Source organism: Dendrobates tinctorius, unplaced genomic scaffold (genome assembly GCF_039654945.1).
Source record: "Dendrobates tinctorius isolate UK_male_01 unplaced genomic scaffold, ASM3965494v1 ptg000016l, whole genome shotgun sequence".
NCBI lineage: Eukaryota > Metazoa > Chordata > Amphibia > Anura > Dendrobatidae > Dendrobates > Dendrobates tinctorius.
In genome coordinates this window covers 28,212,447-29,266,650 of record NW_027361684.1, presented here as the reverse complement: position 1 = coordinate 29,266,650, position 1,054,204 = coordinate 28,212,447, and the positions used below count along the sequence as shown (strand labels likewise).

At 43.9% G+C, this 1,054,204-nt stretch overlaps 6 protein-coding genes and 2 long non-coding RNA genes across 19 annotated transcripts; 4 read left to right on the top strand and 4 right to left on the bottom strand.

The window, feature by feature from the left end:
- Window positions 1-27,343: 27,343 nt before the first annotated feature.
- TMEM97 (transmembrane protein 97) lies at window positions 27,344-33,513 on the top strand. Its single transcript, XM_073565612.1, has 3 exons — window positions 27,344-27,536; window positions 30,037-30,181; window positions 31,896-33,513. Exons 1-3 carry the CDS (start codon window positions 27,417-27,419, stop codon window positions 32,144-32,146), a joined length of 516 nt encoding a protein of 171 aa, XP_073421713.1. The 5' UTR covers window positions 27,344-27,416; the 3' UTR covers window positions 32,147-33,513.
- Window positions 33,514-44,694: 11,181 nt separating this feature from the next.
- On the bottom strand, window positions 44,695-58,957 carry IFT20 (intraflagellar transport 20). Of its 2 annotated transcripts, none has more exons than XM_073565608.1 (5): window positions 58,808-58,957; window positions 55,364-55,492; window positions 52,144-52,229; window positions 50,649-50,752; window positions 44,695-48,066 (listed from the first exon to the last, which is right to left on the bottom strand). In XM_073565608.1, exons 2-5 carry the CDS (start codon window positions 55,488-55,490, stop codon window positions 47,985-47,987), a joined length of 399 nt encoding a protein of 132 aa, XP_073421709.1. In that variant the 5' UTR covers window positions 55,491-55,492; window positions 58,808-58,957; the 3' UTR covers window positions 44,695-47,984. The 2 variants fall into 2 exon arrangements, with proteins under 2 accessions (XP_073421709.1, XP_073421710.1); XM_073565609.1 differs by having other exon boundaries at window positions 55,364-55,495; window positions 58,808-58,948.
- Window positions 58,958-59,001: 44 nt separating this feature from the next.
- TNFAIP1 (TNF alpha induced protein 1) lies at window positions 59,002-101,844 on the top strand. Its single transcript, XM_073565607.1, has 7 exons — window positions 59,002-59,156; window positions 76,591-76,933; window positions 84,579-84,748; window positions 87,085-87,174; window positions 92,205-92,257; window positions 93,753-93,948; window positions 95,716-101,844. Exons 2-7 carry the CDS (start codon window positions 76,720-76,722, stop codon window positions 95,950-95,952), a joined length of 960 nt encoding a protein of 319 aa, XP_073421708.1. The 5' UTR covers window positions 59,002-59,156; window positions 76,591-76,719; the 3' UTR covers window positions 95,953-101,844.
- An 80,167-nt stretch (window positions 101,845-182,011) lies between these two features.
- On the top strand, window positions 182,012-689,482 carry SGSM2 (small G protein signaling modulator 2). Of its 2 annotated transcripts, XM_073565605.1 has the most exons (24): window positions 182,012-182,241; window positions 366,331-366,406; window positions 474,638-474,800; window positions 550,696-550,857; window positions 564,757-564,824; window positions 570,886-571,034; window positions 605,260-605,394; window positions 612,015-612,139; window positions 617,795-617,862; window positions 620,517-620,680; window positions 621,924-622,053; window positions 628,265-628,399; window positions 634,660-634,813; window positions 637,458-637,522; window positions 655,492-655,637; window positions 662,444-662,572; window positions 666,914-667,096; window positions 669,605-670,012; window positions 670,165-670,289; window positions 670,703-670,785; window positions 671,170-671,279; window positions 680,022-680,118; window positions 682,027-682,194; window positions 686,969-689,482. In XM_073565605.1, the coding sequence occupies exons 1-24, from the start codon at window positions 182,185-182,187 to the stop codon at window positions 687,055-687,057; spliced, it is 3,189 nt and encodes a 1,062-aa protein (XP_073421706.1). In that variant the 5' UTR covers window positions 182,012-182,184; the 3' UTR covers window positions 687,058-689,482. The 2 variants fall into 2 exon arrangements, with proteins under 2 accessions (XP_073421706.1, XP_073421707.1); XM_073565606.1 differs by lacking the exon at window positions 628,265-628,399.
- Window positions 689,483-700,418: 10,936 nt separating this feature from the next.
- Window positions 700,419-706,652, bottom strand: LOC141078069 (uncharacterized). Its single transcript, XR_012227647.1, has 3 exons — window positions 706,317-706,652; window positions 703,884-703,988; window positions 700,419-701,241 (listed from the first exon to the last, which is right to left on the bottom strand). It is a non-coding gene; the product is annotated as an uncharacterized lncRNA (long non-coding RNA).
- Window positions 706,653-718,146: 11,494 nt separating this feature from the next.
- MNT (MAX network transcriptional repressor) lies at window positions 718,147-821,610 on the bottom strand. 2 transcript variants are annotated; one of them, XM_073565603.1, is made up of 6 exons: window positions 821,198-821,608; window positions 757,319-757,898; window positions 755,382-755,423; window positions 752,133-752,244; window positions 725,957-726,149; window positions 718,147-725,216 (listed from the first exon to the last, which is right to left on the bottom strand). In XM_073565603.1, exons 1-6 carry the CDS (start codon window positions 821,268-821,270, stop codon window positions 724,504-724,506), a joined length of 1,713 nt encoding a protein of 570 aa, XP_073421704.1. In that variant the 5' UTR covers window positions 821,271-821,608; the 3' UTR covers window positions 718,147-724,503. The 2 variants fall into 2 exon arrangements, with proteins under 2 accessions (XP_073421704.1, XP_073421705.1); XM_073565604.1 differs by lacking the exon at window positions 755,382-755,423 and having other exon boundaries at window positions 821,198-821,610.
- Window positions 821,611-849,094: 27,484 nt separating this feature from the next.
- On the top strand, window positions 849,095-1,014,910 carry LOC141080411 (uncharacterized). Of its 3 annotated transcripts, none has more exons than XR_012228900.1 (5): window positions 849,095-849,152; window positions 850,744-850,883; window positions 866,359-866,457; window positions 893,912-894,051; window positions 929,636-929,948. It is a non-coding gene; the product is annotated as an uncharacterized lncRNA (long non-coding RNA). The 3 variants fall into 3 exon arrangements; XR_012228901.1 differs by lacking the exons at window positions 849,095-849,152; window positions 929,636-929,948 and adding exons at window positions 1,009,299-1,009,350; window positions 1,014,763-1,014,910 and having other exon boundaries at window positions 850,381-850,883; XR_012228899.1 differs by lacking the exon at window positions 849,095-849,152 and having other exon boundaries at window positions 850,381-850,883.
- METTL16 (methyltransferase 16, RNA N6-adenosine) lies at window positions 922,949-1,040,854 on the bottom strand. Of its 7 annotated transcripts, XM_073565595.1 has the most exons (11): window positions 1,040,837-1,040,854; window positions 1,040,473-1,040,602; window positions 1,039,686-1,039,820; window positions 1,034,493-1,034,692; window positions 984,245-984,385; window positions 971,230-971,345; window positions 964,302-964,444; window positions 958,138-958,207; window positions 954,079-954,168; window positions 931,460-931,624; window positions 922,950-923,693 (listed from the first exon to the last, which is right to left on the bottom strand). In XM_073565595.1, the coding sequence occupies exons 3-11, from the start codon at window positions 1,039,811-1,039,813 to the stop codon at window positions 923,112-923,114; spliced, it is 1,635 nt and encodes a 544-aa protein (XP_073421696.1). In that variant the 5' UTR covers window positions 1,039,814-1,039,820; window positions 1,040,473-1,040,602; window positions 1,040,837-1,040,854; the 3' UTR covers window positions 922,950-923,111. The 7 variants fall into 7 exon arrangements, with proteins under 7 accessions (XP_073421702.1, XP_073421696.1, XP_073421697.1 ...); XM_073565596.1 differs by lacking the exon at window positions 1,040,837-1,040,854 and having other exon boundaries at window positions 1,040,473-1,040,618; XM_073565600.1 differs by lacking the exons at window positions 1,040,473-1,040,602; window positions 1,040,837-1,040,854 and adding an exon at window positions 1,040,454-1,040,472.
- Window positions 1,040,855-1,054,204: the final 13,350 nt, after the last annotated feature.

Here is a 1,054,204-nt window from a genome sequence, read left to right as displayed (position 1 = left end):
CACTTTTGCCTGCTTCTGCTCAGTCTCCAGCATATGCAAAGTGGTGTTCCACCTTGTTGGAATGGTGCATATGAAGCGGTGGGCGGGAAGGCGAGCAGCAGCAGGGTGTGAACGCCAGAAGTACACACAGACGGCATGCACTTTCAACAGCAGCCTTGACATTGAGGTAATTTTTAAAGAAGCTTTGCATCATCAAATTTTGTACATGCGTTAGGAAAGGGATGTAGGTCAAACCAGCTAGGCCCCGAGCTGCTATGAAATATTGACCGTTATCGTACACCAACAGGCCAGGCTTCAGGTTCTGGGCGCATCTACCACTCATCGGTCTGTTTGATCCCAGTTCACAATTTATTTTTAATGTGGGATCTTTCACCCAAACAGATCATTTTCAGAACAGCCTGCTGTCATTTCTCCCTGGCTGTGCTAAAGTTGGAGGTGCAGCTGTTAGACTGACCAGACGAGGAGGTGGTGGAGGAACCTGAGTAGGAGGAGGCAACATGGACAGAGAAACATCCAGCAATCCTCAGTGGTGGTAAGACATGCGCCAGAACCCTTTCCGCCTAAGGCCCAGCCGCCTCTATATTTACCCAGTGGGCATTTAGGGAGGTAACATTTCTGCCCGTGTTTACTGGTCCACGTATCAGTGGTTATGTAGACCTTGCCACTTATGGAGTTGCGCAGTGCACACCTGATTTTGTCTGCAACGTGTGTGCAGGGCAGAGATGGTTCACATGGAAAAGTACAGACGGGAAGCTGGTACTCTGGGACAGCCACCACCATTACTCTTTTTCAAAATTGTCTGTTTCCACCAGTCGAAATAGCAGCATTTCAAAGGCCAGGAATTTAGGACACAGTGTGTGCGTATGAGTAGGTGGGTACTTTCCAGTGTTTAAGGGATGAACAGCTGAACGTTTCTATGGGATAGAGTGGAGCTTCTTGGTGACACTGATGATGCTGTCCCTTCCTCTCAATGTGATGAGTCAGGTTGCACTGTTGATTGGGACCATGAGGACGAGACCAAGACCACATCAGATCTTTTCTGGGTTTTTTTTCCACTTACGTTCCTCCGGACAGCACCATGGAGGTAGTCATTCCTTGACCTATAGCGGGACAGGATAACAGGTTAAAAGGCCCCTCCCACCTCCACTCCAGTGTTTTTTCCTGTCCCAGCAGGGGACGGTTGTATGAGAGGTTGCTCCTAGAGTGAAGATAACCTGTGGACATTTTACAGCTTTCAATTCCCCCTGGCAGGTGGTGCGGGGCTGATTCCTCTCTGGGTAGAGGTCCCTCAGCCATCAATCGCTGTACTAGATGGTCTTGGCCTTCTCTCCCCCCCCCCCCCCCCCCCCTGTCAAGCGGACCGTGGCTGATACCGAAGTTCTGCAGCCAGCCTGCATGATGGGCTCAGGGGTAACATGCGGCACGTCCGATCCTTTCCCCTGTCAAGTGGCCCAGGGCCGACACTCCCCGGTGGGGAGTCCCTCTGCCCCAAAGACCAGTAGAGCGGACGTGCTCCTGGGTTGAGCCGCTCCTCCCGGTGGAAGGCTCTCGGCTCGGACGCCGGCCGGCAAAACACCGCTACTTCCGAAAATCAGGCGGTGGAGAAGGCCGGCGATGTCAGCATAAGGTCGGCATGCGTTCCACGGCGGAACGCGAAAGTGCAGAACGAGACAGGCAACTGGCTAGTTTCCTGGATCTCATGGGGCACAGGAGAGGAAATCACTGGCAGTAATACAATATTCCTGACCGAACGCCGCTTCCCTCCATGGTAGGCTCTCGGCGTTACCAGCTCCCCCCTGTCTGTCTTGCAGGTATGGAGCCAGCACAGGTGAGAGCACGTTGGAATGTTGTGTTCATGGCCTGGGCCTCTGGGCTGATACTAGCCTCATGCCCTGGTGCCAAAGCTGAGGCTAGAGCCTCATGTGCTGAGATGTGTCTTGACTAGTGTTGAGCATTCCGATACTGCAAATATCGGGTATCGGACAATATTCGCTGTATCGAAATTCCGATACAGAGTACTGATATTTTTTCGATATCGGAATCGGAAGTTCCCATAATGCAAAGAGCCACTGCTGTGGCTCTGATTGGCTGCCGAAATGACATCATGGTGCACAGTCTGTGCGCGTCATGATGCGCCGTCAGTTCGGGCCTTCCGGGGGGTCTGTACCGGCCTGCCGGGGGTCCGTCCGACTGCCGGGGGGCTGTGCCGGCCTGCCGGGGGGCTGTGCCAGCCTGCCGGTGGTCTGTACCGACTGTCCGGAGGTCTGTGCAGGCTGCGGGGGTCTGTACCGGCCTGCCGGGGGGCTGTGCCAGCCTGCCGGGGGTCTGTACCGGCCTGCCGGGGGGCTGTGCCGGCCTGCCGGTGGTCTGTGCCGACTGTCCGGGGGTCTGTGCAGGCATCGTCCGATGGGACTACAAGTCTCGCTGGCGAGATCGCTGTGACGTCACAAAATCAGTGCTCTCGCTAGCGAGATCGCTGTGTGTAACGGGGCCTTTACGCTCCTCAATTCCAGAGTCCAGACTCCCGGTGTCTAACATCAGTAAAACAGGAGTGAGGATCCACATTTCCCTTTCAATGCTTCTAATGAGAAGCCCAATGTTGGTAGTGGCAGGAGATGTTACCTGCCAGATGGAATATTTCCTTAGTTTCAAATAATATCCAACCCTTTCTTGGGGTTTAGACATATAAAGGAATCAGAATACACATGATCTCCTGGATGAGTAGGGGACATACGTCTCAATGCTCTGCTGCTATTTTCCATGTACTGTTATTGCTTTGATCTTCCAGTGGTGCAGGGTCTCTGGCTTGCAGGTCTCCTTGTAGTATGGTAAGCTGGTCTCTAGCCAAGGTTTAAGGCGAGCCCAGGAGGACCGACGAAGAAACTATCCTGTTATAAGCACATACAGTGAATTACTGGTCTGTACAGTCCTCATTGTATTGTGGCTGTGGTCATCACCATACCTTTTGCTGGGCAATAAGGTTTTTAAACCTATTTCTGTGACTGCGGTGTTCATAAGTATCTATCACAAACTGTAATTCACTGCGGTTCATTAAGGGTATTGGGGTACAGCAGGTTTGTGTCCACTGCAGATCTTGTTTACCACATTCATAATGAAATTGGCCATTATAGACACATATCAGACACTCACTACGGTGATTACCTTTGTAGATCCCTTTCGATATCTATTTCTTCTCATCTTATAACTTCTATATCTAGCCTGGGTCTTGCCTAGTACTTTGATCCTTGGGCTTCTGTACCCACCCTTTGTACCTTTGCTTTGGTATTCTCCATGGTGCTGTCCAGAGGGACGTAAGGGAAAAAGGGAATTAAACCTACCAGTAATTCTGTTTCCTGTAGTCCCTCAGGACAGCACCCTTGGTTCCCTCCCTTTGGCTTGTGTTTAGGCTTGCATGGGATCGGTCGTCCAGCAGATCGTTCATCCATCAGGTCATCGTGGCTCAAGATTGGGATGGAGCCGTTAAAGGGTCTTACGTACGTGTTTGTAAAGACGCGTTTAGACCATTTCCATCCATCCTTGGTGGTACTTTTAAAAAACACTGGAGGGGGGAGGTGAGAGGGGCCTTTTAACTTCTCTGTGATCCTGTCCCGCTATAGGTCAAGGAATGACTACCTCCATGGTGCTGTCCTGAGGGACTACAGGAAACAGAATTACCGGTAGGTCTAATTCACTTTTTCAGATGGGTAGCTGTAGCTTGTGCTTTGAATTCAGATGCCTCGTCATGCAAGTGGTGGTCAGGTTCAGAACATTTATTCATTGCTTCAGGCTCTTGAAGGCACATACTAATCCTCAAACAGAATAAGTGGTTGGACATCAGTGCACTCAATCTCTTCCACATGTGGGGCAGGGCCAGGTAGATGGCCACAGAAAAACAGCCAGTGTAGTTCCCAAAAAGCAGAAGTGACTGCTACATGACTTGGTAGTCAGACTACTTGGATGAGTTGCAAGGGAGTGAGGTGGAAGACAGATGCATATGGTCTGCAGGTGCCATTTCTGAGCTTTCAGCAGTGGACCGGATGGAAGACAATGCCAATGAACTGGAGGCACTCTCAGCTGTCCAATGTAAAACAGCCTCCACATATTCTAGCCTCACCCTTCATCCAGAACATCCTGTCACCTGCATGCACCAGAAGAAGGTGTTTGATTTGGGTGCTGTGACGACACAGCATTTAATCCTAATTATGCAAGATGGCATCGCTGTGATGACTTCGGAAGTGCACACAGCCTACAGGCTTGTTGATTTGGCTGCGCTGCAATCTTTCAAAAAACTTTATTCAGTATCCAAACTCGAACAGAAGTCCACTTAATGACTGGCATGTAGTGCTCTCTCCCCTAGAAAATAAGCAGGTCTCCAGTGGCTGTAGTGTAGTGTGTGTGATACAGTTCTATGTACAAACTGCTGCAGAACATCATAATTCATACTTCAGGGGCTGCAGACTTCTTTTTTTTTTAATGAAGTTGTTAAATCAATAGTGAACAGAGAACTTAAATTTCAATATAAAGCGTTTCTGTAGAAGCTGCAGAATCCATAATAAGGGATAATGTCCTGCTGTATTATACCTTTTTATAGAATATTAAGTCATCCTGGAGATCTGTAACCCATATAAATATACTATTTGGGTTCCTGATATTATCCTGATTTACAGTGAAGCATCCAATGTTGTGTGCATTGAATAAATGTATGTAACATAAATCTATAGATCACAATACTGTATTTTAATTTTCCAAATAAAAAGACTGGCATTTCCAAATCAGAAAACTAGGTGCGAACTAGAAGCTGTCTCTATACAGGGGTGGACCTACCGCCCATGCCAGCGCAGCCCAGTGCAGAGGAGCCAGCCCTGAGGGCTGAGGTGAGAGATCATCGGAGATCAGCCAGCAGCGTCAGTGCCGTGGGGGAGGAGAGGAGGGAAGACAGACTGACTGTCACTCACACTGCCTGCCCTGTGGCGCCGGTCAGACGGTGGCTGCAGTTCAGCCGCAGGTCACTGTGTGACATCACATGTCTGTCTGAGTCTGTGTGGCCGTGCCCTGCCCTGCCCATAGCAGCAGCTCAGTCAGGAGGAATGTGCGGACACTGTGACTGGAGAGCAGAGTGTACACAGTGTGGATCCTCTTGGTCTGGACTCTAGCCTGCCTGCACAAGGTAAGAGTACCGGAGCTGAGCAGGACTGAGGGACTGGGACAGAGGAGGCAGGCATGATTTTGGGAGCTCCTTGGGTGGGGGAGAAAACTGAAGTATGGCAGGCATGATTTTGGGGGACTCCGTCCTGGGAGAGAACTGAAGCATGATGGCCTGGCTGCTCATGAATGGGGGGGCCACTGGCCTTGGGAGAAGCATGGCCTGGCTGCTCATGAATTGGGGGGCCACTGGCCTTGGGAGAAGCATGGCCTGGCTGCTCATGAATGGGGGGCCCTGGCCTGGGGAGAAGCATGGCCTTGGCTGCTCATGAATGGGGGGACCCCTGGGGAGAAGCATGGCTGCTCATGAATGGGGGGGCCTGGCCTGGAGAGAAGCATGGCATTGGCTGCTCATGAATAGGGGGGGGGCCCTGGCCTGGGGAAAAGCATGGCATCGGCTGCTCATGAATGGGTGGCCCCTGGGGAGACGCATGGCTGCTCATGAATGGGGGGCCCTGGGGGAGATGCTTGGCTGCTCATGAATAGGGGGGTCTGGCCTGGGGAGAAGCATGGCCTGCCTGCTCATGAATGGGGGGGCCCCTGGCCTGTGGAGAAGCATGGCCTTGGCTGCTCATGAATGGGGCGGCACATGAGGGGAGAAGAAACCTGAATCAGGTGGGCCACATGAGGAGAAGCAGCATAAACTGGGGGTGCCACATAAGGCAAGAAGCACTATGCCAAAAGTAGACTGCATTTGGGGGAGAGCATTATGAAACAAAGGGAAACGGGGGTGCCTATACATATTACCTGGAGGCTGTCTTGGGCTATATATATTTAGAGGCTATGCTGGGCTGTATATATTACCTGAAGGCTATGCTGGACTGTATCTATTACCTTAAAGCTATGCAGAACTGTATATATTAACTGGAGGCTTTGATGGGCTGTATTATATATTACCTGGAGTCTGTGCTGGGCGCTGTATATATTACCTGAAGGCTGTTGCTGTACTATATATATTAGCTGGAGTCTGTTCTGGGCTGTATATATTAACTGGAGGCTGTGGTGGGCTGTATATATTACCTGAAGGCTGTGCTGGACTGTATATGTTATTTAGATGCTGTGCCGGGCTGTATATATTAACTGAAGGCTATGTTGGGCTGTATACCATATTTTATTTGGAGGCTGTGCTGGGCTGTATATATTAATAACTAGAGGCAATGCTGGGCTAGTGGGCTATATATGTTATTTGGAGGCTGCAGCTGGCAAATAATAAATACAGCCCATCAGCACCCTACAGATATTATATCCAGCCCTGCATAGCCTCGATATTAGATATACAGTACATTTACGGTGGGAAAATCCTTAGCAAAAATTGACATTGTGTAGGTTTTCCCGCTCTAAAAAACGCAGCATATCCGCTGTATATTTTAGTGGCACCATGTAACGTGGATCTAGCACAACTGCACTTGCCGCGACCGTCCACAAGCCCGATAGAGAATGAATGGGGCTTGCTGGATCGGTGCCACAAGTCGCCCGTTAGGCGGCAGAGATGCGGAAGTCTGCCGGATCTGCTGCTAGTAGGGGGGGGGCCCGAAAAACTTCTTGCACAGGGGCCCACTACAGTCTGTCTGCCCCTGTCTCTATATATAATAAAGTTGCACTCTGTAGTGCTAAAGCATCTAAATATGAATAGCATTACTGCTCTAGATCAGTGGTCCCCAACCTTTTTTGCACCAGGGACCGGCTTCAAGCAAGATCATTCTTCCATGGCCCGGCAGGGCGGGGATGGAGGTGTGACAGGGGCGGGGCTTTGGTCATAAGGGGTTGGGGCTATGGACGGGGTTGTAGTTTAGCAGTGCATACTTATCATTTAATTATAACATTTATAATGTGACTCAACTCCCCGTAGGTTTTGAATTAGTGGGAGCACCTGGCTTGTTTCTCTGTTTGTGTGAGCACTGGGCTACTTCTACTGATGACCGTCACTGCTAATGATGATTGGAACCTACAAGGAAATGGAGCATTGAGCACTTAAGAAAGATTGTACTGGAGTACTGTACACGCTGATTATTTTCTAATCATCAGAAAATGTATGTGTGGCTCCCCCCGTCCTGTCCAGCTCTGTGTGGCTTCCCCTGTTGTATGCATGGCTCCCCTGTCCCATCCTTGTATACATGGCTCTGCTCCCACCCTCCCTCCCTTGTATATATGGCTCTGCTTCCACTCTCCCTCACTGGTATATATGGCTCCGCTTCCACTCTCCCTCACTGGTATATATGGCTCCGCTCCCACCCTCCCTCCCTTGTATATATGGCTCCGCTCCCACTCTCTCTTCCTTGTATATATGACTCCGCTAAGCTCCCCCATCATACTTACCCTCACATCGCTGACCTTCCTTCCGCTGAACTTCCCTCCCTGCATCTCGCGGCGCTTCAGCTCCTGTGCGGAGCGTTCACGTGCTACCGCTCATTAAGGTCTATGAATATGGACGCCACGCCTATGGGAGATGAGTGGCGTCCATATTCATGACCTTAAATGAGCGGTACACTTGACCGCTCAGCGCTGGATGAAGCCGCCGCGCCGACAGGGACTGCTAGGTGAGTATCAGCTGCTGCACCGCCGCCGGCTCCCCTTGTGTCTGCGGACCGGCAAGGGCACTGCAACGGCCCGGTGCTGGGCCGCGGACCGGTGGTTGGGGACCCTTGCTCTAGATAATAAGAAAAAAAAATTGAAATGCTCAGCACATAATTTGGCCTATGCAGGCATGCCCAGCAGCCAACAAGGCGATCTCCTGTTTGCTGTGACCTACGTGTCCAGTTTTTTTTATTAGTAGTAGTAGTCTTTCATAAGCCGACGCCTGCCGACCTGTGGTAAGCTTTTTACCGCGAATCACAGCTATGTGGACACGCTGACATCTCAGTGTGACCCCGCAGTGCTCTGACTGTCAGATAACAGCGTGGGAAACACCTTATGAAGCCCGTAAAAACCCAACAAATCCACAAACATTTTTATACTTTCGTTTTTGCTGCAGATTTGACTGACTCAATTGAAGTCAAAGGGTGAAAAAAGCTAAAAATCCACACAAAGAATTGACATACTGCAGAAAAAAAACACTACAATTACTCGAGGAAAATTACTGATCATGTGCACAACACTCCAGGATTGTCATTGATTTAGCTGGCATAGCGTTTTTCGTCCATTTCTGTGCGGAAAGGCTTAGGCCTTAGGCATGTGCACACGTTGCAGATTTAGATGCGTTTCTGCAGCGTTTTTGGACTCAGGGAATTGCATCAAATCTGCAGTGTAGTACACAGCCAATGTTACTCAATGTGAATTTAAGAACTGGTGTGCACATGCTGCATAAAAATCTGCGCAGATTTGCAGCGTTTTTCTCCCTCACCCATGACAGCACCACGGAGAGAGGGGGTCCGCCCATCAAGGACAGGAACCTACAGACAAAAGAGCGGCACCTCTCCTCCGCCCCCAGTTGGGTTCCTGTCCTTGACGGGTGAACCACGGCAGCAGGAGCTCAGCGCTTACCGGAAGGTGAAGATCCGGGACCGTCCCGTCCGCGGTCAGACAGCGGGGAGGCCCCTGTCGCGGTGGGGTCGGTTGCCGAAGCCGCCACCACTGCAGCTGAGGGGCTGTCCAGGGTGAGCGGGCGGGGAGGACCGGGCCGCCGCTCCGGGAGGAGTAGGGGCCAGGGGACGCCGGTATAGGGGCAGCGCCGGGTACAGAGGTGTACCAAGATGGCGCTGCCCCGGAAGTAGAAGGAGGAACTTCCGGGTCCCCGCGGTCGGCACATGCGCAGTGCGCACTCCCCGGGGGAAGCAGCGGTGCAGGCCGGGAAGACAGGTGACGCCAGGGCGGCTTATTCAAATTTGGAACGCTGAAGCAGCCTCAGGGCTGGAAGCGTTCAGGCGCGATGGATAGCGACCAGCATGAGGAGCTACAGCAGCCTAAGCAGCAGCAACAACATAGCCAGCATCACCAGCACCGCCAAAAGGATAAAGACGGACGGGGGAGCCGGTCCAGTAGCCACTCCACGCAACATTCAACTGCAAGGAGCAAGTCACCTGCCGTGGATCGCCCAGTGAGGGATTTGGATCCACTTCCAGAACCGGTACCTGCAACCGCGCATGAGGGGTAAGTGGATCTTCGTGAATGTTCCCCATTGTAATAGACTTCTTTCCCTTATCAGGGAAAGAAGAAAGAAAAAACCAAGAACAGGGAATGCCCCACCTGTAAGAAGCCATTACCAACGCCCTGGGAGAAAAAATTGTGTGACTCCTGTATACAGGAGGTCCTCGGCGGTGAAACCCCGGATCATGCCGCAGACCTAAGGGCGGTAATCCGCGCAGAAATTCAGAGTGCCCTTTCATCCAAAAAACGGGAAAGGAAGGAAGGGGGACGTGGTAATAGAGTCCCAATCAGAGAGCTTATCGTCAGGGGCAGTCACCTCCCATACTGTAAATACCGACTCGTCATCCTCCGAAGAGGAGACGGAAGGTCGTCATTGTTTCCCCCTGGACGAAGCGGATGCCTTAGTAAAGGCGGTAAGATCCACTATGGGGATGGAACACCCCCGGACTGATAGATCAGTCCAGGACATTATGTTCGGGGGACTGGGTCAAAAGAAACGGAGGGTATTTCCGTTAAACAAGAACGTCCAAGGCCTAATAGATAAAGAATGGGAAAAACCGGATAGGAAAAGCTCTACGGTTCCTTCCATCAAAAGAAAGTACCCATTTGATGAGGAGGCATCCACATCGTGGGATAAGGCCCCCAAACTAGACGTGGCGGTAGCCAAAGCTTCGAGAAGGTTTGCTCTCCCCTTTGAAGATATGGGTACCCTGAAAGACGCGTTAGATAAAAAAGCGGATACCCTACTTAAGGGCACCTGGGAATCAGCAGGGGGAAACATCAGGCCGGCGGTAGCGGCAACCTGCACCTCCAGAGCTCTTATGGTATGGATAGACCAATTGGAGAGACAGATAAGGGAAGGGGTTCCCAGAGATAAAATCCTGGAATCCATGCCAATGATAAGAGGGGCGGCAGCCTTCCTGGCCGACTCTTCGGCTGATTCGATAAGATTGTCATCTAAAACGGCAGCCTTGTCGAATGCAGCTAGAAGAGCTTTATGGTTAAAATGTTGGCCTGGGGATCTCCAGACAAAAATGAGGTTATGCGCCATTCCCTGTGAAGGAAAATTCCTCTTCGGGGAAACCTTGGATGACATCCTCGAAAAGGCAGGCGACAAAAAGAAAGGCTTCCCAAACCTAGGACCAGTGAGCGCCACAGGCTTTAAACGGTCCTTTCGGAACAAAAAGTTCTTTCAGAGGAGACCCCCAAGAGACCAAAAATGGGAAGACAGAAGAAGGGACAGGGGGTTCATCTTCGGTAACTCGTCCCGGGATAAAAAACCCGCCAAGTGACTGTGGGCCCAGGGTGGGAGGGAGACTAAGTTTTTTCCTCCCAGCCTGGGAGAAAATATCCAACAATCCCTGGCTGATAAATCTTGTAAGATCAGGATTAAGGATAAACTTTTATTCTCTCCCGCCGCAAAAATATATAATTACCCCGATAAGGTCGTCAAAAAGCGAACAGGACGCCCTCGAAAAGGAGGTCCTGAGTATGTTGGACAAAAAAGTCCTACAGGAGGTTCCCCCACAGGAGAGAGGCAGGGGGTTCTACTCGCCTCTCTTCCTGGTAACCAAACCAGACGGCACCTTCCGCACCATCATAAATTTAAAAAGACTGAATTGCTATATCAAGAACGAAAAATTCAAGATGGAATCGATCAAATCGACCATCAAAATTCTCTTTCCGCAATGCTTTATGGTGGTCTTAGACCTCAGCGATGCCTACTACCATGTCCCCATTCACAAAGAATCCATGCAATACCTCAGGCTAGCAGTCTCGATAGCAGGAGAAATAAGAGAATTCCAATACAAGGCCCTGCCATTTGGGATCTCAGTGGCTCCACGGGTCTTTACGAAATTGGTGGCAGAGATGATGGCTCACATAAGAGAACAGGATGTTCTGATAGTGCCTTATTTGGACGACTTTTTAATAGCGAGCAACTCAGGCCAGAAATGCACAGAACAGAGGGACAGAGTGATGAGCACTCTAAAAAACCTCGGGTGGCTTCTGAACCTGAAAAAGTCAAGGCTGGAGCCAAGGAGAGTCCAGGAGTTCCTAGGCCTGACACTGGATTCAAACATCCAAGTGTGTTACTTGCCAGATCACAAAAAGGACAGAATTATCCATATGGTACAAAAAGCGAGGCAAAACCCTTCTATGACACTAAGACGAGCAATGTCCCTGTTAGGGTCCCTCTCTGCATGCTTGCCGGTGGTCAAGTGGGCACAAATACACATGAGGGATCTGCAGTGGGATATCCTGACCAACCAGCGGGCCTTAGGAGACCACTTGGAACATCATATTACGCTAGTTTCAAAAACTATTCATTCCCTAGCCTGGTGGGAGGACAAAAACAACTTGTCCAAAGGGATCCCCTGGGAGGCCAAGATCACACATGTAATTACCACCGACGCCAGTCCTGTGGGATGGGGAGCACACATGGGCATCAGTGTGGCTCAAGGGGGATGGAGAAGTCAAGAACTAAAAGCCTCCTCGAATCAAAAAGAACTGCTAGCAGTAAATTATGCCTTGAGTCACTTTTTGCCAGCATTAAAGGGCCATCATGTCTGGATATTCTCGGACAACCGAGTAACAGTGGCCTATATAAACCACCAGGGGGGAACCAGGTCCAGAACGCTAATGGAGGCATCCTCCGAGATATTCAGGTTAGCCGAGGAAAACTTACTGTCCCTATCGGCGCTACACATACGGGGAGTAGAGAACCAAACAGTAGACTTTCTGAGCCGTACCCAACTACATCAAGGGGAGTGGGCTCTAAATCAGTCCGTTTTTCAGAAGATTGTGGAAATGTGGGGAACCCCAGACATAGACTTATTTGCAGACCACAAAAACAAAAAAGTGGAAGCATTCTGTTCTCTAAATCCCAAGGGGAATCCTCAGACCCTGGACGCATTTATGCTCCCATGGACACGGGGACTACTGTATGCCTTCCCACCGACCATTCTCCTCCCGGCGGTGATAAGGAAAGTCAGGGAAGAGGGGGCTCGGGTAATACTTATAGCCCCTTTCTGGCCAAAAAGAACATGGTTTTCATGGCTCAGAATAATGTCAGTAACCGACCCCTGGGTTCTACCAGAACTCCCCGACCTTCTATCGCAGGGTCCTGTGCTACACCCCCAAGCAGTGAACCTCCATTTAACAGCATGGAATTTGAAAGGTCACTGCTGAGGTGGAAAGGATTTTCAGAAAATCTAATTTCTACGTTACAAAAAAGTAGAAAACCAATTACAATCAAAGCCTATGGTAGAACCTGGAGGAAATTCCTATCCATTTCGGGGGCAAAGGTTCAGGATGGAATACAAATGGATAAAATCCTGGAATTCCTCCAAAGGGGGTTAGAACAGGGACTAGCGACTAACACACTGAGGGTACAGGTAGCGGCCCTAGGCGCCCTCTATAATCAGGAGGTGGCAAGCGACCCTTGGGTATCACGGTTTATGAGGGCCGCAGCCAGGTCTAGACCAATAGCTACCCAGAAAGTACCATCATGGGATCTGAACTTAGTGTTGTCAGCCCTAACAGGACCCCCATTCGAGCCTATTCAGTCAGCTCCACTAAAGACCCTATCATTAAAAACGATATTGCTAGTGGCCCTAACATCGGCTCGCAGAGTGAGTGACATACAAGCCTTATCGGCATTACCCCCATTCATTAAAATTATGGAGGATAGAATTATATTGAAACCTGACCCTGCATATTTGCCCAAGGTAGCAACACACTTCCATAGATCACAGGAGGTAGTCCTTCCTTCCTTCTGCCCAAACCCTACGAATAGAGGAGAGGAGAAATTTCACACATTAGATGTGAAGAGGTGCTTAGTGCACTACCTAGAGGCCACCAAGGGATGTAGGAAGGAAGGATTTCTCTTTGTGTGTTTCCAGGGACCTCGTAAGGGGCTCGGGGCGTCCAAAGGTACCCTGGCAAGATGGATAAGGGATGCGATTGCCCTGGCATACTCATGCAGCGGGAATACCGTCCCGGAGGGTCTAAAAGCCCACTCTACGAGAGCAATGGCGACCTCATGGGCAGAAAGATCAGAGGTATCAATAGAACAGATCTGTAAGGCGGCCACCTGGTCAACACCTTCTACCTTTTTCAAACACTATCGCCTAGATCTAGCCTCTACGTCTGACCTGACCTTCGGGAGAAGGGTCCTTCAGGCGGTGGTCCCTCCCTAAGCTACCAATCTCTGAAATTCTCTCCGTGGTGCTGTTATGGGTGAGGGAGAATAGCTTAGTTACTCACCGATAACGGTGTTTCTCGGAACCCATGACAGCACCCTCTTAATTCCCCCCCTTTTTTCACGTGTGCGGTGAGCACGATTTAATGTGTGCAGAGTGTGTTCTTAGACACGAGACTTCTCTATAAGTATACAAATTGTAATGTTATGTATATACTTTTGTTGTTAACTAACCGGGAGACCCTCTGATGCTCTGTAACCAACTTGGGGCGGAGGAGAGGTGCCGCTCTTTTGTCTGTAGGTTCCTGTCCTTGATGGGCGGACCCCCTCTCTCCGTGGTGCTGTCATGGGTTCCGAGAAACACCGTTATCGGTGAGTAACTAAGCTATTTTTTTCCTGCAGCATGTCAATTCCTTTTGAGGATCGGCATCGTTTCTGCACCCATTGACTGACATTGAGTCACGCACATCCACAAGACCAGAAGTGTAAAAAAGATCTGTGGATGTGGGTGCAAGAAATGCTGCAGATCGGGAGGAGGGAAGTGTGTAGGCGGAGACTGTGCATGTCTGTGTGCGGGGGCCTGCGTGTATGTGGGGGTGTGCGTGTGACTGCGTATGTCCTTGCGTGTGCGTGTCTGTGTAAGCAGCCATTGTCTGATGGGAATACTGCTTCCATCTGTCTATGAATGCTCACAATGACAGCATTGCCGCTGATGGGAAAGTAGTTCCATCAGACAATGCATGTGTTCAATAGAAAAAAAAACAGTACATACATTAGACAGTACATATAACAGAGTACATACTCACCTAGTCCCCGAAGCCCTTGATTTCCTGTAATAAAAATAATAAACTGACCTATCCACCGTAGTCCAGTTAATAACGGTGTCCCACGACGATCTCCCGTGTAGAACACTGACATCGGGTGATGTCAGTGTTCTACAGGGGCTCCCGTGATGAACTGACAGGCGGAGGTAATCCTCCGCAATGTATCCCTCCGCCCCCAGGAGAGGGGTCACCTGAGTTCATTCTCTCACCGGCAGTGCAGTGTGAGAAAATTCCCACGCAGCATTGCCGTAAAGTGAGAGCCTGAACTCAGGTAACCTCTTCAGTGATGCACTGCAGGAGCCATTATCTCCTGTCGGTGCATCGTGGGGGGCCCTGTAGAGCAGTGACATCACCCAATGTTACTGCTCTATAAGGGAGATCGTCGTGGGACACTTTATTAATTGGACTACGTTGGAACAGGGAGTATACTATTGGTTTATTTTTTATTTTTGCAGGTGATCAAGGGCATTGGGGAATTAGGCGTGGTTGTAAGTATGGCAAAATTAAGAATATTAAAATACTTTTCCCGGCTGTGTGTGTCTTTATTTAATTCTTTCACTACTATAGGATTAGTAATGGACAGGCGTCTTATTGATGTGTCTCTATTACTAACCGGGCTTGATGTCTCCTTACAATACAAAGGTGACATTAATCCCTTATTACCCCATATGCCACAGCTACATGGCAGTGGGAAGAGAGAGGCTTAGCGCCAGAATTGGTGCATCTTACAGATGCGCTGTTTTTGGGGAGGCTGCCGGCTGGTGTTTGTACCCGGGGGTGGGGGCAATATCCATGGTCCCTTCCAAGGCTATGAAAACCAGCCCGCAGCTGTCTGCATAGCCTTTTCTGGCTATTAATTATAATTGCAGACAGCTGCGTGCTGATATTAATAGCTTGGGAAGATCCATGGGTATTACCCCCTTCCCAGGTAATAAACATCGGTTCTCAGTTGCTGGCTTTCCCTCTCTGGACTGGAAAATTGTGTGGGAGCCCACACAATTTTTTTGGCTAAAATTAAACAGATATTGTGTTTTAAAGCCGGGGTCACACCTTCGAGAAACTCCCATGAGTCTCGCACCTCAATACCCGGCACTGCCGCTTGCACTCGGGACTGGAGTGAGCGACTGAATGTATTTCTATGCAGCTGAATGCTCCGGTCCGAGTGATGGGTATTGAGGTGCGAGTTTCTCACAAGTGTGACCCCAGCCTAACGCAGATTTTTTTCTACCTATAGATATATATCTATGTGTGTGTGTGTAACATTCTTCAATGGAGTATGTAAAAGAGGTTGGACAAAGAAATGACATCACAATTCTTTTTTTTTTTTTTGTTAAATAACATATCTTTATTTAGCTTAAAAAAATGCATACTAATCCGCATGAATAAAATGCATGAAAATCCGCATCAAATGCGCGATGATTTTTACCTGCGTTTTCTGCCAAGAGATGCAGATTCTGAGCAGAAATTTCCGCAGGCAAATCTGCAACATGTGCACATACCGTTATTGTGCCTGTGCAACTATTTAGGTGAATGCAGGACGAGAAGTGTGTTAACCATTAATCAGGTTTAATCTCATCTTGCCATGTTTGATAAATGACCCTTTACCCATATTGCAGTCCAAATGTCAACTTTGAGCAGCAGATTAATGTAATCTTGATTTTGACAATAGTGATGTAATATAACATTCTTAACATTTGTAATCGGCAAAGTCTTGAATCACTAACTGCATAAGAGGCTGCTATTGTGAAGCCAAAGTCCGGTCAACGACCATGAACTTTAAGTTTGCCTATCTCCAGGACTGATAATTGTCACTTTGAAATATTTGCAGGCTATATATATATATGTGTTCGTGCAGACATCAGTGCAAAACAGTATGAGCACGACTGCAGTGGCCAGGGCCATATTTTGTTTATTTAATCAGAAAAAGCTGTCCACAGGGTGCAGTTTTATATGTCGGGTGAAGTGGGGTTGTGCAATTTTATATATCTATATTTATTTATCTCTTTAACCCCTTTACCCCCCAGAGTGGTTTGCACGTTAATGCCCGCTTCAATTTTTACAATTCTGACCACTGTCTCTTTATGATGTAATAACTCTGGAACGCTTCCATGGATCCCGGTGATTCTGAGACTGTTTTTTGTGACATATTGTACTTCACGTTAGTGGTAAATTTTCTTTGATATAACTTGCATTTATTTGTGTAAAAAATCAAAAATTTGGAAAATGTAGCAATTTTCAAACTTTACATTTTTATGCCCTTAAATTGGCGAAATATGTCACACAAAATAGTTAATAAACAACATTTCCTACATGTCCACTTTACAGCAGCACAATTTTTTATACAAATTTTTTTTCGTTAGGAAGTTATAAGGGTTAAAATTTAACCAGCGACTTATCATTTTTACAACAAAATTTACAAAACCATTTTTTTTTTTAGGGACCACCTCACATTTGAAGTCACTTTGAGGGGTCTATATGGCAGAAAATACCCAAAAGTGACACCATTCTAAAAACTGCACCCCTCAAGCTGATCAAATCCACATTCAAGAAGTTTATGAACCCTTCAGGTGCTTCACATGAATTAATGGAATGTGAAGGGAAAAAAATGAACATTTAACTTTTTTTTTTTTTTTTCACTAAAATGTAACTTTAGACTTTTTTTTTTATTTTCACAAGGGTAACAGAAAAAAATGAACCCCATAATTTGTAACGCAATTTCTCCTGAGCATGCCAATATCCAATATATGGGGAAAAAACACTGGGCGCACGGCAGAGCTCGGAAGGGAAGGAGCGCCGTTTGACTTTTTAAATGCAAAATTGGCTGGAATTGAGGTCGGACGCCATGGTGCGTTTGGAGAGCCCCTGTTGTGCCTAAACAGTAGAAACCCCCCACAAGTGACACCATTTTGGAAACTAGACCCCTCAAGGAACTTATCTAGATGTGTGGTGAGCACTTTGAACCCCCAAGTGCTTCACAGAAGTTTATAACGTAGAGCCGTGAAAATATAAAATCATGTTGTTGTTTTTTTTTCCACAAACATGATCTTTTAGCCCCCAATTTTTTATTTTCCTAAGGGTAACTGGAGAAATTGGACCCCAAAAGTTGTTGTGCAATTTGTCCTAAGTACGCTGATACTCCATATGTGGGAGAAAACTACTGTATGGGCACACGTCGGGGCTCGGAAGGGAAGTAGTGACATTTTGGAATGCAGACTGATGGAATGGTCTGCTGGCGTCATGTCACATTTGCAGAGCCCCTGATGTGCTTAAACAGTAGGAACCCCCCATAAGTGACCCCATTTTGGAAACTAGACCACCCAAGGAACTTATCTAGATGTTCCTAAACGGTGGCAATGCCCCACAAGTGCCCCCTTTTGGAACTAATCTACTGTTTAATAGTATGTGAATTTTATAATGTAGTGGCATACGTGAGTTGTGTAGTGTTTGTCAGGTTGTCATATGTCAGTTGGGTAAGTCAGAAATTAATTTTAGTAGTCCATGGAGGTGTGGTACAGTCTGAAGCATTCTTTCATACACAGGCCAGGTTTATTGGGGAGATGTCGCATTGATAAATGGAGTCCTTGCGTATTCCCCTTCTATGCTAATTATGCAAATTGTCTCTTCAGAGAGGAAGAGGATTAGAACTCTAGTGCCACCTATTGGAGGTAGCAATCCTAAAAGTCAATGTTGACCCTTTAACGAGCCTAGTTACATGACTTAGGATAAAAGCCAAGCCAGAATCTCCATTTGCAGACACTGTGTTTCGGGGTACTGCCCCTCATCAGTGCAAAGTGGGAGATCTGGTTTGGCTGTGAGAGAGGCGTCTGAACGATATCCAAGAAGTATCATAAGTAAGAAGTAAGAAGACGCCTCTCTCACAGCCAAACCAGATCTCCCACTTTGCACTGATGAGGGGCAGTACCCCGAAACACAGTGTCTGCAAATGGAGATTCTGGCTTGGCTTTTATCCTAAGTCATGTAACTAGGCTCGTTAAAGGGTCAACATTGACTTTTAGGATTGCTACCTCCAATAGGTGGCACTAGAGTTCTAGTCCTCTTCCTCTCTGAAGAGACAATTTTCATAATTAGCATATTTCCCAGAGGAGCATTGCGGCTTTAAGTCTCCTCACCTCGACATGCTTAGCATGTCATTCTCCGCAAGGAGAAATGATACTTCCCCTTCTATAACACACTCAGCACCTCTTTTGTGACTTGCCTTTTCCACTTTGAGGGACCTCCCCCAGGAAATATTGACCTAGTACGATACAAGCAACATCAGTTCCGGAGGTACTGGAGCTCGCTCCTTCCTGATCTTCAAAGATTAATGCCTTGATCACTACCTCCTGGAACTGAAGGTAAGACGTAGCAGACTGGCCTGCAAATCGTGACAGCAGGAAAGCATTGAGCATTGCCATCTGTACGATGTGCATGGCCAGCTTCTTGTACCACACCTTGGCCTTTCTCAAAGCATTGTTAAGCTGGATGACTTGATCAGAGATCAACTCCTCCCATGTTTTTGTTATACCCCAGAACACAGTCTGGTTTGCAGACCTGAGCAGAGGTCCCTAGTACAGTGCTGAGGGTCCTCAAGAAAAAGACATCCCTCTTGTACTTGACGACCAGCAGATGGTCGCTGCATTGGGCTCTGCTGTCACCCCTTCTAAGCATCTGCCCAATTAGCGTTTTTGGGACTCATCCACGCAGCTGTCCCTTTGAGACACGTACACTTCAGCAAACTTTTTATTGAAGTGTTTGATGACCGGCTGAACTTTGAACAGAGACGGTCAAAGTTGGGGTAATCTCGGGGAGGACACCGTGCATTACCATAATGCAGAAATTTGTGGATGGCCTCAAAACGTGTCCGGGCCATGACCATTCGGGACACTGGATTGTTGTGTAAAACATCAACACTCCAATATTGCCAAAGTTCTGGCTTCTACAAGATCCCCATGTGAAGGACCAGGCCCCAAAACTGCATTATTTCAACTGTGTCTACAGGAGACCAGTTAGAAAATGATGAATCAGGGTTTTGTGCCAAAAATTGATGAGCATACAAATTAGTTTGGCCCACCATGAGGTTAACAAAATCCTCAGAGAAAAAGACTATGAGAAAGACTAGTTCTGTGAGGCCGGTGGTGCCAAACTTGATTCCTGATTATGCCACAAAATCCGGAATCGGTGGCTCATAATTTTCGGGGGGCGAGGTCCATTCGGGGTCTGTAATGGGGGTGGGAGTGCTGTTTCCCCTATCCTCGGAAGTCTGTGTGGCGGATCGGCAGCACCTGAGGTGGTCGAATCTGAAAAGAAAGGTGGGATCCTCTCCCTCGCTCTCTGTGTCGAAGACGAGTAAAGCATATTCCTCCTCCTCTGAATAGCGTTTTTGGGACGAGCAGGACGACATTTTTTTTTTTTTTTCATGTGATTGTGTCAGTACTTTATTTAGTTGATCATAATCTTCAGAAAAGAAAAAGTGGAAAATGGCACTCGCCGTCCTCAAATGTCCTTTGTTTGTTTTTGTTTTTTTTTTGTTTTTTACATAAAACAGGTGAACATGGAATGAAAAAGTACCGGACAACGGCCATTTCGCGTACACAATGCGCTTCTACGGACCCGTAGAAGAGCATTGTGTGCGCAAAGTGGCCGTCGTCCGGTACTTTTTCATTCCACGTTCACCTGTTTTATGTAAAAAAAAAAAAAAAAAAAAAGGACATTTGAGGACGGCGAGTGCCATTTGTCACTTTTTCACTTCTGAGGATTATGGACATTGGTTTTTGCATTTCCTGTGGCTTGGCACCCGTATGTCCCGATCCAGTATCGCATTGAAAGTCCAGGAACATTGCAGCAGTGCTGGTCTGTTTCTTCTTCTACATGTGAAACTTTATTTAGTTGTATATGTGAGAGTATGCTTGGTGTAAACTTTAAAAAAAAAAAAAAAAAAAAGTAAAAATGTTCCAGCTTCTGATAAAATTTCCAAGCTTGATAAAGAACAACCGTATTCGAGTCGCGTCGCTTGTTCCTGTCCATCATGTCTCTTAAGTTCTTTTTTGATGGAATAAAGATTACTCTGAAAATTTTTACCAGAAGATGGAATGTTCTCCTTTTTGTTTTGTGTGGTTTTTTTTTTTGTTTTGTTTTTTTTTTAATTGCTACAGATGAGTGGTCGGCTTGTGGTTCCATGTATGTTCGACTTCTATAGACTTCAACATTGAGCTCACATTATCTTTTTCTGTTTTCTGCATTGTAAGCTTTTTCATTTGAAAAGAAAAAGCGAAAAGAAAAAAAGCAGCAACTGGAGAGAAAAGAAAGTGAAAAGAAAAGTGTAAAACAGCGAGCACGTGTGCTGATCGGTGAACTGCGTCACTAATCAAAGCTCAGCGGCTGCTGGATGTGTGTACAGAGGTGGCGCAAAGTGGGGTGGAGGGGGTAAGAAGAGGGGGATTTGTGTGGATGAGAAGAGATTTGGCAGGGATCAAAACACTTACAGCTGTCTTCTCTTTTCTTCTCTCTTCAGCATTGAGGGATTGTGGTGTCACAGGCTTCTTTGGCACCATAAGGCCCAGCACAGCGACAATCTGATACCATGACGGCTCTGCAGAAATCCTCAGCTACTGTGAGGATGTGCAGCGTGGTGACACAGGTCACAGAGCATTGCCAGGCACCAGCCTAGGATTGGTGCTCTTACAGCTCTGATCCTAAGCAGGTCACAGTATGGTCACACTGCGGCTGGGCCCTGTGATTGGCACGATCAACGACTATATAGATTGCACCAATCAGAGTGGGTCCAGGCCATGCCTGGCATTGCTAGGCAGCAGCCTATGATCGGTGCTCTTGATGACACCGGAATCTTAGTGTGATCACCGCGACTTCGGTCGCATTTAAAAAATGACGTAATAATCTGTCCCTGGTCAAACAGGCCCAGGGAACATGGACGGATTATTACGTCCGATGTCAGAAAGGGGTTAACATTCACTGCTGTCCAAAAACGGAAATGCAGCAAAAATGCACATTTTTCCTACCAAGAGATGCAGAAATTTCTGCACCGAAATACTCGACATGTGCACATAGTCTTTGATACATTTTCTTCTGGCACCAGGAGGCTGAACCTTAATAGAGTATTGAGAGAACCCAGAAAAAAATCCAGTCCACAAATCGGGTCACGTGATGCTTGCTGGAACAGGCAATTACAGCTGAATCCTAAGGGTATTTTTTTTACACTTTTTTTTTTTCAGCTGGGCAAAAAAGACGTTTTATTTAATGTTTTTCTCTGGCGTTTTCTGTAAACTTTTTTGGGTAATTCTTAGTTTTAAAATCTATTAGAGGGAACCTGTCAGCAGGATTGTGATCATCTTTGTCAGTTTTGAGTTAATGATATGCTCGTGCTGCGGCGCGGCCTGTGTGGGGTCTGTATGGCTCCTGACAGGTCACTGATCCCTCACTGACCGGCCCCCTAGATTGCATAATGTATAACTTATTGTTTGGGGGGAAAATTACATTCATCGTGGCAGGGCCTGCGCTGTAGAATCTCCTACCGACAGATGCTACTGCGCAAGCTGGAGAAAAGAAAACTCTGGCTGTAGCTAAATGGCACCAACCCGACAGTCCAACCTGACAGTCTAACCTGAATGCAATAATTTGTTTTTGAGGCAAAAATGTTTACAAAATGCTCAAATGGGGTCCCAAGTGTCTCCAGGGTCTTTTTTTTTTTTTTTTTTTTCCAATTCGAAAAGTAGGTTGCCTCCCAAGCTAGAAAAGTCTGAAGAATAGTCACTGACTTCTCACCACTTGGTGTGTTTGAGATCTGAAGAGGTTAAGAGACACTCAACAGAATGAACATGTGAACAGGGGCATTATTATGTTATGGGGCAGCATTGTGAGGGCACTGCTATGGGGCACTCTGGCGTTGTGGGGGCACTGTTATGGGGCATGCTGACATTGAGAGCACTGTTATGTTATGGACACTGGTGTGGAGACATTGTTATGGGGGAGCTTTGATGCTGTGGGGGCTCTGTCAATGGGGCACTCTGACATTGGGGGCACTTATGTTATGGGACACTGGTGTTGGGGGCACTGTTATGGGTGGCGCTTTGGCGTTGGGGGGGCACTGGTATTTTATGGGACTCTTGTGCTGTGTGGGTAATGTAACACTCTGGTGTTGGGGGGGCACTAGCATTGTGGGGGGACTATGGCGTTGGGGAGGCACTGTAATGCTGTGTGGGGCAGACTGGTCTCGTAGGGGCACTGTTATGGGGTGCTGTGATGTGGGGGCACTGTTATGGGGGTGCTGTGATGTGGGGGCACTGTTATGGGGGTGCTGTGATGTGGAGGCACTGTTATGGGGGTGCTGTGATGTGGGGGCACTGTTATGGGGGTGCTGTGATGTGGGGGCACTGTTATGGGGTGCTGTGATGTGGGGGCACTGTTATGGGGTGCTCTGATGTGGGGGCACTTATGTTGTGAGGGCACTGTTATGGGGTGCTCTGATGTGGGGGCACTGTTATGGGGTGCTGTGATGTGGGGGCACTGTTGTGGGGTGCTCTGATGTGGGGGCACTTATATTGTGAGGGCACTGTTATGGGGTGCTCTGATGTGGGGGCACTGTTATGGGGTGCGCTGATGTGGGGGCACTGTTATGGGGTGCGCTGATGTGGGGGCACTGTTATGGGGTGCGCTGATGTGGGGGCACTGTTATGGGAGTGCGCTGATCTGGGGGCACTGTTATGGGAGTGCGCTGATGTGGGGGCACTGTTATGGGGGTGCTGTGATGTGGGCAGGCTCGGACTGGCCCACCGAGGTACCGTTGGATCCCTCGGTGGGCCCTGCCCCCGAATGTCACTGTCACTCACTGGTCGCTCGTACCCAGGGGTGGCATTCAGCGGGTTCTCCCCGGTTCGGTGGAACCGGTTGTTAAAAAAGCAGCCAGTTCCCCGAACCGGGGAGATTCACAGCCGCGATCCGGTACTTTGATGTTCCTACAGTGCAGCCGGCAAGGAGCAGATTAGGACTCTTGCTCTGCTTCCTAGTCCTGCCCGCCGCGCCGGATACCGCGCATTGATACGTCGGGTCGTTCTCTGCTCTGTCTCTGACTACTGGACAGAGCACAGCACACCCCGGAGGCCCCCGCCCCCCGCCCTGATTCCTGCACGCAGTGCGGCATTGGCGGGTAACTGGAGCTCGCTGGAGGAGTCACCGCCACTGCCCAGACTTGTCAAGTCAATGTGAGCTGAGCCCAGGCAGCGTGACGGACCGGTGATTTGCGCACACCCGGAGGCCGGAGGAGCAGGACGGGCGGTGCGGGGCCTGGCCATCCAGGAGGCCTCAACTGCGGCCGCGGGATTACAGTGACAGTCGTCTTCTTCTTCAGAGTCAGACGCGTCGCAGCCTGTCGCCTGTGTATCTGGTACACAGGCCAATGCCGGGTCAGTGAGTTACTGTCTGTATGTGCTGCGTATTGGGGACCTGTGCAGTGCTGCCTATTGGGGACCTGTGCTGCCTATTGGGGACCTGTGCTGCCTATTGGGGACCTGTGCTGCCTATTGGGGACCTGTGCTGCCTATTGGGGACCTGTGCCTGCCTACTAGGGACCTGTGCCTGCCTACTAGGGACCTGTGCCTGCCTATTGGGGACCTGTGCTGCCTACTAGGGACCTGTGCCTGCCTATTGGGGACCTGTGCTGCCTACTAGGGACCTGTGCCTGCCTATTGGGGACCTGTGCTGCCTACTAGGGACCTGTGCCTGCCTATTGGGGACCTGTGCTGCCTATTGGGGACCTGTGCTGCCTATTGGGGACCTGTGCTGCCTATTGGGGACCTGTGCTGCCTATTGGGGACCTGTGCTGCCTATTGGGGACCTGTGCTGCCTACTGGGGACCTGTGCCTGCCTACTGGGGACCTGTGCCTGCCTACTAGGGACCAGTGCCTGCCTACTGGGGACCTGTGCTGCCTACTGGGGACCTGTGCCTGCCTATTGGGGACCTGTGCTGCCTATTAGGGACCTGTGCCTGCCTATTGGGGACCTGTGCTGCCTATTGGGGACCTGTGCTGCCTATTGGGGACCTGTGCTGCCTATTGGGGACCAGTGCTGCCTATTGGGGACCAGTGCTGCCTATTGGGGACCAGTGCTGCCTATTGGGGACCTGTGCTGCCTATTGGAGACCTGTGCTGCCTATTGGAGACCTGTGCTGCCTACTAGGGACCTGTGCTGCCTATTGGGGACCTGTGCTGCCTATTGGGGACCTGTGCTGCCTATTGGGGACCTGTGCTGCCTATAGGGAACAATGCTGCCTATTGGGGACCTGTGCTGCCTATTGGGGACCTGTGCTGCCTATTGGGGACCTGTGAGTAGTCACCGCCACTGCCCAGACTTGTCAAGTCAATGTGAGCTGAGCCCAGGCAGCGTGACGGACCGGTGATTTGCGCACACCCGGAGGCCGGAGGAGCAGGACGGGCGGTGCGGGGCCTGGCCATCCAGGAGGCCTCAACTGCGGCCGCGGGATTACAGTGACAGTCGTCTTCTTCTTCAGAGTCAGACGCGTCGCAGCCTGTCGCCTGTGTATCTGGTACACAGGCCAATGCCGGGTCAGTGAGTTACTGTCTGTATGTGCTGCGTATTGGGGACCTGTGCAGTGCTGCCTATTGGGGACCTGTGCTGCCTACTAGGGACCTGTGCTGCCTATTGGGGACCTGTGCTGCCTATTGGGGACCTGTGCTGCCTATTGGGGACCTGTGCTGCCTATTGGGGACCTGTGCTGCCTATTGGGGACCTGTGCTGCCTATTGGGGACCTGTGCTGCCTATTGGGGACCTGTGCTGCCTATTGGGGACCTGTGCTGCCTATTGGGGACCTGTGCTGCCTATTGGGGACCTGTGCTGCCTATTGGGGACCTGTGCTGCCTATTGGGGACGTGTGCTGCCTATTGGGGACGTGTGTTGCCTATTGGGGACGTGTGTTGCCTATTGGGGACGTGTGTTGCCTATTGGGGACGTGTGTTGCCTATTGGGGACGTGTGTTGCCTATTGGGGACGTGTGTTGCCTATTGGGGACGTGTGTTGCCTATTGGGGACGTGTGTTGCCTATTGGGGACGTGTGTTGCCTATTGGGGACGTGTGTTGCCTATTGGGGACGTGTGTTGCCTATTGGGGACGTGTGTTGCCTATTGGGGACGTGTGTTGCCTATTGGGGACGTGTGTTGCCTATTGGGGACGTGTGCTACCTTTTGGGGACGTGTGCTACCTTTTGGGGACGTGTGCTACCTTTTGGGGACGTGTGCTACCTTTTGGGGACGTGTGCTGCCTATTGGGGACCTGTGCTGCCTATTGGGGACCTGTGCTGCCTATTGGGTACAATGCTACCTATTCGGGACCTGTGCTGCCTATTGGGGACCTGTGCTGCCTATTGGGGACCTGTGCTGCCTATTGGGGACCTGTGCTGCCTATTGGGGACCAGTGCTGCCTATTGGGGACCTGTGCTGCCTATTGGGGACCTGTGCTGCCTATTGGGTACAATGCTACCTATTCGGGACCTGTGCTGCCTATTCGGGACCTGTGCTGCCTATTGGGGACCAATGCTGCCTATTGGGGACCTGTGCTGCCTATTGGGGACCTGTGCTGCCTATTGGGTACAATGCTACCTATTCGGGACCTGTGCTGCCTATTGGGGACCTGTGCTGCCTATTGGGGACCAGTGCTGCCTATTGGGGACCTGTGCTGCCTATTGGGGACCTGTGCTGCCTATTGGGTACAATGCTACCTATTCGGGACCTGTGCTGCCTATTCGGGACCTGTGCTGCCTATTCGGGACCAATGCTGCCTATTGGGGACCTGTGCTGCCTATTGGGGACCTGTGCTGCCTATTGGGGACCTGTGCTGCCTATTGGGTACAATGCTGCCTATTCGGGACCTGTGCTGCCTATTGGGGACCAATGCTGCCTATTGGGGACCTGTGCTGCCTATTGGGGACCTGTGCTGCCTATTGGGTACAATGCTACCTATTCGGGACCTGTGCTGCCTATTGGGGACCTGTGCTGCCTATTGGGGACCTGTGCTGCCTATTGGGGACCTGTGCTGCCTATTGGGGACCTTTGCTCCCTATTTGGGACCAATGCTGCCTATTGGGGACGTGTGCTGCCTTTTGGGGACCTGTGCTGCCTTTTGGGGACCTGTGCTGCCTATTGGGGACCTGTGCTGCCTATAGGGACCAATGCTGCCTATTGGGGACCTGTGCTGCCTATTGGGGCAGCTAATCGCACGGGTACCGGGAGGCTTTCGTCGCTAAGACCTGCAGGCAGCAACGCTGCCTGGCTGGTCCGGGCGAATTTTAGCCCCCCCTGCAGATACGAACGCTTCGATTGGCTGGGCTGTGTAGCATCTACCATGGAACTCTTGTTGGGACAAAGTGATCACTATACCCCCTACGTCAATCCTTGGGGGTGTAGATTCCAAAATGGGGTCACTTTTTAACTTCAAAGTAACACAGGTCAGATTTGCAAAAAATGGCCTGGGCATTAAGGTGAAAACAGGCCTGCGGCCCTAAAGGATTAAATGAATTGTAGTGCGGAAAGATCTGCAGCATATGAACAACGGTGCAGCTTTTAGTAGAATTAGGATGCTGAAATGATGCAGATTTGGCGTGGGATATACGGCAAAAGAACCCATGGTGTAATTCCGCAGTCTCAAAGCCTAAATGTTGAGTTGTACATTACTGTAGGTGGGCCCCTAAAATTTATTCCCTTGGTGGGCCCTAGACACCCCAGTCCGACCCTGGATGTGGGGGCACTGTTATGGGGGTGCTCTGATGTGGGGGCACTTATGTTATGGGGGCACTTATTTGGGTGCTCTGGCATTGTGGGGGACACTGTTATGTTGTGTGGTCTATGTACACCGTGGTTAGAGGCGTCTCTCCGCCATGCCTGCTGTGCTTCGTTTCCACCGCTGAACGCCTCTCCCGCCTCAGTCACTGCCGCTTGTTGCCTTTTACCTTTTCCTCCCGTTGTCATGTGATATGACGGGCTGTGCTGTGATTGGCCGGCCTGTGGCAGTAGGCGGAGCCCGCAGTGTGGGGTGTTCGGTGAGCGCTCTGCCTGCCGTCTGCGCGGCGCTGCTCCCGGACACCATGGCCTCTGTCACCCGCCTGCTGGAGTGGCTGTTCTTCTTCTACTTCTTCTCCCACATCCCCATCACCCTGCTAGTGGACCTGCAGCCCATCCTGCCCGCCAGCTGGTACCCGCCGCAGGTGAGTGTCCGGGCAGAGGCGGCGGATTGTGCTGTCATTCCCTGGTGCTGGTTACCAGAGTCCCACAGACTCACGATGGGGGATTTACCAAAACAGCGGCAGGAGACAAGCGGAGCACGTGCCCCTAGCAACCACATCTCACAAACCTAATTGGTTGCTGGGGGCAACGGCTCCATTTTGGTTGCACTTCATGCATAAAATCTCCGGATTACTGGTGATGCTGCGGACGTCGCTCATCCTCGCGCCATTGTTCTGTTCTTGTGAATGGAGTCACAGTTACGCTTCAGCGATGGGCGCATGGGGCAGTGATTACAGCACAGTGAAGGGTTAATAGGCGCAGCAGCGGCTCCTCGCCTACAGTGAAGGGTCAACGGCGCAGAAGCTGCTCCTCGCCTACAGTGAAGGGTTAATAGGCGCAGCAGCGGCTCCTCGCCTACAGTGAAGGGTCAACGGCGCAGCAGCGGCTCCTCGCCTACAGTGAAGGGTCAACGGCGCAGAAGCTGCTCCTCGCCTACAGTGAAGGGTTAATAGGCGCAGCAGCGGCTCCTCGCCTACAGTGAAGGGTCAACGGCGCAGCAGCGGCTCCTCGCCTACAGTGAAGGGTTAATAGGCGCAGCAGCGGCTCCTCGCCTACAGTGAAGGGTCAACGGCGCAGCAGCGGCTCCTCGCCTACAGTGAAGGGTTAATGGCGCAGCAGCGGCTCCTCGCCTACAGTGAAGGGTCAACGGCGCAGCAGCGGCTCCTCGCCTACAGTGAAGGGTTAATGGCGCAGCAGCGGCTCCTTGCCTACAGTGAAGGGTTAACGGCGCAGCAGCGGCTCCTCGCCTACAATGAGGGGTTATCGGCGCAGCAGCGGCTCCTCGTCTACATTGAAGGGTTAACGGCGCAGCGGCTCCTCGCCTACAATGAAGGGTTAACGGCGCAGCAGCAGCTCCTCGCCTACAATGAGGAGTTAACGGCGCAGCAGCGGCTCCTGGCATACAGTGAAGGGTTAATGGCACAGCAGCGGCTCCTGGCGTACAGTGAAGGGTTAACGGCGCAGCAGCAGCGGCTCCTCGCCTACAATGAGGGGTTATCGGCGCAGCAGCGGCTCCTCGCCTACATTGAAGGGTTAACGGCACAGCAGCGGCTCCTCGCCTACAATGAGGGGTTAACGGCGCAGCAGCGGCTCCTGGCGTACAGTGAAGGGTTAGCGGCGCAGCAGCGGCTCCTGGCGTACAGTGAAGGGTTAACGGCGCGGCAGCGGCTCCTCGCCTTCAATGAGGGGTTAACGGCGCAGCAGCAGCTCCTCGCGCACAGTGCAGGGTTAACGGCGCAGTAGCGGCTCCTCACCTACATTGAAGGGTTAACGGCGCAGCAGCTGCTCCTCGCCTACAATGAGTGTTAACGACGCAGCAGCGATTCCTCACCTACAATGAGAGGTTATCGGCACAGCAGCGGCTCCTCGCTTACAATGAGGGGTTATCGGCGCAGCAGCGGCTCCTCACCTACTTAGGGGAGATTCAGAAGTGTCACGTTTGGTGCAGACACTCCTGCACGTGGTTTCCTGCCGCCCGTGGTCTGATGAAGAGCGAGGTTCTAAATCGTTTGTGAAACAAATCTGTGTGTGAATATAACCCTAGTGACCCATAGCTGGTAATGGCTGCACTGTATGGTGGGCGCTATGTCACATGCCTGGGTCAGAGCACGTGGAGGTCCGCAGGTCTGACCCCAGTTCTTCAGAATGGCCCCGTATTCTGAGCAGGACGCCCTCTGGACTCGCTGGGCAGTTCCTCTGCAGTTTTCCATGTGCAGTGTATGATCAGAGGACCTCGTACGTATATGGAGCGCGTCTGGCTTGAATGGATAAGGTTTCCCCGAGAGCCTGTACATGTCTTATTGACCTCCATTGGAAGATGACGGGTACGATCTCTGCAGGCCGGTCAGTGCCTGAAAAATTTAAAGGGAATATCCAGCCTTTAGAATTTGATGGCTTTATCAGTATTATATTGTTGAGGGTCCAGCTATCGGGACCACCTCTGATCAGCATTCAGAAAAGGCTGTGGCGCCCGGTTACAGCAGCTTGCAGGCTGGTTGGTACTCTTGTCAGCAGTGATACATTGTTTTCTTATTCACTTCAATGAAACAGCGCTGCAATATCTAGGGTGTCTAGCACAGGCACTAACAGAATCATGGAACAGCCAAGTGCGAGCGAACCTGCTGAAGACCGTGAGCACCACTGCGGCATGTGAGAAGAGTCTTTCATCAGTGGGGGTGCGGTGACCATCACTGATATGAATCTCTGCACTTTCTCTTTGATTTCTATGGCCTCCTATCCTTCTTCAGGGGGGGGCATGGCAATTACCCAAGTGATTTATCCCCTTAATTTCAGCCAACAATGAGGGTCTCAGCAGCCTGACCCTCACTGATCTAAGTTTGACATGTCAAAAATGTTCAGAAGTTACAGGCAAGATTTGTTAATAATAAAAAAAAATATTTTGTGCAATTTTCTGTTTTTCAGCTCCTTGATTTGATGAAATGGTACACGGTCACCTTTAAAGACCACCTGATGATGAACCCCCCTCCATGGTTTAAGAGCTTTGTATATTGTGAAGGCATCTTGCAGCTTCCATTCTTCCCTGTGGCTGCATATGCTTTCCTGAAAGGTGAGTGTCATCCAGTCACTTATTGTCTTGAAGCTATCATTAGACGATGCTCACCCATGGTGGGTATGATTCCTATTCTGTGCCTTGATGCGGTAAAAATTTTGAGCAATGCACGTGAAGAGGTACGTGTGCTGTGGAGATAATCCGTGCAGAATAATGACTGTACTGCTGATGTTGTAATCTGCCGCATTCCTGGTATTCATGCAGATTCCCTGCAGAAAAGTCAGTTTCGCTAAAATAATACACATGCGATACCCTGCATGTGAAGAAGCAAGCTGTAGATTTCAGCTTTTCCTATGAACCCTTGTCATGTGAATATACCCCTACAAATCCAAAACGGGTTGTTCGGGATTAGAGAACACATGGCTTCTTTCTTCCAGAAACCACGCTATGGCTGTCCACAGCTTGTGTCTGCAGATCAAGTTCAGAAAAGTAAATGGTTTTTTTTTGTTTTTTTTTTTATTCTTGGCTTTGTACCTACTGGGGATTTATAATGATTTAAATGGATACTTGTCAGTCGGTTCATGCTGCCCCAACCCACGATCAACATGAATCTGAGTCTGGCTGCATGATTGTAGCCAGGGATATTTTACTCTGAAATTCCCCAATATTCCAGAGCCAATGTATTGGTCAAAATGTTGGCTGGGGACCATAGGCAGAGACTAGACCAGGCTGGCTTCTCGCCGTACTACTCCAGGTGACTGACCGGTCTCTCTTAGGTGTATACTTGGTGAGAGACCCATCAATCACTTCTAGTGGTGCTTAGAAAAGCCAACTGGGCCAGCGTTGGACCAATCTCATCTCCGCCTATGGTCTACGGCCAGATCTTGAAACATACATGACTAATTGTGCAGCCAGGCTCTGGCTCACGGAGTTATGGTTAGAGCAGCATGAAACAAGTGACAGGTTCCCTTTAAAACCACAGAGTTGGAGCGAATCAATTAGTAGGGCAGGGTCTGTAATCTGTGGCATTCAGACAGGAGCCCTGTGTACTGCCTTTTCCCTGAGAACGTCCTGAGCTTTTTTTCTTGTTTTAATTGGCCAGACTGGCATCATATCATTGTGCGGCCTGACACACGTTTCATCAGGCCGGTTAATCAGAATTTGAGTGACTGATGTCAGAAGTTATGAGGAGGTTCTCAGGGCTCCCATCCAACGGCACAGAACATCGGCCTTTCCGCATGACCGGGTCCTGCAAATCAATTCGCACCAACTACCTGCAATCCAAAACTGATGCTCCTACGGTAGCGGTCCTCCCAGTCCACTTTTACACGTGGTGAGTCACAGCCAATCACCGGCCACAGGAGCCAGGTGCTAAACTACTGGCATCACCGCTTGGCAGTGAGTTACATGTGACTGCTGAGGCCGCTGATCACAAGCGATTAGTATGTGACCGGTGCAGGCGCACACAGACTCAGAAGATTGCCGCAGCATTAGTGTTGGATAGTTAGAGGACAAGAGGTGAATATTGTTTATCTATTCTTGTTTTATACCATCTTTATATAAAACATAAATTTGAGTTGGATAGCCCCCGTAATATCTGTGTGTAGCCCCTGCCCTGTTTTACTTTGGTTAGTTCTGGGAATGCTCTTTCTTCTCTGCTCCTTGGACATTGGGCTGTCGGTAATCACATTCGGCCTTTGAACTGATAACCATGAGTATTACAATCTTTATCAGTGAAGACTAATTCTATTTCTGCTCCTTCCATATTCAGGAGGATGTCGCTGGATCAGAATTCCTGCCATTGTCTATTCATCCCATGTAGCCACTACAGTTTTGCCCATTCTTGCCCATCTTCTTTATGGCGACTTCCCAAAAACAAGCCAAGTAGATTCTCCGAGCCAGCAGGAGCGTCTAACCCTGGTGTCCATCTACTCCCCATACCTGGTGATCCCGCTGCTCATCCTGCTCACCATGTTGTTCAGTCCTCGATATTCTAAAGAAGAAAAGCGGAAGAGAAAGTAAAGACCATGGCAGACGAGCAGATAAAGCGTCTTAATACAACCTAATGTTGGAGAATTATGGACGGTGATGCTCCTAAATGAAATCATTTACCGATTTGATTTTTTTTTCTTTTTAGTTGGACTAACATCTGATGTAAAATAAGAAAAATGTCACTAGTCGTCCTACTTTAGATGCGAACGTTAATAGATACAATTCTCCATTAGAACAAAGCATGGAAATCTTTTTCCAATCAGTCATTAATGAAAATTGGTCTTTCTTCTGAAGCTGTCCTAGTCTTGGCCATCTGCAATCATGGCTGGTGGCCGTATGCGAGTGTGCGATCGAGTGTAACACTATAAATAATGGAAAATTTGTCTTTTGTTCACCATTTTTAAATTTTGTCTGTCTGTGCCAAAGTCTTATTGCAATATGATAACGGGCGAAGGACAAAGATAACGGGTAAAGTTATCTCTGATATTAAGTAATGATTGCTCAGTTACATGATCATGTTCTTATCTACTAGGCCTTGTTTGCACAATGCGAATGTGAGTCCAAAAAAGGGAAAAGATTGCAATGGATGAAGCAAGAGAAATTCACATGTCCATTTTTATGGCCTCTTCCCCTCTGCACGCTCTCTGTAATGTTCCGAAACCTCTGTCCTACAGTAGACTCTGCTGCAAAATGGTATCAAACACGACTTGCAGTTTCTGTATCTGAAAATATTTGCTGTAAGAAAAAGCTGGGAGACTTCTGTTTGGCTGAAAGGACTGGACAAAGCCCCCCATACACATTTGATGTGGCGCGTATGGCCGAAAATGATGCACTCCGTCTGCATCGTTAAAGTCAATGGCCCAATTATCGCATACGCCCAAATCCTGTTTCGGATATAAGCTATGCGGACAAGCACATGGTGCTGTATGGGGAGCCAGTCATGTCCACAATTTGACGTGTGACCGGTCTGCAGGACTCGGTGCCCATGTGAACTTAGGCTTAATAGGATGAGCTAGAGACCCATAATTTGCGCTTTTCATTCCAGACATTGGCGGACCACATGTAGAACACTAGCAAGTGACAATTTCCTATATTACAAAATCTTTTCATAAAGACTGAAAATTGTTTGTGATTACTTTGTTATGCTCTACTATGTATATTTTGGACGCCTAATTAGTAAACTTTATAATTTTGTTTTTATATTTACAAATATTGGGGGGGGGGAATTCGCTTAATCTTTCATACAGTTTACTAAATAAATGTATTTTTCGAATATTTTATCATGTAATTCTTGAAAGTTTTGATCCCTTGTATTTGGTCAGCAGGATTCATATCTGCCCATATTCTTTTTTCAGTAGGTCATCAAGACCAGCCAATAAATATATAATGATACATTACTATTGAGCTTAGAGATCTCGTTTGATGGGGTTAGGAGAGAGAAAAAAATAAAATATATACTGTAGGGATTCTATTCGCTTAGGTGAGACAGGAGGCAGGTTCCCTTAAAGTTCATGCGGTTTATTACATCATAAACCAAACAGCACGTCACCAAAATAAACAGCCTTCAGTTCAGGAGACAAAGTAACAACGAATGTCCTTTCCTTCATGCTCAGTCCGCGAGCCTCAGCGCACACAGGAGGTGTATACCCCCCTCACACACAGCTGCCTGGTTCAAGAGCAGACCACATTATAAGAGTGTAGCCACACCCATGAACCCAGCAGCTGACTGGTCACATGACTGTGACCTCACCACAGGTCCTTCAAAACAATAATACAGCAATATTTGTTATGCCTTACATTATGGAGACAAGCCATTTATGAGACATATCTCCCATCGATTACACGACCCTTAGCCTGCCACATACCTCCCCTCTCTACCTAAAGCCGTGGGGCTTGGCACTTTCACCTACCAGGCAAGGGATTCTGGAGAGGGCATCGGCATTCCCATGTAGCTTCCCGGCCCTATGCTCTACATGGAAGCTAAAGTCTTGAAGGGCTAAGAACCAGCGGGTGACCCTAGCATTCTTACCCTTTGTTTCCCTCATCCACCTGAGTGGGGCATGGTCGGATATTAATCTAAACTTCCGTCCCACCAGGTAGTACCGTAATGTATCCACTGCCCATTTTATGGCCAAACACTCCTCTACAACTGAGTAATTTCTCTCACAAGAAGTCAACTTCCTACTCAAGTAGAGAACAGGATGCTCCTCCCCACGTATCTCTTGGGAAAGGACTGCTCCTACCCCGACATCTGAGGCATCTTGTCTGGAGGACAAATTCACATTTAAAGTCTGGGGCCACCAAAACGGGTTGCTTACAAAGAGCTCCCTTCATTTCTTGGAAGGCTGACTCTGCTTCTTCGGACCAGCTGACCATCACTGACTTTATCCCCTTAAGCAGATCAGTTAGAGGTGCAGCCATTGTGGCGAAGTTTGGGATGAACCTCCTGTAATATCCCACAATCCCCAGGAAGGCTTTAACTTGCTTCTTTGACAGTGGTATCGGCCATGTTTGAATTGCCTCCACTTTATTGATTTGGGGTTTGATCTCGCCACGCCCCTCTCCATATCCGAGGTACTTGGCTTCCTCCTTACCCAAGGCACACTTTCGGGTTTATTGTAAACCTCGCCTCCCTTAGAGCGTCAAGCACTGCTTGGACCTTTTCCAGGTGAGACTCCCAGTCCGGGGTAAAGATGACTATATCATCCAGGTACGCGGCAGCGTATAGCTTATGAGGTGCAAGGATTCTATCCATAGCCCTCTGGAAGGTTGCCGGAGCTCCCTGCAGGCCAAACAGCATCCGGACATACTGGAAGCACCCGTCTGGTGTGGAGAATGCCGTCTTCTCCTTGGCTTCCTGTGCCATGGGGATCTGCCAGTATCCCGTTGTCAGATCCAAAGTGGTTATGTACCTGGCAGGTCCAAGTCTCTCGATGAGCTCATCAACGCGTGGCATGGGATAAGCATCGAACTTGGAGACCTCATTCAGCTTCCGGTATTCGTTGCAGAACCTCCATTCACCATCAGGTTTTGGGACCAGGACAATCGGGCTCGACCAGCCGCTCTTGGATTCCTCAATGACCCCGAGTTTCAACATACGCTGCACCTCCTTGGAGATTCCCTCTCGCCAGGCCTCAGGAATACGATACGGTTTCACGTTCACCCGCACATGTGGCTTGGTCAGAACTTCATGCTCCACCACCTTCATGCACCCCGGAAACTCTGAGAAGAGGTCCCTGTTTTTCTGGAGTAACTCCCGGCACTGCTGTTTCTGGGCCTTTGATAGCGTCTCCGCTATGGTAACTGCTCCAACCTCCCCTTCTAGGTTGCCCAGCAAGCACGGAGTTACCGCTGGCTCTCTATCTTGCCACGGCTTGATGAGGTTGTCATGGTAAACCTGGTATGGCTTCCATCTTCCGGGTTAGTGGATCTTGTAGTTTACGTCTCCCGGCTTCTCCACCACCTCATATGGCCCTTGCCACTTGGCCAAGAACTTACTCTCCACCGTCGGGATTAGCACAAGAACTCTGTCTCCCGGATTGAACTGCCTCACTTTGGCTGACCGGTTGTAGACCCTGGCCTGAGCCTCTTGTGCCTGGCGGAGATGTTCTATAACAATGGGCATCACCTTCGCAACCCTCTGCTGCATCAGTGCCACATGCTCAATGACGCTTCTGTGGGGCGTGACTTCGGCTTCCCAGGTTTCCTTGGCTATATCTAGGAGACCTCGCGGATGCCGGCCGTACAGAAGCTCGAAGGGAGAGAACCCTGTGGAGGCCTGGGGAACTTCACGTATAGAAAACAGTAAATACGGTAAGAGACAATCCCAGTCTCTACCATCTTTCTCTATGACTTTTCTCCGCATGCTCTTCAGTGTCTTGTTAAACCTCTCAACAAGGCCATCTGACTGCGGATGGTACACTGAAGTCCTCAACTGGGAGATTTGCAAGACTCTGCACAACTCCCTCATCACCTTGCTCATAAAAGGTGCCCCCTGGTCGGTCAGGATCTCCTTCGGCAAACTCGTCCGGGAAAACACATGGACCAGCTCGAGGGCTATACTCTTCGTGAAGGAGTTTCTCAGGGGAATGGCCTCAGGATAGCGTGTGGCGTAGTCCAGGATGACTAATATATATATATATATATACTGATGGCCCCGAGCTGATTTAAACAAGGGACCGAACAAGTCCATGGCAATTCTCTCAAATGGCACCTCAATAATGGGCAGTGGCACAAGAGGGTTCCGAAAATGAGATGTGGGGGCAGTTAACTGACATGTCGGGCAAGACCTGCAATAGTTTGCTATTTCCCAGTGACACCCAGGCCAATAGAACCTCTGTACAATCCGTTCCTGCGTTTTTTTCCACCCCCAGGTGTCCCCCCAAGATGTGTGAATGGGCCATGTCCAACACTTTCCGTCTATAGGGGCCTGGTACTATTAACTGCTCTCCCACCTCTTCCCTTATTTTCGTGACCCAGTACAACAATTCCCCACTCAACATAAAATGGGGAAACCTTGTGTCTGCTCCCGGCTCTTGTGCAACCCCATTAATGACGGTGACATTGTTAAAGGCTTCCCTCAGCGTGGTCCCTATGATGGGCAGTCCCAAAATTCTCCCCGGCCACCCCTAACTCCAGGATGTCAGGTACAGGGGACCCTTTCTCTTCATCCCCAACAAGGACACATAATGGAAACCCGTCTGCCTCTGGTGGTGGCGATACCTCCTTGGGGTGGATTGGTTCCCTGCTCTTGCTAGCACACTCAGAACCCTTCCCCCACAGATCCCAAAACACAGAAATACCGGCCAATAATTATAGGATGCAACAAATCTCGAACAACGCCAACTTCATGCGACTCTGTGCCATGCGCCATTTCAATGTTCACCCTGGCCATAGGGCAGTCCTTTGCATCGCCATGTATGCACCGAACGCCAATCTTTTTACCCGGGAGTATGTTGAGATGAAAACTGGCCCTCAAAAGGGTCACCAAGCTCCCGGAGTCTAGAAGCGCCATTGCTGCTCGCCCGTTCACCTTCACGGGACATGCTTGTGGCCCCTTGTTAGGTGGCGAATTCACACTGCAAACTGGATATGCGTAGTATGAACTACGGCGTCCCATGCTGCAGTCCATCTGCTCCGTGGTCTGGGAACAACGGGCAGCTATATGTCCAGGCCCGTGGCACTTCCTGCAAATAATATCACCCGTGGGGTCCTTGGGCCTCCCCTGCCCCTTTTGACCTTGGACGCGCCACCCCTTTTTGGGACTCCGCCCCCTGCTGGGACCCCAATACGGAATGGGCTGCTTCCCCAAGGAACCTTCCATCTCCTGGTATCTCTCGACCAGCCCAACCAGCTCATCGGCATTTTGGGGATCACCCTGGGCAACCCAAGTCTGTAGGGGTCTCGGTAGAGAATGCACAAACCGATCCATGACCACTTGCTCTACCATCTGTGCTGGGGAAGACGACTCTGGTTGCAGCCATTTCTGGACCAGGTGCAACAGGCCGAACATTTGGGAGCGCGGCGGTTTGTCCCGGTGATAGGCCCAGCGATGAAGTTGCTGTGCCCTGGTAGACATTGTTACCCCCAAGCGTGCGCGAATTTCCGCTTTTAATTTGGGATACTCTCTGGCGTCTTGTACAGTTAGGTCAAAGTACGCCTTCTGGGGCTCCCCTGTTAGGTATGAGGCCAGTACCTCTGCCCACCGCTCTGGCTGAAGTTTTTCCTCAGCCACCTTCTCAAACACCGTCAGGAAGGCATCCACATCATCCTCGGGGGTCATTTTTTGCAATGCGTGTCTTACCGCCTTCATGACGTGGGGTGGCATCAGCCGGACCTGGGGTTGGGGCCTCGTCCTGCCCTCCTGGATGGCGGATGCCAGAAGCTGCATCAGCTGCCGTTGCTCCTGCTGGCTCTGCTGGAGCTGCTGTAAGAACAGCCTGTGTCTGGGCCTGGACCAGGTGTTTCAGCAGGTCCTCCATTATTCCGGGTAGAGCTTGCTGCCTCGCTGAAAACTTTACCCAGGACATGCAGCAACGGAGTCAAGTCTCTGCTGGGAACTCTGCCCGCACATCTAGCACCAATTGTAGGGATTCTACTCGCTTAGGTGCGACGGGAGACAGTCAGGAGGCAGGTTCCCTTAAAGTTCATGCGGCTTATTACGTCATAAACCAAACAGAACGTCACCAAAATAAACAGCCTTCAGTTCAGGAGACAAAGTAACAACGAATGTCCTTTCCTTCAGGCTCAGTCTGCGAGCCTCAGCGCACACAGGAGGTGTATACCCCCCTCACACACAGCTGCCTGGTTCAAGAGCAGACCACATTATAAGGGTGTAGCTGCCACACCCACGAACCCAGCAGCTGACTGGTCACATGACTGTGACCTCACCACAGGTCCTTCAAACAATAATAATACAGCAATATTTGTTATGCCTTACATTATGGAGACAAGCCATTTATGAGACACATCTCCCATCGATTACACGACCCTTAGCCCTGCCACAATACACATATATACAGTGTTGGCCAAAAGTATTGACACCCCTGCAATTCTGTCAGATAATACTCAGTTTCTTCATGAAAATGATTGCAAACACAAATTCTTTGGTATTATTATCTTCATTTAATTTGTCTTAAATGAAAAAACACAAAAGAGAATGAAGCAAAAAGCAATACATTGATCATTTCACACAAAACTCCAAAAATGGGCCAGACAAAAGTATTGGCACCCTCAGCCTAATACTTGGTTGCACAACCTTTAGCCAAAATAACTGCGACCAACCGCTTCCGGTAACCATCAATGAGTTTCTTACAATGCTCTGCTGGAATTTTAGACCATTCTTCTTTGGCAAACTGCTCCAGGTCCCTGATATTAGAAGGGTGCCTTCTCCAAACTGCCATTTTTAGATCTCTCCACAGGTGTTCTATGGGATTCAGGTCTGGACTCATTGCTGGCCACCTTAGAAGTCTCCAGTGCTTTCTCTAAAACCATTTTCTAGTGCTTTTTGAAGTGTGTTTTGGGTCATTGTCCTGCTGGAAGACACATGACCTCTGAGGGAGACCCAGCTTTCTCACACTGGGCCCTACATTATGCTGCAAAATTTGTTGGTAGTCTTCAGACTTCATAATGCCATGCACACGGTCAAGCAGTCCAGTGCCAGAGGCAGCAAAGCAACCCCCAAAACATCAGGGAACCTCCGCCATGTTTCACTGTAGGGACCATGTTCTTTTCTTTGAATGCTTCTTTTTTTCTCCTGTAAACTCTATGTTGATGCCTTTGCCCAAAAAGCTCTACTTTTGTCTCATCTGACCAGAGAACATTCTTCTAAAATGTTTTAGGCTTTTTCAGGTAAGTTTTGGCAAACTCCAGCCTGGCTTTTTTATGTCTCGGGGTAAGAAGTGGGGTCTTCCTGGGTCTCCTACCATACAGTCCCTTTTCATTCAGATGCCGATGGATAGTACGGGTTGACACTGTTGTACCCTCGAACTGCAGGGCAGCTTGAACTTGTTTGGATGTTAGTCGAGGTTCTTTATCCAACATCCGCACAATCTTGCGCTGAAATCTCTTGTCAATTTTTCTTTTCCGTCCACATCTAGGGAGGTTAGCCTCAGTGCCATGGGCTTTAAACTTCTTGATGACACTGCGCACGGTGGACACAGGAACATTCAGGTCTTTGGAGATGGACTTGTAGCCTTGAGATTGCTCATGCTTCCTCACAATTTGGTTTCTCAAGTCCTCAGACAGTTCTTTGGTCTTCTTTCTTTTCTCCATGCTCAAAGTGGTACACACAAGGACACAGGACAGAGGATGAGTCAACTTTAATCCATGTCAACTGGCTGCAAGTGTGATTTAGTTATTGCCAACACCTGTTAGGTGCCACAGGTAAGTTACAGGTGCTGTTAATTACACAAATTAGAGAAGCATCACATGATTTTTCGAACCGTGCCAATACTTTTGTCCACCCCCTTTTTTATGTTTGGTGTGGAGTTATATCCAATTTGGCTTTAGGACAATTCTTTTTGTGTTTTTTCATTTAAGACAAATTAAATGAAGATAATATTAACAAAGAATTTGTGTTAGCAATCATTTTCAGGAAGAAACTGAGTATTATCTGACAGAATTGCAGGGGTGTCAATACTTTTGGCCAACACTGTATATAATATCCAGCTGTTATAAGCAATTGCTGTGTCGCTCAAATTAATCTCTAAGCGCAATAGTAATTTATCATTATCTAATTTTGAGATGTGGTGACTGTTGTCTTTTACTTGTGCTGCTGGAGTCTTTGTGCATTTGAGCGCCACTGTATCCTTATTTAATAAATATTATTTGGGCACCTAGGGCCCAAGAGATCCAAAGGTGGGTTTATACCACCTGACTTGCGGCAGTAAACGACTGCTGAGCAGCTGCTTGTTTGCTTACCGGCAGTTATTTAATAGCTTGTGTATTTAATCTGCGCAGAAGAATCAGTCCTACATCGTTGTGTGCACACAGGCTGCCATATTTCTCTACGTGCTGCCTCCTTATTACACAGGACAATGTGCTGCTGAGAATAGCGATATTTTAAAGGGAGTGTCAGCACAAGAATGACTGTTCAACCAAGTACAGGCAGGTGGGAAGGTGTATATAAATGATTGGCCCTGCCGTGAAGCACTGTCGGGACTTTTTGAACTTTTTATAATAGTTCCCTTTACACAAACCCAGCACCACACACACACACACACCCAAAGTGTTTTGAATAATAAAATAAAAATGGCCCATTCGTCAAGAAGACTCTTCCCCAGAAGAGGCATAAGCTTTCCATGCCTCCAACATGGATTCAGGCCGTTGGGAAGATCCCAAATTCCTCTTCCTCCTCATTTAGTGAGGAAGGACCCCCAGCAAGGCACCCATGCACCCCGTACAGCAATCGATCCAATATGGATTGCACACACCCCCCGAAACTTATCAGCCTGTTATTCCGGATTTCAGGGGCAGCTCCGGAATCCACTAGCCTCACTCAAAATGACTTTTTAAAAATAAAAAATTTCAGGGAGGAAATAATACTTTGATGTCCCAGACAAATTTGTACGCCCATCAATTTTTCACCCAAAATCAGATGCCAGATGGACCCCTGTAAATGCGTCAGAAATTACATTTTGGGGAATTGTGCTGCACATGGACATAGTCAGAAAACCAGAGCTTCGGCAATACTGGAGTACTGATATTCTCGACAGTACACCGGTATTCCGCATGGCCATGACAAGGAAATCATTTGAAGCGATCCATAAATGTTTGTATTCTAGTGATAATGCGCAGTGTCCTCCCGAGACGATCCCAGCTTTGATTGTCTGTATAAAATTTGGCCAGTAATTAAACTCTTCAGCAGAAAATGTCCTGAGGCATTCACACCCCAAAGGGACATCTGTATAGAGGAATCTCTGGTTCATTTAAGAGGGAGGCTAAAATTCCAACAATGAGTCCAAATGGAAGAAAACATTTGGCACTGCTGTGTCTCCCTTAATGAAGCTCCATAGCTATGATGCAAATTCACACACCTGGACTGTGCGCAATTCTACCTGCGGAACGGGTGCTCAATCCAGCAAAAACACAAAAATATATCATGTGAAAAAAGAAAAAGGATGGCACTCATTGTTCTGTCATGATGATTTTTATTGGATAAGAAGCATAGGCTTGGGAAGAATGTACAATAGGTGGACCTATCACGACAGAATGGTGAGTGCCATCCTTTCTTTCTTTTTCACATGGTAAAACAACAACACCTGCCCAGTAAGTGGACCAGGTACGGAAGTAAAATGTACAAGCTGTGCGACAATACCTCAGGGTACATCCACAGATTTAGGGTCTACGAAGGGAAGGACAGTCAGACTGAACCCCATGAATGCCCCCGTGTCCTGGGGGTAAGTGGGAAAATTGTGTGGGAATTGCTGCACCCACTGCTGGATAAGGGTTATCTCCTCTACATTGATAACTTTTCTACCAGCATCCCACTCTTCAAGACCCTGTCAGAAATATAGTTGCATTTGGCACTGTGCGAAAAATTTGCCGCAAATTGGGCAAAAGCAGAGCCCAATGCAGCGACAACATGATGGTGGTCAAGTACAAGGAAAAGAGGGATGTCCTAATCTTGACCACTATACACCGAGACAACAGCTCCCGCTACTGTCCGGGTTACCACAACACAAGTCTCAAAGCCAGATGGTATCCTGGATTATAATAAGTACTTGGGTGGTGTAGATCTCTCAGATCAGGTCCTCAAACCATACAGGGCCATGCCAAAAGCTATAGCATGGTACAAAAAATTGGCCATGCACATTGTATAGATGGCACTGAACAATGCTTTTGTGCTGTTTCAATCTCCAGGCAATAAGGGACCTTCCTTCAGTTTCAGGAGTTACTCATCAAGGTCCTAATGTTTGGCAGTAAGGAAGGTGAGGGTGCCAGTACTTCTGAAACTGAAGGTATTGGTATGGTACCAGGTCAACATTTTCCATCAGAGGTTCTCCAAACAGCGAAGGAAAGAACACAGAAAAGGTGCATAGCATGCTCCAAGAGGGGAATCCGAAAAGACAATACCATTGTGAAACCTGCCTGAGAAACCTGGCCTTTGCATTAAGGATTGCTTCAAAGTGTACCACACATTCATAAATTAATAAAGTTTGTCTTTACCCTGTTGACACAACACACTTTTATAATCTGGTGTACTCTGCACAACACCATATAATAAATTCATACACCAATAAAAACCAAAAGCATTATCATTACTGTAACTATGCATCTAGGGGGTGTAATTTCGAAATTGGGGTCACTTGTGAAGGATTTCCATCAGGGTCTCTCCAAATGCAACATGCCGGGCGCAGATCATTCTATCAAAGTCTGCCCTCCAAACCATCACTGCTTCCAAGCCTGCCGTGTGCCCAAACAGTAGATTTCTATCCCATATGGGGGTATCGGCATACTCAAGGGAAATTGCACAACTATTTTTTTTAGATCAATTTTATCCTGTTGCCTTTAAAAAAAAATCACATTTTTTCCCACAAAAAAAGTTTTTTAGCTACATTTTTTTTTTTTTTTTTTGCAATCTTATTTTCATGGTTCAACGTTATAAATGACTGTGAAGCACTTGGGGTTCAAAGTGCTCACCACACATCTAGATACATTTCTTGGGGGGTCTAGTTTCCAAAATAGGGTCGCATGTGGGGGGTTTCCACTGTTTAGGCATATCAGGGGCTCTCCAAACACGACATGGTGCGCACAGACCATTACATCAAAGTCTGTGCTCCAAACCGTCACTCGTTCCCTCCCGAGCTCTGCCATGCGCCCAAACTGTAGTTTTCCATCACATATAGGGTATCGGTGTACACAGGGAAAATTGCACAATTTTTAGGGTCCATTTTCTTTCTTTTTTTTCACAGACCCATTGATGTGAATGGGTGCGCTTGATCCATCACTTGGATCAAAACTGGATGTCTCCGGTTGCAGATAAAAACAGTGAAAAAAGAAACAAAAACAAATGTAGCACAAAAACTTAAGGTACTGTCACACTAAGCGATATCGCTAGCAATATCGCTATAACTTGTGACATTATAGCGATATTGCTATGTCTGATACTTACCTACAACCCGCTCCCCCTCTGGTTATCACTGATCGCGCGAGAACATCCTGGACTGTTTCTCGTCGTCAGCTTCCTGCGGCGCTTCCTGCTGTGACGACGAGCGACGCGTGGAGCCGGACGGGAGGACGCAGGATCGCCTGGTGTGACAGGTAAGTAGCGACCCCCGTCCCCTGCGATGTCGCTGGTGAGATCTGCCTGTGTGGCAGCTCACTAGCGACCACTTAGCGATGTACCAGCGATCCTGACCGCGTCATATCGCTGGTACATTGCTAAGTGTGACAGTACCTTTAATCAATGACTCTTTACATTTACAAGGGTTATCTGGGACTCTTATTATTTCTGCATATAGGTTTAAGAACTTACAGGCAGGTAGACGCAAACCATCTGCCCTTTTTAAATGACAGCGATGTCTGTTGGCTCAGAGCAGTCACGGACTGTTCGTACGGGCGTTCCACCTGCTTCCGCTGACATCACATCAACAGAGCAGCATCTTCTCTTCCATTCTGTTGAACGGGCGTCTCTGCTGAAGTCATGCTGATTGACAGCTGGCTCTCCGCTGCTTAATTCTAGAGATCCGACTGTCAATCAGCATGATGTCCGCAGTGACACCTCGGCGATGCACCAGACCAGAAGACCTTCGTCTTCAAGTGCTCTGTTGACAAGAGGTGACATGAAGCAGGGGATTTGGTGGCTGTGCCAGTAGAAATCATCCCGGTGCAGAACGGGCAGATATTTAGAATCTACCACAATGTTAGTTCCATTTAGTACACAAAAATAATGAAAGTGCTGGATATCTCCTGTAAGCGATGTTCTGTTTAAATGAATCATTTGTCAAGTTTTCGCAGTTCAGCTGTACCTTGCAGACTAGCCTCCTAGGAATGGAGTTAAATTAAACTTGTTTTACTGTACAGACATATCATCTTAGTAAAAAAAAAAAAATCCAAAAGGGAATGCAGACAAACGGTTAAACACAAAACCAGCACAAGCGTTTTATTTCAACCACATGATTTTATAAAATAAAAGCAAATAAACTGCACATAAGGCACTCTATTACAAAATACAAAAAGTGAGCAGGTTCGAATTGCAAATTAATCTAGAGCAAATGTGTCAACAGAATGCAAGTGTGAAGGCGGCTCTATTGTGGATCCTCCTCAGTCCATTTATCATCTTAAGCACACCACCTGGATGCCACAATAATGGTTCCAGAAAGAAAAAAAAAAAAAAGAGAGAACCATGCGTAGATCAAATATAAGATATACATTTACTAATTCAGAAAAAATAAAAAATGTTAAAACAAACAAGACGCCCCCCTGGAAAAGCTGGGCGAAACGCGCACATGGGCGCAGAGACATGATATACAGCAGCTCTTCTTTATTTAAGGTATAGTAATTTTATTCATACCATTGATGCTAGCTGGGCCATATGTGCAGCAGAGCTTGCTTTATCTGGGGAAATAGTAGACCATACATCTGTTTAGCACTGTCTTTTTTCTCACGCTGTTACTAGGATTATGTCCATTATACATTGTGTCCGTCCCTCTTGAGCTATCTTTGTTTGATGTAACATTTTTTATTATTTTTTTTCTGAATTAATAAATTCACATTTGCTATTTGATCTGTGTATTGTTCTCTCTTTGTCATTCTGGAGCCGGACTTGTGGCATCTGGGTGGTGTGCTTCAGGTGTTATGTTGAAATGCTGTAGGTAGGGAAAAGGTTACTAAATATAAATGCAATGCAAACAGTTCTGCTTCCAAACCTATGCAATATGCAAGAACACAAATCCGCACACTGGCATAAAAAAAAAAAATGAAAAACACATCACAATAAGATTATATGTCGGAAAATAAGAAATAAAATGCACATATATAAATATCCAAAGAACAATGATGTACAGGACAACTGGGGAATGCAATGTTAATAATCCTGTAATATTTCACTTGCTCTGGTGGCATGAAACGGTGCAGTGAGGTTTCGCTCACGTTGTCTTGAAATGTTGATAAAGTATTTAGAGATGTGTATTGGGAGAATTCTTGCTTCCCCGGGCAATTCTAGTGTTTGCTACACAAAATGTTCCCTTTTTACCTATACAGGGACTCTGGAATAGTTTTGTGTCAGGAGGCCGATCACATGGAAGAAAACTTTGTGGCTTCAATAAGAGCCAAAGAATAATATTGCTCCGTCACATGTAGTTGTATGGAAATAGCAAAGAGGACATAGAGGAGACTTGGAGGGTCCGCACCTCTCTGCTGTAACTGGAGCATATTTTCGGGAGCTGCACCTTGTAACAAATGGTCATTATTAAAACAGCCAGAATTCACGGCTCCTGGTGCATATCAGGAACGCTAGATTTAGCCGTGGCTGTATACGAAAATCCACAGCGGTTTTACAGAACAAACCTGATCCACACACAACATGGCAGGACTTCATGGCAGGCTGGATAAAACCTCTGCTGTTCGCCAATTGTTTGGTGAAAATGCTTTTGCTTTTCCCTGCGGATTTCACCTATTGATAAATACATATATAACACTTGCACGGACCCTACAGACATAGAAATGTCACAGTGATAACGCTTGCCTAATGGAAGTGTGGAATGTGACACATGAAAGGCATTGGAAGCTATCCTATAAAGACCCCCATACACAGACTAATGTCGGCCAGAACCTGCCCCTATCGATGGGTTCAGCCTAGTGTCAAATGGGTACGGGGCAGCCGGACGACTGATGCCCATGGCATTGTGAATCACGCGTGTCCAATTTTGGACTGTCGATCCCCTTATTCTCCTGGAATTAAGCCGCAGGCCGACGTACCGGTCAGAAGCTTTCTCCTAGAAAATACAGGAGCGCTTGTGTGAACGAACACTCCTGTGTACAGGAGAGATGGCGGTCAGACAATGCATCATACGGCCAACAGCCATCTAATGCGTTGCTGTAAGTGCGAAAAATAACGCGTGTAAAGTAGCCTAAAGCCGGCCATACACTTTAGATACCAGTCAGCTGAATGGGCATTTTTTGTTGATGGCCATGACGGTCAATCCGATATACATAGCCAAGCATGTGTATGTTCTCAATGGGGAGAGGGAAGTAAGCCACTTAGTTCTGGTGAGAAAAAGAGAATCAAGCATCCAACATGTCCGACGCTTCTCTCCCTGACATCTGTGAATGAGGCGGCATTGGGACACCACCATACATACTGGATTTTTATTTCATGTCCAGCCAAAACTGGTGGCTCTGGGCAACATTCATGTAATGTGTATGGCCACCTGAAGTGTTAAGAAATTAATGCTGGGTGTATTTGCCTCCTAATCGAACAGTGATGATCACATATCATATAAATTATCTGGCACATTATTTTTTTCCCCCCATTGTGATAATTGTGATAATAGTGGTAAAACACTGATGTCAATGGGGTCTACCATTAGAGGGAATAGTGGGGCTTTCTATTCCTAGGATAGTAAATTGATGGCCGCAGAATGTAATGGAGAGCAGTTACTACTGGACTTATCGAGCCTAGGTCCTCATTCGGACGTCAGTTTTTCTCCTACAAGTCTTATCCACTTTTTTGCTTGGATAGAACTCTCACCTATTATCGTCTTTTGGGGCTGTTCACGTCTGTGTATTTTTGCATACTGAGCGGTCAGTACATAATCACGGAGACACGTCCAATTTTGATCCGAGTCTGGAAACGGATTCGCCAAAGCAAGTCTATGGGTCCATGTGCTGCACGTGGGGTTTTTTTTTGTTTTTTTTTACAGACGGTCTATTACGAGAAGCTTGAAAAAAAACTGATGGTAAAACCTCACACGATGACCAAACAAAGATGAAACTGATTAAAACCAGTGATGGAATGCGGAGCTCTCTTTTCTGTAGAAGAATCATTGACGTCTGAATGAGGCCTGAGACCAGTTTCAGCTATTGAAATACTCTATAAATGAATGGCTTTCTGTATTAATGAAAGTCAGACATCCATGATAATCCACGGATCAAAACCAGGAAGGAATATGAGAAATCCATGCCCATTTACACTCTATAAACAAGAAAAGTATTTGTACAAAATCAATTATGTAACATATGATGATTGTCAGAGCTGCTCGTCCATGGAGGTGAGACTGGTCCCAACAAGAGGCTCCGTACAATGAAATCTGAACGGCCTTTTACTAATTGTGTCCTCGTAAGGAGAGAGATCGCAACACAGGTCTAGGGTAAATGGTCTCTATGTAACGTGTCCAGGAGAGGATTGCATGAAATGTACCAGACGTCACTTCTGTAGGATGAATTGATCTATGAATTCATTCTGTTCTGCTTCTACTTTACAAAGAGCCTCATATTCTATTCGATACCTGGAAAAAAATGAAAACAGAGGAGAATATGCTGTATTTCTGAAATGCGCACTATACGTTACACCTACGGGAGTATTTATGACGTCCCATAGTAAATCTACAGGCAATAATATAGCGTTGGCCCTACTATGCAGTGCTTAGAAAAAAACAACGATCAAAGATACTGTGCATTTTGGTGCAGAAAAGGGATCTATCCACACTCTCAGATTAGCTCTAGGATTTTGTCTGTATCTTCATTGGGATATCTCTGCAGCGTGTACAATTCTATCGGGAACATAAAAAGATCATTTATGGGGGTCAATAGGGATTTACATTGCCAGGATAAGAAATTCATGGACTGTTATGAAGGTCCAAATTTAGTTACATGCTCCCCATATAGCAGAGAGATCCCTTTAACCCCAACATTTACTAAAGAGATCTAAGAGAAGAACCGGTTTCTCCACTTTAATTTCTTAAATTGCTCAGGAAAATATAAATAAAAGCTGCATTGTGATTGGCTGTTATGGGCACCAAGGTCCATTATGTTTAATGGCTTACATTACTTTATACTGGATTACTGTAAATATTTTATTTAATGCAACTTTATATCATATTATTACTATGAGCCTTTTTCAAATCAGGGTTAATATGTTGAGTCGGAGGGTGTTGCATCACGACCAACCAAGTATGTTATCTTATGACCACAAAATTCCAAAACTGCCCTTTGACCGCTTTTTATCAGACTATGACGGGCAGTAGTGAAGGCCGAAGGCCATTAATACTTTATGCTGCCGGAATACATCCAGCAGCTGTCGCCAGGCTGGCGGTGCCCACTGTCAATATGCACTCTGGAACTGGAGGGCATGCATGCTTTATTCAAAAGGAGAAAGATGGTAAAGCGGCTCCCAGATACCAGTCTGATCCATACAGCTCTTCAGAGCCTTGGAGCTATTCGAACAGATGCAGCTGCAGTGAAAGCAAGAAAGGCCACAAAGTTTCCCATGACAGCAGCTTAGTAGCTTTGCATATTGGGCTTTTTGACCCTCCTCTCTTTAGAGCTGTGACTGCTGCATCTCTCCCTTGCTCGTTGCGCTGCAGATTCTCTCCCTTGCTCCTTGGCTGCAGCCTCTCTCCCTTGCACCTTGCGCTGCAGTCTCTCTCCCTTGCACTTTTAGCTGCAGCCTCTCTCCCTTGTACCTTGCGCTGCAGCCTCTCTCCCTTGTACCTTGCGCTGCAGCCTCTCTCCCTTGTACCTTGCGCTGCAGCCTCTCTCCCTTGTACCTTGCGCTGCAGCCTCTCTCCCTTGTACCTTGCGCTGCAGCCTCTCTCCCTTGTACCTTGCGCTGCAGCCTCTCTCCCTTGTACCTTGCGCTGTAGCCTCTCTCCCTTGTACCTTGCGCTGTAGCCTCTCTCCCTTGCACTTTGAGCTGCAGCCTCTTCTCCCTTGCACTTTGAGCTGCAGCCTCTTCTCCCTTGCACGTTGCGCTGCAGCCTCTTCTCCCTTGCACGTTGCGCTGCAGCCTCTTCTCCCTTGCACGTTGCGCTGCAGCCTCTTCTCCCTTGCACGTTGCGCTGCAGCCTCTTCTCCCTTGCACTTTGCGCTGCAGCCTCTTCTCCCTTGCACTTTGAGCTGCAGCCTCTTCTCCCTTGCACGTTGCGCTGCAGCCTCTTCTCCCTTGCACGTTGCGCTGCAGCCTCTTCTCCCTTGCACGTTGCGCTGCAGCCTCTTCTCCCTTGCACTTTGCGCTGCAGCCTCTTCTCCCTTGCACTTTGCGCTGCAGCCTCTTCTCCCTTGCACTTTGCGCTGCAGCCTCTTCTCCCTTGCACTTTGCGCTGCAGCCTCTTCTCCCTTGCACTTTGCGCTGCAGCCTCTTCTCCCTTGCACTTTGCGCTGCAGCCTCTTCTCCCTTGCACTTTGCGCTGCAGCCTCTTCTCCCTTGCACTTTGCGCTGCAGCCTCTTCTCCCTTGCACTTTGCGCTGCAGCCTCTTCTCCCTTGCACTTTGCGCTGCAGCCTCTTCTCCCTTGCACTTTGCGCTGCAGCCTCTTCTCCCTTGCACTTTGCGCTGCAGCCTCTTCTCCCTTGCACTTTGCGCTGCAGCCTCTTCTCCCTTGCACTTTGCGCTGCAGCCTCTTCTCCCTTGCACTTTGCGCTGCAGCCTCTTCTCCCTTGCACTTTGCGCTGCAGCCTCTTCTCCCTTGCACTTTGCGCTGCAGCCTCTTCTCCCTTGCACTTTGCGCTGCAGCCTCTTCTCCCTTGCACTTCGCGCTGCAGCCTCTTCTCCCTTGCACTTCGCGCTGCAGCCTCTTCTCCCTTGCACTTCGCGCTGCAGCCTCTTCTCCCTTGCACTTTGCGCTGCAGACTCTTCTCCCTTGCACTTTGCGCTGCAGACTCTTCTCCCTTGCACTTTGCGCTGCAGACTCTCTCCCTTGCGCTGCAGTCTCTTCTCCCTTGCACTTTGTGCTGCAGCCTCTTCTCCCTTGCACTTTGCGCTGCAGCTCTGCCTGTTCAGACTTTTGTTCCTAAGCACAAGCCTAGTATAGACCAGTGCATGTAGTGAAAACCACAACATCAAGTTATATACACTGCTGCGGAGATCTTACCTTTCAAGCTGCATCTTCTTCTCTGCTATCAGCGCCTGCAGCTGCTGTTGCTGGGCTTCTCGCTGCTTGGCAATAGATTTTAACAGATTACGGGCTCCAATGGCCTAATGGACAGAAGAAAAGATATACATTGGCCTTCTTAAAGGGGCATTCACAAGTTTGGAAGTTATCCCCCATCTAAGGGATTTGGGAATAACTTCCTGATCGATAGAGTCCAACCTCAGGGACCTCCCCCGTGTTCTTCTGTGAGATCCGCTGATAAGCCGCTGTTGGAGGAGTTAATTTCTGAGCAGAAGAAAATGGTCGCCCATAGAAACTTCTCTCCCACTACATTATCTATAAGGAATAAGTAGAGCGGCCCCCATACATACTGGACTGTTGGCTGATCTGCTGATACTTGCGGGAGCAGCCACTCTAATGTGCAATGTGTATAGGAGCCTTTAATCAAAAGGAAAGATTTCTCCAAAGTGAGAAACCATGTTTTTTTTTTATTGTTTAATAAAAAAGTAAAAGTGTGATAGTTGTTGCTTTGGACAATCCCTTTCTATATGCCCTCTAAGCAGAGATGTATAATGAAGGGGAGTCTATTAGCCAGAGCGAATATCTGCTGCAAGGAGTGGCACACGGCCAATTATTATTATTTGGCACCTTATAATGACTAATAGAGTATGCCAGTCCACAAAAATAATTAACTATCCACAGGATGGGTAGTATTGGTTAGATCGGAGTCGGTCACACTCCAGTGACCCTCACCTTTTGTCAAAAAGGGAGACATAAGTCCTTCCACTACTGATGGTGGCTCAGGTAGTGGGACTCACCCGGGACCCATGTATTCTTGAAAAAGCTTTTACAAGGCGAGAGGAGCTTTAAATGTGACTATACTGGATGGAAAAAAAAAAAAGCTAAAAAGTCTAAAAAGAGAGCCAAGTAGGTTGCTTTCAGAATTGCAGCTCAGCTATTTTGAAGTTAATGAGACTGAATTAAGTGAGATCAACATGGGCCAGCTAATAACCAGTGAGCGCTCAATGGTTGGCCAATTTCAGCCCATATAGCCACCTACACACAAGTCATTCAGTGCTCATCTAATAGTCCATTCACATGAAGGTGTAAATGATCCAATCAGCCAGAGCATTGGCTCAATTATCAGCTGATCGGCAGAATGTATACACAGCTGATAATCAGGAATCAATGAATATTAACAGTGTGTTTACTTTCATAAGTAACATTTATATAGGAGTCTCTTGAGTACATATAACAATATGCGGCCTGTGTGGAATTCAGAGGTTACAGCAGATTAACTCATGTTTTAGTCAAGCAGCAGATGTTGGAAACCCACATCTGTGATTCAGATTTTCACTGATGCTGAGAACAGACTGATAATCCCATATTTTAGTGCTGATGTTTATGCCCGTCTCCGCTCCGAGCTGTGGCACCACGCTATGGTTAATCTACGTACGGCTGTCACACCGGTGCCAGAAGTCTCACAGGCTCTTACCTTCATTTTCTCATTCTCAGTTTCTTTAGCCAGCTGATCCACTAGTTCTATTAAACCGCCTACTATTTTTTGAAAATCACCTATTTCTGAAATGAAAAAAAAAAAAAAACAAGAGGCTCATGTCACAGGTACACACTTCTGTCGTGCCGAAAGAATATAAACCGGAAACTCGAGTACAGTTGTAAATCGTGATACCCTCTCAGAACATTTACCCTTGTGAATTTAGGGGGATATTTACTTGCTAACTGCTTTTATATTGTGTTTTAGGCAATTCCTACAATTCATCCGACAAGGAGCATGGCTTCACTGGAACGTGTAATATCATGATGCAAGAAATGCGCCAAAATTTTTGTAAAAAAAAAAAGTCAACTAATAAGTGAAGTAAGCTTAGACTAGAAAGTCTAAAGATGCAACCAGTGTGACCCATAGTGGCTGACGAGAGGCTTAAGAGGTAACTGTACAGCAGATCCATGCTGCCCGATACATGGTCAGTGCCGGATACCTGATGGTTGTGTGACTTCAGCCAGGTATGTTTCACTCTGAAATAACATCATGAACACTTCGTCACACAAACAAAATAATGATACTGAACGGAATTGTTTACTTCTCATTCGCAAAAATGTTTCCAACATTTCGGCCCTTGGGGGATTTTTCAAGATTTTATCCGCACATGAAAAAAATTAGGGCAAGCAGGATTTGCGGACCCTGTGAGCCACAGCGCAACAAGATCAGTCACTCCAGTATGCCCCGATTTTCTCACGTGCAAATAAAAACTTTAAAAAAAAAACCCAAAGGCTGAAACATTGGAAACATTTTTGAGAATGATAACAAGTAAACCATTACGTTCAACATAACTAATTTCTTTGTGTGCCGAAGTATTGTTTACGATGACACCTTTTCTTCTGGGCACCTATTCCAGTGAGCAAGCAAATTCAACGACTCCGAAATACTGGGGTGTATCAGAGAAAAACAGAATTCAAAAGATGCTGATGACCGAGCTGCATGGGAGACTAGTCAGACCAGGGCTTCCCTGGCAGCTTCTCACACTCTGACAGGTCCCTCCGTATACATGGAGGCATCAAGAGACCCATCACTGCAGGTGAGAGGGTAACTTCGTAATACATCTTAGTAAAGAAATCTCCTGGACTGATCTTTAACTTTAGGTATAAAATCTATATTCAGTGAAGACAGACTTTCCCATTACTGGGATACAAGATGGCAACTGGTGCTTTTAAAAAAATTCTATGGAAATGGGAGAAGGAGGAAGGAGCTTGAGGCAGACACAGACATTCTGTGGCAAGTTCTCATGAAATGACAGTTCCAGTTCTCCACAGAACTTTATGAGCACCAACTGCCATTTCCTATCTCAGTAATGAGAGTCTGTATTCACTGAAGACACATTTTTACCTGTAAATTTTCAGAATGAATGCACAGTCCAGGAGGAGAAAAAAAAAAAGCAGATTTCTCTGATAAGATATATTACAAAGTTGCTTATTTTCACACGTTGTCTTGATTTGGATTGATGGTGAAAAAAGATGAAACAATTACTCTTTACATTCACACCATCTATTGGTGCTTGGTAACACCCTTTTCCTATGAACCCACACCCCTTTAAAAATTAGACAGTTTTACAGAATTTTTCCTAGTATTTACTTCTATACAACCCTTTCTAAACAAAGTTGGTCCATTTATACCAGGATTCACATCATTTGCTTATGGTAGGTTTTAGGCAACACATTATTTGCGATCCAGACTATCCGCACTAGGTTCCATGTAATCATGGCTGCAGATAACTCTGTCTGTCCAGGAGGCTACACAGAAGTGAATGTTATATACAAAGAGGTCACTTTGATATTAAAGGGGTTATCGGCTGCGGTCCAGAGCCTTTGCTGCTGATGACATTGCGACCCCACATACCTACCAAGATACATACAAAGATGTTAAAGGGAAGCTGTCACCAGCTTTTTCATGGATGAACCAATACCACCACCTTCCTCAGCACCTGTGATGCATTCTATAAAGTTGTATATTATGTCCTGACTCCCCTGTGTATCCCTAAAAAACTTTTTGAAGTGCCCCAGCGAGGTGTAGAAATTTGGATTTTCTGGTCTGATGGGGTCATTGCAGCTGCGCCTGCCCCTCATCTCTCCAGCTGAATGCCTTCCTCCTGCTGTGATTGCTGTGGATGTGGATATCGAGTCCTGCATCAAGCACATAGCCCAACAAAATCTTGCACCTGTGCAGAGACATCGCCGGCCTGAACAGGCGCACTTTGCTCTGCCGTACTGCAGGCAGAGCCAAAACCTAAAACTGGAACCAATTTGCCCATATATATCTTCGCCGCTGGAACAGAGTTTAAGTCTGGCGACACAGAATAAAACAATAAGGGTGAAGTGTTTCCAGTAAGCAGGAGCTGTAATAAAGTATAGCGGGACATGCAAGGTAAGGTTTTAAGCTCTGCAGCACAGCAGAGCAAAGTCCGCCTGTGCGAGCCGGCAACGTCCCTACACAGGCATGAGATTTCGTTGGGCTATGTGGATGACACAGGACATGTCACACGCATCAATCACAGTGGGAGGACGGCATTTAGTGGGGAAGAGGAGGGACAAACACCGGTGCAATGACGTCCATCAGACCGGAACATCCGAATTTGCATATCTCACTGGAGCACTTCAAAAGGTGTGGGAGGATATACAAGGGAGTCAGGACATAATATAAAACTTTCTGGAATGCAGCACAGGCGCTGAGAAAGGTGGAGGTAGTGGCTCATACATGAAAAAAATGGTGACAGGTTCCCTTTAAAGGAGTTTTCTGATATTCTTTAGAGTCGGGATTGTATGCTTATAGAATATAAAGGCATTCATACCCCCGGAAACTGCCCTCTCTATGGCTATGTCTGCTAGACTGGAAGAGATTACATCTTGACCACCAGTCCTCGGAGGCCACAGGGTCAGGTGACTGGGATGCCATCTGTTCCAGTCTTGCAGAACCAGCTGGAGCATCATCAATGATGGAGCAGAGAGCGGATTCCTAAGCTAATGCATATATATATATATCTCAGAACCAGACCCTGCTTAATAAGAAGTTTTACTTAGACTAGAGCCATCCTGAAATTATAGTATTAGACTGGCAAAGGCTTACCGACTCAGGATGGAATTACTGATTCAACTCACTAACATCAAAGTTCTTAGAAAAAAAAAAGGTCAAGACAGTGACTTACTTTCTACAAACTCCCTGCATTCCTCCTTCAGTTCTGTTGTTTGTTGAGAGACATCTGGATCCAAGATGCGCAGTTTGTTGAGTTCGTCAAAGTGAAACCCGGCCTCCGATAGCGAGTCTTTAGCCATTGCTGCTGGTAAGAAAAACATGTCATGAGATGTCTATGGCAAAATACTAGTGTGAAGAATCCCCAGTGACTTAGAGAGTCAGGACTCGGGCCGGATACATCTTACACACAACGATACATTGTAGCAAACTACCAGAACAGTGTAGAGATTTGTGCTGCTGGGGCTCCGTCTCACAGAGGATTGTCTACACACAATGGATTCAATACTAGCAAACATACATTAGGTCTTAATACATTTATAGCCAATGAATTTTTCCATCAACAGAGATCTTTAAAAAGGCAAGTAAATTAACCCCTTCCCAACACAGGACATACCAGTAGATCCTATGTCAAGTGCATGGAGCTGGCTCAGGAGCTGAGCCCGCTCCTTGCAAGCTGGGTGCCGGCTGCGTTACACAGCCTATACATGCCTCTAACACCAGCGAGCTCTGAACACTGTTAATCAACAACAGCGGCATTTAAATAGCGATTGTTCCTGTGACCATCGATCCTATGACAAGATTGCGATAAGTTCCAATAGAAGCTGGGTGCCTACTGAAGGTCCCTGATGCCGCCATGTTACAACAGGGCTTTATAACAGATTAGTAATTTTACTAGATACTGCAATGCTGTCATACTGCAGTATACAGAACAAGAGATAGCAAAAACTCTACAAGAAAGGCAAAACAAAACAAAAAAAAACAACGAAATATTAAAATAAATATTTGAACCATTCCACCTTTCCTCAGTTTAAAAAAATATATATATATTTATATAACTGCACACATACACACTCATACAGTATATAGTACTGAATCTGGAAAAGTTCAGTCTAATAAAATCTAAAATGAATCCGCACCATGTTGCAATGAGAAAAAAAAAAACGTAGAATTGAATTGCCGTTTCTTTGGTTACAGCATCTCCAACATAAAATGTAATAAAGATACATCATATCTACCCCAAAATGGTATTAATAAAAATTGACAGTTGGCCACATAAAAACCATCCATCAGTCATCGTTACTGTAAAAGAAATAAAATCCCACGCCCCCAGAAAAATAAGTGTTGTACTTGCATTTCTCCCCCATTTGAATCATTTTCATGTTTTTTCCAGTACATTACATGGTAAAATAGCACCATTCAAAACTACATCTCTCATCGCAAAAAAAATAAAAATAAGACATCATATGGCTACTTGATGGAGAAGAAAAAAAACGCTTGAAAAAGAAGAAAGGGAAAAATCAAAGCACAAAACCGAAAAAGAACAAAAAAGTCCAGTCATGAAGTGGTTAAACACGTATATTAGGGTGCTATTTTATTTAGTTTTGTGGCACATTGTAACTACATGGCTTCCCAGGCTGCCCCCCTGCAGGAATCACATGTTCTCCAGCGCACACAAATACGCCTGGGAACATTCGGCTGCAGTCAGCTGGATCCAGCTCCGCTCCACAACAGCAGCTGCCTTCTGTGGGGACAAGTTCAGGTGCAAAATAATAATAATACTACATTTTATTTCTATAGCGCCGACATATTCCGCAGCACTTTACATTTCAATGTGCCAAAAGGTGAAGCGTTTATTACAGCTAATGGTGCATTCAGACAACTGTATTCTAGTTAGAGTTCATTTAGTGCCAAAAAGTCCAATTGGAGGAGAAAGGTTGCACCTGACGGACCGAGTTACCAGTGTAGCTCTGAGGGTACGGTCCCACGTTCAGGATCTGCTGCAGTTTTGACACTGCAAAATGTCCGCACCTATTATGCAAATTAACGGACACGCATTTACATTTTTTACACATGCGAATCATTAATGCAAGTCTATGGGGAAAATTCAAATGCGTGCCTGCAAGAGAAATTGACATGAGGGGCAGTCTGGTCCGAGAGTTGTCTTTCTTTTTGGTCCAGTGTCTCTTTTCTTCTTGCTTCCTGTGGATGATGCGTCCCTCCGGCATCCACAGCCTCCCCGGCATCGCGCTCCTGCACAGTCTCACTTCTCTGTCCTGCAGTGCGCAAGTGGTGGGAAAAGTCAAAGAATCCCAGAGCAAGCACAATGCAGTATTTTACCCTGCCATCAAAAGGGCAGAGAAGCGAGCCTGTGTAGGAGGCAGGAGCGTGATGTCGGGAGGCTGTGGATGACAAGGTTGTGAGAAGAAGGGAGGCGTTGGGCCAGGACCAGCTACACCCCCGGATCGGACCGCCCTGCAGGCGAGGATAATAAAAGATCTTTTCATTATCTTGCAGGTCGGGATGAGGGCAGATATACAGGATTATTGAATGCTGTATATCAGCCCTGAAAGGTGGTGGCCACATCTCATATCAGTCAAACCTGGTGACAGGTTCCATTTAACCCCTTAACGACCAGAGGTATTTTTGGTTTTGCATATTCATTTTTTACTCCTCTTCTATTTTGGTCTCTTCTGACCACACGACCTTCTCCCATGCCTCCTCTGGAGCGTCCGGATGTTCACTGGCAACTTCAAACAGGCCTGGGCATGTGCTGGTGAGAGCAGTGGACCTTGCGTGCCCTGCAGGATCTTAATCCATGATGACATAGTGTGTTAGTAACTGTAATGTTTGAGACTGTGCTGTAACCCTCCCCGTCACCTCACCACCACCGGAGCTGCTGAAACCCCCCAAGCTATTGCCTTCTTCCTATTACACTGTAGATTGTAAGCCCAGAAGGGGAGGACTAGTAAAGCAGCTGCCATGTAGTCCCCCCCCGATTCTCGAGATCTGTATAACTCAACCCTAGATTGGCAGATTTCTGCCTATGCACAGTGAAAGCGATCAATCAGTGGTGTGGATGGGTTATACAGGGCTCAGCATTCAGAGAACTGGGAGATCCTCAACAGGGAAAACAGGGATTGTATCAAAACTACAACAAGCAGCCCAGTAAATGGAATCAGGGTCTCTGCCCCTACATCAGGTTGAGGAACAAAAACCTGGTCACAGATTTTCCTTAAATTTAAAGGGGTATTCCACCTTAGACAATTAGGTCCCATCCACAGGATAAGTGTCTGGTAGACTCCTATCTGAAGATTCGGGGGTCTGGTCACACCCCACTTCATCAGGGGCACCTGACAGACGCCTCATCCAGGCGGAGAATGGCTGCAGTCACATCTATGGGAGACATGGAGGCAGCCCGCATCTCTCTCCTGTGGACCCAGCGTGACCCTGAATGTTTCAGCTGGGGCGACCCCCTGAGAGGTAGCACAGCTTGGCTGGTCTGGTTCCAGGACACCCAGTCATTGATCCCAGTACAGAACACTACAGTTACCAGTCCCCTGCCTGAAATGGCTGATAACAGAGAGCAGCAGTAAGGCGCTGCCGGCCTCCAGGTTACCTGCTCTCACAGCTGTCACCGACCGCACAGCTCCCTCTCCGACCCCGGCTGCCACGGAGACAGCTGGCTAGTGTTTACTGACGTCACTTCCGGGAATGCACTCCTGGTACCATAGAGACGAGGCGGAAGGCTTCTCGGCTACAGCCAGCTTGTATGGGCAGTGTCAGAACGAACGGAGCTGCGCCTGTGATGGGAGATGGCGTCACCGGAAGAGGCGGGGCCTCATTCATTTCGGTGCCGATGCAGACCCGATACCAGGAAGCAGCGTTGTGGTGGTGAGGCTGCTGGAGAGGAGAGGTCTGAGGGGCTGCGCCATGGAGCCGTGTGAGGAGAGGGCACAGCACTAAGGGTGAGCGGTCTGAGGGCAAAGACACATGAGTGTTGTTACTATATGGGCGCTGCATGTTGGAGGGGGGAAAGTAAGGCCCAGGAATCCTGACATTACAGGGAGGGGGGGGGTAATGAGGCCCAGGAATCCTGACATTACAGGGGGGGGGAGATAATGAGGCCCAGGAATCCTGACATTACAGGGGGGGGTAATGAGGCCCAGGAATCCTGACATTACAGGGAGGGGGGGGGGTAATGAGGCCCAGGAATCCTGACATTACAGGGGGGGGTAATGAGGCCCAGGAATCCTGACATTACAGGGGGGGGGAGATAATGAGGCCCAGGAATCCTGACATTACAGGGGGGGGTAATGAGGCCCAGGAATCCTGACATTACAGGGAGGGGGGGGGTGGTAATGAGGCCCAGGAATCCTGACATTACAGGGGGGGGAGATAATGAGGCCCAGGAATCCTGACATTACAGGGAGGGGGGGGGTAATGAGGCCCAGGAATCCTGACATTACAGGGAGGGGGGGGGTAATGAGGCCCAGGAATCCTGACATTACAGGGAGGGGGGGGGTAATGAGGCCCAGGAATCCTGACATTACAGGGGGGGGTAATGAGGCCCAGGAATCCTGACATTACAGGGGGGGGAGATAATGAGGCCCAGGAATCCTGACATTACAGGGGGGGGGAGATAATGAGGCCCAGGAATCCTGACATTACAGGGGGGGGTAATGAGGCCCAGGAATCCTGACATTACAGGGAGGGGTAATGAGGCCCAGGAATCCTGACATTACAGGGAGGGGGGGGGTGGTAATGAGGCCCAGGAATCCTGACATTACAGGGGGGGGGGAGATAATGAGGCCCAGGAATCCTGACATTACAGAGGGGGGGGAGATAATGAGGCCCAGGAATCCTGACATTACAGGGAGGGGGGGGGGGGTAATGAGGCCCAGGAATCCTGACATTACAGGGGGGGGAGATAATGAGGCCCAGGAATCCTGACATTACAGGGAGGGGGGGGGGGTGGTAATGAGGCCCAGGAATCCTGACATTACAGGGGGGGGGAGATAATGAGGCCCAGGAATCCTGACATTACAGGGGGGGGGAGATAATGAGGCCCAGGAATCCTGACATTACAGGGAGGGGGGGGGGGGTAATGAGGCCCAGGAATCCTGACATTACAGGGAGGGGGGGGGGGGGTAATGAGGCCCAGGAATCCTGACATTACAGGGAGGGGGGGGGGGGGTAATGAGGCCCAGGAATCCTGACATTACAGGGAGGGGGGGGGGGGTAATGAGGCCCAGGAATCCTGACATTACAGGGAGGGGGGGGGGGTAATGAGGCCCAGGAATCCTGACATTACAGGGAGGGGGGGGGGTAATGAGGCCCAGGAATCCTGACATTACAGGGGGGGGAGATAATGAGGCCCAGGAATCCTGACATTACAGGGAGGGGGGGGGGGGTAATGAGGCCCAGGAATCCTGACATTACAGGGAGGGGGGGGGGGGTAATGAGGCCCAGGAATCCAGACATTACAGGGAGGGGGGGGGTAATGAGGCCCAGGAATCCTGACATTACAGGGGGGGGGGAGATAATGAGGCCCAGGAATCCTGACATTACAGGGAGGGGGGGGGGTAATGAGGCCCAGGAATCCTGACATTACAGGGAGGGGGGGGGTAATGAGGCCCAGGAATCCTGACATTACAGGGGGGGGGAGATAATGAGGCCCAGGAATCCTGACATTACAGGGGGGGGAGATAATGAGGCCCAGGAATCCTGACATTACAGGGGGGGGAGATAATGAGGCCCAGGAATCCTGACATTACGGGAAGTTTTTTTTTTTTTTTCTTGAATTGGAATTAATATATTGTTAAAGGGGTTGTCCGTTTCAAATCGATAAGTCTGCAGTGACTACAGACTTCTGAATCCCCACAGTAAACGCACTGGAGAGCTGGGGATTCCCCGGTTTTTGAGCCGAGATCGGCGGGTGCGTATATGTTATGCATACTCCTGGCCAGTGGACACGGTGTCGCTCCGTACACTTGTATTGATCAAGGCCGCGCCTCATCTAGAGACACGTCCGGCCAGTGGATGTGGCCGACTAGTGGGAAAGGTCTCACTCTGTACAAGTGTATGGAGCGAGACCGTGCCCACTGGCCAGCAGTATGCATAACACATCCATACCGGCCGATCCCGGCTCAGAAACCGGTGCATCCCCTCATCACACAGTGCGTACGCTGTGGGGGGAATTTACAAGTCACAGTCACTGCAGACTTGTCATTTTGGACTGGCTTTTTAATGCTTTTCTTTGGTTGTTGCTGAAGTTTTAATGGAGCACACATCAAAAATTGTACATTAATTATTTTTTTTTTTTTAGTTTTATATAATCTATTTTGTGGGCAGAGCATCACGTGGAGCAGCATAGCGGAGCACAGCCGGCAGTTATCATAATTTTTATCACAATTGCCAAAATGTACGAGGCTGCTAGATGATGTTTGTCGTAATCTATGCCACTTTTGTGATGTAAATGATAAATCCGTTGCCTCCACTCAGTCAGGGTCATGCCCCTACCTGCGAAGCTCTGCCCACTTTTAAAAATGGTGGTACAGGTCGAGACTTGTGTATATTCGGGCAAAGTCGAATTCTATCAAAGCTGAATAATCAGTGCTGTGTGTGGCTTTTTTATATTACGAAAAGCGATGATAAAAATGCAAATTTTATTGCAAAAAAAAAAAAACTCCTGCACAAAGTGTCACAGCTTTCTCCAGCTAACCCTTCATTATGGCTGCCATGCAAAATGCCAGTCAGTGTTCATGAATCAGGGCTGTAATCTTGTGTACATGTCTCCCCAGAAAGCTAAAGTCAGCAAGGTTCAGCCACAATCAGATGTGTATTGAGGCCTCGACTTTCCTTCCATACTTTGTGAGGAAAGAGAAGGCTCCGGCATGTTAGAAGTCCAATTGTTGATCCTCCTCTTCTGTCTGAAGATAAGCTGCCGCCTAGAGGACCCTGACATCTGCTCTCTAATAGAGAGCACAAAGATGTTTGGCAAAGCCCTCCTGTGTATGTGTGATAGTCAGGTGAGAGAGCTGTCTGCCAAATGGCTGTAGGGCTGACTAATATGTTTGAGGGCCTTAAAGGGAATCTGTCACCCCATTCTTTGAGTATCAGCTGCCGGCACCGCCATTAGGAGCTTATCTACAGCATTCTGTAATGCTGTAGGTAAGCCCCTGATGTAACCTGAAGGATAAGAAAAATGAGTTATATTATACTCTCCCAGGGGCGGTCCGGTCGTGGTCCGATGGTTGTTGCGGTCCGGCGTCTCCCATCTTCTAATGGTGACATCCTCTTCTTTGTTGCCTGTCATGGCTCCTGCGCAGGTGCACTGCTCTTCCCTGTTGAGGGCAGAGCAGAATACTGCAGTGCGCAGGCGCTGGACCTCTCCCAGCTCCTGCGCACTGCAGGACTCTGCTCTGCCCTCAACAGGGCAGAGCAGTGCACCTGCGCAGGAGCCAAGGCAGGCAGCAAAGAGGACGTCACCGTTAGAAGATTGGAGGCGCCGAACCGCGACGTGAGTATATAACTCATTTTTCTTAGCTTTCAGGTTACATCTGGGGCTTACCAACAGCATTACAGAATGGAGGTGTGTGTTGTGGAAGGGATAGGTAAGGTTTTTAAGCGGTAAGCTGCCAATCAAAGAATAGGACGAGAGGGATGTGTGCCTCACGTGTAGCGGTGACATACCAGCAGTGTGTGCTTGTATATGGTACAGCGCATGCGCTGCCCATCTCATCCATATATGGAGGATGCTCTGGTTTGTGGCCCTGTGACATGCAAGCGTTCCACCGCCATTATGCTTGCGCAGGCGTGTCAAAACCTGCCACTCGCCAGAGTGTCTATGGGAAAAGGAGCATACATGCATTCTATGCAACGAACTCAGGAGGAGAATACGCAACGTAAAGGTGTTTGTGTTCTTACAAAAAGTGAAGTATTGAATTATGATGTGAAGTATGTTGCCTACATTAGCAGTAAACATGTATCCCTGTAAATAGTATGGGATTGTGATGAGCTAACTTATGTGTAGCGCTGGTAAGCTATCAAAAGATGACAACATGTGATGTAACACACGGAGGACTGAATAACAGTGTAAAAGATGAGGTTGCGACAAAGTGAACATGTGCAAAGAGAGTACCTGTAGTGCAAGAGTCTAAGGTAGATATTGTATCAGTCGCAATGTAGTAGGCACATAAAGGTCTAATACTAAAAAGGTTAATAACGGGAATGTACAGCTCTGGCAAAATTAAGACCGCTGCACAGTTTTCTAAAAATCACCATCTCTGACAGCCATTCCATTCCAGTGTCAGTTGAATTCCAACCAGAGTACATGGCATTCTACTTAATGTGCTTCTGATTAGGTGATCACCTGAACCAAATCTTATTTAACAAGTGGAAGTGTAAAAAAAAAAAAAAAACCCTGCTGTGGTGTTCACAAGCCTTTCATCAATGAGAAGCAAAGGAGAGCCAGGCTGAAGTTTACCAAACACAATTAGGATTGGACCATAGAGGACTGGAGTAATCTTCTCTGAGTGTAGTTTTCAGCTTTGCCCAACACCTGGTCATCTAATGGTTAGATGGAGACCTGGAGAGGCGTACAAGCCACAGTGTCTTTCACCCACTGTGAAATTTGGTGGTGGATCAGTGATGATCTGGGGATGCTTCAGTAAGGCTGGAATTGGGCAGGTTAATATTTGCGAAGGATATATGAATCAAGCCGCTTACAAGGTCTGCTCAGGCAATGTTCCCCAACTCTGAGGACTGGTTTTTCCAACAGGACAATGCCCCATTCCACACAGCTAGGTCAATCAATGTGTGGATAAAGGACCACCCCATTGAAAACCTCTGGAATGTAATCAAGAGAAAGATGGATAGTCACAAGCCATCAAACAAAGAACTGCTTAAATTTTTGTACCGGGAGTGGCATTAGGTCACCCAAAAGCAGTGTGAAAGACTGGTGGAAAGCATGCCAAGACGCATGAAAGCTGTGATTAAAAATCATGGTTATTCCACCAAATATTGATATCTGAACTGTACCCAAGTTAAAGCATGAGTATTGTTTTCCACATGAATAAGAACTGGTTTTCTTTGCATTATTTAAGGTCTGAAAGCACTGTTTCATTTTTATTATTGTTTTCTCATTTGCTGCAAATTACAAAATTTTTAGCTTTAAATTTCGGAGACATGTTGTCAGTAGTTTATAGAATAAAACAATGTACATTTTACTAATAAAAAAAAAAATATACCTATAAAGAGAAAAATCAGAGAAACTGAACATTTTCCAGTGGTCTCTTAATTTTTGCCAGAGCTTTATGTATTATAAGGCAAAGCGCTGGGACAAAGACAAGGAGTGAGGAAAGATACATGAGAGTGCAAAGGACCCCCATCAAATAAAGGTGATGAACACAAAATAGTCTATTACTATATTAGAAGAGAATTTAGCTACTAAACAGGAGCTAAGATAGTGCCAGGTGCAAAGGAAAAGAGGTGAAGGGAGATAAAGTGCAAGGTGCTAAGGGTGTCCATCACAGGAATGTGAAGGGCACTAAATAGTCCAAAACTATATTAGAAGAGGGTTTAGCTACTGAACAGGAGCTTGGAAGTGTATAGTACAAATGATATCTTATGTGAAAAGTTTACTATATAATAAACATATTAAACAATGCCAATTGAAAATACCAAACATCACATCATGAGTTTTATATATACTAGCTGAAGAGGCCGGCGCTGCCCGGGCATAGTAACTAACTGTGGTTACTTATAACAAATTATAATTATCCTCCATCCCATAGGCCCGTGCCCATATACCCATCATACATATACTCCATCCCATAGTCGAGTGCCCATATACCCATCACACATCCTCCATCCCATAGTCCCATGCCCATATACCCATCACACATCCTCCGTCCCATGCTCATATACCCATCATACATATCCACGATCCCATAGGTCCGTGCCCATATACCCATCATACATATCCTCCATCCCATAGTCGAGTGCCCATATACCCATCACACATCCTCCATCCCATAGTCCCATGCCCATATACCCATCACACATATCCGCCATCCCATAGTCCCATGCCCATATACCCGTCATACATATCCTCCATCCCATAGTCAATCATTATGACATCATAATGAGCGGCGGGGCTTGCAACCTATGATGACATCAGTGTCGCCATGGCAACCTTTGTGACATCATAATGAGGGGCGGGGCTTGACACACACACTTTTTCCCCATTATGTAGATAGGGGCAAAATTGTTTGGTGAATTGGAACGCGCGGGGTTAAAATTTCACCTCACAACATAGCCTAGGACGCTCTCGGGGTCCAGACGTGTGACTGTGCCAAATTTTGTGGCTGTAGCTGCGACGGTGCGGATGCCAATCCCGGACATACACACATACACACACTTGAGCTTTATATAATATATTCATTGGATTTAGCCATTCATATCAATCCCTACCAAGAAGGTACATAAAGTCCTCAAAGCACTTCCAGAATCCAAAGAGGCAAACTGCCATATCAAGATGGCCACTCAAACTATATGATCCATGTGTGGACCTCATGGACAGAACAAAAGTTATTCTTTTGTTGAACTTGGCAAGAGTTGTGTGACGATTTAGTATGCAATCTTCATAAAGGCAACATCGCCACAGGAGTATAGCCCAGGCATTCGCTCTACTATGTATATGGAACTGTCCATACAGTGAGAACAAACAAACGAAACGTGCGGTGGGAACGCTGCAGGAAGCCGGTGACATCGGCTCTTTGAGTTTCCCCTCTGCTGTTCATGTACAGGTGCTTCTCAGAAAATTAGAATATCCTCAAAGTTAATTTATTTCAGTTCTTCAGTTCTCCAATGCAAAAAGTGAAACTCATAGTCATTACAATCAGTGATCTATTTCTAGTGTTTTTCTGTTATTGTTGATGATTATGGCTTACAGCCAATGAAACCCAAAAGTCATTATCTCTGAAAATTAGAATACTTTATAACACCAGCTTGAAAAATGATTTTAAAATTCGAAATGTTGACCTACTGAAACGTATGTTCAGTAAATGCACCCAATACTTGGTCGGGGCTCCTTTTGCATCAATTACTGCATCAATGTGGCGTGGCATGGAGGCGATCAGCCTGTGGCACTGCTGAGGTGTTATGGAAGCCCAGGTTGCTTTGATAGCAGCCTTCAGCTCATCTGCATCGTTAGGTCTGGTGTCTCTCATCTTCCTCTTGACAATACCCCATAGATTCTCAATGGGGTTAAGGTCAGGTACTTTTTGCAGTGTGGACAGGTGCCAAGTCCTGCTGGAGAATGAAATTTCCATTGCCCAAAAGCTTGTCTGAAGCGGGAAGCATGAAGTGCTCTAAAATTTCCTGGTAGACGGCTGCACTGACTTTGGTCTTGATAAAACACAGACCTACACCAGCAGATGACATGGCTCTCCAAACCATCACTGATTTGTGGAAACTTCACACTAGACCTCAAGCAGCTTGGATTGTGGCCTCTCCACTCTTCCTCCAGGCTCTGGGACCTTCATTTCCAAATGAAATGAAAAAATTTATTTTCATTTGAAAACGCCCTGGACTACTGAGTAACTTTTTCTCCTTGGTCCAGGTAAGACGCTTCTGGCATTGACTATTGGTCATGAGTGGCTTGACACAAGGAATGCGACACTTGCAGCCCATGTCCTGGATACGTCTGTATGTGGTGGCACTTGATGCAATGACTCCAGCAGCTGCCAGTGCACTCCTTGTGAATCTCCCGCAAATTTTTGAATGGCCTTTTCCTAACAATCTTTTCAAGACTGTGGTTATCCTGGTTGCTTGTGCACCTTTTTCTGCCATACTTTTTCCATTAATATGCTTGGATACAGCACTCTGTGAACAGCCAGCTTCTTTAGCAATGACCTTTTGTGGCTTACCCTCCTTGTGGAGTGTGTTAATGACTGCCTTCTGGACCTCTGTCAAGTCAGCAGTCTTCCCCCATTATCGTGGAGCCTACTGAAACAGACTAAGGCTACGTGCACACGCTGCGGATTTGGCCTCTGCGGATCTGCAGACAGTGTACAGTACAATGTAAGTCTATGTGACTTACAATCCGCTGTGCACATGCTGTGGATTTTTAACTGCGGAAAAGCTGCTGTTTCCAATTCGCAGAAAGAAATGACATGTCACTACTTTTCTGCGGATTCTGCTGCAGTTTATCATCTCCTCCATTGTAGAGGTGATAAACCGCAGGTAAAACCGCAGGTCATTTTACCTGCGGTTCCGCAGATACCAATCCGCAGCGTGTGCACATAGCCTTAGGGATCTTAAGTGCTACTTTCCCCATAATTCACCTGAATATACCCATATAACACGTAATGTTTTCCCATAACAACCCATTAAATATGATACTATACTGCATACGGATGCTGTACATCAATGAGCAACTCAGCCGGACAAATTACAAGTTGACCTGGGATCTTAGTGGACCATGTTTCTGTGCAATTTCACTATTTACTTTTACTGGCTTTGACGGGATGATGTGGGATATTAGGGGGAGTAGTCCGGTAGCTCTGGCTGACGGGATGATGTGGGATAGTAGTCCGGTAGCTCTGGCAGACGGGATGATGTGGGGATATTAGGGGTAGTAGTGCGGTAGCTCTGGCTGACGGGATGATGTGGGATATTAGGGGTAGTAGTCTGGTATCTCTGGCTGACGGGATGATGTGGGATATTAGGGGTAGTAGTCCGGTAGCTCTGGCTGACGGGATGATGTGGGATATTAGGGATAGTAGTCCTGTAGCTCTGGCTGACGGGATGATATGGGATATTAGGGGTAGTAGTCCGGTAGCTCTGGCTGACGGGATGATGTGAGATATTAGGGTATGTGCACATGTGGAGAGAAAACCGCAGGTAAATCCGCAGGACAAAAGTCCTGCAGTTTATCTGCGGTTTTGCCCTGCGGTTTTACACCGCATAATGGATGAGGTGTAAAACTGCAGCTTTTCTGCACCAAACAATTGACATGCTCCGGATTGTAAACCGCAGAAAAATCCGCAGCATGTGCACTGCATTTTTTTTTCCATTGAAAATAAAGGTACTGTACAACGCAGCAGAATCTGCTGCATTTCCGCAGAGCCAAAACCGCTGCGGAAACGCAGCAGATTTCACTACGTGTGCACATACCCTTAGTAGTCCGGTAGCTCTGGCTGACGGGATGATGTGGGATATTAGTAGTCCAGTGGCTCTGGCTGACGGGATGATGTGGGATATTAGTAGTCTGGTGGCTCTGGCTGACGGGATGATGTGGGATATTAGTAGTCTGGTGGCTCTGGCTGACGGGATGATGTGGGATATTAGTAGTCTGGTGGCTCTGGCTGACGGGATGATGATGATGTGGGATATTAGTAGTCTGGTGGCTCTGGCTGACGGGATGATGATGATGTGGGATATTAGTAGTCTGGTGGCTCTGGCTGACGGGATGATGATGATGTGGGATATTAGTAGTCTGGTGGCTCTGGCTGACGGGATGATGATGATGTGGGATATTAGTAGTCTGGTGGCTCTGGCTGACGGGATGATGATGATGTGGGATATTAGTAGTCTGGTGGCTCTGGCTGACGGGATGATGATGATGTGGGATATTAGTAGTCTGGTGGCTCTGGCTGACGGGATGATGATGATGTGGGATATTAGTAGTCTGGTGGCTCTGGCTGACGGGATGATGATGATGTGGGATATTAGTAGTCTGGTGGCTCTGGCTGACGGGATGATGATGATGTGGGATATTAGTAGTCTGGTGGCTCTGGCTGACGGGATGATGATGATGTGGGATATTAGTAGTCTGGTGGCTCTGGCTGACGGGATGATGATGATGTGGGATATTAGTAGTCTGGTGGCTCTGGCTGACGGGATGATGATGATGTGGGATATTAGTAGTCTGGTGGCTCTGGCTGACGGGATGATGATGATGTGGGATATTAGTAGTCTGGTGGCTCTGGCTGACGGGATGATGATGATGTGGGATATTAGTAGTCTGGTGGCTCTGGCTGACGGGATGATGATGATGTGGGATATTAGTAGTCTGGTGGCTCTGGCTGACGGGATGATGATGATGTGGGATATTAGTAGTCTGGTGGCTCTGGCTGACGGGATGATGATGATGTGGGATATTAGTAGTCTGGTGGCTCTGGCTGACGGGATGATGATGATGTGGGATATTAGTAGTCTGGTGGCTCTGGCTGACGGGATGATGATGATGTGGGATATTAGTAGTCTGGTGGCTCTGGCTGACGGGATGATGATGATGTGGGATATTAGTAGTCTGGTGGCTCTGGCTGACGGGATGATGATGATGTGGGATATTAGTAGTCTGGTGGCTCTGGCTGACGGGATGATGATGATGTGGGATATTAGTAGTCTGGTGGCTCTGGCTGACGGGATGATGATGATGTGGGATATTAGTAGTCTGGTGGCTCTGGCTGACGGGATGATGATGATGTGGGATATTAGTAGTCTGGTGGCTCTGGCTGACGGGATGATGATGATGTGGGATATTAGTAGTCTGGTGGCTCTGGCTGACGGGATGATGATGATGTGGGATATTAGTAGTCTGGTGGCTCTGGCTGACGGGATGATGATGATGTGGGATATTAGTAGTCTGGTGGCTCTGGCTGACGGGATGATGATGATGTGGGATATTAGTAGTCTGGTGGCTCTGGCTGACGGGATGATGATGATGTGGGATATTAGTAGTCTGGTGGCTCTGGCTGACGGGATGATGATGATGTGGGATATTAGTAGTCTGGTGGCTCTGGCTGACGGGATGATGATGATGTGGGATATTAGTAGTCTGGTGGCTCTGGCTGACGGGATGATGATGATGTGGGATATTAGTAGTCTGGTGGCTCTGGCTGACGGGATGATGATGATGTGGGATATTAGTAGTCTGGTGGCTCTGGCTGACGGGATGATGATGATGTGGGATATTAGTAGTCTGGTGGCTCTGGCTGACGGGATGATGATGATGTGGGATATTAGTAGTCTGGTGGCTCTGGCTGACGGGATGATGATGATGTGGGATATTAGTAGTCTGGTGGCTCTGGCTGACGGGATGATGATGATGTGGGATATTAGTAGTCTGGTGGCTCTGGCTGACGGGATGATGATGATGTGGGATATTAGTAGTCTGGTGGCTCTGGCTGACGGGATGATGATGATGTGGGATATTAGTAGTCTGGTGGCTCTGGCTGACGGGATGATGATGATGTGGGATATTAGTAGTCTGGTGGCTCTGGCTGACGGGATGATGATGATGTGGGATATTAGTAGTCTGGTGGCTCTGGCTGACGGGATGATGATGATGTGGGATATTAGTAGTCTGGTGGCTCTGGCTGACGGGATGATGATGATGTGGGATATTAGTAGTCTGGTGGCTCTGGCTGACGGGATGATGATGATGTGGGATATTAGTAGTCTGGTGGCTCTGGCTGACGGGATGATGATGATGTGGGATATTAGTAGTCTGGTGGCTCTGGCTGACGGGATGATGATGATGTGGGATATTAGTAGTCTGGTGGCTCTGGCTGACGGGATGATGATGATGTGGGATATTAGTAGTCTGGTGGCTCTGGCTGACGGGATGATGATGATGTGGGATATTAGTAGTCTGGTGGCTCTGGCTGACGGGATGATGATGATGTGGGATATTAGTAGTCTGGTGGCTCTGGCTGACGGGATGATGATGATGTGGGATATTAGTAGTCTGGTGGCTCTGGCTGACGGGATGATGATGATGTGGGATATTAGTAGTCTGGTGGCTCTGGCTGACGGGATGATGATGATGTGGGATATTAGTAGTCTGGTGGCTCTGGCTGACGGGATGATGATGATGTGGGATATTAGTAGTCTGGTGGCTCTGGCTGACGGGATGATGATGATGTGGGATATTAGTAGTCTGGTGGCTCTGGCTGACGGGATGATGATGATGTGGGATATTAGTAGTCTGGTGGCTCTGGCTGACGGGATGATGATGATGTGGGATATTAGTAGTCTGGTGGCTCTGGCTGACGGGATGATGATGATGTGGGATATTAGTAGTCTGGTGGCTCTGGCTGACGGGATGATGATGATGTGGGATATTAGTAGTCTGGTGGCTCTGGCTGACGGGATGATGATGATGTGGGATATTAGTAGTCTGGTGGCTCTGGCTGACGGGATGATGATGATGTGGGATATTAGTAGTCTGGTGGCTCTGGCTGACGGGATGATGATGATGTGGGATATTAGTAGTCTGGTGGCTCTGGCTGACGGGATGATGATGATGTGGGATATTAGTAGTCTGGTGGCTCTGGCTGACGGGATGATGATGATGTGGGATATTAGTAGTCTGGTGGCTCTGGCTGACGGGATGATGATGATGATGTGGGATATTAGTAGTCTGGTGGCTCTGGCTGACGGGATGATGATGATGATGTGGGATATTAGTAGTCTGGTGGCTCTGGCTGACGGGATGATGATGATGATGTGGGATATTAGTAGTCTGGTGGCTCTGGCTGACGGGATGATGATGATGATGTGGGATATTAGTAGTCTGGTGGCTCTGGCTGACGGGATGATGATGATGATGTGGGATATTAGTAGTCTGGTGGCTCTGGCTGACGGGATGATGATGATGATGTGGGATATTAGTAGTCTGGTGGCTCTGGCTGACGGGATGATGATGATGATGTGGGATATTAGTAGTCTGGTGGCTCTGGCTGACGGGATGATGATGATGATGTGGGATATTAGTAGTCTGGTGGCTCTGGCTGACGGGATGATGATGATGATGTGGGATATTAGTAGTCTGGTGGCTCTGGCTGACGGGATGATGATGATGATGTGGGATATTAGTAGTCTGGTGGCTCTGGCTGACGGGATGATGATGATGATGTGGGATATTAGTAGTCTGGTGGCTCTGGCTGACGGGATGATGATGATGATGTGGGATATTAGTAGTCTGGTGGCTCTGGCTGACGGGATGATGATGATGATGTGGGATATTAGTAGTCTGGTGGCTCTGGCTGACGGGATGATGATGATGATGTGGGATATTAGTAGTCTGGTGGCTCTGGCTGACGGGATGATGATGATGATGTGGGATATTAGTAGTCTGGTGGCTCTGGCTGACGGGATGATGATGATGATGTGGGATATTAGTAGTCTGGTGGCTCTGGCTGACGGGATGATGATGATGATGTGGGATATTAGTAGTCTGGTGGCTCTGGCTGACGGGATGATGATGATGATGTGGGATATTAGTAGTCTGGTGGCTCTGGCTGACGGGATGATGATGATGATGTGGGATATTAGTAGTCTGGTGGCTCTGGCTGACGGGATGATGATGATGATGTGGGATATTAGTAGTCTGGTGGCTCTGGCTGACGGGATGATGATGATGATGTGGGATATTAGTAGTCTGGTGGCTCTGGCTGACGGGATGATGATGATGATGTGGGATATTAGTAGTCTGGTGGCTCTGGCTGACGGGATGATGATGATGATGTGGGATATTAGTAGTCTGGTGGCTCTGGCTGACGGGATGATGATGATGATGTGGGATATTAGTAGTCTGGTGGCTCTGGCTGACGGGATGATGATGATGATGTGGGATATTAGTAGTCTGGTGGCTCTGGCTGACGGGATGATGATGATGATGTGGGATATTAGTAGTCTGGTGGCTCTGGCTGACGGGATGATGATGATGATGTGGGATATTAGTAGTCTGGTGGCTCTGGCTGACGGGATGATGATGATGATGTGGGATATTAGTAGTCTGGTGGCTCTGGCTGACGGGATGATGATGATGATGTGGGATATTAGTAGTCTGGTGGCTCTGGCTGACGGGATGATGATGATGATGTGGGATATTAGTAGTCTGGTGGCTCTGGCTGACGGGATGATGATGATGATGTGGGATATTAGTAGTCTGGTGGCTCTGGCTGACGGGATGATGATGATGATGTGGGATATTAGTAGTCTGGTGGCTCTGGCTGACGGGATGATGATGATGATGTGGGATATTAGTAGTCTGGTGGCTCTGGCTGACGGGATGATGATGATGATGTGGGATATTAGTAGTCTGGTGGCTCTGGCTGACGGGATGATGATGATGATGTGGGATATTAGTAGTCTGGTGGCTCTGGCTGACGGGATGATGATGATGATGTGGGATATTAGTAGTCTGGTGGCTCTGGCTGACGGGATGATGATGATGATGTGGGATATTAGTAGTCTGGTGGCTCTGGCTGACGGGATGATGATGATGATGTGGGATATTAGTAGTCTGGTGGCTCTGGCTGACGGGATGATGATGATGATGTGGGATATTAGTAGTCTGGTGGCTCTGGCTGACGGGATGATGATGATGATGTGGGATATTAGTAGTCTGGTGGCTCTGGCTGACGGGATGATGATGTGGGATATTAGTAGTCTGGTGGCTCTGGCTGACGGGATGATGATGTGGGATATTAGTAGTCTGGTGGCTCTGGCTGACGGGATGATGATGTGGGATATTAGTAGTCTGGTGGCTCTGGCTGACGGGATGATGATGTGGGATATTAGTAGTCTGGTGGCTCTGGCTGACGGGATGATGATGTGGGATATTAGTAGTCTGGTGGCTCTGGCTGACGGGATGATGATGTGGGATATTAGTAGTCTGGTGGCTCTGGCTGACGGGATGATGATGTGGGATATTAGTAGTCTGGTGGCTCTGGCTGACGGGATGATGATGTGGGATATTAGTAGTCTGGTGGCTCTGGCTGACGGGATGATGATGTGGGATATTAGTAGTCTGGTGGCTCTGGCTGACGGGATGATGATGATGATGTGGGATATTAGTAGTCTGGTGGCTCTGGCTGACGGGATGATGATGATGATGTGGGATATTAGTAGTCTGGTGGCTCTGGCTGACGGGATGATGATGATGATGTGGGATATTAGTAGTCTGGTGGCTCTGGCTGACGGGATGATGATGATGATGTGGGATATTAGTAGTCTGGTGGCTCTGGCTGACGGGATGATGATGATGATGTGGGATATTAGTAGTCTGGTGGCTCTGGCTGACGGGATGATGATGATGATGTGGGATATTAGTAGTCTGGTGGCTCTGGCTGACGGGATGATGATGATGATGTGGGATATTAGTAGTCTGGTGGCTCTGGCTGACGGGATGATGATGATGATGTGGGATATTAGTAGTCTGGTGGCTCTGGCTGACGGGATGATGATGATGATGTGGGATATTAGTAGTCTGGTGGCTCTGGCTGACGGGATGATGATGATGATGTGGGATATTAGTAGTCTGGTGGCTCTGGCTGACGGGATGATGATGATGATGTGGGATATTAGTAGTCTGGTGGCTCTGGCTGACGGGATGATGATGATGATGTGGGATATTAGTAGTCTGGTGGCTCTGGCTGACGGGATGATGATGATGATGTGGGATATTAGTAGTCTGGTGGCTCTGGCTGACGGGATGATGATGATGATGTGGGATATTAGTAGTCCGGTGGCTCTGGCTGACGGGATGATATGGGATATAATAGTGAATGTGCCTATGCAGCGTGGGCGGGGCTATACACTCAGCTTTGCACACTAACCGTAGTTAGTTACTATGCTCGGGCAGCGCCGGGCTCTTCAGCTAGTGTATTATATAATTTAGGAGTCTGTTCATTCTATATAGACTCTGAATCTGACATGGACACCGACTCCACAACCCTGAGGGGTGGGGAAATTTTTTCTGCCAAGAACCATTTGCATATTTAAACCATCATATGGAGCCATACAATATACGGTAATCAGTCTAAACATAATCCCACTATATTTGGTCAAACCTTCAATTAACTCGCCCGTAATATAATGGATGGAGCTGTTTCTCTTTGGTGAGGTGTCTGGTGGTATAGATGATGTTGCTACTCGCAACTGCTTTTCCATCATTTAGGAGTCACTGAAACTCTGCTGTAAATACGTCACATAGGAGACACTGAGGCTGATGTATATACATCATGTAGAAGACAATGGTACTTTGCTGTATACACATCACACCAAGGCTGTGATATATGCATCAAAAGGAAGACACTAATATGCCAGCATACATCACATAGGAAATGCAAAGACCGCTGGATATACATCACATAGGAGACAGTGAGCTTGCCAGGCGCATACTGGAACTGGTTGAGATCAGACTGGCTGCAATGGCATGAGTGGGACAAGAGTGCAGAATGTGTCCTCTCCTCCCACAAAGGGCATGCTGACACTGATGGCACTTTTGACAAACTAAAGGACCAGTAGACAAAAGCTGGGCAGGGCTGAACTAAATTCTTCCCACCCCAGTTGTAATGGATCACTTCGGATGATTTCTTGGAAGGTTGTGTCTGTATATTTCCACATACATCCCCCAGCAATAGGATTACATGAACTTCAGCATTCAAGCTTTAATCACAGAGAAATTGCCTGGTTTACTCAGTGTTGTCCTCTGAGTCATCCATGTAAAATTGACGGAAACAGGATGATGGATAATGTGGTTTGTTATTTCCAAAGCTCAATTTTAGCACAAGGTACGTCCTACAGGAGCATAAAGAAAATTTGATCACTGACCATGAAGGCCAATGATAATTCTTTTCCAGCGGTTTTCCTGTAGATAAGTGTGCATCCTGACACAGCACAGAGACTAGATTTAGCTAGGAAGATGCTCTGACCAGTTTTCTGTCCATAGATCGCAAAAACAGTTTTTAAAGGAAATCCATCTCTTATGGTCGGCATTCCACATTCTCACTGCTCTAACGGTAAAGAACCCTTTCCTATTATGTTGCTTCTAAAAACTGTCACAACTGCTGCACCCAGTAAACTAAGCGATATATTGCTGGATTCAGGGTTTCTTTTCCTACATTATGCTGCTTTCAGGTGAGGTAGCAAAAACCTGGAGACAGATTCATTTTACCAACCACAACTTCATGAAAGGTTGGGGGGGAATAGAAAAAATATCTGTCTCCATACGCACACTAGACATTGTTACAGGGAATTGTAAGAATATGACCCATTATTTACATCATGTTCTTATGTTAAAATATTAAATCTATTTAAAAAAGCATAAATCTTTACGTTTTTACACTGCCCACAGGCTGTTTGTCAGATTCACCTTTCCTGTTCTATACAGTTGACTTGTGATCAGTCTCATGATCATCAGACATGATTACAGTGACTGCTAAGCCTTATACCTACTGATAACATACCGTAGACCCGATGGTGTTCATCCGCAGAAGGGGGACCCCAGCCATCATGTTATCTCCTAAGTTGGGACAGCCCCTTTTTGCGCTTTTCACAAGTTGTCGTTGTAACAGCCTTCCTTTTGCTTTTTCTTTGCAGAGATTTGGATAAGTTATCAAGCTCCTCTTTCCTGCATACCTAGGGTGTGTGTTCCTCACGCACCCTCCCACCACGGCGGCACACGTGAAACCCACTGTGTGCAGAGTCATCGTCTACTTGCAACGAGAGATGTCTGGCGACACTTGTCTGACAGCAATGTGCCCCACTTCAGGGGCCAAACCTAAAACATACAGCTTTAAAGGGGGCTGCCTTGGAAATAAATATGTTCGGTTGAACGTGGGTGGATCTTTGTACTACACCACAGTGCAGGTCCTCACGAGACATGACACTATGCTCAAGGCGATGTTCAGTGGCCGCATGGAGGTACTGACCGATAAAGAAGGTGAGATTATTTCCATACTGGTGTACATATAAGGGCGAGTGATTATTGTGTGCACTATAGGGAAGACTCAGAACATGCACTTGAGGTTCTATGAGGACTGGATCTGAGGAAAACTGCATGGAACATAGAAATAATAGTTGCATCCATGATTGCTTGACCAGTTATGCTGCATTATCATCCAGTGGATTTTTGCTGAATATATTATTCATAATTCAGAGCTTCATACTTTCATGGCCAAAAGTTTTGAGAATGACACAAATATTAATTTTTACAAAGTCTGCTGCTTCATTTTTTCTAATGGCAATTGGCATATACTCCAGAATGTTATAAAGAGTGATCAGCTTAACAGCAATTACTTGCAAAGTCAATATTTGCCTAGAAAATGAACTTTATCCCCCAAAACACATTTCAACATCATTGCAGCCCTGCCTTAAAAGGACCAGCTAACATCGTTTCAGTGATTGCTCCATTAACACAGGTGTGGGTGTTGATGAGGACAGGGCTGGAGATCAATCTGTCATGATTAAGTAAGAATGACACCACTGGACACTTTAAAAGGAGGCTGGTGCTTGGCATCATTGTTTCTCTTCTGTTAACCATGGTTATCTCTAAAGAAACATGTGCAGTCATCATTGCACTGCACAAAAATGGCCTAACAGGGAAGAGTATCGCAGCTAGAAAGATTGCACCTCAGTCAACAATCTATCGCATCATCAAGAACTTCAAGGAGAGAGGTTCCCTTGTTGCCAAAAAGGCTCCAGGACGCCCAAGAAAGACCAGCAAGCGCCAGGACCGTCTCTTAAAAGTGTTTCAGCTGCGGATCGGGCTACCAGCAGTGCAGAGCTTGCTCAGGAATGGCAGCAGGCAGGTGTGAGTGCATCTGCACGCACTGTGAGGCAGAGACTCTTGGAGCAAGGCCTGGTCTCAAGGAGGGCAGCAAAGAAGCCACTTCTCTCCAGAAAAAAACATCATGGACAGACTGATATTCTGCAAGATGTACAGGGAGTGGACTGCTGAGGACTGGGGTAAAGTCATTTTCTCTGATGAATCCCCTTTTCGATTGTTTGGGACATCTGGAAAACGGCTTATTCGGAGAAGACCAGGTGAGCGCTACCACCAGTCTTGTCTCATGCCAACTGTCAAGCATCCTGAAACCATTCATGTGTGGGGTTGCTTCTCAGCCAAGGGAATGGGCTCTCTCTCAGTCTTGCCTAAAAACACAGCCATGAATAAAGAATGGTACCAGAATGTCCTCCAAGAGCAACTTCTCCCAACCGTCCAAGAGCAGTTTGGCGATTAACAATGCCTTTTTCAACATGATGGAGCACCTTGCCATAAAGCAAAGGTGATAACTAAATGGCTCAGGGAACAAAACATAGAGATTTTGGGACCATGGCCTGGAAACTCCCCAGATCTTAATCCCATTGAGAACTTGTGGTCAATCATCAAGAGACTGGTGGACAAACAAAAACCTTCAAATTCAGACAAAATAAAAGCATTGATTTTGCAAGAATGGACTGCTATCAGTCAGGATTTGATCCAGAAGTTGTTTGAGAGCATGCCAGGGAGAATTGCTGAGGTCCTGAAGAAGAAGGGTGAACACTGCAAATATTGACTTGCTGCATTAACTCATTCTAACTGTCAATATAACCTTTTGTTACTCATAATATGATTGCAATTATATTTCTGTATGTGATAGAAACATCTGACAAACACACATAAAAACCAGAGGGCAGCAGATCATGTGAAAATATAATATTTGTGTCATTCTCAAAACTTTTGGCCATGACTGTAGTGTTCTTTAACCCCTTAGTCACGGAGCCAATTTGCAGCTTAATGACCTGGCCAATTTTTACAATTCTGACCACTGTCACTTTGAGGTTATAACTCTGGAATGCCTTAACGGATCCCACTGATTCTGACATTGTTTTTGTGACACATTGTACTTCAAGTTAGTGGTAAAATTTCTTCGATATGACTTGCGTTTATTTATGAAAAAAAATGAAATATGGCAAAAATTTTGCAATTTGTAAACTTTTTATGCTTAAATCAGAGCAGTATGTCACACAAAATACTTAATAAATAACATTTCCCACGTCTGCTTTACATCAGCACAATTAAAGAAACAATTTTTTTTTTTTGTTAGGCACTTATAAGGGTTAAAAGTTGACCAGCGATTTCTCATTTTTACAACAAAATTTACAAAACCATTTTTCTTAGGGACCACATTTGAAGTCACTTTGAGGGGTCAATATAGCAGAAAATACCCAAAAGTGACACTATTCTAAAAACTGCACCCCTCAAGGTGCTCAAGACCACATTCAAGAAGTTTATTAACCCTTTACATGCTTCACAGGAACTGAAGCCATGTGGAAGGAAAAAATTAACATTTACTTTTTTTTTTTTTTTTTTTTTTTTAACAAACATTTTACTTCAGAACCAATATTTTTTTTTTTTTTTTTTTTTTATCTTCACAAGTGTAAAAAGAGCAAATGAACCACAAAATGTGTTGTGCAATTTCTCCAGAATACGCCGATACCCAATATGTGAGGGTAGACCACTGTTTGGGCGCATGAATCCTACCCTACAGAGAACAATCGGAGTATAAAGCCCAAATATAGATCCAAAAGTAGATTATAATGAAAAAGTACATACAATCTTTATTGATACATACAGAATAAAGTACATTAAGAAAATTCAGTGATCTGATCAACACATGGTGATGACACAAAGGACATCAACAATAGCATCATAAAATATTACGCATTAATACAAATGTAGCAGACGGTTTCCCAAAGAAATGCAATACATCCCTCTCATTTCCTATACCGCTATTGCAGTCTAACTCTATACTAGATATATAAAAGGTGGATGCAAAAAAGCAGCATACCTAATAGGTAATGCAGAGGGCAAAAGAAGTCATGCATGCAAAAGTAAAGTGCTAAGTGCAAACAGAGGGGGAAAGTGCTGTAGTATCAATGCTTACCCATGTAGGGCATGAATCTGCTGCGTCAGGTCCCTAGCCCCAACGCATGTTTCGCACTGGGCTTCGTCGGGGGGCTTGTGTCATGGGTAAGCATTGATACTACAGCACTTTCCCCCTCTGTTTGCACTTAGCACTTTACTTTTGCATGCATGATTTCTTTTGCCGTCTGCATTACCTATTAGGTGTGCTGCTTTTTTGCATCCACCTTTTATATATCTAGTATAGAGTTAGACTGCAATAGGGGTATATGAATTTAGAGGGATGTATTGCATTTTTGGGGGGAAACTGCTACATTTGTATTAATGCGTAATATTTTATGATGTTGGTGTCATTTGTGTCATCACCATGTGTTGATCATATCACTGCATTTTCTTAATGTACTTTATTCTGTATGTATCTATAAAGATTGTATGTACTTTTTCATTATCTACTTTTGGGTCTATATTTGGGCGTTATACTCCGATTGTTCTCTGTAGGACAACTCCCATAATTAAATTAATCCTATTTCCATGGTATACTTGGACATCTTTTTCCTAATTGGTAATTGAATTGATGTTCCTAAATATGTTGTATTGTGTTAAATTGACTGTTTGGGCGCATGGCAGGGCTTGGAACAGAAGGAGTGCCGTTTGACTTTTTCAATGCAGAATTGGCTGGAATTGAAATCGGACACCATGTCGCGTTTGGAGAGTCCCTGATGTGCCTAAACAGTGGAAACCCTCAAAAAGTGACACCATTTTGGAAACTAAACCCCTTAGGGAACGTATCTAGATGTGTGGTGAGCACTTTGAACCTCCAAGTGCTTCACAGAAGTTTATAATGTAGAGCCGTGAAAATAAAAATATTTTTTTCCACAAAAATGATCTTTTTGCCCCCATATTTTTATTTTTGCAAGGGTAACAGGCGAAATTAGACCCCCTAAGTTGTGCAATTTGTCCTGAGTGCGTCGATACCCCATATGTGGGGGTAAACCACTGTTTGGGCGCACGGCAGAGTTCAGAAAGGAAAGGCCACCATTTGACTTTTTCAATGCAGAATTGGGTGGAATTAAGATCGGACGCCATGTCGCATTTGGAGAGCCCCTGATGTGCCTAAACAGTGGAAAAAACCCACAAGTGACACAATTTTGGAAACGACCCCTTAAGGAACTTGTCTAGATGTGTGGTGAGCACTTTGAACCCCCAAGTGCTTCACAGAAGTTTATAACGCAGGGCCGCGAAAATAAAAAATGATTATTTTTTTTCCTCATTTTTTAGCCTATTTTTTATTTTCACAAGGGTAACAGGAGAAATTGGACCACAAAAGTTGTTGCGCAACTTGTCCTGAGTACACTGATACTCGATATGTGGGAGGGAACCACTGTTTGGGCGCTTGACTGAGCTCGGAAGGGGAAGAACCGCCGTTTTTTGGAATGCAGACTTTGATGGAATGGTCTGCAGGCATGATGTTGCGTTTGCAGAGCCCCTGATGTGCCCAAACAGTAGAAAACCCCCCCACAAGTGACCCCATTTTGGAGACTAGACCCCCCCCCCTCCCCCCAAGGAGCTTATCTAGATGTGTGGTGAGCACTTTGAACCCCCAAGTGCTTCATAAAAGTTTAGAACTAGAGCCGTGAAAAAACAATCTTTTTTTCCACAAAAAAATGTTTTCACCCCCAAATTTTTACTTTCTCAATGGTAACGAGAAATTAGACCCCAAAAGTTGTTCAATTTGTCCTGAGTACCCTGGTACCCCATATGTGGGGGAGAACCACTGTTTGGGCACACATCAGGGCTCGAAAAGGAAGTAGTGACGTTTTGGAATGCAGACTTTGATGGAATGGTCTGCGGGTGTGATGGTTGCGCATGCAGAGCCCTTGATGTGCCTAAACAGTAGAAAACCCCCACAAGTGACCCCATTTTGGAAACTAGACACCCCCCCCCTCCAAGGAGCCTATCTAAATGTGTGGTGAGCACTTTGAACCCCTAAGTGCTTCAGACGTTTATAACGCGGAGCAGTGAAAATAAAAAAAACTTTTTTTTTTTTTTCTGCAAAAGTTATTTTTTTGCCCCCAATTTTTTATTTTCCCAAGGGTAACAGGAGAAATTAGACCCCCAAAGTTGGTGTGGAATTTGCCCTGAGTACGATGATGCCGCATATGTTGGAGTAAACCACTGTTTGGGCACATGTTGGGGCTCGCTAGGGAGGAAGCATGGTTTGATTTTTTTGAACGCAAAATTGGCTGGAATCAATGGTGGCGCCATGTCGTGTTTGGAGACCCCCTGATGTGCCTAAACACTGGAAACCCCTCAATTCTAACCATAACCCTAATCCCAGCCCTAACCCCAACACACCCCTAATCCGAACCATGACCCTAACCACAACCATAATTCCAACCCTAACCACAAACCTAACCGCAACACACCCCTAACTCTGATCCCAACCCTAACTCTGATCCCTTTTCCCTTGCCATTCTACAATTTTTGTAATATTATTTCCATGACTTGGAGGTATCTCACCTTAATATACCCGTCTATATAGGTGTGCTCTCATTGTGAGTCTTTACCATGATTTTTATCATGTTTTTAAGTGATTTTAATGTTTTGCATTTGTTGTTCTCCAATAAAACCTTTTTCACGTATGGTATATGGTGTGTGCACCTGTTATTGCGCTGCCTTGTTTTCTCCTTGTTCCAATCACACATTTGGGTGCATTGGTAGCACCCCATTATATTCTTTGCATGTTGGCTGGCGATGTCTGCTTATCTTCTCTTGCCTTGTATATTTAGGGCTTGTGTGCACGTTGCAGATTTGGTGTGTTTTTGCCATGCAGATTTTCTAGAAAACCTGCAGCAATCATGATGCTAGCAAAGTGAATAAGAAACCTGAAGTGCCCTGCACACGTTGCTTATTTTTGACTTTCAGATTTGGTGCAGAAAATCTGCATGTTTTTGCCCTGCATTTTTCACCGTTGACTTTACTGAAATCGGTCAAAAACTGTGGTTTTCCTGCCAAGAGCTGCAGAAATAGTCCAGAAATTTGACTAATTGTGTGCACATACCCTTACAGTAAGGCTGTGTGCCCACGTTGCAGAAATGCTGCGGAAATGTCCGCAGCATTTCTGCAACTCCCTGCCACAAGTAAAATGCATGCGGAATTAGCATACGGTTTCCCACAAAACACAAGCGTTTTTAGCTTGTAGAATGCTTGCGCTTTCCAAGCGATTTAAAGCATCGCTTGGAAAGGTGATTGTCAGGTTGGTCACATTTGTCAAGCATAGTACTTGACAAGTGTGACCGCCTTTTTACTGTTGATGCTGCCTATGCGGCATCAATGGTAAAAGATAGAATGTAAAAATTATATCAAAAATATGGTTATTTTCACCTTCCGATGGCACCCGATGTCCTCAGCGACGCTGCCGGTACGTTCCGTTCCCAGAGATGCATTACGAGAATCACCCGAGATGACGTCACGCTCGTAGACCGCGATGTCATCTCAGGTGATTCGCGCAATGCATCCCTGGGACCGGAAGATGCTGGCAGCGTGGCTGAGGCCGGGAAGGACTTCGGGGCCGACAGAGGGTAAGTATATCACTATTTTTTTACTTTAATTCTATTTTTTTACAGGATTATGGTACCCAGGGCATGGAGGACAGTCTCCTCTCCTCTAGACACTGGGTACCATCTGCACATGAAACGCTCACTTTACACATGTGGCTATGCCCACCATGCATAAAGTGAGCTTTTCAATGCAATCCTATGGCAGTGGAATCGCCGCGATTCTGCAGGAATAATGAACATGATGCAGATTTCACCGCTATGCGATTTCGCAGCTGTAAAATCCGCAGCATGGGCACAGCAACTGCGGAGTCCCATGGGATTGCATGGGGATGCGTTTAAGCGTTTCCGCTGCGGAAAAAAAAGCTGCAAAAAACGCAACTTGTGCACACAGCCTTAGGCTATGTACACACACTGCGATTTTTGCTGCAGCAGTTCTGCAGACAGTGTACAGTAGCATGTTATCCTATGGGATTTACATTCTGCTGTGCACATGCTACGGATTTTTAACTGCGAAAAAGCTGCGCTTTTGAATCCGCAGAAAGAATTGACATGTTAATTCTTTTCTGCGGATTCCGCTGCGGTTTACCATCTCCATTGTAGAGATGTTAAAACGCAGGGAAAACTGCAGGCCAATCCGCAGGTAAAACCGCAGGTCATTTTACCTGCGGTTCCGCAGATAAAAAATCCGCAGACCAATCCGCAGCGTGTGCACATAGCCTTAAGGTGCACACGTTTCTACTGGTTAATGGCCCATATTGTCAGTTTGTACTACAAAGGACTTTTATGAATTTCTCATAATGCTTAGTGCCTTAGTCTTACTTTTCCTCCCTTTGGTCATCATACGACACATCATCACATCTGGTATGGTCACCTAGCTTGGCAGGAGAGCTGCAGGTGGCACATAGTCGCATGAATCTTTATAATAAAGTTGGTCTTTCTTAAGTTAGCTGTATTCTGCCAAATCCGCTATCAAGACACAAGTCACCGGACCAAGATCTGTCCAGACAATGAAACAGATGGGAGAGCTGAACTCTGCAAAATTGTGTATTCACTGCTGGGCTGAGTGCAAAATGGTTTATGTAGATGAACATGCCCTTTAATTCGTGGGTCTCTCGTTCCAGGCTGGATTCTTATTGACCGCTGCGGAAAGCATTTTGGAAGCATATTAAACTATCTTCGAGACGACACCATTGCTCTTCCAAAGAACAGACATGAGATCAAGGAATTAATGGCAGAAGCCAAATATTATCTCATCCAGGGCTTAGTAGACAAGTGCCAGGCAGCATTACAGGTGAGTGAATGCACTTACTCACTCCTTGCCCTGTGATCTCTTTGCTTTTATTACTCTGTGTTTTATGATAACTTATGATCTTCAATGTGTTGATCCATGAAAAGACCTGATCTCCCTCAGTGTTTGATGTTGGTATCGGCTACTAGACATTCAGCTTTTATGAGAGATCAGGATCAAAGCATTTTTTCAGAAGTTTCTCAGAATGTAAGGGGAATGAGAGCCTGCTACATTCATTCAGTCATTGCATTTGGTGAGGGAATATAAAATAAGGCGAGTGTAGGTGTATACAGATGTCGCTTGTACATCACATGGCTTTCGCTGGTGTCTGAAATCACTTGTTAAAGAAAATTTGTTAGAAATTTTGACCCTGAAGTTCCCTGACACTGCTACATAGAGGAGTTTGTGTGATTTACATGTACCATTTTGTGTATCACATAGCCTAGGAAACCCTGGGTGTCCACTAATGTCCCTTCCTGCCAGCGGATGTTTTGGCGGCCCCGCTCCACAAAGGCTTTCCCTCACTGACCCGGCAGGCCCTGGACTAATATACTTGCAGGAAGCCTAGGCCAGACAATGCTCAACTAGGCTAAGGGTGGGGATTAAGGACGTGGTTTATATGCAGTTAATGGGTTTCTTTTTTGGTGTTTTTTGAATTTCTATTAAGTATTTTTAAGGGTTGTATGTTCACAATCTGCGTAGCTTTCGCTCAAGAGCTAAAGGGTGGATAAGGTTGAATAAATTCTCTTTACAAACAAAAAATAAGTAAGGAAAAAGATGTAGAACTCCTGACCGATAACCAGTGGATTGCCATTTTCCATTTGAATTCCTAAATTATCTGAAAGTCAGAGATACTGTCTTAGTTATTTCTCCTGCATAGGGTTTATAAAACTAGTGTGCTTTGTAATATAGCAGCTAGGTGGGATGCAGTGTGCCCCCATTATGGTCAGGATGATGCACACTTCATACATGTTATATGGCAATATGAGCGTATTGGAGAGTATTGTAATGAGGTCCTTGATTTAGTGAAACAAATCTACAATCCTCAGATCTATCCAGATCCCAAGAGGGAGTTGATTCATTCTTCCCTGTCGCATTGTTCATTCTACATATATTCCAAGCTAGGAAGATGTTGGCCAATCACTGGTTAAGTATTGCTCCCCTTTCTATTGGGGAACCAAAACCTAAATAAGCAATATTGTATGTCTAGAAAGAGGTTTATATGTGAAAAGGAATGCATGAAATAAATGATAGGATTTGGGGAGCACGGCTAGGTACCCCTGGTCTACCATCCTCTGTCCTACTCCAGGATAGAGTTATGGATCAGTTATTGGTCCCTTCCATGGAAGTACCAGTGTAAAGGGACCAATCACTGATCTACAGCAATATCTAATCAGTAATGGGCCAACATCTTCTTAGCTTGGAGTATATTAATTAAAAATAAGACAAATAGGCTAACCATGTTATAGGACATATCCACAAAGGAAGAGGCAAGTGAAATTAAAATTAATGTGCCCTACATTGAAGGCATTATCAATTGCTGGATCCCTCCCAACGTGTTTCATCCTCAGTATTGAGGAGTTGTCGGCGGAGAATATCTATGGGGGGCTCAGAGTGAACCTTTAGCCAGGCGTACAGAGTACTGCTCTGTTCTGATGAGTAATGAGGCCTCTTGTAAGGGTGGGAGCTTTCACATGGGTATAAGGAGCTTACTAACCCTACCAACAGCACTCGTGAGGCTCCCTGGACTGTGACACAACACCATGATAGTTGAGTGAGATCCAACTCTCTTTTTATGAGCACTGTTATAGCTGGGTAATGCAAAGTACATGACACATGAATATTTCTAGTTGTTTTAATTGAAAAGGCTGGAAATTTCCATAATGCTAATATATTTATACTGTACATATATATTTTCCTAATGCTGTTGTGTAGCTGATACTGGGGACCCTGTTCTGGCTTTTATGAGAAAATCTTACATAAAAAGGTTATTGCAAATTGTGGAGCATTTTGACCCAAAGGCTTGTTGCTCGGGGCCTAGTAATTTTCTTACATTATATAAAACCAATGACCTTGCCTTTTCTATGGGGTAAGAGAGATTTTGTAACTTGCATTTCCAGCACATAACTTTTTGCTAATGAAACGCCAGTCACTAGAAGATCTGTAAGTATGTTTGCGTGAAACTTTTAGAAATAATCTCCATAGAAAATGTCATAGTCGTGCACCAGCTGTTTCTAGACCTATTTCTGTCCCTAGGATCACATCGGGTAGTGGGACAGACACGTCTGGAAACAATGCAACAGATTTTTTTCTTCTAATTGACTCCATTTTTCTTTCAGGATAAGAATGAGTCATACGAAGCCGTATGTAATATCCCTATCATCACATCTCAGAAAGAAGAAGAGAAGTTGATTGAATCATCTGCCAAGGTGCGTTTCCCACTGATGCATTGTATAAGTCAGCACTTAGATTCGGCTTCTGCTGGTGTCAGCCATAGTAAGACACTGTTAATCTCAGTCCTATTTTTAACTTGGGACGGAGCTTAGTGCTACCATCATTTTTAGTGTAAAATGGCACTAACAAGCTTATTATACTAAGACTGGAGTAGATGGCTACTATATACTTAAATCTCAGATTGAATCATCTTAGGTCAGCGATGTCTACATTTCCCTAGTGGACCACAAGTAGAGGAGGGCAATAAGAAAAGGCACTACTGCCTCTCTGCCTGCATTGTACAAGAAATGTTGGTGGACTAAAGTGATTATTTGGGTTTCAATTTAAATATATGGCCTACAGTTATAGGGGTTTTCTAGGATGAGATGAAGGAAATCTCATAATTTTTAAAAACTATTTTAATCCTAATATTTTTGTCTAGAAATGTAAAATTGCTGCCATCTGATTACACTGTGAGCATGTGCAGTAGAAGCTCTGACACCCCCCACCCCTCCATGATGTCATCTCCGTGGATTTTCTAATACTGGAGAATTTCTGATATCCCCTACGTCACTCACAGCTATCAGTCAAGCTAAAGAGGCTGGATCTGGGTGAGGAAACACCTCTGTCACACCCAGAAAACTTAATGCCTCATTTGCATATGATTTTTAACGTTCATTTTTGGGGAATGCAGGATCAGATTGAAGATATAACTGTGTTGATAGATTTAGCTTCCAAGACTTGCATGCCCATATATGCAGTTTGGGTAGGGATTGATATTACTTACAGGTTCTTTTAAGTCCAAGTTTTTTTTATTTCACCTGTTCGTTGCTGAGGTATTAGCAATTAATGAAAATTAACTCATTAGGAGCCAAACATTTACCGTAAGTCAAAGCTGGTGATATATCGGTTTTCACTAGGGGTGTGTACTTCTTCCCCCTGTTAGATGCTGATCAATCAGAAACAGGCAGCATCACAGCAGGAAAAGACCATGCCCCAACCACAGCTTAGAGCAGGATTCTCAGTATGTGAGATGTAATAATACAGCTCTGATCTCCTGGTCTAACCTCCTGTATGAGTCAGTGTGGGGAGAAGGGCACTGCAGCTGAGTTTAACATTACAAACCCTTATATTAGCTCTTCTTTTTTCACAGCACTGTCACCTTCTGTTCTGTTACTGCCCCTCACACTGTCCTGAGCTGAGAGCTCAAATTATCAGTATCACACTTAATGTCTGTTCTGCTCATCTTTGTCCTCTCTCTGCAGCGAGATCAGAGCAGGATGTCATTACATCTCACACAGGAGTAGTCCAGAACAGGAAGGTTACTCATGTGTAAGATGTAATGACAGCTCTGATCTCACTGAAGAGCTATTACAAGGTGTCCTGCGCACAACAGACATAAGTGTGATACTGCGATATCTCCGACCATTATGTAGAAGGGGCAGTACCGCACAGGTGACTGCGCTATTAAAGGAGGAGAGCTGATAGTTAAACACATTACAAACTCTTCTTTCTGCACTGCCCCTTTCCCCAAACTAACTTATGCAGAAGGTTAGACCAGAAGGCCACGGCTGTACCATTACATCTCACACCGAAAAACCTGCTCTAAGCTGTGGTGGGGCTGTTGTCTGCTCCTGAGTGTTGCTGCCTGTTTGGTCGGGATCATCCAGGGAGAAGAAATACAGGCCCCCAGCAGGGCTGAGGAGTCTGTATAAAATGGACCAACTCCTAACATACAGTCATATGTAAAAGTTTGGGCACCCCTATTAATGTTAACCTTTTTTCTTTCTAACAATTTTGTTTTTTGCAACAGGTATTTCAGTTTCATATATCTAATAACTGATGGACTCAGTTATATTTCTGGATTCAAATGAGGTTTATTGTACTAACAGAAAATGTGCAATCTGCATTTAAACAAAATTTGACCGGTGCAAAAGTATGGGCACCCTTATCATTTTCTTGATTTGAACACTCCTAACTACTTTTTACTGACTTCCTGAAGCACTAAATTGGTTTTGTAACCTCATTGAGCTTTGCACTTCATAGCCAGGTGTATCAAATCATGAGAAAAGGTATTTAAAGTGGCCACTTGCAAGTAGTTCTCCTATTTGATTCTCCTATGAAGAGTGGCATCATGGGCTCCTCAAAACAACTCTCAAATGATCTGAAAACAAAGATTATTCAACATAGCTTTTCAGGGGAAGGATACAAAAAGTTGTCTCAGAGATTTAACCAGTCAGTTTCCACTGTGAGGAACATAGTAAGGAAATGGAAGAACACAGGTACAGTTCTTGTTAAGCCCAGAAGTGGCAGGCCAAGAAAAATATCAGAAAGGCAGAGAAGAAGAATGGTGAGAACAGTCAAGGACAATCCACAGACCACCTCCAAAGACCTGCAGCATCATCTTGCTGCAGATGGTGTCACTGTGCATCGGTCAACAATACAGCGCACTTTGCACAAGGAGAAGCTGTATGGGAGAGTGATGCGAAAGAAGCCGTTTCTGCAAGCACGCCACAGAGTCGCCTGAGGTATGCAAAAGTACATTTGGACAAGCCAGTTACATTTTGGAAGAAGGTCCTGTGAACTGATGAAACAAAGATTGAGTTGTTTGGTCATACAAAAAGGCGTTATGCATGCGCTGTATTGTTGACCGATGCACAGTGACACCATCTGCAGCCAGATGATGCTGCAGGTCTTTGGAGGTGGTCTGTGGATTGTCCTTGACTGTTCTCACCATTCTTCTTCTCTGCCTTTCTGATATTTTTCTTGGCCTGCCACTTCTGGGCTTAACAAGAACTGTACCTGTGTTCTTCCATTTCCGTACTATGTTCCTCACAGTGGAAACTGACAGGTTAAATCTCTGAGACAACTTTTTGTATCCTTCCCCTGAAAAGCCATGTTGAATAATCTTTGTTTTCAGATCATTTGAGAGTTGTTTTGAGGAGCCCATGATGCCACTCTTCATAGGAGAATCAAATAGGAGAACTACTTGCAAGTGGCCACCTTAAAGACCTTTTCTCATGATTTGATACACCTGGCTATGAAGTTCAAAGCTCAATGAGGTTACAAAACCAATTTAGTGCTTCAGGAAGTCAGTAAAAAGTAGTTAGGAGTGTTCAAATCAAGAAAATGATAAGGGTGCCCATACTTTTGCACCGGTCAAATTTTGTTTAAATGCAGATTGCACATTTTCTGTTAGTACAATAAACCTCATTTGAATCCAGAAATATAACTGAGTCCATCAGTTGTTAGATATATGAAACTGAAATACCTGTTGCAAAAACCAAAATTGTTATAAAGAAAAAAGGTTAACATTAATAGGGGTGCCCAAACTTTTACATATGACTGTATATACGGTAATATATTGGGTACAGTAGTACAATGCAGGATGTGCTGAATTTTTTCACAAAAATTTGTGAAAGTTATGTAATGTCCTATAAATGTCTGTTCTGTTCCTGATCTAAGGATCTCGGCTTTAGCTTGGATAAATTTGCGCTGCGCTCTATGTACATGCTCAGTAGTGAGGCACGTATGAGGGAGTCGGATTTGGGGAAATTGAGGAGTCGGAGGTTTGGCTTAGGACTCCACAGCCCTGTCCCCCAATATATACTCAGAACTTTTGAGTCCAAAAAAGTGTTAACTCATTCAGGGACAAATACTTTTGAATTTAATATTTTATTGAAGGTTTTTGTTTTACAAAATATAAACTTGAAAGACAAACAATAAAAAGACTTAAACACTATCAGATTACAATGAATGTAGAATAAACTGGATGCATAATAGATATATAGCAATCTAATATATAAAGCTCAATGTGGGTGTGTGTGTATGTCCTGGATTGGCATACGCACTGTCGCAGCTACAGCCACAAAATTTGGCACAGTCACACGTCTGGACCCCGAGAGCGTAGCCTATCTATGTTGTGAGGCAAAATTTTAACCCCGCGCCTTCCAATTCACCAAACAATTTTGCCCCTATCTACATAATGGGGGGGGAAAGGTGTGTGCGTATCAAGCCCCGCCCCTCATTATGATGTCATAATGGTTGCCATGGCAACGCTAATGTCATAATAGGTTGCAATGGCGAAGATGCTGTTACAATGGTTGCCATGGTGGTGTCATAATGGGTATATGGACACGGGACTATGGGATGGAGGATGTGTGATGGGTATATGGGCACTCGACTATGGGATGGAGGATGTATGATGGGTATATGGACACGGGCCTATGGGATAGTGGATATGTATGATGGGTATATGGGCACGGGACTATGGGATGGAGGATAATTATAATATGTTATAACTAACCACAGTTAGTTACTATGCCCGGGCAGCGCCGGGCTCTAGCTAGTTTATGATAAAATTCAAATTACTTGTGTATCTAACAATCTGAAAGGGATTGAAGACATAAAAGATTGACAATAGACAACAGGGGGAAGAGTAAAGGCCCTTTACATTTAGCGATGCACCAGCGATCCCGACAACGATACGACCTGGTCAGGATCGCTGGTTCATCGCTAAATGGTCGCTAGTGAGCTGCCACACAGGCAGATCTCTCAGCGATGCAGCAGCGATACAGCGGTCGTTACTTACCTTTCAGACGAGGCGATCCTAACGTCCTCCCGTCCGCGTCCACGCATCGCTCGTCGGCGCCCAACGAGAAATGGAACTGCGCGATCAGCGACAGACAGTGGGGGAGCCGGTCGGAGGTAAGTATCACACTTAGCGATATCGCTGCTGCGTCACCAAATGCGATATCGCTATGTGTAAAACCCCCTTAAGAATAGGTATTGAAGAGGAAGGGAAAATGAATGACCCTGTGAAGGGACAAGTACCTTGATAATATCTCTGCAACAGAGAGGAGAAATAATACACCGATGTATTCTGCTCTGCAGCAACTATATATTGTGTCTAGTTCAACATTTAAAAAATTTGGTGAAAGCTCCTCTTCAAAAAAAAAAAAAAAGAAGAAAAAATAAGTGTTTTTTAACCTTGTCATGGTATTATGTTGTCTTTGTTTCCCAACAGCCTGTGGTGAAACTCCTGTATAACAGAAGCAACAATAAGTACTCCTACACCAGGTGAGTTACAACTTTAGATTTCTTTTATCTCCCTGCATCTGCGTATCTGTCACTAATAGTCATCTTAATGGGTACAGTATATTATGTAATGATTGATTTAAATGTAGGTATTCTGAGCACTGCTAGTGTTTGTGCATAAGTCTGACCTTTTACATCCTATCAGAGCATTTTTTTTTTTTTTATTAAAACCATCCTAATTAGTAGCCTTCCATGTATTAAGCTGACCATTAGAGGTGTGAAAGTCTATTCGCAGGACTTTGGGTCCTTTGGGAACGTCGGTAATGTGTGACCACTGGACGAGAAGCCTTCCAATCTTCTATTCTTTTGATTAGCTGGACTAATGCAACGTCATCGTTGTGGCTTTGCATCAGACTTTTACTCAAGAGAAGCGTTGGGAATGCTGGGCGGTAAAGGGATATACCGGCCTCCTGTCCAGCAGTCTCTGACCTGGCCAATGGACCAGAGTTCTGCAATTCGTTCTCCCATTTCTACTGTCAGTCTCATCTAGTGGCCATACACGAGTCGGTCTTATCCGTGCGGGGCTTCAGTTGATCAATCATTTTGTCTAGTTGAGGACTTAAATGTTAACGCTTTGAATCTGATTAAATACCAACGTAACAATAATGTAGTGTATAAGCAAAAATAATAGAAGAAAAGAACAAAATGTACATATACCCTGTAGTAAGTACATAGTAATAGTACATGTATATAATATAGGGTACTCTGGTTAATACTATTTTGATCAAAAAAGCGTAACAGCCATAAAAGAAATGAAAAGATGATGTGTGTGAGCACTTGGGCCGACATCTTACATCCAAAGTGCAAGTCTTATGCTAGTTTCACATTTGCGCTTTATAGCGCAGCGATGGCCGCCGCTAAGCCCCGCCCCTGCCGGTCCCTGCCCGCCCCTTCCGGTCATCGCCGCCTTCTAGCGCACATGGGCGCTTGCGATCTGCGCACCCTATCTTTAGCATAGGGTGCGCAGATCATGCGCTGGCAGGATTTTGCCGTGCGCTGCGCACTTTTGAAGGTGCGCCGAACGCAGCATGTTGCATTTTGGCGCTCACGGCGCACCTTCAAAAGTGCACGGCAAAATCCTGCTAGCGCACGGCCAGCGCACGATCTGCGCACCCTATGCTAAAGATAGGGTGCGCAGATCGCAAGCGCCCATGTACGCTAGAAGGCAGCGATGACCGGAAGGGGCGGGGCTTAGCGACGGCCGTGCGCAGGCCGTCGCTGCGCTATAAAGTGCAAATGTGAAACTAGCCTTAATTGCTTTTTACACCTGTTGTTGCTATTTGTAGTAACAACTTTGAGTTGTTTGTGCAATTATGAAACAAAAAATGTTTTGTTTTTTTTTGTTTTTTTTGTTTTTTTTTATGTAAACGCACCAAGAACCTGCAGAGTGATCACGCTTGTTTAAATAGACCCTAAACTTATGTGTTAATCCTTTGATGGCAAATCTTCATTCTCTTCCTTTAAATGAATGTTCTAGTAACTCTGACGACAACCTTCTGAAAAATATTGAGCTTTTTGACAAGCTTTCCCTCCGCTTCAACGGGCGAGTCTTATTTATGAAAGACGTGATTGGAGATGAGATCTGCTGCTGGTCCTTCTACGGTCAGGGACGGAAGCTGGCCGAGGTCTGCTGCACCTCCATTGTTTATGCCACTGAGAAGAAGCAAACAAAGGTAAAGGATTTTTTCTAGCTACACAATGCCACCATTGGGATTACTTTTTCTGCAATTAAACTGGCTGAGGCAAGGGGTTATTTTGCGACCTGGGAACATGTTTTTTCTTCTGGTCAGTACAATTACAGGGATACATTTACATAGATTTTTTTTTTTTTTTTTTTTTTTTATGGAAGTACTAAAAAAAAATTCTGCAGTTAAAGAAGAAAAAAAAATTGTTCGTGTTGCAATTTTCTGTGACTTGTAGCATTTTTCTTTTATCTGTCAATACAGTTGTGTGAGGGCTTGAAATTTGCGCTTTTGTAGACTGGACTGCACTATTTATACTAATTTGGGCACTCACAACGTTTTTGTTCAGTTTTTTTTTATTTCATTTTTAGGACAATTTACACAATTCTGCTTTTTTTTTTTTTGTTTTGTTTTTTTTTATGTTTACGGCATTTACCATATGGCTTAATTTTAATTTTTTTGATAGACTTGACGTTTGCAAGGTACTGTCGAGCACACAAGATGATAAAATGCATGATTGGGAACCTGGATATTTATGACCGCAGATCATTTGTCCACAGTTACTCAGAATAAATTGCACAAATATTAGTAATGCAGAAAACATCAGTAGAAAAAAAAAAAGTTAGTCTCAGATAATAAAATAAGTACCCTAAAAAGAAACCTTATCCCACAATCGCTAGTATACTAACAATTGCAAAGGTCCAGCATTATCATGTGACGTAATATCACTATGTAAAGCTACCTGGTAGGGGTATTGTGCTTGTCCATTATTGTGAAATCACCAGACCTAAAATATATCTGCAAGCGTGGGAATCGAGTAACATTTGGGATGGCATCAAGCTGTCGGCCCTAGATCCTGTCCACAATTAAGGGCCCGTTACACATTGCGATATCGCTAGCAATATCGCTGTAACGTCACTGGTTTTGTGACATAGCAGTGATATTGCTAGCGATATCGCTACATGTGATACTTACCTCCGACCGGCTCCCCCGCTGCTCATCGCTGATCGCGCAAGAACGTCCTGGACCATTTCTCGTTGGGCGCTTCCTGTGGCGCCGACGAGCGACGCGTGGACGTGGGCGGGAGGAAGTCAGGATCGCCGCGTCTAACAGGTAAGTAGCGACCCCTGCTATGTCGCTGGTGAGATCTGCCTGTGTGGCAGCTCACTAGCGACCACTTAGCGATGCACCAGCGATCCATATCGTTGTCGGGATCGCTGGTGCATCGCTAAGTGTAACGGTACCCATGGACATATTTTCCTAGATTTCCTGGAAGTCACAGGACCTTGTATGAGATATTGACGTGATTACTGTACATGATATCTAGATTAGTGGCTGAGGAGACAACACATGTAATTATGTGACTACCCTATAATGACTATACTAGCAGCCAATATTCACTACCTGGCAGCGGCCACTAATCAGTATGATGGGGCAGTGTTGTTCCATTCCTACACTGTATATATCTGGCTGAAGCTGGTGACAGCTGATAAATGCTAGTGTCGGATGTTGGACACCCACTATTTGGATATTTATTACCTATGCTAAAAATGCATATAACCCATTAGTGACTGTAGTAGGTTTTGTCTGCTATAGAACCTGGCTTTTATGTAATAGACCAAAAAGATCAAGTGATCGTCCATGCAGCCACCTGATTTGCTTGCTTGGCAGAATTTCGAAACGGGCCAAAAGGTACATAGGTTGGTAAAGAATTGAGACATCACAGCCTAAAATTTATTTTTTTTTCCCACTGATCAGGTTGAATTTCCTGAGGCACGGATCTATGAAGAAACCCTGAACGTTCTGCTGTATGAGACCCCCAGAGTCCCTGACAATTCTCTACTGGAAGCCACAAGCCGCACACGCAGCCAAGCATCTCACAGTGAAGATGATGAGGGTTTTGAACTTCGAGACCGCGTTCGTCGTATTCATGTAAAGCGATACAGCACATATGATGACAGACAGCTCGGGCACCAGTCTACGTACAGGGACTGAAGCGTTTCTAAGAATGCAGTGAAATACTCTGTCTAGTGACTTTTTTAGGCCAAAGTTGTCTTATAGGAGAAATCGTTACCAGTTCGTAAAATAGAAGACTTCAGTAATCCAGGGTAAAGGTTTCACTGGATGACTTTAAATATTGGAGCTGAGTCCGTTTTTGGCACAAAAATTAGTTTAGAAGATAATTACTAGCAGGCCAGGTCGTGTCCAATATAAGCTACAAGTCCTCTCTGTGTCACAGGACATTGGGTTGAGTAACCTTTATGCTTTTAGTGACACACTGATTTATCTCAGTAGTTAGACTCTTAAAATAGGTTTGCTTCCCAAATGTAATATCGGCAGAAGATTAACTGCTGTACAAGTGAATAACCTGCATGCCAATGAAAAATAGAGGAACTTCCAGAACTTAAAGTAGAGCACCAGCATATCGCATGCTAAATTTTTTTTCTCATTGGCAGTTTAATCCTGTGGGGGGTTGGGAAATAATTTTATTAATGTAATAGAAATTGGCTCTCATTGCACTGATACAGCTTGGGTTTTCTTAACCTTGACCTAGAAGCCAAGCTGCTGATTAAAGCATGATGGAGGCAAAGATTAGTAGCAGCATGAAGGTGCCCTCCCCCTATACATGTTAGAAAATAATCATCAGACCTGCTGTTTTCTGTGGGTCTGGTGAAAAGATTAAAATGTAACTTTTAATAATTCCTTAAAAGGACCAAAGGTCTAGCGAAACCAGAAAACAAAAAACAAACAAACATGTAACAAAAATAACCTGGTTTCATCTAAGGCTGTGTGCCCACGTAAGCGTTTTTGAAGCGTTTGTCCCGGTCAAAACGCTTCAAAAACGCACACAAGAAGCATCCCATTCATTTTAAATGAATTCCGCACTTTTTGTGCACATTGATGCGTTTTTTTCCACGCAAAAAACACTTGGTGGTAAAAAAACGCAGCATGCTCATTAATTTTGCGGAAAAGTCCACGTTTTTAGCTATTTCCTATGAGTCAGAAGACACGCAGAAAAAAACACATCAAAAACGCGCGGTTTTTGAGCAAAAACGGGTGGAAAATGCGCAAAAAAAGTGCGTTTTCTGGGAAGGAGTCCGGTTTTGAAGCAGAAATTTTCTGCATACGTGGGCACATAGCCTAAGAATTAACCGGGTGAGATCGTTCCTTTACTATGTTTTAAAGTGTTTACTTCTACTTATGATTGAATACTGACATAATTACAACTGTGGCACTTTGTTTCTGTAATGTGTGGTTCATTACACATTTTCTGGCAATAGTGGTAACCACCTTGAATTATTAATTGTGGGCTCAAAAGATTTGCATTTAAGAAAATAAAGGGGGAATTATCCAGTGGGAGTATATAGGCCCCACAAATGTGGAATTCACCCTTTGTAGTGTGTTTGAGTCCCACTTTTGTTACATGTTAGTTTGTTGTTTTTTGGTTTCACTAGACCTTTGGTCTTTTTTAAGGAATTAAGTTACATTTTAATCTTTTCACCACTACCTTGCTGTGTACGTATCCTGGATTGGTAGCTCCTACACTTCTCTTTTCTGTGGGTCTGGTCAAGCACCTAATGTGCATTGCAGCCCACCTCTGCTGTGACAGACTATGTTGGAGAAAAGACGGAGCAGGCTTATTTAATTTCAATGGCTGATCCCTCTGTTCTGTTGCGTAACTGAGCGTTCATGTGTATGGGGACGTCAGAAGAGATGGCGGTCTCCCCAACAAGCCTTCAGTCAACACCCGTGTAAGGTGTATGGGCACTTACTGTCTCTGATGGGTATGTTGTGGGATTCAGACTCCTCAGTCTCGTATCAGAATATAGTAAATCTAAAGACATTGATCATAACAGTGACCTAGTACGGCTAGGTTACATATCAGTCTGAAAGAGAAGGACAGAACTAGCAGGTAAATATTTCCTATAGGTAATAACTGGCAAATATTATATAGCTGGCACTCTGCTTTAAGTAGCCGTGTCCCTGCCCAGACATGTCTCTGATGATTCTGCATTACTGATGTGACTTGATTCACTTGAGCAAGCTCGAAGTTGTTCTGTGGCCTTGCTTAAGGCTAAAGTTGGTCCATATATAGAGCACATTGCCCAAGTTGAAAGGGAGTCCCTTGATCTGAAGTAATGGCCTTCTATCCATTTGAAGGTGTTCGGGTGAGGAAAACCTACACTCTGTCCATTGTGGTCTATATACGGACCATGAAACACACGTCTGAATTCAGCCATAGAAAGGACTTTTGTTTTACAGGGAACTGGAAACCTAATTGGGATTGGTTATATGCGGATCGGTCAAAGATAGGAGTCTTTGGTAGGTAAAGCCTTGATAGTCTGAAGTTATCAGGGGTACACAATGGATGCCCACCACTCTGCATGCAGCCAATAGATTCTTGGTCAGCATATACCAAGAGGTGACAATTGCAATTGAGCAAAAAGGTTTCTTGGCTGGTCCGAATGACTGCATTGTAATCAGTACGAGGTGATGGAGATAATTGAGAAGACCACTATGTGTTGTTATATGTGCCCTTATGGAAGTGTGCACATTAGTCTGATCAGATGCCACTTTTCTGCCAGGCTGTACACTTGGCTGCTCTGTGCTTGAGTTTTTATTTATATTTTAGTATAGACTGTAAGTCAGTAATGTACAGTAACTGCAGTTTTATACCCTTTTCTTGTGGGGAAATAATTCTTCTTTCTTTTTATTAATATTTATTATGACTTGCAAGGCCACCCTGCAATGTACGGCGTGTCACGGAGATGGGTGGCACAGTTGGCCGGACTGGGAAGTCTGTTTCGGATTGAAGACTGAACAGATTTATATATACCGTTCATTTGTAATTGTTTCATTTACTGATATTTAAAATTCTGGCCCCTTACTGTGCTTTGTAATAGGTTATGGGCAAAAAAAGAAGAGATTTGGCCAAGACGGTGCTTTTATTATAATATGCTACCTAAGGCTAAATTTGGTAGACGTTCCCCCTGAGATTTCTGTGATGTGATGGGAGTTATAGGAATAGGAACTATTATTGACACTATGCTCATGGGAATCTACCGTTTATAGCCAATGTGTTTTCTTATTTTTATACTTTTAAATAGTCTTAATATTAAAGGTGTTGTCCAGCTGATATCCTCTGGGTGACCTAATTTAAAGAAGAAAAAAAAAAACGCTACTTCCGTCACCAATCTGCCTTTTCCATCACCAGGGTCACGCTACAGTAATGGCAAAGGACTTCTGACCCTTTTTTTAAATAACATTTCAGCTGAACCGCCCCTTTAAGTGTTGCACAATGGATTCTTGTTTGTTTTGTCAAGGGCTGTTTCCTTACAGGCAACACATCGATTTCTGTATTACAGCTGAGTGAAAAATAACTATGCAAGCAATATGTCTGAGGATTACAAAATCATGACTCGCAATGGTGGTATACAGCTGGGATCACTGTAAAAACTCATAAGAAAGGAAGTTTGTTCTATTGATGGGTGTAAAACCACATACAATACAGCCTATACCGCAGATGCACTGTGCTGATAATTGGAGCAAAAAATGTTTGGACAATGTATATGTTATAAATTTTGTTCTTGAAAGTGCCTACTAAGTCAGGTTGTGTTCTGCCTATGGATGACCATTCACTTTTCTCCCCACTAGAGGGCAACAGAAGACCCATAGCAGGTTTCTCCATTAGTGATGCCTACATAATATATGGGTGGGCAGTGACTGCCTGCGCTGCTCTTAGGAAGCAGTTTGACGTCTTCATTTATAAGATGACAAGATAAAGCCAAGGCTGTAATGTCAGGCCGGCCATACATGTGACGGTCATTTGAAGAGAAGTTATTAACCTGTTAAGGGCAGCGCGCCTTTTTATCTACTGTATGTATGGGATACAATTGTACTGATCTTTGTAATAAGTAGATTGTTGTCCACCTACCATATAATCCGTACAAAAGAGCGGCTAATGGGATATTAGTGATATGGAAAATAAGCAATTTACCAAAATATACAGTCTTCAGAAGTTCTAAGCCATGTGCCTTTTATGTGTTTTCCCCCAGAGTCTCTGCTCCCATCCTGTAAAGGGTCACAGATGGAGGGGCATGTCATGCGATCCCACACAATCCTTGACCACTGAAGCACATTGGGACAGTGCCGGTTTCTTTCCTGGGTGATCGGTGGAAGGAGCTGATGTATGGGGCTCCATTTCATGTCTCGACATTTGCAACCTTTTGCAGTATCAAATTGGCGGAGCTTGGTTGGCAAAGAGACTCGTCTTCAGGAAGCAAGGAAATGGTGCAAATTTCTGAAGACTACGGCCCACATTTCCTAATGCAGTGTCTAAGGCTACATTCAGACGTGTGTGAGTGTTACAATCTCAGACAAATGGACCGATTTTTTTTTTTTTTTTTTTTTAGCCCCCCCCCCATCTAGTTGTCATCCTAGTTGCATCTAATTTCTTTTGCGCTCTAGCAATAGACTGAACTTTATTCATTTAGGCTGTGTTCACACACTTCATTTTTTTAGCGGGTTTTACCGCAGTTTTCACTATAAAACCGCTAAAAATAAGCTTCCCAGTCATTTCTATGCATTTTGCACTTTTTGTGCACATTGATGCGTTTTTTACTGCGAAAAAACCGCATCGCGGTAAAAAACGCAGCATGCTCATTAATTTTGCGGATTTTTCCATGGTTTTGGCTTCTTCCATGCGGTTTGAAACCGCTGCAGAAAAAAACGCATCAAAAAACGCCACAGAAAAATAGGTGCGGTTTCTGGGAAGGGATTCAGGTGTTTGAGCAGAAATTTTCTGCAACGTGTGCACTTAGCCTTACTCTTAACAATATATCCGTTAAAAAGTACAAAGTCTATCTTCTGTCATCTGTTTTATACGGATCCCCATAGACTTTAATGATGGAGTCTGATTCAAAAACTAACCGTCTGTCTTCGGCGTGCTCGAATACTATGTTCGAGTCCCTGCGGCTGCAGTCTCGTGGCTGTCCGACAGCTGCAGCACATGCAGGGATTGCTTAACAAACAGGGAATCCTTGCATGTGTTGAGGCTGTCGAACAGCCGCGAGACATGCAGCTGCAGAGACTCGACCATATTTTTCAAGCATGCTGAAGACACTCTGCACCGGGGCATGCTCGGACAACACCTTATCTGAGCACGTTCGCTCGTCACTAATTTTGAGTCCTACGGATTTTACTCTCTGATCCATAACTTTAAAGGATGTTTGAATACAGCCATTCTACTCTAGGGTCTGAGTGCAGTCTGATTTTTTTAAAAAAAAAAAATCAGACTGCACGAGACTGTGTCACACGGTCACTGAGGTGCTCACTGTGTGATATTGGTTTATCTTGCCTTAAGTTTGACACATTCTCGTATGCCACTTATTAGCTGACTTACTTTAGACCATTATTATCCACCTCAAACCTGGTGTACATGAATAATACACCTGGCACATTTTCAGACGTCTTTGCTACGATAGAGCTGCAAACATCTATTCTTGGCACGAATCAGTAACACCTGTGGCCCTGTATATCAGTAATTTGCGATACCCCAATAGTCACTCTGTGCACTGATTATCCATAAGATGGACAACCCCTTCAATTCTGATAGTCAGTCTTTACTTTTCCCACTTGACCTGGTCGCTTGTTAGTTTTCCAGTAGCAATGGTCTGATTAGCCAAGAATCAGTATTAACCATCTCATTCATTGTTGATAGCATTTCATTATTATGAATGAAGAATTAATATTCAGTTTGCTTTTTTTTTTTTTTTCTTGTCTGCTAACTTATTTAACCATAGATTTTTTTTTCTTGTAAGTATAGGAATATTGACTGGAAAATAAAACACTAACTTTTTAATGACAATATAATATTATTACAAATGACGCCCATGTCTCCTTTATTTTGTCATGTAAGGTCTTTCATAATTTTTATAGTAAACCACTTTATCTAATTTTAAAAGGTTTATTCCCCCCAAAAAAAAGTTATCCCCCCCATCTGTTGGATAAGGGATACCTTGCTGGTTGCAGGGAGTCTGACCGCAAGGATCAGTACTTTACAACCCCTAGAACCTGCTGCAGACCCGGCCTTCTCTTCATTAATTGCCTATTGGACTTCTGAATACAGCACTTCGGTATGCACACTGCTGCTCCATTCAAGATGGGGATGCAGAGCCATGTTCTTGGGGAACTAAAGCCCAGATCTTTGCATCACTTGTGGTCCCATTCCCAACAATCAGAAAATTATCCCCCAATCTAATGGGTAGGGGGTAACTTGTTTTTTGGAGGGAATAACCCTTTTACTGGGTCATTAGAAAAGTGATGGCTGAATGAACTTTTAGCTGGTGGGTACAGTCTACGGTCACCTTTTTTTACAGTTTACGTCTAAATAATGATAATAAGGTAGTGTTACCCATGAGATAAACTCCTTATTATAACCCAAGCTGCATTCTTAGGCCGGGTTCAGGTGGTCATATATACAGACCATATGCAGGTCTTCTAACCAAACGTATAACCGCCTAAATGCCTATGAGGCTGTACGTTTGGGTCAGGAGATCTGCAATCGTTATAAGGACTGGAATATGGCAATCTGAACCTGGTCTTGGTTATACTGGCTGTCTCTTCTCTACTTTTGGTGTTACTCAATTCTGAAAGCTTTTAATAAATGTTATGAAGCTCTGAGCTAAAGAGATCAAGTGAGATCCAGGATCAGTAGAAGAGAATTACAGCATTTACAAGGTTGGGCCTCATTCAGACGTATGTGGTGTCTGTTTTTCATGGATACATCACGTGCCCAATTTAATCTATGCTGTTATTCACATGTCAGTGTTTTTCCATTGACCGTATGGCATGCATGTGCTATCCGTATCTCATACTGCAAAGTATAGGAGGTTTGTAATTTATCCATCTGTGAAAAACATTGACACTGATTGTAAAAAACGGACGCACAGATCACACACCTGAGGACACCGTACCATTTTGTCACTGACGTGTGAATGAGGCATTTTTACTTTTGAATCCCCAACAGTACGTTTACCCTATACTGTAGTGATAACCTGATGACTACGAGGTAAAAGGTCATGTGAAACCATATGTGTATAATATAGCAAGGCACTACTGCAGGGTGCGCAAGTAGGTTACCCAAACCAAAGCTCAATAGTGAAAAGTAACTTGGCACTCAAGGGTCCATAGAAGAAAAGTTTATTATGCAGTCTGCAAAACGTTTCGGCCTACATGGCCTTCATCAGTCTGTGATAAGCCATAAACATAACATAGTAGCATAGCATAGTTTTGAAGGCTGAAGGAAGACCTTATGACCATCTAGTTCAGCCTATTTTTAGTGCAGCTGTTCTGCATTGTTGATCCTGGGGAAGGCAAAAAAAACCCACAGAGTAGAAGCCAATTCTCTCCATAGGGAAAAAAATTCCTTCCCCTAAGTTGGGTCAACCATCTACCTATAATATTCTGTTATTTGTAACCTTCTATACTGTTACTCACAAGAAAAGCATCCATTCCTTTCTTACATTCATTCAGTGAGTTGGCCATCACCACTTCCTCAGGAAGAGAATTCCAGAGCCTCACTGCTCTTACCGTGAAGAACCCTCTTCTATGCTGGTGCAGAAATTGTCTTTCCTCCAAACTAAGAGAATGCCCCCTTGTTCTTGTCACAGTCCTTGGTACAAACAGTTCATTGGAGAGATCTCTGTATTGCCCTCTGATATACTTGTACATATATATTAGGTCTCCCCTAAAGGGGGTTTTACACATAGCGATATCGCTATAACGTCACCGATTTTGTGGCGTTATAGTGCTATCGCTATGTGTGATACCTCCGACCGGCTCCCCCGCTGTCCATCGCTGATCGCGCGAGAATGTCCAGCTCTATTTCTCGTCGGGCGCTTTCTGCTGGCTCCGACGAGCGACGGGTGGAGGCGGTCGGGAGGACGTCAGGAACGCTGTGTGTGAAAGGTGAGTATCGTGTGCTGCGTCACTGCTGCATCGCTGTGAGGTCTGCCTGAGCTCACTAGTGATCATTTAGCGATGCACCAGCGATCCTGACCGGGTCGGATCGCTGGTGGATCGCTAAATGTAAAGGGGCCTTTAGTCTTCTCTTTTCTAGAGTAAATAGACCTAATTTTGATAACCTTTCTGGGTATTTTAGTGAACCAACTCCATTTATCATTTTAGTAGCCCGCCTTTGAACCCTTTCAAGTTCAGTAATGTCTTTCTTGAGCACCGGCGTCCAAAATTGCACACAATACTCCAAGCGTGGTCTGACGAGTGATTTGTACAGAGGGAGAATTATGTTTTCATCTCGTGTCCCCAGACGTCTTCTAATGCATCCCATGACCCTATTTGCTTTGGTGGCAGCTGCCTGACACTGGGCACTCCAATCTAGCTTCTTATTGACTAAGATGCCTAAGTCTTTTTCCATGTCTGATTTCCCCAGCAGTTTCCCATTTAGTAAGTAATTGTAGCATCTGTTTCTCCTTCCCAAGTGCATAACCTTACACTTATCTGTGTTAAACCTCATTTGCCATTTTTCTGCTCAATTCTCCAATTTACTCAAATCTGTCTGTAGTTGCAAACTGTCCTCCTTTGTGTTAACTACCTTACATGGTTTTGTATCATCTGCAAATACTGATATTTTACGGTGTAAGCCATCCACTAGATCATTAATAAATATATTAAATAGTAGGGGGCCCAATACAGAACCCTGTGGTACCCCACTAGTAACCCTGGCCCAATCTGAGTATGCACCATTAATAACCACTCTTTGTTTTCTATCACTAAGCCAGCTACCTGCCCATCTACACACATTTTCCCCTAGCCCAAGCTTTCTCATCTTACTTACAAATCTTTTATGTGGGACAGTGTCAAATGCTTTAGAGAAGTCGAGATAAATGACATCCAATGATTCTCCTTGGTCCATTTGAGAGCTTACATCCTCATAGAAGCTGATCAGGTTAGTTTGACAGGAGCGATCCTTCATAAATCCATGTTGATATGGAGTTAAACATTTATTAACATTGAGATATTCCATAATGGTATCCCTTAGAAACCCTTCAAAAAATTTTACCCACAACAGATGTTAAGCTTACCGGCCTATAGTTTCCAGGTTCCCTTTTACACCCCTTTTTGAATATTGGTACCACATTTGCTTGCCGCCAATCAAAAGGAACAGACCCTGTTTCTATAGAATCTATAAATATAAGGAATAGAGGCCTGTCTATCACACTACTTAACTCCCTTAATACCCAAGGGTGAATGCCATCAGGGCCTGGTGATTTGTCAATTTTAATCTTACTAAGGCGGTTCTGCACTTCTTCCTGGGTTAGGCACGTAATAAATGGGGAGTTTACATTATCACTCTGCATTTCCCCTGGCAAATCCTTTTCCTGTGTGAACACTGTTGATAAAGTATTTAAAACATTTGCTTTTCCCTCATTGTTCTTTAAAAGGCCGACACCATCAATTTTAATCATTTTGCTGTTTATATAATTAAAGAATAATTTGGGGTTTGTTTTACTTTCCTTAGCAATGAGTCTCTCAGTTTCCACTTTTGCTACATGTATTTGTTTTTTTTACACACTTTATTCCCTATAACTTTTTAATGCTTCATTGCCTTCTTGTTTTAGCTTCCTAAATGCCTTGTTCTTGTTATTTATTGCCCTTTTTACATCCTTATTTAGCCACATTGGTGTTCTCCTGTTCCTAGCCCTTTTATTTCTGTACGGTAGGGCTAGCTCGCAGTGGGTGTGTAAAACCAGGGCTGTGGAGTCGGTAAGCCAAACCTGCGACTCCTCAATTTCCCTGACTCCGACTCCACGACTCAGACTCCCACACATATTGCTTATATTTAAGTGAAAAATTTATTGTAGTACAATGTGAACCTCAGACATTTAATCATTTTTATGATCCAATAATCAAGATATTTATATAGAACAGAATATATATTGGTGTACTACCCGGTTTTCATTCTTTTTGGTACAGATATGATATGGATAGAGCAGATTTCTAATCTGCTTTTGCTATTGAAAACATTATCTATGAGCTCAAAAACCTTTCAGGTGATGCAGTTTTTTAAAAAGATGATCAGCTTTTGCAGCTGAAAAACGCATCCTCAAAAAACACAGGAAAAACGCTGTGTGTGAATGTAGCCTTAGATCAGGAATATAACAGCCATTTATAGGACATTTCATAACTTTCCCAAACTCCTATGAAAAATTATTCAGCACATCCTGCATTGAATTACTGTACCCAATTTATTATATATTTTAGGAGTCGGAGTCGGTCCATTTTATACCGACTCCAACTCCGACTCCACCAAAATGAGCACCGACTCCGACTCCACGACTCCGACTCCACAGCCCTGTGTAAAACTGATTTAAATATTTCCCATTTATTTTCTGTGCTCCTATTTTTGAGGACATTGTCCCAATCAATTCGGCGAAGGTCCTCTCTAAGCTGATCAAATTTTGCTTTCCTGAAATTCAGCATTTTTGTAACCCCCTTCCAGGGCACCTTACTGAAGGACAAGTGGAATTGTATTTTTTTGTGGTCACTGTTCCCTAGGTGCCCATCGACTCGTACTTCTGTTATTCTATCCGGCCTGTTGCTTAAAATTAAGTCCAGAAGGGCTGTCCCTCTAGTTGGGTCCTGCACAAGTTGTGACCGATAATTATCCTTGGTCACTGACAGAAATTGGTTTCCTTTCTGAGATACGCAGGTTTCAGTTTCCCAGTCTGTCGGGGTAGTTGAAGTCCCCCATAATAATCACCTCATTGTGATTTGCTGCTGTGTCTATTTGTTTCAATAATACATTTTCAGTGGTTTGTGTTATATTTGGTGGCTTATAACAAACCCCTATGAGGATTTTATTACTTTTCCCTCCTTGTATCTCCACCCATAGAGACTCCACCTCTTCATTTCCCTCTTGTGTATCTTCTCTTAGTGTGGGCTTTAAAGTGGACTTTATATATATATAGACAGACTCCACCCCCTTTCCTTTTTTTAACGATCCCTCCTAAACACATCATATCCTTGCAAGTTAGCCGCCCAGTCATAGCTGTCTTCTAACCATGTCTCTGTTATTCCTACTATGTTGTATTTTTCCTCATACATTACCAACTCCAGATCTTCAATCTTATTGGTCAGGCTTCTTGCGTTGGTCAGCATGCAGGAAAGAAGCTTTGCTTCCTTTTTCTTAGCTTCCTTCTGTGTACCCTGTCTTGGGTCCTCTTTACCACATCTAGTATCCTTGATTAGTTTGTCCTTCTGCTGCATGTTCTTGTCTGCTTTTTCCTCCCATCCCCTCTTCTAGTTTAAAGCCCTCCTGATGAGTGTGGCAAGTCTTCTGGCGAATGTGTGTTTCCCAGGTTTTGTGAGGTGTATCCTATCTCTTGCGAGAAGTCCATCGTAGCGGTAATTCACACCATGGTCCAAGAATCCAAATCCTTGCTGCCTGCACCACCGTCGTAGCCAGTTGTTCACCTCTAGTATCCTATTACATCTTCTGATGCCATGACCACCAACTGGGAGGATTGTTGAGAAAACAATCTGTATGTTCCGTTCCTTTATTTTCTTCCCCAGAATTTCAAAGTCCTCGCAGATAGTTGGTAGGTCATTTCTTGCCGTGTCGTTTGTGCCTACAAGCATACAGTGAATATGTCCTGTTCACAATATGTAGAAATCATATAATTCACAAACGTGATAATTACAATGGTGTATGGTAAACTATCAAGACGAAAATAACAAAAAAATAAATACAGTAAGATAACCATATGTGCGGAGAACCAGATGGGAAGACTGAAAAAAGTAAAAGAAAAAAAATAATGAACCTACCTGGCTGCTTAAAAGTATTGTGGAGAAATGGGAAACAAGCATGAGTTCCTACTGGAAATGCAATGTAGGATCACGTAAGTATGTAGGAAAATAAATGTTAAAAAAAATATATATGTAAGCAAAAATACCTGTAATGGGAAAACTTGTAGGTGAGCTGTCTGGCTCCCTAGTATCGTATATTTCAGAATAGTTGTAGGAAGAACCTTGTGAGGCCACAAATAAGAGAGTCAATATTAGAACCCCAAAATTAGGAGGTGACTGGTCCGTGAGACTGAAAAGTGGTACATGAGGATACCTGTTACGTTGAAACGGAGGCTTGTTACCAGTTTCTCTGTTGGAATTTCATGTAGATAAATGAATACGGTGAGTATAAAGTGAAATGTACATATAAAGAGTTATGTAAAACGGAGCGCTTTTACCTGTAGTTATAGCAGGTCCTTATGAGGCTAAAAACAAAGGAACCAAAAGCTATTGTACTGCCTGTGCTTTGTCAGGTAAAGAATATGTGGGCAAGGAGAAGACCAAGAGGAAGAGGATACGCAGGGGGCGGGGAAAGAAGAGATCCCGACCTGAACAGAGTCACTCGGTCTCAGGTATAAGCCCACTTGTCATAAGTATTTCTTCTAGAGCCTTAAGTATAGCTGAACATTTTGTTACAGAATGGCCTGTCCTTTTGTCCGTCATATAATTTGGATACATTTAAGATGGACATGGAGTTACAACGGTTCTACCGCTCCTTAAGACTAAAAGTCTATTTCTCAAAAAATAATGCAGTAGAACCGAGGTATCCATCTCCTCATATTGACCAGTGTCTTATATCTACAGCTAGTTTAGGTCTTCGCACAAAAAGCTCATTTATTCCCCCACGTGGGTCACATGCATTAGAGACCTTTATTGATTTTGTGAATAAATCATTCAACAAACTGAGACAGGATATTAATGATCACAAACTCCACTGTCCATCCAATCTGGACTCAACTGACTTTCAAGCACTACAATCAGACAGGAATATAATTATCAAACCCGGCGATAAGGGCGGAGCCATTGTGATGGATAGATCCCACTACACAAGAGATTTATCGACAACTAAACGACTCAACGGTCTATACTAAATTAGAGAGAGACCCTCTTCCAGCCACCAGAGACCTGATACAGAGTATTCTAACTGACTTCCTCCACCGCAAAATCATTGACACCAAGACGGTTGAGTTTTTAACGAAATCTAATCCTATTACTCCTGTCTTTTACATTTTACCAAAAGGCCACAAAAATTTGGAGAACCCCCCCCGGGTCATCCCATAATAGCGTCTATGGACTCTATTTTGTCCCCGTTATCTATTTTTATTGAAAAAATTCTTACACTTTTGATCAAGAATACACCTTTGTTCCTTTTAGATACAGGTGACTTTCTCAGTAAAATCAGAGAGCTAAGCCCTCTACCTGAAGGTGCTATACTGGCCTCCTTTGATGTAAAGGACCTGTATACCTCCATTTCGCATGACAGGGGTATACGTTGTGTACAAGATTTACTGACCCAGATCGACACACGTCGACATTGTGGATTTGGTTCTGTAATTACTTAGAGTGGTCTTAACAAGGAATTACTTTATGTTCGAAGATAATTTTTATCTTCAAACCAGAGGTACAGCAATGGGATCCAATATGGCGCCTCCTTACGCCAATAGCTATATGGCTATCTTTGAAGAAGAAATAGTCTACACCAACCCACTTTTCCGCGCACATTGTTCCATATGGAAACTGTCGGGATCCCTCAGATTACTCTTTCATCTGAAGGACCGATGTTCTTGGGTGTGAAGCATCATATGTCTCTAATTAAATCAGCTCCGTGGAGAAGAACTACACAGACACCAGCTGTATGGTACAACTCAGGATGCCTCCAAGACGCCTCTGGCTTATCAGTTAGGCTTCCGTCTTTTATAGTAAAGAATTTAAACATTTTACAGACATGCGCAGTACAAATGATTTTACAACTTGTTTTAGACAAAGAAAGTCATTTAGGCGAAAAAGCAGAGGTATTTGACCTTGGTTCACAAGGGAGATGTCTGAGACATCTCCTCGAAGAACAGATAAGGTTTTAAACAAGAGAATGCAACATAGACAGAACTCAATTTAACTCCTTCAGTTCCTATCATTCCCCCCTTTGACATCTTCATTTTCCACAATCTGGAACACTGGATCCTGCAACAACAGCGGATAGTGGCTCGTTCACCAGGTACTATCCCAGGCCGACGGGTTGCCCAAGGGAGACAGGTCTTCTACCTTCTCCATCCCCCAGATACTGAAGCCACGTCCATCATTGCAAGAGTACGCTCCTTCATGCCAGAAATGAGATGTCAATCTAGGACTCAAAGGAATAATAGTTAAATTCTTGTTGTTTACAGTCAAACTTCCTTATCTATTTCTACATCTTTTCTTGCATACAGAGATACACCAAAAAACAAGTTTCAATAGCACATATATTACGAAGATACAAACAACAATGATTTTGGACAGCAACGGTGGTGTTCAATATATCCAATATATCCCATATTTGGTCATCTAAGTAATCTGTAGCCCTGACTAATTTATCCCACATTTGAGTAATCATAGGATAAATAAAAATAGAGCTGACAATTTTATTAGCCACACTCATCTGCACTATATGTGGTCTCCCAGAGAGGCGAGGTGTATTGTCAGCAGCTCTTTTGTACAACGTGTGTTTAGGTATACTCTGAGTATTCAACTGGTCATTCGGAATAACAAAGGTAGCTGGAGTCAAACGACCCAGTGTACAAGCACCTTTTACCCCTACTGGCAACCATTTATATGCATTGTCTCCACATACCCAGAACATGTCACTAGGTAGGTCCCATAGGGCTGAATGTTGTAATACCAGTCTATGAACTAAATCTATGAACGCAGATACATTCTGAAGCATACACCAATTTGGAAGTTGTCCTAAAGGACTACAATACCCTACATCGGGATTTCCACAGGTGGGAGTTCCTTTCTCATATCCAGATGACTCGTTGCAAGGTATATTACCTGAAATATTAAAACAAGTTTCATTATTGCCCTGGGGAAATAAATTGGAATACTCCCAGGACGTGTTATGCAACCTTCTTTCTAGCAGAATTGGTTTGAAGGCATCAGTAGAGTGGGAAGTTACATTAAAACTAACTTGTAGGCCATACATTGGAATTTGCCCCAGGTAGGTTAATCGAGTTCTATTCCTGGGTACCCAAGCCCCCCCCTTTATATGCCAGATATTGAAGGTATGTATTACTTCCTGAAAGATTACCCTGCCACCAAGGGTATCCTACCCATCCCACAATAGGTATACCAACAGTTGTGTTCCATAACTTCACATTATTTGTGGCATTATTAGCAAGTGTATCAGAACAACTGGTCCAGGCAAATAATTCCTCGGGTGGCATAGGAATAACAAGGAACGGAATACTAGTGGCTGATACTGGTGAATGTGTGCAGATCCAGCAAATGATTTGACCAATCATTCAGTAATTTTTCATGATGTTGTATAAACTTATTATTCAAGGACATTGGAGAATTTAGATTGTCCCACGCAGCTACCATTATTACAGATAATGCAACAAAACCAAACCAAAACATTATGCACTCTTATGCTTTGTTAATTCCTGTGGCTAGTTTGCAATGCGATGCGTGGATCCAGGTTGGTCGTCCTTCCAACTTAACAGAAGTAGGCGTTATTAGGAGTACTTGGTAAGGTCCTTGATATCGGGGTTCAAGGGTCTTTCTGGAGTGTTTCTTGACATATACGTAATCACCAGGTTGTAGACAGTGAGTTCCTTCCACACTATCTGGATCTGGAATGGAAGAGAAAACTAGAGAATGCATTTGAGTTAAATGCTTTTGCAACTGCATTACATCCTTGTCAAATTATCCACATTAAGTGTTAAGACCTGTGGGTAGTACAACGCTGTGTTCGGTGGTCTTCCAAACAGTATCTCGAAGCGTGACAGTTTAGCTTTCCCCGTGGGTGTGTACCTTACTGAGAATAATGCTAATGGGAGACACTCTGGCCATGGTCTATGGGTTTGTTCCATGGTTTTCTGTATTTTCAATTTTAGTGTCCCGTTCATTCTTTCTACCTTCCCTGAACTCTGTGGGTGGTAGGGTGTATGAAATGCCTGTTCTACACCTATCATTTGCATTACATTTTGCATTACCTCAGCAGTAAAGTGTGTACCTCTGTCTGATTCAATTGTTTCAGGGACACCGAATCGTGGTACTAGTTCCATCACCAGTTTCTTTGCAGTGGCTCGAGCTGTAGCCGTTTTCACCGGGTAGGCCTCTGGCCATCCAGAGAAGAGATCTACACATACTAGGATATTTGCATACACTCCTACCTTGGTAGCTGTATGTCGTCAATCTGCCGTCTCTGAAACGGGTAGAGAGGCCTAGGTGTCGCTTTCTTAGGGACTTTTACTGTTTTACATGGGTTGTGCTGTGCACAGATGAGGCATGATTGTACAAGTTTCGCGGCTGCGCAACTGAAGCCAGGAGCGATCCAGAAGGCATCTACCATGGCACACATGTGACTTTTTGAGGTGTGATTGGGGCCATGTGCTGCTTGCGCCATGATTGGGAACAGGGACTTTGGTGGGCACATTTTATCCTTATTCTCCCATACTCCATTTGAGTTCAGCTCAGCTCCCAGTCTCCCCCGGTGTACCTTCTCTGTTTGGGCAGCCTTTTGCTGGAGGGATTTCAGGACATCTAGACCCAATGTGGCTGGAATACGCTGACTCCCCGCCACCGTCCACTGCTCTCTCTAGGCCGCCTTGTGCTATTTTAGCAGCCTCGTTCGCCCTTCTATTGCCCTCTACCTCCACGGAGTCACCTTTGTGTGTGCTTTTACCTTGACAATGCCAACCTGGACTGGTAACATCAATGCCTCCATCAATTGTTTCACCAGCTCTGCATTTTTAATGGGCTTCGAATCTGTGAAAATATTAGCGACTTTACCTGCAGCGGCTCTACACGCCTCAGTGAGTGCCTTCAACTCTGCCTCCTGCGCCGACATGTGAGGAGAGAGTGGTTCCGCTCGGATTACCTCATGTGAGGATACTACTGCATATCCAGTGTAGAATCGTCCATCCTGGTGGTATCTGGGGCCATCTACAAAAAAGAAACTCAAAGTCTGCATTAGGAACAGGTTTTTCATGAATGTGTGCAAACCCAACTGTCTCCTGACTCATCAGTTCTATGCAGACATGTTCATGCGTCATGTCAAAGTATCCTTCCTCACTTGCCAATACGGTCACCAATTCCCCCTTTTCTGAATCCATAGGCAGGAGGGTGGCTGGATTCAGAACGTTACATCTTTTGAGGAGTGACATACTCAGGAATTAGTAGAGCACACTCAAGTCGGAGCTGTCTGGCCCTAGACAGATGTTTTGGTTGAACTTGTAGGAGTATGGCATGGATGTCATGTGGGGAATAGATTGTCAAAAGAAACGTCAGTGTCATCTCACATGCCTTCCCTATTACGTCTCCACTTTTTTCCTTGTGCTCCAGAATACATGACAGGTCGTTTTATTGTCCTTGTTTGCTCAATTTCTTTAGCTACCTTAAGGAGGTCTTTCGGATCTACATGTCTCCATTCAGGTCTGGCTGTCTGTACTGCGTCTCGTAAGTCTTTGTTCATACCGTCAATGAATGCATTCACCAGTATTCTAACATCAAGTGGGTTTATGCAAATGTACCCCATGTCTGCCCATTTCAGCTGTAACCGTCCAAAGTACATCTCTACTCTCTCTCCTCTTTGCTGTGTCACATTAGTCAGGAGTACAGACTGCTCTGATTGTTCCACTGCAGCCCATTGTCTTAGTGACTCACAGTACGTCTCCCCAGATTGTGCAGATTTATCATCCATGCCCCAAGCCTGATTCTTTGTCACATCTGTGTGTCTTAATTATATGATCTAGTGCATCACCTGCCTTTAAACTCATCAACCTCTCTAGGTCTGCCCAGGTACACTTATATGTCTGCTGTACTTCCTTTATGTGTCTGTAAAACGGGAATGGTTGGTCTTCAGGGGCAGGCAGCTGCTTCAGCAAAGCTAGCTGGTCAGAGGGGCTCCAGGGATAATACACCTGTATCTTTCTTATTCTAGTCACACTTCTAGGTCCTGATGGGGTTGGCCGTCTGATGTCTACTGTCAGCTTACTCCTCAAGGGCCAATGTCCCACTACCCACTATCCACACTATTATGTCAGCTTCTTATGATCTTGTCTGGATAGGATTTAGTGCAATTCTCTTAGGTCAGTAGCACAGGTCACACAAGTAGCTATTCAGTCTGGGTTTGTCTGAGTCTGACCACAGTGTTTACAAGTCCATCTATTTTGTCTGGGTCTCTGGTTACACTTTGTCAATCAAACATTCATAATACACCTTCCATACTGCTGCACATTCTCAAGCATCATTTATTCACTTGCTATTTTCTTCCCTTGTCTGTGCCTTTTTGTACATCCAAACATTCACACTCTGGTATTTTTGCCTTTTTCAATATTTGTCCCACTTGTTTTACTGCTTCCTTCCTTCTCTGTCTCTTGTAATTTGACACAATTTGCTATACAAATCAATCACACAACTAGAAGCAGGTTCAAACACATTAATGACCAAGCAATCACTTACAATTCCCTTCTAAATTAGGCACCATATCTTACTTTTAACTTCCAATCTTCAATTAAGTACTGTTGCTTTAAAATGCACAAATCTTTCAGCGTGTACCTTACGGATAGAATTACAGAGAATTTTGAGCACAGCTCACACTCAGCAGAGATAAGAGCGAAGGGAGAAGAAAAACTACGCAGCGGTATCATTCCCCCCTCCCATCAGAATGCAGCGTCGTCCTTCACAGAATTCTGTAGTTCTTTAGACTTATCAAAATCAATTTCTACAAAGAAACTCAAAATCACGGGATTTCACTGTAAGAGCAGATAACTGTATAATGAGATTAACCATGCCTTGCCCTTTTTCTGGCCAAATGCATTCAGGAAACTTTACAATGTAATGCCACATATAACACGAACTATATCATTACTCAATTCATTCAGTCTCAGATGTAGATTTGAAATATCTATAACGCATCTGTCCGGGATTCCACCACAACTAGAAAGGTCACAAATCTCTTGACACAAAAATGATGTGTGATGATTCATTCATACGTGCTCATTCACTGATTTTTTTTTTTTTTTTTTTTTTTTTTTTATACTCAATTACTCATCTCTCATCTTATTCAGAGGTTCTCATAGACATATATACAAGGATTCACACAGCCTGCCTATCTTGCACTTTGGATTTGATTAATACTTTTTCCAGGTTCTTTGCTGCACTACTTCCATATCTATCCTCAATTATATCACATAACCGATTTCCTTCTTCAGGTATCTTTCCCTGACTGTTCCCCATCTTATCTTTTATTCTTATCCTGTCTCTCTTGTTGTCTTCCTGTTAGTCCCCTGCCTTAGGTGGTGCATTGGGTAAGCTCAAGACTAGGCTCTACTATACCTCGTTACCTTCTTCCTAAGGTGCTAACAGGCTAAATGGAGTGTCTGTTCCTCGGTGTACTACGTGTTTCGTGTACTTATATGCTATGTAGCATCCGAACAGAAATACTCCCACAACACACAGGATTGTAAATAAAGTGTCCATCTACTGGGGTTCTTCAGTCATATCCTGTCACAGGCTCATTTCACGGTCCTGTGCTCATTCGGTCACACTCTTATCTGTCACAAGGTTTATTCGTAAAGGGTGTTGATTTAAGCTTAGGCGGTGACCTCCCCGAAAGGACGCTGTCACATGGCCCAGTTAGGCAATATCACCACTCTTTGAACGAATACCTACTGTGCAGCTTATTTGTCTACTTTTCACAGTCCTTCAAATCAAGGCAGTCACTCAACAACCTCCTCTATTCCTAGTGCGGAACCGTCTATTGTGAAAAACTTGTCCGTCCGGGCTGCGCAGTATGAACTGTTCACCCAGCCTTATATTCCATAATGTCAGACCTCTCCCATTTTGATTTGCATCAGCTCTTTTTCTAAAAATAGCTGTGCACACACAGAACCTACAGTAACCTCTCATTCGAGCAGAAATTACATATGCGTGTCACACCCGATTTCCTCAGAGTTCTTATATGGACCTGATTTTACGGCCCCCTCCTCTACTAGATTCCCCTTTATACGGACCTTAGTTATAATGATAGATTATGAAGAGCAAAGAAGAGAAAAAATTGATCTCTTACCTGGCCAGGTGTTTAGGTCTGCTGTTCACAATTTCATCAGTAACTGGTGTGGTCTGTAGATCGGGTAGTCTTGGAGAGGTGCCTATATCAGGTCCCTGTTTCGGGCGCCAGGAAACTGTCGGGATCCCTCAGATTACTCTTTCATCTGAAGGACCGATGTTCTTGGGTGTGAAGCATCATATGTCTCTAATTAAATCAGCTCCGTGGAGAAGAACTACACAGACACCAGCTGTATGGTACAACTCAGGATGCCTCCAAGACGCCTCTGGCTTATCAGTTAGGCTTCCGTCTTTTATAGTAAAGAATTTAAACATTTTACAGACATGCGCAGTACAAATGATTTTACAACTTGTTTTAGACAAAGAAAGTCATTTAGGCGAAAAAGCAGAGGTATTTGACCTTGGTTCACAAGGGAGATGTCTGAGACATCTCCTCGAAGAACAGATAAGGTTTTAAACAAGAGAATGCAACATAGACAGAACTCAATTTAACTCCTTCAGTTCCTATCAAAACGATACATCGATGTATTCTGCATTTGGACGGGTTCCCCGGAGACCCCAACATCGTTTTTTGAATTCCTTAACACGGCCTGGACAGGTCTTTCCTTCACCATAACCAGTAGCGAACAACAAGTTAGTTTCTTAGATACCATGATCATAAAAGACGACAGAGGTATAGCACTGACCTATTCACCAAAGCTACAGATCGCAACAGCCTTCTGCATTTCACTAGTCTACACCCACCAGCCGTCAAGAAAGCTATTCCCAAATCACAGTTCAAAAGAGTACAAAGAATAGTTTCTGACTCAGACAAATGTGAACTGCGGATCCAACATATGCAATCAAAATTTAGGGAACGTGGCTATCCACATACAATTTTGACAGGCGCATTAAACGCAGAAGCTACACAACGATCACAAGTGAAGGAACGGGTACCTTTCATTCACACTTACCATCCGTATGTCAATGTTCTACACAAAACTATAAGGAAATATTGGAGTTTATTATCGTCTGTTCACCCGGACATTCCAGAATTCCGTAACTCATTTCTTCCCTGTTTCAAAAGACCAAATAACATAAAGGATTCACTCATTAGGGCTGACATTGGTCCGATCAAAAAGACCACTATGCAGAGATTTCTACATCCTCCTAAGACAGGTACTTACCCCTGTCTTCAATGCCATCAAAGTAACAATGTTCAGAAAGGCGGCTCATTCTTCCATCCACATTCGGGTAAAAAGTATCCGATTAAGGATTTCGCTACTTGTTACACTAGCTATGTAATCTATTTGATCAAGTGCCCCTGCGGACTTCTCTATGTAGGCGAAACTACCCAGGCCATCAAGGACAGGATAAGCAAACACTTCTTCCTTTGCCCCATCATTTTCATGAATTTGGATATAATGTGTCCCAATTAAAATTCCAAGTCATTGAATACGTCCCAGCCCCTAGACGTGGGGGTGACCGAATTAAAATATTAAAGAGACGGGAATCCTTTAATAGGATTAGTAGGTTCTTCCTACAATTATTCTGAATTTATATACGATACTAGCGAGCCGGACAGCTCACCTACAAGTTTTCCATTACAGGTATTTTTGCTTACATACATTTTTAACATTTATTTTCCTACATACTTACGTGATCCATGTGGTTATTAAGCCAGCGGACAAAGGGGGGAATGTTGTGGTCTGGCCATGCATAATGTATGAGCGTGAGGCATTTAGGCAACTAAATGAACGGCAGTGCTATAAGAAACTTGATTGTAATCCACTAAAAATATTCAAGGTGGAATTGGATTCTATTTTATGTAAAGCACAACAGGAGGGAATTATTACATTGAGAATGTTGGAAGGACTAATTACTACATCACCGGTAGTGCCAACGTTTTATTTGACTCCTAAAGTCCATAAAAGTGTTGAAAACCCACCGGGCCGCCCGATCGTCTCGGGTATAGGTGGTCTTAATGAGAGAGATTGTAGGTTCATTGACTTCTATTTACAGCAATGTGTAGAAACCCTGCCTTCGTATATCAAAGACACAACAAGCATCTTAACACGACTTAATAATGTACAACTCGAACCAGACATGATCATAGTAACATGTGATGTGGAAACACTATATACGTCGATATGCCATGACCATAGGATTGCGACATCGAGGTCCTTTTTACATAGTACTGATTTGGATGTTGATTTGATTAATTTTATTTTGGTACTATTGGAATTTAGTTTAACTCATAATTTTTTTTACTTTTAAGGACAGATTTTTCCTACAGCTCCAGGGCACAGCTATGGGGGCGACTTGTGCGCCCTCATTTGCTAATTTGTTCCTGGGGCTGTGGGAAAGAGAAACGGTCTATAATATGGAGGACTTCGCTGCCGTAATCTCATGGTCTCACTAGATCGACGATATATTGTTTATATGGCAGGGTTCCGAAACATCATTGAATTCGTTCATAGAAAAATTAAATGATAATCAACTGAATATCAAACTGACTTTTAAGTACAGTAAAAAACAAATGGAATTTCTGGACGTTCTTTTGGATGTCGATGAACATAACTTTATTACTACGGATGTGTTCTGTAAGGGTACAGCTACAAACTCTCTCTTACATGCCAACTCGGCCCACCACCCGCAGGTGGTCAGGGCGATACCGGTGGGTCAATTTTTACGTATGAAATGTATTTATTCCGATGACATAAAGTTTCAAAAACAAGCAGAGATTCTCACTTCCAATTTGAGACAAAGGGGATATAATCACAAAACTATTAGAGCTGGATATAGACGGGCCTAATCCACACCTAGAAACAAACTTTTGATACAAAAACATAAAGTAACAGTGGAACAACCGGTACGTCTTATTACGACCTTTAACTCTAGATGGACTGATATCATGGACATATTAAGAAAGCATTGGTCGATCCTCAGAGCTGATGATGACCTCTGTAAAGTTTTGCCAACTCACCCCAGTGTCACGTGGTGACATTCAAAAAAATCTCAAAGATCTTCTGACACGGAGTCACTATGTGGCTCCATAGAAGTCACTTTTTCAGAGAGGATAGGCCCCAAATGGGGATGCTTCCAATGTGGAAGCTGTACAGCGTGTAATTTTGTGGAAAGAACGTTCACATTTGACAACAGTGAAGCTACAAAAGTGTATACAATTACGCACCATATTACATGTACCACGGATATGGTAGTGTATTATTCCTATTGTCCCTGTAAATTTATTTACATTGGAATGACAACTAGGCAGTTAAAAACTAGGATTTTAGAACATGTGAGGGACATCAGAAATGCGGCAACGGTGGAGGATCTATCAATTCTCAAAACGATGCTGAGACACTTTCGGATGTGTCATAATAGCAATCCTAAACACCTTAGAGTCAAGGGTATAGCTAGAGTCCAGCTAGGTATCCGGGGAGGTGATTACAAGAAGGAGTTGTTAAAAAGAGAAACCAAATGGATGGTTGTTCTAGATACGTGTGCCCCGAAGGGCCTTAATGAAACATTGAGCTTCAAGTCCTTTCTTTAAGTGAGCGCGAATTTTATTGTATATAATTAATGTTTTTAATTTAATGTTTTATGTATTTGGCACATTTGGGTTCTGACCCTTATGCTCCTTCATGTGTACTTACCTGCATTTATTTGTCCATTTAGTGATCAATATATATATTCTATCGATGGGGGATGCCACTTGATGAGAACGAAAATGCCGATCATTTTGGAAGTTTCCTAGTGGGAAGATCGAGTTATGAATTGCCAATGTGACATATGAGATGATTTATGATGGCAACATAAATATCTATATATTGAAGTCAATTATGATTTTTTATGGCACTTTAATGGAATATTTATCTACCTTTGCTACATATTGTTGATAACTATAGGGATTTGGTAATTTAATATGTGGGGTACATTTTTGAACAATTATGGTCATGATCTGTCATAGGCCTATTGGTATTCGGTTCTATGTATTTTATGGGTAAAGGATATAAAATGGATCATATATTTGATGCATTTTGTATAATACTATGATGTGTGTATCCATACTTGCATAACATTACGATCCCCTTATGATGCGGTTGTTAAATAATAATCTATTTGTATGCATTTTTGTAATTGTTTATTTTTATATGTATTTTTCTTTTTTGAGTTGTTGTTCCCCTGATATACATTTTAAATAGCGGATTTGTATGGTCTTTTTTAGTAGGTAGATGGACAAACACACTGTATACAGTATGTTGAATAGTTATGTCATACTAATTTAAAATTGTGGAGATTCAGTCTCTTCATTATCAGCGTTACTCATATTTGACATGCAGCAATTCAGTGTTTGACCTGTTTGTAGTGTTATTAGGAGTCTCTCTGTGATCGCAGGCTTGAGCGCACACCGCGCATGCTCTGTGTTGTGGTGAGGCGGCCGGCGTTCTTGTGGATAGACGTTGCCTGGCTACATGCCTGGTCATGTGACCGGACCATGTGACCTGGTGACGGGCGTCCTGAGCGCCGCCCTCCTCGCCGCGTCACAACATGGCGCTGATGCACCGCACACAGCTGTGGGTGTTCAGAGACACATGAAGGGGCTATTTAAAGGGTTAGACCCAACGCTTACATACCTCCTGATGAAACTGCAGAGGCGGTGAAACGCGCGTCGGTGTGCTTCACGGGTCCACAACCAGGCAGCAGCATGACTACAGGTATATGGATTATTTAATCTTTGCCTAAGTATTTGCTTATTTATGTCTAATGGGAGCGATGGTTTCTTCCCTTATGGCACACTGGGAAGCCTCTAGTATTATGTGAACAACAGTATCTTGCTCACCAGAGAAATGTTATTTTTATTCTTCCTTGTGGTGCAATATAAGGATTTATGCTGTATGATTACATGCTGTTTAGACCTTTGGTTGTGACCTTATACAATTCATCTTGTCTACTACATAGCTTTTCTATATATTCAGGTGAGGTATTTACCTCCTTATATGTGCTTTGTGTATATACATATTTTATTATGTTGTGATTCTGTATTATTTTTTAAATAAACTTTGTACTTTTTGGATTTTTTTTCCTTTTTGTTCTCCTTTGGTGTTATACTTACGTGATCCTACATTGCATTTCCAGTAGGAACTCACGCTTGTTCCCCATTTCTCCACAATACTTTTAAGCAGTCGGGTAGGTTCATTATTCGTTTTCTTTTACTTTTTTCAGTCTTCCCATCTGGTTTTCCGCACATATGGTTATTTTGCTGTATTTATTTTTTATTTTTTTTGTCTTGATAATGTTTTTTACCATACTATTGTAATTATTATCACGTTTGTGAATTATATGATTCCTACATATTATGAACAGGACATATTCACTGTATGCTTATGTTTATGGTTTATCGCAGACTGATGAAGTCCATGTAGGCCGAAACGTTTTGCAGATTGCATAATAAAATTTTCTTCTGTGGACCCTTAAGTTGAGTGCCAAGTTACTTTTCACTATGTGAAACCATATGGGCGCCTTGGCTGTCATAATGTTCGGGTTTATTCACACATAGAAGCTGAAACACTTTTCTGGAGACTTGTTGCAGAAATTTCAGAATAGATTTTTCAAGCACAATTTCTGTCATAAATCAGCTGTGTGTGAACTTAACAGAACAGGAAAATTATTGTGAAGCTGGGACATGTTGTAATATCATACACAACACATGCTCATAATTGTTTGATGCTGTTCCCATGCCTGTGTATTTCACAGATCGTGTGTCCGTACAAAACACATGTAGATGCGTCAGGTTTTTTTTACCGGCAGCACAGATGACAAGGGCCGATATAAGTCTATGGGTCTGTGAAAAACAAGCACAGCACATGGATGGCATCAGTGTACAGTCCCTGTTTAGCATTGCAGAGGACAAATTTTGTCATTTATTTCTTTATCCATCCATGGAAAACAACAATGACTACAGATGGTAAAAACGGGCACCCGGATGACACCGGTATCATTTTTTCATGTACGTGTTTCATCCCTGAGGTGTGAATGAGGCCTTAAAATAGAGTGGCAGTGGGCATACTCGCCTGTTTATTTATTGCACCATACCGTGGATTTTTTCATGGCACTGTACGGCTGGAGGACTTGATCAGAGAGATCAACCCCCCCCCCCATGCTCTTGTATTCCAGTACAATGTCTGGTTTGGTGACCTATGTAAAGGTACCTCGTACAGCGGTGGGGGTGCTGCCATCACCATATCTAAAAATGGACATCCCACCTGTAATTGACCACCAGCATGTTGTCTCTACATTGGGTTCTGCTCTTTCCCTTTCTAAGCTGCTGCCCTATTAAGGTCTTAAGGAGGCCGCCCTGATTTTCACAGACAGTACCCGCAGGTTGCGTAGCTCGGGCAAAGAAGGACTTTGAAGAGTGGGATGCTGGTATAAAAGTTATCTACATAGAGGCGATAACCTTTATCCAGCAGTGGGTGCACCAAATTCCACACAATTTTCCCACTCACTCCCAGGATATGTGAACATTCAGGGGATTCAATCCAGGAGTCCTTCCATTCATAAAATCTAAACTTGTGGGTGTACTCAGAGCTACTCTCCCACAGTTTGTAACACTTCCATACTTGGCCCTCTTACTGGGCAGCTGCTGTTAAAACGTGAGCCTCCCCTTGAAATGGATTTGGGTCACATCCACGCAGATGTCCCAAACTTGTTGCTTAAGTGTTCAATGACAGGCCTAACTTTGAAAAGTCGGTCAAAGTTGGGGTAATTTCGGGGATGACATTGTGCATTGCCTAATATCATTTATGGGTCATATCCATGCAAAACAGTGGAGTGTTATATAAAACATCAACACTCCAATATTGCCAAAGCTCTGGCTTCTTCACTAACCCCATGTGAAGGACAAGGCCCCAAAACATCATAATTTCTACTGTCTACTGAGGTCCAGCTAGAAAGTAATGGACAGTTTTGTGCTAAAAATTGCTGGGCGTACAAATTTGTCTGTGCCATCATCATGATGTTTACATAATCCTTAGAGGAGTTTGATTCCTGATTGCGCCACACAACCAGGAATCGATGTCTCATCATCTTTGGGGTGAGGTCCATATGGGGTCAATAACTATGGGCGTTGGTTCATTTTCTGTCCTGGGGCTGCTGCTGGGTGGTTCAGTATCACTTGAGGAGAAGGATGGGAAAATGAAGGTGGAATCCTCTACCTCACTATCCGTGTCGGAGGAAAGAAAGGCGTATGACTTGTGTGTGTGTACACCAAATTTAATTCAGGTGTGTTTGTTTTTTATTTAAAAGAGAAAAAATAAAAATGGAATATATACATTTGGGAAAATATAAAACAAACTTACTAAACGGACGTCAGTAAAAACAAATTACTAAGTATTTGCGACTATCTGACAATAACCCTGACTATAATCAGTAAAAAATACTGTACTAGACGCTTATTACTACAGTATGTTCGTACTGTCCCTAATCTAATCCTATCAACTAGTCAAGATTTAAAAAAAAAATTTCACACCCAAAAAAAAACAAAAAAAAAAACAGGTTGATCAGTGGCGTGTCACTGATCAGCGCTTGACAGTTGTAGTACGGATGCACAGATGTGATTCTTTTCTGCGCTTTCTGCCACTAAATCTGACTCAATTCCCCCCAAAAAATACTGTAGTAGATGCTGATTACTACAGTATATTTTTACTGTCCCTAATCTAGTCTTTCAACTAAACTAAATTCATTTTTAATTTTTTTTTTTTTTTACACACACACACACACACACACCCAGAAGCCAGTTAGTGATTTGTGTCACTGACCAGTGCTTGACAGCTGCAGGATGCACACACTGTGGTGCAAAGGGGGATACAAAAAAATAGACTGAGAGAAAAAAAGTCTGTGCCAACCAGTGATGTGAGTCTGATCGTCGGCTGTAGGGGACACACACACAGTTGGTGCAAAGGAAGGGGGTGCTGTAGGAAAATTGACAAGGCAAAATAAAGTCTCGGGAAAACAGCAAGCACAATGCCAATCATTGATCTGTATCACTGATCAACGCTCTGCGGCTGCAAGAAGCACGCACAGGTGGGGGGGGATAGACAAGGCAAAAAAAGTCTTGGAAGACAGCGAGCACAGATGTTGATCAGTGATTTGTGTCAGTGGAAGAGGGGGATTGAGGTGGATTAGGAAAGATCAAGAAAGGATCAGGAACATCTTTCAACGGCAGCACCAGCAAGAGCGATGGCAAAGTCTTGAAAAAGCCTGTGGCACCACATGACCCAGTACAGCGCGGCAGAACGACAGTATGACCGCCCTGCACAAGCCTGAAGCTACAATAAGGAAATGTAGAGCGGTCACACTGAGGTCAGATCGCCTCTGTACACTCTGATTGGTTCAATGGACGTCATCATCCGATCTCACCAATCAGAGCTGGCCCTGGTGATGCACGTCATTGCTAAGCTCCAGCCTATGATCGGTGCTCTTACAGCACTGATCATAGGCTGGACATCAGTGTTTCAGGCAATTTTTTTGCCTGAAACACTGAAAATGCTGTGATTGGCTAAGAATTGAACAGCCAATCACAGCGATTGTAGTGGCGGGGGATGATGACCCTCGGTGCCCTGCTGCAATATTCAGCATGCACCGTAATGAGATCCATACGTCCAAGGTGGGTAAGCACTCACCAACCTGGATGTATGGATACAACAAAATTCGTGAAGGGGTTAATATAGGTTTAGCACACCAGGCTCCACTTGGTTGGTTGCCAGTGCCACCCCTCGCTGACTCGGCCTAACATAAAAAAAAAAGTAATTCAATAAACAAATTATACAAGGAACTACACCTACGTTTGTCTATAAGCCACTATACCTTTCATGTACTTCACATGATTCCTGAAAGCCACAGTTAACATGTAAAGGATGTATTACCGTCTACAATATCTGGTAAATATAAGTAAAGTCATCCTTATTCCTGCAGAGTAATAATGATGTGATTATGTGTTTAAACACAGATGTGTGAATGAGGCCTTATAATCTTGTGGAAATTACTGAGTTGGGTGTATATTATAGCAAAACAATAGAAATCCCATTGAGGTGATAAAAAGTAGGCTGAAAACCCAGAACTGATACAGAGTACTTCAGTCAGATGAAACTCATTAGAAAAGCAGAAAATTCCATTTGTGCCTGAGTTAGGCTGTGGTTGCACTGCTGTATATTAGGTTTCTGTAGAATTCATACTTCTTCTGGCAAAAACATCGGCGAGAACTAAGAAATTCTATACTAAAGGAAAGATTTTCTCACTTTGCTCTGAAAGAGGACCTGTTAGCAGGATATTCGATCCCGTGCTAAAGATATGATGGTAAAGCCTTTTTAATGCTTATTATTTTCAGAGCTTTTAGCAGAATTTCATTGGGGCGTTAGTGAGAAATAATTTTTTGAAGTTTGAAGTGCATTGGTGTAGGGACTTCACTCCCCAGCTCTGCTGTACTGCAGCACCCGCCCCCGGCCTCCGGTCATTGATTGCCAGGTCACTCTTCCCTCTGTGACCTGTCTCCCATGCGTAGGTGCTGGTGTTGACCGGGTTTGTTGCAGTGACGGCACCTATACAGTGCGCTCCTAACGACGTTGCCCCTTCTGATATGCTCTACACTTAGCACTTATGGCAGGGTTTTCTGTCTAAGGCTATGTGCACACGTAGTTTGAGGTCCTGCGGATTTTTCCGTGTGGATTTGGAAAATGGAGAAGGTGTGAAACTGCTGCGGATTCCGCACAAAGAATTGACATGCTGTGGATTTGAACCCGCAGCAAATCCGCGCTGAAAAATCTGCAGCATGTGCACAGCGTTTTTCAGTTTACCATTGAAAACAATGGTAATGTACAACGCACCTAAATCTGCTGCGGACCCGCAGAGCCTGAAATGCTGTGGATCCGCAGCAGAATCCGCACCATGTGCACATGGCCTAAGGGTATGTGCACAAGGCATCTTTTCTGGCGGATTCCACCTGCAAAAGTGCTCAATGAAAGTTAAAAATAATGAACATATGGACTGCACTTTCAAAACAACTTGTTCTTTTAAAGCTGTGAAGTGGCTAAACGAAGTGACATGACCACTTTTTAGGGGGCTTCTTTTAAAAAAAAAAAAATGCCTTTGGCAAAGCTACTGCAAAATGGCAAAAAAAAGACAAAGACACTTGAAGAAAAACACCGCCGGCAGTTTCCTGACTTGTCATCTGCTTCAAAAACGATAGTGATACATCAGCAGCTCAGAAAAAGAAACAGCTTTAGCAACATCAGGTCAAATTACCAGTGCACTATAGGAAGCAGCAGACCCCCATGATAAAAGCGGGGGGTAGCACAAGAGCAATATAGCCATGGAGCAACCACTCACAAACCTACCAATTCTTTGAGGGGGCGGTCCCCTAGGATTAAAAATGCACACAGATGAGACTTGCATAGGACGCCAGTCACACAGGCACATGTGATGCAGAGTGTCTGGGTTACAGTCTATTGATGACGTGACGTCCACACTATTAAATCAGACAGGGAGCCCAGCACTATATAAGAGGACCCTACAGGGGCAGACATCCCAACCAACAGTAAAGGGCCTGGGTGCATCCTTAGGGTTGCGAGTGGTTGCTCCATCAGTATTTTGCACCTGTGCTGCCCCCGCTTTTATCATGGGGGTATGTTGCATCCTGTGGGGGTAGGTTTCCACGCAGTATATTGCCGGCGCTTTGGACGTTGCGGAAACCCCGCTCCGCCCAAAGCCCCAACCCCTTTCTATGCGCGGCGATACCGTATGTGTTCATTGAACACATGCGGAATCACCTTATCACATACATAGAATGGGTTATTTATCCCCTCCACTATGCTGTAACATCTGGACACTGCGGATTGAACGCTGCGACTGTACACAGCATTCAATCAGCAGCAAATCCAGATAAAATACGCCACGTGGAAACATACCCTTAGTGCATTGGTAATCTGGCCTGATGTTGCTAAGGCTGTTTTTTCCCTGTGATGTTTTTTGAGTTAATATCCATTTTGAATACATCGGCATCTATAAGGCTACTTTCACATTTGCGCTGTTTTGTGCAGCGTTTCGTGCGCAATAGAAATGCATGCAAAAAACACATCATGCGTTTTTGCATGAGTTTGCGTTTTTATGCACATTTGTTCTCTAGGGGTTAAAACCAGTGTCTACACATTTTTACGACAAAAACGCAGACGAACGCATGTCCATGCGCACGCCTGCGTTCCCATAGACTTTAATGCGTTATTTTGTCGCATTCCGTGCGCAAGCGTTTTTTTGACGCCTTTCGGCAGACCCAAAAATGTAACAGGTTGCGTCTGGCGCGCCTAGGTGCACACCTTGAAAAAACGCATGTGCACGAAAACGCATACAAACACGTGCAAACGCAAGACTATGCGCACGCCATGTTAAACATAGGTACGCATGATGCATGCGCATGGACGCGCACGATGCACTGCGCAAAAAAACGCTAATGTGAAACCAGCCTTAGACACCATGTTTACACACCCCAAATCTCTGAAATACATGATTCAGACAGAACCATTCACTATAATGAGACAGATGGAGTCACTTTGGACTCCATCTGACTCTATTCCAGCGGTGTCGGTGTTTTTAGAGGTGCACAAAATTGTGGTCGATTGCGCTTTTGAGCATGAGTAGAAAAATGGTACACCGTTGGGAAAGAGGCCAGACTGAGGTACCTTATTACAGTGAATGGTTCTGTCGAGCATTCTGCCTGAATCCTGTTTTTTGGAGATTTAGACAGAAACTCCGATATAAGCTTAGAACATAGAATAAATGTGAACTGAGCCTTGGGCTCATGCAGACGCATGTATAAATCAGATGGGTGCTGTCCAAGATATTCAATAAGGCTGTTCAGATGAACAATTTTTTTTTCTCTGTCCGACTGTCTGTGGGAAAACATTTGCAGCATGCATTACTTTATTATGAGTCTCGGAAGAGATTCACCCATTCAAGTCTATGGGTGCGTAAAAAAAAAAAACGGAACCCACACAGAACATCTGAGTGGCCTCCAATTTTTACATACATTTTTATTATAGGAGACATCAGTGTATACTACCGTGCCAACATCTATATAGGGTACAGATAAGACGTATAAAATCAACGTTGTTAGATGTTAGGTCACATGTATAAATTAAACAATTGTGTATCGAAGTTGGTGGCCAGCAATAACACAGGTGAGTAGAGGGTAAAATATAACAGTAGCAGTAGGTATGATTCAGCCCAATAACTAATAGGTATTGTAGTAGATCGGCTCACTTGGCTGTGCACAGAGGTAGACAGAGGAACACGGGTATCTCTTTACAATCTTCACTGATTTATTAAATATGCGGCATACACCATGGTGAAGTAAAAATAAACACGGACCTTTGGACAAAAAACAGGAAAACAAAACAAGGTGGTAATACTAAGCACAATCCTTGTGGTAGTGGGCATCCGCCCGCTCAGGGTTAGCAAAAACTGTACACAGTTCAGGTTAGCATAAACGCGAACACTTCTCTGGAGTTAGCCTCTCAAGACACACGTAACACTGCCTCAGGAGGCTGACTATTTAAGCCCCAGGCCACACCATGGGGTGGAGATAAGGCAGACAACCTCCCAACTGCTCTATGGTTGTCCACAAAAACCCAGCCCTTAAAATGGCCAATTTACCCCTCTCAACACATAGTATGGTGGAGCAAACTTCTGTGTTTTAAATCAGTGAAGCCAATAGCCTCCGTGAAAGGTATCTCCCCTCCAGCACTTTGCCAGTGACTTTGTCACAGTATTTTCACCAACGGTGCAGTATAATTTGTACCTTTAATGACATACAGTGAATATATAGTATTGAATTCAGAGGATCTAAGGTCTGAGTGTCTCCTGATCCGTCACTGGGGTACTATCTGAATTCAGTTTCACTAGGTATACGTAGCACAGTGCCAATGCTTAAGTGAATAATAGACTTGCTGGTAAAGCAGTTGTGTGATAGTCATCCAACTCCCACTCCAAAGAGGTTATTGTGGCGGGATCCCAGGGACAGAGGGACGGAACTCACTTGCAACCCTTGTATGCTACTCGGAACCAGGTAAAACTTTTTGCCAATTTTTACAGGGCCGGACCCCATTTATTTTTCATGCAATGTCTTTCATGCACTACTGGGAATCCTTTGTATGGCAACTAGCTTTCCTCAAATTTCCTTGCTCAAACAACTGAAATGAGACATCACACACAGGTGTTGCACTGTATTGCAATGGCTGGGATGGGTATTGGTGTTTTGATTACGCCATTGTGGCAAATGATATATAATGCTAATGCAGCACAGCCTTTGCAATAGACTGCATTAGCATCTTAAGCCTTAGTTCACATTTCCACTTGTGATCGACTGAATTTACTGAGCTTATGTTTATTTGAAAGTATATATTGTTGCACCAAGCACTTTACTCCTTTTTGTCTCATAACCTTGGAGCCTTATCACTTTGAGCTTACATTTTAGACTTTTTTGGAGACACATTTCTATACTTTGTAGCAATCATCATTTTCCGAGACTTGTGTCCCTCCTTTCATTTCTTGCGTCTTTCTTAATATTTTAATCGTGTGTTTTACCATGTAATCAATTAAATAAAAGCATTTTTTTATGTTTATATTTATTGTTGTTTTTCAGCTACATCCTTACCTTTTGGGTTAATTTATACCTAGATTTTTGGAAAATTGTTTTTGAATTAGGGAGTGTGCACCTATTGATATAGGAATATTACAGCAATTAGAACATTGTGAAGAATAATAAAAAATATATATATAAACTACTCTTTCTGCCATTCCCCCCATGTCTGCTTCAGCCATTGTGGCAAAATTTAAGGACAATGAAGTGAAGGGTCCATCACAAAGCTCTGGCCTCAAACCCACAGGAAAATGTATGAGCAAAACTGAAAAAGCATGTGTAAGTAAAGTGATTTCATTGATTCAGCTACACCATTCTGTTGAGAGAAATGGGTCAAAATTCCGGTAACAAGCTTGTGGAAGACTGCCCAAAGTGTGTGACCCAAGTTAGACAGTTTAGAGCAAATGCTACAAAATAATAACCAGATGTTTGTAAACGTCTGTGCCACTGGGGACATGATGAAATAAATGAAAGCTGAAATATATCATTGCTTTAGTATTTTTCTGATATTTCACATTATTGAAATACAGTAGTGATCCTAAGTGAACTAAAAGAAGAAATACAGTATGTGCTAGGACTAAATGTCATGAATTTTGGAAAACAGAGTTTTAATTAAAATATTTTACACCTTAGCCAAATTATGACTTCAACTGTACAAGTCATTTAATGGCCAAATAGAGAGCACCTCCTCATCTATAAACATGTAACAGCGTATTCTGAAAAGTAATTTTAAATTACAGGTACACTTTAAGCAGCCAATTCATGATATAGCCAAAAGACAAAGAGCATAGACCTCTCACCACTTGACAAGCAGAAGTGGAGACCAAAGGAATCTATGAATCAAAAGGGCTACAAAGGAGGAATTTATATCCAACAGCTTATTGGCATCAATTGCTGAAATATGAGAATGAACAATGGATAAAAATGTAAAATAAATTACTAGATTACAACGTCTAAGAACATACAACAATATGGAAATGTATAAAATGATGAGAAGAAAAATAGTTTTTGTTCCAGTAAAATGCCATCTGTGTCTGCAGAATCTAATAAATGCTACATGCTGCACAGATCTGTAATAAATGCACGTTGGTAATAAAAAGTTTCTTGAACGCCAGAAGGCAAAATAATTTATATTTACTTAGGATCATCTTATTCAATATTCTAGAGAAAACAGATTGTGCTAGCCTTTTTATATTTTGATTTCTTAACTAGGGCACAACTATCAAAAAAAAGGTAAAAACAAAATATCAACATATTATATAAAAGTTGAGTAAATACATAGTAGTTGCAGTATCCAAACACATACACATCAAGTAAAAATTTATTCCCAAAGCATCTTATAACTGATGATCTGTTTCATAACAACTAAGGGAATGTGGTCTTGTCCATACACATAATTAACACACATAAGACGCCTATTCTTGGGAGTTTAACTTTGTATGTATAGACCTTAAACTATAGGACTTTCTATAGGTGTATCTCTCTGTATAGCAGCAACACAAGTAAAAGAGAAAAACAAAAAGAGGCTACGCAATAGGAACCTACACTGGAAATTGTTTTGAAAAATAAAAATAAAATAACTAGTTCTTACAGCAAATGGGGTTTTATATAATGGAAATACAGAAAACAGAACCCCATCCCCTCAGAGACTTGTAGAAAGCAGTTCACTCAGCTAACTAGCACTCTCTGTACAGAGAAGATACAAGCGCATCTGGCACTGTGGATTTAACAAACAACAGAAAAGGAAAAACGACTGTCAGAAGAGGGAGAATGGTGCAGGAGCAGGAAGCATGAATGATTGTAAGAGTCAGATTTGGAACCACAGGAGAATCTCCTAGTGGCCACTCCAACCCTGCTGAGATGCAGGAAACTTCATGATCAATGGATCATCTTGCAGCAGCTCTAAATTCTGTCTCAAGCTCCATTCACAAATAGCTCTTATTTTATGCTAGAAAATCTAAACAATGTTTATTGATAATTATCTTTTGAACTAAATGAGAAGAATACATTTATTTCATGTTGATTCAATCCATCGTGCATGATTTTGGCCAGTTTTCATATTCCTTTTAATAAGGAAATCAGTAAGGAGTCTACGAAAAAAAAGCCAATTCGGTACATTCATTTTTTTTTTCCCAAAAAGAGAATGTTATTACAAAACAGTATAAAGCCACCATGCTGATCATTCAGGTTATAGTAGCTGGGAGTGAAACAATGGGGAGCTTTCTCTTCTTACAATGATCCTGAGAATATATATTCATTCTGCTAAGACTTAAATGGGACAGCTCAGTACAGGAAAGCTATATGAATATACTGTATATATAGCGAAACCTAATAAGTACTAATTGTAACATCCTTAGATGATCATAGAAAAGCAGATAAAACTAAATTGGAAGAGTTCAAACCTTCAGGAAGCCTGAAATAAAATGCGTATATGAATGGCAAACTTGGATTTTTTAATTTAAAGTGGAATCTCTGCTCTTGTCCTGTATTGTAACAAGTGCTGAAATATCATAATTTCTATAATTGGACACAAGATTAACCCCTTCGTGATCTTGCGATTTTCCGTTTTTCCTCTTTCGTTTTCTCCTCCCCTTCTTCTAAAAGCCATAACTTTTTTATTTTTCTGTCGATATGGCCTTGTGTCTCCCGACGCCTGCGCACTGCAGGACTCTGCTCTGCCCTCAACAGGGCAGAGTAATGCACCTGCGCCAGATCTACTACAGGACGGGAAGAAGAGGACGGCCTCATATGAAGATGGCAGGCAGCGGACCACGACACCCATCGGACCGGACCGCCCCCTCCGGTGAGTATAATCGAACGTGTTTTTCTTCTCTTTCAGGTTACATCGGGGGCTCATCTACAGCATTACAGAATGCTGTAGATAAGCCCCTGATGTCAGTGGCGGCAGCTGATAGTAAAAAAAAAGGGTCACAGATTCCCTTTAAAATTATAGTCTGTTCATGTCTTTTTCAGTGGGAAAACTTACAAAATCAGCAAGGGATCAAATACTTATTTTCCCCACTGAAGTTCAGTCATGTATATGTTCACACAGACCATGACTATGGCACGCTAGCCGAAACGTGTTGGTTGTACAACTGTGTATCACAGTGGAATGCTGACTAGTTGGATTTTTTAAAAATATGTAAATAAATGTGATGTTTTATACTTGCCTTTTTCACCATCCCTGGAGATCTTTGTTTTCCTGATTTATTTTTACGTTTTCCTGCTGTACTTTGAATGCCTGAACTATGATGGCTCCTTGCGGTGGATTCCTACTGACAAGGTGCATCAGATTGCAGTGAGCTTACTCTCTACGTCCCCTTTTCCCATCCATGCATTAAAAATAAATAGTTCTGTGTACAATTCTAATTTTCCTGTCCCAGTGTAGCCAGATGGATCCCGTTCTAGGTCATTTGGTTCGATCTGGAACCACTTGTGTTTGTCGTGCAATAGAACCACCACAATGTAGATGTAAATTATATAAACACTAGCTGAAGAGCCCGGCGTTGCCTGGGCATGGTAACCAACTGTGGTTAGTTATAACAAATTATAATGATTATATTGCACATAAAAACCGTGCATCTAATCCTATTCTGTGTGATACTGTCTGCTGAGCCGTGTATCTAATACTATTCTGTGTGATACTGTGTGCTGAGCTGTGTATCTAATCCTATCCTGTGTGATACTGTTAGGAACGGCGGAACGCACTAAATAAAAATAATAATAAAGTGCGTTCGCCGCTCGGGGTACACCGTGCAGTAGGTGTTACAACCTCTGCTGAGTAATGGCAGACGAGCAATATGGCGATATATTGCGCACGGGTTCAACTTCACCCGAAGTGCGCAGAGCGGGCTCTGTTCACACACAGAGGCGCCGCAACAAAAGCATACAAAAAGGCTGAGCCTGATAGAGTCACAGGCCTCAGGTAAATGCACACACGGTATAAGGTCACAGGAGCAGGAACTAAGACAGAGGGGCTGCGTCCATCTAGACCTACCGTGTGTGCGACGTCGCTACTGCGAATGCCAAGAAGGGCTGCAACTGCAGCGCGGCGCAGGACACTGCCACTGGACGACACAGCTACAAAGCAGGCGCTTTGTCGGACGCTAGCGCAGAGGTGTGGTGTGCACAGTGGCCTAAGGCTTGCCACAGACTGGCGCAGACTACTGAACTAATTCCCTAACCACATGCGCAGCGTCGGACTGGAACACCTTGGGCCCACCAGAGAAAATCATTCTTGGGGCCCACTATGTAGCTGCATAGAGTTAAATACCAGACCACCAATTATGCGGTAAAACACGCTAATATCCGGGTATAATATAAGGTTGTACATGTCTTAATTATGTAGCAGGAGTTGGGGTAGCCCCCTCATAGAATATAAAGCAGCCCCCTCACATAGTATAATGCAGCCATCTCATAGAATATAATGCAGCCATCTCATAGAATATAATACTGCCCCCCTCATAGGGTATAATACTGCCCCCCTCATAGGGAATAATGCACCCCCTCATAGGGTATAATGCACCCCCTCATAGAGTATAATGCACCCCCTCATAGGGTATAATACTGCCCCCCTCATAGGGAATAATGCACCCCCTCATAGGGTGTAATGCACCCCCTCATAGGGAATAATGCTGCCCCCTCATAGGGTATAATACTGCCCCCCTCATAGGGTATAATACTGCCCCCCTCATAGGGTATAATACTGCCCCCCTCATAGGGAATAATGCACCCCCTTATAGGGTATAATGCTGCCTCCTCATAGGGTATAATACTGCCCCCCTCATAGGGTATAATACTGCCCCCCTCATAGGGAATAATGCACCCCCTCATAGAATATAATACTGCCCCCTCATAGGGTATAATACTGCCCCCCTCATAGGGAATAATGCACCCCCTCATAGGGAATAATGCACCCCCTCATAGGGTATAATGCTGCCCCCTCATAGGGTATAATACTGCCCCCCTCATAGGGTATAATACTGCCCCCCTCATAGGGTATAATACTGCCCCCCTCATAGGGTATAATGCACCCCCTCATAGGGTATAATGCTGCCCCCTCATAGGGTATAATACTGCCCCCCTCATAGGGTATAATACTGCCCCCCTCATAGGGTATAATACTGCCCCCCTCATAGGGTATAATGCACCCCCTCATAGGGTATAATGCTGCCTCCTCATAGGGTATAATACTGCCCCCCTCATAGGGAATAATGCATCCCCTCATAGGGAATAATGCTGCCCCCTCATAGGGTATAATACTGCCCCCCTCATAGGGTATAATACTGCCCCCCTCATAGGGTATAATGCACCCCCTCATAGGGTATAATGCACCCCCTCATAGGGAATAATGCTGCCCTCCTCATAGGGTATAATGCTGCCTCCTCATAGGGTATAATGCTGCCCCCTCATAGGGTATAATACTGCCCCCCTCATAGGGAATAATGCTGCCCCCCTCATAGGGTATAATACTGCCTCCTCATAGGGTATAATACTGCCCCCCTCATAGGGAATAATGCTGCCCCCCTCATAGGGTATAATACTGCCCCCCTCATAGGGAATAATGCTGCCCCCCTCATAGGGTATAATACTGCCCCCCTCATAGGGTATAATGCTGCCCCCTCATAGGGTATAATGCTGCCCCTCTCATAGGGTATAACACTGCCCCCCTCATAGGGAATAATGCATCCCCTCATAGGGAATAATGCTGCCTCCTCATAGGATATAATGCTGCCTCCTCATAGGGTATAATGCTGCCTCCTCATAGGATATAATGCTGCCTCCTCATAGGGTATAATGCTGCCCCCTCATAGGGAATAATGCTATATAGATATATAGATATAGAGTTAGATAGAAATAGATAGAAAGATAGATGTAGAAATAGATAGATATAGAGATAGATAGTAGATAATGGAGAGAAAGTAGATAATGGATAGATATAGATAGAAAGATTCATAGAGATAGATAGAGATAGATATAAAGATAGATATAGAAAGAAATTTAGATAGATAGATAGATAGATAGATAGATCGATAGGTAGATAGATATAGAGATAGATAGAAAATAGATAATGGATAGATAGATAGATAGATAGATAGATAGATAGATATAGAGATAGATAGCTATAGATAGAAAGATATAGAGATAGATAGATATATAGATAGAGATAGATAATAGATAGAGATATACAGATATAATAATAATAATATAGACATATATAGATAGATATAGAGATAAATATATATAGATAGATGGCTATAAATAAAAATAGATATAGAGATATATAGAGATAGATAGATATAGAGATAGATAGATAGATAGATAGATATAGAGATAGATATAGAGACAGATAGATATAGAAAGATAGATATAGAGATAGATATAGAGATAATAGCTAGATATAGAGATATGTATAGAGATAGATAGATATAGAGTTAGAAAGATAGATATAGAGAGATATAGAGATAGATAGAGATAGCTAGATAGATGGATAGATATAGATAATAGAGATAATAAATAGATATAATAGATAGATATAGAGATAGATATAGAGATAGATGAATAGATCAATAGATAGATAAAGAGAGAGAGATAGAGATTGATAGATAATGAGATATAGAGATAGATATAGAGATATAGTGTTAGATAGAAAGATAGATATAGAGATAGATAGATATAGAGATAGATATGGATATAGAGATAACAGATATAGAGATAGATAGATAGATATAGAGATAGATAGATATAGAGATAATATATAGATAGATAGATATAGAGATAATATATAGATAGCTATAGAGAGAGAGATATAGAGATAGATATAGAGAGAAACAGATATATATATATAGAGATAGATATAGAGATAGATAGGTAGATAGATATAGAGATAATAGATATAGAGATAGATAGATATAGATATAAAGATAGATAGAGATAGAGAGAGATAGATATAGAGAGAGATAGATACAGAGATCGATAGATAGAGAGATAGATATAGATATAGATAATAGATAGAGATAGATAGATAAAGATAGATAATAAATATAGAGATAACAGATAGATATAGAGATAGAGTAAGATAGAAAGATATAGAGATAGGTAGATATAGATAATAGAGATAGCTAGATAGACATAATAGATAGATATAGATATAGATAGATATAGATAGAAAGATAGATATAGAGATAGATGTAGAGATAGAAAGATAGATATAGAGATAGAGCGATAGATAGAGATAGATATAGATAATAGATAGAGATAGATAGATAGAGAAAGATAGATAGATATAGAGATAGATATAGAGATAGAAAGATAGATAGATATACAGAGAGATAGATATAGAGATAGAGATAGATAGATATAGAGAGAGATATAGAGAGAAATAGATATAGAGATAGAGATAATAGATATATATATAGAGATAGATAGATATAGATATAGAGAGATAGATACAGAGAAAAGATATAGAGATAAATAGATAAAGATAGATAGATATATAGAGATAGAAAGATAGATATAGAGATAGATAGAGATATATAGATAGATAGCTATAGAGATAGATATAGAGAGAAATAGAGATAGATATAGAGATAGATATATAGAGATAGATATAAAGATAGATATAGATATAGATATAGAGATAGAGCGATAGATAGCGAGAGATATAGATATAGAGATAGATAGATACAGAGAAAAGATATAGAGATAGATAACGGATAGATAAATAGATAGATAGGTATAGAGATAGATAGATATAGATATTAGATAGAGATATATATAGATAAAGATAGATAGATATAGATGGTAGCTAGATAGATAATAAATATAGAGATAATAGATATAGAGATAGATAGAGTAAGATAGATAGATATAGAGATAGATAGATAGACATAATAGATAGATATAGAGATAGATGTAGAGATTGAAAGATAGATATAAAGATAGATAGATAGAGATAGATATAGATAATAGATAGAGATAGATATAGATAGATAGATATAGATAATAGATAGAGATAGAAAGATAGATAGATATAAGAGAGATAGAGACGGAACAGCTCACCCAAACCCAACCTGACCAGAACACCAATCACAACAACCTGACAAAAGCCGGAATCAGGAAGATGGTAGACGAAGGCCAGGAGAGGTACGTAAGTGACTGGAAGAACGACATCATCAGCTCACAGAAACTGACCATGTACCGGAGTCTACAGAGAGACTACAGACTGGCCCCATACCTGGAGAAACTCCCGGACCCCAAAGACCGCAAGATCCTGAGCCGGTATAGACTCAGTGCCCACAGTCTGGCCATCGAATCCAACAGACACAGGCAGAGCTACAAGCCCAGGGAGGAAAGACTGTGCCAACACTGTGACCAGGAGGCCCTGGAGGATGAGACCCACTTCCTGCTACACTGCTCCAAGTACTCAGCAGTGAGGGACATTCACTTCAGGAGACTCTCACATCTCTTCCCGGATTTCACCACCATGAAGGAGGAAGAGAAAACATACATCCTGCTGGGGGAAGAAGAGAGAGCAGTGGAGATAGCAGCGCAATATGTGAGCGAATGCCATAGACTGCGAGAAAGAGAACTATGATATGCCATGGACTTCTATGGCACCCACCCTGGATATGCCCCAATCCCCCATCCACCTTCCCTATGCCATGGACTTCTATAGCCTCATCCTGGATCTGCCCCATCCACCTTTCCTACAGCCCCTTCCCAACATCCCTACAGTCCCTATCCCCTTCTGTACACCTGCTTTGGCAAAACTAATGTATATTTAGTCCTGCCAATAAAGCTTCTTTGAATCTTGAATCTTGAATCTTGATAGAGAGATATATAGAGATATATTGAGAAATAGAGATAGATAGATAGATAGAGACAGATAGAGAGAGCGAGAGAGATATAAAAAAAAAACAAAAAACACGATACTCACCTCTCCTCCTCGCTCCCACGCTGATCCCGGCTTCAGTGTCAGGAGCTGCCCCCTCTGCCAGACACACAGCGGGTGCGCGATGTAGTGACGTCATCGCGCACTGGCTGTGAGTCAGGAGCAGAGAGGACTGAGGGCGGCGCCGGCCCTGATTTACAGCTGTAGTCTGCAGAGCGGCTTACTGGGCTGGGGGCGGGGCCTCTGGGGGGGTGGAGACCTGAAATGATATTCACTGCTTCGCAGTGAATATTCATTTCTCTTTAGCAGCGGGGACAGGGGCTCCTGCCTCCTGACACCCGCTGCTACTCCGCTGGCAGGGGCCCCCATAGCAGCTGCATGGTGTGCGACACACCACTGGCTGGGGGCCCCTGGAGCAGCGGGGGCCCTAGGCAACTGCTGGCCCTGTATGCCTGCAGGTGCCAGGGCCCACCAGATGCCAGGGCCCACCGGAGAATCCTCCGGTTCCCCGGTGGGCCAGTCCGACGCTGCACATGCGTAATATCAGAGGGAAGGGGTTTCAGAATAAGTCGGTCACCAGAATCATACATCCGTCACCATTCACTCATAGAAGTATAGTCTATACTAGCACATGGCCGAACGGTCATGCGCGCTTTTTATAGCCGTGCGGGACCTTCCAGATCTCCGAGATGGACCAATGAGAACTGGAGCAGGACCTGGGCACATGACTCCCGATCTCCAATGGGAGATCGCCTCGTGAGCATGCCCAGTAGGAGCACAGAGGAACTTAGTCTCTGGAGTGGTCTGCTGCAAAGTAATCTTCTTTGCAGTGGATAGACAGCAGGAGACCGCAGGATGTGAGGCTCTAGATTCCTGCAGAGCAGACGCAGAAACCTGACGCCTAACAGATACTGCCTGCTGAGCCATGTGTGTAATCCTCTACTGTGCAATACTGACTGCTGAGCTGTGTATCTAATCCTATCCTGTGTGATACTGACTGCTGAGCCGTGTATCTAATCCTATCCTGTGTGATACTGGGCTCCCCCTGCAGTCTGTGTCAGAGGGTGGTCTGTGTTGGCACAGTAATAAATTGTGTTATTTCCAGCTTTACAGAAGGACGATAACACCATAGAAATTATAAGAATAATAGGCCTCAGTTACCACAACTGTCTAAAAAGAAAACTGTTGCTGATAGCAACCAATCACAGCTCATTTTTCATCTTTTAAACAGCTCTGGGACAGCGTGGCGAATTTTGAGTGGCAACTTTTGTGTTTTGACTTTTATGTGGCGAGGTTGGTGTATGTGTGGTGAAATGTGTGCTGAGGGTGGTATATAAAAAATATATAAAGTGCTCTCAGTGAGAGAAACAAAATAGGAATCTTGTAGGTATGATACCTTTTAAGGTGGGTATATGTGTTGAAGCACGTGGTAGTGTGTGGCGCATTTTGTATGTGTGTTCATGTCCCCGTGTGTGGTGAGAATCCCATGTCAGGGCCCCACCTTAGCAACTGTACGGTATATACTCTTTGGCACCATCACTCTCATTCTTTAAGTCGCCCTTGTTCACATCTGACAGCTGTCAATTTGCCTCCAACACTTTCCTTTCACTTTTTCCCCATTATGTAGATAGGGGCAAAATTGTATGGTGAATTGGAATGCGCGGGGTTAAAATTTTGCCTCACATCATAGCCTATGACACTCTCGGGGTCCAGATGTGTCACTTTGCAAAATTTTGTGGCTGTAGCTACGACGGTGCAGATGCCAATACATACATACACTTTTTCCCCATTATGTAGATAGGGGCAAAATTGTTTGGTGAATTGGAACGCGCAGGGTTAAAATTTTGCCTCACAGCATAGCCTATGATGCTCTCGGGGTCGAGACATGTGACTGCCAAATTTTGTGGCTGTAGCTGCGACGGTGCGGATGCCAATCCCGGACATACGGTACATACATACATACATACATACATACACACATTGAGCTTTATATATTAGACGGCATTAACAAGTGATCTAGTTAATGATTGTAAATTACAGTGATTCTAGTTCCACAGCACAATGTTCTTGCAGTCGGCTACATAATAACTAATGCTTTTGTAACTGAGGTACACATTCCTTTTGTGAAAAGTCATAAAATTAATACAATCAAGTGTTTGCGTTTTGTGAGTCATAAGGCAACATTCACCTGTGTGTTTTCTGAATGACTGGAACATATTTAAAAGATATTGACACCTTAGGGGGCAATTTCTTTTTCTTTAACTTAAATGCATATATTTTATGCTAAAAATGTTTAATGCAATTAGTTTTCATAAAAAATCCACACATTTCCTTATATAGCCTCTGTGTTGTACCATCTATTGCCAAATGATTTAACTGAAAATGTGCAAGTGAGCTTGTGTCCAGTCGCCACAAATTTGAGATATACATGCACTGAGTAAAGAAAACTGACCCCGAATGACTCAATATCTTTTAATATCTTTCTGACCACTACCTACTTACATTCTCTTCCTTCTCCTCTCCTTGTCCACAATCCCCACTCCACAAACTTGCTTGCATACCCTCGCAGAAATCTTAAACACCTCTATCTACACTCACTCTCTGAATCCCTTCTCCCTCTTACCGACATAAGTTTCTTACACAATGCAGACGCTGCTGCTGCTGCTTTATATAATACCACAATAGCTGTAGCTCTCAAATCAGTTGCCTCTCTCATACATACCAAAGCTTGCAAAATCAGCAGGCAACCCTGGCACGCCAACCTCACCAAACAACTGCGGAGGGTGTTATGAATGAGTCACCGAAGGAGGAAAAATCAAAAATACAAGCTAAGTCCAGAAAACCGGAGAGGTTGGTAGCTATCGGATTGCAGACCCCTGATCCTATCCACAACAACTAACAGTAGCCGTGGGGGGTTCCTACGAAGCCCTAGACCCCTCGATCACAGCCGGAGAACTAAATAGGCCTAAAGAAAGAAAGGGGAAATCTAAACTGCCCCAGAGCAGACCCCAAAGCAATAGGCAGCCCCCAACATATAATGACGGTGAAGCAAGATGAAAACACTAACACAGATAGAAAGATAGGTTGAGCAAACGATGGGGCCCACGCTAACTAAAAAGGACAGGATAGAAAAGCTGCTGTCTGCAATCCGTAAAAAACCCTACCAAAAAATGTCCCAACCGTCTGATAGGAAAAACAGGTCCTGAAGTCGCTAGGACTTCAAAATGACTATATCAGCACTCAGGTATATTCTGAAGACAGAGCAAAGAGAAAAACTGATCAGAGACAAAAATGGAACTCAGCACACCCCCGACCGGGGATGGCTGAACTCCAAAAAACAAGGTAAACAAAACAAAACTAATAAGTTCAATAGCAGAGCAAAAACTTATCTTTGGGAAGCAGGAATCAGACTGGTCTCCAAGAATCCAGCAGAGAAATCACCAGCCACTCAGAAGGGCGTCGGCTGCCTTATATCCAGTTCCTGTTACCCAGTCATCATCAACCAGATCAGGTGTTTGGTAATCAGCCTCACTACCTTCCTTCACCAGAAGAGGGAGCTCATCAGACATCGACGGTGAAGGGGAAAATGAACTCACAACAGGAGGACTTCCAGGGTTGCTGAGCGGAGATGGAAAAGATCTCACTCCAAAGAGCACTTCATTAAATTCAGTCCCTCAGTACTTTCAAGGCCACACTCACTGCAGCAAAACAAACATGCTTCTCATCTCTCATATCCGCCCTGTCTCACAATTCTAAACAGCTATTCAACACTTCAATTCTCTCCTCCATCTCTCAGCAACTCCCCCTTCTCCACTCATCTCAGCTGAAGACTTTGCCTCATTCTTTAAGCAGAAGATTGATAACATCAGAGAAAGCATTGGCCCACAACCCCTACACCCCTCCTCCTAACTACTCAGCTATCGTCCTCCAAAGCCAACTTCTCCACCATGACAGAAGATCAACTTTTCGCTCAACTCTCAAGATCACATCTCACCACCTGTGCACTTGACCAGATCCCATCCCACCTCATCCCAAACCTCACCACAGTCTTCTTCCGAACCCTAACCCAACTCTTCAACCTATCACTAACATCTGGTGTTTTCCCGTCATGCTTCAAACATGCCTCAATCACACCCATCCTCAAAAAAAACCTATCCTCTGTATCTAGCTATTACCCCATATCACTTCTCCCCTATGCCTCAATACTACTGGAAAAACGCGTCCATTTTGAACTGTCCTTCCACCTTTCTTCCTGCTCCCTCATTGAGCGCTTACAATCTGGCTTCTGACCACATCACTCCACCAAAACTGCCCTGACTAAAGTCACCAATTACCTACTAACCGCCAAAGCCAAGTGATACTACTCTTTCCGCCTACTTCTGTCCTCCTGCTTTTGACACAAGGGACCATTCCCTATTACTACAGACCCTTTCATCTCTTGGCATCACAGATTTGGCCCTATCTTGGATCTCAACATAGCTAACAGACTGGACATTCAGCATCTCCAACTCACACCACCTCCTCACCTCACCTCCATCTGTCAGTGTCCCGCAAAGTTCAGTCGTATGGCCTCAGGTCTTCTCCATTTACACCTTCGGCCTGGGACAGCTCATAGAATCTCACAGCTTTCAGTATTACCTCTATGCTGATGAAACACAGATGTACCTCTCTGGGCCGAATATCACTTCCCTATTAACCAGAAATCCCACAATATCTGTCCGCTATTTCATCCTTCTTCTCCGCTAGATGTCTAAAACTTAATATGGACAAAACAGAATTCATCATCTTTCCCCCATCTCACTCGACCCCCACAACACACCTATCAATTAAATTAAATGGCTGCTCACTCTCCCCAGTCCTACAAGCTCGATGCCTTGGGGTAACCCTTGACTCTGATCTCTCCTTCAAACCACTTAGCCAAGCCCTTTCCACTTCCTGCCGACTCCAACTTGAAAATATTTCCAGGATCCGTACACTCCTCAACCAAGAATCTGCAAAAACCCTAGTTCATGCACTCATCATCTCCCACATTGACTACTGCAGCCCCCTGTTTTGTGGCCTCCCTTCTAACACTCTCAGACCCCTCCAATCTATTCTAAACTCTGCTGCCCGACTAATCCACCTGTCCCCCTGCTATTCCCTGGCCTCTCCCCTCTGTCAATCCCTTCACTGGCTACCCATTACCCAGAGACCCAGGTTCAAAACCCTAACCATGGCTTAGAAAGCCTTTCACAACCTGCCTCCTTCATACATCTGTGACAGTCTCCTGGTACTTACCTGCACGCAACTTCCGATCTTCACAAGATCTCCTTTAGGCTGTGTGTACACGATGCAGATTTGCAGCGGATCCGCAGCGGATTTTACCGCGCAGAAACGTTGTATATCCGCATTGTGATGTACAGTAGCCTTAAAAGCAATGAAAAAAAAAACCCACTGTCCAGACGCTGCGATTTTTCCGCGTGGTTTTCCTGCGGTACAAAGTCCGCAGCATGTCACTTGTTTTGTGCGGTTTTCCATCTCCCCTGTCACCAAATCCGCAGGGGGGAGTCCGCAGTGGAAAACCGCACAAAAACCACAAGGAAACCGCAGGAAAAATGGAAGAAATCCGCAGGAAAAATGCAGGCCATTTGACCTGCGGATTTCTTCCATTCTGCACGGAAAAATCCGCAGGGCTCAAAACTCCGTCTGCACTCAGCCTTACTTCCCTCTTATCTCCTCTTCCCACAATCGTATACAAAATTTCTCCAGCGCATCTCCCCTACTCTGAAACTCTGCCCCAACATATCTCTTGCCTACCATGGAAACCTTCAAAAGGAACCTGAAGACCTACCTCTTTGACAAGCCTACAACCTGCAGTAACACCGATCCACCAAACCACTGCACAACCTACTCTACCCTCAGCTATTGTATCCTCACCCATCCCTTGCAGATTGTGAGCCCTCACAGGCAGGGTCTTCTCTCCTCCTGTACCAGTCGTCTCTTTCATTGTTTAAGATTACTGTATTCATTTTTATTATGTATACCCCTTTTCACATGTATAGCACCATGGAATATATGGCGCTATAGTAAAAAATAATAATAATAATAATTAAAGGGAACTTGTCACCTACAAAAAAATGCTTATTTACGTGCAGATAAAGTGGTAACCTGCAAGAAAAAAGCCTTTCAATCATGTTTAGTAGTGTAAATGGAACAGCAGCGACAAGGAGAAAATGAAGATATCTCCTTGCAGCCACTCACTTACAGTAATCGGGTTGTAACAGTTGTAATGGGCTGTAACAGTTACCTCTCACTACACAGTCAGAAAACTTTTATCACCTCCTGTGCCTTAACTGACAGTCAGCTCTGCACCACAAGTACATATTGTTTAATGGGAATCTGTCAGCAGTTTTTTATTAATTTAATCTGAGATCAGCATAATGTAAAGGATTAGTAAACCTGCTGCAATGCAGTCTTTCATATTCGCGACCTCTGTATTACACTGCCCCAGTACTGAGTAGCAGCTTTCTGCTGATTTACAATGTACACAGAAAGCTGGCAATCAGTGGTATAGACAGAGTTATATAGAGCTCAGCATTTGGAGAACTGCTAGATCTGCAGTGGAAAAAAACAGGGATTTTATCAAAATGACATCATGCAGACCAGTAAGAGATATATTGCAGGAATCAGGGTCTCTGTATGTTATGCTGCTCTCAGATAACTAGCAGAAACCTAGTGGCAGATTCCCTTTAAAACAAATCTTTTTCTACCTTAAACTAAAATGTATTTACCCAGAGAATGTCAACCCCAGTACATAGCTTCTCAAAGTACCGTATATACTCGAGTATAAGTCGAGATTTTCAGCCCATTTTTTAAGGCTGAAAGTGTCCCTCTCGGCTTATGCTTGAGTCATATATGCCAGAGGGTTGGCGGGGGAGGGGGAGTGGGGGTGTCAGATCATACTTACCCCCTCCTGGCGTCGTCTCTGCAGCCCCTGCTTCTCCCAAGGTCTCCGGCACCTGTGTTCAGCGGTCACATGGTACCGCTCATTAAAGTCATGAATATATACACTAGCCACTGACAGGCGCTGACTCTAACCGCTGAACCCTAACAACAGACACAACCAAGGGTAGGGGTTTCAAAAGGAGTCAGTCACCAGATACATGCATCCATCATCATACACTCCATAAGTATTTGAGTCTATACTAGCCATGCGGCTCTTTTATAGCAGCATCCTTCCGGGACCTTCCTAGTGGTCCAATGGGAGCAGCAATAGGACCTGAGCATGTGACCTCAGACCTCCAATGAGAGGACTTCCCACGGGCATGCTCAGTGGACCGAAAGAAGGACTTAGTCCCAGGAGCTGCTCGCTGCTGGCTATTGCAGGTCACTATAGCTGAACCCTGATTAGCAGCAGTAACCAAGCCAACAGTAGTAGACTGAGCAAGACGCTGACGTCCTATTTTGGTTTCATCTGTCTACATGACCTTCTCCCATGTCTACTCTGGATCATCCAGATGTTCAGTGGCAAATTTCAATTGGGCCTGGCCATGTGCTGGTGTGAGCAGGGGGACCTTGCGTGCCCTGCACGATTTTAATCCATGACGGCGTAGTGTGCTACTAACAGTAATGTTTGAGACTGTGGTCCCAGCTCTCTTCGGGTAATTGACCAGGTCCCCCTTTTAGTTCTGGGCTGATTCATGATCTTTCCCAGAATCATCGCTACGCCACGTGGTGAGATCTTTCATAGAGACCCAGACAGAGGAAGATTGACAGTGTTTCTTCCATTTCTTGTGTTTCTTCCATTTTTTTTATAATTGTGCCAACAGTTTTTGCATTCTCACCAAGCTGCTTGCCAAATTGAATCAGGGTAAACTGATTAAATTTGCTGATGACACAAAGCTAGGAGGGATAGCTAATACTAGAGAAGAGAGAGAGAGGATTCAAAAAGATATAAATACACTGGAGAAGTGGGGAGCAACTAACAGAATGGTTTTTAACAGGGAGAAATGCAAAGTACTACATCTGGGCAATAAAAATGAAAAAAGCATATACAGAATGGGAGGAATAGGGCTAAGTGACAGCACATGTGAAAAAGACTTGGGTATACTAATAGATCACAGACTGAATATGAGTCAACAGTGTGATGCAGCAGCAAAAAAGGCAAATACAATTCTAGGATGTATTAACAGAAGCATACAGTCTAGATCACGTGAAGTCATTATTTCCCTCTACTCCTCTTTGGTCAGACCTCATCTGGAATATTGTGTCCAGTTTTGGGCACCACATTTTAAAAAAGACATCAACAAACTGGAGCAAGTTCAGAAAAGAGCGACCAGAATGGTGACCGGTCTGCAAACCCTGTCTTATGAGGAAAGGTTGCAGGATTTGGGAATGTTTAGTTTGCAAAAGAGAAGACTGAGAAGAGACTTAATAGCTGTCTACGAATATCTAAAGGGCTGTCACATTGTAGAGGGATCAACTTTATTCTCATTTGCACAAGGAAAGACTAGAAGCAATGGGATGAAACTGAATGGGAGGAGACACAGATTAGATATTAGAAAAAACTTTTTGACAGTTAGAGTGATCAATGAGTGGAACAGGCTGCAACGAGAAGTGGTGAGTTCTCCTTCAATGGAAGTCTTCAAACAGAGGCTGGACAGACATCTGACTGGGATGATTTAGCGAATCCTGCTTTGAGCAGGGGGTTGGACCAGATGGCCCAGGAGGTCCCTTCCAACTCTACGATTCTATGATTCTATGATTCTATTGTCCTGTAGCCCATTCCAGCCTTGTGTGCAGGTCTATAATTTTGTCCCTGGTGTCCTTAGACATCTCTTGGCCATGGTGGAGAGGTTGAAGTGTGATTGAATGTGTGGACAAGTGTCTTTTATACAGGTAACAAGTTCAAATAGGTGCAATTAATACAGGTAATGAGTGCAGTGAAGGAGGCTTCTTACAGAAAAACTAACAGGTCTGTGAGAGCCAGCATTGTTGCTGGTTGGTAGGTGATCAAATACTTATTTCATGCAATAAAATGTGCAATTTAATTATTTAAAAATCATACAATGTGATTTTTTTTTTTCATTTTTAGATTCTGTCTCTCACAGTTGAAGTGTACCTACGAAAAAAATTACAGACCCTCTCCATTCTTTATAGGTGGGAAAACTTGTAAAATCGACAGTGTATCAAATACTTATTTTCCCCACTGTACATACTGTGTTCTAGTATTAGTTACTGGATTTCATAAAAGAATGAATAGTAAAATAGGTTTACCAGACATTTGCTAATTTTATTTTGTTTAATATAAGGGTTTTTGTTTATTATTATTTTATTTGTTGTCCTTTTTTTCTTGTGAAAGCAATGTAGTCAAAGAGTAAACAGGTTCAACACAATGCTTTACTAACTTGTTTTCCTTCAATGGGTATACGGGTCTTTGTCACTAATCAATTATGATTCATGTGTGCATTTACCTGTGTATCTTGTAAATATATTTATCTATGACTAAGAACCATTTAATTATATTGATTCTGAACGCGTAGGCTCATAAGGCTACTCTTTTCTACTTGGCAGTGTTTTTTTTTCATCATATTGGATTTCAATGTTATGTAATGAAATAAAGTATTCAGATTTTTTTTTTTATCTTTGAAGACGGACTAATGCCACCTGAGGAAGACAGAGCTGTTCTGTTGAAACGTGCTGTGGATACAAATAAATGAAGACTTATTTCACCAGCTCTACTGCGTACTTTGCACTCCTTGTGACCGGGGTTGTTCTTTGATTTCATTGTCTGTTCCTCTCTTGAGGCACCTGGCTGGAGCAGCAGCGGACTTTCCCCATCTCATCCATCATTATCCCCAGCTTGGCACTCCCCCTATTATTATTATTATACATTTTTATAGCGCCATTTTTTCCATGGCGCTTTACATGTGAAAAGGGGGAAATATAGACAAGTACAATAAACATAAGTAATACAAGACACAAATAAGTACAGAAGGAGAGAGGACCCTGCCCGCGAGGGCTCACAGTCTACAGGGGATGGGTGAGGATACACTAGGAGAGGGTAGAGCTGGTCGTGCGGCAGTTCAGTAGACTGAGGATCACTGCAGGTTATAGGCTTGTCGGAAGAGGTGGGTCTTCAGGTTCTTTTTGAAGGTTTCCATGGGTAGGCGAGAGTCTGATGTGTTGGGGTAGAGAATTCCAGAGTATGGGGGAAGCACGGGAGAAGTCTTGTATGCAGTTGTGGGAAGAAGAGATAAGAGGAGAATAGAGAAGGAGATCTTGAGAGGATCGAAGGTTGCGTATGGGTAAGTACCGGGAGACTATGTGACAGATGTATGGAGGAGACAGGTTGTGGATGGCTTTGTATGTCATAGGGTTTTGAACTGGAGCCTCTGGACGATAGGAAGCCAATGAAGTGCTTGGCATAAGGGAGAGGCTGGGGAATATCAGGGAGACAGGTGGATTAGTCAGGCAGCAGAATGTAGGATGGATTGGAGTGGTGCCAGAGTGCTAGAGGGGAGGCCAGGGAGTACGAGGTTGCAGTAGTCGAGGCAGGAGATGATAAGGGCGTGCACTAGTGTTTTTGTGGTGTCATGGTCAAGGAATGCACAGATTTTTGAGTTTGAGACGGCAGGAGGAAGATATGGTTTGGATATGTGGCTTGAAAGAGAGGGCAAAGTCGAGGATCACCCCGAGGTACCGAGCATGAGGGACTGGGGAAAGTGAGCAGCCATTGACATTGATGGATAGGTCTGGTGGAGGGGTAGAGTGAGATGGGGGAAAGATTATGAATTCTGTTTTGTCCATGTTCAGTTTAAGAAAGCGAACAGAGAAGAAAGCTGAAATAGCAGACAGACATTGTGGGATTTTGGTCAGTAAGGAGGTGAGGTCAGGTCCAGATAGGTAGATCTGCGTGTCATCGGCATAGAGATGATATTGCAGACCGTGGGATTCTATGAGCTGTCCGAGGCCGAAGGTGTAGATGGAGAAGAGTAAGGGTCCTAGAACTGAGCCTTGAGGAACACCGACAGAGAGAGGGCGAGGTGAGGAGGTGGTGTGGGAGAGGGAGACACTGAATGTTCGGTCTGTTAGATATGATGAGATCCAGTATAGAGCCAAGCCTGTGATGCCCCTAGACCGTCTACCTGATCTGCCTGCACCAAAGTGGACTTCATGGGAGACTACCAATGAGGACACCATGGTCAGAGCCGGCGTTAGGGGCAGGCAGACCAGGCAGGTGCCTAGGGCCCACGCTCCCCTAGGGGCCCCCAGCAAGCGGCACATCACGCAGTCGCTATGGGGCCCCTGTGAGGCAGGGGGGCCTGCCTGCCCCCCAGTGCCGACTCCCCCCGCCGCATTGATGGAGGAGATGGATGGAGAAGAGAGCGTCTGCTGACGCTCCCTCTCCCATCATTCCCCGCTCTGCCTCTGACACAGCGGGTGCGCGATGACATCATCGCGCATTCACAGTGTACCAGGTAGAGCAGGAGACAGGAGCCAGGAGCAGCGCGGGCACGAGGAGAAGGTGAGGAGTGTGTTGGGTTTTTTTTTAATATATCAGTGTGAATACTGGACTGTGGAGCCATTCTGGGGTGGGGAGCAGCAGCTATATACTATGCTGGGCTATATACCATGTGGTGCTGGGCTATATACCATGCTGGGCTATATACTGTGAGGTATGCTGGGCTATATACCATGCTGGGCTATATACCATGTGATGCTTGGCTATATACTATGCTGGACTATATACCATATGGGGCTGGGCTATATACCATGTGGTGCTGGGCTATATACCATGCTGGGCTATATACCATGTGGTACTGGGCTATATACTATGCTGGGCTATATACCATGTGGTGCTGGGCTATATATATGCTGGGCTATATACTGTTATGATTGGGTCACCGAGGAGGAAAACAAAACGAAGCTAAGTCACAAAAAACCAGAGAGGTTGGCAACTACACGGATTGTAGACCCCTGGTCCTAACCACACAACTAACAGCAACCGTGGAGCGTACCTACGATGATTCTAGATGCCTTGTCACAGCCGGAGGACTAAATAAGCCTAAAGCAAGAAAAGGGGAAATCTAAACTGCCCCAGAGCAGACCCCAAAGGAATAGACAGCCCCCACACATGTATTGACAGTGAAACAAGATGAAAGCACAAACACAGGTAGGAAAATAGGCTGAGCAAATGATGGGGCCCATACTAACTAGAAAGGACAGGAAAGGAAAGATACTGTCTGCAATCACGCCAAAAAACCCTGCAAAAAATGTCCAACACTTCTGATAGCAAAAAAAACCCTGAATTCACTAGACTTCACCCACTATATCAGCACTCTGGCATATTCTGAGAACAGAGCAAAAAGAGGCCAATCTAATACGAGACAAAAAGCAAACTGGTACATACAGTAACATAAGAGTGGAAATTCAGCACAGCCCCAGCCGGGGCTGGCTGACCACACAAAAACTGAATAGACAAAACCAAATCAAATGTGAACACTAGCAGAGAAAACTTAGCTTGAGAAGACAGGAACTGAGCTGGAAACCAAGACCTCAGGAGGCAGGAAAAAATCACCAGCATGGGAATAGGGAGTCGGCTGTCTTAAATCCAGTCTGAGACTCCAGATGTCCAATCGTTGTCCTCATTATCAGGTGGCAGGTCTCTCTTAATTAGATCAACTTCATTACCTCCTGCCACCACCAGAGGGAGCCCGGAAAGAGAACTCATGACTCCTCTGTCAGCACAAACAGTTCCCTCACCAGAAACCAGAGGCAGACCAGAAAATGAGTTCACAACAATATACCATGTGGTGCTGGGCTATATGCCATGCTGGGCTATATACCATACGGTGCTGGGCTAAATACCATGCTGGGCTTTATGTTATGCTGGGCTATATACCATGTGGTGCTGGGCTGTATACCATGCTGGGCTATATACCATGAGATGCTGGGCTATATACTATGTGGTGCTGGGCTATATACCATGCTGTGTTATATACCATGTGGTGCTGGGTTATATACTATGCTGGGCTATATACCATGTGGTGCTGGGTTATATACCATGCTGTCTATATACCATGGTGGGCAGTGCTATATACCATGTGGGGCTGTGCTATATACCATGGTGGGCTGTGCTATATACCGTGTGGTGCTGTGCTATATACCGTGTGGCACTGTGCTATATACCATGGTGGGCTGTGCTATATACCATGGTGGGCTATATTCCATGTGGGGCAGGGCTAGATACCATGTGGGGCAGGGCTATATACCATGTGGGGCTGTGCTATATACCATGTGGTGCTGGGCTATATACGAGGGGGGTGCATTTTCCATTATATTCTATGGGGAGGCTGTGTTATATAATATGGGGGTACATTACATTCTATGGGGAGGTGGGCTGTATTATATTATATACTCTGGAGAATAAATCAGCCATCAGAGGTAACGGGTACTGATATTTAACCGTCATCTTGTTAAGGGAACGATAATCAATACACGGTCTTAATGAACCATCTTTCTTGGCCACAAAAAAAAACAGCAACTAAAGGTGACGAGGATGGTCTAATATGACCCTTCTCCAACGACTCCTTGATATAAGATCGCATAGCATCATGTTCGGGTACTGATAAGTTGAAAAGCCGACCCTTGGGAAATTTACACCCAGGCATCAACTCAATTGCACCGTCATAACTCCTATGAGGAGGCAAAGACGCAGACTTGCTCTCACTAAATACATCAGAAAAATCGGCTAGATAATCAGGAATATCATGAGACTGGGGAGAGGTGGAGAAAACAGGAGCATCCCTAAGAACACACTGACAACCCCAACTCACCACAGACCCAGATTTCCAATCCAAAACTGGATTATGAGTTTGCAACCATGGAAAACCAAGAACAATAGTATCATGCAGATTATGCAGCACCAAATATTTACAATTTTCTTGGTGGTCTGGGGCAACTCGCATTGTCACCTGGGTCCAAAACTGAGGTTTATTCTCCGCCAAAGGAGTAGCATCAATACCCCGCAGCGGCGTCATGGAAAAACCACAACGTTTGCAAAGTCCAAATCCATCAGATTCAACGCTGCTCCTGAATCCACAAAAGCCTTCGTGGAAAACGTGGATAAGGAGCAGATCAGAGTAATTGCCAAAAGAAACTTAGGTTGTATACTGCCCACAGCAGATGTGTGTGCAAAACGTTTCTCTCGTTTTCGGCAGACAGAAATAATATGAGAGGCGTCTCCACAGAAAAAACACAGCTTATTACGCCTTCTAAACTCCTGACGTTGCGCCCTAGACAAAACCCCATCACATTGCATAGGTTCAGACGTTTGTTCAAAAGGTGGCAGCGCCTCCCGTGTAGTTTTACGTTCACGTAAACACCGATCAACTTGAATGGCTAATGACATAGAATCATCCAGACCAGAGGGAACAGGAAATCCCACCATAACATCTTTTACAGTCTCTGATAAACCCTTCCGAAAGAGAGCTGCCAATGCACTATCATTCCATGTAGTAAGGACCGCCCACTTTCGGAATTTTTGACAGTATAACTGCAGAATCCTGACCCTGGTTCAATGCCAACAGGGTTCTCTCAGCTTGATCAATAGCATTAGGTTCATCATACAACAACCCCAAGGCTTGAAAAAATGCATCCACATTAGTCAGAATAGGATTTTCAGGTGTCAGAGAAAAAGCCCAATCCTGGGGATCGCCGCGCAGCAAGGAGATGACAATTTTAACCTGCTGCACAGAGCTCCCTGATGAGTTAGGCTTCAAGGCCAGAAATAATTTACAATTATTCTTAAAATTCTGAAATTTAGACCGATCCCCAGAAAACACATCAGGAGTAGGGATCTTAGGTTCAGAAGCATGTGACTGAATGAGGTAGGTGGAAATTCCCTGCACTTCAGCAGCCAGCTGCTGCACACGATCAGACAATTGCTTAATCTCCATTAGGAAAAAGAAAAAAAAAATCCTCCTACGGCCCCAGAGAAAAAAGAGGAAAAAATCTAAAAAAAAAAAAATTCTGTCACCTTTTTTTTTATCAACTTTTTCCTGCTTTTGAGTACCCTAGAATCTGCGGTAAGGCTCGTGATTCTGGTATGAATGGGTCACCGAGGAGAAAAAAGCACAACAAGCTAAGTCACAGAAAACCAGAGAGGTTGGTAACTATGCAGATTGCAGACCCCTGATCTTACAACACAACTAGCAGTAGCCATGGAGCGTGCCTACGATGTTCCTAGACGCCTCGTCACAGCCAGAGGACTAAATAAGCCTAAAGCAAGAAAAGGGAAAACTAACTGCCCCAGAGCAGATCCCAAAGGAATAGATAGCCCCCACACATGTATTGACGGTGAAGCAAGATGAAGGCACAAACACAGGCAGGAAAATAGGCTGAGCAAATGATGGGGCCCAAACTAACTAGACAGGAAAGGAAAGGAAAGACACTGTCTGCAACCTGCAAAAAACCCTACAAAAATCATGTCCAACACTTCTGATAGCAAAATTAACCCTGAAGTCACAAGACTTCTCCCACTATATCAGCACTCTGAAATATTCTGAGACAGAGCAAAAAGAGACCGAACTAGTAAGGGACAAAAAGTCAATTGGCAAAATACTGATAAATAAGAGTGGAAAATCAGCACAGCCCCCAGCAGGGGCTGGCTGACCACACCAAAAAACTGAATAGACCAACAAAATCAAGTGTGAACATTAGCAGAAAAACTTAGCTTTAGATGACTGGAACAGAGCTGAAAACCAAGAGCTGACAAGCCAGAAGGAATCACCAGCAACTGAATAGGGCGTCGGCTGTCTTAAATCCAATCTGAGACTCCTGAGATCCAATCGTCATCCTCATTCTCAGGTGGCAGATTTCCACCGATCAAATCAGCCTCTCTACCTCCTGTTACCACCAGAGGGAGTCTGGAAGGAGAACTCACAACTGGTGAACCAGAGAATGAACTCATAACACGCGTGTGTACGGAGCGGAGCTGCGTGTGTACGGGGTGTACGGAGCGGAGCCGCGTGTGTAAGGGTTGTACGGAGTGGAGCTGTGTGTGTATGGGGCGTACAAAACAGAGCCCTGTGTGTACGGAGCTGAGTCGTGTGTGTATGGATCGGAGCAGAGTAATGTGTGTATGGAGTGGAGCCACGTGTGTATGGAGTGGAACCACGTGTGTACGAGGTGTATGGAGCAAAGCCGCATGTGTACAAGGTTTACGGAGTGGAGCCATGTGTGTACAAGGTGTACAGAGCGTGGCCACATGTGTAAAAGGTGTACGGAGCAGAGCCGCATGTGTACGAGATTTAGGTGGAGCCGTGTGTACTGAGTGGAGCCGTGTGTGTGAGAGGCATAAAAAGCGGAACCGTGTGTGTATGAGGTGTGCGGAGCCATACGTGTACAAGGTGTATGGTGGGGAGCATTCATACCTCCCAGCGGGACAGTCCCAATTTTGAGAGAGAGTTTGCCCCGGCCAGGAGTTTACTTTTCCCACGGACACAGGAGTACACGGCGGAACCCCAAGGAGCACTTTAAAATTCGCACATGACGTTCCACCGGAACTAACGTGCTAGAAGCTGACCGGAAATTAGGGAATTTCGGGAGGAGATTGTGACGGAACCATGGAGGCACAATCAGGGAATGCTTCAGATCCATCACCGTGTCCTCCGACAGTGCGGACAGCGGGATTGCCTTGGACTTGGGGATGCCAGCCATGTGAGCGGATCATGATATGTCCTGCATCGGGAGGCTCAGGTGAGCACTACAATGGGAGCCGGGCTGCTATAGTATCTTTATAGAATCTTTCTTTCTCTCACTGTTCTTTCTTTCTCTAATCTTTCTTTTTTTCTTTCTCTCTCTCTGTTCTTTCTTTCCTCTCTTACTCTCTCTTCTTTCTTTCTCTCTGTTCTTTCTTTCCCCTCTTCCTTTATCTCTCTCTCTGTTCTTTCTTTCCCCGCTTTCTTTCTCTCGCTAATCTTTCTTTCTTTTTCTCTCTTCTTTTTCTTTCTCTCTCTGTTCTTTCTTTCTTTCTGTTCTTCCTTTCTCTCTCTCTGTTCTTTCTTTCTCTATCTGGTCTCTTTCTTTCCCCTCATTCTTTCTTTCTCTTGCTCTGTTCTTTCTTTCTTTCCTCTCTTTCTCTCTCTGTTCTTTTTCTCTCTGTTCTCTCTATGTTCTCTTTCTTTACCATCTTTCTTTCTCTTTCTCTGTTCTTTCTTTCTTTCCCCTATTTCTTTCTGTCTCTCTGTTCTCTTCCCCTCTTTCTTTCTCTCTGTTTTTTATTTATTTCCCCTCTCTTTCTCTCTGTTCTTTCTCTCTCTCTGTTCTTCCTTTCTTTCTATCTGTTTTTTCTTTCTTTCCCCTCTTTCTTTCTCTCTCCCTGTCTGTTATTTCTTTCCCCTCTTTCTTTTTTTCTCTCTCTCTGTTCTTTTTATCTGTCCCCTCTTTCTTTCTCTCTCTATTCTTTCTTTCCCCTTTGATTCTTTCTCTCTGTTGTTTCTTTCTTTCCCCTCCTTCTTTCTTTCTTTCTTTCTCTGTTCTTTTTTCCCCTCTTTCTTTTTCTTTATCACTCTGTTCTTTCTTTCTTTCCCCTCTTTCTTTCTTCTCTCTCACCGTTCTTTTTTTCTGTCCCCTCTTTCTCTCTCTGTTCTTTTTTCTGTCCCCTTTTTTTTCCTCTCTCTGTTCTTTCTTTATCTTTATTTCTTTCTTTCTTTCGCTCTCTGTTCTTTCTTTCTCTCTCTTCTTTCTTTCTCTCTCTCTCTTCTTTCTTTCTTTTCCTCAGTACCAGTCAGTGTGCCCACAGTACCGGTAGAATAAGAGGGGTAGGAAACTAGGTGGCAGTGGTCACATTGAGCCTTTCATACTTTTTACTGGTGTATAATCATATGCCCTGAGCACCCCCATAAAGTGGGCCAGCCCAGACAATAGGGTACAAACAAATCACTATTACTATCAGTCCAAGTGGACAATTATATATGTAAAGTTAATGATGTCCCTGTGCCAATCAGTGCGGAGGATCAGAATACACCGAGGAGACCAAAGCAGCGGGGTATGGTGAGAAGAATGATATGGGGCCCATTATGCTGTATGATGTAATATATGGGGCCCAATATACTGTATAGAGAATTATATGGGGCCCATAATACTGTATGGAGCATTGTGTGGGGATAGGGGATGACTTTCTGTTTGTTGTGGATCTGACCGCTGGGACCCCCATGATCCTAGGAATTGTAGCTTTGAAGAGCACCATGTAAATGGAGCTGTGGTCAATCATACGCACTGTGGCGCCATTCACATGTGGCTTTTCAAATAACTCCTTTAAGAGAGTGATGAGGGGACGACAAAGAATGGCAAAAATTCACTGATCGGGGCTGATGAGTGCTATAGTTTGTGGGCTGGTGGGATTTGTGTGGCAGGGCTGCATTTTTGTCCCAAGTCCGGGCCCTGTGCCAGGCCTATTATTGCCATTAATGACCCCTGTTCTGGATACTTCTGTGTTGTTCTTGTATGTGCGTGTGATGGCGCTGACATCCTTGTGTTTGGACACTTTTTTTTACTATTTATCTAAATCAAAATGTCCACTATTGTACTCAGTTTTACAATATAGATATAAAAATTTACTTTGTGTGCGGGGGGGGGGCATCATTTTGCTGTTCGCCTCAGGCAGCAGAGAGGCTAGGTTCACCCCTGTCGGCTTCCGCTCTTTAAACTCTACTGAAACTGCCCTCACTAAAGTCTCTAATGATCTATTAACAGCTAAATCTAATGGTCACTACTCCATGCTAATTCTCTTGGATCTCTCTGCAGCATTCGACACTGTGGATCATCAGCTCCTCCTCACTATTCTCTGCTCCATCGGCATCAAGGACACTGTTCTCTCCTGGTTTTCCTCCTATCTCTCTGACCACTCCTTTACTGTATCTTTTGCTGGCTCCTCCTCCTCTCATCTTCCGCTTATTGTTGGGGTTCCTCAAGGATCGGTTCTAGGTCCCATCCTCTTCTCTTTGTATACTGCCCCTATTGGTCAAACAATCAGTAGATTTGGTTTCCAGTACCATCTCTATGCTGATGACACCTAATTATACACTTCCTCTCCTGACATCATGCCTGCCTTTTTAGAAAACATCAGCGATTGTCTAAACGCTGTATCTAACATCATGTCCTCACTATATCTGAAACTGAACCTGTCAAAGACTGAACGCCTTGTGTTTCCTCCCTCTACTAACGTACCTATACCCGACACTGCAATTTCTGTGTGTGGTTCCACTATTACTCCCCAGCAACATGCCCGCTGTCTTGGGGACATACTTGACTCCGAGCTTTCCTTTGCCCCCCACATCCGATCACTGGCTCGCTCTTGTTTTCTGCATCTCAAAACAATTTCTAGAATTCGACCTTTTCTTACCTTTGACTCCGCAAAAACTCTTACTGTTTCTCTTATTCATTCTTGTCTGGACTATTGTAAGTAACTCTCTTCTAATCGGTCTCCCTCTTACCAAACTTTCCCCCCTCAAATCTGTCTTGAATACTGCAGCCAGGATCATATTCCTCGCCAATTGTTACACTGATGCCTCTACCTTGTGCCAGTCCTTACACTGGCTACCCATCCACTCCAGAATCCAGTACAAATTATTACCCTCACCCACTAAGCACTCTATGGCTCAGCCCCACCCTACATCTCCTTCCTCTTTTCAGTCTACCACCCTACCCGTGCCCTCCGTTCTGCTGATGACCTGAGGTTAGCATCCTCAATAATCAGAACCTCCCACTCTCGTCTCCAAGACTTTACACGTCCTGCGCCAATTCTTTGGAATGCATCCAAGGTCAATACGATTAGTCCCCAATCCCTACAATTTTAAGCGTGCCCTGAAAACGCATTTATTCAGATTGGCCTACTGCCTCAACACATTAACCTAACTATCCCTGTGTGGCACAGTCAAAAGTTTTACCATACCGGGAAAAGATCCAACCATGGCCCCCAATTATCGACCTATTTCCTTATTGAATGTGGACGTGAAGATTTACTCAAAAGTTTTAGCGAACCGGTTGTCGCAGTTCCTTCCTTCTATCATCAATCTTGATCAAGTGGGCTTTGTTAAAAATAGAGAGGCCAGAGACAATACAATCAAAACATTACTTCTGATGCATAAAGCCAAAAACAGGAAATTACCGGTCTGCCTGTTGTCAGTCGATGCCGAAAAGGCATTTGACAGAGTTCATTGGGGCTTTATGAGGGAGGCGCTGCGACAGATCGGAATGGGTCCGCGATTCATGTCTAAAGTCTTTACTTTGTATTCAAAACCTTCTGCAAGAGTCAGGGTCAATGGGGTGTTATCAGACTCCTTCAGTATTGGTAACGGGACAAGGCAGGGGTGTCCACTATCCCCGCTCTTATATGTCATCGTAATGGAGCATCTAGCAGTGGCCATACGGAATAACAGTGATATACATGGTATTCAAATAGGCAAAACGCAACATAAAACGGCACTATTTGCTGATGACTTATTAATGTATGTGTCCAGACCCCACACTTCCTTTCCAAGTATTTTGAGGGAATTTGAGAAATTTGGAGCCTTAAGCAATTTTAAAGTCATTTATTCAAAGTCAGAGGCCATGAACATATCTCTCTCCTCAGGAGAGGTACACCAGCTTAAAGCTAACTTCCCTTTTCGGTGGAAGGAAGATTTCATTAAATATCTAGGGATTTGTATCCCAACTGATTTGGCGAAGCTTAGCTCCTACAACCACTTTGCGCTACTTTCACAGGTAGAAGAGCAGTTGGCTTCCTATAAGTCATTAAAATTGTCATGGTGGGGGAGAATCAATGTAGTACGTATGGATATCCTTCCACGGTTCCTATACGTATTCCAAACAGCCCCTGTTCATCTTCCTGGGAGCTTCTCTACGAAACTTAACGCAGTTATAACTAGGTTTGTGTGGGGTAGACTGAGACCAAGAATAAAATTGAAGATTTTGATGGCACCAAGGAGAAATGGAGGTGCGGGTTTGCCTGATTTTAAGACCTACTTCCGGGCTACAGCGTTTGTCCGACTGCTTGATTGGCAGTTCAGATCAAATGTTAAAAAATGGGTGGGGGTTGAGCAGGAGGGCTTGGGGATACCTTTGCATCACCTTCCCTGGATTGATCCAATAACTACTGGAAAGCTGGGACCAGAAGCGGAGATCACTTTAGCTACCTTAAGGACTTGGTATACATTCAGACGCACTTACATACCTAAGGGCACTCTTAGCCCATTAGCGCCTCTTTTTTGTAATCCTGACTTTCCACCGGGCATGAACAGGCGGGCGTTCCTGGGCTGGACGAGTGTGGACGGGATCCGATTGGGACAGATACTATCAGATGGGAATATCCCTACCCTTACCGAGCTTCGTCAGAGGGCGCCTTTCTTACAGGTGAATTGGCTTGAGTTTGCACAACTTAGATCGTTTCTTTCATCGGCAACTTATCTATGCAGAGTTCGCCCTACTCCTTGCTCGCTTGAAAGGTTGTTCCTTGCTAGCTCGCCGCCGACACACGCAATATCAGTGCTCTATCAGAATATGATTTTAGAAACAAAAAAGGAAAAATTTTCTTACCAACTAGCTTGGGAGAGAGAGTTGGGTAGAGAATATACATAGGAGGACTGGAAGGGGAGCTTCTTTTGTACTCACTTCATGTCATCCCCATGTGTAGCGCAGGAAAGAAATTATAAAGTCCTAACAAGGTGGTATTATTGTCCAAGCCAGCTTAGCAAAATTTCCTCTTCATATTCTGATAAGTGTTGGCGCTGCGACGCAGAGACAGGAACCATGCTACATATCTGGTGGGATTGCGGGAAGATACACGGTTTCTGGGATAAAGTTTTCAGAAATTATACGTTGATTACAGGTATAACTATTGTGGGGACCCCTGAAGTGGCGCTACTGTCTATGCTCCCAGGTTCTCGGAACCACATTAAAAAAGACATCTTAAGGTTTTGCGTAGCCGCGGCTCGTGCAATTATCCCGAGGCTCTGGAAAACGACAGAACAACCATCTATACGAGATTGGTATGAGGAACTATCTATGATCTTTCGTATGGAAGAGCTGGCAACTGAATGCTTTAACACACAAGATAAATTCAATGTGACTTGGTGTGAATGGATTGTATTCCGTAAGTCCCCTAACTTCCAGAGGTTGTTCATTTGAAGCCACACAGGTTAAAGGGTGGTGTGGGATTTCCCCTTGCCCCGATCCCATCCCCACCCCCCCATCCACTCTCTCTTTTCGTCCCCCCTTTCTCTTCCCCCTTCCCTTATTCCTCCAATTTTCTCTTTTCTCCTTCTTTCGTCAATTCTAACTTTTCTTATACCAACTTTTTTTCTTCTTTTTCCTTCCTTTCTTATATATATTGTTTCTATACTATCAAATATAGGTAAGATAGGTATTTCTGGACCCGCTCGTCTAGATTACACGAGAAGTTCAATACTTATTCTATTCTATAAGCTTACTAATAGCAAATATACTAGATATGTTTATCCATTTTTGTGGTTCACAAAAACAAAAACAAATATATGGATACTAGTATTAATATTAATAGAAACACAGAAGGGTCATGTCAATATGAAAAAGAGGATCTTGAAGTGGTACGATGTAATGTAATGCTTCTTCTTTATACTTTTACTAGTTGTATATCATATTTCTTTAAATGTGAACATTTAATGTTTGGCTTGTCTATACCCTTAAAGGTACTTATAGTGCTAACGGTACTTATTGTATATGATTAGCTTTTCCAATCTCTGCTCTGAATCCACTCCTGTGTCTCCATTCAATGTCAGCAAGCAGTTAATCCTGAATGCTATCTCTGTGTTTTCAACTCTGCAAGCTTCTATATGGTAACCAGCTTTTCCAATCTCTGCTCTGAATCCACTCCTGTGTCTCCATTCAATGTCAGCAAGCAGTTAATCCTGAATGCTATCTCTGTGTTTTCAACTCTGCAAGCTTCTATATGGTAACCAGCTTTTCCAATCTCTGCTCTGAATCCACTCCTGTGTCTCCATTCAATGTCAGCAAGCAGTTAATCCTGAATGCTATCTCTGTGTTTTCAACTCTGCAAGCTTCTATATGGTATATAGTTTTTTTCAACTTACTCTGCTTGTCCCCTTATGTTGTGAGGTCAAGAAACTTTTCAAAGTGCTTTATGATCCATGTAGTGCTGGACATGTGTTTATTTGACCACAACATTTTATTGGGTCCTGGTGTCTCAATTTAGTGTGATTGATTAACGAGAAGAGAGAGAGCCCAAAAAAAAAAAAAAAGTTCTAAGTCTTATCCTCCTATATATTCAGACATAGCTTGGGGATAGCATTTATGCAGGGGGCATTTATGCACACTTTATCCAAGTACAGTTTATCAAAGTACTGGCAGTTATAACATGGCAGTTAGACAGGGCAGGAGACAGGTAAGACATTTATATACATCTACTCCCTGTACATTTGGAGTACAACAAATATATACCATATGCATTTGTGTAATTTTAATCCTGGCCGCTGCATTCACACACATCAACCGCCCTGGCATTAACTCTCTACACTCCATCCACATTGGCCCCTCGCTTCTTTCCTCTCCTATGTATAGCACTCATGCTCTTTTCACGTTGTTAAACTGCACAGATCCAGTCAGTCCCACCATTCAACATCAGAGACGCTCTCACAAATCACTTAACCATCTGCTCACTCTTTCTATCCTCCTTCTCCTAGTCGCAGGAGACATTGCTCCCAACCCTGGTCCCCCATGTTATAGAAAGTCAAACCTCCCGACTGCTACACTCAGAAACCCCTCTAATCTTATTAATATTCCCTGCATGCCATCTGTCTCTCTTAATTGTGCACTTTGGAATTCTCGCTCAGTGTGTAACAAACTCTCCTTCATTCATGACTTTTTCCTTTCTAATTCTCTTAACCTCCTGGCTCTTACTGAAACCTGGATCCAGCAGTCAGACACTACCGCTGCTGCTGCTCTTTCATACGGGGGGCTTCACTTCTCTCATACCCCAAGATCAGACAATAGAGCTGGTGGAGGCGTTGGTCTACTCCTATCACCAAAATGTACCTTTCAGGTTATCCCTCAAGTACCCTCACTTGTCTTCCCTTCTTTTGAGGTCCATGCCGTCAGACTCTACACCCCCTTCACCATGCGAGTGGCGGTGGTGTATCGTCCTCCCGGCCCCTCCCATCAGTTCCTGGATCATTTTGCCACTTGGCTTCCACATTTTCTCTCCTGTGACATCCCTACCCTCATCATGGGTGATTTCAACATCCCCATTGCTCTTCCCCTCTCCCCATCTGCTACTCACCTTTTATCTCTAACCTCCTCATTTGGCCTTTCGCAGCTTACTAATTCTCCAACGCATGAAGACGAAAACTCCCTCGATTTGGTCTTCTCTCGGCTTTGTGCAGTGGATGATTTTGCAAACTCCCCTCTCCCGCTCTCTGACCACAATCTTCTTTCATTCTCTATCAAGAACTGCCAGGCTGCTCAGGTCACCCCCACTGTCCATACTTATAGAAACATACAGGCCATTAACACCCAGAAACTTATGAAGAACTTGCAGTCTTCATTGGCCCCTATCTCCTCCCTCTCATGTCCTGATTCTGCATTGAAGCATTACAATGAAACACTTCAAAGTGCCCTGGATGAATTTGCACCCCCTATAAATAGAACACCACAATGCAGACGGCGACAACCCTGGCACACGGTGCAAACACGTTTCCTGCAGCGGTGCTCCAGGTGCGCCGAACGTCTGTGGAGAAAATCCAATCTACCCGAAGATTTCATCCATTTTAAGTTTATGCTTAGAACATACAACACTGCTCTTCACCTCTCCAAACAAACCTATTTCAACACCCTCATCACCTCACTGTCCAATAACCCGAAACGTCTCTTTGACACTTTTCATTCTCTACTCAATCCAAGAGTACAGGCCCCAACCACGGAGCTCCGAGCTGACGATCTGGCCAATTACTTCAAAGAAAAAATTGACCAGATCCGACAGGAAATTATCTCCCAATCACCTCATACCATGCACCGTCCTCCCTCCCCCACTGCATCTAACTCACTCTCTGATTTTGAACCAGTCACAGAAGAAGAAGTAAGCAGGCTCCTTGCATCTTCTCACCCAACTACTTGCACCAGTGACCCATTTCCGTCACAGCTCCTTCAGTCCCTTTCCCCTGCTGTCACCCCTCACCTAACTAAAATATTTAACCTCTCTCTCTCTTCTGGTATTTTTCCCTTCTCATTTAAGCATGCCATCATACATCCACTACTTAAAAAACCATCCCTCGACCAAAACTGTGCCGCTAACTATAGACCTGTCTCTAATCTTCCCTTCATCTCTAAACTCCTGGAACGCCTGGTCCACTCCCGTCTTATCCGCTATCTCTCAGAAAACTCTCTTCTCGACCCTCTCCAATCCGGTTTCCGCTCTTTTCACTCCACTGAAACTGCCCTCACTAAAGTCTTTAATGATCTGCTAACAGCTAATTCAAATGGTCATTACTCCATGCTAATTCTCTTGGATCTCTCTGCAGCATTCGACACTGTGGATCATCAGCTCCTCCTCACTATGCTCCGTTCCATTGGCCTCAAGGATATCGTTCTCTCCTGGTTCTCCTCCTATCTCTCCGACCGCTCCTTTACTGTATCTTTTGCCGGTTCCTCCTCCTCTCATCTTCCCCTTACTGTTGGGGTCCCCCAAGGATCGGTTCTAGGTCCCCTCCTCTTCTCCTTGTACACTGCCCCTATTGGTCAAACAATCAGTAGATTTGGTTTCCAGTACCATCTCTATGCTGATGACACCCAATTATACGCTTCTTCTCCTGACATCACGCCAGCCTTTCTAGAAAACACCGGCGATTGTCTAAACGCTGTGTCTAATATCATCTCCTCACTATATCTGAAACTGAACCTGTCAAAGCCTGAACTCCTGGTGTTTCCTCCCTCTACTAATGTACCTATACCCGACATTGCCATTTCTGTGTGTGGTTCCACTATTACTCCCCAGCAACAGGCCCGCTGTCTTGGGGTCATACTTGATTCCGAGCTTTCCTTTGCCCCCCACATTCGATCACTGGCTCGCTCTTGTCATCTGCACCTCAAAAACATTTCTAGAATTCGACCTTTTCTTACCTTTGACTCTGCAAAAACTCTTACTGTTTCTCTTATTCATTCTCGTCTCGACTATTGTAACTCTCTTCTAATCGGTCTCCCTCTTACCAAACTCTCCCCCCTCCAATCTGTCTTGAATGCTGCAGCCAGGATCATATTCCTCACCAATCGTTACACTGATGCCTCTACCTTGTGCCAGTCATTACACTGGCTACCCATCCACTCCAGAATTCAGTATAAACTTATTACCCTCACTCACAAAGCCCTCCATGGCTCAGCACCACCCTACATCTCCTCCCTTGTTTCAGTATACCACCCTACCCGCGCCCTCCGTTCTGCTGATGACCTGAGATTAGCATCCTCAATAGTCAGAACCTCCCACTCCCGTCTCCAAGACTTTACACGTGCCGCACCAATTCTTTGGAATGCACTTCCCAGGTCAATACGATTAGTCCCCAATCCCCACAATTTTAAGCGTGTCCTGAAAACGCATTTATTCAGACTGGCCTACCACCCCAACACATTAACCTAATCTATCCCTGTGTGGCAGAGCCAAAAGTTTTACCATAACCAGGTTCCCCGCATCATGTTCCCACATGCTTTATGCCTCCATTAGCCCTCTGTGTCTGTACTGTTACACACTTAACATTATGACTGGTCCATACAATCAGGGTAACTTACCACCCACCTTTCGTGTCTCCCTCTTTCCTCATAGACTGTAAGCTTGCGAGCAGGGCCCTCTTTCCTCTTGGTATTTGTTATAATCTACTGTATGTGATTATTGTTATGCTGTAATGTCTATTGTCTGTACAAATCCCCTCTGAAATGTAAAGTGCTGCGGAATATGTCGGCGCTATAAAAATAAAATTTATTATTATTATTATTATTGTACCTTCTGTAATTTAAAATACAAAACTCAATAAATAAGAGATTTAACAAAAGTTTTACCATGACCAGGTTCCCTGTATCATGTTCCCACATGGCCATAATATCAACTAAAACCTCACATATATTGATATGTTGTTTTTGCACTTTATTTTTTTTTAAGGGTGCAGTTGGGCCCAGATGGATCTGTAAACTGTGGCCTCTGTTCACACAGGATGCATTTTGGTTAGCACTGTGCAGCCCGCCTGATCTAAGAGTATGGGCGTCACTAATTGGCTGTTAGCCAGATGCTTTGCACCACCTGTATGTGAATAATGCCGCATACAGATTATCTTTTTGTGCACTAATATACTAAACAACCACCCCCTCCATGGATTGGTAGGTTGAGAGTGATTGTCTCATCGGTATTGCTGCACCTGTGTTGCTGCCATCTTTAATTGGGTCCACTGCACCCTGATAGTGCATTTGTTTGGGGGCCGGGGCAGGTAAGCATCTCTGCCTTTTTTTGGTGTTTTTTTTTACTGTAGCCAACCTCCCTGGACATGGCCGCAGGAGGAAAATTGATGACTAATCAAAGACACGGATAACACGAATGGTAACAAAAGAGCCCAGAAAAACTTCTAAACAGATTAAAGGTGAACTTCAAGCTCAAGGAACATCAGTGTCAGATCGCACCATCCGTCGTTGTATGAGCCAAAGTGGACTTCATGGGAGATGACCAAGGAGGACACCATTGTTGAAAAACAAAAATCATAAAAAAGCCAGACTGGAATTTGCCAAACTACATGTTGACAAGCCACAAAGCTTCTGGGAGAATGTCCTATGGACAGATGAGACAAAAATTGAACTTTTTGGCAAGGCACATCAGCTCTATGTTCACAGATGGAAAAATGAAGCATATCAAGAAAAGAACACTGTCCCTACTGTGAAACACTGAGGAGCCTCTGTTATATTCTAGGGTTGCTTTGCTGCATCTGGCACAGGCTGTATAGAATCTCTGCAGGGTATAATGAAATCTCAAGACTATCAAGGGATTCTAGAGAGAAATGTGCTGCCCAGTGTCAGAAATCTTGGTCTCAGTTGAAGGTCATGGGTCTTGCAACAGGATAATGACCTTCAATGACCTACAGCTAAAAACACCCAAGAATGGCTAAGAGGAAAACATTGGACTATTCTGTAAGCCCTGATCTAAATCCTATTTAGCATCTTTGAAAAGAGCTGAAACATGCCGTCTAGAAAAGGCAACCTTCAAACACGAGACAACTGGAGCAGTTTGCTCTTGAGTGGGCCAAAATACCTGTCGAGAGGTGCAGACGTCTCATTGACAGTTACGGGAATTGTTTGATTGTAGTGATTGCCTCAAAAGGTTGTGCAACAAAATATTAAGTTAAGGGTATCATCATTTCTGTCCAGGTCTATTTCATGAGTTTTATTTTTTTTTTAATTCTGTGGAAACATGGTTGAAAAGCAATGTCTGACTTTCATTTGTTAATTTTCATAGATGTTTGAGTTATTATTACTTTTTTCAAATTCAAGTTATTTCTGTCACCATTGTGGGTTTTTCTGTCATTAAACGAGGGATACCAACAATTTTGACCACGTGTGTATCTTGTGTGGAGAGTGCCCCACAGAAAAAGGAGCAGCTAGTGCTAATTTCTGGTCATTACCAAGGGGGTAATTATGCAAAAAGCCTATAGACACCCAGAGAATCCTTTCAGCTGCACCCCCTTGTAAAGACCATGAAAAATAGCGCCAAATAAAAAGCCCCATATCTCTGGAACTGTATGGCAGATTTATAAAAAAATACAAAGGAACAAAAAAACAAAAGAAAAACAGAATACTCAGGGGAGCGGCGGGAATCAAATAGGAGCAGACGGCCCACTGCTGACCTAGTAATAGGTCCCCCTCAATACCATACCTCCCAACCGTCCTGGATCTGGTGGGACAGTCCCGATTTTGACCCACCCCACCCGCTGTCCCACCTGGGAGCTTATTTTTCCCTCATTGCACTGAGCCGCCGCTCCCCCATGCACCGACCCCATCCTCGCCCTCCCAGAGAGACCCACCGGCCACCGCAGCTCCTCATTGATAAATCCCAGCAATGAAGTCGCTGGGCTGCTCTGTGCGCACAGGACCTGTGATGAGGTCACAGGAAGGGAGGAGTCAGTGGTCACATGATCAGGGGCCTCGGTCCGAGGTCCCTGATCTTGTGACCCCTGACTCCTCCCCTTCTGTGACCTCATCACAGGTCCTGTGCACACAGCCCTCACTGTATGCAGGACTCTGCTGTGCTGGTTGTCATCGTGCTGGATGAAGGAAGTTTATGTGTGGGGTCAGGAGGGGTTTACAAGGTGGATGTAGCAGAGCTGCATGTGTGCGAGGTGTACGGAGCAGAGCCATGCGTGTACGAGGTGTACGGAGCGGAGCCATGCGTGTACGAGGTGTACGGAGCGGAGCCACACGTGTACGGGGTGTACAGAGCGGAGCCGCATGTGTAGGAGGTGTACGGAGTGGAGCCACGTGTGTACGAGGTGTACGGAGCGGAGCAGCGTGTGTATGGGGCGTACGGAGCGTACGGAGCGGAGCCGTGTGTGAACGCGGCGTACGGAGCGGAGCCGCGTGTGTACAGGGCGTACGAAACAGAGCCCTGTGTGTATGAAGTGTATGGAGCTGAGCCGTATGTGTACGGAGTGGAGCCGCGTGTGTACGAGGTGTACGGAGCAGAACCACGTGTGTACGAGGTGTATGGAGCAAAGTCGCATGTGTACAAGGTTTACGGAGTGGAGCCATGTGTGTACAAGGTGTACAGAGCATGGCTGCGTGTGTACAAGGTGTACGGAGCAGAGCCGCATGTGTACGAGGTTTACGGAGTGGAGCCATGTGTGTGCGAGGTGTGCGGAGCAGAGCCGTGTGTGTACAAGGCATACAAAGCGGAACCGAGTGTGTATGAGGTGTGCGGAGCCGTGCGTGTACAAGGTGTATGGTGGGGAGCATTCATACCTCCCAACCGCCCCGGAACTAGTGGAACAGTCCCGATTTTGAGAGAGAGTCTGCCCCACTGCCCCGGTCGGGAGCTTACTTTTCCCGCGGACACAGGAGTACACGACGGAGCCCTGAGGAGCACTTTAAAATTCGCACATGACGTTCCACCGGAAGTGACGTGCTAGAAGCTGACCGGAAATTAGGTAATTTCGGGAGGAGATTGTGACGGAACCATGGAGGGACTTCAGGGAATGCTTCAGATCCATCACCGTGTCCTCTTCCGACAGCGTGGACAGCGGGATCGCCTTGGACTCGGGGATGCCGGCCATGTGAGCGGATCATGATATGTCCTGCACCGGGAGGCTCAGGTGGGCACTACAATGGGAGCCAGGCTGCTATAGTATCTTTATAGAATCTTTATTTCTTTATCTCTTTGTTTCTTTCTCTCTCTCTGTTCTTTCTTTCCCTCTCTAATCTTTCTTTTTCTTTCTCTCTCTCTGTTCTTTGTTTATTTCCTCTAATTCTTTCTCTATCTTCTTTCTCTCTGTTCTTTCTTTCTCTGTTCTTCCTTTCTTTCTCTCTGTTCTTCCTTTCTTTCTCTCTGTTCTTTCTTTCTCTCTGTTCTTTCTTTCCCCTCTTTCTTTCTGTCTGTTCTTTCGGTCCTCTCTTTCTCTCTCTATTCTTTCTTTCTCTCTGATCTTTAGTTCTTTCTCTTCTTTCTTTCTCCTCTTTCTTCCACGCTGTTCTTTCCTTTTTCCCCTTTCTCTCTCTGTTCTTTATTTCTTTCCCCTCTTTCTTTCTCTCTCTAATCTTTCTTTCTCTCTGTGTTCTTCCTCTCTCTCTCTTTTCTCCCTTTCTCTCTCTCTGTTTTCTTTCTCCTCTTTCTTTATCTCTGTTCTTTCTTTCTATTTCTTTCTCTCTCTGTTCTTTCTTTCTTTCCCATCTTTCTTTCTTTCCCATCTTTCTCTCTCTCTCTTCTTTCTTTCCCCTCTTTTTTTTTTTATTTCTCTCTCTGTTCTTTATTCCCCTCTTTCTTTCTCTCTTTGTTCTTTCCCCTCTTTCTTTATTTGTTCTGTTGTGAGTTCATTTTCCCCTTCACCATTGAGGTCTGATGAACTCCCTCTTCTGGTGAAGGAAGGTAGTGAGGCTGATTACAAAGCACCTGAGCAGAATGATGATGACTGGGTGACTGGAATTGCTGACTGGCTATAAGGCAGCCGATGCCCTTCTGCCTTGCGGGTGATTTCTCTGAGGGATTCTTGGAGACCAGCTTCTCAAAAGCTAAGTTTTCTGCTCTGCTTTTTGCATTTGTGTTTTGGTTTTGTTTTGCCTTGTTTTTCTGGATTTCTGCCTTTCCCTGCTGGGTGAGCTGAATTCCTTTTTGCTCTGTCTTCAGAAAATACCTGAGTACTGATATAGTCTTTTTGAAGCCTAGCATCTTCAGGGCTTTTTTCCCTATCAGTCTGTTGGCTCTTGTTTTGAGAGGGTTTTGGCGGATTGCAGACAGCAGCTTTTCTATCCTGTCCTATTTAGTTAGCTTGGGCCCCATCATTTGCTCAGCCTATCTTTCTATCTGTGTGTTTTTTCATCTTGCTTCACCGTCATTATATGTTGGGGGCTGCCTATTGCTTTGGGGTCTGCTCTGGGGCAGTTTAGATTTCCCTTTCTGTCTTTAGGCTATGTAGTTCTCCGGCTGTGATCGAGGGGTCTAGGGCACCGTAGGAACCCCCCAAGGCTACTGCTAGTTGTTGTTGTTAGGTTCAGGGGTCTGCAATCCGATAGCTGCCAACTTCTCTGGTTTTCTGGACTTAGCTAGTATTTCTGTTTTTGCCTCCTACGGTGACTCATTCATAACAGAATCACCTGCCACACCGCAAATTCTAGGGTACTCAATAGCAGGAAAGAATTGTAAAAAAAAAAAAAAAAAAAGAGTGTGTATTTTTTCCTCTATATCTCTGAGGCCGTAGGGGGATTTTTTTTTTCTCTCAATGGAGATAAAGCAATTGTCTGATCGTGTGGAGCAGCTCGCTGCGGAAGTGCGGGGAATTTCAACCTACCTTGCTCATTCACATGCTGCTGAACCAAAGATCCCTACTCCTGACGTGTTTTTTGGGGATCGGTCTAAATTTTTGAATTTCAAAAATAATTGTAAATTATTTTTTGCCTTGAAGCCTAACTCGTCAGGGAGCTCCGTGCAGCAGGTTAAAATTGTCATCTCTTTGCTGCGTGGCGATCCCCAGGATTGGGCGTTTTCTTTGAAACCAGATGATCCTATTCTGACTAATGTGAACGCATTTTTCAAGCCTTGGGGTTGTTGTATGATGAGCCTAATGCTATTGATCAGGCTGAAAAGCCCCTGTTGGCATTGAGCCAGGGTCGAGATTCTGCAGAATTGTACTGTCAAAAATTCCGAAAGTGGGCGGTCCTTACTGCCTGGAATGATAATGCCTTGGCAGCTCTCTTTCGGAAGGGTTTGTCAGAAGCCGTAAAAGATACTATGGTGGGATTTCCTGTTCCCTCTGGTCTTGACGATTCTATGTCATTAGCCATTCAGGTTGATCGGCGTTTACGTGAACGCAGGACTGCGCGAGAGGTGTTGCCACCTGTTGAACAAGTGTCTGAACCTATGCAATGTGATAGAGTTTTGTCCAGGGAGCAACGTCAGGAGTTCAGAAGGCGTAATAAGCTGTGTTTTTTTTGTGGAGATGCCTCGCATATTATTTCTGTCTGTCCTAAACGAGAGAAATGTTTTGCACACATGTTTTCTGTGGGTGGTGTTCAACCTAAGTTTCTTCTGGCAATTACTCTGATCTGCTCCCTGTCCACATTTTCCACCAAGACTTTTGTGGATTCGGGAGCAGCCCTGAACCTAATGGACTTGGATTTTGCTAAACGTTGTGGATTTCCGATGACACTTCTGCGGACGCCTATCCCTTTGAGGGGGATTGATGCTACTCCTTTGGCGAAAAATAAACCTCAGTTTTGGACCCAGGTGGTAATGTGGGTCACCCCAGACCATCAAGAAAATTGCAGATTTTTGGTGTTGCATAATTTGCATGATACCATTGTTCTGGGGTTTCCCTGGTTGTAAATTCATAATCCAGTTTTGGATTGAAAATCTGTGTCTGTGGTGAGTTGGGGTTGTCGGTGTGCCCTTAGTGAGGCTCCGGTTTTTTCCACCTCTCCTCAGTCGCATGATGTTCCTGACTATTTGGTGGACTTTTATGATGTATTTAGTGAGAATGAGTCTGCGTCTTTGCCTCCTCATAGGAGTTATGACTGTGCAATTGAACTGAGCCCGGGGTGTAAATTTCCCAAGGGTCGGCTCTTCAATTTATCTGTACCCGAGCACGAGGCTATGCGATCCTATATTAAGCAGATGTTGGAGAAGGGTCATATTAGACCATCCTCTTCACCCTTAGGTGCCGGTTTTTTTCGTGGCCAAAAAGGATGGTTCATTAAGGCCTTGTATTGATTATCGTGTCCTCAACAAAATTACTATTAAATATCAGTATCCGTTACCCCTGATTTCGGATCTATTCTCCAGAGTTAAAGGTGCTTGCTGGTTTACCAAGCTTGACCTCAGGGGGGCGTATAATCTTATCCGCATTAAGCATGGGGATGAATGGAAGACGGCGTTTAATACTCCGGAGGGACATTTTGAGTACCTGGTGATGCCTTTTGGGATCACTAATGCCCCTTCTGTCTTCCAGTGCTTCATGAACGACATTTTCCGAGACTTTGTGGATACATTTTTGATTATCTATCTGGATGATATTTTGATCTTCTCCAAGGATTGGGATTCTCATGCGGAACATGTTCGGACTTTGTTCCGGATCTTGAGGGAGAATTCCCTGTATGTCAAAGGATCGAAATGCCTTTTTGGGGTACAGAGGATTTCATTTTTGGGATTTATTTTGTCTCCGTCAACTATTGAAATGGACCCGGCCAAGGTACAGGCCATTTATGATTGGGTTCAGCCCACTTCTTTGAAGGCCCTCCAGAAGTTTTGGGGTTTTGCTAATTTTTATCGGAAATTTGTAGCAAAATTTTCTAGTATTGCCAAGCCATTGATTGATCTGACTAAGAAGGGTGCTGATGTGTTGAATTGGTCTCCGGAGGCTGTTTCTTCCTTTCAGGAGCTGAAGCGAAGATTCACTTCTGCCCCGGTTTTGCGGCAACCTGATGTCTCACTCCCGTTCCAGGTAGAGGTGGACGCTTCTGAGATTGGTGCAGGAGCTGTTTTGTCCCAAAAGGATCCTGTAACATCTAAAATGAATCCCTGTGCTTTCTTTTCCCAAAAGTTCTCTCCATCTGAACGTAACTATGATGTGGGGAATCGGGAACTGTTAGCCATGAAATGGGCATTTGAGGAGTGGAGACATTGGTTGGAGGGAGCTAAACACCAAGTCGTGGTCCTCACTGACCACAAGAATTTGATTTACCTGGAGTCGGCCAAACGCTTGAACCCTAGACTGGCTAGGTGGGCCTTGTTTTTTACACGTTTTGATTTTGTGGTCTCTTTTCTTCCTGGCACTAAGAATGTCAAGGCAGACGCCCTCTCTAGGAGCTTCTTTGCTGATTCTCCTGTTGTGACCAAGCCTGCTACCATCTTAGGCGAAGGGGTAGTTCTTTCTGCCATCTCGCACGATTTGAGACGTGCTCTGGAAGAGTTCCAGGAGGACAAACCTGAGTGTTGTCCCAGTGGAAAGTTGTATGTTCCTGACCAGTGGAAGAAGAGAGTGATATCTGAAGTTCATTGCTCTGCATTGGCTGGTCATCCAGGTATTTTTGGTACTAGAGATCTGGTGAGTCGGTCTTTTTGGTGGCCCGCCTTGTCTCGTGATGTCAGGAATTTTGTGCAGTTCTGTGGGACTTGCTCCCGATCTAAACCTTGTTCTCACTCTAGTGGGTTGTTGATGCCTTTGCCGGTCCCCAGGAGGTCATGGACCCATATTTCAATGGATTTCATCTCTGATATGCCTGTCTCTCAGAGAATGACTGTTATTTGGGTGATTTGTGATAGGTTCTCTAAGGCTACTTTCACACATCAGGTTTTCGGCATCAGGCGCGATCCGGCGTCGTGCCGGAACGCCGGATCCGGCAAATGTTTAGTAAAACCGGATGTGACGGATCCGGTTTTCTGCCGGATCCGTCTTTTTCTTGACAGACAAAACCGGATCCGTCTCATCCGGTTCATCCGTTTTTCTATCAGTTTTTCGACGGATTACGCCGGATCCGGTTTTTAAAATTGACCCTTGTGGCCTTCCGAACGGGATTGGCTACTGGAAAACTATATATAGCATGTTCCTACAGCCCTTCTTTGACAGGTTGTAGAGGAGAAAGTGCAGGTTGGAGAGAAGAGCAAGTACTGGCGAAGATGGATGTTGTCATTGGAAATATTTTGAAGAATTTGGCAGATTTTACAGCGGAGGCAAATCGTTTGAGGGTGATTGTTCTGGAGAAGGAGAGAGCGAGACAGCAGCGCATCAGGCATCGTAGACGACGTTTGTGGATCCACCCCATCACAGCCAAGAGAATGACGCGTGGGGTCTATTCTACACTATGCATGGACCTTCGACGAAACCCGGATAAATTTTTTGGATATGTTAGGATGAAAATGGAGAATTTTGATTACTTGGTGGAGCGCATTGCACACCTCATAAGAAAAGCGGACACCTATTGCCGCTTCTCAGTTTCACCCGCAGAGCGTCTGATGGTGACTTTAAGGTAAGCCACATTTATTGGATATGATCGCATCAGAGCACACTTTCACTGCAATCTTGTTGGTGGTAATTTGTATCTCCAAGTGTTATAGGTCAGTTTTGGTATGTAATGCTGTGATTTAAAACTAATTTATTGTTTGTTAATTCCCCACAGATTTCTTGCAACTGGAGAATCCCTTTCGTCACTGCATTTCGAGTACAGACTCGGGATTTCCACCATATCTGGAATTGTGAAGTACACATGCCGTGCACTGTGGGACTCCTTAGCTGAAGAGTTTTTACCAGAGCCCACAACAGAGAGGTGGATTGAAATTGCTGACAAGTTTCAACAGATATGTCAGTTTCCAAACTGCTTGGGCGCTGTGGACGGGAAACATATCCGCATTGTAAAGCCAGCTGGATCGGGATCGGAATATTTCAATTACAAGAAATATTTTTCAATTGTCCTCATGGCCATCGCTGACGCGGAATACAAATTTATTGCGGTTGATATTGGGGCCTATGGCCGCTCCAGTGACTCTCAAGTTTTCAAACTGTCTGCCATGGGGCGTAAACTGTATGGAAACACCTTCCAGTCCCCACCACCTAGACCGCTGCCGCAAACATCTGGTCCACCTATGCCATTTGTCTGTGTAGGGGATGAAGCCTTCCAGCTGTCAGAACACCTTTTGAAACCGTACTCTAGCAGAGGATTGACAAGAACAAAACGCATTTTTAATTACCGCCTCACAAGAGCAAGAAGAATGGTTGAATGTACCTTTGGTATTCTGACAGCCAAATGGCGGGTCCTATTGACTGCGATCAACCTCAAGACAGAAACTGTGGACGAGGTGATCAAAGCGTGCGTGGTACTCCACAATTTTGTTATCTGCAAGGAACCCATTTCCATTGAGGACACCTCTGAAGAAACCACCTTGCAAGATTACCATGACATTACCACTAGAAGTTCTGTGACGGTTTCAGTAATGAGGGACAATTTTGCACTATACTTTATGTCACCTCAAGGCAGAGTACACTGGCAGGATGACAGAGTGTGAAAGATTTGTGCCCTAACCAAACTTGTGTACCTTCTGTACCAACAGTATATACCTTTGCCAACCAAAGTTGGCTATCTTGTCATGGTCTCTATTTTTAGCTTTAGGCCACAGGTGTGTACCTGGTTGTGTTTTATGCAAAGTATTTCACCTTTTAACAAAAGTTGTGTACATTGTTAGGAAATCACCAACAATAAACACAACTTTTTAGGTGAAATACTTTGCTTCAAACACAACCAGGAACACAACTGTGGCAAAAAGCTAAAATTTACCCACAGTTATATACCTAGTTTTGAATACCATTTCACCTTTTAAATACCCTGTATTTAACCTTTTTCGCCGCAGAAAGAAATGACAGACAACCAGTGTAAAATAATTTAACTTTTATTGAAAAATGTTTTTTTTAGTAAACTTTTTTAAAATTTTAATAAACATGTTTAATAAAAATTTGAAACTATAAAACTGAAACCATAAAACTGGTCATTTTTATTTAAATACACACATTATAATTCTGTGTAGTGTGTGGTGGAAATACTGTAGGGGCTGCGGGACACTTCGACACTGGGAGTGTGGAGAGAGGACTGGGATCGTGGTGGGGAAGGAACAGTTAGAGGTGAAGGTGTGGAAAAAACTACAGAATGGGTGGACATGTGGGAAGCAGAAGAGGTGGTGGGTGGTGGAGTGGAGGGTTGGGCAGGGACTGTAGGAGCAGATGATGTTGATGGCAAGTTGTATGGGGAAGGAGTTTGGTACGGGGCAGGTTGCTGGAAGTGGGGAGATGTCTGGTACGGGGCAGGTTGCTGGAAGTGGGGAGATGTCTGGTACGGGGCAGGTTGCTGGAAGTGGGGAGATGTCTGGTACGGGGCAGGTTGCTGGAAGTGGGGAGATGTCTGGTACTGGGGAGGTTGCTGGTACTGGGGAGTTTGCAGGTACTGTGGAGCTTGCTGGTACTGGTGAAGTTGCTGGTGCTGGGGAGGTTGCTGGTGCTGGGGAGGTGGATGGTGCTGGGGAGGTGGATGGTGCTGGGGAGGTGGATGGTATGTAATAGGAGGGGGAGGATGGAAAGTGGCTGGAGGTGGATGGTATGTAATAGGAGGGGGAGGATGGAAAGTGGCTGGAGGGGGTGTAGATGTAATAGGAGGGGGAGGATGGAAAGTGGCTGGAGTGGGTGTAGATGTAATAGGAGGGGGAGGATGGAAAGTGGCTGGAGGGGGTGTAGATGTAATAGGAGGGGGAGGATGGAAAGTGGCTGGAGGGGGTGCAGGTGGAGGAACTACTGTGGTGGGAGGAGGAGGAGGTTGGGAGGTAACTTGCTGGAGAGCAGCGTGGCATGAATGCATTACATGCATCTGCTGGGCAGGAGAGAGCGTTTCCATGCGCTCCACAACAGACCTGAAAAAGGTGTGGTTTGGCGAAGATCTTGCTTCTGAATGCATGGTTTGCAGAAGTGTCTTCACCTCCAGAATGCTGGAGTTGATCTGCTGATAGCCTGCGGAGATTTGCTCTGACAAGACTTTTAGACAGTTCTGGAAAGATGCATTCAGATGCAAGAACTCTGGCGCATAACTCTTTTCCTGACCCCTCTGCCGCTGCCGCCCAGTACCCGCAGGTGTACTAGAGGTGGCAGGGGCAGAAGGGTGGGGTAAAGGGAAAGCGATCTCCTCACCAGCAGCTTCATGTAATGTAGGCGGCCACGATGCTCCTGTGCTGGTGGATGGGACAGATGGGTCGAATGTGTTGGAAGGCTGGGAAGGTGCAGATGTACCGGGGCGGTCGAAGTGTCCCTCGGTGCCGGTCTCCTCAGGGATCGCCTCAGAAGGGTCCAATCGTGCCGGCTCCCGAGTGCTGCTCACCGTGCTGTGGAATAAAGAGAAAAAAAACAATTAAAATACTGACATGGTATGGCCCTGGCTGAAAAAAAAATTTACATCTAACATTTTTTTTCACATGTGGTGTGTAATATTTACCTTCTGGTGACCATTGTTTCCCGGAGGAACGACAGGGCTTCTGCGTACTTGTACTTGCTCCTGCGTCCTCCAGATCCACTCGGGGCCCGCATCTCTTTATTGAACTCCTTCTTGAAACGATCCCTCACAGACCGCCACCGATTCACAATTCTGTTCCCTGAAACGAGAAAGGAGTGGTTAGTATACAACATCAGTGTTTCCCAAACTCCAGTCCTCATGGTCCCCAGGGGTCATGTTTTCAGGATTTCCATAGTAAATAGAAATCCTGAACACATGATCCGTGGGGACCACGAGGACTGGAGTTCGGGAAACACTGGTTTAAATCAAGCAACCGGTACTGTATATACTTACGCTCTGTAATCTGGGCCCGAACATCGAGGTCCTCCCAGCGGCCCACAAGGAGCGAACAGATTTCCTCCCAGAGTCGTCGGGTAACGATCAGGTCAGCGTGGCGGCGGTCAGCCATATTCCAGAGCGGCTCCCTTTCTCTGACGAGATCGATGAGGCGGTCCACATCAATCCCTCCATCCTCAACGTCAGAGTCGGGAGCACGCTGTGAAGGCTGTTAAAGAAAAAGACAAAAATAACATAATTAGCCTCCACAAAAGAAATGAAATAAAAAGTGCAAAAAAACAAAGCAAAAATATTTATACTTACACGCTGGTGACCGCCGCGTTTCTGTCGCCGACGACCCTGGGAGGCACTGCGAGGACCTCTTGGCCAAGCACCAGATTGGGAAGACTAGAGAAGAAAACAAAAAAAGTTATGTCTTTGGATGTAGGCATTTGTTTGCTGTGTGTGGTCTGCAGAACATTGTTTTCTATGTGTTGTGTGTAGTGTGATGTTGTGTTTCTGCGTTTGATGCAAAAAACTTACCAATTGTGAGCCCACTCCAGGTGTCTGTCCACCCCTTCCTTCTTCTTCTGGGAGCTCCTCTTCATCTTGTGATTCCTGTTTTGAAATAAAAGGCCATGAATAGACATATATTACAGAGAAGATGGATTTTGGAAATAAAAACTTACCGTCAAACGCTGACGATGCGAGGGAGGGCTCCCAGAAGATGATGTGCTGTCTTCCTGGTGGCCACACTCCATGCCTGTGGGTGGTGTTCCAGCTGCTGCCATTGCTGCTGCTGCTGCTGCTGCATCTATTGGGCGGCTGTTGAATAAAGAGAAACAAAGGGCCAATGAATATCTTGATATTCAATAGCCCTAGTTTGGAGGAATGGGTGATTTGATAATTACCGTCTCTCATCTGCTGCTGGACTCCCCTCCCGTTGTTCAGCATGCTGCTCCAATTGGGGTGGTGCTGATGGTGCTGCTGCAGATGTCTCCTGCCTTCTCCTGCGCCTGGTTGCTGTCTTGGGTGGCATGTTGGGTGTGGCTGTGGGTCCCACTGTCTTGCTTTTATATATGTCTTGTGGGCAGAGCTACTGAGCATGCTCAGACCAAAAAACCGGATCCGGCCGCCGGATCAGGCTTTCGCCGGATCCGGCGCATTGCGGCGCTCATAGGCTTTCATTGTGTGAAAAAGCCGGACGCGCTGGATCCGGTGTGTCCGGCTTTTTCGCCGGAGACAAAAAACGTTACAGTAGACGTTTTTTCCAGACGCCGGATCGCGACACATTGCGACACATTGCCGGATCCGGCGAAAACCGGATGAAACGCATGGCCATCCGGCGCTATCCGGCGCAAATGCAAGTCAATGGGGGGGAAACCGGATCCGGCATTGCATTTCGCCGGATCCGGTTTCTGTCAAAAGCGCCGGATCGCGCCTGACGGCGAAAACCTGATGTGTGAAAGAGGCCTTAGATGGTTCATCTTGTACCACTCCCTAAGTTGCCATCTTCCTCTGAGTTGGTGCCCCTGTTTTTGCAACAGGTGGTTCGCTTGCATGGGATTCCTGAGAACATTGTATCTGACAGAGGAGTTCAGTTTGTGTCTAGATTTTGGAGGACTTTCTGTTCCAAGCTGGGAATTCAGTTGTCCTTCTCCTCTGCTTTTCACCCTCAGACCAATAGGCAGACGGAGAGAACAAACCAAACCTTGGAGTCGTATTTGAGATGTTTTATTTCCGTTGATCAGGATGATTGGGTTTCATTTTTGCCCTTGGCCGAATTTGCTTTAAATAATAGAGCTAGTTCTGCCACTTTGATGTCACCTTTTTTTTGTAACTTTGGGTTTCATCCTCGATTTTCTTCAGGGCAGGTGGAGCCTTCTGCCTGCCCAGGTGTTGACACTGTGGTGGAGAGAATGCACCAGATCTGGGACCAAGTGGTGGATAAGTTATCTCTCTCCCAGGAAAAGGCCCAGCGGTTTTCCAACCGACATAGGACCATTGGTCCCCAGTTTAAGGTTGGTGATATGGTTTGGTTATCATCAAAAAATATCGCTATGAAGGTGGCTTCTCCTAAGTTTAAGCCTAGATTTATTGGACCTTACAAGATTTTGGAGATTATTAATCCAGTCTCTTTTCGTTTGGCTCTTCCTGTCACATTTAAAATTCATAATGTGTTTCATAAGTCCTTGTTGAAGAGGTTTGTTGAACCAGTTGTTCCTGGGGTGGCACCTCCGGACCCTGTATTAGTTGAAGGTAACATGGAATATGAGGTAGAGAAGATACTGGATTCCCGTCTGGCTAGACGGAGACTCCAGTATTTGGTTAAGTGGAAGGGTTATGGTCAGGAGGATAATTCCTGGGTCTCTGCCTCTGATATTCATGCCAAAAGATTGGTGCGTGCCTTTCATCGGGCTCACCCTGATCGCCCTGGTGGCGTGGATGAGGGTTCGGTGACCCCTCCTCAAGGGGGAGGTACTGTTGTGAGTTCATTTTCCCCTTCACCATTGAGGTCTGATGAACTCCCTCTTCTGGTGAAGGAAGGTAGTGAGGCTGATTACAAAGCACCTGAGCAGAATGATGATAACTGGGTGACTGGAATTGCTGACTGGCTATAAGGCAGCCGATGCCCTTCTGCCTTGCGGGTGATTTCTCTGAGGGATTCTTGGAGACCAGTCTGATTCCTGCTCCTCAAAAGCTAAGTTTTCTGCTCTGCTTTTTGCATTTGTGTTTTGTTTTTGTTTTGCCTTGTTTTTCTGGATTTCTGCCTTTCCCTGCTGGGTGAGCTGAATTCCTTTTTGCTCTGTCTTCAGAAAATACCTGAGTACTGATATAGTCTTTTTGAAGCTTAGCGTCTTCAGGGCTTTTTTCCCTATCAGTCTGTTGGCTCTTGTTTTGAGAGGGTTTTGGCGGATTGCAGACAGCAGCTTTTCTATCCTGTCCTATTTAGTTAGCTTGGGCCCCATCATTTGCTCAGCCTATCTTTCTATCTGTGTTTTTTCATCTTGCTTCACCGTCATTATATGTTGGGGGCTGCCTATTGCTTTGGGGTCTGCTCTGTGGCAGTTTAGATTTCCCTTTCTGTCTTTAGGCTATGTAGTTCTCCAGCTGTGATCGAGGGGTCTAGGGCACCGTAAGAACCCCCCACGGCTACTGCTAGTTGTTGTTGTTAGGTTCAGGGGTCTGCAATCCGATAGCTGCCAACTTCTCTGGTTTTCTGGACTTAGCTAGTATTTCTGTTTTTGCCTCCTACGGTGACTCATTCATAACATTTTTCTCTCTTTCTGATCTTTTTTTCTGTCCACTCTTTTTCTCTCTGTTCTTTTTGTTTCTCTCTGGTCTTTCTTTCCCTCTCTAATCTTTCTCTCTCTGTTCTTTCTTTTTCTCGATCTCTGTTTTTTTCTCTGTTCTTTCTTTCCCATATTTCTTTCTCTCTCTCTGTTCTTTCTTTCCCCTCTTTCTTTCTTTCTCTGTTCTTTCTTTTCCTCATTACAAGTCAGCCACTGTGCCCTCAGTACCAGTCAGTGTGATCAGCAGTGCTAAATGGGTGTGGTTGGGGCATGGGTGTGACTAGTTATGAAATGGGTGTGGTTGATAAACACCCATAAAAAGATAAACACGACAAAAAGTGACTTTAAGGTCATGTTCACACGTTCAGTATTTGCTCACCATTTTACCAAAGTGTAAGCTAAAATCAGAGGAAAAGTATAATAGAAACAGGTCACTTCTGTGTTTCTCACCCACTCCTGGTTTTGGCTTACAAATACTGAGGTAAAATACTGACCAAATACTGAATGTGTAAAAAAAATAATAAAAAAGAGCAGTGGCTAATTGAGGCCTTAGTTTCATATTGGAAATCTGCTTTGACAGAATATTAGATTTCCTGCCCCCATAGTCAGCACATAGCTCAGCTGTGAGAGACCCTCCATCTTTACATAACATACTGTCAGTGCTGTGTTTCTGTCACATTGTTGCTCGGATTTGGCAGCCTTCATTGTGTGGGTATACTATGAATATAAGAGCAGCACATAAGCACAGAAGAGTAATGTGCGAGCTTCTGGCTACGTAATGCCTCCATTATCACACGGCCCCTCTTGTGAGGTGAGGGACCGGGTGTCTCGCCTCACACAACGCCTCCTTCTCCCGCCTTTTTTTATTGGCTGGTTGTCATGGAGACGGCGGAGACGCGGATTTTCCTTGTACTTGAGAGCTGCCTATTACAGGGGGCGTGGTTACGGAGAGGAGAGGGAGGGGCTGCAGTTCTCGTGACGTCACGGCCAGGTCTGAAGAATGACAGCATCAGCAGCATCAGCAGCAGGAGCAGTAGGGGGAGCGTCAGCGAGAAGAGCACAACATCACCCGCTGCTCAGTCCCGGGCACCGGGGCTCCCCCCTATCCTTCCTGGCGGGTGGTGACAGCCACCGAGGATAAAGCATCAACTCTCCATTAACCTCGCACCTGTTCCTGCACCATGAGCTGCTCGGATGACAGCACCAAAGAGAAGCTGCTATGGAACGTGAAGAAAGAGGTAGATGGAGCGTTGTGCACACGTGTGCGGCTGCACATACATGACACATGCGCCATGACACTGCCAGGCGGGGGACTGCTGCTATGGGCTGCCCCTGTTATTGCTGCCATGTCCTCCCAGATCGTGGATGTGCAGCTCTCATTATTAGGAGGCATCCCCATATAGGAGGGCTGCCATGGTGGGCACCACACGTGGGGGTGAGCGGAGGTGGCGGGGATTCTGCCATCATGGTCAGCGGAAAGCTGGGAAAACCTGTAGCTGCTTGTAACAATTCCCAAACTGACCTCACAGATCACAGGCCATCTGTGTGTGGCGCCCCCCAGTGCCAGCCACTCTGAGCCTTGGTGACTTTTGTTACCTTATTAAAGGGTTAATGGTCATGCTGCCGTACATATATATATATATGTGTGTGTGCGTGTATATATATATACCGTCAGATACATGCACATACATATTGTATATACCCACAAATGATATATATATATACCCACATATACATGCACACAAATATATATATACACACCTACAGATGCATGCACATACACATATATATACATACCTACATATACTGTACATGCACATACATATATATACATATATATACACACCTACATATACTGTACATGCACATACATATATATACATATATATACACACCTACAGATGCATGCACATACATATATATGCCATCACGATAAGTCACTGCTGTCGCCGATCACTGGCCGCTGAAGTGACCTCAGCACAATATCGCTATATGCATATTATCACTAAAGCCTGGTAGACAGAGACGACCACAGTCGGGGAACTGCGGGCAAGGGAGGGGCAGGGGATCGGTAAGATTAGCATTTCCGTTTTTGCTCTTTCATGAAGTTAGGACACCCTTTTAGTTGGTCTGTCTTTTAAGGATCATTACCATCTTCATTCATGGCTGGCACTTTTGCAATTTACTATTATTAATATTCCCCTCCTCATCCCTCATAATTACAATTTTATTTTATTATATTTTTTTTTTCATTTTATCAGCTTATCTTGTGTGAAACTGGCCACTGCTGCCGTCGGTGTCTCAATAAGTGCAATGCTTACAAGCTCTTTTCTAATGAGCTTGTAAGCACTGCTCTGAAGCTAAACGGAATTGATAAAGCGTTCAGTTATCTCTTGATCCTCACCAGATTTCCTACTGTTCTGCTTCACAGGCAAAGCTGCCTCATATAGCAGCATTGAGAGCGCACATTTCAAACCAGCATCACAACAATGCTACAGACCAGAACTGTCAATCAAGCAGCAGCGCCCGCCCCCAGCTATCAGTAAATGTGATACACTGCTGAATAGACAGCTTAGGACTCGCCCTTTAAAGCAAGCCCCCTTTGATATAAAGTTACTATGTAGCAGATCTGATCTCACTGGTCATTTCTATTTGGTGAGCATTTGTGCAGTCATGTATATCAGTTGCGTAGTTTTTAACGTTAGTATTTGCTTATTTATAATGCTCAATGGGTGACAGTTTTCTTATATTTTGTGCTTTGATCTTTCTGTTTTTTTTTGTTATTTATTTTACATGTTTGTAAGTATCTAAGGTGTAATAACTATCACTCCTGTGCATCATAAACTAAGGAAAAAGAAAAAGCGCAATAGGGTCTTATCTGGGTGGAAAATGGAATAAAAGCTGATGAAATTTACTCACCCTTTCCAAGAAGGATATAGGCATAAAAAACCAATGTCAGCTTGCTGCACGCCCGAAGGTCCACACCGTGACCAGCAATATAAGTCCTTTTTGGATAAGTATCAATCTCAGGCTTACTGTGCGCTGCTTGACCAAGATAATTGGTGAATGCTGGGACCTGATTGGTCCAGTTTGGAAGGTCCCGTGAGGAGAAGGATCTCCTCACTAACAGCCTGTGGAGCGGCTGTGTGAGCATTGGCGATGTGTGCCTGAGAGCTCCCTGGAGGGAACTAATGTATGCGATGGTGAAGCCGCATAAGGAACCCTAACGGGATATATCCCAATCCGTTTTCCATGCGAACTGCTACCACAGGCTGGACTTATTCCTGGTTTTCTTCAAAGCGAGAAAGCTGTATCTGTTCACTACATGTCATCCCCTGAAGAAGTGGTTTTACACTTTGAAACGCGTTGGGAATAAACGGTTAAACTTCTCATGTGGTAGTAATTTTATCTTGGTCAAGCAGCGCACAGTAAGCCTGAGATTGATACTTATCCAAAAAGGACTCATGTTTCATCTAGAAATACTATACTTTTTATAATTTACAACAATCTAGCAAAACGCGCGTTGGGAATGGACGGTCCCTGGTTTCCGACGTGGTACTACTTTACTACTTGTCTTCTGTTTTGTTATTTAATGTTTCATTTTGGCTACTTTTATTGTGCCGCCTGTCTACTGCTCTGATCGAGGGGTGGCATCTCTGATCACCCCATTTATAGGGATCTCCCATTACTTCAGCCTCTCCTATCCTGGACCCACTTCACAACTCCTTTTACTTTAAACTATGATACTTTGTTTTTATGTGGCATGTTTCAGGGTATATAGTGATTGTGCAAGGTACTTTTTTTTTTCTTCAGTGAAAACTTAATTTTTAGTGAAAGTTTTAAAAGAAAACATTGAGGTAACATTTCAAATAGGCAAAAGTACAAACTATTGAGTATAAAGGAAATGCAGGTGAAGGTTATTGAGGCGACGTCAAAGGGAAGGAGTAATGTGTGCCCAAGAGGTAGAGAAATCCTATTTAGTGGCAAAGGGTTCTTACAGTGGCATGTAAACGTTTGGGCACCCTGTTCAAAGTGACTGTTATTGTGAACAGCAAGTTGAAGATGAAATGATCTTTAAAAGGCCTAAAGTTAAAGATGACACATTTGTTTTGTATTTTAGGGAAAAAAAAATATTTTCATTTTTTTACAATTTAAAATTACAAAAAGGAAAATGGGCTGATGAAAAAGTTTGGGCACCCTGCATGGTTAGTACATGGTAACACCCCCTTTTGAAAGTATCACAGCTTGTAAATGTTTTTTTTATAGCCAGAGAAGAGTCTTTCAATTCTTATTTGAGGGATTTTCATCCATTCCTCCTTGGAAAATTCATCCAGTTTTGTGAGATTCCTGGGTCGTCTTGCATGCACTGCTATTTTGAGGTCTATACACAGATTTTCAATGATGTTCAGATCAGGGGACTGTGAGGGCCATTGTAAAACCTTCAGCTTGCACCTTTTGAAGTAGTCTATTGTGGTTTTGATGTGTGTGATCATTATCCATCCTCTTTTCAACTTTAGCTTTTTGCAGACGGTGTTATGTTTGCATCAATAATTTGTTGAAATTTCATTGAATTCATTCTTCTCGCTACCCGTGAAATGTTGCTCGTGCTAGTTGATGGCTGCAATACAACCCCAAAACATTATTGATCCACCCCCATGTCTAATGGTTGTAGAGATGTTCTTTTCCTGAAATTCTGTGCCCTTTTTTTCCTCCACATATACCTTTGATCATTGTGGCCAAAAAGTTCTATTTTAACCTCACAGGTCCATAGGACTTGTTTCCAAAATGCATCAGGCTTGTTTAGATGTTCTTTTGCATACTTCTGACTCAGAATTTTAGGCCAAGATCACACTACCGTGTGTGATGTGAGAAACTCGTATGAGTCTCTCGCATCAACACTTGGTGCTGCCGCCGGCACTCAAGACCAGAGCTGAGGCTGCATGTATTTCTGTGCAGCCGCAGCTCCGATCCTGAGTGTCGGCAGCAGCATCGGGTGTTGATGCGAGTTTCTCGCATCACACACGATAGTGTGATCCCAGCCTTATCGTGAGGATGCAGGAGAGGTTTGCTTCTGATGTCACATCCATGAAGGCCAAATTTGTGCAGGTGTCTCTGAACAACGTTGCGGATTTGCTTGTGGAAATTTCTGCGTGGTTTCTGCCTCTCTTGGCAATTCCACATGGTTTTTATGCGATTTTGATGTGGATTTTTATGCGGATTTGTATGCGTTTTTGTAAGCTAAATAAAGTTATATTATTTAAAAAAAAAACTGTGATGTAATTTCCTTGTTCAACCTCCTCTTTTTCATTCACCATTGAAGACCATAATATCATTACACTATATATATATATACATATATATATATATATATATATATATATATATATATATATATATGTAATACCAAGCCCCAGGTTTAGTAATGAACAGGTGTCAGCCAGGTACCCTCATTAATAAAACGGTACATAAAGAGTTAAATAAAGACACACACTAAATGTGCGTGAAACGCAATATCTGTTTATTTTTCAAAATATTTTTGAAAAAAATTGTGTGGGAATGCCGATGGCTGAGGGCTGATGTTCATACTCGGGGAAGGAGCCAATACCATAAAGGTACCCAGGTTATTAATATCAGCTCACAGATGTTTGCTTAGCCTTTATTGGCTACTTTACAGGGGAAGCCCAGAAAAAAATTGACATGGGGTCCCCCTATAAAATTGAACTAGCAAAAGCTAGACAGACAGCTGCGGGATGATATTTATAGCCTGGGAAGGTAGGTACCATGGATATTGGCACCCCCCCAGGCTAAAAACATCATCTCTCTGCCTCCCCAGAAATGGCGCATCTTATAGATGTGCCAATTCTGGCACTTAGCCTCACTCTTACCACTTTCCCTGTAATGGTGGCAAGTGGGATTCATATTTGTGGGGTTTATGTCACCTTTGTATTGTCAGGTGACATCAAGCCCACGGCTTAGTAATGGAGAAGTGTCTATAAGACACCTATCCATTAATAATCCTATAGCTATATGGTAAATAACACACAGCCAGAATAAAGTCCTTTATTTGAAATAATCACACAGACTCCTTTATTGAATCTTAATTCACCATACTTACCGAACGCCTAATCCCCGACTCCCTTGTCTCCTGCAACAAAAATAAAATAATAAACCAACATATACCGTAATACTCCCTGTTCGCCGTAGTCCATTTAGCGAGTGTCCCACGACGATCTCACGTGTAGAACAGTCACATCAGGAGACGTGACTGCTCTACTTGGCCTCCGGTGATACACTTACGGGAGGTAATCCTTCCCATAGTGTACTACTACGCTGTTGTGAGAGTTCACTTGAGTTCATCAGCTCTGGTGCTCTCACGGTTCTTCCGCTGTGTGAGAAATTTCTCACGCATTGGTGCCGTAGGTGAGCGCACCGGGGCTGATCAGCTGATGTACTACGGTTAACTCTCACGGCAGTGCAGTGATACACTGACAGGAAGTAATCCCTCCTGTAGTGTATCGCTGCCAGCCGGTCACATCTCTCGATGTGACTTTTCTACACATGAGATCGTCGTGGGACACTCTGGATTATCAGGACAATGGCGGACAGGGAGTATTATATGTTGGTTTATTATTTGACATTATTTCTAGGATACGAGAGCGTCAGGGATTTGCTGTGAGGTATTAAATGGTTTTTATGTGAATATGTATGTAATTTTCCTTTTTTTTTTCACTGTGAGTACAGGCACCATCAGATGATGCTACTCTCCCGTCAGTGGCACCTGTTGTCACTGTTATCAGTGGCAGCAGACATAGCCCAATGGGAGCAGTAGTCTCATCGGCTCACGCCTGCTTTTTTATCGCAGGTCACCCCTGCGGGTAACAGTCAACTGTAGGATCACGCTGACATCTGCCAGCATGATCCCGCAGCAATGTGACAGATAGTACTGGCGGTAGCGTTACCACAAGTGACAGTCACAGCTGCGGGGTTATGCTGACATGTGACAGCATGATCCTGCAGCGCTGTGACCGACAGTACCGGCGGTAGCGTTACCGCGCGCAGTGACACCCGCACACACACACCCGCAGACAGACAAGCACATATTCTCCGCTCACACACTTCGTCCTTCTGACAATTTCCTTTTCTGCGAGCGTTTTTGGCAGCACATTCACAGCAAATCTGCAAACCTTTTTACACCTGCGGTTTTGTTGCGGATTTGACTGACTCAATGTAAGTCAATGGGTGCCGAAACGCTGCAGATCCGCAAAAAGAATTGACATGCTGCGGAAAGTAAAGCGCTGCAAATAAGGACGGAAATATCCGCAGCATGTGCACGAAAATTCAGGAATGCCATTGATTAACATTGCTTAAGTAATCACTTGCGTTTTTGGAGTATTTCCGCGTGGAAAAAATGCTGCGGAAACGCAACAAATCTGCAATGTGTGCACATAGCCTAAAACAATGTACCACAACTCCAGAGTCTGCTAAATCTTTCTGAAGGTCTTTTCCTATCAGGGGTTCTGATTTGCCTCTTTAGCAATCGTATGAGCTCCTATCTCTGTTCCTATTCACTGCCATTTCTTAATTACATTTTGAACTGAGGAAAGGGCAACTTGAGAACGCTTTCCTATCTTCTTACAGCCTTCTGCTTTGTGGGCCTCCACCTTTTTCATTTTCAGAGTGCTAGGCAGCTGGTTAGTACCCATGGCTGCAGTTTTTTGGCACAAGGTTAGAGGAGGCTGGGCTTTTATAAAGCTGGGGAATTTGCATCACCTGGCCTTTCCTAATGATGATAGTGAACAAGCCATAACTCTAACTGGTTAATTAAGGTTTGAAACTTTGGTCAAAGTTATCTGAGCACATAAATCTCCAAGGGTGCTCAAACTTTTGCATCAACCCATTTTCCTTTTTGTAATTTTTAAAATGTAAAATATTACAGTATATACTGTATATATTTTTTTTGCCTAAAATACAAAGGAGATGTCATCTTTAACTGTAGGCCTTTTAGAGATCATTTCATCTTCAACTTACTTAACTGTTCACAGCAACAGTAATTTTGACCAGGGGTGCCCAAACTTTTAGATGCCACAGTCTGCAGGCTCTTGATTAGAGTTTTTTTTTTTTATCCTCTCAGTCACAGGCCACAATCCAAAGAAAAACCCCAGAGAGACCTTGCTAAATAAATATTCCCATGCTCTCATTTCCTTTACCTTCCTGGCCACTAAGGCCTGTTTCACACTTCCGTTTTTTGGCGTTAGTCATAATCCGCCATTTGTGGAAAAAAATGGATTTACCTGGCGGATCCGTCTTTTTCCCCATAGACTTGTATTAGTGGCGGATTGTGACGGATGGCCTTCCGTTGGGTCCGTCGTAAAATTGGCGTCCGTCAGCCAGAAAAAAGTCTCTAGGAACGTTTTTTATCAGTGTCGAAAAGACGGCTGGTGACGGATCTGTCGCCGTCTGTCGTCTGGTATAATGGACGCCTATGGGTGGCGGATCCATTGCAGGATGGAATCCGTTGACGAATTCCGTTTTTCCAAACTGAGCATGCCCGGAAGAAATTCCCTTCCATAAATTTAACCCCAAAATCCGTTCTGGGACAGAAAAGTCTCTCTCTCTATCTCTCTCTCTATCTCTCCAGAATTCTGTAGCTTTAAAGTTCCTATACTAACTGCTGTGACGAATCCCTCAAAAAAACGGATCCGGTTACATCATTTTTTTCCAAATATGTAACGGATCCGTTTTTCAACACTTTGGCGGATTTAGACTGACACCAGAAAACGGAAGTGTGAAACAGGCCTAAGCAGGATTGCTTCAACCAGGAAAAAATCAGGCTTAGACCTCATGAAAGTGAAGGAACGGATCTCTTGGTATATGATCAACAAGAAATTGTCAGCTTTATTATCTGACAAAAGTAGATACATTTGGGAAAATCTGGACACCCTGTGCTGTGCAGGACACTTTTTGATTCTTTTTCATTTGTCCCCTTAGTTTTTTCACAATTCTTTACTCTGTGTTGTATCTTACTATTGCATAATGTGTTGTCATTATGATAATGTTCGTGACTCGATAAAGCGATTTTCTATTTTTCTATCTACGTTGCATCCTCTAGTAATACGCGTGTCTCTACAAGTGGGCTTTGATATATCGATATTGGTTGTATGTGTTATTTCCATTCTAAAGGTGCTGTCACACTTAGCGATGTACCAGCGATCCCGACCAGCGATATGACGCGGTCAGGATCGTTGGTACATCGCTAAGTGGTCGCTAGTGAGCTGCCACACAGGCAGATCTCACCAGCGACATCTCTGGGGACAGGGGTCGCTACTTACCTGTCACACTAGGCGATCCTGCCGTCCTCCCGCCCGGCTCCTCGCTCGTCTCTCCACAGGAAGCGCCGCAGGAAGCTGACGACGGGAAGCGGTCCAGGACGTTCTCGCGCGATCAGCGATAACCAGCGGGGGAGCCGGTTGGAGGTAAGTATCAGACACAGCGATATCGCTAGCAATATCGCTATAACATCACAAGTTATAGCGATATTGCTAGCGATATCGCTTAGTGTGACAGGCCCTTTAGTCTCTTCAGATAATCCACAAAATTACATTAATTTCCTGATAAAAGCAGCAGGTGTATGAGATTAGATGGAAGCTGCAAGGAACTCAAATTATGACGTCAGCTTCAGTGCTTGTAATACAGGTTGCCATAAACTCCGCGGCCCATTATGGGAATGTTACAGCTACTGAATGGGGTGATAGTAATCAAATAATCAATGTACATAACAGTTACCGTATATACCTAAGAAAAGTGATCTACGACCTTCCGTGGCTACACTGCAGGGTGTTCCAGTGGTCGTTCAGTTAGAACTTATTTTGTCTTGGGTTGTATAAATGTACATGTCAGCCCCAGTCAGAATATTCATTGATTTGCTTTCTCATAGTTAAGACACATTGTCCATTTATTCCATGTTCTCCCGCACGTTCGGGTGTCAGTGCTTCTCACTTTTCTCTGACATTTGCAGTCGCGCACTGAACATCGTGTTTTATTCCAGAAAAGACTTAGTTTGTAGCATCTGAATACAGTTCTCTTATCTACGGGTTAATGTTATTACCGTCCTCACAGGTGGCCAGATGGTGGAAACTGGTTGCACTAGAAATCCAAGGATTTTTTTCTTTCTTTCTGGGAATTGCAAAGATTAATTGTAGCTATCCTTCCAATGCCCTGTGCATCGGGCTTGGTTAGCAATCACTATTTCACTTCCAGGGAAGTTAACTGTTGGCAAATTGAGCACCATAATAGATGCAAATAAAGAAATGTTCAGCACTTTCTATTCATTATGTGGTGTATTACAGGACAATAAGCAGTAAATAGCAGTGTATTATTCAGGGCCACAACCTGTAGGGTTCAAAATCAGCAGATTATTATCTGGTCCAACTGTTTGATTACCCGAAGCTCTTCTTAACATTACATATCACCACTTAAGTCTTCATAGTGACACTAGTATCAGCATCAAGGTTTGTTTTCCCCTTTTATTTTAAATAGCCTCCATGATAATGACATAGTCTTTTAAATAATTACATTGTAAGGCCGGGGTCACACTGGCGAGGAATACGGACAAGTGAGAGGCGCTAAAAGCACGCATTAGACACGGACCAATGATTCTCTATGGGGTCCCTCGCACCAGCCGTATATTTCTCATCCGTATTCTACGCTCCGTGCCAATCGCAGCATGCTGCGATTGTCAGCGTACTACGGCCGTAGTACGCCAATGCAAGTCTATGGGTGCGCAAAAAATACGGATTACACACGGACCACACATGTGACCTGCGAGAAATACGCACCCGGTGTCTTTTAGCAAAGCCGGCGATTCAGTGCGCTATACAGTAAACTCACACTGACAGGTTTAATAAAGAAACGAAAGAATAGCTATAGACACATAGAATACATATATATATATATGCATTATATGTGTCTATAGCTATTCTTTCATTTCTTTATTAAACCTGTCATAGGGCTCCATTATATGTCCATTTTGCAAGCCTGCGAGAAAATCTCGCCATACGGATGCCATACGGATTACATACGGATGCTGACATGCGCAAAATACGCGACCACACCTTGATTACGGATGACATACGGAGCACTATTTAGGGGTCTGTCATCCGTATTACGCATGTAAAATACTGAACGTATTTTACGTTGGTTAGTGTGACCCCAGCCTTAGGTGCACTTACGCATTATGATCCTCACTTCGGTGTACATAATTACCCTCACTTGCTGTATCTTTAGTTAAATTGATATTATTTGATGGGTAATATGATAAGTAAGTAATCTGCAACTGATGTCTTACTAAAAAAATAAAATAATTAAAAGTGCCAGTTGTTAGATGTCTCCCTTGTGTTTAACTACCTATCAACTGCCTGTTGTCAAGTGTAATCCCCATAGCAGCAGAGACATCAAGACACAGAAAGCGGGGACTGGTTTTTGCCTCTCTGCTCCTTCTCTCCTGTCTACCAAACTACATTTTGGCAAAATAGAGAGGCGGATTTTCAGTTCAGGGCAAAGAGGAAGAAATGGCCGGAGTGAGCCTCCCAACCCCCTGGAGGAGGCGTGGGCGGAGGCCATCATGACGGGGGGTTGGAAGTTAGTGAGGGAAGGGGAAGGGTTAAAGGGGAGGGGGAGCTAAGGGGAATTTAACACAGGGTCTGGGGGGTGCCCGCCCTCTGTTTTGTTTTCCCAGCTCCAGAACAGTCCCACAACTTACCGGGATGTCGGGAGTGGATCAGGCCCTGGACAGTCTGCGGGCGGCAGCGGCAGGGCAGCCTCCTGGCTGGCTGGAGGCGCAAGTGGCTGGCCTGCTTCAACGAGCGCCGGGGCAGGCCGAGGTGAGGGAACGGAGGTCCAGGCAGGCGCGGCCTCCAGAGCGGCTATCCCCCGACACTGCTCCCCGGGCCTCGCGTCGCCGTCGGAGCCCCTCCCGGGACCCTCCAGGCCGCGCACACCCAGATGGGGAAGGCAGCGTTGCGCGGCCTGGAGGGTCCCGGGAGGGGCTCCGACGACGACGCGAGGCCCGGGGAGCGGTGTCGGGGGATAGCCGCTCGGGAGGAATCCTCACACGCGGCGAGGCCCTGCGGCGGCGTCCGGACCTTCGCCCCGGGGCAGGAAGGGGGCGGGGCCGGCGCGCGCCCGACATCCGGCAGCACCAGGTCCTTCGGGGGGCCGCGGCGGTGGTGGACGTGCCGCGCGGCCTGCCTCTGCGAGCGCTTCGGCCGCCGGCAGAGTGGCGGCCTGCCAGGCGGCAGGGCCGGGTCGCATCGCGTCCCCCAGCGGTGGGGGGGAACTAGTTGGAGCGGGGGGGCGCTGCTGCGGTGCCCCTGCAGCGGCGCTTGCTTCTGAGCCCCCGAGGATGTGCCACAGCCCTATGGCTGCAGCGGGACCGGAGGGCAGCCTGGCGGAGTCGGGGCCGGCTGCCAGAAGATTGGAGCGGAGGACACTGTCGCGCTCCCAGTTGCCGTGGGGGGCCCTGAGCGACCGGGTGCCTCGCGATGGCTTGGCTGAAATGACTCTTGGCGGGGGGGGGGGCAGGAACCTTCATATGTGGGGGTGCCGCGGCCCAGTTCCGTCGGGGGGTTCGGGCCTCTTACCCCGGCTCAGGCTGCAGGGGTGTTCGGGCCGCAACAACGAGACGGTGACGAGTTCGCCGCCGGGAGGCGCGAGGTACATGAGGCGTCAGGGGATCCAGGATTTCCGGCTGGAGGGCACACAGCCCCCTCGCAGCGCGGTGAGTATGCGTCTATGTCCCCTGTTTGTCACCCGCTTTTGTCTTCGTCAGTGGTGGTAGGGGCCCCTTAGCAGAGTCCAGGGGCGGTGGGGTTGAGGCTGGGTTGAGCAGTTCAGGGTCGGTCGGGGGAGTATGTGATATGTTGGCGGATGTGCGTAGCTTGCTTTTACGTTTGGAGCAGGGTTTTGTGGGGTTGTCACCGGTAGCAGCGTGGGTTGGGCCACAGGGTGGCGGGTTGGCGAGTCAGGGCGCGGCTGCGTCGGGCCCTTGTGTTGGCGCGCCGGTGTCAGTGTCGGTGCAAACCGAGAGGGAAAAGGAGTGTCGTGTGCATCTGGATGATCGGGCGCATGGCGAGGTGTATGTGTGTTTTGAAGGTTCGTTGGGGGCCCATCTGAAAAAGGAGGTGAAAGAGCGGATTTGGAAGGATGAATATGTGGAAATATTTTCGCTATTGCCTCTTGAGAAGTTTAATTTGAATAAAAGTAAGACAGAGGATAGCAAAAAGGAAGAGGAGGAAAAGCGGAGGTGACGCTTAATTCCTCAGACACTTGTAAATTGGCAGCAGGCATTTGCCATTTTGGCGAGTGTTATCGGGGAACAGGCCCCTGATAATTGCTCCGCGTTATTTTGTTATTTGGATGCCATCGGGGAGGCTTATAGAGTATATAGCGGTCAGGCGTGGCTGCGGTATGATGAGCAGTTTCGTCAGAGGAAAGCTGTGCGTCCGGCTATCCGCTGGGACCAAAAAGACATTGGTTTGTGGATGCGTGTGATAGCGCAAAATAAGTCTGGGAGTTCCTTTCTTGGGGGGGCTGGAAGCACCAGTCAGAATAGCAGCACTTCCGGCTCTACGAGTGGCGGGGGTCAAGGGCAGTCGGGAACGCACGAGGCGGGGGTGTGCTGGCAGTTTAATGACAGCCAGTGTAAGTTTGGGGCCAACTGTAAATTTAAACACCTCTGCTCAAACTGCAATGGTACTTCACACGGGGCATCAAAGTGTTTCAAGAAAGGGAAGTCCAAATCGGGTGGGGGTAATTCGCAAGGGGGAGACTCCAGTGAATCTGGAAAGGATGGTCCCCTATCTAAATAGATACCCTGATAGGGTAAGAGCGGGGCTGTTGTATTCAGGTTTTCAGGAGGGTTTTCGCATTCCGGGTCCTCCGTTTGAAATCCCGTTTGTTTTAAAAAATTTGCGCTCTGCTTTGGAGCATCCGTCAGTTGTTTCGGAGAAGATCCGGAAAGAAGTTTCGTTGGGGCGCATGGCGGGCCCTTTCGTGTCCCCTCCTTTTCCGAATTTGGTCGTTTCCCCGTTGGGGGTGGTTCCAAAGAAGGAGCCCAATAAGTTTCGGCTCATTCAGCATTTGTCTTACCCACGTGGGAGGTCGGTTAACGACGGTATTGATCCGGAGATTTGTTCAGTGGTATACTCTTCATTTGACGAAGCGGCAAGTTGGGTCCGAAAATGTGGTCGCGGGGCCCTTATGGCTAAGACTGATGTTGAATCCGCTTTTCGTTTGCTTCCGGTCCACCCAGAAAGCGTGAGGTTGTTGGGCTGTTTTTGGGAAGGCAGGTTTTTTGTAGATAGGTGTTTACCTATGGGTTGTTCATTGTCTTGTGCGTATTTCGAGGCTTTTAGTTCTTTTCTTGAGTGGGTCGTGTGCGACGTCTCTGGTTGTGATTCGGTAGTTCATTATTTGGACGATTTCTTGTGCATTGGCCCGGCGGATTCTTCACGTTGTCTCAGGATTTTGAAAGCGATTGAGTGGGTGGCGGATCGGTTCGGGGTTCCGCTGGCGCCCGAAAAAACTGAGGGCCCCAGTACGTGTTTGCGTTTTCTGGGGATCGTCATCGATACTGTTGAATGGGAATTTCGGTTGCCGGAGGACAAGCTAGAAGACTTGAGGTCTGAGGTGGTTCGTGGTGTATGTGTGGAAGAAGTCCTTACGGCTGGCCCCACCAGTGGGGTCAGGCTTGAGCAAGAGGGTCTGTTGTTGTCATGGTTGGGGCAGGGCGCAAATGAAGGTTGGTCTCGGGCAAAGGTGACACGTTTGTTGGCCGGATTGTCTTTCGGTTTTCGGTTGCGCGGGTACAGGGATTTGACGAAAACGTTTTTGGTTAGACAGGCGGTGAAAGGTTTTCACCGTTTTCGGGGGGGGGGGGTGATTTAAGGCGGCCCGTGTCGTTTAATATGCTTGAGCAATTGGGACTGGTTCTGGGATCGGTATGCGCAGATGGTTATGAGGTTGCGTTGTTTCGTCTGGCCTTTTCCTTTGCATTTTTTGGGGCACTGCGGATTGGGGAACTCGTGCCTCACAATAAAGAGTCTGTGGGTGGGTTGTTAGCCAGGGATGTGGCTTTGACTTCTCAGGGCGTCGAGTTTTGGCTACGAAGGTCAAAAACGGACCAGTCTGGAAAAGGCCGTCGAGTTGTGTTGGGTGTTGTGTCTGGTTCCGGAATGTGCCCGGTGCAGTGTTTGCGTAGATTTTGGGACCTTCATCCCAGTCTGGGCGGATCTTTGTTGTGTCACGCAGATGGTGGAAGTCTGTCTCGGTATCAGTTTGGCGCAATGTTTAAGGAGTCAATTCGGTGTTTGGGGTTGGATGATTCTAGGTTTGCCTCTCATTCTTTTCGGATTGGTGCGGCAACTGAGGCAGCTGAGCGTGGTTTGGGTCCCTCTTTCATACAGCGCATCGGCGGGTGGAGGTCTAATCTTTATCGTAGTTATGTTCGGCCTTCAGGTGTGCAGGAGGTGGGCCCGGTTGGTGTGGTCCACGGGGTAGATTAAATGTTACAAGGGTTGGAGCGTTATCTTTTGCGATATGTTTCTGTGAGTGTCGTTTTGTGTTTCAGGTACGGAACCGCTGCTGGTCTGGATATTTGGTCACTCCTTTGTTTACTGGGGAGCGGTGAGAGCCGATGTCAGGAATGATGGCAGACAGTTGGGAATTTCCAGAACGGCGGCGGTGGTGCGGTGGATCGGTTTTAGGGGCCTGGTGTGGCGTCCGGTGTTGCCGGAAATTCACGAGTGTGTTCGGTTGGACCGGGCACCAGATGTTCTCGTTATTCATGCTGGGGGTAATGATCTGGCTGTCCGTCCCTTCCGGGAATTGATCAAGGACATTAAGCAAGATTGTTTGCGGTTGTGGGTGACTTATCGGGAAGTCACGATTGTGTGGTCGGAGATCGTGCCACGCAGGCGTTGGCGGTCCATGAGATCGTTGGAAAAGGTCAACCGGGCCAGGATCAAGATCAACAGAGCGGTGTCCGCTTTTATAGTTAAAAATGGGGGAGTTGCCGTGCGACATTTTGATTTGGAGAAGGGTGAGGGCGATTACTGGTTGGCGGACAGGATTCACTTGAATGCAGTGGGTTCCGATATTTGGGCTCTAGCCCTTCAGGAGGGTATAGAGAAGGCTGTCGCTTGGCGTGTTGTGGGGGTCTCGGGTCATTGAGGCGTTCAAAGGCCCCTCGTTGTGGCGGTTTTGGGGGAGGGGGGAGTCCTTGAAGTCGGTGGAAATTGGTTTTGGAGACTCTGTGGGTAGGGTCTCCTTCGTTTAAAGGTATGCTGGTCGTGATCTGGTGAAAGGTGGATGGGGAGTTTTCCGTCGGAAGAGGGCGGATCTCCAAGGAGTTTGTGGACAACATCTATTGGTGCTGGTGCTCCCGAGCCTGTGGGGTAACGGCTGGGAGCAAATGGTCGGGGGTTGTTCACAATATTTGGACTATTTCACCATGATCTTGTGGCTTCAAGGACTTCTCCTTCCAGGGTTAAATTCATTGTACTCATGTTATTTATGATACAGTGTTTATTGTTTGTTTATTGTTATAATAAAAGGCTGCTGTGGCCATAAAATTCCAAAAGAAATACCGGTGTCTGTGTATTAGTTGGCGCCGAGGTGGGGGTGGTTATTTTATGGTCACGGTGGGGTTTTTGGGGGTAAGTCAAGACGCTTGTTATCCCCTTACGAGGTAAATACTTGCCAATACCAACGTCATGTAAGAAAATGTACAGTACATTTTGGGAAGTGATGAAAAGGACGTTCCAGCTGCTATAGTCCTGGCAGCATGTGGATGAAGAGTGGTTATCAATAGAGACGAGCTGATCAGACATATTTTCACTGGTATGTTCACCAAAAGGAGTTCTAAGTTGTTGTGGGAGATCAGTAAGACCATGCTTCTGTGCAGGTTTTATGTGAAAAAAAAACAGGTACACTTCAAAAATTGCAATTTATCCATTAATTAGATGAAAAAAAAAAACCCCATCTGTTAGGCTGGAAAATGCTATAACCGGCGTAAAAATTGCCACCGCACATATACCGTCAAAGTTATACAGACCTATGTGTTTTAATAGAATTCCCCATTAAAGGTCTATGTGCACATTTATGTTCAGATCATTAACCACAAAGATACGATGGTCTAAATGGTTCCAAAATCTGCAGTTCTAGCAAGGTTTTGACACTAATTCAGACCTTAGTTTTCACATTTGGATGTTCTATACAGTTCCATACAGTGTCTATGCTGAGCCTGGCTTTAGTGTCTCCGGAAAATGGTGGATATGACTGATGTATATTTATTAGTGGTTTACAAAGCTCAGAGCCGGCTTGCTTAAGGCTATATTCATTGATCATTGTGTCTCTCTGCTTATTGCCTTTCTCTCAATATTCCAGGTAATTTCAGTTCATCTAGTGGAAAGTCACGCTGCTGGTAAAATATTGGAGAGATACATTAGGATGACAGCACAGTAATCGTGAGTGCTGGTCGTGTACAAGAGCTAAGATGCGGTGCACTTAGGAATTGCTGGTTATCTACCTGGGCCTTTGTTATAAGGGAAAAGTCATTCATGTAGGCGGCAAAGTGTAACGAGGAGTCATAATGAAGCGGATCCCACATCATATACAGTCGGGTAGAACTAGAAAGAAAATGGATAATGAGGCTATACATTTCAGCTGAATGAGCATTTATGCTTTCTGGTTACACTGCAGCAATTCATTACTTCTAAAAAAAAAACCTAATTTTGCATTTTTTGGAAGTAAATCAGAGAAACCCAGCTATATGTATATGGAATCCTACAGTATTTGGGGTTCCTTCTGCTTGTGTGAGCCATATTATTACATCTTTGTCATCAGGTTCTGTCCTATTGTCTTACAAGGAGATATTCTTTCTGCTGGGTACTGTTCTGTCTGGTAGAGGGAGGAATTTTTCAGATGATTAGGGCAGATTATTATGAGATTGTGGCGGTCGTCAGTTTGCAGCATCATGGCGTTAAGTTAAAGCAACTAAACAGTCTTAAATGAAAATCGCGCAGTCAATGTATCTGGTGCACTGAGTAGAAACGATGCTTCGTAGCAATGCAAAATTCTGATCCCCAAACTGCCTCTTTCCAAACTGATCACTGTAGTCTGATGGAGAGTTGGGAAAAGTCTAAGACATTCCTCCTACAGATCCACTTTCCTCTAACAGGACCAGGGAACTGCCTTGAGAGGTTTGGGGAATGATAGCCATTTTGGAAAAAAACCAAACCAGGGATAAGGTTTCTTCAGAAGGAGCACTGAAGGAGCACTGTAAGGGAGGGCCAGGACCATAGTCATGATCTGTATTCTGGTGGCAACTGCGCTCAGCCCTTCTCTTACATGAAAAAATACAGTGCTCCTTGGCATACCTGCATCTCCAGTCCCTTCTTCACTCGGGCACTTCACAGGCCATAACGGTCCCTCTTCTAGGTGACTCACATCAAGGGAGACACAGTCCGAGACAACGTTAACATTTTCTTTACTTAGGATTTAGAATGTTACATCCACAGTTGGTACATCATCACATTTACTTGCTTCCTGATCTTTCCCTTGCTTGCTGTCACTTCTGTGCAGTACACTGCGGAACCAAACCATACTAGACTGCTTCCCAGTTTCTTTCAGGTCTTACCTCACTACAATGACATTTCCTTCAGCCTGTTTCACCCCAGCACTGAATTCATCAATCACTGTGCTTGGTAACCGTCTGTACTGATCTCGTTGAAGTGCCAACTCCTTTCATCTCTTTAGTCCAGCCAACTTCTGCCCTAAAAGCATTGGCCCAGGCGGTAAGACGCCACATCCTCCTTTTCCTATTCTGACCCACTGCTAAGACCTGCAGTGGCTGTGGGTAACGTGGGCAATAACGACTTAACGTTACGTGACTGCCAAGCTGTCCGGACCTATAGCCCATGTGGACTCTTGGGCGCCCTGGCCCCGTCTGTCTTATCTTTCTACACGCTCCCCACTTACTACCCGGCAGCCCCTCCTATAATTAACCCTCTATGAATCTCCTACCAGGCCCCACTGGTATACCCCCTCCTAGCAGCCCGCAACATAATTACAACTACCCAGTCTATGGGGAAACTATATACTAAGAGTTCCCTCCTCTAATGTCCCAATAAAGGATGCACTAGCTTTCCCTAGCTATACATACACAAATGACATGCAACATACAAGCAGTTTTATCATACAAGAACATGAGGCAATATATACACTTGTCCATACAATGGTAACACATTCAAGTGGCAGTACCATAAATAATGAGCGGTAATACATAATTATACCTGTAGCAGTACCGCAGGCAATAATCATAAAAACATGTTTGTAGACACTAAAGACAGGCAAACAATCAGAGGGAAGGGAGGCATAAGAGACATCCTACCCCACTCCCTTACAGCACCATCATATCCAAGATGCGCGCCAGGTATGTTCACTAAACATTTGACATGTAAAGAAAAATAACATATTTCTCTGCGCATTCATTCTACAAATTTTGGGTAATTATTTTCACAAATCTCATTTACTTTCTCCACAATATTTTAACTAAGGTAAGTCTTTTATAATGGCTGGGCCTCAGTCGGTCATTAAAGCTTTGACTTATGACCAATGGCCTCTTCCTAATTCAGAAACTGACGGCGTTCACTGTGCCATACGATTTGGGCACAAAACTATTAAAACTTAACCTTTACTAGAAAATACTAAAATTCGGCGAGCTGATATATCACACAAAGTATTTCTAGTGTGAATAATAAACTCTACTAAGTTATTGATCATTATTTTTGTATCTAAAGCAGAAATGCTCAAATGGATCACTAGCATTCCTTTTCCTTTAAATTACAAAACAAATGGTAGAAATAAAATAGACCAAAAACACTAATTATCTCAATTATTCATTAACTATCTGCCGTTAAGAAGTAGCGCTAACCGTTTCTTCAATACATTTTTACGGCTATGATTCATCAGAGGCTAGAAGTGGGTTCTCGTAGATGGAATTCCACTAAATCAGTAAAGCCTTGTGCTTGTTGTGTTCACTACCAGCAAGATCGCAGGCGGCTCAGCTGCTCGCTTTATATTCCTATTAACTGCCCTCTTTTCTAATCACACCCTTTAGCCAATCAGTAACAAGAGGCTCATCCCCAGTGACCAATAAGGGATTGGAAGGAGTACCAATAGCATCCAGATCACAACTCAGCCGCCACGTCACCTAACCCAACATTAAACGCCCACCTTGTCCAGTTACATAATGTACTGATCTGATGTTATAAAAGCATTTCCTTTGATCAAATATGTTGTTAGAAAAGTAACATCTGCATTAGCTAGTCATTATAGACACCCCCTCTAAGGTCTCGTAGTGTTGGGTCCGAGTGTGATCCAAGAAAACATCAGATTGCAGTAACCAATGTTATTCTATGGGGTAATGCACATGTCAGCAGGCAGCGGTCAGACCGCTTGGTCCGAGGAAAACAATCGCAGCATGCTCTATTTGCCTCCGATAATCGACTGGCGCTCGACCATTCATGTCTGTCTATGAAAAACATCGGACTGCACTTGGATGACATCTGAGTGCAGTTCGATTTTCACGAACAGGCTGAATGGAGAGGATGGGGAATCTGAGAAAATCTGATCAAACTCTGATCAGAGTCTAATCAGATTGTGATTAACATAATTGGACTGATTTTCTTGGATGGTGAGCATACCGTCGTATGACCCTAGCCTCAATAATCTGTGCGTGGAAGCGCGCATCTGTAGATTTCTTCTATAAAGAAATAATGCACTGACATCCAGGAGGATAAATTAGGTACTAACTGTAACTTACAGGGAGAGAATAAAAGCAATTGTTGGGGCACTTCACAATAATCATCTTCTGACAAACAAACCAAGCAAACAACTTTAGAATAAATATTTAATAAACATAAATCACAAAAATGGCATCCTCATACTGTATATTATCTAATATGTCCACTACATACTTACCACAAATTTTTACACAACATATTATCATTTTCTGTATACCCCTACATAAATCTCTTTGTTGGACATATGACTAGGCTAGTCTTCAATAGATTGATGTTTAAAGTGGTAAATATGCGCTACATGAAAAAACCTCACCCATGCTGCCACATTGTTATCGCTGTCGGCTGCAACAAGAAGACGTTATCCGATAATATTGATATTCATAAACATCAATTCAAATCTAGAATTTACATCTCAATAATAGTATAGGGAAAATACAAATAAATGTAGCCAAAGAAATTCAGTCAATAGACCGAGAGTAAGTATAAACAGAGAAATTCTACTAGTAATCTCAAGGTAAGCAAAAACAAGAAAAACTTAAAGGGGTGGTCCAGTACTTTTATAATGATGACCTATCCTTAGGATAAATCATCAATATCACATTGATGGGAGTACGACACACTGCCCCCTCCAATCACCCGTCCCTTTTGCTGGCGGTGCCGGATGTGGTCAATTGCAAAGAAGAACAGCGTAGCTCCATAAACTGTATAGTTGCCGAAGCAGGGTACTGCAGATCCAAACCTAATCATTCAAGTATGAGCAGATGTGCAGTTCCCAGCCAAGCCATACCTACACTATATGGTTGATGCAGCTGTGCTGTGCAGTTCCACCACCGATCACATCTGGCTGACACTTGGAACAGCTGAGCGGTGGGGTTGCCGGATGTCGCATTCCCACCAATCTGATACTGAATGCCCTTATCAATATCAAAGTCTTGGACAACACCCTTTAAGGGTACGTGCACACGCTGCGGAATCCGCTGCGGATTAATCCGCACGGATTTTGCAAAAACCGCAGATAATCCGCAGGTCCAAAGACCTGCGGATTATCTGCGGTTTTGCCTGCGGTTTGGTCCTGCGGATTCACTATCTCCACAATGGTGGAGATAGGAACCCGCAGCGGTTTCCGCAGAAAGAATTGACATGCAATTCTTTCTGCGGATTCAAAACCGCAGCAAATCCGCGCGGTTTTTTCCGCAGCGTCGGCACAGCGGTTTTTTTTTCCCATTCAAATGAATGGTACTGTACACCGCAGCTAAAACTGCTGCGTGTCCGCAGCGGCCAAAACCGCTGCGGAAACGCAGCGGAATCCGCAGCGTGTGCACACAGCCTAAGAAGAAGATAAAAATAAATGAATACTTCTGGTATAGGTTGAAACATTGCTCATTCGAAAATAACCCTACTTCAGACACCTTATATATCATCACGTAAAAATAATTAAAGGCCGAAAAGGGAAGAAGGGCACAGTAGTCCCGATTGATTCCACTGATGGAGAGTGAAGGACATAGTACAGCCATTAATGCAAACGATATTAATATGAAGAACATGGCAGAATCAAATATATCAGAAAATGGAAATGTTCGCAGACTTAAAACAGGATTTGCACTATGGGAGACAGGCCTTCAATGACCCTGTCCCTTTATTCTTAAAATAATCTAATTTCTGATATTCAATAAAGCAAGTAAGGATAGAGACACAGTCACATCAAAACTTTGTAAGGAACGCATGTGAATGCACCTTCATTATGTCCCAGTCTGTCCCAGTTAGTAATAGCGTGACTAAGGCTTCCTATAGCTGAAACACGTAGGATGGTTGTTCCTAAAGTTTGTCCCTGTGGCTGCAACATGCTGCACTGTATTTTAATGTGTATAAAAAAAACTTATTTTTTTTTAAATTCTACTCCTCACAGCGCTGGATTAACCTCACTACTTTCTGCATAATCTGTCCCAGTTCCCTCCTTTCATAGGTGGTCATGCAATTTTTGTTACTTGAAACTGGATCTTTTCTGGATTAGTACCGTGTGTCACCAAAATTTGTCTAGAAAGATGGGTATCCTTTTTTATCCAAATATGTCCATTATGATTCAAAATCCTCAGTTAAAACTTTACTTGTCCTACCAAAAAAGCGAATTATCAATGTACTTACCTGGATAATTGCCAGAGGCCAAATAAACCACTCCTTTTGTTTTACATTTAGGGAATTTTCTTTTTCTAAAAGTACCCCATGTACAGACACTTGGGTGCTTGTATGTTCTTCCCGTGTTTGTTTAAATCTAGGGAATTTAGATTGTGAGCCCCATCCGGGACAGCGATGATAATGTGTGCAAACTGTAAAGACCTGTGGAATATGTTAGCGCTATATAAAAATAAAAAATATTATTATTCCACATAAATCCGCAAAATGACTGTGAGCAACATAATTCTTGAAGTTCTTCCCCCTCCTTTACATCAGCTCAGATCCCTCAGCCAACACATCACAGAGATCTTTATCGTCTCCTAGCATGCCTCAAAAGTCCAGTAATATACTTAAGACCGATTTATGCAGGTGGTCTAAAGTCTCATGGAAGTGAATCTGGCCATCCTTCTCATTCTTCGAAGTTGTCACGCTTTTGCCAGAAGCAAGATGGCGCACAGCGAGACCAAAGTGAAGGGTTAAAGGGGGCACCCTTGATACTTGCCCTGCGCAACCCTAAGCTCCCTAGCGTCCCTCCTATGCAGCGGTCACCTTCCTATCCCTGTCTTATCCTGAGAATGACCCTGACTAGTGAGTAGGGCAAACTGAATGCTTGTCCTGAACTAAAATGAAGACACAAAGGGAAACAGACAAGGATAAAAGAAACAGCAATCACTCAATGCGCTCCCAGACTACAGAAAGGGGAATATCAAGGTAAGACAAACCTAATAGGAGATAAGGTAAAGGAAGACAATCAAGCAAACTTCCAGATATCTCCAGAGACTACTTCAAGATGACCTCTCTTCATACAGCTCACACCTCCAGCTCTAAACAGGTTTTAGGAAGCTATCACTAGCAACTACCCAAGGTAAGAGGTGAGTCTTTATACCAGAGAGGAGTGGGGAAATCAGAACAGCTGAAATAACTAAGGACATAGAACTCTAGCAGACAAACAGAACTGTTTAATCCTTGCAACAACAGAGCAAGGGAAATCTCCACAGCTAACTGGAAGTCAAAGCAGAACCAACCAGTGTAGGTACCCCACCCCATAGAGAATAATGTAGTAAAATACAGCCCTCTCATAGAGTATAATGCAGCCTTCTCATAGAGTATAATTCAGCACTCCTCACAGAGTATAATACAGCCCTCTCCTAGAGTATAATGCAGCCACTCCATAGAGTATAATGCAGCCACTCCATAGAGTATAATGTCGCCACTCCATAGAGTATAATACAGCCACTCCATAGAGAATAATGCAGCCACCCCTTGGAGTATAATGCAGTTACCCCACAGAATATAATGCAGCCCCCCACAGAATATTTTGCAGCCTACCACAGAGCATAATGCAACCCCCCACAGAGTATAATGCAGCCCCTCTCACAGAGCATAATGTAGCCCCCTCACAAAGTATAATGCAGTCCCCATCAGAGTATATAGCCCTCTCATAGAGTGTCATGCAACCACCCCATATAGAATAATGCAGCCACCTCATAGAGTATAATGCAGCCTCCCCATAGAGAAAAATGCAGCCACCCCAGAAGAGTATAATGTAGCCACTCCATAGAGTATAATGTAGCCACCCCATAGAGTAAAATGCAGCCCTCTCATAAAGTATAATGCAGCCCCCTCATAGAGTATAACACAGCCACTTTATAAAGTAGAGTATAATGCAACCCCTCAGTATAATGCAGCCACCTGTATAGTATAAAGCAGCTCACTCACAAAGTATAATGCAGCCCCCCTCAGTGTATAATGCAGCTCCTATAGGGTATAATGCAGCTCTCTCATAGAGTATAATGTAGCCACCCCATAGAGTATAATTCAGCCCCCCTCATTGAGTGTAATGCAGCCAACCAATAGAGCATATTGCTTCCCCCTCATAGAGTATAGTGCAGCCCCCTCATAGAGTATAATGCAGCCACCCTAGAACAGTATAATTCAGCCTCCCCATAGAGAAAAATGCAGTCACCCCAGAAGAGTATAATGTAGCCACCCCACAGAGTAAAATGCAGTCCTCTCATAGAGTATAATGCATCTCCCTCATAGAGTATAACACAGCCACCTCATAGAGTATAATGTAGCCCCCTCATAGCGTATAATGCAGCCCCCCTCAGTGTATAATGCAGCCCCCCTCAGAGTATAATGCAGCCCTCCTCATAGAGTATAATGCAACCACTCCATAGAATATAATGCAGCCCCCTTATTGAGTGTAATTCATCCCCTCTCATAGAGTATAGTGCGATAAAGTGACGTCATCACATGCTCGCTGAGTCAGAGGCACAAGGGGAATGATGGGAAAGGGAGCGTCATCTGACGCTCTCTCCTCCATAATTGCTTTCAACAGTACTGGCATCTATGATGCTGATACAGTTGAATGCAGGGCGGGGGGGGGGGGCGCTGGCATCGGGCACCAATGACTCATGGGCCTCATAGTCGCTGCGTGGTTTGCTTCTATAAGTGGCACTCCACTGTCTGGGGCCTCTAGGCAAATGTCTAGTCGGCCTGCCCCTAACAGTGGCCCTTCTTCCAGTTCCTCTGTGAAAACGACACCAGCCCAAATATAAATTTGCAAAATTCCATGTAGCAGAAAACAGAAAATTAGCACTCACTATATCCTTTAGGTAAAAGTCCTGTATTCCGTCTGGTTTGGACATAAGATCGGCCGTGTGCAGGTGTGCAAGGGAGCTCACAGAGATTGTACCCGTAGATGCAAAACGGCTGTCGACAATCCTCTTCTCCCCGCCTAGGTCCCCTGCACGCCGCCAAACTTACTGTATGTCCTAACCATTCAGAATAAAAGACTTTTTCTAAAGGAGTCGGTAAGTGCTAACTTTTTGTTTTCTGCTACATGGAATACAAAGTCTCAATTTTTTGCTCCATCTCTTTATATTCTTAAGAAGTTTAAATTGTCAGTTTTCATTTCTCGTAGCGTGGGAGTTTGGTGCCTATTTTTTTATATTCACATAGAATATATTTGCAAAACTTAGCACACAGGATCTACCAATGGCCCAGTGAGCTGGTGGCAGAGGTGTGCTCAAAAACAAAAAGATGTTACTGGACCAAATAAAATTAAGGAGTTAACCCCTTAGATCCACTGAGATGTAGACCTCTTGTTTTCAATAGGTACATTTACAGCCTCACTGCTTTTGTGATAAATTATTGAGCTGTGCAAAGCCTCAGCATCAAGACTCGTTAGTACAGTCACTGATAATAACTCTATAACTGCCCACAAAAAGGTTATTTCAAATACTGCGGACTCTGCATTCAACTAAGTCCAGTTCTCTAGATACATGCAGGTCCCATTGATGGTACCCACATGTATCAGGTTCTCCTGTAAACTTTGGCCATGCCACAATCTAGTTGTTGATTGATTACGCAAATGTTCTTCAAAATCACTTTTTTCGTCACCCAGTCTTACCACAGATAGGTGTACCAGGTTTTTGGGATCTAGTACAAGAGCAATTAGCTCCTCTACATGCTGAACATTGGAAATTACCTTGAGACATTTGAGGAAAGTGGTTTCTGGGGCTTAGACATATTTGTGGTTGATATTTAATGTTTGCAGCAGTTGCTTTCTATACATATTTCTATTTGGATGTTGAGCTGTAAAAAGGATTGACCCCTTAGGGGAAGTGAAAAGTCAATTGTAACACATGGGATGTTATAACAAAACCTGTGAAGAAAGTTATATGCTTTTTATCTAACAAAGAAAAAGGCTTTGATCTTTTAGGCTATGGATAAAGATCCTTTGCACTGTCTAGGACGTGTCCTCATTATGTCACTCTAGATTTCTGCTTTACTAACTTTTTACTATTCTTGAAATTTAATGCGATGTTCACAAAAAGCTAAAAAAAAGTTGGCCCAACAAAAACAACTTATCACCTACCCACCAAACAGGTGATAATTTGCTGATCTCCGAGGGGTTCAACCACTGAGACAATTTCCAGTGCCAACAGTGTGGCACCTCCCATTTGAATGTAATGATGGTCCCCCATGCACATCATCGCAAGTATAAGTAATACCATATGCCAAAACACAATCAAGAATACTTCAGCAAATGAATTGGAATTTTTACGACGGTTTCATATTGTATTTTTTCATGAATTGGAACGCGCAGAGTTAAAATTTCGCCTCACAACATAGCTTAGGACGCTCTTGGGGTCCAGACGTGTGACTGTGCCAAATTTTGTGGCTGTAGCTGCGACGGTGCGGATGCCTATCCCGGACATACACACACACACATATATACACACATACATACATACATACATACACACTTTGAGCTTTATATATTAGATATTGTGAGGTAGCGCTGTCATTTAAGTAGGGGATCACTCGCTTGGCACCCACCAAAACAGATCCGGCTGGGTCCTTCCCTGGAGGAAGATCTGGCTAGTCCCGTGTTTGAGACTCTTAAATGAGGCTCCACTGACTTTATTTGCATATTTGTATTTCCCAGGGAGCATTGCACCTAGGATTTCACTGATTGAGCGCCATTGCCGGCTGCCGCAGTGTTTTCTTTGACTGGTCTCCCTGAGATCAGTGATTGTTTCGTGATGTTGGTTGACTAGGCATTGCTCCCACCTAGCCAAAATCCTATTCCACACTGATGAGGGGCAACACCCCGAAACAGCTGTCTGTACATGGATACCTGGCCTTGGTATTTCCCTTGTCATATCTGTAAACTCGTAAAGAGCTGGATATTGACTTAAAGGGCCACTTAATATGGTGGTAATGGTGGTTTCCGAAAGGAGCCACCCCTTGGCTGGGTCCTACCCTGGAGGAAGATCTGGCTAGTCCCGTGTTTGAGACTCTTAAATGAGGCTCCACGGACTTTATTTACAAAAACAGATCCGGCACAGGTTTTCCATAAACTCAGAACGGTCCATGCGGTTTATTAAACATCATAAACCATGACCAGCAATACATAAACGGCATAGCATCCATGACAGAGCTTCACTCTATTAGCAATGTCCAATACGCAAGCTTTTCAGCCTCACAGTTATATATCACCCCGTCAGGGTTCTCTCATGGCTGCTTCTCCATACTGCAGACATTCATTCCGTCCAGGGAACTCTCAGGCACTTGCAGCCATTAAACACATTGTCCACATGTGCTGTCAGGCAGGAAGCCCCATCTCAGCGGGACCTTCCACACTGGACCAACCAGGTCCCAGGATTCACCACATGTGACCTACCCTGGCCACATTATATGGTTCATTGCCACGCCCACCGGGTCACATGACTCTGACCTCATCACAGGTCCTTCAAGCATTTACACACTCTTTACAACAGTGTTCTTTAAACACATCCCCTGGGTGGGTTTGTAGGTAACTGGCCCGCCCATCTCCCTAGTTACCTGGAGACTTCTCCCTGTCACATTAAAGCAGCACCTCAGCAGTATCACCTGCTGATCAACACATAAGTCTCCATCTCAAAGCCACCAACTTTGAGATACATAATGGCCATTCAGTATTCTGCCATTCATCCTTTCTCCTGGGACATCCACACAGCGCCCCCTAGCGGACACAGTGGTTACTACACCACAATATATATATATATAATATATAAAGCTCAATGTGGGTGTGTATGTATGTATGTGTGTGTGTGTATGTCCGGGATTGGCATCCGCACCGTCGCAGCTACAGCCACAAAATTTGGCACAGTCACACGTCTGGACCCCGAGAGTGTCGTAGGCTATTTTGTGAGGCGAAATTTTAACCCCGCGCGTTCCAATTCACCAAACAATTTTGCCCCTATCTACATAATGGGGAAAAAGTGTGTGAGTATCAAGCCCCGCCCCTCATTATGATGTCATAATGGTTGCCATGGCGACGCTGATGTCATCATAGGTTGCAAGCCCCACTGCTCATTATGATGTCATAATGGTAGACTATGGGATGGAGGATGTGTGATGGGTATATCGGCACTGGACTATGGGATGGAGGATATGTATGACGGGTATATGGGCACGGGACTATGGGATGGAGGATGTGTGATGGGTATATGGGTACAGGACTATGGGATGGAGGATATGTATGACGGGTATATGAGCACGGGACTATAGGATGGCGGATATGTATGATGGGTATATGGGCACGGGACTATGGGATGGAGGATATGTATGATGGGTATATGGGCATGGGACTATGAGATGAAGGATGTGTGATGGGTATATGGGCACTCGACTATGGGATGGCGAATATGTATGATGGGTATATGGGCATGGGACTATGGGATGGAGAATATGTATGATGGGTATATGGACATTGGACTATGGGATGGAAGATGTGTGATGGGTATATGGGCACGGGACTATGGGATGGAGAATATGTATGATGGGTATATGGACATTGGACTATGGGATGGAGGATGTGTGATGGGTATATGGGCACTCAACTATGGGATGGAGGATAGGTATGATGGGTTTATGGGCACGGGACTATGGGATGGAGGATAATTATAATTTGTTATAACTAACCACAGTTAGTTACTAAGCTCGGGCAGCGCCGGGCTCTTCAGCTAGTATATATATATATATATATATATCTAATATATAAAGCTCAGTGTGGGTGTGTATGTATATACAGTATGTATGTATGTGTGTATGTGTGTCCGGGATTGGCATTCGCACCGTCGCAGCTACAGCCACAAAATTTGGCACAGTCACACGTCTGGACCCCGAGAGCGTCCTAAGCTATGTTGTGAGGTGAAATTTTAATCCCGCGCGTTCCAATTCACCAAACAATTTTGCCCCTATCTACATAATGGGGAAAAAGTGTGTGTGCATCAAGCCCCGCCCCTCATTATGATGTCATAATGGTTGCCATGGTGTCGCTGATGTCATCATCGGTTGCAAGCCCCGCCACTCATTATGATGTCATAATGGTTGACTATGGGATGGAGGATGTGTGATGGGTATATGGGCACTGGACTATGGGATGGAGGATATGTATGACGGGTATATGGGCATGGGACTATGGGATGGCGGATATATATGATGGGTATATGGGCACGGGACTATGGGATGGAAGATATGTATGATGGGTATATGGGCATGGGACTATGAGATGAAGGATGTGTGATGGGTATATGGGCACTCGACTATGGGATGGCGAATATGTATGATGGGTATATGGGCATGGGACTATGGGATGGAGAATATGTATGATGGGTATATGGGCATGGGACTATGGGATGGAGGATGTGTGATGGGTATATGGGCACTCGACTATGGGATGGAGGATAGGTATGTTGGGTATATGGGCACGGGACTATGGGATGGAGGATAATTATAATTTGTTATAACTATCCACAGTTAGTTACTATGCCCGGGCAGCGCCGGGCTCTCCAGCTAGTATATATACATTATACATTATATTTTGTATATATACAAAAGTATTGACACCCCTGCAATTTTGTCAGATAATACTCAGTTTCTTCCTGAAAATGATTGCAAACACAAATTCTTTGGTATTATTATCTTCATTTAATTTGTCTTAAATGAAAAAAAACACAAAAGAGAATGAAGAAAAAAGCAAAACATTGATCATTTCACACAAAACTCCAAAAGTGGGCCAGGCAAAAGTATTGGCACCCTCAGTCTAATACTTGGTTGCACAACCTTTAGCCAAAATAACTGCGACCAACCGCTTCCGGTAACCATCAATGAGTTTCTTACAATGCTCTGCTGGAATTTTAGACCATTCTTCTTTGGCAAACTGCTCCAGGTCCCTGATATTAGAAGGGTGCCTTCTCCAAACTGCCATTTTTAGATCTCTCCACAGGTGTTCTATGGGATTCAGGTCTGGATTCATTGCTGGCCACCTTAGAAGTCTCCAGTGCTTTCTCTCAAACCATTTTCTAGTGCTTTTTGAAGTGTGTTTTGGGTCATTGTCCTGCTGGAAGACCCATGACCTCTGAGGGAGACCCAGCTTTCTCACACTGGGCCCTACATTATGCTGCAAAATTTGTTGGTAGTCTTCAGACTTCATAATGCCATGCACACGGTCAAGCAGTCGAGTGCCAGAGGCAGCATAGCAACCCCAAAACATCAGGGAACCTCCGCCATGTTTGACTGTAGGGACCATGTTTTTTTCTTTGAATGCCTCTTTTTTTCTCCTGTAAACTCTATGTTGATGCCTTTGCCTAAAAAGCTCTACTTTTGCCTCATCTGACCAGAGAACATTCTTCCAAAATGTTTTAGGCTTTTTCAGGTAAGTTTTGGCAAACTCCAGCCTGGCTTTTTTATGTCTCGGGGTAAGAAGTGGGGTCTTCCCGGGTCTCCTACCATACAGTCCCTTTTCATTCAGATGTCGACGGATAGTACGGGTTGACACTGTTGTACCCTCGGACTGCAGGGTAGCTTGAACTTGTTTGGATGTTAGTCGAGGTTCTTTATCCAACATCCGCACAATCTTGCGTTGAAATCTCTTGTCAATTTTTCTTTTCCGTCCACATCTAGGGAGGTTAGCCACAGTGCCATGGGCTTTAAACTTCTTGATGACACTGCGCACGGTAGACACAGGAACATTCAGGTCTTTGGAAATGGACTTTTAGCCTTGAGATTCCTCATGCTTCCTCACAATTTGGTTTCTCAAGTCCTCAGACAGTTCTTTGGTCTTCTTTCTTTTCTCCATGCTCAATGTGGTACACACAAGGACACATGACAGAGGTTGAGTCAACTTTAATCCATGTCAACTGGCTGCAAGTGTGATTTAGTTATTGCCAACACCTGTTAGGTGCCACAGGTAAGTTACAGGTGCTGTTATTTACACAAATTAGAGAAGCATCACATGATTTTTCGAACAGTGCCAATACTTTTGTCCACCCTCTTTTTTATGTATGGTGTGGAATTATATCCAATTTGGCTTTAGGACAATTCTTTTTGTGTTTTTTCATTTAAGACAAATTAAATGAAGATAATAATAACAAAGAATTTGTGTTTGCAATAATTTTCAGGAAGAAACTGAGTATTATCTGACAAAATTGCAGGGGTGTCAATACTTTTGGCCACAACTGTGTTTATATATATATATATATATATCTCTTATTTCACTTATTTATGTATTGCATTGTATATATATATATATATATACACCGTGTGTATATATATATATATATATATATATATATATATATATATATATATATATATATATATATATATATATAGTGGGATAAATTATATTTGCACATGCCACATTTTTATTGGTTCACTTAGTAAATTAACATATTTATATGTCTTCTCTAAATTAGGTAGATATAATCTTAGGTAGGTTTAAGTGAACGTTTTTTCATATCCGAATGCACTATTTTATTATGTGCACGTTAGGTATTCTCACAGTATTATTCTTTTTGTTTTTTTGAGAAATTTGCTTTTGTTCCTTCTTGATAGTCCACAGTCCGCATGTCTCCGGTTGCCTTATTCCGGAGCATCGCTGATGGCGCTCGGTGCTGACGTTTGCGTGTCAGTGATGTCATCGCAATGTTCACTGACACACATAATCATTACACCATGCCGGAAGTGATGCAAGTTCCGGCGGGTACTTCTGGATACACGCGCCGTGATTGTGGACAGCTGGAGCAATGGGTATTTAGATGTTCACAGTACACACGACCGCACCTTGAGAAAGTGCAGCGAAACGCATGTCGGTGGCGGCGTGGCTTGGGTCCAGTCCTTATACAGTAGGGGTAAGCAGTACCAATGGGGGATATAATATATTCTAGTTTTTATGTATGCATTTGCATTTTTTTTTGGCATATAGTGTTACTTAGACTTGCTTATTCTATATACCGTATGTGTATCTTGGCACTAAAGCACTTTATGTATTCACATGGGTGGACCCCTATAGCCATCATTACCTGATCATAGTCTGTTTATATTGTTATTTATGGATGTTTAATAAACTTATACCTTTCAGTATATCTCAGGACTCAATACTCCTATTTGTTCTTTTTGTCTATTTTAAGACCTTGCATTTTTTAACTGTTTGAAAAGTGGACAAAGTTTAACCGGAGGGGGCATGGATTTTAAAAGGGCCAAATTATGACAGAAACTTACTCCAGTCTCTAACTGGAGTAGAAGCCTTGTAGTGGAACACGTCAGCTGAAAGATGTGCTAAATTCATTAATAAACGCACCCCTCTTAATGAATTTGGCATATCTTACTCCAGCACATTCTTCATCAAGGTAGGTGTTGAAACCACCACTCTTCATGAATCTGGGCCTATGTGTCTGGTTTATTCTTTGACTGCTCCTAATGGCCAGCCCCGTCCTGCTATTGCATAGGACGACAGTTTGGTGAGAGATCCATGTTAAGGGGATTCTGTCAGTAGGATCAACTCTCCTAAGCCTTCTATATGGGCATGTAGGTCATAAAAAAGGATCTGATGCCTTTTTCCAGAGATATATGTTTTTCTATATATGTACTGTAAGTGAGCTGTTCAGAACTGTGGGCTGGACACAAATTTGCCCTGAGAATCTGTCTTCAGAGCGACATTGTCTATCAACAAACATGTTAGTAGCTGCAGCTCTCACAGCTCTGTTGTATCATAACACTGTGTGTGAAGCTGAGAGAAAGCTGCAGATATGTCAGGTATAATCACACACAGCTCTGCAGGGAGATCAGGAGAGCAGAGTGCGGCCATTACACTGTTAATTCCCCCTTCTTTTATAGTAAACTCTGGAGGCAGATTCTCAGGCAGATCTGTGTAAGGCCCATAGTCATGAACAGCTTACTTACATATAAGAAAAACATGGATTTCTTGGACTAAGATATCGGATCGCAGATATCAAGGTATCATTTTACTCAGCTTCCTATGACCTGCATGACCATATAGACGGCTTAGGCCTCTTTCACACTTCAGTTTTTTACAATCAGTCACAATCCGCCAGGTTTTGAAAAAAACGGATCCGCAATTTTCTTTTGAGGATCCGTTTTTTTCCCCATTGACTTCCATTAGTGACGGATTGCCGTCCGTTGCATCCGTTTTTTTTGCGGATCCGCCAAAAGTTCCTGTCCGTTACCATCCTCAAAGATTTCAAAACGGAGCTTGCAACGTTTTTTTCTGTGTCGGATCCTCCAGACACTCATTTAACCCGAAATTCTTTCTGGGTGCCGGACAAAAAAAATCTCTCTCTCTCTCTCTCTCCCTCTCTCTCTCTCTCTCCATTTGTCGGATCCGTCTAAAAAAACGGACGGCTGACATCCGTTGGCATCAGTACTAAAACGGATCCGGCATCCGTCCTTTTGGCGGATCTTGACTGATGCAAAAAACTGAAGTGTGAAAGAGGCCTTAGGGGGGTTGATCCTACTGATAGGCTCCCTTTAAGTAAATGCTCACTACAATTCTGTATATAAATACTCTGATATATGGGAGGCTTTTGAAAGGCCACTGTGCATACACTCAGGTTTCAGCTAGGCAGTCTCCCCGGCTATCTGCACTCGTGTTGTCATACATTATTGGTAAGCATCTGTTAATAGCAGTTTTCATTTCAGAGGAAAGCTCTTTAGCGGCGATGTGTCAACAACATCTGTTTGTTCAGTTAGTTTTCTGATATCATTCTGACGTGTATGAAGTCTGTGCCGATGTTACTGTCACCCAGGACTCTCTGCGGCTCACGGTATTTCATCTAAATGTGATGACAAATATCACTGACAATATTATTTGTGTCATTTCTATACAGAAAAGACTTACAACATTAAACAAATCTTCATCATTACATCCTGTGCAGTCGTTTTCACTTTTTGCTCAGTTGTTCTTGAGATACATAAAGACTATTTATAGGGGTTTTCCATTAATAAAAGGCTAGAGCCACTTGACCATTTTCTCTCCATCCAAGAAAATCAGTCCGATTATGCCAAACTCTCTGTTAGACTCTGATAAGAGTTTCATCATAGTGGAATCGGATTTTCTCTGAAGTGGAGAAAAAAAAAAAAAGTTTCTCCATCTTCTCCATTCAGTCAGTCCGTGAAAATGTCATCTGAGTGCGGTCCGATATATTTCACGGACTCGTAGACTTGAATGGACGCGTGCCATCCCATTCTCAGAGGTAAATTGTGCATGTGTCCGATTTATACTGTCATCTGCACAAACCCAAATACCGGTGGTCAATCTTAAGGTATTGAAGGGCTATCCTTATCATTTTGGGCCCAGATCTTGGCACCCCCACACTTCACAATGTGTACCTTGAATATGCAGCACACAGTATTGTCATACTTTGACACCATCTATTTGAATGGGGGTTATTGGCTTAATCTGACCATATACACGAGATAGTTGTTAGCTGTCTTGTCTCTTTAACATCATTCATGCGTTTTCAACATGGAAAGAAGAAAAAGCTGCTGCCAGACCCCCCTTAAAATCCCTGAAAATAAAAGAATTGTCATTGAAATTCTAACTTCCCAAACCTTCTGTTTCGGGTGACTGAAATATTTACATTCAGATCTCTTTCATCTAATGTGTACAGGGGTATTTACAAATATCGAGAAATGAAAATACTCACATTTAGTGGCCAGAGTCAAGCAGCTGCTGCAAAGGCAAATAAAATAATGGGATGCATTAAATGAGGCATAGATGCTCATGAGGAGAACATAATTTTACCTCTATATAAGTCACTAGTGCGACCACACTTAGAATACTGTGTACAGTTCTGGTCTCCGGTGTATAAGAAAGACATAGCTGAACTGGAGCGGGTGCAGAGAAGAGCGACCAAGGTTATTAGGGAACTAGGGAGTCTGCAATACCAAGACAGGTTATTACACTTGGGGTTATTTAGTTTGGAGAATTGAAGGCTTAGGGGTGATCTTATTGCAATGTATAAATATATGAGGGGACAATACATAGAGCTTTCTAATGATCTTTTTACTCTTAGACCTGTGACAGGGACAAGGGGGCATCCTCTACGTCTGGAGGAAAGAAGGTTTAAGCATACTCACAGACGCAGATTCTTTACTGTAAGAGCAGTGAGACTATGGAACTCTCTGCCATATGATGTTGTAATGAGTGATTCTGTACTAAAATTTAAGAAGGGACTGGATACCTTTCTTGAAAAGTATAATATTACAAGGTATATACACTAGTTTCCTTAATATTGCGGTGATCCAGGGAGCTAGTCTGATTGCCGTATGTGGAGTCGGGAAGGAATTTTTTTCCCCAATGTGAAGCTTACTGTTTGCCACATGGTTTTTGTTTGCCTTCCTCTGGATCAACATGTTAGGGCAAGTTAGGATAGGATATGGGTTGAACTAGATGGACTTAAAGTCTTCCTTCAACCTTAATAACTATGTAATTAAATGTTTTTTTTGTATATTGTATTGTATTTAGTTTTTTTGGAGTGTGAATGTGGTGGTATAAGGGGGTGGCTGTAAGGTAAGGCAGTGGGACCAGTAGGTTATTTGTTCTGTTTGCGTTGTTGGTTAATATTCGGTTTAGTGTAATGTGTTTATATTGTTTATATTGTATATAATATTGTATATAGGATGGTCTGAATATAGTTGGGGTTGTATATAGTAGTATGAATGAAGATGGGCCAGGGGTTTTACATGATTTTATATTATTTATTATTTTACGATGGTATTCATGTAGTTATGGTTATTTTGTTTCTTCCCTTTTTAGTTTTGTTTTCTTTATTTTATTTGAATTTTTCTTTTTTTTTTTTTTCCCCCTGATTAGTAGGTCATGAACTTTCTTCGTATTGTTTCCATTTCTGGTTTATTTCTTTGTGATTTGTGTCTGATTTTGTCATCTTGTTGTCTGATTGAAGCTTGGTTCTTATGTTTTGTTCTGTTGTGTTTTATTTTGTAATGTATCATAGTTGTGTCATGTGAAGTATTTTTCTAATAATAAAAAAGACCTACAAATATCGAGAAATATTGCTCTACACAACCAGGGATACTGAGATTAACCTCTCCACCACCCTACAGTTGTGGCCAAAACTATTGACACCCCTGCAATTTTGTCAGATAATACTCAGTTTCTTCCTGAAAATGATTGCAAACACAAATTCTTTGGTATTTTTATCTTCATTTAATTTGTCTTAAATGAAAAAAAACAAAAGAGAATGAAGCAAAAAGCAAAACATTAATCATTTCACACAAAACTCCAAAAATGGGCCAGACAAAAGTATTGGCACCCTCAGCCTAATTCTTGATTGCACAACCTTTAGCCAAAATAACTGCGACCAACCGCTTCCGGTAACCATCAATGAGTTTCTTACAATGCTTTGCTGGAATTTTAGACCATTCTTCTTTGGCAAACTGCTCCAGGTCTCTGATATTAGAAGGGTGCCTTCTCCAAACTGCCATTTTTAGATCTCTCCACAGGTGTTCTATGGGATTCAGGTCTGGACTCATTGCTGGCCACCTTAGAAGTCTCCAGTGCTTTCTGTCAAACCATTTTCTACTGCTTTTTGAAGTGTGTTTTGGGTCATTGTCCTGCTGGAAGACCCATGACCTCTGAGGGAGACCCAGATTTCTCACACTGGGCCCTACAATATGCTGCAAAATTTGTTGGTAGTCTTCAGACTTCATAATGCCATGTACATGGTCAAGCAGTCCAGTGCCAGAGGCAGTAAAGGAACCCCAAAACATCAGGGAACCTCCGCCATGTTTGACTGTAGGGACCGTGTTTTTTCTTTGAATGCCTCTTTTTTTCTCCTGTAAACTCTATGTTGATGCCTTTGCCCAAAAAGCTCTACTTTTGTCTCATCTGACCAGAGAACATTCTTCCAAAACGTTTTAGGCTTTTTCAGGTAAGTTTTGGCAAACTCCAGCCTGGCTTTTCTATGTCTCGGGGTAAGAAGTGGGGTCTTCCTGGGTCTCCTACCATACAGTCCCTTTTCATTCAGACGCCGACGGATAGTACGGGTTGACACTGTTGTACCCTCGGACTGCAGGGCAGCTTGAACTTGTTTGGATGTTAGTCGAGGTTCTTTATCCAACATCCGCACAATCTTGCGTTGAAATCTCTTGTCAATTTTTCTTTTCCGTCCACATCTAGGGAGGTTAGCCACAGTGCCATGGGCTTTAAACTTCTTGATGACACTGCGCACGGTAGACACAGGGACATTCAGGTCTTTGGAGATGGACTTGTAGCCTTGAGATTGCTCATGCTTCCTCACAATTTGGTTTCTCAAGTCCTCAGACAGTTCTTTGGTCTTCTTTGTTTTCTCCATGCTCAATGTGGTACACACAAGGACACAGGACAGAGGTTGAGTCAACTTTAATCCATGTCAACTGGCTGCAAGTGTGATTTAGTTATTGCCAACACCTGTTAGGTGCCACAGGTAAGTTACAGGTGCTGTTAATTACACAAATTAGAGAAGCATCACATGATTTTTCGAACAGTGCCAATACTTTTGTCCACCCTTTTTTTTATGTATGGTGTGGAATTATATCCAATTTGGCTTTAGGACAATTCTTTTTGTGCATTTTCATTTAAGACAAATTAAATTAAGATAATAATAACAAAGAATTTGTGTTTGCAATAATTTTCAGGAAGAAACGGAGTATTATCTGACAAAATTGCAGGGGTGTCAATACTTTTGGCCACAACTGTATGTCCCCATGCGTATTGGCATTACCTTATCACTGTGTTAGACCTTTTTTAATACTTCTTACCACTAGTGATGTTGGCATAAGCCTCTTCAATGTGTTAGACCAGCTTGGAAACTGAAACTAAAAGGTTCATCCCATGAATCCATTTCTGTTGAAAACTCTCCAATTTCCACCTAAATATTAGCTGAATTATTATTTTTTTATTATGCCTTTGGTTGAGGATTTCCCTCTTACTAAATGTTTCTGTATCTCGTCAGCTCATTTGCACCCAGCGTCAGCGTCTTTATGCCGGCAGGCAGCAGAGCCATAGCTGATCAATCCTGTGTCCTCCCTCCATACTGTGGGTGAAGTGACGCACACTGCACTTTTATGGCAAGCAGAGAAAATGTCAATTGTGCTTGTCAGGGAAGCTGAGGATGCCACTGAGCCTGGATAAGGTGTGGAAGTTGCTTTCCTTCTCGACCATTGTTTGGCAGAGAAAAATCTCCTTTGACATATTGGCATGTTTTACACTGTGCTATTTTGTTTTAATACATTACTGATGCTATATTTCATGTAAAAATGTTATGTTCCGGCTTGATGAGCTCACTAGAGTTTTCCCCCTGTAAGTGACGGTGTATGTAGTCCCCTGGTGACTCGGTGCCTGGGACTCGGAGAATCAGCGTCTATGTTGTTGGAGGCTTTTGTCACAGACCCTCTATTGGGTAGGGGCTTGTTTGGACATAATACAAAGGCATCGGTATGGGGCATGGACATGTACACTGCGTGCAGAATTATTAGGCAAGTGTTATTTGAGAGGATTCTTTTTATTATTGAACAACAACTATGTTCTCAATCAGCCCAAAAGACTCATAAATATCAAAGCTTAATATTTTTGGAAGTTGGATTGGATTTTTTTTTAGATTTGGCTATCTTCGGAGGATATCTGTTTTTTTCAGGTAACTATTACTGTGCAGAATTATTAGGCAACTTAATAAAAAACAAATATATACCCATCTCACTTGTTTATTTTCACCAGGTAAACCAATATAACAACACAAAATTTAGAAGTAAACATTTCTGAAATTCAAAAACAAAAAAAAATCAGTGACCAATATAGCCACCGCTCTTTATGATAACAGTCAAAAGCCTTCCATCCATAGATTCTGTCAGTTGCTTGATCTGTTTACGATCAACATTGCGTGCAGCAGCCACCACAGCCTCCCAGACACTGTTCCGAGAGGTGTATTGTTTTCCCTCGTTGTAGATCTCACATTTTATGAGGGACCACAGGTTCTCTATGGGGTTCAGATCAGGTGAACAAGGGGGCCATGTCATTATTTTTTCTTCTTTTAGACCTTTACTGGCCAGCCACGCTGTGGAGTATTTGGTTGCATGTGATAGAGCATTGTCCTGCATGAAAATCATGTTTTTCTTGAACGATACCGACTTCTTCCTGTACCACTGCTTGAAGAAGGTGTCTTCCAGAAACTGCCAGTAGGTCTGGGAGTTGAGCTTCACTCCATCCTCAACCCGAAAAGGTCCCACAAGTTCATCTTTGATGATACCAGCCCATACCAGTACCCCACCTCCACCTCGCTGGCGTCTGAGTCGGAATGGAGCTCTCTGCCCTTTACTGATCCAGCCTCAGGCCCATCCATCTGGCCCATCAAGAGTCACTCTCATTTCATCAGTCCATAAAACTTTAGAAAAATCAGTCTTAAGATATTTCTTGGCCCAGTCTTGACGTTTTATCTTATGTTTCTTGTTCAAAGGTGGTCATTTTTCAGCCTTCCTTACCTTGGCCATGTCCCTGAGTATGGCACACCTTGAGCTTTTTGATACTCCAGTAACGTTGCAGCTCTGAAATATGGCAAAACTGGTGGCAAATGGCATCTTGGCAGCTTCATGCTTGATTTTCCTCACTTCATGGGCAGTTATTTTGCGCCTTTTTTATCAACATGCTTCTTGCGACCCTGTTGGATATTTGCCATGAAACGCTTGATTGTTCAGTGATCACGCTTCAAAAGTTTGGCAATTTCAAGATTGCTGTATCCCTCTGCAAAACATCTCACAATTTTTGACTTTTCAGAGTCCGTCAAATCTTTCTTCTGACCCATTTTGACAAAGGAAAGGAAGTTGCCTAATAATGAAGCACACCTTATATAGGTTGGTGATGTCATTAGACCACACCCCTCCTCATTACAGAGATGCAAATCACCTGATTTACATAATTGGCAGTTGGCTTTCGAGCCTATACAGCTTGCAGTAGGACAACATGTATAAAAAGGATGATGTGATCAAAATACTAATTTGCCTAATAATTCTGCACCCAGTGTACTTAAAGAGTTGGGTGGCAATCTGTAAGTGTAATGTGACTCCCTTTGCCAAAGCCCGTTTTTTTTCAGGAAGCAAAGTACTTCACTGGCTCACCAGTGAGTTGCTGTATTCCGTTTACAGTGGCTTCAGAGTTGTATTTGTGGCAACTTAGAGAGAAGCAAGAAGCTTCCCTAACTAGGATACCAGGCAGGTAGAGAGAGGAGTCTCTCTTCATGCCAATCCTAAGGCCAGTTGGGTGGAGGTCGGAGTATCACTGCATCATAAAAGAGTGAACCTGTGAAAGCTACACCTTAAGGATATGCGCACTTGAAGTTTTTTTGAGGAGGTCAAAAATAAGTTCTCCAGTAGAAACCTCTTCATGAAACGCTCCTTCTTTATCGAGTTTTTAGGGGAGTTTTTCGTTTCTTGAAACAGTTTTAAATAGTTTTTGAAGTGTTTTGACATTTTTTTTTAGCTTTTTAATTAGACAGTGCCTAGTTTGTAGCAGATACCCTAAACCAGTTCCAGTTGGTATGTGCACATGACCTCTTCAAGACACCGGCGCGTCCCCCAGGTTTTCCTAGATGAATCCTCTTCTGGAAAAAGCCAGTTGTCTTTTTAATGAAGCAACTTCACTGGCGGTTTTGCCATACTTGCAGCGGCTCCAACGCTAGTGTCATTTTTTCTATAATTAATGCTTTGACTAGCCAGGGTTTTTTTTCTAGAAAGCCTCCCAAAAGATGAATGTTCTACCTCTTGTAGTCGTTTCATGGTTTATCAACCCTGACGCAGTTAAAGACTGAAAATGTGCACAGCAATGCCATTTTCATACTGCTGGGCATTATGTACATTGTTTTACACCTTTTTTTTCAGATGTCTTCCAGGCAAAATCTGCCTGAAATAGTTGTTTTGTGCATGTACTGTCATAGAAATGACAATCATGATTCTTTTCCTTACCAGGTGTTTTTGCAAAATCTGAAGTGGAAGAAACCTCTCAAAAGACTTAACTTACCCTATGTGCCGAGATGTTTTACAGTAAAATTGAATAGGACAAGTCTTTTAAATATTTTTAAGCAATTTTTCAGGCAGTATTGTCAGTTGGAAATTAAATCCACAAAAATTCGGCCTACCTCAGTGGCACTTCATAATGAAATATATCCAACACGACAAAGAGAAGTTATGCCATAAATTCAGCAACCTTTATTAAACCACAATCATGTACACATAAAAACACTAAAAAAGGAGATACGTGTCTAATAACACCCAATAAGGTAATGTATGTGTTGTCTCATGACAGGCAGGCATCACAGAGGAGCATACATTAGATCACTATGAGCAAGATGTACCTATATAATATCTGTGAACATTTTTTTTTAACAAATGCTCCACTAAATGTCATACAGGCACTACACATATAAGGCGAGATACTCAATTGTCCACACACATGTGTACCAGTGTGACCTAAGGCCTCTTTCACACATCAGGTTTTCGCCGTCAGGCGCGATCCGGCGCTTTTGACAAAAACCGGATCCGGCGAAATGCAATGCCGGATCCGGTTTCCCCCCCATTGACTTGCATTAGAGCCGGATTGAGCCGGATGGCCATGCGTTTCATCCGATTTTCGCCGGATCCGGCAATGTGACGCGATCCGGCGTCTGGAAAAAACGGCTACTGTAACGTTTTTTGTCTACGGCGAAAAAGCCGGACACGCCGGATCCGGCGTGTCCGGCTTTTTCATACAATGAAAGCCTATGAGCGCCGCAATGCACCTGATCCGGCGACAGCCGGATCCGGTGGCCGGATCCGTTTTTTTTGGTCTGAGCATGCTCAGTAGCTCTGCCCACAAGACATATATAAAAGCAAGACAGTGTGACCCTCAGCCACACCCAACATGCCACCCAAGCCAAGAACCAGGAGAAGGCAGCAGACATCTGCAGCAGAAGCACCATCAGCACCACCCCAAATGGAGCAGCATGCTGAACAACGGGAGGGGAGTCCAGCAGCAGATGAGAGACGGTAATTATCAAATCCCCCATTCCTCCAAACTAGGGCTATGGAATATCAAGATATTCATTGGCCCTTTGTTTCACTTTATTCAACAGCCGCCCAATAGATGCAGCAGCAGCAGCAGCAGCAGCAATGGCAGCAGCAGGAACACCACCCACAGCCATGGAGTCTGGCCATGAGGAAGACAGCACATCTTCTTCTGGGAGCCCTCCGTTTGACGGTAAGTTTTTATTTCCAAAATCCATCATCTCTGGAATATATGTCTATTCATTGCCTTTTATTTCAAAACAGGAATCACAAGATGAAGAGGAGCTCCCAGAAGAAGAAGGAAGGGGTGGACAGACACTTGGAGTGGGCTCACAATTGGTAAGTTTTTTGCATCAAACGCAGAAACACAACATCACACTACACACAACACATAGAAAACAATGTTCTGCAGACCACACACAGCAAACAAATGCCTACATCCAAAGACATAACATTTTTTGTTTTCTTCTCTAGTCTTCCCAATCTGGTGCTCGGCCAAGAGGTCCTCGCAGTGCCTCCCGGGGTCGTCGGTGACAGCAACGCGGCGGTCACCAGCGTGTAAGTATAAATATTTTTGCTTTGTTTTTTTTGCACTTTTTATTTCATTTCTTTTGTGGAGGCTAATTATGTTATTTTTGTCTTTTTCTTTAACAGCCTTCACAGCGTGCTCCCGACTCTGACGGTGAGGATGGAGGGATTGATGTGGACCGCCTCATCGATCTCGTCAGAGAAAGGGAGCCGCTCTGGAATATGGCTGACCGCCGCCACGCTGACCTTATCGTTACCCGACGACTCTGGGAGGAAATCTGTTCGCTCCTTGTGGACCGCTGGGAGGACCTCGAAGCTCGGGCCCAGATTAAAGAGCGTAAGTATATACAGTACCGGTTGCTTGATTTAAACCAGTGTTTCCCGAACTCCAGTCCTCGTGGTCCCCACGGATCATGTGTTCAGGATTTCTATTTACTTTGGAAATCCTGAAAACATGACCCCTGGGGACCATGAGGACTGGAGTTTGGGAAACACTGATGTTGTATACTAACCACTTTGTCCTTTCTCGTTTCAGGGGAGAGAATTGTGAAGCGGTGGCGGTCTGTGAGGGATCGTTTCAAGAAGGAGTTCAATAAAGAGATGCGGGCCCCGAGTGGATCTGGAGGACGCAGGAGCAAGTACAAGTACGCACGAGCCCTGTCGTTCCTCCGGGAGACAATGCTCACCAGAAGGTAAATATTGAAAAAACATGTGAAAAAAATGTTTACATGTAACTTTTTTTTTCAGCCAGGGCCATACCATGTCACTATTTTAATTGTTTTTTTTTCTCTTTATTCCACAGCACGGTGAGCAGCACTCGGGAGCCTGCACGATTGGACCCTTCTGAGGCGATCCCTGAGGAGACCGGCACCGAGGGACACTTCGACCGCCCTGGTACATCTGCACCTTCCCAGCCTTCCCACACATTCGACCCATCTGTCCCATCCACCAGCACCAGCACAGGAGCATCGTGGCCGCCTACATTACATGAAGCTGCTGGTGAGGAGATCGCTTTCCCTTTACCCCACCCTTCTGCCCCTGCCACCTCTAGTACACCTGCGGGTACTGGGCGGCAGCGGCAGAGGGGTCAGGAAAAGAGTTATGCGCCAGAGTTCTTGCATCTGAATGCATCTTTCCAGAACTGTCTAAAAGTCTTGTCAGAGCAAATCTCCGCAGGCTTTCAGCAGATCAACTCCAGCATTCTGGAGGTGAAGACACTTCTGCAAACCATGCATTCAGAAGCAAGATCTTCGCCAAACCACACCTTTTTCAGGTCTGTTGTGGAGCGCATGGCAACACTATCTCCTACCCAGCAGATGCATGTAATGCATTCGTGCCACGGTGCTCTACAGCAGGTTACCTCCCAACCTCCACCTCCCACCACTGTAGTTCCTCCACCTGCACCCCCTCCAGCCACTTTCCATCCTCCCCCTCCTATTACATCTGCACCCCCTCCAGCCACTTTCCATCCTCCCCCTCCTATTACATCTGCACCCCCTCCAGCCACTTTCCATCCTCCCCCTCCTATTACATACCAGCAACCTCCCCAGTACCAGCAACCTCCCCAGTACCAGACATATTCCCACTTCCAGCAACCTGCCCCGTACCAAACTCCTTCCCCGTACCAAACTCCTTCCCCATACAACTTTCCATCAACATCATCTGCTCCTACAGTCCCTGCCCAACCCTCCACTCCACCGCCCACCACCTCTTCTGCCTCCCACATGTCCACCCATTCTGTAGCTTTTTCCACACCATCACCTCTAACTGTTCCTTCCCCACCACGATCCCAGTCCTCTCTCCACACTCCCAGTGTCGAAGTGTCCCGCAGCCCCTCCAGCAGTATTTCCACCCCACACTACACCGAGTTATAATGTTTTTTTGTAATAAAAATGCCCATTTGGTTGGTTTCAAACCTTTATTAAAAAAGTTTTTTTAACTTTAAAAACAGTTTACAAAAAAAAAATATTTCAAATAAAAGTTAAATTATTGTTTACACTGGTTGTTTGTCATTTCTTTCTGCGGCGAAATATGTTTAAAAAAAAGGTTAAATACAGGGTATTTAAAAGGTAAAAAGGTATTCAAAACCAGGTATATAACTGTGGGTAAATTTTAGCTTTTTGCCACAGTTGTGTTCCTGGTTGTGTTTGAAGCAAAGTATTTCACCTAAAAAGTTGTGTTTATTGTTGGTGATTTCCTAACAATGTACACAACTTTTGTTAAAAGGTGAAATACTTTGCATAAAACACAACCAGGTACACACCTGTGGCCTAAAGGTAAAAATAGTAAGACCATGACAAGATAGCCAACTTTGGTTGGCAAAGGTATATACTGTTGGTACAGAAGGTACACAAGTTTGGTTGGGCACAAATCTTTCACACTCTGTCATCCTGCCAGTGTACTCTGCCTTGAGGTGACATAAAGTATAGTGCAAAATTGTCCCTCATTACTGAAACCGTCACAGAACTTCTAGTGGTAATGTCATGGTAATCTTGCAAGGTGGTTTCTTCAGAGGTGTCCTCAATGGAAATGGGTTCCTTGCAGATAACAAAATTGTGGAGTACCACGCAAGCTTTGATCACCTCGTCAACAGTTTCTGTCTTGAGGTTGATCGCAGTCAATAGGACCCGCCATTTGGCTGTCAGAATACCAAAGGTACATTCAACCATTCTTCTTGCTCTTGTGAGGCGGTAATTAAAAATGCGTTTTGGTCTTGTCAATCCTCTGCTAGAGTACGGTTTCAAAAGGTGTTCTGACAGCTGGAAGGCTTCATCCCCTACACAGACAAATGGCATAGGTGGACCAGATGTTTGCGGCAGCGATCTAGGTGGTGGGAACTGGAAGGTGTTTCCATACAGTTTACGCCCCATGGCAGACAGTTTGAAAACTTGAGAGTCATTGGAGCGGCCATAGGCCCCAATATCAACAGCAATAAATTTGTATTCCGCGTCAGCGATGGCCATGAGGACAATTGAAAAATATTTCTTGTAATTGAAATATTCCGATCCCGATCCGGCTGGCTTTACAATGCGGATATGTTTCCCGTCCACAGCGCCCAAGCAGTTGGGAAACTGACATATCTGTTGAAACTTGTCAGCAATTTCAATCCACCTCTCTGTTGTGGGCTCTGGTAAAAACTCTTCAGCTAAGGAGTCCCACAGTGCACGGCATGTTTACTTCACAATTCAAGATATGGTGGAAATCCCGAGTCTGTACTGGAAATGCAGTGACGAAAGGGATTCTCCAGTTGCAAGAAATCTGTGGGGAATTAAAAAACAATAAATTAGTTTTAAATCACAGCATTACATACCAAAACTGAGCTATAACACTTGGAGATACAAACTACCACCAACAAGATTGCAGTGAAAGTGTGCTCTGATGCGATCACATCCAATAAATGTGGCTTACCTTAAAGTCACCATCAGACGCTCTGCGGGTGAAACAGAGAAGCGGCAATAGGTGTCCGCTTTTCTTATGAGGTGTGCAATGCGCTCCACCAAGTAATCAAAATTCTCCATTTTCATCCGAACATATCCAAAAAATTTATCCGGGTTTTGTCGTAGGTCCATGCAGAGTGTAGAATAGACCCCACGCGTCATTCTCTTGGCTGTGATGGGGTGGATCCACAAACGTCGTCTACGATGCCTGATGCGCTGCTGTCTCGCTCTCTCCTTCTCCAGAACAATCACCCTCAAACGATTCGCCTCCGCTATAAAATCCGCCAAATTCAAAATATTTCCTATCACAACATCCATCTTCGCCAGTAACTTGCTCTTCTCTCCAACCTGCACTTTCTCCTCTCCAACCTGTCAAAGAAGGGCTGTAGGAACACGCTATATATAGTTTTCCAGTAGCCAATCCCGTTCGGAAGGCCACAAGGGTCAATTTTAAAAACCGGATCCGGCGTAATCCGTCGAAAAACGGATAAAAAACCGGATGAACCGGATGAGACGGATCCGGTTTTGTCTGTCAAGAACAAGACGGATCCGGCAGAAAACCGGATCCGGCACATCAGGTTTTACAAAACATTTGCCGGATCCGGCATTCCGGCACGACGCCGGATCGCGCCTGACGCCGAAAACCTGATGTGTGAAAGTAGCCTAAGTGGAAAGTATCTCTAAAAATGACCCAATGATCACTGCACCACACAGATGATAAGAGATAATACTCATGCATATGTGTAAACAAAATATAGTTATCAGTAAAGGAAAAGACCATAGCAACTTATTAGTACTACAAAGTGCAGAAATGTTGTCCTAAGTCCTAACATACAGGGTCTAACCTAAACAGCAAAATGCTAAAGATTACAACATATGCAAAGTGAGCTGCCACATATCAGTAGTGCCACCGAGCCAGATCTGCCCGAAGTCAGTAAAGTGCAGAGTGCATACTGAAATCATACAACCTTAGTGGGCACGATTCCCCGACCCGCGTTTCGCCTTCTCTTCGTCCAAGGGGGGTAAGTAGTATGGCCGAGAGTCCTGTGTGCCCTTAAATAGCCTCAAATATAGTGAGGTAATTACCTTCCAGATCGGCGGTGTCCGGCGTGTAGCGCCGCCATGAGACGCACCCGCCCACAGCTCCGCCACTCCCCCATCTGACACGTCAGAGCGGGGAGGAAGCAGGAAGCTCAATACCTATCAATACCTATCACTTTCAGCAAATTTGGATCACAGTCATGTAATGCCTTGAAGTGTTTGGGTAAGGGTTTCAAAATGGACATATCCTCTATCTCACAGGCATTTTTAGTGTCCCTGTAATGTTCCCTGACTCGAACTCTTAGTGGTCTCGAGGTCATTCCCACATAAATTTTCATGCACGGACACGTCGCATAGTATACTACTCCCGTTGTATTACACGTGATGTGTTGGGTAATATCAAATATCTTCTTTCCATCACTGGAAGAGAATGTTGATGCTCTAATCATATTTGGACATGAAATGCACTCATTGCATGGGAAAAAGCCCCATTTCTGACCTTTCGAACCGATAATCTTCTCAGGTCTAGGACCCTGATGGTAGCTCCGCATCAATAGATCTTTAAGATTTTCTGATCTCCTAAAGGTGACAGAAGGTTTTTTTGGAACATATTTTTCAAGAGTTTTATCGGTCAAAAGTAGAGGCCAGTATTTTTCTAACGCCTCCCTGACTTCACTCCATCTGTCATTGTACATCGCCATAAACCTTACTTTCTGAAAGTCACTGGCATTTTTCTTCCTTGGAACCAAAAGATCTTTCCTGTTAGCCTGACTCGCTGTGCTGAGACCCCTCCTTATAGTGCGATTGGAATAACCTCTGGCTCTAAATCTTTGAGATAAGTCTCTGGCCTGTTCTTGAAAGCTTCTCTCCGTAGAGCAAATTCTCCTAGCCCTAAGGAATTGGCCCATTGGGATGCTCTCTATGAGCGGCCTCGGGTGTGAGGACGTGGCATGTAGAACTGAGTTTACAGCTGTTTCTTTCCGATGGACATTGGTATAATGAGTATACATTGGTATAATTGGTATGCAAAAAACCATCCTCACCTCTGGATATCAAAATGTCCAGGAAATCTATACTAGTCTGACATGTCAATTTAATGTTCATGGTGTTGTCATTCAACATATCCCGAAAATTGAAGGTCCTGCTCTGTTCCCTGCCAGATCATGGCAGCGTCACACGCCAGACACCGCTGATCTGGAAGGTAATTACCTCAATATTTGGGGCTATTTAAGGGCACACAGTTTCAGTTTTCACACATTTTCATCACTGTCCCCCATGGGGCTCACAATCTAAATTCCCTATCAGTAATTTTTTAGAGTGTGGGAGGAAACCAGAGTGCCCAGAGGAAACCCACGCAAACACGGGGAGAACATACAAACTCCTTGCAGATGTTGTCCTTGGTGGGATTCGAACCCAAGGGGCTCCAGGCCCAGTGAGCCACCGTGCTGCCCCTGATATGTGGCAGCTCACTTTGCATATGTTGTAATCTTTAGCATTTTGCTGTTTAGGTTAGACCCTGTATGTTAGGACTTAGGATAACTTTTCTGCACTTTGTAGTACTAATAAGTTGCTATGGTCTTTTCCTTTACTGATAACTATATTTTGTTTACCCATATGCATGAGTATTATCTCTTATCATCTGTGTGGTGCAGTGACCATTGGGTCATTTTTAGCGATACTTTCCACCTAGGTCACACTGGTACACATGTGTGTGGACAATTGAGCCTTATATGTGTAGTGCCTGTATGACATTTAGTGGAGCATTTGTTAAAAAAAATTTTCACAGATATTATATAGGTACATCTTGCTCATAGTGATCTAATGTATGCTCCTCTGTGATGCCTGCCTGTCATGAGACAACACATACATTACCTTATTGGGTATTATTAGACACGTATCTCCTTTTTTAGTGTTTTCAGTTGGAAATTAGTTGGCTGAGAATTTATAAAAGCCTTGAAGTGGAAATCACCGCTACAGAGTTGATGTGCATTACTGTTCCAACTATAGACTCTGAATATTGTGAGTTCTGCTATGTTTTGGGGATTAATTGAGACTGAATCACTATTCTTGTGTGCCTCATTAAAGTGTAATCGTCAGATAAAACTAAAAGTCTAGTTACTACTCAAAGAATAGCCATGAAACTGAGTGGTCAAGAGGTCCAAGGTCTAAAGCCAGGAAGGAACTTCAAAGAGGGATAAGACATACGGATAACCAGGGGCAAAAGTTTGGGGTCTGGAAACTAGTCAAAATATGTCAGAGGCAAAAGTGGTTATACAGACAGGTATTCAAAATGCAAATCCAAGGTCCGGCAACAAAAGAGCAGAATATCAAAATACAGAGCACAGAGTAAGCACTACTGACCTGAAGCTACAATTGGCAATGGTCTTACATTGTTAGCCAGTTAAATAGCCTGGCAATTATCTGGAAAGGAAAACACCTGGAGGAAACCCAAACACAACACTGACAGCCCAACATACCCCTGCTATCCATAGGGTGGCTGAGCTGTCACTCACTGCTCTGATAGCCTGACACACCCCGACTAGCCATAGGGCGGCTGAGCTGTCACTCACAGCGTCTCTAGGACACAGCGAGTAGCGGAATCGTGACAGTCTGCTTGAGTTCACTATTACCTCTACACAGTACCTTCTGGGCTGAACTGGCCTACTGTTCCATGACAGCCACATTGTTTTCCATCCATTTGCTCACTACATCTCTGTACTGCATGTCAAACTTACCCCTCTGTGTCTTTGACAAGGAAAAAATGAGAGAGGTTGTCTCCTTTCAAAAAATTCCAGTCTCTGGGCATAGTTTTTTTTTTTTTAGAAAGCAAACAGAAAACTTTACTCACCCTCCCAAGGTCCAGAGCTTAGTCTCCAGCGCTGCTCCCGATGTCTGGTATTGGGCTGCAGCACTAACTTCATGTCTGTGAACTCAGTGGCTCTAGAATGCCGCACACAGAACCGCTGAACTCAGTGATTGACTGCAGCACTTTTGACATGACATTAGCGATGCAGACAATATCAGACACTGAGAGTTTAGTGGAGACTTAGCGGTGGTCCCAGGGATGATGAGTAAATCACAGTTTGTTGATCTATAACAAACTGCGCCCGGTGACTTGGATTTTATGAAAGAAGACAACCCCTTTGAGTATGTACCCAGCTATCCAATGTACAGAGATAGCTTCCTGATTGCTGGTTATGCTGTCTCTAAGATCGCAGCCCATCCTGAGAACAGGACTCTGAATCTTCTATCTAATTGCTTGGGGTGTCACTGCTAAAGCCCTAAAGTTCAAGATTCTGAAATTTGCATGTGTGCCACTTCTACTTTTGTTTTTCCATGGGACTTACAGATATCCGAATACCGCACTCATTATCTCCAGCATTCCCATAGACAGTGAAAGGAGTCACATGCACTGTCTTCACGCTTTTCAAATGGTACTTTTCAGATCTTGGGAACAGTGATTTTTTTCCCAACCTAGGATCCCCAACAATACATTTTCTCCTGTGAAGAATAAAGTGGGACCACCCCTTTAAATATAAAGTAATTAGTTGGATTACCCTTATACACTGTATTTTGTAACTACCATAGCTATTGTCAGTAGTCCAAAAAACACTTCTTTCTAACAGGTAGACATCTGTAGAGATTATTGTTACTGTTGAGTCGTGTTTAAGGGAAGATGCCTGTTTTATAGTTCCACATTAGTGTAAATCTGCAAACCTGGTTCAGAAAGCAAAAAATACAGCAACAAATAAGAATGAAGATCCGATCCCCTGATTATATCAAGCAAATCAGCAGTGACAAGGGAAATGACTATAAAATGTTTATAGAGTCAAAAGAGATCTGATTATTGCCATCATGAGCATGGTTAAGTGATTAACACCATATGTACAGGACTGTACTGTATGTAGTAACGTCTGTTCATGGCTGACTGCAAGGTCGGAAACTGCTTCTATTAATGAAGGTAAATGAGGCTGAGACCTGTCAATCCTGTTTATTCTCCCGTCATTGCAGTTAGGAGATTAGATATGGAAAAAATTAAAACCAGCAATTATTGAGGTGCCCTGGGGCGAAGATGGACCAGATGTCCTCAACCAGGGCTACAAAGTGCATCCATTGGCTTACTTTTATACCTTACTAGCTGAAGAGCCCGGCGCTGCCCGGGCATAGTAACTAACTACGGTTACTTATAACAAATTATAATGATTATATCTTTATATATAAAGCTGAGTGTAGAGCCCCGCCCACTCCGCATAGCCACCTTCACTATAATATCCCACATCATCCCGTCAGCCAGAGCTACCGGACTACTACCCATAATATCCCACATCATCCCGTCAGCCAGAGTCACTGGACAACTACCACTAATATCCCACATCATCTCGTCAGCCAGAGCCACCGGACAACTACAACTAATATCCCACATCATCCTGTCAGCCTGGAGTCAGAACCAGAGTGCTGAGTGGAACGGTCCTAACTTCCATACCGGGGATCCCTTTAAGTGAGGCCTGGCGTCAGAACAAGAGCGCTGAGTGGATTTGCCCTGACTTCCATACCAATGATCCCTTTAGTAGAACCCTGGGGTGAGAATCAGAGCGCTGAGGGATTTACCCTAACTTCCATACCGGAGATTCCTTTAAGAGAGGTCTGGGGTCAGTACCAAAGGGCAGAGTGGATTTTTCCTCACTTCCATACCTAGGATCCCCTTAAGAGGGGACTTGGGTCAGAACCAGAGTGTGAGTGGATTTGCCCTAACTTCCATACCGGGGATCCCTTTAAGAGAGACCTGGGGTCAGAATTAAAGCGCTGGATGGATTTGCCATGACTTCCATACCGGAGATCCCTTTACGAAGGGCCTGGGGTCAGTACCAAAGTGCAGAGTGGATTTGTCCTAAATTCCATGCCAATGATCCCTTTAAATGACCCTGGGGTCAGAACCACAGAGCTGAGTGGAACTGTCCTAACTTCAATATCGGGGATCCCTTTAAGAGAGGCCTGGAGTCAAAACCAAAGCGCTGGATGGATTTGCTCTGACTTCCATACCAATGATCCCTTTAAGAGGGAAGATGTGCCTACGGGATGGGGGATGTGTGATGGGTATATGGGCACAGGAGGGGGGATTCATTTTTTGTCATGTGCTGCTCCTTTCAGGGGGGCAGACAATGGCTGGGAGCTTAACTTCCCGGCGATGCTATATTTCTCCCACCATGTCAGTGTCAGCTGAGGTGTTGTCAAGTGGGAAAACTGTTGGTCATAGCAACCAATCACAGCTCAGCTTCTTTTAACCAGCTCTGGTGAAATGAGAGATACTTTGTGATTGGTTGGTGATACACACACACACACAAACACACACACATTCATTTTTATATATAGAGATTTATACCTTATAGTTATTGTCATTATATACTGGTGATCAAGAAGATACTTGAAAAATCATATTGGGCAGCCAGAAAAGTGATCAAGATACATTATGAAGGTGAGCCTTGTCTATGTGAGCTTCCAATCTATAAGAAAATATGGGTATAGATACCATATCTACCCATTTTTTGGGCAATGTGACTGGCGCTGTACATAAGCCCTGGCTAGCCTGACCAATGTGGCCAACTCTGTATGAGTGGAATATGTGGCTCGCGCTGCTCAGCTCTGACGGACACTGTATGGACAGCAGTATGAATAGAACTGTGATTGATACTGTATGGAGAGCAGTATGGGTATATGTGTGATTGACATTGTATGGAGAGAAGTATGTGTAGAACTGTGATTGACACTGTATGGAGAGAATTATGTGTAGAACTGTGACTGACACTATGGAGAGCAGTATGGGTAGAACTGTGACACTGTATGGAGAGCAGTATGGGTAGAACTGTTACTGACACTGTATGGAGAGCAGTATGGGTATAAGTGTGACTGTCACTGTATGGAGAGCATTATGGGTAGAACTGTGACTGACACTATGGACAGCAGTATGGGTAGAACTGTGACACTGTATGGAGAGCAGTATGTGTAGAACTGTGACTGACACTATGGAGAGCAGTATGGGTATAAGTGTGACTGTCACTGTATGGAGAGCAGTATGGGTAGAACTGTGACTGACACTATGGACAGCAGTATGGGTAGAACTGTGACTGACACTGTATGGAGAGCAGTATGGGTATATGTGTGATTGACATTGTATGGAGAGAAGTATGTGTAGAACTGTGACTGACACTGTATGGAGAGCAGTATGGGTAGAACTGTGACTGACACTGTATGGAGAGAAGTATGTGTAGAACTGTGACTGACACTGTATGGAGAGCAGTATGGGTAGAACTGTGACTGACACTATGGAGAGCAGTATGGGTAGAACTGTGACTGACACTATGGACAGCAGTATGGGTAGAACTGTGACTGACACTATGGAGAGCAGTATGGGTATAAGTGTGACTGTCACTGTATGGAGAGCAGTATGGGTAGAACTGTGACTGACACTGTATGGAGAGCAGTATGGGTAGAACTGTGACTGACACTATGGCGAGCAGTATGGGTATAAGTGTGACTGACACTGTATGGAGAGCAGTATGGGTATAAGTGTGACTGACACTGTATGGCGAGCAGTATGGGTAGAACTGTGACTGACACTGTATGGAGAGCAGTATGGGTAGAACTGTGACTGACACTGTATGGAGAGCAGTATGGGTAGAAGTGTGATTGACACTGTATGTAGAGCAGTATGTGTAGAACTGTGACTGACACTGTATGGAGAGCAGTATGGGTAGAACTGTGACTGACACTGTATGGAGAGCAGTATGGGTAGAACTGTGACTGACACTATGGCGAGCAGTATGGGTAGAAGTGTGACTGACACTGTATGGAGAACAGTATGTGTAGAACTGTGACTGACACTGTATGGAGAGCAGTATGGGTAGAAGTGTGACTGACACTGTATGGAGAACAGTATGTGTAGAACTGTGACTGACACTGTATGGAGAACAGTATGTGTAGAACTGTGACTGACACTGTATGGACAGCAGTATGTGTAGAACTGTGACTGACACTGTATGGAGAACAGTATGTGTAGAACTGTGACTGACACTGTATGGACAGCAGTATGGGTAGAACTGTGGCTGACACTGTATGGAGAACAGTATGTGTAGAACTGTGACTGACACTGTATGGAGAACAGTATGTGTAGAACTGTGACTGACACTGTGTGGAGAGCAGTATGGGTAGAACTGTGGCTGACACTGTATGGAGAACAGTATGTGTAGAACTGTGACTGACACTGTGTGGAGAGCAGTATGGGTAGAACTGTGACTGACACTGTATGGAGAACAGTATGTGTAGAACTGTGACTGACACTGTGTGGAGAGCAGTATGGGTAGAACTGTGGCTGACACTGTATGGAGAACAGTATGTGTAGAACTGTGACTGACACTGTGTGGAGAGCAGTATGGGTAGAACTGTGACTTGTACTGTTAATGGTGCACAGTAATTCTGTCACAAAAAGCTGTTCACCTGTATGCTTTTCAAGTGCATTCTGCTCCCCAACCTCCCAATTTCCTGCTTACTGAGGGTGGTGCGCTCCTAAATAATTGAGAGTTCAGACTATCAGCATTATTGATCCACTGGCCTAAACTGTCTGCTCTTTCATGCTGCAAGCAGAGGCAGTTTTACTTCAACAGCATCAGAGAAGCGCAGTGTCATTGAGGCTCGCCAGATCCAGTGCTCCAGTTTCAGGAAACCGGCCACCTGTAATAGTACAAATGATCCAGTGAGCGAGACAGCTTCAGGAAACCTGCCACCTCTTACAGGCCAAATGATTCAGTAAGCCTGACAGCTTCAGGAACCCAGTCACCTATCATAGTACAGATGATCCACAGAGCCAGACAGCTTCAGGAAACTGGCCATCTCTTATAGGACAAAAGATCCATTGAGCCAGACAGCTTCAGGAAACTGGCCATCTCTTATAGGACAGAAGATCCATGAGCCAGACAGCTTCAGGAAACTGGCCATCTCTTATAGGCCAGAAGATCCATTGAGCCAGACAGCTTCAGGAAACTGGCCATCTCTTATAGGACAAAAGATCCAGTTAGCCAGACAGCTTCAGGAAACTGGCCATCTCTTATATGACAGAAGATCCATTGAGCCAGACAGCTTCAGGAAACTGGCCATCTCTTATAGGACAGATGATCCACTGAGCCAGACAGCTTCAGGAAACTGGCCATCTCTTATAGGACAGAAGATCCAGTGAGTCAGACAGCTTCAGGAAACTGGCCATCTCTTATAGGCCAGAAGATCCATTGAGCCAGAAAGCTTCAGGAAACTGGCCATCTCTTATAGGACAGATGATCCAGTGAGCCAGACAGCTTCAAGAAACTGGCCATCTCTTATAGGACAGAAGATCCAGTGAGCCAGACAGCTTCCAGAAACCGGCCACCTCCTATAGGTTAGATGTGCGGGCAATGGCAGTAAGCTATAGAATTGAAAAACCCTCTGTTCTTGATAATTGAGAGGATTTTTAATAAAAAGTTGCTTGTTTTTACCAGCGCTTTGCAATTTTACCCATTTATGATGATGAGAAAACTTCTTTAATCTGCTGAAGAATCTTGTGTTCTAAAGACAGAGAGCAGTTCCTATAGACAGAGCACTTTAGTGAAGAATTTGCAGTAGGAGTACTTTATTCTATATGTACTGTATATACTACATGTACATTATTTTTGCATTGATGTTAATTTGACACAAGGCAAAAATGGATATAAAAATTATTTACTACTGTAAAGTATGTTCACACGACGTGTTTTAGATGCGATCAAACCCAGTGATTTTTTTTTTACAAGGAAGCCGCTTTAAGGTTTGCCTACGTTTTTACTCTTGAAGCATCTTTCTTGTCATCTTTTCGGTTGCTGTCTGCTGCGACATCTTTGCCACCAGAGTTATTTTTAACTTGTATTAACTAGAGGACGCCACCTCAACAATGGGGACAGGTCACTTGGAGTCTGAAACGATTAAAAGAAAAAAACGTCAAAAAGTCTGAACATATTAGCAGGTTGGTTTTGCATGTTCGCTCTTTTGAGTGCTTATTTAGCGCTATTTCAGGTGGGCACCCACCTGAAAAATACGTTGGGTGCATATGCTCTAATACAGGGTTCTCCAACTCCAGTCCTCAAGGCCCACCAACAGGTCATATTTTCAGGATTTCCCTTGTATTGTACAGGTGATGCAATTATCACCTGGGCAATACTAAGGAAATCCTGAAAACATGACCTGTTGGTGGGCCTTGAGGACTGGAGTTGGAGAACCCTGCTCTAAGAGATCGACTCTGACTTTGTGTTTTCCATCTCGATCCTTCCTCAATTAACATTGTGCATAAGGCTAGGAGAATGTCAATTCTTTAGAAATGTCGACCAGATGTATTTTCTAAGGCATGAATGCTTTTCTGCAGAAAGATCGTCAAATTGCAGTGATTTATTTACGAATAAATCTTTTAGTCATCAGCTACCTTCAGATGTTTGATTTCTCTTTTTTTCTGCTCCATTGTCTCATCGAGGAGAAGGCTTTCCTTGGGTGATTAGCTATACAATATTGAGAAATAATTTCATTGATTCATTTTCTCTTTTACTTTTATTTAAAAGCAAACCATGCATATTTGTACTTTAGAAATCTCTGTGTAGAGGTCCATTCTGTATGACACATTCGCAGATGTTCCATAGAAATACGTCTTTTTTCTAGAAACGTGTATACATTCTTATTCCGCTTAATTGCACACAATATATGCATGTTTACCTTTTTATCCCAGGGCTGATATTATTTGCCTTTCCTTTTACATATAGCCATTACATATTGTATGTCAGCTGATTTGGTGAAAAAGTTATCAACTTCTAAGAGAAACTCATGTCCGATTAAACCCGGCTCTGTGGGAATAAAAATAATCATGGTGCTGTATGAGTAAACCTAATGTTCAAAAAACTTTTCCACTGTTTTTTGATTAATTTGCAAAGTGGTTTCTTTCTACCGAACCCTACTGTGTGCTCAAATGGGAGAACAACTTGGGAGATTCATGCCAAGGCTAAATACCTATATCTTTACGGTCGGGTTTGAGACAACGTATAAAAAAAATGTCCAGTTTTCATTTGTATTGTTATCTGAAGTGTGTCAGATGGTATTTGATTTTATACCTCAGCAGACCTAATAATGTCCTATGTTATTAATTGCAATGTATAAAAAAAGGAATGGAATTCGGATGATCTGTATGAGATCTTATTTATTTTTTATTTTTGCGCAACCATAGAATTGTTTGGTTGAATCTAATAATATATGGACAGAGTGTCTCATTTCTCTTCTCGCCCTATTGAATATCATTGGTCAGTGTGCTGTCCGTGTTCTATCCGATTTGAACGAAAACCTGACAGCTGATGCATGCAGTCTATGTATCATGGGCAGCATGTATCAGACAGTAGCTGTATGATCACAGCCAGGCATGTTTCATATTTCAGAGAAAAACCTACTTTAATATACGTCGGCAGATCCCCTGTTACTTCTTCCCATCCCCTGCCATGGATTGACAGGCCTCTACCTATACGCGCATGTAGGTAGAGATCTGTCAATCCAGCGCACCGGGCAGAGAGAAGCCACCAGGGACCCGCCTGTCCGACTAGTCTACATCATGGTCTCTGTGCTATTAAAATGTGTTTTTCTCCGAAACTCTGCAACGCTTTAGGCCTGTTTCACACATCAGTTTTTTCTGTCAGTTGTAATCCGCCAAAATGGCGGAAAACGGATCTGCCAGTGTACGGACATCAACGTGTGCCAACGGGCCGTTTTTTTTTTACAGATCCGGCGAAGGAAGAAAAGTGAGAGAGAATTTTTCAGCCGCCTGAACAGAGTTTAGGGTTAAATTTGCGGCCGAGGCAAGTCCTCCGGGCATGCGCAATGTGGTTCTCTGGGCAAGGAATTCTATACTTTGTGGGATTGCTACTATATTAAAAATAATTAAACCTCTCTGATGGTTTTATGTTGAATCTATTTTTATTGAAAGAGACATCAAATAGACAGACAGAGTAAACAAAATAAACATACAAAATGGTAAAGATTGTACATCATCTAAATAATTTCACATTATAACAATCCCTTATAACTTTATCACATCTGCTTGAGGTAAATTTTCGCATCTTCCCAATAGAATGCATGTTGAGTATACCCATATCCACTGTCGCTACCCAAGTTCCACCCGAATAATTGGCCCTTAGTATTAATTAACCCCACCATATGGGTTGCATTAAACATTCTGCTTACATAAAATGGTGCAGCCCGGGGAGTAAACCTTCCTCTCATTATCTTAATTCTTAATACCTTAGATGGGCAGGAACAATGCAGTAGCGGTCGTTCAAAATATCTTTTACATTCCTCAGTGGGGGTGTGTTATAGAAAGAAGAGAGAAGGAAAGATAAAAATAAAAAAGGGGAAGAAAGAACACACAAGTTATAATTGGGATGTTTAGGGGTACTAAAGAAGGGAGAATGTGGGAGGAAGGGGAGAAAAGGGGGGGAATTGGGCGCTAGACTCCCGAATCGGCCCCTAAGAAGCCTCCTCAACCAGTCGAGGCAGCCCAGCAGTTTCTTTGAACAAGATCCATGGACGCCAAGTACGAATCAAGCGGGAGTTGTCCCCCTCCATCTCGGCCATCAGCTCTTCCATTCGGAAAATTTCTGCAAGTTCTGACACCCATTCCGCCATGGTTGGCGGTGATGTTGCCCTCCAATGGCGTGGGATTACCATACGTGCTGCAGTTATACAAAATCTGAGAATGCTCTGTTTCTGAGCTGATATGGAGCCTGGGAGGATCGAGAGGATGGCGACCTGTGGGGAAGGGGGGACATCATCACCAGTAATTGTTTGATAAGCCAGAAACACTCTCTTCCAGAAGGGCTGTATCGCGGAGCACTGCCACCATATATGGTATAGTGTGCCCCTCTCGGTTCCACACCGCCAACAAGTGTCCTCCACCGACGGAAAGATAGATTTTAGTCTAACGGGGGACAGATACCATCTGGTCAGTATCTTAAAATTTTTCTCCTGTGCGCCCCCGGCCGGGGACATTTTATGTGTAAATAGGTAGGCTTTGTTAAGATCCTCTACCGAGAATCTACATCCCATCTTCTCCTCCCATGCCCGGATATAGCTCGGGATCGTCTCTGAGTTCTCAACCTGGAGCTCTCTATATAATAGAGAAATCAAGTGGGAAGGGGATTCTTGTTGCTGTAATAAGTTTTCCAGTCTTGTCTCGGGGAGGCGAGATGTACGACCAGCTATGTGGCTCTGAACAAACGATCTCAACTGATTATATTCCATCCAAGAGAGCCTCTCAGTGGGAAACTGATCTTGTTGAGACCCCAAAGATGGAATATCTCCTCCCACCAGTACCTGCCCCAAGAGTAAATCAGAACTAACATGCCAGCCCAAGAAGCGGTCCCTGAAACGTCCCGTAGGAAAGTCTGGGTTGCCAAAAATTGGTGTCAACGGGTTCAGGGCACTAATTAATCCCTTCTTAATTTTTATGCGATTCCATAGTCGTAATGTCTCCTGTACCAAAAAACCGGTCGATCCCTCAGAGCCGCCCGCCGCAAAATCACAGCATCGGATCCAAGGGAGGTGTCTTAAGGGAATGTCAAAGGATGTCTGTTCCAGTTGGCTGTATCGCCAGTCAAACAGGCGTACTAATGTGGATGCCCTATGATAAAATTCTAAGTCGGGGAGACCTGCACCGCCTCTGGACTTTGGAGCAGTCAGACTGGCATATTTTAAACGGGGCCTAGAAGCCTGCCAAACGAATCGGATCAGTGCGGATCTGATGGTCTGGAAGAATGCCTTCGGCGGAGTGATCGGGACCGCCTGAAACAAATACAGAAATCTGGGAAGAACGTCCATCTTGGAAGAGTTCATCCTCCCAAACCATGAGATATATTTTCATCCGTATTCCCTCAAACGCCTCAGGGTCGATTCCAGAAGGGGTAAATAATTGAGTTTATAAAGGTCGGTCATGTCAGTAGGAATTTGAACGCCCAAATATTGAATAGCTCCGTTCTTCCATCTAAAGGGGAAATTCCCCATTGTTCTCGTAAGTTCTGCTTGTCCCAAGGATATGTTAAGGGCTTCAGTTTTCTGAAGATTGATTTTAAAATTACTGACTGCACCATATTTTCTAAACTCCATCATTAGCGATGGGAGGGAAATGTGTGGCTGAGATATATACAATAAAAGGTCATCCGCGTAAAGAGAAACCTTATAATGGACATGGTCCACCCATAGACCGTGCACACTGGGGTTCTTCCTAATTGCTACTGCCAAATGTTCCATGACCACCGTGTATAAGAGGGGTGACAAAGGGCATCCCTGTCGTGTGCCGTTTCCGATAACTATAGGGTCTGACAATGCGCCATTGACCCTAACTCTCGCTGAAGGGCTGGAATATAGAGCCGCAATTCTTTGTAGGAAGTGGCTCCCCAGGCCTATCTGTCGTAAGGCCGAGAACATGAACCCCCAGTGTACCCGGTCAAAGGCTTTCTCTGCGTCAATCGACAGTAGTGCCATTGGTTTATTTTTTATTTTAGCATGTGCAGTCAGGATGAGGGTCTTGTTTATCCCGATTCTCGCCTCCCTTCCCCGTACAAACCCCACCTGATCCGAGTGTACAGCCAAAGGCAGAAGGGGAGCCAGTCTGTTGGCCAAGATTTTTGCGTAGAGTTTCACGTCCACATTAATGAGTGATATCGGACGGTAATTGGTGACACCATAGGGTCCTTACCCGGTTTCGGTATCACTGTGATGAAAGCCTCTAAAGATTGTGGAACAAATGGGGCCTCGCCGGTAATGGAATTAAAGACCTGTGTCATAGTGGGGCTAAGTTGTTCCCGAAACATTTTGTAAAAATGAGGAGAAAAGCCGTCCGGTCCCGGGCTCTTACCGGCCGGAGTGGTCCGAATAACCTAATCAATCTCCTCCATGGTGAAATCAGTTTCTAATGGTTCCGTTAGGTCTGTAGTCAATGTCGGAAGTGCGGTATCGTGTATGTAAGACTCGATTTGCGGCTGTGGGTCTAGGGGTGACCGAGAGGGGTCACCTCCGTCTATGTTGTACAATGCGTGGTAATATCGTCTCATTATGTCAAGGATTTCGGTTGGATTCGACGTTGCCTGTCCATGTTGCTTCTGAAGGGATGGAATATATGAGGTCTGACAACGTGGATGTAAAAATCTAGCCAGCATACGTCCACATTTATTAGCTTGGCCATATAAGAGACTTTTAAAACGATTTCTATGAATACGGGACTTCTCATTTAACAGGGCCTTCAGGTCATCCCTACATTTGATCAAATCACTTTGTGTCTCTGCTCTTAAGTCATTCTTGTGATTCGTCTCCAGAATTGGAATTTTTTCCGTAAGATCCCTAATTTCCTTATTTTTCATTTGTTTCAGACGGGAACCATGTTTAATGAGTACTCCTCTAAGGACACATTTAAGAGTTTCCCATTTGATGGGCATAGCGATGTCGTCATGTGTGTGATCTTGTAAAAATGTCGTTATGGTAGTTTTAACGTCAGCTACACATGTAGGATCTTTTAAAAGATTATCGTTCAGTCTCCACGTCCACTGCCTCGTCCCTGAATCAGGGGGGCTGATGTCCAGAAAGACTGGGGCATGATCCGACCACAGAAAACTACCAATAGTCGGTTTTGGATGCCAAGCCAGCGCACAGTGGCTAAGAAGAAAAAAATCTATTCTACTATACGAGTCATGCGGTGTGGAGAAGAACGTGTAATCCTTCACATTGGGGTTAAGGAGCCTCCATACATCGGTGAGGTGCAGGTCATGAAGGTCTTTCTTCAAAGAGGCCATCTGTCGGGGAGAGAGGTAGGACCTCGCCGTCGTAGAGTCTAGTGTCGGGTTAAGAGTCAAATTAAAGTCCCCCTAACAGCTCGAATTTGATCCCTACCGGGGGCGTACCATCCCGCTATGGTATACTTTGTTGAAAAAATCTGAATCTTCAAGATCACATACCTCCCCTCCGCATCAACCAGTGTGTCTAGTATAGTATGTTGGAGGGACTTGTGGAGTGAGATAGAAACCCCTCGCGATCGTGAATCCGGGTTGGCGCTGTGGAACCATGATGTGTAATAGCGGTTGGATATATTAGGAACATGTCCGATCTGAAAATGTGTTTCTTGTAATATCAATACATTAACTTTTTTCTTGTGCATACCGTACAGAACTTGTGACCGTTTCTGTGGCGTGTTAAAGCCCCTGACATTTAAGGAGCCCAATGTGATCTTTGGTGTGGTAGTCTTACCAGGCATCTTATCTGTAGTCTAGGGTCGAGAGAATCAGGCCTCCTCCAAAGGGGTGGGTCCGTTCCGGGGTCCAGCGCCCGCTGTGGGAAGGGGAAAGGCTAGTGGGGTGAGGTTAGGGTAAACACAAAGGGTAGACAAGGGTTCAGAAACTAGAAAAGCAAAAAGTAACGGTAAAGTTAACAATGCGGGTGTGATTAAGCACACGCCCACTAATAACATGAAACCAGGTGGAGGTATGTGCTAACTGCTGTACGCCTCGATGGCAAGACAGCACCTCCAATGGGGTGAGTGTACGGCAAGAAGAGAAATGGAGACCCGTCTCTTCCGGTCCCCAACGTTATATTGAAGTAATATTCGCTTGACCCTGAAGCAAGAAAATCAACCCCTTAAACTTATATTTACCATTTTCAACATCCCCCTAAATCGTTGATATATCGCATCTCGCATTCGTCTTCAGCACCCTTAAAGCTGAAAGTGATGACAACTTAACAACCAAAAATCCCATGATACCGGAACTTCTCTTAGTCATATTTCCCGTTAAATGAAACTCTATAAGATGGTGTCCCCACCACGTATCCGTAGATATTCAGCACAAAGACACGTCCATCCAGGAACAATGGGAGGGGGGCTAGGGGAGGGCGGGCAAGAGAGGAAAGAGGGAAAAGGAGGAAAGGAAAAAGGACAGGGGAAGACTGACCACTCACATCATCTGGTTTAGCCCTCTCTCTTACATTGCCAATAAAGCCCATCCCCCCTCCCGTTCCCCGCCCGCCCACGTAGAGAACCCCTCAAAGTCACAAGAACCCGTTATCAGTTATTTTCTCCCTCCAGCTGTGCTCGTCCACGTCTATTGGGCTGTCTTCCGGGTTGACGTTGTCTCTGGGGAAGTTGTCCTCCTCGAGCATCATCCATTCTGTAAAGGGATGGTACGGGTGGCCAGTCGAGAACGTCCACCTCGTGTAGGTCCAGGGCAGCCGAGAATGCTGGAATTCCGCTGGGATGGCTCAGGTGGTGCACTCTGCCCCTTTTCTGTACTCGAAGGCAGAACGGAAACCCCCAGGTATAGGGAAGATCCTGCAGTCGCAACTCCTCCAATAGTGGGCGAAGGGCTTTACGTCTCTGTAAGGTCCATCTGGATAAATCTGGTAGGAGCTGTATGTGGGTATCCAAGTACTTGATGGGTCCTGCTCTCCTCGCCGCTCCCATGACTGCGTCCTTAAGCTGGTACTTATGTACCCGACAGATCACATCCCTCGGTGGGTCCTGTGCATTAGGACGCGGGCCCAAGGCTCTATGGGCACGGTCTGATTCCAGTGGGGTATCCTGGGGTCTATCCAATACCGAATTGAAAATGTCTCTCAAGGTGGTTTTCAGCTCCTGAGGGGGGACTGACTCGGGTAATCCCCGTATTCTTATGTTATTCCTGCGTCCCCTGTTTTCAGAATCGTCCAGCATCTCTGCCAGAGTCTGTAGCTGTCTAGCCTGAGCAGCCATGGCAGCTTCCTGAGCCTCTACTCTTTCATTCAGGGAGGTCAGGAGTTGGTTATGAGATTCAACTTTCTCTCCACATTGCTGGATGTCATCCTTGAGTATAGAAAGCTCCGTTTTATAAGAAGATTCCAAGCGAACAACGTATTGTTCCATATCCTGTTTCGTCGGGATGTCCTTTATCTTATTATACAGTAATGCAAGTTCGATTCCTGTAGGTAATATAGGCTATCCCATCGGGAGGGGGGGTCGTAGGCCCGCATTGTGAAGTTATGGGTGTAACTAGCTGGGGAGCAGGTGGGGGAGACATGTCAGACGGTAAGTCCTCCTGATGAGCATTTGTTGTGGAGTAATTAGGCCGCTCTCCTGTTTTGGGGTCCGCTCTCTCCTGAATTGTCTCCTCTCCTATGGTGACAGGATTGCTGCCCAGAGGGTTGGAGCCACGTCCCCGGGAGTATGATGTAGGGTATAACAGGTGGGCCCTTTCAAGGCTTGTGCTGACCGCATTGTTGGCTGCATCAGTGTCAGACCTCTCCTGCCTGTCTGCGGGGTCTCCCTGTGGAGCGCATGGTGACAGGGGCTCAGCGCCGCTAGAAGTCTGCCCCGCTCCCTTCACAGCCGCCAAGGCCGCCTTACTAGATCCCGGGGAGGTCCCCCCGCTGCCTCCTCTCCCTCCACTCCGCTCCCCCACCTCCGCTACCTTGCTCCCTGCTGTCGGCGGGCCCGTCTGTCCTCTACGCGCCGGTTCCATCATGGTGCCCGCGCCTGCAGTCCTCCTCTTCCCCGCTCCTGCAAAGTAGCGGGAGATGCCGTGGGGAGCTTTATCAGATGCCACGGAACCTGTAGGCGCACTCCCCCGGCTTCTCCTTGTGGGCATTGGGGTGCCAAACATCAGGGTGAGTCTCTTTTATCGTTGGTTCTCAGAATAGGAGCGGGAGCTCTCCGATGTGCGTCCTCACTCCTCGCCCGCCATGCCACGCCCCCCTCTCTGATGGTTTTAAACCAAGGCCAAATTTCTTTTTTATTTTGCACTTTATCTTTTTTCTTCCAAGAGCTACAATTTTTTTCATACTTCGATATAGCTGCATGTATGTGTAACGAGCTGATGTTTTTACTGATAACATTTTGGGGTGCATATGACGTTTTCATATTTTTTTATTACATTTTTCAGGGAGAGCTGGTGATAAAAGAATGGACTCTTACGATACGAAAATACTATTTTTTTTAATTATGTTTTAATGACTTTATTTTTAGTTGGGGGTGAAGCTATAAATTCTTAGTTTTTTTTTTTATATTTCTACAAATTGTTTTTCTTACGCTTTGCTACTGAGACTAAAAACCAAGTAGTCTTGAACGTGCAATCTTTTGATCGATTGTACTAAATACTGCATTATTTCAATGGCAACCAAACGGCACCCCACAATCAAGACGTGGGTTACAGTGGGTGCCTTAAATAATGCGCCAGTGGTGTCATGTGACTTAAATGTCACCGTTACAGATTGGCCGCAGCACTTTAAGTGGTTAAACAGCAGTGATAGCTAGCTCCTATTGTTGCTGTTAAAGGCAAGTTCTCGCTGTGTAAAAACAACTATTCTGTGTGGATTGGGTTCAGCTCGAACCCGCTTTATACACCCACACCCGACGTGTGATGTACATGTACGACACACATCAGCAAGGGGTTAAATATTAAAATAAATAATATCGCCTTACCAGTCCCAACTCCACTACTGTTCCAGTGCTGCCTGGGTCCCCCACATGGTCTCTCTACTTTGTGACAATAAAAAATAAAAATAAAAAGAGGGGGAGCGCAGTAAGGCGGTAAATGAGGGACACCAGCGTGTTTAACAAAGGTAATCCACTCACCTGATGTGGTTGTGAAGGGTCACAACCACCTAAGGAAGTTTTGGCCGCTGCAGATCCCGGGATGCAGATAAAACAGTAGAGAAGAGAAAAGCCGGGGTTCGTCCGCGCTAGACCACAAGGAACCAACCGAAGATGCAAGCAAACCTTTATTCACATTTAGCTTGAATGTGAATAAAGGTTTGCTTGCATCTTTGGTTGGTTCCTTGTGGTCTAGCGTCTAGTGCGGACGAACCCTGGCTTTTCTCTTCTCTACTGTTTTACCTTGTGACATGAGAAGGAATTATATTTTTTCTGTTAAAGGGTAACACTTTTTTTTTTTGGATAGGCCCTTTAAAGGGTTTGTCCGCTCCAAATCAATACGTCTGCAGTCACTTTGCATGACGTAGACTTATGAATCCCCCCCAGAGCATGCACTGTACACTGTGGGGACCGGACAGTATGTATGAGTTATAAATATCTCTGACCAGGGCGCTTGTCTAGAGCGAGACCGTGCCCCGACTAGTGCCATCCAGTGGGTGTAGTCGACTGGAGGGTGCGGCTACGCTCTACGGAATTGTATGGAGCGAGGCCGAGCCCTCTGGATGGGCTCTGGCCGAGAGTATGTATAACTCATCCATACCCTCCAGTCCCGGCTCAGAAACCGGCGAAACCCTGCAACGCACAGTGCATGCACTGGGGTGATTCACAAGTTTGCAGTCACACAGAGTGACTGCAGACTTATCGTTTTGGACCGGAAAACCCTTAAATATGAGAAAAATCTATAAATACCTTCGTGTTGATATGAGTATTTCCACTGTTACCTTGCATTTCAGTGACTTACAGGGGAGAAGTATAACTTCACTGGTAAATTCTGATTAAAAGCCAAAGTACCAGCAGAGAAATAATAATAATCTATTGACATAAATTATGCATCCGGCAGACATGCCTCTTCCAGAACTACTGTACTTGTCTAAAATAGAGCTGTAAGTGCGGGCAAAAATAATTCCACTAATATTGTTATTTCAGAGAGATTTTCAAAGGATTCACTATTAGGCTATGTGCACACGTAGTTTTTTTGGTGTGTGGATTTTGGAGAGAAAACCGCAGGTAAATCCGCAGGACAAAAGTCCTGCAGTTTATCTGCGATTTTGCCCTGCGGTTTTACACCTCATAATGGATGAGGTATAAAACTGCAGCGTTTCTGCACCAAACAATTTACATGCTGCGGATTGTAAACCGCAGCAAAACCGCGCGGAAAAATCCGCATCATGTGCACAGCGTTTTTTAATTTCCATAGGAAATAAAGGTACTGTACAACGCAGCAGAATCCGCACCGTGTGCACATACCCTTAAGATATAAAATGTGTCATTATCAAGTTTCATGAAATATTCAGTGGGAAAAGATCAGAGCTGAGGACGTGTTCCTCTGACAAAGGAAAGTCTGAATTAATAAAATTAATAAGGTTAGCTTAACCCCTTTGAGACGAAGCCTGTTTTCACCTTAATGACCCAGCCGATTTTTACAATTCTGAGCACTATCACTTTATGAGGTCATAACTCTGGAACGCTTCAACGGATCCTGGTGATTCTGAGACAGTTTTCTCGTGACATATTGTACTTTATCATAGTGGTAAAATTTCTTCGATATGACGCATTTATTTGTGAAAAAAAACCGCAGAAATGTGGCGAAAATTTTGCAATTTTCAAAACTTTTAGGTTTTTATGCCCTTAAATTAGAGAGTCATAGCACACAAAATAGTTAATAACATTTCCCACATGTCTGCTTTCCATCAGCACAATTTTGGAAACATATTTTTTTTTTGTTAGGAAGTTATAAGGGTTAAAAGTTGACCAGTGATTTCTCATTTTTACAGCAAAATTTGCAAAACCATTTTTTTTTAGTGACCACCACCTCACACTTGAAGTGACTTTGAGGGGCCTATATGATAGGAAATGCCCAAAAGTGACAACATTCTAAAAACTGCACCCCTCAAGGTTCTCAAAACCACGTTCAATAAATTTATTATTATTTATGGGCAGCACGGTGGCTCAGTGGATAGCCTTGCAGCGCTGGGTTCCTGGGTTCAAATCCCACCAAGGACAACATCTGCAAGGAGTTTGTATGTTCTCCCTGTGTTCGCGTGAGTTTCCTCCAGGTACTCTGGTTTTCTCCCACACTCAAAAGACATACTGATAGGGAATGTAGATTGTGAGCCCCATCGGGGACAGCGATGATAATGTGTGCAAAACTGTAAAGCGCTGCGGAATATGTTAGCGCTATATAAAAATAAAGATTATTATTTATTAGCCCTTCGGGTGCTTCACAGGAATTTTTGGAATGTTTAAAAAAAATGAACATTTAACTTCTTTTCACAAAAAATGTACTCCAGATCCAATTTGTTTTATTTTACTAAGGGTAACAGGAGAAACTGGACCCTAAAAGTTGTTGTACAATTTGTCCTGCGTACGCTGATACCCCATATATGCAGGTAAACCACTGTTTGTGCGCATGGCAGAGCTCCGAAGGGAAGAAGCGCCATTTGACTTTTCAACTTTAAAACTGGCTGAAATTGAGACCAAATACCTTGTCGCGTTTGGAAAGCCCCTGATGTGCCTAAACAGTGGAAACCCCCCAATTATAACTCCAACCCTAACCCCAACACACCCCTAACCCTAATTCCAACCCTAACCACAAACCTAACCCTAACACACTCCCAACCCTAACTCAACCCTAACTCCAACCCTAGCCCCAATCCTAACCCAAACTTTAGCCCCAACCTTAACCCCAACCCTGACCCTAATGGGAAAATGGAAATAAATGTTTTATTTTATTCTTTTTCCCTAACTAAGGGGATGATAAAGGGGCGTTTGATTTACTATTTATAGTGGGGTTTTATGTTTGGCAGCTGTCACACACTAAAAGACGCTTTTTATTGCAAAAAATAGTTTTTGCATCACTACATTCTGAGAGCTATGACTTTTTTATTTTTCTGCTGATGGCGCTGTATGGCGGCTTATTTTTTTGTGGAACAAGATGATGTTTTTAGCGGTACCATTTTTATTTACATCCGTCTTTTTGATCGCATTTTATTGCACTTTTTGTTCGGCAGTAGAATGATAAGGCAATGTTTTTTGCCTCGTTTTTTATTTATTTTTTTACGATGTTCACTGAAGAGGTTAACTAGTGGCACAGTTTTATAGAGCAGGTCGTTCCGGACGCGGCAATACCAAATATGTATACTTTTATTGTTTTTTTTTTTATTTACATAAATTATTGGATTTATTGGAAAAATATTTATTTTTTTTCTTTATTTGGGAATTTAAAAAAAAATATATTTTTACACATTCTATTTTTTTTTAGCTTTATAACATTGTCCCAGGTTGGGACATCACTAAATCATGTCAGATCGCTGATCTGACAAGACAGTGAAGGTGGTTTTCCGGCGCCTGGCCTGTTCTCATCAGGCACTCGCAAGCCACCTCCCTGCAGGACCCGGAAGGACCCCGTGGCCATCTTGGAGCCGAGTTTCTCCATGGAGACCATCGGAACAACGCGATCGCATCGCTATTGTGGATCTCCCCGGCGCCATGGCTGAAGGCTCGGACCCTGCTTCTAAGATGAATCGACGGCAGCTGGAGGAGGATTTTGCCCGGCTGACCCAATGTTTGCGGCTGAAGCAGGAGGCCTTGTGGAGGCTGAACTGGCAGCGCGCCCAGGAGGGGCCTAGACCTGCGGTAACCGCCGCTGCTGCACTGGAGCTTCCCCAGGCAGATTCCGTGCAGCCTGCCGCCGCCATCATACCACCGGCAGCATCCGGAGCCCCCTCGCTGCCGCCACAGGAAAAATTGTATGAGACCCCAGGAGCTGGAGCGGAGGAAGAGGAGCTCCCGCCCGGACCTGACGCGGTCGCGCAGGTCCCTACAGAGACCCCCACGGATCCGGAGCCACCATTAGCTCCACCGCCGTCCCCAGTATCGCACCAACCGGCGTCCACTGCCACTACGCCGGCACCGGAGCAGAGACCACACCGCCAGGAGGCTCCAGGTAAGTCTGATGTCCCTGCAGTTGGGAAGGCCTTGGGGGGTACCACGGTCACAGCGGCTGGCCAGGTCGTGCTAGATCTCGTCTGGGACCGGGATACCTGTCCCCGGGGGGAAACACCGGAACCCCTGACAGTGGCGCTGCGGTACAAAACCAACCTGGATCGGTCACGGGAGGAACGGGAGGATGAGGAGAACTGGGCTAGTTGTCAAGCTACCATCCGGCAACTGGCAGTTGAACACCGGGAGAGGGAGCAGCGCCGGCTAGCGGTACTAGGCCCAGATTTGGACCGGAAGGAGCGGGTCCGTGCCGGTCATTATGGTCCGCAGGCAGTTGACATTCCCATGGCCCTTTCATTTACCCCGACCAGTCCCTATCTCTCCCTTTGGGAGGCAGAGTACATGCACTTGGCAAGCAACCAGCGACAAGATGAAGATACCCAAAGCATCTCCACTGGAAACAGCAGCCCAGAAACCCCAGGAGGGGATAATCATTAGTCAAGATGCTTCTTGAAATAACTCTCGTTACCCAGGAGGGTATTTGCACAGTTGTGCTTTGTTTTCTATTCTGTTTTAGTTTTGTTTGTTTTTCCAGTGTTGCCCAGTTGTGTTGGCAGCCTTTCTATTTGAACTATAGAGATCATGAACGCTGAATGGTCCAGAACTGCTATTGTAAATAGTTGCACCTCTTTAGGTGCCCTCTCTTGGTTTTACATAGACACTTTGCGAAGATAAGATCTACCTCATCTGGAGTATGACTCCAATCAAAGGACACTGCAAGAGATCCCGGCTGGGAGCGGTGTCCAGCGTTTACAAGAATTGTTGAAAGTTTTAATGTGAAGTATTTGATAATGATGTGTCTTATAAGAGTATTGGTAACTAGGAAATGGCTTTTATATAGAATTAAGAATGTTTTGATAGAGAGATGAGAGATTTGAATAAGGAATAAAGAATTGAAGATGTAGGTGATGAACCAGACACCACGGTTGTCACTCAGAGTTAAAAGAAAGTAGAAAATGTGCACTAAAGATGGAAAGAAATGTGTTGATACTGAAGTGATAGTGAGTAACAGACAATAGCACTTTGAATTACGTATTGTATTGAAAATTGCACTTTTGAAGATTTTAGATAGTTAATTAAGAATTGTTTGCAACGTTCAAGCATGAGTACCTCCCACATTGGGAAGTTTAGTGTAAGAAATATTTGTTTAGCATTACAAACATTTTGTATGTTCCTGTGTTGTCAACTTTGTTTGCCTTGTTATCCTGAGTCCAAACTGGACCTAAATACTTACAGTGGCATGGATCTTAGGGTGGTTTCACATTAGCGTTTAAGGCCGCAGCGTCGGCCTGCGCACGGCCGCCGCTAAGCCCCGTCCCCTGCAGCGCCTCCTACGGTAGCTCCGCCTACGGGCGCATGACGCTGCATGCGTCCTGCATCCCCTATCTTTAGCACTGGGGACGCAGGCCGTGCGCAGGTATGCGTTTGGCGGCGCATGCGTCCTTTTGACGGTGCGCCGAGCGCACCAAATTGCAACAGGTTGCGTTTGGCGCTGGTCGGCGCACCCGTCGAAAGGACGCATGCGCCGCCAAATGCATACCTGCGCACAGCCTGCGTCCCCAGTGCTAACGATAGGGGATGCAGGACGCATGCAGCGTCATGCGCCCGTAGGCGGAGCTACTGGCGGAGGCGGGGCTTAGCGGCGGCCGTGCGCAGGCCGACGCTGCGGCCTTAAACGCTAATGTGAAACCACCCTAATACTGTACTGGATCCTTACATTTAGAATCGGGTCACAGGTGTGCTGTCAGTGGTGCTTGTCATCTGCTAAATTAGTTTTACATCTTGAAAGGGAAGAAAACAAGAGAAGTATTTTCTCATTAGTATTAGTCTGTATTTTATCACATATGTATGTGGATAGATGCAATCTATTCTTTCATTTTAGGGTTTTTACATTTCTTTCATGTAAGTTTTTTTTGCAAAACGGCTGCGTTTACAGCACGCATAAAAGTATCATCCTACCATCATAACCATAAAGTCTCACGCACACGGCCATAAATACAGCTCCACGTGCCAGACTGGACACTGGATCTGACATTGGTCTACTCTCATAAATCAGGGTTTTTTGCTTTAACAATACAAATAGACCAAAGCCACTGCATATATAATGTAAGATACTGGTTTGAATATTATATCAGCGGTTATGACATATCCATAGGATATCCCATAAATATCTGATAGACACAGGTCTCATTTCTGGGTCTTGCACTTGTCTCCAAAACAAGGATACCCCAGACCCCTGCCCCACCACAGTTGAAGCTGCCCTTACTCTTCTCTCGATTAAGGAATTGCCTTATAAATACAGCCAGTTTTCAGCTGAAGCCATACTAAGGCCATGTTCACACATTCAGTATTTGGTCAGTGTTTTACATCAGTATTTGTAAGCGTAAACCAGGCGTGGAACAATCAGAGGAAAAGTATAATAGAAACTCGTCACCACTTCTGGATTTATCACCCACTCCTGGTTTTGGCTTACCAATGCTGATATAAAATACTGACCAAACACTGGACGTGTGAACATGGCCTTACAGCTCTGCCATTTTTTCCCCAATCTCTAGTTGATAGACAGGTCTCTCCCTGTGTGTAAACGAGGGACAGATCTGGCAATCCCTACAGAATCACCTCGGAAGAGCTGGCCAGGGGCAGCACTGGACTAGTCTCATCCCTGGCTATTGTCAGATCTACAGACTTTATCCTGTCTGAAATGCGGAAGCGTTTCAGAGAAACATATACCTCGCTGCAATTGCACAATCAGACTCTGATTAGAGTCGCTCGGACCACCCGACATTTTCCCTTTAAGAATATTTGTGGCATTTGTTTTGCAATTTATTTTTTTACTGAATTTTTATTGAATTTTCCAATAAAGACGACATGCTAAAAGTACAGAAATGCAAAACATCAAATAATAAAGTACAAAAGTAGAAGAAATCAGAATCTATGCATCGACGCCCTGAGCTCCTATAGAGGGTCGTTTGATGACCAGACATTGACACAGCGATGGGGGGATAGGAAAGATAAAGAGATGCTTAACATCCAACCTATAAGCCATAAGTATTAGAACTCTCCAGGCCAACTCAAAATGGTGAAGAGTAATATTTAATAAAGCTGTAAGGTATTCCATACTGCTTATGTCTTGTATACGAGAAAGCTACTCTCTGGGCAAAGAGCCTCACCTAGGATAGTCATCCTTATGGTCATGTACGAATGTTTCAGATAGTCATCTGGGTGCGGATCAAGCAGAATTTGATAAATATCTCACATGAGGTCCTTGGTTGAGACTCCTACCCCACAAAGTTTTTCAAAGCAAGTGGCAAGGGAAACTAATCTTTTTTGTGTTTCATAAAGTTTGTACTCTTTATAGTTATGATATTTGTATATTCTTTGTATTCTCTTTTTCTAATGAGTCATTGTAGGATCTAATTTCCAACCTGCATTTATGGATTACGGTGGAGGAAAAAAAATACAGAAGACAAATGGATACAAATATGGCAATGAGGCATTAAGACCATGTACACCTTTGCATAGATTTTTTTTTCATTTGCTTCCTAAATGCAAAGTTAAGCAAGTTACTAAATAGATTATTATTTTTTTTTTTTATTTTATACTATTTTGCTGCTGCATTTATCTAGATTTGAAATATTTTTAGAAATTCATGAGAGCTCCTGGTGGAGATGGCTCTCTATGCTCCCCTCCCTTCTCTCAGTGTTAGGCCAGGGTCATACTTGCGAGAAACTTGCGCGAGTCTCTCGCATCAATACCCGACACTGCCGCCGGCACTCAGGAGCGGATGTATTTCTATGCAGTCGCATACTTCGTTCCCGAGTGCTGGCGGCAGTGCCGGGTATTGAGACGCGAGACTCGTGCGAGTTTCTCGCAAGTGTGACCCCGGCCTTAGACAAAGGACGGCGATAAATAATGAACTCCACGGAGTGGAGAGGGGAGAAAGTATCTACCGTCTCAGCGAGGTCAGAGGCAAAAGGTTATAGAAAAGGAAGAAAGCACATGGAAAGGAAATAATTGGATAGAAATTATACTTTAGATTATCTTAGGACACAATTTAACAAGTGAAATGTGAAAGGCCTGATTGGAATTAGACACACATTGGACGTAGGTGTGGGTTGTTATTATTATCAATATAGTTCATTTTCAAATATTAAGCCCTGTGCAGCGTGAGGATTCCAGAGTCATTACGTAGTCTTTAGGGCATCATTATGCCTCTTGTTTAATAAAGCTGTGATAATTTCTTATGGTAAAAACATTAGCTAAGACATTATAATTTTGTTTTTCTGTACAGTAGCCAGAATGCTTTGCAATTTGTGACTTTATCAATTTACACTAGGGAAAAAACAGAATAAATGTCTATTAGGTGATGAGCGCAGAGAAAATGAGCTTGACTGAGAAATCAATTTGAATGTCACTAATAACATGGTACAGTGAGTCTAATGCGCAGGTACAACAGGATATCATGGTGCAATGATGGGATTGGAAAAATGATATGTTAGAAAGCATTTCAAATGGTAATGATGCTGTGATACATGAATGATTGTACCTGCGCTTTAAAAGGCAAGATGTATCTATTAGCAAGCTGCATTATATTAATAACAATAATAGTTTTTATTTCTATAGCGGCAACAGATTCTGCAGCACTTTCCATTTCAGAGGGGACTTGTACAGACAATAAAGTCATTACCGAATAACACGTAATTCAGAAGATACCAAGCTAAAATATATGAGGAAATAGGGGAGACAGGAAAGGTGAATGGTAAAAAGTGCTTATATTGTACAATCCAGCCATCAGTATTATTAATAAGGTGTTCACATAACGCTCCATGATCCGATCACCAGCCAGTAGGTGTATAAGTACAGATACAAAGTGCTATTAAGTGCATAGAGGATGTGTAAACAGATGTGATGAGGGATCAGATTTGGAAGAAAATTTTGGAAGAGCAAAAAGGGAATAGTTAGATAATAGAGGTGAGGTGACAGGCCATTCTAAAGAAGTGTGCTTTTAAGGCACATTTAAAACTGGGGGTATTGGGAATTAATCAGTTTGTCCTGGGTAGTGTATTCCAGAGAATTGGCGCAGCACTTGAGAAGTCTTGTTGATGGGAGTGGGAGGTTCCAATTATTAAGTATATTAGTTTTAGGTTATTAGAAGAACAGAAGGCACAGGGTTAATAGACAGGTAATAGACAGAGATGAGGGAGGAGATATAGGGTGGTGCAGAATCGTGGAGAGTTTTGTGGGTGAGAGTGATACGTTTATATTGGACTCTGTAGCAGATGGGCAGCCATGCAATAACTGACACAAGGTAAAAGCAACGCTGTAACGATTGGAGAGGAAAATGATCCTGGCTGCTGCATTCAGGATGGATTCTAAAGAGGAGAGTTTAGTAAGTGGGAGTCCGATTAGTAGAGAGTTGCAATAGTCCAGAGGAGAATGAGTAAGAGCTACAGTAAGAGTTTTTGCAAAGGCAAATGTAAGAAAAGGTTAAATGATGTTTTTGAGGTGCAGGTGACATGAGCGAGTGATCAGATGTGGGGAGTAAAGGAAAGATCTGAGTCAAATTTAACCCTAAGACAGCCAGCGTGCTGCAGGGGAGTGATGGTAGAACCACACATGAAAATGGCAATATTGGGCTTGGGAAGATTAGTAGAGGGAGGAAATACAAAACTGATTCAGTTTTAGATAGAGAGATGATATGATGTCAGAGACAACAGAAAGGCAATCACTGGTATTTTTGTAGTAATACAGGGGTGATGGGAATCGATGAAGGTTAGTACTGATTCTTTTAGAGTTTTTCTAGACACTCTAATGTATTTCACTAATAGTTTATTTTCCCTGTAAGGCCACTTTCATCAGCTCTCTCTGTTTCTCTTTATTTGCCGTATGCTCTATTGTAAACTTTTTTCATTTACTCTATATTGACTCCATTTTCAACTGCATCAACTGAGGAATGTAATGTGATGATTCCACACAAGTATTTCATAGTAACGATTCATAATTTTTCATAATAGTAACATTTATATGTAGCTATCAGGTTTAGGGAATATACATAAGTAAAGTAGATTCTGTACTTGTGACTGTTGAAACATCAATAATGTACTTGCACGTTGCCTTTTCTGCTATCGTACCATAATGTAATGTTCTCACAAATGATCCGAGGAAATTGTATTATCTTCTTTTATTGGCGTCTTATAATTGAAGTGATTATTGATGTCAGCAGTGAGGGGGCTTATGCAAATGTAGTCGTGAGCATTTACTGCTGCGTTCCTAATCAGCATTAACAGAATGTTTCCTTTACGGAACACGTTCATTATTAGCGCGCGGACACAAGTAAAACAGCACATCGACTCAGATCCTCTGTTTGCATCCACATATTACAACACCACTCATTGTCCTATCATGTATATGAAGGCTAAACACAACTAAATAGGGCTGCTTCAGATTAAGGGTCTTCAAAGATGCATCACTTTACAATAACTCACCAAGACAAATTCTTTCCTGGATGTGTGATGCATAAAAAAACAACAACCTGTAATATGGGCTACAAACTACCATGTGCCATTTATTATACTGTTTTCTTCATATATGGAACAAATACTATTGAACCCCCTGAGAGACCACTATAAGGTGTGGTGAAATTTCAAATACGGTTTTGACCAAGTTTACATACACACTGATATCTCTGTTTTACTGTTTGATTACAGTAAAAAAAAGGCTTAAAATAATGACATTGCCTAATCCATCAGATGCCGGACACCATTTGTACACAATAGACCCCTTTGGCTGTATTGGCTATTGGATTTTCTTCATAGCGTCCATCTTCTTTCTTGAAAAGTAGCACAGTAAGTTGCGTCATGTTGTCTGGCTTTTTTCTTTATAGAATCTGAATTATAGGCTTCTAAAGGAACCTCCAGCTCAGGTGTGAATCTAGAATTATAGACAGCAGCCAATATACTTTTCTTCTTGGGCTTACCTAATAAATCTGCACATTTACCCTAAGATAGCAACTGTAGGATTAGCCTCAAGGCCAAGGAACCCAACGCTGTAATAGTAATTCTCCACTTGTTTGTCTATTCAGAAAGTAGAATTACAACTTAGTGGGGTGAAGAACCAAGCTAACATTACAAACCTAGTGGTAAGAGATGGGTCTGGATTAAAAGATATTACCACAAAAAAATAAAAAACAGTTTTAGGGTATGTTCCCACGATCAGTAAACGCTGCGTCCAACCACAGCGTCTAACCTTCAGCGTCCAGATGTTACAGCAAATTGGATAGGATTTCAAGAAATCCCATGCCCACTATGCGTGCACTGGCGCCCGCGGCTTACCTGCGGAGATGCACATGCGGCACATCTTTCCAGACCGCAGCATGTCTATCTTGTGGAGATATCACCAGCACAACGTATGGGACGTTGTGATTCCACACGGTTCAATGAACACATGCGGAATCACCTGCGTTCAAAAGCGGCAGCACTTTGGACGCAGCGGACATCTGCTTCGTCCAAAGCGCTGCTGGTTACTGACCGTGGGAAAATACCGTTAGAAAACCATTCTACATTTACAGCAAAGTGAAATGTGTTTAGTGGGAATGTAAATTTGATCAAATTTACAAAAATTCACATACTGGAATACAAATGGTCTGGGGGACATTTAATATTCCTGACCTATCTTAGACTGGGATCCAATGTAGCGTTCGGCACACGTGGCTCCATGTCCTGGGTGCAGCACGTAAGCCAATGGTCATGCTAGATGCCGAGAAAGCATTTGATAGTGTGGGGTGGCCATGGTTGGAGCAGGTGCTGGACAAGTTTGATGTGCAGGGAGGATTCAGAAACTTCTTGTCATCGATCTACTCTAATCCCAAAGCCAGAGTTCACACACTGGGGTTTCTGTCAGACATAATATTATTGGGGAGAGACACGAGACAGGGCTGCCCCCTATCGCCTCTACTGTTTAATTTGGCCAATGAACCACTTGTCAAGTTTATTAACGCGGGCCCCAGCTTCCAGGGGATTAAAGTGGGTGAACGAGAGATAAAATCTAGTTTCTTTGCGGACAATATTGTCCTTTATATGACAGACCCAAATAGAGACCTTCCTAGATTGATGAGGGAGATGGATACCTTCGGAGAGAAATCGGGGTTTAGGCTTAATATAACTAAGTGTGAAGCTTTGTTTATTACTCATAGACCTCAAGGAATTGGCCAACTAGAATGGGGCCATGCTTCCATACATGGCATACCAATAGCAAGCAGGACGATAAAGTAGTTGGGGATCTTTTTGGGAAAAGACACTAGAGACATCTATAGACTCAACTTTGCCCCCATTATAAATAAAATAATACAAGAATTAACAAGATGGAAAGATTTGCCACTGTCGCTCTTGGGAAGGAACTATTTGATCAAGATGATCAGCTTTTCCCACCTACTATATCCCCTGCAAACATTGCCCCTTCTTTTAAGACACGTAGATATAAATAAGCTCAACAAAGCCTTTTCTGACTTTCTATGGAGAGGGAGAAAAAGTAGAATTAGCAAACTTACATTGATGCTACCGAGGGATGAGGGGGGATAGCATTGCCCAACATTAGAGGGTACAACCTGGCCTGCATCGCCAGACACATTCTTGATTGGCTTAGACACACTAGCAAACATTCAGACTACACCGAACGTCTGTGGAGAAAATCCAACCTACCCGAAGATTTCATCCATTATAAATAGAGATGAGCGACTTTGCCTTTTTTCAGGTCGAGTCGGGTTTCACGAAACCCGACTTTCGCAAAAGTCGGGTCGAACGAAATCGGCCGATTATTGTGAAAAGTCGAAGTCCGACTGGAACACGAAACCCAATGTAAGTCAATAGGGGAAGAAAAGTCGGCAGTGAGTGGAGGACAGGAAACACACCTAGAGTGCCTATTTTAATGCCAAAAACATCAATTCTTATTCCTTAAGCTTGTCAACCTTAATTTACTTTGTAATAATAGTTAGGCATTGAAAACTGGGGGTTATTTGGCTAAAGTTGTGGGGGGGGATAGTGCTGGCTCCAGATTTTTGTGGGCCCAGGGCCAAAGAGTGTCACTGGGCTCCTTTAACACATGACACAATTCATGATCCTTTGATACGGCAGAGAAATAGCAGTACAGTACAATGAAAAATACTTCAATTCTTACATCACATGACTGATATCCATTTTAAATTCTCCAATAGCTCCAAAAACAGACAGTATATTCCTCCATACAGTATTATGGCCACCGCATAGTGCGTCATACAGAGTAATGAGGCCCATATATTTCTCCATACAGAATCATTGGTCCCATATAATGTTCGATACAGTATATGATGAGCTCCACATAATGCTACAGTATATGTTGTTCACCATGGATGAAGCTCCAGTGTCTTATGGGCCCAAATAATGCTCTATATGTAATGGGCCCCTTTTCTAATGCTCCAGTGTATAATGGGCCCTGTAAATGCTGCTCCAGTGACTGATGTCCACCTTTGGAATGCTCCAGTATATGGTGGGCCCCAGATATAATTCTCCAGAGTATCGTGCTCCCCAAAAAATTCTCCCAACCTTTAAAACAATTAAATAAGTCTCCTCGCTAAGGAATCCCTGTTCTCTGGACTCCTTGTCGTCCCCATCTTCCATCTCTCTGCACTTGGACTGTTTAGGCAAAGGGCGTACAGACGTGATGTCATCACGCTCTTTGACCAGAATATCACTGTCAGGAGAAGTGTTTGGTTTCCGGGGGCAGTATGGTTGCAAAGCTGAACCTTAAAGGAGTGTCCAGAAGGGCACGACCAGGAGTGGAGCCTGCGGCTTAATTGGACTCAACACGGGCAACCTCAACCGTGCCATCCACAGAAAAGCTGCACAGATTGCAAGCTTAATTCCGTTAATGAACGAGACTCAGGCATGCCCCCGCGGTCCGCGTCCAGCTTACTAGAGGGACACGCGAGGCTCTGGCACGTGAGGTCGGCCAATAACAGGTCTGTCATGCCCTTTCATGCCCGGGGCTGCACACGTGCTACAATGAAAGGACCAGCGTGTATCGCTTACAGGTGCAGATAACATGCTGAACCCCGTTAGTGATGGGGATCTGGGATTACAATTCTTCCCCGCGAATAAGCATTTCCCAGTAAGTGCAGGTCAACCGTAATTCCGGAATTAGGCCTAAACGGCATTCCAGAAAGAATGTGAAAAAATTAAGTGTCCAAACCACAGGTGCTGTAGCTTGCTTAACAGCTGGGCTCCTCTGCTGAGTAGCACACAGTTCTTACATAAACAGGCGGCATAGCGCGGTTCACGGGTGGGCTCCTCTTCTGACTAGCAGATACAGTTACTAGGCCCAAAAGGATTTTCAGGACAATATGCGGTAAAAAATTATTAGAAACACACGGTGTAGCTCCTTCACAGGTGTACTACACCGCTGGCTACCAGACACCACTACTATGCCCTAAAACTGTCTATTATCATTGAAAACTATTATTAATGTGAAAAAAAGATATGCTTTTGTTTAACGAAACATTCTCGAACGGAAACTCGAACAGCCGAATTTTAATCAAAGTGTTGTTGTAGCTCGATGAACGGATCTAACACTGCCCAAAACAGCTAGAATTTGAACTTGGCCAACAGTTCCACTCAAACACCACTCATCTGTAATCAGGATGCAGACTCAGACGGTCTCAGGCACAGTATGGATTCGACAAGATTGCAGAAACTTGAGAAAAGGTACAGTATCACCGGATAACAGGTATATATAGCATAGTTTAAACATTTAAAATCTCCGTGTTTATTTCCGGAGTCCGACAAAGACACTCACAGCCTCAGTATGAATTAGACAACAATCTAAAAAGTAGAAAAAAGGAAATGTTTTTGAAGCGTACACCAGTAAACACTGTTGGGGTATTTTTAAATCTTCATATATATTTCTGTCTCAGTAAGACAGTCCAGACTCTCCGAAAGAGGAAACGAGATGGATAAAAGTACAGACATAAAGTCGAGTGGTTGCAGAAATTTAGGAATTACTAATCACGGGAAAAACTCCCGGGAGAATTCTCAGAGGCGATGCTGACCCTCAATTACTTTGTGTGTGGAGACAGCGAAAACAGTTCTTTGTGAAGAAAGGGTTGCTATATCGCAGTACCGTTGATCCCATCACCGTTACTCATCTCCATCAAATTTTGATCACAGGGAGAGATGTAGACATGGTCCTCACTGCCTATCATGATCTGTCAGGTAACTTTGGAGTGCAAAAGATAGAAGCCACAGGCTGTAGGCGATTCTATTGGATTGGCATGAGAGGGCACATTTAAAAATGTGGGCAGGAATGTCACACGTCTGTGAGTAGGAAAACTGTGAAAGCTGATGACAAACAACCACTGCATCTCATTGTGAGTCGACGTCCATAAAAAATGGAAGCCATTGATCATCTGAAGCTAGAGCCCGACCAGCAGGACAGGGCACAGCTACGTCTTAACCATCATCTATCAGTTCACCAAATTTGTAGTGGCAGTCCCAGGGAAGGATTTGACAGCCCAGACTACACAGCGGAGGAGCAGGGAGATGTAAATATTGCAAATGCTGGGGCCCTGCCCAAGCAAGGGGGGCCCACTCGTGGGCGTCGGTACTGGCACTGGGCCCCTCATAGTACGCCGGTGTGTCTGATGGCGGGTGTGCACCCCCACCGTTATAGACACTTGATTGCACTATGAGGGACCCTGTGCCAGTGCCGGCGCCCAAGAGTCGGCCCACCCACCTGCCCAGGGCAATGGCACTCGCATGGTTGCGTGCACTAGGTGGTGACCCCGGCCATGGGGGGGGCAGGCAGCCCAGTTAGGGAGGTTGAAAGAATGGCATATGTTGATGTTGGACATTCAGCAGCTGCAAATGGAGGAATTGGAGAAGTCCGAGGAAGAGGAGGACAAAAGCGAGCCATTTTTCTGGCAACCTATGTGTCATCAGGGGAATGTGGGACAAAATCCTTTGAAACCCATGCATGGTTCATTTTAATGAAGGTTAGATCATCAACATTTTGGGTCGACAGACGGGTCCTTTTTTCGGTCAGGATTGAGCCAGCAGCACTGAAGACTCTTTCCGATAGCACACTAGCAGCAGGGCAAGCAAGCTCCTGTAAGGCATATTGTGCCAATTCAGGCCAGGCGTCCAGTTTAGAGGCCCAGTAGTCAAAGGGGAATGACCTGTGAGGGAGAACATCGATATGGGACGAGAAGTAGTTTGTAACCATAGTTGACAACTGCTGTCTCCTGTCACTTTCAATCGATGCAGTATTACCAGTCGTGTGAGCGGGACTTGAAAAATCAGTCCACAACATAGTCATGAAACCCCTGTCTCCAACTCCACTTCTGATGTGTGCACCACGAACACCTCTTCCATGTTGCCTCCTACGGCTCGTTGGAGAACCATCACCGCTGCTGTGTGCTGGGAATGCCTTAAACAAACGGTTTACCAGAGTTGCTTGTTTGTTAGCCAATATTAGGTCAAGGTTCTCCTGTGGCATGATGTTTTGGAATTTGCCTTTATAGCGTGGATCCAGGATGCTGGCCAACCAGTAGTCGTCATCGTTCATCATTTTGGCAATGCAGGGGTCCCTTTTTAGGATCTTCAAGGCATAATCTGACATGTGGGCCAATGTTCCAGGTGTCAATGATGCACTGCGAGTGCTGGGTGGAGGAGCACTTTCTGGCAAATCCACATCCCTCCAGTCACGCACAAACCCTGTACCTGACCTTGCCACGCCAACATTTTCTCTTGCCCCATGAGAAGCATCCTCCTCCCCTAAATAATCATCCCCATCTTCATCCTCCTCTTCCTCTTCTTCCTCCACCTCGTCCAGGAGAGGTCCCAGAGCAGACAATGACTGACTGTCATCAAGACTTCCCTCCTCCTCTTCCTCATCCTCCTCAGCTGCAGACGCCTGCTCCTTAATGTGCGTCAAAGTTTGCATGAGCAGACGCATAAGTGGGATGCTCATGCTTATGATGGCGTCATCTGTGCTTACCAGTCGTGTGCATTCCTCAAAACACTGAAGGACTTTACAAAGGTCTTTCAGCTTCGACCACTGCACACCCGACAACTCCATGTCTGCCTCAAAGTGCCTGGCCGTGTATCCTCCCACAAATGCATTACAGCCTGCCTCTGTTCGCACAGCCTCTCAACCATGTGCAGGGTGGAGTTCCACCTTTTTGCAATGTCGATAATTAGGCGGTGCTTGGGAAGTTGGAGCAATCGCTGCAGCTTCTGCATACGACTGGTGTGTTATATGCGACCGGCGGATGTGCGAGCACAGTCTTCGGACCTTCTGGAGCAAGCCTGTTAACTCCAGATAATTATTGAGGAAGCACTGCACCACCATGCCCAGCCATGACTCAGTTTGTCATTGCAAGTAGTCGGCCAGTACCTCCGCGGTGTGTCTGTTGTCGCCCAAACACATCATCTTGAACAAAGCCTGCTGATGCTTACCACTAGCTGTTCGATAGTGGGACACCGAGTGTGCAACACTGGCAGCTGCAGATGGAGTGCTTGTGCGACTGCTCTCTGTGGACGAGCTTTCGCTTCTGGAGGAGGAGGGTCGAACGCGTCCACCCAACTGTTTCCTATACCGTGGGCTAGGCAGCACTGTCCCACCCCCGCTGTCCCCTGTGGACACTGTATCCACCACATTAACCCAGTGCGCAGTGATGGACACGTAACGGCCCTGGCCATGCCTACTGGACCATGCATCTGTTGTGAGGTGCACCTTTTCACTCACTGATTGCTTGAGTGCATGGACAGTGCGGTCTTTCACATGAAGGTGGAGGGCTGGGATGGCTTTGCGAGAAAAGAAGTGCCGACTGGGTAGGTCATAGCGTGGTACTGCGTAGGCCATGAGTTCGCGGAAAGCTTCGCTTTCAACCGACCGGTAGGGCATCATCTCTTACGAGATTAGTTTGGCAATGTGGGCGTTCAAACCCAGTGTACGCGGATGAAAGGATGAGTACTTTCTTGTCCTACTCATAGTCTCTGGTAGGGTGAGCTGGACTTGAGAGCTGCATATGGTGGAACTATCGGTGGACATGGCAGACTGAGAGAGGGTTGATGATGGTGATGGAGTTGGTGTTCTTTCTGATGGCCTAGATTCAGTCTTTCGTAGCAGTAACATTGTGATTCCCTGACTGCTTTGGCCTTGCGACGACACCTCAACATTTGCTGCTGGTGGTGTGCTAACCGGTGGGCTTACAGTGGGGAAAACGATGTAGCGTTGCTGACTACCTTCATTGGGAGCAGTTGCACATGTGGTACGTGAGGTTTGGTAGTCCGTCCACGCTTGCAAGGGCATGGTGGTTAAATGTCTAAGCATGAAACTGGTATTCAAATTTCTCAGATTTTTCCCTCGGCTAAAGGTCTTTGCGCACTTCTTACAGATAACCTTTGCCTGATCATTAGGATTTTGTTCAAAAAAGTGCCATACTGCACTCTTCCTACTATGGAAGACATTTTGAGGCCTTGCACGCTGTGCTAATTTGACCGTCTGGCCTAGAGGTCCTGCAACTCTTTTGGTTTTTGTAACCCGTTTTTGGACTGCTCCGGGCCTGCCAGATTACAGCTGTTGTGATGTCGATGCCTGCTGCGGATGCTCCTCCTCCTCTTCTGAGCTATTGGCAGCGGCACCCTCTTCCCCCAATAGATGCCAATCTGGGTCATCCATCACCTCCTCTTCAATGTCATGTGCACCTTCCTCTGTGTCACCATGTAAGGTGGTATAGTATGCGGGAAGGGGCACCTGAGTTTCATCAGGGTCAGATTCTGGCTCAGTATACTGCGAGGACAATGTAGTGCTCTGAGTGAATGTACCAGCAGATAAATCTAGCAGTGGCTGTGCATCAGTGCACTCCATGTCAGATTCTTGGACGGGGTAATTCACGATTTGACTTGATAACCCAGGCATGGTATGTGAAAAGAGCTCCATGGAGTAATCTGTAGTGTGGCCTGCTGCATCTTTTACTTTTGGTAGGGGTGAAGGACACAAGGAAAGGTGTGGTTCCTGACCATGAGCCTCCAATGACGACTCAGTGCTTTTATTTTTTGAAAGTTCAGAAGAGGAGGCGATAGAGCTGGAGGCTGTGTCAGCAATGTAAGCCAAAACTTGTTCCTGAAGCTCCGGCTTTAAAAGCGGTTTACCTACTCCCAGAAAAGGGAGCCTTCGAGGCCTTGTGGAGCCAGACGATGACGCAGGCTCAACACCTCCTGCATTAGGTGCTATTGTGATTTTGCCACTACCAGCAGATCCACCACCAACACCATCATTACCAGCTGGCAACCCCCGCCCACTTCCACGGCCTCTTCCAACACGCTTATTCATTTTTGGGAAAATGTACCCAAAATACCACCAGCAATATGGTACTGTAAAACAAGGTACAAGGTGTATATAGTATTGGGGAGAATTTGAATCTCCCTACAGACTTGAGGACACTGAACTATTATCTCAGGCCCAGTGTAGATTACACCTCAATATAACAGGCTGAAATTGGATGGTGTATAAAATGTCTATATAGGACTGGGGAGAATTTGAATCTCCCTACAGACTTGAGGACACTGAACTATTATCTCAGGCCCAGTGTAGATTACACCTCAATATAACAGGCTGAAATTGGATGGTGTATAAAATGTCTATATAGGACTGGGGAGAATTTGAATCTCCCTACATACTTGAGGACACTGAACTATTATCTCAGGCCCAGTGTAAATTACACCTCAATATAACAGGCTGAAACTGGATGGTGTATAAAATGTCTGTATAGGACTGGGGAGAATTTGAATCTGCCTACAGACTTGAGGACACTGAACTATTATCTCAGGCCTAGTGTAGATTACACCTCAATATAACAGGCTGAAATTGGATGGTGTATAAAATGTCTATATAGGACGGGGGAGAATTTGAATCTCCTTAGAGATTTTAGCAAGCTGACAATGATGCTCTCAGCAGTCCCAAGTATGGCAGCAGGCAGCCTAATAAGCAGGACTGCTGCACACAAAAGTGTGGAAAAATGAACGCTTGGTAACTGGGCAAAAAAGAGGATAAAAAGTTTTTTTGCTTTTTAAAAAGCAGATTGCACAGCAGTGAGAAAACAGCAATGCAGCCTAATAACCAACAGAGCTGAATGCACCAAAATATAGCCTCCCCTTGCACTGCACACTAACTGGTGTGTTGTACAGGCAAAATCGCTAGCAGCAGAAGCAGTTTTTTGTATCTTCTTCCCTGCCTAACGCTCTCTCTACAGAATCAGCAGCAGCAGCAGCTCTCCCTATTCTGAGATCAGCAGCAGTAAGATGGCGGTCGGCGTGCACGCCCTTTTATAGCCCCTGTGACGCCACACAAAGCAAGGCAATCACTTGCATGCCCTTCTCAAAGATGGTGGTGACCGCTGCCTATGTCATCGCGTTGCCCGCAGTGTGCGTCCTCCATCATTGGCTGAAAAAGGGTGCTGGAAGCATCTTTTGAAACGCGACTTTGGCGCCATGGTCGCCGACCTCGTGGCCGACCTCAGAAGCGAAACTAGACTTTTGCGAAAGTCGGCGACTTTTGAAATTGACCGACCCGTTTCGCTCAACTCTAATTATAAGTTTATGCTTAGAACATGCAACACTGCCCTTCACCTCTCAAAACAAACCTATTTCAACACCCTCATCACCTCACTGTCCAATAACCCTAAACGTCTCTTTGACACTTTTCATTCTCTACTCAACTCAAGAGTACAGGCTCCACCTACGGAGCTTCGAGCTGACGATCTGGCCAATTACTTCAAAGAAAAAATTGACCAGATCCGACAGGAAATTATCTCCCAATCACCTCATACCATGCACTGTCCTCCCTCCCTCACTGCATCTAGCTCACTGTCTGATTTTGAACCAGTCACAGAAGAAGAAGTAAGCAGGCTCCTTGCATCTTCTCGCCCAACCACTTGCACCAGTGACCCATTTCCGTCACATCTACTCCAGCCTCATTCCCCTGCTGTCACCCCTCACCTAACTAAAATATTTAACCTCTCTCTCTCTTCTGGTATCTTTCCGTCCTCATTTAAGCATGCCGTCATACATCCACTACTTAAAAAAAACCATCCCTCAACCAAAACTGTGCGCCTAACTATAGACCTGTCTCTAATCTTCCCTTCATCTCTAGACTCCTGGAACGCCTGGTCCACTCCCGTCTTATCCACTATCTCTTTCATAACTCTCTTCTCGACCCTCTCCAATCCGATTTCTGCTCTTTACACTCTACTGAAACTGCCCTCACTAAAGTCTCTAATGATCTACTAACAGCTAAATCAAATGGTCATTACTCCATGCTAATTCTCTTGGATCTCTCTGCAGCATTTGACACTGTGGATCGTCAGCTCCTCCTCACTATGCTCCGTTCCATTGGCCTCAAGGACACCGTTCTCTCCTGGTTCTCCTCCTATCTCTCTGACCGCTCCTTTACTGTATCTTTTGCTGGCTCCTCCTCCTCTCATCTTCCCCTTACTGTTGGGGTTCCTCAAGGATCAGTCCTAGGCCCCCTCCTCTTCTCTTTGTACACTGCCCCTATTGGTCAAACAATTATTAGATTTGGTTTCCAGTACCATCTCTATGCTGATGACACCCAATTATATGCTTCTCCTGATATCACGTCTGCCTTTCTAGAAAACACCAACGATTGTCTAAACGCTGTGTCTAACATCATATCCTCACTATATCTGAAACTGAACCTGTCAAAGACTGAACTCTTTGTGTTTCCTCCCGCTACTAATGTACCTATACCCGACATTGCCATTTCCGTGTGTGGTTCCACTATTACTCCCCAGCAACATGCCCGCTGTCTTGGGGTCATGCTTGACTCCGAGCTTTCCTTTGTCCCCCACATACGATCACTGGCTCGCTCTTGTTATCTGCACCTCAAAAACATTTCTAGAATTCGACCTTTTCTTACTTTTGACTCCGCAAAAACTCTTACTGTTTCTCTTATTCATTCTCGTCTCGACTATTGTAACTCTCTTCTAATCGGTCTCCCTCTTACCAAACTCTCCCCCCTCCAATCTGTCTTGAATGCTGCTGCCAGGATCATATTCCTCGCCAATCGTTACACCGATGCCTCTATCTTGTGCCAGTCATTACACTGGCTACCCATCCACTCCAGAATCCAGTACAAACTTATTACCCTCACCCACAAAGCTCTTCATGGCTCAGCACCACCCTACATCTCCTCCCTTGTTTCAGTATACCATCCTACCCGCGCCCTCCGTTCTGCTGATGACCTGAGGTTAGTATCCTCAATAATCAGAACCTCCCACTCCCGTCTCCAAGACTATACACGTGCTGCGCCAATTCTTTGGAATGCACTTCCCTGGTCAATACGATTAGTCCCCAATCCCCACAATTTTAAGCGTGCCCTGAAAGCTCATTTATTCAGACTGGCCTACCACCTCAACACATTAACCTAATCTATCCCTGGGTGACACAGTCAAAAGTTTTTACCATAACCAGGTTCCTCGCATCATGTTCCCACATGCTTTATGCATCCATTAGCCCTCTGCGTCTGTGCTGTTACACACTTAACATTATGGCTGGTCCATACAATCAGGGCAACTGTTACCACCCACCTTTCGTGTCTCCCTTTTTTCCTCATAGATTGTAAGCTTGCGAGCAGGGCCCTCATTCCTCTTGGTATCTGTTATGATCTGTGTGATTATTGTTATGCTGTAATGTCTATTGTCCGTACAAGTCCCCTCTGAAATGTAAATGCTGCGGAATATGTCGGCGCTATAGAAATAAAATTTATTACTATTATTATTACTACACATTGGAGTCCGACTGGTGTAAGCCCTGGGACCTCACAGCGATTTTGCACTCCTTAAGCGCGACATTAGACCCGAGGGTGAGAAACTCAGTGATCTTTCGGGACACTAGGGCGGCTTGGAAAGCCATAAGATGCAAACTATGCATGTCATGAAGGATATCTACAGTTGTGGCCAAAAGTATTGACATCCCTGCAATTCTGTCAGATAATACTCAGTTTCTTCCTGAAAATGATTGCATACACAAATTCTTTGGTATTATCATCTTCACTTAATTTGTCTTAAATGAAAAAACACAAAAGAGAATGAAGCAAAAAGCTAAACATTGATCATTTCACACAAAACTCCAAAAATGGGCCAGACAAAAGTATTGGCACCCTCAGCCTAATACTTGGTTGCACAACCTTTAGCCAAAATAACTGCGACCAACCGCTTCCGGTAACCATCAATGAGTTTCTTACAATGCTCTGCTGGAATTTTAGACCATTCTTCTTTGGCAAACTGCTCCAGGTCCCTGATATTTGAAGGGTGCCTTCTCCAAACTGCCATTTTTAGATCTCTCCACAGGTGTTCTATGGAATTCAGGTCTGGACTCATTGCTGGCCACCTTAGAAGTCTCCAGTGCTTTCTCTCAAACCATTTTCTAGTGCTTTTTAAAGTGTGTTTTGGGTCATTGTCCTGCTGGAAGACCCATGACCTCTGAGGGAGACCCATCTTTCTCACACTGGGCCCTACATTATGCTGCAAAATTTGTTGTAGTCTTCTGACTTCATAATGCCATGCACACGGTCAAGCAGTCCAGTGCCAGAGGCAGCAAAGCAACCCCAAAACATCAGGGAACCTCCGCCATGTTTGACTGTAGGGACCGTGTTCTTTTCTTTGAATGCCTCTTTTTTCTCCTGTAAACTCTATGTTGATGCCTTTGCCCAAAAATCTCTACTTTTGTCTCATCTGACCAGAGAACATTCTTCCAAAACGTTTTAGGCTTTTTCAGGTAAGTTTTGGCAAACTCCAGCCTGGCTTTTTTATGTCTCGGGGTAAGAAGTGGGGTCTTCCTGGGTCTCCTACCATACAGTCCATTTTCATTCAGACGCCGATGGATAGTACGGGTTGACACTGTTGTACCCTCGGACTGCAGGGCAGCTTGAACTTGTTTGGATGTTAGTCGAGGTTCTTTATCCAACATCCACACAATCTTGCGTTGAAATCTCTTGTCAATTTTTCTTTTCCATCCACATCTAAGGAGGTTAGCCACAGTGCCATGGGCCTTAAACTTCTTGATGACACTGCGCACGGTAGACACAGGAACATTCAGGTCTTTGGAGATGGACTTGTAGCCTTGAGATTGCTCATGCTTCCTCACAATTTGGTTTCTCAAGTCCTCAGACAGTTCTTTGGTCTTCTTTCTTTTCTCCATGCTCAATGTGGTCCCCACAAGGACACAGGACAGAGGTTGAGTCAACTTTAATCCATGTCAACTGGCTGCAAGTGTGATTTAGTTATTGCCAACACCTGTTAGGTGCCACAGGTAAGTTACAGGTGCTGTTAATTACACAAATTAGAGAAGCATCACATGATTTTTCGAACAGTGCCAATACTTTTGTCCACCCTCTTTTTTATGTTTGGTGTGGAATTATATCCAATTTGGCTTTAGGACAATTCTTTTTGTGTTTTTTCATTCAAGACAAATTAAATGAAGATAGTAATACCAAAGAATTTGTGTTTGCAATCATTTTCAGGAAGAAACTGAGTATTATCTGACAGAATTGCAGGGGTGTCAATACTTTTGGCCACAACTGTAAATATTTGACACCTTGGGGACATCCTGACTTTTGTCAGGGAAAAGATAATGCTCTGTTTAAAATCTGGAGGGAAAAAGGAGTTAGAAATATGGGGGGACCTGATGCAGATTCAAGAGAATAGATGGTTGACGGCAGACGAGATTTTTACCGGGTGGGGACTTGACCCTTCCCATATCTTACAATATGCTCAGCTGCGACATCACTTATTCCCCAAATTACGAGACATACATAAAGAATGTTGTTCTTCTGAACTCGACAATCTTCTCTCAAGACACATATCTCACGTGAATATCTCAACCATCTACCAGACCATGGGGAGGACCTTACTACCATCGGGCCCACAAGAGCTGTTCAAGAGCTGGGAAACTAGACTGCAGAAACCGGGGGTGGGGGAATCGATTCTGTCTGGGTGGAATGAACAGCGTAAGCAATGAAAGATGGAGGGATACTCACTTTCGAATGATGCACAGAGCCATATTAGGCTTCAATCTACCGGTTACACAAACTCACAAGGAGAAGCGACAGGCTTGCCCAAAATGTGTGACACCCCCAGGACAGATATGTTCCACGGTATATGGGAATGCGATCTCGTACACACTCAGTGGGAGGAAGTTAGGAATTGGGCGGGTGGCTTGATGAACATACACTTCCCACTAGACAAGATGTTATGGATTTTCCATAAGAGCACTGATTTAAGGTTGACCAAGTCAAACACTCAGCTATTGCATACAGTTGCAATCTTGTACAAAAGTCTTATTTTAAGACAATGGTTGGAGGGGAGCACACCGGGTCTTCGTCAGCTGTTGGTGGAACTAAAGAGGGTAATGACTCTAGAGAAAGTAGAAGCAGAGAGCGACAAAGACAGTAAGACGACAAAATTTTTCTCAAAATGGAAGGATTTTATTCTTTAACAATTCTCCAGAGAGGACATTCATGTCCTGGTTTCACCCTTCCGGAACACTTCCTGGTACAACCTAGAGGACCTGCAGGGCACGTTGGGAGGTTTGAGATTGGGGGTAGATCCACGGTAATGAAACGGGGCAGGAAAAGTAGAGGGAGAACCAGGTCGAGATATGTAAAGTTCATTTATGTTTCAGAAAGCATCACATGAATAAACTAGAAGGAAGGGGGGAGGAGGGGGGAGTTACAATGTTGTGATATTTGGCAATTTCTATCAGCAATTCTGTAGTGTTCATATTAAGCGGATATTTGTAAAGCCAATTATGAGATGTACTACTAATGTTTGACTTTTGTACTTATATGTTTTGTCTTTATTTGAAAACTCAATAAAAAGGATTTATGAAATAAAAGAAAGTGGCTTATTAGTTGTCGCACCTTGGACTACACTTGCAGAGGACCACAGCCTTACAGATGATCGACTTTGGTTAGAACATAGAACTAGTTTATTTCATACACCATAAACATTACGGTAAATATACTTTTACTACCAGAACCTATCCAGTTGAGCAGGAATGGGAATGGTCATAAAACACTGATGTGGATTCCTGGTGTTGGGTCCCCCCCGATCTGATATTGATGACCCTATCCCTAAGATAAGTCATCAATATCATAGTATTGGAAAAGTCCTTTTAGGCTACTTTCACACATCAGGTTTTCGGCGTCAGGCGCGATCCGGCGTTGTGCCGGAATGCCGGATCCGGCAAATGTTTTGTAAAACCTGAAGTGCCGGATCCGGTTTTCTGCCGGATCCGTCTTGTTCTTGACAGACAAAACCGGATTCGTCTCATCCGGTTCATCCGTTTTTCTATCCGTTTTTCTATCCGTTTTTCGACGGATTACGCCGTATCCGGTTTTTAAAATTGACCCTTCTGGCCTTCCGAACGGGATTGGCTACTGGAAAACTAGATATAGCATATTCCTACAGCCCTTCTTTGACAGGTTGTAGAGAAGAAAGTGCAGGTTGGAGAGAAGAGCAAGTTACTGGCGAAGATGGATGTTGTCATTGGAAATATTACCACTAGAAGTTCTGTGACGGTTTCAGGGACAATTTTCCACTATACTTTATGTCACCTCAAGGCAGAGTACACTGGGATGATAGAGTGTGAAAGATTTGTGCCCTAAACTTGTGTACCTTCTGGACCAACAGTATATACCTTTGCCAACCAAAGTTGGCTATCTTGTCATGGTCTTACTATTTTTACCTTTAGGCCACAGGTGTGTACCTGGTTGTGTTTTATGCAAAGTATTTCACCTTTTAACAAAAGTTGTGTACATTGTTAGGAAATCACCAACAATAAACACAACTTTTTAGGTGAAATACTTTGCTTCAAACACAACCAGGAACACAACTGTGGCAAAAAGCTAAAATTTACCCACAGTTATATACCTGGTTTTGAATACCTTTTTACCTTTGAAATACCCTGTATTTAACCTTTTTTTAAAACATAGTTCGCCGCAGAAAGAAATGACAGACAACCATTGTGAAACGATAATTTAACTTTTATTTAAATTTTTTTTTTTTTATGTTTTTAAAGTGCAAAAAACTTTTTTAATAAAGGTTTTAAACCCAATGGGCATTTTTATTACAAAAAAAAAACATTACAACTCTGTGTACTGTGGGGTGGAAATACTGCTGGAGGGGCTGCGGGACACTTCGACACTGGGTGTGTGGAGAGAGGACTGGGATCGTGGTGGGGAAGGAACAGTTAGAGGTGAAGGTGTGGAAAAAGCTACAGAATGGGTGGACATGTGGGAGGCAGAAGAGGTGGTGGGCGGTGGAGTGGAGGGTTGGGCAGGGACTGTAGGAGCAGATGATGTTGATGGAAAGTTGTATGGGGAAGGAGTTTGGTACGGGGAAGGAGTTTGGTACGGGGAAGGAGTTTGGTACGGGGCAGGTTGCTGGAAGTGGGGAGATGTCTGGTACTGGGGAGGTTGCTGGTATGTAATAGGAGGGGGAGGATGGAAAGTGGCTGGAGGGGGTGCAGATGTAATAGGAGGGGGAGGATGGAAAGTGGCTGGAGGGGGTGCAGATGTAATAGGAGGGGGAGGATGGAAAGTGGCTGGAGGGGGTGCAGGTGGAGGAACTACAGTGGTGGGAGGTGGAGGTTGGGAGGTAACCTGCTGTAGAGCACCGTGGCACGAATGCATTACATGCATCTGCTGGGTAGGAGATAGTGTTGCCATGCGCTCCACAACAGACCTGAAAAAGGTGTGGTTTGGCGAAGATCTTGCTTCTGAATGCATGGTTTGCAGAAGTGTCTTCACCTCCAGAATGCTGGAGTTGATCTGCTGAAAGCCTGCGGAGATTTGCTCTGACAAGACTTTGAGACAGTTCTGGAAAGATGCATTCAGATGCAAGAACTCTTGCGCATAACTCTTTTCCTGACCCCTCTGCCGCTGCCGCCCAGTACCCGCAGGTGTACTAGAGGTGGCAGGGGCAGAAGGGTGGGGTAAAGGGAAATCGATCTCCTCACCAGCAGCTTCATGTAATGTAGGCGGCCACGATGCTCCTGTGCTGGTGGATGGGACAGATGGGTCGAATGTGTGGGAAGGCTGGGAAGGTGCAGATGTACCGGGGCGGTCGAAGTGTCCCTCGGTGCCGGTCTCCTCAGGGATCGCCTCAGAAGGGTCCAATCGTGCAGGCTCCCGAGTGCTGCTCACCGTGCTGTGGAATAAAGAGAAAAAAAAACAATTAAAATACTGACATGGTATGGCCCTGGCTGAAAAAAAAAAGTTACATCTAACATTTTTTTCACATGTGGTGTGTAATATTTACCTTCTGGTGAGCATTGTTTCCCGGAGGAACGACAGGGCTTCTGCGTACTTGTACTTGCTCCTGCGTCCTCCAGATCCACTCGGGGCCCGCATCTCTTTATTGAACTCCTTCTTGAAACGATCCCTCACAGACCCCACCAATTCACAATTCTGTTCCCTGAAACGAGAAAGGAGTGGTTAGTATACAACATCAGTGTTTCACAAACTCCAGTCCTCATGGTCCCTAGGGGTCATGTTTTCAGGATTTCCATAGTAAATAGAAATCCTGAACACATGATCCGTGGGGACCACGAGGACTGGAGTTCGGGAAACACTGGTTTACATCAAGCAACCGGTACTGTACATACTTACGCTCTTTAATCTGGGCCCGAGCTTCGAGGTCCTCCCAGCGGCCCACAAGGAGAGAACAGATTTCCTCCCAGAGTCGTCGGGTAACGATAAGGTCAGCGTGGCGGCAGTCAGCCATATTCCAGAGCGGCTCCCTTTCTCTGACGAGATCGATGAGGTGGTCCACATCGAGTCCTCCATCCTCACCGTCAGAGTCGGGAGCACGCTGTGAAGGCTGTTAAAGAAAAAGACAAAAATAACATAATTAGCCTCCACAAAAGAAATGAAATAAAAAGTGCAAAAAAAAAGCAAAAATATTTATACTTACACGCTGGTGACCGCCGCGTTGCTGTCGCCGACAACCCTGGGAGGCACTGCGAGGACCTCTTGGCCGAGCACCAGATTGGGAAGACTAGAGAAGAAAACAAAAAATGTTATGTCTTTGGATGTAGGCATTTGTTTGCTGTGTGTGGTCTGCAGAACATTGTTTTCTATGTGTTGTGTGTAGTGTGATGTTGTGTTTCTGCGTTTGATGCAAAAAACTTACCAATTGTGAGCCCACTCCAGGTGTCTGTCCACCCCTTCCTTCTTCTTCTGGGAGCTCCTCTTCATCTTGTGATTCCTGTTTTGAAATAAAAGGCAATGAATAGACATATATTACAGAGATGATGGATTTTGGAAATAAAAACTTACCGTCAAACGCTGACGATGCGAGGGAGGGCTCCCAGAAGAAGATGTGCTGTCCTGTTGATGGCCAGACTCCATGGCTGTGGGTATTGCTGCTGCCAGTGATGCCATTTCTGCTGCTGCTGCTGCTGCATCTCTTTGGCGGCTGTTGAATAAAGAGAAACAAAGGGGCAATGAATATCTTGATATTCCATGGCCCTAGTTTGGAGGAATGGGGGATTTGATAATTACCGTCTCTCATCTGCTGCTGGCCTCCCCTCCTCAGCATGTTCTATTTGCTGCTCCATTTGGGGTGGTGGTGGTGCTGATGGTGCTGCAGTGGTCTCCTGCCTTCTCCTGCTTCGCTTGGTTGCTTTCTTGGGTGGCATGTTGGGTGTGGCTGTGGGTCCCACTGTCTTGCTTTTATATATGTCTTGTGGGCAGAGCTACTGAGCATGCTCAGACCAAAAAAACCGGATCTGGCCACCGGATCCGGCTTTCGCCGGATCCGGCGCATTGCGGCGCTCATAGGCTTTCATTGTGTGAAAAAGCCGGACGCGCCAATCCGGCGTGTCCGGCTTTTTCGCCGGAGACAAAAAACGTTACAGTAGACGTTTTTTCCAGACGCCGGATCGCGACACATTGCGACACATTGCCGGATCCGGCGAAAACCGGATGAAACGCATGGCCATCCGGCGCGATCCGGCGCAAATGCAAGTCAATGGGGGGGAAACCGGATCCGGCATTGCATTTCGCCGGATCCAGTTTCTGTCAAAAGCGCCTGATCGCGCCTGACGGCGAAAACCTGATGTGTGAAAGAGGCCTAAGAGATGTGGTAGCTATATAATTTTATACGAAAATTTTTACTGATAATAATAATAATAATAATAATAATAATTTTTATTTATATAGCGCCAACATATTCCGCAGCACTTTACAATTAAGCGGGGACATGTACAGACAATAAATTCAATACAAGTTAAGACAATTCAAACAATGACATTAGGAGTGAGGTCCCTGCTCGCAAGCTTACAATCTACAAGGAAATGGGGGGACACAGTAGGTGAGAAATGCTTGTTAATTCAGGTCTGGCAATTATAATAGGGATTTTCATATAAAGCTGCATGATCCGGTCATCAGCCCGTGTGTTTAAGTGCAATAGACAAGTATCAAGTGCAGTTATCATGTGCATGAAGGGTGTGGAGACAGATGAATAGTAGGGTGCAGATTCAGAATAATATTTGGAAGTAGGGAACAGGGCAAAGTTAGCTTGCTGAGTAGTTGATGTGATAGGCTTCTTTGAAGAGATGGGTTTTCAAAGCGCGCTTGAATAGGTCAGGGCTAGGTATCAGTCTGATCGTCTGGGGAAGTGCATTCCAGAGAGCTGGAGCAGCACGAGAGAAGTCTTGGAGACGGAGGTGCGAGGTTCGGATTACGGGGGATGTTAGTCTTAGGTCATTTGTAGAACGGAGGGCACGTGTAGGGCGATAGACAGAGATGAGAGAGGAGATATAAGGCGGTGCAGAACAGTGGAGAGCTTTATGGGTGAGAGAGATGAGTTTATACTGGACCCTGTAGCGAATAGGTAGCCAGTGTAATGACTGGCATAAGATGGAGGCATCGGTGAAGCGGCTGGACAGAAATATGACCCTGGCTGCCGCATTCAAGATGGATTGGAGAGGAGAAAGTTTGGTAAGAGGGAGACCGATCAGAAGAGAGTTGCAGTAGTCCAGACGAGAATGAATAAGAGCGACAGTAAGAGTCTTAGCAGTTTCAAAGGTGAGAAAAGGTCGGATTCTGGAGATGTTTTTAAGATGCAGGTGACAAGAGCGACTGAGTGATCGGATGTACGGAGTAAAGGAAAGTTCAGTGTCGAATATGACCCCAAGACAGCGGGCATGCTGCTTGGGAGTTATGGTTGAACCCTCCAGGGTTATTTCGATGTTAGGTAGAGTGAGGTTAGTAGAGGGGAGAAACACAAGAAGTTCAGTTTTAGAGAGATTTAGTTTCAGATAGAGGGAGGACATGATGCTAGAGACAGCAGACAGACAATCCTTGGTATTTTGAATTAGGGTAGGGGTAATGTCAGGGGAAGAAGTGTATAATTGGGTGTCATCAGCATAGAGATGATACTGGAACCCAAATCTGCTGATTGTTTGTCCAATAGGGGCAGTGTATAAAGAGAAGAGGAGAGGGCCTAGGACTGAGCCCTGCGGGACCCCGATAGTAAGGGGACGAAAAGAGGAAGAGGAGCCGGAAAAAGATACAGTGAAGGAGCGGTCAGAGAGATAGGAGGAGAACCAGGAGAGGGCTGTGTCCTTGAGGCCTATAGAGCGGAGCATAGTGAGGAGGAGCTGGTGATCCACAGTGTCAAATGCGGCAGAGAGATCCAGGAGAATCAGCAGGGAGCAATGACCTTTCGATTTAGCTGTTATTAAATCATTAGAGACTTTAGTGAGGGCAGTTTCAGTAGAGTGTAAAGAGCGGAAACCAGATTGTAAGGGGTCGAGAAGAGAGTTATCTGAGAGATAGCGGATTAGACGGGAGTGGACCAGGCGTTCCAGGAGTTTAGAGATGAAGGGAAGGTTAGAGACAGGTCTGTAGTTAGCAGTGCAGTTCTGGTCCAGGGATGGCTTTTTAAGTAAAGGGGTTATGATGGCATGTTTAAATGAGGAGGGAAATATACCTGAAGAAAGAGAGAGGTTAAATATTTTAGTCAGGTGAGTGGTAACCACTGGTGAGAGAGACTGCAGGAGCTGTGAAGGAATAGGGTCACTGTTGCAGGTTGTAGGCCGAGCAGAAGTGAGGAGCTTGGAAACTTCTTCTTCTGAAACAGGCTCAAAGATGTCTAGTGAGCTTGAGGTGCGGCAGAGAAGGGGATCCAGGCACTGAGGAGATAGGGCTGAGATATCCTGATGGATGTGGTTGATTTTTTCTAGGAAATAAGTGGCCAGATCCTCACCGCTGAGGTTGGTGATGGGGGCCTGTACTTTAGGTTTCAGGAGGGAGTTTAAGGTTTCAAAAAGTCGTCTTGGGTTGTTGGATAGTGAGGTGATGAGGGTGGTGAAGTAGGATTGTTTGGCCAGATGAAGGGCAGAGTTATAGGTTTTGAGCATGAACTTATAGTGGATGAAGTCTTCTGCTAAGAGAGATTTTCTCCACTGCCGCTCTGCACACCTCGAGCAGCGCTGAAGAAAGCGTGTTTGCGTTGTGTGCCAGGGCTGCCGTTGTCTGTGTCGGGTCTTTCTGCGTATAGAAGGTGCTGCTTCATCTAGGGCATTCTTCAGTGTATTATTGAAGTGTGACAATGCTATGTCTGGACAGGAGAGGGTGGAGATGGGGGCTAAAGATGTGTGGAGATTGTCCCTAAGCTGTTGGGTATTAATGGTACGTGTATTCCGATAAGTGTGGTAAGTGGGGGTGTCCCGGGTGAGGAGACAATTCTTGACAGAGAAGGAAAGAAGGTTGTGGTCCGAGAGCGGGAGAGGTGAATTAGTAAAGTCGTGCAGCGAGCCGGGGCGGGAGAAAACCAGGTCCAAAGTATTCCCGTCCTCATGTGTAGGAGAATAAGTAAACTGTGAGAGGCCGAATGAAGAAGTTAGAGAAAGAAGATGAGAGGCAGACTGGGAGAGCGGATCATTGATGGGGATGTTAAAGTCTCCCATGATGAGGGTGGGGATGTCACAGGACAGAAAGTGAGTAAGCCAGGTGGTGAAGTGGTCTAGAAACTGGCGGGAGGAGCCTGGAGGGCGATAAATGACCGCCACTCGTAAGGAGAAGGGCTTAAAGAGTCTGACGGCGATCATACTGATCATTCATAGCTTGAATGACTATTTATACCGGAAGACCAAGGTGTTAGATCACTCAGTGCATATAGGCCGCCATAGTTCTCGTCAGTATTAGTCCTGTTTACACAGGACAGCGCACTGTCGAGAAAAATGATAGCTTATGCTGCAAAAAGATATCATTTCACCCGATGAATGATCATTTTGCTTGTTCATCCTGTGATTGTCAACCTGATTACAAGGCAAGATACTCATGAAACGAGCGGCTTTAACAATGCATTAGGGGTACAAAAGAGAACAAAAAAATCTAAGCAAAAAATGACAGCGCACATCCTTATATGAAACAAAATATAACACATCTTTTTTCACCACAAATCAAGAAAAAAAAACAAAACGAAAAAAAAGAATTAAAACATTTAAAAAGACTTACAGCCATTCATGGGGTCAGTATATTAGTTCAATTTAAATCCCATCAATATGCAAAGTCCATGATTCAACATACAGTGGTCTGCGAACGTATTCACCCCCTTGGTATTTTTTGTGTTTTGCTACCTCACAACCTGAACTTCATCAGTTCATGTAAAGAACATGCCTACAACTGTGAACATTTGTTTTTCTTTTTATTGTGACGCAAACAGTGAATAGGACAAAATAACAGAAAACTTCAACGTGCGTGACTATTCACTATTACAGCTGCAAATTGCTTTGGATAAGTCTCTATGAGCTTTCCTAATCTTGACACTGGAATTTTTGCCCATTCCTCAAGGCAAAACTTCTCCAGCTAATTCAAGTTAGGTTGCTTCCTCTGGTGAAGGAATGGATGAAGGTCTTGACTTTGACTAGGCCACTCCAAAACATTTACACATTTCCCCTTAAACGAATATCCCTGTATTTCGCACCATCCATCTTCCCCGCAACTTGCACCATTTACTTTGTGCCTGCTGCTGAAAAACATCCCCACAGCATGATGCTGCCACCACCATGTTTCACTGTGGGGATGGTGTTCTTGGGATGATGAGCTGTGTTTGATTGGAGCCACACATTGTGTTTACCTTGGTGGCCAAAAAGTTCAGTTTTGTGGAGTTTGCAACGTGACTTTTGGCAAACTCAATACAAGTCTTACAATTTTTGTGTCTAAATTAAGGCTTTTTTCTGCACACTCTTCCATAAAGGCTACTTCTGTGGAGTGTATGGCTTATTGTGGTTGTATTCAGAGATACTCCAGTCTCTGGGAACTCTGCAGCTCATTCAGGGTTACCTTTGATCTCTGTGCTGCCTCTCCTATTATTAATGCCTTCCTTGCACAGGCCGAGAGTTTTGGTGGGTGGTCCTCTCTTGGCAGGTTTGTTGTAGTACCATGCTCTCTCCAATTAATGATAGTGGATTTGATGGTGCTCTGGGGATCATCAGAAATTGGGATTTTTTTTATAACCCAACCCTGACTTGTACTTCTCAACAACTTTGTCACTGACTTGTTTGGAGATCTCCTTGGTCTTTATGGTGTTGTTTGGTTAGTGGTGCCTCTTTATGGTGTTGCAGCCTCTGTGGCCTTTCAGAAAAGGTAAAGTGTATATACTGACAGACATGTTACACTTAGAAGTCAACCATCTGAATGAGTGAAGAGACGAGAAAGGCTGTTCTACAGGGTGTCCCGAAAGTCTAATCACACAGGAATTCTCATTAACTAGAATTTTAATTAATTTAATTAACTATAACAGAATTTTGCAAAGCGCATCAATCTTTGCAACGCAAATGATGGAAATCATATTTAATAAGTTATTTAATATTCCAATTGAATAAAATATTGTTAATATATTTCATTTCCTGAAAATATGTATTTTTGCCTATGTGTTCAGACGTTAGGGACACCCTGTATTGTGCCGTTTACACTTTCGGTTTTGTCAGTGTCGCCAGGAAGAGCAACTGGAGGGACATTGATTTCTTCTGATTTCTTTCAATACCTTAATCTTTCCTAATTCTAAATTGATTTGCGTATACTCTATCACTGAGATCAGAAGAGGGATTTTTATCATGATATCAGCATTTGGATTTCAACATGTAACTTCATGCTCTACTCATTCATCAAAGAAGATAATAAAAGAACAGTTTTACACTTTAATGTATATTAAATGACTGTTAATATATTTTTTTTATGCAAGAGCATTTATACAGGTTTTATGCTATGTACTATAATATGAAAATTAAAAAATAAAATCCTTATAGTGCTTCCCCTGTATTGGGTACCATACATCACTACAAAATTCTTGGTGCTATGCTTGATAAATAAGAAATGATCGCCACAGCCCTCTCAATTAGCTGATCTGTAGGTGTGCCAAGACACGTTCAATCTCAGATGTACAGCTTTGGCAAAAATTAAGAGACCACCACATCAAAACCCTGTCATGGGCAGCCCATTCTCTAGACCTGAACCCATTAAAAACTTCTGGAATGTACCATATTTTTCGGACCATAAGACGCACTTTTTCCCCAAAAAATTTTTGGGGAAAGTGGGGGGTGCGTCTTATGGTCGCAATGTACTAACCTCCGAGGCTGGTGCGGGTGCCGCGGGGGCTCTGCAGTGCGGTGGTGGCAGCAGGCTGTGCTCCGGTACAGGGGTAGCGACTCTCTGTGCTCCGGTGCAGGGGCGGCGGCTCCGCTGGCATTTCCTCCAAGCCCGGAGGACCCCGCACATCCCTTGCTGGCACCGGAGCACAGAGAGCCGCCACCGTCACCCCACAGAGCCCACCTGCCCCAGCACAGCTGCCCCAGCCCCAGCACAGCTGCCCCAGCACAGCTGCCCCAGCACAGCCCAGCTGCCCCAGCACAACCCAGCTGCCCCAGCACAGCCCAGCTGCCCCAGCACAGCACAGCTGCCCCAGCCCCAGCACAGCTGCCCCAGCACAGCTACCCCAGCACAGCTGCCCCAGCACAGCCCACCTGCCCCAGCACAGCCCAGCCCACCTGCCCCAGTACAGCCCAGCTGCTCCAGCACAACCAACCTGCCGCCACGGCATGAGCCTGGACCACTGAATGACCCCTGTGACCACTCCTCCACCTGTGCCGGATCCCTTCCCAGGTAAGCTGAATTCGGACTGTAAGACGGACCCCCATTTGATACATTATTTTTTTTTTTACCTATTTTCCTTCTGACAATTGGGGTGCATCTTATGGTCCGGTGTGTCTTATAGTCCGAAAAATACGGTAGTCAAGAGGATGATTGATAGCGACAAGCCATCAAACAAAGAAGAACTGCTTACATTTTTGCGCCAGAAGCGGTGTGAAAGACTGGTGGAAAGTATGCCAAGACGCATGAAAGCTGTTTTTAAAAATCATGGTTATTCCACAAAATATTGATTTCTGAACTCTTCCTGAGTTAAAACATTAGTATTGTTGTTTCAAAATGATTTTGAACTTGTTTTCTTTGCATTATTTGAGGTCTGAAAGCACTGGGATTTTGTTTTCTTTTTTAATTTTGACCTTTTTTTGTCAGAAAAAAAATACAAAATTTATTGCTTGGAAATTCGATGACGTTGTCAGAAGTTTATAGACTAAAAGAACAAATTACATTTTACTCAAAAATATACCTATAAAAATCAGACAAACTGAACTTTTGAAAGTGGTCTCTTCATTTTTGCCAGAGCTGTATAATTGAGCAGTTGGCAATCACTTAAACATTAGGTTAAGTTAACATTTTGGTGAAAATTTCCACTAGTTTTGGTCACAAATCTACAACAGATCCACAATAAATGCAGCTGAATTTATAGTTGTTACATACTGTATGGATTTTGATGCTGGAGATTTCCTTCTCTGCATTGCAAAGTATTGCATAGGGTGAAAATGGCAATGAAAATCTGCACAATAATTAAAATGCTGCAGATTTTAAAGTCACAGCATGCTCAGATTTTTGAGCAGATTTTTTTCTGTTACATGTGAAACAAGTTTGGAAACCCCATTTGTTTCTATTGTACTGTAAATTTCTGTGGATTTGTGGTGCATAACGTGCACGTCAAATCCACAGCAAATTCTCTAAATGTGAAATGTGAATAACCAAATTTTGTACATTTTTGTACATATTCACTTATTAAGCTTATTGTGAAGATATAACAAAACCAAGCTTTCTGCATAGACATGGATACAGAACCATTCTTACTACATAAATACAAGAACAGATATGGGAACAAAACCAAGCTTACTATATAGATATAGAAACAGAACTAAGCTTACTATTTACAATTGTTTGAAAAAGTGTTTGCTCCCTTCCTGATTTCCTATTCTTTTGCATGTTTGTCACACTTACATGTTTCAGATCACCAAACAAATTTAAATATTAGGCAAAGATAACACCAAATGCAGTTTTTAAATGAAGGTCTTTATTATTAAGGGAAAAAGAAATCCAAATTTACTGGGCCCTGTGTGAAAAAGTGATTGCCCCCTAAACCTAATAACTGGTTGGACCACTCTTAACAGCAACAACTGCAATCAAGCTTTTGCGATAACTGCCAATGAGTCATTTACAACGCTCTGAAGGAATTTTGTCACACTCATGTTTGCAGAATTGTTGCAATTCAGCCACATTCTAGGGTTTCCGAGTATGAAACGCCTTTTTAAGGTCATGTCACAGCATCTCAATCCGATTAAGGTCAGTACTTTGACTAGACCACTCCAGTTTTGTTTTTCTTAAACCATTCAGAAGTGGACTTGCTGGTGTATGTTGGATCATTGTCCTGCTGCATAACCCAAGTGCGCTTCAGCTTGAGGTCATAATCAGATGGCCAGGTATTCTCCTTCAGGAATTTTTGGTAGATAGCAGAATTCATGGTTCCATTTACCACAGCAAGTCTTCTAGGTCCTGAAGCAGCAAAACAGCCTCAGACCATCACACTAGCACCACCATATTTTACTGTTGGTTTGATGTTCCTTTTTTGAAAAGCTGTGCTACTTCTACACCAGATGTAATGGGACATACACCTTCCAAAAAGTTCAACTTTTGTCTTGTCAGTCCACAGAGTATTCTTCCAAATGTCTTGGGGATCATAAAGATGTTTTCTGGCAAAACTGAGATGAGCCTTTATGTTCTTATTTTTCACCAATGGTTTTCGTCTTGGAACTCTGCCATGCAGGCCATTTTTGCCCAATCACTTTTTCACACAGGGCCCTGTAGTTTTGGATTTCTTTTTCCCTTAATAATAAAGGCCTTCATTTTAAAACTGCATTTTTGTTTACTTGTGTTATGTTTGTCTAATATTTAAATTTGTTTGGTGATCTGAAACATTTAAATCTGACAAACATGCAAAATAATGGGAAGTCAGGAAAACACTTTTTCACACAACTGTATATACAGGAGCCGGACCAAGCTCACTAAATAGATAGGGGATCAGAAATGAACAGAACCTCCTGTTGCTGCAATTACAGCGGCAAGTTGCTTTGGATAAGTTTATGAGCTTTACATATCTTGCCACTGTGATTTTTGCCCATTCCTCAAGGCAAAACTGCTCAAGCTCCTTCAAGTTAGATCTGTCCCAGTCTAATGTCACTGATAGACTGAAACAGGTTTTGCGCAAGAATATCCCAATATTTCGCTCCATCTTCCCCTTCACTCAGACCATTTCTCTGTCCCTGCTGCCAAAAACATCCCCACAGCATAATGCTGCCATTACCATGTTTAACTGTGGGGATGGTGTTCTTGGGGCGATGAGCAGTGTTGGTTTGGCGCCAAACATTGTGTGGCGCCCCTGAGGGTTCAGTCGCCACAGAGGTACTGCACCTCCTCCTGATGTGTGGTACCCCACTATCCAGGTAAGTTGGAGACACCTGACCACACTCCAACACTCACATCCCACACGCACACTAGTAGTGTAGCAGAGCAACCTTTGTGGCTCCCTGCCTGGAACACGAAGAGTGCTGGGAGGTGGGTGGAGCTTAGACTGCACAAGAGAGGGGGAGAATATTAGGAAAGGGTCAGTTGGTGAGAGAAGATCCCCAGAGAAGGATGGAGTGAAGGGAAGTGCTGCAGCAGACTGCTGTGATCTGGAGCTGTTGGCACTGGAAAGAGCAAGAGAAAGCCTAATTCTTCAGAAGGAAGATAGATTAGTACGGAACGTGGAGAGAAGAGAACTGAGGACAAGGGTGAGAGCAGAGCCCTTCCCTAAGTTAAAGCGCATGGTCTGGAGTCCGGTCTCCGAGGTTGTATGGATACTGAAGTTCCAGCAGCAGAAACCGGAGGAATAGAAGTTGTCACCACTTTATTCCCACCTAAGACTCGGGGGCACAATAGCAACGTGTGTGAGCTGGGACCTGAGAGTAGGAAGTCCCCGAAGTGGGCTACAGCTATCTGCCGTACGAGTGGAGTTCCAAGTAACATCTAGAAGGAGGAACTTGAGTTTAATTCACAACTCCAAGTACTTCAGTTTAGGCGCTAGTGAGAAGATGTTCAGGAAAGGCATATGTTGGAGGAGTGCTGGAAAGGTGTACTCTATCTTGCCTGGGAGTTGGCTGAGCCCCTCACTTGGAGGACACAGCACCGAAGTGGTCATCTGTATGTGCAACAGACTGTGAGTAAAGCCTTGGAACTACAAGCCCTTGTGTCCTCAGCTTATTCCTGCGCCACTCATCTAGCACTGCTACATCTCTGCGCCTAACACTGTACCATCTACCTCAACACCTATTACTACTGCCCTGGGACCACAGCTCCGCCTGTGGGGAGCTTCATCATCATTGCTGCACCACACCATCTGTCCCAGAGAAGCAACCCTGCAGCGCTGGTCAAACTGACCAGAAACCACAGGTGGCGTCACGAATCATCTCAATAACTTTATCCCCATCACTCAACCCCTTTTACATTGACTGCCTGAAGCCAACGGACCGGGTCACTGCCACTGTGACATCTCCCATTGAAATCAACGGGCCCGGCACCGAGTACCCCACGGCCTCTGGGGGCGAGTCAATTTGCGTTTACCTTTCTGGCCAAAAAGTTCAATTTTCGTCCCATCTGACCAAAGCATCTTTCTCCATACATTTTGGGAGTCTCCCACATGTGTTTTGACAAACTCAAAACAAGCCTTACAAGTTTTGTTTGAAGTAAAGGCTTTTTTTTTTGCCCACTTTTCCATAAAGGACACCTATACGGAGTCTACAACTTATTGTGGTCCTATAGACGGATACTCCAGTCTCTGATTAATGCCCTTCTTGCACAGGCTGAGAGTTTTCGTGGGCAGCGCTCTCTTGGCAGGTTTGTTGTGGTAGTGTTCTTTCCATTTGATGATAATGGATTTGATGGTGCTCCGGGGGATCATCAGAGATTGCGATTTTTTTTTTTTTATAACCCAACCCTGACTTGTAATTTTCAGCAACTTTGTCCCTGACTTGTTTGGAGATCTCCTTGGTCTTCATGGCATTGTTTGGTTAGTGGTTCCTCTTCAGCCCCTTTGGCCTTTCTGAAAAGGTGTGTCTATACTGACAGACTATGTGACATTTGCACACAGGTGGATTTCCTTTCAGTAAACATGTGTCTTATGAAGGCAATTGTTTGTACTAGATATTTTTAGAGGCTTCATAGCAAAAAGGTGGAATACATATGCACATGACAACATTTAGTTATTTCATCCCATACATTTAATTTATGCCTATATTTTTCTCACTTCACTAACTTAGACTATTTAGTGCTGATGCTTCCCACAGAAATCGGATTACAAAAATATCTAAACATAGGTTGTAATGTAACAAAATGTGTAAAAATGTAAAAATCCAGGGAGGAGGGGTGGATACTTTCACAAGTAACAGAACCAACCTTATTACACAGAGACAATCACAGAAGAAAGCTTGTTATATAGAGACAGTAAGAGAATCAAGCTTACTACATAGATACAAGAACAGAACCAAGTTTATTACATAGATATGGGAGCAGAACCGAGCTTATTATATCAATATGAGAACAGAACCAAGTTTACTACATAGATATGGAAGCAGAACCAAACTTACTTCATAGGTACAGGAACAGAATCAAGCTTACTACTTAGATACAGGGTCAGTACCAAGCTTACTACATAGATAAGGGAACAGAACTGAGCTTATAGCATAGATATGGGAGCTAAACCAAGTTTATTGTGAAGATATTATATCAGAACCAATATTATTGTATACATATTATAGCAGAATCAAGCTTATTGTATTCTATCAAATTGTTAAATTAGACATACAAGTACGTACATAGGCACACTTTACACATACATATACAAGCATTTATACACAATATTATATATACGGTATATAGGCTTGTACATATACATACAGCAACCAATTACGGACCAGCTTTCATTTTTAATAGAGCTGTTTAATAAATGAAAGCTGAGCTTTGATTGGTTGCTATGGGCAACACAGACTGCTTTTCTTTTAGACAGTTTTGATGCAGCCCTGTGTTTTGTTTTTACACTGCTTACACGCATTCATAGGCAATAATAATATGGAGACTGATCTTGAAGGTCAACGTTTGTTATGTTGGTGTATCAAGGTCTAAGAGCCATTTTAGTGAAGTGACGTGTCTACTGCATGCAAAGGTAAAGCATAATGTAGCAATCATATTGCACTATTCCTTTGCTTATCATCATAAAGGGTGTTGTATATAAAGGGTGTGCCTACTGATTTAGTATAACTGTTCATCTAGATTTCAAAGAAAGGGTTATTCCCCCTAAAAAAAAAAAAAAAAAGTTAACCTTTCTCCATAGAACTTAGCTTGCCACATCTCCTGGGCAAAGGAGGAAGCAAAAACGTGTGCAGACATTACATCAGGGGATCACAGCTGATTCTTTCTTTGAGGTAAAACATTGCTTAAAAACAAGCAGTGTCATGACTCTGTTGTCGGGTGTCCCAGAACCAGGGGTCCCTTCCCTGTCCCTGACACTAGGGGCGCTCCCTTGCCCTGTTCCCTGGATTACTTCTGATAGTGAAGGTGCTGGGGCCACCTACCTTGCCTTAGCTCCTGAATCCGCCCTCATTCTGTACCCCTCCCCCACCCAGGGAAGAGGGGAGTAGTTGTGTACACCAACCAGACTAACAAGGTAATACGAATAGGGGTAAAGAAAAATACCAAATATACAAATATACACACACAGTCACCAGAGGTATACATCGGGGAGTGGAGGATGGGGTAAAACTAAAGGGGATTAGCACACACCCAAAAACTCACAACAGTCTCAAATAAATCCACCAAACACCTTCTCAAATAACAACCACAAACCACCATCTCCAACCATGCAACATAAGCTAGCTCTGGCAATGAGTACTAGCCAGGGCCAAGATTATATAGGAAATGGGAGTAGCTAACAGTGAACAGCTGAGAGCCTTAATGCAGGAAGGTTTAAAAGAGCTGTAATATTTGTACACTCTTTCCTTCATCCCCTGCTCAGGAGCTTTGGCATGATCAGACCATGTTCCTGCATGGTAAGAAGCAGCCTTTACACAGTACACAGCAGAGGAACATTTATAAGGTTATCTCAGCACAGGAACATTTTTTTTAACATAACCAATTGTGTAGCTTACTATTATTCCAAGGTATATTAATTAAAATATACTTTGTTCATGGGAAATCCCCTTTAAGCACCTTTTAATATCAGATTCTGCAGTTCTTCCAAAACACGATCTCAAGTAATCAGCTTGTTATCCCCTAACTTCATGGATAGGGATAGCTTGATTTTTTTTTAGACTAACCATTTACATTTTATTGGGCAAGGGGTTATAAAACATTGTGTATTCTGTAATAGTGAATAAGTGGATTGAATTAGCAACTGAATGTGAGTGTCCACCTTTAGGGCCATTTTTTTTTCTTAAATGCATGTATTTTTGGCTCTAAATAATTTGTGTTTCATTAGATGGAACCCGTGACCAGGTTTTTTCTATAAGAGATCTCCACCACCTTTCAGTCCTGATACACATCATTCTAATATGCTGTATATGTGCCCCCACCCCAACCTGCAAGACAATAAAAACACCTTTTATTATACTCCCCTATGGGGCGGTCCGGTCTGATGGGCATCTCTGTCTTGATCCAGCGTCTCCTCTCTTACTTCAATCGCCATCTTACTTCTCTGCTTCGTGTGGATGATGTGTCCTACATCATCCACACACTGTCCAGCATTGCGCTCCTGCGCAGGCATACTTCTCAATGCCCTGTCGAGGGCAGAGTAAAAGTACTGCAGTGCGCTCTCGCTGGCTCTCTTTGGCCTTTTCCTGCATATGTGCACTGCATTACCTTGCTCTGCCCTCGACAGGGTAGTAAGAAGTATGCCTGCGCTGGAGCTCGATGTTGGGGATATTGTGTGGATGATGTGGGACACGTCATCCACAGAAAGCAGGAGGACGGCATCTCAAGAAGAGAGGAGGCACCCAATAAAGACAGTAATGCCCATCAGACTGGACCGTCCCGTAGGGAAGTATAATAAAAGTTGTTTTTATTGTCTTGCAGGTTGGGTTGGGCGCAGATATACAGCATATCAGTATGCTGTATATCAGGGCTGAAAGATACTGGCCTTACCTCACATGGGACAATCCTGGTGACAGGTTCCCTTTAAGCATGTTGCACTGTTTCCCTTCTACTGTATAGTCCCTTTGTTGCGCTATCCGTTGCTGACTGACTGTAGATTGAGATACCTGCTAATCTGTCATTAAGCGTATTCTGACTGTCCAATGTGAGAGACTCTACAGTAACTCTATCCCTCTTTTATCCATTTTTTTGAGCTCCTCTAAACTGATTTATTATCACAGATCACATGAAAGCGGAGTGTGCCTGTAAGAAAAGAGCCAAACGGTGCAAAATTTTTAATGAAACTGAATTGCAAAAATGATTTTCAACCCCAAATACATGCATTTAACAAGACAAATAAAACTGGCCCTCCTTTATAAAACTGGCCCTCCTTTTCCCTACAGGTTGACAATCCCTTTAAACAATTCCCATACATACCAAGTTTCTATATTCAGCAGCCCTGGATGTCACACAACTCGTCGTCATATCGTATCACATAATGGGGGATTTTTTTCATAGGGCTGCACATAAACCTTTTATCAGGGTCACTTAGAAAAGGGAAAATGACGTAATCAGCAATGCCGCATCTGCCGCAGTGTTTGATGTCAGCTTTATGATTATTTTGAGTGTTTATTCTGTATTTATTCACATTGCTGAGATTAACATTTGACGTGAGATAAAGCTATTTAGTGCCTATCAGCCATTTGAGGCAAGTGTTAAATGAAGAGTCTCTAGAGAATGTCATACGCAGAAGATTCCCAATCCTTTTAATGTCAACTAATGACAGCTATACCTAGTTAATGAATTCTATCTGATTCCTGTCTGTCCTGGCTTTATGTTTGCCCGTGTCTGTTCTGCACCCTTTGGGCATGGAGAAATAAAAAGAAATAACTCATTAGCATTATCTGAAGGATACAGAGATTAAGTTATGCATGGAAAGCATCCCAGCCTCCCTCTCCAGAATGGGAAAGAAACCAGAACCGCTCTCAAAACCTGGTCCACCTACACAACATCCACTGGGACTTGTGGATCCTCTCCCTCTGGATCATCCTCCTTTGCTGCGCCCACTCAGCAGCCAAAAGAGGTCAGCTACAGCAAAAATATGTAAAGTATGAGTAACAATGTATCTGTTATTTATGTAGATTTTCATAGACAAAATATATATAGCACAGACCACAGCCAAACACCATGCGCAATACCGATAATTCGTTTCACAATTTCTTTCTTTTCTTTCCTTATGAAATCCATTTTTGTTCCATATGTTATTTTGATTTTTTTTTTATCCTTATGTATTCAGCTTTTGTTAAAGTTTTAACTACTTTTTGCCGTTTTTGTGCAAACTAGCCATTGGGTTCTATGGGCGAAAGATAAACAGTACTAAAACAAATAATTGAAAAAAGTGATATACGTGCCTATAAAAAAGAAACCAAAGTCAATAATACAAAGCATATTGCCCTGATTTATTAATGAAACAATACAGATTCGTATCACTGAAGCATGACTGAAACCTTAGGGTGGTTACAATAGCAACATATTTGCTGCAGAACCCTTTTCACACTGTTTAAGGCGCACTTCACACATCCTGGTGATTGCTGTACTGGAAAAAACAGTACTGGTGAGATCCGTGGTCTGTGTACCATCTGTATGTATCTTATGTGGCATCTGTGTGACACCCGTGTGCCACCTGTGTGACATCTACTGACTCCTGGGAAAAACAGTATAGTTATCTGTTCCCACGCGCCGGGTGCTGAAGTCGGCTCTCATCATTGTCACCTGGTCTCCCTGAGATTAGCGCGACCAGGCGACAATGATGGAAGTTGCATTCAGCACTTGCTGTGTATATCCTGTGTAGAATGAAGAATTAAATTAAAAAATGGCGTAGGCTCCCTCATAATTTTAATAGCCATCAGAGGGAAAACCCATGGGTGGCAGCTGATATTAATAATCTTGGAAAGGTGACAATATCCCAAAAGGTTTCCAGGCTATTAATAGGAACTCGCAGCTGTTTTCTTAGCCTTTACTAGTTATTTTACGGGGGGACCTCAGAAAAAAATGACGTAGGGTCCCCCTATAAATTCAAACCAGCGAAGGCTAAACAGACAGCTGTGGGTTGATACTGTATTAATAGCCTGGGAAGGGGACAGGGATATTGCCTATAAGACGTCACCATTACTAACCCCATAGTCAAATTGTAAAAAAAAAAACACCACAGCCTGAATAAAGTCTTTTATTTGAAATTACCACACACGCCCTTTTACCCATTTATTGCAAAAATGAAAAATACTCACCTGTCCGATGAGAAAATAATCTATCTATACCCATGTCCCCTGTAAAAGACAGAAAATCATATTCCTCACCTGTCCAATGAGAAGATAATCCATTTGTCTAGATGCCATGCTGAACATTGGTATGATGCAAGTGTTCAGCCTAGCAGCCAGCAGAGACACTTAGCTCTTCACGATAGCATAGCAACAGTATCTTGCGGGGATGTTAATAAGGTTAGCAGAGTTCATAGCCGGTGAACGCCGTTCACTCACTCATGTCACCGCTAGCATGAGAGCTTTCTCATGCTGCTAGCTGTGATGTCAGTGGGTGAACGGCAGTGAGGTGAACCTAATAAACCCTATAGAAAAGGAACAATTCCTTAGTTCACGGCATGGACGGCAATGTTGCTTTCACAGTGACAACATTTCCACAATCTCTACACTAAAGCTTGCCATACACATCAGATGGCTGTCTTCAACCACCTTGGTCGGCTTTCCCATACACAGGGGCGATCATTCCGCTGAGCACCCTTGTTGTCCATGAGAGAGCTGTGACCAGGCACATCTGGTGATGGAAGAACAAAGCGATCGGCAGTCTAAAATCTGACATGCCAAATTAACATTCCCCTTAATAGTCAGTTGTCGAGAGGCCTCATACACATTAGACTGTCAGCTAAACTTGTTGATATTGGTGGATTCAGCTGGCATTGTCTTCCCAATTCCATAAACTAGTCTTTAGGGCTTTGACACTCCCTCTGACACGTTCCTGGCATCACAAGGATTTCAGTCTCTGTCCTCTTATTTCCCCCATGTAAAATACGAGCAGCTTTGCTCACCTCCAGTGCGGGCACCGTTCCAGCGATGTTAGCACCTGCTCTACCTGGGTTTATGTGACATTGTTGTCACGTGAGCCCTGCAGGCAATCCTTTGGATAAAACTGACACCAAAAAGAAGTGGGAGCTGCTGCTGCTCTCTGACTTACTCCAGATGTCAGTTACGTCTGAAGGAAGTGGCTGCTGACATCATACCAACCCCGGGAGAGCATGTGCCGACATTGCCGAAATGGCACCTGCACTAGAGGTGAGTATAGATGCTATTGTTTTATATGGGTTTATATTTCTCAATTGCTGATATATTACCTCATTCGTGAGATTTGTGGGTTTCCGATTCCCCTTTTTGCTGTTTATTTGTTTTATATGGGGGAAATATAGTGATTGACAAGGGGTTGGCTGAGTAGTGGAGAAACCCTTTAAGGTCCCTATACGTCTTTACGTTTATGAAACATATGTAAAACATGTGGTTGATCGTTTTATCTGACTGATCACAGGCTGTCATAATTTGAAAGTCGGGTTTGATTTTTTTCGGTCGAAAGTCAGATGAAACATCTTTCGTTCAAAGAAAAGTTGTTCATCCATGAACAATCTTTCATTGAAACAATAATCCCAGGAAAATAATTTGTTTCCCTGGCATCAGTAAATGTATAGACACAACTAGAATGGGAAATGTGGACTAAAATGTGTCTAGCTGTGTTGGCAATAGTATTATTGAGCTAGCAGCATACTTTATTAAATATGAGGACATTTGTTTTCAAGAAGCAAGGGCCTCATTTATTATTGTATTTGCACTTCTTGTTGTCTATTTTTTATTGTTTTTAGCCTTCTTTTCATTTGTGCCTTTTTTTAGTCTATTTTATAGACATGCACAGTGTACTATTCAGGGGCGGACATATCATTGGTGCAATGTTTGCAGCCGCACAGGGGCCCAAGAGTTAAGGGGCCAATTTACACCTCCCAAACAGGTGTAATTGTGCATTATGAGGAGCTATTGAACTGAGAAGGGCCCATATACCGTACTATTCTTGCGCAGGGGCTTTTTTCTGTTTGTGTCTGCCAGTGGTCCTATTGATTTTTTAAATAAAAATGAAAGTGATATAGAGGATGCCGTGAAGGATATGGTCTCTGGGAAAGCCCCTGGACCGGATGGATTTCCTGCTGAACTAGATAGGAAATATCGGGAGATACTGGCGCCCCTTTTGTTGACGGTGTTTCGTGGGATTTGGGAGGGGGGATGCATGCCGGAATCCTTCTATGAGGCTAATATAATAGTTCTTAAAAAGGAGGGGAAGGACCCTTTAGATTGTGGATCTTACCGGCCCATATCATTAGTAAATGTGGACTACAAGATTTTTACAAAAATTTTGGCCAACAGGTTGAACTCAGTCATATTAGACCTCATACACTCTGACCAAACTGGCATTATGCCTGGTAAGAGCACTTCCATCAATATTAGACGAGTCCAGTCGGTTGTCCAATATAGCTCTCTGGTTCCGGACAATGAATGGGCATTGGCATCGCTTGATGCGGCCAATGCCTTTGACTCTCTTGAATGGCCTTTTCTCCGTGCATGTTTGCAGAGGTATGGATTCGGTGATAGATTCCAAAAATGGGTCAGTATATTATACATGAAGCCTAAGGCCCGGGTCATTGTAAATAGTTCCATATATGAACCCTTTTCATTACATAGGGGAACTCGTCAGGGGTGTTCCCCTTCCCCGGCCCTTTTTGCTCTTGCAATTGAGGCACTGGCAGTTCGTTTAAGATCTTCCCCTAATATTGCTGGTATAGAAATAGCGGGTCGGACAGACACCATAGGCCTATATGCTGACGATATGGTGATATTTTTGGACAAGGCGGGGGAAACACTGACAAGAGTGATCACTACTATAAATAAATTCGGTAAATATTCTGGCTTATATACAAACTGGGAGAAATCTGCTTTGATGCCTCTTTCCCATGCTCCAATGCCACAACTTGAGACTCTCTCCTCTTTACCCATTGTAACCAGTTTCAAATATCTGGGTGTCCATATTTCTCAAGATAGTAAGCTTGATCTGCAGCTTAACTTACATCCACTGCTGGAGATGGTCAAAACCAAATTCGCGATCTGGGGTAAACTTCCACTGTCTGTAGCCGGACGAATTAATTTAATTAAAATGATATTACTCCCCAAGCTCAGCTATTTTCTCCAACATAGTGCTGTAGTGGTGCCCAGATCCTTTTTCGCTAATCTGAACTCCCAGATCACATCTTTTATATGGGGGAAACCAGGCCCAAACTTAAACTATCCACTCTGCAGAGACCCAAGAAGGGTGGGGGGGCAGCGTTACCTGATTTCTTTCTGTATTATCTGGCTGGACAGGCCAAAGCCATAATTACATGGATGCCCGGCGGTCACCTCCCTAATTCTGAAGATCATTTGCTTCATGCCGCACAAATTAGTTGCCCGCTGGGATTTTTGGAAATGAGGAAAATAAATGTCCCGCGGCTGTTACCCCTGCTTCGTCTGGCACGATCAGTATGGAAACAGATTAAAAGGGTGGTTGGATTTGAGGATATTATAGCTGAAATGCCCCTATGGAGTAATGGTTACCTTCCAGCGTGAACACCCATCCGCCGAGTTTTGGGCTTAGTATAATGTTTTTACGATAGGTGATCTATATCATCATGGAACTTTGATATCTTTTGAACAATTACAAGTTAATCGCAATGTCCCGAGATCCCAGTTCTTTCGTTATCTACAACTAAGGTCAGCTTTTCAATCACACATGAGATGTATAGGTATAGATAATGCTATTTCGTCTCTACCCTTGATAGGGATCCTTAAATCACAAGGCCCCCAAGGTCTCATCTCCTCTCTGTACACATATATGCTGTCAGTAGGGACAGAATCTATTATAGACTCGGTTAAGAGGAAATGGGAAAGGCTCATCCCGGATATACGGGGAGAGGAGTGGGAAGAAATCCTGGAGTCATCAATCAGGGTATCTCCGTCTGTTAATAACAGTATGATACAATTATATATTATAAATCATCGGAATGTTTGAGATGCCATTCATTAGATGCAGGCTTTATTCATACGATCTGGTACTGTCCTATCGTTGCACAATTTTGGAGGGAGGTGACATCATTATTGACATCTCTGGTACAAATTCCCGTCCCCCTTGAACCACAGGTCTGTCTGTTTGGAGTATGGGATGAGGAGACATGGGGTCAATATGTAGGGATTTTCCTACGGGAGACACTGTTTATGGCACGAAAGGTACTGGCATTGCGGTGGATGGGGGGGGTCATCTCCATCTCTCGGGTCCTGGATCAATTTAGTGAATTCGATTATCCCATATGAACGCATGTTATATCAAAACGGAGGGTGCCCGGGTAAATTTGAAAAGATTTGGGAGAGGTGGAATTCCTCTCACCTCACTTTGTAGAGTGGAGAGGTCACATAATAAATAGCCAATTGTGTGGAAGTAGGCTGCGGAATAGTTTATGTTCTTGTAGATGTAGGTACGGTTTAGAAGTTAGGTAGACCTCATCACTCGAGTAATAACACAGGACCATTGTGATTTAATTGACATTATATTTTGCTTTATTTTGTATACAACTGGAATGCACATTTTGCCCCGCATTTCAATGTGGTATGAAACATATGTATATTTTTGTATTATGCTTAACATTATATACCAGTATGTATATTGTACACCTGTTTATGGTTTAATAAACGAATTAAAAAAAAAATGAAAGTGATGATTACTCATTAAATATTCATTTGGTTTCATTTTCACTACAGAGCATTGTAAACAGCAGATCATGATAAAATACATGTTTAAATATATATGTCAAAAACAAACATTCATGAACCAGGGTCAATTGGGTAAAAGTTGTCACCTTGTTCTGTAGTCACATTAATTCAAGTACAAAAGCATAAGTGAGGTCTGGAGCAATGTTGGTAATATCTGCTTGCCTAAAATCGGAATTAATTTCAAAGGCATATAATAGGGTTCTCTCCAGGCTATTCACGGTTTTTCTTCCATCATAATGATCCTTTTTTTTTTTTACCTTGCTAGGTGCAGGTGGACATTTTTCGAGTTAGCATAGTTGTCTAATTATGTGTTTTTAAGAGTGCACTTCTCCTCTGCCTCCGACTTCCTGTTTGCCTCGGTGCGGTGCACTCCTGAAGATTGACAGTTCGGACCAGCATCATGGCTGCGCTGCTGTGTGCTCTCTGATGATGCAAGCTTAGGCATCTTTGTCTCTGCATAATTGAAGGAGAGAATGGCTAATGAAATCATTTATTAACCTTACATAAGCTAGTTCAGATGTGGTGTGACAAGATGGCGTCTGCATCCTGGAACAACGCCCTGAAAGGAATCCTTGGAATGTGAAGTGGATACACCAAAGGCTATATATGGAGCAGACCTAACATGGACCAATCACAGATTGACATCATGATTGCTCAGAAGTTGCGCGATGCCCTCTTCCTGTCTTTTACATGATCTTTTGTCTGAACTAATAAAGTCAGTTCTGTACCAGCTCTTGCCGAGAGAAGAGAACGCATCTGATTTTGTATCTAATGTTTATCTTCTATGCATGCACTCGGCTCATATTTATCAGGTCAGGGACAGGCAATCGCTAAGATCTCACCTTAAGAGATCACCCCAGCAGGAGGGATGCAAGGGCACTAAAGCTGACCAGATCCAAGCACTGCATTCAGCGTCGGACTGGAACACCTTGGGCCCACCAGAGAAAATCATTCTTGGGGCCCACTATGTAGCTGCATAGAGTTAAATACCAGACCACCAATTATGCGGTAAAACACGCTAATATCCGGGTATAAGGTTGTACATGTCTTAATTATGTAGCAGGAGTTGGGGTAGCCCCCTCATAGAATATAAAGCAGCCCCCTCACATAGTATAATGCAGCCATCTCATAGAATATAATGCAGCCATCTCATAGAATATAATACTGCCCTCCTCATAGGGTATAATACTGCCCCCCTCATAGGGAATCATGCACCCCCTCATAGGGTATAATGCACCCCCTCATAGGGTATAATGCACCCCCTCATAGGGTATAATACTGCCCCCCTCATAGGGAATAATGCACCCCCTCATAGGGTATAATACTGCCCCCCTCATAGGGTATAATACTGCCCCCCTCATAGGGTATAATACTGCCCCCCTCATAGGGTATAATACTGCCCCCCTCATAGGGTATAATACTACCCCCCTCATAGGGAATAATGCTGCCCTCCTCATAGGGTATAATGCTGCCTCATAGGGTATAATGCTGCCCCCTCATAGGGTATAATGCTGCCCACCTCATAGGGAATAATGCACACCCTCAGAGGATATAAAGCTATATAGATATAGAGTTAGATAGATATAGATAGAAAGATAGATGTAGAAATAGATAGATATAGAGATAGATAGTAGATAATGGATAGAAAGTAGATAATGGATAGATATAGATAGAAAGATTCATAGAGATAGATAGAGATAGATATAAAGATAGATATAGAAAGAAATTTAGATAGATAGATAGATCGATAGGTAGATAGATATAGAGATAGATAGAAAATAGATAATGGATAGATAGATAGATATAGAGATAGATAGCTATAGATAGAAAGATATAGAGATAGATATATAGATAGAGATACATAATAGATAGAGATAGATAATAGATAGAGATATACAGATATAATAATAATAATAATAATAATAATAATATAGACATATATAGATAGATATAGAGATAAATATATATAGATAGATGGCTATAAATAAAAATAGATATAGAGATATATATAGAGATAGATAGATATAGAGATAATAGATATAGAGATAGATAGATAGATATAGAGATAGATATAGAGATAATAGCTAGATATAGAGATATGTATAGAGATAGATAGATATAGAGTTAGAAAGATAGACAGATATAGAGAGAGATATAGAGATAGATAGAGATAGCTAGATAGATGGATAGATAGATATAGATAATAGAGATAATAGATAGATATAGAGATAGATATAGAGATAGATGGATAGATCAATAGATAGATAGATAATTAGAGAGAGATAGAGATAGATAGATAATGAGATATAGAGATAGATACAGAGATATAGTGTTAGATAGAAAGATAGATATAGAGATAGATAGATATAGAGATAGATAGATAGATAGATATATAGATAGATATGGATATAGAGATAGATAGATAGATATAGAGATAGATAGATATAGAGATAGATAGATATAGAGATAATATATAGATAGATAGAGATAATATATAGATAGCTATAGAGATAGATATAGAGATAGATATAGAGATAGATATAGAGATAGATAGGTAGATAGATATAGAGATAATAGATAGATATAGAGATAGATAGATATAGATATAAAGATAGATAGAGATAGAGAGAGCGGTAGATAGAGAGAGAGATAGATATAGAGAGAGATAGATACAGAGGTCGATAAATAGATAGAGAGATAGATATAGATAATAGATAGAGATAGATAAAGATAGATAATAAATATAGAGATAACAGATAGATATAGAGATAGAGTAAGATAGAAAGATATAGAGATAGGTAGATATAGATAATAGAGATAGCTAGATAGATAGACATAATAGATAGATATAGATAGATATAGAGATAGATAGCAAGATAGATATAGAGATAGATGTAGAGATAGAAAGATATAGAGATATAGCGAGAGATATAGATATAGAGATAGATAGATACAGAGAAAAGATATGGAGATAGATAACGGATAGATAAATAGATAGATAGGTATAGAGATAGATAGATATAGATATTAGATAGAGATATATATATAGATAAAGATAGATAGATATAGATGGTAGCTAGATAGATAATAAATATAGAGATAATAGATATAGAGATAGAGTAAGATAGATAGATATAGAGATAGATAGACATAATAGAAAGATATAGAGATAGATAGATAGATATAGAGATAGATGTAGAGATAGAAAGATAGATATAAAGATAGCGTGATAGATAGAGATAGAAATAGATATAGATAATAGATAGAGATAGATAGATATAGATAATAGACAGAGATAGAAAGATAGATAGATAGATATAAGAGAGATAGAGAGAGATATATAGAGATATAGAGATAGATAGATAGAGAGAGAGAGACAGATAGAGAGAGCGAGAGATATAAAAAACAAAACAAAACACAATACTCACCTCTCCTCCTCGCTCCCACGCTGATCCCGGCTTCAGTGTCAGGAGCTGCCCCCTCTGCCAGACACACAGCGGGTGCGCGATGTAGTGACGTCATCGCCCACTGGCTGTGAGCCAGGAGCAGAGAGGACTGAGGGCGGCGCCGGCCCTGATGCAGAGCGGCTTACTGGGCTGGGGGCGGGGCCCCTGGGGGTGGAGACCTGAAATGATATGCTTCGCAGTGAATATTCATTTCTCTTTAGCAGCGGTGACAGGGGCTCCTGCCTCCTGACACCCGCTGCTACTCCGCTGGCAGGGGCCCCCATAGCAGCTGCATGCTCCCTGGAGCAGCGGGGGCCCTAGGCAACTGCTGGCCCTGTATGCCAGCAGGTGCCAGGGCCCACCAGATACCAGGGCCCACTGGAGAATCCTCCGGTTCTCCGGTGGGCCAGTCCGACGCTGACTGCATTTCTTGCTTAGGAAAGCGCTCACCTCGGATAGAGCTCAGCAGTGGCCAGTAACCTAGGCAATGAGCAGTAAACTATAAAACTAAAAATACCCCAGTTTTTGACAACGGATTATTTAGAAGAGGTAAATTGCGAAGTTGCTTGTTTTTTACAAGCAATTGTATCCATTTTTAATAGCGGAATTTCAGTCTTATTCTTCTTTTTGTAACATCTACCCGATAATCTTTTTCTTACTGGTAGTTATGATACTTGTAGTCTCTCATCATTTTCTCCTTGCTGTAATTGAACTCCAAGTGCACTAACAGCATGAGTCAAAGGTTCTTGGCAGGTTAGACTACCATGTGTATATTACTTTTCCAAAAGCCTCATTCAGACGTCCGTTTTTCGCATAAGAGTGTCCGTGGTTTTCACAGCTAGCACTTGTACCTTTGATAGTCTATGGGGGCCATTCACATGCCCATGATTGTTCGCCTGACCGACTGGTCTGCAGTAAATCATGAAAACTTGTACGATTTTGATCCGGGAGTTGGATTAAAATCAGCAATGCAAATCTGTGGGTCCGTGAAAAAAATCTCACCATAAGCAGATGACATGAGGATGATCCGATTTTCGTGGATTATCAGATAAAAGAAGGCGGAGGCATTTTTTTTTCTCTCCATATATGAGAGCAACTGATGACACTCGGACTAAACTATGGACGTCTGAATGAGGCTTTAAGCCTTAGGCTACATTCACACACCCATGTTTTCAGTCTAATGCTGTGTATGGAAAAAAACCGACAGCAATCAGATGAATGATGTTTAATGGGGCTATTCAGACCACTATTTTTATTTTACACGGACAAAATGTTGATGTGAAATGAATATCTGCATGTACTATTCTCTCTCATTTTTCTAATGAGATTCCCTTATTTAATTAAGTCTATGGGTGTGGAAAAATTGGATCCCATACGAGTGAACCGCATAGCATTTGCAGTTATTAACATAAGAAACAAATTTTCATCTTGAAAATTAAATTAATTGTTGATGTATAAAAACAAATGCAATTCGGATGACAATACTGTTGAAAAATCATTTGTTTGTTTTTTAGATGAAAAATGGACTATTTTTTATGCACTTATGTGAACCTATCCTCAATGCAATAAACTTGAAAAAAGTAGACCTGAGTAGCCTCGAAAGCTTGCAATTTGTTACCATTTAATGGCTAACTGAAAAGATGGTATCAACCACCGAGGACTCTCAATTCTGAAAAAAGTAGCAAACATTGAAAAACACTATTGGGTTAAAGCTTTCATCAGCTACTTGTTAGAAAGAGCCCCCCGGACAACAAACCAGCTCTAACCTACAACAATTAACTTTTCTCTACAGCAGAACTTGTCAGTAAATGTTCATTTTCCCTGCAGCAGCACCGCAGGAGAAACCCATTCTAATTGATGGGTTGTCTGCATGGAGCACGACAGTGCAGGTCCTACCGAGCGAGAGTTGCGCTTTATCACTGCTCTCCCCTACGGCTTAAAGGAAATCTGTCGGCTCATTCTAACTCCCCAAACCAATTACATGTGCATGTGGTTTATAAGAACACATGTACATCCATACCTTTTTTAAGCAAAAACTCTGCTCTTTTTCAGAGAAAACCACTTTAAAAGTAATATGCAAATGAGATAGAACGAGCTGATAGATTCCTTTTAATAGCTGGGGACCCTAAACTGAGATCCCCTCTACCCTCAGTTAAGTCCATCACCATTCCGTATTGTGGTATATGGAAGTGAGTTTTATCAACTGTACAACCTTTTAAAATCTCAATTTTAAAGGGAGTCCGTCACCCCCAAAATGTTTGTAAATGGGCTATACAGTGTTTTGGGGAACTTACCATACTAGCTCTGAACCTGTTACTATTACAGTTCGAGAGAGAGAGACAACTAAACTCTTGGCCATGCCAAGGGTGCACCAAAGCTTCCTCATTTTGATATGAATTCACAGTTATTTTCTCAGCCAATGTACCAGTAACAGGCACTGTGCTAGCATGGCTGTTATAGGGGTTAAGTCCCCTAAAAGAACGTATAGCCCATTTAAAATCTATGTATTTTGGTGGTGTAAGGCTCCCTTTAGCTTCATCGGGAATTCAGCTTTAGGTATGAAAGTCACATTGCAGTTCTCCAGAATGTAAAACTGTGCTGTGATAGTAACCAGTCCCCGCTTACTCCATGCTTCAGTGTGTAGCAGCCCCCATTCTACGAGTTGGCATGTCTTCTGCGTCTCCACTGCTGAACTCTTGTTGCTCCTAGATATTTCCACTTCACTAAAAACAGCGCTAATAATTGCTACTTGCAGCTCTTCAACTTGTTTATTGGGTAAACTGACTTTGTGACACACTGTTCTTGTTAGGAACTCTGGGTTCCTCAGTCCAGTTTATTCCACAGGTTGCATTGCCATTACTTGATGTTACGCACCTGTCACCTGTAGACGCTTAGTGCAAATTGTGTGTTGTCACTGGTAATGGTTGACTATTCTGATATCTTGAAGTCACACGATTACAAGCTGTCTTTTTAGAAACTCGTATATTATCAGTGTGTACTGTACTGTGTGGATCACTTTCTTTACTGCAGTATCTGTTGGCATTTGCTGCTTTTAAATGACCTCTGAGAGATAAGTTTCAATGAGTGTAAAAAATTGGGCTCATTCAGATGAGTATATTGTACGTATGCAGTGTCGGACTGGGGTGCCAAGGGCCCATCATTATCATTGATGGCCCAGAGTTCAGCTACATGTAAACATTACATTACTACTTATGCTTCTTGATAATATTACCCAGGTAGTTTAAGTGAATGATGAGACTCTGCTTTTCTCTGCGTAAAGAATCAAGTGTATTGTGTCAACCGGGGGGATTCACCTGTTCTCCTGTGGGCCAGTCCAAGCCTGTGTACCATATGTATGCTATCCTAGTTAAAGTCAGATAGTCATAGGAGATCATACAGACCAATGGTATTCAATAGGACTGTTCAGATGATATTTTTTTCACACAGTTTGACTTCAGTTTCAAAAAGGTATGCTTAATGTAGTGTACTGTCAGGATTGTAAGGATGACACCTTCTATGTAGCAGTGTTCAGCCGGCCTAGGACAGGCGAGACAGGTGTACTCCTTGCACTGCACTGTCAGCCTGACTGAGATGGGTGTTCAGCTAAAAAAAGAGGTTTATCTTCTCCTTTGGCCCTCTCGACTCTGTGTCCTGTCAGGTTTACGTGCCTGACAGGACAATGCTGATGTTCGCGGATGTTCTTTTAGTCCGTCCTACTTCAGTCCTCTTAGGATAGATGCAGTGATTTAGGGCAGATGCCATCTTTAAAATCTTGACAAAGTGCAGTAGATAAAGTATAACGCTGTGTGCCTATGATGAGTTTTTGGTGCGTTTTAGACCCTGTGTATTTTTGCTATGTCAAAAACTTAGAGGTCCAGCAAAGTGGAGGGAATTATAGAAATTTCCTGCCCACTGTGTTATTTTATTTCACTCAACGTAAACTGACTTTCGGTGCGTGTTTCAAATCTGCAACACGTCAGCTTCTCTTGCGGGTACGTTGAGTTTCCTGTGCAAATTTTTCCTATAAAGTTGCATTAGATGTGGAAAATCCGCAAGTAAAAATGCACGTGAGTTTTTAGTGTGTTTCCGCAGCGGGAACACATCAAAACCGCATGTACTCCACATATGACTGTATCAATAGTTTTGTCAAAGCCAAATTCCAGGAAGTATCAAAAACAAAGCAGCTTTATTTAACAAATGATGAAAAAAACGCACTGAAAAACACAATGAAAAAAAAAGCAGGCTACCTAATTTACATAATAGGTGCAAAATTAGGCAACATCAAAAACTCACCAAATACTCATTGTGGGAATGTAGCCTAATTCTTTACCATGTGAGAGCACTACACAATGTTACTGTATTTCTGAGCCCTGACAACCTACGTGACTAAGGGTTCTTTCACACGTCCTGATGTTTGGAAAAAACAGTACCGGCGCTATGTGTGTCCAAGTTGTAGATATCTGTGGCATCCGTGTGTTGTTCGTGTTCCGCATCAGTGTGACACGTACTGGCGCCTGGGAAAAGTGGTACAATTTGCGCTGTTCCCAGGCACCGGGTGCTGAAACAGCTGGTCTCCCTGAGATCAGCGTAACCAAGCGACGATGATGGGAGTTGTATTCAGCACCTCCGGTGTACATCGTGTGTAAAATAAAGAATTTTAAAAAAATATGATGAAGGCTTCCCCGTACTTTTCAAAACCAGCAGAGGGAAAGGCCACGATTGGGGGCTGATGTTACTAATCAGGGAACAAGCAGGCGGCAATGATCTGAGCTGTCTTCTGCCGGGGAACAGCGCGAACTGTACTACTTTTACCCATTTGCCAGTACGTGTCACACTGATGACACACAGATGTGTGGGACATTTTGCAGACCGTGCTGCTGATAACAAATAGACATGTCAGTGTGTTTTGCCCACAAACACACCGTCCATGGAAACAACACTGACATGTTCGCTGGCCCATTCATTTGAAAACTGTCACCACACGTACTGGAGACACTGACGTGTGAAGGAGGCCTAACGTTGTTCTCACAGTTTGTCTGAATCGCTTGCCTTCACTGCACTCAGTAAATCATATGGTTGACAATAATAATCGCAAAGACATTGTTTTCGCAGATTCCTTTTTATTGTTGATTGTGAGCAAATTGCTAAGCACTTGCAGTACAGCTGCCTCAGATCTAGGAGATACGTTTATTTACATGCACCTGGCAATTTTATACAATTGCCAAAATGAAAAGTAATAATGTTATCATCCATAGGATGTCGTGTACTGTCATACTGTTTTATGTTGTTTGCAGAACTTACAGAAATGTGACTAGAAGCAAGAAACTTTTTTGAATTAACTTTTATGTTTTCTCTTCTTTGTTGTGAACACAATGGTAACTAATATATAGAAATACTACACGATCATAAGACAACACAAGCATGGTAGAAGTGCTAAAAAGGGAAATATTTCTGTAAACCCCATTTCACTTAATTTCCATATTTAAATCCAGATTTAATCTGATTTCGAAAAGGTGCACTATCAGTGGTGAGTTTTTATTGCGTGTATTTTCTACTTACTGTGAAATGTCCTAATGTATTGTTACAAAGTCACTGGCAAAGTACTTGGGGCGAGATATGTATCACAGAGATTATTAGCTTCAGTGACATGAACCTAGGAAAACGCTCCAGCACACTAAGTGTTTAGGGCAAGGTTGAGTGAACAGCTGTAGAGTAGGTGGGAGGTTGTTCGCCATATATCAACTCCAGAGTAGAGTTCAGAAGATAAATACACAGCATTCGCATTCTGGCAGATTCAGTATTGGGTGTGTCTGTAGGTATAAGCTCCAAAGCTGTGTTTTCATAATAAGGAAAGCTGAACCTTTTGTTGTTTGTTCCTGAGCGGGCGGATGCTCACAGCAACACGGACTGTGCCATACGTTATGTTTTGTTTTTCCGTTAGGCCAGAAAGGCAGTGTTTGTTTTGCTAACACTGCACTGGTTTATGCAGTACATTTAATAAACCAGTGGAAGATTTAAAGAGACAGTGTGGCGCCCCTGAGGCTCAGTCGCCACAGAGGTACTGCACCTTCTCCTAAGGTGTGGTGCCCCACCATCCAGGTAAGTTGGAGGTTCCTGACCACGCTCCAACACTCGCACCCCACACAATAGAGTAGTTCAGCAAAACCACATTGCGGCTCCTTGCTTAGAGAGAAGCAGAGCACCTTTGGTGGTTCCCTGCTTGGAACACTAAACGTGCTGGGAGGTGGATGGAGTTGAGAATACATAAAAGAGCGGGAAAGTTGAGGATTACAGGTCAGTCTGAGGGAGGAAGTCACTCAGAGAGGAGTGAGGAAAGGAGATCCCTGGAAGAGGGATGGAGGAAGGAGTGCTGCAGCTGCCTCAGTGATCTGAGCCAGCTGGCACGGGAAAGGAAAAAAGGAGAAAGACATTGAACTGAAGCCTGAGCTTCCATAGGAAAGAAAGACAAGTACAGAACGTAGGAGTGAAAGGGAACACAGAGGACGTGGGTTAGAGGAAGAACCCTGCCTAGAAGTGCTAAGCGCAAGGCCGGGGCCCGGTCCCCGAGGTTGTATGGACACTAATGGTTCTGCAGCAGATACCGGTGGAGTAGTGGGCTGTAAATGCACTACTCCCATCTAAGACTTGAGGGCACAACGGCAACACGGATAGAGAGCCGGGACCCAGGAGTAGAGAGTCCCCGAAGCAGGCTACAGCTGTCTGCCATACAAGTAGAGTTCTTGGGAACATCTGTCAGGAGGAACTCCAGTGTAACTCAGTACTAGGAGATCTTCACAATTAAAGGCGCTATAGAGGAGACGTTCAGAAAAGGCACATAAGTTGGCGGAGTGTTGGAAGGGAGCATTCCATCTTGCCTGGAGGTTGACTGAGTCCCTGACCTGGAGGACACGGCACAGAAGCGGGCACTACAGACTGTGAGTAAAGCTTTGGAGCTACATGCCCTGGTGTCCTCCATTCCTTCCTGCGTCCGTCCGTCCGCCTGGCACTGCTACATCCCTTGCGCCAAACATTACACCATCTAAGTGTCTCCACATCTACACTGCCCTGGGACAACAGCCCTGCCTGTGGAGGGCTATAACATCATTGCTGCACCACACCATCTGTCCCGGAGGATCTGTCTGCAGCGTCGGCTTAACATCTCCCTTGCCGAACACCACAGGTGGCGTCACGAACTATTCATCTAGCAACATTCCACCATTCACATCTTCCTGTTAATTGGGCGCCCAGGGCCACGGTCCGGGTCACCGCTGCTGTGACACATCCCACTGATACAGGCCCGGTACTGAGTACCCTACAGCCCTGGGAGGGCAACCCAACAGCGTTCCTGTGTCTACCTCTGTATGCAGTCAAGTGAGCTGATCTACCACAGTTTGTGTTAGAAGTGCGGGCAGCATTCCCAGGATTTTGATGCGGATCCGCAGCATTTTTGGACGCACGGAATTGCATCAAATCCGCAGTGTATACCTGTATATTATCCTTGTAAATATATACTTGTATATTTCTAGTGCGCCTTTTCAGCGATTAAATATAAAATTAATCTTGGGCTGCTCTTTTATCTCGATTCACGAATCCCCACGTCCGCACACTTGGTTGGTCAATTGTACGCTACCCGGGTTGGTTTCTGACTCGATATAAGGCTGGTTTCACACTTGCGTTTTTTTGTGCTGTGTTTTAGCGCAAAAAAGCGCATGCGTTTTTTTCCCTATACTTTAACATATGTGCGCATACACATGCGTTTGTATGCGCATGCGTTTTTTTGTAGTGTGCGCTCGGGCGCACAAAATGCATCCTGTTGCATTTTTTGTGTGTCCGACTTGCCCCCCAAAAACGCATGCTCACGCAATGCGTTTTTTTTACAGCAAAACACCCATTAAAGTCTATGGGTGTGCATATGTGTGCATTGTAATGCGCACGTATGCGCAAAAAAAGCATGCAGTTTTTTTAAAAAAATGCACCAAAACCCGCAAAAAAACGCACACAAACGCATGATGCTTTTTTTCATGCGTTTGTGTGCGCAAAAAACGCGCAGCAAAAAAACGCAAGTGTGAAAGTAGCCTGAGCCTGTTGTCGGACAGGGCTTATGTCGAACGAGAAACTGGTGGCAGAATACCATATTGTTTTAGTGAGGAACTCTGGCAGTGACGGCCGGGAGGTTTAAATATATATCCCCAGCCTGGACTGTTGATATATATCCCCCCTCAATGGGAGCGCCTCACTAACTTGTACCTATAAGGGAAGCCTTTCCGGCGACTATTTGCCCTCGGTGCAGTTCCCTGACTGACCTGGAGCAAGTGGTGGCACCAGAGAGCCGATCCCTGCGGGTCCTTCTCTCCCCTCCCCCCGAGGTGAGCGAAGTCGACGTTCCCCTTGCCCTGTGAGATCCCTCACAAACACCCTTGCTCTTCACTGAAGCCACTTGAATGGCTGCCAAAGACAGGCAGGAACCAGATGTCAGAATATCGAACCGCAGCCACATTGTGTACATGCACACACTGAGTATTGGAGCCCGCCACTTCACTCCTACAGTCCTACTGTTTTCAGTGCTCAAGCACAGACGCACAAGCTGATTTTAGACAGCGTTGGCACTTGCTGATGGAGCTCTGTCAATCAAGATAATGAACTGCAAATATTAGGTTGCAACGGTGTACCAAGACATAGGTCACGCCAATGGTGCACCGAAGCAAACTTATTTGCAAATTGAATACGGGGAGATTTTTCAGCAAGTATCAAGTTAAATTGTATATGCCTGGAATGATTTTTATAGAGGATATCTACCTGATATAAATGTTTATGCATTTAAATTGCCATTTTTACGGTGATAAACTAATGAATCCTGCTTTTATTTTAACATTTTAACAACTCGTCTGCCATGGAGAGTGCAGTGGTATGAATTAGCATGGCTAGCTTAAGCGTTCTTTGTTATCCATTCAAGTAGATTAAATGGATCCTTTATATTAATGATAAAAAAGCAAACAAAAAAATGAACAAAATGAAAATGTGTCATACAAGTATTATTGCCTTGAAGCGCTGCCAGTGTTACTTTGATATTTTGCAGCAAAAACTGTGACATCTTTTTTGACATTAATTATTAAGCTAATAGAGTGATACTATGCATGGTCTGTTTATCTGGAGCCAACAAAAGTTTTGGCAGCTCAGAGCATGTTCATGCGTTAAGTTGTTCATCTTCTGTTTTGCCTTATGTGAGAAAACACTTTGGTGACAGATGAAATATTGCCTTTAGTATTCTGTATTTTTCAATCATCTTTATCTGGCCATATTTAGATATATGCACAGTGATGGCCACTGCAGTGGAAGATGAGAGTGCAGTGATCTTTTTTGGAAATAATATGTCACCAGGAGCTTAGAGGGGTTGTCCACTACTCGGACAACCCCTGCTCATTCACTATGTTTCCCCCAAGTAAAATAATGACCTGTATACCTACCTCACTTTTTCAGCAGTGTGGGCACTGGTTCTCACAAGGCTCACGTGAAATTCTTATGTCACGGGATCCCTGCAGCTAATCAGCGACCAAATCTGACTTCCGGAGAAAGTGAGAGCTGCAGCTGCTTTCTGACTTCCTCCGGATGTCAGATTTGTCCGAAGGAGGAGAGTGAAGCAGCTGTTGATTGGCTAATGGCAGAATGTCACACAAGTCTTGGAAGAACCGGTGCCGACTGTGACGCTGAATCACTCTCGGACAAGTCGTTAGACAGGGTAGTCAGGAGGTCTAACGTCAGATAACAGGAGCGCTCATAATACAGAAGAGCAACAAAAAGTTGTGGTCAGGTAACAGTCCAGAGTCCAATGCCAGGAGGGTAGCTAGCCATCTAAATAGCTAGCAAATAATCAAAGAAGGGTAGCACCTCGAGGAACGCCATCAAGCTAGGGAAAATTGAGCAGCAGGGCTGTCAGCATGCCCCAACATAAGGTTGGACAACTGGGCTGGCACTCACAATACTGACAATCCAACACACTCCAGATCCTACAGGGCAGCTGAGCTGTCAATCTCAGCATCCAGTGAATGATGAAACCGTGACACCGACACGGCCGGCATGGCACGGACACCGGAAGTGAGTATAGCTGTTATTACTTTACTTGGAGTAACAATTTAATTATGAAGAGGTTGTACAAGTAATGGACAACCCCTTTAAGGCCCATTTAGATGGAGCAGTAATCGACAAAAGGAGCGTTCCAATCATCGGCCTATGTAAACATGCCACCGATTAACTGATGTATGTACAAAACTGTTACCGCTGCCACTGGCCCCGCTGCTGGTCCGGTACTTACCACTTCCGGCCTGGGTTCCTCCGTTGATGACTCCCCGCTCACTGCCAGCAGCTCTGGGTCCTCCGTGATCACCGCTTCCGTGCACGCCGGCCACTTCCCTGCACTCCAGCAGGCTGCTCCCCGGCGCGCTCCTCCTCTTCCATCGGCCGCGCGCATTGTGCCTCTGCGCAGGCGCCGTGGGGTCAGGCCGTGCGCTCCTGCATTCCCCTTGCCCTCTGACGTGACGTAACCCGTCAGTATCTGCGGACCAATCAGAAGCACCCGTCAGGTATTTCAGGCCGCCCTCCCTTAGTGGAGGCGCCTGACTATCGAGTTTGCACTCCTTGTGTCTAGGCCCTGCCTGCTCTCACTAGCTCCGCTTGCCTCCGCACGCTATCGCTAGTCGCACCTCGCTGCCGCTCGCCTTCCTCGTTCTCCGTGTTTCCCTGTCACCTTCCCCTGCTAATCCGGTGTGTCTCCTGCTTTTCAGTGCCTGCTCCAGCCCTGTCAGCCCCTGGTCTCCAGCTCCGTTCCTCCGTCCTGCCTTCTACCAGCACCTCCCTCGGACTCTGGTTACCCCGGACCTCTCACCGGATCCTCGTCCTCCTTGTATTACCTGATCTCCTGAGCCGACCCCTGGTCCTGGCTGCTGTGGTGCTTAAACTCCCTGAGCCTACCCCCTAACAGTCCCTGTATAGGGGTTGGTTTCACCTGGCGCGCTCGCTCGGGGAGGGTTCGGCATCACGGCCCAGTGGGTCCACTCTCGCACCCCTCACCCGTGGCGTAACAAAAACACTTGTTTAAATGCCTTCTGTAATTGAGGGATGTGCTGTCGACAACATGATCCATGGTAGTCGAGTGTGCTTTTGCTCCCTGCACAACAGAGTGGACACTGGCATAAAGGAGTTTAGACTCAATGGTCCCGTCCACCCAAATACTATTTTTCAGGGCTTCAAATGGAAGCTCCGACAGAGCCAAGGCCATGCAGCAAAGATGCAATGTGAACCAGGCCTCATTCTTCCCCATACATGAAACGGGTCAGTAAGTGGTCATCAAAAATTAAGACGTCTTAAATGGGCCTGCAGTCATTCCTGTGGCTGTTGTGGGGCCAATTGAAGTTGGTACTAGCAAAATATTTAAAAAAATATCGTGTGAGCCTGTGCTGGAACGTCGTATTTCGTTCTTAAGAGGGATAAGCATCAGAGTTGTCTGACGATGGCTTCCTCTAGTCCCATTTAGAATTAATTTATGCTCAGCCTTATCAGACTTACCAGTGTACTCTCGGAAGAAGAATAACCGATGGAAAACTCAGAGGGATTAAGGAGCATAGTTTTCTATTTTGGCTGGGTGTACGATGTTCAGAGGGGGAATCGATATTCTCGAAAAGAAATGGCTTGCCCATACATTAGAGACCCCGACTAAATAGTGATAGGCTGTGTTAACCAGCTCCTAACACAGTAGCCCATATTTCCTCTCTGTGTAGGATGTAGACAGAATGGCTGCGAGTTCTTGAAATGCCTGTACACGTCTCTACATTATAGTTTCTCATAATAAAAGACTTGTATTTAAGCCGGAGGTTTTAATGAGGTAAATGCAGAATCAAATGATAGATGATATTTATCACATACTTGGCTTTTAGAGAATTTTCTGCAGGTATTCATTTCGTGAAGAAAGGTGACAGCAACAGTTAATATATACTGATTTATTGGCGACTGATTACTGGCTTCGGTGTTGTCATGGGAACAATATGTTGTGACATATTGTTTTCATTAGCGGATCTGCTGATGTGATCCTTCATTCACAATTAGCAAGCAATGTAAGGTAGCTTCATAGTATCCAACAAGACCCACCAAACTCTGAATTATCCCTCGCTTCTATCATGTTAATATTGCCAGTGGTGCTGCAGAGGCGATGTTCTATGTTTAGGATCCCTAATGTCATCTTACTTCCCATAATATATTGCAGGGGCTTTCAATAATCTTTTTGTTTAATGATACAAAACATTAACTTTTTTCAATTGGAATTAAATGCTAATCCAGTGATGGTAACTAGTGATGAACGTATAGCTTTGGATAAGTCCTTATCCGAATAGCTATAGAACTTACCAACTGCATCGTGAACCCAGATACCTGGAGCGCACCCGATGATCAGCTATTCAGGCTCTCCATACATGTGTTGTGACCATCACACAGCCGCGACACATGCAGCTGCGGCGCCCAACTGCTGATTATCGGGAGCGCTCCAGGTATCCGATTCCTGATGCAGCTATTCGGGAAGCGCTATAGCGATTCGGATAAGGACGTATCTGAAGCTATTCGATCATCCCTAAGGGTGACATGTCCAAGTAGCTCAGTCCCAACACAGAAAGCCGGACATATCATTGGGGCAAGCAGTGCAGACGCACATGGGCCCAGGAGGTAAGTGGGCCCATTTCTACCTCCAAAGCAGGTGGAATTGTACATTTTAATGAGATATTAGACTGTAAAGGGCCCATATATTGTTCTTGCATAGGCGGTCTCTTCTTTCTGTGTCCACCGCTTTCATCACGCATGTCCTGTACATGGGCATTGGAGCGATCCCTTTTATTGATCAGCTAATGACAATTAGCATGTAAGATTTCTCACTGAGGAAAACACCTTTAACTACAATGAAATGATCATTGGACTGAACTATATACTATTTAGATGTACATTTCATTTTTAGTAGTGATGAGCGAACGTGCTCGGATAAGATGTTATCAGAGCATGCTCGGGTGCTAACCGTCGAGTACCCGCGCCTGCATGTCTCACAGCTGTTTGACAGCTGCCACACAGTCAGGGATTGTCTGTTTATTAAGCAATCCATGCATTTGTTGCGGCTGTCGAACAGACCCGAGACATGCAGCCGTGGGGACTCAAACATACTTAATGTTTGGGAGATGTTATAAAGCTTGAAGGAAGAATTCATAGTAGGGATTTTATCTATCTGCTACTCAATAAGTTACCGTACTAATATTAGATTGCAGGACATAAAATGTCTGAGTACCTTCTTCAGATCTGGGGTTTTTTTTGAACAGTTTATTAAGAATCATTTTAGGGTTCAAATAATTTAGTGTTTTTCTTTTATGTTATTTTATATACAGTGTTATGACTTTTGAAAAGATTGTGCAGTAATTTCTTCTGCTTTAGTCCTCACCACGTGTGCATTTCCCACCTTCCTTGAACCAATCCAGCCCAGCTTCTTTACATTTCAAGTACACTTTGATGCTTCCGTCTGTTCTACTTGCTCAATATTTCACGTGTCCTTCTCTCTTTGCAAAGTCCTGCTATGCTGTAAAAGTATCCTACCCTATGTGAGGGCAAGATATACCCCTCTCCTATCAGAAAAGATGGTACAAAAATATTAGGGTATTTTGCTAATAGGAAATTATGAAAGAATACACTGGCCACATAGTTATGTTTGGTGAATCCATGAGGAAGAGCTTCCCTCACTTCTTTTCACCTCCGCTGCCCTCCGCCCAGTGTCTGATGGCTGGCTATATGTACAGATACACCGCCGTTCAGGTGCCAATCACTGACTGCATTGGGGAGGTGGTCACCTCTGCCGCCCTCATCACTGACGCACTGCAATGGGGAGGTGGTCACCTCCGCTGTCCTCACCTCTGACGCACTGCAGTGGGGAGGTAGTCACCTCCGCTGTCCTCATCACTGACGCACTGCAGTTGGGAGGTAGTCACCTCATACATGCACTGGACTCGTAACTATGTGTGTTAGAGTGTTAGAGTGTTAGCGACTCCTGGAGTGGACCCTCTGGGTCGCGGCACCAACCCTCCCAGGGCGAGCTAACCTAGTGAGGACCACCCCCTATACAGGGAGTGTCAGGAGCAAGCCCCAGGGGATACGATACCACGACTGCTGGCACCAGGCGGCCGGCTCACAGGAGATACGAGACTGTGTGACTGGAGGGTGCAGGATACTAGGGAACACAGGAGAGTACACGGGAGTGCGCTGAGTACAGGGTAGTGCTAGATGGGTACACGTGTGCACATAAGGCGTGTAGCAAGTAACAGAACACAGGAATAGAGTGAATGCCAGGAGGCACGGCGGAGCAAGAAACAAGGGACAGGATACGAGAGGATGTGCCAGGAGGCACAACTGAGCATGAAGCAACAAGGGTTCAGAGCAAGTGCTAGGAGCACCACAGAATAGCAGACAGAGCAGAGGACCTGAGAACAGCGCACAGCCAGGCTGGGACACAGCTGACCCAGCCAGGAAGCACAACAATAATCAGGCACCTCCCCTAGGGGGAGGTCGTCTGATATAGCACATGACTACTACTGGTTCCGGGTCAGGACCTAGCCAGAAACCACATGACCACTAGTGGTTCCGGGTCAGGTCCTCCAATACCATAGAGAGGACCGAGCCCTATACAGCACTGACAGGAGCGCGCAAGCGCAAACGTGGCATGGAGGAGGAGACCCGGGGACGAGAGTTGCGCGTGCGCACCCGACGGGGACCCCTGAGGGACCGCCGTACCGGAGGGAGTGACGTCGGGGCCGAAGCCCCGCCTCCTGGTGAGCGCGGCATAACATTGTGTCTGATGTATTTTTTTATCACTTATGTTAGTACAATGATTTATGTGATATTTTGGCTGATAGGACCCATAACTATATTATCCCCTTAGTGACGGAGCAAAATATTTGAAATCTGACCAGTGTCGCTTTATGTGGTAATAACTCTGGAATGCTTCAACATATATCATTGATTTTGAGACTGTTTTTCGTGACATATTGTACTTTATGATAATGGTAAATTGATGTTGATATTTTCTACATTTATTTATACAATTATCATAAATTGTACAAAAAATTTTAAACATTTTCAAACTTTGATTGATTATTCCTTTAATCCAGATAGACACACCACACAAGAACATTAATAAATGACATTTCCCACATGTCTGCTTTACATCAGTCCCATTTGTAAAATATTGTTTCATTTTGTTAGCATTTTAGAACGTTTAAAAATGTAGCAGTCATTTTCTCATTTATTTCAAGGAAATGTAGAAAACTTATTTTTTTAGGGACCTGTTAAGTTTTGAAGTGACTTTCGGGGTCCTATATATTGGAAACCCCTAAATTGATACCATTTTAAAAATTGCGCCCCTCAACGTATTTAAAATTGCTGTCAGGTAGTTTATTAACCCTTCAGGTGCTTTTCAGGAATTAATGCAAAGTGGCATGACAGGAACGAAGTTTATTTTTACCACATACCGTATATACTCTGTATAAGCCGAGATTTTCAGCCCATTTTTTGGGGGCTGAAAGTCCCCCTCTCGGCTTATATGCGAGTCATATACCGGGGGGGTGGGAGGGGGAGCGGGGGGGGTCAGACCATACTCACCTCTCCTGGCACTTCTCTGCAGCCCCTGCGTCTCCCTCTGCCATCTGCTTCCTGCATTCAGCGGTCACGTGGTACCGCTCATTAAACTCATGAATATGCGCATGTTTATGAGTTTAATGAGCAGTACCACGTGACCAGCTGAATGCAGGAAGCAGACGACAGAAGGAGAAGCAGGGGCTGCCGCTGCAGAGAAGACCTTGCGCTAGGAGGGGTGAGTATGACAGGGGCAGAGTGATATTCACCTGTCCCCGTTCCAAGCCTTGCACCGCTGTGTCTCCGGGTCCTCCTGCTGTGATGGCAGAGGGCACAATGACGTAGTCAGTGTCATCCACTATTCCCACATGATTCTCACATATCCCCCCCCCTCTGCTCAGACCACTCCGGTCAAGCAATGACACCCGCCAAACAGTGCACTCGGGACAGGGCATCTGCATTCCCCATCTGTACGCCTGGGCGGTGCTTCACCGTAAGAGTGTAGGCCTGCAGGGCAAGGAACCACCGGGTTACCCGGCTATTCCGTTCCTTGTGCAAGTGCATCCACTTGAGAGGGGAATGGTCAGTGATCAGCCTGAACTTTCGGCCCACCATGTAATATTTGAGGGCCTCTAGAGCCCATTTAATGGCTAGACACTCTTTTTCTACGACTGCATACTTTTGCTCATGTTTATTCAGCTTCCTGCTGAGATAGAGGACTGGGTGTTTCACTCTGTCCCTCACTTGTGACAGTATGGCCCCGATACCGGTATCCGAGGCATCCGTTTGTACCACAAACTCGCTGCAGAAGTCCGGAGTCACCAGTACGGGTTGAGAGCAAAGTGCCCGTTTTAGGCTATGGAAGCTTCAGCCGCTAAATTCCATTTAATCATGACGGAGTCTTTCCCTTTGGTAAGATCCGTCAGGGGGGTAGCGATGGCTGCAAAATTGGGTATGAACCGGCGATAATAGCCGGCGATCCCCAGAAAGGCTTGCACCTGCTTCTTGTTGACAGGTTGCGGCCAACCCTGAACCGCTTGAATCTTATCGACCTGGGGTTTAACAACACCCCTCCCAATTACATACCCCAAATACCGGGCTTCTTCTAGCCCGATGTGACATTTCTTGGGGTTCGCGGTTAGACCTGCCTCCCACAGGTTGTCAATCACAGCTTGTACTTTCTGGAGATGAGTCTCCCAGTCCAAGCTGTAAATGACAATGTCATCCAAATAGGCTGAAGCGTACTGCCTATGTGGCCTCAAGACTCGATCCATCAGTCTCTGGAAGGTCGCCGTTGCTCCGTGCAGTCCAAACGGCATATACACATACTGAAATAAACCTTCCGGCGTAGCAAATGCCGTCTTTTCTCTGGCAGCCTCCGCCAGAGGGATCTGCCAATACCCCTTTGTTAGGTCTAGGGTTGTAATATAGCGGGCTTTAACCGATCTATTAACTCGTCGACCCGGGGCATGGGGTAGGCATCAAATTTTGAGACCACATTCAGTTTCCTGAAGTCATTGCAGAACCGGATGGTGCCGTCCGGTTTAGGAATTAACACAAATGGGCTGGACCAAGCACTGTGCGATTCCTCAATGACACCTAACTCTAACATTGCCTTCACTTCTCGGGAAACGGCTTCACGGCGCGCTTCTGGAATTCTGTAGGGTTTCACGTGAACTGTGACACCAGGTTCCGTTACGATGTCATGTTTCATTAGCGTAGTCTGCCCGGGTTTTTCTGAGAAAAACTTTTGGTTGTGAAGTAGAAACTGCCTGACCTCAGTCTTTTGCCGCTCCAAGAGAGTCTCTGCAACCCGTACCTCCAGTACGGTATGCGAGCAGACCGGGCGGGCCAGCTCCGCTGACAAGGCAGACCGATCTTTCCAGGGTTTTATCAGATTTACATGATAAACCTGTTCAGGTTTCCGTTTACCTGCCTGGTATACTTTGTAGTTTACTTCACCAACTCTTTCCTTAATCTCAAAGGGGCCCTGCCACTTTGCTAGGAACTTACAGTCCACCGTGGGGACCAGGATCAACACCCTATCTCCGGGTGCAAACGTACGGATCTTGGTGCCCCTATCATAGATTCTTTTTTGGGCTCCTTGAGCCTGCACCATGTGTTCTTTGACGATAGGCATAACAGCCGCAATGCGGTCCTGCTTTTGGGATACGTGATCTATCACCGTTTTAAACGGAGTGACCTGACCCTCCCAGGATTCTTTGGCGACGTCTAACAGTCCGCGACGACGTCGGGCGTACAATAACTCGAAAGTCGAGAACCCCGTGGAAGACTGGGGCACTTAGATTGTGAGCCCCATCGGGGACAGTGATAATGTGTGCAAACTGTAAAGCGCTGCGGAATATGTTAGCGCTACATAAAGATTATTATTCCCTGATGGCAAAAAGCAAATACGGAAGTAAATAGTCCCAGTTCTTCCCATCCTTGTCTATCGCCTTTCTCAGCATCTGCTTCAGCGTTTTATTGAACCGTTCGACCAACCCATCTGTTTGAGGGTGATACACGGATGTGCGTAACGGTTCGATTTGTAACAACCGGCAGAGCTCCTTCATTACCCTGGACATAAAGGGAGTCCCCTAGTCGGTGAGTATCTGTTTTGGTATACCGACCCGACTAAACACATGCACCAGTTCCTTGGCAATCGTCTTGGTGGCCGTGTTACGCAAAGGGATGGCCTCCGGGTAACGAGTGGCATAATCCAAGAGGACCAGGATATGTTGGTGTCCACGTGCAGACCGTGGAAGGGGCCCAACTAAATCCATCCCAATCCTCTCAAACGGGACCTCAATAATAGGTAGGGGTACCAAAGGGCTACAGAACCGGGGCTTAGGCGCAGAGGCTTGGCAGTCAGGACAAGACTCACAATATACACGAATATCGTGATGCATGCCTGGCCAAACAAAACAGTGTAATATCCTTTCGGTGGTTTTCTGGACTCCCACGTGACCTCCCATCACAGGTCCGTGGGCCAGGTCCAGCACCTGCCGCCAGTAGGGTTTTGGCACGACTAATAGTTGCACCGTGTCTTCCCCCTTTTTCTCTATCTGATATAGTAAATAATTCTCCAGGACCATGTAAGGATATGCCAGCCTAGAGCCAGGTTCTACGGGTACCCCATTTATCACTTTTACATTTGTCCCAGCCTGAGAAAGGGTAGGATCCTTTATTTTCTCGCTTTAGAAGTCATCTTTCTGAACTTGCAAATCCGGCAAACGGGGAGGTGGACTGCTGTCGGCCTCCTCCTCTTCCCTGGTCTCCTCCGTATCACCCGCCATGACTGAAAATGGGAACTGCAGGTCATTTCCAGCAGACTCTTCCCCAGAGTCTTCCGGGGGGACCTCTTCCAGGGGTTCGGGACCCACACGCGCCCTGGGAGAAGAATCATGTACACTTGTCGAGGTAGCTATTTTGGGAGGGCTAAATTAACCCTTCATGGTTGATCCAGTGATTTCCAAATTATTCCACAGTGTTGCTAGTAACTCAAATGACCACATGGAGACTGGGGTCTCTGTACAGGAGGATCAAGGCAGATCACTAAGCCCCTTTATTTTAGTCACTTCTTTTATAATATTTTGCTTAATTATGCAAGGTTCTCAACTACCAATAACATCATCTTGGAATTGGATTCTGGAGCGGAACTGTGATAATAAATCTGCCCCTAATAAATTTACTGGACATGTGGGAGAGATCACGAACTGAATAGTAAGCTTGGGGAAAGGACCCACAGAAATAGGGTTTATAAAAGTATATTAATTGGGTCTACCATCTACTCCGATTAAAACAGCAGGGGAATGACAATCTCTCTGAAAGTGTCCGAATCGGGCACAGCGCATTGCAGACAAGAATTGGCAGGGAGGGGCTGGGGAGAAAGATTCCCAGTAGCTGAAGTCTGAGGGGGGGTGAGAGTTTGCTGTGTGGACTGAAGGGCACACTGTGTGCTCGCAGCTGCGGTGGGGGCTAGAGGCTGCTGTTTTTTGTTTTTTTCTCTGCTGAACAGAGCGGGTTAAAGTCTTCTCAAAACTTTTTTTTTTCCTCTGGATCTGGTAAATGGAAGGGGTGGATACTCATAACCACTAGCAATAATGGGGACTAAGGCTGGCGGCGGATGATAATAGGTGCCGTCAGCAGAGGTGGGGGCTGTGACTCTCGGTCTCCTTGTACAATTGTCATCTAGCAGGGAGACCTCTTCTTTCAAATCATCACTTTTAACTATTCGTCTGCCTGACACATTGTCTCATTAATCTCAGTTCCTTCTTTCATCAATCACTTTCTCACACCACAGTCACTTTCTTGAACCACAATACATCCCGTCTTTTCCATAATAATAGACAATTTTCCTTCTTCAACATAGCAGTAACAGAAACAATCAGAATTCACTTGCTGTTCAATGTCCACATAACCTTCATTATACGAGTCATGTGCCAAGCCACGGAATTCCTCAGCGCCTTCAAGTAATCCATCATCAGTCAACCTTCCTTTATTCTTTTTAACTCCTTCATCCCATAGCGTAGGCTGCATCCTCCCGCCCTTAGGAAATCCCAGAATCGAAAATATTTTTCCTGCATTCCTGACAGATTTCTTTCCTCGTCTTTGAATCATAAGACTAACAGTATCTGATCCTTCACACAATTCCAAACTTTTCTTTTTCTTCCACAGAAGCATAATTCTCTCCTTACTTAAATTGTGCACAGATCTGGAGCGGCCGTATCAGTCTGTTCCACAGGGTAAATAATCCCCCTCTGGGATTGCCCAAAATTCGCGGTACTCAGTGAAAGGAGGAGGGCGTCTCAGACTATCCCTCCGGACACCTCTGGTTATATCTATCTATCTATATATACCTGAGTTACGTATCCTACCCAGTCTTTGATCACTCACCACGCCCGATTACTAATAATGATCGGGAATTTCAGGGTATTTTGACTATAAAGAGAGCCACAATCACTGGTCAATCCGGGGTGTCCGTCCCTTATGAGGTACAGTTCGAGCACTGGGCCCCCAACGGGACTACACCTCTGTATGATTCCACCCATGAATCATCCCACCAGGGGACAAACCTCAGATCCTCTTTGCAGCAACAAGCACAGGAAAACCACACCAACGGTCAGTCTGAACAGTATAACTGCCAACTTACCGTGGTTGTTGTGGGGGATGATCAGTCCCAATTTTCCAGCACCCGTGTCCGCTCCGAGGTTCCTTTGTGTTGTTGTCCTCCGGGGGCAGAGGCGTCCCTGTTCGGGGGCCCCACGTTGGGCACCACTGTCGAGGTAGCTATTTTGGGAGGGCTAAATTAACCCTTCACGGTTGATCCAGTGATTTCCAAATTATTCCACAGTGTTGCTAGCAACTCAAATGACCACACGGAGACTGGGGTCTCTGTACAGGAGGATCAAGGCAGATCACTAAGCCCCTTTATTTTAGTCACTTCTTTTATAATATTTTGCTTAATTATGCAAGGTTCTCAACTACCAATAACTTTATGGTAATGCTACACTTTATAAGCCAATAATATTACAAGAAAACCGGAACTGCATATATGTCCGTACCTAAATAGCGTAGAAAGTAGTATAATGGCATATTCAGAGCAATACACCCCCCCGAGCCCCTTATCTTTGCACCTGATGAGAACAGTCTGGTTTCATGACAGCCCATGCCAATTACAAAAATGTATCTTACAGCAACAAAAATGAAGAAACGAAACCTTCAGAGAATGGATAAAACAAAACTTCAGCTTTGATTTTAGTTTTAACCCTTCACATTCTATTACCCGGGGGCATCAACTGATTCTCCCACAATTGCCAGAAGTGGGGAAAATCCCGGCCCAAGATAACATCATGCAATAACGCAGGGACAAGTCCCACTTTATCTTGCACAGACCCATAGGAAGTAGTAATGCATATGACCGTGGTGAGGTACGAACAGGTGTCTCCATGCACACACGTTACAGAAAATTTGTCTGATGGTCCAGTCGGGGCTGACACCAGACTGGCCTTCACCAGAGTCACCACACTTCCCGAGTCTAACAATGCCACCACATTTTTGCCATCAACAGTTAAATCACACAAGTGTTTTTCCACATCCTTTTGACCGGCATTCACACTCACTACCCATGCAACCATAGACATGCGGTTTTTAGAGTCGCTGACGTCGTACTGCATGGGTTCAGTAGTGACCGGACAGTTCGCAGCAATGTGGCCCATCTCTTGGCTGCGGAAACACCTAAAGGGCCCCTTGCTTAGACCATAGTTCGTTATTCTCGGCCTCACATTGCGGGCAGTCCCGGTTTCCTCCCCCACTGTCTTAGGGATTTTTCCTTCTCCCCTACTCCCTGGAACAGTCTTACAGGTTCCACGTGGAGATGATGAAGAACGAGGAGGGGTAGCGTCGTCTCGGAGTCCTTCCGCCACGGAGTAACGTTCAACCAGATCCACCAGTCGTCCACCAGTCTTCTGCCATCATAGGATTTCCATGGCTTACCCACTTCCTCAGGGCTGGCGGTAGAGCTCTCAGGTACTTTTCCATGACGACTCTCTGGATTATCTCTGGCGCTGTCAGCACCTCGGGTTGTAGCCACTTCTTCGTCACGTGGATCAGGTCGAACATCTGTGACCGCGGTGGTTTATCCCGCTGATAAGTCCATTGATGCACTCTCTGTGCACGGACAGCGGTCGTCACTCCCAGCCGGGCCAAGATCTCGGCTTTCAGTTTGTCAAAGTCCTGCGCGGCTTCAGGTTCTAAGTCATAATAAGCCTTTTGGGCCTCACCGGAAAGAAACGGGGCAATCAGGCCGGCCCATCGTGCCTTCGGCCATTTTTCTCGAACCGCCGTCCGTTCAAACGTGGTCAGGTATGCCTCGACGTCATCTTTGGTCGTCATCTTCTGCCAGTACCGACTCACGTGAATCATTCTCGACTCGGCTTCCAGGTTATCCTCAGGTAAGCTTGCCAGGCGCTGCGCGACCTGCTGGAGAAGCGAACGATCGGTAGCTGTCATGTCCACCAACTCCTTCAGCTGGGCCATCATCACCCGATTAGCTTCTTGCTGGACGGTTTATTAAAGGTGAAAGCAATGCATAAAGGAAAAAAAGCATAAAACAAATCCTTGCCTGTCCGGCACTAACTAAACAAGGTGCAACCTAACTACCAACTGGCGGGATTCTCCCATCCAGCCAAACCACAGTTACAGTGGGCACTGCTTTCATTCACGTGTGTCTCACACAGACAGGCTCTCTGTGTCCCCAGGCTGAGACACTCACACAACCACCTGGCATCCTTTTATATCCACCTCCCATTATTCATTAGTAATCAGGTGAGATACTGACCAGACTAGGCCACATAGGAAAGGTATCTGGGCGAGATATACCTGCCCTCATCCACTATTCCCACATGATTCTCACAGCTGCCAATCAGTGGTGTGGCTGCAGTAATACAGAACTCAGCATTCAGAGAACGGATAGAGCTGCAGCAGCTAAAACAGTGATTTTTATCAAAATTTTTATCAGTACACACGATGTAAGAATTCACAAGTCTGCAGTCATATAGTGACTACAGACATGTAGGCTAAGGTCAGAAACCCCTGTAATTAGTTGTCCAGGTTTCTCGCAAAAGCCTACAATCTCTCTATGTGTCTACAGACTTGCGAACTGTTTAATCTCGCGCAGCACATGCTGTTAGGATTCTCCGGTGGCGGCAGTTGTGACAAGTATGCGATTTACCTGCTCCCGGCCACATTCCGACTAGACGTGCGTGGCCTCGCTCAATTCATTTGAGCCGGCGCGCTGTGAGGATCCACAAGTCACATAGAGTGACTGCAGACTTTCATGAAAAACCTGGATAGCCCCTTTAAGAATCCAACATAAAGTTTTTTATTGTCTATGCGAAAAACTACTGAAACTCTGATGGTAGAAATTGACTGTCCAAGCACTGATGAAAATCGGTTAGTTTCTTCCAAAGAAAAAAAGGTAGTCTGAGTACGATCGAAGGAACATTCAAAAGCCAAGAAAAGGAGACTAGAAATAGTTTCCACGCACAAAGTATACATGCTGTACTGTATGTCACATGTAATATACTGAATATTTTGTCCGGATTTTTTTTTCATGCTGTTTAAAGTTCACAAGTCATGCAGAAACAGTTTACTGTTTGTTAAATGAAAACTATAATTTCTATAAAAATTGTCTGATCTGTCCCAGTGATGTTTATAGGCTCAGACGCAAGGTTCAGCTGAGGATAATGCTTCATGCTCATCGTCAGCGGAGTTCTTCATGGATTCGCCGCTCGGCAGGTGGCCACAAATGCTGTACTTGTAGTTTTCACTACTATTAAAGAAACATGTCAGCGTTTGTTATATTTCAAAGTCTTCAGCTACTGAGATGAATTCGCACTTTATTTTTGCCAAGGGGAGAATAGATTTCATGTTGATATCATTAGGGGGTAATTGAAGTAAATGGCATATACATCAGACAAGTTTTTGTATTAACATTCAAACATTTTAATTTCTAGCTTTAGTCTGTAGAATGAACAAGGAGATCCTGAATATGGCAATATATTCCAAAAGCATAGATTAGAGTAAAATAGCAATTCTGATTTAGAGCATAGCTGTGGAAAATGGTTTTGGTCTGGGGGCCATCTTATAAAGAAGACAGAGCTTCTTTTGGTACATACAGTGGGGAAAAAAAGTATTTAGTCAGTCAGCAATAGTGCAAGTTCCACCACTTAAAAAGATGAGAGGCGTCTGTAATTTACATCATAGGTAGACCTCAACTATGAGAGACAAACTGAGAAAAAAAAATCCAGAAAATCACATTGTCTGTTTTTTTTTTTCATTTTATTTGCATATTATGGTGGAAAATAAGTATTTGGTCAGAAACAAAATTTCATCTCAATACTTTGTGATATATCCTTTGTTGGCAATGACAGAGGTCAAACGTTTTCTGTAAGTCTTCACAAGGTTGCCACACACTGTTGTTGGTATGTTGGCCCATTCCTCCATGCAGATCTCCTCTAGAGCAGTGATGTTTTTGGCTTTTCGCTTGGCAACACGGACTTTCAACTCCCTCCAAAAGTTTTCTATAGGGTTGAGATCTGGAGACTGGCTAGGCCACTCCAGGACCTTGAAATGCTTCTTACGAAGCCACTCCTTCGTTGCCCTGGCGGTGTGCTTTGGATCATTGTCATGTTGAAAGACCCAGCCACGTTTCATCTTCAACATCTTCAATGCCCTTGCTGATGGAAGGAGGTTTGCACTCAAAATCTCACGATACATGGCCCCATTCATTCTTACATGTACCCGGATCAGTCGTCCTGGCCCCTTTGCAGAGAAACAGCCCCAAAGCATGATGTTTCCACCACCATGCTTTACAGTAGGTATGGTGTTTGATGGATGCAACTCAGTATTCTTTTTCCTCCAAACATGACAAGTTGTGTTTCTACCAAACAGTTCCAGTTTGGTTTCATCAGACCATAGGACATTCTCCCAAAACTCCTCTGGATCATCCAAATGCTCTCTAGCAAACTTCAGACGGGCCCGGACATGTACAGGCTTAAGCAGTGGGACACGTCTGGCACTGCAGGATCTGAGTCCATGGTGGCGTAGTGTGTTGCTTATGGTAAGCCTTGTTACATTGGTCCCAGCTCTCTGCAGTTCATTCACTAGGTCCCCCCGCGTGGTTCTGGGATTTTTGCTCACCGTTCTTGTGATCATTCTGACCCCACGGGGTGGGATTTTGCGTGGAGCACCAGATCGAGGGAGATTATCTGTGGTCTTGTATGTCTTCCATTTTCTAATTATTGCTCCCACAGTTGATTTCTTCACTCCAAGCTGGTTGGCTATTGCAGATTCAGTCTTCCCAGCCTGGTGCAGGGCTACAATTTTGTTTCTGGTGTCCTTTGACAGCTCTTTGGTCTTCACCATAGTGGAGTTTGGAGTCAGACTGTTTGAGGGTGTGCACAGGTGTCTTTTTATACTGATAACAAGTTTAAACAGGTGCCATTACTACAGGTAATGAGTGGAGGAAAGAGGAGACTCTTAAAGAAGAAGTTACAGGTCTGTGAGAGCCAGAAATCTTGATTGCTTGTTTCTGACCAAATACTTATTTTCCACCATAATATGCAAATAAAATGAAAAAAAACCAGACAATGTGATTTTCTGGATTTTTTTTTCTCAGTTTGTCTCCCATAGTTGAGGTCTACCTATGATGTAAATTACAGACGCCTCTCATCTTTTTAAGTGGTGGAACTTGCACTATTGCTGACTGACTAAATACTTTTTTTCCCCACTGTATACCAGACTAACAAGACTAAGAACTATCCCAATTGTTATTCTTTAGAACTGGCTGTCAACTTTTTTTGAGTGATTTATTGCTTTTCATCAGCATTCCGCCAGCACTAAACGTGCTGGAACTTCCTTTACCCTACTTCCTAGAATGTATTCCTCCGGCCATTGTCCAATGTCTCCCCTTCCCCTAGCTGAAAACCTGCCTCCCTGTTATGCCTGGTGGCAGTTTGACTGACAGAAGAGCAAGAGCTGAGAGAGAGACAAACCCACCCACACTTCCTGTATTCGGTGTATCTGCTCCTAAAGATGGATTACACTAGACAACTGGCAGTGGACAGCAAGTTAGGCAGAAAGAAAACACCTAAAGAGGGATTATTTGGTGAAAACACAACAAAACTGATTAACTTACAGATTGTCTATTTGCAAAATTATTTTTCAGAAGAGATAACATTTTTAAAAGTACAAAGACCATTCCACAGCCTCCACCAGCTCTGGAAAAAGCCTAAAAAGGAAAAGATGTAGCATTTATCCATCTTATGTGTGATAAAACAAATATTACATGTTCTAGTCGTAGTAAATTTTTATGTAAAGTGCATGTGAGTTATTTCTGTTCAGAATGTAAGAATGCCTGAATGTAACAATAAGTGAACATGTGGAACCTATTTCTAAAGAAAATAAAGCAAACTGAAGTTTTTATTTTTCATTTGATTTTGACCAACCATGTTCGCACACAGTTACATAATGCAGCTGGTATTCAAATAATACACTTAGAGTAGCTAAATATAAAAATTAACAGACTTCAGTAGGTTAGGTCATATTGACCAGAACACTACAAGGGTATAGCCAATATGAACAGAACAGCAGGGTTAAAAGAAACTCCAGATGTGGTAATTGGAACACGTTTTTAAGGGTTTTGCTAAGTAAACTACAGAAAAAAAACAAAACACAAAACAAATATCCTAAAATAAAAAAGTAAAAAATAAATTGCAAAAATTGCGTACGTCTGCAGCGTCCAACCCACAGCGTCCAGATGTTACAGCATAGTGGAGGGGATTTCAAGAAATCCCATGCCCACTATTCCTCCAGAGACACCTGCGGATCTCCCGCGGAGACGGACATGCAATGCGTCTTTCTAGACCGCAGCATGTCTATTTATGTTGCGGAGATACGAGTCTCCGCAAGATAAATCTCACCCATAGAATGTATTGGACGCGCTGATTCCGCACTGTTCAATGAACACATGCTGATTCACCTGCATTCAAAAGCCGGCAGCGCTTTGGACGCAGCAGACATGTGCTGCGTCCAAAGCGCTGCCAGTTACTGACCGTGTGCATCCGGCCTCATTGGACGCACATGTCTGTTGTCATTCAGGAGGTTGTCCATTACTTTAACATTGATGATATCCTTTGATAGGTCATCAATGTCTGATCAGTGGGGATGTGACACCTGACACCCTGTCGATAAGATGTTCTCGGTGCTGGCGGATGGAGGCTGCGCCGTCTACAGATAGTGGCTGCGGCCAGGTATTTCACATCCACTCCCAAGTCAAATCAGTTGAGGTCAGATGTGCAGTACCGGGCCCGGCCACTATCAGTAGATGGAGCAGCTCCATAACTGATCACTTATGGCAGCTCCCGGCATGGATAACAGCTGATGGTGGGGGTGCGACAACCAGCACCCTTATTGATCAGACATTGATTATCTATCCTAAGGATAGGTTATCAATGTTAAAGTAGTGGACAACCTCTTTAAAATTAGTAACATTATTACAAATAATTTCATCATTACAAAGCTGGAAGTAGAGTTTAAAAATAGAATTATATTTGGTTCCAGCATGTTCCATAATTAACTCCATGTTTGTGTAATCCGGGGTCCTAGTTTCTTTTCTTTCTCGTACGGCAATTATTACCAGCACAGCTCATTTCAGCTTGCCCTTTTGTGTGGGTGGTAAAATATTTTTATATAAAAGTTTGTTGTTCAAACTGTTTACATGTTTTGTGGTTATCCCCGAGCAATGTGATGATCAGAATCATTTTTTTCTGAAAATGAAATTATTTGCAGTTTCAGAAAGTAGATCAATAGTACACATTATAGTAACTTTGTAATACTGTATATCTTGTCAGAGAAATCTGCTTCTTTTTCCTTCTGGGCTGATCTTTTACAGTTAATTTACTGGTAAAATCTGTATTCGGTGGAGGCAGACTTTCCCATGACTGGAGATGGCAGTTGGTGCTCGTAATATTCTATGAATAATGAAGGATGGGAGAGGAGGAGGTATAGGCAAACACAAGCATTCTCCATAGAACTTTATTAGCACCAACTGCCATCTGTATATCAGTAATAACAGGAGTAAGCTGTATTCACTGAAGAAAGATTTTAACAGTAAATTAGAATTTTGAAAGTGAAAGATCAGTCCAAGTGGAGAAAGAAGCAGATTTTTAATAATGCATATTACAATTTTTTTTATTATCACGTGTACTCTATTCATTTATGGAAAAAAATTAAATGACCGTTCAACTTTAGCAACTAACCCTTGTGAAGACTCCCAAATTGCCAGGCCATCAATTATGTAAAAAAAAAAATATAAGCCAGTACCTACAGGGAAGGCTTCCGTGCTATTCATTTTCCTCATTACTTGCTCCTTGGCAGTTTATTTAGGACTGAGCTGTGATCAGTGACTATAGATGCAGCGTCTACAGGGAGTCTGTGGTTGGCCGGAGTCACACTAAACATATGAAAAATCGGTCTGAGTCTCCCTACCCAGAGTCGCACACGTGTTCTCCGTATGGTCATCTGTGTGTAATGCGATTTTTCTCGCACTCGTGTATCTGTATGACATGAGTATGACTTTACATTTCTCACTGATTTTCCCCATTGAATTAAATGGCTCAATGGGCTGAAATGAAGAATATGTGTGCGTATTTGTCACAATCTAGACGGATGGTCCGTGTGGCGTCCGAGTTTTTCTCGCACCTATAGGGTTGCATTGGCGAGTCTCGGACGATATACACTTACAGTTGCAGCCTGCTGCGATTTTACATGCACGTCGAATACGCCTGAGAAAAAATACGGTGATGTGATCTGCCCCATAGATTAACACTGGTCTGCATGCTATGCGATGTTTTCTCGCCTAGCACTCATCCGTATTCTACGGTAGTGTGATGCCGATCGTAGTCTAGGACTCACTCCTGTCTCCTCATTGGTTCTGGCTGCTGCGCCCCCTGTCACTCTGACTGTTCTGATTGGCTGCTGTATGTAAGCACATACGATATACACATAAAGAAGCTCCGCACAGAAAGTTGATTGTTGCAGTAAAGGATAAAATCATTATACAGTACAGATTGCCACTCCACACCCGCTAAGTGAGAGAAAGCCTTATATATGGGCAGGAAAGTATTTGATGTTTCTAAATCTCTCATTTAGTTCATTGATACATCTGTCGTCAGTTGTAGTTTGTACCCAGCGGTAGTATCTGCATATGACTAGATTTGTATGATTTAATGGTATCTCTGTGCGAAGGCCCTCGCCTGCTTAAAGGTTGCTTTAGTACATTAAATTATGTCTTTGTTCTACTATCGTCATGCACTGTGTAGGAGAGCACTAGAGAAGAAGCTGGTCAGTATAAGAAACTAAATATTGGAAAAAATATTTTGTTTAAATTATGTAAAGAAACAGAATAAAAACTAAGCAAATCTGACAATTATTTATATACAGTTTTTATATTTTTCTCAAAAAGCAACACCTACATGAGTGTACAATATCAAATCAAGAGGACTTATACAGATCAAGTTAGGCTGGGGCATTTTATAAGCATTATATTTACCATTTGATGCTAGATGCAGTTAATGTGATGATAAAGCATTGTAGTATTGCTTTTGGTATTTACAAATGAAGGCAAGAAATGCAGCCATTGAAAACACCTTGATAAATGCAACAGGCTGAGATTTCACATTGTGCTTTGTTTACAAGGGTTTCAGATTGAGCTCAAAACTCATTAATAATTGGGGGCGTGGTTTGCAGGGGACAGGAGCAGACGTGTTTTGCTGAGCTCCTGTTATTTCCCCTATTTAAGCCTGAAAAAGCTTACTTTAAAGCAGAACTTTGGACTCTCAAACCTTCTAAAGAATGCCTGGAATAAAGAAGAACCCGGATCCGAAGAAAAACAACTTTATTATTGGATTAAAAAGTTCTCTGAAGAGATCTGAAGGAGGCCTGCCTTCCAAAACAAAGCCGCGGTTTGGATTTACAGCATCCGGCCAAGAGAAGTGGAAGGAGATGACTCAGCTTGACCAACAGACTCCCTGGGCTGAAGGCGCTAAGAAAGCATCGCAGACAGCGGCTCCAGTATTTCAGGGGTCAAGCCTGCTGAAGCGTCGGGAGATCGCGGGGAGATGTACAAAAGAATCCTCCCCGGGGTCGGCACTGGGCCGGAGAGGAGGAAAGCCCAATGCAGGGAGGGAAGACAATCCTAGGAGGCCAAGTACAGCAGCAGGACCAGCGGCGGGACCAGTAAAAGCAGCGGCGCCGGTGGGAGGAAGAAACCGGCATGAATCTGCTTCTATCAAGCCGGCAGCAGGTGCAGGACGGGTTCCGAGGAAGGCGGCGGTAACGTCAGCGGCCACAGGAGCGATCGGCGGCATGGAGACAGCGTCACAGGAGGTCCGGGATCCAGAAGTGACAGCGGTGAGCATATCAGCGACCGCGGGAGCAACCAGAGACTTGAAGGAGGCGGCGGTCTCTTCGCCGGCGGCAGCGGGAGCTACCAAGAGACGGGGAAAAGCGGCGGTGATTGTGTCCGCGGCTGATGGAGAGGTTGGCTCTGCTGGAGAGGTGGAGGTGAGTCTGTCGGGGGCTTCGGGAGCAGCGGGATACCCAGGGGAGGCGGCGGTGTCGGCTACAGAGGCTGCCGGAGCAGCCAGAAGAACAGAGAAAATGGCGGGAAATTTAAAAATGGAGGAGGGAGCCGTTGGGAGACTGGGGAAGACAGCGTTGTCATCAGTAGCGGTGAAGCCGGTAGTAATGGCGGCAGTTCCAAAAGTGGCTGTGGGAGCAATGGAGAGCATGAAAGTAGTAACAGATACAAGATCTGGAGACTTTGCAGTAAACTTAAAAGCTAATGAAGGAGCAGAGGGGAGCTTTATAAATGAAGAAAGAATTACACATATTATGAAAGAAGCTGAGAAAGACTTTATAACAAAATTCAAAGCAGCTACTGGGATAACACTTAAGTCAATGAGAGAGCTAGATGAGCAGGGAATGGAGGAGAGGTGGGGTGAAACAGCATTGTGTATAATGGACGAGATGGCTGAGGGGGAGAGATGGGAACTAGCGGAGGCAATGGAAACGAGAAGCTCTATTACAGTAGAACAGACACAAAATAGTAGAGATGATCCCAAGCAGAGGGGGGAGGAACTAAATTTTTCTAATGATATAAGCTTTGGCATAGGGGATAGCTTTAAGTTATGTGACAAGGTGGTGATGGGGGACGAAGACCAGCAGGATTACATTGCAACCTCAATAAGACATAACCAGCATAGGCCCCTTTCACCCATTTTAATTATTGATGGTAGACTCAGACATGAAGCACCAACATTTATCCCAAAGAAGGATGAGAAGGTACTTTATGGGTCATGGCAAGGGGAGGAAATAAAGAGTCAAAGTTTTGAATTTTCTGGGCCCAGTGACCACTCAGGGGATTTATCTGATCAAGCAAATAATTTGTATAATTCATTAGAAGATTTGCAAGGTATATATTCAGAGGGCATTTTGGAGATGGGGTCACCTGAATCTAGACGTAGTGATATATCTGTTAGTACAGATTCTGAGCTTAATTCTTCAGACTTTTCTTCAGAAGATGGGCAAGAGGGTAACTCTGATTATGAAGGGAATGACCATAGGAAGGAAAAGTATAGTACATCTATCACATCATTAATTGACAAAATACCTGCATCTGATGGTTATCCTACAGAGGATTTCCTGATTAAATTAGTAAAAGCTTTATTAATATCTGTTGAAACACTAGGGGGGAATTCTATTATAGGGAAAAATTCAGAAGCAACGTGTACGTCAGAGCTTTTCTTAAAAAAACTCTTTCAAAAAGTGCTGCTTTCCTTCCTGGAAGAACTTAATCCTAAACCTACAACAACCTTAGTTATTCCTACTCAAGACTTCAGAACGAACGATATTTCTCAGTTGAAACTCGAAACTCTACGTGCTGAAGAAACCAAGAATTTATTTTCACTTGCAAAATCTGTAGAAAAAATTCAAGAAGACATAGACTCCTTCAGAAATAATCTGGCTATATATGAAGATTTTAAGAGGAAAAACAACGTTAAGATCAGGGGAATCCCAGAGAAAGTTCCTGCCTTTCAATTAAATAATTATATCTCCTCAATGATTCATCAAATTATTCCTCACACAGGCAAGATTAACCTGATTGAGAAAGCCTTTAGAGTCCGCAGACCTCCTTCCCTCCCGTCTGATGTTCCCAGAGATGTCATTGTCTCATTTTATCCTAATTGGATTAGAAATACACTGCTGAACATCGCAAAAGACCCGCTATTTCTCTCGTCATCTTACAGCCACCTATCCTTCTATAAAGATTTTTCTAAGGATACATGGAAGAAAAGAAGATCACTCCAATCAATAACGAAGGAACTTCGTTGTGCTAATATTTCTTATACTTGGACCCAAAATTCCACCCTCCAGATAAAGTTTGCAGCAAAGATGTTTGCCATTTCTTCCCTGGAAGAGGGTGTTGAATTTTTGAAAAATATTGGAAGATTGCCCTCGGCGGACTCACCTGGGATCTCGAGACTTCCTAAAGCAGACATCAACCCTCCGTGAAGATGTCTAAAGATTACAAAGCTCTAAGATGGTGGCAGACTTGTCCTCCTTTTATTTTATTTTATTTTTAGGAGTAAAATTATTCATGTTTTTTAAATTTACAAAGATTCGGGCACTAATAATAGTAGTACGTTTTAACAGGGCACATTATTTGTGTTTAACAGATTAGAATTAGGAAGATAAAGAAGTATAATTATATTTATATATACACTCACTGGCCACTTTATTAGGTACACCTGTCCAACTGTGTGTTAAGACTTAATTTCTAATCAGCCAATCACATGGCGGCAACTCAGTGCATTTAGGCATGTAGACATGGTCAAGACAATCTCCTGCAGTTCAAACCGAGCATCAGTATGGGGAAGAAAGGTGATTTGAGTGCCTTTGAACGTGGCATGATTGTTGGTGCTAGAAGGGCTGGTCTGAGTATTTCAGAAACTGCTGATCTACTGGGATTTTCACGCACAACCATCTCTAGGGTTTACAGAGAATGGTCCGAAAAAGAAAAAAAATCCAGTGAGCGGCAGTTCTGTGGCCGGAAATGCCTTGTTGATGCCAGAGGTCAGAGGAGAATGGGCAGACTGGTTCGAGCTGATAGAAAGGCAACAGTGACTCAAATTGCCACCCGTTACAACCAAGGTAGGCAGAAGAGCATCTCTGAATGCACAGTGCGTCGAACTTTGAGGCAGATGGGCTACAGCAGCAGAAGACCACACCGGGTACCACTCCTCTCAGCTAAGAACAGGAAACTGAGGCTACAATTTGCACAAGCTCATCGAAATTGGACAGTAGAAGATTGGAAAAACGTTGCCTGGTCTGATGAGTCTCGATTTCTGCTGCGACATTCGGATGGTAGGGTCAGAATTTGGCGTAAACAACATGAAAGCATGGATCCATCCTGCCTTGTATCAACGGTTCAGGCTGGTGGTGGTGGTGTCATGGTGTGGGGAATTTTTTCTTGGCACTCTTTGGGCCCCTTGGTACCAATTGAGCATCGTTGCAACGCCACAGCCTACCTGAGTATTGTTGCTGACCATGTCCATCCCTTTATGACCACAATGTACCCAACATCTGATGGCTACTTTCAGCAGGATAATGCGCCATGTCATAAAGCTCGAATCATCTCAGATTGGTTTCTTGAACATGACAATGAGTTCACTGTACTCAAATGGCCTCCTCAGTCACCAGATCTCAATCCAATAGAGCATCTTTGGGATTTGGTGGAACGGGAGATTCGCATCAGGGATGTGCAGCCGACAAATCTGCGCCAACTGTGTGATGCCATCATGTCAATATGGTCCAAAATCTCTGAGGAATGCTTCCAGCACCTTGTTGAATCTCTGCCACGAAGAATTGAGGCAGTTCTGAAGGCAAAAGGGGGTCCAACCCGTTACTAGCATGGTGTACCTAATAAAGTGGCCAGTGAGTGTATATATTATATTCATGTAGAATAAGCAGGTATTTGCTTTTGTAGCTTTGTTTGAACCTTTTTTTACCCCCAATCGGTCCTAGAGCCACCTTGCGTGGTTGAGGACAGGGGGGTAAAGCCTCCAAACAGGTCCTAGACCACCTAGTGGTTACGGACGGGACAGGTAACATGCAACTATAGCTTTTATTTTTGTACGTATGATGTAATTATGGTACTTTATGTTTGTATACCTGTCTATCCCCCATCTGGGGGTCTCCCTGTATTTACAGGGGGTATCCTTTCCTCACCTAACCCTTTCCCACTTTCTTTCCTTTCCTGTTAAAAAATTCACAAAACTTAATAAAAACACTTAAATAAAAACTCATTAATAATTTACCTTAAAACCCTCATAAAACAAAGCTCCTTGCAGATTTTAGCATTGCTGAACCTATTATTCTGTATAAGCATTTCATCAGTAAAGATCAGACAGACAATAATCGAGACAAGCTATATTAAAGTAGCAGGAGCCTTTTGAAGCCTGCAGGTGTGCAAATGAAAGGGAACTCGTCATTATAGCAATCCTGCTCAAAGCCCATGTGTTGCAAAGGTATCATGGATTGAAAAGCCAGAGAAAAAAAACGAGATACCTGACTATTTCGGCACCACCCCAGCCGGCCTCTTCATGCCCCATTTCAAATGATTTACAGGTCTCTCTCGTATAACTATTGAGATACAGTAGTCCCTGGATTTTCTCTTATGCCAGAGCATTTCACAGTAAAACCTTCATGGGTACAAATGCGCAGTCGGACTCTGATTCATACTATTCGTGGTTCGGGCAGCATGAATCTACTGACAGATACCTTTTCGTATAATATGAATACTTATCTGATGGTGAGTCTAGAGGTCTTTGTATCTTTTATTAGTCTATCAGCAGAATATTGCACATAGTATCAATTATACAATTTGAATTAGACATTCTTGAAGAATAAAAGTACTTTGTATGACATTGGGTAAAGTCAGAATGTTATTTGCCTAAATGTGTAATAGGTCATCTGGAGAAGCTCAACTCCCCAAAAAGTTGGGACACTATGTAAAGTATAAGGAAAACAGGAATGCCATGATTTGTAAATCTTACAGCCAAATTATATTTCCAATATAACACAGATCAGAAAGTGAAACACATTTTTCTATTTCATTTGAAAAATTAACTCATTTAGATGATAGCAACACATCTCAAAAAATTGACCATGTTGACAAAAGCCTTAAAAAGTAAGTGGTCCTAATGAAAAACAGATGGAGGGTGAGTTTTCAACTATGTCACATATGCAGTGTATATGAAAAAAGCATGTTAGAGAGGCAGAGTCTCTCAGAAGCAAAGATGGTCAGAAGCCAAAGGCCATTTAAAGCAACAGTCCAGCGGGTTTTTTTTAATTTCATTGTCAGAGTCAATGGTAAGTTTTTTTGCATTTTTTTTATGCCACCCCAACTATGAAATAAAAATAAAACCAGGTTGGTGCTTTAAAATGGCCTGAGGCAAAATAGTAAGCTATTTCCTAGTCAGATGAATCAAAATGTGAGATTCTTCATGGAAACTACGGACGCCGTGTCCTGTGGACTTGAGAAGAGGGACCATCCAGCTTGTTATCAGCACACAGTTCCTGCATCTCTGATGATATGGGGTTCCATTAGTGCCTATGGCAACGGCAACTTACACATCTTGAAAGGCGCTATCAGTGCTGAGAATTTTATTGAGGTTTTAGAACAACATATGCTCCCAACTTTCAACTTCTTATATGTGTCCTGCTGTGAATAAAATAGGACTATAAGAGATTTCCAAATCTTTGCATTCTTATTTTCTTTACATTTCCAATTTTTTGTGAACTGGGGTTGTCATATGGAAACTGTTTACTGACTTTACAATGACATTACGTATATATGATTTAATTAAAAGAGTGTTAAAAGAAGAACACTGACCCACAGCATAAAGTGGGCCATACTCTATAAAGATTTTGCTTGGTTTCTGAACATCTCATGGTTTACAGTTGGTCTGTGAAGGTTGTTGTGTGGTTAACAATCCTATCCCATGTATTAAACCAATAAATACTCAGAATCTGACAGATCATGGTTTCTGGCTTGTGGATTTGCATGTACAGTTTTTCTCTCCCCATGCCTATTCTCCATGCCTATATCTCATGCATAATTGCAGAGGATCAAGGTGTGACCCCTGTCAATAAAGTCATGTTATAATACTTCTCAATATTGAAAATGCAAAACACAAGGAATTATGGAAATCACAAGATGGCTCGATATGTTAATGATATTATGCAAATTATAAAAAAATGGAAGCACAATTTTCAAAACATTTTCATTTATTCAACATTGAGTATGAGCACCACAGGCAGAAATACACATACTTTTACACCTTGGCATGTTATCAATGATGTTATTAATGGAAACTAAGTAATGTTCTGCCACACTGAATAAACTTGAAATGTTTTGAATTTTTTTTCTCCAGTGTTTCTTCACTTGCATATCCTTAACATGTCTATCGATCCTGATTTTGCATAATTCCATTTTCCTATGTGGTGTTGCAGTTTCAACGTTGAGGAGTGTACTTTACTAGGACAGTCCGTGGTCTGCCTCTCTGTTCTGCAGGTACGGGAATGGGAGGGGGCACAAAATCATGGCTTCCAAACAAGTAAGTGATATTGAAGATATGTGATATGGTTTTGAGAAGAGGGAAGAACCTAAGCTTGAATTATACTAATCAATGACCCTGGTGGTCCCTTCCAACTCTAACATTCTATGATTACCGATGGTTTGGAACTTTGACCACATGAAATGCTGAAGTGTGAAAACACTTTTAAACTTTGTCTGTTACTGGTCAGTTATTGCTCCTGTGAGTGTAGAACTTTTTTTTTTTCAACTTTTTGAAACTTCCGTTTAAATTAAAGCTGACCTAGTTATCGACTGATCCCTCTCCCTGTAGCCAGTTCTCCACGTATTGAGGTTTGACTTCCTAAAGTAGTATAACTTGTGTATAATGTGCTGAGTTTTACACCTCCAGTCTCATGGCTGGTTTATTTGTTATTTATATTATTGCCTCTTGCTCTGCATAACCTTTTCTACAAAGGGCATGGTGCTTCTAAACTTTTCATATTGGCACCACTGGTTCTATGTGGCATTCTTGGGTAATACTGCATAAATTGAATGGTATAAACAGCTGTCAGAATGTTGTTCATTTAAGATATCCGTTTGCCAAAACGAAGGTCATTTAATTTCTGTACAGAATTAATTCAGTTTGTTCCTATTTAAAAGGTGAAATAAGTTGACCATCAACAGAATACAAAAGGTTATATGGGAATTCAGATATCGGACACAGAATGTGCATAAGCAAGTCCTGCGTCTGCACAATTATTATTATTATTAGGCTGGATGGATGTCTTCTATTTGTTCAAGATGTCATGTACCTAATATAAAAATGACTACAAAAGTCACTTTAGGGTATCAGATAAATATAGTTTCCTATATTAATTTAATACTGAAGGGACTTTCCTGGACTTTATATTGATGACTTATTCATTGGATAGGTGATCAATATTAGGTCAGTGGATGTCTGACTTCTGGCACTCCCACTAGTCAGCTGTAGTCATCATGAATAGTTCCGCAAGTTCTCTCCCATACTTCCGATGTGTAGCTGGCCGTTCAATCAGCTGGTTGATGGGGTAATAGATTTTGGACTGATCTGTTATTGATATCTTATTTTTAAAATATTGCATCAGTATTAAAGTCCCACTGCCAAATATTAAAGTTCTGGAACAATTTTGGTTTAAAGCAATTCTTTGGTAAATGTGGGGCAACCAAGTCAATGTGTAAGATCTTTGCAAACAGCCTGTCTGAGAATTTGCGAAGCCTGTATAAAATTTTAGAGGTCTAGTGCGCCGCTACAATACATTGAGTATGTGTTGATATACTATATCCATGTGTGGATGCCTGTTTATGCGTGTTTTTAGTGAATATGCATATGTTATTTACATGCAAGTATCTGTGTGCATACATTATGAATGGGTCTTTGTACAGTATGTGCACAGCTGCGATGGGACTCGAGGATTATTGGGAGACTGTGTGCTCTCATGTACATGTTTATCTTCATACTTTTTTTTTTCATTTTGGGGACTTACTTGTTAGAACTAATTAACTTTTAAATAGCAAATACAATTTTATCAATTAGATTATAATTTGTGCAGATATTCCTGCGTGAACTGAACAAATATGTTACACATTGCATATTCTATTAACACTTTTGACAAGAAGTTCCTGCAGTCTAAAATTATTCAAGAAGCTAATTCGTCATTCATAAATCATGACTTTTGTATACTGGGATGGGATCTATTCTCTTTTATGCTTGTGGACCCTTTTATGTGATTAGAGGAAACATTCCTAAATATCCTAAATTTTATAAATATATTATTGCCTATGTTACACTGTTACTGGTATTCAGCCACTCCGTGCCTGATTACCATAGTTATATATTTATATATGTTAATGGTATGCATCTTTTGAAGCATTATGTGAACTAATGAAGAAGACACATTTTTCCTTATTCTGTGTGCATCATAATTTAGATGCAAGGCCATGCTGTATTTAGCTAAGATGTATATTCCTCATCATTCACTGTGCATATTATGCAATATAAATGCTGTGAATTTCATTTATATTATGGCAGGATACAGTTATTGAGGGCCTGCTCATATATTTTTTGCTTATGTTTAGTGTGTTTGCAGGAAAGCTCCAGATGTAAGCACTAAATGTGTCCAGAGGACTCCAGTAGTCAGCCAGAGTCCAAAAGAGTGCTGCCTTCATTCGTCCAGTATACGTTAGTGTATGGCAAAAATGCTATGGTATTCCATCGTGCGGAGTCCAATAAAAAGTGTAGATCTCATGGTATACATTTTTGTTAACCTGAGTGCCTATTGGTGACATGAGAGCAGGTACGCGGGATGCAGTGACGGACAGGAGGCAGAGCAAAGGGTAACTGTTTTATTTAACAGGGGAAGGTGAAGGGTTAAACAGTGGATATAACAATATACATGGCAAAGGATAAAGTAAGGTGAAAGATGAAGGATCAAGTATGGAAGTTCCTGTGTAGCACTGATGTCAGAAGTACCCCAAACTGTAACTCCTACTGGGAACTCAATAGCGCCGGCAGCGGCTGACGCGGTGTCTTTTCCAGGAAGGTACTGTGGACAACAATGTCTAGTCTTCTGGCGGCAGCAGTCGGTCTCCGGTACCTTCCGCTGAGCCTAGTCCATTTGTTGAAGTGGCTGACAAGGGTACAGGCCACAGTCCTGTACGAGCCCAACGTGGCTCTGCAAATAGACGCTAATGAAGTCAGGGCGCAGGTGTCTGGGCAAATATTCTCTGGCAACGTCAGGCAAAAGTGTCAGTCCCTTATGTGGTCACTCTTATGTGGCACGTGTACTTTACTCACGGACATGGAGCATACGGCACCTTGTTCTCTGGTTGCTACTGGGCGCGCTGCACTTTCCTCTTCATGCTGCATGCTGCCTGATCGTGCCAAGACTCAAGCGCCGACAACCACTGGCGCACAGTTCCTCTCTGGTAGTCACCGGCACCAACTGCCCGTTCCTCTCTCTGTTGCCGGCGGGCGACGGCGGACGCTGGCCTGCACAATGCTGGTGCTCCCAGGACAGAGCACTTCTCTCTTCCTGAACTGTTGTGGCACTCCTGGCTCTCCTCAGTGCAGCGGTCCCTCTGCAGACATTGGGGGACACTGTCAATGCTGCCTGTCGCGGCGCCGGTGCTCTGTGGTGGGGGCAGGGGAAGCAGAGCGCGTAGCTCACTGCTCTGCGTTCGCGCCAAACTGACCTTCTGCGTACGCTTTTCTTGTTTATGCTCCTGCTGCTGTGTGCGCTTTTCTCCTCTAACTCCCCGCCCTCCTGGGACAGCAGGAAGGACTGACTCACTAGCGCTTCCCCCAGGCAATAGGGGAAGGTCCGGCTCACTCAGGTTTCCCCGCGGGAACAGGGGATGCAGCCTCTCTACTTCCGGACCCGGCACGTAGGTACCCGCGGTCTCGTCGTCCTCCTTACAAACACATGGTGCTATATAACATCTTCCGGTATCATTTTGTCCTAGAAAGAGCATACAATAACCAATTTCTATGCCATATTTTATGGACAAAAGTATTGGGACAAATCACTAAGTCATTGAATTCAGGAGTACACGGTGGCCATACTACTACATGGATGACTATTGGCTGTGCATTATATTGTATGAAAGATATGGGCTGTGTATTATACCAATATGGAGTACTAGGTGCTGTGCATCATATAAAGGTGTATTTACTATATGGATGACTACGGGGAGTGCATTATACTTCTGCTATGGGGCCCCATGACTTCTATGTATACCTCTGGTGAGAATTATGGTTTATTTTTTTTTCTCTAAATTAAATGGGGGATATACCGGTATATCAGGATGGGCTCAGGACAATGATCTTATACCAGGATGGGGGATATATATACTAGGAAGGGACCAGGATGAGGGAAATATATATATGTATATTCAGGATGGGGGGGTCCCGGTCCAAATATTGCATCAGGGCCCATCAGACTCTAGTTACGCCACTTGTTGATGGCATTGCTAATGCAAAGTAATCTCATTAAATGATGCATACATATACAGTGATTACTTTTATTAATTACAGTGATGTTAATAACAATAATGCGGTGTATCTGAAACATATATATACATTTGGGAATCTTAACTCATATCCAAGTCAGTGGATAATAAATTCAATTAAGTCAAGCTATTTGTAAAACCTACCGGAGTAAATGTCAAGTCATGAGCTTATTTCCCAGGAGTGTTCACATTCTCTTGAGCGATATCTTGACTGTGTTTCTGCTTTACAGTATTAAACACTTCGCTTGGCACATCTCTACAGCTATGTATTAACTTACATATTACACATTTTTCCTGCTGAAGGAATATGATTTATATACATTCCTTAGAGGTATTGTCCACCACTGAACTTTCCCTGCTTAATCACTGCATAAAAACAATCGATACTCACCTCTTATAGCAGCGCCATTCCTGTGGTATCGGCTCCGCTATTCTCTGCGGGTCACAGGACATTGCTGTGCCACGTGACTACTGTGTTGCCCATCAATAGCTACTGATCAGCTGCAGCATTTACTATTCCATCAAAGCGGACATCCACTAACAGAATGCTGAAGGGCTGCAGATGATCAGCGGTCATGTGACACAACAGTATCTTTTGACCACAGAGAATGGAATCACCGACATTGCGGGAATTGCGCACCAGTGAATAAGCAGGGCTTTTCCCTTAGTGGACAACCTCTTTAATGCTCCTCTAAAATCACTATTGACACCATATGTTTAGCTCATAAATTATGTGCTGTCACTGTAAACTGTTGCTGTGTCCCTATTTTTATGATCACCTGAGTCTGATGAATATGTTGATTAATTACAGAATACAGAACAGTCTCTAATGAGAACCAAACTTACTTTAGAACTTTACAATTTTCAGCTTTATGAAAATGTTGAAATTTAAAGAGGTTATCCAACTTCCTCCCCAAATTTTGAAAACGTAGGGCATTTGATAAAAAAAAATAAAAAAGCAACTCACCAGCTGTAACCCTTCATGCTTTGGTGGTTCCCCATGTGACAGGAAGCAATGAGATCCTATTCTTCATTCACCTGACAGATGAGGTCCATAATTTGCTGGTACAGTCAGTTGGCTGAAAGGTGGCATCATCAGATCTTCCAAGTATGTACTAGCTTATAGAAGGGTGAGTCGAAAATGAATTGCACTCTTGCTATAGAATTTGTTTTTATCAACTTTCAGGATTGACAATGCAACATTTTTCGACATACTGTAATCTCCCAGCTTTTCAGTACACTTTTGTCCATATGCCAACAAGCTCTCTGGTTCCCTCATAAAAATTATTTTAGACTGAGATACCAGCCACAACTGCACCGCTGTCTTCACCTACTCATCAGACGTAAATCATACAAATCATTGTAGGGCTTCTTTCGAAAGAAAAACAGGTAATAGTCCAATCCAATAGAATCAATTAATGTGCATACTCAATGTTGTCATCAGTTATGAACATGGATGGGTGTCTGGCTACTTCTAAATGGCTAACGCTTGTGCAATATTCTTTGAACTTCTCTGTCCATTCATACACACTTTTTCTTGCTAAAACACTTTCTCCATGCCATGTTCAAAGAGTTCGATAAATATTGGCACCAGAAATACCCTTGGACCAAAAAAAACCCAAATCGCTGCATACTGCTCTTGTTACGTGCAAATCACAAGTGGGGCAAATATTGTCTCTTGTACCACAGTCTCAGACACCAGCCCAGATCTCCCCATACACAAAAGGTCTTGAGTCAGTTGATCAAATTTAGCAATTTTGACTTTAACGTAGGAGGTTCCGCACTCCGGTTATAGCAACTGTGCCATCACCCTATGTCCTTGAGCTCACCCTGACCTTTGGTGAAGTGGATCCATCTCATCGGTTGAGCCTAACAGCATTACATGGATATTCTATTTCTTTTAATATTAACTATGTAATGTCTTACTTAACCTGTGGTAGCACAAGGAAAATAAACAGCTGCACCACCACAAGTTTACAAGCAGAACTCTGGAGAACCTCACAGCGGGAGACCCTGTAATCAACCTATTATCAAGGACCTGCCTAATAAAAAAAAGATTGATCAAAGTAGATAACACCTAGGTGCTACTTTGTTTCTTAATTTTTTCCTGGAAGATAAACTTATTGCATTGAGGATATGATATCAAGCTTTACAATAATCTTTTATTTATTTTAATTGATAATCATCTGTTTTATTTTCCTTTCTTGTGTAATAATCGTATTACTGAATTTAGATTTCACGCTGTATATAGGGAGGCTGTGTGGGGCTCATGCTGTATATAGAGAGGCTATGTGGGGCTCATGCTGTATATAGAGAGGCTATGTGGGGCTCATGCAGTGTATATAGGGAGGCTGTGTGGGGCTCATGCTGTATATAGGGAGGCTGTGTGGGGCTCATGCTGTATATAGGGAGGCTGTGTGGGGCTCATGCTGTATATAGGGAGGCTGTGTGGGGCTCATGCTGTATATAGGGAGGCTGTGTGGGGCTCATGCTGTATATAGGGAGGCTGTGTGGGGTTTATGCTGTATATAGGGAGGCTGTGTGGGGCTCATGCTGTATATAGGGAGGCTGTGTGGGGCTCATGCTGTATATAGAGAGGCTATGTGGGGCTCATGCAGTGTATATAGGGAGGCTGTGTGGGGCTCATGCTGTATATAGAGAGGCTATGTGGGGCTCATGCTGTATATAGAGAGGCTATGTGGGGCTCATGCAGTGTATATAGGGAGGCTGTGTGGGGCTCATGCTGTATATAGGGAGGCTGTGTGGGGCTTATGCTGTATATAGGGAGGCTGTGTGGGGCTTATGCTGTATATAGGGAGGCTGTGTGGGGCTCATGCTGTATATAGGGAGGCTGTGTGGGGCTCATGCTGTATATAGGGAGGCTGTGTGGGCTTATGCTGTATATAGGGAGGCTGTGTGGGGCTTATCCTGTATATAGGGAGGCTGTGTGGGGCTCATGCTGTTTATAGGGAGGCTGTGTGGGGCTCATGCTGTATATAGAGAGGCTATGTGGGGCTCATGCTGTATATAGGGAGGCTGTGTGGGCCTCATGCAGTGTATATATATATATATATATATTCTCCCTTTTTCCCTCATAGACTGTAAGCTTGCGAGCAGGGCCCTCATTCCTCTTGGTATTTGTTATAATCTACTGTATGTGATTATTGTTATGCTGTAATGTCTATTGTCTGTACAAATCCCCTCTGAAATGTAAAGTGCTGCGGAATATGTCGGCGCTATAGAAATAAAATTTATTATTATTATTATTATTATTATTATTATTATTATTATATAGGGAGGCTGTGTGGGGCTCATGCTGTATATAGGGAGGCTGTGTGGGCCTCATGCAGTGTATATAGGGAAGGCTGTGTGGGGTTCAGGCTGTATATAGGGAGGCTGTGTGGGGCCTATGCTGCATATAGGGAGGCTGTGTGGGGCTCATGCTGTTTATAGAGAGGCTGTGTGGGGCTCATGCTGTATATAGGGAGGTAGTGTGGGGCTCATGCAGTGTATATAGGGAGGCTGTGTGGGCCTCATGCAGTGTATATAGGGAAGACTGTGTGGGGTTCAGGCTGTATATAGGGAGGCTGTGTGGGTCTCATGCAGTGTATATAGGAAGGCTGTGTGGGGTTCAGGCTGTATATAGGGAGGCTGTGTGGGTCTCATGCTTTATATGGGGAGGCTCTGGGGCTCATGCTGTGTATAGGGAGACTGTGGGGCTCATGCTGCATATGGGGAGGCTGTTTAGAGCTCATGCAGTATATGGGGGAGGCTGTGTTTGGCTCATACCGCATATGAGGAGGACTGTGTAGGGCTCATGTCGTATATGGGGAGGCTGTATGGGGCTCTTACAGTATATAGGGGGTTGTTGCGAGGCTTATATGATATATAGAAGGGGCTGTACTCGGGTTCAAACTATATATAGGGGGATGTCATCATACTTAATTCTACTCAAAATTAAATGATACAATTAATATTAATATAATTATCAATAATACAATAATGATAATATATCGATGTTAATATTGAGTAGAATTAATTTTGGTCTATTGGTTCAGCCCTCCACAACAGTCACGATTTCTTATGTGGCCCCTCGGGAAAATTAATTGCCCACCTCTGCCCTAGCGCATTCTCAAAATGTCCTTTGGGAAAAACCAGTGAGTTTAAACCCTCAAAAATATTTTATGAATAAGTAGGTCACCTAAGGCAAGTTTCAGTAGCTGTAAAGTTAATTATTACATCTGTGACATATTAATAAATCTGCATTATTGTGTTCCCATGGCTTTATTATTATAAAGCTATTGTGTGTTGGATCAGTAAAGGATTGAACATTTAGATTGGATTTTTACTACAAGAATATGTATCGTTATTTACCCTCTATTCCTATGAGGCAGACACCCTATATATACTCGTTTTTCTTTTAAATACTACCTAAAAATGTTCAGTAGAACCTATAAATAAGTTCATAGATGTGAAAGGCAGCCATGTGTGACATCTCACACTGTATGACATCACCTGTGTGAGAACCATGAGTAATGGCAATCATGTGCTGTATTAGACCCTAGGATGCTCTTATGAGCGGCTCCTTCCTAGAATATTGCATTGTCCTGTAAGTTATATATTGCATTAACACATTGTGACATTTGTTTCCTAGACTGGGATGTCATTTCTCTGCTTATTTTTAGCTAGGTGACGACAATGTCTGGATACTAGGTAGCAAAGGATGCTAGAAAGATTATCAAAAGCTAGCGCAAAAATCAAGGGGTTTCATCTGTCCTGAATATTCATAAAAGCCAAAATGACAATACAAATAATGTCATAAAGTTCCCAATCTGATTGTGTAGTAAAAAGTATATTGCTACCTGGTAATTTTGTACAGAGTAAGAAAAAAACTGCATAATGTGTCGTGAATGAACCCTCTAACTCATTTGTACAGTATTTTACATAGGAGACACTGAGACTGATTTAGAGTGGCGTGTGCGTGTAAAAGTTTTGGCACCCCTGGTGAGAATTGCTTTTATTGTGACCAGTTAAGCAAGTTGAAGACCTAAAGTTAAAGATGACACATTTTTTTCCATCTTCTACAATTTAAAAATTACAAAATGGACTGATGCAGAAGTTTGGGCACCCTGCATGATTACTACCAAGTAGCACCCCCCTTTGAATATATCACAGTGTGTAAATTTTTTTTGGAGCCACCTCTCTACCCATGAAATGTTACCCGTACCGTTGGCTGCAACACAAAGCATGCTTAATGGTTGGCCAGATGTTCTTTTCCTGAAATTCTGTGCACTTTTTTCTCAACACATATTTTTGATCACTGTGGCCGAAGAATTCTACTTGAACCTCATTGGTCCACACCGGTACGGAATGGGACTAAAAATCAGCCCTGGCATTTGAAATCACACAGTCCCATGCTGTCCCCATCTTCAAGCACCAGATGGGATATATTACCCTGGATGGAGGAAAGCATGTTTTACTACAGTACAAGACCCATATTTCTAATGATACCTCTGTTACAACTCTTAACAGTGTGGGTGTCTTGAGAACACCGATACTGTTAACAACATAGCAGACAAGGTGGCCCACCACCAGACAGGCCCTTCTGGCATTTCCCAGAATTGCCAGATGGCCAGTCCGGCCCTGGGTTCACAGGACTTGCTTCCAAAATGCATCAGTCTTGTTTAGATGTTCTTTTGCATACTTCTGACGCTGAATTTTATTGTAAGGATGCAGGAGGAGTTTTCTTCTGATAACTGTTCTAAGAAGGACATATTTATGCAGGTGTCTCTGAAGAGTAGAACAATATACTACAGCTCCAGAGTCTGCTAAATCTTTCTGAAGGTCTTTTGAAGTCAAGCTGAAGTTTTGATTTGCCTCTCTAGCAATCCTACGAGCAGCTCTCATTGAAATTTTGCTTGGTCTTCCAGACTTTATCGTGACCTCCACTGTTCCTGTTAACTGCCATTTCTTAATTACATTTTGAACTGAAGAAATGGCAACTTAGAATGCTTTCCTATCTTCTTATAACCTTCTCCTGCTTTGTGGGCTTTCGCCATTTTCATTTTCAGAGTGCTAGGCAACTGCTTAGAAGAACCCATGGCTGCTGTTTTTTGGTACAATGTTAGAGGAGGCTGGGTTTTTATAATGCTGTGAAATTTGCATCACCTGGTCTTTCCTTAATGATAGTGAACAAGCCATAACCCTAAAAGGCTAATTAAGGTCTGACACCTTAGTCAAAGTTAATCTCCAAAAGTGCCCAAACCTTGCACTAATTCACTTTCCTTTTTGTAATTTTGAAAAAAAGACTATATATATATATATATATATATATATATATATACAGTCATATGTTAATGTTTGGGCACCCCTATTAATATTAACCTTTTTTCTTTATAACAATTTTGGTTTTTGCAACAGCTATTTCAGTTTCATATATCTAATAACTGATGGACTCAGTTATATTTCTGGATTCAAATGAGGTTTATTGTGCTAACAGAAAATGTGCAATCTGCATTTAAACAAAATTTGACCGGTGCAAAAGTATGGGCACCCTTATCATTTTCTTGATTTGAACACTCCTAACTACTTTTTACTGACTTCCTGAAGCACTAAATTGGTTTTGTAACCTCATTGAGCTTTGAACTTCATATCCAGGTGTATCAAATCATGAGAAAAGGTATTTAAGGTGGCCACTTGCAAGTAGTTCTCCTATTTGATTCTCCTATGAAGAGTGGCATCATGGGCTCCTCAAAACAACTCTGAAATGATCTGAAAACAAAGATTATTCAACATAGCTTTTCAGGGGAAGGATACAAAAAGTTGTCTCAGAGATTTAACCTGTCAGTTTCCACTGTGAGGAACATAGTAAGGAAATGGAAGAACATAGGTACAATTCTTGTTCAGCCCAGAAGTGGCAGGCCAAGAAAAATATCAGAAAGGCAGAGAAGAATGGTGAGAACAGTCAAGGACAATCCACAGACCACCTCCAAAGACCTGCAGCATCATCTTGCTGCAGATGGAGTCACTGTGCATCGGTCAACAATACAGCGCACTTTGCACAAGGAGAAGCTGTATGGGAGAGTGATGCGAAAGAAGCCGTTTCTGCAAGCACGCCACAAACAGAGTCGCCTGAGGTATGCAAAAGCACATTTGGACAAGCCAGTTACATTTTGGAAGAAGGTCCTGTGGACTGATGAAACAAAGATTGAGTTTGGTCATACAAAAAGGCGTTATGCATGGAGGCTAAGAAACACAGCATTCCAAGAAAAACACTTGCTACCCACAGTAAAATTTGGTGGAGGTTCCATCATGCTTTGAGGCTGTGTGGCCAATGCCGGCACCGGGAATCTTGTTAAAGTTGAGGGACGCATGGATTCAACTAAGTATCAGCAGATTCTTGACAATAATGTGCAAGAATCAGTGACGAAGTTGAAGTTACGCAGAGGATGGATATTTCAGCAAGACAATGATCCAAAACACCGCTCCAAATCTACTCAGGCATTCATGCAGAGGAACAATTACAATGTTCTGGAATGGCCATCCCAGTCCCCAGACCTGAATATCATTGAACATCTGTGGGATGATTTGAAGCGGGCTGTCCATGCTCGGCGACCATCAAACTTAACTGAACTGGAATTGTTTTGTAAACAGGAATGGTCACAAATACCTTCATCCAGGATCCAGGAACTCATTAATAGCTACAGGAAGCGACTAGAGGCTGTTATTTTTGCCAAAGGAGGATCTACGAAATATTAATGTCACTTTTATGTTGAGGTGCCCATACTTTTGCACCGGTCAAATTTTGTTTAAATGCAGATTGCACATTTTCTGTTAGTACAATAAACCTCATTTGAATCCAGAAATATAACTGAGTCCATCAGTTATTAGATATATGAAACTGAAATAGCTGTTGCAAAAACCAAAATTGTTATAAAGAAAAAAGGTTAACATTAATAGGGGTGCCCAAATTTTAACATATGACTGTATATATATATATATATATATATATATATATATATATATCCTAAAATGCAAAGGAAATGTGTCATCTTTAACTTTAGGTCTTTTAGAGATAATTTCATCTTCAAGTTGCTTAACTCTTCACAATAACAGTAATTTTGACCAGGGGTGTCCAAACTTTTACATGCCAGTGTATATACTGTACATTGAGATACGATGACTCTGCTGCTGGTACATCACATAGGAGACACTGCAACTGCTGCCTTGATAATAGCAGCAGGATAAGAGCACAGAGCGTGCTAACTTGTCCTACAAAGGATGTCCTGGCACTCACCAGTATCTGGACATAATCTATTGTTGCATTGTTCAGAAGTGAATGCAGCATGCACGTACTCGCTGTGTAAGGTAAAATTAAGGGGCCAGCAAAATGTGGCCAGTGGCTCAAGCACTGCGATTATCGGGATTCTGCTCGGGGACTGGAGGAAGTAACATCGTTTACAGCTCGCAGGCTGGAGGTTCCACCTCATGCTGCCGTCCTCTCCCCAGTTCTGAAGCCCTGTTTTCTGCTTAACACAATGGACACTGCTGTCTCAGAAATGAAATTGCTTTTAGAAGGTCTAAAACAGATCCCCACCGCTGATTATGGTAGGACCAATGCCAACAATGCTGTTTGGACTGTAGGGTTAGAGGCGTTTCTCAAAGCTTCCATCTTGGAACCACAAATTACAGATGGGCGCCAATTCTACTTTATTATATCTATTCCTTTGGATTAGTTGTTTATGAAAAACTGCAAAGATCTTTATATTTGTTAGACTTGTTTGTGACTTCTTCCTGTGATATCTATTTGGCTCATCTTTAAAAGATCCCAGAGGTATTTTTCAGAAAAATCAGAATGCTTTATTTTGAACATTATCTTGTAGTTAAATTGTTTCAGATGAGTCATGGGAAACCATTTTGATCTGTGATTCACTTATTACATTGCTGCTGTTAAAACTGACTGTCTGGATTAGTTTCACAACATGTCCTCTTGACGTCGGTCCTCATGGATCATCCCAAGTAGTCTCTTCCTCCTGCCGTGATTTATAGTAGATGACAGTACAAGGGGATATGACTCTGCTCCTCTTGTCGTAAGTCATTTTCACCGTACACAGTGACGAAACGGAAGTACTTACATCTGTATCTGTTCTTTCCTAAAAGCAGTCTTTTATATTTGTCAGCTTTAAGCACCATGTTTTTTTTTTTATCTTGCTGTGACATGGCATTATTCATAAAGGAACAAAAACAAATGAATATTCCATGCTTTATAAAAAGGAGATTGTGTTATATGGTTAGAACAGAGACTTCAGTTAGAGTATTTTTCTGATCTGAAATTGTAGAAGTTTTGAAAAATACAGAAGTATCCATCTATAAGCACTTAGTCCTTAGTATATTATTCTCTTTCAAATATTTTATTAAAGGGGTTGTCTGTTAGACGACCCCATAGGTGCCCGTGTTCTCAGAATAAAATACGAAAAGCAGTGAAGGCGTTCCAGCGATGTCAACACTGTGCCTCCTAGTGCACACGTGACAATGTTATGTCACATGAGTGCTGCAGCCAATCACCAGTCTCTGATCGGCTGCTGCTCATCAATATTCCTTCATAGCGGATGTCCTCTTTGCCAAAATAGCAAAGGTTGCAGCCGGCCAGTGGATGCTGATTGTCTGCTGCATTCATATGATGTAATAATGTCATGCGTGCGCCGGTGCCGGCGGTTACTCAAGGACTCAGGCATTTAAGAAGGGGTTGTCCAATTTAACAATATATTCAAGTTTGAGGTTTGGTGTACAGATTCAGTAAACTTTCCAAACTAAGTAACAATAAGTACAGAATAAACCAAACGCTACTGTGCGGCAATGAGGCAGTGACCCAAGATCGTTCAACTCAAATGTCTTTATTTTGTCAACTTACAAAAATAAACTCAAACTTTATCCTTCGATTCACAGCTGGATCGTCCATATCAATCCATTGCCGTGGGCAACTGCACCACCATGGAACTGGTGGATGCGGCAATGGCTTTGTTCTCTCTGGTAGTGGTCTGTGTTCAGTCTCACACAGACATGACATACACAGAGCCCCTGCTCTGAAGCTTGCAAAAAAACAACAAATACTGACACACCCAAACCTTAACTGAAAGTTTAACCTTTTAGTGACAGAGCCAATTTTCTACTTGATGACCAAGCCAATTTTTACAAATCTGACCACTGTTACTTTATGAGGTTATAACTCTGGAACACTTTAATGGATCCCTTTGATTCCGAGATTAATTTTTCGTGACATATTTTACTTCATGTTAGTGGTAACATTTCTTCGCTATGACTTGCATTTATTTATGAAAAAAACGGGAATATGGCGAAAATTTTTAAAATTTAGCAATTTTCAAACTTTTAATTTTTATGCCCTTAAATCAGAGAGATATGTCACATACAATACTTAATAACATTTCCCACATGCCTACATTACATCAGCATAATTTTGGAAACAATTTTTTTTTTTGTTTTGATGTTATGAAGGTTAAAAGTTGAACAGCGACTTCTCATTTTTACAACAAAATTTACAAAACCACTTTTTTTTAGGGACCATATCACATTTGAAGTCACTTTGAGGGGTCTATATGACAGAAAACACGACAACATTCTAAAAACTCCAGGTGCTCAAAACCACATTCAAGAAGTTTATTAACCCTTTATGTGCTTCACAGGAACTGAAGCAGTGTGGAAGAAAAAAATGAACATTTAACTTTTTTTCACAAACATTTTACTTCAGAACCAATTTTTTCCATTTTCACAAGTGTAAAAAGAGAAAATGAACCACCAGATTTGTTGTGCAATTTCTTTTGAATACCTCAATACCCCATATGTGGGAGTAAGCCACTGTTTGGGCGCATGTCAGAGCTCAGAAGGGAAGGAGCGCCGTTTGACTTTTTCAATGCAGATTTGGCTGGAATTGAGATCGGACGCCATGTCGCGTTTGGAGATGTGCCTAAACAGTGGAAACCCCACAATTGTAACTCCATCCCTAACCCCAGCACACCCCTAACCCTAAACCCAACCCTAACCACAAACCTAACCCTAACACACCCCTAACCCTAATCTCAACCCTAACCCTAATGCCAACCCTAACTTTAGCCCCAACCCTAACCTTAACTTTAGCCCCAACCCTAATGGAGGGAGAGATCCGTCCCACTACCTTCCTACAGATCTCTCCAAAAGTAAAAGCCCATGCCAGGTTTTGTAAATCTGACTTGTTCAAATAGCTTTCTTTTTTATTTTGCATTGTAACCACATTTGTTGCTGTAATTACCATGCTCTCCAGTGGATTCAGTATGTTTTTATGCACATCCCGAGGGACACGTAATGACCTTTGTATATGATCTCCCTCAGTGCCTCACACTGTCTTAAAGGGAGCCTATAGCATTGTACATGTAGTCCGATAGCTGGACATCATGATATAGAGAATGACATGTTGAGCAGAATGATATATAAGATTATTGGAGAAGATTCAATGTAATCTGTATTTTATGCATTGAGATCCTTGATGTTTTCATGCAGGAGTCCACTGGGTGGTCCTACTAGTGATTGACAGCTAGTGATTGACAGCTACCTGCATTCACAGACATACATGGAAGACTGTCAATCACTGAATAATTTACTGAAACTTCCCTCATAAATGTATAGTGCTCTGTAATATCCTGCCTGTGGATCAGATATAATTTTCAATATGTCATGTGCCATTGAAGTCATTACCGTAATGGAAAATAACAAAAGATATGGAATATGGATCTCATTTGTTTGTAGAAATACATGTGTGGTCAATGCAAATGACTGGCACATAACTTATTCGTTCCAAAGACCTTACAAAGGACCAGGGGGCACTCATTATGGGTGAAAGAAAGCTAAATAGGAAAGGGTTCTTTACGGCTAGAGCAGTCAGACTGTGCAAAACCCAACTGCAAGAGGTAGTAATGGCAGACAATATAACAGCTCTTAATAAAGAGCTGGATACTTTATTACAACAAAAGGTATTGTGAGCTATAAATGATCTAGCACTAGAGAATGAACAACTGGTGGAGAAAGGTTGAAAATGATGGATCTAGGTCTTTTTTTAACCTAGATAAAGAGAGGAAAAAGAATAATATTAAAAACAAGGACAGGGAGAGGAGGGGAGATGGGAAAGATGAGGCAGGTATTTAAGATGTGGGTATTGAATTATGTAATATACCAGCATATGCAGACTTTAGTTGCAGACTGCACTGCATTAGCAGATGACCTCCAACAGTACCAAAGAGGAAGATAGCCGAATGCTATAGCTCCTCAACTGGAGAAAATGGTAATATCACGGCAATTCCCAGAAGCAGATAGTAAGTCTATAAACACCCAGTCCAAGTGTGTCAATTAGAGCCAAGGGAAGGTTGCCACTGGGTCCAAGAGTCAGAAGGATTAGGAAGGCAAAGCTAACTGCAGAGACCTTCTGCAGCCAGATGCAGTGCGACTGTCTGCAGCCTCTAATACACCCATGACATGAGGTTATGGAGTGGCCAGCCCAATCCCTGGACCTTAATCAGATAGAACACTTGTGGGGTGTCATCAAAAGTGCTGTTTCTGAGGCAAAGTCAAAAAATGACAAAAATAAGTGGGATGTAGTCTGAGCATCCTGTTCTGGAATAACAGGTGACAGGGGCCAGAAGTTAGTTGACTCGATGCAACACAGATGTGAAGCAGTTCTAAAAAACTGTGGGTATACAACTAAATATTAGGTTAGTAATTCACAGGAATGCTGAATCGTCATAAAAGAATAATACTTGTTGTGAGTTTGTAAAGACAAATGCAGACACTGCTATTTTTTAGAACAGCCCAATGTTCATTTTTTATTTTCTGTGAAGTAGTTAAAATTCTATTCATTTCTCTTCATGTTTTGAATTAGAAAACAGTGTGCAATGTTCCCAATGCTGGAAATAAAAACTAGTATAAAGATTTTGTGATTAACTCATGTTTTTGAACACACTTCTGTTATTTTGAACACTTCTTTATGTATATATTTTATAGCTGTAATTTTTATTGTGATTCATAAAGTTTAACAAACATGATAAATATAATACAAACACGTTTTTGTGAAAATGTAGATTAGTGGAAATAGAGTGCGGTAAAACTTATCATTTTTAGTGTGCATCTAGCAAGAGACCTGAAATCACCTGGGGTGGCGCTGAGAAAGTCAGATGGATGGTTAAACTCTGTTTTTGCTGAAATGCCACAGCATTTTAGAGAATAACATACCTGACGGTGCAGTTGTACCAATACAGATATAAGATGCCCAAACGAGATAGGTGTTGGCCATAAAGCTTGTTCGGCTGACAACTATCCGACTTCCAACTACTATATCCCATCTTCACATGCATGAACATTCCTCACTTGAGTGTTAATATGTTTTTAATGGGGAGAGGGGACACAGCCAATGAGACGGAGGAGTGGCAGAGGATCAGTAGGTGAGTATTTGCTATTGCTTATTTGTTTCGCACACTGGAGCCATATAGTAAGTTAAAGGGGGGGAGTCCTGGAGGCAACTTTAAAGTGCTGTACAGAAAAACAAGCTTAGGTCGTAATTAATTGACATTCATGCTGTTTGTTGCTTACATTGAGTCGCTTCTAGAGCTAGAGTGGATATATAGTCTGGGCAGTTTATTGTCTAAATTAGTTATACAGATATTTATAAATTAAGCAATTTGTCCCAACCTGCACCACTATGTTATATAGCCCATTTCCACGATTCCATGTTCTTGATGACTCATATAAGCATGCAAAAAATCTTTTATCTTCGTCACTTAGTATATTCTGATCGCTTTGCTCTATTCCTGCAGGACTTTACTTTAACCAGAACAGTCCAGCCCCAGATGGTGTAAAAACACTCCATTGGGTGCAATGGATGGCTACCTCAATCAAAGTCACCTTAACAGCACCAGAAGTGAGTGGGCCATGATTAGTTTACATGGGGGCATGATTACAGAGACTGAGGTCAGATTGTTCTGCGTTTAGTCACATCAGACTTGAGCTAAGTGGTTAACATATTCCAAGAAACCGGAGAAAACTTTTTTCTATGGCTGAGGCATCAATGATATGCTAGAAATTGTAGAATAACGCTACTATATAGCTTAATGGTGGCAGTTTGGGAGGCTTGAGGTCACACATAAGTTCTATTTAATTCATACAAATTATTTCATTTTATTGCACGTTCTAACCATCTGGCATGGTGCCAGTTCTTCCAGGTCAGTTGCCTTGACAACCATGCCGGGAGAGTATCGGCCGCTGGTCCAATGACTTAGAATTGAACCTCTGCGTGATAGTTGTTCAGCTTGGTATGGTTGCTATGGCAACTGTACCAACTAGTGTGAAGTTACAGCGCGCCAGATGGTCTGGATCAAGGAAGTGATCACTGTAAGTGATCTTCTCAGATGGGAGAATAAAGAGTACCAGGTGTCCAACTCTTCTGCTGGACCATGCAGGGGTGCTTCATACGTGTGTCCTATCATGACATCTCATATTTAGTAGTACATATAAATTAGTCCTCCAGGCAAATACCAGCTAGATTATGAGTCTGCTCATTATTCCTTATGCTTGTGCCAAGCATGTCAAAATGAACTTGTCTGTAGAATTTGTAGTCTTATGTTGGGCAGTATACAAGTACCCAGTGATGTTCCAGATCCAAACAGCTTGAATAAGGGCAGCAATATTGTATTACCCGATAAAAATACCACTGGATGTCATCCTGCCATCTTCTCTTCAACTATTTTGTCACGCACGAGGCGTCCCTATTGCCTGTGTTTAATTCTTTCTTATGTTGGCAGGCACTGCCCCACACTCTACATGTTGCTTCTTTCTGTCAGTTATTAGTTACAGCCGTTGTGCAGGCACATTCGCGGGTACTACACAACACTACTAGGGGAACAGACCAAGTGAATCGAGGAGATCTCTTCACGTGTGATCACATTCCAGGTCGATACCACCGATGGACATTTCCTTTGGTATTTCTATTCCAAATAACAATAAAAAGAAATCCAATTAGATTTAAAGCAACAGAGATCTATTCATTACAGCGACAATAATCGAAAAAACACTCCCTGTGTGAACAGTGGCCAACGCTTTAAAACTATACAAGCAAAACAAGTTTGAAGTTAAGAATAAAACACACTTCACTGCGCTTATGCTAAAGAAGTAACAGTTGAATAAAGGCCAAAAAACGCAACAACCAAGGTTATAATTAAAATATAACCTTTATCTAGATTGTAAGCTTGCGAGCAGGGACCTCACTCCTAATGTCACTGTTTGAATTGTCTTAACTTGTATTGAATTTATTGTCTGTACATGTCCCCGCTTAATTGTAAAGTGCTGCGGAATATGTTGGCGCTATATAAATAAAAATTATTATTATTATTATTATTATCTGATGTTGCACACAGTTACTGATAAACAGCGGTGATGCTAAAATTACACAAATTACACAAACATTGTGTGAGTTAAGCTCATTAGCCCCTAGAAATGGAGATGAATAAAGGCCAAAAATCACACTCAAGGCAGAGATTACAATGGCACACACTAGCTGACAGATGGTGGTGAGGAAGTAGTTAAACCACGCTCATTGCACTTAAGCCCACATCAATGGGGGACGGCAATTTTGGACACTTACTTGCAGTGATAAGGTGCCGGGTTGCCGAGTTCAGCTTTCAGGCAATGAAGCAGCGTGTGACATGTGGGAGTGCGCTCTCAGAGCTACGCTGGTTGATAAGATCCAGCTGACAGGCGAGGACAGGGAGCAGGCAGTGTGTAGAATTTATTGTTTTAAAGTTTGAAGTTAAGCTGGAGTCACACATAGCGACTTACCAGTGTCAGGATCGCTGGTAAGTCGCTATGTGATTGCTGGTGAGCTGTCACACAGACAGCTTCACCAGCGATCAGCACAGAGACGCCGAGCGCGCGGCGTTGCTGTGTTCGTTAGTTACCAGCGCGCTGATGCATGGAGCTGGTAACTAACGTACACATCGGGTATCTAAGGGACATGCGTCCCTTAGATACCCGATGTGTACATTAGTTACCAGCTGATCGCTGGTCTCCCGCCTGTCACACGCAGCGATGCGTACAGGCCAGCGGGAGATCAGCGACGAAAGAAATGTCCACAGGTTTCCTGCAGCGATCAGCGATACCGGCAGGGGGGCCAGTCACTGATCGCTGTCACACACAGTGATCTCGCTGGTGAGATCGCTGTTGTGTCACAAAACTTGTGACTCAGCAGCGATCTCGCCGCTATGTGTGACGGGGCCTTTAGGCTGTCTCAGCTTTTCCTTATCAGCCAAATACAAGCTCCATGCACAGTGGATACACTCTTCAACATTAAAATTGCAACACCAAGAAGGAAAAGTTGTGAAATGAAGGGAATCACAAGGTCGATAGACATGTTAATAATATGCAATTGAAAAAATGGAAGGAAAGTTTTCAAAACATCTGAATTCATTTGGTATTGATTATGAACACCATGTGCAGGAATCCCGCACTTGTGTCGGCATTTTATCAGTGAGGTTATCAATGGTTATGTGAGCAATATTTTACCATGCAGAATGCACTTGGGCACACAAATCATCAAGATCTGCTGTTGGCAGCTCCCTTTGCAATTGCTGACCAATGACATCCCAGATGTGCTTGATGGGAGACAAGTACGGAGACACTTCAGACCATGGTAGCACGTTTAGGCCACACAGCAAGTGTGGTGACCTGACATTGTTGTGTTGAATTGTTAAACAGGTTTAAAAGAAAGAAAAAAAGAAAAACAGCATAGTTGGGGAGCTGCAGGAATAAAATGAGAGAAAACACTAGCCACATATGACCTGATGACAGGTTCTTTGTAATGCACCTACAATGTTGTCTCGCTACTCTCTCTTTATCAGTCTGTGATAACAATCTACTCATCTTCTGTCCAATTACGGTTCTCCTCCAGAATTCTCATTCCCTAAACAGTCCTCTTAAGTATCAGATTGCTAATGTTTGCAATCCTTAGGTATTGCAATAATTTGGAAGCAAGTTTGAACATAGGGCAATGGTAGGTTGCTAACTTTTGAACAAGACAGTAACTGATAATAGAGAAAAAAATAGAGTATATCACAATTTAAATGTGTTTATATTGGTGGAAAAACTTAGGGAAGATGATAGAGCCTGTTGTTCATGCTTGGAATCCAATAGTCTTCCAATGATGAGATTGGATAAACCTATAAAATCCCCCTTTTGTAACTAAACATGCGAATAAAAAGAGATTATTGGAATGTAGACAACCTTTTTTCATGTGCGCTACGCTACCACCTAGCAAAATTAAAAACTTTGCCATTACACTGAGTGGCAAATAATACAGGGATCACATCAGCATTATTGGTTCTGTTATTCTGTTCCGTATTGGGAACAGGAAACTGGAATTCGTGGCGGAAATGGATCTGTCACATGACAAACACTGTTGGCACCATACAGCCCCCATTGACTTTAAATGGGGTTTGTAAGGTTTCCATCATGGTGTTTGTCATTATTATTGAAAAAATAGCGCTATATGCTTCTCTGATTGTTCCAGTAACAATGATGGGGCTTCCATGCAGCCTCAATCGCAGATGTGAACTCAGCCTGATGTATTGTGACATTACAAACTGCTTTAATACGCTATAAGCTTGTAAATTCCACAAGGTGGCAAAGTATAAAAATTGAAAACCATTTAGAGAAGGAAGAAAAACATTTCTAAATATTGTATTGGAGTGAAAAAATAAGGTTGTAAAAATGAGAACCATCTCACACATGAATAATGTCAGCTTTCTGCAGGTGTGAAAAATAAAATAGCAAACTCACAGAGCGGAAAAAATCTCAGTAAAACGGAAGTAGAATATGGAGTAAAATATAACAGAAACATGGCACACAAGAGCGTAAATGTCCATCATCCTTCAAAGCTCTCATATATGAATGAGCAGCACAAACATACCTTATACACACAGTAGGGTTCTGTTTACCTGTACAGTCGGTCACTATGATAGTGAACGTGACAGGTTTGTTTTGGAAAATGCTCTAAATGGAAAAAATGAAATATGAGTGTAGAGATTTAGGGTGAGGGTGATGAGTGTAATCTCTTCTGTATTATGGCTCAGTTTTCTACTTTCAGGCCATGATCATACTGCGTTCAGTATTTAGTCAAATATTTTACATCAGTATCTGTAAGTCAAAGCCAAGAGAGGAACAATAAGAGGAAAAGTATAATAGAAACACGTCACCACTTGCACATTTTTCACCCACTCCTGGTTTTGGCTTACAAATACTGATGTTTAAAATACTGAACAAATACTGAATGTGGCCTAAAAAGATCAACAGACAAATATTGTTTTCTCTTCTTTTGTGTTAAATGGGTTGTATAGGACTATTTTATTTTATCTACTGTGAGTTAAAAAACTTACAGGCAGGTAGTTGCTAACTGAGACAAGTACCTGCCTGTTCTATCCAGTGCCAGCTAAGAGAAGGTCACCGAGAGCTTCTGCCGGTGATTCAGCTGCTCCACAACAACAAAACAGCTCTTCTTCTTCTGGTCCGCTCTGTTGATGGGGCATGACTGTCAGCGTCATGCTGATTGACAGCCAACTTCCTGTAGTTAGGCTGTCACGCCCCGTCAACAGAGCAGAGCACAAGAGAAGCTGCTGCTCTGGTGAACTAATGTCAGTGGAAGCCGCTGAATCGCTGTCAGGAGCAGTCTGTGACCACTCTATGTTGGCACAGATTTGCGCCAGGCACAACATGAAGCAAAAAATTTAAATTGTCATCGATAAAAATTGAATGATCATATAATGTTATTTTTTCGGCAGCTTCTGGAAACAATATATCATAGCCAGACCACCGCAGGGTAGTTGAGTTGTTTCCACTATATGCAAGACTTCCAAAGCTCAAAAAATACCAGTAATGCATGACATAAGGACAATGATAGTAGAACACATGGAAGAACCTGACCTGACGATGGTCTCTGCTCATCTCTGTGTTATCATAAACCGTATCTGTTTAGTCAAAAAAGTAGAGTTTTCATTTGTTCAGGTTGGCCATAAATCTGTGGGGCCTAATTAAATGAAGGCCTCTCTAATATATCTAAATGGCATGAAGACAACTTTGTTCAAAGTTAACAGATTGTTAATGGACGAGGGTGATTAATTGTGATATTGTGGTTCTTAAAGACAAAGTGGATAACCCCTTTAATTCAATGTTCCTACAGAATTGGGTAGGAAGCTGTGAGCACTTTTGATTGCCAGGTACTCCTTTAGTAATACTTCTGCTGTGCCTTAGGCCCGATTGACACTTCTCGGAAACATCAGTAGATGTGGCCTGACCGCCGGGTCTCCTGACCTGAGCTAACGGCTGTATGTATGCCTGTGAAGCTGTTAGCTCAGGTCAGGTAACTCGGTGGTTGGCCTAGGTCTTCCGCTACAGTCCGTGTTTCACATATGTCTGAAACTGGCCATACCCAATAAAATTATAGTCACAGATCCAAAACCACTGACAGTCAACAAAGTAGCAGCCGCAGATTCGCTTTAAAAAAGCAACCACGGTCCCCAGAAAAGCAACAGCCAATATTAGATACCAATGATAGACTGCAATAATAATGACAGCCAGGAACTGCCAGCTACAGAGAACCAGTGGCTGCCACCATTTTCCAGTATCAGACATAGCACAAGGATGTCCTTGATCTACCAAGAATAGTAGCAGTGGGGTGTTGCTTTTCCTTTTTGATATCAGTAGTGCCCCCCCAACTAATAATGAATATACGGTCCTCCCGGCCTTGTCCCCAGTGGTAATAGCAGTGGGTTCCCAATATCCCCTAGTATTAGTGATAACAGTATGGACATTCTCCACCTTTGCTCCTGTATCGGTAGTATCATCCTATAGCCATGCTGACACTCATTAGTCTGACAACTGGTTTATGGCTGTCTTGTTTTTATCTTCGTTAGCATTCAGTTGAATTAAGGCTTTTTCTTCTCTGTATCCTTCCCTCCTTCTTTTCTCTTTTATGGGCGCTAGAGATCACAGACCTATGATCTCTTATGATTGTATGACCATAAAGAGCTGCATGAGATTGATTTCATTCCTTTACTCACCAACCGCGGATATTCTGACTGCGCGCGATAGCTGTGATCACAACTAGAGGGCTTCCCTCCTTCTTAATAACGGTGTCAATTTTGTAAATTGATTATTTCCATGGTTGCCAGGAAACCTAATTGGTTAATGAGCGTGCCTGCATGCCTGTCAGGGGAGGGAGTTAGGACAGGAAATCAATCTATGATTTCTGTATTGACTCCAGGGATTTTACGTTTAATATATGATACTACTCAGACATCTGTCATCAGCCATCAGATGGGCAAAGACTTTTCACAACATAGGATTGGATATAGAGTCAAATACAAGGAGTCTGACACGTGTAAGTGAAACCTGCTATTTCTATGTACAGTATTCATTTCAGATTGGTGCTTAAAGGAAAAAAATATAAAGAAAAAAATAATTTTAATGTGTTGTTATTTTGTCATGAGGGAAGTGCACTGAAACTGGTACAGAAATGAGAGCCTCAAATACACTAAATGGTCAGTTTCAATAAACTTAGTATAAATCAATAGTACAAGCAAATATAATAAATCTTGTATTATATCTTATCGGGGAAATATATTTTTCTTCGCTTTTGAGCCGCTTCTCCCTTCCGCATCCTGAATTGATAATTTTCTGAGAAATACAGCTAACATCTGCCTTGACCAAGACCAGAAGGATTGCCAGTTCACTGAGTGATCAGGTTATAGTTGCCTATTGAAGTTTAGAGAGAGGAGCAGGGGGTATATGCAGAGAGAGAGAGATTGGCAGATACACAATAAGAATTATATCTCATACCAGAGCTGGATTCACAGACACGCTGCTCAGTATAGCCACATGTCTACTTTATGCTACTGATTCTTAACAGGAGAGAAGAAATCCATCATGTTTCTGTGTACTATGGAAGATATCATGGCAGCTGGTATATACTCACTAAGTCAGAGACAACCTGAATTGACAGGTGTATCAAGGTTTGGAAGCAGAACAATGCATCTGCTGTGTAGATGAATTAGACACCTGGAAAGCACAGCACAAGGGATAAATCCTACCTTAGACATTCCACTTTGTAGTGTAAGAAATCAGGAGGTAAGGTCCTGGATGGCTGATATGTGTCACCAAGGTGGTTGGTCTCGATAAGGTAAAGTCTGTACCATTGTCACTAGATTAGTGACAGTGCTTTAATTTGACTAGATTTTGGGTCTGGGATTTAGGAGCATCCAAAAGAGTCTTGGTGAAAACGCTGGTTGTTTGCATAATCCAGCCCAGGGTTTACAGGCCTAATAACAGCAGCTGGGTTAGCTCAGCAGTGTAGAGTTGCGCTGAAGCTGAACAGGGATGTGTTTTTCTGGTCAATGTGTTTAAACTGCTGATGCTTCTAAGGCCTGAAATACTGAGATTGGTGAACCTGCTATATTACCTTGTTTCATTGTACCTGAAGGAAGAACTGATTATGTTAATGCCTTTACTGGAGAAAGCCTGTTTTTGTTTTGTAGCTGTAAAGTTTATGATGTACAATAACCTTTATACTGTTTTGATATAAAAACTCTGCCAATGTGTATCCAAACTTCTATCAGAGAGATAAAACCCTAAAGAGTGAGGTTCATATTGTACAATCCCCCTCAAATTCAGTTTTGTTGGGTTCTATATAGTGGGCCGTCATTCATCGAAGCCATCTTATAGATATATTTTTTGTATATTCATGACTAGATCACCTTAAAATCACTTACTGTGAAGTTAGTCTTAGGGATTATTTTGGTCTTCCACCCTTTTTATAGACATTAGGCATTAATCAGATACTAAAGTCTAATTAGGGTGTTATTTACCAAAGGAGAAAGACGTAATCTGTTATTCATAAATATAACTCATGTACCTCTTTAAAGCCGAAGATATAAAGCGGAAAGAAGCGGTGTCTGCACTCCAAGGTCATCCAGTTCACTTCTGATGTCACAACGATGACTGGTGTAATTACGCTGAATGGCATGTCAGAAAATGTAATTATACAGTATATTGAGTTTGTTTCCTGTTATTTTTGGATCTAAAGAATACGTCAGGTTCCTGTAGTCGATAATTAGCATAATACATTTCTATGGTCAGGATATTTTCCTTCACAGTGTTCACTACACAGAGCCGTTAAGATTAACGCTATGCAAACTCCCATCACAAATCTATATCATATATCGTGGCATGTAAAAGTTTGGACACCTCTGGTCAAAATTACTATTATTCTGGACCTTAAAGCAAGTTGAAGATGAAATGATCTCTAAAAGGTCTAAAGTTAAACATGACACATTTCCTTTGTATTTTAGACAAAAAAAAAAATTGACATTTTTTACATTGTTAAGAGTACAAAAAGGAAAATGAGCAGATGAAAAAGATTGGGCACCTTTGGAGATTTGTGTGTTCGGATAACTTTGACCAAGGTTTCAGACCTTAATTAGCCTGTTGGGGTTAGGGCTTGTTCACTATCATCGTTAGGAAAGGCCAGGTAATACAAATTTCCCAGCTTTATATTAAAAAAATAAACCAACCTCCTCTAACCTTGTGCCAAAAAACAGCATCCCTGGCTTCTTCTAAGCCGCTGCCTAGCACTCTGAAAATGAAAATGGTGGAATCTCACAAAACCGGAGAAGGCCGTAAGAAGATAGCAAAGCATTTTCAAATAGTCCTTGTAGTCCATCAATATCTGATCGATAAGGATGTGACACCCAGTAACCTTACCGATCTGTGTTACTGATGGCTGCCAGATGTTCTCAGAATGAATAGGAATTGGATCAAATGAATAGCGGGTGGATCTGATTGTGGACCATATAGTTTAGATGGAGCTGCATGTTCCGGCAGCATGTGAGAACTTACGGCCATTGCCGGTAACAACTGATCAGCAGAGATGTTAGATGTCGCAACCCCACTGATGAGATATTGATGGCTTATCCTAACAGTAGGCCATAAAGTAAAAAGTATCAGGCATAATAAAATTGTTCATTCATTTAAAAGATATTTGCCTGTGCCTATGTATTATCATGAATGGTATTAATGGGAATCAGGGTATGTTGCTTAAAGGGGTTGTCTCAATCAGCAAGTTTGCCCCCAGTAAAATAACACCTACAGTATACTTACTTCTGGTCCCAGCACTGTTCCAGTGGAATTGGCGCTTGCTCTCTTGGGGCTCGTGTCACATTATGTCATGCGACCTCCGCCTCCTGACGAACCGGACAACGCCGTGACTTTCACTTCCTCTGATGTCTGATTCGTCCCTAGGAGGAGAGAGTGAAGCTAGCACTGATTGGGTGCTTGGATCGCTTGATGTAAGAATGTCTCGCGATCCCTGAGAGAGCAAGCACCATCACTGCTGGAACGGCGCTGGCATCAAGGGTGAGTATAAGTGTTATTTTACTGTGGGCAAGCACAATGATTCAGAAGGGGTTGTCCAAGAGAGGGACAACCTTTTTACAATTAAGTTCTGTAACAGAAAGTCTGTGTTACTGTCCACATTTTGATATTTTGGATAATTTGGAAGCTAAGAACAGCTGAGGTTCTTCTCCTGCTGAGGCTATTTATTGTGTTTGGTGTATAGAAAGCAGAAATAAAGCAATGTATCATAGCCTCACGTATGGTTTGTGTTATGTGTTTACAGGTGAAACAGATAATGGAAGAGGCTGTCACGAGGAAATTTGTTCATGAAGACAGCAGTCACATAATTGCGCTATGTGGTAAGAAGTGAACAGCTTGAATGTCAACATTACATTATTAATAGTTATCTTCCTAAAGAAGTGATATCCTGCAAGCTATTTAACCCTTGTCTAGAGCAGTATTGTGGTTTATTGTGAGAAAATGTAGAATTGTTTGATGCTGTCACTCTTTTCTTGCTTTATTCATCTTTTTATAAATTTATAAGGTGTATTTCTTTACGATCTAGAACTGGAGATCTGAACTCCTATATTTTTCCATAACCTATTTTTATTAGCTATTTTATTAACAGTACATAAAAGAAGAAAAAAATGTAAACGATGGATATAAGCTTTCCGAGAAATGTACAGAACAATCTTGTGCATGACATGATATACACTCACTGGCCACTTTATTAGGTACACCTGTCCAACTGTGTGTTAAGACTTAATTTCTAATCAGCCAATCACATGGCGGCAACTCAGTGCATTTAGGCATGTAGACATGGTCAAGACAATCTCCTGCAGTTCAAACCGAGCATCAGTATGGGGAAGAAAGGTGATTTGAGTGCCTTTGAACGTGGCATGATTGTTGGTGCCAGAAGGGCTGGTCTGAGAATTTCAGAAACTGCTGATCTACTGGGATTTTCACGCACAACCATCTCTAGGGTTTACAGAGAATGGTCCGAAAAAGAAAAAAAATCCAGTGAGCGGCAGTTCTGTGGCCGGAAATGCCATGTTGATGCCAGAGGTCAGAGGAGAATGGGCAGACTGGTTCGAGCTGATAGAAAGGCAACAGTGACTCAAATTGCCACCCGTTACAACCAAGGTAGGCAGAAGAGCATCTCTGAATGCACAGTGCGTCGAACTTTGAGGCAGATGGGCTACAGCAGCAGAAGACCACACTGGGTACCACTCCTCTCAGCTAAGAACAGGAAACTGAGGCTACAATTTGCACAAGCTCATCGAAATTGGACAGTAGAAGATTGGAAAAACGTTGCCTGGTCTGATGAGTCTCAATTTCTGCTGCGACATTCGGATGGTAGGGTCAGAATTTGGCGTAAACAACATGAAAGCATGGATCCATCCTGCCTTGTATCAACGGTTCAGGCTGGTGGTGGTGGTGTCATGGTGTGGGGAATTTTTTCTGGGCACTCTTTGGGCCCCTTGGTACCAATTGAGCATCGTTGCAACGCCACAGCCTACCTGAGTATTGTTGCTGACCATGTCCATCCCTTTATGACCACAATGTACCCAACATCTGATGGCTACTTTCAGCAGGATAATGCGCCATGTCATAAAGCTCGAATCATCTCAGATTGGTTTCTTGAACATGACAATGAGTTTACTGTACTCAAATGGCCTCCTCAGTCACCAGATCTCAATCCAATAGAGCATCTTTGGGATGTGGTGGAACGGGAGATTCGCATCAGGGATGTGCAGCCGACAAATCTGCGCCAACTGTGTGATGCCATCATGTCAATATGGTCCAAAATCTCTGAGGAATGCTTCCAGCACCTTGTTGAATCTCTGCCACGAAGAATTGAGGCAGTTCTGAAGGCAAAAGGGGGTCCAACCCCTTACTAGCATGGTGTACCTAATAAAGTGGCCAGTGAGTGTATATCAGCATCTTACACATGTCAGACGACCCATTAGTGGCTCCATATGAGTTATGGTAAATATGTCCAAACAGAAGGTGCAATCTATCAGGCAAATTAACTAAAAGCAAGGAAGTATAGACTGGAAAGAAAAGTATTGGGATAAAGATAATGCATGAAACATAGAAGGGGAATTTTAAAGAATGAAGAAAACAGATATAAAGTGGGAAGGGGTAAATGAGGGGCACTTGAGAGTAAAAAGCAGTATAAAGAACATTGGCTCTAGTAGTCGGCCAAGAAGAAAAATGTGGCCCTGCTTTAAAGGAGTTCCAGGAGCGCGATATTCAGATCTTTTTTGAACTTTAGACATACATGACTCCATATGTTTGACATGATCCATCTCCACAATCCACTCGCCAGTCACTTGCGCTGATTGTGCAGACAGCAGTAAGGAAATGTCTTAGAAGCCATTACTTGATAATAGATAAGGCTCTGGGAAGCAGTGACAAGAGAGCAGTATGACAGGCAAGTGTTAGCCTTGAGCTAGACACCTGCAAGTTGATGTTTAAACAGTATGGTAAAAAGGCCGTAAGACTGAGGAGGTCCATCCACCAAGTACAAAGCACCATGACAACCTTTGTGTTGTAATGCCAGTCTAGTTTTCATGTTTGGATAATATGGAGGATCTTTAGGTAATTCACTCATCTCATCAGGATTTGTTTTGCTTTCTTCTTCTAGACTAGACAAGCCATTGGCACTTTTTTTGTTAGAGTAAAGATTTTATGCCAGTCTGTGTCAGGCTGATTTTTTTTGCATGTTTCCCATGACCGTACAAAAGCAGGTGTTTGGTCTCCCAACATATTTAATAGTGGGCTTCATAGTAGACACCCTGGGTCGTGATGGCAGGTTGGGACAGGATTGACTCATGTTTGTGTGACTAGTGTATGCCCCCAGGCTGAAGCTAATTGGAGAAACGCTTTTAGCTAATTGTATTGAAACTCTAAGATTATTTTCTCTGGGCAGGTCTCCTGAGTCACCAAGAATGAGATTGGATAACATAGTTCTGCTAGGGGCATTCAATGCCAAGAAGATATCTTTACCCACTGTAAAATGAAATGCCAAGTTGTCAAACAAGAGGCCAGTCAGACCAATGGAGACAAACCCCATCTTGATGACTTCACTTTTATATTATAAAATACCAAAGCCTTATTCACCCACAAAACTCCTTAGTCAGACATAACCCCCCCTCACCCCAGCTCTAAACTTTGCACTTTAGCATTCTATCCCCTAATTCAAGCACAGAACATCGCAACATACCAAGTACTAGGTACCATCTTCCATAGCGGCTCCCCCTATTTGATTGAGTGTCCTTTCCCTGTTATTTCTCAGAACCCTATGTGAATTATAGGTCTGGATAGTAGTGACTGGATCTTATGCCAATTAATTGGTACGTGCAGACTGGATGACATCACTGATATCAAAAGGGAACTCAAAGAGAGAAATCATTTAAGTAATACACTGTAAATGATGTGCTATCACTGGCATTGGGAATTCTTATCCTATCCTACAAAGACCATTGAGTAACCCTACAAAGCTCTGCTAATGGTTATGATCTTTAATTAGGCAACCTACAGAAACAACCCTTAACATATACTCTGCTGCCCCTGACCTCCCCTCGTAATGTAATTCTCTTAGCAAACTCTTTGATCATGCCATCTCCTTCTGTTCTACCCCCTATTGCTTTCCGGATACATCACCCACTCGCGAAGGATTTAGCTCCTTTCTAATTCCCTTACCTCTTGTATCAGCCCTATATTATTACTGCTTGTAAGGTACTATGGTCAGTTTTCATTCTGTTTACCTTTTCACTGATTTTATGTGCTTATTCCAAAATATTTCATTATGTAAAGCAATATAAAATGATGATAATTCTGATACTAGGTTCATGGTATTTCAGAACCATGGACAGCTCATAGGCTATCCATATTTGGTGATCTATGCCTCTTCCACACATCCACATTCTCATTTATGACCTACTTTACACACGTACCGTATTTACTCGTGTATAAGCCGACCCCCCCCTAATTTTGTCACAAAAAGCTGGGAAAACTTATTGACTCGCGTATAAGCCTAGGGTGGGAAATGCTGAAGCTACTGGTAAATTTCAAAAATAAAAATAGATACCAATAAAAGTAAAATTAATTGAGACATCAGTATAATACTTATAATGCTGCACAGTGAGTGGCCCCTTATAATGCTGCACACCAGATAATGCTGCACAGTGAGTGGCCCCCCTTATAATGCTGCACAGTTATTGGTGGCCCCTTATAATGCTGCACAGTGAGTGGCCTCAATGCATTCTCATATTGCACAGGTAGCTAAGGTAATCCAGTCATTTAGCTGCTGCCGCTGCCTCAATTAAAAAAAAACAAACAAAAAACCTATATACTCACCTCATCGCTACCGCTGCTCATCAGCATTGCTGGCTCTGCAGTGCTAACTACGTCATGGCGCCTTCTGACCTGAACGTCACTGCCAGAGGACGCAAGACAGCAGAGCGACGCACAGCGGTGGAACGGGGGACAGGTAAATATGGCTCCCCCCGTCATACTCACCTCTCTGGCATGTCTCTGCAGCCCCCCGTGCTTGTTTCATGTTGGCGCGCTGTTCTTCCTGCTTTCTGCGGTCACGTGGTACCACTCATTAAACTCATGTATATGCGTATATTCATGAGTTTAATGAGCGATACCACGTGACCGCTGAAAGCAGGAAGAACAGCGCGCCAAGAACATGGAACAAGCACGGGGGCTGCAGAGACATGCCAGGAGAGGTGAGTATGATCTCCGACACCCCCGCTCCCCCTCCCTGGCCGACCCCCGGTATATGACTCGCGTATAAGCTGAGAGGGGGACTTTCAGCCCCCAAAAATATGAAAATCTGGGCTGAAAATCTCGGCAATCTATGCAATGTCTATAGACAGTGAGCTACTTATCACAGAAGAGGGTGGAGTCAGACCAGGAGGTACATGCTGCTGTAGTCTAGCAATGCTAAGCTTCTGGTACTAAACCAATCATTGAAGGTAAACAAAACCGCAGAGCTTGATATGTGTTTTAACCCCTACAGCATGCTGCCTTCAGATTACATGGCAAAAAACTGCTGACAGATTCCCTTTAATAAGCCTTGCAACATGACTTAAAGTACATATACTCTGACCTCTCGGCGCCATAATTCGACAGCCGAATGGTTAACTTCTACTGATTGGTGGACGTTTAAATGTCTGTTTACACAGACAGACCAAAGTAAAAGATGTGCCTAAATTGCTCATTGAGCATTGGCTGCCATAGGTGTTGGCAGTATGAGTCCTGTTTACACAGGACAATGCACCGCTGGGAACAGTGATCCTTCATGCCACACAACAGATTATTTCACCCAATGAACAAGCAGTTTGCTTGTATATCTGGTGATCGGCAGCTTGTTTATAAAGCAAGATATGTGCGTTTTTATCAATGCTCGTTCACGATTATCTTGCTGTGTAACTGCCCCTTTAGGAGAAGAAGCTAAACTCGACGCTCAGTTTGCAGACTCGTGTTTCTGGGTTTTTGCCCATCATTTTTGCAAAGCTGGACATCTGATTTGGCTACCTGATTCCATTAGTGGTTTCATTACAGCTGTAGAAACAAAGGAAGTAAACCATTGGGCAACAATTTACTCTGTTACCACACTGAGTTTTGGAATTAAGATATATCATGCACATACTTGTTCAATGAAAGCATTTGCTAAACCCTTCATACATGGTTCAGTTATGAATTTTATCAAGATAATATGTTTAATCATATCCTTATTGGAGCTGCATGCAAAGTAATGAATCAAACTAATAAATGTAGATTCTGTATGCAGTTTAGGGCCATGAATGACAAGGTCCACCATTGAGGGGCAGAGAGACTGTGCGTTGGACATCAGAGGGGCAGAATTCCTATTTACCGTAGTCTGTCTTTTGTTTGAGATTCATAGTCACTACATGAAACAAGGGTTGAGAGGGTAGCAGATTCCTGAGTCCGAGTGACAGAAATGGAAGCACTACGTGGCGAGGGCATTGTCTTCTCCCTCTGATCTCTTCCGCTTGCTAATCCGTCTTTCATATCCTAATTAATATGACTCAGGCAATGCTTTTAGCAGCACAGTACATTGTGTACCTGCATCTTAGCCTCCACGACAAAGGTCTAATCAGCATGAAAAAAAACCACAAAATGGTACTTCATATGGGAGTGAAAAAAAGACTAACGATAATTTTTTTTTTCCAGACCAGTTTTCACGTGGACAATGAACAGATGTGTTCTGGATCATTTCCTCATTACTTGTTGCAATTTTCTGGATGAATATAGAACCACAATGTTTATTATACATTATTTTCAGGACAATACCTTCTAGGTAGATTTATTCTTGAAGTATGTGGTTTTCTGATAACAAACGCTATCAGCGCTGCAATAGATGATCTAGAAAGTGACATTGCATTAATGGGGAGTGCCGGAGTATCCCAGGGATTTTATACTACTTTATATATAAACCCTATCCTGGTATTACACTTTGTCATTTCTTATTTTTACTGTAAAGCCTTTTGGCTAATATATTATTGCACTTAGATCTAGGTCTACATGAAAATTTGGTGGCACAACATTAACCCCTTCTCTCCTCATTGTTTACTTTTATGTCATAGAGCAGATGTAAGTAGCAGGCTCAGGAGCTAAGCCCGCACCACAAAAGACAGATGCCGTCTGTGTTACACAGTCTGAATTTGCCTTTTCCAGCAGCGACTGGAGCTATCTACGATCACTGCTCTTAACCAATTAAATGCTGCCTCTGGTCGTTAACAAAGGCATTTAAACAGTGCAATTCAGCCTGGACATCTTTTTTGCACACCCATAAACTTTCCCCATGTGACACAATCGCAGGGTATCAATGGGTTGCCATGGCAGCTGGGGCCCTATTTGCTTCTTAGGAGACTTTGATTAGGGCTACTGAAGTATTGCAGTATATAGTTTAAGAAATGAAATCTTCACAGGTTCAAGTCCCCTATCAGAATAAAAAAAAAATCCAATTCACCCCTCTTCTTTTTCACAGTTAAAAATAAAAAAAAACATTTTATATATGAAAAAAAAAAAAAAATTGGTATTGCCGCATCCATAAAAGTCCGATTTTTGAAAATATAAAATTGTTTAATAAGTGATCAAAACATACTGGGTACAACAAAATTAAATCTACTGCTAGGTGCGCAAAAAGAAATCCTCATATAGCTCCATTGACGCAAACAAATTCCTTTTTTTTTACTAAGTTTAGAATTTTTTAAATCACTTACCGTAAATAATTAAAAAAACTTATGCTTATTTAGTATGTCTGTAAATATACTGACCTGGAGAATCATGTCACATGGTAATTTTTATCGCTTATTTAGCTAAAAAAAACTGTGACAGATTTGTGGGGGGTTTTTTCCACCATTTTACCACACTTACATTTTTTTCCTTTTCTCACATTTTATGGTGAAATACATAAAGTCATACTAAACTTCAACTCGTCCAGTAAAAAACCAAGCCCCCATACTGCTATGCCAAGAGAAAAATATAAAAGCTATGGCTTTTAGGACAAAGGGAGGTAAAAACAAAAGCTAAAAAATAAAAATTGTCTGCATCCTTACAAAGGCCCTTAAAAAAATTGTGTATGTGTAACTATGTCATCATACAGAAGCTGAAGTGCTGATTAAAGCATTTTTTCCCTTTCTCTTTGTCTCCGCTCTGTTGCTGAGATATGGGCTTCTGGATTCTATTGCACCCAATATGCAAATATATCCTTCAAAATCCATGTTTCCACTCTATGATGCTGCCCAATCATAAGAAGGCAGTATCATAGAGGGGGAGAAAAAAAACCAAAGCCTACAGAGAAAGCGGAAGCAGGATTTCTCAGCATGACCTAGTGAAACTTGATATGCCTAACTTGATCATGCTGAAGAGTTCAGCAAAAGACAGATAGAAAAATTAAAACTCCCATCAGTTTAAGCTCACTATCGGATTCTGAGTGAACTGATTCCACAGCCAGAAATGAGGATCCAAGAGCCTTAAAAGCCACAATGGCTATTGAAACTCAGTAGATAAAAAAAAGAAAAACATTTTTGTACTTCAAATTGCATTGAAATAAAAATTCCCCAATAGGAGCACGTATCTTTTAATGGTAAATTCTCAGCATGGTTTTATATGTAATCTGAGGACAGCATGCAGTAGCAGCTGAGATACTGAATTCAGTGATGTCATTTATTAGGCTGTTGTTTAGTTACATAGATGCAACTTCTAAGGAAAAGAATGCAGCACTCGCCAGTCAGAAAACATTCCGATGTCCTTTTATTTCACCATTCGTGGTGTAGACAAGGTTACGGACATACAGGGTTAACGAGTCATGCGGGGGAAAGGAAGACATGTATTGGATATGTTGTTTACTTACAATTCATGTTTTATCACTAGGAGATTACTGCCCTGACCAGTGGTCCAACCTCGTCACCCCTCCTCTGATGTGCTGCTTACTGTCTATAGACAATGTACATAGAGAGCCTCGTGTGGGTGGGGCTAGCTTTCTGAGCTCCGCTACCCGCTTTCTGTGCCTTAAAGAGGTTGTCCACTACTTTTTCATTGATGAGCTATCGTTAGGATAGGTCATCAATGTCTGATCGGGCAGGGTCCAACATCCACCACCCCCGCCGTTGAGCTGTCACTGATTGATTTGAAAAGGAGGCGGATGTGTAGTACCCTGCCGCGGCCACTATCAAGAGACGGGGCAGCCTAGCAAGTGACTATTTCTGGCAGGCATCAGCCACTGATAACAGCTGATCTGTTATTGAACCCTGACCAATCAGACATTGATGACCTATCCTAAGGATGAATGTGATGAACTGTGGTGCTATGAAGCAAGCAAACAATTGAGGTGCAGGCAGCAGTCACATAATGTATCATATGATCTCTTAATCCATAGTGTTCTTTACCTACTGATGCTGTTGTAGATCAATTTAGAGGAAATTGCGATTCATAAAAATACCTGTGTCCTATAACCAGGCCACATGATATTAAGTTATGTCCTTGCATAATCCAGTTTCTGAGTTTTTTTGAGAAAACTAGTATAGTATATACACAAACATCATTCTTTCCATTTGACAGCATGGATTACAAAATAGACCAATTATGATCAATCATGATTTGTTATCATCTGTGTGATAGATCTGTTATGATGGGTCTGTCAAAATATAAAGCTAAATTCTCACTTATGTTGCCTGGTGTGCTATTCTAAACAATGAAAAAAATGTGAAAAAACACAAGTCAATAATAGTTAAAATATTGATTCTATTAGGCTATTAGTTCCTGTACCAAAATGCAACATCTGTAATGGGCCATTAGGTTCGGCATTGAGGGAGAGTAAATGGGCAATTGCCCAGAGCCCCCATCCCCAAAGAGGGCTCCCTGCTACTCCAGCCCCTCCATGAAGTGGCAGAGGATGTACAGCATTTCTTACAGTGTGTAATGCTGTACATTCTCCGTAGCCCCGACACATATGTCTCTCTCTCTCCCGGCAGTGACGGGTCAGAATTTGAGAGGGAAGGGGGGATCCGGGCTCATGGCACAGGACTCCGGACAGGAAGCATCCTGCAGTCCTGTTTGTGTTATTTTCTACTTCTCTCTATATTGTGTGACCCCTTCACAAAACCACAGGACCTGGAGAGAGCTAAAGAAGAAGGCTAGTTGTGTGTATGTGCACAATATATATTGCATATGTACACACACGCAAATACAGTTGTGTGAAAAAGTGTTTGCTCCCTTCCTGATTTAATATTCTTTTGCATGTTTGTCACACTTAAATGTTTCAGATCACCAAACAAATTTAAATATTAGACAAAGATCACACAAGTAATCACAAAATGCAGTTTTAAATGAAGGTCTTATTAAGGGAAAAAGAAATCCAAACCTACATGGACCTGTGTGAAAAAGTGATTGCGCCCCTTTGAGAAGCTGAGTTCAAATTCCCGAGCCACACCCAGGCCTGATTACACCCACACCTGTTCTCAGTCAAGAAATCACGTAAATAGGACCTGCCTGACAAAGAGAAGTAGATCAAAAGACCTCCAAAGCTAAACATCATGCCGCAATCCAAAGAAATTCTGGAACAAGTGAGAAACAAAGTAATTGAGATCTATCAGTATGGATAGGGCTATAAAGCCATATCTCAAGCTTTGGGACTCCAACGAACCACAGTGAGAGCCATTATCCACAAATGGCGAAAACATGGAACAGTGGTGAACCTTCCCAGGAGTGGCCGACCAAAATTGCCCCAAGAGCCAGGGATGACTCACCCAAGAGGTCACAAAAGACCCAACTACAACATCCAAAGAACTGCAGGCCTCACTTGCCTGAGTTAATGTCAGTGTTCATGACTCCACCATAAGTGAGAGACTGGGCAATTATGGCCTGCATGGTAGAGGTCCAAGATGAAAACCACTGCTGAGCAGTAAGAACATGAAGGCTCGCCTCTGTTTTACCTGAAAACATCTTGATGATCCCCAAGACTTTTGGGATGATGAGACAAAAGTTGAACTTTTTGGAAGGTGTATGTCCCATTACATCGGGATTAGATGTAACACAGCATTTCAGAAAAGGAACATCATACCAATGGTAAAATATGGTGGTGGTAGTGTGATGGTCTGGGGCTGTTTTGCTGCTTCAAGACCTGAAAGACTTGCTATGGTAAATGTATCCATGAATTCTGCTGTCAACCAAAAAATGCTGAAGGAGAATGTCCGGTTATCTGTTTGTGACCTCAAACTGAAGCGCGCTTTGGTTATGCAGCATGACAATGATCCAAAACACACCAGCAAATCCACCTCCGAATGGCTTAAGAAAAACAAAATTAAGATTTTGGAGTGGCCTAGTCAAAGTCCTGTCTGTAATATGATTGAGATGCTGTGGCATGACCTTAAAAAGGCGGTTCACAATTGGAAACCCTCCAATGTGGCTGAATTACAACAATTCTGCAAAGATAAGTGGGCCAAAATTCCTCCAAAGCATTTTAAAAGACTCATTGTCAGTTATCGCAAACAACTGATTGCAGATGTTGCTGCTGAGGCTGGCCCAACCAGTTATTAGGTTTAGGGGACAATCAATTTTTCACACAGGACTTTGTAGGTTTGGATTTCTTTTTCCTTTAATAATAAAGACCTTCATTTATAACTGCATTTTGTGACTACTTGTGTTATCTTTGTCTAATATTTAAGTTTGTTTGGTGATCTGAAACATTTAAGTGTGACAAAAATGTGAAAGAATAGAAAATCAGGAATGGGGCAAACACTTTTTCACACAACTGTATATAAATATATAAAGTATGTGTGTATATATTTGTGTGCAGTGTACATTGTGTGTTTCCATATATATATACACTATATATGTTTTTGCAGCTTATTTAGTGCTGTAATTGTAATGTCACCATTACAGACCAACTGTAAGGAAAGTTTATGTCTAAGGCTAGTTTCACACAAGCGTTCGTGGGTGCAGGGCCGCCGCTAAGCCCCGCCCCCAGCCGCGCCCCTCCGCTCAGTTCCTCCTCTGATCGCATGAGGCTGTATGCGATCAGCGTATCCTATATTTAGCGTTGGATATGCTGATCGTGCGCTGACCTTGTGCTGGTCTGATTTTGCTGGCGCTGCGCCCTTTTGGCGCTGCGCCCAGAGCACAAAAATGCAACACAGCGCGTTTTTGTGCGCTGGGCGCAGCGCTAAAAGGGCGCAGTGCCAGCAAAATCAGACCAGCGCACGATCAGCGTATCCAACGCTAAATATAGGATACGCTGATCACATGCAGCCTCATGCGATCAGAGGTGGAACTGACCGGAGGGGGCGCGGCCGGGAGTGGGGCTTAGCAGCGGCCCTACGCTGCGCCCACGAACGCTAGTGTGAAACTAGCCTAATGTATGTGTTTTACGTTAGGGCCTGTTTACACTTGGTTTTTGCAGTTCGTCTGATGGGTTCTGCCTGAATCTCCTATGGAGCCGTAGACTGCAATGACAGGAACAGAGTTCAAATGAGCTAGTGATTTTTTTTTTCCTGAAAGTGTCTTTATGCTCTGACAGCCACAGAAATGTGGTCTGATACATTTCTGTGGGCATATGAAGACGGACACTTTCAGAAGAAAAAAAACACAAACTGAGACTTTAAGAAAAACAAAACAAAACAGGAGGTCAATTTCAGAAAGAAAAAAAACACAAATGGAATTCATTTGAACTCTGTGTCATTGCCGTCTGTGGCCTCACTGCGGATTTGTCAGAATCTTATTTTAGGAAGATTCAGACAGACCTCCCAGATGCAATGCACAGTGTGAACAAGGCTTTATATACTATTGTATGCAATAGTGCAGTCCTATATACTATTCCCAGCTATCCCAGTATACCAGACAGACACAGGCCAGAAGATACTTTTTTTGTCAATTATTTCATTGTTTTTGCATTGTTTTTTCCCTATTCGAATGAATGGGAAATAAAAAATGCAAGTAAGAACGCATATAAGCACACAGAAAAAAACACATAAAAATACTGTGCGCAGCATGTTTCCTGCTAACAATCTGTTTTTTTTATGCTGAACAATCTGAAGCACAAATGGAGCATGTGAATATACAATCAGCTTAAGATTTTTTACCATATTTTTGGCTCTACATTTTTTGTCTCTTTTTGGTATGTCATGTTATAAGTAAAGTTGCATTGTTTTTGATACTTCCTGGTATTTTGCTTTGACAAAACTTTCTTGATATACTTAGGTGCGAATTGCTTGCGTTTTTGATGTGTTTCTGATGCAGAAACGCACTGAAAATTCATGTTCGTTTTTTACCTGCGGATTTTTCACATCTAATTGAACTCTGTGGTGAAAATCTGCACAGAAAACTCAGCGTACGAGTAGCAGAAGTTGACATACTGCGGATGTTAAACACGCACCTCGGGTCAGTTTACGCTGATTAAAAAAAGTGCACAGTGAGCAGGAGATTCCTATAAATCCCAACCATGTTGCTGGACCTTGTAAGATGCTGCGTTTTTAATGTAGTGAAAATATGGAGTGTCATAAACTTACCAAAACCTCATCGTGGGCACACTGCTTAAGGGGGTTTTCTGAGAATGTAAAAATTGACATACAAATGATAAATACCCCGCAGTTCCAGCATCAATGCTCCGGTGGTCTCTGCACTTAGTTTTGGCACCCTACAAAGTAAATACTGACCATCAGGGTCACTAGAGCATCTTCATTGAAGACAGAGGGAAATCAGAAGGGTAGTTTGGGGGACATATGACCTTTTATCGCTTTTTATTCTGTTTGTGAGGTAAGATGTACAAATATTCTGCTAATGTTTTCTATACTTTGACTGTTCCTTTGTTAGTGGAATATTTCAGGGTTAGAGGCCCCACTTTGATTTTCTCCCAGGGCCCCAATTTGTCTAAAACTGGCCCTAAGAGCCGTATAACTACCAAATTGTCTGTCTTGATGAATCCGGGCCCATGTGTTGTTTATAATGGTACATAATCTTCTTATCAAGGACCTGCCACCTGGTAAAAAGTGGGAAAAAAAATTCTCTTGTTTTATTCCTGTTGTTCCCTTGAGTATTCTGCTTTTTTCTTTTTTTGTAAATGCACGTTACATATTCAGAGATGTGAACCTTTTTATTTAGTGCTAATCTTTTTGGCCTTTATAGAGGGGTCGTGGCTCACAGGATTCTTTGGGGCGTGTCATTATTCTGCTGTGCCATATTACCCTTTGAGCTCCGCTCCATTGTAAAGATTGTAAAGTCCATTTGTGACTGCTAACTGCCTACCTCCTATAACCATGACCGGCCTTAGCTATTTGCGACCTGTGCACAGAGCGCCGGACACCAGACTGAAGTGGGGGCACCAGCGAGTTAGGTGAAAGTTACTCTGTGCACTGATCACTGACAGACAAAACATGAAACTGTGATCTGACAGGCATGACAACATAGGAGGTCAAGTGTATGAATGAGTGTGTTTCCATAAGTATGAGTGTGCGTGTAGCAGCGTGTGTGTTATTTATTCTATATGTGTGTGTGTGTGTGTATATTATTGTGTGTTTATGAGCAGGAGCGTACATATAAATCATGGGGTCCCATAGCAGAAGTTCTAATTCCCCCCTCAGAAGTTAAGAACATTTTTGGTGGGGTCAAACGATAGCAAACCTAACAACTTTGCAGGCTTTACAAGGTAATTTTTCTTCTATTGGTGCCCTAGCATCCCCTTTCATTGCACTCAAAGTATATGATGTCAGCAAAAGTGCACCACAAGCTCTGTAAGATATCCCCACAGTGACTTCCTCCACAGTTCCCTTCACATGCACAGTATGATGACCCCACTGTACCCCACCTCTCAACGCACCTGGAAAAGTATGGCAACCCCAAAATATTATGATCCCCCAGTTCTAAACCCCACACAGTACATGCAGTATAATGGGCCTACATACAGTATAATGGCCCCACACCTCTCCAAACTGTATAATGGCCCCCACAGTATCATGGACCGCACACAAACCTTCACAGTATATAATTGATTGCATACAATATAAAGGCTACCACAAAGCCCCTATAGTCCTCCATATAGTAGACTGTACTCACCATAGTTCTCCATATACTATCCTGCACTCCCCGTAGTCATCCATTTAGCATGCTGTATTCCCCATAGTCCTGAATATAGTATGTTGCCGTCCCATAGTCCTCCTTTGGGCATAATGCACTCCCCATAGTCCTCCATATAGTATAATGTACTCTCCATAGTCATCCATATAGTATAATGTGCTCCCCATAGTCATTTATATAGTATAATGCAATGTCCATAGTTCTCCAAATAGTATAATGTACTCCCCATAGTATTCTATATAGTATAATGCATCCCATAGTCCTCCATACAGTATAATGCACTCTTCATATTCTTCTATATAGTATAATGCACTCCCCATAGTCCTCCATATAGTATAATGCACTCCCCATAGTCTTCCATATAGTATAATGTGCTCCCCATAGTCATATATATATAGTATAATGCAATCCCCATATTTCTTCATATAGTATAATGCACTCTCCATAGTTCTCTATATAGTATAATGCATCCCATAGTCCTCCATACAGTATAATGCACTCTCCATATTCATCCATATAGTATAATGCACTCCCCATAGTCCTCCATATAGTATAATACACCCCATAGTAATCCATATAGTGTAATGCACTCGCCAGTTTCCTCCATATAGTATAATACACTCCCCATAGTCCTCAATGAAGTATAAGGCACTCCCCATAGTCCCACATACAGTATACTGCACTACCCATAGTCCTCCATATAGTATAAGGCACACCCCATAGTCCTCCATATGGTATAATGCATCCAGTAGTCCTCCATACAGTATATTGCACTCTCCATATTCATCAATATAGTATAATGCACTCCCCATAGTTCTCCATATAGTATATTGTACCCCATAGTCCTCCATATTGTGTAATGCACTCCTCATAGTCCTACATACAGTATACTGCACTCATCATAGTCATCCATGTAGTATAATGCAGTCAATAGACCTCTATACAGTATTCTGGATACCACAGTGTTCTCACTGATTTAAAAAAAAAAATAGAATTCTCACTTCTCCTCGTTCCTCGACTGCTCCGGTCTCAGCAGCAAGCGTTCTGAAGTCCCCACAATGGGCGTCATGTAGTGACGTCATCGTTTCTGCTGTGCTGAGATGTCAGACACTGAAGAAGAATGATAGAGGAGGAAGTGTTAGCTAACGCTCCCTGTTTCATCTTTGCTTACAATGGATACATTTAGAAAAAAGGAGAGAAAAAAGGATCCATAGGCAGGATACAAATAAAATTTGCTTTTTATTTTATTCCATTAAAAGGAAAAAAGTGTTGTCCAGACAGATTAAAAAGAGTCCAACATTCTACGCTTATCTAAATGCATCTGATGGTCAACGGACTTGGATCCCGGCTGCAGTATTAAGAAGCAACCAACCATGCATCACACGGTGAGGCTTGTTCCCTATTTTCCTCTCCTTACAACGGATACAGTTGAACTTGAGATGACGGGCGGTTCACAGGCCCCGTAGTGGCCACGTGGCATGCTGCCAATAAGTCCTCAAAGAAAGAGGGCTTTCTCAAGCTGTTTCATCTAAAAAAAAACTTATCAAAGCCTTATGTGCAGCGTCTCTGCAAACAATATCACAATTTGAAATTTGGGTTGACATCAAACTCCTATTCCTATGACAGGGCCTGTATTTTGCATGCACTCACCCACAGATGTACGTTGTACATACTAATCAAAGGAGGGGTTGTCTAGAGCTTAGATATTGATGGTGTATCCTTATCCACTGAGCACGGTGGCTCAGTGGGTAGCACTGCAGCCTTGCAGCGCTGGAGTCCTGGGTTCAAATCCAACCAAGGACAACATCTGCAAGGAGTTTGTATATTCTCTCCGTGTTTGCGTGGGTTTCCCCCCACATTCCAAAAAACATACTGATAGGGAATTTAGATTGTGAGCCCCCATTGAGGACAGCGATGATAATGTGTGCAAACTGTAAAGCGCTATGGAATATGTTAGTGCTATATAAAAATAAATATTATTATCCTTTGGAAAAGTCTTCCATATGAGATGGTTTGGGGTCTGACATGCCAAGTTCAGCTGCATGCAGGTCTCTGCAGCCAGAAGTGATCAGATCACAGCTCCATACACTGTGTAGGGTTCCTGTCATATAGAAATATGCAGCTCATGTATTCTGAGTAAACAAACAATGAGGCGAGGGCAACAAAGAGTATTTTTGCATTCAGCCTAAGGCCTGTCTTGCCTAGAATTACACCCCTTCTGCCCATAGACGATTCGATGAGCAGATTCCATTACTTTGCAACAAAACTACTTATCTGTGAAAACAACTTTTCTGCGCTCATAAACCCTCCACCCACGCTCCGTTTTTCTTGCCGCACTTGTACATTTTTTTGCCAGAGAAATATTTCCTCCGGATCGAATTAAAATCGTGATGATGGCTAGTGACCGAAAAATTACTTGTAAGCATTTGTGTTATATTTTTGGACAGATGGAACAGATGGTTCCAGACGGATAGTATCGTCATCAGTGAAGAACGTCTCTAACGCTAAATCATGGTAGGAATATTGCCACATTTTTGACAATTTTTTTTATTCCGACCGGCTCATATAAACAAATCTGGAGGCTGGAATGAGGCTGAAATGTCCATATGTCAAAATTAGTCATATAAAACACCAGCCTGTAAAGGATTAAAGCTTCCCCTAAAATGCATTTCATCTAATTGAATTGTTAATTGATTACTGCATGTTTATTCTACCAGGTATTGCCTACTGAATTATTTCGGGCTGACAATGACAGGGTTTTTATGTGTGCTATGTTTAGGCTGAGGTTATTTCCCGGATCATTGATTTTTCCTGTGTTACGTACGGTAAGGCTTGTGTGTGTCTACAGTTGAATTGGTGTTAAATGTCTACAAGAAAGAAGTGTTTTGCTGGTGGTTGCTGTAGAGACCTTACATTGAGGCTATTAAGTGGCTTGTTATCCCAATGACATTAACCCATCTATCAGAGTAAAGAAAGCCTTGTAGTTATGGAAACTTCCTACTTTCTGCTCAGTGTAATGGAAAATGGTTTACTTTGTTCTGCCTTTTTCGGTCTGCCATCCTGGTAGGCACAAGGCTGATATTTGATACATTTGGAGTTCTTTGCCATAATAAACAGGACCTTGCTTCTGTTTGTTTTTATTTTGTGCTCGGATACATAATGTCTTTACACCACAAGCGTCGGTATTTTATGAATAATGGGCACACATTTTGTTTGACCATCCTATGGTTCATCAAAACAGTTTTCAAGTATGTGCTGTGTGACTGCCATATGGTTTTGGCGCTGTGTCTCTGGTTGGTGTTTATCAAAGACGAGGGGGCTTTCTTTGTCAACAAGGGTGCTATTGAGTACCAGGGTCACCTTGTAGTGCTGGTCTTAAAAGTGTTGTTCACTACTCGGACAACCCCTTCTCAATTCTCATGTCTCCCCATTTTAAAATAACAACACTTATACTCACCTCTGGTGCTGGCAGCATTCCAAAAGTGTTGGCACTAACTCTCCTGAGGACGTAAAAATAAATCCGGCACTCCAAAGTAGATTCAAAGAACGTGAGAGTGTTTTATTAGTACAGGTTCATCCACTTTATAGAGAATATGACGTCTTGGCCAGTTCCATGACCTTCATCAGAACAGGGGAATCTTCTTACAAAAGCCTGATACGTCGCTGGATATATGCACAACTGCGCAGGAAATGTGGCGCTCTCTACGGCCAGCCAGCGGCCACTTCTCTCTCCTCGCCTTCAGATAGATCTCACACTTCTGGAGGAATTGACAGAGCTGAAGCTCTCACTTTCTCCAGATGTATGTGATTTGTCCAAAGGCAGGGAGAGTGAAGCCAGCACTTATTGGTCCTAGGGATCGCGTGACGTAACAATGTCATGTTATCCCCAGGAGAGCCAGTGCTGATACTGCTGGAACAGTGCCCAAAAGCCAAACAATGCAACATTTTTCTTGTAACGTAATTGTAAAAATTGTTTTTAGCCCCAAATAAATCCATTTTAGTAAACAAAATTTCCCTAATGGTGTTCATATCCATTAAATAGCCATTCTGATAGTTAATTCATCAATAAATATGAAATTATTCAGATCATATTTTTTTATTTACTTCTGTAAAATCGAAAATTGTGTGAATATTTTTTATAAGAGGTTTGTATTGACAAACAGATATACGGGAGGCGTGTTTTCTGAATGTATATCTTGTTTGCCTCGTGCAGTTTTTTAGGTCATAAGCTCAACACATTTGTCTTTCCACATAAATGTTCATTGTGAATATTTGTGGGTTGTTGTTGCCAGGTACTGTAATGCCACATTTTTTACTTCTTTCTATGCAAAATGTTTTTTTAGAATTCCAGTCTATCTTGTTTAATAACGAAAGCAAGCAAATAAATTACCGTAAGTGAATACAACAGATGCAGATACTTGTCTGCCTCTGAATAAAATGGTCTTAAACTACTTCAACAAAGACAATAGTACAGCTGATCGGCTGAACCCTATGGCCTAAAGATAACATTTCAATACTTTTGAAGCTTGTGGACGATTTTTAATTTTAATCTCTTTTTTTTTTCCGCTACACTAAATAAAAAAAGTTAATTGAGATCCTGCTGGAAGAAGAAATTTGTTATAGTCTGTTTTAAGCTTCCTTTTCCAATAATCCAACTACATCAACGAAAGCGCCAATCTTACCTGATCGCGGGAGTGTATCATTCGCATTCTCTGGGTGCAAGGTTATTGAATTGTGCATTATTTGGAACATTGAAGCCTGAAGTAGCCACATTAAACAGGTTGCCTACCCCTAAAAACGATATCCAGAATGCATAAAAATAAAGTATTCTCACTTTACCAGTCCTCTGCTGCTCCTGATTCATCTCTACTCTAGTTCTCCACTAATTTCTGTGCTTCTGTGGGAGAGAGAGTCCCCGCCGAGTGTCCGGGTCGGAACCAAGGGGACCGTCACCTAGGTTACGGGGGAAACTGTTTCCGGGGGACAGAGTTCAGAGACGGACTGGTGAGACTGACAGATGGGCTGGGGGAGGAGCCGATATAAAAGGGGCGGGGAAAGAGAGTCACGATGCGTCAGCAGAGCGTTACAGAGGGAGCAGGAGACCGTGGGAGCAACTGAGAGCAAGAGCAACTTTCCGGAACCAGGAAAGTGGACAGGGGCAGGAGAGACGCTCACCCGGGATATCTGTGAGACGGCGCTGAGACGACCGCCCAAGAACCGCTGCTCCGCGTCAACCAGCGGCCGCTGCCGCCTTACTCCAGCCCGCGGCTGCGGCCTGCCCGCAGTCACTCGCGGCCGTTGCTGCCTCGCCCCTGCCCGCGGCTGCGGCCTCCCCGCAGGTCCCAGTGGCCGTTGCCGCCCCACTTCAGCCCGCGGCTGCGGCCTGTCTCCCGCCGCCCGCAGCCGCCCCGCTTCCACTCGTGGCCGCGGCTAGTTCAGTGCCGTCGGCGGCCACCGCTGTCCCGCTCCAGCCCGCGGCAAGGGCCGGGCCGTTGCTTGCTGCGGGTCCTCCGTTGCGGCCGCTGGCTGCGCAGGTGGCCTGCCAGATGCCACCCCGCATCACCGCTGTTTGCCCATCTGTCCAAGGATTCCTCCGGGACCTGTCGTGCCCCTGCTTCACTGGAGCGTCGGAACGCTCGAAGACTGCAACAGATCTTCAGCGGCTGGGCCCACCGGCTACTACGCCGAAGAACCAACGTCCAGGACGCCGAGGGATGTCGAGCCGGTTGAGTGACACTATACAGATAAGGACCCGTAGTCGGCCATACTGCGGCCCTATAGTGACCGGCTTTGCCGGACTTAGTCGTGTTCTTATATTTCCATGTTTGCTTTTTTTGAGTCCCTGCGAGGACAATTCCTGTTATTTTGTTCGGTTGCTTAGACTATCCCTGCAGATAGTTACCTATAAATCTATAAAAGTTGTTACCAGAAACACAAGACCGTCTCGCATATCGTCACTGCATCCTGCGTACCTGCTAGTACCACACTTCCTTTACTGGCCACAACAATGTGAAATGCAACACCCACCTGTACTGCCAGTAATTGTGTTACATCTGGTCACATGTCAGTACAACCAGCTTTTAGTGAGGCTTAGCTTTGAAGTCAGTTTTGGCCAAAATGATAAAAATTCAGTCTGACTGTAGCAAACTCAGGGTTAAAGGGGTGGTCTGGCACCTAAAATGTGTTTTCTAACTATTATTACACCCTAACCACTATTGTGATTTGCTTTATTGCACTTCTCCCTATTTAGCTAATCCCAAAATGTTTTCTTTACTCTACTTTCTGTGACGTTTCATTTGACGTAGTTGCAAAAGTGATGACACAGGAGGCTGGGGCTGCACTCACTCCCCTCAAACATCCATTGCCCCTTCTGGAACAGGACATCACAGGGGGTAATGCTTCAGTAGTTTGTTGCATCGCTGCCTTCTCTGAAGACATCCTGGATCATGGGTGATGGATGCTGTGGGAGAGGTGAATGCAGCACCAGCACTCTGCTTCTATAACTCTCCCGCTGCCATAGCTTCTGTGAAACAAGACATCATCTGGGGGACAGAGATAGAAATACTGAGTGATATCAGCATTGCCTCACAGCTTCTAGCACCGTTCTCACCCGAGTATTTATCAGGGGCAGTGCTGGTTTCACTCACTTCTATCGCTGCCCTTGCTGACAACTCATTTGAGGGTGGTGTTAGTAGTTGTGTGATAGCACTTATGTCACTCACTGCTTCGATCTGTTCCCCCTAACGATGTTTTCTTTCATCAAACTACAACAACATCGGAGATGGAAGAAGAAAGCCAGTGCTGCAATCACATCTGCCACAGTATCCATCACCCGGGATCCAGGACATCTTCAGAGGGGGCAGTGATGCAAGAAACTAGTGAGTAGCTGCAGCGCTGCCCCTTGTGATGTCTTGTTCCAGTAGGGGTTATGGTCGCAGCGGGGAAGTGAGTGCAGCTTCATCCTCCTGTATTGTCACGTTTGCGACTCCTGTCAAACGAAACATCGCAGGAAGTACAGTAAAAAAACATATTTAGGGATTAGCTAAATAGAGAGACGTGCAGAAGCTCTAATGGATTTGACATGACTAATCAAGTCCTTACTCTGATGAGCAGAGCACTCAACATTTCTTTATATTGATCTTTGTTGCATTGGTCTCTGCATATACATAGTAATGCAGTGACAGAGATGATTGTATAGGTCAGTGTTGGGAGAGGGAAAACTGTGCAATTTCCCAGGGTCCTGATCTACATATGTGCCCTTTATGAGACCCTACACAGCTACAGGTTTGGGGCTAGTCAGTCCATGGGACCCTGTCTTTACAGAAAATAATCTTCACTGATAATGACAGCCCTGCATTATCAGTGCAGTTTCCAAAGTTAGTCAGCGAGAAGGACCTCTGGTGACACCATGGTTACATAACCAAATATCCTTTACCCTGTAGAGTGTGGACTTGGAGGAACCAAAAAGGAGATAGCCTGGTATATTCTCTACAGTCTCCATGTATATGGCATAGAATGTGTGTTTATATGTGTATAATATCGTGTGTGTGTTTTCCCCCTCTTTACAGACACTTCTACTCACCTAATTTCATCTGGAGTTACCTTATTTTTAGTGTACATCTCCCGGTGAAATTTAGTTTTCACCAGGTTTTCAGGGACGCTGTACAGCAACCAAATTTAAAATGGCTGTTAGCGCAGACATGCTTTCTGTAGTGAAATCTCCATCAGGGGAGCTGGTGAGCGAAGAGAGGTTACACACTACGGGTAGCAACACTGAGCAACCGCACAGGTGTCACAGTTAACGAGAGAGAATGGTCAGACGAACCGAGTCAGAAACTATCAGGAGCAGACGTACCAGAAGTAGCAGCAATGCACGTAGTCAGAAAGCCAAAACATGAGCACTGGGTCCAAAAACGTGAGACGGAAGACCTGGTCGGGGTACAAGCCGGGGAATAAAATGCCAGAGAGGGAACGTAGCAGCAGAGACGAATACCAAGAGACGTGGTCAGAGATAAGTCCGGGTCATACACGTGGATACAAGTCAAAGACAGGACGATGACCAAGGTAGAAGGGTCAGAGGCTCTAAACTGGAAGCTTGAGCTATCACTAACACTGGTCAGCAGGCTGTGACAGACTGAAATAGCCCAGCTAGCTCCAGAACGAGGCTGAGGAGATTAACCCCCGCATGACCAGTCCAGAGTGAAAACAGCAGAAAATAAACTCCGGTCTGGACCATGACACTTTCATTGTTCAAAATACTTTTTGATTCGGGGATTGGACTGTTTTTGCAAGAACAAAATTCATTGTTCTTGCAGCGCATTGCTCTGTGTAAACAGGATGCGCAATCAATGACATTGATACTGTAAATAGACAGATCAATCGTATTAGTGATCATTCTGTCCTCATCATTCTTTGTCAGCCTGAATATAGAGACTGGTTAACAAGTGACAATACACTTGTATTTGGCTAATCAGTGCTCGTTTAACATTCTGAAATCAGCTTTACACGAGCACCTAAATGTCTCTGTGTGACGGTGCAATATCTTAACGTTTCAGGTTCCACTTTTAATTTTCCAAGGGCCACACTTTGTCTTAAACTGGCCGTGATAACAGTGAGTATACAGAAGTATTGCCAGCTAGCTACGCCTCGGTGACTTGCATATAAAATAAAATTAACACTGATATACACTGCAACAATGAAAATCTCCTTTTCTACCCAAGAAGAAATGAATTATATTAGGTTCCTCACAGAGAGCAGCAGACGTTATGCCCTAAAGTCTGCGGGATCTGAATCTGTCTTCTCAGCTGTGTTTATTAAAAAGCCGGTGGCACCCTGTTTTTCCTTGTTTTGCCTGCTTGTGTAAAAGCTGCCGGCCTGATGAATATATTACTACATCTAACTGTCTGGATCAGCCGGTAATATACCATGCAAGATTTATTCTGTACTATGTGGCAAATTAAAGGCAGTTAGTATATTTGTGCTGTAGGGATTCAAGCTCTCAGGTGGGCCTTAGGTAGCGTTCACATAGGCAGTGTGGTTTGGTCCAAAGATGTCCAGTTCTATTGCTTTCATAAAACTCCAAAGGACGCAAAATCAAAACAGCCTCTTCTGGGCACAAAGGTATAACAGGAAATAAACAGTTAATTCAGCAGGCACATATGTGTCAATGCGGGCTCACCCGATAAGATTACAGCCCTCTCCATCTCCTCTTCTGACTGAGACTGACAGCAAGATAATATATATAGTCGGTTCTCTCAACTCAAACTTTACACAAAGAAGAGGTACAGTTCTACTCGTCTTGGTATTACCTTCAGCCTGAGCTCCAGCAGCTTCCAGCACCAAGCAAAAGTGTTAAACTCCATGCACAGTTCACACTAAACAGGCTACAGCTTTTCCACACATTTCCCTGCAGCTCCAAAACACAGATTGCTCAGCTTGCCTAGCTGACCTGTTCAGTCTCCATTCAGAGAGAGACTCTGACTTGTCTCTCTCCCAGCTGCAGCTCACCTTTTGGCTGGCCACTCACCAACTTCAACACATTCTACTCTGCTCAACTCCACAGCAGACTGATACAAGGTGAACCCATTTCGTGGTTCTTATTCATAGCTAGCCAGGTGCATCTAATTAATACCTGCAGTGGTAGAATTTATCCCAGTCCTACCTGGCTTTGTTACAATGCATATTTTGAAATATCGGCTCTTGTGGCTGCACAGAGAGCTAGACACAGGAACACTGTCTCTTTAACACTCTCACTGGTTTTTTAAGGATGCTGCATAAACTGGACTGGTGTAGAGTTAGCAAAAATAAACATGGCCTTTCTGGCCTAAGGAAAAACAAATCATAGCCTACAGCACAATGTTCTGCCTTGCCGATTCTAATGAGAAGTGATGAGCTTTTAATGAGATTTTACTGAGCATCCGTCGGAATTGACAATCGCCACATTCTCAGTAGAGCAGGGACTAGCCCAGTCCCTGAATCGGACATCACTAATCACAACTCGGTTGAGTATCCCAGCAGCATACATTACCACTCAAGTTTTATACTTCACCCAGAAAACCTCTTTAAAGACCAGATAGCAGTAGATTTAGTATCACTAGGACAGTTACATAGGAATATTATAATCACAGAAGAAATGCATGGACTGTTGCGTACTAAAAAAGTGTTGCATTATGGACCAACTTTGCATCAACAATCAGTGAACCCTGTAGCATCTTGAGGTAGCCACAATTGGGATCTGGGATAAAGAGCCTAATCAGGTGAGGCAAATGAGGCCAAAGGTGTGAAGCTGTCACCCTCATGCAGTCTTGTTTATTTTCTATTTTACTTGTTGGTGAGCGGTAGTTGCTCTTTGATAAGTAACCTTGAAGCGATGCTGTTTTCTTCTACATTGTATCCAGTAACAACTAAATGAAACAAAGTATCACATAATACTTTCTTGACTTCTTTCCAATTAAAAAAGTGATAATAGCTTTCAGAAAGAGCAGCTGTAGTTCTGAAGGGTAAAAATGAAGGTCACTATGTTAATTTGAATGTCCCTTATTCTCAGTATTAAGATGACAGTGATATAGAAGTTACAATATTTGTGTTCTAATATCTATCACAAAGCACTGAATTAGCTTTGGACAGTTATTTTTATAATGGAAATTTCTTGCCATGCCAGCTTTGTATGATGCGCTAAGAGTTTGTGAACATGGCGCCTTTTAGTCATCGTCCTACCTGCATCGTCTTTAAAGGAGAAGACACTCTTGGAAAATGCTGGCAATGTTTCTTCGGTCTCTCTGGACGTCTTTTACTGCGCCATCATTTTTTTTAAAACTCCATATATAACATAGTTACAGCTTTACGGCTTTCAAAGACTGAAGCGGTTACTTACGATAAGTGACAAAAGGCGGAGCATATGCACAAGTCATTCTGACATTACTGTGGAGCGTTTTTATTCTTTTTGGCAATTTTTATTAATTTTTTGGGCAGGTTCCAGGAGCAGAATTTGTTGTGTGCACCTACCATAAGAAATCAGGAAAAGGGTTTACTGGTAAGTAAAGATCTGATTGTTTCATTGGCATTATATATACAGCTCATGGCGTGAACTTTAAGGGTAAAGCCAGACACGACCGCATTCACAATGCTGCCATGATGTAGACACGAGGTGTCTTAGGGGTTTTAAAATTGCCTATTAAGCAGTTTTTTTATTTCCGTGATTTGATGATTGGTTTTGAATTATCTAAAAGAAAAATGGAGCCTTAAATGAATGCAAAATCCCTTGAAATACATTCAGCACATTAGTAAGATGTGCCAAATAATTTATGCTCTTGAATTGTAATGGTAGAATTACTTCAGGCCCTGCATTTTCTTTGTGCGCTGGTGACAGGTTGTGAGTAATTTTCCATTTACAGAGTCTCCTGATTTTCATATTATATACACATAAGTGCCGACTGCTGTCATGCGGTTTTCCTCCTCAGGTGTAAACTTTGTAGGTCTTATTGATACTTATCAGTAATATTTTCTTGCTGATATTATTGATTCAACTAAAATGTAAAATTTGTATTTGTTACAACAAACATTTAAAGGGAATGTGTCATCCCTGGACGATTTTGATCTACTACTATGGGCATACAGGTAATAGAATGGTTAAACCAGTTTTACGTATAAGCGTCATAGCTGCGGTGTAGATAATAAGAAAATCATATATAATGTTAAATGCTAATGATTTCTTCCAGGCTTCGGGGCGGGTGGTGCCTGGAAGAAATGACTGCCTGCTGACTTCATCATAATGGTACCCCGCTCCCATCAGCGTTACAGTGACCTGTTCGGCGATGTAATCCCGCGCATGCACTATGCACGCAGGCTGTTTATGCGAACCCTGTCCACCTTCCTATGGGCAGTGTCTGCACTGATCTTCTGCACAGGTGCGGTGAGTCACTCGGCAGTAGCAGACACTGCCCATAGGACGCTGCTGCATCTTCTCACTGTTTACCTGTCTCTGACATTGAGGTTTTCACTGTGTCCAGATAGGAACAAGCAGTTGCGGTGAGATTGCTTTTTCCCCTCATTTTTTCGAATCCCTTTTAGTACTGTAAATACTCTTATGCCTGGCAACATTGTAGCAGAGTAATGTCCTTGTCAAGTCCATGTCAATTAGTGTTTAAGTATTTCCACTTTGTCTTCAATTGACAAGATGATAAATGTGACTAATCTATGACAAGCTAAAGACATGTAGCTACTAGTGATGAGCATGTTATCAGGCCATGCTCGGGTGTTATCCAAGTATCTTCGGCGTGCCCGAGTAGCATGTTCGAGTCCCTGTGGCTGCATCTGCTGCTAGACAGCCTCAACACATATGGGGATTGCCTGTTTGTTAGGTAATTCCCGCTTGTGTTGCGGCTGTCGTGAATCATGCAGCCGCGGTGACTCGAACATATTATCCAAGCATGCCAAAGATACTCTGCTAACCCCAAAGCATGGCCTGATAACACGTTAACCGAGCACGATCGCTTATCACTAGTAGCTGCCTTTCCATTACCCATTCACTGGTATCAGGCTAGTGATCTTCATTGCGAGTGTACGGCAACAGTATCTGTACCTAGTAATATATAAGTTGTATTTATGGAAATCAATCTGGTTTTTATTTTTCTGCCTTGACAATGGAAATTTACATATTGTTTAATAAATTATTCACAAATTTATATTTATACCTATGCACGCTGAAGCAAAAAATGACAAAAAGCCATATATTTAGTGTTTGATCAGACATATAGTCATGGGGATACCACGACAGAGAGTGGTCTCCTCTATTTCAGGGGTCAGAAGATCGCAACGTTTGGCTACAGGCAGGCCCGGAAACTGGTAGGATCTACTTTGCTTTCCAGTTAGCTGTTCAGATTTCCCTGGCTGTGTTGTTGCAGTGGTTAAGCAGTTCTGTTTGTCTCCTAGAGTTCTCTGTCCTGAGTTATTTCAGCTGTTCTGATTTCTCCACTTCCCTCTGGTATAACGACTCACCTCTTAGATTGGGTAGTTGCCAGTGATAGCTTCCTATATCTTGGTTTCAGCTTGGAGGTGTGAGCCGTGGAAAGAGAAGTTGTTTAGGAGTCATCTCTGGAGATTGCTCTTTGGAAGTTTATTTAGTGTCTTCCTTTTTTTTTATCTCCCTTTTGGTTTGCCTCACCCTTCCTTGCCCTTTATACCTTTCTTTAGTCTGGTTGTGCGTTTGAGTGATTGCAGCTTCTTATACTCTTGTCTGTTTCCCTTTGCGTCTTTATCATGGAGCATGACTAGTATTCCTGCTGCCTCGAACACTAACCTGGGCCGTGCGTAGGGAAAGACAAGGATAGAAACGTGATTGCTGGACAGGGTGAAAAAATCTGTCTAGGGACGTCGGGGAGCACAGTGTTGCGCAGGGCAAGTTTCTGGGGTTGCCTCTCTTTTCTATCCATAGTTGCAGTGCTTTTCCTTTCCAGTTTGCTGTGTGCCGTCTAGCTTCTGGGTGGAGCGTGGTATCCATGACTGCCTCAGAGTGGTGCTTGGTGTCTGCCTCTTCATTTTGTAAGCGGTGGATGCCGCAGACTCTCCTTCAGCGTTGCCATTTGCAGTTTCTTGTGATCCAGATGACGGATGAAGGTCTGGTTGACCGAAACGTCTTTTTCTTTTCTGGATATGCCTTATTTAATAGAATACGCCTTTTGAACATATTTTATGAGTGCCAAGTATCTTTGTCATGACAACACCAAGTCCAATCTCAGCATCAGCGGGTTGGTGTATACCTGGTAGGCACTGTGCCCTGCGTCTCCGAGGTAAGTCTGGTTCGTGATGCAGAGCGTCTACACCCTAGACTAATTACTGAAAACTACTTTGAATGTTGTAAAATATTAAAAAGAAGTCATAACTACCTTAGCTGCAACCGTCATATGACTCATATCTACTTTTCCATTCATCGAAAATACTTCTTATTGCCTATGTTATGGATAGAGTACAGATGCAGCTCAGTCACTAGTCACTATCTCTACAAGCTTGCGAGCTCACATTATTCTTCTTACTACCCCCATCATTTTCACTAGAGGAAAAGAGAGCTTTCCTGTTTGCACAAGTTCCAATGCTGCTGTGATCACAGGACTCCATTAATTAGCAGGTTTGCTACACAGTCACACAGCTTGTCATTCTGTTTGGGTAACATACTCAAGGTAATTTTAGCTATTTTCTGCACATATTGTACCATTATACTACTACCCTACTATTAAATGATTGGAAGGTACAGCCTGCAAGTGAGTTAAGGTACCAAACAGTACCAAATGAAAGTGAGTAACCGCCCCGCCTGGTGCAGTAGTGTATCATTCAGGATCTCTCAAGCCTCTTCTTTTGTAGCCAATTAAAGAAAAAAAAAAACAATTCACTTTCTTCTTATAATTATTTCCTATTATAAATCCGTGAAGACTTGCTGAGAAGCTGCACGTTGGAGGTGGAAGGAAAGTTGAGTGACCCACACAATATGTTGAATATCATCAAAAGAAAGTGTTTTTTTTGTCTGGGTGTTTTCTTTAATTGACCACACAGTGTATAGCACTTTTGCAAATCAAAATATATGCACAAATATCTATAAATGACCATACATCATACTTGCTCTCCTGAATGGAACAGAAAGCATACTAAAATATCAGGAGTAAGGCAGCCAAAATAAAACTAAATACCGTAAATCTTTATTGAAATGTATACAATTTGAACCAGAAATTTACATACACTATATAAAAAGACACATATGCATGGTTTTCTCAATATCTGACATGAAATCAGAATAAACCTTTCCCGTTTTAGGTCAGATAGGATTACCATAATTATTAATATTTGCCAAATGCCAGAATAATGAGAGAGAGAGAATGTTTTAAAGCATTTTTATTACTTACTGCACAGTCAAAAGTTTACATAAATTTCATTAATATTTGCTACCATTGCCCTTAAACTGAATGACATGGGTCAAACGTTTGGGGTATCGTTCCACAAGCTTCTCACAATAGTTGGTCGGAATTTGAGCCAATTCCTTCTGACAAAACTGGTGTAACTGATGCAGGTTCGCAGGTCACCTTGCTCGCACCAGCCTTTTCAGCTTTGCCCATAAATTTTCAATAGGATTGAGATCAGGGCTTTGTGATGACCACTCCAGAACATTGAATTTATTATCCTTAAGCCACTTTGTTACCATTTTGGCAGTATGCTTCTGGTCATTGTCCATGTGGAAGACCTATTTCCGCCCAGGATTTAACTTTCTGGCTGATGTTTTGAGATGTTGTTTCAGTATTGTCACATAATCTTATTTTATCATGATGCCATCTATTTTGTGAAGTGCACCAGTCCCTCCTGCAGCAAAGCAACCCAACAACATGTTGCTGCCACCCCCATGTTTCACAGTAGGGATGGTGTTCTTAGGCTTCCAAGCTTCTCCCTTTTTCCTCCAAACGTAACGATGGTCATTATGCCCAAAAAGTTCAATTTTAGTTTCATCAAACCTCAGGACATATCTCCAAAAATTAATGTCTTTGTTCCTGTGTGCATTTGCAAACATTAATCTGGCTTTGTTTTGAAGTAATGGCTTCTTCCTAGTAGAGATGCCTTTCAGCTCATAGTGATACAGTAATCGCGTCATTGTGGATATTGGCACAATCATACCAGCTTCCACCATCATTTTTACAAGGTATTTTGCTTTTGTGCTTGTGTTGATATGCACATGTCGGACCAAAGCACGTTCATCTCTGGGACACAGAACCTGTCTACTTCCTGAGGTGGTATGAAAGTTGGACATTCCCATCTTGTTTGTATGTGCGTATAATTGTTGGTACAGATGAACGAGGCACCTTCAGGTATCTTGAAATTGTACCCAAGGATAAGCCAGACTTGTGCAAGTCCACAATTCTCTTCCTAATCTGGGCTGATTTCTTGAGACTTTTCATTGTGCAAATCACTACAATCTGTATAATGAACTTTACAACGCTATTTCCTTGTGCAAATGAGAATAAAGATGATCCTTCTCAAGGGCTGTCACATTGTAGAAGGATCATCTTTATTCTCATTTGCACAAGGAAAGACTAGAAGCAATGGAATGAAACTGAATGGGAGGAGACACAGATTAGATATTAGAAAAAACATGTTGACAGTTAGAGTGTGATATCAATGAGTGGAACAGGCTGCCACGAGAGGTGGTGAGTTCTCCTTCAATAGAAGTCTTCAAACAGAGGCTGGACAGGCATCTGTCTGGGATGATTTAGCGAATCCTGCTTTGAGCAGGGGGTTGTGTTAGGAGTCAGATTTCTGCCTCTCTTTTGCTGAAATCTAGGTCCTCACATTCTGCAGTCTCCTGCGCTTTTCCTGCTGCAGAGGAGATTGCAGAGGAGATTGCCCTGCGGCAACTCTCTCCAGAGGCCTAAGTCCTTTGTTCCCTCATCTGAGAATGCTCATGGGATGAACTCCCATTGGAGTTCGGGAGTCAGGTGCTCAGGTCCTGTGTCGAATCCCATTGGCTCTTCCTGGAGCCTTGGAGATTTCCGGAAGGTCCCGTCCGGTATAAAAAGCGCGCATGGCAGTTCCGCCATGCGCTAGTATTTTCTTACTTGCTGCTGTATGTTTGATGATGGATGCTTGGACTGGTGAATGACTTATTAAGAAACCCCTTCCCTCTGATAATACGTTTGTGTGAGTGATTGGTTCCTGCCAGTAGTAGCGCCAGCGCGCCTAGCTCCATCTTGCTCAGCAGCTTAGCGTCTGCATTGCGCCAGCGTTATTGCAGCGCCTTACCTGCGGCTCAGTTCTTGCCGCGCTGCAGTTGCAGCTTATCTCTGCGTCCGCTGTTGCGACGCCACGCACCTTATTTAACGGTAGGTCTAGACGGAGTAGTCCTGCTGTCTAAGGCTACTCCTGTGACCCTGAATACCGTGTCTGCATCGTTGAGACTCTGTGTCCCTGAACAGACTCAGCGTTTTGTGTATGCTTTTTGCCTGCAGCTCTGTGAGTGTAACAGAGCTTGCTTCAGTGCACATTGGGTGCAGTTAAACCCTGTGCACATTTCCGCCATAGTGCTCTGCATCTACTAGCTGCGGTTTTACCTCCTCGAGCAGCGAAGGCACTTTATTCATATTTTTTATTTAGTGCCTTCCGCCACTCCTAACATAATACTAGCGCCAGGGTCTGGCTAGAGATGGCAGACCAGCAGCAACTTTTGCAGTGTGTATGACAGCTCAAGGCTCACTTGGCTACCCTTGAGAGAGCTCTCGCAGCTGCGCAGGCCACGGATGCTGCTGTTCAGGCACTCACAGATGCGGTAGGGCGTATTTCCATGTCCGCCCCTTGCGCTGACAGTTACCCGCCTCCCGTTGCCCGAAAAATACTCTGGGGATGGCGCCTCCTGCAGGGGTTTCATCAGCCAGTGCTCAATACACTTGGAGCTGCTTGCTGCGCAATTTCCTACAGAGCGGGCTAAGGTGGCCTTTATTATCTCCCTACTGTCAGGCAAGGCCTTGGAATGGGATACGCCTTCATGGGAACATGGTGACCTCGAGATTCGGACCGCAGCCAACTTGCTAACAGCCATCAAGCAAGTGTTTCTCGGTCCATGGGTCACTCACGATACGTCTCTGCAACTTCTCGCCCTTACTCAGAGGTCACTTTCGGTTAGCCAGTATGTCGTCCGTTTTCGGACACTGGCGTCCGAGTTGGAGTGGTCTGACAAAGCCCTTATCCCCGTTTTTTGGTGAGGTCTAGCAGAGCACATGAAGGATGCTCTCTCCACTAGAGAGATTCCCACCAGCTTGGAGGAGTTAATTTCAGTCTCCTTACGTATCGACTTCCGTTTTTCGGAGCGCAGTATGGAGCGGGCTCACTCCAAGCAAAGAGCTGTTTCGGCTCCTGAATTTTTTGAACCTCTTGAGCTATTTGAGCCAGAGGTTCTACCCCCTGAGCCCATGGAGGTGTCTCGTACCAATCTTAATACGGACTCGGACCAGGAATCCATTTGCTGTTGTCACCATGTATGTGCGGTTTCTCCGGAAGCCAGCTCCCCGCAATGGTCGGAGTCTGAACCGGTTATCGAGACTTTTGTCCCTCCTCATCTTAGGGCTCAGGTTCTCGCCTGGGCACATGCGTCTAAAACGCCCCACCATCGGGGTTACATGCACATCTCGAAGCTATTGGCCGGAGCGTATTGGTGGCCCCATAGGGCTCGGGACATCAAAAAATTTATCCCGGCTTGCACCTCATGTGCTCAGAATAGCCTTCCTAGGCAGAGGGTGGCGACGGCCGCCGACTCACGGCGACGCTCTGTTGCATCGACCGCTCCCGCCATATCCCAGGTGTCTCTTCTGAAACCTGGTGACCTTGCCTCCACTGATACCGTCCAGGTGTCCCGGTTTACCGTCTCACCTACCAGGACACCAAGCTCGCCTTCGGAGGAGTTTGTGCCCTATGCCACCACAGGGCACAGGTTGATGGTCCGGAGGGCCCAGGGAGGAGGGGGCCCTAGGAGGGGGGGTAATGTTAGGAGTCATATTTCTGCCTCTCCTTTGCTGAAATCTAGGTCCTCACATTCTGCAGTCTCCTGCGTTTTTCCTGCTGCAGAGGAGAATGCCCTGCAGCAATTCTCTCCAGAGGCCTAAGTCCTTTGTTCCCTCATCTGAGCATGCTCATGGGACGAACTCCCATTGGAGTTCGGGAGTCAGGTGCTCAGGTCCTGTGTCGAATCCCATTGGCTCTTCCTGGAGCCTTGGAGATTTCCGGAAGGTCCCGTTCAGTATAAAAAGCGCGCATGGCTGTTCCGCCATACGCTAGTATTTTCAAACTTGCTGCTGTATGTTTGATGATGGATGCTTGGACTGGTGAATGACTTATTAAGAAACCCCTTCCCTCTGATAATACGTTTGTAAGAGTGATTGGTTCCTGCCAGTAGTAGCGCCAGCGCGCCTACCTCCATCTTGCTCAGCAGCTTAGCATCTGCATTGCGCCAGCGTTATTGCAGCACCTTACCAGCGGCTCAGTTCTTGCCGCGCTTCAGTTGCAGCTTATCTCTGCATCCGCTATTGCGACGCCACGCATTTTATTTAACGGTAGGTCTAGACGGAGTAGTCCTGCTGTCTAAAGCTACTCCTGTGACCCTGAATACCGTGTCTGCATCGTTGAGACTCTGTGACCCTGAACAGGCTCAGCGTTTTGTGTATGCTTTTTGCCTGCAGCTCTGTGAGTGTAACAGAGCTTGCTTCAGTGCACATTGAGTGCAGTTAAACCCTATGCACATTACCGCCATAGTGCTCTGCATCTACTAGCTGCGGTTTTCCATCCTCCGCTCGGTGGACCCCGAGGGGCGAAGGCACTTTATTCATATTTTTTATTTAGTGCCTTCCGCCACTCCTAACAGGTTGGACCAGATGGCCCAGGAGGTCCCTTCAAACTCTACGATTCTATGATTCTATGATGCTACACAAAGAAGCAGTGTGTTTCAGGTGTGCATTAAAATACATCCACAGGTGTGTCTCTAATTAACTCAGATGTTGCCAAAAATCAAGAGCTTCCAAACCCATGACATCATCATATGGGTAGTCAAGAATTGTTTAAAGGCATAGTAGCCTTATTGTATGTAAACTTTTGACTTTGCAGTTAGTAATACAAATACCTTACAACATAGGGCCATATGGCCCAGAGATCTTCATAGCTTGTTTACTTTTAAAGAAAAACATGATTTTCTCTGTAATAAGACATCGGATCACAGATATCAAAATATGATTTTATTCATCTTTCTATGATCTACATGCCCATATAAAGGGCTTAGTAGGGTTGATCCTACTGTCAGATTTCCTTTAATCTGCTAAATCAGTCCTTTAATTATTGCTGGGAAATGACCATTTGCCTACATAGGACCACCAGGATTGAATCTTCTGCACCCGCATTAATGCCTATTCTTTTGACTTTTTATTTTCTGTGTTTTTATACTGAAACACATTAATACATTTTTGTTTGTCAATGTAAAGTTGAAAGTTATCTGTTTGACTAATGAATTATTTGGTAATTTTCACATTGGCCGTTCTCGGGGGGGTACTTTATTGCATGTCTAATTCTTTTAAGTGACTTGAATTTGCCATTGGACAACTTTAGATTGTAACGCAAAGATTATATTACCATTATGTATATAATATATGTAAATAAAAGTGATGTGAGACCTAAATTGATAGCTCAGACATGTGATAATTTTGCTCCTATTCTTTTTTAACGTTAAATATTGTGTGATTTATTGTATTTTATTATGTCTCCTAAAGGCATTATACCTCCAAGGTGCATAGAATCATAGAATCGTAGAGTTGGAAGGGACCTTCTGGGCCATCTGGTCCAACCCCCTGCTCAAAGCAGGATTCGCTAAATCATCCCAGTCAGATGTCTGTCCAGCCTCTGTTTGAAGACTTCCATTGAAGGAGAACTCACCACTTCTCGTGGCAGCCTGTTCCACTCATTGATCACTCTAACTGTCAAAAAGTTTTTTCTAATATCTAATCTGTGTCTCCTCCCATTCAGTTTCATCCCATTGCTTCTAGTCTTTCCTTGTGCAAATGAGAATAAAGTTGATCCTTCTACAATGTGACAGCCATTTAGATATTTGTAGACAGCTATTAAGTCTCCTCTCAGTCTTCTCTTTTGCAAACTAAACATTCCCAAATCCTGCAACCTTTCCTCATAAGACAGGGTTTGCAGACCAGTCTCCATTCTGGTCGCTCTTTTCTGAACTTGCTCCAGTTTGTTGATGTCTTTTTTAAAATGTGGTGCCCAAAACTGGACACAATATTCCAGATGAGGTCTGACCAAAGAGGAGTAGAGGGAAATAATGACTTCACGTGATCTAGATTGTATGCTTCTGTTAATACATCCTAGAATTGCATTTGCCTTTTTTGCTGCTGCATCACACTGTTGACTCATATTCAGTCTGTGATCTATTAGTATACCCAAGTCTTTTTCACATGTGCTGTCACTTAGCCCTATTCCTCCCATTCTGTATATGCTTTTTTCATTTTTATTGCCCAGATGTAGTACTTTGCATTTCTCCCTGTTAAAAACCATTCTGTTAGTTGCTGCCCACTGCTCCAGTTTATTTATATCTTTTTGAATCCTCTCTCTTCTCTAGTATTAGCTATCCCTCCTAGCTTTGTGTCATCAGCAAATTTAATCAGTTTACCCTCAATTCCTTCATCTAAATCGTTGATAAAGATGTTGAACAATACAGGGCCCAGGACAGAGCCCTGTGGTACCCCACTTGAGACATTCTTCCAACTGGATGTGCAGCCATTTACGACCACTCTTTGGGTCCGATCACTAAGCCAGTTATGAATCCACCTAACAGTTGCCTTGTCCATTCCATACTTAGTCATTTTTTCAATAAGGATTGTATGAGAGACTTTGTCAAATGCTTTGCTGAAGTCAAGATATACTATATCTACAGCATTTCCTTGATCCACCCAATCAGTGATTCCGTCATAGAAGGAAATTAAGTTAGTCTGACATGACTAATTAGTTACAAACCCATGCTGACTCTGTTTAATCACTTCATTCTTATCCAGGTACTGACATACATGTTGTTTAATAATTTGTTCAAAGATCTTTCCTGGTATAGAAGTCAGACTTACCGGCCTATAGTTGCCTGGGTCCACCTTCTTCCCCTTTTTGAAGATAGGAACAACATTTGCTCTTCTCCAGTCTTCTGGCGCTTCTCCTGTTCTCCAGAATTTTCAAAGATTATGGAGAGGGGTTCAAAAATTTCTTCTGCTATCTCCTTCAGTACTCTGGGGTGTAATTCATCTGGACCTGGAGACTTGAATTCATTTAGGTTAGCTAAGTGTTTCCTCACTATCTTTCTGTTTATAGATATCCTGGATTCTTCTATTCCCTTAATAGGACAGTGAAGAACAGTTGATGTTACATTTCCTTTCTGAGAGAAAACAGATGCAAAATAGGAATTTAAAAGTTCAGCCTTCTCAACATCCTGTCTTACCATTTCATCATTTTCATCCTGTAAAAATCCTATAGCATCTTTGACTTTTCTTTTTCTTTTGATATATCCCCAAAATCCTTTATTATTGCTTTTGACATTTCTTGCAAGCCTCAATTCATTGTCATCTTTAGATAATCTGATTTGTGCCCTGCAGGTTCTGCAGACAGCATTATATTCTTCTTTAGATATGCCTCCCTCTTTCCATTTTATAAACATTTTTTTCTTCCTTTTTAGCATGTGCTTAAGTTCTGTGTTCATCCATCCTGGTTTCCTTAAATGCTTCCTATTCTTCCCTCTTTTCGGAATTGTTAACAACTGTGCTTTGAGAATTTCATTTTTCAAGATTTCCCATCCTTCCTGGACATTTTTGTCTTTAAGGATATCCAGCCATTGGATCCCTCCAATTCTCTTTCTGAATCCCTTAAAATCTGCCTTTCTGAAATCTAACCTTGACGTCGAGTCTTCACAGGTCTTCCTCTTCTAGTTATCCAAAATTCTAAAATAGCATGGTCGCTACCTCCTAGGGTCCCAGCCACTTTTACCTCCTCAACCATTTCCTCCCTGTTTATAAGGATTAGATCCAAGGTAGCAGTTCCCCTTGTTTTCTCCCCTACCTTTTGGAAGATAAAGTTGTCAGCAAGAGAGGATAAGAATTTCCTTGACCTGTTAGTTTTGCCTGAGAGAGATTCCCAACACTGCCTGAAATATTTTGGGATAGGATGTGGGATAGAAAATGTAGAGTTCTTGGTGACATCTTTGTATTGGGAATCAAACCCAAATCAAACACCTAATGATTAGTTTTCTGGATGTGACTCTGGAAGGTCCATTGGTTTGCAGAAGCAGCCTAAGACTGAAATGCAACATTTTAATATGTGGCTCACAATATAAATTTTGCATTTAGTGCCAGCTCCTGTTAGGTAATTTTCCATATTTTGATAATAGTGTTGTAAAGTTCATTATACAGATTGTAGTGATCACACTCATTGTTAAGGATGTCATAAATGTAATAGGTAAGGGTAATGGGAAATTGTCCTCTTCTGCCAAGTTATTACAACTTTACAAGTAATTACAAATTCTTTTTAGCAATTTTTTGATAATACGTCATTTTTGGGCAAGCTAGCGTTGCATGCCCCTCAAAAGTTTCCGTGCCCTTCAAATCACTCGACCTTGGGGAACTACAAAATGACCCAATTCTCTTGAATCAAACTTTGTTGTAGATTCCCTTCAGTAGATGGCCAAAAGCTGAAACTATGAAGGAAAGCAAACATCTGTGTCTGGATATAGTCAGAATCCAAATGATCAGCGGTGTCATGGCATGGAGTAATTAGCGATACCCCATCACTTTACGTTATCGGAAAACTCTTGTAATTCAATGATTCTTATAAATACCCACAGAAAAATACCCACGATTCTTCTGTAGCTATGTTCTAATTTCTATTAGAGGCATTTTATGCAATTGGAATAAAAAATATATTAGCGCACAGATGATATTAGCATTCATCTGTGATTATTTGTAATTATATACAGTCCCTTGTATATGAGTTGTCCAATAAACAGCATACATCAACTGTTCGCAAGATAAGAGCTAAATGTATGACTGCTGGGAGTCTGACCACTGATCACGAGAATGGGGGTTCCAAAGTCTCCGTTGTGAGCATGTGCAACTAATGCGCTTTTCGCTGTCCAATGGGGAGGTAGTCATATATGTTCCTTACTATTCCCTTCACACTGGGCACTTTAGGACTTTTGTTTTCAGGATAAGGGGTCTCAGGAGTTCATACATTTATCATCTATCCTGTGGATGGGTCAATAATATTGTCCATGGGACAGCCCATTTAAAGTTATACCTTGAATAGTTCTATAAAATGATCTCTCCTATATCAGGAGTGTCGGAGAGCTCAGTGATCAGCTGCATCGGTGATGTGCAACGTCACATTGATCGAAGCAGCGGCGTTCAGTCAGCACTGGACTTGGAGAGTAGCTTTGTTGATCTACATAGATGCAATCTTTTGGCCACCGCTTAGTGGAAAAGTCCTTTTAACTGCGAACTGAAGGACGACTATAGCACAGCATCATCCATCTTTCATGCACATAGTTATTATGCCAAATCAAGTAAACAACATGCTTTATAGATTATTATTGTCCTCTGCCTTCAGGCTGTCAGGTAGTGGCTTCATAATCAGCATTTTGTACGTGTATATCTTTGTATGTTTTAATCAACGGGTATGGTGAGTGATCGGTGAAGCCTGGAGTCATTACTTGAAGACAACATTAAAGTCACAGTAGACAACACGCGATGTTGTTTCAACTGAGCCGGCAGCACTTAAGGGAGGTGAAGACACAAATGTAATAATATCAGCTCACGCTTAGTGTCATCAATTAGCGCTGTTTACTTCTGGAAGATGCTGGAATTCCCAGTTGTCGTTTTGGGAAGGTGGGCAACGCTGCACGCAGTAAGCAAATTACACTCATAACTCTTCCTGAAAGTTTGGACAGGGACAAGAAAGATGGATCAACTTTCTGCACAGAATATAAAAAAAGAAAGAAAGAGGGAAGTTATCACTAGAGATCACCACCATTTTATCTAGGATATTCCCCGGAGGAGATGAATATGAACAAACATCTATTTGTTCAGACCCACTTTTATATATACAGTATATACTGCTGGATTAAATAGTCACGGACATAACAAATTTTGGAAAGTGAAAAGTTTAAGAGGAGATTGATAGTTTTTGAGATGCTAACAATATGATGACAGGTCCTACAGTCAATTACGGAAGTGAATTGTGCAGATTTTTGTAGAATATTTGTAGAATATTTTTACATCTTATAGGAAATCTGTCAGCAGGTTTTTGCTATGTAATATGACAGCAACATGACGTGGGAACAGAGACCCTAATTCCTGTTATGTGTCACTTTGTTTGTTGGGTGCAACAGTTGTGGTAGAATCACAGTTTTCTCTGCAGCAGATCTTGCAGAGCTTAGTGATGAGCTGTGTATATTACCTTGTAACCTCGCCCACACCACAGCTCTCTGTGTACAATGTATAGTGATAGAGAGCTTCTAATCAGTACTGGGGTTGTGGTTGGACTACCCTGCACCTGCCAAGTAGGCCTGTAGTGATAATCTACTGCTAATAAAACATTTATTGTATTGAAACTGCAAAACACACTGTAAGTGATACAACCCTGGAATAAGAGACTAAGATCCTACATCATGCTCTCAGATTACATAGCAAAAACCTGGTGACAGATTCCCTTTACTTTAAGTGACCTTGGGGGATAGAAAAACTTTATTCAAAGTTCCACAAATATAACACTAGTAGAAACTGAAAGAAAAAGAGCGCAATAGGGTCTTACCCGAGAAAACACAGATATAAGTCAATGGTTTATACTCACCCTCTGCAGGAGAGTAACAGGCATAAAGGAACAAGGTCAGCTTGCTGCACATCCAAATGACCACGCCGTGGCCATAAATCTTCAGATTCATGGAAGGAATTTTTATGGATTAAACGTGCGCTACCAGACCATCACTCCTCACAAGTTGTGTAGTTAATACATTTAAATGTATTAACTACACAACTTGTGAGAAGTGATGGTCTGGTAGCGCACGTTTAATCCATAAAAATTCCTTCCACAAATATAACACTAACATGTCATATGTGTGTTATGCCGCATCCATGACATTACACCAGGCCGGCTATTCAAAAGAGGAGCTGTGGATGAAGCCAGGTAACATAAAAGTTCAGTGGTTCTTTTATGATGTCACAACACAGACCTGCGTATTGATACTAGATACTGGAGGGGGCCAAAAGAGCCCTGACTATTTGACTGTCAATATTCAGTTCTTTATGAGTTTACAGATATGACAAGGGAAATACCAAGGCCAGGTATCCATCCACAGACAGCTGTTTCGGGGTATTGCCCCTCATCAGTGTGGAGTAGGATTCTGGCTATTGACTTAAAGGGCCACTTAATATGGTGGTAATGGTGGTTTCCGAAAGGAGACACTCCTTGGCTGGGTCCTTCCCTGGAGGAAGATCTGGCTAGTCCCGTGTTTGAGACTCTTAAATGAGGCTCCACGGACTTTATTTGCATATTTGTATTTCCCAGGGAGCAATGCACCTAGGATTTCACTGATTGAGCGCCTTTGCCGGCTGCCGCAGTGTTTTCTTTGACTGGTCTCCCTGAGGTCAGTGATTGTTTCGTGATGTTGGTCTACTAGGCATTGCTCCCACCTAGCCAGAATCCTACTCCACACTGATGAGGGGCAACACCCCAAAACAGCTGTCTGTGGATGGATACCTGGCCTTGGTATTTCCCTTGTCATATCTGTAAACTCGTAAAGAGCTGGATATTGACTTAAAGGGCCACTTAATATGGTGGTAATGGTGGTTTCCGAAAGGAGCCACTGCTTGGCTGGTTCCTTCCCTGGAGGAAGATCTGGCTAGTCCCGTGTTTGAGACTCTTAAATGAGGCTCCACAGACTTTATTTGCATCTTTGTATTTCCCAGGGAGCAATGCACCTAGGATTTCACTGATTGAGCGCCTTTGCCGGCTGCCGCAGTGTTTTCTTTGACTGGTCTCCCTGAGGTCAGTGATTGTTTCGTGATGTCAGAAACATCACTGCAGTATACGAGAGCACCATTTTGAGAAAAGTATTCAAGGAGTTCCTTTTTTCTGCTTCCCTACAATGAAAAATAGGTACCAGAAGCTTGCATGTTCTTTTCTTTTAGTCTAGTGCCTAAAAGTTCTGGAGAATGTTTAAGAAGGTCTGAGTCCCTGAAAGTGAAAGTCTGTCAGAATCCTGCTCTCCTGAATCCGGTGTGTCTTTAAGTTTCTCCAGAAGTGAAGGGACAGGTATTCCTGAACCGTAAGGCACAGGGTAAATCGCTGATGGGAGGTCCAGGTATATAATTACCTTCTTATTTTTAAGCTTGAATCCCTACATGTTGCACGTACAAAAGTAGCAGTCATCACTATGAATTTTTAGTTCCTTTCAGATCATAAGCACGGCAAAACTGAAGCTCTTTCTGACCTTTAGACCACTGCTGTCGTAGTTCTTCTGCAAAAATAGAACACACTACATGTGCAGCCCATGACTTGTCCTTATCACCTAGTTTTACACCAAAGTGCACAGAATACAATTTTCTAATGAAGTCTGCAATGGTACTTCATCGTTTCTTCACTACAAAATAACCCCAAATTCAGCCATTTTGATCACGTTGTTAGAAAGAGAAGCATAATCCATCACAAACACTAAATACTGTAATCTATAGTGGTAAGCACACCACCACACTCTGTATAAAAGAAAATCTGCAACCAATCACAGTGCATGTTAACCTTGCAGACCTGAGTAATTAATGGATAACTGTGCTTTCAAGCATCTTTCCAAAATAAGCTGTCCTATTTGTGGAATAACACCATTTCTTTCCATAATGTGACCATTTCTTTCCATAATGTGACATATCCTGCTTTTTCACCAATTTTCCCCGCTCCGTGTTCTACCAGTAATTTGCATTCCACTGTATGGAATAGGGAGGAAATGAGCTGCAGTGATTTCTCCCATAGATTGGAAAGAACAGAGAGCTAGGTTCCTGCGCTTCATTTACTTTTTAACTCTCAGACACAAGGAGCAGCAACATGGAGGACATTATACAGCAGAGCTCAGTTGTGTTGACCTGAATCACCCTCTGATGTCAGGTAAAACACGTTACAGAGCTCTGCACAAACTTTTTTCTGCCTGCCTTTGTCTGTTCCCCTCCCTGCTTTTCACTCATCCACTGGCCTCGCCTTTCAGTAGAGGATAAGGGGCTCTGTCACATGTATTCCGCCATGACACCTGTATTCCGCCATCTCTGAGCAAGACAGACGTGTGCGTCTTTTTCACAATGTACAGTGAGTTCAGGAGGAAGAGGGATGAGAAGTAGTGTCTGATAAGTGGGGGAGGCTGATTTCTCTAATGAGATATATGATAAAGTTTCTTATTAACACCTGTACTATTGATTTCTGCAAAGTTTTGTGAAAGTACAGCTCTGTTTTAACCCCTTACCAACAGATGATATACAGTTACATAATTTGCCACCTCCCTGACTTTGATACGGTCTCACAAACCAAGCCTACATCTTTCCCGGCTGATGGCTATGATATTCAGCGACATTTACAGCAAAACCGGCAGTGGGTTATCATTCCATGTGCCCGTTGGGGCTCACGATGGAAAGTATGATCTATCAAAATATAAAATTAAATCACCTGATTGGTAAATGGCATAATGAAAAAAAAAATTGCAATGCCAGTATTATGTTATTTCAGCTGCTGCAACACTGATATAATAATGTAATAATAGGCGAACAAAACATCATATCTACCCCCAAAATGATATCACTATAAACATCAGCTCAGGACGCAAAAAATAAGCCCTCACACAGCTCCAGCAATCAAAAACTGAAAACGGTACAGTTTCAGAAAATGACGATGGAATCAAAAAATTTTTTTTTTTTTTTTACAAACTTCAAAAAAATTTTTTTACCAAAGGAAAAAAAAACTCTGCATGTTTGATATCTCCATAGTTGTACTGACCTGGAGAATCATATTGCAAGTCAGTTTTACCATATTGAAACATGGTAAATAAAACAATTGTGAAATTTCACTTTTTTTTTTCAATTTTGATGCATTTGGAATTTTTTTCTCGCTTTCCAGTGCATCACATGATAAAATGAATGGGGACAATCAAAAGTACAGCTCGTTCCTCTAAAAAACAAGCCCTCATACGTCTATGTGGATGGAAAAATAAAAAAAGTTAGGGCTCTAGGAAGAAAGGGAGGAAAAACAAAAACAAAACAGAAATTGACCTTGACGGGAAGCGGTTACCGTAAATTATCAAAGGATGTTACCCTGCTACATTTATCCTATCAGGTTTTTGTAAACTTTTTGTCATAAATAATTAGTTACCTCATATTGCCTGACCACATCAAATTAGGAACATTTTGAACCCTAAAGTTTCTGCCATCTTTTTGTACAGTTCTGAGAAAAATTCCTGCTCTGACATCCTACCAACCATTTAGGATGTGCTAAACCACACACATTGAAGGCTCGCTTACACGAGCATGTAGATCAGACAAGTGCTATCCGATGTTTTATCGGATAGCACTTGGACCAATGTTATTCATCGGACTCCACTCAGTTGACATTTCAGTGCAGTTCGATTTCCACGGCCTCACACAATGGAGAAGATGGAGAAATTTTGTTATCCATCTTCTTCTCAATGTACTATGATTCTCATCCAAGAGAATCTGATCTCACTAGGCTGAGCTTAATGAGAGTGTTATTAGCTTAGTTGACCCGATTGTCTTGGATGAGAGAATCTACAGCCATTGAGTGAACCCTTAAAAAAAATATATATATATTTTATTTTGCATTATATAGGTGCTTCTCACAAAATTTACTGAGATAATGACTTCTGGGTTTTCATTGGCTGTAAGCCATAATCATCAACATCAATAGAAATACACTTGAAATAGATCACTGTTTGTAATGACTCTACATAATATATGAGTTTCACTTTTTGTATTGAAGAACTGAAATTAATTACCTTTTTGATGATATTCTAATTTTGTGAGAAGCACCTGTGTATTGTGCTTTAAAAGAAGTGTACTCCTCTAATCTAAACAGCGAACTTCCAATACCAGTAGCTAATACATGAGAAATTATTGCTTATTAAATTATGTAGTTTTCCACCAGATTCATGGTAGGATTGTGCTATTAGTTTCCTTTACTGTAAATTACTGACCTCATTTAAAAGCTTTACAATTCACTTCTGTTTCAAGGGATTTTCAAGCGATAAAAAGCATCTTTCCTGCAAATTGGTGATCTGTGTTGGCATCACTAGGGAGGCGTCAGGAGACATGATGTTATTTCAATATTTAAAGCCATATGTTCTCATTTGAGATCTTCGCACAGATTATTTGCAATTATCAACACTGTTCTCTGCAAGGATTTCCGGAAATGTTGATACAGAACTCTGTGTCAAAAGTTGCAAATGCATGGAGACAGATAAGCAGCAAGGATCAACAAACTGGATTTCAATAAAAAAAATCTTTATTTCATTCCATTAAAAAAGATTGTCCAGAGAGATTAAAAGTGGTATAGCATCTAACGCGTTTCTGGCCGTAGCCTTTAGTCCTAGAATATAGCAATGTTGCAACAACGGAAGTAATATATAGAGACACAGCCTCCTATGACATCATGATGAAATTAGCATAAACACGTACATAAATTTACACAAATATCATTAAAACTGCATGATAGCAACACACAAAATACAATGTTCTGATTTAACCTCATTCCAGACTACTACTTTGAAAGATGTAAGAATAAACATTGTTATATTTTAAATGAAATCACCAGTTCCGCAAATCCATCTGAATAACTAGATATCAAATGAAAAAAACGAATTGTTCCAACAGCTGACAAACAAATTGTAATAGATATTATGTTGTTAATTTGCATCAAGAAATGTAAAAATTTTTCAGGCGTTCCAAACAAGATTGTAATTTAGATCTACTCCTTTCATAAATACATCCAAGGATGAATAAATCTCTTAAAACAAAAAAAATAACTCGCAAATTGAATATTTTTTTGCCACCATATCACTCGTGGGTCCGTCAATGGCTTTGCTTCTCTAGTTCTGGTCTGTGTTCAGTCTCACGCAGATCTGTCCTGCACAGAGCATCCTGCTCTAATGCTTGCAAACCAAAACTGACACACCCAAAACCTTAACTGAAAGTTTAACTGAGAATCGTGGACATGGGCCACTTCCAAGACCCGGAGTGGAGAGAGAGATCTGTCCCACTACCTTTCTTCAGGTCTCTCCAAAAATAAAAGGCCATGCCAGGTTTTCCTAAATCTGCCTTGATTAAATAGCTTGACCACACTCTCTTTAATTTAACACTAGCTGAAGAGCCCGGCGCTGCCCGGGCATAGTAACGAACTACGGTCATAAATTATAATGATTATATATAAAGCTGAGTGTAGAGCCCCACCCACTCCGCATAGCCACATTCACTATAATATCCCACATCATCCCGTCAGCCAGAGCCACTGGACTACTACCCCTAATATCCCACATCATCCCGTCACAGCCGCCGGACTACTACCCCTAATATCCTGCATCATCCCATCAGCCAGAGCTACCGGACAACTGCCACTAATATCCCACATCATCCCGTCACAGCCGCCAGACTACTACTCATAATATCCCACATCATCCCGTCCGCCAGAACCACGGGACTACTACCACTAATATCCCACATCTCTCGTCAGCCAGAGCCACCGGACTACTACCTCTAATATCCCACATCATAACGTCAGCCAGAGCCACCGGACTACTACCCCAAATATCCCACATCATCCTGTCAGTCTGGGGTCAGAACCAGAGCGCTGAGTGGAACGATCCTAACTTCCATACCGGGGATCCCTTTAAGAGAGGCCTGGGGTCAGTACCAAAGTGCAGAGTGGATTTGCCCTCACTTCCATACCGGGGATCCCTTTAAGAGAGGCCTGGGTCAGTACCAAAGTGCAGAGTGGATTTGCCCTCACTTCCATACCGGGGATCCCTTTAAGAGAGGCCTGGGGTCAGTACCAAAGTGCAGAGTGGATTCGCCATCACTTCCATATAAGGGATCCCTTTAAGAGAAGCCTGGGCTCAGAACCAAAGCGCAGTGTGGATTTGCCCTAACTTCCATACCAATGATCCCCTTAAGAGACCCTGGGGTCTCTCTCTCCCCTTTTCCAGAGTTCTGTTCCTTTAAATTTCATATACTGGCTGCTGCGACGGATCCGTCCAAAAACCGGATCCAGTGCATCAGTTTTTTGCAAATCTGCAACGGATCCGTTTTTTTCCACTTTGACGGTTTGGTATGGAGGATGTGTGATGGGTATATAGGGAGGGGGCATTCATTTCCGTCATGTGCTCACTGCCCCTTTCTAGGGGGCAGACAATGGCTGGGAGTTTATGTTTCTAAGGATGCTAGATTTCTCCCACCATGTCAGTGTCTGCTGAGGTGTTGTCAAGTGGGAAAACTTGCTCATAGCAACCAATCACAGCTCAGCTTCTTTTAACCAGCTCTGGTGAAATGAGAAATGCTTAGTGATTGGTTGGTGATACACACATAAATACTTTCAGTTTTATATATATAGACTAGCTGAAGAGCCCGGTGCTGCCCGGGCATAGTAACTAACTACGGTTAGTTATAACAAATTATAATGATCATATCTGGGTCGCCCTCGAACACCCAGGGCAGCGGGGTACTCGGTAACGGGCCGGAGTTGACGTGGGAATGTGTCACAGCAGCGTTGACCCGGTCCGTGGCCCTGGGCGCCCAATATCAATGGCGGTGATGTTAATGGTGTTAGAGTTTATATGAATAGTTCGTGACGCCACCCGTGGTGTTTGGCAAGTAAGATAGTAAGCCAACGCTGCATACAGATCCACTGGGACTGATGGTGTGGTGCAGCAGAGATGGTATAGCTCCCCACAGGTGGAGCTGTAGTCCCAGGGCAGTGTAGGTGCAATGGATGAGGAGAGGCGCAGAATGGTATGGAGGCTGGTGCCCAGGTGTAGCGGTGCTGGAATAACTGGAGGACACCAGAGTATGTGGTTCCAAAGCTTTACTCACGGTTTGCAGTTCACACAACTGCCTGCCTGCGTACTGTGTTCTCCAGGTCAGGGCTCCAGCCAACCTCCAGGCAGGATAGGATTCTCCGTTCCACACTCCGCCAACATGTACCTTCCTGAACGACTCCTCCAATGCACCTTTAGGTGAGAAGCACTCCAGTACTTAGTTACCCTGGATTGCCTCTCTCTAGGTGTTCCTAGTACTTTACTTGTATGACAGACAGCTGTAGCCTGCTTCGGGGACTCCACTCTGCGTCCCGGCTCTCTATTCAGTTGCTGTTGTGTCCCAAGTCTATGATGGGAGCAAGGCGTTAGCGGCTCACTGCTCCTCCGGTGTATGATGCTGGACATAAAGTTCCAATCAACCTCGGGGACCGGGCCCCGGCCTTTGCGCTCTCTTGACTGGAAGGGTTCTCTCTCTTTCTCAACCTGCTTCCCACCGTCCATCTATTCTCCTTCGTTCCGTTCTGTTCTATCTCTCTTATGGAATCTGTAGTCTTCAGTCTACGTCTCTTATTCTCTTCCTTCCCTGAGGAACTCGTTCCACTAAGACCAGTCCTCAGCCTCTCCTGACTGACTTTCTTCCTCCGCCTTGAGCTCCTCTCAGGCTGACCTGCTGTCAGCCTGCTCTCTCTCTCAGACCCTCGTCTGACTGACTTGAAATCCTACACCTTCCCTCTCTTTTATATCTAACTCCACCCGCCTCCCCAGCACCTCTTGTGTTACGAAGCCAGGGACCACAAAAGGCACCCTATGACCTTTCCAGCATAAAGCTTGGATGGGTCCCTGCTGAACTATCCTGTGTGTGGGGTGCAGGTGTTGGAATGCGGAAAGGAGTTCCCAGCCTACCTGGATGGTGGGGCACTACACCTTAGGAGAAGGTGCAGTACTTCTGTGGCGACTGAAGCCTCAGGGGCGCCACATACCCCCCGTTAAACACAGCACGCCCGCGGGCTGTAAGGCAACAAACGGTACAATAGAGGAACACACGAAAAATTTTAAATGCTATTCAACAATACTTATCTAATCTTCCTAATGTAGGAGGCACATTTCTTAAATGTTACAAACAGGTTAACTTCCTATCTTAATATCAAAAATTTACTTAAGTACAATTCTCAGTTCAAAGTGCTATACTCAACACATTTTCTTTATTACATTTTCTGTCAATTATTCTCTTTATCTTTCTTTCTTCTCTACTGGACGCAAGACATTGACCATCTACTCTTGGCCTGTCACCTGTCACTTTCAATTCTTCAGTCTTTATTCAATTCTCACATTCTATCTCAAAACTTTTCTAATTCTCTGTATCAAATATTCTATAAAAAGACATTTGCTTTTCATAAGACATAACATTATCAAATACGTTATCATAAAACATTCAGAATTCTTGTAAGGTGCTGAACACTGCTCCCAGCCGGGATTTCTTGCAGTGCCCCTTGAGGTAGACATCATTCTTCAAAAAGTGTCCATGCAGAAACATTATCTTCGCAAAGAGTCTCTTTATGTAAAACCAAGAGAGAGCACCCAAAGGGGTGCAAACTATTTACAAGAAAGTTTTGGATCACACAGCGTTCATGATCTCCACAGTTCCATTTGTAGAAAAACACTGTCAATCAAAAGCAGGCAACAAAAGTGCTACCGGAAAAACATGATAGCAAACAAGGCACAACTGGTGCAAACAAACCCTCCTGGGTAACGAGATTTAGTAAATGTAAATTTCAATTGTGGTCCCCTCCTGGGGTTCTGGAAGCAGAACTGTAACTATCACCTAATGTAACACTTTGGGTATCTTCATCTTGGGGTAGAGGTGACATACTGGTTGGGGTTGGCTGTTATGCCACCAAGAAGTCAAGTTCTTCATGATCCCGCTGATTTCTTGCCAAGCGCATGTACTCCACTTCCCATAGAGAGGGATAGGGATTGGTGGTGCCCAGGGAAAGGGCCATGGAGATTTCTACTGTCTGCGGGGATATGGGACCCTCCAGTTCCACAGGAAGTTCAGGAGACGGTGCCGCAGCCCGAGGCCGCCAGCCAGGAACAACCTGATCATCCTCCCCCATAGGCACTGCAGCCGGGGGTCATCGCCGGAGGTCAGTGGGCCCATTCCTATTTGTGGGTTCCGCTCCCAAAACCAGGGTCAGACCGGGGGTAGTGATCATACCTGGCGTTTGTGGACGCGGTTCCGGCTCCGGTTCCTGGTGGTGGATGGCAGCAGCCGCAACTCCCGGAGTGACTGGTGAAGTAGGCCGTAGTTGGATCCGTGCCGGGACCAGGCCGGTCTCAGTTGGGGTTGTCGGCGGAGGCCGGTGCCACCACGCCCGGTCTTGGCGGAGACGCGGTCCCGGTCCTCCATTCTGTTCCAGAGCCCTCATTTATCTCCTCCGGACGGGGCTCACCCAATGACAGTATCGGTGGTGAGGCGGTGGCGGACGCAGCTGAGGATGAATCAGCGGTCGCAGCCTCCGCAGGGGAGGCCTAGAAGTGGGTGACTTCTCCCCCCTTGTTCTTCTGTCTTCTCATCTTCTTTCATCATGGCGTCCTGGCGTTCTTCTTCTTGCTCCGCCCTTCTGCTCGCCACTGGCTTTCTCTGCCCCTCCTTCCGGGGGGCGGCGTCTTCTTCCCGCGCCTCCATACCAAGCCAGTATACGAATCCCTCGGGGGGTGGGCCATGCATCAGTCACATAGTAATTCAAGCAGGGACGGCCCAAGACTCTTCGCGGTCTTTTCTTAGGACCTCCCATCTCTTCACGCCCTTCTTCTCAGCGCCAGCGGCCATTTCTAATGTCCATTTTACAGTCTATTAAATTTGGTCTTCTACACATTTTCAAAAGTTCTAAATCCAAGGCACACAGAACCCGATGGCATCGGGTCTCTTCATCCTGTTTGTGACGCCAAAATTGGGTCGCCCTCGCACACCCAGGGCAGCGGGGTACTCGGTACCGGGCCGGTGTCGAGGCGGGAATGTGTCACAGCAGCAGTGACCCGGTCCGTGGCCCTGGGCGCCCAATATAAATGGCGGTGATGTTAATGGTGTTAGAGTTTATATGAATAGTTCGTGATGCCACCCGTGGTGTTTGGCAAGTAAGATGGTAAACCAACGCTGCATACAGATCCACTGGGACTGATGGTGTGGTGCAGCTGAGATGGTATAGCTCCCCACAGGTGGAGCTGTAGTCCCAGGGCAGTGTAGGTGCAATGGATGAGGAGAGGCGCAGAATGGTATGGAGGCTGGTGCCCAGGTGTAGCGGTGCTGGAATCACTGGAGGACACCAGAGTATGCGGTTCCAAAGCTTTACTCACTGTTTGCAGTTCACACAGCTGCCTGCCTCCGTACTGTGTTCTCCAGGTCAGGGCTCCAGCCAACCTCCAGGCAGGATAGGATTCTCCCTTCCACACTCCACCAACATGTACCTTCCTGAACGACTCCTCCAATGCGCCTTTAGGTGCGAAGCACTCCAGTACTTAGTTACCCTGGAATGCCTCTCTCTAGGTGTTCCTAGTACTTTACTTGTATGACAGACAGTTGTAGCCTGCTTCGGGGACTCCACTCTGCGTCCCGGCTCTCTATTCAGTTGCTGTTGTGTCCCAAGTCTATGATGGGAGCAAGGCGTTAGCGGCTCACTACTCCTCCGGTGTCTGTTGCCGGACATAAAGTTCCAATCAACCTCGGGGACCGGGCCCCGGCCTTTGCGCTCTCTGAACTGGAAGGGTTCTCTCTCTTTCTCAACCTGCTTCTCACCGTCCTTCTATTCTCCTTCGTTCCGTTCTGTTCTATCTCTCTTATGGAATCTGTACAGTAGTCTTCAGTCTACGTCTCTTTCTCCTTCTCTTCCTTCCCTGAGGAGCTCGTTCCACTAAGACCAGTCCTCAGCCTCTCCTGACTGACTGCCTTCCTCCGCCTTGAGCTCCTCTCAGGCTGACCTGCTGTCAGCCTGCTCTCTCTCTCTCAGAACCTCATCTGACTGACTTGAAATCCTACACCTTCCCTCTCTTTTATATCTAACTCCACCCGCCTCCCCAGCACCTCTCGTGTTACGAAGCCAGGGACCACAATAGGCACCCTATGACCTTTCCAGCATAAAGCTTGGATGGGTCCCTGCTGAACTATCCTGTGTGTGGGGTGCAGGTGTTGGAATGCGGAAAGGAGTTCCCAGCCTACCTGGATGGTGGGGCACTACACCTTAGGAGAAGGTGCAGTACCTCTGTGGCGACTGAAGCCTCAGGGGCGCCACGTATCTGTATATATAAAGCTGAGTGTAGAGCCCCACCCACTCCACATAGCCACATTCACTATAATATCCCACATCATCCTGTCAGCCAGAGCTACCGGACTACTACCCCTAATATCCCACATCGTCCCATCAGCCAGATCTACCGGACTACTACCCCTAATATCCCACATCATCCTGTCAAAGCCACCGGACTACTACCCCAAATATCCCACATCATCCCATCAGCCAGAGCCACCGGACAACTACCACTAATATCCTACATCATCCCGTCACAGCCGCCGAACTACTACCCCTAATATCCCACATCATTCCGTCAGCCAGAGCCACCGGACTACTACCCCTAATATCCCACATCATCCCATCAGCCAGAGTCACCGGACTACTACCCCTAATATGCCACATCATCCCGTCAGCCAGAGCCACCCGACTACTCCCCCTAATATCCCACATCATCCTGTCAGCCAGAGCCACCAGACTACTACCCCTAATATCCCACATCATCCCATCAGCCTGGGGTCAGAACCAAAGCACTGAGTGGAACGGTCCTAACTTCCATACCGGGCATCCCTTTAAGAGAGGTCTGGCGTCAGAACAAGAGTGCTGAGTGGATTTGCCCTGACTTCCATACCAATAATCCCTTTAATAGAAGCCTGGGGTGAGAATCAGAGCACTGAGGGATTTACCCTAACTTCCATACGGGAGACCCCTTTAAGAGAGGCCTAGGGTCAGTACCAAACCGCAGAGTGGATTTGCCCTAACTTCCCTACCGGAGATCCCTTTAAGAGAAGCCTGGGGTCAGTACCAAAGCGCATAGTGGATTTGCCCTCACTTTCATACCAACAATCCCTTTAAGAGGGGCCTTGGGTCAGAACCAGAGCGCTGAGTGGATTTGCCCTGACTTGTATACCAATGATCCCTTTATTAGAACCCTGGGGTCAGAATCAAAGCGCTGAGGGATTTACCCTAACATCCATGCAGGAGATCCCTTTAAGAGAGCCTAGGGTCAGTACCAAAGCGCAGAGTGGATTTGCCCTAACTTCCATACCAATGATCCCTTTAAGAAACCCTGGGGTCAAAACCACAGAGCTGAGTGGAACGGTCCTAACTTCCATACCGGGGATCACTTTAAGAGAGGCCTGGGGTCAAAACCAAAGCGCTGGATGGATTTGCTCTGACTTCCATACTATTAATCCCTTTAAGAGGGAAGATGTGCCTATAGGATGGAGGATGTGTGATGTGCATATGGGCACGGGAGGGGGGATTCATTTCTGTCATGTGCTCTCTGCTCCTTTTTGGGGGGCAGAAAATGGCTGGGAGCTTATGTTCTCAGGGATGCTAGATTTCTCCCACCATGTCAGAGTCTGCTCAGGTGTTGTTAAGTTGTAAAACATGCTCATAGCAACCAATCACAGCTCAGCTTCTTTTAACCAGCTCTGGTGAAATGAGAAATGCTTAGTGATTGGTTGCAAGGGCAACTGTTGCTCATAACAACCAATCACAGCTCAGCTTCTTTTGAACAGCTCTGGTGAAATGAAAGATGCTTCGTGATTGGTTGGTGATACACACATACATTCAGTTTTATATATATAGAGAGATTGTAACTAGTGATGAGTGAGTATACTCGTTGCTATGGTTATCCCGAGCATGTTTGTGTGTCCTCCGAGTATTTTGGCGTGCTTGGAGATTTAGTTTGTGGGACACCTGCAACCAGGCACTGTATCTGATGCTCGGGGGGAGCATATAATTATATCATGGGCCTCCTGAGGAACTCCTCTTGTGGGAGGGGAACGCGTCGAGGCGTGATGGCATCTGATGAGCATTAAGCTAAGTTTTTTAACTTGTTATACGCTGGCTGATCATTTATCTCTGGCCATAGTGCAATATGTGGGGAGCTTCTGATATGATTTATGGTGATATTGACTTACACATTGGGGAGCGGATGTGATTATATTCAAGCAAAGACCTCACAAGCTGATAATGTCTATACCATGGGACTATGAGGAGGTCATATGGTCATATGTCAATCAGACAGGAAATTTGGTAAATACCTAGCTCTTCCATTAGCCCCCATCTACCTCAAAGTTTGAGATGTGATGAGATATGGTCAGCATTGAGTAAAGTTCTCTTTAATCTGTTTTATACTGGCCACAAAATTTATTTTTCTTTTGGATATGGTGCAATATGAGGGAATGTAGAGATATGAGACATGATGATATTCAGTATTTTCACATGGGAGTGGATGTGATTGGAGCTAGAGATGTTATACAGTATTAATCTTTATATATACTATCATAGGATTATAAGGAGATCAGAATTATTGTGTAAGAAAATCTGACAAACGTCCGGCTCACTAATCATCCCTCAGTCTCTATAAACCTCATTATGTTATTTTTGAAAATGTTTTTGGGGGTTTTTTAGGGATTTTTTATATTATCAGCAGTTCCCTATTCCAGTTAATGGCCCCTTTTGTTTATCTCCCCCAGTTTTTGGTATTGGGGTGCAATTGTAAGGGTTAGTAAGGGATAGCCGACGCGGAGCGGGGGCACCAGTACAACTTAGGGTGAAAAAGCTCCGTTGTCAGGTAGGGATAAATTAATTATGGACTGCTAGTATCCCTCTATCTTTGTTATACCCCATTAAGTAATTTGTTTTTTAGTTACTGGTTATATCCCTGTTTTTTTGGTTTGTATTTTTGGTGGTTTGCCGTGTGATATTTTTAGGATTGCCTGATTGATTTAATAGGCAACCAGGCTATTGCTTTATTCTCTCCTACCTTTGTCATCTGTTTGTCAGGATCTGAATAGGGTGAGCAGGGAGAGCTGCCGTGGAGCGGGGGCGCCATTTGCGTTTCAAGATGGTGTCAACCTCCGCTGATAGGTAGGGGTCAGGCACAGGGCCGTACAGGGATAATTGGATTATTACCCATTATTGAGTGGTGTGAAAAATATTTTTTTCTATAGGCTGGATTATAATGGAGTGTGTATAGCATCTAATGTGCCTTGATTCTAGGATTTTTCTTGAGGAACTTTTTAATGAATTGAGAATAAAGGAATTTTTTAAAAATTATTTTTTTCTTTATGATCCGTTATATAACTAATTTACATATAGAAAATAATTTTTTCTAAGTTGGAAAACTTGCTCATAGCAACCAATCACAGCTCAGCTTCTTTTAACCAGCTCTGGTGAAATGAGAGATGCTTAGTGATTGGTTGCAAGGAAAACTGTTGCTCATAGCAACCAATCACAGCTCAGCTTCTTTTGAACAGCTCTGGTGAAATGAAAGATGCTTCGTGATTGGTTGGTGATACACACATACATACATTCAGTTTTATATATATAGATTGTAACTAGTGATGAGAGAGTATACTCGTTGCTCTGGTTTTCCCGAGCATGTTTGGGTGTCCTCCGAGTATTTTGGCGTGCTTGGAGATTTAGTTTGTGTCAAAGCATCTGCGTGATTTGCGGCTGCTGGACACATGTGAGGATTGCCTGTTTGTTAGGGAATCCCCACATGTATTCAGGCTGTCTATCAGCCACAAATCATGGAGCTGCGTCAACAAAAACTAAATCTCGGAGGACACCCGAGCATGCATGTTTGGGAAAATCCGAGCAACGAGTATACTCACTCATCACTAATTGTAACCACAACTGACTGTCATTATAATGCTCTGCAGGAGATTTAGTATGCTTCTATGCACATCCTGACACTAAACGACCCACGTATGTGATTCCCTTATAATCAATATATATATATACTGTATATACTGTACGTTCAGCAATTTAAATACAGATCAAAGAAAGTGGATTTTAAAAGAGTATTGGAAATCTCAAAATGCTGAAACAGAGCTAATTGGGTTCAAACATTTGGTACTCAAGCCCCAAAGAGACAAACCATTTACCACATTCGTGACAAATTCTATGCCACTGGTTCAATCCTTACTGCTCCAAAAACTGGTAGACCCAAAACAGCCTGTACAGAAAATAATAAACAACTTGTTGCAGAAACATTTGTTCATAGTCCAAAAAAGTCCACCAGAAGAGTCTCTTTAGAATTGGGAATTTCATGAGCTTCCATCATGCGATTCCTGAAATCTGTTGGGTGGAAAGCTTATCGTCCACGTCTAATTCATGGTTTATTGGAGGATGATCCAGACAGGCGGCTGCAATTTAGTGAGATTATGCGTAACGAAATTGAAGAAAATCCAGTAAATCCTGTAATTTTAGATAACATTACGTGGAGTGATGAAGCTTCTTTTAAATTATCCGGCCATATTAACAGACATAATTGTATTTACTGGTATAATGAGAACATGCATTTAACATTAGAGGAACAACTAAATGAGCCTGGTGTCAATGTTTGGGATGGTATTTCAAGTTTTGGTGTTTTTGGACCAAGAGATAAGTATCTCGAAATTCTAATGAATCAAGTTGTTCCCCAGATACAGCAACAGCCTAATTCAAATGACCTTTATTCCAACAAGATGGGGCCCCCCACATTATTCAAGAGTAGTCTGCGAGTATCTTGATGAAACATTTCCTAATAAATGGATTGGCCGAAGAGGCCCACTTGATTGGCCGGCACGTTCACCAGACTTGACCCCAATGGATTTTTTCTTTTGGGGAGTACTCAAGGACAAAGTTTAAGGTCGAAAACCAAAAAGTGTCAGTGATTTGAAAAATTACATAAGAGATGCATTTCAAGAAATTAATACCAAAAGAGACTTGTGCAAAAATGTTTGTCGAAGTGTAAGAGTCAGACGTCAAAGCTTTTAAATTGTGATGGAAAATAGTTTGAGCACCTGCGTTGATAAAATTTAAGGGCTTTTGTATTATTGTTCAGAATAAAATTTAACTGTCAATGTTATGCTTGTGTTAGTAAATATAATTTTATATATTAATCAAAATAAATGTTATTATTTTCTGTCCACCTACTTTTGGACCACCCTGTATATATATAGGCTCTTACATTATGTTTTGGGAGATCTGTAGGAAGGTAGTGGGAAATATCTGTCCCTCCACTCCTGGTCTTGGTCATATATATACATAGTGTTCAGCGTAAATGAGTACAGCCTCTTTGAAAAGTTAGATCTCTCCAAAAATAAAAGCCTATGTATATTTGTCTTGTGAGGGAATTACATACAAAGGTTGTTACATGTCACCCAGGATGCGCATAGAAGCATACTAAACCCGCTGGAGTGCATTACAGCCACAGTTGTGTGTTATGAATGGGAGACCGAGGAGGGAAAAAAAAACAACAAGCTAAGTCTCAGAAAACCAGAGAAGTTGGTAACTATGCAGATTGCAGATCCCTGATCTTAACCGCACAACCAGCAGCAGTCGTGGAGCGCTCCTACGTTGGTCCTAGACGCCTCGTCACAACCGGAGAACTACATAAGCCTAAAGCAGGAAAAGAGGAAAACTAACTGCCCCAGAGCAGACCCCAAAGGAAAGACAGCCCCCCACATGTATTGACGGTGAAACGAGATGAAAACACAAACACAGGCAGGAAAATAGGCTGAGCAAACGATGGGGCCCGGCTAACTAAAAAGGACAGAAAAGGAAAGACACTGTCTGCAATCTGCCAAAAAAACCTACAAAAATATTGTCCAACACTTCTTATAGCAAAATCAACCCTGAAGTCACTAGACTTCTAAACCTATATCAGCACTCTGAAACATTCTGAGACAGAGCAAAAAAGAGGCCAATCTAAAAAGGGACAAAAAGCAGATTGGCAAATACTGATTAATAGGAGTGGGATTTCAGGATAGCCCCAGCAGGGGCAAGCTGATTACACAAAAAACTGAATTGACCAACAAGCGCAAGTGTGAAAATTAGCAGAAAACAAACTTAACTTGAGAAGACTGGAAGAGAGCTGAAGTCCAGGACCTGAGAAGCAGACTGAATCACCAGCACCCGGATAGGGCATCGGCTGTCTTATATCCAGTCTGATACTCCAGAGATCCAATCGTTATCTTCCTCATCAGGTGGAAGATCACTACTACTTAAACCAACCGCACTACCTCCTGTCACCACCAGAGGGAGAACGGAAGGGGAACTCTCAACTGGTGGAGCAGAAAATGAGTTCATGACAGTTGTGGTCACAATGCAAAATAAAAGAAAGTGTGGACTTGGTCAAGCTATTTAACCCAGTCAGATTTAGGAAAACCTGCAATGGCCTTTTATTTTTGGGAGATCTGTAGGAAGGTAGTGGGATGGATCTCTCCCTCCACTCCGGGTCTTGGTCATATGTATACATAGTGTTCAGCATAAATTAGTACACCCCCTCCTGTCTTGTATTTTGGACTGTCCATGAATTTTATTCTATTTGTTCCTCAAAAAATTGAAAGGTAGGTTGTCAACTTTGCTTCCACATGCCATCTTCTTCCACTTGTCTCCTCATATTCAGTAGATATTCACCACTCGTGAGGGAATCACATACATGGAAGCATTAGTATAATGTAATGTTTAGAAATGCTTCTGTTAGTTGATGAGCTGTCAAAATGATTCTGCATTCATAATGTCCGTGATTTTACAGATCATTTTGTGAATATTGTATTACGTATATAAATTCTGCTTCTATTTAGCCACAGAGCAAATTCAGACTATCATGCCCATCTGATGGTAGCAGGAACTCATCTTGCCTTGGGAAAGCTATAAGAAGCAAAGCTTATCTTGCTAGAAATAAAATCCTTTGTTGTCAGGATTTCATTAAGACTGTCTTACATTATTGCTTTTTATCAAATAGCACCCAAGGATATCTTCCGATGTGCATCATTAATTATCAGGCGTCTGGTGTCTCACAGGAGCCTTGAGAAAGTTTTAGAAACTAAGCTCAAATTATTTGCAAAAATGAAAATGTGTTGCCTTTTCAATGGATTGGAGATTGCAAAATAGCAATGTTTGATTCTTTTGCATCTTGGGCTTTCTTTTCTATTTTTTTTTATAGCTGCCCTATTCATCAATGAATCCTCTGTTTCCAAGAATTACAGCGTTACAAACTTGTGGCCAGATATTAGTTTTTATGGATTTTCAAGAGAAAGCTAATATAAAATTTATGTACCATATCCCAGAAGTGGATTGGGAAATTTTTCTCTCTGACCAGATGCTGAAGCTGAGTCCAGAAGAGCGCAGCTATATTTGGCGGCATGACCCGCACATCAAAAATATAATATATACTTTATTGTAATACATAACTAATTGAATAGTATTTTTTTTCCTTGAATTCTGCAGCAATCCTGCTCAATGCCATTACATTTCCTCCTCTGTACTTAACCCAGGGCATCAGGCTGTACTTGATGTGTTTTCATTGCTTTACTTTTCACACACAGATGTACAAGTGTTATTTTTACAGACACTGCTCAGGGTCCTATTAATGTATTGTGACTGCCGGCTACACTGTTTGCATACTATGGCTATTTATGAGTACAATAAAGAAAAAGAAAAAGGTAATGTGTAACTAAAATTTAACTTTTATTCCAATTATATTAAAATGTTATATATAAAATTACTGTACATACATCCAATACGGATGTATATTGGGTCACTGTTATGAATGAGTCACCGGAGGAGGAAAAAACAAAAACACAAGCTAAGTTCAGAAAACCGGAGAGGTTGGTAGCTAGCAGATTGTAGACCCCTGATCCTATTCACCACAACTAACAGTAGCCGTGGGGGGTTCCTACGGTGCCCTAGACCCCTCGTCACAGCCAGAGAGCTAAATAAGCCTAAAGAAAGAAAGGGGAAATCTAAACTGCCCCAGAGCAGACCCCAAAGCAATAGACAGCCCCCAACATGTATTGTCGGTGAAAAACAGATGAAAACACAAATACAGACAGAAAGACAGGCTGAGCAAATGATGGGGCCCAACTAACTAGATAGGAAAGGACAAAAAAGATGCTGGCTGCAATCACGCAAAAAACCCTGCCAAAAATAATGTCCAACACGTCTGATAGAAAAGGCCCTGAAGTCACTAGACTTCAAAATCACTATATCAGCACTCAGGTATATTCTGAAGACAGAGCAAAGAGATCAACTGATCAGAGACAAAAATGGCAGGGCTGAACACAAACACTAAGTAAACAGACAAAATCTCATGGAAAAATAGCAGAGCAAAAACTTAGCTTTTAGTAGACAGGAACTAAACTGGATGCCAAAGCTCAGAGCAGAAAGGATCACCAGCAACCCTGCAGGGCGTCGACTGCCTTATATTCACTCAGAAATTCCGGATGTCCAATCACACTCCACCTGTTCAGATGACAGGATCTTCCCATCCAGATCAATTTCACTACCTCCTTTCACCAGCAGAGGGAGTTCATCAGACATCAGAGGTGAAGGAGAAAATGAACTCATAACAGGTCACAATTTGTAGAGTGACCCACTGATTCCTATAGGTGAAATGATGTGGGAGATATATAGATAATGAAAGGGATTATGACTGCTGTCCCCATAAATTAACAGTCAAATAAATCCGCTGATAATTAGGATCATTAGAGGCAAAAAAATAATTTTAAGTGCCGATGAACAGTTTATATAAGCACTGACAAAGTCCTAACATATGATTAGCAAGTGATATAGCTGCATTTAGAATAGTGCAGCGCTCATTGAATGAAGCTTGCATTAGAGCAGCTTCTCACCGCTCTGGGTTACAGGTGCGATCACTCTCCGTGCATGACATAGCACGTGGCGTGCTTACAGCAGGATTAGTCACACGCTAGATGCTGCGTGAGATCTCCGCTGTAGCCAGGTACGGTTCACTGCAGAGCGAGCTGTGCTGTCGCCCAAATGCTGCAATCTGCCTTAAGTATTAATATTAATTATCCTGATTGCCTCACATCCTTACTAGCTATAGGACATGTGTCCCGACGCGCATTTCGCCGGTATACTGGCTTTTTCTAAGGGCCCTTAGATTTATATTTTATCAGCTGAAATAATTTCTTTTAGTATTTGCAAATAGATTTGACATCTGGCTTTCCATAAAATCTCGATTCCATGTAATATCGCCAGCACAAATGGCATAACTAAACAATTGAGCTGCATTCAGCCTTAAATGCTGGCTGATTCCCTGTCGTTTTATTTATTTCTGACTGTAATTTTAGCTATTTCCCAGCATTCGCGACTTAGAAGTTCTCGCAGCGTGTTGTAAAATGTCTAATTTATGTGCATTATAACAGCAGAAAATCCCTTGGTTCATATGGTCCAGTTGGGAAAAGTGCGATACTTCTGTCATTATTGCAGGAAGAAGTATACATTTTGTTTAACCAATAGGTAGAAGCAAAAAAGAGATGTGCTAGGAAAGGAACAAAGGAAGCTACAAAATAACTATGAATAATTCAAATGTAGTAATAACATGATAGAGCCAGGTGTTCCAACCAAAAATATAAGGGACAAGTGTCCATAACACATGCGCTAATACTAGTTGATCAACCAAATAAATAGTTGTACAAAAAGGGCAGTGTTACCTGTATGCAGAAAGAGACTCAGCTTCAGTGGTGATCCAGGGGGTGTGCCCACCCACCCCAACGTGCGTTTCGGCCTTTGCCCGTGTAAGCTGAGCCTCTGTATGGTTTTTCATTGGGGTGTAGCACCTTTGTTCTACAGCTACATATTGTGCCCTATTTTCCATCATTCCCTAATGTCCTCCCCTGTGTTTTTCTGAGTATACTTTGTTAATGAACTTTTAATAATAAAATTTTCTACACTATTTACAAATATTTTGGACTAGTACATCTCTTTTTTGCCTTCTGCATAGTTTTTGGTGTGTCCAGCACTATGATCCAGCAGACTTTTTGGTCTATGTCGTGATCACAATGAAATGTAATAAGTGTGTGTGTTGGTGGATTTTTTTCTGTTTATCCAATAGGTGTTCGGTCTCAGATCCCAGAAACAAGAACAATAAAACAAGTTTGTCTGGCTGAAGAAGTTGTGACTATTGTGCTGTAGTGGTAAATAAGAAAGTTGATATTTTGAATCTAAGCAATAATATGTAATCATAAAGGATTAGCAAAGGTCAATTTTTCTTTATTTATTACACCCATATTTATATATCTCTGTACATATTGTGACAAAGTCACTGGCAAAGTGCTGGAGGGTAGATACGTTTCACTGAGGCTATTAGCTTTAGTGATTTGAAACCCAGAAGTTTCCTCTAGCACACTATGTGTTGAGAGGGGTTAATTGGCCATTTTTTAGGGCTTTGTTTTTGTGAACAACCATAGAGCAGATGGAAGGTTGTCCACCTTATCTGCACCCCTGGTTGTGGTCTGGGGTTTAAATAGTCGGCCTCCTGAGGCATTCAGTGTTCAATTGGGCTGGAGAGAGGAACTCCAGTACTTTGTGCCTTGTGAAGGAAAAGCAGAACCAGTGTGTGATTGCTCTCCTGAGCGGGCAGACCCCCACAACAACATGGACTGTGCTGTTTTGTTATGTTTTGTTTTTCCTTGGTCCGGAAAGACTTATGCGCGTCTTTAAATAAATCAGTGAGAGATTTAAAGGAACTGCGTTCCAGTGTCTACCTCCGTTTGAAACCGAGTGAGCTGATCGATCACAAAATATAAAATGTACAGAACTGGAAATGTGTACATGGAGATATCTACAGTACAGATCCATATTTTATTGGCTCATTTATATCTTGTTTTCCTGCTTCCTCATTGTTTATGATGAGATGAACTGTGAATTCACATAGTAGCCACGTGCATATAGCCACGTCTCTGTAAATGGTATATTTTCTAAATGAGATGAAGTCAGCATTGGGGTATCACAAGGATCAGTACTGGGAGCAGTGAGGGCCACATGGATCAGTACTGGGAATAGTGAGGACCACAAGGATCAGTACTGGGAACAGTGAGGGTCATAATCATACTATAGGCACCATATGCCATGTGGACCAAGCCTACAGCAAGATCCTATCTCTACCCTAATGCGCAGTATCGCTATATAAAGTGTGACTAGTGCGTAATAAACACCCACAGTGGGGAACTCTATTAAATAAAAGGTATATTATTACCTAATGGAATGCTGGTGACGTCCTGCTGATTTTCCCTTGCGCTCTGACGCGCGTTTCGCCCTACTGCTTCTTCCGGGGGCGTGGCTAAATGGAGTCAGTGAGGGGTTTAAATATATACAAAGGACCAATTGAAAAGAATCCCGATCATGTGACCCGAGGAGGAGTGTCCTACATCAGACTATAGGGAGACTGTTACCATAGTTACCCGTGAAAACTAATTACCAAAAGGAATGACGCTCCCATTCATAACAGGCCAATATTGGCGCATGCGTCCATCATATGCCTCCAGAACTGAGAGTGTGCTTCCGTTCCTGCGCCCGGTGGGCAGCGTTATATTAAATGCGCTGTCCACATCATTGGTGCGGCCGAAAGCACCCGGAGCACTGACAAACCACGCATGCGCACTACCTGCTATAATGAAAATATATTCAAATTGGAAACCGTGATATTTCATTCAATATAACGTGCACAGTATATGTGATTAGAGACATTACAGATGTACAAACGTGACCTTACAGAATATTATACATTATTCATACTATTCAAGATAGTGAAACAAAAATGCTGACTATAATATATATATATATATATATATATATATATATATATATATATATAAAGTGACTAGTGCTAACAAAGTGCAAAGTGCTGCTTATAGACCTCAAAATAATGTGCAAAATATTAATATGCACAATATGATTATCACCAATAATAAAATATATTCCAATAATAAAATGCAAAGTGAATATATAATGTGAATATATACCTAGTGAAAAATTCACACATACCTCAATATATCAAATATATATTAAATATACTGTACATCACTATGTCGAAGACTCACAAAGTTATAAAAAAGAAAAAAGGAAAAAAAACGGAAAAAGAAGCAGCACTTAGCACTTTGTTAGCACTAGTCACTTTATATATATATATATATATATATATATATATATTATAGTCAGCATTTTTGTTTCACTATCTTGAATAGTATGAATAATGTATAATATTCTGTAAGGTCACGTTTGTACATCTGTAATGTCTCTAATCACATATACTGTGCACGTTATATTGAATGAAATATCACGGTTTCCAATTTGAATATATTTTCATTATAGCAGGTAGTGTGCATGCGTGGTTTGTCAGTGCTCCGGGTGCTTTCGGCCGCACCAATGATGTGGACAGTGCATGTAATATAACGCTGCTCACCGGGCACAGGACTGGAAGCACACTTTCAATTCTGGAGGCATATGATGGATGCATGTGACGATATTGGCTTGCTATGAATGGGAGCGTCATTCCTTTTGGTAATTAGTTTTCACAGGTAACTATGGTAACAGTCTCCCTATAGTCTGACGTAGGACACTCCTCGGGTCACATGATTGTAATTGGGTCTTTTCAATTGATCCTTTGTATATATTTAAACCCCTCACTGACGCCATTTAGCCACACCCCCGGAAGAAGCAGTAAAGCAAAACGCACGTCGGGGCGCAGGGGACAACAGCAGGACTTCACCAGCGTTCCATTAGGTAATAATATACCTTTTATTTAATAGAGTTCCCCACTGTGGGTGTTGATTATGCACTAGTCGCACTTGATATAGCGATACTGCGCATTAGGGTAGAGATAGGATCTTGCTGTAGGCTTGGTCCACATGGCATATGGTGCCTATAGTATGATTGTGACCCTATGATATTATATGTTGATTCCCTAATGAGGCCCTAATATAGGGATAAAGAGGTTATGCTGATGAATATTTTAAATGGATAATTTGAAGGTTTTTGATAATAAAAAAGATCATTTTTTTGATAGATGCCTATATTGGCACTAATTAAGTTTGGAATTCCATGTATGGACATGTGATTTCATGTTATATTTGATCTGTATATATCTCTATAAAGATTGTATCAATGGATTCTTTATATTTTTTCTGCTTTTTGTCTCCTTTTTGGGGTATGTTCTGATGTAATTATGGGTATGTGGCCCCTTTTTAATATATCTTATTTTGCTAATAAAAAATGTTTTTTATTCATATCTTGGTTCGCTTCTTAATGGTGAGCTCATTAAGTTGTTGCCACCTAAGTACGAAACTAAGCAGGATTTTAACAGCAAGTATGGTGAATGTTCTTTATTTTTCACAGATTTTAGATTACCGGTATTTTAATAATCTGCATGTCCAGCAAGCCCCTTTAAATGTTATAAACACATTTGCACAGATTTTTTTACTGTTTATTAACTTACTAAATACAAAGTTAAGGAATTTTTTTAATCAGTCTTCAATTCATCAAAAAAGATCTACGACTTTGCTGCTGCAGAGAGTCTGTAAGTCCTTTATCTAGCTCTTATTTGAAATCTGTCAGAGCTCTTGCTCCTGGTTCTGATGCCTCTGCTCTCATAATTCTTTCTCTCAGTGTTAGAGATAGCAGCAGGAGAGGGTTTGTAGATAGATCTCTGCAAACAGGGGAGAAAGCAGCAATAGTCTCAGAGAGGGTTATTAAGGAAATGGCTCTAGAAAAGGAAGAAAGCATATAAAGAGGAAGTAAATACAGTATTAGAGCTATGCTAATACATGAGCAAGTGAAGAAAGCACTCTGGATACACACAGACCTCATACATGGCTTATATTAGTAGGAAAGACACTCGCAAAAGAGAAAAGTCTAAAACTGCAAACTGCAGAGGTCTGAAAATAAATAAAGTATTACAGACTAAAACTTAGTGCAATCTAATTAAAGGGGTTGGGTTGTCCAGTCTTAGGGCACAAGTCCGAATTCGCTATATATACTGGATGCTGTGAGGATTGCATAGGTGTGTTACTTACAAACATACTGTTAGGAACGGCGGAACGCACTAAATAAAAATAAATAGTAAAGGTAAAGACAGACGAGCAATATGGCGGTATAATGCGCACGGGTTAGACTTCACCCGAAGTGCGCAAAGCGGGCTCTGTTCACACATAGAGGCGCCGCAACATAAACATACGAAAATGCTGAGCCTGTTAGTGTCACAGACCACAGGGAAATGCACACACGGCATCTGGTCACAGGAGCAGGACCCAAGGCAGAGGAGCTGCGTCCGTCTAGACCTACCGTGTATGCGGCGTCGCTACTGCGGACGCCAAGAAGGGCTGCAACTGCAGCGCAGCGTAGGGCACAGCCACTAGTCGACAAAGCTAGGAAGCAGGCGCAATGTCGGACGCTAGAGTAGAGGTTCGGTGTGCACAGTGGCATGTTGTGAGTTCATTTTCCCCTTCGTCACTGAGGTCTGGTGAACTCCCTATTCTGGTGAAGGAAGGTAATGAGCCTGATTATCAGGCACCTGAGCCTGATGAGGATGACTGGCTGAGTGGAGTCACGGACTGGATATAAGGCTGCCGACGCCCTTCTGCCCTGCGGGTGATTTCTCTGTGGACTTCTAGGACACCAGTCTGATTCCTGCTCCTCTAAAGCTAAGTTTTTCTGCTTTGCCTGTTAGCATTAGTGTTTTGTTTTTGTTTTCCTTTCTTTTCTGGATTCTGCCATTCCCTGCTGGGGTGAGCTGAATCTCCTTTTGCCTGTAGCTCTGTCTTCAGAATATTCCTGAGTACTGACATAACTTTTTTGAAGCCTAGCGTCTTCAGGGCCTTTTTCACTGTCAGTCTGTTGGCTCTTATTTTCATAGGGTTTTTCACGGATTGCAGACAGCAGCCTTCCTGTCCTTTTCTATCTAGCTAGCTTGGGCCCCATCTTTGCTCAGTCTATCTTTCTGCCTGTGTTAGTGTTTTCATCTTGCTTCACCGTCATTATATGTTGGGGGCCGCCTATTGCTTTGGGGTCTGCTCTGGGGCAGTTTAGTTTTCCCCTTTCTTTCTTTAGGCCTATTTATTTCTCCGGCTGTGATCGAGGGGTCTAGGGCATCGTAGGAACCCCCCACGGCTACTGCTAGTTGTGTTGATAGGTTCAGGGGTCTGCAATCCGATAGCTGCCAGCTTCTCTGGTTTTCTGGACTTAGCTAGCATTTCTGTTTTTGCCTCCTATGGTGACTCAATCATAACAGTGGCCTAAAGGGGGTTTTACACTAAGCGATATCGCTAGCAATATCGCTAAAACGTCACTGGTTTTGTGACGTTATAGCGATATTGCTAGCGATATCGCTATGTGTGATACTTACCAACGACCGGCTCCCCCGCTGTCCATCGCTGATCGCGCGAGAATGTCCGGCTCCATTTCTCGTCGGGCGCTTCCTGCTGAGACTTCCTGCTGTGACGACGAGCGACGCGTGGACGCGGGCGGGAGGACGTCAGGATCGCTGTGTGTGAAAGGTGAGTATCGTGCGCTGCGTCGCTGCTGCATCGCTGTGAGATCTTTCTGTATGAAAGCTCACTAGCGATCATTTAGCGATGCACCAGCGATCCTGACCGGGTCGGATCGCTGGTGCATCGCTAAATGTAAAAGGGCCTTAAGGCTTGCCACTGACTGGCGCTGACAGCTGTACTAATTCACTATCCACATGCGTAATATCAGAGGGAAGGGGTTTCAAATGAGTCAGTCACCAGAGTCATACATCCGTCACCATTCACACATTAGCTTGAAAAGTCTATACTAGCGCATGGTCGAACGGTCATGCGCGCTTTTTATAGCCGTGCGGGACCTTCCAGATCTCCGAGATGGACCAATGAGATCTTGAGCAGGATCTGGGCACATGACTCCCGATCTCCAATGGGAGATCGCCTCGTGAGCATGCCCAGTAGGAGCACAGAGGAACTTGGTCTCTGGAGCGGTCTGCTGCAAAGTAATCTTCTCTGCAGTAGATAGACAGCAGGAGACCGCAGAATGTGAGGCTCTGGATTCCTGCAGAGTAGACGCAGAACCCAGACGCCTAACATTACCCCCCCTCCTAGGGCCCCCTCCCCTCTGAGCCTTCCAATCTACCACCTTGTGCCCATCAGAGGCATAGGTCTCAGACTCGTCCGAAGGCGAGTCTGATGTCCCGGTAGATACACAGAAAACGGGACACGCGGAAGGTATCAGAGGCGGCAAGATCGCCAGGTTTAAGAATGGACACGTGGGAGACAATGGGAGCGGCAAAACCGCCAGGAGCATAGGTTGAAATGGAAAGCCGCGGTGTGTCGGCTGACGTTTCCACTCTCTGTTTAAGGAGGCTATCCTGAGCACATGAGGCGCATGCCCGAATATATTTTTTAATGTCCCGAGCCCTGTGCGGCCACCAATACGACCCTGCCAGGAGTTTTGTGGTCGGCATGTAGCCACAGTGACCACCCGCCCTGGACGTGTGTGCCCACGCGAGACCCTTCGGCCGAAGGTGAGGGGGGACAAAGGTCTTGCGGCACAAAGTTTGGCCATTGCGGGGCCCCGTTATCCTGGGGAACAGAGTGCTGACAGTGGTAGCCGCAAGTGGAGCTTAGTGCCGGACGCGCCTCGAGACTGGCGCGAGACACTTCCATGGGCTCTGGGAGTGAACACTCTGGCTCGGGTGATTCCAGAGGTTCAAAGAGGTTGGGAGCAGGAGTAACCCTCCGTCTGGATTGAGTACGCTCCAGCCCGCGCTCCGAGAAACGGAGATCAGTACGGGTGGCAATGGCAATCAGCTCCTCCAGACTTGCAGGAACCTCTCTGGTAGATAGAGCATCCTTAACATGCTCAGCTAAAACTCTCCAAAACAAAGGGATGAGGACTCTATCAGACCACTCCAGCTCGGAAGCCAGTGTCCGAAAACGAACGGCATACTGGCTGACCGAGAGGGATCCCTGAGTTAATGCAAGGAGCTGAAGAGAGGTATCATGCGTGACCCGTGGTCCCAGGAAAACCTGCTTGATAGATGTTAAGAACTGAGCAGCGGTCCGAACCTCAGGGTCACCACGCTCCCACAGTGGCGTGGCCCACTCCAACGCCCTGCCCGACAGAAGGGAAATAATAAACCCCACCTTAGTCTGTTCCGTAAGGAATCGCGCAGCCAGTAACTCCAGCTGGATAGAGCACTGGCTCACGAAACCCCTACAGGAGGAGCAATCGCCATAAAATTTATCGGGCAACTGGAGGCGGGTAACTGTCGGCGCAGGGGAGGACGTGGACGTACGTGAAACCGCCTCTGCGATCGCCTGTACAGCAGCCTCCGAAGACTTCGCCGCTGAGATAACACTCTCAAGAGTAGCCAACCGGCCCTCTAGCTTGCGAATGCACTGAAGGAGTTGCTGCTGATCTGCCATTACTAGCCAGACCCTGGCGCTAGTATAATGTTAGGAACGGCGGAACGCACTAAATAAAAATAAATAGTAAAGTGCGTTCGCCGCTCGGGGTTCACCGTGCAGATGTTACACCGCTGCTAGGTAATGACAGACGAGCAATATGGTGGTATAATGTGCACGGGTTAGACTTCACCCGAAGTGCGCAAAGCGGGATCTGTTCACACACAGAGGCGCTGCAACATAAACATACGAAAACGTTGAGCCTGTTAGTGTCACAGACCACAGGGAAATGCACACACGGTATCTGATCACAGGAGCAGGACCCAAGGCAGAGGAGCTGCATCCATCTAGATCTACCATGTATGCGGCGTCGCTACTGCGGACGCCAAGGAGGGCTGTAACTGCAGCGCGGCGTAGGGCACGGCCGCTAGTCGACAAAGCTAGGAAGCAGGCGTAAGGTCGGACGCTAGAGTAGAGGTGCAGTGTGCACAGTGGCCTAAGGCTTGCCACTGAATGGTGCTGACTGCTGCACTAATTCCCTATCCACATGCGTAATATCAGAGGGAAGGGGTTTCAAATGAGTCAGTCACCAGAGTCATACATCCGTCACCATTCACACATTAGCTTGAAAAGTCTATACTAGCGCATGGCCAAACGGTCATGCGCGCTTTTTGTAGCCGTGCGGGACCTTCCAGATCTCTGAGATGGACCAATGAGATCTGGAACAGGACCTGGGACATGACTCCCGATCTCCAATAGGAGCACAGAGGAACTTAGTCCCTGGAGCTGTCTGCTGCAAAGTAATCTTCTCTGCAGTAGATAGACAGCATTAGACCGCAGAATGTGAGGCTCTGGATTCCTGCAGAGCAGACGCAGAACCCAGATGCCTAACACATACAGTGATGTGCCAACTAGACATATAAGCATTTTGAGCGACGCATGACACTTCTTGGCCAGATGTATGCAAATCTCATACTTGAGGTCACATGGCCACCCACTCATGGCATTGGCACCAGAGAATCCTCATACGCTGTGTGGGGAATAGATAGCTCAGCTAAGATCTTTGCTTTGGCACAAGCGTGTGGCTATGAAGTCACTTCAGCAGACTAGGAAGTTCCACATGAATATGGACACGGCATATTTATTGTGCACACTTGTTATTCAATGTTACACATGCCAAACACGAAATAAAACATCTAAGGCCGTCTGGCCACTAACTAACAATAGCAGGCTAACTACAAAATAAACCTATATAACAAGTCCATGTAATCTTACTGTGTCAGCTCCCAGCTCAGCAGATAGACTGAGAGATCCCAGCTCCTCCTGATTATATCAGCTGGACCAGTCAGGAAACCAAAACCTGGATTGAATAAGTGGAGGGGGAACTACCAGTCCTTTCCATGCTGATCACTAAGGAAACCAGGACTGGATTACAGTGAAATAAACTGGCTTCATCATCAGTACAGGGAGACATATGAAATGAAACGGGGAGAAATATACCTGTTTTCTAGTACCTCTCCCCTTGGCACCTCACACACCCCCCTCCTCTGTTCGAGCCCGTAGGGTCGGACACGACGAGTCACCAAGCAGTGCGTTCTAGAAAACGTATCTGCATTTCTGTGCGCTGTGCTCAACGGAAAATTTAAACCCTTGTAATGCTAAGAACCAGCGTGTCACCCGCGCATTGCCTTCTTTTGCCCAGGACATCCACGTTAGGGGCGAATGGTCCGTCACTAGTCTAAACTGGCGACCTAGTAAATAATAGCGCAAGGTGCACAGGGCCCATTTCACAGCCAGGGCTTCCCGCTCAACTACACTGTAGTTCTTTTCTGCTCTCGTAAGCTTTCTGCTTAGATCGGCCACTGGGTGTTCCTCGCCATTTACTTCTTGAGACAAAACCGCGCCGAGGCCCACCCCAGAGGCGTCCGTTTGGACAATAAACTCCTGTTTAAAGTCTGGTGCAACCAACACTGGTTGGTCACAGAGGACTGTTTTCAATCGCTGAAAGGCCTCCTCTGCTTCTGCGTTCCACTTTATTGTGACAGATTTCGACCCCTTAGTAAGATCTGTGAGAGGAGCTGCGATGGTCGCAAAATGTTTGATGAACCGCCTATAATAACCAACGATCCCTAAAAAAGCTCCAACCTGTTTTTTGGTTACCGGTCGTGGCCAATTTTGAATAGCGTCCACTTTATTGGCTTGAGGCTTCACGACGCCTCTCCCTATGTTATATCCCAGATAGCGAGCCTCTTCCAATCCCAACGTACATTTCTTGGGATTGGCAGTCAACCCAGCTGTTTTTAGGGAGTCTAAGACGGCTTGTACTTTTGACAAATGCGTGTCCCAGTCATCGCTAAAGATAATGATGTCGTCCAAGTACGCTGATGCATACTGGCCATGGGGTTTTAGGACAATATCCATTAGACGTTGGAAGGTGGCTGCGGCACCATGCAACCCAAATGGCATATCTCGGTACTGGAATAATCCCTGGGGCGTAACAAAGGCAGTTTTCTCTTTGGCTGATTCCGTGAGGGGAATCTGCCAATAACCTTTTGTTAAGTCAATAGTGGATATGTACCTGGCCAAACCCAGTCTCTCTATCAGTTCATCGACTCTTGGCATCGGGTAGGCATCGAATTTCGATACTTCATTTACTTTCCGAAAATCGTTACAAAATCGGATAGTCCCATCGGGTTTGGGCACCAGTACGATAGGGCTAGCCCAATCACTCCGGGACTCCTCAATGACCCCGAGCTCTAACATCTTCACTTCCCAGGCAATGGCTTGTCTCCGAGCCTCCGGAATTCGATATGGTTTTAGCCGTACCCGCGCCTGTGGATCAGTAGCAATGTCATGTTTAATTAGGTGAGTCCGGCCAGGAAGTTCCGAGAAAATATCTGCGTTGCTCTATATGAACTCCCTGGTCTCTCGTTTTTGGCTTTCGGATAGCGTGTCTGCAATACCCACTTCTGGCGGAGCTACCTGTAGGTCCTTTACCTTAGAAGGTGGTGCCCCTTGAGGCCCATCCTCAAGGGCAGCTCCTGCCACCAGACTCTCCCTGTCCCGCCAGGCCTTAAGCAAGTTTATGTGGTATATTTGTTCGGGCTTTCTCTTGTCTGGTTGGTGTATCCTATAATTTACTTCACCTATTCGTTCCAGCACTTCGTATGGTCCCTTCCATTTCGCAAGAAATGTATTCTCTACGGTAGGCACCAATACCAACACCCTGTCTCCGGGTTGAAAGACTCGTGTTTTTGCCGCTCGGTTGTATACCGTGCTTTGGGCATGTTGTGCGCGCTCTAAACACTCTAACTATTGGCATAACTGCTGCAATTCGGTCCTGCATAAGTGTTATGTGTTCAATTACACTGCGATATGGAGTCACCTCTTGTTCCCAAGTCTCCTTGGCAATATCTAACAGGCCTCTAGGACACCGCCTATAAACCAACTCAAAAGGTGAAAAGCCTGTGGAGGATTGGGGTAGCTCACGTATAGCGAACAGGAGGTATGGTAGTAGGGCATCCCAATCTCTCCCGTCCTTATCCACCACCCTTTTCAACATTCCCTTTAAGGTTTTGTTAAAGCGCTCCACCAAACCGTCAGTCTGAGGGTGATATACTGAGGTACGCAAATGGGAGATTTTTAGTAGTTTACATAAATCCTTAAGTATATGAGACATAAAGGGGGTCCCTTGATCCGTAAGTATCTCTTTCAGAATGCCGGTGTGGGAAAACATATTAACCAGCTCCTTTGAAATTGATTTCGCATTGGCATTCCGCAAGAGCACTGCTTCGGGATAACGCGTGGTGTAATCCAATACTACCAAAATGTACTGATGACCCTTGGCAGATTTAACTAATGGACCGACTATATCCATTGCTATCCACTTGAAGGGCACCTCTGTTATTGGTAAGGGCACTAAGGGGCTTCTAAAATGTGACATAGGTGCGGTCAATTGACACGTAGGACATGACCGACAGTACTGGGTCACGTCTCCCACTAGACCCGGCCAAAAGAAATGTTGCAGAATACGGTGTTTTGTCTTTTCTACCGCCAGGTGTCCTCCCAAGGGATGTTTATGTGCCAACTCCAAAACTACCTGGCGAAAGGACTTAGGTACCACTAGTTGTTCTACCACCACCCCTCGCACCTTGTCTATGTGATACAACATATCCTGCTGCACTGCCACGTGTGGGAACTCGTTTTGAGCCCCTGGGTACAATGGTCTTCCCTCAGAGACCTTTATGTTTTCCCACGCCCCTGCTAGAGTAGGATCCTGGTGCTGAGCGGTCCCGAACTTACCACGGACCACCTCAAGATCAGGCATTTCTAAAACATCCTCTAGCTGGTCTGCCTCGCCTGCATACACAGCCAGAGGAGAGTCCGCAGATTCTAGTACTTCCTCTGAGATGGGTTCTCCGTCGTCTTGCTGCAATGGTTCAGGGGCTAGCTCCGGGTACCGTCTTCAACTAGAGGGTTCATGCCACTTTTGAAGTTCCACAAGGCCCAAAATAAGGGAAAGTCTCTCCCCTGGATTACACTGTGTCCCATAGACTTTATCACTGCCGCCTGATGTCTTTTGGTCCCTACTGGCGTGGCAAGAGTAACCCAGGCAGTGGGGTAGTTCTTAGTATCCCCATGGATGCAACTAATGCCCACGGTTAAGTTCGTTAGGGCGCTAGAGTCCACCAAACTGGCATGTACCAAAGTTACTTGACTGCCGGAATCCAAGACGGCATTCACACTATAACCGTCAACCTCGACGTGGCACACGTGTTGTTCATTTCCCGTGAGGGTCTCCGCCACCCAGACTGACTGCACATATAACGAAAGACGCCTCATAGCGTTACAGTCCATTGGCTCTGTAGTCATTGGGCAGTTAGCTGCTACATGGCCAAGCCCGCGACATCGCCAACATTGTATAGGCCCTTGTCTCCTCGATGGAGATCCCAGACGAGGTCTGCTGGCTTGATGTGAGCCCGTACCACCTCCATAGTCCTTTGTAGGTCTGCTACCCTTCATTGTGACGTTCTCTTCTTTTGAAGATGAAGTAGGTTTCGCAGGACTCTCCAGCGATTTCTTGGGGAGCCAGTGGGGTGCTAACGTCCCTTGGAGTAGGCTTTCAGAAGCTTTTTAGCGTTCGACCATATTCACCAACTGGTCAGCGGTAGTTGGGTCACCCTGTCCAACCCACCTCTGGATCTTAGCGGGTAAGGACCGCAGGTACTTGTCTAGAACAACACGCTCCACCATCTGTGCGCACGTCAAAGCCTCTGGTTGCAGCCATTTTTTTTACTAGATGGATGAGATCATGCATTTGTGAGCGGGCTGGCTGATGCTCCACAAAATTCCATAAATGCACCCTCTGTGCGCGTACATACGTGTTTACTCACAGCCTTGCCAGGATTTCGCCTTTGAGTTTGATATAGTCCATAGCATCCGCTCCACTCAGATCGTAATAGGCCTTTTGTGGATCTCTGCTCAGAAATGGAGCAACTACCTCAGCCCATCTGTCCAGCGGTAAGTGCTCACGTTCTGCAATACGTTCAAACACGGTGAGGTATGCTTCCACATCATCGTCTGCGGTCATTTTAAGCAAAGTCTTTTGTACGACTTTCTGCGCACTAGCAGCGCTTTGTGCACGGTCTCCCTCATCTCGGGGTTGCCGAACCAAGCCTGTTTTATTGCCTCCAACTGCTCTTGCTGCATCTGGTGTTGCTGCTCCAGAGCCTTCTGGAAGCAAGTATTAGTCTGCTGTTGTTGCACATTTGCTTGCAATAACTGCTTCACTAGTTCCTCCATATTACTGGACTCTTGGCTCTTCAAAAGCGCAGAAGCTTTCAGCCAGGACATACACAGCGTTTTCTCTGCAGTCACAGTCCAGCAGCCACAAGTGCCCGCATTCGAAACACCATTTGTGGGGAATAGATAGCTCAGCTGGGATCTTTGCTTTGGCACAAGCGTGTGGCTATGAAGTCACTTCAGCAGACTAGCAAGTTCCACATGAATATGGACACGACATATTTATTGTGCACACTTGTTATTCAATGTTACACATGCCAAACATGAAATAAAACATCTAAGGCCGTCTGGCCACTAACTAACAATAGCAGGCTAACTACAAAATAAACCTATATAACAGCAAACAAGTCCATGTAATCTTACTGTGTCAGCTCCCAGCTCAGCAGACGAGATAGACTGAGAGATCCCAGCTCGTCCTGATTATATCAGCTGGACCAGTCAGGAAACCAAAACCTGGATTGAATAAGTGGAGGGGGAACTACCAGTCCTTTCCATGCTGATCACTAAGGAAACCAGGACTGGATTACAGTGAAATAAACTGGCTTCATCATCAGTACAGGGAGACATATGAAATGAAACGGGGAGAAATATACCTGTTTTCTAGTACCTCTCCCCTTGGCACCTCACAGCTGTCACATAAAGTGTCTGCAGAATTGTACCCTAAGGTTAGACAAAACCTTTAACTAAAGGTAACTAATAACTTGTAAAATTCATGTTTTCCATGCCAAAGGGTACCTCCATATTGTGGATTGAAACATGGCATAATTATAACCTGGGAAGGTAAATTCCAATCCCTATTCAACTTTGACCCACTGCTATGAACAGGTAATTGAAGTGAGTTATCTGATGCAGAGCAGACAAGACGTTTATACCAGAGCCTTGGAGGCGACAAATCTATCACCTTAGGAGAAAACTGTTCTGATCTTCAAAGGAATTATAGCAGACTTTGTGGAGCCAGATTGTGAAAGGCATAGGTCTTCGTTATGAGAGACATCATTTCAGTGTTATTATGAAGTGGCAAACGTAACCATTTACTTACATCTGGTCGGTCGACACATCATCTCCAAATTAACATCGGAAAGATGGATAATTATATAAATGCCATGTTTCCTATCTATAGAAAGATAAAATCATGATAGGAAATATGGTATTAATATCTCCCGCCTGAGACCTCCTGGTGGGGAGATATCCTGAAAATTGGGGATCCCATAATCTGAATGAGGCCTTAGTTTGAGCCCCTTTAATTTCTTCTTAAAAAGGTTGTTCACTAGTAGCACAATCCCTTCTTGAGCTAAATGTTTGGCCCTGATAGAATAAAAAAAAAACTATACTCCCCTCCTGTGCCGACACCATTCCAGCTATGTCAGCACTCGCGGTCCCGGAGCTCTTGTGTGGTGTTGTGACACGTGTTGCCCGATGCCCAATCAGCCCTGGTGTCACTGTCTCCACCTTTCTACAGATTGAACTTAAAGAGGAAGTCCAGGCTGCAGCTGATCCCTGACTTCCTCTTCATGCTCAATCCATACAAAGGCGGAGACAGTGACACTAGTGCTGATTGGACGCCGGGGTCACATGTCACAACATCGCCTGAGGGCTCTGGGACGGCGAGTGCTGACTGCTAGAATGGCCACAACATTGGAGGTGAGTATAGATAGGCTTTTTTATTTCAGGCCAAGAAAGGGTTGTCCTAGTAGTAGACAATTCCGTTAATCTTCTGAACAATCATGAATATTAATATACATATAATATAATCATCTTTATACAATTTAATTATCTAAATATAGATCATGGTTTATTACTAAAAAAGTTGTTTCTTTCCTTAGCCTGGTGAAGGCAACTTGTAGAAGATTGTATGAGGAATACACTGAACTAATCATTGGTGTCCTTGTACCAATTACTATAAGTAATCTTGAAGCGAGAGCTCTTATCACAGTGAGAGATGCAAGAACATGCAGCCACCCACGAACCAGACCTAATATCTCACAATACGTAATCATCATTTCAGCTGTCAGCAAAATGTCTATATGGAGTGCGTGCATGTTGGTTCTTTGAAAAAGGTCTTTAGAATGGAAATCATTCTTCGTGTTTCTCTCCAACCCTTGTGAATAATTAACGCTCAATCTGCTCCTCCATTCCTGAACATTGCTCCATTAATTCAACAACAACAAAGCTAGGTAATTTAGCCCGTTCAGCTAAGCCTCTAATGACTTGCTACTTGTTAACTTAGGCTTTGTTAGCATGACGTTTAAGCATCTGTTTTATGTGTACAGTTTTTTAGTGGATACCCTTATGTTGAATATTTGAGACGACTTTGAAAATCCAAACAACAGTCTCTAGTAAAGAAATAGAAGTTGAAAGCATGTTTTTTATGATCGATTCCTATGATGACGAATGCCATATAAGTTAAGTGGTTGCCAAAACATGTGTAAGCTTAGACTTTCTCCTTTAGGGGTTATTTGGGACTTTTTTTTTTGTTTTTGTTAGTTATTAACTACCTGCTTGGTCAGCCGTGCAGTAATCTGATTCGGCTCAGAGCGGTCATAAATCATTCCTGCCGGTGTTTCTCCTAGTTCCAGTGACGTCACGTCGGCAGAGCAGTTTCTTCTCTTCCACTCTTCTCTGTCGACGGCGCATTACTACCAGCGTCATGCCCATTAACAGCCAACTTCCCGCTGTCTAACTATGGGGAGGTGGCTGTCAGTCAGTATGATGTTAGCCTTGACAAACCCCACACATGCGGTCACTTGACTGCTTGCTTGTATCTGGAATTACGGCGACTCATAATACTGTGTGCAACTCACGCTGTCATGATTTAGCCATCTTCAGTCAGAGAGTACAGACTTTTGTCCCAAGTCTGGGACTGTGCGGTTGTACAGTGATTAGCACTGTATCTTTGCAGTGCTGGGATCCTGGGGTCACATCCCACCAAGGATATCTGCAAGGAGTTTGTATGTTCTCGCTGTGTTTGCGTGGGTTTCCTCCGGGTACTCCGGTTTCCTTCCACACTCCAAAGACATACTGATAGGGAATTTAGATTGTGAGCCCCAACGATGACAGTGTCCATAAAGTGCTATGGAATTAGTGTGCCAATTAATTAGTGCTAATTTTTAAACAAAAAAGCCCCATGTTTGTCACAAAATAAGGGAAAAAAATATTTACATGAAGGCCTCTCCTGACCCGAACTTACTGCATTACATGTGCCTATGAGGCTGTAAGTTCAGGTTGCGAAACCTGTTCAGTCCAGGCATTGCGGTCCATATATTGGCCACGAAATGAAGCCTTCAGTACCTAGCCTAAATCTGTGTTTGTGATTTTAGTCACACAAGGAAAAGGATTTTTGAAAAACATTGTATGAAAAATGTTATGCTGCCAGCAAAAATCCTTCGGTGCTGACGTAAACATTTAATATGAATTGATTGCCTTGCTTACTGCCCTGTGGTTTAGTCTAATTTACTAGCACACTTGTTCCCAAGTAGCTCAAGCTCTGCATAATGTGCACAATAATTCAGAAATGTAAAACAGCACATTTATTTCTAGAATTGCATTTAGCGTTTTGAGGACGGCTTCTCCAACATTTTATGTTTTCTACTAGGTGAATTTTTCTTACTTTGCATTCAGATCCAGGTTTCTAATATTATGTTACTGAATAATATCATATATTTTATATTACTCTTCTTTCTTGCAAAGACACATTTTATCTGATGTTCTGTAAATATTACTTAACAAGGACCCATGGCTTCAGAGAAAAACACAACAAGTTACAGAAAATAACATACCAAGAAGACATTTGTCAAATACATCATTAGTAAATCCCTCATAATTACAGAGATGCAGGCCTTGTGCTCAGATCTTGTCAGCATTCGGGGTGAAGAAATTACGGTAGATTGCCTGTTTCTCCTTTTAAATTCAAGAAAAATAAAGTACAAAGATTCTATATTATTTCACCAATGCATCCCAATGTGCTTTGCAAAACGCAAATCATGAAACATTTTCCTCACCACAACATTAATTCTGAAGTTTACTTCATACAGATTTTCTTATTTATCAGCCATGTAATAACATGTATCTTTGTATTATGCATCCCACAATACACATTTGCTTCTGAAGGCTAATCTACAAGAAGAGGACATAGCTGCTTCCAAAGAGTTAACTTACTAGAAAAGGTTAATCTACTATGGGCAACATAACTGCTTCTAAATGGTTACTCTGAGTCTTTAACTACATATGCAGAGTTCACTGCAGACAAACTGAGTTAAAGCTGTAACATGTTTTATCTCTTTCTCCTGCTTCTCGATAAAACACAAGATTCCATCTTGCATTCCTTCATACATCACTACATCCAGCATAAGCAGCAGCACTGCTCCTCTCTGTTTTCATGCTGCTCACAGTTTCCCAGCTCAAACACTGGAAGTCTCACATAGCTGTCAAGATAGTGATACCTTGGAGAGCTCGACTTTGTCTTTCCCTTACATTGCTTTACTTATATTGTACTGATCCAAGGCTTACAGCCTGTATAGAGCAGCATTCTCACTTCTGTGATGGTTAGCATTTTATACTGCTCAGCTGACCATCCATAATTAATTTTTCTCAACTACACAATTCCTGGCATAAATAACACACTTGTCAAAATGCAAATCAAGGAAGACAATAAGTGGTTGGGAAGAAACCTTTAAGTCAGCAAAAAATGGTGGGAAATGTTAGCTCTGAAGCCTACCTTTGTAAAAGCAGCAGCAGGCTATAGTACCTCAAGTCTGTATGGTGGCTTCTAAAAACTTCTATGGACTTTGATAGAGATAACTGTACACACCATTCAGTTGACTTTTATTGAGACAGTGGTCAACATGAATAAACAGAGGTAACCCCCACTATCAAGTGGTGGTCTTACATGCCTGCTATCACTCTGTTCAAAATCTATGGGACCAATGGAAATAGCTGAGCCCTATGCATAATTTTTTTCTTAATTAGCTAATAATTATTATTATATATAATTATTAGCAAATATTACCTAAAGTAATAATTATTATATATAATTACTTTCTCCACAATTTACATAACCATATATACTAGTACGAATATTTTGGAATTGGAGTCAATTTTCCCCTTCAGAAGATTTTGCCTAAGGGCATTTTAATTTCTGCATGATTCAGAATTTTGAGGAGAAGCGCTGGATTATTCTGTCCACTTGCGCTGTAAAATAAATTGTAAAGGACTGCCCCTAATTTGAGCTCCATAGGAAACAAAGAGATAAATCACAAATGACTTTAACCTGTGCTCCCTGTGTAATGCAATCTTAATAGCAGCGCTATGATTAATATGCCCTGCTAATTATTACTGTCAGCTTCCATAATAGCCCAGACAGCACAGCTCAGCTCGAACATCATCTCTTAGGAACAGAAGAGCATTTACAGTGTCTCACGGCTGTGATTATGGCTCAGAAACTGTAGCTGTGCTTGATTTAAATGCCTTGGTGGGTTTGTTATTTTCCAGCAGCTCCATAATGTCATAATAGTCACATGTGACATTTCCGATGCATAATATTCTGTGCCGTAATGAGAAAACTAATATACCTTTGACCTTTTCCCTGTGTTAACGAGACAAAATCTTTGTATAAAGTGCTTTCAAGGAGGCAAGCTGAAACAAAAAGCCGTAGTTTGCAGGCAACTCCACTTAGCGTAAGCCTATTGGAGTTTTCGCAGTTGGTGCAGAGTGCAAATCATTAGAAAAAGATTTATTAAAGTGGTTGTCCACTACTCAGACAACCCCTTCTGTATCCCTCTGTTTCTTCACAGTAAAGAAACACTTATACTCACCTCCAGTGCTGTTGTTGCTGTTCCAGCAGAATCAGAACTGTCTCTCCCGGGGCTCACATGACATTGTTATGTCAAGCAATCCCTGCGGCCAATCAGCACTATCCCCTTTTTCGGACAAATTAAGACATCCGGAGGAAGTGAGAGCTGATGCTGCTGTGCTCTCACTTAGTCCGTATGTCAACTACATCCATAGGAGAGAAGAGTGAAGTCACTGCTGACTAGCCACGGGGATCATGTGACATAATGTCATATGATCCTCTGGAGAACCAGGGCAGTCACCTCTTACAATATCAGCACCAACCAGCACTAGAGATGTGTGTAGGTGTTGTTATTTTATTGCGGGAAAACATATTGAGAAAGAGTTGTCCAAGTAGTAGATAACCCATTTAAGCCCACAAGGAATCATAGGCGACTTTAAATGTGATTATAATGCATGCTGTACCAGGGCTGTAACCAGAAATTTCAGTGCCCCATACTGGCAAAATTTTTGGGCCCCCTTGAGATTCCACCCAGGCTCCACCCCTCGAACCCCCCACAGTGTCGCCACCCACTCTTGGAAAAACTCCACTTCTGCACCACGTCCTCACCACACATATTACCAGTTACCATCACCAGATCACATACATAGCCAACAGCTTTTGTTTTGCCCAAAAGATTTTTTAATCTGCCATCAAGACAAGGTAGACTTTTTTGGCTGGGCCCTGCTCTACTTTAACCTATTAAACATTTGTTAGATATCCAATACTCTTTAGGTATATTTTAATTTATTTTTCAATTTTTAAAATGACCAATAATAAGACATACAAGGGACAAATATTACCACACCATGACCAGACCACATATTACCACCACATAGTGACTGAATAATACCACATACAAGGAACAAATACCGCTACACAATGACCAGACCACATATTTACATCACGTAGTGACGGAATGATACCATATACAAGAAACAAATACCACCACACCATGACCAAATCACATATTACCACCATGTAGTGACCAAATAATATAATACTGATCATTAATTAAAAAAACACACAATACTAATATTACCATAAGTGCCACTATACCCAGGAGCACTGTACATAGTATATAGTGTCACTGTACAGGTAAAACAGTGATCACCAGTGACATTATATACAGGAGCTCTATAAATAGTATACAGTATATAGTGTCAGTCTACAGGTAACATGCTGAAAGTAAAACTTGGCACTCAACTTAATATGAAAATCCATAGATAATTTTAATGCAATCCAATCAATATAACAGAAACATTTCGGTCCCCCTTCATCAGTCCGACTGCTTAAAGGAGAAGAAATAGGAGGTGAGTATACATTAACTGATTACAGCCTGCATATGGAAGAGGGAGAATCCTGCCTGCACCAACGCGGCATCCTTTCTTTATATACTGGCCTGGGAACCTACTTGTGCACCAATACACAGTTGTGCTACGATTTATTCTATACAGGTAACATACTGACTCACCAGTGACATTATACACAGGAGCTCTATGTATTCTGTCAGTGTACAGGTAATACAGGGATCGTCGGTGACATTATACACAAGAGCTCTGTATATAACATACAGTGTATAGTATATGATGCTGCCCTATCTGCGTAAATATTGTGGCTTACCGCTCTTTCAGTATAATAAAAAAAACACTTTCTCTTTACCAGGCCACGGTTCAGCATCCTCCATCCATTTGAAGCATGGACGTCAACTGCCAGCCTATGATTGGCTGGCCGGTTTTAACTATTGATATTTATAGATTTTTACTGAATATAGATTTTAACTGAATATGCGTCCTCTGACGCACGTTTACATACTGCAGTGGCAGGATTCTCCTGCCCCTGGGGCCCAGTGAGCAGAGGGGGGCCTGGTCCCTGCTTGCTGGGCCCCATATGCCAGTGTGGAGACACGGGGGGGTCGGCGGGCACCCCGGGCCGCCAGCTGAAACTGTGTGGACCAGGGACCGTCCCACCGAACTCCCGCTTTCCTTTCACTATGGGCATAACGCTACTCAGACAACACAGGGTGAGGGGAAAACAGTGTGGCAATACTTTATTGAACCACAAAACAGGCACATAACACATAGAACAGTCTAAGCAAAATACCTCAAGATGTTGCACATTAGAGTCTAACCCTTCCACTGACTTGCCGGAATAATAGCAGATGTTACTTCAGATCTTCCAGGGCCGACTACCCCACCTGTGGCACGCACAGAGAGGAGGTAATGACAAGCGTAGGAAGATGACAGTCCATTTAGATACAAGGCCAGTTAAACGGAGGGTCACAACTTGGCTTCTCTGAACATTTCCATGGAGCCAGGCGACTGTCGAGTCTCAATCCTGGCTTTTTCCAAATATATCCATAGATTCCAGGTGACTGGCAGGTCCCAACCTGGTTTTCACATATGTATCCATAGATTCACAATGGTCAATGGAGCAGATCTGTAATCTTCCAACTGGGGCCGAGGTCCCCTAGGTTGGCATCCTGTAGAGAAACATCTGTGTCCCTCATGATGGAGCCATGATGTTGTGGCTGCTGTCCTGTCTCTTGTCCTTTGGATGTTTGGATGTCTTGGCTGAATTTCTGGCCTTCTCTCTGACTGTCTATACAGAGGCATATAACGTCTTTTTATAATTACCGTATATACTCGTGTATAAGCCGAGATTTTCAGCCCACTTTTTTGGGCTGAAAGTCCCCCTCTCGGCTTATACATGAATCATATACCTGGGGGCCGGCAGGGGAGCAGGGGTGTCAGAGATCATACTAACCACCCCGGCGCAGTCTCTGCCGCCCCCCCACTTCTCCCACGGTCTCCCTTCCTGCCTTCAGCAGTCACGTGGTACCACTCATTAAACTCATGAATATGCGCATATTCATGAGTTTAATGAGCGGTACCACGTGACCACTGAAGGAAGGAAGAGCTGCCATAGACCATGGGAGTCAGAAGCGGGGCTGCAGAGACCGCGCCAGGAGGGGCTAAGTATATCCAATATTCACCTGTCCCGGGGCCATCGCTGCTCACCGCTGTCTGCTGCGTCCTGTGTCAGTGACGTTTAGGCAGCAGGGGGCGCGGTGATGTGGTTAGTGCACGCCGCGCTCTCTGCTGGCTGAACAGTCACTGACACACGTGTTTACCCACGTGTTTACCCACGTCCAGGAGGACCAGGCTGCGCTGATATTTTCAACTATTAAGATTATCCTGCGTCACAGCAGCATTCTGATCATATGATTACTGGCGTTATCAGTGAGTAACATAAAAAGCGCCCTCCTTCAAGCTACTTTCAAACATACTAGCACGTAACTGATGAAGGTCTATATTGACCGAAACGTTTTCTGGTACTTCAATAAACTGCCTCACCAAGCCTTAAGTTGAGTGCCAGGTTTTCATTTTATGACACAGGAAGCGGCAGACAGCGGTGAGCAGCGATGGACCCCGGACAGGTGAATATCTCATGTGCCGGGTCCTGAGCAGGAGAGGTGAGTATGGCATTTTTTTGCAGCAGCAGCATATGGGGGCATAATATATGGAGCATCTTATGGAGGCAGCATATGGGGGCATATTCTACGGGGCAGCATATGGGGGCATATTCTATGGGGTAGCATATGGGGGCATATTCTGTGGGGCAGCATATGGGGCATAGTCTATGAGGCAGCATATGGGAGCATATTCTATGGGGCAGCATATGGGGCATAGTCTATGGAGCAGCATATGGGGGCAGCATATGGGGGCATATTCTATGTGGAAGAAAAGGGGGCATAGTCTATGGAGCAGCATATGGGGGCATATTCTATGGGGAAGCATATGGGGGCATATTCTATGGGGCAGCATATGAGGGCATAGTCTATGGAGCAGCATATGGGGGCATATTCTATGGGGCAGCATATGGGGGCATATTCTATGGAGCAGCATATGGGGATATATTCTGTGGGGCAGCATATGGGGGCATATTCTATGGGGTAGCATATGGGGGTATAGTCTATGGAGCAGCATATGGGGGCATATTCTATGGAGCAGCATATGGGGGCATATTCTATGGGGCAGCATATGGGGGTATAGTCTATGGAGCAGCATATGGGGGCATATTCTATGGAGCAGCATATGGGGGTATAGTCTATGGGGCAGCATATGGGGGTATAGTCTATGGGGCAGCATATGGGGGCATATTCTATGGGGCAGCATGTGGGGGCATATTCTATGGAGCAGCATATGGGGATATATTCTGTGGGGCAGCATATGGGGGCATATTCTATGGGGCAGCATATGGGGGTATAGTTTATGGAGCAGCATATGGGGGCATATTCTATGGAGCAGCATATGGGGGCATATTCTATGGGGCAGCATATGGGGGTATAGTCTATGGGGCAGCATATGGGGGCATATTCTAAAGAGCAGCATATGGGGGCATATTCTATGGGGCAGCATATGGGGGCATATTCTATGGGGCAGCATATGGGGGCATATTCTATGGGGCAGCATATGGGGCATATTCTGTGGAGCAGCATATGGCGGCATATTCTATGAGGCAGCATATGGGGGCATATTCTATGGAGCAGCATATGGGGGCATATTTTATGGGGCAGCATATGGGGGTATAGTCTATGGGGCAGCATATGGGGGCATATTCTATGGAGCAGCATATGGGGGCATATTCTATGGGGCAGCATATGGCGGCATAGTCTATGGAGCAGCATATGGGGGCATATTCTATGGAGCAGCATATGGGGCATATTCTATGGGGCAGCATATGGGGGCATAATCTATGGAGCAGCATATGAGAGCATATTCTATGGGGCAGCATATGGGGCATATTCTATGGGGCAGCATATGGGAGCATAATCTATGGGGCAGCATATGGGGGCATAATCTATGGAGCATCATATGGGGCATAATCTATGGAGCATTTTATGGGGTATAAACTATGGAGCATCTTATTGGTGTATAATCTATGGAGCATCTTATGGGGGCATAATCTATGGAGCATCTTATGGGGCATAATCTATGGAGCATTTTATGGAGCATCTTATGGGGGAATAATCTATGGGGCATCTTATGGGGCTATAACCTTTATGGAGCATATAGGGGCATATTCTACGGGGCAGCATATGGGGGCATATTCTATGGGGCAGCATATGGGGGCATATTCTGTGGGGCAGCATATGGGGGCATATTCTATGGGGCAGCATATGGGGGCATAGTCTATGGAGCAGCATATAGGGGCAGCATATGGGGGCATATTTTATGTGGTAGAAAAGGGGGCATATTCTATGGAGCAGCATATGGGGGCATATTCTATGGGGCAACATATGAGGGCATAGTCTATGGAGCAGCATATGGGGGCATATTCTATGGAGCAGAATATGGAGCATATTCTATGGGGCAGCATATGGGGCATATTCTATGGGGCAGCATATGGGGGCATAGTCTATGGAGCAGCATATGAGGGCATATTCTATGGGGCAGCATATGGGAGGATAATCTATGGGGCAGCATATGGGGGCATAATCTATGGAGCATCATATGGGGCATAATCTATGGAGCATTTTATGGGGTATAAACTATGGAGCATCTTATTGGTGTATAATCTATGAAGCATCTTATGGGGCATAATCTATGGAGCATCTTATGGGGCATAATCTATGGAGCATCTTATGGGGCATAATCTATGGAGCATTTTATGGAGCATCTTATGAGGGAATAATCTATGGAGCATTTTATGGGGCATATTCTATGGAGCATCTTATGGGGCCATAACCTTTATGGAGCATTATATGGGGCATATTATTCTATGGAGCATCTTATGGGGGCATTATTAACCTTTGTGCAGCATTATATGGGGTGTATTTTGTATGGAGCATCTTATGGGGCCCATCACGAACTGTATGGAGCATTATATGGGGCTCCCGATTCAATATGGATATTCAAAAACATTTAACCTACTGATGTCTCAATTAATTTTACTTTTATTGGTATCTTTTTATTTTTGAAATTTACCAGTAGCTGTTGCATTTTCCATCCTAGGCTTATACGCAAGTCAATAAGTTTTCCCAGTTTTTTGTGGCAAAATTAGGGGGGGTCGGCTTATACTCGGGTCGGCTTATACACGAGTATATACGGTAACAAGTGTTCTTCATCCAGTATTCACAAATAAAAGGGATGAATGGAGATATATTTGCAAGTCAACAAACTATCTGGCCTAGACAATGCGTAATTAGCATATCAGTAAATATCACTTGTCATCAAGGATAAGAGCACAATATGTTATATCAAATTTCAACTTACGAGTCAATATTGCAGGCTAAGGCTGGTTTCACATTTGCGTTTTTTAGCGCTGGAAAAAAACGCATACGTGCGCATGCGATTTTTCCCCTATATTTAACATGGGTGCGCATACCTGCGCGCTTGTAAGCGCATGTATGCGATTTTCATGCGCTGCGTTTTTTTGGGGTGTGCGTTGGTATTTTCCAGACGCTGCATGTTGCATTTTTTGGTCCTTGAAAAAATCGCATGCGCACGTATGCGCACGTTTTGCGCTAAAAATGGCCATTATAGCCTATGGATGCGCATACGTGCGCACTGGCATGCGCAGGTATGCGATTTTTTAGCGCTGCGTTTTTTGGGTGGTGTCCACTTTTTATCCTAGTTAGAATCTTCTAAAGTCAAAAAAAAAAAGTCTATATAAAGGAGGTGCCTGCCAAAACTCTGCCACTACTACACTAGACAGATTGAAGAGCAGACATTCAACCAAGAACCCATTATATCAGCGAAGAATGTGAGTATATTACATTATATGCCTGTCCTTTTAAATTATGTATGTACTAATGATTTTTATTATTTTTACATGCAGTATGTCTTCAGAATCTGAGTATTCCCCATCGCGGCAGGAATTGGCGCAAGCAGACCGTGAGGTGATTATTTTCGTGCATCTGGTAAGTATATCTGCTGCTTCTCCAAATCTCTTACGTTTTTTTCAACTTTCAGACATCGTCATCATCATCTGTGGACGGGAATAGTGAGGGCGAAGAGCAGGAGCAGCGAAGCCAAGTCCCGGTGGTGATACGGAATGTAAGTATCAAATGATTTGTAATGTTCTTTATTTTTTTTTTATCTTCTATTTTTACTCTTTTTTTTGTTTCTTTTTTTGTAACTTTTTAGTCAATTTAAATTTGATTATTCTAATGAATGTGTTTTGTCTAGGTTCCACAACGGGATGAAGACGTCTACCTGGATAATGAGCAGCTCATCAGCCTGGTCCAGGAGCGTTCGCCGTTGTGGGACAGCCGTGACCGGCTGTACAAGGACAATGTGGTGACCCGGCGGCTATGGAATGAGGTGGCCGCAGCGTTGATGGATGGCTGGGACAGCGCCACAGCATCCGCCAAAAAGGCGTTTAGTGAGTATTTCCCTGCTCTGTATTGTGCCGCAGTGACTGTTGTCCTTGACGGCACTGTTGGGTTTCGTGCTAGGCGTATTCTAGCAGGAAACCCAACAGTGTCATCGTGGTCTACAGTGACTGCTTTGAGTGTTGTATTGCTACATTGTGACGCAGTGACTGTTGTCCTTGACGGCACTGTTGGGTTTCGTGCTAGGTGTATTCTAGCAGGAAACCCAACAGTGTCATCGGGGTCTACAGTGACTGCTTTGAGTATTGTATTGCTACATTGTGCCGCAGTGACTGTTGTCCTTGACGGCACTGTTGGGTTTCGTGCTAGGCTTATTCTAGCAGGAAACCCAACAGTGTCATCGGGGTCTACAGTGACTGCTTTGAGTATTGTATTGCTACATTGTGCCGCAGTGACTGTTGTCCTTGACGGCACTGTTGGGTTTCGTGCTAGGCGTATTCTAGCAGGAAACCCAACAGTGTCATCGGGGTCTACAGTGACTGCTTTGAGTATTGTATTGCTACATTGTGCCGCAGTGACTGTTGTCCTTGACGGCACTGTTGGGTTTCGTGCTAGGCGTATTCTAGCAGGAAACCCAACAGTGTCATCGGGGTCTACAGTGACTGCTTTGAGTATTGTATTGCTACATTGTGCCGCAGTGACTGTTGTCCTTGACGGCACTGTTGGGTTTCGTGCTAGGCGTATTCTAGCAGGAAACCCAACAGTGTCATCGGGGTCTACAGTGACTGCTTTGAGTATTGTATTGCTACATTGTGCCGCAGTGACTGTTGTCCTTGACGGCACTGTTGGGTTTCGTGCTAGGCGTATTCTAGCAGGAAACCCAACAGTGTCATCGGGGTCTACAGTGACTGCTTTGAGTATTGTATTGCTACATTGTGCCGCAGTGACTGTTGTCCTTGACGGCACTGTTGGGTTTCGTGCTAGGTGTATTCGAGCAGGAAACCCAACAGTGTCATCGGGGTCTACAGTGACTGCTTTGAGTATTGTATTGCTACATTGTGCCGCAGTGACTGTTGTCCTTGACGGCACTGTTGGGTTTCGTGCTAGGCGTATTCTAGCAGGAAACCCAACAGTGTCGTCGGGGTCTACAGTGACTGCTTTGAGTATTGTATTGCTACATTGTGCCGCAGTGACTGTTGTCCTTGACGGCACTGTTTTTTTTTTTTATCAACAGTGGACAAAGTCCGAACACGTTGGCGTTCGATCAAGGACCGCTTCAACAGTGATGTTCGTGCTGAGGGCCAGGTTCGCAGTGGATCTGCGTCAAGGACCAGAACTAGATACCGTCACTATCACGCGTTGCAGTTCCTAAGACCGGTCCTTGCCACAAGATCGTAAGTATTATACATTTTGGGTTTTTATTTTTATTAATCTGTGTTTTTCTAATCCACAGCTGATGCTTCTTGTAAAGGCATGGTAGTAATGATTTTCCTTTCTTCCACAGCACCTGGAGCAGCACCCTGCAACCTGGCCCTGGAGCGGTCCTTCCTCGGACGTCCTCTGACCCGTCCCAGCCATCCGACAGCCAGGAAGCACCTTGCAGGTCCCACACACACACAGCTGGTGACCAGGAAGCTGGGCCATCAGGTGTTCCCCTGTCCCAGGTCTCTGCCACTGGTTATGCGGGCACTACCCGCCAGCGGCAGAGGGCCTTGGACAGGAATGTCTTGCCCGAGTTTATGCATTTGAGCGAGACATTTAATTCCAGCCTCAAGTCACTGTCCGACAGAGTTGAAAGCGGTTTTGCACTGATGGAACGTGGTTTTAACCACTTTGAACACCGCTTCAATTCTGTAGAACAGCGCCTTGACCGTCTGGAGGCCGACCTCAACAGACCAGCACACCATTTTTTTAGTAAGATTGAAAAGGGCATGGCGGAACACCTTAGTCCTGATCAACAGCTGAATGTGCTGCAGGCCTGCAACAATGCTTTCTTGCAGGCTATGCAGCATAATCGGTACGGTCAGCAGTCAGTGGTGTCCTTTCCACCTGTGCCACCATTGACTCGCTTCACCTCACTACCGACTTGTGCTGCATACCACTGCACGGACACCTCTCTTCAAAGCCAGGACACCCACCGTTACACCACCACAAGTCTGAGTGCAGCTGGTCACTTCACCGACACCACCATGGCAAGCGCTGCTCCTGTCTGGAGCACCACCGCCAATCCCATGCATGCGTGGAGCTCAGCCACCACTAGGCAAACATGGAACAGCCCTGCCGCTACAACAACATGTAGTAGCCCTGCCACCACCACTCTGCAAACCTGGACCATCACTGCCGCCACCAGTCCTCCTGCAAGGACGAGCACTGACAACGAAGAGCAGCAGCAGCCACCTCAGCAGCAGCAGCCACCTCAGCAGCAGCAGCCACCTCAGCAGCAGCCGCCACCTCAGCAGCAGCAGCAACCACCTCAGCAGCAGCAGCCACCTCAGCAGCAGCCGCAACCTCAGCAGCAGCAGCCACCTCAGCAGCAGCCGCCACCTCAGCAGCAGCAGCCACCTCAGCAGCAGCCGCCACCTCAGCAGCAGCCGCCACCTCAGCAGCAGCCGCCACCTCAGCAGCAGCAGCCATACCAGCAGACGGGGGACCTGCATTCCATATTTGCCCCTAGTTCAAGGCGAAATCAATCAAGGCGGGCATTGGGCCAAAGTCGGTCCAGGCACACAAGCCTACGGCGACATGCCATTACAACTAATGTACCTGAACAGATTTCCTCTCCTACAAGTGTTCCTACTTTAATTCCCTTAACTGGACTACCTTCCCCCACAAGTTTTGTTGCCCCTTCCCCTCAAACACCGTCTTCAACTGCAAGTGTTGCATATTCCCTGCACACCCCCAAATTGAAACCATCTGCCCCCAAACGCCGTAAAAAATAATTTTTAGTTTTATTTTTGTGATAAAAAATAAATTTACATTTGTGGTTCACCATTAATAAGTTTCATTAATGTTGTTTGCGCCGCTCACACACACTGATGGGTAAATACATGTTAAAAACAAACCCAAGGGCTAGTATAGTCATATGTGAAATACCACGGCCTAGTATAGTCATTCCAAGGCCTAGTGTAATAACTCTATTTTTACCAAATAGAATCTGGTTTCATGAAAAACAAACTGTTGAAACTTGTCTAAAAAATAAGTTTCTTTCTAGTTTCACCAGTTTGTTTTTTGTGAAACAAGATGCTAGTTGTTAAAAATCGAGTTATTACAGTAGGCCTTGGTATGACTATACTAGGCCGTGGTATTTCACATATTACTATACTACTAGCCCCAAGGCCTACTATACTCATATTTGAAATACCACGGCCTAGTATAGTCATTACAAGGCCTAGTGTAATAACTCTATTTTTACCAAATAGAATCTGGTTTCATGAAAAACAAACTGTTGAAACTTGTCTAAAAAATAAGTTTCTTTCTAGTTTCACCAGTTTGTTTTTTGTGAAACAAGATGCTAGTTGTTAAAAATCGAGTTATTACAGTAGGCCTTGGTATGACTATACTAGGCCGTGGTATTTCACATATTACTATACTACTAGCCCCAAGGCCTACTATACTCATATTTGAAATACCACGGCCTAGTATAGTCATTACAAGGCCTAGTGTAATAACTCTAGTTTTACCAAACTGTTGAAACTTGTCAAGTTTTGTGAAACAAGACACTAGTTTGCCAAAATCGAGTAGGCCTTGTGGCCTTGTTATGACTATACTAGGCCGTGGTATTTCACATATGAATATACTAGTAGGCACAAGGCCTAATATACTCATATTTGAAATACCACGGCCTAGTATAGTCATTCCAAGGCCTAGTGTAACTTACTTGTATTCCCCATGGACTTTCATTGGGGTTGGGTTTTGAGGGTTGTGTTTTGAGAAAATCACATACTTTGTTTTAAACTAGTTGCACAATTTTCGATTGAAAAAAAAATTGTTTCATGATTCATGGCCTGCAGCTTTGCTCATTCCAATATATTTCACGCAGACTAGCAATGCTGAATTTTAACTCATATGTGTATTTAACTGCCCAGGTGTGTGAACATAAAAAAATTCAGTTATACATGGGAAGTTTTTTAATTAATTGGAGTTTAAAAAATATAGTGCACTCAGTAATGGTATCAAATAAGGATTTTTATTACCATAAACAACAACATTACACCATTTCATCTTGCCAGTGCACCCGTCCTACATCAGAAATAAAGTAGGCCGCAAATTTGTCCCTCATTTGGCCAACTTCAACGGATGACCTGAGAGTGTGCTGAGTGAATTCAGGCAATGGGTTAGGAGCATCATCGTCCAGTTCAAAGGTCGGGTGCTCTTTAGCCATCACAAAGTTATGTAGAACCACACAGGCCTTCACCACCTCATCGACTGTTTCAAGTTTAAGATTAATGGCCGTGCCCAGAATTCGCCATCTGGAAACAAGAATCCCAAAAGCACACTCGACAGTTCTTCTGGCCCTGGTCAGCCTGTAATTAAATATTTTTTTGGTGTGGTCCAAGTCCCGGCTGGAGTAGGGTTTCAGTAAGTTTCCGCACATTTGAAAAGCCTCATCGCCAACCATTACAAAGGGCAGTGGCGGAGCTTCGGTGTGAGGAAGAGGCCGTGGCATAGGGAAATTAAATTGGTTGCCATACAACCTCCGGCCCATGTCTGAGTTTTTAAAAGCCTGCGAGTCATTACCACGGCCAAATGCTCCAATGTCCACTGCTACAAACATACATCCGGCATCCGCAATTGCAATGAGTACTATTGAAAAGTACTTTTTGTAATTATAGTACTCAGATCCCGTTCTTTGGGGTTTGATGATCCGTATGTGTTTCCCATCAACAGCTCCCAAACAGTTGGGAAAATTGCATACTGTCCAGAATTTGTCAGCAATTTCCATCCACTTTTCAGCGGTGGGCAGGGGCATAAATTCTGGGCAAAGAACATTCCAGAGAGCCCGGCAGGTGTCAGCAACAATTCCAGACAAGGTAGAGATTCCAATACGGTACTGGAAGTGTAGTGAGGATAGGGTTTCTCCAGTCGCCAGGAATCTGTGAACAGACAAAGAAGTAAAATTAATATTTATGTATATTATTTTTAAAAACTATAAAATAAGATATTAGTACATTCACGAAAACTAATTACCCAAGGTTTTGAATACTAAATTTCCATAAAAAAACATCAGACCACACCCCTTTGTTTTTAAAACATACCGTAATGTCACCAGTAGCCGTTCCTCAGGAGGAATCGCACGACGGAGCTGTGTGTCCTGTCTCCGGATGGATTGTTGGACACGAGCAAGCAAATCCATGAAACTTTCGTGGGACATCCGGATATAATCATTAAATTTCTCCGGGTTTGCACGTAGCTCGCTGTAGAGGGTGTGGTATGCCCCACGGCTCTCCCGGAGTTCAACAATCGGATGTATCCACATACGCCGCCGTCTTCGCTGCCTCTCTCTCTTCCTTTGTTCATGGCAAGCAACTGCATACGCCTGAGCCATCGCGATGTCCAAATCCAAGTTGAAGTGAAAACTCTTCCAGCGCAGATCCATGGTCACGAGAAGAATCAAGCAAATGTGAAGAATACTGTAGACAAGGTCTATATATATTAACATACCACACCCACAATGAAGTCCCATTGGTCTTGTGTGTTGTTGAATGGTTGTATTTTCTTTTTTGTGGGGTTTTTCCAAAATCTGTAAAAAAACGCAAACGCACAAAAAACGCATACAAACGCGCAAAAACGCTGCGTTTTTTTCCTGCATGCGCATTAAAATGCTGGAAAAAAACGCAGCGTTTGTATGCATTTGTATGCGTTTTTTTAATGCGTTTTTTTGCGGGAAAAACGCGCTGCAAAAAAAAGCAAGTGTGAAACTAGCCTTACACAAGCAAAAGTCTGTTTTCTTGACTAACCAGAAAGTAACGAATAAATTCAAAAGTCAGCATATAGATAGCAGTCTATTCTTCTTGGCTTGCTAAAAATAGATGTCTGGTTATTTAAGATCCAATGCTTTGTCTTCACAGTCAGTAAAGGCAGTAATTCCCTGATGGCGGCCATGTGCTATAATTTGGAATAGTACAGTACAATGTTATTAGGTTGGTGCAATACATGGCTGCTGCAGGAAATCATTGGCCACAGCGGTCATGCTGAGGTCACATGTTATATTCTGGATGTCAGTGTTGCAGCCCTGTCTACCAGCGTTGCTGGTGCAATGTGTCTACAACAGGTAAGTAATGATTGTTTTGCTATTTTTAATTACCTACCTTGGCCATTTTTAAAGCACTGTAATTCCATGTACACTTGTACACATCCGAAACGATTCCAGTGATTGTATTTGATATAGATCTTCCTTGTTCTCAAATCTCTTGACAACATCAGTAAAGCTTTTCTTAAAGGGGTTCTTCACCCCTATGAGATTCTTGCAAGCATGCTACAATGGTTTAATATAATAAAAAGGCAACACTTACCTTACTAATTCCCCGATCCCCCCACATCAATGATTCCCATGTGTCCTGCCAATTTCTGTTCTGCTGACTCCAGCAATGCAGTTTCAACCACAACATGGGACTACTACAGCCAATCACTGGCCACATTGATTACTTCAGTGACCTTACCAATTCAGCAGTAGTTATATGTCAACATGCCAATTTATTAATGTAACCCGGTAAACAGAGACCAGCAGAGGACCAGGAAAGTATCATCACGAGAGCCACCAGAGATTGGTAAAGTATTACTTATTTTATTATTTTAGACCATAGTAAAAAAAATCTCTTTAGTATTATTTTGCTCAGTGCTTCAAAGGTGTAGATAAAACCCCTGGCTGTAATAAATGGTGTGTGCAGAGGTTGCTTATTGCTTTTCTCAAGCTGCCATGATCATAGCATCATCTATGTCCCAAACGTAAAGCTTGTCTTAATAATACTTGACACCCATAATAACCCTGTGCCACCAGTATCCTGACAACTCGAGCAGCCGTCACTTCCCATTGATGTTCAGTTGCGAACGTGCTGAAACCATGCCACATGAATACTCCATTACAAATTGAGTGACTTAAAAGATAATCTCTACTTCTGGGATATTCTTAAAATTTCTTCATTGATTTCGTTAGCATGCAGATCCAAAATCAAACGTTCAGTGACTTCGTAAGAGAATATTTACTCATGGAAGAATCTGTACAGATGACTGTTGCAAAGCCCAAGCCCACCTAACTGTGGTTAGTTATAACAAATTATAATAATCCTCCATCCTATAGTCCCGTGCCCATATACCCATCATACATATCCTCCATCCCATAGTCGAGTGCCCATATACCCATCACACATCCTCCATCCCATAGTCCCATGCCCATATACCCATCATACATATTCTCCATCCCATAGTCCCATGCCCATATACCCATCATACATATTCGCCATGCCATAGTCGAGTGCCCATATACCCATCACACATCCTTCATCTCATAGTCCCATGCCCATATACCCATCATACATATCCTCCATCCCATAGTCCCATGCCCATATACCCATCATACATATCCTCCATCCCATAGTCCCATGCCCATATACCCATCATACATATCCGCCATCCCATAGTCCCATGCCCATATACCCGTCATACATATCCTCCATCCCATAGTCCAGTGCCCATATACCCATCACACATCCTCCATCCCATAGTCCCGTGCCCATATACCCATCATACATATCCTCCATCCCATAGTCCCATGCCCATATACCCATCATACATATCCTCCATCCCATAGTCCCATGCCCATATACCCATCATACATATCCGCCATCCCATAGTCCCATGCCCATATACCCGTCATACATATCCTCCATCCCATAGTCCAGTGCCCATATACCCATCACACATCCTCCATCCCATAGTCCCGTGCCCATATACCCATCATACATATCCTCCATCCCATAGTCCAGTGCCCATATACCCATCACACATCCTCCATCCCATAGTCAACCATTATGACATCATAATGAGCGGCGGGGCTTGCAACCTATGATGACATCAGCATCGCCATGGCAACCATTATGAAATCATAATGAGAGGCGGGGCTTGATACACACACTTTTTCCCCCATTATGTAGATAGGGGCAAAATTGTTTAGTGAATTGGAACGCGCGGGGTTAAAATTTCGCCTCACAACATAGCTTAGGACACTCTCGGGGTCCAGACGTGTGACTGTGCCAAATTTTGTGGCTGTAGCTGCAACGGTGCGGATGCCAATCCCGGACATACACACACATACATACATACACACACACACTTGAGCTTTATATATTAGATGGAATTAGTGGGCCTTTATAAATTAAAAATTATGAAAGGGAATCTATCACAAGGTTTTTGCTATCCCATCTGAAAGCAGCATAATGTAGGAACAAAGACCCTGATTCCAGAGATTTGTTACTTGCTAGACTGCTTGCTACAGTTCACATTTTTATCTGCTGCAGATCTACCAGTTTTCTGAATGATGAAGCTCTATACTGTTTTGTGTAAAAGTGTTTGCCCCCTTCCTGATTTCCTATTCTTTTGCATGTTTGTGACACTTAAATGTTTCAGATCACCAAACAAATTTAAATATTAGACAAAGATAGCACAAGTAAACACAAAATGCATTTTGTGAATGAAGTTCTTTATTATTATAGGAAAAAAAATCAAAACCTACAGGACCCTGTGTGAAAAAGTGATTGCCCCTTATACCTAATAACCGCAATCAAGTGTTTGTGATAACTGGCAATGAGTCTTTTACAACTATATGGAGAAATTTTGGCCCCCTCAGCTTTGCAGAATTGTTGTAATTCAGCCATACTGGAGGGTTTACGAGAATGAAGCGCATTTTTAAGGTAATATCACAGCATCTCAACCGGATAAAGGTCAGGACTTTGATTTGGCCACTCGAAAGTCATAATTTTGTTTTTCTTAAGCCATTCAGAGATGGACTTGCTGGGGTGTTTTAGATCACTGTCCTGCTGCAAAACCCAAGTGCTCTTCATCTTGGTAAATTCAAAAAAGTTCATTTTTTTCTCATTAATGTACACTCTGAACCCCATCTTGACTGAGTAAAACAGAAATGTAGAAATTTTTGCAAATTTATTAAAAAAGAAAAACTGAAATATAACATGGTCATAAGTATTCAGACCCTTTGCTCAGAATTGCGTAGAAGCACCCTTTTGAGCTAGTACTGAGTCTTCTTGGAAATGATGCAACGAGTTTTTCACACCTGGATTGGGGATCGTCTGCGATTCTTCCTTGCAGATCCTCTCCAGTTCCGTCAGGTTGGATGGTGAACGTTGGTGGACAGCCATTTTCAGGTCTCTCCAGAGATGCTCAATTGGGTTTAGGTCAGGGTTCTGGCTGGCCAGTCAAGAATGGTCACAGAGTTGTTCTGAAGCCACTTCTTTGTTATTTTAGCTGTGTGCTTAGGGTCATTGTCTTGTTGGAAGGTGAACCTTCAGCCAAGTCTTAGGTCCAGAGCACTCTGGAGAGGTTTTCATCCAGGATATCTCTGTACTTAGCTGGTTCCTTCATGGTTCCTTCAATTGCAACCAGTCATCCTGCCCCTGCAGCTAAAAAAACACCCCCACAGCATGATGCTGCCACCACCATGTTTTAGTGTTGGGATTGTATTGGGCAGGTGATGAGCAGTGCCTGGTTTTCTCCACACATACTGCTTAGAATTATCACCAAAAGGTTCTATCTTCGCCTCATCAGACCAGAGAATCTTATTTCTCATAGTCTGGGAGTCCTTCATGTGTTTTATAGCAAACTGTATGCGGGCTTTCATATGTCTTGCACTGAGGAGAGGCTTCTGTTGGGCCACTCTGCCATAAAGGCCCAACTGGTGGAGGGCTGCAGTGATAGTTGACTTCATGGAACTTTCTCCCATGTCCCTACTGCATCTCTGGAGCTCAGCCACAGTGATCTTGGGGTTCTTCTTTACCTCTCTCACCAAGGCTCTTCTCCCACGATTGCTCAGTTTGGCTGCACGGTCAGGTCTAAGAAGACTTCTGGTGGTCCCAAACTTCTTTTTAATGATTATGGAGGCCACTGTGCTCGTAAGAACCTTGAGTAGTGCAGAAATTCTTTTGTAACCTTGGCCAGATGTGTGCCTTGTCACAATTCTGTCTCTGAGCTCATTGGCCACTTCTTTGACCTCATGATACTCATTTGGTCTGACATGCACTGTGAGCTGTGAGGTGTTATGCAGACAGGTGTGTGCAAACACTGCTGGACTCCAATGAAGAAGTAGGACCATCTCCAGGAGGATCACAAGGAAATGGACAGCATGTGACTTAAATATGAGTGTGTGAGCAAAGGATCTGAATACTTATGACCATGTAATATTTCAGTTCTTCTTTTTTAATAAATTTGCAAAAATGTCTTCATTTCTGGGGGTTTTTTCAGTCAAGATGGGGTGCAGAGTGGACATTAATGAGAAAAAAATGAACTTTTTTGAATTTACCAAATGGCTGCAGTGAAAAAAAGAGTGAACAAATTAAAGGGGTCTGAATACTTTCCGTACCCACAGTAAATTAAGGGAGTGGGGGGACTTTTTCACACAGGGAGGGCCCTGTAGATTTGGATTTCTTCTTCCCTTAATAATAGAGACGTTCATTTAGAAATTGCATTTGTGTTTACTTGTGTTATCTTTCTCTAATATTTACATTTGTTTGGTGATCGGAAACATTTAAGTGTGACAAACATGCAAAGGAATAGGAAATCAGGAAGGGGGCAAACACTTATTCTCATAACTATATAGCCCCGCCCACACCACTGATTGACAGCTGCAAATCTGTGGGATGGGGGAGAGTTATAGCTCATGAATATTGTGGATTGCAGACAACACTTTTACTAGTCCTCTGGTGATAATCTCCTGCTGATTAAAACTGATTTTATCAAAACTACACAAAGCAGCCCAGTAAGTGATACATTGCTGGAACCTGGGTTGCTGATCATCCGGCTAAACATATTTTGGCAAAGTCTTACTTGTTGGTAAAAGTGCAAAGTGTAGGAGTACGTTCACACTGTGGCTATTTAACAGACAAAACGCAAGGTAAAAACAAAATAAGCATATTCCCTATAGTAAGTAGATAGGAGTAGTACATGTAAATAACATAGGGTACTTAGTTAATACTATGTAGATCATAAAAGCGTGAAACCATCCCACCATGACAAGTTGTCCTATGCCTAGTGTTAAGTCTCACCTTGTGTCAACCGACCTCCATATAGATGGGAACGGAGTAGGACCTAGTCCAAATGATGCAAATGTTTTGTGCCATTTGACTAATAGAGCCTAACAACTACAATATCTGACTCATTATTATAAGTAGTATAAATTATTTGTGCCAACATAAAATTACTAAAATGATGACCGTCAAAAGGTTTTCATGAAGTTCTGTTCCCTTATTTACCATTTTTAAAAATACAAAAAATTCACTTTTTTCTACCTAAAAATCATATTTGTGAAGGTAATGATTTGACAAAGTAAAGAATGCGTACACTTTCATTTTATGTATACAGCACTAAGGCAAACCTATTAATCTTCATGGTAACTTTTAGGCGTTGGGTTCCTGCAGCTGCACGGCAGGAATCCAGTGCCTTGCATTCAGCGGTCTCCCATTCTCCATTGACCGCAGAGGAGCTTGCTCAGCAGCCCCGTCGTTCCCGACGCTCTGTTCTGACCAGCTCTGTGGGTCTGGCTGTTGCTGCCACCTCTGGGCCAGCAATAGTAATGCAGGCTGCTCAGCAGCAAGCCACTCCAGAGGCTAAGTCCTTCCGTCGCTCCAATGAGCATGCTCACGAGACGATCTCCCATTGGAGATCGGGAGTCACATGCACAGGTCCTTCTCCAGATCTGATTGGTCCATCACTGGGATCTGGAAGCTTCTGGAAGGTCCCGGATATAAAAGGTTCGCATGGCCGCTCGGCCATGCGCTAGTATAGACGCTAGTTGCTACCTGTGTGAATGTTGGCAGATGCATGGATTTGCAAATGACTCATTAAGATTCCCCTCCCTCTGATATTACCTGTGTGGCTAGGGAACTAGTGATAGAGTCAGTGCCAGTCAGTGGCAAGCTACAGGCCACAGTGCATATCATCCACAGTACTAGCATCCGACAGTGTGCCTGCTACTGGGCATTGTCGCACAGCGGCAGTGTCTGTCGCCGCGCTGCAGTCAGCAGTACTTCTTGGCATCCGCGGTTGCGACGCCGCACGCATGGTAGGTCTACAGTGATGCTGACCCTGTGTCTTGGGCCCGAGTCCTGTGACCATATACTTGTACGTGCAATCCGCTGAGAACTGTGAGTTCAACAGGCTCGGCATTTGTGTTTAACGCTTCGGCGCCTCTGTGAAGTAACAGAGTGCGCCCAGTGCACTCCGGGTGACGTTCAACCCACGTGCGTTATACCACCATATTGAGCATCTGCCATTACATAGCAGCAGCGTAACACCTTCTGCACGGTGGACCCTGGGCGGCGAACGCACTTACTATTATTTATTATTTAGTGCGTTCCGCCGTCCCTAACAGTAACCGAATCTTGCCTGTTTATTTTAAGTCTGTCTGTTTTTCCATGACCACTTATCCTGTTGCTAAAACTTAGCTCGTAACAAGTTACAAAAAAAAACATGTTGTCAACATAGAGTTAAAGGTATTTTATGATCATCTTTCTTCAGGAACGCACTTCTTCTCTGCATGATGGCTTCCTCCTTGCCGTGGAGCAGTGAGCTCCTGAGGACTGGCAGATCAGACTAGCTGCATTCCGGCAAGATTCTTACTTTTTTCTTGACACATATCCATATCTACTTTAGGCTATGTGCCCACGTAGCGTTTTAAAATGCTCACTAAAAACCGGACTCCTTCCCAGAAATTGCGCGTTTTTTTCCGCGCAATTTCACCGCGATTATGATCGCGATTTTGCCGCGATTTTCGCGTGCGATATTCAAGCACTTTCCAAGCGATTTGAAGCATCGCTTGGAAAGTGATTGACAGGTTGGTCACACTCGTCAAACATAGTGTTTGACAAGTGTGACCAGGTTTTTACTATTGAGGCCGCCTATGCGGCCTCAATAGTAAAAGATAGAATGTTAAAATGCTAAAAAAAATAAAAAAATCGGTGTATATTTACCTTCCGGCGTCCCGCACTGCATTCCCGGGCCTTAGCGTTTCCAGTAATGCCTTGCGAGACCTGTGATGACGTAGTCTCGCGTTGCTATAGCGATCCCGCGAGATCGCTATAGTAACGCGAGACCAACGTTATCACAGGACCGTGCCGCAAGGCATTACTGGGAACGCTTAGGCCGGGAATGCATCGCGGGACGCCGGAGGGTAAATATACCCCGATTTTTTTATTCTTTTTTTTACAGGGGGATGGTACCCAGGGCCTGGAGGACAGTCTCCTCTCCTCCACACCGTGGGTACCAACCGCACATGAGACGCTTAACTTCCCGCATGGTGGGCATAGCCACATGCGGGAAGTAAGCGATTCTCATGCATTCCTATGGGTGCGGAATCGCGGCAATTCTTTGCGATTCCGCACAAAAGAATGACCATGCTGCGATTTTTACCGCGGTGCGATTCCGCCGCGGAAAAAAGCGCAGCATTAGCACAGCATGTGCGGAATGCCATAGGAATGCATGGGGGGCGTTCTGTACACGATTTTTAAACGTTTTCGCGCCGAAAATCGCGGCAAAAACGCTTAAAAATCGCTACGTGGGCACACAGCCTTAAAACGTTAGTTTTAAGTTAAGAAGTTACGTAAAGAAACTGTTAGGAGTGGCGGAAGGCACTAAATAAAAATATAATTAAAGAGCCTTCGCCACTCGGGGTCCACCATGCGGAAGCTGGAAAAACCGCCGCTAAGTGAAGGCAGAGAAATCTGGCGGCAGTGTGCAAAGGGTTAAACTGCACCCAATTACACTAAGCAAGCTCTGTTACAATCACAGAGCCTGCAAGCAAAAACCAAATACAGAAACGCTGAGTCTGTTTAAGGTCACAGACACTCAGCGATGCACACGTGGTATTTATGGTCACAGGAGTAGCCTTAGACAGCAGGACTACTCCGTCTAGACCTACCGTAAAGACAAGTGTGCGTGGCGTCGCAACTGCGAACGCCCGGCAGGACTGCAATGGCAGTGCGGCGATAATTGCGCCCCTGGCAAAACGCCCCACTCACGCTGGCGCAATGCAGACGCTAAGCTGCTGAGATAGATGGCGCAAATTCGCGCTGGCGCTAGCGTTGCTACTGGCAGAACTCAAACACTCACACAGACGTAGTATCAGAGGAATGGGGGTTTCAAATGATTCATTCACCAGTCCAAGCATCCATCAACAAACATACAGCAGCAAGTATGAATATAATGTACTAGCGCATGGCGGATCAGCCATGCGCGCTATTTATACCGAACGGGACCTTCCGGAAATCTCCAAGGCTCCAGGAAGAGCCAATGGGATTTGACACAGGACCTGAGCACCTGACTCCCGAACTCCAATGGGAGTTCGTCCCATGAGCATGCTCAGATGAGGGAACAAAGGACTTAGCCTCTGGATAGAGTTGCCGCAGGGCAATCTCCTCTGCAATCTCCTCTGCAGCAGGAAAAGTGCAGGAGACCGCAGAATGTGAGGAGCTAGATTTCAGCAAAGGAGAGGCAGAAATCTGACTCCTAACATTACCACCCTCCTAAGGCCCCCTCCTCCCTGAGCCTTCCGGACCATCAACCTGTGCCGTGAGGTGGCATAGGGCACAAACTCGTCCGAAGGCGAGCTTGGTGTCCTGGTAGGTGAGATGGTAAACCGGGACACCTGGACGGCATCAGTGGAGGCAAGGTCACCAGGTTTCAGAAGAGACACCTGGGAAATGGCGGGAGTGGCCGATGCAACAGAGCGTCGCCGTGAGTTGGCGGCCGTCGCCACCCTCTGCCTAGGAAGGCTATTCTGAGCACATGAGGTGCATGCCTGAATGAATCTTTTGATGTCCCGAGCCCTGTGCGGCCACCAATACGCACCGGCCAATAGCTTTGTGGTTTGCATATAGCCCCGATGGTTGTGCACATTGGACGCGTGTGCCCAGGTGAGAACCTGAGTCCTGAGGTGAGGAGGGACAAAGGTCTCGACGGCCGGTTCAGATTCCGAGCATTGCGGGGAGCTGGCTTCTTGAGAAGCATCACACACATGGTAACAACCGCAAAAGGACTCGGGTCGGACCTGTATCAAAACTGGTGCGAGACACCTCCATGGGCTCTGGGGGTGGAACCTCTGGCTCAGGCATCTCAAGAGGTTCAAAAAATTTGGGAGCCAAGCTAGCTCTCCGCTTGGAGTGAGCCCGCTCCATACCGTGCTCCGAAAAACGGAGGTCGATACGCGAGGAGACAGAAATTAGCTCCTCCAGGCTGGTGGGGACCTCTCTAGTTGAGAGAGCATCCTTGACATGCTCTGCTAGCCCACGCCAAAAAACGGGGATAAGGGCTTTGTCGGACCACTCCAGCTCGGACGCCAGTGTCCGAAAACGGATGGCATACTGGCTAACCGAGAACGACCCCTGAGTCAGTGTGAGCAACTGCAGAGACGTGTCATGCGTGGGCCGAGGAAGACCTGCTTGATGGCCATTAACAGGTGCCCTGTGGTCCGTATCTCGGGATCACCGCGCTCCCACAAAGGCGTAGCCCATTCCAGAGCCTTGCCCAACAGTAGGGATAACAAATGCCACCTTGGCCCGTTCTGTGGGGAATTGCGCAGCCAGCAGCTCCAGGTGGATTGAGCACTGGCTGATGAAACCCCTACAGGAGGCGCCATCCCCGGAGAACTTATCGGGTAACGGGAGGCGGGTGACTGTCGGTGCAAGGGTGGACACGGACATACGGCCTACCGCATCAGTTAGAGCCTGTACAGCAGCATCCGTAGCCTGTGCAGCGGTGAGAGCCTTCTTGAGGGTGAATAACCGGTTCTCGAGCTGCCGTATGCACTGCATAAGTTTCTGCTGATCTGCCATCACTAGCCAAACCCTGGCACTAGTATAATGTTAGGAGTGGTGGAAGGCACTAAATAAAAATCTAATAAAAGTGCCTTCGCCACTCTGGGTCCACTGTGCGGAAGCTGGAAAAACCGCAGCTAAGTGAAAGCAGAGCAATCTGGTGGCAGTGTGCAAAGGGTTAAACTGCACCCAATTACACTAAGCAAGCTCTGTTACAATCACAGAGCCTGCAAGCAAAACCAAATACAGAAACGCTGAGTCTGTTTAAGGTCACAGACACTCAGCGATGCACACGTGGTATTTATGGTCACAGTAGTAGCCTTAGACAGCAGGACTACGTCTAGACCTACCGTAAAGACAAGTGTGCGTGGCGTCGCAACTGCGAACGCCCGGCAGGACTGCAATGGCAGTGCGGCGATAATTGCGCCCCTGGCAAAACGCCCCACTCACGCTGGCGCAATGCAGACGCTAAGCTGCTGAGATAGATGGAGCAAATGCGCGCTGGTGCTAGCGCTGCTACTGGCAGAACTCAGACACTCACACAGACGTAGTATCAGAGGAATGGGGGTTTCAAATGATTCATTCACCAGTCCAAGCATCCATCAACAAACATACAGCAGCAAGTATGAATATACTAGCGCATGGCGGAACAGCCATGCGCGCTTTTTATACCGAACGGGACCTTCCGGAAATCTCCAAGGCTCCAGGAAGAGCCAATGGGATTCGACACAGGACCTGAGCACCTGACTCCCGAACTCCAATGGGAGTTCGTCCCATGAGCATGCTCATATGAGGGAACAAAGGACTTAGGCCTCTGGAGAGAGTTGCCGCAAGGCAATCTCCTCTGCAGCAGGAAAAGCGCAGGAGACCGCAGAATGTGAGGAGCTAGATTTCAGCAAAGGAGAGGCAGAAATCTGATTCCTAACAGAAACTATGTAACAACAGATTACATTTGTCCAGTGGTACGAAACAGTCATTTTCGTGTACCAAAAAGAGCTCGGCAAAAAATGTGTTACCAATTAAATGCTTAGACATTATGAAAGCAATTATGTTACATTCCTCTTTCTTTAAAAAGGACACTCCACCACTTTAGCATGGACTACCCCTGCTTGCAAGTCACCATAAGGACATGTCAGCCATTGGGAATGTGCACTGTGCCTATACTGATGTCACCACCACTCTAATGTCATTTTACTCCACGACATTATCACATACACTTCTACCTTGCTGGTATCCTAAACATCTGCTGCAAGACAAGTGTCATAAGAAGTAACGGCACCGTGAAGTCAGTAAAGCAGTGATTTCTCACCTTTTAGGGGCCTTTGAGTTCAAACCCTTGAACCTGTGCTTTGTGATTGGTTTCTCTGTCTTAAGAGCCAGAGCAGATATACCATTTTCTCTGGGTGTTTAGTCTTTGTTATCCTTGTTTCATTCTTTTTAGGGTAACATGTATTTTTATTTACTCATTTATCTGCCCTATCGCCTTTCGGGTGCAGCTTTATGTACTTTCCCCGTGCTGGTGATAGTCTCATTTGGATGTCCAGTCATACTGTGCAGTTTAAGACAGTCAGTGAAAGACCAGCTAGGGTTTAACTTTATGTGGTTTATGTTCTTTATCCTGAAATAATCTTCTGTTTCTTTTTAAGACGTAGGCAAAATATTCTCTAACAGTATGTACTTAATCCTTTATTTTGTGTTTCATGGTTTGTTTTACTCACTCTGGGATCTTTTTCTATTTCAGGACACTTTCCATTCTGTAGGTAATTTGCACTTTACTCTGCCCTCCGCTTCTTTAAGAGAAACGTGAAGTACTCGACGGTCTTTCATGTTGCATAGGTCCGAGTTGCCATGGTCTAGTGTGTGGTTAGCGCTATGTCAGCTCATGCAGGAACCACTAGTAACTGTGGGGTCAGGATCTCTAGTCCCGAGTGAGTTGCTACCCTATCATAACAGGCTATATAGCAGCTGCAGGTGCCAACAGTAGGGCTTGGCATTGCTTATCGTTCCCTATGATGTCATCAATATGCAATGAGTATCCTGGAAGACAAAGAGAAAAGAATACAATACATTATCTAGGCCTTGCATACACCGTGCTGTTTTGCTCCAGTATTTAGATGTTGTGGTTTATTAGCCCACACTCTGACTAGATCCTTTTGCACTAATGTTTTGATGATGGCATCCCTCTTTAATCTGAAAGCAAAAATACTGAAAATTTACACTATTGTAAATATTTACAGTATTTTGGGAACATTTTGACTATACACTGAAGATTCCTTTGAACATATAATATTAGAGTTGCTGCACTTTTTGGGTTCATGATTTTACTTTTTGGGTTATGTATTTAGGCCCCAAAGATAAATACAATCCCTAAAATTGCACAAACAGGATAATGAGGGTAGCATTAACGTTAGCACAGTTTAATGAGAAAGCATTTGACATTAGCAGAGAAGTAATGTAGTTTATGTCCAGTGTTGAAATATTAATGCAATAAAGATCCTGTTCAGTATTAAATCACAACCACAGTAAGCTACAATCAATACAGATAACTAAATACAATATATGTGCCAGAAAGTTAAATATGACATCGGTATATCTTAAACTTGCTGATTAAAAAAGCAGCCAAGCAATGGTTTATTGAAATGAATTTGTCATCAATTTGCTTTGAAAAGAAATTCTTCCTTGTTTGGAAATGAATAAAGAACACTTTCATATTTTTTTTTCCCCAAAAACTTTTAAAGCGATATTCCCCCCTCTCAGATATTCAACCTCTCATGGTTGAGGTGGTAATGCCACCAACCGCGCTTCGACCACTATAGGTGACGCAGTGGAAGAAGCTAAGGGCGGTGGAGCTACGCTGTTTTCATAACTGCCATAAAATTGATTGGGAGTTGAGTGGTCGGTGTCTCACCAGAGTTATTCCAATCTCATCAAATTTGACAGCTTCCAGTGTCCAAGAAAAAAAATTGATACATCCATAATTTTTTTAGGCTGATGGCATTTATTGTCATAGTATTTAATCATTGTACAGCTCCATAGAAGAAATTAGCTATTTTCATTGTATTGTTATAGACATATATTATTTATAATCTTTTTTGTTAATTGTGTCTTTTTGCAATGTCCATAAAAAATGTTGTTTTCCGTATTTTTTGGAATACATTATTTAGAAGAAAAAAAATCAGGTTATAAAATCGTGGTATATTCAGAGTATATAACAGAGCTCCAGTCCCCCTGCATATATACAGTGGGTAAGGAAAGTATTCAGACCACTTTACATTTTTCATTCTTTGCTTCATTGCAGCCATTTGGTAAATTCCAAAAAGTTCATTTTTTTCACATTAATGTCCACTCTGCACCCCATCTTGACTAAAAAAAAACTCGGAAATGTAGAAATTTTTGCAAATTAAAAAAGAAAAACTGAAATATCACATGGTCATAAGTATTCAGACACTTTGCTCACTATTGAGTAGAAGCACCCTTTTGAGCTAGTACAGCCATGAGTCTTTTTGGGAATGATGCAACAAGTTTTTCACACCTGGATTTGGGGATCTTCTGCTATTCTTCCTTGCAGATCCTCTCCAGTTCCTTCAGGCTGGCTGATGAACGCTGGTGGACAGCCATTTTCAGGTCTCTCCAGTGATGCTCAATTGGGTTTAGATCTGGCTGGGCCAGTCAAGAATGGTCAGCGTTGTTCTGAAGCCACTCCTTTGTTATTTTAGCTGTGTGATTAGGGTCATTGTCTTGTTGGAAGGTGAACCTTTGGCCAAGTCTGAGTTGTTTTTTTTTTTTTTTCTTTTTAGCAAACTCTATGTGGGCTTTCATATGTCTTGCACTGAGGAGAGGCTTCTGTTGGGCCACTCTGCCATAAAGGCCCGACTGGTGGAGGGCTGCAGTGATAGTTGACTTTGTGGAACTTTCTCCCATATCCCTACTGCATCTCTGGAGCTCAGCCACAGTGACATTGAGGTTCTTCTTTACCTCTCTCACCAAGACTCTTCTCCCATGATTGCTCAGTTTGGCTGGACGGACAGATCTAGGAAGACTTCTGGTGGTCCGAAACTTTTAAGGATTATGGAGACCACTGTGCTGTTAGGAACCTTGAGTACTGCAGAAATTCTTTTGTAACCTTGACCAGATCTGTGCCTTGCCACAATTCTGTCTCTGAGCTCCTTGGCCAGTTCCTTTGACCTCATGATTCTCATTTGGTCTGACATGCACTGTGAGCTGTGAGGTCTTATATAGACAGGTGTGTGTCTTTACCAATCAATTCCTATCAGTTTAATTAAGCACAGCTGGACTCCAATGAAGGAGTAGAACCATCTCAAGGAGGATCACAAGGAAATGGACAGCATGTGACTTAAATATGAGTGTCTGAGAAAAGGGTCTGAATACTTAAGACCATGTGATATTTCAGTTTATCTTTTTCAATATTTTTGCTAAAATTTCTACATTTATGTTTTTTTTCTCAGTCAAGATGGGGGGGCAGAGTGTACATTAATGAGAAAAAATGAACTTTTTTGAATTTACCAAATGGCTGCAATGAAACAAAGAGTGAAAAATTTAAAAATTTAAAGGGGTTTTAATACTTTCCATACCCACTGTATACAGTTGAAGGGGTTTTACCATTGTCACCCTTCAGGAGCACACTTCTCCCCTGCCTCATGACTTCCTTCTTGCTGGGGAGCAGTGTACTCCTGAGGATTGACAGTTCAGGCCAGATTCATGTGCCGGTTAGAACGGTGTGCTTTCTTATGCTGGAAGTAAAGGCAACTTTGCCTCTGCAGCATGAAAGAAAAGTTGGATAGGTGATAACTTGTTTTTGCCCCACTACCACTTTTAAGTTAATTTCACTGACAAAGAAAACTGTGTGACCAATCCAAAATTTTCTTGCTTATCAGGTGTGGTAGAAGCATGTCTCCTGCATCTCCTGAAGAGAAGGGCGGCTGGATTCTTGAGGAGTGATAAAGTTGCAGCTTTATTCATGAAGGTTGCCAAGACGTGTGCCACTGCGGCAGATATATGCAAGAAAGTTCAAGACTTACAGCAGCAGGTGGAAGGAAGGTGAGAAAACTCTACGTTATTAAATATAATGCAAGTAGAAGCAGACACTCTTCTCTACTAAGTAAATGAAATTGTTGATGTTTTGGATTTATCCCTCAAATCATGGAACAGCACTCCTCTGAGGTCTTGTTTTATGAAATCCTCCCCCTAATAGATGCAAAATGCCATCACTGCACTGTACAAAATATTCTGACAAAGAAATCAACTGAAAGTTTAGCATTCAGGATGACAAAATAGGGAAAAAAAATTGTTATGAGTTTTGTATGACCATCAGAAAGTTTAGAAGCTTGAACGATTTACAGTTTGATGGCTATAACAAAAACATTTAAGTTGAGGCAAAATACATTTAGCAAGTTTTACATAACCTATACGTATGGAAAGCTCAGAGGATATACTGTAATGTATCTATAGGACATATCCATCTGATCATGGGATAGTTGATGCCAGATGAGTTGGGATGGTGCAGTAGTCTTGATTATTTCTTTCTTTTGAGCCAACATGTTACACCAGGCAGCGCTTAAGAGACTTTGTCACCATTTACGGTTACAACCATGAATCCCTATTACTGTGAGAGGAAACCTCCAAAAAGATGGGGGAGAACATACAAACTCTATACAGGTTTGGTCCTTGGTTAGATTTGAACCCAGCGCTGCAAAGTGACAGTGCTAACCACTGAGCCAACGTGCCGCTTCGAGTCAATATGTATATACAAATGTAGCAGCCACGGACAGCACGGCTATTTGCATAGTTGGGTCATTCTTTTTCACTTTGACCAATGTAGAGTAATACTGAAGCTCAATGTGGTGTACAGTTGGCATATAATTATCCTTGCTCTCATCGCTTTCTAGGACCGATCATAGAATTCATCCATGAATATTTCCAAGCATTTCAAAATCAAACTTGTGAGTGCAGTGGTGTTATTTCCCTGAGTACAGTCCTAAGTGCTTTGGCAAAACTGCTCTTTCCAACTTCATGACACCAATGAGTAAATGACTGTGACACCAACACAGGATCTCAGCCAGCTTTAATGAGAGCGACTCACGAGGTGTGACCGTGCTCCATGCCGTCTAGTTCTTTTTCCCTTTTGTGCTACAGAGAAAAAATTGCTGCTCATTTCAAGTTAGCAGTATGTTAGTTCCGCTAATTAGTCACTGAGATCTCACATGGACTAGTGTTGTCGAAAGGAGAAAGACTGTAGGAAGACTATTGGTCTAGGTTGTTGATGTTTATCTGAAATATGGTGTTTGTTTGTTAAATTGATTTTTTTTTTCTAGAGATTTGATATTATATAAATCTGATTTTATTATAATTCTTTTGTCAACTACTAATTATAGACTTGTTTAACATGCAAGATTGTCATAGTTGATTACAAAGTTTAGAAGAAGTAGGTCTAGTGGTTACTATTTTTTCTTGCTGAAACCACCAGCTTACCTAAAGAAACTTACAAGCTACACGACCCTCTCTGGGAAAAGGGTATACAACTTACCTCTCCTCCCAAAACAAAGCTGGCTCCCTAATCCCACCTTTTGAAAGTATTTACCCTATAAGTTAATGTCCCACTTACAAGCCTTGAAATATGACTAACACTATTTTGCCAAATTTGAGTTTGTTTTTTTTAATCAAATGGTGCTCATCCACAAACAGCTGTTTTGTGTTATCTTGCTCTGCACTGATAAGGGAGAATAACTGCTGTCTATGGATGGAATATCTTTTCCTTTTTGGAGAAGACTCATATTTAGCTAAATGTGCTTAGTCATTTGGCAAATATCTTTAAAGGGTCAGACATTGAGTTATACAGTGGGGGAAATAAGTATTTGATCCCTTGCTGAATTTTTAAGTTTGCCAACTGACAAAGACATGAACAGTCTATAATTTTAAGGGTAGGTTAATTTTAACATTGAGAGATAGAATATCCAAAATAAAATCCAGAAAATCACATTGTATAAATTATATAAATTTATTTGCATTTTGCCGTGAGAAATAAGTATTTGATACCCAACCAACCATTAAGAGTTCTGGCTCCTACAGACAAGTTAGAAGCTTCTAATCAACTCATTACCTGCATTAAAGACAGCTGTCTTAGGCTACTTTCACGCTTGCGTTTTTTTGCACTGCGTTTTTTGTGCATACAACCGCATTAAAAAAACGCATACAAGCGCTACTTTTTTTCCAGCATTTTTTGTGCGCATGAAGAAAAAAACGCAGCGTTTGTATGCGTTTTCAATGCGTTTGCGTTTTTTGGGGCATTGTTTGTCTTCCCACAAAAAGAAATCTAGATAACAATCTTGCAATACACACCACCAATGGGACGTCAGTGGCGGTGTGGTATGTTAATATATAGACCCTGTCTACAGTATTCTTCACATTTGCTTGATTTTTCTCGTGTCAACATGGATCTGCGCTGGAAGAGTTTTCACTTCAACTTGGATTTGGACATCGCGATGGCTAGGGCATATGCAGTTGCTTGCCATGAACAAAGGAAGAGAGAGAGACAGCGAAGACAGCAGCGGCGGCGTTTGTGGATACATCCGATTGTTGAACTCCAGGAGAGCCGTGGGGCGTACCACACCCTCTACAGCGAGCTGCAGGCAAACCCGGAGAAATTTACAGATTATATCCAGATGTCCCAAGAAAGCTTCATGGATTTGCTTGCTCGTGTCCAAGAATCCATCCGGAGACAGGACACGCAGCTCCGTTGTGCGATTCCTCCTGAGGAACGGCTCCTGGTGACATTACGGTACGTAATATTTAAAAACCATGGGGGGTGTCTGCATTTTTTTCTGTGACATGTATTATTCTGAACCTGGCCTAATTATTTTTCTTGAATGTACTAGTTTTTTTTTATTGTTTTAAAAAACCATATGCAGAGATATTAATTTTACTTCTTTCTCTGTTTCGCAGATTCCTGGCGACTGGAGAGACCCTATCTTCACTACACTTCCAGTACCGTATTGGAATCTTCACCTTGTCTGGAATTGTTGCGGACACCTGCCGGGCTCTCTGGAACGTTCTTTGTCCAGAATTTATGCCCCGCTGAAAAGTGGATGGAAATTGCTGACAAATTCTGGACAGTCTGCAATTTCCCCAACTGTTTGGGAGCGGTGGATGGGAAACACATATGGATCATCAAACCCAAAAGAACTGGATCGGAGTATTATAATTACAAAAAGTACTTTTCAGCAGTACTCATGGCCATTGCGGATGCCGGATGTATGTTTGTAGCAGTGGACATTGGAGCATTTGGCCGTGGTAATGACTCCCAGGCTTTTAAAAACTCAGACATGGGCCGGAGGTTGTATGGCAACCAATTTAATTTCCCTATGCCACGGCCTCTTCCCCACACCGAAGCTCCGCCACTGCCCTTTGTATTTGTTGGGGATGAGGCTTTTCAAATGTGCGCAAACCTACTGAAACCCTACTCCAGCCGTGACTTGGACCGCACCAAAAAAATCTTTAATTACAGGCTGACCAGGGTCAGAAGAACTGTCGAGTGTGCTTTTAGGATTCTTGTCTCCAGATGGCAAATTCTCGGCACAGCCATTAATCTTAAACTTGAAACAGTCGATGAGGTGGTGAAGGCCTGTGTGGTTCTACATAATTTTGTGATGGCTAAAGAGCACCCGACCTTTGAACTCGATGATGCTGCTCCTAACCCATTGCCTGAATTCACTCAGCACCCTCTCAGGTCATCCATTGAAGTTGGCCAAATGAGGGACCAATTTGCGGCCTACTTTTTCTCTGATGTAGGACGGGTGCACTGGCAAGATGAAATGGTGTAAAAATGTTTTTGTGTGTGTATGTTAATAAAAAACCTGTTTTGATACCAGTACTGAGTGCACTATGTCTTTTTACACTCCATTAAAATAAACAACTTCCCATGTATACCTGTGAATTAATGATGTTCTCACACCTTGGCAGGTAACTACACATACGAGTTAAACTGCAGCATCGCTAGTTTTCGTGAAATATATTGGTACAAAGCGACGCTGCAGGTTAAAAATCATATGTGTATTAACCTGTCCATGTTTAATAAATAGTTATGATACTAGGCCTGGGTATTGGCCATATGACGTGTATTTTACCCATCAGTTGATTGAACACACACTTAATAAGAGGATGTTGTTAATTACAATGTATATCTATCATCCCCCTGGCCTAGTATAACAATAAGTGAAATGAGGATGGTAAAAACAGCTCATCCTCAAAACACTTAATGACACCTTGCAAAGTTGAAGGCGCATTGTGTGTACGGCACAGTGTGTGTAGGAGGCGCAAAAAATATTGATCAAACTTTGTTATGGTAAACCAGAAATTCAAATTTATTTTTAAACAAAAAAAATTATGAAAAACTTTATTTTTTTGGGCGTTTGGTGGCAGGTGGTTGCAAGTTGGGGGTGTGCAGTGAAGATGAACAGCTTATAGTGGATGAAGGTGTTCTAGGAGAAGATGCAACAAAACTTGTGGGTGAAGGGAGGCCAGTGATGGGAATGGAACTAGACACACTAGGAGGAGAGGACAGAGGTTCAGCGACAGTGGTCCTAAGTGTTTTTTGTCTCCTTAAACTGGCCTGCCTGGACCTCCTTGGGCCCAATGCCCACCTTCTGCTGCTGTGGCTGCTGCTGTGCCTGCTGCTGTGGCTGTGGCTGCTGCTGATGCTCTGTGGTGGCGGTGGCAGTGCTTGTCCTTGCAGGAGGACTGGTGGCGGCAGTGATGGTCCATATTTGCGGAGTGGTGGTGGCAGGGCTAGTACATGTTATAGTGCTGGCGGCAGGGCTGTTCCACGTTTGAGGAGTGGTCACGGTGGCTGTGCTCCAAGTATGCATGGGGGTGGCGGTGGTGCTCCAGACACCCACCATTACACCACCACAAGTCTGAGTGCTGCTGGTCACTTCACCAACACCACCATGGCAAGTGCTGGCATTAAAGGCCTCCCTCAAGTGCATAAACTTGGACAAGACATTCCTGTCCAAGGCCCTCTGCCGCTGGCGGGTAGTGCCCGCATAACCAGTGGCAGAGACCTGGGACAGGGAAACACCTGATTGACCAGCTTCCTGGTCAGCAGCTGTCCGTGTTGCAGACGTGCAAGGTGCTTCCTGGCTGTCGGATGGCTGAGACGGGTCCGAGGTCGTCCGATGAAGGACCGCTTCAGGGCCAGGTTGCAGGGTGCTGCTCCAGGTGCTGTTGAAGAAAGGAAAAACATTACTATCATGCATTTACAAGAAGCATCAGCTGTGGAATAGAAAAACACAGATTAGTGCCGGTATTTTGTTCTGGTCCTTGCTGCTGAACCACTGCGAACCTGCCCCTCAGCACGAACATCAGTGTTGAAGCGGTCCTTGCTCGAGCGCCAACGTGTTCGGAGTTTGTTCACTGTTGGAAAAACAAACAAGCAACATTTAACAATTGTGTATGATGCACGGTATATGCTATCACTAAACCCAACAGTGCCATCACGAACAAGAGTCAATGCGGCACAATACAGCAATACAATACCCAAAGCAGTCACTGTTGAGCCAGATGACACTGTTGTGTTTCCTGCTAGAATATATCTAGCTCGAAACCCAACAGTGCCATCACGAACAAGAGTCAATGCGGCACATTAGAGCAATACAATACCCAAAGCAGTCACTGTTGAGCCAGATGACACTGTTGAGTTTCCTGCTAGAATATATCTAGCACGAAACACAACAGTGCCATCAAGGACAATAGTCACTGCGGCATAACAGAGCAGGGAAATACTTACTAAACGCCTTTTTGGAGGTTGCAGTGGCGCTGTCCCAGCCATCCATCAATGCTGCGGCCACCTCATTCCATAGCCGACGGGTCACCACATTGTCCTTGTACAACCGGTCACGGCTGTCCCACAATGGGGCACGCTCCTGGACCAGGCGGATAAGGTGCTCATTATCCAGGTAGACGTCTTCATTCCGTTGTGGAACCTAGACAAAAAACATTCATTAGAATATTCGAATTTTGTGTGAGTAAAAAGTTAAAAAAGATCCAGAAAAGAGGAAAGATAGAAGATAAAAAATAAAGGACATTGCAAATCATTTGATACTTACATTCCGTATCACCACCGGGACTTGGCTTGGCTGCTCATGCTGTTCGCCCTCACTAGTCGCGTCCGCTGAAGATGACGATGTCTGAAAAAAAAACAACAAACGTTAGAGATTTTGAGAAGCAGCAGATATACTTACCAAACGCACGGAAATAATCACCTCACGGTCTGTTTGCTCCAGTTCCTGCCGGGATGGTGAATATTCAGATTCCGAAGACATACTGCATGTAAAAATAATACAAAGCATTAGTACATATCTAATTTAAAAGGACAGGAATACATTTTTAGAGTAATAATACTCACATTCTTGCCGCTGAAGCTGGACTTGAAAATGGTGTCTTCTTTTGCAGTCTGTCTGCTCTCCAGGCTGTCTCTGTAGTTGTGGTACAGTTCTGGCAGACACCTACTTTTATACAGACATGAAGTTTTTGTAGTTGGGGTTTTTTATAACTTGTCTAACCAATGGACACCAAAAAAACGCATGCTCAAAAAAAACGCATACTTGCGCACGTATGCGCACCCATAGACAATAATGTTAATTTTTTGCGCATACGTGCGCATGCGTTTTTTTTTAAGCGGTTGGGTGGACCAAAAAATGCAACATGTAGTGTCTGGAAATTATGGACGCACATCTTAAAAAAAACGCAGCGCACGAAAAACGCATACGTGCGCATTTATGCGCACCCATGTGAAATATAGGTAAAAAACGCATGCGCACGTATGCGCAAAAACGCAGCGCAAAAAAACGCAAATATGAAACCAGCCTTAAATAGTCACCTTTATAAAAGACTCCTGTCCACAGACTCATTTAATCAGTCAGACTCTAAAGCTACAACATGGGCAAGACCAAAGAGCTTTATAAGGATGTCAGGGACAAGATCATAGACCTGCACAAAGCTGGAATGGTCTACAAAACCATAAGTAAGATGCTGGGTGAGAAGGAGACAACTGTTGGTGAAATAGTAAGAAAATGGAAGAAATACAAAATGACTGCCAATCGACGGCGATCTGGGGCACCATGCAAAATCTCCTCATGGGGTATCCTTGATCATGAGGAAGGTGAGAGATCAGCCTAAAACTACAAGAGGGGAACTTGTTAATGATCTCAAGGAAGCTGTGACCACATTCAACAAGAAAACCATTGCTAACACATTACACCGTAAAGGTTTAAAATCCTGCAGCACTCACAAGGTCCCCCTGCTCAAGAAGGCACATGTGCAGGACCATCTGAGGTTTGCCAATGAACACCTGGATGATTCTGTGAGTGATTGGGGGAAGGTGCTGTGGTCAGATGAGACCAAAAATGAGGTCTTTGGCACTAACGCAACTCGTCGTGTTTGGAAGAAGATAAATGCTGCCTATGACCCAAAGAACACCATCCCCGCTGTCAGTCAGGAGGTGGAAACATTATGTTTTGGGAGTGTTTCTCTGCTAAGGGCACAGAACTACTTCACTGCATCACTGGGAGAATGAATAGACCCATATACCGTAAAATCCAGAGTGACAACCTCCTTTCCTCTGCCAAGACATTAAAAATGGGTCATGGCTGGGTCTTCCAGCAAGAGAATGACCCAAAACATACAGCCAAGGCAACAAAGGAGTGGCTCAAAAAGAAGCACATTACAATCATGGTGTGGCCTAGCCACTCCAGACCTTAATCCCATAGAAAACTTATGGCGGGAGATGAAGCTCCGAGTTGTCAAGCGACAGCCTCAAAATCTTAATGATTTCAGAGTTGATCTGCAAAAGAGGAGTGGAGCAAAATTCCTCCTGACATGTACGCAAACCTCATCATCAACTGCAAAAAATGTCTGACTGCTGTGCTTGCCATCAAGGGTTTTGCCACCAAGTATTAAGTCTTGTTTGCCAGAGGGATCAAATACTTATTTCTCACTGCAAAATGCAAATAAATTTAAATAATTTATACAATGTGATTTTCTGGATTTTATTTTTGAGATTCTATCTCTCAATGTTAAAGTTAACCTACCATTAAAATTATAGACTGTTCAAGTCTTTGTCAGTGGGCAAACTTATAAAATCAGCAAGGGATCAAATACTTATTTCCTCCGTTGTATGCTGTATCTACCTCCAATAGTGGCACTAGATAGCCTGCTTACTTCCTCCTCGAGGAGAGGTAATTTGGATTATAAAAAGTTGTCACCCAATGGAGAATTTCATACTGTGAGTAATTACGTTGCATCACAGTACGTTTAGTTGGATTTAAAAAAAAAAAAAGACTAAAGATATTGCTCTACAAAGGAGGTGTACGTGTACAGTCACTAAATGTGTTAATGATCTTTTTGTGCCCATAGAATGTTTGTTGGCCTGTGTAATCAAAGCAATAAATGAATGTATCAACTTGGGTTCTCTGGGGATATAAAATGGATTTATATCAAAATAGCAGTATAAACTATAAAGGCTAACATCTATACTCCAGTTTTTAATCATCAATCTGCTATTCACAACTATTCATTGTGAGGAAGTTGCAGCTGCTAATCGCTCCGTGTCCCTTCTGGGATGCTATGTGACAGATCAGCGTGCAGGGGGGTGGTCTGCACCTGTCTTCTAGTACAGTCCAACCCCCTGATAACACCTCCATCCATTCAATCACAGATTAGGGGGCATGGATTGTTGTGATTGTACTGCAAGCCGCACCTCCTGACGAAGCCTGATGTTCTCTGCCTTGGTGCTCTGACTACCCAACCTCCCTGTGATTTACGACTGCTGCTAATTCATAGATTTCTTTGATAGTCATAGATTCCCTCTACGATCCTGGACATTAAACTAAGAAGCTGGCAATGGCATGCTATATCTCTATCCCTCTCTAACCAGAACGTCTCTCCCTAAGTAGTCCTTCATCATACAGAAAGCTTTGAATTAGCAGCAGGCACAACAAGCCATGCCCCCAAGGAGATGCTATTAGTACATTTTTTTATTTCTTTTATTTAACATGGTACTAAACACTGTAATACAAAGAGTATATACAATCAGACAATTGATCATGTATAAAGAAACATTTTTTTACATCCTGGGAAAACACTCTCTGGCTGAGTAAGACATCTGGATTGATGAACAAGCAAAACGCCAGAAGGGTATTGGTATTATCTTTATCCCAACAGGCTAGGCAAGGCAAGACAAATAAAACACACAGCAAAAAAACACAAGCAAAAAAAGTGTAACTACTGCAATACTCCAATGTCAAGAATTAGAAGGTTATCTACCCAAGGACCCCGACCTTATGAAATGTAGCTGGACATCTTCTATTGTGAAACATGACTCTCGTATGATATAGTAATGCTAACTGGCGTTTTTGTCTACTAACTACTCCTCAACTTTACGAAAGAACATCATTATCAGACATATCCCCTAAACACTTACCCCCTGGGCAATCCACAAGTTGGGATCTGGAACTGTGAATAGAGAACAAAGGGTTGGATTGTGCCAATATGAATACATTATTATCTCTCTGCAGTTCCCCTATAACAGCATGGATTGTGCTGTGTAAGCCTGCATATACAGTCTTTTATAAACACCGGACAAGATAAAATATTCAGAAACCAGTTGCATGGACAGTTTCCATCTCGCTATATAATCTTGCAGTTTATTCGGAGTTCTTACATGTCCCCTGTGTCACAGCTGTTGTTCAGTGATTTTCACAAATCTTTCATCCGCTCCTTGACTTTTTCAATTATCTTTTACGTAGTACTGCTGGATAGTTTTTTGTGCTTTTACGTTTTTGTTTTCATGGAAACAGCTTTTAAGCCTTGGGACTTTTAACATAAATGTTTTTCTGATGTTTTTACACAGTAATGATATTATCGTGTGCCTTTGAATGTCTGAAGATTACAAATTCTATATGTTGTATCCTTTGACTGTAAATTTAAGAGGTTCTGGGCTGAAAAGAATTGCAACAGTCCCGCTGCCCTCTATTAACCTTATTCTTTTGTGAGCGACTGAAGGACATCCCAGCATCTATCCTCTGCACTAGTAATTGCACTTATAAAGGAGAGCAGATTGTGGAAAAGACATAAATAGGGGAATTGCTAATATTACAGTTTTTTATGCCAGGCTGCTGTGATTCTCTGTTATCATCTGTTGCTGTTCTCCACATATTGTTTGCCACACTGGACAAATAACCATGCCAAGTACCATAAAGTATAGTGCCCAAATAATCCAAATAATAGGGTCAAGTGTTGTCTAATTATTTTTCCCCAACAAACAATATTACATAATGTCGCTATCAATACCATACCCTGAAATTATAATATACTGTACACACTGTACAATGCAGTAGTTCAACAAAATGCCTAATACTACAAATAGTACCATATGGTGCTCAAATACTACCAACATAACCAACATATAGTGCCCAAATGATAGCTTTAGAATAAGGGTCCCGTTACATTTAGCGATGCACCAGCGATCCCGACAACGGTACGACCCGGTGAGGATCGCTGGTGCATCGCTAAATGGTCGCTAGTGAGCTGCCAAACAGGCAGCTCTCACCAGCGATGCAGCGACGCAGCAGCTGTCGTTACTTACCTGTCACACGCAGTGATGATGACGTCCTCCGCCCACGTCCACGCGACGCTCGTCGGCCCCAGCAGGAATCCGCCGCCGAGAAACGGCCCAGGACGTTCTCACGTGATCAGCGATAGCCAGCGGGGGAGCCGGTCGGAGGTAAGTTTCACACATAGCGATATCGCTAGCAATATCGCTGCTGCGTCACAAAATCGGTGACGCTTTAGCGATATTGCTAGCGATATCGCTATGTGTGAAGCCCCCTTAATGCAATAGAGTGCCTAAATAACACCGCTATACAAATAAATTTATGATTTGTTGTGATTGATTGGTATGCACAGGAGTCATATACAGGCACTTCTCTCAAAATTAAAATATCGTCAAAAAATTAATTTTTTTCAGTTCTTCAATACAAAAAATGAAACTCCTGTATTATATACAGTCATTACAAACAGAGTGATCTATTTCAAGTGTTTATTTTTCTGTTAATGTTGATGATTATGGCTTACAGCCAATGAGAACCCAAAAGTCATTATCTCAGTAAATTAGAATACTTTATAGCACCAGCTTGAAAAATGATTTTAAAATCCGAAATGGCGGCCTACTGAAATGTATGTTCAGTAAATGCACTCAATAGTTGGTCGGGGCTCCTTTTGCATCAATTACGGAATCAATGCGGCGTGGCATGGAGGCGATCAGCCTGTGGCACTGCTGAGGTGTTATGGAAGCCCAGGTCGCTTTGATAGCAGCCTTCAGCTCGTCTTCATTGTTGGGTCTGGTGTCTCTCATCTTCTTGACAATATCCCATAGATTCTCTAATTCTCTATGGGGTTAAGGTCAGGTGAGTTTGCTGGCCAATCAAGCACAGTGATACTATTTTAGACCATTTTAAGGTGATATTTAACAGACCATGGCCCTGCTGCTGTCTACACCTGAAGTACGTGGCCTCTGCTTCCTCAAGGGACGGATTACAGGAGTCAGGTTTAAGGCCAATCAGTGGAACTCTTGAGTAGGGTTTGTCAATGCCTCACTTAATGCAATTCTTTTCTAAAATGTTGGTCAAATTCATTTAAAATAAATTTGAAAAAAAGTTTCAATATCAACTTCATAAAAAAAGACTTGAGGGTGATCTGCTAAAAGAAGAAATAATTGACCCAAATCATGAATATTTCAGTGAATCCAGCCATAGAAAGCTGGCTGATCTCTATGCGTAGTGCTCACTAACATTTAATTAACAAAACTTCAAAGAGCAAACAATATGAAGATTTCCAAGACTTTGCCGACCATCGCCGTTCTGTGAAGTTAATGAGCTGATACTATCATCACTATTAGCAAATTGACCAAATGTGTAAAGAATTCATTAGCGGAATCATCTTGACAACCTACCTGCAATTATTTTGTGTCGCAAAGTCATTTCTCAACCACAAACTGTGTTGTACAAGAGAGTTAACACTATTACTAATTTCAATTTAGGGGACCTGGAATGACATGTAGCTACTAGTATGCACAACAGAGCTGATAGTGGATTGTAAAAATGTATACGGCTCTGTTCACACTTTGATTGTGAACTATGGGGAAAATATTAATTCTACTTTGAAATTAGACAAGTTTGAATTAGACTATATACTCCAAATTCACTATTGTGGCTCATGTTGGATGCTAAGTTTTTAGAGACCCTTTTGTGTAACTTTACACCACCTTCTTAGTGGCTTACTTTACCTGTCACTTCATGACACATGTATTTTTTACCTGTTGTAAGTGTTGCTGTTTTCTTCAGTCTGGCATTGTTATTTTTTGTTTCTGCATATCTCCATTCCAGAGATATAGCTTCTCTTTCCTGTATTTTTTTTTTTTAGCCAACGGGGTGAGGTCCTCAAGAATGCTCCTATAGAGAAGAGTTGAAAACTACACTGACTAAATAGGCTAGATTTACATACAGGGAAGAGGGGGCCTTATCTCATGAATGAGGACACACAAGAACAAAAGGAAAACATGCCAGATTCAGGCAAACATTGGCATTTCCATTGGGTAAAATTTTTGCATTTTTATAGTGATAGGTCCCTTTCAAGCCACTTCGCCTTGTCCAATAAGCCATTCCCTTTGTCTGATGAGGTGCAAAAAAGAGTCTAAAACACTAAAAAGAGTGTTCTGCCTCAAACTTAAAATTTCCAAAAACTTGAACTGCGTGAAAACAAAAATCAAAATTACTTACCGGTACTCACTGGTGATCCACTCGAGCCTCTCCGCTGTTCAATTTCAGTATTTGTTGACGTAACTACAACCCCTGGCAAAAATTATGTAATCATCGGCCTTGGAGGATGATCACTCAGTTTAATTTTGTAGAAAAAAAGCAGATCACAGACATGGCACAAAACTAAAGTCATTTCAAATGGCAACTTTCTGGTTTTAAGAAACACTAAAAGAAATCAAGATCAAAAAATGTGGTAGTCAGTAATGGTTAGTTTTTTAGACCCTGCAGAGGGGAAAAATTATGGAATCACTCAATTCTGTGAGAAAAAATGATGGAATCACCCTGTAAATTTTACTCCCCAAAACTAACACCTGCATCAAATTAGATCTGCTTGTTAGTCTGCATCTAAAAACGAGTGATCACACCTTGGAGAGCTGTTGCACCAGGTGGACTGACATGAATCATTTCTCCAACACGAGAGATGTCAATTGAAACAAAGGAGAGGATTATCGAACTCTTAAAAGAGGGTAAATCATCACGCAATGTTGCAAAAGATGTTGGTTGTTCACAGTCAGCTGTGTCTAAAATCTGGACCAAATACAAACAACATGGGACGATTATTAAAGGCAAGCATACTGGTAGACCAAAGAAGACATCAACGCGCCAAGACTTAAAGCAATATGTCTACAAAACAGGAAACGCACAACAAAACAAATGAGTAATGAATGGGAGGAAACTGGAGTCAACGTCTGTGACCGAGCTGTAAGAAACCGCCTAAAGGAAATGGGATTTACATACAGAAAAGCTAAATGAAAGCCATCATTAACACCTAAACAGAAAAAAACAAGGCTACAATGGGCTAAGGAAAAGCAATCGTGGACTGTGGATGACTGGATGAAAGTCATATTCAGTGATGAATCGCGAATCTGCAATGGGCAAGGTGATAATGCTGGAACGTTTGGTGCCGTACCAATGAGATTTATAGCCTTGTGAAAATAAAAAATAGCGGGCTAAATATCATTTTTGAGGAAAAAAAAGATTTTTAATTTTCACAGCTCTACGTTTATAAACTTCTCCGAAGCACTTGGGGGTTCAAAGTGCTCACCACATATCTAGATAAGCTCCTTGGGGGGTCTAGTTTCCAAAATGGGATCACTTGTGGGGGGTTTATACTGTTTAGTCACATCAGGGGCTCTGCAAACGCAACATGACGCCCGCAGACCATTCCATCAAAGTCTGCATTCCAAAATGGCACTCCTTCCCTTCCGAGCTCTCCCATGCGCCCAAACAGTGGTTCCCCCCCACATATGGGGTATCAGCGTACTCAGGACAAATTGCACAAAAACTTTTGTGGTCCAATTTCTCCTGTTAGCCTTGTGAAAATAAAAAATAGCGGGCTAAAAAATCATTTTTGAGTAAAAAAAAAATATTTTTAATTTTCATGGCTATACGTTATAAACTTCTGTGAAGCACTTGAAGGTTCAAAATGCTCACCACACATCTAGATAAGTTCTTTAAGGGGTCTAGTTTCCAAAATGGGGTCACTTGTTGGGGGTTTCCACTGTTTAGGAACATCAGGGGCTCTCCAAACGTAACATGGCATCCGATCTCAATTCCAGACAATTCTGCGTTGAAAAAGTCAAACGGGCTCCTTCCCTTGCGAGCTCTGCCGTGCGCTGAACAAATGGTTTACCCCTACATATGGGGTATCGGCGCATTCAGGAGAAATTGCACAACAAATTTTGTGGTTGATTTTCTCTTTTACCACTTGTGAAAATAAAAAAAATTGGTTCTGAAGTAAATTTTTTGCAAAAAAAAGTTAAATGTTAATTTTTTCCTTCCACATTGCTTTAGTTCCTGTGAAGCACATAAAGGGTTAAAAAACTTCTTGAATGTGGTTTTGAGCACCTTGAGGGGTCTAGTTTTTAGAACGGTGTCACTTTTCGGTGTTTTCTGTCATGTACACCCCTCAAAATCACATTAAATATGATGTGGTTCCTAAAAATATGGTTTTTTAAATTTTGTTGTAAAAATGAGAAATCGCTGGTCAACTTTTAACCCTTATAATTTCCTAACAAAAAAAATTTGCACCCAAAATTGTGCTGATGTAAAGTAGACATGTGGGAAATGTTATTTATTAAGAAATGTATGTGACACATCTCTCTGATTTAAGGGCATAAAAATTTAAAGTTTTAAAATTGCAAAATTTTCAAAATTTTCGCCATATTTCCGTTTTTTTCATAAATAAACACAAGACTTATCGAAGAAATTTTACCACTAACATGAAGTAAAATATGTTGCGAAAAAACAATCTCAGAATCAGAGGGATCCATTAAAGCGTTCCAGAGTTATAACCTCATAAAGTGACAGTGGTCAGAATTGTAAAAATTGGCCTGGTCATTAAGCTACAAACTGGCTCTGTCACTAAGGCTGGTTTCACATTTGCGTTTTTTAGCGCTGGAAAAAAACGCATACGTGCGCATGCGATTTTTCCCCTATATTTAACATGGGTGCGCATACCTGCGCGCTTGTAAGCGCATGTATGCGATTTTCATGCGCTGCGTTTTTTTGGGGTGTGCGTTGGTATTTTCCAGACGCTGCATGTTGCATTTTTTGGCCCTTGAAAAAATCGCATGCGCACGTATGCGCACGTTTTGCGCTAAAAATGGCCATTATAGCCTATGGATGCGCATACGTGCGCACTGGCATGCGCAGGTATGCGATTTTTTAGCGCTGCGTTTTTTGGGTGGTGTCCACTTTTTATCCTAGTTAGAATCTTCTAAAGTCAAAAAAAAAAAAGTCTATATAAAGGAGGTGCCTGCCAAAACTCTGCCACTACTACACTAGACAGATTGAAGAGCAGACATTCAACCAAGAACCCTTTATATCAGCAAAGAATGTGAGTATATTACATTATATGCCTGTCCTTTTAAATTATGTATGTACTAATGATTTTTATTATTTTTACATGCAGTATGTCTTCAGAATCTGAGTATTCCCCATCGCGGCAGGAATTGGCGCAAGCAGACCGTGAGGTGATTATTTTCGTGCATCTGGTAAGTATATCTGCTGCTTCTCCAAATCTCTTACGTTTTTTTCAACTTTCAGACATCGTCATCATCATCTGTGGACGGGAATAGTGAGGGCGAAGAGCAGGAGCAGCGAAGCCAAGTCCCGGTGGTGATACGGAATGTAAGTATCAAATGATTTGTAATGTTCTTTATTTTTTTTTTATCTTCTATTTTTACTCTTTTTTTTGTTTCTTTTTTTGTAACTTTTTAGTCAATTTAAATTTGATTATTCTAATGAATGTGTTTTGTCTAGGTTCCACAACGGGATGAAGACGTCTACCTGGATAATGAGCAGCTCATCAGCCTGGTCCAGGAGCGTTCGCCGTTGTGGGACAGCCGTGACCGGCTGTACAAGGACAATGTGGTGACCCGGCGGCTTTGGAATGAGGTGGCCGCAGCGTTGATGGATGGCTGGGACAGCGCCACAGCATCCGCCAAAAAGGCGTTTAGTGAGTATTTCCCTGCTCTGTATTGTGCCGCAGTGACTGTTGTCCTTGACGGCACTGTTGGGTTTCGTGCTAGGCGTATTCTAGCAGGAAACCCAACAGTGTCATCGGGGTCTACAGTGACTGCTTTGAGTATTGTATTGCTACATTGTGCCGCAGTGACTGTTGTCCTTGACGGCACTGTTGGGTTTCGTGCTAGGCGTATTCTAGCAGGAAACCCAACAGTGTCATCGTGGTCTACAGTGACTGCTTTGAGTATTGTATTGCTACATTGTGACGCAGTGACTGTTGTCCTTGACGGCACTGTTGGGTTTCGTGCTAGGTGTATTCGAGCAGGAAACCCAACAGTGTCATCGGGGTCTACAGTGACTGCTTTGAGTATTGTATTGCTACATTGTGCCGCAGTGACTGTTGTCCTTGACGGCACTGTTGGGTTTCGTGCTAGGCGTATTCTAGCAGGAAACCCAACAGTGTCATCGTGGTCTACAGTGACTGCTTTGAGTATTGTATTGCTACATTGTGACGCAGTGACTGTTGTCCTTGACGGCACTGTTGGGTTTCGTGCTAGGTGTATTCTAGCAGGAAACCCAACAGTGTCATCGGGGTCTACAGTGACTGCTTTGAGTATTGTATTGCTACATTGTGCCGCAGTGACTGTTGTCCTTGACGGCACTGTTGGGTTTCGTGCTAGGTGTATTCGAGCAGGAAACCCAACAGTGTCATCGGGGTCTACAGTGACTGCTTTGAGTATTGTATTGCTACATTGTGCCGCAGTGACTGTTGTCCTTGACGGCACTGTTGGGTTTCGTGCTAGGCGTATTCTAGCAGGAAACCCAACAGTGTCATCGGGGTCTACAGTGACTGCTTTGAGTATTGTATTGCTACATTGTGCCGCAGTGACTGTTGTCCTTGACGGCACTGTTGGGTTTCGTGCTAGGCGTATTCTAGCAGGAAACCCAACAGTGTCATCGTGGTCTACAGTGACTGCTTTGAGTATTGTATTGCTACATTGTGACGCAGTGACTGTTGTCCTTGACGGCACTGTTGGGTTTCGTGCTAGGTGTATTCGAGCAGGAAACCCAACAGTGTCATCGGGGTCTACAGTGACTGCTTTGAGTATTGTATTGCTACATTGTGCCGCAGTGACTGTTGTCCTTGACGGCACTGTTGGGTTTCGTGCTAGGCGTATTCTAGCAGGAAACCCAACAGTGTCATCGGGGTCTACAGTGACTGCTTTGAGTATTGTATTGCTACATTGTGACGCAGTGACTGTTGTCCTTGACGGCACTGTTTTTTTTTATCAACAGTGGACAAAGTCCGAACACGTTGGCGTTCGATCAAGAACCGCTTCAACAGTGATGTTCGTGCTGAGGGCCAGGTTCGCAGTGGATCTGCGTCAAGGACCAGAACTAGATACCGTCACTATCACGCGTTGCAGTTCCTAAGACCGGTCCTTGCCACAAGATCGTAAGTATTATACATTTTGGGTTTTTATTTTTATTAATCTGTGTTTTTCTAATCCACAGCTGATGCTTCTTGTAAAGGCATGGTAGTAATGATTTTCCTTTCTTCCACAGCACCTGGAGCAGCACCCTGCAACCTGGCCCTGGAGCGGTCCTTCCTCGGACGTCCTCTGACCCGTCCCAGCCATCCGACAGCCAGGAAGCACCTTGTAGGTCCCACACACACACAGCTGGTGACCAGGAAGCTGGGCCATCAGGTGTTCCCCTGTCCCAGGTCTCTGCCACTGGTTATGCGGGCACTACCCGCCAGCGGCAGAGGGCCTTGGACAGGAATGTCTTGCCCGAGTTTATGCATTTGAGCGAGACATTTAATTCCAGCCTCAAGTCACTGTCCGACAGAGTTGAAAGCGGTTTTGCACTGATGGAACGTGGTTTTAACCACTTTGAACACCGCTTCAATTCTGTAGAACAGCGCCTTGACCGTCTGGAGGCCGACCTCAACAGACCAGCACACCATTTTTTTAGTAAGATTGAAAAGGGCATGGCGGAACACCTTAGTCCTGATCAACAGCTGAATGTGCTGCAGGCCTGCAACAATGCTTTCTTGCAGGCTATGCAGCATAATCGGTACGGTCAGCAGTCAGTGGTGTCCTTTCCACCTGTGCCACCATTGACTCGCTTCACCTCACTACCGACTTGTGCTGCATACCACTGCACGGACACCTCTCTTCAAAGCCAGGACACCCACCGTTACACCACCACAAGTCTGAGTGCAGCTGGTCACTTCACCGACACCACCATGGCAAGCGCTGCTCCTGTCTGGAGCACCACCGCCAATCCCATGCATGCGTGGAGCTCAGCCACCACTAGGCAAACATGGAACAGCCCTGCCGCTACAACAACATGTAGTAGCCCTGCCACCACCACTCTGCAAACCTGGACCATCACTGCCGCCACCAGTCCTCCTGCAAGGACGAGCACTGACAACGAAGAGCAGCAGCAGCCACCTCAGCAGCAGCAGCCACCTCAGCAGCAGCCACCTCAGCAGCAGCCGCCACCTCAGCAGCAGCAACCACCTCAGCAGCAGCAGCCACCTCAGCAGCAGCCGCCACCTCAGCAGCAGCAGCCACCTCAGCAGCCGCCACCTCAGCAGCAGCCGCCACCTCAGCAGCAGCCGCCACCTCAGCAGCAGCCGCCACCTCAGCAGCAGCAGCCATACCAGCAGACGGGGGACCTGCATTCCATATTTGCCCCTAGTTCAAGGCGAAATCAATCAAGGCGGGCATTGGGCCAAAGTCGGTCCAGGCACACAAGCCTACGGCGACATGCCATTACAACTAATGTACCTGAACAGATTTCCTCTCCTACAAGTGTTCCTACTTTAATTCCCTTAACTGGACTACCTTCCCCCACAAGTTTTGTTGCCCCTTCCCCTCAAACACCGTCTTCAACTGCAAGTGTTGCATATTCCCTGCACACCCCCAAATTGAAACCATCTGCCCCCAAACGCCGTAAAAAATAATTTTAGTTTTATTTTTGTGATAAAAAATAAATTTACATTTGTGGTTCACCATTAATAAGTTTCATTAATGTTGTTTGCGCCGCTCACACACACTGATGGGTAAATACATGTTAAAAACAAACCCAAGGGCTAGTATAGTCATATGTGAAATAACATGGACTAGTATAGTCATTCCAAGGCCTAGTGTAATAACTCTAGTTTTACCAAATAGAATCTGGTTTCATGAAAAACAAACTGTGGAAACTTGTCTAAAAAATAAGTTTCTTTCTAGTTTCACCAGTTTGTTTTTTGTGAAACAAGATGCTAGTTGTTAAAAATCGAGTTATTACAGTAGGCCTTGGTATGACTATACTAGGCCGTGGTATTTCACATATTACTATACTACTAGCCCCAAGGCCTACTATACTCATATTTGAAATACCACGGCCTAGTATAGTCATTACAAGGCCTAGTGTAATAACTCTAGTTTTACCAAATATAATCTGGTTTCATGAAAAACAAAATGTTGAAACTTGTCTAAAAAATAAGTTTATTTCTAGTTTCACCAGTTTGTTTTTTGTGAAACAAGATGCTAGTTGTTAAAAATCGAGTTATTACAGTAGGCCTTGGTATGACTATACTAGGCCGTGGTATTTCACATATTACTATACTACTAGCCCCAAGGCCTACTATACTCATATTTGAAATACCACGGCCTAGTATAGTCATTACAAGGCCTAGTGTAATAACTCTAGTTTTACCAAATATAATCTGGTTTCATGAAAAACAAAATGTTGAAACTTGTCTAAAAAATAAGTTTATTTCTAGTTTCACCAGTTTGTTTTTTGTGAAACAAGATGCTAGTTGTTAAAAATCGAGTTATTACAGTAGGCCTTGGTATGACTATACTAGGCCGTGGTATTTCACATATTACTATACTACTAGCCCCAAGGCCTACTATACTCATATTTGAAATACCACGGCCTAGTATAGTCATTACAAGGCCTAGTGTAATAACTCTAGTTTTACCAAATATAATCTGGTTTCATGAAAAACAAAATGTTGAAACTTGTCTAAAAAATAAGTTTATTTCTAGTTTCACCAGTTTGTTTTTTGTGAAACAAGATGCTAGTTGTTAAAAATCGAGTTATTACAGTAGGCCTTGGTATGACTATACTAGGCCGTGGTATTTCACATATTACTATACTACTAGCACCAAGGCCTACTATACTCATATTTGAAATACCACGGCCTAGTATATTCATTCCAAGGCCTAGTGTAATAACTCTATTTTTACCAAATAGAATCTGGTTTCATGAAAAACAAACTGTTGAAACTTGTCTAAAAAATAAGTTTCTTTCTAGTTTCACCAGTTTGTTTTTTGTGAAACAAGATGCTAGTTGTTAAAAATCGAGTTATTACAGTAGGCCTTGGTATGACTATACTAGGCCGTGGTATTTCACATATTACTATACTACTAGCCCCAAGGCCTACTATACTCATATTTGAAATACCACGGCCTAGTATAGTCATTACAAGGCCTAGTGTAATAACTCTAGTTTTACCAACTAGAATCTATTTTCAAACTGTTGAAACTTGTCAAGTTTTGTGAAACAAGATACTAGTTTGCCAAAATCGAGTAGGCCTTGTGGCCTTGTTATGACTATACTAGGCCGTGGTATTTCACATATGAATATACTAGTAGGCACAAGGCCTAATATACTCATATTTGAAATACCACGGCCTAGTATAGTCATTCCAAGGCCTAGTGTAACTTACTTGTATTCCCCATGGACTTTCATTGGGGTTGGGTTTTGAGGGTTGTGTTTTGAGAAAATCACATACTTTGTTTTAAACTAGTTGCACAATTTTCGATTGAAAAAAAAATGGTTTCATGATTCATGGCCTGCAGCTTTGCTCATTCCAATATATTTCACGCAGACTAGCAATGCTGAATTTTAACTCATATGTGTATTTACCTGCCCAGGTGTGTGAACATAAAAAAATTCAGTTATACATGGGAAGTTTTTTAATTAATTGGAGTTTAAAAAATATAGTGCACTCAGTAATGGTATCAAATAAGGATTTTTATTACCATAAACAACAACATTACACCATTTCATCTTGCCAGTGCACCCGTCCTACATCAGAAATAAAGTAGGCCGCAAATTTGTCCCTCATTTGGCCAACTTCAACGGATGACCTGAGAGTGTGCTGAGTGAATTCAGGCAATGGGTTAGGAGCATCATCGTCCAGTTCAAAGGTCGGGTGCTCTTTAGCCATCACAAAGTTATGTAGAACCACACAGGCCTTCACCACCTCATCGACTGTTTCAAGTTTAAGATTAATGGCCGTGCCCAGAATTCGCCATCTGGAAACAAGAATCCCAAAAGCACACTCGACAGTTCTTCTGGCCCTGGTCAGCCTGTAATTAAATATTTTTTTGGTGTGGTCCAAGTCCCGGCTGGAGTAGGGTTTCAGTAAGTTTCCGCACATTTGAAAAGCCTCATCGCCAACCATTACAAAGGGCAGTGGCGGAGCTTCGGTGTGAGGAAGAGGCCGTGGCATAGGGAAATTAAATTGGTTGCCATACAACCTCCGGCCCATGTCTGAGTTTTTAAAAGCCTGCGAGTCATTACCACGGCCAAATGCTCCAATGTCCACTGCTACAAACATACATCCGGCATCCGCAATTGCAATGAGTACTATTGAAAAGTACTTTTTGTAATTATAGTACTCAGATCCCGTTCTTTGGGGTTTGATGATCCGTATGTGTTTCCCATCAACAGCTCCCAAACAGTTGGGAAAATTGCATACTGTCCAGAATTTGTCAGCAATTTCCATCCACTTTTCAGCGGTGGGCAGGGGCATAAATTCTGGGCAAAGAACATTCCAGAGAGCCCGGCAGGTGTCAGCAACAATTCCAGACAAGGTAGAGATTCCAATACGGTACTGGAAGTGTAGTGAGGATAGGGTTTCTCCAGTCGCCAGGAATCTGTGAACAGACAAAGAAGTAAAATTAATATTTATGTATATTATTTTTAAAAACTATAAAATAAGATATTAGTACATTCACGAAAACTAATTACCCAAGGTTTTGAATACTAAATTTCCAAAAAAAAACATCAGACCACACCCCTTTGTTTTTAAAACATACCGTAATGTCACCAGTAGCCGTTCCTCAGGAGGAATCGCACGACGGAGCTGTGTGTCCTGTCTCCGGATGGATTGTTGGACACGAGCAAGCAAATCCATGAAACTTTCGTGGGACATCCGGATATAATCATTAAATTTCTCCGGGTTTGCACGTAGCTCGCTGTAGAGGGTGTGGTATGCCCCACGGCTCTCCCGGAGTTCAACAATCGGATGTATCCACATACGCCGCCGTCTTCGCTGCCTCTCTCTCTTCCTTTGTTCATGGCAAGCAACTGCATACGCCTGAGCCATCGCGATGTCCAAATCCAAGTTGAAGTGAAAACTCTTCCAGCGCAGATCCATGGTCACGAGAAGAATCAAGCAAATGTGAAGAATACTGTAGACAAGGTCTATATATATTAACATACCACACCCACAATGAAGTCCCATTGGTCTTGTGTGTTGTTGAATGGTTGTATTTTCTTTTTTGTGGGGTTTTTCCAAAATCTGTAAAAAAACGCAAACGCACAAAAAACGCATACAAACGCGCAAAAACGCTGCGTTTTTTTCCTGCATGCGCATTAAAATGCTGGAAAAAAACGCAGCGTTTGTATGCATTTGTATGCGTTTTTTTAATGCGTTTTTTTGCGGGAAAAACGCGCTGCAAAAAAAAGCAAGTGTGAAACTAGCCTAAGGGGTTAAAAAGTAACCATTACTGACTACCACATTTTTCGTTCTAGATTTCTTTTAGTGTTTCTTAAAGCCAGAAAGTTGCCATTTGAATTGACTTTAGTTTTGTACCATGTCTGTGATCTGCTTTTTTTCTACAAAATTAAACAACTGAATGAACATCCTCCAAGGCCGGTGATTCCATAATTTTTGCCAGGGGTTGTATAGTGGTGACAGCGCTCGAGGGCTGCATCCAATCAAAAGTCCTCAACGTTCATTACGAGGTTGATAGTATTAGACCACTTGGGAAAGTATACATAAACACAGCAGCTGAGAAAATATATACTCCAATTCTGTGACCGAAACTCAGACAATTATACCTATAATGTAAGTTTATGTTGTAATTTTTGGCTGCAAACTTTGATTACGTGGCTCCAGATTTTCCTTTAAAATATTTATTATAGTAGTTATTCTTTAAAGAGGACCTTTCACTAAATTTTAATGTTGAACTGGATCAGGATGTAATAATGGCTATAGAGCAGAATAAAACATATTTTTTTTCTTTTTGCGGAGGTATAAGCTATCAAAGTATTTGGCTCCCAAAGAGTTCACTTAAGTCCAAGTGGGTGTTATCGGGCAGTTTTCACAGTTGGTATGTTCTTCTCCCTCCTGTATGATGCTGACCAATCATAAGCAGGCAGCAACACTCAAAGGAAAGAAGGAAACAACCCCTCCATAGTTTAGAGCAGGTATCTCAGTTTGTGAGATGTAATAACATGGCTCTGATCTCCTAGGCAAATTTCCTGTATAGTCAGTGTGGAGGTGGGGCAGCACACCCGAGTTTAGCTGTGTCAAATTAAAAAGCCTTCTACCAGCTCTCCTCCTGTCAAGGTACTGTTCATTAAAACCTGCATCTTGAGAAGCGCCAGAATCCAAAGGAAAATGGGAACACTGGAGTGTATAAGCAGCAGAGATAAACTACTATTGGACGACTCTGCCTATTCCCTTGTTTAAAATGTACCTGTCATTTCAGGTGAGCTTTCAAATTTTGTTTGCATATTAGGAGTAACATTGTTTTTACCCATTGAATAACTTGTACTCTGCATTATTAACTAGTTTTCCCATCTCCAGGCTATATTTACCTCTATCTATTTTTCAGTTGTGTCTGAGCTGGTAGAGACTAGCTGCTATCATGTCTCCCTTACATATTGCAAAAAGACATGAAGGATTCCTGCTCTTCTATGTCTGTGTAGCACAAGAACGTTATACAGCAGTGTAGTTGTAAAGCCAACACCGGGGTGAGACAAAACGCTTACTAGATAGCAGCACAGTCTTTGTGTGTCTCTCTGCCTCTCTTTCTATGCTCTTTCCTCCATGCCTTTAAGCCAAAGAATGATGGCGCAGACTGTACTATTCAGTGCAGACACAATAAATAAAACAAATGTATACTGAGCAGAATATTTTTTTTTATTGGGAACTAATCGGATGTAGGCATCGACATTATCAGTTTTTCTTGACATACAGTATTTGATAAATAGATACTGATTTTATACATCTTACACAAATTTAATATGTGGAAATCTTCCCAATTGAATATTAAAGGTTTTTGAAGCAGAAACGAAGTGGAAACGCATTGTTTTTGAGAAGTTTTGAGACTTGGAGAGTATTTGATTAGTTTCCTCTCCAAAACTACTTGGAAACCTTGGTGGGCACATACCCTAAGGCTCCTAAGATTTCAAGTTTCATATAGCCCCCAGAAACCAGATGTTTCATTAGTACATGGCTGGTTATTAAGGAATTCGTAACTGGCTGTGTGGTGGAACCACTGTGCCAAGGCCCAAGGAAGACCTGGAGGTGCGTGACTAGGAGCCTCACCCAATCTGACCATGGACATGCAGCAGCTAATGACACCGCAGTCCGTGGGGAGACAAGGGTGGTGGTTCAGGTGCTACTCCAGGACTGACCTTGGGTAGATAGCAGCTGACCCATAGGAACGGGTAGCTGGGATGGCCCGGGGGAATGTGCAGTAGATGCAGGCAGAGAAGATGACAGGAATCGCAGGTGCAGACAGGACAGTCTGATGGAGAGATGAGCACTGGTGGGTGCAGCTGGCTCAGCTGCCATTGAAGTGAGCACTGCCGGGTGCAGCTGGCTCGACTGCCTTTGAGGTGAGCACTGGTGAATGCAGCTTGTTCGACTGCCGTTGAGGTGAGCACTGGCGTGTGCAGCTGGCTCGGCTGCCTTTGAGGTGAGCACTGGCAGGTGCAGCTGGCTCGACGGCCGTTGAGGTGAGCACTGGCGTGTGCAGCTGGCTCGGCTGCCTTTGAAGTTAGCACTGGCGGGTGCAGCTGGCTCGGCTGCAGTTGAGCTGAGCACTGGCAGGTGTAGCTGGCTCGACCGCCGTTGAGGAAAGCACTGGCAGGTGCAGCTGGCTTGGCTGCGGTTGAGGAATGCACTGGCAGGTGCAGCAGGCAAGATACAAGTACTGAGAACTGACAAGTGTGTTAGGAACAAAGTAACTCACAGCATTGCACAGGCACCTCTATGTTGAAAGAGGCGGTTTAAATAGTAAGTGACCTTCAGCTATTGGCTGGGGACACTTTAGAGGAACGAGCGTGGCCCCTTTAAGAAAGAGGAAGTGCGCGTGCCCTAAGCACACTGCCTGGAGATCTGCTAGGAGTGCACACTCCCCGGGCAGCAGCAGACCCGGAAAGCCGGAAAGAGTAGGACGGGAGCCTCGGCGGTGAGTACGCTGGTGTCTCATTGGTGCAGGGAGAGAGGGACTGCAGGCAGAGATGCGAGCACTACAGAATTATACATTATTCTAAAGAATACGTGAAAATACTCTAGATGTTATTTATTGTTTTTTTTATTTTTTTACTTTTTATTGAGGTATTTCAAATCTCCTAAAAAGAATCATTGCCTCCCCTTTTAGGAGGTCTCCAGTCTCTATTTTGGTAAACTGTCTTCTATATATATGGCATGTATCATGTATTAGTCTTGCCACTTGTTCCTACTTTCTTCCCAGTACATTTGTCATGGTTTCAAGAAATTTGGTTTTGAATGCTATTACAGAGAAGCTGATTGTAGCTGTCATGCTGAGATTCATTGCTACAAAAATCTGTCATTACCTCTTACACCTGGTTGTTCACGCTTCAGGGATTCACTGCCCTAGAGATGTAGAACAGATGTATTTTCTTGTGCCGTGTGCTTTACTGAAGTGACTATCAGGCAAAAAGAAAAGGAAATCATAGATGTATTCTAAAGTACAGTGGCAGCTAATAAAATGCCAGGATATGTCGCCAGCCTAAATGCTGTCACCTGCAGATGTCACAAGCTGTCTACCTGACACATCTACAATTAATGATGTGGTATCATTCTCTACAGACCTTTGTTTTACTTGACAAGTAAAGTTACATAACAACTTTTACCATAAGTCTGAAAATATGGTTTATCCTTCTAAATTTGATCTAAGAAAGATGTCAACGTCAACCATATGATCCCTCCCAAAGGTTTTCATTTTTGCTTCCGTATCTGGCAAAAGTTGCTTAACATTTACACACCAGTAGAAGCTGAACCACAGTAGATATGACCACTGAAAAACAAGACCATACCATTAGCTCTCTTCTACCAAACTTTAGGATATATTCACAGTTTTTGGCTGATAAACATTGAAAAAACACAAAAAATGTTTATGCATTTTAGCAGTTTATTAACCTTTTTTGTGCATTGGCCATATATTTCTACTTCTATTGATTCAGAAGTCAAATTTGGAGCATTTTTTTTCAAGCAAAAATAATTCAACAATTGATGTGATGCTTCTTTGTCCACATGGACATAAAAACATGTTATAAACAGTATCATATGCACCGTGGACCTCTTTTTCTAATTGAAGTGAATAGGATGATTGTGCAGTTGGTATTTACAGTTTTTTAATGCCACTTTTGGAGCAAAACCCACTTCAAATCCACATAAAAAAAACTCTTGTGTAAATATACTCTTATAGTTGGCACAAGGCAATTAGGCAAGTAACATTCTCTAGCATATGCCAAACCCTGACATGTCTGTCAAACTGCCAGATAGAAAAATATGGTCCATCATGCTTTAACATGTTTATAACACTCCAAAGTCCAATGGCCGTGTGCCTTACACCACTTCATCCAAAGCTTGGCATTGTGCTTAGTGATATAAGGCTTGATGCAACTGCTCTGCCATGAAAACGCGTGCCATGAAGCTCAAGATGTTACATTGATCTTAGAGCCATAAGATATTTGGATGCTGCAGTTATGGAGGCATCAGAGCGATGGTGACTTTTGTGCACTTCAGCAATCAGTGACCCTGAACTGAAACTTTACGTGGTCTGCCCCTTTGTGACTGAGTTGTCGTGGCCCCTAAATGCTTGCACTTCTCAATACCACTCTAAGTTGATCATGAAATATTTAGGAGGGAAGAAATGTAATGAACTGACCTATTTTCAGTGGCGACATCCTATTACAGAGCCGTGCTTTAATTCAGCGCTCTTCAGAACGAGCCATTCTTTTGCAAATGTTTGTAAAGGCATACAGTATTGTATACGCCTGTGATAAAGAGACGAAATAATATAATAGATGCCTGAATGACGCCTAATAGCTGCATCCAATTCTTTTGGCCATATTGTGTATTAATCAACTGCAGAGCTTTAGTGGAAATTTGCTTACCAGGTGGTTTATATATAAAACGCATCTAAACTTTTCCCAAAAAATAGACATGCCAAATAATTGCATCACTGGTTAGTTAGAACAATGCCGATTTTTTACAATTATTTCTTGTGGGCTCTGACTTGTGCTTAGACCTCCCACACATGTCCATCTTCCAGTACGTGTTGTATACGATTTTCTCACACATACCTATTATAACCTATGGTGCTATGCACATGTCTGTGTTATTATATGGGCTGCGTGTCCATGCAAAACACACAGATGGAATTCCGATGGCAAACGAACGCTGATTATACAAATAACGGGGGTTTTTTTACATCCTTTTTTTATACGGACATGAAGAAGGCCTTAAGGTTGGTTTCATACTAGCGTTTTTAAGCGCTGCGCTTCGTGTGCGTCCATGCGCATGCGTCCTGCGCCCCTATCTTTAACATGGGGGCGCATGGTCTAGCGTTTGTACGCGTTCGTATGCGTTTTCGTGCGCATGCATTTTCGTGCGCATGCGTTTTTGTAGTGTGCGCCTAGGCGCGCTGGACGCAACCTGTTGCATTTTTGGTCCGTCCGACATGTCTCAAAAAAACGCATGTGCACAGAATGCGCAAAAAAAAAATCACATTACAGTCTATGGGAACGCAGGCGTGCGCATGTCCACGCGCACGCCTGCTTTTAAAATCGCAGGCGTTTTAAGAGTTAACATGGCTAGAAACTGGATAAAACGCATGCGCCTAAAAAAGCAAACGCATACAAAACGCATGATGCGGTTTTTTTGCATGTGATTCTATTGCGCACGAAGCGCAGCGCTAAAAGACGCTAGTGTGAAAGTAGCCTTAGTGAGTGTTATAAACTGAAATAAAAGCCGTGCTTGAAGCATTATTGCAGAGAAGCTGTGATTGAAATACTTTCATTGTCCTTGGAGGTTATTACTTGCAGACACAGCAAGAAAAAGGAAATAATTAATGTAATTAATGCTAATGATGTTTATTTACAAGAAATAACTTGCTCAGTCAGAACTATTCACAGCAGAACAGAGCCCTTGGTGATTTAACTGCTATTTGTTCTCTGAGATGATTTTGTCAAATGTATTCTTTAAACTGAAACATCTAGAAAAGCTTTTTTGTGTTGATTAAAGGGAACGTCTCAGCCGGATTTTGCTCAGTAAACTACCGACACTGTCAGGTTGGCGCTGTTAGGCCAGAATCACGCTACTGTAGAATACGGGCGAGTGCTATGTGAAAAAGAATCAAATAGCCCTCGGACCAATGTTAATCTATGGGGCAGCTCCTATCATCCGTTTTTTTCTCGCCCGTTTTATACGTGCGGGTGAAATTGCAGCAGGCTGCGATTTCCACCCTATCTCGGCCGAGACTCGCCAATGCAAGTCTATGGGTGCAAGAAAAAAACTGATTACACACAGACCATGCGTGTGACTTGCGAGAAATACGCACCGGTGTCCTTTAGATAAGCCGGTAATTCAGTGCGCTATACAGTAAACTCACACTGACAGATCACACACTGATCTGAGCTCACACTGACAGATTAAAATAGAATAGATAGTATACATGTATACACATGCGCATGCGGATGAGTGCGTCAAAAAAACGCATTACTGTCTATGGGAATGCATTGGTACGCAAGGACATGCATACGCATGATCTGAGTGAGCGGAACCTCCTAAACCCTTCATCCAATTTTAATGTGGATACCCTCAAATGAAAGCTGAAAGTCTGAACTTCAACTGTATCTGAATTGTTTTATATAAAATTCATTGTGGTAATGTCTAGAACCAAAATTAGAAAACTGTATATATATATGTATGATAATAGGAGAACAAAGGAGCATATATATGTAAAATAGCACATTTTATTAATGTCATTTCAAAAAATTCAAAACAGTCATAATATCTAATATATAAAGCTCAAGTAGGATTTATTAACAGATGCATAAATCTTACAAACCAAAAAGTTATGTTGCTCAGTTAAATTTTAATAAATTTTAAACATAAAAGTGTGGGTCAATTATTATTCAACCCCTAGGTTTAATATTTTGTGGAATAACCCTTGTTTGCAATTACAGCTAATAATCGTCTTTTATAAGACCTGATCAGGCCGGCACAGGTCTCTGGAGTTATCTTGGCCCACTCCTCCATGCAGATATTCTCCAAGTTATCTAGGTTCTTTGGGTGTCTCATGTGGACTTTAATCTTGAGCTCCTTCCACAAGTTTTCAATTGGGTTAAGGTCAGGAGACTGACTAGGCCACTCCAACATCTTGATTTTTTGCCTCTTGAACCAGGCCTTGGTTTTCTTGGCTGTGTGCTTTGGGTCGTTGTCTTGTTGGAAGATGAAATGACGACCCATCTTAAGATCCTTGATGGAGGAGCGGAGGTTCTTGGCCAAAATCTCCAGGTAGGCCGTGCTATCCATCTTCCCATGGATGCGGACCAGATGGCCAGGCCCCTTGGCTGAGAAACAGCCCCACAGCATGATGCTGCCACCACCATGCTTGACTGTAGGGATGGTATTCTTGGTCGTATGCAGTGCCATCCAGTCTCCAAACGTCACGTGTGTGGTTGGCACCAAAGATCTCGATCTTGGTCTCATCAGACCAGAGAACCTTGAACCAGTCTGTCTCAGAGTCCTCCAAGTGATCATGAGCAAACTGTAGACGAGCCTTGACATGATGCTTTGAAAGTAAAGGTACCTTACGGGCTCGTCTGGAACGGAGACCATTGCGGTGGAGTACGTTACTTATGGTATTGACTGAAACCAATGTCCCCACTGCCATGAGATCTTCCCGGAGCTCCTTCCTTGTTGTCCTTGGGTTAGCCTTGACTCTTCGGACAAGCCTGGCCTCGGCACGGGAGGAAACTTTCAAAGGCTGTCCAGGCAGTGGAAGGCTAACAGTAGTTCCATAAGCCTTCCACTTCCGGATGATGCTCCCAACAGTGGAGACAGGTAGGCCCAACTCCATGGAAAGGGTTTTGTACCCCTTGCCAGCCTTGTGACGCTCCACGATCTTGTCTCTGATGGCCTTGGAATTCTCCTTTGTCTTTCCCATGTTGACCATGTTTGAGTGCTGTTCACAAGTTTGGGGAGGGTCTTAAATAGTCAGAAAAGGCTGGAAAAAGAGATAATTAATCCAAACATGTGAAGCTCATTGTTCTTTGTGCCTGAAATACTTCTTAATACTTTAGGGGAACCAAACAGAATTCTGGTGGTTTGAGGGGTTGAATAATAAATGACCCTCTGAATAAACTTTTCACAATTTAAAAAAAAATTAAACAAAGAAATAACATTCTTTTTTGCTGCAGTGCATTTCACACTTCCAGGCTGATCTACAGTCCAAATGTCACAATGCCAAGTTAATTCCGAATGTTTAAACCTGCTAAATCTGCAGGGGGTTGAATACTACTTGTAGGCACTGTATGTATGCATGTATGTATGTGTGTGTGTGTATGTCCGGGATTGGCATCCGCACCGTCGCAACTACAGCCACAAAATTTGGCACAGTCACACATCTGGACCCCGAGAGTGTCCTAAGCTATATTGTGAGGCGAAATTTTAACCCCGCGCGTTCCAATTCACCAAACAATTTTGCCCCTATCTACATAATGGGGAAAAAGTGTGTGTGTATCAAGCCCCGCCCCTCATTATGATGTCATAATGGTTGCCATGGTGACGCTAATGTCATCATAGATTGCAAGCCCCACCACTCAATATGATGTCATAATGGTTGACTATGGGATGGAGGATGGGTATATGGGCACGGGACTATGGGATGGAGGATGTGTGATGGGTATATGGGCACTCGACTATGGGATGGAGGATATGTATGACGGGTATATGAGCACGGGACTATGGGATGGCGGATATGTATGATGGGTATATGGGCATGGGACAATGGGATGGAGGATGTATGATGGGTATATGGGCACTCGACTATGGGATGGCGAATATGTATGATGGGTATATGGGCATGGGACTATGGGATGGAGGATGTGTGATGGGTATATGGGCATGAGACAATGGGATGGAGGATGTGTGATGGGTATATGGGCACTCGACTATGGGATGGAGGATATGTATGATGGGTATATGGGCACGGGACTATGGAATGGAGGATAATTATAATTTGCTATAACTAGCCACAGTTAGTTACTATGCCCGGGCAGCGCCGGGCTCTTCAGCTAGTCTAATATATAAAGCTCAATGTGGGTGTGTATGTATGTGTGTGTGTATGTCCGAGATTGGCATCCGCACCGTCGCAGCTACAGCCACAAAATTTGGCACAGTCACACGTCTGGACCCCGAGAGCGTCATAGGCTATGTTGTGAGGCGAAATTTTAACCCCACGCGTTCCAATTCGCCAAACAATTTTGCCCCTATCTACATAATGGGGAAAAAGTGTGTGTGTATCAAGCCCCGCCCTCATTATGATGTCATAATGGTTGCCATGGCGATGCTGATGCCATCATAGGTTTCAAGCCCCGCCCCTCATTATGATGTCATAATGGTTGCCATGGCGACACTAATGTCATAATAGGTTGCAATGGCAAAGATGCTGTCACAATGGTTGCCATGGTGACGATGATGTCTTAATAGGTTGCAGTGGTGACGGTTATGTCATAACGGTTGCCATGGTGATGGTGATGTCATAATGAGTATATGGTCACGGGTCTATGGGATGGAGGATGGGTATATGGGTATATCATCTTTGATGATACCTGCCCATACCAGTACCCCACCTCCACCTTGCTGGCATCTGAGTCAGAGTGGAGCTCTCTGCCCTTTACTGATACAGCCTTGGGCCCATCCATCTGGCCAATCAAGAGTCACTCTCATTTCATCAGTCCATAAAACCTTAGAAAAATCAGTCTTAAGATATTTCTTGTCCCAGTCTTGACATTTTATCTTATGTTTCTTGTTCAAAGTTGGTCGTTTTTCAGCCTTCCTTACCTTGGCCATGTCCCTGAGTATGGCGCACCTTGAGCTTTTTGATACACCAGTAACGTTGCAGCTCTGAAATATGGCAAAACTGGTGGCAAATGGCATCTTGGCAGCTTCATGCTTGATTTTCCTCAATTCATGGGCAGTTATTTTGCGCCTTTTTTATCAACATGCTTCTTGCGACCCTGTTGGATATTTGCCATGAAACGCTTGATTGTTCGGTAATCATGCTTCAAAAGTTTGGCAATTTCAAGACTGCTGCATCCCTCTGCAAGACATCTCACAATTTTTGACTTTTCAGAGTCCGTCAAATCTCTCTTCTGACCCATTTTGCCAAAGGAAAGGAAGTTGCCTAATAATTAAGCACACCTTATATAGGGTGTTGATGTGATTAGACCACACCCCTCATTACAGAGATGCAAATCACCTGATTTACATAATTTGCAGTTGGCTTTCAAGCCTATACAGCTTGGAGTAGGAAAACATGTATAAAAAGGATGATGTGATCAAAATACTCATTTGCCTAATAATTCTGCACACTGTGTATCATCACAGGCACAGGGCACCAGGTATGAACCCAGCACGGACCCCCAGAACCCAGTGTACTGTGCCGGTAACATGTAAAAAAAAGTCCTGGCAGAGAGTCGCCCACAAAAAGTTCAATAAATACCATAATGGATATATAACTCTGGTGGGGCGGCGCTTACCTATAAGGAGCAGGCACAGGGCACCAGGTATGGACCGCATTACTTTAGGGGTTAATGTTTACCTAGTCATCAGCATACCTTGCTGGCACTGGACTCTGGGATTTTTCCCTCAATTTTTCCTTCCGTCTTTGTATCATGTACTGTGTATTTATGTACTACTAGCTGAAGAGCCCGGCGCTGCCTGGGCATAGTAACTAACTGTGGTTAGTTATAACAAATGTTCTATATTATGACTGTTTTGAATTTTTTGATATGACATTAATAAAATTTGCTATTTTACATATATATGCTTCTTTGTTCTCCTATTATCATACTTTTCATGGAGCTTGAGCCTTACCCGGTCTTTGGATTTATTTTGTGCTAATTTTGCACTTTTTGCCTCTGAGTATATCATGCTACCTGGTGTTGTTATCATATATATGTCTCACTGACATATATATAAAGTATGTATATATATATATCTATACTGTATATATGTTTTCACGATTATTTGAGGCCATGGATCCATTATATGTCCATTTTGCAAGCCAGCGAGAAAATCTCGCCATACAGATGCCATATGGATGTCACACGCATCCTTAGATGTGAGAAAATCAAATCCTTACATTCAAAATGGATTAAATGCAAATCATTGTTCAGGGAACATTTCTGCGATTCTCATCCGTGAAAAATGGACCGATTTTTTTATATGTTGCGTCTGACTCCAGCCTTACACTGATTAAAATGATACCTTGGTTGATGAAATCTGTCTTGTGGTTGTTGATTAATCTTTGTTTGCAGGTTTCAGTTATTGAGATTCTCATGCTCCGGGGCGTGCTGTGGGCGGGGCTTTATGTGGTGCTCTGCTTACTTATGCAGTAGCTTTACACTTAAAGGGTTAATCTCAATATGTGTATTCAGGAGCGCACTGCTCCCCAGCCTCCTGACTTCCGTATTGCAGGCCGGGTCTTCTCTATCTGCTTTACAGTTCTCACCTGAATATGCTACTGTAGCTAACAATGCGCCTGTTCTAAAGTCAGCACTGTCAACTGTATATATAAATATAGATAACTGATGACAGTGCAGAACTTAGAACAAACACACTGATTAGAAGCTCATGGAGAATGTGAGCAGTGATAAGAAGAACTGCTCAAGCAGTTGATAGGTGATGGCCACGGGCTAGTCGATTTTGCAGGACAGATATCAGTTTAGGGTCAGGAGCTGACAGAGGAGGCAAGCAGCTATGTCAAACTGCTCTGTAGACATGAATAGGCTGGAAGAAGGTAATGGGATCTCAGGAGCTAATTCCTGAGATCAGTCTTCAGTTATCCACTGCACACTTTCAACCATCCATGAGTTATGAATAGTGATGTGCGAGTATACTTGTTACTCGAGATTTCCCAAGCATGCTCAGGTAATCTCCGTGTATTTTGGCGTGCTCAGAGATTTAGTTTCTGTCGCTGTAGCTGCATGATTTGCAGCTGCTAGCCAGCCGGAATACCTGTGGGGGTTGTCTGTTTGTTAGGAAACCCCCACATGTATTCAGGCTGTCAAGCAGCCGCAAATCATGCAGCTTCGGCGACCAAAATTATTCTCCGAGCACATCCAAATACTCGGAGATCACCCGAGCATGTTCGGGAAATCTCGAGTAACGAGTATACTCGCTCATCACTAGTTATAAAAAATGTGAAACAAAATCTCTAATAGAAGGAGAATAACTGCAGAAAGTAAAAGCAAGTCAATTGCAAACTTTCTTTTTTTTTATGCTGTCTAACTAACTATGCCAATTTCAGAACATGAGAATAACCATTTTAGTCAATAATAACAGTATGCAGAAAACTCTCATACACTCTCTAGAGGTGGTTGCTGATTGACATCACTTTATTGTTTAAAGAGAACCTGTCTGTAGCTTTAGGGTTATAAAACCAATTACAGGGCTGGTTAGACTGCTAATAGATGAGCTCCAATATACCTTCCTGACTTCAAATAGATTTTGAATTAACTTTGATGCTTTATTCAAATGAGGCTTCAAGTGCTCCGAGAACCACACAGTTCCTGGCAAATATAATGATTTTTTTTTTTTGCTTTCTTTCCTGCATTTTCTGATCAACATTCAACTGCTTGTAATCGACACCACAATCTTGCACATGCACAATACCGTACATCAGCTGCACCAATACTGCGCATACGCCAAATTGTGAACTTACTGTGCATGTACAAGGTTTTGCTGCTCATAACAGATGATGTAGCTTAACATTAACATTTTCTAATCTTCAGTGGGTTAAGCAAATCTACATCTGTCTCATTTGCAGTAGTTTTATTAATATGATGCATGTAGAATTTTGCTGTTTTATCTTTAAAATGGCCTAATGTCATTAGATAACCAATAAAAGTAACCTCGCAGATGTCTGTGAAGGTCATAAAAGAACACACCATACTGCACATGATGTTTTGTAAATCTCTGTGGATAAATATATTTAAGAATGAGTTCAACATTGGTAATATTAATATTAAAATAAGTAAAATGAAATGTTTTGACCTTGTTGATATCAAATAGATTTACCCTTACAAAAATGTCATACATTTTACCAATTAGGCTGTGTTGGGGGTTCTGTTAATTATAGAACAAAAACAATGATTGATGCGCTATTTCATATGATGAACGGAAGCTCCGACAGAAACCCCGCCACCTTGACTGTAATTAGTGTATGTTGTGTGTTCTGCCACGATGGGGTAGAGCAACATAAATGAACTGTTTTAGCATTGTTTGTGGTCAGCAGTTTCTAACTTATGGTATTTAGATAATATTATTATACAGTTGTAATAGGGGTAAGGGCAGCAAAGCATGGGGCCTAGTCCACTCTACTATTATCCCCCAAAAATACAAAAAAAGGATGGGCCATTTGGCTATTATAACCCAATAAAGATCAAGCAGACTTTAATAATCCTGGGCAGAAGTTTTCTCCTAGCTCATTCACTGGTGATGGACGAGCGAGCTCCTGCCTCATGAATATACCGGACTCATAAACATGAGTCTGGGCTGCTGTATTCTATGTTAGGCCTTATTAGTAGAGAGGACATTTCCAACATACGTTGTACTATTACGCCGCTTTACCTTCAAGGCAAGAAACCTCAAATTACCAAGCTCGTCAATGCAATCTAAAATTTAACCTGTTAGTTAATTTTTAATATGTATACTATAGATTACAAATGACTTTTTTAGTTACCATGCATTTTCACCTTTGGATGACAATTTAAGCCTGAATCCTAGATTTTTATAGATTTTTAAATTTACCCTGTATATGCAATGACAAGTTGATATATTTTTATGTATCCTTTCCAGATACGCTATTATTAGTGTTGTACTAGTTTTAGACCGGAATTTTTATAGTAGGTTTTAACTACATTGACATTTCTCATGAAAAGGTACCTTGATTCTGATGATTATTACTTCTGATTAATTATCAAACATGAGAATTCCTGCCCTTTAAACTTTCGATTGGCTGTTTAATTAATAGAAGGAAAATTAGACAGCCCTCGTTTTTTAATACAATTAGACAAGTGTTTCCAGAATCAACATTTAGGCTATGTGCACACACTGCGGATTCCGCTGCGGTTTTTTCCGCGCGGAAATGCAGGTAAAACCGCAGGTAAAGTGACCTGCGGTTTTGCTGCGTTTTGGCCTGCGGTTTTGCCCTGCAGTTTCACACCTCTACTATGTTAAAGGTGTGAAACCGCAGCAGAATCCGCAGAAATAATTGACATGCTGCGGAAAAAAACCCGCAGCAAAACCGCGCGGAAAAAACCGCAGCGTGAGCACTGCGGTTTTGAAAACCCATAGGGGTACATGGTAAAGTACCATGTCTGCGGAACTGCTGCGGTTCCGCAGGGCCAAAACCGCAGCGGAACCGCAGCAAAAACCGCAGCGTGTGCACACAGCCTTATTGTGTGGATATGTGAATAATTTAACTCCTTTCATTTTCTTATTGCAACTACTTAGGGGTATCTTAAAAAGTGGGATTTTTTTTTTCCAATTTCACATAGCAGGCTGTTGTGTGGGATCTTTGTCTCCAACTAAAACACTAAGAACTTATACCCATTAGCGTTATTTAAATTGGGCTTATGTTGTTCCTGAAAAGTCAGGCATGTGTCATGCGAGTATAATGCGGTTTTTTTTTCACCTAGCATCCATATGACATCCGTCTGACATGCATATGCAATCCAAATGCAATGCAATTTTAACATTAGCTTTTACATAGAGTAATTCTCTTTGTCATTTCTTTAAATGCTATCTTTATAGCTTTCTAACAAAATATTCTTCAATATATATAGATAGGTAGAAATATGTGAGTGAGATATATAATTGTTGCTTTGTACATGTGTAGTTTACAGTATATGTATTTAAGTCATAAATAAACTGAAGAAAAAATGGCGTAGGGTCCTCTGACATTTTAATAACCAGCTGAGGGAAAGTGGTCAGCTGGGGGCAGATGTTTATAGCCTGGGAAGGTGATAATTATGATAATTAGAGATGGGCAAACTCGAGCAGTAAAGTTTGGTGTCCGTACCGAATACCTACTGTTCAGGCATGGACACCAAACATGGACTTCACCAGGAAGTCGGGATTACTGTTCGGGTTCGACACTCCGAACACCGGGTGTTTGACGCGCTGTCATGTGCATGACAGTGCTGCAAACCCTTCTTCTGATCAGCGGTAAAATCATTATCACTGGTCAGACAGCTGCAGTTCCCCACGCTGTCAAATGACTGCGTGAGCCCACAGCTGTGATCGGAGGTAAAAAGTTTGCCTCCAGTCACTGATGTTGGCTGATGGGACTACTGCTCCCATCAGCCTATGCCTGATGCTACTAATAACAGTGAGAGCTGGCGGCATCTGATGGGAGTATCCATCAGCTAGCACTCAATAAATTTGTAAAAAATTGGCATGGGTTCCCCTGTATTTTTGATAACCAGCCAGGCAAAACTGACAGCTGGGTACTGCAACCATCATATGTCAGCTTTAGCACGGTAGGTTATCAAGAATAGATGGGTCCCCATGCTTTTTTTTAATAATTTAAATAAATCATTTAAAATGGGGCTTGAGGTTCCACCCCATTTTTGACAGGCAACCAATCTAGAGCAGACAACTGGGGGCTGGTATTCTCAGGCTGGTAAGGGGCAATGAATATTAGCCCCCCAGCCTAAAAATAGCAACCTGTAGCCGCCTAGAAATGGACATCTATTAGATGCGCTAATTCTCGCTTTTTGCCCGGCTCTTCCCACTTGCCCTGTATCGGTGGCAAGTGGGATTTAAATTTGTGAGGTTGATGTCACTTTTGTATTGTCCGGTGACATCAAGCCCACAGATTAGTAATGGAGAGACGTCTAATAAGATATCTATCCATTACTAATCCTATAGTTATATTGCAAATAAAGGCATAGCAAGTATAAAGTCTTTTATTTGAAATAAAAACAAAACACAGATTTTTAGGAAGCCTGATGATATGGGGTTGTTTCACAGCCAAAGGCATTGGATACTTGACCAGGATCGATGGTGGTCTCAATGCTGTGCTATTTGTGAGTATCCTACAAGACAAGTTACTTCGTATAATCGAGTACCATGAGTAAGAAAAGAACAACTTAATGTTCCAGGAGGACAATGAACCGAAGCATATGTTGAGATTGGCAAATAAATAGTTCCATTACAATGAAGTAGAAGGTGCAGGATTGACCCCCACAGATCCCAGACCTCAACCCAATTGAACACTTGTGGGTAGAGTTGAAGAAAAAGCTGTATACATACCCAAGTGAGTCAACCAGTATGCAGCAGCTTAGGGAATATGTAGAAGAGACATGAGATCAGATTTCGGTCGACAGATGCTTGAATCTGATCGAGAGAATGCCCAGAAGGATTCAGGCAGTGTTCAGAGCAAAAAGAACATTTACAAAATACTAACAAAATAATAAAAATTAAAATTTAGATTTTTAGGAGCAAAACAGTAACAATGCAGTGAGATGACAAGAATCTGCATAACTAATCATATGTAAATAGTTACAAGTCAAATTTATGTATGAGATAGCCAAGATGATTGTCTATAAAATGATGGTAGTCTCATGTTCGAAGCAGTAGTGGATAGTGAGATATGGAGCCTGAAAATCAAAAGTTCAAAGCAGTGTATACGTGTGTGTGTCGGCCATTACTAACTCTTGCGGTCAGACATTCCATAGTCTAACTGCTCTAAATGGAAAAACCCTTTCCTATTTAGTCCCTTGCTCTTTGATGAAGTAAAGAGCTGCATTTGATGCTCTGTTGTAGGGCGCAGACAGACGACCATATTTCTCGTGTGAAGATCACATTGTAATCCTTGGACTGACCGTCGGCTCTCCGTACCTGAGCATGACAGCTGCATAGAAGTACATCATGCTGTCATGCTCAGGTCAGGAAAGCCAAAGGCCAATCCGTGCACTGTGATGCAATCCACACATTAGAAATACGTCCATCTGTCGGTTCCCAAAGAGAGTCAATGGGAGTCGTATGCATACATCTTTCAATATTTGTTCTGGTTTTTGGGAAAATACTAAATGAGGAAACACAGACATGAAAAATGCACAGAAGATATCACCCAATTGCCTACTTGGCATCACTATTTCAAAGTTCTATATTTTATATATGAAAAAGAATATTTGCACAAAATACAAAAATGGCTTATATATAAAAAAAGTTGTTTTGTTTTGCACTATTGCAGTTTTTTAATTACCGTATTTTTCTGTAGCCAAAGCCATTTGTAGATCCAAAGGAGTAGGAGAAAAATGATAAGGAAGGACTTGTACTTCTCCTTCGTGCTGGATCCACTCCCTGCATTGGCAAAAAAACAGAATGAAATACACTGCAGTGGTGTTTTTAATAAAATACTGAGAACAAAACAACCGGCTATGGGCCCACGTAGCGTTTTAAAACGCACACTAAAAACCGGACTCCTTCCCAGAAATCGCGCAGTTTTTTCTGCGCGATTTCACCACGATTTTACCGCGATTCTGTTCGCGATTTTGCCGCGATTTTCTCAAGCACTTTCAAAGCGATTTGAAGCATCGCTTGGAAAGTGATTGACAGGTTGGTCACACTCATCAAACATAGTGTTTGACAAGTGTGAGCAGCTTTTTACTATTGAGGCTGCCTATGCGGCATCAATAGTAAAAGATAAAATGTTAAAAATGATAAAAAAATGAAAAATAGGGGTATATTTACCTTCCGGCGTCCCGCGCTGCCTTCCCGGGCCACAGCGTTCCCAGTAATGCCTTGCGAGACCTGTGATGACGTTGGTCTCGCATTACTATAGCGAGTCACGCGAGACTACGTCATCACAGGACCTTGCCGCAAGGCATTACTGGGAACGCTTAGGCCGGGAATGCAGCGCGGGACGTCGGAAAGTAAATATACCCCGATTTTTTATTTTTTAGTCATTTTTTTTACAGGTGTACGGTACCCAGGGCCTGGAGGACAGTCTCCTCTCCTCCACACCGTGGGTACCAACCGCACATGAGACACTTAACTTCCCACATAGTGGGCATAGCTACATGTGGGAAGTAAGCGATTCTCATGCATTCCTATGGGTACGGAATCGCGGCAATTCTTTGCGATTCCGCACAAAAGAATGAGCATGCTGCGATTTTTTCCGCGATGCGTTTCCGCCGCGGAAAAAAGCGCAGCATTAGCACAGCATGTGCGGAATGCCATAGGATTGCATGGGGGGCGTTTTGTACACGATTTTTAAACGTTTTCGTTGCGTTTTTGCGCCGAAAATCGCGTAAAAAATGCTTAAAAATCGCATCGTGGGCACATAGCCTTAAAGACCCACTCTATTATTTATTTTATTTACTCCTTTTTTAGGTATCACGTATGCAAGTGTAAAGAAAGTAGTAATATACTCATCGGTTTCAGCCGTGTTCTGGTCCGTTGCGGCACCACGTGACCGCATTCATAATCTCACGCATCACTATGTAGAGCAGAAGTCACTTTCTTAATGTAAGTCTAGGAGACACAGAATGAGGCACTCTAGGTTCGTCCTGAGTCTCATAGACTTCCATTGAGAAAATTCAAAAAGTTACCTCCGGCCAACGCAGCAACTATTTTGTGATTCAGTGTGTCACAAATGCAGACACATGGCCTGATTGACACGCTGCTGAAACCAGGAGATAAAGAAAATCACTGAATTGGTGCTTTAACGTAGCAAATGTGTTTTAATGGGAATCTGTCACCTATTTTTTGGCATATAAGCTGCGGTATCTACAGAATTCTGTAATACTGTAAATAAGCCCCAGATGTAACCTGAAAGAGAAGAAAAACGAGTTATTTTATACTCATCCAGGGACGGTCTGGGTTCGCTGGGTGTCGCGGTCCGGCGCCTCCCATCTTCTAGCGATAACGTCCTCTTCTTTGGTTCCCGTCGTGGCTCCGGCGCAGGCGTACAACTCTGCCCTGTTGACTGCAGAGTACTGCAGTGCGCATGGACCTCTCTGACCTTTCCCGGCGCCTGTACACCACAGTACTCTGCTCTGCCCTCAACAGGGCAGAGCAGTACACCGTGCCGCGACGGGAAGCAAAGAAGAGGACGTCATCGCTAGATGGGAGGCGCCAGACCTAGACCGCGACACCCATCGCACCCGGACCGCCCCTGGGTGAGTATAATCTAACTCGTTTTTCTTATCTTTCAGGTTACATCGGGGCTTATCTACAGCATTACAGAATGCTGTAGATAAGCCCTTGATGGCGGTGGCCGCAGCTTATATGCCAAAAAATAGGTAACAGATTCCCTTTAACAAACAAGATTATATATTCTATTTGCGATATATGGTGATCAGGTTAAAAAATGGCCCCTACGATGTCAGTTTCTCCTGAAAAAATATGTCCATCTATTGTTTTCTTGCAAAAATTCGGTTGTTTTGGGAAATGAAGGATTTTTCATTTGTCATTCTGTCAAGAAACTGAACAGTTTGTGCAATGGTTTTCACTAGAGTCTTGAGAGAAAAGGGTTAACAAGATTCAACAAGGGCAGAAAAATCAGATTCCCCAGTATGAAAAACAGGCACCTTGGGCCGACTTCATATTTCTCACTTTCACAGTCCATGTATCGGCTGTGATTTGTGGAGCTGCTACTCGTTTCCTGGCTTGAACTCAACAGCCTCGTATACCGAGATAACCTCCAGAGTGGGACATTAATAATTTAAAAAATACCGTAAGTTTAAAATGTGAAGAAAGAAAAAAAGTACCCAAAACCTTATTCCTCTAAAAAAAATTGATCGGTTATATAAAAAGGGACACATAATTGGTATATCCCTGTCTATATTGACTCATTATAGAATTACACAGGTATGCAAAATTTGGGTTCATGAAAGTTTTTTGTAAATCCAATGACTGATTCTTATCCTTTCTTATGATTTAAAAAAAAAACACTTCTATTTTTAACCATCACATATGGATTTTGCACAAAATGCACATGATATAACAAACAAACAAGATGAACAAGAAAAATCTTTATTAAAGCCAAAAATGTACGCAATGTTATATATAAAAATGTATTGAACATTCATTCTGCAACTTTATTGGAAACCTCTTCCTCTTCTTCCAAGCTTATGCAGATCTTCTCTGTGAAGCATCCAGCTGTAGTCCCTCATCATGCTCACGTTCCAACTATCTTGGTATCGTTTGGTTCCATCTCCTTGATATTCTGACAAAATATTTCTCCTTGCTATTTGCTAACAGCACAAAGGTTTTCAGGAATCTCTTCCAAATGGGAATGTAAAAAGACACCCCAAGGCTTTGAAATGTTTCAGCATGTTCTCCACAATGGACCTTTATTGTTACCTAGAATTTTTTTCAAAATTTCTTTAAAAGGATCCCAAGCCCTTTTCTTAACAGCTTTCATATTGGTTTAGAATACGTCATCTTTCATGAGTTTCCGAATATCTGGACCCACAAAAAAGCATTCCTTCAGTTTTGCTTTGGACAGTCCATGAAACTTGTTACATAGGTACTTTTACAAGCCTCTTCTTCTTTCAGGAGAGCTTTGACAAACTGCTTAACCAGCCCTATCCCTGCTGTCCCATTCATACAAAAAACATGGGTACTTCATGTGTCCTCCTTGCTGCCCAAGGAGCTAAGAGAGAACTTTCAGATAACCACATAGTTACCATCCTTGATCTTCGTAGTTAAGTTTCTTGAGAAAAAGTCTGAATTATTATTTTTTTCCTTCATGCGCACAGAATGCCCTACAGGCACTGAAGCATGAATGCTGTCATTGTGCAGTAGTGCAGCTTTCAGACATTTATTTAGATGAATCAATAAAGAGTCTCCATTCTCTCGCATTGTACTCAGTATTAAATTTTTCCATCAGCTCAGGAACATCATTGTAATACGCTAGAGCACTGTCTTGAAAAAAAGTATCGAAGGAAATCATTTTCTCTGCTTCTGTACCAAGAAAAACAGGTGCCAGGACCTTGCATGTTCTTTTCCTTTAGTCTAGAGCAGTGGTTCCAAACTCCAGTCCTCATGGACCCCAACAGGTCATGTTTTCAGGATTTCCATAGTGTTACACGTGAGAGAATTCCTGATGCTTTGATGATACTTCCATCACCTGTGAAATACTAAGGAAATCCTGAAAACATGACCTGTTGGGGTCCGTGAGGACTGGAGTTTGGGAAACACTGGTCTAGAGCCTAAAAGCTCTGCAGAATGTTTAGGAAGGTCTAAGGCCCTGAATAAATCATTTAATTCTAGCTGTGAAAGAAGCTGTGGCTTGTTGGGACTAGCCTGAAAGTCTTTGTCAGAATCCTGCTCTTCATGTTCTGAATCAGGTGTATTTTCAACTTTCCTTGTAAAGGGACAGGTATTCCTGTACCGGTGAGCACAGTGCGAATCACTAACTGGAGGTCCAGGCCTATAATTTCCTTCTTATTTTTAAGGTTTTTTTTAACTTTGAATCCCTCCACAATGGACGTACAAAAGTTGCAGTCATCACTATGATTTTGCGGTTACCTACAGCTCATAGGCACCCAAAAACGAAAACTCTGTGTTCCCTTTAGACCACTGTTGTAGTTCTTTAACTTAAACAGAACACACTACATGTAGAGCCCACGACTTGTCCTAATCACCAAGTTTTACATCAAAGTGCACATAATTCACTTTTCTAACAAAGTCCATTATGTTCTTTTGTTGTTGATTGGTTGTTGTGGACCCCACCACACGGTTATGAACAGCGACTAAAAAAAATAAATCTATCTTTAGCTTAGCTTTCATTTCTTATACTGCTGAGGTAAAATGAAAGATATGGTATGATTGGATGCTATGGACGCCACCACACTGTAAGCAGGGTTAAGAAAATCTTCTCTGCTAACAACACGCTGTCGCAGAACAGCATCAATTAATTTCTAACCAATCTGATGACACCAAAATCATCCACCAAAGGTCTTGCAAAGGGCTCAAAGTATGGTGCAATTAAAATGTCCATGGAGTCAGTGTTTGTGAAAAAAACTACTGTATGTAATGGAATTTTTTAGATATTTTTACTGAGTTCAGCGATCAAAAGTTTAGAAAAATCACCTCTTTTCAAACAGTTTTAAACTTGCAGACCTATGTTATCACTCTTTTTGACCCCTTCAATTAATGTCTAAAAAAGAGTGAAATAAAAAGTGATCAAAAAGTTTAAGAACCCCAAAATAATGATAATGACACTTCTGCTCTCCTGATGTACATGTCTCACCCTTTCATTTAAAATAAGTCAGGAAGACCTAATGGCAATAATTTTTTTTCATACATATTTCAGAATTTTTTTTTCACCACTTATGGTAAATAGAAAATAAACTATGCATGTTTGGTATCTGCGTACTCATACTGTCCTGCAGAATTATATTGCTAGGTCAGTTTTACCTTATAGTGAGCATGGTAAATTAAAAACCCCCAAAAATACCGTAATTGTGGAATTGGAGTTTCTTTGCATTTCTACCACACTTGGATTTTTTTTTTCCTGTTTTCCAGTACACTGCGTAGTAAAATCAATAGCGCCATTCAAAAGTACAACTCGTCCTGCAAAAAAACAAGCCCTCGTACATATTGCTAAAAATATTAAAAAGTTATGGCTCTCGGAAGAAGGGGAGGAAAAAACGAAAAAAAAAACAAACCGAAAATGACCCAGGTTTGAATATTTGTTTTACGCCTAAATCCAAATGTTTTGGGTACACAGTTGGTCAGTGACACAAAATGCAATTTATTCATTGAGATGTTAGACTTTTGTCATCATTTATCAGAGTCACAATTGAGGGGGCTAATAAACTACAAGAGACAGTTCTGGGTGGAGTTGACGTCCACCTTCTCATTGTCCCTTCGTCACCTTTGGCTACAACATCTTCTACATTAAAGAAAGAAAGAATTGTGTAAGCAGTAATCCAAAATGAGAATTCTCGGGATTGATGCCCACTGATGGCTAACTGGAAAGATGATGATTCATAGCCACCTTTCAAGGCTACTTAGGTCTCTTCATCATCAAGAGTGGTCTCGAAAGCTATCTATTTATCGCCATCATCTTTTTAGATAGCCACTAAAAGGTGTTGTACCAATAATGGAGGACTTTTATTGTACATTTTTCCATCTTCATTTGCCTACTGGTATTGAAAGTAGTGACCCCTTGCAACAGTAGCTGCTGGCAAAGAAGTGGCATTGTGAGGTCCTATAAGGCTGAAACCTCTTCTAAAGCCCAACCCTTCATTTTTGCGGTATTGGCCCACTATGCAATATATATGGGGGCATCCCGACTCTCCCCAGCTGATAATGTTGGACAATGAGTAGGATTCGGCGTGTTGAGTTTCATCAATCATTTAACTTGTGTGGGCAGCCTTAGGCCTCATTCACAAGTCAGTTTGTTTTGGTCAGTGTTTGTAAGCAAAAATCAGGAGTGGAATCTATTCGAAGAAAAACCGTTAGAAGAAATGGACCTGTGTCTTTTGGAAAGTGGAGCGCTGCCAAAACGCTCAAAAGAATGGTCCTATTAATTTCTATGTAAAATCAACTTTTTCACATGTTCAGACTTTTGCACATCTTTTAAACACTTCAGGCTTTCAAAGACCCCAAATGTTTAAAAGAAGTAACATGTCAGGAGAGGAGTGACATCACACCCTTGTCAGCAGACTCAGCCCATTGTTAGTGCAGGGCAGTAATGTGAGCTAGTTGTACACTAGGTTTTCGTCAGATTTCAGTAGCTGCTCCCTCTAGTGTTTAAAAGTGGAAATACCAAACCATTTAAAATTATTTTTCATATTTTACTAAATTATAAACAAATTATATTTTTTTTAAGAAAATTTAAACATTTATTCTTTACAGTTTCACAATTGCTGAAAAAAAAATTTTTTTGATGGCACATTCCCTTTAAGGCATTTTACACTACAAAGACCCTCAATACTTTATAATAAAAGTCATTGGGAAGGCTAAGAAAACACACGGAAGACACTTGCGTCTTTTTGTGCATTTTTAAATGTTTTCGCTGTGATAAGCACTAATGTTTTCTTCATTGGTTAATTGATTTAAAAAAAATTAGTTTTGCCAAAAAAATTGCTCAATAAATGACAAAAAAATGCTAAAATAGACATTTTAGGTTTACAAAGGTTTATGAAAAACTGATGTTTGTAACTACCTGAAAAAGATTCAGTGTGAAAATACCATAAAGCTACATTCCCACTTTGAGTTTTTCGTGTGTCTTTGATGGTGCAGAATTTCTGCACCATTTCTGCACCTATTATTTAAATTAAAGTTACTTGTGTTTTGTTCATTGCATTTTTGTGTACTTTTTTATATCTGTATTTATTGCGTTTTTGACGCTGCATTTTTTTGTCTCTTTTTGGTATGTCGTGTTTTAAGTAAAGCTGCTTTGTTTTTTATACTTACTGGTATTTTGGCTTTGACAACATTTTATTGATATACTTAGGTGCGGATTTCATTGCTTTTTATGCGTTTCTTGACACATTTCGTAGCTGTCTGTTTGGCGACTTATCAGGAGACACAATATTTCTACATCCGTAATTACCTCTATTACCATGACGTCTATTTCCCTTACCCCTTATCGGACGATTCTTACTGCCCTCTGAGTCTGACTATTACGGTAGTGTGAATCTGGACTTCGACAATGCATTTTTGATGCAACAAAAATGCGCAGCATCAAAAGCTTATCACGGGAATGTAGCCTAAGGCTACGTTCCCACCAGTTTTGGATTGGCCCACAGGCGAACAGGAGAATCCTCTGGTGGGCCCCTGTGCAGGAGTGGGCCACCACCCTCTTATATGAGCAGTACTTGGCACAATATACTACGGTAGAATCATTAGTAGTTACTGGTGGGCCCTTGGCTCCCCAGTCCGACACTGGTTCCCATGATGAGTTTTTGGTGAACTTTTAATGTTGCAGATTTTCTGCATCATTTCTACACACATTAAGTAAAGTTAATAACGTCTTTTAAAAAATATGCAGCATAAAAAAACTCACCAAAAACTCATAGTGGGAACTTAGCTTAACACTTCTTGTGATACCCAGAAGCTGCAGATGACAAGACTACAATGGGCAGCTCCACCCGTATTGTCAAAAGCCTCGCAAATGATCGTTTCGACACTCTTGAGTTAGCAATAGTGATAAAAGTCAAAAATTATAGTTTTTGCTGTCAATAATACTGCCGCAAGAATCATTGTTATCAACTACACAATCAATAGATATTCAGTTGTGGCCAAAAGTATTGACACCCCTGCAATTCTGTCAGATAATACTCCGTTTCTTCCTGAAAATGATTGCAATCACAAATTCTTTTGTATTATCTTCATTTAATTTGTCTTAAATGAAAAAACACAAAAGAGAATGAAGCAAAAAGCAAAACATTGATCATTTCACACAAAACTCCAAAAATGGGCCAGACAAAAGTATTGGCACCCTCAGCCTAATACTTGGTTGCACAACCTTTAGCCAAAATAACTGCGACCAACCGCTTCCGGTAACCATCAATGAATTTCTTACAATGATCTGCTGGAATTTAAGACCATTCTTCTTTGGCAAACTGCTCCAGGTCCCTGATATTTGAAGGGTGCCTTCTCCAAACTGCCATTTTTAGATCTCTCCACAGGTGTTCTATGGGATTCAGGTCTGGACTCATTGCTGGCCATCTTAAAAGTCTCCAGTGCTTTCTCTCAAACCATTTTCTAGTGCTTTTTGAAGTGTATTTTGGGTCATTGTCCTGCTGGAAGACCCATGACCTCTGAGGGAGACCCAGCTTTCTCACACTGGGCCCTACATTATGCTGCAAAATTTGATGGTAGTCTTCAGACTTCATAATTCCATGCACACGGTCAAGCAGTCCAGTGCAGCAAAGCAACCCCAAAACATCAGGGAACCTCCGCCATGTTTGACTGTAGGGACCGTGTTTTTTTCTTTGAATGCCTCTTTTTTTCTCCTGTAAACTCTATGTCGATGCCTTTGCCCAAAAAGCTCTACTTTTGTCTCATCTGACCAGAGAGCATTCTTCCAAAACGTTTTAGGCTTTTTCAGGTAAGTTTTTCCACCTCCAGCCTGGCTTTTTTATGTCTCTGGGTAAGAAGTGGGGTCTTCCTGGGTCTCCTACCATACAGTCCCTTTTCATTCAGACGCCAACGGATAGTACGGGTTGACACTGTTGTACCCTCGGACTGCAGGGCAGCTTGAACTTGTTTGGATGTTAGTCGAGGTTCTTTATCCAACATCCGCACAATCTTGCATTGAAATCTCTTGTCAATTTTTCTTTTCCGTCCACATCTAGGGAGGTTAGCCACAGTGCCATGGGCTTTAATCTTCTTGATGACACTGCACACGGTAGACACAGGAACATTCAGGTCTTTGGAGATGGACTTGTAGCCTTGAGATTGCTCATGCTTCCTCACAGTTTGGTTTCTCAAGTCCTCAGACAGTTCTTTGGTCTTCTTTCTTTTCTCCATGCTCAATGTGGTACACACAAGGACACAGGACAGAGGTTGAGTCAACTTAAATCCATGTCAACTGGCTGCAAGTGTGATTTAGTTATTGCCAACACCTGTTAGGTGCCACAGGTAAGTTACAGGTGCTGTTAATTACACAAATTAGAGAAGCATCACATGATTTTTCGAACAGTGCCAATACTTTTGTCCACCCTCTTTTTTATGTTTGGTTTGGAATTATATCCAATTTGGCTTTAGGACAATTCTTTTTGTGTTTTTTCATTTAAGACAAATTAAATGAAGATAATAATAACAAAGAATTTGTGTTTGCAATCATTTTCAGGAAGAAACTGAGTATTATCTGACAGAATTGCAGGGGTGTCAATACTTTTGGTCACAACTGTAAATGCCGCCTGTAGTGTCATTAAATCTGTGCACTGCATTTCAACCTAGTGTACAGCTTCTATCTATCCTGTTGGAATGGATTAAGTATGATGCAAAGAAAGGATTTCACTTTTATTGTCTGGCTGCTGAAATAAATGGGATCCCTTTATACTTTTTATGCAACTTCTATATAAAAAAAAGGCAAATAAAGATTCTGCTGTGAATGAGGCTTTTCTGACTTCTACATGTTCGGCTTGTACAATTTTTAGGAGTTTCCTTAGTGCATCTTCCTGCGCTCCATCTGTTGTATCACGACTCAGATTTCTTTATTTTCCCTATCCCGGATTATAATACAACTCCGCTGTGTTCTGCATCTGTTCTACGTTGATATGTTGTCAATATTGAAAGTGGGTACCTGCTGGCTGTCTATGCCACGCTGCTATTGTCGTAGCTGTGTACTAAACATTCCAATATAAGATACGTATGTAATTAATATCAAACTATTCCGATTCTGACAGTTTTACTATACGCATGTAAGACTATGTGCACACGCTGTGGTTTTTGCTGCGGTTTTGGCAATGCGGAACCGCAGCAGTTCCGCAGATATGGTACAGTACCATGTAACCCTATGGGTTTTCAAAACCGCAGTGCTCACGCTGCGTTTTTTTCCACGCGGTTTTACTGCGGTTTATAAACCGCAGCATGTCAATTGTTTCTGCGGATTCCGCTGCGGTTTCACACCTTTAACATAGTAGAGGTGTGAAACCGCAGGGCAAAACCGCAGGCCAAACTGCAGGAAACCGCAGGTCACTTTACCTGCGGTTCCGTGGGGAAAAACCCACAGGTGATTCCGCAGTGTGTGCACATAGCCTAAATGTATCACTTATCGCAGTGGCTTATCCTGTCACTCATAGACTTTATGTGCAATCTCTGTCATCATAAATTATTAAAATGACTCACATCCGGAAAAAGTGTGCACTACTTTAACCCGCATTTTCCTCCAGTGCGTTCTTAAAATACTCAATTATTTCATTCATATGGACTAAAAGCCAGAAATATGTGCACAGGGGCTCATCCTTGAGTCGTTTTGTTTCTGCAGTGCTGCTGGTATTATGTGCCGTATAATATCTTCTCACAGTAGAAGCTAACTAAGCCTAAAGCAAGAAAGGGGAAATCTAAACTGCCCCAGAGCAGACCCCAAAGGAATAGATAGCCCCCAAACATATATTGTCGGTGAGACAAGATGAAAACACAAACGCAGGCAGAAAAATAAACTGAGCAAACGATGGGGCCCTCACTAACTAGACAGGAAAGGAAAGACACTGTCTGCAATCACGCAAAAAACCCTGCAAAAAGTCCCAACACATCTGATGCACAAAAACACTGAAGTCACACGACTTCGCCCCCACTATATCAGCACTCTGGTATATTCTGAAAGCAAAGCAAAAAGAGACCAATATAACAGGGGACAAAACAAACTGGCACATGCAGTAACATATGGGCGGTGATTCAGCACAGCCCCAGCCGGAGCTGGCTGACCCGCACAAAGCAGAGATAGACAAAACCAGATCAAATGCAAACAGAATAGCAAATGAACCACTTAGCTGAACCATGCAGGGAAAAAGGAGACATCAGACCTCAGAGGGCACAGGAAGAAAATCACCAGCAGGGATAGAGGGAGTCAGCTGTCTTAAATCCCAATCAGAAACCCCAGATCTCCAATCGTCTTCCTCATTATCAGATGGCAAGCCTCTGTCAATCAGATCAGCTCCACTACCTCCAGAAACCACCAGAGGGAGTCCATAAAGAGAACTCGCAACCCCTCTGTCAATCTGACCAGCTCCACTACCTTCAGTAATCACCAGAGGAAAGCCAGAGAGAGAATTCACAACAGCTCCCCGTCCCCGTCCTTGTATCCATGGCTCCCTGACCCCGTCCTTGTATGCATGGCTCCCTGACCCCGTCCTTGAATGCATGGCTCCCTGTCCCTGTCCTTGTATGCATAGCTCCACGTCCCTGTATGCAAGGCTCCTTATCCCCGTCCTTGTATGCATGACTCCCCGTCACTGTGCTTGTATTCATGGCTCCATGCCTTGTATGTATGGCTCCCCATCCATGTCCTTGTATGCATGGCTCCCCGTCCCTGTATGCATGGCTCCTTATCCCCATCCTTGTATGCATGGCCCGTCCCTGTATGCATGGCTCCTTATCCCCATCCTTGTATACATGGCTCCTTATCACCTATACTTGTATGCATGGCTCCCCAGCCCTGTCCTTGTATGCATGGCTCCCCATTCTTGTATGCATGGCTCCCCATCCTCGTCCCCATCCTTGTATACATGACCCGTCCCTGTATGCATGGCTCCTTATCCCCATCCTTGTATACATGGCTCCTTATCACCTATACTTGTATGCATCCCTATGGGGATGGAGAGAAGTGAATATTCATTACCTTAATGAGCGGGAACCCGTTAATGTCCGGCAGCTGCTAGAAGCCGATGGCTGCGACTGTAGCTGTGCGTTCTATAAGAGAAATGAATATTCATTGCCAGTGCAGTGAATATTAATTTCTCTTTAGCAGCGGGCACAGGCTTTAGCCGTAGCCGCGAGCTGCAGCCTCCTGTGACCCGCTGCGCTGCCGCTCCCCCTCCCGCGACATCTTTCTGGGACAATGACTCATGTATAAGCCGAGTGGAGCATTTTCAGCACAAAAAAAGTGCTGAAAAAGTCGGTTTATACCTGAGTATATAAGGTACTTCTTTTATTTTTTCTAATCAAAGCATTTTATATATTTTTCTCTCTCTCCAGATAACCCTTATTAGGGTCAATCTTTAATATATACTAGCTGAAGAGCCCAGAATTGCCCGGGCATAGTAACTAACTACGGTTAGTTATAACAAATTATAATGATTATATCTATATATATAAAGCTGAGTGTATAGCCCCGCCCACTCCGCATAGCCACATTCACTATAATATCCCACATTATCCCGTCAGCCAGAGCCACCGGACTACTACCCGTAATATCCCACATCATCCCATCAGCCAGAGCTACTGGACTACTACCACTAATATCCCACATCATCCCATCAGAGCCACCAGACTACTACCCCTAATATCCCACATTGCCCCATCAGCCAGAGCCACCAGACTACTACCCCGAATATCCCACATCATCCCGTCAGCCAGAGCCACCGGACTACTACCACTAATATCCCACATCATCCCATCAGCCAGAGACTCTGCACTACTACCCTTAATATTCCACATCAACCCATCAGCCAGAGCTACCGGACTACTACCCCTAATATCCCACATCATCACGTCAGAGCCACCAGACTACCACCCCTAATATCCCACATCATCACGTCAGAGCCACCGAACTACTACCCCTAATATCCCACATCATCCTGTCAGCCAGAGCCGCTGGACAACTACCACTAATATCCAACATCATCCCGTCAGAGCCACCGGACTACTACCACTGATATCCCACATCATCCCGTGAGAGCCACCGGACTGCTACCCCTAATATCCCACATCATCCCGTCAGAGCCACCGGACTACTACCCCTAATATGCCACATCATCCCATCAGCCAGAGCCACCGGATTACTACCCATAATATCCCACATCATCCCGTCAGAGCCACCGGACTACTACCCCTAATATCCCACATTATCCCATCAGCCAGAGTCACCGGACTACTACCCCTAATATCCCACATCATCCCATCAGCCAGAGCCACCGGATTACTACCCATAATATCCCACGTCATCCCGTCAGAGCCACCGGACTACTACCCCTAATATCCCACATCATCCCATCAGCCAGAGCCACCGGACTACTACCACTAATATCCCACATCATCCCATAAGCCAGAGGCTCTGGACAACTACCACTAATATCCAACATCATCCCGTCAGAGCCACCGGACTACTACCACTGATATCCCCATCATCCCGTCAGAGCCACCGGACTACTACCCCTAATATGCCACATCATCCCATCAGCCAGAGCCACCGGATTACTACCCATAATATCCCACATCATCCCGTCAGAGCCACCGGACTACTACCCCTAATATCCCGCATCATCCCATCAGCCAGAGTCACCGGACTACTACCCCTAATATCCCAAATCATCCCATCAGCCCTGGGGCCAAAACGAGAACGCTGAGTGGAATTGACCTAACTTCGATACTGGGGATCCCTTTAATAGAGGCCTGGAGTCAGAATCAAAGCGCTGAGTAGATTTACCCTGACTTCCATGCCAATGATCCCTTTAATAGAAGCCTGGGGTCAGAATCAGAGCACTGAGGAATTTGTCCTAACTTCCATATCGGAGATCCCTTTAAGAGGGGCCTGGGTTCAAAACCTGAGCGCAGAGTGGATTTGCCCTCACTTCCATGCCGGGGATCCCTTTAAGTGGGGCCTGGGGTCAGAACCAGAGCGCTGAGTGGAATTACCCTGACTTCCATACCGGGGATGCCTTTAAGAGAGGCCTGGGGTCAGAATCAGAGCGCTGAGTGGAACTGCCCTGACTTCCATACTGGGGATGCCTTTAAGAGAGGTCTGAGGTCAGAATCAGAGTGCTGAGGGATTTGTCTTGACTTCTATACCAATGATCCCTTTAATAGAAGTCTGGGGTCAGTATCAGAACACTGAGTGGAATTGCCCCAACTGCCATTCTGTCTTGTGCTCTCTGCTCCTTTCTGGGGGCAGACAATGACTGGGAGCTTATGTTACCGGAGATGCTAGATTTCTCCCACCCGGTCAGTGTCTGCTGAGGTGTTGTGGAGTGGGAAAACTGTTGCTCATAGCAACCAATTACAACTCGGCTTCTTTTAAACAGCTCTGGTGAAATGAAAGATGCTTAGTGATTGGGTGGGGCTATGTGGAGTGGGTGTGGCTGTTACACACAAACATACATGACATGCCCCTATATATATATTTCATCTTCTTCTTTGCTGGGATTCAAACTCAGGACTTGTGGTAAGAAACACAGAAACTTTAATAGTTAACCACAGGTTGAATTGATGTGCAGGAGAGAATTTTCTCTGCCTAAAATCTTTAAATCTTTCTTTTTTTTTTAAAGCAGGGTATACAAGGATATACAAAGAAATTTCTTTTTTTTGAGTTAAGGAAGGTTAAAAGAAAAAAAACTCTGAATAGTAAAAGTCACTAAAAAAAAAAAATAATAGTGCAAAAACAATTACCGGTACAATAATAGAAAATTTACTATTATACCTTTTTAAATAAGTTAAGCAAACCAATAACATATACACACGTGGTCAAAATTATTGGTACCCCTCGTTTAATCACAGAAAAACCCACAATGGTCACAGAAATAACGTGATTCTGACAAAAGTCATAATAACTAATAACTCTATGATAATGAACAAATGTAAGTCAGACATTGCTTTTCAACCATGCTTGTTACTCGAATCAAGTAAATCGTAATGCCCGGGTGCTCGTTTCGAGTAACGAGCAGAATGAAAATCAATGAGAAACTCCAGCATTTTTCCGGCAGATCTTACCAAGAGGTCTGGTGGGGTGGGGGCGGAAAAATCACTGTAAGGCTGGAGTCACACTGCCATAATTCTCGTGCGAGAATCGCATCGTAAAACTTGCCCTGGCCGGCACCTCTCCTGACCTGAGCTTGACAGCTGCATAGTAATCCATTATGCTGTCATGCTCAGGTCAGAAGAGGTGCCAGCCGGTCCCTTCAGTGCGATGCGATTATCGCACGAGAATTATGGCAGTGTGACTCCAGCCTAATTTATGGAAACAGCACTCAAATAGAATGGGAACAGCATGGGGAAGATGCTTGGATGCATTCTTTGACTCCATGGTCGCTGCTGGGAACAATGTTGTCTGAGAATTATCCACTTTTAAGAACTGACAATAAACCATTCAAAACCGAAGCTAAAATGGATTTTACAGGAAAAAATGTTAGAAAACATTATTTTCTGTATAATGACTTGTATATAAGGCAAAATAAAAAAGACAAAAAAATTAAAAAAAAGCTTAATCTCGCACTGTATTTCCTTGTCGATTTTAGCAATAAAAAATTAAAAACAATGACATGGGTTTCCCTCTATATTTAATAACAGTCTAAGGCAAATACTAGATACTGGTACCTGTGTTGTTCCTGATTGTCTCCACCCTGAGTTCCTGACTGGCTCAACCCTGTGATCTCCTGATTGAACACCCTACTTAAACCTGGCATTGCACTTCCTTCCTTGCGAGATTATTGAGCTCTAAGCCTTTAGTCAAGCTTCTTTACACCTGCTTTTTATCCTCAAGATTATACTGCTGCTACCGTGTACCGACTTCTGGCTGTTCCTGGCCATGCAACCAGCTGATCCTTGAACTATACTGCTGCTCCTGTGTACCAACTTCTGGCTATCCCTGACTGCGCAACCTGTTTATCTTCTCAACTATACTGCTGCTCCTGTGTACTGATCCCTGGCTATTCCTGACTATGCTACCTGCTGGAGCTGCCCCTAGTAGTTACAATACCAAGTCAGTCCATAATAGCCTTGACTGCGCTGCGTCCGTGTCACACAGAGCGCAGTCTGACGTGACGTACTACAGTGATTACGCTGCATTATGCGGACTGCGAGACAGTGACTGTGAGGCACGGTAACCTTAACAGGGCCTTTAAGAGAGACTTTAAGGTTACTAGAGTTCCCAGCTGCTGAGACACCTGGAGGCCGTGAGCTCTTATTGTGTGCACACGTTGCATTTTTACCACGTTTTTTTACCTGCATTTTTGTGCAGCAATGAATGCTGTTTAAAGCGAGTTAAAAAATGGAAAAAAACTTAGTTAAAGAGATAGAAGGATGATTAGATAGATAATAGATAGATAGACGTTTCAAGCAGCTTGAAAAAGGTTCACACATTTGAACCGAAACGTCGCCATATGAGCTATTAAATAGCATATATTTTTTCATATTTTATTGGTGTGCTGCCTCCATTATTTTTTGGACTGTATTTAAGGGTTTGTATATACATGGGAGGCTTGGCACCCATCTTACTATGCTGGTGCTACTTTTGTCTTTTTCTTTTGCAGATACACTAGATAGGTACAGAGAGATAGAGAAATAGCCATCAGATATCCGGCAGCTTTCTAGGAATAAATAAACAATGAAACAATGGTACAGGGTCTCCCTATTTTTAATAATCAGCTAAGGAAAAGCAGACAGCTGGGGGCTAATATTATCAGGCAGGGAAAGGCCATGGTTATTGGTCCCTTCCCAGCCTAAACATGCCAGCCCTCAGCCTCCCCAGAATTGGCACATCACATTAGATGCGCCAATTCTGACGCCCTGTCTCAGCTCTTGCTGATTGCCCAGATGTAGTGGCAATCAGGGTAATGGGATTCATAGAATCGTAGAGTTGAAAGGGACCTCCTGGGCCATCTGGTCCAACCCCCTGCTCAAAGCAGGATTCGCTAAATCATCCCAGTCAGATGTCTGTCCAGCCTCTGTTTGAAGACTTCCATTGAAGGAGAACTCACCACTTCTCGTGGCAGCTTGTTCCACTCATTGATCACTCTGTCAAAAAGTTTTTTCTAATATCTAATCTGTGTCTCCTCCCATTCAGTTTCATCCCATTGCTTCTAGTCTTTCCTTGTGCAAATGAGAATAAAGTTGATCCTTCTACAATGTGACAGCCCTTTAGATATTTGTAGACAGCTATTAAGTCTCCTCTCAGTCTTCTCTTTTGCAAACTAAACAATCCCAAATCCTGCAACCTTTCCTCATAAGACAGGGTTTGCAGACCGGTCACCATTCTGGTCGCTCTTTTCTGAACTTGCTCCAGTTTGTTGATGTCTTTTTTAAAATGTGGTGCCCAAAACTGGACACAATATTCCAGATGAGGTCTGACCAAAGTGGAGTAGAGGGAAATAATGACTTCACGTGATCTAGACTGTATGCTTCTGTTAATACATCCTAGAATCCATTAGGGGTTGATGTCAGCAGCTGATGCTGACACCAAGCCCTGGGGTTAGTAATGGAGAGGTGTCAGTCATGCACCCCATTTACTAATCCTGTAAGTAAAAATCAAGAAACACACACACAAAAAAGTCTTTTATTTAAAAAAAAAACCCAGACACCCTCTTTCACCAATTTATTTCCCTCCAAAACGCCCACGCCATGAAGAGCCCCATCCAAAATTCCAGTATATGGAGCCCCGTTCAGAGAATGGATCTCACAGCACTCCAAAAACCCAGAAGTCAGTGACTAGCGGTGATGTTAGTAAGGTCACTGCCTGTCACAGACATGCTGTCAGACATTGTGACCGGCGGGAACCTTCCTGACATCACCACTATTCACAGCGGCCAACTCTCGTTCTACCCTCAGGGTGAGAACCTGCATCGGCTGGTACAGCACATCAACCTTCGTTCTGTGAATGAGGCTTCATATGCTGCAGACGTCTGCGCAAGACCTTTACTTCCAATAAATAGGTTAATTATGGGAATTGTCGGGGAGTGTTTTTTTAAATAAAGGACTTTGTTTGTTTTTTGTTAAGCAGATGTAAATGCTTAATGAATATTCACTGTTTCCCCCGCCCATCTCTCTGTGCCGAAAGATGGACGGGTGATGCACTGAATATTCATTTTATCCACTGATTTCAGTGGATAAAGGATGGATTGAGGCTTGCTGAGAGTGTCTTTTTTTCAGGCTTTTTTGCTGTAGATTTCACTACAGAGTAAAAAAGGCAAAATGTAAAATGTGTATCAAGAGAACGGCATCACAAAAAATGCTTAATAAAAAAAATTGAATGCGTTGTGATACATATTTCATGGCATTTTCTGCAAGCACCAAAGACCAGTGGAAAGAAAAGGGTGTGTGAAGTGAACCTAATCATTTTCCTAGAATATATAGATTACCTTCTGCTCATCCTTTCTTTCCTGGGAAAATTGAGTAAAAATCAGGTGAGGACCCCCAGGAACAGCCTAAATACAACCCTGTAACTATATCCAGCATTTTTATATTTATCTGCACTCATATGATGCATTTTTTACCATTCTGTGCCCTAGTGGTATAACTGGGCTGTGTAGAGTCATGTTTTGAGTGGAGGGACCTTAGAAGGAGGAATTACTCTGGCTTCGCCTCCAGCTGACTTCTCACAGTGCTGCCAAATGTGATTGACAGATCTCTCCAATACCGAGTGAACTGTCAATCACCTAAATCTATGCTGGGAAAAGCCAGCCGTGGGGTGGTGCCAGACTAGTCTCCTCTCCAGCTATGGTCCCCGGTTGGATTCAGAGACAAATATACAGTAGCTGGCTGTAATTGTATGGGCAGCATGAATCAGATGACAGGTTCCCTTTAAACATGCATTAAAAAAAATGTTTCAAAAATAATCTTAAAACATTAGGTAATGCACATGTAACAACTGTAACTCTGTCACATTCATATGCCCCAGTTCATCAAGAGCACCTACTTTCCTGCCGATTTTGATGAGGGAGCGTGGTGGAGCTAGATGCTCATGATTCATGAAGAGTTGCACTCCTCTTCATGAATCACGAGCATCTGGAAAGTGGCACGCACCTCAGTGCGCCACGTCAGAAATCTTATTTTCTGGCACAAGGAATGCCACAGCTTGTCATGACGAGCTGAGAAGTCACACACCTGTCTAGTCCCTGTCACACCCTAGACACTAGCAAGAAAACACCAAAAGTCTTAACATCTCAACATCTCTTGTGACTTTTCACTTCAATTTACACCAGAATTTTGGCAAATTTGCTTCGATGAATGATGTAAAAATTGAATTAATGAGATTCCTCCTCAGTCATATGTCTCCAAAGATTATGATCCACAAGTGGCTTTGTAGGTAAAACCAGAAGTGATCTGCAGATAGCTGCAATATAACCTTAGGAACATAGATTATCTTACCCTAATATTTCCAGTAATACCCTAGATAACATTATGCCTTTCTTGATGCACAATTAATAGTATACAAAGCTGAGAGTTTATATAATTTTATATCATTTTCAAAGTATCAAATGCTCCATTAAAAATAACCCAATGATATTACATCATCTTTAACAGAAGTGGCATTGATCTGTGTTCAATGTACACCTGGGTCTACACTTGACTTTATTTTGTACTGAATAGTCAAAGTTTCGCTTTAGCTATTAAAACTTAACTGGACACTCCAACATTATAATTGTTCTATTTTCCATTAGCCACTGGAATATGACATAGCTATACAAGAAATGTTGAACCCGGGGAATTTAGTTTTAGATTAATGCTGACTTTCTAATTTGTGGCTAGACATTGCTAATATACTTCCTGTCCGGTATGAGAGGAGATTGAAATGAATGTGTAGTTTGGAAGAAATGTCTTATTAGTTTAGAAATCAATCTTCAAGAAGGTTGGGTGTAATGGTCACTCCGCGACAACCACAAATGATTATGAATTCATATTTACATTTCCTTTTTTGACTTTATGATATTTCTTGAAATTTGGTAAAACTTCCCCCAATTATAAATTTAAATAATGAAAGGAGGAGGCTTTTTCTAATATACTGTTGAAGATGTATGTGCCATTGAAGCTGCTCCTCTATTAGGAACTGTTGGGAGTATCTAATTGGGGAATGTTTAAGATTCAGACAGATATAAAAGAAAAACAAGTTTGTCTCTTAAATGGGTGAAAATCCAGTGGAACCCCAAATTAGCGTTATGTGTCACTGAGGTGGCTAGCCTCAATTATGTGAGTCCCAGAGATGAAGGCTCCAGCAACAACAGGTTGCTGAGATCGAATTTTGGGTCCAGGTTTTAGGAGTGACCAGAAGAGCTTGGTTGGGAATGGTCGCTCCCATATCTCCAGTTCAGGCTTTCCAGGTCCTATTTAAGGGATCTGAGCTATTGCAGAGCTACCTGTGTGTGGGAGAAAAAAAGATCTCTAGGGTGCCAGAAGCTAAGAGGGAGAGGACTATAATCTGAATGGGTGGTATGAGTGGTATTTGTTGCGTGCTGGTGCATGAACTGTCTACCATTTTTGTTTTATCTTTGTGCCCAGAAAAGATCGTTTTCTTTTGTAACCACTGGAGTTTTATGAAAGCAATAAAACTTCACATGTTTACATGTTTAGAACAGCCCGCATTGCCTGTGTGACCACTATCAGTTGCAAAAGAGAGTGAGATCCCTACAGTTTGTATATGTATATGATTTGGATTCTAGATATGACTGTGAAATGGATATTCACCCTTTTAAAATAAGTTGTTCTTCCCTATACATAGATATCTATATGCTAACCTTAGGGCCTGTCATGGATGGATATTTGCTATTCTGCACTAGATAGATGCTTTTCTATCTTTCTGGATCCTGTCTGCTGTATTCTGACTCTGTGTCCGTATCCAGGTCCTGAATTTACACCCTGTTTGATTCTGAAACGAGACGAGCATTAGCCTGATTATATCAAACTTTAAGGATGTGCTCACACCGTGTCATTTTCCGGTAGTCAAATACTTTTATTTTTCAAGCAGAATAGGTCTTGGGAATCGCAATTTTTTCTTTAAGGGTTTTTTCACACTGCGTCTTTTTCCACTGGTTTTTCTCTTGAAAATCCTGCTAAAAAAAAGAAACGCTAACAAATATACTTAAAAGAATTAGCATTAATTTCCATGTAAAAATGACTTGTTGTTCATATGTTCAAGCTCTTGAGCTTCTTCGCGCTTTCCAAAGACACCAAGCATTTAATAGAAGTAATATGTACTCGTACATTATTGAGGTGTTTTTCGCTAGGAAGACGCTCAGTTCTTACGAAACAAGTCTATTGGAAGGATAGAAAATGACCGACAGAGGTGCAGGCCTTTTTTGCACATTTGGTTGGTGTTTCCACTACGAAAAAAATACTAGCGTTTTCTTAATTGTTTAATTGAGTTTAAAACAATGCCCGGAAACCACCTTGGAAATAAGCTAGCAAATGACACTTCAGGATTGCAAATCTTCAGAGAAAAGAATACAGGAAAGATGTATATCTTTGTACCGTGTTAGCCAGTAGATAGAAGAATATTCAGAATTGAGAGTCCTCAGTGGTTGATACCTTTTAATGGCTAACTGAAAAGATGGTAACACATTGCAAGCTTTCAAGACTACTCAGGTCTCTTCATCAGGCTAGACTAATACAAAATCTGAAGTCACATATTTATGCACAATACAGCCTAGAAAAAATGCAATAGATAAGACAAGTGACGTGAAGCAGAACTATCAATATGGGAGAGGGAGAAACATAAATATAAACATTGGACCAGTTCATAGATAAGGAGTCCGGATGTTTTATGGTCCTCTGATTGGGGTCTAGTTCTGTGTTGTGATGCCCCCACAAGGTTTTAAAAGGAAATTCCTTAATTGATGTAAAAAGACATAAATCCATGCGACACATTCATTCCAGCACTGAGTGTCAAAGGTTGTCATAAATTTGTACTCCCAAACTCGTCTCTCTCTCTGAGAATTGAAGTTACCTTTCAATACCAGTAATTTCATATCCATGTTGCTGTGATCAGGGATACAGAAATGTTTTGCCACAGGTAGATCCATTCTTTTTTCTCTTATTGTGTGACGATAAGCATTCATCCTTGTTCTAAGCTTTTGCCCTGTCTCCCCCACATACAGACCCCCAGTTGGACATTTAGTACAAATAATTAAGTACACCACATTAGATGTAATGCAGGTGAAAGTACCTAGGATCTTGTAGTCCTGATGTGAGTTGGGGATCTTTATCTTGTCCGTGGTCATTATAAATGGACAGGTTTTACATTTTTTCTGGTTGCAAGGAAAGGTTCCTGCAGCTGTTGGAGAGGACAGGGAGCTTCTGACAATGATGCTTCTTAAATTTGAGGGCTGCCTAAAACACAGCAGTGGGGGGTCTGGAAAAATGGATTTTAATCGGGCATCTTTTCGTAGTAAAGGTTGTAATTTCCGTGCAGCTCCCCTTAGCACCTCCAGATTTGGGTTGTAGGTGACTACTAGAGGCACTCGGTTATTTTCTTCTTTAGCTTTGTAATGTAGCAGGTGATTCCTTGACAATCTGGTGGCTCTTGTAATTTGGTTTTCAATTGTTCTTGGATGGTAACCCTGATTCAAAAAGGTCTTTTTGAGGCGACCATGGTGTTTGTCTCTATCCATGGGGTTGGAACATATACGATTGTATCTGATGGCTTGGCTATAGATAATAGAGTTCTTTATGTGTTTTGGATGGAAACTGTCCCATTTAAGGTATGTTGGACGGTCGATTGGCTTCTGATACAGGGATGTCTCTATTTCATTGTTTTTTAGCTTAATGATGGTGTCCAAAAAATTAATCTCAGTACTGGAGTAGTTGAGTGTTAAATTAATGGTGGGATGAAATTGATTAAACTGTTCGTGGAAAGTCTTTAGCTGTTGCTCAGACTCCGTCCAGATGATTAAAATATCATCAATGAAGTGGTAGTAGGCCAGGGGCCTGATGGGGCATGAGGACAAAAAGTCGCTTTCAAGCTTTGCCATGAAAAGATTTGCATACTGTGGAGCCATTTTACTTCCCATAGCTGTGCCAGTCTCCTGTAGATAGATCCTGTTGTCAAATGCAAAGTAATTGTGGGTGAGGATGAATTTTATAAGTTTCACCACAGCATCAGCATCAGTCCCTGTGTTTTCCATGAAGAATTTGCAGGCATTGAAACCATCTTGGTGTGGGATATTAGAGTACAAAGATTCCACATCCATGGTGGCCAGGATGGTTCCTTTTGGTAGAGGACCTATTGCTGCTATTTTATTCAATAGGTCAGTTGTGTCCTGAATGTAGCTGGATGTATCCTTCACCAGTGGTTTAAGAATACCCTCTACCCATCCAGATACCTGCTCAGTGAGGGTGCCCACACATGAAATAATTGGTCTTCCTGGATTTCCAGATTTGTGGATTTTGGGAAGCATGTAGAATGTCCCTATTCTTGGAGTCTCTGGTATCAGGTCATCGCCAGCTCTTATGTACTGGTCAGGCAGACAAGAAACCAACTTGTTTAGTTCCTTGTAATAGTCCTGTGTAGGATCCGACTCCAATTTTCTATAGTAGCGTGTGTCCATAAGTTGCCTGTTTGCTTCCTTCATGTAGTCTGACGTATTCATCATGACTATTGCACCTCCCTTGTCAGCAGGTTTAATGATGATTTCTTTGTTGGTTTTTAAAGACTGTATGGCCTTTCTCTCCTGGGCACTGATGTTGGATGCTTGTCTCCTGTTAGTGTCTATGATTGTGGATTTTATCAAATGTCTGAAGGAGTCTATATATTTATCCAAATTGGAAATAGATGCAGCGTGAACATACCGTTAAGGGTTTGCTCGCACTAGAGTACAGCGTTTGATGATTCTCTCATTCAAGACAATCAAATGAGATCTTCAAGTGACCCTTGGCTCACAGCTCAAACTGCTGCAAGTGTGATCCGAGTGTCATTTTACTGTGATCCAATTCTCTGAATTTGAGAATCGAATCACAGGTGCATAGAAGATGGAAAACTTAATTTCTCCATCTTCTCCAATGTGAGAGTTGGCTTACATTGGACTGCGCTGGGATGACATCAGAGTGCAGTCCAATGTTTTGCACGAATCCATAGACTTGCAGTCAGCACGGCTCCATAGTATAGTATGACATTGGAGCGAGTGCTATCCAAATTACACACTGGCTGCTTAGTCACCAGTGTGAGCAAGTGCTCATCTGTCTGCTAGACAGTGTCAGACTGTCCCTGTTTTTGGGATCAATGAGTTTCGATGGTAGGTAATAACTTGCATTTATGGTACAACACCTTTAAAAGCAAAGTACCCAATTTTTTTATTGTATCCTAAATGATGAGTGAAGCAGATTAGCAAATGAGTCCTCATTAAAAATATGAGTTATTGGTTTGTGATTCCAGCTCCTGTACAGACTTATGCATCTCCATGGTTACAGACTGCAAACAAACCCTGTGTAGTCTGACCCTGCAGTTAAACTCTCATTGTATAAATTTGGCTATTGAGTGTATAATTGAAAAAGTAGGACACATGCAGGGAAGAATTACTACAGAATGATATTGCACAGGGTTTGTATATCTTTTCTTTAGCATGTAAATGGTAATTTCCATTATAAAGTTGTGCAGTCATTTGTGGTTTATATTGGTAATAGTCTAGTTGGACATAACTTGAATTAGCTTAGAAAAAATATTCTGATCATGTGGGCGTCATTATGCAGTATTCGATGCTCTGAAATACAGGTGGGAAAGAGGAAACCCAGACTCTAAAAAGTCTAATGAAAAATATTTTTCTTTCCTTAATGGAATCTTATGTTAAGTTATGACAATTGCTCTATTATTATCCATAAAACCGTACTATAGAAATCACGTACTCTCATTAAACCGTTGCTGTAGATGTGTAATACAGCCTGCCGTTAGTGGAAGTGCCGTAATAGCGTGGTGTAGATAATAATGGCAGATACCAGATGACATAGTGGGAACTCCGGGAATTTAATCACAATATAATGATAATAGATTTCGCTGAAGTCGTAAATAGGATGGACCTCCAGTTCTTGGATTTCCTCATTAAGGCCACGTTACAGGATGACAAATGTGAGATCCAGGAGATGTAGCCAGTAATATACTGTACGTTGGGTCCTAATTTGCTTTGGTTTAAAAAAGAGCAAAGACGTTTATGTTTTTATGTAGTTACTGGCTCAGGAGAGAACCAGGAGATCTCAGCCTGACCGTGGGCCATGGTTCTGTCATGTAATGGGACCTAGGCACAAATAATTAGTGCTTATACAATATCATATGACAGCAGAGAGGCTACTAAAAAAAGAATGAGCCCATTTATGGTTCTAAGATGCCTCGGTAATAAACCAGAGGTCAGCAGAAGATCAGATGCAGAAGGGGAATGTAAGGCTGGCCATGCACATTGGGTGGCTGTTGGCCGAACAACGCCTTGGATGGATGATCTTTCTGCCATCATAGCCGATTCTCCCATACACTTGTTCACCCGACTGTTACTGTGTCCTCTATGACCGGAGACCCCATACAAATGAGACTGTCAGCCTAATCCATCGATATTAGGGGGTTCAGCTGACATTAGTGTTATGTGTATGGGGGCCATTACGTGCCATTCTTAGGCTGTTGGTGGCTCAGTCCTTAGCACGGCCATCCTGAAGCTCTGCAGTCTTCGGTTCAACCACATTTAAAATTTAATATAATAGTTTCATGGAAAATAACCCCATTTACAGTGGGGCAAAAAAGTATTTAGTCAGTCAGCAATAGTGCAAGTTCCACCACTTAAAAAGATGAGAGGCGTCTGTAATTTACATCATAGGTAGACCTCAACTATGGGAGACAAACTGAGAAAAAAAAATCCAGAAAATCACATTGTCTGTTTTTTTTCATTTTATTTGCATATTATGGTGGAAAATAAGTATTTGGTCAGAAACAAAATTTCATCTCAATACTTTGTGATATATCCTTTGTTGGCAATGACAGAGGTCAAACGTTTTCTGTAAGGCTACTTTCACATCAGGTTTTCGGCGTCAGGCGCGATCCGGCGTCGTGCCGGAATGCCGGATCCGGCAAATGTTTTGTAAAACCTGATGTGCCGGATCCGGTTTTCTGCCGGATCCGTCTTGTTCTTGACAGACAAAACCGGATCCGTCTCATCCGGTTCATCCGTTTTTCTATTCGTTTTTCGACGGATTACGCCGGATCCGGTTTTTAAAATTGACCCTTGTGGCCTTCCGAACGGGATTGGCTACTGGAAAACTATATATAGCATGTTCCTACAGCCCTTCTTTGACAGGTTGTAGAGAAGAAAGTGCAGGTTGGCGAGAAGAGCAAGTTACTGGCGAAGATGGATGTTGTCATTGGAAATATTACCACTAGAAGTTCTGTGACGGTTTCAGTAATGAGGGACAATTTTGCACTATACTTTATGTCACCTCAAGGCAGAATACACTGGGATGACAGAGTGTGAAAGATTTGTGCCCTAACCAAACTTGTGTACCTTCTGGACCAACAGTATATACCTTTGCCAACCAAAGTTGGCTATCTTGTCATGGTCTTACTATTTTTAGCTTTAGGCCACAGGTGTGTACCTGGTTGTGTTTTATGCAAAGTATTTCACCCAGGGCCAGACTGGGACTAAAATTCAGCCCTGGCATTTGAAGTTACACAGGCCCACTAGTCACATGGTGACTATATAATATCTTTGTACAGTTGTAGTTTACAAGAAGTGAGAGGAGATTAACACGACTATATAACATGTAGTCACAGCTGTGTCCAGTATTTCAGCTCAGTCCTATTTATTGCTTTTAGGTACAATACTCCTCCCAAAGCGCTGTCCCCTTTTGTATGCATGATGACAGAATTCCTGGCAGAACTGCTCTCTATTGTGCAACCAGACCCCCTGGTCATAGCTGCCCCTATCATACCTCCCAACTTTTGAAGAAGGGAAAGACGGACAAAGACTGCGGCGCGCGCAGCGCGCCGCTGTAAATTTTGGCCACGCCCAACCACACCCATTTCACAACTAGTCACACCCATGTCCACACCTAATCGCACCCATTTAGCACTGCTGATCACACTGACTGGTACTGAGGGCACAGTGGCTGGCATTATGGGCACACTGACTGGCACTAAGGAAGAGAGAAAACAGAGAGAGAGAGAGAAAAAAGAAAACAGAGAGAGCGAGAAAGAAAGGGGAAAGAAAGAAAGAACAGTGAGAGACAAAGAAAGAACAGTGAGAGACAGAGAAAGAACAGAGAGAGAAAGAAAGAGGGGAAAGAAAGAAAGAACAGAGAGAGACAGAGAAAGAACAGAGAGAAAGAAAGAAGTAAAGAAAAGAAAGAAAGAACAGAGAGAGAGGAAAGAAAAAGAAAGAAAGAGGGGAAGAAAGAACAGAGAGAGAAAAAAGAAAGATTAGAGAGAGAAAGAAAGAACAGAGAAAGAAAGAAAAAGAGAGAAAGAAATAAAGAAAGATTCTACAAAGATACTATAGCAGCCCGGCTCCCATTGTAATGCCCACCTGAGCCTCCCGATGCAGGACCTATCATGATCCGCTCACATGGCCGACATCCCCGATTCCAAGGCGATCCTGCTGTCTGCGCTGTCGGAGGAGGACATGGTGATGGATCTGAAGCATTCCTGGTTCCGTCACAATCTCCTCAAGAGATTATCTCATTTCCGGTCAGCTTCCAGCACATCACTTCAGGTGGAACGTCATGTGTGTGTTTTAAAATGCTCCTCGGGGCTCCGCCGTGTACTCCTGTGTCCGTGGGAAAAGCCCGCTTTGTATGCTTTGTACACACTTGGCTCCGCTCCGTACATCCCGTACACATATGGCTCCACTCCATACATACACGGTTCCACTCCGTCCACCTTGTACACGCGCAGCTCCTCTCCGTACACCTCATACACGCGCGGCTCCACCTCGTACACACACGGCTCCTCTCCGTACACCTCATACACACACGGCTCCTCTCCGTACACCTCATACACGCGCGGCTCCTCTCCGTACACCTCATACACGCGCGGCTCCTCTCCGTACACCTCATACACGCGCGGCTCCTCTCCGTACACCTCGTACACGCGCAGCTCCTCTCCGTACACCTCATACACACACGGCTCCACCTCGTACACACACGGCTCCTCTCCGTACACCTCATACACACGGCTCCTCTCCGTACACCTCGTACACACACGGCTCCTCTCCGTACACCTCGTACACACGGCTCCGCTCCGTACACCTCGTACACGCGCGGCTCCTCTCCGTACACCTCGTACACGCGCGGCTCCTCTCCGTACACCTCGTACACGCGCGGCTCCTCTCCGTACACCTCGTACACGCGCGGCTCCTCTCCGTACACCTCGTACACGCGCGGCTCCTCTCCGTACACCTCGTACACGCGCGGCTCCTCTCCGTACACCTCGTACACGCGCGGCTCCTCTCCGTACACCTCGTACACGCGCGGCTCCTCTCCGTACACCTCGTACACGCGCGGCTCCTCTCCGTACACCTCATACACGCGCGGCTCCACCTCGTACACACACGGCTCCTCTCCGTACACCTCATACACACGCGGCTCCTCTCCGTACACCTCATACACGCGCGGCTCCTCTCCGTACACCTCGTACACGCGCGGCTCCTCTCCGTACACCTCGTACACGCGCGGCTCCTCTCCGTACACCTCGTACACGCGCGGCTCCTCTCCGTACACCTCGTACACGCGCGGCTCCTCTCCGTACACCTCATACACACACGGCTCCACCTCGTACACACACGGCTCCTCTCCGTACACCTCGTACACGCGCGGCTCCTCTCCGTACACCTCGTACACGCGCGGCTCCTCTCCGTACACCTCGTACACGCGCGGCTCCTCTCCGTACACCTCGTACACGCGCGGCTCCTCTCCGTACACCTCGTACACGCGCGGCTCCGCTCCGTACACCTCGTACACGCGCGGCTCCTCTCCGTACACCTCGTACACGCGCGGCTCCTCTCCGTACACCTCGTACACGCGCGGCTCCTCTCCGTACACCTCGTACACGCGCGGCTCCTCTCCGTACACCTCGTACACGCGCGGCTCCTCTCCGTACACCTCGTACACGCGCGGCTCCTCTCCGTACACCTCGTACACGCGCGGCTCCTCTCCGTACACCTCGTACACGCGCGGCTCCTCTCCGTACACCTCGTACACGCGCGGCTCCTCTCCGTACACCTCGTACACGCGCGGCTCCTCTCCGTACACCTCGTACACGCGCGGCTCCTCTCCGTACACCTCGTACACGCGCGGCTCCTCTCCGTACACCTCGTACACGCGCGGTTCCGCTCCGTACACCTCGTACACGCGCGGCTCCTCTCCGTACACCTCGTACACGCGCGGCTCCTCTCCGTACACCTCGTACACGCGCGGCTCCTCTCCGTACACCTCGTACACGCGCGGCTCCTCTCCGTACACCTCGTACACGCGCGGCTCCTCTCCGTACACCTCGTACACGCGCGGCTCCTCTCCGTACACCTCGTACACGCGCGGCTCCTCTCCGTACACCTCGTACACGCACGGCTCCGCTCCGTACACCTCGTACACACGGTTCCGCTCCGTACACTTCGTACACACACGGCTCCTCTCCGTACACTTCGTACACACACGGCTCCGCTCCGTACACTTCGTACACACACGGCTCCGCTCCGTACACCTTGTACACACGGCTCTGCTCCGTACACCTCGTACACACACGGCTCCTCTCCGTACACTTCGTACACACACGGCTCCGCTCCGTACACCTCGTACACACTGTTCCGCTCCGTACACCTCGTACACACACGGCTCCTCTCCGTACACTTCGTACACACACGGCTCCGCTCCGTACACCTCGTACACACGGCTCTGCTCCGTACACCTCGTACACGCGCGGCTCCTCTCCGTACACCTCGTACACGCGCGGCTCCGCTCCGTACACCTCGTACACGCGCGGCTCCGCTCCGTACACCTCGTACACACTGTTCCGCTCCGTACACCTCGTACACACACGGCTCCTCTCCGTACACTTCGTACACACACGGTTCCGCTCCGTACACCTCGTACTCACACGGCTCCTCTCCGTACACCTCGTACACACACGGCTCCTCTCCGTACACTTCGTACACACACGGCTCCGCTCCGTACACCTTGTACACACGGCTCTGCTCCGTACACCTCGTACACACACGGCTCCTCTCCGTACACTTCGTACACACACGGCTCCGCTCCGTACACCTCGTACACACGGCTCTGCTCCGTACACCTCGTACACGCGCGGCTCCTCTCCGTACACCTCGTACACGCGCGGCTCCTCTCCGTACACCTCGTACACGCACGGCTCCGCTCCGTACACCTCGTACACACTGTTCCGCTCCGTACACCTCGTACACACACGGCTCCTCTCCGTACACTTCGTACACACACGGTTCCGCTCCGTACACCTCGTACTCACACGGCTCCTCTCCGTACACCTCGTACAAACACGGCTCCTCTCCGTACACCTCGTACACACACGGCTCCGCTCCGTACACCTCGTACACACGGCTCTGCTCCGTACACCTCGTACACTCACTGCTCTGCTCCGTACACCTCGTACACACACGGCTCCTCTCTGTACACCTCGTACACACACGGCTCCGCTCCGTACACCTCGTACACACACGGCTCTGCTACATCCACACTGTAAATCCTGACCCCACACATACTTACCTCAACCAGCACCATGACAACAGCAAAGCAGAGTCTTGCAGACGGTAGAGGCAAGGCTGAGCGCACAGGACCTGTGATGAGGTCACAGGAGGGGCAGAGTCAGGGGTGATATGATCGGGGGTCTGGACAAAGGCTCCTGATCATGTGACCCCCTGACTCCTCCCCTCCTGTGATCTCATCACAGGTCCTGCGAACAGAGCGAGCAGGCAAGCGAGTGCGACACTGTGAGTGGCTGCGGGGGGGGAGGGGGTCTCATGCTACGGCGAGGATGGGGGGCGTGGCGGCTTATCTCCCTGCAGTGCGGGAGGAACTTGAATCTATCACCGCCATGCCCGCAGAGGGCCGGCGGCAGGAGCCACAGTGGCCGCAGCAGCTGGCAAGCGGCCAGATGTTCGGGCGCTGCCGCCAGCGGCCCAGCGGGAAAATGCCCGGTTGGTTATATTGCCAATCCGGGCCTGATTTCACCTTTTAACAAAAGTTGTGTACATTGTTAGGAAATCACCAACAATAAACACAACTTTTTAGGTGAAATACTTTGCTTCAAACACAACCAGGAACACAACTGTGGCAAAAAGCTAAAATTTACCCACAGTTATATACCTGGTTTTGAATACCTTTTTACCTTTGAAATACCCTGTATTTAACCTTTTTTTTAAACATAGTTCGCCGCAGAAAGAAATGACAGACAACCATTGTGAAACGATAATTTAACTTTTATTTAAAAATGTTTTTTTTTTGTAAAATGTTTTTAAAGTGCAAAAAACTTTTTTAATAAAGGTTTTAAACCCAATGGGCATTTTTATTAAAAAACACACATTACAAATCTGTGTAGTGTGGGGTGGAAATACTGCTGGAGGGGCTGCGGGACACTTCGACACTGGGTGTGTGGAGAGAGGACTGGGATCGTGGTGGGGAAGGAACAGTTAGAGGTGAAGGTGTGGAAAAAGCTACAGAATGGGTGGACATGTGGGAGGCAGAAGAGGTGGTGGGCGGTGGAGTGGAGGGTTGGGCAGGGACTGTAGGAGCAGATGATGTTGATGGAAAGTTGTATGGGGAAGGAGTTTGGTACGGGGAAGGAGTTTGGTACGGGGAAGGAGTTTGGTACGGGGCAGGTTGCTAGAAGTGGGGAGATGTCTGGTACTGGGGAGGTTGCTGGTACTGGTGAGGTTGCTGGTATGTAATAGGAGGGGGAGGATGGAAAGTGGCTGGAGGGGGTGCAGATGTAATAGGAGGGGGAGGATGGAAAGTGGCTGGAGGGGGTGCAGATGTAATAGGAGGGGGAGGATGGAAAGTGGCTGGAGGGGATGCAGGTGGAGGAACTACAGTGGTGGGAGGTGGAGGTTGGGAGGTAACCTGCTGTAGAGCACCGTGGCACGAATGCATTACATGCATCTGCTGGGTAGGAGATAGTGTTGCCATGCGCTCCACAACAGACCTGAAAAAGGTGTGGTTTGGCGAAGATCTTGCTTCTGAATGCATGGTTTGCAGAAGTGTCTTCACCTCCAGAATGCTGGAGTTGATCTGCTGAAAGCCTGCGGAGATTTGCTCTGACAAGACTTTTAGACAGTTCTGGAAAGATGCATTCAGATGCAAGAACTCTTGCGCATAACTCTTTTCCTGACCCCTCTGCCGCTGTCGCCCAGTACCCGCAGGTGTACTAGAGGTGGCAGGGGCAGAAGGGTGGGGTAAAGGGAAAGCGATCTCCTCACCAGCAGCTTCATGTAATGTAGGCGGCCACGATGCTCCTGTGCTGGTGGATGGGACAGATGGGTCGAATGTGTGGGAAGGCCGGGAAGGTGCAGATGTACCGGGGCGGTCGAAGTGTCCCTCGGTGCCGGTCTCCTCAGGGATCGCCTCAGAAGGGTCCAATCGTGCAGGCTCCCGAGTGCTGCTCACCGTGCTGTGGAATAAAGAGAAAAAAAACCAATTAAAATACTGACATGGTATGGCCCTGGCTGAAAAAAAAAAGTTACATCTAACATTTTTTTTCACATGTGGTGTGTAATATTTACCTTCTGGTGAGCATTGTTTCCCGGAGGAACGACAGGGCTTGTGCGTACTTATACTTGCTCCTGCGTCCTCCAGATCCACTCGGGGCCCGCATCTCTTTATTGAACTCCTTCTTGAAACGATCCCTCACAGATCGCCACCGATTCACAATTCTGTTCCCTGAAACGAGAAAGGAGTGGTTAGTATACAACATCAGTGTTTCACAAACTCCAGTCCTCATGGTCCCCAGGGGTCATGTTTTCAGGATTTCCATAGTAAATAGAAATCCTGAACACATAATCCGTGGGGACCACGAGGACTGGAGTTCGGGAAACACTGGTTTACATCAAGCAACCGGTACTGTATATACTTACGCTCTTTAATCTGGGCCCGAACATCGAGGTCCTCCCAGCGGCCCACAAGGAGCGAACAGATTTCCTCCCAGAGTCGTCGGGTAACGATAAGGTCAGTGTTGCGGCGGTCAGCCATATTCCAGAGCGGCTCCCTTTCTCTGACGAGATCGATGAGGTGGTCCACATCGAGTCCTCCATCCTCACCGTCAGAGTCGGGAGCACGCTGTGAAGGCTGTTAAAGAAAAAGACAAAAATAACATAATTAGCCTCCACAAAAGAAATGAAATAAAAAGTGCAAAAAAACAAAGCAAAAATATTTATACTTACACGCTGGTGACCGCCGCGTTGCTGTCGCCGACGACCCTGGGAGGCACTGCGAGGACCTCTTGGCCGAGCACCAGATTGGGAAGACTAGAGAAGAAAACAAAAAATGTTATGTCTTTGGATGTAGGCATTTGTTTGCTGTGTGTGGTCTGCAGAACATTGTTTTCTATGTGTTGTGTGTAGTGTGATGTTGTGTTTCTGCGTTTGATGCAAAAAACTTACCAATTGTGAGCCCACTCCAGGTGTCTGTCCACCCCTTCCTTCTTCTTCTGGGAACTCCTCTTCATCTTGTGATTCCTGTTTTGAAATAAAAGGCAATGAATAGACATATATTACAGAGATGATGGATTTTGGAAATAAAAACTTACCGTCAAACGCTGACGATGCGAGGGAGGGCTCCCAGAAGAAGATGTGCTGTCCTGTTGATGGCCAGACTCCATGGCTGTGGGTATTGCTGCTGCTGTTGCTGCTGCCAGTGATGCCATAGGAAGTAGTGAATATTTAAAATATGGAGCCACCAATGAAATTGTGAGAACTACACACCTGACCCGATAGACCAATAGTATGGTATATCAGATCACCCTCCCAGGAAATGACATATGTTACCATAGAAATAGAAAATGACTAACTCCTTATGTACAAAGGAATATATCCAACACTCATGATCACGATAGAGTCCCAATGTTTCATATCCCTAAGAATAATGATCAAAGAATGCCCCCACACATGATGTAATCGATAGCGCTGTTTAACCGCTCCTATACTCCTCAAGTAACTAAGGCTGCATCCTCAAGCAAAACATTCAGAAGTCCGCCCCTAGTAACACTAGCATGACAACAACGCCGCCCCTCATAACGTCAAACGGCCGGCGCCGCATACTGAGGCTAGCACAAGTTCCGCCCCCAATAGCATCATATAGCTATAGTATCAATGGGCAGGAACTTCAAGTGAAGATCTCTCACACTATTTGCCCCATAGCGGTCTCGTCCACCCATCGTGACGCAGGCGTCGCCGCGGCAACCCAGACGCGAGACGGCGTCGGCATCACGTGATCATGAGTGTTGGATATATTCCTTTGTACATAAGGAGTTAGTCATTTTCTATTTCTATGGTAACATATGTCATTTCCTGGGAGGGTGATCTGATATACCATACTACTGGTCTATCGGGTCAGGTGTGTAGTTCTCACAATTTCATTGGTGGCTCCATATTTTAAATATTCACTACTTCCTATGTTTTTTCACCCCTTGATAAAGGCCATTCGGCCGAAACGTGCGTTGGGGGGGGTACACTCAGGTAGGACCGTTACCATCGACCAGTCTGAGGTAATACTATGTAGTAAAAATCTCTTTTTTCTGTATGCTCATATGTTCAGTGTATAGTATGTGTGGTGGCAGGTTCCACCACGGGGGGTAACGATATCTATGTTCCTCAATATATATTATTATGACTGGTTGTTTGCATTACTAAGGGATGATGTAGGATTCTTAAATTTTGTACTGTTTGCTATAATTACTATTTATCCCTGTGTTCATATACCTTTGTGTGCCCCAGTTTCTGCCCATGTGCTTTTTATGGTCATTATTTGACTCTTATCTCACTGTTTCCTGTACCTTGGATTTATGTCAATAAAATTATTTTGTATTTTTGTACAAATCTTTTGCATTGGACTGTTTTTTCGCTTTTTTTCTTATATATTTCACATTTAAAATTTGCAGAGAGTTTTATGATTTTTTTTTTTTCCCTTGTTGGCATGGATTTTCTCCCAATGACTTTGATTTCCTCCCACACGCTAAAAACATTCTGATAGGCAATTAACTTCTTAAAAATTTAGCTCTAGTGAGTGCGTGTTTTTGATAGGGAAATTAGCTTGTGAGCCCTATTAAGGACATTGACTAATAAGCAATTTTTGTACATCGTCGTGTTAAAATTTGTTGTGCATAGTGGTCTGCATTACTTTTTTTCACTCTGGAATGGAGGAGTTGCGTTCTCAGCAATGACCACTGCTCAGTGCATAAAGCTGCGCCGTTTCGGCTCCATTTACTGCTTCCACCCATCCACTGCCAGAGCTGAAAGCAGCGGATTGGTTGGGGTGCAGGGTCTACAGGCCATCAATATCATAAGAGCGGGCAACACATTTTATAAAAAAAAAAAAAAATTATTGCGTTTTATATATTAATGCATAGTAAAGTGGATGTGAACCATAAAGATATCCACAATATGAGACATTAATATGTCACTTCTGGACTTGTTTCTTCTAGGAAGAATTTCTCCAATGACCAAGATTCCTTAAAAAGGCAAAGCTCAACCGCGAGCAGGACGGTCACCCTCACCCCACAGGCCCTTAAGCACATATGGGTCCGCACTGCACTGATCGAAAAAGTGCTGGATAAAATTGTACAGTATATTGTAGATAACAGCAGGTAAGGCTAAAGTAACATTAATTTTTTTTTAAATTTTGTATTTTTTTGCTTTTTCTCTCAGTAGTGTTAAAGTGACATACAAATAAACCAAAAAAATGTCAAATAAATATTACAGTTTACAAAATATTGGAATATCAAAAGGAAATTGCACATCTGGTTTTCCCAAGGTTTTTGCAACCTAATCTGAGAAGAGTATAATGTAGAGACAGAGACCCTGATTCCAATGATGTATCACTTACTGAGCTGCTTAGTGTAGTTTTTATAAAATCAGTGTTCTATCAGCAGGAGATTATCACTAGAGGACTAGTAAACCTGCATGAGCTCTATATAACCCCGCCCACACCACTGATTATCAGCTCTCTGCCTATGTACAGTGTCCACATAAAGCTGCCAATCAGTGGTGTGGGCAGGATTATACAGAGCTCAGGTTTCAGAGAACTAGTAGATCTGCTGCAGATAAAACAGGTCTTAAGCAAACCTGCAGTACCCAGTAAAATAACTGATACATCACTGAAATCAGGGTCTCTGCCCCTACATCATGCTGCTTTCAGATAGGGTAGAAAAAACCTGGTGACAGATGCCCTTTAAATACATGAAAATATATGATGATTGCTAGAATATATCTTCCAGATGATAAATAACATTAGGAGTGCACATGGAAACCCTGTAGGAGAATCACCAATTACATCTTCCAGTGCTTTCCACCATGAAACTTGAATGACATTCCTTTGCTGTAGTCCTATTTAGGTATCTAGCCTAAAAATATACAACGCCCCTCCTAAGTCTTCGGTACAGTATATAGAGCTATATATGGCATTAAAGCAAGTGAAGATATTTTTGTGCCACATCAACTAATGCCGCCTTACTTACTGAAGATAAGAAATGGTTTTAATTCAAACAATGTTCATTTTATATTAAAGGGGTTGTCCGGGCTTTTCACATAATCTCAGTGCATATCTGGGCTGCAGAATGATGACAATAAGTAATTTACCTTCTGTCACCAGTTTGCAGGGTTTTCTAGATATCAGTCTCTTGCTTCTGAGCAGAACGTCCAAGGGGGGGTGTGTTCTGGCATTGAAATGAGAACTGGTCGTTTCCTCCTACTCTACTAAAAACCTGCCCTCTATAGCAACAACCCCACCCTCCATAGCAACAGACCCTCCTCGTCCACATGAATAAGCCCTCCTCACACAGTAACAAATCCTCCCCCTCTAGCAGCCTCAGTGCAGAGAGCAGAACCACCCAGCTGCTCCTCCCCCAGACACACACTGAACAGTGATCTATGGAAAGGGAAACTATAGTTAGGAGGGAAAATCGTAGTAGAGTAGTAGAGTAGGAGGAAACGACCAGTTCTCATTTCAGTGCCAGAACAGCCCCTCCCCCTTGGACGTTCTGCTCAGAAGCAAGAGACTGATATCTAGAAAACCTTGCAAACTGGTGACAGAAGGTAAATTACTTCTTGTCACCATTCTGCAGCCCAGATATGCACTGAGATTATGTGAAAAGCCCGGACAACCCCTTTAAATCTTTATTTCAAGTCAGAAAGATATATATTTGACAATATTCTGTAGCTTGTAGTAAGAAACCAAACAATACAGTAAGAATAAACAGCAAAAATGCGACAATAAGTTTGAGTCCCGACTATCACTGCACAACAAATTTCAGGGAAGTTCTTGTCCCCTGAGAAAATTGTATTGTATCTTATAGATTTTGATATGCTGAACATGAATATGTGCTCCAAAAGTCTGTATCAAGTAAGGTTTTTAAGAAACAACAGTTTATAGTCTACATTATGAAGTCCGAGACACTACATACATGTGCATCGATGTCAGTAGAAAAAGCAATTGTTCAAAAGTGCTTTGCAGACGACTTTCGTTTATAATCCGTGTCAGATGCTTCTCGAATAAGATTCAAGCAATAGTCAGCCAGCATTGACGTACTCCACTTTCCCTGGTACCTTTTCTTCATAAGTGCAATGTCTTGGTGAAATCTTTCACCGTGTTCATCGTTAACGGCACCAATATTGGCTGGAAAAAAGTCCAAGTGAGAATGTAGAAAATGCATTTTTAGTGATTTTTTTAGTGACATATTGCATTTCATCAAATAATATGGTGTGAGCATGCTGTCCACGAGTTGTTCAAAGTTTGATACCCTGCTGTTCTCAAGGAGGTTGAAGGTCACATCTTTAAAGGCTCTCCATGCCACTTGTTCAGCACCTTGCAAAAGAACATCAAAGCTACTGTCATTCATTATATCTCTGATCTGTGGGCCAATAAAAATACCTTCTTTAATCTTTGCATCACTTATTCTTGGAAATTTCTGCCGCAAGTAAGAAAAGGCTTCCGATTCTTTGTTCATTGCTTTGACAAAATTCTTCATAAGCCCAAGTTTAATATGCAAAAGAGGGAGCAATATGTTTGCTGGATCAATTAGAGGATTATGTCTAACATTCTTCTGTCCTGCAACCAGGTGTTCGCGGAGTGGCCAGTCCTTTCTGAAATAGTGCATTTCTCGTGCACGACTGTCCCACTCACAAATAAAACAACAATACAAGGTATATACTAGCTGCAGTCCAAGAAGAAGTGCAACAACTTTTAGATCACCACATATGTTCCAGTTATAATTTCTAAAATTAATGTGGGTAATGTGAGTAACTCCATATTCTCATACATTTATTTCATGTGTACGGCATGTCCAATAGGTATAGAAGGATAGATATTTCCGTTGTGTAGTAAAACAGCTTTCAGTGAACAGTTGCCATTCCTTCGGGTCATGTTCGCATACAAGAGCACCAAACAACCCCAAGACGTCGTTGCAAAAGGTTAAACTGTCGACATGGTTGAAAATTGATTAAGGTCTTCTTGATGACTGCGAAAAACAGAAACTCTTGTTCCTGGTAATAAGAGATTCCGTTCTTGTAGCCTTGATCCCAATAATTCTACCTGCCTCTTTGACAATTTCAAATCTCTGACTAAGTTACTTAGATCAGCTTGACTGAACATATGTGGATTAGATGTAGAAGGCTCAAAGTCTGGTTCTGCAGCAGTTTCATTTTCCACTGACATTGTTAGTTCATCTTCGTCGTCCTCCATTGTCCATACTTTGGGCGGCTTTGGAACACAAAGACTTTCATCGTGTGGCACTGGTCTTATGGCTGAAGGAAGATTAGGATATTCTATTGAGTTCTTGTTCTTTTCTGAATATCCTGTTACATTTGTAAGGCAAAAGTAGCAATCTGTTACATGATCTCTCTGCTCTCTCCATATCATTGGGACAGCGAACGACATTGAAGGTCATTATCCATTCAACCATGCTCTAAGGCTTCTAGAACAAGAATGCACAGCATATATGAGGTGCCCACTGTTTGTCCTGATCTCCAATTGAACATTCAAAGTATAGTTCTAAATACTTATGTCCCCCCAAAAAATTGAGAAAAGTATTCAAGGTGTGATACTTTTATTGGCTAACCAGAGAAATTATATTTGCAAGCAAGCTTTCAGGGCTCATCAGGCTATATTACAAGTGAATTACTGAGAAAAGATGGCAACATTTAAATGTTGCCATCTTTTCTCAGTAATTCACTTGTAATCTAGCCTGATGAAGGGGCCTTTTGAGCCCTGAAAGCATGCTTGCAAATATAATTTCTCTGGTTAGCCAATAAAGGTATCACATCTTGAATACTTTTCTCAATTTTTTGGGGGGACATAAGTATTTACATCTATTTTTCTGGCTAACATGGTACTACAATTTTATTTTGTATTGTACATCGAAAGTATAGTTCATATGCTTTCTTAACAAGTGGAGTCATTTCCTTCTTTTGTGCTTTCTTTGTATATTCTCCGCATATGTAGCAGAAATTATCACTGCTGTTGAGACACCGACTCGACATTTTGAAATAATCTTCAGTTTTTAAAATGAAAAGTATTCAGGCGAATTGCATATATGACAGTAACTAGATGGAGGCCCGATGCTATCACATCAGGAGGGCGGTAATGTCACGATGGGGGCAGGCTTTGCAGTGTTGAGAATCTCTCCCCCCATGTTGTCACCCACCTATCCTCTCTCTCTTTCCCCATGTGCTGACTTCTCCTGTCTGTGCTCTCTTGAGATCGCAGAGGATACATTTCGTGAGTTAAAATATTGTTTAAAAACAGTCAGTGAAATATTTTACCTCACAAAATGAGTCCCCGGTTATCCCCTGCTGTAATGTCAGTATTGTCTTTTGCTTCCTCCCCTGCCCAGGAGATATGGTATGCTCCCTACACGGTCAGCCGAATGATTCAGCGAGCGTGGGCGGAATTTGCATAAGTACTTGCATATGTGTAGATCAGCGATTTACGTTATTTCAGTGGAAAATTCAGAATATACTGTTTCAGACAAAGTTCATATATGAATTTTTAGAATTACATTTAGGTCCATATATATTTGGACAGAGACAACATTTTTCTAATTTTGGTTCTAGACATCACCACAATGAATTTTAAACAAAACAATTCAGATGGAGTTGACGTTCAGACTTTCAGCTTTCATTTGAGGGTATCCACATTAAAATGGGATGAAAGGTTTAGGAGTTTCAGCTCCTTAACATGTGCCACCCTGTTTTTAAAGGGACCAAAAGTAATTGGACAATTGACTCCAAGGCTATTTCATGGACAGGTGTGGCAATCCCTTCATTATGTCATTCTCAAGCAGATAAAAGGCCTGGAGTTGATTTGAGGTGTGGTGCTTGCATTTGGAAGGTTTTGCTGTGAAGGAAACATGCGGTAAAAGGAGCTCTCCATGCAGGTGAAACAAGCCATCCTTAAGCTGCAAAAACAGAAAAAACCCATCCGAGAAATTGCTACAACATTAGGAGTGGCAAAATCTACAGTTTGGTACATCCTGAGAAAGAAAGCACTGGTGAACTCATCAATGCAAAAAGACCTGGGCGCCCACGGAAGACAACAGTGGTGGATGATCGCATAATAATCTCCATGCTGAAGAGAAACCCCTTCACAACAGCCAACCAAGTGAACAACACTCTCCAGGAGATAAGCATATCAATATCCAAATCTACCATAAAGAGAAGACTGCATGAAAGTAAATACAGAGGGTTCACTGCACGGTGCAAGCCACTCATAAGCATCAAGAATCAAAAGGCTAGACTGGACATTGCTAAAAAACATCTAAAAAAGCCAGCACAGTTCTGGAAGAACATTCTTTGGACAGATGAAACCAAGATCAACCTCTACCAGAAAGATGGAAAGAGAAAAGTATGGTGAAGGCGTGGTACAGCTCATAATCCAAAGCATACCACATCATCTGTAAAACACGGCGGAGGTAGTGTGATGGCTTGGGCATGCATGGCTGCCAGTGGCACTGGGTCATTAGTGTTTATTGATGATGTGACATAGGACAGAAGCAGCTGAATGAATTCTGAGGTATTCAGAGCCATATTGTGTGCTCAGATCCAGCCAAATGCAGCCATACTGATTGGTCATCGTTTCATACTACAGATGGACAATGACCCAAAACATAAAGCCAAAGCAACCCAGGAGTTGCAGAGAAGCAAAGAAGTGGAATATTCTTGAATGGCCAAGTCAGTCACCTGATCTCAACCCAATTGAGCATGCATTTCACTTGTTAAAGACTAAACTTCAGACAGAAAGGCCCACAAACAAACAGCAACTGAAAACCACCGCAGTGAAGGCCTTGCAGAGCATCAAAAAGGAGGAAACACAGCGTCTGGTGATGTCCATGAGTTCAAGACTTCAGGCAGTCATTGCCAACAAAGGGTTTTCAACCAAGTACTAGAAATGAACATTTTATTTACAATTATTTAATCTGTCCAATTACTTTTAGTCCCTTTAAAAACAGGGTGGCACATGTTAAGGAGCTGAAACTCCTAAACCCTTCATCCCATTTTAATGTGGATACCCTCAAATGAAAGCTGAAAGTCTGAACTTCAACTGCATCTGCATTGTTTTGTTTAAAACTCATTGTGGTAATGTCTAGAACCAAAATTAGAAAAATGTTGTCTCTGTCCAAATATATATGGACCTAACTGTATAACAGAATATTTTAATATTTCATATCATTTCTCAAAAAACCTCACGTGACAGGAAAAATCTGAAGACATTTCTGAAATCAGCATGAAAAAATCTATCAGGAACACTCAAAATTGTCAGAGGTACAAAACCTTGGTAACACAGTCAGACCACATCAGTAGTCCGTGTCCACTAAACAGGAGCCCTATGAATCTCCTGCTACCTGACGCCATTCTCGGCTCCTCTTCTGATTATTAGGCCCGCCGTTTACACTGAGCATGCAAATCAAGAAGAGGCGTTTGGGATTCCAGCCGGTAGAAGGTGGTTTGCTGGGTTCCCCTCAGGCCACCATGAACAACTTACTTGGTCATTGTATCGAGGCCCTGCAAATATATTTGCTCATCTGTATTGGAATGTCAAACAGACGATGACCTGTGTAGGACATAAGTGGTTAAAATCATAGAGAGTGAAGTTAAGAAAGAATTTCATAGAACAGGGAGGAAAGAGTAGAAAAAAATAGGGATGTACATAGGTTTTAAAAATAGTATCAGAGCCCTACATCAACTCCGTCATGATACTTCTTCATGAACCTTAAGGTACCTCAACAACTCCCAAGGAAAAATCTACAAATCCAGCACTGTATGCCAGCTGAATCCAAGGGTGTAACTATAGTAAGTGCATGGGTTGCGATCACACCCAGGCCCTTGAGCTTAGGGGGCCCAAAAAGTTGCTTTGGCCCAAAATAAAAGACAATTACTATTACAAATTTGTAATAATTGGGGGCCCCATTGGAGCTTTGGCATGAGCTTAAAGTTACGCCACTGGGTGAATCCCTGAAGATATCCCAACAGAACTAGATTCTCCAAAAGCTATCATCTGTCATTACCTGTGGCTATAATCTCTTCCATTCAACGTCTGTTGTTTATGGTGTCAGCCAATTCTAATTTGTAAGATATGTTAGAGAACTTCCAACACCTTGGAATAATCACCATAGCTTCTCCAAGGAAGGATTCCAGAAGACTGTGCTTCACTTTTGAAAAGGGTCCTTGAATGAGAAAAAAAATGAGGTGACCTCTGAGGAAGCTGTAATACTATTAGAGGTAATAAAAAAAATTGTATTTATGAGTGAACAGAGAAACCCCGAACTGTTTTATTGGAGAGAAACAAGATTCAGTTTATCATTTAACCCAATATATTTATTTGTTCTCCTACAATTCAGTGGGCCACAGCACAGTTTCATATACTTCATCTATACTTCTATATATTCTTCTTATTTCATGATTAGAATTCAAAGACATAAAGGGGTTGTCCAACCATGAAAAAAAAAATATTTGAAAAACATGTTAGAATGTTATAAAATAACAAACAGAGTCTTCTCCATTGTAAACCACTTGTTTCACTGCATAGGAACATGGCTTTATAGTGAAACTGCTTCTTTCTGCACAGTAGAAAAAATACTGCTTTTGCATTTTGGTATATACTGTATTAATTTCTCTAACATACCAAGTTACTTTTGTAATTAAATATTGATTCTGATGAAAAGAAACAGTCGCCAAAACCATTTTTCATTTTCAGCTCCTTCTCCTCTAATACAAGTTCAGTCAGATCTACGTAAGTAGCTTAGCAGGAATTATTCACAATTATTCACTTCTGGATTTATATGTTAATCCTCTTTTGAAAAGAGAATGTTTTTCAATAAATTATTTATTTTAATAGATTTGGTTGTAATACAAGATAAAATATTTTAACTGGGTTTAAAAGTATAAAATCAGGTCGGAATGCCAAAAATTGTCTCTGTGTGTGTATACGGTATATATATACTAGATGGAGGCGGTAATGTCACGATGGGGGCAGGCTTTGCAGTGTTGAGAATCTCTCCCCCCCATGTGCTCACCCACCTATCCATTCTCTCTTTCCCCATGTGCTGACTTCTCCTGTCTGTGCTCTCTTCTTTGACCTGTCTGCCCCATGTGCTATCCCCCTTGTCTGCTGTCTCTCTCCTTCCTGTGCTGTGATTTCCCCTCATGTGCTGTCCTGTTTGAGCTGTCTCCCCCCTGTGCTCTGTCTCTCTCTGTTAGGAACGGCGGAACGCACTAAATAAAAATAATAATAAAGTGCGTTCGCCGCTCGGGGTCCACTGTGCAGTAGGTGATATAACCGCTGCTAAGTGGTGGCAGGAGCAATATGGTGGAAATGCGCACAGGGTTAAACTTCACCCAGGTGCGCAGAGAAATCTCAGTTAACTCACAGAGATGCCAAAAGGTACAAACACAAAGGACTGAGCCTGTAAAGGTCACAGTACTCAGTAAAAATGCACACACGGTATCAGGTCACAGGAGTAGCCCAAGATGGCGGCACTACATCCATCTAGACCTACCGTGTGTGCGGCGTCGCAGCTGCGGACGCTAAGGAGAGCTGCTACTGCAGCGCGGCGTGGACACTGCCGCTATACGACAAAGGCAAGGTGCAAGCGCAATGTCGGACGCTAGCAGCTGTGGATGTTGAAGCAGAGGAGTGCTGGCGCTGATTCTAAACTCAGTCCCTGACCACATACGTAATATCAGAGGGAAGGGGTTTCATAATGAGTCATTCACCAGAATCATACATCCATCCTCATACACACAGCAGCAAGTAAGTCTATACTAGCGCTTGGCAGAACAGCCATGCGCGCCTTTTATAGCAGCCGGGACCTTCTGCACGCTTCCAGATCTCTGAGATGGACCAATGAGAACTGGAGCGGGACCTGAGCACATGACTCCCGATCTCCAATGGGAGATCGTCCCATGAGCATGCCCAGTAAGAGGACAGAAGGACTTAGCCTCAGGAGAGATTTGCTGCAAGGCAATCTCCTCTGCAATCTCCTCTGCAGTGGATAAATAGGAGGAGAGTGCAGAATGTGAGGATCTGGATCCCTGCGGAGTAAACGCAGAAATCCGACTCCTAACACTCTCACTCCTGTGTCTGACCGTGTACAGAACATACCACAGCTCCTGGGCAGGGGAGGAAGCAAAAGACAATATTAACATTACAGCAGTGGATCGCAGAGGATACATTTTGTGAGGTAAAATATTGTTTAAAAACAGTCAGTGAAATATTTTACCTCACAAAATGATTCCTTTGTGATCTCCTACTGTAATGTCAGTATTGTCTTTTGCTTCCTCCCCTGCCCAGGAGATGTGGTATACTCCATACACGGTCAGGCACAGACAATTTTTAAAATGAACTCTTGTTCGTGGGAAAACCCCTTTAATGTGACCGGCTTCCTCTGGCTGTAGACACGTCGCGCATCTGCCGCCGGGATCACGCAGGCACAGTGCGACGGTGTTCCGCTTGTTGTACCACGCAATAGGTTGGTACCAGCAGCAGTTTCCATATTGAAACACCCATCACTTGGGTGTCCCAATATGGAGGTCGGTGAACTTGCTCCTCTTGGAATTCTGGGATATGGTGACATCTGGACAGAACAGGAAATGAAAGCATTACAAGGCAATTATATAAATAGATATATTGTGACGTGTCTCCTCTATCTGTGGACGGGGATTACTCACTTGGCTGGTCATTGAGGAATACGCTGGGACACTCAGGGTTAAAATGTCCAATCGGTTTATTAAGGCACAGCATAAACCGAAGCTCAGTTACTTTGTGAAATGCAGCACCCCGTGTACCGTCCGGCAACCGTTCAGCTTGCCAGTACCCACGGTCCTCGCTGAGCCCTGGTGTGCCTAATACGGATTAGTGGCTGTTAACTGTCCGTGATGACTGCACCAGTTCTTGGATACCTCTTATCCTCAGAGGCGTCCTCTCCGGAGGTAGTTCACAGGCCTCCTCACTGTGGCTCACTCTAGCCAGCACTGCCACGCGTGCACAAACACACAGGCTCCATCTTGGGTCTTCAGACACACCCCCTGAGGTGGGTTTGTAGGTGACTGGACCCACCCATCTCTCCAAGTCACTTTGAAGCCTTCCCAATGCATATTAATCCTCAGCAGAAGATCTGCTGAGCAAAACAATGCCAGGCTTCCATCACCGGGCCACCCACCTCTGTGATACATACCTCCCATTAATCACATGGCTCTTTGCCATACCACAATAATATACAGGGTGGGCCATTTATTTGGATACACCTAAATAAAATGGGAATGGTTGGTGATATCAACTTCCTGTTTGTGGCACATTAGTATATTGGAGGGGGGAATTTCACAATAAAAACAATGGTGTGCTTGGTTTTAATGTAACTTTATTCTTATTTACATGTTTGTGAAGTTGATATCACCAACCATTCCCATTTTATCTAGGTGTATCCATATAAATGGCCCACCCTGTTATACTGCTGAAAAAATAAAGGGATCACTAGACACTCTCACTGAGCAGACACATGGATGTTAGTGACCTTCCTATCATTTCTACCTGTTGTTTATTCAATTGGCACATCAGCAGGAGAAATTGAATCACAATCAGTGTTGGTTTCACAGAAGTGTGGCTGTCTTAGAGTTACATTTTGTTGTTTAAGTGTTCCTTTTATTTTTTGAGCAGTATATATAGAGAGAGAGAGAGAGAAATTGGAACAGCATCAAAACATTACCTCAATTAGTGTGCAAAGTTTTTCCAACCAACAATCCAATGGTTACTCAATAAAGCAAAAAAAGAAAAACAGCACAAAAAATGAAAAACGTGGACTTTATTGCCCAATGGCGTGGCGACGTTTCAGATGTGATATCCTTTCTCAAACCTGGCTTGAGAAACGATATCACTTCTAAAACGTCGCGAAGCCATTGGGCAATAAGGTCCACTTTTTTCATTTTTTTGTGTGCTGTTCTTCTTTTTTTGCTATATATATATATATATATATATATATATATATATATATATATATATGCATTTGTGTGAAAAAGTACTTGCCCCCTTCCTGATTTCCTATTCTTGTGCATGTTTGTCACACTTAAATATTTCAGATCACCAAACAAATTTAAGTATTAGACAGAGATAACACAAGTAACTACAAAATGCAATTTTTAAATGAAGCTCTTTATTATTAAGAGAAAAGAAAATCCAAACCTACAGGGTCCTGTGCAAAAAAGTGATTGCCTTCCCTCTCTTTAAAACATAAATACTAACTGAGCGTTGTAAAAGACACATTACCAGTTATAGCAAACGCTTGACTGCAGTTGTTTCTGCTATGGGTTGCCCAACCAGCTGTTAAGTTTAGGGTTAATTTCGCACAGTGCCCTGTAGGTTTGGATTTATTTTTCCCTTAACCCCTTCGCACCCGAGCCTGTTTTTGCCTTCGTGACCGGGCCAATTTTTTCAATTCTGACCAGTGTCACTTTATGAGGTCATAACTCTAGAACGCTTCAACGGATCCTACTGATTCTGACATTGTTTTCTCATGACATATTGTACTTCATGATGGTGGTAAAATTTTTTAGATATGATCTGCGCTTATTTATTAAAAAAATCAAAATTTGGCGAAAATTTAGAAAATTTTGCAATTTTCAAACTTTTAATTTTTATGCCCTTAAATCAGAGAGTGATATCGCACAAAATAGTTAATAAATAACATTTCCCACATGTCTACTTTACATCTGCACAATTTTGGAAACATAATTTGTTTTTTTTAGGAAGTTATAAGGGTTAAAAGTTGACCAGCGATTTCTCATTTTTGCAACAAAATTTGCAACACCATTTTTTTTAGGGACCACCTCACATTTGAAGTGCGTTTGAGGGGTCAATATGACAGAAAATACCCAAAAGTGACACCATTCTAAAAACTGCACCTCTCAATGTACTCAAAACCACATTCAAGAAGTTCATTAACCATTCAGGTGCTTCACATGAATGAATGGAATATGGAAGGAAAAAGTAAACATTTAACCTGTTTTTACAAACATTTTACTTCAAAACCATTTTTTTTTTTTTTTTTTCACAAGTGTAAAAAGAGAAAATGAACCACAAAATTTTTTGTGCAATTTCTCCCGAATATGCCAATACCCCATATGTGAGGCTAAACCACTGTTTGAGCACACGGCAGAGCTCAGAACAGAAGGAGTGCCGTTTGACTTTTTCAATGCAGAATTGGCTGGAATTGAGATCGGATGCCATGTCGCATTTGGAGAGCACCTGATGTACCTAAACAGTGGAAACCCCCCACAAGTGACCCCATTTTGGAAATTAGACCCCCCAAGGGACTTATCTAGATGTGTGGTGAGCACTTTAAACCCCCAAGTGTTTCACTAAAGTTTATAATGTAGAGCTGTGAAAAAAAAAAAATCATTTTTTTTTCCACAAAAATGATCTTTTAGCCTCCAATTTTTATTTTCCTAAGGGTAACAGGAGTAATTGGACCCAAAAAGTTGTTGTCCAATTTGTCCTGAGTACGTTGGTACCCTATATGTGGGAGAAAACTACTGTTTGGGCACACAGTGGGGCTCGGAAGGGAAGTAGTGACGTTCTGAAATGCAGACTTTGATGGAATGGTCTGCGGGTGTCATGTCGCGTTTGCAGAGCCCCTGATGTACCTAAACAGTGGAAATCCCCCACAAGTGACCCCATTTTGGAAATTAGACCCCCCCAAGGGACTTATCTAGATGTGTGGTGAGCACTTTGAACCCCCAAGTGTTTCAGTAAAGTTTATAATGTAGAGGCGTGAAAATAAAAAAATCTATTTTTTTCCACAAAAATGATCTTTTTAGCCCCCAATTTTTATTTTCACAAGGGTAACAGGAGAAATTGGACCCTAAGAGTTGTTGTCCAATTTGTCCTGAGTACTCTAGTACCCCATATGTGAGAGAAAACTACTGTTTGGGCACACGGTGGGGCTCGGAAGGGAAGTAGTGACATTCTGAAATGCAGACTTTGATGGAATGGTCTGCGGGCTTCATATTGCATTTACAGAGCCCCTGATGTACCTAAACAGTGGAAACCCCCAATTCTAATTCCAACCCTAACCCCAACACACCCCTAACCCTAATCTCAGCCCTAACCATAACCCTAACCACAAACCTAACACCAACACACCCATAACCTTAATCCCAGCCCTAACCCTAGCCCTAACCCTAACCCTAGCCCTAGCCCTAACCTGTGTACCTGCTTTTTTTTTCTTTCCTTTTTTTTATTTTTGTGACAAGATCGCTGCCCTGCGATCTGACTCATAGTAACGCCACTTCTCCTCTGATCTCACACTGACAGATGATCAGAGGTGAAGCAGCGTTACTGTGTGACAAGATCGCTGCCTGGCACATAATAACGCGAATTCTCCTCTGATCTCACAATGACAGATGATCAGAGGTGAAGCAGCGTTACTGTGTGACAAGATCGCTACCTGGCACAGCTGTGCCAGGCAGCGATCAGCTGTGCCAGGCAGCGATCTAGTCACACAGTAACGCTGCTTCACCTCTGATCATCTGTCAGTGTTAGATCAGAGGAGAAGCCGCGTTACAATGAGGGAGATCGCCGGGAAACAAGCAGCTTTCCCAGCGATCGCTCCCATTGGCTGTTGTGACGCTGACGTCATCAGCACCTGAACCAATCAGGTCTCGATGATGTTGTGGGTCCCAGCATGCATTGTGCACCGGGATCCCCGCGTTGTAAGGTATGTGGGGGTCCCGGGGGGCACAAAACCGCCGACAGTAGATAAACGTCGGCGCTGCACAAAGCCCAGCAAGCGCCAACGTTTATCTACTGTGGGCGGTCGGGAAGAGGTTAATAACATTCATTTATAAATTGCATTTTGTGTTTACTTGTGTTATTTTTGTCTAATATTTTAATTTGTTTGGAGATCTGAAACATTTAATCCATGACATCTGATTGGTCAGCCATTTACAGTTGTAACAACCATTAGTAATAATATAATTGTCTATCATTCTTCTTTCCGCAGTAAATATTATGAAAAAGAATCTCTAATGTCTGATCCAGTTTGTGGTTCTATCCTGGCTGTCCTTCTAGGTGAGGATATAAAAATGAAATGGTATAACAATGATTCTGATGCTTAGCTTAAAAGATGTAAGAAGAATAAAGTAGAAATAATGAATCTCCATGATTTGGAGGTAGTTTATTGTATGGTCTTTGATTAGAAAATGTTAAAGGACTTCTATCTAATATATAAAGCTCAATGTGTGTGTGTATGTATGTATGCATGTCCGGGATTGGCATCTGCACCGGCGCAGCTACAGCCACAAAATTTTGCACAGTCACACGTCTGGACCCCGAGAGCGTCATAGGCTATGTTGTGAGGTGAAATTTTAACCCTGCGCGTTCCAGTTTACCAAACAATTTTGCCCCTATGTACATAATGGGGAAAAAGTGTATGTATGTATGTGTGTATGTCCGGGATTGGCTTCTGCACCATTGCAGCTACAGCCACAAAATTTTGCACTAGCACACATCTGGACCCCGAGAGCGTCATAGGCTATGTTGTGAGGCGAAATTTTAACCCCGCGCATTCCAATTCACCAAACAATTTTGCCTATTATTCTTATCATTTCTATGGTGTTATCATCCTCGGCTCAGCAGACAGTATCACACAGGATAAGATTAGATACACAGCTCAGCAGTCAGTATCACACAGGATAGGGATAGATACATGGCTCAGCAGTCAGTATAACACAGGATAGGATTAGATACACAGCTCAGCACACAGTATCACACAGAATAGTATTAGATACACTGCTCAGCAGTCAGTATCACACAGGAGAGGATTAGACACATGGCTCAGCAGTCAGTATCACACAGGATAGGATTAGATACACGGCTGAGCAGTCAGTAACACACGATAGGATTAGATACACAGCTCAGCAGAAAGTATCACACAGGAGAGGATTAGGTACACAGCTCAGCAGACATTATCACACAGGATAGGGTTAGATACACAGATACACATGTTGTTTATCAAAAGGCTCTTGAATGAGTTAAAAATAAAATACTATCAATACTTGGGTAATCGTTTAGTTAATTTGTGTTGCAAATCTGTAGTGTACTGTTGAATATATGATGTGAAATGTTTTTATGTGCAATATAATCATTATAATTTGTTATAACTAACCACAGTTGGTTACTACAGTATGCCCAGGCAATGCCAGGCTCTTCGGCTAGTACTACTATAAAAGTTAAGTTTAATAGGACCAGGATGGTGTAAGAAAAAAATCCACTTATACTCAATGTCGCCTCTCCTTTACATGCCATACTGTGCCCTCCGCCGTTCTCCAGCCATCAGCAACTATATCGTGCACTAGAAGGTGGATGTGAGGGTGTCAGATGACTACTTATGCCAATCAGCAATCGATAGTAAACTGCCGCCTTCAAATACTGCTTTAACAGGAAGAAACTGTTAAGACGGAATGCGAAGGCTGCAGCCAATCAGTGTCCGCTGATTAGCTCAGCGGTACATAACTTCCCCATCAGATTTTGATGCCAGGGGACACAGAATGGAGTTGGAGGAGCAGCAATGGGTTGGGATGTGAGTATAAGTTGTGTTTTGTTTTTTCTTACATTGCTCTGGGGCTATCAAGCTTTACATTTCTAGCAATAGAGAAAAATATTGAGGGAGAAGTAGAAATAAAATGAGAGCAAACACTGGCTACTTTAGACCTGGTGACAAGTCCTCTTTTATGTGCTTCTACAGCAGGGTTGCACACTATTTTTGGTCCAAGGGCCACATTGCCATGCTGAACCAATCCCAATGGCCGCAAACATTTTTAAAGGTGTATTTACATGAATACATCACCTGAACCGCCATCAGTACATTAATACATCACCAGAATGATGTTTAAGGTATTTGAGGAGGATTTAGAGAGTTTCTGCTTCAAAAAATCAAGGTTAAAACACAGTAACTTAAACTGAGTTTTTGAAGCAGAAACTCACCAAATCCTCCTCATAATCTCAAATCTCTAAATGTTAAGGATTTTTAACATTTAACATAGTCATGAGTTAATACATGTGTATAAAATTAGAACCACCGTCATCACGAGTGCGACATAAGACTCACTATCAGTACATGAATGCAGCACCAGAAACACCGTCAGTACATGAATGCAGTGCCAGAAACACCATCAGTGCATGAATTCAGCATCAGAGTCACAATCAATACATGTACAGAGCATCAAGCTTAATACGGTGATCAATGGTATTGTCAGGTCAGCCTCATATAGAATTGTATTGTATGAACCTACAATTCCCAGTATGTCCTTAAAAGATTCTGGGGGTTTTTGCTTCCCGCCATTATCAGAATGCAGACCATACACGAACCACAGTACTGATGAGACACTAGTCAGTATTACAAATAAACATTTACTTCCAGTTAACTTATAGGTGGCATCTTCTTTGATGGAAGTCATTCCCATCCCTTTTGTCTCCATGTAACACAGATGCCATGCTGACATTTCACGCCCAGAGCTTGTCTCTCCCGACTTCCTTCTTCTCCATCTTTAGCAGCACTTCCCAACATGGTACCCTTAAAAATAAAAGTATCTCCCATGCTATGCTCCTGAATAAATAATTGCCTCTGTGCTTCTTACACAAAATATCCCCCACACACTGCCCCTCTCTATAATATCTCCCACACTGCCCCCTCTCCATAATCTCCACCCACATACTGTAACTCTCCAAAATATCCCTCCAAACTGCCCCTTTCCATATCTCCCTGACACTGCCAGTCTACATAAAGTCCCCATCCACTCCACTGTCCCCCTTTCACAATCACCCCCAATTACCCCAAAATGTCTCCCATTGCCCCATAATATCCCAAATTTCTCCATAGTGTTCCCTATTGCCTCATAATGTGCCCTTGTAGAAACACAACCATCCCATCCCACAGCCCCCTCATCTAAAATAATATCACATTTAATCTTCAGCTCCTCCATGGAGCGCTTTACCGGTGCCAGATGTGTCCACTTTCTTTCCGGCACCGCTGCACTTCGGGTCGGGGCTGACCAGCGCTCCTTTGCCCCAGTACTGGTGCACAAGTGTTCAAATGCATTTCAATATACTGTAGGAAGAAGGGAGCCGCATCTCCCGGACAGCTATCCGGGTTGCAGCAAACCCTTTGGCAGGACTACTCTACAGACAGAATTAGGAAAGGGAGCACAATAATATTAATCTTAGTTGGAGGTGATAAATAATAGTGTAATCAATGTGCCCTTTTCCCAAGTGAATGGATGGCAGACCATCCGGTAATAGATAAAAAAAACAACTTAAGATGGTGAGTGATACACCTGATAGGGATAATGTGTGCAACAATACATAAAAGTGAGAATAAGATTGCTGTATTAAAATAGCCTTTATTTTACAGAATGGCACAACAACATAAAAAAAAAATAAAAAAAATAAATATATATATATATATATATATATATATATATATATATATATATATATATATATATATATATATATATATATATACACACATACACTCACTGGCCACTTTATTAGGTACACCATGCTAGTAACGGGTTGGACCCCCTTTTGCCTTCAGAACTGCCTCAATTCTTCGTGGCAGAGATTCAACAAGGTGCTGGAAGCATTCCTCAGAGATTTTGGACCATATTGACATGATGGCATCACACAGTTGGCGCAGATTTGTCGGCTGCACATCCCTGATGCGAATCTCCCGTTCCACCACATCCCAAAGATGCTCTATTGGATTGAGATCTGGTGACTGAGGAGGCCATTTGAGTACAGTGAACTCATTGTCATGTTCAAGAAACCAATCTGAGATGATTCGAGCTTTATGACATGGCGCATTATCCTGCTGAAAGTAGCCATCAGATGTTGGGTACATTGTGGTCATAAAGGGATGGACATGGTCAGCAACAATACTCAGGTAGGCTGTGGCGTTGCAACGATGCTCAATTGGTACCAAGGGGCCCAAAGAGTGCCAAGAAAAAATTCCCCACACCATGACACCACCACCACCAGCCTGAACCGTTGATACAAGGCTGGATGGATCCATGCTTTCATGTTGTTTACGCCAAATTCTGACCCTACCATCCGAATGTCGCAGCAGAAATCGAGACTCATCAGACCAGGCAACGTTTTTCCAATCTTCTACTGTCCAATTTCGATGAGCTTGTGCAAATTGTAGCCTCAGTTTCCTGTTCTCAGCTGAGAGGAGTGGTACCCAGTGTGGTCTTCTGCTGCTGTAGCCCATCTGCCTCAAAGTTCGACGCACTGTGCGTTCAGAGATGCTCTTCTGCCTACCTTGGTTGTAACGGGTGGCAATTTGAGTCACTGTTGCCTTTCTATCAGCTCGAACCAGTCTGCCCATTCTCCTCTGACCTCTGGCATCAACAAGGCATTTCCGGCCACAGAACTGCCGCTCACTGGATTTTTTTTCTTTTTCGGACCATTCTCTGTAAACCCTAGAGATGGTTGTGCGTGAAAATCCCAGTAGATCAGCAGTTTCTGAAATTCTCAGACCAGCCCTTCTGGCACCAACAATCATGCCACGTTCAAAGGCACTCAAATCACCTTTCTTCCCCATACTGATGCTCGGTTTGAACTGCAGGAGATTGTCTTGACCATGTCTACATGCCTAAATGCACTGAGTTGCCGCCATGTGATTGGCTGATTAGAAATTAAGTCTTAACACACAGTTGGACAGGTGTACCTAATAAAGTGGCCAGTGAGTGTATATTAATAATGCAAATATTTGTGTAAAAAGGCAATTTAACCGCTTATAATAAAGGGAAGTGTAGGATCTTGCAGATGCAGATAATAGATCCACAATTATAACAGGGTAATCCCTGTATCTCACAAGCCTGGCACAGGAAAAAATAAAAGGCAAAAGGTTTTAGCAGCAATGAAGTGCAAGGACTGCAAACAAATGCAAGAATTTTTTTATATATATATATATATATATATATATATATATATATATATATATATATAGATAGATGTTTGTTTTTGCAAAAACTGAGATATATATAGTGCAAATTACATGGACCTATTGTAAATGATAAAAAAAAGTGCAAACTCGCAATATAATATTAAGTATCTTGAACGTGCAAAATGTGCAAGACAGTGCAAATTGCAAAATAAACCATAAAGGTATGTATAATAATGTGAAGTTTGCACAAAGTGCAAAACTATGTGCAATACACAAATTGTGCAAAAAGGTGCCAATTTAGACAGTAAAGAATATAATACACATAAGGTGCAAACTGGATAGGCCACAAATATTGTATTGTACATACAAAAGCACTGTATAAAAATAATATGTGAACTATTACAGATGAAAACAACCATCAATGTGAAGGTCACATGTGCAAAAATGCGCTGACAACCAAGCCTAAAATAATGCTAATTATAGCAGTGGAATACCAATACCTGCTGGCCCAAGACAGGGCATCAGGAGACGAAGGAGACTTCTGAAACGCGCGTCGGGGCGCGTTATACTGGCACACCGCTCTTCTTACATGTCCTGGGCCAGCAGGTATTGGTGTTCCACTGCTATAATTAGCGTTATTTTAGGCTTGGTTGTCAGCGCATTTTTGCTTGTAAGATACAGGGATTACCCTGTTATAATTGTGGATCTATTATCTGCATCTGCAAGATCCTACACTTCCCTTTATTATAAGCGGTTCAATTGCCTTTTTACACTAATATTTGCATTATTAATATATGTGTGTGTATATATATATATATATATATATATATATATATTTTTTTTTTATGTGCCAATCTGTAAAATAAAGGCTATTTTAATACAGCAATTTTATTCTCACTTTTATTTATTGTTGCACACATTATCCCTACCAGGTGTATCACTCACCATCTTCAGTTGTTTTTTTATCTACTCTACAGACAGCATTATCTGAAGGTTACTTGGATGTCATAAAGCCTAAAGCATCCGTTTAAAATATATAAATGATCATTATACATTACTGTGGCATGTCCACTGCCTGCTGTAGCACCTGCCTAAAGCTTGAACATAGAAATGAAGTTATACTAATGTAATTTCCCTGAACCACTGTAACAGATGCAATGTTCTGCTTCCCTTGATTTACAGTGGGTCCTTGTGCATTAGAATACACAAAGCTAAAAACCGCTGACCATTATTGGACTGACCCCTCTGCTGACGAGCTTGTACAGAGGCACAGAATCCATGGAGCTCACACTCGCCAAGACTCCAGTCCCTGCAAGCGGCCAGCTCTTGGTGTAAGTATTTCAAGTATATTATATCTATGAATATGGCAAATCTCTTAATAGGAATTGAAGGGTTTGTATAGACTTCACCATTAAGGCTGTGTGCACATGTAGCTTTTTTTTAGCGTTTCCACGGTGATTTTAAGCTCACGATTTCACCGTGGAAACGCTTAAAAAAAGCATTCCATGCAATCCTAATTGATTCCGCACATGTTGTGCTAATGGTGCGTTTTTTACCACTGCAGAATCGCTTTGCGGTAAAAAATGCAGCATGTTCATTAATTTTGCAGAATCGCGTGCGATTCCGCATACATACACTTGTATTCCAAAAGCGCATAGGAAAATGCATGGTAAAACGCATGACAAATGCGTCAAAATCGCTTACCAAACCACGTCAAAAACCGCATGCGTTTTTCCGGCAAAGGGTGTGCGTTTCTGCTGAGGAATATTCTAAGTCAAAACTGCAACGTGGGCACATAGCCTTACAAAACAAAGCAGTCCCCACGTAAAGCTAAACTTGATTTATACAAGGAATCCAATGCGATTTCCAGAATTGAACCCTGAGGAAACATTTTAGTAAATTAAATGTTTATATTAATTTACATTCATCTGTATGGAGCTATAATTATACAAGTATTAAAATCTAGGTCTAAGGAAATGTAAATGTGTATATATTAGAATCTATGTCTTTACAGTAACTTTTTTTTGCTTATGAGGCACTTTCATGAAAAAAATAACACTTTTACTAAAGTGATATTAAGGCCCCCAAACTAATTAGATTAAAGTTGGCTGAAGCTGCCAATCTTGGTGGGGTTGACCAACCAACTAATCTGTATGGGGGCATTAGATGCGTGATGTTATGGGAGATACAGATCAGGCAGTTTGAATTTAAAGAGGACCTGTCACTTGCCCAAAAAGTGAGTTACGGTAAATACCTTGTAACTTGAAAAAATCCTAGAGCTATCCTGATCCTTCTGCTCTTTTCCATTTTGAGCTGCATCGCTTCATTGCAAAAATATTCACATATGTTTCTTTTGAAGCCCAGTATAAGAAATCTCTTCTTGCAGTCCAACTGAGAGTTTATTCACATTTTCTCTGGGGAGTGCGCTTTCACTTCTCCCAGACAATGCTTGGCAGCTGATTTACCAGTGTGTCTGTCTCGGATACTGCTGAGCTGTGATTAACAGCATCTGGGATTGAGAGAAGACTGAATTAGCACGCAGCTGGTCTGCAAGGAGAAATTTCACATACTGCAATGCAGAGGAAACAAATGTGAAAATCTCTCCAATGGAGCGACGCTGCGCAAAACGAGAAAGAGCATCAGAATCAGGGGATCTCAGGGACTTTTTCAAGGCATTTAACTCATTTTTTGAGCAAACAATAGATCCTCTTTAAAGCGAACCTGTCACTGGTTTTGGCCGCTATAAGATGTAGCCACTGCCTTTCATGGTTTATCTACAGCATTTTATAATGCTGTACTGTAGATAAGCCTCCGGTCCAACCTGCAAGATAAGAAGAATAAGTTTTATTATACTCACCTGGGTTGGGCGGTCTGGTCCAATGGGTGTCACAGATCCGGGTTCGCCGCCGCCCTTCTGCTTGCTTCACCGCTCCCGGCATCGCGCTTCTGTGCAGGCATACTTCTCTGCCCTGATAAGGGCAGAGCAAAGTACTGCAGTGCGCAGGTGCTGGGAAAGGTCAGAGAGGCCCCGCACCTGCGCACTACAGTACTTACTCTGCCCTCAACAGGGCAGAGAAGTACGCCTGTGCAGAAGCGCAATGCCGGGAGCGATGAAGCAAGCAGGAGAGTGGCGTCGCAAGAAGATGGGAGGTGCCGGACCCGGACCTGCGACACCCATCGGACCGGACAGCCCCCCCGAGTGAGTATAATAAAACTTATTTTTCTCATCTTTCAGGTTGGACCATAGGATTATCTGCAGCATTATAGAATGCTGTATATAAGCCCTGAAAGGCAGTGGCCGCATCTTGTAGCTGCCAAAACAGGTGACAGGTTCCCTTTAAGCACCTAATCCTTTTTTGTTCTTTTGTTATCAAAACTAATGCCAGAGGAATCTCGTGACAGCTTGCTCTATTCTTCCAATTCGCCTGACAGCTATGTAAGATATAAGAGTACCTTTACTCTATTGTTAACTGTGAGCAGTGATATAGTTTTGGCTTTATTTTCACAATATTATCTGCACCTGCAACAGCTAGTGCGCTACTAGTGGGGAAACTTGAGAGTGACAAAAGAAGAGTAAACCATTATTTGAGAACTCTATATTCAAAACTATCTGAGCCAGAACAGGTCAAGGAAAGATGTAAAAAATACACAGAGCAACTATACAAGAACGACTCGATGATATGGGAAGAAACTGAGTCTGAAAATAGTAGAGAGCCGATCATCTTAAAAGATAAAGTAACAATATTCCAAAAGAGCTAATAAAGTCTTCCAAAGCAGCAGGTGATAGCATCATACGCCTGTGTCAACAGATATGGACAACTGGGAAATGGCCAAAGGACTAGAACAGTGTTTTTCCTATTCCAAAGCCTTACTTTGACAAAGAGCTGCTAGAGGAACAAGCAGATACAGAAAAGGCAGAGGAACAAGAGATGTGATTGCTAACATTAGATGGATAATGATAAAGACCAAAGAGTACAGCAAGGAGGTCTATTTTTGCTTCATCGACTACATCAAAGCCTTCGACTGTGTTGGTCACTAGATACTTTGCAATACTATGAAGAATATGGGTGTGCCAAAACATCTTATCAGCCTCATTAGGAATCTTTATATCTTCCAAGAAGCAACAGTCCTGGGGGCGTGGCGACGTAGTGGATCAAGGAAGACGAGCTGTGACAGAGCTACTCGCATCCTGATATCCATCCTGTTTTCCTTCTACCCTGATCGGCATCTACCCGCAAGCGGTAAACTCCCTTGGACCCCAGGAGTCATCCGGTGCCCGGGAGGCGCGCTGTGCAGCTCCTGTGAGTAGGACGCTGAAGAGACACCGGCGGGGATGCGGGGCCTGAGGAAGGCGGCGGCCATCTTTTGCTGTTTGCTCCGACAGGAAAGAGGCAGAGGGCTGCCACTGGTGCTTGTGCCCCCCCCTCCCGCCATCTTAGAGATCTCTGATCTCTTGCCGCTGCCCCTACAGGCGCTATGACACAATAACCCAGCCTAACTCACAGGACTTGTACGATACTTTTCACCTGCTGCAGCACTTAACATTTCACTTCATTAAACTATCTGTAGCCATCCGTATTCCTACAAACTACGGAGTCGAGCAAGTATATAATATATATATGTTGTGTGTATATATACACACACACACACTCTTTTGCAGCAGTGCTTCTGCTCCTGGAAGAGGGGACTCTATCATTATATGGTTGTTAAACTTGCCATACTTCATCATTGTTAAATGTGAATTGCTCAAGGGGGTCAGGAGCGGCAGACAAGCTAAAAGAATTCGCAAGGATTGATCCATCTGATAATGCACGACCTCTTAGGAAAAATTCTAAGGCTGGAGATCAACGTAAAAACCGTGCTTATGATAATGAGGAGGGTGGGGAGAGTGAGGATCTAACTCTTAGGCAGGCATCCGAGCAGTTATTGCAGACCATTTCCCTGACTAGAACATCTCTGACCGTGAAAATAGAAGATGTGCACTCTGAGGTGGGGCGTCTCCGGCAGGACATGCAGGCCATGAGGGGGCATATTACAGAGGTGGAATCAAGGGTGTCCCACCTGGAGGATAATCTTCTACCTATGGAGGCCAAGCTAACAAAAGTGTCTGGCTCTATAAATACCTGGAAACAGAAGGTGGATGATCTAGAAAATAGACTGCGCCGAAACAACATCCGAATCATGGGGTTGCCGGAGCGTTCTGAAGGTCAGCAGCCTGAGCAATTCCTTGAAAACTGGCTTAAAGACACTCTAGGAGATGAATTCTCCGCTAGATTTTCTGTGGCGAGGGCTCATAGGGTCCCTACAAAACCACTTCCTCTGGGCGGTCCACCTAGACCCTTTCTGGCGAGGCTACTTAATTGCATGGACAGAGATGCTATATTGCGTATGGCGCGGCAAAAAAGTCCCATCAAATTTAACAATGCCACAGTTTTGATATTCCCTGATTTTTCTATGGAACTTCAGAAGCAGAGGGCACAATTCGCAGAGATCAATAAGCGGCTTAGAGAAAAGAATGTTCTATACTCTATGATTTATCCTGCCCAACTCCGAATTGTCCATGAAGGTTCTTCCGTATTTTTTACAGATCCGGCAGAGGATCTGAGTGGCTGCGGTCCCATGTGGGATCTCATGAAAAGAAATCCTGATATGTGTGTGGTCACTTGGAATTCTCCTACTAGACTTAAGAATGGAGCTCTCTCCACTATCATCCAAATCGACAACAATACCGGATGCTGTATTCAGTGAGGGTATCCCCTTGTTTAACTCACAATGGGAGCACAGGACTTTGCTCCTTTATTTTTGAACTCTTCTTTGTTTTTTCTTCTTTTGTATTAAATCTGTTTAATATTAGTTATGTAGATGTAACTGCCAAGAATCGCTACATGATGCCTATAAATTTATCCAATGTGAAAATGTATACCATATCTAGATGGATGACATGGGTTCTGATATTATATGTATGACCTGGAACGTGAGGGGTCTTATGTCCCCTCGTAAAAGGTATTTTCCCAAATTAGACGATACCATCCTCATATTGTAGCCCTAGTTGAGACACACTTAACCACAGATTCCGCTCGGTATACACAAAAGCCATGGCTACAATGGTTTGCTCATGCGTTCCATACTAGTTATTCAAGGGAGGTTTCACTCCTGATTCACAGAGACATTAGATGGGAGGTCAGAGACGCTCGGAGGGTCCCTGAAGGTCTTTGTTCAAACTAGAGCAAGGTGTCAGAAAAGGTTATATCCTGTCACCCATTTTCTTCAATTTATGTGCAGAAGCTATTTTCAGGAAGGCAGGACTTGCCAAAAAAGAAGACGGAATCAAAATTGCTGAACGATAATCTTCAATACACAGGCGGTGCAACATTGATACCAACAAGCGTAGTGTGAGGCAGCGCTGTCATTTATTTGGGGAATTCTCGCTTGCAGCCACAAAACACATCCGACACGGGTTTTCCATCAAACATAGCAGTCCATGCTGTTTATTATGCAGCATAAACCGATAGAAGCAATCAACAAAACTTCACATAAACAGCAGAGCGTCCGTTATAGCTTCCCTCTGTAAACCCAGTGTTCACACAGGTTGCTCAATGTCCAGCATACAGGCTCTCTTAGCCTCATTTATCTCACCCACGTCAGGGTTTCCACATGGTTCCATCACTCATGCTGCAGACGTCCATATCCCTCCAGGGAACTTTCAGGCTCTGGCAGCCACACACAGGCTGTTAGCCAGGAGACAATCCTGCGCACGGAACCTTCCGCTCTGGACCAACCAGGTCCCTGCATTCACCACATGAGACCTACCCTGGCCACATTATATGGTCCATAGCCATGCCCACCGGGTCACGTGACTATGACCTCATCACAGGTCCTTCACACACTCACACAGCCTTTTACTACAGGCATTTTCAGACCCACCTCTGGGTGGGTTTATAGGTAACCAGACCCACCCATCTCTCTAGTTACCTGGAGACTTCTCCCTCTCATATTAAATCAGCATCTCAGCAAAGATCTTGCTGATCACACACCTATAATTCTCCATCTCAAAGCCACCCACTTTGAGATACTAAACGGCAATTCAATATTCTGCAATTCATCCATTCTCCTGGAACCTCCACACAGTGCCCCCTAGCGGACACAGTGGTTACTACACCACATACCTCGCCCCTCTATTCAAACTTGTGGGGTTGAACACACAACATTACATCAGGCTCTCAAGACCGGGCACTCATCACACCTTGGCCCACAGGTCGAGAGAACCTTTTCCATCTGTCATACGGCCTCCTCTATACGTTAGGCCTCCCCCGCCCCCAGCGGTCAAAATATCGGTCCTGCTCTTTGACCCTCCAGTTACAGTCTGTCTGCGTCATCAGACACTGTCTAGTCATCACCTTCCTCTCTCTGTTTGTTCCGTTCCCCGACCAGCTCCCCCGGTTGGTACGGTCACCAGTCTTGAACAGGCCTACTGTCTGGCCTGAGTCTGACTCATTTAGGGTCTCACAGGAACTATGGTCCCTCAACATCATCCTGCCAGTCGAACTACCACTTGCTGACATTTTTCGGCCATCTGCCATGTCAGTTCTTGGCGGAACTCTTCGGGTCCTTGCATCTTGTTGGGTTGCAGGCGGCCGCCACCTGGTATTCTGAACTTCTTTATTAATTTGCCGGCGGTCCAGCCTCAACTGCTCAATTTCTTGCAGGTACCCCACTCAATACTCCACGAGCATTCGAAAGTCTCTCAGGCTTTCTACAGAGCCAACTACCATGATGGGTATCCTACCCACCTCCCTAGATACCGGGTCTTCATAATCATCAGGAGGGATCCTCAACCTCACCACACCGGAGATATTTACAAGGTCTTGCATTACCTTCCCGGATCTTCCAATGATTCTCCCAATCAGAGCTTTGAGTACCGGCACCACATCTTTCCGCAAACCCAGCTGATCTATAGCCTCCCTTGCTAACTCTACGTGTCGAGCAGCGTTCACATTACTCTGCCTGACCCGCTGTTTGGTGTGGAGACATTGTAGATGCATCTCTTTCAGGACAGCTACTCAGTTTGATGTATCTTCTCTGTCCGATACTATCACCAACTGCCGAGTCTCAGGTGCCCAGCGCACCTTACACGCTTTGACCACTTCTTTGAAAGCCTCATGCACACCTTCCTCCGCACGGGCTTCTTGCATGTCCTCTGGTACATCAATCACAAACTGGAAGGTTGTGGTCTTGCTCTCTTCCTGAACCGAAGGCTCTAGCTTTACCACGGACACTTCCCTCCCTGCCGCTGACCCGACCGGGTGACTGTCTTCTTCAGTTCCTAACTCATCAACTTCACACGATTTGATCACTTCATGACCCTTTGCCACGAGGGCTACTGGCCGTTCTGTCCTGTTATCACTTGCGCTCACCCGCGGTAAGTCTTCGTCCAAATTCTCCCGCAGAAGACTTTTAACTACTTCTCTGAGTTCTTCCATTTCTTCCCTAAGAGCCTTGTTCATGCTGTGCCACGTTGACAGGTGACCTCTGAGCTTCAAGATTTCTTTCTCGAGCTCCTCCACTCTGTGCTCGGCCGTTTGTCTCATCACCCTTTCTCGTTTGAGATGTTCCTTCACTGTCTCTTTTATTAACTGTATCTCCTGCTCTAGTTTTCTTTTGGCCAGTATGTGTTGCACCATTACTTCTTTTTTTTTTTTTAAACCAGTTATTTTTATTTAGGTTTCAAAAGATTTTAAACAATAAACAGTGGATATCAATATACATGTAACAATTCACATATCTTGTAATAATACAATCAAAGCCATCCCCCCCCCTCCCCCAATACTCCTTATGCCGGGCATACTTGAGAGTCTTAGCAATCATATCACCGCCATCCAGGCGGACCATATTTTTTCGAAAGTTCCTTCACCATGCCTTCGCCTGTAAATGCTTTCCTCTAAATGCATTACCGTACGTGTCTGAGCAATAAATTCCCTCCTAGTGGGGGGTTCCAAATCTTTCCATTTTCGTGCTATTAGTTTGCATGCCACATACAGAAACCTCGCTATTGCCACCTTGTAATGGTCTGAGACAGGTATCCCATCCACCTCCCCCAAAACACACAGCACTGGATTCCTGTCGAGCGTACATGCATAAGCTCTCTCAATTTTGTTGATAACGACCAGCCAGTATGCCACCAGCCGCGGACACGACCATAACATATGTAACAGTCCGGCCTGGTCTGTGCCACATCTAGGGCAGCTAGAGTCTCCCCTCAAGCCCGCCTTGAATAGGACCAGCGGTGTTTTGTATGTTCTATGTATTACATATAATTGGGAGAGCCGTGCCTGCTCGCTTAGAGAGATCTTCGGGACATACTCAAGAATAGCCTCCCATTGTTCTGTTGTGAGGGTGCCCACCTCCCTTTCCCATTTACTCTTTGCAGTAAGGTGATTGTCCCCCAGATAAGAGTGTAGTAGATCATGATATATGCTCGATATAACTCCCCTCGTCCCTCCCTTCATACACACAAAGTCTAGTACAATGTCGCCCTGAACCGTCATGGCTCCCAATCTACACTGTGCCCTCCAAGCATGTCGAAGCATATAGTATTGAAACCCCCATACCGAAGGCAAATCAAATTCCTCTCTCAATGTCTCAAAGGTCTTCAGGTCCGTTCCACTCTGCAGCTGGCACACATATCTCATTCCTTTCGCCTTCCAATTGCCCATTTGACGCAGCTTATTAAGTTCCGGCAGATGCTCATTGTTCCACACCGGTGAGTACCTAGTCAGCTCATCCACCCCTCTGATCCTTTTACTTGTATCCCATACCTTCTGAATCATGCCTATGGTAGGATATGGTGCTCCCAGTTTCTTAAAAGTACCCATATCCCTAGGTATCTAAACTGTGAAACTAGCTGGAGTTGTTTCCCCCTCTCATCTATCTCCTCTGCTTCTATTGCTCTATCCACAGCCATGACGTAAGACTTGTGCCAATTTATCTCCAGTCCTGAAATGCTTCCAAATTGTTTAATTACATCCATCGTGCACCCCAGTGTCTCTCCTGCACTTTCCAAAAACAACAGGATGTCGTCGGTATACAATGATATTTTTTCTTCCAGCTTTCCAAATTTAAATCCGACCACTCCCCTCTCAGCTCTGATCTTGGCCGCCAGGGGCTCCACTGCCACCGTGAACAATAGCGGGGACAGCGGACACCCCTGCCTTGTGCCCCTATGCAAGTCAAACATCCCGAACTGTTCTCCATTCACCTTAACTACCGCCTTTGGGGATGAGTACAATAACTTCACCCAGGCCATGAACGCGGGGCCGATTCCCATCAGTTCCATGATTTTCCATAAGTATTGCCATTCCACGCTATCAAATGCTTTTCTAGCGTCCAATGACATCACTATTCTCCTGCCACCATTATCAGCAGGCAGTTGCATATTAAGAAATAATCTTCTTAAGTTAACAGCCGTGGAGCGGTTAGGCATAAAGCCCGACTGGTCCTCGTGTATAATGGTATGCGCAACCCTGGTGAGCCGGGTGGCCAGGATCTTAGCAAGTATTTTGACATCCGTTGTCAACAACGAAATGGGCCTGTACGACTCCGCATCCATGGGATCTTTTCCCTCCTTCGGCAGAACTACTATCACCGCTTCCTCCATTGATCTCGGCAGTGCCCCCGTCACTAAAGCCTCATCAAACACAGATTTCAATTTCGGAGCCAGCAGTTCCACTAACTCCCTGTACACCTCCCCAGGTAGACCATCAGCTCCCGGTGATTTGTTATTGGGCATAGACAGTATTGCACATTCCACCTCCCTCACACTCACAGGTTCTTCCAACCTCAACCTATCTTCCTCAGACAATTTAGGTAGTGAAATGCCTTCCAAAAAATTCTCCACATCCCCCTCTGTGTCCCGTGCTCTCGAAGTGTACAGTGCCATGTAATATGCCTTGAAGACCTCCAGTATGTCCTTTGTGTCTGTCAGAGTCTCCCCTGTTTGATCTCTCAGTTTATACACCCTGGAAGACTCCCTCTGTGCCGCAGAAATCACCGCCAACAAGTGACCCACTCTCTCTCCTTCTTCAAAGAATTGGGCTTGCTGAAATGCCCTTTTCCTCTCAGCTTGCATCATGTGCAGTTTATCAACTGCCTCCTGAGCCAATTTTAGTCTATTGTGAGCTTCACTCGTTGGCGCCAAAATCATGTCTGCCTCCGCTCTTGTCAGGTCATCCTTTATTTGTTGATCTGCCAATTTAGTTTTGGTCTTACACCTCACAATCTCACTTATAAAAAGTCCCCTCGTAAACGCCTTCATGGCATCCCATACCGATGTGGCCTCAGTACTCCCTTCGTTCATTTAGAAGAAGTGCTCTAGCTGCACCATTACTTCTTTAATTATATCGTCAAAAGGTACCCCTGGGTTAGTCCCGTCAGTCGAGTAAACCCCCCAGTTACCCTCTGACTGTGTCTCTACACCCGTTACCTTCTCGATCAGGTTACCATCAGTCCTGTCACGAGTTTCAGTCCGCACAGCACTAGATTCTGTTATAGTGGTGGCTACTGGCAACAACACGTCACAGTCACATCACCCCGTACGGTAAACCCCCAAGACACTCTCTATCCGTGTGTCAGCTCCGCTCTTTTTGTTTACCACACCCTTCTCATTCACACTGATGTACCCTTCAGGTGACGTCAGGTCAGTAAATTCGTCCAATGCCATTCTTTCTCCGGTCGCCCCTACGTCTGGCCTGTCCCCGTTAGGAGGCGTCAGCATCTCAGTGTCTGCTAGCCCTACAGTAGAAACGTCTCTATCCTCCTCCCCCACATCATCAAATATGACAAAGTCCGGGCGCTTCTCAAAGGTATGCACTAAGTTTGGTGGTATCCTACCGCCTTGGCACTTCCCCTTTTTCATCTCAATCAGGACTCTGGCCACCTTATAATTCACAATGACCCGACCCCGTGGACGCAGCGACTCTGACGTTTTTCTCGGTCAGAGATAAAACGAGCGGAGTTCCTGTCAGAGTCACCTGACTCTTGGAGTCCAGCCTACCAGAGACTCCTTCCTGGTACAGCATCACGGTACACACCTGGGGCCCGTCATTACTACCCGGAAAGGATATCTCACATTCCTCCCAAGACATACACATACACTGCGGTACTGCAGACATACCCACTGAGTCAACCAGTGCTGCCATTTCCTGAACCACCCCAATTTGGGTTACCGCCCCCTCCCGGGGCTCCACCCCTTTTTGGGTTACCACTCCGATTTGGGCCACTGCCCCCTTCTGGGACCCCATCCCCTTTTGGGCTACCATCCCGATTTGGGCCACCGCCCCCTTTCGGGATTTACCCATGTCCATTATACTGGTCTTCTCAGACCACAGTTCACACAACACAGTTTATGTCTTAACGATACCACACAAGTCCTTGTTGGCACCATCACAGCTCCTGCTGTCACCGATCATTGACCCCACCGGCTGCTGTTCACACACAGCGACTGGAGTCACTGCAGCTCCTGCTGCGCCGTCTTCGTGGACCCACCGATCCACTGGAAGCCGCTTGTCCCCTTCGTAACCCCGCCGAGTTACCGGAAGCCGCTTGTCACCTTCGTGACCCAACTGAGCCACATCAAGCCGCTTGTCACCTTCTTGACTCCCACTGAGCCACCGCAGGCTGCGTTGAGAAAAGAAGAAAAAGAAAAAACACCACACAAAAACTCACTTGTCCTTTCTGTGTGCTATTCAGGACGTACCGTCTCCACCTGAGACTGTCCAACACACATGACGCACCGGGTGCTATTCAGGGAGCGACCCTCCTCCCAGGGTTTCCCAACACACCGGCCACACCAACACAAAACTCACGTGTCCTGTCTGTGTGCTATTCAGGACGCACCGTCTCCGCCTGAGACCGTCCAACACACAGGGGGCACCGGGTGCTATTCAGGGTGCCGACCCTCTTTCCAAGGTTTCCTAACACACCGGCCTCACCAGGTCCAGGGGTTTAGCGGGTGCTATTCAGGACATCCGTCTCGGCCTGAGACTGCCCAACACTTACGCTTCACCAGGTCCAAGGTTATGCCATGTGCTCCAGGGATCTTCCCAACACTGACCCTCCAGGACGTTGCTCACTGAACCCTCCAGGAACACAGTCTTTCTCACTGACCCAGGTCAGTACAACACGAACACCTGTCCGTTACCTGTGTCGGCCACACAGGTCCTCGGATACCTCTTCTCCTCAGAGGCACTCTATAGCAATCACCAGTCTCTTTCTCACTGATCCTGGTCAGTAAAACACGTTTTTCTCGACCGTCACCTGCTGGCCACGCAGGTTCTCAGACCCCTCTACAGCAAAGGTATCCTAGTAAACATCAGTCTCTTTCTCCTGAGGAAACGGCCGCACTGGGCTCACCGATTCTGACAGTGCCTTACTCACTAGGCCGCCCCTTGGTTCCAGAACCACAGCCGGGCAGTGGCTTCCCCAACCGTTAGCCATCCTGGCTCAGTGTTGCCAGCACTGCAGCATACGCTTTTTTTGGAAACCGTTGCCCTTAGCAACCGACTTTGCAGTTCTCTTCCGTTGCTCCCAGCAACAAGGCTACAATTTTGCCCATTGCTTTCTCCACCAAATGTGAGGCAGTGCTGTAATTTACTTGGGGAATTCTCGCTTGCAGCCACAAAACACATCCGGCACGGGTTTTCCATCAAACATAGCATTCCATGCGGTTTATTATGCAGCATAAACCGATAGAAGCAAACAACAAAACTTAACATAAACAGCAGAGCGTCCGTTATAGCTTCCCTCCGTAAACCCAGTGTTCACACAGGTTGCTCAATGTCCAGCATACAGGCTCTCTTAGCCTCATTTATCTCACCCACGTCAGGGTCTCCACATGGTTCCATTACTCATGCTGCAGACGTCCTTATCCCTCCAGGGAACTTTCAGGCTCTGGCAGCCATTACACACAGCCACACACAGGCTGTTAGCCAGGAGACAATCCTGCGCACGGAACCTTCCGCTCTGGACCAACCAGGTCCCTGCATTCACCACATGTGACCTACCCTGGCCACATTATATGGTCCATAGCCACGCCCACCGGGTCACGTGACTATGACCTCATCACAGGTCCTTCACACACTCACACAGCCTTTTACTACAGGTGTTTTCAGACACACCCCTGGGTGGGTTTATAGGTAACTAGACCCACCCATCTCTCTAGTTACCTGGAGACTTCTCCCTCTCATATTAAATCAGCATCTCAGCAAAGACCTTGCTGATCACACACCTACAAGTCTCCATCTCAAAGCCACCCACTTTGAGATACCAAACGGCCATTCAATATTCTGCCGTTCATCCTTTCTCCTGGAACCTCCACACAGTGCCCCCTAGCGGACACAGTGGTTACTACACCACAGTAGATAGAATGGAGGACTCATTATGGAGTATCAAGATGGAAAGCTAGAACATGGAACTGCAACTTGACACAAGAAGACAAAGATATTAACAATAACGAAACAAGACAGAAGAAGAGTCAACACCTTAGAAATGTGGTTCAGGAGAAGGATGTTATGAATACTATGAATGGAAAAAGAACCAACAAATCAATTTTGGAACAAATCAAACCAGACATGTCATTCAAAGCAAGGATCATTAAGCTACGACTTGCCTACTTTGGACACATCGTACGTAGAGAGCAATCACTTGAGAAGGACATCATGGTTGGATGGAGGAACAAGGCAAAGATGAAGACCAGCAACCCAATTACTTGATACTATCAAGATGATGGTGTAGGACTTCCTGTTCCGGCACCGCCATGTGCAGACGCATGTGAGGGAGCTCCCGCTGACCGCCACAAACACACACTCTGCATTTACACAGAGCCCTGACTCACAAAAGGTACTGGGATAATCGTGAGACCATCCAGGACCGTCCGCAACATGGATCGGTTTGTCACGAGAGGCGCAGGGAAGGAGCAGAGAGAGGAGGAGGTCGGTGGAGGCCTGCAGAGTGGGAGCACTGTAATGGCGATGGAGACACAGGCACAAACAGGGCAAGCACATGAGATAGAACAGGAGGAGGAAGCCCCAGAGAAAGAAGGAAATTTCAGCCAGGGGGAGACAGTGGAGGCAGGAGGCACATTGGAAACGCAGCTACATGCTCATGGCTCATTAAACTTTAAACAGCTAGCAAAAGAAATGGCATCATACCTTGCTGAAGACTTTAAGCAGGCAGTGGCTGACATGATCCAATCTACTACTAAAGAGCTGCAAAGCAAGATGACTCATCAGGAGCAGAAACTGCAGGAAGCTGAGCAGAGAATTTCTGAGGCAGAGGACAAGGTTATTCAGCTAGAAAAAGCAAGTCAGTGACTTAAAGAAACAAGCCTCCTACACTGCGGATAAACTAGAGGATCTGGAGAATAGATCCAGCAGAAGCAACCTGAAAATGATAGGCCTCCCAGAGACAATAAACACACAGCAGCTAAATGATATCTATGAGGTGGAATTGCCAAAAGCACTGGGACTGTCATATAGCTGCAGAGAGGCGCGTGCATAGGCCCCTCCCCAAGAGAGGCCTCTGAGACTGAGAGGGGCAGGAATAAACAGAATAACAAAGAAGCACAGAGACCACACCAGGCAGTGGCAAAGTACTTGAACTTTAAAGATAAGGAAGAAATACTCAGGGCTTATAAAGGAAGAAGGCGACCACTGATAATTCAGGGACATAAAGTCCTTTTATTTGGAGACTATTCAGCAGAGGTGACACGGAGAAGGGCATTCAGCGAAGCATTCACTCTGTTGTTTAAACGCAACATCAGATTCCAGCTAAACTACCCAGCAACGCTGCGTTTTAGGACAAGAGATGGTGTGATGAGGTCATTTACAGATCCCAAGGAGGCCATGAAAATCATGTCCCAGCAGCAACCTTCATCTGGCCAACAATCACCTGAAAATACCAGCCCGCCGAGAGAGGAGACAGGGGGAGATGCTGAGGACGAGAGGGGGAGACCCTATCCGTATAGCCTGAGGTCGGGATAATGAAAGAGAGACAATGGCTAAGGAACAAAGAACCCCAATGACAAGGGCGTTCAGGAAGAACCAAACAAGACAGAATACTAAATGATCTAATGCTTATGAGATTGTGTCAATATATATCCTGGGGTCAGCATAAGTGAAAAGTATGACTGGAATACCTCACATGATAATATGAAGATGAAAGGGAGAAATTTTTGTGGTCCAGTTTGAGCTACAGAAAGACTACTTACACTCCCAATCACCTAAAATAGGAAGACGTACAGTAATAAGGGATATCATCTGTGAACCACATGGTGGTGTACAAAACTTACAAATTTACAGGGATATTCACCCGACCGGGTCAATATCAGACGGAACTATGTATGTTCAAGGAAGACTACAGGACAGATGGTGGAGAGATCCTCCCCTTCTCCTATTTTTTTTTTTTTCTTTTTTCCCATCTTATTTCTTTTCACAGGTTCTGTTGGACCGAATGGAGAATTTGGGGTGCTGATTTAATTGGTCTGCAAGCTGATTATACTGGCTGACGGCGAATTTGTGACTTCCAGGTTTATGGACATTGTGAGGTTTTCACAACAAAAAGACATATATAAAGTTGGGATAATGATGACTAGATGTGATGTATATACTAGGTAGAAGACAAGATCTTCATTGAATGTTGATGGGAGTAGTTTGTGTTAAATTAAGATATCTTCCAGGGGGAAAGTATCATACAAATGCTAGGTTCACATTGGGAGATACTGCTTGGGAGGATGAAGGGGGTGGGAGTAAAGTATTTTTATACCTCTCTGACATCAAAAAGGAGAGATGGAGAAGGACTTTATGATAATATGGTTGTAAATATTAATATGTTAGGAAATTGATATGATAAATTAAGGGAAATAGATGTTGATCTAAGATTTAAGAGTTTCAAGGTTACATGAGGGTCAGGGCTCAGATAGAGAATGGATATAAAATAGGTACAACATGATAAATATGGGATAATAGGCGGGCGGGAAATTGTTTCTCTTTTGGTTTGGATAATGGGGGAAAAAAGAGGAGTCAAAAAAGAGGTTGATATATGGAGAGAGGGTGAGATGAGAAGGGGGGGATAAGGGAGGGAGGGAAGTTAAAGTTCATGAGCCCACTGCTATTGTACTAATTAATTTATTACTGACTGAGATGACATTGACTGGCAGTCCATACCTGAGATGGAGGAGCTTCACACGTCCTCGCAGAAGAAACCATTTTGCAATTAAAAATGGTTAGATTAATAACATGGAATATAAAAGGGTTGCGCTCACCACATAAAAGGATGATGATACTTCATCACCTGAAAAGATTGAATACAGATATAGCCTTGCTTCAAGAGACTCACTTGGGTAAAGAAGACTTTTTTAGAATGAAGAAATTATGGGTGGGAGAAGTTTATGGTTCTAGCTCGGTAGACAGAAAAGCAGGAGTCCTAATACTTATACATAAAGCATTGGCACACAGAGTTTCATCCGTAGAAATGGACCAGGAGGGTAGATTAATCCATTTGAAATTAGAGATAAATAATGAAAGTATTACCCTGTACAATATATATGCCCCGAACATAAATCAAAAGAAATTTTTTATGTCCTTACAGAACAAAATACTGGTTGATAGTGGTAACAACATAATCATAGGAGGAGATTGTAATGAGGTGCTTAAGGAGGAAGAGGACAGAAAAGGGAGCTTAATAAGATCAAATCCAGGAGAAGGGAAGAGATATAGGGGGAAAAAAGGTTATTTGGAAGATATGATATCGAATTGGCAGCTGAAAGATGCGTGGAGAACGTCACACCCTATGGATCGGGAATTTTCACATTACTCTCATGCACACAAGACATCGTCGAGAATAGACATGTTATTTTTGTCAGCTAATATACTACACAAAATGTGTGATGTCAGTATTGAGGACATGGTGTGGTGTAATGACCACTGTGTCCGCTAGGGGGCGCTTTGTGGATGTCCCAAGAGAGAGGATGAGTGGCAGAATATGGAAGGACCGTTATGTATCTCAAGCTGGGTGGCCTTGAGATGGAGACTGATGCGTGTGCTGAGCAGCAGTGATACAGCGAGGTGCTGTGTCAATGTGTCAGGGAGAAGTATCCAGGTAACTAGGGAGACTGTCGAAACTAGTTACCTGCAAACCCACCCAGGGGGTGTGTTTAGTACACTATAGTAAAAGACTGTGAGTGTGTGAAAGACCTGTGATGAGGTCATAGCCATGTGACCCGGTGGGCGTGGCTACGGACCATATATGGTGGCCAGGGTAGGTCACATGGGGTGAATGTAGGGGCCTAATTGGTCCAGTGTGGAAGGTCCCGCTAGGAGATGTGTCTCCTGGCACACAGCATGAGAAATGGCTGTGTGGAATGGCTGCCAGCGTCTGAGAGTTCCCGGAAGAAGGAAAGGAACGTCTGCAGTGAGCTGTAGCAGCCATGAGGTAAACTCTGACGGGGTGAGAAATCTGTGAGGCTGAGGAGCCTGAGTACTGGACATTGAGACCCTGTGTGACCACAGGCTTAACAGAGGGAAGCTCTGTAATGGACGCTATGCTGGTGATATGAACTGTATGTTATTGGTCACGGTTTATGCTGCATAATAAACCGCAGGGACTGATATGGTTTTATGGAAAACCTGTGCCGGATGTGATTATTGGGCTGCCAAGCGAGAATCCCCTACCCGAATGACAGCGCTGCCTCACAATGGTGATATCTGATGATAGTCCTATATCTCTAGACTTAGCTGACGCACATCAGAAAGGGACGGACTATCTATGGCGATTTCCAGGAAACATGACAAAAGAGCAAGATTTTGTGAAACGGATGGGGGAATGGTGGACAGAGTTTGCTATGTATAATGGGAAACAGCAAAGGTGGTGATAAGGGGAAACATCATGGCTTACACGCAGAGAATAAAAAAAACGAATAAAAGAGCAGTACTTAGCAGCAAGCAGCGAAGTTAGGAGCACCTATACAAAATATAAGAACTCAATACTGGATGAGGATAAAGATAATTGGATGCGGGCAAAAAAAATTTTTGAAGAATGGGCGGAAAAAAGAGAGCAATTATATAGAAATCACTGGGAGGTAGAATTAAATAGGTATGGTGACAAAGCAGGGAGAATACTGGCTAATTTGGCTAGGGGAAGATATGTGGGTACATCTGTAATGGCAATTAGAGCTAAAAAAGGACAACGACTGACTAATCCCAAAGATATAAACAGAGTGCTGGGCAAATTCTATGCTAGGTTATACAAGGATGAGGATCATCAAGATGTAGCCAGGGAGACATGGCTGGGTAGAGCTGATATCCCTAAACTGACGGAGGAGGAATTACAGGATTTAAATGGTTGCATCACGGAGTTAGAAATCAGTATGGCAATAAAAGGATTGGGGGCCAATAAGGCTCCAGGGCCAGATGGATTTAATGGTTCGTTTTATAAGGCGCTGAGTGAGAAAATAGTTCCCACGCTTAAAGATTTATATAATCACATTTTGCAAGGGGAAGCTATGTCAGAAGGGATGAATATGGCCTACATAAAGCTTCTCCCGAAGGGAGGGAAGGATTTGGAAGACCCTTCGGGATATAGACCTATATCATTAATAAATCAAGATGTTAAACTTCTCTCAAAAATAATGGCAGACAGGCTGGCTAGGATACTGCCTAGATTGATATCAAAGCAACAAACAGGTTTTGTGAAGGGAAGATCAGCCGTTTCTAATATAAGGAAAGCCATGTTATTGCTAGACAAGATTAGAGGGAAGCATTTGGATAAGGGAGAGGATCCAGCTATGGTCACACTGGACGCAGAAAAAGCGTTCGATAATGTGAGGTGGCCATGGTTGGGTCAAGTGTTGGATAAAATAAATCTGGTAGGTCCGTTTAGACAATTTTTTGGCGGTACTATATCAGAATCCCAAAGCAAGGGTATACACGCCGGGGTTTCTCTCAGATGCCTTCGAGCTGAAAAAGGGAACGAGGCAGGGGTGCCCGCTGTCCCCCTTACTGTTTAATTTGGCGATAGAACCTATGTTGAGATATTTAAGTGATTGCAGTTCCTACAAAGGGATAAAGGTGGAAAACGAGACAGTCAAAAATGCCCTATTTGCAGATGACATAATTCTGTTCATGAACAACCCAGTGGAAGATCTACCTATGTTGCTGCTTGAAATTGAAAAGTTTGGAAAATTCTCGGGCTTTCATTTAACCCCTTCACTACCAAGGGTGGTTTGCACGTTAACTCCCGGGCCAATTTTTACAATTCTGACCACTGTCCCTTTATGAGGTGATAACTCTGAAACGCTTCCATGGATCCCGGTGATTCTGACACTGTTTTCTCATGAGATATTGTACTTCATGTTAGTGGTAAAATTGCATTCAAATAACTTGCGTTTATTTGTGAAAAAAACGAAAATTTTGAAAATTTCGCAATTTTCCAACTTTGAATTTTTATGCCCTTAAATCACAGCGATACGGCACACAAAAAACTTAATAAATAACATTTCCCACATGTTTACTTTACATCAGCACAATTTTGGAACCAAAATTTTTTTTGGTTAGGAAGTTATAAGGGTTAAAAATTGACCAGCGATTTCTCATTTTTGCAGCACCATTTTATTTTTAGGGACCACATCACATTTGAAGTCACTTTGAGGGGTCTATGTGATAGAAAATACACAAAAGTGACACCATTCTAAAAACTGCACCCCTTAAGGTGCTCAAAACCACATTCAAGAAGTTTATTAACCCTTTAGGTGCGTCACAGGAATTTTTTGAATATTTAAAAAAAAATGAACATTTAACTTTTTTTCACAAAAAAAATAATTCAGGTTCAATTTTCTTTATTTTACCAAGGGTAATAGGAGAAGTTGGACTGCAAAAGTTATTGTGCAATTTGTCCTGAGTACGTTGATACCTGATATGTGGGGGGGGAACCACTGTTTCGGCGCATGGCAGACCTCAGTAGGGAAGGAGCGCCGTTTGACTTTTTCAATGCAAAATTGGCTGGAATTCAGATCGGACGCCATGTCGCGTTTGGAGAGCACCTGATGTACCTAAACAGTGGAAACCCCCCCAAGTGACCCCATTTTGGAAACTAGACCCCCCAAGGAACTTATCTAGATATGTGGTGAGAACTTTGAACCCACAAGGGCTTCACAGAAGTTTATAACGTACAGCGGTACAATTAAAAAATCATATTTTTTTCACAAAAACGATCTTTTCACCCCCAATTTTTATTTTTCCAAGGGTAACAGGACCCTAAAAGTTATTGTGCAATTTGTCCTGAGTACGCTGATACCCCATATGTGGGTGTAAATGACTATTTGGGTGCATAGCAGAGCTCGGAAGGGAAGCAGCGCCATTTGACGTTTTTGGCTAGAATTGAGATCGGACACCATGTCGCGATTGGAAAACCCCTGATGTACCAAAACAGTGGAAACCCCCCACAAATGACACCATTTTGGAATCTAGACCCCCCAAGGAACTTATCTAGATGTGTGGTGAGAACTTTGAACCCCCAAGGGCTTCACAGAAGTTTATAACATACAGTTGTACAATTAAAAAATCATATTTTTTCCACAAAAATGATCTTTTCACCCTCAATTCTTATTTTTCCAAGAGTAACAGGACCCTAAAAGATATTGTGCAATTTATCCTGAGTGCGCTGATACCCCACATGTGGGGGTAAACCACTATTTGGGCGCATGGCAGAGCTCGGAAGGGAAGCAGCACCATTTGACGTTTTTGGCTGTAATTGAGATCGGACACCATGTCGCGTTTTGAAAGCCCCTGATGTACCAAAACAGTAGAAACCCCCCACAAATGACACCATTTTGGAAACTAGACCCCCCAAGGAACTTATCTAGATGTGTGGTGAGCACTTTGAACCCCCAGTGCTTCACAGAAGTTTATAACGCCCGGGCGTGAAAATAAAAAAATCTTATTTTTTCCACAAACATCATCTTTTAGTCCCCATTTTTTTTATTTTCCCAAGGGTAACAGGAGAAATTGGACCCCAAAAGTTGTTGTCCAGTTTGTCCTGAGTACGCTGACACCCCATATGTGGGAGAAAACTACTGTATGGGGACACGTCGAGGCTCGGAAGGGAAGTAGTGACGTTTTGGAATGCAGACTTTGATGGAATGGTCTGCGGGTGTCATGTTGCCTTTGGAGAGCCCCTAATGTACCTAAACAGTGGAAATCCCCCACAAATAACCCCATTTTGGAAACTAGACCCCCTGAGGAACTTATCTAGATGTGTGGTGAGCACTTTGAACCCCCAAGGGCTTCACAGAAGTTTATAATGCCCAGGCATGAAAATAAAAAAATCGTATTTTTTCCACAAACATGATCAATTAGTCTCCAATTTTTTTATTTTCCCAAGGGTAACAGGAGAAATTGGATGCCAAAAGTTGTTGTCCAATTTGTCCTGAGTACGCTGATACCTCATATGTGGGAGAAAACTACTGTATGGGCACACGTCGGGGCTCGGAAGGGAAGTAGTGACATTTTGGAATGCAGACTTTGATGGCATGGTCTGCGGGTGTCATGTTGCTTTTGGAGAGCCCCTGATGTACCTAAACAGTGGAAACCCCCCACAAGTGACCCCATTTTGGAAACTAGACCCCCTAATGAACTTATCTAGATGTGTGGTGAGCACTTTGAACCCCCCAGTGCTTCACAGAAGTTTATAACGACCGGGCGTGAAAATAAAAATATTGTATTTTTTCAACAAACATCACCTTTTAGTCCCCATTTTTTTTATTTTCCCAAGGGTAACAGGAGAAATTGTACCCCAAAAGTTGTTGTCCAATTTGTCCTGAGTACGCTGATACCTCATATGTGGGAGAAAACTACTGTATGGGCACACGTCGGGGCTCGGAAGGGAGTAGTGACGTTTTGGAATGCAGACTTTGATGGATTGGTCTGCGGGTGTCATGTGCGTTTGGAGAGCCCCTGATGTACCTAAACTATTGAAACTGCCCACAAGTGACCCCATTTTGGAAACTAGACCCCCCACGGAACTTATCTAGATGTATGGTGAACACTTTGAACCCCCAAGTGCTTCACAGAAGTTTATAACGCCTGGGCGTGAAAATAAAAAAATCATTTTTTTCCGCAAAAATGATATTTTTGCCCCCAATTTTTTATTTTCCTAAGGGTAACAGGAGAAATTGGACCCCAAAAGTTGTTTTGTAATTTGTCCTGAGTAGGCTGATACCCCATATGTGGGGGTAAAACACTGTTTGGGCGCATGGCAGAGCTTGGAAGGGAAGGAGCACCATTTGACTTTTTCAACGCAGAATTCACTGGAATTGAGATCAGACGCCATGTTGCCTTTGGAGAGCAGCTGATGTGCCCAAACAGTGGAAACCCCCCAATTATAACTCCAACCCGAACCCCAACACACCCCTAACCCTAATCTGAGCCCTAACCCTAGCCCTAACCCTAGCCCTAGCCCTAACCCTAACCCTAATGGGAAAATGGAAATAAATACATTTTCTTTTAGTTTTATTATTTTTCCCTAACTAAGGGGGTGATAACGGGGGGTTTGATTTACTATTTATGGCGGTTTTTATGTTTGGCGGCTGTCAGACGCTAAAAGACGCTTTTTATTGTAAAAATAGTTTTTGCATCACCACATATTGTGAGCTATAATTTTTCCATATTTTGACCCACCGAGTCATGTGAGGTCTTATTTTTTGCGGGACGAGTTGACGTTTTCATTGGTACCATTTTCGGGCACGTGACATTTTTTGATCGCTTTTTATTCCGATTTTTGGGACGCAGAATGAACAAAAACCAGCGTTTCATGAATTTCTTTTGGGGGGTGCGTTTACACCGTTCTGCGTGCAGTAAAATTGATAAAGCGTTTTTATTCTTCGGGTCAGTACGGTTACAGCGATACCTCATTTATGTCTTTTTTTATGTTTTGTCGGTTTTTTGCAATGAAAACAATTTTATATAAAAAATAATTATTTTTGCATCGCTTTATTCTGCGAGCTATAACTTTTTTATTTTTTTGCAGATGATGCTGTATGGTGGCTCGTTTTTTGCGGGACAAGATGATGTTTTCAGCGGTACCATGGATATTTATATGCGTCTTTTTGATCGCGCGTTATTGCACTTTTTGTTCGGTGGTATGATAATAAATCATTATTTTTTGCTTCGTTTTTTATTTTTATTTTTTAAGGGGTTCGCTAAAGGGGTTAACTAATGGGACAGTTTTATAGGGCGGGTCGCTACGGACGCGGCGATACCAAATATGTGTACTTTTATTGTTTTTTTTTTTATTTTGAAAAAATGGATTTATTGGGGAATATTTTTTTTTTTTTTACTAATTTATTTAGCGATTTTTTTAAAATTATTTTTAACACTTTTTTTTTTTTCTTTTTTTTTAACTTTATTACCTTGTCCCAGGTGGGACATCACTGTCCTGTGACAGATCACTGATCTGTCACATCACAGATCATCACATTGCGCTGCCGTGGGGGGCTCAGGGAAGCACGGAGGGAGCCCCCTCCCTGCCGATGCTTCCCTTTAACCCCCGGTACACCGCGATCGCGGTGTGCAAGGGGTTAACGTGTCGGGGGCGGTCCGTGACTGCCCCTGATACATTGTGCCGGGTGTCAGCTGTGATAATCAGCTGACACCCGGCCGCGATCAGCGGCGCTCACCACGTGGGCGCCGCAGATCGCTGGGACGTAATATTCCGTCCATGGTAATTAGGTCCAGGGTCACATGGACGGAATATTACGTCCATTGTAGGTAAGGGGTTAAATAAGTCTAAATGTGAGATTCTGTTCATGAGGAGTGAGGTAAAACGTGACCAGGAGAGTAATATAATCGGTATCCCGAAAGCGACAACATCTATAAAGTACTTGGGAATTTATTTGGGGAGAACGCTGAAACAGATTTATGATCTCAATTATAAGCCTATCATAGACAAAATAGAGAAGGAGTTGGAGAGGTGGGGAAATCTACCCCTCTCGTTGTTAGTTCGCTGCCACCTAATCAAGATGACAAGCTTTGCGAGATTACTGTACCCAATGCAAACTATCCCAATGTTAATTCGTCACACAGATGTTCTCAGGGCCTTTTCTAAATTCATCTGGAGGTGTAAAAGAGCGAGATTGGCTATAAGAACTCTAATGCACACAAAGGAGGGAGGGGGAGTGGTGCTATGATTGGGTCACCGAGGAGGAAAACAAGACCAAGCTAAGCCACAGGAAACCAGAGAGGTTGGTAACTAAGTGGATTGCAGACCCCTGATCCTATCCACACAACTAGCATTAGCCGTGGAGTGTACCTACGATGATTCTAGACGCCTCGACACAGCCGGAGGACTAAATAAGCCTAAAGCAAGAAAAGGGGAAATCTAAACTGCCCCAGAGCAGACCCCAAAGGAATAGACAGCCCCCAAACATGTATTGTCGGTGAGACAAGATGAAAACACAAACACAGTTAGGAAAATAGGCTGAGCAAACGATGGGGCCCACACTAACTAGAAAGGACTGCAAAGGAAAGATACTGTCTGCAATCACTCCAAAAAACCCTGCAAAAATGTCCAACACTTCTGATAGTAAAAAAAACCCTGAAGTCACTAGACTTCACCCACTATATCAGCACTCTGGCATATTCTGAAAACAGAGCAAAAAGAGGCCAATCTAATAAGGGACAAAAAGCAAACTGGCACAAACAGTGACATAAGAATGGAAATTCAGCACAGCCCCAGCCGGGGCTGGCTGACCACACAAAAAACTGAATAGACCAAACCAAATCAAATGTGAACAGTAGCAGAGAACACTTAGCTTGAGAAGGCAGGAACTGAACTGGAAACTAGGACCTCAGGAGGTAGGAAAAAATCACCAGCATGGAAAGAGGGAGTCGGCTGTCTTAAATCCAGTCAGAGACTCCAGATGTCCAATCATCGTCCTCATTATCAGGTGGCAGGTCTCTGTTAATTAGGTCAGCTTCATTACCTCCTGCAACCACCAGAGGGAGCCCGGAAAGAGAACTCACGACTCCAAATACTGACTACAAATTGGAAATGGAATTTTGTGGTTTGTGGGACCTGACGGCGCTGCTACATACGCCGCTGTCACACATACCGCCAAACATTAAATATTCGGTAATATGTAAAGATACCATTGCCACATGGAAGGCAGTAAGAAAAAAACTAAAAATGTCGTGGAGAGTGTCAAAACACCTGAATCCTTGGGCATTTCCTGCCTTTAGATTAGGAAGAGAAAATAAATTATGCACAGAGTGGTTGGGGAAAGGTATACAGACGTTAGGGGACTTACTACATCTACAAGAAGGCTGCTGGTTGACGGGATTGGAAGTGATAGACAAATTTGAGCTGCCGAGATTTCATTTGATGTTATATAGTCAATTAAAGCATTATGTATTAGACCTCCTTCAGGATGTGAGGAAGGAAATCGATTCAGAAATACGGGAGGACTTGGTTACCAAAGACATTGGTGAAATATCTATCACCTCAATATATGGGATGCTGAGGGACATATTGCGCCCTTCAGGGAAGGGCAAAATATTTCACAAATGGGAAAAACATATACATGATGAAGAACTTGAGCATAAGATTCTGCGGGGCTGGAAATTGGTAAGAAAGCATATCATCAATGAACAATGGAGAGATAGTCAGTTCAGAATAATGCATAAAACAATATGTGGCTTCAATATACCTCCGACTCCGCAGAATCCTGATAGGCAGACAAGTTGCCCAAAATGTACATTGCCCAAGACAGACACAGAACATGGATTGTGGTCATGTCCCAGGACTCAAGAATTCTGGTTAAAAGTCCAGGATATGTGTCTGAAGATATGTGGGATATGGGTAGAAGTAGATCCATTGTGTTGGTTGTTTCACTTTACAATGGGTAAAACAAGAGGGGAACAGCTACATGACTTGTTTCACACCATTGCAATGGTGACAAAACGACTAATTCTGCAACACTGGCTAGCTAAAACACTCCCAGGGATAAAAGAGATCAAGGAAGGTTTAACATCGGTCTTATTTTTGGAAAAAAGAGAAACAGAAAGAAATAAAGATAAAATGACGAAATTTTTTTTTTTTAAAAATGGAGTGTATAGAAACGTCACTGACCACCAGAGAAATTCAAGTCTTAATGAGCGCCTTTGTGGATTCGGGTTGGTGTCTATTAGAGGATTTGAGTAGTAATCTGGGTAAACTGAAATGTGTTATATGAGCTATATGGAAGATAAGGTGTCTGATTTCAGTCAATGTGATCTATGAAAATGTGGACGTAAGGGGGTTTCATAATTTTATATTTGTTAAGCTTATTTTTGCTTCTATTCAGGCTTAGGTGATAAGCATGTTTAAATATGTTCTTTATAACAATTCAATGCAACGTTTATAACTTGTAATATGCAACTTCATTACAATAAAAAATGGTGTTTCAAAAAAAAAAAAAAAGATGATGGTGTAGAAGACCCTGGTGGACCTATCTAGGTTTACACAAGATCGATCTTCCTACAGAACTTTCATCCATCATTGCCATGGCTCAAGACCAAGCCAAGGGCCGTTAAATAATAATAATATAATATATTCAAAAATTAATTAACTTCACTTTTATCCCCGTATGCTCAGCTGACTGTACAACTTATTGTGTAGTGTTATAATTATCTCATATCAGTAGTATGAGATATGGCCAGCTCTATAAAGAATAAAAAATGGCAAAGCATAATAGCCTGCTATCAACAGAGCAAAATGCTATCTCCCATTATGCCAAGAGCAAACTGTGTACAATGGACTCATAGTGAAGGAGCAGCAGTCCTCCAGTGGATAATGACAGATGTTACCGGTAATCAGTTCGGAACGCAGATAAATAAAACATACGAAATCTGCATGATCGATGGTCCGTAACAGTCAAAACTCCTTAGAATAATATATATGTAGTGCAGCATTGTAATATGCCTAATAAGTTGGGATTAGTATAGTCTTTTGTTTTATTCTTTAATGTATTTCATGGGCTTGGGTAATATGTAAATTGAAGATTGAGCTGGGGTGAGTACAAGCGCTCGCCCCACCCTTTCAAATTAGTACGGACTTCCTTTTACCACTATCCATCACTTGTGGTCAAAATGCTGCTCAGCTGGAATTGTATGTGATGCATGGATGCAGCATGTCAGTCTCTGAGTTCTATACTTTGGAAACGGTAATGCTGATGTCAGTGAAGATGATATACAAAACAATCGTGTTGCCACTTATTGCTGCTGCTGAAATGGCAAACAATGTGGAGCTCTCCATGGTTCTGAAAGAGCTCAGCAGATCAAATCATTCACATAAGGTGAAGATGAATGAGACAGCCTCTAATATATTGATTTCCTCTGTGCTAGAAAACAATGTTCTTAGAAAAATCAGTGAACTCTGAGACTGTAAAATATTCTCAATGGCAGGGATCCACACAGTATTTTACATTCCGCTGTATAGCTGTGCAGTGTATTCCTCCTGGACATATCTGTATTTGTTTAATGCAAACCTTTGTTGTTTTACCAACATGGTTTGATAGGTAAAATAGTAAATTAATGGAGTATTTGGTTGCCTAATATTGATGATAGTGATACAACATTAGCTAATAGAGAGGCCACCGGGCTTATTTTCTGCACAGCAGCACTTTGAACCGAGCATTATATAGAATCTATATAGAATCTGTAACATGAATCAGACCTCTGTGCAATACAGAACACAGCATCTGGTTAAGAGTAATGATGCGTGAGACTAAAGTCAAAGAAGTCCTCTTAGTAATATATATTTATAGCAAATCCTATTATTATACTATCCATAATAGTTGTTGTAATAATGAAGGAACAGATCTGGAAGGACGAACAGGAGCATGAAGCGCCAAGGCAAGACAAGCCGCTGCATGGGATGTACCATCGACAGATAATGGAGGTGGCTGACATGGAGAAATCCTACCAATGGCTGGAGAAAGCTGAACTCCGAGACAGCACAGAGGCACTATTCATAGCGGCACAAGAACAAGCACTAAGTACCAGATCCATAGAAGCAGGAATCTACCACACAAGACAAGACCCAAGGTGCAGACTATGCAAAGAAAGCTCAGAAACTGTCCATCTCATAGTGGAAGGATGCAAAATGCAAGCAGGAATAGCGTACACTGAACGCCATAACCAAGTAACGGGAATTGTATACAGGAACATCTGCACAGCATATGGGCTAAGACCCCCTAAGTCCAGGTGGGAGACCCCAGAGAAAGTGGTGGAGAATGGAAGGGCTAAAATCCTGCAGGCCTTCAAGATCCAGACAGATAAGCAGGTGTTGGCTAACCAACCAGACATTGTGATAGTAGGCAAGGAGCAGAAGACAGCAATGATAATAGATGTGGCAGTGCCAAGTGACCGCAACATCAGAAAGAAGGAATATGAGAAGCTGGAGAAATACCAGAGCCTCAAAGGAGAACAGGAGACGATGTGGAAGGTGAAGGCAACAGTGATTCCAGTGGTGATAGGAGCACTTGGAACAGTGACCTCTAAGTTGGAAAAATGGCTGCAACAGATCCCAGGAGCAACATCTGAACTCTCTGTCCAGAAAAGCACAATGCTGGGAACAACTAAGATCCTGCGCAAAACCCTCAAACTCCCAGGCATCTGGTAGTGGACCCAAGAATGAGACAGGGCAACAAAGACCACCCCTATTGGGGGGGTGAGAAGGAAGATATATATATATATATATATATATACTCCCTCCTCAAAATTAGATATCAAGGAAAAGTTGAAGAATTATGGAAAACACAGGATGGATCGACATGTTAATGATGAAGAATATTCTCCCACACTGAATGCATTTTGGCATATAAATTAACAAGATCTGCTGCTGGAAGATCCCTTTACAATTAGACCTGATTGGGAAAGTATTATCATATGATCACCCGCCTATCCATATTCACCATGAACAATTATGGTTCACTTACATGGTCAGTATGGTAAGTATGAAGAGAGGTCCACACGCCAGGTAGCTGACACCCCAATCATAATTGCTTGTTTTGAATATTGATAGGTAGTTGATCATATGATAATACTTTCCCAATCAGGTCTATTTTGAGGTTATCATACTATATAACTTTTGATCACATTAGCACTTGCACTTTAGCCTGACCTTGTATTGACGACTTAGTTCATATGTTTGCTACTTTCTATATGAATAAATGCACATTGTTTTTGTTCACTATGAATGTTAGTGGACTGGCAATCATATGGCAGTGTTTTCCTAGTCAGACTTATTGCGAAGCAATTATACCAAACATTTTTGATTATCTCAGCACTTGCACTTTAGCCTGCAGTTCTGATTTGAGATCATGGTTTACATATTTTTCCAGCCATCTACATGAATATATATATATATATATATGTACATTGCTTCACATACCTTGATAGCCTTGATAGCTGTAGGTTTACCTGCTTATTTTATTTGTACATTTTATATGTATCTATCAATAAAAAATTGCTTTTAATCTCTGCAGCATACAGTATGTCCCTTAATTAACCCAACACATATATTTTTTCCTTGGTCTGTGTTTTGATACTATGTTACAGCAGTGGTATGCACGGTATGTTTTTTGTGACAAGTATGTTAACCTACTTACAAGTCCCTGTAGCAATCCTGCTTTCTAGTGTTCATGTTTTACTTTTTTTTTATTTTGATGCTGGGGCAGCATTATGAGCCTACTTGTGTGGCTGTACATTTAAGCACTGCCACCAGCATTATTGAGTAACATTCATATAGCTTTTTCTATTTTACCAAATTATGGCAGAATGTTGGGATATGCCTTTACTTGCTGATGTGTGTGGGTCTGAAACCAAACAATCAAAAGAATGAAAGGGTAGAGACCGTCAGCATTTTTTTCTTCGCAGCACTGCTAGTGAATTGGTCCAAATTACAGCAAAACTACATTTCTTCTGGGAGCAAACAAATTTTGACATAACTTGAGGACATTCCATGAAGCGATTACTCCTCATATATCGTTAATGTAATTTCGGGCTGGGATGATGGGTAGGCAAAGTGGGCAGCCATTCAGGGCACCATTAATGGAAAGGGCAAACTGTATTAATTAAATCCAAATAAGCAAATCTCTAGCAATAGATTATACCTTCCTACAGCCATTTTGAAGATGTGTGTGGGACCCTTCTAATGCCGCATGGCCCAGTGAGGTCCGTCAGGTTTGTAGCTGTCAGCTGAACAACTGTCCATCCAGCAGCGTTGATAGTGAACATTAGGGAAAGAGGGTTAGGGACACATTCTAAAATCCTTGCCTTGAGCAACAGGAAAGCTTGTCTCAGCCTGAATGAAATTGATTTTTCACTATACACAACTCATGCCACTGGTCAATTTTGGTATCATGGTAAAAACGAATAAAATCACCTCCAATGCACACCTTTTTTTCAAGCTGACCACACAGATTTTCCTACCTTTCATCAAGTAATTTTTATAAAGTCTAATCTCTTCTGAAGTAATTGAAATGATTGGAATCCTTTGTTTAGATCTATAAATAATGCTATCCAACTAAAAATATGATTTCACATAGATTAGAAACCAATAGCACCATCTTCAAAGATCCAGAAGCTACTGGGACACACTGACATCACAAGCCATATCTTCTGACCTACAAGGACAAAAATGCTGAAATTTGCTTTTGATTTTGAAAAGCAAATACCATTAAGAATACATTCTTAGCAAGGTGAATGAGGCGAGAGAATGAGTCACATGTGTGTATTTATGGAGCGTAGAAGGCCAAGCTCTGATATCAGCCAGGAATTAAGTGGAGCACAGAAACAAATATTCCCTTTGTTTGAGGAATTTGTGAAATATTCTGACAATTGTGTGCTGGCAGATCTATTATCTGCTACCTTATTATTCCTTAGTTCATTAGCACATAAAATATTTAGAATTTTTTACCAAAGAGTTTTTCAAAACCAAGGCAGAGACTACAGACCCAGTAACGCAATAAAACCTTGTTTTTGTATACTTATTTAATAACTTTCAAAATATTACATACCTCACAATATTTTAATTTGAAATTATGCAATTTTTAGGCCCTTCATCTGTTCCGTGATAGAAAATATAGAAGTGTATAGAATAGAAATATTTGGACAATGACAAAAGTTTTGTCAGTTTAGCTGTTTACCAAAACATATTGCAGATACAGTTATATAATAAGTATGGGCCTAAAATTCAGACTCTCAGTTTTAGTTTGAGGGTATTCACATAATAATGGGGCTAAGGGTTACAGCCCTTTAGCATGTGGCTAGTTTTTAAATGGACCAAAGGTAATTGTACAGTTATTTCAGAAGCTCCTTAATGGGCTGCATGGGCAATTCCCTTGATAATCCATCGTTAATTCAGCTGGCAAAAGGTCTGGGGCTGATTCCAGGTGTGGTATTTGCATTGTCAAGCTGTTGTTGTGAACCCACAGCATGTGGTTAATGGAGCTGTCAATGGAAGTAAAATAGACCATTAGGCTGAAACAAAGAATTCCATCGGGGAGATAGCAGAAATGTTAGAAGTGGCCAAATCAACAGTTTGGTACATTTTACAAAAAATGAGCACACTGGTGAGTTTTGGAACTCAAAAAGGCCTGAATGTCCACAGACAACAACAGTGGTGGATGATCACAGAATCCTTTCCATGGTGAAAAAAAAAATCTTTTGAGAACATGCCCTTAAAAGAGGTTTTATGATTTTATATGATCTTTGTCATGATCTCAGTGCGGGTTTGACTCGCACACGTGGGGTTAATGTATGGAACCAGTACTGATGACTGGCATTTCTGGGGTTAAAGGTTGTGATCCCGGTGCAGACTTACCTGCACACTTGGGGCTATGATTGTGGCCTCTCCCTGGTTCTGGGGGAGGCTTCTTATAGCCTCAGGACGCTCCCATCCCTGTCAGTTATACTTTCACCCTTGGCATTGTGTGGTGACCCCTGAGTGTGTTAGTGCTGTGTTTCTGGTTACTTGATTCTCTGTGTATGACTCGGTCTGTTTCCTGGATATCGCTTTGGATTCTGCCTGGTACCTCCTATGTCTGTTTGGTTTTGATCTCTGCTTGGCCCTGATTATCTGCTCTGTCTCATCCCTGGTACTGTACTGTGATCCTGTGTATGACCTTTGGCTTTGTCTGACCTCCCATCTGTTTATCCCTCCTGTACCTCGTTTAGCACAGCTTCTGTACTCAGGACACGCGCACTGGCTCTATAAGCAAGTGTAGTGCGGTGTCTCTGACAATCTTATTATTAACTATAAATGTACATAAATCCCTAAAATTCCCTACCCTGCAGTCATTGTCTCTGAGTTTAGCTGTTGGTGATCAATTGCGTAATACAATTTAGACCTTATTTATCAAAATATAAAAATGGCATTGTTTCCAATACCAGCCAATCAGATCTCATCTTTTAAATTCTTGAATTGCTCTGGAAACCTGAGCTACATTACAATTGGTTGCGATGGGTAACAAGGTTTCATAAGTCAGTGTCGACAAATGAGTCCCGGGGTATATTGCTATATCATAAAATATATTTCTTTTAAGTCATAAAATACCCTGAAAAGAGTTTTCTAATTCTTTTTAATAACTGACCAGGGAAAAAGATCATCTCTATATATAAAACTGAATGTAAGTATGTATGTGTGTATCACCAACCAATCACAAAGCATCTTTCATTTCACCAGAGCAGTTCAAAAGAAGTTGACCTGTGATTGGTTGCTATGAGCAAGTTTTCCCACTTGACAACACCTCAGCAGAAACTGACATGGTGAGAGAAATCTAGCATCCCCGGGAACATAAGCTCCCAGTCATTGTCTGCTCCCAGAAAGGAGCAGAGCACATGACAGAAATTAATCCCCCCTCCCGTGGATCAATGGTATGCAAGTTAGGGCAAATCCACTCAGCGTTTTGGTACTGACCCCAGGCCTTTCTTAAAGGGATCCCCGGTATGGAAGGCAGGGCAAATCCATCCAGTGCTTTGGTTCTGACCCCAATCCTCTCTTAAAGGGATCCCCGGTATGGAAGTCAAGGCAATTGCCTTCAAATGCTCTGGTACTGACCCCAGGCTCTCTTAAAGGGATCTCCTGTATGGAAGTTAGGGAAAATCCCTCAGCGCTCTGATTCTGACCCCAGGGTTCTATTAAAGGGATCATTGGTATGCAAGTCAGGGCAAATCCACTCAACGCTCTCGTTCTGATCCCAAGCTTTCTTAAAGGGATCTCCGGTATGGAAGTTAGGGCAAATCCCTCAGCGCTCTGATTATCACCCCAGGCTTCTATAAAAGGGATCATTGGTATGGAAGTCAGGGCAAATCCACTCAGCGCTCTGGTTCTGACGCCAGGCCTCTCTTAAAGGGATCCCCGGTATGGAAGTTAGGGAAAATCCCTCAGCGCTGTGGTTCTGACCCCAGGCCTCTCAAATGGATCATTGGTATGGAAGTCAGGGCAAATCCACTAAGTGCTCTGGTTCTGATCCCAGGCCCCTCTTAAAGGGATCCCCGGGATGGAAGTTAGGGTAAATCCCTCAGTGCTCTGATTCTGACCCCACTCTCTCTTAAAGGGATCATTGGTATGGAAGTTAGGGCAATTCCACTCAGCGCTCTGGTTCTGATGCCAGGCCTCTCTTAAAGGGATCCCCGGTATGGAAGTTAGGGCAAATCCCTAAGCGCTGTGGTTCTGACCCCAGGCCTCTCTTAAAGGGATGGGACGATGTGGAATATTAGGGGTAGTAGTCCGGTGGCTTTGATGGGATGATGTGAGATATTAGGGATAGTAGTCCGGTAGCTCTGGCTGACGGGATGAAGTGGGATATTATTGTGAATGTAGCTATGCGGTGTCGGCGGGGCTCTACACTCAGCTTTATATATATATATATATATATATAGATATAATCATTATAATTTGTTATAACTAACCATAGTTAGTTACTATGCCCAGGCAGCGCCGGGCTCTTCAGCTAGTTCTAAAATAAAAAGGAGTTTAACTTAGCAGTCTGAACTGTTGCTGCTTTGGTGGTCTCAACTGGAAATGTCCCATCCATACAGTCACCTGACACTAAGGGTGACTGCAGGGTCAAGTGACTGATGGACAGGACATCAGCCCACTGAAAATGATAACATCCCATCAACCAGTCACCTGACCCTGTAGCCAATTAGTGGCCTCTGTAGTCAGGTGACTGTATGGACGTCATCACTATCTCCGGAGAGATGGATCGGCAAGAGGTGGAACTGGTAAGGAAAGACTTCAAATATTAATAATTGTACCATATATATAAAAACTTACCTTTATTTTACCTTTCTCACTAATTTATATATTGACTGTGTATGTGTGTATTGTTTGTATATATCTCTTGCTCTGGCGGACACAAGCAGGTTGTGGACATTAATCTAACAGCTGCCATGGATATTACAAGTCTCATGCAGTGGACACTGCAGATACAGATTTATTTTATTTTTTTGGCTTGTTTTTCAATAGATCAAAAAGCGCCATTCCAGTGGTAGCATGTCCGAAGATAAGTTTGCAGCATCAGCTAGAGAGTATGTCGAGTCTCTTCACCAAAACTCCAGAATTCATCTTCTTTATGGGAAAAACAATGTCCTGGTTCAACCAGTAAGTGATTTTATATTTGGGTTTCCCAATGTCACTGTCGGGAGCGGACGCCAACAACCTGGGCCTGTGCATGGACTGTATAGAGCAGTGGTCCATAACTTTTCTGATCTTGAGAGCCACATTCAGGTTAGAGAGAGGGTCGCGAGCCACATTCAGCTTAGAGAGAGGGTCGCGAGCCACATCCAGCTCCCACCCCCTTCAAAGTAGAGTCAACCAAAGCCCCCATCACAGGTATAATGATAACCAAAGCTTTTCCACAGAAATCACTCCAAAGAAGTACACTGAGATCCAGGGGTTGCCACAATACCCCCATTCAGTATTCTCCCATCAAGGACGCCCAACACACTGTCACATCCAGCTTTGAGCACCTCCTATAACAGGTAGTACCATCCTCCAGCGTACCATACCTAAAACATCTCTAAACCCCTAAGACCAGTATATGTGCATCCAGATCTCCTCTTCTGTGCAGGGCTACTCACAAAATTCACCATTTTGAGATGTACTCTTCATACCTGTTTGCTAGAACTGGAGCTAATGCAGCAAGCTGGCAGACAGTCGCGAGCTACAATTCATGGGACCGCGAGCCACATGTGGCTCCCGAGCTACAGGTTGGGGACCCCTGGTATAGAGGCTGCTTGATTTTCAAATGTTAAAGTACAAAACCTCATTCATAGATGTTGTTAGGAGTCGGATTTCTTCGTTTACTCAGCAGGGATCCAGATCCTCACATTCTGCACTCTCCTCCTATTTTTCCACTGCAGAGGAGATTGCAGAGGAGATTGCCTTGCAGCAAATCTCTCCTGAGGCTAAGTCCTTCTGTCCTCTTACTGGGCATGCTCATGGGACGATCTTCCAATGGAGATCGGGAGTCATGTGCTCAGATCCCGCTCCAGTTCTCATTGGTCCATCTCAGAGACCTGGAAGCGTGCAGAAGGTCCCGGCTGCTATAAAAGGCGCGCATGGCTGTTCCGCCATGCGCTAGTATAGACTATACTTGCTATGTGTGAATGGTGACGGATGTATGACTCTGGTGACTGACTCATTTGAAACCCCTTCCCTCTGATATTACGCATGGTGATAGGGAATTAGTTTAGTAGTCAGCGCCAGTCAGTGGCAAGCCTTTAGCCACTGTGCTCACCTTACCGCTACGCTAGCGTCCGACATCGCGATTGCTATCTGGCTTTGTCGTCGAGCGGCAGTGTCCTACGCCGCGCTGCAGTTGCAGCCCTTCTAGGCGTTCGCAGCAGCGACGTCGCACACACGGAAGGTCTTGAGGGACGCAGCTCCTCTGTCTTGGGTCCTGTGACCAGATACCGTGTGTGCATCTACCTGAAGCCTGTGTTACTAAAAGGTTTAGCGTTTTGTGTGTTTTTTGTTGCGGCACCTCTGTGTGTGAACAGAGGCCGCTCTGCGCACTCCGGGTGAAGTTTAACCCGTGTGCATCATACCGCCATATTGCTTGTCTGCCACCACTTAGCAGTAGTTATACCACCTACTGCACGGTGGACCCCGAGCAGTGAACGCACTTTATTATTATTTTATTTAGTGCGTTCCGCCGTTCCTAACATTATACTAGCGCCAGGGTCTGGCTAGTGATAGCAGAACAGCAGCAACTCTTACAGTGTATTCGGCAGCTTGAGGGCCGGCTGGCCACTCTTGAGAGGGCTCTCTCAGCTGCACAATCCACCGAAGCTGCTGTAAAGGCAATCACAGACGCGGTTTCCCGTATGTCCACGTCCTCCCCCGCGCCGACAGTTACCCGCCTCCCGTTGCCCGATAAATTTTCTGGTGATGGCGCCTCCTGTAGGGGTTTCATCAGCCAGTGCTCCATTCAGCTGGAGTTACTTGCGCGATTCCCTATGGAACGGGCCAAGGTGGGGTTTATTGCTTCCCTGCTGTCGGGAAAAGCGTCGGAGTGGGCTACGCCACTATGGGAGCGTGGTGACCCAGAGGTCCGGACCACTGCTCACTTTCTAACAGCTATTAAGCAGGTCTTCCTCGGTCCACGGGTCACGCACGATACCTCTCTTCAGCTTCTTGCTTTTACTCAGGGTGCTCTCTCGGTTAGTCAGTATGCCGTCCGTTTTCGGACACTGGCTTCCGAGTTGGAGTGGTCCGATAAAGCTCTCATCCCTGTGTTTTGGAGAGGTTTGGCGGAGCACGTTAAAGATAATCTCTCCACTAGAGAGGTTCCTGCCAGTTTGGAAGAGCTGATTGCCATTTCCACCTGCATTGACCTCCGTTTTTCGGAGCGCGGTATGGAGCGTGCTCAATCCAAACGGAAGGTTACTCCGGCTCCCAATTTTTTTTGAGCCTCTGGAACTACCCGAGTCAGAGGTTCCACCCCCAGAGCCTATGGCGGTGTCTCGCGCCGTTCTCCAGGCGTGTCCGGCACAAGACTCCAGTCGCGGTCTTTTTTGTCAACACGCGGTGTCTCAGAACAACAGTGCCCCGCAACAGCCAAATTCTGTACTGCCGGGTAAGACCCTTGTTCCTTCCCACCTTCGGCTGAAGGTTCTTGCCTGGGCACACACATCCAGGAGGGGTGGTCACTGTGGCTATATGCAGACCACAAAACTCCTGGCAGGGTCTTACTGGTGGCCGCACAGGGCTCGGGATGTTAAAAAATATATTCGGGCCTGCGCTTTTTGTGCTCGGAATAGCCTCCTTGAGCGGAGATGCCTGCCGACACACGGTGGCGTTCCACTTTAACTTCCGCTCCCGCTGTCTCCCACGGGTCCCTTCTCAGACCTGGCGATCTTGCCACCCCTGAGGCCTTCCACGTGTCCCGGGTCTCTCTGTCATCTACCGGGACATCAGACTTGCCTGCGTACGAGTCTGAGGCCTATACCTCTTTCGGGCACAAGTTGGTGGATCGTAAGGCTCAGGGAGTGGGGAGCCCTAGGAGGGAGGGTAATGTTAGGAGTCGGATTTCTGCGTTTACTCAGCAGGGATCCAGATCCTCACATTCTGCACTCTCCTCCTATTTTTCCACTGCAGAGGAGATTGCCTTGCAGCAAATATCTCCTGAGGCTAAGTCCTTCTGTCCTCTTACTGGGCATGCTTATGGGACAATCTCCCATTGGAGATCGGGAGTCATGTGCTCAGGTCCCGCTCCAGTTCTCATTGGTCCATCTCAGAGATCTGGAAGCGTGCAGAAGGTCCCGGCTGCTATAAAAGGCGCGCATGGCTGTTCCGCCATGCGCTAGTATAGACTATACTTGCTATATGTGAATGGTGACGGATGTATGACTCTGGTGACTGACTCATTTGAAACCCCTTCGCTCTGATATTACGCATGGTGATAGGGAATTAGTTTAGTAGTCAGCGCCAGTCAGTGGCAAGCCTTTAGCCACTGTGCTCAGCGCACCACTACGCTAGCGTCCGACATCGCGCTTGCTATCTGGCTTTGTCGTCGAGCGGCAGTGTCCTACGCCACGCTGCAGTTGCAGCCCTTCTAGGCGTTCGCAGCAGTGACGTCGCACACACGGTAGGTCTTGAGGGACGCAGCTCCTATGTCTTGGGTCCTGCTCCTGTGACCAGATACCGTGTGTGCATCTACCTGAAGCCTGTGTCACTAACAGGTTCAGTGTTTTGTGTGTTTTTTTGTTGCGGAACCTCTGTGTGTGAACAGAGGCCGCTCTGCACACTCCGGGTGAAGTTTAACCCGTGTGCATCATACCGCCATATTGCTTGTCTGCCACCACTTAACAGCAGTTATACCACCAACTGCACGGTGGACCCCGAGCGGCGAACGCACTTTATTATTATTTTATTTAGTGCGTTCCGCCGTTCCTAACAGATGTCCCAAGAAAATCTTTCACCGAGCTACCACTCCCCCCAGTAATTGGGATCCTTTTTGGTTGTGATGTGAATTCGTTATAACTGACTGAAACGTGCTTTCTTGCATCCATTGTGATGGCAGCAGTCTACTATCACTCAGGTGTAATGTCACAACAAATGACATTACATTGTCCACACTTTTTATCCATTGACTTTTAATAATGGATCAGTCAAAAAACCGATGAAACTTGGATTGAGCACTGAAGTACAAAGTCTGTCTTCAGATCTTCTGCATTTTATGGATCCCCATAGACTTTAATGACAGAGTCTGATTCGCAAAATGGATGACAATAGTACATGCTCTGAGTCTCACAGACCAGAGACAAGGATCCATTTTTAAAACTCATATGTTCATGGCTCAATAAATCCCTGTTGGTTCCTGTCCAAGAAAAAATGGACAGTACTAAGACATGTTGTTAGGGATGGCGGAACGCACTAAATATAAATAATAGGAAGTGCGTTTGCCGCCCAGGGTCCACCGTGCAGTAGGTGTAACAACCGCTGCTGAGTAATGGCGGACTCACTATGTGGCGGTATACTGCGCTCGGGTTAAACGTCACCTGAGGTGCGCAGAGCGGACTCTGTTAAACTCACAGAGGCCCTAAAGCATAAACGCCGAGCCTGTTAGCTTCACAGGTCTCAGCTGGCGTGCACACACGGTATATGGTTACAGGACACGGCCCAAGACAGAGGTCGGTGTCCGTCTTGACCTACCGTGCGTGTGGCGTTGCCACCGCGGACGCTGGTAAGTGCTGCTAACTGCAGCGCTGCGGTAACTACTGCCGCTATACGATAGTGCCGTGAGGCGTGACACCATCAGACGCTAGTGCAGAGGTGCGGTATGCACTGTGGTCTATAGCTTGCCACTGACTGGCGCTGACTTTCTCTCTAGTTCCCTATCCACATACGTAATATCAGAGGGATGGGGTTTCAAATGAGTCAGTAACCAGAATCATACATCCGTCACCATTCACACATAGCAAGTATAATCTATACTAGCGCATAGGCGAGCGGCCATTAGGGCCTTTCATAGCCATGCGCTTCCGGGACCTTCCAGACCTCTGAGCTGGGCCAATCAGATCAGGACAAGGACCTGAGCACGTGACCCCCCGATCTCCACTGGGAGATCGTCTCGTGGGCATGCCCAGTAGCGCGACGAGAGGACTTAGCCTCTGGAGTGGTTTCCTGCAAAAGGTTGCGCTACCATTGCTGGTCCAGAGGTGGCAGCAATATCCAGACCCAGAGAGCTGGTCTGAGCAGGGCGCCAGGATCGCTGAGATTGCTGTGCAGGTCCCTGAGCGGTTGGAAAGGAATGGGAGGCCACCGGATGTATGGCTCTGGATTCCCGCTGTGCAGCTGCAGGAGTCCGACGCCTAACACATGTACAACAAAAGTGTGAATGTAGCCTTACCTGGCAAACCTGTGTTCTCACAGTAGCGTACCTAACTGAACCCCATTTCTAATATCATGGAAGCTTTCCTGAATTACAGGAGTTTTCAGGTTTTAGAATATTGATTGCTCATCAGTAGGATAGGCCATCAATATGAGATTGGTGGGTTCCATCTCTTGGCACTGAGGCCTTTTAAACTCCCTTGTGATGCCAGAGCAGCTTGCCTGACAAAGTCTTTTATATGATCTCAGCTTCCTACTGTGATGACTCTAGCACCCTTGTTATGAGATCATAGTAGATCTTGTATATCCTTACCTATTGTCAGTCACTTACAGTACCTATAGATTAACTCATTTATTGGCTCTCCGGAAAACCATTTCCGATGTATGATGCATTCAATTTTTGTGATGTGGATGGAACTGTCCCTTACATGGTGTCTAGTAGTAGTGGGCACTATAATTTTTTTTAAGAGGACCTTTCACCAGTTTGAGCAAGTTAAACAGGCCACATGATGGAATAGTGGCTACAGAAGTTTTATTTTTTAATTTCTCCTTTCTGTTGCTGATATTAGCTTGTAAAGTATAGGTTATATTTTATGTTATAGTTCAACTGAGCATTTCTAGGGATTTTTCTATGGGGCGCATACTTCTTTGCCTTCATGAGATTGATCAATCATGAGCAGGCAGTGTCATCCAGGGTAGAAAAAAACAAGCCCTCCTCTCCTTTCTGATTTCTGCAGCTATTGTCTAGAGATACAGCAGAGCTCAGGTATGCATCCTTACAAATACTTCCAGCTCTCATTTCATGGCAGTCAGTGCAGGGGGCAGGGTGAGAACCGACATCACTGCGGCATGAAATCTGGAAGTGTTTGTAATGACACGTAATCCAGCTCTGCTGTAGCTCTACACAGTAACTGCAGAGATCGGTGTAGAGAGGAGAGCGTGTTCTCTTCTCCCCTGCATGTTGCTACCTGCTTATGATTGGTCAACCTCATGCAGGGAAAGAAGTACACACACTCTCAAAAAATGTCTGATATCTCTCAGTTGAACTATAACATAAATTATAATCTAAACTTTACAAGCTAACACCTTCCCAATGGAAAGGAGAAATTAGTAAATAAAAACTACATTTAACTCAGTTCTCAGGCCACAATGCCATAATGTGGAAAGTTTAAAATGCTCAAACTGGTTAAAGGTCAACTTTAAGATGACAGTAGGCCACCATATCTCAGAGATTTTGTGCAGCTGCACTGATTGCACATGTGGTATGTTCCCCTAGGTCATTGTCTAATGCAATCATGTAGGGTATATCACACTGACATACTATATCACTGCATTCCGGAGTGTCTTTTTTTTGTATTGAACTGATATTTCGCTTCTGTCGTTAGAAAGAAGATATGGAAGCTATTCCTGGTTATTTATCCCTGCATCAGAGTGGTGAAAACTTAACATTAAAGTGGACACCAAACCAGTTGTTAAATGGAACATTGGGAGACTCGGAACTTGAAAAGAGGTAATTTTCACATTAGAGATGATCACAAAGATTAGCAGAACCCTGGTTCAGTGGCTATGTCGATTGTCCATGGCAGCTGAACCAAAGACCTGTGAACCTCCTCCTACTTCCTAGATTCCCTGCCGCTTTTTCTTCTACTGATTAGTAGGCCATGCTCAATGTGACCATTGTGGCTCAACACATTCTGGATTTCACACTGAGCTTACTAAAAATTATAAATTATGGGGAAGATGACAGGTAGGAGGAGGTTTTGGTCCTGGATTCTGGTCTACTGAAGTGGCACCTGGACCAAGGTCCTGCAAATCTTTTTGTTAGTTTCTAGGTCTCATCTATTATTCATAATACTCATCTGTTTCACTGAAATAGCACATTATAGCGATCTTCTGATCGTCAGATATCTCCCACACTCTTCCTCTCTTTCTGACAAAAACAGAATTACAATAAGTTTTATAAATCTTATCTTTGCTAAATTCTCAAATCCCTGTGTAGTCAGCTCCCTCTAGAGGTTAAATTAGAATTCTTGTGAATGGAGGCAAGAAGTCACCACTTATACTTATTTGCGGACAAATTGCCGTCACTGTAGAGTTAAAAGAAATTGAGTTAATTGTGTAGATATTATATTTTAAGGAAAATAAATGCTGATGGAAACTATTTACAGCAACTTAGATTTTTTGTTCCTAGACCTCTGTGACTCAGCCTTGCAAGACTGGTGTGTTGAGATTTGATCCACCCAAACCTTAATTTTATGTTTTAGGCTAGGGTCAGTCAGTGAAAAAAATCGCTCATCCGCACTGCCCCATTGAATAACATTGGTCTGAGTGTACAGACATGTTTCCCAATGTCTTCTGTTCACTCTGGGTACTTCTGCAGCTTTTTGTAAATTCTGTTCTGTAGCGCGGACCTGAAAGATTATTTCATCAAACTTTATAAGGGAAGGGATCACTTTCTCAAAGATTTGAAGGGGATTGCCCATCTTATAAAATAATGGCATATTGGTGGATTATACACTACCATTCAAAAGTTTAGGGTCATTTAGAAATTTCCTTATTTTTGAAAGAAAAGCACAATTTTTTCCAGTGAGGCTAACATTAAATGATTCGGAATTACACTCTATTCATTGTTAATGTGGTAAATGACTATTCTAGCTGCAAACGTCTGGTTTGTAATGCAATATCTTCATAGGTGTATAACGGCCCATTTCCAACAACCATCACTCCAGTGTTCTTATGGTACTTTGTGTTTGCTAAATGTGTAAGAAGGCTAATGGATGGTTAGAATACCCTTGAAAACCCTTGTGCAAGTATGTTAGCACAGCTGAAAACAGTTTGGCTGATTAGAGAAGCTATAAACCTGACCGTTCTTTGAGCTATTTGAGAATCTGGAGCATTACATTTGTTGGTTCCTTTAAACTCTCAAAATGGCCAGAAAAAAAGAACTTTCAAGTGAAACTCGACAGTCTATTCTTGTTCTTAGAAATGAAGGCTATTCCATGCGAGAAATTGCCAAGAAACTGAAGATTTCCTACAACAGTGTGTACTACTCCCTTCAGAGGAGAGCACAAACAGGCTCTAACCAGATTAGATAGAGAAATGGGAGGCCCGGCTGCACAACTGAGCAACAAGACAAGTACATTAGAGTCTGTAGTTTGAGAAATCGACCCCTCACAGATCCTCAACTGGCAGCTTCATTAAATAGTACACACAAAATGCCAGTGTCAACGTTTACAGTGAAGAGGCGACTCCGGGATGCTGGACTTCAGGGCAGAGTGGCAAAGAAAATGCCATATCTGAGTCTGGCTAATAAAAGGAAAAGATTAATATGGGCAAAGAACACAGACGTTGGACAGAGGAAGCTTGGAAAAAAGTGTTATGGACAGACGAATCCAAGTTTGAGGTGTTTGGACCACACAGAAGAATATTTGTGAGATGCAGAACAACTGAAAAAATGCTGGAAGAGTGCCTGACACCATCTGTCAAGCATGGTGGAGGTAATGTGATGGTCTGGGGTTGCTTTGGTGCTGGTTAAGTGGGAGATTTGTACAAGGTAAAAGGGATTTTGAATAAGGAGGCTATCACTCCATTTTGCAACGCCATGCCATACCCTGTGAACAGCGCTTGATTGGAGCCAATATCATCCTACAACAGGACAATAACCCAAAGCACACCTCCAAATTATGCAAGAACTATTGAGGGAATAAACATGCAGCTGGTGTTCTATATGTAATGGAGTGGCCAGCGCAGTCACCAGATCTCAACCCCATTGAGCTGTTGTGGGAGCAGCATGATCGTATGGTACGCAAAAAGTGCCCATCAAGCCAAACCAACTTGTGGGAGGGACTTCTGGAAGCACGGGGTGAAATTTCTCTAGATTACCTCAGCAAATTAACTGCTAGAATGCCAAAGGTCTGCAATGCTGAAATTGCTTTAAAGGGAGCATTCTTTGACAAAAACAAAGTTTGAAGGAGAAAATTATTATTTGAAATAAAAATCTTTTTTTCGAATCTTGTCAATGTCTGGACTAGATTTTAAATTCATTTGGCAACTCATTTGATTAATAAAAGTACAAGTTTTCATGGGAAACACAAAATTGCCTGGGTGACCCCACACTTTTGAATGGTAGTGTAGTTGTAGCACATTGGATGGCTGAGAGCACTGCTGTTTGCTAATCCTACTCTGATGCCCCTTTGTTCTTATGATCGGTTGGGGTCACGGAAGTTGGATCTCCAACCAATCATAAATTAACAACCTATCCTAGAACTATTGCACTCATTATCATTATTTTGGGGCCAAATACATTTTTTGATTTCTTATATAAAAAGTTTCAATCAGATCAATGGTACCAGTGGATATATTTTTCTGTGTATACATAAAACTCACAATACTTGTGCGAAGGCGATTAGTATGAGCCACCTCCGTTCATAGGAACACATTTTTGTTTTTAGAGTACAAAGCGTCCTACCGTAGTCCCATATAGTGACAGTTTGCACCATTAAACTATAATTCTCACTGTACAGGAAAAGCATAGGAATCCAGCTTTATTTATTCAGAGTCAGTGAACAAAGGAAAATCCATCTCCAGGTGACCATCGGCCGCTGTGCCGGTCTCCTAAAGACAAGCAGCGATCTGCACTCAATCAATAAAGCAGAAGGAAAAATATTAATGTAACATTTTACTTTTGTAACTTGGGTTAGGAAACCCTTATAGCTGAAAGCTCAGAGGACAAAACACTGTTTAATAACTTTGTCCTTTTACCATCTTGATTAATAGTCACCCTGATATCTTTTATACACGTTTACTTTTGGCCGTTTTTCAGATCTGAACATCGTATGGATGCAGATTAGATCATAATAATCAGATGTGACAAAACTCCCCGTATATATTAGGGTACAGTTCCATGGCACCTTGCTGCTTAAATGCACAATTCATACCTATAAATAGTAACCATTGTTTTTTTTTCATAAATCAATAGTACACATGAAAATAAAAAAAAAACTTTTGTAATATATCTTATTAGAGAAATCCACTAGAGTGAGACAGGAGATGAAAGTTGGTGCTCAAAAAGTTCTATAGAGTGCTGTGACTGCCCTTTCAGGAGATTTCGCAGCAGAATGTCTGTATTCCGCTAGCTCCTCCCACTTACATAGAATTTTAAAAGCACCAACTGCCATCCCCTATCATGGTAATGAGAAAGTCTGTCTTCACTAATGCAGATTTTATCCATTAATTGAGAATGAATGATCAGTCCAGAACGAGAAAGAAGCAGATTGCTCTAATAAGATATATTACCAAGTTGCTTATTTTTCTTGCATATTATTGATTTATGAAATAAAAAATAAATTACAGTTACCTTTAAGCTACAATATTTTAAAAAAAATGCATTTCATTATGTGGGGACCAGACAGATGAGAGTCAAGCACAGCTCTGCAGACAGGAGAGGAAATTGCATTTTTTTTAGATAAGTGCTGCATGAGCTGTCACGATTCAGATCAAAGAAATGAGTGACAATTATTTCCTGAATATCAGCTGCAGACACAATTTATAAACCCTCAGTGAATATCGTGCTGTTTTTTTCTTTGCTCCACAAACATGGAAATCACCAGTGTAAATGACTAATATTTAAAAAAAATGTAAGCGACTATCATTACTCAGGGACTAGCTACAAATCCTGCAGCCTCAGGTTTTACAGTGCCTTGAAAAATTGGGATTTTATGTGAAATATAAACAGTAAGTAGCAAGTTTTATTACAGGGTTTTCTGGTTATCTAAAAAATTAAATTTGAAGAATTGCGGTGTGCATTTGTATTCAGCCCCAGTCAATGCTTTGTTGGACCACTTTTCACTGCAGTTACTGCTGTGAGTCTTTTGGGGTCTGTCTCTACAAGTTTTGCACATCTATAAGCTGAATTTTTTCCCCATTCTTCTTTTCAGCCTCGCTCTAGCTCAGTGACATTGGATGGAGATATCTGTGAACAGCAATTTTCAAGTTTTGCCACAGATTCTCAATGGGATTTAGGTCTAGACCAGTTTTCCCAAACTGCAGTTCTCAAGAAACCCAACAGTGCATGTTTTCAGAATTTCCTTAGTATTGCACAGATGATGGAATAATTATCAAAGCAGCAGAACTGCACAGGTTCTCTAACTTGTGCACTACCAAGGAAATCCTAAAAACATGATTTCTTGGGGGCCATGAGAACTGGAGTTTGGGAAACACTGGACAAGATTGTGACTGGGCCATCCTAACACATGAATATGTTTTGCTCTAAACCATCCATTGTAGCTCTGGCAGTATGTTTAGGGTCTTTGTCCTGTGAAAAGGTGAAGCTACACCCCAGTCTCAAGTCTTTAGCTGCCTCTAAACAGGTTTTCCTCCAGGATTTCCCTGTATTTAGCTCCATCCATCTTCCCACCAAATCTGACCAGCTTCCCTGTCCCTGCTGAAGAAAAGCTTACCCTCAGCATGATGATGATACCACTATGTTTAACAGTGGGGATGGTGTTTTCAGGGTGATGTGCAGTGTTAGTTTTCCGCCACACATAGCATTCTGTATTTAGCCCCAAAATTTCTACTTTGGTCTCATCTGAGCAGAGCACCTTTTTCCACATGCTAGCTGTTTCCCCTGCATGGCTTTTTGCAAACTGCAAACAGGACTTCTTATGGCTTAGTTTCAAGAATGGCTTTCTTCTTGCCACTCTTCCATAAAGTGTGCACACCACAGCAATAAAACAGCGATATCCAAGCATCGAATCTCTCTCTGAAAATGAAAGGGAGAAGTAGTGGGTCATTCATATGCTCCCCCCAAGAAAAGCCACTGAGGGGTGATCCCACCATACCGCCAACTGGTGATTATCTCTCCCCATCGGTGCCCTAGATCACCACCTAGTGCTTTGTTACTGCCAATACGTGGTTCCTCTACCCATGCAACCAAAGTAATTGTTCCCCTACTTACAGTACGTGGTATTCGCCCCAAATTTTCTTGTCCATTGCAACTCTCCCCTTAGCTTAGGGATTACAGTCCTGTCTGGATAATGGAAAAAATTACGGTACATTGAATTGTTGAGGGAATACTATAGATATTAATTAAGAAAGGGGAGTGATCATTATTATTTAGTTATTTATTTACAAGATCTAACAACTTTTTTTTTGTTTCTTCTTGCAGTGTTTTTTGGGATTATGCCCTGATAGTGCCAATAAGTCAAATAGTCTGTATCCATTGTCACCAGCAGCGTAAGTATAAAGCATCACATTATGGTGTCAACTTACCTTACCTCCCCTATAACAATAAAAGTCCCAACTGTTCATAACCAATTACTATTTTAGGTAGGAAAATGCTATGATGTTATCTGATGTTTAACATTAAAATGTAGTTTGTACATTAAAGAGGTTGGCCACTACTTTTATATTGATGTCTAATCTTTACGTTAGGCTATCAGAATTTGATTGGTGGGGGGTTAGACACCGAGCACTCCTGCCAATCAGCTCTTAGTGGAGGCCGCCAGAAATTTTCAGATTTTACAAGAATGTGAGGTGATGGGGAATATGCCGCTGACCGTCACCCATCATTAACAGTTTGCACTACACTAGCATTCGATTTACAGCTGCTATTCTATTTCAACAACAATGTATGGACATTAAGAACACTAGTTGCCCACAGTACTAACCACTGTCCACTATTTCCGCTGTTACTCTAATATATACTCTTGTTGGGACTTGTGTACAGGAGATATATGCAAATACCCAGTTCAGGGAGAAGACATAAAATCAGCTCCTCTGTTGGCAGAGACTTGTGCCATGTTAAATGGATTCTGTTCTGCTGGTTAAGACTGAACATTGAGAACATCAGACGGAGCCCTGGCCAGGGGGGTTTTGCAAGCAACTAGGAGGAAGTGCTTCACAGAGAAGGGCTGATCGTGACCACCTTGAAAAAAAGGTGAGAGCGAGAAGAGGAAGGACGTGTTTTATCTTCATCAAGTGCCATCAGCGGAGCTGTGTGTCCTAGGGAGAAGAAGACACAGGATACTGTCTCGTTACACTGTCATGGGAGAAGTTTGCAACTACGATTTTGGCAGGAAAGAGTGGAGCCGAAATCCTTACCCTCTACTCCTCTTTGGTCAGACCTCATCAGGAATATTGTGTCCAGTTTTGGGTGCCACATTTTAAAAAAGACGTCAACAAACTGGAGCAAGTTCAGAAAAGAGCGACCAGAATGGTGACCGGTCTGCAAACCCTGTCTTATGAGGAAAGGTCACAGTATTTGGGAATGTTTAGCTTGCAAAAGAGAAGACTGAGAGGAGACTTAATAGTTGTCTACAAATATCTCATGGGCTGTCACATTGTAGAAGGATCATCTTTATTCTCATTTGCACCAGGAAAGACTAGAAGCAATGGGATGAAACTGAATGGGAGGAGACACATTAGATATTAGAAAAAACTTTTTGACAGTTAGGGCGATCAATGAGTGGAACAGGCTGCCACAAGAGGTGGTGAGCTCTCCTTCAATAGAAGTCTTCAAACAGAAGCTGGACAGACATGTGTCTGGGATGATTTAGTGAATCCTGCTTTGAGCAGGAGGTTGGACCAGATGGCCCAGGAGGTCCCTTCCAACTCTATGATTCTATGATTCCTCTGGAGGCAGTATTTGCCCTCCAGCAAGGCAGCAGTGGTTCCATGTGCCAGCTGGAGACTCGCCATCCCCTGCTCACACAGTCGTCGGAGGAGGCAACTCTGCAGCGTTACAGCGAATAGACTCAGGTCGGAAAGTACTGCGCTCAGGCCAACTGCAGGAATCCTGGTGGGAGCGTGCACGCACGCACACACAGTTAGTTTGGCACCAAACTTGACAGGCAGATACAGGCACTTTATTTCACCAGTGTCCAGCAGACTCATCTTCCTGAGCCACCCGTGCCTTATAAAGTCTATAGCAGTAAAGCCGAATCTACCGGAGTATACGGAAGTGTTCCAGTGAGAGGCCCCATCATGCTCACGTGGTTCTTAAAGTGAACATCACGGTATATAAATTGCTCTTGATATGAATTTACCTGCACTTAAGACGTCCTTGAGTTACACAGTTTAATCCAGGACTAAATTGACAACTGTATTCTACCTAGGAGTGTTTCTCCTCGTCCACCATATCTGCCAACTCTGGCTGAGGAGTACTCGTTTACCCACCAATGGGGAGAAGTGGTATAGAGTCATTTTGTTAGGTTCGTGAGTTGCTGTGCTGCATCACCAATAGGCCATCCCTGACATTCATTTGATTGTTCTAGAGTCCCAGGTCAACGCTCGGTGACCGCACTAAGCAGGTGCATGAGTAGGTAGATTATAGCATCGTAGTCTCTACCGAGTGACTGAGTGATGAAGCGCAGTGGTCCTGGTCAGTCGTGACTTGGTGTGTGTGAGTTAACTTGTTTAATGTTTTTGGTTGTTGGAAAAAAATTCTATCTAAATTTGTCAGTAAAAGTTCATCTGGAAAGTTTGGTGGCTGCTTTTCTTGTCCACGGCTTTGCTGTATCCTGGGGGAGCCCACCCCGGTACGCATTCTACAAAAACACAGCAGCTCCGTCCTTTCTATGGTGTCTGCGGATCTACCTCTTGTTCAAATACATAGGGGATGGATCTGTGGTACCTGCCCGCAGTCACTTTAGTTTTGACTGAGCTACTGTGTTTCGGCTGCATCTGAGATCTTCCGGCCATTTCCGATATCAGCTGATCTGGGGTGCCAGGTGTTACACACCCACTGATCAGATATTGCTAGACAATCCTAAATATAGACCATCAATAAAAAAGTAGTGGCCAATCTTTTTAAGCTTCATACATACCGTACTTCATACACTTCATACAATTGTTGCTTTACACTCTGTACTTTTTAATTTCACATGCAGCAGAGAGTAGAGGGGTCCTTGTTCTAGTCAGCCAGGATGGTATTCAGAGACCTCCACTTCACTTTCCTCCTGGAGGTCATCTTCTTGCTTTCCTTTCCTGTCTCGAGAATGGTCTTTTACCAAGAGGACAATTAGAGCCTCCACTATGGTCCCAGAGGGGTAAGGTAGGTTTAAGACATTTTGCTTACATTTTCTCTTTTTTTTCTAGTATATCTTGGTACTACAGTATGTAATCGGTGACTGGAAACTGTTGACATGGAGCAAGGCCGTATGGAGCAAGGCCGTACACACTAGGCTGCTTATGCCTGGGAGTATGCATAGAAGCCGGCTAATCTTCACATGCTCTGGGGAGATCCAAACGTCTGCAGTCACACAGGTTGACTGCAGACTTTGCATTTTAAAATAGACAACCCCTTTATGTGCTGTTTGATTGTATTATTACTCAACTTCCTTAGCTATCAATAGAGAGGGCTAACACAGTTACCTGTAAGGTGAATGCAGCACCTACAAATGAAAAAATAATAGTCACATGACCCAGGTTTTCCAAATAGGTGAGCATCCAAAATATCCTGTTAAAAATCAGACAAAAAAAGGGCTAAATGAGCTTACCACTCGACTGAATGAAATACCATGGATCGATGCGCGGAATCCTCCAGCACCCAATAAGCTAAAAAGGGAGGAAGGGGTATATGAATACGGGCTCTCTATAGTCCAAAATGCGTAAGGTTTATATGGATTTCTTCTCCTTTTCTTATTTTTTTCACTATACTTTTTAAAGAAGTAAGATTTGCCAATAAAATGGAATTTTTCAACTACTAACATTTTTTCCTTCGAATTAATATTTCCTTCCAATTCCCCCCTTTTTCACCTTGTTAAAAATTAGGCTTTATGATTATTATATATGCAACTTCTTCTCTTACCTATAAAATGATGATAGATAGATTAGTTGCTCTCTACCCTCGCAGTGAAAAGTGATCAGTCATGTATAGTCTACCCTCCGTTTATCTTCCGCTGCTTTCTCTGGTGGGATTGGCATTCTGGTCCTTTTGTATCTAAGATGTAAGTTGCAGTGGCCAGTTGCGTAACTTGAAGCTTGTGGCCCCCGGTTCAAAATCTCCAACATGGCCCCAACTCTCACAGGTCTTTATTAATATTTGACTTCACATATGGGCCAAAGGGACCATTTGGGCACCCTAAGCTCCATGGCCCAAGTGTGGCTGTAACCCTTGCACCTACCCCTGGCTGTGGCATACAGAACAGTGGTCAGTGTGACTCATATATCCACAGCACAAGAAAGGCATTGAACGTGTAAGTTGCCAGTATGAAGGGATGCTATCAATTGATTTTTTTTTATCTTAAAAGGAATATCACATTATCTGTAAATTGATTGTTTTGACTCTATTTTAGGGAAAAGTATTTCCAAAACTAAGAAAAAGAAATAGCTCTAACAAGTCTGTAGACTTTGAAGACGTTGTTGAAGAAGTAACCACAGATTATGTCTTCAGGATCATATATGCTGGACACAAGCTTGACAATAGTAAGTAAAGCTGCAACCTGTTTGTTTCTGTAATTGTTCTCGCGGGATAGTAAATACAATCCATTCCTCTTCATTCATGTATAATATTGCTCCTGAGGCCATATTATAAAACTGTACTCTGCGCCATGAATTCTGCCAAGAAAATGTGAGCTGATTACTATAATAAATCTAAATAATAGGTATAATCGCAGATTCTTATTAATACATTGTCCTGTATGATGAAAAATGTAGTAATATCTGCCCTATTCATTCATTTAGAAGAAATAAAATGTTCCTGGTGATAGGATATATCGCAGTATAATTGATTCTGTTTCCAAGGCTAATCTCCAAGCAGCCGCCTGAGCCGGAACAGACAAGCCTTCAATAATGGTTTACGGTAGTCAGTCTTCCCACTGTGTTTATAGCATCTAAGGATTTTCCAATACATTCCCAGTAAAGTGTTTCCAGGAATAATCTCAGACAGTAGTGACCATGCCATCTTATACAACAGCTCACATTTACTGGCATTACATAGATGCATAATACATGTCAGTGGAGTAGATATGTGCGATGCTGGATCCGTGCAAACCACCAGGGCCACGTCCCAACATCTTTTACTTTATGGCCAGACAGGATTAGTCAAGTTAACGAGAACTTCATTATTCCCTTTGTAATTCATAGAATGGAAGACAATTGTTAAATTAAGAAAAACTGTCTGTCACTGATTGGTCATGTATTTGTTATTATTCTGTAGAAAGAGTTTGCTACTGTCTGCTTTACTGTTCCTCAACTTAAAGAAAACCTGCCTTTTCTCCTGACAGATACACTTGCTAAACTTTGGAATTGATTCCCAAGCATTGGGGCATTGCTGATGAAAGATAACTATATACATTATATATACAGTATATATATACACACACTCATTTATGCTGAGCAATACATATATATATATTGCTCAGCATAAATGAGTACACCCCCATTACAAAATTTTCAGTATTGCTTAAATTAGTTTAGCACTTTTATAGTCCACTGTTTAATGAATAATTAGACTTACCTGTGGTCAAGGGTGAGCCTAGCTTCTCTGTTAACTGAGGCAAACTGCAAAATGGCATCCCCCCATAGTAAAATAAGTAAAAATTTGGTAAATCTGGTGTACTCTTTACTAGCCTAACCTGACACACATGTAAAATACATACACTTTTAAATAGGAATATATTTGAAACATCGATCTTTACACTTCTTCAGGGACTCAATGCCCCCTGAGGCGAAGTGATCAGCTTGCTTCATTTTAGGTGCGCCCCTGGCTGGGAAACAGTGCTTACTGTAGCGTTTCTTCCCCAGCGGCCGTCCGTGTGGTACTGATGCGACACACAGTTACCACACGTATTACACACACGGACACAGATATCTCCAATACCGGTTTTTCCGGTACCGGAAATATCAGGATGTGTGAAACCAGCCTAAAGCCACATTCACACATTCAGTATTTTACCTCAGTATTTGTAAGCCAAATCAGGAGTGGGTGAGAAATCCAGAAGTGGTGACGTGTTTCTATTATACTTTTCCTCTGATGAAGTTGCAGTCACAAGATGGCGCTGATAAAAGGTGGAGACGGTGACATTATACACAGGAGCTCTGTATATAATGTCAGTGTACAGGTAATACAGTGATCACCAGTGACATTATACACAGCAGCTCTGTATATAGTGTCAATGTACAGGTAATACAGTGATTCCAGCACGTCCGCTCCGTACACCAATTACACACGTGGCTCTGCTCCGTACACCGAGGACACACGCAACTCCGCTCCGTACACCTCGTACACACACAGGTCCGCTCCATACACCTCGCACACACTGCTCCACTAAGTACACACATGGCTCCACTCTGTAAACCTTGTACACATGCGGCTCTGCTCCATACACCTCGTACACACATGGCTCCACTCTGTAAACCTAGTACACATGCAGCTCCGGTCCATACACCTCGTACTCTTGCTGCTCCGCTCTGTACACCTCGTACGCATGTGGCTCCACTCCGCACATCTCGTACACACGCTGCTCCGCTCCGTACACCTCATAAACACGTGGCTCCGCTCCATACACCTCCTACACACACAGCTCCGCTCCGTATACCAAGTAGACACACGGCTCCGCTCTGTACACCTCGTACATACGCAGCTCCGCTCCGTACACCTTGTACACAAACAGCTCTGCTACATCCATCCTGTAAACCCTCCCTGACCCCACCAGCACCATGACAACCAGCACAGCAGAGTCCTGCACACACCTAGGCGCTTGATCATGTGACCCCTGACTCCTCCCCTCCTGTGACCTCATCAAAGGTCCTGTGCGCACAGAGCAGCCATATATGTGGTGTGCGGCTCTGCAGGTTGCGGTGGGTCTCTCTTGGAGGGCGAGGATGGGGTGCATGGGGGGGGCTTGGTGGCGTATCACTGCAGTGCAGGAAAGGCAGGGATAGCCCCCGTGCCTGCAAGGCAATAGAGTAGTAACTGAACCTGCGTCTCCAACACAAGTTCAGTTACTACAACTGCACAATTTGCCGCCCCCCCTCTTCAGGGAGGCAGCGCCGCCTGAGGCAGAGTGCTCAACTTGCCTCATGGTAGGTGTGCCCCTGCCTGTGGTTGAATTCTTGTTATTACATTAGAATTTTGTAGTCTAAGCTTTAGCTTTAATCCTAAGACTTTCATTGGAGTGTACTCAATTCTTTCAACATGGTTTTGAATGAATTTCTTTTTTGGATGTGCGAAATAACAAATTTTGGTCGCAATCAATGGCCACAATTGTGAGAGTATTTTGTATTATGGTATCCCATAGAAAATGTTGATTCTGAAAGGAAACTAAACCTATCAATGCGTATATATATAGGAAAGGTGTAGTAGCAAAAGGTGAAAATTCAGGGACTTCAGTCAAATGCCATTTAGTTAGGATGTATAAAAAGGCAGCAATTCGAGTAAAAAATAAGTTTTGCTTTTATTGAAAGGGACCTGTCACCAGTTTTTTTTTTTCAATATAAATGAATACCTCCACCTGAATTTACTACCTGTTTTACAGTAGTCTAACAACCTGCATATAAGCCTCTAACCCCATCAGCATATCTCAAAAACACCTTTTATAATCCACATATCCAGCATGGTCCAGTCGATGGACTTTGCCTGTCTAGCTCGGCTCCTCTTCTTTCCACACAATCGCTGTCCTCCTGATGATGACTACATCACCCACAAAGTGACCCCATTCTCATCTGCACTGGCATACTTCTCTCTGCCCTGCTTACGGCAGATCATAATACTGTAATTCTGAAAAATCTATAAAACTTATAAAGGTAATGTGTATAATATGCAAAGGCAGTCAGATGGGGCTACCCTATCTGTTTGGAAACCTTCCTGAGTAATAATGAGCCATGAAACACTAGCCTTATTGCACAGAAGCGTTTCCAAACGAATAGGGTAAGACCATTTGACAGGTTTTGATTATGTCATTGGCATTTGTGACAGCGTGTACACCGCGACAGATATGGATTTCATACTTATATATAGGACTTTCATTCAGGTGAGATGAGGTCTCTTGATTTTAATGGATCCACTTGGTGATACTGATTATTCACTTTAGTAGTTTTATGCACTTTATACACATTATCTTTATCAATATTATATCATTTTCATATTTGCAATGTTATTGTGTGATCAAGTAACATTATACACTGTGAGTGCTAAAATTTAGTTTTATGGATACTTTCTTAAAGCGAACCTATCACCAGGTTTTTCCCATATAAAGTACAGCCACCACCCTTAGGGCCATTTTGCAGCATACTGAAATGCTGTAAAAAAAAGTCCCCAATACAGACTACAGATAAAAAAAAAAATAGCTTTTATAATATTTACAGATGGGACGGTCTGGTCCAATGGATATCTCTGATCTTGATCCTGCGCCTCTTTTCTTCTTTGGATCACCGTCCTCCTTCCTTGCTTCATGTGGATAACGCGTCCTACATCATCCACACAGTGTCCTTCATCGTGCTCCTGTGCAGGCGCATTACTCTGAGCCCTGCCGAGGGCAGAGCATGGTACCGCTATGCGCATGCGCTGGGATAGGCCGATGACCCAGAAGTAAAGCCAACACATGCGCACTACAATACTTTGCGCTGCCCTCGGCAGGGCATAGAGAAATGTGTCTGTGCAGGAGTGTGATGGAGTGGAGGATGCTGTGTGGATGACCTAGGATACGTCATCCACATGAAACAGAGAAGGAGGAGGCTGATCGTAAAAAGAGAGGAGGCGCCAGACCAAGACAAGAGACGCCCATTGCAACAGACCAGACCGCCACGTCTGTAAGTATAATAAAGGATATTTTTTGGGATCTGCAAACTGGATTGGAGACTTTTTTACAGCATTCAAGTATGCTATAAAAAAAAGACCCTAATGGAGGTGACCATACTTTATCTGGGAAAATCTGAGGACAAGTTCCCTTTAAATAGAGAAATCCAAAGGTTAAGGCCATCCTGTCTTTGAGCCTAAAATGCTTGAAATGATATGTAATGGGCACAGATCAGTTACTAAATATTGACTTCCATAATGTTTCTTGATGTGATAACCTGTAGTAAAGGATATCCAAACCGACACCTTTACAGTAATAACCGCAGTCAGCTATGAATGCAAAGTGAAATTCCTTTCCCATAGGCTGCAATCATTTTACAGAAACATTCAATTACTCTGCTGACGGAAGCCGACTGACCTGGCCTACTGCCATCTTACGATATTATTAGGTCTCAAGTGAGAGAAGCAACCTCGACAAGAAACTTCTGTATTCCAGGGAAGGAGCCCACAGGTCAAGGTTAAGTGGGATTTGCACATCAGGAAGTGTCTAGTGCCGATATAATGTACCATCTCCTATAGCCACGGCGGTTAACCCTGTCCTAGTGTATGCTTTCCACGTTGCCTTGTAGGTTGGGATCATGAACAGAATGGAGCTACGGTACTAATGTATGTGTGTCAGGAGTCCCAGTCTTACGTTACGTTTAGCCTTTACAATTTATATGAGGTATGAGAAATTAGATTTAGTGTTCATCTATTAATCCAATATTTTTTTACAACTTGTCTAAAACAAAGGGTTGCATTTTATATGTTTATTTTTAAGAATGGACCATAAATGATGAGGCTAGTGTATATTTATTACATACAAATTACAACTAACATAGTTCTCTGATATACTGCTATAGTGTACATTATATTCACTGGTTACAATAGACCCAATCTTAGACCCCAAATTTTACCATGTTATGAAATAATGTTAATGTTCAAATATTACCTAGTAATATACCCTATATCCCATGTCTCACTTTAGCTTCACCTTTTTTGGAAGCTTTATTTCAAGGGAATCTGTCACCAGAGTTTTTGACATCTAATCTGAGATGAGCATGTTGTAGAGACAGAGAGCCTGATTCCAGTGATGTGTCGCTTACTGGGCTTCTTCTAGATTTGATAAAATCACTGTTTTATCAGCAGGAGATTATCATTAGAGGAAAAGTAAACCTGCTGCCAGGTCGTCTACTGTTCTGTGTAACCCCGCCACCACTACTGATTGGCAGCTTCCTGCCTATACACAATGTACACAAAAGCTGACAATGAGTGATGTGTGTGGAGTTATGCAGAGCTCAGCATTTAGAGCACTGCTAGATCTGCAGCAGAGAAAACAGTGATTTTATAAAAACTGCAGTAAGTAGCCCAGTAAGTGACATTTCTGGACGGGGTCTTTGCCTCTACATCATGATGCTCTCAGATGGGGCAGCAAAAACTTGGTGACAGATTCCATCTAAATGGTGGCAGAATAGTAATGGTGTGGCTCTTTAACCAATATACTATAATGGCCGGATTACATGTGTGAAGCCCCCTCTACACTCCAGACAGGGGATGGCCAACTATGAATGTTCTATGGATGGGGCCAAGTGGTGCATCTGTGGCTGTGGTAATGTGGAAAGTTTACCCCCCCCCCCCCGGTCTACAGATTACCAGGTAGGAGTTGTGACCACTATGACGCTACAGTAAATTGTTGTTGATTGTTGTAAAGTTATTGTGTTACTACAAGTGGTAAAGTCATAGTCGCCATAATAAGGAAACTTTGATTGAAGAAATATGTCATGTTAAACTGATAAACCCTAAAAGACTTGTTCTTTTTTTCCACGTCTTCTTTTCCTTGCCGTTATTTCGTTAAAGCAGTCACTATTAACTACCACCACTTAGCTGCCAGTCGTTCCGTCTCTGTTGATGATGACGAGGAAGAAGAAGATAGGCTTCACGCCATGCTATCCATGATCTCCTCTCGGAACCTCACAGCTCCTAAAATGATGAAAGGTTTTTATCTTTCTTCCCTCCTAAACCTCCCCACGTCTTGCTATGAAGAGGCAATGTTTCCCATTCAAAACACAACTGTGGTGGCATTATCGGGCACACAGAACATAATGTGTCACTGCACAGCCATGATGGTTTCGTCTGCACTGCTAATAATACTGCATTACAAGGCATATCAGTTATTAAAGGGATTATGTTAGCTGGTTTTTGCTATGTAATCTGAGAGCAGCATGATCAAGAGGAAGAGAGCCTGATTCCAGCAATGCATCACTTACTGGACTGCTTGGTGCAGTTTGGATAGAATCCCTGTATTCTCTGTTGTAGATGTAGCAGTGCTCTGAATGCTGAGCTCTGCATAACCCTACCCACACCACTGATTGGCAGTTTCACTTTACATTATCAGCCAGCTGTCAATCAGTGATAGGACGGGTTTACACTGATTATCCTGACTCGTCTGCACATGACACCTAGTGTTCTATAACCTATTGATAATCTCCAGCTGGTAAAACATTGATTATTGAAACTACAGCACACACCCTAATAAGTGTTGTATTCCTGGAATCGGGGTCTCTCCCCATACGTTATGCTGTTCTCAGATTAAATAGCATTATCCTGCTGACAAATTCAGTTTACCAGTTTTACTGTTTTTCTGTGTATATAGGAAAAATATATTGATGTCATCCTGTTTGGGTGTGCCCTTTACCACATATAGTTTATATATATATATCAATGCTCTAAAACTGGTGTAACTGTAAGGCTATGTGCACACGCTGCGGATTGGTCTGCGGAACCGCAGGTAAAATGACCTGCGGATTGGCCTGCGGTTTTCCCTGCTGTTTATCATCTCTACAATGGAGGAGATGGTAAACCGCAGCGGAATCCACAGAAAAGTGACATGTCAATTCTTTCTGCGGATTCAAAACCGCAGCTTTTCCACAGTTAAAAATCTGCAGCATGTGCACAGCAGAATGTAAATCCCATAGGATAACATGCTACTGTACACTGTCTGCAGAACTGCTGCAGTTCTGCTGCGGCCAAAACCGCAGCGGAACCGCAGCTTGTGCACATAGCCTTAGGGTGTTACTTACCTTGTGCTGATTCTAAGTTGGAGCATATATTGTTATTGTATCCAAGAGCTGCATTCATAATGCTGCTGGTTATTGTTGGAACCAGTCCAGTGAATATCCTATGAAAAGGGACAACCATCGATTGGCTGAACCTATTAAAATGCATTACATTTTGAGTTAGTTAATTTTTACTAGGTCACTGTAAAGCATCGGGTATTAACACTACCCTGAAATCATCAGAGCACGCCGTGAGAGAACGCCTGCGGATTTCTGTTCTGAAGCATGTAGAATTATAAAGTGATAGTCCTAGGGGAAAATGTGTGTGGCACGTATTGCGGAAACACACTGACATGTGCGCAGATCCATATATTTTAATAGGTCTATGTGTGTAAGGCCTCTTTCACACTTCCGTTTTTGACAATCAGTCAAGATCCGCCAATTTTGAAAAAAAACCGGATCCGCTATTTTTTTTTTTCTCCCTCTCCCTCCCTCTCTCTCTCTCCTCCCCCGGCCAGCGATTCCTTTAAATTTCCTCATTTTCAGGATCCGTCTAAAAACGGATCCTGTGCCATCCGTTCACATCAGTTGAGAACGGATCCGCTTGTCCGCCTTTTTGGCGGATTGTAACTGATGCAAATAACTGAAGTGTGAAAGAGGCCTAAGTGTCTCCGGTACATGTGGAAACTGTCACTAAACGTACCGGAGACACGGACGTGTGAAGGAGGCCTAAGGGTGCGCGCTCCTGGCTGGATCTGATACACTGTTTGTCAGTGCGTGAGAAGGTTACCTGTCTTCGACCCAGTGCTCCGACTCTGCCAGCTCTTGGCTGTTGGCACACAGGTCCCTGCCTATCAACCTGGTTCCTGTGTGTTCAGTGACATCGGCACTTCTTATATATTTCTGGATTCAAATGAGATTTATTGTACTAACAGAAAATGTGCAATCTGCATTTAAACAAAATTTGACCGGTGCAAAAGTATGGGCACCCTTATCATTTTCTTGATTTGAACACTCCTAACTACTTTTTACTGACTTCCTGAAGCACTAAATTGGTTTTGTAACCTCATTGAGCTTTGAACTTCATAGCCAGGTGTATCAAATCATGAGAAAAGGTATTTAAGGTGGCCACTTGCAAGTAGTTCTCCTATTTGATTCTCTTATGAAGAGTGGCATCATGGGCTCTTCAAAACAACTCTGAAATGATCTGAAAACAAAGATTATTCAACATAGCTTTTCAGGGGAAGGATACAAAAAGTTGTCTCAGAGAATTAACCTGTCAGATTCCACTGTGAGGAACATATTAAGGAAATGGAAGAACACAGGTACAGTTCTTGTTAAGCCCAGAAGTGGCAGGCCAAGAAAAATATCAGAAAGGCAGAGAAGAAGAATGGTGAGAATAGTCAAGGACAATCCACAGACCACCTCCAAAGACCTGCAGCATCATCTTGCTGCAGATGGTGTCACTGTGCATCGGTCAACAATACAGCGCACTTTGCACAAGGAGAAGCTGTATGGGAGAGTGATGCAAAAGAAGCCGTTTCTGCAAGCACGCCACAAACAGAGTCGCCTGAGGTATGCAAAAGCACATTTGGTCAAGTCAGTTACATTTTGGAAGAAGGTCCTGTGGACTGATGAAACAAAGATTGAGTTGTTTGGTCATACAAAAAGCCGTTATGCATGGAGGCTAAAAAACACAGCATTCCAAGAAAAACACTTGCTACCCACAGTAAAATTTGGTGGAGGTTCCATCATGCTTTGGGGCTGTGTGGCCAATGCCGGCACCGGGAATCTTGTTAAAGTTGAGGGTTGCATGGATTCAACTGAGTATCAGCAGATTCTTGACAATAATGTGCAAGAATCAGTGACGAAGTTGAAGTTACGCAGGGGATGGATATTTCAGCAAGACAATGATCCAAAACACCGCTCCAAATCTACTCAGGCATTCATGCAGAGGAACAATTATAATGTTCTGGAATGGCCATCCCAGTCCCCAGACCTGAATATCATTGAACATCTGTGGGATGATTTGAAGCGGGCAGTCCATGCTCGGCGACCATCAAACTTAACTGAACTGGAATTGTTTTGTAAACAGGAATGGTCACAAATACCTTCATCCAGGATCCAGGAACTCATTAATAGCTACAGGAAGCGACTAGAGGCTGTGATTTTTGCAAAAGGAGGATCTACGAAATATTAATGTCACTTTTATGTTGAGGTGCCCATACTTTTGCACCGGTCAAATTTTGTTTAAATGCAGATTGCACATTTTCTGTTAGTACAATAAACCTCATTTAAATCCAGAAATATAACTGAGTCCATCAGTTATTAGATATATGAAACTGAAATTGCTGTTGCAAAAACCAAAATTGTTATAAAGAAAAAAGGTTAACATTAATAAGGGTGCCCAAACTTTAACATATGACTGTATGTGTCCATATGTAAAAGACGTCTTATGAGCATAGCCACAGTGCCAAGACACCGGCGGAGTTGCTGAAGTTGTGTTCTCCGAGGCAAAGCCGATTTGGGGGGGGGGGGGAAACAGTCTCTTTTTTTTTTTAAAGATCTTGCCGTTGTTTTTCGTGGTGTATTTTTCTGTAATTTAAACTGTGAAAGTTACTTCTTACCGCTTCAGTTTCCAAACCATAATGCGGTTAAAAGAAGTAAAAAAAAAAAAAGACAGAACATGTGCACAGCAGTGTCATTTTTACACTTTTGGTGGTGGCTTTACAGCACCTGACATAAGCTCCATGTGCAGATACTCTTAGGGTTAGTCATAGTCTTAAAGGTAAAACTCAACTTTAAATATACCGTAGATAGCACTACACGAACACATGTATATCAGAAGTGAGGTTTCCATTTGTTTTTCTAGTAGCAGGAATTTTTAATTGATAAAAAATGCAATTTGCACTGGACGGGCAGACTAAACCAACCGGTGTTTGACGTTGTTACCTCTATTTTGTGGTTCTTATCAAGAGCTTTACGATTTAAACAGAATGCCATGAAAAATAAACCCATAGCAGTGATGATATAATCTAATGAACGTGCTCTTTCTGTTGTATGCAGTAATGGAAGCAATACCTGGAATATTTGCGATGCAAACATTGTGTCCTGCCTCCCGATAATGACATCACTGTTGTTACAGGGTTTGCTTGCCCTTGTCTGCTGGTGTTTGCAACATGCTCGACCTTTGCATGTGGCCAATTTTGCAGCTATCCAAACAATTGATGAATGGCACAAAATAATGAGGATGCTGTTCACTTATAATTCTTCAACGACTCCGGTACCTTTCATCTGGATCTTTAGGTTCTGTGGGGTTCTGATTTTCCATTTTGTAATCTTTTTATTTCTATAAATAATTTCATCTTTTCCATGTGAATATTATTTTTTTATCGTGATTTTTTTTTATTTGGGCCCGTGAAAAATATCTTAATTAATGGTAATATTTTAATCCAAACAATCGTGGCAAACGCGGGGGCAATCTACTACTTTTATACATTTTATTGCTATAGAATAAAATGCAATACAATTTTGGCCATCCAGCTCCCTCCCTGAAGAATTAAGGTGAAGAGCATTTTTTCATTACAATTTGGCTTTCCTTAGCAGTTTTTATTCATATATTTCTTTTTATACATGTTGGCATGTTCTTGTATTGCTGTGAATTTATTTTACCTACGTACACAATTCCCCTTCCCCTCTGACAAAAAAAAAAGTAATACCTGCCAGTGGTGAATTTTGATTTTTTTAGAGGTTTTCTAACAACCAAAATTTTTCAAAGTATAATAATACAGTAATTAATTTTGTAATACTGGCACAGCTTAAGGCACAAAGGGTGAAGGGGTGACTTCTTTTCTTCCTACATCTATATATTGCTTTTGCTCTCCATGGTCGATGCCGGTAACCAAATCTTCTCATTGCACCCTGATTTAATGCATGAACCACCTACATCCCCCCCCTTATTGTCATGTTTCTTCTGCACATGTGCTGATTTTGATTTTTATCATTTGCTTGTCGTTAGGTCTGAAATCTAGATCTCTTACCATGGCCTCCTTCCTGAAACAAATGGCCTCTTTCTATTTGTACATGATGCTATTATTTCCCCCACCTATGGTGGCAAAATGTTTGGTGATATGGTTTATGTTGGTGACTTAGTTCATCTCATGGGGAGAGCTGAAAGGCCTTTATTATTAAAAATATGTTTTATATATGTAAATGTGTCAAAAAATAAGTGTTCTCATTGCGTTAATGACTATGGTTACATTATATCTCATTACTCACTCACAACATGCCAAATAGATTGACAAACTTAAAGTACACATTAAGTAACCCCCAAAACAAATGCAAATAGCGTTAGTGTAAATCGTTTAAAATTGGATACAAAATATTGGCTTGGTACATGCCTACCAACTTTTGGTTTTAGGGTGGGTGCTCTGTGCCTCTATCTAAGATGGTGTAAGGTGGCCATAAAGGCAAGATAGCTGTTGGCTTGTTCAACCAGCAACTAACTCTTCTGATATAGCCATAAACTTGTGTTCTTAGCTTGTAAATGTTTACTTAAATGGGAAGGAGACAGAAATAAGCGTCTGCCCAACGCCTCGGGCATGTTAACATCCAACATCTGCTACCCTCTTACCATACCCTTCGATCACGAGTCAGGAGGAACCATGCATATGAGTTTGACTGCCAATCCGGACAAGTTCTCAAGTATATGACCAGCAGAAAGAAGTTTTTGAAATTTATAAAGATTTATAAAAATTGGATTTAATAAAGTAAGACTATAATCATGTCTTCAGTTCTCCCCGCCATGCTAGTGGTCACTGACTGACATTTGCTAATAGGGCATATGGACAGGAGTTGTCTTTATCAGACTACCCCTTTTAATACATCATGAAAATATCACTGAATAGTAGAAAACTGTTACTCAGCTAAGTGCACAACCATTTACAGTCCTACTTCTTAGGATCACTCCTTCCACCCACCCAAAAAACGACACTGTTCTCTCGGCAACACTCACGTATTACGATACAGTGCGGCTTAGTCACTTTCGCCTGGGCTGAACAGAGAGATGACTTAATGACAGTTACAAATGGCAGATACATCATTACTGAATGTAATCTCGTGTTCAATAACCAAGAGCGTTTCTGAGCATTACTTGTATTGGTTCACTCTGTCCTCTGATTGATTGATATGTCTCTCCAGACTCCGGAGACGTAATAGAGATGCAAGGATTTGGTGCTAATCTTTTGCCCTGGCAGCTTAATGAGTATTGCAGTCAGGGATCATCGTGTCTGTCCTGCTCCACTGGAAGCTCTCCGTATGATATTTCCAGCTGCTGTACCTGTGTCCATGACAGGTAAGCCCCGTCCTTATTACTTGATATTTATTATGGTTTTTGTTTGGATTATCATTGGATACATTTATGAATTTAGGATGTCACAGATATTATATAGCCGACATTTTTGGAAACATTTTTTTTACCAAACCAGACACACCTGTCCAAATGCTTTCTACTGGGGCCACATCAGACAGACCCAGATGATTTCCTCCAAGCTGTAGTGGAAGTCCATGCTCAAGTTAAAAAAAAATCTCTCACTTTTCCATTTTCAGCTTCCTGAGCCCACAATAAGATAAACCAAAGATTTCTACAGTCATAGAAAGGCGACAGCCCATGATCCCTTGCATGAAACCCACCTGCTTGCTCCTCACCAACAACTAGGAGGCCAGCGTCACAGTTGCAGAAACAATTAAAGTTGATTACACAGGACTAAAAGTTGTTTAGTTTTCTGCTTTGTGTTACTTTAAAAAATTAAAGGTCATAATGTAACTATTCCTTATTTCCTTTGTAAGCAGTATGGCATTAGTCTCAGTAACGGGCTACAACTTCATTACGGCTCAGGTTCCCCTTTCTTGTATGGAAGAATAGCACCTGATATAGCCCGTACTTAATAGGGTTTTCCAAGATGTGTAAAAAGAAAAATAAAAGTGTTCAAAAAGTGATTCCTATGCTTAATCAAACAACACTATTTTTTTCTAAAGAAATTAATGATTGCATTGACAGTATCCGTTTGTCTACATCCTCCTACGTCTTTCAATGGGTATTCATAAACTACAGTTCCTATGAATAATTGCTAGCTCTAAACTATTACCTAGCCCCCCTCTCTGAATAGTACAGCCCCCTGCATCATCATCTCATCACCTGTGACACAACTGCATCAACTCCCGTAAACAGGAGCACTCGTTCAACCAAGTCCTCCTGTGTCCTGTTTGAGAGCGCCGCCGCTAAACATGTCTTGTGGTGGCTTATCTCCAAGAGAACAAATGAATCATCAGTCCGTAATTGAACAGAACAAACCAGGTCATTATCTCCTCCGACAGTAAATTGTCCTTGGCTTCCATATACATTAGAGTGCTGGCCGAACCCGATCATATCAATGGATTTGGCCAACATTAGTCTAATGTGTTATGGGGCACTTTAGTCTAATTAGTTTGCATGAATTCGAGCCGGAGGCAACATTTGGGAACACTCTTTCATGATCCCAGAAGACCAAGACACCCATATAAGAATGTCTTTAGTGACAGGCTATATACTGGGCTGTCTTTTTTGCCACTTGACTGGTATACAGGACATCACTAGAGCTGAAGTTACCAGTTCATCAAGCACCATGTTAGTGGCTGTTTTTTTTCTAACAGGCACTATTTTAGCTGTAATTTACAGAGTTGCTGGAAATATCATTTGCAGGGCCATGGGAGTAAAAAATATATATTTGAAAAACCTCTTTAAAGGGAATGTCTGGGACTTAAAAAAAGGTATGTAGTTGCAAACAAAGGCAACTACCTACCTGTTGTATCCGGCAACTGTCATTGACTGCTCCTGCCAGAGATTAAGCTACCCCCTGTCAACAGAGCAGCAGTTTCTCTTCCTATCTAGCATTGTGTTAAAACTGAGCTTTTAGATGGCGTCCAGTTTTTCCATGGGCCCATAGACCTGTATTGCCAATAGTGATCAATATCAGACATGTCTCTGTGAGAAGTCCCACGCCTTGCCCCCAATTAGGGGAAAACGAAGACCGGACCTGTCCCTGTGCTCTGTTACAGCATGTCATTTAAAACCAGAAAAAAAATATTAAATTTATGAAGTTAACTATATTATATATGTGCAATGTTGTAAATTACTATTCCCATGTGGAGTTTAATTTTAAGAATAATTATCATAAGTAAATTCCAAAGAAAAAGGTCACATTCCTGGTCGTTAGTAATCATTTTCATCTGTTTAATATCACTTCAAGGATTTATTTGCTCCAAGTGCTGTGAATCTTGCTGTAGTTTACTTCATATGTTAGAAATAGAAGAACAACAAATCTTTTCTCTAGGACGACAGATAAAAGGGAAGCATTGACACGGGGTATATATAAATTAACTTTGTTAGTGATTGTCAGACATCTTAAAGGGATTGTCCAGGACCAACACATTGATGACCTTTGCCCCAAATGATCTCATGATCTATTCTATGGATACGTCATCGATAGGTCTGTCCCGGACCACTCCTTTTGCAGAATTATAGGACTTGATATCATCAATACAGTTTTTTGCCCCTATTGCCTCTAAAACATCCAGATGTAAGTAACCCTTTGTGTGTACGTAGTTGGTAATGATGAGCGAGTATGCTCGTTGTTCAGGTTTTCCCGAGCATGCTCGGGTGTCATCCGAGTATTTTAGCGTGCTCGGAGATTTACTTTTTGTCGACGCAGCTGAATGATTTGTGACTGCTGGACAGCCTGAATACATTTGGGTATTCCCTACCAAACAGGCAACCCCCACATGTATTCAGTCTGTCCAACAGCCACAAATCATGCAGCTGCGACCACAAACACTAAATCTCCGAGCACGCTAAAATACTCGGGAGATCACCCGAGCATGCTCGGGAAAACCCGAGTATACTCGCTGTTGGTATATCATATACGGCTCATTTTTCAATTTTTCTTTTTTTTTCCCCACAGAACGCCACTAAAATTATTGTGTGAAAACATGAAAAGACAGATTGTTTCCAGAGCTTTCTATGGATGTAAGTCAATATCCTTTTTCCCTCATACACCTTTCCATGAACGTAGGGTGACGCTCATGCCATGAGTATTATGGCGGTCTGACCCCTATCTTTGTCTTGCTTTGCTTCGTTGTTTGCCTCACATTGCCTGCTGCATGGTGAAATTTCCAATTAACCATGCACTAATCAATAACTTAACGATGAGTATGTAAAACAATCAGTGAAGAAAAGAGTAGTCAAGCCGTTTGAAACTGGAGTCCATCAGAAGTCGACAGAATGAAGTCCACGCACTGTGTGCATTTGTGTCAGCCCTGTCTTAAAAAGTAATTGTTGTTTTAATTTTTATGTCATAAATCAATAGTACATTTGAAAATAAGCAACTTTGCTATATATCTTATCAGAGAAATCTGCTTCTTTCTCCTCCAGGACTGATATTTCACTGTCAATTCGTGGGTAAAATCTGTTTTCAGTGAAGTCAGATTTTCCCTTTACAGAGATAGGACATGACAGTTGGTGCTCATAGAGTTCTATGAAGAGAGGAGGGAGGAGCTACAGCCAGACACATTCTTTTGCACGTTCTGAAAACAACAGATACAATTTTTTTCAACTATAGATTTAAAGTGTAAAAAAAAGTGTCATTTCAGGAGAACTGAATACAGTGAATACGCCACTCGGGACCGGAGCGTTCAGCTTCATAGAAATACATGCAGCCGCACACTCCAGTCTCGAGTGTCGGCGGCAGTGTCGGGTATTGATGCGAGAGACTCGTGTGAGTTTCTCGCATCACACTCGCAAGTGTGACCTGGGCCTTAAAGATCAGTCCTGGAGGAGAAAGAATCAGGTTTTTCTGATGAGATATATTACAAAGTTGCTTATTTTTAATTTATGGAACAAAAATGAAAAGACGATTACGTTTTAAGATTACAATGGTAATTGGAGAGAAGAAAATAATTAATTAGATGACGGACGCCCAAGGACTCATTCACAGATCGTGATAGCAGATACAAAACATATGTGCAGCATGCATGTGTGTATGAGGCCTAAGACTTACACACTGTAGTCTATGCTGCTGTGCACATGTCTGTTTTCTTCCAGCAGCACGGATCAAAAGGGACAATACAAGTCTAGGGGTCCATGAGACACACGTACAGCACACAGATGGCATTTTTAACATTGCAAAGTGTAGGAGAAAATTTAGAATTAGTTGGAAATTAGTATTTATTTTTTTCTTTCTCTGAGAAACACTGATGGTAAAAACAGACACACGGACCAAACACTGATGACACGGTACAATTTTTTTCACGTATGCGTTTAAATATGGACGTGTGAACGAGGCCTACGTGTGTGAATGGTGATAGTCTGGGACTGCAGCGGCGATGACCCTTGGGCAGACTGACGCTGAGTTTGGAATCTGCACCACAAATCTGCAGCAAATCTGGAGCATCCATTTGATTACCACCATCTTGAGAACGTTGCAGGATATTTTTATGCTACTAGACATATTATTAGGGCTCATACCCATTTGCAAGAAAAAAACGGTCCGCAAAAAACGGACAAAAACTATGCGAGTATAATGCGATTTTTCCACGTAACATCCATATGACATGCATATGCAGTCCGTATGCAATGCGATTTTAACATGAGGTTTTACAGTTGTGGCCAAAAGTATTGACACCCCTGCAATTCTGTCAGATAATACTCAGTTTCTTCCTGAAAATGATTGCAAACACAAATTCTTTGGTATTATTATCTTCATTTAATTTGTCTTAAATGAAAAAACACAAAAGAGAATGAAGCAAAAAGCAAAACATTGATCATTTCACACAAAACTCCAAAAATGGGCCAGACAAACGTATTGGCACCCTCAGCCTAATACTTAGTTTCACAACCCTTAGCCAAAATAACTGCGACCAACCGCTTCCGGTAACCATCAATGAGTTTCTTACAATGCTCTGCTGGAATTTTAGACCATTCTTCTTTGGCAAACTGCTCCAGGTCCCTGATATTTGAAGGGTGCCTTTTCCAAACTGCCATTTTTAGATCTCTCCACAGGTGTTCTATGGGATTCAGGTCTGGGCTCATTGCTGGCCACCTTAGAAGTCTCCAGTGCTTTCTCTCAAACCATTTTCTAGTGCTTTTTGAAGTGTGTTTTGGGTCATTGTCCTGCTGGAAGACCCATGACCTCTGAGGGAGACCCAGCTTTCTCACACTGGGCCCTACATTATGCTGCAAAATTTGTTGGTAGTCTTCAGACTTCATAATGCCATGCACACGGTCAAGCAGTCCAGTGCCAGAGGCAGCAAAGCAACCCCAAAACATCAGGGAACCTCCGCCATGTTTGACTGTAGGGACCGTGTTCTTTTCTTTGAATGCCTCTTTTTTTCTCCTGTAAACTCTATGTTGATGCCTTTGCCCAAACAGCTCTACTTTTGTCTCATCTGACCAGAGAACATTCTTCCAAAACGTTTTAGGCTTTTTCAGGTAAGTTTTGGCAAACTCCAGCCTGGCTTTTTTATGTCTCGGGGTAAGAAGTGGGGTCTTCCTGGGTCTCCTACCATACAGTCCCTTTTCATTCTGACACCGACGGATAGTACGGGTTGACACTGTTGTACCCTCGGACTGCAGGGCAGCTTGAACTTGTTTGGATGTTAGTCGAGGTTCTTTATCCAACATCCGCACAATCTTGTGTTGAAATCTCTTGTCAATTTTTCTTTTCCATCCACATCTAGGGAGGTTAGCCACAGTGCCATGGGCTTTAAACTTCTTGATGCCACTGCGCATGGTAGACACAGGAACATTCAGGTCTTTGGAGATGGACTTGTAGCCTTGAGATTGCTCATGCTTCCTCACAATTTGGTTTCTCAAGTCCTCAGACAGTTCTTTGGTCTTCTTTCTTTTCTCCATGCTCAATGTGGTACACACAAGGACACAGGACAGAGGTTGAGTCAACTTTAATCCATGTCAACTGGCTGCAAGTGCGATTTAGTTATTGCCAACACCTGTTAGGTGCCACAGGTAAGTTACAGGTGCTGTTAATTATACAAATTAGAGAAGCATCACATGATTTTTTCGAACAGTGCCAATTCTTTTGTCCACCCTCTTTTTTATGTTTGGTGTGGAATTATATCCAATTTGGCTTTAGGACAATTCTTTTTGTGTTTTTTCATTTAAGACAAATTAAATGAAGATAATAATACCAAAGAATTTGTGTTTGCAATCATTTTCAGGAAGAAACTGAGTATTATCTGACAAAATTGCAGGGGTGTCAATACTTTTGGCCACAACTGTACATACATCAGTTCACTGATGCTGCGCAGCCTCCCAGCCTGACCTGCCATGAATTCGGCAGCGTGGGAAAATGAACTGTCACTTTCCCACACCCAAGAGTTCACCGCAGGTCAGGCTGGGAGGCTGCGCTGACGTCACTGATGCTAACACCAGCAGCCGGAGCGGTAGCATTAGCATCGCTCCCAGTTGTAAGCTATTTAACCCGCAAATATGGATTTACGCCATGGGACTGACTGTACGCCAGACAGGTATGGTATATTGTTGTTTTTTTATTTTTAATTTTTTACAGGAAATCGACGGCATCATTTGGATTTAGTAGAATAAAGATGGCAAAACCGTGTGTTCTTTTATTTAATTAAAATACTTTTTTTCTGCCCGTGTGTTTGTTTAACCCTTTACAAACTTCAGGATTAGTAATGGATAGGTGTCTTATTGACACCTCTCCATTACTAAGCCAGGCTTAATGTCACCTTACAATACAAAGGTGACATTAACCCCTTATTACCCCATATGCCACCGCTACAGAGCAGTGGGAAGAGAGAGGCTAAGTGTCGGAATTGTCGCATCTTGCAGATGTGCCTTTTCTGGGGTGGCTGGGGGCAGATGTTTTTAGCCGGGGGGGGGCTAATAACCATGGTCCATCTCTAGGCTTTTAATATCTGCACTCAGTCACTGGCTTTTCCTCTCTGGCGCAGAAAATTGCGCTGGAGCCCACGCCAGTTTTTCCCGTGAATACATTCTTTTATTAAATACCTACAGGTCACAAATTTTACACACACATAGTGCTAGCAGTATTAAACACTGACACATATAAATCTAAGTGTTCTGCAATTGTTTACTGTATGTAAACCTTGTCTCCTATCCTGTCGGCTTTTGCAATGATTTTCCAGAAGCCGACAAATGTATTAATGGCTATTCTACTATGTATCTCTCTATGAAATATATATATATATGTGTGTGTCACTGACATATATATATATATGCACCTATTCTTTGCGTATACATGTATTCTATCTGTTCTATTCTAACCAGTGTGATTTTACTGTAGCCACATATGAATTGTCGGCTTCTCAAAGAACACCGGTGCGTAAAAATCGGACAGCACTCACATGGTGCCAATTTTTTTCTTGCACCCATTGACATGCATTGGTCAGTCTTGTCTGAGATACGCAGCAATACGCAGCATGCTGCAATTTTTTTTCTCAGTCCGATTTCAGCTGAGAAAAAAAATCGCAGATGAGATGTCACCTATTGAATAACATTGGGCCGAGTGTAATCCGTTTTAACGAATTTCACTCGTCCGTATTTCTCGCAAATGAGTATGAGCCCTTAATACTAGTCCCATATGATGCCTTTTAATATTCATAACAACGCTTTTTTATTTTCGACTTTTTGATTTATTATTTTATCCAGCTATATACCCATCCTCCTTCAATAATGTAATCATTTATGGGTGCATTATGCATATCGCTTACATTGTGCTGTATTCATCACATAAAACTCATACTTATCACCACTAATCCAATTCCTTCTCTTTCCCTCCTTTTGATGATTCTATATCCATTCCCAGGTAGGCAGTTTTCGCTGCCAATCTTTGCTTATGGATTTCCTCATTCATTTTTCTAACCTAATCCGTTTACTAAGAAATCCTCTTAAATATGTCTTCCTGGAATGCCAGACTGTATTCAATGAGACTGAGTCTGTTTATACATTAGGATAATACCTCCGTTCTTTTCAGGGGCGGACACTGACAGCCCCTGTGCAAGAAATATGTCTGGGACCCCTTCCTTTTAGGGCGACAAAGCTGTATATATATATATATATATATATATATATCCATATCCAGAAAAGGAAAGAAGGACCGCACTCACCGGACTTGTGAAGAAATTCTGCTGCTTTATTGGCACATGCGATACATGTTGGCTGGGGGAGTGAGAGCAGGAGTGAACAGAAAGCTGACAACGGCCGTTTCGCACTGAACCAGGGACCCGTTGAAGCGCCGGTTCAGCGCGAAACGGCCGTTATCAGCTTTCTTTTCACTCCTGCTCTCCCTCCCCTGGCCAACATGTATCGCATGTGCCAATAAAGCAACAGAATTTGTTCCCAAGCCCTGTGAGCACGGTCCTTCTTTCCTTTTTTGGATTTTGCATACTGCTGTGGTTTTTCCAGGACGAGCACCCAAGGCTGCAGGCAAACCAGCATTACAAAGACCACATACAGCATGGACCAATCACGGTAACAGCGGTGCCATCCGCGTTTTCTCATATATATTTATATATATATATATATATAGCCACATACACACATACATTTATATATTACATAGTCTCCTTTATTATGTATATTGCTGTCCCTTACACAGTGCCCTCTCTTGTTAAGTACAGTACCGTCCCTTACATATTGGATTATATAGAGCCATATTTTTTATTACATACTGTCTTGTTAGCTGTATAATGCAATGATGGTTGATGGAACATGGGAAAGCTTCCTTTCTAATGGAGGAGCTGATGGACTGGTAGTCTGGTCACCGGCTCCTCGATCAGCAGTCATTTTTTATCTAAAAAGAGAGGGGACTATGTAATAAAAGAGGACGCTGTGAATAACAAAATTAACAAGAATACACTATGTAAGAGACAGCACTATACGTAACAGCAGAGGAAGCTATATAATAAGGTTCGGCACCATATATAACTAGAGAGGATGGTACGTAATAAGGGACGGTGTTATACATAATAAAAGAGGAAACTACAGTCATGGCCAAAAGTTTAGAGAATGACACAAATATTAATTTTTACAAAGTCTACTGCTTCATTTTTTCTAATGGCAATTTGCATATACTCCAGAATGTTATAAAGAGTGACCAGCTTAACAGCAATTACTTGCAAAGTCAATATTTGCCTAGAAAATTAACTTTATCCCCCAAAACACATTTCAACATCATTGCAGCCCTGCCTTAAAAGGACCAGCTAACATCGTTACAGTGATTGCTCCATTAACACAGGTGTGGGTGTTGATGAGGACAGGGCTGGAGATCAATCTGTCATGATTAAGTAAGAATGACACCACTGGACACTTTAAAAGGAGCCTGGTGCTTGGCATCATTGTTTCTCTTCTGTTAACCATGGTTATCTCTAAAGAAACACGTGCAGTCATCATTGCACTGCACAAAAATGGCCTAACAGGGAAGAGTATCGCAGCTAGAAAGATTGCACCTCAGTCAGCAATCTATCGCATCATCAAGAACTTCAAGGAGAGAGGTTCCCTTGTTGCCAAAAAGGCTCCAGGGCGCCCAAGAAAGACCAGCAAGCGCCAGGACCGTCTCTTAAAAGTGTTTCAGCTGCGGGATCGGGCTACTAGCAGTGCAGAGCTTGCTCAGGAATGGCAGCAGGCAGGTGTGAGTGCATCTGCACGCACTGTGAGGCGGAGACTCTTGGAGCAAGGCCTGGTCTCAAGGAGGGCAGCAAAGAAGCCACTTCTCTCCAGAAAAAACATCATGGACATACTGATATTCTGCAAGAGGTACAGGGAGTGGACTGCTGAGGATTGGGGTAAAGTCATTTTCTCTGATGAATCCCCTTTTCGATTGTTTGGGACATCTGGAAAACGGCTTATTCGGAGAAGTCCAGGTGAGCGCTACCACCAGTCTTGTCTCATGCCAACTGTCAAGCATCCTGAAACCATTCATGTGTGGGGTGGCTTCTCAGCCAAGGGAATGGGCTCTCTCTCAGTCTTGCCTAAAAACACAGCCATGAATAAAGAATGGTACCAGAATGTCCTCCAAGAGCAACTTCTCCCAACCGTCCAAGAGCAGTTTGGCGATCAACAATGCCTTTTTCAACATGATGGAGCACCTTGCCATAAAGCAAAGGTGATAACTAAATGGCTCAGGGAATACAACATAGAGATTTTGGGACCATGGCCTGGAAACTCCCCAGATCTTAATCCCATTGAGAACTTGTGGTCAATCATCAAGAGACGGGTGGACAAACAAAAACCTTCAAATTCAGACAAAATAAAAGCATTGATTTTGCAAGAATGGACTGCTATCAGTCAGGATTTGATCCAGAAGTTGAGAGCATGCCAGGGAGAATTGCTGAGGTCCTGAAGAAGAAGGGTCAACACTGCAAATATTGACTTGCTGCATTAACTCATTCTAACTGTCAATATAACCTTTTGTTACTCATAATATGATTGCAATTATATTTCTGTATGTGATAAAAACATCTGACAAACACATAAAAACCAGAGGGCAGCAGATCATGTGAAAATATAATATTTGTGTCATTCTCTAAACTTTTGGCCATGACTGTATGTAACTAAGGATGGTGTTATACAGAATTAGTGAGTACACTATATGCTAAGGGACTGTGTTATACATAATAAGTACATATACTTTATGCTAAGGGACTGTGTTATAAATAATAAGTATGTGCACTATATGCTAAGGGACTGTGTTATACATAATAAGTACGTACACTATATACTAAGGGACTGTGTTAGACATAGTAAGTGACTATACTATATACTAAGGCCTCTTTCACACTTCCACTTTTTCTTGTCAGTTAAAATCCGCCAAAATGGTGGAAAGCTGATCCGTTTGTAACTGATGCAAACGGATGCCACCGGACCGTTTTTTTGATGGATCCGTTGAATGCAGAATTTTAAAGGAACCGCAGGGAGGGAGGAAAGAGAGAGAGAGAGAGAGAGAATTTTTTTTTCCACCGCCAGAAAGGATTTCAGGGTTAAATCCCCGGCTGACTTCCTTTCTCCGGGCATGCGCACTGTAAAATGCGGATCCTACAGCCAAAAAAACGTTGCAGGGTCCGTCCAGGCATGCCGGCGGACGCAAACATTTTGGCGGATCCGCAAAAAAACGGATCCAACGGATGGCCATCCGTCAAGATCAGCCGGTAATGCAACTCAATGGGGAAAAAAACGGATCCGCCAAAAAAATGGCGGATCCGTTTTTTTCAAAAACTGGCGGATTTTGACTGATGGTCAAAAACGGAAGTGTGAAAGAGGCCTAAGGGACTGTGCTAGACATAGTGAGTACACTATATACTAAGGGACTGTGTTAGACATGATAAGTGAGTACACTATGTACTAAGGGACTGTGTTAGACATAATAAGCGATAATGTCTTCCTCCACCTCCCCCTGTTCCTAAGGCCATTACATGTCCCCCTTCCTCCCATCCCAATCCCCACACCCCTCATTGTCCTCCTCCCCTCGCTTCCCATTATTGTCCTCTCCCCCACCCCATCATTGCCCTCTTCACCACCTCCATCATTTTTCTTCTCCCCCACCACTCCGATCATTGCCCATTCCACCACCTCCATCATTTTTCTTCTCCCCCACCACTCCGATCATTGCCCATTCCACCACCTCCATCATTTCCTCCTCCTCCACCCCTATTATTGCCCTTTCCACCACCACCATCATTGCATTCTCCCCCACCACCCACATCATTTCTTTTTCCCCCAACACCCCATCATTGCCCTTTCCACCACCTCCATCATTGCCTTCTCTCCTACCACCCCATCATGGCCTTCTCTCCATCACCCCATCATGGATCTGGATCCGGGATGGTTTGGAGGAATGAATGCTCCCCACCATACACCTTGTACACGCATGGCTTCGCACACCTCATACACACACGGTTCCACTTTATATGCCTCGTACACACGGCTCCGCTCTGTACACCTTGCACACACACGGCTCCACCCAGTACACCTTGTACACATGCGGCTCCGCTTCGTACACCTCTCCGCTCCGTACACACACGGCTCCGCTCTGTACACCTCATACACACGCGGCTCCGCCCCGTACACCTCATACACACACGGCTCCGCTCTGTACACCTCATACACACGCGGCTCCGCCCCGTACACCTCGTACACACGCGGCTCCGCCCTGTACACCTCGTACACACGCGGATCCGCTCTGTACACCTCGTACACACATGGCTCTGCTCTGTACACCTCGTACACACGCGGCTCCGCTCTGTACACCTCGTACACACGCGGCTCCGCTCTGTACACCTCGTACACACGCGGCTCCGCTCTGTACACCTTGTACACACGTGGCTCCGCTCCGTACACCTCGTACACACACGGCTCCGCTCCATCCACCTTGCACACACGCGGCTCCGCTCCGTATACCTTGTACACACACAGCTCTGCTACATCCACCCTGTAAACCCCTCCTGACCCCACACAAAAATTTACCCCATCCAGCACGATGACAACCAGCACAGCAGAGTCCTGCATACACCGAGGGCTGTGCGCACAAGACCTGTGATGAGGTCACAGGAGAGGAGGAGCCAGGGGTCACATGATCAGGGACCTCTGACATCTACCCCAAACTTTATTCCAGTTAGTGCATGATCATAAAACACTTTACCAGAATGCTAAAAGGCATTTTGTGCAGGCAAGAGCAGTGTTGTTCCCTAAAATTACATTTGTGATAAAGACATATAATAATGGGAAAAACAGGAGTAAATCTTGTGTAATATAATCACACAAATATGCTTTTCCTCCACTTATGAGCCACTTGCTCGCTTTCCTGTTTGCCTCCTGAACATTCACTCTGACCAATAGGTAAAACCCATCCTGCTCAAGACCAGATGGACTGCCGACTCACTGAGGTGTCAGATTACAGCTTGCTATTGAAGTCTATGGAGAGGTGGTAAAGATAGAAATAGGCGCAGGGAGAGTCAGTGATAAACGGAGACATCGTACTGCACCTTTCTAATAAGTGAATTAGCTCCCCTGAGTTAAATTCACAACTACACGGCTAAGTAATGCTGAATAATGTCCCCCATGCTGTTGCTACTTATAAACATGTGCTACATAGACACAAGAGATCATGTCTGTATGTAAAGTGTATGGACGCGATAACTTCAGCTAGTCTCCCTCCCCCCACACTAGTATAGGGGAACTGTCTGCACAGGCGAAACCTGGTGAAGGCTACAGAACAAAGGCCTTATAATAGACAGAAATTATCTTAGTCCTAATGTACATACAAGGCAACTTATTCTAAAAAGTCACCTAAAGCGACGGGTATTTTTGAGGTCCCCAATTATAAACATAGGGGTGGTTTTTCCAACCTCATAATCAAGGTCCAAAAGTGCATAAGAGTATCCTTTTTTTTTTCTGGATCCAAGAGATTAACAACTTCTATAGGTTATAAGCAGACAGTTCATAGTTCCTCTTTGTTCTTCTTACGTTACAGGGCCTAATTTATTTAGAATATATTTGGCCCATTTGGAAGTAGAATAAAAATCACCCCGTGAGGACCATTTGAACTCCTTCCAAATATAATGCCATGTTCATACACCTTTCCATTGTATCATTCTACAAATAGACAATTCCTTTAATCATGCCTATCTCCAACCCTGCACCTTCATTACTATTTTAAGACATAAATACAGCAGAGTATGTCATCTTATATAAGCTTACCTTCTGCCATTATCCATTTTTGAAGTCTGCATTATATTAATGAACAATGATTATCTCATTCTATTTTATACTTAAAGCGCACCTGTCAGCAGGATTATACTAAGTAAACTACAGGCACTGTCAGGCTGGCACTGCTAAACTGATTAAAATGATACCTGGGGTAAAGAAATCCGTCTTGTGGTTCTTGTGTAATCAGTGTTATAATTTTGCAGAGTCTTATCTTCCTGGGCTAAGCCAGAGAAACCAAGGAGGAACCTGCCCACAGGAGGCGCGACACACAAACAGTCTGTCTCTATGAGAAGAAACATGTTTGTTCTTCGGGGCGGCCTGTGGGAAGGTCTCTCCTTGGTTTGTCTGGCTTAGAGGAGGAAGATAAGACTCTGCCTACAGTCCCGGAGCACGGGCATAACATTAACTGAAAACTTCTAACACTGATTACACAAGAACCACAAGACGGATTTCTTCACCCCAGGTATCGTTTTAATCAGTATAACAGCGGCAACTTGAAAGTGCCTGTAGTTTACTTAGCAAAATCCTGCTGACAGGTTCGCTTTAATCCAGCTTGATATATCTCTTTTTAATGGAAACAAGTTATATTTTTTTTCCTGAGCTTAGAAATCAGGATAAATCGAAATTTCACTATCAATATATTTTAAGGACTCCTTTTCTCTTACTTTTTTGTTTTAAAAAGTTTATCTCTTTGTGCGCTATCTTCCAGTGATTCTAGCTTGACCTACATTCATTTAATTTCCCAAACCATTTTGTTAATATTTCTGTTTGTCTAGGTGCTTGTGTTCTTCAATAACATTGTACCTATTGTCCTTAGCTAAAATACGCTCTCTTATCTCATCCATATAAACTCTAATAAATGCAACTTATTCAGTTTGACCTTCCACTTGTTATCACTTATCTTCTTTAGTGATATCATACTCATAGGATGGGGTATACAGACTGGTGGAAAGTACTGATGAAAAATAGTTCGGAAGTATATGAAACTTTTTAACATTGGATGGAAAATCGTTATTGCCAGAGGGTAAAAATACTATGAAAAGTCATGGAGAAACAAAGATGAACATTTCTTTTAAAAGTCTGAAAAAGGGTCTGGATCTCAGTGTCTGTAGTAGGGCTCATACTCATCTGTGAGGAAACCGAACGAGTACAATGTGATAAAAAATCAGATTGCACTCTGACCAATGTTAATCTATGAGTTCCTGCTCATCTGCAAATTTTTTCTCATCTCAGATCAGGCTGAGAAAAAAATTGCAGCAAGCTGCAATTGTCCTCCTATGTCAGACGATACTTGACAATGCAAGTCAATGGGTATCATTAAAAAAAATCACAGGACACTCGAACCATGTGAGTGCAGTCCGATTTTTATATACCCATGTCCTTTGAAAAGTCGGCAATCCATCTGCCGCGTACAATAAAATGACAGCGTAACCTGACAGGATAGAATAGATATATACACATAGAATAGATAGATATAAAGATGTCAGTGACATATATACGATAATTAGTACAGTGCTTGTGTAGCTTACTGTGCATGTTTTTTTTTTACCCACAAAATTATTTTCTGAAAAAAATGGTGTGGGATCTCCCAGCGTTTTGTTAACTAGCAATAGGAAAGCGGACAGCTCGGAGCAGATGTTTATAGCCTGGGAAGGGGGTAATACCCATGGAGCTTCCCAGGCTATTAATATCAGCTCAAAGCTGTATACTTAGCCTTTACTGGTTTTTAAAATGGGGTCCCCCCAAAAAATGACATAGGACCCCCTATAATCTATAGCCAGCAAAGGCTAAGTAGACAGCTGCGGTCTTATATTAATCGCCTAGGAAGGGGCAATAGATGTTGGCCCCTGCCAGACTAAAAATATCTTAGCTCTTAGCCACCCCAGAAAAGGCGCATTCATAAGATGCGCCAGTTGTGGCACTTAGCCTCGCTCTTCCCACTTGCCCTGGTGCAGTGGCAAGTGGGGTGATAGTTGGGGGGGGAGTTGATGTCACCTTTGTATTGGCATGTAACATCAAGCCCAGAGGTTAGTAATGGAGAGGCATCTATAAGACACCCCAATTACTAACCCCATAGTGATACTGTATAAAAAAAACCACACACCCAGAATAAAGTCCTTTAATTGAAATAATGACACAGACTCCTGTTGTGAACTCATTTTCTGGTCTGCCTCTGGTTTCTGGTGAGGGTGGTGGAGCTGGTTGTGTTGACAGAGGAGTCGTGAGTTCTTTTTCTGGGCTCCCTCTGGTGGTTGCAGGAGGTAATGAAGCTGAATTAACAGAAACTTGCCACCTGATAATGAGGACGATGATTGGACATCTGGAGTCTCTGACTGGATTTAAGACAGCCGACTCCCTTTTTCCATGCTGGTGATTTTTTCCTGCCTCCTGAGGTCCTAGTTTCCAGTTCAGTTCCTGCCTTCTCAAGCTAAGTGTTCTCTCCTATTGTTCACATTTGATTTGGTTTGGTCTATTCAGTTTTTTGCGTGGTCAGCCAGCCCCGGCTGGGGCTGTGCTGAATTTCCATTCTTATGTCACTGTTTGTGCCAGTTTGCTTTTTGTCCCTTATTAGATTGGCCTCTTTTTGCTCTGTTTTCAGAATATGCCAGAGTGCTGATATAGTGGGTGGTCTAGTGACTTCAGGGGTATTTTTTCGTAATCAGAAGTGTTGGACATTTTTTGCAGAGTTTTTTGGCGTGATTGCAGACAGTATCTTTCCTTTCCTGTCCTTTCTAGTTAGTGTGGGCCCCATCGTTTGCTCAGCCTATTTTCCTACCTGTGTTTGTGTTTTCATCTCTTCTCACCGATAATACATGTTTGGGGGCTGTCTATTCCTTTGGGGTCTGCTCTGGGGCAGTTTAGATTTCCCCTTTTCTTGCTTTAGGCTTATTTAGTCCTCCGGCTGTGTCGAGGCATCTAGAATCATCGTAGGTACACTCCACAGCTACTGCTAGTTGTGTGTGTGGGAGAAGGGGCCCCCGTCGAGTGTCCGGGCCAGAACCAAGGGGACTGTCATTTAGGTTCCGGGGCAGGTTGTTTCTGGGGGACAGAGTTCAGGGCCGGACCGTTGAGACTGACAGATGGGCTGGGGGAGGAGCCGATATAAGAGGGGAGGAGAACGCTAGTCATAATGAGTCAGCAGAACAGGAGAGGTGGAGGAAGGAAGCCAGGAAGCGCCAGAGAGCCAGAACAAAAGCCAGAGCAGAGCGGGGAGAGCAGCGACCAGAGAGACCGCAGGGAGACTCACCACAGACAGAAGGGAGATGGCACCTAGCCATCCAGGAGGGAGACGCCGACCATTCAGCTGCGCTCCTAGTGGCCGCCACCGCCCGATTCCACCCCGCGGGTGCGGTCTGTCCGCTCCCGCCCATGGCAGTGTGGCCCATCCGCTCCCGCCCACGGCAGTCGCCCTACTCCACCCCGCGGGTGCGGTCCGTCCGCTTCCGGCCCATGGGTGCGGCCCGTCAGCTTCCGCCCGCAGCAGACGACGCCCCGCTTCAGTTCGTGGCTGCGGCCTACCTGCTGCCACCCGCGGCCGACGCCAGCTCACTCCAGTTCGCGGCTGCGGCCTGTCCGCTGCCAGCCGCGGTCCCTGCAGCCCCGTTCGGGGCTGCGGCTTCCATTCTCCAGCCCCCAAGCGGCACTGCACCGCCTCCACCGAGGGGCGCCGCCTTGCGGAACTCTTCTGGGGCCTGTTGTGCCGCCACCTCGCCTGGGCACAGGAACGCCCGAAGTCTTCGTCAGATCCTCGTCGGCTGGGGCCCAGCGGCTGCAACGCTGAAGCATCATCGTTCAGGACCCTGCCGGACGTCAGAGAGGATACAAGACACTTTTATAACTAAGCACCCGTAGTCGGCCATACCGCGGCCCTATAGTGACCGACCTTTGCTGGGTTAGTCGTGTTCGTATTACCATGTGTTTCTTGTATTGATCCCCTGTGTGGGCAGTTATTGTTAGCTTGTTCGGTTGCTCAAGACAGCCCCAAAGGCATCTATAGATATAAAAGTTACACCTTAAAGCTCAAACCGTCTCGTGCCTCGTCACTGCATCCCCCGTACCTGCGAGTACTACATGTGGATAGGATCAGGGGTCTGCAATCCGCTTAGTTACCAACCTCTCTGGTTTTCTGTGGCTTAGCTTGGTCTTGTTTTCCTCCTCGGTGACCCAATCATAACAGACTCCTTTAATGAATCTAAATTAAACCAAACCAGCTATACTTACGTCAACACCCAGTCCACTTAAGCCAATGTTTTCTGAATTAAATTAATAAACAACCATATTCCTCACCTGTCCGCCGAGAAGATAATAATCCATCTGTCCCACGATGTGGATAGCTCTGCTACATCTAAATGGCAGGTTGCATTGTTGCATGATGCGACTATACAGCCTGCCATCCAGCAGAGACACTGGTCTGGATTAAAGCACTAGTCAACTCCTGGACAGTCTGTAGTGTAACGCAGCATTGGTGAATGGAACGAGCCATAATGTCTCAGATGTGCTCAATTGGATTCAGGTCTGGGGAACAGGTAGGCCAGTCCATAGTATCAATGCCTTCATCATGCAAGAACTGCTGACACACTTTAGCCACATAAGGGCTAGCATTGTCATTCATCAGAAGGAATCCAGGGCCCACTGCACCTGCATATGATCTCACAATGGGTCTGAGGATCTCATCCCGATACCTAATGGCAGTCAGTGTACCTCTGGCTAACACATGTAGGGCTGTGAAGCCCTCCAAAGAAATGCCTCCTCACACCATTACTGACCCACTACCCAACCGTTCATGCTGGATGATGCTGTAGGCAGCCCAACGTTCTCTACGGAGTCTCCAGACTCTGTTATGTCTGTTACATGTGCTCAGTGTAAACCTGCTCTCATCTGTGAAGAGCAGAGGGTGCCAATGTTATTTCGCCAATCTTGGTGTTCTCTGCAAATGCCAGTCGCCCTGCACGGTGTTGGGCTGTCAGCCACTTGTGGGCATCGGGCCCTCATACCACACTCATGGAGTCTGTTTCTGACAGATTGAGCAGACACATGGATGTTAGTGGCCTGTGTAGGTCATTTTGCAGGGCTCTGGCACTGATCTTCCTTGCACAAAGGAGGAGGTAGCGGTCCTGCTGCTGGGTTGTTGCCCTCATACGGTTCCCTCTACGTCTCCTGGTATCTGCTCCATGCTCTGAACACTGTGCTGACAGACACAGCTACCGTTCTTGCTCACATTGATGTGCCATCCTGGATGAGCTGCACTGCTTGAGCAACTTCTGTGGAGTGTAGACACCGCCTCATGCTACTGTACTGTACCTCTAGGGGTGAGAGCAAGGACAAAATGCAAATGTGACCAAAAAAATAGTCAAAAAGGATGAGAACAGATAAATGGTCTGTGGTCACCCCCTGCAGAACCACTCCTTTATAGGGGTTGTCTTGCTAATTGCCTATCATTTCTATCTGTTGTCTGTTCCATTTGCACAACAGCAGGAGAAATTGATTCACAATCAGTTTTGCTTCATAACTAGCCAGGTTAATTTCACAGTAGTGTAATTGACTTGAAGTTACATTGTGTTTTGAAGTGTTCCCTTTAGTTTTTTGAGCAATGTATAATAAATATATAAATATGTATATTTAGTGAAATATAAAGACTCAAGTAAAATAATTCAATAAACAAATATAAGGTAAATAATTAGTGAATAAATATAAAATATAGTGAATAAAATGTGTGAAAAAGCATGTAATAGATTAGTGTAATAAGAAATCTGTCACCAGGTTTTTGCCATGTAATCTGAATGCAGCATGGTGTATGGTAGAGACACTGATTCCAGTGATGTGTCACTTACTGAGCTGTTTGTTGTAGTCTGAATTAAATTAGTGTTTTATCAGCAGGAGAGTATCCCCAAATGACCAGGTGTCTCGTGCCATGTAGTCCATCTTCTCTGTGTAACCCTGCTCCACCACTAATTAGTAACTTTCTGCCTATCCACAGTGTACACAAAAAGCTGCCAATCAGTGGGGTGGGAGGGTGGGTTATACATTGATCTACATTCAGAAAAATTGCAGCAGAGAAAACAGTAATTGTATCAAAATGACAACCAGGAGTCCTATCAGTGACATATCACTGGAATCAGGCTCCCTGCCCCCCACATTATGCTCCTTTCAGATTACATGGCATCGACCACATGCCAGATTGCCAGTAAGACACTATGTAGAAAAAAAACAGAATATCAAATAAAAAAAAAGTCAAAATATAAAATAATAAATTAAAAGATACCAACTTAACATGAATAAAAGAGGCTGCCTCCGTAATGGTCAAGCATATTTAAAAGTCATGGGCACTTGAAAAATCCAGATGCATCCAGAAAAATTACGGGTCAATATGCAGTCTCCACCTGTTGTGTGTCTGTCTCGAAGGTGCATCCTGTAGTCTGAAAAATACATTATCTTAATTTTGGTTGAAATTGACTAATTCTTGTGATTTTTGGAAGAAGTAACAGTGTTAGTTAAAATCCCTAATCCAAATTCATCTCGCCTTTGGTGGATCTAGTAAGTGAAGTTAACTATATACTAAGATGTATGAAGGTAGAATCTGCTATAGATTGTGATATGTGATGCCTCATGGACGCTGCTGTTTTTGACCACTCCATTATATTTCAGTCATTCTTCCCTTACACTGTCATGGTATGTGGATTTTTCAGAAAGGTTTATAATTGGTTTTATGTCGCCTACTACTACTTCCCAGCTCTAGAAGACATTTCTGCTTTTTTTATGTTTTTGTTTCGAGTTTTTAAACAGTTTGAAAAGTGATAGAGAAAAAAACATTATCCTCCTCAAAGATCCCTCATTAAGGGATCCTTATAAAAGAAAGAAAGAATTATTGCTGGAAACTCCCACACTGCTCCAGCACTGCCGCTCCGATGGTCTCTGCTGGGACTGGACAAGATCACGTCCTAGCCATCAGTCACCTGTCTTTAGTAGTAGGAACATCATCGCTTCTGGTGTGATGAGGTTCTCTTCATCAGTCACTTTAACACTGCAGCCAATCAGTGGACTTAGCTGTCAGGTGACAAGTGGGTGGGACATTATTAGTTCCAGCCCTGGAGGAGTACGCTGGAGCGGCAGCACTGGAGTGGGTGGCGAAGGGGTATTCCAGTAATATTGCTTCTTTCAATTCTTCAATTCTTTTTGCTTCATTCATTTATTAGTGTGTTACTTGAGATGATATTTCCTGTGCCGCTTCTCCGCAGGGCTTGCTTACTGCCGTCATTTATCCACTGTGCGGACACATCTCTCGGCACTTGTCCATCACTCGATAATTCCACCTGACAAACCCACTGATGCATCAGGTGGCTTAACCAAAGAAGTGTGGAGCAAATATCAGAAGGACATGAAGGTAAACTAGATCTCTGTGTCTACTTTTCATTATGACAATTTGTTTAACCTGGTTCTTAACATCACTGTCATAATACTTAAATAAGTCAGGGTTTCCAGCTTTATGCAACAAAGCTTAACAGGTTTATTCCATAAATTACACTTATCACCCATCCACAAAATAGATGACAAATGTATAATCGCTGTGGGTCCAGCTGCTGAAGACCCCCTTTGATCCAAGTATGTTAAGGCCTGTTTCACATTTACGTTATTCCCGTCAGTTGCCAGCCGCCAAAAAGGCGGAGAACGGATCCGTGTTCATCGAGACACCAACGGGTGCCACCGGACCGTTGCTTTGACGGGATCCGCCGATGTAGGGATGTTAAAGGAACCGCAGGCATGAAAAAAAAGTACCGTCGAGGTAGCGGGGCCGTGGGACCGGGACGAGCCGCGAGAAGAGAGCGGGGCCGCAGGACCTGGACGAGCCGCGAGAAGAGAGCGGGGCGACGGTAGGGGAGAGAGAGAGAGATTTTAGCGGCTCCCGGGATGGCATGTATGGGTTAAAATGCCTCCTGGCCGGGCATGCGCACCTCAAAATAGCGGTCCGTCAAAGTAAAAAAACATTGCAGGGCCCGTCTCATCTGCCCGGGAGCCGCTAAGATGTTGGCGGATCCGTACAAAAACGGGTGGGACGGACGGCCGTCAGTCAAGATCCGCCAATAATGTAAGTCTATGGGGGAAAAGCGGATCCGCCCCTTTTTTGGCTGATCCGTTTTTTTAAAAAATTGGCGGATTTTGACTGACGGGAAAAAACTGATGTGTGAAACAGGCCTTTGGCCCAAATTCCCCTGTGTGAAGGGAGTGGTTGTGAGCATGTGCAACCACTGCTTCATTTACTAAAGGGATTTTGGAAATCATTTTCTCGTTATTGGCATGGGACTTAGTGGAAAAAACTGATCCTAATGTAATTCGTTTTGATAACACATAATAAAGGATTCGTTCTCAATTTTAGATTCTTTGACAACCCATTTAAAACGATGTCCAGTATAGTCAAATAACCTTTAAATGAATTCTGCATTATTAGAGTGGAGTCCTAGTAATGGAGTCACTTGCATCCAGTGTTACAACAAATAGATAAGTGAGACTGGTTCAGTACCGTGTAATTCCCTTTGGTAGCGCCACAACACATAGATAACCCTTTGGTTCAGTACTATGTAATGCTGTCATAGAAAATATTAAAAATCCATGAGGTCCCTCATATCCCCCTTCCCTTTTTTTCTTTCATCTACCATTTGTCTTCAGGAGTCAAATGGTGGAAGCCTTTATGTAAAATGGCAGTAACAGAGATGTCAAGCAGATTAATAAATGAGGGGATTCTTCTTTATGTCCAGGTGTCTGAAGAGGATGTGTATTGTCCACAGAGAGAGAGAGGAAAAGTTTTATTAGGGTCTGAAGTGGATCAAAGAAGATCTGACACCCTTTACAAATAGCCATGGTCACGGCAGTACAATGAGAGAGCGGACAGCATATCTCCAGGAGAAAATATGGAATATTGGAATTTCTATACATCCAATATTGAGACATACATTGTTAGCACCAGGATAACAAGGCAAAAATACCCATATTTTTCTCATAATTATAACCCCCACCAAAAAGCCCCAAATCCATAGGGGCCATATAAGCATGAGCAGCTAGGCCATTTTTGATCTCTACACGTAGATAAAATCCCGATACAAAAAATGACATCAGTCTCGGCCTTCTGTGATCGCACTGTGAGGAGTTATTGCATAAATTGCCATTTCCTAAAATCATGAAGGGCTGAATCCAGCCCACATCCGGGCCCTTGAGATGTCATCACAGAGGGGTCTGTGTGGGTGGGACTCAGGATCTGATAATAAGATAAATCCCAATTATCATCAGCGTTCGTGCAGAGAGCTACATATCGTGTATGCAGGGGCCCTGTTTATCGACAGCCAAATCAAAGCGCTCTCCTTCGGCTAAACTGAATCGCCTCTGCGATCGGTGTAGTAAGTTCTCCTGTTAATCCCGTTTATTTTCTGTAACTGTTTATGCTGTATTGGTTTGCCCCCTTGTAAAACCTTTTGTATTTTTTTTATAAACACTGCCCCCCTTTATATTAAATATAAAATTTAACAGTTCTGTTCTGTAAACTACGCCTCTAAGCCATAAGCTACCGTACGGTGTCCAGAGTGGTGGTGGTGGCAGCGAGTAGTTTGGGGTTTTGGGAGAGTTAGCTGTGACCATACCGGGGTTTGTACACATATTCCATGTGTCGGAATCTGGAGGTGTATACGCTGCACGCTCACCGTTAATTTTCCGATAGCCAGCCTAGAGGTGCAAACAGGTTGCGACCTTCTCCATTGATCGTCGGCCAATCGTGTAATCGGCCGGCGTTTGGGACAGGCAGACCAGGCAGATGCCTGGGGCCTCCACCTACAAAGGGGGCTCCCTGCATCTGCAGCACATTTATCAAGTGCCCAGAGGGTGTACAGCAGTGAATAATGCTGTGCATTCCTCTGAAGTCTTGGAGTGTCTCTCGCAAAGCCCCTTGAGCCCCCCTGTCTCTTTCTCCCTGCAGTTAGGTTAAAAGTTGAAAGTGAGGGGGAGGGGCCGATTACAGCACAGTGACAGCCAGGAAGATGCCTGAAGCTCTGTATGTCTCCTCCTGAGTCCTGATCATGGCTGCTCCTAGCACTGTCCTGAGAATGGATATGCCTAAGTGAAGCCACAGAACCTGGCAAGAGCAGCAATAACAGGTCAGAGTGCAGTGATTTACTCACTGTGGTCAGGAGCTCTGTGCTGATTGCTGTAGGATCAAGATCCACAGCCACATACAGCAGCGATCAGCATCAGCTCTGACCACAGTCACTAATCACTGCTTGTAATGTGACAGGGTGACCTCCTGTCACTACTGTCTGGATTACACAAGACAGGGATATTGTCTGCTGAATCAGGATATTTATGATATAGAAATAAATGAATTCCCATGTGAAATAATAAGGGTAAACCATACATATATAGTACAGGTGTGCATAGGAATCAGCGTTTTTGGTGCATTTTTTTTTTTTTTGCTGCCAAAGCCTGCTCTCTTGGCAGTAAAAACACTGCTTTCAAAACACCCATTTTTTAGGGTATGTGCAGATGATCCGGAAATGGCAGCACTTTAGACGCAGCAGACATGTGCTCCGTCTAAAGTGCTGCCATCTTACGCCGGTGATTCCACATGTGTTCACCCCCTCCACTATGCTGTAACATCTGGCCGCTGCGGGTTGAACGCTGTGGATGTACGCAGCATCCAGAGTTTACTGATTGTGGACACAGACACTTAGAGCTTTTGCTGTTTTTTTTTGTATAGTATTCATTTTGTCTACAGTACATGTTTAATAAAGTTCGTTTTATTCACCAAAAACGCAGCGAAAAAAGTTGCGACATTTGCAGCTTTTCTAAAACTTTTTCATTGCTTTCTACGGGTGAAAAAAAATTGCTGAAAGAAGGGACACGCTGTGGATTTAAAAACCGCTGCAGTTGTGAAATTCAGTCAGGAGAAAATAAAAGGGTGTGCGGAGATTTCTGAAAATCTCAGTCTTTGCTTGTGCTGTAAAATGCTGTAAACTTCTTATTTGCAGAAGAAAAAGCTGCAAAAATTCTGCATATGAACGTGGCCAAAAGCTGCTTTTTAAAGTGCCAGCAAAACATGAGATTTACGAAATCTCCTGCATGCGCTTGTTTTTTTTCTGACTGAATTTCTGAACTGTAGCACTTTTTAAATCTGCAGCGTGTCACTTCTTTCAGTGTGTTTTCACCTATAGAAAGCAATGAAAGAATATAAAAGAGAAAGCTGCAGATATTGCAATGGCATTTTTCGCTGCAATTTTTTAAGTGGTTTTGGCGAATTAAACTATTAAGTGTCATTTACATGTTTAGTATTTTTCTGGTTTTATCACCCTCCTGGTTTTGACTTGCACATACTGATGTGAAATACTGACCGAATACTCAACGTGTGAACGTGGCCTTAAACATACTGTAGACAAAGCAAACATCCTCACTTTAAAAAAAGCTGAAAAAAGTGTAAAGAACACCAGAAAACAAGCTGAAAAACAGGTGTTTTGAACGCAACATTTTTACTGCCAATAGAACAGGTTTTGGCTACTGAAAAAAATGCATGTGAACATAGCCATAGCGTTTCAGAGTAAGACTGTCTGTGGTGTTACATAGGACTGCAGGTGACATCTATTATATTATCTGTTCTCAGAGAGTTATCACTGCTATCTCTGGTGTTACATAGGATGAGGTCACAGTCATGTGACTGGTCATGTGAGCCGGGGAGGGCTTCTTTTCTGGAGTGTGCTGTGCATAGAGGGAAATGTATGGTGCACAGTCCGTTCTGAAATGACAGGTTGGCGTGGCAGCTGATTTGCAGTGCGGGAAAACTACAATCCCGCAGGTGGGAGTGTCAAAATTGGGACTGTCCCGCTGGATCCAGGATGGTTGGGAGCCCTGCTGTGTTATCTGCAGTGTTAAAAAAATAAATTAAGAGGGGATTGGGGGACAACTCTTTGTCTTGGGGCTTGGGCCCCCCAATCTTTTCTGACCCTAGCAACGCTCCTGTGTAATGCCAATAGTGGCAGACCCATTGGCCGATATAAGGCCCCTGAATACGGGGGCCACAGTGCAAGCACTGGCTCCAGGCCCCTCTGCCAACTGTATCCGCATCCTGCTCATGTAATGTAACCTAAATGTATGATTTTACAATGTTAGCATTTGGGGCCCCACTTTAAACTTTTGCCTAGGGCCCCACTTCGTCTGAAACCGACCCTGCGTGTAATTGACGATAGGGGGCAGCAGAGAGCGGTTCACTCCAAAGATCACAGCGGTTGGTACCCATGACTAGAGATGAGCGAATTTGTTTGGATTTTGTCCCCAAATCGAATTTTGACATATTTGGGCCATATTCGAACAATATTCGTGCCAAATGTATGTCTTATGATCGGTTCGGAACAAATTCGGTAATTTCTACTCTCATTGACTCTAATGACGTCTGGCAGTGTACGACGAATATTGCGAAAACAATATTAAATTCCGATCGTATTCGGAACCGAATCCGCATAAATTCGCTCATCTCTACCCGTGACCTTCCCGGTCTGTGATATCAGGGATTTCTGGGATTAGCAGAGTTCTGACAAATATTGTATCCTTGACAAATGCCCTTTGGTATCGCCACAACACATAGATAACGCATTGGTTCAGTGCTGTGTAATGCCCTAGGAAACTCGACTTTCATGTACTTACAGACTACATCTAATCACTGAGAGCCACATATTATTTTTCAGGGATCCTACTGTCAAAAAATTAAACCTTCACCGTTCCATGCATGGTCCCTTGATTACATAGAATTCTTTCGGCTATTAACCGCCTGTTACCTAACTTTCGATGCCACTACTTTTGGTGGCTGAAATTTGAATTCATAAATACATTGGCTCCACTGTCCAGTATCAAAGCGGATGGGACCTCAGGTCAGTTCCACCGATCTGGGTTTCGCGCTCTGAATACTGACTGGGATGCACAGATCGACCAGCTGTTGAGTTCAGGTCGGGAGACTCACACCCGTTCCGTGCACTTGAGGTCAGCATTCTTACAATGCACAATCTTCATGGACAGTGTCAGAGCAGTTCCATCAGATTTAGACCTGCAGCATAGTTGGAGACCAAGCCACTAGAGCTGCTGTGGCGTTGTACATGTGATAGTGGTCACCCATCTTTGACACTGATGGTGGAGACATATTACTCCCATGTATATGACAATGTAATAAAAATGTTATATGATATAATAACCTTTTTTCCACAATACTCTGCCGGACGGTTGAAACGGCATAAGGTGTTACCATATCGGCACATGTTTTTCTGCCTCATCTTAGGACCACTATCTGTAGGACCTCATGTTGATTCTTTGTTTGAAATCCTCTCATTTTATATTGTCTTTTTTCCAGGATAAACATCCAACAAAACCACTTTTTCAGATTTGTACACAGGTCATAAATCATTCTGTGCAATTTCCTCTTTGTGCTTTATACATTTTTAATTTCCCTTACTGACAAGATGAATTTGCTACATTATATCCGATACCGGGCATCCTATTAAACAGAATGCTGAGGCATCCTAAAGCCTTAAATTCTACATTAGTGATTTGTGATGAGACACACATTGTTAATGACTATAAGAGATATCATCCCTCTCAGTTTTTTGTTATGGAAACTTTTCGGACTGTATCGTCTTGTTTCACTCCCATTTTTAAAGTGTATTATCAAACAAGACCTGGAGGAACAAAGTTTCTAAAGGATGAAAATTTGTAGGCCTTTTTACTCATCTGTGGCATAGACATGAAATGACATACTGAACTTAGTCTGCCACTGTTTTATATAGTCTCCCATTCATTTGGATCTGCACCGTCAAACAGCAGACTCCTTTCTCAGTGATAGGCCATGTTCACACGTTCAGTATTTGGTCAGTATTTTCCATCAATATCTGTAAGCCAAAACCAGTAGTGGGTGATAAATTCAGAAGTGGTGACGTGTTTCTATTATACTTTTTCTCTGATTGTTTCACTCCTGGTTTGGGCTTATACATACCGATACGGACAATTTTGTAATTACGGCACTCCAGGTGACCAGAAGTTAGAGGTAGGTCTTGCACAAAATGGCAAGTTACTTGAAAAGAAGGGCCACTTCATATAAAAATGGTTCTTCACGAGCGCAGCGTCTTGTGTTTCAATAAGAACACTCATAATGCCGTGCTTTGTTCTGTGTCACAGAATTACAAAGAGTTGGAACTGTTGAGGCTGGTGTATTATGGAGGAGTGGAACATGATATTCGCAAAGAAGTTTGGCCTTTTCTACTTGGGCATTATAAGTTTGGAATGACTAAGAAAGAAATGGACCGGGTGAGTATTTTATTTTATAATCTTCACTTTCAAGACCTATAAAACTATTCCACGTCTTAAGAATTTTTTTAGATTAGTATAAAAGATCAAACTAGAGGTGTACCTAAAAACACTGAATACAAAAATTAAGTATTATTCTATATAAAAAGTCATTTTTTTTACATTTTACTTTCTATATACGGTAATTGCACTTCTGTTTAGTCCCTGATGTTAGGCAGGAAATTCAGAATGCGGTAGTATATAATTCTGCAGCAGTCATGACCATGCTCCCCAACTTAGATGAGTTACTGATTAAATGAGTGTTGGGCTGAATGCAGGAATAAGTGCAGAAGCCTGTGTAAGCTTTAGAGCCCAGGAGATCGAGTGTACAGCATGGGTTTCCAGTTGTCTTTTTGGCATAAGGAAGCAAAATAGCTAAAATATAGATACAAAGGCAACACACAATAAAGTCAATCAATTTGTGCGAACGTAGTCCACCAATCATCATGTATACGCTATGAGGCTCAGGAGTTTTCTGAATGTAAAAAAATAATGTAAAGCCAAGCATAGGAATAATAAATTAGGATCACGTAATCATGGGGATTATTAATCCATACATTTCTAATACTGTCCACCTGCCTTTCCAAGCTCTAAGAATGCAATGGTTATACATGAAGGCATAGCAGCCCAATAAAAGAATGTATATCTGTAATATCAATCACCAAGGTTTCCCTTGTGAGAGTACATGCACACAACATCTTTTAAAGTCAGATAAACCAGCCAAGTTTTTCAACCAAAAGATGCCTAAGGAACCTAGCAGATTTTTTTTAGCATTTTCCTATGGTTTTTGTGACTTCTTTCTTAGTGTCATTTTCCTGTCATTTTTGATCTCTTCATTGAATAATGAAGATACCGCTAGCATTTTGGTTTTTAGCAATAATAATAGCAAAACTCTCCAAAAGACATATTCTGGGCATCTTTTGAGCTGTTGCTGTCCTTAGTATCCCGTGCTTTGCTCCCTTCTCCTGGGTCTGCTGCCCTCTTTTGTGCTCCACGTCATGTTCTGCAGGTTGCCCAGTGTGGATCAGTAACATCATCTCCATTAACATATTTAAGACCCATTAGGACACACCCCTGTGCCTTCTGGTTGTGGTTCAAGACTATAGTTTGGTGCACTCTACCTTCTGTGCACTGCTTGCTTATCCTGCTTCTGTACTTGCTGACTAGCGATGTGTGAACCCGAACAGTAAACTTCAGGGTCAGTACCGGACACCTAGTGTTTCGTGCATGCACCCAGAACAAAGACTTCTCCAGGATGTGTGTGTTACTGTTTCGGTTTGGCACCCAGAACATCAGGTGTTTCCCACACTGTCATCTGCACGACAGCGCAAGAAACACCAGCAGCTCTGATCGGCGGTAAGCTCATTACCGCCAGTCAGACTGTCAGATGACATCATGAGCCAGCAGCTGTGACCGGCAGTGAAAAAGGTTATCTCCGGTTACACGCGTCGGCTGATGAGAGAGTACTACTCCAATTAGCCTACGCCTGCTGTCACTGATAACTGATGACTGTGCTATAAATAAATAATAAAAGGTTGCAACCCTCAGCTGTCAGTTTATCATGGCTGGTTATCAAGAACAGAGGGGTCCCCACGCCTTTTTTATTATTTAACTAAATTTAAAAAAAATGGCATGGGGTCCCCTATTTTTGACATTTTTGATTGAAGCCCTTGTCTCCTGTAAAAGACAGAAAATAAACACCCATTATACTCACCTGACACCTAATCCATTGAAGCCCTTGTCCCTTGTAAAAGGACAAAAATAATAAACAACCATATTCCACACCTGTCTGAAGTAAAGCAAGGACACAATGAAGTGCTGCGAGCGCAGCTAAAGTGGCGAATGGTGACGTCATAGAGGTAACAGTTGGTCAATGAAGGTGCTTTCCCACTGGCACTTCATTGTGAGCCGGGATGATAAACTGAAGTGAACGCAATAAGAGAACCACAAGTACTGTGAGAATTTTCTCACAGTGCTGGCAGTAATCTCATTGAGGTCACCACAGTTCATTGTCCGGCTCATACTGTAGTGCTTGTCGGACAGGTAAGGGATAAGGTTTTTTAATTTTTTTTCTTTACAGAGGACAAAGTCGTCAATAGATATGTTGTAAGGTGAGTATAATGTTTGTTTATTATTTTCTTTTACAGGGAACAAGGGCTTCAATGGAAAAGGCGTGAGGTGAGTATAACCTTGTTTTTTATTTTTAAATAAAAGTATAAAACAGGGTGCTGATTTTTAATTAAAATAAAGGATTTTATTCATGCTGTGTGTTTATTTCCATACTTACTATGGGGTCAGTAATGGGGGCGTCTTACAGACTCCTCTCCATTACTAACCCTTGGGTTTGTGGTCACCTGATAATACAAAGGCCACCTCAACTCCACAAATATTACCCCACTTGCCACCGCTACAAGGCAAGTGGGATGAGCGAGGCTAAGTGCCAGATTTGTCACATCTTATTAATGTGTCATTTCTGGCATGGCTGAAGGCTGATGTTCTTAGCCTGGGAGGAGGACCAATTTCCCCGGCCCCTTCCCTGACTATTATCAGTCTACAGCAGTCTGTTTAGCCTTTGCTATTGTGAGGTAGTGCTGTCATTCAGTTAGGCAGCGAACAAAACACATCCGGCACCGGGTTTTCATAAACTCATAACAGTCCATGCGGTTTATTCAGCAGCATAAACCCATAGAAGCAAAATAAAGTTCATATAACCGCATAGCTTCCATGACAGAGTTCAGCTCTGTAATCCCTGTGGTCACACAGGTTAAACATACACAGGCTTTTTAGCCTCAGTTATCTCACCCACGTCAGGGTCACTCATGGTTCCTTTAGCATACTGCAGACGTCCATTCCCTCCAGGGAACTATCAGGCATGTGCAGCCATTAACACAGCGTTCACTTGCTGTCAGAAGGCAGCCCCATCTCACTCAGACGGGACTTTCCACAGTGGACCAACCAAGTCCCAGCATTCACTACCTGTGACCTACCCTGGCCACATTATATGGTTCATAGCCCCGCCCACCAGGTCACATGACTCTGACCTCATCACATGTCCTTCAAGCATTTACACACTCTTTACAACAGTGTTCTTTAAACACACCCCCTGGGTGGGTTTGTAGGTAACTAGGCCTGCCCATCTCTCTAGTTACCTGGAGACTTCTCCCTGACACATTAAAGCAACACCTCAGCAATATCATTGCTGATCAACACACACACATAAGTCTCCATCTCAAGGCCACCCACCTTGCGATACATAACCATCCTTCAGGATTCTGTCACTCATCCTCTCTCTTGGGACATCCACACAGCGCCCCCTAGTGGACACAGTGGTTACTACACCATACTGATTTGAAATTATGGAGGACCCTACTTCATTTTTTTTGGGGGGTCCAATATAAAATGACCAGTAAAGGCAGCTGTGGACTGATATTAATAGCAAGGGAAGGGGCCAGGGAAATTGGCCCTCCTCCCAGGCTAAGAACATTGGCCCTCAGCTGTCCCAGAAATGGTGCATCAATAAGATGTGCCAAATCGGGCACTTAGCCTTGCTCTTCCCACTTGCCCTGTGGTGGGACCAACTGGGGTAATAGTTGTGGGGTTGAGTCAGCTTTGTATTGGCAGCTGACATCGAGCCCAAGTGTTAGTAATGGAGAGGTATCTTTAAAACACTATTCCCATAGTAAGTTTGGAAATATACACACATCATGAATAAAATCTTTTATTTGAAATAAAAATCAACACCATGTTTATTTAAAAATAAAAACAAAGTTATACTCGTCTTACACCTATTTAATTGAAACCTTTGTCCCCTGTAAAATACAGAAAATAATAAACAACCATTATACTCACCTTACGCCTAATCCACCGATGCCCATTTCTACTGTAAAAAAATAAAAATAATCAGCCATATCCCTCCCTTTCCGACATGAAGATAATCTATACTGTTCCATGACAATCCGGATGATTTGGATAGCGGTCACCTCATGAACCCCGGTGACCTAACTTATGGCAGCACTAGCTGCATGAGAAAGTTCTCACGCAGCGAGGGGTGCCGAAAGTTTCTCTCTTTATTTAATGCTAACTTTGTGGTCCTTTGATCCACTAGTATTCATTTGCAGCAGGCCATAAATTCCAATGTAATATAATATACAGGTCATTAAATGTAATGGTTGACCATGTAATAAGCTAGTTCATTTATTATTACCATTATTATTACAAAATCTAAAAAATGCAACAATTGTGTTAGGTTTATTTAATCCAATATATGAAAAAAACCATCATTGTTTTTGTTCTTACTCAAAGGTTGATGAAGCAATTGCTTCCAGGTACCAAAAGGTGATGCAAGAATGGAAAGCCTGTGAAGTGATAGTCAAGCAGCGGGAAAAGGAATCTCACTCTGCCATTTATGCTAAGCTTTCATCTGGGAGTAGTATTGACAGTCATGTGCAACGTCTGATTCACCGGGACTCTACCATTAGTAATGATGTGAGACACCTGGATTATTCTTTTTTAAATAGACATTGATTTTTTAACAATCTCATTTTAAATCAATAGTAATGTAAAGTGTTAAAACGTTGTGCTATATCTTATTAAGGAAAAATGCCTCTTTATTCTCTTCTCCACTTCTCAGTCTCTAGAACTTACAATTGAATCCCAATTTACTGGTAAAATCCATATTGAGAACTAGGATGCATTATCATCTCACTGAGGCATCAGATTTCAGCTGTCCATAAAAATCTGTAGAGGAAGAAGGAGGGAGCTTCACGATTAGGGAGGCACAGACACACTGTTTGTTACACAGAGAACGGGCATAATAAAAGTCACAATATTTTGCTCTTTTCAATTTTAGGAATTTTTGTACTTGCATTGAAAACTTTTTTAAAAATGAGGAGAACTTAGCGTGACAGGATGAGGTTCACTATAATTTATAGCACAAAACTTAAAGTAAAAGTATGCGTCAGTCCAAGACTGGAGTATATTAATGACTCTGATGCAGAAGTTCATCTTACTCCAATAGACCCTGGATGAAGACTGCCATGCATAACTTCAATCTTGCTAAATTTGAGCCTGAGTGATTTACTGTCAAAACTCGGTACTGGGTTCACAGCTACATTGCTCAGTACTGATATGTAATGTCCTTCTTGCTTCTACTATTGAGGGTGTGCTACATAGAGACAGGAGAGCTGGGAAACAAATGTTCTGTGTATGGGAGAAAAGGCATCACATGAAATAGGAGCCATCCTTCTTCTTACTTCTGGCTCCGGCGCAGGCGTACTTTATCTGCCCTGTTGAGGGCAGAGTAAAGTACTGCAGTGTGCAGGCGCTAGGAAAGGTCAGAGAGCTCCAGCGCCTGCGCACTGCAGTACTTTACTCTGCCCTCAACGGGGCAGAACAGTGCGCCTGCGCCGGAGACATGGCAGAAGTAAGAAGGAGGAAGGCTTCGCTAGAAGATGGGAGGCGCAGGGCCAGACCGCAACACCCATCGGACCAGACTGGACGCCAGGGTGGGTATAATCTAACTTGCTTTTCTCCTCTATCAGGTTACATCAGGGGCTTATCTACAGCATTACAGAATGCTGTAGATAAGCCCCTTATGGCGGTGCCGGCAGCTGATAGGGCAAAAAATAGGTGACAGATTTCCTTTAAGCTACTGCCTGTAATGTTAAGGTTGTAGGTTCAAGACTTGGGGAGACTCACAGAAAGAAAGCAAATAACATTTTTGTAATTGCTTATTTTTACTACTTTTATAGGAACTAAAAAAAAATCTTTTTCTTCACCTCAGTATGCAGAGACCATAGAAATACATTGTCCTATATACAATGTACCTCTATGGATATGTATAACCTGCTTCTGGGTTCATTGGCTGCAATAGAGGTCAAGATAACCAAATTTTCCTATCTGCATCATTATAAGCTGTGGCTCATTGGTAGAGCTCGAGCTTGGAAACGTAAGTTTGCTTTGCTGGGTAGAATGAACACAGGAAGGAGAAGCAATGACTAAGTGACTATACAACTAAATTTATGTGCTGATCAGAGGCATGCGGCCCCACCACACGATGAGGAAAAATGATGAAGATGTTGGAGAAGAAAGGTGAGTATAGAAGCCGGGAAAAAGCTCTGACGTGATGGGACAGTCCCGCTGAATCTGGGACGGTTGGGAGCTGTAGTGAAGTTGTTTATCGTAAAACCCTGGTGGTGTAGGGTAGTAAAGGGGATAGCATTACTGGTGGTCTATGGCAACGAATGAATAGCATTACTACAGCATAGTCTAGAGCAGTGAAGGGATGGTATTTATGGTGGTCCAGGAAAGTGAAGAAGTAAATAGTAAAATCGCTGGTGGTCTAGGTCAGATTAATAATTGTGTGACAAAGATGAAGCCCTGTCTTTGTAATCAGTGAGAGATTTCTGGAGACTGAGCAGGAAGAAGAGACAAGAGAATCGTCCCGTTTGTTTAAAAGCCCCCTGGGCCAAGCTAGCCCCCTACCTTTATAGATGTCTTGTCCACTCCTGGTGCAAAGCATGTATCAAGCACACTAATAATATTATAGTGATCTGTAACATGTGACCACGGTCAGACATGGACAAGTTGATCTTTGAATACTGATAACTCCCTTCAGATAATTTAGAAAGACTTGAAAACATTAGGGACCAGAAAATTTCATTAATATTAGTGTTGAGCGAGCGTGCTCAGATAAAGCTATGATAAAAATCCATCTGTGATCGAAACGCGTTGCAGCATAACCAACGCTCTTGTGCGCATTTCTTTATTATGGAGGATTTTTCCTGCCTTATCACTATGTTTTAAAAATTCCAAATAAAGCAAGAAATTTTATGGAGAAACGTCTATTTTTTTGTTCTTCATTATTTCATAAATGACCCTTTATAATAAATGCTATAGTGTTCTTGGAATAAATGCTATTACATTTACAATCAATGAAAGGAGCTCTCGTAATGATTTCCTTTGATGGGTAAATGTCAATGTTTTGTTTCTCAGGTTTTTATGTCAACAGAAGAAATAGATGTGCCAGACAGAGATCTGAAATGTCGGAACGATAAAACTTCGACGCTCACCACTGCAGCTGGAACTCCTTCTGCTATGGTGGCCGCTGAACCACAGCAGTCAGTGGAGTTTGACTCTCCAGATTCTGGTCTTCCCTCTTCTCGAAATTACTCTGTGACCTCTGGGATTCTATCCAGCATCGATGATCAGCAAAGCATATGTTTTGAGGAAGAAGAATCAAGCACAGAATCTGATAGGACAGAAATTAGTTTGGGTCCACCCCGAAAAGCCAAGGGAGTCCTCAAGATGCAGGATTCTATATATGAAGAGCAGCTGTGCTCCCAGCTAGAGTATCTAAATAATTCTGAGGACATCTCCTCCATGTGCCCTACATCATATACAGTGAGTGCTGGTAGACCTGAACATTCTATTCTATAGTTCATCATGCCATTTAATTTGCCATTACTACCGCCATTATTTCACATAATTCCTTTTACCTAAAATTTGTATTTTCCATAAATATTCAGCTTCTAAGGTTATGTTTTCTCTATTAGATAGAATTGTTGGACACGATTGCCTTAAACTTGCATCGAATTGATAAAGACGTCCAGAGATGTGATAGGAATTACTGGTATTTCACAACAGATAATTTAGAAAAACTTCGGAATATCATGTGCAGGTAAATCATTTTTGGGCATGTTAATTTTTAGGCATTTCTCTATTAAAATGTCAAATTTTCCACTGTATGCGAAAAATAAACAATAATAGTATATTTTGTATTGCATGTATTGTCCTATCGCCACCACTTTCTTTATATTAAGGACTTTCATTTCTAGAATATGTGTAAAGTATTGAGTTAACAAAAGGTGACTCGCTGACATGCATGCTTGCCCTGTGTGTGATTGCTCCATTCAGCATGTCTGAGGCATCAGTGACTATCACGTCCATTGGAAATGGACAAAATCTAGGTAGCACTGATACATTATGCAGAGGGAGGGCACACTGACCATAGATAAAGAGGTTGTGATTGTAGTAATATGGTGTAAAAAGTTTAATTAATGCATCCCTATTTGCTTTCATCTATCATGACAGTTTTGTGTGGGAGCATCTAGATGTCGGGTATGTCCAAGGAATGTGCGACCTGCTGGCTCCATTAATGGTGGTTTTAGATAATGGTGAGAAAACTGCACTAAATGCTTTTGATGCTTAGACTTCTAATGTGTCATGTATAGTATATATGAGTAATTTTAATCCAAGAATTAAGGGAAAAAGCTAGTAGTACTTACCATGAAATCATTCTCCTGGATATTTTTCTGTTTCCGTTCAGATTCAGAAAAGATTTGTCACCAGGTTTCACAATACAAACTCTATACATAATTATATAGAATTTTAAGGCCTGATGAGGCAGGTGCTCTTACTTTGAAAATCAATGTCACAATTCTGTTCGGCAGGATGCACAGTGCTAGTATACATTTTTTATACTGTATACCTTTAGAACATGTGCTCTGAGTCTCCAATTATCCACCATATAGGTAGTGAATAATATGCTCTGTTTATAGATTTAATGGCGTACAGCTGTTTCACGCAACTCATGAAGAGAATGAGTCAAAACTTCCCAAATGGAGGCGCTATGGACACACACTTTGCAAACATGAGATCTTTGATCCAGGTGAGTTTTATGTCTTTTAGCCGCCGGCGTACTCACTAAGTTTTCCAAGGTGAAAGGTGAAGATGCTTCAGAAAACGCCAACATTGTTTTTCCTGAAGCGTCTTCCTCTGGCTTTTTCGGTCTGGCGCCTTTTTCTGTAACTTGAACTTTAAGTAACGAGTGGCTTCACAGTAGAAGCTTCTCGAAGAATGCACTTGCTACTTATTTTATCCGTCCCAGCTTCCAAAGACTAAAGTGGCTAAAAGAAGCTCCAAAAGACTGAACGTATGCACAGCAGGTTGTTTTTACATTGCAGCATATTGTTTTCATCCTCAGTGGTTTTTTAATAGTTTTTTTTAGACGAGTTCCAATCGGAATCTGCCTGAAAAAGACATTCGGGGCAACTAATTAAGACGGGCGTAGCACACCCCAACCTTAATAAAGTGCTCTCTGGAGTACACTCACTGACACGATTCATCAAGTTCACCGTTTGATGAATAAAGTGCGTCAGGTATACAGCGTTGCCAAAAACGTATGCTAGTGGGGGACTGGCATATATTTTTGGAGTAATTCATCACAAATTTTACAGGCAGGCATGACCACGCCCGGCTAACACCACACCCATATTGGCGCAGCTGGCCAAGGCTGACACACAGACAGCAAAAGTCGCAATAATTTTCTGCCATTGCCGAGTGACTTATTAAGGTGTTTACGCCAGATTTCTTAGGGTATTGTCTAACAGTTCAGCGGCCGAAACTGCGCTTGGTCCTGGTGATCTAGTGGCCGCATGGTTATGAAACAAAATCCTGCAAAAGTCTCGTCCTATCCTGAGACTTTTACTTTTAGGTACATATGCAGTGATTAGTGATGAGCAAACATGCTTAAGTTGTTATCTGAGCATGCTTGAGTGCTGCTAACTGAGTGTCTTTCGGTGTGCTCAAATAATACGTTTGGGTCCCTGTGGCTGCATGTCTCACGGCTGTTTGACAGCTACAACACATGCAGGGATTGCCTGTTTGTTAGGCAATCCCTGTACACAAACAAGATCGAAGAACACCTTATCTACAGGTAACTATGACATAGTGGGAATAAAGGCCCCGTCTCACTAAGCGATCTCGGTAGCGAGATCGCTGCTGAGTCACGACTTTTGTGACGTAACAGCGATCTCACCAGCGAGATCGCTGGGTGTGACAGCGATCAGCGAGCGGCCCCCCTGCCGGTATCGCTGATCGCTGGAAGAAACCTCTGGACATTTCTTTGGTCGCTGGTCTCCCGCTGGCCAGCACGCATCGCTGTGTGTGACAGCGGGAGACCAGCGATCAGGTGTAAAAAAATAATAAAAAAAATAAAAAATATAGTTATTCTCACCTTCCGATGTCCCGTTCAGCCATCCTGCCTCTCTCCACGCTCCGGTCCCAGCGATCCTTTGCACAAATGACCGCGAGACTTTGTTATCCCTCGAGACCGTGACATCTCGCGGTCATTCGTGCAAAGGATCACTGGGACCGGAGCGTGGAGAGAGGCAGGATGGCTGAACGGGACATCGGAAGGTGAGAATAACTATATTTTTTATTTTGATTCTATTTTTTACAGGGATGGCCAGCGATGCCGGGCGCTCGGCATCGCTGTGCTGATCGCTGGTGAAGCTGTCTGTGTGACAGCTCACCAGCGATCACATAGCGACTTACTAGCGATCCTGACACCTTGATATCGGTGTCGGGATCGCTGGTAAGTCGCTTAGTGTGACGGGGCCTTAACCGAGACATGGCTAGATGAAAGCTATGACCAGGCAGTTAACTTACATGGTTACAGTCTGTTTAGAAAGGATAGTAAAAATCGGAGTGGAGGCGGGGTTTGTCTTTATGTAAAGTCTTGTCTAAAGTCCACTTTAAGAAAGGATATTAGCGAAGGGAATGAGGATGTCGAGTCGATATGGGTCGAAATACATGGAGGGAAAAATAGTAGCAAAGTTCTCATTGGAGTCTGTTACAAACCCCCAAATATAACAGAAATCATGGAAAGTCTACTACTAAGGCAGGTAGACAAAGCTGCAACCCATAATGAGGTCCTTGTTATGGGGGACTTTAACTACCCGGATATTAACTGTAATAAAATGCAATCGTGGCGCACATGGTATATGTGGCAACAAGAAAGAGCAAGTGTTCTTTCTAAAGTGATTCCATCACCGAATAAAATTAATTAGTAGATTAATGCTGTATATATACACCTGTACTAGGACTGGAAAAGACAAACTTCAAACTAAACTAGAGCATACTAAAGGACAAGCAGTCAGAAAGTCTCATACAAAATTACTTTATTAAATATACATTAAAAATGGACAACAAGGTGCACGGAGTAAAGGGGAAAGGGACTGCACACACCCATGGCATGTGAAGCCAGACTCACTACCCTCCCAGCTTATAGCAGCAGATGACCTTATAAGGTAGATATAAAATAGAGGAAACAAGCCGTAATTACAATCATAATGCAAGTGCTAGTATCCTGAATGCCACCCAGCTTACTGCAACACATGACCCTATAGATGTAAACTGACATAAGGGTGCAGAACCGTGGACATAATCATAAAGCATGTGCTCATACCCTGAATAGCAGTCAGGAGGCATTCAACATGGCATATTACCTTATGGCTGTAAGAGCGGAGGGATGTTATAAGCTGGGTGGGTAGTGAGTCCGGCTTCGCATGCCATGGGTGTGTGCAGTCCCTTTCCCCTTTACTCCATGCACCTTGTTGTCCATTTTTAATGTATATTTAATAAAGTAATTTTGTATGAGACTTTTTGACTGCTTGTCCTTTAGTATGCTCCAGATATTAACTGGGAAACAGAGACCTGCAAAACCCATAAAGGCAACAGGTTTCTGCTAATAACCAAGAAACATTATCTTTCACAGTTGGTGCAGAATCCAACCAGAGGAGCAGCACTTTTAGACTTAATACTATCTAATAGACCTGACAGAATAACAAATCTGCAGGTCGTCGGGCATCTAGGAAATAGCGACCACAATATTTGCTTGTCTTTCGCTAGGGGGACATGTCAGGGAGTCACAAAAACACTGAACTTTAGGAAGGCAAAGTTTGACCAGCTTAGAGATGCCCTTAATCTGGTTAACTGGGACAATGACCTCAGAAATAAGAATACAGAAAATAAATGGGAAATGTTTAAGAACATCCTAAATAGGCACTGTAAGAAGTTAATACCTTGTGGGAATAAAAAGGACAAGAAATAGGAAAAACCCAATGTGGCTAAACAAAGAAGTAAGAGGGGAAACTAACAGTAAAAAGAAAGCATTTAAACTACTAAAGCAGGATGGCACCGCTGAAGCTCTAAAAACTATATGGAGAAAAATAGAAAAATAGATTATCTAAAAAACTAATTAAAGCTGCCAAAAAGGAAACAGAGAAGCACATTGCTAAGGATTTGCAGATACAAAACTATGTAAAGTAGTCAATACAAGAGAAGATAGTATTCTGCTACAGATGGATCTGCATAAGTTGGAAACTTGGACCAAAAGGTGGCAGATGCAGTCTAACAATAATAAATATAACGTTATACTCATGGGAAGAAGGAATCAATATCACCATTACACCGAACGGGAAACCAATGGGTAAATCTGACATGGAGAAGGACTTGGGGATCCTAGATAATGATAAACTTACCTGAAGCAGCCAGTGACAGGCAGCGGCTGCCAAGGCAAACAGGATCATGGGGTGCATTAAAAGAGGTCTGGATACACATGATGAGAGCATTATACTGCCTCTGTACAAATCCCTGGTTAGACCGGACATGGAGTACTGTGCACAGTTTTGGGAATCAATACTCAGGAAGGATGTAATGGAACTAGAGCGAGTACAAAGGAGGGCAACAAAATTAATAAAGGGAAAGGGGGAACTACAATACCCAGAGAGATTAGCAAAATTAAGATTATTTAGTCTAGAAAAAAAGATGACTGAGGGGCGATCTAATAACCATGTAGAAGTATATAAGGGGACAATACAAATATCTCTCTGAGGATCTGCTTATTCCAAGGAAGGTGACGGTCATAAGGAGGCATTCTCTGCATCTGGAGGAGAGATGGTTTTTCCACCGACATACAGTAGAAGAGGATTCTTTACTGTTAGGGCAGTGAGATTATGGAATTTTTTGCCTGAGGAGATAGTGATGGTGAACTCAGTCAAGGGGTTCAAGAGAGGCCTGGATGTCTTCCTGGAGAGTAACAATATTGTATCTTACAGTTATTAGGTTCTTTAGAAGGACGTAGATCTGGGGATTTATTCTGATGGAATATAGGCTGAACTGGATGGACAAATGTCTTTTCTCAGCCTTGCTAACTATGTTTATCTGAGCACGCTCGCTCATCACTAGTAGTGATGAATGTGGATTACCAACCCTTTATCTAGTAGTCCTACTGTTCAGTTCTGCAGGATAGCGGTGGAAATGTATTACATCCTCAGAATTAATGAAGCATAATTTGCAGCACATTTCATGCTGATAATAAGTATGGACACTAAATACGTACCGTATGAACTAAATATGGTTTCAGCAATGGTAACTGAATGTTAATAGTGTTAAGATACTTACTTGCACAAATAACATTAGCCCATCCGTACTGCATCTTGTTTTAACCCCTTTCTGCCATTGGACGTACTATCCCGTCCATGTGACCTGGGACTTAAATCCCATGGACGATATAGTACGTCATAGCGATCAGCAGCGCTGATCACGGCCGAGTGTCAGCTGATTATCACAGCTGACACCCGGCACATTAACCCCTGCCACTCTGCGATCAAACATGATCGAAGTGTACTGGGGGATCAGGGAAGAAACGCGCAGGGAGGGGGCTCCCTGCGTGCTTCCCTGGACCCTCGGAACAGCGCAATGTGATCGCTCTGTTCCGAGGGCCTCCCTCCCTGAAGGCCCCGGATCCAATATGGCCACGGGGGCCTTTGGGGTCCTGCAGGGAGGCGGCTTTGTCAGTGCCTACTCTCAGCAGGCACTGAGAAAGCCTCCTGCTGTGCAAGGTGTCAGATTAGCGATCTGACACTTTATTGTATTGGGGAAAATATAATAAAGTTAAAAAAATAAAATAATCAAGTGTAAAAATAGTTTTAAAAAAATCCCAAATTAAAAAAAAAACCCCTAATAAATTCTTTTATTTTGTAAATAAAAAAACAAGCAAACAATAAACATACACATATTTAGTATTGCCGCGTCCGTAACGACCCGCCCTATAAAACTGTCTCACTAGTTAACCTCTTTAGTGAACCCCTTCAAAAAAAAGGCAAAAAACAATGCTTTATCATCATACCGCCAAACAAAAAGTGGAATAACGCGCAATCAAAAAGGATATAAATAACTATGGTACCGCTGAAAACACCATCTTGTCCCGCAAAAAAAGAGCCATCATACAGCATCATCAGCAAAAAAATAAAAAAGTTATAGCTCGCAGAATAAAGCGATGCAAATATAATTATTTTGTATATAAAATTGTTTTTATTGTATAAAAGCGCCAAAGCATAAAAAAGACATAAACGAGGTATCGCTGTAATCGTACTGACCTGAAGAATAAAACTGCCTTATCAATTTTACCACACGCGGAACGGTGTCAACGCCCCCCAAAAAAAGAAATTAATGAAATGCTGGTTTTTGTTCATTCTGCATCCCAAAAATCGGAATAAAAAGTGATCAAAAAAAGTCACGTGCCCGAAAATGGTACCAATAAAAACGTCAACTCGTCCCGCAAAAAATAAGACCTCACATGACTCTGTGGGTCAAAATACAGAAAAATTATAGCTCTCAAAATGTGGTGCTACAAAAATTATTTTTACAATAAAAAGTCTTTTATCGTGTGACAGCTGCCAAACTTAAAAACCCGCCATATATGGTAAATCAAACTCCCCCTTTACCACCCCCTTAGTTAGGGAAAAATAATAGAATTAAAAAAAAAAAATGTATTTATTTCCATTTTCCCATTAGGGTTAGGGCCAGGGTCAGGGTTAGTTTTAGAGCTAGGGTTGAGATTAGGGTTAGGGGTGTATTAGGGTTAGGGTTGGAGTTAGTATTGGGGGTTTCCACTGTTTAGGCACAAAAGATTGTGTAGATTGTGAGCCCTCGCGGGCAGGGTCCTCTCTCATCCTGTACCAGTCGTGACTTGTATTGTTTAAGATTACTATACTTGTATGTATTATGTATACCCTCCTCACATGTAAAGCGCCATGGAATAAATGATGCTATAATAATAATAATAATAACAACAGAGGCACTCCAAACGCAACATGTCGTCTGATCTCAATTCCAGACAATTCTGCGTTGAAAAAGTCAAATGGTGCGCCTTCCCTTCCAAGACCTGCCATGTGCCCAAACAGTGGTTTACCCCCACATATGGGGTATCAGCCTACTCAGGACAAATTGCACAACATCTTTTGGGGTCCAATTTCTCCTGTTACCCTTGGGAAAATAAAAAATTTGGGGCAAAAATATCATTTTTGTGGAAAAAATATGATTTTTTTATTTTTATGGCTCTACGTTATAAACTTCTGTTAAGCACTTGGGGGTTCAAAGTGCTCACCACACATCTAGATAAGTTTCTTGGGGGTCTAGTTTCCAAAATGGGGTCACTTGTGGGGGGTTTCCACTGTTTAGGCACATCAGGGCCTCTCCAAACGTGACATGGCGTCCGATCTGCATTCCAGCCAATTTTGCGTTGAAAAAGTCAAACGGTGCTCCTTCCCTTCTGCGCTCTGCCATGCGCCGAAACATTGGTCCCCCCACATATCAGGTATCAGTGTACTCAGGACAAATTGCACAATAACTTTTGATGTCCAATTTCTCCTGTTACCCTTGGTAAAATTAAAAAAAATTGCACTTGAAGTAATTTTTTTGTGAAGAAAAGTTAAATGTTCATTTTTTTTAAACATTCAAAAAATTCCTGTGAAAAATTCAAAGTTGGAAAATTGCGAAATTTTCTAAATTTACGCCAAATTTCCATTTTTTTCCACAAATAAACGCAAGTTATATGAATGAAATTTTACCACTAACATGAAGTTCAATGTGTCACGAGAAAACAATGTCAGAATCACCGGGATCCATGGAAGCGTTCCAGAGTTATTACCTCATAAAGGGACAGTGGTCAGAATTGTAAAAATTGGCCCGGTCATCAACGTGCAAACCACCCTTGGGGGTGAAGGGGTTAAGGATCAGAAAGCCTTAAATTTAAATTGTATAACAATTTCTGATATAATCAATACATTTAATCTCACACTGTTGGTCCTTCACAAGGTGCAAGTGGCACATGGTACAGAGGGGAAAAGACACTCATTGATATTCAACGTATCTTATGTCTCCCTTTCAGAAAATATTTTTCTACATGTAGACTAAATGGACAAAAACGTATGAAGGTAATAATGAAGGGTGAAGGGGCACTCTCACTATTTTCATATCTGCACCCTAGAACATACCGTAATAGCACAAGCACAGGACCTTGCAATAGTGCTCCCTTAAGGCTATGTGCACACGTGCGGAATTGCCGCGGAAATTTCCGCGGCAATTCAGCAACTCCCTGCCGCGGAAATTTTGCAAGCATAATTAGCTTGCAGAATGATAGCATTTTCCAAGCGATCTGTAGCATTGCTTGCAAAACTGATTGACAGGTTGGTCACACTTGTCAAACATAGCGTTTGACAAGTGTGACCAACTTTTTACAATTGATGCTGCCTATGCAGCATCAATAGTAAAAGATAGGATGTTAAAAATAATAAAAAGATAAAAAATATTGTTATTCTCATCTTCCAACGGCCACCGGAGTCCTTCCCGCCTCTCACCACGTTCCCGGCATCTTTCGGTCTCAGTGATGCTTTGCGCGAAGGACCTGAGATGACGTCATGCTCGCGTTAGAAGCAGATGTCTGCTGTGTACCACAGCCAGCATCTACCCTTTATAGAGTGAGCTCAACTCCTGAACCCAGTCTATCACTCTGATCCACCCCATGATGAACATATTTATCATGAAAGGTGTTACATGCCCTTTTAACAATTGATTTTGTCTCTTGAGTAGCCCTAAAAAGTAGTAATGCCCCCTGAGTGTCCCTTTGACAAATACTTTAACAACTGCCTCTGAGAAAATAATAACTTATCCTGAGGTCCCTGTTTAAATTTATAAAGCCCTAGTGTTTCACCAAAAGTAACAGTGCCCAATTAGTCACCCACAAATAGTAATAATGCCCCCTGAGTCCCACCACAATAAAAGTAATAGTGCATCAAGTGATACAAAAAGTCATAAGGCACCAGAAAATGAAAATGTATATAGTCACCTAGCCCCAGACCCTGATCGGTTCACAGCACAGACAGCATCCGAGTGGAGGCAAAGTGATGTGATGATGTCATTCCACCACCTTCTTCAGAACGCTGAGATCCTAGGCAAGGCTCTGCCATTCTGTAGGCCACAGCCTATAAGGTGGAGATTGGTAGGGTTTGGCCCATGGCTCCCTGCTCTCCCATAGGGTTTATCTATATTGGTGCCCTATGTGTGTCGATATTGTTGAGAGTTGTAGACATTCCATGTGGATGTTGGTCACACTATGTGAGTGGACCTACTGTGACCCAACCCCTCCTGCCACCCTGCTAACTATTCCAACTGTGATAGAGCAATAGAGCTCTCTTACAGACAGAGAAAACATTGATAATGTGAAGACACAGATGTCCTACTTCTGTAACTAATACAATGGGTTTTGTTTTTTGTTTTTTGTCAGATTTTGGACTCCGAGCTCTTTGAACTCATGCATCAGAATGGCGACTACACACATTTTTACTTCTGTTATCGTTGGTTTCTACTTGATTTCAAAAGAGGTATTATTTATGTAAAAACACTCTTCTGTCAATATTCTGTGTTTTTATTTAAAGGGGTAATGTTTCTCATTGTGGAGCATGACGTCAACCTGACATGCCTAGATGAGGAGACTTTTAAGCTGCAATGCTCCTCTGGGAAATATGAAAATTGTCTTTTCAGAGAGGAAGAGGACTAGAACTCAAGTGCTTTCTATAGGAAGTAACCATCCTAAAAGTCAAATTGTTGGTTACTTGTCAAATAGCTTCAGGACCTTCCATGATGTGACCAATAGGACCTGCGGTCACGTGACTCCCAGTGTGCACTGCGAGTCACGTAACCGCAGGTCCTATTGGTCACGTGACGGAAGGTCCTGAAGCTACAATGAAGTGCCTGAATGAGAAGCTGCTGCCGTGCGCCCTCGCAAGATGAGGATGTCAGCACAAACACAGGAAGAGCCAAGCCATCATCGAAAGGTGAGTTAAGTGTTTGTTATTTTATCATGTGCTTGCCACCAATGGGGAATATAGGGACGGGGGGGCCGTGTGCATGCCAGCAGAGGGGAATATAGGGACGGGGGACCCGTGTGCTTGCCAGCAGAGGGGAATATAGGGACGGGGGGCCCATGTGCATGCCAGCAAGGGGGAATATAGGGACGGGGGGGCCCGTGTGCATGCCAGCAGGGGGGAATATAGGGACGGGGGGGCCCGTGTGCATGCCAGCAAGGGGGAATATAGGGACGGGGGGGCCCGTGTGCATGCCAGCAGGGGGGAATATAGGGACGGGGGGCCCCGTGTGCATGCCAGCAGGGGGGAATATAGGGACGGGGGGACCCGTGTGCATGCCAGCAAGGGGGAATATAGGGACGGGGGGGCCCGTGTGCATGCCAGCAGGGGGGAATATAGGGACGGGGGGCCCCGTGTGCATGCCAGCAGGGAGGAATATAGGGATGGGGGGCCCGTGTGCATGCCAGCAAGGGGGAATATAGGGACGGGGGGCCCGTGTGCATGCCAGCAAGGGGGAATATAGGGACGGGGGGGCCCATGTGCATGCCAGCAGAGGGGAATATAGGGACGGGGGGGCCATGTGCATGCCAGCAGAGGGGAATATAGGGACGGGTGGCCCGTGTGCATGCCAGCAAGGGAGAATATAGGGACGGGGGCCGTGTGCATGCCAGCATGGGGGAATATAGGGATGGGGGGCCCATGTGCATGCCAGCAAGGGGGAATATAGGGACGGGGGGCTGTGTGCATGCCAGCAGGGCAGAATATAGGGACGGGGGCCCGTGTGCATGCCAGCAGGGGAGCATATAAAGAGGAGGGGCCGTGTGCATGCCAGCAGCGGGGCATATAGAGAGAGGGGGGCTATGTGCGTGCCAGCAGGGGGGCATATAGTGACCAGGGGGGCCATATCCAGGATGGGATGGGGGGGCTATGTGCCAGCACAAGGGGTCAATGTTCCAGGATGGGGGTTATATAGATACCAGGATAAGTGACATATATATGATTTGAAAGACGGACACTGGTATTATAAGACACACCTCCATTTAACATAAAAAAAAAAATTTTCTCTTTTTCTTCACCAAATTTGGGGGTGCGTCTTATAAAGCAAAAAATACGGTAGCTTCCCTAACATTGATGATGAGATCAGTGATTGTATTCACAGAAAAAAAAATTGTGTTGTGTGAAATCTTCATTAAAATCCACTAAAACTAAAATACTTACCTTGTAAATTTTGTCTACCTTCTATTATTAATATTTGATAATACGAGTATGTAAATGATTTTTATGTTGTTGGCCAAATTACAATGGATACCTCATCTTGAGGCCTTATGACTTATTAAGCCAAGTTTTGTCTACTAGCTCAAGTGATTTAATGTCCATCACCTTTTCCTAAAATTTTAACATTTTCTTGTACATTGTTTATGGCAGAATTGTTGTATGAAGACGTATTTGCGGTTTGGGAAGTCATTTGGGCAGCCAGACATATTTCCTCAGAGCATTTTGTATTGTTCAACGCATTAGCTCTTGTGCAAGTTTATCGAGAGATTGTACGAGACAACAACATGGATTTTACAGATATTATCAAATTTTTTAATGGTAAGCATTTTTCATGAGGTTTTGAACTATCAAAAGTAAATGTCCTTTAACAAAGGCAGGCAAATCGCAATCTTTGATAAATGAAGCCAATTGACACTCGTATAATAAAATGTACATGTTGCAATCATTATGAGGGTTTTGTAGAAATGATTTTTATATATATATTGAACAATAGATTAGTAAGAACATTCTCTGTACTCTGTAGTTTTACATATCAGACCATAAGAAGCAGCTGGTCCTAAGAGGATCTTAAAATTAGCTACATAGACTACATGAATCACTAGCTTATGGAACGACTTCTTGCAGCAATAACTTGAAGTAATTGCTTTCTCTATGACTTTATCAGGCTTTTACATTATTTTGGAGGAATTATGCCGCACACTTCTTTGCAACGTTGCTTAAAGTGACTCTGTCAACAGGTTTTTGTTTCCCCATATGAGAGCTACATGATATAGGGACAGAAATCCTGATTTCAACGATGTGTCACTTTCTGAGATGCTTGCTTCAGTTTTGATAAAATCACTGTTTTATCTGCTGCAGATCTAGTAGTTCTCTAATTGCGATGGTTGGTATAACTGCCCACACCCTGATCGGTGACTTTCTGTATACACTGTACTTAGGCAGAAAGCTGCCAATCAGTGCTGGGGGATTATACAGACCTCTTAAATATGGAGCACTACATGGCAGCAGGTTTACTAGTCCGCTAGTAATTTTTGACCTCGCGACAACTCCACTTTAAGGGCAATGATAGCCTGAATAAACATCTCTTTCAGGCAAACACAGGATAAGCAGCTGACAAGAATGGGTTTTGAACAAATCATTACTCAAAAAATCTTGGAACCGTCCCCCAGACATGGATTACGGCGTGGGTCAGAATGACGGACAGGTGAGGGATGTTGTTGTTTTTTTATTTTACTTTTATTACAGGAAATCAAGGGCTTTTCTGGAATTAGGTGTTTAAATAAAAATGGAAAACTGTTTTTAGTTTTATTTCAAATAAAGGACTTTATTCTGGCTGTGTTTTTATTTACCATACACGTAAAGGATTAGTAATGGATAGGAGTTTTATAGACGACTCTCCATTACCAAGCCATTGGCTTGATGTCACCTGATATACAAAGGTGACATCAACCCCACAAATATGAACCCCACTTGCCCCCGCTACAGGGCAAGTGGGAAGAGCCAAGCAAAGCGCCAGAATTGGTGCATCTAATAGATGTGCCTTTTCTGGGCAGCTGTGGGCTGCTATTTTTAAGCTGGGGGGGGGGCAATATCCATGGCCCCTTACCAGACTGAGAATACCAGCCCCCAGCTGTCAGCTTTAGCAAGGTTGGTTGTCAAAAATTGGGGGAGACTCCACGCCATTTTTTAAAATTATTTAATTAAAAAAAGCAGCATGAAGCTGATAGTTGAGGGTTGCAGCCCCCAGCTGTGAGTTTTGTCTGGCTGGTTAGCAAAAATAAAGGGAAACCCACGCCATTTTTTTAAAAAAATTATTTATTTACAGCACAGAACTGGCTGATGAATACTCCCATCCACCGCTACTGCTCTCACTGTAATTAGCAGTAGCAGGTGTCAAATGATGGGATCAGTAGTCCCATCAGCTGACACAAGTGACCGGAGGTAAGCTTTATACCTCCGATCACAGCTGTCTTTTGACAGTGTGGGAACTGTGGCTCTCTGACTGGCGAGGATGATTTCCTCACCGATCAGAAGCGGTGTTTGCCGCGCTGTCATGCACATTACAGCACAGCAAACACTGAATATTTGGGCCCCCCATTCAAGTGAATGGGGTCCGGGTACTGTTCTGGTGCCCGAATACGAAATTTTTGTAACTATTCAGCCGCACCCGAACATCCAGGGGTCCCCCATCTTTAATAGCGAATCAGAAAAACTGCTACATTTCTAATTGGAGGTATTTGCTAAAACTCTTATTACATCTGCTACATAATGGGATAGGATCTTACAGATGGGAATACCCCTTTAACTTACAGTAATTAATTTGTCATTGGAATGTGGAAAGATCTTAAATAGGTTGTCCACTTTGTAAATTTTTTTAAAATGGCAAAAAAACCACCATGGTTACTTACCGGTAGCCGGTTTTTCCGGAACCCATGACAGCACCACCTGAGAGAGGGATCCACCCCGCCAGGACAGGAACCTACTGAGATATAAGGGGCGGCAACTCTCCCCCGCTTCAGTTGGGTTACAGAGCATTGAGAGGACTTCCCGGTTAGTAACATGTTAATCCAACACCACATCACACAAATGCACCCTACTAAACGTGCACACCCATACAGTGAAAAGGGGTGGAATATACGGGTGCTGTCATGGGTTCCGGAAAAACCGGCTACCGGTAAGTAACCATGGTGGTTTTCCCTTCACCCATGACAGCACCACCTGAGAGACTTTTGGAGACTTCGAGATACCTTAGGGAGGGACCACCGCTTGCAGCACCCTTCTACCAAAGGTTAAGTCAGCAGAGGAGGATAGATTTAATCTATAGTGCTTAAAGAAGGTTGAAGGTGAGGCCCAGGTAGCGGCCTTAGAAATCTGTTCAATCGATACCTCTGCTTTCTCAGCCCAGGAGGCCGCCACGGCTCTGGTGGACTGAGCCTTGATGCCGTCAGGAATCAGGATACCACTAGCTGAGTAGGCTACACTAATGGCTTCCCTACTCGATCTAGCAATAGTCCCTTTTGAAACCCCATAGCCTTTCCTGACACCCTGAAAAGCTACGAATAGGGACTGGGACTTCCTCCACTGGCTGGTGACAGATATGTATTCTAGCAGGGCTCTCTTAATGTCCAAACTATGGAACCTTTCTTCCCCTGGATTCTTTGGATTATCACAGAAGGATGGGAGGATAATCTCTTGACCCCGATGGAAATCCGATGCTACCTTAGGCAGATAAGCGGGGTCTGTTCTTAGCACCACCCTGTCTTGAAAAACTTGTGTATAGGGTGGATTTACTGAGAGAGCCTGCAGGTCGCTTATTCTACGGGCTGAAGTAAGGGCCACTAAAATTATTGTTTTTAGGGTCAGAAATTTTACAGGGAGCTGATGTAATGGTTCATATGGTTCTTTTATGAGGGCCTCTAGTACTAGGTTTAAATCCCACGGAGCTATCCTTGGTATTGGAATAGGTTTGGCCCTATGACATGATTTGATGAATCGGGCTATCCATCTATTTGCTGCCAAGTTGCAGTTATAGAGTGCCCCTAGTGCAGATACCTGAACCTTAAGTGTATTTACCGCTAACCCTAGCTGTAAACCTGCTCCTCGTTTAAATATGCCTCCGTCCTGTGAGTGGCCTCCGATCAGCTGTCTCCCCTCCCCCGTGCGACCGCCGGCCGACTGCCTTCAGAAAAAGCCGGCCGGCGTCGCACTGGGCGCCATGACACCGTCGCCTGGTGCTGACGTCAGGCGGCGCACCCATAATCCTCTGCGCCGCTGACGCCAGTGGCCGGAAAGCGCCCGCGTCTCTCCCCTGTCAGATGCCGCGGGGATCGGGATGCGGCACGTGCGAGGGGAGGGCGGCGCGGTGGGGGCTTCCCGCAGCCACCGGGGATCCCACCAGCGCCCACACGAACCCGGAACCCCGGAGGGCTGGGGACTGTGCATCCAGCATCCGACGGCCGGCGCTACAAGTAAGACACCTGTTCTTCCCGCACTGGGACAGGGCTGGGTTCCTTTTTTTTTTTTTTTTTCTTCGCCCATGACAGGCACCGCCGACAGTGGGGGTCCTTCGAGGACAGGAACCCAACTGAAGCGGGGGAGAGGTGCCGCCCCTTATATCTCAGTAGGTTCCTGTCCTGGCGGGGCGGATCCCTCTCTCAGGTGGTGCTGTCATTGGTGAAGGGAAAACACTGAACTCCCATTTCTCCTATTCCAACACTTACTGGTTTCCCTGCTGGTCTGTCACGGAGTGACTGACCAGTGCGACACAACCCAATGATTGGTCGGTCACCAAACGGCAAAACAAAAACACACCAGGGAACACCAAGGAAAACTTTATCAACAGTGGGCTCTGTCGGTAGTGAACAGGGAATGGACACCTCCTGCACTCACCTGAGGATGCTCCCTGCTCTTACCAACGTCCCACGTCCGTATATGGGTTCTTTCACCCCGTTGCCGAGCAGGATATCTAAACCCTCATTTGCCCTGCCCCTATCGCTAAGTAGAGAATTGGCAAGTGAGAACACTGGTCCCACTGCGGCATTAAGACAACACAAGGTAAGGTAAGACAGACACCAAAAAGAGCAGGGTAATAAAAATACAACTTAGCTTTCTGCTGCAAAGCACCACACAGTAAGAACGACACCAGATAAACCGAACACAGCTGTAGAACCACTGCTTCCAGCAAGCTCCTTCTCCCAGATAGGTTGCTGCAGAATGAACTAATACTAACGGTCAGCTGATGCATCAGGTGACCTTTTAAAGGATGTGGGAGTGGTCAACACACATCAGCTAACCCAGCAGCAATGCAATTACACCTGCAGGGGGAAAAACTGGCCTGAAAGGAAAAAAGTTTTAATCTGCCACAGATCCAAAAATGGATTGTGACATGGTCTCTACTTCCTGACCCTAGTGGCTATACAGGACTGCTCAGCAAATCGCTAACCACAGTGGTGATCTGCCTGAGCCAGTCATTGGCTGCAGTTGGTCACATGCCCATGTGTTGGAACATCATCACTGGTCAACAACGAGAGTATAGACCATGAGGGACTATAATATGAGATGTCTAACAAACTTTTTCTTCTTGTTTTGTTAGAAATGGCAGAGCACCATGATGCACAGCTCATTCTGCGGATAGCCCGGGAACTAGTTCACAAGGTTCAAACTCTGATTGAAAACAAATGAGGAACTTCCATTTTGAAATGAAGACCATGAAAAGCAGGATCGTCATCTAGAGGTGCTCGAAGGGCCTTCAACTGTGTCCAGCAGCAGAACCCATCTTCGCTGTACTTGTATATCATTGTTAATCTTTTCAGGACATTTTACATTTCTAAGTAAAAATGACACTGCACCAGGTCATATAAAATAAGGATCACGGTCTGGTGTTAAGTAGTCACATATCTAACAGAGCCCCATTTCAGTGAAACGGGAAATATAGGAGGCACCAAATTTTGTGCACAGTTAATTTCCATGCTGCTGTATCAGTGGGAGTATATCATTGTCTTCTGAGACTTAAATCTTACCATTTGTTGGCCAAGGAATTTTTGAAATCTTCTTTCAGTTGACTTCCGGGGACATATGCCATATGAAGCCCTTTACAAATCATGTTAGCTATTTTCTGTTCTGCATGCAGATGTGTCTCTATATTCCACTGTGATTACCATGAAGGGCTGTTGAAAAAACACCCAGGCATGTGATGCGCTGTGTAGTCTGTATCTAAAAAATTCTCTGCATACAAATCGCCAGAAGTCGAAAATCTGATGATTCAGTGGGACATTAGCACTGACTACAGCTCACATTTTCCTTATTCTACAGGAAGGCCCAATTTGAAGTCAAGAACATCAGAAACATACATGAGTTTCATGCCTTTGCCTATCACGTCACTTGAAGGTTGGGTTAGGAGTGACCTAGTGACTTGATCTCACAAGTGCTTTGGGGTATTTAAATACAACGTGTTGACAACATTTTTTGTCACGGAAAAGGGGTACGGAGTGAGATATTATATATATACACACACACACAGATTTTCACAAATGTAGCTATTCTCAGGTGGTTATCATATGGATTTTCCTATAAAGATGCTAGATGACCCATGACACTACCATGTATCACATAATGCAGCTCTTATTAACTATAACATGTTAGCAAATTTATTTTTTACTTTACCCAGAAGGCACCTTATAAATTATTTTTGTCTTCGTTGGGCTGTTTTGACCTAAAATGGTGCATGTACCTAAATCAGAAGATAACCTCTGTGTAACATGTGACTTAATTGGAATGTCTGGTCCGTTTTGTTGCCGTTACTTCTGTATTATCTTTTCAATGCGACTGCAGTATTACTGGCGAGTGGAGAAACCATGGTGCATGATGGATGCATGTATGTTCTCTGTAAGTGTAAGGACTCTTCTGTATGTTGTTACCCTTTCCATATTTCATCATTACTCGGTTGTCTTTACCAGGGTACATTTTGAGGAAGTTACAACTAAATCAAAATCTTCCAGAATTTGAAGAATTACCAAAAATTGCAAATTAAGCTCCTTGGTTTCTTCCCTCTAGATAATGTAATGTGATTGCCGCACCAATATCTAAGAGTATAAAAAAAAAATGTATCACTTGATCATTTCTTAAACTCTTTATGAGGTTGTCCACTATCTCATCAACTTTTTCTCAATTATTATTTTCCCACATACATAAAATCTCTTGTGCCGGTGCCACCGTAGTGATGTTAGCGCCAGGGCTCGTGTGGCATTGTTTTGTAATGTGTGCCCTGCAGCCACTTATTACTCTTCACTGTTACTTCCTTTGGTAGGTGGGTACAAGGTGTTTTTTCTCAACATGGGAGAATTTTGTATTTGAGAAGGAGTTATCTGAGCAGTGGATAACCCCTTTAATAACAGGTCTGCAAAAAAAAAATTTTTCAAGAGCTGTTTTGGTTATTCCACGTAATCTTTATGTTTTTGAGTGCGCTGAATCCGAAAATGACCTCCGTTTTGTCATAGGACATCACGTTTTCTGACAATTTAAGTAACTATGTTAAATAAGACAGTACCTCAAAATAAATGAAAATAGACTCATAAAATTAATTTTTTATTACAAATGTTTCATGAAAATCATTTTTTTAACTGCAGTGAGCTCACTAACACACACTAAAATCGATTCTTCTTCCCTGTGAGGCTTCTCTTGGTACATTTACGCTTGTGAGTAGCATCTGTAATGTCTCTCTGAAGCGTCCAACAGTAGTCTGCCATCATTGTAATGCTCCATCTTCCCTGGTATCTTCTTTCCATCTCTTTAATGTCCTGGTGGAATCATTCACCTTGCTCTTCACTCACAGCTCCCAAATTTTCAGGAAAGTTGTCAAGGTGGGAATGGAGGAAATGCACTTTCAAACTCATCAGGCAACCTAAAGCTTGAAATGCTTTCAGCATTCGTCCGACGATTTTTTTGTAGTCAGGGTCTTTGTTATTGCCTAAAAATTTCTGTGTAGCTTAACACTACCAGTAGCTGAAAGTGGCCCGTGGCCAACAAAAGTTTGGAGACAGCTGTTTTACAGTGGGTACAGAAAGTATTCAGACCCCTGTTAAATTTTCACTCTTTGTTTCATTGCACCCATTTGGTAAATTCAAAAAAGTTCATTTTTTTTCTCATTAATGTACACTCTGCACCCCATCTTGACATTAAAAAAAAACAGAAATATAGAAATTTTTGCAAATTTATTAAAAAAGAAAAACTGAAATATCACATGGTCATAAGTATTCAGACCCTTTACTCAGACACTCATATTTAAGTCACATGCTGTCCATTGCCTTGTGATCCTCCTTGAAATGGTTCTACTCCTTCATTGGAGTCCAGCTGTGTTTAATTAAACTGATAGCACTTGATTTGTAAAGGCACACACCTGTATAAATAAGACCTCACAGCTCACAATGCATGTCAGACCAAATGAGAATCATGAGGTCAAAGTAACTGGCCAAGGAGCTCAGAGACAGAATTGTGGCAAGGTACAGTTCTGGCCAAGGTTCCAAAAGAATTTCTGCAGTAGTCAAGAGCACACTGGCCTCCATAATCCTTAAATGGAAGAAGTTTGGGACCACCAGAAGTCTTCCTAGACCTGGCCTTCCAGCCAAACTGTGCAATTGTGGGAGAAGAACCTTGGTGAGAGAGGTAAAGAAGAACTCCAAGACCACTGTGGCTGAGCTCCACAATTGCAGTAGGGAGATGGGAGAAAGTTCCACAAAGTCAACTATCACTGCAGCCCTCCACCAGTCGGGCTTTTATGTCAGAGTGACCTGACGGAAGCCTCTCTTCATTGCAAGACATATGAAAGCCCGCATAAAGTTTGCTAAAAAACACATGAAGGATTCCCAGACTATGTGAAATAAGATTCTCTGGTGTGATGAGACAAAGATAGAACTTTTTGGTGATAATTCTAAATGGTATTTGTGTAGAAAACCAGGCACTGCTCATCACATGCCCAGTACAATCCCAACAGTGAAACATGGTGGTGGCAGCATCATGCTATGGGGGTGTTTTTCAACTGCAGGGACAGGAGTGGTTGCGATTGAAGGAAACATGAATGTGGCCAAGTACAGAGATAACCTGGATGAAAACCTCTCCAAGAGTGCTCTGGACCTCAGACTTGGCCGAAGGTTCACCTTCCAACAAGACAATGACCCTAAGCACACAGCTAAAATAACAAAGGCGTGGCTTCAGAACAACTCTGTGACCCTTCTTGACTGACCTAAGCCCAATAGCGCCTGGAGAGACCTGAAAATGGCTGTCCACCAACATTCACCATCCAACCTGGCTGAACTGGAGAGGATCTGCAAGGAAGAATGGCAGAGGATCCCCAAATCCAGGTGTGAAAAACTTGTTGCATCATTCCCAAGAACACTCATGGCTGTACTAGCTCAAAAGGGTGCTTCTACTCAATACTGAGCAAAGGGTCTGAATAGTTATGACCATGTGATATTTCCGTTTTTCTTTTTTTTAATAAATTTGCAAACATTTCTACATTTCTGGTTTGTTTGTTTTTTCAGTCAAGATGGGGTGCAGAGTGTACATTAATGAGAAAAAAATTAACTTTTTTTTGAATTTACCAAATGACTGCAATGAAACAAAGAGTGAAACATTTATAGGGGTCTGAATACTTTCCGTACCCACTGTAGATAAGATAATGACATATGAATATCTCTCTTTGCACCAGAGCTTATATTTGGGTATGTTTAGCACAGTATGAAGTGTTACTGTATAAAGTATGTGATAACCTATAAGCAGGGCTGTGGAGTCGTTGTCCATTTTGTTGGAGTCAGAGTTGGAATCGGTATAAAATGGACCGACTCCGACTAATAAAATATACAATAAATTGGGTTTAGTAGTTCAGTACAGGATGTGCTGTAAATGTTTTCATAAGAATTTAGGAAAGTTCTGAAATGTCCTATAAATGTCTGTTTTGTTCTTGATCTGAGGATCTCAGCTTTTAGCTGAGATGAATCTGTGCTGCACTTTATGTACATGCTCAGTGGTGACCGATAATGTGGAGTCTGAGTTGTGGAGTTGGAGTCAGGGAAATTGAGGAATCAGAGTCAGTGGTTTGGCTTACTGACTCCACATCCCTGCTTATAAGGTTCAATCAAAAATATAAGACCTATAATACATCTATTATAACATCCTGTTCTTAATGAGTTTGACCACTTGTTTTTTTAATATTTATTTGTTCAATATACATTTACTAGCTATTGAACCTGTTCTACGCCTGGGTGGCGAGCATTTATATTGGTATATGGTCTCCATCCTGGTATGTGCTGTTTCCATCCTGTGCCCTAATCTTGTCATGTGCTGCTACCATCTTGCTCCCCCATCCTGTCATATGCTGCTCCCATCCTGCTCCCCCTCCCTGTCATGTGCAACCCCCATCCTGCGCCCTCACCTGTTTTGTGCGCCTCCATCTTGTCATGTGGTGCTCCCATCCTGCACCCCCATCCTGTCATGTGCTGCTCTCATCCTGCACCCCCATTTTTTAATGTGCTGCTCCCATCCTGTCATATGCTGCTCTCATCCTGCGCCCCCATTCTGTCATGTGCTGCTCCCCTCCTGCAGCGCCATTTTGTAGGTGGGAAGAAATGCCATGATGTCAGGAGAGGGCGTGTTGTGCCGCCAAAATCGGCGCCTGCGCAGCCGCGCTTTCTGGCGCCATTTTCTTGAAGACTCACTGCAGCGTGTCTTCAACAAAATGGCGCCGGAAAGCACGGGCTGCGCAGGCGCCGACTCCGGCGCCACAACCAGCTCTATCCCGACTTCACAGCGAGACCCCGCGGCAATACCGGATAGGTAAGTTGTTGTGCCGGAGATCGCTGTATGCATTCAGTGCTTACACATAACGCGATCTCCTGGGCCACAATCCTCATCCCCGGATGCGTAACTCTGTGGGGTCCAGACTGCGCAGGTGCGTTGCGCTTGCGCAGTCTATAAAGGCTTCGGACAGAGTGATGCTCGTAGCATTATATTATAGATTTGATCATTCTATGATAGCCAAATGGAGTATTTTAAAGTGTTAGCTGTGGCAATCTCTTTTTAGCTGCTCATCATCTGTGTGTTAATATATATGAATGGGTGGTTCACGTCTCATGGTAATGAATGGAAGCTATGGTGAATGTTACTGCATTTTTTATCTAATTTATTGGTAATATCATTGTTATGGGCAGGTCATGAAATTCACATATAAGATTCTGATCTGAAGATCTCTGATCCAGAAGAGAGGATGCAGATCAGTACCAACCATAACAACCAAGCAGACATCAAAGTAGTTTTACGATTTTGGAAAAATTCTGTCCCCTGACTGTAATTTGTTTAAAAAACAACAAATTTTCTTTACTCGCCCTCCCCAGATCCAGTGCCGATTGTCCGCTGCTGTTCCAGGTCTCTGTTATTGCCGGCAGCGCTGATGTCAAATCAATAGCACTGCAGCCAAACACAATTATATAGTGACTGCACCGATATCCAGGATAAGAACGTGGTGAGCTTTATTGTGCCAATAGTTACATTGCAAAGTTTGGGGTACAGACTCACATAGTGGCTGTCATCTGGCCATGATGTGAGTGAACACTGAGATGACTCCGTTGTACCACAATTCGATTTGGTAGTTAATAGTCAAACATCGGCTTGGGTGTTTGTGGTACCTATCGGATCCCTAATATTCTCAAGTGTTTTTCCATCCAAACTGTAAGAACAGGATGGTAGATAAATAATGTTCCCCTGGATTTTCCTATGTGTAGCTCATGTTAGTTGCTTTGTAGCAAAGTTAAATGTCAAAAATATAAATTCAGGCACCTGTATCTTAAATACTGGGATACTGACATTTCCCATTAGCGCCTGTACGAAATTCTTCTTTGTCTTTAGCAGACATTTATTGAGGAGTCTAATCTCTTCTGCTGCAATCTGAAATGTCACAGATCTATCAGATTACGTTACTGAGACCTGGCCTCTTTAACTAGTGTTAAGCGGATGACACTTAGCTTTTATAATTGCAGAATACTGAAATTCTAATGCCATCTGGGAACAATCAGAAAATGCCAACCGTTCGTGCCCTTGCACACAGCTGCTTCTTTACTAGTTTGGCTGATTTCATACTGATGAAGTGCTGCAGTTCCATCACCAGTCTCACAGTGTCATCCTTCACTGAAGGCTTCTCCGGTCTCCTGTTCTGTGATGTATTATCCTGAGTAGTGCTTTCCTAAAGTTGCAGTTTAAACAGGACCCCATTTCCCCCTCAACCCTATCATAAGAGAACAGTGGGACAATGCAAGATCGGTATGGCGGTATTCCCCATTATTTGCAGGGTTTGCATGGTTTCCATTGCTTTATTCTGCAGTGATTTATGAGACAGATACATCACAACCTACCTTCCTATGACGTATAGTTTAATAGTCTTAAGGTTGAAGGTAGACAGAAGTCCATCGAGTTCAACCTATAACCTAACGTGGATGCAGAGGAAAGCGAAAAAAACCCATGAGACAGGTGCCAATTGCCATACATTAGAAGAAAAATTCCTTCCCAACCCCACATCTGGCAATCAGACTAGTTCCTTGGATCAATGTCCCATCACATCATTTATTACCAATAACCTGTGCTATTATATCTTTCAAGAAAGGCATCCAGGCCCTTCGTGAACTCATAGGAAATCAACCATTACAAAATATTGTGTCCCATTATCTCACAGCTCTTACAGTTAAGAATCTGTGTCTGTGATTAAGATTGAACCTTTACACGTAGAGGATGGCCCTATCATCGCAGTCCTTGGTTGTAAAAGATCATTAGGCCGGGGTCACACTTGCGAGGAACTTGCAAGAGTCTCGCGTCTCAATACCCAGCACTGCCGGCAGCACTCGAGACCGGAGTGTGCGGCTGCATGTATTTCCATGCAGCTGAGCGCTCCGATCCGAGTGCCGGTGGCAGTATCGGGTATTGAGACGCGAGACTCATGCAAGTTCCTCGCAAGTGTGACCCCGACCTTAGAAAGATTTCTGTACTGTCCTTTCATATTAGATCGCCCCGAAGGCATCGTTTTCCCAAACTGAATAACTCAAAGTTTGATGACCCGCATGTACTGCAGTTCAATACCAAGACTTTTTCTCGACACCCACCTAGTTCTTCCTCGCCCGCATTCTGTGAATGAGATAACAAAAGTTAAAAAAAAAAAAAAATCAGTGGCTAAGTTTAAGTTCCCCAAAACAACAGCATTGATACTCGACAGTAAATGTAAGGCCATGATTCCAATTTGCAAAAAAAAAATTGAATTTTTACTCACTCCATTTTTATACACAACAGCAATGTGATCTGAATATTTCTGCATTTTTTTTAGGTTTCTCCATTTTAATGCAATTTTTTTGGTGCAAATTTGACACCAGGATTTTTTCAGGCTCCCCATAGAAGCCTATAGAGAGAAAACGCACCAAAACCACAAGCACAGTTTCACAGCGTCTTTACATGCAACGAGCACATAATTCATGAAATCACATCCACTTTGTTTGGAATAAATGCAGAATGTTTTCTGCACAGAAAAAAGCACAAAAGAGAAAGCGGCATTTACGTTATGGGGGAATATGGCCTCGGACCACCCTAGAGATGCCATATGTTTCTGCTGAATGCAGCAGTATTGACAAATGCATTGGCGTTTTTTGAAAGTGGGTGATGTTGGTTGGGGGCTTTCATGATTTAGTTTTTTTTTATTTCAGGTAATTTGCAGGTATGTAAAAAGTGCATTATGAAGAGACATGTTAGCAAAAATATTAAATGCAGTTCCTGGAGGATTGAACTGAGGAAAGGGACTTGTTCTATAAGCATATCAGTAAAGGTGGGACAAATACAGCAGTGTGCCCTTTGGTCTCCAGACCATTAAATAGAATCTGTCAGCAGGTTTTTGCTACGTAATATAACAGCAGCATAATGTAGGAGCAGAGACCCTGATTCCAGTAATGTATCACTTACTGGGTGCAGCAGTTGTGATAGAGTCACAGTTGCCGGAGATCTAGCAGAGCTCAGTTGTTGAGCTGTGTATATCCTGGACACGCCACAGCTCTCTGTGTACAATGTATAATGATTGAGAGCTGCTAATTAGTGATGGGGGTTTGGTTGGACTAGGATGCCCAAGAACAGTTGTCCTGTAGTGATAATCTCCTGCTGATAAAACACTGATTTTATTGTGACACATCACAGTAATCAGGCTCTCAGCCCCTACATCATTCTGCTCTTACCTTACATAGCAGTGACCTGCTGACAGACTACCTGGTATAAAATCACTGTCCCTATCACTACAGTTTAGATGATACACTCAGAAGTGTTGAGTTTATCCGTTTGTAAAGAAACAAAAAACAAGTAATGAAATGATCATGTGATGTTGCTGACATAATAGTGTGGCCTGTGGGTTGGTGGAATACCCTGTGGGCTAGTGATGTGACCCATGGGGTGCTGGTATGGCCCCCGAACCCAGACCCCTACTGTGAAGCACTTCCCTCTCTTCCAGCGCAGTTCTGTGATGCTCATAGACAGACACATTAATAACTCGCTTCAGAGCAGATTATTTTTCTTAAAATCAGACTATGGTTTTGCGTATTTGAGATCTAGGCATATAGTTTTAATAAAAGCACTGGTATATTGTATATTCATTGAATCTTCTCTCCCACTGCCGTGCCAATTTCTGGGCATCGTGCCCTGGATATCTGCACAATGTTGTGATTTATTCTTGGTTTTTTTTGTTTTTTTTAAGACCTTTAATTTTGTTTTGGAGACAAATGTTACCGGTTCTATAACACTGCCATGTACCAATCAGATATATTTATCTCTCAGTGTAAAATAATAAAACATGGTTGGACCTTTTGTGAATAAACACCTTGTGCTCCTTGTTTTTATTTTGCTAATGTGCAAGTTATTAGAATGTGGTTTTTATCTGTCCGTTAAAAGGATACGTCCATTAATGTGTAATGTCCATTAATAAGAAACGTATGGGAAGAGTTAGCACTTCCGAGATGTACAGAAAAGCCACTATGAAATCAGGTCACGCGAAGCCCGGTCTCCTGTAACCGTCATGCATCTGTGATATCTCACAAAATAGGAGCAGTCACAGATCATGTGATGGGCGCTACCTGAAAAAGTAACGTCCCCTGAACAAATCAACAATCGTGGCGATTCATCAAAACTTCCCTGAACCGTCACTGGAAAACACACAACTTGTGATCATTTGCTCTACGTAATCAGAAGATGTAATTTAGAATCATAGAATGGTAGAGTTGGAAGGGACCTCCTGGGCCATCTGGTCCAACCCCCTGCTCAAAGCAGGATTCACTAAACCATCCCAGACAGATATCTGTCCAGCCTCTGTTTGAAGACTTCCATTGAAGGAGAACTCACCACCTCTCGTGGCAGCCTGTTCCACTCATTGATCACCCTCACTGTCAAAAAGTTTTTTCTAATGTCTAATCTATCTAATTATAGAGAAAAATCTAAAGCTCTGGGAATGTGCACAAAATACACAGCAAATATATACAGAGCAAATATTAGGATCTATTGTCTGTAGGCTGCGGAGGCCGAGAACCGTGCAAGGATGGAAGGAGCTCAGGAATTATAGATGCAACCTGTCATAATGAGATTATATAACATACTTGTATATCTGAGTCCCATCACACCAAGGGTAATCCAATAAGATTTAGGAAAATCTTCACTTTTTCCAGGGAAGATTTCTTGACATTTTATGTGGCTGGCCACAATACTTTTAGTTTGTTCTTCCAGATCTAGAAGATTTTCAAACATACACATTAGACCAATGTCGGCTGAACCCAATGTTATCAACGGATTCAGACGACAGTCTATAATGAGTATGGAGGCACCGGCCGACTGATGGTTGGGGAGATGTCCAATATCCCACACTTTGTTGTCTTGCAAATAAGCCACTGGCCTACATGTTAGTTGGCGGCTTTCTTGCAGAGAACACAGGCCGTTGGGAGAGATGACTGTTGGTCAAACAATTGGCTGAAGCATTATTCAGCCAGACAGCCATCTATAATTTGTATGGCCACTGGCCAGCCTCAGGCTAGTTTCACACTAGTGTATGGCAGAGCTGCGGACTTCCTCCGTGAAGCTCCGCCCCCGGCCATGCCTCCTCCATTCAGCTCCTCCTCCATCGGCATGTGGCCTGCGTACCCTATCTTTACCATTGGGTACGCAGGCCGTGCCAATGTATGCGGGTGCCTCCACATGCGTCATTTTGACGGTGCCTGCAACCGCAACAAAATCCAACACGTTGCGTTCGGCGCAGGTCGCCGCACCATCAAAACAACGCATGCAGGTGCATCCGCATACATCGGCACGGCCTGCATACCCAATGCTAAAGATAGGGTACGCAGGCCGCATGCCGAGGGAGGTGGAGCTGAACAGAGGAGGCACGGCAGTGGGCGGAGCTTCACGGAGGAAGTCCGCAGCTTCTCCGTATGCTAGTGTGAAACTAACCTTAGGAAGTTCTTTTTCCAAGAATCATGTATGAGCGTGTCAGGCCCTCACACATTAGGGTCATTAGCGCCATCATATTCCGCAGCATTCTTGGGGCTCACTGTCTCCTTTGGGGCTCACAGTCTACATTCCCTATCAGTATGTCTTTGAAGTGTAAGAGGAAACCGGAGAACCCAGAGGAAACCCACGCAAACACGGGGAGAACATACAAACTCCTTGCAGATAGTGGGATTTGAACCCCAGACGTCAGCGCTGCAAAGAAACAGTGCTAACCACTGAGCCACCGTGCTGCCCTGGGAAGGTAAAAATTAATGGAGCTACACAGGCAGGAAGTGAGGCAATGGGGTGATCACGTCAATGGGGATGAAGTTGAGGACAGGCTTTTATAGTATCAAGGTAACCAGACAGATATCTATTCTCCACTCAAATACAAGACAAGAGGGCCAGACAAGACTGCCGCAGCTTGATATGTATAGAGCGGCATCATGGCAATGGTCGAAAATGCATAAAATAGAACAAAAAAGTACAATAAAAAGCTCAGCAGACAAGTAAGTATGATTACCGCACATGCAACTATATTCATCTGAAGTCAGATAACCCCCTTAAAGGGAAGGAGAGCCCATGGGTAGTTTATGTCAGCGGCCAGTGTAGAAACCTGCTTGAAAGCTTTACGGAAATACTAAAAATCTATTTCAAATGAAGTATCAAATATTTCCACCAGACAAGACTATAATGGCTAAAATTAAGCGGCCTTTTTGAAGCTACTTCATATTTTAATATGCATTTATATAAAACAGCTCTGTGACATTTGATAATTTATTCTTAACCCCATTAATCATTTTCACCTTTTGCTGTCATCAACATTATTATTAAAAAAAAATGAAGATTTTTATATTAAGAGCAATTCCACAATTGGAAACCTGCAAGTCGCTTTTTTATGTGTAATATTCCACTTGTATATAGATGCAGTATGGATGTTTGGAAACCACCTTCCCACCACTGTGTCCTTATAGCCAGATATGCTCAGCCAATATCAGGATACTTTTTTGAGGGAAAAATCAGGGAAAATGGTGGCAGCAGTTTTGCCACATGTGTACATAAGATATAATAAAGCTGCTATAAAAATGATCATCTGGTAAGTGGAATTAATAATTTAAGGGCACATTTTGCACAGTATTCTGAAATCACCCTAATTGCAGTTTTTCTATTTTCCACTAGATGGCACCACAGTCTGGGCTTACACCACACTGGTCCTCTGTTAATTAATGCTCTTTTTTTCCTCCTCCATGATATAGTGCAGCACTGCACAACTGTGGAAGCGTCAAACAAGAACAATGACAATTAATACTGAAAAAATAATCTGATGAGATGAAAGAAGCCTCTGTCCATCAGAATTTACAATCTTAATGGGACGTGAGAAGTGTCATGAGAAGTAGATAGGCTAGGATTACCGTAATACTTTGTTATTTTTAAGTCACTTTTATTTTATGGTCTTAGGCTGTGTGCACACGCTGCGGATTCTTCCGCGCGGATTTTGCAAAATCCACAGATAAATCCACAGGTCAAAAGACCTGCGGTTTTTCATCTCCACAATGGAGGAGATGGTAAACCGCAGCGGAATCCGCAGAAAGGGTTGACATGCAATTCTTTCTGCAGATTTGAAACCGCAGCATCTGCACAGCGGTTTTTAATTCCCATAGGGAATAATGGTACTGTACACCTCAGCAGAATCCGCAGCGTGCGCACACAGCCTTAAGGCTCATTCACACGTCAGTATTTGGTCAGTATTTTGCATCAGTGTTTGTATGCCAAAGCCAGGAATGGAACTTACCGAGAAAAAAAAGATATAATTGAAAGACTGACTCCTGTTCTTTATTTTGGAGACATTCCTGGTTTTGGCATACAAATACTGATCAAAAATACTGATGTGTGAAAGAGGCCTTATGGTGCTCAATGACATCAACAAACTGGAGCAAGTTCAGAAAAGAGCGACCAGAATGGTGACCGGTCTGCAAACCCTGTCTTATGAGGAAAGGTTGCAGGATTTGGGAATGTTTAGTTTGCAAAGAGAAGACTGAGAGGAGACTTAATAGCTGTCTACAAATATCTAAAGGGCTGTCACATTGTAGAAGGATCATCTTTATTCTCATTTGCACAAGGAAAGACTAGAAGCAATGGGATGAAACTGAATGGGAGGAGACACAGATTAGATATTAGAAAAAACTTTTTGACAGTTAGAGTGATCAATGAGTGGAACAGGCTGCCACGAGAAGTGGTGAGTTCTCCTTCAATGGAAGTCTTCAAACAGAGGCTGGACAGACATCTGTCTGGGATGATTTAGCGAATCCTGCTTTGAGTAGGGGGTTGGACCAGATGGCCCAGGAGGTCCCTTCCAACTCTACGATTCTATGACATTTTTGCATTAGATTCTTCAATTCTAGCTTCATTATATGAGGTCTTGCTTTTCTGTGAGACGAGCAGTTTTTTAAGTGCCATGTTCACACACAGTGTAAATAATGCTTTTCATCTGCATGGTTTCTGCACCAAACTAAGCAATAACCATTTTATCTAATCTATTGCATTCTTTATGTGTTTTCTCTCAATAAGTTTTTAGTGCAGATTTGAAGCAGTATTTTTAATTCATTTTTTATAGTCCCAAAAAACCTTTGATTCTGCACTAAAAATGCAATGGCTTTTTAATGTGGTTTTTTAGGCTCCCCATAGTAGCTTATAGAAAAAAAAAATCACCAAAGAAGCACTGATGAGCAATAAATTGACACAGTGAAGAAGTGAGATGAGAGAAGCCTGGAAATTGGAGACATAGTCCAGACATACCAGGAAAGCTCCCCTAAATCAGGACTGTCCTGCTGAATCCGGGACGGTTGGGAGCTGTGCTTCAACTATATTATACAGTGGGCAGTATAATGCTGTGTTTGGGGTGCTGCGAGAAAACACTGATTAATATAAAAAAAATAACAGCGGATAAGATGAGAAGGAGCAAGTTAAGACGTTCTACACCCTTCCTCCAAATTTCATTTCCCATTCTTAGGGCTACATGGCTGCGTGTGTTTCTTTCTTTCTGCTTTTCTCGGCCTAATCTATTTCATGCATAACTGGACTTTACAAGAGCTCTTGAGATGCAAAACTCACCAACGTAATCTCAAAATGTGCCTCATTGGCGCTCAATTAATTCTCAATGGGGCCTCCAGAAAAATCCGAGCCCGGCTCTAGGCAGCCTCATAGGGAATGAGGGAATCAGCGGATGAGCATGGAGCACACACAACAAAACTTCTCGTTCTCTGGATCGGTGAGGGTCCCAGCAATCCCTGGACAATCCCTTTAATCTGGAAATTGATGGTAAATCCTTACCTGAAACAAGAAATATTGCTGGTGCTCAAGGGTGATGTTACGACATGTGATAGATACTTTCCTTATGACAGAAAAACTGGCTATGTGAATCCACCATGGAGGCCTAACCTTGGAAAAAATTGCACTCCACAGACATAAGAGAATGAACTGCACAGGGGATTCGGCACTAAACCCAAACCCTGCAATGCAGATCTGTAGCTAAATGTTTTATCTACCAATTATCTCTGGAACGTTCCCATCCACACACCGTCTACGTCCCTGGGCTTTGTATGAACTCTTGAAGTCTAATATTTTACGCACTAAGGAAAACCATAAGAGCAATAACGTCTCTAGTTCTTGGAGAGGGAATCAAAAGAACAGCAGGAGGCGCCATAACAGGTAAGTAACCGCAGTATACAGACACAGGAGGGAACCGGTCACTTGGCTCATGTTTCCCAAACCACAAGCAGTATGATTCTGAGCCGGACTGCAACCGGGTATGCTTTTCTCTAAAATCCTAAAGTCTCATCTCTAATGTGGTCCCCAGCAGGTTCTTCAAACTATGTTTTCTCAAATGTCACGGAGTATTTTAAAGGAAAATATACCTTGCTGCAATTATACAGCCAGACACAGATTTATACTACCCTTGATTGGAGCAACATGATTAAAGTGATAGGTTCCCATTAATAATTCCTATTAAAAAATGTTATGTTTTACCTGATTTAATGGTTTCAGCTGCTGCTATGTAGAAAATACAGTCATATGTAAAAGTTTGGGCACCCCTATTAATGTTAACCTTTTTTCTTTATAACAATTTTGGTTTTTGCAACAGCTATTTCAGTTTCATATATCTAATAACTGATGGACTCGGTTATATTTCTGGATTCAAATGAGGTTTATTGTACTAACAGAAAATGTGCAATCTGCATTTAAACAAAATTTGACCGGTGCAAAAGTATGGGCACCTCAACATAAAAGTGACATTAATATTTCGTAGATCCTCCTTTTGCAAAAATAACAGCCTCTAGTCGCTTCCTGTAGCTATTAATGAGTTCCTGGATGAAGGTATTTGTGACCATTCCTGTTTACAAAACAATTCCAGCTCAGTTAAGTTTGATGGTCACCGAGCATGGACAGCCCGCTTCAAATCATCCCACAGATGTTCAATGATATTCAGGTCTGGGGACTGGGATGGCCATTCCAGAACATTGTAATTGTTCCTCTGCATGAATGCCTGAGTAGATTTGGAGCGGTGTTTTGGATCATTGTCTTGCTGAAATATCCATCTCCTGCGTAACTTCAACTTCGTCACTGATTCTTGCACATTATTGTCAAGAATCTGCTGATACCGAGTTGAATCCTTGCGACCCTCAACTTTAACAAGATTCCCAGTGCCGGCATTGGCCAAGCAGCCCCAAAGAATGATGGAACCTCCAACAAATTTTACTGTGGGTAGCAAGTGTTTTTCTTGGAATGCTGTGTTTTTTAGCCTCCATGCATAACGCCTTTTTGTATGACCAAACAACTCAATCTTTGTTTCATCAGTCCACAGGACCTTCTTCCAAAATGTAACTGGCTTGTCCAAATGTACTTTTGCATACCTCAGGCGACTCTGTTTGTGGCGTGCTTGCAGAAACGGCTTCTTTCACATCACTCTCCCATACAGCTTCTCCTTGTGCAAAGTGCGCTGTATTGTTGACCGATGCACAGTGACACCATCTGCAGCAAGATGATGCTGCAGGTCTTTGGAGGTGGTCTGTGGATTGTCCTTGACTGTTCTCACCATTCTTCTTCTCTGCCTTTCTGATATTTTTCTTGGCCTGCCACTTCTGGGCTTAACAAGAACTGTACCTGTGTTCTTCCATTTCCTTACTATGTTCCTCACAGTGGAAACTGACAGGTTAAATCTCTGAGACAACTTTTTGTATCCTTCCCCTGAAAAGCTATGTTGAATAATCTTTGTTTTCAGATCATTTGAGAGTTGTTTTGAGGAGCCCATGATGCCACTCTTCATAGGAGAATCAAATAGGAGAACTACTTGCAAGTGGCCACTTTAAATACCTTTTCTCATGATTTGATACACCTGGCTATGAAGTTCAAAGCTCAATGAGGTTACAAAACCACTTTAGTGCTTCAGGAAGTCAGTAAAAAGTAGTTAGGAGTGTTCAAATTAAGAAAATGATAAGGGTGCCCATACTTTTGCACCGGTCAAATTTTGTTTAAATGCAGATTGCACATTTTCTGTTAGTACAATAAATCTCATTTGAATCCAGAAATATAACTGAGTCCATCAGTTATTAGATATATGAAACTGAAATAGCTGTTGCAAAAACCAAAATTGTTATAAAGAAAAAAGGTTAACATTAATAGGGGTGCCCAAACTTTTACATATGACTGTATGTTGCTCTGAGACCACAGTCACAGGTTCAGTATTTTACATCAGTATTTGTAAGCCAAAACCAGGAGTGGGTGATAAATACAGAAGTGGTGACGGGTTTCTGATTTTCTCACTCCTAAGTTTGGCTTACAAATACTGATGTAGAATACTGACCAAATACTGAACGTGCGAACGTGACTTGAAGGTCAGTGAGGCAGTGAAGCCACAAATAGGCCAGAGGGTGTGAACAGCGCCTTAACAGGCATACAGCTTTCACTACACTTACAGAAATCACTCCAACTCTCAGTCAGGATCAGCAGATGAGTCCAAAAAAATATGAGGTGATGAAAGAATTCCCCAAATATCCAATCGCACAGCAGAAACCACCAACCTATAAATCATAGATGAAGACCAGAATCATATATAGCATACTGGAAACACTATCATGCAGCTGTCTCCAAGGCACCGGCGGGGGAGTCTCCATGCTTGATGTACATGTTACCTCTTTATAGGGAAAATTTGGGTCATTATGGTTGTATTTAATCACAATTCTGTTTTAGACCATTAGTATACCCCCTCTTGCGGGCAGTACGTTATGCAGCACAGCAGGCGCTAGGAAAAAGTCTGGGCATAACTTTTAGTTTATCCAAGTAAAATGTAATCTCACTTTCAATGCCATTTTTCTCAGTGTGATTTTTCGTGCTGAAAAAAAAGCAGTGTTTTATACTAGTAGCAAAATAAATGAAATGAGAATTCACATTCACATGGAGCACTTTTTTCCCTTGAGGTTTTTCAGCAAATTTACTGAGTTTTGTTAACCATTCAGTTGAATGCTTAAAAATGCAAAAAAAAATGCATTAAAAAAGCTAATGAAAAAACACATTAAAAACGTGGATTATGTACTCGGTGTTTTTCCTTTCAACACTACTTTTTCATGTGGAAAAAAAACAACACTGCAAGGAAGCACTGTGTGAACATACCCTAAAATGTTTGTCGTGGAGCCGGACTCTGCAGTATAATCAGATTTATTGTATAGTTTTAAAGATTACCTGCAGCACGGCTCCCACAAGGTCCAGGCAGCGTCCTGCAGAAGAGACCTCGGGTGGCCTGTGCTGCGGATTAACAAAAAAAACTTGTAAGAGTGATTTAGATAAATTACTATACTGCAGAGTCCACCTCCACTATAATCATTTTCAGGGTATGTTCACACAGTGCTTTTTTTCCACATGAAAAAGGTACGTTCACAACTTCCATGAGCGAATGTGCACGAGTGAGCTGCCAATCACTGAGCGATACCACCAACATGTCACACAATGCCTTATAGTGTCCATATAACTTTATAGACATCGGATGTCCTGATGGGAAACGCCTAGAAGATCATTCAGTAATGTTAAATGACCATCATAGCATTTCCGTGCAGACACTAGATGGACACACTAGCAAAACAGATCTTAACACTCCCTCAAATAGAGAATGCGATTTGGAGACATAATCTCCCTCAGATACTGTTAAAGAGATTTCCTGGACTTTAACATTGATGGCCTATCCTTATCAGAGGTCATACGTGTCTGATCGGTGGGTGTCTGACACCAGGCACCACGACGATCATCTTTTCTCAGTGTCAGCGGTGGCCAGAACTGCTCAGTTGAGGCGCTGCACAGCTCCGTCGATAGAATAGCGGCCACCGTCAGGGATGATGTGCAGGACATGGCCGCGTCCAATATACAATTGGTGGTACTCTGGCCACCGCTGACACTGCACACAGCTGGGGTGCTGAGTGTCGCACCCCCAATGATCAGACACTGATGACCTATGATAGTGATAGGCCATCAATGTTAAAGACCCCTTTAATTCTTACCATCTTCTCGAGAATAATCTGGCATTGCTTTGCCTAGATTAATCTCTATGTGAGTAGATGACTCTGCAGAGTGATGCATCCAATGTTGTCCTGGTGTACCTGTAACGTGGTGCGTGGCAGTAGTTGAGGCGCTCGTCTCTTATGCCCCTGCATGTTACATGAAGGTGGGGGTCCTGGCCAGGTGTGTAGACTTGTGCTATGAGGGCGCTACGCCTGTGCAGGCCGCATGTAACTGATGTTGCCAGGACCAGATGTATCACAGTTCTATGAGGGAGACCACCATTCAAAAATAAACTTTTTACTGAAAGGGAACCTGATAGGGAATATGCACAGAGATAGCGGGTACACAGTCTTTTGAACGTTTCCTTTGCAACACAAAATATTTTCCACACAGTGTCCTTCATTTTTTCTCTATATTCACCTTTCCTCTCTCTACATGTCCTCTGTACACACTGCTTCTCACTAATTCCCCACAACCCAGATTAACACTACAGCCCTGCTGAGCAAGAGATCAGAGTCCTCATTTGACCCGCCGTTCCACGTTCTTTCCCCACAGGGTGCCAGTATGGCCGGTACTTATCGTCTCTAAGGGCTCATTCCCACTTGCGATGAAATCAGACGAATGCAATCCGATTAAGAATCACTGACACCCATAGATCTGTTTATTCTATGTGCAAGTAATGTATGTAATCCATCTCTTCTATCCTGTCGGCTCACATGACACTTGCATTACACTCGTCCGACTTAGCAGGAACAAAATCAGACCGATTTATGTGACTCCAGCCTAATGCTGACGCACCAGAACTCCCGCCTGGGACTATTTAGTTGTCTCATGTACTCAGTCTTGTCTAGGCCCATTACCTCTTGGGAGTCATATACTCTGGGCTTTTCTGCTAGGTGTCCTCTCCCTGCACCCATCTCCAGTAGATCACTCTGTCTCTTAATCACTTCTGCTCCAACTCTCGCTATATCTTTCCTTCAGTCTCCTCTCACTTTAAGGACATCCCAGTATGTGGGACTATGCACTCCAGGCCCTATTTAACTCCCTGACAGGAAACTCACTTTCCCCTCCCACTCTGGGTTAGTACCAAACATGAACGCTCACTATCCCTATTGTCAAACCACGCACATTATCAACATTACTAACATCTTTAACGCACATCACATTTCACATTATACATCACAGTTCACATTACATCATACTTGTTTCTTCAAGGGGGAAATGTGAAAAGTATTTCCATTTCCTTACATAACCTAAATCATCTTAAAAGCTATGGCCTCAATTTGCTATTGCATTTGCACCTGATGTTTTTCATGTTTTTTGTGTTTTGTGACTTTTTTGTTTGCATCATATTCATCTTTCCATTTGCTCTGGTTTTGAAGAGTTCACCAGTTTTTGTTGTTTTTTTTTTTTTCTTTTAAAGGTCACCATCTTACTTGGTTAAGGACTTCCAGCTGCTTTCACCTAATTCATCCTTTGTGGCTTTTTAAAAAGTAAAATAAATTTGTTGCAAATTAACTAAAGTCTCCAGACTCGACTGGTATAATTTCATGCAGACCAACAGTTCTGCAGTATTTTGCTAAATGTGCAATATTTTGCTCTAAAAAGTCACAATAAAAATGGTTAAAGACAGGAGAAAATACCATTTTACTTTACGCAAAATCCAAGATAAAAAAAATAAAAGTGACTTAAAAAAACACATATGATGAATCTGACCCTATGACTTTGTGTCCCTCAACATGCAAGCCATGGTTGGTTCCAGATGCCAGGAGCAGCTACTATACCAAAGAGTCCACTACAATAATTTGGGCTTCCACCAGATGCAGCTGGAACTGTGAGCGCTGCATCAGTCATGTGACATAACATGTGCCTTTCTGGGAATCGCAGTGCCGGCATCACAGGAGCATAAAATAGAGAATAGATGGAATCTCCGAACTGGAGGAAGTAACATCAGCGACAAGAAACAGAAAATCACACCACCAGCAGATTCAGTAATATCACTTACTGTGACTGGTGCAGATTATTCTGATGTAAGAATGAATATCTGTTCTCATTTAGTTTTCCTTTCCTTTTGGGGTCCTTTACCTTTCGAAATCCAGACAGAAACTCCAACCAAAGTCAAAAACAGCCATCAAGATTTGTTGGGGGTCCTGAGGGTCATTACCATGGTTAAGGAGCAGACATAGCCATAAGTTGGCCTCTATACAAGAACAGTATATGGATTATTTGCAGTCCAGTAGCTCATCATAATGCACAATTCCAATTTCTTTGGAGGTGGCTGTGGACCCACTCACTCTTTGGGCCCCTGTGTAACTGCACAGGTTGCACCAAGTATATGTCTGACTCTGCCACTGTTCCTGATAAACCGTACACTCTAGAAACTTTAAACTAAAAAAAAAATCACACCCTTCACACAATATTATCTGTAATTGGGCTTGTTGCCTCAGTAATATAGTGTTTAAAAGAGAACAGGTCTAAGGCTACTTTAGACACCAGCAGAACCGCTAAGTTTCTTCTGGCGAAACCACTTCAAGTGGCTTCGCTGGCAGTATTGCCGTTGTTCTTGCGGCAGATCTGCCACCGTCATCTTTTACTCTGTACTGTGAAGTATAGCGATTGGGGGACTTTCCAGCAGAAGCCACCCAAACAATAAGCATGTCACTTCTTATAACTGCTTGTATGTTCCTGATGTCATTGCGTTCAGAGGCGCTGGGTCATGAGCAGCACAGTGTGACCGAGAAGTGGCTGTTTGCAAAGTCTATGCAGCATCAGAATGAGGCTCTGTAGACTTTGTATGGCAAATTCGATGGACTTTGCTGGTCTACGTCGGATTCGGTTGATTATGTTGGAAGTGGTGAACCAGGGAAAGAGTTGGGGTATTTATTTCAATAAAGTATTTGTGTGTTATTCGTTTTTTATCCTGGGTTAGTAATTGGGGTGTGTGATTAGACAACTCTCTATTACTAACACCAGGGCTTGATGTCAGCTGTGTTTTTGGACAATTCACAGCTGACATCAACCTCAAGCCCCATTACTCCGATTTAATTTCCAACACACCAGGGCAAATCAGGAAGAGTCGTGCACCACTTCTGAGGTGGATACAGGCTGGTATTTTTAGGCTGGAAAGGGTCCAATAACCAGGGAATTTCCCAGTCTGATTATATCAGCTCACAGCTGTCTGCTTTTTCTTTGCTGGTTATCAAAAATGGCGAGGGGGACATCACGTCATTGTTTTCATTTATCGTATTTATTATGTTAAAAGATGAACAGTAGACTACACATGCAAGACACAAATTATATATATGTGACGTATATTTATTTCTCTGTCTTTGCATGTCTTTAGCACATAAAAATCTGTTATTTCTATTCTGGATTCTATTCTGGTACGTGTCACAAGTATGGTACACATGTTCAAAGAGATATCACAAAGATGGTACACAAGTACAAACGGATATCACATGCAGGGCAGGCAGACCAGGCAGCAACCTAGGGCCCTCGCTCAAGGGGCACCCAGCCAGTGGCCACTATAAGGCCCCTGAGTAAGAGGGGCCCGGCGACACCCCCTCCCCGCATCGCACATTCAACTTATCGGCATCATAGATGCCGATAAGTTGAAAGCATTGATGGAGGACAGAGAGTCATGTGACACTGCCTCTCCCATCACTCCCCCTCTGCCTCTGACTCAGCAGCGTGTGCCAGCAGTGGAGCTGATCAGACGTTGAGACGCTCTGCAGAAGACAGAGCAGCAAGGGGAATGAGGAGGAGAGGTAAGTATTGTGTGTGTGGACTGTACTATACTGTGTGTGGGGGGGCTGTATTACACTGTGTGCAGGGCTGCATTATACTCTGAGGATGTTGCCTTATACCCTGAGGGGGCCACATTATACTCTAAAGGGGCTGCATTATACTCTGAGTGGGCTATACATTATACTATGAAGGGGCTGCATTATACTGTGTGTGTAGGGTTCCTTATACTCTGAGGGGGGCTGCATTATACCATATGAGGGAGGCGGCATTATACTATATGAGGGAGGCGGCATTATACTCTGAGGGGGCTGAATTACACTCTATCAAGGACCATGGGGAGTGCATTTTACTATTTGTACTATATGGACCTGCATTATACTGTATTGAGCACTATCTGTAACAATCATTCTTCCTCAGCCAGAGAGAGGTTATGTACACACAGTCAGTAAAAGATGTGGGTTGAACGCTGCGTACTTGTACAGCATCCAGATGTTACAGCATAGTCGATGGGATTTCAAGAAATCCCATGCCAGCTATGTGTCCACAGATGCCTGTGGCTCACCAGCGGAGACTGACATGGGGTGCATCTCTACAGACCGCAGCATGTCAATTAATCTAGCGAAGACGTGAACCTCCGCAAAATAAATTTCACCTGTACAATGTACTGGACGCAGTGAATACGAACGGTTCAATGAGCACATGTGGAATCACCTGCGTTCAGTAGCCAGCAGCGCAGCTGACATGTGCTGCGTCCAAAGCGCTACCAATTACTGAACGTGTGCACCTACCCTAAGAAGGCCAGGAAGCAAGCGTCAAACTACTTCAATATTGTCGATCGCGCTCGTTTATCGGCCTGAACTTAGCGCTTGTAAATACAACAGAAAGGTTTCTGTGTGATGATGGGGCAATATGTGGGCAACTGGGGCCCCACTTTGTCTAAAACCTGCCCTGATCACAAGCATGGTACACACGTGGAAACGGATATCACCAGGATGGTGCACACGGATGGCACATATGTACATGCAGATGTCACGAGGATGGTACACACGGATGGCACATATGTACATGCAGATGTCACGAGGATGGTACACACGGATGGCACATATGTACATGCAGATGTCACAAGGATGGTACATACGGATGGTACACAAAGACCTCTAACAGAAAACCACCCAGATAGTGAAAACAGACCGTCTTATGAATACGATTTTTTAAGCGGACGTGTGAAGGGGCCACCTAAATCAGCATTTCATTCTCCTTCTGGGTGGGATGTGCAGGGAGCTCCGCAGGAGGAGAATCCTGTCCGTGAGCGCTTCTCCAGCAAGTGTTTCTGAGGATTCTCTGCTGCGTGCCTCTAAGTGAATGAACTTATGTTTTCAATGTTCCAACCCTCAAATAAAGAGCAGGAAAATATTCCAGTATCTGTTATAGTTTATTTGGAACAAGAAATGCATTATATTGTGGATTTTATGGCCTCTGTAGATTACAAGTCCCTGGTTTTCATTTCAGCATCACTGGAGTCCTACCCAGACTTTCAGTTTTGCCGTAGTTGCACTTCAGCAAATAAGAAAAGAAATTCCTTCCTGGCTCCTGTGTGGAGAATCCGGCCTGTGATGCGTCCTCCTTGGTTCATCTGAGTTTACGCTATTCTACAAGGAGAACTCCAATTCATCTGCTCATTGGCAGCCTGACAACTGCTATTTATGAAGTGGTGTGAGAAAATTTCGCCTTGTTTTACGGGGAAATATTTTTTTGTTTTTATTCCAATACAGGCTGGCTCATGACGCCGTAGTCTCTATCTCTTACTATAATGCTGCAGGGGAAATGACAAAGGGATCCAATTCCTCCCCTTAAAAAGCTCGGAGCGCTCCTGACCCTGCCAGCCGCTTGTGACTGAAAGGCCGACTGAGGGAACGTACTGCAGCATCGTTACCTGAAATGACCGTCGTCACTGGCAACCGGCTGTGCTCCTGAGGAAAACTCAATTAAGTTGTTTTTTTTTTTCACATTCTTTGCAGCATTAGCTGACGACGTGCTGCGGAGGGAGGGCGTAGAGGCACAAACAATCGTATGCAAAGTATATGACGTAGCGAGCGCGATTTTAACCATTTCGGAGGTTGGAAGGCACAGAGTGATGCCTTGTGCAGGCTTTGGAATACACTGCAGAGGTGGCCGGTGATTCAGGCCTTCAGAAAACGATGTCATATCTATACGGGTTCATTCACACGGTCGTAGTTTTGGCCCGAGTGCTGTGCGTGTAAACGGCTGACATCACACGGACAACACCTGTACCAATGTTACTCAATTCAGCTGTTCAGTAAACCATTTTTCCCACACACTGAATGCCCACGTGAAAAGGAACCGGTCACGCTTTTGAGCTATTAATATGGGCATACAGGTTGTATGCACCTGAAATTAGTCATACCTGTATGCCTCCTCCTGGTTGTGGCCTTGTCAGGAAAAATCATCTTTTATAGCTTCGATCTTCCAGGCTATGGGGCGTACGCTGCCCAGAAGATAAGACTGAGCACATGGGCCACACACCGAACGGAAATATGGCTGACTGAACGAGCCTGTAGGGGAATAGAGGTTTTTTGTGAAGCTAGCACTCAGGTGGCATTATTGTAAAAACTGGCACATCAATATTTTGACAAAAGGGGGTATTACTATTTTGAAAGCTTTCACAAATCGGGGCATTATTAAAGTATAGGAGAAAAAAATGGGGCACTATCACTTTCTAGGATGTACACGTGACTCTTCTACTTTTTATGCAGTGTAGTACGGGCATTATTTCTGTCTATGCGGGGCAAAAGGAGCACTAGTTATTAGGAGGAACTGTGAAAATCTCTATTACTGTATTGGCCAGGAAAAAAAAAATCACACTATTAATGGTACAAAAAGTTGCAGTTGCTGTGTAGTGCACTATTAATTTTTGGGACACTATCTTACTGATACTATTTTTATTGCTGTTTGGAAGCATTGGGATCCCTGTGCTATCAAATATATGGAGTGATTGATCAAATGGGGCAGCAACAGATACAGAATCCAGGGGAGCAGGAGGATTAGGGCGCCAATGTAGCTGGGATGGTGCTAGATTTGTGAGATGTAAAACTCTTTAGATTAAAGTCATGGTAAGAAGAAATCTTCATGACGGCCTGGGCCAGATGGAAAATAAATGAAAAGTGAACAACTGTCATCAAAAAGAGAGACCTATTTCTTTCCGGGGAACACTATATTTATCTGGATAACTATGTAAAATGCTTTAATCCTTATAACGCGACATCACCACTGCAGCCAAAATACTGAGACCAGGGCACTGGTGGTGGACTCGAAAGGGCGAGTACCTGCTGAGTTTGTTATTTAGTCATATTGCAGTTTTCGGAAAGTGGACAACCCCTTTAATGGTACATCATTTAATGTCATCTCATAGACAGAGCTACAGGCTTTGCACCTCCCCATAACCAGTTTACCTACTTGTACAGTTTAATCTATATTTTACTGGCCATCACTGCTCTCTATCAGTGGTGGCCGGTAACCTAGACAACTAGCAGTTAACTATAGAAAGAAAAATCCTTTCTGAGAACAGAGAGGATTTTGAATAAGCGTTAAATTGTAAAGTTCCTGCTTTTTACAAGCACTTTGCAATTTTACCCATTTGCGAAGATGAGAAAAGCTTTTTAACCTCATTTTATTATTGTAATCTCTCACTGTATGTTTAGTCTCATTTCTGGCAAAACAAAACAGTTGTCCTAATGCTGTTACTCCTGCAGGGGATTTCTAAACAATTTTTTTTCCCTTTGTGTATCTTTCATAATTTACTAAATGGGTCTAATGTGTACAGTGCATTAAGCTTTCATACCTTCAAATTCACAGCGGTTTCCCAAAATGGTTTAATTGACTGCCATGTAAATGAGCCGCAGAGTGCTGCACCACAGGTGTCTCCGCAGAAAGGTAAAGATCAAAGCAATGAACTGCAAGAATGGAGACCACGTATCGGGAACATTCTATTATAAATGGAGAACAGCCAGACAATAGCTTTACCGTATAGGTAGCCGTTTGTGACCAGGAGACAAAAAAAATTAATCTGAAAAAAAAACTGAACAGAAAAAAGAATGATAGTCCTGACACTACTGAACAGACAGGATCTCTGCTTGCTGTCATTCAATCTTCACTTTTATGGAGTACTAAGGTGACATTGTCTTGTTATGGTCACACAGATGCAGGTGAGTTAGACAGAGCACTAATAATGGTTAGGACGTATTCACACAACCGAGTAAGAGCCGCAACGCACGTATCGGCTGTGGGTCTCCTGCCCCAAACTCGAGTTTCATAGAAGCCTAGGACTCTGTCGAGTTCAGGTCAGGTGACCCACGGCCAGTCCTTGTATCATGGTCCTTGCTCGAACTGTAAAACACAGATGGGCAACCCAGCCTAACTGCAATCATCCCCCACATACAGTGCCTCCTTTCAATAAGGGCTGAGCAGCATTACAGCTCAGTTCCATGCAAGTGAATCAGACGGAGATTTAACACCGTAGTTTATAGAGTTCGGCAGTGCAGCTGCCATGACAGTCATGATCCATGTGGAGTATGAGTGTTGGGAGCAGACAGCTTATGGAAATCAAGACCTCCAGAACACGAGCACATCATTGAGCAGACTCCTAAATTCAGTTCACACTGCAACTGATAAACTACTGCAATAAAAAAGTGGCACTGCTGAAATTAGGATCTCTGTGCCACTTTATGATAGTGCAGTAAAAATCAAATGGCAGATTTTCTTAATTTTAAGCCCTATATGAGTATTTTACACAGATATCTGTCCATTTTTCCCATTTCTAACTGTACAAGTGAGATAGAGATTATCCAGATATGTGTTTGTCATCCGTATTGCCTATTTTCTCACGGACACCAAACGGTCAGATTATACTCCATGCAGCTAGTCACATTCCTGGCTTACTTTTTGCAGACTGATGGTTTGTTATAAAATACCGTATTTTTCGGACTAGAAGACACATCGGACCATAAGACGCAGCCCAAAGTTTCAGAAGGAAAATAGGGAAAAAAATTAATGTGTCAAATGGGGGTCAGTCTTACAGTCCGAATTCAGCTTACCTGGGGGGGATATCAGCAGCGCTGGTGGAGCGGGGTCACAGGAGATGTTCGGTGGTCCAGCGATATGACTCCCATCCCAAGCTGGTGTGGCAGGTTCGGCGGTGGTGCTCGGGGCTCTGCTAGCATCTTGTGAAAGCCCAGAGGCCCCGCATATCCATTGCTGTGATGCAGTGGTCTCCAGGAAATTCTGGTGCGGCAGGTGCGGGGGGCTATGCCGGCATCTTGTGAAAGCCCAGAGGCCCTGCATATCCATTGCTGCGATGCGGTGGCCTCAGGGAAAATGGCCACCGGGGGCTACACATAATCAGATTGAGATTTTGGCAACAAGATCTCAATCTGAACATGCGTCGCCACCAGCGGCCATTTTCCTGGAGGCACAGCAATGGATGTGCGAGGCCTCCAGGCTTTCACAAAATGCCGGTGGAGCTCCCCCGCTCTACAGAGCACCACCGCAGAATTTGCCATACCTGCTGCTCCAGCCTGGGAAGAAAGTGTGATCATTGCCCGGCCGCGTCGGACAGGGACCGCCTCAGAATCGCCCAACTCCTGCTGCCGCCACAGTATTTGTGAGTATATTCCGACTATAAGACAGAAAGTGCTAAAATAAGTTCTACCCGTTGTCTGACAACATTCTGTTTTACCATTGGGTGCAGCCACAAATCCTCATGGCATGGACCAATTGTACAGAAGGGTTGGTGGTATGTAGATCGATCATACAAGAGCTATAGGTGCATCATTTTTATATTATTCTGATGCTTGATTGCTGTAGAAGGGAGACCTGGTCACAGACTCTACCATCTATTTCCTGTACTGTTTACAAGAATCATTCCTTCACTCCACCATAAATGACAGGTAAGGCCTGTTTCACATTTCCATTTGTTGCCATCAGTCAAAATCCGCCGTTTTGCAAAAAAAAAAAAAACGCATCCGCCATTTTGTTTTTTCCCATTGACTTGCATTAGTGGCGGATTTTGACGGATGGTCATCCGTTGGATCCGTTTGACGGATCCGCCAAAATTTTGGCGTCCGCTGACTTCAGTGGCCGTACAATGAAACTTTTTTTGTCTGCGTCAAAATAGCGGATAGCAACGGATCCGCCGCTATCCGCCATTCGTTATAATGGTTGCCTATAGGCGGCGGATCCGTTGCCAAATGTTTTTTGACGGAATCCGGCAACAGATCCGCTTTTTGACACTGAGCATGCCCGGAAGAATTTCCTTGCCAGAAATTTAACCCCAAATTCCGTTCTGGCGGCAGCAAAATCAATATCTCTCTCTCTCCTTTTTCCAGGCTCGTGTTCCTTTAAATTTCCACCACTAAGCTGATAATGTGGATCCGTCAAAAAAACACATCCGGTGGCCTCAGTTTGTGCCACAACGGAAACGGATCCGTTTTTTTCACATTCTGGCGGATTGACACTGACGTCAAAAAAACGGAAATGTGAAAAAGGCCTAAGGTACTATTCGGAATCCAGCATTGAATCACATCTGTGTGCCATGGCCATTGATTCACACATTGGCCTTGGGTCTCCCAAATGCCTCATAGACATTTATGAGGCTGTAAGGTTTGGGTCAGGAGACTGGCGGCCACAGTCCGTGCATTACGGTATGTACTTGGACTGTAAGGATCAGATGTCTTAATGCAGCGCAATAAAGGTTGTCCCGTCAGGAACACACCATCTAAGACTAAGAATGGAACAGCTCATTAGTGCCAGCCTGGCTTTTCTACGTTATTATAGGAAGTAATTAGGTTTTTCTGTATTTTGGCAACAAAATTCTCAGTCCGCATTACTATGCTTGCTGATAAAGTTATGGAAACTAAAGCAAAATGGAATTCTTCAAGGCTTGCCGCCATCTGTTTGCAAAATGAACCTGGCATAGATGTCACAGGTCCGTAAAAATAATCTTACCGACACCAATCAGCTGTCATATTAAAAGGGTGATCATGCAGGCTTGTTTTAGCTTATGCAGAGGGGTCTTAGTTGGGGAGCATACTCTATGTTTATGTCTGCATTATTTTAATCATTATCTGCGAGTCACTAATTTGAGTAGGAGGTTTCCTGCCTTTTATTTTTTTTTTTTAAGGAGAATCTGTCAGTATGATCATCCCTCCTAAGCAGTTTGTTTATATGACCATGCAGGTCATAAAAAGCTGAATAAAATGATACCTTGATATCTGCAATTCAATGTCTTATTCCAGAGTGATCCACATTTTTAAAATGTAATTTGGCTGTACAGGAAATACATCTCCCTGTGAATTTGCCTCCAGAGCTCATTTTAAATGAAAGGAGGAGCTACCAGTGTGAGACATGTAATGACTGACAGTCTGCTCTCCTGTTCTACGTCTCACACTGGTAACTCCTCATTTCATTTAAAAGGAGCTCTGGAGGCAGATTCTCAGAGATATAAGCCCAGCCCATAGATCTTAACAGCTTTATATATTAATAAAATTGTTAATTTCTCCGGACTAAGACATCAGATATCAAGGTAATATTCAACTTCCTATGATCTGTATGCCCACATAGACGGCTTAGGAGGGTTGATCCTACTGACCAATCCCTTTTAACATGCGGCTTTTTAGGTTTGCACATTAGGTCATGTGCCTCTATGTATCACACTAGCATCATGGATTTGCTTGATTGACCTTAAATATTACAGTATATTTGACAGAAATCGTTTTACAGGCTTTGCTGTTCCTTCTGTCAAAGATACTAGAAAAAGCAAAAACCAGGATTGAACCCCTGACACAGTGTGATGTGGTCCTATCAGTCACATAGTGACAAATTGTGTAGGGAGACCCTCTAATAAAAAAGTTAATCGTAATGTTCCATTATCAGTTCATTAAGTACATTTCCAGGAGGTATCCAAGAGGAGCATCATAACAGTATGGCCACGATTCATCAATGCGATCACATTAGAAATCTGGCGTCAAATGCTTGAAAAAGTTGCAACACTTTTGCAAAACAAAGTTGCGCAAAACTTGTGTTACTATTGGCATTTTCACAACAGTTTTAGCTTGCTCCACCAAAATGGGAATATTAGGGGCAGAACATGGCGCGACAACGCTCGCTCGTCTAATTCATGACAAATTGTGACATGCCTTACACCACAATTTTTACTTCGGTCCCTGACTGCAGGGTTCCCCAACTCCAGTCCTCAAGGCCCACCAACAGATCATGTTTTCAGGATTTCCTAATAATACTAAGGATTACCTGAAAACATGATCTGTTGGTGGGCCTTGAGGACTGGAGTTGGGGAACCCTGCCTGACTGGAGTAAGATTTATGGCGAGGCACCTCTTAAAGGGGTTTTACACTACTAAGAAACATCCGATGCCATTCCAGATGTCGGCACTCATGTTCCTGGGGCTCATGTGAGGTTGGTGCAACACACGAATCCTGCACCCAATGGACAACTCAAACATCAGAAGGAAGTGAGGGAGCAGCCGTAGACCTTACTTCCTGTTGATATTCTATTTGTCCAAAAGGTGGGGATAGGGAAGCAGACGCTGATTGGGCACCAGGCTCACGTGACGCAACAATCTCACACGAGTCCAAGGAATGCGACTTCCGAAACCGCTGGAACGGCGCCGGCACAGGAAGCGAGTGTAAGCATTTTTATCTTAATGGGGGCAAACATTCAGATTGAGACCCCCTTTGATGAATCAGGCTCGTCTGACTCTACCATGTCCCCTTATCAAGGCCAGTCTTGATGAATGGCGGCCTCCGTTCTTAAAGAAGCGCCATCATTTTTCTTTTGGCCCTCTTTAACCCCCATTAATGCAAAACACTGTTCTCCGGGAGGCTAAACTAGACAAGCATCAGGAAGCTGAAATAATAAAAAGTATTTTATTTATTTTTTTTTTTATAAAATCATTTGAGAATCATCTGTCGGAAAAAAGAAAAAACTGTGATGCCAGACCAAGAAACCTAAAAAGAAAGTTATTTTACATATGCAACATTCCTGTATAAGCCTCATATGGTAGACACAGAACAACAGCTTGCACCAATATTACAAGTGCATATACGCCATTCAGTTTCAACAATAGTCATGATGACATGGTAACTGCTATATATCAGAGAGTAACAAGTCTTTTTGGTTTTTTTCTTAGGTTTACTGGCCTGGGAAAACAAAAGAAAGTATAGGGTCTGTTTATGCACATAATACTTGGAATAACGTCTTAGAAATGAAGAACGCCCAAAATACCCTTTATAAATATAGATATTATGTAAGAAGTCAAATTATCTGTATTTGGTATAATAAACCAAATGAACACATTTTTGTCACATTGAACACAATTCTGATAAAATGATTTGCATTGTTATACACTCTCATGCCTGACACAAAGCCTCTACTTAATTGTAATTTTACAACATTTCAAGAGAATAATAATAATGCCTTTATGTACAAAGTTTAATTATTCTAACTCCTCGAGGCGGGACCCATCTGGACCCACGCGAGGTGTATATAAAATCTGAAGATAAAACTATTAACATGAGTTTTAGTTGTCAATGAAAACAGTATACAAAATAAATAAGTTACAAAGAAATAATGGCACAAACTCCACATAAAAAGGATGAAATCTTCAGTGCTTGTAGTTAAAATGTACCAAGTCATATGCCGATTTAGAATGGGTGGCGCTACGGGTCAGTCCTTTAGCGACTCTCCTACTATATCCCATTGTGCATGGCGCAGGAGTATACGGTAGTTACTTTGGGCGACTATTCCGCACTGGTATAATACATGCTCAATTTGTTATTCAGTGATGCTGCATGAGCGCATAATCTATAAGGCAGTTCTGTGACACAAGGATGGAAACATTTACAGGGGTAATAATAAATAGCAATAACATTCAAAAGAATAGTAAATGGAAGCTGATCTATCTGCTAAATATTCTGCTCCACGTAAGAACATCGAATTATAGCTCCCGGCCCGAGCAGCCAAAATGTAGTAGCAAAATAGGGAACGAATACACCATAAATAAAGTATCAATGCATTAAGGAGGACCCCTTCCACCATCGCCTCGCTCTGCAGTCACTCCACTTACGGCTAGGGTAGGGGTGCGGAGACCGGTGGTGGTGGGCGACTGCTCTCCCAATGAATACACATCACTCACACTGCGAGTTTGGTGTATTCTTTCAGGACTTCAATAGGATCAAAGCAAAATGCTTCTTGTGCCATTTTGGCTACTAGGAATATGGACCTGTAGTAGTAATATGGTGCGTTTACATGATTCTAGAAAAAAGTAATATGGGGGGGTAAAGTAGTGATCATGGGGTGAATAATCACATTGTAGAACACTACAGACAGCCACTATTCAACTTGAAGGCTGGAATAGTGTTTTTAATTCCACCAGGTACGATAGATTTGTACAGTTGGTGCCCCATTAAAAGCGCTATGCGCAAGATGGAAAGGAGAGGTATATGGGCAAAATACAGCAATCATCCAAATGAAGAGAGTTGATCTGGGGGTTTTTTTCTCCAGAAACAGAGAAGCTTCAGTGCATTGGTTGGGTCTGGTGTGAGAAAACATCCACATTTATAGTCAACATGACCCATGGACACAACTGGCGCCATTTATAGGGGGAAAAATTATATTTTTCTTTTCTATGACATCTCTTTAAAGGGATTCTGTCAGCTGTGGATTACTGTTCAAATTAAGTACAGGAGCTCGGTGCAAGTGTGGCCAAACATTTATGGTCGCCTTCTCACCTGCTTGTATTTAAAGGATTGGCCCCGCAATGGTGCACCGAGCAGCTGTACTTGGTTTTCACAGTCGGTGCTGACAGAGTCTCTTTAAATAAGAGTATTTCTATCATATTAGGTGATATCACTCTCCATGGCAGCATGTCCTACATGCCATCGACAGAAACCAGGAACCTCTACAGAGTGCAGCAACAGGGAATGACACTAGCGACAGAAGATGCGTGGTCCAGTGACATTTGGACGTAAGCGTCCCTTGAATCCGTGCCCAAGCCATTGAGAGTGATACACACCGTCGGGAGGAAAGGAAAGGGCACACACAACAACAACAAAAAAAAAAAAAAAGTACTGTGCCCCATTCACTGTCCGCATCAATGGAGGGCCAAGAGATTGAATCACCTGCGATTGTTAAAGGGGTCGTTTGGGCACAAGACACTGATGACTAAGGTTTGGGATAGGACATCAATATCAGATCGCTGGGGGTCCGCCGACACTCTTCACTGATCGGCTGTCATTTGGTCATTGGCCGCGGGATGTGAACACTTTGAATGCAACTGCAAAGAACCACTCCATTCAATGTATAGTGACTTCTGCAGAGCACATACCTGGCGGAGGCAGCTATACATTAAATGGTGCTCTTTTTTGGACCCCCACCTATCTGATATTGATGACCTAGCCAAACGATGGCATAAAGTATTGATAACCAGAATTTCATTGCCCTATGCGGTTCTATTCCAAGTGTTTACATCCAGCGACCAATGAGCAATAACAGCTGATCAGCAAGACCCCCACCGATCTGGTATCGAGATCCATGCAGTGCTGGCATCGATGGGTACAAATCCCACCAAGGACAACATCTGCAAGGAGTTTGTATCTTCTCCCTGTGTTTGCTTGGATTTTCTACCTAAGGCTTCTTTTACACTTGCAGTGTTTTTTGCGGCCCGTTTTTGTGGTCCTTTTTTGTGGGCTGGATTGCCGTAATTTTCACGGTCTGCCGCAAAAATGGGTCACAAAAATCTTCTCGGATCGCCGTTTTGAAAAGTGTGGGGGGAGGAAATTGTAAATTAAATTGAAAAAAAAAAAAAAGCTGGAAATTGTCAATAATGGAATAAAAAAATAAAAACCTCAGAAAAAGGATCCTACCTTTCTCCTGTGCCATTTTTTTCTGGTCTTCACAGTGTGCAGAACTCTAAAATACAGCGTTCCGCAAATACGGTCTTCATGGTGTACCGCAAAATCAACACACTAGGCAAGCAGGCTCAATATTTTTTCACGGTCGTAAATACAGCCCTCACGCCCATAGGGCGCTCCGACTAATTTTTATGGCCCGTTTTTGCAGCAACATAGAACTCTATTGGGCCCGCAAAAACACGGCAAGTGTAAAAGAAGCCTTAGTAAAATAAATAAATGTTGTGCCCAAAAAAACACCTCTAAGTGAAGGCATTATTAACTGAAATGGGAAAAATTACTTTAATTAGACAGCAAATAACTCCGCCACAGACTTTTCCTACAATGTAGATGAACAATCCTTATTAATGCTATATTTTCTGACTACAACTTGCAGGCTATACAGGAATTGGTGGATGGAAGGCTGTTTGCTAGGTGGCATATACATGGCAACTTGAAGAGCATATGTCAGGACCACAGGGCTGCACATTCGCCAGACACACATTCCTGGTCTGCGGGTGTCCTCTATGTAATCCGTGATTCCGTCTAGTTGGGATCGCTAGGACCCGACCTGCCACATGCTACACACCGGGAGCACACACTTTAATTCTGCGGCACAAAAGAACTTTTAATAATCATTTTCCTATATAAAAATAGAGTTTGACATTTTGCCTATCCTTGCCGATGTTACCATATCCCATACCTCATGTATTGGTTCTGGCTCCTGAAGTAGTCTTAGTGTGCATCAAAAAAAATGTATGAAAAATCATAACCCTAATAATAATATTATAAAGGGTGACTATAGGAACCCATCACAGCTTATTGTAGAGGTTTTCTGTGCATTTATTTTATATAAAAAATTTGATTAATATTCTAAGACTGGCTATGTGCACATGGAGTCTTCTTGAAGAGTTTTTATAGCAGAAACTCCAAAGTTTTTGAGGCGTTTTGACAAGTTTCCTTTCAGTTTCTGCTCCATAAAGACTCCATGTGCACACAGCCATAAGGTGGAAATACCGTGGCCAAGTTGCTTTTGCTCTTTTCAGCTTTTAGCACAGGATAAATTTGACTTGAAGCTAAAGACAATATGGATGCTATGGATATATAGCCTAACAGCTCCAGAAGGGGTTGTCAGGCAGTAAATACTTAGGCAACCCATCCCATTGTTCAAGTTAAGCTGAATCAGCTCACATAGAGGATAAAGAGCCTTAGCCGTGCTCACACTATCATTTTCTTATTTTACATATTACAGATATATTAACTATATTTACTTAAAATGAACTCTATGAGAGTACATCTTTAAAGGGGTTGCCCCATAAACAGTGCTAATCGTGAGAACAGGGTCTTCAAAATCCCTTTTGTGAATTAAGTGCTAGTTTGCATGCATGACCACTGCTCCTATAACTGTCTATAGGAGTTATACAGTTAAAGGGTACATCCCAAGAACGTTATTCAGAGCACGCCGCTCCCCAACCTTCTGCTTGCTGGTAGCGGTATGCTGCTGATTGATGGCTCTGAACAGTAGCACCAAGATGTGTGCTCTTCTGTGGAGCACAGTGGCATTGCAGCTGGCCAGATACAAAAATCCCCGGTTACTCAGGAGCATGCCACTTCCCAGCCTTCTGCTTGCTGGGGGCGATATGCTGCTGATTGATGGCTTAGACCAGTGGCACAGAGCTGAATGCTCTTTGATGGAGCGCAGTGGCATTGCAGCTGGCCAGATACAACAATCCCCGATTATTCATGAGCACGCCGCACCCTAGCCTTCCGCTTGCTGGTAGCGGTATGCTGCTGATTGATGGGTCAAACCAGTAGCACCAAGCTGTTTGCTCTTTAGTGGAGCACAGTGGCATTGAAGCTGGCCAGATACAACAATCCCAGATAATTCAGGAGCAAGCCGCTCCCCAGCCTTCTGCTTGATGGCTCAGACCAGTAGCACCGAGCTCTGTGCTCATCAGTTGAGCGCAGTGGCATTGAAGCTGGCCAGATACAACAATCCTCGATTATTCAGGAGCAAGCCGCTCCCCAGCCTTCTGCTTGATGGCTCAGACCAGTAGCACCGAGCTCTGTGCTCATCAGTTGAGCGCAGTGGCATTGAAGCTGGTCAGATACAACAATCCCGGGAGCAAGCTTCAGAGTAGCGCTTTGTTGCTTAGAAGATCAGCCACCTCAGATAAACTGCATCACTGGCCAATAACCCAGGCAACGAGAAGTAAAAAAAAAAAAAATAAATAAAAGCTGAAAACCCTCCGCTCTACAGAAAGGAGAAAAATTTACAATAACACGTAAATTGCAAAGTTTCTTGTTTTTTCAAGCACTCTGCAATTTTACTGATTTAATAACCAGAGTAACCCTTTAATGGAGCAGTAGTCACATATTCTCATTAGCACTTCATTCACACAGGGAACTTTGGACCCTCTGCTTCTAAGATCAATAAGGGTCTCAGTAGCCATAAACCAGCAATCGCTAATTTATCATCCATCCCATGGATAGGCGATGTGGTCTGTGAGACAACCCCTTCAAGTAGTAGTTACTAAGAATCAAGCGAAGAGGGACAATTCTATATATGAAAAATTAAAAATAAATTTCTGCAGGTGGTGGATTTTTTTTATCGCTTCAAACAACAAAAAAAATAGCTAAATACATGATTGATTGCTTAGAGCAAACCCCATTATAAAAAATTACTTACAGAAAAGTCTTTTATTAGCCCCTTTCCAAATATCTCTACTGTTGCAAAAATGTATGTTGTAATCACCACTAAAATAATGTTGTTGCTTTTTTTTTTTTTAATTTCTTTTCAGCTACTTAAAAAAATTAAGTGTTTTTTTTTGTTCTTTTATTAGTGTATACGTTCTGCGGCGGTCACCTCCATAACATTATAAATCGACATTATGCTTATTGTTTCCAACTTAATTTCTTATACTAGAAAGAGGTCACCGATTTTGTATGTTACAAATACACATTTACCAAAGAAACAGAATAAAATAAAATATGTGAGAGTGGAGTAGCGGGTAAAAAAATTAACGTCTCGTCCTCTATTCACTGATTACTGGTAGGAGTAAATGAAAAGTCATTATGGGTGACAGTCACAATGAGAATGGTAAAAATCCAGTATATCGGGCCCTTGGTGGTTTATCGTCTATGGGCCTATATCATAAAGCATGATGTCTTTTCCAAAGCCAATTAAAATGTGGACCAGAACCTTGTAAAGAAGCGTCTCATCTTCCTTGGAACATGACTGGATAGGAATGTATGGAGTTTCGGTTGTCCGGTGGATAATTTAACTTATTTAATTAATTCTTACATATTTTTTTTTTAATGATTAGGCTAGCTTCAAAGTGCTTACAGGGAATGATGGCATAGTTACCATAGTCACCGGGTTCAGGACAGTTTGCCCAACTAATTGGGGATGGTGGACCACCTGGGCTCCTACAGTGGGCTTTGCCATGACAGTAGGCGGACCCAGATTTGTGGTTCCATTGACTTGTGGATGGGAAATGGTGTGAGCAATGTGGCTCATCATAGGCTGACTTACTGCAACAGATTGGGGGTAGATGGGCAACTGCGGGCCAAGATGGGTCATATGATTAATGGCAGCTGGGTGCACAGTGATGTGGCCGATTGGCTGAGCAGCAGTGGTTAGCTGTACAGGGCTTGACGTGGAAGGTGCAATATGAGCAATGTGCTTTGTCTGCGGCCCTGGGATGACATGGTTAAGAGTCTGGATGACAGAGGCATGAGTGGTGGCCGTGTGGGCTATTACCGTTGACTGCACCGTTGAAGCAGCAACAATATGAGTCTGTGCCGGCACCAAGGCCTGAGGTGGGACCAGCGCTTGGCTGGAGAGAGGCTGTGCATGAGGAGAGGGGACTTGTTTCTGCTGAATGGAGACGTGCTGAGGCAACACCGTGGAATGATGATTGTGGGAAGCTGCGCTGGATGGTACCATCTTCAGAAGCTCCGGCTGTTGACGTTTCTGTAAAGTATTCACCGGTCTATCATCATCCATGTCCTCATCAATGTTGTCTTCACCCTCTGAAAGACGGAAGCAAATGAAGTTAAAAAAAAAAAATAAATAAAATAAAGAATTTATATAATCTAGATCCATTCTTACTATACATTTACAGACAAGATCAATTGTAGCCATTCATCGCATATAGTGAGGAGACAGCAGCTTCGGTTTTGACAGACTTTGCACACCACGACCTGTAGCCTGCAATTCTCAGGAACAGCCTATAGAGGGCAGCAGCTGGTGGAGCGAGCCTTATATAATGAAGCAAGCCATCAATACTAGAAGGTACAGACCGTGGAAAGGTTTCCCCAGAAATGGCTTGTTAACTAAATGTACAGTAATATAAGAGTTATCAGTCCCAATAGAGAAGTGTCTGAGCACTTGCAGTTTCTTTTCATTTTAATGCAGGGATTGTGCAGTAGTGGACAGCCACGTAAGGACACATGCAAAGCTAATGCATGTAACATACAGAAAAGGAACCTTTCAAGCGATACATGCACAGGAATCTGTGAAAGGCATGTTTTGGGCAGCACGGTGGCTCAGTGGTTAGCACTGCAGCCTTGCAGTGCTGGGGTCCTGGGTTCCGGACAACATCTGCCAGGAGTTTGTATGTTCTCCCCGTGTTTGGGTGGGTTTCCTCCGGGTTCTCATGTTTCCTCCCACATTCCAAAGACATACTGATAGGGAATGTAGACTGTGAGCCCCAATGGGGACAGTGCCAATATCTTCTGCAAAGCACTGCGGCTAATATATGAAAATCTACCTGAGGCAGTTGAGGTAGAAGCCTGGTCATCCTCTGGCTGAACTGTCTGACGTACAATTCTGTCAATCTCCATTATATCCATCCATTGGCTGAGTTCATTTTTCAAGTCGGCCAGCCGCTGCTGAGTGGCGATTTTCTCTCTCGCCAGACGTTCCATTTCGTGTTCATATTCCTTTTCTTTCCTTTTAAGACTCTAAAAACCAAGAAAATAATTATATAAAAATTTCCATTGAGTATGCACTAAAATAAATAAAAAGTGAGAAGTCTAATGGTTATGGAGAACATCGTGTTTGTATGCCAGCAAGAATGGAAGCAGATCTGACCATTTAGTTGGAATGCTAAAAGCTACATCAGACGAGTAGCTTAAACAAGCAATAAAACGTGGTCGGAAATATCTCCAAAGCATATTTCATTTTGGTTAAGTAGAATTGAAGAAACCTTAATGTGAGAATCACTTCATTCGTGAAAATTAAAATGATACAAAATAATATATAGCTCCTCTGTTCTATCGAGTTTCTATTTGATTCATAATTAGAATTTGCAAGTTACTGGGTCTGCCAGTGTTTAGAGGGAATATGTCGGTAAGATCAATCCCCCCCAACCACATACACGGGCATACATGACTTTGACATGAAAATCCTTTGACACCTTCATATATCTTTTATCTGCTGCTGCAGTCTTGAGACATTAGCACTTTCATTCACTGGCAAATTACTTGATAGGTGGTTCTTTGCATGACAGAGCAATTAATGAGCCTCTGCCTCCTCAGGGAGATTCCGCTTAGAATCAGCCTTTTGATTGATAGCTCAATGTCCGATTTCCTTCCCTGACACCGGGCGTCACACGGGCAGATCTACCAATCAAGATAAAGAGGCTTGTGCTAGGCAAGGAAACAACATAGGAGGCAGTAGCTCCTTAAGGGCTCTATCAAAAGCCTAGAGAACTTGACACCACATTCGTGTATGCATGAAAATAGTAACCACTCAGTAATGTAGCGACAGATAGAAGATATAAAAGTCTTGATGGATTAAAAGGGAATCTGTCAGCAGGTTTTTGCTATGTGATCTGAAGAAAGCATGAGGTAGGGGTTAAAGCACAGATTTCAGTGATGCCTCTCTTATCAAGCTCCAAAGTTTTGTTTGCTTACAATGATTGTTTTAGCACCAGGAACTTATTATTACTGGTACTAACTGGTCGCATGAGCCCTGGTCCAACACGCCCTATCCTGTGATCGGCAGCTCACCATTTATGGACATTGTATATACACAGTCTGATATAAGCAGGCGCAGGGTCCTCGGCTCTGCTGTATTGCTACATCTAAAACTTCTGATTAGGTTTAACTAACTGCTACATTGCTGGATTCAGCTTCAAAGCAAAAACCTGCTGAAAGATTCCCTTTAACCCCTTAACGACCACCGATAGGCCTTTTAATGGCCTCAGTTAAGGGTACTTATTCCTCAGTGCCAGTTTTTAACAACGCTGAGAAATAATGGTTCAGCGCCCCCCCTCCCCCAGTGTTGGAAAATCGGAGAACATGATTCGGGTCGATTTTTACCATACCCAGTCTTGTAATGACAAAAAAAAAAAAAAAAAAGGCAGATTTCCCATTCATTTCTCTCTCCTTTGATATGATCAAGCATACCAGAGGAGAGAGAAGTTGGGTCCCCTGAGCCTTAAGGGTGAGTGCACACGCTGCGGATTCACCTGCGGATTTTTCCATGCGGATTTGCAGGTAAAACTGCAGGTGAAGTGACCTGCGGTTTTCCTGCGGATTTGCCAGCGGTTTTCCCTGCGGATTGACATCTGGACAATGGAACAGGTGGCAAACCGCTGCGGAATCCGCAGAAAGAATTGACATGCTGTGGATTTAAAACCGCAGCAAATCTGCACGGAAAAATCCGCAGCATGTGCAAAGCGGATCTGAAATCCCATTGGCTAACATTGTATTGTACAATGTCTGCGGAACTGCTGCAGATCCGCAGCAGAATCCGCAGCGTGTGCACATACCCTAAAGATGTTTTCCAAGCTGAGAAGAAAAGCCTCTACTCAGAAGTATAATAAGATAGTCCTGTCCAAAAATAATGACCAAAAACTGTGCCACACAGAAGCGGAGACTGTCTTGCACTGAATGACTACAGCATTGCTCCTTTAAGACTGCCATCCCTCAGTGGGGACAGACACACACGTGTCAGCGAGCACGTCACAATCCCTCTCAAATATGCCGGCCCTCCCTTAAGCCTCTTGCTCTTTTTTTTTTTTTTTTTGCCGGGAAATGAACTGGACTGGTGCCAGGAGCAAGCTCTGCCCCCTGCGTGAGTGCATTCCATGTAAGGCTTACACCAACCAGCGTGCCAACAGCCCTCATCCATGTGCTCGGAGCGGCATGTCGGGCGCAGAGCCCTGTTCACCCAAAGTTGAGGATTACAAGAGAAAAAAAAAAAAAGTGATACCGGGTTATCCAGAACCATGTATGTTGTAGAAGTAAAAAAGAAAAATCTAAGCAAAAATTCAAAGCACATCGGCTCCTCCATCAGAAAAAAAATGGCAAATACTAAGAAAAACCCACATATTACCGGGAATGTCATCTCACCGACTGCTGACTGAAATTTTTGCATTAAAATTTCCAAAAAGAACAGATTTGGGGAAAAAAAAAAAAAAGGAACCCATACATTGAGTGCTTGTTTGGAGTCTGCATGAAACCCCCAGGAGGTGCCCGGCTAACAAAATATAATATAAACTTCATTTTTCCATTTGTACCAAGTAAGATTGGCTTCAGACCATGTCTGGGCCTCCATTCCTTATTCCGTGGGTTTCCTTTTGGAACCCAACGAAAGAAGGGATTCAGACTCACTGAATACAAAGCCGTAGACGTCAGTCAGGCAAACGGAGTAACAAAAAACGCAAACCAGTGTTATAGTAGACTACATTATGTCCGGCTTTAAAGATGTACGCTGTCTAAAAATTATCACAAGCTTTCAACTTGCACATTTTAGATTCTGCTGGTCTAAAATAGGTCTATGACTTAGCTGGGGGCACTATTGAATGTGGTTTTTCATTGGTTCAGATAGAAGCCCCCTATGGAGCCAGTATTGGGGGCCTGAATGTAGTCTGAATTCAGTCTTAGTGTGTCGTCACTCATGTTACAATAGCCTCTAAGGACAGCCTAGCTACGCCTGTTCAATCAGGGCAATATCTTGGCATCCACAGTGCGGTCAGTTTCATCGGTAAACATGGTCGAAGGGTAAGTACCTCCCAGTGGGAGGAAATGACTAGTCACAGCAGTTTGCACTTGATGACCTTTGCATTAGGGGGCGGTGGTCATGTAAGGATGGAAAATATTCAAAATAGTTACCAGAGACCAGAAGCGGGCGCCTTCTGGATATACAAACTATGCTGGAATTGTAGAAACCTACAAGACTTGAAAAGTAACTGTTCTGTCTTTGGTTTAAAGACCAAGCCCAAAATCAAAACAAAAAACAGTAAAATAGGTCATTTTTTGATGATGGATTCCCTTTAAGGAGAAGAATTGGAAGTGATGTAACGCGTGTGCCTAATAATCACAGTGTTTCCAGCGACACGGTCACACAGCACATCTGTAATAATCGATCTGTCACAATTCTCAAATCCTAAAGAACAACCGTCACTGAACCGAATGGCAATGATGTCTACAGAAGTCATCAATCCTTCCTCTATTTCCTACGTCTCTTAATTGGATGGCCGGGACTATTAATTCCGTGTTCTTTGGCTATATGACTACACAATGTGCATGTGGTCGTAACACTGTTTATTTTCCCTTTTCAGGGCACTTTTTAGACGCGACACGTTAATGCTCTGGACACAACGTGATTGTGAACTACATTTGGTTTATTGACCTGAAGCACTTGTGATTTATACATCTACCTCCATTCACCTCATTTTGTTACGTAAAATAGCACAGACGACCATTCTCGGCTATGTAGAAGGATATGGTAAAAATATATTTTTTTTTTAGATTAGGAATCTATGTACCTTTGAGCCATCATCCTATACTGTGTATCCAGACTTGGTCTGGCCCACACGAGAATCCTCCGGTGGGCCCCTGTGCAGGAGTCGGCCACCACCCTCTTATATGAGAAGTACTTGGCACAATATACTTGAATCACTATGTACTGATAAAGGCAGCATCTCATTCATTTTGATATATACATTTGTGATTGAGGATAATGTCCTATTTGATTGAGGCTGAATACTGGGGCCCCGGAGTTGGTTACTGGTGGGCCCTTGGCACCCCAGTCGGACATGGTGTGCATCCCATAGAAGGCTCTGCTCTCACCATGAGCTTTTGATGTTGCAGATTTTCTGCACAATTTTGGCACTTATTAGGCTACGATCACAAGTTCAGTATTCAGTCAGTATTTTACAGCAGTATTTGTAAGTCAAAACCAGTTGTAGAACAGTCAGAAACAAAGTATACCATATTTACTCAAGTATAAGCCGAGATTTTCAGCCCTTTTTTTAGGCTGAAAGTGCCCCCTCTCGGATTATACTCGGGTCATTGTCCCAGGGGGTCGGCGGGGGAGGGGGAGCGGCAGGAGCCGGCGGCTGTCCCATTATACTCACTCCCTCCTGGCGCGTTCTCTGCACTTGCCTGCTTCTCAGATGGTGTCCGGCACCAGCAGCTTCTTCCCGTGTTCAGCGGTCCAGTGGTACCGCTCAATAGAGTAATGAATATGCACACGACTCCACTTCCATAGGCGTGGAGCGCATATTCATTACTTTAATGAGAGGTGTCACGTGACCGCTGAACACAGGAAGAAGCTGCTGGCGCCGGAGCCCATCGGAGAAGCAGGGAAATGCAGAGACCGCACCAGGAAGGGGTGAGTAAGATGGGGAGGAAGGGGGGAGCCGTGCATACACTGGGGAGGACTCCTAGCCGTGCATACAGCAGGGGAAGGACGGGGGAGCCACATATAGCAAGACAGGGATGAGGGGACCATACCTGGCTTATACTAGAGTCAATAAGCTTACCCAGTTTTCCGTGGCAAAATTAGGTGCCTCGGCTTATACTCGGGTTGGCTTATACTCGAGCATATATGGTAATCATCAGTGTCACTTCTGTATTTGTCACTCACTCCATGTTTTGGGTTACAAATACTGATGCGAAAAAAACTCTCCAAATACTGAACGTGTGAACATGGCCTTAAGTGGATAAGGTTGCTTGTGATTTTTCTAGTGCATGTTTTTAACCCTGCGTTTTTGCCTCTGGTCTGTATGTCGTGATTTAAATAAATCTGCTTTGTTTTTGATACTTCCTGGTATTTAGCTTTGACGTAATTATTGATATACTTAGGTGTGGATTACATGTGTTTTTGTTGCGTTTCCGTACTAAAATCGTACTTGTGTTTTTTACCTGCGAATTGTCTGCATCTAGTGCAAGTTTACGGGGAAAATCTGCAAATAAGACTCGGCGTACCCGAAAGAGAAACTGACATGTTGCGGATTTGAAATAAACACCGCAGGTCAGTTTACTCCGAGAAACCCTCATGGTGGGAGCGTAGCCTGATAAAGGTTTGGGCTCCATTGCCTTTATCACCCCCTTCAGGACAGAAGATCACAATGCCGCGCTGTCCAAACATTTGTTTTCTATTTCATCAATAAGTTCAAAATGAGATTTTGCTACAATTATTAACGTGCTATTTATTAACCGGTTCTGCTCTCAACTGTAAGTGCTGAAATGTAAATGCTCACAATGCGTCTATAGAGACCATGAGGTTGTCTGACATGTTCCATTGGCGGAATCCCAGCACGTTTCCAGGGAGACAGAACGGAGATATTGCCTTGGAAACTGCCTCGGCTGAGTTACTTCTTACGAATAAATACTGCATCAATTTGGGTTTCCTCGGATTACCCTTTATTGGAAAGAAAGATTGAACCCCCCCCCCACCCCCCGCCGATCAGGGTTACAATGTCTTCCCTGACCAATGTAAATGACCGGAGGTTTACCGCAAAATAATAATGCGCGCTATAGAGAATACATAGGGTACATTGTTCACTGTATGGTCAATCCTATTAAGTGATCCAACAGCAGCTTTTCTTACTTTTTCCCTTCCTCCTGAGTTTACAGAGTGATTTTAGCACAAATTTTTCTATTGAATGAGTGGCGATCTGACACATACTGTCAGTCTTCTGATGGCCAATAGTAGGCAAAAAAAGATTTGGCATGTTAAATTCCTTATCCTATTGAGTGATCATTTAACACTGGAAATGTTCTATGTAAACAGGGTAATGTACTGTCACATGGCAATAAAAAAAACAAAAAACTAGAAAATGGCAAAAAAAAAGTCATAGCATTAAAAAAAAACAACAGCAAAAAAAAAAAAAAACAACACAAATTAGGGTGTGTGCAGACGCTGCGGAATCCGCACGGATTTTGCAAAAACCGCAGATAAACCGCAGGTCAAAAGACCTGCGGATTATCTGCGGTTTTGCCTGCGGTTTGGTCCTGCGGATTCCGCAGAAAGAATTGACATGTCACTTCTTTCTGTGGTTTCAAAACCGCAGCAAATCCGCGCGGATTTTTCCGCAACGTCTACACAGCGTTTTTTTTTTTACCATTCATTTGAATGGTACTGTACACCGCAGCTAAAACTTTTAGCTGCGGGTCCGCAGCGGCCGGAAACGCAGGAATCCGCAGCGTGTGCACATACCCTTAAACAAAAAAGAAAAGTAATGAAAGGTTATGTTCACATCTGCGCTGGAGGCTCGCTGGACGTGGAGGAGTCCAAAAATATCACCCTAAGGAACAAAGATTGGACACATTGAAATCCAGTATGCCTGATCCATTGCACCATGCCCTCATATTTGGCATCAGGGGATAATTTTACTTTTACAAATTAGATGGTCAAGATGATATCGGAGGGGTTGGACCAGGTTCGTCTAATGTGTGCGGACACCTTTACAAATAATAGTAATAAAACATCTATCACAGATTTGTGAAGTTCTATCAAATACAGAAGCCTGGAGGTGGGGAAATATTCACTAACTCCTCTAAATATTGCTTCTAGTTCACATTTTAATAGTTATATTTAATATAAAATAAAAACTGAAAAAGCAAAAACAAAAAATTTGTGGAATATGTAAAAAAAAAAAAAAAGAAATAAACCCGCTTTATGCAGTAGCACCTTCTCTATCAGGTCACAGTAAGTGTCATGAGCTCACCGAGAAGAAGAAGAACATAATAGACAACCGATAGATACAGCTGGAATTTCCTGACATAAATTAGGACTTGGTGTATCACCAGGAAACCCTGGCTGTCTGACCTTGTGTCCTGTGCTTATGTAGGAAGGAATATATATATCTATCTCTCTCTCTGCTGGCCAAGCAGAAATAGTATTCTATCCAAGGGAGAATTAAACAGAACACCGAGCCACAGGGACATTAAGTATTATTTTCTAAATCTATTCTCATTGAATAGATCTTTATCACATAAGCTCCTCGTACTTGGCTTTATAACTAGGTCACCGACAGCTAGAGACCTCTTTCTTCAATTTAGCCAACAGACTGTCATTTCTTTGTTGTTCTTCTCTTCCACAACCCTGTCTGTGAAGGGGCGAATAGTTGGCAAGAACCCGTGCAGGGGTCCCCTCTCCACAGGTCGTACAAACACAAGTGTGAGGAACTGACCAAGGGATCAGGGAAGGGCACATAGAAAACAAGTACCAATATTGCATGTCCCAAGTGATTAAAAGGGCCACGGCACCCACCAAGGAACTCTGATCTCTTCAAATCAGTTGAATGAAGGGGTGGCGGGAGGCAGCCCCCCGCTGATCAGATATTACTGACCTATACTAAGGATATGCAAAGTTATTAGTATTAAAAGGTCAAAAAATCCTGTAAAAGGTTATGGTAGCCATATCAAGCTTTACAAAGGGGTCAGAGTTTAATCTTTGCTATGAAGCGCCTTCAACTATCTGGACACCTCAAAACAAATTTGCGCCAGCAGGGCATATTCAGGTTTAGGTAACTATCTAAGAAATAAAGTATTCCCATAGGTAAAGACATGGAGAACGGCTTCCATGCCTCTATATGGATATTCCTATGGGTACAAAACTGTAAGATGTTTCTAATGATAGATCAGTAATGGTTCACTAGGAGCGGTGACAGCAACATGGAAACTTCTTTACTATAGTTACATCATTTTTCTGAGCAAAAATAAGCTTGTCAAACGTTCCTGCCTAGTGTCAGCCTACAACGTGAAGAGACAGGCAGGCATCAAAGAAAGAGGAGCCCCAACCGGCCAAAATCCCTCCTCTCCAGATAGCACGATTCTTGGTCTGACCGTCATAGGGGCCGATCTGTAGACCTACAGCATAACACCTACTTTGTCCTATATATCATTTAAAAATATATATTTATATGGCAAGATTTTTCTGCAGTGACCCACTTATTCCCTTTCCAGTGTGCCGAACAAGTAAAATCAATGAGACATCCTGCGCCTGTAAACTCTCAGCATACGATTATGCCTTGCAGACCAAACAAACCACAAGCACCTTCAGCCGAGGACAGCCAAGCCACCCCCTAAAGACGAGCCCCACGCTACCCCCTAATACTACTACTAATACTTCCATGCTGCTAAAGAAAGCCTCCCCATTAAAGGCTCACAGAGTTTCAGGCTTGCAGAGATTTCCATCATTCCTCTTAAAAGTCTGGTCACTTGCTTCTCTGTCTCCTCAGCAAATCGTTATTCTGGCCACATTCTTTATGATGAAAAGGGATTGTGTCTGTTGCTTAGGAGCAAGTGATGAGCAACTGACAGGGGTTTTATGGAAATAAAGCTGAAAGGATCATTCCCCTCTCATAGTGCTAGAATTCCATCACTTTTGGTGTAGGGCTGACTTCTGCCTAGGTAATTCAGGGCTGTGGCCCCTGCACGGTCTTTCTTGCATAGAGGTGCCCAGGCCACCTGATGTGCATGGTCTATTCATGTGGATGGCGCTGGAAGAAAGTCACAGGGCCACAGTGTTGCTGCTGCCCCTTCTCAGGATCACTTGGGATGCAAGAGGTCTGACGCCGACTGGTCATAAAGTGATGGCGTATCCTAGTGATATTTTAGGAGATGAGTGGGTATATGGACAAGGCCCAGGAGCTAAGCAGCATCACACCCCACAGATGCCAATTCTATTATAAAGCCAACATCTGCATCGACAGTAGCGATAAGAGCTGAGCTCCCATCACTGCAGCCAACCACGTAAATGCCACTGTCAAATCTCCGACAACAGTGTCTAAGGTGCATGGTTTGTCGGGTGTGGCATTCCAGGCTCCCATGGCCGTCTTCTCAGCACCACAACACTATCGCTTGGGTGCCAATAAGTTATCATGACGGTCAAGGGCCTGGTGAAGGCCCCCATGACTGCCGGGTCAGCTGTATTGCACTATATAGAACAAAAGCATTAAACATAATAAATAAAAATTAGAATGACATTGAAAAAAAAACCCTCACCAATTCTTAGCTGTTCCAGTTTCCCTGCTGGTCTCTACTTTTTGGTCTCTAATTGACTGCTCAACCTATCACTGGCTACGCGTTGACCCAATATCAGTCTGTCATGGCGACAGAGAGAAGGCCAGAAGGGCACCAGGCAATATCTCAACAATAAAAATCCTGCTGCCATCTCTCTACCTGGTGAGATGACTAGACAATAAAAAAAAAAAAAAAAAAAAAAAAGCAAAATCGTTTTGTAGGACCATGGTCCAGCGGACACGTCAGCATTTTGTGGTTGTTGAACAGAAGCCCTCCTACCTGCCAGAATTACAGATCCTCTTTTGGTTAGTCTGTCCGATGTAAAATTATCAACATGACGTCAGGTCGGCTATTCTGAAGAGGAGTCAGGGATGCCAGCCGGTAGGTTAGAGGGCCTTGAGTCCAGCGACCACAAAATACTGATGTAGCTGCTGGATCAGGGTCCTGCTAAACAGCAGTGATGTATCATCCATAGTGATGCACATCCTACGCCATCCATTTAATGATGTAAGCCCATTAGTTAAGGGACCACTCTGATGCTTTTTTTTGTGATCTTTGTTAGCAATCAGCAATACTTACCCGACGCTATCTGCTGCCGTTTCCAGCGCTGCTCCAGTCCTCTCCTGCATCATGTGACTGCAGCTCTTCTCTTGCCGACTCACACAGCCAACCGTTAGTTTGTGAGACTCAGAACAAGGCCCTCAGAAACTTACATTAAGAAAGGAACGATCATTGACTTCTGTTCTGCACAGAGACCGCGGTGTTAGCTAGCGGTCAGATTTGCGGTCACATGATTCTGGAGAGGGCGCTGGGCTGCGCTGTAAACGGCAGAGGACAGCAATGGGCAAGTATTTCAATGCATACAGTGAACATACATTACTGATGGCCAACTGATGGGAAAATAAAAATATCTGCTGGGGTGCTGCGTGAAGAGTTTCCATTGGCCTCTCAAGTTTTTTATACTTATTTTGTCTACAAGTTAACGGAGAAAATATCTCCGAACCGTGTCAATTAGTCCAGTCATCTCTCTGGAAAGGATAACGGAGCCAAGAAACAGATGAAGTCTGACATTTTGATCTTATTTGATAGACATCCTACAGATATTGGAATAAAGGAATAGCAGGGTATAAAATTAACTACATACTGGCCAAAAAAAGCAGTATAGTAATGAGCATCATCTCACCGCCTAAACACGACACAAGCTATTCTATCACCACTGTAAACCCGTCCCGGTATATAGTTTTACTAGTAGATGAGGCAAAATGCCATTTTACAGTTTACAAGCCAAGGCAGAATTTAGTTTCTCTGCATTACAACCCCCATGTGCAGAGTTCGCCACCACAGATCAAGTTTCACATTTCCTCTTTTACTTCTTCCGACGTAAAAAAAAAAAAAAAAAAAAAAAAAAAAATATGTCTAATCTCCCCATTGCTCATCATTCCATAGATTCCGTGGTGGAAACGAGAAACCTGGCAGATAACCAGCTATTTAATACAGCCGCCCACACTCGGCACTAAACTTTTGCCATTTACGCAAACAGAACACAGACGCCATGCTGCCCGGGGATGCGATTCTCTACTAGTAAACAGAGAGCTCGACGCCAAGATCCGGAGCACATGCCACGCTGCTGCAGACCACACACATACCCGTACACCTCCGCTGAAGCGCTTTGTATGGCGGCAGGAGCGGGCACAGACAGAATTGGGCCTCTGTGCAAGGACAATAATCGTTCATCATAATAAACATTTCCACTTGTTTTGGAGGTAGAAGTGGCCCCTTTTGCCACTTGGGCCCCTGGAGGTTGCACCAATGATATGTCCGCCACAGAAACATGGGGAAACTGAAAAAGGAGACCTCTACATACTGCAAGTCCAAAAACAGCATGAAAAGAAGATCGCACAAGCTGATCATCTGGCGGACCACCAGATATTGCTCTACCACCATTACTGCTAAAGGGGATGTAAATATATGCAAACAGAAAAGTAGTATGGCAAGATAAAAGATTTACTGCTATGGAAAAGGCTTAAAGAAATTAATTAGTTATTTTAATTTTTTTTTTGCGTGACAAATATGGATATATTTTAATATCGTCTTCATGATCAGTCGATTTTTTTTCCCGGACCTTTTTCCCTGTAGCCATAACTTTGAGTTTTCCATCTACATTGCCGCGTGAAGGAGTGTTTTTTTTTTTTTTTTGCATGATGAGTGTTTGCTTAGAACGACATTTATTTTACCATATAATGTACTGATGAGCGAGTGAAAAAACTCCAAACCAGGGCGCAATGGTAAAATAAATAATGACGCTATTTTTTGTAATGTGATTTTTTGGGGTGCACGTTGTGTGACAAAGATAACGCGGCAATTTGATTCTTCAGGTCAGGACAATTACAGCTCTTAGATACCCGCTGTTTACATTGCATACCAGCGTGCTCGCTGGTCCTGATCGCTGGAGGGGCTGTCTATGTGACAGCTCACCAGCGATCAGCTATGTCCCAGCGATCCCATCCACGTCGCATCGTTGGTGGGATCATTGGGACATTGATGCGTGTAACGGGGCCCTAAGTCACAAAAGGTCATTGCTAAAGAAGCCGGCTGTTCACAGAGTGCTGTATCCAAGCATAGTAATGGAAAGTTGAATGGAAGAATAAAGTTTGGTGGAAAAACACTGCAGCATTCTCCTCACACTACACACTGCGGCATTCTCCGCACGGTGGCATTCTCCACACCCTACACGGTGGCATTCTCCGCACGGCGGCATTCTCCGCACTCTACACGGCGGCATTCTCCGCACCCTACACGGCGGCATTCTCCGCACCCTACACGGCGGCATTCTCCGCACGGCGGCATTCTCCGCACCCTACACGGCGGCATTCTCCGCACGGTGGCATTCTCCGCACCCTACACGGCGGCATTCTCCACACCCTACACGGCGGCATTCTCCACACCCTACACGGCGGCATTCTCCGCACGGTGGCATTCTCCGCACCCTACACGGCGGCATTCTCCGCACCCTACACGGCGGCATTCTCCGCACCCTACACGGTGGCATTCTCCGCACGGCGGCATTCTCCGCACCCTACACGGCGGCATTCTCCGCACGGCGGCATTCTCCGCACCCTACACGGCGGCATTCTCCGCACGGTGGCATTCTCCGCACCCTACACGGCGGCATTCTCCGCACGGTGGCATTCTCCGCACCCTACACGGCGGCATTCTCCGCACGGCGGCATTCTCCGCACTCTACACGGCGGCATTCTCCGCACGGCGGCATTCTCCGCACCCTACACGGCGGCATTCTCCACACCCTACACGGCGGCATTCACCACACCCTACACGGTGGCATTCTCCGCACGGCGGCATTCTCCGCACTCTACATGGCGGCATTCTCCGCACCCTACACGGCGGCATTCTCCGCACCCTACACGGCGGCATTCTCCGCACCCTACACGGCGGCATTCTCCGCACCCTACACGGCGGCATTCTCCGCACCCTACACGGCGGCATTCTCCGCACCCTACACGGCGGCATTCTCCGCACCCTACACGGCGGCATTCTCCGCACGGTGGCATTCTCCGCACGGCGGCATTCTCCGCACCATACAAGCTGGCATTCTCCGCACAGCGGCATTCACAAGGCGGCATTCTCCGCACGCCATTCACAAGGCGGCATTCCCCGCACGACAGCATTCTCCGCACGCCGCACAGCGGCATTCTCCACAAGGCGGCATTCTCCGCACCCTACACGGCGGCATTCTCCACAAGGCGGCATTCTCCGCACCCTACACGGCGGCATTCTCCACAAGGCGGCATTCTCCGCACCCTACACGGCGGCATTCTCCACAAGGCGGCATTCTCCGCACCCTACACGGCGGCATTCTCCACAAGGCGGCATTCTCCGCACCCTACACGGCGGCATTCTCCGCACCCTACACGGCGGCATTCTCCACAAGGCGGCATTCTCCGCACCCTACACGGCGGCATTCTCCACAAGGCGGCATTCTCCGCACCCTACACGGCGGCATTCTCCACAAGGTGGCATTCTCCGCACACTGTATGTTAGTATTATTTGCATGCTCTAGAATTCTTTAGCCTTCTAGAAGCTGGGGTCCAGGATTCCATGCGGGCGCGGTATTGTTTCTGGAACCTCTAGCGCAGCATTACCTCGCCCTGAACTAGGTTTTGTGTACGCCTCCACAGGAATGTCCTAGACGGAATGTGACGGATGCGGACGATCCGTCAGGGTGTAGGGGTGACAGACAGAGGAGCTGTGGCCCCAACTAGAAGTTACAAAGACGACTAGTAGTAATCGTGCACTTCCCTGCGCCCGCCCTGGCTGTTCCATGACGGACTACACGCCATTCGATCCCTTCATAAAGAAGCAGACTACGACGTCATTCCCCATCTCCATGCAGTACAGCAGCGCCGCTGTTCGCCGTGTCGCCGACAGGGGGCAGCACCATCACTACTGTGTCATCGCGTAGCTATGGAGCGGCCCCACCCCCAGTCTGACCTCAAACACAGCAACACGCGTTGCGGGTCTCGTGTGGCCGCTGGCGCCGCATCCCCCTCCCCCCCTCCTTGAGCATCAGCCATTGGGCGGGGCTTGAGCTCGGCTGACGTCAGCGGCTCGGGGTAGCCATGTGCTCTGTGCGCACGTGGAGCGGGGCGGAGATGACGCCCGCGCTCTGCTCCTCGCACATACTTTTTTTTTTTCTTTCTAGGCGCGCTCACGTGATAGCAGAGGGCGGGGCTTATGAAGTCACGCTCAGTAGGCGGAGCCAAGTCGTCTGGAAACACCATACACGACGTCATGACCTCAGCCACCGCCTCCTCACACATGAGACACACAGGCGGCTGCGGGGAGACACCGGCGGACAGCACGGTCGGCATCTCCAGCCAAGTAGTGTGTGACTGACGGCCTCCATGCTGGGACTTGTAGTGCTAATGTTGCACGCAGATTTATGACTGCGGCCACACTCACACGTTCAGTAGCTGTAAGCCACAACCATGAGAGGAGCAATCAGAGGAAAGCATAATAGAAACCCCTCACCACTCCTGTATCACCCACTCCGGGTTATGGCTTACAAATACTGAGGTAGAAAACTGAAACACTGACCGTGTAATCGAGGCCTTAGCACCGATACGGCACAGACAGGGCAACCCCACAGACACGGGGAAAATATTCATACACGCACCGCTGCAGCCGATCACACAGCTGCAGCCAATCAGTGCAGGCAAGAGAGTTATGGGGGATCTCTGCACTAAGTGGCTGGTAACTAGCGATTATGGACCGGGATAAGCGTAATATGGCGGATGTTATACTATGGGGGGGATGTGCCCTGACACACTGCCACAGCACCACAGCTCTGCTCACCGCCCATGCTACAGTCCTGGCTGATAAAGCGGTCGTCTCCCCAGACAAGCCCCATATTATCCCACATAAAATCTCACCGGCCTATAATTTGTTGCTGGCGCCATTTTAATGGCCTGCGTCTCCTGTGAGCCTTGCAGCCTATCGGTGTCCGCTTCCCTCAGACATCCAGAAGAAGACGTTAAAGCTGCCGCTGGTGTCTGACCTCCTCGGGATGTCAGCTATGTCCGAAGGAAGCGAGAAAGAAGTGGCTGCAGGGCTCAGGTGACATCACAGGAGATACACGGCCCCCGGAAGAGAGTACAGGCTGATATAAAGTCACGAGGGGGAATATGGTGATTGAGAAGGGCTTGTCAGTAGTGGACAACCCCTTTAAGGCTATGTGCACACATAGTTGGAAGTGCTGCGGATTTTTCCTCGCAGATTTTAAAAAATCCGCAGGTCAAACTACCTGCGGTTTCACACCTCACGATGGATAAGGTGTGAAACCGCAGCAGAATCCACACAAAGAATTGACATGCTGCGGCTTGTAACCCGCAGCAAATCCGCAACATGTGCACAGCGTTTTTTGGTATTACCGTTGAAAACAATGGTACTGTACAACGCAGCAGAAACTGCTGCGGACCGGCAGGGCCAGAAACGCTGTGGATCCGCAGCATGTGCACATAGCCTAAGAGGAGTCGGTGGCGCCGTTTGCAGCTCTATCAGCTTCCGCTCTTCTGAGAAGGTGTTCTACGAGATTTTGGAAAGTTTTTCCCCTTCCTGCAGAAAGAACAGTTTTTGAGGTCAGACACTGATGTTGAAGGAGAGGCCAGTCCCTCCATCTCAGATCTAGTTCATCCCAAAGTGTTTGATTGGATTGAGGTCAGGGCTCTATACAGGCCAGTCAAGATCCCCCACACCCAACTCTACCAATATGGACCAGTCATGGGGAACAAAACCCTGCTCATACAAAGTTGGGAGCTACAATTGTCTTATGAATATCTTCTAAGCTGACGCTTGAAGATTTCCCATCACTGGCACTAAGGGGCCGAGGCCATCCTGAGAGACGACCCCATAATATCCCCCCTCCACAAAACTTTACAGTTAGCACAATAGTCAGGCAGGTAACGTTCTCCTGGACTTCACCAAACCATCAGACTGCCAGATAGAGAAGTGACCATCACCGCCACAGATCACATTTTCACTCCTCCAGAGTCCAGCAGAGACATGCTTTACACCACTCCATCCTACGCTTGGCATTGTGCTTGGTGATGTAAGGCTTGCAGGCAGCTGCTCAGAATCAGGAGCGGCATGAATCGAAGCCTGGCTGTATGATTGCAGCTAGGTATAGATTTCTTTGAAATAGATTTGCCCAGAGAGGAGACTAGTCCAACTCCTCTGCAGGGGACGGACAGGTCTCCTGCGATGGGAAAGACCTGTCAATCACCTCTAGCAGTGCAGGGAGAAGCAGGCTGGGGGCGGCTCCAAACAAGATGGTTCAGCTACGAACCAGACTAATCTTCCATATTTTCTCGTCACCACTATGACGAGCAGACTGAGCAGTCAAGGAAGGCGACCTTCTTTACGGTACAAGGGTTAATGTAGCCAACGTTGAGAAAGCGTGACTCAGAAAGCATCCTTGGCTAATGAACCTCCTACCCCCCACACAGCTTTAAAATTCAAAGCAACATGACACTTGACAATCCTCAGCACGTAAAACACACAGCACGAGATTATGTGTTCTTTAGTTGTCTCTGTTTTAGGGGCTAAATGGATTGGAAAACAGAATTATGGCTAAATTCACACCACATGTGCAGTTTACAGTCAGCGTATGGGCTGAAATTGACAGAATTTAAAGCGTATCTGTCACCAGGTTTACGCTGCACTAGGGGAAGGATAAAGTAATGGCAGAGACCCTGATTCTACTGTTGTAGTTTTTTTTAATCAAAAGTATTTATCAGCAACATCGTGATAGAAGCACAGGGGTCCTCAGTGTGCATAACCTGCAACTCCCCCGGCCACTGACTGACAGTGATGCCCAGTTTATGGAGCCAGTTGTTATTCAGTGGTACAGGAAGCAGGAGCCGAAATTCATAACTGAAGTTAAAAGGGAACCGGTCACCAGTTTATTTTCCACCTAATCTGGGATAAGTATAATGTAGAGAGAGAGAGAGAGACTCTGATTCCAGTGATATGTCACTTACTGGGCTGCTTGTTGTAGTTTTATTGAAATCATAGTTTATCTGTACGAGTTATATATACCTAGTGGACTACTAAAGCCGCTGCAATGTAGTCCTCCATATTCATGAGCTTGCATAACCCTGCCCCAAAGCCTGAATGGCAGCTTTCTGTACACAGAAAGCAGCCAATCAGTGGTGTGAGCTCATCAAAAGCTCTCCATAAAATGAATAAAATGCACAGCAATGTCTAGACGACACTGCTATTATACAGGTTCCATCTTATATCATGTCTGTTAATTAGTGTTGAGCATTCCGATACTGCAAATATCGGGTATCTGCCGATATTCGCTGTATCGTAATTCCGATACCGAGTACCGATATTTTTTCAATATCGGATACCGGATTCGGAAGTCCCCATAATGCAATGAGCCACTGTTGTGGCTGTGATTGGCTGCTGAAATGATGCCATCATGATGCGCGGTCTGCGCAGACAGCCGGGGGTCTGTACGGGCCTTTGTCGGCTGCCGCGGGTCTGTACGGGCCTGCCGGGGGCCTGTGCCGGCTGCCAGGGGGTCAGTACGGGCCTGCCGGGGGTCTTGTGTGTGTGCAGGCATCGTCCGATGGGACTACAAGTCCCATCGGGCGATGCCTGCTACAATGACAGTGATTGACACATTAGCCAATGATGGGACAGTAGTAGTCCCATCATCCGGCTAATGTGTTGAATGTAAAAAAATAAATATATATTATAATATATATATATATATATATATATATATATATATATATATATATATATATACACACACACACACACACACACACATATACATACACATACATATACACATATACACACACATACTACATATATACAACATTCATACATACATACTACATACTGTATATACTACATTCATACAACATGCATACTACATTCATACTACATGCATTCATACAACATACATATATGCTACATTCATACAACATACATACATACATACTACATACATACAACATGCTAGACATACAACATACATACTACATACATTACATTCATACATCACATACATACTATATATACACATAGTACATACTACAGACATACAATATACATACATACATACATACTACATACAATACATACATGTACATATAACAGTACATACTCACCATCACGTGTCACTTTGATCCCCAAAGCCAGTGTCATCTGTGGAAAAATATGAAAATAAAAAACAAGCAATATACTCCCTGATCCACAGAAATCCACGAATGTCCCACGCCGATCTCCCGTGGAGAACAGCAGCATCAGCTGATGCGACCGCTCTCTACGGGGCTCCAGGAATACAATGACGGGTGGTAGGTATCCTTCCGCACTGTAAAAGAAAAAATAGTCCCTGGTCTCACTTTATGGCAAAAGCTGCGTGGGAACTTTCTTACACAGCAAAGCCAAAAGTGAGACTAGGGACTATTTTTTTTTCAGTGGCGGAGGAATACAGTGCGGAAGGATACCTACCTCCCGTCATTGTATTCCTGGAGCCCCTTAGAGAGCGATCGCATCAGCTGATGCTGCTGTTTTCCACGGGAAATCGGCGTGGGACACTCGTGGATTTCTGCGGATCAGGGAGTATATAGGTTGTTTCTTATTTTCATATTTTTCCACAGATGACACTGGCTTCGGGGATCAAAGTGACAAGTGATGGTGAGTATGTACTCTATGTTATATGTACTGTATGTCTATATGTATGCATTGTATGAATGTATTGTATGTAATATGTATGTTGTATGTCTGTAGCATGTTGTATGTATGTAGTATGTATGTTGTATGAATGTAGTATATATGTAGTATGCATGTTGAATGAATGTAGTATATATGTAGTATATATGTAGTATGTATGTATCTATGAATGTAGTATATATGTAGTATGAATTTTGTATATATGTAGTATGTATGCTGTATGAATGTAGTATGTATGTAGTATGTATGTAGTATGTATGCAGTATACTGTATATGTAGTATGTATGTTGTATGAATGTAGTATATATGATGTATGTAGTATGTATGTTGTATGAATTTTGTATATATGTAGTATGTATGTATGCTGTATGATTGTAGTATGTATGTTGTATGAATGTAGTATATATGATGTATGTAGTATGAATTTTGTATATATGTAGTATGTATGTAGCATGTATGTATGCTGTATGAATGTAGTATATATGTAGTACAGTCATGGCCAAAAGTTTAGAGAATGACACAAATATTAATTTTTACAAAGTCTACTGCTTAATTTTTTCTAATGGCAATTTGCATATACTCCAGAATGTTATAAAGAGTGATCAGCTTAACAGCAATTACTTGCAAAGTCAATATTTGCCTAGAAAATTAACTTTATCCCCCAAAACACATTTCAACATCATTGCAGCCCTGCCTTAAAAGGACCAGCTAACATTGTTTCAGTGATTGCTCCATTAACACAGGTGTGGGTGTTGATGAGGACAGGGCTGGAGATCAATCTGTCATGATTAAGTAAGAATGACACCACTGGACACTTTAAAAGGAGGCTGGTGCTTGGCATCATTGTTTCTCTTCTGTTAACCATGGTTATCTCTAAAGAAACACGTGCAGTCATCATTGCACTGCACAAAAATGGCCTAACAGGGAAGAGTATCGCAGCTAGAAAGATTGCACCTCAGTCAACACTATCGCATCATCAAGAACTTCAAGGAGAGAGGTTCCCTTGTTGCCAAAAAGGCTCCAGGGCGCCCAAGAAAGACCAGCAAGCGCCAGGACCGTCTCTTAAAAGTGTTTCAGCTGCGGGATCGGGCTACCAGCAGTGCAGAGCTTGCTCAGGAATGGCAGCAGGCAGGTGTGAGTGCATCTGCACGCACTGTGAGGCGGAGACTTGGAGCAAGGCCTGGTCTCAAGCAGGGCAGCAAAGAAGCCACTTCTCTCCAGAAAAAACATCATGGACAGGCTGATATTCTGCAAGAGGTACAGGGAGTGGACTGCTGAGGACTGGGGTAAAGTCATTTTCTCTGATGAATCCCCTTTTCGATTGTTTGGGACATCTGGAAAACGGCTTATTCGCAGAAGACCAGGTGAGCGCTACCACCAGTCTTGTCTCATGCCAACTGTCAAGCATCCTGAAGCCATTCATGTGTGGGGTGGCTTCTCAGCCAAGGGAATGGGCTCTCTCTCAGTCTTGCCTAAAAACACAGCCATGAATAAAGAATGGTACCAGAATGTCCTCCAAGAGCAACTTCTCCCAACTGTCCAAGAGCAGTTTGGCGATCAACAATGCCTTTTTCAACATGATGGAGCACCTTGCCATAAAGCAAAGGTGATAACTAAATGGCTCAGGGAACAAAACAAAGATTTTGGGACCATGGCCTGGAAACTCCCCAGATCTTAATCCCATTGAGAACTTGTGGTCAATCATCAAGAGACGGGTGGACAAACAAAAACCTTCAAATTCAGACAAAATAAAAGCATTGATTTTGCAAGGGTCAACACTGCAAATATTGACTTGCTGCATTAACTCATTCTAACTGTCAATATAACCTTTTGTTACTCATAATATGATTGCAATTATATTTCTGTGATAAAAACATCTGACAAACACACAAAAACTAGAGGGCAGCAGATCATGTGAAAATATAATATTTGTGTCATTCTCTAAACCTTTGGCCATGACTGTATGCTGTATGAATGTAGTATGTATGTATGTATGTATGTATGTATGTATGTATGTATGTATGTATGTATGTATGTATGTATGTAGTATATATGTAGTATGTATATATGTATGCTGTATGAATGTAGTATATATGTAGTATGTATGAATGTTCTATGAATGTAGTATATATGAAATATGTATGTAGTATGTATGTTGTATGACTTGTATATATGTAGTATGTATGTAGTATATATGTGGTATGTATGTATGTATGTATGCTGTATGAATGTAGTACCATATATATGTAGTATGTATGTAGTATATATGAAGTATGTATGTTGTATAAAACGCAGGTCATTTTACCTGCAAATACACGCGGAAAAATCCGCAACGTGTGCACTCACCCTAATGCGTTACCCCTGTCATCCAAACCAATAGCCTTAAATGCTGCACTGTTTGAAATAACGTGGACTACTAGATGGAGCATTTTTCTATTGGATCATAAATTCCCTTTTTACCAAAAATGCATGAAGAACTGCAAGCGCAGAGTTACTTCGGTGGGCATCTTACAAATACACTAAAAAAAAGAAGAAAAAAAATCCCCCAAATGACCCTCAGACCTAGAATATCACTATTGTTTTTTGTTATTGTACACTATGCCCATTTCCTTATCACACCCCAATCATGAGAATACATCTGCTATTTGAATATCAGAGCCGGAGCTGACACCTCATGCAAATATGTCTTTTTCTACCTGCTCACTATTCTGAACCTGGCATTGTTTTTTTGTACAGTGTCTCTCCTTTCTGGATGTTTTGGCCCTTTCTTTCCTGTATGTAAATCTAGTATTATTGACAATCAAAGGGGCATGGCCCTCAACTTTTGTATGTGGGTATATTCTTGTAGCCTGCGCCCCACTGGCTAATAAGGCAAGATTTACTTGCAGAAAATAGGGGGCCACGTCTCAGTAGTGGAGAGATGCATAGGGACAATAACAAAACACGACCACTAGATTCAGGAGAACAGCCGCATGTACACCTAGTAAAGCAATTCCATATTTACGGCACGTGGCAGGTCTTCTGTCAGTGTGGACAGTCGTATTACTTAGTATTAACTGTTACGATCAAGATGAGTTGAACTGTTTTTATTTCCACAATATGTTTCAACGCTGGACTAAAGAAAGAAACAAAAAACACCTTTCTCCCCTCCCCCTTCATCCTTTTCATCATCCTGACAGCCTTCTTTCCCTTCATCCACTCACACACCCATACTGCAGCCTCTTTTTTGAGCTATTTCACATACAAAATCTATTCTTGCAATATAAAAATTCACTCTTCCACTTACAAAAACAATTATGAAGGTAAAATTCGTAGGAGTATCATTTTTATTTATTTATTTTAGAGATTTTGTTTTTTATTTGTTTTTATTTTCGTTCCATGTTTATTCTTCTATATTATTTTCATTAATATATTACATTGTCAAAATATCCACTGCGGTCATCGGCTAGAACCCGAATGGCTCCAGACGTCTCCCATTACCTAGGTTACCACTTTCCTTGTCTCTTGGACTTCACACCTTGTTTTTCTACAACCATTATCAATAATTCCCCGTTCCCTTATTCCTGCCTCTGTGGCATGTCCTTTTACCTCTCATCCCAGCTTTCCAGTTGTCTCTTCTTCCCAATGGCTCAATTTACCCCCTTCCCTTTTTTATGCCCCCAAACACTGCAAGGGTTCGATGCCTGGCCAACACTTCTCTGATCTACTCATGTCTTTTTTTTTTTCTATTTTCACCTAATTTTTCTGATGATTTTGTTTTCTTTCCTATTGCCCTTGTGTTTCTTTTTCTATCTCCTTTGCAATCCTATTAGTCCACTCCTCAATGTCCTCTCTTTGCTATCCCCTCTTTCTCCCCCTTTTTCAAATTTTCATGAAGGCCCTTTCTTCAGTTTTAGTCCCACCTTCAGGCTTTTCAAAGCCCCCTGACCTTGAACACTTAACATGCAATTAGTTTTTTCACTTGAAAATAAAAATGCTAGTTCAGTGTTGAAACACAAACCGTTCAACTCATCTTGGTCCCAAGGATTCTTTATTTCAGCAGTGCAGCCTGATATCGTGTTATCGACCAAACTGGTCAGCTATCCTAGAGATCATCCCCCACCACAAGGCAGCAGCAGCCGATCTGTTCAGGTGTTCATAGGAGTTGTGCCTGCACACAACCTGCCCAGGTGAGCACCTTCCTTTTATTTTTCTTTGCACCCAAAAGGCATCCCCCAATGGTCTTGTGTGCTATTGTCCCCCTACAGTTTTTCTACCTTTAGTATTAGTTTTAAGGCTTCATTAATCTCATTGCACTTTTTTTTTTTTTTTTTTAATTTCCATCACTTTCACGGTTAAGAATAGGGAGGTTAGTCACCATCTGTTGTACGACAGACACGTCACAGTCACATGGCTGCTTGTCAGGGACTTTGTCACACTTGAGGTTTTTTTGTGCAGTAAAGTGTCAGGAGTAGAGATGGGTGAACCTGAACAGAAACGTTCGGCATTCGTACCGGACATTGACTGTTCGGATCTGATCTCCAGACATGTACTGTCTTTTGAAGTCGGGTGCAGTCGCCATTATTTTCATTGGGGTTCGGGTTCTGGTGGACGTTCCTGATACCAGAACCTGAACTTCTAGCGGTCCACCCATCCCAAGTCAGGAGTGGATCATACAGGGAGGTGAAGTATAAGGCTGAGTTCACACGTGGCGTTTTTTTCGCGTTTCCGCGGCGGTTTTAACCGCGCGACTTTGCCGCGAAAACGCAAAAAAATAAGCATCCCATGCATTCCTATGGGATTCCACAATGCTGTGCTAATGCTGCGGTTTTTACCGCGGCAGAATCGCTTCGCGGTAAAAAACGCAGCATGCTCATTATTTTGCGGAATCGCGGCGACCGCACCCATAGGAATGTATTGTTCCGCTTACTTCCCGCATGTGGCTGTGCACAACATGCGGAAAGTAAGCAAAACAATTGCGGATGGTACCCACGGCCCGGAGGAGAGGAGACTGTCCTCCGGGCTCTGGGTACCATATCCCTGTAAAAAATAGAATTTAAAATAAAAAATATTGTTATTCTCACCTTCCGGCGTCCCGCGCAGCCTTCCCGCCTCTCTCCACGCTCTCGTTCCCAGTAATCCTTTGCGAAATGCCTGCGATGGCGTCCGTTCTCGCGGGATCGCGATGTCTCGCGGTCATTCGCGACGTCATCGCGAATGACCGCGAGATGTCGCGATCCCGCGAGAACGGACGCCATCGCGGGCATTTTCGCAAAGGATTACTGGGAACGGATGCGCGGGACGTCGGAAGGTAAGAATAACAGTAATTTTTTTTTTTTACACATTCTTTTACTACTGATGCTGCATAGGCGGCCTCAGTAGTAAAAAGTTGGTCACACTCGTCAAACATAGTGTTTGACGAGTGTGACCAACCTGTCAATCAGTTCTCCAAGCGCTGCTACAGATCGCTTGGAAAACGCTAGCATTCTGCAAGCTAATTACGCTTGCAAAATGCTAGTTTTTCCGCGGGAAAATCGCGGGAATTTAAAATGCGATTTTCCCGCGGAATGGAATTCCGGAATTCTCGCGGTAATTTCCGCGAGAGTTCCGTTACGTGTGCACATAGCCTAAAAGCCAGATTCTGCTTCTCTCTTTTTGAATTGCCTCATTGTTTTGGCTTAAAAACTTGCATAAAAAAATCCTGCCTTAAGGCTGGCTTCGCATGCAGCGGATGAGCTAGCCAAAAAAAAAAAATCATTAAAGTTTAAGGAATCACTTAAAGGGACTGTCTGCACAGAATGACTGTTCAAACAAAGTCCCATCGCTCGGTGCATCACGGCTAAGCTAAACAGCTAAATGTACCTTCCCACCTGCTTGTTGTTCCTCTATCTCCACCCCTCCCTCCTTATTTGATTGACAACTCTGGCTTTATAGGACTAGAGATAGAGGGAAAATAAGCATGAGAGAAGGTGTATTTAGATGACTGGCCCCGCCATGAAGCACCGACCACAGATGCTTGGTTTGAACATTCATTCTGTGCGGACAGTCACTAAATTTGCAGGGAAACAACCATAACACGTACAAAACGTCACGGTTGTTACCATCGGCTATACGGTTTTGTGAGCAACACGACCATTTACTTAGAAATGTAATGAATTATAGCAATTCCCAAACCAGAGTCGCAAGCAAGAGTGCATGCACCTAACAGCATTAGGACTAGGATTTCTAATGGTATGGATCGAATCAACATTACAGCTACTTTACATAGAAGACATGAGTTTGGGGTAGAAAAATCTGACAGGTTCCTTTTAAGCCAACCATAAGGATCAACATCATCCCAAACACCTGAATTCAACCATTTCCCACTTATTGATCTATAATTAGCCAATTTGCAGTAAAACAGTTTTTAGTTTTTCTTATTTTTGACCGTCAGACCATAAAGTCTCATGTGAATGCACCCTTACTTGGCCATAACCTACTCTATATCAGACAGGTCAGTCTGATAGAGCAGGAGTACCGGAAAGAGACCAGTCACTTAGGAGTCACAATGAGAAGTCATAATTATATGGAAAAGGGGATTTCCAAGGAGGCAAAGGAAAAATCCTGAGCGATTACTGCACAATACCCAGCTGAATCTTCCTGAATTCTAGATTTCTGGGTTATGTTCCCTGCTGTGAGGTTTGCTTCGTTTTTACTTCTTTGTGCTTCCACTATACTATTCCAGGCATGTGATTGCTGTGCTAGAAGCAATATCTCACAAGACTATTCAAGAGCCTGTGTTATACCAGTGGGAGACGCTGACAAGTAGAAAAGCAATGGGAAAGGAGATTTAGAAAAATCAAAATAATTTACAAGTTTCAGTTCTGCAGAAAAACAATTCTAATTCAGTGCAGTTTGTAATAATAAAAAGCAGACACTGATATCAGGGCCGCGAAGTCATTACATTATTATGGGCTGCGGACTATTGTCCAAGAGAAAACAGCATAGGATAATCATAATTTGGATTCAACAGCCAAAATTCAAGTAAGGATAAATTATAGAAAAAGTAATATATCATACAGGAAATCTACTGCAAGCACAAGGGGAAGAGTGGAGGAGGAGTATAAACAGCCAGAATCCCTCCAGGCCCGACTGGTTTTCACATATCTGCCCCAGTGGATTTCTGGATGCAGCCTAATTGGTTTAGGGAACAAATTCTTGATATTTGGTAACACAGCTTTACAATCATATTAACACGTAAAGCGTTTATACAATGGCTACAAGATCCACATGGCGCCAAGGCAAAGTGGCTTGTTGGCATCCACCATCAGCAGCTACGTCCTGACTACAGGTAGAAGCTGACATGTACTGAATGATTTACGTGCTCGTCAGGATGAGACAGAAATTGCTCCAAAGAATCGATCAGACTCACAATATTGATGGAAGCCCTACCTGGATGTATCGCAGAGCACTTCTCAACACACTGAGGTTGGATGTCTTCTTGTCATCTACATTTGGGATGTTTCTTTTTAGCGTCTCAAAACATTCCTTAAGGTGTGCTCGTCTGCAAGAGAACAAAACAGATCATCGGTACAATGATCACATTTTTACTATGTATCAATTCCAGGTAATCTGCTACAGCAAACTCAGAGCAGCGGTCTAGGACTTCTTGTGCACATCATCATTGTTCCTGAACGTTTCCCTCCCCCCGGATATTAGACTGAAGTGCTGTGCACTTACTGTTTTCTGAAAAGATTTGATCTAAAAGAACAATGCCTGTGCAGGAAGGCATGAAGACCACATCTGTAGAAAAATAGTGGTCACCAAGAAGGAGAGTCACATGGTTGCTTGGTAATACCAGATACTGTCGCCTGCGAAATACAAGCATATGTACATAAGAATCCCTGCAGCAGAAGACAGGGAAACGCTCTATGGTTACAACCATCTAAGGTCTGAGGGCCACAATGTCAGATCAGACCCATCTCAAGAATTAAAAATAACGTATAGGAGGTTTCCACTCCCAGCAATCTGCACACTATTTTATTTAAAATAACTGAAATGTCTGGTTCTCACCCACCCTCCCTGGGCCCAGCACTGCGTCTGTGCCGCTGCTGTGGTGTTTACCCGAGTGTAGGGACTTCCCTTCTAATACGCTGTCGACAATCACTGAGGGGCTGATGCTGTCTATATCGGCAGTCACTGAGCCTAGTGATTGGCTGCAGCGTTATTGATGGACATCATCACTGCACCAGTGGAGACTCACCAAAGCAGTGGCAGAGAAACGGGGGATACGGGGAGTGTGAAGTGTAAGTAGATGCTGTTTTTATTATTTTTTAAGACAGGCAAAGTCTGATGGCATGCAGAGAATGCTGAAAGATAAAACACCATTAAGGAGAGGCATTAATACCCGGAACATTTCCAACCTATGGAAAGCATATGCCAGAAATGTCCGATGGGTGCCAGTTACTCCGTCTAGTGTTTGAAGCTATTGGGTGCTTTCCCATTCACACTTCAGAAAAGGAGGCAGCATGCATGTAGGCAGTTCTCTCCACTGTAGTAAATGTGAGCTGGTGGAGATAGTAGCACCCATGTACTGCCACCTCTACAACTTTATTGGTCAAAAGACCTCCATTCCACCAATAGAGGGGGCTACACATTGTTCTATTAGGACTTACTTGTCCCTGCTTCCACACTACACGCCACCCTTCGAGGGTACATTAAATTCATGTGAACATATACAGAACATGTCGGTTACCAGATGGTTCGGGCTGCACAAAATGGCATTGTAGGACGCCAATAGCCCCAGAGTTGGAAATTGTGCAACACTAGTTTAGGGGGGGGACTGAGAAAGTTGAGAGTAGTCTTCTGGCTGGGTCCTAGCAGATATCTCCCTATACACAGGTCGGCAGGGACCGGCACAGATCAGATTACTAGCGTCCCTGTTCCCTTCTTGGTTTTAAACTATTTTAAGATAGAGGTTTGGAATAAGAGATCCTTTCCCTGCAAGATGCCCATAAGGGTTCTGGCAGCATGAATCACCTACCAAGCTGCTGTTCACATCACAAGGCTATGCCATCACTTTATGATTGGGCAGCACGGTGGCTCAGTGGTTATCCCACCAAGGACAACATCTGCAAGGAGTTTGTATGTTCTCCCCGTGTTTGCGTGGGTTTCCTCCGGGTACTCCGGTTTCCTCCCACACTTCAAAGACATACTGATAGGGAATTTAGATTGTGAGCCCCATCGGGGACAGTGATGAAAATATGTGCAAACTGTAAAGCGCTGCGGAATATGTTAGCGCTATATAAAAATAAAGATTATTATTATTATTCGTCCAACCTGATTGGGTATGACCAGTTGCTCACACAGTTTGCGGACATTTTACAGGTTAAAAAAAAAAAATAAAAATAATGAATGGACAATTCACTAAACCAGCTGTGCGGCCCCTTCGTTCTCAGGATCTGTGGGGGTCCCATTAGGTCAGACAACACCAATCTAAGTGATGGTGTATCTTAGCCTAGAGATACAGATTCTACAAAGGCATGCAATGTAAACAAAAATACGTAAGCAAATGTTGCAGTGGTGTTAGACATTTATCTATTGCCAAAGTTAGGTTGAGATGCTTCTAAACAAGTTTACCTACGCCAGCATACATCTCCAAGCCTTGAAGTGGTCGCTTTCTATGTTTCATCTAATAAAATAACTAAAGTCTGATCAATTTATCGGAGATGCAGTTATTAGGAGGCTGAAGCATTACGCCGTCTGACCCATCAATCCTAATCACTAATACTCTTCACCTGTCTACATGTTCTTTCCTGTATGGTCTACTGGACCAGAATTGAGGATATTGAGCATATGTTCACCATGAAACACCAGGTTCCCATTTACACAGAAATAAAACCTATAAAAAAAAAAATTAAAAAATTGATTGGCTCTATATATACATGTTCATGTGCAGCCAAGAGCCACATTCACAATTTTGCTGGTTGTCAATGGAAAGTGTAGACGAACCCATGAATAGATAACATTCATGGAAGATTAGCTGAACTCAAAAACTAGAAATGTAAAGTTCTCATTTTATTTTTCTATCTAAGGACTAACAAGGTACAAAGAAGTATTTCTCCTGTAGCTGTACCGCAATGGGAGAGTTACTGTGGCTATACACCCTCCATGAACCTCGGCAGACAGCTGTAGACCCCGCTCCCGTTACGTGTGGTCCATGCATGCTCCGAAGCCTGCAGAATTGTGAATGCAACACAACTTGCAATAATTAGCACAAGGTATTTACACAGTCAGCATTGTATACAGATGAATGCTATATGTGTTATCAAAAGATGAACATAATTACTTCTTCCAATCACTTTCCTGGAAAACAATTGTCTTCCACGTGTCCGGAGGCAACAGTCCGCAGAACCCGAAACCTACATCCTGGCTGATGGTAGTGGTAAGAGCTACTTGAAGCAATTAACGCCTAATAAAAATGAACTGTAAAAATGTTTATGTGGCAATTACGGCCTCAATAAAAAAAATAAAGTAAAATAAAAATTTTTAAAACTACAAAATCCGATTAAGTGCCTTGAGACCAAAGCTATACTAAATATTAAATTAATGGGTTAACTTGGAGCATTACGCTAGTTAAATACTGCATAAGTGGTCTAGGGAGTTGGTACAGAAAGGAGAGCGCCAGGGCTAATTACATACCTGTTTTTCTCCAATTTATTATGAACTTCCCGAGTGCCAGCCCTGCAGGCAAAAGAACAAAAGCGGAAAACAGATTATATAATCCACTAGTTTATTGCCTTACACTCATTTATGTAAAAAAGAAAAAAAAAAACCTCCACAAAAGCAAAAATATATAAACCCACAGACCAATGATGCTACACTGTGATTATAGGTCCAGTTGCCAAAATTGCTACCTATTCTGTATAGTAAAGGCTCCAAAAAAAAAGATGAGCTCATAACCTACCACTATATATAGCGCTCATAGGTCATTCCCATTTTAGAAAGGGCTGTATTCTGACAAAAACTAAATTCAATATTTTTTTTTTTGAACAAAATTAGCCATTAGTTCTAATAAACGATCTTGGGGAAAAAAAAAAAGCAATTTAAAGCACTGAATCCTTTATATGGAGAATCACCCTTCGCCAGGCAAGGTGTATTATACAAGGAACCAAAATACTTTCAACATGAATATAAAATTTCTCCTAATTAATTGAAGGGGAAAGAATTAGCAGATGTGCTGGTAGAAGAAAGGGACCATTAATAGTAATACACAGAATATACAGATATTTCCAAAAATCAATAGTAACAAGTTAAGATTAGAAATTCTGTAATATAACTTACTAAAAAAAAATGACCCTTTAACAACTTATCAGTCTCCTCTAACTTCATTATTCAAATTTGTCTTCAATGAAAACAGGTTATCAATTCACTGAGGGATCAGATTACAGTTGCTGCCTATCTAAGTCTATGGAGAGGGGAAGGGGAAGAGGATGAAGGGGATTAGTAAGACGGGGGACACAACTTGTAACCTGCAGATTTCTCTAATTGCCAGAAATAGTGTTACTCCTTATGGAAAACCTATTCTGTAAAGTCACTTGAAACAACAATTACACTTTAATGCTACTTACATCCAAGTATAATCAAAAGGATATAAGTTGATCCAAAATAGGGAACTAATACCAACTCTTTATGTGTCTACCCTTACTTTAAATATCCCAAAATGACTGATGCAAGATGACCTGCTCTGAAAACTACAAAACTATTGCGTTACATCGTCAAGCATTAGAAGTAACAGAAATATTTTGGGGCCAATGCATCAATTTGTGCCAGAAATTGGGAGTAAAATGGAAGGCTGAAAATTATTTGAGCCCATTGCAGTTGTGTAAACATTTTGTGATTTTTGGCATTTTTAGGCCAGCTTTGCCAATTTTTTGAAAAGTGGGGGAGGTTTGTGAAATTGGAGGCCGAGTGTGGCCAACAAATTCCTTGTCACAAATTACCATACATCACCTGACAGAAGAACACTTCACATGCTGGTGCACGGCAGCTGAAATGTGCAATTCATGAAGAGGTGCATATTACTCTAGCGGACTCTTCATCAGGACCAGAGTACAAAACACCGGTCTTGATAAATCCGCTTTTTTTTTAACCTGGTTAACATCACGTTACAGGCCTATATACTACTCATGTGTATTAGCTGGAGTCCAACCATCCTAACCTGCTCATAGCCTAAACATAGAGCCAGTGGCAATGTAACAGTGTCTTACCACTCCATTACTGTGACAGTCAGACCATGCAGCCAGGGACAAAGACAAAGTGGCACAATACTTCTCTAACTATTGTCAGGTTATGGTTTTTGGACCCTACTGATCAAATGCTGAGGACATATGTGACAGCTGGATCATTCAAAAACTGTGGGATGTAGAAACTTTGTTATGACTTGAGATATAAGGTAATGGCGAATTAAGCAATTTTGAGCTTTTTATCACTAGTCAGAGAGAAGGACACGTACGCCTACATTTCTTATATACTTGAAGATTATGCAATCATCTGTGATGCATCTTAAGATCTTAAAAATAGTTAGGGCAGTGTAACACCAAAAGCACAAGTTTTGGTCCTAATGAGGAAGTTCTTACCCTCCAGGTCGTCTTCTCTGCTCATTCGGCCTTCCATCATCTAGTGAAGATAGTCTAAGAGCACCCAAGGGTTGTGCTGGAGGCTGCTGCTGTGGGTGCTGTAGGGCTGCTGGCTGGGGCTGTATAGGTTGCTGCTGCTGTTGTTGCTGCACAATGTGGTGGTGTGTTATTGCCAGTACAGGGGTAGAGTAATGGTGCAGCTGCTTAGGACTTCCTACACTCAAAGGTGTTGTCTTGATCTCTGGGAGTCCGGGACCTGGTGGTCGCTGGATGACAGGAGCCAGGGATACATCTTTGTTGATAACAGGCGGGTTGACAACAGGTGGCTGATGATGAACAACAGGAGGTGACAAAGATGTTTGGACTACTGGTTGAGGAGTGCTGGTTACCACAGGAAGGGGAATGACGGCTACTGGAGTAGGTAGGGGAGGAGGTGGGGGTGGAGGAGGTGCAGGTGCTGGTGGAGAGGCAGGATCAGGAGGGGCCTGGTTTACCAATTCTTCTGTTTGAGAAATGCTGTCCTCCTCTTCCTCCTCTTCTTCCTCTTCTTCCTGTTTCACCAAAATCTTATCATTTTCCTCTGCAACGAAAGGGTGAAAATGAAATTAGATCTATGTGACCTTTCATGCATTACTGTTAATCCGCCGAACGTTTCCCACTTGACCTCTGAACAATTTTAGCTATGTAGAAAGCAATTTGTATCAGGTGGTTCCAGGAATAACAAGGAGAACCCTGACAGATCCCATGCAGAATAATGACAGAGTAAAATAAAGGTCTACAAAGCTGTAAAGTAACACAAAAAAGTAATAAAGAATTTCACTTCAGGATAATGTCTGAGTTCTGTGTAATGCACTGCGTTGCATTTTTGTGTGATCGGCGCAGCGCCGAGTGTACCAGCGCACCCAATGCTAAATATAGGGTACACTGATCGCATGCAGTGTCATGCGATCAGAGGAGGAGCTGACCGGAGGGGGCGCGGCCGGGGCGGAGCTTAGCAGCGGCTGTGCGCTGCGCCCTGTAACGCTAGTGTGAAACTAGCCTAAGCCCTTTAAATATTGTCGGCTTATCTAGTGACTATAAAAAAAAAAAAAAAAGTCAGACGACTTCGAAATATGGTGCTGGAGAAGGATGTTATGAATACTATGGATGCCAAAGAGAACAAATAAATCAATTTTGGAACAAATCAAGCCAGATATGTCACTCAAATCAAGGATCACCAGATATGTCACTCAAATCAAGGATCACCAAGCTACTTTGGAAACATACGAAAAGAACAATCACTGGAGAAGGACGTCATGAAGAAACAAGGCCACCCAAAGGAGGAAAAGACACTGGTGGACCTATCTAGGCTTTGCACAGGATCGATTTTCCTACAGATCAGTCATCAATCAAGTCACCATGGCTCAAGATCAAGCCAAAGGTCGTTACCCTCCTAATTGTCTACAGAGGCACAGCGGCTTGTCCAATGGAAAGGAGCCGTCTATTTCTGAAGGTGCCAAGGGGTTGAGCCCGACCATCAAACAATGACGGCATATCTTAAGGATATTTAAAGAACAACTAAACTTTGGCCTCCATCTTTACGAAAGGGGATTGTTGAATTGTGCATGTAAATACAAACAATTTACTGCTCATTACAGTTTTCTGCAGTTTTTAATATATTATCGAAATTAACAATAGGCAGCAGGGAGACCAATAGACGTGTTCTTGCTATTTGAACAGCAGAGGCACAAAACTTATTCAGCTAGGTTGTGATCCACTTCAGCGAGCACTTAGTCATTGGCATAGTAACCGTGATGTGGAGGGAGGAGGAGATTTCCAGATCTCCCTCTGAATCTCAGCTAATACATAACACATGGGTCCTTGCAGAGGAGGAAAATTAGAGTTGTGTGCCAGCAAAACCATTTGTAGTGTCTCCTTCACATGCAATGATTAAATTAAACGGTGGGTGGACATGTAGTAGGTATGAGCCGGATTCACATCTTCGGCATCTGCAGAGGATTGTACAGCGTAACCGTCGTTTTATTTTTTTATTTCAGAAGTCAATAGTGCACATGGAAGTTAGCAACTTTGTAATATATCTTATCCTGGACTGATCATTCATTCTCAATTCCCATGTAGTGAGGAGCGAGCGTGCTCAGATAATGTGTTATATGAGCATGCTTCGTGGCCGTATCGTGTATTTTCAGCTTGCTGGAAAAATATGCACGAGCCGCTGCAGCTGTTCGACAGCCGCAACACCTAATAAACAAGCAATCTCTGCATGTGTTGTGGCTGTCGAACAGCCACAAGACATGCTGCCGCGGTGACTCGAGCATATTTTTCGAGCATGCCGAAAATATATTGATTAGGACACAAGCATGCTCAGATAACACCTCATCCGAGCACACTCGCTCGTCACTATTCCCAGGTGAAATGTTTAGTGAAGACAGTACTTTTGAAACTTTATGGGAAGAGCTAGAGGCAGGCACAGACAGACATTCTGCTTCAAGTTCTCCCGAAACGACAGTTACTCTTTTCCATAGAACCTGATGAGCACCAACTGTCTTAATAACTGGAAAATCTCTTTTCACTGAAGATAGATATTAGCGATAAATTGAGAATTTTTAGAATGACTGGCTAAGGAAAGAAGCAGATTGCGCCAATAAGATGTATTACTGTCATTAAAAAAAAAAATCTAGACCTGCAACTAAAAAAAAAGAAAAAAGTACTAATGCAGTAAACATTATATCAACCAAAAAAGTTGATGTTCAAATTAGCTGTTACATGTTAGACAGTGTATTGTTGTATTAGATGAAGAACAAGATCTATCCTCAGCACCTTTGCTCCCATGACAACTTCTTGTCGTGTGTCCCAGTAGTTTAGTTATATCATAAAGACATTGGGACTCGTGCATAAGAAAGCAGAATACAAAGATTATAAAAATGCCATAAAAAGGAAGAAATAACCAGAGTAGTAAAACAATCACAACAGCTATAAATTAGCATCAAAATTATGTTTCCCTTTAAAAACAAAAAATAAATGTATACATAACTAATATATCTATATGGCCAGGTACTGCCAATTATCACCAGTTCGCAATATATCCACATGCAGCATTAGTAGGGTTTTTAAGCAGTTTCCGCCTGTCTTATCGGGAGACCTTTCTCCTGTTTCTGGAACCAGGGCCGCCACCCCCTCCTCCGGGCTTGGCAAGGAGATCAGTGCCAGTCACCCACGGCAAATCACTGGACTGGCACGGTCAGTAAGTCATGGTCAGGTGTCCCACAACAGGACACACATTGTTTATGAACTTAAAGGAACAAAAAAAAAAAAAAAAAAAAAAAACAACAACTTTGAAAAGAATAAAAAGGAGGCCATAGTTTTTTCACTTGGAGAACCAGGTTTAACCAATTTCCCCTGGAATCATCCTGACCAGTAGAATTTTCCCAGTTCTTTCTATGTATTGGTCAAACAGCTAAAACTTGTATATGCTTTTGCACTATTTTGTGCTGGTTATTTTGATATATGACATGCCATATGTAAAGTGGTGCCAGGATGAGGATGTTTATGATAGGAGGGCTCTTCGTCATTATTTACATGTTTTTACATTATACTTTCTTTTCTTTTTTTTTTTTTACTGTTTTTCTTAGGTCATCCAAAAGGGAATTTGTCTTATTTTTTTCTATTATTTATTTCCATTACAGCTAGAGATTTTTGACAAGTGAGAACTGTCACCGTCAAGCTGTTCTGGGACTGGTGAGACCCAGCGGCACGGTTGTGTGACCTGGAAGTAGAGGCGGCACCGTCGCTACTTGCATTACATGCTCATCTAGAATCTAAGGGGGGGCAGTCATGTCAGGATCCATAACATACCACCTTACAGCTGTTATTGTACAGTGCAGCAAAACATGGAGCACTAGAAAAAGGTCCAGAAATGATTAGTGAGGTATATTAGCAACCAGTTAGGGTTTTAAAGGGACCATTTCAACTGTGACCAGTTTTGAGCATCTGTTATTGCTGCTGCTCTGCAGAATATCCAGTTTTATTGTACATTTAAATCCTCCATATGGTTCCCGAGATACGAGCCTTTATATTTAGTGCAGATTTGTATGGCCGTTCCAAGGGGGCGTGGCTGAGAGGACCATTTGAGGGCGTGTCTTTAAGCTGCTCTACATAATTACTCAGGGGCGGGGCTCACAGGGTACAGACCATACAAGTTAGTGCTACATCAAAAGTCCAGAACTCCTCAGCCGTATGGCGGATTTAGATAAAAAGTTGAATACTTTTCAGGTCCTCTTTACAATAGGACAGTTGCACGATGCCATACCATCCCAACAGAGGAGAGCTAGTAGGTACAAACGCAAAACGTGTGCGCTACAGGCTGAACTTTTGTCATGCACATTGGGTATGGGAGGAATGTGATGTGTGGAGAAAAAAAGTTTGTCCCACCATTACGTTAGGAGTATGGTTAGCTTTAGGGTGAATAGATGTTGCCGATTTGTCAAAACTCCACAATTGTCCTATTCATCCAATTAAAGGGGATGTTTATGACTAACATATTGATAACCTATCCTTAAGATAAGTGATAAGTATTAGATTGGTGGGGATCCCACTCTCAGCACCCCCACGATCAGTTGATTCATTATTCCGGTAGCGGTCGTATGTAAATAATGTGTGGAGCCAGCACAGCGAGGCTGCTTTTGGGTACGGCATCTCATCTATTATACAATGAATGGGGATAAGCTGCCGTACTTGGGAGAGGCCACTAAATGTATGGAGCTGACAAGTACATTATTTCCTGCAACAGCTGGAGGCAAATCACAGGTGAATGCGGGGGGTATGTAACGTGGCACCTCCACAAATCTAAAGTTGATGACCTATTGTAAGGATCGGTTGTCAGTGTTAGACCTGGACATCCCCTTTAACTCGTGCAGAAACTAATGTCTGCAATGCATCTGCCACATAAGAGCACATTCTTACTGCTTTCTTACATACAAAGTGTTAAAGTTCAGGAATCTACAGGAATCTGAGTATCACGGAAGGAAATGATGAGTGAGCTATTTATGGTGGAGAGGTGGAAATGTGCAGAACATTAGTGCAGCAATCCACCGCTAATGAATTGGGTTTGCTAATTACAGTGAAATGGGAAATTGAGTATTTGATCTGATTCCCTATTCTTAAGATTGAGGAAAATAAGGGGACGTGAAAGCTTTATACAATCGCCACATAGTGGTCCCGTACACAAGCATCAGCCGAAATCCCATTCACAAAGTGGAGCTGAAAGCGGCCAGCTCCACAGGTCACGGTCACGCTGCCATTACACCACAGCTTTGTACTGTGGGGTTGTGGGTGCGGTGCTGCAAAGTGGTTTGTCATAGAAATCATTCTTTGGAACTTTAAGGTTAAAGTTCCCATGATGAGCTTTTGACGTTGCATATTTTCTCTGCGCAAAAAATTCAGCGTCTCACATGTCCAGCAAAATAGATGGATTTATAGAAATCTCATGCCCACTGTGCTTTTTTTTTTTTTTTTTTTTACATCCACAACTTGTCAATTTATCTCGCAAATACACTGAGTTTTATGTGCAGATTTCCCCATTGAATTGCAGTTACGGAAAATTCACAAGTAAAAAAACACATCTGCCTATTTTAGTGCGTGGTTTCTGCTTTATCATGGCAGGTGACGCCTCATCGGCAGCAGATAACACAGGATTCACCATTCACTATATCATCTATTACCCCTTCCCTTCACAATGACCTTTGCTCTTAAAGGGGTTGTCCAATCCAAATCGATAAGTCTGCCATCACGCTGGGCAATTGCAGACTTATGAATCCCCCCATTGCACTCAGTGCGCACTGCAAGGATTTGCTGGTTTCAGACCTGGGACCAGAGGGTATGTTTGAGTTATACATACTCCCAGACAGTGGCCGTGGCCTCGCTCCATACACTTGTGTTGAGAGAGACCACACCCAGTCTAAATGACACTGCCGTCCAATGGGTGTGGCCAACTAGAAGGCACGGCCTCGCGCCATACAAGTGTATGGAGTGAGGCCACACCCATTGGCCAGGAGTATGTATACTCATACATACCCTCAGAAACCAGTGAATCCCCGCAGTGTACAGTGCGTGCGCGGAAGGGATTCATAAGTCTGCGATCAGTCAGTCACTGCTGACTAAATTTAGACTGAACAACCCCTTTAAGCCCTTAAAACGACCAATGACGGATCTGTCATTGGACACCTCCCCGTTTGGTGCGGGCTCTGGCAATGAGCCGGCACCTTTTCCAGCACATGACAGCTGATCTGATCAACTGACATGTGCTGCTAACAGCTGCGGGAGGAATCACGATCATCTTGCGGCTGTTAACCCGTTAAATGCCGCTGACAAACGCTGACAGCAGCATTTAACATGCATTTCCAGCGATCTGATCACCTGCACCAAAATGGTATCATTAAAAAAGTTAGCTCGGCGTACAAAAAAATAAGCCCTCACCCGACCAGAGATCACAAAAAATGGAGACGCTATGGGTATCGGAAAATGGCGCAAAATTTTTTTTTTTTTTTTTTTAACAAAGTTTGGAATTTTTTTTCACCACTTCGATAAAGAAGAACATAGACATGTTTGGTGTCTATGAACTCGTAATGACCTGGAAAATCATAATGGGAGGTCAGTTTTAGCATTTAGTGAACATAGTAAAAAAGCCAAACAAAAAAACACTGTGGAATTGCACTTTTTTGCAATTTCACTGTACTTGGAATTATTCTCCCGTTTTCCAGTACACGATATGTTAAAACCACTGATGTCTCAAAAAGGCAACTCGTCACAAGGCCATATTGACGGAAAAATAAAAAAGCTATGGCTCTGGGAAGAAGGGGAACGAAAAAAAAAAAAAAGCTCCGGTTATGAAGGGAAGAATGCTCGGATAAAAAACTCAGACGGTTTCTATGCAAAAAGATAGGGTGTGAGTCAGTCTATGGCCGGGGTCAGAGCGTTCAGCTGCATAGAAATACATGCAGGTGAACGCTCCGATCCGAGTGCCGGCGGCAGTCGGGTACTGACGTGCGAGACTCGTCTGAGTTTCTTGCAAGTCTGACCCCGGCCTATTGCTGCTAATGTTCATGTGCCAGAATCATATATGCTACACTGATAATTTTGTTGAAAATAAAGTTCCAAGGAAGGTAGAGAAATTCATAACAATCCAAACAGGTAAACTAAAAACAAATATCCAAATGAACAGTTATGTGTAGTGGAATTCCATCTCCTTACTTACTGATACAGAAAGAACACAAACAAAGAAAGGAAAAAGCAACATGGTGGTATTGAAAGGAGAACAGAGAGGACTATCTTGCCTGAATTAGACCTTGAAAAGTTTCCCTTCCCGGCTCCCTAACACCTGTAACACACAATGGTGTCCCCATTTCTCGTCATCAGTCTCTGAAAAAATACCTTAGGGCAAGTTCACACTGGGCATTTTGTGAGGCTTTTTTTTAAGCTAATTTTCAGCTGCTTTTTACAGTACCAGCAAAGCCTGAAATTTCAGAAATCTCATGCACACTCTTTTTGTCGTTTTTCACCGATTGATTGAATGTATGGTGAATGTATACTTATTTTCCACCATAATATGCAAATAAAATGAAAAAAAAACAGACTGTGATTTTCTGGATTTTTTTTTCTCAGTTTGTCTCCCATAGTTGAGGTCTACCTATGATGTAAATTACAGACGCCTCTCATCTTTTTAAGTGGTGGAACTTGCACTATTGCTGACTGACTAAATACTTTTTTGCCCCACTGTATCTATGTTTTCTATGTGTATATATCTATTTTAACCTGTAGGCGGCACATGAATTGCCGGCTTTTCAAAGGATTTAGAGGTATAGTTCTACAGGAATTTTTTTTTTTCTTTTTCTCTAGGGGGCACTCAACTTTATTAGCATGCACCAAGAGACACAAAATTAGCCACAAAAATGCATGAAAAAACCCACAACAAAACACACCAAAAACTAACCAAAACGTGTTTTTGCCACAGCTTCTTTCCTGCAAAGAAATCACATTTTGCTGCAGAAAAAAAACCGCAGCAAAAACACCCAGTGTGAACTTATCCTTATACAAATAAAAACAGCACACGTATCCGATATAGTGACTGCACAAAGGTACAGATATTAAAGGGGTTGTCCTTTTTCAGATGATGTCCTACCCCAGCTGCAGTCTGCTAAAACATAATAAACAGTGCTGTACTCACCTTACCTGGGTCCACCATAGCTATGGGGCCGACATAATGTCTACAACGTGGCAGCCAATCAGTGAGCTTAAAAACTCTGAAGGGGGCTTCCATCTACACGGACAGAGCCGCTGAGCTCACTAATAGGCTACCACCCTGTCAATGTGACGTCAGCCACACAGCTAATGCCAGACACTGGTAGCAGCGGCTGAAACGTGGCTGTGGACTTGAGAAACACGAGTCAAGTTGTTTTTTTTTTAGGTTTTATCAAACTGCAGTAGGGGCCAAACGTCACCTGGAAGACCACTACCCCTGTAAAGTATAACAAGCGTCCACACTGATCAGACATTTATGGATTTAAACAGACGAGAGCAGACATCCTACAAAGACCCTCAAAATATCCCAGGGTACACATCAGACAGGAACAACCATCCCGCTAACCCCTGGATAGCACGTTATCTGCCTGCAGGAGTTCAATTCTCAATTTCCTATGCGTTGCCCCTTTGTCATTTGGTGGCACGAACAAGGAAGACCATTAGTATTTCTTCATTTTTTTCATTAGGACAAGGAAGTTGTAGTAAGAGCGGAAAACTAAGTAAACTGCAACATTTTCTTGAATTCAGTCCAGAGAGCTGATGTCCTAGTCCGGGGTCACACTACCGTATAACACAGCTAAGTGCTATGTGATAAAACATGGCATAGCACTCGGCCCAGTGTTACTCTATGGGGCAGCTCACATCTTAATTCGGCATGAGAGAACAAACACAGCATGATGCGATTTGCAGCGAGACTCGGCTCAGAGATACCCAGTCAAGTCTATGGGTGAAGGTGAAACATCGCACTGCACTGTGAAGTCACCTGAGTGCAGAGCGATATATCCTGGCAGTAGGAGATGGAGAAATTACTTTCTCCTCCGCCGCTGTGCTCCAATCTTCTCCATGCTCGAGAGGATCAGAACACAATAGCATGACGTTCGGTTCCCGCTTGCAGCAGAGCAAGAGCGAGGGTCATTAGCAATGCTCTCACATCGGATGCCATACACTGGTGTGACTCCAACACCAAAAGAGAAAAATGAAGGAGCAATTTGATCCAAAAAATACAAATTTATTAATATAAAATTGAAAAACAAATCAATAACACTTCACAAATAAATACAGAGTACACAAAGGATGGTAAGTACCTATCCCCAACTACTAAATCACAGCTGTGAATATCAGAAAATTGTTTAGAGCCACATCAACCAGGCCATATATCAGTGGTGTGTCGTATATTTTATTGCACCAAATTATCCATCAGTATTTATTCTAACCATATACATAGGAAAAGTATCCAGAATATTCTAACTGGTGAACTTCCAAATAATTTATACTGGGACTACCAATCACCTGGACCCGTAGAAGCGAGTAATCGCGAAACGGCCGTTGTCCGGCACCTCCCTCCCCTAGCATTCCTCTAACAGTTTTTCAGCTATATTGGTGAGTGCTGCATATTTCTTTTTTCGCTTCACATTGAAATATTCATGTTTTTTCATGCAAGCACCTCCGTTTTTTGACTGAAACATATACCACAATACTTCAGATAAATAGCTCCGTCTGTTAATGCGGTGATTTGTGTGCCCTAGTATGCCGTTCATCTGTTTGCTCTTTGCTGGGATCTGCTACCAATTAATCCATAATAATCACCATAGGGATTGCCATCATCCTGATGTAACTGCAGAGACGGTGAAAAGCGCGTCGGGGTGCGTCACTGGTCCACATACCCGGGCGGCAATATGACTGCAGGTAAATTATGAACCACATTTAGGGCGTTACTGATTACATACTTACCCTTATTTATTGTAAATGTGAGACATGGTGTTTATCCACTCTAGCTATATTATTCAGTTAGATATATGACATAGTCCTACAATAAAATATGTGACACACCATTGATATATGGCCTGGTTGATGTGGCTCTAAATAACTTTCTGATATTCACAGCTGTGATTTAGTAGTTAGGGATAGGTACTTACCATCCTTTGTGTACTCTGTATTTGTGAAGTGTTATTGATATATGTTTTTCAATTTTATATTAATAAATTTGTATTTTTTGGATCAAATTGCTCCTTCATTTTTCTCTTGATATCTGTTTTTGAAGGGATCATTATCTAATGTTACATGAGGTTTAACTTCTTGGATTGGTGTGACTCCAGCCTTAGGGTATGTGCCCATGATCAAAAACTGCTGCAAGTTTGATGCTGCGCATTTATGCAGCGTCAAACCCGCAGCAGCCACATGTTACAGCATAGTGGATGGGATTTCTAAAAATCCTATGCCCACTATGCGAGTACAGACAACTGCGGGTAACCGCGGACACTGACATGTCAATTTGGCGTCTCCGCAAGAGAAATTACATCAACAGAAATTTACTGAATGTGGAAAATTCAGTGTACACATGTGGATTTACCTACATTCAATAGAAGGCAGCGCTGTGGATGCAGCGCAGATACACTGTGTCCAAAGCGCTGCTAGTTCTGAATCGTGGGCACCCAGCTTTATGCATCTCTATAAAGTGGGGAAAATAAGTATTTGATAAACTGCCGATTTTGAAGTGTACCTATAATAAAAATAACAGACCCTCCATTCTTTGTACGTGGGAAAACTTGCAAAATCAGGAGTGTATCAAATACTTATTTTCCCCACTGTATGCAATATATAAATACAGTGGGTACAGAAAGTATTCAGACCCCTTTAAATTTTTCACTGTCATTGCCGCCATTTGGTAAAATCAAAAAAGTTCATTTTCTTTTCTCACTAATGTACATTCTGCGCCCCATCTTGACAGAAAAAAAAAAAAAGTAGAAATTTTTGCAAATTTCCCCAAAGATCCCCAAATCCAGGTGTAAGTTTTTCTCACCTGGATTTGGGGATCCGCTGCCATTTTTCCTTGCAGATCTTCTCCAGTTCTGTCAGGTTGGATGGTGAATGTTGGTGGACAGCCATTTTCAGGTCTCTCCAGAGATGTTCAATTGGGTTTAGGTCAGGGTTCTGGCTGGCCAGTCAAGAATGGTCACAGAGTTGTTCTGAAGCCACTCCTTTGTTATTTTAGCTGTGTGCTTAGGGCCATTGTCTTGTTGGAAGGTGAACCTTCGGCCAAGTCTGATGTCCAGAGCGCTCTGGAAGAGGTTTTCATCCAGGATATCTCTGTACTTGGCCACATTAAGGTTTCCTTCAATTGAAACCAGTCATCCTGTCCCTGCAGCTCAAAAACACCCCCATAGGATGATGCTGCCACCACATTTCACTGTTGGGATTGTATTGGGCAGGTGATGAGCAGTGCCTGGTTTTCTCCACACATACTGCTTAGGCCTCTTTCACACTTCCGTTTTTTACAATCAGTCACAATCCGCCAGGTTTTGAAAAAAAACGGATCCTTAAATTTTTTTTGAGGATCCGTTTTTTTCCCATTGACTTGCATTAATGGCGGATTGTGACGGATTGCTGTCCGTTGCATCCGTTTTTTGTGAGGATCCGCCAAAAGTTGCTGTCCGTCACCATCCTGAAAAATTTCAAAACGGAGCTTGTAACGTTTTTTTCTCTGTCGGATCCTGCAAACACTGACTTAACCCGAATTTCTTTCTGGGTGCCGGACAAAAAAAAAAAAATCTCTCTCTCTCTCTCTCTCTCTCTCTCGGCCAGCGATTCCTTTAAATTTCTTCATTTTCAGGATCCGTCTAAAAACGGATCCTGTGCCATCCGTTCACATCAGTTGAGAACGGATACGCTTGTCCGCCTTTTTGGCGGATTATAACTGATGCAAAAAACTGAAGTGTGAAAGGGGCCTTAGAATTATCACCAAAAAAGTTCTATCTTCGTCTCATCAGACCAGAGAATCTTATTTCTCATAGTCTGGGAGTCCTTCATGTGTTTTTTAGCAAACTCTATGCGGGCTTTCAAATATCTTGCACTGAGGAGAGGCTTCCGTCGGGCCACTCTGCCATAAAGGCCCGACTGGTGGAGGGCTGCAGCGATAGATGACTATGTGGAACTTTCTCTCATCTCCCTACTGCATCTGTGGAGCTCAGCCACAGTGATCTTGGGGTTCTTCTTTACCTCTCTCACGATTGCTCAGTTTGGCTGGACGGCCAGATCTAGGAAGACCTCTGGTGATCCCAAACTTATTCCATTTAAGGATTATGGAGGCCACTGTGCTCTTAGGAACCTTGAGTACTGCAGAAATTCTTTTTTAACCTTGGCCAGATGTGTGCCTTGCCACAATTCTGTCTCTGAGCTCCTTGGCCAGTTCCTTTGACTTCATGATTCTCATTTGGTCTGACATGCACTGTGAGGTTATATAGACAGGTGTGTGCCTTTACAAATCAAGTCCTATCAGTTTAATTAAACACAGCTGGACTCCAATGAAGGAGTAGAACCATCTCAAGTAGGATCACAAGGAAATGGATAGCATGCGACTTAAATATGAGTGTCTGAGCAAAAGGGTCTGAATACTTATGAGCAAGTGACATTTCAGTTTTTCTTTAATAAATGTGCAAAAAATTCTACATGGTTTTTTTTTTTTTTACTTCAGTCAAGAAGGGGTCCAGAATGTACATTAATGAGAAAAAAAAAGTAACTTTTTTGAATTTACCAAACGGCTGTAATGAAATAAAGAGTGAAAAATTTAAAGGGGTCTGAATACTTTCCTTACCCACTGTATATAGATATATAAACTAAAGCGGATACAGAGGGTAGATGTTTGCAGGAACCAAACAGATCACTTTTTTATTCTTTATCCAAAAAATAAAAATGTGAATCTTATGTGCACTTTTTGTCCCCTATACATCTGCTATATCCCAGATGATGGAACAAATGAAACCCATGATGGCCATTGAACACAAAGAAACTGAAGGTATGAGAAGAGTCAGACAGCCGTATAGCTCAAGAGGATCGAAACGCAGTGCTCGGACTGGCCAACTGCTCTCCTGACCATGTATTTCTATGAGGAGAGTCGCCAGCCTGTCCAAGCATTGTGTTGCGATCCTCGTCTTACTTGTCCCAAACAAAGACAAAAATGTTCCAGGCAGTGTTCACACATAGCGCAAGTACTGCTTTTTGTCTTTGCTCAGGTTACACAGGTAGCGCAGCCAAAGATTGCTAAATATTGCATAGTAAAAGTGAATGGAGTACTATTGTAACATAAGGTACCAAAACGAGCAAATCACAAAAAATCCAAATTATTCCAACTTTTTGTGCCTTGCTTGTCATGGCCGCAGTACCTTATGCATTGCAATGTGACTTCATTCACTTGTACTATGATGCACTTTAGTGGCGGCACACAGCCACCTTTGAGAACATGACCCGTTTTGTGGCCAAAGTTGCAATGAGGCATACAGAGATACAGCTGAAATATCTCCTGCTAAATTAATTGTACCCTACTCTTCATGTTTATTATATAATGAAAGTAAACCCTTCATAGCAGGATGAGCTCTATCACAGGAACGCTCAGATGTGCAGTCACAATAAGCTGCGCTGCAGCAGCCGCATCAGAGGAGCAAATACACAGTTTATATAGGCATAATTGTAATGACCTAGTTGGCTGGAGAAAGCAGTGCACCTGTGTGTATCTTCCCAATGTCCCTCCCTTTGTCCTGGTTTTAGGTGGACCACACCTTTATCTTTCATACTGGTTTTACAGACACATTATTAGCAAAAGGCGGAAGAAGGAAATTTTAGCGAATACACAAACACAGGAAAAATAAATGCATATTAATATTAGCAGAATTATTACATATAAAAGGTCCAAATCAATATTATTAGACATCCTAAGCAAGGGGTCTCAAACTCGCGGCCCTCGGGACAATAGTTTGCGGTCCTCACCTCATGGGCCCTCGGGACAATAGTATGCGGCCCTCACTTCGTCCGGGATCACACATGCGAGAAACACGGCCGAGTCTCACATGTCAAATCCCAGTCACATGTTTTACCGCTCATTAAGGTCATGAATATGGACGCCACTCCACTCTCATAGGCGTGGCGCCCATATTCATGAGCGGTACTACGTGACGTGTGACCACGCGCTCATACAGGAAGATGATGTCGGCACTAGACCATCAGAGCTGCAGCAGGGAGGAGGTGAGTATGATGATGGCTAGACAGTCACAGCAGTGTGCTGTCAGCAGGCAAGGCCTATGAGTCACAATCACAACACATGCAGCAGGAGCAGCCGAGTAAGGACCGGACCGCGCCACAGACTCAGGTGCGCCGGGTTCAGAATGAGCGGTGCGGTATATTGCTCTCGGAGGCGGGACATCAGCCGGCCTTATTGCGAACTTGCGCCATTACCACGGGCTCAGATTAAATGTTAAAGAACTGTTAATACAGACATCTGAATAACCACAATAATTATATTTCTCTAGTCAGCAACTATATGTGGTTTCTTCAGTCTTCTATATCTGCTGTATCATTTTCATTTTATTAAATTATTACTGATTGATTTATTTTTTTCTTATGATTTTGTTATTTTTATTTTTTAACACAAAATAAGATGAAAAAATTAAAGACATTTGATAATATTGCAATAAATATATGTATATACCAATGGCGCTCAAGCGTACACCCACAGAACACAAAGCAGCAAGTAATAAGACAACACACCACTCAAGTTGTCTCCATAAAATAATAATAATAATAATAATAATAATAATAATAATAATAATAATAATAATAAATAAACCTGATAGAAACTTGCGCTAATTAAATGTGTCTTGGTTAAATAAAGATATCTTATGAAGAAATCTATTACCTTTACTGAAGCTAAAAACTGGCGAGGCAGGGAAAAGGGTCTTCAGAATGCAGGGTGGATTTCCAGGTCCTTTCCCAATAATACTCCCCGACACAGGTATATAGTTACTGGAGCTAAAGGGTGCTACCTCCTTGCATGCCGCCGTCCCGGCCGGTGACTGGCGCGCAGCTGGAGGTGTATATCGGCAGGCTGTAAGAGTACCAGCCGCCGCTTGCAAAAGCAGGCCTGCAAGGTCCGAAAAAGCCGAAGGACCTTGCATGACGTCACAGTCACGTGATAGATCACGTGACAGGCAAGAAAGCCCTATGGGGCGCTGATGGGGCCAGAAAGCAATGGCAAATCCTATCAGGTTTATTTATTATTATTATTTGATAATATTGGAATGTTTTTGTAAGAGCTTTTCTTGTGGAAAACCTGATGCAGCCCAGCTTCACCCAGATTCTACCTCCAGCGGCCCCCCGGGTAAAGTGAGTTTGAGACCCTTGTCCTAAGCCAAACTGGACATTACTTCCACTAGAATGAATAGAGTCGCATTCAGCTGGTTCTCAGCATCCCCAAGAGCCATGGTAGTCAGACCCCCAGTGATCAGAAATGAATGCCCCATCTTATGGATAGGGAATAACATTGAAACTTGAGAATATCCTTTTAAAGGATACCCTAAAGCAACCAAGAACACACATCAGGTATGAAAAAAGTTATACGATCATTTCATGTGGAGCAATAGGTATGAATTCTTTAGCCTTTATGTTATTGCATGAAGCTTTTTTTTCCCCATGAAATTTGAGACAAAAGCTTCAATAGTTTTGGATGGACGCTCTCGGCATTCCCTTCTTTCCATACACATAAATGAGGAATGAATAAAATAAAGATAATTGTAAAAAATTATACATCTATATCTATCTAGAGAGATAAATATGTATGCATAATATACTGTATATGAATATAGGTGCGGCAGGCAATAGATCTGAAAATCTGATCTGTCACACCCTAAGATCTGCCTAGGATTCTTTTCTCCGTCCAAAGAGTGAATGGCATTTTTTAAACTCCCATTCACTTGAAAGCTCCAAAATGTGTAGAAAGACAGCAACATCACAAAACAAATTCTCCCCATCGTGAGTAAATAGGAGGCCACAATCCACATGAGAGGCCTGGAAGAAGGCTCACAGTATAATAAGCCCCATTATCACTGTGCCCAGTTCTGTGTATGAATGCTTCTAGTTTATTGGGAGAACGAGGCTACAAACTAAAAAGCCACCACCCCAGTGTCGGCCTCTTCCTATGTTCCCAGGCTCTACACAGAATGGCCCCTTGGCTTCAGTCCGTGTCCTGTGCACCAGGAGATCCTGATGAAATAGAAGCTCAGTGTGACATTGGGCCGTCCGTGCCAAACTACGCCGTCATCTATTCAGGTCAGCAATCAATGTTCATTCACCAGAAACGTTACATGAAAGCGACACTAGACAACCTAATGTGACCCGCTCAGACTTTTTTGGTGGCAGAGGCCTCGGATTTAATGCTGATGCCCTGTGGTTAGCCTTTATATGATACATGGATCAAAACAAGAACATTTGTATGTTCCCTATGAATCATATACATGATATATTGATTGTGTAATGGAAAGAATATTAAAGGGGTTCTCTGAGAACAGAAAAAGAATGAAGAAACTAAGAAAATTTGAAAATTTTATTTACAGGAGCATCTCACAAAATTAGAATATCAAAAAGTTAATTTATTTCAGTTCTTCAATATAAAAAGTGAAACTCATTATAGAGTCATTACAAACAGTGATCTATTTCACGTGTTTATTTCTGTTAATGTTGATGATTATGGCTTACAGCCAATGAAAACCCAGAAGTCATTATCTCAGTAAATTAGAATACTTTATAACACCAGCTTGAAAAAATGAATTTAACCCCTTACCTACAATGGACGAAAAATTCCGTCCATGTGACCCTGGACCTAATATTACGTCATAGCGATCAGCGGCACCCATGTGGTGAGCGCCGCTGATTGCGGCGGGGTGTCAGCTGATTATCACAGCTGACACCCGGCACAATGTGTCAGGGGCGGTCACGGACCGCCCCCGACACGTTAACCCCTTGCACACCGCGATCAAACACGATCGCGGTGTACCGGGGGTTAAAGGGAAGCATCGGCAGGGAGGGGGCTCCCTCCGTGCTTCCCTGAGCCCCCCACAGCAGCGCAATGTGCAGCGCTGTTGCGGGGGGCTTCATCCCTGCAGGTCCCTGGATCCAAGATGGTGACGGGGACCTGCAGGGAGCTGGCTTCCTAAGTGCCTGCAAAGCGATTTGTCACATGACAGTTACCGTATATACTCGAGTATAAGTCGATCCGAGTATAAGTCGACCCCCCTAATTTTGCCACAAAAAACTGGGAGAACTTATTGACTCGAGTATAAGTCTAGGGTGGGAAATGCTCCATAGATTATTCCCCCATATGGTGTCCTCAGAAGAAACTCCATAGATTATTCCCCCATATGCTGCTCCCATAAGAAGCTCCAGATTATTCCCCCATATGCTGCCCCACCATAAGAAGCTCCATATATTGTTCCCTCATATGCTGCCCCCACAAGAAGCTCCATATTGTTCCCCCATATGCTGCCCCCATAAGAAGCTCCTTAGATTATTCCCCCATGTGCTGCCGCTGCTGCTGCTGCATGTAAAAATAAAAAAAATGACATACTCACCTCTCCGTCGCTGGGTGTCAGATTCTCACCTGTCCTGTGTCCATGGCTGCTCACCGCTATCTGCACGTCATCAGTCAGTGACGTTCAGACTGCAGGGGGCGCGGCGCGCACTAACCACGTCACCGCGCCCTCTGCTGTCTGAAGTCACTGAACGATGACAGACACAGACAGCAGCAAGCAGCCATGGACGCAGGACAGGTGAGTATCGCTGTACTTACCCGTCCTGACGCTGTCTTGAGCCCCCAGCTTCTCCGCGCTCTCTCTTCCTGCCTTCAGCGGTCACGTGGTGCCGCTCATTAAAACTCATCAATATGCGCATATTGATGAGTTTTAATGAGCGGCACCACGTGACCGCTGAAGGCAGGAAGAGAGAGCACGGGGAGAAGCTGGGGGCTCAAGACAGCGTCAGGACGGGTAAGGCTGGTTTCACATTAGCGCTTTTTAAGCGCACGCACGGCCGGGGGTAGCTCCGCCCCCGAGCCGGCTCTCTGCCCGGCGTGCACGCCCCTTGCTTGTAGCGCCGCCTCCTAGCGGACAGCGGCGCCTGCGATCGGCGTACCCTATCTTTAGCATAGGGTGCGCAGATCGTGCGCAGGCCGTGCGCTAGTTGCGCTTTGACCTGCGCTGCGCACTTTTGACGGTGCGCCGTGCGCGCCAAAATCCGAAAAGTTTGATTTTGGCGCGCACGGCGCACCGTGAAAAGTGCGCAGCGCAGGTCAAAGCGCAACTAGCGCACGGCCTGCGCACGATCTGCGCACCCTATGCTAAAGATAGGGTGCGCTGATCGCAGGCGCCGCTGTCCGCTAGGAGGCGGCGCTACAAGCAAGGGGCGGGCACGCCGGGCAGAGAGCCGGCTCCGGGGCGGAGCGACCCCCGGCCGTGCGTGCGCTTAAAAAGCGCTAATGTGAAACCAGCCTAAGTATGACCTGACACATCCGCCCCCTCCGACCCCTTTGTATATGACTCGAATATAAGTCGAGAGGGGGACTTTCAGCCCAATTTTTTGGGCTGAAAATCTCGACTTATATTCGAGTATATACGGTATGTCCCCCTGGGACAATGTAATAAAGTTATAAAAAAAAAAAAAAAAAAAAAAAGTGTAAAAATAATTTAACACAAAAAAAAAAAAAACTAAATTAAAAAAAAAAAAAAAAAAAAAAACTAAATTAAAAAAAAAAAAAAAAAAAAAAAAAATTTTCCCTAATAAACTCATTTATTGGAAGTAAAAAAAAATAAAAAAAAATAAAATAAAAGTACACATATTTGGCATCGCCGCATCCGTAACGACCCGCCCTATAAAACTGTCCCATTAGTCCATTAGTTAACCCCTTTAGTGAACCCCTTAAATAAAAATAAAAAATGAAGCAAAAAAATAATGATTTATTATCATACCGCCGAACAAAAAGTGAAATAACGCGCGATCAAAAAGACGCATATAAATATCCATGGTACCGCTGAAAACGTAATCTTGTCCCGCAAAAAACGAGCCGCCATACAGCATCATCCGCAAAAAAATAAAAAAGTTATAGCTCGCAGAATAAAGCGATGCAAAAATTATTATTTTTTATATAAAATTGTTTTCATTGCATAAAAGCGCCAAAACATAAAAAAAGACCTAAATGAGGTATCGCTGTAACCGTACTGACCCGAAGAATAAAACCGCCTTATCAATTTTACCGCAGGCGGAACGGTGTAAACGCACCCCCCAAAAGAATTTCATGAAAAGCTGGTTTTTGTTCATTCTGCGTCCCAAAAATCGGAATAAAAAGCGATCAAAAGACGTCACGTGCCCGAAAATGATGCCAATAAAAAAGTCAACTCGTCCCGCAAAAAATAAGACCTCACATGACTCGGTGGGTCAAAATATGGAAAAATTATAGCTCTCAATATGAGGTGATGTAAAAACTATTTTTACAATAAAAAGCGTCTTTTAGCGTGCGACAGCTGCCAAAAATAAAAACCGCCATAAATAGTAAATCAAACCCCCCGTTATCACCCCCCTAGTTAGAGAAAAATAATAAAATTGAAAGAAAATGTATTTATTTCCATTTTCCCGTTAGGGCTAGGGTTAGGGCTAGGGCTAGGGTTAGGGCTAGGGTTAGGGCTGAGATTAGGGTTAGGGGTGTGTTGGGGTTAGGGTTGGAGTTATAATTGGGGGGTTTCCACTGTTTGGGCACATCAGGTGCTCTCCAAATGCAACATGGCGTCTGATCTCAATTCCAGCCAATTCTGCGTTGAAAAAGTCAAATGGTGCTCCTTCCCTTCCAAGCTCTGCCATGTGCCCAAACAGTGTTTTACCCCCACATATAGGGTATCAGCCTACTCAGGACAAATTGCAAAACAACTTTTGGGGTCCAATTTCTCCTGTTACCCTTAGGAAAATAAAAAGTTGGGGGCAAAAATATCATTTTTGTGGAAAAAAATGATTTTTTTATTTTCACGCCCGGGCGTTCTAAACTTCTGTGAAGCACTTGGGGGTTCAAAGTGCTCACCACACATCTAGATAAGTTCCGTGGGGGGGTCTAGTTACCAAAATGGGGTCACTTGTGGGGGGGGTTTCCACTGTTTTGGTACATCAGGGGTTTTCCAATCGCGACATGGTGTCCGATCTCAATTCCAGCCAAAAAAGTCAAATGGCGCTGCTTCCCTTCCGAGCTCTGCCATGCGCCCAAATAGTCGTTTACACCCACATATGGTGCATCAGCGTACTCAGGACAAATTGCACAATAACTTTTAGGGTCCTGTTACCCTTGGGAAAATAAAAATTGGGGGTGAAAAGATCATTTTTGTGGAAAAAATATGATTTTTTAATTGCACCGCTGTACGTTATAAACTTCTGTGAAGCCCTTGTGGGTTCAAAGTTCTCACCACATATCTAGATAAGTTCCTTGGGGGGTCTAGTTTCCAAAATGGGGTCACTTGTGGGGGGTTTCCACTGTTTAGGTACATCAGGGGCTCTCCAAACGTGACATGGCGTCCGATCTGAATTCCAGCCAATTTTGCATTGAAAAAGTCAGTCAAACGGCGCTCCTTCCATTCTGAGCTCTGCCATGCGCTGAAACAGTGGTTCCCCCCACATATGGTGTATCAGCGTACTCAGGACAAATTGCACAATAACTTTTCCAGTCCAATTTCTCCTTTTACCCTTGGTAAAATAAAAAAAATTGAACCTGAATTATTTTTTTGTGAAAAAAAGTTAAATGTTCATTTTTATTTTTTTTTTTAAATATTCAAAAAAATTCCTGTGAAGCACCTGAAGGGTTAATAAACTTCTTGAATGTGGTTTTGAGCACCTTAAGGGGTGCAGTTTTTAGAATGGTTTCACTTTTGGGTATTTTCTATCATATAGACCCCTCAAAGTGGCTTCAAATGTGATGTGGTCCGTAAAAATAAAATGGTGTTGCAAAAATGAGAAATCGCTGGTCAACTTTTAACCCTTATAACTGCCTAACAAAAAAAAATTTGGTTCCAAAATTGTGCTGATGTAAAGTAAACATGTGGGAAATGTTATTTATTAAGTTTTTTGTGTGCCATATCTCTGTGATTTAAGGGCATAAAAATTCAAAGTTGGAAAATTGCGAAATTTTAAAAATTTTCGCCAAATTTCCATTTTTTTCACAAATAAACGCAAGTTATTTGAATGAAATTTTACCACTAACATGAAGTACAATATGTCACGAGAAAACAATGTCAGAATCACCGGGATCCATGGAAGCGTTTCAGAGTTATTACCTCATAAAGGGACAGTGGTCAGAATTGTAAAAATTGGCCCGGGAGTTAACCACCCTTGGTAGTGAAGGGGTTAGGCCGGGATCACACATGCGAGAAATACGGCCGAGTCTCACATGGTAACACCCGGCACTGCCGCCGGGACTCAGGAGCGGAGCGTGTGGCTGCATAGAACTAAATGGAGCCGCACGCTCTGCTCCCGTGTGCTGACAGCAGTGCCGGGTGTTACCAAGCGAGACTCGGCCGTATTCCTCGCATGTGTGATCCCGGCCTTAAAGTCAATTCCTGCATCAATGTGGCGTGGCATGGAGGCGATCAGCCTGTGGCACTGCTGAGGTGTTATGGAAGCCCAGGTTGTGTTCATAGCAGCCTTCAGCTCATCTGCATTGTTGGGTCTGTTGTCCCTCATCTTCCTCTTGACAATACCCCATGGATTCTTTATGGGGTAAAGGTCAGGGGAGTTTCCTGGCCAAGCAAGCACAGTGATACTGTTGTTCGGAAATCATGGTCCCAGAGCATGGAGGAAGAGTGGAGAGGCCACAATCCAAGCTGCTTGAGGTCTAGTGTGAAGTTTCCACAATCAGTGATGGCTTGGGGAGCCATGTCATCTGCTGGTGTAGGTCCACTGTGTTTTATCAAGACCAAAGTCAGCGCAGCCGTCCACCAGGAAATTTTAGAGCACTTCATGCTTCCCTCTGCCAGCAAGCTTATTGGAGATGGAAATTTCATTCTCCAGCAGGACTTGGCACCTGTCCACACTGCCAAAAGTACCAATACCTGGTTTGCAAAAAACAGTATCACTGTGCTTGATTGACTTGCAAACTCACCTGACCTTAACCCCGTAGAGAATCTATGGGGTATTGTCAAGAAGAAGATGAGAGACACCAGGCCCAACAACGCAGACGAGCTGAAGGCTCCTATCAAAGCAACCTGGGCTTCCATAACACCTCAGCAGTGCCACAGACTGATCGCCTCCATACCACGTCGCATTGATGCAGTAACTGATGCAGAAGGAACCCCGACCAAGTACTGAGTGCATTTACTGAACATACATTTCAGTAGGTCAACATTTCGATCTTAAAATAATTTTTCAAGCTGGTGCTATAAAGTATTCTAATTTACTGAGATAATGACTTTTAGGTTTTCATTGGCTGTAAGCCATAATCATCAACATTAACAGAAATAAACACTTGAAATAGATCACTATTTGTAATGACTCTATATGAGTTTCACTTTTTGTGTTGAAGAACTGAAATTAACTTTTTGGTAATATTCTAATTTTGTGAGATGCACCTGTATTTAGCAAATCACATTCATGTTGTCTCGGCAGATAATCTCTGTAAGGGTGTTTTCACACTGCGTTCTGGCACCCATTTGTTGGTCCCGTCGGGGCTTACATCAGAACCCCCTGCAAAATGGTGTTTGGGCGTCTCCACCGACGGGGCTATAGACTATAATGGTGCTGACAGAGAATGTGCCCTCTGCCATTCATCATTTTCAGGCACGTACCCCTACTGGAGGTTGACACTCAGACGTAGTAGACTAATTCAGCAAACCTTTCCTTCTACTACAGGTAGGTAGTCCCTAATGTGCGGATTGTCAGTTTCCATCACTCTTCATGCCAATGACTGGTCTCCTAACCCTTATAAATCACCACAAGTAAAGGTTCATGGTCTGTATACATAATAAAAGGATTGTTGGGAGGGTAGAAAACATACCGTAAGGAAATCGGTAACTATTATTTACCGCAGAGATCCCTACTAATAAAGCCTGTGCTAGGACTATACTTTGAAAATGTCTGACGCTATAATTGCTTGCTGTGGATATTACACTAGACTGAGAACCTTTTGTTAAAATGTTTGTTGCGTAGATTGAGGCCTATAAATTGGACTTAGAGTTTCCTGAATTCATAGAATTGAACAAGTGCCCACCTACCAATCTACACTGATTTAGGGGCTGCATGACCTCTACTTGCTAATTACATAAACAAGTACGACACCACGCAAAAAATAAAAATCCATTTTTGCACCAAAGGGTCACGGACTGTAGCGCCGACATTACCACTGCTGCATGTCAGAATAAAACCCAGGAAGGCAACAGAGAGGCAGAGCTAAAGTGGCAGAGGGTTACGGGTGCTCCGACACTGCGTTCACGCACCCGTTCGGAGGCTTCTGTCCAAACCCCTAGCAAAATAGGATTCAGACATATGCACCGATGAGGCCATAAAACTGGAGGTCGACACTCCGATGAAGTCTACTACGCCTGAGTATCCACCTCCGGTAAGCGTACACTCCGGAAAATTATGCACGTCAGAGCGCACACTCTGCCAGGACCATTATTGTCTATTAGTCTATGGCTCAGGCGTCTGAATCATGTTTTGTTTCAAAAGTCACCATGTATGAAGGCTACAAAGCCTGCTCAGCTTTTACGATTAATGATGGCAGCATTTTACAGGGCATAAGATGGTTTTGGTTTTTTAAATGTCTTCTTTCTTACAGCTCTTTCACCCTTCTCTATTGGCACGGTCTAACATTGTATAAAGGGAAAGTCAAGTGGTTACAACTGATGGAGCACTAATGAAGACCACACAACGTGACAATCCAACGGCTTTTTTGGCAAATTGTATAGATTTCAGAATGTTCAAGGCCAAACGTAATCATCAGTGGAGCTGTATAGAGGCAGTTTACTATACTGACTGTGTGGGTGGTAAAAAGGCAATATACACTATAAAACTATAGATGAAATAAGCATAGCATAATATATATATATATATATATATATATAGATATATATATATATATATATATATATATATATATATATATATATATAGAGAGAGAGAGAGAGAGAGAGAGAGAGAGAGAGAGAGAGAGAGAGAGAGAGAGAGAGAGAGAGAGAGAGAGAGAGAGTTTTGGGTCTCCTTGGGTTATTCCAAGCTTCACTGCAATTCTCAGAAAGGTTATAAATAGATTAAGCACTATGGAACGTTTCTGCAAAGTAGATTTTCATTGGGATAGTATGGAGGAAAAGCCTCTCCCCAGGACGACTCATGACAATCACGTATAAAGAAGAAATGAATGAACAATGTGTTCCTCGAGTCTGGTGCACGGATGCAAAAAAATTGTTAAGCTTATTCCCCACATCCCTAAGTGCAGACTGATCATTTATGTGCGACATCAGACTGGGCACAGGTCATCAATAAGCAGAAATGTATAAAGGCAATAAATGTATACAATACGTCTGTTGGTGTAACAAACTGGAAGGGTCATTTTAGTTTTAGAATCATAGAATCATAGAGTTGGAAGGGACCTCCTGGGCCATCTGGTCCAACCCCGTACTCAAAGCAGGATTCGCTAAATCATCCCAGTCAGATGTCTGTCCAGCCTCTGTTTGAAGACTTCCATTGAAGGAGAACTCACCACTTCTCGTGGCAGCTTGTTCCACTCATTGATCACTCTGTCAAAAAGTTTTTTCTAATATCTAATCTGTGTCTCTTCCCATTCAGTTTCATCCCATTGCTTCTAGTCTTTCCTTGTGCAAATGAGAATAAAGTTGGTCCTTCTACAATGTGACAGCGCTTTAGATATTTGTAGACAGCTATTAAGTCTCCTCTCAGTCTTCTTTTTTGCAAACTAAACATTCCCAAATCCTGCAACCTTTCCTCATAAGACAGGGTTTGCAGACCGGTCACCATTCTGTTCGCTCTTTTCTGAACTTTCTCCAGTTTGTTGATGTCTTTTTTAAAATGTGGCGCCCAAAACTGGACACAATATTCCAGATGAGGTCTGACCAAAGAGGAGTAGAGGGAAATAATGACTTCACGTGATCTAGACTGTATGCTTCTGTTAATACATCCTAGAATTGCATTTGCCTTTTTTGCTGCTGCATCACACTGTTGACTCATATTCAGTCTGTGATCTATTAGTATACCCAAGTCTTTTTCACATGTGCTGTTGCTTAGCCCTATTCCTCCCATTCTGTATATGCTTTTTTCATTTTTATTGCCCAGATGTAGTACTTTCCATTTTTCCCTGTTAAAACGATTCTGTTAGTTGCTGCCCACTTCTCCAGTTTATTTATATCTTTTGAATCCTCTCTCTCTCTTCTCTAGTATTAGCTATCCCACCTTGCTTTTTTTTATCCAAGATGTATTTTTAGTGGTCCCAACATTTCAGAATTTTGTAGCTAAAAAGTTGGCCATGCACCTATATGAATTCAGTGGATCAGGTTGCTGGTCTAGAGCCAGGATGGCAGCGGTGCTGAGGGAGACGGCCATTATTGGGATACAGATGTTAGTGACGTTCTACTACCACTCAGGAAAAGGAGTCACAATGTGGTAAAATGAAAGACAATCTGGAGATGGCAACTAGTCGGTGCATATTAAAGTGATAAGTGACGCCATAACCATACTGCCAGAATATAATGGTAACCCATAATCATTCTCTATAAACCTCTCAATGACACAGACATGGTCCGAAATTCTCAAGTATTCCAGGAGCAGGAAAAAAGGAACTGGTGTCTGCAATAAAAACTGTTACAAAATTAAAAGGAAGTAAAACTGTAGAACTACATCAGATAACATGAAACTACCCTTGGCAAGTTCTTCCATCGACAGGGTCTCGTGTACAAACCACATAATGCTGAATGTATGCTATATTCACGAATATAGTGAGCACTAGGTAAAAACAAAAAGAACTGACAAATGGTGATTAACTGCAGTAGGTGTCACGTGGACCCGTCCTGTGTGATGCGACCCGCAGGCCGGTAACTGAAACAGCAAGACACGGGGAAGGGGGCAACAGTTACAACGGTGGGCCCTGCGATAGGGAACGGGGACGTGGAGACCTCCTGCACTCCCCTGAGTCAGTGTCCCTCCACTCCTAACGATCCCTAGGCCGGTTCCACACCGGGCGCCGATCAGGATACCTGTCACCCTAGCACACCCTACACCTATCCCTTGCTAGGGAGCTGGGTGGTGCAGGCACTGGCCCCACCGCTGTACTAATACACACCAGGGAAAAATACAAACAGGGGAAACACAAAAAGACTTATCTTGCTCTGCTGCAGCACCAGGCAGCAGAGTGCATCACCAGATTAACTTTTCGCAGTGGCTCGACACCTCAGAGCCAGTTGCCACCTTCACCATCTCACTCTGCTGTGGACACCTGGCAGCCAGAGTTCAACACCAGTTTCAGCAGTGGCTCCAACCTTCAAGCCAGCTGCTAACTTCACCAGGTTTCTGCAGTGGCTTCACACCTCAGCCAGCTGCTCCCATCACCGTAGTTGGAATCCCAAAAAGACGCTATCACCAACACCTGCTCATGGACCATGTGACCCTATATAGGAAAAGGGAATGGTCAAATTATCAGAAGCTAAATTTAGGCTGCTATAATCCCAGTGACCACCGGGGGCATAAGGCAAAGCAAAGAAAACATCAAGTGCAATGACCCTAACGGCCACCGGGGGGGGGGGGGCAAAACTAGAACTGAAACCACACAGTGCAAGAAAAAAAAAAAAAAAAAAAAAGGTTACTAGTGCTTTTTATCTGTCATGATCCAGCGTGGATCATGACAGTACCCTCCCCTTAATGAGGGGCCTCTGGACCCTCAAGACCGCTCCTCATCAAGGAACCACCTACAGAGGGGACGCTCAGATCCAGAGTTCACCCCTGCAACTACCTGCACGTCAGGTTGATGACAAACGAGCACCGCTGGTATTGGCAATGTATGTTCTGGAGGCACCACACATCTCCGAAGCGCCCACCTGGGGAACGATTTGTGTATGTTTGGGGGTAACTCGAGCTGGTAAGACTCCACAACACACTTCCACTGGATGCTTTTTGGTGGCCACCCATACATGCTCGTTCACACAGGTCCGGACCTGAACGTTTATTGCCACACATTAGTTTATCACAATTCGGTGAACTCTTTCTGAGATTGACAACAGAGGCATCCCCCTGTGTCACCACACTCACACCCCCACAATTCACCACGGGGTACACCACCCTCCAACCCCCTCCACCACAAGGTCTGCGCCTCCCAGGGTTGGCTAATGGCGAGGGATGAGACTTGCCCCTACTCTCCTGCAGCACATCTGCTGCTCTCACTGGAGAGAAAGGGGTCGGTTGAAGAGAGACGGCAGAGACCGTAGTCCCTAGGCAGCAGCACTCACACGACTACCCCCAGCTGACTACTTCCCTCGCCCGCCAATCTATCACCTCCGGTACGCCGCCAGCTAACACCTCTGCTGACATAGTACCTTGGGAGGGCAAAATGGAGGAAATATACACTCCCTGGTCGTCTCCCTCCAAACGACCAGGGGAATGCAGCTTCTGTGAGGACACAGATAATTTGGCACGCATTAGGCAAGCCTTAAGGACATGACCAGTCTGCCCACAGTAAAAACATGCCGCCACCACTCCCTGAACCATAGGCAGCCGTGTACACAAACTATCACCAACACCAGCTCATAGACCATGTGACCCTATATAGGAAAAGGGAATGGTCAAATGATCAGGGGCTAAATAAAGGCTGCTATAATCCCAGTGACCACCGGAGGCAAAAGCAAAGAAAACTTCAAGTGCAATGACCTTAACGGCCACCGGGGCAAAACTAGAACTGAAACCACACAGTGCAAGAAAAAAAAAAAAAAAGGTTACTAGTGCTTTTTATCTGTCATGATCCAGCATGGATCATGACACTAGGTAAAACAAATCTAATCAATGCCTGTAAAAAAAAAAATTGAGGGGTCAAAACCTATGTAAGCAATAGAGGCAACAACAAATGTTTTGAATCCAGTACGCGTCACGGGTTATCACCAGGGGCGTAACTACCATGGTCGCAGCGGACACCACTTTAACCGAGCCCGGTGGGTCAGGGGCCCGGCAGGTCAGAGGCACACCAACACCAGCAAAAGCTTCAACTGTATGTGCGCGCGCCACAATACATGCTGCCATCCAGGGCCATCAGGGCATTACTGCCCTTACTGGCATTTGTGGCCCGATGAGCAAAGGGGGCCCGCAGCGGGCCATCTCTGTTTCCCAGGGTCACAGCAGCAGGATCCTTCTGCTTCAGTAACTAATTGCGCGTCCTCCGACGCACAGTTAGAATCTGTTGCTGTGCAGGAGATTCCTCCCGCACGGCAACGGTTAACAGGCGTCGGCCAATCACAGGCTGGCAACTGACGTCAGCGCGCACATCGCCAACGTATGATGTCACTGTCCTACGCCAGAACGACGCTGCACGCCTCAGCCGAATCGTGGGTGAGGACATCGCTGAAGTTCGGCCAGGTAAGGAAAAACTTTTTTTTTGTAAAGCCGCGGTATGGGGCACAATATACCAGTACGGGGGTGCATTATACTGCTATGGGGGGTGGGGGGATGCTGCATTTTATACTGCTATGGGGCTGCTGCATCTTACTATATAGTACCATGGGGTGCATAATACTTTATAGGAGAACCATGAGGTGCATTTTACTACTATGAAGTACTATAGGGTGCATTATACTTTATCGAGGACTATGGGATGTGCATTATACTTTATGGATTATGGATGGCTGTGGAGGTGCATTTGATTATACCACATGAATGACTATGAACTGTGAGGTATATTATATAGAAGACTATGGAGGGGGCATTATATTATATGGAGGACTATGGGGGTGCATTATACTTCGTATATGGATTCTCATGACTTCTACGTAAGCCCCAGATGAGTATAATGGTTTATTTTCTTTTATACATTACAGAACAACAGCAGAACGGGGGACAAATATAAAACATATATACCAGGACGGGGCACCGGATATGGGACGTATAACAGAATGGGCAATATATGGGGTCAGGATAAGGCACATATATACCAGGATGGAGGGTGTAAAATATATATATTTTATTCAAGATGGCAGGGAGCCCAGTCTAAATCTTGCATCAGGGCCCATCATACTCTAGTTACGCCATTGAGGTCAGACTATACAACATTGCAACAGAGCTATAGTGTACGAAATGAATAGGGAAAATGTGAATTTGGGTAGAAAATATTTTGGCACAGGGGTGGGGCATTTGAAAGTTTGCACCGGGGCCCATAATGTTGTACTTACGCCACTGGCTATCACTGTTACCCGAGCACCATCACAACATACACCAGGTTAAGAGACAAGTAACCGTTGGTCATGACGTGTTTATGGCCCTTTAAGGAGATTTATTCTAACAATTCATTTCATTCTCACTTTAATAATAATAATAATAATAATCTTTATTTTTATATAGCGCTAACATATTCCGCAGCGCTTTACAGTTTGCACACATTTTCATCACTATCCCCGATGGGGCTCACAATCTAAATTCCCTATCAGTATGTCTTTGGAGTGAATTCTAAAAAAAAACAAAACAAAAAAAAAAAAAAAACAAACAAAAACAAAGGACAATACACACTGGACAATAATTGGGAAAGACTTCCTATGACAAAATCTTTAAAATGCAATCAGTAGTGTAGTTTAGACTTTTTGGAGACATATTTTTGAAGCTGTTATAAAAGGTTTTGGAAGCATTTTGTTCTCTATGAAGTTTAGCAGACTTAGTGTTGGGAATTGAGTAGATTCCAAGAAGAATCTGCCCGAAAAAAGTGACATCACTTATTTTTTTGTTTCAGAAAGGTTTTCAAAACCTCACTGGAAACTAAAAATAAAAAAAACTTGATGTGAACAGCAGAGTGGGTTTACCACTGAAGTGAAAGGGAGGAGCTTGTAAATAGTATTTGAAGTGTTTTTTATATGGATTTTGGAGCAGATCAGCTTCAAAAGTCTCCTCAAAAAACTGTGAATCAAGCCTTAAGGCCCCGTCACACATAGCGAGATCGACAGCGAGATCGGTGATTTTGTGACGCCACAGCTATCTTGCCAGCGATATCGCTGTGTGTGACATGTATCAGCGACCGGCCCCCCTGCCGGGTATTGCTGAACGCGCTCGAACATCCTGGGCCATTTTTTGATCGTTGTTCTCCCGCTGGCCAGCGCGCATCGCTGCATGTGACAGCAAGAGACCAACGATCTGCGACGCTGGGAGCTGGTTTCCAATGTAAACAGCGAGTATCTAAGAGCCGCGCGGCTCTTAGATACCCGCTGTTTACCTTGGATACCAGCTTGCTCGCTGGTCCTGATCGCTGGTGGGTCTGTCTATGTGACAGGTCACCAGCGATCAGCTAACTATGTCCCAGTGATCCCATCCAAGTCGGATCGTTGGTGGGATCGCTGGGACATTGATGCGTGTAATGGGGCCTTTAGAGACCCGAACAGTTTTGTAAATTAACCAGATAAGGCACTCATATATCCAACTTTGACCACAGCATGACACTTTTAGATATTATGACTGGTGCTTAACCCTTTCGCACCAGAGCCTGTTTTTGCCTTCGTGACCGGGCCAATTTTATCAATTCTGACCAGTGTCACTTTATGAGGTCGTAACTCTAGAACGCTTCAACGGATCCTGCTGATTCTGAAATTGTTTTCTCGCGACATATTGTACTTCATGATAGTGGTAACATTTCTTTCATATAACTTGCGTTTATTAGTGAAAAAAAATGGACATTTGGCGAAACTGTAGAAAATTTTGCAATTTTCCAACTTTGAATTTTTATGCCCCTAAATCAGCGAGATGTGGCACACAAAAAACTTAATAAGTAACATTTCCCACAGGTTTACTTTACATCAGCACAATTTTGGAACCAAAATTTGTTTTTGTTAGGAAGTTATAAGGGTTAAAAGTTGACCAGCGATTTCTCATTTTTTACAACAAAATTAACAAAACCTTTTTTTTTTTTAGGGACCACCTCACATTTGAAGTTTGGGGGGCCTATATGACAGAAAATACCCAAAAGTGACACCATTCTAAAAACTGCACCCCTCAAGGTACTCAAAACCACATTCAAGAAGTTTATTAACCCTTCAGGTGCTTCACATGAATGAATGGAATGTGGAGGGAAAAAAGAAACATTTCCTTTTCTTTCACAAAAATGTTCCTTTAGACCTTTTTTTTTTTTTTTTTTACTTTCACAAAGGTAACAGGAGAAAATGGACTATACATTTTGCTTTGCAATTTCTCCTGAGCATGCCAATACCCCATATGTGGGAGAATACTACTGTTTGGGCGCACGGCAGGGCTTCAAAGGGAAGGAGCACCATTTGACTTTTGGAATGCAAAATTGGCTGGAATCGATAGTGGATGCCATGTTGCGTTTGGAGAGCCCCTGACATGCCTAAACAGTGGAAACCCCCAACAAGTGACCCCATTTTGGAAACTAGACCCCTTAGGGAACTTATCTAGATGTGTACTGAGCACCTTGAACCCACAGGTGCATCACAGAAGTTTATAACATAGAGCCGTGGAAATAAAAAAAGCAACATTTTTCACAAATAAATCGTTTTAGTTTCATATTTTGCATTTTCATAAGGGTAACAGGAGAAATTGCTCCATACAATTTGTTGAGCAATTTCTCCTGAGCACGCCGATACCCTATATGTGGGACAATACTACTGTTTGGGTGCACGGCAGGGCTTGAAAGGGAAGGAGCACCATTTGACTTTTGGAATGCAAAATCGGCTGGAATCGACAGCGGAAGTTATGTTGCGTTTGGAGAACCCCTGATGTGCCTAATCAGAGATTTACACAGAAACCCTGGTGTAAGCGCTCAGCGCAGAATAAATGTGCGCCAAGCCTTACTGCGATCTTTGGGAGGCAGAATGAAAAAAACCAATAGCCTGTGAAGTAGTTTTTTTATGCCGTTCCTTGTGCGGTATTAGTGATTAGGTGACTTTATTCTTCGAGTCGGTGCGATTATAGCGATACTAGATATATACCAGGTTTTTATGCTTGGCAGCTCTCACACTAAAAAAATGCTTTTTATTGCGAAAACTAGTTTTTGCCTCACCACATTTTGAGAGCTATAATTTTTCCATATTTTGGCCCACAGAGTCAGGTGATAGCTTGTTTTTTTGCGGAATAAGCTGACGTTTTTATTGGTACCATTTTCGGGCACAAAATTTTTGATCGCTTTCTATTCTGATTTTTGGGAGACAGAATGATCAAACGCCAGGAATTCTGGAAAAAAATTTTTTAATTTATTTAATGACGTTCTGTGAGTAGTAACATTAATAAGGCAGCTTTAGGCTGAGTTCACACGTGGCGTTTTTTTCGCATTTCCGCGGCGGTTTTAACCGCGCAATTTTGCCGCGAAAACACGAAAAATAAGTATCCCATGCATTCCTATGGGATTCCGCAATGCTGTGCTAATGCTGCGGTTTTTACCGCGGCGGAATCGCTTCGCGGTAAAAACCGCAGCATGCTCATTAATTTGCGGAATCGCGGCGATCCCGCACCCATAGGAGTGCATTGTTCCGCTTATTTCCCGCATGTGGCTGTGCACACCATGCGGAAAGCAGAACAAATGCGGATGGTACCCATGGTCCGGAGGAGAGAAGACTGTCCTCCGGGATTTGGGTACCATATCCCTGTAAAAAATAGAATTTAAAATAAAAAATATCGTTATTCTCACCCTCCGACGTCCCGCGCAGCCTTCCCGCTTCTCTTCACGCTCTCGTTCCCAGTAGTCCTTTGCGAAAATGCTCGCGATGACGTCCGTTCTCGCGGTCATTCGCGCGACGTCATCGCGAATTACCGCGAGACGTCGCGATCCCGCGAGAACTGACGTCATCGCGGGCATTTTCGCAAAGGATTACTGGGAACGGATGCGCGGGACGTCGGAAGGTAAGAATAACACCGTTTTTTTTTTTTTGTTTTTTTTACATTCTATCTTTTACTACTGAGGCCGCATAGGCGGCCTCAGTAGTAAAAAGTTGGTCACACTCGTCAAACACTATGTTTGACAAGTCTGACCAACCTGTCAATCAGTTTTCCAAGCGATGCTACAGATCGCTTGGAGAACGCTAGCATTTTGCAAGCTAATTACGCTTGCAAAATGCTAGTTTTTCCGCGGGAAAATTGCGGGAATTTAAAATGCGATTTTCCCGCGGACAGGAACTCCGGAATTCTCGCGGTAATTTCCGCGAGAGTTCCGGTACATGTGCACTTAGCCTAATTCTTCAGGTCAGTACGATTGCAGTGATACCACATTTATATTTTTTTTTACGTTTTGCTGTTTTTGCACAATAAAAACTATTTTATAGAAAAAATAATTGTTTTTGCATCGCTTTATTCTGAAAGCTATAACGGTTTTATTTTTCCGCTGTTGGAGCTGGATGGCGGCTTGTTTTTTGCGGGACAAGATGACGTTTTCATTGCTACCATTTTTATTTTGATATGACTTTTTGATCGCATCGTATTCTACTTTTTGTGTGGCGACATGATGAAAAAGCAAAGGTTTTTCCTCTTTTTTTTTTTTTTTTTTTTTTTTCTTTTTATGAAGTGCACTGAAGGCGTGAGCAAGTGTGACCATTTTATAGGTTGGCTCCTTCCGGACACGGCGATACCAAATGTATACTTTTTTAGTTTTTAAAAATATATATATTTATTGGTTTAATATTTATTGTTTTTTTTTATTTTTTTTTTTAATTTTGTGATTTTTTTTTTTTAAAACATTTTTTTTCTTTTTTTTACTATTTTACTTAGTCCCTGTATGAGACTTCAATTCTCATTTGTCAGATCACTGGTCTCTTACAATGCAATACACATGTATTGCATTGCAAGAGGACCTGTCAGTGCTGCAGAGGGAGTTGCTTGTAAAGCCCCCGTTACACACTGCGATATCGCTAGCAATATCGCTGTAAAGTCACCGATTTTGTGACGTTGCAGCGATATTGCTAGCGATATCGCTGCATGTGATACCTCCGACCGGCTGCCCCGATGGTTATCGCTGATCGCGCAAGAAGCTGCTGGACCATTCCTCGTCGGGCGCTTCCTGTGGCGCCGACGAGCGACGCGTGGAGCCGGGCGGGAGGATGCAGGATCGCCGCGTCTGACAGGTAAGTAGCGACCCCCGTCCCCAGCGATGTCGCTGGTGAGATCTGCCTGTGTGGCAGCTCACTAGCGACCACTTAGCGATGAACCAGCGATCCTGACCGCGTCATATCGCTAGTCGGGATCGCTGGTGCATCGCTAGGTGTAACGGTACCCTTAGACTCAGCTGCAGGCTGAGCCTAACAAGCCACCGTAGCTGACAGAGCCAGAGGACTTCACGTGACCTCCGGCTGCCAGGCAACGCTGATCTGACTGCGGGGGAGCGTCTGAGAGGTAAAAATAGCAGGGGTCTCCTCCTGCTATCTTCTAAATGTCACGATTGCGGTATCTGGAAGATAGCAAAGGGTTAACACCATTAGGACCTGATCTAATCAGGTCCCGATGCCGCCACCTGTCAGAGCAACTGCTCTGCACAGGAATCGCAGCGCTTGCAGCCTCCTGGGGGTCCTGAGAGCTGCAAGACCACCCACCGTAGACAAACGTCGGCGCTGCACAAAGCCCAGCTAGCGCCGACGTTTAACTACTGTGGGCGGTCGGGAAGCGGTTAAAGGGGTGGTATCACAATAGACATTTATCACCTATCCAGTGGATATACAGTGCCTTGCGCAAGTATTCGGCTCCCTGGATCTTTTCAACCTTTTCCCACATATCATGCTTCAAACAAAGATACCAAATGTAAATTTTTGGTGAAAAATCAACATCAAGTGGGACACAACTGTGAAGTTGAACGAAATTTATTGGTTATTTTAAATTTTTGTGGAAATTCAAAAACTGAAAAGTGGGGCGTGCAATATTATTCGGCCCCTTTACTTTCAGTGCAGCAAACTCACTCCAGAAGTTGATTGTGGATCTCTGAATGATCCAATGTTGTCCTAAATGACTAATGATGATAAATATAATCCACCTGTGTGTAATCAAGTCTCCATATAAATGCACATGCTCTGGGATAGTCTCAGGGTTCTGTTTGAAGAACAGAGACCATCATGAAGACCAAGAAACACAACAGGCAGGTCCGTGATACTGTTGTGGAGAAGTTTAAAGCCGGATTTGGATACAAAACGATTTCCAAAACTTTAAACATCCCAAGGAGGTTGAAACGTTCCAGGGCGCCGAATACTTTCGCAAGGCACTGTATGACCCATGGATATATGATAAATGTCTGGTTACTTGGGGTTCCATCTCTGGCACCAGAGCTGGTGAGTGCCGAGGCCCTGGATGACAAGGGGTTCCTATTACAGTTGGGGATACCGTCACGCCATGGGGCCCGTGAGTCAGGGGAGCCCGATGCCAGTGCTGGCAATGCCCTCTTCAAAATACTCACCTCCCCCCATTCCCCGCTGCTCCAGTCTCTTCAGCATCTTCGGACTCTCTGTGCAGAGGGTGCGATGATCACACTACAGCGCGCCCTCTCTGCTGAGCAGTGCAGAGAGTCAGAAAGACGCTGAACAGACCAGAGCAGCGGGGAACGGGAGAGGTGTTTTGTTTTTTTTTGTTTTTTTTTATGTATGGAGCATTATATGGGGCCATTATATTGCATATGTAACATATGTAGCTCTGGATCTAGTGTCTGGTGGTGGTTCCAGCAGTGGATAAGTGATAGATGTTCATTATGGCTCCACACTTTCATCCCGGAGAGCCAAGATGCAGATCAGAATACATGAATCTTTTCTTTACATTTCAATCTATGGTAATACAGAGACAAAATTACAATTCCTGTGCGTTCTGGAAGTTCAGAGCAGATCTAAAGTAACAAGATTCAGGTTCTTGTTATTTACAATGTATAAGTATTAGTCAGCAGTTCTCCTCCCAAGTGCTAAGAAAGAAACCACTGTCCTCAGTTCACTCCTGTCCTAAGAAGAATGATCCTGCTCAGGCTGCAGAGCGTTCTCAGCTCATGTGAGCCAGCAAAGAATCAATGTGCTGCGGATAAAGCAAGACTTGACCTTGTGACCTCCGGAGAAGAGCTCCCCAGGATGTACCCTGCTGCTGAGACTATCGCAATCCTATAAAGAATACATCTACAAAAGTGATTACATCAGCAAAACTGTCTGTAACATGCAGCGGATTCCGTCAGCAAACCTGTGTAAATTCAACAAAGAACACTTGTGAACATGCCCAAAAAGAAACAATTTGGATCAAGAATTCAATACTGTTCAGAAGTTTAAAGTCAAATTCACATACAGCTTGCTGGAGATTTTCTGTGCAGATTTTGCATAAAAAGTGGAACAGGAATTTACTGTACAATAGATGTCGAAGTTTTCAAAATTTATATATATATATATATATATATATATATATATATATATATATATATATATATATATATATTTTTTTTTACATATATATACACACACACACACACACACACACACACACAGTATATATATAAAAAAGCCAGCACAATTGCGGGCATGCTGCAAATCTTCATAGATTGCCAATGCACACCAAAACCCGGCATGTAACACGTGGATTGTGCTGTGTGATTGTTGCAGAATTGCAGTAAACTTAAAGACAAAAAAAAAAATCTTTTCAGCTAAACAATAGTGTCCCATAAAAGATGCTAAGAATGGAGCCATCACAGACAGCCTGGAACAGGCACCCATGGATCACCATCTTAATACTTTCCATTTAATTTTCTTTGTTCATCGCATTTATTTGATAAACTAACCAATCTAATGAGCCAGGAGAAATTATATTGATTAAAAGTTTTCCACTACATACTGACAGGGAATCTTGTGAGCTCCATCGAGGACAGCGATGATAATGTGTGCAAACTGTAAAGCGCTGAGGAATATGTTAGCGCTATATAGAAATAAAGATTATTAAAGATTACTATTAGTATTATTATTATTCCACTACTGGACGATTAACTGAGAAAGTGGCCATAAGGGCAAAAAAAATATACATATGTACTTACCTACTGAATCTGTGTTACTCCCCCATGACAAACATAATGTTAGGTGACAGCCATGGAAAACTGCATCAATATCAGAGTGGCGGCACCCATCTGGTAAGATAAGTATATCTTTGGCTTTTTAGCTTTCGCTTTTAAGAAGGGTTGTCCAGTAGTGGACTACCCCTTACCCCTTTAAATTACCAGATTTAATACTATACAAACAACACGCTGTTTAGGGTCTCATGAGTAGGGAAAACATTCAAGAAATGCTTTCACAGATGGGTGATCCAATTTTAGACAAGTCATGGGTGAATGGATAGACCCATTAGACAACGTCACCATCATGGTGGCCATCTTAAATAAAAAAATTGGTGTGCGACACATCAGTCTGGTAGGGAATTTTACCACAAAAACAGGGATAGTTCAGGTTAACGCCATTTTATTTGTTCTCGTGTGAAAACAACGATTTTACTTCTGCGCCTGGGATTTAAATTGTCACTCACATATTGAGGATTGAAACATGGCTTCACCATAACTTTCAAAAGTAGCGCTCTGAACACTCCACCTGACCCCTGTTTGGCTATGACCCCTGCTGTGAACAGGTAACTGAAGTAGGCTATCTGATGGAGAGCAGATATGAAATCCACACAAAGAGGCTGCGATATGACACTTTCCTCACCTCGGTAAATGAGTTTCCCTTCTGCAAAGGAACATTGGGCCAAGGATGTCTGACTCTTATGGTTTGTTTTTTTGTAAAAACGCAACACATCCTTGCATTGCAGTGCGACCTGCCAATCAGCACCGAATTAATATCAGTCAGATGGATAACGTTATACTGTATATGCAATGTTTCCTATGTATTGAAAGTTAAAATCACGATAGGAAATATGGTATTAATATCTCCTGCCTGGGACCTCCAAGAACAGATATACTCTGAAGGTTGGGGATTTCCTAATTTTCTGGGACCTAGCCGCATCCCATCTACCTGCCTCAAGTGGAGATCACCAAGGGTGGGAATGTGGGTGTGACTTATCTGATAAAAGCAGATTCTGAATTATCATAGTTCAGTGCTGGGAGATACAACTTGCTGTAGGACTGTGCCATATTCCAAGTGAAGAGCTCCTCTACTAAAAGACCAAAGCCATTTCCGTAACATGAGGTCTAGTCATTTTCTTTTGTTTATCCATTTTATGTGATTGTAAATACTGTACTGTTTTGTACTCTTTTGGAATATCTTTTGTATAATGTCAGGGAACAGCCAGGAAATCCCACAGATATATCCCCGCCATTGCCCGATGTTCACAAACCAGCACTCCGCCACCTCCAATCGTCAAGGCAATTACGCAATAAGCTGACAATTCATGGACAAGGTTGCATCTGTTCTCACTACTAGGCCAGATATTGGGTAGCTCACAGTGACTGTATAGTACAGTCATATGTAAAAGTTTGGGCACCCCTATTAATGTTAACCTTTTTTCTTTATAACAATTTTGGTTTTTGCAACAGCTATTTCAGTTTCATATATCTAATAACTGATGGACTCAGTTATATTTCTGGATTCAAATGAGGTTTATTGTACTAACAGAAAATGTGCAATCTGCATTTAAACAAAATTTGACCGGTGCAAAAGTATGGGCACCCTTATCATTTTCTTGATTTGAACACTCCTAACTACTTTTTACTGACTTCCTGAAGCACTAAATTGGTTTTGTAACCTCATTGAGCTTTGAACTTCATAGCCAGGTGTATCAAATCAGGAGAAAAGGTATTTAAGGTGGCCACTTGCAAGTAGTTCTCCTATGAAGAGTGGCATCATGGGCTCCTCAAAACAACTCTCAAATGATCTGAAAACAAAGATTATTCAACATAGCTTTTCAGGGGAAGGATACAAAAAGTTGTCTCAGAGATTTAACCAGTCAGTTTCCACTGTGAGGAACATAGTAAGGAAATGGAAGAACACAGGTACAGTTCTTGTTAAGCCCAGAAGTGGCAGGCCAAGAAAAATATCAGAAAGGCAGAGAAGAAGAATGGTGAGAACAGTCAAGGACAATCCACAGACCACCTCCAAAGACCTGCAGCATCATCTTGCTGCAGATGGTGTCACTGTGCATCGGTCAACAATACAGCGCATGCATAACGCCTTTTTGTATGACCAAACAACTCAATCTTTGTTTCATCAGTCCACAGGACCTTCTTCCAAAATGTAACTGGCTTGTCCAAATGTGCTTTTGCATACCTCAGGCGACTCGGTTTGTGGCGTGCTTGCAGAAACGGCTTCTTTCGCATCACTCTCCCATACAGCTTCTCCTTGTGCAAAGTGCGCTGTATTGTTGACCGATGCACAGTGACAACATCTGTAGCAAGATGATGCTGCAGGTCTTTGGAGGTGGTCTGTGGATTGTCCTTGACTGTTCTCACCATTCCTCTTCTCTGCCTTTCTGATATTTTTCTTGGCCTGCCACTTCTGGGCTTAACAAGAACTGTACCTGTGTTCTTCCATTTCCTTACTATGTTCCTCACAGTGGAAACTGACAGGTTAAATCTCTGAGACAACTTTTTGTACCCTTCCCCTGAAAAGCTATGTTGAATAATCTTTGTTTTCAGATCATTTGAGAGTTGTTTTGAGGAGCCCATGATGCCACTCTTCATGGGAGAATCAAATAGGAGAACTAATTGCAAGTGGCCACCTTAAATACCTTTTCTCATGATTTGATACACCTGGCTATGAAGTTCAAAGCTCAATGAGGTTACAAAACCAATTTAGTGCTTCAGGAAGTCAGTAAAAAGTAGTTAGGAGTGTTCAAATCAAGAAAATGATAAGGGTGCCCATACTTTTGCACCGGTCAAATTTTGTTTAAATGCAGATTGCACATTTTCTGTTAGTACAATAAACCTCATTTGAATCCAGAAATATAACTGAGTCCATCAGTTATTAGATATATGAAACTGAAATAGCTGTTGCAAAAACCAAAATTGTTATAAAGAAAAAAGGTTAACATTAATAGGGGTGCCCAAACTTTTACATATGACTGTATATACACATCCAATTCCAATGCATGGAATATACATATACACACACTCCGGTACAGTCACCACCAAGGATCCTAATAACCCACAAAAAAAACTACGGTATATACTCAAGTATAAGCCGAGGCACCTAATTTTTCCACAGAAATCTGGGTAAGCTTATTGACTCGAGTATAAGCCGGGTATGCATTGTCCCCTCATCCCTGTCCTACTCTGTGTGGCTCCCGAGTCCCATCCTTCTATGTATGGCTCGGCTGCCCGGTCCCATCCTTCTATACATTGCTCGGCTCCCCCCAGTCCCATCCTTCTACTTTGCTGTGCAAATTTATTGGGACAAAACATTTGTTTTTGTTTTTTTAAATAAAATCGTAAGTTGGTTACCAGTCAGTAATTCAAACCAGTTTTAACTGCTTTGAACAGGCACTCACACCTGTTCAAAGCAGTTAAAACTGGTTTGAATCACTGACTGGTAACCAACTTACGATTTTACTTAAAAAAAATGCTTTGTCCCAATTAATTTGCACAGCACTGTATGTATGGCTCGGCTCCCCTTCCTCCTTCGTGCTCCCCCGTCCTCCTCTATCATACTCACCCTACGAAAATGCACTCCACGCCTATGGAAGTGGAGACACGTGCATATTTATTACCTTAATGAGCAGTACCACGTGACACAGAAGAGCTGCCGGAAGCTGGGACAACTGAGACGCAGGGATGTGCAGCAATGGCACGAGGAAGGCGAGTATGATGTGAGAGCCACCGGCTCCTGCCACTCCCCCTCCCGCTTTCTGCACAATGAAAAAATGTGCTGAAAATCTTGACTTATACACCAGTATATATGGTAGTTGCCACCACCAATCATTTACATAGGCCAATTGGACACCCGACGGGTAGCGTATGGCTTCAGGGGTATGGAGCTATTAAATTTTATATATTAAAGTAGAAATTGTTTATAAAAAATAAACAAAGACTTTACAAAATGGGAACAAAACAATACTGTATTTACAATCACATAAAGAGATAAGAAAAAGTACTAAACAACGTGTCACACAAATGGCTCAGAGATCAGCAGAATAAAGCACTCAGAGCAACTCCTTCGAGCAACACACATAACCACAGGAGTACTGTCCTCCAGAACTGACCAAAGACAAAAAAAAAAACAAAAAAAAAAAACACAAACTGATTTTCATTAGGTCAAAGTTACGCCCACATACCTCCCCTTGGTGAGCTCATATAGAGGACTGGTTATGGGATGTGCTAGATCTTTAGAAGACTATGAGATCTAACTTTCAGGATATCTTCGGTCCCAAGTGGGAGATACTATGGTCATATTTCCTAGCATATTTAACTTTCTATAGAAGTGAAACATTGTATGGATAGCATCATTTATGTGTCCGATATTAAGTTGGAGCGGTTAAGCCAGCCTTACGGTGATGTGAGTGAATGCATTGTTCGTCACATCACCGAAAATATATCTCCCATAAATATTGGATCTATGCAAACCCCAATATGCATCACTGACTACTTCATCCAGAGTGTCTTGAGATTGTTTAAACTGAGGAAGCTCTTGCCTCAGAAATTGTACTTTTCCTCCTAGTATACAAATTCTAGACTTGGTGGCTGGGTTTCAGCAGATCCCCTGTTGCAAATTACCTGTTCACGGCCGGAGAACCTACTTCAATGGAGGTTGAAGTGTCAACTGTTTCTCACTTCCCCAGTTATAATAGCCCCATATGTTCAATGTGAGTTTGATAAGGGTCCTCTGCGGAGATGTATTTATGGATTTTACACATTTTCTCTATGACATATTATTCCAAGATGCATAGATTAAAATCAACTATATAATTAACTTTGTTCGTGGGAAAACTCTTACAAATGGTGACATGGTATGCCAGGTTTCCCCAATCCTTCACAACTTGTCTCTAAAACGGAATCACGGTCTGCTAAACCAGTCTATCTTTTCTTACTCTTTGAACATCTGATGTCCTGTCCCAAGAGAGGATGGGAGGGCATGGTGCAGCTCGCTACAGCGTTACCCTCTGTGCATAATCTTTACTGCACACTCAGTCTTTTTGACTATACAGAACATGAAAAAAAAAGTTGTGGGAATGAGCTCTCTATAAATCTGTCCACTTTGCTGGAACTGTAAGATGCTGCGTTTTTTTTGGGCAGAGGAACTTGGCAGCACCAAAAACCCATAGTGGGAACTTAACCGTAATATGTTTTGGGGGGCCTCCCAATTGTGTGTACATAAGGAGAGACCTGGCAATCAAATGTAGAGAAGCAGGGAGAAGCCAAAGACATACTGAAAGGGAAGTTAGATTGTGAGCCCCATCGGGGACAGTGATGATAATGGGTGCAAACAGTAAAGCGCTACGGAATATGTTAGCGCTATATAAAAATAAAGATTATTATTATTATAAGCCAGTCAGAGACCAGACGGGACTGGTTAGGTTTTTCCCTATAGTCCCCGGACGGCTTTTCAAGCTATGTTTTCTCTAAAACACTGCAGAACTTCAGAGTAAAACATACTTGGTTTCAATCGTGCAGCCAAGACTGAGGCTCACTTCTCAGGGATCAGGAGGGATGACTCTAATGAAGGTTCCTTTTTTAAAGCCCTTTGAGTCCTGGTCATTAAGGGCTTAAAAGTCACTATACTGTAAACACAATGTGCCATGCTGCTAAGTATATACTAGACCAGGTTGTCAGAGGTCACTGACCTTGACCTGAGGACTTCAAACTACTACCAGGTTATCAAAATGGTCACAGAAAGGTCAGACAGACGAGGATTATTTGCCTTAGGCCTTATTCAGACTTCAAAAGTTTTTTTTTTTTCACGGATGCAAACACAAAAGTCTGAATGTCAGCGTTTTACATTAGATTTTTGGCGTTTGGTCAGTTTTTACAATCATTGATTTTTTTTATTTTTTTTTACGACAATTACAAAGCTTATTCTATCCATTACCATATTAATCACAAATACAGACTACAAACTGATGCTGAGAACAATGATCTTTGGCGCAAACCAAAAGCTCATTTCACCTGACAAACAACTGTTTTGCTCATTCGTCGGGTGAGCAGCAGCCTGTTTACACTGCACAAGTTTTGGGAAAGGAGCGTACAAGATAATTTTGCAGTGTAAATGGACCTCAACTCAGACACGCTCTATTGTTCCAACATTATGACAAGTCTACAGAAGTCAAAGTGGACAGTAACCTCTATTTTCTGCAATTTTTGGATGGCATTACTGATTTAAGGTTTATGTCGAACCTTCTGGGTATCCCACCACCTTAGACGCAAAGCCATGGCATACGGGTGCTAAACCACTTCATCGCACTTAATCTGGTTGAGGTGCAAGACACGGAGCAGTCAGTGGCAGCACAAGTTTATGCCTCTATACATAGCTGTAGTCTCCCATAGTGAGCGCCTCCGCTTCTGTACTGTCAGAGGACCTCCACAGCCCATTAGTGGGTAAGAGGAGCTTCCTTTCACCTTTCAAATATCTCTTCAAGACAGTTCATTTCCTTATACCCTTCCAGCTGTCGCAGAGAAAATGACTGCCTGACTGCAGTATTCCTTCATTTTAAATGTTATTTTCACAAGGACACAACTCCTTTGCTATAATAAATAATAATAATCTTTATATAGCGCCAACATATTCCGCAGCGTTTTACAGTTTAACAGTTTCAAAACACAAGTCGTAAGTAACAACGTTAACAATACAATAATTAAAGCAAAATAAGACGACCCTGCTCGTGAGAGCTTACAATCTACAATGAGGTGGGGGAGATACAACAGGTTTGTATTTACAATGATGGTCCAGCCATGTTGAGGGAGTGAGGGATGGATGGAGATAGTGAATGGGCTACACACGCACACTTACACATAGAATGACCTTGATTAGGGAACGTGATAGGCCTCTCTGAACAAATGTGTTTTGAGGGAGCGCCTGAAACTATGCAAATTGTGGATGGTCCTATTTCTTGGGGTAGAGCATTCCAGAGGATTGGCGCATCGCGGGAGAAGTCTTGGAGTAGGAGGTACAGATTAGTGCAGAGGTTAGTCGAAAGTCGTTTGCAGAGTGCAGCGGTTGGTTAGGCAGATAGACAAAAATGAGGGAGGAGATGTAGGGGGGTGCTGCACTGTGGAGAGCTTTGTGGGTGAGAACAAGTACTTTGAATTGGATCCTATAATGAACGGGCAGCCAATGTAAGGACTGGCGAAGAGCGGACACGTCCGAGTACCGGTTAGCCAGATAGATGACCCTGGCTGCTGCATTAAGTATGGACTGGAGAGGGGATAGTCGAGTAACGGGAAGGCCAATTAATAGAGCGTTGCAGTAATCCAGGTGGGTGTGGATCAATGCTACAGTGAGGGTTTTTGCTGTTTCCATGGTGAGAAAAGGGTGGATTCTAGAGATGTTCTTTAGGTGTAAGTGGCAAGAGCGGGCAAGAGATTGTATATGGGATGTGAAGGAGAGATTGGTGTCAAACATAACACCCAGACAGCGCGCCTGCTGCTGGGTGTTATTGTGGTGCCACCCACAGAGAGGGAAATGTCATTTAGGGAGGTTAGTAGACTACTATACTGAATATGACACCATGGAGCCATAGGATATGATAAGAAGTTATTGCAGTTCATGCTGGATCACAGTAAATTTTAAAAAGTCTAAATGAGAGAAATATGGCCCTTACATAAGAGGCACATAGGCAACGTCACCTGCCGCTGATATATAAAATGCTGTGCACCGCGACCTGTACTAAGAATTTGCAGACACTTGTGTCACTATATGTGGAGTATATCTTCCACTACCGTGTTTCCTCAAGACGAACACCTACCCCGAAAACAAGCCCTACCATGATTTTACAGGATTTCTGGAGGATGCTTGAAACATAAGCCCTACTCCAAAAATAAGCCCTAGTTACAGTCAGGACCGATGTTTTGGAGCAGGGGACGGACTTGTCAATTGCCCAGAGCCCTAAGGGTATGTGCACACGGAGTTTTTTGGTGGTGCGGATTTTGTAGTGAAATCCGCAGGACTAAAGTCCTCTGCGGATTTGCCTGCGGTTTCACACCTCATAATGGATGAGGTGTGAAACTGCAGCGTTTCTGCACAAAAGAATTGACATGCTGTGGATTGTAAACCGCAGCAAAACCGCGCGGAAAAATCCGAAGCATGTGCACAGCGTTTTCCAGTTTACCATTGAAAACAATGGTACTGTACAACGCACCTAAATCTGCTGCGGACCTACAGCTGCAGAAACGCTGCAGATCCGCAGCAGAATCCGCACCATGTGCACATACCCTCACTCTCTTAGAAACCCCCAGCATTTCTAATCTACTGAAGAATCTGAAATTAAGGAAAGACAGCGCACATAGGGCGATAAAAGTGATATTTTGGGTGACACCACACGGTTAGTGACCTCACCTGTACAGGTTGTGAACAGTCACAACCCCTTGCAGAATGTAAAAGGAACCAGTGGTCGCTGCAGACTCCCGTAGATACCAATGTCACAAGGAGGAAAAAAAAAAAAAGACCGGGTTTTTCAACGTATCTGCGCTGACCACACAAGCAGGGCTGTGGAGTCAGTAAGCCACAGTTGCGACTCCGACTCCTGGATTTTATCAGGCTCCGACTCCGGCTCCGGCTCCTTCATAAATGGCCAATTCATAACAACAAATTTACTGTTGTAAAATATTAAACATCGCGCTTATTCAGTTTCTCACCATCATATAAGTAATCAGACCACTTAGAGCAAAAACTACATTTATTAGAATACAATTAGAATATAGCAAATAACTTTTATAAACTTTTCTAAACTGTAAGTAAATATGCAATAAACACTTTTATGCAGTTAATAAGAAGAAATCTATAAATTTGTCCTCAGAAAAAGTATTGCCTCTGTCAGATCCTCCTTCATGGATGCCCTCAAATCTGATCTAATTATTTTGAGAGCAGAGAACAACCTCTCTACACTAACTTGTGTTGGTGGCAAAGCAGTAACCACTCGGGCAACATCTGACAATGTCAGGATACAGAGGAATCGCTTGTTGCACTGTTATTTTTGGTGAACGGTCAAATTTCTCAATTTCTTTTAGTGCACATGAAAAATTCTGCTGAAATGTACTGGCTGTGTTCCTTGATGGGGATGACTCTTCTATGCGGGAACGCTTTGCACGGTCCTTGTGATCCAAATATTTTTCGAAATTAAATTCTTCATCAGTTGATGAGGGTGAAGATGTGGCAGGACGACCAAATTCTTCTTGTTCCTCCTGACTGTTCTGCAACCCTTTCATCCTTACTGCTATTTCAAACAGAGCTTCTTTTCCTTTACTTAGCTGTTGATCATCTAGAAGAATCCGATGCATTGGGTCTACATAAACAGCTGCCAAATGAATGTTATTTTGTAATAGTAGCTCCTCTCTCCGTTTCATTGATGTAGCAATGCCACTTGCAATTAACCCTCCTCTTTGGGACAGGCGAAACATCAGGTTCTTCCACTCCTTTAAGAAAATACCTGGAGCTAAGTCCTCTGCTTGTAATTTTTTAGTCACTGTAAATGGGTGCTCTAGCAATTTTTCCAGCTCAGTCACCCGATTCCACTGACTTTCATTTAGCATCAGTTGAGGGTTAGCCATGTCTACAAGAAAGGTTTTCAGTTCAACCAAGCGCTGAATCATTAAGTAAGTACTGCCCCATCGTGTGGCTTGATCAATAATTGCCCCTTTTCCAGCAAGTCTCTTCAAAATTGAGTCAACTTTAGGGGTTCTGGCAACAGTAGCCAATTTTCTCACCTTGCCAATCAGTGCAGCAGCATGTCCTTCTTGCAGACTGTCTCTTATAGCCAGCTGTAGCGTATGCACAACACAGCGCATGTGATGAATGAAAGAACATATTGACACTGTTTCAACAAGATCATCTAAACTATCATGTTGCTGTTCATCTGAAGCAACTTCAGTTTGCTCCTCAGTTACAATACTGTGTTCCTCTATTTCAAACATTTCTGTGTCTGTGGACCCAGAATGTTCTTCTAGCTGCTGGTCACCATCATTACTCTCATTCATTAGCTTAATAGTACTTATCATATTTGAAGCATTGTCAGTTACGACAGAAAGAACTTGCTCTTTTTTAAGTTCATAGTCTTGCAGAACCTTTTCCACCAAGACCTGGAGAAACTCACTGGTGTGATGAGCTTTGGTGTCTTTTACTGCCAATGTCTTGGTAACTATTTCATTTTTGTCACAAACAAATCGGACATTGATGGCAAAATAGTTCACTCTGTGACGTGTGCAGGCATCCATTTTAAGAAACAGAAAGCGTCCCTTGAGAGTTTTTTTAAGTTCTTCCTTTTGTTTAAAAGCTTCTTCGATTACTAATTTTCTAATACTCTCTCTCTCCAGAGAAACACCAAGCTTGCGGGCCATTTCCCCATTTAGACACATAAAAGCTGGTCGTGAAAATAATGAAATAGGCACACTATCCTTTACAACAAGCTCTATGATCTGTTTTTTAAATGTATCTACTGTCATTGTCACAGTAACTTTGTCACTGACAAAATATCTTGCAACTGATGGCTGCAAAGTTCTCTGCTCCTTTGTTTGGCTGGAAGAGCTGGGCACTGGTTCATTGGTTTGGATGCAGTCTTTCTCATCCACTGCTTTCAGTACTTCTGGATGAAAGCGCTGTAAATGTCTCTTTAGATTAGAAGCTATGGTAGGAGCATTTTTATCTTTGCCTGAATATGCACTCATCTTGGCTTCACAGCATTTGTTTTCGTCTGGATCATTTGTCATACACTGACAGACATAATGTTTTCTATCTTGAGTGATGGTGAAATGTTCAAATACAGCTGATTTAATGTGATGCTTCTTTGACATTCTCAGGTTTTTAATTCTGCATTCACAATCCAAATGACAATTGTTTTTCCTAAAAACAATTGTACAAAATTATTGCCAGGTCGTACAACTGATATAGTGGTCAGTAATACTGTTATTATTCCTCATGTACTCACAGTTAACTGATGCAAAGTTTGTTGAAAGGATAATACTTCTTACAGTCTTCCTCTTCTGAGTAGCAGGCAGCTGTGAGATGCTTGGAAGATGCACACCTAGTATGATCTAGTCTAGATGAGGAGCTTTACTACTAAGAATTTGCAACACATTTTCACTTTCAGTTTCATACATTGTAAGTAGGGGGGTTGGGGCAGCATGAGGTTAACCAAGTATAAGATTAGATAAGGGCAGTGGAGAACAGTGACACACAAGAAGTAAGAAATGTCTCTATCTCCAGCAGAACTGCTTATCACTGTTGTTCATAGTTTGATAGAACATATATATTTGAGTAACATTTATAAAATTCATATGAAAGTTCAATTATGAAATATTAATACATTTTTTTTTAAAGCTGGAGTCGGAGTCGGTACATTTCTACCGACTCCAACCAAAACTAACTCCGACTCCGACTCCACAGCCCTGCACACAAGGACAGGTTTATTCTTTATTGTGCCGATGCGTTTCGTGGCAAATCTGCCAGTTCCTCAGGGCCAAAGTAAAGTAATCTGCTGAAGGACCTTTGGTGACAACATGGCCATGTGACCATGATGTCACCAGAGGTCCTTTGACTGCAGAAGTTGCGGAACTAAAGAGAAGACAGGCTAGTATGCAGGACTGGCATTAGGGGGGAAAAACAGGCAATTTCTCAGAGCCCACAGCATTTCCATTCTGAGGCTAAGACTGCATAAGGACCTTTAGTGACATCACAATCATGTGACCACGATGTCAAAGGTCCATAACTACATGAGTTTAGAGGAACTGAAGAGGAGACAGGCTGGTATGTGTTATGATTGGGTCACCGAGGAGGAAAGCAAGACCAAGCTAAGCCACAGAAAACCCAGAGAGGTTGGTAACTAAGCAGACTGCAGACCCCTGATCCTATCCACACAACTAGCAGTAGCCACAGAGCGCATCTACGATGATCCTAGACGCCTCGACACAGCCGGAGAACAAAATAAGCCTAAAGCAAGAAAGGGGAAATCTAAACTGCCCCAGAGCAGACCCCAAAGGAATAGATAGCCCCAAACATATATTGTCGGTGAGACAAGATGAAAACACAAACGCAGGTAGGAAAATAGACTGCGCAAACGATGGGTCCCACACTGACTAGACAGGACAGAAAAGGAAAGACTGTCTGCAATCCCGCAAAAAACCCTGCAAAAAAATGCCCAACACGTCTGAATACTGAAAAATACTGAAGTCACTAGACTTCGCCCACTATATCAACATTCTGGTATATTCTGAAAGCAGAGCAAAGAGAGGCCAATCTAATAAGGGACAAAAACAAACTGGCACAAGCAGTAACATAAGGATGGAAATTCAGCACAGCCTCAGCCGGGGCTGGCTGAACACACAAAACCAGATCAAATGTGAACAATAGCAAAAGAACACTTAGCTTAGCATGCAGGGACTAAGCTGGAAACTAAGACCTCAGGAGGCAGGAAAAAAACACCAGCAGGGATAGAGGGAGTCAGCTGTCTTAAATCCAGTCAGAAACTCCAGATCTCCAGTCATCCTCCTCATTATCTGGTGACAGGCTTTTGTTAATTAGATCAGCTCCATTACCTCCAGTAACCACCAGAGGGAGCCCGGAAAGAGAACTCGTAACCCCTCTGTCAATGTAACCAGCTCCACTACCTTCACTAGTAACCAGAGGTAAGCCAGAAAGCGAATTCACAACAGGTATGTACTGTATGTGAGGTGTGTGTACGTGCGTGCGCACTTACGTATGTACATGTGTGCAGTGTGCGTATGTTCTAAATAAATAAAAAAAAATTTTTGTTCAAGAATAAATGCAGATTTTTTTCCATGAACAACACAGACAATCCTTGGAAATAAGCCCTAACCCATCATTGCAAAAAAAAAAAAAAAGACTGCCTTATTTTCGGTGAAACACTATTTTCTAGAGTGGACTCCCCATAATATGGGGTCTTAGGATAGTTGCACACTAGCCTTTATTCGACGCGGCGCCGCTAAGCCCCGCCCCCTGCCGGCTCCATCCGGTCATCGCCGCCTACTATCGCACATGGACGCTTGCGATCTGCTCACCCTATCTTTAGCATAGGGTGCGCAGATCGTGTGCTGGCAGTGCGCTAGTAGGATTTTGGCGTGCGCTGCGCACTTTTGAAGGTGCGCCCGTGTGCAGCATGTTGCATCACGGCGCACCTTCAAAAGTGCGCAGCGCACGCCAAAATCCTACTAGCGCACGGCCAGCGCACGATCTGCGCACCCCCTATGCTAAAGATAGGGTGAGCAGATCGCAAGCGTCCATGTGCGATAGTAGGCGGCGATGACCGGATGGGGCGGGCAGGGAGTCGGCAGGGGGCGGGGCTTAGCGGCGCCGTGCGCTGCGTCGAATAAACGCTAGTGTGAAACTAGCCTTACTGAACATGGCAGGTCTTTCTGTGAGTTTCCGTGAATACATCTATATGGACGCTTTCACACGTTTCTTCACAGTCCATATTCAGACCCCATGTTATCCTGTGTGCTGGTGAATATGGGCTATTTCCCACACAGGAAAAGATTGCAGCCATGAGCTAGTCCAATGTATAGAGGAGACTAGCACATGAGGCAGGTCCTGCATGCCATGCAGAGGAGCACGTGGAACAGTCATGTCTGGAACTGCCTGGTCCAGTACAGTCACATTTAGTTGGTAATGCTGGCTTTATCACTAATAATTCTCCCGCCATTATTAGACATCTTTTTCTTGATCTAGGACAACCCCTTTAGCTGCAGTAGCAGAATCCTCATGGAAAAAAAAAATAAGTTATCAAGAATTACAAGCTGAGTTCATTCTCCGATCAGGGGCCTCTCTGACCATGCTACATTGTCTGCGCTAATAAACACCAGTTCTATATTCCTAATTGTTTGTACAATGTTATAACAAAGACGCCTCCATCACTGCTCGGGTTATAGTATAGCGGGATTCCTAACCAGGCTTCTCGAAAGCTTGCAGTTTGTTACCATCTTTTCAGTTAGCCATTAAAAGGTATCAACCACTGAGGATTCGCAATTCTAAATATTTTTCTATCTACTGGCTAACACGGTACAAAGATATATATCTTTCCTGTAACCAGGCTTCAGTCATTGACCAGCAATACGAAAAGGAAAGATTAATAATTTGCAGCTTTTTCATTACAGCAACCGCAGGTCTGCGATGCAGAAAAAGCCGCCCTGCAATTTCCCCATCAGATTCTGCAGCCTCTACTACGGGAGGTGGGAAGCTCAGATTTCTGGCGCTGTGCAGAGCAGGAAGTTGGTTAATAAGGATTGCCCTGTAGTGTCTGCCCTTCCCCCAACTCCTATGTGCTCTGGAGGGCTCTCCCCAGAACCAGACACAGCAGGAGAGGAGGAAAGTGGGGAGGGTGGACTCTGTCCCACTCAGGAGCCACCCCCTGTACATCTGTGCTGGAGGGGGAAAATAAAAATCATCAAAACCTGCAAATAAACAAGACAATAGTGTGCAGCAATGCGGCTGTGACTGTACACACCGTGCTGCGTGGACCTTGTGCCCGTAGGTCACCGACTGTATGTACACAACACGTTGCTCTCCATGTGCTACGAGCAGCGCAAGCATGTCATGTACACAGGCCGGCGTCAGCCACAGCAGACTGAAGCCGCCAATGCCATCAGATCCGTGCCATGTCGGAGATGGTTAATCTTTTGCAGCAGACAGCGGTGGTTTCCTTGACATCACTGCAGATGACTCGCATACAAATGTCTGCGCTACGCAAAGAATATAAGGCAGGCATGCACCAACACCGTCACATGCACACAGCGAGGCGTCTGTTACAATGATGTACAGATATGGCATATGCCCGAGAGCCGGCTGTGGCGCGTGCAAGATCACATCTTTTGCAGGTCAACATGATCAGGTATAAAGAGACGATATGAGAAATATCACACGACACCGACGATTCAGAAATATCACACGACACCGACGATTCAGAAATATCACACGACACCGACGATTCGCCCCTAAATATTGTACAATTCTCTGCCAATACAAGTCATATCTACATGCAGCATACAGAGCCATGTAACACGCACACCATGCATAGGCGATGACGGGATGGCTGTATTTGTACCATGCGAAGGGCGTGTTACCAGTGCCACCCTGCAGAACAGGCACCTGCGATGGTTGTGATCCTACAGGGGAGGACTCCACATGGCTCTCAGCTACTAACACGCTGCTGCAACCTCATGCACAAGCATCACATGAAGGCCAAGACTACATATTGCAACTTTGGATGTAACCCGTGATGCATAATTTTCTGTGGCTGGTCGCCTGCAAAACACTTGCCGTAGACTTCAGTGCAGGCGACCTGCGCCTTGTGTGCAACTTGACCATTTTATTTACGGTAAAATCAAAGATCTAATGTTGGACGAGAGGGCCGGGCTTGTGATCTCAATTCTAGTCCACTCTGAAAGGTGTTGAGGTCAGGTCTCTGTGCAGATACTCAAATTCTTCCCCCAAGCACGCCATTATGGACCTTACTCTGTGCACTGGGGCACAGGAATATCAAAACAGAGAAGATCCCTCCCCAAACTGCTCCCACAAAGCTGGAAGAAATCAATTGGCCAAAATGTCTTGGTAAGCTGAAGCATTAGGCCGCGTTCAAACACACGTGAGTGTTCTCATAGGTAGAGACACAGACCGTTTATCATCAGTGTTTTGGATCAAGTTTTCATTAGCGTTTGTCCACAAAAAAACACAGACATGTGAACAGCCCAATAGACTAACGGATCCATGGTCAATGAGAAACTCTTGGATGTCTGAATGCGGATTTAAGATTTTCCTTCACAGGAACTAAAGGGCCTTCGTCAATCCCTGAAAGACAATCAGTCCCACAGCATCATCCCTCCTCCACCACCAAACTTTACAGTTGGCACAATATAGGCAATCCTGGCATTTGCCAAACCTCAATTCATCCATCAGACCATCAAAGAAGTGCAAGTCAAAACTCTACAGAACATGCTTTTTCTGCTCTACAGTCCAACGTCCATGTGATGTACACCACTTTATCCGATGTTTGGCATTGTGCTTGGTGATGTAAGACTTCCATGGAAATCCATGACATGAAGCTCCTGGTACACGGCTTTTGTGCTTATGTTGATGTCAGGACTGTATGAGCTCTGAAGTAAATGACTCAGCAGTTGACTTTTATAAACTATATCCCTGTAAATTTGGCGAGCCCTATCTGTAAGTTTGTGTGATCTCCACTTTGTGGTAGAGTTCACACGTGACCACAGGAAGCCAATGGATTGCCATGTCGGCCCTTGTCACTGCCATGTTGGTTCTCCAGTGAAGCACAGCCTAAAACTTGACATCATCAGAAACCGTGATTACGACTATTTTTTCCCGGTGTTTCATCACATCATTTGTTAAAGTGATTGGTGTATTTCAAAACGTTATCACGTCACGCAAAAAAAACACGCTCTCGTACTGTCAACGAAAACATTAAAATTATGGCTTTTTGTAGAAGGGTTTGGAAAAAAAAAAAAACAACTAATATTGTCTGCGCAATTGAGGAGCTAAAGCGTGGGGGAATGTTAGTGCAGCCAGTGGGTTATTCGGTGTAGTGTAAGGCGGTCTGTACTGTATGTTGTGCTCGTGTTGTGTACAATGAATGGTGTGATATACTGTGAGCAGCGTGTCAGTATATTCTAGGTTTAACTTCATGATTGATTTTAGTTTATTACTGTAATATTCATGCAAAAACAGCAGTCAGATAAATAATAGACAGCATATAATCTAGTGACAATGCTGTAATATGGAGACAGCTACAGTCAGGGCTCTGTCAGGTAACGGAGTAATATGGAGACAGCTACAGTCAGGGCTCTGTCAGGTAACGGTGTAATATGGAGACAGCTACAGTCAGCGCTCTGTCAGGTAACGGTGTAATATGGAGACAGCTACAGTCAGCGCTCTGTCAGGTAACTGTGTAATATGGAGACAGCTACAGTCAGCGCTCTGTCAGGTAACGGTGTAATATGGAGACAGCTACAGCCAGGGCTCTGTCAGGTAACGGTGTAATATGGAGACAGCTACAGCCAGGGCTCTGTCAGGTAACGGTGTAATATGGAGACAGCTACAGTCAGCGCTCTGTCAGGTAACGGTGTAATATGGAGACAGCTAGTCAGGGCTCTGTCAGGTAACGGTGTAATATGGAGACAGCTACAGTCAGGGCTCTGTCAGGTAACGGTGTAATATGGAGACAGCTACAGTCAGGGCTCTGTCAGGTAACGGTGTAATATGGAGACAGCTACAGTCAGGGCTCTGTCAGGTAACGGTGTAATATGGAGACAGCTACAGTCAGGGCTCTGTCAGGTAACGGTGTAATATGGAGACAGCTACAGTCAGCGCTCTGTCAGGTAACGGTGTAATATGGAGACAGCTACAGCCAGGGCTCTGTCAGGTAACGGTGTAATATGGAGACAGCTACAGCCAAGGCTCTGTCAGGTAACGGTGTAATATGGAGACAGCTACAGTCAGGGCTCTGTCAGGTAACGGTGTAATATGGAGACAGCTACAGCCAGGGCTCTGTCAGGTAACGGTGTAATATGGAGACAGCTACAGCCAGGGCTCTGTCAGGTAACGGTGTAATATGGAGACAGCAACAGCCAGGGCTCTGTCAGGTAACGGTGTAATATGGAGACAGCTACAGCCAGGGCTCTGTCAGGTAACGGTGTAATATGGAGACAGCTACAGCCAGGGCTCTGTCAGGTAACGGTGTAATATGGAGACAGCTACAGCCAGGGCTCTGTCAGGTAACGGTGTAATATGGAGACAGCTACAGCCAGGGCTCTGTCAGGTAACGGTGTAATATGGAGACAGCTACAGCCAGGGCTCTGTCAGGTAACGGTGTAATATGGAGACCGCTACAGCCAGGGCTCTGTCAGGTAACGGTGTAATATGGAGACCGCTACAGCCAGGGCTCTGTCAGGTAACGGTGTAATATGGAGACAGCTACAGCCAGGGCTCTGTCAGGTAACGGTCTAATATGGAGACAGCTACAGCCAGGGCTCTGTCAGGTAACGGTCTAATATGGAGACAGCTACAGCCAGGGCTCTGTCAGGTAACGGTCTAATATGGAGACAGCTACAGCCAGGGCTCTGTCAGGTAACGGTCTAATATGGAGACCGCTACAGCCAGGGCTCTGTCAGGTAACGGTCTAATATGGAGACCGCTACAGCCAGGGCTCTGTCAGGTAACGGTGTAATATGGAGACAGCTACAGCCAGGGCTCTGTCAGGTAACGGTGTAATATGGAGACAGCTACAGCCAGGGCTCTGTCAGGTAACGGTGTAATATGGAGACAGCTACAGCCAGGGCTCTGTCAGGTAACGGTGTAATATGGAGACAGCTACAGCCAGGGCTCTGTCAGGTAACGGTGTAATATGGAGACAGCTACAGCCAGGGCTCTGTCAGGTAACGGTGTAATATGGAGACAGCTACAGCCAGGGCTCTGTCAGGTAACGGTGTAATATGGAGACAGCTACAGCCAGGGCTCTGTCAGGTAACGGTGTAATATGGAGACAGCTACAGCCAGGGCTCTGTCAGGTAACGGTGTAATATGGAGACAGCTACAGCCAGGGCTCTGTCAGGTAACGGTGTAATATGGAGACAGCTACAGCCAGGGCTCTGTCAGGTAACGGTGTAATATGGAGACAGCTACAGCCAGGGCTCTGTCAGGTAACGGTGTAATATGGAGACAGCTACAGCCAGGGCTCTGTCAGGTAACGGTGTAATATGGAGACAGCTACAGCCAGGGCTCTGTCAGGTAACGGTGTAATATGGAGACAGCTACAGCCAGGGCTCTGTCAGGTAACGGTGTAATATGGAGACAGCTACAGCCAGGGCTCTGTCAGGTAACGGTGTAATATGGAGACAGCTACAGCCAGGGCTCTGTCAGGTAACGGTGTAATATGGAGACAGCTACAGCCAGGGCTCTGTCAGGTAACGGTGTAATATGGAGACAGCTACAGCCAGGGCTCTGTCAGGTAACGGTGTAATATGGAGACAGCTACAGCCAGGGCTCTGTCAGGTAACGGTGTAATATGGAGACAGCTACAGCCAGGGCTCTGTCAGGTAACGGTGTAATATGGAGACAGCTACAGCCAGGGCTCTGTCAGGTAACGGTGTAATATGGAGACAGCTACAGCCAGGGCTCTGTCAGGTAACGGTGTAATATGGAGACAGCTACAGCCAGGGCTCTGTCAGGTAACGGTGTAATATGGAGACAGCTACAGCCAGGGCTCTGTCAGGTAACGGTGTAATATGGAGACAGCTACAGCCAGGGCTCTGTCAGGTAACGGTGTAATATGGAGACAGCTACAGCCAGGGCTCTGTCAGGTAACGGTGTAATATGGAGACAGCTACAGCCAGGGCTCTGTCAGGTAACGGTGTAATATGGAGACAGCTACAGCCAGGGCTCTGTCAGGTAACGGTGTAATATGGAGACAGCTACAGCCAGGGCTCTGTCAGGTAACGGTGTAATATGGAGACAGCTACAGCCAGGGCTCTGTCAGGTAACGGTGTAATATGGAGACAGCTACAGCCAGGGCTCTGTCAGGTAACGGTGTAATATGGAGACAGCTACAGCCAGGGCTCTGTCAGGTAACGGTGTAATATGGAGACAGCTACAGCCAGGGCTCTGTCAGGTAACGGTGTAATATGGAGACAGCTACAGCCAGGGCTCTGTCAGGTAACGGTGTAATATGGAGACAGCTACAGCCAGGGCTCTGTCAGGTAACGGTGTAATATGGAGACAGCTACAGCCAGGGCTCTGTCAGGTAACGGTGTAATATGGAGACAGCTACAGCCAGGGCTCTGTCAGGTAACGGTGTAATATGGAGACAGCTACAGCCAGGGCTCTGTCAGGTAACGGTGTAATATGGAGACAGCTACAGCCAGGGCTCTGTCAGGTAACGGTGTAATATGGAGACAGCTACAGCCAGGGCTCTGTCAGGTAACGGTGTAATATGGAGACAGCTACAGCCAGGGCTCTGTCAGGTAACGGTGTAATATGGAGACAGCTACAGCCAGGGCTCTGTCAGGTAACGGTGTAATATGGAGACAGCTACAGCCAGGGCTCTGTCAGGTAACGGTGTAATATGGAGACAGCTACAGCCAGGGCTCTGTCAGGTAACGGTGTAATATGGAGACAGCTACAGCCAGGGCTCTGTCAGGTAACGGTGTAATATGGAGACAGCTACAGCCAGGGCTCTGTCAGGTAACGGTGTAATATGGAGACAGCTACAGCCAGGGCTCTGTCAGGTAACGGTGTAATATGGAGACAGCTACAGCCAGGGCTCTGTCAGGTAACGGTGTAATATGGAGACAGCTACAGCCAGGGCTCTGTCAGGTAACGGTGTAATATGGAGACAGCTACAGCCAGGGCTCTGTCAGGTAACGGTGTAATATGGAGACAGCTACAGCCAGGGCTCTGTCAGGTAACGGTGTAATATGGAGACAGCTACAGCCAGGGCTCTGTCAGGTAACGGTGTAATATGGAGACAGCTACAGCCAGGGCTCTGTCAGGTAACGGTGTAATATGGAGACAGCTACAGCCAGGGCTCTGTCAGGTAACGGTGTAATATGGAGACAGCTACAGCCAGGGCTCTGTCAGGTAACGGTGTAATATGGAGACAGCTACAGCCAGGGCTCTGTCAGGTAACGGTGTAATATGGAGACAGCTACAGCCAGGGCTCTGTCAGGTAACGGTGTAATATGGAGACAGCTACAGCCAGGGCTCTGTCAGGTAACGGTGTAATATGGAGACAGCTACAGCCAGGGCTCTGTCAGGTAACGGTGTAATATGGAGACAGCTACAGCCAGGGCTCTGTCAGGTAACGGTGTAATATGGAGACAGCTACAGCCAGGGCTCTGTCAGGTAACGGTGTAATATGGAGACAGCTACAGCCAGGGCTCTGTCAGGTAACGGTGTAATATGGAGACAGCTACAGCCAGGGCTCTGTCAGGTAACGGTGTAATATGGAGACAGCTACAGCCAGGGCTCTGTCAGGTAACGGTGTAATATGGAGACAGCTACAGCCAGGGCTCTGTCAGGTAACGGTGTAATATGGAGACAGCTACAGCCAGGGCTCTGTCAGGTAACGGTGTAATATGGAGACAGCTACAGCCAGGGCTCTGTCAGGTAACGGTGTAATATGGAGACAGCTACAGCCAGGGCTCTGTCAGGTAACGGTGTAATATGGAGACAGCTACAGCCAGGGCTCTGTCAGGTAACGGTGTAATATGGAGACAGCTACAGCCAGGGCTCTGTCAGGTAACGGTGTAATATGGAGACAGCTACAGCCAGGGCTCTGTCAGGTAACGGTGTAATATGGAGACAGCTACAGCCAGGGCTCTGTCAGGTAACGGTGTAATATGGAGACAGCTACAGCCAGGGCTCTGTCAGGTAACGGTGTAATATGGAGACAGCTACAGCCAGGGCTCTGTCAGGTAACGGTGTAATATGGAGACAGCTACAGCCAGGGCTCTGTCAGGTAACGGTGTAATATGGAGACAGCTACAGCCAGGGCTCTGTCAGGTAACGGTGTAATATGGAGACAGCTACAGCCAGGGCTCTGTCAGGTAACGGTGTAATATGGAGACAGCTACAGCCAGGGCTCTGTCAGGTAACGGTGTAATATGGAGACAGCTACAGCCAGGGCTCTGTCAGGTAACGGTGTAATATGGAGACAGCTACAGCCAGGGCTCTGTCAGGTAACGGTGTAATATGGAGACAGCTACAGCCAGGGCTCTGTCAGGTAACGGTGTAATATGGAGACAGCTACAGCCAGGGCTCTGTCAGGTAACGGTGTAATATGGAGACAGCTACAGCCAGGGCTCTGTCAGGTAACGGTGTAATATGGAGACAGCTACAGCCAGGGCTCTGTCAGGTAACGGTGTAATATGGAGACAGCTACAGCCAGGGCTCTGTCAGGTAACGGTGTAATATGGAGACAGCTACAGCCAGGGCTCTGTCAGGTAACGGTGTAATATGGAGACAGCTACAGCCAGGGCTCTGTCAGGTAACGGTGTAATATGGAGACAGCTACAGCCAGGGCTCTGTCAGGTAACGGTGTAATATGGAGACAGCTACAGCCAGGGCTCTGTCAGGTAACGGTGTAATATGGAGACAGCTACAGCCAGGGCTCTGTCAGGTAACGGTGTAATATGGAGACAGCTACAGCCAGGGCTCTGTCAGGTAACGGTGTAATATGGAGACAGCTACAGTCAGGGCTCTGTCAGGTAACGGTGTAATATGGAGACAGCTACAGTCAGGGCTCTGTCAGGTAACGGTGTAATATGGAGACAGCTACAGTCAGGGCTCTGTCAGGTAACGGTGTAATATGGAGACAGCTACAGTCAGGGCTCTGTCAGGTAACGGTGTAATATGGAGACAGCTACAGTCAGGGCTCTGTCAGGTAACGGTGTAATATGGAGACAGCTACAGCCAGGGCTCTGTCAGGTAACGGTGTAATATGGAGACAGCTACAGCCAGGGCTCTGTCAGGTAACGGTGTAATATGGAGACAGCTACAGCCAGGGCTCTGTCAGGTAACGGTGTAATATGGAGACAGCTACAGCCAGGGCTCTGTCAGGTAACGGTGTAATATGGAGACAGCTACAGCCAGGGCTCTGTCAGGTAACGGTGTAATATGGAGACAGCTACAGCCAGGGCTCTGTCAGGTAACGGTGTAATATGGAGACAGCTACAGCCAGGGCTCTGTCAGGTAACGGTGTAATATGGAGACAGCTACAGCCAGGGCTCTGTCAGGTAACGGTGTAATATGGAGACAGCTACAGCCAGGGCTCTGTCAGGTAACGGTGTAATATGGAGACAGCTACAGCCAGGGCTCTGTCAGGTAACGGTGTAATATGGAGACAGCTACAGCCAGGGCTCTGTCAGGTAACGGTGTAATATGGAGACAGCTACAGCCAGGGCTCTGTCAGGTAACGGTGTAATATGGAGACAGCTACAGCCAGGGCTCTGTCAGGTAACGGTGTAATATGGAGACAGCTACAGCCAGGGCTCTGTCAGGTAACGGTGTAATATGGAGACAGCTACAGCCAGGGCTCTGTCAGGTAACGGTGTAATATGGAGACAGCTACAGCCAGGGCTCTGTCAGGTAACGGTGTAATATGGAGACAGCTACAGCCAGGGCTCTGTCAGGTAACGGTGTAATATGGAGACAGCTACAGCCAGGGCTCTGTCAGGTAACGGTGTAATATGGAGACAGCTACAGCCAGGGCTCTGTCAGGTAACGGTGTAATATGGAGACAGCTACAGCCAGGGCTCTGTCAGGTAACGGTGTAATATGGAGACAGCTACAGCCAGGGCTCTGTCAGGTAACGGTGTAATATGGAGACAGCTACAGCCAGGGCTCTGTCAGGTAACGGTGTAATATGGAGACAGCTACAGCCAGGGCTCTGTCAGGTAACGGTGTAATATGGAGACAGCTACAGCCAGGGCTCTGTCAGGTAACGGTGTAATATGGAGACAGCTACAGCCAGGGCTCTGTCAGGTAACGGTGTAATATGGAGACAGCTACAGCCAGGGCTCTGTCAGGTAACGGTGTAATATGGAGACAGCTACAGCCAGGGCTCTGTCAGGTAACGGTGTAATATGGAGACAGCTACAGCCAGGGCTCTGTCAGGTAACGGTGTAATATGGAGACAGCTACAGCCAGGGCTCTGTCAGGTAACGGTGTAATATGGAGACAGCTACAGCCAGGGCTCTGTCAGGTAACGGTGTAATATGGAGACAGCTACAGCCAGGGCTCTGTCAGGTAACGGTGTAATATGGAGACAGCTACAGCCAGGGCTCTGTCAGGTAACGGTGTAATATGGAGACAGCTACAGCCAGGGCTCTGTCAGGTAACGGTGTAATATGGAGACAGCTACAGCCAGGGCTCTGTCAGGTAACGGTGTAATATGGAGACAGCTACAGCCAGGGCTCTGTCAGGTAACGGTGTAATATGGAGACAGCTACAGCCAGGGCTCTGTCAGGTAACGGTGTAATATGGAGACAGCTACAGCCAGGGCTCTGTCAGGTAACGGTGTAATATGGAGACAGCTACAGCCAGGGCTCTGTCAGGTAACGGTGTAATATGGAGACAGCTACAGCCAGGGCTCTGTCAGGTAACGGTGTAATATGGAGACAGCTACAGCCAGGGCTCTGTCAGGTAACGGTGTAATATGGAGACAGCTACAGCCAGGGCTCTGTCAGGTAACGGTGTAATATGGAGACAGCTACAGCCAGGGCTCTGTCAGGTAACGGTGTAATATGGAGACAGCTACAGCCAGGGCTCTGTCAGGTAACGGTGTAATATGGAGACAGCTACAGCCAGGGCTCTGTCAGGTAACGGTGTAATATGGAGACAGCTACAGCCAGGGCTCTGTCAGGTAACGGTGTAATATGGAGACAGCTACAGCCAGGGCTCTGTCAGGTAACGGTGTAATATGGAGACAGCTACAGCCAGGGCTCTGTCAGGTAACGGTGTAATATGGAGACAGCTACAGTCAGGGCTCTGTCAGGTAACGGTGTAATATGGAGACAGCTACAGTCAGGGCTCTGTCAGGTAACGGTGTAATATGGAGACAGCTACAGTCAGGGCTCTGTCAGGTAACGGTGTAATATGGAGACAGCTACAGTCAGGGCTCTGTCAGGTAACGGTGTAATATGGAGACAGCTACAGTCAGGGCTCTGTCAGGTAACGGTGTAATATGGAGACAGCTACAGTCAGGGCTCTGTCAGGTAACGGTGTAATATGGAGACAGCTACAGTCAGGGCTCTGTCAGGTAACGGTGTAATATGGAGACAGCTACAGTCAGGGCTCTGTCAGGTAACGGTGTAATATGGAGACAGCTACAGTCAGGGCTCTGTCAGGTAACGGTGTAATATGGAGACAGCTACAGTCAGGGCTCTGTCAGGTAACGGTGTAATATGGAGACAGCTACAGTCAGGGCTCTGTCAGGTAACGGTGTAATATGGAGACAGCTACAGTCAGGGCTCTGTCAGGTAACGGTGTAATATGGAGACAGCTACAGTCAGGGCTCTGTCAGGTAACGGTGTAATATGGAGACAGCTACAGTCAGGGCTCTGTCAGGTAACGGTGTAATATGGAGACAGCTACAGTCAGGGCTCTGTCAGGTAACGGTGTAATATGGAGACAGCTACAGTCAGGGCTCTGTCAGGTAACGGTGTAATATGGAGACAGCTACAGTCAGGGCTCTGTCAGGTAACGGTGTAATATGGAGACAGCTACAGTCAGGGCTCTGTCAGGTAACGGTGTAATATGGAGACAGCTACAGTCAGGGCTCTGTCAGGTAACGGTGTAATATGGAGACAGCTACAGTCAGGGCTCTGTCAGGTAACGGTGTAATATGGAGACAGCTACAGTCAGGGCTCTGTCAGGTAACGGTGTAATATGGAGACAGCTACAGTCAGGGCTCTGTCAGGTAACGGTGTAATATGGAGACAGCTACAGTCAGGGCTCTGTCAGGTAACGGTGTAATATGGAGACAGCTACAGTCAGGGCTCTGTCAGGTAACGGTGTAATATGGAGACAGCTACAGTCAGGGCTCTGTCAGGTAACGGTGTAATATGGAGACAGCTACAGCCAGGGCTCTGTCAGGTAACGGTGTAATATGGAGACAGCTACAGCCAGGGCTCTGTCAGGCAGTGATCACTGTGCAGGGAGGGATGTGCGCAGTGTGAGGCGCAGGCTGCCGGTGCGCTCCCATTGCTGTGGTGGTTGGGGGTGTTGGTTACGTGCACAGTTGGCGGTAGGAGTGGAGCGGTTGCGGAGGAGGAAGTGTTGCTCGGGGACCGTCTGCTGAGAGCGAGGGAGGGGGCTGTGAGTGTCGTGGATCACGCGGTGTGCGCGCTGCCCAGTTTGGCTCCGCCCCGCTGTCTGTCTCCGGGTCCCGCTCAGTCTCGCTCCACTCCTTCCCCAGCACAGGGCGTGCTCCCAATGCACGTGGGGGAGAGGCGGGGCCAGACACGTCACCAGTCACACGTAACCCCCTCAGTGCCGGCGGTCGCTGCTCAGCCGATGGGCGCCTTGTCGCCGTCGGGCAGAGCACTGCAGCTGTCAGTGACATGACATCGCGTCAGCCATATACACACCGCCCGGTACCGGACACAGGCGATGCCTGCGGCGGAGGGCCCGGCGCTCCGGGCAGTGCAGGGGTTAAGGGGAGCGGCTGTCAGGAGTCATATGACAAGCCCGTGTCCTGCTATTATGCAAAGTGCTGCTGGAGCATTGCCACCGCCCTGCACCGGGGCTCCGGGTACACTGGCGGAGAGCTGCGGCACAGCCAGAACGTGACACCGGCAGCACTGCCGCCAGTCACCGCTCCAGTGCTGTAACACTGCAGCCAATCACAACCCCGCACTGCAGACACTGTCTGCAACAAAGTAACACTGCACCACGAGCCAATCAGAGGCCGGCACTGCAACAATGTATCACTGTACGGAGAGCCGGCGCACGCCGCGCCCGGTGCCGCACTCACCACGTGTCCGCTGCTGCTGCTGGGCTTGCCATTCCAGGAACAGGGCTGCTTGGAGCAGAGTCTCCAGGCTCATGTCTCGGGCAGTCCGCTGTCGTCTCTGCCTCCAGGAATCAGTCACACATACAGGGGCAGCGCGGGGCGTCCTCAGCCTCCAGCTCTGGCCGAGCGGCTCCGGGATCCTGCATACACGGCGGCCGCGAGCCTGCGCCGTCACCCCGAGCCCCCGCACAGCGTCCAGACGAGCGGAGGGCTGCAACAAGATGGCGATGAGAAACAGAAACACAACAAGAAAAAAAAAGGGCTCACAGGGCTGCGAGCTACTACCGGCGGCCGGCAAAACCCGGGCTGGAGCGGAGGAGGCGGAGCCGGGGACGTGTCCTCAGCCTGCACCGGCCGGGACTGGGGGCCGAGCCACAGGGGGGGACACGTGACCGATCCCCGGTACTGCCCCGCGCACACGCTTCCTACAGTCTGTGCAGCCTCTGTGAGGACGAAGAAGCTGCTCCTCTGTTCCTTCCATTATCCCTTTTCCACCATAAATGCTGTTTTTGGGTTGTTTTTCTGGGGACACCAGAGCGGTAATTTGTTATTCTAATTCATATATAAAGAACCTAAAATATTTCTGGAGCAAAATAATGAAAAAACGCAACATTGTTACGGAGCCTCAGTCTTCATTACATGGCGTTAGTAACTTTATTATGAATAAATTGACAAGTGGGCGGCGCCAGTTTTTGTCTATTTGCATTGTGTCCCTACCAGAATGTGTTTTCCATACAGGGATGGATGGAGGTAGCGTATGGGAATATAGGATGGAGGTAGCGTATGGGCACATAGGATGGAGGTAGCGTATGGGCACGTAGGATGGAGGTAGCGTATGGGCGTGTAGGATGGAGGTAGCGTATGGGCACGTAGGATGGAGGTAGCGTATGGGCACGTAGGATGGAGGTAGCGTATGGGCGTGTAGGATGGAGGTAGCGTATGGGCGTGTAGGAAGGAGGTAGCGTATGGGCGTGTAGGAAGGAGGTAGCGTATGGGCGTGTAGGATGGAGGTAGCGTATGGGCGTGTAGGAAGGAGGTAGCGTATGGGCACGTAGGATGGAGGTAGCGTATGGGCACGTAGGATGCAGGTAGCGTATGGGCGTGTAGGATGGAGGTAGCGTATGGGCGTGTAGGATGGAGGTAGCGTATGGGCGTGTAGGATGGAGGTAGCGTATGGGCGTGTAGGATGGAGGTAGCGTATGGGCGCGTAGGAAGGAGGTAGCGTATGGGCGCGTAGGAAGGAGGTAGCGTATGGGCGCGTAGGAAGGAGGTAGCGTATGGGCGCGTAGGAAGGAGGTAGTGTATGTGTTAGGAACGGCGGAACGCACTAAATAAAAATAATAAAGTGCGTTCGCCGCTCGGGGTCCACCGTGCAGTAGATGTTACACCGCTGCTAGGTAATGACAGACGAGCAATATGGCGGTATAATGCGCACGGGTTAGACTTCACCTGAAGTGCGCAAAGCGGACTCTGTTCACACACAGAGGCGCCGCAATAAAAACATACAAAAACGCTGAGCCTGTTAGTGTCACAGACCACAGGGAAATACACACACGGTATCTGGTCACAGGAGCAGGACCCAAGGCAGAGGAGCTGCGTCCGTCTAGACCTACCGTGTGTGCGGCGTCACTACTGCGGACGCCAAGGAGCGCTGCAACTGCAGAGCAGCGTAGGACACAGCCGCTAGTCGACAGAGGAAACAGGCGCAATGTCGGACGCTAGAGTAGAGGTGCGGTGTGCACAGTGGCCTAAGGCTTGCCACTGACTGGCGCTGACTGCTGAACTAATTCCCTATCCACATGCATAATATCAGAGGGAAGGGGTTTCAAATGAGTCAGTTACCAGAGTCATACATCCGTCACCATTCACACATTTAGCTTGAAAAGTCTATACTAGCGCACGGCCGACCGGTCATGCGCGCTTTTTATAGCCGTGCGGGACCTTCCAGATCTCCGAGATGGACCAATGAGATCTGGAGCAGGACCTGGGCACATGACTTCCGATCTCCAATGGGAGATAGTCTCGTGAGCATGCCCAGTAGGAGCACAGAGGAACTTAGTCTCTGGAACAGTCTGCTGTAAAGAAATCTTCCCTGCAGTAGATAGACAGCAGGAGACCGCAGAATGTGAGGCTCTGGATTCCTGCAGAGCAGACGCAGAAACCTGACGCCTAACATTACCCCCCCTCCTAGGGCCCCCTCCCCTCTGAGCCTTCCAATCCACCACCTTGTGCCCATCAGAGGCATAGGCCTCAGACTCTTCCGGAGGCAAGTCTGATGTCCCGGTAGATGACACGGAAAACCAGGACACCCGGAAGGTATCAGAGGCAGCAATATCGCCAGGTTTAAGAAGGGACACGTGGGAGACAACGGGAGCGACAAAACCGCCCGGAGCATAGGTTGAAGTGGAACGCCGCGGTGTGTCGGTGGACATTTCCATTCTCTGTTTAAGGAGGCTATCCCGAGCACATGAGGCGCATGCCCGAATATATTGTTTAATGTCCCGAGCCCTGTGTGGCCACCAATACAACCCTGCCAGGAGTTTTGTGGTCTGCATGTAGCCACAGTGACCACCCGCCCTGGACGCGTGTGCCCACGCGAGAACCTTCGGCCAAAGGCGAGGGGTGACAAAGGTGTTGCCCAGCGGCACAGAGTTTGGTCATTGCGGGGCCCCATTATCCTGGGGAACAGAGTGCTGACAGTGGTAGCCGCAAGTGGAGCTTAGTGCCGGACGCGCCTCAAGACTGTCACGAGACACCTCCATGGGCTCTGGGAGTGAACACTCTGGCTCGGGTGATTCCAGAGGTTCAAAGAGGTTGGGAGCCAGAGTAACCTTCCGTCTGGATTGAGCACGCTCCAGCCCACGCTCCGAGAAACGGAGATCAATGCAGGTGGCAATGGCAATCAGCTCCTCCAGACTCGCAGGAACCTCTCTGGTAGATAGAGCATCCTTAACATGCTCAGCTAAAACTCTCCAAAACACAGGGATGAGGGCTCTATCAGACCACTCCAGCTCGGACGCCAGTGTCCAAAAACAAACGGCATACTGGCTGACCGAGAGGGATCCCTGAGTTAATGCAAGGAGCTGAAGAGAGGTGTCGTGCGTGACCTGTGGTCCCAGGAAAACCTGCTTGATAGATGTTAAGAACTGAGCAGCGGTCCGAAACTCAGGGTCCCCACGCTCCCACAGTGGCATGGCCCACTCCAACGCCTTACCCGACAGAAGGGAAACAATAAACCCCACCTTAGCCCGTTCCGTAAGGAATCGCGCAGCCAGTAACTCCAGCTGGATAGAGCACTGGCTCATGAAACCCCTACAGGAGGCGCAATCGCCAGAAAATTTATCGGGCAAAGGGAGGCTGGAAACTGTCGGCGCAGGAAAGGACCTGGACATACGTGAAACCGCGTCTGTGATCGCCTGTACAGCAGCCTCCGAAGATTTCGCCACTGAGATAACACTCTCAAGAGTAGCCAACCGGCCCTCTAGCTGGCAAATGCACTGAAGGAGTTGCTGCTGATCTGCCATTACTAGCCAGATCCTGGCGCTAGTACTTTATAATGCTAGGAACGGCAGAATGCACTAAATAACAAAAAAATAATAAAGTGCATTCGCCGCTCGGGGTCCACCGTGCAGTAGATGTTACACCGCTGCTAGGTAATGACAGACGAGCAATATGGTGGTATAATGTGCACGGGTTAGACTTCACCCGAAGTGCGCAAAGCGGACTCTGTTCACACACAGAGGCGCCGCAACATAAACATACAAAAACGCTGAGCCTGTTAGTGTCACAGACCACAGGGAAATGCACACACGGTATCTGGTCACAGGAGCAGGACCCAAGGCAGAGGAGCTGCGTCCGTCTAGACCTACCGTGTGTGCGGCGTTGCTACTGCGGACGCCAAGGAGCGCTGCAACTGCAGCGCGGCGTAGGACACAGCCGCTAGTTGACAAAGCTAGGAAACAGGCGCAATGTCGGACGCTAGAGTAGAGGTGCGGTGTGCACAGTGGCCTAAGGCTTGCCACTGACTGGCGCTGCCTGCTGCACTAATTCCCTATCCACATGCGTAATATCAGAGGGAAGGGGTTTCAAATGAGTCAGTCACCAGAGTCATACATCCATCACCATTCACACATTTAGCTTGAAAAGTCTATTCTAGATTTTTATAGACGTGCGGGACCTTCCAGATCTCCGAGATGGACCTATGAGATCTGGAGCAGGACCTGGGCACATGACTCCCTATCTCCAATGGGAGATCGTCTCGTGAGCATGCTCAGAAGGAGCACAGAGGAACTTAGTCTCTGGAACGATCTGCTGTAAAGAAATCTTCCCTGCAGTAGATAGACAGCAGGAGACCGCAGAATGTGAGGCTCTGGATTCCTGCAGAGCAGACGCAGAAACCTGACGCCTAACATTACCCCCCTCCTAGGGCCCCCTCCCCTCTGAGCCTTCCAATCCACCACCTTGTGCCCATCAGAGGCATAGGCCTCAGACTCTTCCGGAGGCAAGTCTGATGTCCCGGTAGATGACACGGAAAACCAGGACACCCGGAAGGTATCAGAGGCAGCAATATCGCCAGGTTTAAGAAGGGACACGTGGGAGACAACGGGAGCGACAAAACCGCCCGGAGCATAGGTTGAAGTGGAACGCCGCGGTGTGTCGGTGGACATTTCCATTCTCTGTTTAAGGAGGCTATCCCGAGCACATGAGGCGCATGCCCGAATATATTGTTTAATGTCCCGAGCCCTGTGTGGCCACCAATACAACCCTGCCAGGAGTTTTGTGGTCTGCATGTAGCCACAGTGACCACCCGCCCTGGACGCGTGTGCCCACGCGAGAACCTTCGGCCAAAGGCGAGGGGTGACAAAGGTGTTGCCCAGCGGCACAGAGTTTGGTCATTGCGGGGCCCCATTATCCTGGGGAACAGAGTGCTGACAGTGGTAGCCGCAAGTGGAGCTTAGTGCCGGACGCGCCTCAAGACTGTCACGAGACACCTCCATGGGCTCTGGGAGTGAACACTCTGGCTCGGGTGATTCCAGAGGTTCAAAGAGGTTGGGAGCCAGAGTAACCTTCCGTCTGGATTGAGCACGCTCCAGCCCACGCTCCAAGAAACGGAGATCAATGCAGGTGGCAATGGCAATCAGCTCCTCCAGACTCGCAGGAACCTCTCTGGTAGATAGAGCATCCTTAACATGCTCAGCTAAAACTCTCCAAAACACAGGGATGAGGGCTCTATCAGACCACTCCAGCTCGGACGCCAGTGTCCAAAAACAAACGGCATACTGGCTGACCGAGAGGGATCCCTGAGTTAATGCAAGGAGCTGAAGAGAGGTGTCGTGCGTGACCTGTGGTCCCAGGAAAACCTGCTTGATAGATGTTAAGAACTGAGCAGCGGTCCGAAACTCAGGGTCCCCACGCTCCCACAGTGGCATGGCCCACTCCAACGCCTTACCCGACAGAAGGGAAACAATAAACCCCACCTTAGCCCGTTCCGTAAGGAATCGCGCAGCCAGTAACTCCAGCTGGATAGAGCACTGGCTCATGAAACCCCTACAGGAGGCGCAATCGCCAGAAAATTTATCGGGCAAAGGGAGGCTGGAAACTGTCGGCGCAGGAAAGGACCTGGACATACGTGAAACCGCGTCTGTGATCGCCTGTACAGCAGCCTCCGAAGATTTCGCCACTGAGATAACACTCTCAAGAGTAGCCAACCGGCCCTCTAGCTGGCAAATGCACTGAAGGAGTTGCTGCTGATCTGCCATTACTAGCCAGATCCTGGCGCTAGTACTTTATAATGCTAGGAACGGCAGAATGCACTAAATAACAAAAAAATAATAAAGTGCATTCGCCGCTCGGGGTCCACCGTGCAGTAGATGTTACACCGCTGCTAGGTAATGACAGACGAGCAATATGGTGGTATAATGTGCACGGGTTAGACTTCACCCGAAGTGCGCAAAGCGGACTCTGTTCACACACAGAGGCGCCGCAACATAAACATACAAAAACGCTGAGCCTGTTAGTGTCACAGACCACAGGGAAATGCACACACGGTATCTGGTCACAGGAGCAGGACCCAAGGCAGAGGAGCTGCGTCCGTCTAGACCTACCGTGTGTGCGGCGTTGCTACTGCGGACGCCAAGGAGCGCTGCAACTGCAGCGCGGCGTAGGACACAGCCGCTAGTTGACAAAGCTAGGAAACAGGCGCAATGTCGGACGCTAGAGTAGAGGTGCGGTGTGCACAGTGGCCTAAGGCTTGCCACTGACTGGCGCTGCCTGCTGCACTAATTCCCTATCCACATGCGTAATATCAGAGGGAAGGGGTTTCAAATGAGTCAGTCACCAGAGTCATACATCCATCACCATTCACACATTTAGCTTGAAAAGTCTATTCTAGATTTTTATAGACGTGCGGGACCTTCCAGATCTCCGAGATGGACCTATGAGATCTGGAGCAGGACCTGGGCACATGACTCCCTATCTCCAATGGGAGATCGTCTCGTGAGCATGCTCAGAAGGAGCACAGAGGAACTTAGTCTCTGGAACGATCTGCTGTAAAGAAATCTTCCCTGCAGTAGATAGACAGCAGGAGACCACAGAATGTGAGGCTATGGATTCCTGCAGAGCAGACGCAGAAACCTGACGCCTAACAGTATGGGCACATAGGAAGGAGGTAGTGTATGGGCACATAGGATGGAGGTAGTGTATGGGCACATAGGAAAGCGGTAGTGTATGGGAATATAGGATGGAGGTAGTGTATGGGCACGTAGGATGTAGTGTATGGGCACGTAGGAAGGAGGTAGTGTATGGGCACGTAGGATGGAGGTAGTGTATGGGCACATAGGAAAGCGGTAGTGTATGGGAATATAGGATGGAGGTAGTGTATGGGAATATAGGATGGAGGTAGTGTATGGGAATATAGGATGGAGGTAGTGTATGGGCACATAGGATGGAGGTAGTGTATGGGCACGTAGGATGGAGGTAGTGTATGGGAATATAGGATGGAGGTAGCGTATGGGCACGTAGGATGGAGGTAGTGTATGGGAATATAGGATGGAGGTAGCGTATGGGCGCGCAGGATGGAGGTAGTGTATGGGAATATAGGATGGAGGTAGTGTATGGGCACGTAGGATGGAGGTAGTGTATGGGAATATAGGATGGAGGTAGTGTATGGGCACATAGGATGGAGGTAGTGTATGGGCACATAGGATGGAGGTAGCGTATGGGCGCGCAGGATGGAGGTAGTGTATGGGAATATAGGATGGAGGTAGTGTATGGGCACGTAGGATGGAGGTAGTGTATGGGAATATAGGATGGAGGTAGTGTATGGGCACGTAGGATGGAGGTAGTGTATGGGAATATAGGATGGAGGTAGTGTATGGGAATATAGGATGGAGGTAGCATATGGGCGCGCAGGATGGAGGTAGTGTATGGGCACATAGGATGGAGGTAGTGTATGGGCACATAGGATGGAGGTAGCGTATGGGCGCGCAGGATGGAGGTAGTGTATGGGCACATAGGATGGAGGTAGCGTATGGGCGCGCAGGATGGAGGTAGTGTATGGACGCATAGGATGGAGGTAGCGTATGGGCGCGCAGGATGGAGGTAGCGTATGGGCACATAGGATGGAGGTAGCGTATGGGCGCGCAGGATGGAGGTAGTGTATGGGCGCATAGGATGGAGGTAGCGTATGGACGCATAGGATGGAGGTAGCGTATGGGCGCGCAGGATGGAGGTAGCGTATGGGCACATAGGATGGAGGTAGCGTATGGGCGCGCAGGATGGAGGTAGTGTATGGGCGCGTAGGATGGAGGTAGCGTATGGACGCGTAGGATGGAGGTAGTGTATGGGCACGTAGGAAGGAGGTAGCGTATGGGAATATAGGATGGAGGTAGCGTATGGGAATATAGGATGGAGGTAGCGTATGGGCACATAGGATGGAGGTAGCGTATGGGCGCGCAGGATGGAGGTAGTGTATGGGCGCGTAGGATGGAGGTAGCGTATGGACGCGTAGGATGGAGGTAGCGTATGGGCACGTAGGAAGGAGGTAGCGTATGGGCACATAGGATGGAGGTAGCGTATGGGAATATAGGATGGAGGTAGTGTATGGGAATATAGGATGGAGGTAGCGTATGGGCGCGCAGGATGGAGGTAGTGTATGGGCACATAGGATGGAGGTAGCGTATGGACGCGTAGGATGGAGGTAGTGTATGGGAACACAAGGTGGAGGTACAGTATGGGCACATAGGATGGAGGTAGCATATGGGCGCGTAGGAAGGAGGTAGCGTATGGGCACATAGGATGGAGGTAGTGTATGGGAACACAAGGTGGAGGTACAGTATGGGCACATAGGATGGAGGTAGTGTATGGGAACACAAGGTGGAGGTACAGTATGGGCACATGTAGTGGAGCTTTTATATGGGCACTGAGGGCGGAGGTAGTGTATGGGCACATAACAGGGTATGGGCACATTATTATGAAAGTATTTTTAGGCATTGTTCACATCTCCGTGTAATGAAAACCACAGCACAGGGCCGCAGAACACTCTTCGTGCCGGACGGACCCCGATGACCTACACTAGGGTTTGTCGGATCCCCCTGTGGTGTTTTTGGTTCGGTCCCTTCAGGAACTTTATGAATGCAGTAGTACCGCCAGAGAAATTTGGGCCCAGACCCCACAATCCGCCAGTCGCCTCATCAGGCAGTAGAATGATATACTCCAGTCAGTAGTCGGGCCAGCTGAGCCTTGTAGTGCCGTTAGGTGCTGGGCTTTTATACTATATTCGGTCTCGTGTGGTGACACGCACTATACATAGCACCAGAATTAACCGCTTCCCGTCTGCCCTGTGGGGAAGGTGGGCGCAGTCACGGGTCATTAACCACTTGGAGTCCAGCTGACCTATCCGGAAGCCGTGCTGTGGCAGAATGGCTCCTCCTCCCGTGCACACTCACGTCCCAGCAGAATCCAGTCCGGACGTTCCAGACGCTCCGCCCCCCTGCAGAACCTTTGCATCTCATTAAAATATGTCATTCCCAGTTCAGCCAATCAGAAGGCGGGACAACAAGGCATGGATCTGCTCCACATGGACACCCTGCTCTGTCTGACGCCGAGAGACAACCATTTAAAGGGGCAGGCGCTTTTTTTTTTCTGTACTGCAGATTTGTTGTTGATTGTGAGAAAATGTCACTGGTCTGTCTGACATATGAGTCATGGCAGTGTTACAGAGATTGTGCAATTACAGAGACATGCACTGACACTGTGTATATCCGTATCAGGGAGGCCGAGCAACTCCGACAACTCCCAGTACAGTATTCCTGCAGATCCCATTGCCCCTGATCACTTGTCTCTGAAAGTAATGGAATCCAGTGGTGAGAGGCAGCGCGTGCAGGAGGCAATGGTAGAGCTGCCCACAGGGGCGCTGCCACACGCCTGGTTCTTAAATTGAACATATATTGCTTCCAAAATAATACTAAAAATACTCTGCGTATGTGTCTATATGGAATCCGAGCATACAGCGTCAGCCTGCGTTCACACACACGTGACATGGCTTAGTACCGTGCGTTTTTTCTCAGCACACTGACTCGCAGAGTGTCACTGATCCAGGCACCCGAGAGCTCCGTATAAGACGCAGAGGACAGGCTTACCATGAGTTTCACGCGTTCTTTAAAAGGGAACATGTCATTTAAAATAACGCTATTAACCTGCAGATATGGGGTAATAGCGCTCTGCATTGTGCGGCATCTGTACTGAGAACCCCGGGAGGAAACGCTCTTTATCACCCTTCCCTCAACAGGCTCATACTTTTAGTCACAGTGGTGGCGCTGACATGGTTTCAGTCACGGCTCAGTGCACCCCCGCACTGACTGACAGCCAGCTCTAATGCTGAGGCGGCTGTCAGTCAGTATTGGGGGTATGGTAACAGCCGCTGCTCTCCATGCGCTAAGCGGTGACTGACAAAGCAAGCATGCTTGGAAGAATAAAGTTCATTTTCTCCTGGCAGCGGGGCTCTCGGTGCTGGTGTTGCATGGTGCCAGAACGGTATTACTCTGCCGATTAACCCCTTATCTGCAGGTTAACAGCATTATTTTACATGACAGGTTCCCTTTGACGTATCCATTGCTAAGGACTTGTTCAGATGAACATATAGTCTGTTTGCATCACGGATGGCACATGAGGAGCACATGCACATAGCCAGTGCAGATGGGCAATTTTCCACCTGGACCATGGATAAAGTCGCAGCATGCGCTACTTTGGTTCGCAATATGTGAACCAGAATAATGCATCATACGCATGTAATGTAGAGGCAGTTCGGGCAGCGGTCCACAGTGCAAACACGCACACGGCACTGCTCACACAACCAGGAGATCTGAACTTTGAGGTCGTGACTGGCCGGATTTTAAACACAGTAGTGTGAATCTGCCTTCAGCACAGTTCACACAAGCATATTTCACGCTCCGTATATAACGCAATGCCTGGAATGACGACAGGTCTCCCAACCCGATTCTGCAGTCTCATAGACACATAGACTGTAATTCCGGGTCAGGTGACCCCCTTCCAGTCTATATACAGATCATGAAATATGCTTGTGTGAACACGTCTTAAGAGTCAATGGGTAAAAGAAGATCAGACAGTCGACCTGCTAAAGTGAAAAAAAACATAGAGGAAAGAAACGGATCCAACTTGGATGACATCTGAGAAATTATCTCTCTGTGTCTCTCAGGTGGTGACACACGGATGCTATGGACAGGTCTGGCTCCAGGTGTGTGCAGGCCCCGGGGTGACAAAGGTCCAGTGGATCCTCCTGTGTTTTCAGATTTTTTCCTCTGCAGCTTCCAAAAGCTATAACTTTTCTTTTACAGATAAAGTAACCAAACGACATCCATTTAGATTTTCTGTTACATTTTGGCATTCACCATATGGAATTAAAATTATAATATTTTATCAAGTTGGACAGTGATGCGTGCGACGACACCAAATGTGTCTGGTGTTGCAACCCAACATTGGTCTGGGGGGGCAGCCACGGACATGTGGCTTCGGCTTATGATGCTGCAGAGACCCCCACCCCACCTTTCAATCTGTGGCTGCTGTTCCTTCCCTATATTTTCAATGAGCGGCGGCCATTCGAAGACCTGGGGGCATGCTGGCTTTTAACGAGGGGCACTGCAGATTTTAGTTTGTGCAAGTATGAGTCTGGAGGCCGACACCCAGCAGTCTGCTACGGCAAATCAAGAAATACGGTCAACTGGCCGGCAGGCCCACTTGCGGGAAAACACCCCGGTGAGAGTGAGCGTGATGTTCCCGTGGCCAGACTGGTACCCAATAAGGGTGCAGCGGAGGAGTTGTGCTTTACAATTATTTTTTTCATCCCTTTCTTTTATATCAAGGAGCCATAGAGAGACTCCTGCTATTATGAAGAAAACAATGCGATAGAAGTCTCCCTGGGCCTGTTATTAGGCCCTTTTTTGTTACCTCTTTTTGTAATTTGTGGGTGTCCCCGCTTGGTATCGTTCCTAAAAGAGTGGAGTAAATTCCGTTTGAAACTTCGCTTATCCCATCCAAAAGGCTGATAAAATAGGAAACTTGGGAGTTTGGTTCAGGGTTTTGGCCCAGGTTTTTCTTTTCACGGTACCTATATTATCTATGAAGGGTGTTTTTAGGACGGAATACCGTATTCTTTAAACTAAACCCATGAAGAGCGACCTAAGGGTGTGTGCACATGCTGCGGATTCTGCTGCGGATCTGCAGCAGTTTTGGCCCTGTGTACAGTACCATTAAAATCAATGAAAAACAAAAAACGCTGTGCACATGCTGTGGATTTTTCCATGCGGATTTGCTGCGGTTTCAAATCCGCAGCATGTCAATTCTTTGTGCGGAATCCGCAGCGGTTTTACACCTGCTCCATTGTACAGGTGTCAAACCGCAGGATAATCTGAAGATAAGCCGCAGGTCTTTTGACCTGCGGATTTTACCAAATCCGCGCGGAAAAATCCACAGCACAATCCGCAGCGTGTGCACACACCCTTAAAGTGTGGCTGGTTGCTGTTTTTTTAGTGACTATATAATGGTCACACTTGAGGCCAGTTAGAGGTATGAAATATCTCTCCTAATCCGTCTATATGTGAATGTAGGTCATAGTGATCTGAATAAAATGATAGATTGACATCTGCAATCCAATGTCTTATTCTGGAGGAATCCAAATTTTCTTGTATGTAAATAAGCTGTTGAGATCTCTGGTCCGGATACAGATTTCCCTGGGAGAGCAGGCTGTCAATCTTTATATGGTTGACACTGGTGACAACCCCCTCTCCCCCTTCACCCTCGAGTGATTTTCCATTTTTTTTTTCTAAGACCCATACATTTTTTATTTTTTATCCATCAATAATATAGCCATATGAGGGCTTGTTTTTTTCATGTACTTTTGAAATCCTTCATTTTACCTCCTAGAGTACTGGAAAACGGGAAACAAAATTCCAAGGGCGCTGAAATTACAAAAAAAAGTGCAGTTCCACAATGGCTTCTTCCATACTCCTATATGGTAAAACCGATCAGGCAATATGATTCTCCAGGTTAGTACGAGTACACAGACACCAAACATGTCTACTTTTTTATTTAAGTGGTGAAAAAAATTTCGGCAATTTTGTATGAAATTTTTTTTAAGTTATTTTGTTGCCATTTTCCTAGACTTGTAGTGTCTTCATTTTTTAGGATATGGGGCTGTGTGATGACTTATTTTTTGCATCCTAAACTGATGCCATTTTGGGATAGATACGTTTTGATTGCCTCTTATTACATTTTATTGCAGTGTTGAGGCGGACAAAAACCCCGTAATTGTAGAGTTTTTAATTTTTCTTCTCGTTACACCGTTTACCAATTGGATTAATTTATTTTACATTGAGATATCGGACATTTCTGAAAGAAGAGATACTAATTATGTGTATTTAAATATTTAAAAAATTGTTTTATTTTCAATGGGGCAAAACGAGGGTAATTTTAACTTTTTTAAAATTTTGCATTTTTAAAAACTTTTTTCTAACTGTTTACTGTATTTTATAGTCCCCTTAGGAGACTTGAAGCTGAAATCATCTGATTGCTTGTGCCACACCCAGCAGTGCATCAGGATCATAATGACAGGCATGGGGGTCATCAGCAAACCCCTGGCTGTCATAACAACCCATCAGCGCCCCGCAATCAAGTCACGGGCACGCCGATGGCAGTGTGGAATGGCGCTCTCCCTGCTGGTGTGCGTTAAATCAGAGATTGAGAGCGGCATTCAACAGGTTAAAAGCTGCGGGAGTAGCACTGCTCCACCTGTGGATGTTAAAGGCACTTAATGGCTGATTAAATCAGCCATCATGTGCGGGAAAGATGCAAACTCCGCATGAGAGCCCGCATCAAAAGGAGGGACATGACGTAAACTTACGTCATATGTCCTTAAGGGGTTAAAATAAGCTCCAGAGGAAGATTCTTATCCATATGTAATCTGCATGTCCATTTTTTACATCAGTATACAATCTGTATGACCAATGTCGGCAGCAGTATGACACGCATTTCTTGCACGAATTCTTTAACGTGAACATCAGCACAAAATGACTGTTCAAACTAAGTCTCGGTGCTTGACGGTGGGGCCATTAATTTATATACACCTTCCCACCTTTCCCCCTATATCCACACTCGCCTCTTCTTTGATTGACACCTCTGGCTTCATAGATCTAGGAAGAGTGGAGATAGATGGGAACCAAGCAGGCGGGAGGGTTTATATATAAATGATTGGCCGCCATGAAGCCTGAACTTGGTCTGAACAGTCATTTTGTGCTGACAGTCCTTTTAAATGATAAACGGTCAAATACAATTTCCTATGTTAATAAATGTGATGGATCCGTGAAAAAAGCTTGACGTATGGTTTGGATGCTAACCCATATGCGATCCTTTTTTTGAACTTGACTTAAATTAGGCGAGCCCATTTCTGCAAAATGGATCAGCGTAGCACATGCTGTGATTTTTGGCATGCAGACCATCGATCAGTGTGTAAAAATGTTCATGTGAACTCCTTGCTTTTCATTGGACAGTGTACTGTCCGTATACTACCTGTTTTACATAACAGATCGATCATACGCTTGTCTGAACGAGCCCCTAACACAACTGCTGGGGACCTAGATATTACAGAGTTGAAAGTGAAATTACATTGGGTTTAGTTGAAACACAGCTCCGGAAATGATTCAGCATCAGTAGCTTTGTGTTGATACTTTGTTTTTGCAATCATATAATAATATAGAAGGCAACGGCCTAAAAAGCAATTACATAATGTAAGCTTATTGTAAGATTTGCTGTATTACAAACTGGAACGCTCTGATAGTAGGGGGGGCAATGGCCCTGAAATGAAAAGTAGCATTCCTGCCCGCCCATCAGCAGATATGGGTTGTTTTAGGGTATATGCACACGTTGCGGATTTGCAGTGGATCTATGGGGAAAAAAAAAACGCTGTGCACATGCTGCTGAAAAATCCGCACGGAAACGCAGCGGTATATTTTTTACACAGCATGTTAATTCTTTGTGCGGATTCCACAGCGTTTTACACCCATTACATTATAGGAATCTGCAGGTGTAAAAACGCATGCTAAATCCGCAATAAATCCGCATAAAAAACGTGCGGATATTGACATGCGGATTCTGCCAAAATATGCAGATTCCACGCGGAAATCCGTAACGTGTGCACATACCCTAAGGGTGTGTGCACATGCTGCTGATTCTGCTGCGGATTTTTCCTGTGGATTAGTCTGCGGTTTGACACCTCTACAATGGAGCTAGTGTGAAACCACTGCGGATTCCGCACAAAGAGGTGACATGCTGCGGTTTTAAAACCGCAGCAGATCCGCGCGGAAAAATCCGCACCGTGTGCACTGCAGTTTTTGTTTTCCATAGAAAATAAAGGTACTGTACAATGCAGCAAAAACTGTTGCGGATCCACAGGGCCAAATCCGCTGCGGTTCTGCAGCAGAATCCGCAGCGTGCGCACACACCCTAAAGGTTCAGGGCACACGCGTCAGAATCATGAGCTCAACATAATATATACATGGGGTCTCATTCCCCAGCCATAAACTAGTAGAATGATCTTTTGGCTTTTGAACTGGCTCTAAGCTTTTGCATACTTTTTTTTCAACTATAGAAAAGTGTAGAACATTAATCTTTCTTATAGGTCAGGATCACATGCGAGAATCGGGCCTATTATACTAAAGACACTTGGCTCAAATTCTGATTGGAGTTTGAGCCGTGTGTCATCTGAGTGTTATCCGATTCTCTCACATGTGAGAATCAGGGAACAGGTGTAGAGAAGATGGATAACTTAATTTCTCCATTGTCTGCGTCCACGGATGTTGGACTGCACTTGGATGACATCTGAGTGCAGTCCGATGTTTCACACGCACCGACAGACTTGTAAGGGTGCACGTGATCCGAATATCAGTGCCACTTGCAGCATGCCACATCAGTATGAGAAAAAAATAGCAGATCAGCACTGCTCCATAGTATAACAGTGGAGTGAGTGCTATCCAATAAAACATCATTTAGCAGTCTGCCATATTGTGTGCAAGCGCTTGAAGAGAGGTACTGCAAAAAAATATGTTATGCTAAATACACTGCTCAAAAAAATAAAGGGAACACTTAAACAACAGAATATAACTCCAAGTAAGGCTGTGTGCCCACGATGCGATTTTTAAGCGTTTTGCCGCGATTTTCGGCGTGAATACACTGCAAAAACATTTTAAAAACTCGTACAGAACGCACCCCATGCATTCCTATGTCATTCCGCACATGCTGTGCTAATGCTGCGCTTTTTTCCGCGGCGGAATCGCATTGCGGAAAAAAACGCAGCATGCTCATTCTTTTTTGAGGAATCGCAAAGAATTTCCGCAATTCCGCACCCATAGGAATGCATGAGAATCGCTTACTTCCCGCATGTGGCTATGCCCACCATGCGGGAAGTTAAGCGTCTCATGTGCGATTGGTACCCACGGTGTGGAGGAGAGGAGACTGTCCTCCAGGTCCTGGGTACCATACCCCTGTAAAAAAAAAATAATAAAAAATAAAAAAATCGGGGTATATTTACCTTCCGATGTCCCGCGCTGCATTCCCAGCCTCAGCATTCCCAGTAATGCCTTGTGGTAAGGTCCTGTGATGACGTGGTCTCGTGAGATCAACGTCATCACAGGTCTCGCAAGGCATCGCTAGGAACGGGAGCGTCGCTGAGGTTGCGCGGGACGTCGGAAGGTAAATATACCCCGATTTTTATTTTTTTTTTTATCATTTTTAACATTCTATCTTTTACTACTGAGGCCACATAGGCGGCCTCAATAGTAAAAAGCTGCTCACACTTGTCAAACACTATGTTTGACGAGTGTGACCAACCTGTCAATCACTTTCCAAGCGATGCTTCAAATCGCTTGGAAAGTGCTTGAATATCTCACTCGAAAATCGCGATCATAATCGTGGTAAAATCGCACGGAAAAAAACGTGCGATTTCTGGGAAGGAGTCCGGTTTTGAGTGTCCGGATTAAAACGCAACGTGGGCACATAGCCTAAATCAAACTTCTGTGAAATCAAACTGTCCACTTAGGAAGCTCCACTGATTGACAATCAATTTCACATGCTGTTGTGCAAATGGAATAGACAACAGATGGAAATTATTGGCAATTATCAAGACACACTCAATAAAGGAGTGGTTCTGCAGGTGGGAACCACAGACCACATCTTGGTACCAATGCTTTCTGGCTGATGTTTTGGTCACTTTTGAATGTTGGTTGTGCTTTCACACTGGTGTTAGCATGAGACGGACGCTACAACCCACACAAGTGGCTCAGGTAGTGCAGCTCATCCAGGATGGCACATCAATGTGAGCTGTGGCAAGAAGGTTTGCTGTATCTGTCAGCGTAGTGTCCAGAGGCTGGAGGCGCTACCGGAGACAGGCCAGTACACCAGGAGACATGGAGGGGGCTGTAGGAGGGCAACAACCCAACAGCAGGACCACTACCTCAGCCTTTGTGCAAGGAGGAACAGGAGCACTGCCAGAGCCCTGCAAAATGACCTCCAGCAGGCCACAAATGTTCGTGTGTCTGCACAAACCGTTAGAAACCGAATCCATGAGGATGTTCTGAGTGCCCGACGTCCACAGATGGGGATTGTGCTCACAGCCCAACGGGAGGCTTGCGAAACACGCGTCGGGGCAGCAGGGACGCCTGGATTCCCACGTGCACCTTACGGGTATTTCCTTGGCCCATCTTTATTATAAATGCAATATTGTAATACCGCTACCATGCATTTATGTTTGGACTGATAGTCCAATTTATTAGCACGTGACACTTTAGTTTGGCTTGGTTTGCCATGTTCACTTATTATGAATGCTTTACATGCTGAGCACTTTGGCACTTTATGAATATTAAGGGTATATTGTCATATAGCATATATATATATATATATATATATATATAGTGTCGGCTCTTTTTTGTAACATTCTGTATTTGTGCTGTTGATATAGTTATTTATTATTTTGCGGTTATATTTCTGTATATTACCATTATCTGTTCTTTGGGCCTGCTGTTTATTTAAACAGCCTTTGGCCGTCCCAAGGTACTCGGTGACCAGCCGCCATTATTTCTCCCAGTGTGCCGTCCCAGCATTACGCAAGCACGAGTCCCACCTCATTATCCATGCCCTCAACAATGCTGTTACTGGAAAAGTCCACCTAATCACAGACACGTAGACAAGTGCTTCTGGGCAGGAATGGTACATCTCACTCACGGCACACTGGGTTAAGCTAGTGGAAGCCGAGACCCAGTTGGACCTTGAGATGGAACACGTCCTCCCGACGCCGAGGATTGCAGGCCCTACGTCAGTCAGGGTTGCCCCCACAGTCTACAAATCCTGCACCTCCTCCTCCTCAGCCGAAAGTCTTGCTTATCAGCAGTCTGGCACGCGTGGCTGACTTTATGTTACACTGCCTTTCCTATGACCCTGGTATTCTCAAAATTTTACGTAATAGTCATTTCTGGTTGGTGACACTTCTAGACCCACGCTACAAGGAGATCTTTCAATCTCTTCTTCCAGAGGTAGACAAGTGTACTAAAATGGTACAGTACCAGTTTCCCATCTGAAAACTGTAGTGGCAGAGGTCACAGTTCGTTGGACAACCAAGGAGTACAGGCGAGAGAGACACATCTCCAATCCAGCAGAGGCAGGGGAACACTGGCAAAGTTCTGGGAGAGTTTTCTCAGACCCTCCCATCAGAGTGGCCCTGAGGCGTGGGGTACTGTCACAAGGAGTGCAAAGTTTTGGAAGATGCTGAGCTAACCGTACCAACGTCCTCCGTGATTCCTCTGTGCCTTATAATTATTGGGTATCCAAGCTGGACATTTGGCATGAACTGGCTCTTTACGCCTTGGAGGTCCTGGCCTACCCTGCCGCTATTGTTTTGTCAGAGCGGGTTTTTAGTGCCGCTGGTGAAATTATAACTGATATGCACATCCGCCTGTCAACTGACAATGCTGACAGGCTGACTCTTATAAAATTGAACAAGGGCTGGATTGGGCCAGACTTCTCCACACCAAAAAATGATAACAGCGAAATATAACCTCAAATCCAGTGTAATTTTTTGGGAGGTGTATTCCCATGCACCTCTTCACACCCACACGAGTGTACGCTTCCTGATTTTGCCTATTTGCTGTTATCCTCCTCCTTCTCTTCATCCTCCACCACCACTAGATCACCATGGTGACCGTGGACCGTGATACAACAGCCATGTTATTGTGTTAAAGGGTTTTTAACACTTTATGTTGATGTGTACCCCCAGGGGGAAATGTTTGTCAGCCCATACACTTAGTGTATGGGCATTACAACCATAGGAGACCAGCTCCTTTAACCCCCTTACTGACCGCTGACGGAATAGTAAGTCAGCTGGCAGTATCCCCTGCTTTGAGCTGGGCTCCGGCGGAGAGTCCACCTCAAAGCCGCGACATGTCAGCTGTTATAAACAGCTGACATGTGCCCGCAATAGGCTTGAGCAGAATCGCGATCCGCCTGCGCCTATTAACTAGTCTAATCCCGCTGTCAAACGCTGACAGTGGGCATTTAACTACCGTAGTACTTTCGGCACCCGGCCGGAAATGAGCGCATCGCTGACCCCCATCACGTGATCGGGGGGGTCAGTGACGCGTTGCCAAAGCAACCAGAGGTCTCCTCGAGACCTCTATGGTTGTTGATGGCAGATTGCTATGAGTTCCACCCTGTGGTCGGCGCTCATAGCAATGCAGTATTTCAGCTTCGCAAAGGTGATCTGAGCATCGCCTATATGTAGCAGAGCCGATCAAGTATGGGATGCTTCTAGCCTCCTATGGAGGCTATTGAAGCATGCCAAAAGTAAAAAAAAAAGTATTAAAAAAATTTATTAAAAGTTTAAATCACCCCCTTTCGCCCCAATCAAAATAAAATTAAAAAAATCAAGCCAACACATATTTGGTATCTCCGCTTTCAGAATTGCCTGATCTATCAATAACAAAAAAGGATTAACCTGATCGCTAAATGGCGCAGCGATAAAAAGAATCAAAACTCCAAAATTACATTTTTTGGTCGCCGCAACATTGCATTAAAATGCAATAATGAGCGATCAAAAAAACGTGTCTGCACAAAAGTGGTATCATTAAAAACATCAACTCGACACGCAAAAAAATAAGCCCTCACCTGACCCGAGATCACGAAAAATGGAGACTCTACGGGTCTCATAAAGTGACGCAATTTATTTTTTTTTAGCAAACTTTGGAATTTTTTTCACCATTTAGATTAAAGAGAACCTAGACATGTTTGATGTCTATGAACTCGTAATGACCTGGAGAATCACAATGGTCAGTTTTAGCATTTAGTAAACCTAGCAAAAAAACAAAAACAAAAAGCAAGTGTGGGATTGTACTTTTTCTTGCAGTTTCACCGCACTTGGAATTTTTTTCCCGTTTTTGAGAACGCTACATCGTAAAACCAATGGTGTCGTTCAAAAGTACAACTCGTCCCGCAAAAAATAAGCCCTCACATGGCCATATTGATGGAAAAATAAAAAAAGTTATGGCTCTGGGAAGAAGGGGAGGGGAAAAATGAAACTGAAAAATAGAAAAAAGCTCCGGTCATTAAAGGGAATCTGTCATCAATTTTTTTTCCTATCAGCTGCGGCCACCGGCATCAGGGGCTTATCTACAGCATTCTGTAATGCTGTATATAAGCCCCAGATGTTACCTGAAACAGAAGAAAAATTAGTTAGATTATACTCACCCAGGGGCGTTCCGGGTCCGGAGGGAGTCACGGTCCGGTCCGGTGCCTCCCATCTTGCAGCGATGACGTCCTCTTCATTCCTGGCCGTCGCAGCTCTGGCGTAGGCGCACTGCTCTGCCCTCCGGACCGCCCCTGGGTGAGTATAATCTAACTCCTTTTTCTTTTCTTTCTGGTAACATTGGGGGCTTATATACAGCATTACAGAATGCTGTAGATAAGCCCCTGATGCCGGTGGCCGCAGCTGATAGGCAAAAAAATTGATGACAGATTCCCTTTAACGGGTTAAATTGGGAAAAGATTTTTTAGAAGGCCATCCTCCACGTCTCTTCAGACACCACCACTAGATCACCAGGGTGAGCGTGTTCTATGATGCAACAGCAACGTTATTGTTTTCAAGGGTGTTTATAATGCCCGTAAAAAAAAATGTTTACACAGTATGTTGTGTACCCCAGCGGGAAATGTTTGTCAGCCCATACACTTACTGCATGGGCATTACAAGTATAGGAGACCCGCTCCTTTAAATTGGGAAAAGATTTTTAGGAGGCCTTCCTCTACATCTCTTCCAAGGGGCATTGGGGTGCATGCAAATTTGGAGCAGGCCTTGCATTCACTTCATGGGCAAAGATTATGGGAGTAGCAAAATATTAATAATGGGAACTTGGGTTTCATGTGACCATCCAGTACGTTGGTTCAAAGGGTTTTGAGGTGCATTAAACCTTTTGGGGCAGGCAGGTCTTGCATTCACTTCATGGGAAAACTTTCTGGTAGTAAAAAAAAAAGACAAAACATAATAATGGGACCTTTGGTTTCATATGGCCATCCAGTACGATGGTTCAAAGGGTTATTGGGGTGCGTGTAACTTTGGTGCAGGGCAGGCCTTCCATTAAATGCATTGGCAAACAGTATGGGAGTACCAAATTTATAATAATGAGAACTTTGGTTTCATGTGGCCAACCAGGATGTCTGTTCAATGGGTTATTGGGGTGCATCCAAATTTGGGGCAGGCCTTACATTCAATGCATAGGCAATAACAGTATAGGAGACCCACGGTTTAATTATGGGAACAAAGAAGCATAGCCGGCTGATGGCTCTCTAAGACTAGTGAGGACCAACTGCTGTCCCTTTAAGAATATTAAAGTCTGCCTGATGGCCCTCCTCCTTTAACAGTCAGTCCTTCATAAATAAAACAGGATGTGTCTGATGATGTGTCACACACCACATGGCCAGCCAAGGTTGTAAAATGTTAAAATGACATTTCCCAGTGAATGCATTTGTCTTGGTTGAAAGCAATGCTAAAGTTGAAAAACTCATAGCCCAAGTGGTGGAGGAATATTTTTCTTCATTTTTCTTTTTTCGGGGGGGGGGGGGGGATTTATTTTGCTTTACATACATATCATTACCCTGGAACGGATGTTCCTTAACATATTTCCCAGGAAAATCCATTTTGGTTTCATTTTTCACAGCAGTGACCCGAGAGTCATAAATGCTTCCAGAGGTCTTTCCCATAATGTTCTCATGTCATTTGAGCAATGTTCCCATCGATTTCCAACATTTTTACACCCTAAAAAGACCCCCGGGGGGGGGGGTTGCGGCAAACATGCTCGGGTTTCCCATAGACTTATATTGGACTCGTTGCTTGGGTCGAGCACCCAAGCATTCCAATTTGCTCGACCTGAGCAACGAGCACCCGAGCATTTTAGTGCTCACCCATCAATATTCCCTGTCCATTTATCAGCTTTTCCAGACTGATAAGAACTTCCTGGATCGACTGGTCACTATGGACGAGACATGGATTATTTATATGACCTTGAAACCAAGGAGCAGTCAAAAGATTGGAGGCACAGTGGTTCTCCTCGTCCAAAGAAGTTCAGGATGCAAAAATCAGCCACTAAGGTGATGGTGTCTATGTTCCGGGATAAGGATGGCGTGCTGCTAGTGGACTACCTTCAAAAGGGTTCCACCATCAATGCACAGTATTACACTTAACTGAAAAGGACCAATTGAAGGTTCTCTGAAGGCCAAAAGGCGCGGCAAGCTGTCCAAAGGAATATTGTTCCTGCAAGACAACGCCTCCGCTCATAGGCAAAACTGGCGGAGCTGGGCTTCCAGCTGGTTGACCACCCACCTTATTCACCAGATCTAGCTCCCTCCGACTATCATGTTTCAAAACCTGAAGAAACACCTCAAGGGTACCAAATTTCACACCATTTCTGATGCCAAGGCTGTTACGGATGCCTGGTTTGAGGCGCAACCGAAAATCTTTTTGCAAGGCTTCAAAAGAATACCGGCGATGTAAGAAGTGTGTTGATGTGAGCAGGTTGCGTGATGCAGTGACGGACAGGAGATAACCCTTGCTCTAACGTATTTTACTTTATCAGATCTCTACTCCACACAGTGAGGTAGAGAGATAAACAGACAGTTATGCAGTTAATAGGTAATAAAGGGTATGCAATTTGGAAAAATGCAGGGGAAAATGAGGGTAGCAGTTCTTAAGGTATAAATTATCCAATCCGACGACTTCCAGACTGTAGAATCCACGATACAAGTGTTGACGCCAACAGCGGTCAGCGCGGGGTTAATCTGGGGTAGTCTTGAAGAAGACTAGCTGTGTCATCTCAGCTGCGGTGAGTCTCTGTTGTCTCCTGCGGCATCCTCAGTCCAGAAGGTTCTGTGGAGGGTAGGGCACAAGCCACATCAATGTCGAAGCCTTAACGTGGCACAACAAATATGCATCGGGGGGGGTCAGGATTCAGTTCACGGTCACACACCCGGCCCTTCTTAGGTGGCACGCACGCAGTACTCATGAGCCCGGAAATTTTTTACACCTTGCTTTGCGGTGGCCAACGGGGACACGCAGTGATGGGATTCAAATTTTTAACATCAGGTTCTGTGTTTGTGTGTAGGCAAACCACCTCCATTTTAAGCCACACCCCTTTAAGCCACACCCATTTACACGCACCTTTTCCTCAAACATATACAAGTAGGGGCGCAGTCAAACAGTTGAAAAAAAAAATAAATTAGAATGGTCCCCAATAGTCTGGGACAAGTCCCTATAGACAGCACAGGTCCCCAATAGGCAGCATTGTTCCCTATAGGCAGCACAGGTCCCCAATAGGCAGCACAGGTCCCCAATAGGCAGCATTGTTCCCCAATAGGCAGCACAGGTCCGCAATAGGCAGGCATATGTCCCCAATAGGCAGCATTGTTCCCTATAGGCAGCACAGGTCCCCAATAGGCAGCATTGTTCCCTATAGGCAGCACAGGTCCATAATAGGCAGCACAGGTCCCCAATAGGCAGCACAGGTCCATAATAGGCAGCATTGTTCCCTATAGGCAGCACAGGTCCATAATAGGCAGCACAGGTCCCCAATAGGCAGCACAGGTCCCTATAGGCAGCACAGGTCCATAATAGGCAGCACAGGTCCCCAATAGGCAGCATTGTTCCCTATAGGCAGCACAGGTCCATAATAGGCAGCACAGGTCCCCAATAGGCAGCATTGTTCCCTATAGGCAGCACAGGTCCCCAATAGGCAGCATTGGTCCCCAATAGGCAGCACAGGTCCATAATAGGCAGCACAGGTCCCCAATAGCAGGCACAGGTCCCTAGTAGGCAGGCACAGGTCCCCAATAGGCAGGCACAGGTCCCCAATAGCCTAGGCAGCACTGCACAGGCCACTAATAGGCAGGCACAGGTCCCTAGTAGGCAGCACAGGTCCCCAATGGGCAGACACAGGTTCCTAATAGCCTAGGCAGCACTGCACAGGTCCCCAATAGGCAGGCACAGGTGACAGGTCCCCAATAGGCTGCAGCACATACAATAAAACTGACCTGGCGTTGGTTGAGTTTAGGGAGGCCTCCTGGATGGCCAGGCCCCGCACCGCCCGTCCTGCTTCTTCGGGTCACGGTGTGCACAGAAAGCAAATCACGCCTGGCCTGGGCTCAGCTCACATTGACTGAGCAGCGGTGACTCCTTCAGCAAGCTCAGCTCCAGCCTCCAGTTACCCGCCAATAGCCGCACTGCGCCGCAGGAATCAGTGCGCGGGGCGGGGGCCGCCGGGGTGTGCTGTGCTCTGTCCAGTAGAGTCAGACAGAGCAGAGCACGTATCAATGCGCGGTATCCGGCGGGCAGGGCTAGGAAGCAGAACAAGAGTCCTCCTCTGCTCCTGCTCCTTGCCTGGCAGGCTGCAGCAACATCAGAGAACCGGATCGCGGCTCTGGATCTCCCCGGTTCGGGGAACCGGTTGCTTTTTTAACAACTGTTTCCACCGAACCGGGGAGAACTCGCTGAATCCCACCCCTAGGGACATGGTATGCCTCTGTACACAGTCTCTGCGGGCTGCGGTGGGGATGGTGGAGCGTGGGCCTACACTGCTATGGTGCTCGAAGGACGGAGCACTCGCCTCCCCCTGCTGCGCGCTGTCTGTTCCCGCCAAGTCTGCCTGTTTCCGCATGCGCTTCTGCTTTTTAGCCTCAGACATGACCCCTGCTGCCAAGTGCAAAGGTTGGTCCGGTTCTTTAAGTTTTCCCCTGGACAACAGTGGAGATGAGCCGTGTCCGGAACTGTTGGGGCTAAGAAAGGTACCACTAGCCCGGTCCTTCTGCTTATACTGACATCAGTGGAAAGTATGTGAAAAAAATGTAAAGTCCCTCATATGCTGCATAATAAGGCCCCTTTCACACGTTAGTATATTACCGGTACCGGAAAATACGGTATCGGGAGATATCAGAGTCCGTACTACGTGTAGAACACGTGTGCCGCATCAGTACGACACGGACAGCCGCCGGGGAACAGTGCTTACTGTAGCGCTTCTTGCCCGGTGGCCGTACGTGTCACACGGAGGACATCAAAGTGTGTTCTCAGTGTGCACGTGTGCGGGACGCTTTGCTGTCTGTGATGACGGCAACAAACGGACATGTCAGCGTGTTTTGCCCACGGACATAAGGTCCATGGAAACTGTGATAAAACACTCCGGGGTCGCCTTTGCTGGGGTCAAAGGTCACGTGCGTTCCGCATGAAACTCAGGCGCAGAGGTGGGATTCGGGTGTAACTGACTCTGGGTCAGGTTTATTAATAGTGAAAGCAATGCAAAAGGAAATAAAACATAAAACAAATCCTTGCCTGTCCGGCACTAACTAAACAATGGACAACCTAACTACCAACTAGCGGGCTTCTCCCGTCCAGCCAAACCACAGTTGCAGTGGGCACTGCTTCCACTCACGTGTGTGTCTCTCACAGACAGGCTCTCTGTGTTCCCAGGCTGAGACACTCACACAACCACCTGGCATCCTTTTATATCCACCTCCCATTATCCATTAGTAAGCAGGTGCGATACTGACCAGACTAGGCCACATAGGAAAGGAATCTGGGCGAGATATACCTGCCCTCATCCACTATTCCCACATGATTCTCACAAAACACACTGACATATGCACAGACGCATTCATTTGAATGGGTCTACTTGAGTACGTGTCTCCGGTGTGTGTGAAAACAGTCACCTCACGTATCAGAGAAACGGACATGTGAAAGGGGCCTAATGCAACATTTAGAACACGGCTACATGTGACCTCAGCATTTTTTTTTGCATTTTTCCTGCAGTTTTTTTTTTTTTTAATCCCAGCACGTCACATTTATCAGTGTTTTAAGGCTGGCTTCACATTTGTGCATGGAGGAGCTGCGGCTGTCTGCGGACTTCCTCTGTGACACTCCGCCCACGGCTGCACTTCCTCCGGTCAGCTCCACATACTTCTGCATGCGGCCCTGCGTATCCTATCCTTAACATTGGGTACGCAGGTTGTGCGGATGCCTCCACATGCGTCGTTTTGACGATGCAGCGACCCGCGTCTAACGCATCATGTTGGAATTTTATGCGGGCGCCGCATCGTCAAAACGACGCATGTGGAGGCATCCGCATACATCCGCACAACCTGCGTACCCAATGTTAAGGATAGGATACGCAGGGCACATGCGGACGTATGCGGACGTAAGGGAAGCTGACCGGAGAAGGTGCGGCCGTGGGCGTTGCTTCACGGAGGAAGTCCGCAGACGTCTGCATTTCCTCCATACACAAATGTGAACCTAGCCTTACTGAAGGTTTTCCACATCGAGTTCAAAATTGTTTAGCACCAAAATTATTCACCGCAAAAAACGCATAACAACTCCAGTGTAAACATGGCACTATGAGACAACAAGGCAGCAAGGTGTCCATTGTGACCAATGAGGTGGCGGCTTTCATTCTCCAGATAGCCTCTGAGCCATAAGAGCCGCAGTCTGGTTGGTTCCCTTCCTTCCGGCTGTAGCACCTCCCCCAGTGCAGTGTCCAGTCCCGGGCTGCGCTGCTCCTGTTTGTACCACACTGGTTTGTATCTTGTTTAGCTGTAGTACTGTAACTCCCAGCAATTCTGGGCATTTGCAGCTGCAGAGCCACAAGTGACAAAGCATGACCCCTGCGGCAGTGACAGGGTTACAGCAGGGTGTGTCCCCTGCCCCGTGTTTTCCCCTCATGCAGTGGGCAGGGCGTGAGTGCGTGGGTTGCTACGTTTCACAATCGTTTTGAAGAGAGAGAAACAACGTGGAGCGGGGAGGAGCCGGGATTACACAACCGCGTGATGTGAGTGAGGGGCGGAGCTAGGAGAGGCCACGCCCCTCCGCTCACTGCTGGGACCGGCTTCTTCTTAAAGGGGCGATCCTTGGCTGTGCCGCGATGTGGCACCTGGTGTCAAGCTTGTGGGGGCTCCGTGAATTCTGGCTTCTGTATCACTAGCTGCAGCTGTGAAGACCCCAGAAGCGCTGCGGGCCCCACTGTCACCAGGACAGTCAGCTGCCTGTAGTGTCATGTATGCAGCGATCTATTGCCCTCTGGTGTCAGCCACTTCAGGCAGTAGAGCGGTTGTAGTGTCCAGAATGACCCCTGCAGTGCTCTGTGGCCGTTAACCCCTTCACGACTTTGCAGTTTTTGTTTTCCGCTCCCCTTCCTCCCAGAGCCATAACTTTTTTATTTTTTCTGTCAGTTTGGCCATGTGAGAGCTTCATTTCTACTTTTGAACGACAACGTTGGTGTTACCATATCGTGTACTGGAAAATGGGGAAAAAAATTAAGAGGGCGGTGAAATTGCAAAATCGGCAAATTCATATGTTCTCTAAATGCTAATACTGACCTGCCATTATGAGTCTCCAGGACATTGCAAGTTCACAGATACCAAACATGTCTAGGTCCTGATTATTTAACCTCTTCCGACGTTGGGCATAATAATACGCTCACATCGGACTACCCAGTGGTGTATCCAGGGGGGGGCAGCCGGGGCAGTTGCCCCGGGCGCAGCCAGCAGGGGGGCAGAGTCGGGCCGCCTAATGCAGTGGTCCGCAGTGTCTCCCCCCCGGCGGCTGCGCTCTGCCGCCCACCATCCTGTGAGCCGGCTGTTCTCTGTGACGGCTGTCAAGCTGACAGCCGACGCAGAGAAGGAGGCCGCGCCGGCTCCCAGGAAGCAATTGTACTGGCGTCTATACAGACGCCAGTACAATTAGCTCTGGGCGCCGGGTCAGAGCGACGTCAGCAGCGTGATCATGTCGTGTGATCACGCTGCTGACGTCACTCCCCGGCGCCCAGAGCAAACGCTGGTGGTAAGTGTGCTCCTCTGTGGAGCTGAAGAACCACCGAAGATGGGAGATGGGGGGGTGTTAATGAGTGGGGGGTGTTAATGAGTGGGGGGGGTTATTGAGTGGGGATGGGGGTTAATGAGTCGGGGGGTTAATGAGTCGGGGGGTTAATGAGTGGGGGGTTAATGAGGGGATGGGGGTTAATGAGTGGGGGGTTATTGAGTGGAGATGGGGTTTAATGTGGGGATGGGGGTTAAAGTGAGGGGGTTAATGTGGGGATGGGGGTTAATGAGTGAAGATGGGGGTTAATGAGTGGGGGGTTAATGAGTGGGGATGGGGGTTAATGAGTCGGGGGGTTAATGAGTGGGGGTTAATGAGTGGAGATGGGGTTTAATGTGGGGATGGGTGTTAAAGTGAGGGGGTTAATGTGGGGATGGGGGTTAATGAGTGGGGGGTTATTGAGTGGAGATGGGGGTTAATGTGGGGATGGGGGTTAAAGTGAGGGGGTTAATGTGGGGATGGGGGTTAATGAGTGAAGATGGGGGTTAATGAGTGGGGGGTTAATGAGTGGGGATGGGGGTTAATGAGTCGGGGGGTTAATGAGTGGGGGTTAATGAGTGGAGATGGGGTTTAATGTGGGGATGGGTGTTAAAGTGAGGGGGTTAATGTGGGGATGGGGGTTAATGAGTGGGGGGTTATTGAGTGGAGATGGGGGTTAATGTGGGGATGGGGGTTAAAGTGAGGGGGTTAATGTGGGGATGGGGGTTAATGAGTGGGGGGGTAATGAGTGAAGATGGGGGTTAATGAGTGGGGGGTTAATGAGTGGAGATGGGGGTTAATGTAGAGATGGGGGTTAAAGTGTGGGGGTTAATGTGGGGATGGGGTTAATGAGTGGGGGGGTTAATGTGTGGGGGTTAAAGTATGGGGGTTAATGAGTGGGGCGTTAATGAGTGTGGGGGTTAATGAGTGGCTATGGGGGTTAATGTGGGGATGGGAGTTAATAAGTGGGGGGGTTAATGTGAAGGGGGGTTAATGTATGGGGTTTAATGAGTGGAGATGGGGTTAATTAGTGGGGGTGGGGGTACATAATGTGTGGGGGGATTTGGGAGTGGGGATGGGGGATACTTAATGTGGGGGGGGATTTGGGAGTAGGGACAAGGGATTATTGAGTGGGGATGGGGGATACTTAATGTGTGGGGGGATTTGGAGTGGGGATGGGGGGTACTTAATGTGTGTGGTGGATTTGGAGTGGGGATGGTATTTAACGTGTGTGGGGAGATTTGAGGACACAAAATGAAGAGTATGTATGAGGGCATATATGAGGAAGCAGTATGGGGGATGGGTGCAGACAGTAAGGGGTGCGAACGGATGAATTTATGTGGGCACAGTATGGGGAGTGAGGGTGATGGGATGTGTGCAGACACAGTATGGGGAGTCGAGGATATGTGTGAGCAGACAGTATAGAGAGTGAGAGGGTAAATATATGAGGAGACAGTATGGTGAACAGGAGGATGATAGAGGAGACAGTATGAGGAGGGAGGGGAATAGTGTGAGGCGACAGTATATTGCAGACATTTTTATTTAGGAGCATTATAATGACACTTCTATCTTTAAGGGCATCGTGTGGAGATTTGCTGCAGAAGACCGGAGAAGATGGAAGTCTGCTGAGACGAGATGTGGATGAGAAAACTCATCATGGGGTCTGGACAAGAAGAAGAAAAGGAGAACGACTGCAGAGACTACGTCATCTATAAGGTACCTGGATGTAAATATTATTAGTGATACTGACTAATTCTCATGTTTTTATTTGTTAGGAACATTACAGGGGTTGTCCAGGTTTGTGCTGAGTCTACAGTCATTCTATGTGACTGCAGACGTCTGAATTCTCACAGTGCTCACTGAACGCTGTCAGGATTCTCTCGTGCCGGTAATTTACATACATGCGGTCACATGCTGACTAGACATGTGTGGCCTCACTCAATGAAAATGAACAGAGCGAGGCCGGGCACGTCTAGTCGGAATGTGGCCAGAAGTATACAAATCACATACTTGTGCTGACATGACTGTACATCGGCAAGGGAGAATCCTAAAAGTGTGCAGTGCATTCATTGTGAGAATTCAGAAGCTCCAATGTCAGGACTCAGCTCTGCAGGTTCCAGTGTCATCACATGGACACTTCACTCATATGCGATTTTCATAGATATGGTCTTGTGACAACGAGCTTCTCTTCCTGCTTTCAGTTTTTTACTGAACATTGAGAGCATTAGGGAGAGCAGCTCGTGGGTACATGGCTAAGTGTGTAAGTCACATATGTACTTTTTTTTTGGGGGGGGGGCGCCGAACCAAATTCTTGCCCCAGGTGCCAGAAAGCCTAGATACGCCTCTGGGACTACCTCCCTTTGATGTGGCTCCGGCGGTGAGCCCACATCGTTTTGAACATAGTAACATAGTTTTGAAGGCTGAAGGAAGACCTTATGCCCATCTAGTTCAGCCTATTTTTAGTGCAGCTGTTCTGCCTTGTTGATCCTGGGGAAGGCAAAAAACCCACAGAGTAGAAGCCAATTTTCTCCATAGGGAAGAAAAATTCCTTCCCCTAAGCTGGGTCAACCATCTACCTATAATATTGTGTTATTCGTAACCTTCTATACTGTTACAAGACAGCTGACATGTGCCTAACAGCTGCGGGTGGAATCACGATCCACCCGCGGCTGTTAACTGTTGTGAATTCTGTTTCTGGGCTCCCTCTGGTGGTTACTGGAGGTAGTGGAGCTAGTCAGTTTGACAGAGGCTTGCCACCTGATAATGATGATAACGATAGGAGATCTGGGGTTTCTGACTGGAGTATTTAAGACACCTGACTTCCTTTAATCCCTGCTGGTGATTTTCTTCCTGTGCCTTCTGATGTCTCCTGCTCTGTTCCTGCATGGTTCAGCTAAGTGGTTCATTTGCTAATCTTTTTGCATTTGATCTGGTTTTGTCTTTCTCTGCTTTGTGCGGGTCAGCTTGCTCCTGCTGGGGCTGTGCTGAATCACCGCCCATATGTTTCTGCTTGTGTCAGTTTGTTCTGTCCCCTGTTATATTGGTTTCTTTTTGCTTTGCTTTCAGTATATACCAGAGTGCTGATATAGTGGGGGCGAAGTCGTGTGACTTCAGTGGTTTTTGTGCATCAGACGTGTTGGACTTTTTGCAGGGTTTTTTGAGTGGTTGCAGACAGTGTCTTTCCTTTCCTGTCCTGTCTAGTCAGTTTGGGCCCCATCATTTGCTCAGTCTATTTTTCTGCCTGCGTTTGTGTTTTCATCTTGTCTCACCGACAAAATATGTTTGGGGGCTATCTATTCCTTTGGGGTCTGCTCCGGGGCAGTTTAGATTTCACTTATCTTGCTTTAGGCTTAGTTAGTCCTCCGGCTGTGACGAGGCGTCTAGGGCATCGTAGGTACGTTCCACGGCTTCTGCTAGTTGTGTGGATAGGATCAGGGGTCTGCAATCTGCTTAGTTACCAACCTCTCTGGTTTTCTGGTGGCTTAGCCTGGTCCTGCTATGCTCCTCAGTGACCTATTCATAAAAGTTAACCTGTTAAATGCAGCTGTCAATCTCGTGACAGCGGCATTTAGCTTGCACTTCTGGCAAGTGTGCCGGAAATCCCGCCTATTGGTGACCCTGTCATGTGATTGCGGGTCACCGACGGGTTGGCATGACAATCAGAGGTCTCCTGGAGACCTCTGTGGTTGTCATAGCCAAATTACTATGAGCGCCACCCAGTGGTCAGCGCTTATAGCAAGTGAGCCTTTCTGCTACATACAGGCTATCTGATCATTGCCTGTATGTAGCAGAGCCGATCGGATTATGGCAGCTTCTAGTCTTCCATGGAGACTATTGAAGCAGGCCAAAAGTGAAAAAGAAAATGTATGTAAAAATATAAAAAAAATAAAATAAAATATAAAAGTTCAAATCACCCCCTTTCTCCCCTTCAAAATAAAATAAAAAAAATCAAACCTACACCCATTTGTTATCGCCGCATTCATAATCTCCTGATCTATCAATATATAAAAAAATTAACCCGATCGTTAAACGGCGTAACAAGAAAAAAGTCAAAACGCCAGAATTATGTTTTTTTTGGTTGCCGCTACATTGCAATAAAATGCAGTCAAAAGATCGTATATACACCAAAATGGCATCAATAAAAACATCAGCTCGGGACGCAAAAAATAAGGCCTCACCCAACCAGAGATGACGAAAAATGGTGACGCTACGGGTATCGGAAAATGGCAATTTTTTTTTGTTAACCAAAGTTTGTATTGTTTTGTCCTCACTTAAATAAAAAAAAGGAACCTAGACATGTTTGGTGTCTATGAACTCGTAATGACCTGGAGAATCGTAATGGCAGGTCAGTGTTAGCATATAGGGAACATGGTTAAAAAAAAAAAAAAAAAAAACCCCACAAAACTGGGATGTTGAACCCAACTGTGGAATTGCACTTTTTTTGCAATTTCACCACACTTGGAATTTTTTTCCCATTTTCAAGTACACAATGTGTTAAAATTAATGGTGTCGTTCAAAAGTACAAGTCATCCCGCAAAAAACAAGCCCTAACGCGGCCATTTTGTCCGAAAAAATAAAAAAGTTATGGCTCTGGGAAGAAGAGTAGCAAAAAACGAAAATGGCCCTGGGTAAAGGGGTTAAGCGATGAAGAAAAAATCCAGTTTTCCAAGACCCATAGTGTCAACTTTTTGTTACCTGGGGCTGGGTCTGGGCTTATTTTTTTGCCCGCTGAGCTGACATTTATTGATACTAAATAAATATAAAGTTACCGCGCTGACAACGCTGTGTGGCCTAAAATGGTTAATAACAAAATGCACAATCTGCCAAATGAATGCAAATCGGGGTACTCACTGGTGTGCGTGCTCTGCACTGTTCATGCTCCGTTCCTCCGTGGAGGCCAGTGAGTGAAAGCTGAATTAAATGCAGGGAGCGTCCTCCTGTTTGCATGAAAAGAGACCCCTAAGTTAGCGCGCCACAGCTAAGAGCGGGCAGCCTCGGCCGATGGCGCCGCCGTGTAGTAGCGTGGCGAGCAGGGGGCGTGGTAAGCGGGGGGCATGTGGTGAAGCGTTGACGTCACCGGTCCGCAATGACGGACGTGTGCAGGGGCCAATCCCGACGCGTTTCGGGGGAACCGTCCCCCTTTCTCAAAGTCTGGACACTGCACTGCCGCTATCTCCTTTTAACTCCCCGCATCTCCATGCTAATTCAGCAAACAAGGTGCACATATCTGCGATCTAATTACTGGGTGGAAGATCCCTGATCAGATAATTTAATGTAAACTGCATGCTGATGAAAACCTTTTGTATGCTAAATGAAAAAATTAATATATATGTGTAAAATACAAAACTTTATTAAAGTGATATTAAAACATAGATATGAAAAACACCCCTTAAAAAATGAATAAATATGTAATTACTTACTGTAATAAAAATATATAATTTAAAAAAGTTTTAAATTTTTTTATAATTACTATTTCTTCATATGCATAAAAATTAGTTAAAAATGAATAAAAAAGGCAGAAATATAATCTATAATAAGATACATTACAGGGCATAAAGTTCAATTTCATGATTGAGTCCCTTTGGCACCAAACTGTCTAACGTAAAAATCCATTTAGACTCAATTCTGGAATAACCTTTTATGTAATCACCACCCCTGGGGTTTCTTCAAACTTTTTGGATTCCAAAAAACGAAGTCCCCCCCACATGACTTGCCCTGTCTTTCAGCATAGTGGCGTGACGGGATGTCCCAAAAACCTTTTGGAGATATTTTCTAAATGTTCTTTTTTCCTCTCCTTGAGCTTTCTTTTTGTGCGTCCAACATAAACCTTATCACAAGGGCATCTCACTACATAAATGACCCCCATGGAATGACAACCTATTTTATCCTTAATATAAAACATATCAGTCTTATCCATATTCCAAAATGTCATCAGAGTAAAGGCCCCTTTACATGTAGCGATGCACCAGCGATCCCGACCACAATACGACCCGGTCAGGATCGCTGGTGCATCGCTAAATGGTCGCTAGTGAGCTGCCACACAGGCAGATCTCACAGCGATGCAGCAGCAATACAGCGGTCGTTACTTACCTTTCAGACGCGGCGATTCTGACGTCCTCCCGTCCGCATCCACGCGTCGCTCGTCAGCGCCAGCAGGAAGCCCAGCAGGAAGCGCCCGATGAGAAATAGAGCTGCGCGACCAGCGACAGACAGCGGGGGAGCCGGTCGGAGGTAAGTGTCACATAGCAATATCGCTGCTGCGTCACCAAATCGGTGATGCTTTAGCGATATTGCTAGCGATATCGCTATGTGTAAAACCCCCGTTACTCTCTTGCATTTAATACGTGTGCAGCAAGAGCAACTACCACAAGGGGTAAAACCACCAATTTCAATTTGATGATTATCCTTTGATGTAAACATACGGTTCACCATTCCCATTTTTTGAGTGGGAGCTAAAATGTTTCCAATATTCTTGGCCTTTCTGTAAACAAATCTGGGTTTTACAGGTAATAAATCTCCCACCATTTTATCTTTCTTTAAAATGGACCAATATTTTTGAATGATCTTGGTGAACCCTCTAGGATTCTTATGGTACTGGGTAATGAAGGGTAATTGACCAATTTCTTGTTTTATACTCAGAGGTTCATGTATTGGTTTCTTTCCATGAATCAAAACACTCGTCGAAGCGGATTTAGACACTTGCTTCGCTTATTCAAGGGAGGATAGATCATACCCTCTCTCTGCAAATTGTTCCTTCAAAATATTTGATTCAATATCGTAATCGCTATCCCTAGTGCAATTGCGTCTAATGCGCATAAATTGGCTCTTTGGGATGTTTAGGAGCCATGAAGGGAGGTGGCAACTATCCATATGGCTATAACTATTGCAGTCCACCTCCTTATGATAACATTTTGTAAAAATGATGTTATTCTCCACAAAAATATTTAAATCCAAAAAATTGATGTTAGTAGCACTTATGTTGGAGGTGAATTCTAAGCCATATGAATTAACGTTTATTTCACTCAGAAATGCATCTAGGATCCTTGCCATATGAAAAGCACATCATAAATGAAGCGCCGCCACATGAGACCCTTCCTTAATTGACCATTGCAAAAAATGTTTGACTCCTCCCTAATCCCAACATACAAATTTGCATAACTTGGGGTAAATTTCGTCCCCATTGCTGTGCCCCAAGTTTGCAAATAAAATTGGTTGCAATAAATAAAATAATTATGTTGTAAAATAAATTTCATACTTTCTACTATAAATGCAACCTGAGTGGGATTGAAAATATTCGATTTTTGGAGGAAATATTCAGCAGAATCACAGCCTTTTGTTTAATGACTGTGTACAAGGACTTAATATCCAAGGTACCCAGTATGTAGTCTGTTATGATTGAGTCACCGTAGGAGGCAAAAACAGAAATGCTAGCTAAGTCCAGAAAACCAGAGAGGTTGGCAGCTATCGGATTGCAGACCCCTGAACCTATCCACACAACTAGCAGTAGCCGTGGGGGGTTCCTACGATGCCCTAGACCCCTCGATCACAGCCGGAGAATTAAATAGGCCTAAAGAAAGAAAGGGAAATCTAAACTGCCCCAGAGCAGACCCCAAAGCAAAAGGCAGCGCCCCACATATAATGACGGTGAATCAAGAAGAAAGAACACAACACAGACAGAAAGATAGACTGAGCAAAGACGGGGCCCAAGCTAACTAGATAGGAAAGGACAGGAAGGCTGCTGTCTGCAATCCGTGAAAAACCCTATGAAAATAAGAGCCAACAGACTGACAGTGAAAAAGGCCCTGAAGACGCTAGGCTTCAAAAAGACTATGTCAGTACTCAGGAATATTCTGAAGACAGAGCAACAGGCAAAAGAAGAATCAGCTCACCCCAGCAGGGAATGGCAGAATCCAGAAAAGCAAGGCAAACAAAAACAAAACACAAATGCTAAAAGGCAAAGCAGAAAACTTAGCTTTAGAGGAGCAGGAATCAGACTGGTTTCCTAGAAGTCCACAGAGAAATCACCCGCAGGGCAGAAGGGCGTCGGCAGCCTTATATCCAGTCCGTGACTCCACTCAGCCAGTCATCATCATTAGACTCAGGTGCCTGATAATCAGGCTCATTACCTTCCTTTACCAGAATAGGGAGTTCACCAGACCTCAGTGACGAAGGGGAAAATGAACTCACAACAGTAGTCATCAGTCCACTTAATGGTTTCTAAAATTTTAATAGTGTCTCTGGTATCCTTCAAATACGCAGGAAGTATTGAAACACATTTCTGTAAGTGTATGTATGTCTACATACTCTGACAAATTTGCAGTGAGACAATTTATACCAGAAACAATGGGTCTCCCTGGTGGACAACTTGAATTCTTATGAATTTTGGGAATGTGATAAAATATAAAATTTTATTTCATTTATTGATACTATTTTGGTGTTTCAGTCTTTCTTTTTTAATAAATTTGCAAAAATTTCTACATTTTGTTTTTTGTTTTTTTTTCAGTCAAGATGGTGTGTAGAGTGTACATTAATGAGAAAAAATGAACTTTTTTGAATTTACCAAATGGCTGCAATGAAATAAAGAGTGAAAAATATAAGGGGGTCTGAACACTTTCCGTTCCCACTGCATACCTGTGGCCAAGAGACCTGAAATCGGGGTCCGTACTTGGAGTGTGAGCTCAGATGTCTGACGCCGGGCTCATGCTGGACCCGCAGGGTATCACATAAGGGGATTTAACCCCTCGACAGTATGACCACGTGTATTTGCTATGAACACACATAGGTTCCGCCACTGCCCCATTAATCTGCAACAATCAGATGAATACGATCGATTTTCAATCATACAAATTTCTGTAACTGAATCTGCAGCAGGTTAATTTACCCTTAGGCCTCGTTCACATGTTCAGTATTTGGTCAGGTTTTTACATCAGTATTTGTAAGCCAAAACCAGGAGTAGGTGATAAATCCAGAAGTGGTAGCGTGTTTCTATTATACTTTTCCTCTGATTGTCCCACTCCTGGCTTGCCTTACAAATACTGAGAATGTGAAAAAGCCTTAAGGTACTGTCACACTTAGCGATGCACCAGCGATCCCGACCAGCGATATGACGCGGTCAGGATCGCTGGTACATCGCTAAGTGGTCGCTAGTGAGCTGCCACACAGGCAGATCTCACCAGCGACATCGCTGGGGACGGGGGTCGCTACTTACCTGTCACACCAGGCGATCCTCCGTCCTCCCGCCCGGCTCCACGCATCGCTCGTCGTCACAGCAGGAAGCGGACAACGAGAAACAGTCCAGCCTGTTCTCACGCGATCAGCGATAACCAGCAGGGGAGCAGCTTGTAGGTAAGTATCAGACACAGCGATGTCGCTAGCAATATAACTATAACGTCACAAGTTATAGAGATATTGCTAGCGATATCTCTTAGTGTGACAGGCCCTTTAGGCTATGTGCACACGTCCGTAATTCCCGCGGTTTTTATGCGTTTTTGCCACGTTTTTTCGCAGCAAAAACAAGCAAACCAAGAAAACCATTGAATTCAATGGCATTCCGCAATGCTGTGCTAATGCTGCATATTTTTCCGCGGCGGAATCGCATCATGGAAAAATATGCAGCATGCTCATTATTTTTGCGGAATCGCAGGAATTCCGCACACTTAGGAATGCATTGTTCTGCTTACTTTCCGCATGTGGCTATGCCCACCATGCTCAAAGTAAGAGGAAAATGTTCAGATGGTACCCAGGGTCTGGAGGAGAGGAGATTCTCCTCCAGGCTCTGGGTACCATATCCCTGTAAAAAATAGAATTAAAATAAAAAAAATTGATATTCTCACCTTCCGGCGTCCGTCGCAGCATCCCCAGGCTTCACCGATGCTCCCGGCAAGTCCCGTTCCCAGCGATGCCTTGTGAAAATGACCTGTGATGACGTAGCGGTCTTGTGTGATGCGGGTCTCCCCTGGCTGCAGCTTCATGCTCCCTGGACACAGGCTAAGCGCTGCTATGCTGCACTCCTGGTGCCCTCTCCTATACCGTTGGTTCATTTACCTGTGATCAGTGTGGGATCACTGGACTGGGCTCACAAGCTGGATACTCCACAGTATCCTCTAAGTGCGGTAACCAATATGCCACCAATCTAGCCATACCCGCAACGTTCCCATATTCAAGGCATCACTGGCTTGCTTGTTCATATACAGCACCAGTTTGGGGCAATAAACCAAGTACTCAATACGCTGTCAGCCTATCAACTCCCACATTAGTCCCACAAAGGAGGCTTTGCATGCACCCCTTTTCTTCACAGTGCCTTTTCGCCCTTTTGAGCCGCTTCCCAGGAGACGTCTGCTTTACCTTTACACATTTTGTTACTTATTCAGTACCACAATTTGTGTACCCAGTACAGCATACCCTACAGCATATGGGTTTTCCCATACAGCTCCCTTTTTAGGTATCTCCTCTGGTACTCACCTTCTCATCTGACCACCACCTCACGTATGGTGTCACACACCATATTACTCCAGTGAACCTCACTCACGGACTTTGTATCACAGCCCATGGAAGCCAAGGAATTTCACTGAGCTCACTTGAGCCTCAATCTTCGGCATTCTAAATCTAAAAAATAATTGGATCGACTTATGTATCTTGTAGTACGTTATGCAATGTTTTGTAGCATCCTATTATTATTATTATTGACCTTGTGTATTATGTTGAATGTTAATTGCAATCTTTTTTGCTTTTCTCTTCTAAAATGCACTTGAGCTAAATCAACCATGAGAACCTTATTCTGATGAAGGTCTGTTGTTGTGAGTTCATTTTCCCCTTCACCATTGAGGTCTGATGAACTCCCTCTTCTGGTGAAGGAAGGTAGTGAGGCTGATTACCAAGCACCTGAGCAGGATGATGATGACTGGGTGACTGGAATTGCTGACTGGATATAAGGCAGCCGACGCCCTTCTGCCTTGCTGGTGATTTCTCAGAGGGATTCTAGGAGACCAGTCTGATTCCTGCTCCTCAAAAGCTAAGTTTTCTGCTCTGCTTTTTACATTTGTGTTTTGGTTTTGTTTTGCCTTGTTTTTCTGGATTTCTGCCATTCCCTGCTGGGGTGAGCTGAATTCCTTTTTGCTCTGTCTTCAGAAAATACCTGAGTACTGATATAGTCTTTTTGAAGCCTAGCGTCTTCAGGGCTTTTTTTCCCTATCAGTCTGTTGGCTCTTGTTTTGATAGGGTTTTGGCGGATTGCAGACAGCAGCTTTTCTATCCTGTCCTATTTAGTTAGCTTGGGCCCTATCATTTGCTCAGCCTATCTTTCTATCTGTGTGAGTGTTTTTTCATCTTGCTTCACCGTCATTATATGTTGGGGGCTGCCTATTGCTTTGGGGTCTGCTCTGGGGCAGTTTAGATTTCCCTTTCTGTCTTTAGGCTATTTAGTTCTCCAGCTGTGATCGAGGGGTCTGGGGCACCATAGGAACCCTAGGAACCCCCCACGGCTACTGCAAGTTGTTTTTGATAGGTTCAGGGGTCTGCAATCCGATAGCTGCCAACTTCTCTGGTTTTCTGGATTTAGCTAGTATTTCTGTTTTTGCCTCCTACGGTGACTCATTCATAACAGAATCACCAGCCTTACCGCAGATCCTAGGGTACTCAATAGCAGGAAAGAATTGTAAAAAAAAAAGAGTGTGTATATTTTTTCCTCTATATCTCTGAGGCCGTAGGGGGAATTTTTTTTTTCTCTCAATGGAGATAAAGCAATTGTCTGATCGTGTGGAGCAGCTCGCTGCGGAAGTGCGGGGAATTTCCGCCTACCTTGCTCATTCACATGCTGCTGAACCAAAGATCCCTACTCCTGATGTGTTTTTTGGGATCGGTCTAAATTTTTGAATTTCAAAAATAATTGTAAATTATTTTTTACTTTAAAGCCTAACTCGTCAGGGAGCTCCACGCAGCGGGTAAAAATTGTCATCTCTTTGCTGCGTGGCGATCCCCAGGATTGGGCGTTTTCTTTGAAACCAGATGATCCTATTCTGACTAATGTGAACGCATTTTTCCAAGCCTTGGGGTTGTTGTATGACGAACCTAATGCTATTGATCAGGCTGAAAAGACCCTGTTGGCATTGAGCCAGGGTCGAGATTCTGCAGAATTGTACTGTCAAAAATTCCGAAAGTGGGCGGTCCCTACTACCTGGAATGATAATGCCTTGGAAGCTCTCTTTCGGAAGGGTTTGTCAGAAGCCGTAAAAGATACTATGGTGGGATTTCCTGTTCCCTCTGGTCTTGACGATTCTATGTCATTAGCCATTCAGGTTGATCGGCATTTACGTGAACGCAGGACTGCACGAGAGGTGTTGCCACCTGTTGAACAAGTGTCTGAACCTATGCAATGTGATAGAGTTTTGTCCAGGGAGCAACGTCAGGAGTTCAGAAGGCGTAATAAGCTGTGTTTTTTTGTGGAGATGCCTCGCATATTATTTCTGTCTGTCCTAAACGAGAGAAACGTTTTGCACACACGTTTTCTGGCAATTACTCTGATCTGCTCCCTGTCCACATTTTCCGCCCAGGCTTTTGTGGATTCGGGAGCAGCCCTGAACCTAATGGACTTGGATTTTGCTAAATGTTGTGGATTTCCGATGACACCTCTGCGGACGCCTATCCCTTTGAGGGGGATTGATGCTACTCCTTTGGTGAAAAATAAACCTCAGTTTTGGACCCAGGTGGTAATGCGGGTCGCCCCAGACCATCAAGAAAATTGCAGATTTTTGGTGTTGCATAATTTGCATGATACCATTGTTCTGGGGTTTCCCTGGTTGCAAATTCATAATCCAGTTTTGGATTGGAAATCTGTGTCTGTGGTGAGTTGGGGTTGTCGGTGTGCCCTTAGTGAGGCTCCGTTTTTTTCCACCTTTCCTCAGTTGCATGATGTTCCTGACTATTTGGCAGACTTTTATGATGTATTTAGTGAGAATGGGTCTGCGTCTTTGCCTCCTCATAGGAGTTATGACTGTGCAATTGAACTGAGCCCGGGGTGTAAATTTCCCAAGGGTCGGCTCTTCAATTTATCTGTACCCGAGCACGAGGCTATGCGATCCTATATTAAGGAGGCATTGGAGAAGGGTCATATTAGACCATCCTCTTCACCCTTAGGTGCCGTTTTTTTTTTCGTGTCCAAAAAGGATGGTTCATTAAGGCATTGTATTGATTATCGTGCCCTCAACAAAATTACTATTAAATATCAGTATCCGTTACCCCTGATTTCGGATCTATTCCCCAGAGTTAAAGGTCGTGCTGGTTTACCAAGCTTGACCTCAGGGGGGCGTATAATCTTATCCGCATTAAGCATGGGGATGAATGGAAGATGGCTTTTAATACTCCGGAGGGACATTTTGAGTACCTGGTGATGCCTTTTGGGCTCACTAATGCCCCTTCTGTCTTCCAGTGCTTCATGAACGACATTTTCCGAGACTTTGTGGATAAATTTTTGATTATCTATCTGGATGATATTTTGATCTTCTCCAAGGATTGGGATTCTCATGTGGAATATGTTCGGACTGTGTCCCGGATCTTGAGGGAGAATTCCCTGTATGTCAAAGGATCGAAATGCCTTTTTGGGGTACAGAGGATTTCATTTTTGGGATTTATTTTGTCTCCGTCAACTATTGAAATGGACCCGGCCAAGGTACAGGCCATTTATGATTGGGTTCAGCCCCATTTCTTTGAAGGCCCTCCAGAAGTTTTTGGGTTTTGCTAATTTTTATCGGATATTTATAGCAAAATTTTCTAGTATTGCCAAGCCATTGACTGATCTGACTAAGAAGGGTGCTGATGTGTTGAATTGGTCTCCGGAGGCTGTTTCTTCCTTTCAGGAGCTGAAGCGAAGATTCACTTCTGCCCCGGTTTTGCGGCAACCTGATGTCTCACTCCAGGTAGAGGTGGACGCTTCTGAGATTGGTGCAGGAGCTGTTTTGTCCCAAAAGGATCCTGTAACATCTAAAATGAATCCCTGTGCTTTCTTTTCCCGAAAGTTCTCTCCATCTGAACGTAACTATGATTGTGGGGAATCGGGAACTGTTAGCCATGAAATGGGCATTTGAGGAGTGGAGACATTGGTTGGAGGGAGCTAAACATCAAGTCGTGGTCCTCACTGACCACAAGAATTTGATTTACCTGGAGTCGGCCAAACGCTTGAACCCTAGACAGGCTAGGTGGGCCTTGTTTTTTACACGTTTTGATTTTGTGGTCTCTTTTCTTCCTGGCACTAAGAATGTCAAGGCTGACGCTCTCTCTAGGAGCTTCTTTGCTGATTCTCCTGTGGTGACCAAGCCTGCTACCATCTTAGGCGAAGGGGTAGTTCTTTCTGCCATCTCGCCCGATTTGAGACGTGCTCTGGAAGAGTTCCAGGAGGACAAACTTGAGCGTTGTCCCAGTGGAAAGTTGTATGTTCCTGACCAGTGGAAGAAGAGAGTGATGTCTGAAGTTCATTGCTCTGCATTGGCTGGTCATCCAGGTATTTTTGGTACTAGAGATCTGGTGAGTCGGTCTTTTTGGTGGCCCGCCTTGTCTCGTGATGTCAGGAATTTTGTGCAGTCCTGTGGGACTTGCTCCCGGTCTAAACCTTGTTCTTGCTCTAGTGGGTTGTTGATGCCTTTGCCGGTCCCCAGGAGGCCATGGACCCATATTTCAATGGATTTCATCTCTGATATGCCTGTCTCTCAGAGAATGACTGTTATTTGGGTGATTTGTGATAGGTTCTCTAAGATGGTTCATCTTGTACCACTCCCTAAGTTGCCATCTTCCTCTGAACCCCTGTTGTTTGACCGAAAACGTTCAAAAGGAATGTGTTGAATTGGATGCGATAACAATAAAGGTACTGTGAAATTGCCTTCGTTTTTGAGTGCCAAGTTTTTTGATATTTTGTACAGTTGGTTGGATACCCGACTTGTGCACCTCCCTCTCGCTCATTGAGTGCCGTGTCTCTTTGAAAAGCTATGTCATCTGGGTTCATTGTCGCAAGGCATCACTGGGAACGGGACTTGCCAAGAGCATCGCTGAGGCCTGGGAATGCTGCAGGGGACTCCGGTACGTGAGAATATCAAGATTTTATTTTTTTTATTATTTTTAACATTATATATTTTACTGCTGATGCTGCATAGGCAGCCTCAATAGGAAAAAGTTGGTCACACATGTCAAACACTATGTTTGACGAGTGTGACCAACCTGACAATCAGTTTTCCTAGCGATGCTACAGATCACTTGGAAAACGCTAGCATTCTGCAAACTAATTACGCTTGCAAAACGCTATTTTTTCACGGGAATTACGCATGCGGAGTTCTAGCGTATTTACCGTGGCAGGGAGTTGCAGAATTGCCGTGGAAATTTCCGCAGCAATTCCGCACGTGTGCACATAGCCTTAAAATTCCCACAGTGAGTATTTGGTGAGTTTTTGAGACTGAGTATTTTCATGTGCAAAAATCACAGCATATTATAGTTACAACAAAATTGCTGGGAATTATAGAAATCTCCTTCCCACTTTTTTCACGCTTGTATACTGACCTGTGGTTTGTACTCGGCTCCGGGCTAGGATGCCAAGAGCCCTGCAGTAACTGACTCTGGTGGCCCACCGTTCAGCTACATGCAAATACCACATTACACTAAGTCACAAATTTGCCTATGTTTCTATGTAATAACAAACAGGTTAGTACAGGGGTGGGTTTTTCTGTCATTAAACGAGGGGTACCAACAATTTTGACCATGCGTGTATGACATGGAATTTCATAGATTAAATATTTATCACTGACAATTGTAACCTAGCTTGAATCTCTAAGGCTATGTGCCCACGTAGCGTTTTATTCCGGACACTAAAAACCGGACTCCTTCCCAGAAATCGCGCGTTTTCTTCAGCGCGATTTTACCGCGATTATGTTCGCGATTTTCGCGTGCGATATTCAAGCACTTTCCAAGCGATTTGAAGCATCGCTTGGAAAGTGATTGACAGGTTGGTCACTCGTCAAACACAAGTGTGAGCAGCTTTTTACTATTGAGGCTGCCTATGCGGCATCAATAGTAAAAGATAGAATGTTAAAATGCTTTAAAAAAATAAAAAAATCGGGGTATATTTACCTTCCGGCGTCACGCGCTGCATTCCCGGCCTCAGCGTTCCCAGTAAGGCCTTGCAAGACCTGTGATGAGGTAGTCTCGCGTTGCTATAGCGATCTCGCGAGACCGCTAGAGTCACGCGAGACTACGTCATCAATGAACCGTGCCGCAAGGCATTACTGGGAACGCTGAGGCCAGGAATGCAGCGTGGGACGTCGGAAGGTAAATATACCCCGATTTTTTATTCTTTTTTTTACAGGGGTATGGTACCCAGGGCCTGGAGGACAGTCTCCTCTCCTCCACACCGTGGGTACCAACCGCACGAGACGCTTAACTTCCCGCATGGTGGGCATAGCCACATGCGGGAAGTAAGCGATTCTCATGCATTCCTATGGATGCAGAATCGCGGCAATTCTTTGCGATTCCGCACAAAGGAATGACCATGCTGCGATTTTTTCCGCGATGCGATTCCACTGCGGAAAAAAGCGCAGCATTAGCACAGCATGTGCGGAATGCCATAGGAATGCATGGGGGGGGGCGTTCTGTACACGATTTTTAAACGTTTTCGTGCCAAAAATCGCGGCAAAAACGCTTAAATATCGCTACGTGGGCACACAGCCTAAAGCTATTTATTTTATGATCTGCTTTGCACGGAGTATATGTTGTAAATGTCCTAAAGTTCACCAGAGAACACTAAGGCCATGTTCACACTGTGTTTTCTGCAGTGTGTTCAGAGGTTTCACCCAAATCCTTCTAAGGGTATGTGCACATGTTGCCGATTTGGCCCTGGGGATCCGCAGCAGATTCTCCTGCGGTGTACAGTACCATTATAATCAATGTAAAACAAAAAACGCTGTGCACATGCTGCAGACTTTTCCATTATAGAACTCCGCAGGTGTTAAAACACAGGGGAAATCCACACAAAATCTGCAGGAAATCTGCACTAAATCTGCAGGTAAAACACAGGTCATTTTACCTGTGGATTTAGCAAAATCCGCTCGAAAAAATCCGCAGCAGAATCCGCAACGTGTACACGTACCCTAAAAGCGAAATGCAGATGAACCCACATGTGTATCATGCAGACTTTGCTGCATTTTTTTTTGTATTTCAGCACAGAGGTCACCCTTCTAGATTGAAAAGGGGCAGATCCATAAGTGAACATCCACAATAAAAATCCACATGCTGAAGACTTCACAATCTTGCTCCACAGGTGATTTTCAAATACAAAAAAAATCTACAGCATTTTGATGAGATTTGCTAAAATCCACAGCATTTCCGTTACGTGTGCATTTAGCCTTCTGCCATAGTCGTGTGCTGCAGATTTATCACAGAGATTTCTGCAGCTGGCTCCTTTTACTTGAATTGCGTTTGGGGTTATTTATGCAGATTGGGCATGGATTTCTGCAATCACATGTCCGAATGGTGGAAAAGTTTGTATCAAGCACGCGCGCCGTGTGTGAACATGCCGGAGCCAGTGGTCTGCTATATTGTATACAGTCATATGTAAAAGTTTGGGCACCCCTATTAATGTTAACCTTTTTTCTTTATAACAATTTTGGTTTTTGCAACAGGTATTTCAGTTTCATATATCTAATAACTGATGGACTCAGTTATATTTCTGGATTCAAATGAGGTTTATTGTACTAACAGAAAATGTGCAATCTGCATATAAACAAAATTTGACCGGTGCAAAAGTATAGGAACCCTTATCATTTTCTTGATTTGAACACTCCTAACTACTTTTTACTGACTTCCTGAAGCACTAAATTGGTTTTGTAACCTCATTGAGCTTTGAACTTCATAGCCAGGTGTATCAAATCAGGAGAAAAGGTATTTAAAGTGGCCACTTGCAAGTAGTTCTCCTATTTGATTCTCCTATGAAGAGTGGCATCATGGACTCCTCAAAACAACTCTCAAATGATCTGAAAACAAAGATTATTCAACATAGCTTTTCAGGGGAAGGATACAAAAAGTTGTCTCAGAGATTTAACCTGTCAGTTTCCACTGTGAGGAACATAGTAAGGAAATGGAAGAACACAGGTACAGTTCTTGTTAAGCCCAGAAGTGGCAGGCCAAGAAAAATATCAGAAAGGCAGAGAAGAAGAATGTGAGAACAGTCAAGGACAATCCACAGACCACCTCCAAAGACCTGCAGCATCATCTTGCTGCAGATAGTGTCACTGTGCATCGGTCAACAATACAGCGCATGCATAACGCCTTTTTGTATGACCAAACAACTCAATCTTTGTTTCATCAGTCCACAGGACCTTCTTCCAAAATGTAACTGGCTTGTCCAAATGTGCTTTTGCATATCTCAGGCGACTCTGTTTGTGGCGTGCTTGCAGAAACGGCTTCTTTCGCATCACTCTCCCATACAGCTTCTCCTTGTGCAAAGTGCGCTGTATTGTTGACCGATGCACAGTGACACCATCTGCAGCAAGATGATGCTGCAGGTCTTTGGAGGTGGTCTGTGGATTGTCCTTGACTGTTCTCACCATTCTTCTTCTCTGCCTTTCTGATATTTTTCTTGGCCTGCCACTTCTGGGCTTAACAAGAACTGTACCTGTGTTCTTCCATTTCCTTACTATGTTCCTCACAGTGGAAACTGACAGGTTAAATCTCTGAGACAACTTTTTGCATCCTTCCCCTGAAAAGCTATGTTGAATAATCTTTGTTTTCAGATCATTTGAGAGTTGTTTTGAGGAGTCCATGATGCCACTCTTCATAGGAGAATCAAATAGGAGAACTACTTGCAAATGGCCACTTTAAATACCTTTTCTCATGATTTGATACACCTGGCTATGAAGTTCAAAGCTCAATGAGGTTACAAACCAATTTAGTGCTTCAGGAAGTCAGTAAAAAGTAGTTAGGAGTGTTCAAATCAAGAAAATGATAAGGGTGCCCATACTTTTGCACCGGTCAAATCTTGTTTAAATGCAGATTGCACATTTTCTGTTAGTACAATAAACCTCATTTGAAACCAGAAATATAACTGAGTCCATCAGTTATTAGATATATGAAACTGAAATAGCTGTTGCAAAAACCAAAATTGTTATAAAGAAAAAAGGTTAACATTAATAGGGGTGCCCAAACTTTTACATATGACTGTATCTGTATTATAATTTACACATGGTGACGCTGTTTTTCTATGAAATGTTCATAGATTTTTAATGTGTTGAAATTGGTATTATTGCAGGGTCTGTTATTATGGAAGAACACTGTGCAGGGCTCCTGTGTTAAACTTTGCCGTAGTTTTTGTCATTTTACCTGAACTGAACTGCAGAAGACGTGCCTTTTTTTCCTAAATATTCTAGAATTCTCAACAATAATGGTGGGTGAGGCTGATTGAAGCCAGAAAGGAAAGAACAATGTCAGTATGTTTCTTTCTGCCAAGTCTTTTTCTAGTACAATGTCTGGCATAGTCTACAACTTGTTCCCATATTTCACCACACAGCATGCACTCGTTTCTAAAAGTTGGATTTTAACTTATGTATTGCCAGTTGTTTTTTTTTTGTGTGTGTTGGTCATCTGGGGGCTGGAGACAGGTAGTATTAAACCATTTATAAAAAAAAAAAAAATTGGGTAGGAAATACGGAGTGTTAAAGGGATTGTCCAGCTAAAGTTACATTCCCACCATGAGTTTTTAGTTTCAATAAGTTTTATTTGAAACATCATATGAAAACACAAAAGGATAGACAACAGGAGTTCATCCATACAGTGCTTAATATTAATATGAAGAATCAATTTGAAACATCCGTCTCAAGTAAATACCCAATGTTTGTTATGAGTCCTGGTAAGGCCTTTTCTATAAGTCATAAACGGTTAGGGGGAAAGCCACAAACCCAAGTCTAGATGTGTATTTGGATGCAATTCTATCCAAGGATTCCAGACCTTGAGAAATAAGTTCCACGTATCAGATCTAATAGATTCTATCCGCTCATGTAACATGATGGTATTCATTCTTTCTTTTACCAAAGATATCGACAGTGAAGGGGTTTTCCATCTTGCGGCTATATGAATCTTTGTTGCCACACACAAATCACCTATTTATGAAAACTTTTAGAGAACCTCGGCGGCTTAGTACCCAATAAAAAGGCAGAGGGCTCTAAATCAATTTGTTCCTCGAACATTTGTTCTACCAGACATTTCACTTTCCTCCAGAGCTCCAAGACCACTGTACAAGACCACCAGATGTGTTTCATGTCCCCGGATACCCCAAATCCCCTGAAACAATCATCACCCGAGACACTAGGGAACATATTAGGAATTCTCTCTGGTACATAGTAGAATCTATGCAGAACCTTCAAAGAAGTCTCTACCAATGAAGTTTGATTTCTACCTTTAGATAATGTCTCACTACTACGGTACCAGTCATCAATCGACATGACGAATCCTAAATCTTCATCCCATTGCAACATATAATCTAATTTTCTTTATCGTAAGGTGGACTAATAGTAGAGTAAATAAAAGAAATCATTCCATTCCCCAATGGATCTTGCAAGCATTTGTTCTCAAAACCCTTTATCCGGAGAGGAGTTTTTCCTGGGAGAATTTGCTTAGCAAAATTAAATACCTGGTTTATACACATAATTTCCCTTACAGGAGGTGTGATTTTTTTTTTTTTTATAAATTCTTGTCTGTCTCACAATACATTAAATTGAGAGCAGAGGTGCTTGAGTAAGTAGATCCCTTTAGTCAACCACCATGAAAAAAGTTGTGGTTCCAGCCTGGGTCGGAACCAGCGTCGGACTGGAACACCTTGGGCCCACCAGAGAAAATCATTCTTGGGGCCCACTATGTAGCTGCATAGAGTTAAATACCAGACCACCAATTGTGCGGTAAAACACGCTAATATCCGGGTATAATATAAGGTTGTACATGTCTTAATTATGTAGCAGGAGTTGGGGTAGCCCCCTCATAGAATATAAAGCAGCCCCCTCATAGAATATAATGTAGACCCCTCATAGAATATAATGCAGCCATCTCATAGAATATAATGCAGCCATCTCATAGAATATAATACTGCCCTCCTCATAGGGTATAATACTGCCCCCCTCATAGGGTATAATGATAGGGTATAATGCACCCCTCATAGGGTATAATGCACCCCCTCATAGGGTATAATACTGCCCCCCTCATAGGGTATAATACTGCCCCCCTCATAGGGAATAATGCACCCCCTCATAGGGTATAATGCACCCCCTCATAGGGTATAATGCACCCCCTCATAGGGTATAATACTGCCCCCCTCATAGGGTATAATACTGCCCCCCTCATAGGGTATAATACTGCCCCCCTCATAGGGAATAATGCACCCCCTCATAGGGAATAATGCACCCCCTCATAGGGTATAATGCTGCCCCCTCATAGGGTATAATGCTGCCCCCCTCATAGGGTATAATACTGCCCCCCTCATAGGGAATAATGCACCCCGTCATAGGGAATAATGCTGCCCTCCTCATAGGGTATAATGCTGCCTCCTCATAGGGTATTATGCTGCCTCCTCATAGGGTATAATGCTGCCTCCTCATAGGGTATAATACTGCCCCCCTCATAGGGAATAATGCACCCCCTCATAGGGTATAATACTGCCCCCCTCATAGGGTATAATGCTATATAGATATATAGAGTTAGATAGATATAGATAGAAAGATAGATGTAGAAATAGATAGATATAGAGATAGATAGTAGATAATGGATAGAAAGTAGATAATGGATAGATATAGATAGAAAGATTCATAGAGATAGATAGAGATAGATATAAAGATAGATATAGAAAGAAATATAGATAGATAGATAGATCGATAGGTAGATAGATATAGAGATAGATAGAAAATAGATAATGGATAGATAGATAGATAGCTATAGATAGAAAGATATAGAGATATATAGATAGAGATAGATAATAGATAGAGATAGATAATAGACAGATATACAGATATAATAATAATAATAATAATAATAATAATATAGACATATATAGATAGATAGAGATAGATAGATATAGAGATAATAGATATAGAGATAGATAGATAGATATAGAGACAGATAGATATAGAAAGATAGATATAGAGATATATATAGAGATAATAGCTAGATATAGAGATATGTATAGAGATAGATAGATATAGAGTTAGAAAGATAGATAGATATAGAGAGATATAGAGATAGATAGAGATAGCTAGATAGATGGATAGATAGATATAGATAATAGAGATAATAAATATAATAGATAGATATAGAGATAGATATAGAGATAGATGGATAGATCAATAGATAGATAGATAAAGAGAGAGATAGAGAGAGATAGATAGATAGATAGATAATGAGATATAGAGATAGATATAGAGATATGGTGATAGATAGATATAGAGATAGATATGGATATAGAGATAGATATGGATATAGAGATAGATATGGATATAGAGATAGATATGGATATAGAGATAACAGATAGATATAGAGATAGATAGATAGATATAGAGATAGATAGATATAGAGATAATAGATAGATAGATAGCTATAGAGAGAGATATAGAGATAGATATAGAGAGAAACAGATATAGAGATAGATACAGAGATAGATAGGTAGATAGATATAGAGATAATAGATAGATATAGAGATAGATAGATAGATATAGATATAAAGATAGATAGAGATAGAGAGCGGTAGATATAGAGAGAGATAGATATAGAGAGAGATAGATACAGAGATCGATAAATAGATAGAGAGATAGATATAGATATAGATAATAGATAGAGATAGATAGATAAAGATAGATAATAAATATAGAGATAACAGATAGATATAGAGATAGAGTAAGACAGAAAGATATAGAGATAGGTAGATATAGATAATAGAGATAGCTAGATAGACATAATAGATAGATATAGATATAGAGATAGATAGAAAGACAGATATAGAGATAGATGTAGAGATAGAAAGATAGATATAGAGATAGAGCGATAGATAGATAGAGATAGATATAGATAATAGATAGAGATAAATAGATAGATAGATAGAGAAAGATAGATATAGAGATAGAGATAAATAGATAGAGAGATATAGAGAGAAATAGATATAGATATAGAGATAATAGATATATATAGAGATAGATAGATACAGAGAAAAGATATAGAGATAGATAGAGAAAGATAGATAGATATATAGAGATAGAAAGATAGATATAGAGATAGAGCGATAGATAGATATACAGAGAGATAGATATAAAGATAGATAGAGATATATAGATAGATAGCTATAGAGAGAGATATAGAGATAGATATAGAGAGAAATAGATATAGATATAGAGATAGATAGAGATAGATATATAGATATAGATATAAAGATAGATATAGAGATAGAGCGATAGATAGCGAGAGAAATAGATATAGAGATAGATAGATACAGAGAAAAGATATAGAGATAGATAACGGATAGATAAATAGATAGATAGGTATAGAGATAGATAGATATAGATATTAGATAGAGATATATATAGATAAAGATAGATAGATATAGATGGTAGCTAGATAGATAATAAATATAGAGATAATAGATATAGAGATAGATAGATAGATATAGAGATAGATGTAGAGATAGAAAGATAGATATAAAGATAGAGCGATAGATAGAGATAGATATAGAAATAGATAGATATAGATAATAGATAGAGATAGATATAGAGATAGATAGATATAGATAATAGATAGAGATAGAAAGATAGATAGATATAAGAGAGATAGAGAGAGAGATATAGAGATAGATAGAGAGAGAGAGACAGATAGAGAGAGCGAGAGAGAGATAAAAAACAAAACACAATACTCACCTCTCCTCCTCGCTCCCACGCTGATCCCGGCTTCAGTGTCAGGAGCTGCCCCCTCTGCCAGACACACAGCGGGTGCGCGATGTAGTGACGTCATCGCGCACTGGCTGTGAGCCAGGAGCAGAGAGGACTGAGGGCGGCGCCGGCCCTGATTTACAGCTGTAGTCTGCAGAGCGGCTTACTGGGCTGGGGGCGGGGCCTCTGGGGGTGGAGACCTGAAATGAGATTCACTGCTTCGCAGTGAATATTCATTTCTCTTTAGCAGCGGGGACAGGGGCTCCTGCCTCCTGACACCCGCTGCTGCTCCGCTGGCAGGGGCCCCCATAGCAGCTGCATGGTGTGCGACACACCACTGGCTGGGGGCCCCTGGAGCAGCGGGGGCCCTAGGCAACTGCTGGCCCTGTATGCCAGCAGGTGCCAGGGCCCACCAGATGCCAGGGCCCACCGGAGAATCCTCCGGTTCTCCGGTGGGCCAGTCCGACGCTGGTCGGAACATAGGGTTATGAAAAATATTGATCAGTGGTGAAGGGTTGGATTGCATCTCATATTTAAACCTAACTTTCCTCCAGAGCATTAGTGAATGGACCGTGTAAGGGGCCATATTTATTAGATTCTGTGGCAAACGCTCTGTGGACCACATTAAGCCTGAAAATGAGTACGGTCTGGATAGAAAGGATTCCAGGAGAACCCATCTAGGTGTATTCCCGTGTGGACAGGTGTTGACTAATTGGGCAATCTGGGCTGATCTATAGTAAAGTGAGAAATTAGGTAAGGACAATCCTCCCAATTTCCTATGGAGGAACATGGTCTTCTGCGCAATTCTAGGCCTTTTCCCCAACCAAAGAAATTTAGATATCATAGAAGTCTGCTTGGAAACTCTGGATTAATGGGGCATAATTCCATTCAAATAGTGTTATCCTATCGGCTGTTAGATTAATACCCAGGTAAGATAGGAAATGTAAATTACATATAAATCCAAATTGAGATGTTATATTATTTTGCTCCACTTTTGGGAAGTTGACAAATAACGCTTCGCACTTATCTACATTTATATTGAATCCAGAAATTTTTTTCAAATTCGTGCAGAAGTGGAAATAGATGGGGGAGCGAGGTATGAGGGCTATTTAGTGTTAGAAGAAGGTCGTCTGCATATAGACTGACTTTATATGGCTCTCCCAAATCCTCAGGGCCCAGAATGTTTTGGTTTTTCCTTATAGCCTCTGCTATAGGTTCCATTGCAAGGGCAAAGAGTGCAGGAGACAATGGGCAGCCTTGCCTGGTGCCTATTTGAATGCTTATTGGGGAAGGATGCATTGCAGGGAGCTTTAAATAGGCTATAGGTTTATCATATAATAACTTGAGGCACTCGATTAATTTAGAGGAAAATCCAAATTTAGATAATACCTTAAAAAGGTATGTCCACGAGACCGTGTCAAAAGCTTTTTTGACATCGAGGGCAAGCAGTAGAAGTTGCTTTCGGCGGATATTTGTTGTGTGTATGATATTTAACACCCTCCTTATGTTATCAGATGCCTGTCTCGTAGGTATAAAACCTACCTGGTCTCGATGAATGAGATGGGGAAGAGGATTAATAGTATTTTCAGTTACAGTACATGTGAAAATTTTTAAATCTATATTTAAAAGTGATATGGGTCTATAGTTTAGTTAGAAGGTGATCTCTTTTGGGTTTTGGGATTCCCACCATGAGTTTTTAATGAGCTTTTTACGCTGCATATTTTTGAAAAATGCAAGCTTTACTTTATAGGTGCAGAAATGGAGCAAAAAATCTGCAACATCAAAAACTCACCAAAAGCTCATTGTGGGAACATATCCTACGAATAAAGGGTCTACAGGAGCCGCTTTGATGGAAAAAGACCAAACAGAAACACCCATTCACATTTCTTACTGGGATAATGAATGGTTGCAGTATTTATTTGCTTACATAACATCAAAATTGAAAAATAAGCCCTGAAGGATGAAACCATACTGAAACAAAACCTCAAGTCTTTATGCTGTGGTCAGTGGACAAGTCTCTTCTCCATTCAGCCCCCAAAACCAGCGAGCTCTGACTTCCGAAGAATAAAAAGGAACAGGCTGGAAACTGAATATACAAACATGACAAAAAAATAAATTAACATAACTGAGATAAAACATCATAAAAAAAATAAAAAAAATCAAAAGACAATAAGGTGGGAGGATCTGAAGGGGCCATTGAAGGGTGTTCTTTCCTGTAGCTTACCAGCCAGGCAGGAGACCGCATAGCCTACCCCTATAGTTTTATATCCCCCATCCCGTCACACTAACATAACCAGCAATCCTGACAACCTCTTTCCCCGCAAGTTATGGAAGAGTTATGGCTTAGCTACACTACCGTTCAAAAGTTTGGGGTCACCCAGACAATTTTGTGTTTTCCATGAAAATTCATAGTTTTATTAATCAAATGAGTTGCCAAATGAACTTAAAATCTAGTCCCGACATTGGAAAAGGTTCAAAGAAAAGATTTTTATTTGAAACTAGCTGAAGAGCTGCCCGGGCATAGTAACTAACTGTGGTTAGTTATAGCAAATTATAATTATCCTCCATCCCATAGGCCCATGCCCATATACCCATCATGCATATCCTCCATCTCATAGTCCCATGCCCATACAGTCATGGCCAAAAGTTTTGAGAATGACACAAATATTAATTTTTACAAAGTCTACTGCTTCATTTTTTCTAATGGCAATTTGCATACACTCCAGAATGTTATAAAGAGTGATCAGCTTAACAGCAATTACTTGCAAAGTCAATATTTGCCTAGAAAATGAACTTTATCCCCCAAAACACATTTCAACATCATTGCAGCCCTGCCTTAAAAGGACCAGCTAACATCGTTTCAGTGATTGCTCCATTAACACAGGTGTCGGTGTTGATGAGGACAGGGCTGGAGATCAATCTGTCATGATTAAGTAAGAATGACACCACTGGACACTTTAAAAGGAGGCTGGTGCTTGGCATCATTGTTTCTCTTCTGTTAACCATGGTTATCTCTAAAGAAACACGTGCAGTCATCATTGCACTGCACAAAAATGGCCTAACAGGGAAGAGTATCGCAGCTAGAAAGATTGCACCTCAGTCAACAATCTATCGCATCATCAAGAACTTCAAGGAGAGAGGTTCCCTTGTTGCCAAAAAGGCTCCAGGGCGCCCAAGAAAGACCAGCAAGCGCCAGGACCGTCTCTTAAAAGTGTTTCAGCTGCGGGATCGGGCTACCAGCAGTGCAGAGCTTGCTCAGGAATGGCAGCAGGCAGGTGTGAGTGCATCTGCACGCACTGTGAGGCGAAGACTCTTGGAGCAAGACCTGGTCTCAAGGAGGGCAGCAAAGAAGCCACTTCTCTCCAGAAAAAACATCATGGACAGACTGATATTCTGCAAGAGGTACAGGGAGTGGACTGCTGAGGACTGGGGTAAAGTCATTTTCTCTGATGAATCCCCTTTTCGATTGTTTGGGACATCTGGAAAACGGCTTATTCGGAGATGACCAGGTGAGCGCTACCACCAGTCTTGTCTCATGCCAACTGTCAAGCATCCTGAAACCATTCATGTGTGGGGTTGCTTCTCAGCCAAGGGAATGGGCTCTATCTGAGTCTTGCCTAAAAACACAGCCATGAATAAAGAATGGTACCAGAATGTCCTCCAAGAGCAACTTCTCCCAACCGTCCAAGAGCAGTTTGGCGATCAACAATGCCTTTTTCAACATGATGGAGCACCTTGCCATAATGCAAAGGTGATAACTAAATAACTCAGGGAACAAAACATAGAGATTTTGGGACCATGGCCTGGAAACTCCCCAGATCTTAATCCCATTGAGAACTTGTGGTCAATCATCAAGAGATGGGTGGACAAACAAAAACCTTCAAATTCAGACAAAATAAAAGCATTGATTTTGCAAGAATGGACTGCTATCAGTCAGGATTTGATCCAGAAGTTGATTGAGAGCATGCCAGGGAGAATTGCTGAAGTCCTGAAGAAGAAGGGTCAACACTGCAAATATTGACTTGCTGCATTAACTCATTCTAACTGTCAATATAACCTTTTGCTACTCATAATATGATTGCAATTATATTTCTGTATGTGATAAAAACATCTGACAAACACACATAAAAACCAGAGGCCAGCAGATCATGTGAAAATATAATATTTGTGTCATTCTCAAAACTTCTGGCCATGACTGTATACCCATCATACATATTCTCCATACCATAGTCCCGTGCCCATATGCCGATCATACATATCCGCCATCCCATAGTCCCGTGCCCATATACCCATCACTAGTGTTGAGCGATACCGTTCGATACCCAAAAATATCGTATCGGATGGTATCGCCCGATACGAAAAAAATATCGGGTATCGCCGATTCCGATACCGGAAGTCCCATTCAAGTCAATGGGACTTCCGGTATCGGAATTAAAAAAAGGCCTTTATTTCCTTGTTGGCTAATTCTATATAATTGAAAACAAATAAGAATCATGTAGAATGTATTGTGGGAGGTGGAGGAGACATTAAAAGCATAGTGGTTTATTCAAATCACATGGCATAGCATTAATTCCAATTTTTTTTTTCAAGACGTTCGGAGTTAAAAAGATATTGACTATGTTAACTTTTTTATATTTAGTCAGATATGTATGTTTCACAACTTCCATGCTCTTCACCTTCTTTTGTACTTCTCCCACACTTTCTCCTTCATGATCCGCAGCAGTAGCATTTTTTTCATCAACTTTTTCTTCACCTTATTCATCTTCTTCTTCTTCACCTTCTTCCCATTAATTTTTTTTTTCCATTCTTCATATTCTTCTTATTCAGCTATTATTAATTTTCATATGCTATTTCTTCATCTTCTTCCTATTCTTCATTTTCTTATGGCGACAGGCATTCCTGTAGTACTTATCTATAAAAGTTATAAGATTACACCTTAAGTTCTGCCTGTCACAAAAGATTTACAACAGGATTTGTCCGAGTTCAGTTTGGCCTGCAGCAGCAGCCATTTTCCAGGGGCACCACGAGGAGGAACGGACTCACCCCCATTTACTGCTTAGTCTTCTTCTGCTTATAATTTTGATTTCTTCTATGCTGATTTTTTGTCTTATGCTTAATGTTCTTCTGCTTTCTGTTCTTCTGCTTTTGCTTCTTCTGCATCTTGTTCTTCTGTCTTCTGTTCTGTATCTTGGTGGTTGTCTTCATGCGAGAACCAGCTGACAGTACTGGAACCAGTAGTGGCAGCAGAAGGAACAATAGCCAATGGCACTACCGAGGAACAGCTGACGGTGCTGGACCCCGGTTACTATGCAGGAGGTACCTGTGCTAGAAACCACTACCAAGGACCAGCTGACGGTGCTGGACCTCGGATACCGAGATGGAGGCACCTAGGCCAAAGGCTGTGGCGAGAACCAGCAGACAGTGCTGGCACCCGGATGGGTAGCAGAAGGAACAAGAGCCAATGGCACTACCGAGGACCAACTGACGGTGCTGGACAACGGTTACTAAGCAGAAGGTACCTGTGCTAAAAAGCACTACCAAGGACCAGCTGACGGTGCTGGACCTCGGATACCGAGATGGAGGCACCTAGGCCAAAGGCTGTGGCGAGAACCAGCAGACAGTGCTGGCACCCGGATGGGTAGCAGAAGGAACAAGAGCCAATGGCACTACCGAGGACCAACTGACGGTGCTGGACCACGGTTACTAAGCAGAAGGTACCTGTGCTAAAAAGCACTACCAAGGACCAGCTGACGGTGCTGGACCTCGGATACCGAGATGGAGGCACCTAGGCCAAAGGCTGTGGCGAGAACCAGCAGACAGTGCTGGCACCCGGATGGGTAGCAGAAGGAACAAGAGCCAATAGCACTACCGAGGACCAACTGACGGTGCTGGACAACGGTTACTAAGCAGAAGGTACCTGTGCTAAAAAGCACTACCAAGGACCAGCTGACGGTGCTGGACCTCGGATACCGAGATGGAGGCACCTAGGCCAAAGGCTGTGGCGAGAACCAGCAGACAGTGCTGGCACCCGGATGGGTAGCAGAAGGAACAAGAGCCAATGGCACTACCGAGGACCAACTGACGGTGCTGGACCATGGTTACTAAGCAGAAGGTACCTGTGCTAAAAAGCACTACCAAGGACCAGCTGACGGTGCTGGACCTCGGATACCGAGATGGAGGCACCTAGGCCAAAGGCTCTGGCGAGAACCAGCAGACAGTGCTGGAACCCGGGTGGGTAGCAGAAGGTACCCATTGAAAGCAAAGTAGCCAGGCCGCAAGCCGGCCGCAGTTACCGAAACCCACAGTCCTACAGGGGGTCCCTGTCCCATTGGCACTACGGATCCAGCCTTCAGTGCCAGTTCCCGCAGCCCACATAGGAGTCACCTAAACTGCAGGCACCGTAGAGTCGGCTAACCCGGCCGCAAGACGACAGGACAACAGATTGGTGGCATAGTGACCTTGACACTACCCGGAAACAGCAGGCGTGCTGGAACCAGGCTGGGCAACAGGGAGTCCCCGTGCCAAAGACACTGCCGAGAACCAGCTGACGGTGCTGGAACCCAGATGGGTATCAAAAGCTACAAGAGCCAATGGCACTACCGAGGAACAGCTGACGGTGCTGGACCACGGTTACTAGGCAGGAGGTACCTGTGCTAGAAAGCACTACCAAGGACCAGCTGACGGTGCTGGACCTCGGATACCAAGATGGAGGCACCTAGGCCAAAGGCTATGGCGAGAACCAGCAGACAGTGCTGGAACCCGGGTGGGTAGCAGAAGGTACCCACTGAAAGCAAAGTAGCCAGGCCGCAAGCCGGCCGCAGTTACCGAAACCCACAGTCCTACAGGGGGTCCCTGTCCCATTGGCACTACGGATCCAGCCTTCAGTGCCAGTTCCCGCAGCCCAGATAGGAGTCACCTAAACTGCAGGCACCGTAGAGTCGGCTAACCCGGCCGCAAGACGACAGGACAACGGATTGGTGGCATAGTGACCTTGACACTACCCGGAAACAGCAGGCGTGCTGGAACCAGGCTGGGCAACAGGGAGTCCCCGTGCCAAAGACACTGCCGAGAACCAGCTGACGGTGCTGGAACCCAGATGGGTATCAAAAGCTACAAGAGCCAATGGCACTACCGAGGAACAGCTGACGGTGCTGGACCACAGTTACTAGGCAGGAGGTACCTGTGCTAGAAAGCATTACCAAGGACCAGCTGACGGTGCTGGACCTCGGATACCGAGATGGAGGCACCTAGGCCAAAGGCTCTGGCGAGAACCAGCAGACAGTGCTGGAACCCGGGTGGGTAGCAGAAGGTACCCATTGAAAGCAAAGTAGCCAGGCCGCAAGCCAGCCGCAGTTACCGAAACCCACAGTCCTACAGGGGGTCCATGTCCCATTGGCACTACGGATCCAGCCTTCAGTGCCAGTTCCCGCAGCCCACATAGGAGTCACCTAAACTGCAGGCACCGTAGAGTCGGCTAACCCGGCTGCAAGACGACAGGACAACGGATTGGTGGCATAGTGACCTTGACACTACCCGGAGACAGCAGGCGTGCTGGAACCAGGCTGGGCAACAGGGAGTCCCCGTGCCAAAGACACTGCCGAGAACCAGCTGACGGTGCTGGAACCCAGATGGGTATCAAAAGCTACAAGAGCCAATGGCACTACCGAGGAACAGCTGACGGTGCTGGACCACGGTTACTAGGCAGGAGGTACCTGTGCTAGAAAGCACTACCAAGGACCAGCTGACGGTGCTGGACCTCGGATACCAAGATGGAGGCACCTAGGCCAAAGGCTCTGGCGAGAACCAGCAGACAGTGCTGGAACCCGGGTGGGTAGCAGAAGGTACCCATTGAAAGCAAAGTAGCCAGGCCGCAAGCCGGCCGCAGTTACCGAAACCCACAGTCCTACAGGGGGTCCCTGTCCCATTGGCACTACGGATCCAGCCTTCAGTGCCAGTTCCCGCAGCCCACATAGGAGTCACCTAAACTGCAGGCACCGTAGAGTCGGCTAACCCGGCCGCAAGACGACAGGACAACGGATTGGTGGCATAGTGACCTTGACACTACCCGGAAACAGCAGGTGTGCTGGAACCAGGCTGGGCAACAGGGAGTCCCCGTGCCAAAGACACTGCCGAGAACCAGCTGACGGTGCTGGAACCCAGATGAGTATCAAAAGCTACAAGAGCCAATGGCACTACCGAGGAACAGCTGACGGTGCTGGACCACGGTTACTAGGCAGGAGGTACCTGTGCTAGAAAGCACTACCAAGGACCAGCTGACGGTGCTGGACCTCGGATACCAAGATGGAGGCACCTAGGCCAAAGGCTCTGGCGAGAACCAGCAGACAGTGCTGGAACCCGGGTGGGTAGCAGAAGGTACCCATTGAAAGCAAAGTAGCCAGGCCACAAGCCGGCCGCAGTTACCGAAACCCACAGTCCTACAGGGGGTCCATGTCCCATTGGCACTGCGGATCCAGCCTTCAGTGCCAGTTCCCGCAGCCCACATAGGAGTCACCTAAACTGCAGGCACCGTAGAGTCGGCTAACCCGGCCGCAAGACGACAGGACAACGGATTGGTGGCATAGTGACCTTGACACTACCCGGAAACAGCAGGCGTGCTGGAACCAGGCTGGGCAACAGGGAGTCCCCGTGCCAAAGACACTGCCGAGCACCAACTGGCGTTGTTGGAGCCCAGGGACAATCATGGTGTAGGCCGAGGCCTACTTGGTGGTAGTTTTAGATTGTTTGTAGGCTACAACAGACTGTCAACGTGCTCCAATTAGGCATCTGTCTCCACTCTGTTTCCAGGATTTCACGTGACCACCAACACCGCCAGTTTATGTGTACAGTAGCCGTCTGCCCAATCCACACGGGTTGCTGTGTTACTGGGATTCTGTAATGTCAGCAGATCCCCTGATGTGTGTCTGCCACTGTCTCCTGCTCTGTCCACCTTCCCACCGCTTGCAGTGGGAAGGTGGACAGCGCAGGAGACAGTGGCGGACACATATTGGGGGATCTGCTGATGTTACAGAACCCCAGTAACACAGGAACACGTGTGGAATGCGTGGACGGCTACTGTGAGCAGGAACTGGTGGTGTTGGAGGTCAGGGGAAATACTAGAGACAGAGTGGAGACAGAGGCCAAATCAGAGAATGTTTAAATCTGAAGTAGTTACAATTTGGAGGCAGCAGCAGTTTGCCCTCCACACAGCAGGGGATCAGCTGACGTTACTGACCCCCACTTTCACATGAACGAGTGTGGTTTTCTGTGTGGACAGCACTTCCGAGCACCAACTAGCATTGTTGGAACCCAGGGACAATCATGGTGCAGGCCGAGGCCTACTAGGAGCGAGGTATAAAGCAGAGGTATTTTGACTTTGGAGGGAGCAGGACACTTTGCCCTCCACACAGCAGGGGATCAGCTGACGTTACTGACCCCCACTTTCACATGAACGAGTGTGTTTTTCTGTGTGGACAGCACTTCTGAGCACCAACTAGCGTTGTTGGAACCCAGGGACAATCATGGTGCAGGCCGAGGCCTACTAGGAGCGAGGTGTAAAGCAGAGGTATTTTGACTTTGGAGGGAGCAGGACACTTTGCCCTCCACACAGCAGGGGATCTGCTGACGTTACTGACCCCCACTTTCACATGAACGAGTGTGTTTTTCTGTATGGACGGCACTTCCGAGCAACAACTGACGATGTTGGAGCCCAGGGATAGTCATTTTGTAGGCTGAGGCCTACTTGGAGGCAGTTTAAGATAAGACGTTGTTTGAATTTGGAGGCAGTAGCAGTTTGCCCTCCACACAGCAGGGGATCAGCTGACGTTACTGAACCCCACTTTCACATGAACGAGTGTGTTTTTCTGTGTGGACAGCACTTCTGAGCACCAACTAGCGTTGTTGGAGCCCAGGGAGAACCAGGGTGCAGGCCGAGGCCTACTTGGTGGCAGTTTTACAGTGTTTGTAGGCTACAACAGACTGTCAACGTGCTCCAATTAGGCATCTGTCTCCACTCTGTTTCCAGGATTTCACGTGACTACCAACACCGCCAGTTTATGCGTACAGTAACCGTCTGCCCAATCCACACGTGTTGCTGTGTTACTGGGATTCTGTAATGTCAGCAGATCCCCTGATGTGTGTCTGCCACTGTCTCCTGCTCTGTCCACGTTCCCACCGCTTGCAGTGGGAAGGTGGACAGCGCAGGAGACAGTGGCGGACACATATTGGGGGATCTGCTGACGTAACAGAACCCCAGTAACACAGGAACACGTGTGGAATGCGTGGACGGCAACTGTGAGCAGGAACTGGCGGTGTTGGAGGTCAGGGGAAATACTAGAGACAGAGTGGAGACAGAGGCCAAATCAGAGAATGTTTAAATCTGAAATAGTTACAATTTGGAGGCAGCAGCAGTTTGCCCTCCACACAGCAGGGGAGCAGCTGACGTTACTGAACCCCACTTTCACATGAACGAGTGTGTTTTTCTGTGTGGACAGCACTTCCGAGCACCAACTGGCGTTGTTGGAGCCCAGGGACAATCATGGTGCAGGCCGAGGCCTACTAGGAGCCAGGTGTAAAGCTGAGGTATTTTGACTTTGAAGGGAGCAGGACACTTTGCCCTCCACACAGCAGGGGATCAGCTGACATTACTGATCCCCACGTTCACATGAACGAGTGTGTTTTGTCTGTGCGGACAGCACTTCCGAGCACCAACTGGCGTTGTCGGAGCCCAGGGAAAATGAGGTAGTAGGCCGAGGCCTACTTGGAGCCAGGTGTAAATCTGAGGTTGTTTGACTGTGGAGGGAGCAGGACACTTTGCCATACACACAGCAGGGGATCAGTTGACGTTACCGAACCCCACTTACACATGAGCGAGTGTTTTGTCTGTGCGGACAGCACTTCTGAGCACCAACTGGCGGTGTCGAAGCCCAGGGAAAATCAGGTAGTAGGCCGAGGCCTACTTGGTGGCAGTTTGCGATTGTTTCTAGACTACTACTAACTGTCAACGTAATCCAATTAGGCCTCTGTCTTCACTCTGTTTCGAGTATTTCCGCTGGCTTCCAACCACGCCAGTTGCTGCTCTGAAATGCCGTCTGCACAACCCACACTTGTTCCTGTGTTACTGGGGTTCTGTAACAGCAGCTTCTCCCTAGAGGTGAGTCAGGCAATGTCTCCTGCTCTGTCCACATTTCCACTACAAGTAGTGGGAATGTAGACAAAGCAGGAGACATTGCCGTGCTCAACTCTGGAGATGAGCAGATGTTACAGGACCCAGGTACCACAGGATCAAGTGTGGATTGTGCAGACGGCACTTGAGAGCAGAAACAGGCGGTGTTGTAGGCCGGAGGAAATACTCAAAACAGAGTGGAGACAGAGGGCAAATCAGAGAACATATTAAATCAGAGGTAGTCAGAAGTTGTAGGCAGCAGGAGAGTTTGCCGTACACACAGCAGGGGATCAGCTGACGTTACCGAACCCCACTTACACATGAGCGAGTGTTTTGTCTGTGCGGACAGCACTTCTGAGCAACAATGGGCGTTGCTGTAGCCCAGGAAATAAAGTTCAGGTCATAGAAACATGAACACAACAGGAGACCTGGATCCTGTTGCCAGCCAATTATTTATTCTGGAAGAGGACTGGCAAATTCAGGTGAGATCCAGGCCTTGTTCATTTTCACAAAAGTAAGCCGGTCAACATTATCGGCGGATAGTCGCGTGCGACCGTCTGTTACCACACCACCTGCAGCACTAAAGACACGTTCCGATAATACACTGGCAGCAGGGCAAGCCAGCACCTCCAATGCATACTGGCTAAGCTCTGGCCATGTATCCAGCTTAGAGACCCAATACTTGAACGGGGAAGAGCCGTCTGGGAGAACACTAACAGGGCACGACAAGTAGTCTGTCACCATCTGACGGAAACGTTGCCTCCTGCTGACTGGAGCCGTCTGTGATGGTGTAGCCGTTTGTGGCGGTCCCACAAAACTTTTCCACATTTGGGCCATACTGGCCTTGCCTTGTCCTGCGGCACTGCCTCTGCTACCTCTTTGTGCAGAGCTTCCTCCACTGCCTCTACCCACATGGCTGCTTTGAAAAGCACTACCAGCAACACTTGTGGGGGGAATGGAGAACATGATGGCCTGCACAAGTGTTTCTTGGTACTCCCGCATTTTTCGCTCCCGGTTCAACTGTGGTATGAGGCTTTGTAAGTTGTCCCGGTAGCGAGGATCTAGGAGGGTGTACACCCAATAATCAGCCGTGTGGAGAATGTTGGCGATGCGGCGGTCATTTAACAAGCACTGCAGCATGAAATCAACCATGTGAGCCTTGTGTACCTCCCTCCTCTGGAGAGATGTGTTCCTCCTCCTCCATTGACTCCTCGTCATCCTCCTCACTAAGTGTCCCCTGCCTGGGCCTTTGTGTGGAAGCACGTTGTGCAGACTTGCCAGAAACAGATGGCATTTCTGACTGCTCATCCTCGACCTCTTCAAAAACCTCCTCACTTAGTGCTTGTAAGGTTTTTTGAAGCAGACAGATGAGGGGGACAGTCATGCTGATTAGTGCATCATCTGCACTGGCCATCCGCGTGGAGTCATCGAAGGCACGCAAAACTTGGCAGATGTCCCTCATAGTGGCCCACTCAGTGGTGGTGAAGTGTGTCCGGCGCACAGTGCGACTTGTTTGCGCCTGATGCAGCTGGTACTCCATTACTGCTGCCTGCTGCTCACACAACCGCTCCAACATATGTAACGTTGAATTCCACCTGGTGGGGAGGTCACATATGATGCGATGTTCTGGCAGGCGGAATCGGCGTTGCAGAGATGCAATGCGCGATCTTGCCATGCTGGAACGCCGCAAGTGAGCACACTCTAGGCGAACCTTGTGCAGCAGTGCATCAAGATCCGGATAGTCCCTCAGAAAGCTCTGCACGACCAAATTGAGCACGTGTGCCAGACATGGTATGTGAGGTTGCCTAGGCCCAGAGCTGCCACTAGATTTCGGCCATTGTCACTCACTACCAAACCTGGCTGGAGATTCGCTGGCACAAACCACACATCGCTCTCCTGCTTGATGGCATTCCAGAGCTCCTGTGCTGTGTGGCTCCGATTCCCCAAAGAAATTAATTTAAGGACGGCCTGTTGACGTTTGGCCACACCTGTGCTCATATCTGGCCTAACAGGCTCACACAGTGCTGATTCTGAGGAACTAGAGTAGGAGGAGGACTCAATATGTACAGACTGCATTCCTGCAATCCTTGGAGTTGGCAGAATACGTACAGAGCCACTCTCCAGATCTGTACCCGGCTCCACAACATTGACCCAATGGGCAGTGAGGGAAAGGTATCGTCCCTGTCCATGGCTACTGGTCCACGCATCGGTGGTCAGGTGGACCTTGCTACTGACGGCATTTAGTAGCGCATTTTTAATTTTTCCCTCCACATGCTTTTGCAGGGCAGGGACAGCTTGCCTGCTGAAATAAAAGCGGCTGGGTACATTGTATTGTGGAACTGCCAATGACATAAAGTTCCGGAATGTGTCAGTCTCCACCAGCCTGAATGACAGCATCTCAAGGGCCAGTAGTTTGGCAATGCCGGCATTCAGAGCCAGTGCTCGGGGATGGTTTGCCGAGTATGGCCGCTTTTTCTCCCATGCCTGTGCTACAGGCAACCAAGTCTGCCCCCGCCCTCTCCCTCCTCTTTTGGCCGTTCGGGGAATCTCTTCCTCAGAGCTGCTCCCACCACCTTCCTGTGGCTGACGCCATGATGGGTCAAGGACCTCATCATCTCCACTCCCCTCTTCAAGCACCGGCTGGTCCTGGGTTGTCTCGCCAGCACCGTACGCACCAGAAATTGGCAACTGAGTCTCATCATCATCTGATGCATACTGAGGTGTGCTGACCATAGGCACTGGCCCAACCGCCTCTTCAGATTCAGAGGGACAAAGCAGTTGCGCATCACTGCATACTCCCTCTTCTTCACGCTCTAGAATGCTGCTTGGCTGGCCACCTCTTTCCAAGCCAACAGATTCTGAGAACAGAAGTAAAGATTGAGATGGCTCCTGTCCAGGGCTCTCAGACTGCCTGGGCAATTTGGCAGGTGGTGAAGAGACAGATGGTTGCTCTTCAGTGCTCTGGCCTTGGGAGGATGCGGAAGTCATTGAAGTGGATGCGTTAGCTGCCATCCATCCGACAACGGCTTCAATTTGTTCGTCACGCAGCAGTGGGGTACGGCGAGGTCCTACAAAGCTGCGCATGAAGGACTGTTGCCTGGTAAAAGTGGGGGATGCCGGGTCACTGGTGGCCGCAGCAGATACCGAATCCCCACGTCCTCTCCCTGCTGAATCCCCCCGTCCTCTCCCTGCTGAAACTCCACGGCCACGACCACGTGCCTTACTCCCTGCTTTCTTCATCTTGGTAGACTGATAAAGATAGGCAGAAAAGTAAAAAAGGGGTGGCTTAGTGTTCTTATTCCTGAACACCTGCTAACCAGTATAAGAAACACTAATTTAGCTAAGAGTGTGTGTACTACACTTTAATATGATCTAATGTGGCCTAGACAACTGTAAAGTGGAGTGTTTGGTGAACTTTATTTCCTTTTTTTTTTTTGGGTGGGGGGAAAGGAAAGGAAAGGATGTGACCAAAGTTTGAAAGCTATAGTATCACAAACTTTTTGGAGCGATTACAATGCAGGAAGCTAACCTACAATGCAATTGATGAGGCTCCAAAAAATAGGGTGATACTAGCCTGGCTAGCCCTGAAGGGCACAAGCCAGCAAAAAAGCTCCTCTATCTAATCCTATATAGTGTTTGCAACCAACCAATGACAATGGATGCGGTTGGAAGCACACAAATATAGGAGCAAAAATCTGGCTAAATTTGCTGCAAAAAAAGGACTATGTATGAGGCAGTGACGCACGCTGAGCGGACTACAGCTAGCGGTGGCTGTAGAACACACTGCAACGTGAGCTGCACTCACACACAGAGAGACCTATCAGACAGCCAAAAACAGTGCAGAGAAATGGGCTATAACACTGAAAGGCTGCTGAAAGGCTCCGCTGTCCACTCCTTTAGTGTTTGCAACCAACGTATATGGATACGTATGGAAGCACACTATACAGGAGAAAAAAAAAGCAGCAATAAAAGAAAAATGTGTATGAGGCAGAGACACACGCTGGCCGGCCTACAAGCAGACGTGCCTGCAGGACACACTACACAGCGTGGGTCTGCACTCACACAGCCCTTGCAGACAGCTGTGAAAACAGCGCTGCTAGGGAAAAGCAAGCTACAGTGGTGGTTTATGTAGCCTGGATAAAGCACAATATTGTTTTTAGAATCGCTATTTCTAACTGTCCCTCACAGTATTCAACAGCAGCCTGTCCCTAACTGAATTCACAGCAGAGTGACCAGAAATGGCGGCTGCAGCGCTTTTTATAGTGCATCATCACATCATTTCAGCAGCCAATCACAGCCATGCCTGTAGTTAACATGCCTACATGCCTAACAGGATATGCCCACACTTCTGAGGATCCCCATTGGCTGAATCAAATCGAGCGGGCTCCTAGCATTATGGGAACTTCCGATTCCGGTATTCGATATGAAAAAAGTATCGGAACTAAGTATCGGAATTCCGATACAGCTAATATCGGCCGATACCCGATACTTGCGGTATCGGAATGCTCAACACTACCCATCACACATCCTCCATCCCATAGTCCCATGCCCATATACCCATCATACATATCCTCCATCCCATAGTCCAGTGTCCATATACCCATCACACATCCTCCATCCCATAGTCAACCATTATGACATCATAATGCGCGGCGGGGCTTGCAACCTATGATGACATCAGCGTCGCCATGGCAACCATTGTGACATCATAATGAGGGGCGGGGCTTGATACACACACTTTTTCCCCATTATGTAGATAGGGGCAAAATTGTTTGGTGAATTGGAACACGCGGGGTTAAATTTCGCCTCACAACATAGCCTAGGACACTCTCGGGGTCCAGAGGTGTGACTGTGCCAAATTTTGTGGCTGTAGCTGCGACGGTGCGGATGCCAATCCCGGACATACATACATACATACACACTTGAGCTTTATATATTAGATAATAATTTTCTCCTTCAAACTTTGCTTTCATCAAAGAATGTTCCCTTTGCAGCAATTACAGAATTGCAGACCTTTGGCATTCTAGCAGTTAATTTGCTGAGGTAATCTGGAGAAATTTCACCCCATGGTTCCAGAAACCCCTCCCACAAGTTGGTTTGGCTTGATGGGCACTTTTTGCGTACCATACAGTCAAGCTGCTCCCACAACAGCTCAATGGGGTTGAGATATGGTGACTGCACTGGCCACTCCATTACAGATAGAATACCAGCTGCCTGCTTCTTCCCTAAATAGTTCTTGCATAATTTGGAGGAGTGCTTTGGGTCATTGTCCTGTTGTAGGATGAAATTGGCTCCAATAAAGCGCTGTCCACAGGGTATGACATGGCATTGCAAAATGGAGTGATAGCCTTCCTTATTCAAAATCCCTTTTACCTTGTACAAATCTCCCACTTTACCAGCATCAAAGCAACCCCAGACCATCACATTACCTCCACCATGCTTGACAGATGGCGTCAGGCACTCTTCCAGCATCTTCTCAGTTGTTCTGCGTCTCACAAATGTTCTTCTGTGTGATCCAAACACCTCAAACTTGGATTCGTCTGTCCATAACACTTATTTCCAATCTTCCTCCGTCCAATGTCTGTGTTCTTTTGCCCATATTAATCTTTTCCTCTTATTAGCCAGTCTCAGATATGGCTTTTTCTTTGCCACTCTGCCCTGAAGGCCTGCATCACCTCTTCACTGTAGACGTTGACACTAGTGTATTGCGTGTACTAGTTAATGAAGCTGCCAGTTGAGGACCTGTGAGGCTTCGATTTCTCAAACTACAGACTCTAATGTACTTGTCTTGTTGCTCAGTTGTGCAGTGGGGCCTCTCACTTCTCTTTCAACTTTGGTTAGAGCCTGTTTGTGCTCTCCTCTGAAGGGAGTAGTACACACCGTTGTAGGAAATCTTCAGTTTCTTGGCATTTTCTCGCATGGAATAGCCTTCATTTCTAAGAACAAGAATAGACTGTCGAGTTTCATATGAAAGTTCTTTTTTTCTGGCCATTTTGAGAGTTTAATGGAACCAACAAATGTAATGCTCCAGATTCTTAACTAGCTCAAAGGAAGGTCAGGTTTATAGTCTCTCTAATCAGCCAAACTGTTTTCAGCTGTGCTAACATACTTGCACAAGGATTTTCAGGGGTATTCTAACCATCCATCAGCCTTCTTACACAGTTAGCAAACACAAAGTACCATAAGACACTTGAGTGATGGTTGTTGGAAACAGGCCTCTATACACCTATGAAGATATTGCATTGCAAGCCAGAAGTTTGCAGCTAGAATACTCATTTACCACATTAACAATGTATAGAGTGTATTTCTGAATCATTTAATGCTAGCTTCATTGGAAAAAAACTGTGCTTTTCTTTCAAAAATAAGGAAAATTTCTAAGTGACCATAAACTTTTGACTGGTAGTGTACATAAATCCAACATAACTGGACACCTGGTGTGTATTTAATTAGCGAGTAGTCCACAGTGGTAGGAAGAACCAATGTTCTCTGAGTATTTTTCTCACTAGCATATAGGTGCTAAAATATGTGGGAGAAGATAATTGCCCCAAAGATAGACTGGTCATCCCTAGCCCATACCAGAGACATCACATAGCAATGGAAAAGCAATATTTGTATTCCATATTGATAATAATCTGATATCAACACCATCCAAAACATGACTATGATATGTGCAGAATTTGGGTTAAAAATATACGTTTTTGTTTCCGAAGGCGCAAACTCCTGGTAGCTGAACTTACAGAAGCATATCTGATGATGTTCATATCAGATTATTATCGATATGGCATGGTAATATTGCATTCCATTGCCATGTGAGGTCTCTGGTATGGGGTAGAGATGGCCAGTCTGCATTAGGGGCAATTATCAGTCCCCCAAATACCATTGCTGCAACTGGCTAATCCATTGCATCAAATTAATTTTAGGTAATTTACCTGAAAAATACCGTATATTCTAATGAATAATAAAATGATGACAAATATAATACACTTCTGTAATATTTCGTGTTACATTTAATTAAGGTAAATTACGTGATTTCAATTAAGTAATACAAGGATGTCTGTTAACGAGAAAACCAACAGCATTGTGGGGTAACACCCTGAAGTGATGCAGGAAATGCTTTTAATCTGACCATCTGAGTCCTAGTTGTGAAACGTTCCAGATGATCAGGATGACATGACATAGAAAAAAGATTGCATGACATCAGAGTATACATCCTGAATGGAGAGAAAGAGATTTACAGGAGCGCTTGGCTCCCGAACATCATTACTTAAAGGGGAAGATCATGCTGATGATATTTATTATTAAGCCTTTGGCTCATTACTTAGATCACACATGCAAAACTCTAGCACGCAGGGTGACTGTATTTGGCCAGCAACTCTGGGTGGCCACGATGATGTCATTACAACATGCCTGCTGTGCTAAGGAGTACAAAGGTTCAGGGCATTCACTGCTGAACAGCGGAGTTTTTTTTTAATGTTAGGCCATTGTACTGTATGGAGACATATATGGGCTCTTATTCTGTGTGGAAGGCAATGCATGGCCCATTATACTGTATGGAGGACTACGTGGGGCCCATTTTACTCTATGGAAGTCAATGCATGGCCATTTATACTAAATGGAGGACTGACTGACTACATGGGGCCCATTATACTGTATTGAGGACTATGTGGGGCCCATTATACTGTATGAAAGTCAAGGCAGGGCCTATTATACTGTATAGAGGACTATGTGGGTCCCATTATATTGTATAGAAGGCATTACAGGGCTCATTTTACTCTATGGAAGATTATGTGCGGCCCATTATAATCTATGGAAGCCAATTCAGGCTCCATTACACTGTATGGAGGACTTTGTGGGGCCCATTATTCTGTTTGGAGGACTATGTAGGGTCATTATACTGTATGGAAGGCAATGCAGGGCCTATTATACTGTATGGAGGACTCTGGGCCCATTATACTGTATGGAAGGTATTATAGGGCCCATTTTACTGTATGAAGGACTATGTGGTACCATTGTACTGTATGGAAGTCAAAGCAGGGCGCATTATACTGTATGGAGGACTATGTGGGGCTATTATACTGTACGAAGGGCTACATGGGGACCATTATACTGTATGGAGGATATTATACTCTATGAAAGGCTACGTGGGGACCATTATACTGTATGGAGGACTATGCGGGGCCCATTATACTGTATGGAGACAATGTGGGGCCATTATAATTTAAGAGGGATTACGTGGGGACAATTATACTGTATGGAGGACTATTTGGGCTCATTATACTGTGTGAAAGGCTGTGTGGGGGTCACAGTTGTGGAATCATTCTGTGATAAAGTCACCATACTTTGCAGAGGGGGAGGAGTACAGTAGGATCATCATACCGTGTGTGTGAAGGGTACTGTGGAGGAATTCACTGTGGGGATATCTCACAGTGTTTGTCGGACACTTTTATTGGCATACTTTTTTTCTGTATTATCCTTTATTATAACATATTTAAATTCTAATCATTTGGCTCATATGATTTTAGTATTCTTACATAACATATTATAATATTCCAGTATGCCCCATTTGTGACTAGGTGTTTATTTTATTCTAAGATTTATTAATTAAAATGTAGTTTGTTCATGAGACAACCCCTTTAAGTTTGTTTCCATATTAAACTGTTAATTTTTACATTTTATAATAAGACTTTTTTTTAATAAATATCAAGGGTGGCTCGTGACTTTATCCAAGTTTTTAATTTTGGCCACTGACTCAGATTGTCTACCATAAAAATAGGGTTGGAGGCTTTTATAGGGCCCCTTCATTCTGGAAATCAGTGGTGGTCTGAGATCACAGACTTCTCCATTTTCTCACATGTATCTACAACATCAGAGGATCAGTTTGACCAGATTTCCTGTTTGACCTCTCTTAAGAACTACAATCTTTTGAAGGAAGTTGTGATTGTAGGTTCCTCTTCTCTGATGTTGACAAGTATGGAAGATAAAATATAGACTTTAAAGAGACAGCGCAAGAAAACAAAGGGCCGACATGAATTTTTTTTACAACAGCTGTGTAGCAGCTTTCTAGAACTGGTCATGTTGATCACTGCCTATGTGACTGGTGCTAGCACATGCTGAAGGGCAACATACCCAGGAACTAAAGTTTTAGGGCTTATGGAGACATCGGTGGATCTCGGTCCTATCACGGACCACAGTGTTTGGACTGGCCGTGGGTCTCCCGACCGGAGCGTGATAAGTTTGTATATTTCTATGAGGCTGTTGCGCTCAAGTCCAGAGATTCAGGGCCAGAGTCCATGCCTTTTATAAATACATGGCAATATTCGGTTGGTCTTAGAAGCCACTGACTGACACCGCATGCTATTATGTCGAGTATGATCTACAAGTACACTCAGATCCTTCTATGCTAGTGACTCTTCTAGTTTTACTCCATCTAAAACGTATGATGGCCATATAGTATTAGATGCAATAAATATGATGTATAACTTCACATTTCTCCACATTGAGGCTCATCCGCCACCTGGGTGTCCAAACACTCATTTTGTCCAAGAAAGCCTGTAGCTTATAAACATCTTCCATAGACTGTACTATACTATTTAGTTTTGGTGTCAAATGCAAAAATAGGAACACCACTATTAATTCCATCTTTTGTACAACTTTTATTTAAGTTGATTAATAGAAGATCCAGCACTGAACCACTGGGGTATACTACTTCTAACTGGCATGCCCCTTGAGAAAGGCTTCCACGCCGAAATGCGCGTCGGGGTTGACGCTCCCGGAACAGCTCCTGCCCCTGCTAATATATCAGGTAATTTGTTGTCCTACTTTATTATTTTGGGTGCAGTGGATTCTATACCATGTTTACACGCCATTTGGGTGAATGTGCATTATTAGGGACTATATTTGCTGTATGTGGCCTCATTGATTGTTGGTGATGACTATGTGGCATCTTTCTCAGTCATTTAGTATATGTGGCCTCATTAATTGCGTGTTATTATGTGCCATTTTTTTCATTAATGTATTATTAATTTTTGGTACTATTTATTCCAAACATTCCCTGTGCCATTAAATTATTTAGATATTGATCTGTTGAGTGTCTTTTTGCACACGTGCCAATAGGTGTAACTCCTCCACTATGTATTTGTATAATCCAATAAATATTATATTATTGTTTCTAGCATTTTTGGTTTGTTTTTTCCCGATTTTTTTTTTTTCTTGTTTTGTTAACTAATACTGAGGTAAAAAAGTCACAAAGTACTCAAAGTGTGCACTTGGCCTAATATTTTTTTTTTTTCTACCACAGACTTCTGTATTATGTCCCACAAACCATTTTTCCACAATGGATGCTAGGCTTACTGGTCTATAATTACATGTACCTGGGAAAGACCTTGAGGACGTTTTGAAAATGGCAGTACATTAGCCTTGTGCCTTTCACTCGGCACAGTACCAGTCACTGTTGCTCCTCGACATTTTTACTCCAGTCAGGGACTGGAATTTGACTAGCAGGGACAGCCCACTTTGTCGGAGTTGGGCGAAAATGACATAAAAAACTCTCAGTCACAAAATTTTTGTGTAGCCTCCTGTTCTGCAAAAATGTTGAGACTTTTCAAATCTAGTTTTCTGGCATAACGGCTTTGATGAATCTGGGCCTAAGCACTCTTGGATGCAGGCCATCTTGGCCCGGGGCCTTTTTCACATTGATTTTATTTAACTTTGCTTGGACCACATCTGCAATTAACCAACTGAATATATTCAATGCCATATTTAGGGTGTGTGCACACGCTGCAGATTCTGCTGCTGATCCGCAGTGGTTTTGGTCCTGTGGATCCGCAGCAGTTTCTGCTGCGCTGTACAGTATCATTAAAATCAATGGAAATTCTTTGTGCGGATTCCGCAGCGGTTTAGCACCTGCTCCATGACAGGTGTCAAATCGCAGGCTAAACCGCAGAAAAACTGCAGATAAACCGCAGGTCTTTTGACCTGCAGATTTACCTGCCGTTTTTGACAAATCAGGGCGGAAAAATCCGCAGGACAATCCGCAGCGTGTGCACACACCCTAACAGCATGGGGATCGACTGCATCTGCGCCTCTCTCTTCTTTGGTGTATACAGTGCTAAAGCGCCCATTTACTAATTCTCAAATGTTTGCATGTAGAGACAATAGGTGTGATCTGTAACAAAGCAAGGTATAGCTCTTTTTGGGACTTGTAAAAGATGTAGAAAATGTACCGTAAATTCCCTGCATCTACCTATTTTAATTCTTGTATCACCTTTGCTCATGAATTGGCTAATTGAAGTCATGATGGAATAGGTATGATATAACCATACTCCCACATAGCATAAATGCTACGTCATTTTCCACTGAGTTTTTGTGCAGAAAATCAGCTAGAATTAACAGTTCAAGCAAAGTGGTTGTGATTTCAAGAAAACTTATGCCAACTGTACTTTTAAGGGTATGGGTTAAAAATTGCATTTTTTGGTGCATGTTTTTTTTTTTACAATAAACTTTTATGAGGATCTGAAAAAGGCATGTAAAAAAAAACGCAAACGCATTTTTAAATGCAGAATCCCAGCATTTCTTGATTAAGAAACATATAAAAAAAAAAATACCAATTCGATACCAAAAATGCATAAAAAAGTGGAATTTGCAAACTCTGCAAAACCAAAATAATCCCAGTAGAAAGCTATTGCATAATTGGGTGCAGATACATGCAGAAATAAGATGCAGCTGTACATTACATCCTTTCTTGCTTTGAGTTCAATAAACGAATTTAAAAAAGAAGAAATAAGATGCAGCATTTCTTAAATTCGTTTATTAACCATAAAACATCTACACATGAATACAGCCAAAGTGATACATATGCATTTGTTCAAACAGCTATGAAGGAACAGCAACCTTACATGTTAGATCCCTAGTACAGTTATTGAGCTCATAAGTCCAAGTATTGTTGCAGTGTTAATAAACCAAATCAGCAAGTGAGCAAAACATTTTGTTTATATCCATTTGGCGATATACATCTCAAAATGACACTACATGTCTAATTATCCTACAACTACTACTAACACACTGCCAAACATATTTATGCAGTATTAATAGCAATTCGATGCCGTAAGGTAACCTAAAATATTTTAACCATAGCATTTACAGTGGTACTGAACCACTACGCACAAGAATGGTGAGAGGAGAGGTGTTCCACCTATCCCAAATTTTATCAAATTTCCTTGTATAGCCCCGGTTCTGATATAGCGTTCCTTCAAACGGTATAACTGAATTTACCAATTCAATCCATGCTCTGAGAGAAGGATGTACACCACCCATCCACCGTAGCGCCAGCATCTTTCTAACCAGAAAGAGTGTCTCCCGCAGGAAAATTCTAGCGTAATGTCCCCACATCTCCACGACAACACCCCAAATAAACAGATCAACGGGTTAAGGGGAACCGGGATTTGTACTAGTGAAGTCAGTAACGATGTCACCTCGCTCCAGTAGGAGAGTATAATAGGACAATTCCACACCATATGAGCAAAGTCTGCCTCTGCGGAGTGGCATCTCAAACAATCCGAGGACTGGAGTCAACCCATTTTGAAGAGACGTGACAGGGTTAAATATTACTAGTGTATCATATATAATTGAATCATTTTATTATTGATCGATGGAGGCACCCCAATCGAAGACTCAAGAACCTTCTCCCAGTCCTCGTCCTGAGCATCAGGAATAAGACCCCCCCCACCTCCTACTGATCGCTACAAGGGCAGAGCTGGTTCCCACAGACAGCATATAAGTGTATAGAGCAGAAATGAGACCCCCGGGGCCCCTGCGACTTAAGGATTCCTATTAAAGGAAAAGATGAGATAATCTGGATCCCGCCCACAGATCGTAAATGTGACTGAATAGCTGATCTAAGCTGAAGGTAGCGGAAAAATTGGGACTTTGGGATATCGTTAAGATGCAGCATTTTTGCATGTGTGAACATGGCCTAAAGCTTGGTTGACGCTAGAGTCATGGCTATCAGAGCCAATATATTTGATGAATTCATTGGCTTGTGATGGGTGTGAGGTTTCCATCATACAAGACGACGCTATCTAATCATGATCTAGCAATCGATCTTGGTAAAATGTTTTTAATTGTAGTGTGTAGAGACACACATGAAATGTAGCACTCCTAAAAGGAAGCAAATTTGGATAAGAATAAAAATGTTGATGGCTGCTGTTTTTCCAGGTTTGTAAATTTTAGCATTTTGATCTTCTAAGGGTTTTGGTTTAATTTCAGCGTTTTGGCCTCTTATGGTTTATATGACATGTAGCGGTGTCTGACAATCGTATAAAATCCCCCCTGCTAGTATGATTACCTTGGTCTCATTATGTCATGCTGTTTTTACATCTGACCACTGAAACCAATCATTGTTCACATCGGAGACCTTAGTGGTGTCGAAACATCATCACCAAAGTTAGTGATGGGCTGCAGTGGTCACTTGTTCACTTACCATGTCACTCCATTATCTGGGTAAATAGGGACTGGCAAGGCACCAGAGAAGCTTATGGATGGAGCCAAGCATGATTTGGTAAGGTGAGTTTTGATTCTTTTGTTATTTTATACCATATCCAAGTAACTGTAAAATATCCTATGTAGCTGAAAACTTTTTTAACATTCTGCCATGCCACCACCGGCCACAGGTGAAGCTTACATCACCAAGGCGCCAATGCCAATTTTGTACCTGATGACCCCACCATGACTATATTTCTCACAGATCACCTGCGGCAGTACGGCAAAGGTGCGACTCCATACTCTGCCCCCCTAATAGCCACTTTCACCACTACGTATGCACTTGCCCATGGATGTATAAACGGTTGTGGCTCGTAGTAAGAATTACCAATAATTTTTGTAATGTTGGCAACCAGAAAAAGATGACAGATAAAGCTAATATTACAAATGTACAAATTTAGGGAATTGTGTCTGAGATCAGATGGAAGCTTCAGGCTGAGTATCTGTGACGCATCCAGCAAAGTACCAAAGCTGGGTGACTCACACCTCACTAAAACGAATGCAGAGGAGATAAAACTAGGTCACCGCAAAGAGAGCGCAGCAGCAGAGCCAGTACTCCCTTCACTAAGTGGCTCAGAAATTAGCAGGCCATGTAAATACAGATACTGTATATCGCTAGTTCAAGGGTTATGTGTATACACATCACTGCGGCCATGGCGGAAGTCATTACATGTACTTCAAGTAAAAATTCTTTAAATAATATTTTTCTTATCTTGAAAAGACAGTTATTTATCTGAATGTACATTGTTAGTTCAATTATAGGGGATCTGCATTGATCTGGGGTGCTCTGTAGTAATGTGTCGACAGCGGCTATGTAGAAGGAAGTTTGAGAAGGAGGGCACTGGCATAGATCCGCTGCTGGTGGTTGTGCGGACAGCCCTGCTTATCATCTGCTCCCTATCGAATTGCAAAATCTATACATGGAACTATATGTACCCAAAGAACTGGACCTTTGGCACACACAAGGCTGTTTTTTGTGGCATACCTGTATAAGTTTGATTTAAAAAGAGAAAACAGTAGTTTTGACAATAAATGGCTTCACCCAACCACTACCCATGAGTAGAGATAAAGTTTTGGTGCTATCATTCATATTCTCTGAAAAAAGGCCAAGAAAGCAAAAATTCTGCCGGGGTATGTTAACTTTTGAGCACAACTGTATCTCAAAACTTTGCAGCCCTTACAAAGTAATTTCCCCTCTATTGAAGCCCCTAGATTGCTCTTTCCTTGCCCCCCTAAAGTATGATGCCTACTATAGTGTCCCCCCAAAGCACAGTCTGATACCCCCACAATGAATGCTTCCACAGTACCCTCCACACAAACGGTATGATGACCCTACTGTACCCCCCATACATACAGTAAAATGGGCCCTGGATAGTCCTCCATACAGCATTATGGCCACTGCATAGTCATCCATACTGTATTATGGGCCTCATATAGTCCTTACAGTATTATTGGCCCCATATAGTCCTCAATACCTTATGGATCCAATATAGTCCTCCATATAGTACTATGGGCCCCATATAGTCCTCCATACAGTATTATGATGGGCCCTATATAGTCCTCCATACATTATTATGGGTCCCATATAGTCCTCCATACATTATTATGGGTCCCATATAGTCCTCCATACATTATTATGGGTTCATACAGAATTATGGTTAACTCAAAAAAGGATAGAGTATCCAAAGCACACCACTCACAAGTGGAGTATTGAGCAAGTAGTACATTTTATTCAAGTTACGATATCGATGTGTCAGGATCGCTGGTGAATCACTGTGATCGCTGGTGAGCTGTCAAACAGATAGCTTCACCAGCGATCAGCACAGCGACGCCCAGCGTCGCTGTGCACGTTAGTAACCAGCGCGCTGATGAAGGAAGCTGGTAACTAACGTACACATCGGGTATCCAAGGGACGCACGTCCCTTGGATACCCGATGTGTACATTAGTTACCAGCAGATCGCTGGTCTCCCGCCTGTCACACCCAGCGATGCGTGGTGGCCAGCGGGAGACCAGCGACCAAAGAAAAGTCTTGGCCTTTCCCGCAGCGATCAGCGATACCGGCAGGGGGGCCAGTCGCTGATCGCTGTCACACACAGCGATGTCGCTGGTGAGATCGCTGTTGTGTCACAAAAATTGTGACTCAGCAGCGATCTCGCTAGCGAGATCGCTGTGTGTGTCGGGGCCTTAAGTGATGGCACCAGGCATTTTCAGAACGCGATTTGCCTGCAGATTAACCCCATATTTGCAGGTTAATAGCTTTTTTTCAGGTGACAAGGTTCCTTTTAATAGTTTTTTTTTCTAAATAATTAACAAAATGCATATACTTATTTTGGGCTCCTTCACACCTCAGTTTTTCATGTACGAGTGCAATCTGTTTTGTGCCACGGATATCAATCTTACCTATGACAGTTTATGGGGCTGTTCACATGTCCGATTCATTTCCCGGAAAAAGTGGTCCATGCAAAATTGCGGAAACATGTCAAATATTAATCAATATCATCAATGCCAGTCTCTATGGGTCCAACAAAGAATCTAACAGCATTCAGCTGCCATCCGTGTGCGGTCTGTTTTTCACAGGCTGATAGATCAGAGAAGCTGAAGAAAGTTTTTTTCCTTTAAAGTAAAAGAAAAACTGATGAAATTCTAATAACACTGATGAAAATCACTGAAGAAACTCGGTGCTTTTTTTCTCGCACGTCAAAAAACCTGACGTCTGAATGAGGCATTTCTCTCATTAGCATATGAGACAGGTAACTCTGGACATGAGACTGAAAGATCAAGCAGGATATTCCGACATGAGCGCGGTCCGTTACGCCAGCCTGAAGTACAGCGCCCGTCGGTGCTCATTGTGGCTCATGTGCACGGTGCCTTAGAAAAAGGCACATCAAGATCTTTCTTTGAGATTCAACGATAAAGCCATACCAGTGGGTTACTTAGCTACTTTGTGGAAAATTCATTTCATTTATTGAAAAAAAAAATATATAGAGAAAAATTATATTGCGTGAAAGAGCCTCTCAGAAATGGAGAAAATAGTGTCCAATGAGACAGAGAGGACGCATTTACAGGAAGATGGAAAACATGACTCAGCTGAAATAATTTCCGGACAGTCAGTGTCATCTATGCTGTGAAGGAATGTGTTGTGTATTAGAAAATAACATGATACGCAACTTTGCCACATGGCGCTCTGTGTGAGCAGATCCTTCCAACTCATTCTGTGGCCTAGACTGCAGGATTCTGAGCCGTAACCGGAGATGGTCAACAGGAAACACCTGCACAAACTCGGCAATGGAGCCACTCAACATGGGCTACCTTAAAGAGTTTCTTAGAGGGAGCAATTAAAGGGGTATGCTCAAGTTTGCAAGTTATCCTCTATTTATCAAACAGGGAATAACTTGACAATCACTGAGGGTATAACCACTGGGGCCCTCACCGATCTCAAGAACCAGGGCACTGAAGACCTCCATGTGAATGGAGTGGAGGTCCATCATGTGCACTGCCTCTTCACTCACTCTTATATGGAGTCCCGGAAATAGCAGAGTGCAGCGCTTGGCTGCTCTTCAGCACTCCCATAAGAATGAGTGGAGCGGCAGTGCTCATTTTTTACTTCTGCTTAATTCACACGGTTCTCAGAATTGTTGGTGGGGTCCAGTGGTTGGACCCCCAGGGATCATTAAATTATTCCCTGTTCAATGGATAGAGGATAAAATGCAAACTTGAGAATATCTCTTTAAAGGAAACCTGACAGCTCATAAGTCCTGCCCGATCTGCTGGCAGCGTATCTGACACTGGCTGTATGATCTCAGTCATGTTCATGAATAATATAGCATGGCACTACTGCAGGGTACACAAGTAGGTTACCCAAACCAAAACCCAATAGTGAAAAGTAACTTGGCACTCAACTTAAGGGTCCATAGAAGAAACTTTTATTATGAAGTCTGCAAAACGTTTCGACCTACATGGCCTTCATCAATCCGACTGCTTAAAAGTATTGTGGGGGACAAGTGTGAGATCCTACTGTAATGGAAGACAAGCGGCGGAAACCGCGTCCAGCCTGACGCCCATCACCACTGACCTCCCATGCCTCATAAGGACCTGCTATACTGTCACACGGCAACTAATATAACTACAGAGAAACTGGCAACAAGCCTCCTTTTCAACATAACAGGTTCTTCCTACAACTATTCTGGATTAATATATGATACTAGGGAGCCGGATAGCTCACCTACAAGTCTTCCATTACAGTAGGAACTCACGCTTGTTCCCCATTTCTGCACAATACTTTTAAGCAGGTGGACTGATGAAGGCCATGTAGGCCAAAACGTTTTGCAGACTGCATAGTAAAATTTTCTTCTATGGACCCTTAAGTTGAGTGCCAAGTTACTTTTCACTACTCAGTCATGTTCAGTCATGGCCAAAAGTGTTGGCACCCTTGAAATTGTTCCTGAAAATGAAGCATTTCTCCCAGAAAATTATTGCAATTGCACATTTTGTTGTACACATGTTCATTTCCTTTGTGTGTATTGGAACAACACACAAAAAGAAAGAAAAAAAAGCGGTAAATTGGACATAATTTCACAGAAAACCCAAAAAAGGGGCTGGACAAAATTGTTGGCACCATCAGCTTAATATTTAGTTGCACACCCTTTGGAATAAATAACTGCAATCAATCATATAACCATCAACAAGCTTCTTACACCTCTCAACTGAAATTTTGGATCACTCTTCATTTGTAAACTGCTCCACGTCTCTCATATTTGAAGGGGGCTTTCTCACAACAGCAATTTTAAGATCTCTCCACAGGAGGTGTTCAATGGGAATCCTCCAGCGCTTTGTTTCCATCATCTCTAGGTGCTTCTTGAAGTATGTTTGGGGTCATTTTCCTGCTGGTAGACCCATGACCTAGAATACAAACCCATCTTTCTGACACTGGGCACTATATTGCGGCCCAAAATCTTTTGGTAATGTTCAGATTTCATGATGCTTTGCACAAAGGCAAGGCACGCAGTGTTAGAGGCAGCAAAACAACCCCAAAACATCTTTGAACTTCCACCATATTTGACTGTAGGCATTATGTTCTTTTCTTTGTAGACAGTATTCAGTTTTTGGTAAACAGTAGAATGATGTTCTTTACAAAAAAGATCTATCTTGGTCTCATCTGTCCATAAGACACTTCCCCAGAAGAATTTAGGCTTATTCACGTACATTTTGGCAAACTACAGTCTATGTATTTTGTTGGGCCCATTTTGGGGGTGTTGTGTGAAATTATGTCTGATTTGCCCCCCCTTTTTTTTGTGTTGTTGTGATAAACACATTTATTTCCTTTGTGTGCATTGGAACATGTGTAATTGCAATAATTTTCTGGAAGAAATAGTTCATTTTCTGGAACAGCGTCAAAGGTGTAATCACTTTCGGCCGTGACTGTTTGTTTGACTCTGAAATGTCGCAGGAAAAAATACTTTAAAAGCCACTGGGGACTAAGCTACATAGTTGACTAGTCGAAATGGCGGGTTCTCGTTCTCAGTTTCTCTCTGCTTGCTGCCAGTGACTCACAGATCTCTCTCTATACAGGCACACACGGAGAGACCTGTCACTCAGGGGAGTGGATGGGAAAAAATGGCTGCAGACCTACCTTTTTCGACTAGTCTCTCTTTCACCTCAGTCTCCGCCGGAGCATTTCAATCATATATGACTGAAATCATTCAGCCCGTTTCAGATAAAAGCGGCATGTATCAACTGTCAGGTTCTCTGTCAGTATTTTTGATATTGCTACAAAATAAGAAAATATTGAAGGTTGGCTGGGTCTATAAATCTCCAGTAAAATAAGAGTGTTTTACTACTTTATTCCTCACCAAGTCCCTATCAAGATTTTCTCTCTGTTGCACTATTATGTGCCCAAATAGGCTGATCCAGAACAGGAGCAGTGTCGATGTGCCGCACTCCGCTGGAAGTCCTGACAGTCATTGGCCTGCAAAATACTCCTGGTGTATAAATAGTCTGTGCTAACAATATCCTATTTTTAACTAAACAATGTACAGCAACATGAACTGTAACCTTTCAGGGAAAATTTACACACTGTCCTAAAAGAAATCTGCAAAAAGAATTGACCTGCGCTGCCAATTTCTAACCTTCAGAATGTGGATTTTCATCACTATAAATCTACTCCACAGGCCTAATATGCACCAACTTTCCTGCAGCAGGTTTGCACATGGAAAAGCCAATGTATTGTTACAGTATCAGAATTATGAATACATTTCACAAAATCTCAGTCACATGATGCAAAGAAAATTTGCAGTAAAAAATTGACCTTCACAGTAGATTTGTATTGAACAAACCTCACCCCCCAGCCTGTCTTCCCCTTCCTGACCAGGCCAAATTTTACAATTCTGTCCACTGTCACTTTGAGAAAATAACTCTGGAATGCTTCAACTGATCCCAGTGATTGTGAGACTGTTTTTTTTTGTGACATATTGTATTTTGTTAGTGGCAAATTTAAGTAAATATTGGTTGTGGGTTTTTTTGTGAAAGCATTGAAAATTGTACTTTTTCCCACAAAAATGTTGCTTTAGCCCCAAATTTTGTGCATTTTCACAAAGATAACAGAAAAAATGGAACATACAATTTATTGTACAACTTCTCCTGAGTATGCTAATACCACTTATGTGGTGGAAAACTACTATTTCGGTGCACGGAAGGGCTCTGAAGTGAGGACGCACCATTTGACTTTTGGAACGCATAATTGCCTAGAATTGATACCGAATGCCATGTTGCATTTGCAGAGCCACTGATGAGCCTGGACACTCTAAACAAGTGACCCCATTTTGGAAGCTACACCCCTCAAGGAATTTATCTAGATGTGTGGTGAGCACCATGAACCCCTGCCAGGTGCTTCACAGAATTTTACAATGTTGAGTCGTAAAAAAAAAAAAGAACAAATTGTTCCCACAAAAATGTTGTTTTAGCCCCAATTTTTTTAATTTTCACAAATGTAACACGAAACCCAAAATTTGTTGTGTAGTTTCTCATGAGTATGCCAATACCCCATATGTGGTGGAAAACTACTGTTTAGGTGCACGGCAGGGCTTGGATGGGAAGGAGCACCATTTGACTTTAAGCGCAAAAATGGCTGGAATCGATAGCGGACGCCATGTCGCGTTAGGAGAGCTCCTGATGTGTCTAAACAGTGGAAATCCCCCACAAGTGAACTCAGGTTGTAAACTAGACCCCTCACTGAGTTGATCTAGACATGTAATGAGCACCTTGAAACCCTCAGGTGCGGCACATAATGTTGAGCCGTGAAAATAAAAAAAAAAAAAAAAAAACATTTCTCACACAAAAATGTTATTTTGTATTTTCACAAGGGTAACAAGAGAAAATGCACCTGAAAATGTGTTATGCATTTTCTCATGAGTACAGCGATACTGCATATGTGCTGGATTGCTGAGCTCTGAAAGGAAGGAGTGACGTTTTGGAACGCAGTCTTTGATAAAATGGTCTGCGGGCGTCATATCGTGTTTAGAGAGCCACTCATATGAATTAACAATGGAAAACTCCCACAACTGACCCATTTTTAACTACACCTCAAGGAATTTATCTAGACAGGTGGTGAGAACCGTAAACCCACAGATGTTTCACAGAATTTTACGACACTAAACTGTGAAAATGAAAAAATTATATTTTTCCCACAAAAATGTTGCTTTAGCCCCACATTGTTTCATTTTCACCAAGGTAGCAGGAGAAAATTTACCCAAAATTTGTTGTGCAATGTCTCCTGAGTACACTGATACCCCGTATGTGGTGGGAGACTAGTGTTTGGACACTCTGCTGAGCTCTGAAAGGAAGGATGGACATTTTGGAATGCTGACTTTGATGTAATGGTCTACACTTGTCACATTTGTGCAGACCCCAATGTGCTTAAACAAGGGGAAACCTCCACAAGTGACCCCCTTTTATAATCTACACTCCTCAATGAATTTATTTAGAGGCATAGTTACAGTAATGATGATAATGCTTTTGGTTTCACTAGAGTATGAATTTCTAATATGGTGGTATATGCAAGTTGTGCGGAGTACATCACACTATAAAAGGGTGTTTTGTTTTTTTTTAGCAGGGTAAAACAAAATGTTAACAATTTATGGATGTGTGGTACGCTTTGAAGCAATCCTAATGCAAAGGCCAGGTTTCTCAGGGAAGGTTTCACAATGGTACATTGTGTCCTTTCATAGTTCCTGATTGGAGCATGCTATGCACCTTTTTTTCCTCTCAGTTTGGGGAACCTCACTGGGAAACTGTTGCCCTGGTACAATATGTACACCTTCAGTTTCAGAAGTACTGGGATCCTCACCTTCCTGACTGCCAAACATTAGGACCTTGACGACTATCTCCTGAAAATGAAGGAATGTTCCCATACTGCCTGCAAATTGAAACAGCACAAAAGCATTGTACAGTGCCATCTATACAGTGGACACGGCCAAGTTTTTGTACCATATTTTTGTTTTTTCGCATGGGCCTGTATGGTTTGAGGACCTGATCTGAGAGCTCTACACTCCCCAAGTACCTATTATAATCCAGGATACCATCCGGCTTTGGGACTCGTGCTGTGGTACTTTGGAAAGTGACAGGGGAGCTGTGGTCATGGTGTAGGGAGGTCAAGATTAGGACATCCCTCTTGTCCTTGTACTTGACCACCAGCACGCTGTTGCTTCATTGGGCTCTGCTCTCACCCTTTCTTATCAGTTGCCAAATTAGCAGCTTAGGGAGGCCTCTCTGATTTTGGCGTGCAATTATACTTCTGACAGAGAAGGTTTTAAACAGTGGGCTGCTGGTGTATGTAGAGGTGATAACCCTTATCCCGCAGTGGGTGCACCAATTCCCACACAATTTTCTCTTCCGCCCCCCCCCAGGACAAGCTGTATTCAAAGCAGTCAATCTGGGTGTCCTTCCCTTCGTAAACCCTAAATCTGTGGATGTGCAGTCTTACTGGGCAAGTATTTTTTTTTTTTTTTTTTAATTTTAGCCTCCCTTTGAAATGAACCAGAGATTCATCTATACAGATGTCCCATTGGGGTGTGAACACCTCAGGAAATTTTCTACTGAAGTGTTCAATTACTGGACGAATTTTGCATAGACAACCAAAGTTGGGATCGTCTTGGGAGGACACTGCACATTTTCACTATAATACAAACATTTTTGGATCGCTTCAAATCGTGTCCTTTGCATGGCCATACGGAATACCGGTGCGCTGTAGAGTATATCAGTACTCCAGTATTGCTGAAGCTGTTTTATGCCCATAGGAAGCACAATGCGCTATTCTTTTCTTGTGCAAAAGAAAAACAGACGTAACCAACACTGCGACGTACGCTCCTCTAATGCGTTAGCCAAGAACTTAGGCCTGTTTCACACTTCCGTTTTTTCAAATCCGTCAAAATCCGTTGTTTTCCGTAAAAAAACGGATCCGCCATTTTTTGCAGGATCCGTTTTTTGGTCCCATAGACTTCCATTACGGTTACCGCGGATCCGTCAAAAAAACGGATCCGTTTTTAAAAAACCGGATCCGTTTGCATCAGTTTCCGTCAAAAAAACGGAAACGGATCCGTTTGGCGGACACAAAAACGGAAGTGTGAAACAGGCCTTACTCGACGCTAACTATTCTTATCGTGTGCAAAAGAAAAACTGACGTAACTGATATTACGACATCTGCTCCCGCAATGCGCTAGCTAAGAAGTTACTTGCAAAAGAAAAACAGACGTTACTAACAATTTGACGTTCTCTCCCCTAGTGCACTAGCCAAGAACTCACTCGCCGGTAACTTTTTTTTCTGCAGAAAAAAACGTCACTAACACTGCGACGTCCGCTCCTCTAATGCGCTACATCCCTACCAATAAAGCTACCGTGTGCTTTTTTCTACAAGAAAATCGGACGTCACTAACACTGTGGCGTCTCCTCCCTTAATGCGCCAGCTAAGAAGTCACTCGGAGATATTCCTTTTTTCTGCAAAAGAAAAACGGACGTTCCTAAAACTGTGACGTACGCTCCCCTAATGCGCTCTCTCTCTACCGATAAAGCTGCTCTGCTCGAACTTGCTGCCTCGTACATCTACATAGGATGTTGTGAAGGGGCTAAGCAAAGTGGATGTTATTTCATAAAAACTCATGCGCGCTTTGCATTTAAAAACATTTTTGATCTGTGCATTTTTGGTGCATTTTTACCCATAGACTTCTATGGGGAGGCTGAAAAAATTGCTATTACAATTTTAAGTGATACATTTTTGAAGCAAATTCTGCAATTTATAAAAAAGGGAAAATTTGCCAAAAATGTAATAAAAGGAGCAGATTACTATTGCATATTGCAGAAACTGTACAGAAAAAATGGAGCAATTCTGCACAAGGGAAACCTGGCTTAATGGTTTCTTTTCATAGTGTAACCTGCTATAGTGTTTGCCAGGGAAAGAAACCGTACATACAATTACACGTTACAGTATATATAGATAAATATTACTAGATTATTATATAGGGAGCACGTCTAGATATATACTATATCAATCTTGTATTGTCAATGGAGTATGCTAAGAGAAAGTAAATAAAATATAAATGTCTGGCTAAAAAGCATCTAGTATAAGGCTGATGGCCCATTATTGCTCAGTGGCAATGAGACTGAGATAAATTCTGAAAATATTCCTGTTGACCAGGATTTCTAGGCTACAACTATCACACTTAAGTACAAAGATTAAATTACTGAAATGCTGAAACAGGGCGATGTGGACAGACGGTGCCACCTACTGGCAAACTACAGACTTCGCAGAAACAGCAGAAGCCTAAAGGCATGGCAAACAATCTACCAAGCAAAGCAAGAATATGATGAAAACTGCTCCTTTAGGTACAACAACAATGACTAGAAGGCCCTGAACTGAATAAGGAAAAGGCTTAGGACTGTGAGGGAGTTGGTTGGGCCCTTAGGGGTTAAAATAAAGCTTGAGGCTTTTTTTGTGCAAATTTTTCCATTTTGTACTTTTACATTTGAACAAATTTTGCCGTTCCTGATTTTCTGTTTCTAAGGTATTATAGACTGGTATGTTAGGGGAAAAAAAAATGAACCATATTAGAATGTCTGCAACGTAGAAAAATGTAGAAAAAGTGAAAGGGGTTCAATATGGAAGGAAGAGTCTGTGAAACGTAATAGTTTTAAAGGTGAATTTCAGATCTTACAGTAGGGTTCAAAATAATAGTCCAATATGACTAACCAGATTCTAAGAAAACCACCAGCATTCATGATCTGCAGGTTTTGGAGTCTGTGTATTAGAATAACTAAATGAGAGGGGATGTGGTCAAAATAATAGTGTAGGGTTCAATTAGTGAGGCCAATCATTCTGCGAGGAAACAGGTGTGACTCAGGTGGCCTTTATTTAAGGGTGAAGCCAGGACATATTCATAAATTTCTCCTGGAAAGCCTGAGGAATACGGGTTGTCCGAGACATTGGTCAGAAGAACAGCGTACTTTGATTAACAAGTTGATTGGAGAGAGTAAAACTTATAAAGAAGTGCGGACAGTGATCGGCTGTTCAGCTAAAATGATCTCCAATGCTTTATAATGGAAAGCCAAACCAGAGAGACGTGGAAGAAAACAGAAGACTACCATTGGAATGGATGGAAGAATAGCCAGAATGGCAAAGGCTCAGCCAACGATCACCTCCAGGATGATCACAGACAGTCTCAAGTTACTTGTGAGGACTGTGACAGACGCCTGTGTGACACTAATCTCTTAGCAAGAAGTCCCCGCAAAATCCCACGGTTAAAAAAAAATACAAGTACTGAAGCAGATACAATTTGCCAAACACCACATCAGCTGGCCTAAAGAGAAATGGAGAAACATTCTATGGACTGATGAAAGTAAAATTGTTCTTTTTGGGTCAACGGGCCGCAGACAGTTCATCAGACGACCCCCAAACTCTGCATTCAGCCACAGTACACTCTGCATACAGTGAAGCATGGTGGTGCAAGCATCATGATATGGGCAAGTTTCTCTTACTATGCTGCCGGACCTATTTACCGCATACCAGGGATCATGGACCAGTTTGCATATATTAACATACTTGATCATACTAAGGTCATGTTGCCTTATGCTGAAGAGGATATGCCATTGAAATTGTTGTTTAAACGAGACAACAACCATAAACAAACCAGTAAATGAGCAAAATCTTGGGTCCAGTCCAACAAAATTGAGGTTATGGAGTGGCCAGCCCAATCCCTGGACCATAATCCAATAGAACACTTGTGGGGTGACATTTAAGAAAGCCATTTCTGAGGCAAAGCCAACAAATTTCAAACAATTGTAGGGTGTAGTCCGAGCATCCTGGGCTGGAATAACAGGTGACAGGGGCCAGAAGATGGTTGACTCTATGGAACACAGATGTGAAGAAGTGCTAAATAACTGTGGGTATACAACTAAATATTAGGTCAGTGATTCACAGGAATGCCAAATCCTCAAAAACGAATTGTGAGTTTGTACAGACAAATGCAGACACTGCTATTTTTTTGAACAGCCCAATGTTCATTTTTTATTATCTGTAAAGTAGTTAAAAATTCTATTCATTTCTCTTCATGTTTTGAATTAGAAAACAGTGTGCAATGTTCCCAATGCATGGAAAGTATTAAGAGTTACGTACCGGTAACAGTATTTTTCGGAAGCCCATGACAGCACCACGAGAGAGGGGATCCGCCCTTCAGGAAGAGGTAACCTACAGACAAAAAAGGGCGGCACCTCTCCCACGCATCAGTTGGATTACAGAGCTTGAGAGGCTACCATGGTTAGTGGCACAGCATTTATACAATATATACAATCTATACATCCTATTTACAGTTTATATATAATCTTTACTCCAAATTAAGGCAAATCCGTGAAACAACCTTCTAAGAGGAAGGAGTGCACCCCTATACGTGAACAAGGGAGGGAACTAAGGGTGCGGTCGTGGGCTTCCAAAAAATACCATTACCGGTACGTAACTTAATACTTTATTCGGACTCCCATGACAGCACCACGAGAGAATTACAGAGATGTAAACTAACTTAGGGAGGGACTACAGCCTGCAGCACCCTTAGCCCATAAGTGAGATCTGAGGAGGCACCCATATCTAACCGATAGTGGTTAAAAAAAGTTGGAAGATGACCAGGTGGCCGCCTTACATATCTGGTCAATTGACACTCCAGATCTCTCTGCCCAAGATAACGCCATGGCACGAGTGGAATGCGCCCTCAGGTTCTGTGGAGCCGGACCGCCACCTGTTGTGTAAGCCAGAGAGATAGCCTCCCTAATCCACTTTGCTAACATGCGTTTTGATACCCTAAACCCCTTCTTAGGACCCTGGAAGGATAAAAATAATGCGTTCTCTTTCCTCCAAGGATCAGTAGCCGATATATATTCTAGTAGGCATCTTTTAACATCTAACGCATGAAGCTTCTGCTCTTTAGGGTTGGTAGGATTAGGGAGGAAGGAAGGGGGAACTATCTCTTGTGTCCTGTCCTGTGATGCTACCTTGGGCAAGTATGCTGGGTCCGGTTTTAGGATAGCTCTCATGTAAAAATTCTGTATAAGGGGGCAACCTGGAAAGTGCCTGTGTATCACTTATCCTACGTGCAGATGTTATTGCTACCAAAAAAGCTGTCTTAAGGGACATAATCTTTAATGAGGCCGAATCCAGAGGTTCGAATGGCTTCTCTGTCATAGCTGTAAGGACTAAATTTAAGTCGCATGGTGTTAGGCGTCGGGTTCCTGCAGCTGCACAGCAGGAATCCAGAGCCATGCAGCCAGCGGTCTCCCATTCCCCTCCGACCTCTCAGGGACCTGCACAGCAATCTCGGCGATCCAGACTCCCTGCTCAGACCAGTTCTCTGGGTCTGGTTGTTGCCGCCACCTCTGGACCAGCAATAGTAGCGCAGTCTGCTCTGCAGCAAGCCACTTCAGAGGCTAAGTCCTCTCGCCGCGCTACTGGGCATGCTCACGAGACGATCTCCCAGTGGAGATCGGGAGTCACATGCTGAGGTCCTTCTCTAAGATCGACCAATCAGATCAGGAGATCTGTAAGGTCCGGGAAGCGCATGGCTATAAAAGGCCTGCATGGCCGCTCAGCCATGCGCTAGTATAGACTCTAATTGCCATCTGTGTGAATGATGATGAATGCATGTGCCTGCGAATGACTCATTAAGATCCCCTCCCTCTGATATTACGTGTGTGGATAGGGACTTAGTCATAGAGTCGGCGCCAGTCAGTGGCGCGCTACAGGCCACAGTTCACATCTTACAGCACTAGCGTCCGACAGTGTGCCCCCTCTTGGGCATTGTCGTGTGGCGGCTGAGTCGGTCGCCGCGCTGCAGTCAGCAGCACTTGTTGATGTCCGCAGTAGTGATGCCACACACACGGTAGGTCTAGACGGACATTGACCGAGTCTTGGGCCTAGTCCTGTGACCGTATACCGTGTCTGCACACCGCTGAGACCTGTGAGGTCAACAGGCTCGGCATTTATGTTTATAACTTAGGCGTCTCTGTGAAGTTGAGCTCGCCAGAGCACATCGGGTGACGTATAACCCGCATGTGCTATGCTGCCATATAGCACGTCTGCCATTATATAGCAGCAGTTTAACACCTCTGCACGGTGGACCCCGGGCGGTGAACGCACTTTCTGTTATTTAATATTTAGTGCGTTCCGCCGTCCCTAACACATGGTATACATCTATCCCTGTGTATGGGTCTGGATCTACTAGCAGCTTTGATGAATCAAGTCACCCAGTAGTTGCTGGCAATATCACAGGTAAATAGGGCCCCCAGGGCTGAAACCTGCACTTTTAAAGTACTCGTGGAAAGACCCAAATCGAGACCCCTCTGAAGGAATTCTTGAATCTGTTTCGTAGGTATTCCATCCCTGAGATTAAACTCAGAGGTGGACAGGAAACGCCTCCAGGTTCTAGCACAGATCTTTGTAGTAATCTGCTTCCTGCTCTTCAGAAGGGTATTAATTAAATTTTGGGGGAAACCTCTATCCCTCAACAGTGCCCTCTCAAACTCCACGCCGTCAAATGGAGTCCTGTTACTTGCGGATGGTTGACTGGTCCCTGGTAGAGAAGATTCGGAAGGTTTGGCAGTACTCAGGGATCGCAAACTGACATGGTCCTCAACCCAACGAACCAGGTCCTTCTGTGCCAGAGTGGGGCAAATAATATGACTCTTGCTTGATCTTCCCTGATCTTCCTCACTACCAGAGGTAAGACGGCTAACGGTGGAAAGGCATATGCCAGGGCGAAATCCCATTTTATTAGGAAAGCGTCCACTGTCAGTGGATTTTCCCTGGGGTTCAGAGAGCAGAAGTTTTTTACTTTCCTGTTTTCCTTGCTGGCAAAGAGGTCTACCTCTGGCTGACCCCATCTGAGGACAACCTGGTTGTAAACGTCCGTGTTCAAAGCCCATTCTCCTTGCCTTAGCGCCCTGCGGCTTAGAAAGTCTGCCTTTGTGTTGTCTTTCCCTCTGATATGGAGCGTAGTTAAAGATTGAAAATTTCTCTCGGCTATTTGAAACAGACGTTCTGTTATCCGCATCAGGGCCTCGGAGCGTGTTCCACCTTGGTGGTTGATATAGGCAACTGCTACCTGGTTGTCCAAGAGGATCCTCACATGATGACCCTGTAGGTACATGAGTTTTTTTAACTGCCAACTCAATCGTCAACAGCTCCCTCTGGTTAGACGAGGTCTCCATTTTAGGGCCCCATTGTCCCCCATATGGGCCCCCCAACCCGAGGGGCTAGCATCCGTGGTTATTATACGGGTTATCTGCGTCACCCAGGACACCCCTGAGGATAAGTTGTTCTTGTCAAGCCACCATCTAAGAGATGTAAGGGTCAAAGGGCTCAATGATATCTGACCTTGTAATGACCCCTCTAACGCCCTGTCGCTAACTAGGACGTCCTTCTGAAGGGATCTAGTGTGAAACTGCACCCACCTGACTGCTGGCATACATGAGGTCAGAGAACCTAACAGTGACATGGCTTGCCTGAGGGTCATGGAGGGTCTATCAATCGCTTGAAGTACCTGCTGTTGCATGCGTTCTAACTTATCTGATGGCAGAAGACACTGCTGGGTTTCTGAATTTAACAGTAGGCCTAAGAATTTTTGGACTGTTAGGGGCTGAAATCGGGATTTCTTGTAATTTATTATCCACCCGAGGTGCTCTAGTCTGGACCTAGTCCTTTCTATCTGAGATAAACAATGGTCCACCGAATTTCCCACAATCAAAAAATCATCTAAATCTGGACAATCAGGATATTCGCCTCTCGTAGATGAGCCATGACTTCGGCCACTATCTTCGTAAATACCCGGGGGGCTGCTGAGAGACCAAAAGGGAGATCCCTAAACTGAAAATGACGGATTAAACCGTCCACTGAAACTGCCACTCTCAGGAACTGCTGGAAGTCTGCACATGATAGTACGCGTCTTTCAAATCCACAACTGCCATGAAACGCCCTTTAAACAACATCTTTATTGCTAAACTAATAGACTCCATCTTAAAGGTTCGGTTAACCAAGAATTCATTAAGGGAACGCAAATTAATAATGGTTCTAAATTATTTATCTGGCTTTTGGATCAGGAATAGGGGAGAGTAGAAGCCTCTACCCCTCTCAGATTCCAGAACCTCCACCAGGACCTTTTTTAGACATAGAGTCAAGACTTCTGCTTCTAAAGCCATTTGTTCAAGTGGCGAAGATCGTAAAGGAGTTAGTTTAAAGGTATCCCGGGGGACACAACTAAACTCCAGCTTGAGTCCGGTGGATATTACGTTCCGCACCCAGTCACTATTGGTGATCTGTAGCCATGCTGGGAGGAAGACTGACAGTCTACCCCCCACGGGAATCGCTAGTCATTGGCCAGGTTTCTTTCGCTCTCTTGAAGAACGCCTGAACATAAAGCCTGTACCTCTCCTCCTTCTATCTTCCCATCTGGGAAGGTCTCTATTAGGCGATGGGTTGCGCCTTCTTCCCTGACCGAATTTCCTTCTATTGAGCGAACGTCGGTAGGATGCGGACCACCGATTAGGGAACTTCTTGTAGTCCCCTGCTTTATCAAGCAACTCATCCAGGACTGTTCTGAACAAATATTCTCCTTCGCACGGGATAGTGCAGAGTTTTGACCTGGATTGGATGTCTGCCGGCCAGCACTTTAGCCACAGGGCTCTACGAGCTGCATTAGAAAGTCCTACTGCCCTCGCGGCCATTCTAACTGCATCAGCTGAGGCATCCGCTAGGAAGGCTGCGGCCCCCTGGATTACTGGTAGGGCACCCAAAATTGTCTGTCTAGGCGTCCCGTTTTAATTGAGACTCCAGTTGGTCTAACCAGACCATCATGGACCTGGCCGTACATGTTGAGGCTACTGCTGGTCTTAGGGGTCTGGCTGCCATCTCCCAGGTTCCTTTAAGGAAGGTGTCTGCCTTCCTGTCTAGGGGGTCTTTAAGGGTCCCCATGTCCTCGAAGGGTAGTGAGGCTCTTTTTGATGCCTTGGCGATTGCCGCATCCAATTTAGGGGCTTTGTCCCAAGTGCTAGCTGCCGGATCATCAAAGGGGTATCTACGTTTGAGGGCTGGTGGTAGTGAACCTCTCTTATCTGGTTTCTTCAATTCTCTACGAATTAGTTCCTGAATCTTTTCGTTCAAAGGGAAGACCCTCTGCCTTTTCTAATCCAGCCCCCCGAACAGGACATCCTGCATGGATAACTGTGGCTTGGGCTCCTCCACCTCCATTGTTCCTCTCACCGCTTTTACCAGCTTGTCCACCCCGTCTAATGGTAGACAGAACCGACCGGAATCCTTTTCCTCCGAGGAGGACGAGGGGGATGAGTCAGAGGAGTCCTTATTTCTCCTCCATTCCACCGAGGAATCTGACTCAAAAGGGTCCACAATCCCTGAGCTTCCTGCTTGGGACAGGGATTTTAGGGTTTCTCTTATTTCTGCCCTATGTTTTTTTAGGCTTGCAGCGATTTTAGGCGATTCCTCCGCCACCGTCTGCTGGATACAGGGCGGACACAACTTTTTTGGGCATGAGTCCGTTAGTGGACATGCACAGAGAGCGCATTCCCTGTGTTTTGCCTTACTCGTGGCCTTCTTCCCCTGAGAAAAACATAGAGGGAGGCTCCGTCACTCAGTGAACATTCACGTAGATCACTTACCAGTGCAGCAATTAAGTACCAGAGAATGAGGGGGAGCTTTCTCAGTCGATGCTCCTGTCTGTCTGGAGGAGCTTTTATGACTGGATTGGTCACTCCGTTTGGCACACTCGTTACTGTCCCGCGATTCTTTTTTCTTTTGCTTGACCTGCGGAAGGTCCTCTAGGGGCTGCAGTGATGATTGTCGCTGCTGCCGCCGCTGCTGTTCTTATTCGCTTTCCATCATTGCGTGCAATGATGTGGCCAGAAGCATGGAACCCCCCCTTGGGCCCTGCTTAAATACCCCTTCTCCGGTCAGCAGACATGCCGCGCCGCCCCCGAATGGTCTCCTCCCCCAGCTGGCGCAGCTATTGGCCCATGAGCCGGCATTTACCGGCCGGTTGTTCCGATGGGCGCCGCCATCTTGGATTTTCCGCGCCTGTGCAGTGGCGCCGCTGATCCGGAAGCACCCCCAGGCTCCGCCCCCGACATCACCGCGGCCCCACACACACTTCCTGTGTAACTGGAAGTTGCGCGGGACGCCCGGCCATTCTCCTGCAGCGCTCCGGACACCACCGAGTTGCGCCGGCACACCGACCCCAGCCACCACGCCGCTGGAGCAGGGAGACCCCGGGGGCATACTTACAGGCGGCTTATTCCTAACGGAGGCGGATATCCTCCGGACTCCGCTCCCTGCTGCGAACGCCACTGCCGTGCAGCCCAGCAAAGACCACCGTGGCGTCTCCAGGAGCTCTGCACCTGGCCGAGGTAGGAGACCCCCCGCTACCTCAGGTAGGCTGGTCGACCTGGGATCCATTCGGATTCCATCTGTAGGATCCCGTCCCCTCAGGAATAGGAAATCAACTGATGCGTGGGAGAGGTGCCGCCCTTTTTGTCTATGTTTCCTGTTCCTGAAGGGCGGATACCCTCTCTCGTGGTGCTGTCATGGGTGTCCGAATAAATAAAAACTAGTACAAAGATTTTGTGATTAACTCATGTTTTTGATCACACTGTTAATATTTTGAACACTACTGTATCTAAGCAATAATATGCCTTTCTTCCCTGGTGCTCTTTGTAGAACCTCCGAGCAAATGTTTCTAAAGCAAAAAATTGGAAGGAATTCTTGCATATAATGGGACTATTAGCTACTTGACAATACTCCATAATTGCATATGAATGCCAACTTCCAATTGTTATACTTAGTACTGATGAGATTGGTGTATAATATAGTCTATTTCCAGGTTTTTAGATGTCGACTTCCATTGTTTCTTGGCATCCATGTGTTTATGCCTTAGCTAAACAAAACCATATAAAAATGTATGTAATCATAGAATCGTAGAGTTGGAAGGGACCTCCTGGGCCATCTGGTCCAACCCCCTGCTCAAAGCAGGATTCGCTAAATCATCCCAGACAGATATCTGTCCAGCCTTCTGTTTGAAGACTTCTATTGAAGGAGAACTCACCACCTCTCGTGGCAGCCTGTTCCACTCATTGATCACCCTCATTGTCAAAAAGTTTTTTCTGATATCTAATCTGTGTCTCCTCCCATTCAGTTTCATCCCATTGCTTCTAGTCTTTCCTTGTGCAAATGAAAATAAAGATGATCCTTCTGCAATGTGACAGCCCTTGAGATGTTTGTAGACAGTTATTAAGTCTCCTCTCAGTCTTCTCTTTTGCAGGCTAAACATTCCCAAATCCTGCAACCTTTCCTCATAAGACAGGGTTTGCAGACCGGTCACCCTTCTGGTCGCTCTTTTCTGAACTTGCTCCAGTTTGTTGATGTCTTTTTTAAAATGTGGTGCCCAAAACTGGACACAGTATTCCAGATGAGGTCTGACCAAAGAGGAGTAGAGGGCAATAATGACTTCACGTGATCTACACTGTATGCTTATGTTAATACATCCTAGAATTGCATTTGCCTTTTTTGCTGCTGCATTACACTGTTGACTCATTCAGTCTGTGATCTATTAGTATACCCAAGTCTTTTTCACATGTGCTGTTGCTTAGCCCTATTCCTCCCATTCTGTATATGCTTTTTCATTTTTATTGCCCAGATGTAGTACTTTGCATTTTTACCTGTTAAAAACCATTCTGTTAGTTGCTGCCCACTGCTCCAGTTTATTTATATCTTTTTGAATCTTCTCTCTCTTCTCTAGTATTAGCTATCCCTCCTAGCTTTGTGTCATCAGAAAATTTAATCAGTTTACCCTCAATTCATTCATCTAAATCATTGATAAAGATGTTGAACAATACAGGGCCTAGGACAGAGCCCTGTGGTACCCCACTTGAGACATTCTTCCAACTCGATGTGCAGCCATTTACCACTCTTTGGGTCCGATCACTAAGCCAGTCATGAATCCACCTAACAGTTGCCTTGTCCATTCCATACTTAGTCATTTTTTCAATAAGGATTGTGTGAGATACTTTGTCAAATGCTTTGCTGAAGTCAAGATATACTATCTCTACATCATTTCCCTGATCCACCCAATCAGTGATTCTGTCATAGAAGGAAATTAAGTTAGTCTGACATGACTTATTAGTTATCATAAGTTGAGGATCCAAGAAAAGCACTTCTGAGCATCCGCGCTGCTTTAGTGATAAGAATTCTTCAGAAATCCATATAAATCTTTCAAGTTCTTTATTATATGTACTACAGAAACTACGCGTTTCGAGGTGACAAACTGTACTGTAACCTGAAGAAGAGGTGCGGTTTGTCACCTCGAAACGCGTAGTTTCTGTAGTACATATAATAAAGAACTTGAAAGATTTATATGGATTTCTGAAGAATTCTTATCACTAAAGCAGCGCGGATGCTCAGAAGTGCTTTTCTTGGATCCTCAACTTATGATACCTAGTGGACGCTGTCCACCTGCACGAGCACTGCAGCAGCTATATGACTGCAACAAACGTTGAGAGTGGTTGTGTCTGAACACAACCCATAAAGGGTGAGTACTCCAGAGTACTTTTATATTTTAATTGATTTATACCAGGTGAAGCCCTATGTCTGTGCCCCCGCCCTTGTTTTCTCTTATGACTTATTAGTTACAAACCCATGCTGACTCTGTTTAATCACTTCATTCTTATCCAGGTACTGACATACATGTTGTTTAATAATTTGTTCAAAGATCTTTCCTGGTATAGAAGTCAGACTCACCGGCCTATAGTTGCCTGGGTCCACCTTCTTCCCCTTTTTGAAGATAGGAACAACATTTGCTCTTCTCCAGTCTTCTGGGACTTCTCCTGTTCTCCAAGAATTTTCAAAGATTATGGAGAGCGGTTCAAAAATTTCTTCTGCTATCTCCTTCAGTACTCTGGGGTGTAATTCATCTGGACCTGGAGACTTGAATTCATTTAGGTTAGCTAAGTGTTTCCTCACTATATTTCTGTTTATAGTTATCCTGGATTCTTCTATTCCTTTAATAGGACAGTGAAGAATAGTTGATGTTACATTTCCTTTCTGAGAGAAAACAGATGCAAAATAGGAATTTAAAAGTTCGGCTTTCTCAACATCCTGTCTTACCATTTCATAATTTTCATCCTGTAGAAATAGTGCCAAAGGGATATGGTGACAAGTATGAAAAATAACAGATCAGGTACGCAACCCCCTGAATGTGTTGTTTCAATAGTCCGCACACCAATCCTTAGTCCACCCCGGAGTTATCGCCGTGCATAATGGATAGAGTATATCACTCCATCCCTAAGGTAGGAATTCAGATCCTAATTCTTAGAGGAGTCACCTTCCTTCAAGGAGAAACTAAAAAATGTTGACCAGCAAACAAATGAGTAAAGAAAAAAAAAAAGGTAACACTCAGATGAAGAGACTAATAATAATGATGTAGTATCTATAGAAGTGAAAATAACGGTAATACAGACACTACTGGAGGGAATGGGACAGACCTCACTAACACCTCCTCATCCTGGATCGCCACAGGTAGCTTCAGACTTCATAAATGTGTAGGCTCAACAATGTAATAGAATGGAAAGGTTTCATTGCAAACCACATAGAAGCCCCAACGCGTTTCACTTTTTCTCCTTCCTACTTTTCAGGAAGGGAAATGGTGGACCCCAAAATGTATTGAATTTTGACCTGTTTTAGCAACTCTTATTTGTGGCTTGTATAGAGTAAACACTAAAACCATTTTATTTTATTGCATTTTTGAGCCTGCACATTTATGTAATCTGTTACATCATCACTCACTTTTCTCCACCTGTGCTCCTACATTGATTATTTTCTCATTTATTAATGCCCTAGAGACATTCTTGCCAAAGTAAAACAAGCATTAAATTCTTCGGGCCTAATTAATCAAAGTTTATATGTAAGTTTGAAGTGTAATACACTTTGAAAAATTGCTAAATTTTTGCGTAATGGGAATCTGCAAAAAAATTTGAGGCTTTTGGCGTTTTCAAGCCAGTCCCGGTCAGTTCCGCTTATGTGGGCAAAGCATGGGAAGGATGCGGCGTGGCAACCTGAACAGGTGAGTTTTCAGGTTGTTCGCGTCCCCGTGGCTACATGTCTCTCGGATGTTCGACAGCCGCAAAACATGCGGCATTGCCTAACAAACCCTGCCTAACAAATCCCTGCATGTGTTGTGGCTGTCAATCAGCCATGAGAGATGCAGGTGCAGGGACTTGAACATATTTTTTGAGAATGCCGAATACACTTGGCTAGCACCAAAGGATGCTCAGATAACACCTTATCTGAGCATGTGTGCTCATCACTATTGGGAAGTTTTTGTCATATTTTACATCTTCTGCTCCCAATATTTTATTTTTTTTATCCGCGTATATGTGCCCAGAGATATGGACCTTTTTAACTAAATGCTAGCTCTTATGGTCTTTACCAAAAGAGCGTGGCATATTATGCATTGCTGCCTAAAGACACCCCTCCAGATAGCACCACCCCAAAAGGTACAGACCATAAAAATGTGCAATGATTAAAATGGCCCAAACCTCTATGACCGTATGGTGGATTTAAAAAAAACAAAAACAAAAAAAAAAAAAAAACAACTCCTGGGAGAAGCATGAATAAAATGAGAACAAAACCTAGCCACTTTTGACCTTGGGGGCAGATGTTCTTTACGGTGGGAGGAAAATTTGAAGTGTTGGGGCAGTGAGTTGCAGAGAATAGAGAAGATTATGTGAGCAGCAGACAAGAAGAGCAAATAGGGAGGCTACACAAGGAAGGCAGATTATGTGTGGAAAAGTGTGAGATTAGGACATGGACTTCATATATTTATGTCCAGAAATATGAGAAGGATGTCCTCACTGGCTTCCTGTGAACAGTTATCATGAGTCGACTCCTTTGAAGTTACGTTCAGAATAGAGTTTGTTCTTCCAATATTAAAACACCACAGCAGGAAGAACGTCTATTTTTTCTCTTGTCACCTTTGTACAGGCTTTATATACTTAAAGTAGCAGCACTTTTCAATAATGAAAAGTAAAATATTAACTCAAACCCTAGTACAAATCATCATGTACCACACTCCTTAGCAAATCTTTGCTGGTTTTATTTAAATGACACTGGCTATTCCAGTAGATAATGGGGTGACAGATTCACATTGATAGCGCAGTGTGTAAAGAATAAAATCCTGGCTATATTGGAACAGAAAACAGAATACTCAAACACAATCAGACCAGGAGGACATATTCCTGGCATAATAAATTACACCTAGATGCCTCCTCTGTTGTGTAAGACCTAAATATAGATCAGTCGCTAAAGACAACTATGAAAAAAGGGGGGAGTGGAAAACCACTCATAGACGACCACAGATCCGATATAAAATATATATATATCTTTATTAGGACACATAAACAGATCCTAGACAAAACAGTGCTCAAAAGTGCATAAAAGTAATCCACACACCATGGGAAACACGGCAGACCTCCCTAAAGAATTATGATAGTATAGTCCAACAAGGACATTAAAATATCCTCACAAACATGTATATACAGTATTGACACTATATCATACTATCTTCAATACTCATTATATTTTGACCATACCAGCCCTAATAACATATTACATACACATATATATATGGCCAATGAATAGATGTAAATAATACATGTGTATATGTATAAACACTGCATGAAACAATGATGTAACATAAACATGTAATCAGAGAGCCGCTATAATAATAGACAAAGGGTGTTTACTGTAAACATGTAACACCAAATGGTGATACAAAATCCTCATTATGACTTATTATATATATCAAACGGGCCTTGCAGGGAAGATTCAAAAACATTGAGAGAAATCTCAAACCCTCACCCTTAATAACCACTATGTAGTAGTTATTGCTACCCTACTCAAAATAACATGCAGCGGTAGCACCGGTAATTATTACCAAATTTGGGCGGTGGTGAGTGAGGAGTATACGCGCGGACCCCCCCTGAGACTCCTCACTCACCACCGCCCAAATTTGGTAATAATTACGGGTGCTACCGCTGCATGTTATTTTGAGTAGGGTAGCAATAACTACTACATAGTGGTTATTAAGGGTGAGGGTTTGAGATTTCTCTCAATGTTTTTGAATCTTCCCTGCAAGGCCCGTTTGATATATATAATAAGTCATAATGAGGATTTTGTATCACCATTTGGTGTTACATGTTTACAGTAAACACCCTTTGTCTATTATTATAGCGGCTCTCTGATTACATGTTTATGTTACATCATTGTCTCATGCAGTGTTTATACATATACACATGTATTATTTACATCTATTCATTGGCCATATATATATGTGTATGTAATATGTTATTAGGGCTGGTATGGTCAAAATATAATGAGTATTGAAGATAGTATGATATAGTGTCAATACTGTATATACATGTTTGTGAGGATATTTTAATGTCCTTGTTGGACTATACTATCATAATTCTTTAGGGAGGTCTGCCGTGTTTCCCATGGTGTGTGGATTACTTTTATGCACTTTTGAGCACTGTTTTGTCTAGGATCTGTTTACGTGTCCTAATAAAGATATATATATATTCTTTTATATCGGATCTGTGGTCGTCTATGAGTGGTTTTCCACTCCCCCCTTTTTTTTATATTGGAACAGAGAAAGGTCATAACTGATACAGGAGTTAAAAAAAAATGTAAAACGTAAAAACATGAGAAACCAGAACATAAACTTTGAATGGTTAATTGGGAACTAACTAAAGGCAAGTCTATGAATCAGGTTCTTCAAGTGCGTGCACAGTTGGTTCATCAAGTCTCTGTTGTGGCCTTCCACCCAATGCAACTCTATCAATACAGTGGTGGCCTCCTTCTTAATGTTCATTACACATTTAAAAAGAAAGGGGGCGTTACTGCTACAGACGGGCTGTGCCGATCCTGTGCCGACTTGGCTTACTTCTTCAGAACAATCATGCTCATCAACTTCAGTGACCTGATGTATGGTGGAGGACTCCCCCACCTGTACTGGCAATGGTCTGGACTCCTCCTCCACAGATTCGGGAGCAGTGTGGTCAGGCAAAGCTGCAGCATCAACAATGCCTGAAGTAGAAAGATTTTTTTCATCAAAGGATGCTGGTTTTACTGAGGTCTCGCCATCTTCAGCTTGTCTTTCATCCTTCTGAGCTGGCAGGAAATTTTCTTCAGGAGCTCGAGGTACCTCTCTCAGTTGTCTCATTCGATCCCTCTTCTTTCTACGGTTGTGCACCCATGAGTTTTCAATTGCTGTCAAAAATAAGCTTTCTTCTCCATTTCCACAGGGAACAGGTTTATGTTGCACCTGTAAAAAAAAAAAAAAAAAGACTTAATTGCATGAAGAAATGCTGTACATGAAATATTGAGATCAATCCTAAGGCTTCCTATGGTAGATAGTTATAAATAGACAATGGTCTTTCTTCAAAACTCTCATGCTAAACAAAGGACTAAACAAAAAAAAAAAAAAAAAAAAAAAAAAAAAAAAAGAGTAAAAAAGTATAAATCACTCCTCTTTTGCACTTCAAAAATAAAGAAAACAAAATCATCAAATTTGGTATTATTGTGTCAGGAAATATCCACTATCAAGATGTACAAATAGTACGTTAAGCACTAAATACAAACAAAAAAACAATGCCAGAATGGCTGTAATTTTTCGGCACATCCCTCCTCCCTATCAAACAAAATTCCATAAAACAGCTGCAAAATGGTATAAAAAAGGGAATAAAAACAAGCCCACACACAGCTCCATCAACTGAGATTAAGAAAATTTACTAGTGTTAGAAAATGGAGATAATTTTTTTTTTTGAATTTCAAATTTTTTTTTTCAGCACTAAAATAATAAAAACCATGGGCAAGTATGGGATTGCTGTAATTGTACTGACGCTGAGAATCATGTGGCCAGTTAGTTTGTGGTAAGAATTATGTAAAAAATAAAATCCCCAACTATGGTGGCATAGCCTTGTTTTTCCCCCCGCTTGGAATTTTTTTTCACAATTTTATAGCACATTGTATAGTGAAATGAATGGTGTCATGCACAACTAAAACTTGTTCTTCAAATAACAAGCCTTCATAGAGCTATAGCAACAGAAAAATCAAGAAATGGCTCTGGAACAAGGACAGGAAAAAAAACCAAAACCAAGCTGTAAAAATAGTGCCACCAAACACTTTCCTTGACTGATGGCCTTGATAACGTCACTTGGCACATAAATATATTAAGGCTATGTGCACACGTTGCCAGCAGCCGGGGTAATGCCAGCTCCAGCACTGTACACTAAAGTTTCTCACAACTACCATGTACACACGAATGGTACAGTCAAACTGAGTTAATTTTGCCTCCCTTGATGAATTTCTGACTACAGATCACCATAAAAAACACGAATCGGTCACTAAGTGTATGGAGAAAGCTATCAGGCTATGGACTGGGGAAGAGCTGTATTACGGACACACTCCACCAGGCTGTATTACGGTTTCACTGCACCACGCTATATTATGGCACGCTACACCAGCAGATCCATGGCCACGTCCGTCCACCATTTTAGGCTCTCCTCATTTTCTTTTTAAGTGTTTTTTAGGCACAGCACTCCCACAGACACTGTTGCGGATTAGAGTAATGTCTTTGTATGCACTTTACTATCACAGACACGGATGCAGGGTAGAAAAATTTGTTTTACACACAGTACGATAACAGACTACACACAGAGACTTTTTAGAAAACTATGTGCACACAAAACCTAATACTGTACCTCACTCCAGCTGCGTTCTGTCCTACTCCAAGCAGAGCAGAAATAAAAAATAATCTAGATCCAGGAGGCAAAGGTCCAAGTGGGGTGAGGAGGAGGCGGGTGTGGCGATGTAGGTTGAAGAAGTAAGAGAGGAGTAATCCAACACTGTTTTTGTGTTTGTTTTTTTTTTATTTTCAGGGAAGTGACTTAAAAGAACATAGAATTTAAAAAAGAAATCATCTCGCGGGATACGTGGCGGTGTACGTCGAACAGGCAGTGGTAGCCAACACTCTTTTGCAAACAGAGTCAAACACTAGCTGGGTGTGGCTGGTATAGTTGTCTAGTCAGCCAAAGGTATGGACCTGTGGGATCCACGCCTGATTCATTATAATGAACGTCGGCTTCCTCGCATTGGCTGTGAACAGGAAGATGCGCCTGTCTGTGATCACACCCACTGCTGTGTCACACACGTTCCGACAGTACACTTGCTGCAGAGCACGCCAGCACCTCCAAGGCATAAAGGGCAAACTCAGGCCATGTGTTTCATGTGTTCCCTTCCCTCTACTAACCTACCTAGACGCGATATTGCCATTTCCATGAGTGGTACTACCACAACTCAATGGTAAAAAACAGCTGCATCAAAGACTTTCAGTATTCTGCAAACAGAATATATTACTTAAAAGGACTATATTATTCTAATTCATATAGAAAGGCACCTTAAAAAAAATGACAAAACGTACATTTTAACCCCTTCACTCCGAGCCGGTTTTCATCTTCCTGACCGGGCCAAATTTTACAATTCTGACCAAAGTCACTTTATGAGGTAACAACTCTGAACGCTTCAATATATCCTGGTGATTGGGAGATTGCTTTTTCGTGACACATGGTACTTTGTCCTAAATTTAGGACAATACTTTTTGCGTTTATTTGTGAAAATATCATTAAATTTGGTGAAAATTAAAATTTCACAAATTTTCATGCCCTTAAACCCCCGCCATCACGGTTACTAGTGATGAGTGAACGTGCTCAGATAAGGCAGTTTTTTTCGAGCGCGCCAAAGACACTCTTAGCACCCGATCATGCTTGGATAGCGCCTTATTGGAGCATGTTCGCTCATCATTAAAGGTAACACACAGGTCCCCTGCTATAGAGTCGGGCGCCAGCGAGTACACCCACCAGCAATTGACAGCGGCATTTAATAAGTAGCAATCATGGCTAGCACCAATTGTTGCTGTCATAGTCAGATTAGCGGGCATCTGCCATGGATGGCACAGACTCACCTCTAGAGCCTTTTCCATAGACGCACACTGTAACCATGATGCACATGTACAGCAGGGCGCATAAAGGGATTTAGATCCAGCATTAACTGAAGAAATCGTTAAACTGATGGGAGGAGCACTCATCCATCCATGTATCTAGGTACACACATTCTAAAATGCGCTTTGTATATTTCAACAAAGGGACTAAGTATCTGTTGTCTCAATTAATGCCAGTGCTAGGGATTCTTCCACAAATGGTGCTTTCTGCCATCTCCTAGCTATTCTGCAGTAATTAAGCATTGCTGGCATCTCTCTGTGAAGACTAAGGATGCTTGGCTGTTTACTGTCAATTAACGTTTTGCAAATTGGGTAAACTTGCTATAATATTTCACAAATTCATCTGTTCTTCCATCTGTCACTTTGCTTTTTCATATGTAAAAACACACACTTGGATTGTCACTTGGATCACATACTAAAAAGGAAAAGAATGAAAGGGACAGCAATAGCAACAAGACAAAGGTTCTCTATCATTAAAGTGTCTGCACTCGTATGTGTCAAAACTGCACGTGTGTAACCTGCTGCGTGCAGGATGGTGCTACAAAGAGACTTGTGCTCAGCGTTCTCCGGCAGTCCCATGTGCAATGAATGGTGTGGGGTTAATCTAAAGAACCTTGTTCCCAGATCTCAGTGGTCAGCCCCTCAGAGGACAATATGTGATCTCTTAGGCCTGTTTCACCCATCCGTTTTTCCCCATCAGTCAAAATCTGCTGTTTTGCAAAGAAAACGGATCCGCCAAGGTTTTGCCGTCCGCTGAGCGGACAGGACGGACAATGAAACGTTTTTTTTCCCCGGCCGGATACGCATGCCCGGGAGAAATGCCTGTGTCAGAAATTTAACCCTAAACTCAGTTCTGGCATCTGGAAAAAATCACTCTCTCTCTCCCCGGGCAGCGGTTCCTTTAAAATTCTTCCTTCGCCGGATCCGTTAAAACAACGGTCCGGTGCCAAAAGTTGTGGTCAGTACAGGAACGGATCCGTTGTCAGCCATTTTAGCGGATTTTAACTGACGGAAAAAACTGATGTGTGAAACAGGCCTTATCCCCTACACTTACTACTTTGGTAATAATCCCATAAGGATACTTATTTGGTCCTTAAAGACCAAGCATTTATTTTAACTTATTGATTTTTTACATTACTGTGTTGTAAAAGTCACTGCCATTTAATATTTCAGGCGACGTAGCCGTATGAGGACATGTTCAAGGAACAAGTTGTATATTAACAGATACCATCCTGACATACATATTTATACATTTTATTGAAAAACTATAATTTTACTTTTATGGGGCTTGGGGCAGGGGAAACAATTCTTCATTTCTTTTCAGTTTTGTTTCATGTCCACTGTATAGGAAATGTTTACACAAATGAAAAAAAAAATTCTCATCTCTGCTGTGTGAGGGCTTGTTTTTTGTGGGATGAGTTGAGGTATACTTTGGAGCAATTTGGGAGTGCATGATTATTTTCATTTGAGAATTATATTATAATTATATTATATTAGAGATTATATATATATATTTACAGTGGGGGAAGTATTCGATCCCTTGCTGATTTTCTAAGTTTGCCCACTGACAAAGACATGAACAGTCTATAATTTTAAGTCACAACACATGCATGGAGAGCCTGTTTGTTGGGCTCTCCATACATGTACTGTGACAGTGAAACAGCCGCTATACATGCAGCGGCAGCGCCGAACAGCTGATCATCAGGAGCGCTCCAGGTAACCGGGTTCCTGATGCAGCTATTAGGTAAGCACTAATAGCTACTCGCTCATTCCTAGTCAGGAGGAATTTTGGTCCACTCCTCTTTGCAGATCATCACTAAATCATTAAGATTGTGAGGCTGTCACTTGGCAACTCAGAGCTTCAACTCCCTCCATAAGTTTTATAGGGATTAAGGTCTGAAGACTGGCTAGGCTACTCCATGACTTCAATATGCTTCTTTTTGAGCAGCTTCTTTGTTGCCTTGGCTGTATGTTTTGGGTCATTGTCTTGCTGGAAGACCCAGCCACGACCCACTTTTAATGTGCTGGTGGAGGGAAGGAGGTTGTCACTCAGGATTTTATGGTACATGGCTCCATCCATTCTCCCATTGATGCGGTGAAGCAGTCCTGGGACCTTAGAGAAACACCCCCAAAACATAATGTTTACACCTCCATGCTTGACAGTGGGGATGGTGTTCTTTGGGTCATAGGCAGCATTTCTCTTCTTCCAAACACGGCAAGTTGAGTTAATGATAAAGACCCCAATTTTTGTCTCATCTGACCACAGCAGTTCTCACAATCACTCACAAAATCATCCAGGTGTTCATGGGCAAACTTCAGACGGGCCAGCACATGTGCCTCCTTGAGCAGAGGGACCTTGCAGGCACTGCAGGATTTTAAACGTTTATGGCGTATTGTGTTACCAATAGTTTTCTTGGTGACTGTGGTCCCAGCTGCCTTGAGATCATTAACAAGTTCACCCAGTGTAGTTTTAGGCTGATCTCTCACCTTCCTCATGATCAAGGGTACCCCACGAGGTGAGATTTTGCATGGTGCCCCAGATCAATGTCGATTGACAGTCATTTTATATTTCTTCCATTTTCTTACTATTGCACCAACCAGGGCTGTGGAGTTGGTAAGCCAAACCTCCGACTCCAACTACTCAATTTCCATGACACCGATTCCACCAAAATGGGCTCCGACTCCACAGCCCTCGCACCAACAGTTGTCTCCTTCTCACCCAGCATCTTACATATGGTTTGGTAGCCAATTCCAGCTTTGTGCAGGTCTATGAACTTATCTCTGACATCCTTAGAAAGCTCTTTGGTCTTGCCCATGTTGTAGAGGTTAAAGTCTGACTGACTGAGTCTGTGGACAGGAGTCTTTTATAAAGGTGACTATGTAAGACAGCTGTCTTTAATGCAGGTAACGAGTTGATTAGGAGCGATTAACTGGTCGGTAGGAGACAGCACTCTTAATGGTTGGTAAGGGATCAAATACTTATCTCTCACTGCAAAATGCAAATAAATTTATATACCGTAATTTATACAATGTGATTTTCTGGATGTTATTTTTGATATTCTATCTCGCAATGTGAAAATTAACCTACCCTTAAAATTATATAGACTTTTCATGTCTTTGTCAGTGGGCAAACTTACAAAATCAGCAAGGGATCAATATATCAATACACAAATAATATGAACAAATAATTCTTTATCTTTTCCTCCTAGCCCACATTTCTCCGTGCTCCAATCTTGCTGCATCAAGGGTCAAGTGCCTGTTTCAGGATCTGCAGATCCTCTATTATGCATGCCCCAGACAGCGCTTCCCCCAGCACAGAACTAATAAACCCCTTCTATTAAAAACCTGCTATTAACGAATGATAGAGAAGCAAACTGACTGTCACATGGACTGAGAAAGCAGCTCATAAAAAAGGGAAGTACAAGCAGAAATATATGCATTACTGGTAATGAGAAACATATTAAAAAGAGTTAACTATTCTTCATGATATCATCTTCTTTACCAATAAAAGAGGATACATGCACTGGGATTGTCTTATTGAGGGTTTTTTTAATCAGGATATTTGTAAAATGTGAAGGGCAGTATGGTGGCTCAGTAGTTAGCACTGCAGCCTTGCAGTGCTGGGGTCCTGGGTTCAAATCCCACCAAGGACAACATCTGCAAGGAGTTTGTATGTTCTCCCTGTGTTTGCGTGGGTTTCTTCTCACAATCCAAAGACATACTGATAGGGAATTTAGATTGTGAGCCCCATTGCCAAAAATGTTTGTAAAGTGCTGTGGAATTACTAGCGCTATGTAAGTGAGTAAAATAAATACATATGTGCATGTAAATGTATATATACTCGTGTATAAGCCAAGATTTTCAGCACATTTTTTTGTGCTGAAAACGCCTCTCTCGGCTTATACACGAGTCAGACATCATTTCTCACCCCTCCGTCGCTGGATCTCCATGCCTGCATCTCTGTTGTCTAAGCGCGGCAGCTTCTTCCTGTGCTGAGCGATCACATTGTACCAATCATTAAGGTAATGAATATGCACGCGTCTCCACTCTCATAGGCGTGGAACGCATATTCATTACCTTAATGAGCGGTACCACATGACCGCTGAGCACAGGAAGAAGCTGCCGCACCGGGACAACGGAGATGCAAGGAGGACGTGCAGCGATCACGCCAGGAGGGGGCGAGTATGATGGGGGAGGACGGGGGGAGCTGAGCCGTGCATACAAGGGGTAGGACGGGGGAGCCGTGCATACAAGGGGGAGGACGGGGGAGCCGTGCATACAAGGGGGAGGACGGGGGAGCCGTGCATACAAGGGGGAGGACGGGGGGAGCCGTGCATACAAGGGAGAGGACGGGGGAGCTGTGCATACAAGGGAGAGGACGGGGGAGCCGTGCATACAAGGGAGAGGACGGGGGAGCCGTGCATACAAGGGAGAGGACGGGGCAGCCGTGCATACAAGGGAGAGGACGGGGCAGCTGTGCATACAAGGGAGAGGACGCGGGAGCCGTGCATACAAGGGAGAGGACGCGGGAGCCGTGCATACAAGGGAGAGGACGCGGGAGCCGTGCATACAAGGGAGAGGACGCGGGAGCCGTGCATACAGCAGGGGGAGCTACACATACCAGGACAGGGGACAATGCATACCCGGCTTATACTCCAGTAAATAAGCATACCCAGTTTTCCGTGGCTAAATTAGGTGCCTCAGCTGATACTCGGGTCGGCTCATACTCGAGTATATATGGAGATATATATATATATGCACATCTTATAATCTTAAGTTCCAAGTCAAAGGCTTGGGTCAGACTTGGTGACAAACTTGAATTTATATGCATTACATGCAAAAAGCTACACTTTGATGCATAATTGCAGGAATGCAGAAAAATGATTACGTACTGGATGTCATATTAACAGTGTGTCTGCTTTTACAATGATATTTTCTACCAAATCTTACCACGCTAAATAAAATTGTAAGCCTAAACACTATACTATGATACCATTTCTGAAACTTTTGGTTACAGTGCTCTTGACACCTACCTTTAGATCGCTAAGTGTCTTCTTTAAGAAGTCTGTAACTACAGAAACATCTGATTTATCGGAGCAGTCAGCCTTGTTCTTGAGCATTTTAACAGATGCCTCCAACATATAGATTATCATAGGCTTACGTGGTTTTTCCAATTTCCTTTTTTTAGAAGGATGGTCCTAAATGATAAAAAAAATAATCAAAAATTAGTAAGCCAGAATAAAATATATCTAAAGATGGAGAAACTCCAACTACATTACTGTGCAAAAGTTTTAAGCATATGTAGAAAAAAATGCTACAAAAATTAGAATGATATCAAACATAGAATTGAAATTAGTTTATTTTTATCAATTCACAAAATGTTTGGTAAGTGAGCAAAACAAAAATCTTAATTATTTTGTGAGACCGCCCTTTACTTTCAAAGTTACATCAATTCTTCTACAACACGTTCCAAATTACGCAAATGCTATTTTTCTCTCATTTTCCTAAATGGACGATGCAAAGGAGTCAGTATAATGTTATCCTCAACCGTTAGAGGATAAAAAAAATTTTATTGGACAAACTTCCCAATGATAACAGTAATATTTTCAAAACTAAAAAAAAAACCCTCAAAGGCACTTGATGTTCCAAATTATTCTGCACAACAGAGTTTCGGAACATCATCATGAAAGATCATTGCATGTAGAGTCCAAGATGCCCCTTTAACATCAGGAGGCCTCCTGTTAGTCGGGGGAAAAAGACAAAAACAAACCATTCCTGCTTATATTGAAGGCCTGAATACCCACACAAACCTAGCATTGCTCAGAAACGGGGTTTGTATAAAGGCGATCCATTGTGCCCCAATGACATCAGCAGCACATACCCATGTTGTATCCTCACTGTAGGTTACCTGGTGACCAGAGTGGGAAACAATTGCTTAACCCACGGAGGTTTACCAAAGCTGAATTAGCAGTCATACATACTAGGTATGCAGCTAAATAAGTCCTGAAATACACACAGACAAAAAGATACTTACTAAAGGAAAAAAAAAAATATTTTTTCTTTACTATTGCAATGATTATCCTACAACATAGAGTGTTAAAAAAAAAAAAGCAGCTGATTTTCAGATCTGTAGAGAGTCCTATCTATTGCAGAAACATGGATTTTCACTGCTGGTGTCATGCATTGGTAAGCAAATTGTGAAATCCATGGTCAAACCTGCTCCAAATTGTCAAACTTTTTGTGCAAATTTTTTATGCAGATGTAGTTTGTATGTGGATGTTTCCTGATATTAACTGATCTATTTAAGAATAATATCAGCGCATCTTTATGCGTGCACGGCTGCTGCACTGAGCGGCAGGTTACCTGTTATACCCCTGCCTGATTGTGTTGTAGTAAAACTATAAAAAAAAAAAAAAAATTGACAATGGTGCTGTAGTGCACTAGGTCTCATAGCAATAGTAGTATGACAGTAATAGCTTACAAGAAATACTATTCCTATTAGAATGGCAGTCCAAAACACAAAGTAATTTATCCAAATATAAAAGCTTTCAGGGGTACCGTATTAGAAGTGACTGTGACACGGCCCACAAGGGTCGGACCAGTGGACGACACAACAAACACCAACAACAGGGATGGAAAAAGGGGAGGAAGGCCCTAATAATAGGAAACGAGGGATGGGACACCTTCTAAGGGTGGTTTCACATTAGCGCTTTTTAAGCGCACGCACGGCCGGGGGTAGCTCCGCCCCCGAGCCGGCTCTCTGTCCGGCGTGCCCGCCCCTTGCTTGTAGCGCCGCCTCCTAGCGCACAGCGGCGCCTGCGATCGGCGCACCCTATCTTTAGCATAGGGTGCGCAGATCGTGCGCAGGCCGTGCGCTAGTTGCGCTTTGACCTGCGCTGCGCACTTTTGACCGTGCGCGCCAAAATCCGAAAAAGATAAAGATAGGGTGCGCCGATCGCAGGTGCCGCTGTGCGCTAGGAGGCGGCGCTACAAGCAAGGGGCGGGCACGCCGGGCAGAGAGCCGGCTCGGGGGCGGAGCTACCCCCGGCCGTGCGTGCGCTTAAAAAGCGCTAATGTGAAACCACCCTTACACAGCCTGTGCCTATCCCTAAACTCCACTAACGCTGAATGTGGGTTCTTACCCCGCCACTGTCACATGCCTCATCCTTAGCTGTCACCTCACTGACCCTGGCTAGTGCACTGGCCGGCAAGGACGACTGCATCACCACTGGAGATGGTGTAACCCACAGGGGGTAGTGACAAGCACAAGACAGACAAAGACAGGGAATAAAGAAACTTAGCTTTCAAGCGCTTCTGCTGCAAGCTCCACACAGCAGAGGATTCGGAACCAGAACCTCAAGCAACTGATACACGCTGACACCAGAGAGCTCCACACTCATCGGCTGGTCTCCAGAGAAAAACTTTACAACCAACAGTCAGCTGATAGTGAGAGTGGTGACCATCTACATCAGCTTACCAGCAACACAGCAGCTTCCAGGCAAGGAAAAGTGACATTAACCCTTGATGGCATGAAAGCAAAAAAAACTTTTAAATTAAAGCAGAGCCAGAGCTTGCAAGAATCTAAAAATAATTTTAACAGTACCCCCCTTTCAACAAGCGGCCTCTGGACCCTTAACACTGGAAATGATGTACGGTGAGGGCAACTCAACCCACTAGGATTCACCTCTGCATTCACCTGCCTGATCCTCAAGTTTACAGCAAACGCAGCCCGATGTTGACGGAAATAACGTAACCTCCGGAGACGCAACAAATCTCCAGAGCGACGATCTGTGGAATATGTTTTGTACCTGCATTACTGGGGGTAACTTCAACTGGAAGGTCCTAGGGTTGAGAACGGCAGGCACCCGATACGGCCCAATCACCCTAGAACTCCAAGACCCAGATGTGTACTTCCACTTGATGTTTTAGTGGACACCCACACGTACTCATTCACACACAGATCAGGACCTGAACGTTTATTTCCACGCGTACGTTTGCCAACAGACAGAAATTTCCCTGAGGAACCGACCCAGAGGTGCACCCCCCCGTGTCACCAAACTCAAACCCTTACTACATTCAGGGGGAACCACTATCCTCCCTTGATCCCTCCTCCTGAGAGGACACCGAGACTCAGGGTTAACTTATGGTGAGGGTTGAATCCTGCCCCTATTCCCTGGTAGCACCTTATCTGCCTCCACCGGAGAAGGGGTAGGTTTGAGAAGGACGGCAGAGACAGTAGCTCCCAGGCAACAGTCTCTACAAGACTGTTCCCAACTCACTACTTCCTCAGACTGCCAATCTATAACCAGATTGCATCTTCAGTCAGTGAAGGCCTAAAGGCCCCGTTACATTTAGCGATGCACCAGAAATCCTGACAACGATACGACCCGGTCAGGATCGCTGGTGCATCGCTAAATGGTCGCTAGTGAGCTGCCAAACAGGCAGATCTCACTAGCGATGCAGCAGCGGTCGATACTTACCTGTCAGATGCGGCGATGATGACTTATTCCATCCGCGTCCATGGCTTGCTCGTCGGCGCCAGCAGGAAGCCGACGACGAGAAAGCGGCCCAGGATGTTCTCGTGCAATCATCGATAACCAGTGGGGGGAGCCGGTCGGAGGGGAGTGTCACATGTAGCGATATTGCTAGTGATATCGCTGCTGCGTCACAAAATCGGTGACGTTTTAGCGATATCGCTATGTGTAAAAGGCCCTTAAGACGATTGAGTTTGGCTTACGCTGGGGGTAGTGACAAGCACAAGACAGACAAAGACAAGGAATAAAGAAACTTAGCTTTCAAGCTTATGCTGCAAGCTCCAAACAGCAGATGATTCAGAACCAGGACCTCAAGCAGCTGATACACGCTGACACCACAGAGCTCCACACTCATCGGCTGGTCTCCAAAGAAAAACTATTACCAACAGTCAGCTGATGCGTCATGTGGCTGTTTAAAGGGTGGTGGGAGTGGTCACCACCCACATCAGCTGACCAGCAACACAGCAGCTTCCAGGCAAGGAAAACTGACATTAACCCTTGCTGGCAGAAAAGCAAAAATCAATGTTTAAATTAAAGCAGATCCAGAGCTGTCACGAATCCAAAAATGAATCGTGACCGACTGTAGATTATCAGTCACTGCTGAGTTATGGAACGTCGCTGTACGTGAATGATCTGTGAGTCCCAGTCTCCGGCCGGTAGCGCTGCATTCAGCCTTGAGAATGAAGCGGCCCTACACGGTGTGACGTCACCCACTACGGAAGATCCATGGAACAGAAAGGAGTTTGCCGGAAGAGTATTTATTTCTTGCTATTACTGTCATACTACTATTCTTATGCTAGCGAGACATGATGCACTACAGCACTGTTTTAAATTTCTTCATAAAATTAATAATCTGCAGTATAAAATAAAGTGTTGCAGTTTAACTTCTGGTCAATTCATTAGTTGTTTTTTTTTTTTTTTTTTTTTTAAATACAACAACATGTGGAGGAACTTTAGGACTGTAATACTGGGCAGATTTTCCAGCCAGGGAAATCTGGACAGAAATTCTATACCCTGCGTGAATGAACCCTAATAGTTCTCCTTAACTTTCTATCAATCTCAATTTTTTTTTTTTTTAAAGGTGAAATAAGTAAATTTTTACACCGCACTTAACAAAAAGCACTACATAATATCTGTTCCCAAAATTTGCCACTAGATGGATCCACATAACCACAATAATTGTTGCATCCGCCCATCCTTGTTCATGCATAATACAGAGAGCTACAAAAATAAATCAGTGATGTCTGCAAATATGACCCAGTGCACAGCTGAGTCCTGATTGTTACCCATGTGTGACCTCTTAGATACGACACCGTGTCCACATGTGAATGGACGTAGTTACCATGCAGTGAGTGATTGCTAACACAGTGGTAAGGCAGAACCACAGCAGCCCACGTGCATCATTCATCATCACGCATCGATGAGCTCGCAGAGGGCCACACAATTAGTATTTATTATTATAGCGCCATTTATTCGATGGCGCTTTACATGTGAGGAAGGGTATACATAATAAAAAACAAGTACAGTAATTTTAACAATACAAGTCCCGACTCGTACAGGAGGAGAGAGGACCCTGCCCGAGAGGGCTGACAATCTACAAAGGATGGGTGAGGATACAGTAGGTGAGGGTAGAGATGGTCGTGCAGCGGTTTGGTGGATCGGTGGTTACTGCTGGTTGGTTGTAGGCTTAATTAATTAGACCTAATGATAACAGTTACATCCTGGTCCATTACAATAGATCTCAAACATGGCGATTACTGCACTGAAAATGCATATATTCTAACAAAAATAAGAATTGGAAAGTCTGGAAGAAACACAACCAGCAGAACATAACTGCAGCATACTTCTGGTTCTCCTTCACAGTGCAAACATACAGACGACAGGGGGTTTATGTTCAGATGGTTTTGCTGATATGTGGTGGAATTTCACTTTGTGGTGTTGTGGCATGAATGAAATCTCAGCTCTGGATCCCACACTCAGCACTTTGTGCTGCTATAGCACATTGTAGCACAGCTGGCATTGGGGCATATTACACAGGTACTGATCCCCAGAGCTTTCACAGAGAAAATGCACATGGCGCCATGCTCCGCCACCTCATTGTGCAGACTGTAAGGGGCCCTTTCATCAGCCGAACAAGATTCCCACTGGATTAAGACACCAATAGGAACATAATATGCAAGTGTGATTACATATAACATATGCAGATTACATTTCATAGCTGTGTATATATATATATATATATATATATATACACACACACATACACACACACATTATATACATTTCATACATGCAGATTACCTTCCTGTATGTGTATATATACACACGTATGTACATATATTAGGAGAGTGTCATATATAATTTCTATATAAAACATACAACCAAGCAGATTCTATTGCCTCATGGCTTTATCCTCTTTGGTAGGATCTATCCATAATGCAAGGTGTATAGGGGCGACCGTGCCCTGCCAGCTGTCATTAAAGGACATGTAATTCTTTTCTTGCTCACTTTCTTGTTGGGACCAACGCTACTGTCGTAAAAGCACAAGGTTTTTTTTTATTTTTTTTTTTTAAAACACTTTGTCAGACCAGACTCTCCCCGCCATGCTCACAGAAGCGTATTGAGGCCGTGGGAATGCAATGCAAAATAAAAGTGAGTGTTGATCTTGGGCAAGCTACTAGAAAACCTGCCATGGGCTTTTATTTTTAGAGTGGACTACATGATGGTAGTGGGGTGGTCCGCTTCCTCCCGATCAGGTCTCCCATGGAAAATGGCAAAAGGTTCCTTGTAAAAACTCTGCATCAGAGGGTTGGGTGTGTCAGTTTTTGGTTTGCCAGCATGTAGAGCAGGAGGCTCTGTAGAGCTCAGCCTGTGTGAGGTAACACGGAGCCAAAAGGTCTGGCACCCCTCAGTGTAGCACAGTGGAGCAGTCGCCCATGGCAACCCATCTTGGATGTGATATTAAGGCCTTAATACGGAAGCTGGCAAACTGCGTCAAATTTCCTTACACTTGCCAGTCCTACTCTAACATAAAAACCTCAAAAAGAGGAAAAAATCCTCCAAAAAATTGAGATACAAACCAGACAGGCCTAAATGCATCTGCACGAATACAGGGTGCAAGCGGACCCAAGTAAAATGGCAGCTGCACAGGTGCAATAATACCAAATGAAACAGCCAGCCTACAATCAGGGATTGGCCGTGTGGTACACCAGTGCAGAAGAAATAATCCGCATATGGCAGTGTTCACACAGGGAATGCAGGGCTTCTGGTTCACAACCTCTTAGTAACACCATATAGGGGGGCTGCCCAGTACCAACTAGAATGCATCCCGTGTGAACAGAGGCCACAAGTTTGCAGAACCATTTGGGCCCAACTGCACCCTGAAAGAAATATAAAAAGTGCACAAAAAACATATCAATATATGTAAGGTATTGGTTGATATTAAGGCCTTAACACGGAAGCTGGCAAACTGCGTCAAAGTTCCTTACACTTGCCAGTCCTACTCTAACATGAAAACCTCAAAAAGAGGAAAAAATCCTTTAAAAAATTCAGATACAAACCAGACAGGCCTAAATGCATCTGCAGTTCTTGGATGTGGACTGTCTTGTTTTCCGGCTGCAATCCGGAGGATATCGTGTGAGCTTATTTCTGTGAGTTTGGATTAAATACGTTTTGCTTTGAACTTTGCTGGGTCACTGCCTGTCTGTCACACTGCACCAACCCCACTGCACTACAGTGTGTATAGGGAAGAGACCTGTTAGTCTAAGGGACAAAGCGAGGAGAAGCCACTGGGGCACTGCCTGGGATTTGGGCAGCATGAATCAGCGGACATGTTTCCTTTAAACTTACACACCAGGAAAAGCCCCACACATATACAGTGGCATCCATATGTAAAAACGTGCACTGTGCAGTCATTTTTTTCCAACAACATGCCACTGTATGAAATAGTGCAGTCTGCTGCTCTATAACATGTTGTAAAAGGACAGAAACCCTGATTTATACCACTGGCCTCATAAAAATGAATGTCTATATACGGATTTAATGTAGGCCCCTGGAGCTTTCCCAGTGCTGATGGTAAATGGGCACCAATAAGGTGGTGTGAAAGGAGCCTACACTACATATGTAGTACAGGAAGAAGAGGGGCTTACTGACACCCGACAGCGGCCAGCTTCAGTCTAGTGATAGAAAGATCTGTTCTTGTAGTTTCTGTAATTTAGCTCAAAAATAGATCTTTTTTATTTTTTTAAATCCTCTTTAACTGCAAAACAAATTCTAGGAATACCGAGATTGTTGAGCAAAGTTTATGCTTCGTGTTTAGGTTGTTGCTTTCCTTCGCAGACATGTTACTTGCAAGTGAGTGACTTTGACAAAAAAAATGTATCCAAAACCTACCAGACCTCTAAGGGCCGTGCACATGACTGAATTTCTCATACATGCCATGGGTGTTTTTCACAGATAGCATTCGTGCGCATGGTATTCTATGGGGCTGTGCACACGTCCAGTTTTCTCCTTGGACCAAGTGGTCTGTGGGTAAAAATCGGAAACATGTCCGATTTTGATTTGAGGGTCAGATTAATATTGGCAGTGCAAGTATATTGGTCCGTTGAAGAAAAAAAAAAAATCGGACTGCACTTGAATGACATGAGATGTACAGTCATGGCCAAAAATTTTGAGAATTACATAAATATTAATTTTTACAAAGTCTACTGCTTCATTTTTTCTAATGGCAATTTGCATATACTCCAGAATGTTATAAAGAGTGATCAGCTTAACAGCAATTACTTGCAAAATCAATGTTTGGCTCGAAAATGAACTTTATCCCCCAAAACACATTTCAACATCATTGCAGCCCTGCCTTAAAAAGGACCAGCTAACATCGTTTCAGTGATTGCTCCATTAACACAGGTGTGGGTGTTGATGAGGACAGGGCTGGAGATCAATCTGTCATGATTAAGTAAGAATGACACCACTGGACACTTTAAAAGGAGGCTGGTGCTTGGCATCATTGTTTCTCTTCTGTTAACCATGGTTATCTCTAAAGAAACACGTGCAGTCATCATTGCACTGCACAAAAATGGCCTAACAGGGAAGAGTATCGCAGCTAGAAAGATTGCACCTCAGTCAACAATCTATCGCATCATCAAGAACTTCAAGGAGAGAGGTTCCCTTGTTGCCAAAAAGGCTCCAGGGCGCCCAAGAAAGACCAGCAAGCGCCAGGACCGTCTCTTAAAAGTGTTTCAGCTGCGGGATCGGGCTACTAGCAGTGCAGAGCTTGCTCAGGAATGGCAGCAGGCAGGTGTGAGTGCATCTGCACGCACTGTGAGGCGAAGACTCTTGGAGCAAGGCCTGGTCTCAAGGAGGGCAGCAAAGAAGCCACTTCTCTCCAGAAAAAACATCATGGACAGACTGATATTCTGCAAGAGGTACAGGGAGTGGACTGCTGAGGACTGGGGTAAAGTCATTTTCTCTGATGAATCCCCTTTTCGATTGTTTGGGACATCTGGAAAACGGCTTATTCGGAGAAGACCAGGTGAACGCTACCACCAGTCTTGTCTCATGCCAACTGTCAAGCATCCTGAAACCATTCATGTGTGGGGTTTCTTCTCAGCCAAGGGAATGGGCTCTCTCTCAGTCTTGCCTAAAAACACAGCCATGAATAAAGAATGGTACCAGAATGTCCTCCGAGAGCAACTTCTCCCAACCGTCCAAGAGCAGTTTGGCGATCAACAATGCCTTTTTCAACATGATGGAGCACCCTGCCATAAAGCAAAGGTGATAACTAAATGGCTCAGGGAACAAAACATAGAGATTTTGGGACTATGGCCTGGAAGCTCCCCAGATCTTAATCCCATTGAGAACTTGTGGTCAATCATCAAGAGACGGGTGGACAAACAAAAACCTTCAAATTCAGACAAAATAAAAGCATTGATTTTGCAAGAATGGACTGCTATTAGTCAGGATTTGATCCAGAAGTTGATTGAGAGCATGCCAGGGAGAATTGCAGAGGTCCTGAAGAAGAAGGGTCAACACTGCAAATATTGACTTGCTGCATTAACTCATTCTAACTGTCAACATAACCTTTTGTTACTCATAATATGATTGCAATTATATTTCTGTATGTGATAAAAACATCTGACAAACACACAAAAACCAGAGGGCAGCAGATCATGTGAAAATATAATATTTGTGTCATTCTCAAAACTTTTGGCCATGACTGTAGAGAAATCAATTGTGAGAATCTATCCAAAGGCCGTGCTGTGGGTGAAAAATGCAGCAGTGGTGACGTGTTTCTATTATACTTTTCCTCTGATTGTTCCACTCCTGATTTTGGCTTACAGATACTGATGTAAAATACTGACCAAATACTGAACTTGTGACCGTGACCTAAGGGATCTGCTGATTCTTTTAAACCCCCAGCACTCCCCTATCAATAACATTTTGAAAGCCCGGAAGCCTTGAAATTATTTCCACTTGGGGACTTGAGAACTTGTAATAATAAAATCAGTAAAGGAACAATAAAGACAAGAATAAGAATAAACCACATTGATTTTGTTGGCAGGGAAAAGCTGATGTTTTCGCTTTTCCGGTAGGCACTATACAGTAGGTACAGAAAGTATTCAGACCCCTTTAAGTTTTTCACTCTTTGTTTCATTGCAGGTCATTTGGAAAATTCAAAAAAGTTCATTTTTTTCTCATTGATGTACACTCTGCACCCAATCTTGAAGGAAAAAAACAGAAATGTAGATTTTTTTTTGCAAATTTATTAAAAAAGAAAAACTGAAATATCACATGGTCATAAGTATTCTGATCCTTTGCTCAGACACTCATTTAACTCACATGCTGTCCATTTCCTTGTGATCCTCCTTGAGATGGTTCTACTCCTTCATTGGAGTTAAACTGATTGGACTTGATTTGTAAAGGCACACACCTGTCTATATAAGACCTCACAGCTCACAGTGCATGTCAGACCAAATGAGAATCATGAGGTCAAAGGAACTGGCCAAGAAGCTCAGAGACAGAATTGTGGCAAGGCACCGATCTGGCCAAGGTTACAAAAGAATTTCTACAGTACTCAAGGTTCCTAAGAGCACAGTGGCCTCTATAATCCATAAATGGAAGAAGTTTGGGGCCACCGGAAGTCTTCCTAAACGTGGCCGTCCAGCCAAACTGAGCAATCGTGGGAGAAGAGCCTTGGAGAGAGAGGTAAAGAAGAACCCCAAGATTACTGTGGCTGAGCTCTATAGATGCAGTAGGGAGATGGGAGAAAGTTCCACAAAGTCAACTATCACTGCAGCCCTACATCAGTCGGGTCTTTATGGCAGAGAGGCCCAACGGAAGCCTCTCCTCAGTGCCAGACATATGAAAGCCCGCTTAGAGTTTGCTAAAAAAAACAAATGAAGGACTCCTAGAATATGAGAAATAAGATTCTCTGGTCTGATGAGGCGAAGATAGAACTTTTTGGTGATAATTCTAAGCGGTATATGTGGAGAAAACAGGCACTGCTCATAACCTGCCCAATACAATCCCAACAGTGAAACATGGTGGTGGCAGCATCATGCTATGGTGATGGCAGCATCATGCTATGGGGGTGTTTTACAGCTGCAGGGACAGGACAACTGATTGCAATTGAAGGAAACATGAATGCGGCCAAGTACAGAGATATCCTGGATGAAAACCTTTTCCAGAGTGCTCTGGACCTCAGACTTGGCCGAAGGTTCACCTTCCAACAAGACAATGACCCTAGGCACACAGCTAAAATAACAAAGGAGTGGCTTCAGAACAACTCTATGACCAATTCTTGACTGGCCCAGCCAGAACCCTGACCTAAATCCAATTGAGCATCTCTGGAGAGACCTGAAAATGGCTGTCCACCAACCTTCACCATCCAACCTGACAGAACTGGAGAGGATCTGCAAGGAAGAATGGCAGAGAATCCCCAAATCCAGGTGTGAAAAACTTTTACATCATTCCCAACAAGACTCATGGCTGTACTAGCTCAAAAGGTGCTTCTACTCAATACTGAGCAAAGGGTCTGAATACTTATGACCATGTGATATTTCAGTTTTTCTTTTTTAATAAATTTGCAAAAATTTCTACATTTGTTTTGTTTTTTTAGTAAAGATTGGGTGCAGAGTGTACATTAATGAGAAAAAAATTAACTTTTTTGAAGTTACCAAATGGCTGCAATGAAACAAAGTGAAAAATGTAAAAGGGGTCTGAATACTTTCCGTAGCTACTGTATAGGAAGTAGATAGGCTGGATTTACACAAACTATTTTATCAGTATTTTAAGACATAACTAAAATGCAAATCAAAGGAAAAGTGTAAATGAAAGATACTTCTCTTTTGTATCCATTCCAGTACTTCACTCAAAAAAACCTGCATGTGTGATTTTAGACTAAAGTAAGATTTCTGCTGCAGCTAATCTCCTAACCACAAGAAATAAAGATGCAAGGCTATTGTAAAACATCGCACCGAAGGAGGAAGGAGAAGACTAGCAAATATTACAGGAGAACTGAATGGAATAGTCCTTGAAATACATTCGATTATTTTATTAACTGTATTGCTTTATTCACCATCTCACACTATGTTACCAAACTCCATAAAGCTATGGTTCGCCTTACATTATTTAAACTATACAAGAGGTTGCAGTAGCTTTTTCTGTACACTGTGCAGATTTAAAAAAAAAAAAAAAAAAATACAGGTAAAAGAGAATGTACTCTGTGCCATGTAATATAAAAGCCATATAAAACAAACTATTATGGGACTTACATGTTGTGGCGATACTGCGCTAGTTGTGGACTTGTGTTGTGGTTATGGTGGTATCCAGCACAAACAAGCTGTTAATGTGGTCGAAAATGTGCCAACGATATTTGACCCTGTACTGTATAACATCAGCTTCATGTCTTAAACCTTGTACCAATATTGCAATCTTTTATTATAACCTTTTTATTTATATAGCGCTAACATATTCCGCAGCACTTTCCAGTTTGCACACATCGTCATCGCTGTCCCCATTGCAGCTCACAATTTAGATTCCCTATCAGTAGGTCTTTGGAATGTGGGAGGAAACCAGAGAACCAGGAGGAAACCCACGCAAACACGGGGAGAACATACAAACTCCTTGCAATTGTCCTTGGTGGGATTTGAACCCAGGACCCCTGCGCTGTAAGGCTGCAGTCTAACCACTGAGCCACCGTGCTATGTTGCAGACCTTTAAAGAGGACCAGTCACCATGAAAATACAGTCCAACCTGCAGGCAGCATGTTCTAGAGCAGGGGAGCAATGCTCATTGACTATATAGCTTTGGAGAAAAGATTCAGTATAATCTGTGTTTTCATCATTTAATTCACTTGCTATTCTGGGATTTTTAGTCCAGGGGGCGGTCCCATCAGTGACTGACAGCTGTTTTTCGTATAAGAATGCATACAGACATAGCTGTCAGTCACAGATACGACCGCCCCCTGGACTGAAAATCCAGGAATAACAGAAAATTAAATGATGAAAACACAGATTACACAGAATCTTTCCTTGCAAAGCTATACATCAATGAGCTCTGCTCCCCTGCTCTATAACATGGGGCCTGCAGATCGGATTGCAACCTGTTGTGAGTTCATTTTCCCCTTCACTACTGAGGCCCGAGGAACTCCCTCTTCTGGTGAAGAAAGGTAGTGAGCCTGATTGTCAAACACCTGGGGCTGATGATGATGACTGGCTGAGTGGAGTTAGTGACTGGATATAAGGCTGCCGACGCCCTTCTGGCCTGCGGGTGATTTCTCTGTGGACTTCTAGGAAACCAGTCTGATTCCTGCTCATCTAAAGCTAAGATTTCTGCTTTGCCTTTTTGCATTGTGTTTTGTTTTCCTTGCTTTTCTGGATTCTGCCATTCCCTGCTGGGGTGAGCTGAATCTCCTTTTGCCTGTTGCTCTGTCTTCAGAATATTCCTGAGTACTGACATAGCCTTTTTTGAAGCCTAGCGTCTTCAGGGCCTTTTTTACTGTCAGTTTGTTGGCTCTTATTTTCATAGGGTTTTTCACGGATTGCAGACAGCAGCCTTCCTGTCCTTTCCGATCTAAGCTAGCTGGGGCCCCATCTTTGCTCAGTCTATCTTTCTGTCTGTGTTTTGTTCTTTCTTCTTGCTTCACCGTCATTATATGTGGGGGGCTGCCTTTTGCTTTGGGGTCTGCTCTGGGGCAGTTTAGATTTCCCTTTCTGTCTTTAGGCTATGTAGTCCTCCGGCTGTGATCGAGGGGCCTAGGGCATCGTAGGAGCCCCCCACGGCTACTGCTAGTTGTGTAGATAGGTTCAGGGGTCTGCAATCCGATAGCTGCCAACTTCTCTGGTTTTCTGGACTTAGCTAGCATTTCTATTTTTGCCTCCTACGGTGACTCAATCATAACAGCAACCTCATGGGGACAGGTTCCCTTTAATTAACATACAGAAATTAGCCATTTAGAAGAATGCAATGACAGACAGTTCTGCTACAGATGATGCCCATTTAAAATACTGGTAATTAAAAAAAAAAAAAAAAAGTATATTTTAATTCTCCTATTAGTATGCGTAATTATGGAGGTTTACGCTAGTAAACACACAGGCATCAAAGTTCCCAGTTCCTGGACGATCTGAATCTATACACGAACTTTCCATTTGTAAGCCTGCCATGTGTGGAGAAGCGTCTACGGCTAGAGCACAGCAATTCCAAATGTGAAGGAAAAACTTACTCATCCGTGCGCTGTCAGGGCAGCGATCCTCTGCACAAACACCATTAGGTCAGCTTAGGCCTGATTCACTCCTGTACTTCAGCTGTGTCCTGACTGTCTATTATTCATGAAGCTCCAGACCGCCAATCATTTCAGTGTGCAGCGTGGACACGGTCACGATTCCTGTGTGTGCATGCACGTGGCCACATGCTGGCTACCAAAACACAGATCACTGCAGACTTCAGGTCACAGGTTAAGTTTCCATGAGGAGTTTTTGTTGCAGCATATTTCAATGTGTGGTCTTAGGCTGTGTTCACACTGGGCGTTTTTTCAGTGTTTTGTTGTTTTTTTTTTTCTGCCGCAAAACCTAATTTCTTGGCAGGAAAGACGCTGCTGAGAAAAAAAAAAGCAGGTTTTGGCTAAGTTCACATTAGCTGTTTTTGCAGCTTTTTTATGCAAATTTTCAGCTGTGTTTTCCAGTACCAGCCAAGTCTATGAGATTTCAGAAATCTTGTGCACACAGCTTATTTTTTAGGTCATCAGGATTTTGTGCTTTGTATGATTTTTTGCACAATGGAGCGTGACACTTCTTTCAGCGTTTCTCACCCACTGAAATGTTCATTGTGCAAAAAAACCATGCAAAGCACAAAATACTGCTGATAAAAAACCAAGGTGTGTGCATGAGATTTATGAAATCTCAGACATATCTGGCACTGTGAAACACAGCTGAAAATTTGCCCTTAGGATATGTGTGCACACATTGCGGATGTTGCAGATTTTACGCAAGCAATTCTTGCAGATCAGCAAGTGTTCGACCATACAATGTTAACCAATGGAAAAATAAAATTGCTGTGCACATGCTGCGGAATATTCCACACGGAATCCGCAGTGGTTTAATTTCCGCATCATGTCAATTCTTTGTGCAGATTCCGCTGCGTTTCTACACCCATTTCATTATACAAAACTGCAGGATAAAAAACACATGACAATCCACATTAAATCTGCACAAAATCGGTGTAAAAAACGCGTGGGTTTTGACCTGCAGATTCTGCCAAGAGATGCAAAATCCGCAATGTGTGCACATACCCTTACAGGTCCAGCAAAACTTCACACAATTTATAGAAGTCTCACGCCCACTATTTTTTTTTTTACACTGCATACACTGGCCAGCGGTGTGTGTTTGAAATCTGCAACATGTCAATTTCTTTTGGGCAGTGGCGTACATAGAATTCATAGGGGCCCATATCAGAAGTTCTAATGGCGCCTTGTAGTGGCGTCATCACGACCGATATGCGGAGACGTCAGACGCCGAGGAGGAATGATGGAGGAGGCAGCGTTGGCTGACACGGCCTCTTTCATTATTGCTTACAACTGTATCGGCATCCAGAATGCCAGTATGTGCAGGGCCTTCGGTATCCATGGTTACGATCATTAGCAACTAGCTAACTGTCACTATATCAGTGGTCGTAACCATGGATACCTAAGGTCCTGCAATGCCTGCACATGAGGAAAGAGACATAACCAATCAGAAAAACTATACTGCATTTCTAATTGGAGGAATTTGCTAATATTATCATTACACCTACTACTATATTGGGATAGGATCACAGAGGTAAATATACACACACACACACACACACACACACACTATATATATAAAAAACTAAAACAGTTTAAAATCTCTCCTCCTATGAGTGTTTTTAAAGGAAGTTATTACTATTTTTATTTTGGACTGAATAAAATTGAAATCTTATTTAAAGGGGACATCCGGGACGTTAAGATAACAGGCATGTAGTTGCTAACAGAGAAGTCTCCTTTAAGGAGCTGGAATGAACTTCGCATCATTGCTTAACCGCGTCTCATCAGGACGGCGTTCCGTGCACCTGCCATGCATGCATTGCTTGGGTGATTCAGCCTTTATTCCTTGCTGTGTCAACATCAACAAGTTACCAAATACTCATTGTGTGAACATAGCATTAGACTGGACAACCCCACTGAGCCAAGATCAGAAGAGCTGGAAATTTTTCAAAATCAGCATTTTATCATCACTAGATGACTAGTGAATCTGCTGCCATTGAGTGCTCCATATTCATGAGCTCTATATAAGCCCAAACACTCCACTGATTGGCAGCTTTCAGCCTATGCACAGTGTACACAGAAAGCTGCCTATCAGTGCTGTGGGCGGGGTTATACAGAGCTCAGCATTCCCAGCTCTGCTAGATCTGCAGCAAACAAAACACTGATTTTTATCAAAACTGCAGCAAGCAGATCAGTAAAAGATACATCCCTGGAATTAGGGTCTCTGTCCCTACATCATGCTGATCTCAAACGTGGTAGCAAAAACCATTTTTAAGCTCTATGAGAGCAGATAGTGATAGTATGTGGGTTGGTGGTGTTAAGCATGTTACTTATTCTATTAATCCTAATTATTGGATATAGTAAACAATATGTAAAAAATAATTGTAAAGATACATTACAGAAGAATAACACTGATTCATGAAAGCAAGTCAGACACAAAATCACTGCTTTCCTATATGCTTGTTTTTGGTACTAGAGATGTGGAATCATTGGTGTAAATCTATAAGAGCTCCTTACCCCACGATAATAAGGAGCATTAGCAGGTGCAGATTTAAGGTCACCTTTTAACATCTAAATTATGCTGCAAATCTCCAGTAATGCCTTACTCCCCTCACTGAGAGCCACAGGGGTGCATCTTAGAGGGCAGCCAGCGTCTGTCATTGACGAGCTGGGGGTGCAAATGTAGGGTATTTTAAGATTTAAGCGTTTTCACTTTAAAGCTACAAGCGGAGCATGTTCAGAATAGACATGCTTAGGATTACACATTAAACAAAAAGGAAAAAAGGGGAATAAAATGTAGCACGACAGCTTTAAATGGCGAGACGGGCTGCACAAACAATCAATTTTATCAAGCCACGCTCGGCTTGAAGTCACAGTTAGTCATCCTTTCAGACCTTTCACAGGCTGCTTACAATCATACCAATTTAATGCCAACCCTCTGAATTGTAATTGCCAGGCTAGACATCTGCAGTTAACCCCCAACCCACGCGAAGAAAGGGAAAAAAAAGTCTTGAAATCGATAACCAACCTACTCGCTAGCCTGGGCTACAAAAGGAGGTCTGACAGGTCGCCCAAGACAGCGTGGTACTTTCATTGTTTCACACCAGCCCATGATTATGCCGATAGTGTGATAGAAGCTGTCAGCTAATGCCTTTTTAATTTGTTAAGCCTGGAAAAAATCAGTGTGCATGTCTAATCCTCCAGACAAATGGGCATTAGCAGGGCGGTCTGTCACAAGACGGCGGTACAATAGGTGGTTATCAGACGCGGGGCAGAGAGCATGTTCACCCAGAGGCGATGTGCAAGGATTGGCGAAACCCCTAAGTGTGGAACGCAGCCGACATATCCCCACGGGAGGAAAGGTTAGGCCGGTCACACCAGGGAACGTACGCCGCGATGCAATACTGACCGCAACAATGAAGCAGATATCTATAGGCGCCAGCAGTGCAATGTCAGATGCAGGCGATGGGATCGATGCGATTTACAACACAGATCACATCATTACTGGAACAAGACTTGATTCAGTCATTTATAATCAGCTGATAACGCCCAGAAGGGAGGTCACCCAGCTTTCCAAAACGCTGACCGGTATAAGAACATTCTTCACTTTTACTTGAGGGCTTTACATACTGATAATCACTTAAAGGAAAGGGGCAAAACAAACGCAGCCAGCTCTGTACCAGATCGGAAAGGGCATTGCCAGGATCTCAGGATTAGGGACCGAACACTTTTCTGGAACCCCACCTTACAAACAGCCTGTCAACTCTATAGGAACTACATTTATTCCCTTTTAGGCTGAGTTCACACTAGGTGTTCTTGTACCTCCTTTTATAGAAATTTTCAGCTGCTTTTTACAGTACCAGCAAAATCTATGAGATTTCAGAGACCACACACATTATTTTTTATTGTCGTCAGGATTTTGTACTTTGCATGTTTTTTTCAACAATGGAGCGTGTCACTTCTTTCATTGTTTTTCACCCATTGAAATGAATGAGTGATGAAAAAACGCAGGCATCAGGTTTTGCTGCGTTTTTTTGTGCCAAAACCTGATTCTATAGAATAGGACTTTTTTCAACACTAAATTTTATCGGCATGCACAAGAGACAAATCTAGCATGTCAAAACCGCGCAAAGAACTGGATGGATAAAGGAATACTTACGGTACAACAAATATTATGCGATGGCGTATGAAAATCCTTTGATTAATTGAAAGCGGAATTTGGGCTGACAAACAATTCTATCAGTATTTGCAGCTTAGGCACTCATTTAATGCACAAATAAAATTGACCCCTTTGCTGATAGATAATTCCTTTATTAATCTGGTATTGGAAAAAGGAAATACCAAGGGCCGCATTTCTTATATTTACAGGCGTCATCTAAATATTTGTAAAAAAAAAAAAAAAAAAACTTTCCTTAATCAGCTGGACAAAAATGGGAGGAAAGATATAGGGTCGATTTCAGAAGATCAGTGGAGTCTGGCATTAGAGTTGATAACTCAATTATCTTTAAATGAGGCGCAGAGATTTTCTCAAATTATATTCATGCATAGGAAATACAAGACGCCCAGATTCATATTTAGTATAGGGCAGGGTTCCCCAACTCCAGTCCTCAAGGCCCACCAGCAGATCATGTTTTCAGGATTTCCTGTGTATTGCACAAGTGAAGCAATTATCACCTAGAAAATACTAAGGAAATCCTGAAAACATGACCTGTCGGTGGGCCTTGAGGACTGGAGTTGGGGAACCCTGGTATAGGGTATAGAACTGATGTTGAGTGGCCAGATAACTTCTTTTAACCACATGGCATCTCTGGAGTCCTGAACCTGTTAAAAGACGCTTGAAAGCCTGAACATGTGAACAGCGAGTCATTTTTACACAGATATACAAATCTTCCTTCCTTTGAGAGTTTAGTTTGCGCATTTTTAAGGCAGCTTTCGAAGCGGACCCTCTACAAAACGTTGCCTATAAAAAAAACATGTGTGCACATACCTTTAGGGGCATCCACACACTGCAGATGGCGATGCAGCTAAACCCCCCCACCTACGGTGAGCCAATGGTCACTTGATTATGAAGCGAAATATTGGCCGCATCGCCATCTGACGCTCATGGACACAACCTTTATTGAGTCAGGAAATTGACGAATATACTGACAAATGGCTGCTAAATTGACAAGTGTTTTCCGTCAGCACTGACTTGACACTGTCAGAGTATAGGAAGACGCACTGTAGAAAAAGGGGAATGGTCATGTCCAAGTTGTTACACGGTTTCAGGAGGAATAACAGACACAGCGCAATCTGGGAGACAACGCTTCATAATTGATATAGGAGATGGGATACTGAGGTGCAATATTGACTGTGGCCTCCAAACTACAGCAGTGTAAAAAAAAAACTACTAGCAAACAATACTGGGTCCTTGTTCCCAAATTACTGGCCGCTACATTCTCCATACTTTTTAAAAGGAAATATTGCTGTACTTTGTTTTTATCTTGGGTTTTGTCTGTTTAGTGGCCAGTGTGAACATGCGCCTACACATTGCATATATCCCAACTTATATACCAGTTAATTTCTTCAGGATTTTGCACCGAATAATGGTGCGGCCTCCCTTTTCTTTAAGCTGGACAATACGTTTATATAGCTCCCCACTGCTGGGTGTCCATTAGTCGGGGTTTTGGTCCTACTCGGCCCTTATTCATATTTACATAATTTGACACATGGTACAGTGTTAATACTAGAGGTTAGGACCATCCCGAATAGGGTCACCGTGACATGGTGGAATGACTTTTACAATCAAAATTATGTAAACCAAGTACCCTATGTTATTTTCATGCACTATTGCTATTAATTTATGTATTTACTGCAGGGTATTTGCTCACTTTTTCATGTTAGGTTTTTTTTTTTCTGTACTATATAGCTTTACCATAAAATTTAGCAGTTTTCAAATTGCTTGTTATAGTCTCCCTGTTTTTGCAGATGAATAGCTGTCTGCATCTTCTGTGGTGGCTGGAAATAAACAGCAAACAGTGTATGTGGTTGGGACACCACAACACCATAGTGACCGTTCCTGGGCACCGCAGCTCTGCTCCCAATTACTTCAATGGGAACTGAGTTGCAGTAGAACAACCACTTTCTTGTGTACTTTCAGTCACCATGGGACTTGGGAACAGCGTATCGGTGAGGTAGTTGCATGCTGGATAGCCCATTGATATCAGATATTAATTCTGAATAATAAGCAACACCAATAAATTGAAATATGACGTCCATAAAAGAAGAAATACAGATTCGGCACCGCTGCACCACCGTGGTCACATGGACCCCTCACACACAATAAGAACGCCACATACCCCAAGAAACAGGTGCTCAATCCTGAGGAAATTTACAAAATGCAATGACACGGCCAATGAAACGGCTGTTGTCCGCGCTCTCTGCATTGCTCCCGAGCACATGCATTTTTATCCATGAAATAAAGACTTCTATTTTTGGTAATGGTGAGTGCCATCCTCTTTTCTAGCATTGCGTCAAACTGAAAGGTGATTAATGTAGAAGGAGGACCCTGTGTAGGTGTTGATACAGCGGGGCCTGGGCAGTGGCGATAAGTGGTCTGCTACTGCTCCTCTGTCTGTACATAGTGTATCAAGTATACCAAACCATTCCCAAGGTTGGGGGCCCACCAGAAAATGAAGGACTTTATTATTAAGGGAAAAAGAAATCCTAACCTACAGGGCCCTGTGTGAAAACGTGATTGCCCCTAAACCTAATAACTGGTTGGGCCACCCTTAGCAGCATCAACTGCAATAACTGCCAATGAGTCTTTTACTATGCTCCCCTAAGGAATTTTGGTCTACTCATCTCTGCAGAAGTGTAGTAATTCAGCCACATTGGAGGATTTCCGAGCATGAACCGCCTTTTATCATGCCACAACATTTCAATTGGAATAGGACTTTGACTAGGCCACTCCAAAGACTTAATTTGTTTATTTCTTAAGCCGTTCACAGGTGGACTTGCTAGTATGTTTTGAATCATTGTTCTGCTGCATAACCCAAGTGCGCTTCAGCTTGAGGTCACGAACAGATGGCTGGACATTCTCCTTCAGGATTTTTTGGTAGACAGCAGAATTCATGGTTCCATTTACCACAGCACGTCTTCCAGGTCCTGAAGCACCAAAACAGCCCCAGATCGTCTCACTGCGACCACCATATTTTATAGTTGGTATGATGTTCCTTTTCTGAAATGCGGTGTTATTTCTGTGCCAGTTGTAATGGAACATACACCTTCCAAAACGTTCAAATTGTGTCTCAGCAGTCCACGCAGTATTCTCCCAAAAGTCTTGGGGATCATCAAGATGTGTTCTGGCAAAACGAAGATGAGCCTTTATGTTCTTATTGTTCAGCAGTGATTTTCGTCTTAGAACTCTGCCATGCAGGCCACTTTTGCCCAGTCTATTTCATATGGTGGAGTTATCAACACTGACTTTAACTGAAGCTAGTGAGGCCTGCAGTCCTTTGGATGCTGTTATGGGGTCTTTTGTGAACTCTTGGACGAGTAGTTGCAGCGCTCTTGGGTTAATCTAGGTCCGCGACCACTCCTGGGAAGGTTCACTACTGTTCTATGTTTTCGCCATTTGTGGCTAGTGGCTCTCACTGTGGTTCGCAAAGGTCCCAAAGCTGGAGAAATGGCTTTATAACCTTTTCCAGACTGATAGATATCAATTACTTTGCTTCTCATTTGTTCCAGAATTTCTTTGGATGGCGGCATGATGTCTAGCTTTTGAGGATCGCTTGGTCTACTTCACTTTGTCAGACAGGTCCTATTTAAGCGATTTCTTGATTGAGAACAGGTGTGGCAGTAATCAGGCCTGCATGTGGCTAGCGAATTTGAACTCCGCATTTCAAGGATTTGATAAACCACAGTTCATTTATGTTTTATGTTTTTCACACAGGGCCCTGTAGGTTTGGATTTCTTTTTCCCTTAATAATAAAGACCTTCATTTATAAACTGCATTTTGTGTTTACTTGTGTTATCTTTGTCTAATATTTAAATTTGTTTGGTGATCTGAAACATTTAAGTGTGACAAACATGCAAAAGAAAAGGAAATCAGGAAGGGGGGGCAAACACTAACAATTGTATTTGCAAAAAATTTAACCTCAACATGTCAGATGTATCAGAAACGTGCTCTTAGATCCGCAACATTTCCCAAAATGATAGCTTTATGGTGAACATTGAAGAACTGACATACCACTGCTAATATCAGGTTTGAAACATATATTGTGTAAGCCAGAAAATGAAGTTTACCTGGGGTCACAAAAAACTGTTAGCGTCAGAAATGTATAGAAGGTTTTATACTTACGGGGATGACCACATCGTCATAAAAACTCCATGCCAGTGCCCACCGCATTGTACGACCCTGGTAAAATTCAGTGTGTGCCACTTTAGGAACCTAACATGCAATAAAGGGACAAAGACAACCTTCTGGTTAACTAATCTTTTTATTTATCAAGAATGTTCCCCAAAATCCCCATGACAATTTCAATGTATATTTGGAGCATATAAAACATGTCAGGGAAAATGCAGTGTCTGTCCCTATCCCTAAACCAATATTTAATGACATAATTAACCAGGCCGTAAAAACCAGGTAAGGAAGAATTGTCCCTCTGGTCCATCCATCAAATTTAACAGGCGACGGTTGTAAGAAGTAATAAATAGCACCTGGTGCCCTCCTCTGGCTTTGTGGATTAGATTGGCAGAGACATCACACATTCGTTGTCCCCAAGGTTCCCACTAAATAGGAGCGTCATCTTTCCTAACAAGTTTGTTTTAGTAAATACCTCATGAAACAGCAATGTTTTAGCATTTCTCGAATTCTGCAATCTGCTGTTCATTTATTCATTGACTCTTCGCAATGAATCGGTTAAAACCGGATGAAACTTGGATGGAAGTCATAAGTTCAAAATCTGACTTTTTCCACGTCTGGTTTTAATGGATCCGCAAAGACTTTAATGGCAGAGTCTGATTTGCAAAAAACAAATGAGAAAAATTGCATGCTCCGAGTCTCTTGGGCCGGAATCACAGATCTGTTTTTAAAACTGATGTGTGAATGGATCCATTAAACTCCATGTCTCAGTGTGCTGTCTGGGGGAAAAAAAAAAACCACGACCAGCAAACGGATGTGTCACACAGATGTGTGAATGCAGCCTAGAGCACTATATGAGACTGTAGAGATACACACTATCGACAAGACAAATATCATTCCCATTTGTTTATCTATTCTATTATTTCTAAACACTGTTTTTCGGTGATTCCTGTGTATCCCCGTTCATACTGCACCCACACACACAAATGATACACCATTTGAAAGGTAAACTTGCCCCCTTCAGCAAGAAAATAGCCAAACAAACCACACATCCACAATTTGGTCACAAAATACAGTTTAAACATTCTTTTTCATAAACCTGCAGTAAGGAAAAATGACCTGCAGGTGGCACCACAGTACCCCAAAGCACACTACCAACACATTTGTAAACATGCACTGCTTTTTCGCTGATTACTTCGCCCCACACGCACACATGATACACCAATTGAAAGGTAAACTTGCTCCCTTCAGCAAGAAAACAGCCAAACCAACCACACATTCACAATTTTATCACTAAATACAGTTTAAACATTCTTTTTCATAAACCTGCAGCAAGACACAAGGACCTGCAGGTGGCACCTCAACCGGATAACATTTATTGGCCTCTACTTAACAAAACAATTTATTGTATTACCAATCTACACATATAAATACCTGTCTGTGTTCATCAGCTCATGAAATACATTTACATTTGATCAGCTTGCTTTTGCTGAAATTGCCTGCGCCCCCGACGACCAATGTGTGAAAATTTTGCATGGGCCAAGCTAGTTAATCCATATATCCCAAGAGATATTTAGCAATAATGCTGAAAATTCTCAAAAAAAAAATTGCTAAAGCACAGCTTTTTCATGGGGAGTAGAAACATTTACTATAACATACATGATGGGAAAGCTGATAGGAATAATCTACCAGTAATAAAGAATTTCTCTATTATGTGTGAGATTTCAATGCAAACCCCAGTGCATATTAAACCTCTAAGCCTCAATCATTCTCTCACCTTCAGAAAACCCTGGCTCATACCAGGGAACAGTTATATTATTGATTTGTGCACACATTACAGCAAATCTCTTTCTAGAAAAAAACTTTAAAAATAATCTGTCAGCAGGACTGTAGAAAAGGTATGTAGATCTCTCAAAGACAAGTCCAGAAATACCTTTACATGACCAGTCTTTCCTGCTGTTATTGAGAATGAGGCTGAAGAGCTATTTGTAGGTTTTAAGCCTCTGTCACTCCAGCTCTATTCCCCTCCCATCGCCGCCGCCTCCTGCTTGACTGACAACCTCTGTGCAGGCAAAGGAGGACCAGTCAGTCAAGCAGGAAGTGGCACTGGAAAGGAAAAAGAGCTGGAATGACAGAAGCTTCAGATCTTCAAAAAAGTTCTTAAGAATGTCAATTCAAACACAGATTGGCTGGACTTGTCTTTGAAAGAGCTACATGCACATATTAATAGCTTAGGGGGTGAAATCCTGCCCAGATCCATAGGATCGGACCAAAAACTCTTCCCTAGTCATTCCCACAAGGCTCTAAAAAAATAAATTAAATTATCTTATTTGTCTAGCTCAACTCCTGTGGGGCTTTGATAGCAAAGGGAAAATGATAAAGGAATGGGGTTTAGTTATGGGGAAGACATATAAGAGGCATTTACTCTGCAAGATAATCATCAACAATTGTTGATAAAAACGCTCGGTAAACGATTATATTGCCGTGTAAGCAGGCTGACGATCATCCGATGAAAGAGCTAAACGATTGTTCATCAGGTGAAATGATCTTTTATTTAACAAAACAATCATAGCTCTTGGCGGTGCATCAACTAGTGTACACAGGACTTGCACTGCTGAGAACTATGGCAGCCTCTGAGCACTGAGCGATCTAGTATACATCACTCAGTGTGCACCATTTACTTTGGTCTGTCTGTATAAACAGGCATTCAAACAACCACTGATCAGCAAGTTTACCAATCAACAGTTGTACCGTGCTGCCAGTCCATCTGTGTAAATGGACACTGTCTTGCCTGGCCATCAAAGATAGGGATTAATGCCTTGTAGTAAAAACATATCGCATCATGCGAGACCTGATAATGCTTCTGAGAGTCCTAGGAAGCTCTCTGCACGCTGCTCCGCCATGAAAGTAACATGTAGACTTCTTACTTTAGAACTTTGGATGCCATTTATTATGTAATAACACACCTAATATAGTTCCTTTTACTTTTCAATAGGTGAGGTACAATAAAATCTACACCATATACAAGGGGAAGGTGAGTTTTTAGTTTCTTTCACTCGGTGTTAGTGGTGTGTGGAGGCCATTGTTGCTGCGGCGCTGTAACTGTGGGGCGGTGTGGCCTGGAGCCATGGAGGCTTTGCCTTGCAGCATGGGTGCTGTGAGGCACCAGGTCGCTCCTCCTCCTGGTGTGCTGTGGCCTTGACAATAGTTGGCTTATGGTGCCGCACCTTTTAGGTCAGAGACGTGACGTGTAAATGGGCTTCATACAATCAGATCAGAATAGTAAATTAAGAACCTCTTGGTCAGTTTAGTACATTTTTGCTTGGCCACAATAGATTAATGTGAGGTCCATGTCTTTTTCTAGATATGGCATTTTCAAGAAATTAGGACTATCCACAATTTGCATAGTTTCAGGCGCTCCCTCAAAACACATTTGTTAAGAGCGGCCTATCACGTTCACTAATCAAAGTCATTCTATGTGTAAGTGTGCGTGTGTAGCCCATTCACTATCTCCATCCATCCCTCACTCCCTCAAGATGGCTGGACCATCATTGTAAATACACACCTGTACTTTGTATCTCCCCCACCTCATTGTAGATTGTAAGCTCTCACGAGCAGGGTCGGCTTATTTTGCTTTAATTATTGTATTATTAACGTTGTTACTTATGACTTGTGTTTTGAACCTGTAAAGCGCTGCGGAATATGTTGGCGCTATATAAATAAAGATTATTATTATTATTATTCACTTTAGAACTTTGGATGCCATATAGAGGATGATCATACTCCTGATAACCGCTGTCTATTAGGTTATGCACAGATGCCATGAGCTCCGGGGGATTCCCAATTATTGAGCTTTAACTGCTTGACTATTAGATGGATTTGAAGAATTCTGAAATTCATACATTATTTGCTTAATTCCATTCAACTTCTATTTTAGATATAACTCTTTATACTATGACAGCTTCAGTGCAATAAAATCTATACCGGCTCCCATCAACTTCTAATTCAGTAGCAAAAATTGCAATGATGGAATAATAGGTATAAGCATAAACCTACCCCTTGTATTCGCAGCTCTTCCTTCAATGGAGCCAAACTGCACTTCTTCCCCAGCATGCAGCTGTACCATCTAGAAAGAAATAACCAACAGGGTACATAATTGGGGAGCTTTAAATCACAGCAGGAAAATCCACGCGCCAAGGGCAGCCCCCTGTATTATGAATAAATTATTAGGTAGCGATTCAGACATCTTGACATCTCTCCCTGCAACAGCATGAACATGGGAAACGCAATTTCTGATTTGCATTAATTAATCAATTTTAAACCATCCTGGTGTAACACTGTGGGGAGATAATTGACTGCACATTTTAGGAGACAAAGACCTCAGGTATCACAATTGGGCAGGCGCAAAAGCCAAAATGTAAATAACCAGGACGGTACGCTGCAATGTCAAACATTTTGGTGCAATCAAAACATTACAATCCAGGTAAGAGACCACACTGTAGATGGTATTAGTGGGCCCGGCTTTTGGGTTATTATTTTTTTTTGTTTGTTTGAACATTTGTCTTTGTTTAAAAACAGAATAAAAAAATTATAAGAATTTGGAATAAGAGCTTACGAAGCAAAGGAGTTGATGAATCTTTAAAAAAAAAGTTTTGATTTTTGTTCAAGAAACAGCACAGCTCATTTCCATGGGGTGAATCTGGCATTGCCCAATTCAAGTAATCCACGGCTGAGAGTTTATTGAGCGTCTGAAAATTGAACCATGTGCCTAAAGCGGTGTTGCAGTTCCCCGTACGGTGGGTTGCCAAGACCACCACTGTGCAGGGTATGGCCTCCTTTACATTCCACGTTTATTTTTCCTTAGCAGTAAAAACGCTGCATAGAAAGCACAGCTACTCGCTGCTTATCACATGTCTGATCTGTCTGCACTACACATTTCATAAATTTACTATTATTCACCAAAAAACATAAATACACTGAAAGAATTGACAAGCGTTCAGCCTGGTCACCTGTTTGCGGTCGATGATCTATTTGGGAATGTTCTATCATGGAAAGATCTTTTGCAAACTAGAAACTATCTTTAAAAAACTGTAAACCTCTTACCAAATGACAATCGGCGCTAACATTTTGAGTATTTGTTCACACGAGAGTTTGAAAAATTAGTTTCATCCATAAAACTGACGATTTTTTTTCTCACTTGACATCCAGGTACAGTATTATTTTTTTTTTTTTTAACAGCAGGAGCTATTAATCATTTACAAGACCATTACAATAATTTCCTTGAATGGGAGCGTCTCAGCCGATATACGAAGCAGCTAGTGCATGCTGCCCTTTTTATTACATGCAGATTCGGTCGGCGGGAAAAAAAAAAAAGGAAATAAATAAATCGCTCATCTGCACTGCCCCATTGAATAACATTGGTCCGAGTGCTGTCCGCTGTTTTCACGGACTGAAAATACAGTCGTGTGCATGAACCCTGTGAAATCATCCATTTTTATTACTTTTTTTGCATCATCATGTTAACCCAGAATTTCTATTCTTTTCTACAATTCTCAATCTTAACATGAGACTACTTTCTAGAGTAATTTTTTTTTCCTGATTTTGTAATTTTTCAATTTGACCCAACACTCTGCAGCCGGTCTGTGTTTTCCTTATGACTTCTACTTCCAGCTAAATACTAATTAGGCTTCAAAAGCAGATCTCCATCACACTTTACTCAGGGAAGGATTCACTATATCCATTTCCCCTGAGCGAGCTCTTGACAGCTCAATGTAGCAGCCCCGGGTAACATGTTTGGGGCCGTTCCTATAAATGCAGCCCGCTAGAGGATTTATCGCGCGCTCAGAGCAGCCATGCTCAGGATTTAAGTCGGGGAACCCATCTGTTTACTAATCACAAAGCATCGCAGTCACTTGTGCTCGCTGTCAGAGAGGTGTCATGTCAGGAACGAGACAGTCTTCACCAATCATGCTTAATACCACACTTGACTGTTACAGAGGGCGATAAGAGTGCGGGATCACACAGAGCCTTGGTTTAGCAGTAAGCAGAGTAAACGGTCACAGTGGTTGGGCCAGATCAGCTGTCAAACTCAGAGATTTTATTAGTAATTAAGCAAAATAGCGCACACTGACCTACCACGAGGCTGACACAACACATTACACATGAACCGTCAAGCAGAAGCCTCTTCCCGTTAACATGGCAGCGGTGTAGTAATGATCATAACGCAGTGTACAGTAGAGGTGCTTATTCACCTAGCAGTACAGGTCAGGCCAAACATCAAGGCTGAACATCCGCCCAACTGCAGTGGCCACACAATTATGAAACAAAATCATCTGGCCATTGTCCTGCCGGGAAGAGCTGGCCACAGCTAGATACATATTAATTTTTAGGAAGGATATGTACCAAATGGTTTTGTAGTGTAGATTTTAGCATTCAGTTCCAAAATTCACATGAACAAAAAAAAAAGACTTTGAAAATGGCTTAAAGGGAATCTGTCACCCCTTTTTTTGAGATATCATATAATGATATCATTCAATTGTGTGTCACATAAGGATTCTCTTAGTACTTTTGCTTCCCCCTGACCCTGCACCTTTCATGCATAAATACCTTTTTTATATCGGTTCAGATGTATGTAAACTGCCGCTGTCCGGTCCGCTGGGCGGGGCTTATTCACCTGCTCCCCCCTCCCTGTCTTGCTCTATGCATTTCTTCTTGTGTAGCGCAAAACAGGGAGGGGGGAGCAGGTGAATAAGCCCCGCCCATAGGACCGGACAGCGGCAGTTTACATACATCTGAACCGATATAAAAAAAGTATTTATGCATGAAAGGTGCGGGGTCAGGGGGAAGCAAAAGTACTAAGAGAATCCTTATGTGACACACAATTGAATGATATCATTATATGATATCTCAAAAGAAGTGTGACAGATTCCCTTTAAAAGGAATTTATCAGTAAGATCAACTTGCCCCCAACTGCATATATGGGCATGCAGGTCTTTCAAGTGGAAATCCACCGACACCTTTATATCTTTTATCTGTTGCTGCGTTCCTGAGTAATAAGTGTTTAATATGTACGAGACGTGAAGTGCTCTGGACATAACAGAGAACTTGCTGTAACAAGCCTCTGCCTCCAGTCCAGTACCAACCTATTTAGCTTGAGTGATAGCCAGGGCCGGACTGGGACTAAAATTCAGCCCTGGCATTTGAAGTTACACAGGCCCACTAGTCACATGGTCACTATATAATATCTTTGTACACTTCTAGGTTACAAGAAGTGAGAGGAGATTAACACGACTATATAACATGTAGTCACAGCTGTGCCCAGGATTTCATCTCAGTCCTATTTATTGCTTTTAGATACAGTACTCCTCCCAAATCTCTGTCCCCTTTTGTATGCATGATTACAGAATTCCTGGCAGAACTGCTCTCTATTGGGCAACCAGACCCCCTGGTCATAGCCGCCCCTATCATACCTCCCAACTTTTGAAGAAGGGAAAGATGGATAAAGACTGCGGCACGCAGCAGCTGCAAATTTTGGCCACGCCCAGCCACACCCATTTCACAACTAGTTACACCCATGTCCACACCTAATCGCACCCATTTAGCACTGCTGATCACACTGACTGGTACTGAGGGCACAGTGGCTGGCATTATGGGCACACTGACTGGCACTAAGGAAGAGAGAAAACAGAGAGAGAGAAAAAAGAAAACAGAGCGAGAAAGAAAGGGGAAAGAAAGAAAGAACAGTGAGAGACAAAGAAAGAACAGTGAGAGAAAGAACAGAGAGAGAAAGAAAGACCAGAGAGAGACAGAGAAAGACCAGTGAGAGAAAGAAAGAAGTAAAGAAAAGAAAGAAAGAACAGAGAGAAAGAGAGGAAAGAAAAAGAAAGAAAGAGGGGAAGAAAGAACAGAGAGAGAAAAAAGAAAGATTAGAGAGAGAAAGAAAGAACAGAGAGAGAAAGAAAATGAGGGAAAGACAGAACAGAGAATGAAAGAACAGAGAAAGAAAGAAAAAGAGAGAAAGAAATAAAGAAAGATTCTATAAAGATACTATAGCAGCCCGGCTCCCATTGTACTGCCCACCTGAGCCTCCTGGTGCAGGACCTATCATGATCCGCTCACATGGCCGGCATCCCCGATTCCAAGGCGATCCTGCTGTCTGCGCTGTCGGAGGAGGACACGGTGATGGAACTGAAGCATTCCTGGTTCCGTCACAATCTCCTCAAGAAATTATCTCATTTCCGGTCAGCTTCCAGCACATCACTTCAGGTGGAACGTCACGTGTGTGTTTTAAAATGCTCCTCTGGGCTCCGCCGTGTACTCCTGTGTCCGTGGGAAAAGCCTGCTTTGTATGTTTTGTACACACTTGGCTCCGCTCCGTACATCCCGTACACATATGGCTCCGCTCCGTATACCCCAAACACACGCGGCTCTGCTCCGTACATCCCGTACACATATGGCTCCACTCCATACACACACATGGCTCCTCTCCGTACACCTCGTACGCGCGCGGCTCCTCTCCGTACACCTCGTACGCGCGCGGCTCCTCTCCGTACACCTCGTACGCGCGCGGCTCCTCTCCGTACACGCGGCTCCGCACATCTTGTACACGCGCGGCTCCTCTCCGTACACCTCGTACACGCGCGGCTCCTCTCCGTACACCTCGTAAACGCGCGGCTCCTCTCCGTACACCTCGTACACGCGCGGCTCCTCTCCGTACACCTCGTACACGCGCGGCTCCTCTCCGTACACCTCGTACACGCGCGGCTCCTCTCCGTACACCTCGTACACGCGCGGCTCCTCTCCGTACACCTCGTACACGCGCGGCTCCTCTCCGTACACCTCGTACACGCGCGGCTCCTCTCCGTACACCTCGTACACGCGCGGCTCCTCTCCGTACACCTCGTACACGCGCGGCTCCTCTCCGTACACCTCGTACACGCGCGGCTCCTCTCCGTACACCTCGTACACGCGCGGCTCTGCTACATCCACACTGTAAATCCTGACCCCACACATACTTACCTCAACCAGCACCATGACAACAGCAAAGCGCAGAGTCTTGCAGACGGTAGAGGCAAGGCTGAGCGCACAGGACCTGTGATGAGGTCACAGGAGGGGCGGAGTCAGGGGTGACATGATCGGGGGTCTGGACAAAGGCTCCTGATCATGTGACCCCCTGACTCCTCCCCTCCTGTGACCTCATCACAGGTCCTGCGAACAGAGCGAGCAGGCAAGCGAGTGCGACGCTGTGAGTGGCTGGGGCTGGGGGGGTCTCATGCTACGGCGAGGATGGGGTGCGTGGTAGGTTATCTCCCTGCAGTGCAGGAGGAACTTGGAGACTATGACCGCCGTGCCGCAGAGGGCCGGCGGCAGGAGCAACAGTGGCCGCAGCAGCTGGCAAGCGGCCAGATGATCGGGCGCTGCCGCCCGCGGCCCACGTGACAGCGGCCCAGCGGGAAAATGCCCGGTTGGTTATATTGCCAATCCGGGCCTGGTGATAGCTCACTGTCTGTGTGACGTCAGACAACAGGCATGGAAATCAGACAGTGAGCTATGAATTAAGTTAAACAGGCTGGTGCTGGATGGAGAAACAACCTCAGGAGGTAGGGATTTCTTAAGTGCTCTGTCACGCCAAGAGCACTTAACAATTTATTTGCATATGAAAGGAAAAAAAAAGCCAAATTAGTTACATTTCAAAGACCTGCATGCCCACATATGTGGTGGGGGAGAGGGGTGGGGTAAAGGTTGATCTTACAGACAGTATTACGACAACTCTTGCAATGCTTTGCACATGCTCTTTTCTACATGTTTATAGGGCTTTTTTATGTTTTTGATTGATTCAGCATCCAATTGGAAAGTCGCTCTAGAGCCTCACTAACAATTATGCTCAGGTCAGCAAAGTATTTTTTTTATTTTGAAAACTAATTTTTCCACAAATGTTATTGAGTTGTTTCTTTTTAATTCTTTCCATCAGGGAAAGACAAATAAAGCTTCAGGCATAACTTGTAAATATTTCTGTGCAATACCAAAAGTGTAAAGCAACGTCCATAACGTACATCAGTATTATTCTGATGGTCAGAAGCTGCTCGGGCAGAATAACAGGAGAGGAAGTGGACAGCGCTGGTTGCAGGTTATTACATTACATGTGGCAATAATGTCAAGCACCCGGACATTATATAAGGACTGACTTGCTATTTTTTCCTGCCAGGATAGAAACGTCTCACCTTAACCTTTTCTTCAGCTGCAGACTGTCATGAATGATTCTTTTTACAAACTCCAACTCACCCCCCTCAGCCATGATCTCGGTGACGCCCCCGGTATTCACAGAGCTGGGGGGCGGCCGGCGAGGATTTCTAGAGTTCACACCCTGTGAGGGCAGAAAACGGTTCCAATTTTATTAAGGGAAATACTAATACTATAGTTAGAAGACATTTATATGGAAAATGCTGTGAAATAAGAATGATATTTCAGAGTATTTTAATGTAAAAAAAAATATTCTAAACCAATCCAAGACAGTAGATCAGTGGATTTAATAGGAACCTTTTCAAATCACAAAGTGAGAACTAGCAAATTGTACATAATCACAGGGCGACCAAATGAGACCTAGTCTAACACAACACTACTGGAGGTTGGGAGCCCTGCAACACGACGAAGAATAATGGCTACACAATGGCAACAGTAAATCCTCTTTCACACTTCCGTTTTTTTTGGTCAGTTGCAATCCGTGAAAAAAACGGATCCGTTTCCGTTGTGACACCAACGTATGCCACCAGACCGTTGTTTTAACGGATCCGCTGGGGAGAGAGAGAGAGAGAGAGAGAGAGAAAGAGAGAGGGAGAAAGAGAGAGAGAGAGAGAGAGAGAGAGAAAGAGAGAGAGGGAGGGGGAGGGGGAGAAAGAGAGAGAGGGAGGGGGAGAGAGAGGGAGAGAGAGAGGGGGAGAGAGAGAGAGAGGGAGAAAGAGGGAGAAAGCGAGAGAAAGCGAGGGTGAGGGAGAAAGAGAGAGGGAGAGAGAGAGGGAGGGGGAGAGAGAGAGGGAGAGAGAGAAAGAGAGGGAGAAAGAGAGAGAGGGAGAGGGAGAAAGAGAGAGGGAGAGGGGGAGAAAGAGAGAGAGGGAGGGGGAGAGAGAGAGAGAGAGGGGGAGAGAGGGGGAGAGAGGGGGAGAGAGGGAGAGAGAGGGAGAAAGGGCGAGAGAGGGAGAAAGGGCGAGAGAGGGAGAAAGGGCGAGAGAGAGAGAAAGGGCGAGAGAGAGAGAAAGGGCGAGAGAGAGAGAAAGGGCGAGAGAGAGAGAAAGGGCGAGAGAGAGAGAAAGGGCGAGAGAGAGAGAAAGGGCGAGAGAGAGAGAAAGGGCGAGAGAGAGAGAAAGGGCGAGAGAGAGAGAAAGGGCGAGAGAGAGAGAAAGGGCGAGAGAGAGAGAAAGGGCGAGAGAGAGAGAAAGGGCGAGAGAGAGAGAAAGGGCGAGAGAGAGAGAAAGGGCGAGAGAGAGAGAAAGGGCGAGAGAGAGAGAAAGGGCGAGAGAGAGAGAAAGGGCGAGAGAGAGAGAGAAAGGGCGAGAGAGAGAGAGAAAGGGCGAGAGAGAGAGAAAGGGCGAGAGAGAGAGAAAGGGCGAGAGAGAGAGAAAGGGCGAGAGAGAGAGAAAGGGCGAGAGAGAAAGGGCGAGAGAGAGAGAAAGGGCGAGAGAGAGAGAAAGGGCGAGAGAGAGAGAAAGGGCGAGAGAGAGAGAAAGGGCGAGAGAGAGAGAAAGGGCGAGAGAGAGAGAAAGGGCGAGAGAGAGAGAAAGGGCGAGAGAGAGAGAAAGGGCGAGAGAGAGAGAAAGGGCGAGAGAGAGAGAAAGGGCGAGAGAGAGAGAAAGGGCGAGAGAGAGAGAAAGGGCGAGAGAGAGAAAGGGCGAGAGAGAGAAAGGGCGAGAGAGAGGGCGAGAGAGAGAGAGAGAGAGAGAGAGAGAGAGAGAAAATTCTTCCGGGCATGCTCAGTGTAAAAAAGCAGATCCGTGCAGACAAAAAACATTTCATTGTCCGTCCACTCAAAGTAAGCGGACGCCCAAATTTTGGCGGATCCGTCAAAAAACGGATCCAACGGATGACCATCCGTCAAAATCCGCCGCTAATGCAAGTCAATGGGAAAAAACTGATCCACCAAAAAAAAATTGCACATCCCTTTTTTTTTTTTTTCTTAAACGGTGGATTTTGACTGATGGAAACAAACGGAAGTGTGAAACAGGCCTAGTAAGAAACACATTCACCTAGAAGATTGTGGCCGATCCTTTAACAAGTCTTGCAACATGACAACGCGGACCATACACATCAGATAGCCATGAGCCGAATGATTGCCTGGTTGACAGCTATCTCTTCCAACTCCCTACATGACTCTCGGCTCAACTTCTATGACAGAGACGCTGCTAGAATCTTGTGGCAGCATCTTATCTCCTTATATCCCCTAATATAAATTGTCAAGGAGAGGCCCCCTTACACGTTTGAGGTTCAGACTTTCATCTATTGTGTATAGGGGCTTTAGGTATGATAGCCAACGCTAAGGTGTGTCTCAAAACAACACTCCAGCATTTTTTCTCTTCATTTCAGCACTGGAGTGGTGCCACTAAATTAAGTTGGCCCTGGCCCTAGTATTATACTCACCAGCCACCGTCTTCAGCTGCTTTCAGTGCTGCTGCAGTCTCACGCCGCCATCTTGTAAACGCAATTTCTGGCTGACCGAAAGTCGCAAGCTCTAAATGTAAGTCTATGAGAGCGTCGCTTTCCCTCTTATAGACTTAAATGAACTTGTGACTTCTGGATCGCAAGGAAACACTGGAGTAATCTGACAGGTCACAGCCTGGAGAAGATGACAGACGCAGCACTGATAAAACATGAAGACGTAGGCTGGTAAGTATATTACTGGAGCAGGGAACTTAGATTAGTAGCACCACTCCAGTGCTGCAAAAAAAACAACAAAAAATGCTGGAGTGGTGCTTTTTTAAAAAAAGGACTCCTAACTGCAGTCAGCATTGCGAGCGTCTTGCTCCTTGTGCTGGATGGTTTCATGAGGAAGGATCCCTCTCAAGACCAATGAAGGTAGGTGCCATACAGAGGCAGTTTTCATCCTTCTGGAGGAGAGTTAACTTGCATACATTTTCCCAAGAGAAATGCCTGGCCAGTACGTCTCCCGAAGCCAGCAGTCAATCTGAACAATGAGAAACAGTGACCTCCTTCTCCTCAGATGAAGGGTTATAAGATTTATTTAAAATATTGCTGGTGTTTATTTCTTCATGCAATTAAATCGTTATTGAGAGTTGGTTGGATCAATTTTTTTGTTCTGGCTCCCCTGACTAGTAAACGTGGCACATGTACATGTGGTTAATTAGAGCAGACATCCCTTTGTTAAAAGGATTGTCCAATACTTGGCCAACCCCTTCTCACTCAATCACTATATCACTCTCATGTGAAATCACAACAGCTATGCTCGCCTATTGTGCCGGCGCTGTTACAGCAATGTCAGCGCTGTCCCTCCCGGGGCTTGTGCGACATTGTTGCGTCATGTGAGCCCACCAGCCAATCAGCAGTTGCTTCACTCACTTCCTTCAGACAGAACTGACTCCTGGCAGAAGTGACAGCGATTGCTGTTCTCTGACTTCCTCCAAATGTCACTTACAAGTCAGAGGAAAGCGGCTGCTGGGCTCACATGACACAAAAACGTCACACAGACCCTGGGAGAGTCGGTGCAGGCACAATAGATGAGTATAGGCTGTTATTATTTTACATGGGGGAAATATAGTGATTGACAAGTAGTTATTTGAGAAGTGGACAAGCCCTTTAATCCCTTTGTAAAGTGGTATATTAGAGCTGAATGTATTTGTAAATAATCTGAGTCTCTGCAAAACAGGCATCTCTTTAATTTATTTATTTTTAAACCTGTCATCCTTGTCCCCAAATAAAAAAAATACAGGGACTGTTAGGGTACGTGCACACGCTGCGGAATCTGCTGCGGAAAAATCCGCATGGATTTTGCAAAAACCGCAGATAATCCGCAGGTCCAAAGACCTGTGGATTATCTGCGGTTTTGCCTGCGGTTTGGTCCTGCGGATTCACTATCTCCACAATGGTGGAGATAGGAACCCGCAGCGGTTTCCGCAGAAAGAATTGACATGCAATTCTTTCTGCGGATTCAAAACCGCAGCAAATCCGCGCGTTTTTTTCCGCAGCGTCGGCACAGCGTTTTTTTTTACCATTCAAATGAATGGTACTGTACACCGCAGCTAAAACTGCTGCGTGTCCGCAGCGGCCAAAACCGCTGCGGAAACGCAGCGGAATCCGCAGCGTGTGCACACAGCCTTAATATTACACAAACCAGTCATACGATTTTATCAAAAGGACATTATGTCACTTTTCTGGTGCATTTCCTTTGATGAATGTACCATCATGTAAAAATCAATGACAGTTTTAGCCATGAAGACTATTCTAGAGCAGTTCAAAGTACAAAATAATTTCCTTTAATAAGAGCTGCCTTGGAAACCTCAGGAAGAATGAGTCAGTGCGGAGCATCCTGTGCAGCACAATCACAACACTTCGCTGCTTGCATAGGAGATATGGTTTATGCAAAAGATAAAAAAAAAAATGGGACCCATCGGGAAGTCAGAGAATTATTTTCTTCCAAGCTAAAACAGTCAAAAACTTTAATATACAGTATTTGCCTTGTAAACATACACTCCAAAACACCACAACATACAAAGCACCTGTCTAATATTGTGCAGATCTTTCTACTGAAGCGAAAACAAAATTTCCCCCACCAAGCCACTACAGCTCTGAAGGTGTCCTGTGGTGGCCGGCACCAAGATGTCACCAGCAGATACTCTAAGTCCCATAATGTAAGAAATGGGACTTCCATGGAACGGATGTTTTTTTCCAGCACAACACACAGATGCTGGAGCAGGCTTTTCTGCAATTTGAGCTCCAGTGGGCAACAGTCAAGCAAACCTTCACTCCCAAAGGGCATTGATGAGTCTTGGGTACAGTGGCATGTAAAAGTTTGAGCACCTCTGCTCAAAATTACTGTTATTGTGAACAGTTAAGCAAGTTGAAGCTGCAATTATCTCTAAAAGGGCTAAAGTTAAAGATGACATTTCCTTTATGTATTTTTATAAAATTGGGAAGTTTGCATCACCTGGCCTTTCCCAATGATGATAGTGAACAAGTCATAACCAGAACAGGCTAATTAAGGTCTTAAAAATGTTTTAGGTCAAAGTTATCTGAGCACATAACTCTCCAAGGGTGCCCAAACTTTTGCATCAGCCCATTTCACCTTTTGGTAATTTGTAAAATGTAAGAAATGACAACATAGGCCTTTTAGAGATCATTTCATCTTCAACTTGCTTAACTGTTCACAATAACAGTAATTTTGAGCAGAGGTGCCCAAACTTTGCAGAAAAGCCTGTTGACAAAAACAGTCCACTGTTATTGTAAAGGCTTAGTCACGATCATCATTAGGAAAGGCCAGGTGATGCAAATTTCCCAGCTTTATAGAAACCCAGCCTCCTCTAACCTTGTGCCCAAAAACTGCAGCCATGAGTTCTTCTATGCAGCTGCTTAGCACTCCGAAAATGAAAATGGTCGAGGCCCAAAAAGCAGGAGAAGGTTATAAGATAGCAAAGCATGTTCAAGTTGCGCTTTCCTCAGTTTGAAATGGGATCTAAGGGGTTCGGTTTCTGGAGACTGACTTGCCAGGTCTGGCATGCCAGTATGAGAAGACTTTAAGGCCTTGCATGCTCCTTTGGGAAATTAACTATGCAAACTGTCTCAACAGAGAGGAAGAGGGCTTGAACTCTACTGCCACCTATAGGAAGTAGCAATCCTACAAGTGAATATGTCACCTATTTTTTCAAGTATCAGCTGGCGGCACCGCCATCTCTGACATCTCCTGGCGCCTGCGCACTGCAGTACTCTGCTCTGCCCTTAACAGGGCAGAGTAGTGCGCCTGCACAGGAGCCACAGCGGAAAGCAAAGAAGAGGAGGTCACCGTTAGAAGATTGGAGGCACCGGACCTCGACACCCATCGGGCCAAAATTGGACCCGGACCGCCCCTGGGTGAGTATAATATAACTCATTTTTCTTATCTTTCAGGTTACATCGGGGGCTTATATACAGCATTACAGAATGCTGTAGATAAGCCCCTGATGGCGGTGCCGGCAGCTGATACTCGAAAAAATAGGTGACAGACCCCCTTTAAGGAACTGGAAGAATTTTCTAAGGAAGAATGGATGAAAATCCCTGAAATAAGAACTGAAAGACCCTTGTCTGGCTACAGAAAGCGGTTACAAGCTGGGATACCTGCAAAAGGGGGAACTACAAGATATGAACCATGCAGGGTGCTCAAACATTAACATTGGTCCCATTTTCCCTTTTGTAATTTTTAAAATGTAAAAGATGAAAAAATATATTTTTTTCTTCAAAATACAAAGGAAATGTGTCATCTTTATCTTTAGGCCCTTTAGAGATAATTTCATCTTCCATTTCCTGACCTGTTCATAATAACAGTAATTTTGACCAGGGGTGCCCAAAGTTTTACATGCCACTGTACATACATACACGAAAGACATATATACAAGTCTGTCAAATACTGGAGGATTAAATGGGGTGGTCCGATACTTATAACGCCTTTTATAAATATGCATCTTTTAGCCCTAACTACCATTGTAATGTGCTTAATTATAAATTTTGCCAGTGTTTTATAGTTTGAGGGGATTCTCAATTGGAACGTCACAGGAGGATGGCCCTGCAGTCACTTCCACACAGCTTCCATCACCCCTCCAGAAATAGGCCATCATCAGGGGGCAGCGTTGTGGCCACTTACTACAGATATGTCACTGCCATCCCCTGATGACGTCCTGTTTCGGTTTGGGGGGGGGGGGAATAGGTAGAATACTAGGAAATTTTATAATAAAGCTAATTAGAAAAGCAGTTGGGGCTTAAATATAGATATCTATAAAGGGTATTAAAGATAATGGACCACCCCTTTAAGGCAAAAACAGACTGCTATGTATCATGCTATGATCCAGGCCTGAGACATCAGTGAGACAAACCAGACAGGGGCCAACATGTCACGCTATATTGAGATCATACAGTCAAATCACTAGTGATTGATGAACGCGGGGTGACCTGCTGTACCTGAGCTTCCATTTGATTGGCGAAAAAAGGAGGATTGCACATGCAAAAATCATAGATGATGCCAGACTCCTCTTTCAATGCATCCATCAGAAGTGTTTTCTGAGGGACTTTAACCACTAAAAGGTCGAAAAAATAATGCATTAAAGCGAGACAATTTAACCACAATTCACAGTAAATAATTGTAAAACATGAAACATTCACCAGATATCTAGAATTCCCTGCATGTTGTAACATTAACTTTTCCTCTTTGTGGATCTAATGGACCCAAAGATTAAAAAAAAAAAAAAAAAAAAAAAAAGATTATTATTCCTCCCCAACAGTCTTTCTGGATGACAGCATGAATCCGGGCAGGGGGAATTCTCAGAGTTTGGGCTGTCAGAGGATGAGCATGGAGTAGGTCTCCCATTATTTATTTGTCCAATAGTGGGGACCTATTTACCCCTACTGCCAAGACATGGTGAATTTTCCATTGGAGGAAATACAACATTTTGGGGGTTATATGGGGCCAAACATTTCTGGCCAAGCTGTTTGGAAGTCTACCTTGGGAAAGTGGTGTCCCATGCATTGAGAGTATCACCCCCATTATTTGCCCAATGTTACCCATGTAAAATAGCTGTTTTCACATGGAAAAGCAAAAAACATACCCGTGGAAAATCACCAGCTTGTTGGACTGGACCAGATAAAGAACACTTTAAAGGGCTTTTTTAATTTTAATAAGCGATTTTGCCATTAATAAGTATGAAAAGCAGAGAGGAGTTTGTCATCTAAACCTTTTATGCTATTGTGAAGCATTTTGCAGATCTCTGAATGCAGCTACCGATGTAAACAATGGAGGTTTTCAATCTGGTTTCTATGGCTACATCCAGGGACAAGGGTATATTTCTACTTTAATTATGAGTCTTTTACTAACAAAATAAAAAGGAAAAAAAAAAATATTTGTAGCTTTTTACATCTAAAGCCAACGTGCACAATAAGCCTCTTTGGGCCCTCGCACAGCCCACAATGCCATTCTGCCTTTGATGGTGGATTTGGAGACGTTTATTAACCCCTTCACCCCCGGACCTGCTTTCACCTTCATGACCAGGGCAAATTTTACAATTCTGACCAATGTCACTTTATGCGGTTATAAATCTGAAACGCTTCAACAGATCCCACTGATTCTGAGAATTTTTTGTGACATTGTACATAATGGTAGTGCTAAAAGTTCTTCGAAAAATTTTGAAATTTTTGCAATTTTCAAACTTTTTAATTTTTATGTAAAAAAAAATAGTTAATAAATAACATTTCCCACATGTCTACTTTACATCAGAGTAATTTTTTAAACAATTTTTTTTTTTGTTAGGAAGTTATAAGGCTTAAAAGTTGACCTGCGATTTCTAATTTTTCCAACAAAGTTTACAAAACCATTTTTTAGCGACCACATCACATTTGAAATGACTGAGGAGCCTATACGACCGAAAATACTCAAAACTGACACCTTCCTAAAAACTGCACCCCTTATGGTGTTCAAAACTACTTTCAAGAAGTTTATTTACCCTTCAGGTGCTTCACGAATTAATGGAATGTGGAAGGAAAAAATTAACATTTTACTTTTTTCCCACAAAAATTTTACTTTAGACCACAATTTTTTATTTTCGGAAGAGTAACAGGAAAATTTGGACCGCAAAATTTGTTGTGCAATTTCTCTCGAGTACGCTTCTACCCCATATGTGGGGGAAATCTACTGTATGGGCACACGGTAGAGCTCGGAAGGGAAGGAGCGCCATTCGACCTTTTGCATGTAAAATTTGCTGGAATAATTAGTGGATGCCATGTCACGTTTGGAGAGCCTCTGATGTGCCTAAAAAGTGGAAACCACTCACAAGTGACACCATTGTGGAAACTAGACCCCCCTCAGGGAACTTATCGAAATGTGTGGAGTACCTTGAACCCCCAGGTGCTTCATAGAAGTTTATAATGTTGAGCCATGAAAATAAATATGTTCACACAAGTGTTTTTTAGCCCCAATTTTTTTTTTCACCAGAGTAACAGGAGAAAATGCACCATAACATTTGCTATTCAATTTCTCATGAGTACACAGATACCCAAAATGTGGAGGAAAACTACTGTTTGTGCGCACGGCAGCCGGGGTCGGAATGTACAGAGCGCCATCTAACTTTTTGAATGCAAAATTTTCTGGAATCATTAGCGGACGCCATGTCAAGTTTGGAGAGCCCTGATGTGCCTAAAGAGTGGAAACCCACACAAGTGACCATATTTTAGAAACCAGACCCCTCAAGGAACTTGTCTAGATGTGTGGACAGTACCATTCGGCAGTGAAGAAAAAAAATAATTACATTTTTACCACCAAAATTTTGTTTTAGCCCCAGATTTTACATTTTCACATTGGGAAATGGGTAAAAATAGTACCAAAATGTGTCCCACAATGTCTGCTGAAAGTGGAAATACTCCATATGTGGCTGTACAGTACTGCTTAGCCAGACGGCGAGACTCAGGAGGGAAGGAGCGCTGTTTTCCTCCTGGAACACAGATTTTGCTAGAATAGTTTGCGGACTCATATTATATATATATATATATATATATATATATATATATATATTATATAAAGCTCAAGTGTGTGTGTGTGTGTATGTATGTATGTCTGCGATTGGCATCCGCACCGTCGCAGCCACAGCCACAAAATTTGGCAGTGTCACACGTCTGGACCCCGAGAGCGTCATAGGCTATGTTGTGAGGCAAAATTTTAACCCCGCGTGTTCCAATTCACCAAACAATTTTGCCCCTATCTACATAATGGGGAAAAAGTGTGTGCATCAAGCCCCGCCCCTCATTATGATGTCATAATGGTTGCCATGGCGACGCCGATGTCATTATAGGTTGCAAGCCCCGCCGCTCATTAAGATGTCATAATGGTTGACTATGGGATGGAGGATGTGTGATGGGTATATGGGCACTGGACTATCCATGCAGGATATGTATGACGGGTATATGGGCACGGGACTATGGGATGGAGGATGTGTGATGGGTATATGGGCACTGGACTATGGGATGGAGGATATGTATGACGGGTATATGGGCATGGGACTATGGGATGGCGGATATGTATGATGGGTATATGGGCATGGGACTATGAGATGAAGGATGTGTGATGGGTACAGTTGTGGCCAAAAGTATTGACACCCCTGCAATTTAGTCAGATAATACTCAGTTTCTTGCTGAAAATGATTGCCAACACAAATTCTTTGGTATTATTACCTTCATTTAATTTGTTTTAAATGAAAAAACACAAAAAGAATTGTCCTAAAGCCAAATTGGATATAATTCCACACCAAACATAAAAAAGAGGGTGGACAAAAGTATTGGCACTGTTCGAAAAATCATGTGATGCTTCTCTAATTTGTGTAATTAACAGCACCTGTAACTTACCTGTGGCACCTAACAGGTGTTGGCAATAACTAAATCACACTTGCAGCCAGTTGACATGGATTAAAGTTGACTCAACCTCTGTCCTGTGTCCTTGTGTGTACCACATTAAGCATGGAGAAAAGAAAGAAGACCAAAGAACTGTCTGAGGACTTGAGAAACCAAATTGTGAGGAAGCATGAGCAATCTCAAGGCTACAAGTCCATCTCCAAAGACCAGAATGTTCCTGTGTCTACCGTGTGCAGTGTCATCAAGAAGTTTAAAGCCCATGGCACTGTGGCTAACCTCCCTAGATGTGGACGGAAAAGAAAAATTGAAAAGAGATTTCAATGCAAGATTGTGCGGATATTGGATAAAGAACCTTGACTAACATCCAAACAAGTTCAAGCTGCCCTGCAGTCCGAGGGTACAACAGTGTCAACCCGTACTATCCGTCGGCGTCTGAATGAAAAGGGACTGTATGGTAGGAGACCCAGGAAGACCCCACTACTTACCCCGAGACATAAAAAAGCCAGGCTGGAGTTTGCCAAAACTTACCTGAAAAAGTCTAAAACGTTTTGGAAGAATGTTCTCTGGTCAGATGAGACAAAAGTAGAGCTTTTTGGGCAAAGGCATCAACATAGAGTTTACAGGAGAAAAAAAAGAAAGAAAAGAACACGGTCCCTACAGTCAAACATGGCGGAGGTTCCCTGATGTTTTGGGGTTGTTTTGCTGCCTCTGGCACTGGACTGCTTGACCGTGTGCATGGCATTATGAAGTCTGAAGACTACCAACAAATTTTGTAGCATAATGTAGGGCCCAGTGTGAGAAAGCTGGGTCTCCCTCAGAGGTCATGGGTCTTCCAGCAGGACAATGACCCAAAACACACTTCAAAAAGCACTAGAAAATGGTTTGAGAGGAAGCACTGGAGACTTCTAAGGTGGCCAGCAATGAGTCCAGACCTGAATCCCATAGAACACCTGTGGAGAGATCTAAAAATGGCAGTTTGGAGAAGGCACCCTTCTAATATCAGGGACCTGGAGCAGTTTGCCAAAGAAGAATGGTCTAAAATTCCAGCAGAGCATTGTAAGAAACTCATTGATGGTTACCGGAAGCGGTTGGTCGCAGTTATTTTGGCTAAAGTTTGTGCAACCAAGTATTAGGCTGAGGGTGCCAATCCTTTTGTCTGGCCCATTTTTGGAGTTTTGTGTGAAATGATCAATGTTTTGCTTTTTGCTTCATTCTCTTTTGTGTTTTTTCATTTAAGACAAATTAAATGAAGATAATAATACCAAAGAATTTGTGATTGCAATCATTTTCAGGAAGAAACTGAGTATTATCTGACAAAATTGCAGGGGTGTCAATATTTTTGGCCACAACTGTATATGGGCACTCGACTATGGGATGACGAATATGTATGATGGGTATATGGGCATGGGACTATGGAATGGAGAATGTGTGATGGGTATATGGGCATGGGACTATGGGATGGAGGATGTGTGATGGGTATATGAGCACTCGACTATGGGATGGAGGATAAGTATGATGGGTATATGGGCACGGGCCTATGGGATCGTGGATATGTATGATGGGTACATGGGCACGGGACTATGGGATGGAGGATAATTATAATTTGCTATAACTAACCACAGTTAGTTACTATGCCCGGGCAGCGCCGGGCTCTTCAGCTAGTCTAATATATAAAGCTCAAGTGTGTGTATGTATGTATTTATGTGTGTATGTCCGGGATTGGCATCCGCACCTTAGTGCTAGACGAGCAGTATCCTCCCTTAAGTGACCCCATTTTAGAAATTATACCCTTTGGGAATTTATCTTCAAGTGTAGATATATACACTGTGTGCAGAATTATTAGGCAAATGAGTATTTTGATCACATCATCCTTTCTACACATGTTGTCCTACTGTAAGCTGTATAGGCTTGAAAGCCAACCGCCAATTATGTAGATCAGGTGATTTGCATCTCTGTAATGATGAGGGGTGCTTGATTATTAGGCAACTTCCTTTCCTTTGGCAAAATGGGTCAGAAGAGAGATTTGACGGACTCTGAAAAGTCAAAAATTGTGAGATGTCTTGCAGAGGGATGCAGCAGTCTTGAAATTGCCAAACTTTTGAAGCATGATCACTGAACAATCAAGCGTTTCATGGCAAATAGCCAACATGGTCGCAAGAAGCGTGTTGATAAAAAAGGCGCAAAATAACTGCTCATGGATTGAGGAAAATCAAGCGTCAAGCTGCCAAGATGCCATTTGCCACCAGTTTTGCCATATTTCAGAGCTGCAACGTTACTGGAGTATCAAAAAGCACAAGGTGTGCCACACTCAGGGACATGGCCAAGGTAAGGAAGGCTGAAAAATGACCACCTTTGAACAAGAAACATAGGATAAAACGTCAAGACTGGGCCAAGAAATATCTTAAGACTGATTTTTCTAAGGTTTTATGGACTGATGAAATGAGAGTAACTCTTGATGGGCCAGATGGATGGGCCCGAAGCTGGATCAGTAAAGGGCAGAGAGCTCCACTCCAACTCAGACACCAGCAAGGTGGAGGTGGGGTACTGGTATGGGCTGGTATCATCAAAGATGAACTTGTGGGACTTTTTCGGGTTGAGGATGGAGTGAAGCTCAACTCCCAGACCTACTACCAGTTTCTGGAAGACACCTTCTTCAAGCAGTGGTACAGGAAGAAGTCGGTGTCGTTCAAGAAAAATAGAATTAGACTTACCAGTAATTCGGTTTCTAGGAACCTTCCACGACAGCCACCTTGGAGGTTGTCTCCCCGCCCTAATAGGGGACAGGAACACAGAGGATGTAGCGACTGATCGAGTGGAGTGGGCTTTTAGCGACTCGGGAGGAGAGAGATGTCTTGAAGAATATGCCAGGGAGATGGACTGCTTGATCCAACCTGCTATCGTGTTCTTTGCTGCTTTCTTCCCTTTATTCCTTCCTGAATATTGAAGGAACAGGTTTTGATCGATTCTCCAATCCCTGGTTGATTCGAGGTAATGGAGAACCACTCTGCGAACATCCAAGGTATGGAATTTTTCTTCCTTCGTATTAGAAGGATTTGGGCAAAATGAGGGCAACACGATATCCTGACTTCTATGAAAGTCTGACACCACTTTGGGCATAAAGGAGGGGTCTAGGCGCAGCACTATACTGTCCGAGTTGAGTATGGTTCCTGTACTGACAGGGCCTGTATCTCCCCCATCCGCCTAGCCGATGTGATTGCCACAAGAAACACTGTTTGAGTGTGAGAATTTTTAATGAAATTTCTTACAGGGGCTCAAACGGGGCCTGTGTTAGGCTATTGAGTACTAAATTAAGATCCCAGGGGGAACCCGATTAGGGAGCGCATTGCGAATTCTGCCTGCCGCGGTCATGAATCACTTTACCTAGCGGTGTTTGGCTAGGTCTTGGTTAAAAAAGGAGCTAAGGGCCGATACCTGCACCCTTAATGTGCTTGGAGTGAGTCCTAGATCTAACTCTTTTTGTAGGAAATCTAGTACCTTGGCAATATTGGGATGGGCGGGGTCAGGGGCCCCCGGAAGGCACCAGGAGCAAAAATTTTTCCATATCTTGCCGTAAATTGCGTTTGTTACCGGCTTTCTACTCTTTTGAAGGGTTCGGATTACTTCATCCGATAGCACTTTGGCTTTTAGAATGTTGGCCTCAATAACCAAGCTGCTAGACATAACTTGGTGGGGTTTGGGTGCAGTAAGGGACCTTGAAAGAGGTTGTCGGTCTTTTGGGGTAAGAGCAAGGGACCTTCCTGGGCCATGTCTAACAGAGCGCTGTACCAGCTTCGTCCCGGACACATAGGAGCCACCAGGATTGTCGTGACCATGTCTGCTCTGATCTTTTGTAACGTTCTTGCCAGCATAGGGATTGGGGAAAAAGTGTAGGCCAGTCTGAAGACCCATGTATGGGCGAATGCATCCGTCCCCCGGGCTCCCTGCGTGTGACTGAGGGAGAAATAGGTTGTCCCTTTTGCATTTTGCGCACTTGCAAATAGGTCGACCTCTGGGTTTCCCCATCTCGAGGCTAGAGCCTGGAAGACCTCCAGGTTCAGACACCATTCTCCCGGATGGACGTCCTTCCAGCTCAGGAAGTCCGCCTGGATGTTTTCTGACCCCTTCAGGTGCACCGCGGAAATAGATAACAGGTGTTTCTCTGCCCAGAGGAAGATCCTTGTTGCCACTTTAGACTGGCGTACTTCGTGCCCCCCTGGTGTCTGAGATATGCCACCGTAGTCACGTTGTCGGAGTATATCCGAACGTGATGGATCCTGATAAGGGCAGATGCGGCTTTCAGTGATTCTTCCACTGCTGTCAATTCCCTTAGGTTTGAGGATCTGGATCTTATGTCCTGGGGCCACCGTCCCTGGAAGTATGAATCCTCGACCACGGCTCCCCAGCCTCTCAGACTGGCATCGGTACATAAGATCTTCAGAGGCAGCTGATCCCAGCTTACTCCTCGTCTCAAGTTCCGGTAGTTCAGCCACCACAAGAGGGCCAATTTTACGTGTCCTGGAAGTGGAACCTTCCTTGATAGGTTGTTTCGATACTTCCTTGCGTTTACCAGGACGTATGACTGGAGGACTCGCGTGTGAGCTTGTGCCCAGGATACCGCCTGATTGCACGATGTCAGGGAACCCAGGATAGACATGGCGTCCCTCAGCGTCGGTGCCCTTTGGTCCCTGAACCGAATTATTCTCTGCCGAAGGTCTGCCTGATGATCCTCGGGAAGAAAGAACTTCCTCTTCTCTGAATCTAAGAGGATCCCCAGGAATTTTTTTCCTCGGGGAAGGACAGAGGGCCGATTTCTGGAGATTCGGAATCCACCCTAGGGTCTCGAGTATCTGTAGGGCTTTCGATACGTCCTGGTTCAGTCGGGTTACCGATGGAGCGACGATCAGCAGATCGCCTAGATATGGCACAATGCATATCCCTTGAAGACGAATGGTGATGATTGCTTCCCTCATGATCTTCGTAAACACCCTTGGTGTCGGGGATACGCCAAATGGCAGGGTATTCAACTGGAGATGGCTGATCCCTTGGTCGTGGGAGACCGCGAACCTCAGGAACTTGCGGTGATCCGGATGAATGGGAACGTGGTAATAAGCGTCCCTTAGATCTATCGTAGCCATCTGCCAGCCCCATCCGATAAGCGGGATCGCCGATTTCACTGACTCCATCTTGAATCTTCGGTATTTGATGAAGCGGTTCAGGGGCTTCAGATTTATGATGAGTCTGTGCTTTCCTGAGGGTTTCCTTATCAGGAACAAGCGAGAGTAATGTCCTCTGCCAACCTCTTGTGGAGGTACATACGAAACCACTCTTTCCTGTAACAGATCTATCTGAAGCAACAGGACCTTTTGAAGACCTGGGGACTGTGCCGGGGTAATTCTTACGGCATGTGGGGGGGGGTGCTCGAACTCCAGCTTCAGCCCAAATTGTATAGTATGCTGGACCCACTGGTTTGAGGTCGTGGCCTGCCACTGGGCGAGAAACTGAGTGAGTTGACCCCCGACCCGGGACTCACTGTTTCTCCGGGGGCTGTTGCTGCTGGGGCACAAGGATGTTTCTTCCTTTACCCCCTTTCGGGTAGCTCCATCGACCCGTCTTGCCTTTCCCTCTGAATGCCTTCTGAGAGGTCTGCTCTCTTGAGGGACGAAAAAAAAAAAAAAAAAAAAAAAATCGCCTTTTGGTGGATTTCTGCCCCGGCAGTGTTTTGTTTTTGTCGGCAGCCTTCTCAAGGATATCATCCAAGACAGGCCCGACCACGTGGCACCCTTGGAAAGGGATGGCACAAAGTTTTGTCTTGGAGGTGATATCGCCACCCCATGACTTCAGCCACAAGGCTCTCCTAGCCGAGTTTGAGAGGACTAGGGACCTTGCTGCTACCCGTACCGTTTCTCCTGAAGCATCAGCTAAATAACCTGTTGCCTTTTGGAGGATTGACAGGGAGTCTAAGATTTCATCTCTGGGGGCACCCCCTGACAGGTGGTCTTCCAACGTACGCAGCCAGAAGAACAAAGATCTGGCTACGCAGGTGGATGCAATATTTGCTTTGAGCAGGTTCGTAGAAGCTTCCCAGGACTTTTTGAGGTGACTTTCTATTTTGCGATCCATAGGATCCTTCAATTGGGAAGCATCCTCAAAGGGCAGTGACGTTTTCTTAGTACCTTTAGAGACTTGAACGTCTATAATAGGGATCTCCCAAACAGAATTGTCACCTTCTAGGTGAAAACAATTTTTTAGCTCAGAGGGCACAGTGAGTGCCTTCTCGGAGGAGGACCACTCCTGAGCTATTAGGTCCTGTATAACTTCATGAACCGGGAAACCCTTTCTACCCCTGGGTTTCAACCCCCCCAAACATCTCATCCTGGACTGAGAGCTTGACCTCCTCCTCCTCCACTCCCATGGTATTTCGTACCATGGAGACCAACTCCTCCATATCCTCAGAGGAGAAATAGTATTTTTTCGCATCGTGTTTGGAGGTAGACGTGGAGCACTCATTTTCCCAAATATCCTCCGATCCCGAGGAACGGACTTCCCCCGAATCTGAGTCGGCTTCCGTAGGTGCCCTTTTCCTCTTTTTTGGGGGGAAGGGCCCTGAGCCACCGGGGTCTGAGCTGCCATGGAGGTCTGAACCTCCTGTCTAATGAGAGTCTTTATGCTGTCAAATAGGGAGGGTTGCTCGGTACGCAGGATATTCTGCATACAAGGTTGGCATAACTTCTTCTTATAGTTAGAAGGAAACCTGGCACCACATATACCACATTTGTGGGGGTTTCTAGGGGAAGAGGTCTTGTCTTCTTGTAAGAAGAAAGAGAAGGCTTACTCAGACCTGTGCCACCAATTTTTGACAGACAAGGGACCGGCCCTGCTACTCACTGTAGGAGGGGGAACGCTGGGCTCCGCAGATGCTGCAGTCGAGGGCTTCTCACCATCCATGTCTGTACACACCACAGACAAACTGCGCTTACCTTGGAGCCATGGCACCCTTATGTGGGTGTTCCGCGTTCGTTGCTGGGTGCTCCTCCTTCCCCCTGTCCCTGGGGAGGAACCATGGCTCGACCCCCGCTGTGCTCGGATCCCTTTCCCGGGTGCCGGCGCGCGTTTCCCATCACAGGAGCGCCCGGGGAACGCAAACCGGAAGTGCGCGCCACCGTCACTACCGGTCGACTGCCCGCCCCCTCAGACGCGCGCGTGTGTCCTCCAATGCAGCGTGGGAGGAAGGAGGAAGCCGGGGAGCTGCTGCAGGACCCAGGCAGGCACCATACTGCCCCGCTTTACCCCGGAGGGCGCCGGAGGGGCGGCCGACGTCCCGAGTCACACCAGCGCTTGAAGGAGAGGCGAACCCCCCAACCTCGGCTGCCCAGCTGTGAGTACATAGGGGCTCCGCTCGCTGGCCACAGCAGCCCCTTGTAACCTCTTCATGCCCCGATAGGGGACAGGAAAAACACTGAGGTAGCAGGAAGGGGAGGGTTATTTAACCTCTTTGTGTTCCTGTCCCCTATTAGGGCGGGGAGACAACCTCCAAGGTGGCTGTCGTGGAAGGTGACTAGAGAAAACATGATTTTCATGCAGGACAATGCTCCATCACATGCATCCAAATACTCCACAGCGTGGCTGGCCAGTAAAGGTCTAAAAGAAGAAAAAATAATGACATGGCCCCCTTGTTCACCTGATCTGAACCCCATAGAGAACCTGTGGTCCCTCATAAAATGTGAGATCTACAGGGAGGGAAAACAGTACACCTCTCGGAACAGTGTCTGGGTGGCTGCTGCATGCAATGTTGATCGTAAACAGATCAAGCAACTGACAGAATCTATGGCTGGAAGGCTTTTGAGTGTCATCGTAAAGAAAGGTGGCTATATTGGTCACTGATTTTTTTTTTGTTTTTGAATGTCAGAAATGTTTATTTATAAATTTTGTGTTGCTATATTGGTTTACCTGGTGAAAATAAACAAGTGAGATGGGTATATATTTGGTTTTTAATAAGTTGCCTAATAATTCTGCACAGTAATAGTTACCTGAAAAAACAGATGTCCTCCTAAGATAGCCAAATCTGAAAAAACCCACACCAACTTCCAAAAATATTAAGCTTTGATATTTATGAATCTTTTGGGCTGATTGAGAACATAGTTGTTGTTCAATAATAAAAAGAATCCTCTCAAATACAACTTGCCTAATAACTCTGCACGCAGTGTATATATCGCCTTAGTGCTACACGAGCAGAATCCTCCCTTAAGTGACCCCATTTTAGAAATTATACCCCTTTGGGAATTTATCTTCAAGTGTAGTGACTATTGACAACATGGGTGTTTTCCAGAAACAAGCAGCGGTGGATGCTGCTGAGAGAAAATTGCAAACAGCCATTGTAGTGCCAGTCTGTTGTAGTGACAAGTACGTGATAGTGCCCAGCTCATGCTTCTGGAGACAAGCACCTGTAAATTCGGCAGGCTGTCATCGCTATACAAAGGCCAAACATGTGGATGCTAAATGTGGTTTAAACACACTGTGGTGCTCAGAAGGGAGGGGGACATTTGCTGAATTTCCTTTGGGGGGGCGAGGAGCTATAGCACTTTTCCAGAGCCTTTGTACTACCAGTAACATGGAACCCCCTATATTCCAATTTACAGATGATGGAGCTGAGCAAGGACTTTTTCTGAACGGATTTTAAACTTTTGTAGGGAACATTCTACATAACATTTGTGATCACAGTTATCCGGCGCTCAACGCTGAGCACTCACATCGGGGTTTACATCTAAATTTCCGAGTTCACTATAATGTGGCAGCAGAGTTACTCTGGACTCCGTCTGGCCTCTGTTCCCGAAAAATGGCGCCTTTTTTTTTTTTTTTTTTTAAACAAACGGATTTTTTTTCCCCGCTTAAATAAAAAAAAAATAAAAATATGGAATTGCACTTTTTTTTGCAATTTCACCACACATGGAATTTTTTTTCCCCTCTTTTCCAGTACACAATATGTTAAGACCAATGGTGTCGTTCAAAAGTACAACTTGTCCCGCAAAAACAAGCCATATATGGCCAATTTGACAGAAAAATAAAAAAAGTTATGGCTCTGGGAAGAAGGGGAGCAAAAAACAAAAAACACAAATACAGAAAATGGCCCGGGAGTTAAGGGGTTTAAGAGGTGTCATTTGTAAACCCTTAACCCAATTAAGATTTGAATACCTTCAAATTAAAGCAGAGAGCCTGCACGTTAAGCCCATATTGATTATATAACTATTTATATGTTTTGGTAAACAGCTAAAATGCCAAAACTTGAACTTGTGTCACTGTCCAAATATTTCTGGAACTAACTGTAGGTCTCTATAGGAATGGAGCCAGACAAAAGATAAATGCAGACACGTAAGAAAGTTACGTATACATCTGGGAGGACCAGCACAAGTCAGACATAGAAATGTAAACTATAAAAATTATAATAAAATCGTTACAAACTATGATGTCCGTCACTTTGCATGAACAGCATTTGTTGCCACAGGGTCAATACACAACTACTGTACGTCAGTGGTAAAATACTGTACTCTATCACTCATGTTAGATTTTCATCATCATGAATACATACCTTTAATGAGATCTGCCAAATTATTCTGCTCAACATTTTTCTTGGCGTAATTATAACAGATATCGTCCACTTCGGTTGCAAGGAAATACCAGCCATTCAGTGTGGCCCCCAGTAATGGATAAATGCAGGATGCACCGGTACCTGGGCACAAGGTAACAGTAGAATATTTCATGTGTTACTTGGGTTCACTTACTCAATGAAACGAAAAATGATGAAGAAAAAATGACAATGACAAAAGAATAAGGACTAAGGCCGGTTTCACATTTGCGTTAAAGGCCGCAACGTCGGCCTGCGCACGGCCGCCGCTAAGCCCCGCCTCCGCCGGTAGCTCCGCTTCCGGGTGCATGACGCTGCATGCGTCCCCTATCTTTATCACTGAGGACGCAGGCCGTGCGCAGTATGCGTTTTGGCGGCGCCTGCGTCCTTTTGACGGTGCACCGATCAGCGCCAAACGCAACCTGTTGCAATCTGGTTGCGCTCGGCGCACCGTCAAAAGGACGCAGGCGCCGCCAAACGCATACTGCGCACGGCCTGCGTCCTCAGTGATAAAGATAGGGGACGCATGACGCATGCAGCGTCATGCGCCCGGAGGCGGAGCTACCTGCGAAGGCACGGCTGGGGGCGGGGCTTAGCGGCGGCCGTGTGCAGGCCGACGCTGCGGCCTTTAACGCTAATGTGAAACCGGCCTAACTCCACAAATGTAAAAAAAAAACAAACAAAACAAAAAAAACCCCAAAACAATACAAAAACAACCCAATATTAGCGATGAGCGAATAAACTCGTTGCTCGGGTGTTCTCCGAGTATTTTGGCGTGCTCGGAGATTTAGTGTTTGTCGATGCAGCTGCATGATTTGCGGCTGCTAGACAGCCTGAATACATGTGGGAATTTCCTAACAGGCATGCAGCTGAGGCGACGAAAACTAAATCTCCGAGCACGCCAAAATACTTGGGAGGATATCCGAGCAACGAGTATACTCATTCATCGCTACCCAATATCATAACGCTATTTTCTCTTCTCATCATGTTTGATGTACACACAACATATACCGTATATGTCAGAAAAATCTGATGTATATGTCATACTGTATGTATCCCCAGATTATATGAACACCTGCCCTGATTCATCACTTGCGTTTTTTTAAGGCACAGTTGTTTTTTTATCACGTAGCTTTTTTTTACCATATTTGGACCAAATACTTCAAGGCTCATGAGGTTTATGAATTTTGTGCAAAATAAAAAATGTGCTTTATTTTTTTATAAATAAGCATCAAGTTGCATGTTTTGAAAAAGGCTCCAAAAGTACCAAACCTACATAAAATCACTTCAGAAGGAGAAAGGAGTGCATTGGTGCCAAATTTGGTGACTTTTCAAAAAGTTGCAATGGATGAAATAGCCGAAAACATTTGTAAACTACAAACCCTGCCCACAACGGTGAACATAGAAAAACAAACCAAAAAAAAAAAAACAAGGGCTATCTTGCAAAGAACATATATAGTACTGTATGAATATTGATTTTCAAAGGTCATCTATGAATCACGTATGTCACTGCAATGAATATAATGGGGAGGGGATCTCAATTTTACCTTACTTTGTAAAGGCGCATTACTATCTGACCGACAATGTTTGTTCCTTTTTACGACAAGAGCAGTGCTGATGACTGTTCTTTCCATTACAAAAACAATAAATGTGTGTGACACAAAAATATGAACATAATCTTATAATAATGCCCAATGAAAATATTATCAGAATAATTAAAATGTAGAAGAAAAAGCAATATTTCACATGACGTTACCCTAACAGTATAACGATCACAAAAATAACCAAAATGATGATTAATGTAATATTTCATTTGAATATAACCTACAGGATCTTTAAAAGAATATATTTAGCAAATTTGTTAATAACATGTACACTTTTAAAACAGTCTCCTGCAGGGGTAACCAAAACCTCAATTAGAAAATACCATCTAAACGGGAAGTTTTCTTAACCTACGGACCCCACAGATGTCTGTTTTTTTAGAACACATGCAGACAAAGGAGAATGTGATCCCCTGATTTCCACTGAATGAAGGGCCGCTCTTCCAAGAAGGAAACAGCATGGGGAAAACCTACTCAATACGGTACATTTATCTGACTTCACGCTGCCAGAGCTACAGATAAGCCGGGCTCCTTTAACTTTCTCTTAATCAACAGATTTAGAAGTTTTATATCTGATGATTAGTCATTTCATTACATCATTCCCAAAAAAAGAAAAAAAAAATAATATTACATTCAGGTTTTGTAGTAAATCTTAGAAAATGAAATTATGTTCCCACACTTAATGAGCAAAATCAATAGACAGCAGGGAATGTGGGCTGCAAATCCTAATAACCAAGTATATGGGAAGCAAAAAGCAGCCGCAGATTTGTCCTTGAAAGGCCCAGGAAGCTATCTAATTAGTTAATACCGCTCTGGATGATTGGGGTGGCTCCTTTAGAAAGATGAAAGTAATGTCTAATATTTCAATTTCTAATTTAAAGAAAAAACATAACACAAAACTTAAACATCACTTACAGTGCAGCTCCATGACTTCAGGAATACATAACACAAAAAATAAGAATGTCCCTGCTGGATCAGTTACAATGATTTATCTTTATATTGATCTGCACAACCTATTTAAGGCTGGTTTCACACGTCTTGATATTTCCGGTACCGGAGATATCAGTGTCCATGTGTCTGTGTAGTACGTGCGGCACACGTGTGGCAACAGTGTGTCACATCATTACCACACAGACGGCTGTCGGGGAAGAAGCGCTACTGTTAGCGCTGTTCCCCAGTGGCAGGTGCTGAAAGCGGCTTTAATCCATTCTCCCCTGCTCTCCGGCAGAGCAGGGGAGAATAATGACAGCCGCCGTTCAGCACCAGCCGCCAGGAAACAGCGGATTACGGTAGCGCTTCATCCCCGGCAGCCATCCGTGCACTGTTCTCCGTGTGTGGCCCATGTGTCCGGGTGAAAACGGACATGTCTGCGTGTTTTGCACACGGACAAACGGTCCATAAAAACCCGCTGACATGTGCATAGACCCATTCTTTTGAATGGGTCTACGTGTGTCAGTGTCTCCGTTACGTGAGAAAACTGTCACCACACGTACCGGAGACACTAACGTGTGAAAGGGGACGAAAGGGTAAGTGTCATAAGAAAATGATGCATAGTTCAAACGAAGTTTTTAAGTTAAAGAGTAACCTCCGATTATTTTATTTCATAAATCTATAGTTCACATGAAAAGAAGCAACTTTGTAATACATATTATCGGAGAAATCTGCTTCTTTCTCCTCTTGGATTGATACTTCCACTCTCAATTCATGGGTAAAATCTGTACTCAGGTCAAGACAGATTTTCCCATCATGGAGATAGGATATGACAACTGGTGCTTTTAAAGATCTATGGAGAGATAGTGCTAGAGTTAGGCCTCTTTCACACATCAGGTTTTCGGCGTCAGGCGCGATCCGGCGCTTTTGACTAAAACCGGATCCGGCGAAATGCAATGCCGGATCCGGTTTCCCCCCCATTGACTTGCATTAGAGCCGGATCGAGCCGGATGGCCATGCGTTTCATCCGATTTTCGCCGGATCCGGCAATGTGACGCGATCCGGCGTCTGGAAAAAACGGCTATTGTAACGTTTTTTGTCTCCGGCGAAAAAGCCGGACACGCCGAATCCGGCGTGTCCGGCTTTTTCATACAATGAAAGCCTATGAGTGCCGCAATGCGCCTGATCCGGCGACAGCCGGATCCGGTTTCTTTGGTCTGAGCATGCTCAGTAGCTCTGCCCACAGGACATATATAAAAGCAAGACAATGGGACCCTCAGCCACACCCAACATGCCACCCAAGCCAAGAACCAGGAGCAGGAGAAGGCAGCAGACATCTGCAGCAGCAGCACCACCCCAAATGGAGCAGCATGCAGAACAACGGGAGGGGAGTCCAGCAGCAGATGAGAGACGGTAATTATCAAATCCCCCATTCCTCCAAACTAGGGCTATGGAATATCAAGATATTCATTGGCCCTTTGTTTCTCTTTATTCAACAGCCGCCCAATAGATGCAGCAGCAGCAGCAATGGCAGCAGCAGAAACACCACCCACAGCCATGGAGTCTGGCCATGAGGAAGACAGCACATCTTCTGGGAGCCCTCCCTCGCATCGTCAGCGTTTGACGGTAAGTTTTTATTTCCAAAATCCATCATCTCTGTAATATATGTGTATTCATTGCCTTTTATTTCAAAACAGGAATCACAAGATGAAGAGGAGCTCCCAGAAGAAGAAGGAAGGGGTGGACAGACACTTGGAGTGGGCTCACAATTGGTAAGTTTTTTGCATCAAACGCAGAAACACAACATCACACTACACACAACACATAGAAAACAATGTTCTGCAGACCACACACAGCAAACAAATGCCTACATCCAAAGACATAACATTTTTTGTTTTCTTCTCTAGTCTTCCCAATCTGGTGCTCGGCCAAGAGGTCCTCGCAGTGCCTCCCAGGGTCGTCGGCGACAGCCACCCGTGGGTCACCAGCGTGTAAGTATAAATATTTTTGCTTTGTTTTTTTTGCACTTTTTATTTAATTTCTTTTGTGGAGGCTAATTATGTTATTTTTGTCTTTTTCTTTAACAGCCTTCACAGCGTGCTCCCGACTCTGACGGTGAGGATGGAGGGATTGATGTGGACCGCCTCATCGATCTCGTCAGAGAAAGGGAGCCGCTCTGGAATATGGCTGACCGCCGCCACGCTGACCTGATCGTTACCCGACGACTCTGGGAGGAATTCTGTTCGCTCCTTGTGGACCGCTGGGAGGACCTCGAAGCTCGGGCCCAGATTAAAGAGCGTAAGTATATACAGTACCGGTTGCTTGATTTAAACCAGTGTTTCCCGAACTCCAGTCCTCGTGGTCCCCACGGATCATGTGTTCAGGATTTCTATTTACTTTGGAAATCCTGAAAACATGACCCCTGGGGACCATGAGGACTGGAGTTTGGGAAACACTGATGTTGTATACTAACCACTTTGTCCTTTCTCGTTTCAGGGGAGAGAATTGTGAAGCGGTGGCGGTCTGTGAGGGATCGTTTCAAGAAGGAGTTCAATAAAGAGATGCGGGCCCCGAGTGGATCTGGAGGACGCAGGAGCAAGTACAAGTACGCACGAGCCCTGTCGTTCCTCCGGGAGACAATGCTCACCAGAAGGTAAATATTACACACCACGTGACAAAAAAATGTTTAGATGTAACTTTTTTTTTTCAGCCAGGGCCATACCATGTCAGTATTTTAATTGTTTTTTTTTCTCTTTATTCCACAGCACGGTGAGCAGCACTCGGGAGCCTGCACGATTGGACCCTTCTGAGGCGATCCCTGAGGAGACCGGCACCGAGGGACACTTCGACCGCCCCGGTACATCTGCACCTTCCCAGCCTTCCCACACATTCGACCCATCTGTCCCATCCACCAGCACAGGAGCATCGTGGCCGCCTACATTACATGAAGCTGCTGGTGAGGAGATCGCTTTCCCTTTACCCCACCCTTCTGCCCCTGCCACCTCTAGTACACCTGCGGGTACTGGGAGGCAGCGGCAGAGGGGTCAGGAAAAGACTTATGCGCCAGAGTTCTTGCATCTGAATGCATCTTTCCAGAACTGTCTAAAAGTCTTGTCAGAGCAAATCTCCGCAGGCTATCAGCAGATCAACTCCAGCATTCTGGAGGTGAAGACACTTCTGCAAACCATGCATTCAGAAGCAAGATCTTCGCCAAACCACACCTTTTTCAGGTCTGTTGTGGAGCGCATGGAAACGCTCTCTCCTGCCCAGCAGATGCATGTAATACATTCATGCCACGCTGCTCTCCAGCAAGTTACCTCCCAACCTCCTCCTCCCACCACAGTAGTTCCTCCACCTGCACCCCCTCCAGCCACTTTCCATCCTCCCCCTCCTATTACATCTACACCCCCTCCAGCCACTTTCCATCCTCCCCCTCCTATTACATCTACACCCCCTCCAGCCACTTTCCATCCTCCCCCTCCTATTACATACCATCCACCTCCCCAGCACCAGCAACCTCCCCAGCACCAGCAACCTCCCCAGCACCAGCAACCTCCCCAGTACCTGCAAACTCCCCAGTACCAGCAACCTCCCCAGTACCAGCAACCTCCCCACTTCCAGCAACCTGCCCCGTACCAGACATCTCCCCACTTCCAGCAACCTGCCCCGTACCAGACATCTCCCCACTTCCAGCAACCTGCCCCGTACCAAACTCCTTCCCCATACAACTTGCCATCAACATCATCTGCTCCTACAGTCCCTGCCCAACCCTCCACTCCACCACCCACCACCTCTTCTGCTTCCCACATGTCCACCCATTCTGTAGTTTTTTCCACACCTTCACCGCTAACTGTTCCTTCCCCACCACGATCCCAGTCCTCTCTCCACACTCCCAGTGTCGAAGTGTCCCGCAGCCCCTCCAGCAGTATTTCCACCACACACTACACAGATTTATAATGTGTGTATTTAAATAAAAATGACCAGTTTTATGGTTTCAAAGCTTTATTAAACAAGTTTATTAAAATTTTAAAAAAGTTTACTAAAAAAAACATTTTTCAATAAAAGTTAAATTATTTTACACTGGTTGTCTGTCATTTCTTTCTGCGGCGAAAAAGGTTAAATACAGGGTATTTAAAAGGTGAAATGGTATTCAAAACTAGGTATATAACTGTGGGTAAATTTTAGCTTTTTGCCACAGTTGTGTTCCTGGTTGTGTTTGAATCAAAGTATTTCACCTAAAAAGTTGTGTTTATTGTTGGTGATTTCCTAACAATGTACACAACTTTTGTTAAAAGGTGAAATACTTTGCATAAAACACAACCAGGTACACACCTGTGGCCTAAAGCTAAAAATAGAGACCATGACAAGATAGCCAACTTTGGTTGGCAAAGGTATATACTGTTGGTACAGAAGGTACACAAGTTTGGTTAGGGCACAAATCTTTCACACTCTGTCATCCTGCCAGTGTACTCTGCCTTGAGGTGACATAAAGTATAGTGCAAAATTGTCCCTCATTACTGAAACCGTCACAGAACTTCTAGTGGTAATGTCATGGTAATCTTGCAAGGTGGTTTCTTCAGAGGTGTCCTCAATGGAAATGGGTTCCTTGCAGATAACAAAATTGTGGAGTACCACGCACGGTTTGATCACCTCGTCCACAGTTTCTGTCTTGAGGTTGATCGCAGTCAATAGGACCCGCCATTTGGCTGTCAGAATACCAAAGGTACATTCAACCATTCTTCTTGCTCTTGTGAGGCGGTAATTAAAAATGCGTTTTGGTCTTGTCAATCCTCTGCTAGAGTACGGTTTCAAAAGGTGTTCTGACAGCTGGAAGGCTTCATCCCCTACACAGACAAATGGCATAGGTGGACCAGATGTTTGCGGCAGCGGTCTAGGTGGTGGGAACTGGAAGGTGTTTCCATACAGTTTACGCCCCATGGCAGACAGTTTGAAAACTTGAGAGTCATTGGAGCGGCCATAGGCCCCAATATCAACCGCAATAAATTTGTATTCCGCGTCAGCGATGGCCATGAGGACAATTGAAATATATTTCTTGTAATTGAAATATTCCGATCCCGATCCAGCTGGCTTTACAATGCGGATATGTTTCCCGTCCACAGCGCCCAAGCAGTTGGGAAACTGACATATCTGTTGAAACTTGTCAGCAATTTCAATCCACCTCTCTGTTGTGGGCTCTGGTAAAAACTCTTCAGCTAAGGAGTCCCACAGTGCACGGCATGTGTACTTCACAATTCCAGATATGGTGGAAATCCCGAGTCTGTACTGGAAATGCAGGTACGAAAGGGATTCTCCAGTTGCAAGAAATCTGTGGGGAATTAAAAAACAATAAATTAGTTTTAAATCACAGCATTACATACCAAAACTGAGCTATAACACTTGGAGATACAAACTACCACCAACAAGATTGCAGTGAAAGTGTGCTCTGATGCGATCACATCCAATAAATGTGTCTTACCTTAAAGTCACCATCAGACGCTCTGCGGGTGAAACAGAGAAGCGGCAATAGGTGTCCGCTTTTCTTATGAGGTGTGCAATGCGCTCCACCAAGTAATCAAAATTCTCCATTTTCATCCTAACATATCCAAAAAATGTATCAGGGTTTCGTCGAAGGTCCATGCAGAGTGTAGAATAGACCCCACGCGTCATTCTCTTGGCTGTGATGGGGTGGATCCACAAACGTCGTCTACGATGCCTGATGCGCTGCTGTCTCGCTCTCTCCTTCTCCAGAACAATCACCCTCAAACGATTCGCCTCCGCTATAAAATCCGCCAAATTCTTCAAAATATTTCCAATGACAACATCCATCTTCGCCAGTAACTTGCTCTTCTCTCCAACCTGCACTTTCTCCTCTACAACCTGTCAAAGAAGGGCTGTAGGAACATGCTATATATAGTTTTCCAGTAGCCAATCCCGTTCGGAAGGCCACAAGGGTCAATTTTAAAAACCGGATCCGGCGTAATCCGTCGAAAAACGGATAGAAAAACGGATGAACCGGAGGAGACGGATCCGGTTTTGTCTGTCAAGAAAAAGACGGATCCGGCAGAAAACCGGATCCGTCACATCCGGTTTTACTAAACATTTGCCGGATCCGGCGTTCCGGCACGACGCCGGATCGCGCCTGACGCCGAAAACCTGATGTGTGAAAGTAGCCTAACAGATCTCTATTAACAGAGTCAATTTTAACCAGTGTCACTCTACATGGTAATAACTCTGGAACGCTTCAATGGATCCTACAGATTCTGAGATTGCACTTCATGATAGTGGTCAAATATGTTCGATTTGGCTTCGGTTTAATTGTGAAAATATCAGAAATTTGGCAAAAATTTTGAAAATTTCACAAAACTTTCAAACTTTTAATTTTTGTGCCCTGAAACCAGACTAGTTGTTAAATAACATTTACCACATGTCTACTTTATATCTGCATCATTTTTGAAACATAATAATTTTTGTTAGGAAGCTAGAAGGGTTAATGGTTGATCAGCAATTTCTAATTTTTCCAACAAAACCATTTTTTTTAAGGAATATCACATTTTAAGTGACTTTAGGGGGCCTATGTGACAGAAAATATACCCAAAAGTCACATCATTCTAAAAATTGTACCCCTCAAAGTCCTCAAAGCACATTCAAGAAGTTTATTAACCGTTAGGTGCATCGCAGGAACTAAAGCAATGTGGGAGGTAAAAATGAACTTTTTATTATTTTTTTTCACAAAAATGTTACTTTAGCCCCAATTTTTTTTTATTTTCACAAGGGTAACAGGAGAAATTGGACACCAAAAATTTTTGTGCAATTTCTTTTAAGTACACAGACATCCCATATGTGGGGGAAAACTACTGTTTGGGCACATGGCAGGGCTCGGAAAGAGCACAGTTTTACTTTTAGAACACAAAAATGGAATCGAGAGTGGACACCATGTCGCGTTTGGAGAGCCCCGGATGTGCCTAAACCCTCAAATGTGACCCCATTTTGGAAACTAGACCACTCAAGTAATTCATCTACGGGTGTACTGAGCATTTTTAACCTACAGGTATCACAAAACGTTATAATATTTGAGAGTTGAGAACAAAAAATTACATTTTTTCAATAAAATACTGTTTTAGCACCACATTTATAAAGTACACTAGGGATAAAGGTAGAAATGTGCTGTTTGAGCACATGGCAGGGATCGGATGGGAAAGAGCGCTACTTGGCTTTTAGAACTCAGATTTCATTTGAATAGATTGTGGGCTCCATTAGCGGAGTCTCTGAAGTACCAGAACAGCAGAAACCCACTCAAGTGACCCCCTATTGGAAACCTCACTGCCGAAGGAAATCATCTAAGGGTGCAGTGACTATTTTAAACCCATAGGTGCCTCACAGAATTTCATAACATTAAGGAGTGAAAGTATGACATTTTAGGGGTAAAAAATGTAATTTTTGCATTTGTTGCAAATTTGTCAGGTACACAAGGGTTAATAGGTGAAACTGGACTCCATTATTTATAACAAAACTTCTCCCGAATGCAGTGAAGATCCATGTGTCCTCAGAAATTACTGTTTGGCCAGTGCTGAGAGGGAAGGAGCACTATTTGGCTTTTGGAGTACAGATTTTGGTAGAATAGTTTGCGGGTGAAATGCGAGGAGCCTCTAAGGTGCCAGAACATAAAAAAAAACAAAAAAAAACAGTGACCCCATTGTAGAATTTGCACCCCTCAATGAATTCATCTATGGCTGCAGTGACTTTTTTGTGACATCCACACCAGGACTTTTTTTCTTGAGAATTGCAAATATGCCAGTTTGGTGCCCATACAATGTGCCCACATATATTGCAGCGCCCCATTGTGCCCAGCTTGTGCTTCTGGTGACAGGCACCCCGTAAGTGCTCTGCCCCCACTACAATAATGTCAAATGTGTGGCTGCCTGCTGTGGTTTAAGCACAGCGGGGCTCAGAAGGAGGGGGCAGCATTTGGATATGGGAGCGCAGAATTCAATGGATTTTATTTGAGAAGATGAAAGCCATGCTGCTTTTTCCAGAGTCTTTGTTCTGCCAGTAACTGGGTACCCCCTATAGTTCCAGTGACAGATGACGGAGTGGGGACTGGATAAATTAGGGTTTTTATTGGTAACATTTTGAGTTACATAATATTTTTCGATCGCTTCCAGACTAAGACTGGATCACATTCTTGTGTTCTACACTGAGCACTTATGTCTAGGTTCCCGAGTAAATTCCACAAAAATACAATCCAGACAAACTCCAACAGAACCACCCATCATGAGGGAGATGGAGGCACTTTAACTCCATTTGGCGTCTGCTCCGGTGGTATCCATCTTATTAGGCATGCACAGATCTGTGATCACCCACACTTGTGTGCTAAAAAGATGCCTTTAATGATGGGATACCGCCGGAACAGAGACCAGTCCAAAGTGACACCATTTGCCTCATAAGTGAGTGATTCTGTCCGGGGTTTTGATTGAATCGAGGTTTGGGGGAATTTACACAGAAAACCAAACAAAAGCGCTCAGTGGAGAGTGCATGATGAACGTAAGCTGAGCCTGGTTCTGATTTTAGGGAGGTAGAATGAACAAATAAACAGGAGTCCAAGAATAGTTCTTATTTTTGCGTGATTCATTGTGTGGTATAAGTGATAAGGTGAATTTATTCTTTGGGTTGGTGCGACTACAGCAATACCAGATTTATGTAATCTTTTTAGGTTTTGCAGCTATCACAGCAAAAATTCTTGTTCATAAAAAGTACGGTAGTTTCATTCTGAGAGCAGTAACTTTTTATTGTTTGGCAAACAAAGCTGTCAAGGTGCTTATTTTTTGCGTGACAAGTTTCAGGTTTTTTTTGGTACCATTTTGGGGTACATAATATTCATAGTATGAATAGTTTGCGGACGCCATATACAGAGACCCTAACTGCTAGAAGAGCAGAATCCCCCCTCAAGTGACCCTGTTTTGGAAATTACAACCCATTGGGAATTTATTTACATGTGTAGTGACTATTTTGATTCCATGGGTGCTCTCCAGAAACAAGCAACAGATGAAGTGAAAATTGCAAATCTACCAGTGTAGGGCCCATACGTTGTAGTATCCAGTACATTGTAGTGGTGTAGCGGTAAGCTAAACCTCCGACTCCACAGCACTAATCACTACTGAGCATATGCATAAAGTGCAGCAAAGATTCATCTAACCTAAAAGCCTAAATACTTGGATTTGTAACAGAACCGACATTTCTAAAACATTTCATGACTTTCCCAAATTCTTATGAAAAAAAATGTACAGCACATCCCGTACTGAACTACTGTGCCATTTTATACCAACTCCGACCCCAACAAAATGGACACCAACTCCACAGCCCTGCATTGTAGTGTCCATACAATGTAGTGACAAGCTTGTGCTTCTGGAGACGCTTATCCATAAATTAAGGGGGTTCTCATTGCTACAGAAATGCCAAACATGTAGACGCTAAATGTGGTTTAGGCACACTTTGGCTCAGAAGGAAGGGGGACATTTGATTTTGAGAGGGCATAACGCGCTTGAATTCTTTTTCTTTGAGCGGGGTGGGGTGGGAGTCAGAGACTTTGTGTGACACAGAAGCACCCTATATTTCCATTGAGAGATAATGGACACGAGTCGGGGCTTTTTTGGTGGATTGAGGGGAAGCTTTTATTGGGAACATTTTACATAAAATTTTTGGATCACATATAACCTGCGCTCTAAGCCGAGCACATACATCGGTGTTTCCATCTAAATTTCTGAATTATGTGATTCAGATGAAACCCCTGAAGGATCCATTAACTATAAAGAGGCAGCAGAGTTACTATGGACTCCATCTGGTCTCTATTCAGCGGTGTCCTTTTCAGAGGTGCACAAAATTGTGGCTGACTGCAATTTTATGCATGCCTAAAAAGACAGACACTGCTGGATCATAGGCCAGATGGCGTCCACAGTGACTCCATCTCCCTCATTATAGGGAATCTTCTGCCAGGGGTTCTGTCTAAAGCACGTATTTCAGAGATTTACATGGAAACCCCAACGTAAGCCAAGCCTTACTGCGATCTTTGGGAGGCAGAATGAACAACTCAACAGCAGATGAAGAATTGCTTTTATTAATTTTTTTTCTGTTCCTCGTATGGTATAACCAATTAGATTACCGTATATACACTCGAATATAAGCCGAGATTTTCAGCACATTTTTGGGGGCTGAAAGTCCCCCCTCTCGGCTTATATTCGAGTCATATACGCCAGGGGGTCGGAGGGGGTGGGGGAGCGGTGGTGTCAGGTCATACTTACCTCTCCTGGCGCGGTCTCTCCAGCCCCCCTGCTTTTCCCACGGTCCTCCCTTCCTTCCTTCAGCGGTCAGATGGTACTGCTCATTAAACTCATGAATATGCGCATAAGGCAGGAAGGAAGACCGTGGGAGAACGGAGCTGCAGAGACCGCGCCAGGATGGGTTAAGTATAGGCTATATTCACCTGTCCCCGCTCCATTGCTGCTTGCTGCTGTGTCTTCTGTCAGTGACATTCAGACAGCAGAGGGTGCGGTGACGTGGTTAGTGCGCGCCATGCCCTCTGCTGCCTGAACGTCACTGACAGATGACGTGGCAGATAGCGGTGAGCAGCGATGGGCGCAGAACAGGTGAATGTCTCAGGTGCCGGGTCCTGAGCCAGCAGCGACACCGGCACCTGACACCCAGCGACGGAGAGGTGAGTATGTCATTTTTTTATTTCTATTTGCAGCAGCAGCATATGGGGGGCATAATGTATGGAGCATCTTATGGGGACAGCATATGGGGGCATGATATATGGAGCATCTTATGGGGGCATAATATATGGGGGCATGATATATGGCGCATCTTATGGGGGCAGCATATGGGGGCATAGTATATGGAGCATCTTATGGGGGCATGATATATGGAGCAACTTATGGGGGCATAATATATGGGGGCATGATATATGGAGCATCTTATGGGGGCAGCATATGGTGGCATAATATATGGAGCAGCATATGGGGGCATAATACATAGAGCAGCATATGGAGGCATAATATATGGAGCAGCATATGGGTGTATAATATAGGGAGCAGCTTATGGGGGCAGCATATGGGGGCATAATCCATGGAACAGCATATGGGGGCATAATCTATGTATCATCTTATGGGGGCAGCATATGGGGGCATAATCTATGGAGCATCCTATGGGGGCATAATATGGGGGAAGCACATGGGGGCATGATATATGGAGCATCTTATGGGGGCAGCATATGGGGGCATAATCTATGGAGCAGCATATCGGGGCATAATATATGGAGCAGTGTATGGGGGCATAATCTATGGAGCAGCATATGGGGGCATAATCTATGGAGCATTTTATGGGGCCATAACCTTTATGGAGCAGCATATGGGACATATTATTCTAGGGAGCATATTAGGGGACCATTTGTGCAGCATTATATGGGGTGAATTTTGTATGGGGCCCATCATGAACTGTATGGAGCATCTTATGGGGCGCATCATGAACTGTATGGAGCATTATATGGGGCTCCTGATTCAATATGGCTATTCAAAAACATTTATCTTACTGATGTCTCAATTAATTTTACTTTTGTTGGGTTCTATTTCTATTTTTGAAATTTACCAGTAGCTGCTGCATTTTCCACCCTAGGCTTATACTCGAGTCAATAAGTTTTCCCAGTTTTTTGTGGTAAAATTAGGGGGGGGGGTCGGCTTATACTCGGGTCGGCTTATACTCAAGTATATACAGTACTTTATTCTTTGGGTCGGTGCAATTACAGCGATACCAGATTTATATTCTTTGTTATGTTTGGCTGCTAAGAGCTATTTCTTTTTTATTTCTCCACTGATGAAGCTGTATGGTTGCTTATTTTTTGCAGGACAATAAGTTGTTCTTAGCTATGCCATTTTTATTTCCATTCAACTTTTTGATCTTGTTTTGTTCGAAAGTATGATGAAACCACCATGGTTACTTACCGGTAGCCGGTTTTTCCGGAACCCATGACAGCACCACATGAGATAGGGATCCGCCCCGCCAGGACAGGAACCTACTGAAACATAAGGGGCGGCACCTCTCCCCCGCCTCAGTTGGATTACAGAGCATTTGAGAGGACTTCCCGGTTAGTTACATATTTATCCAACACCACATCACACAAATACACCCGACTATTGTGCACACCCAAACGGTGAAAAAGGGGGGGAAATATACGGGTGCTGTCATGGGTTCCGGAAAAACCGGCTACCGGTAAGTAACCATGGTGGTTTTCCCTTCACCCATGACAGCACCACATGAGAGATTCTGGAGACTTCGAACACCTTAGGGAGGGACCACCGCTTGCAGCACCCTTCTACCAAAGGTCAAGTCAGCAGAGGAGGATAGATTTAGTCTATAGTGTCTAAAGAAAGTTGAGGGTGAGGCCCAGGTAGCGGCCTTACAAATTTGCTCTATTGATACCTCTGCTTTCTCAGCCCAGGAGGTCGCCACGGCTCTGGTGGAATGAGCCTTGATGCCGTCAGGAACCGGGACGCCACTAGCTGAATAGGCTACACTAATGGCCTCCCTAATCCATCGGGCAATAGTCCCCTTTGACACTCCATAACCTTTCCTAGCACCCTGGAAGGCTACGAATAGGGACTGGGACCTCCTCCACTGGCTGGTTATAGACATATACTCTACTAGGGTTCTTTTAACGTCTAGGCTATGAAATTTCTCCTCCCCTGGGTTTTTCGGATTCTCACAGAAGGAAGGGAGGACAATTTCTTGGTTTCGGTGAAAGTTAGTTACTACTTTCGGCAAGTAAACAGGGTCTGTTCTCATAACCACCCTACCCTGGTATATCTGGGTATATGGTGGGTTGACTGAGAGGGCCTGCAAGTCACTAACTCTACGTGCCGACGTTAGAGCTACCAAAATGATGGTTTTTAGGGTGAGGTTTTTAGTTGAAATCTGCTGTATGGGTTCAAACGGCTCCTTCGTAAGGGCTTCCAGCACCAGATTTAGATCCCATGGAGCTATTTTTGGTAAGGAAACTGGCCTAGATCTGTGGCAAGATTTTATGAACCTGGCTACCCATCTGTTTGCCGCTATATTGCAATTGTATAATGCACCCAGCGCTGAAACCTGCACCTTGAGGGTATTAACCGCCAGGCCTAGCTGTAGACCTGCCTGCAAGAACTCCAAGATGGACTTGATTGGGGGTTCTTGACCTAACGGTTTTCCCAGGAATTGTAGAAATTTCTTCCACGTCCTGCCATATATGTTGGTTGTTATTGGTTTTCTACTTTTCATTAGAGTAGTCACCAACCCCGGGGAAAAACCTTTATCTCTCAAAAGTGCCCTCTCAAATTCCACGCCGTCAGATGGAACCCCTTGACTTGTTTGTGGAATATCGGCCCCTGAGCTAATAAATCTGGAATTTCTGGCAGTACCCACGGGTCCGAGAGAGACATCATTTGCAGTAGTGAAAACCACGGTCTTTTTGGCCAGAACGGGGCTATGAGGATTACTCTGGCTTGCTCGTCTCTTATCTTTTTTACCACTGCCGGGATTAACGCTACTGGGGGAAAGGCATAGCTCAGTTTGAACAGCCACGGGATTTGCAGAGCGTCTACTGCCCACGGGTTTTCCCCTGGGTTTAATGAGCAGAACCTCCTCACCTGCCGGTTGTTTTTGGTGGCAAAGAGGTCGATCACTGGCTGCCCCCATAACTGTACTATCCTCTGGAATATTATACGATTTAAGGCCCACTCTCCCTGTTTTAACTTGTTGCGGCTTAGAAAGTCGGCTTGAACATTTTCTGTCCCTTTGATGTGTAGGGCCGTCAGGGAGGTTAGATGTTGTTCTGCTTTGAGAAAGATTCTTTTGGCTTCGTCCATTAGGGAGTTTGACCTTGTCCCTCCCTGGTGGTTGACATACGCCACTGCCACCCTGTTGTCTGACATAATTCGGACATTTTGACCCTGTAGCATGGGAATGAATGCCCCCAAGGCTCTTTTTACATCTCTTAAGTTGGAGGAAGCCTTCTGCTCTAGGTGACCCCAGGACCCTTGGGCTATTTGTTCTCTCAGGTGTGCCCCCCATCCCAAGGAGCTTGCGTCCGTCAATATTACATCGGACACGGGCCTGTGCCACAAAGTTCCCCCTGCTAAATTTGTGCTGTCTAGCCACCAAGTGAGAGAGTTTTCCCCTTTTCGGAAAGTTCCAGCTTCCCTTCTAAACGCCCTTTCAATCGTTTCTGGGCTGACAAGATTTCCGCCTGCAGTTGTCGGGTATGAAACTGTGCCCAGTTGACCGCAGGGATACAGGCTGTTAGCGTGCCCAACAGGGACATTGCCCTTCTTAGGGTCATGTGCGGTTGTTGTATTGCTGTAAGGGTCATTTCTCTCACTTTCTCTAGTTTTTTCTCTGGCAAGAGACAAACTTGACGGTCGGAGTCCAAGACGAAACCTAGAAATGTTTGTTTCCTTAGGGGTTGAAGTTTTGATTTCTTTAAGTTTACCATCCAACCCAGTCTTTGCAGGGTTTCTGTTATTTTCTCTACTTGATGTGCGCAGTGATGTTCTGAATTGCCAATGACCAAAAAATCGTCCAAGTAAGGCACCATAATCACATTGTGGATTCGAAGGAAAGCTGTCATTTCCGCTATTACTTTCGTAAAAATCCTTGGCGCTATGGAGATGCCAAATGGAAGAGCTGTAAATTGAAAGTGCCTGAGGTCCCCCTGGATGTATAGGGCTACCCTCAGGTATTTCTGGTATTCTGGGTGCATCGGGATGTGGTAATAGGCATCCTTCAAATCTATTACGGCCATGAAGCAGTTGTGGTGTAACAGCTTTATGGCCGAAGTCACCGATTCCATTTTGAATGTTTGGTTCATGATCCATTGATTGAGGCGCCTGAGATTTATTATCGTTCTGAAGGAGAGGTCTGGTTTTTTTATTAGGAAGAGGGGAGAATAGAACCCCCTTCTCTCTTGATCTTTTGGGACCTCTATTAGAACTTGTTTCTCCAACAGTCCTAAAATTTTTGTTTCTATGGCTGATTGCTCTCCTGGTTCCTTTCTGACGGGGGTCACCACAAATGAAGCTCTTGGATGCTGGAAGAAAGGGATTTTTAGGCCATTCTTTATAATGCTCAGAATCCAATTGTTGGCCGATATTTTCTCCCATTCTTGAGAAAAGAGCTTCAATCTTCCCCCCACCGGAGGGCTGGCGTCATTGCGGGGATTTTTTGGCGGTTGAGGTAGTTCCCCCAAACATGAACCCTGGTTCTTTTTTCCTCTTGTCGTCCCACCTTTTCCGCTCTCCCGGGGGACGGCCCCGATTGAACTTTCCCCTCCGAAAGGGCGGTCTCCTTTGATCACCCATGAATCTGGGGAAGCCCTTCTTTTTATCACCGGCCTTCTCCAAGATGTCATCCAGGTTTTTCCCAAACAGGAACTGCCCATCACATGGTAACGAGCATAATTTCGCCTTAGATTGAATGTCCCCAGGGCAGCCTTTGAGCCATAACGCCCGTCTTGCGGCGTTCGATAGCCCCGCTGCTCTTGCCGTTAACCTCATCGAGTCGGCGGAGGTGTCAGCCAAGAAAGCGGCAGCTCCGTGTAGCAAGTACATTTCTCCTAATATTTTCTCTCTTGGTACCTTGGAGACTAATTTTTCTTCAAGTTGTTGCAACCAGACCATTAATGACCGGGCTGTGCAGGTGCCGGCTATTGCCGGTTTCAGACCCCCTGCCGCTGCCTCCCAAGTGTGCCTTAGGTATGAGTCCGCTTTTTTATCCAAGGGATCTCTTAAAACCCCTGAATCCTCCAGGGGCAGGGCCAACTTCTTGGAAGACCTAGACACTGCTGCGTCAATCTTTGGGACCTTGTCCCAGACGTCCGTGTCTTTAGCCTCAAAGGGGTATCTTCGCTTTGAAGAGGGAAGGCTACCTGACTTCTCCGGTTTCTTCCATTCTCTTTCGATTAGGGCCTGAACCTTGTCATTGACCGGAAAGGTACGCTTCTTCCTTTCTTGCAGGCCGCCAAACATTACATCCTCCAGTGATCTCTCTACCTTCTCCTCTTGCAGGCCCATAGTGGACCTGATGGCTTTAAGGAGAGCGTCCGTATCTTCTACGGGAAAGCAAGGTCTGCCCCCCGTATCACTGTCTGAGGATGAAGATGACCCGTGTTCAACTTGATACTCCGAAGAGGAGGAGCCTGACGAGGAACTCGGGGAGGCTTTCCTACTCTTACTCTTCTTTTTTAATAATTTTTTAAGTGAGCCCTGTACCTCAGATTTTATTATTGATCTGAGGTTTGTTGCCAGGCTCGGCACCTCTTCAGCCATAGTCCGCTGGATACAGCTGACACATAAGTCCTTTTGGTAATCTTTTGCTAAAGGGCTGTGGCATATGGCACATTCTCTATTTTTCTTTTTGCTTATAGCTTTTTTGCCTCCCTAAAAAAAAAAAAAAAAAAGACATAGGAAGGCCTATTATTGTCTAACTTTCACGGAGATCAATCACCACCCAGGAAAGACGGATACCGGGCTCTGGGGCTGCGAAGGAGCGTGCGCTCTGCGCTCTTTTGATCTCGAGGAATCCCTCGATCTGTGACTCGGACGGCTGCTGCTTTTGCCGCTCGAGCGGCTCTTGCGACCAGAAGCTTGCGATGGGGGCAGGGACAATGGGGACGGTGAGCGATCCTCCCGAGACGCCATTGTCACCCCTGCAGCCGCTTCTGCTCCTTCTTTTATGCGGTGAGTTAGCCCCTCATTACCCCTCCCCCCCCGCGACCGCCAGCCGCTTCTCCTGGCCGGCGTCGCGCCCGGCGCCATGACCGTCGCGTCCTGATGACGTCAGCGGTCGCGCTCCCACGTCAGACGCCGGTCTCTGCCCCCGGCTTCCCCTGCATGCAGGAGGGCGGCACAGGGAGGAACCTCCGAAGGGAGGACATCGGAACGTGCCCGCACGAACCCGGGGCCCGTATGAGGAAAAACCCCGGGGACTGCGCTACCAGCTGCCGACGGCCAGCGTCGCAGGTAAGCCAGCCCTGCATTTTTACACGCCGGGACGGCCCTGGGTCTTTTCATCCTGACAGGCACCGCCGCTGTCAGAGGGATTCCTTTCCAGGACAGGAACCCAACTGAGGCGGGGGAGAGGTGCCGCCCCTTATGTTTCAGTAGGTTCCTGTCCTGGCGGGGCGGATCCCTCTCTCATGTGGTGCTGTCATGGGTGAAGGGAAAAAAGCAGTTTTTTGCTATGTATTTTTTATAGTGTTCACTGAAAGGGTTAACTAGTGTGACAGTTTTATAGGTAGGGTCGTTTTGGTCGCACTGATACCAAATATGTTTTTGTTTGTTTATTTTTCTTTTCACATAAATATACCTATTTATTAGTATAATATTATCATCATTTTTATTTATTCATTTTGCTATATGTTTTAAAATATTTTATTTTTCTTACTTAATCCCTATATGGGACTTATACTCTGATCACTGGTATAATGCATTGCCATGCCCAAGCACTTAAATGCATTATACCTGTCACTGCTGCACTGTCAGAACACCTACTAGATCATGTTCCTGGCATAGTCCAACATGCGTGCCGTAGCTGGAGGTTGTAATTACGACCTAGGGTTGCCATGTCAACGATTATGTCATGGGTGCGCAAATCAGACGAGACACAGAGCCCAACTCCCTTTCCCGGCCTCCCAAATGCTGCGATCAATATCGATCATGGCATTTAGGGAGTTAAACAGCCTGTTATGGTGCAGGCACTGCTCCTAGCAGTGATAGCTGGGTCTCGGCTGTCACATAAACAGAGCTCCCGGCGGCAATAGTGAGGGTAGAGCTCCTGTGCCGCGTGTGATCGCCATGATGTACCCATGCATCAAAGGTTGGGAACATCTACCCAACCACGACGTATGGGTATTTCAAAAGGTCATGAAAGGATTTAAAAAAAAAAACTTGACTGGCCCACATAGAGCCCCAAATTCAACTCCATGAAACACCTTAGAAATTAATTAAAAAGGTAAATTGTGGGCCAAGCGCTCTGATCCAGGATCAGTGTCTGAACTCACACATGCTGTAATAGGCTGTCTATCACCTAACAATTGGGCAAAACAGTTGCTCGTTGGGTGAAACAATGATTTGCGCTACACAAAAAACAGAAAAAGAGTTCTTGGCAATGCATTATTGCCCTGTATAACCAGAACATGTGCTGCCGAGAACAATGGTAGCTTACAGATCGTTCAGTGCTTATTTGAAGTGTGCGCTGCCTGTGTAAATAGGCTATTAAGCAAAGGCTGATCAGCAAGCAAGCAGCTGGTCAGCAGGTCGTTCTGTGCCACACATCGTCTAATGTAAACCGACTGTTCGAGTGGGCTTCAAATGTGGAATTCGTCAGATGACTGAAAAATGAAACGTCATCAGTTCCAATCCTGAAGAAACCGCTAGAACAAAGAGGAATTAAATTTGCGAGTAACAATATGTATATATATTTTTTCACGGTTTCACAGCATTAAACGCTTTTTTTTTTTTTTTTAAATATTGGGTCGGTTTCCGACACTCAGTCTGCATACAAAATGTCTAGACCAGCCGCAGATCTCCCAGCCCGCACTCAACATCCTCCTATATTCATACGACGCTGTTGAGTTCAGGTCAAGAGACCAGCCACCGATCCAAACATTGCAGCATTCTCATTTTTTTTTTTTTCCTTGGTTTAAAGTGAACGTCCCTTTAGTTTTCTAGGTAGTATATATCCATTATGACAGGAAACTATTTAATAGGTAAAATATAGGAAAATCAGAAGATGGTACAAAGCAGCATATTAGAGTATATGAGATATCTAACCATCTGTAAAAAATCCCAGAAAAATAATTTATATATGATAAAATATTCAGATCAAAGTAGTTCTTGTGCAAAGAGTAGATGCATGTGTACTGTTGCCCGGGTACAATGAATTATTAACCTGCTCAAGACATGCATATAAAAAAAATCAATTATCAACCCACTCGTATTCAAGAGGTTTCTAATTGAACAATTTGAGGTGTAATTACACATGGGATTGACAGACTGATGGATCCAGCAGCCCATACATTGCACAGAACTGAGCGTTTCTATAGATTAATCCTCCACGGAGCGGTGTCTGCGGCTCAGGATATCCCTGCTTGGCTAGTCACCTGCTGAATCACTGATCACAGCAGCTGAATTAAAAGTTAATCTCCATCGCTCGAGCACTTACCGCATTTGCAGAACCTATAACAATAGGCAAATGACTGCACGAGGCAGAAAGCATGCTCTTAATACAACTATCCTGTATTTAGTGACATGAACAAAAAAAAAAAAAATATGGGGACTTTAACAATAGTGCTAAATGCAACATGTATATATAAATCAGCAAAAATGGTGGAAACTACAGTACATTGGCACCTTCACCCCCAAGTCTGTTTTCACCTTCATGACCAGGCCAAATTTTACAATTCTGACCAGTGCCAGTCTATCAGGCAATAACTCTGGAACCCCGCTGATTCTAAGATTTTTTTTGCAACATATTGTACTTCATGACAGTGATAAAATTTCTTTGATATGACTTGCGTTTTTTGTGTGAAAAAACATTAAAATTTGGTCACAATTTTGAACATTTTGCAATTTTCAAACTTTTAATTTTTATGCCCTTACACCAGAGAGTTATGTCACACAAAATAGTAAATAAACATTTCCCAAATGCCTACATTACATCAGCACAATTTTTGCAACCATTTTTATTTTTTTTTTAGTTATAACTGGGTTAAAAATTGACCAGCGATTTCTCATTTTTCAAAAAAAAAAAAAAAAAAAAATAATATAAAACCATTTTTATTTTAGGACCACCTCACATTTGAAGTGACTTTGAGGCTGTGTGCCCATGTAGCGACTTTTAAGCGTTTTTGCCGCTTTTTTCGACGCGAAAACGCTGCGAAAACGTTTAAAAATCGTGTACAGAACGCCCCCCATGCATTCCTATGGCATTCCGCACATGCTGTGCTAATGCTGCGCTTTTTTCCGTGGCGGAATCGCATCGCGGAAAAAAATCGCAGCATGCTCATTCTTTTGTGCGGAATCGCAAAGAATTGCCGCGGTTCCGCACCCATAGGAATGCATGAGAATCGCTTACTTCCCGCATGTGGCTATGCCCACCATGTGGGAAGTTAAGCGTCTCATGTGCGGTTGGTACCCACGGTGTGGAGGAGAGGAGACTGTCCTCCAGGCCCTGGGTACCATACCCCTGTAAAAAAAGAATTAAAAAAATCGGGGTATATTTACCTTCCGGCGTCCCGCGCTGCATTCCCGGCCTCAGCGTTCCCAGTAATGCCTTGCGGCAAGGCCCTGTAATGGCGTGGTCTCGCGAGATCGCTATAGCAACGCGAGACTACGTCATCACAGGTCTCGCAAGGCATTACTGGGAACGCTGAGGCCCGGGAATGCAGCGCGGGACGCCGGAAGGTAAATATACACCGATTTTTTTATTTTTTTTAGCATTTTAACATTCTATCTTTTACTATTGATGCCACATAGGCAGCCTCAATAGTAAAAACCTGGTCACACTTATCAAACACTATGTTTGACGAGTGTGACCAACCTGTCAATCACTTTCCAAGCGATGCTTAAAATCGCTTGGAAAGTGCTTGAATATCGCACGTGAAAATCGTGATCATAATCGCGGTAAAATCGCGCAAAAAAACACGCGATTTCTGGGAAGGAGTCCGGTTTTTAGTGTCCGGAATAAAACGCTACGTGGGCACATAGCCTGAGGGTTTTATAAGACAGAAAATACCCCAAAGTGACACATACTAAAAACTGCACCCCTCAAGGTGCTCAAAACCACATTTAAAAAAAAGTTTATTAACTATTCAGGGGCTTCACAGGAATTTTTAGAATGTGGAAGAAAAAAAATTAACATTTAACTTTGTCACAAAAATTTTACTTCAGGCCCAAATTTTGTTTATTTTCACCAGGGTAACAGGAAAAATACATAGAAACATTTGTTGTGCAATTTCTCCTGAGTTTGCAGATAACCCATATGTGCTCTAAAGCTACTTTTAAGGCACAGTGCAAAGATCATAAGGAAAGAAGCGTCATATTGGAGTTCAGAGGGTGCCATGTCACATTTGCAGAGCCCCATAGGTGCCAGAACAGCAGAACCCCCCAAGTGACCGCATTTTACAAACTACACCCCTCAATGAATTCATCTAGGGGTGAAGGAGACACGCGCCCGTAAATTCGGCTGGCTCTCATCACTACAGAAATGCCAATCATATGGACGCTAAATGTGGTTTAGGCACACAGTGTGGCCCTAAAGGGAGGAGGGAGGACATTGGTATATGGGAGCGCTGAATTTGATGAATTTCTTTTGGAGGGCAAAGAGCCATTTTGCTTTCCAGAGCCTTTGTGCTACTAGTAACGTCGAAGCCTCCTATATTTCCACTGACAGATGAGAAACCTAAGTGGGGACCTTTTTTACTGAATGAGTTGAAGCTTTTATTGGAAAAATTTAACTAACGTTTGGGATCACATTTATCCTGTGCTCTACGCTGAGCATTACTTTGCGGTTTCCATCTAAATCTCCGAGTGATGCGATTCAGATGAAACCCCCAATCGATCCATTCACTATGAGGCAGCACATTTATCGCTATTCAGCGATGTCCTTTTTTTTCAGAAGTGCACAAAACTGTGGTGGACCGCATTTTTATGCACGTTTAAAAAGACAAGACACAGCTGGATCCTAGTTCAGACGGCATTCACATTGTCTCCGTCTGCCTCATTAAGAGAATTTTCCGCTGGGGGTTTCGTCTGAATCAAGTATTTCAGAGATTTACACGGAAACCCCTTATGCTAGCGCTCAGCTCAGGATAAATGTACGCTCTTACTACAATCTTTGGGAGGCAAAATGAACAAATCAACAGCAGGTGAAGAATTGGTTTTATTTATTTTTTCCGTCGTCCCTCATGCGGTATAAGTGATTAGATGACCTTATTCTTCAGGTCGGTGCGATTACAGTGATACTAGATTTATAACGGGTTTTTCTGTTTGGCTGCTGTCACACACTAAAAGACTTTTCTTTTGCAAAAATTTGTTTTTGCATTGCCATATTTTGAGAGCTATAATTTTTCCATATTTCTGCTGACAGTCATCTGATGGCTTGTTTTTTGCAGGACGAGCTGACGTTTTTATTGGTACCATTTTCGGGCACATGATATTTTTTGATTACTTTCTATTCAGATATTTGGGAGGCAGAATTCAGGAAATGTTTTTTGTATGTCGTTCTGCGTATGGTAGAACTGATAAATCAGCTTTTTTCTTCGGGTCAGTACAATTACAGCGATACCACATTTATATTTTTTTGTGTTTTAGCGCTTTTAAATAATAAAAATTATTTTATAGAAAAAATAAATTATTTTTGCATTACTTTATTCATTCTGAAAGCTATAACTTCTTTTTTTTATCCAGATGGAGCTGCTGTATGGCGACTTATTTTTAGTGGGCCTAGATGACGTTTGCGGTAAGATGATAAAACAGTTTTTTCCCCTAGTTTATTTTTTTTGCAGTGTTCATTAAAGGGGTTAACTAGTGGGACAGTTTTTAGACCGGGTTGTTCTGAACACAGCAATACCAAATATGTGTACTGTTCTTTTTCTGAAAAATATTTATGGTTACAATATATATGTGATTATTTAAATAATAAAAAAAAAAAATTCCACTTTTGTCCCAGTATGGAACTTTAACTTTTTGCAGGCTGTCAGCACTGCACTGACAGACAAACTTGCTACATCATGCTCCGAGCATGATCTAGCAAGTTTGCTAGCCCTGGTGACCCGGATATAGTCATGATGATTGGCCCCTTGCGATGATGTCACGAGGGCACCGATCGGAAAGCAGAGGGGGCTCCCTCCCTCTGCTTGGCTGCTAAATACGGCGATCGTTATAGATCGAAGTATTTAGGGGTTTAAAGTGCCTCACCGAGAGTTAGCTATCAGATTCAACTGACACTCAGCGCCAACTGTATGCGCACAGCCTCAGTGCCATGACGTATCCATGTGTCATTGGTCGATAAGTACCAGCCGACCATGACACGTCCAATGTTGGGACGAGGTTAAATAATATATCAAAATGGTGCACAAGCACAAAAAGTTGATGCTAGTCAGTAGGGCATGCTAACTTTCATCCCTTACCCCACCTTATGTCTTGAGTATGTGTACACCAATATGATTTGCCAAAAAGGCAGATGTTTGTAATAAATATGACACATTTTACAACATATAGCCACATTCCTTCTTTCTTCAAAAATACAGCCTCGATACATCAAACTAATTTCCCAAGAATTATTGAGTAAATTGATTAGGAATGTCGCAACATTTTTGCGCAACTCCGAAACAGGTTTAAGAAAAATTGTTTATGTTGAACTGGATACACGATGTAATAGTGGATGCAAAGCAGAAGTGAGATCAGAGCAGGGTGTCATTACAGCTCTGTGCATGTACGTGTGCCCAGTGAAAGTCTACTTTAAAAGCACCAGCAAAACACACATCAAAACCCCTTCATGTGAACCTGACAGTTGATAAATGCCCAATCCACGGGAAACAAGTATCAGGCAGTGACTGTATTATCTCAGCCAGATATGTTTAACTCTGAAAGGTTGCGGCGTGTCAGAGAAAGTCGTATTTACTCACCGGTTAATGGTATTTTTCAGAGTCCATGACAGAACCACCTGAGAGGAGATCCGCCCTCCAGGAACAGGAAACCCTACAGATAGATAAGGGCGGCACCTCTCCCACGCATCAGTTGGTTTACAGAGCACAAGAGGACCACAAAGGCTAATAGCATAATTTATATACAATACTCTTACACGACTATTAAATACCCGTGTACATATAAGAGGAAGAAGTGCACACCCAAATTAAACTAAAGGGAGGGAAATACACAGGTGCTGTCATGGACTCCGAAAAATACCGTTAACCGGTGAGTAAATACGACTTTATTTGGTCGTCCATGACACCACCACCTGAGAGAATTACAGAGAGTAATAATTACTTTAGGGAGGGACTACAGCCTGCAGAACCAAGACACCAAAGGAGAGGTCTGAGGAAGCACCCAGGTCTAGTCTATAATGGTTTTAGAAGGTGCTCGGAGAGGACCAAGTAGCTGCCTTACATATCTGGTCGATCGAGACCTCCGATCTCTCTGCCCAAGAGGTTGCCATGGCCCTGGTGGAATGCGCCCTCAGCTTGCCAGGGGCCGGTTTGCCTTTTGAGGTGTATGCCAATGAAATGGCCTCCCTAATCCATCTCGCTAGCGAGCTTTTTGAAGCCCTAAGGCCATTTCTAGTGCCCTGATAGGAAATAAACAAGGCATTATCTTTTTTCCAGGGGTCGGTAACTGCCAGGTACTCTAGGAGACATCTCCCAATGTCTAGCGTGTGTAATTTCCTTTCCTTATCGTTCGTGGGATTAGGGAGGAAGGATGGAAGAACTATCTCCTGAGTTCTATGGAAACTGGAGGCTATTTTAGGCAGGTATGCTGAATCAGGTGTAAGAATTACAGTGTCGACTCTGTATGTAAGGAGGAAGTCTAGACAGCGCCTGGATATCACTAACTCTCCGGGCTGATGTCAACGCTACCAGGAGAGCCACTTTAAGGGACAGGTTTTTTGTGGAACCAACTGATGCGTGGGAGGTGCCGCCCTTATGTATCTGTAGGATTTCCTGTTCCTGGAGGGCGGATCCCCTCTCAGGTGGTGATGTCATGGACGACCGAATAAAAAGATACTTTAAAAGTCACCGAGACAGAGCCACGCTGGAGACTAGTCAGACAGGCGAGTCCCTGGCGGCTTCTCCCCACCCGCTGCACTGAATTAACAGGTCTCAGCCTATATGCACATGTAGAGGAAACCTAACGAATGGGAAACAGCATACAATAGGATAAACTTCTAAGGCCGGGGTCACACTGGCGAGGAATACGGACGAGTGAGAGGCGTTAAAAACACGCATTACACACAGACAAATTATTCTCTATGGGTTTGCTCCCAACAGCCGTATATTTCTCGGGCGTATTCTACGGTCCTTGCCAATCGCAGATTGTCAGCGTACTACGCCCATAATACGCCAATGCAAGTCTATTGGTGCGCAAAAAATACGGATTACACATGGACCAGACATGTGACTTGCGAGAAATACGCACCCGGTGTCTTTTAGAAAAGCCGGCAATTCAGTGCGCTATACAGTAAACTCACACTGACAGGTTTACGAAAGAAAGAATAGATATATACACATAGAATACACATATATACATACATACATACATACATACATGTCATTGTGACAAACATATATATATATATATATATATATATATATATATATATATATATATATATATATATATATATATATATATATATATATATATATATATATATTTATATTTCACAGAATTCTTCATAGCAGAATAGCCGCTAATTAAATTGCCGGCTTCTATCAAATCCTTCCCCAACCCGACATGAAATGACACATGGTTTACATTCAGTAAAGCATTTCATTTCATGTATTTTTATATGTCCCTGACTAATAATTAGATGAGGGTTTGTGTGCAAAATTTGGGAGTTGTAGTTGTTGTTTTAAGGGGTTAATTCGTTGATTAAAAATGCGTGGGCTTCCCATTGCCCTGTAGCGGTGGCGAATGGGTTAATCTAACAAAGGGTTAATGTCACCATTCGATTGTAAGGTGACATCATTAACCCTTTGTTAGATTAACCCATTCGCCAACGCTACAGGGCAATGGGAAGCCCACACATTTGTAATTAACGAATTAACCCCTTAAAACAACTACAACTCCCAAATTTGGCACACAAATCCTCATCTAATTATTAGTCAGGGACATATAAAAATACATGAAATGAAATGCTTTACTGAATGTAAACCATGTGTCATTTCATGTCGGGTAGGGGAAGGATTTGATAGAAGCCGGCAATTTAATTAGCGGCTATTCTGCTATGAAGAATTCTGTGAAATATAAATATACTCTGTGAACTCTGTGAAATATAAATATATATGTCTGTATCAATGACTAGTGTGTGTATATATATATATATATATATATACACACATATACATTCTATGTGTCTATATCTATTATTTCGTTTCTGTTAGAAACCCTGTCATAGGCCTCCATTATATGTCCATTTTGCAAGGCTGCGAGAAAATCTCGCCATACGGATTGCATACGGATGCTCACATGCGCAAAATTTGCGACCGCACCTTGCTTACGGATGACCTACGGAGCACTATTTAGAGGTCATTCATCCGTATTACGCCTGTAAACTACGGACCGTATTTTGCGCCGGTTAGTGTGACCCTGGCCTTATTGTGTTCTACATATATGTTTTTGACACTTGAGACTTAACTAAAACACCTTAAATGGCAAGTTAATAAAGTAGGAAATGGCATAATCCTGAGGTTCCTGATGATGCTGCCCTTGGAAGTAGTTTAACACATGGGCTCTCTTTCCCTGTCGTTTCTTCTTCCCTTTTAGCAATATCAGTTTATGACTATTATTTTTGGTATTTGGATACATTCATTGTTGGTTTTTGATTACCTTTGTGCCAAATGTAATATTTATGCATTCATTTTTTATTTTCGTTTTTGTTACTGCTTCCCTTTTGTGCTATTTTTTGCACCTTTATTAACATGGCCATTGAGGTGTTATAGTTTTATTTTACAAGCAAGTGAAAAGAGTTACCTCTTTTAGCTACAAAGGTAGGCGTTAGTCGTCGGGTTCCTGTCGCTGCACAGCAGGAATCCCGAGCTTTGCCTTCGGTGGTCTCCCGTTCCTCTCCGGTCGCAGAGGAGGCTGCTCAGCAGACTAGTTGATCCCGGCGCACTGCTCAGACCATCTCTGTGGGTTTGGTTGCTGCTGCCACCTCTGGTCCAGCTATAGCAACACATGCTGGTCAGCAGCGAGCTACTCCAGGGACCAAGTCCTCCTTTCGGTCCATCGTGGGACGATCTCTCATTGGAGACCGGAGGTCACATGCTCAGGTCCTTCTCCAGCTCGGATTGGACCATCAGGAAGGTCAGGAAGGTCCCGGAAGGACGCTGCTATAAAAGGTTCGCATGGCCACTCAGCCATGCGCTAGTATAGACTGCATTACCAGACTATGAGGAATGAGTGCTGTATGCATGTATGAATGTCTCTGGTGACTCATTCAGAAACCCCTACCCTTGGTACGCATGTGTTGTGCAGCCTAGCCTGTTAAGCGCCCAGGCTTAGGTGTAGGTAGAGGCAGAGTCTGAAACTGGCATCAGTGTCCACCGGGGGCTCTGCACGCCACAGTGCACGTGCTCGAGACTTCACCATAGTCAGCGTCTATAGTGGTGTCCGCAGGTGCGATGCCGCACGCTCAGAAGGTCTAGAGGGACTCTGACCCCGTGTCCTTGGGGTAGAGTTCTGTGACCGCATTCTGTGCACTCCGTTGCCGAGCTCTGTGAGCTAAACAGGCTCCGGCATTTATGTTCTGTGGTAGTGCGGCTCTGTGAGGTAACAGAGTTCGCCCTGTGCACACTGGGTGACGATAACCCACGTGTGACCTTTTGTATACCGCTTTATACTTCCGCCATTACTAAGCAGCAGTGTACCACCCCTGCACGGTGGACCCCGGGCTGCGAACGCACCTTACTATTATTTTATTATTTGGTGCGTTCCGCCAGCCCTAACAGTAAGTTTGTTTCTATGTGTCCTATTTTGTATTTTTTTTCACATAAAAAAATATATACAGCAAAAGTATTTTAATTATTATTGTGTTTATGCACAGGTTTTTTTATGTGAATCATTTTCTTTTGTATAGTAAATACATATTGCACCAATCCTGGTCTATTGTAATCGTGGTCCCCCACCCCAACTTTTTTTTTTTCTCTTCTAGTTTCCTCGGCTGGGTGGACAGAGGAACCTCTTAAAGAAGAAGTTACAGGTCTGTGAGAGCCAGAAATCTCGCATATTTTTAGGAGACCAAATACTTATTTTCCACCATAATTTGGAAAATAAATCTTGCCAAATCAGACAAGGTGATTTTCTGGATTTGTTCTCTCATTTTGACTCTCATAGCTGTGGTCTACCTATGATGGCAATTACAGGCCTCTTTCATCTCTTTAAGTGGGAGAACTTGCACAATTGGTGGCTGACTAAATACTTTTTTCCCCCACTGTATATAAAATCAGATTTAGACTGAAATGAGGTTTTCCATAGAGGTAGGTCATATATTTGAACTAGCACATTATCGTAGTTATGATTATTGTGCTGTGAAATGGTTAAGCATTTCTACAAACCTGACCATTTTACAGTGGAAGACTTTTATGGAAATTGTGTAAAACAGCAATTATTTTGCTGTCCTCTTTTAGTATAGGGTCAGCAGAAAAAAATATATATATCTAGAATATAATTGGGATATGACGGTAACTGCTCAACTTTTCGATTGCGCGACTCGTGCCTTTGATTAGTACATTCATTTGTAACTTTATAGTCTAGTAACATCGCACTTGGTATAGTTTGCATGATGATGTTGCATGTAATATTATGTAACATGGTGCACAGAATCACAATGTGACAAATCTACACATAGCAATTCTATTACACATCCATAATGAGTAAAATAATGATATGAAATAGTAACCAAATTTTTTTCCAAATGCATGATGGTGAATAAGGGGAAATGTGTGCCGCGGTCTGGAGAGGAGAGGGCGGAGGGGTGGGGGAGCAGCCGTCTGTAAGCTGTGGTTCCCCCCATCAAGTCTCATCACACATTGACATTCAGTTTAGTTTCTACTCTGCAAGGAATAGCTGTGGGACGCAGTGGGCAAGGAGCCAAATGAGGTAGACAAGCAAGAGAAGGGAGGAATCCGATGCCAGATGGATTATGTGGGGACCTCAGCCATGAAAGAAAAATAAGAAGTATCACAGGGGACTCTAACACATCAAATTCCTAGGAAAGAGGAATAAGTTGACTTAAATCAATAATCAGGAACAAACATTATAGAAGTAAAAGTATGATACACATACAAAAGAAAACTTAACTACCTCTCTGATTCATAATGAAGGAGTGCACTGCCGGAGCCAAATTATTAAAGCTTTCTGTGGTTTCACATATTCTTATAGAAGTGGCAACATAGAGCTCATCTAGTGTGCAAGTGTCCTAATATATCTGGGGGAGCTACTACTAAGGGGTTCTTAGTCATAGTAATAGTTACACATACACAAAAATATAGGAAACTAATTCATAAAATTGCAGCACATAAATACAAGTATACCGTGATTTGCAAAAGTAGTCATGGCCCTCGGTATTTTTTGTACTTTGCTACCTCATAATTTGGAATTTCACTCTTTTTTTCAGGGTTTGCAACAGTTCATGTAAAGAAAATGCAGACAACGGTGAACATTTGGTTTTCTTTTTTTTTGTGAAACAACAAAAAGGACAAAATAACTGAAAACTTCAGTGTGCATAACTATACACTCCACTAAAGGCCGGGGTCATACTAGCGTATGGCGACTGATGCGAGAGCTTCGGATGCGAAATGCTAATGACCCTCGGCTCCTGCTCTGCATGGGAGCCGAGTGTCATGCTACTGTGCTCCGAGGCTCTCGCACAGCTGCGGAGGAGGCAGAGAAACTAATTTCTACATCTCCTCCATTGCTGGGGTCGGCGTATATCACACAGCAGTCGGGTGATATCCAAGTGATGTGCACTGTGTCATAAGTCTATGGGTGCAAGTGAGCCGAGACTCGGCGCCAATCGCAGCATGTTGCGGTTGTTCTCGTATGCCGATTCGGCATGAGAAAATAATCGCAGATGTGATCTTCCCCATAGACTAACACAGGGCCGAGTGCTGTGCGATGTTTTCTCGCATAGCACTCGCCCGTGTTATACGTTAGTGTGACCCCGGCCAAAGTCAGTATTTTGTAGAGTCTCCTTTTTTTGCCATTTACAGCTGCAAGTCGCTTTCGATAAAGGTTTATGAGCTTTCCACATCTTGCTACTGGGATTTTTGCCCAATCCTCAAGGCAAAACTGCTCAAGCTCCTTTAAGTTAGATGGTTTCCTTTGGTGAACATAGATTCTCAATTGGTTAAGGTCTGGACTTTGACTAGGCCATTCCAAAATATTTACACGTTTCCCCTTAAACCACTCAAGTGTTGCTTTAGCAATATGCTAAGGGTCATTGTCTTATTGGAAGGTGAACCTCCGTCCCAGTCTCAAATTACTGACAAACAGGTGTTGCTGAAGAATATCCCTGTATTTCGCACCATCCATCCTCCCTTTGACTCGTAACATTTTCCCTTTCCCTGAAGCCGAAAAACATCCCCACAGCTGCCACCATGTTTCACTGTGGGCATGGTGTTCTTGGGGTAATGAGCTGTGTTGGTTTGGAACCAGACATAACGTTAACCTAGGTAGACTGTAAGCCCACTAGGGCAGGGGCCTCTCCCCTCCCTCTGTACCTGTCTATCATTGTTAGTTCACCGTATTTTATATTTGTATTTTGTACGTAACCGCTTCTCATGTACCGCACCATGGAATCAATGGTGCTCTAAAAATAAATGAGAAATACAACAACCTTGGTGGCCAAAAAGTTCAATTTTGTCTCATCTGACCACAGCATTTTTCTCAGTACATTTGGGGAGTCTCTCACATGTCTTTTAGCAAACTCAAAACAAGCCTTACAATTTTTGTGTGTAAAGGCTTTTTTCTGCCTACTCTTCCATAAAGGCCACCGCTATGGAGTGTACGGCTTATTGTGATCGTATGGACAGATACTTCACTCTCTGCTTGGGAACTCTGCAGCTCCTTCAGGGTTACCTTTGGTCTCTGTGCTGCCTCTCTGATTAATGTCCACCTTGCCCGGGCTGAGAGTTTTGGTGGGCGGCCCTTTCTTGTCAGGTTTGTTGTGGTACCACGTTCTTTCCATTTGATGGTGATTCGGGGGAAGATCATAGGTTGGATTTTTTTTTTTTTTTTTATAACCCAACCCTTAGGCTATGTACACACGTTGCAGAAATGTTGCGGAAATTTCCACAATATTTCCGCACTCCCGCATGTGTTTTTCCCGCGGAAAATAAGCGTTTTTCGCTTGGGGAATGCTTGTGCATTCCAAGCGATGCTAATGTGATAGGTAGGATGTAAAAAAAATAAAAAATATTGTTATTCTCACCTTCCGACGGCCCCCATTCTGCTCTGCGGTGCTCCCGGCATCTTCCGGTCCCAGTAATGATTTGCGCGAAGGACCTGAGATGACGTCACGCTCGCGAAAGCACGACGTCATCAGCGGTCATTCGCACAAAGCATTAATGGGACTGGAAGATGCCGGGAGCGTGGTGAGAGGCGGGAAGGACTCCGGGGGGCAGCCGGAGGGTGAGTATATCACTACTTTTTATTTTTATTACAGGATTATGGTACCCAGGGCCTGGAGGATAGTCGCAGCGAAAAAGCAAAAAAAACGCAACGTGTGCACACAGCCTTACTTGTACTTCTCAACAACTTTGTCCCTGACTTGTTTGGAAATCTCCATGGTCTTCATGATGTTGTATGGTTAGTGGTGTCTCTTGCTTAACCCCTTCACCCCCAAGGGTGGTTTGCACGTTCATGACCGGGCCAATTTGTACAATTCTGACCACTGTACCTTTATGAGGTCATAACTCTGGAACGCTTCCATGGATTCCAGTGATTCTGACAATGTTTTCTCGTGACATATTGTACTTCATGATAGTGGTAAAATTTCATTCAAATAACTTGCGTTTATTTGTGAGAAAAACGGAAATTTGGCGAAAATTTTGAAAATTTCGCAATTTTCCAACTTTGAATTTTTATGCCCTTAAATTACAGAGATACGGCACACAAAAAACTTGATAACTAACAATTCCCACATGTTTACTTTACATCAGCACAATTTTGGAACCAAAATTTTTTTTTGTTAGGAAGTTATAAGGGTTAAAAGTTGACCAGCGATTTCTCATTTTTACAACACCATTTTATTTTTACGGACCACATCACATTTGAAGCCACTTTGAGGGGTCTATATGATAAAAAATACCCAAAAGTGACACCATTCTAAAAACTGCACCCCTTAAGGTGCTCAAAACCACATTCAAGAAGTTTATTAACCCTTTAGGTGCATCACAGGAATTTTTTTGAATATTTAAAAAAAAATGAACATCTAACTTTTTTTCATAAAAAAAATACTTCAGGTTCAATTTTTTTTATTTTACCAAGGGTAACAGGAGAAATCGGACTGCAAAAGTTATTGTGCAATTTGTCCCGAGTACGCTGATAACTGATATGTGGGGGGGAACGACTGTTTCGGCGCATGGCAGAGCTCAGAATGGAAGGAGCGCCGTTTGACTTTTTCAATGCAAAATTGGCTGGAATTCAGATCGGACGCCATGTCACGTTTGGAGAGTCCCTGATGTACCTAAACAATGGAAACCCCCTACAAGTGACCCCATTTTGGAAACTAGACCCCCCAAGGAACTTATCTAGATATGTGGGAGAACTTTGAACCAACAAGGGCTTTACAGAAGTTTATAACGTACAGCGGTACAATTAAAAAAATCATATTTTTTCCACAAAAATTATCTTTTCACCCCAATTTTTATTTTCCCAAGGGTAACAGGACCTTAAAAGTTATTGTGCAATTTGTCCTAAGTAAGCTGATACCCCACATGTGGGGGTAAACCTCTATTTGGGCGCATGGCAGAGCACGGAAGGGAAGCAGCGCCATTTGACGTTTTTGGCTAGAATTGAGATTGGACATCATGTCGCGATTGGAAAACCACTGATGTACCTAAACAGTGGAAACCCCCCACAAATGACACCATTTTGGAAACTAGACCCCCTAAGGAACTTATCTAGATTTGTGGTGAGCACTTTGAACCCCCCCAGTGCTTCACAGAAGTTTATAACGCCCGGGCGTGAAAATAAAAAATTCGTATTTTTTCCACAAACATGATCTTTTAGTCACCATTTTTTTTATTTTCCCAAGGGTACCAGGAGAAATTGGACCCCAAAAGTTGTTGTCCAATTTGTCCTGAGTATGCTGATACCCCATATGTGGGAGAAAACTACTGTATGGACACACATCGGGGCTCGGAAGGGAAGTAGTGACGTTTTGGAATGCAGACTTTGATGGAATGGTCTGCGGGTGTCATGTTGCCTTTGGAGAGCCCTTAATGTACCTAAACAGTGGAAACCCCCCACAAATGACCCCATTTTGAAAACTAAACCCCATAAGGAGCTTATCTAGATGTGAGGTGAGCACTTTGAACCCCCAAGGGCTTCACAGAAGTTTATAATGCCTGGGCATGAAAATAAAAAAATGGTATTTTTTCCACAAACATGATCAATTAGTCCCCAATTTTTTCATTTTCCCAAGGGTAACAGGAGAAATTGAACCCCAAAAGTTGTTGTCCAATTTGCCCTGAATATGCTGACGCCCCATATGTGGGAGAAAACTACTGTATGGACACACGTCGGGGCTCGGAAGGGAAGCAGTGACATTTTGGAATGCAGACTTTGATGGAATGGTCTGCGGGTGTCATGTGCGTTTGGAGAGCCCCTGATGTACCTAAACTATTGAAACTCCCCACAAGTGACCCCATTTTGGACACTAGACCCCCCACGGAACTTATCTAGATGTGTGGTGAGCACTTTGAACCCCCAGGTGCTTCACAGAAGTTTATAACGCTCGGACGTGAAAATAAAAAAATCATTTTTTTCCACAAAAATGATATTTTTGCCCCCAATTTTTTTATTTTCCTAAGGGTAACAGGATAAATTGGACCCCAAAAATTGTTTTGCAATTTGTCCTGAGTAGGCTGATACCCTACATGTGGGGGTAAAACACTGTTTGGGGGCATGGCAGAGCTTGGAAGGGAAGGAGCACCATTTGACTTTTTCAACTCAGAATTGGCTGGAATTGAGATCAGACGCCATGTTGCATTTGGAGAGCCCCTGATGTGCCCAAACAGTGGAAACCCCCAATTCTAACTCCAACCCGAACCCCAACACACCCCTAACCCTAATCTCAGCCCTAACCCTAACCGTAGCCCTAACCCTAGCCCTGGACCTTACCCTAGCCCTAATGGGAAAATGGAAATAAATACATTTATTTTATTATTTTTCCCTAACTAAGGGGGTGATAACGGGGGGTTTGATTTACTATTTATGGTGGTTTTTATGTTTGGCAGCTGTCGCACGCTAAAAGACGCTTTTTATTGTAAAAATAGTTTTTGCATCACCACATATTGAGAGCTATAATTTTTCCGTATTTTGACCCACCGAGTCATGTGAGGTCTTATTTTTTGCGGGACGAGTTGACGTTTTTATTGGTACCATGTTCGGGCACGTGACATTTTTTGATCGCTTTTTATTCCGATTTTTGGGACGCAGAATGAACAAAAACCAGCGTTTCATGAATTTCTTTTGGGGGGGTGCGTTTACACCGTTCCGCGTGCGGTAAAATTGATAAAGCGGTTTTATTCTTCGCGTCGGTACTGTTACAGCGATACCTCATTTAGGTCGTTTTTTCATGTTTTGTCGGTTTTATGCAATGAAAACTATTTTATATAAAAAATAATTATTTTTGCATCGCTTTATTCTGCGAGCTATAACTTTTTTATTTTTTCGCTGATGATGCTGTATGGCGGCTCGTTTTTTGCGGGACAAGATGACGTTTTCAGCGGTACCATGGATATTTATATGGGTCTTTTTAATCGCGCGTTATTACACTTTTTGTTTGGCGGTATGATAATAAAATCATTTTTTGCTTCGTTTTTTATTTTTATTTTTTAAGGGGTTCGCTAAAGGGGTTAACTAATGGGACAGTTTTATAGGGCGGGTCGTTACGGACGCGGCGATACCTAATATGTGTACTTTTATTGCTTTTTTTTATTTCCAAAAAATGGATTTATTGGGGAATATTTTTTTTTTTCTAATTTATTTGGCGATTTTTTTTTTAAATTATTTTAACACTTTTTTTTTTTTTTTAACTTTATTACATAGACCCAGGTGGGACATCACTGTCCTGTGACAGATCGCAGCTTCCTGCAGGCCCCCGAAGGCCCCAGTCGCTATCTTGGATTCGGGGGGCCTGCAGGAAAGGAGCCCCCCGCAGCAGCGCTGCACATTGCGCTGCCGTGGGGGGCTCAGGGAAGCACGGAGGGAGCCCCCTCCCTGCCGATGCTTCCCTTTAACCCCCGGTACACCGCGATCATGTTTGATCGCGGTGTGCAAGGGGTTAACGTGTCGGGGGCAGTCCGTGACCGCCCCTGACACATTGTGCTGGGTGTCCGCTGTGATAATCAGCTGACACCCGGCCGCGATCAACGGCGCTCACCACGTGGGCGCCGCTGATCGCGGTAGACGTACTATCCCGTCCATGGGCATAGGGGCCCGGGTCCCATGGACGAGATAGTACGTCAGATGTCAGGAAGGGGTTAATGGTGTTACAGCTTCTGTGGCCTTTCAGAAAAGGTAAAAGTTTATATACTGACAGACCATGAGACACTTAAATTACACACAGGTGGAAGTCCTGTCACTAAGCATGGGACTTATGAAGGTAATTGCTTGCACACAAAATTTTTAGGGGCGTCATCACAAAACAATTTTTAGTTAATTGATCCCATAAATTTAATTTATCCCTATATTTTTCTCACTTCCCTTCACCACCTTTGAGTATTTAGTGCTGATGCATCACACACAAATCAGATTCCATCATTTTTTAAACAAAGGCTGTAATGTAACAAAATAGGTAAAAAGCAAAGGGTGTGAATATTTTTGCAAAGCACTGTAAATGGAAAAACTACATATGTGCTTGTGATTAAGAAGAGCGTAATTAAAAAGGAGATCTAAACAATAGGGGTTTGTTCAGACAGTAAAAAAAAAAAAAAAAAATTTGGTCCAGCTCCTGATACGTTACAGATAAAATCCAAGATTTATTCTTATGAATTTAAAAAAAGAAATATCCAAAAACATTTGCCAAAGGATATTTGGAAAAAGAGGGGGGAAACATGGGAGTAAAATAGGACATATATTCACCATACGCATTTCGAACAGGACATGTTCTTGGACTTGATGTGAATGAACACTAAACCATAGGAGGAACCTTATATATCCATCAGGTTAATTAGAAAACAGGTGTGCAGCATTCAGGAAAGAGAAAAAAAAAAAAACCTGAATTTTTTGTGCTCGACACAAAAAAAATTCAATCTGTCAAAATCTGAACAAATTGCCCTGGACGTTACCATCAAAATGTCAGACACGGGGGGCTCGGTGGTGGTATTAAAGAGTGAGGATTATGCCTTTGCCATCAACGCTAGATCAATGTTTTTTTTGCTGCATCTGAGCGCTCGCAGCAGCGCTGACCACGGACTCCTGAACCTGCTGCAGCTGGTGGAGGGCGAGCTGCTCTGTTGCCTTCCATTCTTTGTTTGTTCAGACAGACAGGTTGGACCCTTTAATCAAGAATAGGCTTTTCTCGCCACATAGTACAAAGATCACCAGCATACTATTCCACTACAGGGGATACCACCCTGTACCATTGGCTAACTACGCTCTTAAGATTTTACAGTGATCTCAACTTGCCTGAGGATCGGTAAAATACTGAAAACATCATTATTTATAGGGAACCTGTCACTAGATTTATGCTGAATTACGAGCAGCAAAAATAAGAGTCTGGCTGCACAATCTCAGCCAGGTATGTCTGTCTCTGAAATTAAGTAATTCAGGGAAAACAGTTTACAAAGCCAGTCAGGGACCGGACTATTCCAGCACTGCACTGTCCAGCATCTCGTCGCCCCGCTCCACTTGATTGACAGATCTCTCTCATGTGTGTACATAGGTGTTATCGGAGCACGCTCGGGTGCTAACCGAGTGTCTTTGGCATGCTCGAAAAATGTTTGAGTCCCTGCGCCTGCATGTCTCGTGGCCGTTAGGAAACCCCTGCATGTTTTGCGGCTGTTGAACATCCGTGAGACATGCAGCTGCGGGGACTCCAACCTATTTTTCGAGCACGCCGAAGACACTCTGTTAGCAGCACATGAGCATGCTTGGATAACACCTTATCCGAGCAAATTCGCTCATCAATAGAAGAGACCTGTCAATCAACTGGAGCGGGCAGAAGCTGTCCCTAGTAAGTGCTTGACTTATCAGTCCTATAGTCCCTGACTGGCTTTTTAAAGAAAGTTTTCTCTTAAAGGCTGTAGCCTTACAAATACAGACATACCTGGCTGCAATAAATCTACTGACCGGTTTCCTTTTCATTTGTAAATGCTGCTCTTCCACTGAGCACTTTTGTGCATCTATAAATTATCTGTAAGCAGGACCGTTGCCTCTGAAATTCTGCTCACCAATGTGATTTTACTACTGGTTGGATTAGGCTTGATAGTCAGCTATCCGGACAACTGCACCCTTGAAGTCTCCCATAAGAAGTAGTGCTACATGAACCAAAATGATGACGGTACCGCACACTTCTCAACTACTGGACGGGGAGTCTTTGATGAGCATATTTTAAGGGTATGTTCACAGTTTTTGAATGTAGACTCTGGACACTGACTACTCTTTATTCAGAGTGGAAAAAGAAGCAACTTTTACAGTACATTTTTGGGACATTTTCTGATTTTAAAAAATGCTTCAAATTTTCCAAATCAATCAAATGAAGAATAAACAATGTCTCATTCACAAAAAAATAAAACACCACAGAATGAGAATGCTCAATAAAACTTTTTTTTGGTCATGAATTAATCAAAAAATGCAGGCTAAATAAAAATATCTGTAAGAACACACCCTCATATAGGTTACTAGCGGAGTTGCACAAAGTTTTAGGCTGCAGTCACCATTCATCCTCAGAACCCCTGACATGCAATTTTCAAACTGCTCCTAGTATCACATTTATTGGGTCTCCCCAATATGTCCTTCTTCACCTACAGGCTACTATCTCTATCACTGGCAGAAGGAAGGGTTAGATTAGATAGGTACTGTGATCAAGAACAGAGGCAGTGAATTGATCATGGTGGTTACACGAATGTCCTGATGCTGGGTCGTACTGGATCAAGCAGAGCCCTCTGTGAACATTGAGTTTTTGGAGCAGAAACTGAGTGCAGACTCAAAACCCTCCTACAAATCTCAAAACTCCTCAAAAACATTTGTCCAAAAACTCGGCACAAAAACTTTCTTTGCACATACCTCAAATGGGAAAATTATTTTGAGAAAGCTAGTTTTCCCCATTACAGAGAAGACAGACTACAAAAAAGTGAAAGAAAAGTGAATCAAATGTAAAAAAAAAAATAAATAAACCTAAAAACAATACCCATTTTGCACAGTATAAAAAAAAATTAACAATAAGTTTTCCACCTTTTTTGTAATGAATATGGTATGTAATATTCATATTCATTACAATAATAAAAACAGAAAAAGCTGTGTTTTTTTTTTTTGTTACTGTGCAAAAAAGATCAATGGTATCAGAATCGTTAATTGTGCAGTCGGTTCTTTTTGTGGACAGGGATTCATTAATTTATGCACAGACACAGTGGATGTGGTGACACAGCAGTCCTGACACCACCAATGGGATGAGACATGGGAGTCACATACACCAGACGCACATCACAGACACACAACCTGGATGACTGTCACACATGGCTGCTTGTGCTAAAGGGGAAAGCTGCCATGGCTGATTTCATTGCCTCGGCACACGAAGCGAACTGTGATTTAGGAGGTTTGGAAGCCAAATGCTCCATCATAACCCCTGTACAGCAGGGAAGGCTGCAGGATTATGGTAATGAACACACAGCTCTACATGCTCCTCTCGGTCCATATGCTCCAGAATAATGCTGGGATCAGTGGAAAGAGCACACACAAGGCACAGCACATTGCCTACAGGATGCAGTCTCAAAAACTTTTGAGAACACCATCACCCATCCTATGCGATTAGAAGAGAGTTACAATAGTCGAGACGAGAATGAATAAGAGAAACAGTAAGAGTTTTTGCGGAGTACTTACAGGAGTAATGAAAAATACCAAACATACACAAATAACAGAGGTATGCACCGGGGAGTGGAGAATGGGGTAAAACCAAAGTTGGAGAAGAAAGGGAATTATCACACTCCCCAAAACCTATGAAAAGTCACAGATAAATCCACCAAACACCTTTTCCAATAATAACCACTAACAACCTCCAGCCATGCAGCAAAAGCCAACTCTGACAATGAGTTCTAGGCAGGGCCCAGATTATATAGGAGATGGGAGTGGCTAACCGTGCACAGCTGAGAGCTTTAATGCTCCAGGAGCGCTCAGAGCAGATTAACCCCTGCACTGCCTAAAGAAATTTACACTGTTTAATAAGAAGGTGAAGTGCTTCTAATCCATGCAGGAGTAGAAGAAGTCACATACTGCGGTCTTCTGGAACCTCATTGTCGTGGTAAACCCATGACAGGTATTTTGATAAAACAGCAAAAGATCCTACACTAAACTATCAAATTACTCACTGGCTGTCATTGTTTACATGGCTGCAGTGCTAATGTGCTGTCTACGTATATGTCTGCTGCAGCCAATCGTTTGCCTCATTGGTTTCAAGCTGTACACTGCTGAGGCCTGTGATTGGCTGCAGCAGTGAAGGGTAGCTGACATGTCACTATTAAAGTCAATCAAGTAAACAAAGATTGTCAGGAGCACCGGAGAGGCAGATGATATGACAGTGTCTATTTTATAACAATGCCTACCTGTTGCCATTTTTTTTTTTTATCTTGGAAAAATGTGTTAAATTGAGCAGAACCTTTAGAATGATTATTGAAGGACCAGTGAACATTAAGCCAGGTCCCATTTTAAGTGCATTTATAAATAATAAGTTCCCAGGTAGGCTGTCTTCTGAAATCCTGTATTCCCGTTCATTGCACAATTCATTTTGTAGTCTGCATGAACAGCATGTATAACTAAGCAGTATTTAAGGGATTATTATTATTTGCATTGGAGACCACAACTTTTCAATTCATGTTTTTTCTTCCCTTAGTAAGGCTGGAATAAAAAATAAAGTTCTAAAAAATACAAATAGGATAATATTAGGCAATACTATAGGAGAAGAAAAATATTGTTATCAATATTTCTAGATTTGGGTTAAACAGTGAAAATATTGATGTGTACCTCTAGAGAAAAAAGTGCACATTGTCACAAACAGTATTTTTGTGCAGCCTCTCTAAGTAGCAGAGTTATTTGTGCTTCTCAGGCTGTGTGCACACGCTGCGGATTTTGCTGCGGTTCCGCAGTGGTTTTGGCCGCTGCGGACCCACAGCAGTTTCTGCTGCGGTGTACAGTACCATGATTCCCTATGGGAATCAAAAACCGCAATGCAGACGGTGCGGAATTGTCCGCGCGGATTATCTGCGGTTTTCAATCCGCAAAAAGAATTGACATGTCAATTCTTTCTGCGGATTCTGCTGCGGTTTGCCATCTCCTCCATTGAGGAAATGAAAACCCGCAGGGCAAAACCGCAGAGCAATCCGCAGGTAAAACCGCAGGTATTTTGACCTGCGGTTTCACCTGCGGATTTTACAAAATCCGCGCGGATGAATCCGCACCTAATCCGCAGCGTGTGCACACAGCCTAAAGTACAGATATAGTGGCGCTGCAGTCAGTCACAGTTCCCAAGTCCGCTCGCTTACATTGCAACTGCTGCTCCAACCTAACCCCTTATTTCACTAAACTTATCGCACGCTTGAATCCTTGCCGAAGAATATATATATAATAAAAAAATCGAAAAGAAGGTGTGTACATTCACGGCTACGTCTGCATGCTGCAGCCACCTTATCAGGTCAGATGGGTTAAAGGTGTAGACATATGTGCATCAATGAGACAGTAGTTGCTGTGGATAAGACAAATGACTGAGATTGGAATATCACATTACAAAATTAAAGGGGATCTATCATCAGGTTTTTGCTATTTAACCTGAGAGCAGCATAATATAGGGGTAGATAACCAGATTCCTGGAATGTGTCACTTGCTCAGCAGCTTTCTGTAGTTTCAATACATTCAATGTTTTATCAGCAGAAGATTATCACTGCAGGACTAAGTGTCATCTGCCAGACACTCCAGCTAATGTGAGTAACCCCAGCCACCACTGATTGGCAGCTGGCTGACAATGTACACAGTAAGCTGGAAATCAAGGGTGTAGGCGGGGTAATACAGAGCTCAGCATTCATAATACTGATACACTCAGAGCAGAGATAACAGGGACTTTGTCACGATTCATTTTGGCTCCGCCATAATTTAAATGTAGTTTTTTTCCATTCAGACCAGCAAGGGTTAATGTCTGTTTTCTTGCTGGCAGCTGCTTTGATTGCTAGTCAGCTGATGTGGGTGATCACCACTTCCACCACCTTTTAAAAAGTCACATGGCCCATCAGCTGACTGTCGGTGATAGGGTAATCTATGTTGACCAAGCCTGGAGTAAAGAACTCTCTGGTTGCAGTGGTGCTTCTGCTGTGTTCCTGAAGTTTGTGGTCCTGGTGCCTACCCTCAGCTGTGTGGTGCTTTTCAGCAGGGACAGTGTTATGTTCTATTTTACCTTTTTCTGTCTGTCCTGTTGTTGTCCTTCTCCCTGTGTTGTTCACTGTCTGCAGTGGTGAAGCTATCGTCCTTGCAGGCCAGGGAAAAGTGAGGAGACAAACAGGGTTTTGGCATGAAACGGTGGCAAAGGGGGGGGGGGGGGGGGAGGACCCGCTTAGGGTGTTAGGGGAGTTAAGGAACAGGCACAGATTGGAGTTCAGGAGGTGACCCATCCCTTCTTCCCTACTGTGAGGGCCTTCCTCTTCCCATTCCATCCCGTTGTTTGATGTAAGTTGTGTCGTCCGTTGGACTTAAAGAATGTCAAGAATCAATATGGTTATCAAAACTGCAGCAAGCAGACCAGTGATATCACTGAAATCAAGCGCTCTGGCCCTACATTATGCTGCTCTCAGATTAGAAAGAAGAAAAAAAATGCTGACAGATTCCATTTAACATCAATTTCATTTATTGGTAAGATACAGTAAGTTATCTTAGTCATCTTATTATTTCTGCTCCTTTAGCTGACATAAACAGGGAAGAAGTAAAGGGCACCTGTAAATGAACTATTCCCACATTAAAGGAATGAATAGCCTGCACCTGAATGAAGCAATTATTAAAGGGGTTGCCCTGTCTATCCTTAGCATAGATGATCAATATCACATAGATTTGGGTTCTGACATCTGCACCCCCATCTATTACCTTCAGTAAATAAACGGGGCTCAAACAGCAGTTTGGCTGCTATCCAAATGGAGTTGAGCTGCAGTTCTTGACAATGGCCACTACATACTGGATGGCGCCGCACTGTCCAGCGCCATTCAATGGTTATATTCAGCTGCTGCAGAAGCTAAAATCAGTGTTGGACTCCTTCTCATCTGATAATGATGACCTGTGCTAGTACATATCATTGGGGTAGACAACCCCTTTAAATAATTTTCAATTCTAGATTGCAACTATGAATTTACACAATGAGGTGCATTTACAAACGGAAAAAAAATAAATAAAAAAATCAAAATGTCCAGAACTGGTCTTGTTTTTTGGAAGGGGAGGGAATTAAAGCAATGTCACAAAACAGCAGGTCTGGTAACATGATGACAAGAAAATCTGACAACTGTCAAAGCACATTAAAGCTTAATGTATTACAACAATCCAAATATTTGCATGCAGGCATATTATGATCCAGCAAACACATTGGTGCAGCTAACCATCAATTAGAAGAGTTCCAGCAATAACTGTCGACTCCACAAAAGCAACCAAAAGCAACAGAGATGTGCAGTTTCCTCTCATGCAGCAGATGGTGAGCAAGAAAAAAGCATCAGCAAGTGTAGACAGCACAGCAGGAAGGGACGTTTATGAGAGATGCGGCACATAGGCCAAATGAGCGCAAGGACAGACATTTCCTGAAATACTGGGAATTGGTGAGTAAATTCCCACAATTACTGCAAAACGTGAATCCCTAGCATTTCTGATATAATAAAGAATAACCTATTGGTTAACAATTGATTGAAACCCATCACCTCCAAAATATGCTATTTACCAGCAAAAATCTGCAAGTATATAGCTTTTAAATAATTTCTGGCAGGCTTACTGGAGCAGCGGTTACAGGGAGAAAAAAAGTTTTATTCTCCCTGTAGCCGGTCACTTCACGTCATTAGGGCGATGCAGGGAGGTGCTATAGTCACTAGTCAGTAGACATTGAGCACTCCGGTATTACTCCTCTATACAGTGGGATGTAAAAGTTTGTGCCACCCTGGTCAAAATTACTTAACAGTTAAGCAAGTCGAAGATGAAATAATCTTCATAAGGCCTAAAGTTACCGATGACACATTTGCTTTGTATTTTATGCCAAAAATATACCGTATTTTTCAGATTGTAAGACGCGCTTTTATGATCCCCAAAATTAGGGGGAAAATGGGGGTGCATCTTATATACCGAAAACTGTTCTTACTGAGGGGGTCAATGCTTCGGGCCAGGGGGGTGTTGTGGTGGTCCTGCGGTGATGGTACGCTGGCAAGCAGTGGTCCTGCAGTGGTGGTATGGCGGTGAGCGGTAGCCCTGCGACGGCGGCATATGGCGGCTGCCATTCTTCTTCCGGGGTCCGACTTCTCACTCTGTGCAGGCTCAGATGGAGGAAAGCCAAGATCTCCATCCACGCCTGTCTCTAGGAAAATGGCCGCGGATGCGGCACAGGCACAGATGGAGATCTCGGCAACAAGATCTCGGGAGAGGAGATCTCATCGCCAAGATCTCCATCTGCGCATGCGCCGCCCCGGCAGCCATTTTCTCGGAGTCCACAACATAGTAAACAGTGTGGGGGCTCTGGACTTCCACAAAATGTCGGCGGAGCCACCGCACCTCCGAACACCCGCAGCGCCACTCTTGCCTCCTCCAGCTGTGACCCTGCTCCACTGCGGCCTGCACCACCGAACACCCCTTTCTCCCGGTTTTGGGTCCGCAGCATCGCCTCACTCCTGCCTCAGCCAGCAGCAACCCTGGGACACCGCATCTACCACCCCCGGTAAGCAATAAGACGCCTGGATTGTAAGAAGTACCACCATTTTATTAAAAAAAAGTTCTTTTTCCTATTTTTCTACTCAAAATTTGGGGTGCATCTTATAATCCGGGGCGTCTTATAAACCGGTGTGCATGGAGAGTGTAAGCGCACGTTCACACTGGCCACTGAACAGAAAAAAAAAAAAACAAAGAAACAATGATTAAGTAAACTGCAGTTAATTAACAGAATAGTGCATGAAAATAATACACTTAGTTAATGTTAGAGTGTTAGCGACTCCTGGAGTGGACCCTCTGGGTCGCGGCACCAACCCTCCCAGAGCGAGCTAGCCTAGTGAGGACCGCCCCCTAAACAGGGAGTGTAGGAGCAAGCCCCAGGGGATACGATACCACGACTGCTGGCACCAGATGGCCGGCTCACAGGAGATACGGGACTGTGTGACTGGAGGGTGCAGGATACTAGGGAACACAGGAGAATACACGGGGGTGCGCTGAATACAGGATAGTGCAAGACGGGTACACGTGGGCATATAAGGCGTGTAGCGAGTAACACATCCGGAAGTAGACAAAGCAGGACGCGTGCAAGGAGCACGACAGGGTACAGAGTGAGGCAGCAGTCGTGCCAGGAGGTGTAACAGAACACAGGAATAGAGTGAATGCCAGGAGGCACGACTGAGCAAGAAACAAGGGACAGGATACGAGAGGATGTGCCAGGAGGCACAACAGAGCATGAAGCAACAAGGGTTCAGAGCAAGTGCTAAGAGCACCACAGAATAGCAGACAGAGCAGAGGACCTGAGAACAGCGCACAGCCAGGCTGGGACAAAGCTGACCCAGCCAGGAAGCACAACAATAATCAGGCACCTCCCCTAGGGGGAGGTGGTCTGATATAGCACATTACTACTACTCGTTCCGGGTCAGGACCTAGCCAGAAAGCACATGACCACTACAGGTTCCGGGTCAGGTCCTCCATTACCATAGGGAGGACCGTGCCCTATACAGCACTGACAGGAGCGCGCAAGCGCATACGTGACATGGAGGAGGAGACCCGGGGACAAGAGCTGCGCGTGCGCACCCGACGGGGACCCCCGAGGGACCGCCGTACCGGAGGAGTGACGTTGGGACCGAAGCCCCGCCTCCTGGTGAGCACGGCATAACAGATAACATGTTTTTTGATAAAAGAAAAAATACAAAAGTCATCCCACCACTTCACGGTGACCATGGCTGTGTGTCCACTAGCTGGGCCCTGTTCTTCTCAGCCCTTATCCACATGCATGTCACTTGAAAAACAGTAAGGTTTTTAATATTAGCGTTAGGACTGTCCCAATTACAGTCACCGTGAAGTGGTGGGATGGCTTTTGCATTTCTTTTTTTTTAACCAAAAACCATGTTAACTTTGTACCGTTTATTATTTTCATGCAATATGCTATTTATTTACTGCAGGGTATTTAATCTTTATGTTTCTATCTTTTGTTTTTTTATGATTAGGAACTAGTAGCTGAGGGATATTCATCCATTCTTCCTTGGAAAATTCTTCCAGTTCTGTGAGATTCTTGGGTCGTCTTGCGTGTACTCCTATTTTGAGGTCTAGCCACAGAGTTTCAATGATGTTCAGATCAGGGGACTGTGAGGGCCATTGTAAAACCTTCAGCTTGTGCCTTTTGAGGTAGCCTATTGTGGATGGGATTTTGACGCGTGTTTAGGATCATTATCCATTTGTAGAAGCCATCCTCTCTTCAACTTCAGCTTCTTTTTACAGAAGGTGCTAGGTGTGCATCAAGAATTTGTTGAAATTTCATTGAATCCATTCTTCCCTCTACCCATGAAATGTTCCCCGTGCTATTGGCTGCAATACAAACCCAAAGTATGATTGACTAATCGAAATGCTTAGTGATTGGTGAGATGTTCTTTTCCTGAAATTCTGTGCGCTTTTTTATCCTCACATACCTTTGATCATTGTGGCCAAAGAGTTCAATTTTAACCTCATCAGTCCACAGGACTTGTTTCTCAAATGCATCAGACTTGTTTAGATGTTTTTTTTCCATACTTCTGACTCTGAATTTTATGGTAAGGATGCAGGAGAGGTTTTCTTCTGAGGACTTTTCCAAGAAGGCCAAGTTTGTGCGGGTGACTGAACAGTAGAACAATGTACCACAACTCCAGTCTGCTAAATCTTTCTGAAAGTATTTTTATGTCAAGTGTGGGTTCTTATTTGCCTCTCTAACAATAATACGAATTACAATATATATATATTTTCCTAAAATACAAAAGGAAATGTGTCATCTTTAAATTTAGTCCTTTTAGAGATAAGTTGAAGATGAAATTGCTTAACTGTTCACAATAACTAATTTTGACCAGGGGTGCCCAAACTTTTACATGCCACTGTAATTTTGATTGACAGCCTGCTTTGCAACATATAAGCAGAGTTAGTGGTGCAGGCAGTCAATTAAAGTATAGGGGGAGTGATTACAGTGTGCTAAATGTGCAGTGAGGGGTGAGTGTAATCCCTCCCTGTACCACTCAGATGCCTGCTGCATTTTCTCCCTGCAGCTGCTGCTCCAGGTACCCAGCAAAGGCATATTTTAAACACTATAAAAATGCACATTACCACTACACCTGCAGAGAAAGGAGTGTTTTTTTTTGTTTTTTTTGGCGGTAACCAGCATTTAACCCTTTAATAACCAATTCAACTTAAAACTGACCTGTGGTATAAGAGTATACCATCCTAAAACGGGTGACAATCCAGCAGCTGTCGGCTGAACACTATAGCTGACAACTTGCTGCATCAGCCATGATCAGTGTTGGCACTGTCCATGGCCGTTTAACCCCTTAAATACAGCTGTAAATAGTGACTACAGCATCTAGATGGTTAACAGAATGTGGAGGCTCCCTCTTTAGCCCCATTGGTAAACTGAGATCTTGATCGTGTGGTCCTGAAGTTTGCAATGGCAATTCATGACCAAATAACTGCTTTAATGTCTTCCAGCTATAGCGGCCTGTTGAGAAGTTAGAAACATTTAGGTGGTAAAAATACATTCCTATCATTTTGCATTAATTCCTGAAAAGAACATGAAGGGTTAATAAACTACCTGACAGAAATGTTGAATACACTGAGGGGCGTTGTTTTTTAAAATGGTATCACTTTTAGGGGATTCCAATATACAGATCCACTAAAATCACTTCAAAACTGAATTGGTCCCTAAAAAAATGTTTTGTAAATTTCCTTGCAAAAAGTGAAAAATTACTGCTACATTTTTAAACCTTTTCAAAAGTTAACACAATTAAACATTTTACAAATGGTGCTGATGTAAAGCAGACATGAGGGAAATGTTATTTACTATTGTTTTTGTGTGGTATAACAATCTGGATTAAAAGGAATAATCTAAGTTTCAAAATTGCTAATTTTTTTTAAATTTATGTGAAATTTCTGATATTTTTTATAAATAAACAAAACATATCAACCCAAATTTACTATTATCATAAAGTATAATGTGTCTCGGAAAAAAACAATCTCCATTAAAGGGTTAAATACAATGTTACCCCAGTTTGAATCTAAGCACTATGTTACCTATGTCAATCCCGTGTCTGGCTGTAGTTTTGTCAGAACCATGGAAGTTGATCAGATCTTCCACCCAGTGAATATAGTTTAGCCTTAGTGGCACAGTGGGGATGAGCCTCTCTAAGGGTATGTCTATGGTCAAGCCAAAATCTTCCTTCAGTAGTGTACAGGTCAGCTCACGGACAGCTTCAGGGTCTTTGAAGTTCAAGCTAGAAAAAAAAAATGATAGCATAAGTCAAAGAAAAAAATGCTGCAGCCTGTAGCTGGAGGTGTCAAAAAAAGGGGTTAAGGTCCCTAGAATTACGGGTGCCCCATCTGTCCCTGTCAACTGGATGACTCCTGAAGGTGGAGACGCCAGGGTCACGTGCCTTGCTATGCTCCTATATCAACCCTTCCTCATCTGTTTCCTTTCCCTATCCAGGGAGGTGGTAAGTCGAAGTGTACAGGATAATACTAACCAGACAAACAAGGGAAGATGGAAAGGAACAAATGAAAATCATACACAATACACACACCAAATAGAGTGGAACACGGGGGGAGATATAGGAAGGTGAAACCAAATAGGAAAGGATGTGCACACCGACAAAACTTCAAGAAACAATCTCCTGAACAAACGCCAAACATCAACTCCAACCACAAACTACGCCTCCAAGTCCAAACCAGGCAGTAAGAACTAACACTGGCAATCCCTAAATGTCAAAGGCGAGCATATATAGCAGAGGAGGGGCCAACCCTAAACAGCAGAGATCTCAAGGTTGGAAAGTTCCAGGAGCTTCAATTGAACAGATTAACCTCTACACTGCCAGTTTCTCAAAATGTAAATAAGAAAATAAAATTCATATAACCTTTTGCCATGTAAAAATAAAGAAATAAGCATATTTAGTACCGCTGTGTCTACAAAAGTATATTTAAAATTTGAAAGTAACTTGTATGCATAAAATGAAATAAAAAAGCCAAAACTGATTTTTTTTTGTTTGCTGCACCCCCCTACATAATGCATTAACCCCTTAATGTCCAATGACGGACACAGTCCGTCATTAGACATATCCCCTGCTTTGATGAGGGCTCCGGCGCTGAGCCCGCATCAAAGCCGGGACACGTCAGCTGTTATGAACAGCTGACATGTGCCCGCAATAGGCGCAAGCGGAATCGCAGTCCGCCCGCGCCTATTAACTAGTTAAATCCCGCTGTCAAAGCTGACAGCGGGCATTTAAAAAGCATTTCCGACCGCCGGGCCGGAAATGACCTCATCGACGACCCCCGTCATGTGATCGGGGGTCGGAGTCATGTTGCCTGGACAACCAGAGGTCTCTATGAGACCTCTATGGTTGTATCAGGCATATGGCTTTCAGCGCCACCCGGTGGTCGGCACTGAAAGCACAGGAGTAAATTTGCTACATATTGGCGATCTGCTCATCGCCCATATGTAGCAGAGCCGATCGGGTTGTGCATGCTTCTAGCCTCCTATGGAGGCTATTGAGGCATGCCAAAAGTAAAAAAACAAAATACCTAAAAGTTCAAGTCACCCCCCTTTCGCCCCAATCAAAATAAAGCAGTAAAAAAAATCCCACATACACATATTAGGTATCGCCGCGTTCAGAATTGCCCGATCAATAAAAAAAAAAAAGCATTAACCCGATCGCTAAACGGCGTAGCGAGAAAAAAATTCAAAACACCAGAATTACGTTTTTTTGGTTGCCAAGACATTGCATTAAAATGCAATAACGGGCGATCAAAAGAACGTATCTGCACAAAAGTGGTATCATTCAAAACGTCAGCCCGGCCCGGAAAAAATAAGCCCTCACCCAACCCCAGATCACGAAAAATGGAAACGCTACGGGTCTCAGAAAATTGCGCAAATTTTTTTTTTTTTTTTTTTTTTTTAAGCAAATTTTGGAAGTTTTTTTCACCACTTAGATAAAAGAGGACATAGACATGTTTGGTGTCTATGAACTCGTAATTACCTGGAGAATCATAATGGCAGGTCAGATTTAGCATCTAGTGAACCTAGCAAAAAAGCCAAGCAAAAAACAAGTGTGGGAATGCACTTTTTTTTGCAATTTCACCGCACTTGGAATTTTTTCCCCGTTTTCGAGTACATGACATGGTAAAACCAATGGTGTCATTTAAAAGTACAACTCGTCCCACAAAAAATAAGCCCTCATATGGCCATATACACGGAAAAATATAAAAGTTATGGCTCTGGAAAGAAGGGGAGCGAAAAACGAATATGAAAAAAGCTCCGGTCATTAAGGGGTTAAAAAGCAATCAAAACAACGCATGCACTCCAAAATTATATCAATAAAACATCAGCTCATCTCGAACAAAAAAAAAGCCCTCTGGATATGTGCAGACGATCAGTAAACGCTGCGGGTTGGATGCTGTGTACTTCTGCAGCGTCCAGATGTTACAGCATAGTGGATGGGATTTCAAGAAATCCCATGTACACTATGCGTCCAGAGATGCCCGAGGCTCACATGCGGAGGTGGGCATGCAATGTGTCTTTCCAGACCGCAGCATGTCAATTTCACCCATATAATGTATTGGATGCGATGAATCCGCACGGTTCAGTTAACACATGTGGATTCACCTGCGTTCAATAGACAGTGCTTTGGACACAGTGGACATGCAGAGCATCAAAAAGGAGGAAACACAGCGTCTGGTGATGTCCATGAGTTCAAGACTTCAGGCAGTCATTGCCAACAAAGGGTTTTCAACCAAGTACTAGAAATGAACATTTTATTTTCAATTATTTAATCTGTCCAATTACTTTTGGTCCCTTTAAAAACAGGGTGGCACATGATAAGGAACTGAAACTCCTAAACCCTTCATCCAATTTTAATGTGGATACCCTCAAATGAAAGCTGAAAGTCTGAACTTCAACTACATCTGAATTGTTTTGTATAAAATTCATTGCGGTAATGTCTAGATCCAAAATTAGAAAAATGTTGTCTGTGTCCAAATATATATGGACCTAACTGTATATATCTTTCTTATACCTTAGCTTTCAAATCTCTAATATGTACTCTCGTCATTTCTGACACATGGATTAACTTTTCTCTACCTGGAGTTGCATATTTTCTTTTGGACACTTAGGCAATTATTTGAGCCTCTTCTTATACTTGGCCCCTTAGTACCATTTAGGACTTATATTGATTCTACTACACATGGGTGCTTTCTTCTATTGTCCTTGTCATGATCCCAGTGCAGGGTTTTGAGCTGCACGTCAGGGGTTAAGGTCTGGAGCTCAGTGCAGGTTTTGTCCTGCACACCTGGGGTTAATGATTGTGGCCTCTCTATGGTTCTGGGAGAGCTTCTTAAACCCCTGGGAAGCTCCAATCCCTGTCTGTTATACTTTTGCCAAGTGTGGTGACCTCTGTGTGCCTGTTTGTTGTTATAGCTTGTTTATATAGTTCTGACCCGGTTCTGTTCCCCGTTGTGAGTTTGCCTGTTGATTCTGTACTGTGCTATCCTCTCTGTGTATGACTCGTTGCCTGTGATCTGACTACTCTCTGCTCGCCCCTCTTATACCTTGCAGCTATCTCTGTGTGTGACTCATTGGCTACGTCCTGACTATTCTCCCTGTCTATGCCCCTTGGTAACTTTGTCTCACAGTTACCCTGCTAGGAGTTCTCTTGCAGCTCCTAGCGCTCTGGAGTTTAGGCCACGCCCCCAGCAGTCACGTGCTTCAGGTCCTGCTGTTCTGACGTACGCACCTATTAGGCTGCTGCCCGCTCCACAGGTATCTTTGAGCACAGTTCGCTTTACTCAGGACACGCGCACTGGCTCAGTGAGCAAGTTAAGTGCGGTGTTCCTGACAGTCCTGAGATTTGATTGCTGCCAAATGTAATAAGATTTTTTTCACTCTTTTTCCATATACTGTTATGGGATTTTTTAGATAGCTTTTTGCTTACCTTAATGATGTGGCTTTTTTTGCACATTGTTGTCCCTATTTTGTGCATGTTTTATAGTGCTATTCTTTTATATGTATTCAATAAAATATTGCAATGATACTATTTGGCACATAGCTTCCTTTGTTATTAGGATTGTTTTTTTCATATATTATGGAATAGTCATTACAATCAGTGATCTATTTCAAGTGTTTATTTCTGTTAATGTCGATGATTATGGCTTACAGCCAATGGAAACCCAAAAGTCATTATCTCAGTAAATTAGAATACTTTAAAACACCAGTTTGTGTTCAGTAAATGCCCTCAATACTTGGTCGGGGCTCCTTTTGCATCAATTACTGCATCAATGCAGCGTGGCATGGAGGCGATTAGCCTGTGGCACTGCTGAGGTGTTATGGAAGCCCATTTTGCTTTGATAGCAGCCTTCAGCTCGTCTGCGTTGTTGGGCCAGGTGTCTCTCATCTTCCTGTTGACAATACCCCATAGATTCTCTATGGGGTTAAGGTCAGGCGAGTTTGCTGCCAATCAAGCACAGGGATACTGTTGTTTGTAAACCAGGTATTGGTACTTTTGTCCACAGGTGCCAAGTCCTGCTGGAGAATGACATTTCCATCTCCAAAAAGCTTGTGGGCAGACTCTTAGGTCTATCCTGTAAGGTGGATAGAAATGCTGCAGAGCGGAGTCTAGCTGTCCACCCCATGTTTGTCTTGATTGATGTCCCTGAGGATAAGTGGGCAAAATGACTCAAGGCCTGGGGTAACTAAGGGCACGAAGAATACAATCAGGTCGTGGTTGTGCTGTGGGTTGGTTGAAATCCAACAGGTTTTCTTAAAATGTATGAACCACAGACTTACAGGGGATACGGCGGTGCAGTGCCTGCATGTCACAATTAGGGTATGTGCACACGCTGTGGATTCTGCCGCAGTTTCTGCTGCTTTGTACAGTACCATTATAATCTATGAAAAACAAAAAACGCTGTGCACATGCTGCGGATTTTTTTGCGGGTTCAAATCTGTAGCATGTCAATTCTTTGTGCGGAATCCGCAGCGGTTTCACGCCTTCTCTATTGTAGAGGTGTTAAACCGCAGGATAATCCGGTCTTTTGACCTGCGGATTTACCTGCGGATTTTGCAAAATCTGTGCGGAAAAATCCGCAGACCAATCCGCAGCGTGTGCACATAGCCTTACAGTGGGATCACTGACTCTTCCATTGTCTCTACAGACACAATCGCTGACAAGGGTAATGTTACTGTGTAGGACAACAGACAGATCTGACAAGGAATACACTCACCCAACTTTTCCTGACAGACCGACATTGACATGCTGTTTAAATTCCGGATACTTGGAAGCCAAATACGCAAAGTCCGGAGGTTTATCCTTGTAGCGGTTCCTTGGGTGCATGGATTTAAAAAAGGCCATTCCTTATCTGAAGCAAAAGAATAGAAAATTACTACAGCGCCCCCTATATGTCCCATTAGTGAGGACTATTTCACACTACACAGAAGGGGAGAACGTTTTCTGACACTTTTATATTGTTTCCATAGGGCTGCATTTAGATGAGCATGTCCCTTCACTGCCCACATAAAGGAGAGAACCCTAAAGTGTTAAACAGCATTCCCCAATGCAGACAAGTGGACATGATTATTATACAATGTAATATATATATATTTCACATACATATTACACCCCCAGATATATCACCTCCCCTCAGCTGTGACTGTAAACACTGGCAGGTGTCACTTCTTGCAGTAATTGCCCCTTTGGCTCCTGGAAGTTGGGCACAACTTGTCTCATGTGTAAGAACTAACACAGTGGCCGCAGCAACCAATCACATCGCTGCTGTCATTCTCTAAGACAGAACCCAGCACTGAAATGAAAGCTGAACTCTGATTGGCAGATAACATGCATTCAGAAGTGCGCCGCTTTTACAGAGCACAGTGTGTTGGTGACACAGACGCGAGCACAGCACCGTGTCCGCACGCCGCGGCCGGTGACGTGACGCACTCACACGACTCGTTTAACTCTCTCCCGCCACCATGCACTCCGCTACCGGACTCACATGAGGTTCGAAAACTCACCCAGCTGCTTCTGTCACGTGACGGGAAGGACCAGTACGGCGCGAAGGTTGGGACAAACTTTGTCACATCGCGCTTCTAGATGTTGAAGTTGCGTGCCAGGGAATGTGTATTTTTCCGCACGTGGCCGGGGCTGGGGGGGAGATTTGGCTTCCGTGAGATGCAATTCAATGCCTGACAAAGATTTTTAGTTCTTAATTTTCCAATTGTAAAATTCAGTAACTATTTACAACTACATTTCTGTGAACTAATCCCCAAAACCCACGTGATACCCCGTGCTGGTAACTGGGGGCTTCAACAACCTCGTTCACATTAAACAATTTTAGCAAGGAAGCAAAACTCATCCAGAATCAGACAGAATTCACACCTGAGTGATTTTTTTTTTTCCCCATTTCTGCAAGAAAAGGTCTGATTTTCATGGAAGTTTCCGGAGCTTCTCAGTACAACAGTCGATGAATATCCGCCGCTGATGCAACCTGGGTCTATATTCGATCTGCATCTCTTTTCCGTGAACTGGCTTTAAACTAAAAGAAAAAAAAATTAAAGGGGCGTCTCATCCCCATTGTTCAGGATCGTACTCCTCTTCTGCCGGCCATGGGGCGGCGCGCCCCCGAAGATTGACAGCTGAGAGGCATCTAGTGTGCTGCCAGTCAGCGAAGCCCCTCAGCGTAGGAGAAGCACTAGGACACTGAGCTGGCCGCACCCAGCGCTTGCTCCAGGATAACCCCAGCAGTCGTTGTCGGTGGCGTTGCCGTTATTCTGGCAGCGTCTCTTAGGTGTAGAGATCGGCGGCTTCCACTAGAATGAACAAGTCACTTCTTTTAATTAATTTAACTTTGCAGTGTTAATCATACAGCACACGGACGCCATCCCTGTGCTGTATGGCTGCCTCACTGACCCATAGACTTGTATTGGCCCTTGCTAAAAAAAAACAGATGCCGGAAAAATGTCTCTGTGTGTTTTGCATGGACACATGGTCCTACATGACAGCACAGATCATACTGTGTGCATGTGATATACGTTGAAAAAACGGAGACCACACGTATTGGAGACCCAGACATGTGATGGAGGTCTAATGCAGACTTACTGTTGGGAGTGTGCCTTGACCTTAGCGGAAAATACACCAAATTTTGACTTATGGTTGCATCTAGTCTTAGACTTACTTAGGCCTCATCAGATTTCTGTGATTTTTCTGGTATGTAAAAAAATGATTTTCATCAGTGTTTGGTTAATGTGTCAGTTTTTACCATCAGTGTTTCATCAGTGAATATCTCACGTGAAAAAAAATAAACACAGTATTTTTTTGGACTGTAGGACACACCGTATAATAAGACACAGCCAAAGATTAGACAGCAAAATATGCAAAAAACTTATTTCCTACTAATTAAAACTTCCCTCACTGTCGCCCTGATCCACTCCCGCCTGGACTACTGTAATGCTCTATTAATTGGCCTCCCCCTCACTCGACTCTCCCCTCTCCAGTCTATCCTTAATGCAGCAGCCAGGGTTGTCCATCTGGCTAATCGGTACTCAGACGCGTCCGCTCTTCGCCAGTCGTTACACTGGCTGCCAATTCATTACAGGGTACAATTCAAAGTACTTGTTCTCACCCACAAAGCTCTCCACAGTGCGGCACCCCCTTACATCTCCTCCCTCATTTCTGTCTATCGGCCTAACCGACCGCTGCGCTCTGCAAATTACTTTCGGCTAACCTCTGCCCTAATCCGTACCTCCCACTCCCGACTCCAAGACTTCTCCCGTGCTGCGCCAATCCTCTGGAATGCTCTACCCCAAGATATTAGGACCATCCACAATTTGCATAGTTTTAGGCGCTCGCTCAAAACACATTTGTTCAGAGCGGCCTATCACATTCAGTAATCAAAGTCATTTTATGTTTGTGTGTGTGTAGCCCATTCACTATCTCCATCTAACCCCCACCCCCTGAAGATGGCTGGACCATCATTGTAAATACAAACCTATGCTCTGTATCTCCCCCACCTCATTGTAGATTGTAAGCTCCCACGAGCAGGGTCGTCTTATTTCGCTTTAATTATTGTATTGTTAACGTTGTTACTTATGACTGTTGTGTTTGAAACTGTTCAACTGTAAAGCTCTGCGGAATATGTTGGCGCTATATAAATAAAGATTACTATTATTATTATTATTATTCCCTGGAGATATAAAGAAGTGAAGGTGTAAATAACTAAAATTTTAATGGATTCAGGTGGAATGGGTTGATAATAGATCTGTATATGACTTGCGTACTATACACCTGTAGCTTTACAGCACACACATTATGTACACTCTATGCAGCGCACACATACAAACAACCCTGTGGCATACACAGCACAGGCCCTCCCAGCTCTGCTGTAAATACACATGACCTGAAGGGTGCTTAACCCCTTAACGACCGCCGATACGCCTTTTAACGGCGGTAATTAAGGGTACTAAAACCACAGCGCCGTTAATTCACGGCGCTGTGATTTAAGTGAATAGCGCCCCCCAGTGTCGGATTTTCTCCGGGGTCTCGGCTGCCAGGGGTAGCCGAGACCCCAGAGAACATGAATCGGTCAGTTTTTACCCACCCCCGCTTTTGTGATCGCCGTTATTAACCCTATAACGGCGACCGCAAAAAAAAAAAAGCCGCAATTTTACATTTAATTTCTCTCTCACCTGATGTGATCGCACATCAGAGGAGAGACAAATAGGGTCCCCGATCCCCCCCGGTACCTCTCCGTGGCCCTCCGTCCCCTCCCGGTGGTCCCACGTCCCGCCGGCATCCTCCGATGGGCGCCGCCATCTTGAAAATGGCGGGCGCATACGCAGTGTGCCCGCCAGGAATCTGCCGGCTCCAGCTGGCAGATTCCATTCATTATTTTGATCACTATGATAAACGATCATAGTGATCAAAATAAAAAAAATAGTACATAACCCCCCCCCCCCGTTTATCACTCCCTTATATAGGCCAATATAATGAAATAAAGAAAATATTTTTTTTTTCAGTTTTCCATTAGGGTTAGGGTAGGGTTAGGGTTAGGGTTTGGTTAGGGTAGGGTTAGGGTTGGGCTAGGGTTAGGGTTGGGCTAGGGTTAGGGTTAGGGCTCGGGTCACGGCTAGGGTTAGAATTAGGGTTAGGGCGAACTAGGATTAGGGTTAGGATTAGGGATTAGGGTTGGGATTAGGGTTAGGGTTGGGATTAGGGTTAGGGGTGTGTTGGGGTTAGGGTTGGAGCAAGAATTGAGGGGTTTCCACTATTTGCCAACTTTGGGGGTCTAAAAATTGGGGTCTAAAAAAATCACTTTTGTGGAAATAAAAAAAGACTTTTTATTTTCACGGCCCTGCGTTTATAAACTTTTGTGAAGCGCTTGGGGGTTCAAAGTGCTCACCACACATCTAGATAAGTTCCTTAGGGGGTCTAATTTCCAAAATGGGGTCACTTGTGGGGGGTTTCCACTGTTTAGGCCCATCAGGGGCTCTGCAAGCGCAACATGATGCCCGCAGACCATTCCATCAAAGTTTGCATTCCAAAATGGCACTCCTTCCCTTCCGAGCTCTCCCATGCGCCCAAACAGTGGTTCCCCCCCACATATGGGTTATAGGCGTACTCAGGACAAATCGCATAACAACTGTGCGGGTATGATTTCTCCTGTTACCCTTGTAAAAATAAAAATTTGGGGGCGAAAAGATCATTTTTGTGGAAAAAAAATGGATTTTTTATTTTCACGGCTCTACGTTATAAACTTCTGTGAAGCAATTGAAGGTTCAAAGTGCTCACCACACATCTAGATAAGTTCCTTAATGGGTCTAGTTTCCAAAATGGGGTCACTTGTGGGGGGTTTCCACTGTTTAGGCCCATCAGGGGCTCTGCAAGCACAACATGATGCCCGCAGACCATTCCATCAAAGTCTGCATTCCAAAATGGTACTCCTTCCCTTCCGAGCTCTCCGATGCACCCAAACAGTGGTTCCCCCCACATATGGGGTATCGGCGTACTCAGGACAAATCGCATAACAACTGTGCGGGTATGATTTCTCCTGTTACCCTTGTAAAAAATAAAAATTTGGGGGCGAAAAGATCATTTTTGTGGAAAAAAATAGATTTCTTATTTTCATGGCTCTACGTTATAAACTTCTGTGAAGCCCTTGGGGGTTCAAAGTGCTCACCACACATCCAGATAAGTTCCTTAATGGGTCTAGTTTCCAAAATGGGGTCACTTATTGAGGGTTTCCACTGTTTAGGCACATTAAGGGCACTCCGAACGCAACAAGGCATCCGATCTCAATTCCAATCAATTCTGCGTTGAAAAAGTCAAACGGCGCTCCATCCCTTGCGAGCTCTGCCGTGTGCCGAAAAAGTGGTTTACCCCCACATATAGGGTATTGGCGTATTCAGGAGAAATTGTACAACAAATTTTGTGGTTGATTTTCTCTTTTAACACTTGTGAAAATAAAAAAAATTGGTTCTGAAGTAAATTTTTTGCAAAAAAAAGTTAAATGTTAATTTTTTCCTTCCACATTGCTTTAGTTCCTGTGAAGCACTTAAAGGGTTAATAAACTTCTTGAATGTGGTTTTGAGCACCTTGAGGGGTCTAGTGTTTAGAATGGTGCCACTTTTGGGTATTTTCTGTCATGTACACCCCTCAAAATGATTTTAAATATGATGTGGTCCCTAAAAAAAATGGTTTTGTAAATTTTGTTGTAAAAATGAGAAATCGCTGGTCAACTTTTAACCCTTATAACTTCCTAACAAAAAAAAATTTTGCTTCCAAAATTGTGCTGATGTAAAGTAGACATGTGGGAAATGTTATTTATTAAGAAATTTGTGTGACACATCTCTCTGATTTGAGGGCATAAAAATTTAAAGTTTTAAAATTGCAACATTTTCAAAATTTTCGCCATATTTCCATTTTTTTCATAAATAAACACAAGACTTATCGAAGAAATTTTACCACTAACATGAAGTACAATATGGGGTTAAGCTAGGCAGGATCTGCAGCATCCATGCAGCTTTAATCATGTGCATGTCCTCCGCTTTCTTTCCTGCCCTGCACCGATCAGACTGGTCAGTGTCGGGCTGGAAGAGAGAGAACTGCACTGCTGCATAGTTTGCTCAAGTGGTTGGAAAAGACGCTGTGTTTTGTCTTCTCCTCGATCATAGGAAGCTGCCTGTCTAGAAGATTCAGGGTATGTGCACACACTGCGGTTTTGCTGCGGTTTTGGCCCTGCAGAAATGCAGCAGTTCCACAGACATGGTACTTCACCATGTTAGCCTATGGGTTTTCAAAACCGCAGTGCTCACGCTGCGGTTTTTTACCTGCGGAAAAGCTGCGTTTTTTTTTCCGCAGCATGTCAATTGTTTCTTAGGATTCTGCTGCGGTTTCACACCTTTAACATAGTAGAGGTGTGAAACCGCAGGGCAAAACCGCAGGCCAAACCGCAGCAAAACCGCAGGTCACTTTACCTGCGGTTTTACCTGCGTTTCCACGGGAAAAAACCCGCAGCAGAATCCGCAGCGTGTGCACTCACCCTCATACTGTATGCAATGCTCGGACTGGACGGCTGCTCTCTCGACCCGAGCGTGAATGAATGAGCCGTCAGCCAGTCCGAGCATTGCTTTGCCATCCTCATCTTTGTTATGTGGATAACGATAAAAACATACTGCAAGCGGATTGCATAGAAAGTTTTCTTTTTGATGTTTATTCAAAAACAATACAGAAGAAAAAAACTTGCCGTTTTCACTCTGGCCAATGGAGTTATTTTAGACTCATTGGCCCTATTCATCAAAGTGTTTACACTAATTTTCTGGAGTAAAGCAATTTGAAAAGTTGCACAAAACTTTTGTGACTTTTAGCGTTTTCACAGCAGTCTCAGCCGGCTCTGTCAAAGTGTGTGGAGCATGGGTGGGATGGGGCATAGCAACGCCAGACCACTAAATTCATCAAAAGTTATTCTTTCACTAAAGTAGCATTTCTCACGATGTGCCCAGAGGTACTTGCCACAGAGAACATGCTCCAAATTCATTAAGTTTTATGCGTCTCTTAATAAATTCAGCATACAGCACTACTTTAATGAATAAGCCAACAACTAAGTGAAAGAAAATTCACAAAATAATAAAGCATAAATGGATATTCATAATCAATACAATAACCTACTCAAAAAATGAATACACCAAACGGAGTCCAAAACATTAAGTCTCAAATACATTTATTACATAATTACAAATGAATAAACAGAACAAGACATAGTAAAATACCATAATATATAATTACAGCAAAATACATATAAAAAAGACATAGTGACCACTATAAATAGATAATCATACAAAAATTATATGGATAATAATACTAATAAAGTGCATAATATATATGGGCTGAAAAATCAGCTACCCATAAAGTGCATAAAAAATATATAGTATATAAATCCAAATCATATATACCCGTAATGTGTGGCTCAATGTGTCCAGGTTCCCTCCAACGTACGTTTCGCCCACCGTGGCTTTTTCAAGGAGATTTATATACTATATATTTTCTATGCACTTTGAGTAGCTGATTTTTCAGCCCATATATATTATGCACTTTATTAGTATTATTATCCATATAATTTTGTATGATTATCTATTTATAGTGGTCACTATGTCTTTTTTATATGTATTTTGCTGTAATTATATATTATGGTATTTTACTATGTCTTGTTCTGTTTATTCATTTGTAATTATGTAATAAATTTATTTGAGTCTTAATGTTTTGGACTCCGTTTGGTGTATTCATTTTTTGAGTAGGTTACTACTCTTAATGAATCAGACTTTCTGTCACTTCAGGACGAATTTTCAGCAGGCTCATTGTTATTCTGCCTCTGATGATAATGACAGAAAACACCTCTTTATACAGCTAATAGCACAGGATCCACCAATCACAATAGGCGATGTCACGTCTGACCCTGCTCCTTCTACCTTCACAAAGGCATTTGCACACGCTAATTAGATACAGTGCCTTGCGAAAGTATTCGGCTCCCTGGAACTTTTCAACCTTTTCCCACATATCATGCTTCAAACATAAAGATGCCAAATGTAAATTTTTGGTGAAGAATCAGCAATAAGTGGGACACAATTGTGAAGTTGAACGAAATTTATTGGCTATTTTACTTTTTTGTGGAAATTCAAAAGCTGAAAAGTGGGTTGTGTAATATTATTCGGCCCCTTTAACTTAATACTTTGTTGCGCCTCCTTTTGCTGTGATTACAGCTGCAAGTCGCTTGGGGTATGTCTCTATCAGTTTTGTACATTGAGAGACTGAAATTCTTACCCATTCTTCCTTGGCAAACAGCTCGAGCTCAGTGAGGTTTGATGGAGATCGTTGGTGAACAGCAGTTTTCAGCTCTTTCCACAGATTCTCAATTGGATTCAGGTCTGGACTTTGACTTGGCCATTCTAACACCTGGATACGTTTATTTGTGAACCATTCCATTGTACATTTTGCTTTATGTTTGGGATCATTGTCTTGTTGGAAGACAAATCTCCATCCCAGTCTCAGGTCTTTTGCAGACTCCAACAGGTTTTCTTCAAGAATGGTCCTGTATTTGGCTCCATCCATCTTCCCATCAATTTTAACCATCTTCCCTGTCCCTGCTGAAGAAAAGCAGGCCCAAACCATAATGCTGACACCACCATGTTTGACAGTGGGGATGGTGTGTTCAGGGTGATGAGCTGTGTTGCCTTTACACCAAACATATAGTTTGCCATTGTTGCCAAAAAGTTCAATTTTGGTTTCATCTGCCAGAGCACCTTCTTCCACATGTTTGGTGTGTCTCCCAGTTGGCTTGTTGCAAACTTTAAACAACATTTTTTATGGATATCTTTGTTGTTGATTCTTCACCAAAAATTTACATTTGGTATCTTTATGTTTGAAGCATGATACGTGGGAAAAGGTTGAAAAGTTCCAGGGAGCCGAATACTTTCGCAAGGCACTGTACTTCTAAACAAAAGAGAGGGTTGGGGTCTGACCATTGTGACTAATGTACATGTGTTGTTTCCTAAAACAGGATGTCTGAGTCTAAAAACACCCGACAAGACTTCTAATTTTCAAGCTTGTGATATGAGAGAAAAACAATGTCAATTTAAAAATGTAAAAAAAATTAAAAAAAAACCCTGATTTAAAAAATAGATCATTTTCAAATGACACATTCAATTTAAAGGGAAGCTTTCATCAGAAAAAATGCTATTAACCTGCAGATATGGGGTTAATCTGCAGTTAATAGCGCAGTGAATCTGCCCATCGTCTGCACTTACACCCCCCGCAACCGAGAGAAAATTAACTTTATTCCACCCAGCAACTCAGCATTAGAGCTGGCCACCTCCTTAAGTGATTGGACTAGACCGCCTTCTTGTATCTCCTCCTTAGGCTGGTTTCACATTAGCGTTTTTGCGCGCAGAGCATCGTGCGCTATCGGTCGCATGCGCCATGCGCCCCTGTGTTTAACATGGCTGGCGCATGGTCTAGCGCTTGCACACGTTCATCAGCGTTTTCGTGCGCATGAGCATTTTCCAGCTGTGCGCCTAGATGTGCTATTTTTGAGTAAACATGTCTAGACACTGGTTTAAACCCCCTCCTACACAAAGAAACATTGTTTGGGGGTAGTGTAGATAAAATTAGGTGTTTGCACTGGCAGACGACTACTCTACAGACTGAAGAGAGAAGGACGTTGGAAAGCTTGGAGAATATCAGCAACTTTAATAATGTGAGTATTAAACCTAATGTCTTCCTGTCCTTTTTTAAATTTATGTACTAATTAATTTTTTTTTTTTATTGCAGCATGTCTTCTGGAGAGGAGTACACACCGGCCCGGGGTGAACTGGCCCAAGTAGAGCGTGAAGTGAGTATTTTCCTGCCCTACATTTTGGGTAAGTATTCGCTGCTGCATGTACACATGTGGCAAATTAATTTTTGTTCTTTTTCAGACCTCATCGGACACGGTTTTGAAAGAAGAACAGCAGGAACAGCCAAGCCAAGTGCGGGCGGTGAGACGGCCTGTAAGTATAGACTGACAGTGAATGTACTTTTTCATTTTTTTTTTTTTTTTATTTTTTCCCCCTGCCTTTTTTTCTGTCCTGTTTTTCATCTTCAATCTTTCTTCTTTTCTGTATCTTTTTCTATCTTTTTCATTTCCAAATCTTTTCAAGATTATAATTAGTGTTGAGCATTCCGATACCGCAAGTATCGGGTATCGGCCGATATTAGCGGTATCGGAATTCCGATACTGACTTCCGATACTTTTGTCATATCGGATTCCGGAATCGGAATTTGGAAGTTCCCATCATGCTATGAGCCTGCTTGCTTTGATTAAGCCAATGGGAATCCTCCGAAGTGTGGGCACATCCTGTTAGGCATGTAGGCATGTTAACTATTGGCATGGCTGTGATTGGCTGCCGAAATGATGTCATGATGCACTATAAAAGCCACCGCAGCCGCCATTTCTGGTTCACTCTGCTGTGAATTCAGTTAGAGACAGGCTGCTGTAGAAGACTGTGAGGGACAGTTAGAAATAGCGATTCCACCAAACATCTAGTGCTTTACCCAGGCTACATAAACCACCACTGTAGCCTTCTTTGCCCTAGCAGCAGTGTTCACAGCTGTCTGCAAGGGCTGTGTGAGTGCAGCTCACGCTGTGGAGTGGGTCCTGCAGCCACGTCAGGCTGTAGGCCACCCAGTGTGATCACTGCTGCCTCATACATCTTTTATTTTTTGAGCTGCATTTTTTACATAATTTCAATCTAGTGTGCTTCCATCCGTATCCATATACGTTGGTTGCAAACACTAGTAGTAGACAGCGGAGCCTTTCTGCAGCCTTTCAGTGCTAGTGTCCACTTTGCTGCACTGTTCACGGCTGTCTGAGAGGTCTCTGACTGTGTGTGAGTGCAGCTCACGCTGAGTAGTGTGTCCTGCAGCTACGTCTGGCTGTAGGACGCTCAGCGTGCGTCAGTGCCTCACACATATTTTTATTTGAGTGCAGCTCATTTTTTCTTCTATTAGTGTGCATCCATCCGTCTCCATCTACGGTGGTTGCAAACACTATATAGGAGTACACAGCGGAGCCTTTCTGCAGCCTGTCAGTGCCAGTGCCCACTTAGCTGCACTGTTGACGGCTGTCTGAGAGGTCTCTGACTGTGTGTGAGTGCAGCTCACGCTGAGTAGAGTGTCCTGCAGCTACGTCTGGTTGTAGGACGCTCAACGTGCGTCACTGCCTCACACATATTTGTCTTTGAGTGCAGCTCATTTTTTCTTCTCCTATTAGTGTGCATCCATCCGTATCCATCAACATTGGTTGGTTGCAAACACTATATAGGAGTAGATAGAGGAGCCTTTTTTTCTGGCTTGTGCCCTGCCGGCGCAGCCAGATTAGTATTACCCAATTTTTTTGGAGCCTCATCTTTTGCATTGTAGGTTACCTGCCTGCATTGTAATAGCTCCAAAAAGTTGGTGATACTATCAGTTTCAATTCTTTGTTCACATACTTTGAGTTTGTTTCCAACAAAGAAACCACAAAAAAAGTTCACCAAACACTACATTTGGAACTTGTGTAGGCCACATCAGCTCCTATTAAAGTGTAGTCCACACACACACACTTCATAAAATTAGTGTTTCTTGTACCTGTAACCAGCTGTTCAGGAATAAGCACACTAAGGCCCCCCGTTGTACTTTTCTGCCTATCTTAAGCAGTCTGGCAAGATGAAGAAGGCAGGGAGTAAGGCGCGTGGGCGTGGGCGTGGAGTTTCAGCAGGGAGAGGACATGGGGATTCTGCAGGGAGAGGACGTGGGGATTCTGCAGGTAGAGGACGTGGGGATTCTGGGCCTGCTGCGGGCACCAGTGGATCAGCATCCCCCAGTTTTAGCAGGCAACAGTCCTTTATGCGCAGCTTTGTAGGACCTCAACGTACCCCACTGCTGCGGGAGGAACAAATTGAAGCCGTTGTCGGATGGATGGCAGCTAACGCATCGACTTCAATTACTTCCACAGCCTCTCAGGACCAGAGCACCAAAGAGCAACCATCTGTCTCTTCACCACCTGCCAAAGTGCCCAGGCAGTCAGAGAGACATGGACAGGAGCCATCACAGTCTCTACTTCTGTTCTCGGAATCTGTTGGCTTGGAAAGAGGGGGCCAGCCAAGCAGCATTCCTGAATGTGAAGAAGAGGGAGTATGCAGTGATGCGCAACTTCTTTGTCCCTCTGAATCTGAAGAGGCGAGTGGGCCAGTGCCTATGGTCAGCACACCTCAGTACGCATCAGATGATGACGAGACTCAGTTGCCACTTTCTGGTGCGTACGGTGCTGGCGAGACAACCCCGGAGAAGCAGCTGTTTGACGAGGGGAGGGAAGATGATGAGGTCCTTGACCCATCATGGCGTGAGGAACAGGAAGGTGGTGGGAGCAGCTCGGAGGAAGAGATTCCCCTACCGGCCAAAACAGGAGGCAGAGGGAGGGGGAAGACTTGGATGCCTGTACCCTCCACTTCGGCACCCGTTAGGAGCATTCCTCATTCCAAAGGCAAAACGGGCGCTCCCAAGAGTTGCAGTGCGTGGTCCTTTTTTGACACAGTTGCAGATGACATTTGCTTTGTCAAATGCAAGCTGTGTCATCAGATAGTCAAAAGAGGGAGAAATGTCAGCAACCTCAATACCACAAATATGTGGAAACATGTGCGCACCAAGCACGAGTTGGAGTTGCAGAGACACCCTGAAGACGTAGGCCAACGTACAGCACCACCTACCACCTCTTCAGTTCGTGTTGGGGCCTCTTCCTCCAGCTCACACACTGCTGGTTCGGCTTCCTCACAGGATCGCCAAGGAAGAACCTCTGCCACTGTTGTCCGGAGACCCTGTCAGATTCCACCCATAGCAGCACGTTCCCATCCATCACAGCCATCGGTAGCACAGGCATGGGATGAAAGGCGCCCTTACTCGGCAAACCATCCCCGAGCACAGTCTCTGAATGCTGGCATTGCCAAACTTCTGGCAGTTGAAATGCTGTCATTCAGGCTGGTGGACACTGACACCTTCCGGGACTTAATGGCATTGGCAGTCCCCCAATACAACGTGCCCAGCCGCTTTTATTTCAGCAGGCGAGCCGTCCCTGCCCTGCAGAAACATGTTGAGGGCAAAATAAAACATGCGCTACTAAACTCCGTTAGTAGCAAGGTCCACCTGACCACCGATGCGTGGACCAGTAACCATGGACAGGGACGATACCTTTCCCTCACTGCCCACTGGGTCAATGTTGTGGAGCCGGGTACAGATCTGGAGAGTGGCGCTGTACGTGTTCTTCCAACGCCACGGATTGCAGGACTCCAGTCTGTACACATAGACTCCTCCTCCTACTCAAGTTCCTCAGAAACAGCAGAGCAGGAGCCTGTTACGACCGATATGAGCACAGCCGTGGCCAAACATCAACAGGCTGTACTCAAATTAATTTCTTTGGGGAATCGAAGCCACACAGCGCAGGAGCTCTGGAATGCTATCAAGCAGGAGAGCGATGTGTGGTTTGGGCCAGCGAATCTCCAGCCGGGCTTGGTAGTGTGTGACAATGGCCGAAATCTGGTGGCAGCTCTTGGCCTAGGCAACCTCACACACATCCCATGTCTGGCACATGTGCTTAACTTGGTCGTGCAGAGCTTTCTGAGGGACTATCCGGATCTTGATGCACTGTTGCACAAGGTCCGCATAGAGTGCGCTCACTTGCGGCGTTCCAGCACGGCAAGATCGCGCCTCGCTGCTCTGCAGCGACAATTTGGCCTTCCGGAACATCGCATCATATGTGACCTACCCACCCGGTGGAATTCAACGTTACATATGTTGGAGCGGTTGTGTGAGCAGCAGGCAGCAGTCATGGAGTACCAGCTGCATCAGGCGCAAACAAGTCGCACTGTGCGCCGTTCACACTTCAGCACCATTGAGTGGGCCTCTATGAAGGACATCTGCCTCGTTTTGCGTGCCTTCGATGAATCCACGCGGATGGCGAGTGCAGATGATGCACTAGTCAGCATGACTGTCCCCCTTATCTGCCTGCTTCAACAAACACTGCAAGCACTAAGGGATGAGGTTTCGGAAGAGGTGGAGGATGAGGAGTCCCAAATGCCATCTGCTTCTGGACAGTCTGCGCTACGTGTTTCCTCACAAAGGCCTAGGCAGGGGACACTTTGTGAGGAGGATGAGGAGGAGTCGATGGAGGAGGAAGACATCTCTCCAGAGGAGGGAGGTACACAAACCTCTACTCAGTATGTACAGCGAGGGTGGGGTGATGCAGAGCAGGCCGAGGTCACGCCTCAAACAGGGGACAGCGGTTCTTTGGCAGTTGGGAGTCTGCAGCACATGGTTGATTTCATGCTGCAGTGCCTGAGAAACAACCGCCGCATCGCCCACATTCTCGTCTCGGCTGATTATTGGGTGTACACCCTCCTAGATCCTCGCTACCGGGACAGCGTACAAAGGCTCATACCAACGTTGAACCGGGAGCGTAAACTGCGGGAGTACGAAGAGTCACTGGTGCAGTCCATAATGTTTTCCATTCCACCCGACAGCATTGTTGCTACTGCTTTACAAAGCAGCTCTGTGCGTCGAGGCAGTGGAGGAAACTCTGCACAAAGAGGGAGCAGAGGCAGCGCCGCAGCACAAGTCAAGACCACTATGGCCCAAATGTGGCAAAGTTTTGTGTGTCCACCACAATTGTCTACACCATCAGCGACGCCT

Coding starts and splice junctions, on each gene's coding strand:
- TMEM97 (XM_073565612.1), top strand. CDS start 27,417: ATGGCCTCTGTCACCCGCCTGCTGGAGTGGCTGTTCTTCTTCTACTTC. Junction 27,537..30,036: donor CCAGCTGGTACCCGCCGCAG/GTGAGTGTCCGG, acceptor TCTGTTTTTCAG/CTCCTTGATTTGATGAAATG. Junction 30,182..31,895: donor TGCATATGCTTTCCTGAAAG/GTGAGTGTCATC, acceptor TTCCATATTCAG/GAGGATGTCGCTGGATCAGA.
- IFT20 (XM_073565608.1), bottom strand. CDS start 55,490: ATGGCTAAAGACTCGCTATCGGAGGCCGGGTTTCACTTTGACGAACTC. Junction 52,230..55,363: donor ATGCAGGGAGTTTGTAGAAA/GTAAGTCACTGT, acceptor TTTTCATTTCAG/AAATAGGTGATTTTCAAAAA. Junction 50,753..52,143: donor CTGAGAATGAGAAAATGAAG/GTAAGAGCCTGT, acceptor TCTGTCCATTAG/GCCATTGGAGCCCGTAATCT.
- TNFAIP1 (XM_073565607.1), top strand. CDS start 76,720: ATGTCTGGCGACACTTGTCTGACAGCAATGTGCCCCACTTCAGGGGCC. Junction 87,175..92,204: donor TGATTGAATCATCTGCCAAG/GTGCGTTTCCCA, acceptor GTTTCCCAACAG/CCTGTGGTGAAACTCCTGTA. Junction 92,258..93,752: donor AATAAGTACTCCTACACCAG/GTGAGTTACAAC, acceptor TGAATGTTCTAG/TAACTCTGACGACAACCTTC.
- SGSM2 (XM_073565605.1), top strand. CDS start 182,185: ATGAGCTGCTCGGATGACAGCACCAAAGAGAAGCTGCTATGGAACGTG. Junction 617,863..620,516: donor TATCCATTGTCACCAGCAGC/GTAAGTATAAAG, acceptor TTTCACATGCAG/CAGAGAGTAGAGGGGTCCTT. Junction 622,054..628,264: donor TGGACACAAGCTTGACAATA/GTAAGTAAAGCT, acceptor TCGTTAAAGCAG/TCACTATTAACTACCACCAC.
- MNT (XM_073565603.1), bottom strand. CDS start 821,270: ATGAGCCTGGAGACTCTGCTCCAAGCAGCCCTGTTCCTGGAATGGCAA. Junction 755,424..757,318: donor CAGAGAAGACGACCTGGAGG/GTAAGAACTTCC, acceptor TTTTGCCTGCAG/GGCTGGCACTCGGGAAGTTC. Junction 725,217..725,956: donor TTCTACCTCAACTGCCTCAG/GTAGATTTTCAT, acceptor TCCGTCTTTCAG/AGGGTGAAGACAACATTGAT.
- METTL16 (XM_073565595.1), bottom strand. CDS start 1,039,813: ATGGCCTTTTTTAAATCCATGCACCCAAGGAACCGCTACAAGGATAAA. Junction 964,445..971,229: donor CCAATCAAATGGAAGCTCAG/GTACAGCAGGTC, acceptor CTGCCCTCACAG/GGTGTGAACTCTAGAAATCC. Junction 923,694..931,459: donor AGACACTTAGCGATCTAAAG/GTAGGTGTCAAG, acceptor TTTTTTTTACAG/GTGCAACATAAACCTGTTCC.